This window comes from Meles meles, chromosome 18 (genome assembly GCF_922984935.1).
Source record: "Meles meles chromosome 18, mMelMel3.1 paternal haplotype, whole genome shotgun sequence".
NCBI lineage: Eukaryota > Metazoa > Chordata > Mammalia > Carnivora > Mustelidae > Meles > Meles meles.
In genome coordinates, this window is record NC_060083.1 from 22,327,299 (window position 1) to 23,428,518 (window position 1,101,220).

Here is a 1,101,220-nt window from a genome sequence, read left to right on the forward strand (position 1 = left end):
AAAAATGTTCTAGGCAGGGCGCCTGGGTGGCTCAGTGGGTTAAGCCGCTGCCTTCGGCTCAGGTCGTGATCTCAGGGTCCTGGGATCGAGCCCCGCATCGGGCTCTCTGCTCGGCAGGAAGCCTGCTTCCTCCTCTCTCTCTCTCTCTCTCGCCTGCCTCTCTGCCTACTTGTGATCTCTCTCTGTGTGTCAAATAAATAAATAAAATCTTTAAAAAAAAAAATGTTCTAGGCATCTCATATGTGCCATCGAGGGACCTGAAAGCTAATAGTCCCCTACTTTCCAGTTCTCACTATGAAGCCTGGACCTTCTGCAAACCGTTAAACAAAAACTAGACCTTTAGCCCATGGAGACCCAACCATCAGCTCCTAGACCACTATGCTGCCTTGGCATAGGCAAACAACAGACTAGGCTTAATTGAATCTTGGAAATTCTCTACATACTTGACAGCGGAAGGCAGTAGAAAGGAAGAGGAGACACGGGAATAAACTCTCTCCTTATAACCATGACCCCCATCCCATCTCCAGCCCAGTCTTCCCTCTACAGTTCAGAGTTTGGAAATCTAGGAACCAAGATATAATGTAAGGCAAAAGAAGATCAAAGAGGAGAAGGAGAAGGCGGGGAGCAGCTCCATTCTTTCTGTGAAAGGTGTTAAATTCTTTGCACTTTTGGGGAAAAGCAAAAGCTACTCCTAATGCCAGAATCTGATATGAATGTTTAAACTCCTAAGATTAAGGAAATTTTTTCCTCATTTTGGAAAGAAGCAAGAATAGACCCAACAGTAAAGTTTGAGTGCTAAAAATGGAGTGTCACTAGTATTACTTATTACAGATTATTAATTAAAAATGCATATAGGGGCACCTGGGTGGTGCAGTCAGTTAAACGTGGGACTCTTGCTTTTGGCTAGGTCGTGATCTCAGGATGGTGAGATCGAGACCCTCATGGGGCTCCACACTCAGCATAGAGTCTGACTGAGATTCTTTCATTCTCTCTCTCTCTGTCCCTCCTGCTCATTCTCCTCCCTCTCTCTAAAATAAATAAGTCTTGGGGCGCCTGGGTGGCTCAGTGGGTTAAAGCCTCTGCCTTTCGCTCGGGTCATGATCCCAGGGTCCTGGGATCGAGCCCCGCATCGGGCTCTGCTCCCCAGGGAGCCTGCTTCCTCCTCTCTCTCTCTCTCTGCCTGCCTCTCTCCCTACTTGTGATCTCTATCTGTCAAATAAATAAAATCTAAAAAAAAAATAAAATAAAATAAATAAGTCTTTTTAAAAATACATATAATGGAATTCTCAAGTCACTAAGAAATGAAGGCACCTAGGAACTGAAGGATTTTTTACTTATCAGATGCATGTGACTTTTACATACATAGCTATATGTTGCTGTGGGAAAACACTGTACAGATAGCATAATTCAGTTCCCAGAAAAGCAAATCTACACAAAAGTGCTTGCCTCATATATGAACTGCCTCCCAATCTCTTGACATACATAGAGTAAGATGTAACTGCTGACAGAGTAGGGTGGTGGGGACCAGGACCAATCCCAGAAGCTAGCTCCTGACTTGGAAGAGTTGTCTTTACTTGCAAAAGTATTACCCTTTGGAACGAGAACACATTTGGCACCATGGGGAAATCTAAGAGCCAGAGGGAGGAAGAATTAATATTGACACTATGTTCAGATGAATGGATGTGTTTAAAAAAAAAAAAAAAAAAGGCAAAGCTGACCCTGAAGTTTCCAGGAACTGTATTTTCCTAATTCTACCACCACATGAAGTCCTCTGTTGGAATCTACGTGATGATGACATATCTTTTTTGTTTTGTTTTGTTTATTTATTTATTAAAGGAATCTCTATACCCAGTGTAAGGCCCGAACTCACGACCCCAAGATCAAGAGTTGCACATTCCTCCAACTGAGCCAGCCAGGTGCCCCAACAACATACCTGAACCATACGGTCTCCTGAACCATTTCCCTACTTGAATTTCTTTTTTTATATGGATTTATTTATTAAGATCATTTATTTATTTACTTTTAAGTAATCTCTACAGAGCGCCTGAGTGGCTCAGTCCTTAAGTTTCTGCCTTCAGCTCAGGTCACAATCCTAGGGTTCAAGGATCAAGCCCCACACTGGGCTTCCTGCTCAGCGGGAAGCCTGCTTCTCCCTCTCCCACACCCCCTGCTTGTTTTCCCTCTCTCACTCTGTCTCTCTCTGTCAAATAAATAAATAAATAAAATCTTTTAAAACTCTACACCCAATACGGGGCTCAAACTCATAATCAAGAGTCCAGCCAGCCAGGCACCCCAAATTACTTGAATTTCTTACCAAGGGCAGAACAGCAGACTTTTTTTTCCTGCCAAGTATCGACACACTATATCCGATGATAATCATTCAGAGAACCACCCCTACTCCATTTTCAGACCCTGTGATTTGGATGAGGTCACTCTGGGCATAGAACACATTTACATAACCCAGACCTAAGGCATTCAGCACATAACATTCTCTAAGCTACAATGATTGTTTCGGGCATGTAACCCCGTCAGAGCCAAAATGCACATGGAGAACTTTCCTTCAGGGGAAATCGGTTGCTCTTTCCAACTAAAACCAGATGTGAGAACAAGATGCTCCAGCCATGTTGACATCACAAAGGTATGCCAGTCTATCTATAGAAAGATATAATTTATTCACTCACTGAACAAAAATTTAATGAGTACCCATGATGTGTTAGACACTGTTGTAGGTGTTGGAGATACAGCAGTGAGTAATATGTATTGTTCTTAACCCCATAGAACTTACAGTCTAGTAGGGGACATCTAATAACAACAAACGAATAACATTTATTATGTGTCACGCACTGTTCTAAGTCCTTTATACATATCAGTTCTTTTCATCATCACATCCCTATCCCTATTTTATAGATAAGGAAATTGAAGGAGAGAGAACTAACTTGCCCTGGTCACAGAGTAAATAATGGAACTGAAAATCAAGCCCAGGATATCTGGCTCAATAATCTTTTTTTTTTTAAGATTTTATTTATTTATTTGACAGAGAGAGAGAGAGAGATCACAAGCAGGCAGAGAGAGGGGGAAGCAGGCTCCCCGCTGAGCAGAGAGCCCGATGCGGGGCTCAATTCCAGGACCCTGAGATCATAACCTGAGCCGAAGGCAGAGGCTTAATCCTCTGAGCCACCCAGTGCCCCTGGCTCAATAATCTTTGTGCTCAATCAAGATATTATAAACTGTCTTATCACAGGAGGGGAAGAAAAAAATAAGCGTCCTCAGAGAGAATTTAATCAGTCATGGAAGGAACAACCAAAGGAGACACCTGGAAGTGGGAAAGAATACCAGGCAATTGGGAGACTGAAAAAAATTCAGTTAAGCTGAAAAAGAGGAATGACAAGAGTTGCGACTAGTGGAGGCGTATGGCTGACTCAGTCCAAAGAGTCCCACGTTGAATGTAGAGATTACTAAAAATAAATAAACTTTTAAAAAAAGCAAAACAAAGAGAGAGGAATCTAGCAAAGTAAGCCAGAGCCACGTTACTTTACTTTTTTTCTGAGGACAGTGAAGCAAGGGAGGGACTTGTTCAGATTGGGGCCATGCGGGGTTGGTAAGACTGAAGACTCTTGACGATGCTCCTATAGCATTTCAGGCATGAAAGAAAATCATTGCAGGTAGTGATAAATGCTGTGAGAAAAGGACATTTAAGCTGAGACCTGAATAGGAAGTGGAAGCCAAATCTAGAATATAGGAGGCAGGAGCAGCAGATATAAAGGCCTTGGGGCAGAAACGAGCTTGGTACATTCAAGAAACGAGGGGAAGAGGGATGGCTCTCCCTCGCTCTCAAACAAGTAAATAAAATCTTTATTTTGTTTTAAGGTTTTATTTACTTATTTGACAGAGACACACACACAGAGAGCGCACAAGTAGGGGGAGCAACCGGAAGGAGGGGAGGAAGAAGCAGGCTCCCCACTGAGCAGGGAGCCCGATGCAGGACTCATCCTAGGAACCTGGAACCAGAGAAAAGACAGCTGCTTAACGACTGAGCCACCCAGCCGCTCCAAAAATAAAATCTTTTAAAAAGGGGGTGAGGGGCGCCTGGGTGGCTCCGAGGGTTAAAGCCTCTGCCTTCAGCTCAGGTCATGATCTCAGGGTCCTGGGATCAAGCCCCACATTGGCCTCTCTGCTCAGAAGGGAGACTGCTTCCTCCTCTCTCTCTGCCTGCCTCTCTGTCTATTTGTGATCTCTCTCTGTCAAATAAATAAATGAAATCTTAAAAAAAAAAAAAAAAAAAGCCAGGGTGGGGAGACAGAGGGAGAGGAAGAAGCGGACTCCTCACAGAGCAGGGAGCCCAAGGCAGGGCTCAATCCTGGGACCCTGGGATCATGACCTGAGAGGAAGGCATACACTTAACCCACTAAGCTACCCAGGCATCTGGAGATCAAGCATTTTTAAAATAAATGCTGATGAAAGGAATACAGTACAGAGAGAAATTGTCTCTATAGAAAAGAAAGATTAAAACAATTAGCTTTAAGATAAGGACATTTATTGAGAGCCTCCATTGTTCTAAATCCTCTATTGTTCTAAATCCTAGATTCAAATGAACACACGGTATTAGGTAGACGTGTTTATCATTTTCTTCTTCATTTTACAGACGACAAAACTGATATTTGGGAAGTTGAAATAACTTGTCCAAACTCGTACAGCTAAGTGGCAAGTTGATATACGAACCGGCGCAATCTATTTCATTTGATTAGCCTCTCCTAATCTCACAAAATACATTTCCCTACAATATCCTTTGAGGGAAAATCTGGGGGGAAGAAGAGAATTAACAAAGCACTTTGACACATTTCCTCTAAGTTTTTGTGTTAACCCAGGGATTCTTCCAAGGTGTTCTCTATTGCCAATGCTGTAGTACTTGGTATGTGTCCTTTGGGTGATTTTGCATTTATTTAATTAAGCTCTTCAACCACCATTTAACCTGAAATTGACCTTCAACCTAATTACAGTTGGAATGGCTTTCATCTTACTCTCCATGCAAGATTCATATTTTTCTGGTTGCCAGCTGCCCTGTATTAAGTGGTATTTTGTTCTTTGGGCACCCATATGCCCAAAGAATATCATGTTCCGGAAAGGTTGTTTCTTCTGCTAATAGAGCAGGCAGCCTGAAAGCTGGAGCCTGGCGCCATTTGCAAACCATCCATGCATTTAGATGCTCAGTCTCTGTCAATCCTGTGTCACTCAGAGCTATTCTGGACACTTAGCCTCCACTCCAACAGCAGCCCAGTCAGTTGATTCCATCCTCCCAACAATTCTCCCCCTCTGTCCTATACCAACAATTTTCTCCTCTCTACCTGGTCATTGCCATGAGCAAACAAAAATCTTTGATCTTAAAAAAGAGAAGAAAATCTTTTCTTAACCCCACTTCTCTCCCCCCTCTTCTGTTACCACTCCCTTTTGCTCTGCTCCCCTGGAAAGATGCATATATTTTTTTCCCTCTGGCTTTTCTCAATTACCTCTCCTCTCATTCTTGCTCTATTTTAAAGATTTTATGTATTTGAGAGAGAGAGCAAAGCAGGGGGAGCAGCAGGTAGAGGGAGAGAGAGAAGCAGGCCTCCCACTAAGCAGGGAGACCCATAGAGGGCTCCATCTCAGGACCCTGGGATCAGGACCTGAGCCGAGGCATACACTTTAACTGACTGAGCCATCCAGGCACCCCCCTCTCTCTCTTAAGTAAGCTCTACACCCAACTCAACACTGGGCTCAAATTCACAAGCCTGAGATCAGGTGCCACATCTGAACCAGACAGTTGCCCCATCTTTCACTCTGTCTTTAGGTTTTCACCTAGACCATGCTACCTGAACCGTTACTGTCAGGTCTCTCTGTCTGTCTGTCTGTCTCTCTCTCTCTCTTTCTCTCTCTCTCTCTCACACACACACACGGCCTCCAGGACACAAGTCCTGTGACAGAGATTTTTTTTCTTTTTCTTTTTTTTTAAGATTTTATTTATTTGATATAGAGAGAGAGATCACAATAAATAGAGAGGCAAGTAGAGAGAGAGGGGGAAGCAGGCTCCCCGCTGAGCAGAGAGCCCGATGTGGGGCTCGATCCCAGGACCCGGAGATCATGACCCGAGCTGAAGGCAGAAGCTTAACCCACTGAGCCACCCAGGCGCCCCCTGTGACAGAGATTTTTGTCCATTTTCTTAATTCACGTATCCCCAACACCTGGACACGGCCTGTACACAGCATATAAATAAATCCCCATTTCTACAACAGCCGCGACATTTCTCTCTCAATTTCAAGAGTGTGACTGAGAGACTTCAAGGATGATTAAGGGTTAAGGGCGCAAAACGACTAAGATACATCCCGCTCCGCAGGCCGCTAAAGCAATCTGGGGGACTGTAGGTGACTACGCAGCTTTTCCTCCCTTTACAGAGCCTCTGGTTTTTTTCCTCAGAAAGGAATGGCCTTAGGGAGAAGATAGTAACGGAGGCTCATAGATGGGAAATCGGGTCTACTGCTCCTCAGGAACACCAACCCAGGGAGTACTCCCTACAGGAGGCTCACATAAAGCAAAGGTGCAGACTGTCGGAAAACGCGGCCCACCGCTAGTACAAGCCAGGGAGATACTGCGAGAGAACCTGCAAGCCTGAAACCAGAGAGAACTAAAAAAGCACCCATTCCGGCTCCCAGGACCTTCCCTCCTTCCATGCATTCGTTTCTCCAGCTGAGAGAACTCAGAAGCTAAGAGAAAAATTTCTGCCGCTTGGCCTCATGGGAGCTGTAGTCTCTCAGGGCTCGAAGGGCCTTTTACAAAACTTCGACGAAGAAAACAGGATATTTATGGGAGTCCAAAAGGATCATTATGTCCACGCAAATTCTAAATACACATTATTCCTTTCCCTTAGCCTTGGTCAGTCTCCGGAGCAGTTTCTCCCCCAGCCCACCTCCAACATCCCCTGTAATTCCGCACTCTGGGCCAATCTAGCATTCCCCTCGCTCGCTTTTCCACCGCCCTATCCAATCGTAGGTGAGTTCCTGGTCAGTTCCCGGAGTGCCTTGCGGCTGTAATGGCTGCTTCCAGCCGTCGCGCGGCTGCGCTGTTTCGGGCGGTGTCGGGGGTCCGGCAGTTGGGCCCCAATGCCGCGAGGAAGTGGGGGGTCCGCCTCCCCTCGCTCTTTGACTGTCAGCGGAGGTGCGTGTCCTGTTTCGCGGGCACCGCCTTCTCTGGTCCCCGCCTGTCCTCTGCCTCTCGCCGTTATGGCCGGAGCTCAGCCTTGGACCGCTTCCTTGGACTCTCTCAGCCAGACAGTTCGTTGACTTCTCACCCTCCCGGCGTGTCTATGCACAGAGGTAAAGCGCCCAGATAGGCTTGTCCCGGACTGTCACCGTTTTAGCGAAAACGTGAAATTTCTGGGTCGGGGAAACTCCTCAGTCCCTGGGGATATCATCTTTGGTCCTATATTATGGAAATCGATCTTGAGGCCCCGAGAGAGAAGCGAGCCTTGGAGTATCTCACAGGAGAGAGATACCACGTTCTAAGAGTTGCGAGCCGGAGGGAACCTATGTGGTCACAATCAGAGACGCTCACAAAGAGCAGGAGATTGAAGGGACACGGGCGGGGCAGAATTGTGGCTGTCTGTCCCGAGATGGGAAGCGAACTGGATCCAGTAAGTGCCCAATCTCCTTGTCAAGAGACTGAGTTACACCTAGGAAATGGCACCCTCTGTTTCTCAAGTAGCATAGACTACACTCTGGTAGGGAGGCTGGACACAAAAACTGGTCATGGTAATGCAGTATTATAAGAAACTAATACTTAAAAACACGGAGAAAGCTTGCAGAGCCGTTGTAAGACCCTTAGTAGGGTGAGACTGTCTGAGCTGGAGGGATTTCTGACTTTATCTGCTCTGGCTGTGCTTTCACACATGTACACATGTACACACATTTATCAGGGACAACTACACAGTACAATTCCACACAGTAACTGAGTATTAAATGCCAGGGGTTGTGTTGATAGTTTTTGCAAAATTACCAATCGTCAGAAGGTTTTAAGTAGGCATTGTTAATATTATCTCCCATTTTACATGTGAGAAAACTAAGGAGCTTAGAGAAGTTAGAGAATTTGAGAAAATCATATAAACAAATGAATGGGCAAACTAAGTCTCGAAGCCAGGTCTCAGCTTCAGCTTGGTACACTAAGCTTGTATTCCCTATTTCCTTTGTGGGCCAGTAGGATTGAGTACCTGAGAGGGGATCCAGATTGCATTACCTGTCGCTTCCTTCCTGCCCCTACCCCACGCACAGATGAGCAGGATCTCCTATTGGTCCATCATCCCAACATGCCTGAGAACCCCCGGGTCCTACGAGTCGTCATCCTGGGTGCCCCGAATGCAGGGAAGTCAACACTCTCCAACCAGCTGCTGGGTCGGAAAGTATGCTGCATCTTTGACACCCCCTCCTACCCCGCCCCTTTCATCTGTCACTTTTTTCTGTTTCTTCATGAATTGTCCCACAGTGATCTGGGAACTCAGTTGGGACTTCTTTGTTTTTGGCAGGTGTTCCCTGTCTCCAAGAAGGTGCACACCACCCGCTGCCAAGCTCTGGGGGTCATCACGGAGAAAGAGGCCCAGGTGGTGGGTACTTTCAAAGGAAGTCCAGCAAACTGGACAGTGGGTGAACTTAAGAGGGTCTCCCTTACAGTTAGACCTGAACAAAATGTTTAGATTCACTTTTTTTTTTTTTAAGATTTATTTATTTATCTGACACAGAGAGAGAGAGAGAGATCACAAGTAGGCAGAGCAGCTGGCAGAGAGAGAGGGGGAAGCAGGCTCCCCACTGAGCAGAGAGCCCCATGAGGGACTGGATCCCAGGACCCTGAGATCATAACCTGAGCCAAAAGCAGAGGCTTAACCCACTGAGCTACCCAGGCGCCCTGAGATTCACTTTTCTGAGGGAAGGGGGTCTCCTCTTTCATTAGGCCTAGTGCAGTTCTCTCTACTTTTCACCCTCTGGCTTCTAGTCAGAAAGATCTGTTTCCCTCTTTACTCCTTCCTAATCTTCCATATATTCACAGTCATCATCTTTCTCTTAGATCCTGTCTAGAATTAAAACAAAGCTGAAGGGTAAAAACCTAAAGTCATCCTGTCCTAGAGTGGGTGCAGTTTTCTGACATCAGTGGTGGCCTTTCTCTCACTCGCTAGTCATAATCGTTCCATCTTGGGGGGGGGGGCATCTCTCTTTCCTGATTTTAGATTCTACTTGACACCCCTGGCCTCATCAGCCCTGTTAAACAGAAAAGGTAATAACTGTGGAAACAGGTTTGTAGAGGGAAAGGTGTGGAGGAGAAGGTGGGGAGATTCCACCATAAGGTCTGGAAAACCCTCTTATCATACCCTATCCCTCATTAGGAGTGTATCAGTCATAAGACCCTTTCTGACCTATGTTTGTCTGTCCCTCAGGCACCATCTGGAGCTTTCTTTGTTGGAAGATCCATGGAAGAGCATGGAATCTGCTGATTTGGGTTAGACTCATGATGGGAATCTGAAGCCCAATTTACATGGTCGCAGTCTCTTGTTCCTGGTAGTTTGGGGGATGGGGGTTGACCTAGAGCCCATATCGTGGACATTTTGGGGGGTGGGGAGAGAGTGGTCATATATTTGTCCTGCTTTCCACCCTGCCAACTTCTAGTTGTGGTCCTTGTGGATGTCTCAGACAAGTGGACTCGGAGCCAGCTCAGCCCCCAGGTGCTCCAATGCCTGACTCAGTTCTCCCAAGTCCCTAGCATCCTTGTCATGAACAAGGTGAGCACCACCTACTTGATGAAGGGATCTACTCTCCTCCGTGGGGCCCATTTCGCTGACCACACACCCTCTGCCCATCCTCCATGCCCAGGTAGATTGCCTGAAGCAGAAGTCCGTTCTTTTGGAACTCACAGCAGCCCTTACTGAAGGTGTGGTCAATGGCAAGAAGCTCAAGATGAGGCAGGCTCTTCGCTCACAGTCTGGCACTCCCTGCCCCAGCCCAGCAGCTGAGGGCCCAAAAACACAGTCTGTGGGAGGCCCTCAGAGGATCGGCTGGCCCCACTTCCAGGAGATCTTCATGTTGTCAGCCCTAAGCCAAGAGGATGTGAAAACACTAAAGGTCAGTTAGCCTTGACCGGAGCCTGGCCTTTGATTTCTATCATGTGAAGACAAGCCTTGGAGTTCCTCCTGGTAGTGAGAGTGAGTAGTAGGAAAGTCTTGGTTGGGACTGAGCTGCCCACCTGTCCCTCTCTGTACCCACAGCAATACCTCCTGGCCCAGGCCCGGCCAGGACCCTGGGAATTCCACAGTGGAGTCCTCACTACCCAGACGCCTGAGGAGATCTGTGCCAACATCATCCGAGAGAAGCTCCTAGAGCACCTGCCCCAGGAGATTCCCTACAGTGTGCAGCAGGTGTGGGCACAGTGAAGGAATTTGGGGGCTCTTCACCAGGCACAGCACCCAGGACCAGACACCTGGGGCCTGGAGAGCTAGGAATACAGGTCTGTCTGACTAATCATGATGTCTCCCTGTGCAGAGGACAGTGATGTGGGAGGAAGGGCCAAGCGGGGAGCTGGTGATCGAACAGAAGCTTCTGGTGCTCAAAGAATCTCATGTGGTAAGCTGGGTTAGGCTTGGAGAAAGGACCAGGGCATTAGGCAGGGGTTCTTCCTCCACTGCTCAGGAGCCCCGAGAGCAGCCTTGTGTCTCTCTCTCTCTCTCTCACCCCACCCTCAGAGGATCCTGATTGGTCCAAAGGGGCACTCGATCTCCCAGATTGCACAGGAAGTGGGCCGCGATCTCATGGACATCTTCCTCTGTGATGTTCAGCTACGGCTCTCTGTGAAGCTTCTCAGATGACCACCCTCAGCTGTCTATCCCATGGCATCCCAGCCTGAGCTGCTGGCAGGAGCCGCTGACCAGGATGGCCCCTGCCCAGGGATGGGGACTGGTGAGAGGCATGGGCACTGCCTGATGGACTGACCGGCTGGCATGGCCTTAGTGAGTCTGCCTAGCCCCTGCCTGACCACATCTGTTGGAGGAAGAAACTTAGCTCAGTTACGGGGTCATGCCTCTGCCTGGGATCCCAGCTGCTTAGATCTAGAAGTTGGCTCTTTGGTAGGAACAATGCCACTCTGCTTCTGGCTGGCATCGAACCCAGAGTTTCTCCCTGAGTTGCCAGTTTTAGCAGAGAGGGCTTTTTCCTATCCCCTCAGTTCCTCTACCTTAAAGCCACGCATAATGACTTTTGGGTCCTAAGGGACATAGTGCCACTCGCCCCATCCCTCTCCCCAGGCTCGAATGCTAATAAAATTAAAAGACAAGCATACTGGTTCTCATCTTTATTTCTTTAGAACAGGAAAGAGAAAACCCATTCCCTCACTCCCACCCTGTTGTCTGAGCTGGAGTCTCCCTCCCTTCCAGTGATCTGCTCCAGGATCCTGAGCTCTCTTCTTGACACGTATTCTGGGTACAGCAAGAGAACCGTTACCATTACTAAACTCAGTAATGGTAACGGTTTCCTCGCCATCCCCAAGTGTCCCAGCGGTCAGCAGGCTGTGATAGGCTGAGCGGCGAGCCTGGTGGGTTTGCAGCATCCCCTGCCCTCCTCATCTGGCTCCAGAGCTGTGGGGACCCGGACTAGTACATCATCTATACTGTAGTATCTCATTGCAAACTTACAGTATATGATGATATCCCAGCCAGGGCCCCGCAGCAGGCACAGGGAGCATGGCTTGGAGATCACTGAGGCAGGGAGAGCCAGGGGCTGGGTGCAGAGCAGGACGGGTGGGTGCTGGACACACAGCACTCCCTCCTCCCTGCTCCATAGCTTCTGAGCCAACAGCTCCTTGATGGCTGTGGTCAAGGTCAGGTAAGGAAGGGGACTGACCGGGAGAACCCTGCAGAGCTATGGTCTGTTGAGATCTCCCTGGGGACCCAGTGTCAAAATTAAAGAAGCCAGAGGTCCCATGATAAGGCAGAAGTTTCCCTTGAGTCAGACCAACAAGCAGACAGGCCCAGGAGAGGGTACTCACCTGGAGCTGGAACTGGAGATGGGGAGGCCTTCAGGGGAGGGGAGGCCTTCAGGGGAGAGGAGGCCCTGACCCTGCCTCTCCACTCAGGCTGCCCGGCTTTTAATCCACTGGCCCCTCCCTTGGGTGGGACACTTTCCCCGGGTTCTAGAAAGCCCGGCCTCTTAACCCTTTCCCTGCTGGGCTCCTTGGAACAGGGTGACTGCCCACTCTATCTAGTAGGCCCTTTCTCCCATAGATTTTATGGACCTTGCTAAGACTAGGGTCTACCTTTCAGTCCTGTCCCCTTAAAGTCGATCATCTCTCTGCCAGGCCTGGGAGGAGGAAGGACAGCCTCATCCCATCCTTTAGGGTTTCATTGTCAGCCATAGCCAGGTGCCGGTTGTTTCGGCCATGGGACTAGTGTGGTGACAGTGGAAATGTTAGTTGAATCCTATAAAGCAGGAAGGGTCCTGAAAGCTGGATTCCTGGGGCAAGCTCTGGCTTAAATTTCAGTTCCTGGGTCCCTGCCTATGTTTATGCAGAGCCCAAGAATAGACCTAGGCTACCTCTGCCATGCAAGCTCCCCTGGGTGGAGGGGTCCTCTGCTGGGTCATTTGAGAGCAGGGGGATTCAAGCTCTTCTGAGAGCCAGCATAAGAACAGGTAGGAGCCTGCTGAGAGCTCAAGCCACTTATAGTGAGAGCCTGGCAGTATTCAGTGCAAGATTCCTAGTGTAGAGACTTCTCAAAGCTGGTGTGTGGGGGATTCTGTTTATTTCATTTTATTTTATTTTTCCCCCCAAGATTTTATTTATTTGAGAGAGAGAGAGTGAGAAAGAGCATCAGAGGGGAGAGGATCAGAAGGAGAAGCAGACTCCCCACTGAGCTGGGAGCCCGGTGTGGGACTCATCCCAGGACTCCAGGATCATGATCTGAGCTGAAGGCAGTTTGCCCAACCAACTGAGCCACCCAGGCGCCCCTCATTTTTAAAGATTTATTTATCTGAGAGAGAGAGAGCATGTGCTTATGATGTGGGGGCGGGCGGTGGGACTGGGGTGATGCAGGGTAGGGGAATCTAAGGGAGAGGAAGAAACTCTCAAGCAGATTCCCGGCTGAATGCAAAGCCCAATGCAGGGCTCAACCCCACAACCCTAGGATCACACCCTGAGCTGGAACCAAGAGTTGGACACACAACCCACTGAGCCCCCCAGGCACCCCGCAACTGTTATTTTAGACTCCCCCATTCTGGGAGACACATCTGCTGCTCTGCTCCCTCCCCTCTCCATCCTAGACAATCTGGCCTGTGTGCGGGGAGACAGACCCCAACTCTGCAGGGGCAGATGAGGCCAAGATGGGGAGTGGGAGGAGAGACCAAACCTTTTGGTTTCTGGGAGATGTTCTACTTCCCTCTGCAGAATGTTGGCACATGCTCTTCCCCCTGGTTTTGGTTTTGGCATTTATTTATTTATTCATTTTTAAAGATTTTATTTATCCATTTGTCAGAGAGACAGAGTGGCAGGCAGAGGCAGAGGGAGAAGCAGGCTCCCCTCCCAGTAAGGAGCCTGATGCAGGACTTGATTCCAGGACGCTGGGGTCATGACCGGAGCCAAAGGCTGCTGCTTAACCATCTGAGCCACCCAGGCATCCTGGTTTTTGTTTTTAATCTTTTTATTTAAACGATTTTTTTAAGATTTTAATTATTTAATTGACAGAGATCACAAGTGGACAGAGAGGCAGGCAGAGAGAAAAGGGGGAAGCAGGCTCCCCGCCGAGCAGAGAGCCCGATGTGGTATTCGATCCCAGACCTGAGCTGAAGGCAGAGGCTTTAACCCACTGAGCTACCCAGGCGCCCCTCGTTTTTAATTTTTATTTGAGAGAGTGCAGACTAAGAGAGAGAGATCATGAGCCAGGAGGAGGGGCAGAGGGAGAGGGAAAAACTGACTCCCCACTGAGCAGGAAACCCCTACACGGGACTCAATCCCAGGACCCTGAGATTATGACCTGAGCCAGACGCTTAACTGACTGAACCACCCAGGTACCCCTGTTTTTGTGGGGTCTTTTTAGATTTTGTTTTTTAAAGATCTCTATAGCCAACATGAAGCTTGAACGTAACAACACCAAGATCAAAAGTTGCACGCCCGCCTGACTGAGGCAGCCAGGCGTCCTGCTCTTCCCTCTGGCACAATCTTCCCTCCTTTATCGTCTAGTTAACTCCTGTTCCTCTTCATATGTAAGCAACACTTCTGCGGGGAAGTCTTCTCTGGCTAGTTAAATCTCCCTATTAGGGGCTCATTTATTTGTGCGGTTAATCATTTAGGCAAATAATCACGGAGGCCTGGTTATTGGCAGATTATGTCAAATGTCTGAGGGAGCTAAACTGATGATGTGATGTGGGGGAGGAGAAAAACTTTGGCCTAGGGAGGAAGGCAGACAAAATTGTAGTTCTTTGGCAAGTCTTTTTCTCTCAGACCCTTCCTGTTCTCCGTGTAGACAGTAACAGCCATCCCCAGTTCAGAGCTGTGAACTCGGTGACTAGCTACCTGCAAAGCACTTAGCCAAATGAAGCAGCCAGATGCCCCTCATGGAATATTCTTGAAAGCTGCTCAAGGCCATTGAGAGCCCAGGTTTAGAAATAAAGGGCCCTGGGACAACAGACTGGCTCAGTTAGTGGGGCATGTGACTCTTGACCTTGGGGTTGTAAGTTCAAGCCCCACACTGAATGTAAAGATTGCTTAAAATAGGGAGGACTGGGGGTTCAGTGGGTTAAGCCTCTGCCTTTGGCTCAGGTCATGATCTCAGGGTCCTGGGATCGAGCCCCGCATGGGGCTCTCTGCTCAGCAGGGAGCCTGCTTCCCCCTCTGCTCCCTGCTCATACTGTCAATATCTCTATCTCTCTCTCTCAAATAAATAAAATATTTTGAAAAATAAAATCTTGAAAGGAAAGAGAGAGGAAGGAAGGAAGGGAGAAAGAAGAAGGAAGGGAGGGAGGGAGGGAAAGGAAGGAAGGAAGCAAGTATAGACCCCAAATGATAGTCCGTCCCCTGCATCCAGCTCTGTGTCCTTGGACCGAGCACTCAGGTTCAGTTTTCTTGTATGTACAATGGGAGCAATCCATACCTAGCTCCTGTGGAGGTGACCAGGGTCATGGCAGTGCTCATCAAACTCCCAAGTTGTGCACCTGTGGAACCTTCCCTTCTTTCCTCTGTCTCGCTCATTAGCTGTGTGACTAGAGGCAAAGTGCCTCTTCTTTGGGCTTTGCTGTTAACACATAGTTCACCAAGTTATAAGAACTGAGAAATATGGCTGAGAAACCTTTCTGGCCCTCTAGCCAGGTGAGAAATTATCATATGTCTGCTCCTTGCCCCCTTTCCTGTCCTGTGACCCCTCCTACCTCGCCACCTCTACTCAGAGACCTCACAAGCAGGTCAGGCTCCTTTACCAGAATAAAGGCTTCATGCAGCGAAGCCAAGATTTACGCCACTCATTGCCTAGGCTCCTGCCTGGTCCTCGCTTAGTCCTAAGACCAAAGGTGAACATGGGCAGAAACCAGGGGTCCTGAAGGTAAAAGATATCTCAGCCCACCAGAGATTCTGTGGCTGTGGCCCTGGCTGGGGTGGAGGGTGCTGGCATCAGGGTGTGGGCTGGAGTAGAGTCAGAGCCTGGGTGGGGTAGTCTGGGGACCATGATAAGCAGACTTGAGACTATCAGGGTGGTGGTCCTTCTTATCAGGAGCCTGCAGATGGCAGAGTAGGACCTGGGGACACTTCCCGCCCAGAGCTGTCTCCTGGATGGCCCCCCTTCCATCCCTTTGCCTCCTTAGACCCCTTCCAGAAGTCATATGGAGACTCTGCCCCTTCACCCTGGCCAGCATGGGGGTGGGGGATACAATCCATTTCCTTGAGCCTGCTCTTGCATTCTAAATTTTATTTATTTATTTGAGAGAGGAAGCACAAGCAGAGGGAGCAACAGAGAGAGAGAGAGAGAGAGAGAGAGAGAGGGAGAAGGCAGGGCTCGATCTGAGGACCCTGGGATCATGACCTGAGTGGAAGGGAGACACTTAAAGGACTGAGACACCCAGGCGCCCATGACCTTGCATTCTAACAACTGTTGCTTCGGCTCAGGAGTTCTATGGCTCTCCGAAGGCCAGTGTGGACTGGTCTGGGACCTTAACCTTCTCCTGTCTAATTCCAGTCCCTGTATGGGCAGCAGCTTCAAGCACTTGACTCTTATTTTGATCTTCTTTGGCTGAAATCCTTAAACAGTACGGTGAATGACAAAGTTAAGGAGGGTCAGATCTGCAAGAATCCTTCAAAATCATGGAATTCAAGTAATTCATTCATAGAGGAGAGGAAGCTGAGGCCCAGAGAAGGAGAATGAATCACCCCCAAAGCCTCAGGGTTCTGTCCAGCTGTCCTAGGTTCTCTCTAGGAACCCATGTACAGCAAGGCAGGTACTCCCAGATACACAGACACATACAGCGTGTGGAACAGACACCCATGTGCACAGCACACATGTGCAATGCCCACAGATACACAGACACACAGAAATACACAGTGCACATTAAAAAAAAAGAGTCACCTAGTAAAATTGCTCTTAATTCCCTCTTCCTCACTCTTTGAAGTTCCATGGAGTTTACCGTTGTGCACAAAGATGGTGGCCAAGTCACAGGGCTACTAGTGTCCCACTCATAGTACAATCAGCAGCAAAACTCATCCTGGAACCAAGTACTAAATGAGAAGTTCTGGGAGGTTCTTGCCTTCCTGATTTGCTTTACCTACAGGGGATCCAAAGCGAGAGCCTGGTACAGTCCTAGGAGCTCAGCAGGTGTAAGAAAGAAAAGCTGAAACACGGTTCTAATCGCCACTCTGTCTGTGATGGACTGGGGCTTGAGATCTAGGGGAACTATCAGAGATGACGGCTTGGTTTCATCGCGGTCAACCTGTGAAGCTTCCCCTAACCCTCCCCGACACCTGCTCTCTTGTGTCCAGGCTTTGAACCTGCTGTTTCCCTCATCACACGGAGAACTCATCTGATCCCTTATTTGTCCCCAGTTACCCTGGGAGCAGGCACGTGTGGAATCTTCTCTGTGCCCCCACAGCCCTCATGGGTCTTGTCCTGCAAGGTGCTCAGAGGACACCTTTGCACTGAAAAGACGCTGCTCCTGCAGATGGTGTCCCACAAGTGCGCAAGTTCCGCCATGCGCCCTCACACTCTCTGTGCCTTTCAGCCCCACGAGCGAGTGTGCGTGTTGAAGATCAAACAGGCACAGTGGAGTCCTAGCCCTGGCTTCTGGGGGACTTTGCCAATGTCCGTCCATCAGTCTCCAAAAGGTGACTACATGCCAATTTTATTTGTTCAGTAAAGATTTTATTTTCAAGTAATCTCTATATCCAGTGTGGGGCTTGAACTCATGGCCCTGAGATCAAGTGTCGCGCACTCTGCTGACTGAGCCAGCCAGGCGCCCCAATGGGCCAATTTTATCGTAGAGAAATTGAGGCTCCTGGAGTTAAACGCGTGGCCTGCGTGAGTAAGTATATTGAGAAATGAGGCAGGGACTTCAGTTCCGCTCTCCAGACCCCAAGCCCCAGGCTTTGTGCACAAGCTTGCTACGAATGAGGTGGATTTTGTGTGTGTCTCTGTGGGGACTTTTTGAGTTTGTTTTTTTTTTAAGACTTTATGTATGTATGTATGTATATGTATTTTTAAAGATTTTATTTATTTATTTATTTATTTGAGAGAGAGTGAGAGAAAGCATGAGAGGGGAGAAGGTCAGAGGGAGAAGCAGACTCCCCTTGGAGCTGGGAGCCTGATGCGGGACTCGATCCTGCAACTCGAGGATCATGATCTGAGCTGAAGGCAGTCGCTTAACCAACTGAGCCACCCGGGCACCCCTATTTATTTATTTGAGAGAGAGAGAGCTTGAGCGGGGTGAGGGGCAGAGGGAGAAGCAGACCCCCTGCTGAGCAGGGAGCCTCATGCAGGACTCAATCCCAGGACCCCAAGATCATGACCTGAGCCGAAGGCAGACACTTAACTGACTGAGCCACCCAGGCGCCCCCAACTTTTTGAGTTTCAAAGGAAAGAGAATCAGACCTGAGTATTGGCACTTACCAGTAATATGTTTCTGAGCCTGTTGTCTCATTGCTCTGAGCCCTGGTCTCCCCATCTCTAAAATGGGGATGACAATAATACCCACCCCACAAGACCCTGGGAAAGATTTGGTGAATGAATGTGTGTGAAGCCTCAGGATGCCCTCCTCACTCCCACTTGCTCTGATTCTCCCACCTGTCCAACCCCTTTTTGAACTTCCTCCACAGCTGCTCCAGTCAAGCAATAATCCTCCCTCTTCTGGTTCCTGCCGTTTGTGGACCAGGCCCCTATGTGGCGTTCACTAGCCCTGGACTCCCACACCATCCTTGGCTTGAACCAGAGCCTTAGCCTGTGTAGTTCCGGGTTTATGCCTTCGAGTTGCTTTTCTTCTAGACCACCTGCCCCAGGGAGGGACTCAGAGCCCACAGGGAAAAGCACAGCTCCAGATTTTTCAGACCCTGGACTCTGCTCCTCCCTGTTGGGTAGCCCCAGCCCTTGCCTGCCCTTGGAGCCTTGGCTTCTTTATCAGATACATGGGCTTTAAATGGCTTCTTTTCCAGGGTTGGTGTGCAGATGGAATGAGATAGTCGACGTGGGAGGTTCTAGGTAGAGTCTGGCTCCCATAACCTAGGAGCTCCACGAATGCGGGATTTCTTCCCCCCTGGCTTTGCAGTGGCCTTTCCCTTCTGGCCCTCCCCAGTGTGGCAGGAACCATGGGCATGTGTGGTCGCTCAGACGCCTATGGCGGTGCCCATAGTAGGGCACCCCTCGCACCCCTGCCTAGACATACACTGAGTCAGAAATAGAAACTTCCCAATCAACACCTCCCTAAGTCTGTTCATTCATCAGCTCCCACTTCCTAGTCTCTGGATTAGTGGGAACCGCCATGTTCAGACTCGGGCCCTGACCTCCGGCCTGCAGGCACAGTCCTGAAGGTGGCCATCGGGTGGGAAAGGATCCCCAGGGAGGCTGGGTGTCCCTCCCTCCTCAAATCCTTCCCGCCATCAGCCAGGCCCTTACTTCCCTCCCTGCCAGGACAACCTGTCCTCCTCACAGCTGCTGTGGAAGAGATAGGCAGCCTGGATTATCAGGCCAGACAAGGCTCCTTCTGACAGTTCCCCATGGCCTCCCCGTCCCCCCCACCCCCGCAAGGCAAAGGTTCCAGGGCCCTTAACTCCCTCTGTGCCGGGCCCTCAGGCCTAGGGACTGGGAAGAGCGGGAAGCGGGTAGGCCTCTGCTCTCCAATAATCAGTTCCCAAGACCAGAATCATGAGCACAAGGAAGTGGGGTACAGTATCACCTGTGTCCTCCAGGAGCCCAGTCTACACACTGGGCCCTCTCCAGCCCGTCCTGGATCCATGGCAGCCTAGGGAATGAAGGGACAACCCATCCCTGAGCAGGCCATTAACGGCTTAGGCCAAAGGCTCTATACTCTCTTCCTCTCTACTCCCCCTTCCCGAGGCTGGTTCCAGGCTCTGGGGACCCCTGGCTTCAGCAAAGATCCTGGTATATCATCCCTCTCCTTCCTCCCCCACATCATGGCTGCTTCCTCCTCTGCAGGATTCTTTAAGCCCTGTCTGCAGGTCCCCTGTTTTCTTGCCGACTGCCTTTTTCCGGGTCGCTCCTGTCATCTCCTCGGGCTAGCCGCAGTCCCAGATACTAACGCTAACCGGGACAGAGTCTTGTCGGTCCCCACTGCAACTCCCCCAGGCCTCCCTTTCCTGAAGTCCAGCAGGAAGGCATGAAAAGAACGGGAGTATGGAGTCTGGGAGTCTGGCTTGCAGTCCTGGTTCAGGCTCAGACACCATGTGACTTCCAGGTTCCTCTGTGTCCTCATTTGATAAAACAGAGGGCAGGAGCTCTTTTCACAGGGTTGACTTAGGGATTAAATGAGTTAAATATATATGTGTGTGTGTGTGTGTGTATACACATATACATGTATAATTTTAGTAATCCGCTAGAAAACAACATTAATATCTGAAAACACGGGGTGACTGGCTGGCTTAATTGGCAGACCATGCAACTCTTGATCTCAGGGTTGTAAGTTTAAGCCCCATGATGGGTGCAGAGATCACTTAAAAATAAAAAACAGGGGCACCTGGGTGGCTCAGTGGGTTAAAGCCTCTTCCTTCCACTCAGGTCATGATCTCAGGGTCCTGGGATCGAGCCCCGCATGGGGCTCTCTGCTCAGCGGGGAGCCTGCTTCCCTTCCTCTTTCTCTGCCTGCCTCTCTGCCTACTTGAGATCTCTGTCTGTCAAATAAATAAAAAAAAAAAAAACTTTCTCAACAATAAAAAAAATAATAATAAAATAAAATAAAAATAAAAAACATAGGGGCACCTGGGAGGCTCAGTGGGTTAAAGCCTCTGCCTTCAGCTCAGGTCATGATCTCAGGGTCCTGGGATCGAGCCCCACATTGGGCTCTCTGCTCAGCGGGGAGCCTGCTTCCCCTTCTCTCTCTGCCTGCTTCTCTGCCTACTTGTGATCTCTGTCAAATAAATAAAATCTTTTAAAATATATATAGTTTAATATATAATATTATTTACTATACAATATTAATATATAGTATAAAATATACTTTAATATATTATATATATTTGTGTGTGGGGATGTGTGAGTAAAGTGATAGAAGTTTATTAAGTAAGGATACAGAAAAAGCTCTAAAGAGTGAGAGGTGTCCCGACAGGGTTGCCCTAAAATATATTTTTTTAACGTTATTTTTTTGAGATGGGGAGAGAGAGAGAGGACAAGCAGAGGGATCAGGAGAGAGAGAAGCACCAATGTGGGGCTCCATCGCAGGACCCTGAGATCATGACCTGAGCTGAAGGCAGACGCTTAACCAACTGAGCCACCCAGGTGCCCCAAAAGCAGTATATTACCAGAATATTCCCAGGAGCTTCCTGTGTCCTCTCTCAGATGACCTCTTCTTCTTTTTTTTTTTTTTAAGATTTTATTTATTTATTTGACAGAGAGAGAGATCACAAGCAGGCAGAGAGAGAGGAGGAAGCAGGCTCCCCGCTGAGCAGAGAGCCCGATGCGGGGCTCGATCCCAGGACCCTGAGATCATGAACTGAGCCAAAGGCAGAGGCTTTTTTTTTTTTTTAATATTTTATTTATTTGAGAGAGACAGTGAGAGAGAGCATGAGCGACGAGAAGGTCAGAGAGAGAAGCAGACTCCCTGTGGAGCTGGGAGCCGGATGCGGGACTCGATCCCAGCACTCCGGGATCATGACCTGAGCCAAAGGCAGTGGTCCAACCAACTGAGCCACCCAGGCGTCCCAAGGCAGAGGCTTTAACCCACTGAGCCACCCAGGTGCCCCTCCATCCTGACTTCTAATGCCATAGATTAGCTCTGCTTGCTTTTTGGACTTCAGATAATGGAATGATACACTATGTATTCTTTTGCCTGGTTTCTTTGGTTCAATGTTATGTTTGCAAGATTCAAATTATTGCATGTATCAATAGTTCATTTTTATTACTACATGGCATTCAAAGTCATGAATATTCCACACTTTACTCAGTCCACCATCTCTTTTTTTTTTAAGATTTTATTTATTTATTTGACAGATAGAGATCACAAGTAGGCAGAGAGGCAGGCAGAGAGAGAGGGAAGCACGCTCCCTGCTGAGCAGAGAGCCTGATGTGGGGCTTGATCCCAGGATCCCAGGATCACGACCTGAGTCGAAGGCAGAGGCCTTAACCCACTGAGCTACCGAGGCACCCCACCCACCATCTTTTTTTAATATATATTTTTTTAAGGTTTTCTTTATTTTCTTGATAGAGAAAGATCACAAGTAGGCAGAGAGAGGGAGAGGGAAGCAGGCTCCCTGCTGAGCAGAGAGCCCCATGCAGGACTCGATCCCAGGACCCTGAGATCATGACCTAAGCCAAAGACAGAGGCTTAACCCACTAAGCCACCCAAGCGCCCCTCATTCTACCATCTTTAAACAATTGGTTTGTTTGAATTTAGAGGCTATTATTCATAATACTGCTAAGAATATTCTTGTATGGACATATATGTATATTTCTGTTAGGAGTGGAATGGTTGTGTCAAAAGATATGCTTGTGTTCAACTGTAGTAGATGTCATCAAATAGTTCTTTTTTAAAAAGATTTTATTTATTTGACAGAGAGAGAGAGACAGCAAAAGAGGGAACAAGCAAAAGAGGGAACACAGGCAGGGGAAGAGGGAGAGGGAGAAGCAGTCCTCCCACTGAGCAGGGACCCCGATTCGGGGCTCGATCCCAGGAGCCCAGGATCATGACCTGAACTGAAGGTAGATGCTTAACAACTGAGCCACCCAGGCGTCCCTCAAATAGGTTTTCAAAGTGTTTGCATCAATCTACATTTCTTACGGCAGTAAATGGAATTCCTAACTGAATCACATCCTCACCTGCACTCGAAATTGTTACTCTTTTCCATTTCGGTCATTCTGCTGGGTGTGTAGGGACATCTTTTTTTTTTTTTTTCCTTTTCATTTTGGTTTAATTTGCATTTCTCTAAAGACTAATGGCGGGCGCCTGGGTGGCTCAGTGGGTTAAAGCCTCTACCTTCAGCTCAGGTCATGACCCCAGGGTCCTGGGATCGAGCCCTGCATCAGGCTCCCTGCTTGGCGGTGAGCCTGCTTCCCTCCTCTCTCTCTGCCTGCCTCTCTGCCTACTTGTAATCTCTGTCTGTCAAATAAATAAAATCTTAAAAAAAAAAAAGACTAATGGGGTTAGTCTGCCCTTCCCATTATTGCTATGTAAGAACTCATCCCCAAAAGTAGAAACTCAGACAATGAACAGTCCTTTTATGATCTCACACTTTCAGTTTTGAGGGTCAGATTTCGAGAGGTTGGTTTAGCATTTCTCCTGAGGATGTGGTCAGATGGGGGGCCAATATGGGACTTGATACCAAGACTCTAGGATCATGACCTGAGCTGAAGGCAGGCAGTTAACCCACTGAGCCACCCAAACAGAAATGGGCTCTTTCAGCCTGGTATAATTCCCTGGAGATTAATATGTCTTTTGATAAGCAGATTTTTAAAAAATTACATTTCTTTTTTCTTCTGGGTATTTATTTATTTATTTAAGGTAAACTCTTAAAAATTAATACATTAGGTAAATTAAGGTAAACTCCCAACATGGGGCTTGAATTTATGACCCCAAGATCAGCATTCACATGTTCCACTGACTGAGCGAGCCAGCCACCCGGGTAAATAGATACTTTTTTTTTTTTTTAAGATTTTTTTTTTTTTTAAAGATTTTATTTATTTATTTGACAGAGAGATCACAAGTAGGCAGAGAGGCAGGCAGAGAGAGAGGAGAATGCAGGCTCCCTGCTATGCAGGGAGCCCGATGCGGGGCTTGATTCCAGGACCCTGAGATCATGACCTGAGCCGAAGGCAGAGGCTTAACCCACCGAGCCACCCAGGCGCCCCCTTTTTAAAGATTTTATGTATTTATTTGACAGACAGAAATCACAAGTAGGCAGAGAGACAGGCAGAGAGAGAGGGAAGCAGGCTCCCCGCTGAGCAGAGAACCCGATGTGGGGCTCCATCCCAGGACGCTGGGATCATGACCTGAGCTGAAGGCAGGCGCTTAACTGACTGAGCCACCCAGGCGCCCCAAAGTTATTGATTTTTGTCTTGGTCTAAAAAAATGTTTGCTTATCCTAAAGTCATAGATATATTCTGTTATTTTCTATATGTTTATTTGTTTTTTAAAAGATTTTATTTATTTGATAGAAGACACAATGAGAAAGGAACACAAGCAGTGGGAGAGGGGGAAGCAGGCTTCCCGCTGAGCAGGGAGCCCAATGTGGGGCTCCATCCCAGGACCCTGGGATCATGACCTGAGCCAAAGGCAGATGCTTAACGACTGAGCCACCCAGGCGCCCCTTTGTACATGTTTATTATTTTACTTTTCACATTTAGATCTACAACCCATCTGGAACTGATTCTGTGTATAATGTGAGGCTCAAGTTCAAGAAACATCCCCCCACCCCCAGATGTTTAGTATTTTTTTAAAGATTTTATTTATTTGAGAGAGCCAGAGAGCAGGAGCAGGGGGAGGAGCCAAGGGAGAGGGAGACGCTTAATGACTGAGCCACCCAGGTGCCCCAAATGTCTAGTATCTTTTATTGAAAAGACTGTCCTTTTACAGCTCTGCATTGCTACTTTTGTCATAAAACAAGTGTGGGTCTATTTCTGGACTCTGTTCTATTGCACTGGTCTACTATGTACCAATTTCATACTGTCCGAATGACTAAAACTTTAAGTCTTGATATCTGATAGTTTTAATCCTTCAACTTTGCTCTTTTTCAAGTTTGTCTTGCTTATTCTTTGTACTTTGGCATTTCCCTCTAAGTTTCAGAATTAGTTTGTCAACTAAAAATCTTTTGGGGGGAGGCTCAGTGGCTTAGATGGTTAAGCATCTGCCTTCTGCTCAGGTCATGATCTTCAGGTTTGGGGATTAAGCCCCACATCCGGCTCCCTGCTCAAGGGGGAGTCTGCTTCTCCCTCTGACTCTCCCCTCTGCTTGTGCTCTCTCTCTCAAATGAATAAGATCTAAAAAAGAAAAAAAAAAAACAAAAACCAACCTCTTGGGACTGGGGCACCTGGCTGGCTCAGTTGGTAGAGCATGAGACTCTTGATCTGGGGTTGTGACATGGAGCCCCATGTTAGGTGCAGAGTTTAATATTTTAAAAAAATCTTTAACATATCTGGGTTTTCATGGTGTTAAGTTCCTGTCTGCAAACCAGCAGACTGGAGACTCAAGAAATACAATGATCAATCCAAGTCCAAAGGGGGAAAAGACATCCATGTTCTCGCTCAAGCATTCAGGCAGGAGGATCTCCTGTTTTCTGAGCATTTTTCTTCTATTCATGTCTTCACTCGACTGAATGACATTCATTCACATTATGGACAGCAATCTGCTTTACTCAGTCTACAGATAAATGTAAATCTTATCCAGAAACTCTCTCATAGAAACACGCAGAATAGTGTTTGACCAAATGTCTGGGCATCCTATGGCCCCATCAAGTTGACATTTAAAATTAACCATCACATGGAATATATTTGTTACTGCTTTATGAACTCCTGTCTTCTGCTCATCATCATATCTCATATGGACAACCCCTTAGCATCCCTAAGCAGTATGTCATGATGACTATTAGCTAATTGGAAAAAAAATAATTACAAGACATCCCTTCAGAAGAATGTATTAAAGATCAAGTATAAACTTTGAAAAAAATAAAAAAATAAAAAACATCTTTAAGGACGCGTAGGTGGTTCAGTTGGTTAAGTGTGTGCCTTTGGTTCAGGTCATGATCCCAGATCCTGGGATCGAGTCCCACATTGGGCTTCCTGTTCAGTGGGGAGAGCCTGCTTCTCCCTCTCCCTCTGTCTGCCGCTCCCCCTGCTTGTACTCTCTTTCTCTCTCTCTGTGAAATAAATAAATAAAATCTTTTTTAAAAAGATCTTTAAAAAACCTCTTGGGATTAATTTCACTCATGTGGCATCTGAAAACAAAACAAATTAGAAACAGACCTATAAATACAGAGAACAAACTGGGTGGTTGCTGGAGGGGAGAAGTAGTAGGGAGAGGAGAGATGGGCAAAATGGGTGAAGGGGAGTAGGAGATACAGGCTTCCAGTTCTGGAATGACTAAGTCACGGCGATGAAAGGCACAGCACAGGGAATATAGTCAATGGTCCTGTAATAGTGTTGTGTGGTGACAGATGGGAGCCATACTTGGGAGCATGGCCTAATGTGTACAGAGTTGTAGAATTACTATGTTGTACCTCAAATGTTACATTGTGTGTCAATTATACATCAGTGAAAAAAAAAGATACACAACATAACAAATATTGTTAAGTATAAAAAAGAAAGGGAAAAGAAGTGAAAAAAATCTCTTGGGATTTTGGTTGGAATTGTGGGGAATTGCTATCTTTGCAATACGGAGTCTTCAAATTCATAGGCATGGCATATTGGAGACATATTTTCTCTTTCTATGTCACATCTATTGTCCTCCACTCTGGCTAGTTCGAAATATATCCAGAATTGCAGTGCTTCTCACCATCCCCATTGGTCTAAGTAGTCATCCTATTTTGGCTGTATTATTGCAGTATTGGTGAGAGGCAACTGTCCTCCCTGCTTCCTCCATGCCCCTCTTCATTTTTTTTTTTTTTTAAGATTATTTATTTGAGAGAGAGTGCACAAGTAGGCACAAGCAGGGGGAGAGGCAGAGGGAGAGGAAGACAAGCAGACACCCAGCTGAGTGGGGAGCCCCACTAAGGGGATCAATGCCAAAGGCAGATGATTAACCGACTGAGCCACCCAAGCATCCTGCCAGACCCACTTCTACCTCAGGGTCTTTGGACAGGAAGCTCTTTATTCATGGCTCATGCCTCTACTTTCTTCAGTGCTACCTTCTCAGTGAGGCCTTCCTTTGACACCCTAAAATTTCACCCCCCACCCCAAACTTTCTATTTTTTACCTCCACCTGAATGTAAGCTCTAAAAGATAGCGTCCATATTGCTCACTGTGGTCTCCTCACCATCCAGGACAATGCCTGGCACAGAGCAAGCATTAGAGAAGTTTGTAAAATGAGTCAGAATATGAAAGCCCAGACAGATGAAGTTACTTGCTTCATCTTGAAGCATACTTGAAGTATTACAGGGGAATACCAACAGAGCTAAAATTTAAACCTAAGCAGTCTGACTTCAGAGTTTATGTTCTTAAGGCTGAGAAACGAGCTCCATTACTGAGCGGGACTCAGGACGGACAGAGAGGTGCAGTGAACCCAGCAGCCCCCTCCATTGGGAGCCAGGTCTTCCAAGGCTCAGCTCTGGCCACAGCACCCGGGCTGATGGCCTCGCTGCCCCAGGGTGCTACTGGGGACAAGGTCAGGGCGCTGATGCCCCCCAGTGGCTATCATGGGTAAGAACGAAGTGTAGCCTTCAGGCCGAGTGGGTGTATGGGTGAGGACCTGGTGCATCCTTGCTTCCTAGTCCCTCCCCTCACAGAAGACACAGTCTGGGGTGTAGGCATAACAGATCTTTATTTTACTAGAAGGGACAGGCAGTGGGGCAGTGCAGCATCCAAGCCCCAGACCAGACATGCAGCATCCACATGCAGGAACAGCTACACAGGCTGGGGCAGAGCCAGAGTGGGAGACGGGGACCATCGGATGCCCACAGCACCCCCACCATGACGCTTGGGCTCTGGGTTCTTCTGTCTCCACTAGAGCCAGGAGACAGAGGGCTGGGCTGCTTCCCCATGGCTGGAACCCTATCACTCTGGTCAGAAGAAAGATGGCACAAGGGGTATAAAGTCTGGCCGGTCTACAGCACTCGATTCTGCATGGGGTTGGTGCAGTCATGCCCACTGGAAGGGCCTGGCCCCATACCTGGGACAGCACGGGCCTAGCAGGAAGAGGGTCTACACACCTTCTAGTCCCCAACAGGGCTAGACCCTGATCCCAGAAAGGCTTAACAAGAGTCGGGACTGAGCCCTACTCCACCTAATAGGGACATGTCCGTGAAGGGGACTTCCCTGAGCACAAGCAGGGGCCTCCTAAGGCAGTAGTGAACCGAGGGAGCTGCTATAGACAGGAGGCCTTGCCTCTGTGCCCCTAGGTAGGGAGAGAGAGGGAAGGTGTGAGCGCAGGGCTGGGGAGGGCGAAGGCCAGTGAGGCCTAGGGGCTCAGGAGTGGGTGAGGCTGGGGACTTCCCGGGGTAGGGCTTAGGGCTGGGAAGACCAGGCCAGGAGAGGGGAGGGGGACCATCCATCCCAGACCCTCCACACCCATGCCGAGTCTTGGCAAGGGCCACGGGGAGGATGGTCAGATGCACAGAGAACTTCAAGGCACCAGGATTCAGAGAGGCAGCAGGGCCACCGCCCCCCACAGACAAGACAGTGATTATAATAAATGTCTTCAGCTTGAACTACATGATGTGTGTAGAGGGTGGGAAAAGAGAGGGAGAGAAAACGACAAACAAAGGGAAAAACGTCCAGGGAGATGGGAGATGAGGGCGGAAGAGACGAACCAGATGGATGTGGCAGTGAAAGTGAAGGTGTGGGAAGGAGAGAAGTGAGAGGACACAGCCAGAGACAGGAGAGGCGGGAAGACAGCCAGAGAAGGCCTGAACACGCAGCACTTCTGGTCCCTACGAAATAAGGCACCAGAGTCAGTAACGTTCCTGTTGTCGCTGTGGTAGGAAAGCGGCTGCTGAAGGGTGCAGGCCTTCGGGAGCCTCACGCCTGTGCACCGGTGGCCTTCTTGATTAGGGGTATCTGCCAGGACGGGAGATGCCGTGAGGCCGGGGCTCTGGGGCCTGTGATGGCTCCTCCCGCCACGAGCCAGGCACTCACCTTGGACAGGTCCACACCTGTGAGGGCGTGCACGGAGGCCGGCAGCTCGGCCAGCAGCCGGTTGACTTCTGATGTCACCTTGCTGTTGTCCCCGCTGAGGACCACAATCTCATCAACTTTGGTCAGGGGGGCAGCGATTTTAGCAGCAATCTAGGAGGTGAGGGGTGGGAAAAGAGCTTGGCTGGTGCTGACTCTGTCCACCCGCCCCATCCGCTATCTCTCCCTCCTCCTTCTGCCTCCCTCCATCCCAGTGCAGTTTGGGGCTCTTATTTGCAAGCCACAGTCAGAGACCCAGGGGGCCAGGTGAGCCCCTGCGTGTTGTAGGGGTCCTGCCCTGCTGCCGGGCCCCTCCGCGTTGAATGCTTCTAGCTAGCCTGCGGCTGTGCTCTGGAAGAGCCCTGCCAGACCCGCCCCAGGGTGGGGGCCTCACCTGGGGCAGGGCCTCCAGCACCAGCGCCAGCTTGGCAGCGTCCCCGTATTTCTGGTAGGCCTCGGCCTTGAGCTTCATCCGCTCAGCCTCTGCCGTGCCCATTGCCTCGATGACCGCTGCCTCTGCCTCCCCGAGCTTACGGATCTTCTCAGCCTCTGCCTGCGCCAAGAGGACCTGCTTCACCCTGCAGGAGTTCATACCAGGCAGGATCAGTGGCAAGAGCCAGGGGCCCCTCAGGCCTTGCCTGGGCACTGGCAAACCCTCAAGCCCTCTGCTCTGATGGGTGTCGGCAGGCAGGGGCCCAGGAAAGGAGGTGCCCCAGCTTTCTGGCTGTGGCCAGGGGGAGGCCACTGGCTGCTTAGATGCAAATGCGAGGGGGACTAGCCAGGATGCCCGCTGAGCCAAACCCCATAGCGGGCCCTCAAACCTTCATTATCCCCTCCGGCCCTCCCAGTGCCAATCCCATGGGGGAGGCAGGTCACCTCCACTTCACAGTCAGGAGGCTCCGGGAGAGGCGGCTTCCAAGCTGGGGCTGGGAAGCGGGTCGGGTGCACGGACCAAGGAGCCTGACTAGTGCCCACCCGGCTGCGGCCAGGGTGCTCACTTTTCACCCTCGGCGATCTGCTGTATGCGGTGCGCCTCAGCCTCTGCAGGGCGGCGCACCGTGGCGATCAGCTCCTTGTCCGTGCGAAGGATCTCCTGCGCCTCCACTGCGATCTGCTTCTTGCGCTGTACAACCTCGATCTCAATCTCTTCCTGCCGGATCTTCTGCTGCTCCCGGGCGCCCTGCAGCTCATAGGCCAGCTGGGCCTCGGCCGTCTGCGGCGGGAGGATGGGCTGTCAGAGGCCGGCTGCCAGGTCCTGAGCCCCCACCTGGGATGCCCGATGGTACCTCACCTTGATGTTGACCTCCTCACTAAAAGCTGACTTCTGCAGCTCGAAGGCTCGCTTGGAGTCGGCAATCTTGGTGTCTGCCATGAACTTCACGTCCAGCATCTCCTTCTTGCACTCCGCTTCCTGGCAACAGCAGGGGCAGGTGCTGAGGGTCCCCCGTGCCAGCAAGGTCCCACCAGCCCTGAGATCCCTGTCCCTGGGGGTGGGAAGGAAAGACCGTGTACCCGGATGCCTGCGTCCCGCTCGGCCTCAGCCACCCCAATGTCTGCATCTCTCTGCACCACGGCGGTCTGCGTCTTGCCCAAGGAGCTCAGATAGTCCACTTTGTCATACACGTCCTGGGAGGGAAGGGGGAGTCATCCTTGGGAACAGTCACAGGCACAAAGGGGCCAAACACCCAAAGGGGGCTGCACCCATCACCTTGATGGTGAAGCTGAGGATCTCGATGCCCATGCGGCCGACATCAGGGGCCGCCACCTCCCGCACCAGCTTGGCAAACTGGTCTCGGTCCTGATAAATCTGCTCCACGGTCAGGGTCCCTGGGGAAAGAGGGATCGCGGGCTGGCTTCCTGGGGGCCCAGCCCATTGGGCAAGGGAGGCAGCATGCAAGCAGTGGTCTGAGCACGTGCACACATTGTAGTCTGAGCTGGGCCTTCCTGGGGGTTCTTCTTCACAGCATTTCACACTGAGCCTCCTTCTGAGAGCCCAGGCTGGATGAGGAGAGGTGTCCCAAGCAACACCAGGTGCCTGACCAGACTGGCAGCCCTCGTCCCCCCCATCCCAGTGCCCTCCCCTTCCCTCGGGCCACCTAAAGTTTTGAAAAGAATGTCTTGGTGGGACTGACAGATTCCCCTCCCCTGCTCTGCACCCCTCCCCAACCCCGGCCTTGGAGATCCTGCGAGGTTCTTGAAGGCAGCAGAAGGGTCCCTGGGTGGGCTGGGGTCTTACCGAGGATGGAGCGCAAGTGCCCCTCCAGGGTCTGCAGGACGACGTTCTTGATGTCCTGCACATTCTTGCCCAGAAACTGCTCACAGGCCACCGCCAGCAGCTCCTTCTCCGTCATGATCTTCACCTGCCAGTGGTCACAGAGGTGCCTGAACCAGGCTGGAGTGAGGCAGGCAGAGGCCCCAGACCCAAAGGTGTGGAGGATGGTGGCTGTGTCCCTCCCCGCTCCTTTTTCAGACCTGGAGGCCCAGGGGCCAGGAGGTGATAGAGACTGACCGAGGCCTCTAGTGGGGGACAGCACACCAGGAATTCTTACGCTGACAAACCTGATGTTCACAGGCAGCCTCAGGCCCCGACGCGGCCTGTCTGCTAGGCATCTGGGGCTCATCTCCCCACCCTCAGCCCATTCACTCTTCCCTCATTAGCCAGTTCCCCCCATGCAGGCTCCCCACAGGTGGGACGCCTGCAGGCTGAGGGTCAGAGGGCGAAAAGGAGAATGAGTAGTAGGGACACAGACAGACAGGCTGAGGAAGAGAGCCTGGACAGGGCAAGAGACAGGTCTGGGGGGATGCCAGTGAGGGTGGGTATCTTCCTGCCTTTCTTTCCCCAGGTACTAAGGCAACCATCCCCTTACCAGAGGCCTCTAACACGGTTGCACCTTGCCGCTCTGTGAAGTTGAGAACTGGGCTAGAGCAGGAAGCCCCTCGCCCAGGCCCTAAGCTGGGAATACTAAGTAACCTCCCAGAGAGTTCCTCCGCCTCACATGGCCTTGTCCTCTGGTCCCCTCCCCTTAGCCCCCAACCCAGGGACAGGGAAGGCCTGGATTCTGGGACGTGGCACTTCCAACACCTGCAAAGAATCGGGGGGTTAGTGAGACAGGAGCCCTCAGCACTGGTTCTGTCTCTTGCGGGCCCGCTGAGGAGAGAAGGGGTGTCTGTTAGTCCTGCTGAGTGGCCAAGGGGCCGAGTGAGCACGTTCCAGTGGCGACGACCCTCTCTTGGGGGAGGGGGTAGGGGCAGGGGCACTGGAGAGAGACTGCCCCTGGCTGCTGTCCTCTCCTCCTCCCCCCACACCCAGCAGAGGGACGAGGCAGCTCAACGGACATGCGCAGGGCTGCTGAGTTACTATACCTGGGCGACACCCGTCACAGTTAAAGCTACCCCCTCGGCCGTCTCTACGTCCTCGCAGCGGGGCTGCAACGTCATAATCTCTAGGGAAATCCTGCCAAGAAATGCAAAACAGGGGCATGGGTCTGGGGGCCCCGGGCCTGGAGTGTGGGGAGAGTCCAGCATCTCACCGCTCCAGCTGGGATGGGCCGGGGTCCTGCTGCAGAGGGAGGGGGGTCGCTTTGAGGGCTTGTGGGGAGGGGTGTGTGAGGAGACGCGGGGGGAGGCAGAGCAGCACCGGTGCAGCGTGCTACCCACAGCACAAATGTCCCCTGCTCAGGGCAGCCTGGCTGGTGGTGTGGGGGAAGGAAGCCGAGAAGTGGGTGGGGGTGGCCCGGGCCGGTTGGGAGTTGCAGGGGTAGCTGTGTGCGGATGGCCTGGGAATGCTCCGGAAGTGCTGGTACCCCCGGCTGTGCTGTGCTGGTCGTCTGTGGGCGTCATGGTAACATCCTGCAGAGGTCTTCACCTGATCCTGGCTCTGCTTGGTACCCCGAGATGCCCTGGAAAGCTCTGCCTACTAGCCTGGCATGCTCAAAGTCTGCCTGCTGCTGGACCACGATGGAGGTGATCCTGTGTCTGCCCCTTGCTGGGGAAGTCCCGCCTGGTCCCTTCAGCTGGCGGCGGGCTTGCCTTGAAGCCTACCCTCCGGGCTTGGTCCCGCGTGGCTCAAGTGGGGCAGAGGCCACACGAGAGCTCCCTGGCCCAGACCATCTCAAGGGTCCACACCACCCAGCTTGAAAGGGACTTTCCAATCCCTCTGGGGACTTGGGGACATGGGCACTTGCAGCTGTTCCAAGTAGGTAGTGGGTTGGAGGGGGAGTGGAGCCACTTTTGCGAGGGAAGCGGGGACCCTGCCCACTGCACACAAGGTGCTCTGGGCTTCTCAGGCCTCTGTGCTGAGGCCCAACTGCTGGAGGCTACAAGCAATGCGTGAGGTGGGGACAGTCCTCCACCTGGGGAGAGCCAGCAGGACAGGTGAGGCAGGGGAGAGGTGGTGTAGGGTTTTGCCCGAGAAGCCTGAAGGGCGATTTCGCACAAGGGAAGGGGATGGGTAAGAGGATGGTTAGGGCTCTTCCAGTCTGGGGACCCAGCGTGCAGGCTCTGAGGGAGGACAGGGGCTTTCTGATGCTCACTGCTGCATCCACAGTGCTCAACAGAGAGCTGACGAGTGAAGCGGTGAAGGTGAGTGCCGGCACAGCACAAGGAAAGCACTGGGAAGCAAACACCTCGGCTCAGGAAAGGGTTTCCCTGGCTATGGCCAGCCGCACAGCAATGGAGAGTGAGATATCCGGTCACTTGCTTTTCTAAGTGAGATTGGATCCATGATAAAGCTTGGGTTTCTCTAGCACTCCCTCTTCTGCTGCTGCTGCTGCTTCTTCTTTTTTTTTTTTTAGTAGGCCCAGCATGGAGCTCAACCCGGGGCTTGAACTCACGACCCTGAGATCAAGACCTGAGCTGAGACGAGTCAGACGATCAACCGACTGAGCCCCTCCAGGTGCCCCTCTGCAGCCCTTCTTTTCCAAAAATCCCAAAGAGCCCTCATATTGCTTTACTGGCCTTTCCCAACTCCCTACAATGCACAGAGAGGACAGGATTCCCCTATTTCACATGTAAGGAAATTAACACAAGTGACGAGAGATTTGCACAAAAACGAGGGGCAGGGAAGAGCCAAGATTGGTTTTGCTAAGACCTGTCAGGGAGATCGGAGGAGGTCAAGGAGCTGGGAGAAAAGAACTCTTCAGGAAACCTATCTTCTGGCCCTGCGAGGAGGAGGACTAGGACTAGACGTGTGTCCGGATGGACAGGTAGGGGCTGGCTAACAAGGGGCTCTGCGGTGCCTGGAGTGGTTGGACTGAAACCTCTCTACCCCAACAGCCTCGCTCTGGCACACAGGGGCCTGTGTCTCCTGCCTCAACTTACCCTTGGCATCCAAGGACTCCACCCCCTGGCAGACTTGGGCAGAGCTTCCAGACTCCCTTGCTCTTTCCCCACTAGCAGCCCCAGTAGGTGAGGGCAAGGGAGCTGGGGATCTACAGGGGTCCATCCTGGTACCCAGAGCAGCGCAGGAGGGAGCAGAGGGGAGGGAGGCACACTCTCAGGAGGGGAGTCCATCTGGGTCTTGCCTGCTGGGCCCCACAGGGCAGGAAGAGAAAAGGTTAGACACAGAGGAGGAAGCAGGTGGGTTATTACCTGTGCAACCCCTGTTACGAATAGCGGGACCCCCTCCGACGTCTCAATATTCTCACAGCGACACAGGATGGTCATAACCTCCAGAGACAGTCTGAGGAGCAGCCAGGGGGAGGGAGAGGTAGGGACAGGAGGGGTAGGAGGGGACACAGCAAACACACACAGTGGTTACCAGACAAGCAATGATGCCTGATGCCTGGGGGGGGTTGCTCTCAGTATTTGAGCCCTCTCTTGCCAGCTCAGCCTAGGACTGTAGGGGGACAGAGGAAACCCCCTTGCTGGCCTGGATGCCTTCCCTAGCCCCCATCCCGTCTAAGGAGGAGCTGCTGGGCTGGGGGTAAAGCCTGCTGACACCCTGGGCCTCCCCGAGGTGGGGAGGCCTATGCACAGGGCACCAAGTTTGCCCACCGCCTCACTTTCTCAGGACAGTCCTGGCACAATCTGGGAGACTTGGCCTCACTTCTACCTTCCAAACACAGGCAAACCTCTGTGTCCAGAAACTGGGCAGGATTGGCCACTGTGGGGATTCACAGGCCAGGGCAAATACTGAGTTCTGCTTTGGTCTGTGCTCCCTGTCACTAAGAAGGGAATTTTGGGCCAGACAAGCCTAGGGAGAACCTGGGATTTTCTGATTTTGGGGGACAGGTGTCAGGGAAGGCTGGGGGAGGAAGTGTGTCCCTGCCGGAATATTCACAGGGACAAAAGGGAGGGGATGGAGTAATTCACTTTGGAATTCACTTTGGAATTTCCAAAGTTAGGCCCAGGCAGAGAAGAGGGTTACGGCAAAGAAAGCGAGGTGCCTCGAAGCTGCTCGGCCCACCCTCACTGGGCCTCCCTAGCACAGCCTGTGTGTGTGTGTGTGTGTGTGTGTGTGTGCTGGGTAGTGGGCTGGGCTAGGCTGTGGGCAGCGTGGGAGGTTTCCTGAGATCAGAGGAAAGGAGGACAGTGGCTGAGGCCGAAGGAGCAGAAGCAGGTGGGCCGGGGATGGGAGCAGTAGGCCCTGTGGAGCCCTGCTGGCACAGATCACAGTGCCAGCCCTGGGCGCCCCCCCCCCCCCCCCCCCCGGCCATGCAGGTGTGCAAAGGCTGCCTTCATTCAATCTAATCCCTAATCCTAGCACTCCTGGGCCTGAGAGGACTCTAGACCTGGCTCAGACAGGAACGCACCAAGCTCTCTTCCAGGGAAGGAGAAGAGAGGGAGGGAAGGAGAGAAGGAACGAGGGAAGGAAGGAGGCTGCCGCTCAGACGCCAGAGGGGGAGGAGTCACTCAGGTGAGGGAGAGGGAGCTGCCGCAGGGGGGCCTCAGGATCCTATAGGACTTGGCAGCAAAGTGCAGTAGGAGCGGCTCCAGGGAGCCTGGAGACAGACTGGCTGACAGCGGAGGCGGGGGACATAGAGGGTGGCTGTGGGATGGGAGGCTTAGAATTCAGGCTGGGTTAGAAGCCCCTACTCTGATCTGAGAGGCTCCTGCCAGCCTCGGAAAATTGAGGCCCCAGTTTATAGAGATGTCCTTCAAAAGATGTCCTTCAAATGGGCCAGGGGTCAGGGGTCAGGGAAGGGGCTGCCCTCAAAGAGAGTCTGAGAAGGGGCGGGCCGCAGACTCAGACTCCCCATCAAGTGGGACCAGAGGGAGAATGCTAAGCCTGGGTGGGGGAGATCCGTTTCCTAGGACTAGGCACGAAGCCCTCTTCTTACCTCCAGACTTACTGTCAGAGAAGCCTGACCCCGTCTCAGGGGCTCTGCTCCCTGGAGTAAGCAGCAGGGGAGAGGGGGTGCCAAGAACACTGAGCAGGGGCTGCAGGGGTGTGACCCTAGTGGTGGATGGCCGCGAGGGACAGGTGTCTGGGTGAGCTGCGAACTCTCCAGGGCCGAGCGTGCCGCAAGGTCTTCGGATAGGACACTGTCATCCCGGACAGTGCCTCTGGAGAGGGCAGCCCGTGGCTCCCGACAGGCCAGCTGGCCCACTCCTGAGAGGAAGTTGTGACCAGTTGTGGTTATTCTCGGACACTTTCAGCCTTGGGCCCTAACAGTCCCCTAGGATCTCTCAATTCAGGTGGAGCAAAGTGAGGAGAGGGCTACTGGGAAATCAGTGAAGTTAAACAGTTGACTTCCTGCTCTTGACCCTAGCCAACACCCTCAACCTCTGTGCAGCCATGGGGCTTCCCTCTGCTGACTGGTGGGGCTGGGGCAGAGGGGGATTTCCACTGGAACCGCCACTGCCCCTCCTACCCTCCCAGTTCTGCTGACCCTGCTGCCTGGGTCCTGGCCTGGAAGGATCTGGGCACAGTCAGGAAGGGGATGATGGTGGAAAGGTGGCTGGCCTGCCTCATCTCTTCCTGGGGGGGCGGGCCAAGTCTGGGCCTGCTGGGGGTCCTGGGAGAGCTCCAGGGAGAGCCCAATGACATCTCCCTTCATTTAGTGAGTCTTTCCAGACTAACCACGGAGGTTCAGATCTGTTTTGCCCAGCCCAGCACCAATTCCTTAGCTCCCCTCCCCCTGTCTGTAAGTAGCCACTGCGTGCATTGTCTGGGCCTGCACAGGTGAGGGTGACTGTGGGTCTTTTCAGCCTCTCCTCTCCACAGGGAGGAAAATTTAGAATTCGTGAATAACTGAGTTAGACTCCCTGAATGAGGATTGTGCCTGGGCATGACCCCCGGATGCTCTGGGACACAACCGATGTCTCCAGCGGAACAAAGCATCCCCACGAAGGAGAAGGTGCCCAGACGAACCCCCTGCACCCCTTCTCACCTGCGTCTTTGGAGGGCCCACCCCCCAGGATGGAATGTGGCAAGTGGTGGATGCTCTAGCTGACTGCAGGGGGAAGTGGGGCAGGGGGAAGGCTGGAAATCCTCCTCTCTCCCTTGCCCACCTGGATGCCAGGTTCCCGGGGGCCCCTGAGCCCTTACCTCTGAGTGTCGGAGATACACCACCAGGCCCAGGCCCAGCCGCCAAACACGTACTGTTTATAGTCAGAACCACAACAGCCCCCTGGAGAGCAAAGCAAACCACTGCTGGTCAGTCAGTTCTTGGGTCTGTCTACTCCCCGTCCCTTCACCAGCAACTCTGGCCCTTTACTGGCCCTGACCCTTAACAACTCCCACTGTTGGTTGCTGAGGTCACACGGAAGGGGAAGAGAGCTCCTAAGGGCCTGAAACTCAAGTTCAGTAGATACGTGATTTGCATAAAAAGCTATCCAGTGAGTGGTTCCGAATGTAAGTGTTTTCAGGGAACAGAGGAAGTCAGTGGGCAGGAGTGAACAGGAAAAGCTTCCATCTTTCATTCAACCATTCATTCAGCAAACTTGTCATGTAGGTTTCTGGGCTAGGGAGTTAGAGATGAAGATACGACTCCCATCTGGAAGGAGTTGGGAACTTCTCCTGAGATCATCAATACTAACACTGTGTGATCTGCCTGTTATCAAGGCGTGTGCAGGCCAAGGGGGAACGCAGGGGGCCCTGGGCGGGGGCGGGGGGCCCTGGGAGGCCGATGGGAGGGAGGAGTCTCGGAGCCAAGATGGAATCCTCACTCACGCCCAGAGACACATCTCAGTAAAGCTGGTTCTCTATTCCCAGGGCTGCACACTGACTGTGGGCCTCTGGGGAGTAGAGTGAAGAGGGAAGGCAAGGCCTCCAAACAAAGGCCAGACTGTGGCACCCATGGGAGAAGTGAAGAGAAAGGGGAAAGGTCGAAAAAGGAAACTCTATCAACTACACAGAGTGTTGAGTCGGGCCCCAACTTGAATCTAGCTGTAGACATGCCCGGCACGTTGTCTGTGCAGAAGTGAAAAAAACCAATTCCTGAAATTCTTGTTATGAACTCTCCTGCAAATGCCAAAATTATTCATCAAGTTCAAGGAAACTTTAGTAAAAGCTAGAAGGCAGTTTCCCTGCAGCGCAAAAACAAACAAAAACAACAACAACAAAAAAAAAACTCACAAAAAAACCCCCCAAACCAAAACTGTGCAGGAAGTAGATGATTCAAAGGAAATGTGATTTGGGAAAAAGCCAGTGGGTGTCGTCATTTCTGTATTTACCAGCCTGGATTTTCGGGAAAGCCTTATTAGTGTGTGTGCTTCCAGTGGGCAAGGGTCAGGGGTCGTTTCCTGTAGCTGGGTCACAGTGTCTCTGAGGACCCACAGCAGGGAGAGCAGATCATAGGGTGTCTCAAGTATCAGGCCAAGAAACTGTGTGTGTGTGAGAGAGTGAGAGAGAAAGAGTGTGATGAGGGGGTCACATAGGGATTTAAGCTGGGGAGCAACAAAATTACATTTGCATTTCAGAAACAACACTTTGCACAAGGAAGGTGGGTGTGGGGTGGTCTAGGAGATTGGGGAGAAGCCTTCTGCAGTGACCTAAGCAAGGCATGATGGCTGATGTTGGGGAATAACTTCCGGAGCAATCTTGTCCGAGAGGATTTCCTGCGAGGGTTGAAATGCTGCATAGCTGCAGCGCGTTAATACGGCGGCCACTGGCCACAGGGGCCTACTTCACCCCTGAATGTGGCCAGTGTGGCTGAAGAACTAAATTACTTTTCCTTTTTTTTTTTTTTTTAAAGATTTTATTTCTTGGGGCGCCTGGGTGGCTCAGTGGATTAAGCCGCTGCCTTCGGCTCAGGTCATGATCTCAGGGTCCTGGGATCGAGCCCCGCATCAGGCTCTCTGCTCCGTGGGGAGCCTGCTTCCTCCTCTCTCTCTGCCTGCCTCTCTGCCTACTTGTGATCTCTCTCTCTGTCAAATAAATAAATAAAATCTTTAAAAAAAAAAAAAAAGATTTTATTTCTTGGGCGCCTGGGTGGCTCAGTGGGTTGGGCCTCTGCCTTCGTGTTCTCAGGGTCCTGGGATCAAGCCCTGCATCGTGCTCGCTGCTCAGCGGGGAGCCTGCTCCCCCCCCCCCCACACCCTGCCTGCCTCTGCCTACTTGTGATCTCTCTCTGTGTGTCAAATAAATAAATAAAAGCTTAAAAAAAAGACTTAATTTCTTTATTAGAGAGAGCATGAGTGGGCGGGCTGGTGGGGGCGGGAGGAGCAGAGAGAGAGGGAGAAGCAGGCTTGCTGCTGAGCAGAAAGCCCAACACGGGGCCCATCTTGGGACCCTGGGATTGAGACCTGAGCCAAAGGCAGATGCCCAACCCACTGAGCCACCATAAGTTTCCATTTCTAATTTAGAAATTTAATTAAGTTTAAATGGTTAGTGGCTGCCCTATCAGTGTAGCTGTGGAGTCCAGGTCGGAGTGGGTGGGGACACTAACAAGGGAAAGAAAGACAACAGAGAGAACAGGGAGCTAGAGACGAGTTCTGGACAGGTGGAGGTGAAGGGGACCCCACGAGGGCAGAGTGCCCGTCAGCACAGAGAGCTGGTGCCTGGGCCAGCTCATCGGGTGGCCGGCCCACTTGGCCTGCAGGGCCTGCACCGTGTGCAAGGAGCCTCACCAGAAGTCCAGGGAGCCAAGAGCAGGCACACAGTATGAGCAGGGGAGGGAAGAGAAACTCTGTTTCTCTGTGGTGGAACCAGCCCGCACGGCTGCTGCACAAGGGAAGCTACTGCAGGCTTCTTAGCCCTGGGAGTGGAGTGGGGAGGCTCTAAGGGCAAGTGATCAAGCTGAAACCTAAGCCATCTTAGAATATGAGAACCTGAGAGGGTCACACATCACAGCCTGTTTCACTCTGGCCTGGTGGGGGCTAGGGCCTAGCTGCCTCCGGCCAGCGCTACAGAGCTTCTTCAGTGTAGGGGGTAGAGGTGGTAGGGGTGGGGAGGGAGAAGGGTAAGTAATGGGGGGTTGGGGGGTCCATTCTTTACCTTTAACTTAGTCTTTGACCTTGGGAGCAGGCTGTCACCACTTAAGCTGGGTCTTGGCCAAGGGCAACATGGCCAGGTTCCCAGGGGTAGCAACAACAGGAAGCTGGGCTTTCCAGCCTGCTCTGCCCCCCAGCAGACTCCTCCCTCTGAAGGTATCTTCCTCCCAGATTCCTGGTCACCCTGAGTCTGAGAAGCACAACTCCCCAAAGAGACCACGTAGGTGTCCCTTCCTTGATCTCCCTTGCTCTCACTCTCTTCACACCTGGAAGTTTCTCCTAGTTTTATCATACTTTTTCTAATCCAACTTACTTTCCTTTGCTCTGTCTTCGCCTAAGCTGAAGAATCACAAAACAGGGGTGCCTGGGTGGCTCAGTCATGAAGTGTCTGCCTTTGGCCCAGGTCAAAGGGTTCTGGGATCAAGGCCTGCATCAGGCTCCCTGCTTAGTGGGGAGTCTGCTTCTGCCTCTGACCCTCTCTTCTACTCATGCTCTCTCTCTCTTTCTCAAATAAATAAAGGAAATCTTAAAAAAAAAAAAATCACGAAACATCCCACAATAACCTCCACCCCGCTCTCAGCCCCTCCAGACCCAGCCCATCCCTCTGCCCTCTAAGGAACACTCTCCTCCCTTCCTGCCTCTTTTCTACCTTCTTCCCACTACTCCAGAAGACCATACTCTACAAGGGGGATTTAGCTTTTTTTTTTTTTAAAGATTTTATTTATTTATTTATTTGACAACGAGAGAGAGAGATCACAAGTAGGCAGAGAGGCAGGCAGAGAGAGAGAGGGAAGCAGGCTCCCCGCCAAGCAGAGAGCCTGATGTGGGACTCAATCCCAGGACCCTGAGATCATGACCTGAGCCGAAGGCAGTGGCTTAACCCACTGAGCCACCCAGGCGCCCGGATTTAGCTTTGAGTCACAACCCCCTTTAGTCATTGAGCAATGCTGGAGTGTTCATAAATGCATAAAATAAACAGGAAACACATCTGGAAAGTTATAAAAGTATTAAAATAACCAAATGTATGGTATGTAATACATGGTAATAATACATGTGATACAGTAAAACATTAAATAATAAGATCCAGTGGTAGATTTAATAATTAACTAAACTTCAAAGGCATGATGAGCATGAGTGACTTTGATGGTACCTACAAAAACTGTAGTGTGGTAGGAAAATATCTCCTCATACTATCCCGGGTTGTGGCCGGCATTTATAAAGTGAAGAAATGCTAACTTTCGACTCAGGTTAGTGAGAATAAAAATTCATGTCTCTCCCTATCCAAATGCACAGACCTCTAAATTCTCCCCACAGACCCCAGATTAGGAACCTCTGATTTATTGCAGAGATAAGAGGAAGGTGTATGGGGTTTGGATTCCCCTTTTAGGTTCCTGACAGTAGAAACAGAGAAAGAGGTTTTATATTACAGACGGGCAGAGGGAGGTAAGACAACCAGGAAAAACTTCCAGCCTTTTCAGGTGGAGAAGATGACCAGGGGATACATCAGCATCCTTCTCAAATTGGGCTGAACGAGATGCTTCTGGACTTGGACACCAGCTTAAGTAATCAGGTGGGGGCAGGGCTGGGAGTTGGCTGCTCCACTCTTCCAGGACTTGGGTGCGGGAAAGAGGGGGATCTCGGCGGGATCAACTCAAATCCCCAGGTACTGTGATACTGGGCACTATCCCTCCCTCTTCTCACCCATCCTTCCTCGACTCCAGCACCCTCAATTCTCAGCACAGCCTCCTCTCCCCACCCCTGAAACAACTTCGAAGCTAGCAATGCACTGGCCTCTAGCCAGAAAACCAGGTTTCCAGCAAGGGGAAGGTACAGAGCGGCCCATGTCAGGTGCTCCTCTCACCTCTGTTTCAAAGCTCACTCTCTTGAGCCCAGAGTCTCAGCTTCCAGAAAGAAACTCCCCGAGAGAGAAAAAGTGTGGTGCAGATAGGTTCTAAAAGTTGTCTTTAGGATCAGGGCCTGGGAGACAAGTTCCAGTCTGGCCTCGGTGCTCTCTGAGGGGTCTCCCTCCCAATCCCAAGGCCATCTCCCCCCCAGAGAGGAGCGTGCTTTTCAGGAAGAGTGGGGATTTCCTGTCCCTGAGGAGAGACTGATTCTGAGATACAAACAGCCACAGGCCAGGTTCTGGGGTAAAACCTCCCAGTGCATTGATCACACCACCCCCAAGGCACAGCTCCAAACCCTGGTCTAGTCCACCCCCTTCTACAGCCAGCCCTAACAACTCTTCACACAGGCTGGAAACTGGCATCGATCACCTGAAGCATTCCCGCAGCTACAGGCCTCCAAGCTGTCAGCAAACACCACCACCCCCCAGCACCGGTGAGCCAAGAGCTGCACAAACTGGGGGCTTCAAAGGCTTCAGCCATCTCTCAAGATATCCAAATATACCAAATTAAGCAGCCTTAAGGCAAAGGTACATTTCCCCTCCCCAGTACAGCAGTCTCACGGCCCTACGGAAGCTCCCAGAAATTCTAGAGCCTGTAGCATTTTTGCAATCGGGGCGATACAGCCCAGAGCCCGATTTCTCAACCTGTAGAGGCCGCACCCGCATTTCTGGGGCGGGCAGTGCCAGTAAGCCCCAGCAAGCCCCAACCTGCTCAGAATTAACGGGAGCACAGGGATCCCCGTCTCTGGGCCCCTCCCCAGGCAGACACCTGCCCTCCGAAGCTGTGAGACCCGCCTCAAGGCCTGGGCGCCGGAATCCAGCCAAACCGCTGTTTTCCGGTAACCACAGGTTCACTCTCTCCTGCCTCATCTCGGGACCCCCTAGGCCACGGTGGAGTAGAGGGGAGGAGACCGTGCCCAGGGAGGAGGCGGAGAAAGGAGAGAATAAACACGAGAAAACACGCAGTGGCAGGGGGAGTCCCGAGGGCGCCGAGCTCCGCAAGCGTGAGAATGGGGGGAGGGGGAGGCTTCCTGGAAGGTTCTCAGCCTGACACCCGCGCCCCCTACCCCGTCCCTCACCCTCCGCGCCCTTCCCAGGCCTAGCCGGTCCCCGCTCACTCCGCAGCCCCGCACCCACCCCGAACCCCCTCCTCGACCACCTCGGCGGGCACCGCCGGTGTACCCCAACACCCTCCGGGCCCCTGAGCCCCGGCCCCACCTCCCTCGTCGCTCTCTCACCTGAAACCACCAGCGCCTCGTTGGGCCCCACCGTGTGGCAATTGCCCATGGCGCCAGCGGGACGGAAGGCCCGCGGGCACCGCAGGGACCTGGACAGCACCGCGCGCACCACTGGCCGCGCCCTGCCTATCCCGCCACCCCCAGCGGCCGCCCGCCCGCGCCCCTCCGCGCTCGCGGCCCCGCCGGAAGTGTGGCGGCGGAGGGCGGGGCCGCCGGGCGACAGCGGCGGCCGCGAGCGCGAGGCTAGGGGCGCCAGTCCACACGCTTTATTTCCCTGGGGTCCAGCCACGCAGCACCCCGGGACAGCGCACCCTGCTCCTGCGGGCCGCCCGCACCCGACGGCGCAGCCCTGCCTCGCCTCCCCGCACCCAGCCGACCGCCGTGGGCCCCGGAGTCGCACCGCTCCCGCCCCCCGCCCCCCGCCGGCGGTGAGACCTTGGGCAAGTCCCTTACCTCTGCAGCCCAATCCCGCCTCAGCAAATGGGGGGCATGTAACTACGTGGCTACATGGTTTTGCGAAGGGCCCAGTTCGGTAATTCTCAGTGTTGCACTGTAATTACAAATTACAGCCCCCGTACGCCCTCATCCAAAGCCTATCAGCATCACCCAGAGTGGGGACAGAGGTACGGAATTCAAATTGCTCAGAAGCAACGTCTGGCGCATTAGCCCTCACTTCTCAATCTGGGATTATTGTTATTCTCAGGAAGAAATCATCACCCACGATTTCCTTCCACCACGAAAAGAGCTGTTCAGGACACAATCTGAAGCCCCAGCCAGGAAGCATGGAGGTAAAAACTGCAAACCCCTCAGTGCCCAGGGCAGGGCCTGACATGCAGTTAAGGTTTTCAAGGACCACCAAGTGTCATGGAAGGCATCCCGGCCTGGGGATTAGGAGATTTAGGGCTCAGGTTCAGTTTTAACATGAATTCTGTGTGTGACCTTAGATAGGTCTGGTGAACTCTGAGGGCTGGGGTGGGGTTCAGAAACTGTGGGCTCCTTGGAATGGGGTCTGCTCAGGGAAGATGGGGCCCCTGGGTCCTCAGGCTGGGGATCTTCATCAGGTTCGGCCTCCTCTCCAGGCCCAAGGCCTGCCAGCCTCTTGCTGGCCTCCCACAGCCGGTAAGCTGCACGGTCATCTCGGGCAGCTGGGGACACCTCCTCCACGTGGCAGTTGGCAAAGTATCTCCCACTGAGGGGCTCAATGCCCTCCTGGAGAGCGCAGTACAGGGGTGTCTGGGCACCTCCTCTTGGAGCCCGCAGTACAAGCCAAGCTAGTGGGCGCAGAAGTGGGCGCAGCCATCCAGGAACATGGCGCAGATAAAGCTCCGAGTTCACAGGCCCTGTGGACAGGAAGAAAGGAAGGAGTAGTGAGGATGGTGGGCGAGGGCGTAGGGGAAGAGCAACAAGAACAGGGCTAGAAGGAAGTGGGGAACAGAGTACAGTTCCAGGGAGACCAGGATAGTAATGAGTGGGCATTCAGGGTCCCCACAAGGTGACCTCACTCATTTCAACAGCAAGGCTCCTCCTCTCCACCTGTACATCCCCATCTCCCAGGTTTTCCCACATGTTAAATCCCCTGCCCGAGGGGACCTCTTTTCTTCTAGCTCAAGTCCTATTCCTTTGTTTAACCAGCAAATGTGTATTAATGCTTATGGCAGACCAGCCACTGTTCTGGACATTAGAGATGGGGAGTGTAATAAAGGCTTATAAATGTTAGCTGTAATTATTATTGTCACTGTTATAATTACTAGTGAGCCTCAGGCAATGACTATCTAAAGTGCAGTATGGTTGGTGTCTCACTCAGTCGTTGGAGTATGACTCTCAACCTCTGGGTTGTGAGTTTGAGCCCCATGCTGGCTGTAGAGAGTACTTAAAAATAAAATCTTAAAAAAATGCAGTATGGCAATATGGGTTATTCTATAATGTGTTCCATAAGGCAGAGATGGGCCTTATTCATCCATTAACTCTCTCAGACTAAAAGCTAAAATGCTAGAAGTAGACTTCTAGACCCTAGATGACCCAGCCCATCTCTATACCTCATCTCTTGCCACTCTCCTCCTCTCACTCTGTTCCAGCCTCATGTGGCCCCTTGTTCCTTCTCAAGCATACCAGGGACTTTCTGCCTCAGGGCCTTTGCACGTGCTATCCACTCTGTTCTTTACGCTCTTCTCCCCTGAAGACCACATGGCTCATTCTCATCTCCTTCAAGCCTATGTCACCTTTTCGTCTACGCCTTCCTTGACTGACACAGAAAAACATCACCTCCTGTCATTTCCTATCCCCGTCACTCTGCTTTATCTTTCCCATAGCATTTTATCGCCACCTGTCATTGAATATATTTATTAGCAATCTCCCCTTCCCTTAAACTAGAATGTAAATTCTACAAGGAAAGGGCCTGTTTTTTTGAAGCTCTAAGATTAATGCCTCGTACATAGTAGGTAATCAGTAAAAGCTTTTTGAATGAACAAGTAGTTACTAGCCATCATCATCATTATCCTCCTATTATAGTGAGTTCATTCATATGGATGGCTCCTTGGGGTGAGAACCTGGGCTTCATTCATTACATACCCTATCCAGTAGCCAGCATCCAGGCTTACTGGTGTGAGAGGAAGAGCTCAGACAAGGAGAACCTCCTTCCAAGATCAGCAAGGAAGAGGTCTCTCCTCGTACAGTGCTTCCTTACTGTTCTGAGAGTCTGGGGCTCAGTGAGAGGTGGGAGGTGCACAGGATGGGCTGCGGATGGGAGAGGGGGACTCAAAGCACAGTCAGAGAGCCAGGCCTCACCTGGGTGGGCTGCATAGCAGGTGACACCAGTACCCTCCAGCTGCGTGGCGAGCTCCCTGGCAAACAACACGTTGGCCAGCTTACTGTCGGCATATGCCCGTAGCTCCTGCCGCCAGCCCACCACCGGGCGGTCCAGGCGCATGAAGTCGAGGCGCCCTCGCCGGTGGGCAGCTGATGATACCACCACCACGCGACTTGGGGCGCATGTCTTCAGCCGGGGCAGCAGCAGATGAGTCAGTAGGAAGGGGCCAATATGGTTCACTCGCAGCATCAGATTAAATGGCTTGTGGGTCCGGCCACAGGAACTTATCCCTGGGGCAGGGGCTCGACATGAACCACTGCTCCACAGGGACCCCTGAAGACCTCAGTATCCCCATCTGTGAGAGGGTGGTAGGGGGCGTCCTTCCCATGGATCCACTGGCCCTTGGCATACACCTGGCTGGAAGGGACAGTTGCCCACCCACGCCCCCCCCCCCCCCCGCCCCGCAGGGCCTGCTGCCCCTCACCGGCATTGTGGATGAGGATGTCCAACCGTGGCTCAGAGCTCAGGAAGGCGGTAGCAAAGGCCCGCACGGAGGCCAGACTGGCCAAGTCCAAGGCCATGAAGATGACCTCATTGTTCCCACTTTCCTGTGGGGCAGCAAGGGCTGGGCTTGTCACCAGGCACCTCTCTCCTCTCCCCTCTCCCCAGGTACCAAATTTTGAGAGTCCTCCTCCTCCTTTTACTAAGATCTGCCCTTATGCATTAGAACATAGTGGACAAGTATATGGACTCTGGATGCAAATCCTGACTTTGTCTTTCATTAGAGTGTGACGTTAGACAAGTGTGCCATTCATCTCTCTGGGACTCAGTTTTCTCACTGCAAAATGGGAACAACATAGTATGTGTCTCATGAAGTTGTGAAGATTCAATGAGTTAATAAGTGTGAAATACTTAGAACAGTGCCTGGCCCCCAGTCAGCACTGTGTAGGTAGTTCTTGGTATTATTATCATCATTCCCTCTGACCATTATTGCTTATCCTAACATTTACAACTGACTTCTTTCTCCTTGGTCTCCTCTCACCCATTCTTGCCCCTACCTCGCCACCCCCACCCTAGTCCAGGCCTGTACAGCCACTGAGGGGTTCCTTCCAGGAGACTATTTTGACAGTCCATACCGTGCTGAGGACCCTTCATTGGATCTTCACTGCTCATCCTATAAAATCTGAGTTTCTCAATAGAGTCTATAAGGGATTCCAGAATCTAGCCCTGGTTCAGAGCTTCCGGCCTCTTTATTTCACTTCTTTACTCCATATTTTGTGCTCCATCCAGCCTCAATAAACCTTTGCTTTCAGTTTTTTAAAAATCAATTCAGCTGTCTTGCCTCAGGGCCTTTGCATATGCTGTTCCCTCTGCTGTTCCCTTCCCTACTGTCTTTCACTGATGTTAAGTTTTACCGATCCTTAAACGTCTTCAAAAAGCGATCAGTTTTTTCAGAAAGCCAACATACTAGCTAGCTTGCGTCTGGTGCTCCTTCCCTGTGTGACCAGAGCACCAGCGGACTGTTTTCTGCACGTAACAACCAGTTACGGAAGCCGCTCTGTTCGCCCCTCCGCGTCCAAGTGTGTCTGTTTTCCGCTCACCCTCTCCCCTTCTCCGGCCTCTCCCCCAACCCCTCACCTCACCTGGCGGAGGTCGAAGGCGGCCGCCTCACCGCGCTCCCGGCTCCGACAGGCCAGCACCACGCGCGCTCCGCGGTGCGCCAGCTCCAGCGCCGTCATCTTCCCGATGCCGCTGTTGGCGCCTGCGGTGGGCGGGCGGTAGCCGCGCTGAGCCCGGTGGGCCGCTGACCCCGCCGCCCGGCCTCCCCGCCACCCGGCCGCCCGCGGGCCTTCTAGCACTTACCCGTGACCACTGCGGTGCGGCCGCGCAGGCTGGCTATGCCGCCGCAGGGCGGGGCCTTCACCAGGTTGTAATAGACAAGTACGTAGGCGCCCAGCAGCAACCCCGCGCCCAGCAGCAGCGCGTCCATGCCCGCCGTGCAGCCTGCCCCCCCACGCCCCCCGCATAGGCCCCGCACCTCCCTGGATCACCGCCCGCCCGGCGGCTGCCGGTCCGCCCTGCACCCGCTCGCGCCTCCCTGGAAGGCGGAGGCGGAGGCGGAGGCGGGCGAGAGGCAGGACAGGGGTGTGTGTGCGTGCGTGTGAGCGTGGGCCCTACGAGCGCCCCCTAGGCATGCGCCTTCGTCCTCGGGGTGTGTGCTTGTGGAACACCTTCTAGGTGCGCGTGTGCATTTGGGCCCTGGCAGCGCCCTCTAGGCGTGTGACTGCGGGAACTCCTTCCAGATGCCTGTTTGTGTGCATTCACACCTACTCTTGAGTGTGTGAATGACTCTGTGAATGTGTAATGTGCCCGTGGGCCCCGACATTGCTCTTCAGGTTGTGTTTGTGCCCCTAGATCCTGGATGTGAGCACCCTGGAAGTGCGGGTGTCCGTACTTGCAGGCCCAGGAAGTACCGTGTGTGTGTGTGTGTGTGCGCTGCGGGACCACCTTTTACAGGTTTGTGCCCATGAGCGCCAAGAGCCCCTCCAGGTATGTGCATGCATCTCTGGTCTCTGTCAATGTGTGCCCTTGAACGAACCTCTATGTAACTGTCCTTTGTGCGCATGTGCCGTAGCAGAGGCCTTGCAGGAGGGGCTCACAGGGTGTGTGGGAGCACTCCGGGTGTCATCTGTGCTTAGCAGAGTCCTCCCCTTCTGGAGAGGTGTGTACGTGAATGCTGTTATGTCTGAGAGGGACTGAGTCTGGTCCTGGATGCCTTGGCCTCCATAAACAAGTCCTTCAATTCCTTATCCTCACTTTCAGCCCTCAAGTTCCAGAATTCTTCCTAGTTTTTCCTATAAAGGTCAGAGAGATGATGCCGCAGTCAGGGTGGCACCATCTGTTTAGGGCTGTTGGGAATGCACTCATTCATTAGCTGTCTTTATCTGCCTGCCTTTGCTACCCCCTGACGCCCCCCCATCCCCTACATTTCTGAAGGGAAGCAGCAGGAAGACAATAAAATACAAAATCTACTGACTTCCAGAAGGAAATTTCTCTGGGCTGGTCCTCACAGGTAGTAGAAAGTTAATCTCCATGACTCAATGCAAGAAGCGACTATGAAGGCAAGGTGGGTGGGGACAGCTAGGGAGGCACGGGTAAGGGGACTGCTGGCCAGGTGACTTGCCAGGGGACAAGGCCTTGCCTGAAGAAACCATTACAACTGAGCACCCACCGTTTGACACTGCCCAGCAGTGTGGTTAGCCTTGGAAATACTGAGCAGAACAATGTGTTTCTGCCCTCAAGGAGTTCAGGAGGCCCATCAGGGCAGGGGGAGCTGAGTGGTGGAGATAAAGCTAGGTGGGTAGGTGGAAGCCAGGGACAGACCCAATTCGGGGAGAGGGAACGTTTCCTACTTGGCTGCGCTATGGATTTGGGGTTCAGTTGTGGACACTGTGGGATGAAGCTGGGAATAGAATATTAATGAAACAAATGGGTGCGCTCTCCATCCTCAAGGCAAATTCCTGACACACCAACAGGTACCACTTCCTTGAACACTGCTGGGATAGATGTGCAGGTGATCTCTAAGGAGTCAAAAAGAGCTTCCCAGAGAAAGTTTCTCATGGCAGGTCTGAAAGGAGTTGAAAAAGGATGGGAGCTTGGTTTGACGAGAGGATTCTCATAGACAAAGTCCAAAGTCCCAGCAAAGGGCATGCACAGGGGAGGGACTCAAGTGATGCCTGAATGGGTTGCAACGTACCCAGTTCAGGCTGAAAGCGAAAGGACAGAGCCAGGTGTTGACTTCTCCCAGAACTGATGACTCAAATATGATAGCAAACAACTGAAACTAAAGGCAGCCCCAGCTCCTGAGGTTCAAGTTTCTAGACCAGCATGCAGAGGTCTCAGGATTGCTCCTGTTTTATTGTCTTAGTTTTGGAGTCATCAGGAAGGAGTGAGGGCCTGCACGTTCTCGGATTCTTGCGGTATGTGGTCATGTCAAATGATTCCAGGTCACCCAGAAGGCCAGACAACAGCTACCACCCCCCCCCCCAACTGCAAATGCACCCCTAGCCCTCCACTTTCCCACACCCACCTCGGGCTCTTTTCTCCCAGACCTCCACTTTCCTGCCTTCCCTTGGGGACTGAGTGTCTGGGAATGAGACTAGTTCAATAAGACTGTGACCAGGATCTTGGGGAGGGTCCCCTCTAAGGGTGATGACAGGTAGGACAGACAGGCAGAAAACATAATTTTAAGTATTTTTGTTTTTTTATATACAGAATACAGGAAAGTTTCTGTAAAGTCTAAAACATTACAATTACTATGTACATTGGTACTACTTGGGGGTGGGGGTTGGAGGGGAGGAGGGAGCCAGGGGTGGGAGGAACAGGAGAAGTGGCAAGAGAACAAAAAAAGACGACGAAACAGGTTTACGACAAAAACGTTTTTGCTACAATAGACAATTTGAAGAAAACGCTCTACCACATGTAGTACTGTACAGTTTTTAAAAACATTGAAAAAAATGTCATCACTAGATGTATTTACACAAAATCCAAATACACTTTTCCTTATTTGAAATAAAATAGATGGACAGCCAGAAAAAGAATTCATTTCTCATTTGTCCATAATACACAGTAGCTACCTGTAGTGCAACCGCTGCAGAAAGGGAAAATAACTTGGAGGGTGGGAACCACGGAAGTGGGGTGGGTAGCGATCTTTATATTAAATAAAACAATGATATTGTATAGATTTTGCTGTATGAAAACTGTATTTTTTCTTTTAATATAAAACTATTGTCACTGCCACAAAATAGAACAAGTTTCTGATTATTTTACAACGGCGGGTGAGGGGGAGGGAGCAGGAGGTGGGTGGGGAACGGTTTCGTGTTGGAGGAAGTGTCCAGACCGTGGGCCTTCCCCTCCCTGCCCACGCTGTTCCTCAGCTCGGGTCTGCCGCTTTCCCATGAAATGTTGAGTACAAATATATGTGCAAATGCCCCCTAGAACTTGAGAAAAGAAAAAGGATTTTTAAAAAACAGTCAAAAGGTTTTCTTCATTTCATGCAAAGATTGTAGTTGAAGGGTTTCTGGTGGAGTATAGAAAAAACCCGGGCTTGGTTTGTGTACATTTTTGCATTGCAGGAGTCTTGGGTTGGGCGGACAGGCGGGTGACGGGGTAGCCGTCAGTCCTAGGGAACGGAGTTGGAGCGCAGCACAGGGCCCTGGTGGGGCTTGAGAGACAGCTTCTCGGCTAAGACCCCATCCTGCAGCAGGCCAGCATCGCCTTTGGGCTGTTTGGTCGCAAACTCAGTGATGCTGAAGACGAACTGCAGGCACCCCAGCTTGATGTAGCTGCCGTGGTGCAGTAAGGCCGTACCCTCCCAGCCGGCCCCACTGCCCCCAATCAAGCTCGAGCTGCTGGCTTTGCAGTTGCAGGGTCTCCGTGGCGGCCCCTGGGCCTGGGAGCTCATCACGGCCGCCTCCTCACTCGGCTCTTCGTCCTGTTTCCGGTGCCGGCGGCGCCCTGGGAAGGAGAAGTGTGGTCACTGGGAGAGGAACAGCGAAGGGGCCCACCTGCCTGGGACTGTTGGCCGTGGCTGGGCCCCTGCACCTCCCAATTCTAACTGCGGGGTGACTAGGGTTAGGAGATGCTGCAAAAGGACAAGGGGAGTCTGGAGTCCCCAAGCAGGTGTGCACATGCATGGCACTGGCTTCTCCGTGGCTGTCCCTGGGCCCACAAGCAAGGAGAGTCTGCCCGGTGGGAACGGGAAGGCACGTGCCAGTCATTGGCAGCAATCCAGAGCCACCTAGTCGGGGGCTCTTGACACAACAGGTCCAAAAACCGCCCGCTCTGGGGCCATAGGTTCCAACTTACTGATGACACTCTGCACTTTGGCAACAATACTGCTTGGGGGGGTTGGCGGGGTCTTCTCAGAGAAGTCACATGAATACAGCACATTGTCCACCGTTGTCCCATGCTCACTGTAGTTTAACAGCTCATAATGTTTGGTATTCTGAGGAGGAGGAGGGAAGATAAGATGTGTGGTCTGCTGCGTGGGGCCTGGGGCTAAGGGGAGAGAGGACACATGGAGAAGGCTGTGCTGCTCTACCTGGGGAGCTCTCTTTCTTCCCCAGTCAAGCCCCGCTTCCCTGTCTCTTTCAAATAGGGATCAAGACTACCTCCTCTGGGAAGCCTTCCTTCCCAGTGGCCCCACCCCCCTAGCTCACCCCCACTCTCCCATTGCTCCTTTACTCTGCCTCCTCTTGAAATACTATTCACTGGCACAAAGGGCTTAGCTTCCTTCTATGCTGGTCCCCTGCCCTGCTTTTGGGAGAGCTCCCCTTGCTAAGCCTGTGACCAACCTCAGGAGAAATGGCAGCCCTGGGGTGCCTGGGAGGCTCAGTGGGTTAAAGCCTCTGCCTTCGGCTCAGGTCATGATCCCAGGGTCCTGGGATCGAGCCCCACATTGGGCTCTCTGCTCAGCGGGAAGTCTGTCCCCCCCCCCCCGCCCCGCCTGCCTCTCTGCCTACTTGTGATCTCTGTCAAATAAATAAAAATAAAATCTTTAAACAAACAAACAAAAAATAATAAAAGAAAAAAGAAATGGCAGCCCTGTTCCTGGGAGGGTAGCCATGGTAGGACACCCTTTCATACCAAGACTCTTCTCCTCCAGGAATGACAGGGATGGAGGAAGAGGAGAAGACCTCCCCGCCCCCCCTTCCCCACACCCAGGACACTGAACAAAAACCCCAGTGCCTAGGAGAGGCCTCGGGTGGGGAGAGCCCCCTCCCACCCCAACCCCACCCCTCACCTCATCATAGAATATGCAGGCGTGTTTCCCGGACACGTAGTTACAGTGACCATAGTTTGTAAGGCACACGTCCATGTCAGCTCCTGCAAGTGGCAGGAAGAGAACAGACTGTAAGGTGTATGCATGGGGAAGGTGGGGGGCAAGGAGTTAGCTTCTGGGCCGCTACTGGTAAGATCTCACAGGGAAGCTAGCCTGGGGCCCCTTCCTTGTATTTTTGAACAAAAACTGATTTCTTTTCCAATCCCCTTGGAAAGAACAGCCGTCCCTGCCGGCCGATCTCATTCAGAACATGTGGCTACTGCCCAGAAGGGAAGAGTGAACTCCTGAACAGGGGGGGTTATTTCCATGAGGGCACAACATGGGGTGCAGGGTTCATAAATCCTATCATTGGAAAGAAAGGAGATTTCTTGGTCGCAGGCTAAGCTGACTATCCCTCCGTACAAGATACAGGACAAAGGAAAGGTTACAGGTGTGTGAGCCCCATCACTTTCTCGAAGACCTCCAGGGACACAGTGTGTGCCCTCTGTGTGGGTATTTCCTGCACGCCTGGAATGGCTCACTGAGCAGCAATCAGAGTTGACTCCCCTCTCTCCCAAAGTCATGCTGGGCCCAAGCGAAAGGGCTGGAGCCGGGGAAGACAAGCAGCTGATAATCTCCTTTTAGTCCCTCTTGCCTGGATATCTGTTGGGTTAAACCAGGCAGCCCTGAGGGTTTCCCTCCCCCGTTTCTGGCCTCTGTGGGTAAGGGTATTAGTATTCGGGGCTGAAGAGATTTCGGCGCCTTCCCCAGCTGGCTCACCTGTCCCGATGTATAGGGTTCGGTAGCACATGTTCACAGCTCCTCCCAACCCTAAGAGAGGGTAGAACACAGCTCGGGCCTGTACCTCCTTTCTTTGCACTATAAGACAAACACAGGGATAGGATCATTCAGAAACTCAGAACCAGAAGAACCCAGACCTTTGGCTTGTGGCCTAAAGAAAATAATCCCACTAGATGAATCATCCCGCCAAACACACCTTGGACATTGGGCTGCTTCAGCGTGACGCTCTCCCCTACCCACAGCATTCCCAACATGGGTTACCATTTCCACCTTAAAAGACGGTCACAGAAGTCAAGGATGAAAGTACTTTAAGTTTCTGGGCTACTGACTGGCTTATCAGGGACAGACCAGACGATACCATAGAGAGGGATGCCAAACAGCAGAAGGCACAGACCAGCATTTCTCAAACTTCGGTGTACACACGAATCAACTAGGGATCTTGCTAAAATGTTCTGGTGCCGCAGGTCAGAGGTGGGCCTGAACTCTGCGTTTCCCACAAGCCCGCTGATACTGCTGGTCTGGGGACCACATGATTTCAATCAGTAAGGCTCATTAAGGGTTAATGCTCAGAAAAAGAGCTTAAGCAGTTAGACTCATGGGAAGAATTTCCAGGAGGCTAGCCCAACTATTATTTTCTTTCTTTTTGTTTTTAAAGTAGGCTCCATGCTCAAGACAGGGCTCAGCCTCATGACCCTAAGATCTAGCGTCTCTTATCAACTGAGTCAGCCAGGTACCCCTAGCCCAACTGTTATTTGGCTTCTCACCTTGAACTTGAAAAATTCCCTTTTGGGAAACCTTTGTAACCCAAATATCTGAAAACCGTTCAGCAGAAAGCGTACCACATATACCCAAAGGCACCGGGAGCTGCTCTGTGCGTCTCAAAGCAGATGAGCATGAAAGAGAGTTAAGCAGACTTCCCTGAGTCTGACGTGAAAGCTGTAGTTGCCTTTTTGTTTCTGCTTTCTGGGGAAAGAAACCACAGTGCTTTACTGAGCCTGTGAAAGGCACACACCGGGAACTGTGATTCTGAAAACCGAGATGGCTCACGGAGCGGAGACAGCCGCTCACACACAGAGCGGAGACCGGACCGTGGGCTGTAGTGGCAGATGTGTGCACGCGCACCTTCAGTGTGGTGCCCTCCAGAAGCCAGCGGGTGTGCCCCGACACTGCCCGGTGAAGCTTGGACCCGGGAGGGGAAAAGCTGATGTATTCTCTGCAAGGCCAGAAACTTGATCAGCTTCTCGTCCAGCATATTTATCTCGATTTCTATTAACCAAAGAGAAAGATTAAAAAGCAGCTAAGGAGGAAATGCAACGTGGAAATAGGTGAGTATCACACAGCAAATTGTTTAGCATTTCTGAACTCTAGCCAAGTGACTGTTCTCGAATGGCAGAGAGTATTAAGTGGTGTAAGGATCCCGAGCTGGGCATCTCACTGGCCATGTGCAGTGAGAGACGGGCCCCACTGCAGCCAGCGCGTCTGTCTCTTGGAGGGGGGTGGCCTGATCTCGGGTCGAGTGGTCCTAGAAGGGCAGAGCAAGATATACCACCTGCCTGCCTGTGCGGGGAGGGCCGGATGTCTGACACCGAGGCTCAGATTTTTCTACCCAGCCTCTCTTCACAGAGGGCCAGTGGTGCCTCTGTTCTCTCTGACTCAGGGAACAAGGACCTCCTGGTTTTACTCTGCCCCGGGTAATCATCCTCTTTTCTCACAGGCTCAGCTGGCTCTGCTCTCCCTTCACCTTTGATTATGAGGCGTAGAAGGCAGAGGCAGGAGGGGCTTTCCTTCTTAACCCACCTCCCCAGCCCTCGGAGATCAGGCATCCCTTCTGAAATGAGCTCGAAGGCGCAGGGACAGCACGTCCATGCAGCAGCTCACTCACTCACCTCCATTTCCATCCATAAACGCTCGCAGTGAGCTGGTGAGGTCCACCATGGCAGTAGAGTTGGCTGGGAAAGAGGGTACGGTTAAAGCGCTTCCTATGGATAACGTGCCGGGGCTGACCTTGCCATCTGGGGACGGAGCAGGAAGACGGTTACTTACGTCGCCTTACGAGGGAAACCCACCGGTCCAATCCCCCACTGCCGAGACAGGTCTGGATTTCGGACCCAAGGTGATGTTCCCTTCTTGATTCTCACCCCATAGGCTCTGGAACTCCTAGAGCTAAAAATGTGTGGTGAGGAAGGGCAGATGGAACAATGCACCCGGGCACGCAGGAGTCTCCAGGGCACCGAGAGCTGGTGAAATCTACTGCTCTGGGGGATGTGACGGGGCGGTTCTGTTCTCTGGGCCATCGCTACCTCCCTGCACTACGCACTCACGTAAGCAGCACCTGCCCCTGTAACTCCTGCCTCCTGACGCTCGACTCACAGGGAGCAAAACCTATCCAGGTTGGTATTAAGAGGTAAACAGAGACAGGAAAAGAGCCTGAAGGTAGGGGCCATCCTGGGACCAGGGGCCCCCATGCAGAGAAGTCACAGTCACCTGGTTACCGAGACTCCCAGCTGACTAGGAGGCCAGCTTCAGTTCACACGGGAGAGACCACAGTGGGTTCCAGCAGCATCTGAAACCTGGTTCAGATGCTGGGGTCAGCAATCTCAAGGTCTGGAGTGCTGACTGGGGACAGCTGAGAGAGCAGGTCCACACTAGGCCAAGTATGGGTATAGGGGACTACCTTTCTGCACGCGGCCTGAGGGAGAGCGTTTGGACCAGGCCAACCTCTGTGGGCATGCTGCTGTGCTGCTATTCTGAAAGGCAGTATTGCTTTCTATACCTGCTCCCCCCAACCTGGAAGCTCCTTCAAATGAGTGGGCTCTGAGAATCTAGATCAGGTAGGATCTGGTCTCTGGCGTGGATACTGAAACTTGGGAGGCCACTGCCTAGAATCTCCAGCTGGCCACAGTGGCTCCACAGAGCATGCTGCCTTCCTCTAAGGAGACAGAACAAGAACAGGCAGAAGACTATGCCTGAAAGGTGTGGGAAGGGGAGTCAGGAGACCTGGCCGTAGTTCCAATCCTGCCACTGACTTGGTAGGTCACCTAGAGGAAATCACTGAACTTTCAGAGCCTAAGCAATCCCACCAATAAAACGGGGACAAGTTAATGCATGCTTTCTCCTCTACCACCTAAATGTGGGGAGGGCAAGTAAGAGAGAGACCAAAGTCCTCTGAAATATTCACAGGAATACAAGTGTTTTTTGAAGTTTAACTGCCAGGAGGAGCACGAAAGGACTGGATCCAAATTACCCCAAGGCTGAGCAGCACTCACCTGATGATGGCGCTGGTGAGCAGAATCGTTGGTTGGCTCCTGTGGCCAAGATACCATCTCCTGCTGCTTGGGGGGGAGTGAGCACCCGGGTGGCATTTGGGGGTGAGCCCAGTGGCCTTGAATCTGTCAACGGAGGTCCTATCTGTGATTGGACAGTCTTTCTTTGCAAAGTGCTGGTGTTCTCGATGCTGGCACAAGAGCTGGGAATGGAAGGGGGCAGGCTTGGGACAGGAACCAAACTCCTCTGGGGGCAAGAGCTGGGGCCAGTGGCATTCTCTGTCTTCACAATGATGCCGACGGTGTGGTTCTGAAGCCCCCCAGCCGCTGGTGGCGTGAGGGGCCGGGGCCAGCCTTGCCGGTGGGAGAGGCCTGGTAAGGGGGGTGTTGGCGCCTGGAAGTCGCCGGGGGTCCGTGGAATCAGTGGGGCTGCTGTAGAGGTGTGGGCCATTGGCTTTCACCTCTGTGCTCACTGGCCCGTTGGCAGTCCCGCAGGGGGCTTTCTTGGATTTTTCCGCACAAGAACTGCAGCTGATGTCCTCTAGGGCTGGGGGCTGGTGGGGTGGAGAGCAGCTCAGGGAATTCTGGGTGCTAATCCCTGAGGGGCAGGACAAGGGGCAGTGGGAAGGTGTAGGTGCCTTGTCAGCTGTTTGCAGGGAGGTGGTGATTGAGCTGTCAGTCACAATAACAGGCTTAATATCAGCCTTCTCTGTCTGTTCAGAGTCCCAATGCGAAGGCATCTGCTTAGCAGATAAATGTTTCAATATGCTGCACTGGAGCGCAACAACACTACAGAGCCACTGCAACGGAAGGAGAGGAGAGGAGAGGAGGGTGAGAGGCCTGGGAGGCACTGGTCCTTCCTGCCCCAGTGGCCGGGGCTAGAGCAGAGCTGATAAGCGCCGTTTCCGAGGTCCCATCGCGAATGCCCAGAAAAGGTGTGCTGGACTTCCGACAGGATTCCACTTCCAGTCCCAAGTGAGACTTGTTGGTGCACTCAGCAGGTAACACCCTGGTCAACAGAGCTTGGGGTTCCCGTTCGGGCTCTGCCCCTAAGGCTCACCTCGTGAACCAACAGGCGGCAGGTACCCTAAGCCACTGCTGTGCGCTCAGCACTACCACCTGACCTCTCTGGGGGTCTACTGCGCTTTCTACGAGACGGATGTGCCCGTCTCACAGCACAGCAGGGGGCCAACGGAGAGAAGCAGACTGGTTGACTCTGTACTTCTTTTACTTGCCTCAGAATATCGGCCAGAAGTTCTCTCCGGAATAGCCAACTCTTGGGGGATGGGGGAGGGGAGGGTGGGGTTGCAGAAGATGGGGATGGGAATGGCACTGAGGCTACTTCCAGTAACAGCTGTGGTGCGATGGAAGGAAGACTGGCTGTGAGATCCCGGCCCTGCCTTCACTCACCTCTTGCTGCTCTGCCTGGGTGGCTAAGTGCTCAGAGTTCAAAAGGTGCGTCTGCGATTCCTCAGGAATCCCGTTGCAGATCAGCTCTCCATCCCGAATGGCCGCAGGTGCAATGAGAGGGGGTGGAAACTGGTACTGGGATTTGATAGCATCAGGAACCTGTTTAGGACAGACAGGAGGAGGAAGGAGAGGGAAATGGCGCCAACAAGTCCAGTGGATTCTGCCTCGACCACGTTTTTTCTGCTGGTGGAGCCAATGCCCATGGGCCCATCATGCACTCCCGGGTCCACTAGGACAAGGAGGCTCCGTGGGCTGCAATTGCCCTGTGCCTCAGACACACACGCGTCAGCCTGAGAAGGCACAGAAATGGAGACAGCAGGCACATGCTGCCAGACCGCCCCCCCCCACAACTTCTTCAGCAAGGTCTAAGGCCCACAGAAGCCAGAAACCACTGCTTTGGCCTAAGAAGTCCAAGACTGACTCTGGACAGTCTCACAGCAGTACTCTAGGCTCCCACTGCTCAGCATGAAGTTTGGGAGGGGAGTGAGCAGTATCTGACAGGTAAAAAGTTAAAGGAGGTCACATTCACAGTGGAAGTGCTCAGCATGAGGCCTGGCCTGTGACAAGCACTCAGTCAAGGTCAGTTTTCTTCAGCCATTCATTCAAGACTAATCAAACAGCTGAAGACCTCTTGGTTGTACAAAGACAGAAGACACATTCTGAATCATACCACGTAAGAATGAAAGAGCCACACCACAAGCAAAGAATCATTCCTACATCTGACCAGTATTTATCGGGAACCTCCTGAGTCTGGGTACTGTCCCAAGTCCTAGAGATCCAGAGACAAATAAACTTAAGCTCTGCTCTCAAGGAGCACACAGTCTAGTTGGGGAGATAAACACAGAAACATTACAACACAGCATAATGAGTCCTAGGATAGAAGCATGGCTAAGGAAGTATAAAAAATACAGAGGAAGTGCTCATTTCTGTCTGGGTCGGGGGGCACAGGACTTTGGGATTAGGAAAGATTTACAGGAAGGCAGTGTTTGATCTGAGCCTTGTTGAGAACTTCCAGGCAGATGAAGGGGAACTGAGGGCAGCAGAGCAGCATACATGGCACAGAGATGTGGAAGCACTGGGTGGATTTGGAAAACATCTGGAGGACAGATTTGGTGACTGAGTCCTTATGGAGGATAAGGGAAGAAGAGCTGAAAATGGTTTCCAGCATTTTGGTTTCAGGGGCTGGGTGGAGACTGTGGTTATTTACTGTAGAAACAGGAAATATAAGAGGAAGAGCAGATTTGGAGGCAGAAGACTTTTGGTCTTGGGCAAGTTGAGACTGAAATGCCCATGGGATAAGTAGGCAGACACAAATCTGGATATGAGGAGAAAGGCAAGGCAGGTGGAATTAAGAGTCAGCACCATTAATAGTGATGGCCAGTGCCAGGGACTTGTCTGAGGTCACCCAGGAATGGGAGGGGGGAGGAACGGAATGGTATGCAAATCTAAGGTGGTCCCCTGGTGAAGAGTGAAGGCATAGCGCGAAGATGAATCCTCAGCAAAAATACAAAGTTCTTAAGCCAATTTTGCTGCACTGCTCAGTCAATGATAAAGACATTTCAGGACAGAGCTGAGCAGTTCTTGGCTACAGTCCTCAATCTGCTCCCAGATTATCTAAGTACAAAATGCTTCCCAGAAAATTCATGGCCTTGGATTTTCCTCAAGAACAGGGAACCCTTTATAGAAGGGGAGGGGGTACCTGGGTGGCTCAATTGGTTAAGTGTCCGATTTTTTTTTTTAATCTGAGAGAGAGAGAGAGAGAGAGAGCGCGCGCGTGCGCACACGAGGCCAGAAGGTCAGAAGGAGAAGCAGACTCCCATGGAGCTGGGAGTCTGATGCGGGACTCGATCCTGGGACTCTGGGATCATGACCTGAGCCAAAGGCAGTGGCTTAACCAAATGAGCCACCCAGGTGCCCCTAAGTGTCAAGATTCTATTTATTTATCTGACAGCAGAGATCACAAGCAGGCAGAGAGGCAGGCAGAGAGAGAGGGGGAAGCAGTTTCCCTGCTGAGCAGAGCCCAATGTGGCACTTGATCCTAGGACCCTGAGATCATGACCTGAGCTGAAAGCAGAAGCTTTAACCCACTGAACCACCCAGGCACCCTTAAGTGTCCAAATCTTGATTTCAGTTCACGTCATGATCTCAGGGTGATGAGACTGAGCCCATGTTGGGCTCTGTGCTGGGCATGGTGCCTGCTTAAAATTTTCTCTCTCCTTTTCTCTGCTCCCTTCCCTCGCCTCCACTCTTCTAAGAAAAAAAAGAAAGAGGGAGAGGGCATTGTAAAACAGCAGGGTTTTATCAAGGCTTCTTGACCTGTTCATTTCAGTCATCAGGCTCTCTTCCTAATCTACAGTTCAGATCTCTTTTAAATCTGTTTCACTAAGGTATGAGGCATGCCACCTCTATAATACCCCCAACTGAAAACACCTTCATTTAATTTTGGAAACTGGTGTTTGCACTGAAGTGTAAATATTTACACAGTTAAGAGACTGTCATACAATTTCCAACAGTTAGCATCTTGCTGGTGCTGACATCGACTGCCAAGTGATGGGAGTGGTGTGAGTGCGTTAAAGCGAGGGTGCCACCAAGTGGCCATATTTGAGAATTGCTGGTCTCCACTGGCATGGAGAACCACCTGTGGGATTTCTCAGAAGATAAAATTCACGCCTGTGTGTGTGTATACAGTGCTGGGCTCTCCAGGTTAAATGAGGGAACTGACTGGTTTATGAAAACAGCCTCAACACCCCCAAATGCTTTTCAACAAAAGGATTTTTTTTTCTGTTGATCTCTGTAGACACATTTTATTTTATTTTTTTAAAGTTTTCTATTTGAGAGAGAGAGAGAAAGAGACAGAGAGGGAACACAAGCAGGGGGAGTGGGAGAGGGAGAAGCAGGTCTCCTGCTAAGCAGGGAGCCCGATGTGGGGCTCAATCCCAGGACCCTGGGACCACCACCTGAGCCGAAGGCAGACGCTTAATGACTGAGCCACCCAGGTGCCCCCACACTTTATTTTCTTAAAGATTTTATTTATTTATCTGACAGAGAAGAGAGAGCCAGAGAGCACAAGTGGAGGGAATGGCAGAGAGAGAGAAAGAAGGAGGCTCCCCACTGAGCAGGAAACCTGATGAGGGGCTCAATCCCAGGCCTCTGGGATCGTGACCCAGGCTGAAGGCAGACGCTTAACCATCTGAGCCACCCAGGCGCCCCTGTGGACACACTTTAGCAACTGTCAAGTGCATATGAATGTTAGGTATTATTACAGCCAAGGCCACAATTTGGGGTATTCATGATATATTATCAGCAGCCTGGACAAACTGTTTTAACTCTCCTTTAGTCATTCTCCTCCTAAGTTCCTCAGCCGGGACAGGTGGTCCTCTGCTTCATCACCACTGCCTTCACCCCACCAGGCAGCTCTGGGCCAGGGGTCATCCCCCAGGAACAGAGAGCATGAGTGCCCGGTGAGGGTAGCAGAGGCAGAGCACATCTGTTTGGCAGAAGGGGCTAAAGAGCACTGATCCTCAGGAGAACTGGAGACTCGTAGAATTTGGGGCTTGGCCTTGGTAGTCCTGACCTCCATCCTCAAGCATGAAAAGGTATGGTCACATTCACCACTTGTTGAGACACCAGAGACAAACGTCGGGGCTTCAGTCTCCCTATCTATAAATTCAGGCCCATGATCCTGTCTGTCCCCTGAAAACAATCAGAGCCCACCAACCTGCCTGCACCAGGCTGGGACTCACCTTCAAGCTTCTTCTTTTGACTGACTGGAGCACACGGCGGTTAGGAGGGTGCTTCTTATGGATTCGGTTCAGGAAGTCCACTTTGACCACGTGCTGTGAAATGGTGTCCTGGAAACGGTCAAACACCTGGCACCGATTGCTCAACGTCATATTCTTCTGGTTCAGCTAGGGACAAAGCAGACACACTCTCGCAATGAACCTCAAAAGGCATCCTCTTCCCAATGACCTCTATTCTCTAGGTTCGAAAAATAGAAGCCCTTGGCCACACAGGCTTCTTCTATCAGGAGCTGGTATTATAGCAACACTCCTGTCAGAGGGCCAGGGGAACATGGGTAAGACGTTCTCCCTCTACTCTGCCTGGTCTAGCCAGGGAAAGCTGGTATGTTCTATTCCCTAGAGAGGCTTCAGGGGGACAGGAAATAGGAAATTAGCCAAGAAATGCCCTTCAAATTCAGCCTCTGACAGCTCACACCACCTTTTGCCAGCATACCCTAACAAAGCACAGGTTTCAGTGGAGATGCAGGCCTTGGCCCTTGAGACCCAGACTCCCTTTCTAGAAGGCACTCTTGCCCACAGGAAGCAGGAGAGTTTCCTATACAGGGGTGTGGCTGACAGCAGGGATCAGCACCAGAATGTCCATGTGCTCTGCCCTAGTCCTCTTTCAACATAGCAGGGAGTAGCAGCAAGCCCACTCGGCTCCCACAGTCCTGCTCTACAGGAGGAGGTGGGAAACTGGGACCGCTCTCAGAAGCCAGAGGGAGGGAAGAACGAAGCTGATGCAGCGGCACACAGAAGGCATATAAATCCTGAGCCATCTTTCCACTTCCATGTCTGGTCCACTACACTGTAACTCAAAAGAAAAGATCTGCACCGCAGTTTCCTAATTAGTCAAGTAGGAAGAACCCCTAAGTGGCTAATAAAAAAATTACCTAATTAATTTTTCATCTGTTGGAAAGCTGCTCTTTGAGATTCGTATTTGGGCATACCACTCATGGTTGCTTTTTTTCCAGTTCAGCAGGAGGCAAAATGAAACACTCATAACTGCAGCTCAGAGAGAAGCGTCCTCCTAGCTGAGCCCTGAGCAGCGTCAGCCGAATGAAGACGCCGAAGCAACACACGTTCAAGTCTCTAACTACGGTCCCTCAGTGCAACGTGAGGAGCACACGGTCACGCTGAGCGTCACAAGACATTCCATGGTTATTACTATCTGAGAAACAGTGTCTTAAGCGATAATCTCTTTTTAATCTGAAAGGCTGCTCTTCTGAGGGAGCTGCTCTTCGGAAGCCCTCACCCATTCAACCTTGTAAATGACTGTTCTTAGTGCCTAGCAGGAAAGGGACTAAGTTTAAGCCTCTTTTGGAGACAGCAAGCTAGAGTTCTGTTTGAGCCTCAGGAAGCATCTGGAAATTGCACCCGAGACTCCTGGGAGAGAAGATAGAAGGACCCTCACACCATTCATTCATTCATTCGACGAATACCTATTATGTACCATGACAAGGTGGGTGTCAAAAACTAGAGAAAGGAAAGAGACTCATGTGGTGCCCAGGACACATTAGGGTTTAGTCACTGGCTGACTGGCTGTGACCCATGTCAGTTCTTCAACTCTCCCGAGTTACTGGGAGTTGACTGCCTGTGATAATTCCTAGGATGGGAGAATAAAGGTTTTAGAGTTTCTTAGTTTGTTTCCTCTAAAAATAAGAGGCAGGAAAATATGGAAGCAACTACTACAAGAGCATTTATTCCCATAAGTTGGATCTAACATACTCCCCTTTTAGAGCTGTAACATCAGCTGCTTAATTCACTGTGGAAGAAATTATACATAAACAACCAAGTCTGCCTGTACAGCTAAAACAAGGCATTGTGGGGAAAGGCAAAATGCACAGCTGAGGCATGTCAAAATAATCAGACCTGAAGAGGACGGTCTACAGAACCCAGTATCTGAGAGATTATGGTGAACCCTGGTACAAACCTGACCCTACTATGCTTTCTACTGAATCAGTCCACACATCCCAGCTGTGCCCAAAGAGAACTGAAGGGGTGACGCGGCGCTTACCACCACATGTTCGATGTGATTCGGACACATCCATCTGCCCAGGGGCATGGCAGTGAGCGGTGGCTCGAGGCAGTCCATGTGGAACAGGAGGGGGCAATAGTCACACTGGATGAGAGGGGCCACACGGCAGCTCCTGCAAAAAAGAGTTGTCGGCCATTTCTGTGGCAAGATGGGAAAATTCAAACCAACTCTGCACTGTGGAACAGCCTCTCCTCCTTAACCCTCACCACGTTCTCCCAGAGCCTCCTCCCCCAGTGATCAGTTCCACTTGTGATCAGGAAGATGGATGAATTCGGGGCTGCCACCAGGCTCTCCACTATTCTCTCTTTTCAGAGGAATGTGTCTTGTGGGGAAGGGAATGTTTATTTGGAGTACAGCTACAGTCAGTGGCTGTCAGAGCAGGAATGATTAATGCTCAGTACCCACAAGGGGAAGACAGCCAACTCTGCTCTGATCTTTCTACTCCTTAAAAGAAAGTTAACTACTACCTCATTAAAAAAAAAATCTCTAGCCATGTTTCTAGAGTCTTACACTACAGCAAGAAAAGATGTCTCTTCTGCACTAAGCACTTAGCAAAAATGACACGCAGAGAGAGGTGCGCTGGGGAGGGATTTTGTAACATATTCGTGTATGCATGGTTCAAGGGAGGAGCTTCAGCAAACACCAACTCTGACTTGTAACCATGATTCTCCTCCGGTGTCTGAGATGCACCGGAGCCTCAGCCTGGGCCCGGCTTAGAGTTCTGCTGCTCTACTATCTTGTTCCCTACAGCTTTTGTTGTGGAACATTTATTTTTTTTTCCTTTGGCACATTTCTTTTTTTTTTTTTTTAAAGATTTTATTTATTTATTTGACAGAGAGAAATCACAAGTAGATAAAGAGGCAGGCGGGGGGGGGGGGGGGGAAGCAGGCTCCCTGCTGAGCAGAGAGCCCGATGCGGGACTCGATCCCAGGACCCTGGGATCATGACCTGAGCCGAAGGCAGTGGCTTAACCCACTGAGCCACCCAGGCGCCCGGCACATTTCTTTTTGATAGCTATTTTCTCCTGCTATCCTGCCCTTCTAAGACACCCAGGCCACAAAGTCCGGTTTCAGTAATTGAAGCAGCAGGTTCCTGTCACTGAGGAGATCCTATTTGAAGGAAACCAGTGTCTCAGGAAAGCTACAACTTGGGCAGCCTGGAGGCGTTTGGAAGTCATCCAGTCTGATGCATACTAGCTACATGGACACTTGAACTACTTCTAAATTCACCCTTGGTGATTCGAAAAATTATCTGCCTTTTCCAGGGACCTATGTCTCTGCTGGCCAGAGCTGCTCCTCCTAGCTAGTTTAAGTATCTCCTGCTTCTGTTTAAGTCCAACTCCTCTCACCCGAGTCTCTGTAAACATAGTCTCAGGTACTTCAGGGAATTTGTTAAGACAGTCAAGGCTCTGGTCAATCGGCCAGCCAGTCTCTGTACTCACACTATCAGAATACGGGTTGTCCACATTTAACAGAGAGGGTTTGGCAGAGGAGACAGGATAGAGAAAAAATATGATTTGCTGACTATGGAGAAGAGTCCTTAGGATGGAAGAAAAATACCTGTTGCATGTGAAGCAGACTTTGACCGGTAGGGGAACAAGACCATTGTGATCTAACTCGTGCTGTGTCTTTTTAACGTTTTTCCCTGTGGTTTCCTCCTTTCTTCTCCTCTTGCTAGAACCTAGAAGAGAAATTGATGGTGCTGAGCTTTCCTGGATGTTGAGTTCCTAGTCTGGGACACAGAAAGAACAGTATGTGAAAGACCAGATCTCAGGAAAGAGCATGTGGCATGGCCTAGATATGGGTCTCTCTCTGAGACCCCTTGGGATGGCTTCAAATGAGAAAAAAGAATAGGAAAGCAGGGAAAGGAACACAGACAGAAATCAGAACCATGGTCAGGGGTCATTTGTTCTGGGGCAGTAACACAGCTCTATGTTTGGCAAATATGAAGCGGTCAGAAGCCGGGTTGTAGATACTGGTAACCTAAGGAATATAAGGGCCCGAGTCAGTCAACAAAGACTGTTTGATGGAGGTGCCTGAGGAAAAGACTGTAATTTTACCGCATTTTTTACAGAAATCAGAAAAGCTTGGATTGCATATACATCCTGCTGACGACCAGGACTTTTTTTTTTAAATTTTAATTATTTATTCATCTGAGAGAGAGAGAACAAGCAGGGGGAGCAGCGGGTGGCAGGAGACGGAGAAGCAGGCGCCATGCTGAACAAGAAGCCCGATGTGGAACTCGATCTCAGGACCCTGGGATCATGCATGACCTGAGCCGAAGGCAGCTGGTTAACCAACTGAGCCACCCAGGTGGCCCCTGACCAGGATTCTTAAGACTGCCAACTTCACTTTCTCTGGGAAAAAGAAAGGAACATCTAGAAGCTTTGTGGTATCAAGTAGAAGACATGACTTGATTAAAAAAAAAAAAAAGTATGGAGGGCAATTTGGCAACACCTTTCCAAACTATAAATGCATAGTTATAACCCAGCAATTCAAACATAAGGAATTTACCCTACAGATACACAATCACATGTACACAATGATATAATAATAAAATTATTTGTTGAAGCACCATCTATAGCAACAAAAGATTAGGAACAACCTAAATGTCCACTACCAGGAAATCAGTTAAATAAATTATGGCATGTCTATATAATAGATTATGTACCATTAAGAAAAACTGAGGAATGCCTACATTTAATATGGAAAGACTGCTAGAGGATATCGTGAAGTGAAAAAAGCAAGGTGTACAGCAGTATGCCAAGTAAGCTAGTTAGAGGGAAAATACCGAGCATATTATCTATAACTGCTTGTATATGCACAAACTCTAAAAGGAAATACACAAGAACCAAACAGTGGTTATCTGTGAGGGGTAGGAAGGTAGAAATGAGGCAAATGGCAGACAGGGGTGGAAGGGAAATTTTTCATTTAAAGTCTGTATATTTTTTCGCTTTCAAACCATGAGAACATATTACCTGTATTTTTAAAAAGGTGATACATTGAAGGGCAGAAAACAGAAAACTGAATAAGCAGAGTAAAAGCTAAAACCTTCTCCAGGAAGAATGAAGAAGAGGAACCTGAGGGCAGCTCCACGCACAGTGACCCCACAGGCAGCACAGCCCTCCGGCCGGACAGCAGCCCTCTGGGGAAGCTGGGTGGGGTGGGGGTGGGGTGTAAGAGTTTGGCTAACCTGGTAGTGCGGTAGTACAAGTCAGTTCATTGGGCAACTGAAACTGGGTGGGATTCCGCTCCATGGCGGCAGCGATCAGCAGCTCAAAGGGCCGCCTTAGCTGGGGCTGCACGTAGTCCGGCTCCACTGCCACTGGCTCCTCGTCCACGTCAATGATGTCCTCGTCGACGTCATTCTGCTCAGAGGTGGGGGTCTCTGTGCTGGCATTGGATGTGGGCGTGCCAGGCCGGCTGGCTCTCCTTTCCAGGATCCGGGCGTGGGCAATGGCCTTGAGCTCAGTTTTGCTGGCTGATCTGTCCAACAAGTCAGTGTCACTGCTGGGGGATGTAGTCCGTTTGCCGGATTTGTCCACCAGTCCATTGACGTGGCCCAGCTCCTTTTTCTGCTCTCGTTTCTGTGCAAATGAATAGGCAGGCCCATCACATCAAGTACCACAAAAGAGAAAGAAATGGATACTACCAAGTCCTTGCTAGACCACTAGCTAAAATTATGAAATTTTCTAACCTGTCACAGACTCATCCACCTGGAGACTTGGAACACCGGTCTCACACCAATCTGTTCAAGTTGACAAAACTACACCTGAACTACACTAAACTAACAAACTACAGCGGCAGAGAATCACCAAACAGCAGGAAAAGTTAGAAACAATTATACACGCTTCTCATACATCCTTTACTCTAAGTCATCATATGATCCACACTATCTCTATACAAAGCACAGAGGCAAAGGGATAAAAGTTACCACAGTGAGAATAAACGGAGTGAGGCTAAGTGAGAACAGTGAGAAAACCATAAAGGGATTCAACATCACTGTAGTTTGCCTTGAAGCATCCTGACCTTTTGAATGGTTTTAAGAATTTTGCTCCAAATAAAGTCTGCAAATACGAAGGTAAGAGGTAAAATAGGCAAGAGAGCTCCCTGTCCAGGGAGGCTGGGTGCTAACACGGAAAGTAACTACACAACAAGGTGGACGGCTGGTGTGTGGAAGGTAGCCACCACAGTGTCCGAGACTGGTGGCTTTCAATGTTTCAGGTTTAACCAGAACTCTTGAAAGGGACACTTCTTCAAATGGGACGGTGGGGAAATGGAAAAAGACTATGTTTATTCAGTAGGACTGGATGGCTGGTATTACAATTTTCCTCTAGGACTCAAAAGAGTGGTCAAATGAAGGTTTAACACTAGTCTCCAGTCAGGAGACCTGGGATCTGTCCCAGTACTGCCAGTGATTCCTTATGACCCTAGATGACTCAGGTTGGTGTGCAGGAATTTCTCTATCTGGAAAGTAAGACTAGTAAAACCTTTCTTCTCCACCTTTCAGAGATATGGTGGAGAAAGAGGGTCCCATATATGAAAAGGATGAAGGCTCTGAGTCAGGGGAAGATCCAGCTTCCACTAGGAACAGGACCTGAACATCAGAGGTTGCTGAGGGCCAAAGGATGTATCATTTCAGTCTACTTCAGCATAAAAGTACAGGAGGTCAAAGGCGGACAGAGACAGTGGTGTGGCAAAGGCAGACTTGACAATGGGCAAAGAGTGCGATCCGAGAGCACGTCAGAGCGGCATTTCGGGGAAAGGACACTATGTTAGAAAAAGGCTACTAGAATCCCCATCAAGCAGCTCTGCTTCTAGAAAACTGATGAAGAGGTAACAGAGCTTTGGAGTGAAGCAATTTGGCTCAAATCTTGGCTCTGTTAATTCTTTAATTCTAACTTGGGAAAGTTATTCTACATCCGTTTCTTCCTCTTTAAAATGGAGGTACTACTCCCAGTACCCACAGATGGCTATATGGATTAAATGAGACAACATATGCAAAATACCCAGCGCACGATGGGCACCAAACTAATGTTAATTCCTCTTCTCCACCTCTTTTCCTGGCTTCACTTCTCCCCGAGCTGTTCCCAACCCTTTCACATCCAGCTTCTTCAGTGGCAGGTTTCTGAAAGGCCTCCTGGCTGGCAGGTGCTACTAACGGGCCCTGCTCTAACCTAACCAGGGACGCACAGGAAGATATCTTGTGAGGTGGACAGGCTGGAAGACAGCCTGGTTTGTGGACCTTAGGAGATAATCAAACTACAGCTGGGGCTAAGTGGTTGACTTGGCCTTGTCTTGCCTTTTAATAAGAACCCTTGTGCACATGTTGAAAAATAAAAGTCTGCCTATCTGTTTACCTTCTTAAAGGCTGAAAACTGTTACACACATAAACCACAATCTCTGAATCATCTCATCCTGTTTCTGCAACCAAGGAAATCATCATTCATTGTGACATCATGTTCAGGGGCCGGGAAAACAGAGGTGATGTCACAATGAAGGCAAGTTGCTTGCTGTGTAATTAGTGTGAGGGGAGGGAAGGAGATAGTTTACGATTCATAGACAGATTCTAATCCACAGTCTATAATTTAGGATTGGGTCTCTCATAATCTGGATGGAAACGCACATACTTCCTTTTTTGAGAAAGAGGAATTTAGCTTTTGCAAGCCATAAAAGGTCTCAAAATAGAAAATCATGTTCTCCAAGCCAGTGCTGAATTATCAAAGACAAGGGAAGGGGAGCTAAAAAGGGGTTAGGCAACCTGGGGTGCAGATGGGTTGGTCCCTCATACACCCAGCCAAGTCTCTGGATATCAGTGACTTATTTGCCTTGGGGTGAAGGAAATCCTTTTTCCACCAAGCTAGAAAAGCAGCCTTGTTTTTCTTCAGCCACTTTTAGTCATGGATATAGCTGCCACATTCAAGCCACTTATCAGCCTACTCCTGTCACTAGTGAATGAACAGGGCTCAGTAAATTAACACACCTCTTCTGCCCATTTCAGCAGCTCATGTTTGGATTTTAGGCCCTACTGGATTCCAAAGAGTCACCATGGGGAGAGTGAGGGTGATTCCAGGGCTGGAAAAGACAAGAAGAAGGGACGAAAATGCCTTCAGGGCCAGGCCGTCTTAGCTCTAGAGTATCAGTGCTCTAGATCTGGCATTCTGAGCAAAGCCTGCAGGAAGCGGCATTATTACCTTTCGGCGGACAGTGCACCGGTGACACATCCACTCCCCAGGAGGCAACATCTCTTCACTCAGTGGAGGGTTACTGTGGGGAAAAGACAACGGCAAGACTGAGTACTAACCTTTGATGCAGCAGGAAAAAGCCTGGCTGGGTCTGGCACAAAGCCGCAGGTCCCCTATTCTGGCCAGTCCTGCAAGCACTGCTAGGGTGCTCTCTTCCTTCAAAATGGTTATCTGGCATTATTTGTAATAACCTCAAGAGTGAGCCCCTCCCACATCTCAGAAAGAGAAGAAACCCACAGCTATGAACTCTGGGCTTACAGGGAAAGACACGAAGAGCTGGTCTGGAGCCTTAAGAATCATTCCCAAACTATCATGCTGACAAAATCATTGCTAGGTCCTCCACACTCCTCAAAGTCTGTCAGTGTAAGGCTAAGCTCTCCCACCTGCTGTTCGGAGCCCTGTGTAGCACAGACCCATCACCCCTTCCCAGGACCCTTTCAGGTACCCACCCCCCCCAGTCAAACTGAAAACTTGCTATTTCTTTCTCTATACTACTTTTTCTCCTAGAAAGCTGTGCCTGTTAAAACCCTATTAATCCTGTAAAACTTGCCTCAATCAGTCTATGGTCGATTAAAGATGGCTGCAAATTCTTTGCTACTCCTACTCCAGAGGTAGGCCATTTCCTTCCTCTTGAATGAGGCTGGTCTTGTGACTTGTTTTGACTAACAGAATGCCCCGGAGGTAACCATGTTGTAACTTCCGAGGCTGGGTGTTAGGAGACCTGCAGATTCCATTTTTACATGTTTGGAATGTTCCATCTCAGAGCCCTGCTGTCATGCTGAGAGGCCACACTGTGGAGATTTAAGGCACTCCAATTAACAGCTTCCTCTGGATGCCAAGCCAAAAGCCAGCATGAACTACTGCTGTGTGACTAAGTCCTCTTGGACTATGCCAGCTTAGTCGAGGCTCTAAAGGACTGTGGTCCTAGACAACAGCACACTGAGCAGAAAAACCACCCAGCTGAGCTCAGTTAACCTGCAGACTTATGAGAGATAATAACTAGCGTCTGTTTCAAGCCACGGAGTGTTGGATAGCTTGTTACGCAGCAACAGAAAACTGAGTACAGCTCCTCCATACACTCTTCCTGGGTTACTCATACATCCTGGACCTCTGGGCCACGTGGTTTAGTTCTCTTTTTGTACTTTTTTTTTTCCCCGCCCCCTTTTCTCTTTGTATTTCTCATGTTTTCCCTTGTGTAGCAGGTTTTTTTCTTCTCTTTTCAAATAATCTCTACACCAAACATGGGGCTCAAACTCAGGACTCCGAGATCAAGAGTTGTATGCTCTTCTGACTGAGCCAGACAGGAACCCTAATTTACTCTCTTTTCTTATTTATTACTTATTGTAAGCTCTATGCCCAACGTGGGGCTTGAACTATCATTCACTCATTCATTCTAAGCTCTATGCCCAATGCTGGGCTTGAAGTCACAACCCTGAGATCAAGAGTTGCATGCTCTACCAACTAAGCTGGCCAGATGCCCCTCTTATTTCTTTCATTAGAAGGCCCAACACAAAGACTGGATCTTTTCCCTCTCCGTAGGTTTATATTATAATACAGAGGTTGTACACAGAGCAGTCACTCAAGTCAATACTGAGTCAGAATTAGAGCTGTGTAGGGAAGGCCTTACTGATCCTCCACTGATTTCCATTAAGGTAACACCAAGAACCATATATATAGACTTTATTAAATCCTTGGGAGGGCCACATTTCTAATGTCTATACACTGGTGGTTCTCAAAGTGTGGTACCTAGATCAGAAGGAAACATCAGTATCATCTGGGAGCTTATGAGAAATGCAAATTCTGAGGGACACCTGGGCAGCTCAGTTGGATGTCTGCCTTCGGCTCAGGTCATGTTCCTGGTGTCCTGAGACTGAATCCTGCATTGGGTTCCTTGCTCGGTGGGGAACCTGCTTCTCCCTCTGCCTGTCCTTCCCCCTGCTTATGCTCTGTCTCTCTTTGACAAATAAATAAATAAAATCTTAAAAAAAAAAAGGAAATTGAGACCTAAGTTCAGGCATGCAGAATCAGAAATTCTCTTCTACAGAATGAAGCTACATTTATGCTTAAGAAAATCCTGTATTTGGTTCCTGGGAGTCACTTATTTGGAATGGGAAGGAGGAAGTTTTTCATCAAAAAAAAGGATGAGAAAGGGGCACCTGGGTGGCTCAGTCGATGACACATCTGCCTCCTACTCAGGTGATGATCCTGGGGCCCTGGGATTCCGGGGGCTGAGTCAGGCTCTGCTTCAGCAGGAAGTCGGCTTGAGATTCTCTCCCTTTCCCTCTGCCCCTGCCCCCACTCATGTTTTTTCTCTCTCTCTCTCTAATAAATAAATAAAATCTTAAAAAAAGAAAAAAAAAGAGAAATACCTAAAAAAAAAATTGAGGGCTGAATAACATAAGGACTCTTCCTGAAGTCCCAGGGCTTAATATTACATCGGTCTACTGTTTCTTTTTTTTTTTTAAATAAAGATTTATTTATTTATTTGACAGAGAGAAAGAGATCACAAGTAGGCAGAGAGGCTGGCAGAGAGAGAGGGAGAAGCAGGCTCCCTGCTGAGCAGAGAGCCCGATGCAGGGCTCAATCCCAGGACCCTGGGACCATGACCTAAGCCAGAAGGCAGAGGCTTAACCCAATGAGCCACCCAGGCGCCCCCGCTCTACTGTTTCTAGCTAGGAGAGCACTTGGTTTGGCAGACGGTTCAGATGGCTCCTGCTTTGCCATGCTTCCCTGCAGCCCCAGGTATTCCACCAGGCCTTCACAGGTCCTTGCCTCCTTTTCTCCCTGCTTCCTTGGTGGAATCTCAGGAGATCCTTACTAGGAGGCAGAAAACTGGAGCACACTGGCCTACTGTGACAGGTCTTCAAATCCCAGAGGACCACAGATGAATGTCACCTGTAAAGTCTTCCCCACTTCTCTCCAATGGATTTTTGCATAGGCCACATCCAAACTAATGAGATGCCTGGATGTAATCTGCAAAGGCCTACAGACTCTGCTATGCTTCAGCAGCTGTCGTATTAAAATTAACCCTGAAAAGGCTGTCACTTCTTTTTTTTTTTTTTTTAAGATTTTATTTATTTATTTGACAGACAGAGATCACAAGTAGGCAGAGAGGCAGGCAGAGAGAGAAGGAGGAAGCAGGCTCCCTGCTGAGCAGAGAGCGGGGCTCGATCCCAGGACCCTGAGATCATGACCTGAGCCGAAGGCAGAGGCTTTAACCCACTGAGCCACCCAGGCGCCCCAAGGCTGTCACTTCTGATTCGGTTTTTCATCCTTTCTTTTCATCTGCCTGCTTGGCTTTGTACCAAGCATACTCTCCACCAAACATGTAAAGCAGAGAAGGGCAAGGTAAGGTGGTTTGAGCTTCGATCTTTTACCAAGATGTAAACGGCCTCCTGGCTACCCTTCACACTTCCCTCAATCTAGCCCCAACCTCTGCTGGCAGAATTAGTTATTTAAAACACAATTCTGACCATATCACCCTCCAAATTAAAAAGCTCTTCAGTATCACTCCTATCCTACCCTATCCTTTATTACAGGATAAAGTTTAAGCTTTATCAGTATCAGTATTGTAGGTTAAGACTCCTGTGGCCAGAATTCTCCATCTTTCTCCAGCTTCATTAACCTGGCAGCTCCCCACACAGTCCCACCCACTGAGCCACCCAGGCGCCCCTTAAGAGGTTTTTTAAAAGTAGCTCCTGGTTGGTTTCTAAAGGATCACTTTTAGGGAAACCAAGTTTAAGAACACTCATTTCTCAGAATTCTAGATCACGGCCACAAGTTCTTCTTGTCTGCCCTAAAGTGCATGATGAGGGCTGTGAGTTTTGTTTTTTTTTTAAGATTTTATTTACTTATTTGACAGACAGAGATCACAAGCAGGCAGAGGATGCAGGCTCCCCGCTGAGCAGAGAGCCCGATGCGGGGCTTGATCCCAGGACCCTGAGATCATGACCTGAGCCGAAGGCAGAGGCTTAATCCACTGAGCCACCCAGGCGCCCTAGGGCTGTGAGTTTAGGGAATAGCACAAGAAAGGCAGAAAACTGTCTCCAGGATGAACAAAGAACATTTATTTATTTATTTATTTTTAAAAGATTTTATTTATTTATTTGACAGAGAGAAATCACAAGAGAGGCAGGCAGAGAGAGAGGAAGGGAAGCTCTCCGCTCAGCGGAGAGCCCGATGTGGGACTCGATCCCAGGATCCTGAGATCATGACCTGAGCCGAAGGCAGCGGCCTAACCCACTGAGCCACCCAGGCGCCCCTGAACACAGAACATTTAAAAGAGTGAGGCCTTGTTGAGATTTTGCTGCTTTCTCAGAGATAGAATGTACATCTTGAAATAAACGTGAAAATGCAGTATTTTGAGAAGGCAGTAACTGTAAGACAGGATGGACAGGGAAGAAAAGTCTGTTTCTAGACAATGCTTAGCGCAGATACAGCAGGAATACAGAAACTGCCCATCATAAAGTTTTCTTGGTGTTTCCTCTTTGCCCCTAGCAATTCCTTTCAAGATATTTAGTAGGCAGTTTTTCCCCAATTTATATGACAGCGAGAAAGGGAACACAAGCAGGGGGAGTTGGAGAGGGAGAAGCAGGCTTCCCTCTGAGCAGGGAGCCAGACACGGGGCTTGATCCCAGGGTCCTGGGATCATGACCTGAGCTGAAGGCAGACGGTTAACCATCTGAGCCACTCAGGCGCCCCAAGCAGACAGTTTTTCAACTCAAATATCTAGAGCAAAAGGATTCATGAAATGGATCCAGGAAAGACTGTTATTGTTGGAGTAATAAGCTCAGGAACTAGTTTAGAAAGAGGCTGCTTTGCAAAAGACTAGTTTTGCTCTGTATCAGAAATACTGCCAATAAGGAAAGGATTCTAGGGAGAAAGGAGATTCTGCAGCCTCAGGACCCTCATACACATCCTGAAGACTTTCCCATCTCAAAGCTCTTTCCCCCATAAGAATGATGTTCCCTTAAGTTTTGTGTGCAACCCTGAAACAATTATACGCATGCCAGTCTTTAAACCATGATATGTCTGTCAAGAAAAACAAGGCTTTGTCTCAGCATCCTCTTATCCTTATATATCAGTGAAGACAAGGTGCTGAGGGCCATTCTCTATAAAAGGAAATCATTAAAAGTTAAGAAGTCAGGTAATGTTGGAAATGTTTTATCAGAGTTTCCGCTGCTCAGCAGTGAAAACCATGAGGATGCTATAATGAGCCAGTGCTGCTTGTAAAGACATCAATATGCTTCCTAATCACTAAAGCCTAGAAATAGCAGAGCGATTATCTCATCTTACATCTACATAGTGTACTATAGTTCACAAGTGTTTTCACAGATGGTCTTATTTGATCTTCACCAGCACACTGTGAGAATTCTTACTCCCATCATGCAGTGATGAACCGGACTTTATCTAAAGCCACAGAACCAGTGAAGCTGCAGAATTAGAACCCAAATCAGTTTCCTGACTCTTTCAAATCTTGAGTCCTAGTTGTTTGTAAAACAAAAACAAAAACAAAAACAAAACAACAACAAAAACTTTGGTAGTTCTCTTATTTCTGGGGGACACAGTGGACTATCCATCAAGGTATCGTCCTCAATCTCAAGGTTGAGCACTTCCTTCTCCATCAGTCAATATTTATTGCATTCCCACTGCTTACTAACTAACCAGTGCCACGCCAGAGGCACCACACTGGAGGAAAGACACAAAGCAAACAAGTTATGATCTATCCCACCAAGAAACAGCCTTTGGGGAGAGAGGATCAAAGTCATTCAAGCATTTAATGAACAATTAATTATTTCACACTAGGCAATGTGCTAAGTGGTGAGATTTCAGATGAAGTCTTTGTTCTCAGGGATCATAGCCTAGAACAACATGAAAAGGACAGCTGACAACGAGACCACATACAATCAACTACAAACTGAACCTACCCTAAAGTCCTATAGAAGACGCAGCTGTGCATGGATGCTGGGCTCAGTGAAGCGCCCTAGAAGTTTGGCTACTTGGTACTGCAGGTGACAGTGACCTCTTCCCTACTTTCTTTTTTTTTTTTTTTTTAAGATTTTATTTATTTATTTGACAGACAGAAATTACAAGTAGGCAGAGAGGCAGGCAGAGAGAGAGAGAAGGAAGCAGGCTCCCCGCTGAGCAGAGAGCCCAATGCGGGGCTCGATCCCAGGACCCTGGGATCATGACCTGAGCTGAAGGCAGAGGCTTTAACCCACTGAGCCACCCAGGCGCCCCTCCCTTTCTTTTCTGTAATTCAGAACTATACAACAAATGTAATTCACAGTCAGTGAGCCTTTAAAGACAGTGAAGTTAAGGATCTCGAGAGGAGGGGCACCTGGGTGGCTCAGTGGGTTAAGCCTCTGCCTTCAGCTCAGGTCATGATCTCAGGGTTCTGGGATCGAGCCCCACATCAGGCTCTCTGCTCAGCAGGGAGCCTGCTTCCTCCTCTCTCTCTGCCTGCCTCTCTGCTTACTTGTGATCTCTCTCTCTCTGTCAAATAAATAAATAAATAAATCTTTAAAGGAAAAAAAAAAAAAAGGATCTCAAGGGGATCCCAAGCAACTACAGTTTTGGAAGCAGGTGTATTTCTGTATGCTGAAAAACTACATAAAAGAAGGAAAGTTCTGGAAGTCGGGACATCTTCCTGAGAATGGGTGTTTTTATGTCCATCTAGAACTCAAAAGTACGAAAGACTTTAGCATTCCTTATGAGAACGGTCCAAGTCCTAGAAAGGAAGGTGAGTCCTGGAAAGTCCGTGAGCTGGCTTGTCTTGGAAAATGTCGCTCTTTAGAGAGTACCCTGCGAGGGCAGAGCTTCTGCAGATATCCATCCGCCTTCACTGCTATAAATGTTTCCTCTCAGATCATCTGTTAAAGAGCCCTGGCCTGGGGCACCTGGGGGGCTCAGTGGGTTAGGCCTCTGCCTTCGACTCAGGTCATGATCTCGGGGTCCTGGGATCAAGCCCTGCATCCGGCTCTCTGCTCAGTGGGAGCCTGCTTCCCTCCCAACCCCGCCTGCCTCTCTGCCTGTTTGTCATCTCTGTCAAATTAAAAAAAAAAAAAAAAAAAGGCAAGCCCCGGCCTGCGATTCCTGGCCAGAAAGTGGCTATTCAGCTTTCTAACTTGCTGCTTGACCACCACCTGATCTCAAAGACATTCTGCCAGCTATAAAACAGTTCGTAACAAATAGAGCTCTAAATCCTCAAAGACTGTACAACTGAAAGATATGCATCTCAAAGCCTGGTGTGGCTCTCTGTGAGGCCTGTGAGGGCCTATAAATCGATGACAGTAACACCTGTACACAAACCAATTAGAAAGCTGGTCAAAGCATTAATTTTTCTAAGAAAGATTTATTTATTTTAGAGAGAGAGGAAGAGTGTGCGTGCAGGAGTGGGGAGTCGGAGGGAGAGACAGACTCTCAAGCAGACTCTGTGCTGAGCGTGGAGCTTGATGTGGGGTTCATCTCACGACCCTGAGATCACGACCTGAGTCGAAATCAAGAGTGGGTCACTTAACTGACTGAGCCACCCAAGTGCTCCTGGAGATTTTATTTTTTAAGTAATCTCTATACCCAATATGGGGCTGGAACTCACAATCCTGAGGTCAAGAGTCGCATGTTGTTTTGACTGAGCCAGCCAGGCACCCCAGCGATTTTTTCTTTTTAATTCTCTTTGGGAGAATGGGGACTGACTTAACTGACCCAGCCACGCAGGTGCCCCAGCATTTATTTTTCAAAACTAAAACTCCTAAAGCCAACCTCTGCGGCAGGACTCCAGCATCCAGACTCCCACAAACAAATCCAAATGACCTGACTCTATAGCTGATGACGGTGCCTCGGTTGGTCTATTTCTGGAGTTATGGAAGAGAAAACTACACACACACACACACCCCTTGGCTCACTGTAATGCCTGCGCTGATAGCCTCTTCTGTGTCAAAGATTCAAAGCCCAGAGCCAGATGATCCCAACTCACAGCCAAAGGATGAAGTCCAGTTTTAATTTAGAATTCCTCTTTCATTCACTAATGAGGCTGCAGCCCACCATTGCCGGTGGAAGGTGTTAGTTGTCACGGTTCTTGGCTCTCTAATTAAGAGGATCTATTTCAAGTCATACACCAGAGTGGCTGATCTGAGTCTCACCTCACTCATCTCCCTCACCTATTAATACACGTGAGCCTGCACGACATTAACATTTACTTCAGATTTAGTCGCCACCAGTGGGACCTGTTGCTCCATAGCTCTGCGTTAATTATCCATCCAGTGCAAGCAGTTTTTCAATATGGAACTGGAAGGGAGAAGGGGGAGGGGAACAAGAGAACAAAGGGAGGAGGGGAGAGGTGGAGGGAGAGAAGGAGACAGGGAAGCAGAAAGACTGCCTTTGATTTCAGAGACCTGTTTTTTTTTTTTTTTTTTTCCATTACAACATGCAGATAAAAATGGTGGGGAACAAAATGGTGTTGGGCTCTGGACTTATTTTTTAAAAATATGTTAGTTTACCGATGTATGGCCTGCAAATGTCTATCCAGCTAAATGACACTGGCATTTTAAAACTTGAGCCAAAGGCAGCTGGGGAGACATGGAAATATCACTTAACCAAATTAAAAGCTTTCGTGTGTGTCTTAGGACAAAAGGAAGCAAAATGGATGAAAACTATTTAAGAAAGAAGACATTTTATTGTCTCTTCCTAGACTGACAAAATATTCTATTTAATACGAAGACTGAACAGGAACACTGTGCAGACAGCATATCCGTACACAATATACCAACAGCATTCCACTCGGGTTCACTTCTAAAAGAGGTCAGTCGCGTGAACTGCTAGGGTCTCTCCTGTCAGAACCCATCATTCTCCAAGAATCAGAAGCTCTCTAGCCATATATGGTAGTCTCAGTTAAAATATCAGACTAAGAAAGATTTCATTGACCCCTCCCCACATCTGGATGTCTCCTCCCTTTTTTGGGTGGTGGTGGGGTATTCAGCCAGCAAACGATAGCACCGAGCAGTTTTGATTTTTAATTTCACAGTTCATGGGTCTTGTCCATCCATCTGAGGTCCACTACCAGATAAAAATCCTGCAATCATATCTAATGGCATTGGGTAAGAGTGACTGCAAAAGACAATACATGCTCAGAACAGGCCTGCTCTCCCTCAAACGAGCCCCACTGTCCTTGGCCAGCTGAGGATCTATGTTGGTAATAGCCAAAATGGGAGGGAAGGTAACTACTGACAGGACCACCATCACATCTCCACCTCCTGGCAGCTATCTTGATCTACAAAGAACCTATGAGCACAGAAAACAAGCCTTTTATAAGCTGAAACCAGCTTCTATTCTAGAAAAGAGATGCTGGGTAAGATTTAATTAAAAAATTATCTTTTAAAGCATAAAAGCTGTATTAACATACCCCAATTTAATGGCTTGAAACAAAATCTAATGAATTTAAATGTCAGCATAAATAGCCAGCTTCCTCTGGACACTTGTATGGGCATCAGTTTTTACTGTCCAGTACAGCCTATCTTTCAAAGGCTAGGAAGACAGCCATACTGGAAGATACAAGAAACGAATGCAGAAAGGTCCTGGGGTCCCTGATCCTTAATTCCTTACCCTCCTTCATCCCAGCTACTGACTCAAATACAGTTAATGCCACAAAGTACATAAAAAGTGCAAGGACCGCTGGCTTTTTCATGCAGAGCCTCAGGAGCAGTGTTAACAAGGAGACCAATGAAGTGCCAGGCCATTACAAGTGCCCCACTGAGAAACTTTGCTAGTTGCGTCACTTCCATAGGCGTACGATCCTTTCAAATTAGCTGACTGGGTCCCTAAATTTCACTGCCTTCTATGCAGAGCTGGCCTGTGGTGGCATCCTCCCAGTGAAGCACACCTGGAGAACAGGGTTATGAGTTAGGGCAGCAAAAGGAGGGTGGGAGGGTAGAGTACCAACAGTTACACCAGGTGTTTGCCTCTGCTAAGTTCTCGACAAGCTGAGACTGGGTGCTACAGGGCCTTATCTATCATTAGTTTGGCTATTCTGGCAATCTTGGCTTCTCCACGATGGCAAACGAGGTGGCTGCAAACATTTTAAAATGGGTTTCGGGGAGCCTGGGTGGTTCAGTTGGTTGGGTGGCAGCCTTCGGCTGAGGCCATGATCCTGGAGTCCCGGGATCAAGTCCTGCACTGGGCTCCCAGCTCTATGGGGAGTCTGCTTCTCCCTCTGACCTTCTCCCCTTTCATGCACTCTCTCACTTTCTCTCTCAAATAAAAATAAATAAAATCTTAAAAAAAAAAAAAGAAAGAAAGAAAATGGGTTTCATTTATTCACCTCCTGATAAGATTTTGGAGCCTAAGTGTTTTGGAAGAGTCACCATTCTGGCTTCAGCAGACACTTTCTGATGTTCCCAGAGAATGTTTTTCCTTGGAAGGAAGAATCAACAACTGTAACTGTGTATTCCAGGAATCTCAGAGGTATGGAAAATTGGGTACTGTTCCATGGTCAAATCAAGGAAAAAGTAAGGACATTCTTTTTTTTTTTTTGGCGTACATAGCTCAGGAAATCTGGATCAGTTTATATTTTATAGATACTAGATCTAAAATTGTATAAAGGCTGGGAAAACTAAAAACACTAACAATGTCTTGGGGTACCTGGGTGGCTCAGTCGGTTAAGTGGCTGCCTTTGGCTCAGGTCATGATCCTGGAGTCCTGGGATGGAGCCCCATGTTGGGCTCTCTGCTCAGTGGAAGTCTGCTTCTCCCTCTTACCTTCCCCCCTCTCGTGCTCTCTCTCACAAATAAATGAGTAAAATCTTGAAAAAAAAAAAAGAAAAAGAAAAAAACAACAATTTTTAAAAAAATTTTTTAAATTAAAAAAATTTTTTAATTAAAAAAGAAAAATCTTTATTTGAAATTCAACTAAATACAGAGAGAGCAGGTTTCTACTTAAGACCCAGCTGCTTTTCCCTAAGGAGGATTTCTGCTTCATTTACCCTCCTCTGAAAGGGTCTTCTTAAAAGGAAAGATAGAGAATAATGATATGATTTGCACCAAAACAGCACAGGGCCTATTCCCTCTTTCTTTTTACTGATAAGCCCCATTTTACTCATAAACCTCAAACTCCCCACCCGACATGACTAAAGTAATCTGCTGGGCATACTGTCAAACTGTGCTGTCGTGGTTTGATGCCACAGCTAAGTGCTGACTTGGGCTTCTGAAGCCTTCCAGTTACACCCCCAGTGACCTATTTAGGAGGTGAACAGACCTCTCAGAGACAGAGCACCATAGTTTTTTTCCCTTTGGCCCACTTTTCTCTCAGATGATTCCTAACCAAAGAACAATCACCCTAAAGGCCTGAATGTGTGCACACAAGTGGTAAGATTTGAGGAAAGCTCATATGCAGCAAGCATTCAAGTAAGCTCTTTCCCACTAACTTAAATAAACTGCAGATACTTTTCTTACCATCCAGCTTACTTCAACACCAACAAACTAAGGCCTGTAGTCAAAGATGTCTAATGAATTAGGTGTTAAGAATTAAGTTAAGCTAGAATGGCTAAGTGTTGTCTAAGCCAGGCAAAACCATGAGGACTACAACCAAAGGATTAAAAAACAAACAAACAGGGTGCCTGGGTGGCTCAGTGGGTTAAAGCCTCTGCCTTCGGCTCAGGTCATGATCCCGACCTGATACCGGGGTCCTGGGATCAAGCCCCACGTTGGGCTCTCTGCTCAGCGGGGAGCCTGCTTCCTCCTCTCTCTGCTTGCCTCTCTGACTACTTGTGATCTCTGTCTGTCAAATAAATAAAATCTTTAAAACAAACAACAAACAAGATAAAGCAAAACAGGGGCACCTGGATAGCTCAGTGGGTTAAGCCTCAGCCTTTGGCTCAGGTCATGGTCTCAGGCTCCTGGGATTGAGCCCTGAATCGGGCTCTCTGCTCAGCGGGGAGCCTGCTTCCCCTCTCTCTCTGCCTGCCTCTCTGCCTAGTTGTGATCTCTCTGTCAAATAAATAAATAAAATCTTAAAAAAAAAAAAAAAGATAAAGCAGGACAATGTCTATCAAAGGCCAAAATCATTGACAGAATTCTCCCTACATTTAAGATGCTCTTTCAAAAAAATGGCCAGCAAGATCAAGGAAAACTGAATATAGCTAATCTATGTATAGAAAGAACTACAAAAAGGTATAGGTTTAGACACATTTAATGAGGTTAACAAAGTATAATTTTCATAATGCATTCTAATAACTGATGACTGAAAACTGAAAAAGTTCACTGTAGAATTTCCCTCTAATGTCTCCAGAGCTTCACCAGAACCAAGAATCAGTAGAATTCTATCTGCTGGTTCAGTGAATGTGGGAATTAAAAAGCTCCCAGCTCATCACAGGAGACCTGGGCTGGTGTAAAGAATAAGAGTAGCTGCTCACTGCCCAGTTTTGTAATGAGGAGACGTATCTAAACCACTTAAGAGTTCTATGCATTTCATTAGCTTCTCTGCTCTCTTCTCTGCACTACTGCAGACAGGAGAAAAATACTATTCAACATCCATCTAAGGATCACAGCTGGACACAAGACGGCCAATGTGTTCATGCTGCTGCAAACAGGGTTCCTTCCACCCTGAAACTCAAGCTTGCTAGTAATTGAGAGATTCCCTCACCCTTGCCTGGCCTAATGGTAGAGTGATGTCTTCTGGCTATGGTTAAATTCAAGACCTGTGAAGAATCCTCTCTTGCTCACTCCAGCTTATTTCAAAAAAGAGCCTCATGCAGAGCCACATCAGTGGGAAACACTGACGCTAGGTTCAGGCTTGGAGTCCCAGCCCCGCTGTTACACTCCCAGTCTTTTGTCTTCTCAAGACTGGGAAACATTTCCTGGGAGATATATCTTGTATAGTTTGTCAGAAAAACAGGGGAAGGGCAAAGACTAAACACCAACGCTATTAATTACAGGAAACACACCTAATTAGGGGGAAAGGAATAGTGACCGTGTGTTCCTGTTAACAAAGGTATCATCCACTTGGTAGCAGCAGACATCAGTTCTGTTCCCCAACTAAGTGCTTATCTTTGCACGTCTCTCATTTGTAATACCACTACATATTGCGCAGCAGTGAACAGAGGAAACGTGTCAGGCCCTGGCTTTTGAGTAGTGTAGTGAGCATTTAATACATGGTTGCAAAAGGGAAAGTAGCTTTTTGAATGAGCAAGTCAAGTTATATATTACCCAAAATGTCATCAATCTGTAAGGTGTACTTGGAATTTGCTTACTATGAATGCAACAACAGGTCTACATAGTAGACAAGTTCTTTTTTGACAAGGGGTCAAAAGCAATGGTTTTTCCTTTTATCAGTGTCTACTGTACCCCTCAGTGTCTTCTGCCTCCCATGCAAATGTGCTAACACTTCATCTTTATTCTTATTTGCTGAGACCTAGGTTCAGAAATAATGTTAGACTTAAAGGATGAAGACTTTGACATCTATAAATGGCAGGCAGAAAAAGGATTCACCTTCTTATTCTTCTTAATTGCTCTCAAGTCATGGGAAAAGCAGTCAGCTAGTGATCTGTGCATGTGTCCTGGGCATGGTGACAAATCCGCAACACCAAAGTGCCTTTCTGAAATTTGGTCTAGGACTTGCACTGAATACAATGTCCTCCTCTTTCAGGAAACTGGCAGGGGACAGTTGTACTCCTGTCCAGTCTCTTAGGAGGCTAGCATTATGCAGAGGTGCTCTTATAAGTGTCACTCACTGAATGGCAATGCAGCTGGCCATGTTTGTACTCCTTGGGGACTTTTTTTTTTTTTAAAGATTTAATTTATTTATCTGCCAGAGAGAGAGAGAGAGAGAGAGAGATCACAAGTAGGTTGAGAGGCAGGTAGAGGGAGAGGGGGAAGCAGGCTCCCTGATGACTAGAAAGCCTGATGCAGGGCTTGATCCCAGGACCCTGAGACCATGATCTGACTGAAGGCAGAGGAAGGCAAAGGCTTAACTCACGGAGCCACCCAGGCACCTCCTCCCTGGGGACTTTTAAGTTAAAGGAAGAGCACAGTAGAGGTGGGAAAGCAAACCTCCCTCCCCTGCTCTGGTGACTTAAAACTCTGGAACCTTAAAATAGGAATGCATTTCCAGGAGCCTGTGCTGCATTATCATAATAATATAACCATCACAACCCCAACCAGGGCCCTGGTGGGGTCACGCCCCACAGCTGGAGCCTGCTTCTCCCCTGCCTGCCATTCCCCCTGCTTCTGCACACTATCAAATAAATAAATAAAATCTTAAAAAAAAAAAAAAACACTGGACATAGGATCAAAACAGACATTTCTCCAGGAAAATATACAAATGGTTAATAAGCACATGAAAAGATGTTTAGGATCATTAGTCATTAGGGAAATGCAAATCAAAACTATAGCACTTCCTGCTCATAGGACAGCTTTTATCAAGAAGACAGATAATAACAAGTGTTGGAAAGGATGTGGGGAAACTGGAACCCTGATGTATTGGTGAGGATGCAAAATGGTGCAGCCACTTTGGAAAACAGTTTGGCAGTTCTTCAAAGGTTAAACATGGGGGCGCCTGGATGGCTCAGTTTTTTAAGCATCTATCTGCCTTTGGCTCAGGTCATGATCCCGGGGTCCTGGGATCGAGCCCCGCATCAGGCTCTCTGCTCCGCGGGGAGCCTGCTTCCTCCTCTCTCTCTCTGCCTACTTGTGATCTCTCTGTGTCAAATAAATAAATAAAAAAAATCTTAAAAAAAAAAAAAGGGTTAAACATGAGTTAGTTACCCTGTGACCCAGCAATTCCATTTCTGGGATATATAAACAAGAGAAATGAAAACAGATGTTCACACAAGATTTGCACACAAATGTTACAGCATCATTATTCACAATAATAAAAAGTAGAAAAAAACCCTGGATGTCTATTAACTGATAAATGGATAGACAAAATGTGGTACATCCATACATGGAATAGTATTCAGCCACAAAAAGGGATGAAGTACAGATAAACCCTACAAGCGTGAACCTTGAAAACTCACTGAGCCCTTTCGAGTTATCACTTGTCCTTTCACTCAGAGCTTAATAAAAACCTTTGTCTCATTCAGTAACACACAGCAGTGACTACTTGGATCCTTTTTGAGTTCAAATTACATAATCTGTTTCTATTGTACGATTTGGCTTAAAAAATTCTCTTGGAGGGGCGCCTGGGTGGCTCAGGTGTTAAGCGTCTGACTTCAGCTCAGGTCATGATCCCAGGGTCCTGGGATTGAGCTCTGCACCAGGGCTCCCTGCTCAGCGGGAAGCCTGCTTCTTCCTCTCCCACTCCCCCTGCCTGTTCCCTCTCTGGCTGTGTCTCTCTCTGTCAAATAAATGCATAAAAAATCTTAAAAAAAAAAAAATTTCTTGAAGACATACTTAAGAATTTAAAACAGATCAACATAGCTTTGCGCAGTGGCAGTATCGTAGCCAATGAGGTTTATCCGAGGCGCGATTATTGCTAATTGAAAACTAAAACAGATCAACATGAATCCCTTCTCCAGTTATAAATGAAGATGCTACCTAAATATGTCTTACATGTGATTTCACATTAAACAATACACTAGTCATTTCAAAGCCCAAAAGCAGTCCTAATATTTTAATACAGCCCACCTATAAAGTACTGTGAGAGCCCTAGGGAGTAGCAGGAAACTGCTGAGTTTACAACTGTATTCTACCTTTCATTGAGTATGGCGATTAATTTGGGGACAGACCCAAACAAAAAATTTCCCGCAACAGTACCATGAAATGCTTACCTTAGGTCACACAAACACTGTTACCTGGGAGAAGCACTACCTCCTCCTCCAGTTTAAAAAAATTTCTGATGCTTCCTTTCTCTTCTTTTCTTTTTTTAAAGATTTTATTTATTTATTTGACAGACAGAGATCACAAGTAGGCAGAGAGGCAGGCAGAGAGAGAGCCCCATGTGGGGCTCGATCCCAGGATCCTGGGATCATGACCTGAGCCAAAGGCAGAGGCCTTAACCCACTGAGCCACCCAGGAGCCCCTGATGCTTCCTTTCTTAACCTAAGTCACCTAGATCCTACCCATTTTTTATTTTTTTTTTTTTTGATCCTACCCATTTTTTAAAAAAGACTTTATTTATTTGACAGAGAGAGAGATCACAAGTAGGCAGAGAGGCAGGCAGAGAGGGGGAAGCAGGCTCCCCGCCGTGCAGAAAGCCTGATGCAGGGCTCAATCCAGGACCCTGAGATCATGACCTGAGCCAAAGACAGAGGCTTAACCCACTGAGCCACCCAGGCACCCCCAGATCACACCCATTTCTGAGTAAACATTTCATACTAAATATTATCATTTTTAAACAGTGATTATACTTTCATCACTGAAACAAAGCACTCTGATCACGAGAATGAGCCCAAGCCCCACGTTAAGTTTACAAAGCACGCATGTAAAACTGAGCTAAAGCTGAATGTTACTGGACCCTCCCTGCCAGAGTGGAACATTTAAAAACAGTAATACACACCCAGATTCCAACGCAATGTAGCAAATGCAAAAAAATAAATAGATAAAATACACATAAAACCAAATTAAGTTTGTTTGTTGTTGAATCATTTTACTACGGAGGAGGCAGGGTGACGGGAGGAAGTCCAGATGCCGACCCCTCCAGTTCTTCAGTGCCAGGTTTCCAAGCACCTCAGAAATAACAGATTCGTAAGATAACATGAAATTAAATGTATTTTATTTTTATTTTTTATTTTTTATTTTTTTTAAAGATTTTATTTATTTATTTGACAGAGAGAGATACAAGTAGGCAGAGAGGCAGGCAGAGAGAGTGAGAGGGAAGCAGGCTCCCTGCCGAGCAGAGAGCCCGATGCGGGACTCGATCCCAGGACCCTGAGATCATGACCTGAGCCGAAGGCAGCGGCTTAAACCACTGAGCCACCCAGGCGCCCCTTAAATGTATTTTAAATTGAGCACTAGCCTGATACTTTTCTAATGAGGAGCTAAACGCAACAAAATCAGAAAAAAAAAAAAAAAAAAAAAAAAATCACCTGAAAAGTTCAAATAGCAAAGATGTTCTGCAACGCAGTTTTCTACTCTGTGTGTGAAACCTTTCTTGTTATGACTCACTGAAAATTAAATATGCAAAACTCCAAGCTGAGCTTAGTTTTGCCTGTGCACAGAGACCTTTTTACTCTCATTCTTCGAAAACCTCATTTTGGATCTCACTGCCAACACCAAAGAGAGGAAAGCCGGCCAACAATTCCAAATATAACATGCGGAGGCAAATGCTACAGAAATCTGTCTGACGGGAAGCAACCATGCTGAGGTCTGCTGAGGTAGATGTGTTTCTCAGACCATTTTGATCCCTCAGTCCGTTTGGAGCAAAATGCCACGAGAAAGCAATCAGAGAAAAACATCCAGTTTTTTCGGCCTCATTACTGATGGCCTATGGTGCTCACTTTATCAGTGAGAACAATCCATTTCAAACAGAAAGATGGGTCAGCGGCAAATAGAGCTCCACCGGTTATTCTAATTTTTTTTTTTTTTTTAAACCAATTCTTAGGGACCATTCCATGGAGACCAGTATTTTCAGAAAGTTCAACTAATGGCATGACAATTACAATAGGGGTCGGGTTCACCAGAAAACACTTAAAAAGATACCTCTTTCCAGTTCGTGGGGCAGGTTTAGTAACCCCCACTACCACTCTGAATAACCGATGAGCCAGTTAAACTCAGATAAAATGATCACACTGTTACTTAAACAAAAACTAAACAATCACCTCCTTAAGTTTAATTCTTCAGCGAGGTCATGACAGGGAACCCAGAAATAGGGCTCCCAGTCTAATTGGGAAGAGAGAAACGTTCCTCATACAGACCAATGGCCCCCGAGAAAAAGACAAAGACAATTAAGTTTATCTTACCAGTCATTTCCTACAGTAGTTTATCTTAGAAAAATCCCCTGTGGTTATGACTATGTCACTAAGCCCAGAAGGTAAAGTTTGCCTAAATCACTTTTGGAACATTTTATTAGATCTTGTTCACTGTGAGGCAAGCTGGCAAGATGCACTAGAGACAGAAAAAGGACTGTCTCAGAGAATTTTGAATGAAGACCTGCAATAGCACTACAATTATGATCAGCAGGGTTTGCAAAACCTTCATCTTCACTCTTGTACATTCTGTACGTAAAGAAAATGATCATTTCTGTGCTTATCTAAATACAGCTGACCCTTGGAAAACATGCATTTGAACTGCAGGTCCTCTTCTATGGAGACTTTTTAGAGTATGGTACCGTACGTGCATTTCCTCTTTATGATTTCCATAACATTTTCTTTTCTCTAGCTTACTGTGTTGTAAGAATACAGTGTACAATACATACAACATGCAGAATATGTATTAACTGACTGCTGATGGTACTGGTAAGGCTTCTGGTCAACAGCCCGCTGTAGGTAGTTAAGTGTTTGAAAAATCAAAACTTATGCAGATTTTTGGCTGTATGGGGGTCAGTGTCCCTAAGCTCCCAGCATTGTTCAAGGGTCAACTGTAAGCCAGTCACAGCCAGTTGAAAAGGAAAGCAAGAGAAAATATAGCCACACCTAACTGCACTCCTACCGGGCACAAGTAATCAGTAATGGCATGAATTAAAGCCGGCACACTCAGGAATCAAAATGGTCTGAGACTGTCAAAGGTGGGACCCAACTACTCTCGCGGAGATGGTTAATGAAGTAGTTCACTTGGGTGGAAAGAGTGTGGAACAGGAGGCAGGAAAGTGGGATAAGCCTCACTTGAAAGAAGACTTCCTGCCTTTGTACCAATATCCAGAATGTTTTGTAATTTATATAACAACTCTGCTAAGTCAATGGTACCTTCAGTACTGGCATCTTCAAAGAGGAAACTGGAGATGTAAAATAAACCCTGCCTCACTTACTAGGATTCTCGAATCTCTGATTACCAGTTCCCATTCATGGTCTTAAAAAAAAAAAAAAAGTATTCAATGAAATGCACAGTCTGGGCAAGTCTGAGTCTCACCAATAGCTACAAGTACCTCCCTCTTTCCTAGCAGAAGCAGAAACTGTTAATTGTTACAACTTGACAAGACTCACACTCATCTAATTAGAAGATCCAGAGCTTAGGTTTTAGAATTTGAAGCCCAAACTCAGGCAAAACAGCACACTTTTTCCACACCTAAAGTTTCTAATAAACAATCTCAGCTTTACTAAACACAGGAGGCTAAAGATAAAGAGCTTATAAAATTCTCAGTATGGAGATCACCCTTCTCCTTTAGCTAACCCTAGCTTCATCCTAGAGATGAAACACCCACACTTTACATCAAGAAGCCTACAATTCAGTATGAGCATACGCATCACACAAGCACAATAAAAAATGTAAGCAACAGGGAAAAAAATGATAAGCAACATACATACCCAGGTACAAATCTCTTCTTTGCTAAAGAACATGGGGAAACTTGACCAGAGGTATTTTCTCCAGGTGGATTACACCTTACAGGAAGCAAAGGCTAAAAACCACAGACCCTTCCTGCTGGTATTAGTCACCTGGTAATAAAAAATTTAAAACCAGCAACAAAGCTTCCTCCAGGATAACCATTTTTGTCCCTGCAACATTACAAGCCCAGATGGGGTGCCCTCCTGGGCAAAAGTATCTGGAGAATGGTAATGGGAGCTTCCTACATAACTTCTGACCACAGACTTAATTTGCCCAGTATCAGTCATCTGTCTAATAAGTGTTCCAAAACCTGCAATTAGTACAAATACACAGTAGGCACTAGTCCACAAGCCAAGAGACGGAATGTGAATTGAACAGTATAGAGAGCTTAAGGAAAACCTCACTTTTTCTTTTTAAACAGAAGACTTAAAAAAAAAAAAAAGGCAACATCAAAAACGGGTGGGAAGAAACAGAAGCCCCTCTCTTTCCCGCTCTCACAAACGCCTGCATCAGTCAACTGTTGCTGAACAACAGAACAGGACCCATCACAACACGACGCAATCTGGGTTCCCTAAGCAGATGTGGGATTTCTGTGGAGATGGTTTCTCCAGGCAGAAGCTGGAGTTTAAACTCTTCCTGGCTAGATTGTTCTGGGCTGAGCTGCTGAGGAGGATCACGCAGCGGGCGATCAACCCAGGTCCCTCCCTCTCTCCGGTCTCTCCCCTCCTCTCGCGTTCAGTTGGGGGGGGGGGGTGCGGCGGAGGGAAGCGCACAGCTTTCCAGCTCTCTGCTCCTTAAAAATGCCCTCGCGGAGCTAACCGCACACAATCCCGCCCCGGCAGCAAAGAATTTTGCCGCGAAGGGCTCGCTGATCCGGAGCGGAGAAGTGAAATCGGCGCCCAAGGGCAATTTTAATTGTCTAACCCGGCCCGATTTCCTAAGAGGCGGCAGCGCGGGGAGGGGAGGGAGAGAGGGAGGCAGCTCCGAGAGGCAACAGGGGGCAAGCGGGGCCAGAGAAAGGGGACCAAAGCGGCGAGATCCTAGCCCGGGTCCCCGAGGAGCTTCTGCAGAAAGGACTCCAGGCCTCTACCCCCACCGTTCCCCGGGAGACGTTTGCAAATCATATATGCAGCCAAAATGGCGCTGAGAATAAAAATATAATTTAAAGGCAGGTCGCCATATTGTAAACAGAGAAGCGGAGAAGAGGCGGACTCGAGAGACACCCTCCATGATTTCTTCCACAGCCGCAAGCCCCCGGGTGTCCGACCCCCCGGGTCTGGACCCGGCCAACTCCGGCGGCCGAAGGCTCCGCGCACCCGCCCGCAAGAGAGCCCAGCCCGGCATGAGCCCGAGGGCGGAGGGCGGAGGGCGCGCGGGCAGGCGAGCGGCACAGGGCCCGGAGCTCCTCCCCTTCCTCCCCCGCCACCGCCGGCCGTGCCCTGCCGGCTCTGTCCCGGCTACCCAGAGCCTTCCAATCCCAGATGGGGCTCTCCTCACTTGTCCCAACCCCCACCTCGGGGTCCGGACCCACTGCTGCTCCTCCCCCCACTCCCAAACGGCCAGATCCCGGCAGACACCTGGGGGCGGGGAGGCGCTCGCCCCAGCCGCTGCAGAAAGTCAGCTAGCGGCTGCAAGCGCCCGTTATTTCGGCAGCCAGGGGTAGGCCGGGTGAAGGAATGTGCCGAGAAGGGTCCGCCAAGGAGCTCCAAAGGGGTCCCCAGACCTTACCAGCACTGGAGGTGGAAGGCGGCCGGGCAGTGGTCACAGCACAGGAGATCCCCACCTTCTTTGCAGCTATCGCAGCTGTCGTGGTTGGTGGCCCTGCCGCTTCTCCGGGGCTCTTTTTCAGGTTTCCGACTCCGCTTTTCTGCCTCGTCCGTCTTGGGGGGAGCCAGCAGAGCTTGGATTTGCTGCACACACATACAAACGGCGTGTGTGCACACTCGGAGCTCACGGGCGGTCCGTCGCCCCCCCGGCAAGGCTTCTCCGTCACCCACCCCTCTCCCCCCTTTTGTCCTTCTTCCTCCCATCCAAGCTGCTCCCAGAACCTCTCAGCCCCCGGAACCGGGGGGAGCCCACCCTAACAGCTTTCCTGCAGCACAACGAGAACAGCTTCTTCCAAATGGGGAGGATCAGGGTAGGGGGATGGGGAGAGGGTGCGCGGTTCCCTTCTCGCCACTTCCTTGTATGGACAGTGGGGGACTCCAAAGCCAGGCTCTGAAGAGGCCTGAAACCCGGTACCCGGACGTGCTGGGGGAAGCACAAAGGGGCCGACAAGAAGGGGGTGGGGAGGCCCGCCGGTGCAACGACATGGAGTGGGTTGGTGCCTCGGGAGAGCGAATCCAGGGCGGCGGGTAGGTGAAACTGCTGCAAACGTCCTCGGAGGCTGAGCTCAGCCCCTCGAATTGCAGAGAAGGGAGGGAGAGTCTGGGTGAGGAAGAAGCCCCCCTTCCTCTGGCCCTTTTGCGCTGTGAGCTCAGGACCCGCTTTGTGGGGCGGAGGGCGGAGGTTCCCTCCCGGCGCTGGGGGAAGGGGATGAGGAGGGCCACTCTTACCTCCATCAGCCCCCCCGACGTGTCCAAGTCGTACACGATCGTCTTGGTCTCCATTTTCTCCCACATTCATCCACCTCCCGGGCTGGGCGCTCTCTGCTCCGGCCCCCCCAACCCCAGGGGGAGGGGGGAAGCGGGGGGAGGGGGCGCTCCTGACCCCGGCCCCCCTTCTTTTTTCCCAACACGGGTCCCGACTTCCTCGCCCTGGCTCCCCCCCACCCCCCGGCCCCCAGTCCCCGGGACGGCAGCGTCCTCCCCACGGGCCGTGAGGGGGGAGCGGCCCCTCAGCCTCGGCCCGGCGGCTGGCTGCACGGTGGGTCCCGGCTCCCGGGGTCAGGCCTCGGCGGGGCCTAGTCCCACAGGCTAAAGCCGGCGCTGGCGACCGCTGGTCCGGCCGGGAAGGCTGGCGGGCGCTGCCATCCCGGGGTTGGGGGGATCGGAGGGGGGGTGAGAGGTTAGGTGAGGTTGTGGTACGTGAGGTGACTGCGGGGAGGGTGATGGGGGGTGGTCCCCGGGCTCCGCCTCTCGCCGCCGCCGCCGTCTGCGTCCCGGCTGCCGCGCACTTGGCGCAAACTTACCGCGAGCGCCCGCAAAGCCACCCGCGCAGGCGCCCCGGGATCGCCGCTCGCCGCGCGCAACCGCAGTGACAGCCGGCGGCCGGGCTCCCGCGCAGCCGCAGTGAGGGGGTACCCCCCAGCGCGCAGCCGCGCTGGCATTCGTCTGGAGGGCCGAAGCCCCGCCTTTCTGCCTTGCGCCAGCGTACTAAGATAAGAGGGCGGGACCTGAGGTCTCGCGCAGGCGCATTGAAGAGTTTCTAAGGGTCATAGCGCAGCCGCAGGAACATGGGGGCTCTTCATCCATTGGTGTTTGTGTATAGACCAAGACTACTCTGTTCCTGCGCAGGCGTGTTGAGAATGCTCCCCTCCCGCCCCACAACACAGCCGCCTTCCGCGCAAGCGTATTGTCATCTGCAGGCCCTAACAAGAATGCTTCTACTTTCGCCATTTTGGTAATGGGATATAGGCTACCATGTCCTTGGAGTCCTCAGGCAAGAACAAGAAGGAGCAAGGTGTGGTGTTGGCTGGAGCCGGTAGGCTGTCGGTGACGGCAGTACTCCTAGGGATATTGTAGTGGATCGTTTGGTTCCCAGCATCAGGTGTGGCAGAACTAGGCGCCATATTGGTAAAGAGAAAAGAAAAGCCACCGCGACGGAAAACTATTTTTTTGGTGTCGGGTTGGATGGCTGCTGTACACACTACCCTCCCGCTCCTGACAGTTAATTTTAGCCTCAGCATCTCTGCCTTGCGTAATGAAGACACCATGGAGAGTTTTGCAGGCCCATTACTACTATCCTCTCTAGATCACTGTCCCCGAGAACTGCTCCAGAGGAAGCCCACAGCGAAGAGTTAGTAACGCTGACAACGCCCAACTACCTGCCTATAGCGGACTTCAACTCCCAGTTTGCAATGCGCAAGACGTCCAAAGGCCGAACGGGAGCGCATTGCACCCTGGGAGCAAGAATCGCGAGGGATGTGGTGGGTTGTGGGAGCCGTAGTTCCGTGTGCATGCTATGTATGCACTGTATGGTGGGATGGACTCGGGGACGAGAGATTTGCCTGCCAGGAAGGGATGCTTTTGAGAGCTTCTGTGCTGTATGCTGGGATTTGTAGTCTGAAAACCTCACCTCGAATTCTGGCTTCCTGTGCGGCACGCGCCCCTGCCCTTTTTATCGCTTTCATAGATGGCCAGTTATCTTGCCTGACTGTAGGCGAAGAAGCGGAGAAAGGGATAACATCACTGTGCTTGCCACTAGGCGTTTATTTGGCATTGTTGCCAGGTAGTTGTGTCCTGCTCACCTGTGATCGTTAGGGTGTACTTAATATTTGCAGACGAATAAAACCGGAAAGGGGTTACATACCATCTTTGATAATCTCATTTCCAGATGCATAGAGAGGAGCGGTGAATTGCCTAGTTCTCTTAGTGAATTTATGGCAGACCTATGAATGGAACAGATTTGATTCCCAGGCCAGGACACTTTCCACTACACCAGGTTAACTGTCTGTGAGGAGTTGTTGCTGCTCCTTCTTTTGGGATAGTAAGGAGGATGAGTTAGATAAGGTGGGGATGTCAGCGTGTGGTCTTAGGTTTCAGTTTTTCTGACTTTTCTGATGATCCTCTTGGTGCTTAGGAAGAATGATAAGGTCATGAGCCTATCTGTCGTGTGTGTGTGTGTGTGTGTGTGAGAGAGAGAGAGATTGGCTGCTTTCTGCCCTCTACCAGCCTCAGCACACAAGAAATTCTTGTGGTTCTAGATCAGAGAGGTGGACTTCAGAGAGAGTAGGGCTGAGCTAGTTATATGAAAGTGGCCAGACCTCTTCTAGTCTGAGGTTTTGTTTCATGCCACGGGCCCTCAGAAGTTGGGAGCACATGTGCCCTCTCTCCCTGGCTTCTTACTGCTCAGGACCCAGCTGTGCTGCTGTGTCAGCCTGAAAGCATTATGGGGCAGATAAATAGTCCGTTGGCCTATGCCCAATGAGGAGGGCTTTGCTTTGATCAACATCATCATTTGCAGTGGAGAATAGGAACAGCTGTTGGGCTAACGAGGGAAATAATACTTGGCTCTGTTGACAAGTGCCAGGGGAACTAATCACTTTACACTCCTTCCTCTTAGAACTTGGAGGAGGAGGTCAGCCCAGTGGTTGGAAGTTGGTGCCACCTTGGAGAGCTCCAGTCTTGGTTATTCAAGGGGGTTTGAGGAGAGCTAGCAGGTGGGATACAGATGTCTTCTGAAGTGACCTCTTGTGGCTAGTGTAGGGACTACACTCTGCATGGACGAGTTTCTCAGGCCTGCAAGTTGGCCTGTGGTAGAGCCAGAAGGTGGCCAGCCGTGAGTGACTGGGACCTCTCTGCTGGAAAACTGTGAAAGTAGAAGGTGCTGGTGGCTGTCATTATGTCCTTCAGGGATTTTGTTTTCTGGCCTCTGAGTATCCATAACTCCAATGCCCGTCTCTTGCTATTACTCTGGAGAGCAGCCATGCAGAGTGCACCTCTAAGCACAGATGTGCATGCTGAGGACCAAAACTGAGCTAACATTTTCAACTCAGGAGGTGCCTGGGAGACATAGGGAAGGGGCATTGGGGCTGCAAGTGACCAAACATGGCAAGCTTAAGCAGGTCCTTTCCAGCCAACTTCTTTCTGGAGCCCATGGAGAGGGCTTTTGCTAAAATAGGAGCCAGGTCCTAAGCTGCATTGCCCCTCCTCCTGATAGTCTGGATATTCCCAGAGGCCAGGACAAACTAGAGCTTCAAGTTTAGGGGATCGGTCTCTGATTTTTATTCCAATTTCCTAACCCTGGCTAACTGGGGACGAAGGGGAACGAGAGAGGCGTTAGGCTTCCTGGGCCTTGTCAACAATACGGTGGCATTGAGGAGGGGTTTGGGAGTGTGTTGGCCTGTAGTACTGGACCTAGCAAAGAGAAAGAAAGGAAGCATTGGGGTAGATGAGCAGTTGGGTTCCTGGGCTTCCACACCCCTGTGGGCAAGCCACTGGGGTCTCTTACTTCACCTGCCATCTGTTGCACTGACCTTGTTGGGACAGTGGTCCCTGAAGTATCTGCATGTAACTTGTTTTGGATGAAATGTGGGAGTGATCAGTTGGTGGGTCCAGCATGCCTTCTGGTCTTGAAGTCCACATCGCACTTATTTCCCACCTCCCTTCCCTCCAAGAAAGCACCATCTACCTGGCCATTACTTTTTTTTTCTTCCAAAACACTGTTTTAATAAGGAAACAACAGAAATAGAAGATTGTTCTCTGGCTGGAGCCCAGACCCCGTATAATACATTACATGTACAAAGTGGCCTGTAGCCAACTCCTGGGTCTCTCTCTGGGTCTCTAACCCCCTGTTCCATGCCAAATTCCTGGGCCCTTGGACCTCAGCTCCTCTCCAGAATATGCCTGCCCACTCCCCTTATCCTAAAACCCCATGGCCAGGAAGGGAGACTGGTGAGTGGCTGGGGTCGGGGGAGGGACTCGTGGGAAAGAAAATGTTTGTAAAGCCAGATCAACATCAGGGGAAGGTCTCCCTCTCACTGGCATGTAGGGCTGCCCAGGCAGCAGTGGGGTGTCCTGCTTTGGTGTGGAGCATGAGTGCCTAGGGAAGCCCAACCTGAGCTTGGGGTGGGGTCCCTAAACCCCTTCGGGTCCCTTAGAATTATTGCCTCCAGGAAGCAGAACTGTCCATTCCTAGGGCCTTAGAGAAGGACTAGAGACCTCCCCGAGGGGCTGATGTCAGCGTGCCAGGACTCCCCAGAGGTCACTGTTGACAGCAGCTTTGGCCACTGGTGATGGCCCCGTGAGGAGCACCCTGGAGCAGTTTCCACCACCATCAAGTTCACCTTGCTGCAGGGTGCCACATGCCAGGCTGGATGGTGGTCAACCTGGAGAGAGGTGCTCTTCCTCTGCTTGTGAATTCCAGGCTAGAGGTCCAGGCCATGAAGAAGGGTCAGGAGAATGCTGGTTCTTGATGTGTGTACTCCAGCTCTGCTCTGCCCAGAGGAAGATGCCGCCTGACTTGAACCCAAGCAAGGGCCCTGGGTGGGCAGTGGTACCAAGAAAATAGGCCCTGGTGGGCATTGCAGATGGGGAAGGGCACAGCTTCTTGAGGGACTGGTGAAATCTCTTCCCAGATGGTATGTACAGGAAGTGTAGGGACAGCAGGAAGCTGGAAACTCTGCTGCTAGGCTGTGATGCTGGGCTGAGCTGGCCTCTCCAAGCTGCCCCCACCTAGATGGAGACTTCATATTCTTTCGTCTCCTGCAAAGTAAAGAGACTGCTGGGAGTTGGAAACTTGTTTAAGGTTTGCCAGCCCATAATCCACTTCCCAAGGAAAAGGGGAAGAGTGAGAGGGCTTGGAGGGACCCTCAGGGGTACCCACCCAAGAGAGCATAGAATTAGGGCCTGGATAGGGTGCAAAGAATGGCATGGGTACTTACTCCAATCTCGTAAGTTGGATTGTCAAATGCTGACTCCACAGTAATGCGGTCATAGGGACGGGGTCGTGTCCGGGGCAGCCGCAGGGGGCTTTTCCCTTGGAGCCTGTGGGACGGAGATACCTGTGAGTCAAAAATGCTGGGCAGAAGTGAGTTGGGTATGTAGGGCAGGAAGGGAAACCAGACTCACCTAGAGAAGTAGAGGTACACACCTCCCACCAAGAGCGCCATCACCACCAGGGGCAAGAAAATGGCAGCTGCAATGTGGGCAGCATCCAGGGAACTGGAGGGAGCAGGTGCCTTGGCAACTGAAAACACAGTGGTTGGGATTGGGGCAGAAGTTCCTGTGACCCAGAGCCCATATCTGTCCTCACCTCTGGCCAGGAGAATCCAGGGACCAGCTCCCTGTAGCTAGCTGGGGGCAGGGAAGGGAAATTTTGCTTTGCTGGTCCCAGACCTCTCTCTTTCTCTGCCCTCCCTTCTGGGGGAACCCATGGCCTGGGAGCTGTGAGAGCCAGGGGCAGAGAGACTATTTCCCTGACCCTCAAGGGGGGGGGCTCACCATCCAGGCTGCGGCCGCTGTAGAACCCATCCAGAGAGGCTGGAACAAGAGGGGAGGGCCAAGGGCAGAGGTAAGACCAATGGGCCAAACCACTAAGGTAGGGAGTAGACTGATCATGGCAAGGATTTGTCCAAGGAGAGTCCACACTAGCATTTGTCTTGTTGTCACCAGGTCAGAAGGATCTGGCAGACACTGGAGAGACTAAGGGTAACATGAAGGGGGGTGTGGACAGGTCGTTTAACACTTGGCATCTTTGCTAAATTCTCTGCTAGAGCAGCCCTGTGGGACAGGCAGGAGTTTTGGCTTTTTTTTTTTTTTTAAGATTTTTCAAATTTATTTGAGAGAGAGAGCATGAGCAGGAAGAGCAGAGGGAAAGGGAGAGGGAATCGTAAGCAGACCTCACACTGAGCTCGGAGCCCGATGCAGGGCCTCATCCCACAGCCCGAAGATCACAACCCATGTGAAAACCAAGAGTCAGACACTCAACTGACCGTGCCACCCAGGCGCCCCGGGGTAGACAGGAGTTCTGAGAGTAGCAGAACACTCACCAGCCCTACAGATGGGTGGGGGGTCACTCCAATGGGAAGGGTGCCCGGGCACACACTTGATGCTGGCCTGGCCCTTCAACACGTAGCCAGGGGCACATGAGAAGTGGACAGTAGCCCCTGCTGGGTGAAGCCGCTTCTCAGGACTGTGGGCACCATTCTCAGGGGCGCTGAGGCCGTGGCATGGCTTGAGCTGTTCCACTGCAAAGCAGGCAGAGCCCAGTGAGGGTGCCAGGTCCCGAGCCCCCAGAGGTGGTATCTTTTGATCTTTTGTTTCCTACAAAAGGATTCCCCTCTTCCCCATTCGACACTTACGGAGACACTTGGGGGCCCGGTCGCTCCACTTGGGGCTGCTGGCCTGACGGTCGTGGCACGTGAGGATGGGACTACCAGTCAGTACAAAACCCTGGTCACAGATATACTGCACAGTGGCTCCCACAGGAAATTTGGGGCTAGATACGAGGCGTCGGCTGTGCTCCACATCCCCAGGGTCATGGCAGGAAGTCACTGTAGGGAGAGGGTCATGGGGGAAAGTAGCCCAGGTAGAACTCAGCAAAGGCCAGTCCACCCTGGCTTTGCTCCAGGCCAGCCCATTATCTTCTTGTCACATGGCGCTGCTGCCTATTTCTCTGTCCCTGCCATTTGGCTGGGGTGCCTCCCTCCTTTGTCCCCTTCCTACCCACTAGAGTCAACAAACGCTGGCTATCTACCAGGAAGGAAATATTTGAAAGGCTTGGCAGATAACCCTTTGAAAAGGTCCCATTTCACAGGGTAGGCAACAGAGGCTACAAGAGGTGGAGGAAATTCAAGGGCACTAGCTGGTAACAGCCGAAGTCAGGTTCAGGATCAAAGAGGGAGGCTAGCATCTTGCACTGAGGAGGGAACCGTGGGGAACAGGTACTCACCTCTCTGACAGGAGGGCAGGTCCTCACTCCAGGTTAGGTCCCACTGGCACATAAGGACACTAGATCCTACCACCTGGTAGCCAGGGTAGCACTGGTAAGTGACGACCGTGCCATGTACCAGCTCAGGCTGAGACGGGCTCTTCCAGCCATTGGGGATCTCTGGCAGCTCTGGACATGTGTCATTGCGGGGCACCTCTGGGGGACACAGAGGCAGCAAGATGTAGGCCCTCAGCCAGCACTGAAATAGCTGTGATCACTTTCCTAACTGTGAGGACACCCCACTTCCTGCCGGTTTGGCCTGGGCCTCGCCTGGCCTGGACAGGCACAGCAACCCATTCCTTCCTGCTCAGGGGCCCCTCCCGGCCTGTTCCCGACATCATTCGGTTTCTGAGCTTCCTGGGTTATCATTTTGGCTTTGGCTTTACTTTAAAAAGCACATTGGCCAGTTCCCCGGTCCTGAGATGGGGGCTGGGGAGGGTGGGGGAATTGTCACTTCTGTTCAAGATGGTCAGAAGGTAGAAACAAACCCCTTTCCGTAGTTTGTCATATTTGTGACGAAGGTCTTCCTGCTGTCTACCCAAATCTCTGCAGCGGAAGGCTCCCTATCACAGGGCCCCGAGGGACGATGGAGAATTAGACTAGCTTCCTTCAGGGGCTGGGATGCCTGGAGCTTTTCCCAGCTTTCTCTTGTCAGATAAGAGAACCAAGACTCATTGCCTCGGTCTCTCCAACTTGCAGTTTAGGATCCATATTCGGGCCTCCCCTCTCCCCTGACTCCCCCAGGGACAACAAGCTCACCAAAGAAGTGGATGACAAAGCCCTGCTGGTAGCCCAGCACCGAGGCCCCGGGGTCTGACTGGAACTGTATGGTGACATCGGCCATGGAGGTAAAGAGCTTGAAGTGGCCACGGGGCCCCGAGTACTGGCCCAGGACCCGGGCTGTCAGGTCGTCCCCATCATAGAAGGTAAGCACGTCGCCAGGGCCTATGCGCAGCCTGTGGAGGAGGGCTGTCAGGGAGGGTCGGCCTGGGGACTCCAGGTTGGGCTGGGGCCACAGATGGCCCCAGAGCCCAGGAGCTGGCTCAGCCTCGCCCAGCAGGCACTCACACTCGGACGTCCAGCAGGACGCGCTTGTCCTCCTCCACGTGCACGCCCCAGATGCAGTCCTGCCCGCGGCTGTAAGGCTCCGGCCAGTTGGGGGAGAGCACCACACCAGCTGAGTCTGTGATCTCCCCACTGCACACAGCTGGAAGGCAGGGGATGTGGAGGTGTGTCCCCTCTGCATTCCACCCCCCCACCCTCTGTGCTATGTTCTCTGGCTGCCACCTGCCCACAAGAGTGCTGACCCATGGCCAGGAGCCCCCACCTCCTTCTTGCATGGCGCGAGCTTGAATCTCACAAGTCACAGGGCCCCTATGGCCCCAAGCTCTGCCATTGGGTCTGGTCCCCCACCTTGCTTCCTGCCCCTAGGGCAGGCCCATCCACAGGTACCTACTGACCTCGGCAGGCTGGCTCTGTCTCGTTCCACTGCGGGTCGTGGGGGTCAATGCACTCAATGATGATGGAGCCCTGCTCCAGGGTGTAGCCAGGGTCACAGCTGAACTCCACAGTGGTGCCCACAGGGTAGGAGGGGGCGCTGCTGCTGAAGTTGCCGTATTTGACAAAGGGTTCATAGCAGTGGCCCTGCTGGAAGGCTGCAAACCACGGGCAGGCCCAGCTTAACCTCAGCCGGGCCAAATGGGAGTTGAGGGGAGCAGGTGTCCTTCTGCCTCCCACCCCAAGGTCTTTATCTTCCCGACCACAGTCCTAGGCTTGCAGCAAAGGAAGGATGCCCAGAGCACCATACCCTATCATGTGCAGGAGACAGGCTTGATCACCGTTGTATTCCTAGCACCTAGTTTTGTGCTCCATACACACAAGGCGCTCAATAAATGGTTTTTAAATTAATTAATGCATGCATGCATGCAGGAGCGGTTCTAGAATATCTCTTGCAACAATTTTCCTTCTCTACAGGTTAGGGCCTTTTTCGCTCTTCAAACTATAAAGGATTCATTCTCTTGGACTAAAGGGCCTGGGTCCAGGTGAGGGTCTCTTGCAAGAATGGGGTGGGAATCCCCAAGGACGGGGTGGGGGCACCTAAGTGCTAGGTGAGCAGGGGCTGAGTTAGAAGGAATGATGATGGAATGGAGGCAGAGGGGAGGGTGTGAGAGGAGAGGACCTAGGAGCCCTAGGAGAGGCCTAGGCTCCAGCCCTTCAGCCCTGCGGGCTCCCCGCAGGCTCACCCTCATAGCGCAGGGCCATGCCGGCAGCTGCCCCGCTGCTGTCAGTGCTGAGCTCCACGAAGAAGTGCCGGCCAGAACTGAGCAGTCCCTCGATGGGTAGGTACTCTACCTCGTAGGAGTCATACACTGGAGGGGCCTCCACGTTGTCTCCATTGCGGATGATGAGTCTGGGTCAGGAAAGCAGGAGGGGCACGGCTGGTCCCACTGTCCCGGCTCGGGGGTGGCCCGGACTTGTGTTCTGTCCCCGCAACAGGAATGCTGGCCGGCCTGGTGTTCCCAACCCCCCATGGCTCCCCTCACCTGTCGTCATCCTCCGCCAGGGAAACCTTCTCAAAGTGTAAGTGCAGCCGCTGGCCTTCTGGGGCCTCAAGCAGCCAGTGGCAGGTGAGATTGTTGCTGTAGTTGCCCGGGAAGCCCGGGGAGACAATACGGCCAGTAGTGGCATTGCGGGTCACTCCACCGCAGGCGGCTGTGAGACAGGGCCAGGACTGTGGGCCGGATTCTGGATGGCCTACCAGGCCTGCCAGCCCACCCCGGCTCTTGTGCCCTCTACACCTTCGTGGTCCTGGAGGTCCATCCTTGGCCTCCATGACCCTGCAGCCCCAGACAGCCCGGCTTCCAGAATCCTAGCCTTCCACACCTCTGGGATTATTCATGTGCAGCTCCATTGACAGTGGTAGATCTAGCCATGTGGCTCTGGGGAAATCACTTTCCCTCTCTGCTGACTCCTCTGGGACGCCTTCCCTGACTTCCTCCAGGCAGCCCCTTAAAAGTCCTCACACTGGGGCTCCAACCTTCTTGGGTATATCTGCCTCTTCTATCTCATGCCACTTTCCTGAAACTAATTATTGCTTGGATATGTCCCTTCATTAGGACCCCCTCGGGCAGGGGCAAGGTCTTTTCAGGCCAGGAAGTGTTGGTATTCAGTGTCTGTTGAATAAAATGAGTGAGTGCGGGTAAAAAAGAGGGCAGGACCCGCTCTGGCCTGACAAACATCTGGTATCCCTATCATCTACCTCCAGATCTTATGCCCTCAGTGGACACTGCTGGCCAGGACCTGGCCTTACCTACTTTCTGAGATAGCCTCACTATCACCATTGTTTCTGGGCTGACCCCTCTGGCCTGAGACTGTCCTTTTTCAAGGGGAAGCTGAGTAGCCCACACAGCCCCATCACCAAAGACTTCTGGGTTACGTGGCCACAAGTAATTGAGTGGGGCCAGAGAAGGGGTTTCAAAGGCAAGAGGAGTCCAGGAAGCACTTTCCTCTCCTGGGCACTCAGCTCTGGACCCTGCCTGCTCTGAGACCAGGCTGTCCCAGCCAAGACACAACACCCTTGTCTCTAGATATTTAAGATGGCAGAATATTTTAACTTAATAAAGTTCTTGGAGAGGGGCTCATGGTGAGTTTCTTCTCCACTTCTCTGCAGAGAGGGCAAGACACATCTTTCTACCTGGGCTCAGAACAGAACTGCTCCACAAATGTGATCATGCCCACCTCCACTTGAATTTGTCTGTGGTTCCCTGTTACCCCTGGGTCATCCAAGCTCAAGGTGGCCTTTAAGCCCTTTACGAAGCTGGCCTTCTCCTGACTTGTCTTCAGCCCCATCCCGCGTGCACTCTTCAGGCACACCTTGTCATGTCGTCACTCTAGCATGCTTTGCGCTTTCCACACCTTTGCATATTCTGTCCCAAGAATCCACTCCACTTCCCTGAGCTAACATTCTTATTGTCCTTCCATGCTCTCTCCCTGGGAAGCTTTCTTTGCCTTCTTCTTCATTTTGGAGCAGCTCTCCCTCCCTTGGATCCCGACCAGGCCCTGAATTCACCCCATCACAGTACAGTTTGCACAGAATCTGCTGCATGCTGGTTTCCCCACTGGCCAGAGAGCTCCCGGAGAGCAGAGACCACATCTGGCTTATTCACCTCTGCTTGTTCCTGGCACCCAGGAAGAGTTTATAAAATGACATAAAGGGGGCGCCTGGGTGGCTCAGTGGGTTAAAGCCTCTGCCTTCAGCTCTGGTCATGATCCCAGGGTCCTGGGATCGAGCCCCGCATCGGGCTCTCTGCTCAGTGGGGAGCCTGCTTCCCCCTCTCTCTCTCTGCCTGCCTCTCTGCCTACTTGTGATCTCTGTCTGTCAAATAAATAAATAAAATCTTAAAAAAAAATAAAATGACATAAGGTTCAAGAACCTGAGCTATTAAAAAAAAAGAAAAGAGAAAAGATGTCCAAGCTGCCTTTTACACTGCTGATTAAACGCTCCATCTTCCTTCTGCCAAGAAGCCCCTCTCCCTTGGCAACAACCTCAGAGTTCTTCATTGTCCAGGCCCAGAACCCGGGAGAAAGTCTCCTTTCACTTGTCCTGCTTTGCTCGACAGTGTCTCTGGGACCTCTTCCCTCCTCTCTATTCCAAAGTCACTGTCAAGTTCAGAGCCTCTTGCCTGCCTGGCCTCCTGGCCTCTGGATACCACCAAGCTGGCTCTCCTGCGGAATTGTTCTGAGCTCCTCCCTGGCTGTTTTCTGAGTCCCCAAACATTGCCTCACCTTGTTGCCTCTGTGCTAAGTGCCTGTACTCTTGTCTTTTCACACAATTAATATGTGCCATTTGTGTAATATGTGTCCATTAAAATGTCAAACCTTCAGGGGTACCTGGGGGGCTTAGTTGGTTAAGTGCCTGCCTTCAGGTCAGGTCATGATCCCGGGGTCCTGAGATTGAGCCCCATATCAGGATCCCTGCTCAGTGGGAAGCCTGCTTCTCCCACTCCCTCTGCCTGCCGCTCCCCTGCCTGTGCTTGCTCTTGCGCTCTCTCTTTTTCTGTCAAACAAATAAATAAATCTTTAAAAAAAAGGTCAAGATTTCAATGTCAATTCCTCCAAGATGCCTCCCAAATACCCATCTAAGAACCATTGCTTCCTTCCTGCCCACATCACTTTACGACTCTTCACTGGTGTTTTTTACTGCCTGCTTTGGAAATCGGTGATCCATGTGCTTCCTTCTTCCTCCATTTCCCAGAATTGTGGGCCCTTTGAGGGCATGGTCTCCATTTAATTCAGCTCTGTATACCCGTAGTGCCTGGATATAGGAAGTGCTCAACACAGGGTTTGGATAAATGCTATGGAGGCATGTGACCATTTTCTGGCTTCCTTACAGAGAGCAAATGAAGGTTCCAGATAGCAATGTAGAGCAGGGATAAGCAACACCCCTCTTACTCCTCTGTTTAGCCCTGAGTCCCTTGGAGCCACTTACCAATGCAGACAGGCTCCTGGAAATCCCAGAAGGGCTGGGTGGCATTGAGACAGGTGAGAAGTCTGGCACCCTTCAGCTGGTAGCCAGTGGCACAGCGGAAGCGGGCGCTACCTCCTGGGTGGAGGCTGGTGACGGTCACAGCTCCATAAACAGGGCGCCGGGGAAAGTGGCAGCTCAGGAGGTAGGCTGTGAGAGAAATTGGGTGACATTGTGTGTTTGTGTGTGTGTGCGTGCCGGGGGGCTGAGTCATAGCCAGGGCAAAAGGGGTCTGCCACAGCCTGCCTGGAGGTGTCACTCGGGACCGGAAGAAGCATCGGGAATTCCAGGAAAGACTCTGCTCCCCACCCCAGAAGGGGCCAGAGATATTTCCAGCATCCTGGGCTGGTGAATGGAGCACGCGCAGAGCTGGAAGTTAGGAGGCTTGGGTCCTGGTCCAAGCTTCCTGATGCTTTTGGCCAGTTTTTCAGCCTTTCTGTGTCCCAGTTTCCCCTTTGTTAAATGAGGTTCAAAATGCCAGGCTACCTACAGGGTTATTAAGAGAATAAAGGGGATAGGATTTTATTCAGCTTTGGTGTCCCTGGAATCCAGCTGAGAGCACATCTTTAAGAAAGGTTTATTGAATGACTTATAGATGGGAAAACACTTGAAACAGTAAGTCTATCCTCATGTAAAGTATTGATGCTATTTTTCCTGTAGGGGACGGATATGAATTACAGCTAGAACGACTGAAGTCAGACAGTAAAAGCTTTCCCAGTGTTCACTGGCAAGGACTGTGGACTTCTTTTAAAAACAGGATGGGGCAAGGGTGGGGAGGTAGGGCCCGCCTTCCTTGAAAGTTGGGGGAAGGACAAATTGCCTGGGAAAGCTTGGTAACTTTTGGAATTGTCATACCAAGTATGACCGAATGGTGGCAGCAAATCCTACAAGACAACCTGGCAAGTCCCAGCTCGGTGCCAAGCCAGGGCGATAGCTAAAAATGAGGGTTAGGGCTTGCGTCCCAGAGGGGGAAAGAAGGCTAGAGGAGGTCAAGGAGAGAGGCTGAGTGAAGGCTTGGGCTACAGAGTCTGAAAACCCGTGGGGGTAGTAAGAGGGATAGGGATTGTCTAGACTGAGGATCTTGCGGTGGCGGGGCCCACCCTCACTGATGGCACTAGGTGGATGGAAAGAGAGGTCCAGGCAGGTCTAGAGGTCCTTGGCTAGCCTGCGTGCGATTTGTGTGAAGAGACAAGGGGGCCGCCTCTGGGCAGAACAGGATCCAGAAATAAGTTCCATGATTTTTACCCATCCTGGCTCTATAGTCACTGCGCTTATGAAAAGGGAGAGGATGATTCTTCCTCTCTCATAGCCAATGAGTGGTTTTTTGTGATTGACAGGGACGAAAGGGTAACGTTTAGGGAGTGGGTTCTGGGGTCTGACTGCCTGGGTTTAAAGAACACAAGCTCCCTTACTTGCTGTGCCACCTTGGGCAAGTTACCTAACTTCTCTGTGCCTCCGTTTCCCTGTTTATCCCCCCCCCCCCATTTCCAGTACTGCATCCAGTGTTGTTACATGAGAGGTTAACTGAGAGGACATATGCATAATTCCTGGCACAGAACAAATACCAAATGTCCCGGCCTGCTGTTATTGTTCGGAATCTCAATGAACAAAAGCACCTCACATCTGCAGGCACCTTCCAGCTTCTTAAATGCCTTCACACTTCTACAGAATGCTTGGGAGGAAGGAAGGCAAAGTATGGATTATTAACACATTTCCCAATAAGGAAAACTGAAGTTCAGAGAGACTGGGGGACTTGCCCTGATCACATAGCCAGTAAGTGGTGGAGAGGACATTTGAAGCTCCCGGCTCTAGAGCTTTCCATCTCCCCTCTCCCACCTGCTTCCCCTGGTGAGGTAAAAACCAGGACTCAGGAGTCAGAGGAACCCATGAGTGATAGACAAGATTGCCCTGGGTGTTTGGTGAGGGTGACCCCTCACAGTGACCTGAGGAGAGACCCCTGGCCAGGACGGGATGGGGAAAAGAGTGTGGGGCACCCCCAACCAGAGTGCAGGGAGGGGGGTGACACCCAGACAGGTCTAGGTCGAGTCAGATGTCCTTATATTTCCCTGTGGGTTCTTATCGCAACTCTGGAAAGAGCGGTCCCCCATTTCACAGATTAGGAAACTGGGCTGGGAAGAGGTGAGAGCAGGAGGTTGGGGGCGGAAGAGGAAGCCCCCAGACTCCATAGTGGCCACTTCCCAGGAGGAGCTTCCTCCTGTTGCCATGACTACCGTTCCCAGGGAGCCTGGATGACGGCAATCTGTTGAGCTATTTTCTCCCCGGCGTCTGTTTCTGGGGCCAAGTCCAGTGCCAGGAATGCTCAGGAGGGAGGAGGGGATGCCTGGCAGGGCCCTCTGCTTCCTCACCCTGCCTGGGGCTGTAGGAGGGGAGTCGGAGCCTGGTTCTACAGATGAAGCCCTTGTGGGGGCCCTTCCTTGTGATCTCCAACGTTATCTTGGATAGCTCTGGCAGTGCTGTGGGTACTAGTCCCCTCGCCCCCTCTTCTGGCACCCTCTTTCTCCAGCCCAGGGAGACACGCGTGTGAGCACATGCTCCTCCTGTTCCCATCTCTGGGATCAGGGCTAATTACAGCCTATAATTAGGGGAATTACGCTCATTAAGGAAAGAGCTGATCATTGACAAAAACTGGGCCGAGGAGGGAGGGCTTCTGGGAGCTGAGCAGAAGGCAGGACTGGGCCAGCTCTCCCAGCCCCTCTTTGGGGTCTGTACCCCTTGCCAGGCCTCCAGCTCACTGCCTTTCAGCCACCTTTGTCTGGCCCAGCAGAGAGAAGGTCCAGGGTTTCATGCAAAGGAATTTGCGGCAAGAGAGAAGGTTACCGTGCCGTGAAATTATGCCCGCTGCTGGGGAGGATTGATGAGCCATTAGGGAGGCTGGCCGGGCCGCCTAGATGCTCACCCTTGTCTCAGCTAGCCCCCTGCCTCTGCCAAGCCCTGCTGACCAGCCCTGATGCCAGCACCAGACTGCTCTCCCAGTTTGGGTGGAGAGGCTAGCAAGGGGCGAGTGCTTCTTAGGTGGGTTCTAAGCATTTCCCTCTCCAGCGCCCAGTCCTCCTCCCCCTCGGGGCTGTGGACCCAGCAGGGCTGCAGAATCAGTCCCTGACAACGGCAGGGCAATGCCATAATTGCTCACACCAATTATTTCCCCATTAGCACTCCCCAGTCTGAACTGGTTACCCTGTCAAGAAGACTTTGCCTGGGGGAAGGGGCGTCAGGAGAAATGCTGATGGGAGAGGGGCAGAGGCAAGCCCCTTTTCCTCCCCCTCCCATCCTGCCAGTTCTTTAACACTTGTTTCTGGTTCCTTCATGGAATACGCTAAGTTCACGGAACGGGCTAAGTGCTAAGCATTTCCCATGAACCCTTTTGTTTAATCCTCCTTGTGACTTTATGGAATGGGTGTATTGGTCACATGGTACAGCAGAGGAAAGGGAAGGTTAGAGAGGTCAAATGACCTGTCCAAGGTCGACAGCCAATGGGAAGAGGATTTAGACACAGATCTGCCCATCTCCTGAGTCTGTGATTTTTCCCATTATATCTGGCCACTCCCTTATTTCCAGAGGTTTTCTGAGCTGACTGGGGCATGAGCCAGGTCTAGGGTGGATGAGGTGGTTCAGGAAAGCCACGTTGGTTGATAAGGACCTCTAGAAAGTCACTATCAAGCCCCTTTGACCTTGACCCCCTTGCATTTGGGAGATAGGCCTTCTATTGTTATTGCCTATTTCAGTGTCTGCCTCCTCTAGAGATTCTGAACTCCTTAAGGTCAAGGAATGCCTCAAGGCCCTCAAAGATCCTTGATATTGTCATTGTCCAGCACAGCCTGGCAAAGAGCAAAGAGCGGATACCTAGGGAGAGTTTACTGAATGAATAAGTGAGTGAATGAGTAAGTGGAAATGGGCCCCCTGGGACTACTAGGTTCTATGTCAGGCCCCCTTAACCAGATCTCTACAAGGCAGTAGGTAGCAGAGGGAAGGTTCTGGAAGTGTCAGGTGTGCAATAATCACCTTTAGTTGTACAGAGCGTCACGGGGCACCTGCGCCTGTCCCGCTGACTCCCCCCACCCATACCTATTATGGCACCAGAGAGGACACCAGAGAGGATCCCCAGGAGGACACCCAGTCTGGGCTGGTTCTTCCCCCAGCTGCCCAGGCCTACCTTGGTAGTGGAAATGGAAGGTGCCAGGCCCAGTAGGTGGTGGAAGGCTCTGGAACCTCAGTGCTGCTTGGTGGGTGGGGCTACGGATGACTTGGCCCCTCAATAGGAAAGACTGGTTGGCCAGGGGCAGCGGGTCAGGCCCCCCCAGGCCCTCCACAGTCACCGTCTCCCCCTCTCGGAGGCTGATGTTCTGGACCTGTCATGGAATAGACAGTGCAAAGCGGAGCAGTCAGGCTTCTTCCTGCTGACGGAGCCCTGCTGCCCACAGACTCCCAGGGGCCCCACACACGGCCAAGCCTCAGCGCCGCTTGGAGCCTCCAGGCCCTGAGCTGGGCATTTGAGCACAGGAGGGGCTCATTTCACCTTCCCGGTAACCCTGGGAGAGGGGATCTGAAGTTCATATCCAAGGTCACACAGGGATGATTAGCAGAACTGGAATTTGTAAGCTTGTCTGTCTCCAAAACTTTTCAATGACACCAGGACACTAGCTGCTTCCTGTCCCTTCACTTCTCAGGGCTCAGTTTTCTCATCTGTAAAGTGGGGACGGAGTAGGTGTGTTGAACTGGAGGGTGTCCAAGGGCCTGACCAGCCCTGTGAGGTCTTTTAAGCATCAGACCCATGTGCCCACTTTCCCTGGATGCCTCCTGTTGGATGTCTCACAGGCACCCCACCCCCAGCCTGCCTCACACTGAACTACCCTGTTCCTTCTCCCCTCCACCTACCCTCGCCCTGTCCCCCTCCACCAGCAGCTTCCCTCTCCATCCATCCCATGCCCAAGTTGGAAACTGACATCTTGCCTCCTCCCTTATTCCCCACAGCCAATCAGTCATTCCCTCCGATCTATTGGACCCAGATCTTTTTATTACTCTTCATCCCTCCTGCCAATCCCAGCTCCTGGCTACTATGGTTCACTTGGAGCCCGCAGCAGCCTTCTGGCCGGCCTCCCTGCCTCCAGGGCTTCACCACTCCTCCCTCCTCATCAGTACTTTCGGGACTGCAGCCCGCGAATAGCCCCAACCTGTGGCCAGCCATCGGAACAGAGTGCTTCCTTGATGAAATCTTGGCGCTCCACAAAGCCCCCACTACCTGGCCCTCAAGGCCCTGCCCAGCTTGGCTTTGGCTGACCTAACTGCTCAGCCAGCCTCCCTAGCACACACTGCAGCCTCTCCGCCCCTCCAATCCACTGGGTATTTGCATATGCAGGGAACACCCTCTCCTCCTGCCCTCCAGGTGAAGCTGGTCATTCTATCCCATCTCAGGACCCCCATCCTCTGCCTACCAAGCCTGGCCAATCAGTTCTTTTGCCTCAAGCCCTCCCCACTTGTCCTCTCTGCACTTCTCCATTAAAGCCCAGGGCAGCATTTGGGGTCACAACGCCCTCTTCAGTGGCCAGTTGCAATAAGATGCAGTTGCCATCAAGATGGGGACAGTGAATGTGTGGATCCCTGGAAGTACATTCTTCGCCCGATTCCTGCGGGCTGAGAAGTGCGAGGGTGGACGCTGAGCCCAGGCAGATCGGAGGAGACAGCCAAGTTCTGGACCCCTGAGACTCTGGGTGCCGACAATGCCGACAGCCGAGGTGCCCTGGGGACTTCTCTGCCTGCCTGGGAGAAAAGACCCTGTGGGTCTTTGGGGCCCCAAAGACGGCTTATGGCAGGGCAGCAGTGTTGGCTCTCCACAAGGAGCTTCCCTTCCAGGGGACATTCTGGGGGAGGCCGCCTGACCATCTGCCGGGGACATTCCTCGGGGAATTCCTGCCGCCCGGCAGAGGCTGGATGAGGTCCCTTCAAACTTGGAGATTCTATGATTCTAGAGTTGGGCAAACAAGACTCACACACGTGGAATCTGTAATTATTGAGAGACGCTAGGCAGCATATAATTCTGCCTTAAGTGGCGCTGAACGCATGCGGCAGGGATCCTCTGTGGGGGGGGAGGGGTTGCAGGCTCAGGGAGAGGGTTGAGCAGGTGGATCTCAGAGGGCCTTAGGGGGGCTGGACCCGGGGAGTGGGGTGGGGAGGAGGGGGAAGGAGGGAGGACATCCCTGCAGGGAAATCACTAAAGAAGCAAAAGCAGAGAAGCAGAGATGAAGTTAGCCTTGTGCCTCGTTGCCATAAACATCCTTTGACCTAGAGCTTCCAGCTCTCGACCCTGCCACTCCGCCACCAGTAGTGAAAACACGGCAAAAACAATTAGTATTCATGGAGCACCTGTCAGGTGCCAAGCCTTGTTCTGTTCACAGGCATGATTTCCTTGCCCCCATACTTCTATAAGGCGTGTGGTGAAATCCCCATAAGTCAACAGAGGCTCAGAGAGGCTAAGGAACTCGGGAAAGGTCACCAAGGTGTTGAGTAGCAGAATCTTGCCCTGCTGGAGGCAAAGGCAACCCCTTCCCTCCCAAACTCCCGCTGCTGTCACCTGCAGACAGACATCCACATGTCCAGATGTTTATTCCTAGGCCCCAGGCCCATCAGCTTTAGCGCTGGGGCTTGGGCCAGACTGAGCTTTTTCCAAGATGTTGAGATTTATGTTTCCATCAACTATCCTTCCACACAACAACCCCCCCCCCCCGCCCCCATCACCCAGAACCCTGTAAGGCTAGGAAAACTGGGAGCTGAGGCTTACGGCCCCCTCCAGCCAGCCTGGCTTCCAGCCCAGCCATGGTGAGGGCTGCCTCAAGACCATGGGATGGAATAGACTTGGGCTACCCCGGGGCTCACTTCCGGAAGGCACCCTGCTCTCAGCTAGAGGCTGTCGGAGCGGCTCTGCTCCCCTCGCTTCCGAGCACCCACTTCCAGGCCTGCCGCAGTGGCTGCAATGTAATTTGTCACTTTTTCGAGGGCCAGGCCTGACAGGGGCCAGACAGGGCTGAGTGTTGGACAAGGAGGGTGATGGAGTCTTGATGCAATTTGCAGGCATCGGAAGAGCTTGGGAGACAGATTGAAATGTCAGCTCTGCTCACAAGGGCTTTCTTCCCACACCCCCTAGCCTGTGACAAGGGGTGAGGAGGAGGGAGCTAGGGGCTGGGTAGGGGGAAGGAGCAGAGGGAGGTGAGGACAATTCCGACAGGACCTAGGGCTGTCTTGCACTGCCTGGCTTCGTGAGGTCAGTACAAGGAACGACTTGGGGGTGGGGGAGGGGACACCACTCCTTCCGAAACAGGAGGCGGGGAGGATTTAGGTTGCCCTCTGCTGGCCCCCCAGATCATCAGGCTTAACTGGCCTGTCTGTCCCCATTGAAGCCACCAGTCAGGTTTCCAGAACATGCCCTAATGGTGTGACTCATCGGTGGGACAGTGCCACAATTCCCCCCAAGTGAAAACCCTGCACAGGCCAAGGACAAGCTCAAGGGTGACTCTGGTGTGTGAGCCCCTCCCCCAGGAGACGGCCACAGGCCCTGCTCCCCTACGCTCCTCTGGTCACCGGCACCCACGCGTGTACTGTGACGCAAGCCCGGTTGCACACATGCAGCTCCCTCAAACACCTGGCAGGGCACACGAGCGCCCTCGTTCCCATGTGCTCCCCCACCTACGGGCCCCTCCTCACATGTGCTCCCTCATTCGCACGCTCCACAAAATCCACGTGCTCCCCCACACCCACGTGCTCCCCCACTCCCCACAGCAGGAGAGGCACAACTTTTCCCACGAGACCCTTTGTCGTTTCAAAGCTTTCGCACCCTTTATCCTTTCCTGTATCACAAAATCCCAAGGAGGGAGTCCGAGCAGATTGTATTTACTTCTGCTCTATAGACAAGGGCACCTCGCAATCAGAAAAGTGGAGAGTTCCTCTGTGTCGTACTGTACACCCAAAGCAAAGCCAGGATTCTGGACTGGGACCCCCGATTCCTGGCCTAGGGCTTTGTCTTCATGCATAGCCTCCTAGGCCCTTTCCCCAGACTGGAAGAATTCCAGGTGGGTGTCTTACAGGAGCAGGCAGGGAGGAGCTGAGGAAAGGGATGGGGGTAGAGCCCCCTGTGGTCCCCCCATGCACCCCTGTTCGGCTTAGCCATGCCTGGGCCAATCTCCTAGGCCAGGGGAAGAACAGGGGTTCTTGAGTCCTGAAATCAGCTTTCAGCTCCACCACTGACTAGTTGAAAGGTCCTTGGGGGAAGTTACATCACCTTTCTGAACCCCAGTTTTCGTGTGTGGAATGGGATGGTTGTACCTACTTGATAGGGTTGTAAGGATTAAGTGAGATCCCACCTGTAAGGGGCTGAGTGCTGCCGAGGGGACCTCTTCCCCTTTTTGGGGGGGATCTGGGCTCTACCTTGGTGAGACTAATGCTTTTGCCGTGGTGGTAGCTGGCTGTCGACCCACCACAGCCCCCGCTCTTCTAGGGCTCTGCCTCGGGGGCACTGTCCCTGGGAGCCACCCTCTCTCTGGACCAGGTTCTATAGCTGCTAGGAAAAGGAAGCAGGAGCAAGAGCTTGAGAGACCACGGTCTGGTCTGGCCTAGGAGGGAGCTTCCTGAATCCGGGAGAGGGGACATGCTCAGAAGGACTGGCTGGGAGCGCCTTTCAGCATCATCTGATTCATCTCCTTTTACAGAGAAGGGAACAGTTCCAGGGAAGGCTGGGGGCTTTGCTGGTCACCAAGGGACGGGCTGCAGAGGCAGGGCTGGAACCCCAGTCCCACATGGCAGCCTCTGTGCCTGTCCACAAACCCTTATGCGACAGAGTCTGCTTTAGGGATGGGGAGAGGGGTCTAAATGCATGGGGCCACACCTGCCTGCACCTCCATAATTCCTCTCAGACGAGCCTTCCAGAAGCCAGAAAAGAGGAGGTTGCCCAGAAATCTCACCCCATGGACCTGCCACCCTATTGGTGTCCCTATCAGGCCTGGTCCTGGAGTTCTGGCTATCGAAGTGGCAGCTGGCCTGGCGTGGGAGAGCTATGTTCCAATGGGGCCACCTGGGGCACAAGGGTGGGGATAACGGGCAGCTGTGCCCAGGCTCCAGATGGTACAGAGAGCAGCCAAGCCAAGATGGAGACTGGCAGTGAGAAGGCTCTTGAAATGCCAAGTGCAATGAGAGGCACATGCCAGGCCCATTTGAAAGGCCTGGAGCCCTCAGGGGAGACCGGCTGCCTGGAGAAGGGATGGCACCCACATGGGCCCAGGGGCTGGTGTCCAGCCATCCTGAAGGGGCTTCTCTAGACCTCTCAAGAGAGCCTAGCCCAGTGCCTGACCCCAGCTGAAACAGGTAAACCTCCTCTGTGTACGGAGGACCTAAGGTAGCCTCCTCCCTCTGGGCAGCTCAGACCCTCGGCCATAGTGCACAGATCAGTGCAGCGGCCTGAAGGGACGTGGGGGTGGGGGATAAAGCGGGTTATGAGGGGCTGGAGTCCAAGACATGGAGAGCAGAAGAGTTTGGAATTCTGGAAGCCCTCGGCTTGTTCCTCATGAAAAGAGGCCCCAGACTTTAGCCAGGGCTATGGTCACATGGCAGGGGCCCAGCATGGTGTCAGGGATGTGAGCTGTGGGTCCTTCACATGCTTTTCTCCTCCCATGGTTTCTCCCACCCACCCCTGCCTGGATTCCATCCCTTCCACCTGCCCTGAACCATCCCTGTGAACTCGAGGAGGGGCAGGCCAGGGCTCATCCACAGTGGAGGGAAGCCACAAGTCTTTCCCCAAGTCTGAAGAGGGCATGGGCACCTTCTCAGCCTTCCAGCTGCCTTACCCATTCCATCCCCCACTGCCCAGGGAGACCAGCATTGTTTTCAGGCCTAGCCTCTGGCAGGAGGGCGATCTGGAAGCATCTAGGTTCACCTCTTGCTCGCATGCAATAAAAGTCACCTGTCCCATGCAGTCCTGGGAACCATCACTAGCCAGACCACCTCAGCCTTGGCTTCCTGGTCCTGGTGTGTCAGCTGACCTCTCCTCTGTCAGGTCCCAGAGTGGCTATCACGGCCTCCGGAAGGCCTTCTCTGACCCTCCAGGCTGAAAAGTGTGCCCTATCCCTGCATTCCCGCCATGCCCCTGCTTCCCACTCCATCCCAACGGTGCTGAGCCTTCTTCAGTCAGCGCTTCCGATTTCCATCTCCCCCAGGAACTGTGTCCAGCGCCCCCGCACACAGCCTGCCATGTGGTAATTTCTCCATTTATATTTGTAGAGCAAAGTCATTCATCAGACAAAAAAATGTGAGTTAATGGTTCACTGAGTGACCTTAGGGAGTTGCCTTTCCTCGCTGGCCTCAGTTTCCCCAACTCTCCGTTGGTACCGGTCTGCAGTATCAGTAATTAATTCTTCTGGTCCCCAGGCAACCTGGGTAGTGTGGCTGGGAGGCCCAGGAGGAGCAGAGGTTCTAGATCTGGCCCCCGAAGGAGATGAACCATAACCCTTGCTTCAGCACTGGCTGATGCTGTCCCTTCTCCCCCGACCCCACCCCCCGGGCCTTCCTGCCATGGTCTCAGACTCTTAATTCTGGCCATCAGGGCCAAGTGGATCCCTCAAGGACTCTGCCCCACGGTGGTGGGGTGGAGGGCGGTGCCAGCGTCTGGCTGCCACATTTCCAGACCGCCATCCTGGGCTGTGACAGGTCTTCATCTCAGGGTTGCCTGGTAACAGCTTTTGCATTCTGATGGAAAAAAAAAATGTGGCAGCCCCAGACGACAACAGACACAGGGCTTATGGTGGGGGGCAAGCAGGGCGGGGCGCATGCCCGGGGCCAGGACTGGAGCCCACAGAACCAGCATCTTGCCCCATTGTGGAGAGGACCTGGACCAGGCCCAGCCTGGCGCAGGGGGCTTCAGTGGGAACGGCAGACTTGGGGGGCAGGTGATGCCAGCGGAGGCTGGCAGGAGAGCCCCTAGCCTGGCATCTGCCCCTTCCCACCCCCTTCCCCACACCTGCAGCTGGCGCCTTCCACCCGGTGAGCCACAGTGGTGCCACCTCTCATTAGGTGATGATTTTACATTAATTACCTTAATTAAGCGGCACTGAGTGCTAATGGCTTGGGGGGGGGTGGCGGAGGCTCCTAATTACCCTCCCTGTCAGCCCAGAGTGAGGGGCCCAGGGCTTGGCAGAGCAGGAGCAAACAGTCACAGAGAGAAGGGGAGGGGCCTGCTGGTAGGGGGAGAGGGTTCCCCTTCCTCTGGGCCTGACTCAGAGACCTGGCCTTGAAATCCCCAGGACAGGTGTAGCTGGCTCCAGGCCCAGATCCAGGGGTTTAGGGATGGGTGGGGAGCATAGGGATGAGTAGGGAGCAGGCTGAGAGCTAGGAGCGGCCAGCACTGCCCTATTTCCCAGACTCCTCCTCTGCCCCCTTCCCTCTGCTCTCAGTCACCTGCCTGATACTCGCAGCTGGGCCAAATGCCCGCCTCTACCTCCATTCTCTCTCCAGACTCAGGCTGCCGTTACCTTTTTCCTTCCTTTCTCCAACCATCTGTGCATTCATTCAGCCAGTCCACGGAGACCCCATTGTGGGCCCCCATTCAGGGTACCCCTCAAGGAGCCCACAGTCTGGCTGGGGATGTGGCCAGCTATTAACAGATTCATAGGATGAGGCATCAGGAGAGAAGTCACCGAGAAAGTGACACCGAGAGTGAGTCCCGGAAAGGGATAGGAGGATGACACTTCTGGGCAGAGGGACCAGTACTTATCATTGGGGTTTGTGGGGAAAGCGACCTCGGCCCATCCAACTAGCTGGTCAGTGCAAAGGGTCAGGGAGACAATGAAGGAGGGAGTGGTTGGACATGGGCTGGAGGGACTGGCCTTCATTCAGAGGCCTCTGGGGAGGTGTGGAGGGGAGGACTGTCTTCATACGGGAAAATGACCGCAGTGGAGGGGTGCCTGGGTGGCTCAGTCTGTAGAACATGCGATTTTTGATCGCGTGGTCATGAGTTCAAGTCCCCCATTGGGCGGAAGAGCTTACTTAAATAATTTTAAAAAAAGATAATTGAAAAAAGTGACTACAATGGAGGGGGAGGACAGTGGGGACACACAAGAGTGGGGTGACCAGTGAGGCAGCCACTGCTTCTCCTGGGGGAGGGATGGCGGAGGCTGGACCACATGGTGGTGGTGGGATGGACGGAAGAAGCCCGCAGATCTGAGTGTTGGGGTGTGTCATGATAGAATGGAGACACCAGCTGATGGGACTCAGGGAAGAGGAAGAAAGAAGGGCCAAGTTGGCCTCCAGGCGCCATCCACATTGAATGGTGGCGGCCCTGCTCCATGTTTCCGAAGGGTTGGGGTGTCCATCTCTGAGGTCAGGAGCGGTGTGTGGCAAGCAGGTTTGGGGGAGCAAAAGGGAAGAGTTAGCTTTGAGGCCCGTGGAGGTGAAAGAGCCTATGGGACATCCACGAGGACCTGCAGGCTCAGGGCTGAGGAGCAAGAGAGAGTCTTAATCCCAAGGGAGGGATGAGGTGGTCCAGGGAGGCAGGGAGAAGGAAGCTGGGGCTGTGGGTCTGACTTGCCCACCAGATGGTTCTCTCTGATAGTGTGCCATGTCTATCTTCCCCAGCTCTGCACCCCAGGAGCCAGCACTGGGCCTGGCCCAGAGGATCTGCTCAGGGAATATTTGCTGAAGGAATGAGTGAGTGCGTAAGTCAGTCAATGAGGCTCCCTGGCTCTTTCAGGCCCAACCACGAAGCCCTGCATTCATGCTCCCCAACCACATAAATTCAGACCCTCACACACTCCTCTGCTCATCCAAGAGTTGAGCCCCTCCTTAAACTCTCCTGAGCTCCTCATCAAGCCCTTGGGAACAGTAACTCTTCCCTCCCTAAAGCACAGGACAGAAGCTGACCAAGTTTTAGGCCCAGCCCCGGCTCTAGGCCAACCACGCTGCTGAGCATCCCCACCTCTGCCAGTAACCAGCACTTTTCTAGAAAAATAACACACCAGTCCCAGCTTTGTCCCGGTGGGAGCCAGGTTGCTTACCTTGATTTCTACACCGTAGCCAGGGTAGACGGAAATGTAGTAGAAACAGTCCAGGCCGACATCTGTAGGTGAGCTGGAGGCCGTGGGGGAGTCCAGGGAGCCCTCGGGGCCTGAGAAATTCCAGCTACAAGGGCCTGGGAGGCAGGAGGAAACACAGGGCTAAGCCCAGCTCTGGGGATGTTGGTTCAACTAAGACTGACCACTCTGTGTGTGTGTGTGTGTGTGTGTGTGTGTGTGTGTGTGTGTGTTGAAGCCCAGCTCTTGGGGCACCTATTTCCCGGTTGAAAGAAGGGACCACCTTTGAGCACCTACTAGGTGCAATCTTATCTCAGTTGTCACAGTGGCTCAATGAGGTGGGTCTTATCGCCATTTTACAGATGAGTCTCAGCGAGGTTCAGCAAAAGTCCTAGGGTCTGTTGTCATTGCTTCACATCCGGATTTGAACCCAGGCAAGGGCAAGGCAGGCTGGCATAGTGACAGGGGCAGGGGACTACAGGGGCCCCGCCGTTCCCCATACCCATTTCCAGATCTCCACGCCAGGGGGGAGCTGACCTGGTGGCTGGACGGTGGTGATGCTGGTGGTGACAATGGAGGTGGTGGTCTCCTCATCGTCCCCTGAAGCCGTGGAGGTCGTGATGGCTGCCTCCAGCCCAAGCCCCAGGGTCTGGGACCTGACCTCTGGAGCCCATGGTCTGCCCATATCTCCAGGACCCTCTTGGGTCGGGGTCCAGGCTCTGCTGGGGGGTGTAGTATTGGGCCTTTCCCCCGAACCCAGGCTGGGCACGGGAGGTAGGGGAGCCATGATACGAAGCACGGGGGGCTCAGACTCCCGGCTCCAGGGTCTTTCCCTGGCCTGGGGCTGAGTGGGAGCTGCAGCCATGGCCGGAGTGGGGCTGGTGAAGACAGGACGGCTGTCCTGGTTGGTCAGGCGGGGAAGGGGACTCGGGGTGAACGGTGTCGGTGGGTCAGGCTGGAAAGGCAGTGCTGGCCTCAGCCCCTCCTCGCCGCCCTCCAGCCCTTCTTGTAAGAATTCCTCGAGCAGCGGGTGGTGGTTGAGCAGCTTCAACGTAGGGGCTGTTGTGACGAAGTGGACGCCTCGTTCTGGCTGCTCGGGTGTGGGGGCCACTGTCAACTCCCCGTCTGTCTCCTCGATGCCTGGGGCCTGCCCTTCCCCCGTGGTTGGGGTCTCTGAGGAGAGTCCTGAAATAATAACGCATGATCAGAGGTTCTCCCCCTGCCCCACAGGGAGGGGCATCACAGCCCATCCAAACCGTAGGGGACCCAACGATTTGTTGAGATCCTTCGATCTGTTGAGAACCAGGAGCTCTAGAACCCAAGAGCTGGGAATGAGATGACATCACCTATTTCCAGGATGTCTCATGAGCTATCCTTTCTCCCCCAACACCAGAGGTAGACGTTACTGATTTATCTCGCCATGAGTTCCGCTCTTCTCAGATTCGGCCTCAGAATCCTTCTCAACCCAACGCTCTGGCAGCCATGCTTGCCACCTTAGACTGACATGAGAGAGAAATATTTGCCACACCTAATCGGGGTCTCATTTAATAGATGAAGAGACAGGCCGAAGAAAGGAAGTGGCTCCAACCAGTGAGTTGAAGACCTGAGGTAAAACCCTTACCAAGAAGGCCAAGCCTCACCACAGTGACTTTTCTGCTGAGATTATAGGTCGTTCAAGTTCATTTTCTATTCTCAGTGAAGCTGCTGGTCATTAGTCTCAGGAAATGTTTCATATATTTGGGTTTTTGTTTTATTTTCAACCCTTTCCCTTCATTTTATTTTATTTATTTTTATTTATTTATTTGAGAGAGAGAGTGGGAATACCCGTGGGGTGAGGGGCGGAAGGAGAATACAACTCCCTGCCAAGCAGGAAGCCTGATGTGGGACTCAATCCCGGGACTCCAGGATCATGACCCGAGCCAAAGGCAGACACTTAACTGATTAAGCCACCCACGAGCCCTGGGGTTTTGTTTTAGATTCCCTCATGGGTACATGACATCTTTGTTAGGGTCCCATTATGTCCTATTTCTCTTACTTCTCAGAAAGTCATTTATCTTTTTTTATTTTTAAATCCTTTTAGAACAGTGATGTGAATAGAGGGGGAAAGAGACAAGCTCTAGAGTAAAGCCTATGTGGCTTCAAATCCCAAATCCGTTCCGCTTCCGGGCTGTGTGACCTCAAGCAAATAACCTAAACTCTCTGAAACTTAGTCTACTCATCTGTAAACCAGGGTTTCATTTTTAGGATTAACTGAGGATTAACTGATATTACTTCTTTTCTTCATTTGACACATCTTTCTGAATTCCCATTATCTTTCTTTCTCCGTCCTCCCCACCTTATCTTTCCTGTGTTACTAGCCAAATCAGGGATAGAATAATTAGCCCTAATCCATGGCAGACACTGTTAACCAATTTTGGGTATTTCTTGCTGAGCCACATGGGGCTTCAGAATCCTTCTCAAAGCAATTATCCAAGCAGCCACTACCAGTCAATTAGATAGGCTCTGGAAGATGAAACTTAGTTGAGTTGCTCTTGCTGGTTTGAGGTACAGATTGCTCTGCCATTTATTATTTTGACTTTTACAACCCCATATCTGGACAGATGATGCCTATTCTGCTTGTGGCCCACTAGGCTCTCAGGCTCCTCATCTGCCGGGAAAAGGTCAATGGATGCTGGCTCCAGATTCAGCTCCTGTAGAATTTTGCCTGCCTGAGAAGGCTGGGAGGGGATTCTGATTCTAACAGCTCTCAAAATGGCTGCATGAGCACTTGACGGGAGACACAGCCAGGGCGTTAACAGTTTGCAAGAAGAAGGTTGGTTCCTCTGACTGTCTGATGGTGGGGCTGTCATTTCACAGGCTCACACCCACCCCATGGATTGGCAGGCACGAGGAAGTGGCAGATGGCCTACATTCTGTTCAGGAGTCCATAGCAGCTCTGATGTGTCAGACAAAGGGGAGGAGGGAGGAGATGGATGGGAGAGGTGGGTGGAGGTCAGAGGGCTGGCTCTCCACTGCTTTGGGTCAGAGGGGTCTTAATGCCCCAAAGCCCCAAGAAAACAGGACCAATCCTTATCTCCTGAGATACCCACCAAAACAGCCCATCTGTGCCTTGGCATTCTGTGCCAGTCACCAACAACACAGTGCCCAAGCAGGCTCATACCCCCTGGAGCAGATGGTCTGCCAGTGCCCCGCCTCTTTCATTTGAGTCATCGATAGAGGGCCTGAGCAGTGGCTATGACATGCCAGGACAGGGTTCCTCTCTTTGCCCACCTCCCAGATGTCACACGGTCTTTGCCAGGTGAATGGAGACTGATCTTAGCCTAGCACAAGGAAGAGGAGCATTTTTCATCACATAGACTGAAGACCAAGTGTCCCTTTCCAGGATTGCTCCCTAAGAGATGTGGCCTGTGGCTCCCAGGGTAGGCATTTGTGGGATTCTTCCCTGGGGGAGGGAGGGCAAGGAAATCCTCTGTCTCAGAAAGGCAGCGCAGCGGGCAGAGCTCCTCCCGCTGGCTGCCAGGTGGGTGCTGGGCAATGGAGCAGAGCTAATGGGCACCTCCCGTGTCACTGTCAATTGCACTGACTGTGTTATCTGGGGGGGACTGAGCTCTTGGTTAAATGGGATCGAGATAGCATATCAAAGGAGCAAATTGATTCCGTAATCAGCTGCCACTTGGTCCCGGAGGGTGCTACCCACTGTCAGAGAAGGTAAGATAATCTCCAGGAGACAAGCCATTTCTGGGGACAGGGCATCTCCGGATATCTTGGGTGACTCTGATGGAAGCTTGAGGGCCTGTGACCTGCCCTCCCTGCCACCAGGCTCCTCAGGTTCTCCGCTGGAGCTGAGTTCAAAGGTGCAGAGATTGACAGAGAGGGAGCGTGTGATGTTGGGCATAGTGAAAGGGGGTGTCAGGGACCTACATGCTCAGTCAGGCCGTTCTCAGATCCTGTATTATATCATTGACATTGCAACTCTGGAGATGGGAATTACGAAGAACCTGAAGCCCAGATAGGTGGGGTAAGGACTCGCTGGGTCATTCAGTGGTGGAGCTGGGGTTTGAACCTTTGCTTAGTCTTCCCAGGATACTAGCCTGTCTCACAGGAGGAGAGAGGAGCTGTCGGGCAGAGAACCCCCCTCGCCAGCCTGGGTGACTAAGGCTCAGAGAGAGAATAGACTTGTCTCATGCAATCTGGAAGTAGAGCTGGGATCAGAATTTCTAGTATCTGGAACCTGAGTCGAGACTGACTTGGTCTGGACTCTCGGGAAGCCTTCTGGCTGGGACCCAGAGAGCACCCACCCAGTGCCCAAAGCACACCTGAGTCTGGACCCCAAACCAGAAACCCATAGCACTGGTTTCTCTGGGCAGGGGCACTGTGTCCCACACCCCTGTGTTCAAATGTCAGGCCAGGAAATCTGCTTCTCAGAGCTTTTGAGGCTACAGGGCCTCAAAAGGGCGGGCAGCGCGCCCCCCACCCCCCGCCGCCGTTGGGGCAACACTGAGGCAGGCCTGGGATGGGGAGAGGACAGCCCTGGACGAGGCCTCTGCTGTTGGAGAGAATGCGTTGACCCTGAGCGTGTCAGCATCCTCATCTTGACATGAGGATATTACTGCCTCTGTCAAGCAAAGGGCAGCTGCGTCTAAGCCCCGCGTGTAGGAGGTGGACAGGTTCCTTCAAGGTCCCTCACCTGTCTGCTCCCCCTGGTGCGGGAAGGCCCAAAAGCACACCCAGGGCTGCTCCTCTCTCCTCTCCTCCAGGAGGGATTCAGGGCCCGGGGCTTCTTCCTTTAAGAGGGGTGGGTCTGGGGAAACACCCTTTTCCTCCCCGCCACTGACATCCCCACCCCGAGGAGCCCCGGAACTCCCCGGCAGCCCCCCGCCCTGGCGTGGCCCTGCCGCCGCCCGGGCCCTCCCCCCGCATTAGCTCTTAAGCTATGCAAATAGACATCGGAGGGAGCCCTGTTTAAAGTATTTAGATGAAATGAAAAAAGGCTTTCATCGGCACTAATGAGCCATTCAGGATGCCTCCCCGGTGGATTCTCTCCCGCTCCCGCCTCCTAGCCCCTGCCACCCCCACCCCCCAACCGTGGCCCCTCTTGGGATTGGAGGCCCCTCCCCTTCTCCAGGCCCAGACTGGGCCTCCCGGGGAAGGCCACCTGCCCTGGCCTTTCCTCCCCAGGGCCCAGCTTGGTAAGGGGAGAGATGGGAGTCGGGTGAGCCACGCCTGACAGCCTCCGATTAGATGTGGGGGGCAGGGTGAGGAGTTGTCTAGCCTCTGCTTAGGGGAAGCTGGAAAGAATGGGGACTTTTCTTCACAGCCTCCAACTAGGCATTATCATCCTTGTCTTATAGATGGGGAAACTGAGGCTCGCTGAGGCCCAGGAGGCTGCCAAAGGTTTACAGTGCTGGTGGGCTGTGGAATTGGTCTGTGGAGGGAGTGATGGAAGGATTGGGGTCACAGTGCAGTGGCCCTGCCTGGAGCACCTGCTGCATGCCTGGAACAGACTCCAGGTGCCCCCTCAGGGCCAGCTGGGCTGCCCCAATTGGTGCTATTGTTTCTGCAAATCTTTTTGCACCAGCCAGCCGGAAAACCTCAGGTTCCAATCCTAAATCCATATGCCTCCCTGGCTCTGTGACCTGGGCAGGGGGCCTCCCACTTGGGCCTCGATTTCTCCCTCTGTGGAGTGGCGACGTCTGGGTTTGGCGAGGGCCATCTAGAAACAAGCCTCTGCTCCCATCTGCCAGCCCCACCCCGTTCTCTGCAAGGGCAGAAGGGGCCCCTGTCTCTCCGGTAGTTCCTGCAGAGGGCCACAGTTGCTGGCCTCCTAAGGAGGAAGCCAAAGAGGGCACAGGGAGGGGAGCCCAGAGTTCTGAGCTAAGGGCAGCCTTGATCCCTTCTTTGTGGTAGTAGTGGCTCCCAGCTGGGGTTGTGGGGGAGGGGGGAGCTTGACAGCAGGTGGGTATACAGGGGTGCCTGGGGATACAGTGGGCAGGGAGCCCACCCCTCTGGGTTCTGGAGGTTAAGCTGGCCCAGCATAAGAATGAGAATTTAATGGGATACATTTATTATCCCATAAAAGTTAATGAGTTTATTCTGGAGGTTCCCTGGCCCCTTTCAAGTTTTAATAGGGGATTAGTGAGGGCCTGGCCCCTGCAGACCCTCATTATCCCAGAGCCCATGGGAGGGAAGAGAGGTCCTGAGAGTGAGAGAGCCTGGGCCCCCAGAGCTACAGCCTGGTCTCCATAGTGACAGTACTACTGGGCCCAGGCCTGCCGCCTGAAATAAGAGACCCCGGCTAGAAGCTAGCAGGGCCACATAGGGCCCCTGAGGCCTGAGGTCCAGTTCTGGATGCTTCTGATCTGATTCTGCGTGCTCCTGAGGTATTTACAGCCAGTATCCCCACATCTGAGGTTGGTTTGCTGCTGTCTGACTACTTGTATTAACAGGAAAGGTGATATAAGCCCCATGTGACAAATGGGGAAACTGAGGCCCAGAGCTGGAGTGTGGTTCTCCACGGTCACCCAGAAGACATGGCAGAGCCTGAATGAACACATTCGGCCTCATCTGGAGCTGGACAGCTGCCAGGACTCCGTGTTCACCCAGTACCTTCACGTGCCACGCTCCTCCTCCCCTTCCTCTAAGGAGGTTTGTATCATTATCCCCAGAGATAAAGACTCCCAAGTCCAGAATGTTTAAGTAACACATCCAAGGTCTCGCGACTAATGAGTGGCAAGCCTGGGACTGGAACCCCGAGCTGGACAGCTCCATAACTCACTTCTGTCCACTCTCTCCCTGGGGCCTCCGGATTGTCTTTCCAGCAGCCTGGCCCTACTATCTTAGGGCACTTGTCATGGGAGCCCTACAGCTTGGGGCGACGGGGAAGGAAGTCCCCATGGCTTCCCATGGGGAGAGTGGTTAAAGCAGACACAGAGATACACTCAAAGGGACCTTCTCAGCTAGAACAGGTGCCTTCTTCCTTCTGCCCCATTTGCTCACTCTCCCTTTGTTTCTTCAAACCCTCCCCATCCTACTCGGCCCAGCTCCTATCCCCCTTCTGGGGAGCCATCGGTGCTGGCCAAATGGGTGACAATAGCTCCCACCTCTGACCTCCTGGGGGGGACTCGCTTGCGGGGGTGGGGGGTGCTCCACACACACGTACTGATTGGGTCTGTGAGCAAGGGTCCAGCACAAGGCCTCTCTCTTCCCACATCTCTGCCCACAAATGCTGACCCCTGGTGCTTGGCACAGTGAAGGGTGGGCTCAACGTTTCTGCCTGTCTGCATACGTGGAAGGCTCCCTTCTCCCCAAAGTGCCTGGCCCATGTCCAGCAGGGGTGGGCAGGGGAGGGCAGAGGCGGGCAGGGGCAGGTCCTACAGGGAAAAGATGGGCAGCCATCCCTTGGCAGTTCCCCAGCACAGCCCCAGATGGCCATTGAGGAAGAGTGTCTGCTGACACAAGTTAGTGGTCCGCCCAGTCCCAGCCCACCCTCTTCTCTGCCACCATCCACCTTCTCATCACACTCTTCCACTACCCTCTCTTGGTCAACCCCTGGCAGTCCAGTAAAATCTGCAGTGCAGATATGAATGGAGGCACCCCCTCTTGGCCAGGTCCCAGGCAGGGAAGACACTGATCCCCAGAATCTGAGCCCACATAGCCTTTATGAACATCTCATTCCTCCCACATTTACACAAGAGGAACCTGAGTCCAGAGGGCCTTCCCAGGTCACGCAGCAAACTTGGAGCAGGGCTGGGGGTCAGGATGTTGGGGCTCAGGGAGCATCTCGCCCAACCGCTCTGAAGAATAAACTCTCTAAAACTTCTGGGGCTGTGTACCATCTGTGGGCATACCTCTGGGGACAGAGAGCTCACTACTTCCTAAGCTGTCAGGGTTAGCTTTGTCTCCCAGCATCGTGGGTTGGGGTGGTGGATAACCCAGGGCTTTGGCATCTCAGGGTTGGGGTCTTCTTGCTAGATGGAGAGAGCAGGCATGGGGGTAAGTAGAGACCACCAGGGGTGCCTGGGTGGCTCAGTGGGTTAAAGGCTCTGTCTTCCGCTCAGGTCATGATCTCAGGGTCCTGGGATCGAGCCCCACATCTCATTCTGGGATGGAGCCCTCTCTGCTCTGCAGGGAGCCTGCTTCCTCCTCTCTCTCTGCCTGCCTCTCTGCCTACTTGTGATCTCTGTCTGTCAAATAAATAAATAAAATCTTTGAAAAAAAAGTAGAGACCACCAGCCAGGAATCAGCCCACCTGATCCTGCTCCAGCCCCTAACAGGCTGGGGTCCCCTGCACAAATCACTTCCCAAACCCGAGTCTCCATCTCCCCACTGGTAAAATGGGAGAAGTATCCGACAACCCTGGCAGATCTCACCTCCCAAGATCCATTGAGCCACAGAGGACTTTGTGAATAAAAATATGGAATGTCGGGGCACCTGGGTGGTTCAGTGGGTTTAAAGCCTCTGCCTTCAGCTCAGGTCATGATCCCAGGGTCCTGGGATCAAGCCCTGCATTGGGCTCTCTGCTCAGCAGGGAGCCTGCTTCCCCCTCTCTCTCTGCCTGCCTCTCTGCCGACTTGTGATTTCTCTCTGTCAAATAAATAAATAAAATCTTTTAAAAATATATGGAATGTGGGGCGCCTGGGTGGCTCAGTGGGTTAAAGCCTCTGCCTTCGGCTCAGGTCATGATCTCAGGGTCCTGGGATGGAGCCCCACATCGGGCTCTCTGCTCAGCGGGGAGCCTACTTCCCTTCCTCTCTCTCTGCCTGCCTCTCTGCCTACTTGTGATCTCTGTCAAACAAATAAAATCTTTAAAAAAATATATGGAATGTTACTGTTAATTGAAAAATCTGTCACATGTCCAGCACCATTCAAAGGGCTTTATCAGAATTAACTCGTTCAATTCCCACAATAACTGTGAGTTGCAACCTTTCATTATTCCATTTTACAGATGGAGAAACTGGGACCCAGAGAGCACAGTTCCCAAGATGACTAATTTGAATATATCAGATTCAAACCCAGGGGTGATCCAGCCCTGGGGCAGTGCTATCTAACAGGACTTTTTGTGATGAGGGGAAACATTTTATATCTGCATGTCCAATATGGTAGCCAGTAGCAACACATGGTGATTTGGGCTCTTGAAATGTGGTTTGGGAGACTAAGAGACAGAATTTTAAATTGTATTTCATGTAACTGAACTTACATTGAAATAGCCATATGTGGTTACTGCTATCATAGCAGAAAGTAGCTCAAACCTGACTTTACCTCCCATAGTTTTCACCACCACTCAGAAGGGAAGAGTCTAGAGCTGGGGTCCCGGAGAAGAGTTAAGATGGCATTGCAGTCTCTGCTCTCCTCCTTTAAGCTTGGAAAACTGGGGACTGGGGTTGGTAGGGAGAAATGACAAGGAGCCCTGGATCTTCTTTAGATTTTCCAAAAGGTCTTATGAGAGCTGGGCCTATCACCACTCACCTTTAGGGAGGATGAGCGCTACCCACCAATGTTGTTGGCTTCCCAACCTTGGCTAAGCACAGGTGTTCTGAGGGGTGGGGTGTTTGATGGGCAATTTTGGAAATACAGATAAAACCAGTTTAGGAGGGCTTTGTGGGTGGCCAAAAGCCAGGAAGACTTGGTCTCTTGGGATACAGCCCAGGATGGGACCAGGGTGTGTGAATGTCCAGTGACAATGTCCTCTGTGCTTTGTTGGCTTGCTGCAACTCCCTGCCCAGTCATGGGGGCAGGGAGCCTGGCCTGCCCCTCCCCAGGGCTCCCAGGGCAGCCCCAGAGCAGCTGGCTGACCTTGAGGCCATGGCCTCACAGTTACTGAGCACCTTCTATGGGCAGGCGAGGACCTCTGAGAGAGCTGTCTTCCCCCCAGAGCAACAGCCTTTCATGCTTGGAATCAATATTTTCCACTTTACATATGAAGGAACCAAGACTGTAAAGCAAAGGAAATCATCCCAGTTTGTAGTGGAAGAAACTGGCAAATGAGGGGTTTGAACTGGGTCTGCCTGTTTCCCAGTCTGGGCTTGAAATTTCTATCACACTGGGTTGCTGCTTGTGTATGCATGTATGAGTGTGCAGATCTAAGGGTATATGTGAGTGTGTGTATACAGGTCCAAACACATGCATGGGCTGTAAGTCATTACTATTTGTCCTTGCCCGTGGATGGCACACCCTGGAACCTGGCTGGCTTCCTATAGTCCTCAAGCCTCAAAAGGCACTAGCTCCCAGAAAGGATGCACTTTTCCCCAAGATGGCCACTGTGCTCCCTCCTTTTCACTCTGCCTCCTTCTTGGACCCTAACCTGACTCTTTCCAGGACCATGTGGCCTGGACAACCCAAGGGTCTGGGTACGTGGGCTGGGTGGGGGGCAGTGGTGTGGGGGTATGTGGAGACAGGGCTCTGGACTGCGGTGGAGGGGTGGCTTTCTTCCTTTTTCCCCACTGCACCCTCTCTCCTTTAAGGCTATGACCAGGGGCCCAGGGTAGAGGGGGCTCCCGGCTAACTGCCATGTTCTCTGCTTTCCAATTTAAAATCTAATATGGTCTCGCCACTGCAGAGCTGGGGGCTGGAGAGGTGATTAATGAGGCCTCTGGTACAGTGTCACCTGCTGCGTGCTCCACCTTCCCCTGTGGCCCTGCTCTCCCCGCTCCTGCCTGCCTGCTGGTCCTGGGGACGCAGGGGTCCTAGCCCTGCCCAGCCTCAGTTCCTCGGGGCTGGGAAAGTGGCACTGAACTTGGGGTCCCCAGGGGAAAGGATGGGGGTGGCCTTGGAGTAGAGGTAATAGAATTGATCTCCACCTCTGGGGGAGACTGGAGGAGTGGGGGGAGCTGCTGGAGTCCCGGTAGCCTCACCTCCCTCACCAGCCTGTTTTTTTTTCTTTAAAGATTTTATTTATTTATTTGACAGACAGAGATCACAAGTAGGCAGAGAGGCAGGCACAGAGAGAGAGGAGGAAGCAGGCTCCCTGCTGAGCAGAGAGCCCGATGTGGGGCTCGATCCCAGGACCCTGGGACCATGACCTGAGCTGAAGGCAGAGGCTTTAACCCACTGAGCCACCCAGTGCCCCTCTCACCAGCCCGTTAACTCATTAATCTGCCATACTCCACCCCAATTATGCCACGTAGTGTGGCCAGGGCAAGGGAGGGACGTGGCCCTGAGCTGGGTACTCAGGTCAGCCCTCTCCCAGCTCTAATGCTCCAGTCACCAGCCTGTTAGCAGCAGGGAGGTATTTTTCTGAAAGAAAAACCTTGGGAATGTTAGCTGGGCCGAGGAAGGCTGTGAAGGCAGGAACTGCATTCTCCCTGGAGCCCGCGCCAGGGCCAGCTCTGCCCAGCCCACTGGTGAAGTTGGGGAACAGGATCTAGGGACAGTTGATCTAGGGAGGAACAGCCAGCCCCTCCTTCTTCTGCCCGCTTCCCTCTACATACCTACCATGGACAGTTCCTCCCAGCCACCCAGCCCAGCAAGACCGGGCCACAGGGTGTCAGGGCCTCAGAGCGGGTACCTTCCTGAGTTCCAGACCAGCATCTCTGGGCTGCTGCCCTTTCCCTGAAGTTCAACAGCCAACACCATTGAGGTTGCTCCAAGGGCCTGTGTTTGCCATGGAGTGAATGAACAGCGCGGTAGCCCAAAGATTCTGAGGCTTGTTTTGTGCACAAAGGCCAAAGTTATGTCCCGGATCTTGTGATTTTGGCCTTGTGGCTGCTTTTGTGAGCCACCTCTGAGAGGAGAGGGACTGGGAGAGTTGGCTAGGGATGGAAGGGAGCTGAACCCAGACCCCTGGGCTGTCCTGGTCCTTAATGCTGTTGTATGCTTCTGGCCACTCTCTGCCCAGGAAGTCACTAGAGTGTCTGTTTTTAGCTGTGAAGCTGAGGAGCCTGCTGAGGTCTTGTCAGAACTCTGACTCCAGCATGAAGGTGGCTCTCTCCACCGACAAGCTGTGTGACCTTGAGCTTGTCTTGCCTTCTCTGGATCTGTCCGTTTTTTTTTTTTTTTCTTTTTAAAAAAGATTTAATTTATTTATTTATTTGACAGAGTGAGAGAGAGATGGAGAGAGAGGGAACACAAGCAGGGGGAGTGGGAGAGGGAAAAGCAGACTCCCCGCTGAGCAGGGAGCCCAATGTGGGGCTCGATCCCAGGACCCTAGGATCATGACCTGAGCAGAAGCCAGACGCTTAATGACTTAGTCACCCAGGTGCTCCCCGTCTCTTTTTTTATAGAGTACTTGGACTCTGGTGTTTTATTTGGGTGGAGACTCACAGCCCCACCTTTGATGGGGCTGGATAGAAGGCTGTTGAATGGAGAATGGATGGGTGGATGAAGGATTGTCAGGCTAAGTTCCTAATGGGAGTTCCCACGCTCAGGAGCTGATGGAACCTCTTGGGCAGGAGTATATATGCAGGTTGGGAGAGGGCTGGCAGCATGGGACCCTGTGCTCTTGTGACTTACCACTTGCCTTCTGTATGGCAGAGGAGCTCAGGATCCTCACCTCTCTATGTTGGTCAGTATTTGTTGAGAACTTGGAAGACTAGGCTTCCAATACATACATGTGTATGTGCGTACATGTGTGCAAGTATGTGTGCAAGTATGTATGTGTTTGTGTTATGTATGAACATATACATATATGTGCATTGGGGGAAGACAAGCTGGGAGATGGGGGATGGAGGTGTGAGAAAAGAACTTGGAGAGGTATTGAATTTTTTTTTTAACATTTAATTTATTTATTTGTCAGAGAGACAGTGCACAAGCAGGCAGAGTGGCAGGCAGAGGCAGAGAGAGAAGCAGGCTCCCCGCCGGACAAGGAGCCTGGTGCGGGTCTCGATCCCAGGGACGCCGGGATCATGACCTGAACTGAAGGCAGCGGCTTAACTGACTGAGCCACCCAGGCGTCCCGAGGTATTGAATATTTTTGAGCACCTATTGTGTGCCAGGATCTGCTGGCCTATTCACCCACACTGCCTGATTAATTTGCCCCATCCCATAGTGAGAGAACTCGACAGAGGTGGGAAGTGCTCTAGTGGACCCCAGAAGCTGACCTGGGGCTATCCCTGCCCTGCTAAGCTCAAGAGACAGATAGAGGAACAAAGGCCCTCAGAAAGCAAGGGAGTTCAGAGCCCAGAGGGCAGGCACCCACTCCAAGGAAGCCAGCCGGGGCTGTCTCCCCACTCCATCCTCTAGTTCATGCCCTTTGAACTGCTGTATCCTAGCCCCTTCCAGCTGGTGCCAGTTTCCAGAGCAGATGAGGCAGTGGCGGGGTGGGACCCAGGAACCCCAAGAGTCTGGGGCTGAAATCGCTTTGGGAAGTGCCAGGGCAGTACCAGAGATCGGGGGTGGGGGGCTGGAGGGGGGAGGTCACCTAGTCGAGGTTAGCCCCCTACACTGAAGTTCCTGACACTTTGAGCCCCCTCTGACTTCAGCTTCTATGGGCGAAGACCTAGGAGCTCTGGCCTTACTTCCAAACAGCTTAGAGAAGAGTCACTGGAGGCCTGGGCTCTGCTCTTAGGAACATGGGGAGAAGGGAGGGAGAGAACAGCCTGGGACCTTCTCCCAGCCCCAAGCAGATGGGATGGAGTCTAATCTGCCCCAGGGTATGGGCCCTGAACCTACGGACAAGCTCAGGCTCCCCTTGCCTCCATAGCCTTGTAGGACTGAGGGGAGAGGGCTTTACCCACCCAACATTCCAGACTGTGAGGTTCCCCAGGCTCTGTGCGTCCTCCCCACTTCCCCAGCAAGCTGAGTGGGGGAAGGGAGGGGTGCAGAGCTGCTAAAAATAACAGCAGCAGCGCCAGCCTCAAGTCTCCTTGAGGGGTCAGTGGAGCCCAAGGTCAGGGTGGAAAAGAATGGCGGGGGCTGCAGGGAGGGAAACACACCAGCCTCAACTGGGGCCTCTTGTGCCTCTACCAGGGCCACAGCCCTACGGTGCAGGGATAGAAGCACCCAGATATGCAGGGACACACCGACACGGACACCCAGGGAAAGAAGGACGAGCCAGGTAGAGAAGCACACAGATGCGGCTCTTTGCACATCTAGGGCTTCTTCTTCCCAAGACCCTCAGGAATACCAGAGAGACCCAGCTCTGCCACCCCCAACCCTTCAGCCTTCTCTCCTGTCCCAACCTTGTTTTGACCTCCAAGGACTCTGCCAGGTTGGGTGTGTGGTCTCTTTGACTTGAGAGGGCTAAGTCTTCCTTCTCTGATCCCTCCAGTCTCCTCTGCTTGAGGCCCAGGGCTGGGAAAGGCCAGTGGGCAGTGTCAGGGACATGGCTGCAACAGAGACCAGACTCAGGGTACCACGCAGGCGGTTCGAGTCTCAGGAATACCACCTCAACTTAAGCAGCAGGTGTCTTCCTGGCCTGGCTGGTAAGGACCCAGCAGGGCAGGACTAGAGATCTACCAGGGGATGGGCAAGAAGTGAATGGGCAATGAGGGAAGAGGAACAAACGGAGGCTGGATAAATAAATAAATGAATGACCTCTCTCAGGCATGCCTTGTTTCATCCCACCTTTACACCTTTGCCTGGAGATGCCAGAGGTTCTTCTGCCCTCAAAAGAAGGCGACTCTCTTTCCCCCATTTCCTCTAACCAGCCAGAAAATAGGGCCTCATGACAGGAGGGGGCCTGCCAGCTGCCGGACCAGATGTTTCAATTCATGAACACGTCCCCTTGCTAGATGCAAATGATGTCTAAGACAGTGTCCATCAGAGCAGCAAGTGAGGGTCGAAGGCCCTTAGAAGCACCCTGAATCCAACCTTCATCCCTCCATACTGCTAGTCTCACCTTCCTGGTCAGACCTGGACCAGCTGGTGCTCCCTCCCCATTCCTGCCTCAACAGTCTGTCACTGGGCTCTTCCACTGACAATCTGAAAATCAGCCCTTCTTGGTGCTGGACAGCTCTGGATCCTGGAGGACCACGGCCCCAAGTGGAGCTTTTGGTTTCCTTCCAGCACCACCCGCTCTGATTTCCTTTGATCTCCGTGATGTTCAGTAAAAGAGGTGGGACGGGTGCCATGAACCCCCAAGGAAATGGAGGCACAGGAAAGTGATGTGAATTGCACAAGCTCACCCAGCCAGCAAGAGCCAGAACTGGGTTTAAGTCCTGGGGGGGCCTGGTTCGCTGATGAGCACTTTCTGTTCTTCCTTAGGGGGTGTCCCCTCCTCCCTGAGGCATAAGTTGGCTCTCCACACTGCCCTGATAGCCCCCCTCCCAGGCTCTGGGACTCCCCAGGCACCTGCTGGCTGATGGGACCCAGGCCAGACACTCAGCAGGTGGCTGCTTGAGGGACAAAGGAGCTGGTGCTCAGCTGCTGTGCTGGGAGGGAGGGAGAAGCAATGGGGGGTGGGGTGGAGGGATTTGGTCTAGGAATGGGGAGAGGCAGGGTCTGCTTCTGTGCCTTTAATAGGGAGCAAGCATGCAAGGGGGGGGGGGTGTAAAACAGCATGCAAATGAGCATCTGTGTGGAGGGGGTGCTCAGTGGTTCAGCACTTTTCATAGGGGCTCTCCAGTTCTGTCCTTCCAGCCCAATGACCAGCTGATACGAGGGTCCTGAGGGTAGAGAGAGGATCCCGTGGGGAGGGAAGGACTGAGGGACCAAGAGAGATGTTGAGGTTGATGCCAGGATGTCAGGATTCTGACTGGGACCCTGGACTGCAGGGGATATGGGAGGGTTGGGGGAGGAAGGGAGAGACCCACTGCTTGCATTCTGCAGAATGGACATGACTTGTTGCCAGGAGGGGCCCTGCAACTGCTCTGTTTGGGGGTTAGGGGACACCTAGTCCCAGCAAAGATGGGAAGAGTTGTGATGAAGGGCACCACAGTGGCCTGGCCTAGGGGTCCCAGAGGCTTACTGGACCTTCAAAGACCCAAAAGGTGAGCCCTCTAGCCTCAGACAAGAAACTGACCCAGAGCAGTCCCTGGCTAGGAATCTCCTGTGCTTCCGAAGGCAAGGGGTTGGATCACGTAGGTGCTGTTTGGCATCTCATTTGTATCTCATTTAATTAAAATCAGAGGGTCAGGTCTAACTGAGAAGGCTGTCACAGCTGAGCTTATCATTAAGAAGGCAACTCCCCCTCTAAACTGGGTTCCTTTAGGGCGCTGATCATGTTGTATTCCTACTTATCAAACACCTGATGGGGCTGTTGAATGGAGAATGGATGGGCAGGTGAAGGATTGTCAGGCTAAGTTCCTAATGGGAGGTATTTAGCTTTTAGAGGACAGAGAGCCCTCTGGGCTGGATGATCAGGAAAAAAGGGTGTGGGAGAACTGAAATGAGCAGAGGGACACAGGATAACATTTCAGGAATGGAAAAATGGCTGAGCAAAATTGTAGAGGTTGGCCCAAACAAGACATGAATGGAGTCTGGGGTTTACCCTAGCATCTTTAACCAGTCTCTCCATGCCCCCCCGCCTTTCCCATGACTACTCAGTTTCTTCTCATCTCTTGGCAAAGTCCCTTGTCCCTGCTGGGCCCAGCCAGGACCTTTCCCGGCCCTCCCCCCAACCCCTCTTGCCAGCCTGCCTGCTGGCAAGACTGCAGACTGAAGCTGGAGACCCGGGTTGTTGTTGGAGAAGCGGCAGATTTGTTTTCTCCAGAGCCCGCCGAGAAATCTCAACAATCAATGGCCAACAACACTGCCGGCGGCTGCAGCATCGATCTCCCCTCCCTGGGCTGGCAGCTGGGTGGCAGGTAGGCAGGTGGAGGGAAGCTGGGGCAGGCTTGGCATCCGGCTCTGTCTAGGAGCTGAGTTGAGCTTCAGGCAAGTTTGGGCTTTCCTGCCCTGTTGGGGGCGGGGGGAAGGTGGGGAGGGGTGGGCCTCAGCAATGGGGCTGAGGGGTTAGGCTGGGGCAGCCTGGAGGCCAAGACAGGATTAACTGGTCCTCTCGTTCACCAAGGCCCCCAAGACCGAGATTCACTTGACTCCTAGCCTCTGCTCTGGGCTCCAAGTGTCTGAAAGAATGTTTGATTCATTGCCTCTAAGAACTGAGCAAGATAAAATATCCCTAGTCTACAGCAGCAAGGACTGAGGGTAGACAGGAAGCTAAGCCACTGCCATCACCAGAAATGTGCAAGAAGAAAGTTAGGTGACATTTATAGTTCTGTGCAACCACATGGGCTTGAGCTTGGCCTATGGAATGCAGGTAGTAACTTCTATCTAGAGTTGGGATGAGAACTAAATGAGCTAAGGTATGGAAAGCGCTTAGTATGGTGCCTGGCACATAGCTGGTACCTAATAAATGTTTGCTAGTATTGCTGTTATCATGGTGATGAGAATAGTGACAGTTGCCTGGGTTCCCACGAGCTTGTACTAAAGCTTTGCCTCTGTCTGGGGGGGTGGACACAGTGCTGTCTGCAGCCAGGTTTTGCAAAACAGGGAGGCACTTTGGAGTAGCCTACTTAATGGCAGTGAAGCCCAAGGTCAGTCACTTAATCTCTCTGAAACTCAGTCTTTCCATCTGTAAAGTGGGGATAACTAGTCTCTTGTATTAAATAGAAAGAACATGTGAGGGGCACCTGGGTGGCTCAGTGGGTTAAGTCTCTGCCTTCGGCTCAGGTCATGATCTCAGGGTCCTGGGATTGAGCCCTGCATAGGGCTCTCTGCTCAGCAGGGAGCCTGCCCCCCGCCCCCCCCCCCCCCCCCCCCCCGCCTGCTGCTCTGCCTACTTGAGATCTTTCTCTCTCTGTTAAATAAATAAACAAATGAAAGAGCGCATGAGAGGCTTCTGAGGGTTCTGGGCCAGGCCTTATGCTTCAGTACTTGTCTGTGGCATGAATGAGAGAAGTATGGATACAGGTACTCTAGGGACTGTTCTCTCAGGAGAGGTGGAGGGAAGCTGGGGCAGGCTAGGCACCTAGACTCTGAAAGCTCAGTGGACATGAATTATTAGATGACTCCCAGGCCCCCACTTTCCCATTCAAGGACATGCTAGGCTGAGAGCTGCTCCCGAGGTTTCATGCTGGTCCCTCTGAGTTTTGTGAGGATGTCTGAAGTTGGGATGGACGGGGGGCTATGGTGAGAAGCCCGACCACATGGGGTTGCCTCTCCCTTTCATGAGTCCTTAATTTCATACAGGCCACCTCTCTCAGCTGGCAGAGGTGGTAGGCAGGTGCTGTGGGAGGGAATCAAGAAGACCGGGCTCCAGGCTTACCTCGCTGCTGTCTACCCGTGCAACTCTCATGAAGTTATTCAACATGTATTTAATGTCTGTCATATGCCAGGCTCTGTGCCACTGGGGACACAAGCAGGGATGGCTGGAGAGAGGCTTGAGCTTTCTCAGAATGGCCATCAGCATCCCACCCTCAAGCCACCTCAGGCTGACGATGTGACAGCATAATTTGCGGAACGAAAAAACTAAGTCAAGGCTATAATTTATAGTGGGGATAATTGGCCAACTGTTAGGAAAAGGAAAAAAAAATCCTAACATACAATCTATGTAAAAATAGTGTGCTTGCTGGGCAAACTCAGCCTCAAGGCACGGGCTCTGCTGCTGTGCCCCCACCTCTTTTTTCTGACCCTGAACTTGTTCCAAATAGGAATTCTTGGAACTGCCCGGAGAGGGGCTGAGCAAATCAGACTTGTTTGCCTCCTTTTTGAGCCCAGTCTTGCTCCTTGGAGAGAAACAGCAAGCAGCTGGGCACTCATGACCTAACAAGATAGGTACCCTAACGAGGGAAAGTGGGGGTTGGTGGGAGGCCGAGAGACCCCTGGCCCAGGCTAGAGGTCCAGTCGGGTGAGGTTTCCGCTGAAGAACCAAAAATACTGCTAAAGAATTGCAGGAAGTGCCAACCAAGGCAAAACCCAAAGCACGAGATTGGCCCAAGAGGGGAAAAGAATTTCATGCAGAAGGAATGGAAAGAGCCCAGAAGCTGTTGAGAACATGGGTGGTTTGGTGGGTTGATTGGCCTAGCTGGGTGAGTGGGCTTCTTAGACCTGGTGCTTCCTGCTGGAATTAGTCTGGAAGGGGACTTGAAGATCCCCTCTGTCTTTCCCACACCTCCCAGCTGCTGACCATGGCTAGCAACATTGTTTCCCCCACTCCCCAGACTCTTACTTCTAGATCCTGGCACTTTCCCTCAGAGCAAGCCAGGAAGCTGGGGACCCAGAAATCTGAATGACTTGACAAGCCCTTGGAGGCCCTGATGTGCTCCTAGGCTTGGCAACCAGCAGTTGGTGCAAATGTACATTGAACGCTCCAGACAGTGAAGACTCAGAGAGGGCAGAGGTGCGCCTTGGGTCACCCAGGGGGCCTGTGCTCTTCACCTATCAGGGCTGAGAGTTCCTTCACTAAAGTAACCCCCTTTTTCCCATCTTTCTTGTTTGGGGGGTTGGGGCCCCCAGCTCTGACACTTCTGCCCAGGCGGAGGCGCAACATCCCTGAGCTGAGATCATCCAGCACTTGCGGACCAAATGGGCTAGGAGGGATGGGGACAAGGAGGGAGGGGGCACGCTGGAGGACTTGGACACCTACATCTGGGTGGAGGGAGGGGGTAAGGAAACCGACATTCAGAATTCCTCCCAGCATTCAGGCAGCCAAGGTGGGAGGGGCATGAAAGCTCTAATTAAGCCCAGTTTCTAATTAAGCCCAGCCCCTGTGTCACCTCACTCCCCATTATTGTCCCCAAGGCATTTTAAGCTGCCACCCTACTGAGGAGGCTGGGACGGCCGCCAAGGCCTGCCAAGCCTGATGAGCCTAGACCCAGGAGGGGCAAGAAGCCAGCCCAGACTTCCCTTCTAGTCTCTGGGTCCTCTAGTCTCCTCAGAAGCCTAGGCAAGCCTCTTGTGTACCATGTCTACCTCTGGGGCTCTGAGTGACATCTAGACTGGATCCCACGGGGCCTTATCCCCAGCAGCCACTTCCTGACCCCAAAGTGCCAGACTTGGGGCAAAGAGCAGGACCTGGCTTGGGCCCCCAGATTTTGAAATGTACTGCTAGAATTCCACACCTCCCATGAGTCTAGGGGAAGCTGCAATTACCATTTTAGGTTAAAGCAGCCCTGGTTTGTTAACCCTTTCTGCACTGGGACTCCTGGAGGCCAAGCCCTCCTCTTTCTCTCCTTCCTCCTCCAAGCCTTGCCTCCCAGACACCATCGCCTGGTTCTTGACAGAGGGAACAGCCCCTGCTTGTGGTCCCCTCCCTCTCTCTTTCTGCCACACACTCTCATCAGAGTTTAGAGACTGGAAGCATTGGGTCCAAGGTCACAGGGCCAGCGAGGCAGCCTCTGCCGGGGGAGAGACCCTACCCCACCCCAGTCTGTACCACTTCCACCTTCACAATCTCCCCAGGCCACATTCACACACGCAGAGTTTAATTAACTTTATTGATATTCAGAAATTAGGAGAATGACTAAAGGTAATTGCTCATTAAAAATCATTAAACTGACACAGCAGGCCCAGGCACACGCCACCCCTCCCAGAGAACGGCTTTCCTCCATGTGGCAGGATCCCTGGGGTACCATCCTCTGGTTGGGAGGATCACGGTGGCCCACTGTGCCCCTCAAACCAGAGACCGATCTTACCACACCCTCCCCTCACCATAAAACTACGGGGTGGGATCCAGAGAGAGGTTGAGCCAGGCCCAGGGTGATCTTACCCTTCCTCCCCCCACCCCACTTCTAAGGCCTCCGACATCTGGGGCCCTTCTGCCACTTCTGGGCGGCTCCCAGGGCATCTCATGGGCTGCCCAGAGCTGTGTCCTCCATCTATGTGTGAGCAAAACTCTGGGGTGGGGAGCAGTCTTGAGGCCACAGGCCTCGCGTTGTACCACCTAACCCTAACCCCAGGTCTTCACTGCTGGAGGCCTGCCTTCTCATGGCTGGAGCCCCCAGGAACCCCGAAATGGCCAAATGCTCTGCTTCTCAATGAGACAACTCAGTACCCCAGCCACAAGGACGTGGAATCTCCACAGAGATGGAGGGGCATGCCAGGGCTTACCCTGGTCCAGGTCCTCTCCCCTCATGCCTGGCACTGCACGGCTGCTTCTTTTTCTCCCTTGGGGAGTGAAAATAGAAGTCTTGCCCAGCAGGTGAACTCCTAGCCCCTTGGGCAGGTGGCCCCATCGGCATTGGAGAGGTCCAGCTAGGTCAAGGAGGGACCCTGGCTAGGGGCACCCAGACTCTTGGCCACAGAGTGGACAGATTCCTCCCAACACTTGCACACTTATGCCCAGTGGATGTCCCCCCACTCTCAGCCACACCAGCCATCCATCCTCCTGGAGACCCGCAGTCTCACTCCAGCCCTGCAGGGAGCTCTCTGGCAGAGGCTGCACTGCACGCTAGCAGCCTTACACACTCTTCTCACTGGCTCACTGCTGAGCCCTCACCCGACATCCAGACCTCCTGAGGGGCAGACATCCTTGGTTGGACCTGTTATTCCAGACACACTGGGCCCTGGTTCACACGTTCACACTCAGACCCACACACCTGCACAAGAGGCTTCAGACACAGGCTCTGAGCCCCAGGGGAGGTGTCCAGAGCAAGATGTGGCCAGACCTGGGAGTCCTGCACTCCCAGGGACATCCTCAGATGGCTGGGCCAGGATGCAGGCTTCTTCCTTCCTCTTTCTGCCCTCAGCAGGGTGGGGTTTTGGGGGTCTCCTTGCTTCCCCCCACCCTCCGGCCCACAACGTGAACACTAGGTTCTGAGTTCTGGGCACCAAGGGAGGACCAGGTGTCAAGGGAGGAACAGCCTAGGGCAGCCAGGGGGCCGGGCGAGGACACCCGGCTCCCTTCCACCCACGCTGACCCAAGCTGGAGGCTCAGAGAGCAGCTTCCGCGTCCCTAGGGACACAGAGCGCACTAAACTGCCATCCAGGGGTCCAGCCTGGGCCCGGCCCCGCTGCCCTGACCTCCAACGTGGCCTGAAAAGATCCAACGAGTAGATTAGAAACTCCCACCTTCTCCCCACTCCACATCAGAAGCTATGAACCATATTCTTTGAGGGACGGCGGGTCCCAATTCCAAGCAAGGTGCAGGCGAACCCACCAGCCAACCGGCTGCAGTGGAAGAAAGACCTGGGGGTCTGTAGCTTTGGTGAATGTTTGTTTGAGCCGGGCGGCGCAGGTCCCGTTGAGACTTGGAAACCTTCCTTCCCCAGAGGCACAGAGCCTTCATCCTCTCCCTAACACTCCCTTGCTGCTCACTTCAGGCCAAGCTTCCCTCGACCCGGGACCAATGAAGTTGGAGACCGGACTGTGAGCAGAGGACCGGAGGCAGCAGGGTAGGGTGCCTGCTTTCCTGCGACGAGTCTGCGGCCATGGGATGGGCGGGGGCTGAGCAGGTCCGCGGGCCGGGAGGGAGGAAAAGCTCCGGGAGTGGGCAAGGCGCAGAGTGCAAGAAAAGGACTTCGGAGAGGGAGGCTCTGGTGCAGAGTCCCTAGCCCAGGACCTCAGCCGTTGCGGCCCATCAGAACGAGTAGCCGAATCTGGGGCCCCCGGTCCCTCGAGTTTCTCCCTGGAATTGTACTCTAGGTTCCGACTCCGGCGTGACAGCGCGAAGCGGAGGGAGGTGAACGACTTCCCAACCCCGGGGTCGGCCGCCATCCGGCTCCGTCCCTCCGCAGTGAGGACGCGGGGGGCCCGGTACTGGCAGCAAAGTCTAGCGAAGTTTGGCAGGCAGTAGGGGAGGCGGGACCACGGGCGGCCAGCAAGACCATCCAGATTCACCGCCCCTTGCCCTCTCCCCCTTCCTGCACGCGCCCGGGCGCTGCTAAGACGCCTGGAGTGTGGCGAGGTAGCGCGCGGGTGAGCGCGTGAGTGTGTGAGGGGAGGGGGTGGCGTGATGAATTGCAGCAGAGAAATCCCATTAGATCCGAGGAGATGATTAAAGGCGAGGTCTTGGCCGGGCGCGAATGGCGGGAGCCGCGGCATCTTCCCGCCGGTTGGAGCCCGCGCCCCGCCCGGCTCCGCCGGCGCGGGGGCCAGCTCAGCCGGCGGAGCGCGGTGCTTGCGCTGGGCAGCCAGATGCGCGAAGCTGGGCGGCGGTACGGTCCTCTCTTCCCACCCCCGGGACCCCGCCCCCGCCCCCGCCCCCGTCCTGTAGCTGGACGCCGGGGTCCCTTACCGTGAGTCAGGAGCGCCAGCAGTGAGGGCAGGAGCAGCAGAGCTACGGAGCGCATGGTGCCGGTTGCGGCCGCGCCCCGGGTCGGAGCTACGGAGGGGAAGCGGGGGGCTCGGCGCGGCGTAGGCGCGGGGGACAGCGGGGTCCTGCTGGGTAGAGGGAGCGGGGCCGCCGCCGCCGCGCCGCCAGCGCCTGACAGAATCAGCACCACGGCCAGCGCCTGGCGTCGGCGCCGGGGATCGCCGCGCGGGGCTGGGGGCGGGGGCGCGGGAGGAGCGTTTACCGTAAAGTCTCAAGCAAAGGCGCAGAAGACCCAGCGGCGGGAGCACAGGCTCCCGCGCCGCCGCCAGCTCTGGGGAAGAGCTGCCCTGCTCAATGTGGGCACACGGTCCCCTCCCTTCCGTGCTGCCCACGCCCAGCCAAGCCTGCCACCCTATCCCTTATTAACAGCCTGCCAAGGAAGTGGGGTCCTCACCTGATTTTCCATGAGAGAGCAACACCCTCTCCACCTCTCTCCACACCATCCTGGTACCTGAGGGCACCAAGGGTGACCTGGGAAGATGTTCTCGAGTGAGGCAGCTGGCGAGGCCCTCGTGCCCTTGTGGCAGCTCCGTCTTGGACTCATAATGAAGATGGCTTTTGAGCATACAAAAGACAATAAATTATTACTTTGCGCTCAATAAATGCCAGGGCTCCAGGCAGCTGCATCAGCAGCAAACTGTGCTCACAGAAAAGCTTAATTATCCTGATATTATAGTTAAAAGCCAGTGGTACTCGCGTCCTGGGAAGACATTCTTCACAGGAGGCAACTTGGGCCAACCTGTGGGCAGATGAAGGTAGTATTCTGGGTCCTCATACAGCCCAGGATCTCCAGGACCCTGTTTTGGCAACATGCACCCCCATCCCCAGGACCAGAGAAACCAAAGTAACAGCCAGTGAGAACAGACCCTTCATGCCTATCCTTGCCCACATTTCTGGAACTGGTGGGGAAAATGGGACAGGTATGGAGGATGGGAGCGTTTCCCTAGGGTTATTTTAGATAGAGACTTGAAGGAGGCTCAGGGGAGTAGCCAGGGAGGCTCTGCCATTCAAGGACATGGAAAAATAAACTTCCATGGCTCTGCTTGGGCTCAGGAGCTCCAGCGAGTCATAGGGCAGCAGAAAGGGCAGTCAGAGCTGTGTCATCCCTGAGGGTGATGTTTAGACATAGGGGTTTCTGGCTCCATAGATAGGCTCACTTGAGCCTCAGTGGACACTGAGTGGGACATGACCATGTGACTGATGATATTCCCCATAAAGGAAGAGGAGGGCTGAACAGCGTTTTTATTAGTGCTTTTCACATGAACTTGGCTCTTCCCCAAAGCTTTCAGAACCTAGTGACTGTCCAGTACCCTTCCTTGACTTCATCCTGGAAGCAGGTGGCAAGACTTCTCTTCTTTTTTTTTTTTTTTTCTCTCATTTTATTTATTTTTTCAGCGTAACAGTATTCATTCTTTTTGCACAACACCCAGTGCTCCATGCAAAACGTGCCCTCCCCATTACCCACCACCTGTTCCCCCAACCTCCCACCCCTGACCCTTCAAAACCCTCAGGTTGCCCCAACCTCCCACCCCTGACCCTTCAAAACCCTCAGGTTGTTTTTCAGAGTCCATAGTCTCTTATGGTTCGCTTCCCCTCCCCAATGTCCATAGCCCGCTCCCCCTCCCCCAATCCCACCTCCCCGCAGCAACCCCCAGTTTGTTTTGTGAGATTAAGAGTCATTTATGGTTTGTCTGAGACTTCTCTTCTTAAGTCTCATTCCTCAGAGAATCTTTTGAACCTTACTACCTCCACTCTCTTCCAGCTCAGCTCATCACATTCTCTCTAGATCCTCTTGCTGTGGGCTCTGGGGAGTCACCTTGAACAGAACCACTACCATAAAGAATCCCAGGCAGCAGGTAGGTGACTTGTGGAATGGAGGATTTTTGGACAGTCTTTTCAAGAAGCTGAGAAAAAAAGAGGACAGTAGCAGAAGATTGGCAGAAGCGGGGGGGAGGGGGGGTGGTTGACAAAAGGATCAAAGGAAGAGGAGAGGAAGCCAGGAAAGGTGCAGAGGAGAGAAAAAGTTGTCAGGACAAGAGGGAGGTAGAAGGTTCTGTGGCTGAGGGAAGTTTGGGGAAATGCTGGTAAATGGCATGAGAGTCCTCCTTTCCTCTTTAAAGGTATTCCTGACCTCCACCTTGATTTTTGGCCCATTTGAACTTAGTAGCTTGGGAATAGGAGGGCGAGTCATGACCCAGGGATGAGCTTTATATGACAGGATGATTCACGGTGTTTTGGAGGCTGGTGGGAGGCTTGTCTCCAGGCAGCTGGGGTGGACACTACTCACAAGAAGGATAAATGGAGACACCAAGGACCTTGCCATGTCTCCTTCCCTACTGCCTGAACTAAGGTAGGCATTCAGGAGAGAATCCAATGGAGACTACAAGTCCCAGAATGCAGCACTCTGCCCTGAGCTCAGAGGATGGGTGTGTACTGCATTATGGGAAGAATAATGCTCCTGGGTTGTCTCTCCCTCCTAAAGATGGTCAACGTTGTCCCTGTGAAATGGGTTCCCAGTTAGGCTGAGGTGGAGACTGGCCCAGACTGGGAAGCAGTAGAGTTTTTGTCAAGCACCCTGTCTATGTCCTCTAAGAGACCCATTCTGCCCAGAGCTCAGAGACAGTTGCTTAATTGTCTGCCTTCTCCATTCATTGTCAACTCCGAGAAGGCACAAAACATATCTGTCTCCTTCATTCCCAACCTAGCTCACTATATGCCTGGCACATAGTAGGTGCCTCATAAATATTTGTGAATAAATGATGCAGGAATAGTGGAGGTAGGGTGGTGAGGGACGAGTGTCTAAAGCCCAAGGCAGGTCATTGGTGCCAAGTGAGCGCTGTGAGATACTGGAGAAGTATCTGGATACTGGCGGTGAGGGGAGGTCATTGAAAGCGTCACACAGAAGACAGGTGGACTGACACGAAGTCTTAAGTAAGTTTTAGGTTTCAGTCAGTGGAAAGGAAGAGGGAGGACATCCAAAGTTGAGGGAGTGGCGTGTATGAAGATAAAGTGGTGGAAAATGCGAGTCGGGTCAGTGAGAAGGCTTGGCTCTGGTGGAGTGGGACATCCTTGTAGAGATCTAAGAGGGAGAGTGTGGGGCAGCTGGTGGCCAGACTTGGTGGTCATCTGAGTTGCAAGACATCCTTGAGGGCCCTACTGATGAATTTATCCCATCACAGAGATATCTGCACCCAGACAAGGGAGTCTGGAATTATTAAGGTGGGTTTTTAAGCACCACAGCAAGTGATAGTAACTGAGAAGGGTTCAGGGCTGACCCTGAAGGTTGGAGGGTAGGGGTCTGAGTTACAATGGCTGTGGTAGGACTGAGGCCAGAGAGAGAGAGAAGTGGGGCTCTCCAGTCCCAAGGACCTGTGCAGCTTCTCCCCAGACAGTGGCAGACAATCAGCCCACGTCCCTGGAGAAGCCACTTCCAAACAGCCCATCAATTTGCAGGATCACAGGCGCACTGGTGACTTATTTTGAAGTCTCGATCTTCAAATGGATGACACTTGCTTTCTGAGCGAGAGGAGAAGAAAATTAGTCTCCTCCGAGATAGTTCTCAAACCAGAGCTACATCTTCTGTGGAGCCAAGGGGGTTTGGGGACTTTAGAGAAGCAGGGGCAAGAGACTGCCTGCCACCTGACTCTGGAGATTCCCGGGGACACAGAGCTGCGGGTTCACCTCCACCCACTCCTCAGAGGGGGCTCCCAGACCTGGCAGCATCTTGAACAGGTCGGGACACTATGGTCCAACCAGGCTTCCTGGAGTACCCAAAGTTAACACTTTGAGTTTAGGGGTAGGAGGTGGGCCCTACCCTCATAAATGGGGAGTCCTGGAGCCTGGGCATTTGCTCTCGCTCCAGGAGCAGGACCACACCAGGTGTAGCAAGAGCCCAGGATGGATGGAGATGGCAGCACATAGTGGTTTGATGTGAGCTGTTTTCCAGCTCCAAACCAAGGCCTCCAGCCTGCCCATCACCCCCAGCCAAGGCCTTTGATCCTCTACAGCTCCATAAATGTTTAATGCCATTGGCTGGGCAGAAATGAGGCAGGTGCTGGGACAGAGAGACTGGGAATAGGACTTAAAATCCACAATGCTGGCCAGATTATTTTCACGTAGGAGCCCTGGAATGGGTAAGAGGAAGCCTTTCCCCGTCCACGTGACAGAAGTCCCAGGGTTCAAGTTTGCGGTGCTAATAAAGGAAACTCTTTGAAAACCCACCAAGGGGCTGAAAGTAAAATGAATAATCAATTGCAACAGCCTGATCCCGAGTTTGATTGAAGGAGAAAGATGGAAAGTTAAATGACAATCAAATGCAAATACAGCTCAACAAACACCATAGCAATTACCAGGCGAAGGAACCACATGGTGTTTGCAGGCAGCGGGGGTTGGCAATTTGGAAGCCTGGGCCGGTGCAGAGGTGACGGGCGTGGGGCCGTTTTAATGGACAATTAAATAGATGCAAAAAATCCCTGCATCTATTTTGCATATACTGCTAATGAGTGGGGATCCAGAATCCTGGCATCCAGGGGGAGACTATGCTGAGTTCTGTAGCTGCCTCTGTACCATTTCAGAATCGAAGAGGCCCTGGGTGCTTGGGAGGTGAGACTAGGGGTGGCGCATGAATCAGAGGACCTTGAGAGGGTCACTCCAGTCTCATTGGAATCTTCACACCAGCTGGTGCTGAAGGGATGAGTGTGGAAGTTGAAGGGAGCCTGTGGGGTCCTCCAGGAAAGGGCTTAAGGTGTTGGCCTTCCAAAGGCCCAGAGGCCCGGTGAGAGCGGCCTTCTCCTCTAGATTTGCATAATGTTTTACATCTCATTTGAATGTTATTAATTTGGTGTCAGGCTAGGTTGGCATGGAGTAGAAAAGAGAACAGCTGGCCTTCTCCCTCCCCTCTGTACCCTGAGGCTCACCCTGAGCCTAGCCCTCCCTAACTTGGGGAGAATGAGGTCTCCCTTCCACCGCCACACCCCAACATTCCCTGGCACTTGGGAGTCCCTTGGTGAAGCCAGCTCCCAAAGGCCAAGCCTGCGTGGGCAGTGTGGACACGTTCAGGGTGATACGGACGAAGAAATGATCGCTTGAGGTCACTCTCACCAGACCCACAGATAACATGGGATGATGCTGGCAGCCTTCTCCCCAAGCAATCAGGTGGCTTGGCTTGGAAAGGATCCAAAGATAATAACCAGGAGGGGGAGGGAACCAAGACAGGTGATAATCCCAGAGAAATATAGAGGACTCTAGAAATAAAATTCCCTGAACTCAATATTTCTAGTACTTGAACTTACACAAAATACACTTGTCCAGAGGCATGGGGTTCATGGTGGTGTGGCTCTGGGCTCGGGGCCCTGGTACCAGGGTAATGGCTATGTGAAGAAGAGGTGGGGTACCAGGTAGGGCGAGCCCCTGAGAAAGGAGGAGAAAACCCTCTGTGTATCCTGAGGCTGCCCCTGGCAGCTGGGCCTCAGGAAGCTCCCGTCAGCTGGGGGCGGGGGAGATCAAAGCTTCCCAGTCTTCCTCAAAGGCATCTCAGTTTTTTCCTATGGGGAACCCGCTAGGGCGCCCAACTGACCTCCTGCCTGAGTGGTCTGTCCTGAAATCCTGGTCAATAAATCTTGGTCAATGGGGCGCCTGGGTGGCTCAGTGGGTTAAGCCGCTGCCTTCGGCTCAGGTCATGATCTCAGGGTCCTGGGATCGGGTCCCGCATCAGGCTCTCTGCTCAGCAGGGAGCCTGCTTCCCTCTCTCTCTCTGCCTACCTCTCTGTCTACTTGTTATCTCTCTCTGTCAAATAAATAAATAAAATCTTTAAAAAAAAATAAATCTTGGTCAAATCTTGGTCACAACAAACTGTGAGGGTGTTTATGCATTGGACCAGCAAGGAGGAGGTGTTTGACACAAAGGTGGTCTCTTTTTGTCAGGGGGAGCCCCTCAACCGGACAGAATCCCTGGCCAACTCCTCCCACTTCTGAGAATTAGGGCAGGAAGGGGGGTGGGGGTGGGCGTGAACAAATATCCCAGCCAGATTGACCTCACACCCCTGTCCCAAACAGTACTCACTCTGGGGCAAGCCATAGCTGGGGGCAAAAGAATGCTCTGTATCTTTTTTATGACTGACGCAAGATTGGGGTGGGTTGCTTTGAATAACGCGAGAGGATAATTGAGTTTTCCCCTTTGAGCAAACCCAGGCAGGAAGCTTTGGCATTACATAAGGAAGGGCTCATAACTGGCTCATATTTTATGGAAAGGCCGTAAGGGTTGCCTCTTTAATAAAAAGATTGCCACACAGGGGCGCCTGACTGGCTCAGTCAGTGGAGTGTGCGATGCTTGATCTTGATCTCGTGGTTGTAAGTTCAAGCCCCACGCTGGGGGTGGAGATTACTTAATAAAATCTTCAGGGGCTGGTGGGTGGCTCAGTCAGTTAAGTCTCTGCCTTTGGCTCGGGTCACAGTCCAGGGTCCTGGGATTGAGCCCCACATCGTGCTCCCTACTCTGTGGGGAGCCTGCTTCTCCCTCTGTACCCTGGCTCATGTTCTATCTCAAATAAATAAGTAAAATCTTAAAAAAAAGGATAAAATCTTTAAAAATAAATACATAAAAATTTTAAAAAATTAAAAAGATTGCCACGTGCGTCTAAAGCAGATTCACAAAAATGTATTATATTCTCATTTTTTTTGGAAGTTAGCCCCTGAATCCAATGGGCTGTTCCTGACCTTTAAAAATAAGAATACTAGCACCGTTTATTATTTGCTGTTACTGGACATTGGGTTGAAGGATTTAACTACATCCTCACAACAATTCTCTGAGGTAGGTACTGTTATTGTCCCTATTGTACAGATGAGGACACGGAGGGTCTGGGCGGCTGAGTGATTTGTAGGCAGTTCACGGTGAAACCAAGATGTACTAACAAGGCAGAGCAGAAAGGCATAGGTGCCCGTGGGCCTTGGAAGGGGGAGGTGTGGGAGGGACCCCAGGCTCCCTAAACCTGCAGGGGACCTGTGCCTACATTTCCTCCTCTGGTGCAGTCCAGGGAGGGTAGGCTGCTTGTAAGGGGAGGGCAGGGCTGGTCACTTATTAACTTATTAACTTGTTAACTTGTTCATTAGACAAATATTTGTTACATATCCTGTGTCTTAAGTGCTGGGGGTACAGAGGGGAATGAAAGCAGACATTGACCCTGCAGGCTCAGAGCTCACAGTCTAGAATCCCAGAACCACCCAAGTAAATATAAACTGTAACAAACCGGGTGCTCAGGCGAGGTTCACAGGGCTGGGGGTTTGACCCAGTCAGGGAAGGCTACCTTGAGGAGGTGGTGATTGAGTAGAAAGCCGCAGGAGGGGTTGGTGTTAACTTGATTAAAGAGGGAAAGGAAACATCTTCCATGGAGAGGGAACAGCATGTGCAAAGTCCTGGGGTCAGCAGGACCAAGAGATGGTTGATGTGGCTGGATCACAGAAAAGAAGGATGTGGTGGGATGCTGCTAGAGAGGTAGGCAGGTGTAGAGCTCCAAAGTTTAGTGGAGCTATACGTGATCTACCCTTCTCAGCTGCCCGTACGTCCATCCATCCATCCATCCATCAGTCCATGTGTTCCCTCCTCCTACCCAACTTCCTACCCATTTCGTTCATCACCCTCTCACTCATTTGTTTATTGAATGAGGGAACATCTTTTTGTGCCAGGACCTGAGGGGAATAGGGAGAGGCAGAGCTCTCAAAGAGCTCCCAGACCAGGGAGGGGAGATTGAGCGTCAGGTCACTGTGATGCCGCGTGTCTATCTCTGCAAGGTGCTTAAACAGGATAATAAAAGCCTAGAGGCTGTCTCCCATTCGAGGAGGTTCGAGCTTCCTAAGGCAAGGCGACATCATTCCTTCCATGGGGGTCTTCCAGTCCCATGGTTCCTCCTCCAATCTCATTCCTTTTTGCTCTCAAAGTAGCCCACTTCTTACCACCCCAGGGTGGGGACTGCTTCTGATGTTTGTTTTCATTGACCCCTCTTTTGGGTCTTAGAGGTCTCTTCATCTCAGGAGAACACAGGGAAATGTGGCCAGATATCCGAATCCAGCTCCAGACACTTCCTTTCCTGGGCATGAAAAGAGGACAGAAACCCCGGATGTCCCTCAAGTCTAGCCATGCATTTCCACCCTCCACTCCTCCTTGAACTACTTGTCCTCTGCATGTGACATCACAATGGTCTCCATGGCAACCAACTGTGAGGTCACCAATCCTTAAAGCAACAGAATCTGTGGGTCTGGACAATGGTTTGGAGGAGGGAGGGTGAGTGCAAAATGCGGGTCCGAGAGGGAAACCATCTCCTCCTGGAAAAGGGCCACCCAAGACCTATGGGAGGGAGGAGGGTTCCACTTTAAGCCCCTTTGCAGAGAGGGGTTTAAAACAGTTTCTTGGTCTTGTCCCTCACTGAAAATCTTCTACACTGACACTGATCCCCTCCCAAATTGCCCATGAAGGTAGAACTTCATATAATCTGACTCAGATGGGCTGCAGAAATTGATGGGGTTGCTGAACAGAATCCTGGGATCACTGACTTGGCCCCATGTACCACTGGGAAGTGAAGGGGGGAGTGTGGTTCTGGTCTCAGCCCCACTGAGTCAGAGGGTCTGGCCAAGACCTGACATATGTTGAGCCTTGATTTCCCCCTCAGGGGAGGAGTGAAGGTGCCAAGGAACCTTGTTTCCTGACTTAGAGGATAAGCAACAGCTTGGCTTAAGGCCGTTGGGTCTGCCCTCCGTCTTCTGTGAGTGAGTGGGGGGAAGTGGCTGTGAGGGGAGAAGGGTAAGGGTGGGCACACGTGGGGTGTTTTTGGATGGGCTGGGACAGCTGCTGGTGTCTCTGAAACCATGTTAGTGTTTTGTGAGAGCGGGACCCCCTGGAGAGGGAGATCACTCATCCAGGGGCTTAGTGCCCAGGCTTGAAAGTCAGGTCTGGGTTCAAGTTATCCTAACCTCATGCTTTCCTTGGGCAAGTTTCTGGGCCTCACTGGGCTTCCACTTCCTTACTTAGAAAGGGAAAACAGGGGTGCCTGGGTGGCTCAGTCAGTTAAGCATCTGCCTTTGGCTCAGGTTATGATCCCAGGGTCCTGGGATCGAGCCCCACATTGGGCTCCATGCTCAGCAGGAAGCCTGTTTCTCCCTCTCCCTCTGCTGCTCCTCCTGTTTGTGCTCTCTTGCTCTCTCTGCCAAGAAACTAAATAAAATATTAAAAAGAAAGAAAGGGAAAACAGTGCCACTTGCCTTTCAGAAAGGTATTCAGTGAGGTAAACTGTAGGAAGGCTTGGGACAGAGTAAGGGACTCCACAAATGCTTGTCATATTCACTTTTATATCCCCTTAGCTCTTAGCCGAGGGTTTTGTATATTATATGTGCTTCGTTAATGCTTGTGACTGTCAGAACAGCATGAGGGATAGAGGACAGTGCTTAGAGCAGGGGAAGTCCACAGGCCTGGGTTCAAATCCTGGTCCTTCTAGCCTGGCACATGTTAAGCGCATGGTGGATGCTGGCACCTGTCCTCAGTTTTGAGGAGGGCTGTTTTGGGCAGTTTCTGTTCCCCGTCAGCTTCGAGGAAACGAGAGTTAATCCGTGGCGTGTCCGGAACTGGAGAGTGGGTGAGCCTCAGGCTCAGGGTGAGTTTGAGAGTGGGTGACCGGGCATAAGAATGGCAACCTCGGGGCGCCTGGGTGGCTCAGTGGGTTAAGACTCTGCCTTTGGCTCAGGTCATGATCCCAGGGTCCTGGGATCGAGCCCCGCATCAGGCTCTCTGCTCCGCAGGGAGCCTGCTTCCCTTCCTCTCTCTCTGCCTGCCTCTCTGCCTACTTGTGATCTCTCTCTCTGTCAAATGAATAAATAAAATCTTAAAAAAAAAAAAAAAAAAGAATGGCCACCAAGCTCATGTCAGTCACAGGTGCTGGGGTGCCGGCTGGCTTGGTACTCCTTGAAGTCAGGGCTGAGCAGTGTCTCACTCATTGGTGAAACCCAGAGCCTGGCACATGACAGAGGCTCAGTAGCGGTTAAGGTCCATGGAGTTAGACCATGTCTTCATGGTCACGGACTGGCTAACATATCACATGTACACCCCGTCCCAGCCTCTGTTCTAAGCTCTTCGCCTGTTGCCACGCCCCATGCAACGAGACAGATGAAATTAACCATCTTTAAAATGAGGAAAGAGGGGCACCTGGGTGGCTCAGTGGGTTAAAGCCTCTGCCTTTGGCTCAGGTCATGATCCCAGGGTCCTGGGATTGAGCCCCGCATCAGGCTCTCTGCTCAGTGGGGAGCCTGCTTCCTCCTCTCTCTGCCTGCCTCTCTGCCTACTTGTGATCTCTGTCAAATAAATAAAATATTTTAAAAAATAAAATGAAATAAAATAAAATGGAGAAAGAGAGAGCTGAGGAACACAGCCCAAGGTCACACAGCTGGGAAGCAATGATGGGTCTGGAATTTGAACTCAGGCTCCCTCGTTCTAGAACCTACGCTCTCCATCCCCAGGGTCTCCCCAGCCTCAAGGGGGCCCTGTCCATCCATTCTGCCTCATTCAGCCACCTGAATTCCCTCCCCTGCCTCTCCCTCCTGCTCCTGGCTTCTTCCAGCTGAGCCTGGATCCCGGGCAGCCCAGTGCAGGATGCAAATTCTACCCACACTGGGCTCAGCCATCTGCCTCCCCCTCTCTGCTGAAATAAAGCTGTGACTGCCACTGCCATTGCCACAGCCGAAGCCACTGCCGGATCCCTTGCTTATTTCAAGTCCTCCTAAAGCTTGTTGAGTTCTTAACTTATTAAAGATAAGCACATGGAAATAGGGAGCAAATCTCTTTATTTATGACATAATCTCCAGCCCAGAAAAGCGGCAGGAACAGTGTTGCCTATATTAGGGAACCAATAGGAAAAAAATCAATTAGATCCGCCAGAGCGTTTCGCTATTAACTTTCTTCTGATGTTTCTCTTAAGGCTGGCCGTGAGGGTCCCTGCCAGCCACAAGCTGCAAGAGAGAGGAGAGCTTTGCAGGTACAGAGCAAGGAATGTCGCAAGGAAGCCAGCAGACCAGGCTCCCAGACAGGCCTGGGAGTCTATCCATCCAGGGTCTACTTCATGGCCCTCCAAAGCTCAGCCGGGAAGTCCTGATGCCGGTTCAGCCTCCATGCTCCTTGCTGCTCATCAGCTGGTGTTGTCAGGGACCGCTTGTTATTCTTTGCTTCTTGCAGACCTGAGCCCCAAGCCTGATCACATTTCTGCCAGATCCTTAGAAGAAAGGATTCTCTTCTTCCGGAATAACGTTATTCTGGAGGGGCTCTTTTTTTTTTTTTTAAGATTTTATTTATTTGACAGAGAGAGAGAGTATAGGCAGGGGGAACAGCAGAGGGAGAGGGAGAAGCAAGCTCCCTGCTGAGCAGGGAGCCCGATGCTGGGCTCCATCCCTCAACCCCAGGATCATGACCTGAGCCAAAGGCAGATGCTTAACCGACTGAGCCGCGCAGGCACCCCTGGATCTTTAGTGGAGTTGTCTACTGATGGGGGACACAGCCTGGGACCGGCAGCCACCTCATGAGGTCCTCAGGCTCCTCTGCTGGCCTCCATGAGCTACTTCCAAGCTGTCTCCCACCCATAGGGCTCCCCCTTGTTCCTGAGAGCCTACAGCAAGAGGGGCTGTTCTGGCTCCCATAGTAACCCAGGTTTCATCTCAAAGGCAGGGGATCATGGCTCATTCACCAGTGTTTCCTCAGGGCGCTCAATAAATATTCATCGAATCAATAATTATGATAATAACAACTCCATTGATTGAATGCTTACTCTGTGTCAAAGCTGAGAAAGGCAGACGCTTTTTTACCTAGAGTAGGACCCTTCTGCTTCTCTCTGAACCAGAAGAGGCTTCCAGTGTTTTGCTTTGTGCTATTTTCTAGCAGCAGCTGCAAGAAGTATCATAAACCCCACCTTACAGAGGAAACAGACGCAGGAAGAACTAGCCTGTCTCGGCTAATAAGTGAATGGTAGGTTCTATCCACCCCTTTTAGTCGTCAGGAAGTCCTTCTTAAGGTCTAACCTAAACCTTTCATGTTACAACAGCACCAGTCCCGTCTCGTCCTGTGCAAACTTCCCCCAGCTGTGGAGGGTCCACCCGCTCTTTGCCTGGGTTGGCCTGCAAGGAATACTAAACATGAAACCTCAGAGAGGCCAGCCCTTAGGGCAGGCAATGAACCAGCCCTCCTCATGCCTGCTCATTATTATAATTAATATTGAGCCGGGCTTGGTGGCGACCTCGCCCTGGCCAGGTATTTGCGCTATTTTAGAAGCTTATTCAGATCAATGACAGATAGCTCCAAACAGATAAACTCCCTGCCATCCAGACGAATCAATTGTAACACTGCCGTCACAACAAGCCCAAGAAATCAATCTGATTTCAGGCGACATGGTAACTCAGCACTGGGCAAGCTGGTTTTAATTTCCGTGTGGCTGAGACCCAGTTTCCTCTGTGCACTGGAACACTGGGTGCTTTCCCAGCCTGTGTTGGAGACTCTCAGGGGGCCTGGGCAGGCCCTCAAGGGGACTCAGGCCAAGGGGGCGGTCATCACGTGGAGGGCAGGGTGACTGGGAGGTCGTGTGACCTTGAGGAAGGCTCTGGAACCCCCAGACCCAGGAGGAGCTGACTCAGACCCCCTTTTGGGATCCTTGTTTTGCTGGCTTCAGCTCCATTTTTTTTTTCCGCTGCCCTCTGCAAAAAGCCAAGCCTGGAGGCCTTTCCGGGCTGCCTCCCAAATCAGGGAGCCGAAGAGGGGGTCTGCCTACTTCAGGAGGCGGGACAACTGCCCTTCTTGGTCTTGGAGATGGAATTTGTCTAGCAGAGCAGAAAAAAGCACACCAGAACAGAAGCAGTCTTTTACTGGGGGCTTACTCTATGCTCAGGCACTATACTAAGTGTCTTTTAAAAAAAAAAAAAAAATATTTATTTATTTTTTCAGCGTAACAGTATTCATTGTTTTTGCACAACACCCAGTGCTCCATGCAATACGTGCCCTCCCTATTACCCGCCACCTGGTTCCCCCAACCTCCCACCCCCGCCCCTTCAAAACCCTCAGGTTGTCTTTCAGAGTCCATAGTCTCTTATGGTTTGCCTCCCCTTCCAATATACTAAGTGTTTTATACCTCCTTACCCCTCACAGCCACCCAAAGAGATATGGAACAGTTCTCCACATTTTGTAGAGGAGGAAACCAAAGCTCAGAGAAGTTAAGCAACTTGTCCTGAGTCACACAGCTGATAGGTGATGGAGTCTGGATTTGAACCCAAGACTGTGAGACTCCCTTCCCCTAAGCCTTAGCCACCGACAGTGTCTTAAAGATGACACCAGAGAAGCCCTCATTCTCCACCGCTCCCCCTTCCCTGGATCCTGTCAGGTGAAATGAAACCATTGCTTTTCCTCCAGGCTGCCAGGGAAGAGAGACTCTCAGACATCCCCACAATCAGCAATTATTCCCTGAACGTTCACCCTGATGTTCCAGGTACTGAATTGAGGGTGTTGAGGACCCAGGAGGGTCAGGAGGCCAAGCTGGCCATCTTCCCACAGTACAGTATGTACTCCCTTTCCCTCCCCCAGTCCTGTTAATGTAACTAGGTGGTGAGGAGTGGGGCTTGGGACAGGCAGCAGAGTGTGTACTGAACGGCCAAGGTCAGGCAGGGCTTTTCAAATATATTCTAGCTAAGAAGCTCTCTAATCAGGAGACTCCTTATGAGGAAGGCAAGGATTCAAACAGACGAAAATGGAGCCAGTCAGCTGGCAATAGGGGCCTGGGAGCTGGATCCTTCTCTCGCCCCCAGCCTTGGAGCAACAAACCCCAGGTCCCTCCTTTCCATGCCTTCCAGGTGCTTCCGTTGAGCCCGGGGCCTGGCTGATTTTCCAGCTTCAACACCATCCCTCAGCCTGTTCTGGATTTAGAGCATGGTAATTTAGGTGTTAAGTGGGCAAAGCTGCCCTTGGCCCCAGCGACACCCCACATCTATCTCCTTTGGGGGCTAGCATTGGGCATTGTGGGGAGGTACAGATCTGGAGACCAGAAGGCCCTGGATAGTGAAAGGGGTCTTCTGTCTGTCCTGGGGAGCAAAGGGCCTGGGCGGGCCCTTGTGGGAAGTGGATGCCTGTTCATGGAGCTCAGCCCCCCATGTCCTCCCCAAAGGAGGCAGGGATGTCCAGATTCTACAGCCTAGCGATGGAGAGGGACACACAGGACCACACAGCTAGAGAGTGACTGAAGAAGATTCACACCCAGGCCTATGTAGCTCCAGAGGGTCATGACTGCCTGCCCTTCCACCCACCAAAGACAGAGTTTGGAGAGGAACTCAAATTGTTGCAGGAGGGAATGGGATTAGATACAGGCAAGGACTTCCTGACTCAGGAACTTGCATTCTAGGATGTGTCAGGGGGCGGGCAGGGCGCTCTCTCCTGAGGGTTTTCAGGTAGGGTCCTGGTACATCTGTGCCCCTGTGGCTTTCACTTCCTGAAAGCTACTGAGAGTCAAGAATGTCCTCTGCTGCGTGTGGCTTTGTCTTTTATTTTTTTGAACAGGTAATAACTGCGCATGGTTCCAAACATAAGGGTGGTCATAAAGCCATTGGGTGAAAAGCCTCCCCCGCCCTGTCTCCCAGTTCTCCTCCCCAGAGGCAAGCAGCATTATTATACGTTTCCTGTCTAGACATATACAAGCAAATAGGGACACATATTCTCTTTCTTTCATCCTAGTTTTAATACACAAGATGTAGCAGACCGCGCACACTGTTCTGTGCCTTGCTTTTGTCACCTGACAATATATCTTGGAGATTACTCCGAATCAGTACATAAAGAGCTGCTTTACTCTTAGGTGTCTTTTTATGGTCGCAGGCTTCTGGGGAGCTCAGAAGTAATCACATCTGGTTTGATTAGCTTCACATTTCCATTTACGACGTCCCCGCCCAGAGAGGGCAGGAAAGCTCTCCAAGGTCACGCAGCAAGGACTTAGGGATGCGCAATGGCCTTCTCCCCCTCCCCTGTCCCCAGCTCGGTGCCCCCAGCCACCTCGAGGCTGAGCGAGGGCCCGGGCAACGGGGTCGGGGCTGGGGGAAGGCCAGGGAGCGGGGCTGGGGGAAGGCCAGGGAGCGGGGCGGGGGGAAGGCCAGGGATCGGGGCGTCTCTAATTGAAATGCTGGCCGCGCGGCTCTTCGGCAATCGGCACCTGGCGGTGAGCGGTGCGGGAGCGCGGCGGGCCCGGGGCGCCGGGGTGCAGAGAGGACAGCGGCGGCCGCGCGCCACGTGGGAACAGGCGGGGCCCGCCGATTCCCCGGGAACCCCGCGCCGCGTGCTTCCCGGTAATGAGCTCCCGGGGCCCGAGGTGAGCTTCCCCTGCTGCTCACACGGCAGCCGCGTGGCACCAAAGGAAACGGGTCCTTTTTTTTCTTCCGCGCTTGACAGCTCATTAGAAAAATTAATTTACTCCAGCGTTTGCAGTTTAAAGGACATTATTTACTGGTTAATTGTTGTTATTACAAAATGTTAAATATCATTATTTATTTCCCAGGCCCTGACAGCCTTTCTGACGGGAATTTATTAGGTGAGTTGGTATCACCGGTGGGCATCCCTGTGCAGAGCAAGGCGAGGCGGCAGGTTTGCTCCTGGGCCTGGCGCTTTGAGGGGCAGAAAGTGAAGGGCTGCCCTCTGGCCCACCCTGGGACAAGACAGTCATTGGCTCCTCCTCGCCCGGCTTCTCTGCCTGCTGTGTGGGGGCGGTTGGTGGTAGGCGGGAGTAGCAGTTTGGGGGTCGAGATGGAAGTTGCCAGAAAGAACCCCGGGGCTTTGACTCTTGCCCTTAAAAGGTTACCCTCTTCCCCCTCAGGTCGCCTGGGTGGCTCAGTCAGTTAAACCCCTGCGTTGGGCTCAGGTCTTCATCCCAGCGTCCCCGGATCGAGTCCCGCATCCAGCTCCTTGCTCAGCGGGGAGTCTGCTTCTCTCTCTGCCTCTGCCTGCCTCTCTGCCCGCTTGTGCACCCTCTCTCTCTCTCTCTGACAAATAACTTTAAAAAAACCAAAAAGGTTACCCCACCCCACCCCACCCCAACATAAGTATCCAGGCCGCTTTCTTGAAATTCCTAGAGTTTAAGAGCAGAAAGGAGGTCAAGGGTCACCTGGTATTTCATCCCAAATTGGCAACCTCCACTTGGCAAAGGGTCTACAGATCTGAGTTAGACACGGTCAGCGGACCTCACCGAAAAATCTAGATTTCTGGCTTGTCTCGAAAAATAAGATCTCGCCACACCAAACCCACGGTTTTGTATCAGTTGACAATGACCAGCTGACGGTGAGGGGTAGTGCCGTTCATAGGACACGCTGGTTACCCGACTGCACTGTCTTCCACCCTTTGCTTCCCTCTCCAGGTTACTTTCCTCCGTAGGTATCTGAGTTTTCAGTGGCTGATGTGATCTAATGATCACAGGTAGATAGATGAAGGAGCTGTGTAGGAGCAGTTAAGTCTCTGATGGCGGGGACCATAGCCCAGCATGCTTTTGACCAAACCGGGGGCGGCCCCTGCAGCTGGCTGCCCCTTCCTCCTCCATGTCCAGTCCGGAGTGAGTTGGGGCAGGGGGCTCAGGACTTAGGGCAGCCTCTGGGCCTGGAGTGAGACCCCTTAATGAGAATTTACAAGAATCCTGGGCCCCCAAATTGCATTTATTTATTCGGGAAGTAGTTTCTGAGGACCTACTACGGGACGTATAAAACTGATTTGGATACCAATCTTGTCCTTAAGTATTCCGTTCTGGTGAGACCGTGTGTGACACAGGCATCCAGTCGTAATTCTGGGAGATAGAGGGGTGGAGAGGAGTGGGGCAGCCCAGAGAAGGAAGGGGGTGAGTGGTAGGAGGGGAGGAGACCTGAGGAGGAGGTTTCAGGGGAGGGAATGAATACTTCATGGAGTGCGTTCCAGGCTGGGCGGGCTCCCTGTGTCCTCATACACAGACACACGTCACCTCCTGTACCTCTCATAACACGGTCGATTAAAAACGTCTATTATCGGTTGATAAATAGTGGTTTTCCCAGGCCACAGAGAGCCCCCATCCTGCCATCTACATCGTCCCCCACAGTGGATGCTGGGAAGCTGCTCCAGCTTTGGGGACCCTCTGCTCTGACTGGGCAACCACTTTGCTATAAGGTCTGTCAATCGTCACCCACATGTCACCGCCTTCTATGGGGCAAGGTGGATTACCCTCCTCCTCTGACAAGTTGGGAACCGAGGGAGGAGCTGGGGGCTGATGGGGGCAGACGGGCCCTGGGCAGGAGGGAGAGTGGACTCTCATCTGAGCCCAATGCCCAGCCCTGGGAAACATGGATCTTCGGGGCAGACTTCAAACAATGGCCCTTCAGACAGGCTTTGGACCCTGTCCTTTCCTGCCCAGGCATCAGACAGCAGCAGGTAGCCTCAAGGAAAATTGGGAGAACTAAAAGGAGATGAAAAATACTTTGAAAAAAGTATGAAAACGGGCTCAACCGAGCCATTACTGTTGCCGTGCTGTAAATTATTACAAAGTTATTTCTGGCTGGCAGCCTGGTTTATTTTAGACCCTACCTCATTTCTTCCAGGTTATGGGCCCTAATTCCTTGCCCGGTGAGTCAAAAAGAGACTAGCATTACTGGAGTGAATCCTGAGCAGGTTCAGAACCCGTTACTAGCTGGAAGGATTCCACAGATTTCCAGAATGCCCAGGCATGCTGCCCTTTGGAGAGCTTCTCCACCAGCCCCCTCATTTTATTTTATGGCCATATTAAATTTTAGAAAATTTTATTCATTTTTTGAATAGGTAATCCATGTCCAAGGTACAAAATTCAAAAGACATAAAAGAATATCTGGGCACTCTCTCTTCTCACTCCTCGGAGGCAGCCAATGGTATGAATTCCTTGTGGTTTACTCTATTTTAAGATAGCATTGTTTCTCTTTTCTGTTCGTGTAGAAAATGCAGTGATTCCTGCAGAAGGAAGTAGAGATCATATACAGTCCCGCTATTTAGGGCTGAATACTGTGTAGAAGCAGCGAGACTTTTCTCTTTGCATGGATGCATCTCTAGTTACCAACTTGCATAACCTGAGTTTCTTGTTTACATTAAATGCGATTCTTTAAAATAATGGTCTGGGGGCACCTGGGTGGCTCAGTGGGTTAAGTCCTCTGCCTTCAGCTCGGGCCATGATCCCAGGGTCCTGGGATCGAACCCCGCATCGGGCTCTCTGCTCAATGGGGAGCCTGCTTCCTCCTCTCTCTGCCTGCCTCTCTGCCTACTTGTGATCTCTGTCTGTCAAATGAATAAATAAAATCTTTAAAAAAAATAAAATAAAATAACGGTCTGAGAGGATACATGCTACACTGCTAATAATGAGTACTCAGAGGGGAGGAATGGGACTGGGTTAGGATTAGGGAGGGGGAGGGTGGTTTACCTCTATTATCTGACATTTTTTTAGAGTGAAAATATATTTGTATATTACTCCCCCCATATTGCAGAATCTGATTGTAAATGACTGTATCAGCGACTATTCAGGGGCGCCTGGGTGGCTTAGCTGTTAATCATCTGCCTTCGGATCAGGTCCTGATCCCAGGGTCCTGGGATCGAGCCCTGCATCGGGCTCCCTGCTCGGCAGAAAGCCTGCTTCTCCCTCTCCCGCTCCCCCTGCTTATGTTCCCTCTCTCGCTGTGTCTCTCTCTCTCAAATAAATAAATAAAATCTTTGAAAACAAAAAAAGGAAGTGACTATTTATCTGATCCTTTATGATTGTGGTGTTAAGATGTTTCCAGGTTCAGGGGCTCCTTGGTGGCTCAGCTGGTTAAGTGTCTACCTTGGGCTCGGGTCAGAATCTCACGGTGCTGGGATCAAGCTCCATGCTCAGTGGGGAGTTTGCTTGTCTTTCTCCCTCTGTCCCTCCCCCCCGCCTGTGTTCTGTCTCTCTCAAGTAAATTAAAAAAAAAGGTGTTTGTAGGTTTTGCCGTTATCAGCAAGCTGGGATGGACATTTTTGTACAACTTTGCACACCTGTCCAGTGTTGCCTTGGAGAGCTTTTTAAGAGACGGACTTGCTGGGTTAAAGGGAATGTATGCTCTAAGGCTTTTTGAGGTGTGGTGTCAAAATTCCTTCCTCGCAGGCTGTTCTCGTCTCTCATTCCACCAGCAGTACCCGCTCTCTCTTCCCACGACTGCACAAGTGTGAGGTTGATGAGATAGTGAAGCAAACGCATGGAAGTTGGGATGGTTTCTTCTCCGGGTGAGGTTTAAGAACGGGGCAGTGCAGGATTTCGGGAAGCCTGCCCTGGTGCCTCAGAACCCCGGGATGCAGGAAGGAGCTCACAGGGGACCTCAGGGGCCAAAGGGAAAAAGGAGGAGGAGCAAAGAATGAAATGCAGAACCCTCAGGGGCCTCCACATGTCCCAATTCCAAGGCCTGCGGGTGGGGCGCCTGGGTGGCTCAGTGGGTTAAGCCTCTGCCTTCGGTTCAGGTCATGATCTCAGCAGACTGGGATCGAGCCCCACATCAGCCTCTCTGCTCAGCAGGGAGCCTGCTTCCTCCTCTCTCTCTCTCTGCCAAGGCAGGGGTTGTGAGCCTTCCTCCAGGCATCCAGCTATAGGGTGAGTTTAGCCCCTCCATCCACAATGCCATTTAGAACGAATAGCGTGGCTGGGATGCCTTCTCTGGGAGCTCTTCTAGCCCATGAGAGTTACATCCCTCAAGTTCAAGTGGCACAAAGAGGAACTTCCAGGAACAAGATCTCCAGCTCCTGCCTCCCGAGGGTCACAGTTACTCTTTTATTCCAAGTGTTGGTCGTGCCCACTTCTATGGGTCTCACCTGCAAGCCTTTGTACACTTGGATTCTCCGGCAAGCTGACCCATCCCATTTGGAAAGCTTCAAGAGGAGATAGAGGGAGTGGAGCCAGACTTGCTGACTTAATATTGAAAAGATGGCGCTCTGGAGGTGCCTCCTGATTTCTGGAGCCCAGTGTCTCCACGGTGGCTGAGAGTTCCTCTTGGTGGGGGTGACAAGGGAAAGCCCAAGACCGCATTTCATTGGTGAGATGAATAATACATTTGAAGCATCTCACAACCTATGTTTGATCTGCCTAAAGCTTCAGCGGTTAACGTTTTTCTCTTTATCCCTAGCAAGGGAGGGCTGGAAACTGTCAACATTTTCCTTTCTGCCTAATTTGTGCCTTCTCCATCAAGAGAAAAGCAGGGGCGAGGGAAGGGAAGGAGGCAGAGAAGGAGGGTGACACACTCCCCGAGCAATTCACTGAGCCAGGGTGCTGGTGGGGGGATGCTCCCACAGCCTGGGAAACCCCCGGACATCACCAGGTCAGAGAAGAGTAGGGAGGCTCTGGGGTGTTAGGCTGTGTGGTGGGTGCAGGGGCTCTCCTGTCTGCAGGATGGCGTGCCCCTAAGACATTGATCCCTGGGTGGGCCCATCTCCAGCGTTGCTGTGGGCGGCCAGAGGTGCTGCCAAACATGGGAGAGGCTCCCCTCCTCTCATGGGTGATGGGGAGTAATGGCCTTGCCTCTGACTGAGCTCAGGGGCCAGGTGCATTCCGTGCTTGAGGAGTGACTTCAAGTTCTAAGGGTCTCCCCCTCCAAGGTCACTCTGCCAGTCCCTGATGGGCTGTCTGGCCCCAAAGTTCACGTTCTTAACCACAGTGCTGCTCTCCCTCTTGACTCATCTCCAGTGCTTTGCCAAACTGGTCTCCTGTTCTGGAGGGGCAACAGAGAAGTGGCTAACCTCTCACCGTGCCTCAGTTCTCTTAGGTATAAAATGGAGATGTTAACAATTGTACCAACCTCGTGGGATTGTGGTGAGGATTAAATAAATCGATATACTCCAGGCTCTACATAGGAAGCACCGTGTGCGTTTGTTCTTATTCCCAGCTTATTTTTACTCCAGGTCAAGTTGCAACCACACCCACCCACGGACCTTGAACGATCTTCCCGCTTGGGACTGCCTATCTTTGTCCCAATCCACCTTTTCTGCCCAGCCGTCTTGGGGTCCCACCGTCTGACTCCCCAAACCCCCTGCTGACAGGTCCTCTGCTTCCCACAGACCTTGCCGATTTCCATGGCTCTTTTCTTTTCCTCGGTGGTGGCCGGTGGAGGGAACGCCCATCCCCTAGGTCGCTAACAGCACACTTTCGCGGAGGCAGAGCAGAGAGAGAGAAGTCTTCCCTGCGAGGAAGCGGAACAGATCGTCCCCACTGGGGAACAAACAAGGGATAGAAGAGCGGCAGAGATTTTCCTAATAACTGACGATGTGTCTCCACCCTGAGCCATTCGTTCCTGTACTTTCACAGGCTCCTCCTCCCCCTGGGGAAGCTCTTCATCGTGTCCACTCTTAAGCCCTCTAACTGCAGTGTGACCTGAGATTTATGCAGAGAAGCAAAGAGATGCCTCTGGGTTCCCAAGTGTGGAACAGAAGGAAGGCATCTGCCAAAGCCAGTACTGAAACTGGATTTTGGAGGGGGACCTCCTCAAAGCCTGGGTGGTGATAGGGGCGTCTTGGGAGAAGCGAGACCTCTCCCCACAGGGCAAGGAAGGCCCAGTGGACCCTAGCAGCCCGGCCTGTGTGCCTGCCCCGTGCCCCCAGAGCCCTTCTGTTCAGGCCTGGCGTCCCACGGAGGTGGCATTCTGCTCCGCAGCTCAGAGCACAGACGGGAGGGCGGGCATTGCCGAGAATCGATTTGCGGGAGCAGCGGGGGCTTTCTCTTCCTCCTCACTTTTCTGGTCTTTGATCTCCCGTCCTTCCTCTGCAGTCCCATTTTTCTCCTCCTTCTTCCCTTGATCTCTCCCTCTTTCTCTCCCTTCAGCCAAATCACAGCAGCTCCCTGGAAGGGGGGTGGGGAGAAGCAGTCCTTTGTCCTCCTGCTCCTTCTGACTGGGTGGGGCTCGATGCCCAAGGTGCCAGCCTCCTGCCCCCCCACCCCATCCCGCGGGGCACATTTGGCCCTGGCGGAAGGACACACACACACATACACACACGTACGCATGCACATGCACACAGGGTCCAAAGGCAAGAACCGAAAGAGGGAGAGCAACCAGGGAAGAGCGGAAGAGGCGAAGACAGAAAGACGGAGACAAGATTCGGAGCATCAGAAAACAAGGGAAAGAGATGGAGAGAGGCAGAGACAACGAAAAAAGAGAATTCAGCAAATTAAAAATTTTACAACCATCCAGCAAGTCTGCAAAAATGATCTTCCCTGCGGTCTTTCATTTATCTCATTATCTGACTCCTAATGTGCTTTTTCCCCCTTTCTTTTCTCGCCACACTTGGTGCAAAATCTTATTAGCTTTTTTTTTTTTTTCTGGCAGGGGCTTCATACAGTCTTTTCATTACATTTCCTAATAAAAGCAATCACTAGGAAGGCACGGCTGGAGGATTAAAAAGCCACCTCAGCAGCCGCCTGGCCAGCAGAGCCATGACTTGGGATAGGCTGGTTCACGCGGCTAGGGGAGCTGGCCAGTCCCGGTGGGCTGGGTCAGGGAGACCCAGGCTGCGTTGTGGAACATTCCAGGGTCTGGAAGATGACTTCGCAGCTGCAGGTGAATGAGGTTATAGGAAGTGTCAGAACGGAAGACCTGGAGGTGTAACTTCTCTCCCCGGAGCGGCTTTGGAGCACCCATGAAGGCTGCCTGCTTGACCCCTCACCCCCACCCCGGCGAATAACATCAGTGATGTCAAATCCTCACCTTTTGAGAATAGATCTTTTTTTTTTTTTAATTTGTGGTGGTAAAATTCACATAACTTGGGGCATCCGGGTGGCTCAACCAGTTAAACATCTGCGTTCAGCTCGGGTCATGATCTCAGGGTTCTGGGATCGAGTCCCACGTCAGGCTCCCCACTCTGCAGGGAGCCTGCTTCTCCCCCTGCCCCTCCCCTGGTTTGTGCTTGCTCTCTCAAATAAATAAAAATTTTTAAAAAAATTCACATAACTTCGTATTTGCCATTTTAACCAGTTTTGAGGTGAACAATTCATGGGCAAGTGCATTCACATTAGGTTATTTTTTTTTTAGTTTTGTTAATTTGAGACATAGAGAGAGCATGAGCGAGGGGGAGGGGCAGAGGGAGAAGGAGCAGCAGGCTCCCCGCTGAGCAGGGAGCCCAATGCAAAACAGGACTCGATTCCAGGACCCCTGGATCATGACTGGAGCTGAAAGTAGACGCCCAAGTGACTGAGCCACCCAGGTGCCCCTAAGTACATTCACACTGTTGTGTAAACCTTACCATAAGCCATCTCCAGAACTTTTTCATTTCTAGACTGAAACTCTTATCCCATTAAGCACTAACTCTCCCATTCCTGCCTCTCCTGGTCCCTGGCAACCACCAACCTGTTTTCTGTGTCTGTGACCTTCACCGCTCCAGGTACCTTGTACAAGCAGAATCCTGCAGTATTTGTCCTTTTTGTGACTGGCTTATTTCACTCAGCATAAAGGTTTCAGGATCCACCCGTATTATAGCCTGGATCAGAATTTCCTACCTTTTTAAGGCGGAATGATCCTCCATTGTGTAAATATGCCACATTTTGCTTACTGTACGTTTTTTTAAAGATTTTATTTATTTATTTGACAGAGAGAGAGAGATCACAAGTACACAGAGAGGCAGGCAGAGAGAGGAGGGAAGCAGGCTCCCCGCTGAGCAGAGAGCCTGATGCGATGCGGGGCTCGATCCCAGGACCCCGGGATCATGACCTGAGCTGAAGGCAGAGGCTTAACCCAATGAGCCACCCAGACGCCCCTGGTTTGTTTTCTTTCTTTCTTTTTTTTTTTTTCAAACAGAAACACTTCTATCCATATAAGGAAAGTGAAAAGAAGGGAGAACCCACCCAGATCCCATGGCGTCATTATAATGGTCCCTCTCCCTTTTGTGTATTTCTCTCTCATGCTAAAAATTATATTTCCACCCCCTCAGTGAATAATCCTGTCCTCCCAGGGCCAGTTCAAGCCCCTCTGAGCCGGCAGTGTGACAGAGGATATAGTGTTTGGAAAGGGCAAAGTTACCAGGAAATAGGCGTGATAAACAAGTTAAGGCAAAGGAAGGAACCTCTGTGAAGTAATAAGACATTTTATTGCCCAGGTTATAAACTGGTTCTGAAGTGTTAGCATACAGCCCTTTAGGATGACATCGGCCACACATCCAGTGACACTGCCTTAACTACAAAACCTCTCAGGGGGGTGGCTTTGAAGAGAACAGCAGTCACTTGGAAATATTTGGCTTCTGTTTTAAAATAAAGGTACAAGGGCGCCTGGGTGGCTCAGTGAGTTAAAGCCTCTGCCTTCAGCTCGGGTCATGAACCCAGCATCCTGGGATCGAGCCCCGCATCACATCGGGCTCCCTGCTCGGCAGGGAGCCTGCTTCCTCCTCTCTCTCTGCCTGCCTCTCTGCCTACTTGTGATCTCTGTCAAATAAATAAATAAAATCTAAAAAAAAAAGTTTAAAAAAAATAAATAAAGGTACAAGACAATCCAATTCAAGGTGACGTTTCAACGCCTTGTTGCTTTGGGAATCACCGTAGTTGCTCCGCAGGGACTGTCGGACTGGATCCCAACCAGCACTTCTCCAAGGCCAGAAAGCATCACACATTTAGAAGACGAGCAAGAGGAGGTGTTATTGAAGAAGTGTGACCCATCAGTACCTACTACAGTACCTTGGAGGCTTCCATCTCAGCCGGTGGTTCAGTTCATAATGGCCATGCCTTGGATCTCTGTAGTCCTTCGGGAAGCTTTTACCTTTCATTTCTCGCCACTCTCCTCCAGGACTCTCTTGCTCTTGGTCTCTGCCGGTCTCTGTCCCTGGCCCAGACCCTGGAAGAGAGCAGACTTTACTCAGGGAGGGTAGACACCCAGAGGTTACAGAGACAACCTCACAGATCGCCTTTCCTCCCCCCACATCTGGTGTCCGAGACTCTGAAACAGACCACAAATTTCACTACTTTCCCTCTCTCTACAGGAGCAAAGGCGTTTATTTTCCATGTGGTCTTAAAAACTGGATCTTTTCCTGATACACTCACACACATGCCAACACACATGCACACACACACCCTCTCTGTTTCCACTACTATCAGCCAAGAAAAGATCACCCCCTTTCTCTTCCAGAGAAGCTGCCCCCTCGCTTCCATCTGTGCTCCAGGGGGCTTTTATTTTTCTTTTATTCTCAGCTCTCTATCAATCAAGGGGAGGGGGAGACACTTTATCTGAACCCTTAGTGAGCGACAGCAGCAACCAGCAGCTGCTAGGGCAGTGGGAAGTTCATTTCCGGCACTGACGTTTATAAATGTGGCACAGAATACCAGTAGGGACCAAAATAAATCAAACAGCTTCTCCGAAGGTCCCTAGGGGCTGCTTTAGAATATCTTTCCATTGAGGGTCATGTTCTTTCTCTTTCTTCGCAGGGGAGGGTTGGGAAGGGCCACGATTTGCAACATGGAATGAGCCACCTTCTTGCTCCTTCGTAAAAACGCTGAGCCAGGGACCCAGGAGGGTCTGGAGTGAGAGCATTGGGTCTGTCTCTGGATGCGGAGAAAGGCTTGGGGCTTCAACTCCTGGGTGAGTGTTAGAATGCTGGCTCTGTCACTTCCTAGCTGTCAGTTTCCCCGTCTGTAAAATGGGACTAAGAATGCCTGCTCTACCCACCTCATGGGCTGCCTTGAAGATTGAATGAGATGTCTATACAGTGAGCACCCTGGAGCTTTTGATGAGCTCACGCAATGTGGTGAGGGTCCCTAAGGGGCAATGATAAGGACCAGGGTCGTCCGGAAAGCTTTTGGGATGGGCCCCAGGCAGACCTTCCCTAGACCATTCCACAAACCTTGGCTGTTTCCTTTCCTTTCAGAATTCTGGGCAAGGAGCACCGATAGTCTGTTCCAAACACAGCTGGACTTTTCCCAATGCGTTTTCTAAGCCTTCCTTCTTCTGCCCCTCTAAATCCTGAGAAAATAAAGGTGGACAAGTATGATAGGGACAGGGAGGGAGAGAGAGGGGCGGGGGTGGAGAGGCCCTGAGAGACACAGAGAGAGGGCCGCCAAGGACGAAGGCAGGAAGAAGGGAGCATTCGGTTAATACCAGGCTACTGTGAATTCGCAGCGATCCTTCCAAAGTTCTAAACGAGAACCCTGCTCGGAGAGATGAGACCCAGCGCAGGCGCCACAATCTCACCCCTTTTACATTCCCTACATTTCGAGATGCTGCACACCGCCTTTCAGCTGTTTTTGGGTCTTTCTGTGGATTTGGATCCTCTCCAGGCCAAACCCTTGCTGGGGCTGGGAGCTTGGGAGCAGGCAGGATGCTGACGATGCCCTGAGCCCCTCAGGATGGCAATTACCTGTACAGCATTTTCTTTTATGCCTTTTTCTGTAACAAGATTCTACCCAGCTTCACTCCCCAGAGGCAACTTGTGTTGCCAGTTTCTTCCTATAGTTATAGAGAGAAAACTGATTTTCTTTAAATATTTGTTCAACACTTTATTTAAAGAGGTTATGTGCTGCAAAGAAGGATGAACAGAGGACCGCGTGTCTCTATTGTTCTCAGCAATGCAGCCTCCGTGGGTGATTGCCTGCCCCAGTCTTTGAAACAAAAGCTGTAAATAAGCAGGACCCACTTTCAGTGGAAGGTCACAGTCTATACCTGCCTCTGACCAAAACAGTCCTCCTTTCGAACAAACACAGGGATTTCCCTGAAAGCCACCAGGGCAGCTAAATTCTCTTCTATCTTATTTCAATTCATGATGAGGCTTTAGGGTCACAAGTATTCTGGCCCTTAAGTGAAGTTTGGCTTGTCCACTCCTAAATTCGGTTCACCTGGTGGCTATTATGAAATTCTCACTCTCGCTGCTCTCTGAGGGAGAGGTGGTCATTCTTTTTTTTTTTTTTTTAAGATTATTTATTTATTTATTTGACAACGAGAGCGAGAACACAAGTAGGGGGAGTGGGAGAGGGAGAACAGGCTTCCAGTAGGGTAGGGAGCCAGATCCCAAGACCCTGGGATCATGACTTGAGCCAAAGGAAGCTGCTTAACTACTGAGCCACCCAGGTGCCCAAGATTTTGGTTTTTTTAAGTAGTCTTTATACCCAACGTGGAACTTGAACTCATGACCCCAAGACCAAGAGTCACACGCTCGTCTGAGTCTGTCAGGTGGTCATTCTTGCTGACGATTGCCACTTTGTTTTCACTCTTTGTATCTGGGGCCCAGGGGACAGGGGAATGTAAATGAGACCATGTATTCTGGGTCCCAGTAATCTGGTTGTAACTGAGGTTGGAAGCCTGCTAATGTCAGGCTAAATTATTTGGACAGACCATCCCAGTAAAAGCAGCTGGAAGTGCTAGATAAAATATTTTTAAAAAGGGCACCTGGGTGGGTCAGTCAGTTAAGCATCTGACTTTGGCTCAGGTTATGATCCCAGAGTCCTGGGATCGAGCCCCGCATGGGCTCCCTGTTCATCTGGGAGTTTGCTTCCCCCTCTCTCTCTGCCTCTCTGTCTCTCATGAATAAATAAATGAAGTATTTCTTAAAATTTTTAAAATATATTAAAAAATCTTTTTTTTTAATAAAGATTTTATTTATTTGAAGAGACACAGCGAGGGAGGGAACACAAGCTGGGGGAGTGGGAGAGGGAGAAGCAGGCTTCCTGCCGAGCAGGGAGCCTGACGCAGGGCTCGATCCCAGGACACTGGGATCATAACTTGAGCCAAAGGCAGATTCTTAACGACCAAGCCACCCGGCACTCCCCAAAATATTAAAAAAATCTTAAAATCCCCAAAGAATTGATAAAATACCAAAAAAATCAACAGACCAACATGGAAGAGAAAACCAAAACATAGGAACCAATTTTCTCTGAAAAAGCATCTGTCAATCCTAGCAAATCTGAACTTTCATTTGGAACGCCTGGGAGAATGAGCAGGCTAGCAATCCATGCTCAGTGCCTGCACATGGTGGAGCATTTAATAGAATACCCTCCCTTCAATACACTGAGATCCCAAAGGACTCCTGCATGATGTAGAGAACCTGGGACCTGGGACTCTGTTTAGATAGCTGGGGACTGGTGGTGCCCTAGTGCTTGGCAGAAGTCAGCACAATCCTGTCTGGAGGAAATCTGAAAGCCCTAATATTCAGATTACTCCTGTATGGAATAACATATAATAAATTATAATATATATTATATAATATATATTATAAAATAATAATTTGCTCAAGTGCAGATAGATACATAGAATAAAAAATTATCTAAAGGGACAAAATAGACTTTAAAAATTCCAAATGCAAAATCTTTTTAAAAAAATTTATTGATTGATTTTTAAAATAGTTTATTTATTTATTTGACAGAGCTAGAGAGCACAGAGGGAGGAGCAGAGGGAGAGGAGAAGCAGATTCCCCTGCTGAGCAGGGAGCCCAACGTGGGGTGCCTGCCCCAAATATAAATTCTTTTTTTTTTAAAACATTTTATTTATTTATTTGTCAGAGAGAGACAGAGAGCAAAGGCAGGGGGAGCAGCAGGCAGAGGAAGAAGCAGACTCCCTGCTGAGCAAGGGACTTGATCCCAGGACTCTGGGGTCATGGTCTGAGCCGAAGGCAGACACATAACCAACTGAGCCACCCAGACATCCCTACAAATACTTAAAATTTAAAAATAAAAGTAACTGCAATTAAAATTCAACCCATTAATTTAAAAACAGCTGAGATGCAGTAGAACAGAGAATTGGCAAAGTGGAAGATGATAATGAGAAATTACCCAGCATGGAGAAACAAAAAGGGGAGAAGGATGGAGAAGATAGTAGATACAGTAGCTAGAGCCCTAGAATATGTTTAATTAGCATCCCCCAAAAAACAGAAAAGAAAAATAGGGCAGAGACAAATATTTGAGAAGAGAAATGGCTGAGAGCTTTCCAGAAAGACACTAAGTCTGAAGATTCAAGAGGCCAGTGAATCCCAAGCATGAATGTCTTGTCTAAAGCAGCAGCCATATGAGAGAGGAGGGAGAGATACAGTTCAGAATTATGTTTCCAAGAAGCAGACCTTTGTGGCTTTGATGCCTGTGATTCTCTGCTCCCTTAGGGTCCCCTCCCTCTTCTGCTGCCTCAAGCCCTCCCCCTAGCCAGGCCCTGGTATCCTACCACTTCTCCACAAAGGGCCCCCCTCAGACCTCTCTTTCTCTCTTGACCTCAAGGAAAGGAAGGAGACCTAAGACAGAAACAGAGAAAAGCACAGATGAATAAGAATCAGAGAGAAATCAGAGTAAGGGAGATGAGCCTTACAGGTGTTATGACTTGGGAAATGGGCCAGACTGGCTTTGGGGGTCAAGCTGGAGGCAACAGGTGGAAGATGGGGGATTGAAGATGACATAGGACTTGCTATCCAGAATTCTGCTTCCCTTCCCTTTCCTCCTCTCCCTCAGGCTTCCTTCTGATTCTCTGCCTCTATGATCTTACCTTTGGCAATATCATGTCCCTGAGTTCCCATATCTACATTCCCTAGAAAACAGCAACACCAACAGCTCCTGAGCTCCCATATCTATATTCCCTAGAAAACAGCAACATCAAAGGTCAGGCTGCAGAGGCAGAAGAAGGAGAGACCATATTCCCTTGAAAACTGGAGAACGCCAGAGCCCTGAGTCCCTGGAGTTGGTCCTCCTGCATGCTACTGAAGTTGGATTGCTATTTGTCACCTGTGAAGCCAGCCTGATCCACTGAAATCCGTTTGATTTTTCCTGTCCCCAGTTCTCACTCCTTGCTGCAAATCCCCATCCCAGAGTGTCCTGATAGCCAAGCTATGAAGCATGGGAAAGCCATGGAAGAATCTCTCCAGAGAAGGGAGGAGAGGGTCCTGTTAGATGATTCATATATTGTTTCCATCCCTGATACACCCTCACCTCCAAGGGGCAGAAATGGGATGCTAGTTCTGAGCTCTCCTTGATTTTCCATTTCCCCAGTGTCTGCTCAGATTTAATGGGACCTCGCCAAAAGCCTAGTGGTAGGAATAGACCAGCTCAGATACACATAGGTGTAAAGAGACCTACTTGGGGGTGTCTGGGTGGCTCAGTCGGTTAAGCATCTGCCTTCGACTCAGGTCATGACCCCAGGGCCCTGGGATGGAGTGCTACATTGAGTTCCCTGCTGGGTGGGGAGCCTGCTTCTCCCTCTCCCTCTGCCTGCCACTCCCCTGCTCGTGTTCTCTCTCTCTCTCTCTCTGTCAAGTAAATAAGTAAAATCTTTTTTTTTTTTTAAGATTTTATTTATTTATTTGATAGACAGAGATCACAAGTAGGCAGAGAGGCAGACAGAGAGAGAGAGGAGGAAGCATGCTCCCTGCTAAGCAGAGAGCCAGATGTGGGGCTCGATCCCAGGACCCTGGGATCATGACCTGAGCTGAAGGCAGAGGCTTTAACCCACTGAGCCACCCAGGTACCCCAAATAAGTAAAATCTTTAAAAGAAGAAGAAAGAGAGGAAGAAGAAGAAGATTCCAGTGTTCAGGGAAGTTTTCCCTTAAGACAATGAGAACATCTCCCTCATTTGAAAAAAAAATTATATATATTTTTAAAGATTTTATTTATTTATTTGATAGACAGAGATCACAAGTAGGCAGAGAGGCAGGCAGAGAGAGAGAGAGAGGAGGAAGCAGACTCCCTGCCGAGCAGAGAGTGTGATGTGGGGCTTGATCCCAGGACCTTGAGATCATGACCTGAGCCAAACGCAGAGGCTTAACCCACTGAGCCACCCAGGTGCCCTTTAAAAATTATTTTTATTAACATATAATGTATTCTTTGCCTCAGAGGTACAGGTCTGTGAATCATCGGGCTTACACAATTCACAGCACTCACCATAGCACATACCCTCCGCAATGTCTATAATCCAACCACCCTACCCCTAACCCCCCACCCCCCAGTGACCCTCAGTTTGTTTCATGAGATTAAGAGTCTCTTATGGTTTGTCTCCCTCATGATCCCATTTTGTTTCATTTTTCCCTTCCCTACCCCCCAGAACCCTCCTGCCCTGTCTCTCAAATTCCTCATATCAGGGAGATCATATGATAGTTGTCTTTCTCCGATTGACTTATTTTGCAAAGCATAATACCCTCTAGTTCCATCCATGTTGTCACAAATGGCAAGATTTCATTTCTTTTGATGGCTGCATAGTATTCCATTGTATATATACACCACATCTTCTTTATCCATTCATCTGTTGGACATCTAGGTTCTGTCCATAGTTTGGCTATTGTGGACATTGCTGCTATAAACATTTGGATGCACGTGCCCCTTTGGATCACTACGTTTGTATATTTCAGGTAAATACCCAGTAGTGCAATTGCTGGGTTATGGGTAGCTCTATTTTCAACTTTTTGTCTCCTCCCTCGTTTTTACTGCATTTCCTTTTGTCCTAGTGAGGTGTGAGGTGGCTGGTCCCTTCCCAAGCTACGTGATTTAATTTTTTTCTCAGAGGTTTCAGCCCCAATTCCCAGGACTTTCCTTACTACCTTTCCTCCCCTGGAGACTGCCTAGCAATGGAACCCTTGTATATTGAGGGAGTGAAATGGAAGGTAATATCCGCCACTTAAACAAATGCAAACATGAAGCTGGGGTAGGAAGCAGAAACCAGGGTCCCCGGGGGTGCTGCCCTCACGACTTCCAGGCCTGAAGATGGGCACTGTCCTCCCTGTAGCTCACAGAGGACACTGTCAGCCTTTGATAAACCTTGCCAGGCCAGCCTGGGTAAGACCTCCCTGAACACCCAACATCCGATAGGTGGAGAACGGTGTGAGTCTAGGGTGCCTGAGGAGGCCAGAGGAACCCATCATACGTTCAGCAAACATGCACGGGTGCCTTCTCTGTCCTAAATGCCTTCTCTATGCACGGACAACTACAAGGCCATCAGGAAGAATGGGCCAGCCCCATAGGACTCATGCGGGATCCACGATATAAAAAATGGAAACAGCAAGGTGCCGTAGAGTGTACAACGTCTGAGATTTCAAAGAAAGAATGTGCATTTTCAATATGTTTGGACACTCATAGAATGTCTCTGAAAGGAGACAAATGAAAATGCTAACAGTATTGCATGTGAGGAGAACAAAGTGGTTGAGGACAGGTTGGGAAGGAGACATCCTTTTTGCGGTGTTCTCTTTTGAGCCCTTTCATTGTCGGTCCCTATGTCTGTGTTACCTACAGAAGAAGGCAATCAGAAGCAGACCCGGTCTCCTTAAGGAGTGGTGAGGGGGAGGAGGCAGCCCTTCTAACAATTGCAATCCACTTTGCTCATTGGTATCCCTGAGACTAGACGCAGATAGTGAGAAGGGAGTCTAGGACAGAGAACATCCAAGCTGGCTTGGGGGTGTCGGGGAATTTGGAATCATCATTGTGGCAAATGCTGGAACCTCTCTCAGCTCAGCCTTGCCAGGGCCTAAAGAGCACAGGGAGAAGGGACCCGCCCTAGAGCTGCAGAGGCCGGGATGCAAACTGCCGTCTGCGTGCCAAGCTAAGGAGCTGCGATTTTATCGTAATAGGAAATGGGCAGCTGTTATGGAATTTTCAGTAGGAGAGAGTGACCTGTGCGATTTGCTGTTTAGAGAAAGAATTCTGGCAGGACCATGGAAGGATAGATTAAGAGGGGCAAGGAGAGGCCGGGAGACTGGTTATGAGGTTAATGCATGAATCTAGGTGAACGAAGGCATATGGATGACCTGGGGCAAAGGCAGCAGAGGGCAGGGGAGCGATGACAGGGGTGGGGGAGCAAAACCCGAGACATGCAATGGATCTCCAAGCTGCACGGAGAACACGCACAGATCCAGCTCTGCAGTTCTTGGTTTTCTCACTCTGGCATCTTCTGCACATTTAGGGCCCCAAACCCCCCTGGCAGCTGGCAGGATGGGTCTGGAGGGGCCACTTCCTGGTCTGTCTGTCTGCCTGCCTGCCTCCTCGCCCAGGCTCCAGCGCCTTGGCAAAGAGGGGCGGGGTGGGGGGGTGGGGGGGCAGAAGATTCTCCCCCGCCATTCAACCCCTAGGTCTCTCTTATTTATGCCTCGCTCTCTCCCGACCCGAGTCCTCTCATTATTTCGAGCTGTACAGCTTGCTGCTTCCCTGGCTGGGCTCTCCCACCCCCGTGTGCGAAGTGTCAATCAAGCCGTGAGATGAGCAGCTCAGCCTCACATCCTCCGAGGCTCTGCCCCAGGACACAAGCCGCAATTGCTGACACACAGCAGCGCGGTCTAGGGCTGCTGGCTCTTTCTTTAATAGTCTTCCGATCCAAAATGGGTGTTAAAATGGAATTCGAGGGGATCGCTTCTCTCTGCCTGCCCCTGTCAGGACAGCCACAAGGACAGGCAACCCTGAGAGAGAGGGGAAGCCTTCAGAAGTCGATTTCCTTTTCATTTCAAGGTTGGGCCGCGGCCAGCGTCGGCTTTCCGAGGAGCTGTTTGAAATTCTTAACAAGAAGCCGAATGCTTGAGTCCAGGAATCCAGGGCAGGCTTGTGAAGTAGGGATGGGGAGATGGAATTGTCCTCTTATTTCTGAAGGGATATTATATTAAACAAAGGAGAGGTGGGCTATAGAGCCGCTTTTGCAGCCTCCCTGGAGAACGGAACAATAAGAAACGGGTCCGGGGAGCGGGAGCGGGGGCGGGGCAGCGGGAAGAACTGAGGTCTGAGGTTAGAACAAAGAAAGAACTTCCCTGGCCCTGGACCCAGTGACCAGGGAGATCTGAGGAATCGGCTTCCCCAGGGGATTCCTCCTCCTTTTACAAATTGTGAATGAAAACACGGTTTTGATAGAATATGGAAGCTAATGAGCATTAAGCCTAATTACTGTGCCAAATTCTCTTTAGAACTTTGATAACAGGCACACACAGAACTCACGGTTGTGATCCGAGTGTGTCTATTTGTGTTCTGTTCTTTTTCTCAGGATGATTTCCTACATACACACATTTCTATGTAGCCCACAGTCCACAGCTTGTCATTTTGAATCGCTACATAGTATTCCGTTGTGTCAATGTGCCAGAATTTGCTCAGCGATTCCCTCTGGCTGGGTTGTTTCCAATTTTCTATATTGTAAGTGCACGGCTATGAATGTCTTTATACAAATGTCTTTTTCTTCCCTAGGATGTTTCCTGGGGGTATGGTTCCCCAAGTCAGATTTCTAGATCAAATGGTGTGAACCATTTGATCATGGGTGCACACTGCCCAGCTCTTTCCAGAAGGCCCAGACCATCTGAGTTGCCACCCTATTCTCTCCCCTTCCCCAGAGTACTGACAACAACAGATTTTATCATTTAAAATTTTTTTTTGCTTATTTAATAGGCACATAATCGTACCTTGAAGTTATTTAATTCCCATTTCTTTCCCTGCCGGTGAGGCTGGGCACTTTCATGTGAAGATTTATTGTCTGCTTTTCCTTGTGTATAAACTGTTCATCTTCTCTGACATCTTATCAAGAGGAATCTGGGGGCTGACCTTACATATTTCTATCAAGCCTTTGCATATTTAAACAGTACACTACTTTTCCTGTTACGTCTACCATGTTTTACCTCTAAGGGAAATGTCCGGTTGTGAGGCAGATGCTAGCCCGTCCATGTGGGTTAGGGGTGATGTGGAGTTGAGATGACTCCTGTACTGCAGAGTCATCTAAAGCCAGTCATATGGTACCCCTCCTCTGGACCCCCATTTTTTTTAGTAAAGGAGGGGCTTGGTGGAGAAGACAGCTAGTTGCCCTGGTCCCCCGGGAGCATCCTTTGCTGGGGGCAGGGGAGGGGGGCACTTCGCCAAGGCTGGGCAGTCACCTGGGGTCACAGGGTTTTCCCGATCCAGTATTTTTCCCCACTGACTTATGGCCATGAAAGAAACAGCAAACTATTGAAATCAGAATCATCAGTACAAATTCTGACGAACCCCCAGTATGGCTTGGTGCTTAAGGGAACAGGATCAGGAGCAGACAACCCCAGATAATCAGGCTCACATCTCAGTGCCTATGTTACCAGGTGTGCGGCTTTGTAAGCCTTAATGTCTTTGGCTGGAAAGAGATATTTCAGGGGCACCTGGGTGGCTCAGTACATTAAGCGTCTGCCTTTGGCTCAGGTCATGGGTCCTGATCCTAGAGTGCTGGTATCGAGTCCTGCGTCAGGCTCCCTGTTCTGTGGGGAGCCTGCCTCTCTCTCCCTCTGCACCTTCCCCCAGCTCCTGCTCTCTCCCTCTCAAATAAAAAAAAACAAAAAATTGAGCCGCTGCCTTCGGCTCGGGTCATGATCTCAGGGTCCTGGGATCAAGTCCCGCATCGGGCTCTCTGCTCAGCAGCGAGCCTGCTTCCCTCTCTCTCTCTCTGCCTGCCTCTCTGTCTACTTGTGATCTCTCTCTCTGTCAAATAAATAAATAAATAAAATCTTTAAAAAAAAATTAAAAAAAAAGAGGTGTTTCAGGTATGGCTGTATACCCCAAAATTTCATGGCTAAAACAACTATTTCTATTCTATCACAAGATTCTGTGTATCAGGAATTCAGATGGGGCTTGCCTGGGTAATTTTCTTTCATGTGGCCTTAGTCGGGTCACTCTGCGGTACTGAGGTGGTGGCTGGGCTGGGCTGGGGGTCCAAGATGGCTTCCCTCGTCTGTCTGGCTCTCCATGCAGTCTCAGGGCCTCTGTACATGGTCTTTTGCACAGGCTGGTGGGACCTCTAACATGGTGGCTCAGGGCTCCAAGAGGGAGTGCTGCAGGACTAGAAGAGGAAGCTCTCAGTGTCCTCAGGCCTGGGCCAGAGTGTCCCAGTGTCACTTCCGCTATGTTGGTCACACTGTCACAGAGCCCGTGGTGAGAGGAGTGACAAAGAATTGGGGGCCATCTTTAATGTGCCCAAAGTGGAGATAAACATATGTCCTCCTAGGGCTGCGGGAATTCAACGAGGTGATGCGTACAGACAGATTTACCGTGAAGCTAACTTCAACCACAGGGCTCGTTAATTAGACAGTTTCTTTCTGTCCCTACCACCTAACTTTGGATTCATAAATTTTCTTTTCCTTTCCTTAAAGAAGATCCCCGAATTGTCTTAGAACCGGGCCCTAGAAATCCCAGCTCTGTCCTGAATGCATGTAGTGGTACTTACTTAGCACACAGCTGAGCCCAGAGGGTGGCGGGCTCACTACAGGGCCCCTCCCTGCCCGGGGCTGGTGGCCAGTGCCCCCTCTGCGTCAGGAGAAGTCTCCTCCTCTCACTCTGTCCTTCCCATTTGTTCATGGTAATTTCTTCTCCTGTGTAAAAAATGAAAGTAAACCACACTGAGAATAATTTCATAATCACAAAACTGCCCTCCCGATTGTTTCCTGCGTCTACCCCCTGACCTCGCCACCCACGGGGGAGGTGGGCCTTACCCTGGGCAGAGTGCCAAGTCCTTAGCTCGGCCCTTTCAGAATCTCCAAAGGAAATCAGGCTGAAGGGAGGGAAGCCAGCAGGGGGAGGCAGCATTCCCGGGGCCCAGCTTGGTCTAGGAGGCATTGAAATTCCAGGGCCGAAGTCCCAGAGACAAAGATCATAATGAGACAGGAAGGTGGCAGAGGAAGGAGCCATTTGCATGACAATAATTGAGCCAAGAATAGAAAGCTAGAGGGATACAGGGGTGAGGCCGGCAGCTGAGCTGGGCTAAACCTCGGAAATCAGACTACCCAGTCCTTCTCTGCGGGGGAGGTGGGGGCTGAGCCCTAGGCCAGGCTTTGCCTGGAGGGAGGAGCAGGGGAGAAGGACACCGCCCCGGGGCATTGTGGGAATGCTGGTCCAGCTGGACTTTGCCCTACTCCTCCTCCTTTAGCCCAGAGCTTACTTTTGCTTACTTTCTCCTTTGTGTGTGGGCTTTGTAGCTGTAGGGCTAAGCGGGCATCATGGCTGCTCAGAAAGATCTCTGTGATGCCATCGTGATCGGGGCAGGCATCCAAGGCTGCTTCACAGCGTACCACCTGGCCAAACACGGGAAGAGGGTCATCCTGCTGGAGCAGGTACTGTGTCCCCTCTGCACTCCCCACTTTAGGGACTGTCCCTCCCTCCTCCTCTAGGGAGAAGTTTCCAGAGCCAGCAGGCTTTGGGGTGAGGCCAAAGGGTCTGACTGTCAAATTTTGTGCAATTTGCAGCTTTGCTGCCTGGTGTGTTTCATGACAATGCAAAGAGAGTCCCACCCTCCCTAAGACCCACATTGGGTTTCCAGGCACATTTCCTCCTTTTCCTGACTCCTGGTTCCTGCTCTTGATCAAGAAGTATGCCAGGCCCTATTCTCTTCCTTCCTGCCACTCAGTCTCTTCTGTGCCAAAATGTTTGATCCAGCCCAGAAAAATAATCCGTTCTGCTTCGGGTTACCTTAAGTAAAAATAATTTTGCCCAGAGAGAAAAGCTGTTTTGTCAGCCTAAGAGGTAGGATTCTTCCCTGGGTGTTCCTGGCCTCGCACCTTGGAACGCAGCAGAGCCTTCTGTTTTTCTTTTTTTTCCCCCTGCTACCTCTGGTTAATAGCAGCCTTATTGTTTGATATACCAGGAATAAGTAGGTCTTATTTGTCATTATAGAGAAAGTGACCCCATGCAGTCTATTCTACCATGATCGCTGCACATGTTGGGGGTAAGGGGCTCTGTATCTCCAGGGTCCCCCCCAGGGCAGGTCCACGCAGACCACTTCCCAAAGGCTTCTATCCTCCCATCCTGCCTACAGCTATCCAGGTGGCTTTTGGTTCACTCTTCTTGGTAATGAACTGGGTTGGTTAGAAACCTTTTTTGTTTCTCTCTCGGTTTTCAGAAAGCCTAAGGGATTCCTGATCTAACCTTGCAGGAAACTCTCCATCTTTTGCTAAATCCCAAGGCGGTTCCCTTGTCCCGAGTGATCGGAACCCACAGAGAAAAATCATCAGCTTTCTTGTCCAGAAAATGAAGGGAGTTATGGAAAAGAGCCTGGAGTTTCCTCAAAAAGTTAAAAATAGAGCTACCCTACGATCCAGCAATTGCTCCCCTAGGTATTGGCCCGAAGGGTTTAAAAATACAGACTTGAAAATGTACATGAATCTACGGCCATACCACCCTGAACGCGTCCGAAAATGCGTTTGAAAATGTACATGCATCCCCATGTTTAGAGTAGCACGATCAACAATAGTCAAACTACGTAAAGAGCCCAAGTGTCCATCGACAGATGAATGGATAAAGAAGATGTGGTATATATATACACAATGGAATATTACTCAGCTATCAAAAAAATGGAACTCTTGCCATTTGCAGTGATGGGGATGGAACCAGAGTGTATTATGCTAAGTGAAATAAATTAGAGAAAGACAAATACCATATGATTTCACTCATATGAATTTTCTTTTCTTTTCATGTGTGGAATTTAAGAAACAAAACTGATGAACATATGGGAAGAGGGGAAAAAAAGAGAGGGAAACCAACCATAAGGGACTCTTAACGATAGAGAACAAACTGAGGGTTGACAGAGGGAGGTGGGCAGGGGATGGGCTGGCTGGGTGATGGGGATTAAGGAGGGCACTTGTAGTGATGAGCACGGGGTGTTATAGGCAAGTGATCAATCACTAACTTCTACTCTCCAAACCGATATTACACCATATGTTAACTAACTAAAATTTAAATAAAATTTTTGGGGAAAAAAAAAAAACCACGAAGGGGCTAGACTGGAATGATCTCAAAGTTTCTTTCTGGTTATGCTTCTCAGGCGCCTGGGTGGCTCAGTCGGTTAAGCGTCTGTCTTCAGCTCACGTCGTGATCCCAGGGTCCTGGGATCGAGTCCCCGCATCGGGCTCCCTGAGTCTGCTTCTCCCTCTGCGCACCCGCCATTCCTGGGCCCCACCTCTCATGAATAAATAAAATCTTTAAAAAACCAATTATGCTTCTCTGTGAGACCAAGTGGGGAGAGGTTGCAGCAACATGACCAAAGATTAACTAACAGAGGGACTTAGGGAAGTGAGTAATGTTACCAGAAGGGAAGCTGAGTTAAGCTACTGAGAACATCTATGCTGTTGGCCAGATCAGTAACTTGGCCGTAAAGGGAGACTGTATGGAAATATTTAAAGAATAAGCGCTCCTGCCTGCCAACACACGAGGAACCAGCTCCTAAGCGGGGGGAAGGGACCGCGTGCAAGGGGTAACAGCTTCGGTTGTCTCTCTTGTCTCCATTTCCAGTTTTTTCTACCACACTCCCGAGGAAGCTCCCATGGACAGAGCCGGATAATCCGGAGGGCGTACCCCGAAGACTTTTACACCCAGATGATGGATGAGTGCTACCAGATATGGGCCCAGCTGGAGTGTGAGGCTGGGACCCAGTTACACAGGTTGGCAGGTGGCGGAATTGCTTGAATTGTGGGACCCAGGGCCTGGAGGTGCTTTGAGTAGGTGAGGGGGCAGGGCCATGAACACCGGAAGTGCAGTGGAGGGACACAGGGCCTAGGGACGTGCCAGACACATGGGAGCGTTCTGCTCACTGTCCTGATTGTCAGTCCAGCTGGCTCCTGCCACACTCTGAGTTCCAGCAGTGGGTTCCCAGCATGTGTCCAAGGCCAGCAGAGGGTGTGTTGGGAAGACGACTGAAAAGACTGGGAGCAGATACCCAGAGCTGGGGTTTGGCTCTGCATCTCTGTGGAGTCATCTGAGACTCTTTTAGGGAAGCGGTTGAAATAAAGGAAGAGGCTGCCATCTTCATTCTTTATATTCCTGCTAATATCGTAACCAGGTCCCCTCCCCTAGAGCGACCCCTATAATCCATTCATTTTCTCTGAATGCCTCCCCCTGTTGGCCTCCTCTTCAGACCCCATTGCTTGCTAGGGATCTCCGCTGTCCCCGTGGCTCTCTAACCCATAAGATTCCTCTGCTCCCCCAAACCCCCGCCCACAACCTCCACTGACCTTTCAGACACTCATGGGGAAGAAGGCAGATGATCCATGGCCCATAGAGAGCTTTAACCCACCCGCCCCACATCCCTTCCCACCTTCGCTGTGGCTCTTAACCGAACTTTCTACAAAACCGCGGCTCTATCCTAGAGGGTGGCAGTTATTTTAATGGCCAGGAACCAAGAGGTTACTGTTCTGTTGCAAAAACACCATTAACTTAAGAACAAAGTGAAATCCATTATGCAAATACAGCTAGGACAGCTAATTACAGATTTATTCCAGAGGCAGCTAATGCGCCCAGCACCCCAATAAAGGAGCACGTCTCACTGAAGGGTGGCCCGGCTAAACGACCCCTCTCTGTCAGCCATCTGTGAATACTGCTGAGTTTCGGGTACTAAAAGGTGGTGAGGCCTTGGAGGGCACCCTTCTCCCCAGCAGACAAGGAAGTCACTAAGAGATGATGTTAGGAGAGTCTCTGGAATCTTTCAAAGGGGACATGATTCTGGAGGACGGGCTTGAACTTGACTTTGTGCTCTATCTCTTACTGGCTGCGTGACATTAGAAAAGTTTATGTACTTCTCTGTGCCTCATTTTTATTTCACAAGGCTTTGTGGAAGATTAAATGAGACTTTTTCTTTAAGAGAAGGAGTGGGGGAGGGGCAAAGGGCGAGGAAGAGAGAGACTATTAAGCAGGCTCCACGCCCAGCTGAGCCTCTGTGGGGCTTGATGTCACAACCCTGAGATCACGACCTGAGCTGAAATCAAGAATCAGAGGCTTAACCAACTGAGCCCCCCAGGTGCCCCTTAAACGAGACTCTCATGAAGTACTTGGCATAGAGCCTAGCCCCTTTTGATAAATGGCAGCTCGTTCTACCTATTCTGCACTAGCTGTATCCTATCTCCATCTCACAGGGAGGATGAAGGGCAAGGGGAGACAGGTGGGATGCAGCAACTATGGACATCAAGGAGAATGGCGGCTGGAACGAGGGAAAGGAACGCTTGGGTAGAAGATTCTCATCATCTCACCGTCCTCCTCTTGGCAGGAGAACAGGAATTTGGAAGGGCTGTGGGACCCGGTGGACCTGGCTCCACATGTCAGCTCTGACACATTTAGGTGTCTGGTTTGGAGCAAGCTGTTTAACCTCTGTGAGACTCAGCGTTCTCACCTGTAAAGGACGGGTGCGAATTTCATGGGACCAAGCCTGTTTTAAAAGTGCTCAATACAGGGCGCCTGGGTGGCTCAGTGGGTTAAGCCTCTGCCTTCGGCTCAGGTCATGGTCTCAGGGTTCTGGGATCAAGCCCCGCATCAGGCTCTCTGCTCAGTGGGGAGTCTGCTTCCCCCCCCCCCAACCCGCCTGCCCCTCTGCCTACTGTGATCTCTGTCTGTCAAGTAAATAAATAAAATCTTAAAAAAAAAAATACTCAATACATGTTAACTCCCTTAATTCTCCCCATAACCTAAGAAAGGGTTTGCTACCGAGCCATGAGGTTCTTAACCTGTTAGTGCAAATCGCAAGCCCTATTCTTAGTCTAGAATAGGGCTTGGCAGACTTTTCCCAGAATGGTCGCATAGTATTTTAGACTTTGCAGGCCGTAAGGTCTCTGTTGTAACTGTTCGACTCTGCCAATTACCCAACACTGCCATTGTAGTGGGCGAGCAGCCCCAGATGATGCATAAGTAAATGAGCATAGGTGTGTGCCAATAAAACTTTATTCATGGATGCTGAAATTTCATTCACTTTTCGTGTCGTGAAATATTCTTTTTTTTAAATCAACCATTAAAAAATATAAAAATCATCTTGGCTTGTATGACAAACAAGAATAGGTGGTGGACCTGACCTGGTTCCTGGGTCACAGTCTGCTGGCTGGTTTAGAAGATACTGCACACTGGTGACCTTGTCCATCAAACTGGTGACCTGTCCAAACAAACTGATGTCTAAATCATCCCTGGTCGAAAGACTGCTAATGTATATTTACAGCCAGGAACATACCGTAGACCCTCTGGAAAGACCAGTTTGATGCCTTACCTTCCCAGTGATGAAAAATGAAGAGTAAAGTGAATGTGCTTTGGAAAATCTTTCAAGCTCAACAGGGTGCTAGGCGTCGCCATTATTATTATTACCATTATCGTTATCAAGTCCTTTCTCGTGGCTAATCAGATTTACACGGGCACACTCATTTATTTGGTTCTTTGACTCAGGAACACAGAATGGATGCTTCCCATTTCAGTTCTTTTAGCTTTTGTTCTTGATTCTGATTTTCTAAATGATTCATCATCTTCGTGGTTCTTATTCTCCTAGGTGCTGCTGGGAGAACCAGCACAACATCATAATCTAACTGATAGATACGAGTGTATTTTCTTTTTTTTTTTTTTTCTTTTTTTTTTAAAAGATTTTATTTATTTATTTGACAGAGAGAGATCACAAGTAGGCAGAGAGGCAGGCAGAGAGAGTGAGAGGGAAGCAGGCTCACTGCCATGCAGAGAGCCCGATGCGGGACTCGATCCCAGGACCCTGAGATCATGACCTGAGCCGAAGGCAGCGGCTTAAACCACTGAGCCACCCAGGCGCCCCACGAGTGTATTTTCTTAAGGCTATTTGATGGTGATAACAAACAAACAAACAAGTATCTTCGGGAGTTGGTCGCTAAGGCAGCTGTCTGATTCTTTATATTCTGTTTGACTCTTTCCGTGACAGTGGCATACTCAACCTGGGTGGGCTCAGGATATTTGCATAGATGCCGGGTACAGACGACCCGTGTGTCAGATCACAAGGTCTGAGTCTTTTGTGATGTGTACAGCCGGGACCCCGGTACCACCAGCAAATCCCAGCTCTGGGGCCCATCTCTCGCTTGCCCCGCCTTCTCCCTTTGAGTCCTAATATCTAGCTCCTGACCCAGGCTGCCCCTGCTTAGCTGACAATATCAGACAAGATCACAGCCGTAGGCAATACAGCTGCTGGCAGAACCTGGCGGCCCCCTCCGCAGCTGCTGCTTCCTGTGTCTGTGAAGTGTCTGGCTTGTCAGCCACATCCCCTCCCCGGAGCAGTCTTTGTTAACCAATTCCACCTCGGCCCACTGAGCGCAAGATGAAAGCCAAGAGCTCCTCCAAAACCAACAGAGACAGCAGCCATTACTGAGTCTCTTCCCCAAGGTGACTCTGGGAGCCTGTTTGACTGGCATTTTTTAATCCCCGGAGGGGGAAGTGGGAGCCGGGGATGGGAGGTGGCAGGTGCAGGGAGAGCTCTGTGCCCCTCCCAGTGGCTCCCTTCTCCATTCGGCCTCCCGTCCTGCTGTAGTAACGGATGGAAATCCCTGATCACCAGCTCCTTACATCACGTCCGAGGCTTTAGTCGGCTAGAGGAGTCAACAAGGCCCTTGGGAGGATTCTTCGATTACTACTTCCTCGTGCTGGATCCAGCTAGGGCTGGGGGAAGGCACAGCTCATAGCTCATTCTCTGTGCTCAGCTGACAGCGTGCTGGGAGCTGCGCTCTTTCCACCGTCCCTGACAACCCAGTCTTTCTTCAAGGAGCTTTCTTTCTCGGCCAGCTCTGACCGGCATTTCCTGGACCTTTCTTCTTCTTCTTCTTCTCCTTCTCCTTCTCCTTCTTTTTTGCGATGGCCTTATCTCTTCTCATTCCTCTCCTCCCCAAACTTTTGTAGCCTAGGCCTGAGTCGAAAAAGAGCAGAGGGAGGCCCAGAGCACAGGGGTGAGAAATTGGTGCAGAATGAGCGGTCTGTTTATTGGGATCTAGGAAAAGCCATTAAGAAAATAAGCACTTAAATGATTTTCAATCTGCCCATGGAAGTCATCTATCTTCATACTGGGGAGAAAAGGCCCATTCTCTGATCCCGGTTTTGACTGACTGATTTCCAATTCTCGCAGCATTTCCCACAGGAGCCTCTCACCTATCTCCCATAATGACAGGCCTTTGCATTCGCAGGCAGTGTTTTACATTTATTTCCGATTTGCTCATAATGGTCAAAAATCTCTCTCCAATCCAAGGTGTTTCTCCAGCAGTGCACGGTTTCCCTCAGGCCAAATAGCTCAGCTGTGATCCACGGAAAATGAGAATTTCCCAAACGCATCTTCGGACTAGGGGAGGGTCCAGCATCACAAATTCAGATGGAAAATTTCCCACTGTTAGATCAATATCTGGGCTAAGAAATAAATGCCACAGGGGCAGAGAGCTGGAGCAAAATGATTACAATCGGCACAATTACATTCACCGGCAGAATCAGCTCACTGATTACTCCCGGGGATGGGAGCTCCCGCTTCATACACCATGGGACGGCTGGGGAATTAGAACATCACTCAGCATTTCAGAATTCGACAGATTGGCCTGTTGTCTTGGCTTGAGTTTGTTTTCCCCATACAGCACCTTCCTGTAAGAGGAGTTTGGACTTCAAGGAAAGAAGGAAGGAAGGGAGGGAGGGAGAGAGGAAGGGAGGAAGGAAAGGAGCTAAACTGTAGGGTACGTGGGGGACCATGGTGGGTATACTGCAGGCAGGGGTTGGGAGAGGCTGCTCTGAGATTCCTGAGCCAGGGATCTGACAGGGTAACTGCTAAGGTGAGGGTTAAGCCCATCTTCCCCAGAATCCCATCCAGCCCCAACCGCATCCAGTAAAAAGGGCTCAGGGTCATACACTTGCATGACTTCTTAATGATCCCCTTCACCTGACCGAGGAGTGTCCTAGGCAAGTTTTCATTACCTGAGAACCAATCTGAAGACCTTTTGGGGGCCATAGGGAAAGGCCCCTGCTGGCTAGTGGGGATTCAACAGCATCTTCCTTCTGCAAAGCTTTGAAGAGACAGAGGAGCGCAATTCTTTTTGCCGGTGCTCAGTGCCGGGTAGGCGGGGGCCATGGCGAATGGATTGGGCACGCTGCGTGGCTCTGTGTACTGACACCGGCCCCAGGGCCCGCTGTGTCCCTACCCCCTCCCAATCTTCTCTTTAATCCCCCCAACCAGATAATGTGGGATTTGGAAGCATGTAATATCCATGAGACTCCATTATAGGCTATTACGAGCTTTATACACAGTACCTGGGGATGTACCAGGCCGATGCTGGTCACCGCAGCTGCTGAAAGGGAGAGGGACTGCGGCAATGGTCCCAAGGGCCGAAGTGACCCTTCCATTGTTCAGATCTGTTCCCAACGAAAGTTTAGATTGGCTCTGGTCTCTCGCGACAGAGAGACGGGAAATATTAAAGAAAAACAGTGTTCACTCCCCTAGAGAGTAAGAAGCAGAAAGGGAAGTAGAGGGAGGAACAAACCATAGAATCACTGGGATCAAGCCCTCTGCTGGAACCCTCAGAGACCACCTCCTGGTGTTTCTGCATGAGGGCACTGTCTGCATTTCGGTGGGATTTCACCAAGCTTTGCAGGGTGAGCCCACTTAATGTGAGGAGCCACGCCCAGGCATTGTGGCAACTAAAAAAATGGCCCATGCCTGGTCCCTGTGTCCCAGGGTCAGGGCGGGAGCATTGACAGGCCAGGCATGCATTACAGAGGAATCTGGGGCCCGGAGCAGTACACCACCCAAACATCAGGAGGCGTCTGCCCAGACAGGACCCAGAGCTCTGTCTCCCAGTTTAGGATCCTTTCCAGGAAACAGACAGCCTCGGAGGAGGACCTGAGAGATACGCAGCAAGGGACAGAACATGATATGAGAGGAAAAGGGCCAAAGGAAAAGAAAGAGCAGGGTGGTGGAGGAGGGGGGAAAGAGGATAAAGAATCAAGATCAGGGGCACCTGGGTGGCTCAGTCGGTTGGGCGTCTGCCTTCGGATAGGGTCATTGTCCCTGGGTCCTGGGATCAAGCTCCCTCTCCCACTTCTCTTCCTGCTTCTCATGTGTATTCTGTCTGTCCCAAATAAACGAAATCTTGGAAAAAAAAAAGAATCGAGATCAGAGCAGTGAGTGGGCCAGGGGATGGAGGAAGAGGAAGAAACACCACTTTCTAGCTGCAGTGATAAGAGGATTTCCGATGTTTGCCCTCATGGGCGGAATGGATCCTGAGAGGATGGAGGGACAAGCAAACCAATAGTGAGAGCCAAGGGGGCAGACTTGGGAATGGGCAGGCAGCCAGCTCAGGAATACTGAATGTGACCCCAATGACAGCATTGAGATGACTTTACCAGTTCTTTTTATTTTATAAACATATAAATATATATACATACATATATATTTAAAGATTTTATTTATTTATTTGGCAGAGAGAGGGAACACAAGCAGGGGGAGTGGGGGAGAGGGAGAAGCAGGCTTCCCGCTGAGCAGGGAGCTCAATGCAGGGCTTGATCCCAGGACGCTGGGATCATGACCTGAGCAGAAGGCAGACACTTAATGACTGAGTCACCCAGGCGTCCCTTAAATATATTTTTAAAAGATTTATATATTTATTTGATAGAGAGAGAGCTTGCATGAGCATGAGCAGGGGGAGGGACAGAGGGAGAGAATCTCAGCAGATTCCCCGCTGAGCTTGGAGCCCCACATGGGCTTGATCCATGACCCATGAGATCATGACCTGGACCTAAACCAAGAGGTGGACGCCCAACCAACTGAGCCACCCAGGAGCCCCCATTTTTTTTTTTTAATCTTTTGCAGTAGGCTCCATGCTCCACTGACTAAACCAGCCAGGTGCCCTGACTTTACCAGTTCTTTGCACAGGATCCCTTGATGGGACCCTTGCTGAAGAATGAGAGCGAATGGCCCAGGCCCTGACTCATACCCTCACCCATATGCCTTTATTTATTTATTTATTTATTTATTTATTTATTTATTTATTACAGGCAGACTGGGCTACTGCTGCTGGGAATGAAGGAGAATTCAGAATTAAAAACCATCCAGGCCACTTTGTCTCGACAGGGGGTGGAACACCAGTGTCTCTCAGCTGAGGAACTGAAGCAATGTTTCCCCAATGTTCGGTTGGCCAGGGGAGAAGTGGGGCTCTTGGACAAGTCTGGAGGGGTTCTCTATGCAGACAGGGCCCTCAGAGCCCTCCAGGTAATACGTGCAACTTTTGGAGCAAGGTATGGCCGACGAGGGCCTTCACCCTGCTGGGTTTATTCTGGACTTTTTGGGCAAGACACTTTATATATGCTGCTAGGCCTTGTCGCTGTGGGACAGGAAGTCTGGAGTCTGTGCTCTCTGTTCCACCGGAAGTGAGGGACTCTCTTGTTCACCAGGGTGAACCATACAGAGAGCCAACTCATTTGCCCATCCCTGCCGCTGCCCTTTCAGAATGCAATTCAACGTCTCGGAGGCCTAGTGCGTGATGGAGAGAAGGTGGAGGAGATAAAACCAGGGCAACCCATCACAGTGAGAAGTACCTCCAGGAGCTACCAAGCCAGAAGCTTGATCATCACAGCGGGTCCTTGGACCAACCGGCTCCTCCGTCCCCTGGGAATCGAGCTGCCCCTCCAGGTAAGGGGTTGCTGGAAGCCCGAGAACTGGTGCCTAAGAGAAGAAGCCTGGGAGTTCGATGGACTCGAGCTTGAGTCCCGGAACTGCCACTTGCTGGTGGACGAACTTGGGCCGATTAGTTCCCCTCAAGAGCCTCAGTTTTATAACATGTAAAATGGGGATAGGGCTGTTGGAAAATTAAATGATCGCATCAATAGAAAGCCCTCGGGAACTCACTAATCTGAGGCATTAGTAAGTGCTGGAGAGAGAAGTAGGGCTGAGTGCAGTTATGGGAGACTAAGTCTGGGGGAAGAGACAGAGATGTGGAGATCTTTATGTCTCATATTAAAATGGAACAGACCCGGGTACCTGGGTGGCTCAGTGGGTTGGGCCTCTGCCTTCGGCTCAGGTCATGATCTTAGGGTCCTGGGATGGAGTACGGCATCGGGCTCTCTGCTCAGCAGGGAGTCTGCTTCCCCCTCTCTCTGCCTGCCTTTCTGCCTACTTGTGATCTCTCTCTGTCAAATAAATAAAATCTTAAAAAAAAAAAAAGGAACAGACCACTGATGTGAGAATTGGGTAAAACAGGATAGACAAGTTAAGAGGGGGACATCCAGGCTTGTATTCAAGAGCTATAGGACCTCAGAAGAAACTGTTCTCACCGTCTGGACAGTTTCATGGCTTTCCCCCTTCATCTCCCACTTCCTCTTTCTGCTTCAAGACCCTGCGGATCAATGTGTGTTACTGGCGAGAGAAGGTTCCTGGAAGCTACAGTGTGTCCCAGGCCTTTCCTTGCTTCCTGGGCCTGGACCTCAGCCTGGCTCCCCACCACATCTATGGGCTGCCTTCCGGAGAGTACCCAGGGCTGATGAAGGTGAGCAGAAAGGCCCAGAGGGGGCTAGTAGGGCCCACCCCTCCAACCCGGACCCTCAGATTTGGGGCAGCTGCTCTAACTCCCCTTTCAACAGATTCTGGGGATCCCCAGCAGCAGGAGCAGAGAACACTTCCTTATTCGTTATTTGCAATGCAAGGCACCCCCCACCCCTAAGCTGTCCGGAGGTCCAACAAAGGGAACCCTTCCTTGGCAAACGTGGGGCTGTGGGTGGGGTGGGGGGGACTGTAGAAGGAAAAGCCAAGGGAACCTCCTGTGGCAACAAACGGCATCTGTCAGGGCTGGGGATGGCTGGGATGATGGATGGGCGCACTCTGTGCACGAGCCTGCCCCGTGGGCTGGGTGGGTGTTCGGGAAGGCCGGGCCGGCCGCTGCTCACACTGCTCTGATTGGGAGCTAGGTCTGCTATCACCACGGCAACAATGCAGATCCTGAGGAACGGGACTGCCCAGAAGCATTCTCAGACACCCCAGACATCCACATTCTGAGCCGCTTTGTTAGAGATCACTTACCTGACCTAGAGCCCAAACCTGCCATTATGGAGCGCTGCCTGTATACGGTAAGGGTGCGGGCAGCACGGCCAGGCTCGGCCCCTTCACGGGCCGGGGAACAGGGGAAGGAGGCAGACCCTGCCCAGCTCCGGCTTGCTGCTGTTTGACCCCTGACCTGGTAGGTGACTTGAAACGAATGACTTCTTTCCGTGGGTTTGGTTCCCCTCCATATCAGAGAGAGCCCGTGAGAGGTTTTCATATTCCTTTTCATTAGCAGACTAGGCTTATGCCTGGCAGCCCCTTGCGACGTTTCCCAGAAGAGCTCTAAAAGATTTTTTGGCAAGATGTTCTAGTTGAACAGGCCGTAGGGACGAAGAGAAGAGACAGATGTCACCAGGGCCCGAGGCGTCTTGGCTAAAGTTAGTTTACATGCATTCACTGAGCACCCACTGGGTTCATAGCCCTGGATGAGCGAAGAGGCAGATGGACAAATGAGAAAGACTGTCGACCCCGGAGGGGGTGCTGGCATGCGGAACGCATTCCCATGCCCCGTTCCCATTCTTTCTGGAAAGCAACCCAGCCTCTTCCCCTCCCCCCGAACCTGCAGTTCTTCCTTCTCTTTCTCTCCTCGAAGGACACCAGTGTGATTGTTTCTTTCTAGAACACCCCCGATGAGCACTTTGTTCTTGATCGCCACCCGAAGTATGACAACATTGTCATTGGTGCTGGTTTCTCTGGTGAGCCTGAGTGGGGCAGGACGTGCCTCAAAGCCCATCTATCTCAGTGCCAGGCAAAATGGTGTCTTCTACGCTCTGGGCTGGCCAAGGCCTAGACTTGAGTGTACAAAGGGGCTGGGTGGGCAGACAGAGAAGAAGAGGTTCTTCTGGTGGGAGGCAACTTCCCGCGTTGGGATCCGGACCAAGAAGAGAGTTAGCCCAATTTGGGGACAGGGTGGTAGACATCTAGTCCGTTGTCCCTGAGGATGCCTGATCTCACCTTCTCTCCTTTCCGTAGGACATGGATTCAAGCTCTCCCCTGTTGTGGGGAAGATCCTGTATGAATTAAGCATGAAATTAACACCATCCTATGACTTGACACCTTTTCGAATGAGCCGCTTCCCTGGCCTGGGTAAAGCCCACCTTTGACCCCTGGACGGCTTTGACCTCTGGCTATTAAATGGCAGCCTGTTCCCTTGCCTCTCTTGAATCCCCTGTCAGCAGCAGATGATTGAATCGACCTTCTTTCCCTGGCCAGCTCCCCAGTCCCACTACTTTCTTGCTTCCAGAAGGTCAACCAGATATTCTATCATCACCAAGTAGCAAGGACCTTTGAGACGGATGTCTCAATAAGGAGGATGCCCAGGGACCGGCTCAGGGAACCCAAGCAGTTGTTACAATTGTCTTCGACGAGACGTTTATAAATTTGGGGTGGTTTGACTAAAGCGGCCCAGGGGAGGGTAAATAAGATGATTCGTAGATCGCTACTGCCCTTGGAGTTCCTTTTCGTAAAATTAGAGGCACCCTCCATCACAACCCCAGCCCCACAAATCTGGCTCACCTTGGGTGCGCAATAAATGTTTGTTGAAAAAAATGTGTTGAATAAGCAAAGAAAGAGCTGCATTGCATTCAAGTCTGCGGTGGGCTTTCTTCTCCATGCGACCTTACTTCTTAGAGACTCTTGTTGTCTAAATCAGCTCCAGAGTCCATAACCCCAAGAATTCTTGGGGTCTTTATCCCCTTAGTGCCCTGCACCCTCTTTCCCTGGATCCTTTGTCTGGTTCTCATCCTCTCTCTGGCTCTGTAAAGACGCTTAGCTCCCCAGTCTCTCATTAGGGTGTATTGTCAGGTCCTTATGAAGATGGAGCTGTTATACCAGAAAGGAAGAGAGAGAGACACACTCGCTTAGAAACCCTGTTCAATGTTTGAATGTTAAATGTGCCATTTTATTATCATTAGGATTGCTCCCACTTAATGAAACGGCATTAGCACCGAGTCGGCTGGCCTCCTTGCACTAATTACTTTGGAAGGGAACAGGCTCATAACGACCCCAGGGTGGGTGGAGGGGTGAGGGTGGAAACCTGGACTGGGGGGATGTGTGCTGGGCGGAGACCCCAGCGGGAGCATCTCCAGACCAGGCCGGTTTGACCCGAGAGCTCACCTGCTCCAGGGAGGAAAAACCCTGCGACCAGTTGGGGCAGAAATGTGAGAAGAAGGCCCTGAGGGGGAAGAGGGGGAGATGGGAGTAGGAGTAAAAATATCCCCAAAGGAAAGACAACACAGAGGAAATTGCCTCATAGGCCTAGGCACACGGATCTGCCCTGATTTCTCCAGGGCATTTAAAAAGCCAGACAGCGTCCCCAGCCCCCTGCCGGGTCTGCATCTTGGGTGCTCTCAGAGGCTCCCCGAACCTCAGCCTCCACAAAATGGGACTAATCACATCTGTAAAGTCGGAATAATGTGCCACAATGTGGATGAGTCTTGCAGACATGCCGCCAAGTGAAATAAGCCAGACACAAAAGGACAGACCCTGGAGGGTTCCACTGACAGCAATCAGATGCAGAAGGACGGGAGGTGGACTGCAGGGGCTGGGGAGAGGGGGCGCAGGAGACGTCAGTGTTTAATGGACACAGGGTTTCAGTTTGGGAAGATGAAGACGTTCGGCAGATGGATGGTGGTGATGGTTAGGATGATGTGGGAAAGAGGTTAGGGTTCCAAACTGACGGCCAAGATACAATTCTTGAGACGTGTTTGGTGCCAATAGGTGGTTTTATTAAAGCATGGGGACAGGACCCGTGGGTAGAGAGCTGTGCTGGGGTCGTGAGGACTGGCGGATTGGCGGATTATATACTTTCAAGTTGGGAAGGGGTTAGGGACGGCGTAAGCCTCCCAGGTATGTTGGAAACAAGGTATCCTGGATTTTTTTTTTTTAAAGATTTTATTTATTTATTTGACAAGTAGGCAGAGAGGCAGGCAGAGAGAGGCAGGGGAGCAGGGTCCCCACTGAGCAGAGAGCCTGATTCGGAGCTTGATCCCAGGACCCTGGGATCATGACCTGAGCTGAAGGCAGAGGCTTACCCCACTGAGCCACCCAGGCGCCCCAGTTTCCTGGATCTTGAGGGGTCTAGCTCTTGTTGGGAAAAGGTCATTTATTACTGTTTAGTAAACCCTCAGTCATGAGACCCTTCAGATGTATATTGGTGGTTCCTATGCTTGGGGGATGATTGCCAACATGTATCTTGGGGTGGGGTGGGTAGAGATAAAGGAGGTTTCCAAAGGAATTTTTATATGTTAGAGAAGACTTGCAGGATCCTGGAGGGTTGGGCTAGGATTGCCTTTTGCCTTTAGCAAGGTATTAACATCTAGGGCAGCTGAGGCCCTAGAGGAATGTCCCTGCGCCTGTTTCAAGGACTTGTGAATGGCCTGTAGATAGTAAGGAAATGTAATAATTTTTCTTCTGCCTTTGTTTCCCACATCAGTTTCACACCATTTTTAAAAAATAATTTTAAAAAAGACTTTATTTATTTATTTGACAAAGAGAGACACAGTGAGAGAGGGAACACAAGCAGGGGGAGTGGGAGAGGGAGAAGCAGACTTCCCATGGAGCAGGGAGTCTGATGTGGGGCTCCATCCCAGGACCCTGGGATCATGACCTGAGCCGTTAATGACTGAGCCACCCAGGCGCTTCTCACAATACCATGTTTTAACCACATCGCAAACGTGGTTTGAGGGTACTTACTACCCTAAGGGAGGGTACTTAGGGGTGCCCGGATGGTCGAGTCAGTTAGGCATCTGACTTGGTTTAGGCTCAGGTTGTGATCTCAGGGTCATGAGATGATCTCTGGAGTCTGGCTCATGTCCAGTGGGGAGTCTGCTTAAGACTCTCTCTCCCTTGGGGCACCTGAGTGGCTCAGGGGGCTAAGCCTCTGGCTTCAGCTCAGGTCATGGTCCCTAGTTCCTGGGATCCAGCCCCACATGGGGCTCTCTGCTCAAAAGGGAGCCTACTACCCCCTCCTGTGTCAAATAAATAATAAATAAAATCTTAAAAAAAAAAAAAAAAAGACTCTCCCCTGCTCTCTGTACTCCCCCAATAATAAATAAATAAATCTTTAAAAGAGAGAGAGAGAGAGAGAGAGAGAGTGTGTACTTAATATCATGGAACTGTTACACTTAAAAATGATTAAAATGATACATTTCATGTTTTGTATGTTTTACCACCATAAAAAAATGGGAATAATAATACGGACTAACTTTATAAGAGTGTGTGGGGATTGAATGAGATCATTTATCCCATCCACAAATATTTACTGAAATTCCGCAATGTGCTGGGGACTAAGCATTGTGGATGTACCTGTGAACAAGATTTTGTTCTCGTGGTGTTCACCCAGTCCAGTGAGAAGACATATAAACAATATGTATGAGTAAATGATATCCTAATGTGGAAGGTGACAAGTATGTTGGGAATAAGAGCAGGGCAGGGAAGACAAAGGATGGTGGGGGGAGGGCTGCCCTCTGCCACAGTGGTGATCGGGGTGATGGGGTGATGATCGTCTGGGGGGGACACTCTGGGGATGGGCATTGGAGCAACCCTGGAAGAGAGGGAGCACACCATGAGGAGATCAGGATATGTGTAGGAGAACGTGGTCAGCGGTAAAGCGAGGTATTGTGTTATTGCCGAGAGAGGAGAAAAATGGGGTACAGAGATCATCGGAGGAGTGTGCCATCTTTCAGGTTGGCAAAATTGGGGAGAAAGGGTGTTGGGAACCTCTCCCTCTCATTCACCGGCTTCCTGCCCGTAGTTCCCTCTTCCTCTGCTTCTCCCAGTAAGGCCCTCCTCCCCCAGCCAGCTGCAGCTCCCCTTCCAAAATATCCAGTCTTATTCAGCTTGCTGGTGACAGTAAAGGAGGGGACCAATGTCTAGAAGAGGCTGAGAAAGGACAAGTGGGGGATGCTGACACAAGCCCTGCCCAAACTGGTGTGTCCTAGAAACCCGAATGCCGGGGAGGGGTGCGGCGGGGGCGGATGGGGGTGGGAAGGGGTGTGTGGGTGTGGGAGCGATGAGGTCAGGGCGAGGAGTGGAGACTAAAAGGAACTGGAAAAGAAACTGGTAATATGCAGGCCAAGAAGGCAGGTGAGGACCTCCAGGGAGGCTGCCCATTCCCAAAGCCAGAGGAAACTGGTCCGGAATGGCCAAGAGCATTTCTTATTGATGCTGGGGTGGGGTCCTAGAGGCAAAGAGGGGATGTAGGGACAGAGGAGAGGAAATGCCACTGAAGAAGGCAGGGGTGGGGGTGGGGAGACAACCAGAGGGTTTTAGAACCACTGAAGCATTTGCTAAAACAGACCCACCAACATTATCTCCCTGCTTCCCTCCTGCTTTCCCCCCTGCGGCCAGGCACCCCCTTTCAGGCAGACCCTACATATCTTCAAGATGGAGGAAAATCACAGCGCATCGGGTGGGCAATGAGAGACCTCTGGAAGGGCAGCTAGGGTCTGCACAGGCTGCAGGGGAGAGATAAGGGCAGAGAAGGGAAAGAGGCCGGCATGGTTGCCAACCAGACTAAGGAAAACAGAGGCAGGCTAAAAATAGGTTGGGGGGTGGGGAGGGAAGAAAGCCAGTCCAGAAAAGAAGGGAAAGCAGAAGCAATCGATGCCATTGAGACTCTGACCCAATTCTTCATCTCTCAGCCTCATCAAACTGAAAAGCTAGAGAGGGATATAGGGAAAGGGAAAGACTGGCACAGAGAGGCCAGAGTCAGAGGAAAGAATCGGAGTCCTAAGACCTAGGCGGCTGAGGAGCACAAGTCAGTAATTATAGCCCTGAAAAGAGGGGGTAACGTGTAGGTAGTGCTCGAGTACTTGCGGGAGTCTGGTATCCCGGGACGGGCTTAAGAGGTTAAAGAGTGTGCGTATGACTTGGAAGGAGGAGGTCCAACTGTCTAAAAAGGTAACAGGAAGCAACAAGGACGAGTTAATCTGGAGACAATAAGCGAGGGTGACTTGATACTTGACTTTTACTTCCCAGAAAGGTGATTAAAGAGAATTTGCGGGGTGCCTGGGTGGCTCAGTGGGTTAAAGTCTCTGCCTTCGGCTCGGGTCATGATCCCGGGGTCCTGGGATCGAGCCCCACATCGGGTTCTCTGCTCGGCGGGGAGCCTGCTTCCCCTCCTTCTCTCTCTGCCTGCCTCTCTGCCTACTTGTGATCTCTGTCTGTAAAATTAAAAAAAAAAAATCTTAAAAAAAAAAGAGAATTTGCTTATGAGATATTGTCTTTCAATAGTGGGCTTCCAGGGCAACAAGAGGGATCTGGGTTAGACAGCAGGGAATCCCTGCCACTAAGTAGATTAGTGAGACACTAACACAGGTACCTAAGCATTCTTACAGACCCCTTTCCTTGGAAATCTTTAACAGCGAGAAGCCCTTCCATCTGGGCTTATGGAGGCTTTCCTGAAGGCCAGAGCCTCCCCATAAACCTCGGGAAGACTTCTGGCTGGAGAGGAGATCTGGGATTTTTAGGACCCTTGAGGTAGGGTCTGAAATGGGTTTCTGGATGCAGGCTAATGGCAGGGCAAATGTAAGCATCTGGGGGTGGCAGTGGGGGTGGGGTGGGGCGAAGGGGAGGCACAAGGTGGGCTGAATCTGTCAAGCACGGAGAAATGCAGAGACCAGAGGCAGGATTCTAATGGGCAGGACCCAGTGGCATTTGCATAACTTTGAATAATGAATAAGCCCAGCTCTGGGGCTCCTAGTCCGCATGCTCATCTGCATCTTTATTAAGCTTTATAAATGATTCGGCTCCCTACCCCTTCCCCCCAGCCCCTGCCCAGCCTGCCCCAAGCATCAGGGTAGTTGATTGCTCATTATTTTAGACTAGATTTGTTTCACCAACATTCAGTGAGGCATGGAGTGGGGGACACAGGAGGGAGGAATGAGTCCAAAAGGCAGGCGGAGTGGAAGGGTAGGAGAAGAACAGAAGCAGCAGCCACAGGAAGGCAGGCAGATGGCTGTGAGCTAGGGACCTGGGCATAATTCTCTAAAAGGCTCCTGGGGCCAACATCTTCCGGAAGAAGTTTCTTAGATGCCCCGAAATGTGCTCTGGGTTCAAGTCCCATTCAGTCCCTGGTTTCCCTCGCATCTGCTGCCAAACCCCTGACATGTCCCTTGCTCAGTTCCGTTGTAGTGTCGAACCACATGAGCAGCCAAATGAGTACAGCCCCCAGGAAGTTCTCACTTTTTCCTGAGGCAGGAATTTTGCTATTTTCTACGCCCCCCCCCCCCCAAATCTGCTACGCTTGCAAGGTAAGAACCGGCACCAGGCATAATAAGGGAAGACAAAGATAGGCACAGGCATACATGATATGTGAATTTGTCAGGAAAAGAAGGCCTGTGCCCGCAGAGAGTTCGAGCCCCTCTGAAGGTGAAGGCTGGAGAAGGTGGGCAGCCCTCCACGCCCCTGGGTAGGCATGGGAGCGCCACAGGCCCTGCCCCGGGGACTGGCTAGAGGCAGGCTGAGGTATTAAAAGTCAAGGCAAGGAGGAGTTGGTAGGAAATGAGTGGGGGGAAAGGTAGAGCATTTCTCAACCCTGGCCGCACAGTAACACTACTCAGGGAGCAAAGAAATATGATGCTTGGGACCCACTCAAGACCGGTTAAATTGGAATCCCTGAATAAGAAGGCCCTTAAGCACAGTATTTTTTTAAAAGCTCCTCAGTGTTGTTTGGATCCTAATTTGGACATATTTTAATTTTTTTTAACAATTTTTTTAGATTTTTATTTATTTATTTGACAGAATGAGATCACAAGTAGGCAGAGAGGCAGGCAGAGAGAGAGAGGAGGAAGCAGGCTCCCCGCAGAGCAGAGAGCCCAATGTGGGGCTCGATCCCAGGACCCTGGAATCATGACATGAGCCGTAGGCAGAGGCTTTAACCCACTGAGCCACCCAAGCGCCCCTGGACATACTTTTAAAGTTATACACACACGCACACACACACACATATAATTATTATATATTTAAAGATGTATAATTATTAATATGTAAAATAAAATCAGAGAAATCTAAACATTGGATATTTGCATTAAGAAGTTATTGATAATTTATTTAGGTGTGATAAGAGTATTGTGATTACATTTTTTAAAGTCTTTTTTAAAAATTAATTAATTTATTTAAGGAAAGAGAAAGTGTGAGCCAGGGAAGGGGCAGAGGGGGAGAAGGAAAGTCCTCAAGCAGACTCCTCACAGAGCACAGAGCATGACGTGGGGCTTGATCCCAGGACCCTGAGATCACCACTAGAGTCCAAATCAAGAGTTGGCCGCTCAACCGACTGAGCCACCCAGGCACCCCTAGAGTAATTTTCTTTTCTTTGAGGGATAGACACTAAAGTATTTCCTAACGAAGGGACAGCCTACCTGGAATCTACTTCAAAATAACCCAGTGAAGGGAACAGGAAAGTGGGTGGGGGGTAGATGAAGCAAGATTTGCTCAATGTTGATAACTGTTGAAACTGCTTGATAGACAAAGAAGTTCATTATATTATTCTTTTTACTTGTGTACAAAACATAATAAAGGGAGCTCCTTGAGCCTGTCTCCCTCCTTCCCTCCCTCCATCCCTCCTTTCCTTCCTTCCTTTCTCTTTTAGAGAAAGAATGAGGGAGAGAGAGTCTGAGCTGGGTGGGGGAGGGGACAGAGGGAGAGAGAGAATCTTAAGAAGGCTCCATGCTCAGTGCAGAGCCCAATATGGGGCTCTGTCTTTCCACCCTGAGATCATGATCTGGGCAGAAATCAAGAGTCTGAGGCTTAATGGACTGAGCCACTCAGGCGCCCCATCCTTGAGTGTTTTCTATATGCACCAGGGTAAGAACCACCCAGCCAGGCATTCAGCAGGAAAGGGGACACCATGACACCTCTGTGAGCACAACGGGACCCTAAATGATAGGTGAGGGTCCTGGCCACAAGCAGAGCTGCAGAAACCACTTGGGGGAAATGGTACCTGGCAGTTAGGGATGAAGCTGGGGATGGGGGGGGGGGCGTGCAAGGGTTCTCAGGCTTCTTCTCCAGCCAGCACAGCTTCTGAATTCCCATGCTCTGTGCCCCAAGGTGCGGGGGTGGGGAGTGATGGGGTGAAGGTGGGAGTGGGGGCGTGGGCTTCCTTGCTGGACCAAGGGGAGCCACCTGCCTGAGGCACCCGGAGCAAGAAGTCAGCTTCACTCCAATCTCAGTTCCCACCCTCTCCTGACTGACTCCACAGGAGCTGAATCCGCATCTCAGAGGGCACCCTCCCTTCCCCAACCGCCAGTCACCACTGCTTCCCCGCGCTGTCACTCCCTCGACGGGCTCATCTGCCTCTGCCAGGGAACATTAGCCCAGCTGACTTCATCAAGGAGGTGAGGGGAGGCAACACAAACCCACAGAAGACTGGGCACCCAGGCACCCACCCTCAAGGGCCGCTGGCAGAGCTGTCTGAGCTGCCGAGAGAGTCGCTGTAGCTCGGTCTCATTTGCATATCACTCCTTTAATGAACAATTCAAATGAATCCCGAATTTTAAGTTCTCTACTATCCGTGACTGGTTGGATGGCCTCCCGTTTGTCCCAGACATGGACCGACCACTCCCACGTTCTCCACGTGCTCTAGCGAGATAACTTCCTGCCCAGCGCAGGTGAATGACACCCCCCACCGCGTGCCCCTCCCACGCAGAACTCAGCCCCGCCCAGGTCCCCACCCCCACCTCCACCCGGCTGCACCACCGGTTCAGCATCAGGCTCCCTTTAGTGGGGGGGGGGGGGGGGTTCGATCTGTCTTCTCCGCTCCATTACCTTTCCCTGATGGCCTCCAGGGGCTGGGGAGGGGGGAGACGTGGAGGGGGTCTATTTAAAAGATTTTTGGAATCTGTGCCCGCGCATCACCCGCTGCCATGAGTTATTTCAGCGCCGATGTTTGTCTCGAGCTGATTATTCCAGCCTGAGAACAGGTGGAGCAGCCTGCGGTGGCTTATTCGTCAGCCAAGGCCATCTGTTCCCAACAAGCTGAGATTTGTAGCTGATTTCTACTGGGGAGCAAGGAGTGGGGGCGGGGAGGGAGAAGCTCATGCCCCCCCACCCCCACCCAGGGGACTAACTCCTCCTGGATCTTCTGCCATGCCCTTTCTAATACCTTTACCTTCTCATTTTCTCAGAAAACTCACTAGTCACTTGACTTTCTGAAAGAGCAAAAATAGTTTTTCCTTCAGGGCCTAAATCTTCTTAGATGGAGTCAGGTCTGAGAAGCACAAATCCATCCACCAGGCACAATATCCGGCCACTGAACCATGTCCACCCGCAGAGATCTTTAAAAAAAAAAAAAAAAAAAAGGTATACAACCATGACGCACATATCCTAAATGACCTTTGGACTCCTGGCTTCTCCTCACCCCACTGCACCAGTCCCTTCACCGACAAGCGGGCGTGAGTCTCCTTGCCTAAACCTGTCACCTGCTGCGCTCCAGGCTGCACGGGGAGGGGAACCGTCTAGATGCTCCCTCCCCCCTCCTTCCTCTCCCCTAAATACCCTGTTCAGGTTCCACCTTCCAATCTGCTCCTCTTCCAGCTTCTACTCTCAGCCCTGCCAAGAGATGCCTGCTGCTTTGAAAACGGCTTTCCCGGAGCAAAGGATCTAAGCGGTTTCTAAGAAGCTTTGCCACATTTGTTCCCCCCACCCCCAACCATCGGCTACTATTTCTATCTGTGAAATGCTGGGAAAGAAGCTACTCTTTAAAATCACACTAATATGACAATTTAGGGCCTTCTTTGGTGTTTGGCACAGACATACATCTGTAGGGACTTAAGAAAAACGATCTGAAAAGTTTATAAGTAGAGATACTTCATCTATAACCCATATCCTCAAATAAACCTATTCTAATTTTTAAAAAGATTTTACTTATTTATTTGAGAGAGAGAACGTGCAGGAGCAGGGGGAAGGGGCAAAGAGAGAAACAGTCCCCCTCCTCCTCCAGCAGAGAGCCCTCTGTGGGACTCAAACTCAGGCCCCCCAGAATCATGACCTGAGTGGAAGGCAGATGCTCAACCAACCGAGCCACCCCGGCGCCCAACCTGTTTCTGATTTTGAAGGCCCCTTCTGGGGTTTATCTATTTATTTGTGTTTTCACGTGTACCTTTGTCATAGGCACATGTCCTCTTAAGAACCCATTCATAGAGTTGTAAGACCGCCTCACTTTCTAGTTGGTTCTCTAGGCTTATTTTGCCAGTTCCTGGGAGCAGAAGCTCATTTTCTGTTATTCAGTCTTGCCCTGTTGGCTCAGTATGCGGCGTACCGGAAAGAGCAGCTTCCACAGAGGAGCTCTAGGGCTTTCAGAGGCTGGCCGAGAGTTCTGTGTTTCTAGAAACTTCAAGGGCAGTGCCACTCCCTGGGGTAACTCTTCCTTGCTCTCCCGAGGATAGTACTCCTACAGGGGAAGGAAGCAGCCCTCAAGAAAAGGTACCAACCTGCTACTGCCACTGCCACCTGTCTGTCCCCAGGACTGAATCTGAGCCATAAGGCCTATTTCACTGCACACAATTTTGCATTTGCCTGATTACCAGTCATTGATCTGTCTTTCAGAGACATAATATTTCCAAGGCTATTGGCCGCATCTTCTCATACCAGAATGTGTGTGTGTGTGTGTGTGTTTAAACTACTTTTTTGATTCTCTGCTTTCAAATTCCCTAGCGTCCTCTTTTCCCGAAATCCATTTGCTTCTTTTCCTAATCTAGTCAGATCATAGATGTGGCACAAAACATATAAAAATTTATTAAAATGTGGAAACTCTTTGACTCTTAAGCCACCTCAAATAGAATTTGTCTGGATGGTGTCGAACCTTAATATCCTTTTTGAGGTTTTTTTTTTGTTGTTGTTGTTGTTGTTTTTGTAAATCTGTCACTGCTGACTTTTGATATCTAAAGCAAATTCTATCTGCACATTTAAGTATTCCACTGGGAGATTTATGTCACTGACTTCAATTGCAAAGCACACATCCTTTTTTGGAATCTCCCTCATGTATATGACCCATCACTGGGGTTTACACTACAAAAGACTCAATTTCTCGGTGAAATTCCTTCTAAACAAATCTAGCATCCTTGTTAACTCCAAAATGACTATTGGTCTGGAAATCACTCCTCCCAGATCCAATCCCAGAGAACGGTCTGGATTTTTCCGTTATGCTGTAATGAAATTAGACTGAGAGAAATATAGCTTAATATATGCATTCCGGGCCATGTGGAGCTGTTACTCATATTGTTGGCACCATATGCACGAAGCACAGAATGTGATAATGTATGGAGGGTGCTCTGAAAATTGTAAGGAGCAACAGAAATGTAAGGTTGACATTTCCCCCCAAAATGCCAAGAAGTGTTTCTTTATTTAGGCCAAGCTTTGATGAATACCAGGCACACAGTGATTAAAGATGAGGAACATGATAATGATTCCTGGGATTCTCCCGACTCCCTTTATCCCCTGACAAGGCCAGAAGAGCTGGGAGACACCTGGCCCCTTGCTGGAACCAAGCTGTTAGGAGACACATCCCCTCTTTGAGCCTCAGGGAGAGGACACTGCATGGTTGTGACAAAGGTTAGAAGACACAGTAAATGCTCAGCAAATGGGAACATAATAAGTAGGTGCTCAGCAAAATGGGAATTATTGTTGATTTTGTCATCCTCCTCATCCTTGTTTCACAATGACAGGGGGGAAATAGCACCCTTCATTCCCAGCTTCTACCAAGGACCTCCAAGAGCCCTCAAAGAGGGGGTACACAGTATGTTGGGCTGAGGGAGGAGACGGGTCCTCACGCAGAGGGAATCCTTGAAGGACAAGGCCGATAGGCTCGGCCCCAGTCAACTGCTCTAAGAACATTTGAATGCTGGCCGCGGCTTCCTGGCCTTGGCCTCCGGGAGGTGCGGAGGTGCCGGAAGACCCTTCAGGCGGGGGCGGGGTCCCGGTCATGCAAATAAGATATGAATATGCTAATACACGGCTCCCAGCGAATAGGAGGGCGCCTTCCCGGACTGGCAGAGCTTGGGGGGTGGGACCGAGAGGACACGAAGAGGACGCGGAGGTGCCTCTGGTCTGCTGGACAGGAACCAACCCCAGACAGACAGACTCCCACCGCTGGGGTGGCAGCCAGAAGCAGCAGCAGGCAAGGACAAATGACCATAGGCTGGTCTGGAATGTGTTGCTATGTAGGTGAGGAAGAGTTTCAACCTCCTTGAGAACCAGCTCAGAGGAAATGAAAGGGGAACAGAAGGCTGATGGTTAGATTTAAGGCAGCACTTTCTCCCAAGGATGACAGTGGGGCCCTTTGTTCAGTGACAAGGCAGGCAGGCTGTGGATTCAGCCCCCTTCCTCCCACGTGGGAGGCCCTTGGGAACGCGGCTCCCTCTAGTCCCACAGGGCCCACCGTGGAGGACAGGAATGAATGACTTTGAAAAGTCCCCACCATTCAGGTAGGAGATCCTTTCCCCCCATGGGCCCTCTGGGCTCTTCGTGGAGGATGAGGACAGCAGACGGGCTGGCTCTGGGGCCCGGAGGGGAAAGCAGCAGTCATGGCATCTCTTGCAACACGCTCACTGCCAAATTGATTCAAATTGGCTTGGATATGAACATATGATTAAAGGAGCGGCGTGATTCATTTATCAGGAGAGATTAAAGAGCGGCATCTGCGCAGCCTAGCTGGGGGACAATTAAGGAGCAAATCGCTAAGTGTCTGTGCCACCAGGCATGGGGGCGGGGCATGGGTGGGGGGACAACTAGGATAATCTGCCAAGGGGACACAGGACAAAAGGAGGTAGTTCAGGAGTCACTGCGGGCCGCTATCATCTCTGGGCATTGACTGGGTACCACGGGGAGCCTCGCTGGGCTTTGGTCCTCACCTCTCATCCAGAAGTCAGAGCAGTCCTGAGGGTCTGAAATTGAAGAGGAGAAAATGTCGAGGCACCTTTGAGCCTGGTACAGGCATAGATCTGCTGCCTGTTTTGGGAGAATCCTTTATATCTTAGGGACCAGAGTTGGCATGAGTGTACAGGGGAGGGTGGGAGCTTATAGACCTCTGAAGGCACACCCAAAAGGAAGTTGGGCTTTGAGGGCCCTCTGCTCCCGGACTTCTCTGGGGAGTTGGTGCTGAGGGCATGGCCTCTGTCCCAGCCTGGAGCCTAGCACCTCAGGCCAAGGGGCTTTGCTGCAACTTGAAGTGTTGGTCATGATAGGCTGTGTCTGGCTTCCTTAGGCAACCTGTGGAGATCCCTACCACTACCCATCTTTCCCTGCCTCAGGGCCTTTGCTTAAGCTCTTCCTTTTTTCCAGTACACCTGTGGAAGTACAAGCCTTTCTTCAAGCCCCAGCTCAAAATACCAGCTTTTAGAAGCTTTCCCATCCTCCTCCACCTGAAACTCCTCTCCCAGACTCCCCCCATAATATGTGCAAAGCAACTTCTTTCTCCTTCTGTTAGGTCTCATGTAATTATTTCCAAGTGGGTCTGCCCCAATCCATGAGCCCCTAGACAACAAACGCTATGATTTACATCTTTCTACTCATGCAAAGCTTGCACATACATATTAGTAAGTACCTATTTTGTATGTCTATCTTCTTCACTAGAAAATCTACTTTACGAAGGAAAGAAACTCATCGGTCCCCAGTGCTTAGAATAGGGCCTAGGTCACAGCAAGCAGTTATGACATATGTGTTGAGTGAATGAATCAATGAATAATATAACTTTCGGACTTGAGCAAAGCCCTCTGCCCCAGACTACTGTCGGCATCGGTATATACTGATGATGGTCTTTCTGGTTAACCAAAGGCCTGAGTCAGTGTGGATCAACAGATTTGGAATCTTGTCTGCAGACGGGAGGGATGTGGTCACAGTAGTTCCTGGGAGAAACAGAAAATGCACCCACCTATTTGAAAGCATGAGTAAAAGATGAATATGAGGAGACAACAGTTAAAAGAAAAAAAGGAACTTTACTTTTATTACCTTCTCTACTCAACCAGGGGAGGGGGAGCAGTGGAGGCAGGAAGACTCTTTCATTCAAGATGGACCCATTTTACACTCCTCTCCCAGTCATTCTGGAGGACTTTCCTCACTCCTTCTCTTTCTTGACCCTTTCTGGGTGGCTGACATCACCAGAGCCTTGGCGTTAGGGCTGTCTCATACCCTTTTCTGCCTTCCTGTACAAACCAGGGGAGCCTGATTGACCAGTTATAAAAAAAACTTTGTGTGTGCAGGGATTATAACTGGTCACATTACAGAAGGTAGAGGACTAGGAGGAGTCATTTGTTTTTTGCCCTTTTGCAAGAGCTGTCTCTTAGCTGTCAGTGAGCAGACCAAGCGTCGATGGAGGCATGAGGGCAGAGACTGAACAGGGCAGAGAAGCCAGAACTCCCAGCCTACTCAAGTTGCCCTGTGGCCAATGGGGCTGGGGGCCAGAGAGAGTTCTGCCATGTTTGGTCAGGAAGTCTTATTTGGAATGACTAAAATTAAACCTAAAACTTTTTTCTAGTAAGGACTTGCATCCCTCAAACAAACAAAAAATCTCTGTAATTGGTGAGATTTAATAATCAGAGAGACCTTGGGGGCGCCTGGGTGGCTCAGTGGGTTAAAGCCTCTGCCTTCGGCTCAGGTCATGATCTCAGGGTCCTGGGATCGAGCCCCGCATCGGGCTCTCTGCTCCGCAGGGAGCCTGCTTCCTCCTCTCTCTCTACCTGCTTCTCTGCCTAGTTGTGATTTCTCTCTGTTAAATAAATAAAATATTAAAAAAAAATAATCAGAGAGACCTTAACATTTCTGAGTGGAGACTAAGGAGAGGATGTGGCAAGGATGGCTCACTGATTACAATTTGCAGGCTCTTAAAAGGCGGTGTTTGTCTTCCTGGACCAACCTTCTCATCCTACTAGCTTTGCCTGCCCCAAATGACCTTCCAAAAAGCTTTGAGTATACTGATCTGGTGTGGGAGTAGACCAGTGACCTGGGCGCTTCCCCCCCGTCCCCACCAGAATCCTGACTCTGTTCCCCAGGGACCACCCAGGACTTAACCTGAGCCTGAAGGAACAGGCAGGAAAATTGGCAGAGCCAGGAGGAAAAGGACATTTATTTCCATACATCAGGTAAACGGGGAAGAGAGAGCACAGCCCAATGAGTACAAACCAATTGCAGGGGGGGGCGGGGGCGGCGGGGGACAGCGGATGAGAGCGGCACCAGGCACTGCCCTCGGGCCCCCAAGTCTGGTGGCATTGGCGGGATGACCTTTAGTGTTGGGGCTGGGACTGTCAGGCCACATGTGGTCATGTCTAGGGTAAGTGTGTGGGGACAGGACAACTGGAGGAAGAAAAATGACTCCGGCTCAGGACACCGGTGGAGGCTTGTGTCTAATACATATCACTACTGACCCAAACCCCCATCTTCAGTTTTTCTGATCACGAGCCCTCCACCCGCGGCCTTCCCTCTCCAGCTGGGCCTATGGTCCAGGCAACTAAGACAGAGCGGCAGGGAAGCAGCGCTCGGATAGGCCCCAACCTGGTGTGGGTGGAATGGGTTTAGTCTTAAATAGGTCATTGCACTTAACACTGATGAGACAGAGGGGGTGGGCCTGGAAGTGCCAGATGGGACCGAGGCACCCTTGTCCGTGCAGGCTGGCTCAACCCGTACCCAGAAGCACCTGAGAGCCCCTCCCCAGGCTGACCGAAGAATCCGGCTCCGGCTCCGTTCACCGGTCTCTCCAGCTGCACAGAGAAAGGACCGCTCTCGGAGAAACGAAGATGGAGATGAGATTCCCCTAGTCATTCCCGCAAACTCCAGCTGCCATCACGGACCCCTCCCACTCTCAGGGATGCAGCTGTGATGGAGAGGTTGGGTATTTAAATTAAAAGTAAAAAGACAGCAGGCACTGAGAAGAGAAAGCCCTCACCCCAAGCCAGGGGCTGTGGGGAGGAGGGGCAGTAGGGAGGAATGGCTGTTCCTGCCCCCAACTCCTCCCCGTGGACCCAGCAACCTAGTGTCCCAGCAGGCAATGTGTCCACCGTCCCTGAGCAGGGGGCTGAGATGGAGGTCAGCTTGCTGGCTCCATGCAGTGCCAAAGCCACCTGCCACTGCCCACAGCATGTGGCATTTTGGAGGCAGAAGGAGCAAAAAGTTCTCTTTTCAGGAACTCCTCTCTGCCCTGCCCACCCCCCACCTCTTCCATGTGGAGATGTCAGACACCCGCAGCGTGGAAAGCCCCCCAGACCTGGGGGGGCGGGTGTTTCCCATGCGGGTCAGCAGTCTGGTAGGGGAGACCTGTGCCCTGCCACTTCCTGGGAGAGGCGCCGTGGCAGCAGAGGCCCAGGGGGTACGAGAGGTACAGACCACTCCCCTGGGCTATGCGTTGGTCTCTGTCGGTCTGGCCTCTGTGTCGCTGTCACTCAGATAGTTATGGGAGTATCGTGGCCTGGAGGTGCTGTCCAAAGGGTCGTGCTCATCATCTGACCGGTCAGGGGCAAGGGACTTCCAGTAGCTGGTAGGGCTGCGGGGGAGAGAGGAGCAAGGTCATGGTGGAAAGATGCCCTTAAACCTTCAGCACCAAAGCCTTTGGGTCTGGGGAGGCTCCCACAACCCCGTCACATCATTCTTCAAAAGCCACAAATTGAGAGGTGACTCCAGTCCCTCACATCCCCGGAAGACACACAGAGTAGAGAGAGAAAGGAGAGCACTGTCTTGATTTCGAAAAGCTCTGAAATTCCCTGGAAAGCAATGCCGTAGAGCTGTGGGTCTCAACCTAAGAATGGGCAGCAGACTCCTGTGTCCTTCCCCCCGAGAAATTTTGATTTGTTAGCTTTTGGGTGGAACCGAGGAATTCTGCATTTTCAATTCTTCCCCAGAAGACTCTGATGCTGGTGGTCCATGGACCACACTGACTTGGAGACTGGGGGTCGGTAACCTCACCCCTAACCAGGATTCCTTCTGAGAGGAAGGGTCTTTCCCCACTGGATACTCCCAGACCTTAATCCTTTCTCTTCATTGTTTTCCTAAGGCCTGTGAGCATTTCTGCCCTTGACCGTGGCATCATCTACTCACCGCAAGGGAAGGAGGCTCAGGATGTAGGGACTGGCTAGAATTCTGCTTCAGGCTGGCATCGTTGTCCCTTTCTTGGTACCGTAACCCAATCCTACAGAGTTTTCATCGGGCCTCCAGCTTCCTCTCACCACGATGGGAAGGATAATTATCCCCTGGATGGGGCAGGCTCATGGCATTGAGCAAGGACAGAAATCTCTTGCTCCAGTTATCTTTTTTCCTTCTTTCCCAAAGCCTTAGAGCCGCCTGCCCTTGCCCCTCCCACCTCTGCTGCCTTCACTGGTTCAAGTGCACCATAATTTCAACACTGAACAAAATGCAGCCCAGACTGTGTCCCCTCTCCCCCCGCCCCCCCTCCCCAGGGCCCTGCACCCAGAGTCTCTGCCCAGTGCGCTCCCAGGGACACAGCTCTGCCTCCCGATCCTAGAGAGCTTTCCCTAGGATAAACAGGAATTCCATGATCCCTCTGCCCCCAACTCTAAGAATCTGATGGGGGACCTTGTTTACTGGCCCCTTTGAAGTTCTTCCATCCCCAAACCGAAAGAGGAGGAAACAGGGTTCTGCAAGAAAGACCCACATTCTTAGCTTTTCCAACGGTGTTGGGAGGAAAGGGTTTGGCTATGGAGTACTTCCTGTGTGTGACACTGTCCCGGGCACTCTGGACACCCATCTTACTCTTCACGATAACCCTATGAAATGTCACCAGGAAGCTGGTTCAAAGAGAGGAAGGTTCTGGCTCAAGGTCACATAGCCAGTATGGAAATTTGAACTTGGACTCTTAGACCTCAAAGCCTTTCGCTGACTCCACCCTGTTGCTAGATGAGGTGACCTGAAGAGAAAACACAACCAAACCTGAATGTTCCCTGCCCTCCTGGGTGAGAGCCCAGGGGGTATGTAAAGATAGCCCCCCACCCCGTGTCTCCCTGGGGAGAAGGAAGAGCCTGATAGAATACATGTTCAATTATGCAGAATGGTTCAGGAATGGGGCAATTTGGTTAATAGTTATCATATTTCTCATGAATGTATTACCATTTTTAAAGGAATCAGAATAGCACAAAACACATTTCATACAAACTAGACTGAACGTAAATGAGTCTTACTTTGATGGGCCAAAGGCACTTAAGGACTCTAGGGTGTCTCAGGGACAAAATTATAAAGCTCAATGATGACTGTGCAACATAGAAAAAATTGGGGTTATTTTAGCTTTTCAGTTGTTTGAATTCTAAATTAGTGGGAGCCTGGTTTTATTTTCAATTTTTTGGACAGAATTTCTGGGCACCCAAGTGCGAAGGTCTGCTGTTGGGCAAAGGACTTTGTGGAAAAACAGTAGGGTTATTTTGGGGGGAGGGAGATGGGGGGCTAGGCAGATGCCAGGACTGCGACCCAGATGCCGACAGGCATTGCCGGGTAGGGCCAATCTGAGCTCTTTTCCATTCCCGCACCTCTCCTGAGTTGGGCTGAGGCCCCCACTCCCACATTCCTGTGATTGCCAAGCAGACAGACGCCTGGATAAATGACAGCCAGGTTTTGACACGGCTCCATCCGAGTGCTGGGCAAGCGGCAGAGGTAGCCGGAGAGGGGAGCCAATGCCATGCTCCTCTGCCCTGCTCCGCATCTAGGTAGCCGGGCGTGCTACAAGCCAGGCTCCTTTGTGGCCTCTGGAGCCACAGCTGTGGAGTCAACAGCCAGCGCCTTGCTCCCTCCCCAGGGCAAGAGTCAGGGCTGGCAATGTGAACACTTTAACAAAATTGTTCAAAAAGCTTTCCTCCCCACAAGCCAGCGTCTCCTGCACAACGCTGTCACAAGCAATTTGGTGTATGAGCTAATTTCTGCTGGGCAAGCCCAGGGTGGCAGCCCCCTCCCCTTGCCTTTGCTACGGATGAGCTTGCCTTCGGAGTTCTCGCTGGTCCCTGTCGCCAGATGGGAAGCTAAGCCACTGCTCTGCTCCTGGCCCCCATGCTTGGCAGTTTAACTACCCAAAGACAGCTCGCACTGAGCCCAGCCAGACCCTCCCTTCCCCGGCCCTTCTCTGGCTGGCTCAGTATTGGCCAACTGGCTTCTGGCTTGGGGCCCACTCTCCCGGCTGTGAATCCAATCCTCTTGGGTGGTGGTGTGTAGGGTTTCGGGACTACTCCTGCTTTCCTGGTGGACAAGAGGAACTGTGCAGGTGGCTGGGGTAAGAAACAGGCTTTTTTGTTGTTGTTGTTCTTGCTGGTCATAGGATCAAGGGTGATGTTAGGCTGAGAGCATTGGGTCTGATGCTGGGCAGCGTGCGATGGCCCAGCTAGGCCTGGGTCTCTCTCCCTCTCCAGGCAGGGGTGAGGTACCCAGAAGGGCCTGGCCTACCAACTGACTTCCTGTGCTGGGGGAGGAAGGCACTCGGCAGGGCTGCCAAGGGGAAGGGTGAGGCAGTAGACTTGATACCGTGACTCCTGTCTTTTCTGACAATAGTTCCCTAGTGCAACCCAGATGCTCCCTGCTCTTCCCAGAGCACCCTGCAATCATCAGCCACATGGGGGAAACGACAGGGCCTGTGCTGAGCCCAGGGGCTTGGTTTCAGAGCAGCTCAGGATCTGAGGAGTCTGAGATGGCGATGAGCCTGGTCTGGGTTTAAATTCTGCCCTCTCTGCACCATCCCCTTAATCCCATCCCATCACCCATCTCCAAATCACTGCAGGTAACATTCACTCCTACCTGTCCATTTCTTAAAACATAACTGATCCCTTTGGAGAGAATTCTGCTCAATCAGTGTACCTGCCCGGGTGCCCATGGCACGAGAGGCCCACAGGCGTGCGACAGGTGTGTTAGTTCATGCAGTGGCCATGCTCCAGGGGGCGGCACTCTGGGGTCACATCTCCTGGGAAGCAGCAAGTTTGCCCTGGGAGGTACCATGCTGAAAACAGCTTCACATAACCAGGGTGATCCAAATGTCACCACCCACCAGGGAAACTGGCAACAATGGGATTCCAGTGAGTCAGTCTTTGCGCCTTTCTTCTGAGACGGGGGTGTGGGCATAAAGGGCCTAACTGCTAGATCTCCCTTCCCACAGAGAGAAGGCCGGGGGAGGCAGGAGAGCCAGGAGGGGTCTGTCAGTCAGCAGCTGCTAATTTCTATTCATTATTACTTTTTAAGATGTGCTGAGATGAGGTGCCGCCCATGTGTGGGCTTCAGGTGGGAGGGCTGGGGAGGGAGTCAGGCACCTCGGGGTGTGATGTAGGGTGTGGTACTGTGGGGGCTGCGGCCCTGGGGAGCCTTGCACTCTGAGGCTTGAGATGTGCGCCAGGGAGGAAGGTGGCTTTGCAGGGCAGGGGAAAGCCGAGCCAGAGAGGCCTCAAAATAGATGACGGCTACCAGTGCACCAGCTCACACCCGGGAGGGAAGCAAGAGCCCTTTCCCGGGAACAGCCTGTTGGGGCATCAGTGCTGCCAGGCATGCGCAGCAAACCTGGCATCCCCGTGCTCTGCCCTGGGCTGTGTGGAGGAGCGGTCAAGGGCAAGTTGAATAGCCTCCATTCAGATCCCAGCAACATCACTTCCCAGCTGTGTGACCTGTGACCGTGGCAAGTGACTTCACTTCCTCGAGCCTCGGTTTTCTCTCCTGTAAAAAGTGGGGCTCATCCGGCCTTGGTTATGGAGTTAGCACGAGGATTAGGTGCACACAGTGTGGTGAGTATCTAGGGGGGGCCCTGGCCCTCAGCAGGGACTTAGTAAGTGTAAGCAACCGTCCTCCACAGGATCAGTCTGGGGGGGCACGGGGCTCAGGATGACTAACCGGCCCTACTCTCCAAGGTGGGAGCCAGAAGGCTCCCTGAGGCCAGGCGTGTCCGACAGGACCGAAGCAGAGGCCTCCGTGGGGGCGGGCCAGGTGGGGGCATGTTAGTTCACACCGAGCGGCACACTCCATGCCCCACGCCAGCTGCCACCTACTGCCGTGCTAGTCGCTCTCGGGCCGGTACAGGTACCGCATCATCAGGCTGTCCACCTCCTTCTTGCGCTTCTTCTCCTCCTTCCGAGACTGCCGGGACTGCCGGCCCGCGGCCTCCTCGTCTTCGGCAGCAGGGCCCTTCTTCACGCTGGAGCGGCTGTGGCCTGACACCGTAGAGCCGCTGGAGCTGGACGAGGACTCCGACTCGGTCTCCGTTCTCTTCCTCCTCGATCTGGATTTCTTCTTGCCCTTGCGCGAGCGCCCCTTCTTCCGCCGCCTGGGCTCCGAGGAGTCCTCGGAGCTGGAGCTGGAGCGGGAGCTGCTGCGTCTCCGGCTCCGGCCCTTGCGGCTGCTGCGGGAGCGGGAGACGTCAGCAGCGGAGGCCGAGCGGCGGATGCCGGCTGCCCGCTCTGGGAGGTCCAGCTGGGCGCTGCGGACGCTTTGGATGCTCTTCCGGTCATCCTCCTCTGAGTCGGGCTCCAGGCTGCTCCTCTGGAATGGGCGGGGTTTGAAGCTTAAGACCTCGTTGATTGCGGCCTCCAGGTCGGGGTCCAGGTAGGAGTGCCGGCTGACGGGGCGGATGCCAGCACCAAGGGGCTCATCCGTGGCCGAGGCCGAGACACGTGGTCGTGGTGGCACCGAAAGACTGCGGGCCGGCGCCGGATGGCTGTACTGGGAGTGGGCCTCGCTCAAGACCACACTGGCTCCGTCGTCCCACGCGTCCAGGCAGCTCTGGCCCAGGGACAGGCGGGAATCTGGGCTGTCTCGGCCCCGGCCCGAGGTGCGGCTCAAAGAAGGACTGAGGGTCCTGGACAGGGTGTCCAGCCGGGAGGCGCTGCGCCGGGAGATGGGGGAGCCTGAGAGCGAGAAGCTCATGGATGAGCGGGCCCCGTCCTCACCGGAGCCACGCCGTGTGGCCGAGGAGGCCCGGCTGGTGGGAGCAGAGACTGTGGAGGCCCGGTCGAAGTCTGAGCCCCACCGCTTCTCCAGCCCCCGGCCGGGGCGGCTCAGGGCCTCGGAGACGATGGAGCCGCACTCGTCTGGCTCCTCCCTGGGGCCCATGCGGGTCTTCCGGGGCGGCCTCTCCGGGGAGGCCGCCCTCTCACTCAGGGTGGTGAAGAGCGAGTCCTCATCCCCGGTGCCCCCGATGGAGTCCTTCAGGGTGAGCCGCTTCCGGTAGCTCAGGGAGCTCAGTGCCGAGGCCGGCCTCTCCTCCACCCCCTTGCCCTCTTTGCCAGAGGTGTTGAGGGCCGTTCTAGGGGAGGGAGGTGAGGCCGGGAAGAGAGAACCAGCAGTGGATTAGAAGCAGCGCAGATGGAATAAGAGAGGGAGAGAGAGAAAGAGAGAGAGGGAGAGGAGCCTGCATGAAACCCAGAGAATAAAGACACAGGGGGAGGGAGGAGACAGGAGGCAAAGGGAGCCACCAGCAGCACCCCAGCAAAGTGGCAGTGAGAGCATTGGAGGAAATGAAGCAAAATAATTTGCGTCAGTGAAAATAGCTTCATGGAGAATGTCATGTAAATTAGACCATTGTTCTATTTCATCACTTTTCCCCCTCTAAAACGTTTAGTTCAATTTATTTCATTGTCAACTACCTGGAGCCTTGTGCCGCGCAGTGGTGAACGGCAGTGGGGCGGGGAAGGCGGCATTATCTGCCATAACGAAATGTAGTTTGGCTGAATAAATTAAACCAATTAGAGGGGGCCGCTGGGTGCTGGTGGTGAGGGGCTGGACTTGGGAAGGGGCCTCAGGGGAGTGGGAGGAGGGGGGCGGGATTCCTTGTCCACCCAGCTTGCCTGCTGACTCTGGGAGGGCGTGGTGATCAGGATGGCTCTGAGTTGGGGAGAAAGTGCCAGGCGGGGGAGCCAGCAGGAGGCGCTGGCGCAGGGGACAGAGGATTACCCTTCCTGCTGCCATACTGGCTGGGGAAATGAGGGATGGGGACTGGGGAGCTGGATTCCAGGGGGAGCTATCTGTGTGATCACAAGACTGACTTGGCTGGACAGGAGGGGAAGGAGTTCCTTCAGTGGACGGGTGTGAGCAGGAAGCCTGGGGGTGGGGTGGGGAGGGGACATGGTGAAAAGATCAGAGGAAGGAGAGAATGGGGACAGGAAGAGAAATGTGGCTGTGATAAGCAAGTCAGGGGAACCGGTGCCTTTTCTGCTACTAGTCCTGTTAAGATTTCAGAGATCCAGAGCTGGCCTGAGACAGTCCTGTTGAGGGTCACGGGGTCCAGACACTCCTTATGCCCCATTCCCTTCTTGATTCTGGGGTCCAAACTTTCTGGTGGTTCAACCACTATTTGTTGAATGAATAAATGAGGATGAGGTCAAACCTACAGCAAACCAAAGGTCTGAGCCTGGTAGGAAACCGTTACCTAGGAAAAACAAGGGTGCACAGACCCCGAGTCTCCTGTGCTCATTCCACATGCTCGAGGCATGCCCGGGCCCCGTGTACATGTGCCAGGCAAGAGAGGCTGGTACCAGAGGCCTGGCCCCCTGGGACCGAGGCACTGCTCCTTTATCCTTGGCTTATGAGGTGGCTTTTCCCTCCCAGCTCGAGGCCATGTACTCACCTGGAACTCTTCAAGCTGCCGTCATCAGAAGCTGCCTTGGAAGGCCCCTTGTTTTTCGACAACCACGACTTGACCCCGTCGACGCGGTCCTCCAGCTCCGAGTCTACATCTGAGTCCCCCTCGCTGTGGGATGAGGAGGAGAAAGGTAGGAGAGGCCGGGGAGGAAGGGCTAAGCCGCGGCCCAGTGGGGAGCGCTGAAGGGGCCGCGGGTTGGCCCGGGGTGGGGGGGCAGGATGGCATGCACATCAGTGAGTCAGGGAGCAGAATGGGGAGGTTAGATGGGGCGCCCCATTCACGAGGACCCTGCCCCGCCCAGCAGGCCACACTCAGGACAGCCACCAAGAGGACCCTGAGGAGCATGGAGGACCTCCCATTCTACTTGTGGAGACAGACTGCTATCGAGCCAAATACTTCCAGTGAGGATGACAGGGAAACTGTCCATTTATGAGTTCCAGCGAAACGGCCACTGGTTAAAAAGAGGAGTCCGAGGCCCTATAGCTACTCGCTGAGGCCTATTCCATTTCTTGTCTGCCCACTCCCAGAAACGTGGCCACAACTGTGGCCATTTCCCACGCCTTCACCGTGAGAGCCAGATTGTAGGCCACGGGGCGGGGAAGAGGAGGGCATCATTATGCCTTCAGGTTAGCTTGAACTGGACGCCTCCCGGCTCGGCTGATGCTCCCGGCTCGGCTGATGGCAGCGCACCTGAGCGGGACTGACCAGATCTCAGACCCACCCTGTGACATCCCCGACCCTTAGGAAATAGAGAAGGACGAGGAGGGGGCATCCGCCATTTCCCGAGGTGCTGGCAATGGCTCTGGGATTCAAACTGTGTCCTGGAGATCCACCTGAGCCCTCAGAAAGTCCCAGACAATGGATCTGTCTATCCAAATCTCCTCTTCCCTCCCTCAGGCAGCCTCCTGCTCTCGCTTCCCAGTTGTGCATCTCGCCAAGCTGGCCTGAGCCCTCTCTACTGGCAGAAAAGCCCAAAGGAGTGAGAATCGGAGGCTGGAGTCCCGGCGACTCCTCTACAAAGCAGTGGGGACTTAGGGACAGCTTCTGAGTGAGAGTGTTCTAGAATTCTGCAAAATGTCTGCTCCCATATTCCCCTGCTATGGAGATGCTAAGGATTTCTCCTTGATATAAATTTCCTTTCATCTGTGTCAACAGGAGCAGCTCCCTTCCTGAATTATGTTCTTGAATAAACAGCCACATAGGCACGCGTGCGTGTTTGTGCACACAAGTGCGTTCTCGCTCTCAGTCTCCCTCTCTCACACACACACATACACACACACACACAGAGGAAACTGCCAGACTCCGTTCTGGAGACTGTGAGAGAGCATGACCCATGGGAGGGGAACAAAGAGGCATATTTTATGGGCTTCCATCAAACACAGAATTATAACAAAGATGAGGCTGGCTGATACCCCGGGTAAACAGGAGTTTAGCAGACATCCCCAAAACCACTAATGCAAGCCCCGTGCCTGTCCGAGCCCGGCAGATTTACTATGGTGCACCGGCCCCACGGAATGCCAGCACCACCTGATTTATACACCCACGCAAAAAACCTCCTTCTCCGGCTTCAGAACTCGTAATTTATCACCACCGTTCATAACCATATTGATTGCCTTTAGAAAGGAGGTTCTGTGTGCATCGCAAAATCTATGTCTACATGTTAAAAGTGTTTCTGTATAAATCTCCCTTAATACTGCACTGTTTACTGCTTTCATTAAGGTTATGGCAATAACAACTGTATCTCTAAGTAAATCGAAACATTATTTTTCGGCCCGCTTTACTCGCTCTCTCGATAACTTGGCGCTGGGGCCCAGAGCGGCTGAGCACAGAGCCACACCACCTCGGCCAGCAGCGGGACCGTGTCGAGGACTGCACGCCCCAGTGCGCCTGCGTGAATGCACACCGGGTATATACGTGTGTGTGTGTGCTCGTGCATGTGCCCCTGCCTGGCAATGGTTTAGAAGATGATCTTAAATGCGCATTTTATCAGCCCTCGAGGCTCCTCCAGCCCAAGGATGGCAGGGCTGGAACACACAGGGGACAGGCAGCCGTGGACCCAGAATACAAATTCTCCTCCTTCCCTTCAGAGCAGCGAATCGGTGGAGACGCCGCCCGGCCTGCCCTCGCCTTTCCTTTAGTGTCAAGCCTATAGATGATGTTTAGGCTCTTTTCCTTAAATAATCAGGCCCGCGAACAAACTCCAGGGGCAGGCGGGCTCACGGGGCAGTTGAAATTTTAAATGGTCGGAATTAAACCCCGAGTCAAATACAATTTATGTCCAGGCTCATGTGCTATTAGTTAACTGGGAGCCAAATCGCGGGGGAACAAACAATCGGAGACAGGATGGCGGGGGATATTAATTGTGTGTGACAACCGGGCTCCAGCGGCCCTCTATCACTGTTACACACTATTACATTTATCATTAGCGCTCACGGACTCCTGGGCGCCGCCGCCAGCGCATCCCGGCCAGGGGAGGAGGCCTGCCAGGCAAGAGAGAGTCGGGGGAGGAAAGCTAATGCCAAGGTAAAAAAAAAAAAAAAAAACAACAAAAAAAACACCTCCGAACAAACAGCCCTGACGAACTTGACAGAGGATCACTCTGATCGGCCTCAAGGCCCGCACGTCTGCGCCCGCCATCCCGCTCCCACTCAGGAAGCAGGAATCAGAGAGTGAGGGTGGATCTCATGGGCTCCCCGTCACCTGACAGGCAGCACCAGCGCAAACGCCCGGGGCGGGGGGTCCCTCTGTCCCAGGGGCCCGCAGGGACCAAGGTGAACACGTCTGGCTGGGTTCCCTTCGCCTGCCACGGGGAAGCAGCCCGTGAGGAGCTGGCTGGATGCCTTCTCCAAACAAGAAACTGCTAGACGCCGCCCCACACCTCATACCCTTGTCTGCCACAGGGAGGTGGTGGGCCCTTCCAAAATGAAACCTACCCACTTCTTCTGGGGGTGGCACAGGCTCCAAAGGAGCCCCAGGGTGTGGACCAGTCCAGGCCAATCAGACTTTCCCCCAGTGAAATAGGCCAGGGAGGCAGCTACGCCTGCTTTCTGAGGGAGGAGAAGGCCGGAGCTCAGGAAGGCAGACTGAGGCCGAGCGCTCTTTTCTGTGGGAGCCCCTCATCCTGCCCACCCAGGCTGTAAGCCTTCCTGGGGCAGCGCGCCTCGCGGCCTGTCCTCTACCCCCAGTGCAGGGCCGGGCCCCTCCCCTCGCCTCGCCTCAGGACAGAGTCAGCAGTGTTAGCGTGAGGCCAGCTTGGAGGAGGTGTGAGAGGCTGTGTCCACGTGCAGCATGCAGCAGGGGCCCTGGGTGGGGACGGGGACCCAGTGTTAGGGGCAGTTAGACACCACGGGAGAGGCAGAGAGCGCGTGCGCTCCAGTCCTCACGGTTTATTCTTTCTTTTCTGATACTTTGTCACCATATCCTGCAAACTGGAAACAGAAAGAAAATGGTGGGCAAGGGAGGTCACAAGGGAGCAAACCAAGGTGGACCTCTCCACTGAGGACCCCTTTTTCTTCAGCAAGAGATGCCTCTAACTGGTGGAGACCAGTTGCGGGGCTGGGTGAGTGACAGGGCTCACTTGCTGTCCCTCAGAAGGAGGTCTGGGCTGCCCTGGGGCGCCGTTCTCCTGCCTCAGAAAGGAGCAGACTCCCTCTGCCTGCAGGATGGGGCACCAGCGCTCACCCGGGAAGGGGGCAGGTCTGGGGGCCGGGGTTCTGCCCAGGGCAGCCTTGGGAGCTTCTCCAGGGCCCGACCCCCACTCTGCAGAGCTGCAGATCTACCTGCCCTGTGCTTCTTCGTCAGCCTCAGACTACAAATCTCTCTCTCTCTCCTGAACCATTCCCTGGGTGGGTTTTATGAGAGAAAATCTCTGGCATGGTAACAAGGCACCACAGGCCTTAAATCTCTGCTTTCCCCAGAGTGGGGCAGGCACCATCGGAAATGCAGCTAAACGGGGGAATAACTCATCGTGGACAGGCAGAGCAGGAGAGCCAGGCTCCCGGGAGGCCCGGGGAGGGAGCACGGGGAAGAAGAGGGCAGACGTCTCACCCAGGTGGCACCAGTCCTGCCTTCGGTTGCTACAGGATGGGGTCCGTGCTGGGGTCTGGTGATGTGGGGAAGGTGGGCTGGTGACTCAGTGGTAGGGAGACAGAGGTGGCAGCTGTTCTATCTTGTGGCCTGATCCAGAGGGGGTCAGAGGGCCTTGGGGCGGGCCGCTGCTGCCACAGAGGCCCCCTCACCTGGTGATGAGGTCCTCATTCTCGTCGCTCTCCATCTCATCTTCGATGGCGGCCTGTAGGTCCCCAATGCGCTTGAATGCCAGTTTTAGATCGGCCTGCAGGCTCTGGTTAGCAGCCTCTAGGCTCTCCAGATCCATCTCCTAAGAGGCAGAGTGGGCAGTCCAGTTCACCGGGAGGGTTAGTCTCTCATCCAGGTGCTCCAGAAAAAGCCCGCTTTAAGTCTCTCCCAGCCAGGCATGAGCTCCGTGGACTGAGTTCGCCCGATGGACACTGGGGTACCCGACCCTTGGCCCCCTAGCCTGCCTTTGGGACTTCCTGGACTGTCTCCTTGACATGTTTCTCCTCCTTCCAATGATCTCAACTCCGGTTTATGGCCCACCCCCACCCGCCCGGGGGGATGTGTGTGCATACAGCCACTCAGCCAGCCTTGTGCTCAGGGCCCTGTGGGTGGGGTGCATTACCAGTTCGTGCTTCTTGCGGCTTGCCTCGGCCTCCTTCCTGGCAAGCTCGCCCATCTCCTCCTTGGTGTCCCGGAGCTGCCGCTGGAGCCTCTTGTTCTGCTCCTTCTCCCGGTTCTCGGCGGCAGTGCGCTGGTCGCGCTCCTCTGTCAGCTTCTCCATGTTCTCCTTGAGCCGGCTGGCCAGGCTCTGGACAGGGAGGCGGGAAGACAGGCCCATCAGCTAGGCCGGGACAGGGGTGTGGCTCTGGCTCTGAGCTCCAGAGTCTGGAGGACTGGGGTCCGGCTCTGGCACCACCACTCACTGGTAGGTGGGCAGGAACTAAAGCCCTTTGAAGAGGCTTCCTTTGCCTTTCTGTAAAATGGGAGAATAACATCTACTCCCTCAGGGCCTTTTTTTTTTTTTTAAGGTTTTATTTATTCATTTGAGAGAGAAAACAAGCAGTGGGGGGAGGGGCGGGGGGAGAGAGAGAGAGAGAGAGAGAGAGAGAGAGAGAGAAGCATACTCTCTGCTGAGCAGGGAGCCCCACACAGGGCCCGATCCCAGGACCCCAGGATCATGACCTGAGCCAAAGGCAGATGCTTAACGGACTGAGCCACTCAGGAGCCCATCCCTCAGGGTCTTTTAAAGACTGAATAAGGTCAGGTACGTGAAAGTGACTGGGACGACGAAAGGTGCCATCACCATCCCCATCACAACTGTTACTCCCGTGGCTAGAGCAGTGCCCTGGCTAGAGCCTGGGCCTACCCATCCTGACGCCGAGTGTAGGGCCTCCACTGTCAGCCCCACTTCCCTCAGAGACCCTGAACCCAGCAGCTCTGGAAGATAGATCTCTTGCTTGGAGGTAAACGGTTCGTTGAGAGTTCCTGGATTAGGAGACTAAAGAGTCATCAGATTCTAAGCACAAAGCCATCCCTTTAAGCCTGATGCATCTCTCTTCCTCCAGAAACATGGAATACATTTTTCCTTACCAGGCTGTAGGCCAAAAAATGACCTAGAGGCTGGGGTAAGGTGTGAGGGAAGGACCTGCTTTGGGTTTGACCACCGACTGGCTGTGGGGTCTCCACCTCGGGGCCCCTGAGCCTCTGTGTCGCTAAGATAATGGCACTAGACTATGCCATCTCTAAGGGCCATTTGTACTTAAGATCCTGTGTGTCTCAGGGACAATACTGCCTTTCCGGGCAGAAGGGTACAGAGACAGGGCTGAGGAAAGGGTCTGAGACCCAAAAGAAAAGGAGACAAGTGCACAGATCTGGCCCAGAGTCACCAGACCAACGGCTTCTTCAGCCCCTCGACAGCTCTGTGACCAAAGGCAATCTCCTTACCCCTTCCTGCATGCAAAATGGGGATGGAAATATATATTACCAATCATTCTGGGTTGTGCTGGTTGGAACAGGAACATGACTAAGCCTCCCAACTCTCCCTGGCTCTCCTGAGGACTGGGACTTTGTCTGGGGAGGTTCTGCCGTATTCTCTTCCCACGTCAAGGGGAAGAATGCCCTCTCAATCCCTGCTGCCAGCCCCATAGTCGCCTGTTCCCATCCCTACCCAAGTGCCTGCTTGGCGGCCCCAGGGGCTGCTGGGGAGGAGGCAGGGACGATCCTCAGCGCATACCCATGACCACAGTTCTCACGGAGAACTGTCGGTGCTTAGACACGTGTACGAGCTCGAGTGGGAGGAGAACTTAAAAACAGGGTGAGAAAATCGTTCACTGGAGACAATTCTGCCTGCCTCTTGCTTCCTACCTGCTCTACCGGAGAGGGTGGGGCTGGGCGTGCTGGCTTCAGGGGCCTGGAAGCGAGAGGACTGCATGTGGAGCACAGGGATTACCGGTGAAAGGAAGAGCGAGACAGAGAGACAGAGCAGAAGAGGGGCGAGCAGGAACAGGAGAAGGGTGAAGGCAAGAATGAGGAGCAGAGGGAGGGGAGGGAGGGGATGGAGAGGAAGGAAGGAGCGTGGAGTGGGTGAGAAGGCATGCAAAGGGATGGAAAGAAGGCGGCAGACACGGAGACAAGCAAAGAGAGAGGAGAAAGAGCAGAGACAGGAAGGGTGGGAAGAACTGAGGGAAAAAGGCAATAAAAACGGGAAGGGAGAGAGCATGCGAGCGGTGAGATGAGAGAACAGACTTCAGCCCTCACAGAAGTGGCGCCATCCACTGCATATTTATGACCCTGCCGGAGAGCGAGTGAGGGGACCGGCGGGGGGAGCTCATGGTGGAGGAAAATATGAAGACAAAAAGCTAAGCTGCTCTGGTCCCTTGGCAGAAAGCAAGCACGGAAACAGAATGTAAAGCAGGCTGGCTCCGCGGTGCCCGGAGAGCAGGAGGGGCGGGCGGGCGGGCGGGGGGAAGGCACCCGCCCCGTCAGCTGGCCTGGCAGCCTGGCAGGGGCCTCAGAGGAGCAGCCGTGGCCTGCCCAGTGCTGCTGAGCATGCGTGGCTCTAGCCGCCGAGGCGGCCTGGCCCTGCTCTGGGCTGTGGGCCAGGTCGGGGGTGCACCCACCTCCAGCCTCTTCACTTGGGTCCTCTCGAACTCCAGGCGGGTCTCCAGCTCTCGGATCTTAGCTTCCTGCCTGCTCACCAGGGACTTGTCCACCATGGATTGTTCTAGGAACTCCACTTGGCTCTGGAGGGCTTGGAGCTGGGGGCAGGGGCAGGAAGAGAAGCAGGAGCTGAGCCCTGAAGGGAGGGTGCAGAGTCTGGGCCCGGCACGATCACCAGGGTGACCAGAAGGCTAAGGGTGACCAGAAGGGAGGGAGGGATGGGCGTCCAGGGGAGGTGGAAGGATGGGGCTCGGAGCCAGAGGCATGCCCCACCTGGTCCAATGCTGACAGATTTTGCTCTTTGGAGAGAAAGGGAAAAGCCAAGGACCAGAGAGGGAATAGAAGTGTGAAGTAAGGCAGCCGAAGCCAAAATGTCTACTATGGTGCTATGGCTCCTGGCCTAGGCCTCCACAGGCACAGACGCTGCTCTGTGGATTACTGATGAGCGGGAGGAGCGCCTGTTACACTGTGAGCTTGGGGGCTTGTCTGCACATACAGCCACTCTGCACCCTCTTTCTACCAAGGGAGACTCTGGTCCCCACCTTCTCCTGCAGCTCCTGCTTCTCCTTGTTGGCTTCTTCTAGCTGGGCCTGGAGATCGTTCATCTGCGCTAAGTCCCGTGAGGCCTGGGAAAAGGAGTGAGCATTGACGTGGGCTGCCCCGGGAACACAAACCCCAGCTCACCACACGCCAGGTACGGAGCTGGGGCCCGTTCCCAAAACAAGGGGCGTGTGGGGCCCTTAGAAGAGGACCACGGGGACGGCGTCTGTGGGGACGGGTGTGGTGGGGCACCTGAGCCACGGCCGCCTTGTGCTTCTTCATCAGCTCGTTCATGTCCTCCTGATCCTCCTCCAGCCGGCTCTGGATCTCATTCTTCTCACGCTGAAGGCGGCTCAGCTGCTCCTCCAGCTGGACGGAGGCAAGACTGATCAGAGGGCATCAGGCCTCGAATGCCTAATGGCACCTGGTGGCAAGTCTGAACTTCCCCACGCTGCCTCCAATGGGAGGGGGGTGACGATGCGGCCAGGCCGGCCACAGGAGCAGGGTCCAGACCCAGGGCTGCTCAGGGAGCAGAGGGAAGGCTGTCTTCACGGCACAGGCGGACCCTGGGCTAAATGACAGCTGCTTCCTGGCAGCTCTTCGAAGGCTAATGAGAAGGCAGAAAAGGTCTGCCCAGAACAAATGACCCATCATCCTGGCCCTAGCCTGCACGCACTCTGCCCCCTTCAGGCCTCGGGGAAGGACCCCTCGAATGTGCGAGGGTCCCTTGGCTTGGATTCTCATCTCCCCTGGGACGGCCTGCTCCCTGGCCCTCCAGCCCCACAGTCAGTCCACTCCTGGGGGGAGGGGAGCAGACAGCCAACAGCAGCTTCAGGAAATGAATGAATCTATTAGCCTGTAATTCCAAACCAAAATGACTGCGTTGGCTCCTTCTCGGCCCCATCCATCTTGTTACCGGGCTGTGGGGAGCTGGGGAAGCCTCCGCCAAGAAATTTATTAACTTGGATTTAAATAAAATGGTAATTTTATAACAGCCTTTTTTAACACAATTAAAGAATTTGAATTACTCACCTGAAAACTGCTGAGGAGCACAAATGTCACAGAGATAAATCAAGCCCGGGAGACTGGCATCCCTCAACAGACGGGTGACCAGATGGGAGGGGTCCGTGGAGCCCAGAGCCAAGCCCGGCCTCCCTGCTGCCCCATTCCCTGCCCAAGGAGGTACTGGTGCCCGTATCCCAGTACTGCATTCCCGGCCGATGGATGGGCCGCGGGAGAGGTAGGGAATTAAAAGGGAAGCATTAAATAAGAGCTCTAATTAGCTGCCGCTTGGGCTTGTCAGTGGGCTGGCCAGGGGAAGGGGAGGGAGCCGGAGCCATCCCATCCTCTTATCGGTGCTTCGGCTAATCTCCAGGCACCTGTTTACATCCCTCAGCCACATTAGCTGCCTTTATTTATGGTGTCGAGGCCTGTGGCCAAGCTCCCACAGGCAGGTGGTTAAACAGGGAGATGGGCCCTTGCTGGCTCTGGCTTCCACCTCACCCCCCTTCCTGGGCCTCTGCTCTGAGTGGGGAGAGGCAAAGGAGGGGAGGCCCGCTTTCCCTGCAGAAAGCCCTGGCATCAAGGAATCGGGCTGGGGAAGGGCCCCGTCTGTCCCTACTCTACTCTCCCTCAGCCACCCCCGTGCCCAGCCCGGCCCACGCCCCTGCTCCTCACCGCCGTCTTGGCTTTGGCGATATCATCAATCTGCAGGTGCAGGTCTTCGATCTCCACCTCCATGGCCTTCCGCGCTTTCACGGCTGCGGCGCAGGTGAACTCAGACTCCTCCAGCTGGACACAGGGCCGTCCCCACCCCAGGGAGAGATGTCAGCCAGGCGCCAGGGGCAAGAGGGCTGGACAGGGTTGGGGGGGGCGGCTTGCAGGGGAGAAGGAGCCCAACCCTGGCCTGTTGGACCTGCACGCACGCACGCACGGGTGTCTCCCGGGGCAGGGATGGCAGGTGTGGGGACCCATCCACGCCATCCTGGGGCTTGGCGGTCATGCTACCTGGTATGCACAGATCCCAGGAGTCTACAGCTATCAGTGGCTTCTCCCCCTCCCATTACCTTCCTTCTCAAGGACTCAAGAATCCCTGTTAGGGGAAGGGAGGGAGAGAAAGAACTAAAATCATGGGCATGTGGTTGCCCCTTGGAGCTGACCACCCTCTCTCTGTCCAGACACCTGGTTCTTCAGCTGGGCGATCTCCCTCTTGCTGGGGGCGTTGTTCTTCAGGTGGTCCAGCATGATCTGGGCGTCCGCCAGCAGGGCCTTGGTGCGCTTCAGGTCCTTCCGGAGCCGCTTCTCGGACTCCAGGTCCCTCTGGCTCACCTGGGCGCACAGCAGGAGCTGGGGCTCTGGCCTCCTCCACAGAGCCTCTTTTTTCCTGTCTTCCCCACGCCCACTCTTCACCCCTGCCCTTATTCTAGAGCCCCCCGAACACGCAACAGTGGAGGACGTGCCAGGCTTAGGCCAGCCAGTGAGAGAAGGCAGGGTGTGCTCTGTGTGGTAACCACCCCATTCTCCATGTGCTGACAGTGGGCTCCACAGAGTCTTCCCCACTCCCTCCCGCTCCCTGCCCAGTTTTATATCCCTGAAAGTCACCTCGCTGAGGCCATGCCCAGCCAGCAGGCTCCGCTCACCTGGTCACTCAGCGTGGCAAGCTTGCTCTCCAGTTCCCGCTTCTCTCGCAGCACCTTCTGCTTATCCTCGTACTCCTCCTCAAGCTGCACTTCCATTTGCTTTAACTGCAGGGCCGTGGGGACAGAGGCCCGGCAGTCCCTTCAGTGTCCGGTGCCAGCCGGGCCCCTTCCCTTCTGGATCCCTCCCCTGCCTCCCTCCACCACATCCGGACTCTGGGAAAGCTGTGGGGCAGGCTGAGCAGATCCCAGAGGGGTCAGACCCCGAATTCGAAGTTCCCAGGATTTCAAAGCAGCCTGGGAGGGGGAGGAGGGATGGTAGGCCGTGCACCGCAGCCCCATGCCAGAGTGGAAGGCTTCATTCCAGAGTGGGCAGGCCAGGCCAGCCTCGCTATGCCCAGAAAGCAGGGAGCGTGCATCCCTCAAAGGACCAAGCTTTCTCCATAGTCCCTGAGGGCACACATCCCAGCCAAGGCCAGGATCTCGGGTCCAGAATGGCAATGGATGATAGTGTGGCTCAGGGAGGGAACCAGAAAGCCCCTTACTTTAAAGCAGTGATGGGGGAGGCAGGGTTCGTCCTGGACACGCTGAGTGCCCGCTCCCTTACCTTCTTCTGACATGACTGCCGGGCCTCCTCTACTTCCTCATCCCGACTTTCCACCTCCTTGGAGTGGGTCTGTCTCATCCGCTCCATCTCCATCTCTAGCCGTAGCTTGGCCTGGAGGTGATGGGGGGGGAGGGACCGGGTTCCTTTCTGAGCAGCCCCCATCCCCTGCCCCCTGCAGGATGGCTCTCCCTGGGCTCAGGGGCAGGGAGTTTCTCTGCCCGCACTTCCCTGAGCTCCCACCTTGCTCCTGGGGCAGCTGGTTTCCCCAGAGAGGCCAACTCCCCTCACTAGATGTCTGATGCTGGCCCAGTGCAGGCTGCCAGACATGGGGACAGTTGGGCGGCTTTTCCATCTGGCCTTCAGGCTCTAGCTCTCTGAACTGACAAGGTGGCTCAGCGGCAGGCTGGGTGGGCACGTGGCCTTCTGGCTGCCGGGCATCCCAAACCCCTCAATACTAAAGCTCAGTCAAGATTTATTCAAAGCAGTACGAATGCTTAATTATTTTCACACTGTGTCTGGCAAAGATCAGGTGCTCCCTCAGCATTTTGTGAGCAAGGCAATGAAGGACTGACTGCACGTGGGAACTTGACCTCCCCCCTGCCCCCTCCATCCCAGCTACCCCCTGGGTTAGCTGTGGGAATGGTGGGGCCCCCCTCGGCCAGACTCTGCAGCACCTGCTCCAGCATCTGGATGGTCCCCGCCTGCTCATCCAGCTCCTCTTCCTGATCCTTGACCTTGGCCTCCAGGTCTCGGAGCTGTTTCTTGACCTTGGCTAGAGAGGCTTCATCTTTAGATTCTTGGGAAGAAATGTCCTGGAGTTCAGCCTCAAGGGAGACAACCTTCTGGGTGAATCCAGCAATGTCCATGTCTTTTTCCTGGAGCGAAAGAGAAGATGAGGCTGGCCTGGGACCAGCTCTTATCTAGGGGTGGGAGTGGGGATGGGGGACGGACGGTGGGTGGCCCACGCACTTCCAGTTGCTGCTTCAGGCTGAAAGCCTCGGCGAGGAGCGTGTCCTTCTCCCGCTGCAGCTTCTCCCGCTGCAGTTTCTCCCGCTGGGCCTCTTCATGAGCCTGCGAGAGCTCGCTGTCGAACCTGTGAGGAAGCAGGGATGGCCAAGGTGACCCTGCTAGGGCAGGGAAGAGTCTGGGTCTCCAGCACCCAGAGGCTGCCAGGAAGTAGGGCCACGGATGCAGACAGGATGCAAGCAGAGGGGGGCTCCTTACACAGCCCAGAAGTGGGAGGCAGCAGTGAGGTGACACCCAGGCTCACGGGCCATCGAGGCCAGCTGGCCGCCTGCTCTGGGATGGGGAGCATTTCACTGAGGTGGTCTAAAGAGCCCTTATACTAGGTGAGCTGAGGAGGGGCCCACAGACTGCTTCTGGGGAAACAGTGGACAGGCTGCTCCAGGGAAGAGGTAGAAAGGCTCTCCGTTGTTGTCTTAACCTTTTTCTGTTTCGACAGATCAAAGCGTGTGGGACCAGGGTGAGGGCAGCGTGGGCTCAGAGATACATAGAAAGGGACGCCGTTGCCTCATCTAACTCACTTTCCGTGGTTCCACTTGGCCACTCCAGAGTGGCGGCCGGCTCCAGCCCCCACCTCTCAGTGCCAGCCCCTGGCCAGGGCCATGTGGCCCAGCAGTACCCATGTCACCCCCAGGACCCCATCCCCTGCCAACGGGAGCCAGCTGTCCCACCATGCCCGGCCTGCAGTGCTGGCCCCTTTCTTGGCTCCTCTACCTCCCAGCCTCCTATTTCTCCGCCCAGTGACTCTAAATAAGGAGCAAATTGCTGAAATTCCGCTTAACACCTTCCCCGAATAGCTAATAAGGTTCCCTTCGAAAATACTGAAAGGCTCCCTCCCAACCCAACCCCACATCAAAAAAAAGGGTAAGCAAACTCCGGGCAGCTGAAATGAAACCTAATAAGTTGCCCAGCAGGGAGTGCGGCGAGTTGGTCACTAGGCCAGGCTGGCACTGCCATGGCCGGGGGTGCTTGGGAGAAGGGGTCCCACTAAGGGTGAACCGCCTCCAGTGAATGGGAGGGCGGGTAAAGGCGGAGAGGCACAGTGCTGGGAGGGAGGAATAAGATCTCCCAGCTCCCCTCACCGTTGGTGGGACCCAGTTGGGAGGACAGCAGAGTGCCCAGGAAGCTGAGGGGTCACAGGAAGGACTCAGCTCTGCCCCGCTCACCCCGGGGTCGTGGGTGTGGGGCTGTCCCTTCACAAAGGCACCGGGGCCTCTGCCGAGAAGCCCTCCCCTGCAGAGGGCAACCAGGCGCTCTTCCCACTCCCTGGGGCCCCCTGCTGTTCCCAGGGTGTGTGGGTTCCCCGGTGTAGCTAATAAAGGCGTCCCATTCCCATCCCCAGCCGGGGAAATTAATTTAGATTGGATCTGATCCTGTGAGGGCTGCCCCCCTCCTTTGTGTCATTACCATAATGAGATGGAAGTGGCACGGTAGTTCAACAACATTAGTCAGGAGAGTGCGTCTGTGTGGCTGAGGCGAGTGAGACTGGGGAGCAGGGTGGGGGCAAGGGGCAGGGAGGGGCGAGGACGCTTTCTGCACGGGGCCCGGTGGGAGCTTCGTCCTTGCTGGGCCCAGGCAGGGTGACGGGCACACGCTGCAGGGAGCAGGTCCTTGAGCCGAGGCCTGAACAGGCCTTCAGTGGGGACAGGGCCTGAGGGCTCCTCAGAGGTCAGGAGAGAGGCCTGTTCCCATTCTAGCCAAGGGACCATGCGGCCAAATTCAGGCACTCCTTCCTTTGCCCTTCCCTGGAGGGGGAGGCCCCCGGAAGTCTTGTGTGTCCGGGGCAGGAGACCCACCCACCTCCTCTGCTTCTTCTCCAGCTCGTGGTTGCGGACCTGCTGGCCCTCCAGGTGCAGCTTGGTATCCTGCAGCTCGGCTGTCAGCCGTTGGCACTTCTTCTTCAGCTGCTGCAGGGCCCGCTGGCTCTCGTCGCTGTCTGCCTGCAGGTCCCCGAGCTAGGGTGCGGACGGGATGCGGGGTCAGCAACCGGGGAGAGGCCCAGAAGTGGAGAAGAGGAGGAGAAGGAGGGCGGTGAGCAAGGGAGAGATCCAGGGATGAGGGATGGAGTCGATTTGCCCTTGGGCGTCTGCAGCCCGAGAAGCTGACCCGCCAATCCCTCCCCCAGTGCTCCCAGGGCACCACCACCCTCCAGGGCCCGGGACCTCCAATCCTTCCACCAGCCTCACCCGCCTCTCCAGCTGCCTCTTGTTCTGCTGCTCCACCTCCAGCTTGTCCTCGAACTCCTGCTGGAGCCGCTTCTTGGTGAAGTCCACCTCCCGCACGGCTCGCTCGTACTTCAGGCGCCACTCGCCGCCTGTGGGGGTGGGGCCGACAAGGGAGGACTGGGCTGCTGAGAATCCTGGACAAGGGGTGGAGGCGGAGAAGGATGGGACAGGGAGGGGCAGCAGGTGGCATTAGCCAGAGGGACTCAGGAAGGTCTCTGGAATGATGGCTTCCCCCCAAGCCGGGGAAAGACTAGAGAGGGTGTGTGGCTGTGTGCTGTTCCCTCCCAGGGACCCGCAGACCATGGCCCTCGGATCCTGTCTTTATCATGGCTCTCGCAGGCCTCCATGATGATCTCTTGCGTTTGCTGGCACCTCAACTCTCTTGTCTATTACTGTAGCCTTGGCCCAGCTCCAGGAGGGAGACAGGCCGGGGCTGGGGCTGGGGCTGCCCGGCGGGCGGGGTTCGGGGGTGGTATCCGAGCTCCTCGGGCCTCAGACCCACCGGTGTCATCATCGTCCACCTCCCCGTTGATCTCCGCTGCCCGGATGAGGCGGGCCTCCATCACCTCCATCTCCATCACCTCCATCTGCTTCTTCAGCGCATCGTACTGGGTCTGCGGAAGGGAGGCCTGTGAGGCTGCCAGCCCAGCCCCTCACCCACGCCCAGCCATGGCCCCGAGCCATGCAGACTACGGGCACGTGCTTACCCCGGGCGGATAGGGGTGCCGGGCCACCCGTCCCCAGGGGGGAGCAGATGGACGCCAGAGCGCGGTGGCAGCTAGCACGGCTGTCTCCACCCCGGCCCTGTCCTCACCTGCAGCTCCTTCATCTCCTTCTCGGCTCGGAGCCTCTCCGCGGCCTCAGCGTCCAGCAGCTGGGAGGCGGACTCTCCCGTGTTACGTTCATCAGTCAGCTCCGATGTCAGCTCTGAGATCTGGGGTGGGGGGGATGGAGTCGCCACCAGTTGAAATGCCTGCCTCACTCAGCTAGAACCCCGGGGGTGGGGGGGCTCCTGGACCTGGCACCCTGCATGGGTGGGCCAGTCGGCCTGGCCCTGGGAGTCACTGACCCGGGTCTCCAGCCGGTCATTGTTGAGCCGAAGCTCGTTCCGCTCCTTCTCCACCTTCTCAAGCTTGTTCCGCAGCTGCTGGATCTCCTCCTGGGGTGTAGGGAAGAGGGCAGACTGAGCCAGAGGCTCTGTAAGAGGTTGGGGCCTAGAATCTGCACCGTGGGGGTAAATGAGGCTGGTGGAGTTCCAGCCAGGACATGGGGAATAGGGAGCCCCTGCCCCTCAGGGGCTCTGATCCTAGACCCTTCCCCGGATGCTGAGGATGCCTGAGCTTTTATACCAAGAGGCTACCCAGCGGCTTAGCCAGCGCTCCAGAGGGATGCCTTCTGTTTGACGGGCATCGTTCAAGGACATCGGCTCTCTGGACTAAATAAAGAGTACTTGGGAGCCCAGGACGAGCTGGTAAGACTTTCTGCCCACATGGATGAACTAGTCCTTTTCCATTGACTTGGTCCTTCCCGAGCCGTTACGTACGTCTTTGTTCCGGATCTGTTCCTCGGACAGCTGTACCTCGATGAGGGGCCGCACAGTGGTAAAGAGTTTCCACCAGGCCCAGTCCTTCACCCCTTTGTTCTTCTTAATGTTCTTCTGCACACAGCGAATGGCCAGGTCCTGGATCTAAGTTGGGGTGACGGTGGCGCACGGCACAGCTCTCAGTCCCAAGCCCAGTCAGGATCGCCCCTCCCCCCGCCCATCACCAGCACAGCCACAGGGCTGCTCCTCTGGTCCCCTTAACCCCGGTTAGAACACTCCCTACACCCCCCAACCCCCACTCCCAGCCACTCCCCAGCCCTCAGAGAGAGCTCGGCCCTGGGAGCACCGCACTGGGCACTAACCGCTCTGGCGTCATTAGGAATAATTTCATCTGCTTTATTTGCTGCCTGATTATTTCCAGCACCCTGGCCTCGATGTGCTATAAAACCTAATCTTGCTGAAACACAAGAGGCGGCGGTGCTGGCTGTTTTATGGACTTGCTAATAAGAAAAGGAGTCGCTGACACAGCTCCTTAATCTTCCTGGAGCAGCCTAGGAGCCAGAGCCTACCTTCGCCTAGCCGCTGCCCCCCACCCCCGCCCCATGACCGGGCTGTGTAGAACCAAGGATCTGCCCATCCCCCACCCTGGCCCCAGGCATGGTGGCCCTGGGAGGGCCTTGCTTCTTCTCCCCCAGGTGACAATAACTCATGGTCCCAAGACCAGCCTCTGCTCCAGCACCTTCCCTCACCCCCACCCCAGGAACTCCACTGTGCTGTCTAGGCCGGGGAGTGGGATGGAAATACCCCAGAAACGGCACCTTTTTCTTCTTGAAGTGCTGGCGGGCCAGGTAGCCCCTGCAGGCCGCCTGGAACAGGGTTAGGTTCCTGCTGGTTTGTTCGTCCCGCTGCTCCTCCAGCCGAGCCAGCGTGCCGGCCCGGAAGAACACCTGTGGGGAAGCAGGTCGGATGGAGGCGGGAGATGGGCTGGGGGCGCAGGACACCAGCAGGCCTGGGAAGTGGCCCTCAGCCCCCAGGGAAGAACCTGAAGATCCAAGGGAACAAGAGAGGAGGGAAGGCTAAGGGAAGAGGGCCAGGCTGGGGGCTGGGGAGGTTTTTCCGGAAGAGGAGGAGGAAGGTGGGAAATCTAACTTCAAAGAGAGATAAAAGGAGAAGGAGGGCAAAGGAAAGGTATCTGTGTCTGGGGCAAGAAGGAAATAAAGCAGCCACAGTCAAATGGGGACAGGACAGCCCTCAACAATATCCTCTTCCCCCAGGTTTCCTCCCCTCAGGACTGCCAGCAACAACGTTCCTGCCCCCTGTGCCCAGAGCCCACTGAAGGGCCCAACCGCGGGTGCCACCTGCCTGGGATCAGGCCAAGTAGATGGTGGTGAAAGTGTGGAAGGAGAGAAAGGTCCAGAAGCCGTAAGCAGAGAAAGGGTGGGCCCCCCCACTCGGTCTCCTCTCAGACAGCCTCCTCTTTCATGTGCCAGCATCCCACCCCCACACACACACCCAGGTTTCAGCTCATGAAAACGCCAGGGGGGTGGGTGGGGGCCGGCCCAATCAAGGGACCTGTCCTACAGGTTTGGGGGCTGGAGGGCAGACAGGAGAGGAACCAGCTGGGCGCCCCCACAGCCAGCATTTCCTCTCCCTCTTTGGTGCTCAGAACTGAGGCTGGGTAAATTTCCCTGCTAAGAGAAGAGGAAGGGGAAAAACAGACAGGGGAGCGAAGACTCTGGGATCCTCACAGAGGGCAAAGGGACACCTAGGCATGTGCCCACCTCCACCTTGCCCAGAACACAGAAAATTCCCTTCTGTGGGCCAAAGAGCACGGAAAAACTCAGAACCAGTCTGTACAGTATCCCCAGGCCTCCCTTCGGGGAGAAGTGGAGAGAAGGCCTACACTTTCTGCTGAGAAAGGTTTGCCTCTGGCGACTCCACAGAAACCTAGTCCCCTGGGGCTGGCCTAGGAGAAAGCCAGCATCAGCAAACGCTTGCTTCCCCAAATCCCCACCCTTGCGCTGGGTGCCCAGGATCTCCCATGGGCCTCAAGCCCTACCTGAGCCTTGATTTCTCACAATGTGTGAGCCTGAGATTCCACCCGGGGTGGGAAATAGCCAAGTCCCGCCAGGAGTTAGACATAGGGGCTCATGGTCAGGGCACACACATAGCTGGTCTGACTGAGGCAGAAGAAGGGAGGCGGAGGGTTAGGGGCTGGAGAGTGGCCCCCATTCTCAGTGCCTCAGGGTGAGATGAGAAAAGATGGCCTCAGGGCTGGGGCGGGGAGCCTGAGGCCTCCGTCATGCAGCTCTACCTTAGTGGGGTTAGGAATCCAATTGAGTACTGGGTGAAAGCTTAGGGCCCTCTCCTTCCCAAACAGACACATACATACACATTTTACAAACGATACCAGGAGGCTCTCAGGATCCTCTCTTACCCTGCCTAAACCCTCAGGGTCCCACGGGCTCAGACTATGACCCCGTCCTCTGAAGCAATCTGACGAGCTCACGGAATCCCTGCTCTCCAGCTGGTCCGACCACAGCCTAGAGGCCCTGAAATTGCTCTCCCAAGTCAGATGTGAGCAAACATCCCACTTGGCCCCTAACGTCTCTGTGAGTGTGAGTGGGCCCCGGGGCTCGCCCGCCTCGGCCTGGCACCTGGGACGAAGCAGCGGGGCCGCGAGGGTAGCTGGGAAGAGGACCAGCCCGTGCAGGCCCTCTCCTGCCCAAGACATGCCCTGGAGGAGATGACACCCCCATGCCAGCCAGCAGCAGCCCAGCCTGCGGGCGGGGGGAGGGGGGCAGGAGCCCACCCCAGACACCGAGAGGCTTTGCTTCAGCCTCGGATGGACGGTAGGCTTCCCAGGGAGGAAGCTCAGCCGGCAGCCCCCGTGCTGACAGAAAGCCCGGGATGAGGAGAGGTGGAGTCAGGCACAGCAAGAGACCAAAACCAGAAAAGTGACACAGAAAGAGCGAGCCCACAGAAGCCCCAGAGAACAAGGAAAGAAACGGAAAAAGACAGAGTCAGGAGCTGCCAGGGCCGAAAGGAAAAGGGAAAACCAGCGCAGACAGATGCAGACAGGAGATGGGAAAGCAAAGAGGCGGGACTGTGACTCAGAAGACAGAACGGAGAGAACAGAGAGGACAAGCGACACCAGGCCTTTTTTGCGAGCATCTGTGTCCACGTCACACTCCCCATGAAGCCCCACCACCCTGGGCTCCCCCACTCCCTGCTGACAGGTAGGGAGGTTCGGAACCCCCTCCCGGGCTCCCAAACGCCCTCCCTCCCACCCCGGCCCTGGGAGCACATACGTGGATGCCACCCGTCAGGCCTCCCAGTCCGAGGAGCGAGAGGTGAGCGGGACTCCTGCCCGCGGGAGGGATGCTCGCCTGGCCTTTGGCATGGAGCAATGTGGCAGACTGGCACCCGGGCGCGGGCGTGCCTGCCTCTTAGACACCACGTTCCATTCAGGTGAGGAACTGGGCTTGTGGGCAGGTGGTGGCAGCACAGCCTCAAGGCGTCCTGCCCTGCTGGCCCTTCTGGGACCCTGGTAGCCGGGGTGGAGGGGTGGGGGGGTGGGGGGGCGGGGGCTCTGGAACTCTCAGCCTGCTGCCTTCCTGCTTTGTCCAGCTTTCCTCCCTTCTGTCTTCCCCACTCCCCACACCGGGACTCAGGCCAAGTTCAGGGCCACCTTCCAACCCACTCCTCCTCCCAATGTCACTGGAGTGCTCAAAGCACCAAATGAGTGGTTATTCAGAGGGAGGGAAGTCAAGTTTGCTGCAGAAGGGGAGGGCCAGCTGTTGGGATAAGGGCGACCAGAGAGTGAGGGCCGGGCCCTACTGGCCTCCTGCAGCGATCACTTACTCGGCTCAAGCCCATACAGCAGCTGCTCTTCTCCAGGTCCAAGGACTCCAGAAGCTCCTCCACCGCCTGCAGAGAGAGAGAGAGGCCTCTGTGAGGAAGGCCAAGGGCCTCCCCCATCTCTGCATCAGGCTTCCTTGGCCCAGGCACGAGTCCTTCCCTGGCTTCTGCTGAGACAATCTGTTAGTCATTCAACAAACGCTTTTGGTGGGCTTCCACAGAGTTAGGCTGTAGCGATCGCTGGGATGTAAGGATGACTACGAGAGCAATAAGCTGTCTTGTTGGGGAGTGAGACAGGCGAATTAGTGAAGTACACAGAGGAGGAGGCACCAAAGTCAGGCAAGGGACCATGGAAGGCATCCTAGAGGAGGTGGGATGTAGTTCTTGCTGTCTTCAGTTACAAGGAAGAATTAGCCAAAGTCACGGAGAGGGCATTTCGGGTGGAGGAACAAGCAAGAGCAAAGGCATGGACGCACAAGGCAGACAACGTACCAAGGAAACCAGGTAGTTCGGGAGGGAAGGGAGTAGGGCGGTTAAGGTACAACTAGAAAGGTGGACAGTAGCCCATGTGCACTGAGAGGCCCTGGAGGGTTTGGTCAAGCAGGGACACAATCAGTTTGGCATTTTCCAGGGATCCCCACTGTCACACGGGAGGAGAATGGATGGAGACCCCTCAGGCAGCTACTGGAGGGATTCACAGGCGAGGAGGCTAGAGCCTGACCCAGAGGGAAGAAAGAGACGGAAGTGCCGGGCCTGTGAAGGAGAGAGGGCCTTGCACCTGCAAGTGCGACGGGGTGGGGCAGACTAGGGGGAGGAATCTAGGGACACTGCACGGAGGTTTCTGACTTATGCAGCTGAACAGAAAACGGTGCCTCTCTCCAACGTAGGAAATGGAAGAGCTAGGGTAGGTTGGGGAGGGGATGGAATCTGTGTGGTCCGAACATGTGAGTTTGAGATGCTACAAGGCACACAGGTAGAAAAGTCCAGAAAGCAGCAGACAGAAATGCACAGCTGAGGTTCAGGAGAGAGGCTGGGCTACAGGTATTGATTTGGGAGTCGTCAATGCATATGTGGTAATTGAAGTGATGGGTGTGAATGAGGTTGGCTGGAAAGAGGTTGTAGACTAGAAAGCACAGACGGTCAAGGACAGCGGCTCAAGGAAAAGAGAGACCTTTACTTCAGGGGCAGGTAGGAGAAGGGACACTCAGAGGGACAAAGGCAAAGCCAGGAGTGGCAGCAAAAAAGCTCAGCCCAGAACAGAGTTGTCAAGAGAGTCAGATGTTGCCAAGAAGCACAATAAGGCGGCCATTAGCTCTGGCAACATGGAAGGTGGTGGGCAAGAGAAGACCGGGCCCAGGGCATCAGGGCCGGGTCCCGCTAATTCGGGTTCCACTGGGAGGAAAGAGCCGGCGGAGGAGAGGCCGAAGGAACAGGAGAGAGAAAACAGCTAGCACGGAGAGAGCGGGCTTTTGCGGAGCCCCGGGGAATGGATTCCAAAGCACAGGAGGAAGGGACTGGATGAGGGGAGGGACACCTCTCCCACCGACCCACCGAGACAGGAGGGCGCCCGAGGAGAAGTGTACAGAAGGAAGAGGAGCCTTGATTTTATTATCACTTAGAGGCAAGGTCAACTGTTGAGCAGACGACCTGGGAAGGCAGGGGAGGAACAGCAGGGGAGGAGCTTGGAACAGGGGCCCGGGAAGGATGCGTCACTATGAAAAACTTGCTGGGCCATGTCAAGGGCCCAGTTGAGGCTGGAGACCATGAACCGGTAGGACTTTGAGTCCATCTGTTGTATAATTTTCTCCCCTAGCCCCTGGGAACCCCAGATGGAGGAGCGCAGATGCCGGGAGGCTGGCCCTTCAGCGTGGGGGTGGGGCAGGGCAGGTGCTGTGGGAGGCGTGGGAGAGCTGAGGGTGATGAGGGCCATGTGACCGGAGGGCTGGAGCAGGGCATCGAGACTGAGTGGGAAAGACAGTCAGAAGGAAATGCCGAGCAGAGAAAATGCGGTGGGGTCCAGAAATGAGAGGTCTCAACAGGGTCGAAGAGCAGGTGTCCTGAGAGGAGGAGAGAAGTGAGGTGCTCAGGCAGGAGGCTGTGGGCAGGGAAGGCCATGTTGGGATTTAAGATTTCTGAGGTGAAGCATTTCCAGGGGTGACAAGGTCCTGGGTGTAGCCGTGAGTGGGAGGCTGGAATAAAGGTCAGGGGTCAGAGAGAAGGGGGTTGTGGGGTGAGTCATCTACATGTACACCAAGGTCACCCAGGACACTGGCAGGTCCTGAAGTTTCCGAGGCGTCTGTGAATGTGGGTCTGTGACTCAGGAGGCAAGGCCACGGGGCTACCCAGGGTAACACCCGAAACACTAGTTCTTATCGGCCACCTGGGAGACTTGTAGATGATGACGAGCTCACCAGAGAGCGGAGACCCCCAACTCTGGCCTCCAAAGAGGGTGGCTCTTCTCCGATCCCTACAGGCCACGCCCCAGGCTACCTTCTCCTGACTGGCACAGCTTGGTGGCCACGGGCCCCTGTTCTGACCCTGGGTGGCCAAAATCAGGAGCCTGAGCAAGGGGCAGCCGGGCTCTCTCGAGGGGATGAGGGGCAGCTGCTCGGAGGGGTCGGGGCAGAAGGAAGGGGGTCCGGTGAGGCTTCTGGGGCCCAGACCTACCCGCCTCTCATCCACCACAATGTAGTTGCGCCCATGTTTCTTGGTCAGGTGTGGGGCCAGGACATCGAAGCGGCGGCGGAACTCAGAGAACACCATGTGGTCCGGGTAACCTAGAAAGAGGGCAGGCTTGTCCATGTCCTGCCTGCTCCTGACACGCCAGGTGGCTGCTGGCACAGGACAGGACAGTCACCGGAAGGGGCTGAAGCTGCTGGGGGAGGAGAGCCTAGGGCTGGGGCAGGCCTGGGAAAGGAGGGTGGGGAGGAAAGAGGCAGGACTAGGGACAGTGGGCTTTAGGACAGTGGGCTTTAGGACAGTGTGAGCTGCCCTCCCAGGGGACTGTAGGGCTACAAGGGGAACGGGTTCCTTTAGAGGGATGCAAGCGCCTTGTCAGTAAGGTGTGTGAACAGAGGACACGGCTGCCACCTTGGAAGGAATGTCACGGGGAAGAAAGATGCTTTCTAGCCTCCAAGTCTATGACTCTGCTACACCCAGAGAGAACACTGTCTTCAGGACTTAACAAGCACAAAGGAAATCAGGCCATAGAGAGTAGCTGAGAGGAAAAGTACATGGGCTTGGGGTTGGAATCCTGGCCCTGGCTCTTGGCACCGTGTGACCTTGGACAAGTCACTCAACATCTCTGACTCTTGTTATCCCCATCTTTCAAGGGGGGACCTGCTGTTACTCTGCACGGTAGTCATGGGGTTTGAATGAGAGAATATGTAGAAGGCACAGCTTGGCTCACGTGGGTGCTCAGTAAAATGCTCCCTTCCTTTCCTCGGTCCCTTGAAGCAGTATACAGAAAGGGTGCCCTTCCTGCTCCCATCCTGACCTTGAGCCCTAGGCCAGGTGACCCGAAGACTTCTAGATTCTCTTTTCCTGAAGAGCATTACCTCCAGCAAAGACCTACCTACTGCATAGGTTTGAGGCTGGGACAAGGGTCAGATGGCTTCTGGCTTGGAACAAGGTCAGGATAGTGGCCAGTAGGAGGTCACCCTGAGCCACCTGACGGGACCAAACCAACAGGAGAGAACCGAGAGACCCACTCACGCACACTCACAGAATTTCAAACTGAAAGGAGGCCTTAGACCAGATCCAACTCATCTTTCAGGCCTGGGGACTGAGGCTGAAGAGGAGGACTGCCGGGCTTGCTCAAGGTCACAGAGGCTGCAGCCAGAGGCAGAGCGGGACTCCAAACCCGGGCTCTTGAGAGTCCGTCGGGGGCTCACTCCGCTCCACCGGCCTTGCTAGCTCCGGGAAAGCCTCCAACTGGGAGATGAGGCTGATGCATGTGCCCGATAATTGAAACAGGAGGCGGGGGCCGCTGAGGGGCCAAGACAAAGTGAGCTATTGATTGTATCTGAATTGCAATTAAATTGATGGGCCAGGATAGCAGGTCTGGACGCCTGGCATCTTAATTAATCATCAGCGCTATCGATGGCGGCTGGGGGCTGGGCGAGGGGAGGGGGGCCTGCTGTTGCTGCCGGCCTCATCGATCTGCTTGTTTGAGTAAAGCACATTGATTTTGGTTCAGAGCGGTAACAATCTGGTTTTGAAATAATAAACACCAACTCCATATCAAGACGTGGGGACAGATCGATGATTTATTTTGAGCAGGGCAGGGAGCCCAATCTGTGGCTTTGGATGCTAAGGAAAAGTGATGGTGTCCATGGGGATGCCTCAACGGGACCTGGCTACAGGCGGGTGGGACCCTGCCAGTTCTCCTAGCAAAGGAAACAAGGGCAGAAATCCGGCAGCCCACAACCTCCCAGGCAAATGAAACCCTACTTGAGAGGCATGAACTTGGAAGTTGGTCCGTGTGGGTCAGATCTCGCTCTGCCACTCGTGAGCTGTGTGACCTTGGACAAGCTGGTTAACCTCTCTGAGCCTCAGTCTCCTCTGGAGACGGTAATGGTACCAACATCTCATGAGTATTATGAGGATTAACTGAGGAATGTGTAGGGTGAGTTCAGAATGGGTGCCTGGTTGCTATAAATATTTTAACAATGTTGAACAGTGGCCCCTTAAACAACGTAAGTTCCAGCCCCCGTGCAGTCAAAAATCCGAATATAACGACTGATAACCTCCTGTTGGCCGGAAGCCTTACTGATAACATAAACAGTCGATGGACACATTGCTGTGTGCGATGTGTGGGACGTACCGTATTGTTACAGCAAAGTAGCGAATGTTATTAAGGAAGAGAAAATACATTTCTCTCACAGCACTACACAAAGCCAGCGTCTAAGTGGACCCACACAGCTCAAACCCGCATTGGTCAAGGGTCAGGCTGACCTTTCTTGGGAATTGTAAGTGCCTCAGAAAGATCTAGCACCTCGTTTCTCACTGTGAGGGCGGGGGAGGGGGGAGTATGGCCCAGCCCACTCTCGGAGGTAGTTAGCACCTCCAAGCGGATGGCTCTATGTGGGCACAGGTCTGCTGCTGCCGGCAGAACAGGGAAAGGGGAAGAAGGGGTTGTGTGAAAGGGGCCTGTGGGGAGGGGATGAAGAGGACTGGAATACAGAAGGGAAGGGAGAGGAGGAAGAAGGGAGTCAGCCAGGGGTGGAAAGAAAAAGAGAAAGGAACAGACTGGGCTGGAGAGAACCACCCCCCCTCCCTAAGAGATCTAGGACTAGCCCAGAGACAGGAGGGGTGCAGTACCCCTCTAGCCTGGCAGGTCACATGTGGAAGGTGGGGAGTGGGGGGAGCAGCTCTGGAAGACGGAAACAGGAGCAGAGAGGGACCCTCCCCACCTTGGCGGTACATGCGCATGGCATCCAGCAGGCGGGAGCCCCGGAGCTGTGCACGCAGCAGGGGTACGTCCAGCTGCAGAAGTCCGGCCTCACAGTGCTCTCCCGAGGGCAGGTCCAGCTCGCTGCTGCTGCTGACTCGGCGGGAGGCTGCAGATCGGGGCTCCCCGGCCCAGCCCTCTGCTACAGGCAGGAAGCAATGCACGAAGTGCAGCTTTGATTTCTTGATGGTGTCAATGAGGGCGTCCTGCCAAAGGGAAAGGGACAGGCCTCAGTGGCTCCTGGTGGCCCGGCTGGTGCCCAGGAGAGCGTCTCCACTCCTTGTAGGATGGCAGGCATCCTGCCGCTGGCTGAGATGGGCCAAGCGTGGACAACTCCGCCCTCCCGAGGCCTGAGGGGCCGCTCGGGCAGTGGCACTGAGCAGAGGACCCACCAGCAGCGATTAATTCCAGGAGGAGGGATGCTGAGTGGGTACTGGGTAAGCCAGGGCTCCCCCAGAATGGCCAGAGGAGCCCCGAGAGGGCCCTGGGGCCTAGACCGGCTCACTCACCACCTGCAGCTTGATCTGGATGCATAGTGACTTCTTCTTGACAGCCGCCATGCCCGTTGTGAAGGTCTTCCGCATGCTGGTAGCCCGGCGCAGGGCCAGCTGCGAGCCGCCCTCCAAGCCAGCAATGGAGCCCGACAGCACCGTGGCACTGCCCGCCCGGCCCAGAAACAGGTTGCTGATGATTTTCCTACCAGAGGTGGAAGGGTGAAGGAGGGAAAGAAGTCACTTTGAGAGACTAGGAGAGGGCGGCCTCCCTGCTCCTAGGACACCCCTAAGTCCCCCATATCGCCCTGGCTAGGGGTCTGGATTATCTGGCCTGGGGCTGCACACCCCATACCCTAGAGAGAAACTGGAGGGAAATCTACAAACAGGAAGAAGACAAAACCATGGGGTGGGGGTTGGGGACAGAAGTGTGATCTTCTCTTCTCCATCACCAGGAGGCCAGAGGTCCAGGGTGCCAGGAGAGATTAGAGCCCAACACTCTCTATCATACCGTATAATCTGTGTATGACATCTACCGGTTGTTATCTGCCTGGCCCCCCCGCCACCTGCCCCCAACTGGGCAGCGAGTTTTGTTTTATTTACTGCCATCTGCCAGGTACCTAAGAAAAAGAGTAGGCGCCCAATAATTATTTGCTAGATAAACAAATGGATGACGGGCCTTATGGGACTGAGGGATTTCTAAGGCTACTCCTGCCTTCTTTTAAAGTTTTTATTTGTATCTTATTTTATTTTTTTTAGTAATCTCTACACCCAGTGTGGGGCTCAAACTCATAACCCTGGGATCAATAGTGGCATGTTCTTCCGACTAAGTCAGGTCCCTCATTTTTGAAAGTGTTTTTTGTGGGGTGCCTGGGTGGCTCAGTCAGTTAAGCATCTGCCTTCAGCTCACGTCCTGATCCCAGAGTCCTGAGATCAAGCCCCGCATCGGGCTCTCTGCCCAGCAGGGAGCCTGCTTCTCCCTCTCCCACTCCCCCTGCTTGTGTTGCCTCTCTTGCTGTGTCTCTTTCTGTCAAATAAATAAATAAAATCTTTTTTTTTAAGTGTTTTCCTTTTGTTTCATTTTGTTTTGTGTGTTACTCCTGCCTTCTATGAAGAACGTGGGGGTGCTATTCAAACTTCAAACTACAGGCCCCTCCAACCAGGCGCATCCCACTTCTACTCCAAGAGGCCACCCCCAGGCTCCCAAGACCACTTGGCTCTGGCTGTTCCCTCTCCGGAAGCTGAGGCCATCAACCCTGCTAGTGAGGGGGCCTCTGAGACCAGGAAGCCCAGAACCAGCCCCGGGGATGGGACATGGGCAGGGTGAGTAGCATTCTTACTTCTGGGAGTCCTGCAGGAGCCGGGGGGCGTTCTGGGTGGCTGGGTTCTGTTTGGTGTAGCTCAGCCAGCCAGCCACGTTGTACTCAACCCAGTTGGTGCCATGGCTGTGGCCCAGGAGGAAATGGTGTGGTTTGCTGCTGCGCAGGAGGGGGCTTTGGCCTGGGGGAGGGAAGAGGAAAGGTCAGATCATCAGGGCACAGGCCCCGAAAAAGCCCAGGGACTCAGTGAGACCTTCTGGGCAGTACCGTCTCAACTCATACAAGTGGGTCCTCAGGAGAGGAAGCCAAAGAATCCCCCAGGGGTACGATCTACCTTTTTTGTCGCCTTCCTGGGGGCCATAGTAGGAGAAAAGGCGCTCCAGGAGGGCATCCTCGGTGGCCCCTGGTACCAGTGCCTCCTCCTCCAACAGCCAGAGCAGGCCCCTTGCCTCGTCGGTGCGTGCCAGCGAGCGGACCTGCAGAGAAGTGAAGAGAAGCCACCGTGTCCCATGGAGCCCCCGGCGCAACCACAAGCTATAAACTTGCTACACATGCGCACAAGTACACACCCCACTCCCAGCTCACACCCTGTGGGGCAGCTGGGCAGTGAGGGGAAAAGGGAGCCGGACGGTGTTAGAGAAGCCCACAGCAAAATCTCCCGCCTAGGAATTGTGTCCAAAGTCACCAAAGGCTGAAGGTTTCTCGTGAACCATCCTCATCCTCTCAGAAGTCACAAGGGCCGTGGGTGAGCCTGAGGCATTGCCTCCCAGGTGGATGAGATGAGATGAAGTCTGGAAGGCCCCGGGAAGGGGGCATGGGCCAAAGGAAGCTGTCAGCCAGCAACGGCTGTGGGGTGCCCTAGCCCCCAAACAGGGAGGATCCCAGAGAGGAGGGCTTTGAGCACAGGTGGGACTCCTGCAGGGTCAGAAACTCAAGTGCAGGAATGGGTGGAGTCGGGGTGATGGCAGAGCGCATGTCCCCAGCTACAGGGAAGGGCTGCCCGTCAGCTGCAGCCAGCCGCTGTCCCGGAATAACACTGGCCTTGTAAAGCCTCCAGCTTTTAAGAGGATTCTGATTTCAAAAACCCTATGCGGGGGGCACCTGGGTGGCTCAGTGGGTTAAGCTGCTGCCTTCGGCTCAGGTCATGATCTCAGGGTCCTGGGATCGAGCCCCACATCGGGCTCTCTGCTCAGAAGAGAGCCTGCTTCCTCCTCTCTCTCTCTCTGCCTGCCTCTCTGCCTACTTGTGATCTCTGTCAAGTAAATAAACAAAAATCTAAAAAAAAAAAAAAACCCTATGCGGGCCACACAAACCAGGCCTGTGGCTGCATCTGGTCTGAGCTGCCTTTTCCATGACATTTCCAAGACTTCCTTGAGCAAGGATGGAACCTTTCTTACACCCCATTCCTGCCTGGCCTTTGGGGACCAGGGAAACAAGAGAAGTAAGAAAAGTGCCATTTCTCTCTCTCTTTGCACCCAGTTGCCTGCATCTTCCCCCCACCCCATGGCTGCCTGAGGGAGTCAGTGTGACTAGCAGGAGGAAGCAGAATGTGGCCAAGGACGGACAGGGAGCTAAGGTCCAGAGGGTCTGGAGCTGCATGGCAGGACCAGGCAATGAAGTCATGGGACAGTGAGTGGCAGACTCCACATCCAGGGGCTCCTGTCCCCAAAGGTGCCAAGGTCCCTCAGACAGGGAGAGCAAAGAAGGGAAGAGATGGCCAAGTCCCATCCAAACACACTATCTGACACACTGTCCCTTCTAAGCCACATGGACTGACTCCCCACATCTCTTGGGAGTGGCAAAGGCTCTCAGCGGAGGCCAGCATGGGAACCCAGATGTCAGGAAAAGAAAAGCCAGCTTCCCTTAGCGGGGACATGGAACTTGGGCACTTGAAGTACTAGTCCCAGGGGACACTCACTCTCCCTAGGACCCTACCCCCTTGTTAGCACAGCAGGGCCTGCCCACAGGGAAGAGGGAGGAGGAGGCAGGGGTCGGAGCAGAGGATGGGAGCAGCAGCCTAGCAGGAACATCAGTTCTCTAGTAAAGTGCCTTCTGAAACTTCCCTAACTGAAGACAGTCAGCAGATGCCAAGTGCTCATCAGGCCAACGGCCCCCAGGCAGCAGAGTGCCCAAGACCCCCGTCCAAAGTGTCACAAAGCCTGTCCCTAAGGTGGAGGGGTGAGGGGTGAGCGGCGAGGGCTCCCATTTAGAGCTAGGCACAGACTCCTCACCCACTCTGCTTGGCCGCACCCATCTTTTGGGGACAGCGGGAGGGATGACTCTATCCTCTGGGTCCAGCCCAGCTCTCACCACCAAGGAGGAGACATCAGGCTCCTGGCAGACACATGAGGCTCAGCCAGGCACAGGACAGGGCCTGGGGAGGAGGGAGCTCAGACACCCAGGGGCTGAGGCTCTCACCGCACCAGGGCAGAAAAAAGTGCCGTCGTCCTGGCCAGACCGGCCAAGCAACCCCAGCAGCCAACATGGCGGTGAGGGCTCGACTGAGGGAAAGGGACAGATGAGGGGAGGAAGGGTCAGCCCAGGCCCTCGCTACAATTCCTACCAGGGACTGATGGGAGGCTTGGTCCACAGCTGCCACGGAATCATTCACAGTGGGCTCCAAGTCGTCAAATGCCAGCTCGATGTTCTCCTAGGAGGGAAGGGAGAGAGGTGGTGAGCGCAGGCCACTTGTGGGGTGGAGCCCTATGCTGAAGGCCAGGAGGGGGCGCTCGGCCAGCAAGTCCACCCTTCCATCCCTCTCTAGAGCTCCTCCCCTCCATCAGCCCCTCTGACAAGTGTTCGCCACCTCCCAAGACACCGCATGGCCTTTCTGGACAGCTAAAATTCGTTGAAGCTTCTTTAACACCGAGCAAAAGTCCCCTATTCCTGCTACTCGCACCTGTTGACGAGACTACACAGAATAAGCCTACTCTCGACTTCACACCGTCATCTTTGAAACACCTGAAGACAGCTGTCATTTGCTTCCTGAATCTTCTCTCATCCAAGATAAATATCCTCCCCAGTTCATTCATCTCACCTGCCCATGAAGTAGGATTTCTAGATCTTGTCCCATCTGGGACACCCTTCTATGAAGGGGCCCTACATAACCAATCACTGTCCGAAGAGATCGGGAGCCAGGGAAGGCCCGGCCGGACCCACATGAACACAGGAACTGTGGGGTGGCAATTCATGGGGCCTAGGTGGGTGCCTCGAGGCTGGGCAAGGAGGGGTTCTCAGGGCCCCGAGTACATCTGCAACTTCCTGGAGAGCAAATTCTCTACAAAGGAAGGACGAAGTCTGGGGCAGGACAAGACTACCGCTCCGGGGTGCACAGGAAGACAGAAATGACAGCAAAAGTGGGGAAAGTGGGGCCCAGGAGGCTGAGGCGGGCGGTAGGAGGGGAACATCCAGCTGAGGCAAGGTCAAGTGTTACCTCCTTGTATCTTTCTAACTCCTGCACAAAGGTGCGCTCGTGGAAGAGTCTCTGCAGCCGGTCCTGAGCGTAGTTGTGGCACAGCTCCTCAAAGGACGCTCCGCGGGCTGACCCACCCTGCTCCGGGTTCTGGAAGCCTGGAGTGTCCACAATCATCATAGAGCAGAGCGAGTGCTGGCTGGACTTGAGAGCCCTTCACAGGGAGAGACTGGGTCAGGCCTGGCCGGGGCAGTGCCGCTGAACAGGCCTCACCGGTCTTTCCATGGCACCCAGGCATCCCTCTCTGCCCCAGACAAATCTCCATCCCTGCCCTGATGCCCAGGACCCTGGTGGTGGGGGGCGGCGGAAGGCGGGAAACGCGCCTCTTCTCGCCTGTGAGGCCAGGGAGCCCCCTGCTGGTGGAGAATGGTGCTGCCTCGGCAAGCTCACCAGCCCGGAGGCATCAACTCCCCCTTTGTCTCAGCAGGAGGCTGGGCAGCTCCCGGCCAACCCCCCCTCACCTGCCCCTCACTCACCGGTTCACCAGGGAGACGAGAAGGGTGAAGAGCTCACTGTAGAGGCCAGACGCCATGCCCTCTAAGCACTCCAGTGCGCTCAGTTTGGGGCCTGCAGGGCAAGAACATCAGCTCTCCCTCCTGCCCCTGGGGTCCCCGTGGGGGGTATACTCTCTAGTCACCCAGAATCAAGTCAGCGTGGGGCCCTGGGGCTGGGTCTCTCCCTCTGAAGGAAGCATCTATTCGCCCCTGTGGTCTGCCCCGGCCAGAGCAGACCACAGTGAGGCCTCGCTGGGGCCCCCCAACCACAGCCACCTGCCAAGGGGCTTGGGCACCTGTGCCATCTCCCAGGCTGCTCTCCTCAGGGCCCTGGCGGAAGGAGGTGGAGCGCTGCAGGGTGCCGCCCTTGTGCTGGTGCTTGAAGATGGCTGAGGACAGCTCCTCCAGGCTGCAGCCCAACAGGTATGCGGCCTTCTGGGCCCACTCGTGGCGGGCAAACTGCCTGCGCCCAGCTACGGGGTAGAAAGAAAAGAAAGGATCTGGCATCTCAGGTCTTCCTCCTTAGTCCTTTTGATGACCGCTGTGCCCTTTGGCTCCCATGGCCAAGAAATGGGGAGTGAGCATCTCTTGGGAGTTAAAACCAGCCCTGATGACATCAGAAGGGCTTTAGGCAAAACAGGGACAGCTGGTGAGCAAGCGAGGGAGTGTGGCTGCCCGCACTTCCGGCGTCCCTTGAGGTCCTAAAAGAGGAGGGAACTCCACACCGCTGCCACCAGAGGGCACCCAGGCAGCTCCAAACATCTCTTCCACAGGGCCTGGCCTCAGGGATGCCAGCACGGGGAAGGACAGTTCAGAGGGTGAACCAGGCCGCCTGTGATGAGCGCAAGGGCCACTTGTGCCTGTGGGGGACACGTCATGAGAGTGTTCTAGCACCTCCCCCTTCCATGAATGCACCGGGACCCTCTCCCTTACCTCTAGGCAGCTGCCAGGGGAGACCACCGCCACCCACCCGCGGCCCAACAGTGGGGAAGAGGAAGAAGCCGCAGGGGAAAGGGAACAGCCCACACAGACAGACATGTGTCTAATCACAGCAATTAGGGAAAGCTAACAAGAAACAAGGTTTTACCTTCAGCAGCTTCTGTAAGGCAAAGGACCAGCATGCAGCATGCAAAGAAAAACAGCGTGTTAGCAAACAGTCATCAACAGAGCCCGCCAGGCTCACGGGAAGGGACTGTGGTGGTGGTGGTTGTGGGGGGGTTTGGAGGGGGTTCGTGAGGATGAGCAGGCGAGAAAACAGAAGCACATTCAGACTCAGACACAAAAATACACACAAGCGCAGACACAATCTCAAAGGAGAACGTTTACGGATGTAATTACGGTCGCTCACACACACACACACACCTACAAAGACACCACTCACGGACACACACAGACACACACACGTGCACATGTGCACGCATCCTCTGGAAGCCCTAAGGAGGTAACGGACCCTGCGCGGCAAGGCACGCGCGCCGACACACCCAGACCTGTCCGCCGGCCGGCGGCGCTGAACAACTACAGGTTCATAGGGAACCTGGTCTCCGTGCCTCCCCGAGTGGAAGAACTTCCTCAAAACACAGCCACACGCCTACCCCTCTGCCCACCGATGCAGTCTGGAGACAACTTCTTTAACCCAGAGCCTGCTTTCTCTTTGGCAGGGATGCCTCCCGCTGGGATCGCAGGACCTGGACTCCTCACCACCTGCTCCTCTGAGCCCCGGCCTGCCCGCCCGCCCACCAGTACCCCCCCACCAGGGCTTTCTCTTTTCGCCCCTGCCCCAACAGCCTCGGTCCCTTCGCATCTCTGAGAAAGATGGAGTCCAAGCCCAAGGGCTGTTCAGAGGCAGTGCCCCTCTAAGAAAGGGGAGGAAGGGGTGAAGAGGTGCTCCGAGTGCCCGCCCATCGCCGTAATCTCAGAGGAAGGCAGCAGAGCTCCTCCAAGCCAGGCCAAGCTCGAGCCATTCACAAGCCCCCAAACCCAAGTGCCAGAGCGGCAGCCCACTGGTTACCGCGGTGCCTGCTGCCCCCTAGTGGTCTCCACCCTGCCATGCAAGAGGAGGAGACCCCTGCTACCAAACCGGTGAGAAGGGAAGAAGACTCAGGGAAAACTGGCCTCGGAAAGCCCCAAGACGCAAGCCCACCCTACCCCATCTGAGCCCCATGGAGGGCATCCTGAGAGGCCCCGGGATCAGGAGGCAAAATGAGTCGGAGCGGCCAGGCCTGGGATGCTGAAAAGCCTCAGGGCCAGCAGGCACCCTCTCCCCGCTCTATCAGGGACTTCTCCCAGGCCAGTCCCCTCCATTTGGACAGAACAAGCCAGTCCCCAGAGAGAGCCCAGGGCCACCACCAAGATGGGACAAGGTGGCCTCTACCCCCCCAGGGAGGGGCCAAGGTCAGTTACCCGCTTGTTCCTCGGGGGCCTCTGTCAGGGAGGGAATAAAAAGCAGAGTTATTTCAGGGGGACTGCTCTGAGTTAGAGCCCTTCTCCTCCCCCTCAGCCTCCAAACTGCCACCCCCCTGCTCTCCACAGTGTTCCGTGTCACTGCTGTCCAAGTCCAGGGGCAGAAATGCTTCTCTGGGTGCTCGAAGCCTTCTGCTCCAAGCTGGGGGACTGGGAAGACAATGGGGGGAGTCTGCTAACAGAGATGTCTATGCTGGGTAAAGACAAACGAATGCAGGGACAGGGGCCTCCACGAGCTTTCCCAGCGACAAGCTGCGTGGTCAAGACCCCTGGCAGGTTACCTTTGGTGGCGCCTGCAGCCCCCAGGTGGTAGATGGCAGCCAGGATGAGCCAGCAGGCTTTCTGTTCTTCTGGGGAGATGCCCAACACCTTCATGGCGGTCTGCAGCTTACTGAACTGTTGAGCCGCCTTCTGCTTCTCCTCAGGCTGCAGGGACAGATGGGCACACAGGCACCACATCTCAGAGGTGCTGTCCCTCCCTGCGCACCTCCTGCTTCTGGGCCCTGGGAGGGCAAGGCTGGGGAGAGCTGCCCAGCTGCAGCCCAGCTCCTGGTCCTCCCACGGGATGCTCCAGGCCGCTGGAGGCGGCCCCACTCCCAAGGCCCAGGGCTGCCAACCCTGTCCCCATAGCCCCTCACCTTGGCCAGTGGCACAATCCCAAACACATTGTTCTCTGCCAAGTGGTTCAAGTGAAGCTCTGTCCTAGGGGTACAAATGAGGCATCAGCACGGTGTGTGGTCCCCATGCCAAGGGCCATCTCCCTACCAGGGTGGAGACGGACGGATCCAGCTTCCAGACTCTGAGTTCTGTCTGCCCATCAGGCCCTACTGTCAGGCCAGAGGCTGCCACCTTCCCTAACTGGCCTGGATGCCTGGTCAGAGCACTGGGCTCCCTAGGCCAGGTCACCAGAGATGCTCTGGTAAGAGTGTCCAGCCAGACCCCTGAAAGAGAGCAAGGAATCTGCCTGCAGCGTGAGTCCAAACAGGACAGAGACCGGGCTCTCAGCGACAAGAAGACCTAAGGAGGATAATATTCCGGAGCTGCTTTTATCCTTTTATCCTTTTTCCGCAGAATAAAGACAGCAAGTCTGAGGGTCGAAAGGAAAGAGCCCAGCAGACAACCAGCCTAGATGGCAGGGAGGGCCAGGCTGGAGGGCGCTGAAAAAGGCCAGGCTTTCGGCTCTGGTGTGGACCCAACAACCGCTCAGCCCCACACTAGCTGGGTGACTACAGGCGAGTCCCTGACCACCCGTGCCTTGCTGTGCTTTCCTCTGCAGACCTGGTTTTTGGGGCCACAGAGGTCCTAGCAAGGCTCCGGGAACATTGAATTCTGTGCCCAGGGCTCAGGAACTCCCGTGGGGTAGTTCCCCTTAGCTTGGACCTCATGTGTGGCAAGCCTATAGTAAACAGATGGGATGGGATGCAACCAGGTGACAAGATCCAGGAGCCAGGAGTGAGCTGGAGGCCAGGGCACCAGCCCACGCCTGGCCCCGTTTCCTTGGCCCCATCTCACCTGAGGGTGCCATCCCCACAGGCCAGCAGGTAGTAGAAGACATTGAACGTGGCCTCACCAGCTGGGCGTCGAGCCACACGCAGTTTCTCCAGAAGCATCGTCTATAGCACAGCATGGGAGGGTATGGGCGAAGGGAGTGGAGCCCTGTCAAGCCCCTCCTACCCCACACCAGAAAGAATGGGGCCCCTGGGAAGAAGCAGCGGCAGCTGACCCTCCACCAGAGGCTAGCTCCCCCCAGGCTTGGAAGAAGACAGGCCCAGCTCCCAGAGGGGCCCTGCTGCCCTGCCCAGGCCCCTGGGGAACAGTCTTCTTAGGGAACTGGGCACTTCATGGTGAGATGTTTCATTTAGTCTGGTAGGGGGTCAGCCTTGGCTGGACCTCACTTTACTGACAAGCCAGTCTTAACCTGGGTGAAATTAGCCAGAGAGAAGCCCCTTAGCACAGGGCCAGGGCCCAGGAGTAGGGTGCAGCCAACCGCAAGAGTGGGCAGGACACTGAGGCATGCCCCACTCAGGGCCAGAGGTGGGGGGGGGGGCGGAAGGCTGCAGGGACAGAAGACACGGGGGGCAGAAGGGTGAATGCCCAGAGTGGAGCAAACCAGCCCTGAGAGCCAGGGTCCATTTTCGTGGGGTAGAATCCCTGGAAAACCAGGCGCAGGAGAGAGACTGGTTTCTATGCCCTGAGTCCAGGCCGATCTCTTACCACCCTGAAGGTCCCTCACCTGGATGGAGGCTGAGGCCACCTGGCCGGCTTGGTCAAAGTCCAGGGAGAGGATCTGGGAGAAGCGGGTGGCGTTGCCGTTCATGATGGTAGGGCTGTTCCCAAAGGCTTCCAGAAGGCTGTACAGAGCCTGCCACTTCTCCACTGCAGAAGACAGGCCCGGGGCCATAAGGAAAGCCTCCAGAGGCCCAGCCCAGGCCTACTCCCCCAGCATGCAGAGGCTCAGTGTTACACTGGCCAGGCTGCCCAGGGGGTTTGGGGGACACAGAGAAGCCAGGGAGGAAAAGAGATGGCACCTAAGAGGCCCTGCCAACCCCAGCCCCTCTCAGGTTTTCCAGGTGTCCTGTCTCACCGGAAAACACCTTGTTCCCGCTGGTGCCCGCGATGGCGGCCAGGTACTGCACCAGATGCTGGCAGCTGGTGGTCTTGCCGCTGCCACTGGCGCCCAGGAGGATGACAGACTGGTCCTGGCGGCTCATCAGCATGGCCCTGTATGCGGTCTGAGCCACGGCGTAGACGTGGGGTGCCGTGTCCTCTCGCCGACACCCCTTGAACATGTGCATCACCTTGGATGGGAGGGGGATGGAGGGAAGGGGTAAGGCTCTTAGCAGGTCCCACCCAGACACCCCTCACTCCCAAGGTCTGCCTTTCTGGGCCTTTTACTGCCAGGGGGCTGAGGGACTCTGAGGCTAAGGCCATGCGTGGAAATGCAGATTCTAGCCCAATTCTGGCCTTGTTGGAGGTTAGGGAGAGGGCCTCAGGTCCCCACCCCCTGAAATGACTCCTCTTTGCCAGGTCAACTGTGAGAGCGGACAGGAGCCCAGTGGGACGCCAAGGGGAAGGCACGGAGCCAGGGAAAGTGGGGTAGGTAGGACATGGACGGGTTGGTGAGGCAGCAATGGTAGCCTCGGGGTTGCCGCACCTTCTCGGAGTACACGGCGGGGGCCCCCCGGGGGCTGAGGACGAGCAGGCTGGGGCCAGCGTACGTGTGCAGCAGGCTCGCACCATAGCGCTGGCGCAGCGTGTGGAGGACGCTGGACTCATTGAGGTAGACCAGTGAAGCCAGGTCTTCCAGACGGTCGCAGGAGGGAGCATTAGCCTGTGTGACGGGACAGGCAGGCAGGCACTGAAGATGCAGAACCTGCCTGCACCGCCAGTGGACAGGCCCGTCCTGCCCAGACCCCTTCCTGTGCCCTCCACCCGCAAACCTTCTCCACATCATCCTCATCGACATCCAAGATGGCGCCGTCATGGTCCAGCTTCACGCGCACCTTCCCTTCCGGCAAGCTGAGCTCCTCAGATTTGAGCTGACTGCCTGCAGAGCGGGGACAGACAGTCAGACACAAGCCTGGGGACCTCTGCCACCCTCTCTGGGCCCTCTGTGGTCTTGCCTCCTCCCCACCCTATCATGGGGCTCTCTTCACTCATCACCCAGGCCTCACCAGACCCAGAAGGCACACCTGGCCCTGAAAACTGAGAGGCCCACCCGGGCGTTCTGTTCCCTGCGCAGCTCCAGACTCACCCAGCGAGAAGCCATCCTTATGGACCAGCCACACCTTCTCTGTCTCATACCAGGCCTCCTCAGCGGCAATCTGCTCTTCTGTCTTCACCTATGGGGGTACAGGGGATAAAAAGTCAGTCCTTGTTCTGGAAAAGAGTCAGGAGAGCAGACATGTGAAGGGAAGTGCTTCTGGAGGAGCCTCTGGGTAAGGGGAAGAGTTGGGGGGCAGAAACAGAACAGGGGACATCGGAGGTGTCAGAGGAAGAAGGTGGGGAAGCCAGGGGATGGGGGGTGGTCCTGAGGAGCCCTGAGGATGAGGATGAGGATGAGTCAGGGACCACGCCAGCCTTGAGAGTCTGGAAGGACGGGGACACTCCGAACTCGAGCCCGAAGACAACAGACCACAAAAAAGCAAACCAGATGCCACCTTCAGCTACCCTCTTCCCCACCTCCCTGTGGAGCCTGTAGGGTTGGCGTCCTGAGCCCGCACACCGCCCCCTGGGCAACCGCCCACTGCTACTGTGACCTCTCATGCCCAGCTTCTGCCTTCAGCCCACCAAAAGGCCCTCCTTCACCAATCTGGGAAAGGGTGCTTGCTTCCTCAAGCCCCGAGGAGAGAAGTGTCCACTATACTGCAACGCGAGCTGCGGGTCCTGAATCCTAGCCTCGGCCTGGCCTTCCCTCCAGAAGACGCGCCCCTGGAGGCACATGCCAGCCTTTCCACTCCTGCCTCGTGCCTCCTCATAAGGACAGGCGAAGGCCATGCAAGGGCATGAAATAGCACAGCCCCATATGTGGGGGGAGGAGGCTGGGAAGGACACGTGAAAGCCTTGTGTGCCACGCGGATGGGCAGTGGAGCAGCTGTGAGCCACAGTCAGTCTCTGAGAGGAGACGTGAGACTGAGGCGCAGACACTGCTTTGTGTCACTGAGCTCCTGGGTGAGGGATCGGGAAGGACAAGGAAACATAATAAGTCTTTTCTTTGTCACATTTCTTGGAGCTGAAAGAAAAAGAGGTCAGGTTCTACTTCCAGGTTGGGTCCTGGCTTCACGTAACCCCCTCTCCCTTGCTGATGGCCCTTCTGTGTTCAAGAGAGAGCAGCCTGGACCAAACGTGGCCTCCGGCTCTGGGAATCTTGGCCAATGAAACCACCCTTCTAACAGGACTGCTATGGGGCCAGCAACATTTTAAATTGTTAAATGAAGACATTTTAAAAAAAGAAAGGAGGGGCGCCTGGGTGGCTCAGTGGGTTAAGTCGCTGCCTTCAGCTCAGGTCATGATCTCGGGGTCCTGGGATCGAGTCCCGCATCGGGCTCTCTGCTCAGCAGGGAGCCTGCTTCCCTCTCTCTCTCTCTCTGCCTGCCTCTCTGTCTACTTGTGATCTCTCTCTGTCAAATAAATAAATAAAATCTTTAAAAAAAAAAAAGAAAGGAAAAGCTAATTCATTATTATTTGAAGAAATGTGACTTTGTAAAAAAATAACAATGTTTTATTCATTTTTTTTTCAAATCACACGATATAGGTGAAAACCTTTGTCTCAAATGGACACGTTTTATGGATCAGGTGTTTGGAACCCGACAAACTAGGGGGGAGGTCATAGGGTCGGGCGGGGCCTAGAATTAATCCTTTAGAATGAATTCAAAACTACGTTTCCCAGACTGGCCAGCAGGTGGAGCCAGAGCATGCCACATCCTCACCGGGACTGCGGGTAGGAGGTGGGAGGGGCTCAGCCTCTTCGCTTTCTCTAGCCAGAAGTAAGCAGAATTGAAACTCCTAGAAACCAACACTCTTGTCAGGCTCTTGGGCTCCAGTGGTTAAAAACCATGTGCCACAAGGCCAGACTCGAGTGGTGACATCCCGTCTAGACGCTCACCAGGGACCTGACATAGAACTGCCCCATCTCAAATTTCGGGCATCGCCTCCTCCAAGGATACCCACCCCCAGACACCGGGTGGAAGCCAGAAGAGGAAAGAGGCCTTACACTCCAGCACGAGGCCCGAGCACAGACGCCAGCCCAGGTACGGGCCAGGGGTGGCGGGTGGTCGCTGGAGGAAGCGGAGGGCTCCTGAGCGGGGCAGGAGCACCCTACCTGGCTGTGGGCAGGAGAGGCGGCCTCAGGGTCCAGCTGACAGCAGCAAGGAAAGAAGAGAGAGAGAGAGAGAGAAAGAGGGGTGAAGACAAGCAGACCATTGGCATGTCCCCTTCAGCAAGCACTCTGGATCACGTGGGTGGGTTCTCTCTGGCTGCGCAGGGTGCAGGGTGGACGTTGGAAGAGCTCAGGGGCCAGGATGGGAAGCTGGCCTGGGCAGGTGAACTGTGCCCAGTCCAGGAGGGGCCAGACCCGGAAGGAGAGGCCCAGCCTGGCATACCTGTTATCATCAGAGGTCTCGGAGAAGACGTTCTGCTAAGTCACTCACTGTGGCCTGGGCAGGAGTATGTCACTCTGCCTCAGGCCACAGTCTCCCCTGGGTGGGATGTCCAGTGCACCCTGAACTAGGCTCTTTTATGAGCTTGTCAGGCCAGACTACCTCCCCACACCTAGGGCCTGGGCCCCTTGGGTGGCTCTGGCCTTATCTCCAGATCAGCCAATGCCCTGGAGATAAGTGGTCCCCTGGAGCCAGCAGACCCCAGAACAGGGCTGTCCCGTCCTCCAAACACACAAAAAGGTGCCACACCCAGTACCAAGGCTGTCCTTCCAGGCTGCCACCCCTGCGCAGAATGCCATAGAACAAGTCTCAGAACAAGACCACTAGCAGCCCCAAGTCTAGGACCCCTTCCTCAATCCCCCATTGTACCCCTGTCCCACTCGCAGGCAGGCACACCGTCCCATGGCAAACAGAGGCACCGTGCCACCGGGGCCACCTGCCCATGAACCAAGAGACTGTGGGCAGACCCTGGGGCCGGACTTCACCTGTCTCTGTCTGTTTACTTAAAGACCTTTCTGAAGAGGAAGTGAAGTCAGCCAGGCCTTGGGCCTTGCCTATAAGGAATGAGCAAGGAGTTAACAGGCCCCAACTGGGCCTGGAGAGCCAGTGCATCAAAAGAGGGGAGCATGAGCTCCCTGCCTCACCAGCCACCAGGCCCTGGCACCAAGCCACGGCCTCCAGGGCAAGAAAATGGGGCCAGAGGAAGAGGCTGGATCCTCAGCCAAGAGGGATCCCCTTGGCTGTCCCCTTCCACGGGAGCAGGGCTCTGGGTCCCCTTGAGGAACAGGCCTCACCACCCAGACTCTCTAGAGAGCCCTTCTCTTATTTCTTCAGGTGAGAAGGCCATGTGAGGGCCCCCAGGCTGCCATGGAGCCATCCTTCCATAGTCAGATGCTCCCCCCGGCACCACCCCCCGACACCCACAGTCTGGCTGCCAGCCTCGGCACAGAGGAGCACCAGGGCCTGGGGAACCATACACGAGAGGTGCCATTACAGAAGCTGTGAAGATCCTCTCAAGGCGCTGCTGGGCCTCCTCTGCGGGGGTCAGCTGGACCTCAGGGGCAGCTCCGGCCTAGGGGTTAAACCACCATTAGTCCTGGCCTGGGGTGGGGGGGCAGTGGGGCACAGCATGCCAAGCTTGTAGCCTAGGAAGCCGCTGGGGCCCAGTGGGCAAGTGGGGTAGGGTCAGGGGGGCAAGCCAGGCAACAACTTGAGTTAGACTGTCGGATGAGAAAAAAAAGAACGGGTGCCTGGAAAGTCTGGGGTTCTTCCTTCTCACAGTCCTAACAACTTCAGCACCAGGATGGCCCTATTCCCCCATACACCCTCTGGCCCCTTCCCCTGGCCCAGGTGGCAGGTGGGTGAACTCCAGGTCAGGGCCCACCTCAGCCCCCAATTCCACCCTAGTGAGAGAGACAGGGAGCCAGAGGGAGGGCGGCCAGGCCCGGGAACAGGCACATGACGCTCTCTGGCTACTTATAAGTTCTACTCAGGGGCTGACAATTTCCCTCATGGCCTGCCCACCAGGCCAAAATGCTCCTGCCAACTCTGGGGTGCCAGGAGGTGACTTCCCTGATTCCAAGAAGGCCAGCAGGGCTGGGAAGGCTGTTGCCTGCTCTTCTCTAAGTTCTGTGAAACCCAGGAAGAATGGAGTAGAGAACAAGGCAGGTTCTAGGAGGAATCCCAGGAGGAAGCAGTCAGGAAGGGCCTCTAGGCTGTGCCCTACCCCCCACACCCCCCACCCTGCCCTTCCTGCCAGAAGAGCATGAAACAGCCTGGGAGAAACAGTGGCGAAACTTGACTCCTCCCCTGCCAAACCTCATGAGGCCTCAAAGGGCTCTACAAAATAGGGAAGTTTGGAGAGAACTGTCCCTGACCAAAGGACCAGCCATGTAGGCATCACCCACCAAGGTCCTCCCTTCTGCCTCTCAGCCTCCTGTCCCACTGAGAGGGTACTTTGTGGACAAATGGGGCCTCAGATCCAAAGGGGGCCCATATTTGCCACCCAGGCATAGGGCTCAGGAGTCCTGCTGCCAGAGGGAAATGCGGGCCAGGCTTGAAGAAGGTAATGATGGCAATGATGGTATTAAAACCACCACTAAGAGCATCGCTAGAATGCCACCATCTGTGGGCACCCACCAGGCCAGGGACTGGGCTCAGAGCAGTGTACCGTTCCTCATCTTCACAGCAACCCTTCCGAGCTGGGGTTATCCCTTGCTTGCAATTCCAAAATCCAAAAGCTCCCTCTCACCCCCACAAAATATTTTTTTCTTCTTCACTATTTTGCTGGCAAAACCTGTTTGTAGTCTAGCCCCCTGTTGTGTGAACAGTCATAGATTTTTCCTGTGAAAATATTTGTGCAGGTTACATGTTGCTGCTCATTATGCAGGACTTTCTAAAATACAAAAATCACTAACTTCCCAAACACGTCTGGCTCCCGGGGCTTCAGAGAAGGGACTGGAGACCTGTCCCGTCCCTCCTTGGCAGATGAAGGTTGAGTGATGGGACCCTGCTGAGCTCCCACACAGGGTGAGCAGCTGGGGAGGTGAACACAGGTCACGCGACTCCAGAAATTCTCTTCCTACCCTAGTGCTGATCTGCTAAGACTTTGAACCTCTGCTTGGGATCCAGAGCCCCTAGCCAACACCATGCAGCCTGGGAACAGGCCCTGATCCCACGCAAGAGGGTCAAGGAATAGCGGCATGCTGGTTAGCAGGGCCCAACCCAGAGCAGAGGCCGCCGTGGGCTCTGGCACGTGGCTGAGGAAAGCCATGCAGCCCCTCCACGGGCATCTAGCCGGGCCCAGCGTCTCAGCCGCGCGGGCGTGTTGATGAGGCGTGGGAAAGCTGGCTGTGAGGGTGCCTGGCCCTCCCACAAGGGTGGTCGGGCGCATGGGAGGTTAGTGACACACTGGGGTACCTCCTGTTGCACGTCAGGGGCCGGTGACTTGGAGGGCGGCAATCCAGGGAGGTTCGACTTCGGGCCGGTGGAGACTGGGACCGCCAGCTCTCCTGGTGGGACTGGGGATCTCTGCTTCTCTGGGATTTCGGTTTTGGCTGGGGAGTCTGGCTCCTGGCTGGAGGGCTTGTCCCCTTTCCCTGGAGACTGCCTGCCACGTGGCTTGTGGTCCTTGCCCTTGCCCCGAGACATCAGGCTCCGTAGGCCCACGGAGAGCTCGTCCTTGGCTGCCTCCTTCTTTGTGTCAGGCTTAGGTGGGGCAGGGGGAGGCGGAGGAGGCGGGGGAGGTGGTGGCTTGGGACCGGGTGCCGCCTTTTCTCCCCTCTTGCCTCGAGCTGGGTGCTCCGGGGATCGGGCCCCCCTACTTGAAGTCTCCTTGGCTCTCCCAGGCTCCTCGCCAGGCAGCACCTTGCTCACCGCCTTCCTAACCGCATTTGCCACTCTCTTCCGGGACAGGCCCTGGGCCTCCTCGCTTGGGCCCTCTGCGGAGGCAGCCCCTGGACCATTCATGGCGAGTGCGGGTGCAGGGCTCTTGGCTCTCTGGGAAGTCTCTGAGGGTACAGGGCTGGTGGAAGGCTGAGGACTCCTAGATGGGCCACTGCTGTCCTTGGAGCTGCCCTCTGGCTGGTCACACAAATACAGGCAGACGTTAGCATTAGCCTTTGCGTTCCTGCCCACCCCGTGCAGAGGAGGGGAGAGGTACGACCTCAGGTCTTGTCCTGGAATAGACCCTCCGTCCATCCAGAGCTCCAAGAAGCTCTCACCAGGAAGCCCTCAGTCCGTCTTCCAAATGGTACACCTGCACCAATGGGTTTGGCTTCTCTCTCACCCAAAGCACAAGCAGGGACGGCTGTCACCTGCTGTCCGCCCCCGAGCCTCAGCACAGGGCCATGAGATGCCAGCAGAGTGCCCGGAGGCCCCTGCTCTGTCCCAGACTCACTGGTCTACGTCAGGGCAGCAAACAAGCCCCAGCCCAGGTGAGCCCAAACACAGCAGAGAGAGCATGGAGAGGCCAGACCACCAATTCCCGCTATCAATCCTAGGTCTCGTTCTGGGGCTTCCTGCCTCTGGTCCCTGGTCTATCACCGTGCTTTCGGGGCAGTCAGACCCCAAACCTACCCATCCCAGCAAAAACAGCCCTCAGGGGGCAATTCCTGGCCCCAGGATGGGCTGAGCTCCTCCTGCTCCTCTGGTTCGTGGCCGTTGTCTACGGCTCACCAGCACTTGCAGGGGCTGCGGAGACCAGTGCGGGCCCGAGAAGCTTCCACCCCAGCCTGCTTTCTGCAGTTTTCCTCCTGCAAACATCCCCAGGCCTACAGGCCTCCCAGCTCCCAGAGTACGTGTACAGAATGACAGGATGAAGAGGAGGCAGCTGGGGCCCATGGAGGGTCACACTGAAGTGGCCATAGATCACCCGCCCTAGAGCTGGGGCCCTGACTCAGCCAGCCTCCCAGCCTCTGGGCACCCGACGGGCGTACGCTGGCACACACTGCCCGATGCACCCACCCTTCCCCCAACACTGTTGGCAAGCGTCTACAGTCTTGAGGGACAGCCACTGGGGAAAGCCAGGCTGGCTAATAGCAGGGCAGCGTTTCCTGCAAAGCCAGCCCCATTGCCTGGGTGAGCAAGGTCAATCCCCGGGGGGCTCCTTGCTGGTCAGGCAGAGCCCTGCCACTCAGGGGCCATGCTTGAGTCCCTGTTCCCCAAAAGAACGACCTTGGTTTTAGGGTGCCCCTGGGCTCTGGGCCCTGCAAGTCTGGCTACCATCTCTGCTGGGACGCAGGAAGACGCTCAGGGCGGGCAGCCCTCTGGCTGCCACAGGGAGAGGTTGCCCCACATCCTGAGCAGAGCTGAGCCAAGTCACCTCAGCCGCTGGTGGCCCTGTTGCAGGGGTCGGGAGAGGAGGGCTGGAAGGTGCCTCTCCCTCAACCTCTTGGACCAGGAGTACACTGCGGCATGCCAGTGTGGAGCTGGCTCCTGGCCCCAGTTGCCGGCTCCTGCCCCCTCCTCCTCCCTCTTCTGGCTTTCCTCCCATCCCCCCCAGCTGAAGATGGCAGTGACGATGATGGTAACCGCTGGCACTGTGCAGGGTGTACCCTGTGCCGGGAAGTCCTGAGGGCACTTCATGTGTGACTTTTCATAAATGACCTGAATACTGCAAGGCCCCTCCGGCACACATATCTCAAACACTTCTCCTTTGAAATCACAAGCTCGCCCTGCAGGGTTAACTACAGATCAGTTGGAAGCCACAAGGTTTGGCTGATCCAACCTCCATCCAAGGAAGCGGGGCAGCTGGGACAGGCACCATTGGGGGTGACGAAGCACGGAGCTGCTTTGTGACCCGGCTCTGGCCCAGAGCCCCCCGCACTCCCACCCCCCCGTGCCCGCTACAGTCCTCTCCTAACTCCACATCTTTAGACCTGGCTATTCTGGAACCATCTCTCCCCTCTCTTGCCTGAAATGAGCCCAGCTTTCCTCAGGGTCTCTATCTCAAGGCCAAATGACCTGGGGGAGAACCGGGGGTCCCCGGGCAGCTGAAGCCTGCCTCTGGGTCACCCGCACGAAGCAGCTGACAGGGTCTCGGGACGAGAGAGAACAGCTGCAGTGAAATCCCTCCCCGGGCTGGTCTTGTGCCGCCCAGAGCGGGACGAAGAGTCCCAACAGCTGAGCTCTCATTTGGTGCTCCCCGATCTCAGAGTTTGCACACCTAGGCCTCTCCGGCAAGCCCCCAAGGGTTCAGGAAGCAAGAACTAAAGGTAAAAACGAAAGAGAGGGGGTCGGAGGAGGTCTCCAAAGCCCCTTGGGGTTCCCATGTCCTCCATGCACCCCAAGTTGGCATCACATGCTGCACTTTCTGCCGTGTCAGCGGCATTCCCTCTGGCCACCCCAGACAGGAAGGGGCACCCCGCCGGGCCTGCCTGCTCCCGGGAGCTGCCTCGTGGAGGAGGCCAGGGCAGGCAGGCACACCCACCCGGGGACACGCACATGGGAGGTGGGGGTGGGGGTGGGCTCAGAGACGCACTTACAGCCCCTTCCTCCTTGCCAGGAGGGCCAGGCTTCGGCAGAGTTTTGTCCTCCTCTTTAACCTGGGGGAGCAGACAAAGAAGTCACTCACAGGGCAGGGCGGGGAAGCTGAGCATCAAAAGCACAGGAGGCGAACCTCCAAGGAGACCCCCCTCCCTAGGAGGCAGAGGTCCCGTGTGTTCAGGAGTACTGGGGTGAAGGACAGGAGTGACTGAGAGCCTGCACCGGAGTCCAAACTGTCCAGTGACAACTTCAAGAGTGAGTAGTCTCCACGGTTGTGGGGAGCGGGGGAACCCTGGCCTCAGTCCCCAGTCACGTGTCCCACTTGGGCTGTTTAAAGAAAGTCCCATCATGGCCTTGGTTATGGGGTGGACAGAAAGATCCAGATAACTCAACTCATACTACACGACAAGAGTCATTCTTGGCTCAGACGAGGAGTGGTCTGAGCAAGAGTCCCCTGACCTAGTGACTAAGGAGGAGGGAATGACCCCAGTGTGGGGGCCCTGCTGGGAGGAGACTGCTCCCAAGCTGGCTCCAACTTGCTTTGAGGTCCCTGTGATACTCCCCAGCCCGGAGCCCGAACGCCTTCCCAGCCAGACAGCTCCAGACAGACAGAGCTCCGTCTGGGGGCAGGACAGGAGGCATAGGCAAAGATTCAGGAGGCATTTTGCCAACCCCAGACCCACAAAACTGTCAACTATGCAGCCAAGGGAGGGAACCCCGAGGTTAGGGGCACAGTGTAGAGGAAGGAAAGATGTCCTCCGGCTGCTCCGGCCAGGAGGGCTGTGCTCAGCCTATGCGCTAGCTGACCTATGTCAGAGGGAAGGAGCCGAGTTGGGGAAACGGCAGCCACTATGATGTATCTGGAAAAAGAAGAGACACGGTTGGTACTCTGATGGTCCCTTCAGTACTGAGATTGGCTCGGGACAGACCTTAGAGGGGCCAGGCCTCAGTCTGAATGAGCCCTCTGCCCGCCCTGCACTAGCATCTCTCCCTCCAAAAGCTCAGACCGTCCTAGTGGATTTCGTTTCTCTTCTTTCCCCAGTCACTTGGGACGATGGGAAAAAGGCAGGTCTGGGAGCAGTGCTGGCCATCTTCAACATGCCTTTCTTTCCCGGAATGGAGAGGGTGGGTTGGGGGTGAGTGTCCTGGCAGGAGTCCTTGATTCCTAATGGAAAAGATCCTTGGAAACTCGTCCAGAATCACGTTAATTATCCATCTGGTGGTGGTGGGGCAGGGGAGACTCTCCATTTGTCACCAGGGTCCTTGGCTACATTTGAGCTCTGATTAGCAGTGCCTAGGGCACTGACCAGCAGGATGGCCGCGTAAGTTTTAAAGCCGTGTCTTGTCTATAAAGCTATTTTCAACTGGCCGAAGCTTCAAAGTTAGTTCACACTGTTAGGGCCACAGGGAAAATGGCAATTATTCCTTGGAGTGGGGTCTACTGCCTTAGATTGGAGCAGATAAAGGGAAGGGAGGGGCTGGAGCGGGAGAAGGAATGAGGAGGGGTGGCAGAGTCCAGGTCTGCGGCTGCTGCCCCCCACCAATGTCCATCACTCACACCCCCCAAGTCCCCCCCACGCCCCCAGGGATCACACCATGCATTAGCTGCTGAGCACACAGGTCAGAGGAACATCAAGTTTCACAAACCACGCAGACTTGCTCATGACTGCACACAGTGCTGTTAGCTCAGGCTCAGGGATGGCCCAGATTCCAAGTCCACTCCGCTTCCCTCACCAGCTCCAATTCTGTCCTCCCTCTGGGGATGCGAGCTGGGGACCCCAAGCGTCCCGCTCAAGTGGAGGAGCGCTGGGGGCAACACTGGCCGCCCCCCGAAATGTCTGGGACACCAGGCAGGGCTCTGAGCTCAGCTCTGGATTTAGCCTGAGGCTGACTCACTGGCCCCCCTGGCCCCCCCCAACCAAGAGCTCTGTCTGTCATAGGTCATTGCCCAGCTGGGGACTGTGTACCACACAAAGGCATGCCCAGGGCTGCCGCCTGAATCACCCTCTGGAACCCAGGCAGCCAGCTGGCCTGGCTCCGGACTCTTGGCTCCTATCCTTCTTATCCACCACAGTCCCCAGACGCGGGGAGACACAGTTCCAGAGGCCTTTGAGCCGAGGCCGTTCCCAGCAGCCCCTCCACAGCAAAACACGTTCCCGGGGTGGGCCAGATCAGCAGTGGGGAGGGAAGGGTGTGGAGGGGTTAACTTAGATGGGCACCAGTGGGACAAAAGGCAGCTCAGCCTACCAGAGGTGGAGCTCAGAGGAAGAACATGACTCAGCGCAGAAGCCCATCCAGAGAGAAGAGTGAGTTATCGCGCCCCGCCCCGGTCATTCTCCCCAGGCCCCCCCCCCCCCCCCCCCCCCGTACACACACATGCGCTAGGCCATATCTGGCTCCCAGAGCTCTATTGCCCACAAGCCAGACTCCTGCCTGCACATGCCAAGCACATAGGAAAAGCACAAGGATTCTGAGACCCAACTTTCCTTTTGCTCCCAGAAGGCGAACCTTGATGAAAAGGCCATGGCGCCGAAGGAAGCCGCGCCCAGAGTCAGAGCAGACACGGGGGTGGGCAGGGTCGCTCAGGGAATCGGAGTCTTCCTAAAGGCCACGACCTGCCAGGACAAACACCTTGGGCAACAGGGAACGGGAGGGAGGAAGTGGGGGAGGGGGGACAGATGGCAAAACCCAGACGTCAGAGAAGCAGCAGGGAATAAAACACTGGAGGAAAGAGACGGTGAGGTGGGGTACAGACCATGGAACTTCCTGCCCTTGGAAGCTGTGTGTCCTTGAATAAGCCAGCTCACCTCTCTGGGCCTGTCTGTAGAATTAGGGGATGGACTAGGGTAGATAATGGCTAAAGTCCTTTCCAGGTCTGCACCCCAGGGGTCTGGTAGGGAGAGGCACTCTAGCCCTCCATTGCAAGAACCCAAGGTACATGCCCATGAAGGTATTAGCAAAGCTTCTCCAGGACTCTTCACCTTCTTTGCCTTCTACCTGCCATACATCACTACCCTCCAGGGGCAGGAGGTCTGGAGAACGGTAAAGCCGCCCCATTGATGGGTGAGAAATTAGAATGGATGCTCTTGGGAAGCAACAGGCAGAATCTGCCTCCTCCCAGGGAGAGGTTTCGTCCAAAGAATCCGTTCAGTTCAGTGGAGTTTAAGAACAGGTTCATTCTGATTACTGCTTACTGATGAATGACTGGTGAAAAATCAGAGAATTATTTTTAACGTGCTTTATTGACTTGTCTATTTTCTTATCATACACGAGATCATACACTCTGTTCATACACGAGACTTTGTTTAATTATTTAACTCATCTGGTCTTTGATCTCCTATGCGTGCAGGCAGGAGCCCCTGCGTCCCAGGCGGTGAGGACACCAGCCCGTTCACAACCGGGCCTGACCCTCTGTCCCAGTTCTTCCTGCGGAATTCCACTCTCAATGCAAATGTGGGGTTCTCCCCGGAGGAAATTCTTTCTCTGGCTTTTGTGAGGAATCACCTGGTTCTTTCTCCTCTCTTCATTATCACTGGCTTTTAAAGATTTCAAAGATTTGCTTAGGACGCAGAATAACCTACCACACACACCAGCACGGCAGAGGTGAGGAACTTAGCCCCAAAGATGGTGGCAACATCTCCACCGCGGTCACCGTGGTCACTTCCAGAGCTGGGCACGAATGGCTCTGTGCAGCAAGGGGGCCCGGGTCTCTCCTTCCTGACCTGCTCCCTCTAGGGATTTCAGCCGTTTCTGACAACCTCCTTCATGACCGAGTATGGAACATCTATAAGGTGGTGGGCCCTGTAAAAGTACTTAACACAGACTTTGAACTGTAAGGCTTACAGCAGCCTCACGACACAGGATTTATTGTTCTTCTCATTTTACTCACGAGGAAAAAGACTTGGAATGAGAAGAGGCCCCAAAGCTATTAAGTGGTAGAGCTGGGATTTGAACCCAAGTCACTCTGACTGCAGAGCTCCCTTAGAGGCCCACCTCTTCTGCGGGGCCAGGCCGGGTCAGAGGGGCTGAGTTGACCTTAGGAGCCAACTCTGGTTAACGTACTGCGTCACTGTCAGCATTCAGGAGGTCTCCAGAGGTCTGGGTCCAGCTGAGGCATGGAGTGACAGTGAGGCATTTGCTAGGGTTCAATGTGCCTGGATAAGTTTCTAGACTTGCAAAGGGAGACCCCACCACGATCCTACCCCTTGGAGGCTCCGACCCCCTCTCCGACCATCTTCTCAGGTACTTTTAGCCTTGTCTCCCTTTTTTTAACAAAAGATTTATTTATGTTAGAGAGATAGATAGAGCGTTGGGGGAGGGGTGGGGGGAGAGAGAAACAAGCAGACTCTGTGCTGAGTGGGGAGCTTAATGTGGGTCTCGAACTCATGACTCTGAGATTGGGACCTGAGCTGAGAAACCAAGAGTCAGACACTTAAGCAACTGCGCCACTCAGGCGCCCGTCTGGCCTCTTCTCTTGAGGGAAGGGAAGAGAGACCAGTGCTCACTGAACACCTGCAATGAGCCAGGCACAGCGGCGGGCCCTTCACAACGCCTCCTTACTTCATCCTCTCAAAACCCCACTTTCTAGAGGGTAAAGGCCTCACTGAGGGCCCCAGAGCTAGTCAGCAGCCACACGGGGATTCAGGGCATGAGCTGTCTGTGTGTCCACAGTGTTTCCTGGACTGTGGTTTCCTCATGGGCAGGGCACGATGTTACCCATCATCCTGGGGGCACTTAATAAATACACGTTTGCCGCATGACAGTGTGGCAACGGGGGTTCTTCGGCAAACGTCTCATTCCCATCTGGTCTCTTCCCTCAACTGTAAACTGAGGACAGTAACATTTGCCAATCCTGATTCCCAGGGATGAGGGGAACACAAGGGAGGGACACTCTCTAAACTTAGCAACAATAACTAGTACACTCGATGCCACGGGGCGGGAGGGGAGGGCGGGGGACACTCTGAAATTGCTGAGTAGCTCTTTGGGAAGGAACAGGAGCCATAAAATGCATCACCCTTTGGTTCTAGCCATCCCATCTTCAGGAATGTCTAAGCAATGAGCTGATTTAAAGCAAGGCAGAGAAAGAAAAAACCCACAAACCCACAGAGAGACTTTTTAAGATGCACTCTATGTAGGAACCCCAACCTGGAAACCACCCAGATCCTAGCATTAGGGAAGGGATAGGTGAGCTATGGTACTTGGACCCATGCATTGTTATGTCACCATTTAAACTAATGAATGTGTGACCACCGTCACTGTAGGGAAAACTCCACCTAAGATAATATCAATCAAAGAAACTAGGACCGAAATAGTGTGCAAACAGTGATCATCGTCATCTTGTAAATTGTGTAAATTAGACACAACAGAGACATTTGGTATTTATTTTGTTATGTATTTGTTACTTACTGCTTATTTCTATTGTAAAGAGGGCTAAATAGTCCATAAAAAAGAAAAAGCAGAGGAGATAATAGCTGAGAGCATTTGTTCTCCAAGAGGAGACATCCAAGAAATGTGCTCGGGGACCCATCGATGCTCAGCCTGGGAAGGCTTCCAACACTCAGGGGGCTGGACCAGGCTGCATTTTAACCTCTGCAGGGATGAGCAAGCAGCAGCCGCCCTTACCTTCCCATTCTCTGTGTCCCTCACAAGAGGGAATGGGGGCACAAATGCCCCTAGGAGAAGCTTTCCACCCACCAGGCTCCCCACGAGCATGGAATTCCCAGGCTGGGGAAAAATGCATCGAGGTTCCAGTGTCCCTGCAGATATCCGTACACCGGGAGATCCCAAGGGAAGTGGGAAGAGAAAGAGGAGATCCTGCTGTCTGTGACCTAGAACTTGGCCCCTCTTCCCCTCTTCCCTCTACCAACTCTGGAGCACATTTAGAGGAGAAAGAGACATGGAGCCCTTCTCCCTCTCCCTTCCCGTTCTGAGCAGCAGAAAGTAGCTCCCTGGAGACCCTTTCCCTGCCAGCCCCACCCGAGCACCTACTTATCTAGGGATGGGAGCGGCGGATGAAGGCAGAGGGAAGAAAGAACCATAGTAACAGCTAACCTCTGCTGAGCTTGTCCTAAGTGTCAGGCATCGTGCTGTGTCCTCTGCACGCATGATCTCATCCAATCCCCACAACAGTCCTCTGAAGGACATACTAATATGATTCCCACTTTACAAATGTTCAAAAGGGATCAGAAATGGCCTGACCGAGGCCGCAGAGCAGCAAGTGGCAGATCAGAACTCACACGCAAGCCTGTCCTCCAGCAAGAACCTCCTGGGCTCACTGGAAGGGGTGGAAGCAGGCCCTGCCCCCGCCTCCCTCGGTCCACCTGCACTGCCGAACTTCCATGATGTCATCGGCCAGAATAACAGCTCGGAGAGAAAGAAAGCAAGGGCTTCCAGAGATGACCTGCTCTTCCACCACGACCCGAATAGGCTTTGCACAGAGCTCTGTCTGCAGGGAGTGACCTGAAGGCCATGCTGCCAGCCAGAGGAGGACGGGGACGAGAGCTTGGCAGGGCTGCCCTGGCCCCTTCGGTCCAGCCTCCAGGGAGAGCCCTCCCCCAGCGCGGGGCGGAAGAGAAAGCAGCCGAGAGCCCGCCTTCACCGCGGGCCAGGCTGGCCCGGAGGAAGCAGGTGCACTGGAATGGCTTCCTGCTGCCACTGCACTTGCACACAGGCCCGGGTTCCTCCTCCAACGGCTGGACCTGCTGGAGGCCTCCCTCCCTCCCCTGGGGACCCTCACTGCCTGTCTGCCAGGCCCTTTGCCATCTGCCTCACCATCACCATGCACGCCCCTCAATCTTCGACCTAGTGCTGGTGGCCCCAGGGTCCCCGATGGAGTGGGGTGGGGAGAAGGCCCGACCAGGAAGCACCCAACTTGCGGGGTGAGGCATCTCCCTGGCCCCACCCCCAGCTACACCCCACACACCTCAGCACTGGCGCCAGTTCTGTGGCTGGGACGGGCACGGGGAGAGACGAATGCTCGTCTTAGGCACGTCTCAGGCTCTCCGTAGACCTCCGCGCTGGGCCAGCCCACATGCTGCCAACTGCTGACACAACCGAAAACCTGACCCTCAGTGGCTGGGAGGGGGTGGCGTGGGGGGAAACGGAACCACGGGGAGGCAGCTATGTCTCTCTCCTCACTTGCTTTTTTAAGGAACTTACTCCTCTGGAGTAATCTCGGCAGAAAAGGAGATCTACAGACAGGGCATCCCCGAGATGCCATCTGTGCCCCTTCCAAGTGTCGGAGCCACAGAAATGCAGGAGGCTACGCTGAGTCCCCCCTGACAACCCGAGGGACCACCCCTCTCTACCACCTTTCTCTTGTCTACTGGGAGGATGAAGGGTGGAGGGCCACACTGGCAGGAACACAAAGCAGGAAGAAGACTTCCCAAGGTCCGGGAGGTACTGGGGTCCCAGGCCCCAGGAGAAAATAGCACCCCCAAGGAATGTAGACCTCAAGCGCTAATGGTCTGTGGGGAAGGCGTGTCACAGCCCCTGGGCAAGCTAATGCGGTCCCAGGACTCTGAGGTTTAGAAAATGGTGCCCCCCCCGCCCCAACTCTCAAAGTCATGAGTCAGGGCCAGGAGGGCCTTGCCTCGGAGGTGGTGGGAGGCTGCCTGAGCTGGAAGATTCCCTCCCTACAGAGAAGCTCAGGGAGGGGCCCCAAGTCATTAACCCCCCCCCCCAACTTCCTTCAGCCACATCTGGGGAAATAACAGAAAGGCCCCTCCTTTTGGAAATGAGGAACCTGGGACATTTCTGGGGTTGGGGGGGGGGGGGGTCAGAGGGACACTCACCCGCATGGCCTGGCCTGGAGCAACCAGGAGCAAGGAGTCTCCTCTCTGATGCTGCTCCGTTAGCCGCTCAAAATAGCACTGGCCGCAGCCCCGCCCCTGTTCCCCTCCCTCCCCCAAGGCCCCTCCCCCCCAGCCCAGCTGCCCAACCCTGGCCGCAGCCTGTCCCAGAGAGCGAGTGGCCTCCAGGACTGCAGGGACCAGGTAGGCCAGGATGGAGAGGGTCACACAGCGTGTGTGGAAGGGGAAGAGGAGGCGCTGAGAGTGAGGGCACCGGTGGGGTGGTTGGGGGGGGGGTGGTAAGGCGGTGTTGGAGGGTTAGGGGCAAGGGACAAGGAGGGTGGGACTTTCCTCCTGACACACACCCGGGCTCCTGGACAGCTGAGCTGATATGGCCCCTAAAAATAGCAGAGGAATTTGAGACCTGCAGCCCCCGGCCCCACAGGCCAGGATTAAGACAAGCACATGCGCGTTCACACGCGCGCGTGCACACACACCCACACGCACACCATCATGCATGAACACTCAATCACAGCACAGCACTCTTGAGAACACACAAATCATAAGCTCACCCCAGCCATCTAATTACTGCGGCAGAGGCCAAGAAAGCCACTAACGTCACATCCAATCCAGCACATGGGGCCTGCTGCACGCTGTGCCCCATCAGCAGCCACGCAGCCATCCTGGAAAAGTCCGGCAGGAACAGAGACCCGCACGATCTGTGTGAGGCCCGCTGTGGCTGCTTCACCGGAAATACACTGGGGACATGCACGGAATCAACGGCCTTCTCCCCGCACATCCCCCTCACCCACCCCCCGCCCCCCCGCGGCCGGAGACTGCGCAGGCACAGGGGAGGGTGTGCTGGGTGGGTCTTGGCCCTGCAGAGGAAATCGTGGGTGTCTGGCCAATGAGCAAGGGCTGCCGGTGAAAAGCCAGCGCTCCTTATCAAGGGAAAGCCTGGCCCTGCTCTCTGGGTAGGACCACTGGATGCCCAGACCAGGGCTGGGGCCAACCCCCACCCCCTGCCCCAGGCTCACAAGAGGCTAAAATGGGAGCTAGGGGCAGGTGGGAAGGAGCCAAAAGACAGGCGTTTTGAGGCTGTCTCAGAAGCTGTCAGCTCTGGAGAAAAAAGGAAGCTGGTCTGTCTTTTCCTCTCCAGGAAAAAAAAAAAAAAAAGGGTAGGGTGAGAAGGGAGGGAAGGCCTGGAACAGAGCTGTCACCTAACCAGTGTCCAACAAAGGGGGGCTGGACACCCCCAGGCCTGCCACCCTGGCCAGTCTTGTGAGCCCACTGGGTCCTGTAAACAGCATGACTTTCTCTGAGAAAAGGCTGGTAAGCACGGCCTAAGAGGACCAAAGCCCAGCACAGCCCCCTCGCCCCCCATACACCGGCCACAGGCGGCCATGAGGACATGGGGCTCCTGCCTCTGCTTTCCAGGGACTGCTGTGTCTCCCCAGGGAGATCTTCCTGCCCTTCCAGGGCATGTGCTGTGTTGGAGATCATCACATCCCCAGGGCTTTCCTGACACAATGGTGCCAACCTTGGTGGCAGACTGAAATCCCCCAGGGGACTCCAAACATACAGATGCCTGAATCACCCCCTTCCCCCTGGTCTCTGATTTAATTGGTCTGGGAGGGAAGTCTGGGCACTAGGATTTGTAAGAGCTCCCCCCAGATGATTCTTAGAGGTAGGCAAGGCTGACCACTGCTCAATTTGAAGGAAGCATAAGGCCTGGTACAAAGTGTCCCTTTGCTGGGATGCCTGGATGGCTCAGTGGGTGAAGTGTCTGCCTTTGGCTCAGGTCATGATCCCAGGGTCCTGGGATTGAGTCTCGCATCGGGCTCTCTGCTCAACGGGGAGCCTGCTTCTCCCTCTCCCTCCACCTCTCTCCCTGCTTGTGCGTGCTGTCTCTCTCTGACAAATAAATTTTTTTTAAAAAATCTTTAAAAAAAAATAAAAAAGTGTCCCTTTGTTCAATCACTGAGTGCCTGAGTGAATGACGGAGGGAAGGAAGGAACGACTTAACTGTGTGATCATGGGCATGCGACTTACACGGCCTTCATCTGCAAAACGAGGGTTCTGCCTGCCAGTGACTCTTTGGCATGGTCAGTATGTGACTGGTAAAATCTCAGTGAGTAAAAGGATTTGGTTCTCAAAGTGTGGTCCCTGGGCCGGCAACCCCTCCCCCACTCCAGACCTACTGAGTCAGAAACTCTAGATATGGGGCCCAGCTCCTGTGCTTTAGCCAGCCCTCCTGGTGAGTCTGAGAACCACTGCTTTAAAGGAATTAGTCATGGTGCACCGTGGTCAACAGGGAGACTTCCAGGTCCAGCCAGCCTGGTGCAGTTGTGGCTTGTTCCCAAGGTAAGCTACAAAGTTGAAGCCTGTGGTACGATTTCTGCACCTCTATGAGGGGGCAATGATAGTACTACCGCCTAGGGCTTCTGCAGGCATTAAATGAATTAGTGCTTGTTCTAGGAACAGTGTCTTACACGAAAGTTTTCCATGAACTTACTGAAGAAGGAAGTTTTCCATACTTTTTAACCATTATTATCTCTCTGGGATCATTAGTGGGGGAGAAAAGAAAAACATCACAGCAAAATTTCCAGGTAACTGAAGACTAGTCCCATGAAGGGACAAAATATTTTTTATTTTGAGTAGTTTTCTAAATTCTGTGACTAATTTATAAATAGACATTTTATAATTCTAAGTAAAACACTCTGAATCCCTCTCAAACATCTCAAATTCTGAGCTTCCTCTCTCTCTCTTTTTTTAAAAAATATTTTATTTATTTATTTGACACAGAGAGAGAGAGACACCAAGACAGGAAGACAAGCAGGAGGAGTGGGAGAGGAAGAAGCAGGCTCCCCACTGAGCAGGGAGCCCAATGCAGGACTTGATCCAGGACCCCGGGATCATGACCTGAGCTGAAGGCAGATGCTTAATGACAGAGTCACCCAGGAGCCCCTGAGCTTCATCTCTTTCTTTTCTTTCTTTCTTTGAGAGAGAGAGTGAGTGAGAGAGAGCATGAGAGGGGAGAAGGTCAAGAGAGAAGCAGACTCCCCATGGAGCTGGAAGCCCAAAGCTGGGCTCAATCCTAGGACTTTGGGATCATGACCTGAGCCAAAGGCAGACGCTTAACCAACTGAGCCACCCAGGCGCCCATGCTTCGTCTCTTGACTACCTCATTTCTATCCTGTACTGAGGGGCACGTCACCCCCACTGTGAGGACTCCAAACTTCCCAGGCTGGCTCCTGTCCTACCAATGCCCCTGGCTACTCCCAAAGGCCACCAGCACTGTCCTAGGTACCGTAGCCACCTGCGGCCTTGCTTCACACCCCTTCTGGGAAGGCCAGATGCCCTCTGTGTCCATCTATCTGCTTTTGTCCCCTTCCCTGTCAGGCCATCAGCTGTCACTCTGCCTGTCAGAGCAGATGATCCGGACAGTCTCACTTCCTTCTAACAAGCACTTTCTGCCGGAGGCTAGGAAACCAGATAACCAAGCCTGATGCCACAGAGTCCAGAGCAAAGACAGCAGATTACCAGAGAGCCACGCTCCTGTGAGCAAAGGGCCTGGGTTTTCACCCGCAGACTTGCTGTCCTCTATTTTGCCTGCCTGAGGGCCTTCTAGGCCCACCTTCCATTCAGCAGTGCTCTGGAAGATGACTTCTGGGTGACCAAGGTGTCACTTTACCCTCAGAGTCTTGTCCTGAATTATTAGTCACCATGTGTGGATCCACTCCTCTTTTATTCAGACTAGATCCTGTCAGTTCTGTCTCTGAGTTGACTCGGATTACTGACGGAGATCTTCTCAAAGCAGCTTCTTCCCTCAGTGGCAAGGGCAGGCCTCTTCATTCAGAGGGGAAACCTGAGGCCCTGGTCACTCACTCAGCTTCACACACAGCCACACACACAGTCAACTGCTGCCCAAGGTCGGTGCAGCCTCAGGGTCAGGCCGGAGTCTTCAGGAAGCCCAACCTATGACCCCAGGCGGCCCAGCAGTCACACCAAGCCGCCCACCCCCAGTCCCCTGGGCCTCCCTCCTGGCACTTCCCCTTCCCCTTTCTCCCTCATCTCCCTTTCCCCAGCACACCTTGCTCTGACTTTCTCAGGCCGATCTTCCCACGGTCCCTACCCTCATCACCACTGGAGCAAATGCCTCTCTCCCTTGCCCAACCCTCCCTATCTGTCAAGGCCCATCTCCGTTGAGTCTCACCTCCTTTATGAAGCCTTCCCTGGACCCCAAGGCCTGCCGGGTGACACAGTGCAAAGACCACACACTCGCCGTCAGGCCCACCTGGGTCTGAATCCCAGCTCAGCAACTTTCTTGGTGTCTAAGGGAAAGTTACTCTGTTCCTTGGAGTTTCCACTGTCTTGCCTTATCATGGTCTACCTACTTCTTATGGGCTTGTGAGAATTTAAAGAGATAGTACACGTAAAGCACCTTGGCATTAGGCCTGGCAAATTGTAGGTAGTGATTAAATCATCGTCAAAAACCACAGCCCTCACTGTCTATACCTAGACATCACCACATACCCACAGTGGTTCTTTTTTATCCTCAATATGGTGCTCTGCTAGACACAACAGAAGAGGCATAGACGCGGCATGGGATTAGATTCGCAGATCACTAAGCACATAGTAGGCACTCAGTAAGTAGCCACTGGATTGGACTGACTCATCCGAAAGGTACTGTGAGATACACTGGGTGGAACACAACAGGGCAAAAAGGGATATCCGGACAGAGTCACAACTTCAACTACTCTGCTCTCTCACGTTGGTGGTGGTGTGGGGTGAGGGAGAGGTCCTTAGTTCTGTGACCCGGGGCCCGGCAGGGTGGTGAAGGAGAGTGGGGTTGGGGGTTGGGCGGCTGACTACACGGCTACATGGGAGGCTCTGAGGAGTGAAAGAAGTCATTTCCGTACTCAACTAGCGGTTCTGTGCCATACCTCAAGGTCAACACGTGGGGAAGCCCAATGCCTGCTTCTTTTTCTGTCTCCTCACAACTAAACTATGAGCTTCTTGAGGCAGGGGTGGTATGTTCGTTGTTCACGGTTGTGCCCCCTGTACCCACCTAGCACTGGGCCCTGCTCAGAGACAGTGCTCGACACGTGAGTGAGTGAGCGGTTGAAATAAGGGGAAGCAGACGTAGCCCCTGACCTCAGCAAACATGCAGACCAGAAGAAGATACAGACAACAAATGTACCCAAAGAATTAGAATTCGACTTAGAATCTGCTCTGTGTTCCAAAAGGGGCACTGATAATGTTCTAGGGAGATTCTGAGGCAGAGATCTTTTCCTGTTGGGGAACAAGGCAGATAGCTTAGAGGCAGCTTAGGGCTGGGCCATGAAGGATGGAAGGGAGTCTGTCATGAGGAGATGAGGGAGGAAGGGAATTCCAGGGTAAAGGACTAGAATGACAAAAGGTAAGAAATTGGGAAAGCATGAAACTGGGTGAAGTGTAGGACAGAGAGAGGTAAACAATGCGAGACAAAGCTGGAAAGGTCAGTGGGGCCAGATCAAGAAGGCCTGTATGCCACAGTGGACAGGTCTGGTTTCAGCTGCCCACGATCCATCCTCCCATCTCCTGCTTAGAGCACCCCAATTTCAACCTACCCCAGCATGTGACTTCAGTTGGGCCCACAAGTGTGTCAAGTCTCCAGACTACAGGGATTAGTTCATGGAAGCATATGACCCAATCAGTATCAAGGCCATAGAATAAAACTCTGGGATTATTGAAAGAGTCATACTTCTTTTCCCACAATACCTGAAACCCGTGCTTTGCCATTTGCCCACCACTCGTCTGAGGACCAAGCCGACATGGAAGATGAACTGAGAGACCTAGAAAAGGCCTGGGTTCTAGATAAGGCTGAACCTATAACCAGTTCTACCCCTGGAATGTTTCAGATGTTTGAGCCTCTGCGGTTCTTCTCGTTAAACCAGGTCAGCTGGGCTCCATCACTTGCAACGGAAAGGGTGGTGCCTGAGGACACCTTGTGTGTGAAGTAAGCAGCTTAAGGACAAAGCAGGCACATTCTGAGCACTAGCTGTGGGTCCGGGACAGCGCAACTTGTTTTCCCCACAAAATCCCGGGAGGTGAGTGCTGCAAAAGGGGAATGCGGAATGGTGGTTTGGGAAACTGAGGCTTACAGAGGTTAAATAACTTTGCCTGCAACCATATGGACAGTGATTGGCAAGGCCTGGGTTAGGACTCTAGTCACTGGGACTCCAAGCCTGGCTCCTTCCACTCTGCCTCCTGCCTAGAAAACAGTGGGAGTCATAGTAGGCTTCTGGAGAGTGAAGGGGCATGATTAAACCTGTGCTTTAGGAATGCTGATCTAACAGAAGGATGCTGGGAAGCAAAGGAGGCTGGAAGCTGAAAGACCACTGGAAGTCAACGCAGAAAGAGATAGCTTGAAAAAGCACTGAACTTTCTACCTAACATCTTAAAAGAATACTGCTGACCCTATTTGTCTCTCTAGTTCCTCTTTAAATCAAAATTCCTTTAAAAAGGTCTAGAAAGTCTCCACATGTGAACACTTATCGTATAGTGCTTGTATTATTACTAATTTGCAATGTATAAAATGTCATCAGTACAACTCCTTATTTAGGGAAGTTAGGGGCATGCATTGTTTCGAGGAGGTGGTGAAAAGTGCAAGCCAAGCCTGGGCCCAGACACTGAAGCCCTTGCGGCGGTAGGCGGTCTTGGCCAGTAGGAGCCCCGGCCTCGCTTCCTGGCCCCACCCACCAGCCGACAGACGCAGGGGAGGAGCCGGGGCGGGGCCAGCTCCCGCACACGCGCAGTGCGCCCGGAGCCACAGGACGCACCCGCCCTGCAGCGCCTCCGGAGCCCGGCAGAGGGCGGCCGCCCCCTTCTCGCCCGCCTCAGTTGCCGTAGCCGCGGGATATCACCTCCGTCCAGGCCACGCCCCCAAGAGGCGTCCCCCGGGAGCTTCAGACGAAGGGGGCTGCCGCGGCAAGATGGCCTCCCGCTTTATCCTGGAAGGGTACGGCGCGAAGCGGCAACGTTGAGCTCGGCGCTGCCTTTGTTTTAATCGCCGCTCCATCCCCCAAACCGCCCCTGCATATAGTGGGCACTCAATAAATGCTTACTGATGGAATAAAAGGGATGAATGAACCCTACGTGAATAAACAGAAGACTCTGGGGACGCTTTAGTGCTGTGGGCTGGCAGGAGATCTGGAACTAGCAGTCTAGGAAAGTCAGGGGAAGAGGGTCGCCCCAGATCACTGCCTTCACTACCCCTGAAGCATAGTGCTCGGCACGCCCCCCGCGCCTGCCTTAGCACACCCAAGTGTTTGCTCACAGGCACAGAGCCCAAGTGGTGACATCTGGGCTCGTCCTCTCTGCTAAGACCAGCAGTCTGTCCCCTCAGAGTGAGATCGTGGCTGCCTGCAGAGACCACTCCAGTAGGCCTGCTGCTCCCCGAGGACGCTCAGCTGCGGAGCTGCGGGGGATTTCCTCATGGCCCCTGGGGATTTCCAAACTGCCTCTGCTTGCCAAACTCCCACAAGGCCCAAAGCCAAGGGTGGCTGGTCTTGACAAAATCCTCCAGACCCCTGCCCAAATCCCACCCAGACTTGGTTCACTTCTGAGTCTACCAAATGTACGGCATACACAATATTCCCATCCCCAACCCCCTCTGGCAGACATGAGAGAATAAGCATAATGAACTATTGTTCTCTTTTTCACATAAATGACAACTCTTTTTTCTATTTCCAGAGAAGAAAAAAAGGAAAGCCAGTTTAAGGGTCAGCCACACGAATTTAAATAAAACCTCAGTAAGGTCTTTGCAAGTGTGAGAGCTGGAAACCCATGGTGCTTATTCTCCGAGTCAGGGAGGCTGCTTTAGACAAGCCTTGGGTTCCTCCAAACACTGGGCACTCGGTACATGTTTGAGGATCTGTGTGTTCACCTCTGGAGGCTCTGGTTGGGCCTATTTCTAGAACCCTTTCAAGTGAAAATAAATCGCAAACTCAGCCTCCATAGAAGTAGGAAGGATGAAGCCAAAGCTTCTCCTTTTCCTACCAGCCTACCACCTCCACATTAACAGCCTTGGCCAAATCCACTGGGGCATGTGAGCACCTGTGTGTTACAAGGCTGGGCAGAAAACATGCTTGGCAAGGTGGGGAAACACTGCCCCAGATGTGGTGGCGCACGGCCAGGGACCTGTTGGCCCTGGGGCATCAGGATTCCAGAGTTGGTGAAGTGTAGAAATTGCCAGAGAGGAGGAGGCTTCCTTCCTGAGAGGAAGGGAAAATGACACCATCCCCAGCCTCACCAGGGGGACTGCAAGAGGACATAATCCACATAATTCAAGAGCACCCCACCATTTTTTTTCTGGGAGCTATCTGGAGCTGCACTGTTCAATGCAGTAGGCACTAGCCATGGCTGGCTACTTAAATTTAAGTTTAATCGAAACAATGGGCATACTTTGGATTAAATTAAAGCAACTAAAAAAAAAAAAGATTCAGTTCCTCAGTCGTGCCAGCCACATGTCAAGTGCTCAGTAGCCACATATGGCTAATGGATACCAAGTTGGAAAGGAGAGACTATGGAACATTCCCGTCTTGGCAGAGCGTCCTACTGGACAGCTCTGATCCAGAGAGTCCTCTTTTCAGCGGGCCCTGGTCATCCTTGCCAAAGACTCCCTCAGGTGTTGCCGCTGGCACCCTGCTGTTCTCTCCCACCCCCTGCCCCAGAGTCTGCTGAGGCTCCTGTCCCCTTGTGCCTTGCCTTGACCCCTAAGGCCTCAGAAAGACATGGGGGAGGAGGACACCACTGAGCCACAGTTGAACAACTAGCCAGCGAGCAGAAGCCAGATGTAGAGGGGCTGAAAAGGCAAAGCTGAATGGAAGCCAGCCCCCACTCCAAGGCATCCCAGGCCTGGGAGAAAGCCCCTGAGTGCCACACAATTGTTCCTTGTTTCTGCAGCGTCTCTGGACCAGGCATGGATAAGACATCTGGAATGTAGTGGCCTGAGGGCTTCCCCACACCACGGGCTGCCGGACTCATCTGATGTTAGGGCTCCCAGAGAGAGATGTCCCAGCAGAACCCTGAACTGTCAAGGGCAAATAAGGCCAATAAAGCCTTATTCTGAGCAGCATGCCAGGAGTTCTGCCCACGGGGCAAATGGGAACCGTAACTGGCCACCTCCCTGCGTCACTCGCTAGATGAACCAAATGAGGAAGAGGGGGAGGAGGACATGGTGGAGAAAGGACTTCGGGGCACACTCGCCATGCTAGAGAGGCCGGAACAAGCTTTCCCAGCCCAGGATCCATGGAGGAACAAGCGAACAGAAAGGACACAGATCTGACAGCCACTAGTTTCTCCCAGGTGCTTCATATGAAAGGTTTTGCCACAGGACTTAGAAAATCCAAGTGGGTGTGTCGGGGCAAGCTCATATGTAAAGCAGAAAACAGGCCCAGGAATGGGTACGGTCGGGGCTGCCTCTCTGTTCTGGCCTACACTAATCCTAGCCCTAATCCAGAAGCAAGACAGGCATGAAGAAACAAAAGACGTTGTAGAGAGACCACGAAAAAGTACAGAGTCTTTTCCACTGGAAAACAAGTAGGTAGAAAGAAGCCTAGTATTCCAAAGTTGTTGGCATTGGCCAAGAACCCGAATGGAGGCAGTCATGGGAAAAGGAGCACAATTTTAAAGACGCATCGAACTACAGACTAGTCTGGACAAACTCATGAGGCCGTCATGCAGCCCTGAGTAAACACGGGGACCAACCTGGGTCTTATTTCCCTGTCTTTACCCAGAGGGCCTTTTGGGGAAAAGCATCATTCTAGGGACAAGAGTAAAGTGTCCTGCACGGCCCCCTAACCCGCCCCCCACCAGCAGCAGAGCTGAGTCATTAGCAGGCCTGTGGCATTCCTGGGCAGATGGCCCATCAAGTTCCCGGGCACCAAGTACCTCCCAGCACCTTACAGACAGATTAATGATGAGGGTAATGCCATTCTAAGTGATTCGCGGGCACTGATTCATTTAATCCTTAAAACCACCCTGTAAGAAAGTATTATTATTATTTTACGATGAGGAAAGGTAAACACAGAGAAATTAAATTATTTGCCCAAGGTCACACAGCTAGGAAGCAGCAGAGTCAGGATTTGAACCCAGGAGTCCAGCTCCAGCATCCATGTTGTACCCAATATACCCCAATGTACTAATAACACCACCATCTGCATTCTTCCGAATTGTGGGCCTTTTCCCCTGTGCTGCCTGCCTCCTCCTCCTCCTCCCCGAATGAGCTGAAAGCAGTTCCTACAGCCCAAACCAGCCCTTCCATCCAACTTCCTATTTGCCAAGCATCTGTTTCTATAGCAACAACAAAATCTACAGCTTGGGGATTTTCGAAGAGAATGAGTAGGGAGGGAGAAGAGGGGACCCTTTATGGCATGGGTCCCTCTTTCAAAGGCACAGGAGAGAGACCTGAGAACTGGTGTGTTAAGGAAGATGCAAGGCCCTTGCTGGGAGCCAGAAAACTCTGCCATGCCCTGCCCTGGAGACCACATCCTCTGGTCTGGACAGAGAAGGGGAAGGCCGGTTAGAAGGATTTGAAGCCGGTGGCAGAAATTCTTCGGAAGAGTCTGAGAGAAAAAGACACCTGGCTTAAATTTTGTAGGATAGGTATGTGTGTGTGTGCATGCATGTGTGTCCCAAGCCATTTCCAAACTGGGTATCCTGTCCCAGAGCCTGGTTCTGAGCTACAGGTCAAGGCCAGGTAGTGATGGCCGGTGGCAGGGAGCAATAAAGAAACTCTAGAAGAGGAACGCAGACAGGCACCTGCATGCCTGTGGGGGGTGGTGGACCTCCCGCCAGAGAGGATTAGAGTACCCTGGGTGGGGAGGTCAGGCAAGTACCCCTCACCTTAGCCACACCTAGGCCTCATTCTAGCCTGCCACCCCCTACCTCATTTAAACAAGAGAACACCTGTCACAGTCCAGAAATCCTGAGGCCAGGATCTGGATCACGGCAGGCCACCTGTGTGAAGGGGAACAGGAATGTTTGCCGGTTGCTTGATTTTAGGAAGACAGCCCACAGCAGTCCCCCAGGCTTCTCAGCGGTAGGCCCAGTTTCCCTTCAGCATCTACTGAACTTGCTGCATGGCCAAGAAAAATGGGGACTCGCCCTTACCGGGTATCTGTGCCCTTTAGCTAACCTAGGCCCCCTGAAGGGGCGGATCCCAGGCCATGCCAGGCCCAGCACAAGCTGAGTCCCCAGTGTCTAAAACCACAGGCTTCCCCAACCTCAACAGCTTCAAGGACGGCAAGCTAGATGATGCCAGCCACTCGCGGGGGAAACCTTCTACTGTTCTAAGCCAGCTTCTGCAGTGGGCTCCAGAACTAGACCAACCCACGGAGGAGAGAGGCGGGGGCCAGGAGAGGCAGGACTAGGGCTCCCAGCAGGAAGAATCGACAGGGAGACAGTATCAGACCCTGGAAGGCACCGCTGGGATCTGCAGACACGTTCTCCATGATGAGATGGGGCTGGGCACGAAATGGGGTGTCACAGAGAGTCACGACCATCTCATGCTGCCTGACAGTGCCGTCACTGCTTGGCCTCTAGCCCATGCCACCCTGGGCTGAGATCGATCCCTCTGCAGATGTCTTCTGTTCTGGGGAAAACACAGGCCTCCTGGTCACAGGGATGGCATCTTCAGCTTTTCTCCTCCACGGAACTGAGCCCAAAGGGTGACATGGGGCTGGCGCTCTCCACGGCCTCCTGACATCCAACCTCGATTGCGCTAAGGTTCCGGGGCCACTTATATCTGGCCTTCCTACAGCCCAGAGCCATGCCCCCCACTGCCCACTCCATCTCCTAGCCCTCTTCTGCCCAGAACCAGGGGCAGCCTCGGTCTGACCGTCAGGAAAAGGAGCCTAGGAGGCACCCTGTGAGAAACCCCCCTCCCTGTGGGTACCCTGTACCCATAGGGCCTGGCAGTGAGAGAAGCTGGGGAGGGAGAGAGGAAGTGAGTCAGCTCCTCGCAGAAATGGGAGTGGAAGGGCGGGGCCAGTGGAACTGAGATCAAGGGGCAGAGGGCACAGAGGCCGGAAAGGGTCACTCAGAGAGGCCACCAGGCCCTGGAGACATGGTGGGACCCATTGAGAGGGGACAGATAAGGGTGACAAACTCTCCAGGGCCACCTCCTGCCCAGGCTGGGTAGCCCCCACCCAGAGAACCTGGGTCTGGCAGCCACAGCCCCACCTGAGGATGGAATCCAAGGTAGCTCCCCTTCCTGACTCACTCACCCAGGGAGGAAGTGAGGCTTGTGGGATATGGCCAGCCACGTTGTTTCCTCCCCAAGGGGGAACTTCTGATGCCCAAGGCCTCCCATTGCCTCTCCTGAGTTCCAGGTTCCACCTGACCCAGTGGAGAGACAGATGTTTGCATTTCCCGTGGAGGGTGGCAATGGGGCCTTGGCTCCAAGAGCAGAGCAGGTGGGGTGGCCTAGCATGGACCCTGGCCCTGTCTGGCAGCCAACTGCCCATGTGGGAGCTGTCCCCGGGCTCCAGCTGGAATCTGTTGCTCTGACTGGGAAAAATCCTTCCTGTGAAAATTCCCAGCCTGCTGACATTCCAGCACGCAGGCAGAGCGGGCAAAGCAGCCGAAGGAGAGAGGGAGCCATGAGCCCTGCTGGGCCACATCCTCCCCGCTCAGAGACCTGCAGCCAGGACGCCAAGGACATTGCTCCCAGGTTCCCTGGGCTGCACGCTATATGACCCCCATAAAACCCCAAATCTGCTACTCATCCAAGCCTATGCCTTTCCAAAGACACCAATGCGGGGCCAGGAGGCAGACCATCCTGCAACCTGCTCCTGGACGCCTAGAGTCTCTGTCTCCTCCATTCCTGTGGGGGCTGCTGAGTGCCCAGGGACAGAAGAAGCGGAGTCCGGGGGTGAAGGTGGGACAGATACTATGGACAAGTCACCAAGGCGAGTCAGGGTGGGTGGGGCAGAGGGGGGGAAAGGGTTCTAGGAACCAAAACTGAGGTAAATGAGGAAAACCATGCAGAGAGAATGGGAAACCAGTTCCTGAGCACAGAACCATCTTCTTTCCTTCAACAAACATCCCACAACTCTCACAAAGCCCTTCAGCACGGAGAAATGAGGTGACCAACAAATGACAATCTTGATGACTGTGATGAAGGAGGAGGAGGTGACCACTCAGAGGTCAGGGAAGGCTTCCCTTGAGGAAGTGACGTTCAAACCGGGGCCAGTGCCTATGAGGGCAAGAGGATGGGCAAGGAAAAGCATGACATACAGAAGGAACAGCAGGGACTCCATGGTAGAAGCCAATGAGAACTCTTTGTTGCACACCCACCACCTGCAAGGCCCTCTGCCAGGCCTGTGCTCCTCACCTTTCCCCCACAGTGAGCCCCAGGAAGCAAGAGCGTGCAGCCCCCATGGGACAGGAGAAGACCTGCCTTCCATCAGAAGTGACGCTCTGGGGGGTCCCGCTACCCCAAAGTACTGCAGATGTCCGTACTAACGTGTCGGTAAGGGCCAAACGGGCCAGCATCCCAGTCCCTCTCCCAGCTCCCACCCGATGAAATCCCACCTGCTGCCGTGTGGGCTCGCTTCCTCTGGCTAAACTTCTGGAAAGACAGTCTCACCGTCCTGTGGCTCACAATCCACAGAGCAACAGCAAGAACGGCCAATCACTCCTCGCTTCCCTCCCCTTCTGGAGGAGAGGCCGATAGGGGCCAAGAGGACGTAGGCCTGGGCTCGCCGGTGGATTTATGAGGATACCCAGATACTGCGTTCCCCTGCCCTATACAGCGCACTCATGAAGGGCAAGGAGCTGATATCCTAAATTCAACTCCCGACAAGGGACTTTAAATCGCCTTGAAACCTTCGGCCACAGACTTTTATCCTTAACCGCTCGGTGATCTGGTATCCTCGCTGTGAAATAGAGATGATTGCATGACCCGCTGCAAAGGGTTGTTGAGCACTTTAAATGAGTTAGTATGTGTAAAACAGCTAGAGCGGTGCCTAACGTAGAGTGAACACTGGCCACCATCCTCATCCCAGCTGTCCCCTCTCGTGACCGGCCCCCGGGGCATTTCTGTTCTGGGGAATCTTTACCAGATCAGTTAACCACCACCTGGGAACACGACCGTGCCATGTGCCACCCGCCGCTGGGACGAACACCCTACCTGCTTCCCTCCCTGCCGACCCCCCCACCCCCCTCCCAGTCAGTGCAAAGCGGCCGGGGTGAGCCCGTGCGGGGGGAAGAATGTTGTGCCCTGATTCTGAGAAACCCATGGCGGGAGATCAAGGCAGCCAGAGCGGGGACCCAGGTCTGAGGAAATAGTTTCCCAACCAAACTAGAGGCAACAGCTGAAAACATGAGCTTTGCTGACACTGTCCCCTGTATTTAACGGAACAGAAGCGGCTGCCAAACACCACGCGGGACTCTGAGCTGGGCTCTCCCCCCAGCTCCCCCCATCCCCCCCAACCAAACTGCACAGCAGGAGGTGGGGGGCCATGAAGACACCACTCCTTCCCAGCGCCTGTCTGGCACGGTGGGCGCCCACAGTGCTGCTGGAAGCCTGGGGCACATCCGCCTGCGCTGCCCAGGACTGACAATGGAGGCGCCAGGCAGGCCCGGGGGGGGGGTGGGGTGGGGTGGGGGGGAGCCCCCTCCCCAGCTGGGTCACTGGCCCCCTACCCCCACTGACACTACTCTCCACCTCCAGCTAAGGCGGGTGAGGAGAGCCCAGCAGCTCAGCGGTGTTGGGGTGGCGGGGAGCGCTGCTGGCAGGCAGACCGCGTGCTTGTGGTTTCTGGGAAACGCTGTAGCGATCTGCAGCATTTTTAAAATACTTGTGTTCCCACCCGCCACACGCCCCCCTTCACCCCACTCCTCACCCACCCCCAGTCTGGGTGTTTGCATATCTGGTATTTTCCAGAACCATTTCAACGTAAATAAGAGATTAGAAGGGAGCAGAGGACCGGGTGGCCAGGGGGTAGCAGGGTGGGCCCCGGGGAGGGGTGGGGCAGGGGTGGGTGCCCTGGCCAGGGCTGAATGGGGCCAGTGTGGGCCACCTCAAACCAAGGCCCTGCCCCCACACCAGGGCTCCAAGCAGTGCTGGGGAAAGCAACCAATGACCATGACATGCACCCACAGCCAGCTCAATGCGGCCTGGGCACTGTGCCACCACCCACGGACAGGGTGGCCAGGGCACTCTGGGGCTATAGTTTGTCCGGCAGCTCGTCGGGAAGAAAGCAGAATGTGCCTCTGAGAAAGAAGGGAGACCTAGCGGAATAGACATGACCCTGTCCACCAGGCTCTCCCGTTGGTCCCATGCACCCGACTAATCTAGGATAGATAACCGCCAAAATGCTCCCAAAGACCTTTCACCCACCAGCTCTCCAGCTACCGAATCACCAAAAGAACTGGGTGTGGGTTCTACTCTGAGGCCCCAAGCCAGAGCTCTCCCATGGCAAGACTGATGATAGAAGTGCCTAAAGCTTTGGCACAAAACGAGGAATTTTCTGTTTCAAACAAGCAAACAAACAAGCAAAACCCAAACCCCTCCAAGGATCATCTGGAGTGACTCTAGGAACAGAGGTGTTCTAGAACACTGAGCCCAGGCAGCACCTGGCAGCAACACCATGACCAGAAGCCCCAGGGACAGCCCACTGGCCTGGCAGACCTGGGCCAGGACAATTTTCTGTCTCTCCTTGGTACCCTCCTCCTGAAAGTCCCCGGGGGCCAGGGGACGAGGTTGGTGAGGCTCATACAGCTATTGCCCAGGGGTTTAGGGCTTTCTTGGCAGAGGGACCCCTGCCCTTCTCCCAGATGCAGGCAACCCCGACCCGCCAGTCACCTTTCAGGCCATTGTGTCCCATCGGTAGGCCTGAGATGCTAGAAAAATCTAGGGAGCACCCAGCATCACAGCTCTTCCTTCAGCTGGGTGTTTCTGAGGACAGGGCTACAGGGAAAGGGTTGGAACAAAGGCATCATGAGTTCCCCTTAGAAAGAAAACCCTACCAGGAACAAAGACAGGAAAGCACAGCATGATGGGTTAATTAAGGAAGCAGCAAAATTACCTTCCCTTGATGGCTTCAGAGGCCAGGCAGAGGGAAAGGTACTAACCATCATCCTAGGCATTTACTACCTCCCAAAATCTACGAAAGGTGGTTTACACATGTCTACGTAAGCAGGTGACTGGCTTACAGACATGAGAACCTCTTAAGGAACCTCGTAGCCCTAGAACCTTTGAGTAGAAACTCCACGATCCAAGCGGAGAAGAAACCATATCACAGATCTCTGGGAAATGCCTGACAGCTCCATACAGAGCCCGAGGAAGCAGGCCTGACTGCAGGGGGCGGGTGCCTTGTTGGAAATCCCCACCTCACCCCTCCCACCACAACTTCGGAATCTCAGGGAAGCAGTCCTTTCTGGGTGGAGCCCCCTTGGGGGCTAGCTCCCCTGGCTCTTGGTGGCAGAGGGACAACGACATCAGCTGGGGGTAAGCAGGTGGGCTTTTCTGAGCTTGGCAGAAACATCCTACACCCCTACTCCCTGCAATGGGCCCGCTGAAGATACAAACAGAAGGGAGCAGCTCTCCACCCTCCTGGGCCCTTGTCCTTCTCAGTGGGCCCTTGACTTTCCCACTCAGATTCATGGAGCAGGAGAAAAGAATTTTGATCCTGCTGGGGTTTTCAGATCCTTGTCTGTACCAACACTCTCTTTCATCTCGCCAGACTCGGGGAACGCTTTGTCTTTAGAAAATTTAAAAGTAACTGATCCAAAACCAAATACCCTAAAATGCTTTCCCTGAGGAGCCAAGGAAGGAACTTAGCATCTTCCTCCAAAGCTGACATCCCATTTGGCTCTCCTCTCCTCTCTCCCCCACACCAGTCAGTCAGGTCCGAGATCTCTCTCCATCTCCGCTGCTCCACCTAAGTGCGGGCCTCCATCCCTCTAGGATGACAATGACAGGGCCCTCACTATTTCCCCCAAGGCTGCCCTTGCTACACCCAAAAGCATTCTCCAGGAGTAGCTAGCGAGATTTCCTAAAATCCGTTCCCACCACTTCCTGATTAAAGATCTTCTCGCGCTTCGGTTGAAGTTCACATTCCCTAGGCTGGTTCACAAGGGCCTTTGTGACCTGTCCCCTGCCTGCTGCTTCTCTCAGTCCTCATTCCCCACACGCTGTCCCCCAGCCTTATCCCCCCCAGATATGTCATTCTCTCTCCAACCCCTAGGCCTTGGTATGTGTCTCTCACAGCCTTCCCCTTCCTCCTGCCTCCCCTGCATTCATCTCCCACCCAGATGGCAGCTTTCCCTGGGATCACTCCCAAGACTGGCCTTCCGGTCCCTCCTCCGTGCTCCCTGGGACCCCGTACTGGCCCCTGTTGCGGAGCTTCTCAAACAACACTGACATCCCCTGCTTCTTGACCGTCTCTTCCGCTAGACCATGAGTTCTGAGGGGCCTGGGGCTACGTGCGGCTTGCTGCCAGCTCCCCAGATCTAGCTCACCGTGGGTGCTTGACGCATGTCTGTTTAACGAGTGGAGGGGAAGACTAGATGGGGGGAGGAGCGCTGCTTGTCCCAGGCCTGCTGAGGGATCTCTATCAGGGCTCCATGTCTATCCCCCTGCTGTGGCTCACCCCTACTCCCAGTGGAACCTTGCTGGCAGCTACAGGGACACATGGAGGTGTGAGCCAAGCATTCTTGTGAGAAGGAAACCCGAGGGGCTGTCTCTCCCTGGGGCCTTCTGAACAGGCCATGGAGAGGAGCCATGACGCCTGGTCTCCATCTGTGTGCAGAGAGAGAACAGATGGCCGGCCGGTTCCCTCGGCGCTCCCTGGGGACGGGCCATGTGTGGACACCGTTGATGGATGGCCTGATGGGCAGGGTGGCTGCCGGGAGCCGTCCTCGCGGGGCCAGAGTTGTCAGAGTACCCCACCCAGGAGCCTCGGGGAAGTGGGAAGACTCTTCTTGGCAAGGAGCTGAGCTTAGAACGGCTGCCAAGGAAAGGAGCCGGAGCGGGAGTGGGAGGAAGAGGAGGATACGGAGGAGGAGGAGGAGGAGAAGAGCCACTGTGGTGGCCGCGGCACTCCCACACCAGCTCTGGGTCTGTCCCGGGAGGCCAGGAGGCCGGGCCTGCTCTGCTCCTCCCTGCGGTGGCCTGAGTCCCCACCACCTGCCAGGGAGGGACAGATGCGGGGCTTCCTCAGCCCTGTGCTTCTCACTGTCCTCTCACATGGTTCTCAGAGACTCATGAGTTTAGAGTTTGCTGTGTGGCCCCTGCTGGATTCCCCTAGGCATCAGCCTGGGGAAGAAGTCCTCTAGGCACCGCTGGGCTTACCCCACGGGGGCTGAAGCAAGCCAGCATCTCTGGGATGCCAGCTCCGGCGGTACTGGGGAATCTACCGGGGCCTCCGAAGCCGGAACACCCCCTTCCCCAGGGATGGGGGAGCAGCCGCTCATTGGGAAGGGAGAGTGGCTGAGAAATACGAGATGCCAAGATGATCCCTAGGCTATAAAGAGAAAACAAAATAGCATCTGGGATGCCAGGCCCAGGGCCCCACAGAGGCCTGTGCTGTGGTTCAGCAGGGAACTGGCAACAACCCCCCCAGGGGATTCATTCTTGAAGAAGAAAATTCCATCTGTTAAAAATAACGTCAGCCTAGGAGAAAGTAGACAGACACGGCGACATGGTATGGGCTCTGGTTCTAGGTATAAAGACTGCTCCTGCCACACTGTGGTTCCCTGAGCTCAGTCTAGTCTGGTGACTGGCACACAGTACGTGCTCTGTGTGAGTTTCTGGAATGAATGAGTCCAGGTCCTTCCCTGGTTTCCACACCAGGCTCCCTCCCACTCACTACCCCTTCCTGACTAGCAAAACTGCCTGAGCTCCGCCGGGCCCAGAATAAAGGAAGGTCTGGAACCCACCTCCAGTGCTTCCTGCCAGACTCTGACCCTGCGGCTCCCAGGCCCTCCAGGCCCTCCATGCTGCTCAGCTGAGCTGCCATCTGAGTATCCGTTTCCCCTCCCGGGGAGAAAGCTCACATCAGGACTCTGGCTGCTTCCTGAGCGTTTCCTCCTACTTCTGACTTTGACGCATCTGGTCGGTCACTTAGTGCTGACAGGTCCTGGCCAGGCTGTGCACTGGACCAGATCTGGGCAATGCTAAAACCCACAGCTGGGAGACAGGGATGGCCAGAGGCCAACCTGTCCTTCCCGTTCTGTCTCCAGTGGAACACTTCAAACTGATACATAGCCACCCTATTGAAAGACCCCTGGGTTTGAGATCACTGTCCCCCTGGAGACCCTCTCATACAGAGACTAAGTCTTTTCCGCTCCTGCGTCACCCCCTCCGCTGCTGTTTCGTGTGGGCCAGATAAAGGCTGGGGTCTCAGGGACACTCAGGTCATACTATTTCTGTGGGCTTGATACCTGTTACGTTTCTGGGGGTGTTTTCTTCCTCCAGGAGAGGTAATAAAGACTCTCAGAACCCAGGTGATCTGGATCAATCAGGTCCAGTCACTCCCCTTCTTCAAACCCCACAACGGTCCTGTTTCATTGCGACAAAAATCTAAACTCCTATCGTGACTTATAATGTCCTTCGTGATCTGGCCCCTGCTTGTCTCTGCAACCTACCTCCTATTCAGCTCCTCATTTAAGGGCAAAAGGAGGCCCGAAGTCATCTTACCCAAGAGCTCGCAGAACAGCCGCATAGCCTAGATGTTCCAAGACAGCCCTGATTTGAAGTAAGTCATCTTTTTCTTTCAAGTCTAATGCCCAAAGATGGGACTCCTCTCTTTTTGTCCAGATGCCAGGCTGGACTAGTAGTCCAGACTATCTCTCATCTGAAGTGACCCGTGTGAGCCTCCGTGCCCTGATTTAGGGCTCAGGAAACAAGGTACCCAAAGCCTTCACCCTTGTCTCCTGAAGCCTATATCCCCATGGACCACCCCATGCTAAGGTGGTTCTGCCCTGCAGGCCAGGTAAGTTGTCCCTGGGGCCAAGAAGTGGCGCAACTTCACAGCTCCTGGGTACCCCAGTAATCCACCCAAGTACAGTTCCCAATCCTGGCTCCCGCCCAGCTGCACAGGAGGACACTCACATCAACTGGCTCCCTGCGGGGTCCGTCTCCGCTCCGCAACCAGCTCCGGCTCAGCTCGCTGAGCTCCGGGATGGGCTGCACCTTGAGCCGCACGCTGTCCCCAGACTGCCGGATCATCTCCACGATCTCATCCCTGGACTTGCTCTCCACATTGTGCCCATTAATCTCCACCAACCGGTCACCCGGCACCAACCCCAGGGCCAGGTCCTTGGTGCCCGCGCCGGGCTCAGCGAAGTGAACCACCCTCCGGTAGACCTGGCCCTCGGGGCCCCGATCCAGCACGGTCGTGCGGCGCAGGGAAAAGCCGAAGTCTCCAGTGGGCCTCCGCTGCAGCTCCAGCTCCCGGAGGGCGGGCGGTGGCAAGGGCACCACGGGGGGCAAGCGCAGGTCAGCCGGGAACCTTTTCGTCACCAGCTCCGGGACCCGTGACCGGGGCCCTGGCCGAGTGAGGCCAGAGCCAGGATGCTGCACCAGCTGTCCCTCGAGGGTCCTCACCTCCACTTGCGGGGATGGGGCGGCAGAGTGCTCGGAAGGGGTGGAGGTCTCTGAGGCGCTCTCATCCCGGCTCCGCTGGGAGAAGGAGAAGCGCTTGACGATCATCTGTGAGTTCTGCTTGGCCAGGGAGCCGAACTTGGCTGCCCGCTGCAGCACCGAGCCCCGGAAGCTGCCTTCCTCACCCTTGAGGTCATCGCTTGAGCTGGCGGTGCTCAGGTGGCCCGAGTCCAGGATGACGCTGCCTCTGTTGCTGTCGGAGTCGATGTCCGTCAGGTGCAGGTCGGAGCCGCTGGCCACCTTGATGGGGATGGGGTTGGAGATTTCCAAGCGTGTCTTGGACTCACGTTTGGAGGAGCGGTTCAGGTTGAAGAAGCCGCGACGCAGGCTCATCTCCTCCAGGCTCCTCAGCTCCGCCGCCGACATCCGCTCCTTCTTCTCCTTCTTCTCCTTCTTCTCCTTCCGCCCACCATCTTTGTCCTTGTCTTTCTTCATGAGGTTAAACATGGTGGGGTGTTGCTTTGGGGGGGCACCCCCGGAGGATTACGGGTGCTTAGAACAGGGCCCTTGTACCCCACCTTGCTGCTGCAAACAGAAGTAGAAGAGAGAGAGAGTGATTATTCGAGCAGAGCCTCTTCCCGTGTCTCTAGTCCAGACAAGGCGAACTAATGAGCCCGGCTCCCCCTCACTGAGAGCGGGCTCACTCTGTGCCAGGTGCTTGGCTTGATACAATACCGTCTCTGTTAAGTTAATCCTCACAGCACTGCTACGGGAAGGTCTGCGATTACCCCCATTTTACAAATAAGGAAACTTGAGGTTTCGATAAGGGTTGTAAAAATGCAGACTCCAGAGCCTGTCATCGCCTTTCATCCCTGATAGGTGTGCACCGAGGTGGCTCCCGGAGCTCAGACCTCCTGGCAGGATGGTGCCATCAAGCCGACCTGGGGCCCGACTCAAGATTCAACACAAAGGAAGAAGGAAAGGGACACAAAAGCCACCTTAGCCACTGCCTGACAGAGAGGCTCAGAGCGCCAACCCTTATTTTGTGATTTCCAGCTGCCGGGCGCGTGACCACACTCTCATTTGAGCCTCGCAGCCTCCCCGCAAGGCAGGTGTCATTATCTCTACAAATGAGAGAACAGGGCGCAGAAAATTAAGTACATGTTAGCTGTCACCTGGCTAGTCGGCGGCAAATACCGTTTTCTCTCTGGGCCCATGGCGCCCCAAGTGAAGCAGGGAGGGAAGGGGAAGTTCCAGACTGGACAGAGGACAGACAGCTGAGAGGTGGGGGGGTTGGGTCTGCTGGATAAACAGGATCCTGAAAAACTCACATCCTTTCCCCAGACCAACAACTAAATATAGCCTTGGGAAGAAAGTTGTGGCAGCCCAAGAGACAAGCCAGCTCGGGGACACCTGCACCCACGGCGGGCACCCGACTGGGGACAGGACTGAGAAAGACCTGGTGGGGTGGAGTTGCAAGCCAGCGAACACGTTCTAACCAGCCGGGAACAAGGAGTAGAAGTAGGCCATGCCACCTAATTAGAAATTAAGTGCAATTTTTTTCTTTCTCCAGGAAGGCCTCCCCCTCCAAGTTCCAGACACATGACCAACGAGCTCACTTCTTCCAGCAATGACCTTCTGTGAGGCCCCGGAGAGGCCTTTCCTGTCCGTGTACCCCACCGCCACAACCAAGCAAGGCCCTCTGGGCTCCCCAACCTACTGAGAGGGAGCCCTACCCCTGATACAATGCCTAGGGGGACATCAAGGCCAGGGACTCCCAAGGGTCCTGGTGGCTCTGGCTAATTGCCTCCTCCCCTGATCCATAAGGTTCCTGAGAGATCAATGTATCCTTCCCAGAGCAGTGCTCATCACAGAAATATGATTCAAGTCCCAGGTGTGACTTAAAATTTCCTAGCAGCCACACTAAAAAAGGTAAGAAGAAACAGGTGAAATTAGCTTTAATGATATACTTTCATATAAATATATCCAAGATGGTGTCATGTAATCTACATGAAAATTATCGAGATATTTTACATTCTCTTTTCCATAAGAAGGCTGCAATGTCCCATGTGATTTCTACACTCAGAGCACATCTTAATTCAGAATAACTATATTTCGAGTATTCAACAGCTACTGGCTATTGACCTGGGCAGTGCAATTCTAGAAAAATCTTTAATTGTAGAGCATATCCAAAGAGGTGGGGAATCTGGCCCAGTTACTAGCTCCCTGTGGGCCCAGCAGGCACCCCTTGCCCCCCTGACCTATTTCTACCTAGTAGAACAAAGTTCCCTCTGGACTTTTTGGTTCAAAATGCTCCATGCACACAGTTCCTGGGAGAGGAAGACGGGAAGTCTGGGGTCCTGGAAGTGCGAAGCCAGGGGCAGCCCTGTCCAGCTGAGTCTGGGCTGATTTGGGATGGGGGGGCTACCCTCTTCAGGGCTCTCTTTTGACCCAGGGAGTCTGTCTCTCTTTTCTCCTGAATACTGATGGGGTGGGGCACAGACCTACCATATAACAGAACGTGGGATCTTCTGGTGGTCACTGCCCCCACCCAACACTACCTACACTGTCTTCAAAGGCTGATTTAGGGGTGCCTGGGTGGCTCAGTTGGTAAAGCATCCGACTCTTGATTTCAGCTCAGGTCATGATCTCAGGGTTGTGGGAAGGAGTCCTGTGTCAGGTTCCAGGCTCAGCATGGAGATTGCTTAAGAGTTTCTTTCTTCCTCTCCCTCTACCTACCCCACCCCCACTCTCTCTCTCTCTCTTTAAAAAAAGGACTGATTTAGAAGATGGCTCCAAAGGCACTCATGTGGGAAATGAAGAAAGAAACCCACCTTGGGGACTGGAAGGGGACAAATGTGTCCGCTGGCCTCAGCTTCAGCCCAACCATGAGAACCCAACTGCCTACCCACGCTATCCCAGCAAGACACCTCTTTTGGTCTTCAATTCTTACTCTGTAATCCTTACCCAATGTTGACTCTTTGCGAGGTGGGGACTAGACATCTGAGCAGTATCAACGGACAACAGGCCCCAGAATTCTAGAATCTTTGGGCTGGAAAGGTCCCTGAGAAGTAATTTCATGGAAATCCCGGTCTTGGCAAAAGCTTGCCCCTCACTGCCATTGTGATGAAGAGGAACCACACACAGTCAGCCCTAGTGCAGCAGCGTGGGGGTGGCGGTAGCCGCTGGCCAGGAAGGTTAGCGGGTTTGCTATCTAGGCCCAGATCTGCCAACAGATCACTAGGGGACCTTCAGCCTGTCACTTTGCTCAAGGCTGGACAGGATGACCTAGGTCTCTTCTAGCCGAAAACTCCAACTATCTAAGTCCCTTGTGGACACATGTTGTTTATTAACTTGCTGCCGATGTTACCCCTCTCATCCCAACCCTGGAGCCTCTGGAGACTGAGTCCATTTCAGGCCTCCCCTCAGCACCCCTGTCCTGCCAAAGTCATGCACACGGCTCCCAAGGTACCCCTTCCCCCCTGTCATCCCTACAACTGCCTGGCTGTGGCCTGGGTTTTCTCCTGTGCCACCTGTCTAGAGCCACCTGCGACGTCCCTGTCCAGGGTCAGACCCCCAGTACAGGTGCTGCCGCTCCTCTGTTCCTCGGAGCCCACTCTGCTGGGCCCTGGGGCTCTGCCACCTTCTTGTAGACCTTGGACTTTTCAGCACCTCTTGTCCCCGGGCCCAAAGACTCCAGCAGCGATGACATCAGCACCTTGCCGTTCTTCATTCTGGGCTCCCCTTCATCTCTTACCCTGTCCCATGAAGGGGACCTTACAGTTTTTCTGACCTCCTTCTCTGGCTTTTTCCCCCGAGCCTATTCCAGGGGGCCTTTCCTAATTTTATGTGGAGGAAAGGTATGCATATAAGTTAGGGTCTGTACCTACATCATTGTGACCCCACTGTACCCCAAATCACTGCAAAGTACAATCCACTTGGTCAACTCAGAGGCCTTAGGACGTTAGGACAGAAAGCGTCTTGAAGGGGGCGCCTGGGTGGCTCAGCGGGTTAAAGCCTCTGCCTTCAGCCCAGGTCCTGGTCCCAGGGTGCTGGGATCAAGCCCCGCATTGGGCTCTCTGCTCAGCAGGGAGCCTGTTTCCCTTCCTCCCCTCTCTCTGCCTGCCTCTCTGCCTACTTGTGATCTCTGTCTGTCAAATAAATAAATAAAATCTTAAAAAAAAAAAAAAGAAAGCATCTTGAGGGCAAGGACCATTTGACTCCAATACAGACCGACCAGTTCATCAACCAGAGAAACGATTTACATATTCATACAAAGGAATACTACACAGCAAGCAAAAGGAAGCAATCACTGATCCACACAACAGGGATGAATCTCAAAAACAGGGGGTCAAATGACAGCAAAAGAAGGCTCCGACAACACAGTACATACTAGTATGGCACTATTTATACGAAGTTCTAGTACAGATGGTCCCTGACTTACAATGGTTCGACTTACCAATTTTTTGACTTGACGCTACGCCTGTGTGAAAGCAATTTGCACTCAGTAAAACTCATTCTTCACATTCTGAATCTGGATCTTGTCCTGATGTAGCAATATGCAGTGAGAGGCTCCCTAGGGGTGCTGGGGACTGGCAGCAAGATGCAGCTCCCAGGCAGCCATGTGATCACAAGGGTAAACAACTGATACACTGACAGCCATTCTGTACCCGTGCTGTACCATTCTGTCTTCACTTTCTGCAGTGTGCAAGCAATTACATGAGAGAGTCAATACTTGATCGTAACATAGGCTTTGTGCTGGATGATTAGGCCCAACTGTAGCCTGATGAAGGTATTCTGAGCACATTTCAGGGAGGCTAGGCTAACCTATGTTTGGTAGGTTAGGTGGATTAAATGCCTTCTCGACTTAATGGTATTTTCGAGTTACGATGGGTTTATCAGGAAGGAGGTAAAGCCACTGTAAGCCACAGATGTGGATAGATAAAAATAAGCTATGGTGAAAAAAAATCAGAACCCTGATTACCTCTGGATGGTGAGGATGGGGGTAGGGGTGGGAACTGCCTGGAAGAGGGCATGAGGGAACTTTCTGGAGTGATGTTCATATTACCTTAATTATCTTGATCGGGATTTGGGTTGACAGGTGTATATGTCTGCCAACAGTTACCAAATAGCGTGCATAAGATCTGTGCATTTCAGGGATGCCTGGGTGGCTGAGTCGGTTAAGCGTCTGCCTTCGGCTCAGGTCATGATCCCAGGATTCTGGGATGGAGATCCACTTCTGGCTCCCCGCTCAGCAGAGAGCCCGCTTCTCCCTCTCCCTCTACCTACTGCTCTGTCTACTTGTGCTCTGTATCTCTCTGTCAAATAAATAAATAAAAATCTTAAAAAGAAAGACTTGTGCATTTCATTATGTGAAGTATTCACTCAAAAGAAAAAAGAACTGTAAGCAAATACTGAAGTCTGCTTAATGATATGTATACTAAAGTATTTGAGGCAAGATACGCCGGTCTGGGCGGTTCCATTGGTTAAGTGTCTGACTCTTGATTTTGGCTCAGGTCATGATCTCAGGGTTGGGGGATGGAGCCCTGTGTCCAGGTCATGTCCCCGGGTCCAGTGTGGAGCCTACTTGAGATTTTCTCTCTCCCTCTGCCTCTCCCCCACCTCAAAAAATAAATTCAATAAATAAAGATAAGTGAAACTCATGAAAGGCTTCAGATGTCAGGTAGCAAACCTAGGACCAAATCCAGGGTAATAGCTATGTAATCTTGGGAACGCCACTTCACACCTCTGTGCCTCTGTTTTCCCATTTGTAAAATGGGGATAATAATAGCACCTACCACATACGGCTGGGAACTGAATGAAATTGGTCTATAAGCCCTCCAGATGACCCCAGCCCAGAGTAGGCCCTGGAGAACAGTACCCAATCACAGCAGGGCACATTTTTATCATCTAAATGGGATGACAAACAGCATAATGTCCACAAAGTGTGCACCTCAGCCCAAGTGTGACTAGAATAAATCCACACATAAACCTTAATGCTGGACAGAACCTTTGTATATGGAAAAAAGTATGGCCCAAAGAGGTGAAGGCAATCCCATGAGCACATGGCCAAGCCAAGATCACACTGGTTCAAGTCCAGAGGGCCCAGGTAGCTACTGCCAAGACTAACTACAGGCAATTCATAGCTGTTGAAATATGAATGGCCAACAGACACTTACAGATTTTCAGCCTCAGTCTTATCTGCACACACATGAAAGAACACAGAGCTATATATCAGGTGTACTGCTGATTCACTGAACGGTTTAGTAAAAACCACCATTATTAGTAACATCAATCAAATAGATGATAGGGGGGCACCTGGGTGGTTCAGTGGGTTAAGCCGCTGCCTTCGGCTCAGGTCATGATCTCAGGGTGGGATCGAGTCCCACGTTGGGCTCTCTACTCAGCGGGGAGCCTGCTTCCCTCTCTCTCTCTGCGCCTGCCTCTCTGCCTACTTGTGATCTCACTCTGTCAAATAAATAAATAAAATCTTAAAAAAAAATTAAGCGAAAATAGATGATAGGAAGCAGGGCAGCTCATGTGTGTTGTTGGGAGTATAAATTGGTGTAGGGAGGGCAAGTTGGTGGTATCTGTGAAAATATTCTAATGTACATATTCTAGGCAATTCCACATACAGGACCTCAACAGATATGTTCACACAAGAAACATGGCTCATCTTTGCATCATTGTTTGCAATTGTAAAATTCTGTCAATATAAAGGTCCGTCACTGGAGGAAGAGCTAAATTACAGAACTGGGCAGTTATTAAAAAGAATGAAGGAGGGGCGCCTAGGTGGTTCAGTCATTAGGCACCTGCCTTCTGCTCAGGTCATGATCCCAGGATCCTGGGTTGAGACCCGCATCGGGCTCCCTGCTTGGCAGGAAGCCTGCTTCTCCCTCTCCCACTCTCCCTGCTTATGTTCCCTCTCTCGCTTGTGTCTCTCTCTGTCAAATAAATAAAATCTTTTTAAAAATTAAAAAAAAAAGAATGAAGGAGATCTGTATACACCAACCTGGAAAGACTCAATACTATACTGTTAAGTGAAACAACCCAAGTTGTCAGATAATATTTAATTTTTAAAATCTTATATTTTTAAAACTATGTTTATGTGTGCACATATATGCATGTGCATTATGTATTATGTATATGCAATATTTGCATATGCATAGAAAAATGTATGCTTTCAGGAAGAGACAGATTTTAGAAGAGTCAAAGCAGATTTGTGTTTCATCTGTATTGTTCTATTTTTTTACAATGAGAATATTTAGCTAGTGTGTGTGTGTGTGTGTATCTAGGCCTAGGGACTTTAGATAATGGGATTATATATAATATTTCTTCTACTTTTCTGTATGCTCTTTATTTCCTACAGAAAAAAAATTTATATTTATATTAAATTGTATCATGTAATATAATGTTATATATAAATCTATCATAAATATATATCATAGGCATCATATGTATGGATATATATAATATCCATTACAAAACTTTATCTGGGGTTTTCGTGCAGTTGGAGCAAACAGGGGGAATACCACTTTAGCTTTTTATGTAATAGACTTCCTAGGAATTAAACCTTTTCCCAGCATATGCCAATTGTGCTATTTTTAAAGATTAAAAAGAAGGAAAGAAAAAGAAAAAAAGAAAGGCTTGACAATCCATTTAGCATGAGAGCTGTGAACCAAGTTTGCAATGGGCAGGTTCAAGGCTTACCATCTCATGCCTCGGAAAAGTTTCAGTGACTTGGGGGACTTGGTTAAAATAGATCTTACTAGTGTCTTGTGGCTTTAAGAGGGGACAGATTTAAATGGGTCACCCTGCAGCTGGCAAAGTAGAAACCCCAGGAAATGGAAACTATAACGTTAGAATCCCAAGACAAGGCGCCCAGACTTGGCTGCTGTGGGTGGACACTAAAAAGGGTCAGTCCCCCACACCCCACTCCCAGACCACACTCATAAATAAATACAAAGGAAATACTTTCCCAAGAGAGCCGGCCTCTCTCCCTTGGCCTCTGACCTCCCTAAGCGGCTGTTTCCTACAGCCCAGAGGCCTTTTTCGGCGCCAGCCCGGCAAGGAGGATTGCAAAGACAACCCGGCGGGGCTCGCGCGGCACCTGACCCGCCTCGGCGGCGGGGCAGGGCGAGTGGGAGGCCGCCCCAACCGAGTAGCGCAGGGTGACGCCGGCCGCTGCCACGGAGCCTCTACCCGGCCGGTCGCGCTAAGAGCTCCGCAGCACCCCGTGACTCACTGCCAGGTCACACGGTGCTTATCTGGCTCCAGGTGTGCTCGCTCCGACTGCACGCTTCTCACATGACATCAGCCCGCCCGCCGGCTCCGGCTCCCGCTCCCTCGGAACCCGCGGCCCTGAGCATTTCCAGGCAGCCGCAGGCCCGCGGTGCCTCCCGCCGCGATACCGTCTCCCCCCGGAACGCAGGGATCCCGCAGGCCCCGGGAGGAACGACAGCGGGAGACGTGCCAGCGGCGCGGCCCGAGTGCCCCGCTGCTCCTCCAGGTGCACCTCCTCGGCTCCCCGCGGCGTTTGCCGCAGCTGGCTGGGCGCTGAACTCAGGGAACACTACTCCCCCCTCCCTTGTGTGTGACCTTGAGCAAGTCTTTGCCCCTCTGTAGGCCTCAGCTATTTCAACTATAAAATCTCCGTGGGCCTGAGACTTCAGACTTGGCCGCAAGCCCTTGCCTTTGACGGAGAGGTACTCCGTTCAACTCTGAATTGCAAAGGTTCTAATCCTGCTCTGCCTGTGCTTGCTGTGTGACCTTGAGCCCATCATCCAACATCTCTGAATCTCCGAGAATAATATAAATAATCCCTTGTAAGTGATGGTAAAGTGCCTGGCAGAGAGAAAGGGCCCTGGGCCCTGTAAAAACCTTCGTCCACAGTTTAAAGTCCTGCCAGACGGTAAGCTCTTTGAACCATCAAGGGAGTATGGATAATTTACAAGCCACACAGGTCCCAACTCAAGGAAAGAGAGGCAGGGAGAGGAGTGGAGGCTTTCCAGTTCTGCTCCCCGCCCCTCCTAACCCTAACCTATGGTGATGGGGGTGGGGGCAGAGTGAGCAGATCCTCAAGCACCCACGAGCCTGACCCAAGGTAGAACTTCAAAGCTCCATCAAGCCCCCCAGCCCCAGTCCTGGGGGAACCACTCTCACACCCTTGAACCTTTAAACTACACCAGGCTAGAGCCCCTCAGATTTACCCACCACACCCAGGAGAGGCCTGGGACGAGACCTGCGGCCCAGAGCCACCAGCAGGACCCAGCTCACCGGACCCGGATGATGGAGGTCCAGTCCGTGGTGTCCACTTCGGGGGGGGCGGGAGTACAGACCTCAAGTTTGAAGGAACCAGAACCGCCCTGCTGCTCTGGAGACCTGTGACACACAAAGTGTGGATCAAGGTTTCCTGAATTCCAGCAACTCCCTGCTCCACCCGAGTGGGTGGATTCTCCTTTTCACGCTAGCCTCGCTTCTGCCCCACCCAGTCCACCTTCGGGGACCTGCCTCTGGGGGACCCTGGAGGTTTCAGGCCCAATTTCTGAAGACACATGCACCCCTTCATGAGCAGCCTGGAGCTGGGCCGGTGAAGGGGGCTCCAGGCTCCAGGCTGGCTTCCCTGGGCTGCCAGGGAGTGAGGCTGAGGGACCGGGCAGGAAAGTCAGGAAGGGCACAATCCACAGTGAGGGCTTCTGAGGAGAGCCTGGGGCACCCGAGGAAGCCTTCAGGCACACACCCTGGCACCTGAGCCAGGCCTGGAGAGCGTAAACAAACGAGATTCTCAGAGCTGCCAGGAACCAGGTCATCAATGGTTCAAAGTTCAAAGCTTTCAAAGGAAGTGACCACCAGCGCTCTATCCCACCCGCCCCCACCTGCGACCCTTCTCATTGTCCTAACCCTCCAACACAATAGCTTCCCCTGTCGCCTTCCTGGAATCGAGGCCCCTGCCCCAGCACACCAATGTCCCCAACCCCAAATGGACAAGCACACCCCAGGCTATATATAATTAGCCATGTCCAGCAACCAGGAGGATGTTTCCTGGAAAGCCCTCGTCACAAAAGGACAGAGGGGAAGCTGAGGAGGTGGCAGGCCACTGACAAAGAGCCAGTGAGGTCTGTCAGGAAGCCAGAGACCTCAGGAGAGCAACTTTCAATATCCCCAAATAGAAAGTAGCTTCTGAACCAAAAGGGTGGGGAAAGTTAGACAAGGCCTGGCCCATTGCCATGACAACAGGAAACCAACCTGCCCAAGAAAAGGGCTCCAGATCTCATAAGCACATGGAAAGGCAGCCTGACCGCCTGGATTCAACGTCTGGCTAAAGCGATCTCACTCTTTACCTGCTGGTTGACCTTCCTCCCTTCCAGCACAGACCCACTGCATGCATACTTCGGACAGTTCACTCTCCTTGGGGGGATTTACAAGGCCTCCTCAGCACTACACTTGCCAGGTAATCCAAAGACAAATGAGCCCACACAAACCAGCCTGAACCACTGGCCAGGTGAAGGGGGGAAGGAAATCCGATTCCACAATTTGGGGGGTCCATCTGAGGGCAGGAAGGCACTAGGAGGGAGAGCCCCTCCCAGGAAGCATTGTCCCGGGGCCTCTCTACACAAACACAAACCAAGAGGACACTGCCAAACACATGCCCCATGGGCCAAGTGACCAGGCAAAAGGAGCACCACTTAAAAAACATACTGTCTGCCTTCCTCCAACCCCATCCTTCTCTCCACACCGCCCCCGCCCCGTTCATTCTGGCTGGCAGCCTTTCTAACTAATCAGCAGGACACATGTGCCTTGCAAAAGGGTGACATCCCCATTCCCCCCTCCCTTCCCCCAACAAAGCCCCATGTGTGGTATGTCCCTGCAGGCCTTATCTCAGCCAGGAACATGACCCACTCCTCACCATGCTTGGTACCAAGCAGCACCCGCTCCCCACCCCAACACGGGGGTGGGGAGCAGCTAACCTTACCACCTCCCCTTCCCATTGGCGAAACAACTGGCATGACAGGTTAGCAGGGCGGGGCGTCCGGGCAGTCTCTCCCAGAGGCCTGGGGCAGGCTGTCCGACCTTCCCACACACACCCCACCCCTTTGCAGGGAAAGGTGAGGTGAGCAACCAGGCACCCAGGCACCGGGGGCAGCCAGCACTTCCTAGTCTCCAAAGCCTACCATTCACTCACCCCCATCTTCTGTCCCCGGGGAGGGGGTCTGGGGAAGCGGGGTCTCCATTGTTTTGCCAGCTGTCTAGCAGCTGCTCCTTTGAGAGGGAGCCCGCAGTCGGTCTGGCAGTGAAAGGGTGAAGGCCGCTGGGAGGGATAAAGGGCTCGGTGGAGGTGCTCGCCTTCCCCGCTGCTTCGCTCAGAGCCTCCTTCGCTCGCTCGGTCTGGGGGGCCTGGGCCTGCCCCCGAGAAGCCCCCTATCCCGGAGGCTGCAGCCTCCACCGGCAGCTCCGGGCCACCTGGTCTCCCCCAAGCCCTCAATTCCGCCTCCCCCCCCAACCCGAGGGCCACCCTGCCCTGCCTCCGCGCGCCCGGGAGCCGATCAAAGGGGCCAGAGCTCCCCTCCCCGCCCCTCCCGGTCGGTTCCCCGTTCCTGGGCGCCGAGCCCCGCCGCGAAGCCGGGGACCGGAGCCGGGAGTCCGGGCCGCCGCTTCCAGGGGACAGTGGGGGAGGAGGAGCCGGCGGGCCCCGCCGCCCGCCCGCCTTCCCTGCCCGAGCCCGCCCCGCCGCCCCACCGGGCCCGGGCGGTCCCCGAGCGGCCGCCCCCGCCGCCCCGCGCTCACCGGCCGCCGGAGCCCGCCCGGCAGGCAGCAGAAGCGGAGACGCGGCATCCAGCGGCCCCGGCCCGGTCCGGGCTGGAGCGCAGCGCGGCGCAGCGCAGCGCAGCGCCGCCCCCCGCAGCCGCGCGAGCCGAACCGAAAGGGAGCTCCCTGCTGGCGGCTCCGGGGATAAACGGCCAGCCTTCCTGGCAGCGGCTGGGCGCGCCTCCAGGCCGGGCCATGTGGGCACGGGCGCTGCTCCGGGAGCCCTCTGTCCGCGTGCGAGAGGCCCCGCCTGGAGCTCCGGCGTGCACGGGGCACCGGAGGCCGCTGGGTACGCCTAGGGCAGGCACCGAGCCCTCCTGGAGAGAACAGGTTCCTCCCATGGCCGCCGCTGGACCCGTGTCCAGGAGGGTGCTGCCCAGGGCAGTGCTGTCCGGAGGAAGCATTTATTTGAGTCTTGCTGGTCGCATCTTCCCAGGGTGGCTCCGCAGAGGCGGACATAGGGCGCTGCTGGATGGCGCTACATGGCTCAGTCCAAAGCAGGCACTGCCAGCATGTCCACGGTGGCCCAGGCAGAATGTACTCCCCAAAGCGGACACACGCGCTTGTGGCTAGCTTGGTCTGAGAGAGCCCTGACTCAAGTGGGGCTGCCTGAGGGGTGTACCAGGGCCCAGGAGACAGCCCTCAGGGGCACTCACTTAGCCCCCAAACCAGTTCAACAATGCTAAGATTAACGCCTTTCTTTTTGGAATAAGGCCACCGGGTCTGTCATGTCCTGCTAACCATCCAGTGGACTGCTCTACCCGCCAAGGAGGAATTTCAGACGTTCTGGGAGAGGCCAGGCGGGTTTAGAGAGCAGGCCTCCAAGATAGGCACTATGTCTTGAGTTTGGAGGGAACTGAGAATTTCTGCAGACTAGGGTGGCCCAACCTGACAGATCAGGGAAGGCTGGAGCAAGGGGGGTTCAGGAGCAAAGATGTGAGTCAGAGCCTGGATACCCTGAGGAACAGACCACACCCGGGGATGCGTATTTTGGGTCAAGGAAGAGCAGGCCACCCCAACTCAGTTAAACAAACTTTCACTGAGAGGCTGCCCAGTGCGGCACCTGGCCGTCTGGGGGACATGGAGAAATCAGACATGGAGCCTCTCAGCGGAACTCACATGGAAGCGAACCGGGACTGTATGTAGGGTACACCAGGGGAGTAAGCAGAGTACAGCCGGCTGTCTGTCATCCCTAGGATGAAATAGCCCTCCAATGGTTGGCTGCTTAGCCTGGAGGAGTGAACTAAAGCTTCTCTGAGAACATGATATTGAGTGAAACCTTGGAGGCTGGGCTGGACAACGCTACCATTACTGCTTCCTGAGTACCTACTATGTGCTAGGAACCATCTGTGTTCCTCACAACAAAACTATGACAAAGAGACTATAATTGTAGATAGGGATTGAGTGTATGGACTCTGGTGTCAGGTTACGTGGGTTCAGATCCCTGTCAAGTACTCGCTGTGTTGCCCTGGGTGACTGATAAAAACCACTCTATGCCTCAGTTTGCTCATCTGATCAATGGGGATAAATAAGGCGTGCCTCAAAGTTGATTTTGAAATTTAAAAGTTTAGTCTTTGTTCTCTAGTTCTCTAATCTTAGTCTCTAGTTCCAGTTGCTGGAACAACCGGCTATCCACAGGCAAGAAAATGAATCTAGAGGCGCCTGGGTGGCTCACTGGGTTAAAGCCTCTGCCTTCGGCTCGGGACATGATCCCAGAGTCCTGAGCTTGAGCCCCGAATCGGGTTCTCTGCTCAGCAGGGAGCCTGCTTCCTCCTCTCTCTCTCTGCCTGCCTCTCTGCCTACTTGTGATCTCTGTCAAATAAACTAATAAAATCTTAAAAGAAAAAAAAGAAAATGAATCCAGACACAGACTTTACAGCTTTTACAAAAATTAAAATGGATCGTAGACCTAAATGTAAAGCACAAAACTTTAAAACTGCTAGAAAGTAATGTAGGTGGGAACCCAGATGACCTTTACTTTTTAATTTACTTTTAATTCCAGTGTATGTACATACAATGTTCTGTTTAGTTTTGGGTGTATAATATAGTGATTCAGTCATTCTGTACATTACTCGGTGCTTATCATGATAAGGGTACTCTTAATCCCCTTCACCTATCCCCGCCCAACCCCACACTCTGGCAACCATCAGTTTGTTCTCTACAGTTAAGTGTCTCTTTCTTGGCTTGTCTCTTTTTTCTTTGTTTGCTTTGTTTCTTAAACACATATGAGTGAAATCATATGGTATTTGTCTTATTCTGGCTGATTTCTTTCACTTACCATTGTATTCTCTAGCTCCAACCATGTTGTTGCAAATGGCAACTTTTAATTCTTTTTGACGGCTGAATAATATTCCATTGTATATACAAACCACCTCTTTTTCATCCATTCATCTATCCATGGACACTTGGCTGCTTGCATAGTTTGGCTATTGTAGATAATGCCCCAATACACACAAGGCTCCATATATCTTTTCAAATTAGTGATTTCATATTCTTTGGGTAAAGACCCAGTAGTGGAATTACTGGTTCATACAGTAATTCTGTCTTCAATTTTTTGAGGAACCACCATACTGTCTTCCACAGTGGCTGCACCAGTTTACATTCCCACCAACAGTGCACGAGCATTTCTTTTTATTCACATCCTCACCAGCACTTGTTTCTTGTGTTTTTTATTTTAGCCATTCTGGCAGGTGTGAGATGACATCTCATTGTGGTTTTGATCTGCATTTTCCTGATGATGAGTGATGTCGAGTGACTTTTCATGTGCCTGCCGGCCATCTGTATGTGTTCTTTGGGGAAATGCCTATTCATGTCTTCTTCCAAATTTTGAATTGGATTATATGGTTTGTTTGTTTTTTGTTTTGTTTTGTTTTGTTTTTTTGGTGTTGAGTTGCATTAAGTTCTTTGTACATTTTGGATACTAAGCCTTTACTGAATATGTCATTTGCAAATATCTTCTCCCATTCTGTAGGTTGCCTTTTAGTTTTGTTGATTGTTTCCTTCACTGTGCATAAGCTTTTTATTTTGGTGTAGTCCCAGTAGTCTATTTTTGCTTTCGTTTCCCTTGCCTCAGGAGACACATCTAGAAAAATGTTGCTACCGCTATATTATGGTGATGAGTTTTACATAACAACACCAAAGGCATGATTCATGAAACAAAAAATTGATAAGCTGAACTTCTTTTTCTTTTTTTTTTTTTTAAGATTTTATTTATTTATTTGACAGAGAGAGAGACAGCAAGAGAGGGAACACAAGCAGGAGGAGTGGGAGAGGGAGAAGCAGGCTCCCTGTCGAGCAGGGAGCCTGATACCGGGCTTGATTCCAGGACCCTGAGATCACGACCTGAGCCGAAGGCAGTTGCTCAACTGACTGAGCCATCCAGGTGCCCTGATAAGCTGAACTTCTTAAAAATTAAAAAACTTCTGCTCTGAAAAAGACAATACTAAGAGATCACGAGCCACAGACTGAGAGAGAATATTGTAAAAGACTCATCTGAGGGGGCACCTGGGTAGCTCAGTAGGTTAAACCTCTGCCTTGGGCTCAGGTCATGATCTCAGGGTCCTGGCATCGAGCCCCGCATTGGACTCCCAGCTCAGCGGTGAGCCTGTTCCCCACCCCGCACCTGCCTGCCTCTCTGCCTACTCGTGATCTCTGTCTGTCAAATTAAAAAAAAACCAAAAAACTCATCTGATAAAGGACTATTATCCAAAATATCTGAAGAACTCTTAAAACTCAACAATAAAATAATCCTATTTAAAAATGGGCCAAAGGGGCACCTGGGTGGCTCAGTGGGTTAAGCCTCTGCCTTCGGCTCAGGTCATGGTCTCAGGGTCCTGGGATTGAGCCCCACATCCGGGCTCTCTGCTCAGCAGGGAGTCTGCTTCCCCCCCCCCACCCGCCTGCTTCTCTGCCTACTTGTGATCTCTCTTTCTGTCAAATAAATAAAATAAAATAAAAATACCTGGGCTCTTTCTCCCTTTCCAGATTTAAAAAATAAAATAAAATAAATGGGCCAAAGACTTGAACAAACACCTCACCAAAGGAGACACACAGATGCCAAATAAGCATTTGAAAAGATGCTGTATGTGAGAGGTCATAAGAAAACGCAAATTAAAACAACAGTGAGATTCCACTACACGCCTATTAGAATTGCCAAAACCCAGAATACTGACAACACCAAGCACTCTCAGGAGGTCTGCACCAGGAAGTCCTCTTCATTGCTGTCGGGAATGCAGAACAGTGCAGGTCACTTAGGAAGACAGTGTGGCAGTTTCCTACAAAATGAAACACTCTTACCATATGATCCAGCAATTGCTCTTCTTATTATTTACCCAAATTAATTGAAAACTTATATCCACACAAAAACCTGCACACAGATGTGTGTAAAAGCTTTATTCAAAATGGCCAAAATAGATAAGCAACCAAGATATCCTTCAATATCTGAATGGATAAACCGTGGTAGATCCAGACAAGGGAATATCATTCAGCACTAAAAAGAAATGAGCTATCAAGCCATGAAAAGACAAGGAGGAACCTTAAATACCTATTGCTAAATGAAAGAAGCCAATCTGAAAAGGCTAGGTACTGTATGAGTCCAACTCTCTGACGTCATGGAAAAGGCGAAACTATGGATGGAACCTCGCATCGGAGCCTGCTTCTCCCTCTCCCACTTTCTCTGCTTGTGCTCACTCTCTCTCTCTCTCTGTTAAATAAATAAATAAAATCTTTAAAAAAAAAAAGTTTCATGGGTGCCTGGGTGGCTCAGATGGTTAAGCGTCTGCCTTCGGCTCAGGTCATGATCTCGGGGTCCTGGGATTGAGCCCCATGTTGGGCGCCCAGCTCAGCAGGGAGCTTGCTTCTCCATCTGCCTCTGTGTCTCCCCCTGCTTGTGTGCTCTCTCTGTCTAATGAAGAAATAAAATCTTTAAAAAATATAAAGTTTCTTGTGAGCACTGGGTCATATGCATAGAATCAATAAATTCTACCCTTGAAACTAATAATACAGTCTGTGTTAACTAAATTGAATTTAAATAAAAAATTAAAAAATACAATAATAAAATAAAATAATAAAGTTTCTTTTAAAAAAATATTTTGTTTATTTATTTGACACAGAGAAAGAGAGAGGCAGAGAGAGAGGGAACACAAGCAGGGGGAGTGGGAAAAGGAGAAGCAGACTTCCTGCTGAGCAGGGAGCCTGATGCAGGGCTCTATCCCAGGACCCTGGAATCATGACCTAAGCCCAAGGCAGATGCTTAATGACTGAGCCACCCGGTGCCCCCCCAAAATAAAGTTTCTTAAGTTTGAAAGAATTAAATGAATTAACATAGAAAAAGAATAGCGCCCAGCCCATAGGAAGCATTCTGCAACTGTTAGCTTTACTCTCACATCTTTCCTATTTCCTAATTCATAGCTATGCAAACTAAAGCACAGGTGGATTTTTGACTCTCTACACTCTCTGAGTGGCAGAGTCAGGATTCAAACCGAGCTCCCCAGGGCTCCAAAGCCCCTGTCCTTCCCTCCACACCAGGACAGGGAATGAATAGCATATTAACATGTTTATTTATGTGTGTCCCCATCTAGGGCACTCCTGGGGTCGCACCCAGTGAGGGTTCCTAAGAGCTCCTCTAGCCGGACCCAGGAAGCAGTTTCAAAGGCCAGGATGGTTTGAAACACCAGAGCAACACCTACAGTGTCTGGTCAGTGCATTATCAATCGGCTTTTCGTCTTTTACTTCCCGAAGGTCAGACTGATCCCCTCTCCTGTCTCTAAGTAAAGCACCTCTCCACGCGCCCCCCCTGCCCTCCGCGCCCCCAGCCCCCTGCCCCCCCGCACCCCCCACCCTGTGCACCCTCCGCCCCCTGCCCCCGCTGCAAAGAAAAATGTCAGAACAGTGTCCACACAGAATAGCCCATGACTGTGGAGCGGCCAGTTATTTCAAAAGATTCCTGAGCTTTTTTTTTTTTTTTAAAGATTTTATTTATTTAATAGAGAGAGACAGCGAGAGAGGGAACACAAACGGGGGAGTGGGAGAGGCAGAGGGAAAGGGAGGAGCAGGCTTCCTGCTGAACAGGGAGCCTGATGCTGGACTCGATCCCAGGACTCTGGGATCATGACCTGAGCCGAAGGCAAACGCTTAACGACTGAGCCACCCAGGCACCCCAGATTCCTGAGCTTCTAAAGCAAACTGACTTTAATCAAGGATCCCCACCAAGAGAAATCTGGTGATAATATAAGTCGCTGCCATCAGTTGAGTCCTTACTACGGGGGCAGGCACTACGCTAATCCCTTGACAGGCTCATTTGGTCCTCACAGTCACCCTGTTAGGGAGGTGCTGTTGTTCGCCCCATTTTACAGGTCAGGAACCAGGCTTAGGAAGATGAAATAATGTGTCCAAGGCCACGTGACCAATAAACAGCAGAGCCCCAGATGCTCGCTCTGAACCACTCTGTTGGGCTGGGGCCCGGGTGGGGTGGAGAGCTTCGGAGCCACACAGATTGAGAAGACATTTGCTCTAGCAGTGCTAGCAAATTCCTTAGCGTCTGTAAGCCTCAATTTCCTCATCTATAAAAAGGGGATAATAATAGTGCCTACCTCATAAGGGTGTGCAAGGATAAAACAAGCAAATTCATTGAAAGCAATTAGCCCAGTGCTTGACACATAGTAAATGGTTAACCGATGTCAGCCCTTACTAATCTCACGGAACCTCCACTTCCTCATCTGTAAAATGGGAGCTGAAAATAATATGTAAGTCATAGAGTGATTGTGAGGCTTACAAAACACGGCAAATGGTAAGTAAGAGGGGACTTGCCACTACCACACCATGACCTTCCAAAAAGGGTCGCAGAGAAGCAAGCCAGCATTTTTTTTAAAGATTTTATTTATTTATTTGACAGAGAGAGAGAGAGTAAACACAAGCAGAAGGAGAGAGAGAAGCAGGCTCTCTACAGAGCAGAGGAAGCCCGATATGGGACTCGATCCCAGGACTCTGGGATCATGACCTGAGTCATGAAGGCAGTGGTTTAACCAATTGAGCCACCCAGGAGCCCCACACGCCAGCTTTTTTTAAAAGCCTGTGGAGGGGCACCTGACTGGCTTAGTCAGTTAAGCATCTGACTTTGGCTCAGGTCAGGATCTCAGGGTCCTGGGGTCGTAACCCTCTGTAACACGCTGAGCAGAGAGTCTGCTTCTTCTTCTCCCTTTCCCCTGGGCCCTCCCCTCCCCTCCCCTCCCCTCCCCTTCCCTCATGCACACGCATATGCTCACTCTCAATAAATAAAATCTTTTAACGTTTTTTTAAAAAATTAAAAGCCCACAGAATTGCAAATCTGCCTGATAACAATTGTGCTCAGATGACAAAGGCACCCCTTGAATATTGTTCCTCAAAATGCATTGATTAAGATCCTTGATTTCTTTGTGTAGAAGCTTAGAGTGGGTGGAGAATGCTCTCCAGGAAACTCAAAGCTAAATTCTTAGAAGAGAACGCTTGCCAAAGATCAGTCCAAAATGAAGGAGCACGTCTATGATATGACATTAAAAAGTTTTATTTGAGGAAAGTTCAAACACATGGGAAAATAAACAAATAATAAAATAAATCCCCAAGTATCCGTCACACAATTTTAATAGCTACCGATCCATGGAAAGCTTGTTTCTTTTTCTTTTCTTTTTTTTTTTTTTAGACTTTATTTATTCATTTGAGAGACAGAGAGGGAGAGTGTGAACGCAAGCAGACAGAAGGGCAGAGGAAGAGGGAGACTCACTGCTGAGCAGGGAGCCCGATGCGGGGCTCAATCCCAGAACCCAGGGATCATGACCTGAGCAGAGGGCAGATCCTTAACCAACTCAGCCACCCAGGAGTCCCAGGAAAGCTTGTTTCAACTATGCCCCCTCCTACCCAGTAGGGTTTTGAAACAATTCCCAGATATCATATCATTTCATCTGAAATGATTTCAGTGTTTATCGCTAAAAGATAAGATTTTTAAAATTTATTATTTTTTTAAGATTTATTTATTTAAGATAGAGCGAGAGCGCACATGCACGTGTGTGGTGGGGCGGGAAGAGGCAGAGGGAGAGAGAGAATCTCAAGCAGATGCCCTACAGGGCACAAAGCTGGAGTCGGGGCTCGATCTCATGACCCAAAGATCATGATCTGAGCCGAAATCAAGAGCCAGCTCTTGACTGAGCCACCCAGGCCCCCTAAGATAAGATTATTTTTTAAAAACAAAACCACAACAGGGGCGCCTGGGTGGCTCAGTGGGTTAAGCCGCTGCCTTCGGCTCAGGTCATGATCCCGGGGTCCTGGGATGGAGTCCCGCATCCGGCTCTCTGCTCAGCAGGGAGCCTGCTTCCCTCTCTCTCTCTCTGCCTGCCTCTCTACTTGTGATCTCTCTCTGTTAAATAAATAAAAAAAAAATTAAAAAAAACAAAACCACAACACTACTGTTACAGCTAGTAATTTTAAACAATCATTCCTTAATATCATCAAATAATCAATGTTCAAATTCCTGATTGTCTCTGTGTTTTTTTTTAAACTGATCATTTGAACCAAGAGCTACACAGAGCAGTTAGCTAATTTAGCTAATAAAACTTTTCAGTACTAAGTATCTTTTTTCTTTAAGATTTTTATTTATTTGACAGAGATCACAAGTAGGCAGAGAGGCAGGCAGACAGAGAGAGGGGCCGAAGCAGGCTCCCTGCCCAGAGAGCCTGATGTAGGGCTCAATCCCAGGATCCTGAGATCATGACCTGACCTAAATGCAGAGGCTTTAACCCACTGAGGCACCCAGGGGCCCTAAGTATCTAAGTTATCTCTTAATCTTTGTGTTTTTTTTTTCTTTTTCCCTCTGTAATTTATTTGTGGAAGAAAGATCTTTTATCCTACATATTTTTCAGTCTGGACTTTGCTGATTGCCTCCCCATGGCATAGTTTAATATGATGCTCTGGTCTCTATATTTCCTATAAATTGGTAGATAAACCTAGAGGCTCGAAGGGATTTGAATTTAATTTTTTTGGCAAGGATACTTCATAGGTTGTATATAGTCTTTCCTCGGGAGGCACACAGTGTCCCATTGTCTCTGAAATGCCACTTTAAGACATCAGAAATATGATGGTCTTTACTAGAAGTATAAGAATAAAAAAACAAAACAAAACAGCTATCCATCCCCAGATGAATGGATAAACAAAATATGGCGTTCACATACAATGGGATATTATTCAGCCATTTGTGATTAAACCTTGAGGACATCATGGTAAGTGAAAGAAGTCAGGCACAGAAGGACAACTATTGTGTATGATTCCACTTACATGAGGTTCAATGACTATGCAAATTCATAGAGACAGAGAGTAGAATAGAGGTTCCCAGGGCTGAGGGAGTCGTTATTTAATGATACAGGGTTTCCGTGGAGGATGAGAAAGTTCTGGAAATGGAGAGTGGTGATATTTATACATCATGAATAAACTTCATGCCACCGAATTGCACACTTGGAAATGGTTAAAAAGATAAAGACTATCTCATGCGAGATGCGCCACGGCTTCGGTAGCAACCTTAGCTCCCTCCGGGTGTGAGTGTCGCCAGCCCCTCCCCCAGGAGACCGTTGCAGTTGGTCGCACCCCTGCTCCTCGGTAACCCTGTGCGACCGAAAGGCCATGATCAAAAACGCCGACGTGTCGGAGGAGATGCAACAGGACTCTGTGGAGTGTGCAACTCAGGCGTTGGAGAAATATAACATAGAGAAGGACATTGCGGCCCATATTAAAAAGGAGTTTGACAAGAAGTACAACCCCACCTGGCACTGCATCGTGGGGAGGAACTTCGGTAGTTACGTGACCCGTGAAACCAAACACTTCATCTACTTCTACCTGGGCCAAGTGGCCGTTCTGCTGTTCAAATCTGGTTAAACGCATGGACTGTGTCGCACACCCAGTGATCCATCCAAAACCAAAGACTGCAGCCCAAATTCCAAATACCAGAGACTGAAATCTTCAGCCTTGCCTAGGGAACACCTCGATCTTTGAACCTTTATTGTGTCGTTTTGTGCAGGGTATTCTCTGTACAAATTTGTTGTGGTTATAAAACAATTAGCAAAACAGCTTACATTTGTATTTATTTTCTATTCCATACCTCTGCCCCATGTTTTTTCTCTTCAAAATCCATTCCTTTCAAATAAATCTGTTGGAGAAGTGAAAAAAAAAAAGCCTATCTCATGCATATTTTACCACAACAAACACTCCCAGAGGGATAACAACCCGTGCTTTCCTCATGTCTTGCAAATATCCCAAATGACTCGTGTACATAGCCCAATGTACATCCTTCCTCACCGACTTCTTCCTTGAGCGGATGACCCTCACCCTCAGTGGGGGAAGCCAGCAGTCGCCTCTCCTTCCTCCTCCTCCTCCCTTCAGCCCCGTTCTCTCAGGCATCGAGTCCTACTGGCTCCACTCCACAAACATCTCTCCAGTCTGCACGACGTGTTCATCCCCACTGCCCACCGGCTTAGTTCAGGCCTCATCATTGGTTGGCTGGACAATTGCAACAGCCACCTCAGGGTCACCTGCTTCCATGGTCACCTGCCTCATTCCGACCTGACCCTGTCCTCCAGAAGGCTGCCAGAGGATCCTTCTCAAATGCAAATGCGCAAATGCAATCCTGTCACGCCCCGGCTTGGAATTCTTCAAAGGCTCTCAATGATGGCCTAGCACAGGGGTCAGCAAACTTCTTCTGGAAAGGGTCTGATAGCAAATATTTTAGGCTTTATGTACATCTCAGCTATGAAACTCCGAGACCATAGCACATTAACAGCCATAGCAGTACATAAACAGACAGGTGTGGCTGTGTTCTGATAAAATTTACACAAACAAGTGGCCAGCCAGATGGGGCCCAAGGGCCCTGGTTTGCCCATCCCTGACCTACAGAACAGAATCCATGCTTCTGAGCCTAACACAAAAGGCAGCTGGCCCCCTCTCTTCTCAAGACCCAGGATTGTCAAAATTGGCCCAAGTGGTGGAATAATAATAAATATATTATAAATAATAATAATAATAAATAATATATAAATATAAAGAAAATAATAAAAATAAAGGATTGTCAAAATCGGCCCAAGTGGTGGAAGAAGGTGGAGGAATGTCCCTCTGTCCGGTTTTCTGCCATGCGCTGTCTGGACCCACTCCTAATTCTGCCCTGAAGACATCAAAACTAAATTAAATTAGTATATATGAGGGAGCCCAGATTCCAAGCACACCCTCACCATCCCGTCTGTCACTGAGGTACAAAGACCAGTTGGAAACACTCGCAAAATGGCGGGAGGATGGATCTAAATTACAGCTCGAGGGGTGCCTGGGTGGCTCAGTGGGTTAAAGCTTCTGCTTTTGGCTCAGGTCATGATCCCAGGGTCCTGGAATGGAGCCCCCCGCCCCCCCCCCCCCCCCCCCCCCCCGCATTGGGCTCTCTGCTCAGCAGGGAGCCTGCTTCCGCTACCCATCCCCTCCCCATCCCCCTGCCTCTCTGCTGCTTGGGATCTCTGTCTGTCAAATAAATAAAATCTAAAAAAAAAAAAAAAAATTACAGCTCAAGACAGCAGTACAGCAGTAAAGGAGAAGTCACCAAACAGTGCATGACTCAGGATCAGACGTAATCCTCATGGAGGCGCAGAGACGGAAAAACCAGAGGCGGGGTCAAGGAAGGCTTCACAGAAAGAAGGTAGGGTTTGGGTCCATGATCCCGGGATCATGATGATGACATCATCTACCGCCTGCTGAGGGACAGTGGGTGCCCACCACTTTACTTACATTGTCTTGTTGAATCCTCACAGCAGCCTTATGAAGTGGTACGATGAGCCCCTTTCTATACAGCAGGAAATTGAGCCTGGAAAGGCTGAGCAGCTTGTCCAAGGTCACGCAGCCCACGAGTGGTGCGAGTGTCCAGCAAGACTAGCTAGTCCAGCTCTGAAGCCTACCAGGGCAGAGCTCCCCAGGAGGGACACGGGCCAAGGGTAGGAGGGATCCTGTGAAGGTCTGGGGTGCAGGTCCTGGTGGGACTGGCATGAGAAAGAGTGAACGACCAGGTTGGAAAGGGAGGTCTGGGCTGGCTCAGGGACTATGCTTGATGCCAGGCTGAGGAGCTTCAAGTGGTAATCACATCTGAGTGGGAATGCAGGTGGGGGGCAGTGTGGGCAGGAGCATGCCTGGCACGTTCAGCAGTAGTCCAGAGGGAGTGAGCGTTCAAGTCTGTGCCATAGGGATGCTGTAGGGACAGGTACAGGGGAGACAGGGAAGGAGGTTCTGTGGGGACACAGCTACCCGCAGCCATTGGGACAGGTGAAGGAGGAGCCACCAACTGATTCGGTTCTGAGTGGACCATGCAGCAAGGTCAAAGCAATACCTAGACTGCTAAGGTCGATAAGATGGCTAAAGTTTAATGTGCTAGCTACTGTTGGTAAGCGCTGTACATGGAGAAACTCACCTCATCCTCACAATGTTCTCAAGAGGGAAGATCTATTATTATTTCCATTTTACAGGTAAAGGAACTGAGGCACAGCGAGGTTAAGCAATTCATCCAAAGTTACACAGCTGGTAAGTGGCAGAGCTGGGATTTGAATTCGGGCTGTCTGCGTCCAGAAGCCTTGCTCTTGATCACTTCGTTGTACTGTGTCTCTGGAGGTAATGCTTTGGGGAGGAAGCAGGGTTCCCCACTCCCCTCCACATTCCCTGCCTTCAAGGATCAAGCAGGAGAGTGATGTCAATGGCGGGATTGTTTGCCAGGTGGCACAGTAGGGTCTCAAGTCTCTGCTGCTACCTTGAGCTAGCTGTCTCTCACCAGGGCCTGCACTGTCCAGGCACTGACCAGCTGGAGGGAACCAGGAGCCCAGTCCTGTCCTCAGCAGAGTGGAGCAGGGGAGAGTGGGCAGGCCACCCCCAGAAGTGGCAGCAACTGCTGCAGGCCACAAAGAAGGGAAAGAGCCCACGGGGTGCAGCTCCACTGGGTTCAGGAGGAAGGAGCCCACCCCTACCTTGAACTTGAAGTCCACATAGACCATCTCCTCCTTGCCCTGGACAGCAGTCTACACTAGGCTGGGGTTAGTGGGGCTAGCCCACTACACTCTGGGCTGGGGGTGGGAATGTCTATGAAACAAATACGGGACATCAAACCCAAATGACCCACCGGGAAGGCCAGCCCATAAAGGTCTGTAGCACAATGTCACCCTGTAGATGGGCATAACCCTGTGTGACCTCACGTCATGGGTGTGGGCTGCAGCCGCAAGGCATTTGGGAAGATTCCTCTCTCCCAATGGGAGCCGTCCCTCTAGGAAGTGAGCACACCTCAGGAGCCCCAGCCCCGGTCCCTGTGAACATAATAATCACCCGCCTTAAGGAAGGAATGGAGGTGCGGGTAGGAGTCGGAAAGGAAGGGGGTGAAAATATAAAGCCCCAGCAGCCGGATATTTGCATGACTATTTCTGGATCACAGCAGAGAGCTCGGGTTCCATCTGTGCCTGACGCCCAGGCGTGCCACTCGCTGTCTGCAAGGACAAGAAGAATGAGCCGGCAGAGAAAAGGACAGTAAGGAGACCAAGTCGGAAGCAGCGATGCTCCGAAGGAACCCCATGCAACCCCACATTAACCAGGACAGTCTGCACGCTTATGTCGCAAGCCAGCTTCTGCTGAAAGGTTCCCAGCTAAATGGGCTTTTGAACCTTCCAACTGTCCGGGGAATTTTTTTCAGACCTCCATAGCCCCAGGCACATTTCCCTCAAGATACCACAGCAGACTGTTCTTAGATGGTTTTTCCTCCAGGTTCCTGGGTAACATACAACTTGTGGTCACCATGCCAGGATTTGGAAGAGAGATCTTACAGTCCCTGGTCTTGCCCTGTGGATGGATGCAAAAATCTCATCTTTACATTTCTGTTGCTTCTGATCTTGGGAATTACTGCAAACATTTCCAAGGCACAGTCTGGGGGAGGGCATTCACACCCACTATGTCCACCAGCACCCTCTTTCCGCCTCCCAAATACAGATATAATCTAAATAGAGCAGTGGTATGTACACAGTGCAAACCCAGGGTCAAGACAGGACTCCGGCCTTTACTAGTGACTTGATTACCTTCCCTAATCTCCTCCTAAACAGATTCCTGGAGCTGTGGCTGGAACCGCCCCCTGCTCCCCAACACCGCCTCCCCCCACTGTCCTTAACTTTCAGAAAACCAGGCTTTCTTGATTCTTATCTCCCTGGCGGGTCAACGTGCCTTTCCTCAACTCTCCAAGATATAAACATCAGTGCTCCTCAAGATAAGTTCAACCTTTTGCTGATCCTGGAGGATGTGGTCTGTTAGAATGGCTACAAGCATCTCCAGGATGTGGCATTGTGGCCACAACACAGGCTTGGATTTAGATGCCCAGAGCTGTGTGACACTGGGCAAGTTGCTCAACATCTCTCTGCTTCCGTTTCCTCATCTGCGTAATGGAGATAATGGTATTTATCTCATAGAGTTGTATGGGTTATTTGAGTTAATATATGAAGGACTAAGAAAAGTGGTGTGTACTAATTGTTTCACAAATATTAGGTGGGTTTTTTTGTTTGTTTTGTTCTGTTTTTAAGATTTTACTTTCAAGAAATCTCTACACCCAATGTAGGGCTTGAACTTACAACCCTGAGATCAAGAGTCACATGCTCTACTGACCAAGTTAGCTGGGCACCCTGGATGTTAGGAACTTTTATCTTTCCCCCAAACCTAGTCTTCTTCTTCTTCTTCTTTTTTTTTTTTAAGAATATTTATTTATTTATTTATTTATTTGACAGACAGAGATCACAAGTAGGCAGAGAGGCAGGCAGGGAGAGAGGAGGAAGCAGGCTCCCTGCTGAGCAGAGACCCAGATGTGGAGCTCAATCCCAGGACCCTGGGATCATGACCCGAGCCGAAGGCAGAGGCTTTAACCCACTGAATCACCCAGGCACCCCCCAAGCCTACTCTTCTTCTTGTCTTGGTGAATAGCATCACAACCCAAGTCAGTATCCTGGTTGTTACCCATGATTCCTTCCTTTTGCTTCTAATCCATTTCTAACTGCTGACTGAATCCCCCAAATGCTGCCTCCTTAATATCTCCCATGTGCATTACCTTCTCACCAGTCCCTGGCATAGCTTTAGTCCAGACTCTATCTTCTCTCCCCAGGATCGCTATAGTCCTAGTAAGTTTCTCTGCCTCCAGTTTTGTGCCTCTGGTTTACCCACTCAATGGCTACATTTCTAAATGGTCTAGAGGCTGGGGGAAGGGAAAAATGTTCTAGACTAGGGCACCTGGGTGGCTCAGTCAGTTAAGTGTCCAACTCTTGATCTCAGCTCAGGTCATGATCTCAGAGTTGTGAGTTTAAGGCCCTCACTGAGCTCTATCCTGGGCATAAAGCGTACTTATAAAACAAAAAATATCCTGGAAATGAACAATGGTCATTGTTGCACAAGATTGTTATACTCAATGTCACTTTAAAATGGTTAAAATGGGGCCACCTGGGTGGCTTAGTCAGGTAAGTGCCTGCCATAAGCCCAGGTCATGATCCCTGGGTCCTAGGATCGACAGCCTGCCTACTCAGCAAGAAGTCTGCTTCTCCCTCTGCCTCTCTCCCTCCCCACTGCTTGTTCTCTCTCTCTCTCAAATAAATGAATAAAATTTTTAAACAGTGTAAATAAAATAAAATGGTTAAAATGGTAAACTGTATATTTTAATACAAAAATATTTAGATCAGGGGCGCCTGGGTGGTTCAGCGGGTTAAAGCCTCTGCCTTCGGCTCGGGTCATGATCTCAGGGTCCTGGGATCGAGCCCCGCATCGGGCTCTCTGCTAGTCAGGGAGCCTGCTTCCTCCTCTCTCTCTCTCTCTCTGCCTGCCTGCGTACCTGTGATCTCTGTCTGTCAAATAAATAAATAAAATCTTTTAAAAAAAATATTTAGATCACCAAAGAGAGTTAAAAAAAAAAAACCATTACCCTTACTTAGTGGGATGTGTGGGTGCCCTAGTCGGTTCAGCAGCTGGCTCTTGATTTTAGCTCAGGTCATGGTCTTGGGGTCCTGGAACTGAGCCCCAACATCAGGCTCTGTGCTCAGCAGGGAATCTGCTTGAGATTCTCTCTCCCTCTCCCTCTGCCCTCCTCCAACTTGCATGTACTCGTGCCCTCTCAAATAAATAAATTCTTAAAAAACAACAACAACAACAAAAAACCCCTTTATTTTGTACCTGTCACCTAGTAGGTGCTCAGTATAAATGGAAAAAGCTACTGGAAACTCCCAGCAAAGCTATTCAAACATCCCCAGCAAGCAGGTATTGGCGTGCAGCTGGCAAATCACCTGGGAGATGGAAGCCTCTGGAAACTACTTTCTTCTTCTCTTGACAAGACAGCCAGGAGTGGTAGCAAGAGGGAAACTACCTGTTCCCTACCCCTCAAATCCAAGAAACCAGAACTGAGCCCCATCCCTTTTGATCTGAACCGCGGTAGAAGAAAGGGTGAAGGAGAAGGAAATCAATGAGGCATGGAAATAATTAGGGGGCCAGCTAGCCGAAGAGGAGAGTGGGAACTGAGAAACTTACTTTCTCTCTCCCTTGGAAGCTAGAGGGGAGAAAAGTTCTCAAATAACAATATGAGTGAATAAGGGTAGAAGTTTCTAGTTGTCAGGGGTTTAAGGCAATGAATGAGAACATAGTCTTCCAGGAGAACTTTGAAAGTGGAGGAGAGATCTCTGCGCAGGCCAGAGTTTTTCAACCTTGGCACTGACATTTAAAAAATTTTTTTTACTTATTTATTTGAGAGAGAGAGCGAGAGAGCACACAAGCAGGGGGAATGGCATAAGGAGAGGGAGAAGCAGGCTAACCCCCGAGCAGGGAGCCTGACAAGGGGCTTGATCTGAGGACCCTGGGATCATGACCTGAGTCAAAGGCAGATGATTAACCCACTGAGCCACCCAGGTGCTCCAGCCCTGACATTCTGGACAGGATAATTCTACACTGTAGGGGACTGTCCTGTGCATTGTAGACGGTTTTGCAACCTCTCTGGCCTCTGTTCAGTGGATACCAGGGGTGTCCAATCCCCGAGTCATGACAATGAAGAATGTCTCCTTCACCAAATGTCCTCTGGGGAACAAAACTGCTCCCCACTGAGAACCATGGGTCTAAGCTTAACCAAACATTTTCTTGCTTTGAGGCAGAGAATGGAGTTGATGTTTAGATTCTAGGATCCAAAAGGGAAAACTCCTAAAGGGATACACAAGATGCTGTGACTGGCATCTTCAGGGAGAAGACCCTAGGCCCTGTATCGTAGGAAATGGAGGTGCTCCAGCCAGCCACCAAGGTCAGAGTCAGAGTCAGGGGTAATGAATCCTCAGGTTTGGGGCAGCAAAACCACTGCTGGGTCAGGTCTTCTGGGGTTGAGGTAGCTCAGCTGGGGAGACTCCTCTGGGCCTTCCTCGAAGCCACACAAATCATAGAAACCTGCAAGAAGAGCCAAGGCCTGGAAATATTTTCAGCTCCAAATCTCAGAGTATCCGCTCCCTCCCCGATGTCCTAGAACACAGGGCTGGACAGTGGCCCCAATGGAAGTTTCCTTAAGTTCCTCTAGTCCCAGGTCGATATTATAGACTTTTCCTTTTGTCTCAGGCTCCCACATGGCTGGGCACGATCCGGTTATGGACCTTGTTTTTACAGAAAATGTTATCATTTTGTTCAGTGTAGGTTTTTTTTTTTTTTTGCATTAGTTTTACTTTTTAAAATATTGTGGTAAAATATTCTTTATCTAGATTATCAAGTGTTTTGGCATCTCTTAAATTTTGTGCACTCACCTGACTCTCTCTTCCTGGCCCTGCTCACTGGGTCCCCAACAGGACAGTCCATGAGGCACATTATGAATGCACAGGTCACAAACGGAAGCCCACAGGCTGAATTCTGTGCATAAATGTGTTTTGTTTGGCTCGCACCGTGTTTTGAAAAATATCTTGATTTGTTGCCAATTTTTTTCAAGTGGAGAGAATCCCATAAAAATCCACGCTTCTGGCTTCTTTTGAAAAATTGGGTGATCTTCATACCAGGCACCATAGCTGGCAGGACCTGGTGAGTGGCTTTTCCCATTTAGGGTAGGGGTGCTGCCCCCGACCCCGCCTCTGGCTCGGGAGCTTGCTTGTTCCTGCTCACAACAGCCCAATATCAAATCTCCAAGGTGAGCTGTTGAGCATGGCCATTACAAAAAGTCAAATTCTATAAGCTTGTGATGCCTGGGTGGCTCAGCTGGTTAAGCATCTGCCTTCAGCTCAGGTCATGATCTCGGGGTCCTGGGAACAAGCCCCCCATTGGGCTCCCTGCTCAGTGGCCGTCGGGACTTAAGATGTTTATGGAGAAAATGTTAATAATGTGTCAAGTCTGTAGCAGTTACATTATGACTCACAGAACAATCTGAGGAAATAGTCTTCTGTATTTGAAAACTATGATGCAGTTCAGCAAAGAAATCAGCCAGTCACTGACTAAGGCCTGAAGTTCAGACAAGAATCTTCAGTGTTCCACTTGCATCCTGTGCCTTAGCTTAGGTCACCCAGGGGAGCCTGGCTGGCTCAGTTTGTAGAGTGTGTGACTCTTGAGCTTGGGTTTGTGAGTGTGAGCTCCACCTTGGGTGTAGAGATGACTTAAAAATTAAATCCTAAAAAAAAAACAAAAACAACAACGCACAGAAACTAGGGGCGTCTGGGTGGCACAGTCAGCTGAACATCTGATTCTTGGTTTCGGCTCAGATCATGATGATCTCAGGGTCACGGGATCGAGCCCCATGTTGGGGCTTGAGATTCTCTGCCCCTTCTGCTCATTCTCTCTCTCTCTCTCAAAAAAATAAAATAAAATAAATCTTAAAGAACAAACAAATATTATGTCAAAACTATACTATGTGATCAGCTGTGACCTAAGGTCACACTGATGAGTGTGTCCTCAAAAACCAATGAAAGCATTTTGTAGAAATCAATGGACTCTATGGAATTTACATCAAAGATTATTATACTTTTATTTAGTTGTGCATTCCTTATGTAAATAAAAAATTTTAATAAACTTATGTATATGTATACACCTTTCCAGAGGGCCAGTTTTTAAACAATTGCCAGCACATGGCTGCTGTTGGCATCCGTGCTGGATTTTTTCCTCTAAAGTTTCTGGACCGGGGCGCCTGGGTGACTCAGTGGATTAAGCATCTGCCTTTGGCTCAGGTCATGACCTCAGGGTCCTGGGATCGAGTCTGCATCGGACTCCCTGCTCAGCAGGGAGTCTGCTTCACCCTCTCCCTCTGGCCCTCCGCCCACTCGTGCTCTCTCTCTCTCTCTCATTCACTCTCTCTCAAATAAATAAATAAAATCTTTAAAAAAGAAACAAAACAAAACAAAAATAAAGTTTCTGGACTAAAAAAGCAATAGCTTTCTCTTCTGCTTCTCCCCAGATTCCTGTGCCACGTGGTCTCATGATGGGCACCCAAGAGTCCCTCAACCAACAGAAAAATCTCTCCAAATCTTCCCAAATCAGGAAAGGAAGGGTAGCAACTACCCGCCCCAGGCTCCTCACAGCCCTTCTTACTGGAAGTCCTTCCCAACAGTTCACTGAGGGGGATGTGATTAACGCCATTCTGCAGATGAGAAAACTGAATGGCAGAACCAGGATGTCAGTCAAGGTCTGCTGCCCCCAAAGCTCAAGCTCTGTGCTGTGCAGCCTCCCAAGGGGTAACGAGCTTGGTTTAGAGGTGGTAGAGAACAGGAGAAAGACCTGGACATCTCTGATCCCGGAGGAAAAATACCATTGCACTCGTCCTATGCAGAAGGTGTGCTCTCGAGCCTCACCCTTCTCCCCTTCGGCAAGGCATTCTTTCGGTCTATATGAAATCTCTCCTGTCATGGCTCTGGATTCTGGAGACCCCCAGAGCCAGGCCCCCCTGCTCTTTAACCTGAAGGGGAGTAGCTGTCACTGAGAGCCAGAGACAAAAAGAAATCTGCCTCCTGCTCAGGGATGCTGCGGACCAGGAAACATGCAGAACTGGGCTGCTGATCCGCAGCCGTGGGGGCCCTGCAGGAGGAAAACTCAGAAAAAGCTGGGAGACACAATGGGCATCCCTGTGTTCGGAATCCTGCCTACTCAGCTCAACAGAAGCTTTGAGAATACCCCTAAATTCCAGTACTCAGGACTTAGCAGCGGGCACGGTCAACAGATTCAGGAAATTCCCTCGCCAGATATGGATGTCCTGAGGGTCCTACAGAGTTCTCCATATGAGGGGACAGGTGAGGTCTGGCCTGGAAACCACCTGGCCCCCAGGACAGCTTAGCAGACATTGGTAGGAACGAATCAAGAACTGTGAAGATTCCAACCCCCAAAGCAGAAGTTCCTGCTAGTGCAACCCTTTTCTCCCAGCTTGGCGGAGGGGCCTGGGGAAGCATGGGGATGAAGCTTAGGAGTGCCTCACTAGGATAAAGCCCCCTTCTCCAGGAAGGATTCTCAGTTTGTCTGGCGCTCCTGACCTCTCTCAGCATCTGAGCCTACCATCAGGCTCTCACTTCTTGGGTGACTTTGGGCGACTCCTACCTCTCAGGTCCTCACTTTTGTAACAGAGCCAACAAATTCTGGATGGCTTCCCACTGCCGCCAGACACATAGGAACTTTGCCTTCCTTGCCTCATTTATATCTTCTCTCCAGCCTTGTAAGTCTGATATCAGGATCTCTACATTGTAGCTGAGGAACAGAGTGAAGAGACTCCTAATATGAAGGTTTGTTTTTTTCCCTACAGTGATAGAACTATATATATATATATATATATATATATATATATATAAAGATTTTATTTATTTGTCAGAGACAGAGAGAGCACAAGTAGGCAAAGTGGCAGGCAGAGGCAGAGAGAGAAACAGGCTCCCCCCGAACAAGGAGCCCGACGCGGAACTCGATCCCAGGACCCTGGGATCATGACCTGAGCAGAAGGCAGCGCCTTAACCAACTGAGCCACCCACGCATCCCAGAACTTTTTATTTATAGCTGGGCAATTTCCACCCAGAATAAAGACCTCTTGGGGTGCCTGGCTGGCTTAGTCGTGTTAAGCCTCTGCCTTGCGCTCAGGTCATGATCTCAGGGTCCTTGGATTGAGCTTCAGGTTGGGCTCCCGGTTCAGCAAGGGAGTCTGCTTCTCTCTCTCCCTCTGTCCCTGTTCCTATACTCTCTCTTCCCCTGACTCTCTCAAATAAGTAAATAAAATTTAAAAAAAGAAGAAGAAGAAGAGGAAGAAGAAGAAGAAGAAGAAGAAGAAGAAGAAGAAGAAGAAGAAGATGATGATGATGATGATGATGATTTCTGCAGGCTTGTTTTAAAAACAGCACCAGCCCAGGGCCACTGAGATCTGGACTTGAAGTCAGAGAGAAAAAGAAACTTCTGTTTTGGTTATCTGTCACTCACAGCTGAATCCAGTCCTAACAGACATACATATGTATGCAGACACATTCCCAATATGCAGTGTACACATAGCCCACAAGACCCAGGAGGGTAGGCAGACACTGAAATCTCACAGGATGAGGAGTACCCACTTGGATTCATTCATTCAACACACCGAGTTCATAGCTGTCTTTCCCAAAGCTCCTACCTCACTCCTTTTCCCCCTATCATAGTGCTTCCCACGATCTGTTATAATTACCCATTTTCTTGTCCATCTCACCCTGACTCTGCTCATCTCTGGGACCATGTCTGTTTTTTCCATCATCAATCACTTAGAACCATGTACGGGGGGGTTGGGGGGTGGAGAGACGCCTGGGTGGCTCAGTGGGTTAAAGCCTCTGCCTTCGGCTCGGGTCATGATCCCAGAGTCCTGGGATGGAGCCCCAAATCGGGCTCTCTGCTCAGCGGGGAGACTGCTAAAAAAAAACAACAAAAAACAAAACAAAAAAAACCGTGTATGGGATCTCAATGAATATTTGACCAGTTTGCATCTTCTTTTTTTTAATACAAAGATTTTATTTATTTAACAGAGAGACAGAGAAAGAGCACAAGTAGGCAGAGTGGCAGGCAGAGGGAGAGGGAGAAGTAGGCTCTCCGCTGAGCAGAGAGACCCATACGGGGCTTGATCCCAGGATCCTGAGACCAGGATCCAAGCCGAAGGCAGCTGCTTAACCAACTGAACCACCCAGACGCCCCTGGCCAGTTTGCAACTTACAGCCTGCAGGCGACGCCTTGGACGGCTGGGGACTGGAGACTGAATGAAGAGCAGTAAGACTGGTTCGGAGTCTGTCAGGCGCCTGGACATGATGAATCCCCAGACCGAGGTGCCAGGAGTAGGGACAGGGATGGAACAGAGAGAGAGCAGGGGATGGGATTGACGGGCTTTGGTGATGACGAGTGAGAGAGAGGCAGGAGTCAAGATTGGCACCCAGATTTCCAATCTGAGTAATGGAATAATAAACAGTGACCCCTCCATAAATAAATAAATAAATAAATAAATAAATAAATAAATAAGTAGATAGTGGCACCGTTTGCTGAAAGAGAAAATACAAAAGGAAAGTAGACAACCGAGATGAAGGTAATGAGCTCATCAGTCTGGGCGCTCTGTGTTCCCAAGCCTGGGAGACATCCAGGTAGAGTCATGCTTGAAATAGACACACGGAGCTGGACAGACCGAAAGATGGGTGAAGACACAAGCTGCCCGTTCAGAAACATTCCCACCTGTGTACATTCGTCGTTTGTTTAAAAGTATTGGAAGAAGCAGGGTCCAAGGCAGGGCCCTGGGATGGAGGTTGGTGGACCATATTCCCATCCCACTATAACCTAATATATCATCTTGAGCAAGAGACTCTGCCTTTCCAGCTTGTAATTTTTGGCTTTGTTGTAAAGATGAGAGGAGTGCCTCGGACCTGTTTCCTTCCAGCTCTCCCATGCCATGAGCCTTAGTTAAATATTTGAAATATTTGAAGATCTACTCTGTGCAGGTGTCTAGGCTAGACACTGACCCCATTCCTGCTTCTCCCCAAAACCGAATCAACAACAATAAACAGAAGGTCGGGGATCCCTGGCTGGCTCAGGCGGTAAGAGCAGGCAACTCTTAATCTCGGGGTTGTGAGTTAAGTCCCTTGTTGGGTGCAGAGAAAGTTGCAGAAGGAGCCTGGTAGACGAAGCTTCTTATAAGCCCCCAATCCCGACTCCTACCTGTTCTTTCTTTTTCTCATTCCTTGAACCCATGTATCTGTCCACCCAAAAGGCCAGCAGGCTCACCTCTGGTCTCTGGGCTCCTCCAGCCATTTCTTGCCTGACCCTCTTCTCTCTCCCCGCCAATGGCCATTTTTCTCCAAGACCATCTGGGAATAAAAGTGATCTGAATTCCTCACATTTGTGTCACACATTACATTTCTACTTTCTCCAGTATAAATGAGCACGGAACCATGTGGTAGGTAGTGGGGCCAGGCTCCAAAGCCCTGGGATGAAGAAGCCATGGACCCTGACCTCCCCTGAAAAAGCCGGGAAGAGAATTAGCAATAAAGGCTGATAGGATACAATCACACAGGGGCTGTAGGAACCTCACAGGAATCCCACTGGCCCTGTATAGTGGAGTGTGTGTGTGTGTGTGTGTGTGTGTGTGTGACTGTGTGTTCAGAATGATACTCCAAATGCTGTGAAGTTTCCTGAACCATTGGACTGGAAAGGATCTCCCAGACCAATTAGCTCCACTCCCTCATTATATATGCATAGAAACCAGGCCCAGAGAAGTTAAGTGACTTGCTCAACGACACACAGCTGGTGAGAGCGGCAAAGTCTTACTTGAGATCGTCTCCCAAACCTCTTCCGGTTCTCACCCATCATGCTTTTGCCGCCTCACCACACTCCCTCCTGATTATTCAATAATCATATTTTAAGCTTCACGAATGCCACGATACTGCCAGGCACCATGCTAAGCTCTCTACGAGGACTGTCTTATTTGTGACTCACAGCAATTCTAAGAGCAAAGCGTGTTTTTATGATCTCCTACCACGATAACATTGAGTCTTGGGTTAACAGACTTGCTCAAGGTCACCCAGATAACATATAAAAAAGTCAATATTTGAATACAGGTAGTCTGAATTGAGAGCAGTGTGCATGAAAGAAAGAAAGAGAGAGAGAGAACAGACGGAAGGAAGGAAGGAAAAGAAAGAAAGAAAGATGAAAAAGAAAGAAAGAAAGAATTACTAGGCAACTTTAGTTAACATACAATTCCCAGACCCTACCCGCAGAAAGTCCGACTGAGTAGGTATAGGGCAAACAAGCTGCAGACTACATTTTCATCACACATGCTAGGTGATTATGGTGGTCCTCGGACCACACCCTGAAAAACCCAATTGCCTCGTATCTTTTTCCTAAATTCAGAGTTATCTGGCAGAGAGCCCTTCCCTTCCCTGGGACCCTGGGCCCTCCCCTCCCGGCCGCAAGGAAGCTGGCTTTGGAAGACGCCAAGTGAGGGTGCTCTAGGGCAGACATGTGCCCCCTGGTGGTCAGAGATTAGGAGCCCAGAGCTGCAACCCAGAAGCCCCCCACCAACAGTACACACGTGAATTTTTCCACAATTCCATTCAGCCAATGCTACAGAGGAGCCACTATGTACCAGCACTGAGCCGGCGGAACACTGGGTGCCCCCGAAAGAAACAAGACTTTTAGTAGCAGAATTCTTTAAGGTGATTGGTCGGAAGGCGTTCATTCATTGCATTGGTCCGAGTAGTCCTATTTGACGATACATGGCTCTGTGATTTAGGTCTTTAGGAAGGCTGTTAAAGAATTGTTTGAAAAAGGCTGAGCCCATGCTCTGGAATGAGAACACAGGCATGTATTTGCAGGGCACACGAAGAAAGCCCCGGCTTTGCGCTCAGGCAGCTGCCGATCTGTCCTGCAGGCCCCCGGGACCCTGGGAGGGTGCCTGTGTCTTTCTGGGTAACAGGTTCATCACCTGAAACCTGAAACAATACTAATCGCTCCCTCCTAGAGTTGTAATGAGGATGAAATGGGCCCTTAGAACCCAAGTGCCTGGCATATGGTACAAGCTCACGGAACTGTAGTAATGTTGATATACTTAGTGGTTAGAGACCATGAAGTAAAAGAGATAGAAACCAGAGTTCTGATACCAGTCTCTATTTATTCTCCTTGAAAGGGAACAGTGCTAGTTCTCAGTCCTGCGTAGTCCAGGGACAACATCTACTCTCATTCTGAATTCTCTGCTATGTGTCCACAGACATGAAGGCTGCTCCCGACTGCTGGCAGGAGCGTAAATCAGGACGACAGCTTTGGGAAAACCATCTGATGGTGGCTGCCGGCACTGAGCGTCGTATGACCCAGCACTTCCGCCCGGGTGTGTTCCCCAAAGAAACGCATATAGACCTTAACCAAGCACTGATGTAAGAATGGCTATAGCAATACTGTTTATGATAGCCCCAAAGTGGAAACGACATGAGTGTTGATTGATACTAGAATGAATTTTTTTAAAACGTGGTATTTCATAGAAGAGGATACCGTACAGCAATGAGAACTACAATGAAATGACCCAGGAGAATCTCACAAATATAATGATGAGAGAAAGAAGCCAGACACAGTGGTTAAGGGGCGCTTGGGTGGCTCAGTCGGTTACGCATCTGACTCGGCTCAGGTCATGATCTTGGGGTTCTGAGATGAGTCCCGCTTGGGGCTCCTTGCTCAGCCGGGAGTCTGCTTCTCCCTCTGCCCCTCTCCAGTCCCTGCTCATACTTGCTTTCAAATAAATAAAATCTTAAAAAAAAAAAAAAGAGGCCAGACGCTGAGGAATACCTACTGTATGATTCTGTGTATATAGAGAACAAGATGGTCAAAATGAACCTAATGCTGTTAGAAACAGGAATAGTAGTTACCTTCCAGAGAACAGAAGTGTTGTGCCCAGAGGGAGTCTAAAGAGGCTTTGGTGGGGACTGCCAGTATGTTCTTTATCTTGATCTGTGTGGCAATTATACAAGTGTGCACACTTTATAAAAACCACAAGTTGACGCACTTTTCTTTCTTTTTTTTTTACGATTTTACTTATTTATTTGATAGAGAGAGAGATCACAAGTAGGCAGAGAGGCAGGCAGAGAGAGAGGGAAGAGGGCTCCCAGCTGGGCAGAGAGTCCAATGCAGGGCTTGATCCCAGGACTCTGAGATCATGACCTGAGGCGAAGGCAGAGGCTTAACCCACTGAGCCACCCAGGCACCCCTCTATGCACATTTCTATAAGTATGTTAGATTTCAATAATAAAGCGTACCTAAGAAACTCCTGATGGTCCCTCATGACCCGTCACAGAATACACTCAGATCCCGCTTACACAAGCTGAAGCCCAGCATTCTGTAGGGTATCAGAAGCAGGAATAGAATGTCCCTCTGGGGATGAGAGATGAGGTCTCAGGTCCATGAGATGGAATGAGTTTTCCTGCTCGGAGCCAAGAATGAAAGGGCTGTCTTGTAGATAAAACGGTTTCTAGGAACACTGCACCAGCGGGCCATGGAACACAGCAAGAGAGCTCAATGCAGGTGGAAAGAGCAGGGCTCTAACACTGCCCATCTCAGAGCTAGCAGCTGAGCACCTGCTACATGCTTGTTGTTTGAGAACCCCAGTCCAAGAAATTAGCAAAAACTGGTCCGGAAGTAGTGAAACTTATAGAGCAATTGCGTAAAGAAACACGAAGTAACCTCAACGGGAGTTCCTCCAAAGAATGAACGAGACCCTGCCCCCTGAAGAAACAAGTAAAGAAAGAGGTAAATGTCATGACAGAGAGATGGCAGAGGCAATGAATGAGAAAATTTGTAAGCCAGGATTTACAGGTAAAGGACAATCTGAAAAAAATGTTTCAGTTCATGAAACATGAAAGAAAGCTAATTTAAATAACCATGTTTAGGGGCATCTGGGTGGCTCAGATAGTTGAGCGTCTGCCTTTGGCTCAGGTCATGATCCCAGGGTCCTGGAATCGAGCCCCACATCAGGCTCCCTGCTCAGCAGAGAGTCTGCTTCTCCCTCTCCCTCTGCTGCTCCCTCTGATTGTTCTCTCTCTCTCTGTCTCTGTCAAATAAATAAATAAAATCTTAAAAAAAAAAGCTTGATAGATTAAACAGTTAACCAGATTCTGCTAGAGAGTGCAATGATGAATTACAAGACAAATGTGAGGAATTATTCAAGATGTGGTATAAAGAGATATGGAGATAGAGAATAAGAGATTTTAAAAGACATGGGGTATAGAAGGAGAAGCTCCAGATAGGAGTTCAGAGGGGAAAAAATTGACTAGAGTGGAAGAAAGAGGCAGTATACAAACTGGAAATAGTAGAGAAGTTTCATAACGGAAGAAAAGCATGTGTTCGCAACAACTGAAGAAGCACGAATCCTGAGTAGAAGTTTTAAGTCCATGTCTAATACATCCCATGGAATTGCAGAGTATCAAAGAGACATAGACAATCTTAAATGCTACAAAAGAGAATAGACTACTTACCGAGGAACAATATTCAGAAGGATGGTGGATTTCACATCACCGCTGCTCTTTCTGGAAGAAAATAACATGAAACTAGCAAGATACTGAGGGAAATAACTGTCAACAAGAATTTTGTTCCCAGCTATCCTTACATTCAAAAGTGAAGGTAATGGGGTGTCCAGCTGGGCTGTCAGAGCATGTGACTCTTGATCTTGAGGTTGTGAGTTCAAGCCCCACATTGGGTACAGTGAATACTTAAAAATAAAATCTAAAAAAAAAAAGGGTGAAATAAGTTGTTTTTAGACATAAGAGATTTTTTAAAATTTTACTTGTTTATTTGAGAGAGAGAGAGAGAGCGTGAGTGAGCACCAGTCGGGGGAGAGGAAGAGGGAGAGAGAGAATCAGACTCCCCATTGAGCATGAGGCCTAGTTCGAGGCTCCATCCCAGGACCTTAGGATAGTGACCCGAGCCAAAGGCAGACTCTTAACCGACTGAGTCACCCAGGTGCCCTGACATACAAAGATTTTTAGAGTTTATTACTTATGGAAATTTGCTGAGGGTGCCTGGGTGGCTCATTTGGTTAAACGTCAGCCTTTGGTTCTGGTCATGGTCCCAGATTACAGGGATTGGGTCCCGCATCAGGCTATGGCTTGCAGGGAGTCTGTTTCTCCCTCTGAGCTTCCTTCCTTTCATGCTCATTCTCTTTCAAATTAAATAAATAAAATCTTCACAAAAAAAAAAAAAGGAAATTTGCTGAAGGAACTATTGAAGGATTACTTTAGTAACAAGAAAGAAAAATCCAAGGGGCACCTGGGTGGCTCAGTGGGTTAAAGCCTCTGCCTTCGGCTCTGCTCCGCAGGGAGCCTGCTTCCTCCTCTCTCTCTGCCTGCTTCTCTGCCTAGTTGTGATTTCTCTCTGTCAAATAAATAAAATAGTAAAAAAAAAAAGAAAGAAAAATCCAGAAGGAAGGAATAAAATGCAAGAAGGAATGGTAGTAAATAAATTAGCAAATCTAAATATATATCAATTACTTAAAAAGCAAAATAAAATAAGGAACTGAAAGATAACATAGAGGATGGGAATGGGAAGTTTAGAGTTAAGATCTTTATCTTATTCAGAAGGACAGAGGAGCTGGACACTTTTAAGATGAAAATGTAATTATAAAAACACCAGAAATAGAATGCATACCTTTCAAACCAGTGGAGAAAAAAAGAGAATTTAAAGAATTCGGTCAGAAGATAGGAGTGGTGGGAAGAGGCACAGAAAATCAAGACACAAAGACACAAAGTAAGATTGCAAATTATTGTACATTGACTATGGATATTATACAGCCCACAGAATGAATGAACGTCATCTGCACATATCAACACAGACAGATTTCAAAAATAGAATGTTGAAACAAGAAAGTGATTTGCAGAATATTTGTCATGTACATTTACATGTACACAACTTACATGTACAATTTAATGTGTGTTTTTTTTGCAAAATGCACACAAGAACTATACATTTGTTTTATAAATATGTAGTAAAAATACACAAACAGAGATGGAAGACATACATACCAACTTCAGGATAGTGGTTGCCTCTGAGGAGGGGAAGGGAGAATAAGACTAGGGAGAAGTACAAAGAAATCGTCCATTCTATCAATAAGATTTATTTCAAAAAGAAAAAAAGATCGGAAGCAAATATGACAAAATGTTAACTCTTGTTAATCATGGCTGGTCAGTCATGAGGTTTGGCTGTTGGAGGCTACTGGAAAATTTCTTCCTTGCTTTTTGGAAAGCCACAGGAAGCTACTCTTTCTCTCTCTCTCCTGATGGATGTGAACAATGAAGCACACAGCCCCAATTGCTACTGGAAAACATCCAACAATCATGAAAGCAACAAGGCTTAGAATGAAGCCAACACTAAAATCAGTAGAACAGAGATGGAAAAAACCCAGGCCATTGAAACATCATTGGATCCACCAAGACTGAAGATTACCTTACTGCATTATTGTTTTTAAGTAAACGAAATAATTTTCTTCTAGTCCCAACATAAGTTTGCATTATTAGGATTTTCTATTACTAGCAGATGATAGAGTGTGGATGCAGAAGCAAAGATTTATAGAGCTACTGGGGAGGTGGGATTATCAAGATTCAGCCAAAGACTGGCTATGAGGGTGAGAAAGAGAGAGAAGTCAAGACTGATTCTCTACTTTTTCACTTGGGTAACTGTGGAAGGGTGGTGCCGTCTCCGAGACAGGGAAAATCGAGGAAGATCAGGTTGAGGGTGGGGGGGTGACAGTAGAGATCATCTGAACAGCTTGGCTGTATTGGGCTTGAGGAACTGATTGGAAACCATCTCAACCGGAGATGTCCAGGAGGTAGCCAAATACTCAAAACTGGAATTAAATAATGATGAGTATCTCCCCAAAATTCATGTCCACCTGGAAGCTCAGAATGTGACCTTATTTGGAAATAGGGTCATTGTAGATGAAATTACGTAAATTAAGATGAGATCTTATTGGATTAGAAGGGACCCTAAATCCAGTGATTGGTGTCCTTCTTCAGAGGCCATGGGAAGACACAGAGAGACACATGGAGAACACCATGTGAAGACAGAGGTAGGGTCTGGGGTGATGAATCTATACCCCAAGAAATGCTAAGAACTGCTGGCAACTACGAGAAGCCATGAGAGAGGCATGGGACAGTGTCTGCTTCAGAGGCTCCAGAAGGAACCAACCCTACTGACACTTAGATTTAAGACCTCTTGCCTAAAGAACTCCGAGAAAGTTAAGTGTATGCTGTGTTAAGCTAAGGTCATGGGAACTTGGACAGTAGCCCTAGAAAACTAATACCAAGAGAGATGTCTGAATTTGAAATATAGATTTGAAAGTTATCATCATAAAGTGGTTGTTGAAGCCTTGGGAATAGATGAGATTAACCAAGCAACATGTAGAATGAGAAAAGAGGGTCGTAAGAAATAAGTCAATCAGAGAAAGACAATTATCATACGATCTCTCTGATATGAGGAATTTGAGAGACAGGGTGGGGGTTTGTGGGAGGTAGGGAAGGGAAAAATGAAACAAGATGGGATCGGGAGGGAGACAAACCATAAGAGACTCTTAATCTCCGGAAACAGCGGGTTGCTGGGGCGTGGGGGTCAGAGGGATAGCGTGGTTGGGTTATGGACACTGGGGAGGGTATATGCTATGGTGAGTGCTGTGAAATTGTAAGCTGGTGATTCACAGACCTGTACCCCTGGAGCAAATAATACATTATATGTTAATAAAAATAATAATAATTTAAAAAAGAGGGGTGCCTGGGTGGCTCAGTGAGTTAAGCCTCTGTCTTTGGCTCAGGTCATGATCTCAGGGTCCTGGGAGCAAGTCCCGCATTGGGCTCTCTGCTCAGCAGGGAGCCTGATTCCCCTGTCTCTCTGCCTGCCTCTCTGCCTAGTTGTGATCTCTCTCTCTGTCAAATAAATAAATAAAAATAAAATAAAATAAAAAGAAGAAGAAGAGGCTGTAAGGAAGACTGCCATGGAAGGAGGAGCAGGAAGGGGCAACAGAAGGGACCAAGAAGATTCAGGAGGAGCAGCAGAGAGTGGTGAGTCAGAAGTCAAGGGAAGAGTGTTTCTAAAGAAGGACATGCTTAGTGGGACAGATATTGTAGAGAAAAGAGTCCACTGGGTGTGGCAATATGGAAGTCCGTGATCTCCCTGGCCAAAGCAGTTTTGGAAGAGTGGCAAGGACAGAAATAAGATTGCTGTTATTGAAAGTGAGAGGGGGTGGGGTGCCTGGGTGGCTCAGTGGGTTAAGCCTCTGCCTTTGGCTCAAGTCATGATTTCAGGGTCCTGGGATTGAGCCCCGCATCGGGCTCTCTGCTCAGCGGGGAGCCTGCTTCTCTCTCTCTCCCTCTCTCTCTGCGTGCCTCTCTGCCTACTTGTGATCTCTGTCTGTCAAATAAATAAATAAAATCTTTAAAAAAAAAAAGAAAGAAAGTGAAAGGGGGTGAAGATGTTGAAATAGTCACTATTTCTTTAAGACCTCTGGCCATGATGTGGGGAGGTGGTGATGTCCAGAAGGGGAAGAAGAGTCTTGAGTGGGTTTGGGGTTTTGTTTGAGATGAATTCTGAAGCCTATTTATAGGTTGAGGGGAAAGAATCAGTAGGAGAAAAGTTAAAAATGACAGGAACAGAACACGGAGACTAAAAAACAGAAACACAAAATCTGTCATTAAAAAAAAAGATTTATTTATTTATTTGAGAAAGAGAGAGAGAACACAAGCAGGGGGAAGGGCAGAGGGAGAGGGAGAAGCAGCGTCCCCACTGAGCATGGAGCCAGTCCCAGGATGCTGAGATCATGATGAGCCAAGATCAAGAGTCAGACACTTAACCAACTGAGCCACCCAGGTGCCCCAAACTCCATCACTGATGAAACTAGAAGACATAGTAATTTCTAATTAGACCGTTTCAAAATTTTTAATTTAAATTTAATTTGATTAATATATACTTATTATTAATTTCAGAGGTAGAATTTAGAGATTCATCAGTTGCATATAACACCAAGTGCTCATTCCATTAAGTGCTCTCCTTAATGCCCGGCACCTAATATCCCATCCCCCCCACCCACCTCCCCTCCAGCAACTCTCAGTTTGCTAGAGTTAAGAGTCTCTTATGGTTTGTCTCCCTCTCCGCTTTCCTCTTGTTTTATTTTTTCTTCCCTTCCCCTACGTTCATCAGTTTTGTTTCTTAAATTCCACATATAAGTGAAGTCATATGATATTTGTCTTTCTCTGACTTATTTCGCTTAGCATAATAGCCTTTAATTCCATCCACATTGTTGTAGATGGGGAAGTTTTCATCCCTTTTGATGGCTGAGTAGAATTTAATTATATATATATATATATACACACACATATATATATGCAATCAAATCTCACATCATGTAGAGATAGATAGATAGATAGATAGATAGATAGATAGATAGATAGAGATATGTATATATCTCACATCTTCTTTATCCATTTGGCTGTCAATGGACATCTGGGCTCTTTCCATAGCATAGATTGGCTATTGTGGACATTGCTCCTATAAAATTGGGGTGCATGTGCCCCTTTGAATCACTATGTTTGTATCCTTTGGATAAATACCTAGTAGTGCAATTGATGGGTCGTAGGGTAGCTCTATTTTTAACCTTTTGAGGAACCTCCATACTGTTTTCCAGAGTGGCTGCACCAGCTTGCATTCCCACCAACAGTGTAGGAGGGTTCCCCTTTCTCCACATCCTTGCCAACATCTGTCATTTCCTGACTTGATTTTAGCCATTCTGACCATGTGAGGTGGTATCTCACTATGGTTTTTGATTTGTATTTCCCTGATGCCAAGTGAGGTTGAGCATTTTTTCATGTGTCTTTTGGCCATTTGCACATCTTCTTTGGAAAACTGTCTGTTCACGTCTTCTGCCCATTTCTTGATTGGATTGTTTGTTCTTTGGGTGTTGAGTCTGATAAAGTTCTTTATAGATATTGGCTATCTAATTAAACCTTTAAGACAAAAAGCAAGTAGGAGCTTTTGAGGAGGTGGAGCATAAGTCACTGCTCCCAAGACACCTGGATGGTTCAGTGGGTTAAGCACCTGCCTTCAGCTCAGGTCAGGATCCTAGGGTCCGGGGTTCAAGTCCTGCACCGGACTCCTTTCTCAACAAGGAGCCTGCTTCTCCCTCTGCCTGCTGTTCCCCTACTTGTGTTCCCTCTCTCTCTCTCTCTGGCAAATAAATAAATAATCTTAAAAAAGAAATGTCACCACTCCTTACATGTGGGCTGTGCACAGTGACTTTCTTCCAAACAGTACAGTATGGAAAAGAAAAAAAATAACTTTACAAGTAAAGAAACCTGACAAACACTACCTCGAGCCAAGTAATCAAGATTCACATCAATAGTGATAACTCATCTGATAGTATCATATCCCTGATAGGATATGATGAGAATAGCCCTTTACCTCTGTGGGTCCTCCTCCCCACAACAATTCATTCTGATCATGAGAACAACATCAGAAACATCTTTTTTTTTAAGGTTTTACTTATTTATTTGACAGAGAGTGAGAGAGCACAAGCAGGAGGAGCAGCAGGCAGAGGGAGAAGCAGGCTCCTGGCTCAGCAGGGAGCCCGATGTGGGGCTCAGTCTCAGGACCCTGTGATCATGACCTGAGCTGAAGGCAGACCCTTCACCGACTGAGCCACCCAGGGGCCTCCCATCAGACAAATCTTAATTGAGGGTCATTCTGTAAAGATACCTGACCTGTACTCCTCAAAACTGTCTAGGTCATCAAAACCAAAGAGTGTCTGAGGAACTGTCACAAACAAAAGGAGCCTAAGGAGAGATGAGAACTAAAATAGAAAATGGTATCCATGCTGGAATCTTGGAACAGAAAAAAGACATTAGGGAAAAACTGAGGAAATCTCTGTAAGTATAGACTTTAGTTAATAATAATGTACTATTACCAGTTCATTAATTGTGACAAATGTATTAAACTGTTATAAGATATTAATAATAGGGAAAACTGGGTGGGGGGAGCGTATGAGAATTCTCTGTATTATTCTCATAATAATTTTGTAAATCTAAAACTATTCTGACATTTTAATTTTTTTAAGATTTAAAAAAAATTTATTTATTTGACAGACAGAGATCACAAGCAGGCAGAGAGGCAGGCAGAGAGAGAGGGGGAGGCAGGCTCCCCACTAGCAGAGAGTCCGATGAGGGGCTCGATCCCAGGACCCTGAGATCATGACTTGAGCCAAAGGCAGAGGCTTAACTCACTGAGCCACCCAGGTGCCCCATATTCTTTTTTTTTCCCGGCGCCCCATATTCTGACATTTGTAAAAGTTTACTTTAAAAAAGGGGGGGGAGGGCACTTGGGTGGCTCAGTCTGTTCAGCGTCTGACTCTAGATCTCAGCTCAGGTCTTCATCTGAAGGTTGTGAGTTTAAGCCCTGCATTGGGCTCCATGCCCAGCATGGAGCCTAATAGACAGATAGAAAAATAGATAGAGAGATAGATAGAAAGGGGACACCTGGTTGGCTCAGTCAGTAGAGCACAACACCCTTGATCTCAGTGTTTTGAGTTGGATTCCCATGTTGGGCAAGGAGCCTACTTTAAAAAAAAAAAAAAAAAAAAGAGTGAATGGTAAATATCCCAGCCAGGACAACAAAAAAGACAGTCTAATCTAAAAGAAAGCAGTGAGGATCATCCATTGCAACATTGAAAAGGGCCTGGAATTGGGGTGCCAACTACCCCGGAGGAGACTGGGTTACTCAAAGAGCCCCAAAAGCAGGACTTCATGAAGATCTGTAGAAAGAGTCGTTAGCTTTCAGTACCCCTACCTTCCCACCCACTGCTTGGTTAAAATCCTCCTCGAGATAAGACTGTGTGGACTTTGAATCAGAGGAGCACCTGAGACAGCACACCGGGCACGGAGGAGGGGAGAGGTGAGCTGCTGAGCTGAGACCAGGAAGAGGAAGTGAGAGTCTAGGCTAGCACCTGTCCCCTTCCACCCAGCTCCAGAAAACTAACAGCCAGAGACATAACCATTCTCAGTAGAAACTGAACCAACCCAAGGAAAGACCTACAGATACTGATCCCAACAACAACAACAACAAAACCAGGTTGACTACCTCTTGTCCTATAATGGAACCTTCCTATTGACCATCTTCACCCAGGCATCCAGCACTTTGAATCAGGTTTTTCCAATCAGCTTCCAGCCAGATTTTTCTGGAATAAGAAAGGACATCCACAGAACATAACACATTTGAGAAAAGCCTCCAACATAAAAAAAAAGAAAAATCAAAGCAAGCAAACAGAACTAAAGGAACTCAAAGGGAATAAAGATCATGTAGGACAAAGAAGAAAACTTCAAAGAAGGAACAATATCCTCAGAGGGATCAACAAAAATATTACAGCTATGAAACAAGACTAGAATGCTTTTAAAATGAAACAATCAGAGAGAACAAAATTGGCTCTTGGACATGAAAAGCGTGATAGTTAAAATAATAGCTTCAGTCAAAGCGTTTGCGGTAGACAAAATAACAGACCTCCAAAAAGGTTCACACTCTAACCCCCAGAACATAAGAGCATGACAGGGCAAAGGGAATTTGCAGATAGGAGAAAGAAACTTGAGGTGGAGAGAATAGGCTGGATTATTTGGGTATGTCCTTGTGAGAGAGGCAGGCAGGGAGAGTCAGAAAGAGAGAGAAGGAGAGAGAGATTTGAAGAGGGGATGCTGCTGGCTCTGAAGTTAGAGGGAGGAACCCTGCGCCAAGAAATGCAGGCAGGCTCCAGGAGCTGGAAAAGGCAGAGCCCCAGATTCTCCCCCAGAGCCTACGGAAGAAACACAGCCCTGCCTACAGAGCTGGGAGATCCGAAATTTGTGTCAGCGGAAGCCAGGGTCTTGTGATGATTTGCTAGAGCACCGGGGGGAAACTAATATCACAGCAAAAGCTGAAATTAAGGACATCTCTTCGATGCCAGAACAAAAAGACAAAGAGAAAAATAAAACGGAAATATAAGGAAGCCTGAGTATCAGTTCAGGAAGTCAAATGTCCAACCAGTAGAACTTGCAGACAAAGAGATTTTATTTTATTTTATTTTATTGTTTAATTTTTTAAATCTTCTAAACATTTTTTAAAAAAGACTTTATTTATTTATTTGACAGAGAAAGAGAGATCACAAGTAGGCAGAGAGGCAGGCAGAGAGAGAGGGGGAAGCAGGCTCCCTGCTGAGCAGAGAGCCCAATGCGGGACTTGCTCCCAGGACCCTGAGATCATGACCTGAGCCAAAGGCAGAGGCTTAACCCACTGAGCCACCCAGACGCCCCAACAAAGAGATCAGAAAATGATCAGAGAGGGTGCCTGGATGGCTCAGTCTCTGGGCATCTATCTTCGGCTCAGGTTGTGATCCCGGGGTCCTAAGAAAGAGCCCCACATTGGACTCCCTGTTCAGCGGGGATCCTGCTTCTCCCTTTCCCACTCACTCTTTTTGTATTTCCTCTCTCGCTGTGTCTCTGTCAAATAAATTTTTAAAAAATCTTTAAAAACAGAAAAAGAAAAAAAAGGAAATGATCAGAGATCAGAGAAACAATGCAGGAAAATTTCCCATCGAAGGAGATACGTTTCTTGAAGGTTGAGTCTACCAAATGCCCAGAAAAAATAAAGGAAAAAGATTTTCACCCAGGCAAAGCCTCAAGAAGTTCATCTTACTGGGGATTAAAAAAAAAAAAAAGACTCCAAAAGCTTCTAGAAAGAAAATAAAAAGTCTCATACAAAGGATCAGGAATCAAAAAGCACCACACATAAAAGACAAAGGGAGAATCTCAATTTGTAGAGGACTAGTCCTCTATACTCAGCCAAACCTTCAGTCAAACGTGACCGTACAAAAATACGTTTTTATGCATTTTGATCTTAAAACATTCATCTCCATGCACCATTTCTCAGGATGCTATTAGTGAAGGTTCACCTTCAGCTTCACCAAATCCAAAAAAGGTGAACGCTGAGGGGCACCTGGTTGGCTCAGTCAGTAGAACATATGACTTCTTGATCTCGGGGTCGTCAGTTTGAGCCCCACACTGGGTGTAGGGCTTACTTTAAAAAAAATTAAAATAAGAAAATAAAAACAAAAAAGTAAACTATGAGAGCTAGATATGGAATTCAACCCTGGATTATAGCACAGGGGATTCCCAGGATGTCTGCTAAGAGACGTCTCTGGGTAGGACCTGTGCAGCATCATAGAAAGAATTTCTTCAGGGGCACCTGGGGGGCACAGTTAAGCCTCTGCTCTTGGTTTCAGCTCAGATCATGATCTCAGGGTCGTGAGATCCAGCCCTGCATTGGGCTCTGCACTCAGTGGGGAATCTGCTGGAGATTCTCGATCTCTCCCTTTCCCTCTGCCCCTCCCCCGGGATCTCATATAAATAAATAGACCTGAAAGAAAGAAAGAAAGAAAGAAAGAAAGAAAGAAAGAAAGAAAGAAAGAAAGAAAGAAAGAAATTTCTTCAGCCTGGAGCAGAACAACAGAGGCTTCCAGACAGAGGTTTCTGGGGGGAAAGATGGAGCCAACAGATGATCTGCTAAGGTCGACCATGAAGAATATTGTATGAAGAGGTATTTAATGAAAACACTGGAAAACTGAACCTATGAAAAAAAAAAAACAAGTTAATTTTTAGCTCCGGGAAAAGCAAAAAATGGTTCAAAACAGGAGATGCGGGGCGCCTGCGTGGCTCAGTCAGTTAAGCGACCAACTCTTGATCTCAGCTCAGGTCTTGCTCTCAGGGTGGTGAGTTCAAGCCCCACGTTGGGCTCCATGCTGAGTGTGGAGCCTACTTAAAAAAAAAATGTTCTCATGTGTTATTTGGTCCAGGAAAAAACAATATTTACAAAGTCACAGAAACAGATTCACTGAATATTGATTTAAGCAAAATTTATAATATATCTATGGGGGGTGGGGAGGGGAAAAGAGCTGAAATCCGATCTGCCAAGATAGGAAATCAATATAAAACATCTAAAATCAGTGAGTACCAAAAGAAAAATGAAAACAGTTGACAGAGGGAGCCTCTAGGCAGTAAGGCTGCTGAGTTTGTAAAAAAAAATTTATTATACATCTTTCATTAATACATGATTTAAGTTACCTCTACTTCTGGAGTAAAATATGTGAATTACTCTTTTAAAGATTTTATTTATCTATTTGAGAGAGAAACAGAAAGAGAAAGAGAGAGTATGAGCGGGGGTGTTGGGGGGAGGGGGCAGAGGGAGATGCGGGGTCTCTGCTGGACAAGGAGCCTGGTGCAGGACTCGATCCCAGGACCCCCCGAGCCGAAAGCAGACGCTTAATGGACTGAGCCACCGGGCGCCCCATAAGTGAAGTTCTTAAGAAGATAGAAAGGGTGTTATCCAGGACAGGTATCAGTGAGGACCCAGGGCAGGTGGTGAAGAAGCGAGCCTGTTGGGGTTGCAGGTACTGTAGGTTCCAGGGGCTGGCAGTGGAGAAAGGCCGTGGCTGATGGAAACAGAACGTAAGGTGTCCTACTGGGAGAAAAGGGAGTATAGTGGGTGAGCAGCACAAGGAGACGGAACAAGACGAAAGCATGGACATTTGGCTGAGATGCTAAATAATAGATATCAGAAACCCCGCTATGGGTTTCTGTTTATGTCGCACATAGGGGAGAGACCACTCTGCAGAAATTTCAGAGGAGGTGTTTAAGAACTGATTTGATGGCTCTTAACCCTCCCTTCTTACCCCAAGGATATATAGACTTGGAGAGATGAGAGGCAGAACTTGGAGAACGTTTATGGACAAAGCTTGTGCTTCAGGGGAAGGAGTGGGAAGAGTTTCCACCTCAAGAGAAGGAAAAGGCTCCCAGGCCCCTGGGGAAAGACTGCTCTGTGTCCCTCTTGTTAGAAATCTAAAGGTTAGACTTTGGGGTGGGTAACTGCTGAGGGGTAACTGCTGAGGGGTGAGGGAAAGAATTTGTCCTGGCAAAGCACACTCCTGAAGACCGGAGGTGGGTGGTGCCTCAGAAGGAACTGGGATGGGGTTGGGCTAGATTTATTCCAATAGACGGCCTGGAGGATTGATGGGTCCTCGTCAGAGTGAGTCTAGGGCCCTACTGGAGATGTATAGACCGAGGTCAAGGCTACTGCAGGTGGGGGCTCTCCTGAGATCCACTCAGCACCCACAAGCTAGGCAGCTTGGAAGAGTTTCCAGGTGCAGAGTGTGAAGCATCTTAGCACAGGACTGCTCTCCTTCCTCTCCCCTTCCCGCCAGCCCTGGGAGGATCAGAAACCCATGAATAAGGGGAAGAAGGAAAAGAGAGCCATCCTCCTGTTGCAGGCTTTCGGTCTAAGGCAGGTCCTAGCAAGGGGTGGCAGGGAGAAAAAGACACACCTTTGAAAGGAGATTGAAGTTTGGGTTACGACTGAATGTTCTAATAGTGGAAAAGTGAGGCTGTGTTTTGTGATTGAAAAGTCACCCTCCAAGTTTTTATGACCTGAAAGTGACCAGAAAACCCAAGACACTGCCCAAGTTTCCATCTGAGACAAGGGAGAGACACTAGTGCCCCAGAAAAAAAAAAATGTACAGGAGGGGGAAGTGGGGGAAAACGAACAAACAAAACAAAACAAAAGAAAGAAAAAGCATACAGGAGCAGAGCCGGTGAAAACAAAGTTGCTTCTATGGTTATGCCCCGTGAGCCACGCTTGTTCACCCAAGTGAAACGCAAGGACTCCAAAAGCCACGTGGTAAAGAATAAAGATTTCGGCACCAAAGAGAATTGAGTTTGAAATTTGCCTTGCCGCTTCCTAGCTATGTGACCTTGGGTAAGGAACATGCCCTCTCTGAGTCTGTTTCTCCTACAGTAAGAAGAGTTAGTTAAGCGTATCTCACGTGGTTATTTGGGAAGGTTATATAAGAAAGAATTTGGGAAAACACTTAAAAACATATTCTCAGGGTGCTTGGGTGGCTCAGTCGGTTAAGTGTCTGCTTTTGGCTCAGGTCATGATCTCGGGGTCCTGGGATCCAGCCCTGCATCGGGCTCCCTGCTCAGCAGGAAGCCTGCTTCTCCCTCCACTCCCCCTGCTTGTGCTCTCTCTCTCTCTCTTTCTCCCTCTGTGTCAAATAAATAAAATCTTAAAAAAAAAAAAATTCTCTTCCATTCTCCTCTTTGTTACGGGATGTGGACCAGGGTATGCTAGGGAAGGCTTCCTGAAGACAGTGGCTTTTTGCACTGATTTCTCCAGAGGATGGAAGAGAAGCAGAGAGGGAGACAGGCATCACAAGATAGCCCAGACAAAGATGGAGGGAGACTAAGATTGGCAGAGAAAGGGCAGGACATTTGAATTTCAGATAAAAAACAAATAAGCTTTTAGTATACAAAAACGTTCGGGACCTATTTATACACGACAACATATTCATTGTTTATTGGAAATTCATAGTTAAGTGGGTATCCTGTATTTTGATTTGCTAACCCTTGCCTTCCTCAGTGAGACCAGGTTGGGCCACTGGGCTGTGGGGAACAGAGTGGGCTTGGTGGTCGCCGGTAGGGTAAGGCCCGTCCTCGTACCTGTTTTCTAAGTTTTGTGGGGTTCCGGCTGAGAAGACAGGACTTCAGCCGCTGTCATGAAATTCCGTGAGACCAAACCCAGCTGAAATGCCTTCGAGCCAGCTACCCACCGAGGGAGCCCGAGAGGGAGGCTGGCCCTCAGGACAACAGTGTCCCAAGCAGGTGGGTGTCCTTTGCTCCTGGATGCAGAGGAACGGGCCCAAAGCAAGTGCTCAGAAAGAATGGGAGGCTCAGGACGCCCCCCACATTCTCTGCCAGCCCTTGTGCCTCCCCAGGCCCAGCCAGGCCCCCTATCTCTCCCGCTAGGGCGAGGGCTAAATGGGTCCCCCAGAAGCAGCCCCTTGTGGGGGAGGTAGGTGCTGGATGAACGCTGACTGAGCCCTTTGCTTTGTACCCATCCTGCTTATTTCCAAACAACAGAAGTGCTGCTCAGCCGCCTGGTCAGCCCCATTATGCTCTTGCCACAAAGTGCTGAGTCCAGGGGCTGCCCTGGCCCCATGACCTCACCCCTCCTGCACTGGGCCTCATCCTGAGAGGCTCCCTGGGCCCAGAGGCAAGGCCAGAGGTCCAAGCCATCCAGAAGATTCCACTGAGTGTCTTCCATGCATAGGCTGCCGCCCTAGTCTTGAGGAGCTCGCAGTTTAAATGGAGAAGGTGACATTTGGAGGGCTGTCTCATTCCCCTGAAGGGCCTTCCTCACCTTCGACTCAACGGGCCCATCCCGCTGGATCGCCCGCTGCCCCTACTTCACAAGTAGATGGGCCGAGAACACGGTTCACCATCCATGGCCCCAGTAGAGCAGGGACCTTAGAGAATTTGACAGAATGTACTGCTAAAATCAAATAAACACACGCGACACCCACCACCCAAAACCCCATATAAACAAAGTTATTGGGAAAAAAGAAAAACTGAACGAAGGTGATCTTCTCCAAATTCAAAGAAAACGTTCATCTGATGCATTTTTCTAAGATCTTTGCCGGCTGCTCCCACTTGTGTCTGTGAGAATCTGGCACAAGATGGTGTCTGACTTGGGATAATCGATAATGTAGTTGGCATTTATTGAGCTCTGAGTGCCTGATGCTATCCCGAGGCCTTGCTCTTCCTCCGTCCAACGGCAGTGAGTCCAGTAGACGGTATTTTCCTAATCTACACCGGAGAGAGAACTTGGTTACCAATATGGAGGTGATATCTGGGAGGCATAACGGTTAGCTGGAGATCTGCTTCCTCAGGCTTCGTTGAGGAAAGCAGGAGGAGGACAAGCTAGGGCTGCTCATGACTCCCACCATATTGGATCGATGCTGGTAAATGGGTCACGCAATAACCCTCTCCCGCCCCACCCCCTACTCGCACTATAGTCTTGTGCGTGTGTGTTTGGGCTTTTCGATCAAACATAAGAGCCCTACTTTTCTGGAAAACGTAAAACTTGACTCCATCAGTCTTTGTTGTACTGACACTTAAACGGGACATAAAGTCCCGAATGAAGACGCTGAGACTATTTACTCAGAGCACAAACACAACCCAAGCAGGTCAGTTGTCATGAGGGTCAGGACAATCTCATGGTTACCTCTGTGCCCCCGGGGGTACAAAGCCTCGTTTATCATTGGATGTCATTCATTTATACGTCCATTCACTCAAAACATACCTATTCCGAGCTAGGAGTTAGGTCCAGAACGGAAGATACAGCGACAAACAAGACAGAGGAAGTCACCGCCTTCCCGGGGCACGAAGTCCAGTGGAAGAGTCAGATAATTGAGCAATTCGGCTTTTTTCTTTTCAAAAATAGCTTGAGTGGGGCGCCTGGGTGGCTCAGTGGGTTAAGCCGCTGCCTTCGGCTCAGGTCATGATCTCGGGGTCCTGGGATCGAGTCCCGCATCGGGCTCTCTGCTCCTCAGGGAGCCTGCTTCCTCCTCTCTCTCTGCCTGCCTCTCTGCCTACTTGTGATCTCTCTCTGTCAAATAAATAAATAAAATCTTTTAAAAAAATAGCTTGAGTGATTTTTTTTTATTTAAAGATTTTATTTATTTGACAGAGAGAAATCACAAGAGAGGCAGGCAGAGAGAGAGGAAGGGAAGCAGGCTCTCCGCTGAGCAGAGAGCCCGACGCGGGACCCGATCCCAGGACCCTGAGATCATGACCTGAGCCGAAGGCAGCGGCTTAACCCACTGAGCCACCCAGGCGCCCGCTTGAGTGATTTTTTGATAGCAACGGTGTTCACATTGTTCAAAACTCAAAAAGTACAGACAAATATACTGTGAGAAGTTTTGTCCTCTACCTGAGCCCCCAGTGTCTCAGTTGCCCTCCTTGGAGCCCAATATTTCTAGTTTTTAAAGTATTTTCTACAGTGTCACCAATGCACTTAGGGGGAGAGGTACGGGATGCCATGAGAGCACATTGCCAGTCCAGGGGGCAGGGAACGACGGAGTGAACAAATGACCGGACAGGTGTTTTCCTAAGACCCTAATTCTGTGCAGGAACAGAGGGGAAGGTAGGGAAGAACCACCCGCCATGGACTGCTGGTCCCTTAATCCCTTGCACGGCCACCAGCCAGCCAGTGCCTACCATGATCCCCAATGCAACTCTGTCCCTTGCCAGCCATTGATCCGGACATCACCAATTAATCAAGCAGCAGAAACATCCAGGGCGGCACTCTGTGCTCAGCCTCAGACCTAGATGTTTGGAATGTTCTGCCCAAATCTGCAAATACTTGTGTCTCTATCAGAACTCGCCCCCTGGGTTTTGGTTCTTCAACCAATCTTGAGTCACAGGCTGGACATGATTGGCAGAGAGGGATTGGGAGAACTTTCCTGGGAAAAGTTTCTTCCTCTCTCCAAGCTGCTATGGAATTTTCTACAGTATCTGTCACCAGAAAAAGAGGAGGGTGATAAGCAGTAATGAACCTAGAACGTGTCAGGTTGATATTATCTCCCTTTGCAGGGTTGAGAGAGGCTAATGGACTTGCCCAGAATCACCTGTTTGCCTGCCTCAAAGCATTCCTTACCCCTGCTTCTCACAGCAGCTGTGAAAATTGAGCAACACATCCGCCCCTCGGGGCTCCTAGGGAAACCCATGATTCCCCAGCACTCCTCTCCCCAAATGTTCTGAACCTCCCGGGAGAGATTATCGGAGCTTTTAGGGTACTGGAGGCACATAGTACCTTGGGCCTGTGAGATTTCCAAGGTCCTAAAACCATGTACTAAGAACCCCAAAAGACTCACTGGCCCCCAAATTTTAAAATAAAAACTGCAAAATTAAAATGAATATTTAAGGGGCACCTGGGTGGCTCAGTGGGTTAAAGCCTTTGCCTTCGGCTCAGGTCATGATCCCAGAGTCCTGGGATCGAGCCCCACTTCGGGCTCTCTGCTCAGTGGGGAACCTGCTTCCTCCTCTCTCTCTGCCTGCTTCTCTGCCTACTTGTGATCTCCATCTGTCAAATAAATAAATTTAAAAAATGAATATTTAATACAATCACCACAGAGAGATTCATGTCCACTGATCAGCCATCATTGAATTCAATTCTTACAGATTTCTTTTTTTAATTTAAATTCAATTCATTAACATATAATATATTATTTGTTTCAGGGGTACAGGTCTGTGATTCATCAGTTTCATCAGATTTCTATATAAATATAGTATGATAAAGATTCCTGAGAACACAGTGAACGCCCCCCCTTTTTGGGGGGGTCCTAATAAAGTTCAGAATTTTTATGGTCCTTTCACCTTTCTTCAGAGCAAAAAATGTACATCGTGGGTGGGAAATGAGGTGCATTTTGATGTGTCGGCCGTGACGTGGGTCCGAGGAAGGTCCCAGGGCAGCAAGAGGACCTTGAAGAAGGGTTAGGGGCCCGGCGCTCACACAGACACCTGTCCTCACCTCGCCGCTGTTCTGAGATCAAAACCACGGCCACGGCCAAGGTCTCCCACCGCCAGCCTCGCCCGCCGCAGCAGCGCCTCTTTGGATTTCTGTTTCCCCAGTTGAAACAAAAGCCTGAGGGATGCCTGCCCAGCAGGCTGAGCCACCAAAGCTCTGGGGATCAGGGGGGACAAAAGCCGAGGGAAAGCAGAGTGCTGACAGGGCCGGAGGCCCTCCGCCCCGGGGCTATAAAGAGCAGAGCCGCAGAGGAAGTGGCACCAGATGGAGACCCAGACCGTGCAGCAGGAGCTGGGTGAGTAAGGCCCTGCAGGGTGCCCTGGCCTGCCTGGAGAAGAGTGGGGAACTCTGGGGGAGGCAGCCTTCCCTTGGCGCCTGGAGAGGAGTATGTTTATGGCAGTGAGCCCTGACCTCGCCATCAGGGCTGAGAGGGTGCATGGCGATCCCAGAAACGAACAGGCTCCCAGGGCAGAGGGAGAAGTCCGGGGGGGGGCGGGTCAGAGGTGCAGAATGGAAAGATGCACTGCAGAGTGTGGCACACGCATCGGCCCCTGGGCCGGGGACCAGCCAGAAAGAAGGGCTACAGATGGCTGTTGCGGGCCAAGAGAGCTGCTTGTCTTCTTCCGTCCTTCCCTCCCTCCCATCCTGCCTTCCTTTCCTCTGGCTACCATCTTTCCCGTCTGCCTGACCTCGATGGGCCTCAGCATCCTCACCTGTAAAATGGGGAGGATGAGGGGCACCTGGGTGGCTCAGTGGGTTAAGCCGCTGCCTTCGGCTCGGGTCATGATCTCAGGGTCCTGGGATCGAGTCCTGCATCGGGCTCTCTGCTCAGCAGGGAGCCTGCTTCCCTCTCTCTCTGCCTGCCTCTCTGCCTACTTGTGATCTCTGTCTGTCAAATAAATAAATAAATAATCTTAAAAAAAAAAAAAAATGGGGAGGATGACAGCACTTTCCTCACAGGCTTGCTGTCAAGATTAAGTGTACTAAATGCATATCCAGCATCTCGAACAGGGCCTGGCGTAGAGCCATGTTTTCGCTATTATCAGCCCCGTTTGCTTGCGCACTTCCCTTCAGTGAGGCTTTTCCACGCCACCCATCCTCTCCCTCAACCCCGAACTGCCCGGACTTGGGCCCAACATGGCGCTGCCTCCCTTCCGTCGGGAGACCCAGGCCCTGCCCCTGAGGTGTTCCCCCAGGCCACCTTCAACAGAGAGACAGAGGGAAGTGCTCCAAGGAGTGCGGGACACCAGGAAAGAAAGCGAGTCCCCACGAGCTGGAAGAGCAGCCCTGTCTCTCTCCCGGGGAGGCCATGGCGGCGGGTGGCGCGCGGCCAGCTGGCGTCGGGCTGTGAGGAGCCGGGTGGGAGGGGACCCCACGCTGCGTGTGGACGGGAGGGTCAGTCACCAAGGACTTTATCCTGGGGTGGGCGAGACAGAGGCAGTGCTGCCACCCACGGGGGTACCTGGAGGCAGGCAAGAACGCAACAGCCACAGAAACCAAGAGGTCACGCGGCCTGGGCCGCAGGTCACCCGCACTGTTGCTTGGAATCCCCTCGAAACTGCACGTAGAAGCTCTGCCAGGGGGAAACGACGGAGGCTCAGCTAGTGGAAGGCAAAACCGGGACCCCAGGCCAACTCTATCTACTGGACTTGAAGCCCCCTTTCCTTCCTCCTTTGCTGTCGCTTCGCCCCCTGGCCCCCAGAGGCCATGTCACTGATGGGTGTCTTGTCTTCCAGAAACCCTTCCAACCACCAAGATGGCTCAAACCAACCCCATGCCGGGGTCCGTGGGGCCATGGAAGGTAAGTTTCCCCCCCCGTCAGGTAGAATACTGAGCAGTCCCCCAGGGCAGGGGATGAGAGGTGCTGTGAACAGGTCCCAGGGTTGTGCTTTTCCATGGGACAGTGACCGACCAATAACATAGCAGTTTTAGGGGAAGGGTCGACCCAACATCCAGATGTTGTCTCAGGAAGGATCTTTCAGAATGCCCCATTCTGACAGAAGGATGACCCTGGAAGCCCTTGGCGTGTGGAAGATGATACCTCGTTTTCTAGGTCACCTCTCCTCCACACTACTAAAATCACCTTTTTTTAAAAAAAAGATTTTATTTATTTATTTTACAGAGAGAGAGCACAAGCACGGGGAGCGGCAGGCAGAGGGAGAGGGAGAAGCAGGCTCCCCGCTGAGCAGGGGGCCCAATGTGGGACTCAATCCTAGGGCCCTGGGGTCATGACCTGAGCCGAAGGCAGAGGCTTACCAACTGAGCCATCCAGGTGCCCCGAAAATCATCTTAAAACAGAGCAGCCCGGGGCGCCTGGATGACTCAATTGGTGGAACGTGCACATCTTGACCTTGGAGGTGAGTTGGAGCCCCACATTGGGTGTAGAGATTACTTGAAAATAAAATAATTAAATAAAAAAAAGAATTAAAAACATAGAGCAGCCCAGAGTGGAATATGCTGCCGTGGAGAAGCTGAGGTCTGGAAATGACAGATTTGCCACCAGATCCCGACCCAGGTTCCCGACTCCCAACCTGAGGCTGATGGTAACCATTACCCGAAGCGACTGATCCTCAGCTTTTCGCTGTTTTCCTCAACACTCCTACCTTCTTCACTGGGTCAACTCTGAGGGAGAGTTCACAGTTTTGGGAGTTTGTCCTCTAGCCAGATTCAAGAGCCAAGTTCTAGTTCAAGGTATGAAAGGGGCTGATCACAATTCTCGGTTTACACCATGCGTTTCTGTAGTGAATGTGGCTGGAGAAGATAAGAAATAATCCACAGGAAGGCCTGGGATTATCATTATCCTTTCCACTGGGCCAGGTATTGTTCCTGGCAAACGATTCCTGTCATGAACTCATCCCCACACTTCATTCCTAGCCTGGGCATCTAAACACCACCAACCAGTGGTATTAATCCAAGCCCCTTCCTATCCTGTCTGTAGTGGAAGAGACCTTACCAGACATCCTGGGCTACAGCTAGTGATGGAAAACGCAGGGTCAGACAAAAGTCAAGCCCTTGACTGGGGCTTCTGTTCTTCCTGATGTACCACGTTCTAACTTTGTTTCCCCGTTCAATTTCATTCAGCTAACCATCTACGACCAGGAGAATTTCCAGGGCAAGAGGATGGAGTTCACCAGCTCCTGCCCAAATGTCTCTGAGCGCAGTTTTGATAATGTCCGGTCTCTCAAGGTGGAATGTGGCGCGTGAGTATGGACCTCAGCAGGACCTCAGGGCCCTTGTTTGTGGTCTCTGTAGAAATGGGGCCATAAAGGTGGAGGATCAGGGAAGAAAGATGTCTCCCCGCCCCCCCCCCCGCCCCCAGATTCTAATCTGTTCTGGGAAAGTGGCCTCCCTATGGCAGTAATCTCAAAAGAAATCACTGTGTGTGTAATTTAGTAACTCAAAGCTAGAAGGAACATGAGGTTCCTAGTGGCTTGGTACTCGCTTTGGTGGTGGTGGGGGGTGCATTAAAGAAATGTAGACCATGGGGAGGGGCAGTGCCAGTAATCAGATCCAGGCCTCTAGAGCCCCCAGGCTGATACCTGTTCTCCCAGAATAGCCACAGGATCCTTCAGTTTGTCTTGCCTACAGAAAACAGAGGAAAGTGTCAAACTACAGCCTCTTTCCAGCTAACTCCCTAAGTTCTCAGTGTAAAAAGGAACTAAACCCCAGGACGTGAGAGCCGTATTAGGTCCCAGCTAATTTTTGAGGAGTTTCTTGTTGATTAATTTCTTTGACGAGTTAGACTCTTGTTTTGTTTTCTGACTCTGGCAGGATAGTTGAGGCCTTTACCATCAGCCTGAAAACACATGGAAAGGATTCTCCTTTGGCCAAAGCAAAATGGTCTTTGCACAAGTTGTGGGCCACCAAATTGAGCTAACCCTTTAAAGGGAGTAAACTACTTTAAGGCGTCACCAGTAACTGAGGTTTGGCTGTGAAAAATTGATCCGAGGTGTTTTAGTAAATGAGGAACAGGGGTGTGACAGCAGGAGCGAGAACCCACAAAGCTAAAAGGAAACAAGAGACTAGTAAACCATCAGCTGCCTGTTCATCCCTTTGCTTCCTTAGGAAGAAGCCAATAGGTTTGGCTGGAACCAAAGCAATAGTCAGTCACTAGATCCTGACCTGGAGCTCCAAGTAGAGAATAAGGTAACTTGGAGAGAAAGGAAATAAAATTTTAGACTGACTTTGCTCATACACATTACTCAGGTCAGCGAGGCAAACCCTTTCAGTGGACAATCCCAAAACAAATATTACATTTGTAATATTTGTACATATCCCTGTAGCCGCCAGATCATTTCCCACCTCTTGTGACTTGGCTCTGTTGGAACTGGCTTGATATTTTACATCTAAAACAAAAGATGCCTTCTCCCTGAGGCCACGTAGGCTCCAAACACCATGAACAAACGCCACAACTTGTCTTTGGCAGCTGGGTTGGTTATGAGCATACCAGCTTCTGTGGGCAACAGTTTATCCTGGAGAGAGGAGAATACCCTCGCTGGGACGCCTGGAGCGGGAGTAATGCCTACCACATTGAGCGCCTCATGTCCTTCCGCCCCATCTGTTCAGCTGTGAGTCTCTGCATTTTTCACCTCTGTGCATGTGGGGGTTTGGGGCAAGAGAGGCTGTATATGGAGCGACACTGCTGCTTCTCATCAGTTATGCTGAAATGCAGCAGGAAGGATAACAGGAAAAAGAGGAAAGAAAAACACTGGTCCCTCTGTTTCTGAATCTGCCATTTGGTTCTTCCCTTATAGAAGGTATTTTCATTAAGGTGGGAGTGGCAGGAAGTGGATACTCAAGAGCCCAGGATCTTCAAAAGTGCAGTAGGGTGACTAGTGAGAGTTCGTTTTGCCCGTCTTTGTACTCCATACACGTTAGTCTCTGCCTTAACGTTTGTATAGTATTCATACCCCCTACTGGACTTTAGGTTGTTTCCAATACTGTGTTGGAATACATAGCTTACTTTTTCTACTAATTTCTGTGATCTTTTCTCACATTAGTGAATATTAATCCCTTGGTTGGCTGTGTTTCAAGTATTTTTTCCTGCTCTATTTTCTTTGTCGACCTTTAGTTGCCCCATGGTATTACATGTTATTTGACAGGCGGGGATACTCACCACTATACTAACGAGGAACATGTTATTTGTACATTTGAAATGTTATGGTTATTTCATTGGACCAGACAGGACTGAGTAGTTCTTACTTCTGTATTGCCTGAAATATTTTTACATCAATGATCATGTACTCCCATCTGTAAACCAGAAGTATCTTGAATTTGGAAAAAGATAAAGAATTAAGAAGACAGTCGTTAACACTGGTACCAAATGATTTCTTAAAAATTTCTGGATTACAGAATCATAAGGAGTCTAAGATTACCATCTTTGAGAAGGAAAACTTCATTGGACGCCAGTGGGAGATCTGTGATGACTACCCCTCCTTGCAAGCCATGGGTTGGTTCAACAACGAAGTTGGGTCCATGAAGATACAATGTGGGGCGTAAGTGCAAAAACAGGGTTGGGGCACATTTCAAAGTAACTCTTGCAAATGTAGATCTTGTAAATATTAATACATGAATGGTTACATCTTATCAGATTTCATACATTAGTATACTAATTTGGCTGGCACGTTCTATTAATTTTCAAATTTCAAGTTGTTGGTACCAACTCTCACGGTCAGTTTTTTTCCCCTCTCAAATATTTCTCTATGGAATTACGTTGACTACTCTTTTAGTTTTTTAAAAAAGATTCATTTAGGGGCACCTGGGTGGCTCAGTGGGTTAAAGCCTCTGCCTTTGGCTCGGGTCATGATCTCGGGGTCCTGGGATCGAGCCCCACGTTGGGCTCTCTGCTCGTGGGGAGCCTGCTTCCCCCCCTCTGCCTACTTGTGATCTGTCAAATAAATAAATAACATCTTTAAAAAAAAAAAAAAGATTTATTTGAGAGTGCATGCTCATAAGCAGAGGGAGGGGCAGAGGGAGAGAAGCCGATTCCCCCCGGAGTAGGTTACTCCCTCTCAAGACCCTGAGATCATGACCTGAGCTAAAATCAAAAGTTAGACACTTAACCAACTGAGCCAACCAGGCACCCTCTTTTACGTTTTCTCATAATCAAAGTTGATTTTCGACTAGCTGTGGCCATATTATGCTCACAAATAGTGCCTGGCACATTCAGGATGACTGCTGTTTTCCAAGGCGAAAAGCACTCTGTACCAATTGCGCTGAGTAAAGAGGCTCGGTTTTAGGGTACTGACCGTGTTTCTAACTAGTTTTAATAATCTAATGTGCTTTGGATTTTCTAGCTGGGTTTGCTACCAGTATCCTGGATACCGTGGTTATCAATATATCTTGGAATGTGACCATCATGGAGGAGATTATAAACACTGGAAAGAGTGGGGTTCTCACGCCCAGACTTCGCAGATTCAATCAATTCGCCGTATCCAACAGTAGTGGATTAAAAGCTCCAAGTACGAGAAACCTTGCTAAGCAATCTAGAATGAGTTTTATGTTAGCTGCTGAAATCCACAATAAATGTCATTAAAAAAGAAAAACTGTGTAGACTGAATTAACTACCATACTTCTTTTTTTCAAAGATTTGAGAGTGTGCATGCAGTGGGGGAGGGGCAGAAGGAAAGAGAAACCCAAGCGGACTCCAAGATTAGTGTGTAGGGCTGTCACAACGCAGGGCCCTGAGATCACAACCTGAGCGGAAACAGAAGCTTAACCACACCACTAGGTGCCCTTTTAAGTAGGCTCCATGTCCAGCATGGAGTGGACTCCTGACTGTGAGGTCAAGTCTTGAGCCAAGAGTCAGAGGCTTAACCAACTGAGGCCCCAGGTATCCCACCATACTTTTATATAAATCACACCTATAAGACTGAGAATGTGTAAAAACAAACTTCACCGAAACCCCAAATTCCCTTTTGTATCCTTGCAAGTCACTCACCAGGCCAAGGACAATTACTCCCTAACATAAAGGCATATGAAATGTACCAGTCTATATAGTGGCAGACACACCTTCCATAAATGCTTTTTACATCTCCTCCCCTCATTCCCTGCTCTAGTATGTTGGTGTTAGTATGGATTTTTTTTTCAAATTGTAACAAATCAATGCTATACAAACTTGGGAAATTTCTCAAATATGCACTGCCATGGATTTCTACATAAAGTTGCAAATAAATCAAAAATTTTGGCCACTTATTCTAGCTGCTTAATTGCTGAGCTCAGTTTTGGCTTATTTCAATTGTAAAAACATAAGGTTCAATGGACATGCAAAAAAGGTAGGATAGCTATTCCCACGACTCATTTTTAAACAAATATGCCAATTCTAAGCACTTTGATAACCTGTATGATTTGTCTTAATACAATGACATATGACCATGGTACACTTAAGACTTATTTTGTACATTTGACCCTTTGAAAAAGTATCATCATTATCCGTGTCTCACCATCTTAGTTTTCAGATTCTTAAAAAACTTAAAGCACACAAAAGATAACACATACACCTCAGAAACTTTAAAATTTTTTATTCAACAATGTACACTTAATTTTCTCTTACTTTGATCTACAAATTTCTCAAGGTTTTTTTCTGATAAAATAAGTAAATCTGGGTATGGATGTAGAGTGTTTGTAATTTATATTTTTAAAACACTGAACATGGAGTAAGACATCAATAAAGGAAGATCATCGTGTAACTGACGCTTCCTCAGAATCCAGGACATCAGAAACAGCTATGGCAAATACCTAAGCATTAGCAAAAGGATAAATTTCTGGCCATTGTTCTTTTATCTAGAAAAGGCCGATCTTTCTGACTGGGCAAAACAAACACTGGAAAAGAACTTTTTTAATTGGGAGAGGGAAGGAAAGACATCCTCCAACGTAACTGTAGTCCACTAGTTATCCTTTCCCGCAGATTAAGAAGAGGTAACACAACTCCTAAGTGCCGGTGCACACAAGACACAAAAACTACTTCGCTCCTTCAACATGTTCTAAGACTAAACATAAGTGAACTACTGACAGATGCTGAGGAGTAGCCCCGCCATCAAGACGATGCTACACTCCCTTATTTCTGCCTTTTAAGGCCAGGCACGATGGACTGCATTTCCAATCTTGACTACTAGATTTCGTTTTTGACTGTCACTTTCAGAAGGAAGGGTTTGCTGTTCTGAAAGTCAACAACATACATCAAGAGCACACTTGATGATAGAGAAGTAACCCTCCTCTCAACATAGAAAAAAAACGTACAAATCAGAAATATTTCTTTTATATCTAGGAGCATGGGGAAAATACCATTATTATCTTCTACTTATTTAGCCTCTTCTATGAAAGTTCTAAGGAGATTACAAAACAATCTTTTAAAACATTTGACAAACCTGGCAAGTACATCTACACAATCGTTGAAAGTACACATCCATGTGAAGTAAAGCTATTTAGTACATGCAGACTGCAGCAGTTTAACCAAATTCGCCCAGTTTCTAACGTTATTCTAATCAGCTTGGGCAATTTTTAAAAGATACACATTATCTTTAAAACAACCTGTGCTTTGATATTTAAACAGCTGAATGATTCTAATCTTAAGTCATTCATTCAGTAAAACCAAACATATACTAAAGCAATAAAGGGAAAATGGTTATCATACCTTTAAATCAGGCTTAAGACACAGAATTGTCACAGAACTCCATGTGGCAAAGGTCCTCCCCTCCTATTTGAGTTACCTCCCATTTCTATTTGATCAAATAAACCAAAGTTTCCGCGAGGAAGTAAGAGCATCCAAAAGTTTGTAAAGCTGATAAAACTGCCCTGTTTCAAGAAAAGCCCTTTAGTAGATACAAGCCCAGCTCTCATTTAAACTGAAGTTTATTAAATTAGGTGCCAGTTTTCTCTCTTCTAGTTCTACTGATGAGCTAGCCCAGAACTATTACTTTGAGCCACGTTTCTAATGATGGTAAAGCTAAGAACAGCAAAGTAATAAGGATAGGTCACTTTTGGTAATGACACACAAATTAAACTTTCAAAACATGTGCATAGCTTTATTCATCTACTAAGATCTAACCTTTTCATGGAGCTTCAGCAAAATTCGAGTGTGCAAAATGCATTTCTAAAACGTAATGCAAGCAAAGCTTTTCACATTTACACTGGCAGGAAATACAGAGAAACTAACAAGTCACATTAGGGAGAGTTCAGATCTTTTTTTTTTTTTTTTAATGACAAGAATTGCACAGTTCATTATTTTGAGACAATTGTTGCAGACATAAATACTTAAAATTTTCTAAGCCAAGGTGCTTTAACAATAAAAATTTTTAAGTTGGAAAGAGCCAGTAACTTGGATCATAGCTCACAAAGAATTCCAAATTAAAGTGGACTCCATTATCTCCCTAGATTTTGCAAACAATGCTTTTTATAACACTTTTTTAAATAACACTAAAGGAGACAGCAAGCTGAAACTTTTTTCAAAGCACACAAGAAATGGTGTCATCACATTACTTGAAGAAGGTGCTGAGGGGGTAGGGAAAGGGAGTGAAGAATCCTTTTACTATTTCCCACTACAGAACAGCCACTAACAGATTAAGAACAAAAAAAGAAACAACAACAAAAAAGTAAATTAAATCACTTCCCCAGTTTATAAAATAGTTCCAGTTTGTGACAAGATCTATAACTTTAAACAGAGAGCACCAGTTGGGCGATAGAATGAGCATTTCATACTGCATAAGAATTAGTGAGGTGGTTAAGAACCATCAACTATCTCAGGCATTACTACATGGCCTTTCCAAATTTTTTTAAATATACATGCAAGGCACATTGATATAAAAATAGATCTCTGGCCAACAAACATATTAAATAAGCAAATTAAAATTTTGGCTTGGCAATATTGGCAACATCAAAATAGAACCAGATAGCTTTGGACCACTTATCTTTCTCATATTCCTCCACCACATTTGGTGTTTTCTCCTCCATTTTGGGTTAAGTCTCCTTCAAGTTTGGGTATGTGCTTGAGAAATGACTTTTCCTCTCGTCAAGCAGCATTCCTACTAAAGTTTTTCTTTGCTAAGTAAAAACATACTAAGAGAAGGAGAATAGTTGAGTTTTGATTAATTTGATTACACTAAATCTGATTGGCTCCGGATGGCATTATTTCTCCTCTGTATACAAATAAAACTCCCCAGGCTTATATAGTAGACAGTTGTTTTACTTTCTACAAGATAAATCAGCAACAAACCAATGATACTTCCTTTAAACCGTTCTTCCCAAATCCTCTTTTTGAGGCAGAGAGAGGAAATAGAAACAAAACTAAGATTTAAGATTTTCAGTAGTAGAAGACATTTTAAGGCCAAAAAGTGTAATACTAACAATTTTTATTTTCCTAAGTTATTGCCCTTCACAGGCCAATATCATAAATAGTTTATTTGTACTAATTCCCTCCTGAAGAAAAAATTTTAATTCATTCACTTTTGTTAGTGGCTGTGCTACAGGAAAGGTATTCAAAGCAACTTATAAAGGTATGGTATATAGTAATGTAAAAAGTGCATCACATTCTTGATTTTCAGTTTCTCATAGCAGCAGCAGGATTATCCAAGACAGAAAACAGTTGTATTTTCACTCTAAGAAATGCAACAACTCCTAATGAAATGTATTCAAGATTATGAAAGGATCCTCCTCTATAGAGGATAAATGAAATAGACTAATAATAGACAAAGAGGGGCAAACTAAAGGCATTCACTCATATTTACATATTAAAACCATTTTTAACACCAAATCTTTACATCTAGCAAAAGAAATGTTTAAGAATAAAAGACATTACTAAAGCAGTATCCATTTTTTTGGAGCCTTTGTTTAGCACCTGAGGAAAAAAAAGGGTATATGGAAAGCTATGTAATTTACCTCAAGTTGGTTTCTTGGTCTGTATAAACTTTGATATACAATGAAAGTGTAAATGACTGGAATATGTTTGTAGCTATTTTAGTAAGGCTGTAGAAAAGGGATACTGCAGTATTATAAAATGGCTTTAGAACTCTGGACATAAGCAAAATTTTATGGATAAATAGGGAAGTCTGAATCAGCAATCCCAACATGCGAGGATGGCTGTTCCATAGGTTTCTCGCCCGTAATTGCTATTTGACACTCCCAGTAATGCAAAAGCAACATACCATTCATGCTTCACCGGGTGTTTCTATTACACAGACAACTTAAAATTCTATTTATTCTTATTGAGTGGCAAAACAGTGTGAAATTTAATTTAAAACTCAGTAAAGCAGTGCATTTGAGGGGAACCAATGATTTATCATTCTTTAAACCAACCCAGGGTGGTCCTGGCTCTCATGCATCTGAGAAGATTTAAGTGTACTTAAAAAGAACATTTTAAGATACTCAAAGCATAAGCCCATCTTTCTCACCATAAAATAATCCTGGTGCTCTGCTGATTAATCACATTAATAAAAATAACATCAGCATTAAGAACTAATGATAACCTATGCATCTGCAAACTTAGAGCAGCTATTATACATGTCCTCTGACCCTCCCTTTTAAACAAGTATCAATACTTTGGGGAGGAAAAGATGAGCAAATCCTACCCCTTTCAAAATGCAGCAGTTCAGTTTTGGGTAGGATTATCAATGGACACTGCCCAGTCAGAATCTAAGTCAACTAGTACAACATTGTCATGACAGACCTGATTTTAAAAACTATCCCGAATATGTACCTGTCCTACTAGTCTATTTTGCAGTTAGCATAGGTATACGAGGATCATGTGTCAAGGATATAGTCCAGTGGTGTAACTATACTCCTAATCCTTGGAAATGGGACTTTCAAATCTTTTTCTCTGAAAATAGCCTAGACAAAATGACTCCCTCCTTACTTAACAATTTAAAGTAAGTCCTCCTCCAGGTTTCCTTGCCTGTGGCCATTGGATATGACATAAAATTTCACACTAAATGGCTTTTTGTGTTTGAAAGTTTTCAAGATAAACCATTAGAGGCCTCCAGTTGGGTTAGCAACAAGACTAAACCAAATATAAATCTACCACTGCTATGGTAATGTTTTGTGATGAAACACATTTTGTACTGTGGACAATACTCATAACTGAGGTTTGCCATACTGTCCCTAGAAACTGTTATTTGAAAAACCAATGCAGCACTTTTTTTCCTTTATAAAGTTTTTGCAAATTCTCAATGAGTAGATAAGCAGGTGATTAAGAAGGACAGCAAAATTCTAAAATGGAGATACCTTCTCCAACCATTTATTCGAAGAAAAAACAACTGGCATTAACAAATTCCTAATTATTGTCTATCCCCTCCCAGAAAGGAGGAGGCGGGGCTAACTACAGATGCTGTAAATATACTTTACGTCAAAGTTCATTACTAAGAAAGTCAGAGGAAAGGCTATGCAATTAACTTCAGTTCAGCAAAGTGGGGGTGAATAAAGAGAAAGATAAATACACCCTGTCTTTTGTGGGGAAGGGGAATTATTCTAGACTCTACAAGAAGAGTGGTATGTGACACAGAAGCCTACAATCAAGACAGATTTAAAAAGAAATCTTCACCCATAATTAGTATCTTCATAGCTATTAAAAAAATAGGTCATGATTTCATTCTTAGTGCCATTTTTCAAATACTACCCTTTTAAGGATTAAAACCACCTGACTTTTATTCTGTGTAATGAAAACAAATGGCACAAAATAAATACAAGTTCATTCTCTGAATACTAATATGTCTTACACACATTCATTTACTAATTTTTACTATCTCCCTCTGTCCCTCACACACACACACACACACTACACACACACACACACACACACACACTCCTTTTTCAGTCTTTATAATGGAGGGATGTTAAAAATCCCCTCTAGACTGTATTTGGTTTATGCTACAGTACTAATACTCTGAGTTGAAGGAAAATTCTTTATACCAAACAATAACACATTATGTTATTTAAATGTGCTAAATTAATCACAGCTGAAGTTTGTTTAGAAGCTTACACAAAAATAATCAGAAAACAGATCAACTCTTAAGATTTTTTTTAATAAGTGCTCTGTAAGGAATTGTGTGAGGACCTAAGGAGAAAGATTGCGACAAGTGTTACCAAACAGCACAAAGGAGATTTGTCCCAAAGTCCTGCTTGTACCTAGGCAATTAAGTCCATTAACCCAATGCCCAAAAATACTGACAATTAATATGATGGGGCACTAGGGTTCCCAAAAAGAGACATTCCTAACTATATACCTCTAACCATATAATTAAGGAAATTTCAGTGGAGAAAATCAAGGTGAAATGTTGCATTGTTTCATTTAGAAGTGAGACTCTCAAAAACCTTTGGACAAACAGATAAGGGATACATTCTCTTTTTGGCTTCTCTAAACATGGAGGCCTGAGGGCTATATGGAAGGGAAATAGGAAAGCAACAAGAGATTTCTAAAGGTATTTTTTAAGCGTTACTTCTAAGTTAAAAAGCCCAATTCAGATGGGGGCTGGTTTTTTTTTTTTTTTTCCTTTTTAAATATATATATTCATTCAACCTCTACGTCACAAACCCAGAAAGTTTCTTGTGAGTTGTGAGACAGAAGAGCTTTTAAATTCCAGGCAAGCAAAATGGACATTTAAAAAAAGGGAGGAGGTGCAGGGGGAATCTGGCCCTAAGGCGACAAGTGGTTACACAAGGCAATTGAACACACAGCAGAACTTTAAAACCTATAAAACAAACTGGAGCCTTTTTGTCCTTTAATCAACCTTATATCTTTTTTTTTTAACTTTTTGAAAATTTTTATTTAAAAAAAAAACACAAAAACACAGACTTCTTTCACTTCAGTATGTGGTATGTTGCAATTTCCAGTTTGTTCAATGCTTTTAAAGCTCAAGGATGCCTCTGCTTTCAATTGTACATGGGCCTGAAGCATCCTAGCTTTTGGCAAGCAGGCAGGAGACTCAACAAAAATCAAAATAGGAACAAGGCAGACTAAATGCAGGGCACATCTGTAAACATATTATACATTTGAAAATTACAATATCAGTAAAAGTGATACAGTTTACAGGTGAAATGAAACTATCTGGAACTGGCCTACCACAAGTTTCTGAACCTGGACTGATACAATAAGTTATTATATATATATATTATGTATAAAAAGTTTTGTTTACATCAAGTGGAATTGGCAATCCATGCTTATACTTTTAAAAATCTAAGCAGGGCAGAAATCCAGACTAAAGATATTTTCTCTACTCTATGTCGAGCCCAACAGCTTCTTTCACAAACTACTTGTTAAAAGTCTCAAATAATCAACAAAACAAGAAAACGCATCCATACTAACAGTCGCTCCAAACTGGACATTTCTTAAGCAAAGGGTTTGAGCAAAAGTAGGTACCTTCTCCCCCAAATAACCCCAGGAGATCCAGTCTACTTTTATTAGAAGACTACACCTCTCTATATAAATGCCCTGCTATTTTAACCTGTATTTGACATACATGGATATACTAATTTCTGTGTGTGTGTGTGTGTGTGTGTGTGTGTGTGTGTAATGTGATGCTATGTCAGGCCAGAGAACTTGTTTTTATGCCACTAACATCACCCAATCTTAAATTGGACCCTTAGTTTCTGCACACACACACAAATTTATTTTAGCATGCTATATACAAGCTGCAGTGCAACAGGATGGCAATGTGATGATAAGACAGGGCTAATGCTCTTCTCTGCCCAAAAGAAAATTTCCAGAATTTCACATTATTTTCCTTAAAAAACCCATTTTGCTCTAGTAATAAAATATATTTATTAAGATATAATTAGAAGCTAATAAGCTCAGAAGTATAGTTTGCATGAAAACACCTTCTACAGGCAGGGTTTATTACCTCCTCACTGGCTAAAAACATGAAAGTTTTATAATTTTCATGGAAATTTTTCTTCCCCTTTTAGATATTTCTGAGAAATTAAAAGAGAATTTACAGAAAGGTACAGAAGTTTCTCTTTAGATGTTCAATGAAAAACAAGGAAAACAGCACATTTAGTGTTAGTGACAGAGAGCAAGTCTGGAGCACCTACAGTTGAAAAGCAGAATATATTTTTGCTCCCACTTACACAATTACATTAAAATATGGGCAAAGGAATTATCTTCTTGTATTAAATACCTAAAGCCAATTGTTTGCTCTGTAACTTTTCCTTAAATGACACTCATGGGTTCTTCACTTGTTGAAGTCCAATATGTAACCAAAGCCAAGTGAACTATATACCACCAACTATTCCAGAATTATAGAACGTCAATGCCCTCCCCTATTCCCACCCCACAAAAAATAAAAGTAAAAGAAAATATTTCCCCAACACCCCCATAGAGGCTGTTTAACTCCTGGCAAGACATGCAAATCATATTCGCTAAAAAAAAAAAAAAAAAAAAAAAAAAAAAAAAAAAGGAAAGAAAGAAAAGAAAAAAAGAAAAAAAATACACCCCTGCAAACTTCAAGGCATTTTTATCCAGCATTCTCGCAGGGCTCTAAGTATAACCAAAAGACCAAGGGAGGAGTGGGGGAAAATGGTGAATCATTCTGGGTGCCCCGTGATTAGTGTACCACTTTAGTCACAGAACAAGATACAGAGATCTTTTAAGTGGATTTGCCTTTCCAGTGGGTCATTTGTTGCCCAAGTTGATGACAGCAGGAACTTTAGAACCACGCTTGTTAATAAGTCTGTATTCATTAATCACTTGCATTCACACTTAAAAACAAAAACTAACAAAAGAAAAAACAAAAAAAACAAAACTATTCAGTACCGGAGATTAAATAACCTTGTGTAGTCTCTTGAAATAAATTTGATTCCTTAAGAAGTCTAATTACTTTCAGTTGCCTTTTTTTTTTAAATAACTATATATATATATGTATATATATATATTTGTATATATTATCCTGTGATTCTACTTATGGTTCCTCTGCTGCGTTGAAGATCTAGGAGCATAAAAGCCTTGTGTCCCCCATGAACGGTGGCTCTAATGCTGCAGAAAGGTTACAAATAGGCAGTCTGGTCCTTCATTGATCTGGACTATCCATGGCTTCATTGTAAGTGATTATCCTTTTGGGATCTGGAGAGAAGGTTAAGAAATAGATATATAAATAAAAATAAGGTCTGGAATGCCAAAAAGCCCGCCCATATTCTAAATAACCATCATCATTTTAGCTGCCTCCTTTTTACAAAAACACAATTTAAAGACCACTTCTTTGGGCACCTGGGTGGCTCAGTCAGTTAAGTGTCTGACTCAATTTTGGCTCAGGTCATGATCTCAGGGTTAAGACTGAGCCCTGTTTTGGGCTCCACCTTGGGCTCTGCGCTGGGTGTGGAGCCTGCTTAAGATTGTCTCTCTCGTGGCACCTGGATGGCTCAGTTGGTTAAGCGTCTGCCTTGGGCTCAGGTCATAATCCCAGGGTCCTGGGATTGAGCCCTGCATTGGGCTCCCTGCTCAGGGGGAACCTGTTTCTCCCTCCATTGCCTCTCCTCCCGTTTGTGCCTGCTCTCTCTCTCTCTCACAAATAATAAATAAAATCTTAAAAAAAAAAAAAAGATAATAATAAAAAAAATAAAGACAACTTCTTTGTATTAATACACATAATGATCTACTTTTCCAGGACCCAACAGTTCGGCATCCCAAAGGATTTCGAGCAACAGTGTCCTCTAAGCCAGTGAGGGCTACAATTCCTACAGATTAGAGAGGGGCTGAGTTCAGTTAAAAAGGATTTATGTGGGGGTGCCTGGGTGGCTCAGTGGGTTAAAGCCGCTGCCTTCAGCTCAGGTCATGGTCCCAGGGTCCTGGGATCGAGCCCCACATCTGCTTAGCTCAGCAGGGAGCCTGCTTCTCTTCCCCTCTCTCTGCCTGCCTCTCTGCCTGTTTGTGATCTCTGTCAAATAAATAAATAAAATCTTTAAAATAAAAATAAAAAGGATTTATGTGTTACTCCCAATTATAAAAGCTTAAATCGTTCATAATCCAATACTAAAATAAACACTTGGATTCATTTATTTATTATTTTTTTCAAAGATTTACTTATTTATGACCGAGAGAGGGAACACAAGCAGAAGGAGTGGGAGAGAGAGAAGCAGGCTTCCCGCTGAGCAGGGAGCCTAATGCAGGGCTCAATCCCAGGACCCTGGGATCAGGACCTGAGCCAAAAGCAGATGCTTAATGACTGAGCCACCCAGCCATCCCAGATTTATTAACTTTTGTTCTCAGTAAAGTGAAGTCAAAATTTACTTTAACCGATATGGACTGTCTAATAAGGAACTGTTCAAGGCACATCTAACACCAAAAACTTCCAGTTAAGATTGGCAGAACTATCAATTCAGTCCTAATCATGACTTATTTCTTTCTTCCTCCAAACTTCCCACAGCACCCCCAGTCTTTACTCTCTGCAATGTCCATAAGCTAAGATTCAGGTGCTATTCTAAATTCTAATTATTTAGCTGTATGCTCCCCCTCTTCTGGAGAGGCAATCATTTTATTACATACCATTTCCCCTAAGAACTTTTAAAAGTAATACATGCTTTTAATACAAAATAGGAAACCAATAAAATTTGTCACCTAATGGAAAAGTATAAAGACCTAAAAATAATTTTAAAGATCTCAAGCTCACCTGAACCTAATAGTCAATCTAACTTAGTGCAGAGATAATATCCTTTCTAGGACTGTAACAGCCATCCTCTAGCAACCTGCATGAAGATAATGCTAGCTCTTAATAATTAATAGCCATTTTACAGTAAATATAGGAAGTCTAATTTTGCAGAGTATATTTTCTAGTCTAACTTTTTCTCGTTTGCCTTTGAATAAGAAGGGACACAGAAAGCAACTCAAAATAATTCAGGAGCTTGCTAGTTATCTTCACAGCTGTGTTAGACAAGTTAAGACCTGACATAAGTATGAGAGATGGGAGGAGGAGCAATCCCTGAAAATCAGGGAAACCTACCTTTTTTTTTAAAGATTTTATTGTAACTAATCTCTACACCCAACGTGGGACTCTAATTCACACCCCTGAGATTAAGAGCCCCATGCTCTTCCAACTGAGCTAGCCAGGTGCCCCCAAGGAAATGTACATTTAATCTTGCCACTTTCTAGCTTACACAGTGACCTTTCTCACTTATATTAGCTAGCAAAGTGGATGGGAAATGGGATGCAATTCAGTCACAAGGTTCTAAAAGCCCAGATCTATTAGTGACTAGTACTCCAGACTGAAACTTACCTTATTTCAGGTATTCCACAGCTACCACATTTTAACATATTCAGAAAAGCACACAGTTAGAATAACCAATTTAATTTTTTTTGAAAATTCCGAACAATCCAGATGTGGATTATTCAGTCCCTTTGTCTTCCTGCTATTCACATCTTATACATGTGGTTCATGAAGGAAGCTACTTTGCTGTTCTTTAGATTTTTAACCATCTACTATTTCAGAGAATATACAGCCCAAATAAGGCTTCTAAAACAGCCAATATTTTTCTGAACTATGAACTTCAGTTCTTAGAATACCACTACTTGTCTACCACACAAATACAGATAAAGACTGGCTATAAGTGGAAACACTTACTCATGTTAGTTTCCTACATTAAAAATATTTATGTTGTCTTACTTTCATAATCAGAGGGGGGAAAAATTAATGTTGTTCACAGTATTTTCATATACTCTTTTCATTTACAGTGTTATCCCATGTTTAGCAATCCTGGTATGGTAGCAAATGTATTTTAACTGCAGTTATTAAATAATTCAAAATGTAAAGCCTATTTTCTTGATGGGTCACTGTTTATGTTATTCCTACCCAAACATAACATATGCTGTAAGTCATTAGTACTAACATTTTAGATAAGCTAACCATTCTTACCTTGCTTCTGCAAATTCCAAACAGATTCCATTTCTGCAAAGAAAGAAAAAAAAAAAAAAAGAAACACAACATTATTTTATACACTAAGTTTTGTATAGCAAAGTTTAAAGCTATGATTTTCACTTTAAACCTAAAAAACCGGGGCGCCTGGGTGGCTCAGTGGTTTAAGCCTCTGCCTTCGGCTCAGGTCATGATCTCAGGGTCCTGGGATCGAGCCCCGCATCGGGCTCTCTGCTCAGTGGGGAGCCTGTTTCTCCCTCTCTCTCTGCCTGCCTCTCCGCCTACTTTGACCTCTTTCTCTAATAAATAAAAATTAAAAAAAGATAAACCTAAAAAATCTAGACCGGGCTGGAGGTAGGGTTGAAATGGCATAGTTCTACTAAATTTTAGATAAAACATTCTTATTTTCTTGGAATTCTCAAGAAGTGTCTTTCGGATTGCCTTAAGTTGATAATATAAAGTGAATTATAGGGGCGCCTGGGCAGCTCAGTTGGTTAAGTGCCTGACTTCACAGCTCAGGTCATGATCCGACCGTCTTAACCTGTATCAGGCTCTCTGCTCAGCAGGGAGCCTGCATCTCTCTCTCCTTTGTGCTCTCTTTTTGTCAAATAAATAAACAAAATCTTAAAAAAAAAAAAAAAGAAAAGCGAATTACCGCCTGAAATTAAACTACCAAGAGAGCAATTCCATCTATACAAATAGTGAAGATATGCTGAAGCATGCCATAGATAAAGTGGTATTTTTTTAACAGCTCATTGTTATTTAAAAATTAAGTATTTTTTGGCAATCCATCATAACCCAATGGCACCCAAAAGTCTTCTGAATAAAGCAGTCAAATTTGATTAAACATGATGTTTAAAAGGCCTTATTAAAATTTTACTTCACTCTTTGCTGTAGGCAAGCGACTGTGTTCTTCAAACCACACCTACTCTTTATTTTTAACCCGTAAGGTCAAAATGCCAATCCATACCCATTTATTAGTAAACACAATCCTTATTTGCTCTAATTCCACTGAAATGTGATTACAATGTGCTTACTTTGATAACTTACAGTGAAGAAAATATGCACATGACCAAACTAGAGTGACATACAGAGAAAAATTCTATCTGGAAGCATTCCGGAAAGCTTCACAGAAGGCTTATTTGAAGGTTTGATGAGTAAGACAATAGATGACTACTATACCACAAGAACCAAAGAACAGGAAAATAGAAATTACAATACCTTGAAAGGAAATATTCTATTGGGTTTACAATGTAAACAAGGACTACACAGTAACAGGAATGAACCTAACTGTGACTACGGGGTAAGTGTTCTTCCCATGGCCATACAACTGTTATTCTGAAGACAAAAAGGTGATTTTCTTCTGTATAACTGGATTTTGTGTAATTGTATTCCATACAATTTATCAGTGGCCAATTATAGTTAAAGAAAAATAAAACAGGAGCTCAATAAGATAGAATATATCTGGACATGGGTCAACATAATCTCTCCCCAGGGCTAAAAGTGTATAAATATCAAATTATTATTTTTTTTTGTTTTATGTTTATGGTTGGAGGCAGAGAAGGGTAGATCACACTCTCTCTGCTCCCCTCTATCCCTCATCAAATTCATTCTTAAGTTTTGAAAATTTGTCAGAATTTTATTTTTGGAACAATAGGTTAATATTCAAACTAATTATCCAGATAACACTGCATTCAAGGTATCAAAATAAATGCCCAATTAGGGGTGCCTGGGTGGTTCAGTGGGTTAAAGCCTCTGCCTTCAGCTCAGGTCATGATCTCAGGGTCCTGGGATTGAGCCCTGCATCGGGCTCTCTGCTCGGTAGGGAGCCTGCTTTCCCCCCTTTCCCTGCCTGCCTCTTTGCTTACTTGTGATCTCTGTCTGTCAAATAAATAAATAAAATCTTAAAAAAAGTAAATGCCTGATTAAACAAAAACTGGGAAATAATACACTAGTTATCGCTTGGTCCAAGAGCAGATGGACGCTATGGGCTTTAATCACTGGACAGGGGCACCTGGGTAGTTCAGCTGGTTAAGCGTCTGCCTTGGGCTCAGGTCATAATCTCAAGTTCTGAGATCAAGCCCCCGCCACTGGTGTCCCTGATCAGTGGAGAGTCTGCTTCTCCCTCTCCCTCTGCTCCTCCCCTTGCTTGTGCTTTCTCTGTCAAATAAATAATATTAAAAAAAAAAAAAAATCACTGGACAGATACCCATCCAAAGATTGGCAAGAAAACCCCCATCTCCTATCTAAGGGGAGAGAATTGTGATCAATTTAATCTGGAAAAAAGAAGATGAAGCAGGAAGGTTATTCTAGTCATGACACTCGTATCTATCACTCTAATTTCTATTTAGTTTCAGACAATTAGGAATAGTTGAAATGGTCTTTAGAGCTGTTATCCTAAATATTTCTGTACTTCAGAATGGCAGATTTTAAGAAGTCCAAAGATCAGCCTTTCCTTGGTTGATCTGACTTCAAAAACATTAATCCAAGATAAATGTTTTTTCTTTTAGTGAAAGTACAGAAATCCACATTTTCCAACAAATAAATTCCTGAGTTCTGTATGTACTGATTACTCAATGCTCATTACTGTTAAGTATGTTTAATGTAAAGGTAAATGTGTATTTAGTTGTATTATATTGAAAAAAAACCAAACTTTCCATTTTGACCCACCTATGCTTTAACATTTCCTTTTCTCCTCCCCCATCACAAACCTCAACCTGCCTCTTACCCTACCATCCTTTTTTGGTGCAGGAGATGGGGAGGGACTACACTCAAGAGTCCAGAAAAGTACTTTAAAATTTTAAAGACAAGATATAACTGTTTGAAACCACCCAAGTTCTTTAATGGATTGAAATCACTTACTTAGCTTAATCCTGATTCGGTTTTAGGTTTTAAACATAGATTTTACATGATTTCTGGTAAGAAAGTCTTATTACACTGAAATAAGGGCTCTGAAGCAGTGAATTTGATTATGCCTTTTTTTTTTTTTTTAAAGATTTTATTTATTTATTTGACAGAGATCACAAGTAGGCAGAGAGGCAGACAGAGAGAGAGAGGAGGAAGCAGGCTCCCCACTAAGCAGTGAGCCAATGTGGGGCTCAATCCCAGAACTCTGGGATCATGACCTGAGCTGAAGGCAGAGGCTTTAACCCACTGAGCCACCCAAGCGCCCCTGATTATGCTTTTTGAGGAAGGTAAAGGGATGTATGACTTAGCTAAAAAATTAGCCATGGCCAACCAAGCTTGTAGCAAGAAATAAATCAATGTTATCTGAAGTGCTGAACTGAAAAATTAATGCAATTCCCCTTCTAGTTATTTAATAATAAATACTTCTATAACTAGTAGCAACTTGATGTTCTTGATTAGAATTTTAAGTTTCTATGAAACTTAACTGAAGATCAGAAAGAAGGGAATAAATTAGATATTGTTTGCATAATTAACAAAAACCTAGTAATAGAGAATATATAGGAAAGAAGAAAATTGTATTTTTGCCCTTTTTGAAGTTACAAACGTCTCCATGCAGATTCTAAATACAAAACAAGTTACTCTGTGTAATTGTTTTAACTACCGTAAGAGAAGCTGAACAATGTAAGGCACATTCAACTATATAGTGTTGTAACACAGTCTACTTCTAATACTGCCCTCATCATCTTCCCCAAAGTCTTTACTTCCCAGTTCTTTTTAAAGTTGGATCCCAGCACCCAATTATGCAAATAGTTATTGAGAAATGGCCACAGGAAGTCATGGTTTCTGCTTTGAAAATGTATCAAAGTAGGCGATTTTGTTAAAATTCTGCAATTTAGACTGCCACCATCCAAATGTTAAATTTTACCATATAAAATTTTTCAAATATTTAGTTACACAACCTCATCAGGAAGAAAATTTAATATTCAATTTTCTAAAGCAGACTACTTCTACTTCCTACATAGCTCCCTATCACAATGCTCCCTGTAGTAGATGCCCAATAACTTAGAAGTTCTAAATTTCAAGTAGTTTCAAAACTACTATTTAGGGTCTAGGGATATAGATGTGAAACCAGAAAGGCTCTAGCTCCGTGAGCTTAGTAGAAGAAACAGCTTTTCTAGATAGGAGTATCAATATGAACAAACCTTGGTGATATTCAAGGAGGAGGTATGCTAAAGCAGGGGTCAGCAAACTTGATTTCTACCCATTGCCTGTTCTTGCAAACCAAGTTTTCTCGAAACAAAGCCACACCCATTTTATATATTAGCCATGGCTGTTGTTGTGTCCAAGACAGAATCAAGTAACTAGAATTGCAAGGAGAGACTGACCCCATGGTTCACAAACCCTAAAAAATATTTACTAACTAGTCATTCATATAAAAAGTTTGCTAACCTCGAGGCACCTGGGTGACTCAATTGGTTGAGCGACTGCCCTCAGCTCAGGTCATGATCCTGGAGTCCCGGGATCGAGTCCCGCATCGGGCTCCCAGCTCATGGAGTCTGCTTCTCCCTCTGACCTTCTCCTCACTCATGCTCTCTCTCTCTCTCTCAAATAAATAAATAAAATATTTTTTTAAAAAAAGTTTGCTAACCTATGCTTTCGTGGTCAAAATTATTTGGTAAGGCTGGAAGTCACTAAGACAAAGATTTAGACAAAGAATACTACTCAGGGAACAGAGCTAAAAGTCACTAAGAAGTAAAGACTTACACAAAGACAAATGCTATTCTGCTACTCAGGGAATAGCACAAAAGCACATACAAAGGAAAATTTCCTATTTAAACCATACAGCTGAAGGGAAGCCACTGAAAATATCTGAGATTATTATACTAAATATCGGTAATAATAGAGGTAATTGCAGAGTATGGATGAAGCGATAGTACAGTCATCCCCCTTATCAGGAGAGAGGTTCCAAGACCCTTCCCCCCACAACAGCGGATGCCTAAAACTGCAAATAGTACCAAACCCTACATATACTATGTTTTTCCCTATACATACATGCCTATGATAACGTTTAATTTATAAATTAGGCACAGTAAGAGATTAACAATAAAACAATAAAAAACACACTGTAAAAAAAGTTATGTGAGTGTGGTCTCTCTCAAGTGTCCTCCTGCACTGTACTTACCATTTTTCTTGTGATGATGTGAGATGAATAGATGCCTAGTGATGAGATGAAGTGAGATGAATGACAACAGGCATTGTGACATAGCGTTAGGCTACTACTGACCTTCTGAAGATTCAGAAGGATCATCTACTTCCAGACCACAGTGACCGCGGGGAACTGAAACCGCGGAAAGCAAAACCACGGATAAGGTGGGACTACTGTACAGAAAAAGAGCCCAGTAAATGTTACTGCAAAAGTGAAGAAATTAGGACAGTTGTATTAGAGGTAGAAAGGAAAAAATGGGTATGTTAGAGACAGGATCCATATAACCTAATCATCAGGGTTTGGAAAAAAATGAATTCAGTGTCATATACAAAGATTAGAGTGGTGATGTTGAATATATGTGGTTTGAACTCAAGAGTAAAAGCAGTTGAAGTTTTGAGCTTAATACACAGTGACAGAATTGGATGAGATTACTCAGAGGAGTATGAGTAGCATGAAAGGGAGACTGAAAGAGCACCAACATTTGAGAAAAAGAGAATGATACCAGGCAGGTTATGCTGAAGATGTAAAAAGGAGGAAAGTGAGTAGTTATGGAAATGCAAATTAGAGAATTTAGGGAGGGAGTGTTCAACTATGGAAATTCTTATTCAAAGTTAAGACTGTTAACTTTCTAGCCACTCTCTTTTTCCCTAGCTAGATGTCACTGCCTTGTTCCAGCAGTGGTACCTTACGAACATTTCTGCCGTGTAATCTTTTTTTTTTTTTTTAAGATTTTATTTATTTGACAGAAATAGATCATAAGTAGGCAGAGAGGCAGGTAGAGAGAGTGAGAGGGAAGCAGGCTCCCTGCCGAGCAGAGAGCCCCACGCGGGACTCGATCCCAGGACCCCGAGATCATGACCCGAGCCGAAGGCAGCGGCCCAAACCACTGAGCCACCCAGGCGCCACCCCCCGTGTAATCTTTTTTTAAGAAGCTTCTCTCACCCTTAATCAGGTCTCACCTTCTATCTTCTACACCATGGCTATCATTCTCTCCCTCTAAAAATATAAATCTGAAAGGGACCAAAACATTTCAATGGATTCTCACGGCCTACAGAGACAAGATCTGTTCGTCTTGTATAAAATTTCCAGCATTTGACACAGCTGTACATCAATAAACTGGACAACTAAATTAAAGATTTTTAAACTTATATCACTCACTTTCCTTGAATCACTCTGAATGACTAGCATGTTCAAATACTATTTCATTTTCTCCACCTAAAATAGTTAGGACTTTCCTTGTACAATAAATAAACCAATTTCCACTTCTTTTTAAATCCTGACTAGCCTTCTCTGACCCTCCCATCCCCCTTAGGAGTTTCTCTACGTTCCGCACACATTTTATGTATTTTTCTACAGAGCAGTCACACTAGTCATGTATTTCCTTCCATGTATGTTTCCGTATTAGACTGAATTCCTTAAAGACATGAATACTCTCTTTTCATCTACTTATCACAACTGCTTCCCACAGAGCTTGGTGCTATATGTAAATATTTGAACAAAATACTACTCATAAATCAGTCAGGAAGTAAAAATATAACAAAGTAGTATTATGTCCATCGAAACTGATATTCAACCATTTTTGACCTACAAAAACAGCAACTACATACGGTCCAACCAAAAATTCAGCATTTAATTCTTCAAAGAAAAAGACTAAAGCTAAGGTTAAAGGTTTAAAATTGAGACCTTTTTTTTTTTTTAACTTTTAAAACTGAATGATACTATTGTCCCAGTTTAATATTAACATTTAAGGGGCACCTGGGTGGCCATTGGTTAAGCATCTGAATCTTGGTTTGCGCTCAGGTCATGATCTCAGGGTGGTGAGATCAAGTCCCACACTTGGCTCTGTGCTGGGCTAAGAGCCTGCTTAAGATTCTCTCTCTGGCCTTCCCCATCTTCCCTGCCCTCACACACTTCCTCTGTTTAAAAAAAAAAAAAAAAAAATCAATCCTAAAAAATCTTCTGAAAACATTTAAACTTCTTAAAGATTTATTTATTTGAGAGAGCGAGCGAGCTAGCAAGAGCAGGGGAGGAGGGTTGGAGAGGGACAAGCAGGCTCCCCAACAAGCAGGGAGCCTGATGTGGGGCTTGATCACAGGACCCTGGGATCATGACCTGAGCTGAAGGCAGACACTTAACCAACTGAGCCACCCATGCACCCCAAAAATATTTAAAACATTTAAAAAAGCACATGTCTCAGGGCATGTGGCTGGGTGGTTCTGGAGGGCCCAGCCAGTTGGGCAGCCAATTCTTTTTTTTAATATTTTATTTATTTGACAGAGAGAAATCACAACGAGGCAGAGAGGCAGGCAGAGAGAGAGAGGAGAAAGCAGGCTCCCTGTGGAGCAGAGAGCCAGATGCAGGGCTCAGTCCCAGGACTCTGGGATCATGACCTGAGCTAAAGGCAGAGGCTTTAACCCACTGAGCCACCCAGGCACCCCTGGGCGGCCAATTCTTGATTCTGGCTTAGGTCATGATCTCAGGGTCATGGGATTGAGCCCTGTGTCCAGCTCTGGGCTGGCAGCCTCCTTGAGATTCTGTCTCCCTTTCCCTTTGCCCCTACACAAGCACACACTCTATCTAAATATTAAGTTTTTAAAAAGTCTAAAAACCAAAATAAAAAGCATGTCTCCCCACCAAAAAAGAAAGTCAGTCAAATATAAGGCTAAAAAAGAGGACTGCCACAATTGAGAACCTCCCCCAGGTCAATTTACCACTGATTTTGTCTTCCCATCCTTCATCAATGATGGCTACCTCATCATACCTGTTTTGCTGTTCTGATTTCCTTCCCCAACCACTCCATAGTACCTCCCTATTCTTTTGCAAAGAAGACTGTCAGAATCTTCTCCCCACCCTTTCCTTTTCCATTTTTGACTATACCAGAGAATTAACAGCTTATTATCTTTGTTTAAAAAATTTTAGGGGCATCTGCCTGTCTCAGTTGGTGGAGTGTGTGACTCTTGGTCTGGGGTTGTGAGTTCTAGCCCCACCCTGGGGGTAAAGATTACTTAAAAATAAAATCCTAGAAAAAATTTTTTTAAAGTAACCTCTACACCCTATGTGCAGCTCAAACTCACAAGCTCTAGACTGACTGAAAGTTGTGCTCGACTGACTGATCCAGCCAGGCACCCTGATAACAGCTTACTTTCAGGTAAATTTGACTGAAGTGGTTAGAAGTCATCACCTTTTCAGGATCCTTCACTGGATCAATTTCAATCTTATATTCCCAATTTGGAGTTATACCAAACCAGACTAAATAGAACTGTCTGGACCACCTCTAAATATATACATTAGAAACTTGGAGCTTCAAGGTTTGCTTTTGGGTTCTAGTTCATTTCTACTTCTATGCTTATTCTAATCTAGTTTACTCTGAAGGTAAAATATCAAATTCAAGTTGCTTGGAATGAAACTGCTATTACTAAGATAGTAATAGACAATTTCTGCTTTTATAGCATGGGTGGTTCTTCCCTCACTTTCAGGAGGTAAGCTAATAATAAAATCTGGGGGTTAAATTTTACCTTCTATAAATTCTTTACAAGTTACCTTTCAGACTAATACCAAAGTAAATTCATTACTATTGCACTCATAAAAGCAGACTTAATGAAAAATCAAGCATCTTAATATGGATGCTAAAATGGTAAGTCACTAGGAAAAAATGGATCTCACAACCATGTTAAATTGTTACAAACATTCCTGTATGTCCCATATTATAGAGGGGGACAAAAGGCTCCTTCCCCAATCTAAGAAATTCAACTAGGGCTGAAACCAAACTCAAATCTTTAGGCACCTGTAGCTAAGATTATGAGAAAGACAGCGTGATGCCATAAGCAATCACGGAGCAGTAATAGTAAAATGCAGTAATGAATTTACTTCTTCAACACTGTGTTTAAAGGAGAAAATTTAGTATTCAGATCCTTCTGTAAACAAAAGTCCTCTTTCCCTTTGATGGATTAACCATAACTTGTCTCCTGCCTTCTCCTACCCTTGGAGATCAACTTCCTCACTCCCAAACCTAAAATCCCCCTTTTAAACTAAGTATCTATTTTCAGGTAAGTAATACATTCATATGACTACAAATACAAATGGGAAAATCTTGTTACTCCTCTGCCTAGACTATTCTAAGAGCTCATTAGAAAAACGCCTTCCAATCTACCTTACAAACTGGTGCCACATTAATCTACCTGAATGCAGGTCAATAATACCAACTCAGTTTTTTAAGCTCTTCAGTAAAATAAAACAAAGGCTGATGTACTATTTTATAAATTTAGAAGCCCAGACTTAAGAACAACTTATGATTTCTTTCAGGTACACAGAAATTAGGAATATTTCGGCATTCGTCCCTCTCCCATGCAGTTTAAGTCACTTCCATTCCACCAGCCCCATCTCCCTGATATTCAGTGGCTTCACACCTGCCTCCAGAGCGACCTGATGATCTGGCAGCAACTTACCTTCTTACTATTTTATGTCCCCTCACCATAACCAAAGCAGAACCCTTTCACTGTTTGCATTTACTCAGGATTCTCCAACTTAGCTATTCTTTATCTTCCTCTTCTCTGTATTTCCATAAGTCAAAAAATCTTCCCCCATCCATCAAAACTCAGATTAAATGCTCCTGCCTCCGTGAAAACATACCCTGCATTTACTCTTCCCACCTTTACTCCACTAAAAATTCTCCTTCCACTGAGGTCTTCTATTTCTATCTGTATACACTTAAAATCTTGCCTGATAAACTTGTGTACTTTTGCCTCTACTTAAGCTCTACAAAGAAAAAGACTCAATCTTTCAGTCTTCCATAACTAAGTGAAGTACTTTGCCTATAAGTACATAAGAAGTGAAAGGAAAACACACACACACACACAATTACTGCACAACTGTGTCAGAGAAAAGAAAAAAAGGATTAAGCTGAAGAAAGCTCTCTAAACTTAGAGTTCGCAATCCTAGCAGGCAATGAGAACCATCTAGTGAGCTAAAATATATTTTTATTCCAGGGTGTAGGCCAGATCTAGTGAATCAAATAATTTATGCCAATAACCTATAGAAGTTACAGAGAAACAAATTTTTAAAGTTTCATACTATAGCGCCTGGTGTCCCCTCAAGGATATTTTATACTAGATTAACTGCCATGCTGACTCACTTCAACCATCAAGAATTACACCTTATTTTATTCATCTCCCCCTGCATCTCTACATGCTGGATAAAATTTACCATATCAAATTATTTTTTCATGAATACTACAAAAATATCAGCATTCTGAATGCTTGATAACCTTCAGCACAGTATTAGGCAAGATAAATCAACCTGGTTTAAACACTGACCAAACACACAACTCACACCAACCTACCTTATTTCAACAGATTTGGCTTCAAATGACCATTTCAAAATCAAAGATTACCTCAAAAAGTTAGGATCTAGTAAATGCTTTAAAGGAGGCAACAGCTGTCTGTCCTGTACGTGCATTAAAAGCTATCACTCTAACATAATGGAAGTTATCAATGAGCAAAATGTTAGGTACCTGGAATTTGCTCTTGACACTCCTACCAAAGAAACTGTGAAGGTAGATAGGTTAAGCAAGAATGACTAAGCTTTTCAAATGTTCAGGCTGGACAATGGGTACTTTGGGGTTCATTATAGGTTCCACTTTTGAATATAAATTCTTTCATGGCCAATTTAAAAAGATAACACTTTAAAGTTCACCCCTTAAGTGCCACTTGAGAAAAATAGAGAACAGGACCTATGTCTCACCATACATATTAATACTACTATGTAATGGTACAATATTCCTCCAGATAATACAAAGATTAACCCTCCTGTTTCTTAAGGAAAGTTAATAGCATAATATGTATCATAAGCTAAAAGAAAAATCCCAAGAATTAGAATTCCCACCAATCCCTTTTTTTATGCCTCATGTGTCTATCTTTATTTCATATCCTCAAATGTATTGAACATACTTCCAAGGCTGCAAGTAATTAATGTTTAAGCTAAAAAATGCACTATTCCTACTGAACTTACTAAGCACCCTCTTACTTACTATTTCCAAATAAAGTTGTTGAAGAACTTATTTTTGAAGTTAGGAGGTATGCATAAGAACTTCTATTCCTGAGCCTAACTAACTCGTTAAGTGATCACCTTTGAACGTTTAAAAAGACTACACTAAAGGACCAAAACAAACAAACAAACAAACAGGTGTTCTTTTAAAGGATATTCCAATAAGCCCAACTGATTACCTTCTTTAGAGTTTAACTTAAAAAAAAAAAAAAACTACAACAAGTCAGCCTTCACTTTATAAGAACTTCAGATCTTCAAAAGGTTGTAATTCAAAACAAATTCAAAGAAAAGAGAAATTAGTGACCTAATGAACCAATCCACATTTGGCAGTAATTCAAAGAACCTGCCACTTTGGGAACTAACTGAACTGAATGTTATACATTGTTGGGGGGAGGGGGGATGCAGCAACAACACAATCAATACCAATTTAATCTCAATAATATTCAACTACAAAACTCAAATTGATGCACTTCACTAAAGCAAATCATTCGTTAATATCAACAAAATTAAATATAACTGCATCCATGTAGGGGCATTAAGCTCATCTAAATACCACTGATTTCATGTTTAGTTAGCCTACCTATATGGAAAATGCATACAGAATACCTAGAAATAAATAGGAGTTAATACTCCCATTTAAAAAGGCTTACAATTCACCACAATAAAAATCTATATAAAACTAGGAGCCACTTAATGGATCAACTTGTCCCAGACTTTTTCACAGGCTGTGGAAGAACACCAGATATCCTCTCAGGTTCACACAATGACCACCAATACAGAATACTCAGGTAAAGATTTTCCCAGTAAAAGTCTCTGGAAGGCCGATGGCACAGAAGATATCACCAGATATGCCAACACCCCCAGCAGAGTTTAACTTATAATTCACCACAAGTCTTAAGAAACTAAGCAATTTTTTGGTCTTAACTTTCCTAAAAACATCCACTTCTTGGTCAATTCATTTATTTCCAAACAGCAGTGCTGGAGAAAAAAGTGAAGACAGGTAATTTTATCTGCCAGGATTTCTACTCCTGAACTCCCATAAGGCAATACTACTACTTACTCCCATTTTTTAAAGGAAGAAAAATAGTAAAAGGACATCTGTTCATTCTACTAACGTCTTCCAGTTTGCAGATAAGGTAAGGTATGCAGAGGCGGCAATTTGCTTCAAAGTCACATAAATAGCTTTGTTATTCATCTCCGAGGCAGTGATTCTTCCAGGGAGAATACGGGAATTACCTCATCCCCACTATATGATATGCTGCCCCTTCCCTGCAGTTCCGAGTCACTGCCTCAATGAGCCCATACTAAAAATGGGAATGTGCAGCACATCCTAGGTGTGTGTATGCACGCATGGGGTATAGATTTCTGTTAGGGGAGGAGGGGAATATGAAAATGGAAGACTGAAAACTACTGTTCTCAAAAGTATCAAGGTTGTAAACATCATTCACTAAGCCTTGTTATTTGCTGTAGGTATTTAAGTAAGTTATGCCATACAGCAAATTTTTAAGACACAAATAGCGGCAGACTCTGGATTTCAGCTCAGATGATCTCAGGGTCCTTCTAAGCCCTGAGGTGGACTCCCTGCAGGGAGTCTGTGTATCTCCCTCTCCCTCTGCTCCTCCCCACCCTTGCTCTCTCTCTCTGAAATAAATTAATTTTAATTTAAAATAAGACACCAAGAAACCATGTTCTAAAAAAAGTTATGGACATGGAACTTGAAAGATAGCTGATTCCTTTTTTAAACACAGGCTTCGGGGCTATGAAAAGTACAGACTCCCAAGTGCCTGGTTCTACAATGCTAACTGGGCTTGCTGTTGCAGTTATCAAAATTATTTTCCAGTTACCATTCAGCACCCATTATTCCTTTGTGTAAGAGAAAAAAATAGTTTGACACTCCATCTTTTTGGACTCCTCCTCAAAAACACTGCTCCTACTCATTTTACACAAATTAGAACGATCAAGTAAGCTCATAATAAAGAAGCATATGATATAAAAAGCAAAGGAGAGGGAACATCTGTTCAAAGAAAAATTTTAAAAACAACCCAAGAGAAAGTATGTCATCCCTTTAGGCACAACCCCACCCTTCTTCACTCTTTGAACTAAGTGTAGGAAGTCAAATACACTTGTATATATATATTTTTTTAAATGCTTTTTAGTTGAAAAAAAAATTTCTTCAAAATAGTACTATTGCCAAAGTTTATCAGCAGCTTTATCCACTGTTATTGTCAACTTAGTTCACAAATTCTTAAAGAATCTCCTAGTAATTTCCAAAATTGACCCTTAATACACCAGCTAATAAATATAAGTTAAATCGACCAGTAAGAATCTTTATATGAAAAAAAAGAAGAGTTACCTTTAGTGTGATATACAATAGCAGCCCTCAGGTCAAAAGAACCCCAGCTATCATTTCTTTCTAGGCCTCTCTGGTATCTCTGTTCTTTGGCGGAGCCTAACAAAGTGTTCGTAGGAGACGCCAGAGGATTTTGATTTTCTATCTCGTAGTCCTTTGAGAGAAACACTAAAGCACCTTGACTACTGGTGTCTGCTTTTTGCAGGTCACCTATATGACTGGGTTCCAAGGATAAGGCTCCACTCTCACTAGTAGTCCCAGATTTTAGAATGCTACCCAGAACCTGAGGACTAGTCCGTTTTTCCAGCTCATAAGCCTTGGGAAACACAGGATGCTCAGTTCCTGAGGGGATTATTTCAGCACCCTGTGAAACCAAAGTGGCAGGATATTCCCCTTGAAATGTCACCTCCATCACTTTATGATCTGATGACTTCCCGATAACAGTCTCAGGGCCAGCACTGGGCTCATTTATAAATGATAAACCCCACTGATTCTGGAAAATATCCCCCAGGTTTTGCTGATCTGTTTGAGACGGCAGATCCACTTGTGCTGTGCTCAAGAGCACAGTTTGCATATTTGAAGGATAGATAAAAAGGCTAGATTTAATTTGTTCAACAGCTGCTGAAGTCAGACTCATGTCCTGGAGAACTGAATCAGTCCCAGAAGAGATGGGTGTTAGAGTATTAGCAGCAGTAGTTAGCAGTGGCTGACCCCCTGGAGAATACACACTTGCATCAGTCCCTGCTAAAACAGGCCCATTAGAAAAGCTGGCCGAAGTAACAGATTTCAGCGCTGACATAGGGACCTGGGATAACCGACTTGAAGATTGGGTCTGAGTTTCCCCAGTAGATGACGAAGAGGATGAAGATGAAGATGGCGACACAGAAGAATTCTGTACAGTTTTGTTGAGGTTTTCCTTAACTTTGCTTGCATAACTTATTTTAGGAACTATTTTAGCGCTGCTATTGTCCACTGGAAAAACTGGGGGTGGTTTAAATAGGGTCCACGAGTCCTCTTTGGAGGTAACAGCAGAAGCATGCTTTCCTTTGGGCCGATCATCAAACTTTTTGCTGCTCACACCAGGTTTAATATCAGAGCTTTTCCGCAGCATATCACCCACAGCAGGTTTTCCTCGATTTGTTCCTCCAGGCCCAGTTTCATACTTCCAAATGGGCTTCGAACCATCTACTCGATTTCCCTTTTGTTCACTGTAGTCAGGCTTGAAAGTTTCAAGTCCCTGTTTTAAGGTTGGGACACTGGTCTCTTGTTGCATTATTTTGTCCTGAACTAAATTAAGGTTTTCACAACCCTTGGCACTATTGCGCCTAGCTTTCCTTTTTTTAGGAGTGGTATATCCGCTCTCAGATCCACTACCATCGTTATCTGCTCCTTTGCCCATATAACCATTAGTAATATAGCCAGAATTATTTGTTACAACACCATTTGGAATTGCTACTGTATCAGTCTTGTCTACAGACTGGTTCTCTCCAGATTTATTTTCATAAGATTTCCCATTCTTTTTGTCCATACTGTTTTTCTGCATGAAATTCCTGGTTTTAATTCCTGCTTTCCCAAAGGTGCTGGCCTTTACAGTCTGCTTCAGATTAGTGTCTACAATTTGTTGGTTGCCATTGAGGACCCTGGAAATCGGGCTGGTAGCTTCATCAGAACCCAGGCTCTTTAAAGATATTTCTCTTTCTCCAGCATTACCGTTTAGTTCACCATAGCCTAGAGGGGGGAAAAAAAGTTTTTTTTTTTTTAAACAATTACAATATACAGATTACCATAGCACCTAACTTTTTTTAAAAAAAGATTTTATTTATTTATTTGACAGACAGAGATCACAAGTAGGCAGAGAGGCAGGCGGGGGGGGGGGGGGGGGGGAGGGTAGAAGCAGGCTTCCTGCTGAGCAGAGCAGAGCACCCAGCGAGGGGCTTGATCCCAGAACCCTGGGTTCATGACCTGAGCTGAAGGCAGAGGCTTTAACCCACTGAGCCACCCAGGTGCCCCAATAGTACCTAATATTTCAAGACACTATGCTATGAGCATTAGCTTGACTATCTGTTATTATTTCACAGCTGCGAGAAAACACTTGTGAGCCCCATGAAGTCTACCAAGCAAGAGACTAAACCAAGTTGGAATTCAAACCAAAGTCTGAGGTCAGGAAGAACAAGCTCTTAAGCTGTATGCCATACTCTCTCATCTAACAGAATCAACTTTCCCATTGTTCTCACAGGCTGTTGTAAAATTTCCTTTACAATTAAGAGCAGAAACTACCCTCTGGGTAAAAATCAAGTTATGCTGATACATTAATTGTATGTATTACAGTAAAATTAAAAAATCTCTTTCTAGGGCCGCCTGGGTGGCTCAGTTAAACATCTGCCTTAACTCAGGCCCTGATCTCAGCGTCCTGGATTGAGCCCCACATCATCAGGTTCCTTGCTCAGCATGGAGTCTGTTTCTCCACCCACAACTGTCTACCCCTCCCCACGGCTCGTGCTCTCTCGCTCTCTCTCTCAAATAAAATCTTTGGAAAAAAAAAAAAAATCCCTTTCTATGAACCCATAAATGGCTGGCAGTCACCATAATCAGTTTCTACTGCATTCTGCTGAAGAAAAATCTAGGACTTGTGAACTTTTTCTACAGTAGTCTTGAATTTAACATTTCCCAGACATTAGATCATACTATTTATGTATGAAACCAAAAATACCCATGTACCAATGTTTCTAACTCTTTTAAGATACATTTTCTTCATTTTACATCTGGGTAAAAAGACTCTCAGAGAAATTAACTTGCCCAAGTCACAAAGTAAAGAACTGGAAATGTGAACTACAGTCTGCCTATAACATAGTTTACTATTACTATGTAATACTGCCTACAAGTGATGCAATATTATTTACTAACAAAAGTACAATGAGAGTTATTTATTTTTAAAGATTTTATTATTTGAAAGAGAGATACAGCTAGAGGGAACACAAGCAGGGGAGTGGGCGAGGAAGAAGCAGGCTTCCCGCTGAACAGGGAGCCTAATGTGGGGCTCGTTCCCAGAACCCCGATCATGACCTGAGCCAAAGACAGACATCTAATGACAGAGCCACCCAGGCACCTTGAAAGGTATTTAATTTTAAAACGTGTTATGGTGTTCAAGTTTCAGACTTTCAACTGCCATGAACAGTTTATTACTAAACGTTACTCAACTAGGCTAACAACAGTTGTTTCCCATTTTCTTACCAGTAAACAGTGGTATTAGTTATCCACCTTTCTATGATATGTTCCCCAAAGCATTCTGAGGTCAAGTAATTAGAAACAGATACATAATAGAAGGATACACACAAATTCACTTAAGGGAGTTTTTCAGGGGATTGGGGGAGGGGCATCCAATCAGAATACCAAGTAATTTGCCTTTGTCACTTTTATTCATTCATTCTTGTGGGTCTTTAGTCTGTGAAGGCTAAAAGGAATGTGAGCTGTATATTCTTGTTTTGAAATTGTTTTAATTCCCAATACAGTAAACATCAATATATACATAACCCACAGTAAAAGCTCTTCGTGAATTTTAAAAACATACGGGATCTAAGGTTTTTGTTTTTTGTTTTATTAACAAGTGCAAGAACCATTGTTTTAAAATAATTTGATGTGGAATAGAACAGTCTGGGAAGATGCACAACAGGATTTACTATAATTTTAAGGCACTCATTCCGTACCAGAGAAAAAGGACGCTACGAATGAACAAACAAAGGCATTTTCTCCTACTGTACTAACTTTCAGAAAATAACTCAAGACTATAATTGTTCCTAAGATGCAGTGGCACAAAACTTGTACCACAAAAAATTTATTTTGTTAAAGCTCTTTTGCAGAGTTGTATTTAAATTTTTTTGACTGCTGAAAATGTTTTTAAGATAGCCAATCAAATCAAACTTTTGGTGGAAAAATTCTAACTATGAAACTACTAGTAAAGAAGAGACCATTCCTTAGGATGTTTTCTGAAAGGTTCTTTTTTTTTCTTAGCAAAGCAGCAAGTTCCTAAATAGAGGCTCTCAACATTTTTAACAGATCCAAGTTTATCTGTGTACCCCTAGACTAAAACAAAACAAAACAAAAACAAAAACACTACATACACCATTTAACATTCTAACAGGCTAAACAAAGCTTTTGTACTCTTGGGCCTATTAGTCATAACTTTCTCAAAGGTAAACAGTCTTAAGAAAAAAATATTCCAATGTCTAAACTAACCTGGACCAAAGCCAAGACTATTAAGTGAACCAGGATAGTTTTTCCTGAAATTACTAGTATTTAGAGGTTCCATTATCAGGAATCACCTAACAATTTAATAACAGTTCAAAAACCACTATACCTCCACTCCCAAGTTTTAGTAACAAAAATGTTTCTCATTTAACTGAAGTTTTTTTCCAGGGGCACCTGGGTGGCTCAGTCAGTTAAGCATCTGCCTTATGCTCAGGTCATGATCTCAGGGCCCTGGTCTAGTGGGGAGACTGCTTCGCCCTCTCCCTCAGCACCACCTCCCCAACCCCATCATGCTCTCTTCTCTCTCAAACAAAGTCTTTAAATATTTTTTCTATAGAAACTTACACAAAGTGTGTAAGAGACATTTTCTTTTAAAACCTTAGGTATTTAAGAAAAAATGCAAATACCACAGAATCACTGAGAGAAATCAAAGGGCTCTTTGCACTTTCGCTATTCAGGTTTGCCATGCTAAAGCGTCTAACCCTATTTCAAATGGACTCTGCAAAACTTCAGTCCTAATAAATCTAGCTTTTGGATTAGAAACGCAAATTACTGAACACATTTGGCCCTCTCTTGCGCCCTCTTCTGGAAAAAGAAAACGGGTTCCTCTTTATAGGTTTGTGGGTAATGGGTCATAAAAGCCCACTTCAACATATTACAGACACATTTCAAAAATGCTCCGTTTTCTTAGTAAATTAGCATTATACATGTTGACGACACAGTACCGTGACCAGGCCACACAGGGAAAACTGTTCATCCCAAATTGTTTACATTCTCTCAAAATCGCTAAGCCCAGTTTCCCCTCTTTATCCTCTTCCTGGATTAGACATACTACTTTGAAGAATGCCGGGGGCTGAATGGTTCAGGGGCTCTTCTGTACGTAGAGAAGATTCCTGCAGGGGTGGGGTATATTAACACCTGACCAACGAAATAAAATTTTCCAATCTGAACAGTAATACTGCTTTATATTCCAAGCAACCACAATAAAGTAAGATTTTCTTTCCTCCAAACTGAAAAAGACCTAAGGTTTAAACATTTAGTGATATATACCTTCTGATAGTTTTCAAACTGTTCCAAATCCGTTAAGATTAATTCCCAATACACGTATATGTTCATTTCTACTGCACACCTGATGTCCCTACCCCCTCAAGTGGAAAATCTGGCATTCCAATTTCAGTCTTCAAATTACATTAAATCTTCAACAGAACAGTAACTTTTCTCCAGCTCTCAGTAACTGTTTGTATCACATCTGATATGCTGGGTTTAACATCCATTTTCTTACCATTCTCTTCATTTCTCTTCCAATTTATAAAGAATCTTTAATTTGTAAGAATCTGCCTAGTCACAAACTTTTAAAGTTCATTTCTTCTCAAATGTTTTCTAAAATGACTTTTACCCTCAATTTAACATTGTTCAAATCAAGAGTTTGGGGCTTGGCATCAATTTGAAAATAGGAAAACACCTTTCCTTTTTACAGGGAAAAAAGCCTCGTCCAAGGCAAGATGGTAGTGAACCAACCGCATGGATGAACCACCTCGTTTCTCCTTTAAGGACAAGAAACAGGGGTCAAAAAGAAAAAAACAAAACTCGCCCGCTACCCCATCAAATCATTTTTCTAATCTCGCTCCTCGAAATCACTACCCAAGCCCAGAGAGTAAATGCTGGGGGACTTGAGAGAGCTAAACAAGCTTTTTTTTTGTAAAAAATGAGCTGCTAGGAGGAAAGGGCCCAAGTGAAAGCCTGAGAGGCGGAGTCGTGAGCGAACCTGGCAGGAGACGAGGTTCCTGTGGCAGAGAAACTCGTGACCGGGGAGCCTGGTTCCCGCTGGGTACCCCACCCGGCCTTCAGGCACCGCCTTTACCCAAAATGTACCCCCCCCACAACCCTCCTGCCCCAAGGAGCGCCGCGGCCGCCGCCCGCGGCCTCCTCCTGGCTCCACTTCGAGGCCGGCTTCTCTCCCGGACCGCCCGCGCCTCCCGCCGCACCCGGGAGCGGGAAATGCGGCCGCCGGCGCGCGGGGCCCGGTGCAGGCCGCTCCCCTCGTGGCCGCTTCCCTCCCCCACCCCAACCGCCCCCGCCCCTCACCCCAGGGACCCGCCCGGGGCCGCGCGGCCGCCACCGGGTTACACAACCCGGCCGGCGACGGGGGGAGGGGCGGCCACGGGCAGGGGGCGACGGCGCCCCCGCAGTGCAGGGGGCAAGGCAGTCGCGGGTGGGGATCCCGAGACCCCCAGCTCCGCCGCGCCGAGCCCCCTCCACACCCTTCCCCCTCCGCTCCTCACTGGGCCGGAGTCGGTGACAGGAATCGGCTTCCAACATGGCGGACAGGAAGCGGCCCCGCGAGGAGGAGAGAACATTCCAGCCGCGCCGGCTCTGGGGGGAGCGGGCCCGGGGCGCCGGCCTCGCCAGGAGCCGTGAGGGTAGACTGCGGGGTCCGCTGCCCAAGAGGGGCGTCTAGAGGTGCAAATGACTCGAGAGACGAGGGGTCCGGCCGCCCCCCCAGACAGGGAACCCCAAGGCCACAGGTGGGCTTGGGGTGGCGAGTGAGGGAGGACACTTCCTCAACTCTGCCCACCTACCCTTGCCTCGCCGCCTGCAAAAGGGTCTCGCGACACCACCCGAGTCGGGATTCGCTAGGCCTTCTTGAGCTACACCCCGAAGGCTTCTGGGGGGGGGCGCTGTGGTCACCCCAACTCAGGGCCACCAGATTAAGGTTTCTCCGGGGCCTCAGGAAGGTAAACGGGAAAGGAATAATGAAGCTAGACTTCTAAGGCCGACCCTCCGGGTCTTCCTCCAGCCCGGGCGGGGGCCGGGAAGGTCACACTGGCCTGGTTGGGCCTCTCCAGTGTTGAGGGGAAGGAGAGGGCGCTGCAAACCCCGCGGCCCAGCCCGGGCTTTGGGAGAATGGAAGGGGGCTTCCCCAGACCCGCAGGTCACAGAGACACACACACACACGCACACACACCACTCCGACCGCGTCCGCGCTTTCCACATCCAGCCCCACCCCCATCTCCCCTACCCCCCACCTCCATTCCCCTTCCCCCACTCGTCCTCCCTCCCAGACCTGTTTTCTTCTTCGGCGTTTCCTGGTGCTGCTGGAGGGCGTGTTTCTGCTCATGTTTCAGCGCCTTCGGCTGGGCCTTGGGGCTGCCCTCGGCTCCATGCTGCAGGTATTGGTGAGGCTGCTGGTGATGGTGGTGGTGATGGTGGTTGTGGCTGTGGTTGTAGAAATAATAATGGTGGTGGTGGTGCGGCTGCTGCTGCTGCTGCTGCTGCTGGGGGTGATGGTGCGGATGGTGGTGGCTGTGATGGTGCTGAGGCTGTGGCTGGCCGGGCTTCTCCTCCATTGAAAGCGGCTGGGACTCCCTGGCTGAGGCTGCGGGCTGCTGCACCGTCAGGATCTGAGACTGCTTCTCGGGGCTCACTCAGTATATCTGAGCGCGTCTAGCCAGCGCACTGGTTAACCCAGCGATCCTGCGAGATTGGCAGCGACGCTCCAGCAATCAGGAGCCACGCTGGGCCGCAGGCCCCGCCCCTAGCCCAAATCCTCTTTCCTTCCCCTTCGCCACTGCCTGCTGGCCAACGCCACTTACCCTGTGCAACCTCACAGGGCCGGGCCTTCAACGTCAGCACTATGGCTCTCTCTTCTGTCGCTTTCTCTCCTTCACCGCGCAGTCTGCGAACAGCACTTTCTACACTCCTTACCCGCAAGCAAACTCACGTCGAGTGTAGCAGATTCCACTGGCGATTTCACTGGCAATTCCACTGGCTCGGGGAGCCATCTGTTGGGTTTTGCACCTCTTAGAATCTGTTGGCTCTTTTTTTTTTTTTTTTTTTAAATCCTTTTCCGGGTAACCAGAGGAGAAGCTCAGTTCCCTTAACCCTGAGACCACTAAAGGGGCAATACAAAAAGAGGAAATAAATACATTTTTTTTAAAGAACACAAGCGCTTCACAATCCCGTAGATCATTTTGTATTCTGGATTCATTTTGCTTTGTATTCATATGCTAATCTCTTCCTTTCCACGAAGGGATTATAGGGTTCCACAATGGGGTATCTGTGTAATTTTCTAAAAGGGCACAAAGGGTTTAAATCATTGTTTCTTTGTAGTTGGAGGCAAGGGAGAGCGGGAGGAAAATCTACAATCTACAGTGAAGTAGTTTTGTTGTTGTTGAGTTGTTGTTGTTGTTGTTGTTGTTGTTGTTGTTGTTAACCCAGGTGAGGTCAACTATAGAACCAAGATAAATTATAGAATATGAAGTTTCAAGAGCGAACGACAGCCGAAACGGCACTTTAAAAGTTACTAAATTTTAAAAAATTTTTGCTTGTATGGAAAATAATGGAATTTAAATACTCTTGCTCTTGTAATGTTGGTTTAATTTATCCTGCATTATCACATCACAGCCTGATTTTTTAAAAGCAAATGTTAGGAACATTGTGAGTGAGAGTGATTACTCAGGAAGGAAGAAAAGGGTTGTGCTGGGAGGGGCACAGGGGTACCCTTTGATAATATTTTATTTCTTGAGCTAGATAGTAATGACACATGTATTTGCTTTAGAATTACTTCTTAAATCGAGTATGTATATATGTATAATACACTTTTCAGTATATGTTATATTGGGGGGATTTTTTTTTAATTTAGCATAAAACATGATAATTTACAATTGTTAAGTTTACAGTTCGGTGGCAGTAAGTACATTCACATTGTTGTGCAACCATCACCACTGTCCATCTCCAGGACTACTTCTACATCCCAAACTGAAACTCTGCACCCATTAAACCATAATTCCCCCTTTCTCCTTCCCCACATTCCCTTTTAACCAGTATTTTCTTTTCTGTCTCTGTGATACCTCATACAAGTCAAACGATACAATATCTAATCTTTTGTGTCTGGCTTATTTCACTTAACCCATCTTCCAGGTTCACTGTATTGTAGTATGTATCAAATTTTCCTTCAGTTTTAAAGATGAATGATAGTCCATTGTATGTATATGCCCCATATTGTTTATCCATTCATTTGGCAATGGACCTAAGGATTGTTTCCTCAGTGCATATTTTACAGTTTTTAAAATGTGGCTCCAGGAGTACCTGGCTGGCTCTGTCAGTGAACATGTGACATTTTACCTTGGGGTTGTGAGTTTGAGGCCCACGTTGGGTGTGAATATTATTTAAAAATAAAACTCTGGGGTGCCTGGGTGGCTCATTCCTTAGGCGTCTGCCTTCTCTGCCTTTAGCTCTGGTCATGATCCCTGGTCCTGGGATAGTGCTCCCTGCTCAGTGGGAAGCCTGCTTTTCCCTCTCCCACTCCCTCCTGCTTGTCGCTGTGTCTCTCTCTCCCAAATAAATAAATAAAATCTTTTGGAAAATAAATAAATAAATATCTCAAATAAATAAATAAAATGGCTTTATTTATTATGGAAGGACAATATTAAAGGAACAAAGAAGCTTTAAGGGAAAAATCTGTGCTCTGAAATTAGTGAATATCAACACAAAAGCAGAATTAAAAGGTAAAAGCCTTTTTACAACAGCATATGTCGGGGAATCCAGACAACCATGACCAGGTATTGGCTTGTTCTTTATAGTGAAGGATTTGTGTCGCCTTGCTAAAATTTGAAGAAAGACCCATTTACCGTGTGATGGGGAGTACATTTACCTAATTTTGAGAGCTTAAACCCCAATAATAACATTGTGACAAATAAGTCTTTCCCATTGAGTAATTCCACCACTTTCTCATCTACTGAAAAAGAAATAAAAGTGCATGTACAAGCTAGAATTATGTTGATAGGGTTTTAGATTCCTTTCCTGACCTAAACATTTAGCTGGAAGGCAAGAATTCCTGAGTTCTAACTTCTGTTTCTCCCTTTTCTACATTACAGTTGCAGGCAAACCAAAAGCATTTACTGAGTTTCTGACTTACCTTAGCCTACCTTACTTTCTTCACATACAGTTGAATGAATTTTAGGAAATTAAACCTTGGCTTCAGGTGCTTTAGTAACTCTGAATGTTGCCTTAGCATGTAGCAGCATGGAGAAAGTCTTGTGATATGACATAAGAAAAAATGCAGAATATTAAATTCTATGTATGCTACCATCATAACCTTGTAAAAACATGAATATTTAAAAATAAGTATGGAAAGGGGCGCCTGGGTGGCTCAGTGGGTTAAGCCTCTGCCTTTAGCTCGGGTCGTGATCTCAGGGTCCTGGGATCGAGCCCCACATCGGGCTCTCTGCTCAGCGGGGAGCCTGCTTCCCCCTCTCTCTCTGCTTGCCTCTCTATCTACTTGTGATCTCTCTCTCTATATCAAATAAATAAAATCTTTAAAAAAAATAAGTATGGAAATACAGGAGGAGAATATGTACCTTTTCTTCCATCTGACTTTTCTAAAAGTTTTATATAAAATATGTTTGAAATCTGCCATGTATTTGAAAACAGTGATGCCATAATATCAAAACTCTGTGAAAAGAGAATAATTGGGTATTCTTATTTTAAGCATTTTTTAAAAAGATTTTATTTATTTATTTGACAGACAGAGATCACAAGCAGGCAGAGAGGCAGGCAGAAAGACAGGGGGAAGCAGGCTCCCCGCTGAGCGGAGAGCCTGATGCGGGGCTCAATCCAGGACTCTGGGATCATGACCTGAGCCGAAGGTAGAGGCCCTAACCCACTGAGCCACCCAGGCGCCCCTATTTCAAACATTTTTTATATAGCTTCTGCACTAGGAGAAAAACACAGCAGGAAACTATAACACGTCTGGTAAAATTACGGATGCTTTTTTTCCCCCTTTTCTCTATTTTCCAAGTGTTCTGTTATATAGCTACTACTTTTCATAATATTTTTAAAAAAGTAATAAAAAATTGTACAATCCTTTGAAATCCATTTTACAGCTTATTTTACCTATAGTCAATGTGGGAAGTTTTTTGTTTTTTGTTTTTTTCTCTTAAAGATTTTATTTATTTATTTATTTGACAGAGCGAGAGCACAAAAAAGGGAGCAGCAGAGGGAGAGGGAGAAGCAGGCCTCCCGCCAAGCAGGGAGCCCAAGGTGGGACCAATCCCAGGACCCTGGGATCCCCACCCAAGCTGAAAGCAGATACCCAGCTACCTGAGCCAGCCAGGCACCCCCAATGTGGGGAAGTTTTAATGGTGATAGGAAGTAGGTTAGTGTTTTAACTATTGCTATAACCCTAGTTGTTAATATTTATTGAGCATTCACTATGTGTCAGGAACTGTACCAAGTATTTTATCTCTGTTTTCATTTGTAAGTTTTTAAGATAAATACTAAGCCTGTTTGATAAGGAATTTGAGATAAGGAATTTGAGGCCTGAATAAGTTAAGAGAATTGCTTATAATTGAAAGCCACCAAGTTTATAACAGGGCCTAAAATAGATGCCAGATTGGCTGGATAGAAAGAATTTCTAACACTATCAACATGATATACATTTCTAAAACTCTAGTAAACTTCTGAAAAAACATTCATGCTGTATTACAACCACTAAGAAGATGGTGTCTGTTATTAACAGAGGCAGGGTATACTCTGAAGCTAATGAAGGTTCAGGGCCCTTCAGTGCACAGGCCCCTCCAAATTCCTAGAAATGACCTTTTGAAAGAGTTAGATATTTCTTCATTATTTTGTAAAATTTTTTAAAGTAATATGTTTTTGTATTTTATTCCTTAATGAGGGAAGACTCCCAATTTGAGGTTCACCCTGGTTAACAGTCATTTGGGAATCTCAGAAGTGTTGTAACTCAATAGGTACTTTAAAAAAGTCATATTTTATAATGATAGGGAAAAATATTGATACTATAATTCAAGTGCAAAAAGCAAAGTAACAAATTCTATATACACATTATTGTTGCATATAAAATATGCATTCAAGGACTATGAGGGAACTTGAAAAATGAAAGCAATAAAATCTTTTTATTCATTTGTTCATTCACAAATATTGATTAGGCATTTTTTTATGTACCATGTATTATACTTTTTGTTATTTGGGTGTCATTTGTTTGTTTCATTTCATTTTATTTTTTAAAGTTTATTTACTTAAATAATCTCCCTACCCAATATGGGGGTCAAATTCATGACTCCCAATATCAAAAGCCACACGTTCTTCCAACTGAGCCAGCCAGGTACCCCTTGTTTTATTTTTTTAATCCATTTCTCTTATTGATTCAGTTTTGGAACTTGGTTAAATATATTTGCAAGATTGTCTTAATTATCAAATGAAATGACTTTTTATACACCTTTAATCTTACACTTCATGCACTATGACAACTTAAGAGATCTAGAAATATTTAACTCTCCAGACCTCAGTTTTTTCCTCTCTAAAATAGGAGAATGGGCAAAGAGGCCTCCAAATTTTTTCCCATTCTAACATGTAATGATTATATATATCTCTGCTCATTCTTCCCAGATTGATTAGCCCTTTATTTCATTATAATAAAAGTATACAACAGCAGGAAATTTAGCTGATAAAATTTGAGTTTTTCAACTGTAACAATTGATTATAACTTTACAGAAATTATAATCAGAAACAATATTATGTAGTTTTATATAAATGGAAATTGGCTTTCTGGTGATAGTTCCAGTTTCAAAATGAGGCAAATCACTAGTAACATCCACTGTTTTATTTCAGCAGGGAAAGAATTTTATTCATGTATATTTCCTTTAGATCTTAATATTTTTGCCTAGAGACACTAACTTCAAAAAACTTTCAAAGGAATTGAACAGAGGTATGGGTAAATTAGGCTAGTCTTTTAATAACTGGAATGTGACAACTTTTCTAAATATTAAAGTTTTAAAAAGTGACATTTTGCTTTTATGAAAAGTATTACGGGAAAAGTTTGAGGGAGAAACTACAGCAGAATAGTCTACGTTCTGTAGTCAGACAAAAATGAGATGGGATCTCTATTTTGAAACTGCTTAGCTTAGTGACCTGGCTTGGGCAAATTATTTAACCTCTCTAAGGCTTAGTTTACTCAGCTGAAAAAAGGAAGTAATATTAGTGCTTAACTCACAAGGTGTAGTGAAGTTTAAATAAGATAATATACACAAAGTTGTTGAGTATAGTGTTTATAATATTAGTAAGTGGTGTCAAATATCAAATGTTAGTGATATCAAATTATTAAATATTAGATATAGCAAGATAAATTCTCAGATATATTTCATTAAAGAAACTGAGTTTCAGAGAACTCAATTAGCAAGTTAACCAAGAATAGAGTGTTTTCCCAGTTTTTGAAATGATAGGCAAATAGCCCTTTGGCTGTCTGAGCCGCACCATGGCAGTAGGTAAGAGCAAGCACTTTATGAAAGGCTGCAAAAAGGTTGCCAAGAAGAAAGTGGCTAATCCATTTTCTAGAAATATAGTATGATGTGAAAGCACCAGCTGTGTTCAATATAAGAAATAAAAACACTAGTCTAGAGCACTCAAGGAATGTAAATTGCATTTGATGGCCTCAAGGGTGGAGTTTTTGAAGTAAGCCTTGCTGATCTGCAGAACGATGAAGTTGCATTTAGAAAATCCAAGCTAATAACTGAGGATGTTCAGGGCAAAAAATGCCTGACTAACTTCCATGGCATGGATTTTACCAGTGACAAAATGTGCTCCATGATCAAAAATGGCTGACCAAGGTTGAAGCCCATGTTGATGTCAAGACTACCAATGGTTATTTTCTCTGTCTATTCTGTTGTTGGTTTTACTAAAAATCTCAATTATCAGGGGCGCCGAGGTGGCTCAATCAGTTAAGGATTGGACTCTTGATCTCAGCTCAGGTGTTGATCTCAGGATCATGAGTTCAAGCCCCAAATTGGGCTCCATGCTGAGCTTGGAGCCTACTTTAAAAACAAAACAAAACAAAAAAAACCCCTCAAATAATCAGATTTGGCAGACCCCTCCCACTAAGCACCAACAGGTCTAGGGGAAGATGATGGAAATCATGACCTGGGAGGAGCAAACAAATGATTCAAAAGAAGTGGTCAATAAACTGATTCCAGGCAGCACTGGAAAAGACATAGAAGAGGCTTGCCAATCTGTTTCTCCACTCCATAATGTCTTTGTTTGAAAAGTGAAGATGCTGAAAACCCTGAGTCTGAATGGGGAAAACTCATGGGACTTCAGGATGAAGGTGGCTGATAGTTCTGAAAAAAACAACTTAGGATGAGACAGGTGCTGAAGTTGAACAAGCCGATAGATAAGAGCCTCCAGTCCAAGGAGCTGTTTAAAATTCAGACTTTTTTTTTTTTAAAGATTTTATTTATTTATTTGACAGATAGAGATCACAAGTAGGGAGAGAGGCAGGCAGAGAGAGAGAGAGAGAGAGGAGGAAGCAGACTCCCCGCCAAGCAGAGAGCCCGACGCGGGACTCGATCCCAGGACCCCGAGATCATGACCTGAGCTGAAGGCAGCAGCTTAAACCACTGAGCCACCCAGGCGCCCCTAAAATTCAGACTTTTAATGGCAACCAAAAGTCTTTTTTTTTTTTTAAAGATTTTATTTATTTATTTGCCAGAGAAAGATCACAAGTAGGCGGGGGGTGAGGGGAGCAGGGTCCCCGCTGAGCAGAGAGCCCGATGCAGGGCTCGATCCCAGGACCCTGAGATCATGACCCGAGCAGAAGGCAGAGGCTTAACCCACTGAGCCACCCAGGTGCCCCCCAAAAGTCTTATTATGTTGAAGAAAAAAGGCAAATGTCAGCTAAAAGCAGTAGTGCATTCCGTCTCAATAGCAGTCCTCTTCAAATAGCACGTGCAGAGTTGGCTTTTACTTTCTTCTCTTTTGCTTTTCTGTTTTCTCTAAATGTTGTACACTGAGCATTTATTCCTTTTATTTAAAAAAAAAAAAGAAAGTATTTTTAAAAAGTGAATGAGTTGGGGCACCTGGGTGGCTCAGTGGGTTAAAGCCTCTGCCTTTGGCTCAGGTCATGATTTCAGGGTCCTGGAATGGAGCCCCGCATCGGGCTCTCTGCTCAGCAGGGAGCCTGCTTCCCCCTCCCTCTCCCTGCCTACCTCTCTGCCTATTTGTGATCTCTGTCTGTCAAATAAATAAATAAAATCTTTTAAAAAAATGAATGAGTTCAACATCCAATTATCCTGCCTATTTGTGATCTCTGTCTGTCAAATAAATAAATAAAATCTTTTAAAAAAATGAATGAGTTCAACATCCAATTATCCTATGAACATGAGTCCAAAAAAAAAAAAGGCCAAGAGAATTAATCTGCCATTTTGGATTCCTTTTTGAGTTCCCAGTAGATGAAATGAATTTATGTTTGAATTAATCAATAAATACTTAGTTGTCAGGACATATCCTCAGTTTGTTGGAGTCCATAATTAAATGCTTCCAGGAGTTGTATAAAAGGTCACTCCCTAAGAATAAAACTGGTAAGACTCCACATAAACCGGATGAAATTAATCACTAATAGGGAATCTGGTCAGTGTGATTAGAATGCCTAAGAAGCTATAAGAAAATAAATAGTATAGTCATGAAAGCTACAACATATCAATTTTATCCCCACCCATTCTCTTTTGGTGTTTTAAAATTAGCATTTCAAAAGTTATATGATTGGTTTTGTGTTAGTTATGTATAGCTGTGTAACAATTTACCCCAAACCTAGTGCCTCAAAACAACACACATTTATTATCTCATCATTTCTGAGGATCAGGAATCCAAGTGCTGCTTAGCTGGGTGCCTCTGGCTCTCTTGAAATTACTGGGAGCATCTGCTTCCAGGCTCACTCATGTAGATTTTGGTGGGATTCCATTCCTTATGGTTTGTTGGACAGAGGACCTCAGTACCTCACGGGCTGTTGACTGGAGGTCTCTCCAAAGGCAGCACACAACACAATTGTCTTCCCTCAGAGTCAATCATAGAACAAGAGGGAGAACTCAAGGGGCACCTAGCAGTTCAGTCGGTTAAGCCTCTGTCTTCAGGCTCAGATCATGATCTCCGGGTCCTGGGATTGAGTCCCCCGCCAGGCTCCTCGCTCAGCAGGGAGCCTACTTCTCCCTCACCCTCTGCCTGCCTCACCCTCTGCTTGCGCTCTCTCTCTCTCTCTCCCTATCAAATAAATAAATAAATAATGATAGAAACGTATATATATTTTTAATAAAAAGGAAGAAATGAGTTCAATCTACAGAAGAAGGGAGAGGATCACGGGAAGGTATGAACACTACACTCTCATTGAAGGTCATCTCAAGGCTATCTACTGCAGAGATAAAAACATTCATCAGAATTATTCTGCTTGGGGCGCCTGGGTGGCTCAGTGGTTAAAGCCGCTGCCTTCGGCTCAGGTCATGATCTCAGGGTCCTGGGATCAAGTCCCGCATCGGGCTCTCTGCTCAGCAGCAAGCCTGCTTCCCTCTCTCTCTGCCTGCCTCTCTGCCTACTTGTGATCTCTCTCTGTCAAATAAGTAAATAAAAAAAAAAAAAAAAGAATTATTCTGCTTGCTATGATGTCATCACCTAGCTGTATTCTGAACATAAGTTCATATTATACATGACTTGCCTTTAAGGTGAGAAAGTAGACTAATAGCATACAAAGTTCCTCATTCTTCATTAAATTAATAAATATTCTTTTTTTTTTAAGATTTTTTATTTTTTATTTATTCATGAGAGACAGAAAGAGAGAGACAGAGAAGCAAGCTCTCCAAGAAGCAGGAAGCCTGATGCGGGACTCAATCCCAGGACCCTGCCTGGGATCACATGACCTGAGCCGAAGGCAGATGATTAACTGACTGAGCCACCCAGGCACCCTAAATTAGCAAATATCCTTAAACACTCGAATTTTGTCATTTGCCAGACTTAATGAGTTTGCTCAGTGTGTTTGAGTGCCCTTAACACTAGTCCGTACTGAAACAAAACTTGTGACCAGGCCCAGGACTGTAGTCCTTTCTTGAAAGGACCAGCATGAGCTCCCAGGAGGCCTCCTTGTACAACAGGAATGGAAATACAAAATGTCTACGTAGGCCAGGTATGTAGCTTAAATTAGGTTAAGTTACTTGGGTGTAAACAAACTTAGAAATAAGAAACATTTCTCTCAACACAGCATCAAACTCTACAGTTACAACTCTATTAAAATACGTACCTATTTATCTTAAGAACTGGGTAACTTAATTTCTCAGTCTAATATCTGCATTCAGATCAACTAAAAGATCATCTGATATACATATTCAAAATTCTTGATCTATCTTTTCACATAAGGTAACATTTACTCTTTTACCATATAAGATGCTATTTCGTAGGTTCTGGGATTAGGACATGGGCACATCTTTTGAGGGGCAATCATTCATCCCACAACAGGGGCATTGCCTGTAAAAAATTTTAAAATCATAGTAAAACTGACTAAATGTCAGTCTACTTTTTGTTATTACCACATGCATGCCATTTGAAGCAACGTCAGTGATAAAATTCTCCCCATGAGGGCAGACCACTCCCAAACCTCCCCCACCCTGGGTGTGCCACTCTTGAAATACCAATATGAGCTGTTCAACCTGCCATAACTTTTCAGGAACAAATAGTGCACAAAACAATTTGGTGGATCATCAGTGGCCAGCCACACCCCCTAATCTTGGTAGGACCAACTCCTCATCCTTTAAGAGTCAACTGAAGTAAATGTCACCTACTTAAGACACATTTCGCTAAAAATCTAGATTTGAAGTAGTACCCTGCACTTATTTCGCATGTTTGTTTCATTCGTGGCTCTTGCCACACTTTTTAGTTATTTTATTTGTAAGTTAATTTTTTTTTCATCTCCTTTGTTAGTCTGGAAGCTCCAAGTCCTGTCTGTCTTAGTCTTTGAGTTATCCCCAGAGCCTAACGCAGTGCCTGGCACATAGTAGGTGCTCAATATATGCATCATGTCACTGCATTCTCCTCAGCTTGTGTGCTACCAGTAAAGTGTGCTTGCTACACATTGAACAAATTATTCTTTCTTCATCTCACGTCCATTACGAAAAAAGAAATGGCCACTTGTCTAAGACTGGTGACATAGAGAACTATTTATCTCCATAATTCAGAAACAGCTGCAGCGTCATGGGTCTTAGTGGCGTTTTTCTCCTCTTCCAAACTCTAATTCAGGCGTGATTAGGAATGGTTTATTCTGAAAATTCACAGTTATCCTAAGACTGAATCACAAAATAATATATTAATAGAGCATTAACATTAACAAGGGGACCTATACATTCTGGGACACCACACCAGAAATGACCAGAATCCAGTTAGAACCCCAAACTTATCAAGTTCCAAAGATAAAGCATCAATTTCCTCTTCAAACCACTTGCTCCTCTTCATCTCCTTCAGTATTTCTTTTAGCAGACCAGCTATTCACCTGGTCAGTTCTCCAGACTTAAATTTCAGCTCTCTTTTCTTCTCTCTTCACACGGTCTTCCTAGGAGATCTCACCCATCTCCAAGACTAAACTACTATCCCAACGGCGTTATTCTTTATGTCTGTCCCCAGTCCTCTCCTCTGAGCTCAGACTCACAACTGTTAACTTGTTATCCCTTCTTCCTTATACCACAGACATTTCAAATTTATCATGGCTGAAAAGCAAACTCTTACTTTTTCTTCCAAACCCCTTTCTCTCTGACCTTCTCCAGCTGTATTGACACTGCCATTCACCAGCGGCTTAATCCAGAAACCCGGGCGTCTTCTTTGACTCCTCTCTTTCTCTCGTCTCCTGCAGTTAGTTCATTCACAAGTCCCATCAGCTCGACCTACAAAGATATTTGAACCACATTTACTTCTTTCCATCTCCACTACTTCCTAGTCTAAGCTGTTGGTCTCTCTACTTCTGTTCTTAGCAAAATAGGTTGGGGTAGCCTTAAAATGCAAATCTTATCATGGCGTTTCTCTCCAGACTCATGTTAATGTCACTCTCTGTCCAACCATCATGTTACACCAACCATCGTGCCTTTCACTTCTTTACACAAGTCAAGAACCTTAGCACATTCCGTTTGTTCTGGTGTAATGTTTCTCCTCCACCTTTTCCCATAGCAGCTTCCTTCTCTCTAAACCTTAATGACAGTGTCACTTCAAAGACTCCCTTCCTGCCCTATGTAAGCAGATCTTTCCTCTTCTACTTTTATTTGTGTTTCCTGTATCCCATACATTTCCTTCATGACATCTTACCCAAATTAAAATATTTGATTAGGGCACCTGGGTGGCTCAGTCGGTTGAGCATCTGCTTTCAGCTCAGGCCATGATCCCAGGGTCCTGGAATCGAGTCCTCTGTCAGGCTCCCTGCTCAGCAGGGAGTTTGCTTCTCCCTCTCCTTCGACTCCTCCCCCCCACCCCACTCTCTCTCTCTCATGCTCTCTCTCTCTCCAATAAATCACAAATAATAAAAATCTTCAGGAAGTAAAATAAAATACTTGATTAGTCTTCCCCACTAGATGTGAAGCTACATGAGGGCAGGAACTATGTCTTGTTTCCTGATGTATCTCTAACTCCCAATGCAATGTCTGGTACATGGGAGGGAATTCATCAACTGTTGAACAAATTAAGGTACCCTGTTCTATGTTGGCTGATGTGTTACAAGTGTGATTTGCACAACATTGCACAGAAGGGAGAAACTCTTATTTCTCCATTTCATGTCCATTACTTAAAAAAAAAAAAAAAAGAGAAGTCATTTGTTTGAGACAAATGACATAGGGAGCCATTTATCTCTATAGTGCAGAAACAGCTGCAGCGTCACGGATCTTAGTAAAGACAGTATTTTTTCCCATGATCAGGAAAATTTCATACTGAATTTTATAGGAATTTCATAAAGAAGTTGAATCATAAAATACAGAAGGAATTCATCTGTGAAGAGGTAGAATCTGGGAAGTTTTCCCATGGGGCAATAAGATCTTTGCTTCAAGCTTCCAAGGTAACCCTACAGATGTTTGTTTTTGCACACTTTCAAATCACCCCCAAAGACGACGGGTGCTGCCTGTGCTGGCCAGAAGTACTAAAGTTGTTTATTAAGGCATGATTCACACCCAGAGGCTTTCATTTTCATGAAAAGCAGAGGCAAATGAATTTCAGATAAGCCGTGCATAGTAATTTGAAATAACAGAAAAGTGGGTCCACATTTACCACTCTTGTGGGTCTTACGCCACATGATCGCGTCCAAAACAGTGTTCCTTCCCAGCTACACTTCAGAAATGCTTCGCATATCTGGGCTTCACAGCAGCCAGACCTCTTTTGCTATCCCTGCAACAGATATTCTTTGGGCTAGCTTGAAAGTGCCCAAAGCTACCGTAGCATTCAAACAATAATGAAAAATCCTCAGATTCCCTTAGTGTCTGTTTTGAACAGTTCAAAGAGCTTCCACATTCGTTTTTTTCTGGTGCTTTCCCTGCAACACTATGACGTAAGAAGATCTGAGATTAGAGAACCTGACGTTCAGATCGTTTGTTCAAAGCCACAAGTGGAATTACCTATCACAATCAGATTCCATTCTCCTGACTCCCGCATGGGGTTGGAGACTCTTTCTGAAACATTTCAAAACCACATATAATTATGAGTCTTAGGTATTTTTTTTATCACCTTCTTAACATGGGGGAAAAATGTTATTTTGTGGGTTTGTTTTTTTTTTAAATAAAATGGCTCTGTGAGCACAAGCTTCTAAGTCACCTCATTCTAAATTTACATAGAAAAGATCAAAAGAAAAAACATAAAGGAAAAGCCTTCCACATACCAGAAACTTTGAGGAACTTCTGCTAGTTAGAATGTAAAAGGACTCAATTAGAAGGAAGGGCCAGTTCAAGATTCCATTTCGGTAAAATATATTATCAATCCAATAGAATTCCATGAGCATTCCCTTATTCAGGATTGAAGGCCAAGGGCCAGTTCAAGATTCCATTTCGGTAAAATATATTATCACTCCAATAGAATTCCATGAGCATTCCCTTATTCAGGATTGAAGGCCAGGTGAAAGCAGGTGGAGAAAAAGTCAAGGCATACACCCATACCCATTTCAATCTCTAACAGAGCCCACTGCAATCCTTGCTTAAAGATTAACCAAAGCTGGACACACACAGAGACCTCTCTATGTTAAGACGAACAAATGGAGAAAAACCGCAGGTCTGTATTCAAAGATGCCTCATTTGGACTGCCCAGTGGACTTGGTCACTAGAGCTTATGACTCTTGATCTCGGGTCATGAGATCAAGTCCCATGTTGGGGTATAGTTTACTTAAAAAGAAAAAACCCACAAAGGGACGCCTGGGTGGCTCAGTTGTTAAGCCTCTGCCTTCAGTTCAGGTCATGATCCCAGGGTCCTGGGATCGAGCCCCGCATCAGGCTCTCTGCTCAGCAGCGAGCCTGCTTCCTCCTCTCTCTCTGCCTGCCTCTCTGCCTACTTGTGATCTTTGTCTGTCAAATAAATAAATAAAATCTTAAAAAAAAAAAAGTATGAGTTCCCCTTGAAAAATCAGAACAAAAGTGGGTGATACATAGAGCAGATTCAGGAAATCCAATCAACAAAAATGTAAGCATTTAATTCCTTAATGATGTTTCCCCACTACTAAAACAGTGCCTAGCACAAAGTAGTTATAAATCTTTGTTGAATAAGTGTCTAAAATAACTCTCATAAGAGAAAATAAATAATGTGAAAAAAAAAGAAATGTCTTTTTCCATTAAGAATAACCAAGGTGGGAAAGGCCAGATCGCATGAACTAAAACCAAGCAGAGAGGGGTGGACCGTGGGAGGGAAAGAATGAGGATAAAGAATGAGGGGAGGGGCACCTGGCTGTCTCAGTCAGTAGAGCATGGGACTCCCAATCTCAGAGTCATGAGTTCAAGCCCTGTGCTGAGTGTAGACCTTACTTTAAATAAATAAATTAATTAATTAATTAATAATGAGGGGAAATAAAAGTGTGCTAAATACCACAACTTGCACTGGAGAAATCAAGGGCTATTATTTCATTGTGATATTGAAAAGAAAGTGTTTTTCTTTCATTCAAAGGTAGGCAATTTTATTTTATTTTAAAGATTTTATTTATTTAATTGAGAGAGAGAGAGAGCACAGAAGGAGAGTGAGAGGCAGAAGCATACTCTCTGCTGAGTAGAGAGCTGGATGCAGGGCTTGATCCCAGGACCCTGAGATCATAACCTGAGCCAAACGCAGACACTTAACCAACTGAGACACAGGCACCCCAAGCTAAGCAATTTTAGAATAAAAACAGGATATATGGGCCAGCACCTGGGTGGCCTAGTCAGCTGAGCATCTGCCTTCTGCTCAGTTCATGATCTCAGGGTCCTGGGATCAAGCCCCACATCGGGCTCTGCGCTCAGCGAGGAGTCTGTTTCTTCCTCTCATTCTCCCTCTGTGCTTTCTCGTTTTCTCTCTCTCTCAAGTAAATAAATAAAAATCTTAAAAAAAAAAAGTCTTCTTAAAAAAAACAAGAAACAGTATATATAACTTCCAAAGCACTAAACAGGGTACATATTTCTTAAGATTTTATTTATTTATTTAACAGAGAGAGACAGACAGACAGACAGAGAGCGAGCAAGCACAAGCAGGGGAGTGGCAGAGGGAGAGGGAGAAGCAAGTTCCCCACCAAGCAGGGAGCCCGATGTAGGGCTCGATCCCGGGACCCTGGAATCAGGACCTGAGCTGAAGGCAGCCGCTTAACTGACTGAGCCACCCCGGCGCCCTATTAAACAGAATTTAAAAAGCAAAGAATACATGGTTCATGTAGTAAGAGACAAGAAAAAGAGAAAATTGTGTAGAATATGGAAAAAAAATTTAAGAAAATAAGATGACAGAAAGTCTGAAAGATCAGAGTGTTTACCAAATCTCTTTTACCAAAGCAGTGTATGATAAACAGTATTTCATTCATTCATTTATTATTTCAAATCTTATGGAATATCATAAAGCCATTAAAATTAGGTTAGTAAAGGACATGAAATGTTGTAGAAAACAAATTCTACAAAATTATTTTTACAATAATCAAAATTATTTCTATAGTAATTCCAGTTTGATTAAAAATATAGAAATGGACAGGCGGTCCTGTAGCATAATGGCTTAAATGGTTTATAGACTTAAAAAAAATGGACAGGCAGTCCTGTAGCATAATGGATTAAATGGTTTATAGACTTAAAAAAAATTTTTTAAAGGTTTTATTTATTTATTTGACAGAGAGAAAGATCACAAGTAGACAGAGAGGCAGGCAGAGAGAGAGGGGAAGCAGGCTCCCCGCTGAGTGGAGAAGCTGATGCGGGGCTCGATCCCAGTACCCTGAGATCATGACCTGCGAGATCATGACCTGCGCTGAAGGCAGTGGCTTAACCCACTGAGCCACCCAGGTGCCCCTGATTATAGACTTTAGAACTGGATCTAGATTTGTGTCTCAGATCTACCATTTACCAACTAATGACCTCAGGCCAACAAATTAACACTGTCATCCTCAATTTACTCACCTGTAAAGTGAGAATGATAATATCTTCTCAGAGAGCTACTGAGAAGATTACAAGAGACAATATGCGTGAAAAGAAAACCAAAGTATCTGGCATACTCAGTAAATGATAACTATTATATATGTGTGTGTGTGTGTGTTAAATATAGAGAGAGACAGAGATTATATATCATATAGATTATATATGTATGTACATATATTTTATATATACACTAATATATTTTATAGTGTATATATACATATGTATAATACATTATATATAATATGGGTGTTTGTGCCTGCACACACATGTACATAGAAATCGACCCAAGAGAAACTAAACCAAGTGTTAACAATGGTTATTTCTAGGTGATGGAATTTTGAGTGATTTTTGAGTGATTTATTTGTTTATACTTTTTGTTTCTTTTTCCTGCTTTTCTGCATTTTCCAAAATTTCTACAGAGGATATGCTGCTTTTGCAATTAGAAAAAAAAGTTATTAGTTATAACTAAAATATATAGTCAAAAGTTTGTGGATATCAATACAAATAGAGAGAATATACTATAACCATCCAAAAGCAACATCCTTTCTTAGATACCTAAAATGCAGCAAATTATCTCTAAATGCAGCAATGTCTTTCATATAGCCTGAGTTCAGTTTTAACAAAACAAAACAAATGTCTTTTTCTCTGAATGGTGAATGCCTTGGAGTTACTCCAGAATAATATTGAATTATTCACATTGAATGGTGAATGCCTGGAGTTACTCCAAAATAATATGAAATCAAACTTTATTTCAGTAAGGACTTTTAAACCTAAAATCCTACAAATTCAATCAGTCCTGGTACATGTATCTGTTCCAAAAACCAGTCTCTAAATTTGCAGAGACCAGGTCTGGCACTAGGAGATTAAGATATACTAGACAAGTGCTTCTTGATGGTGAGGGTAGAGGTCTGGGGGAGAGTGTGAGAGTAGAGGTTGATGAAACCCACCACCAATCATTAAAGCATTATTAGTAACATCCATTTCCACTCCAAGCTAACCTTTACCAGAAGAGTGTGTGAAACAGGACATTTCATTCATTCATTCATTCTTTCAACTAGTATTTATTTATGAGCCTGTTGTTACACATAGAGCCCTGTACTACACAGTGGATCTACAGTGAGAATGGGGCCCCTGCTTGCATAGGGCTGACAGCCTAGTGGAGAAGACAGACAAATACTTATACAAATAGATTTATAATGGGGCGCGTGGGTGGCTCAGTCGGTTGAGCTTCTGACTCTAGATTTCAGCCCACGTCATGATCTCAGGGTGGTGAGACTGAGTCCATGGTGAGATCAAGCTCTGCACGGGCTCCAAGCTCAGTGGAGAGTCTGCTTCTCTCCCTCTCCCCCCACCCCTCCCCCTACTGGCACTGTCCCCCTGCCTTTCTCTCTCTCTCTCTCTGGATCTCAAATAAATAAATCTTTTTATTTAAAACCGAATAGACATATAATTGCAAATTGTGATGAGCACTATGGAGAAAAGTACAGAATGTTATGGAAGAGGTTTTGGGGAGGGGATGTTTTCAGTAGGCAGAGAGAGTGGTTAGACAGGACCTCTTTGAGTAAGTGACATTTCACCCAGAACCCAGAAGATGAGTAAGAGTTAGAGGAAGGATGGAGAAGAGTATTCTGGGAAGAGGAAATGGCATATGCAAAGGCATATAAGGTAGACAAAAGGTTTGGAGCTTTGGGGTAATCAGAAGATCAGTGCAGTCTTATATGGAAAGGCATATCCAGGTTCCACTGTTCCTAATCTCGGTAACTGCAGAGCACAGTGCCATGAGGTTTTACTCAGGTCTGTCGCTTAGCGGTTGTACTTTATTGCTGCGCCTTGTTTCAACAACCTTGAAATGAGAATTAATGGGTTTCCTTCAAGAACCTCTTGTGAAAATGCATTATATTTCATCTGTAAAACACTGCTCTTTTTATGACATTACTTAAGCATATGTGTAATGGAATAATCAACAAAATGTGGCATTTTTAGGGGTGCTGGGTGGCTCAGTCGTTAGGTGTTTGCCTAAATTAATCCCTGCTCAGGTCGTGGTCGCAGGGTCCTGGGGTCAAGCCCCGCGTCGAGCTCCCTGTTCAGCAGGAAGCCTTCTTCTCCCTCTCCCGCTGCCCCTGCTTGTGTTCCCTCTCTCGCTGTGTCTGTCTCTTTCTCTGTCAAATAAATAAATAAAATCTTAAAAAAAGAGAATTCTTTAAAAAAAATGGGGCATTTTACTCTTCAAATGCCCATTCTGAGGAAAAGGAATAGGAACTCTCCACTAGTTTAGGAAAGTGAAAGAGGGAACTATAGTCGCTCATTTGCAATGGTCATTCAGTTCCAAAAGGCTGATTATGATCATGAGCTAGGTCATCTATTTCTGTAGAAGTAAAGAAGTAAACTCTTAACAAGAAAACGGTCCATCGGAAGCTTTGTCAAGGGGAATCCAGTGGCTTAGCCTGAGAGTTTCATTGTGAAGTTTCCAGCTCGTCATGGCTTTAATTCACATATCCTCCTGCTTTAAATCATGTGGTGCTTAGCTAAGTGTCATGATCAAACTGACAAGAATATATCCAAAATCCCTCCCTATCCCCACCTTGTCCTGGGCCTAACCATACTAGGCATAACGTGGAACACGTGCACACGATAGTTCAGTTAAGCCTTGCTACAACAACCCTATGAGATCCCGTCAATTCTCATCATTTACAGTAGTTATTCTACCATGCGACCCTGAACACTTAATTAGTGAGTAATAAACTACTGGCCCTAAGGGAAATACCATATTAGGTTCCTGTGTGCCTCTGGTCACAATATTTTTGTCAACTGCTCTACAATACATAACCTTGTTATATGTGTTTCCATTTAAAAAACACTGTATTTAATATATATATATATATTTTTTTTTAAGTTTTTTTTTTAAGATTTTATTTATTTATTTGACAGAGAGAGATCACAAGTAGACAGAGAGGCAGGCAGAGAGAGAGAGGGGGAAGCAGGCTCACTGCTGAGCAGAGAGCCCGATGCGGGACTCGATTCCAGGTCCCTGAGATCATGACCTGAGCCGAAGGCAGCGGCTTAACCCACTGAGCCACCCAGGCGCCCCTGTATTTAATATATATTGACTCCTTGGAACTCATAACCGACAGCACTATAACTCAGGCCTGAATGAAGCTCATCAAACATGCGTATTTTCTCCATCTTCATGGCCGCCTTTTTCATTTAAGGTACAGGAGCTTGCACTTCGGCGATGGGCTTGGAGGCCATTTTAATTGGAGAAATCACCGACAGAAAACAAAAAATACAAAAAAACGTAACCCCACATGGACCACAAAAAGGACACTTGTTTATGGTATGAGAGCCGAAAGGAGAAGACGAGGTGTTGCTTTTTTTTTTTATCCTTAGCCAGGAACGTGCAAGTTGGACAACTCAACCTTTTCACTGCTCTGCACCTGTCTACAAAAAGGCACAAAAACACCACAAGTATTGATTTGGGAATTACAAAGAAAGTTGAGCAAATCAGTAAATTCACAAATACAGAGTTTGTAAATAATGAGGGTCTACAGTAGACTTATGAAGAAATTGAAGATTCATGAGGGAAAGTCATTCCCCAAGATCATTCTAATAAAAAGGGGTTATGGGCCCCTGGTTGGCTCTGTGAGTGGGGCATGTGACCCTTGATCTCAAGGTTCTGAGTTCAAGCCCCATGTTGGGTGTAGAGACTACTTCAAAATAAAATCTTAGGGTCGCCTAGGGGGGGCGGTCAGTTAAGCAGTCGACTGTTGATTTCGGCTCAGGTTGCGATCCCTGGGTGGTGAGATGCAGTTCCCAGGTTAGCCTCCATGCTCAGTGCCGACTCTACCCGCCCCTCTCCAGGCCGCTACCCCAGCTCTCTCATTCTCTCTCTCAAATAAATAAATAAATAAATAAAATCTTAAACAAACAAACAAACAACAGTCTCCCGGGGTCCTGATGGCGGGCTCGGAGGAGTTCAGCCCCACACGGAGCAGCACGATGGCAAGAGCATTTTCTCCTACTTTCCTAGCTCCAAAGACAGCGGGAGGGAAGAGCTGGTGCCTCAAGTCTGGTTCGGGCAGAACCGGTCATAGGGGATGGGCCGAAGCATATTAGCACATTGGTGAAGGATATGTGTTCATCTACTGCCAAGGAAGAGGAAAACCTGATTCGAGAGATCCAAATAATGACTTCAGAAAAAAACTCAAAGTAACAGCAGTGTCTGCACTCCTTAAACGTGGGACACCTCAGAAACTGGTAGAATCCCAGTGTCTTCAGGCCAAACTCATGGAGATGCTGTTTGCTGAAGGTTAAGATTTGAGGATGGCAATTGTGTCTTGATTTCCCGATTTGCTCTAGCATAAAATTGATTGCACACTTGCTGTGAAATCGTGTTAGCAATAAATAAATAAATGATGATGTTAACAAATAGTTTGTCTAAATACACGGTGCTATTACAATGCTCATGAATCCTCAAAAATAAATAGATAGATAAGGTAAAGATAAACATGGGATTTAGGGGCGCCTGGGTGGCTTAGTGGGTTGAAGCCTCTGCCTTCGGCTCAGGTTATGATCCCAGGGTGCTGGGATCGAGCCCCACATCGGGCTCTCTGCTCAGCAGGGAGCCTTCTTCCCCTTCTCTCTCTGCCTGCCTCTCTGCCTACTGGTGATCTCTGTCAAATAAATTTAAAAATCTTCAAAACAAAAGATGGGATTCAAATAGTTCTGCACAACTCCAAAGATAAATGTGTCGAACCACTATTATCTCCTGAAGTCTATAAATAGGGAACTAGTTAAACAAATTATAATATATAAAATTCTACAGAAAGTTATGTAAGGTGATGTGTAGGTGTTACTTTAGTAGTACATTCCTTTTTTTTTTTTTAAGATTTTATTTATTTATTTGAGAGAGAGAGAGCACTAGCAGGGGTTAGAAGCAGAGGGAGAGAAACAGACTCCTAGATGAGCAGGGAGCCTGATGCAAGGCTTGATCCCAGAACCCCAGGATCATGACCCAAGAAAGCAGACACTTAACCACCTGAGCCACCCAGGTGCCCCCTATGTTCCTACTATTTAATGAGTTACCAAATGAAGGCTTGGGTGCTATACAAAGATCTTTCTATTAATGTTCTCACTTGATTCTAACAGTCACCCTGTGAGGTAGGTGCTGTCCAAATCCCCAGTTGCTGGATCTGAAAATTGAGGCCCAGCAGAGTTACATAACTTGTTTAAGATCATAGAATAAATAAGAAAAGCCCATCTCAAGCTTTTAACTATCATATTATTCTAAATCCAAGAAGGAGCATGTGACCAAGAGAGCAACAAAAAGACAGAAATTGAACATTGGGAAAAGTCTGATAAAACAAGTAAAGATTGTTAAAAAATAATACATAAACACATAAGTTATTCAAGCACTTATAATGTATGACTAAGAAAGAAAGTCAGGGGAAGGATGTGCTTTCTCAGTGAGAATCTATTTAGTAAGAAGTTAATAGAAATTTTCATAACAGGGATGCCTGGGTGGCTCAGTGGGTAGCCTCTGTCTTCGGCTCAGGTCATGATCTCAGGGTCCTGGGATCAAGACCCGCATCGGGCTCTCTGCTCCGAGGAGAGCCTGCTTCCTCCTCCCTCTCTGCCTGCCTCTCTGCCTACTTGTGGTCTCTCTCTCTCTCTGTGTCAAATAAATAAATGAAATTTTTTTTTTGAAAAAAAAAGAAAAAGATGGGGCACCTGGGTGGCTCAGTGGATTAAAACCTCTGCCTTCAGCCCAGGTCATGATCCCAGGGTCCTCTGGGCTCTCTGCTTAGCAGGGAGCCTGCTTCCCTTCCCCTCTCTCTGCCTGCTTCTCTGTCTACTTGTGATCTCTCTCTGTCAAATAAATAAAATCTTTAAAAAGAGAGAGAGAGAGAGAGAAAGAAATTGTCACATTTTAATTTCTGCCCCTTACATTAAATTTTGCTACTAGATGAAGGGAAGAGAAAGAATAAACACTAGCATGTATCATTAAGATTATGCTAAAGAATAGAATGTTCCATATGAATCTTGGAAGGAAAATTTTACAGTCTATCAAGAAGCAGGGTCCAGATGGTGGGAAGTGTCAGATCAAAGGCTTATACCCCAGTCAACAGTGCAACACCATTAGCTTTCCAGAAACATCATATCAAGCTTCATGTGTGGGCTAAAGGAATGTTTAGCTCACTGTCTTCTTCCATGGGCTCAAACTCCATCCAGAATTGCAGAAATGGGGTACACGTTAGTTTACCTACACAGAGAGCTATTCCTCCTGGGGGAATAGGTCTATCTTAGAAAATGTGTGGACTAGAAATTTCTCCAGGAAGTCTTTCTCAATCAGGCTGCTTTTGGTTGCAAGCACAGAAAAATGCCAGCTCAAATTATTTAAATAAGGAAAATGTACAGGTGCTTGGCTGGTTCAGTTGGTAAAAAAAAAAATGCAACTCTTCGTCTGAGAGTCATGAGTTCAAGCCCCATGAGAGAGAGACACACAGCAAGAGAGGGAACACAAGCAGGGAGAGGGAGAGGCAGGCTTCCCGCTGAGCAGGCATCCTGATGAGGGGGTCGATTCCAGGACCCTGGGACCATGACTGGGACCATGAGCCGAAGGCAACTGCTTAATGACTGAGTCACCCAGGCGCTCCTATGTTCATCATTTTTGCATTAAAATGAATCACATCACTTAAGCTAGAGCCTTGCTACTCAGTGTTGTCCACAGCCAGCTGCATCGGAATCTTCTAGCATCCTGAATCTCAACCCCACCCTAGAGGACTCGATCAGCATCAGCATTTAACAAGACCCCCCCAGGTGATTCATCTCTACATTAAAGTTTGCAAAGCACCGAGTTGGAACATTCACCAATCAGGAGAAAATCCATGCTGGTCTCACCTACAAAATATATGAAATAAAAGTCGACCTTCAGTTGGTCCAGAAGTTAAAGATAAAAATAAATAGTCCGTCTATCTCCCCTCCTACACTATTATTTTTATTCCCGCACTTCCTTTTCCTATCTGCCTATCTGGTTCCTTTCTTCTCTCCTTTTTAAATGTCTAGTTCCCCTAAATAGGTGGTAAAACACCTTTAGGATAGAAACCATTTGACCCATAATTTTTTTTAAAAGATTTTATTTATTTATTTGACAGACAGAGATCACAAGTAGGCAGAGAGGCAGGCAGAGAGAAGGCGAAGCAGGCTCCCTGCCGAGCAGAGAGCCAGACTCAGGGCTCGATCCCAGGACCCCAAGACCATGACCTGAGCCGAAGGCAGAGGCTTTAACCCACTGAGCCACCCAGGCGCCCCTCACCCATAATTTTACAGTTTAGCAGCCAGATACCAAAAAGTCTGGCCAATGATTTACAAACTAACTTCTAAGGGAACTATATTTAAAGAGTACAGTGATGGGCACCTGGGTGGCTCAGTTGTTTGAACATCTGCCTTCTGCTTAGGTGATGATCTCAGGGTCCTGGGATCCAGCCCCACATCAAGCTCCCTGCTCAGTGGAGAGCCTGCTTCTCCCTCTCCCTCTCCCACTCCCCCTGCTTGTGCTCTTTTGCACTCTCTCTCTCTGTCAAATAAATAAATAAAATCCTTAAAAATTTTTTTTAAAATAGAGCATACAGTGAAATAAAACCCAGTTCAATGGCTCTGCTTTCAGAGTTAGCTTCAAATGAAAGAACTGAATTATTTTCGATTATCTTCTTTATTGTGAAATGTCAGCATTTCAACTGTGGAGTCGGACAAAGCTGGGTTGAGATTATCAATCTAGGACTTGCTGGCTGTGTAACTTTGGGCAAGTCTTTTAAACTCTCTGATCTTCCATTTCTGTTTTTTGGAGTGCTTAAGTTCATGGGTTCTGGAATAAGAAAGCCTAGCTTTGAATCGTGCTCCTTCCTATTCACTATATAGACTTGGGCAAGTTATATAACCTCCTTGTCCTCAGTAAAATTTAGAATCACTTCCGAGGTTCACCACAGGAAAGTGCATGCCAAGTGCTTACCCAGTATCTTGGCACATCATCTGTATCCAATAATTAAGCTTATCGTCTTTTCTCAATTTTGAAGTAATGATTATCTTCTGCAACCAAGGTGGTTGTGATTATTCAGATGAGATAACACAGGGTCTGAAGAGTGTCTGGCCCAAAATAAGTGCTCAGTAAATATTAGCTACAATTGGCTCATGAGGTTTGTTGGGAGGGTCCAGGAGAATAAGACAATGTGAAATTCATAACCATTATCATTTCCTCCCGATAAGGGATAATTCTTACTTGGGGCTTTAAAGAATTTTGACTATTCTGGTTTTTGTTGTTTTTTTTTTTCCCAAGCCATTCTACATTTTACTTAGCCCCTGTACTTATCATTTATTTATACACTGGGACACTTCAGAAGGCATTAGTTGGGCATTTCCGCTAGGATCTGGCTGGGTAAGCTTCCTCTGTTCCTAAGATCCTGCTCTTGAAATGACCAATACTATCCAGTTCTCCCCAGGTGAGTGGCTGGATTTGGACTGTTAAAAGGGAAGCGGGGGAAAAAAAAAAAAGGAAGCGGGAAAAGCAGGTGGAAAGAAATGTTCCAAAATCTTTAAGATCAACGGCAAGGACTACATCTGTCTAGGAAATGACTTCTTTGAGGACCGTGCAAAGGATAAAAGGAGGAACTATGGAAAGAACAGCATCCAATTGCTATGGCAACTGGAATTTTGCAAATAAATACTTCAGTATAGCTTGTTTCTCAAACAAACTGACCCATTCTTCCCGTTATTTGGTCCGCCTCCTGTTTCCTTTATCCTTCTTTCATTAGTGTACACCCATTCCTATCCTACCTTGGAATAAAAGGAAAATTACTCCTTTTTGAGTCTTTTAAACCCCCCCCCCCAATTAAATGTGGCAACGCACTGTTTATGCACTGAGACAAGGTTCCTGTGATAGGTCAGGAGCTCTGTCCCCTCACATGTGTCATCATACCAAAGTCCTGTGAGGTTTGGTCAGCCAGGAACCTCCCCCAAATCCCGACAGTCAGAACAATAAAGGTCTACTAATGACTCATGAGTCACCAGATTTCTCCAAGCTTCCCTTTCCCAGTGTGCACGAAGGAAATGCTGCTCTAAATTATAGGAAATGTGGGCAAGATCTGGGTCATTTGTATTCATATTCAACTGACCCAGTTTGGACCCAGACTCCCTTTCCAGTCTAAGCTCACTGGTCTCCTGTGTTTTAGCCAAACACGTCTACTTGTTCCTGGCACACACACTTCTGTGCCTTGGCTCTTGCCATTCCTTCTGCCTGGAATGCCCTCTCCCCTTCTTTCCATTTCCTCCTCCCATTTTATCAAACTCTCATCTGTCTTCTTCTATGTCCCAAATCTAGGAACACCTCTTCCGCAAAGCCTGCTCTGATTTCCACAGTTGGTGCACATCTTGCTTTTCTTGTTTGTGTTCTCTCGTGTTTGCAGTTGCTTGTGTACGTCTTTCATTCCACACCCCCACCCCCGGAAGAGAGAAAGCCTGTTGAGAGTAGAGACTATACATATTCCTTAATTTCCCACAGCGTCCCAAACTATACATGGCCTTTTTACTTCTATGTATCCCTCCCCAACCAACGCTTGACTTGCAAGCTCTTTAAAACCAAGGGCAAGGGGCACCTGGGTGGCTCAGTGGGTTAAGCCTCTGCCTTCAGCTCGGGTCATGATCTCAGGATCCTGGGATCGAGCCCCATGTCGGACTCTTTGCTTGGCAGGGAGCCTGCTTCCCTCTCTCTCTATGCCTGCCTCTCTGCCTACTTGTGATCTCTCTGTGTCAAATAAATAAATAAAATCTTTAAAAAAAAAAAAAAGGGCAAGGTCTTCCTACTATTTACCCAGCACCTAGCTCATCGCTTGGCACAGAGTTGGTATTCGAAACAAAATAGGTGAATTAATGACTAAAAGTAGATGCTTGTTTGAAAATGAATTAAATTAATTTGTAAAATAAAATTTTAAATTAGTGGGGAGGGGTGCCTATGTGGCTCAGTCGGGTAAGCATTAAACTCTTGATTTTGGTTCAGGTCATGATCTCAGGGGTGTAAGATGGAGCCCCACATTGGGCCCCGCACTGCGTATGGAGCCTGCTTAAAACTTTGTCTCTCTCTCTCATCCCCTCCCCCTGCTCAAACCCCACCCCACTTGCACGCTGTGTGCATGCACTCTCCCTCTGTCTCTCTCAAAAAACAAAAACAAAAACAAACTAGTGACGAAATTGAGTAGTTACAAGTTCATGGAATTCATTCATTCATTTAATCAGCAGTGAACAAGGCAAATGGGAATCCGGACTTCATGGAGCTCATGTTTTTTGTTTTGTTTTGTTTTGTTTTAAAAGATTTTATTTATTTACTTGACAGAGAGAGATCACAAGCAGACAGAGAGGCAGGCAGAGAGAGAGAGAGGGAAGCAGGCTCGCTGCTGAGCAGAGAGCCCGATGCGGGACTCGATCCCAGGACCCTGAGATCATGACCTGAGCCGAAGGCAGCGGCCCAACCCACTGAGTCACCCAGGCGCCCCATGGAGCTCATGTTTTAATGGGACATGCAGAGGATTAACAAACAACAAACAAAGAAACAAGATAAATTCATATTATGATAAGTGCTGTGAAAGAGTAAGTGCTGTGAAGGGCAGTGAAATTAAGCCACTTTAAATAGGGTGTTACATGTAGGGTTTCTCAACCTCTGTACTTGTTGTCATTCTGGACTAGATAGTTCTTTTTTGCAGGGGGCTGTCCTATACATACTAGAATGTTTAGTAGCACCCTTGGCCTGTACCCACTAGGTGCCAGTAACATACAACCCCTCCAGCTGTGGCAATCAAAAATGTCTCCAGACACTGACAAATCTCTGGGGGAGGTGTGCAAAATTACTCCCAGTTGAGAACTACTATATTAAAGTAAACACCTCTTTGAGGTTGTGACTTGAGCTGAGACCTGAAAGACAAGACAAAAATAAACCTTCAAAACTAGTGAAGTGTATTCCAGTTAGGAAAGGAGACCATCACACACACACACACACACACACACACACACACACACACGCTGTAGTGGTTGAAGATGATGAGTGTGAGCGGAAAGTGATATAGGATGTGATTGGAAAAGGAGGCAAGAGACCAATCATGCACCAACATTTGTTTCCTGTTGTTTTATTTTATATAATAACCACTCTAAGTATGAAATGGTATCTGGTGATTCCCAGATGGTTAATTATATACATCAAGTGTTTTTTCATGTGCTTCCTGGCCATTTGTATATCTTCTTTGGAGAAATGTTTATTCAAGTGCTTTACCCATTTTTAAAAATTGTTCTTTATTGTTATCAAGTTGTAGGAGTTCTTTATATATGCAGGACATTAATCATTTAGCAGATATATGATTTGCAAATATCCCATTCTGTGGAAAAGATAGCAGGTTTTTTAAAACTTTTTTTAAACTTTTAAAAAAGATTTTGTTTGTTTACTTATTTGAGAGAGAGAGTGTGTGAGCAGGGGGAGGAGCAGGAGAGGGACAAGAAGACTCCACAGTGAGCACAGAGTCTGATGTGGGCTTGGTTCCACAACCCTGAGATCATGACCTGACCTGAAATCAAGAGTCAGACATTCAACAGACTGAGCCACAGATGGCAGTTTTTAGACCTAGTGTCTGCTTAGGCAACTACTGTGAAATAAATTCACCCAAACCAGCACTAGTCTTGTTGCAGCTTGCTCCAGAAGTCCAGGTCAAGGTGAGACTGCATAGTGGCTTAAAATAAGTTCATGTCTAGTCCAGAGAAATCCCTGAGAATCTTGTTGTGTTTCAAAATTATCCCCCAAATATTTTCTTTTCTTCTTTGAGGATCAGAGAATCTAGACTCAGGAAGCCATGAATGAGAGCATCAAGGCAAGGCTAGAAATGAAAACTGTCTTATTCTTATCACAGGGTACACTGGAGTATTCTATTTTATTTCCTCAATTTGTCTACAAGTTTCTTGATGGTAGATTGAAAACCTGTACTCTATTCAACACCTAGCACATTAGACTGTACATTGTAAATACTCAATAAATTATTGTTAATTAACTTACTGTTTGATTAGCCTCCTATTTTTATAGCTGATTATCATGGAGTAGTCTAGATTTTCTCATTAAAAACAGTTAACAGTTTCAATTCCTGAGTATTTGATATCAGATAAATTTTAAAACATTTGACCACATAATATGACAGGATAGAGAAAATTATGAAATTTATTTTTTTTCAAAGATTTTATTTTATTTATTTATTTGACAGCGAGAGAGAGAGAGAGAGATCACAAGTAGGCAGAGAGGAAGGCAGAGAGAGAGAGGGAAGCAGGCTCCCTGCCAAGCAGAGAGCAGAGAGCCCGATATGGGACTCGATCCCAGGACCCTGAGATCATGACCTGAGCCGAAGGCAGTGGTTTAACCCACTGAGCCACCCAGGCGCCCGAAAATTATGAAATTTAAAGTAATTTCTCAAGATACAGTTATGCTATATAGTCTATAAAAATTATTAACAGAATTCTAATATGGCCTCCCAAATTCCTAGTTCCAGGTAAGAGGGTAGAAAAACCAAGCTGTCATAGGATTTTCACTAGTAAGGCACTTAGGAGTTCCTTAAAAGATCAGAGAGAGAAAAAAGTCTCAGAAATGTATATATCTGAACAGAGCAAATAATTTAAACTGAGAAAAAATGAGGCTGAAGTCATCTTAAAAAGACCAGTGTTTGGTAGAAAGATGACTTTCCAAAGGACATTGAAACTAATGAAAACCATATTTTAACTAGAAGTAAATTTGAGCAGAAAAAGGGGTAGAAGTCAAGTTCAACTTAGAACATGGGATCGGAAACTACAAAATAGCTTGGAGTAGCCACTAAGTGGAAGAAGTGGGTGACGAATGGGCAAAAAATTCTGACTCCTAATTCATGAGATCTTAATTATATATTTTTTCCTAATTACATTTTTGAAGTATTATTTTGCCTGCTTCTTAAAAAAAATGAGATGTAATTGACATATTAATTTCAGGTGTGCAAATGATTCAGTATTCCACATATGAGATCATATAGTGTTTCTCTTTCTCTAACTTATTTTATTTAGCATAATACTGTCAGGGTCCTTACATGTTATCACAAATAGCAAGATTTCCTTTTTTATGGCTGAATAATATCCCTGTATGCGTGTGTGTATGTGTGCATGTGCGCACGCACGCCATATTTTCTTTATTTTTTTGTGCCTCCGTTGTATTTTTTAAATTAACATATAATGTATTATTTGCTTCAGGGGTACGGGTCTGTGAATCATCAGTCTTACACAATTCACAGCACTCATCATCATAGCACTTACCCTCCCTAATGTCCATAACCCAGCCACCCTATCCCTGCCCACCCCCAGCAACCCTCAGTTTGTCTCCTGAGATTGAGAGTCTCTTATGTTTTGTCTCCCTCCATGGTCCCATCTTGTTTCATGTCTTCTCTCCCTAACCCCCATGACCCTCCACACTGCCTCTCAAATTTCTCATATCAGAGAGATCATATGATAATTGTCTTTCTCTGATTGACTTATTTTGCTTAACGTAATACCTTCCTGTTCCATCCACATCATTGCAAATGGCAAGATTTCATTTTTGATGGCTACATAGTATTCTATTGTGTATATATATATATATATATATATATATATATATATACCACATCTTCTTTATCCATTCATCTGTTGATGCACATCTAGGTTCTTTCCATATTTTGGCTATTGTGGACATTGCTGCTATAAACATTCAGGTGCACGTACCCCTTCAGATCACTACATTTGTATCTTTGGGGTAAATACCAGGAGTGCAATTGCTGGGTTATAGGGTAGCTCTATTTTCATCTTTTTGAGGAACCTCCATACTGTTTTCCAGAGTGGCTGTACCAGCTTGCATCACACCAACAATGTAGGAAGTTTCCCCTTTCTCCACATCCTTGCTAGCATCTGTCTTTTCCTGACTTATTAATTTAAGCATTCTGACTGGTGTGAGGTGGGATCTCACTGTGGTTTTTGATTTGTATTTCCCTGATGCTGAGTGATTGTTGAGCACTTTTTCATGTCTGTTGGCCATTTGGATGTCTTCTTTGCAGAAATGTCTGTTCATGTCTTTTGCCTATTTCTTAATTGGGTAATTTGTTCTTTGGGTGTTGAGTTTGATAAGTTCTTTATAGATTTTGGATACGAACCCTTTATCTGATATGTCATTTGCAAATATCTTCTCCCTTTCTGTCAGTTGTCTTTTGGTTTTGTTGACTGTTTCCTTTGCTGTGCAAAAGCTTTTGATCTTGATGAAGTCCAATAGTTTATTTTTGCCCTTGGTTCCCTTGCCTTTGGTGATGTTTCTAGGAAGAAGTTGCTGCAGCTGAGGTCGAAGAGGTTGCTGCCTGTGTTCTCCTCAAGGATTTTGATAGATTCCTGTCTCACATTGAGGTCTTCCATCCATTTTGAGTCTATTTTTGTGTGTGGCCTAAGGAAATCATCCAGTTTCATTCTTCTGCATGTGGCTGTCCAATTTTCACAACACCATTTGTTGAAGAGACTTTTTTCCGTTGGAGATTTTTTCCTGCTTTGTTGAAGGTTAGTTGACATAGAGTTGAGGGTCGATTTCTGGGCTCTCTGTTCTGTTCCATTGACGCATGGGTCTGTTGTTGTGCTAGCACCATACTGTCTTGATGATGACAGCTTTGTAATAGAGCTTGAAGTCTGGAATTGTGATGTCGCCAACTTTGGTTTTCTTTTTCAACATTCCTCTGGCTATTTGGGGTCTTTTCTGTTACCATCTAATTTTAGGATTATTTGTTCTTTTCCTTTGAAAAAAATTGATGGTATTTTGATAGGGATTGCATTAAATGTGTAGATTGTGTTAGGTAGCATAGATATTTTCACAATATTTGTTCTTCCAATCCATGAGCATAGAACGTTTTTCCATTTCTTTGTGTCTTCCCCAATTTCTTAAATGAATACTTTATAGATTTCTGAATACAGATTCTTTGCCTCTTTGGTTAAATTTATTCCTAGGTATCTTAGGGTTTTGAGTCCAATTGTAAACGGGATCAACTCCTTAATTTTTCTTTCTTCTGTCTTGCTGTCAGTATATAGAAATGCAACTGACTTCTGTGCATTGATTTTATATCCTGATACTTTACTGAATTCCTGCATGAGTTCTAGCAGTTTTGGAGTGGAGTCTTTTGGGTTTTCCACATAAAATATCATATCATCTGCAAAGAGTGAGAGTTTGACTTCTTTGCCAATTTGGATGCCTTTTATTTCTTTTTGTTGTCTGATTGCTGAGGCTAGGACTTCTAGTATTATGTTAAATAGCAGCGGTGATAGTGGACAGCCCTGCTGTTTTCCTGACCTTAGGGGGAAAGCTCTCAGTTTTTCTCCCTTGAGAATGATATTCACTGTGGGGTTTTCATAGATGGCTTTTATGATATTGAGGTATGTACCCAATATCCCTACACTTTGAAGAGTTTTGATCAAGAAAGGATGCTGTACTTTGTCAAATGTCTTTTTAGCGTCTATTGAGAGTATCATACCGTTCTTGTTCTTTCTTTTATTAATATATTGTATCACATTGATTGATTTGCAGATGTTGATCCAACCTTGCAACCCAGGAATAAATCCCACTTAGGCATGGTGAATAATCCTCTTAATGTACTCTTGGATCATATTGGCTAGTATTTTGGTGAGAATTTTTGCATCTGTGTTCATCAAGGATATTGGTCTGTAATTCTCCTTTTTGATGGGGTCTTTGTCTGGGTTTGGGATCAAGGTAATGCTGGTGTCATAAATATGTATGGGAGTTTTCCTTCCATTTCTATTTTTTGGAAAAGTTTCAGGAGAATAAGTATTAATTCTTCTTTATTTTTTATTTTATTTATTTTTTTAAAATATTTTATTTATTTATTTGACAGAGAGAGAGAGAGATCACAAGTAGCCAGAGAGGCAGGTAGAGAGAGAGAGGAAGAAGCAGACTCCCTGCCCAGGAGAGAGCCCGATATGGGGCTCAATCCCAGGACCCTGGGATCATGACCTGAGCCGAAGGCAGAGGCTTTAACCTCTGAGCCACCCAGACGCCCCTAATTCTTCTTTAAATGTTTGGTAGAATTCCCCTGGGAAGCCATCTGGGCCTGGGCTCTTGTTTGTTGGGAGATTTTTGATGACTACTTCAATCTCCTTACTGGTTATGGGTCTGTTCAGGTCTTCTATTTCTTCCTGGTTCAGTTTTGGTAGTTTATATGTCTCTAGGAATGCATCCATTTCTTCCAGATTGTCAAATTTGCTGGTGTATAGTTGTTCATAATATGTTCTTATAATTATTTGTATTTCCTTGGTGTTGGTTGTGATCTCTCCTCTTTCATTCATGATTTTATTAATTTGGATCCTTTCTCTTTCTTTTTTGATAAGTCTGGCCAGGGGTTTATCAATCTTATGAATTCTTTCAAAGAACCAGCTCCTAGTTTCTTTGATTTGTTCTACTGTTCTTTTGGTTTCTATTTCATTGATTTCTACTCTGATCTTAATTATTTCTCTTCTCCTGCTGGGTTTGGGCTTTATTTACTGTTATTTCTCCAGCTCCTTTAGGTGGAGGGTTAAATTGTGTCTTGAAACCTTTCTTGAGAACGGCTTCATCTCCTTTTTTTTTTTTTTTAATTTGTTTGACAGAGAGAGATCACAGTAGGCAGAGAGGCAGGCAGAGAGAGAGGGGGAAGCAGGCTCCCCGCCAAGCAGAAAGCCCGACGTGGGGCTCAATCCCAGGACCCTGAGATCATGACCCGAGCTGAAGGCAGAGGCTTAACCCACTGAGCCACCCAGGTGCCCCTCGAGAAAGGCTTCTATTGCTATACACCCTCCTCTCAGGACCACCTTTACTGTTTCCCAAAGATTTTGAACGGTTATCTTTTCATTTTTATTTGTTTCCATGAATTTTTAAAATTCTTCTTTAATTTCCTGGTTGACCCATTCATTCTTTAGTAGTATGCTCTTTAGCTTCCATGTATTTGAGTTCTTCCCAACTTTCCTCTTATGGTTGAGTTCTAGTTTCAAAGCATTGTGGTCTGAAAGTATGCAGGGAATGATGCCAATCTTTTTTTTTTTTTTTTTTTTTGATGCCAATCTTTTCGTACTGGTTGAGACCTGATTTGTGACCCAGGATGTGATTTATTCTGGAGAATGTCCATTATGCACTAGAGAAGGATGTGTATTTTGTTGCTTTGGGATGGAATGTTCTGAATATATCAGTGATGTCCATCTGGTCCAGTGTGTCATTTAAAGCCTTTATTTCCTTGTTGATCTTTTGCTTAGATGATCTGTCCATTTCCGTGAGTGGGGTGTTAAAGTCCTCTACTATTATTGTATTATTGTCAATGTGTTTCTTTGACTGCTTTATATAATTGGCTGCTCCCATGTTAGGGGCATAGATATTTAAAATTGTTAGATCTTCTTGTTGGACAGACCTTTTAAGTATGATATAGTGTCCTTCCTCATCTCTTATTGTAGTCTTTGGCTTAAAATCTTATTTATCTAATATAAGGATTACCACCCCAGCTTTCTTTTGATGTCCGTTAGCATGGTAAATTGTTTTCTACCCTCTAACTTTAAATCTGGAGGTGTCTTTGGGTCTAAAGTGAGTTTCTTGCAGACAGCATGTCGATGCATCTTGTTTTTTATCCATTCTGATACCCTGTGTCTTTTGATTGGGGCATTTAGTTCATTTACATTCAAGGTAACTATTGAAAGATATGAACTTAGTGCCACTGTATTGTCTGTAAGGTGATTGTTACTGTATCTTGTCTCTGTTCCTTTCTGGTCTGTTACTTTTAGGCTCTCTCTTGGCTTGGAGGACCCCTTTCATATTTCCTGTAGGGCTGGTTTGGTGTTTGCAAATTCTTTTAGTTTTTGTTTGTCCTGGAAGCTTTTTATCTCTCCTTCTATTTTCCAAGACAGCCTAGCAGGATATGGTATTCTTGGCTGCATATTTTTCTTGTTTAGTGCTCTGAATATATCATGTCAGTCCTTTCTGGCCTGCCAGGTCTCTGTGGATAGGTCTGCTGCCAATCTAATATTTCTACTGTTGTATGTTACAGACCTCTTGTCCGAGCTGCTTTCAGGATTTTCTCTTTGTCACTGAGACTTGTAAGTTTTACTATTAGATGATAGGGTGTTGACCTATTTTTATTTATTTTGAGGCGGATTCTCTGTGCCTCCTGGATTTTGATGTTTGTTCCCTTCGCCAAATTGGGGGAATTCTCTGCTATGATTTGCTCTAATATACTTTCTGCCCCGTCTCTCTTTCTTCTTCTGGGATCCCAATTATTCTAATATTGCTTCATCTTATGGTGTCACTTATCTCTCAGCTTCTCCTCCTGTGGTCCAGTAGTTATTTATTTCTCTTTTTCTCAGCTTCTTAATTATCTATCTTTTGGTGTTCTATATCACTAATTCTCTCTTCTGCCTCATTTATCCTAGTAGTAAGAGCCTCCATTTTTTTATTCCACCTCATTAATAGCTTTTTTGATCTCAACTTGGTTAGATTTTAGTTCTTTTATTTCTCCAGAAAGAGATTTTTTTTCTCCACAATGGGATTCTCTACTATCTTCCATGCTTTTTTTGGGGCCCAGCTAGCATCTTGATAATCATCATTCTGAATCCTAGTTCTGACATCTTACTAATGTCTATATTGATTAGGTCCCTAGCCATCGGTACTGCCTCTTGTTCCTTTTCTTTAGGTGAATTTCTCCGCCTTGTCATTTTGTCCAGAGAAGAATAAATGAATGAGAGAACAAAATACTAAAAGGGCAGCAATGATACTGGAAAAATATACACTAACCAAATTGGAAGAGACCTGAAACCAGGGGGAGAAGAAAGGAGAAAAGGAGAAAAAAGAAAAAAAAATATGTGTGTGTGTGTGTGTGTGTGTGTGTGTGTATAGGACTGGTGAATAGAATAGAGCCACACATTTGATTTTGGGTGTATTTTGGTTTATTAGAAGAAACTGCCTCCCAAAATTTTAAAGAAAAAAAAAACCTACATATATACAAAAATTAGGGTAAACTCAGTGAAGAGATGGAATATGACTATAAAGATGAATATTTTAAAAGATTCTAAAAAAAGAATTGATAAGAAGGTGGTTGAAAAAAAGAGGAAAGAACATGATCAGGCTGGGGACTAGAACAAAGCCATGCACTAGATTTAGGGTATATTTTGATCTGTTAGAAGAAACTGTATCCCACAATTTTAAAGAAAAACTAATATGTATACAAAAAATAAGGTTAAATACAATGAAGGGATGGAATATGGCTATAACAATGAAAATTTAAAAAGATTTTTTAAAAAGGTATTGATAAGGTAAAATAGTTAAAATATGAAAGAGGAAAACATTTTGAAAATAGAATAAGAAAAAAATAAATTTAAAAAAATTTAACTTTGAAAGACTAAAGAATCATGGAAAAAAAGCCATGAATTCTATGTGCTGTATTCACCTAGTGCTGGAGTTCCACGGTTCTCATTGATTAGTGAACTTGGTCTTGGTTGGATGTTCTTGCTAATCTTCTGGGGCAAGGACCTGTTGCAGTAATTCTCAAATGTCTTTGCCCAAAGTGGAACTGAGCCACCCTTGCCAGGGGCCAGGCTAAGCAATCTGCTCGGTTTTGCTCTCAATAGCTTTTGTTCCCAGAACATTTTCTGTACTGCTTTGGAGGACGGGAATGAAGATGGCGGCCTCCCAATCTCCGGCCTGGAGAAGCCGAGAGCTTGGGGCCCTGCTCCTCAGTGCACCCTTGGAGAAAAGCAGTCACTCCCTCCCATTTCCCTGGTCTCTGGCCACACTCCGTGCTCACCCAGGCTGTGACCAAGCATTTTTTTTAAAGATTTTATTTATTTATTTAACAGACAGAGATCACAAGTAGGCAGAGAGGCGGGGGGGGGGGGGTGGAGAAGCAGGATCCCCGCCGAGCAGAGAGCCCAATGCGGGGCTTGATCCCAGGACCCTGAGATCATGACCTGAGCTGAAGGCAGAGGCTTCAACCCACTGAGCCACCTAGGTGCCCTGACCCAGCATTTCAATCTCTGGCACATGGCCCCATTTGAAGTCTCCAGACCCAGAAGATTCCTGCTGTGCTCCCGTGCCATTCCCCTGGGGGAGGAAAGTGAGTCTCCCCAGATCTGCCATTTGTGGGGACCCTGCTTGAAGAGCAGTAGGCCAACTGTGCCTTGGATCACAGTTTAAGGTAACCCCAGATCCACCATTTAAGGTAGTCGTTTAAGGTAAGGTAAGTTACCTTAAACGGCTCTGATACCTGAGAGCTCTGCCTCACTCAGGCTCCCCAGGTCTATTTGTGACCCCTAGGGTCCTGAGACCACACTGCCCCACAAGGTCTCCACACTGCCCCTGCCACCCCCGTTTAGCTTCTGGAGCAACGTCCCTCGGTGGAGCAGACTTCTGAAAGTTCCAATTTTGTGCTCTGCTGCTCTACCACTTGCTGGGAGCCAGCCCCTCCTCCTACAATCTAGCTTCCCATATTTTGCCTTGGATTCACTTCTCCACACATCCTACCTTCCAGAAAATGGTGAACTTTCTATTCCTAGAATTGCTGTTCTTCTTCTCTTCCATCTCCTGTTGAGTTTTACATGTTCAGAATGGTTTGATGACTATCTAGCTCAACTCCTGGGACCTGACAATATTTAGGTCTCCACTTCTCTGTCATCTTGCTCCTCCCTTCTTCTTTATCTATTAATACATTAACAGACACTTAGATTGCTTCCATCTCTTGGCTATTGTAAATAATGCTGCAGTGAACATGGGGTGCAGATATCTTATCGAAGTAGTGTTTCCATTTCTTTTGAATGAATACCAAGAAGTGAAATTGCAGGATCACATGTAGTTCTATTTTTAATTTTGGGGGAACATCCATTCTGTTTTCCATAGTGGCTGTACCAATTTACATTCCCACCAACAACGCACGTGTGGGTTCCCTTTTCTCCACATTCTGCCAACACTTGTTGTTTCCTGTATTTTTTTATTTTAGCCATTCTAATAGGTGTAAGGTGATATCTCATTGTGGTTTTGTTTTTTTTGTTTTTTTTCTTTTTTTTAAAGATTTATTTATTGGACAGATAGAGATTACAAGTAGGCAGAGAGGCAGGCAGAGAGAGAGAAGGAAGCAGGCTCCCTGCGGAGCAGAGAGCCCGATGCGGGGCTCGATCCCAGGACCCTGGGATCATGACCTGAGCCGAAGGCAGAGGCTTTAACCCACTGAGCCACCCAGGCGCCCCCTCATTGTGGTTTTGATTTGTATTTCTCAGGTGATTAGTGATGTTGAGCACTTTTTCACATACCTGTTGGCCATCTTTTTTTTTTTTTTGAAAAATGTCTAAATGTCTATTCCAATCCTCTGCTCACTTTGTGATTGGGTTTTGCTTTGTGACTACTGAGTTTTATGAGTTCTTGATATATTTTGGATATGCACCCTTTATCAGATATATGGGTTTGCAAATATTTTCTTCCATGTCATAGATTGCCTTTTTGTTTTGTTGATGGTTTTCTTTGTTGTGCAAAAGTCTTTTAGTTTTAGTTCCACTTGTTTATTCTTACTGTTGTTGCCTTTGCTTTTGGTGTCAAATCCAGAAAATCATCACCAACACTGATGTTCTGGTTCAATCCATTCTCCCAGCTCTGGCTAGAGAAGTTTCTGGCATACTGTTGGAGATAGATGATGTTGAAAATCTTTTTTTTTTTTTTAAGATTTTATTTATTTTTGCAAGAGAGAGTGAGTGAGTGAGCACGAGTGGGGAGGAGGGGCAGAAGGAGAAGCAGACTCCATGCTGAGCAGGGAGCCCAATGTGGGGAGTTGATCCCAGGACTCTGGGATCACTACCTGAGCAAAAGGTAGACGCCCAGCCGACTGAGCCACCCAGGCACCCCCAATGCTGAAATTCTTTATATGCTGAAATATCCTGAGTCTCTCCATGCCAGAGTTGATGTGGCCATCTTTATCCTACAATTCAACCAAGCTCCAGATGTTGTCCTGAAATTTACTAACAGCTCTCCCAGTGTTCGACCTGTGTAAGGTGAAATTCCTGCTTGCAGAAATGAAAATCCCAATCAATGAAAAGCATAAATATTAGAGAAAATGATGAGAACAAAATATTTTATAAAACAAATAAACTTACACTTTACTAAGAAATATCAAGACAATTATTGATTATCTTTTTTTTCTTAATAAGTTTCCTGTAGCAAGCAAGCAGAGGCAATAAAAATCAGTATAATGAACTTCAAGCTGTTTCTAAAATTAGAAGCTCCATAAATATTGTGGTTGATGACTATGGCAATTCTCCTATGGAAAGCATATTTTAAAATGATGGCTGATCCAATATTTTCCCTTTCACTTCCCTCTTTCTGTGCATATGTAACTCTTGGATAACAACTCAAGCAAATTACCACATCTCATATCTCTTTAAGTCCCCTAATGCCAAAATTGGTTCAGGAATGGGCATATGTCCCAAGACAGGCTATTCGTGGCAAATAAGACTGTGTTTTGGGGACCCTTGTTCTACCTAGCAGGGAAATCTTTTCTACCATATGGGTGTATGTAACTCCAGAACCCGTTAGAAGCCAGCTTGGCACCAGGAAAGGAGAGTCTGCCTGAGAAGGGAGTCATTACTAAGGAAGCAGACACTGAGTTCTGGATCAAACTCCATAAGAAACAAGAAACTGTTTTGAGTGGTATGTGAGCCAATAAACTTCTGTTTTGTTTTGTATTTTTATTTGGAAAAAAAACCCAAAATTTGGGTTTTCTACCATTTACAACATAGACACTTATTTGATACAGACAAATTCTAGCACATGAAACTACAGTAACCATGTTTTTAACTCTAAAAGCCTATATTGCAACTGGATAAAGAAAGTTACAATTTTTTTAAAAGATTTTATTTATTTATTTGAGAGAGAGACCATAAGCAGGGGTGGGTGCCAAGAGAGGAGGGAGAAGCAGACTTTCTGCTGAGTAGGGAGCCCAATGTAGGCCTCAATCCCAGGACCCTGGTATCATGACTGGAGCCAAAAGCATATACTTAACTGGCTGAGCCACCTAGGTACTCCTAGAAAGATGCAGTTTAATTTTTTTATTTTTATTTTTGAAAGATAAAATTTTAAACGTTAAACCAGAATTCTTGATATTTTTTAACATGCCATCACTCCATACTTTATTGGAAAGCCTTCAAAATTTTTCCCATGTCATAAATATAGATTTTAAAAATCTATTTAAAAATCTATCCAAGGGGCGCCTGGGTGGCTCAGTGGTTTGGGCCGCTGCCTTCGGCTCGGGTCATGGTCTCGGGGTCCTGGGATCGAGTCCCATGTCGGGCTCTCTGCTCTGAGGGGAGCCTGCTTCCCTCTCACTCTCTCTGCCTGCCTCTCTGCCTACTTGTGATCTCTCTCTGATAAATAAATAAAATCTTAAAAAAAAAATGTTAAAAAAAAAATCTATCCAAAAACAACAATCTTGCCTTGGGTCACCTGGCTGGCTCAGGCAGTGGAGCATGTGACTCTTGGTCTCTGGGTTGTAAGTTTAAGCCCCATATTGGGCATAGAGCTTACTTAAAAAAAAAAAGGGGGGGGGCGCCTGGGTGGCTCAGTGGATTAAGCCGCTGCCTTCGGCTCAGGTCATGATCTCAGGGTCCTGGGATCGAGCCCCACATCGGGCTCTCTGCTCCGCAGGGAGCCTGCTTCCTCCTCTCTCTCTGCCTGCCTCTCTGCCTACTTGTGATCTCTGTCTGTCAAATAAATAAATAAAATCTTGAAAAAAAATTTAAAAAAAGAACATAGGTATTTTAAGGTATGTTTAAGTGGTACATTAAAACATTTGCTAAGATTGATATAAAATGGGTTTCTGACTTCCTATTATAGTATTGTGCTTCCTTACATAAAAACTGGAAAGGAAGAAGTAAAAAGTTAAAGAAAAGGTGAGATACGGATAAATCTCAAATAATAAGCATCATTAAACGGGGTGATATAATCTAATAAGTGTCATTTAAGGGGTATGAGCAGAGTGCTTTTGGGAGCACAGGGGGTTGAATGCTGGCAGAGCCAGAGAAGAAGTGACATTTGAGCCGCTTTTAAAAATGAGATGGATGGGACGCCTCAGTGGTTAAGCAGCTGCCTTCAGCTCATGTCATGATCCCAGGGTCCTGGGATCGAGTCCCACAGCAGGCTCCTTGCTCAGCGGGGAAACTGCTTCTTCCTCTACTTCTGCCTGCCACTTCCCTGCTTGTGCTCACTCTCTCTGACATGTGAATAAATAAAATCTTTAAAATAAAATAAAATAAAATAAAAATAAAAATGAGATGGAATTTGTCAGGCAAAACAAAACAAAACAGTCATACTATGCAGAAGTAAAGGCATGGTATTTTGAGAGTCCATTACATGGCTAAACGGTCTCCTGTAGGTCTTAGAACCAAAGAGCAGAAAAATTACCTATGACTATTATTAGAGTCCAGGGTTGATAACTATAATGGCAATGAGAAAGGTGGGTTGGAAGAGGGAGATTTCAAAATCCTGGAAATCTATGATGAATTAGTAGTCATCTAGGCAAGAGGCACAAGAATCTGTTGAGCTACGGAAGAGAACAAAGAGTTGTGGTAGATGTTGCCTATTGGCTATAGCTGGGAACGATGAGAGTGGTTGAAGATAACTTTCAAGTTTCTGGCTTCACAACTAGAGAGATGGTATTGCCATTCTCCAAGCTAAAGAACATATGAGAAACAAGTCTGTGGACCATAAAAAGAGTGTATCTATTTCTTTTGTTTTTCAGCCTACATCTAGGGAAAAGAGTACTTCTCTGAAAGTATTAACTATGGTTTAGAAAGTTGATTTTTATCTGTAATATAAAATTTTAATTTTGCATCTTCCTTTTGAAATTCTTAAATTACTGCATGATATTCCATTGTATGAATATTTCATAATATATTTTACAAGTTCCTTATTTATAGTCATTCATACTGTTGTTTAAAGATAATTTTAAGGGATGCCTGGCTGGCTCAGTCAGTGGAGCATGCAACTCTTGATCTTGAGGATGTGAGTTCAAGCCCTACGTTGGGTGTAGAGATTACTTTATTTTTTTTAAAGATTCTTATTTATTTATTTGACAGAGAGATCACAAGTAGAGAGTGAGGGGGAAGCAGGCTCCCCACCAAGCAGAGAGCCCGACATGGGCCCGATCCCAGGATCCCGAGATCATGACCCGAGCTGAAGGCAGAGGCTTAACCCACTGAGCCACCCAGGTGCCCAGGTGTAGAGATTACTTTAAAAAATCAAATCTTCAGGGGTGCCTGGGTGGCTCAGTGGGTTAAAGCCTCTGCCTTCAGCTCAGGTCATGATCCCAGGGTCCTGGGATTGTGTCCCGAGTTGGGCTCTCTGCTCTGTGGGGAGCCTGCTTCCTCCTCTCTCTGACAGTCTGTCTGCCTACTTGTGATCTCTGTCAAATAAATAAATAAAAATCTTTTTTAAAAAAAAATCAAATCTTCAGGCGACACCTGGGTGGCTCAGTGGGTTGGACCTCTGCCTTCGACTCCGGTCATGATCTCAGGGTCCTGGGATCCAGCCCCGTGCTGGGCTCTCTGCTCGGCGGAGAGCCTACTTCCCCCACTCTCTCTGCCTGCCTCTCTGCCTACTTGTGATCTTTCTCTATCAAATAAATAAAATCTTTTAAAAAAATCAAATCTTCAGAATAAACGATCATTTTAAATTAAAAAAAAGTGTCACTTGTCCACATTTTCTTCCATTGACATGTACCACTAATTTAATTTTTTTAAAAATTTTCTTTTTTAAAGGGTGCATGGGTGGCTCATTGGGTTAAACCTCTGCCTTGGGCTCAGGTCATGGTCTCAGGGTCCGGGGATCGAGCCCTGCATCGGGTTCTCTGCTCGGCGGGAAGCCTGCTTCCCCCTCTCTCTGCCTGCCTCTTTGCCTATTTGTGATTCCTCTCTGTCAAATAAGTAAATAAAATCTTAAATTTTTTTTCTTTTTTATGTAATCTCTGCACCCAACATGGAGCTTGAACTTTTAATCCTGAGATCAAGAGTTGCCTGCTCCACAGACTGAGAAAGCCAGGTGCCTCTAATTTAGGTTCAAAAAGTAAAAGAAAAAGCAATCATGTTGGAATTTTGAGCAAGAGTAACTGGAATTCTGGTGCTGTTCATTTATCAGAAAAAGGGAAGTTGGAAGGATGAACACTTTTTTCTTAGATAGGCTTGGATGAGGAACTAATGCCTTCAGTTTGGAACAGGTTAACTTTTATACACCCAGAAAACCAAAGCATAAGACTAGAATTCAGGAGAGACTTAAATGAAATGTACAGATTTGGGGTCATCCATAAAGGGAGAGTTAAAATTATAGAAAGAAGAGAGTATAGAGTGAAAGAAGAGAGGGTAAAGGAAAAGAAAGTATATACACACATACGCACACAGAAGAGAGGGGAGAAAACATGAGGCTTGTTGTTAGTTGAGTTCAAATCTAGTTCCATAAATAACCATCTATTCCAAAAATTGCTAGCTAAGAGTCTTTAGAAAAATCAGTTCATGTTTTTTATCCTTACTTATTGTTTGATCTCCTCGATGTGGCCTCCTCTCCACATTTAGCTATAGAGGGTGTTCTGCCCCTCTTTGGGTTGTTCTCTGGATTATTTGCACTGATGTGGGGGCCATCTAGCTGTATCCATGGAACAAGAGGAGCCCAGGATCCCCTCACTCCACCATCCTCCCAGTTAATGTTTTTGAATCTTAGTTCTCTCTTTAGTAAAGTGGGTATAAATAATACCACTTACCTGAAGTGCTGTAAAAAATAGAGGAAGTAGGAAAAGTATTTTATTAGGTTTTTGGGGTTTTTTGTTGTTGTTTTTTTTTTCAGATGGGCGGGACAGAGAGAGAAAGAGAAATCTCATGCAGACTCCACACCAGTGTGGAGCTGATGTGGGGCTCAGTCTCCCCACCCCGAAATCATGACCTGAATGGAAATCAAGAGTCGGACGCCTAACCGACTGAGCCACCCAGACACCCCGAGTTATTTTTTTGTTGTGCAACAAATTGCCCTAAAATTTAGCAGTTGAAAACAGCTATCTATCATTTCTCAGATTCTGAGGGTCAGGAATATGAACGTAAGTTGCTTCACTGGCTCAGAGTGTCTCATGAAGTTGAGATCAAGATGTCAATAAGGGCGGTAGTCGGGGTGCCTGGGTGGCTCAGTGGGTTAGAGCCTCTGCCTTCAGCTTAGGTCATGACCCCAGGATTCTGGGATTGAGCCCCGCATCTGGCTCTCTGCTCAGCAGGGAGCCTGCTTCCTCCAATCTCTCTCTCTGCTTGCCTCTCTGCCTAGTTGTGATCTCTGTCTGTCAAATAAATAAATAAAAATCTTTTAAAAATAAGGGCCGTAGTTGCCTGAAGGTGGTAGGAAGTGCTCACAAGAGGCCTCATTCATATGGCTGATAGCAGAAGGCTAATCAGGTAAATTTCTCCACAGATGCTCCCGCTAGAGTGAATGATCGAGAGAGAGCAAGCCGGAAGCTGTGATGTCTTTTATGACCTGGTCTCTGAAGTCAAACACCGTCATTCCAGTCTGTTCATTAGAAGTGAGTCACTAAGTTCAGCCCATAGTCAAAGGGAATGGGATCAAGCTTGAAGACAGGAGTATCAAAGATTTTATGGATGTATTTAAAAACCACAACAAGGGTGCCTGGGTGGCTCAGTTGGTTAGGCGACTGCCTTCAGCTCAGGTCATGATCCCAGAGTCCTGGGATCGAGTCCCACATCGGGCTCCCTGCTCCACGGGGAGTCTGCTTCTCCCTCTGACCCTCTCCTCTCTCATGCTCTTTCTCACTGTCTCTCTTTCAAATAAATAAATAAAATCTTTTTAAAAATAAATAAATAAATAATAAAAATAAAAATAAAAACCACAACAAATGTCTAGCACACTGTTGCTTCTTGAGGCTTGGTCCTGTCCCTCTTTTCTTTTATCAGTCTTGATTTTCTTCCAAGCCTGGTCTTCCCATAGCTTGCCCCATCTTTTTTTTTTTTTAAAGATTTTATTTATTTATTTGAGAGAGGGGGAGAGAGCGCGAGCGAGTGAGAGAGACAGAGAGAGAGAGCACAAGCGGGGTGAGGGGCAGAAGGATAAACAGACTCCCCACTGAGCAGGGAGCCTGATGTGGGACTTGATCCTAGGACCCTGGGAACATGACCTGAGCCGAAGGCAGACACTTAACCGACTGAGCCACCCAGACACCCCATGCCAAACACCTTTTATTAAGCATTTGCTTTCCACCAGTACACCAAGTAATTTGCATACATTATCTTATTTATTATCACACCTTTCTAAGAAGTAGCTGTTACCATTGCCTATCTAACACCCTTGCTTAAAAACCCATTTTTCACTATTATAATCTGTCTTTACATATATACTTCTTTATTCTTCTGTTAAATTGTTTTCTTAGGATAATTTTCAGAAGTAGAATTACTGGGTCAAAGAATATAAAGATTTTTAAATTATCAGTAACTTTTTTCTATTCTTCCTTGGAGGACTTGTCTACTGCCTTTCTTTGTATTTAGCTTTTTTTTTCTTTTCTTTTTTTAAAAGACTTTATTTATTTATTTGACAGAGAGAGACAGATCACAAGTAGGCAGAGAGAGAGTGGGAAGCAGGCTCCCTGCTGAGCAGAGAGCCCGATTCGGGGCTCGATCCCAAGACCCTGAGATCATGACCTGAGCCGAAGACAGAGGCCCAACCCACTGAGCCACCCAGGAACCCCTGTATTTAGCTTTTCTATTAAAAAAGAAAAGTGGGGGGGCGCCTGGGTGGCTCAGTGGGTTAAGGCCTCTGCCTTTGGCTCGGGTCATGATCTCAGGGTCCTGGGATCGAGCCCCGCATCGGGCTCTCTGCTCCGCGGGGAGCCTGCTTCCTCCTCTCTCTCTGCCTGCCTCTCTGCCTGCTTGTTATTTCTCTCTGTCAAATAAATAAAATTAAAAAAAAAAAAAAAAAGAAAAGGAAAGTGGGGTGTTTACAAGGCAGAATAAACACCTTGTTTGGGAAGGCAAAAAAGAAAACTGGGGGGCGCCTGGGTGGCTCAGTGGGTTAAAGCCTCTGCCTTCGGCTCAGGTCATGATCCCAGAGTCCTGGGATCGAGCCCTGCATCGGGCTCTCTGCTCCGCGGGGAACCTGCTTCCTCCTCTCTCTCTGCCTAGTTGTGATTTCTCTCTGTCAAATAAATAAAACATTAAAAAAAAAAAAAAAAGAAAAGAAAACTGGGCCCCTCTACTTCTTGAAAACCTGCCCAGCCTACAACCTGATAGATAGTAAATGCTTAATAAATATTTATTTCATGATGAGTAACTACATTTAGAGAATATGATCTAAAAGCCCATCTAAGAAAAATGACTACTTCTGTCTTTCGTGGAGAGTCCAGGATGGGGTTTTCTGGAATCACCTTCTTTTAACTAACTCATTCATTCATTCATCTGTAGTTTTCCTTCTTACAAAGAAGAACTTAAGGTGGCTGTGAAAACAAATAGACGAAATATAATATATCTAAGAAAACTGAGCAAAGGGAATATGAGGGGAGGCAAGTAATTAGAGCCAAAAATGAAGGAGTCACCAAAAATGCGTACCATGAAGTTCCATATGCTTGCTAATAAGGTCAAAAAGCAGTATTTGGGGACACCTGGGTGGCTCAGTGGGTTAAGCACTGCCTTCAGCTCAGGTCATGATCCTGGGGTCCGGGGATTGAGCCCCGCATCAGGCTGCAGGGAGCCTGCTTCTCCCTCTGCTCCCTGCTCATGCTTGCTCATCTTGCTTGTGCTCCCTGGTCTTACTCATGCTCTCAAATAAATAAATAAAATCTTAAAAAAAAAAAAAAAGGCAGTATTTACTTTAAGTTCCCTGACAACTAACAAAAAGATGAGAATGTGATCAGTGGAAACTCTATTTGCAGTGTTCGCAGGCAAATAAAAACAGCCTTGTTTTTAGGAAAATTGCTGCTCTTTCTCAAGATAAGTCTTAACATAAATTTCTCCTGCGTTTTCTCTGATTGCAAATCTTGGGAGCAATGTCACCTTCAACAGCATCCACCTCAAGGTAAGCACAGAGATGAAGTCTGAAGGGCTGTTTCTTATAGTGCCCATTATAAAAGCTGAAAACATTATAGCTATACACAGTTCAGTAAAAGCAAATTATTGTTATTGTTATTATTAAGCAGCCCTCTACCGGTTTTATTAGATGTTTCTTTTATTTAAAGGATCTAGTGTAAAAGTTCTTAACCTAGGGTTCAGGAGCAACATGTAGGATATATTTTTTTAAGATTTTATTTATTTATTTGACAGAGATCACAAGTAGGCAGAGAGAGAGGAGGAAGCAGGCTCCCCAATGAGCAGAGAGCCCGATGCGGGGCTCAATCCCAGGACCCTGGGATCATGACCTGAGCTGAAGGCAGAGGCTTTAACCCACTGAGCCACTCAGGTGTCCCCATGTAGGGTATTCTAAATTCTCTAAAATTGTATGCGAAAATACCCTGTCACTTTGAAGGTTTAGGATGTGTCAATGTAGATCCATCAATTGCAACAAATGTACCACTCTGGGAGGGGAACGATGATCATGGGAGAAGCTATGCATGTGTAGGGGCAGGGAGTATTCAGGAAATTTCCATACCTTCCTCTCACTTTTGCTGTGGACCTCAAACCACTCTAAAAAAAATAAAGTCTTTTTTATTTTTTTATTTTATTTTATACCAAGGTTTTATTTATTTATTTGACATTATTTGACAGAGAGAGAGAGAGAGCACTGCAGGGGGAGCAGCAGGCAGAGGGAGAGGGAGAAGCAGGCTTCCAGAGCTGGGAGCCTGACATGGGGCTTGATCCCAGGATTCAGGATCATGACCTGAGCCAAAGGCAGATGCTTAACAACTGAGCCACCCAGGCGCCCAAAAGTCTTTTCTAAAAAGTAAAAAAAGAAATTTGTCCATGAGTAGATGCATCTTCCTGGAGGAAAAGTCTAGAGCAGTAGTTCTTAAGGTTAACTGCCCATTAGAATCACTGGAAGGGCTTTAAAAAAAAAAAAAAAAAGAAAGAAAGAAACACCAATGCCAGGGACTCTAGATATTATGACTTAGTCTTGGGGAGCCTGGATCTGGCGTGTTTTAAAAGTTCACGAGGTTGGGTTACTGGGTGACTCAGTCTGTGTGGAGGACTGGGAGTCAGGGGAGCAGTTCACCTGCACGGTGATCCACACGGATCTGCCCTCGCCACTGAAGAAGACCATCTCCAGGCTCAAGGGGGTCCCCAAGCACATGCCGCCTGTGTATGTCCTGCCGCCAAGCCGGGAGCAGCTGAGCCTGCGGGAGTCAGCCTCGGTCACCTGCCTGGTGAAGGGCTTCTCTCCCCTAGACGTGTTTGTGCAATGGCTGCAAAAGTGGCAGCCCGTGCCCCCCAACACCTACGTGACCAGTGCTCCGACGCCCGAGCCCCAAGCCCCCGGCCTCTACTTTGTGCACAGCACCCTGACCGTGAGCGAGGACTGTCCTAGGATGGAACCCCGCATCTGGCTCTCTGCTCGGCGGGGCACCTGCTTCTCCCTCTCCCTCTTCTTTTGTGCTCTCTCTCTCTCTCTCAAATAAATAAATAAAATCTCTCTCTAAAAAAAAAAAAAGAAAGAAAGAAAGAACCAAGATTTCTGCCTGCTCTTCATCCGGGACCTCTTCAAAAAAAAAAAAAAATTAGAATTTTAGAAACCTTACTTCAACCACCATGAGCTTGACAGTTTCCCCATACTTAAAAAGACTTTTCTGATGATAATAGATGTGATTTTTAAAGTACTGTGTAATGAAACATGTCAGCATTCAGAATATCTGTATAACTCAGTGAACCAATATTTTCAAATGACCAATGAATGGGTAAAAGAGCCATTCAAAGAGCAAGAAAGACCAATGGATTTTCATGAAACAGAACAAAAAGCTCATTGACATGGTTTCAGATTCTACACTGCAACTAACTTTTAAGAAATTACCACTTGTTAAAAAAAGAAGAAGAAGAAATTACCATTCGTTGTTTCCGTGTAGTATCAAACAATAACCATAATTTTCTGAGAAGTCTATTAAAATAATTCCCCCTTTTCCAACTGCATATCTACATGAGGCCGGGTTTTCTTCATATACTTCAGCTTAAACAATGTCTTCCAACAGCCTGAAGGTGGATGCATGTATCAGAATCTAGCAAGTTGGCCATTAAAGAATTTTGGAGGGGCGTCTGGCTAGCTTAGTTGGTAGAGTGTGAGACTTGATCTCAGGGTTGTGAGTTGGAGCCCCACCTTGGATGTAGAGATTACTTTAAAAAAGAAACTTAGTAGAAACTTAAAACCCTCACACTCTTTTTATTACATTTTTTGTTGTTTTTGGAAAATATAGCTACATTTCATTAAAATATGCTATTTATGTTGATAGGTAATAAGTTTATTATTATTTTAAAATAAAATAATTATTTCTTTACTTTAATTACTAAACTGTAATTATTGATAGATATAACCCACATTAAACAGAAGCTCATTATTTATAAAGGCTTTTTGGATTCAGAACTGCTGGTATCATTAAATTTCAAAGAGATCTAAGATCTCAGAAAAGCCTCAAAAAGGTTAAGAACCACAGATCTTTAAAAAGAAACCAATGGGGGATGCCTGGGTGGCTCAGTGGGTTAAGTGTCTGCCTTTGACTCAGGTCATGATCCTGGGATCCTGGGATAGAGACCCACATCCAAGTGCCCTGCTCAGTGGGGAGTCTGGTTCTCCCTCTCCCTTTGCTCCTTCTCCACCTCCTGCTCTCTCTCTCTCTCAAATAAAGAAAATCTTTAATAAAATAAAATGGATGAAAATAAATAAATAAATAAAAATGTATAACTTATTGCATATTCTCCACAAAAGTTACCTTTCTCAGTTAAGCTTTGGAAATGTATGGAGTGGCAGTGAGTTCCAGGTTACATTTCTAACAAGAACGTGGACAACAACTGTTCTGGGCTGCAAGTTAACTAGTTAATATAAATGGGTCACAAACAACTCTTAGAAGTGCAGATCTAATTCCCTAATATCATATAAAGCAACATTCTGAACTTTGCTTTACAAGAATTAATCCATTTAATTCATGACAGCTCTATATGGCAAGTGCTCTTATTACCTCTGGTTTGTACATTTTGTTGAATGAATGAGTGAATATATGAGTAAATAAAATTAAGTGGTTTGTTTTTTTTTAAAAAAGATTTTATTTATCTATTTGACAGAGAGAGATCACAAGTAGGCAGAGAGGCAGGCAGAGAGAGAGGGGGAAGCAGGCTCCCTGCGGAGCAGAGAGCCCGATGCGGGGCTCGATCCCAGGACCCTGGGAATCATGACCCGAGCTGAAGGCAGAGGCTTTAACCCACTGAGCCACCCAGGTGCCCCAAGTGTTTTTTTTAAGATTTTATTGTTAAGTAATCTCTACATCCAACGTGGGGTTCAAATTTACACCCCTGAAATCAAGAGTTGCATGCTCTACCGATTGTGCCAGCCAAGTGCCCCTAAAAATAAGTTTTTTTTAAACCTGTATACAAATCCAATTTAGAAAAGGGTTCTCAATACAGCTATAATCATCCAACTCATACTCATTTCCTATCTTTTTACTGAACATTTGCTTATCTGCAGTTTCCTTCTGCGTTTTTATAGCCACCTTGCTCTTCCTTGTTTTATCTCCTCAAAAGTTCCACTGTTAATTTCTTTCCTTATTGGGGTTGGAGATCTATTCTTCCCTCTAAATCTCCATGTACTTTTTTGAAAATAAATACAGGGGCACCTGAGTGGCTCAGTGGGTTAAGCATCTGCCTTCAGCTCAGGTCAAGGTCTCAGGGTCCTGGGGTTGAGCCCTGTGTTCGGCTCCCTGCTCACCAGAGAATCTGCTTCTCCCTCTCCCTCTCACACTCCCCCTGCTTGTGCTCTCTCTCTCTCTCTCTGTCAAATAAATAAATAAAATCTTAAAGAAAAGAAAAGAAATACAAATACCACAGTGTCTATCAACAAGCCCCACCTCATGTACTGCACCCCAGCCCTCATCCTATCAGGCAAGTACCCTCACCCATCTTCCCATAACACTAATAATAACAAGAACTAACATCCGCCAAGCGATTCCTATGTGCTATATGCTTCACTTCATAAACTTAGTCTTCATTGTATAGCTATAATAAGTACTATTTTTATCATCCCTATTTTAGAGATGGGAAAATTAAAGTTTATGCAGCTAGAATAACTTCTCTAAGTCTCATAGCTAGAAACTAGTAGAGCCAGGATTTGATTTAAACCTGTGTCCTTTCCTCTCACCCCCACCCGTAGTTTTATTGGGGTATAATTTACATATCACAAGATTATCCTACTGGAAGTATACAATTCAATGATTTTTACTAAATACATAGAGTTCTGCAACCAGTGCCCTATCTGCTTTTAGAACATTTCCCTCACCCCCAAAAGTTACCTTGTAGTCAATTCTTGCTCCCTCCCCTAGCCCCAGACAAGGACTAGTCAACTTTCTGTCTTTACAGAGTTGCCTTTTATGAAACACATATAAATGGAATTCTGTATTCCGTATAAATAGAATCCTTTGTTGCCTGGCTCTTTTCACTTAGCACGTTTTTGGTGTTCGTCCATGTAGGATAGTGTATCAGTAATTCATTGCTTCTTACTTCTGGACAGGACCTGCTGTATGGATGTACCATGTTTTGTTTATCCATTTACCAGCTGAGGTACATTTGGGTTGTTTCCACTTTGGGGCCCTTATGAATAATGTTGTCATGAACATTCATGTGTAAATTTCTGAGTGGACATAAATATTGTCATTTCTCTTGAGTGGTTCTTAGGAGTAGCATTTCTTTTTTTTTTTTTAATATTTTATTTATTCATCTGACAGAGAGAGATCACAAGCAGATAGAGAGGCAGGCAGAGAGAGAGAGAGGGAAGCAGGCTCCCTGCTGAGCAGAGAGCCCGATGCGGGACTCGATCCCAGGACCCTGAGATCATGACCTGAGCCGAAGGCAGCGGCTTAACCCACTGAGCCACCCAGGCGCCCCAGGAGTAGCATTTCTGACTCATAATTAAGCTTATGTTGAACGATTTAGGAAATTTCAACTACCTTCCAAAAGAGCTGTATCCTTTTTTATCCCCATCAAGAATGTATGAAGACACAGTTTCTCCACATCCGCGTCAACTCTTGGCATTGTCAGTCTTTTTATTATATTTATATATATATATTTATTATAACCATCCTAGGGGATGTGAAGTGATATCTCGCTGTGGTTTTAATTGGCATTTCCTTAATGATGAATGATGTTGGGTATCTTTTCCTGCACGTATTAGCCATTTATATATCTTCTTTGCTTGGGACACTTGACTGCAAAGTTACCACCACCCAACCAATGTCTCCCAAATATACTATATTCACTCTTACCTCTCTGCTTTTGATTATGCTCTTCCTATAAGCTAAGATGTCCTATTATTTTATGATCCCAGATTTATGATTTTTTAAAATCTAGTTTCAGAGGCACCTGGGTGGCTCAGTTGGTTGAGCATCTGCCTTCACCTCAGGTCATGCTCCCAGAGTCCTGGGACAGAGCCCCATGTCAGGCTCCCTGCTCAGTGGGGGGTCTACTTGTCTCTCTCCCTCTGCTCCTCTCCCCTCCCCACTCGGGCTCTCTCTCTTCCACTCTTAAATAAATTAATAAATAAAATCTTTTTTTTTTAATCCAGTTCTAGATTTGTATTCACTATAAGACTAATCCTGGCCCAGTCTTTCATAAGTACTGTCTCCTGTCATTCTTGCGCATAGTGAGAATCCAATTAGAAAAAGACTCTTGAGGTGACTGGGTGCCTCAGTCAGTCAGCTGAGTGTCTGAGTCTTGATTTTGGCTCAGGTCATTGTCTCAGGGTTCTGGGATTTAGCCCTGCATCACACTCTGTTCTCAGCCGAGAGTCTGCCTGAGAATTCTCTCCCTCTCCCTCTGCCTCTCCTCCCACTTACTCTCTCTCTAAAACGGATAAATAAATTAAAAAAAAAAAAAAAAGAACTCAGGGGCGTCGGTGTGGCTCAGTCAGTTAAGTGCCTGCCTTCGGCTCGGGTCATGATCCTGGAGTGCTAGGATCAAGTCCTGCACTGGGCTCCCTGCTCGGTGGAGATCCTGCTTCTCCCTCTGACCTCTCCCCTCTCATACTCTCTCTCTCTCTCAAATAAATAAATAAAAATAAAATCTTTAAAAAAATTTTTTTAAAGAATCTAGTAGGGGCAGCTAGGTGACTCAGTCAGTTAGGCATCTGCCTTAAACTCAGGTCATGATCCCAGGGTCCTGGGATCGAGGCCCATAGTGGGCTCCCTGCTCAGCGGGGAGTCTGCTTCTCCCTCTCCTCCTTGCTTGTGCTGTCTCTCACTATCTCTGTCACTATCTGTCTCTCTCTCTCTCAAATAAATAAAATCTTTAAAAATAATAAAAAATAAAAAGAATCTAATAAATGTTAAGTTTAGGAATGGACTTCGCCCCAGTTAGAACAGGAAAATTTATTCAGTATCTGAGCAGAACAGATCCTTAACATTCTTCCTTTCTTTCTTTTTTTTTTAAGATTTTATTTATTTATTTGACAGAGAGAGAGAGATCACAAGGCAGAGAGGCAGGCAGTGGGGGGGGGGGGGGAGCAGGGTCTCTGCTGAGCAGAGAGAGCCTGATGCGGGCCTCGATCCCAGGACCCTGAGATCATGACCTGAGCCGAAGGCAGAGGCTTCACCTGCTGATCCACCCAGGCGCCCCCTTAGCATTATTTTTTAAAAACTGATGCTGTGGAAGACATAAAGATGAATAGAGCAAACTGAAGTTTATCATCTAGTTAATCACATTGTATAATGCAAAGATATGGGCCCAAATAAAGCAACAATATATCCTCTGAAATTATAGCTTTACTTTCGGTTTCAATAAAACCTAGTACCCATTTGTGAATCAATTTATCATTTCTTAAGAATCTCCAATGTATCAGCCACTTGGAAATTGCTATTGTTAGAGGGAGAATAGAGATAAAGAAGTTATGATCCTTCTGTTTGTTCATAGCAAGATGAAGGGAAGCAATAGGTAATCAAAAATTTTAATACAATGATAAGTGCTACAACAAAGGTAGTTCTAACGTGGGACCACAGAAAAGAACGTTGTTATTATCACTGAAGAGATTGCTTTGATTTGGTTCTTTATGAAAGAATATTAGCCAAGTGAAATGTAGGGCTTCCTGGTGGGAATCTGGCCCATCTCTGGGTTTTTCTCTCATCTCAAGGAAATCGGACTGTCAAAAACCTCATCCAATTTTGGACTCGGTGAAATAATTAGGGCACAAAGAAATGTCCTGGACTGACCTGGGTTTCTGGGGATATTGGGATGACATCAACCACAGCAGCTGTCCTCACCTTTTCCCTCTTCTGGACCCACTTCTGAGCGCTCTCCTCTGAGTTTTTAGGAAATGAACAGTTGTAGAAATTAGCAAAGGTAGAAGGACTTGAGTACTAGATTAGAAATGAACCTCTAAAAAAAGGCTCTTTAGCAATCCGATCTCCTGAAGCCTGGAGGGATAGCCCAAGAGCTGGGGCCTCTGTGTTCTAAATAAGGTTCCTAGTTCATTGTCACCAGGGGCAGCTCTTGGGCTTTTTTTCTTTAATTGAAGTATAGTTGAGATACAATATTGTATTACTTGCCAGTGTACAATATACTGATTCAGCATTTATATATATTACAAAATTCTCACATGGTAAGTGTAGTTACCATCTCTCACCATGTGAAGTTATTAAAATATCATTTACTGTATTTTCCTATGCTGTGCTTTATATTCCCAGTTATTTTATAATTGGAAGTTTGTGCCTCTGAATCTCCTTCTCCTAATTCACCCATCTCTCCACCCTACAACCCCCCCCCCTCCGGCAATCACCAGTTTGTGCTCTGTATTTATGGGTCTGTTTCTGCTGTTTTGTTTTATTTTGTTTTATAGATTCCACATATAAATGAAATCATATGGTATTTGTCTTTCTGTCTCTGACTTATTTCACTCAGCATAACACCCTCTGGGTCCATCCATGTTGTCACAAATGTCAAGATTTCATTCTTTTTTTATGACTAATATTCTGTTTTGTATATATACACACACGCACACCTCCCCCACAACCCGCCCCTGCCAATATCTTCTTTACCCAGTCATCTATTGATGGATACTTAGGTTGCTTTTATTTATTTTTTTTTAATTTTTAAAAAATTTAAAAAATACCTTATTTATTTATTTGACCCAGAGAGAGATCACAAGTAGGCAGAGAGGCAGGCAAAGAGAGAGGGGGAAGGAGGCTCCCCTTTGAGGCTCCCCTTTGAGCAGAGAGCCCAATGCGGGGTTTGATCCCAGGACCCTGAGATCATGACCTGAGCTGAAGGCAGAGGCTTAACCCACTGAGCCACCCAGGCGCTCCTTAGGTTGCTTTTATATCTTGGCTCTTGTAAATAATAGTGCTGCAATGAACATAGGGGTGCATATGCCTTTTCAAATTAGTGTTTTTGTTTTCTTTGCATAAATACCCAGAAGTAGAATTTTAAAACAGTTAAGTTTTTAGCTCCAAAAGCTCTGCCCACCTGTATTTGGTTCTAGATCATACTGACTTTATATTAGTGTTGGAGGGCTTAACCTGGAAAAAAAAAAAAGTTGGATGATGGCCAAGGAATCAAGTTGAGCATGAATAATACTATTCACCTTGGGAACTGTTATTCTAAGTAACTCTAAGAACTGTTATTCTAAGTAACTCTAAGAACTGTTAAGTAAACAGGAAGCTGTTTCTCCTGTCATTAACCTAGTATAATTAAAAATATTCAGATTTCATGGGGCAGCTGGGTGGCTCAGTTGTTAAGTGTCTGCCTTGGGCAGGTCATGATCCCAGGGTCCTGGGATGGAGCCCCGCATCAGGCTCCCTGCTCAGTGGGATGCCTGCTTCTCCCTCTCCCACTCCCTCTGCTTCTGTTCCCTTTCTCACTGTGTCTTTCTCTGTCAAAAATAAATAAAATCTTTTAAAAAAAAAATTCAGATTTCAGCCATAATTTCAATCCTGACCCTGAAACCTTGGTCAAATCACTTAACTCTTCTAAATCTTATTTTCTTCATCAGAAAAATAATGCATCCTTAATTCTTTATTGAAAATAAAAGGAAGTATATAACAACCTGTGGCTATCTATTTGAAGATGGTGATCATAACACTAATATTGCTATTACTAATAGCTAACATTTACTGAACATTTTCTATGTGCCAGGCAGTGTTCCAAAATGCCTTGTATGATAATGATTATTTGTTGAAAATCGGTTCAGCACTACAACCATATGAAAGACCAGCAGATTCTCAATTGTTTTAGTCAGCTCAGGTTATTATAACAAAATATGTAGACTGGGTGTCTTATTTTTTGTTTTAAGATTTTATTTATTTATTTGAGGTGGGGGTAGGGAAGGGCAGATGCAGAGAGAGAAGCAGACTCCCCTTTGAGCAGGGAGCCCCATGTAAGGCTTGATCCAGGACCTTGAGATCATGACCTGAGCTAAAGGCAGACTTAACTGCCTGAGCCACTCAGGTGCCCAGACTGAGTGTCTTAAACGGAGACATTGGCTTCTCAGAGTTCTGTAGGCCAAAAAGTCCAAGATCCAGGCATCAGTGCCCTTGGTTCTGGGTGAGAGCTCTTTTCCTGGCTTTTAGACAGTTGCCCTCTTGCTAGGTCCTCACCTGGCAGGTAGGGGAAGAACTCTGGTCTCTCCCTCCTCTTGTAAGGACACTAATCACACCATGGGGGCCCCACACTTATGATATTTTTAAAGTATAGTTGGCACAGGATTTTATATGATTTCAAGTGTACAACATAGTGATTTGATGAGTCTCTGTGTTATGCTATGCCCACCGCAAGAGTAGCTACCAACTGTCACCATACAATCCACTAGTACAATATCATTGACTATATTCCCTATGCTGTATCTTTTTTTTAAAGATTTTATTTATAGATTTTACTTATTTATTTGTCAAAGAGAGCGGGAGAGAGAGAGAGCATACACAAGCAAGCAGAGTGGCAGGCAGAGGCAGAGAGAGAAGCAGGCTCCCTGCAGAGCAAGGAGCCTGATGTGGGAATTGATCCCAGGACCCTGGGATCATGACCTGAGCTGAAGGCAGAGGCTTTAACCCACTGAGCCACCCAGGCATCCCTCCATGCTGTATCTTTTATCTTCATAACTTATTCATTCTATAACTGGAAGTTTATACCTCCCACTCCCCTTCACCCGTTTTGCTCATCCCCTCTCCCTTCCCCTCTGGCAACCACCAGTTTGTTCTCTGTATTTATGGGTCTGTTTCTGCTTTTGGCTTGCTTGTTTACTCTGGTTTTTTTAGAGCTCATGTATACCTGAAATCGTATAGTATTTTTCTTTCTCTGTCTCTCTTATTTCACCTAGCATAATACCCTCTAGGTCTGTCTATAATGTTGCAAATGGGAAAGTCTCATTCTTTTTATGAGTAATATTCCACTTATATATATACTACATCTCCTTTACCCATTCATCTACCAATGGATACTTGGGCTGCTTCCATATCTTGGCTACTATAAATAATGCTTCAATAAACATGGGGATGCATATATTTTTTTGAATTAGTATTTTTGTTTTCTTTGGGTAAATATTCAGCAGTGAATTGGATCATATGGTATTTTTTTAAAAGATTTTATCTATTTATTTGAGAAAGAGAGAGTGCACACATACACGAGTGGGGGAAGGACAGAAGGAGAGGGACAAGGAGAATCCATGTTCAGCAGGGAGCCTGATAGAGAGCTTAATCCCAGGACCCTGAGATCATGACCTGAGCTGAAGTCAGGGGCTTAACCTATTGAGCCACCCAGGTACTCCATTATATGGTATTTCTAGTTTTAATTTTTTGAGCAACCTCCAATCTGTTTTCCACAGTGGTTACACCAATTTGCATTCCCATCAAAAGAGCACAACTGTTCCTTTTTCTCCACATCCTCACCAACACTTGTTATTTCTTGTCTTTTGATGGTAGCCATTCTTTTTTTTTAAGTCTCCTGTTTTTCTTTTTTTTTTATTAAATTAAATTTAATTTATTTATTTGACAGACAGAAATCACAAGTTTTTTTTTTTGAAAATTTTTTTTTAAAGATTTTATTTATTTATTTGACAGAGAGGGATCACAAGCAGGCAGAGAGGCAGGCAGAGAGAGTGAGAGGGAAGCAGGCTCCCTGCCGAGCAGAGAGCCCGATGCGGGGCTCGATCCCAGGACCCTGAGATCATGACCTGAGCCGAAGGCAGCAGCTTAAACCACTGAGCCACCCAGGCACCCCCAGACAGAAATCACAAGTAAGCAGAGAGGCAGGCAGAGAGGGAAGTGGGGGAAGCAGACTTCCTGCTGAGCAGAGATCCCAATGAAAGGCTCGATCCCAGGACCCTGGGATCATGACCTGAGCCGAAGGCAGAGGTTTTAACCCACTGAGCCACCCAGGCACCCCAATGGTAGCCATTCTGATAGGTGTGAGGTGATACCTTACTGTGGCTTCAATTTGCATTTCCCTAATGATGAGTGACGTTGAGCATCTTTTCATGTGTCTGTAGGCCATCTGGATTCTTCCTTGGAAAAAATGTCTATTCAGTTCCTCTGTCCATTTTTAATTGGATTATTTGGGGGGTTTTGGGGTTGAGCTAAGTTCCTCCTATATTTTGGATATTAACCCCTTATTGGATATATCATTTGCACATATTCTCCCATTCAGGAGTTTGCCTTTTTGTTTTGTTGATGGTTTCCTTTATTGTACATAAGCTTTTTATTTACCCACCCTCCTGACTTTGTCTAAGCCTCATTAGCTCCTCAAGTCCCTATTTGTAAATACCATCACTTTGTTGGTTACGGCTTCAAGATCTGAATTTTGAGAGGACACAAACACCATAACACCATGATTATATTATGGACCTAGGTTTGTCCATAACCCCAACCTAGAAGCTGATTCTCCATCACGGCTGCACAGTAATCATCTAGGGAGCTGTTAAAAATATCAATGTTAAAAATATCAATATGCCAGACCAATTAAATCTGAATGTCTGGGGGTAGGTATTCATTATGGAATAAAGGAGAATTAGAAAGAAGTAGCATTGGGACAGCTGGCTGGCTCAGTCAGTAGAGCATGTGACTCTTGATCTTAGGGTTGTGGGTTTGAGCCTCACATAGGGTGTAGAGATTACTTAAAAATAAAATCCTTGGGGCGTGGGGCACCTGAGTGGCTCAGTGGTTTAAAGCCTCTGCCTTCAGCTCAGGTCATGATCCCAGGGTCCTGGGGTCAAGCCCCACATTGGGCTCTCTGCTCAGCAGGAAGCCTGCTTCCCTTCCTCTCTCTCTCTCTGGCTGCCTATCTGCTTACTTGTGATCTCTGTCTGTCAAATAAATAAATAAAATCTTAAAAAAAAAAAAAAGAAGAAGAAGAACTAATTCCACTATAAAAAAAATATCCTTGGGGCGCCTGGGTGGCTCAGTGAGTTAAAGCCTCTGCCTTCAGCTCAGGTCATGGTCCCAGAGTCCTGGGATTGAGCCCCATGTCGGGCTCTCTGCTCAGCGGGGACCCTGCTTCCTCCTCTCTCTCTGCCTGCTTCTCTGCCTACTTGTGATCTCTGTCTGTCAAATAAATAAATAAAATCTTTAAATAAATAAATAAATAAAATCTTTAAATAAATAAAAAGAAAGAGGTAGCATTCACTTTTTTCTAAAGTAACGAACTTCAGTTAAGTAATGAACTAAGTTTCTTAAAGACCTAGCAGTCAGTGTAAGGAGCCCTGATTTCACACGAATTTCCCCTCATTCCTGGACTTCACTGATTTTTTTTTTCATATGGGAAGAAAATCCAAAAAGAGACTTCTTGAGGATTTCTGTGGCTTCTGAAGAAAAGATGTATCTGAGATATGGCCCACACAGCACCTGCCTTTTCTCAGAATCCTATCAGGTGTCTTTTTATAGTTTCTGGGACAAGCTTTGAATTTCTTACAGAGATGTTCTGTTCTGGCTTTATTAATTTGATTATTATATATTGACTATATACCATGCATCAAAAGCTGTGCCAGATGATGGGGATTAAAGAAGAATACAGGAGGGGCACCTGGGTGGCTCAGTAGGTTAAAGCCTCTGCCCTCAGCTCAGGTCATGGTCCCAGGGTCCTGGGATCAAGCCCCACATCGGGCTCTCTGCTCAGCAGGGAGCCTGCTTCCAACTCTCTCTGCCTGCCTCTCTGCCTACTTGTGATCTCTGTCTGTCAAATAAATAAATAAAATCTTTAAAAAAAAAAAAAGAAAAAGAAGAAGAATACAGGGGCACCTGGCTGACTTAGTCGGTAGGGCATGTGACTCTCGGTCTTGGAGTCGTGAGTTTGAGTCTCATGTTGGGTGCAGAGATTTCAAAAAAGTAAAAAATGGGACACCTAGGTGGTTCAGTCGGTTGAGTGTCTGCCTTTGGCTGAAGTCATGATCCCAGGGTCCTGGGATTGAGTCCTGTGTTGGGGGAGCCTGCTCCTCCATTTGCCTGCTGCCCCCTCTTCTTGTACTGTCTCTTTCTCTCTGGCAAATGAATAAATGAAATCTTTCAAAATAAATAAATAAAGAATAAATACAAATCCTTTATCCCTAAAGAATTCACTCTCAAAGGTAAGAGAGCCACACAAATAACACAGATAAAATGTGGGAACTTTTATATAAAAATATATTGTGAAAGGCTTTGAGAATGCTTACCAGGGAGCAGTTAATTATGGGCTATTAGGAAAAAACGGAAGAAGAAATGTACCATTTGCACTTGGCTTTAAGAGCAAGATGATAACAAGGGATGGGAAGTGGGTAGAGAGTGAGGATTTCTGGTAGAGGCATGGTGTGAACAGTGGACTGAAGGTATCAGGGGTACTCAAAAGTAGGGCATTTAAGGAAATTATAGAAAATGAGAATAGGATGGCAGGGGTGCCCGGGTGGCTCAGTCGGTTAAGCATCTGCCTTCAGCTCAGGTCATGATCCCAGCATCCGTCCTAGGACGTCCTAGGAGCCCAAGTTGGGCTCCCGGCTCGGCGGGGAGCCAGCTTCTCCCTCTCCTTCTGCTGTTCCACCCCTGCTCGTGTTCTCTTGCTTGTGCTCTTTCTCTCTCACTGTCTTTTTCAAATAAACAAATAAAATCTTCAAAAAAGAGAGAGAGGATAGGATGGCAATTTCTGATCAGATTTTAAGGAGGTGGAGATTAGAGAAGGTAGTTTAAAGAGAGTCTGAAGCACTCATTTTACAGAATGAGAGAGGGAGTTCACTAAAAACAATGATACCAGCTATCATTTATGAACACTGCCTGTATGCCAGGCGACGACCTGAGTAGACATGGTCCCTGCCCTCAGGGAGCCTCCTCCAGTCTAGTAGAGAAGGCAGACAACAACTAGGTATACTCTAGAAAAGATACAGCATTATCACCTGGGCTAAATGCCAATGAAGAAACACATGGTACCATGACAAAGAATAATGGTGAGGGATGAAGGCCAGGCTGGAGAAGGGGAATGACTTCAGACCAAGACTCAAAGGATAAGAAATAGACCATGCCAAGAGCAGAAGGAAGAGCTTCTGCTAAAGCCTCAAAGCAAGAGTTTTGCATTTTCCAGGAATTGAAAGGAGGCCAGTGTGTCTGGAACACAGCAAGAAGGCGGCATGAGATGACAGTAGGTGTGTGGGTGGAGGCCAGATCACTTGGGGGTTCTTCTAGGCCCCAGGAAGGAATCTGAATTATATTCTTAGAGCAAAGGGAAGTTGAGGACTGGTATTAAGCAGGGGAATAACAGGACTGGCTGGTGTTTAGCATTACTTTAGCTACTAAATGGCGAGTGGATTGTGTCAGAACAGTCAGGAGACGTAGGGAAATTTTAGAAAAATAGTGCTTCTATCAAATGAAATACTGAAGGATTTTAAGAACACAGTGTAGTTTGGTGAAGAAGGTGATGACGCAGGTTTCAGTTTTGTTGACTTTGGGGTAGTGACCCTAGTTATTTCTACCGTGGCTCCAAGTTGGACTAAGACAAGAGTTATGGCTTCAGCATAGAGAATTCCAGAATTCCAGTGGATACCTATGTAAGGATAAGGAGGGTCAGAGAGGTAATGCCAAGAGTTGGGTACATAGGGGCACCTGAGTAGCTCAGTGGGTTAAGCTTCTGCCTTCAGCTCAGGTCATGATCTCGGAGTCCTGGGATCGAGCCCCACTTCAGGCTCTCTGCCCGACGGGGGGCCTGCTTCCCTTCCTCTCTCTGCCTGCCTGTCTGCCTACTTGTGATCTCTCTCGCTGTGCCAAGAAAATAAAATCTTTAAAAAAGAAAAAAAAGAGAGTGGGGTACAGAGAAGTCAAGGTACTATCTTTACCCAGACCAACTTTTATAGGGAGATCAAACAGCTCACATCATTCTGTCAAAGATGTTCCACCTGGACTGGAGTTTAGGAGAGATGTCTGACCGAACCCCTACGAGCCAGGTTGTAGCAAACAGCAAGAAGTTAATTAATGCTTACTGAATGAATAAGATTGATGTGGTAATTATCTATCTGGCAGGGATAGTTGAAGGTACAGGCATGGATGAAATTACTGAGGGAGGAAAGAGAGAATACGAACAAGAAACAACGAAGGACAACTAGTTTCTGATTGAAATTAATCTGACAGAAACTGAATGGTGCGGCCACAGAAAAATTTGGGTCGGACTCTGAGAGAGACTAAAGCTGGAATTTTTTTTTTTAAGATTTTTTTTTTTAAGATTTTATTTATTTGACAGAGAGATAGAGATCACAAGTAGGCAGAGAGGCAGAGAGAGAGGGGGGAAGCAGGCTTCCTGCTGAGCAGAGAGCCAGACGTGGGGCTTGATCCCAGGACCCCAAGACCATGACTTGAGCTGAAGGCAGAGGCTTATCCCACTGAGCCACCCAGGTGCCCTTTTTTGAAGATTTTAAAAAAATTATTTACTTATTTGACAGAGCACAAGCGGGGGGAGTGGCAGGCAGAGAGAGAGGGAGAAGCCGTCACCCGGCTGAGCAAGGAGCCTGATGCGGGCAGGGCTCGGTCCCAGGACCCTGAGATCATGACCTGAGCCGAAGGCAGCCACTTAACCAACTGAACCACCCAGGTGCCCCTAAAGCTGGAATTTTTAATAAGAAAGGGAGAATATCTATTAAAGAAAACATTTAATTTCTGTCTCTTATGCCCAAAGAGATTTTAAAGAATAGACAGAGCTTACCAGATAAGTTGGATCCCAAGCATTTTGGGACATGATTTCAGTAGACTGGTATATAAATATTTTTATTTTATTTATTTACTTATTCAGTCATTTTAAGATTTTATTTATCCATTTATCAGACAGAGCACAAACTGGAAGAGGATCAGGCAGAGGGAGAAGCAGCCTCTTCACTGAGCAAGGAGCCCAATGCAGGACTTGTTCCCAGGACCCCTGGATGTGACCCAAGCCAAAGGCAGACACTCAACCGACTGAGCCACCCCGGCGTCCCTAAACATATTTTTAAATTAATTAATTATTTGAGTAATCTTTGCATCCAACATGGGGCTTGAACTCATGACCCCAAGATCAAGAGTCCTATGCTCTGCCAACTGACCCAGCCAGAGGCCCCAGTAGATTTTACATAGGTCGTACCAGTGATGAGGGAGCAGGAGGCTGGCTGAGGACAAAGCAAAAGGGGGCACCTTGCACCCCCTCTCCACCCGCTCCCCTCGGTAATATGTGTGACATTCCTCAGGCACCCCTGACCGCCCTAAAAGCAAAACAAATAGTTTACTTGCAGAGATCACAATCCTGCAAGACAGGAGTCTCCCTTGGTTTACAAATGTCCTAGAGATTTACAAAAGAAATTACTGTATCAATAGCCTAATTTCCAGAGGCACGTAACTCAGTTCCTCAAGCCCAACCATCACCCTCCCCTCCATAAACAAAACTAGAGGAGGCTGAGGTAGAAGGAAAAGTAAATAAAGTTAAATTTCTTCTAAACCTAAATCTCACTAACAAGGATGCTTGATAGCAGGAATGTGACATTCCTCCAGGAGACTCCCAATTGTCTTTATGTTAGTGCCTCATTAGAGAGAAAATGGCCTTGGCTTGATAGTAACCAGGCCTTCAATATCCTGACAGTCTTCTTTACCCTGATAGGCCTTCTGAACACCCCCCTTATCCTCACCTACCCAACTCCTGTGTATATAACCAACCACTCCTCACATCCCCGGGGCAGCAGCTCTTTCTGCCCACGGGTCCTGTCCCCGTGCTTTAATAAACCACCATTTTGCACCAAAGATGTCTCAAGAATTCTTTCTTGGTCATCGGCTCCGGACCTCACCCCACCGAACCTCACCTAGGTTCTAGAACTTCATCACCAGGACCAAGTAGGAGTTTAGAAGCAATAGGATACTGAATAAAACGGCATTCAATCATTGGGAAATTGTTTCTTGTACGAAATGGCTAAGTAGGGTCTCTATAAAGAACTGTAATTAAAGGGGAGTGAGAACAAATTCTTTGCTTACAGTTTCAGTGGCTTTAATTAAAATGTATTTATACAGATGAGCCAGGCCATTTCACATGCAGTGTGTATCTAACATATTCAGGTTTGGAATTCTAGCAAACAAGTCCAAAGATAGTAGAGTAGATCCGTTATTCCTCTGCTTTTCTAGAGGAGAGGCAGTATAAGACAGTTGTTAAGATTGGCAGCATCAGCACTAGACAGACCTGGTTTTGATTCTCGCTCAGCCATTTCCTAGCTCTGTGACCTTATGTAAGTTACTCAACCCCCCTAGGCCTAGTTTTCTCATCAGCACTACATGGAAAACAAAAGAACCTACTTCAAAGGGTTACTGTGAAAATCAAGTGAAAAAATAAAAGCCTTTATTTCATTTTTTTTTAAAGGAGAGAAAGAATCTTTTTTTTTTAAGATTTTATTTATTTATTTGACACAGAGAGATCACAAGTTGGCAGAGAGGCAGGCAGAGAGAAAGGGAAGCAGGCTCCCTGCTGAGCAGAGAGCTGGATGGATGCGGGGCTCCATCACAGGATGCTGGGATCATGACCTGAGCCGGAGGCAGAGATTTTAAGCCACTGAGCCACCCAGGCGCCCCTGAAAAAAATAAAAGCCTTTAAAGGCCATTCCTGGCATATCCCATTGCAGAAAGGCATACCAGAGACAGTATAATATCCAACCCTTGTTATATGGCAGCTACTGTACTGAAATGCTTTCAATACATTCTCTCATGTAATCCTTTGCGATAGGTACTATTTCTTATGTGAATTTCACAAATGGGCACACTGAGGTTTAAGGAATTCCATGTAATTGGACAGCAACACAGATTGCCTCATTAACACAATCCCTACAGGTGCACAATTTGATGCAGGGCTCTGCACGCACGCACACGCAAGGATATTTACATCCCACTGCTGCCAGTCCCGCATCTCCCGCACGCCTATCTGGAATTGGTGATTGCCGGAATAGCCCGGTGGCGTGAGCGGAAAGGGCGGGCGGAACACCCACCCGACCAGCACGAGTGTGTTCCTGAAAAGCGTGATGTAACGGGAAGAGCACAACTCTTGTCTCTAACTTGCCCTGGACCTGCAAGTAAGTCATTTCACCGAAGTCTTCGGGCCTCAATTTCCTCATCTGCAAAATGAGGGGGGCTGGCTGAGTTCTAGAATCCTGGGAACCTGAGCTGTCCTCAGACTACCACCTTGTATAGGCGGTTCTATGCAAATACTCTCGCCCCATGGCAACGGCCACCCAACTCTCCACCGCACTGGTATGCGCTCTGTTCTAGCCAGCGGTACTATTTCCATGGCAAATTCCTGGGTGAATAGAGGGCTTGAAAGGGGGAGGGAATCTGTCGGTCAGAAATCTTAAAGCCCCTGGCTTTCAAAGGAATTCTGGAATAAATTGTCTGTGGGTGGTGTGTATCTGCTAAATCAGAAAAACAGCATCAGTGTTTAATTCACAAAATCCCCCCTTTTAGCAGGTAGAGGAGCTGTCTTAGCCGAGATGAGATTTACAGGGTCACTTTGCCAATAAGTGCTGAGTCAATCAGTGAAGACTGTGGCCCAGGTTCATTAGCACATCTGCAAGAATGCCAAAGGAACACTGCCAGACAGTGTTCAGATCAATCTGGGCTTTTGAGAAGTGATTCTAGTATTCATTTCCAAAGTACATAGACTAACAAGACTCTCTTATTCTTACAGACATTATCAGAGCTTCATTTTAGAAGCACCCGGCCTCTGGGGCAAAGAGACAAGGATAAAGGTCTGAGAGAGGGAGAACATCTCTTTTCAGGGAAAGCAGGAGACGTCCATGAAAAGGCTACCCTATATCTGCCCATTGTCTATTTCCGAGGCTTTAAAAAGTTGTTTTCCGGGTCTGTTGCTGGTAATGGTGATGACGACAATGCTGAATTCATGGGGAGGAGGAGCTCCTGCCTTTTCTTCCTCCACATTGCTTCCTTAGATTTGAGGCAGAGAGTAGAAGAGAGTACGGTCCTTTTACAACTTGGATGTAAATGAAGTGGATGTTCAATAAAATACCAAGTTAAAAGAACTGACTTTCTGAGAGGGTGTGGTTCCAGGGGAAATGCTATGTGCACTTCACCAGGTTTCCACCTGAGGGCAGCAGTGCGAGGAGAGCCTTTGCAGCCTCCTTAGACACAGAGTGCCAGGGCGTCGAAGAGAGGAAGAGTGCCGAAGTCCACACGGGAGGCGGAGAGCCAGCCCGGTGACAGTTCTCAGAAGAGGATTCTCTGGAGTCAGAGACAAGAGTTGTGTCCGTGAAGCTGGCGGACTCCTGGAATAAAGGATGGTCTCTACTAAAGACCGAGCAACACAACTTGCTGAGAGATGCGGGAACTGTGACATTCAGGGCAGATCTGGCTGGCAGCCGCGTAACCTGTGGAGTTGGAACTTGCTGGTTTTCCTCTGGCCACGAGAGGGCAGAATGTGAAAAGATTTCAGCTTTCTCACCCTCTCAAATTGGCTTATAGGGCCCTGGTGGAATTCTAAATCTCAGAAAGGATAAACCTTTTACCTTTTTTTTTTTTTAAGATTTTATTTCTTTATTTGACAGACAGAGATCACAAGTAGGCAGAGAGGCAGGCTGAGACGGTGGGGGTGGGGGGAGAAGCAGGCTCCCCGCGGAGCAGAGAGCCGGATGCAGGGGCTCGATATAGGACCCTGAGATCATGACCTGAGCGGAAGGCAGACGCTTAACCCACGGAGCCACCCAGGCGCTCCAGAAAGGATAAATCTTGATCTTGCTAACATGCATATTTGGTCAAGCCGTTTCCTTGCTTACACATTTTCAATGGCTCCAGAATAGCGTCTGAGCTGGTGAGAATGGCATACAAAGTTCTTCCTTAATTGTTGTTGGTCTCCCTTTCTAACTCTACCGGTTAGTACCCCACGCCTCCCACCCCTGCTCCCCACCTGAACAGACACAATCCTAGAGGAGTAGTGAAGTGGAAAGGGAAGGGTGTTGGAGCTAACCACAAGCCGGTAAATCATCCCAGACTTCGTCATCACTCTCACATTCAACGCCGCTAATTCTTGTCTATTCTCTCTCAAATAAACTCTGAGAGCAGAGACCATGTCTACCTTGTTTGTTCTTATATCCTTAGTGATCAGCACTCTTACAGGAGCTCATTAAACATTTATTGACCCCTCTCTCTCTGCCTGCCTCTCTGACTACTTACGATCTCTGTCTGTCAAATAAATAAATCTTAAAAAAAAATTTATTGATCAGAGTCATAAATGAATGAATTCATTTAACTAACCCTTAACCATCTTAGTCCACATTACTACAATCTCTCTCTTGGTCTACGGTAGGAACCCAATTAGTCTCCCCATATCTCCCTCTGCTTCTTGCAATCTGTTTTATACTCTGCAGTGAGTGATCTTTCTGAAATGCAAATCTGCTTAAAATTCTTCATGGCTGGGGCGCCTGGGTGGCTCAGTGGATTAAGCTGCTGCCTTCGGCTCAGGTCATGATCTCAGGGTCCTGGGATCGAGCCTCGCATCGGGCTCTCTGCTCCGCAGGGAGCCTGCTTCCTCTTCTCTCTCTGCCTGCCTCTCTGCCTACTTGTGATCTCTCTCTCTGTCAAATAAATAAATAAAATCTTTAAAAAAAAAATTCTTCATGGTTGCCATTGCTCCCTTGCTTCCCATTGCTCTTAAAGACCAAAATCCTTAATATGACCCATAATATAAGTGTAACTTAGCAGTTTGGGCATGTGCTAGCTAAGGGATCATAAGAAAGTTACTAAATCTCACCGACACTTGGTTTCCTCATCTGAAAGATGTAAATGATAGGGATGCCTGTGTGGCTCAGTCAGTTAAGAGTCTGCCTTCAGCTTGGATCCTGGGATTGAGTCCCACATGGGGCTCCTTGCTCAGCAGGGATCCTGCTTTTCCCTTTGCCTGCTTCTCTCTCTTTCTCCTCTCCCTCTGCCTGCTGCTCATGCTCTCTCTCTTTCTGACAAATAAATAAATAAAATCTTTTAAGAAAATGCGAGTGATAATTATTCCTGTTTCACTACTAATACGCATACAATAGCATAATGTTCAGGTCTATGTTCAATAAATGGTAACTACAATTTTTAGGACCTGAATATTTTAGTCCTTGCCAGCCTCTTACTATCCCTTCTCATTTTTTTGGCAGCCTCATTAAGCTACTTTCCGATTCTGGAATGTGTCATGTTCCTTTTATTTCTACCCTTCTTTCTGGTCCCCAAATTGAGTTTCCTTCCTCTAAGAAAGCTTTCTTGGCACCTGAGCCAAAGGCTGATGCTTACCCGAATGAGCCACCCAGGCACCCTCAGCAAATTTCTTTTTCTTTCTTTCTTCCTTTCTTTTTTTAAAAGGTTTTATTTTTTTCTTTGACAGACAGAGATCACAAGTAGGCAGAGGCAGGCAGAGAGAGAGAGAGAAGCAGGCTCCCTGCTGAGCAGAGAGCCCGATGCGGGGCTCGATCCCAGGACGCTGGGATCATGACCTGAGCTGAGGGCAGAGGCTTTAACCCACTGAGCCACCCAGGCACACCAATAAATTTCTATAAGTAATAAACTCTAAAAATCTTTGTATGTCAGGGCTCCTGGATGGTCCAGTCAGTTAAGTGTCTAACTTTGGCTCAGGTCATGATTCCAGGATCCTGGGTTTGAGCCCTGCATTGGGCTCCCTGCTCTGTGGGGAGCCTGCTTCTCCCTCTTCCTCTGCCTGCCTCTCTCCCTGCTTGTGCTCTCTCTCTCTCTCTGTGTCAAATAAATAGATTTTATTTTATAAAATAAAACATTTAATTTTATAAAATCTATTTATTTATAAAATCTTAAAAAAACAACAACAACAATGGTTCAATAAATACGTTCGCTCGATTCCACTGCACTTCCCTTTTCCATGTTCTTCGTACACATTGTTGCTTCTTTCTGTTCTAAACCCGATGTCATGACCGCTATGTCCATAGTTCATATTTCCTTCGTGAGAGAAACCTTCCCATCTACAGCCTCTGTGGAAGAGACAGTCTTACGTAGCCACAGTTCATGTACAGTTCATGGAGGTCCCCCTGCCTTTGCTGACTGGACCCGAATCGGCATCTGAGGCAACAGTGGACAGTCTAGAACCTGGCCAGTAACTTAGAACATGACTGGCACCAACAAAGGAGTAGGCTGATCAGATTCTCTCTCACCGTTAGAAAAAGGAAAGAATGAGATTATTCAGGACAAGAACAAGAGCTAAAAGGATACATCACCGTGAGATAAACGTAGTGTCCTGAGGGGTTGAGGCAAGCTATAGCTCTGAGGGAATAGGAACGATGAGGAAGAGAACATCGATACAAAGCAAAGAAGGAGGAACGAGTTGGTATTGGGGAAAGGGGCTTGGGGTAAGAGCAGAATCGCCAAGTCATGCTAAGAATGGAGCTAAGGACAGCCTCAAATGCCATCTTCTGGGCTGTTTGTTGACCTGGGTTTCCATGGCAAATACCTTTAAAAGAAAATTATTGGGATAAATGGAGTGAGTCGTCCTTTGCAACACAGACTGCCTAATGAATAAATCATCTCTCTGATTTAGGAAATCATCCCAGGCATCCTTCAGGGTTGAATTTCTGGCTCCCTTCTCTGTTCTCTTTCTCTACTTAGAGAAGCATGTGTCACGTTATCTATAATTATTGGTTTGTGTATGTACCATGTGGGTATCATCCTGCAAACTCTTTTTTTTTTTAATTTTATCTATTTATTTGACAGAGAGATAGAGAGAGCACAAGCGGGCAGAGCAGCAGGCAGAGAGAGAGGAGAAGCAGGCTCTACACTGAGCAGGGAGCCTGATGCGGGGCTGAATCCCAGGACTCTGGGATCATGACCCAAGCTGAAGGCAGCTGCCTAACCGACTGAGTCACCCAGATGCCTCTGGCCTGTGAACTCTTTGACGACAAGGTAGCTTGTCTGTTTCTGTGCAACGTACTTATCTAGACACACACTTAATATGTAAAACCAGGAACCGATCTAAGTACCTTACTTATTTTTATTCAATCCTCACGAGAGTCCTCTGAAGTGGATACTATTATCTTCACTCTTTCATGAAGGGGAAAATGAAACAGACACAGCCTCACCAAAAGTGCAAAGTACAGCATACAGAAGAGATTCAGAATAGGAATTTCGATATCAGAATCCATGAGCTTAACTCCTATGGCCTTGAGCTAAAGGGTTTTATGGACAGGGAATAGTATTCAATATGAATATTTGAACATTCCTATATAGGGAACACAGTACTTTCACACGTATTCTATATGAGAATATCAGGAGTCTTTTCACTCTTTGTTGGAAACTAGTTAGCAGTGTAGCCCTGAAATACCGAATACCCAGATTCTTCCTACAGGCTTAGAGAAAGGAAATATAGGGGCACCTATGTGGCTCAGTCATTAGGCATCTGCCTTTGGCTGGAGTCATAATCCCAGGGTCCTAGGATTGAGCCCCGTATCAGGCTCCCTGCTCAGCCAGAAGCCTGCTTCTTCCTCTCCCACTCCCCCTGCTTATGTTCCCTCTCTCGCTGTGTGTCTCTCTGCCAAATACATACATAAAATCTTTTAAAAAAAGAAGAAGAAGAAGAGAAAAGAAAAATGATGTATAAAGGCACGTAAGTGGTATTTTGTAAACTCCAGGAACCCTGGGAGATGCTAATACCTGGTAGGCTGGATAGATTCCTAGGCTAATGTGTAAAGAAAGGATTGCATTCAAATATGAGAACCTTTCCTCTGGGGCAAGACAGCCGCTTTCTTAGCTGTTCCGAGGACTAAATCTCTTCATAAAACCAACAGCTGAAGGTGTCTACATAGTGCGGTGGGGAGGGTGAGGCGTGGCGATTCCACTTCCTACTACTGGTTTTGAAGGAGTCTGAGTTTAGCCAGCTCTTGCAGATGCCTTTATTGGCAGCTTCAGCCAGGGCTCCTCGGTTGCCATGACAACAGGAAGCCAAACTCTGGGGGCTATTCATTGGTGAGTGACAAGGACCCCACGGAAAGGAAAACTCTTCAAGGAAGCCTGGGGTTGTTTGGAGGTGGTGGTAGAGCGAGGTGTTACGTCCTAGTGGAGGATAAATCCAGATGCCTTCCGGCGTGATGCCCAAGCAGCTTCCTCCTTCTCGTGTGCACCTCGGAGATCTGAATGCGTAACCGGGGGAGAGGCCTGAAGGTGGCAACTGTTCAGCGTGAGAATGTTCTTACGTATTAATGGTGCTGTGTAAGGACAGGAAGAGTCTTTGGTTTTCTTTGAAAGTGAGGGGACAGCAGGAGATGCTCGTACCTGAATAAAATTCACCGGGGAAGAGAGGGATGTTTGTGTTTGGGCTGAATTCCTGGTGACACAGCCATATGGATTTTGCCCACTGGCCTCCTCCAGAAGGTATATTCCTTTCGTAGAGCAGCTAAAGTACATAAAGGACTGTGTTTCCCTCGCTGTCACCCTGAATCCCTCCCCCATCAACAGCCAGAATGCTGAGGAACCCCTACCTATCCTTCCAGCCTGAGAAGGATCTCGACCCTTCTCCCCATCTCTGATTTTGTCCCTTGAGTAGGAGGCTGCAGGGGACCACAGCTGACTCGGCCCGGCACAGAGGGTTGACTCATCCCGCAGGCGGCAGAGCCGTTAGCAACAGTTCTGCTGATCTGTATGCAGCTCCAACTCCCTCTCCAGTTCAGAGTTTCGGAGCCGTCTTGTTCGAAAGTAAAGAACAGAACACAGATGGCTGGGAACAGGATCCCACAGAGGCCTCCTTTCCCACTGAGTCCATCCTGCTAATCCTTTTATAGAAAAAGAGAAACTAAACGGTGAATGGAGCAAAAAAGGAGTATCAGCTTCTGCACCCTTCTTCGGGTCTTGGTGGAAGGCCTCTGAGAACGACCTCCAGCGACCCCATCACAGTTCCCAGGCATACTCCCTTCCTGGTCCTTCCTTCTTCTTCCACTTCTTTTCCCTTCCTCCCTCCCACTTTCCATCCCAGTTCCCTGTTCTCTGTGGCAGCTTTGAATCTTGTGGAGTGTTTTGCTGACTGCCTTGTGTTTAACCAGGAAATTCGAATCCACATATGTATAAGAAAATGAAATGCACTAGAAGTTCCGAGTGGCTGGTTTTAGCAGCTTTATCTCTTGGGAATCCCTTTAATTTCTTCTCTTCTGAGGTTAGTATAATGCATTACAAAGAACATGGGCTTTGGAGCCAGAAAGAAGTGGGTTCCAAGCCCTGTCCTGGGGGGAAAAAAAAATACATTAAACAAATTTTAGCCATGCCTGGCTGGCTCAGTTGGAAGAAGATGTGACTCTGATCTCAGAGTTGAGAGTTCAAGACCCACCTTGCGTGTAGAGATTACAAAAACAACAACAACCACCAAAAAAACTGTTTAAGGAAATTTAAAAAAAATATTTTATTTATGTAGGGGCACCTGGGTGGCTCAGTGGATTAAGCCTCTGCTTTTGGCTCAGGTCATGATCTCAGGGTCCTGGGATCGAGTCCCACATCGGGCTCTCTGCTCGGCAGGGAGCCTGCTTCCCTCTCTCTCTCTCTGCCTGCCTCTCTGCCTGCTTGTGATCTCTCTCTATCAAATAAATAAAATCTTTAAAAAAAAAGATTTTATTTCTTCCCGCTGAGCAGAGAGCCCGATGTGGGGCTCCATCCCAAGACCCTCAGATCATGACCTGAGCCAAAAGCAGAGGCTTAACCCACTGAGCCACCCAGGCGCCCCTAAATAAAATCTTTTTTAAAAAAAGATTTAATTACGTATTTAAAAGACAGCAAGAGAGAGAACAGAAGGGGGGGAGGGGAGAGGGAGAAGCAGACTTCCCACTGAGCGGGCTGCCTGATGCAAGGCTCCATCCCAGGACCTCAGGACCACGACCCAAACTGAAGGCAGACGCTCAACAACTAAGCCACCTAGGAGCCCTTAAAAATTAAAAAACAAAACAAAAAAAAAAAAAACTAAAACACTCCTCTGTCATTTACTAGCTGCGTCCTCTTGGGTAATTCATCTAACCTCTCTGAGCTCCGGATATGGCATCTGAAATTGTATATAATAGTATCTACATTGCCAGTTGGTTTATAGATTAAATTAGTGACAAAACACAGTATCTAGAATGTAACAGATGTGCCCAATATGTGTTAAGTCTCCTTCCTCCCATCTCCTGCTGCTATAAGTAGCAGGTCCTTACTTTCAAGAATCTGAAAAAAAATTTTTCCCGTTGAGAAAGTTAGCATTCTTGCTCAGGTGCTGCTGATACAATTGAAGAAGGAAAGATAAGTGGGAAGTGTGAGTGTTTTGCAAGACTAGAAGGTGGGGGCACCTGGGTGGCTCAGTGGGTTGGGCCTCTGCCTTCAGCTCCGGTCATGGTCTTCCGGTCCTGGGATCCAGCCTTGCATCGGGCTCTCTGCTCAGCGGGGAGCCTGCTTCCTCCCCTCTCTCTCTGCCTTCTTGTGATCTCTCTCCCTCTGTCAAATAAATAAATTAATAATAATAAAAAAAAAAAAGACCAGAGAACCAAGACTTTGCAAAAACTAACATGTGACTACTCTAATGTTAGTTTCCCCCAATGTAAGGATTCTTGGTGAAGACTGCTGGCTTCCCCACATTGTCTCTGCAGCATGGTTGACACAAACTTATTTTCCTTGGAAGGTAAGATTCTGGGTTGCTGATTGACTGACTTTAAGTATTAGCCCTCTCTAGGTTTCACCAGAACAAAGGATCCTGTTCCTCTTCCCTCCAGGAAAGGAGGAGGACTATTTGAAGTTTGTGTAAATTCTCGAGGAAAGTTAAGTAGGGTCTCACCCTTGGCACTGAGACTATCGGAAGTACTTGTACAATCAGATGAAATGCCACTGTTCAGTTTATGTGATTACCGAAGACTCAGCTGACACAGGGCTGTGGTCTGACGTGGTTGCTTTTCCACATAATAAACATGTGTAACGTCTATTATACTAATGTGCTGTGCTCTAGTTGAAACAAGGAGGAGGTTGATGACGGGGCCAGGACACTGTACCTCATTCTTTCTGACCAGGAGCTCTCTGACAACACGTTTTTCCTGTCTCTCTTTGTAACTGGTAATTAAGTTTTCAGCTGAGCTGTCAAGAGTCTTGACAGGTTTCACAGGCAGTCACCATCTGACAATTTACAACTGTGGGCTTTTCACAGCTGGCATGTTCCCTCCCAGGGAACCAAAGTTTCTCATCCTAGGCTCCCCCTATCATTCAAAGCAGCTGATCTGGGAGGAGAGCTGGCTTTCTCATTGCATTATCCATTTCCAAAGCAGAATGTTGTGGCCAGGGTGGTGATGGGGAAAACCTCTGTATTCACTGTTGTTCTCAGTGGGAAGGGCTGACTCTATGGTCTGGCCAGAGAGTGGGAGTGACTGGAGCCAGAAGCAGCATGGGACTATGGGAATTTCACACGGCTTTTTTTTTTTTTTTTAAGATTTTATTTATTTATTTGACAAAGAGAGACAGATCACAAGTAGGCAGAGAGAGAGGGGGAAGCAGGCTCCCTGCTGAGCAGAGAGCCCAATGCGGGTCTCCATCCCAGGACCCTGAGATCATGACTTGAGCCGAAGGCAGAGGCTTAACCCACTCAGCCACCCAGGCGCCCCCTCTTTTTTTTTTTTTTTAAGATTTTATTTATTCATTTGACAGACAGAGATCACAAGTAGGCAGAGAGGCAGGCAGAGAGGGAGGAGGAAGCAGGCCCTCCTTGGAGCCGAGAGCCCAATGCGGGTCTCGATCCCAGGACTCTGAGATCATGACCTGAGCGGAAGGCAGAGGCTTAACCCACTGAGCCACCCAGGCACCCCTTCACATGGCCTTTTAATAAAGTTGCTGTTTCTTCTGTGTTTCAGAAGCTCAACTCGTGTACACCCCCAAAAATGGAAAGCCAGGACTTGAACAGATAGACCTGTGTTCATAGCAGCAGCATTCACAGTAGCAGAAGGTGGAAACAACCCAAATGTTCATTGGCAGACAAATGCCTAAACAAAATGCGGCATGTACATACAATGGAATCTCATTCAGCCTTAAAAAGGAATGAAATAGATGAATCTCAAAGACATTTTGCTAAATGGAATAAGTCACAAAAGGATAGATGCTGTGTGTGTCCTCTTATACAAGGTTCTCAGAGTAGACAAACTCATAAGACAGAAAAGTACAGAAAGTACAATGGAGACTAGCAGGGACTGGGTGGGTGGAGGCAGGATGGGAAGTTGTTGTTTAACAGGTGCAGAGTTTGAGGTGCTCCGGGGGCTCAGTCAGTTGAGCATCTGATTCTTGGTCTCAGCTCGGGTCCTGATCTCATGGTTGGGAGTTTGGGCTCTGCGTTGGGCTCCATACTGGGGGCCATGGAGTCTACTTAAAAAAATCCAAGGGGCGCCTGGGTGGCTCAGTGGATTAAGTGTCTGCCTTTGGCTCAGGTCATGGTCCCACGGTCCTGGGATTGAGCCCCGTGTTGGACTCCCTGCTCAGCGGGGAGCCTGTTTCTCCCTTTCCCTCTGCTGCTCTCCCTGCTTGTGGACACACACGCTCTCTCTGTCAAATACATCTAAAAATACAATAATAAAATAAAATGGTTAATTTTGTTGTGTTTTGCCAGAACCCCATTTGGATCAGGGTGGTTGAGGCAACACAGTGAAAGTCCTGAAGAAGAAACCAGAGCATTTCTGAGCATGGAACTAACTTTGCGTGAAGACAGACTTCACTCTGGACTTTTTAGTTTGTGTGAGCCAAAATATTCTCATTTTTCTTAAACTACTTTGGGTCTGATTCTCTGCCACTTGCAACCGAAGAGTCCTAAATAATTCAGGACTGCTTATGTGCTGGTCTCTCTCATTAGGCTATGATCTCAGGGGTAGTAATGGTATCTTATTCATCTGTATATCCACAGAGCCGAGCAAAAGGCACATAACTGACATCCCGTAAATGTTTGCTATCTATCAACTCACTATCCCATAAACATTTATTGTGAGTCATCTGCGTTGTCAGGAATTCGTTTAGGTGTGGGAGAGGGAAACAAGAATGAGTGAATAGGGGCTGCCTGTCTGGCTCAGCACGTAGAGCATGAGACTCCTGATCTCAGGGTTGTGAGTTCAAGCCTCATGCTGAGCGTAGAGCATACTTAAAAAAATAAATAAAATAGAAGAGTGCATGAATAAAAACTGCTATCCTGGAGTATTTGTAAGAACACTCAGCTATTCTGTGGAAGCAACTCCAAAGGCTAGTGTGAGAGAGAACTCTAGGAAAAGACGCACAAGAATGCTGGAGTTCCAGGACCTGGCTGTCACCTTGGCATTCCATGCCTGGCTGATGGGCATCTTCTGGGCTCCTGTACATGCCGCATATTTTCAGGATTGGCTAAGGCTTCGAGAATGCCTGGAAGGTGCCTCCCTTCCCAAATAGTGTACATACCAGATTTATACCTGGTCCTGTCGAAGGAACTGTTTTTTCTTCTGCTGCGCTTCTCTGCGTTGCTGGAGTTTCAAAAATATATTCTGTAAAGGGGATTTGCTCTGCCCATTTCTCAGAGTCACAGTAAAGGTCAGAAGACCTCATCAGTCCATGAAAGTGCTATTGTATCTAGGTGATGGTGGTTTTCTTTTACTTGAGCACAGCAAGTGTTAATACATTGGACTCTAGGTAGCGTTCCCACGAAACGTATCACTTGGCCTCAAGAGCAGTTCTAGTCTACTTGTAGTGAACATCTGTTGTTTTGGTCTGTCCAGAATGGCTCCCTCTTCTGGCAAAAAGTTCCTTTGGGGGAATTTCCTTTCCATCCATTCCCCTTCCATCTACACCAGTTCTATGTGGTTCCTGTGGAGTTATTCCTCTGAGCCTCTTGCCACAGGGTGGTCCCAGAATCCCAGCTAGGGCGATCAAAATGTCTCACCCTTCGGTGAAGCTACCAGCCCACAGAAGAGCATAGGACACAAGGCCTAAGCTGGGCCACCTGGAGCTGTTCCTTTGTGTTTTATATACTCTTACGAGAGAGTGAGAAGCTTTCCTTTGCCTTTGGGGTCGGTAAACTGGGACAAGGTAAATCTGAACCTCTTTGGCCATTCATCCCACTCCATTCTGCCCACTGCCTGGTCCAGCATCCTTCTGTGGCACGAAACAAACTAAGATGTCCATCTTGGAATGATCTACGTGAATTCTGTTTAAACCTCTCATGCAAACGTGTTTATGGTCCATGAGCCCCCAATTCTGATCTGTGCATCCTCATAGAGGGACAGAGTCCCACATTTGGGACAGAGTCCCAAATGCCTTCAATTTCTACATTTGCCATATTGTGACATTTCAGTACTGAGAATATTTATGAGGAGGAGAAAGGAGGAGCTTCATGATAACCATTTATATGGTGCCATTTGATAACTAGACTAGACCTCTGTCTCCTGCTCAGGGGTTTTGGCATCAGGTGGGAGACAGCAGGTTGTGTAGGAAACATCACATAGTAGGCAAGTTTAAGTGGATGTATATACCTGAACTTTGGGACAGGGGCTCCAGTCACTAGTGATCAGAACACAAAATATCAGTAAAGGAGGCATCTGATTAAAACCATTATTAGGAACCTTGATTTGGGGCACCCAATTGGCTCAGTCAGAGCATGTGACTCTTGATCTCAGGGTCGCGAGTTTAAGCCCCACATTGGGCACGGAGCCCGTTTAAAAATAAAAACAATTCCTTGATTCATTTCCTGTGTGTAGACAGTAGCAGCAGCAGCGTTCATTGTTGGGGAGTATTGAACTAGGTGGCAGCAGTGGAAAGCACCTGAACCACCAGATTTACTCCCCACAAAACAGAAAATCTTAGAACAAAGTCCAGTCTATAGAGAAATATAGCCATGCAACTGGGAGCTGGGGATGGTATGTGGAGAGACAGCAAAGGGGGAGTCAGATATGAACAAAATTCTCTTAATTCCTGAGGCACTGGACTTTTCTGTTACAGGGTCTAATAAATCCCCCCCCCCTTTTTTTGCCCCTTAAGCTGATCTAAATAGTCACTTTCGACCCAAAGACTTCTTACTAGCATAGTATTACTACCTAGTAAATATAAGGCTAAAGAGGAGACCCAAAGACAATCCCAGGCCAATAAAATAGCAACTTATTTTATGTTTCGATTGCCAGCTGTTTGTTTCATATCCTGTGTGGCACAACTCTGGTAGGAATTAGTATAGTGTCTTTTTATATTTATTTATTTATTTATTTATTTAGTTTTTGAATCCTGGCAGATGTCAGCCAGAGAAGGGCATGACAAAATCACCAATTGGTCCTGAGGATAAATTCCAAAAACCTCTCAGTCCAAAAACATGCTGCCCAACCCTTCCCACATTCACACATGTCTCAGACAGTCATGATGCACTGATCATGGGGTGCCTGCCAGAGGGTGGTGTCAGAACAGTGGAATGAATATTGACATCCTTACGCGTACACAACAAGAGCTAACACTTGAAATAACCTAATGCATACAGTCCAAAATGTGTGTCTTGTTTGTTACTTCAAAAAATCTAACTACATTACCCTTTAAGAGAGATCCTAAGCACCATCACCTCTCAGATTGTGTTCAACCTTCTAATTCTTAATTTCCAGAATTCTCCTAGTGAACATCTGATTCCTAACAATACCCCTACTTACTAGGTTCATGAAAATTGTATCTTTGTCTCTCAGATTTTTTTTTCTTCTCATCTCTACCTCTAGTCACAGAAACATGTTTTATCGTTCTGTGTAGGTCAAAACTGAAGGTAATCAACTAAGTTCTTACTCTCCCTCCCACCCAGGTATTACATATTTTTTATTTTTTTTAGATTATATTGTTCATTTGAGAGAGAGAGAGAGAGAAACAACCAGGGGGAGAGGGAGAAACAGACTCCCGCAAAGCTGGGAGTCAGATATGGGTCTCTATCCTAGGACCTGGAGATCATGACCTGAGCTGAAGGTGGGTGCTTAACCATCTGAGCCACCCAGGCACCCCTAGACATTACATATTTAAACAGTTTGCATTTCAACTTCCATAGGAAGGGCAGGAGTACAACACTATACCACCTCCTCTAGGAAGCCCTCCCTGACTGACTCCCCCACCTGGGGTTTGGATTGGGAGAGTTTCATGTGCTCCCAAAGCCTCTGAGCTGACTCCTGCATTTGCAATACAATATTTTCTCTGTTTACTCACTTGTTTCTTCCAATAAAATCTGATCCCTTTGGGGAAAAAAACTCCCCCACAAAACAGAACTAACACTTTAAATGGGGTAGACACTTTACATGTTATTTTTAATCTCAAATACCTCTGAGAATGATAATGGTTATTTATTTATTTATTTTTAAGGATTTTGTTGTTATTATTTTTTAAAAGATCTTGTTTATTGGGGCGCCTGGGTGGCTCAGTGGGTTAGGCCACTGCCTTCGGCTCAGGTCATGATCTCAGGGTCCTGGGATCGAGTCCCGCATCGGGCTCTCTGCTCAGCAGCGAGCCTGCTTCCCTCTCTCTCTCTGCCTGCCTCTCTGCCTACTTGTGATCTCCGTCTGTCAAATAAATAAATAAAATCTTTAAAAAAAAAAGATCTTGTTTATTTATTTATCAGAGCGAGGGAGCACAAGCAGGGGGAGCAGCAGGCAGAGGGAGAAGCAGGTTCCCTGCTGAGCAAGGAGCCTGATGAGGGACTCAATCCCAGGACCCAGGGATCATGACCTGAGCCCAAGGAAGACGCTTAACGGACTGAGCCACCCAGGCGTCCCAGGATTTTATTATTTTTAAGCAACCTCTACACCCACTGTGGGGTCTGAACTCACAACCCTGGGATCAAGAGTTGCATACACTCTACTGACTGAGCCAGCCAGGCACCCTCGAGGACGGTAATGTTAACCCCACTTTGCAGATAAGGAAAGGAACGCTCAGCCTGGTTATGACACTGATGCCAAGGAGCTCAGTGAGGGACACCAGGAAGTGATGGAGGTGGGACTCCAAGGTCAGCGCCTGCTGCTGTAGGATCGCCACATCCTCTCCTTGCTATCTTCAGGCTTGGACTTCTTTTAGACTCTGGAGCAGCTGCTTTAACTTATTCATGGCTTGTTGCAGATGCTTAGCTGATAGATACCCGAGACTGAAAGGTTTCTGGGTCAGAATGTTATTGAGCTGAATTGTATTCTACTCTCCTTAGGGTACCTTGGCCCAGCATTTATCTATTCCTGTGGCTTAAATTGGACGAATCTGCCGCCTCCACATGCAGGGCACTTTTCAAAGATGTTCATATCTTCGTGATGTGAATGAACCCGAGTATGTGGGCGTGCAGAGCTCAAGGAACAACTCTGTACATGATAAGCTTTATTTTCCAGCCTGTGGAAAGCCCTACTTATCTGAGACAGCCTTTTGTAGACATCTCTGGGTGAGGTATGACAACTAGGCTTAAACCTGCCTTAGTTGGTTGCCCTGGGGGCCCAAAGTAAAAAATCTAAAGATGAATGGATTGCTCAGGATGCACTGAATGGGCTGCCAGTAAAGTACTGATTTATTTATTTGTTGACTGTCAGTTTCATGGAGTGCCTCACCACCCCTGGTTTCTACAGAGAAAATTCTAAGACACATCCTCCTTACTAACTGCTCTGTTATACACTCAGCTTCCATGATTTCTGCCTTCTACCATCTCTTCTAGGGAGATAATCAATAATCACAATGTAATTGCAAAAAATGTATACGCTAAAGTTGGATGGAGATTTTATCATGACCAATGCAGTTCCCCTGCATTTTAATAGGAGTCAGGTAAAACATCCGAAGAAGTGTTTCTTCTTTGTTTCTAAATGTGCACTCGCACACGTGTGTGCACGTGTGTGCGCACACACACACACACACACTCTTTGGGATTCAAGTTATCTGTGCATGTTATTTGCATCATTCTTATAGATTTTTGAACTAAAAGGAATCCAGAGATCATTTTAGTCTATTGTGCTTAGATAGGAAACTGAGGTCCAGAAAATTATAAATTAGGGTCTGATTCTGTGCATCATTTGCTAATAGGTAGTTAAGCATTGTTACTTAAAATTTCTTTTAAAGATCTTATTTATTTGAGAGAGAGAGAGAGAAAGAGGGAGAGCAGGAGAAGTGGAGGGTCAGAAGGAGAAGCAGACTCCCTGCTGAGCAGGGAGCCTGATGTGGGCCTCCATCCCTGGACTCCAGGGTCATGACCTGACCTGAAGGCAATCGCTTAACCAACTGAGCCACCCAGATGCCCTGTTAACTTAAACTTTTTTAAAAAGATTTTGTTTATTCATTTGAGAGAGAGAGAGACAGAGCACAAGCAGGGGGATAGGCAGAGGGAGAGGGAGAAGTAGACTCTTCGCTGAACTGGGAGCCTGACGTGGGGTTTGATTCTAGGATGTGGAGATTATGACCTGAGCAAAAGGGAGATGTTTCCCCACCTGAGCCACCCAGGAGCCCCTGTTATTTAAATGTTTTTTTTTTTTTTTTTTTTGCATGCAGATCTAATCTCTTTAATAGGATTCTTTTTAGGAGGGAAGGGCAGAGGGAGAGAGTGAGAATCTTAAGCAGGCTTCACGGCCAGTGTGGAGCCTGATGCTGGCTTGATCTCAGGACACTGAGATCATGACCAAGCCAAAATGAAGAGTTGGATGATTAATCAACTGAGCCACAGAGGCATTCCTCTAATAAGATTTTTAGTTCCTAGTATGGGGAAGGATTTGAGAAAGGGAACCAACAAGCAGTGAAAAAAAAAGCCGTTTAAAATTCATATTGAACCAAAACTGTAATTTTAGTTCTCCATGCTGCACAAAATTGATTAATTTTTTTTTGCACTTTCTTCCTCTCTGTTGGAAGGAAGAAATGATGACATCATCATCATCATCATCATCCTTTTCTCAGGGTTGTTGGTTAGATTAAGGGGATAATGAATGTAAAGCACTGGCTTCATACAGTTCTTGGCATAGAGTAATTCTATAAACACCAGTTCCATTTGCCCCTTCTGTATTTTACTTAAGCCTAACATACAGTAGGAATTCAATAAGTATTTATTAAATTGAGTTGAATACGACTTGGTCTTTTACTGAGTGACAACACTGAAAAGATGGTTTGATCAGACAGATACCAGATCGGTCAGTGCACCCACCTGCACGTTGACAAGCTGCCTTTTCGACCATAGACACATGCATGACAACACATATACAGATATCACACATGGTCAGGCATCTCTTACACACACAGAATATGTGCATGGCATCAAGCTGTCATCGATTGGTGGTGCCAGGAGTAGAATATGATAGAAGGATAATACAGTTTAGGTTCATGCACCACTGGGGTCACATTCTAGCTCACCACTTATTAGTTGTGTCACCTTGGGCAAGGGACATAACTCTCTGAACCCTAGTTTCCCTACCTATAAATTGGAGGTAATAATAATAGAACCTGGGGCGCCTGGGTGGCTCAGTGGGTTAAAGCCTCTGCCTTCGGCTCAGGTACTGATCCCGGGGTTCTGGGATCGAGCCCCGCATCAGGCTCTCTGCTTGGCAGGGAGCCTGCTTCCTCCTCTCTCTCTCTGTCTGCCTCTCTGCCTACTTGTGATCTCTGTCTATCAAATAAACAAATAACATCTTAAAAAAAATAGAACCTACTGCACAAATTTGTTGTGAGAATTAAATATGTCAGTGTACAGAAAAAGCTTATTCTTGGTTTTGATACTGCTTAGGTAACTTTTTTATTGAGGTCAAAACAAGGTTAGTAACCATTCTTCACTCCACCCCACAGCTAGTGTGCCTTCTTCTTCTTCTTTTTTTTTAAAATGTCCATTTAAAAAAATGGTAATCTCTACACCCAACATGGGACTTGAACTGAGGACCCCAAGTGGTGTGCTCTACCAGCTGAGCCAGCCAGGTGTCTCTCACCCCACAGCTTTCTGACCCCAATTTGTAGGCTCAAGGAATACCTAAATGAGATCTGAGAAAGCCTTTTGTGGAGGTGACATGTGAGCTAAATCTTGAAGGCTATTAGCCAACTAGAGAAGGCCTTTCAGGCCGAGGAGTGCAGTACCACATCCTGGAGACAGCATGCTAGCAGTTAGCAGAAGAGTAAGTAATAGTTCAGGACGGTGGGAGTATCTGAAATAAATTTAGAGAGGTATGCAAGGCTCTCTCTGGATTTTATTTGGAGGGTTTTTGAGGACCCATGGAAGAGTTTTTCTGGTTTTGTTTTTGTTTTGCCATGGAAGAGTTTTAAGCAGAGAAATGACACATTCAGCTTTTAGAAATTGCATTTTAGGAAGATTAAAACCGTTCACCTCAGTATAGAGAATGGGGGCACCCTGGGGTGTGAGGAGAGTAGTAGGAAGGCAATTACAGTACCCCAGATTAGAAACAGTATGAACCACAATAGCAGAGGCAGTGGGGATGAAGAAAGGGGTGAATCAGAAATGTTCAGGAGTTAAATCACAGAAGGTGCAAAATCTGCAATTGTTCTAAGCATTATTTTCCTAACATCGATGAGTGTAATTTTCTTATTTAGATACAATTTCAGAAATTAAATAACTGGTATGTTTGGTGGTATCAACCAATGATCATGTACTGTTGAACAAATTTGGCAGGATAAGCCCTCCTGTGTGTACGTATGGGTGTGTTGTGTGTGTGAAATTTGAAGAATTTGAGGAGGAGGTCTCTTAGTACCAGATCATAGGTAGATATCTGGAATAATAATTTTTTAAAAAGACAGCCGGAGTCTCTTAAGATATGCTATGTACTGGGGAATCTGAGAGGAGTGGAGTTACAGTTGATGGTAGAGGTGGTGTTAAGAGGGAAAATGAGGTAGCAGCAGACACAAAATATTATAAAAGGAAACACTACCAATACAAGAGCAAACCTTTAGATTTACCTACCAGTTTATAAGAAATGTGGGCAATGAAGCTAATGTGAAATGACATTGTGAGGATGTAATTGGCAAGTCCAGAATGTGAAAAATTCTACGAAATCTATAATCTGATTTCTTAGACAAGTAAACTGCATACAAAAAGGCAAGAAAGAGGGGCTCCTGGGTGGCTCACTCAGCTGAGCGTCTGACTCTTGGTTTTGGCTCAGGTCGTGGTCTCAGGGTTGTGGATCCAGCCCCGAGTCAGGCTCTGTGCTCCGTGTGGACTCTGTTTCAGATTCTCTCTCCCTTGTACTCTCTCTCTCTCAAATGAATAAATAAAATCTTAAAAAAAAAAAAAAGAAGGAAAGAAAAAAGGAAGGAAAAGGAAGGGGAAAGTGTTGTACATGAAAAGTGATTTAAGAGACATATCTGTTAATGAAATGCAAAGTGTAGAACTTCAGATCCTCGTTCAGACAAATGGACTGTAAAATGATATTTTGGAAACGTTAGGCAAAACTGAATATGGATTGGATATTACATATTAGGAAATTATGGTAAAGGTGTGATAATGGTATTGTGGTTACGTTACAACCAAAGTATTTCGGGTAAAATGTTATGATGGTCTACTAGAGATTTACTTAAAAATACACTTGGGTGGAGGTAGGCAGGACCTGGGTGGCTCAGTCGGTTAAGCTTCTGACTGTTGATTTTGGCTGGGGTCCCCATATCAGGGGCATGGGACTGAGTGCTGCATGGAGGTCCACTCTCAGTGAGGTGTCTGCTCCAGATTCTCTCCCTCACGCCCCGTCCCCACACCCCTGTGGTCACTCTCTCTTCTTTCTTTCACAAACAATTAAATCTTAAAAAAAGTACAAAGGGGTGGGGAAGGTTGTGGGAGAATAAGTGAAACAAGAATGATAAAATGTTGATAATAGTTGAAGCTAGGTGATGGACACCTGGGGGTTTATTATTATATCCCATTCCTTTTGTGTATGTTTGAAATTTTCCATAGAAGATTAAGAATAAATATTATAGGAAAGCCTGAATCTCTTTTCATTCCTAAATGTATGAAATAACTAGAAGAGAACATTCTCTTTTTTTTAAGATTTTTAAAAAATATTTTATTTATTTATTAGAGAGAGAGAGAGAGCAAGCACAGGCAGACAGAGTTGCAGGCAGAGGGCGAAGCAGGCTCCCTGCCGAGCAAGGAGCCCAATGCGGGACTCGATCCCAGGACGCTGAGGATCATGACCTGAGCCAAAGGCAGCTGCTTAACCAACTGAGCCACCCAGGCGTCCCTAAAGATTTTTTTAAAAAATTTATTTGACAGACAGAGATCACAAGTAGGCAGAGAGGCAGGCAGAGAGAGAGGAGGAACCAGGCTCCCTGCCAAGCAAAGAGCCCAATGTGGGGCTCGATCCTAGGGCTCTGGAATCATGACCTGAGCCAAAGGCAGAGGCTTTAACCCACTGAGCCACCCAAGCGCCCCTAGAAGAGAACATTCTTGCTGTAACTTTCAGAAGAAAGGATCAGGATTGGAAAGGGATCATTTAAAGCATAGCTGGAGGAAGAGAGGCTCCAAGGACAAGAAGGTAGAAGGAAAAGTGGTTTTGAGTGGTCTTGAAAAGCCAAGGAGGAACACAGTTTCAAGATGGAAGGAGTATAAACTATATCAAATATTGCAGATGTCAAGGAGGATTAAAATGACTCCACTAGGCACAGAAAGTAGAAGGTCGCTCTTGACCGTTATAAAATCAGTTTCAGTGGAGGTGAAAGACAACTTTTCTAAAAAGCTTATCTTTGAAGAGGAGGAGAGATGAAGATGGTAATCCTTTTTCCTTCAAAGAAACTAGGGCATGTTTTTATGCTGAGGGGAAGTTGCCACTTGAGAGTAGTTGGCAATACAGGTGAAAAGAGGACTCACTGACAGAGTCCTCTTACTATGAGAAAGCATATTTAGAACAAGTTATATGTATAACCCACTTAAGTGGATATCTTGTTTCTCTGATCATAGCCAGTTTACTTCCTAGTTAACTGTAACTTCTAGTCGTTCTGGAGTACACTTTTAATCATAAGTCTCACACAGCAGATCTCTTTATCTCACTGCTTACCAGTTGAAGAAGCAAGACTTTTTTTTGTAACTGCACTTGAGGCACACCTTTTGGTTCCTGAATAAAACTGCTTTTCCCCCCCTCTAAACCAAAGTCTTCACCACAAAAATTTAGAAGCTCTCTTTCCTGTGTTAGGACTCGTAGGACTCTTCAGTTTATTTGTAGCTCCTGTTTCCAAAACTTACCATCACTCAACCTACTAAAGACATACACTAAAACTTTTCAAGAATTTGTCTCTTTCCTACTATTACCAACATACGGGGTGGTTTAATCTGCATTCTCTCATTACCGTTCCATAAGTTCTTATAAGCTTTTAGAATCTCAAACTCAACTACGTACTGATGACACTGACAAGTTTCCCTCTGAATTCCACGGAGTAGTTGAACCAAGGTAAGAACTGGATATCCTACATGCCACGGCAAGCTTCTCATTTGCAGGATTATGGTGGGGGGCGCGCGGATGTTTTGGAAGTGAGGACAGAGGAGAGCTGATAAACTCTTCTTTCTCAGATTTCCAGGAGAACTGAATGCACCTGATGACCGCGTGGCAGAAGAGTTACACCAGCTGAGTGCGGCCAAGCTAGACTGAGGCTGGTACTCAGGCAGAGTACCGGGAGACTCCGCCCAGTACAAGCACTCGCGCGCTCCCGTGAGAGCGCGCACGCGTACGCAGTCGTGTCTCGCGCAGGGTCGGGCCTGTCAGGCGGGAAATCTCGCGAGATCGGAGACTGGGATGACTGTCGGGAGGAGGGGAGTGGTGTCGGGGAAGGGGGGGGGAACCTGGGCAGCGGCCGGGCTCTGTGGCTTCAGGGCTCGCACAGAGAGAGAGAGAGGGAGGGTGGCAAAGATAGTGAGTCGGTGCCACCGCCTGTCTGAGGAGAGAGGAGGGGTCCCGCTTGCCTGCGCCCTTCGAGGGCCGAAAGCGCGAGGCACCCGCGAACCTCTGAGGCCTCCCGGCCCCTGGGGACCCCGCCCCGCCGCCGGCCGGCCGGCCCGCGGCCTCTCTTCCCTTTGTGAGCGCCCCCTTCCCAGGGGTGGTGGTGGTGGCGGAGAACTGTGCGTGGGCCCGCCCGCCGAGGGGCCGTGGCGGGGGACGCGAGGGCCTCGGCTGTGTGAGGACGGAAGGCGGCCGAGGCCCCGGCCGGTTCCCCCGAGGCGGCGGCGGCGGCGGCTCCCAGCACTTCCCTGCGCCATCTTAGCTGAGCCCAAGCTCTGAGGGCGCCTCCTCGACCCGGTCGTCCCCTCGCCCCCTCCCCCCCCCGCCCCTTGTCGCAGAGCTTGGGCTGGGCGGCTCGCTGGGGCTCGGGGGGGGGGGGGCGGCGGTCGGTCGCCAGGCCCCCTCCTCCTCCTCCTCACTCCTCGCCCTCCAGCGTAGCGGCTACCCGAGCGCTGCAGGGGGCTGCGCCTGCCTACTCCGCCCCAGACCTGTCGGCGAAAGGGTAAGGGCACCTCTGCTTTGGGAAAGGGAGACAGGGAGGGGGCGGGGAAATTCGGCCCACTCAGGCCTCTCCGAGAAGGGAGGTGGGGGTGGGGTAGGGAGGGAGACAAGGAGGGTCTGTGATTCTGTGGGTGGGGTGAAGAAGCTGGTGAGCTAGGCGCCCTCCCGTTTTGAGGGGCAAGAGCAATTACATTCCTCTTTCCTGAGGGTCACCGGAAGAGGTGGTGGAAGGGGATGTTTCGAGGAAGGTGTGGCTCTCTGGGGGAGACTGGCTTGCTGTGCACCCCTATTTAAAGGCGCGAGGTCCCTTTCCCTTCTGATCCTTCTGCTCCTCCCTCTCCTCCTTTGTAGTGTCTGTATTCTTGGGAAGGGTAGCCTGCTGAGTGGCTTCCACCCCGGCTCAGGAAACCTATACTCGTATAGGGGTGATGGAAGCGTTTCTCTCCCCCTACCCTTCCCCCCTTCCCCATCCTTTAGTCTACTGCAATGCTGCAGAAGTCCAAGGCAGTTTCTTCATACACAGGCCCATGTATACACTGAAGGGAGGGGGAGCTGGAGAGGGAAGTAATGGCGCTTCCCTTGGAAAGGTTACCCTTTTCCCTTTGGGTTTAAATCGATAACAGTACGGGTTTATAGTCTTCCCCGGAGATCTGTCTCTGGGAAGTGTATCTCTTCCTGTTGTTATTGTTGGGAGATACGGCCTCTCGAGAGGGACCCTGCCATGTTTGAACAGTTTTGATGTCTCTCTCGCTCTCTTTTAAACACTAGATTGACATTTTTTTTTGGTGAGGATGTTGGGTTTTCAGTAGGATTCAAATAAAATAATTTTGTACTTTCTTGTCCCTCTCCTTTTTCTTTCTGTGACTTTAGTAGTTCTTGAAGAATTATGAAAGATTAATGCATACAGACAGGCCGTCTAATGGACATTTCTCCCTGAGCTGTGAATTTTTAGGGTTCATACCATTTTGTATAACATTAGAATTGGAATTTTCTGAAAATGATTAGGCTACAAACCTTTCTGTAGGAATGCTTTTTTTCCAAAGGAAATGAAAGAACAGACACTAATTTGCCTAATTATGCTGTGATAGGATCTGTGTTATGTAGTCAATAAATCACTTTTCCACTTTTTTTTGCTTCGTGTCAGATTTGTTTAAAACAAATCATCTTACTTGTTTTACAGTAGTACTTGTTGGTTTTGTCCTTAGTAGAGTAGAAGTAAATAAAAATAAAAATTTTAACATTCTGGAAGTGTGTTGCCAAGTGCTTTTTGTGATCAGAGTAGTCTTGAAGTCTGTTCATATTTCTTTAAGTATTTAGATTTACTGATGAAGTGAGTTCAAAATGTTTCATATATGAATGTTCGAAGATTAATTTTTTTGCAAAGCAACAAAGACTAATATATGTACAGATAGGGATTGTTTTGATATTTTACTAACAAGTTGTATTTGGTGTTTAAGCTTTGCTTAGTGGGTGACTTATTTTAAAATACTTCCGAATGTCATGTATACTTATTGTTCACCAGAGCTTTTTTGGTGTGTTTGTTGCATTTTGAAACCTGTTTCAAGACCGGGATTTCAAGATGTTAGTATTAGTAGTGTTAGGCATTAATTTAATTTCTGTCCTCTCATTTCATGATTTTGATATTTCCCTAACGATATGTTCAGTTAGTTTATTTTTCCTCAGAAAGTAGAATTCTTTTTGCTTTCTTCCCTTTTTATTTTTATCTGAATTCGTTTTGACTTAAACAGCACTTCTCATTTGAATCTTTATTTTGTAGCACAAAGCTGCATGTTGTGGTGTGTAGAGTTTCCCTTTACATGGGAAATTCTGCCATAAAGTCTAATTCTTTATGTTATGGTTTGTTGTTCATAATTTGTATATACTAGTATGTACAAATCCAAGCATACTGCTCAGCAGAGAGTGACTGTTTTTGTCTTGGAAAGATGCATGCAGAGATTTGTCAAAGGCTACAGAACTTAAGGATGTATAGAGAATATAAGTAAACTACTTGCTGTATTTCAAAATGCATGCTAGAACTAAGAGATACTCTTAAGGACAACTAAGAAGAAACCCTGTTTTCCATAGCTTGTAGGAATTCTAAAAGTGGTAAAATATGTTCTTTATCAGTTAGATAAATTCATTATTAGGGAAGAACTGCCTGAGGGTTATTTCAGCTGACCTTGATGCCACTCTAGGATACTGAGAGCTGTTAAGTCTGGGTTTGGTTGATTCCAGTTTAGTTTGGTACTTATATTTCTAAATAGTTCACTACAAAATGGCAGTGTACATCACTTCCTGTTCTTTCACAACTGACTCTTTCTCTGGATTCCCTTTTAATGACTTAACTTTTGGCATTCTGATATCTGATGTGTTAATTTGGTTATAATTCTCATGTTTTATAGATGGAAGAATTCCTAAGAATCAGCTGGGTTTAATAACCTAAGATTATCTTGACAGTAATTAAACTTCCTTGCAAAACTGAAGGATAGTTTCTCACACATATTTAAACTATGAGGGGTTTTAAAGAAATGTAACAGTGTACAGGACCAAAAATATGAGTGAACTGAATGGAAGATAATTATTGTATTTTCTATAATACAGATTTGGGAAGAACTGTGGATATGGCAATTAATTGATTATGTTTTAATATTAAGTGGGCTTTCTGTATATCAAGGCACATGCATAGTTGGTCCCATGTTATGATGCAATTCCATTAATAGAAAAGAAGCTGACCAGAAAGAGTAGGTGCTCTTTTAAATTTTTAATTAATTAATCAGTTACTTTAAAAGTAGGCTCCACACGGAGCCCAACATGGGGCTTAAACTAATGACCCTGAGATAAAGACCTGAGCCTGAGATCTGACAGTTAACCAACTGAGGCACCCCAAGACTGGATGCTGTTATCTAAACATAAAGAGTATACTTTATTTTAGTAATTTGCTGGTACTTAGTGGATATAAATACTTAGTAAATCCAGAAATTATCTAGGGGCCAGCTGTTGGCATTGAAAGTAGATTTGAGATTAATCTGTTATTCACATTACCTGGAGATAAATTCTGTTTTTCGTTTGATTTGTGTATTAAAATCAGTTAATTATTTCTTTGTATCCCTTTTGGTTATCAATAGTGTCTGTTATAGTAATTGCATTCATACTAATCTAGCCTATTAAAGGAGTTTTTGGGTATGTATGAGCTGTTGTTCAGGTCAGGATCATATATGAATGAGTCTTTTCTGAAAAGTTTTATTTCTGTAGTCAAATCTTGAATAAAATTGAAATCGTTCTGTTAAAGGGAGTGCCAGCGTTATGTTTGTCTGCCTTTAGGTTTCTACATTTGTTCATGGCTAGATTATTTTTTTATATTCTTTAAGATTTCAAATTCTAAGATGTAAGTGAAAAAGATACAAACCTGTATTGTTTCATTCCATTCCATTCCATTTTTAGATTAAAGTATTTTAATATTTACTCAGTGATATTTAAGCACAGCTACCCTTTTTTTTTTTTGAGTTTTATTTTTTATGTAAGCTATAGGCTGAAGGAGGGATTTGAACTCATGACTCCAAGATCAAGAGTTGCAAACTCTACGGACTAAGCCAGCCAGGTGCCTCTAAACATAACGACTTCTTTTTTTTTTTTTTTAAAGACTTGATTTGTTTATTTGACAGAGTGGACACAAGCAGATGGAGTGGTGGAGGGAGAGAGGGGAAGCGGGTTCCCCACTAAGCAGGAAACCCTTACTCGGGGCTCCATCCCAGGACCCTCAGACCATGACCTGAGCCAAGGCAGACGTTTTTAACCAACAGAACCACCCAGGTGCCCCAAATATAACTACCTTTAATTGGCCTCTAACTTATCTTTAAAGTTGAGAAGGGGCTGATTTTTCCTTTCGATAAACTTATTCAGTATAATAGTGTTATGCAGATTTAGAAGTAGATGAATTAATTCCATTTAAAAAGATAGGCACCATTTAGTTTCTTCTTTTTTTTTTTTTAAGATTTTATTTATTTATTTGACAGACAGATGATAAGGAGGCAGAGAGGCAAGCAGAGAGAGGAGGGGAGAACCTGATGCGGGGCTCCATCCCAGGACTCTGGGATCATGACCTGAGCCGAAGGCAGAGGCTTTAACCCACTGAGCCACCCAGGCGCCCCTCTTTTTTTTTTTTTTTAAAGATTTTATTTATTTATTTGACAGGCAGAGATCACAAGTAGGCAGAGAGGCAGGCAGAGAGAGAGGAGGAAGCAGGCTCCCCGCTGAGCAGGGAGCCTGACACGGGGCTCGATCCCAGGACCCTGGGATCATGACCTGAGCCGAAGGCAGAGGCTTTAAACCACTGAGCTGCCCAGGCACACCCACAATTTAGTTTCTGAGAGAAGCACTGACAAATAATGAAATGGAACAAAATATTCTGATTTGCAGCCACTAATAATAAAACTGGCACTTAATATATCTTAATTTCACCATTTATTAGTTGTGTAACTTCTTTATGTAACTTTTTAAAGACTTTCCTCACCTATAAAATGAAGATAGTACTTGCTTTATAAGGTTGTTAGGTGTAAATGGGATGACTCTTAAGTACTTAACATATTGCCTGATACATAGTAAGCTGTCAATAAGTTGTAGCTACCACATTAGCACTAGCTACTTAGTAAATGTTTACAAATGAATACAGGGAGTCTAATATTTAAGACTGAAGTGCATTCCATAATTTTGATTTGGATGAATACATTTGGAGCTCAATATATATATATATATTTTTAAAGATTTTATTTATTTATTTGACAGAGAGAGAGATCACAAGTAGGCAGAGAGGCAGGCAGAGAGAGAGGAAGCAGGCTCCCCGCGGAGCAGAGAGCCCAGCGCAGGGCTCGATCCCAGGACCCTGAGATCATGACCTGAGCCGAAGGCAGCGGCTTAATCCACTGAGCCACCCAGGCGCCCCTCAAAATATATTTTTGAAAGAAATGATTAGAATTTCTAATCAAGAGTAGCTTACAAACTTTGTATCTATTGTGGACTACTATATAGTCTGCAATAGATTATTTTTTTCCTTGTGGATAAAGCCTATCGTAAAGAACGAAATTTTCTTTACCTGTGGTTCTTGATTTTTATATTTAAGAGTCAGTTGATGTCACTCTTCTTCTTCCTGTAACTTTTTTCACCTTCCTTGCTTAAGGCATCCAAAGTACTCCTGCTCTCCTGGACTTAATTTTATAGGTATCCTTTGTGTGTCCTTACCATGAAGTGCTTTGTATTCCACAATGCATTAATTAACAAACATTAAGGGATGATCACATGCCAGTAAGACATAATCCCTTCCCTGGAGGAATTCTGTCTTTTCATTTTTTCCACCTCTTGAATATTTTCTTGAAGTAGGTACTTAGGAAAGTAAGAACTCCAATGGTTGTCAGTTACTCTGACCCAGTGCTTTTCAAACTTTAGGTTGTGACTTATTAATGGGTCACAAAACCCATTTTAGTGGGTCACAAAAACAATTTTTTTAAATGAAAAATAGTGGGGTGCCTGGGTGGCTTAATTGTTGGGCGCCTGCCTTCTGCTCGGGTCGTGGTCCCAGGATCCTGGGTTCTAGCCCTTCATCTGGCTCCCTGCTCCTCGGGAAGTCTTCTTGTAAGTTCCCTCTCCACTGTGTCTTTCTCCATCAAATAAATAAAATCTTTTTAAAAATGAAAAGTAGTAAGAAATAATGTGGTATGTAAGGGTAAGGGTTCTAATGAGAAACTTTTTTTTGTTGTTGTATTTTTGTGCGTTCTGGATATAAAGTTAAATTTTCTTGAAATTTCTTTTTCAACTCATCCTTTTTACTTTTTGTTTATTTATTTATTATAGTAATCTCTACATCCAATATGGGGCCTGAACTCACAGTTCCAAGTCATGCTTTTCTACTGAGCCAGCTGGGCGCTGCAGCATCCTTTTTTCTTCAAATGTCTCTGAAGTATGATATTCTTGTTTGTTTTTTTTTTTCTTTTTCTTCCAGTAAGTCTACTTTCAGTCCCTCCGATTCTATTCTCTAGTCTGTTTGGTAGTTATGTTATACATATTTACCTTTTTTAGGCCTCAGCCCTTGTTAGAATATTGAGGACTCTATCTAAAAGACCCTGGTTAGAGGGATGCCTGGGTGGCTTAGTCAGTTAAGCATCTGTCGTCTGCTCAGGTCATGATCCAGGGTCCTGGGATCAAGTCCTGTATCGGGCTCCGTGCTCAGCGGGGAGCTGCTGCAGCCTGTGCTTGTCCTTGCTCTCTTGCTCTCTTTCTGACAAATAAAAAAAATCTTAAAAAAAAAAGGGATCCTGGTTAGGGTGCCAGCAATTTTGGGTGTGATGGTAACTTGGGTTTTTTATATTGGTTTTTATATTCTGGAACCTGTGTTATCATATACCTGGAGTCACATCCTCTGTCTATGAGTACAGTTTCTTAGGAGTCACATAATTTATTTTTCGGGCACCTGAGTGGCTCAGTTGGTTAAGTGTTGGGCTTTTGATTTCAGCTGAGGTCATGATCTCAGGGTTCTGGGTTGGAGCCCTGCTTTGGGCTCCATGCTCAGTGGGGAATCTTCTTCTCTCCCTTTGTGCCTCCCCCAGCTCATGCTCGCTCACTTGCTCGCTCTTTCTAAAATCTTTAAAAAAAAAATTTTTTTTTTTTTAGATTTTATTTATTTATTTGACAGAGATCACAAGTAGGCAGAGAGAGAGGAGGAGGCAGGCTCCCCACGGAACAGAGAGCCCGATATGGGGCTTGATCCCAGGACCCTGGGATCATGACCTGAGCCGAAGGCAGAGGCTTTAACCCACTGAGCCACCCAGGCGCCCCCCCAAAAACTATTTTTTAAAAAAGGAAAACTTTATTTGAGAAAATGTCTTTTATTTTTATTTGGGCTATATGTGGATTTTAAAAATATTGCAACATATTTTAATAGGATTTAAAAGGTGACTGTTTAATATATTAAATAACTATATTAAGTATATTTTTAAAATCTGTATGCTTCAGTACATGACATCTAACCATATCCTCATATTTTGGTTGATGTTTTGAGTCCAGTTGTAGTAGTTAAGAGTTTCTAGTTCATATATATTTTTTTAAGATTTTATTTATTTATTTGACAGAGAGAGAGAGACAGCAAGAGGGGAATACAATTTGGGGGGGTGGGAGAGGCAGAAGCAGGCTTCCCAAGGAGCAGGGAGCTACGTGGGGCTCAATCCCAGGACCTTGGGACCGTGACTTGAGCCGAAAGCAGATGCTTTAATGACTGAGCCAGTCAGGGGCCCTCTAGTTTGTATTTTTGATTAATTTCTTCAAATTTATTTCCACCGAGATTGAGAATTTCAGAAAAAGTTGATAAATAGCATTTATTAAACAGTTAGGTCAAGGTTTTTCACTTAAGAAATTTAACGTCACTCAAAATTGAGAGCTTTCTCTCTTTGCTGAAAGCATCCATGTTCTTGATTGTAAAGACTAAAGTTATTTATTTACCTGTAACTGTACTTGATAACCTGAAACTTTACTCTTTGTTGTTGCATAGGAACTCTGTATAGTGTGTGTGTTAGTATTTGATATGCAGTGTTTGAGTAATCTCACTCTGTGTATATGGTAGATGATGACTGTGATGTATGGACCATCACATTATAGGAGTATGGTATTTGTTTTGTTTTCCTTGGAATTCAAGGGTTCTGAGTCCCAGAGGAGCAATATAACATGTTCATTTTCAGGTTCTTTACCTTTTGGGCGGGGGAAGGTCATGGAGAGCGGGAGAGAGAAAATCTTAAGCTGGCTGTGGCCAGACGCAGGGCTCAGTCTCACAATCCCGAGATGACCTGAGCTGAAATCAAGAGTTGAATGAATGCTTACTGAGCCACCCTGGTGTTGTTCAGATTCTTTATTTTGACATATAGTTGTTGGTGCTAATTTTTCCATTATCTAGAAAAGCAGAAATAATTTGAAAATAGAGTAATGAAAAAATGCATCCTTTTCAGTTTAGGTACTAACAAATATTTTTGTACATTATGTGTGAATGTTCAATTCTATAAAATAATGCTTTAAAACTTTAGAGTAAAAGGATTTTAGGAAGGAAAAGATGTGAAAATTTTCTGTTTAGGAAAGAAATATCCTGTAACAGACTTGGTTATTAATAATGGAAAGTATACGGGGCGCTTGGGTGGCTCAGTGGGTTAAGCCTCTGCCTTGGGCTTGGGTCATGATCCTCAGGGTCCTGGGATCGAGCCCCGCATCCGGCTCTCTGCTCGTTGGGGAGCCTGCTTCCTCCTCTCTTTCTCTCTGCCTGCTTGTGATCTTTCTCACTCTGTCAAATGAATAAATAAAATCTTAAAAAAAAACAAAACAATAGAAAGTATAGAATCTGGATGTTTTGTTTACATGACATTTTGCTTGAACTAATTATACATAAACATACAAATGTATAGTAAACTGGAGAGAACCACTGTGTTCAAGAATAGCATGGCTTGGAAGAAAATAAAAATACTGACATATGAATTTTGTTTTTGTAATAATGTATTAGATAATTCCGTAAGTTAGAAGAATAATTTTTTTTTAAATATTTTGTTTATTTATTTGACAAAGATCACGAGTAGGCAGAGAGGCAGGCAGAAAGAGAGAGAAGGAGAAGCAGAGAGCAGGACGCAGGACTCAGTCCCAGGACCCTGGGATCAGGACCTGAGCCGAAGGCAGAGGCTTTAACCCACTGAGCCACCCAGATGCCCCTAGAAGAATAACTTTTATAAAAGTTTATTACTATAGTCAAAGATGTTATTCCAAAATCCTAAACAATGGATTGTTACCAGATGAATTTTTTCTTTCTCTGGCTGGATACATATAAAGTAGATGCTGTTTACTATTTAATAAGTAAGTAAATAAGGGGTGGTGGGGGTTTCTTGGTTTATATTTTACTTTGATTTTTTGCATTTAGTAGTTTTAGTATTGGAATTGAATTTGATTTTGTGCCTGTAAGGAGGACCAGATGTGATTTTTGAAAAACTATTTTTTTAAATCAACAGGAATGGACCTACTTTGAAAGTTCTGTGTTTTGAGAACTTTAGATAGGAATCAAAAAACTTTTCTTTATCAGATTTGAAATGTAGATTATTATTATTTTTTTTTGACAGAGATCACAAGTAGGCAGAGAGAGAGAGAGGGGGAAGCAGGCTCACTGCTGAGCAGAGAGCCTGACGGGGGGCTCAATCCTACGACCCTGGGATCATGACCTGAGCTAAAGACAGAGGCTTTAACCCACTGAGTCACCTAGGTGCCCTGAAATGTAGATATTTTAATAATGTGTAATTCTTTAAAAAATTTGGATAATTCTGTTGGATAATTCTGTTGGATAATTACCCTCTGTATTTTACTCTAAACAGCTAAATTTAACAGGCATCTAGTTAATTTTAAAGTCTTGGAAGTAAAGATTTTCATTCAGCCCTCCAGGTGATGGTGTGGAATATATTAGGGTATGAATGGTGAAAGATACACTTGAAATATGTTTTGTGATGGTCTTTGAGGTGGTACATCCAGTTATTAACAATAAAATGATTCTATTTTTTTTTTAATATTTATTTGACAGAGAGAAATCACAACTAGGCAGAGAGGCAGGCAGAGAGAGAGGAGGAAGCAGGCTCCCCGCCGAGCAGAGAGCCCGACGCGGGGCTCGATCCCAGGACCCCGGAATCATGACCCGAGCTGAAGGCAGAGGCCTCAATCCACTGAGCCACCCAGGCGCCCCTAAAATGATTCTATTTTTGAGATACGAAATGTTCATTAAGTAACAAAAAAAAACTTTTGACGATTAATTTGTTAAGGTGCACTATTACTCTACTAAATTATATTGGATTAAAGTTAAGTGGAATGGTATCCCAAAATTTAGTATCCATTATTTTACTCTACCTTATTCGGGTGGCACTGTGATATGAAATTAAAACATTTTTTGAAAGTGTTCTTTTTTTTTTTAATGCTCTTGAAGCATAGTCATTAATATGGAAATCAGTTTCAGTTTAATACTTTTGATATACTCAGATTATAACTTATGTTTTATTGGTGTAACTATGAAAACACCAAATCAAAATACTAATTGATGAAATTTGAATTTAAACTACCAGAATAAGGTGCCTGGCTGACTCAGTCTGTAGAGCCTGCAACTCTTATTCTCAGGGTCATGAGTTCGAGCCCCACCTTGGGCGTGGATCCTACTATAAATAAATAAGTAAGTAAATATCTTTGGAAGAAAAAATAAAGACTACCAGTTTAGCCAGTAAACTGTGTAGTTTTAGCTTTATCTTAATCAAAAGGAGATTTAGTAATAATATATATATTATAGGTATTTGAGTCCTAAATTCTAGGCACTCTGCTGATCATAATGACATCTATTTATCATACATTTTGAGGACTGTTTGCTAAGTACTGTGCCAGGATTCAGAAAAACAAGTAAGGCTTGATCCTTCGTTGTTCAGTTTAGTAGGGATACAGACTTGGAAATAAGTACATATGATAATGCAGTGCAAGGTTCCTCAACCATGGCAGTATTGACATTTTAGGCAGGATAATTAATTGTTATGGGGATCTGTGCTGTGTATAGGATAATTTGGAGCATTTCTGGCCTTACCACTTAGATGCCAGTAGCACTCTCTCCCTGCCCTGTGACAATCAAAACGGTCTACATTCATTGCCAAATGTCCCCTGGGGAACAAAATCACGTCTGATTGAGACCCACTGGTGTAATGAATGCTAAGGTTATGGGAAGTGGAATGTACAAAGAATTGTTGTAGCACAAGTGAAGGTACAGTTAAGCGATATTTAGGTGGAATGATCCCTACGGGAATGAGATTTTATGTAGGTCTTGAAGAAAAGTAAAGTGGAAAGGATATTAAATACCTGAGAGCATGAAAGATCAGTATCTAAGAGGGTGATTACTAATGGTTTGTGACTATAGGTTATGTGGTTTGGGATGGATATTTGGTAAAATGAAGGTGAAAAGTTACTTTGGGGTCATCTTATTTCCTTCTTTTTAACTAATTGAGACATAATTAGTATAGCAGGGTGTAAATAGTAAGTATAAGCTTGTTGAATTTTTGTAGATGTATATAGTCCTGTAACCACCATGAGAACACCACAGAACATTACTAGCACTTCTTATACTCTTTCTTTCTTTCTTTCTTTCTTTTTTAAGATTTTATTTATTTATTTGACAGGCACACAGTGAGAGAGAGAACCTAAGCAGGGGAAGTGGGGGAGGGAGAAGCAGGCTTCCCGCTAAGCAAGGGAGCCTGATGTGGGGCTGGATGCCAGGACGCTGGGATCATGACCTGAACTGAAGGCAGATGCTAAACGACTGAGCCACCCAGGTGCTCCCTTAACAGTTATTTCCTGAAGGGCCATTTTTGCTGTGCTCGTAACTGATATGAAAATAATATAAAAGCAAATGTGTGATAGGATTATGTTTTAAAAAGATCACTCTGGAGATACGGAGAATAAATGGGAAGAGATTGTATGTAGAGAGACTGGTTAGAAGGTTATTACACAAGTCTAAGGGGGAGAGCTGATATGATGGATTTGAGAGGGATTAAAACAGAGAAATTGATGGGATTGGGGGTATACTAAAGGTAGGGGAAAGGATATGTTGAGGATGACTTGGTTTGTAAGCAAATAAGCAAAATATAATAATTTTGGCTTTGGTTGTATATTTGTCAGGAGAGACCAGGTAGTGTTATGGTAACAAACAGTTCAAGAATGTTAGTGGCTTTTAAGAGGATATTTTTTTGCTTGACACGCTATATGTATACTGTGGGTTGGTGGGGGATTCTGCTTGTTCTTGCTATGCAGGGTCTTAGGTTGATGGAGGCTTCCTCTCAACACATGATTCCGTGATCTCCATGGTAATAGAAAGGAGACTGTTGCTAATAACTTACTGGCTCTTAAAGTGTCTAGAAGAGGGTCCTGTCATTTTTGGCTTACTAAATTCGTTGGCCAAAGGAAGTCTTACGGTCTTAATAGATTTTACAGAAGGGTTAAGGAAGTGCAGTCTTGCTGTGTGTTCTGAAGAGAACTGAAATGTTTCAGCCATAGTAAGTATTTGTTGAATTATATATGTTATATATGTTGAGTTTAGTCTTTTATATTTGCTTATTTATATATGCTTATTTATATATGCTTGTATATATATGCTTATTTAGTCTTTTTTTTAAGATTTTTTTTTTTTTTTATTTGACAGAGAGAGATCACAAGTAGATAGAGAGGCAGGCAGAGAGAGAGAGAGGGAAGCAGGCTCCCTGCTGAGCAGAGAGCCCGATGCGGGACTCGATCCCAGGACCCTGAGATCATGACCTGAGCCGAAGGCAGCAGCTTAACCCACTGAGCCACCCAGGTGCCCCTTATTTAGTCTTTTAAAAAGTGAATTATGTTAGGGTGCCTGGGTGGCTTAGTCGTTAAGTGTCTGCCTTAGGCTCCAATCATAGGTCCTGGGATCAAGCCCCGCATCGGGCTCCCTGCTCAGCAGGAAGCCTGCTTCTCCCTCTCCCACTCCCCCTGCTTGTGTGCCCTCTCTTGCTGTGTTTCTCTCTGTCAAATAAATAAATAAAATCTTAAAAAAAAAAAAGTTGCATGCTATACAGACTGAGCCATGAGCTAGCAAGGTGCCCCAAAAGCTGCTGTTTCGTATTCATTCATTCGTTTTTTTTTAACCATCTTCTTATATCTGTCTGTATCATAATAGAGTTATTTGAGTGTGAAATTTTTATCAGTTCTTTGTACATGAAATACTAGTGTATGTGACTTATTTTTCTATTGCTCTTTCTTAGTGAGAATTTCCTTTGAGGTGTATGAATTGCTAGTCTTGGGGCATGTTGGTAATTAGAATAAGAGGAAATCTGGCTGTTGGGAATAGAAAAGTCAAAGTAGAAGACTTGAGTCAGGATTTTGTAAGAAAACTTTAGGAAAGATTAAAGGAAACAAATCTGATATGTAAAACTGTCTTCCTGTCTCTGCTGAGGAAAGGAAAGAGCTTACCTTTGGGAGGCTAACAGTACTTTGACTTGAAGTTAATGGGCAGAGCCAAGGCTCTCTATGATGGGAAAGGCCTGTGAGAAGTCAGTCAAAAAAGCTTTTCTGTCATACAACAGAATGTCATACAACATCCGTCCATCCATCCAATATCCATGCATCTTGGGACTATGGGTATCTTTGGGAAGTCATCAGCTTCTGCTTTAAAATCAGAAGGGCCTTAATGGAAAAAAAGTTAAATTATTTAGGATAAGTTATGACTGTACATGATATAAAATTCAGAATATTCAGTAAGATATACCATAAAAAGTAAGTTATCCTCCCATGTCTAACCCCTTCCCACACTGTACCCCAATTTCTTGTGTATCCTTTCAAATGTACTTGGTATTAATTTGAATGGTGGATTAAGCATCAGGGGAAAACCCTCCTAATATGTGTGTGTGCAGAAAAGTAGTACATGTTTACAAGCACTTCATCAAAAACTCTAAGGAAAGACATGAAAAACTCGTAGTTAATGGTGTCTAGCTGGTTCAGTTGGTAGAGCATGTGACTCTGGATCTTGGGCTTGTAAGTTCAAGGCCCACGTTGGGTATAGAAATTACTTAAAAATAAATCTTAAAAAAATTTATAGTTAGTAAATTAATTGTGTAGTACACATTGAAAATTTAGGATATGTAAATGTTATTGGTATTCTCTTAGTAATTTAGTGTGTACAAAAACCTGCAAAAAAATTTCTAAGAGCATAAATCTACTGGTGATCTTGGTCCTTTCTGACCCTGTTTTCCTTTTTAAAATTTAAATGCCTAAAAAACATTAATTCATTAGGTTGATTTTCAGGGAGCAGGACTTTGAGCTTAGAGCGAGCCTATTTCCCTGTTTGCAAAATACTGTGTTAAATGCTAGGGAATAAAAGGTGTTCATGAAAGACATACTAGAATTCACAAGGAAAATAAATATTCGTGTTTGGTCCTAAGTGTCTTCCTTGTAATGCTTAAGATTATTTATCATCCCCTTCCTTAAAAATTTTTACGGTCCCCTTACTCTAGACGTCTCTTAGCACTTGATACTTTTCTTTATTTATCTCTAGTTCTTTTTCTCTGTCCTCTATTCCCTGCCTCTCCCAACTTCATTATACCCAACTGAGAGGTCTTAACATTTCTTGGATATTCATAGATATATCATTTTCAACACATATAAAATGAACTCATTTTTTCATCTCCCCTTGCAAAAGGTTCCCCTTGTTTACCTATTTCAAAGTTAATAATTTTGGGGTTTTTTTTTGTTTGTTATTTTTAGTTAATAACTTTTTTTTTTTAAGATTTTATTTATTTATTTGACAGAGAGAGAGGTCACAAGTAGGCAGAGAGGCAGGCAGAGAGAGAGGAGGAAGCAGGCTCCCTGCAGAGCAGAGAGCCCAACGCGGGGCTCGATCCCAGGACCCCGAGATCACGACCCGAACCGAAGGCAACATTTTTTAAAGTCAACTTTACCACGATGCCTGGTTGGCCCAGTCAGTTAAGCAAACTTCTGTGTTTGGTTTATGGCATGATCCCAGGGCCTTGGGATTGAGTGCCGCATTGGGCTCCTTGCGCAGCGGGGAGCCTGCTTCTCCCTTTGCCTGCTGCTCCATCCACTTGTACCCACTCTCTCTCTCTGACAAATAAATAAATAAAATCTTAAACAACAAAAAAAATAAAGTCAGCTTTTTCAAGGTATAATATACTTGCAGTAAAAGTCACACATTTTTAGTATTCAGATAACCATTAACTTAGTGAAGATAAAGAACATTTTTCTGTCCTGTGGAAATTCCCTAGACCCCTTTGCAGTCAGCTTACCTCAGTCTATTCCTAGGCAGCCACTGATGTGATTTATATTACTCTGAATTAGATTTGTCTCTTCTAGAGTGTCATAGAAATGAAATCATACAGTATGTATTTTTTTTTTGTTTTCTTTCTCTTGGCATAACGTCTGATATGTATGTTGCTGCATGTATCAGTAGTTCATTTCTTGTATTCCTTAGTAATATTCCAGTGTATGGTTATACCATAATTTATCTGTTTACTTGTTGGTTGATATTTGAATCATTTCCAGATTTTAGCTATTATAAGTAAAGCTGTTAGGAACATTTGTGTGCAAGCCTTTTATGGCCATTTGTTTTTATTTTGGTTGATAACCTTCTAAAATCTTGCAAGCTAGAAACTTTGGGATTGTTTTTCATTCTTTTAACCTCTTTCCTCACTTATATTCATCCAGTAGATGATGAAGTCATGGGTTTCTTCCTTTCAAATATGTGTCATCCTTGGGGCACCTGGGTGGCTCAGTGGGTTAAGCCGCTGCCTTCGGCTCAGGTCATGATCCCAGGGTCCTGGGATCAAGCCCCGAATCGGGCTCTCTGCTCAGCAGGGAGCCTGCTTTCCTTCCTCTCTCTGCCTGCCTCTCTGCCTACTTGTGATCTCTGTCTGTCAAATAAAAAAAAAATATATATATATGTTTCATCCCTTATTCTCTTTTCCAAGGACCTTTAGTGGTCCTTGGAAAAGGAGCACTGAAAAGGAAAAGGAAAAGGAGAAAGTGCTTTTTATTTTGTGAAGCCTCATTTCTGGAGTAGAAGATGGAAGGGTGATTATGCAGATGGTGCCCTTTCTGAGTGAGGTTTATAGTCAGGTGGGGATGCAGACTGAAATTGGTGAGAGGATGGTGCTGACTTCGAAGTTTCAATATGGGAAAAAGGGATGTTGCTGTTGGATGCACTCCCATCCCTGTAAACACTGCTTTAGTGGGTTGAGAATACTACTTTAGATTGTCTCGATTTTTGTTTTGTTGTAAATTCACAAGTATGTATGTTGTGGTAAAAAAGTAAGTTTAATATCATGGATGTTCTCATTGCTATGTAACCTTAAGCAAATTACTTAATCTCTGTGGGCCTCAGTTTCATCATCTGTAAAAGGATAATAATATCTGTTATATAGGGTTATTAAGAGGAATGAATGTATTATTACATGTGTAGCTCTTAGAATAGTACCTGGCATATTGTGTTATATAAGTATTAGTATTATTACCTTAATTCTCCATTACGTTAAAGGCTGTCTGGGGCCTGTGGGTGGCTCAGTCAGTTAAGTGTACAGCTCTTGATTTTGGCTGGGGTAATGATATCAGGGTCGTGAGATCAAGCCCGGCTTTTGGCTCTGCACTTAGTGTGGAGTCTGCTTGAGATTATCTCTCTCCCCTCTTGCTCTCCCTGCTTGTGTTCTCTCTCTCTCAATAAATAAAATCTTTAAAAAAGATAAAGGCTATCTTTTCCTTTTGCATTTCAGTTCCTCTTACATATTGCTGTGATTTATCTCCCTAACACTCTACTCTCCTGTTACTTGTTCAAACCTACAAAGGCACTGTATCATCTGGCAGCTATTTATGTATCTTTCTTCCAATTGTGGTAAAATATACAAACAGTAAACTATACAAATGAAGTTTTACAAATGTATTTACCTCTCAAATTAAGCTATAAAGTTTCTAACATTCCAGAAGTTTCCCTCTTGGCCCTTCCCCCTCAAAAACCATCCATCCCACATCTGTTTTGACTTTATCATAGATTACTTTTGCAAACAGGTCTTTTTTTAAATTGAAGTATAGTTGATGTTTAACATTATATTAATTTCAGGTATACAACATAATGATTTAATATTTGTATAGCAAAATGATCACTACAATAAACAAATCTTTTTTTAAAAAAGATTTATTTATTTATTTGACACAGAGAGAGGGAGCACAAGCAGGGGGAGTGGGAGAGGGAGAAGCAGGCCTTCTGCCAAGCAGGGAGCCTGATGTGGGCCTCGATCCCACGAACCTGGGATCAGGACCTGAGCCGAAGGCAGACGCCTAATGACTGAGCTACCCAGGTGTCCACAAATCTTAAAAAAAAAAAAAATCCCTCTCCAAAATGTGAAATATGGCATTGAATATAATCTAAGGAAGGACAATAAAATCTCAAATCAGTTTTAAAAGTTTTACTCAAGGGGTGTCTGAGTGGTTCAGACAGTTTAGTGTCTGACTCTTGTTTTCAGCTCAGGTCATGATCTCAGGGTCCTGATCTCAGGCTCTGTGCTCAGTGGGGAGTCTGCCTCCCTCTTTCTACCCCTCCCCCTGTTAGTGTTGTGTGCACATTCTCTCTCGAATAAATAACTAAATTGTAAATTTTTTTTTCTTTCTTTTTTTTTTTTCTTAAATTCCAGAGGTGCCTAGCTGGCTCAGTTAGTAGAGCATGCGACTCTGGATCTTAGGGTCATGAGTTTGAGCCCCATATTGAGGGTAGAGTTTATTTTAAAAGTAAATAGGAGTGGGGTGCCTGGGTGGCTCAGTTGGTTAAGCAGTTGACTTTAGCTCGGGTGGTGTTCCCATGGTCCTGGGATCCAGTCAGGCTCTTTACTCAGTGGGGAGCCTGCTTCTCTCTCTACTTGCTACTCTGCCTGCTTGTACTTTCTCTCTGTCAAATAAAGTTTTTGAAAGAAGATAAAGTAAATAGGAGTACCTGCGCTCCTACTGAGCAGCCAGCTCTTGATTTCAGCTCATGTCATGATCTCAGGGTCTTGAGTTTGAGCCCCAGTCCCACTTTGCACTGAGCAGGAAGTCTGCTTGAGAATCTTTCCCTCGCCTCTCCCCTTGCAATCACTTGCGTGCTCTCTTTCTCTAATAAATAAATCTTTAAAAATAAATAAACATTTTATTCAGTTTTAAAATTAAACAAGGCTTTGAGATGACATGTGTACCTTCAGCTTGCATTAATGGAAGAAACCACACAATGTGTGTATTCAACTTAATTTCCAGTATGTAACCACTCCTTTTCTGATGATCCAACTGTTTTTTTTTTTTTTCTAAGACTTCTTACGGAATAACTACATTAGTTTTTTCCCTATTAAACTTAGTGGGCATTGTGAATCTTCTGTGTGACTATTTTTCCTACCTTATTTTGAACAAAAGCAGGAACAGACAAATTCTCAGTCCCTTTTTTTCATTAGTAAATATGAAAATTTGTTAAGAGGGTAGCTCTCACGTTACGTGTTCTGACCAACAAAACAAAGAAACACACACTACAAGAGAACACAGGGAACTTTTTGGAGGTGATGGATGTGTTTAGTACCTTGGTTGCTGTAATGGTACATAAGCACGTGTATGGTTATGTGCAAACTCATCAAAATGTATACACTAAATTTGGGCAATTTTTCTTTTAAGATTTTTATTTTTAAAGATTTTATATAGAGAGAGCATGAGTTGGGGGGGGCAAGGGCAGAGGGAGAGAGAGAATCTCAAGCAGACCCCATGCTGAGTGAGGAGCTCCTTCATAGGAATCTCATGACCCTGAGATCATGACCTGAGCTGAAACCAAGTCCGTTGCTCAACCAACTATGCCACCCAGGCCCCCTACAATTTTTTTTTTTAATTTTTATTTTAAGATTTGAGAGAGAGCCAAGTGTGTGCATACATGAGCAGGGGAATAGGCAGAGGGAGAGGGAGAGATAATGAATGTGGAGCCCCATGCAAGGCTTGGTGTCACAACCTTGAGATCATGACCTGGTGAAATCAAGAGTCAGACACTTAACCCAATGAGCCACCCATGTGCCCCAAGGCAGGGTTATCTTTCATTCATCTTTTATTATTATTTTTTCATCTTTTATTATTTAAAGAATATTTGTTAAATGAGATTCTGGTTCCTTTATTTGCCTTTCCTATCTAATCATTTCTGAAACCCCAGCATCTAGGGTGGTGCCTGGGAATTGGTAAAGTCCTGGTAAATATTGAGTGAATTATGCTTATTTTGGTTTTGATATTGTCTAGTTAAATGAAAGCAAGTGGTTTAAACTTGATAGAAGAATGCTTGATCTTATAATACCTTTTACTCCATGAGTTACTGTGTATATTTGGACATTGGAACATGGAGCATTATTAAACTTTAATGATTTGCTATGATAATTATTTCTTTCAACATAATGATAAAAACTGATATTTATTCTCAGTTTTTACATTTTTTATGGATGTTTTGCTTTTTTTATTGTGATTGTCCTTAAGAGCTATTATAGTAATTGCTTAGAATAAAATGGATCTCTCATTTGCTAATATTCTGCCATATCATAAAAATTGATTAACTTTGGGGGGTGCCTGGGTGGTGCAGTCAGATGAGCATTTGATTCTTGGTTTTTGCCCAGGTCATGATCTCAGGGTCATGGGCTCGAGCCCCGCAGTTGGCTGTGTGCTCAGTGCAGAGTCGGCTTGAGTCTCCCTGTGTCTCCTTTTGCCCCTCACCCTGCTCTTTCTGTGTCTCTCTGTCAAATAAATAATCTTTTTATTTATTATTTTTTAAAGATTTTATTTATTTATTTGACAAAGAGTGCTCAAGCAGGGGGAGTTGCAGAGGGAGAAGCAGGCTCTCCACTGAGCAGGGAGCCCGATGTGGGGCTCAATCCCAGGAACCTGAGCTGAAGGCAGACGGTTAACTGAGCCACTCAGGTGCCCTAATAAATAAAATAAATCTTTTTAAAAAATTCATTAACTGTGGAGGAGTAAGTATTGTGAAGATTTAATATTTCTTCCATTAGATTAATTATAGATATGAAAGTAAGTGCTGGGATGTCATTTTAATACATAGCTCTCAGAGTTAAGAGGTTGTAAGTTTGCAGATTCACTAGAATTGGGCATTCTTTTTCATATTTTTTTCCAGCTTTTTAATTGATACACTATAATGTGTTTAAAATTTTTTTGTAATAATCTTCAGCTTACAGAAAAGTTACAAAGTTTGTAGAATTTTCAAATATGTCTTTCAGCCCTAATCTTATATAACCATAGAATAATTACCAAGACGAGGAAGTCAACATTGGTATAATATTATGAACTTAACCTTAGTCCTTACTTGAATTTTACCACTTTTTTCATTAATAACTCTTCTCAGTTTCAGGATCTCACACTACAGTTTGTTATGTGTCTTTGGTCTTCTCTAATCTGTGATGGTACCTTGTCTTTTATGACCTTGACACTTTTTTTTTTAAATGTTAACATTTGAGTACCAGTTAGTTATTTTTAATATGTCTCTCAGTTTGGGCAGGTTTAGTGTTTTCTCATGATTAGTTTGAGGATATGTATTTGTTAAGAATACTGCAGAATGATATATATCCCTTCTCAGTGCATTATGTCAGGGATATGACACATGATGTTGATAGGTCTTATTACTGTTAATGTTAACCTGGTTCATTTGCTTAAGTGGTGTTTTCCATATTTCTCCACTAATTATTATTTTCCCCTTTGTAATTAATTAATGAATATCCTGAGACTGCATTTCATGGTACTTACATCGAAACCCAAGGTGACGCATGTATGTTACATATTAATTAAACTGCAGACTTTATTTGGATTTCACCAGCTTTTCCATTAATCTGTTCTCTTTCTGTCACAGTCTCCTCTGGAATGTGATAGTTTCTCAGTACTTTGTATTCTTACTATTTTTCATACCTTTGATAGTTTTGAGGAGTGTTGGCTGCGTATCTTGGAGAATGTCTCCCATCTAGTTTTGTCTGATATTTTTCTCCTGATTAGCCTGTGGTGATGGGTTTTTGGAAAGAATACCATGGATGTGTAGTATCTTCCCCAGGACATGTATCAGGAGGTACATGATGTCCACATGACAACACTGATGTTAGCCTTCCTCACTTGGTTAATTTAGTGTTGCTAGGTTTCACTGCTGTGAAGTTACTGTTTTTCTCTTTTCCTCCTGTTTTTTTGGAAGTGAGTCATTAAGTTTAGCCTGTCCCTTAAATGGGGAGGAGGCTTATGTGATTGTGATTTGCATTTCCTTGATGTCTCTTGTGCTTATTTGCATCTGTATTTCTTCTTTAGCTAAGTGTCTGTTCAAATTATTTGCTCCTCCCCTCCATTTTAAAATTGGGCTGTTATTATTTAGTTATGAATCTTTATATATCAGGATTAAGCCCTTTAGTAGGTACGTGTTTTGCAAATCTTTTCTCTCAGGCTCATTTTTTATTAATACTATCTTTAAAAGAACAGACGTTTTCAATTTTGATGAAATTTGGCTTATCAGTTTCTTTTTATGGGTTGTGCTTTTGGTTTTATATCTGAGAAATCTTTGCATAAACCAAGGTCACAAAGAATTTCAGTACTTTCGTATAGAAGTTTTAAATTGTGAGGTTTTACATTTAGGTTATTTATTTTTGTTTTGTTTTGTTTTAAGAAACTTTATTTTCCATCAACCTTATTTGCATTTTGTTTGCCTTTGGGAAGAGCAGCTTAAGACCACTCATTGATTGTTCCTACCCATTCAGTAGCCTGAGCAGTGGGCGCTGCTGACCAGACTTCAGTGGCAGGCTGAGTATTCCAGTCTTCAGTAGGGAACTGCTGAGTAGGCACAGAGGGCACCTGCATGCCTTCAGACTGGTCTGTGACTTCAGGTGGAGTTGTGGTGAACTCAGGATCTTGAGCCATCCATTCACCCTGAAATTCCTCCTGGGTCACAGTCTTTTCAGCTGTGGCCTGCTCTTCCTTCTCAGTCTCTTTCAGGTCTGTAGAAGTAGATATCAGGCATGACCTCCCATGGATGTTAATGGGAAGCATCCACATCAGACCATCTGAGTGAGCTCCCTTACTGCAAGGAGTGGCAATGTCCACATAGTGCAGAGGAGAGTCTGTAACACAGAATGATGTTAGGCAAGTTAACATAAGATGCCTCTGTGAGAGTCTGGTGGTCAGCCCTGGGATCAGTAACCACCAAAAGTCTTGGTTCCCAGAAGACTGCCTGGATCTGGTTAGTGAATGTTTCCAGAATGAAGCAGCTGGCAATAGGAGTGTCTCTAGTAGCAGCAGCAAATATCAGCTGGCCAATATTCCTGGATGATATGACACTGACATCAGCTGGGTTTTCAGTGGTAGCAATGGCACGGTGCTGCCAGCAGAAGCTTCTCTCAGGTTTTCTTCAGATTTATGGTATAGATGCCACCACTCTTCTTTTTGTAGATGAACTGTTCTATTTGGAAGTCCGCCACCTAATAAGTGGGTTCCTGCTACAAAGAATTTGAGGACATCCCCCTCCTTCACTCGCAGGACAAATTGAGTTGTCGTTTTGGAGACCCTTTAACAGTATCGAGTCTTCCAGTCTACCACTAGGGTATATCTCTCCTTTTATTTAGTTTATTTTTGATTTCTGTATTCAGTGCTTTGTAGTTATCAGCATACAAATCTTGTACATATTTGTTAAGTTTATCTGTAAGTATTTGAAGATTTTTGGTGTTATTGTAAATGTTACTTTTTTCCCTCCAAATTTCAATTTTGTTAATAACTATGTAAAAATATAATTGATTTTTGTGTATTGACTTTGTATTTTGCAACCTTGGTAAATTGACTTATTACTAAGTTCAGGTAGCTATTTTATAGATTATTTGGGATTTTCTAAGTAGATAGTTATGTTTATGATTAAAGACAGTTTTATTCTTTTTTTTTTAAGATTTTATTTATATATTTGACAGGCAAAGATCACAAGTAGGCAGAGAGGCAGGCAGAGAGAGAGGTGGAAGCAGGCTCCCCGCTGAGCAGAGAGCCCGATGTGGGGCTCTATCCCAGGACCCTGAGATCATGACCTGCTCCTTTTTTTTTGCCTTACTGCACTGGCTAGATCATTCAGTATGATCTTGAATAGATGTGGTGAGAGTGGATATCCTTGCATTGTTCTGCATCTTATGTGGAAAGTATTTAGTCCTTCATCATTACCTATGATATTAACTTTAGGGCTCTTGTAGATACTCTTTTTTTTTTTTTTTTTTTTTAAGATTTATTTATTTGACAGATAGAGATCACAAGTAGGCAGAGAGGCAGGCAGAGAGAGAGAGGAGGAAGCAGGCCTGGGATCATGACTGGAGCTGAAGGCAGAGGCTTTAACCCGCTGAGCCACCCAGGCGCCCCTCTTGTAGATATTCTTTATCAAGTTAAGGAAGTTCCTTCTATTATCAGTTTGCTGAGAGTTTTTGTCAGCAATGAATTGAACTTTGTCAAATGCTGCTTTTTTTTTTTTTAAACCTCTGCTGAAATCATATGATTATGCTTCTTAAGTCTAATATAATGGGTTATATTGATTGATTTTCACTCCGGGCATGAACTCCACTTAGTATGATGATACATTATTATTTTCATAAGTTCCTGGGTTCTACTTGCTGATATTTTGTTCAGAGTTTTTGCATTCATATCCATGGAAGATACTGGCCTGTAGATTCTTGTTCATGCCTGGTTTTGGTATCATGGTATTGTTGACTTCGTAAGTTAAGTTGGTAAGTGTTTATATGCTAGACAAGTTTATGTAGAACTGATGTCCTTCCTCCCTTCCTCCTTCCCTCCCTCCTTTTCTTCCTTTCTCTCTCTCTCTCTCAGCAGGGAGGGGCAGAGGAAGAGAGTCTCAAGTATCCCAGGTTGTGGTTGGTCTAGACATGTTGAGTGAAGGAACCAGGAGTTAAATAACACACAGTAAATACATACCTGATTTGAAGAGGAACTGCAGCATATGCAACATTGGCAGAGGTGGTGGGACTATTTTACATTCACCAATTCAGGACTACATGAGATAGGTATCATCCAGCATTGGATATAGCCAGAACGGTTTGTGAACTATTCCTATCTGTAATTTTAGGAAACTGAAGTTTTTCCTAGGTCATTTTAATATTACTAGAATAACAGATAATAAGGACAATAATATACACAACTTCCTACTAAAATCCTGTTGTAGCATAGACAGTTAAGTGGTACAACATTAGAAAATTTCAGAACAGCAGCTCTTGGGGTGCTACAGCCTGGGTGGCTCAGTCATTAAGTGTCTGCCTTTGGCTCAGGTCATGATCCCAGGTTTCTGGAATGGAGCCCCACTTTGGGCTCCCTGCTCAGCGGGAAGCCTGCTTCTACCTTGGGTGTGTTTCCTCTCTCGCTGTGTCTCTACCAAATAAATTTTAAAAAAAATCATAAAAAAAAAAAATAAGGGGCACCTGGGTGGCTCAGTGGGTTAATAAGCCTCTGCCTTTGGCTCAAGTCATGATCCTAGGGTTCTGGGATTGAGCCCTGCATCCGGCTCTCTGCTCAGCAGGGAGCCTACTCCCCCTTTCCCCTGCCAGCCTCTCTGCCTACTTGTGATCTCTGTCAAATAAATAAAATCTTTTAAAAAAATTAAAAAATAAAACAGCTGCTCTTTTTGTATATCCTCCAAAGTGTATCTGGACTTTTCTTCAAATAGGCCTCTGTCTCAGGGGTCAAATTCACCTTCGCTACATCTGAGATTCCATTCTGTCCCACGATGCAAGGAACACAGAGGAAGACATCATATTTTATTACATAGACACCCTTAATCATAGTGAAAATTGGATGCATCCACCTAAGATTCTTCATTATACTTTCTGCCAAATCCACCAGTCTCGTGGCCCAGGTTGTATAGTCTTTCAGTTTGATTGCCTTGTAAAGCATTGTCAACTGACAACCTGTTTGTGAACCTCTTTCCACTGTTTTTTATCTGTATCAGTGCCAAAGCCAGGGCATGGATTTTTCTGGGAGACACCAGCAACGTTTACTCCATACAGGTACACTAGAGTCTCCATGCTTCCTAAGTACCCATCCATGATGGTTAATGGGTGAACTCCCAGCCTTTCTGCCATTAGGTAATGGAATTGGACTAAATCCAGATTGCAGCCACTTTCAATAACGAGGTATTTTGGGAAAGCTGCTTATCTTCCAAGCCATGTAGGTCAAGATATCTACTGGATTGGAGACAATAAGCAACTTGCAGTTTAGGCCGTATGATAAATGTAAAGATGTTCCCTTTATGCTGGGCCAAATTAAGATAGCTTTCTCCTACAAGAGAAATGCTCCATGCGTTTTTTTTTTTAATTTTTATTATTTATTTATTTATTTATTTGCTCCATGCCGCAAGTGTGATAATAACCAGCTTGGAGTTTGCAGTCATGTTATAGTCTTTGCCAGAGAAAATTTTTGGTATAAGGGAAAGGCTGCCATGTTGGAGATCCATCATATCTCCCTTCAATTTGTCTTCATGACATCAACAAGAGTAAGTTCATCTGTCAGGTCCTCCATTAAGAGACTAACAGCTCAGGCCGTGCCAATAGCATCAGCTCCAACAGACTGTAATCTTATTCTGGGGGGGTATGATCTTCCTTGTAAAGATTCTGAATCAGGGGTGCCTGGGTGGCTCAGTGGGTTAAAGCCTCTGCCTTCAGCTCGGGTCATGATCCCAGGGTCCTGGGATCGAGCCCCACATCGGGCTCTCTGCTCTGCTGGGAGCCTGCTTCCTTCTCTCTCTCTGTCTGCCTCTCTGCCTACTTGTGATCTCTCTCTGTCAAATAAATAAATAAAATCTTTAAAAAAAAAAGATTCTGAATCAGCTGATCCTTGAGAATTGCCATATTGGATTTAGAACGGAATTGGGGTACACCTCTGGGCAGGCAGGAGGGCAGTGTTGGATTCAGACTTGATGGCAGCAACATACAGTATTTGTCCTTCAGGGTCTGGCTTATTGCACTTAGCATAATGTTTTCATGGCTCATTTGTGTAGTTGTGTATCTTAGAATTTTATTCCTTTTTAAAAGGTTGAAAACTCCATTTTGTGTGTGTGTGTGTGTGTGTGTGTGTATCTCACATGTTCATTTGTTTATTCATCTATGTTTTTAAAGATTTATTCGAGAGAGAGATGGTGGGCGCAGAGAGGTAGGGAGAGAGAATCTCAAGCAGACTCTGCGCTGAATGCATAGCCAAGTGGGGCTCAGTCCCATGACCCCGAGATCATGACCTGAGCTGAATTCAAGAGTCGGATGCCCAACTAACTAAGCTATCCAGGCACCCCGTTTGTTCATCTATTGATAGATTTTGGGTTATTTCTATCTTTTGGCTCTTGTGAGTATTGCTGCTATGAATAGTGGTATACAAGTATCTTTTTTGAGCCCCTACTTTCAATTTTGGGTATGTACTCTCGTATTTTTCTTCTTTTTTTTTTCCCCCCTTAAAGATTTTATTTATTTGAGAAAGAGTGATAGCAAGAGGGAGAGCATGAGGAGGGGGTGGGAAGAGGGAGAACCAGGCTCTCCACTCAACAGGGAGCCAGATGCAGGGCTCGATCCCAGGACCCCAGGATCATGACCTGAGCTGAAGGCAGGCGTGTAACCCACTGAGCCACCCAGGCACCCTCCTTTAACATTTCTTATAGTGCACATCTGCTGTTAATGAATACTCACAGTTTTTGCTTGATAATTATTTAACCTTAATTGAAAGAAACCCTTTGTTTGATATAATTGTAGATTCATATGGAGTTATGAGAAATAATATAGAGAGATCTTATCGACTCTTCGCCCAGGTTCCCCCAGTGGTAACATCTTGGGTAACTATAGTGTAATATCCCAAGCAGGAAATTGGCATTGATACAGTTCACTTGACCTTATTCAAATTTCACCAGTTTTGCTTAACTCCTTTATGTGTGAGTTTGTTTTTTGAAGGTTTTATTCATTTGATAGAGCACAAGCAGGGGGAGCGGGAGAGAGAGAAGCAGGCTCCCCACTGAGCAGAGAGCCCAATGTGGAGGTCAGTCCCAGGACCTGGGGATCATGACCCTAGCTGAAGGCAGTCACTCAACCCCAGCTGAAAGCGCTCCTCTATGTATATATATTTAGTTCTGTGCAGTTTTATCACATGTGTAGATTCCTGTGACAGCTATCACAGTTAATACAAAATAGTTCCATCACAAGGATCACTTGTACTGCCCTTATTGTCACAGCTACCTCTCTCCCTTACCCACCCCAGCTCCTGGAAATCACTTGTGTTCTTCAGCTCTACAGTTTTGACATTTAGAGATTGTGTGGAATTACACAGTTTATACTTTTTGAAATAAGCTTTTTCTCACTTAGGATGATTTGGTTGAGATTCATCTAAGTTGTTAAATGCACCAGTGGTTTGTTCTTGCAAAGTAGTTGTTTATGGTATGTATGTACCGTGTTTTGTTTAAGCCTTTACCTACTGAAAGATGTTTGGGTGTTCCCCAGTTTTTTGTTACTTCAAATGAAGTACAAGCATACAAATGTTACAGGTTTTGTGTGAATATGTTTTGCTTATCTGGGATAAATATCCAAGAGTTCAATTGTTGGGTCCTATACCACACAGTTTAGTTTTGTAAGAACCTGCCATACTTTTCTAGAGTGTCGGTAACAATTTACATTTTTACTAATGAGGGGAGCTTGGGTGGCTCATTCAGTTGAGGCTTGGACTCTTGGTTTCAGCTCTGGTCATGATCTCAGGGTTTTGGGATCAAGCCCTGCATCAGGGTCCACGCTAGACATGGAGTCTGCTTGAGACTCTGTTTCACCGCCTCTTCCTCTGCCTAGCATGTGTGCACTCTTTCTCTCTCTCTTCCTCAAATAAATAAATACCTTTACATTTCTACTAATAATATGTGAGTAATCCAATTTTTTCATATCTTCACTAGCATTTTTTTCAATTGTGGTAAATATATGTAGCATAAAATTTATTTTAGCCATTTTTAAAGTATAGTTCTGTGTGGGGCACCTGGGTGGCTCAGTTGTGAAGTGTCTGCCTTCGGCTCAGGTCATGATCCCAAGGTCCTAGGATTTGAGCCCCGAGTGGGGCTCCCTGCCCAGCGGGGAACCTGCTTCTCCCTGTCCCACTTCCCCTGCTTGTGTTCTCCTTCCCTCTCTCTCTCTTTCTCTTCATCAAATAAATAAAATCTTTTTTTTTTTTTAATATTTTATTTATTTATTTGCCTGACAGAGAGAGTGCGCACAAGCAGGGGGTGCAGCAGGCAGAGGGAGAGGGAAGAGCAGGCTCCCTGTAGAGCAGGGAGTCTGACATGGGACTCGATCCCAGGACCCTGGGACCATGAGCTGAAGGCAGATGCTCAACCATCTGAGCCACACAGGCACCCCTAAATAAACTCTTAAAAAAAAAAAGTCTATAGTTCTTTGGCATTAAGTGCATTCACATTGTTGTGCCACTTTCTCTACCAGCCATTTCCAAAACTTCTTATCTTTCCCCAGTTAAAATTCTGTATCAATTAAAAAATTATTCCTCATTTCCCCCTCTCCCCAGCCCCTTGGAATTATATAATATTTGAAAGGAATCATACAGTATTTGGCCTTTTGTGACTAACTTATTTCATAGCATTTGGTGTTATAATTGCTTTTTTTTTTTTTTTTTTTAAATTTTAGCCATTCTTATAGGTGTGTAGAATCACCTTCAATTTTAAAGTAAATTTTGACTGGTAGTCTGGGTTGACCATTTTTTTAAGTACATGAGAGATGTCATGCCATTATGTTTTTGCCTTGCACAATTTCAGATGAGAATTCAGCAGTCATTCTTATTTTTGTTTCTCTGTGGGAAATATGTCTTCTTTTCTCTGACTAGTCTTAAGACTTTTATTATTATTGATTTTTCAGTAAGTTTACTATACCTTCATCTTCATTTGAAGTTATCGTGGAAGTGTTTATTGAGTTTCTTGAATCTGTGGGATTATAGTTTCCATCAAAATTAAATTTTTGGTCATTATTTCTTCTAATAATTTTTTTAGCTCACCCTCTCATGTGGTACTCCAATTGCATGTATGTTAGACCACTTAATATTGCCCCACAGTCACTGTGATCCTATATATATTTTTTCTTTTTTTGTCTGTACACTATATGGTTAGTTCTTACTTTCATGTCTCCATATTAATGGATCTTTTAAAAATTTATGTGTTTTCTTCAGCGTCACATATGCTGTTAGTCCCATCTAGTACATTTTTAAATTTCTGAATTGTATTTTTCATCTTTTGAAGTTCCATTTTGTTCTGTTTCGGTTTTTTTCCTTTTTTATTTTCTCTCCTCATTATGTATATATTCTTATTTAAATGCTTATAGATGTTTAGAATAACTGGTGCCTTTTCCCGCTAATTTCCCTTTCATTCTGAGGTCTATTTTTGTTGATCAGTTTTTCTGCCGGTTATGGATGACATTTCCTGGGATTTTTGGTATGTCTTTTTTTTTTTTTTTAATTTGCATCTTTAAAAAGATTTTATTTTTAAGTAATCTTTACACCCAATATGGGACTTAAACTTACAACTCTTGAGATCAGGAATTGCATGCTCCACAGATTAGGCCATCCAGGCACCCCTGGATTTTTTTTTTTTTTTTTTTTTTTTTTTTTTTTTTTTTGGGTAATGTAAGCCTTCATGAATTTGCATGTCATCCTTGCACAGGAGCCATGCTAGTCTTCCCTGTATCATTGTACTTTTAGTATATATGCTGCTGAAGCCTGCAGTTTTTGGTATACCTTTGAGTGTAGTATGTTGTCACTTTTTTTGTGTGTGTGCTGAATTCATTTGTCTGTCTTTAAAGAATGTTAAACTTTGTTCTGATGGGCAGTTACTTGTGGATCAGCTTAATCCTTTCAGGGATTTTTTAAGCTTCATTAAGGTAAATTTAGAATAGTCTTTATACTGTGGCTAATTTAGCTATACTATTAAGTTATGATCCTTTTGGGGGTCTCTACTGAGTGCCATAAGTCTTCGACTCTCCATTGTGGTTGAGTTAGAATTCAGACATCTTCCAGCCTGTGTGACTTCTGGGAGTTTAGCTCCCTAGTAGTTGTTCTTTGCCTGGCCTTATCGGAGTTTTACCCTATGCATGTGGAACTTAATTTGGCAAAATATTGGAAGGCATCCCCTAAACAATTCTGGAATTCTTTCTTTAGAAAGTTCACTTTCTCTATTTCAGTTGGCTTGGCCCTCCTAAACTCTTATCTTTGTTGTCTTAGATTAGAGGGTGCTATGTTTTACTTGGAATCCCTTTGCCTGTGCTACATTTTGGAGTGTTTCTAGGTAGAAAGCCAGTAATAGCCAGTAACCTAGAACTTAGCTTGTTTCATTTCTCTCAAAGATTGTGGTCATGTGTTACCTGAAAAGGAATTTTACGTTTTTCCAGTTCTTCAGGTCTTAAGACAGGAAAATAAATCCTGTCCCAGTTACTCTGTCATACTTCTCAGAAGCAGAAGTTGATCCCAAATTTGCATATACCAAGTCTTAAAAATAATTTGGTTTAAATTTTTTCATAATATTATAGCCAATATTGTGATAGTCGTCGTCTTCTTTTTTTTTTTTTTTAAGTTTTATTTAAGTAGTCTCTACACCCAACTTGGGGCTCAACTTAAGGCCCTGAGACCAAGAGTCATATGTTCCTCTGACTGACCCAGCCAGGTGCCCCTGGTGATTCTATTCTTTTTTTTTTTTTTTTTTTTTGTGAGATTTTATTTATTCGACAGAGAGCGCAAGTAGAGGGACCGGCAGGCAGAGGGAGAAGCAGGCTCCCCACTGAGCAATGAACCCAGTGTGGGGCCTGATTGGGATTATGACTCAAGCTGAAGGCAGACGCTTAACCAGCTGAGCTACCCAGGCACCCTGAGAGGTACTATTCTTGATTACATTGTGACAGCACATACTTGACATATTTATACTCCTTCTTTTGCTTTTTGGAAGAGTTAGTGGGGTCAGTGGAAGAATATAATCCATACAGAAATAAGTGAATGCAGAATATGTAATAAAATAGCTGCAAAGTGGTGTGGGGATTTTTTTTTTTTTTTAAAGTATCTTGGTGTGTTAGTGGAATTGATAAGAATTTACACACAAGGGAATAATTGAAGTAGGATAATTGAAGTAGGATAATTGGAAGGGTGGATAAGATTTATAGACAGAGATGGTGGGATAGCATTCCATATGGAGAAAATAGCACTAGTATATATGATGCCATTGGTGAGAAATAAGTTCAGAAATGTCTGTTGGATCCAGATGGGGAGAACCCTGAAAAGTCCCCCTAGAGAAGATTGTAGTAGTGGGAAGTTTTGGGTCATTTAAAATTTTTGAGCAGGAGGATTGCGTTATACTTTCGAGGTGCCTTAGAGATCTTAGATGAGTCAAGAGTGCCGTATCCATTATGGTCTTTGTTTGCCTGTGGAAAAGTGACATTGTATGTCTTAAGGAGAAGAGAAACTTATTGTAAGGCTACCAAATTGCTCATAGACTCAAAAGAAGGGTCGGAGAGGCAGCCTGGGAGTTCCTGGGATGTTGATATCAGGAATGAATTGACAGTCTCTCTCTCTCTCTCTCTCTTTTTTTTATTTTTGAGAGAGAGAGAGAGAGAGCGAGCGTGAGCGCGTGAGCTCACGGAACAGAGGGATGGGATGGGAAACAGGGAGAGAGAGGAAGAGTCTTAAGCAGGCTCCACACCCAGCCTGGGACTCCATATGGGGCTTGATCTCATAGCCCTGACCTTAGTCAAGAAATTAGTTTTAGATTTAGAGTTTTTAAAGTAAGCCTTTTGTTTTTATTTTAAAAATTTTAGATTTACAGAAAAATTACAGCTAGTATATAGAGAATTCTCATGTACCTTTCACCTAGCTTCCTCTAATATTGTTTTAAATAACAATGGATATATTTGTCAAAGCTAAGAAGTTAATATTGATACAAAACTATTAACTAAATTATTGACTTTATTCAGATTTATCCAGATTTTCCCCCTGATGTCCTTTTTCCTATTCCAGGATGCAGGATTCAGGATATTACCTTGCATCTAGTAAATTTAGATTTTTAATTCCAGTTCTGTTAGTAAGTCTGACCTTAAGTAACCACTCAACCTTTCAGGCCCTTATCCATAATGTAAATATTAACTTAAAGGATATCTAAAGTACCTTTTATAATTTTGCCATTCTGAGTCTGTTTATATGTCACACAGTATGCTCAGTTTTTATTTTGAAAGCGATTTTAAGATCTAATCAATATGCCAGATCTTGTTGACAGTAAAAAAATTCAATTTTTATCTTGTAACTGTTCTTAAGTATTGAAGGAAAACCATATATTGAGATTTGGGAAAACTCACAAGAGCTTTTTCTTCTATTTGAACAAAAAAATGACAAAAAGGCAGGCATTGTTTTGTTTTGACTCATTTTCTCTGCAAATATTACAGTTTATCAGTTGTGTAATTATTGAAAGGAAAGTCATAAAATATGTGTATGTTAAATTGGTTTTTTTAGGGGGATTTAAGGAGAACACAAAGCCTAGAAATGTAATTTAAAGGTGGATCTTAGTATAGTGGAATATATAATGGAGATTTAAAAAAAATTATTTCTTTGTTTGTTAGAGACACAACAAGCGAGGGAACACAAGCAGGGAGAGTGGAAGAGGGAGAGAAGCAGGCTTCCTGTTGAGCAGGGAGCCTGATGCAGTATGGGGCTCGTGGTATGGGGCTCGATCCCACTGAGTGGAAGGCAGACACTTAATAACTGAGCCACCCAGTTGCTCCTGTAATGGAGGTAATTGAGAGCAGATATATCCTAAATAGTCCAAGTAGTTTATATTTTGTTGTTTATTAGTGCTTCTCAGGTTTAGGCATAATTTGATGTAGATTAAATTGTTTATATTTTAAATTGTTGCCCCTTTTCACTTCCAGTCTAGGTTAAGGAGAATATCCTATTAGAAATAATCTCCAGACAGTTGTATTTTATCTCTTAGATTCTCTTTCTCTCTCTTTTTAAAAGATTTTATTTATTTTTATGTATTTGTCAGAGAGAGAGGGGACAAATAGGGGGAGTGGAAGACAGAGGGAGAAACAGGCTCCCTGAGCAGGGAGAGTGATGCTGGACTCAGTCCCAGGACTCTGAGATAATGACCTGAGCTGAAAGCAGATACTCAACCAGCTGAGCCACCCAGGCATCCTTCCCTCAGATTCTCCTATTCTCCACATTCTCAGAAATGTTGAATACAACCTGCCAGTAGTCTTGGCTTACAGATAATTGACTCTGATTCAATAGTAGTTTCAATTAAATGACTTCATTACTCTTAAGGACTTTGAAGTATAATGTTTGACCATTGTACTAGTCATTTTCTTAAATTATATTTGTAATTGTGTTAATTCATTATTTAGTCTAGCAACTTTCAACCTTTGGTTTACAAAAAAAGTTTATGAAAAATTGTAGGTTTGATGAGGGGCCAGAGGTATGCATTTTAAAAGCATACTCGGCAGTTTTTACACGGGTGGCTATATAGCATACTTTGAAAAAAACATAATTGTACATAAAATCTTTTTATTGTCAAAATTCTTGTATTAAAACCATATTTTTCATTGTTTACCTGATTCCTGTATTCACTCTGATATTTTTTGAATGCCTGCTATCAGAATCATTGTGTTAGGTACATCAGTTTCAAAGATTAATAAGAGAGCCTCTGCCTTTAAGGAACTCACCTAGTAGTAGGATGAGATAGATTAGTAAACAGTTAAGAACAGTGAGATGAGATAAGTGTTAATTGAGTATAAGCAAACCTTATAGAAGCATTACACACACACATAAAAGCAGTTAATTGTGCCTGGAAGAAGAATAAGGTTGGGAAGTTTCCCACTGGAGATGATAACCAGAGATAGAAAGAAATATAGGAGTTTAGACAACATCAAAATAAAAAGCTTCTGCACAGTGAAGGAAACAGTCAACAAAACTAAATGGCAACCTACTGAATGGGAGAAGATATTTGCAAATGACATATCTGATAAAGAGTATCCAAAAATACATAAAAGAACTGATACAACTCAACACCCAAAAAGCAAGTAATCTGATTCAAAAATGGGCAGAAGGAGGGGTACCTGGCTGGCTCAGTTGGTAGAGCATGTGACTTTTTTTTTTTTATTTTTTCTTTTTTACAGAGAGAGAGAGAGATTACAAGTAGGCAGAGCAGCAGCCAGAGAGGGGAGGAAGCAGGCTCCCTGCCAAGCAGAGAGCCCGATACGGGGCTCGATCCCAGGACCCTGAGATCATGACCTGAGCTGAAGGCAGAGGCTTAACCCACTGAGCCACCCAGGCGCCCCGCATGTGACTTTTGATTACAGGTGTCATCAGTTCAAACCCCAGCTTGGCATGGAGCTCACAAAAAAAAGAAAAAAGCGGGGTGCCTGGGTGACTCAGTGGGTTAAAGCCTCTGCCTTTGGCTCAGGCATGATCCCGGAGTCCTGGGATCTAGCCCTGTGTTGGGCTCTCGGCTCAGCAGGGAGCTTGCTTCCCTTCCTCTCTCTCTGCCTGCCTCTCTGTCTACTTGTGGTCTCTGTCTGTCAAATAAATGAATAAAAAATCTTTAAAAAACAAACAAAAAAATAATGGGCAGAAGACATGTACAGACATTTCTCCAAAGACATACAGTGGGCCAACAGACACATGAGAAAAGATGCTTTATCAACATCACTTATCATCAGGGAAATGCAAATCAAAACTATAATGAGATACCACCTCATACCTGTCAGTACAGTTAAAATAAAAAAGACAAGAAATAACAAGTGTTGTCAGGGGTGTGGATTAAGAGGAACCTTTGTGGGGGCGCCTGGGTGGCTCAGTGGGTTAAGCCGCTGCTTTCGGCTCGGGTCATGGTCCCGGGGTCCTGGGATCGAGCCCCGCATCGGGCTCTCTGCTCCGCGGGGAGCCTGCTTCCTCCTCTCTCTCTGCCTGCCTCTCTGCCTAGTTGTGATTTCTCTCTGTCAAATAAATAAAATGTTTAAAAAAAAAAAAAAAAAGAGGAACCTTTGTGGACTATTGGTGGGAATGCAAACTGGTGCAGCTGGTGTGAAAAACAGTATGGCGGTTACTCAAAAAGTTAAAAAATAGGGTGCCTGGCTGGCTCAGCCAGAGGAGTATACATCTCTTGATCTTGGGGTCTGTACACTCCATGTTGGGTGTAAGATTACTTAAGTAAATAAAACTTTAAAAAGTTAAAAATAGAATTACCCTATGATCAGTAATTGTACTATTGAGTATTTACTCTCAAAATACAAAACACAAATTGAATGGGATACATGCACCCCTGTTTATTGCTGCATTAGTTATAATAGCTAGATTATCAAGTAGCCACATGTTCATTGATAGATGATAAAAAAGAGGTGGTATATATATACAAAATAGAATATTAATCAGCTATAAAATGGAATGAAATCTTGCCATTTGCATCAGCATAGATGGAGCTAGAGAGTATAATGCTAAGTGAAATAAGTCAGAGAAAGACAAATACCATATGATATTATTTATGTGGAATTTAAGAAACAAACATGCAAAGGAAAAAAAATGAGAGATAAACCAGAAAACAGACTTTTGACTATAGTAAACAAGCTGATGGTTACCAGAGGGGAGAAGGGTGTGGGGATTGAAGGAGTACACTTATGATGAGCAATGAGTAAGGTATGGAATTGCTGAATATTGTACACATGAAACTACTGTAACGCTGTATGTTAACTGTACTGGAATTAAAATAAAAACTTAAATCAAGAAAAATAAGAAAATAAAGTAGAGGAGTTTGGCATGAAGTACTTACTGATTATGAACAATATGTTCTCTATACGTATTTCATTTAACCCCCGTAATATCCCCCTTGACATACATATTATCATTTCCCCTATTGTAGAGTTGGGAAGGCTGAGGTCAGAGAGATTAAGTTGCTTCCCTATAAGTTAACTGCCCAGAGTTAGTATGTTGTATAGATCTGGTTTGGGGACTTAGACAATATAATTCTAGAACCTGTGTTTTTAGTTACTGTGTGTTCAAGGATCTCTGGTAAAAGGAATGTGACAATAAACTGAGAGGGCTGTCTTATCAGAGCCAGGAAGTTGGAGTTGAGACCAAAGAGGTAGGTAGAGTCAGATGATGCAGTTCCATAAATGTTAATGATTTTTGTTTCAACTGAAATACAGTGTAAAGGCATTGAACACCTAGAGAAAATGACATAATCAGATTTGCATTTTGAAAGGTCATTTTGGTCTTAGTAGATTGGATTTGAGAAGGGCCAAGAGTGGATGCAATGACACCATTTAGGAAGTTGTTATAGTAAGGTAGCCCGAGTGAGGGATGGCAGTAGTGTGGATGGAATAAGGAGGGGATTGTGGAGATGTAGTAAAGTGGGTCAATTTGAGAAAGTTTTAGGAGGACAAATCTACAAGACATGATGATCAATTGAGTTTTGAGTGAAGGAAAGGGAATTGTCAAAAAAGAATTCTTCGGTTTCCAAATTGCTGAATTGGATACATTAGGTTGGATACATTCACTTTGTTTTATATAGGACACACAAAAGGAAGTTTAGTTTAAGTGATTAGATTATGTTGAGTTAGAAGTGCCTTTGAGATATACAAGTGGAAGATGTCAAATATGTAGTTTATAGTACCTTTGAACTTTCTATGTAGTAAATAAATTGGCTGTCCATTCTTCTGTCTGTAATGACGAGGTTGATTGGTACTTTTCCAGGGCTTTATCACAGTTATCTCTTGAATTACTGTTGTTGTTGTTGTTTTTTAAGATTTTATTTTTTTATTTGACAGAGAAAGCACAAGTAGGCGGAGAGGAGGCAGGCAGAGAGAAGGGGGGGGAAGCAGGCTCCCCGCTGAGCAGAGAGCCCGATATGGGGCTCAGTCCCAGGACCCTGAGATCATGACTTGAGCAGAGGCAGAGGCTTTAACCCACTGAGTCACCCAGGCACCCTGCTTTTCTCTTTTTTTTATAAGCTTCATGCCAAGCTGGGGTTTGAACTGATGATACCTGTAATCAAAAGTCACATGCTCTACCAACTGAGCCACCCAGGTGCCCCTTGAATTACTGTTAATAAAAAAGAATGTAAATAGAGTTTGTCTTTCAGTTATTTGAGCCATCCAGGCGCCCCTAAGAACAATCTGTTTTGAATATTTAAGTAAATATTTCCTTCCTTTTGTTAATGAAAGAATTATTCTTGGCTTACCTAAACTACAGTTATCCAAGTTACTATATATAGGTGTACAATGGGAATCGTTATACCAGAAGCAAAATGTTTTTTATTTCTTCATCATATTCATTTGATGCTGCCCTGCTAAATCACCATAACATTACTTTATGCATTTGGACTTACTGGATATTTTATTTTATTTTTTTATTTGTTTTTGTTTTTAAGATTTTATTTACTTGACAGATAGAGATCACAAGTAGGCAGAGAGGCAGGCAGAGAGAGAGGAAGGGAAGCAGGCTCCTTGTTGAGCAGAGAACCTGATGTAGGGCTCCATCCCAGGATGCTGGGATCATGACCTGAGCCAAAGGCAGAGGCTTAACCCACCGAGCCACTCAGGCGCCCGACATATTGGATATTTTAACTATTGTCTTTATATTTTCTTGGAAAACAGAAGATACAGTGACTAATATTTCTTTAAATAATTTAAAAACTATTCTAAGATTATTACATTTTGTTTGTTGAGCTGTGATCAATAGTTTCCTGTTTTCAGAAAATGTTGCCATTCTTAAAGTATTGTGGTACTGAACTAACAAGACTAAATAAGCTTTTGATGCAGATTTTATATCTCCTAGGTATTGTAATTACTGTAGATATTTTATATCTCCTAGGTATTGTAATTGTGTTACTGATATTTTCAAAAAGATTTTACGTAAAAAATGATTTTATTTTTAAGTAATCTCTATACCCAGCATGGGACTTGAACTTACAACCCTGACATCAAGAGTTGCATGCTCTGCCAACTGAGCCAGCCAGCCAGGTTCCCCTGTATTACTGATATTTTTAAAGTTATCTGGAAAAAATAGTTTTAAAAGTAATTCATGTATAAATGTAGAACATTTGGAAGTTAAAAGCCATCACTGCTTTTACCACCTAGAGATATTACTGTTTTGGTGTATTTCCTTTACTATTGCTTGTGTGTATTTTTAATGTATAGACATTGTATAGCATAATAGTTAAGAATGGAGATTCTAGGGGCACCTGGGTGGCTCAGTCAGTTAAGCCTTTGGCTTAGGTTATGATCCCAGGGTCCTGGGATCAAGTCCCAAATCAGGCTCCTTGCTGAGTGGGGAGTCTGCTTCTCCCCCTCCCTCTGCTCTTCCACTTGCTTGTGCATGCTTTCTCTCTCTCTCATAAATAAAAATCCTTAAAAAAAAAAAAAAAAGATTCTCAAGATTCTCTAGATTTTCCAGAATTAAATCCTGTGGGTTCAGATTTTTGTTCCACCGCTTATTAGCTATGTGATTTTTAAAAAAGATTTGAGTGTCAGTAACTAAGAGAGGTAGAGAGAAGCAGAGGGAGAGGGAGCCACCCACATGCTCCTTAGCTATGTGATTTTAGCAGATCACTTAATTTCTCTGAATCTTGAGTTTTAAAATCTGTAATATGGGGATAATAAAAGTAAAAATTACTATTTGTTGTGTGCCAGGTACTTTATTTACTTAATGAAAAATCTGAATCCTCATAACATCTCTGCTTAAGAGCTACTTAATAGTACCTTTAAGGGAATAAATTAAGGGGGTGCCTGGGTGGCTTAGTCTGTTGAGCATCTGACTTTTGATCTCCACTCAGGTTGTGATCTTGGGTCCTGAGATGGAGCCTTGCCTGGGGCTCTGCTCAGCACAGAGTCTGCTTGTTCCTCTCCCTCTGATCTTCCCTACACTTGTGTTCTCTCTCTAAAATAAATAAAATATTTTAAAAAATTAAAGAATAAATTAGGGGCGCCTGAGTGGTACAGTCAGTTGGGCAAATATCTCTTGTTTTTGGCTCAGGTCCTCATCTCAGTGTTGTGAGATTAAGCCCGGTTTTGGGGTCCTCACTCACTGAGTGAGAAATCTGCTTGAGCCTCTCCTGCCCCTCCCACTCGTGCTCTCTCTCTCAAATCTTAAAAAAGAGAGAATAAATTAGGTAATGGATATAATGTACATAATATAGTGCTTAGGATATAATAAATGTTATTTATACATATTTTAAAAATTGCATTTGTACAGTTTATTAAAGCTTTTATTGTGGCCCCATTCCCATGCCATTAATATTCTTTAAAACCAGAATTTTTCAAATGACTTAAAAAATTTGTCAGATTGTTTCATTTACTTATGTCTGTAGTGATAGACCTTGAGATTGTTTCTGGCTATTTTGCTCTTATAAATAATGCTGTTGTGAACATTTTTGTTTTAATTATTTTTTTAGTTTCTAGAGGTAGAGTTGAGTCAAAGGGCTGGAGGGTTTTTATATTGATGCCTGGTCCTGCATTGCTTTCCAGAAATGTGAGTCAACGTACATTCTTCTTTCTCATACATTTTTCATTTTTTAAAAAAGATTTTATTTATTTATTTGACACAGAGAGAGATCTCAAGTAGGCAGAGAGGCAGGCAGAGAGACAGGAGAAGTAGGCTCCCCGCTGAGCAGAGAGCCCCATGCGGGGCTCGATCCCAGGACCCTGAGATCATGACCTGAGCTGAAGGCAGAGGCTTAACCCACTGAGCCACCCAGGCGCCCCCTCATACATTTTTCAAAAATATTTTATTTATTTGTCGGGGGGGCGGGGAGAGCACAAGCAGGGGGAGCAGCAGATTACCATGTTTTAAATTATAATTGGAAGTGATACTTTCTCATTCTTTCAGTGAGCTTTTAGTTATTAAACTATTGGACTTTTAGGTTGTTTCTGGTATCCCCCCTCCCCAACTTTAAAGTTTTGAAATTTTATTATTTTTGTCCTTTAAACATTTTATTTAATGGCCAGGAAATGGTATAGAATAATTGCCAAATCACATAAATTAACTTTTTTGTTAATGTTTGTGATCCCAGAAAGAACACTCTTAATTGGTCAATTTAAACTGTGTGGGAGTTTACATAAGTTACTGTCTGGGCTTGTGACTGAGTGTGGTTGGTAGACCCATCTTTCCGTGGTTCCGAGCAAAGGGCAGCTTCCCTATTTGGCATGTTTAGGATCTTCTGTCTCAGAGAGTGGCCTCTGGTCTTGGTTTTGAGTGGTAGAGATACTCTAGTAAAGGTCAGTCTGTTTCCCTTGGTGACCTCTGGCAGTTCTTTCAGGTCAGGTTGCACTCAGTCCAGTTTGTCCAACACACTCCTCAGATTTTGCCTGCTGTTTGCAACAATAAAGAAATAATCTCAGGCTGGAATAATTAATACAGGTCTGTTTATTCCTTAAAAGCTCCACACAGGAAGCCTCATCTGCCCAAAGAAGTCCAGAGCACACTTGTTGACAAACTTGCTTTTTTAAAAAAATCACTGCCACAGATCTTTCTCTTTTAGCAGCAAAGCATGAAGATTTTTTTTTTTTTTAAAGATTTTAAAGTAATCTCTACAACAAACATGAGGCTCAAACTTAAACTCTGAGATCATTAGTCATATATATGTTCCATGGACTGAGCCCCACTATGAGCCCCTGGAGCATGAACTCCTTGCTGGGTTTTTCACACTTAGCCTCATAGTGATGGGCTGCAACTTTAAGCACAGAACTTTTACCTCCTGCACTTTTGGATCCGCCCAAGTGGGCAGCTTTGGCATGCTGGTGGTAGCCTTGACCTGTAGAGGCACCCTGGCATTGTTGCCCTTTATTTCCTATCTTTTTTTTTTTTTTTTTCAAGATTTTATTTATTTATTTATTTGACAGAGATCACAAGTAGGCAGAGAGGCAGGCAGAGAGAGAGAGAGAGAGAGAGAGGAAGCAGGCTCCCCGCCAAGCAGAGAGCCCGATGCGGGGCTCGATCCCAGGACCCTGGGACCATGACCTGAGCCAAAGGCAGAGGCCTCAACCCACCCAGGCGCCCCTATTTCCTATCTTTTTATTTTTTATTTTTATTTTTTTTATATCTATCTTTTTATTTTGAGAAATACAGAATTATTTGGAAAGTTGCTAGACTTGTATAATGAATTCCCATTGTACTCCTTAAGAAGATTCACCAATTGTTAACATATATACCATATAACTATTGCTATATTACATAGACATTCACTTGATATCCCCTGAAGTGTTTGAGTTAGTTGCAGACATGACTGTAAATACTGAAGCACGTATTGCCTGAGAACAAGGACATTATCTCACTAAACACAGTAAAAGTACTACAGGAAATATAACAATATGATACTCTTATCAAATATACGGTGTATATTCCGATTCCAGTTTATCACAATAATGTCTTTTTTTTTTTTTTAAGATTTATTTATTTATTTATTTGACAGACAGAGATCACAAGCAGGCATAGAGGCAGGCAGAGAAAGAGGAAGGGAAGCAGGCTCCCTGCTGAGTAGAGAGCCTGATGCGGGGCTCAATCCCAGGACCCTGAGATCATGACCTGAGCCGAAGGCAGAAGCTTTAACCCACTGAGCCACCCAGGCGCCCCACAATAATGTCTTTTAAAAGATTTATTTATTTATTAGATAGAGAGTGTGTGCAACTTGAGTACAGGGGGTGGGGGAGGGGCAGAGGGAGAGAGAATCCCAAGCAGACTCCCCGCTGAGCGTGGAGCAGTAAACAGGGCTGATCTCACAACCCTGAGAGCATGACCTGAAATCAAAAGTCAGATGCTCAGTCAGTGACTGAGCCAGCCAGGGGCCCTAATGTCTTTTAAAGATGGATTTTTTCCCCCCAATTCAGGACCATATATGGGAATTAATTGTCATATTAAGGTAGGAAATGTTGGCTTTCTTGGCTGATGGCCAAGAAAGAATTATTGAGATGTATTTGGTGCAAAAAGAGGTTTTTTGTTTTTAAGATTTTATTTGAGATTTTATTTAAGATTTTATTTATCAGAGGTCATGAGCAGAAGGAGGGGCCAAGGGAGAGGGAGAAGCAGATTCCCCACTGAGCAGGGACCCCAACGTGTGCCTCAGTCCTAGGACCCCCAAGATCATGACCTGAGCCAAAGGCAGACGCTTAACTGATTGAGCCACCCAGGTTCCCCTAAAAGGTGTTTTTTTAAAGCACAGGACCCATGGGCAGAAAGAGCTGTGCTGTGGTCATGAGGACTGGTGGATTATATACTTTCAAGTTGGCGGGGGGGTTAGGAGTAGCGAAAGTCTCTAAGGAATTTTGGAAGCAGGGTTTCCGGGACCTTGAGATGGCTAGATATTGTTAGGAAAAGACTTTATTTATATACCTTTTTTTTATTTTTTAATTTTTATTTATATATTTTATTTATTTATATACTCTCTAATAAAACCTTAGTCACGAGACTGTTCAGATATATATCGGTGGGCCATAGGCTTGGGGAATGATGGCCGACTTATATCTTGGATGGGTTATAGAGATAAAGGAAGTTTCAAAAGGAATTCTTATATGTTAAAGAAGACTTATAGGATCTTGGGTGTTGGGTTAAGATTGCCTTTTGCCATTAGGAAAGTATTAACATTGAGGCAGCTGAGCTTCTAGAGGAATGCCACTCTGCCTGTGTCAGGGACTTGTCAATGGTCTGTAAGTAATAACGAAATTTACTCTTTCTTTTGCCTTTGCTTCCCACTCTAGAACATACCTGGTCTTTTTTGTCTTCATGATATTTTGAAGAATTCAGGTTAGTTGTTTTGCAACTAATTTCCATTCTGACAGAATATCATCTTTATTAGATTTTCAAATTTGTTAGTGTGAAATTCTAGATATTTAAATAGTTTGATAGTCTTTTTTCTTCATCCCAAATCTTTGACCCAGTAATAGTTTTAGAAGAATGTTTTTCAGTGTATTCAAGGAATTTTGAAAAATTTAAATGAAAATCTTTCTCCTTTGCAAAGTTGTAACACTTGTAGATTTTGAGTTAAAAACAAAAAATTCCTGCTTCATCCCTACTTTGCATTTAAGTTTCTAACACTTTGAAGAATCATGCAATTGTTTATTTGCATTGTAAAAATTCATGTAAACTGCAGTAGAATAAACTAGAAAGTACTGATAAGGAAAATGAAGAAAATGAATCTATAAATCCTAGCACTCACATATAACAGCTATTAACAGTTCGGCGTCTTCCTTTCCAAACCTGAGGGCATGAGAGTGTATGTGTGAAAGAAACATTAAAAGAATTTCTTGGGGCACCTGTGTGGCTCAGCTGGTTGAGGTTAAGCGTCTGCCTTGGCTCAGGTCCTGATCCAGGTCGTGCTCCCTGCTCATCAAGGGAGCCTGCTTCTTTCTCTCCGTCTCCCCCCTACCCCGTGGGAACCCTGGCACGCTCGCTCGCGCTCTCTCTCTTTCTCTCTCTCAAATAAATAAATAAATAAGTCAATCACCCTGTCTTTTAAAAAATGAAAATAACAAAAATAAAAGAATTTTATATAGGGTGCCTAGCTGGCTTAGTTGGTAGAGCATTCAGTCTTGGTCTTGTGGTTGTAAGTTCAGCCCCATGTTGGATATGGAGATTATTTAAAATCTTAAAAAAAAAAAAAGAATTTTGTATTGTAGCACTGTGCTGTAGCTTGCTTTTCCCTCCTTTAATAATGGTTACATTATTAAGCAATGAAAGAATGGAAAAGTAGAAGTGCCATATAATCTATTAAAGGGAAACAACTGGAAAGAGAGGCTCATCTTATCATTAAGCATTTTAGATTCTTACCAAGTACTGTAAATAATTCTTAATGGTCATATGAATTACTTTTCTAGTTCGCAGAATCTTTGTGGGAATGGGAAATATTAGAGAGGTAAGAGCTTGTGGAAAGTTGCAAATTATGAAAATATTAAACCATTTGGAACTAAGTTTCATGTAAATGCTATGGCCAGAAAATGAAATTTTCTTACTCGAATTTTAACATTTGTTTTTAAATAGAAAAAACATTCACTATTCAAAACAACAACAACAACAACAAAAACAAAAAAACCCCAAAATAGTGTAAAGTTTCCCTGTCCTTTTTGTGTCTCAGGCTTTTGAGTCCCTTCCTCAGATGCTGGCCACCAGTGCTATCAGTTTCCAGTCATCTTCCCAGAGATAATTTTTGATATGTACAAGAAAATTTGTACATATCACAAGATACTTTTGAAATGACCTGATTATTTAGTCCCTCTTACATACTAACATTTATACAGTCATACCTTAGAGAAACTGTGGGCTTGGTTCCAGATCACCACAGTGAAGCGAGTATTGCAATAAAACGAGTCAAATGAAATTTTTGGCTTCCGTGTGCATATACAAGTTATGTTTACACTATATAATAGTCTGTTTAGTATGTAATAATATTACATCTAAAAATGTACATACCTTAATTTAATAATATCTGTTACTAAAAAATGCTAACCATTATTTGAGCTTTCAATATTACTGGGTGGAGGGTCTTGCTTTTGTGTTGATGGCTGCTAACTGATCAAGGTGGTGGTCGCTGAAGTTTGGGCGGTGGGGGGGGCCCTTGACATCTTTCCTAAAATAAGACGATGAAGTTTGCCACATTGATGGATTCTTCCTTTCACAAGTGATTTCTCTGTTAAATGCAATGCTGTTTGATAGCATTGTACCTGAAGTAGAAATTTTCCAAAATTAGTCAGTTTTGTCAAACCTTTGCTGCTAGTTTATTAGCTGTATCTGTGGAATATTTTAAATCCTTTGTTATCATTTCAGCAGTCCTCTCAGCATCAGTAGGAGTAGATGCCATCTCAAGAAACAACTTTCTTTGTTCAGCCATAAGAAAGCAAATCCTTGGGTGCCGGGGTGGCTCAGTGGGTTAAGCCTCTGCCTTCAGCTCAGGTCGTGATCTCAGAGTCCTGGGATGGAGTCCTGCATCTGGCTCTCTGCCTACTTGTGATCTCTCTTTCTCTGTCAAATAAATAAATAAAATCTTTAAAAAACATAAACAAAAACAAATCCTTGGCGTGCCTGGGTGGCTCAGGTTCGTCAGAGTCCTGCATTGGTCTCCTTGCTCCGAGGGAAGCCTGCTTTTCCCTCTGCCTGGTGCTCCCTCTGCTTGTGCTCTCTCTTACTATCTCTCTGTTAAAAAAAAAAAAAATTGGGGTGCCTGGGCGGCTTAGTTAGTTGGGTGGCTGCCTTCCGCTTAGGTAATGAACTCAGAGTTCTGGGATCGAGCCATGCATTGGGCTCCCTGCTCAGCAGGCAGTTTGCTTCTCCCTCTCTCTCTGGTCCCCACCTCCCGGCCCGCCCATGCTCATGGGTGCTTTCTCTCTAATAAATAAATAAAATTTAAGAAATACTTCAAAAAAAAAAGAGATTAACTCCTCGTCTGTTAAAGTTTTAAGGTGATTATAGCAACTTATTGCCTCAGGCTCCACTTCTAATTTTAATTCTTTTGCTGTTTTCATCACATCTGCCATTACTTCCTCCACTGAAGTCTTAAACCCTACCCCCAAATCGTTTATGAGGATTGGAATCTACTTCTTCTAAACCCTGTTAATGTTGATATTACCTCTTTCCATGAATCACAAATGTTCTTAATGGCATCTACAAAGATGAATTCTTTCCAGAAACTTCTCAATTTGCTTAGTTCCATCAGACTAATCACTATCTATGGCAGTTACATCCTTACGAACTTTTTAATTTTTTTAAAGATTTATTTATTTTAGAGAGAGCAAGTATGTGAGTGGGGTAAGGGGCAGAGGGAGAGAATCTTCAAGCAGACTCTCCACTGAGTGCAGAGCCTGATGCAGGGCTTGATCCCACGAGAGCGTGAGATCATGACCTGAGCAAACCAAGAGTTGAGTGCTTAACACAGAGCCACCCAGGCATGCCTGTACAAATTGTATTTTCAAATCTTAAGACTCATAAGTTGAAATTATTCTTTAGTCCATGGGCTATAGAATGAATGTTGTATTAGCAGATATGAAAACAACATTAATCTCATAGTGTACTTGGGTGACCAGATGCCGTATCAATGAGCAGTAATATTTTGAAAGGATTTTTTTTTTTTTCCTGAGCAATAGGTCTCAACAGTGGCCTAAAAATGCTCAGTAAACTATATTGTAAGCAGATGTGCTGTTATGCAGGCTTTGTTCCATTTATAGACCACAGGCAGAGTAGATGTAGAATACTTCTCAAAGGCATTAGGCTTTTCAGAACGGTCAGTAAGCTTTGGCTTCAGCCAGTAGTCACCAGCTACATAAGCCTCTGGTGAGAGTTAGCTTGTCTTTCGAAGCTTTGAAGCCAGGCATTGACTTCTCCTCTTTAGCTATGAAAGTCCTAGAAGGCTCTTCTTCTGATATAAGGCTGTTTAATAAACATTGAAAATCTATTGTTTTTAAGTGTAGTCACCTTCATTAATTATCTTCACTAGGTCTTCTGAGTAAATTGCTATAGCTGCTACATCAGCACTTGCTGCTTCACCTTCTACTCTTACGGTTTGGAGACCGCTTCTTTCCTTATATATGAATCAGCTTCTGCCGGCTTCAAATTTTTCTTCTGCAGCCTCCCCAACTCTCTCAGACTTCATACAATTGAAAAGAGTTAGGGCCTTGCTCTGGATTTGGCTTTGCGGGAATGTTTTGGCCGGTTTGATCTTCTATCCAGACCACTAAAACTTTCTCCATATCCTGTTAGTATCCAGAATATATAAAGAATTTATACAATTCAACCCCCCCCTCCAAATAATCTGACTTTAAAATGGGCAGAGGAACTTTTTTCCAAGGAAGACATAGAGATGGCCAATAGACATGTGAAAAGATGCTCAACATTACTTATCATGAAGGAAATGTAAATCAGAACCACAATGAGATATTACCTCACACTTATCAGAATGACTAGCATCCAAAAGATAAGAAATTCATGCACCTGGATGGCTCAGTTGGTGGAACATGTGACTCAGTATTGGGGTTGTGGGTTAAGCCGCTGCCTTCGGCTCAGGTCGTGATCTCAGGGTCCTGGGATCGAGTCCCGCATCGGGCTCTCTGCTCAGCAGCGAGCCTGCTTCCCTCTCTCTCTCTCTGCCTGCCTCTCTGTCTACTTGTGATCTCTCTCTGTCAAATAAATAAATAAAATCTTTATGTGATCTCTCTCTGTCAAATAAATAAATAAAATCTTAAAAAAAAAAGGCAAGAAATAACAAGTGTTGGTGAGGATGTGGGAAAAAAAGGAACCCTTATACACTGTTGATGGGAATGTAAAACTGGTGCAACCACTGTGGAAATTCCTCAAAAAATTAAAACTAGAAATACCATATGATCCAGTAATTCCACTACTGGGTATTTAGCCCCCCCCCCCCAAAAGAAAACACTAGTTTAAAAAGATACATGCATCCCTGTTTACTGCAGCATTATTTACAGTAGGCAAGATATGGAAGCACTCCAAGTATCCATTGACAGATGAATGGATAAAGAGGATGTGGCATACATATACAATGGTATATTACTCAGCTGTAGAAAAGAATGAGCTCTTGTTATTTGCAACATCATAGATGGACCTAGAGGGTATAATGCTATATGAAATAAGTCAGAGAAAGACAAATAACATGATTTCACTTGTATGTGAAGTATAGAAATAAATGAATAAATAAGCTGACAAAAAGCAGGAACAAACCCATAAATACAGAGAATAAATTGGCAGTTGCCAGAGGGGAGTGGGTGGTGGAATGGGCAAAATGGGTGAACTAGAGAGTGGGTCATATAGGCTTCCAGTTATGGAATGAATAAGTCGTAGGGACAGAGGATATAACATAGGGAATATAGTCAATGGTATTATAATAGTTTTCTGTGGTGATAGATAGTAGGTAGCTGCACTTGTGGTGAGCATAGAATAATGTATAGACTTGTTGAATCACTATGTTGTACCCCTGAAACTAACATAACATTTTGTGTCAACTATACTGAGGGGAAGAAAAGGGGAACAAGAACAGTATATCAAAAAAACAAACAAAAAACCAACAACCCCAAAACACCTTTCTTCACATCAGCAATAAAGTGGTTTCCCTTTCTTACCATTCATGTGTTCATTGGAGTAACACTTTTAATTTCCTTCAAGAACTTTTACTTTGCATTCATAACTTGGCTTTTTGTCACAAGAGATCTCGCTCTTAGTCTTTCTTTGCTTTCGACAAACCTTCCTCATTTAGCTTAATCTAGCTTTTGATTTAAAGATTTTATTTATTTATTTGACAGAGAGATCATAAGTAGGCAGAGAGGCAGGCAGAGAGAGAGGAGGAAGCAGGCTCCCTGTTGAGCAGAGAGCCTGATGCGGGGCTCGATCCCAGGACCTGAGATCGTGACCTGAGCCGAAGGCAGAGGCTTAACCCACTGAGCCACCCAGGTGCCCCTAGCTTTTGATTTAAAATGAGAGATGTGTGGGGCACCTGGGTGGCTCAGTGGGTTAAGCCTCTGCCTTGGGCTCAGGTCATGATCTCAGGGTCTGGGATCAAGCCCTACGTTGGGCTCTCTGCTCGGCAGGGAGCCTGCTTCCCTTTCTCTCTCTGCCTGCCTCTCTGCCTACTTGTGATCTGTCTATCAAATCTTTAAAAAAAAAAATAAAATGAGAGATGTGCAGCTTTTTCACTTGAACACTTGGAGACCATTGTAGAGTTATTTAACATCACGCACAGGTAATCTATGCAAGGATATCTCAGAAATAGGGGTATTTAGGAGATTGACTATTTTTCTTATGAATCCTTTCTACCTTTCAAAAGTTTTGTTCCCCAAATACATGTCTTTTTAAAAATTTTTGAAGAGAGATAAGGTAATATTCTTTTTAAGAAAGTCCTTAACTCTACAGTCTTATCAGTTATCATTTTATCTATGTATCCTTTTTCCAATTAGACTATGTAAAGTGACAATTTTTCTTTCTCTAAAGGGATTAAATGTTTGACTGAGTTGTTAACAACTGAAAACAGTTAGACTGTTTTCTAAGCCTGAGCCCTCTGATTAACAGATGTAGGGAAAAGGGCTTAATGGTATTGGAGCAGTTGCTTAAGACCAACAATGTCCTTTTTGTGAAAATCTGAAGGTTCTTAAAAGATGGAATAGCATGACCTCATCATTGTTCATCCAAGGATCATTTCTTAAGTAATACTGAATATGCTCTGATTACCAGTACCCTTCCCCCATCATCTTTCTGTTGCTTTGACTAATGTTATTGTCAGTTATTTGACTTTGTTTTACAAATGTGCAACAGTTACTTGATTCTGAAAATCATAATTTGATCTGAGTTTTTAAAATAAATTATATTGGATTTTTTATTCTAGTTTCATTGGGCATTCTTCGATAAATGTTTTGGGATTGAACAGAATGGTACCAACCATAAAAATTGTTTGTCTTTTATATTCAACCCTAAATAACCTAGTAAATGATAAGCTTCTTTGGTCTGTTTTTTATGGAACCAGAAACAAAGATGATCTCATTTGCTCTTTATAGGATTGTTACTTTGATTTTACAGATCTCTTTTAGTAAGAAGGATATAAGTTACTGTAATGATATTTTTACCCTACTAAGAGATTAGATACTTAAAAAATGTAACCTAATAGCCTGTTTGTTTGTTTTTTTTAAAGATTTTATTTATTTATTTGACAGAGATCACAAGTAGGGAGAGAGGCAGGCAGAGAGAGAGGAGGAAGCAGGCTCCCTGCCAAGCAGAGAGCCCGATGCGGGGCTCGATCCCAGGACCCTGGGATCATGACCTGAGCGAAAGGCAGAGGCTTTAACCCACTGAGCCACCCAGGCGCCCCTAGCCTGTTTGTTTTTTTAAAGAAGAATTGCATGTATAGTCTCATAATATCTTTAAGAACTTACTATAAATATATCTTTTAAACCCGACTTGCAGTTTATCTAGCTGTATTAGTCCTGTATGTTGGGTATTCATGTACCTAGTACTCATTTTTAGACTACTGGAGAAATTATGGAGTTTTATGATTAGGGTTACTGAGAAAGCTCCTCTGTGCCGTTCCTTTTCCTATATTCATGGCAGATTTTTTAAATGGCCAAAACTCAAATCCAAGTGCCTTAGTCAGTTGTAATATTGATGACTCTGTTGTAGCAATATTCTGAATGGGGGCAGGGCAGCCAAGATGGTGCTAAGTTTTAAAATAAAGTACTTTAGGGGCGCCTGGGTGGTTCAGTGGGTTAAGCCTCTGCCTTCGGCTCCCGTCGTGATCTCAGGGTCCTGGGATCAAGCCCTGTGGGCTCTCTGCTTGGCCCTCTCTCAAGCCCCTCTCTCTCTGCCAGCCTCTCTGTCTACCTGTGATCCCTGTCTGTCGAATAAATAAATAAAATTAAAAAAAAAAAAAAGTACTTTACTTTTGGGAATTTGAAGACATACAGAAAAGCAGTTATGCAATGGATACTATAACTAGTGTAATGGAATGTTTCAGGAGTTTCTAACATTGTTGGAGTTCTCTTACTTGTATTCATTTCACTTTCCTTTTTTTTCCTGTCTTCTCACAGCCCAAAGAATGTGCGCAAATGGTGGATATTTTTTCTTTATCTTTTTTTCTGGTTGTGGAAGTTGAACATGTGATTATCTTTGGAATTTTGGAACATAAGGAGAGTATAGACTTTGAATGTTGTCCATAATACAGGCCGTAACTACCTAAATATAATCTATACCACTTTGTTGTATTGCCTTCTTTGTGAAAACTACAGTATGTATAATTTTTGTTTTCATTCTTATTGTAAGATCAGACAGATCCAGAAATTTGGCAAACATATAGCTTAATGAATTATAAATAAGATTACATTGTAATCACTAAGGCAAGAAATGGAACTTTGCTAGCCATTCTAGATGTTCTTTCTTATATCTCAGCCTAATCACAGCCCCTTCTTTTTCCTAAAGTAACTACTATCCTGACATTTTTACAGTAAAAACTTATGGGAGTTTCTTTTAGTTTCATCATCTAAGTGTGCATTTCTGTACCCCATTATTGAGTTTCGAGAGTTCTTTATGGATTTCAGATACAAATGCTTTTTCAGATACAGGATTTGAAAAATTTTTAGCAGCCTTTGGCTTCACTTTCATTCTTTTAAAAGTGTCATTTGCAAGAGTAAAGGTTTTTAATTTTGGTGGAATCCATATCAGCTTTGCCCTTTTTATGGATTACACTTTTGGTGTTGTATCTAGGAACTCTTTGACTAAGGTTGCAATGATTTTTCTCCTGTGTTGTTTTCTAAATGTTGTGTGTTATGTGTTAACTTTTTGCATTGAGATAAATAGACCTTTTTGAGTTAATTTTTCTTTAAGGTATGAGGCAAAGTTCATTTTTATGCATATGGATGTCTAATTACTGTGGTGCTATTTTCAAAAGAGATCTTTTCTCTATTATACCTTTGTCAAAAATCAGTTGACCATATTCGTGAGGGTCTGTTTCTGAACTTCTGTTTTTCATTGGACTGTGTGTCTATCCTTTCATTATTACTACACCATCTTGATTATTGTAGCTTTGTGTTAGGTTTTGAAATCTAACTCTAGGGGCACCTGGGTGGCTCAGTGGGTTAAAGCCTCTGCTTTCAGCTCAGTTCATAATCCCGGGGTCCTGGGATCAAGCCCCGCATTGGGCTCTCTGCTCAGCAGGGAGCCTGCTTCCTTTCCTCTCTCTGCCTCTCTGCCTACTTGTGATCTCTGTCTGTCAAATAAATAAATAAAATGTTAAAAAAAGAAAAAAAGAAATCTAACTCTAGGTTTTGGTTTTTGGTTAGGTTTTGAACTCTATACTGCTTTTTAAAAATTGTTTTGACTAATTTGGTTCTTTGCCTTTTCGTGTACATTTTAGAATCCCTTTGTTGATATCTACAGGAAAAAATGTTCTGTTGAATTTTGCCTGACATTGTATTGAATCTATGAATCAACGAATTTTTGGACCAATTTGGGTAGGAATGACCTTATAACAGTATTGAATCATTTAGTCCATTAACATAGTACATCTCTCCACTTAATTTTTTCCCCTTTCTTTTTCTTTTCTTTTTTTAAGTAAGCTCTACGCCCAGGATGGTGCTTTGACTCATGACCCTGAGATCAAGAGGTCCACGCTCTGAGTCAGCCAGGCACCGCATTTATTGTTCTTACTATATACATTCTATCCAGATATTTTTAGACATACCTAATTATTTTTCTTCTTTCACTGTTTTTTTTTTTTTTAAAGATTTTATTTATTTATTTGACAGAGATCACAAGTAGGAGAGAGGCAGGCAGAGAGAGAGAAGGAAGCAGGCTCCCTGCCGAGCAGAGAGTGCTATGTGGGGCTCTATTCCAGGATCCAGGGATCATGACCTGAGCTGAAGTCAGAGGCTTTAACTCACTGAGCCACCCAGATGCCCCTTCTTTTACTGTTTTTGTATTCCTTGGGATTTTTCATGCACACAGTAATGTCAGCAACTAGAGAGTTTTTTTTCTTTCTGTTATGTATTTTTTCTTTTTCTTTTCTTTATGGCATGGACTGAACTTCTAGTGTGATGTTGAAGAGGAATGATTAGAATAGGCATCCTTACTTAGTTTCTAATCATTAGGGGAAATCGTTTAGCCTTTAATCGTTATGATGTTAGCTGTAGGTTTTTTGTAGATACCCTTAATGAGATTAATGATGTTTCCCCCCCTTTTTATTTTTTTAAAGATTTTACTTATTTGTGAGAGAGAAGGAGGGAGAGCACACACAGCAGGGGGAGCAGCAGGCAGAGAGAAGAAGGCTCCCTGCTAACCAAGGAGCCCAATCAGAGACTTGATCCCAGGACCCCAGGATCATGACCTGAGCTAAAGGTAGATGCTTAACCAACGGAGCCACCAAGGCAGCCCAGTGATGTTCCCTTCTGATACTAGTTTTTTTTTTTTGTTTTTTTTTTTTAACATTTTTTATTATAAATGGATGTTGGATTTGTCAAAGTCCTCTTCTGCTTCTGTTGATATGATCATGTGTTTCTTTTTTCTTCAGTTTGTTTAGAATGGTGAATTAAATTCAGGAACTCAGAGCTATTTCTTTCTTTCAGTGATCTAAGTAATATTTCCCCTTTGAATTCTGTTTTTGCTCATTTGTGTCTATTCTTGTTTTCCTTGGTTAGTTTGGCAGAGATCTTTCAGTTTTGTTGGTTTTTTTTTATTACCCAAAGGAACCATCTCTTGGTTTTACTGATTTTTCTATATTGGCTTTTTGTTTTCTAATTTCATTGATTTCTAGTCTGTTTCTTTAATATTTCCTTTCTTATATTTATTTTTTGGGTGTTTGAAAAAAGATTTATTCATTTATTTATTTTAGAGAGGTGGGGAGAGGCAGAGGGCTAGAGAATCTCAAGCAGACTCTGAACTGAGCATGGAGCCCCACACGGGGCTTGCTCTTACCACCCTGAGATCACTACCTGAGCTGAAACCAAGAGCCTGTTGCTTAACCAACTGCACCACTCAGGTGCCCCTTTGTTTGGTTTTATTTGCTTTTCTCTTACTAGATTTTTTTTTTCTTTTTTTAAATGTAAGCTACATGCCCAGTGTGGAGCCCAGGACAGGGCTGGAACTCACAACTCTGAGATCAAGGTCTGAACTGAGATCAAGAGAATTGAGCACTTAACTGACTGAGCCATCCGGGTGCCCCTCTCTAGATTCTTAAGATAGAGGCGTAGATTATTTGACATCCTTTTTCTCCCCTAATACAGATTTAGTGCCTTAAATTTCTATGTACGCACTGTATTAGTTGTATCCTGCAAATTTTGTGTTGCATTTTTACTTTCATTAAATTTGTATTTTTTTAAAAAGATTTTATTTGTTTATTTGACAGAGATCACAAGTAGGCAGAGAGGCAGGCATAGAGAGAGAGAGGAGGAAGCAGGCTCCCTGCTGAGCAGAGAGTGTGATGTGGGGCTTGATTCCAGGACCCTGGGATCATGACCTGAGCTGAAGGCAGAGGCTTTAACCCACTGAGCCACTCAGGTGCCCCTGTATTCTTTTTTTAATATTATTTTTAAGTAATCTCTACAATGAATGTGGGGCCTGAACTCATAATCCTAAAACCAAGACTTGTATGCTCTTTAGACTGAGGCAGCCAGGTGCCCCAATTTGTATTCTTTCCTAATTTCCCTTTAAACTTTTTTTATTGACCCATGGATTATGTAGAAGTATGTATTTAAATTCCAAATTTTGTGGGTATTAGAAAAAGTTATATTTTGGGGGATGCCTGGTTGGTTCAGTGGGTTAACCATCTACCTTCAACTCAGGTCATGATCCCAGAGCTCCTTGTCTTGGGCTCCTTGGTTAGCAGGGAGCCTGCTTCTCCCTCTGCCTAAGCTCCCCCTGCTTGTTAGCGCTCTCTCTCTCCCTGACAAATAAATAAATAATATCTTTTTTTTAAAAAAGTCATATTTTTGTTACTAACCTTAAATGTAATTGCACTATGGTCAGATAATGTATTTTGTATGAATAAAATTTTTTTATGCTTTTTAAGATTTGTTTAATGGCCTAGAATGTAATCTCTTTTGGTGGGAATATCAGTTTTTGAATTGATGGGTGCTGTTGAGAAGAATGTAGAATCAGGTAGAGTATTCTAGAAATGTCATGAGGTAAACTTGGTTGATAATGTTGTTCTGTATATTTTCAGACTACTTTTTCTTTAAATTTCTGAGAGAGGATTGTTGGAGTCTCCTAGTATTATTATAAACTTGTTTTATTTCTCTTTTCTGTTGTACCAATTTTGCTTCATGACTTTGAAGCTCTTTTATCAGGTGAAGACAGATTTGGAATTTGATGAATGGAATAACATCATTATATAATGTTTCTCTTTATCCCTTGTGATTTTCTTAGTTCTGAGGTCTATTTTGTCTGATACTAATGTAGCTGCCCTAGCTGTCTTTGTTTAACATTATGCATTTATTTTAAGGTAGGTCTGCTGGCAACAGATTCTCTTAGTTTTGTATCATGTAAGAATCCCCCACCTTCATTCCTGTAGAACACTTCTGCTAGGTAAAGAATTATGTTCTGCATTGGTAGTTCTTTCCTTTTATAATCTTAAAGCTATTATTCCACTTTCTGTGGACTCTGTTTTTTTACACAAAATCTCTTGTCATTCAAATTTAGTTTATCTTTTTCTAACATTGTGAGTAGGTGTGTCTAACCTGATATTCTTTGAATTTGTCCTGTTTGGGATTTGTTGAGCTTCTCAAATCTCTAAATTTATGTCTTTTGTTGAATCTGTGAAATTTTCAGACATTACAAAAAAATTTTTTTTCCTTATCAATTTATTTTTCCTCTCCTCAATAATACCAGTGGTTTGAAACGTAGACCATTTGATGCTGTCCAATAAGTCACTATGGCTCTAGTGAGTTCTTTCAATCTTTTTGCCTCTCTGTTTTTTAGTTTCATTAATTTGTCTCAATGTTTTCTGACTCTTTTTTCTGTCATCTCTGTTGAGCAGTTGAGCCCATGTAATGAGGTTTTTTTTTCCCCCCTTTTTTTTTTTTTAAGTACATAATATGCCCATCGTGGGGTTTGAACTCACTACCCCAAGATTAGGAGTTGCATGCTGTACAGACTGTGCCAGCCAGGTGCCCCCATTTATGAAACTGTATTTTTCATTTCTAAATTTTTCATATGATTAAAATTTTTTTTTAATTTCTCTAAGAACTTAAATCTTTTCAGTTGTTTCCAGAGTGTTAACCATTACCTCATTTGTTATGGTTATAATAATTGCTTTAAAGTCTTTGTGTGGGAATGCCTGGGTGGCTCATTCGTTAAGCACCTGCCTTCAGCTCAGGTTATGATCCTAGATCAAGCCCCTCATCGGGCTCCCTGCTCAGTAGGAAGCCTGCTTCTCCCTCTCCCATTTCCTCTGCTTTTGTTCCCTCTTTTGCTGTGTCTCTCTGTGTCCAATAAATAAAATCTTTTAAAAAAGGGGGTGCCTGGGTGGCTCAGTGGGTTAAGCCTCTGCTTTCAGCTCAGGTCATGATCTCAGGGTCCTGGGATCGAGCCCCACATCAGGTTCTCTGCTCAGCAGGGAGCCTGCTTCCCGTGATCTCTCTGTCAAATTTAAAAAAAAAATCTTAGAAAAAAAATCAAGTCTTTGTGTGAGAATTTCAACATGAGTCATCTCATAGGCATCTGTGCGTCCTCTCTTCCCTTGATAATTTGTCACATTAACCAGTTGCGTGTGTGTGCGTGTGCATGCGTGTTTTGTTTGTTTTTGCATGTAGAGTAATTTTTGATTTTATCTTGGACATTGTGAATATTATGTTGTCATTTTTGAGTTTTATTAATATGCTGTAGAGAACGTTGATTTGTTTTCTTTGTTTTAGTAGACACCACCTGGTTTAAATAGGAAGTTCCATCTCAGTTTCTGTGAGTGGTGGTTCCAGTATCAAGTTCTATTTCCAAAACTTCTGCTGTGCTCTTTGGATTTGTCCTGTGCTGTGCCTCTCAGTGAAAGGATGAGACTTGGCAGTGTTTTGTACTATAGTTTAGTTGTCTTTAGTCTAGCTTTTGCTACACTTCTTTTAGTCTACTTTACACAAGTGCAAATCAGTATTTGTTTTGGTTTATACCAAAGTGAAAGAATTAGGGATCTCTTTTCCAGTTCTCTCTTCTCCATGATTTTCCTCCATTTACTCTTCAATTCCCAGTGGACTTTTCCCTGGTTCTTCTGATCAGAAAGATAGATTTTTCTCTAAGCATTTAGACCTGTGCATTATATAGTTCCCCATCACTGGGGCATTGCCTTAAGTGAAATGGGGAAAGAAGAGAGGAGCTTAAAAAAAAAAAAAAAATGGGAATTCCCTGATAATTTTTGGACCAACAGGGGCATTGTTTTCTGATTTTTCTGGCCAAAGAGAGGTTTTCTCACAGTTTTTTTTTCTGTTGCTGGCACAGTGCAGTTCTGTGGCTGAGGAGAGAGAAAAGAAAATAATTGCTTTCCCCCCTGCAGTCTCTAGATCACAGGATCTCCTCTTCCTGGTCTTTTGGATAGAAGGAGGGAATTTTGGGGCAACTAGGTGGCTCAGTGGGCTAAGCCTCTGCCTTCAGCTCAGGTCATGATCTCAGGGTCCTGGGATCAAGCCCTGCATTGGGCTCTCTGCTCAGCAGGGAGCTTGCTTCCTCCGCCTTCTCTGCCTGATGCTCTGCCTACTTGTGATCTCTCTCCCTCTCTCTCTGTGTGTCAAATAAATAATTAAAAAATTAAAAAAAAATTGTAGCACTATGTTAAAAAAAAAAAAAAAAAAGGGAATTTCTCCCTGGATTTCCTTGCTGTAATTCAGGCCACTCTTAGGTAAAAGCTGCCAGGAGTTAAAGGAGGAAAATAGAATCCAAAACTCATGGCCGTACCTATCAAGTTTTAACTCTTCTCCCCAGTAATTTATTTATTTATTTTTAAAAATATTTATTTATTTATTTGACAGAGATCACAAGTAGGCAGAGAGGCAGGCAGAGAGAGAGGAGGAAGCAGGCTCCATGCTGAGCAGAGAGCCCGATGCAGGGCTCGATTCCAGGACCCTGGGATCATGACCTGAGCGGAAGGCAGCGGCTTTACCCCACTGAGCCACCCAGGCGCCCCTCCCCAGTAATTTATATTACCTGTTTATGGAGTGCTGACATATATCCTTTGGCCATTTATTTATATGTTGGTGAATTAGCTACTTCCTGAGTGATTTGAATGATAACTATATATTTAAGAAATGTTAATCCTTAATTGTGTTTGCTCTGGAAGTTTCAGTTTTTGTGTGACTCAACTTTTTTTTTTTTGACATACAAAATTGTAAAATGCATAAATCTTTTGTGAATTTAAAAAAGTGCAGATAGCCTTTTGGTTGTTCTCCCTAGTCAGAATAAGTATTCTAGTTCTAAAAATGTTCCATCTTAATTTTTCTCAAATTTAAAGTACAATGTAAAGTAAATTTCTTAAAATTACAAAAACAGTAGCTATAAAAATTCAGAGAATGCAAATGTGTAGACTAACAAGTAATGCTTTTCATGGCTCTACTTTATCACAGAAAATATTAACAATTTAGTACATATCCTTCCATACCTTGTTCATAAATTTGCACTGTATAGAGTGCCCATATAAGAGAGCATATATATGGTACTTAGATTTTTTTAAAAAGAACTTTATTTATTTGGCATAGAGAGAGAGGGAACAAGCAGGGAGAGCTCCAGGCAGAGGCAGGGGGAGGAGAGGGAGAAGCAGGCTCTTCGCTGAGCAAGGAGCCAGACATGGGGTCTATCCCAGGATCCTGGGATCATAACCTCAGCCGAAGGCAGACACTTAACCTAAGCCACCCAGGCACTGCTGGTACTTAGATTTTATATATGTGTGTATGGTACTTAGATTTAAGCCATTTTTAAAAATTATTTATTTATTATTTGACAAATAGAGATCACAAGTAGGCAGAGAGGCAGGCAGAGAGAAAGAGGAGGAAGCAGGCTCCCTGCTGAGCAGAGAGCCTGATATGGGGCTCCATCCCAGGACCCTGGGATCATGACCCGAGCCAAAGGCAGAGGCTTTGACCCACTGAGCCACCCAGGCACCCCTAAACCATTTAATTTTTTAAAGTTAATTTCATTGAAGTATAATTTCTGTATAGTGAAATGTATCCATTTTATGTGTTCAGTTGTAGTTTTATGACCCAGTTACATAATATAATACTTGATACAAGTGTATATACTTACATAATTCACTACCTCAAGATATAGAACTTTCTGTCATTTCTAGAAGTTCCTTTGGGCCCCTTTGTCCCCCATACCTGCTCCAAGTATCCATGGATCTATTACTTTAGACTAGTTTTGCCTGTTTTAGAGTTTATCAGGCGAATCATAAAGTGTGTACTCTTGTTTCTGGCTTCTTTTGCTGAGTGAGCGTAATGCTTTTGATACTCATTTCTAATTTGTGTTCCTGTGTGTATCAGTAGTTTATTTGTTTTTATTGCAGTGAATAGTATTTCGTTGTGTGAGTATAACACAATTCTATTATACATTTATTTGTTGATAGACATTTGTATTATTTATAGTTTTGGACTACTATGAATAAAGCTACTATGTGCGAGTTTTTGTGTGCCTGTATTTTCTTTTCTTCAAATAAATGACAACTAGTTTAGGAATTGCTCCTTCAAATAGTAAATGTTTATTTTTCTTGATGAGTGTCTACTAAACAGTTCTCCAAAATGGTTGTACCATTTTACAGTCCCACGTAATGATTTCCAGTTCCTGACCTTATGCATTTATCATTTCTTATGTTTTCTATAAGTATCTTTGGTATTGATTCCTTAAAGTGGTATTATTGTGTGAAATGATAAGTGCATATATGTATTTGCTAGACTTTTCTCCATAGGGTTTGTACTGTTTTTCATTACTGCTATTAATGGATGAGTGTATGTATATTTCCCTTCACTCCACCAACAGCATGTGGTGAATTTTTGCCTTTCTGATAGGTATAAAATGAAATCTTAGTATAGTTTTAATTTGTATTTCTCTTACTTGGTGTGGTTAGATTTAAGCAATTTAATTTTTTTTAAATTTTATTTTACTCGTTTATTTGAGAGAGAGAGAGAGAGAGAGAGAGAGCACAAGCGGGGGTGGGGGGAGTGGGGAGGCAGAGGGAGAATCAGACTCCCCACTGGGCAGGGAGCCTGACCTGGGGCTAGATCCCAGGAACCTGAGATTGTGACCCCAGCTGAAGGCAGATCCTAACCAACTAAGGCACCCAGGTACCCCTAAGCAATTTAATCTTTTGAAGTCATTAATCTAATTGAAGTGTAATTTTTTTTTTCTGTGAACTATGCCTATCTCCTGTATTTGTTCTTTGCTATTTTCAGGAACTTTTCAGATACTAAGGGTATCTGATTGTCTTTTTTTTTTTTTTTTAACTTTTTACATATTAGGGATATTAACCCTTTGTAAACATAAGTTTTGAACTTTCCCCCAAATTTATCTTCTTTTTGTTTGGAGTATCCTTTTCCATGGCCCATCATTCCAAGTTTTCTTTTTTGTATTGTTAAATATATATCAGTCTTTGTTATTGTTGTTTTGGATTTGGATCATAGGAAAATTTCCTCAATCCCTGATTATGGAGGAACTTACTTCTAGTACTTATGCATAGTTTCATTTTTTATAATTTTATTGAAGTAATTTTTACACCTAGCGTGGGGCTCAAACTTATGGCCCCAAGATCGAGTCATGTTCTTCTTACTGAGCCAACCAGATGCCCCAGTTTCATTTTTTATGTTTGTATTTCTTACCCATATGTAATTCAGGTGTTCAGTTTAAGGAACAGGTCTCAAATTCATTTTTTCTCATTTATTTGGGATGTTTCTTAAGCCACTTAGCATGGATTATAATTTTTATATATTTTTACTGAATGGGTTCTCAATTTTCTCAGCATTTATTTCTTCTCCTTTAGTTGTATGCTAAATTCCAAGATAGACATACACGGGTTTGTTTCTGGACTGTCTTTTAGATTATATATTTGCTTGTCCTATTTTTAGTATTCTAAATGATGCTGTAGTTTTTTTTTGGTATTTGATAAAGTTAATGTTCAGTTCCCTCATTATTTCTTACTTCTCAGATATTTCTGGAGGATGCTATCCCATTCTATGAAATAGGTTATTTTCAGTGTACAGATTAGGAAAATGAGGATACCCATGCTCACAGTTTATAAATTGTGTTGCCAGGATTCATGTCCAGCCTGTGTCATTCCAGAACCCAAGTTCTGAAACCTGTCAATTATGACAGATAATTTTAAAATTGACTAATCAGATATAAAGGAACTGATAACAACATCAGGGAATTTAGTGGTTATTTGTGGTATCTACTTATGATGCAGATTTGACAAAGGGCGTATTTTTTAATGTGAATCAGGTTTATGGGGCAACAATTATCTGTGTGAAATTCATTACTTTGTCCCATTGTAGTTTTCTTTCTTTCTTTTTTAAAGATTTTATTTATTTATTTATTTGTCAAAGAGAGGGAGAACACAAGCAGGCAGAGTGGCAGGCAGAGGCAGAGAGAGAAGCAGGCTCCCCACTGAAGAAGGATCCCGATGTGGGACTGGATCCCAGGACCCTGGGATCATGACCTGAACCAAAGGCGGCGGCTTAGCTGACTGAGCCACCCAGGCGTCCCCCATTGTAGTTTTCTTTGGAATGTCTGTTAGAGTTGATTGACACTGGCAAATGGTATCTGAAAGGAGAAGAAATACTGACTGAATTAAATCTTTTTTTTTTTTTTTTAAAGATTTTATTTATTTATTTGACAGAGAGAGAGATCACAAGTAGGCAGAAAGGCAGGCAGAGAGAGAGGAGGAAGCAGGTTCCCTGCAGAGCAGAGAGCCCGATGCGGGGCTCGATCCCAGGACCCTGAGATTATGACCTGAGCCGAAGGCAGCGGCTTAATCCACTGAGCCACCCAGGCGCCCTGAATTAAATCTTTTGTGTATTTTCTTACATTTGAAAACATTAATAGTTGGGAATCTTCCTGGTGTTGGAGACATAGTATTGGCACAACTGAAGTTGTTGTGCATGTTTGTGATAGCTTATGTGTTATCTCTTCGGATGAGTGCACTGCATCTGGATTAGATAACTCTTTAAGTACAGATACAGAAAGGCTTCTAAGACATAAGATTTGTTTAATTTTTAAAAGTATATATATAGTGTATATTTACATACTATGGATATTAAGAATCTGGGTTTTCTTAAAGTACCACAAGTGATTGTGATGATGAACCAGATTGAGGAACTAGTAGACCACATTTCCTTCTCAGTGAAAAATCAATGCCCGAGATAATTTTGTATATGCTATCAGAAAATGATCTTGTACTAATTATTCTTAGCAGCTTTTGCTTTTCCTGACTTTTTTTTTCTTCTTTTTCTGCAATAGTTCATGCCAACGTGGCTTCATTCATACAGATGAACCAAGGATTGGGATAGCAGTATAAAATTAGAATCAGAGAACTGATTGCCCAGCAGGATGCCATCAACTAACCGAGCGGGCAGCCTGAAGGACCCTGAAATTGCAGAGCTCTTCTTCAAAGAAGATCCAGAGAAGCTCTTCACAGATCTCAGAGAAATTGGCCATGGAAGCTTTGGAGCAGTGTATTTTGTAAGTGTTAAAGGCTTATACCAGTGACCAGTATTTACTTAATATCTAGTCCCAGCAGGGTAAAAAAAAAAATAATATAAAGAAACATAGTCCATTTTATAATTACTTACATAGATAAATGTGTATAATATGAAAGTAGGTAGTTGTATTTTTTTATTGAGTTTCTTGGTTTATTGAAAAAAATGGGGAAATTTTATTTTGCTTTAACTTACATGTGGTTTAGCATTTTAGCACAGTGGTTTGAGGTATCTAATGACTTGCATTACTATAGAATTAAATGTTGCAGAACACTGACTTCTGTAAAGTCTCATACACAGTCCATTTTAGTGCTTGTGGAAATCTAGAATTATCTTCTGACAGAAGGTTATGTACAAAGTCTTTTTCTCTTGTGTATGTATATGCATGTGTTGTGCTAAAAGAATCATCAGATTTGCCATTTTAACTGTACAGTTTGTGATGTTAATTACGCTCACAATGTTGTACAACCATTACCATTATTTCTAAAACTTTTTCATCACGCCAGTAGAAGCTCTGTATTTATTAGCAACAACTCCTCCTCCTCCCTCTACCTAACCTCTAATCTACTTTTTTCTATGACTTTGCCTATTCTAGATATTTCATATGAATGAAATGAAATCATACAATATTTGTACTTTTGTGTATAGCTTAAATCACTTAGTATAATGTATAGCATAATACTTTACAGGTCAACCATGTTGTAGAATGTATCAGTACTTCATTCCTTTTCATAGCTGAATAATATCCCAATTTATGAATATACTATGGTTTGCTTATCCATTCATTTATTGATGGACCCTAGATCATGTCCACCTTTTGGCTATTGTGAATAAATGCTATAATGAACACTGGTGTACAAATTACTCGTTTGAATCACTGGTTTTCAAGTTTGGGTGCATATCTAGGAGTGAAAATACTAGATCGCATGGTAATTTTATGTTTAACTTTTTGATAAACTGCCAGACTGCACCATTATATGTTTCCATTCCCACGAGCAGTTTCCATTCCCACTAGCAGTTTACCAGAGTTCTAGTTACTCCATGTCCTCGCAAATGCCTCTTATTTTTATTATTTGGATTATAGCTATCCTACTCAGTGTGAAGAAGTATTTTGATGTTTTGATTTGTATTTCCCTATTGGCTAATAATGTTGAACAGCTTTTCATGTGCTTATTGGCCATTTGTATATCTTCTTTGGAGAAATGCCTATTCAGATCCTTTGCCCATTTTAAAATTTGGGTTGTTTGTCTCCATGTTGAGTTGTAAAGGTTCATTATGTATTCTGAATATTAAATCCTTATCAGATGCACAATTTGCAAATATTTTCTCCCATTCTGTAGTTTGTCTTTTCACTTTTTTGATAATGTCCTTTGATGTACTGAAGTATTAAATTTGGATTAAGTCCAGTTGGTCTATTTTTTGTCATTGTTACTTAACGCTTTTGGTGTCATGTCTAAGAATCCAGTGTGAAATCCAAGGTCATGAAGATTTATCCCTATGTTTTCTTCTAAGAGTTTTATGGTCTTAGCTCTTGACTCATTTTAAGTTAATTTTTGTATATGTTGTGAGGTAAAGGTCCAACTTCATTCTTTTGTATGTGGAAATCCAGTTGTTCCAGTGCCCTCCATAAAAAGACTATTTCTCCGTTGAGTTGTCTTGACGTATTTCTGCACTCAGTTGGTCATATTGTATAGGTTTACTTCTGAAACTCTTTTCCATTTGTCTGCATATCCATCTTTATGCTAGTATCATACTTTTTTGACTACTGTAGCTTTGTAGTAAGTTTGAGATCAGGGATAACTTTATTCTTTTTAAAGATAGTTTTTGCTATCGGGGGCCCTTTGCAATTCTATATGAATTTGAGGATTGGCTTTTCCATTTCTGCTATTGGAATTTTGTTAGGAATTGTTTAAATCTGTCTACGGCCATACCACCCTGAACGCGCCCGATCTCGTCTGATCTCGGAAGCTAAGCAGGGTCGGGCCTGGTTAGTACTTGGATGGGAGGAATTGTTTAAATCTGTAGACGATGCTTGGTAGTATTGGCATCTTACCAATATTAGGCCTCACTATGAACGCAAATGGCCTTCTAAACATTTATTTAGGTCTTCCTTAATTCTGTTCAGCAATGTTTTATAGTTTTCAGTGTACAAGTGTTATAATTCATTGCTTAAATTTAGTCATCAGTCTGTTATTCTTTTAGATGCTACTGTAAATGTAATGACTTTCTTAATTCCCTCTTTAGATTATTCATTGCTGGTATATAGAAACAGCTGATTTATGTGCATTGATTTTTTTTTTTTTAATCCTACAATTTTGCTAATTTTTTTAGCTCTAGTATCTTTCATGTGGATACCTTGGAATTCTGTATAAGACCATGGCACTTACAAGTAAAAATTGTTTTACTTCTTCCTTTCCAATTTGGATGCTTTTTATTTGTTTTTCTTATTATCTATTTGCTCTAATTAGAACTTTGATGGCAGTGATGAAAGTGAGCATCCTTGTTCCTGATTTTAGGGAGAAACCTTTTTTCAGTTTTCGTCATTGAGGATGATATTAGCTGTGGGGTTTTCTTAAATGCCCTTTATCATATTGAGGAAGTTCCTTCTGTTTCTAGTTTTTTGGGTGGGTTTTTTGTTTTTTTTTTTAATGGAAGGTTATTGCACTCTGTTATATATCTTTTTTTTTTTTAAAGATTTTATTTATTTATTTAACAGACAGAGATCACAAGTAGGCAGAGATCCCTGCTGAGCAAAGAGCCTGATGTGGGGCTCCATCCCAGGACCCTGGGATCATGACCTGAGCCGAAGGCAGAGGCTTTAACCTACTGAGGCACCCAGGCACCCCTGTTATATATCTTTTTGATATCAATTAAGATGATGATATGGCTTTTCTCCTTTGTTCTGCTAATGTAGTATATTACATTACTAATTTTGTTACATTGAACTGCTCATGCATTTCTGGAATAAATTCCACTTTGTCATGGTTTATAATTTAATATGCTGTTGGATTTGGTTTGATAGTACTTTGAGGATTTTTACATCTGTGTTTATAAGAGACACTGTAATTTTCTTGTGATTTTATTGGTCTGGTATTGGTGTCAGGCTAATACTGGCCTCATTGAGTTAGGAATTGTTCTCTTTTTTTTTTTTTTTTTGGAAGAGTTGGGGAAGAATTGGTGTTCATTCTTTAACTGTTTGGTAGAATTCACAGGGAAGGCATCTGGTTATGGGCTTTGTTTTTTTTGTTGGTTTTTTTTTTAAAGATTTTATTTATTTATTTGGCAGAGAGAGATCACAAGTAGGCAGAGAGGCAGGCAGAGAGAGAGAGAGAAGGAAGCAGGCTCCCTGCCGAGCAGAGAGCCCGATGCGGGACTCGATCCCAGGACCCTGAGATAATGACCTGAGCCGAAGGCAGCGGCTCAACCCACTGAGCCACCCACGTGCCCATGGGCTTTGTTTTTGATTACTTTTTCAGTGTTTACTTGTTAAATGTCTGTTGCTATTTTTTATTTTCTTAAGTTACTTTATTTGTGGGTTCTAGGAATTTGTTTCATCTAGGTTATCTAATTTATTGGTATACAGTTGTAAATAGTATTCTCACATATAACTCTTTTTATTTCTGCAGATTGGTTGTACTGTTCCCGTTTATTCCTGGTTTTAGTTTTGGCTCTTCTCTCATTACTTTTTTATTGTTGTCACTAAGTCTGTTTTTTCTTGAATTTTAACTATAATTCTGGTTTGAGATTTTCAGTAAAAGACCCTTAGTAAACTTGCTTGTTCATATAAAGATGTATTATATCACCTTTAACTGAAAAATGAAAAGCATACAGAAACCATTACTTATAATTATTTCCCTTCAGATAACCCTTGATACTATTTCATTTACATCTTTTCAGCCTTTCAATAATGTACATAGATCTAGGATGACTGTTATCTCAACTTAGCCAAGACTCCCAGTGTTAGTGGGGAAAGTCCCATGTCCTAGAAACCCCATAGTCCAGGACAAAATGAAATAATTATTTATCCAACATATATTTATAACATGTACTGTTTATGTACTGTTCACTTGCCATTTAGGTTTTAAAATGAAAATGGTATCATGTGTTTTTTAAATTTTATAGTCCTGCTTATTTTTCATATTAATAAGTATACATATATAACAATTATTATATCAGATTTTATATATCCATTCAATATATCATAATTTGCTTTTCATCCCACATGATTAGATAGTTAGGTTTTTCCAACCCTGCCCCCTTTTTTTGCTGTTAGAAATAATACTATAATTGAACATCATTATATTTCTTCTAAATAGATATGTTTGCTAGTTTGGAGGGAAAAAGAAGAAAAGGAGAATAAAGTAATGTGAGTAGCCTAGAAAATAATGAAGAATATTTAATAGGAGACTATTGAAGGGAGCCTTGGATTATCAGTTACTAAAAAACTGTGACACAGTGTGACACAGTAGAGGCACCCAGTTGGTTCAGTCAGTGGAGCATGCAACTCTTGATCTCAGGGTTGTGAGTTTGAGCCCCACATTGGTGTAGTGTTTATTTAAAATAAAAAAAAAAAACCTACAACACAATAATTAAAGCCGTATGGTATTAGTGCCTAAGTAGGCAAAGAGAAGAAACAGAATAGAACCAGAAGTGATACTAATTTAAAGAGGCTTTTGGGGGGATTTTGTTTTTGCTTTTCAAGAGAGAACAGAGCATGAGTAGAAAGAGGCAGAAGGAGAAAGAGAGAGAGAGGGGCGCCTGGGTGGCTCAGAGGGTTAAAGCCTCTGCCTTCGGCTCAGGTCATGATCCCAGGGTCCTGGGATCGAGCCCCACATCGGGTTCTCTGCTCAGCAGGGAGCCTGCTTCCTCCTCTCTCTCTCTCTCTCTGCCTGCCTCTCTGCCTACTTGAAATCTCTGTCAAATAAATAAATAAAATCTTAAAAAAAAAAAGAGAGAGAGAATCTGAAGCAGGCCCCATGCTGAACATGGAGCCAGATTCAGGGCTTGATTTCACAACCCTGAGGTTGTGACCTGAGCCAGAATCAAGTTGGTTGCTTAACCAACTGGGCCACCCAGGCACCCCTGGGGGAAATATTTTATGGTGTATATCTATTTGGCAGTTTCTTCTACAGGTGAAAGAAGACATCTTTTGGCATAAAACTTACTGAAGGGAGAAAATAGGTTAATTTTTTTTCATTGTTTAAAAATATACTGCCATAAGCAAGTAAAAGATACATAGAGGTGCGTGGGTGGTTTAGTCGGAAGAGCATGCAACTTTTTATCTGGGGGTCCTGGAGAGTTCAAGCTCTACATTGGATATGGAGATTACTTAAATAAAAAAATTAAAACTTAAAAAAAAAATACTTCCGGTTGAGAAGTGAAGTTGTAATACTTTATAAACCTGAACAGTTTCATCTTAAGGAAATTGAGATGAAGATTGTAAATTAAGTAGAGATAATTATTTATTTAAAAAGATTTTATTTATTTTTAAAGAGAGAGCTCATGTGAGAGAGCACGATCTGGGAATAGGGGCAGAAGGAGAAGTGAATTTCCAGCTGAGTAGGGAGCCCAACACAGGGCTGGATCCCAGGACCCTGAGATCATGACCTGAGCCAAAGGTAGATGCTTAACCCACTGAGCCACCTAGGTACCTCAAGTAGAGATATTTAAAAACATTTTTAAAAGGTTTTTTCTAGACAGTGTTTATTTTTCTAGAACAGTTTTAGTTAGGCTAACAGTAAAATTGAAAGGAAGGTACAGAGGGATTTCATATAATCCTTTACATGCATAACCTCCCCCATTATCAGTATCCTCCACCAGAATACAACTGATGAACCTACACTGACATAACATAATCATCGTAACATTAGGGTTCACTCTTGATACTGTACATTCTATGGGTATAGTCAAATGTATGATAAGTACCCATCATCATACAGAGTATTTTTGCTGCCTTGGAGAAAACCTCTGTTTGCAGGTTTTTGTGTGGATATATTTTCACGTCCTTTAAATAAATACCAAGGAGTGCCATTGCTGGATTTTATGGTAAAATATGTTTAATTTTGTAAGAAACCACCAATCTTATAAAGGGACTCTACCATTTTGCATTCCTACCAAGACTGAATGAGGAGTTCTTGTTGCTCTGTATCCTCCTCAGTACCAAAGGGTATTGTCAGTGTCAGTTTTGGCCATTCTAATTGTGTCTAGTAGCACCTCATTGTTTTAATACCTAGTTCCCTGTAATACATGATGTGAGCCATCTTTACATATGCTTATTTTCCCGTCTTTATATTTCCTTTGTTAAGGTGTCAGGGTGTTAGGCCCAGGTTTTATGTTTCCTAATTGTTGAATTTTAAGAGTCCATTGGGTCCAGGGCTTTGCTTTATTCGGAAATTTTTGATTACTGATTCAGTCTACTTGTAAGTAATACTATTCAGATTTTCTATTTCTTCATGGCTTGGTCTTGGTAGGTTTTGTATTTTCAGAATTTACCCTTTTCATCTAATTTGTTGACAGTTGTTCATAGTACTCTCTTAAAATTCTTTTATTTCTGTAGAATCAGTAGTAATGTCCCCTGTTACTTTCTGATTTTAGTATTCTTTTTTCCTTAGACTATCTGACTTAAAGGTTCATCAAATTTATTGATCTTTTTGAAAAACCAACTTTTGATTTCATTGATTTTCCCTGTTTCTGTTCTCTGTTTTATCTCTGCTTTAATCTTTATTATTTCCTTACTTCTGCTACATTTAGGTTTAGTTTGTTCTTTTTCTAGTTCCTTAAGTGGTTAAGTTAGGTTGTTAATTTGAGAATTTTTTTTTAATGTAAGTCTTCATAGCTACAAATTTCTGAGCATTTTTTTTACTTGGCCCCATAAGTTTTGATATGTTATATATTTATCTTCATTCAACTCTAGGTATTCTAATTTCCCATGTGATTTATTCTTTGATCCATTGTTGTTTAGAAATATGTTGTTTAATTTCCCCAACTTTGTGAATTTTCTAGTTTTTTGTTTTTGTTTTTGAGGGAGAGGCAGAGGGAGGGGGAGACGTGAGGCTCAATCTTAAAACCCTGAGATCATGACCTGAGCTGAAATCAAGAGTCGGGTGCTTAACCGACTGAGCCACCTAGGCGCCCTTAGTTTTCCTTTTTTGTTACAAATTTCTAACTTTATTGCATTGAGATCGGAGAGGATTCTTTCTATGATATCTGTCTTTAAATTTATCTGTCTTTAAATTTATTGAGACTCGATTTGTGACCTAACATATATTAGGAAAGTGTCCCACGGACCCTTAAAAAGAATATGTATTCTGTTGTTGGGTAGAGTGTTCTGTATGTATATATTAAATCTAGTTGGTTTATTGTGTTAAGTTCTCTATTTCCTTGAGTGTTCTTTATGTGTATATTAAATCTAGTTGGTTTATTGTGTTAAGTTCTCTATTTCCCTGCTTATCTTCTGTCTGGTTGTTCTCACCATTATTAGTGGAATATTAAAGTCTCCAACCATTATTGTAGAACTGTTAATCTTTTCAGTTCTGTCAATTTTCACTTCATGTATTTTAGTGACCTGTTATTAGGTATTGTAAATGTTTATAATTGTTAAATCTTCTTGCTGTATTGAACTTTTATTAGTATATAATGTCTTTCTTTGTCTCATAACCTTTTTTGACTTAAGTCTTCTGATTTATATATCTTTGTGAACTCAGTTTTTCATTTTTCTTAAGTATCGATGAAATTGTTGGGATCATAGGGCAGGTATATGTTGAGTTTTATGACCAATTCCCAGATTTTTCATTAAGAAGTAAAAAATTTACACTCCCATCAACAGTATATGGGAATTCTGTTTACTTCATATTCTCTCCAACATTAGGTGTTGACAGTCATTTTAATTTGAGTCATTCTGGTGACTCAAATAGTAATAGTATTTCAGTAAGGTTTTAATGTATATTTCCCTGATGATTGGTGATAGTATGTTTTCATAGACTTAATGGTCATTCACATATCTTTGGGAAGTGTTTGTTGAGATGTTTTGCACATTTCTTAAAAACTAGGTTTTTCTTTTTGGGTTTTATGCGTTCTTTGTAGGTCCTGGATACTTATCAATATTAGGTGTTTTGTGAATATTTTCTTCGAGAATTCGAAAATTACATTTATTCTGTAGTTTGTTGGGTATAATGATCAATGCATGTCAAGCTGAGAACATATATTGATTATAATGTTAAGGTCTTTTGCATCCTTTCTAATTTCATTTGTTTTTGGTGTGCATGTTCTATCAGCAACTCAGAGATGTGTTTTCAAATCTCTTCTGATTGTGCATTTATCTGTTTTTCCTTTTGTCGCTCTCTTTATGCATTTCTAAGCTGTGCTATTAGGAATATACAAATTTTGGATTATTGTATCTTCTTGTTGAATTGTCCCATTATCAGTGCAAAATTTCACTCTTTATCTTTCATAGTATTTCTTGCTTTAAAATCTACTTTGACGGTAATCAGACATTTTCCTTTGGCAAATGCTTGCCTGCTATTTCTTTTTCCATCTTTTTTCATTTACCATTTCTGGAACCTTACATTTGAAGTGTTTCTTAGGGAGCCTGGGTGGTTTAGTTGGTTAAGTGTCCAGCTCTTATTTTGGCTCAGGTCATGATCTCAGGGTTGTGAGATCGAGCCCTGCTTGAACCACTGGGTTAAGCATGGAGCCTGATTAAGATTGTCTCCCCCTCTTTCGCTGCCCCTCCCCTCCCAAGATTAAAAAATATGAAATGTTTCTCATCTTTGTTGTCTTTTTCCCCCACAATTTTTCCACCTTTATTGTGATGTGATTGATACATAATATTGTGTAAGTTTAAGGTGTCTAGTGTGTCAGTTTGTTACATTTATATATTGCAAAATGATAACCACTATAATATTAACACCTCCTTCCTGTCACCTAATCATCATTTCCTTTTTATAGTGAGAACATTTAAGATCTACTCTCTTAGGAACTTTCAAGTATATAGTACAGTATTATTAGCTGTAATCACCATGCTGTACATTGAATTCCCAGAATTTGTTAATCTTATAACTGGAAGTTTATATCCTTTGACCAGTATCTCCCCATTTTCCCCCACTTCCCAACCCCTGGTAATCACTATTTTACTTTGTTTCTGAGTGCAGCTTCTTTAGATTCTACATAAAAGTTACAATATACATTATTTTTCTTTGTCTTTTTAAGTTTATTTATTTAAGTAGTCTGTGCACCCAACATGGGGCTTGAACTCACGACCCTGAGATCAAGAGTCCCATGCTAATCCGACTGAGCAGCCAGATGCCCTGTATTTGCCTTTTTCTGTCTCACTTATTTTACTTAGCATAATGCCCTCAAGTTTCATCCAAGTTGTTGCATCCAAGTTGTTGGTTCTTCCTCATGGCTGAATTAATATACCGTGTTGTGTGTGTGTACACCACATTTTTATCATTCATCCTTTGGCAGAATCTTCTGGTTATTTCTGTATCTTGTCTACTGTGAATAAGGCAGTGAATTTGGGGCTGTAGGTCTCTTCAAGATCTTGAATTCAGTTCTTTTGGGTATGTACCCAGAAGTAGGATTGGCTAGGTCATATGGTAGTTCTATTTTTAATTTTTTTTTACAAACTTCGTTTTTGGTTTCCATAGTGTTTGTACCAATTTACATTCTCACCAAGCAGTGCACAAGGTTTCCCTTTTCTGCACACCCTTGCTGATACTCGTTATCACTTGTCTTTTTGATAAGAGCCATTCTAACAGGTTTGAGGTGATATCTATTTGTAGTTTTGAATTTCCCTGATAATTAGTTATGCTGACTGTTGGTCATTTCTAAGTCTTTTTTTGAAAAATGTCTATTTAGGTACTCTGTCCGTTTTTTAATTGGGTTAGTTTTTGACTATTTAGTTTTGTGAACTTGTTAAACATTTTGAATATTAACCCCTATCATGATTTGCAAATGTTTTCTTCCATTCCATTGATTGCTTTTTCACTTTGTTGATTGTTTTGCTGTGCACAGCTTTTTAATTTAGTTTAGTCCCACTTACTTATTTTTGCCTTGGTTTCTTGTGTTTGGGTGTCCTATCCAAAAAATTGCTGCTAAGAACAAAGGGGCTTTTTCTCCACTTCATCTTTGTTTTAATTGAGTTATTTTGCCCATTTATATTTTATGTGATTACTGCTTATAGGTGGGCATACGTCTGTTTTTTTCTATTTGATTCCTGTTTACTCTGTCTGTTCTTTTGTTATTTGTGCTTGCCATCTTTTTTTTTTTTTTAAGTGAGCTGTAGGCCCAATGTGGGGCTTGAACTCACCACCCTAAGATTAGGAGTCACATGCTCTATTGACTGAGCCAGCCAGGCACACCTCTTCTTGCTGTCTTTTAAATTAATCAAGAGTTTATTGTTGTTATTATTGTTGTAAATTTAGACTTTATTCAGTTATGGGGACGCCAACAGATCAGGTAGAAACAGCCACTGGAAAGATGGTTTGTTATACTCAACAGATCCAAGAGATGGGGGCATGCCAGGCCAGAGGGGGCCATCTGGGGAAGCACTGGTATCAGTGAGGAAGCAGACACAGCAAGGGAAAAACATGGTTAAGAGCATTTATTTTGGTTTCTGTAAGAAGAAACAAGTGAGACAGGGTGGGCAAGTTTAGGATTATCTAGGGTTTTGTTTTGTTTTTTAAAGATTTTATTTATTTATTGGGGGAGAGCAAAGGAAGAGGGAGAAGCAGACTCCCCACTGAGCAGGGAGCCCCTATGCAGGACTCCACCCTAGGATCTCAGGGTCCTGAGCTGAAGACAGACGCTTAACTGAATGCACCACCCAGGTGCCCCTTGTTTTGTTTTGTTTTGTTTTGTTTTAAAGATTTTATTTTTAAGTTATCTTTGTACCCACCATGGGGCTCAGTTCACAGTCCTGAGATCAAGAGTCACTGCTTTACCTGCTGAGCCAGCCAGGTGCCCCTGGAATTATTCATAAGTGCTTTCAGCAGGCTCTAGGATATAGGAGTTGTCCTTAGTTGTGTAGTATTTGGCCCTGTGGTGATTAAAGCAGAGAACGGGGCCCTAGACTGTGAAGTTATTGGTGGTAAGGGCTCTGGATTGGTGATTTGTATGTGAAAGATGTGCTTGTTTGCTCAGGATAGGAATTAGCTAACTCTGGTAGTGGCAGTCCCTACCTGTTAGCAAGGCTCCAGACATCAAAGCATCATTACAGCAAAAAAAAAGCATCATAGGGTGGTGCCTGGCTGACTCATTCGGTAGAGCATACAACTCTTGATCTTGGGGTTGTGAATTTGAACCCCATATTAGGTGTGGATCCTACTTAAAAAGAAAAGACATGAATAATAGACATTTTCCCCACCATTAAATAAATATACGTGTGTGTGTGTGTGTGTGTGTGTGTGTATGCACGCACACACATGCATTTGCCCCCATATTAACCTTTCGGTTATCCATTCTTTTATTATTCTTTTAATCATCAACCCAGAAATTGTGTATTCTTTTTTTTTTAATGGGGCACCTGGGTGACTCAGTCGTTCGGTATCTGCCTTCGGCTCAGGTTGTGGTCCAGGAATCCTGGGATCCAGCCCTGCGTTAGGCTCCCTGCTCGACAGGGAACCTGCTTCTCCCTCTCCCACTCCCCCTGCTTGTGTTCCTCTCTCTCTGTGTTTCTCTGTCAAATAAATAAAAATAAAGATTTTATTTATTTATTTGAGAGAGAGAGAGGGAGAGTGTGAGCGTCCATATGAGCAAGGGGAATGGGAGAGGGAAAAGCAGGCTCCACACTGAGCAGGGACCCTGATGGAGGCCTCAGTCCCAGGACCCTTGAACCATGACCTGAGCTGAAGGCAGATGTATAACTGACTGAGCCACCTAGGTGCCCCAGATATTATATATTCTTTTTTAAAAAAAAATTTTTTTATTAACATATAATGTATATTAGTGCCAGGGGTACAGGTCTGTGAGTTGCCAGGTCTATACACTTCATAGCACTCATCGTAGCACATACCTTCCCCAATGTCCATAACCCAACCACCTTCTCCCTACCCCTCTCCCACTGGCAACCCTCTGTTTTGTGAGGTTAAGAGTCTCTGTGGTTTGTCTCCCTCCCAATCCTATCTTGTTTCATTTATTCTTTTCCAACCCCCCAAACCCCCCATGTTGCCTCTCAACTTCCTCATATCAGGGAGATCATATGATAATCATCTTTCTCTGATTGATGATATTATATATTCTTCACTTACTATAGTTAACTTAGCACTTGTACCACTTCTCAAACAATTTGAAAACTACACTATTTCAATTCTGTCTTTCTCCTTTTCTTTGTGCAACTGTCTTTCTCCTGTTCTTTGTGCAATTTTTCTAAAATGTCCTTTTGATTCTTTTTAACATTTTACTTCATTTCATTTCATTTTTAAAAGATTTTATTTATTTATTTGACAGAGACAGAGAGGGAATACAAGCAGGGAGAGTGGGAGAGAGAGTAGCAGGCTTCCTGCCAAGCAAGGAGCCCAACACGGGGCTCAATCCCAGGACCCTGGGATCATGACCTGAGCTGAAATCAGATCAGGTGCTTAACCAGCTGAGTCACCCAGGCGCCCCAATTTACATTTTTTTAAGAAAAGATTTTTATTTATGTATCCGAGAGAGAGAGAGAGCATGTGTGAGATCACAGAAGGCCAGAGGGAGAGGGAGAAAGAATCTGAAGCAGACTCTGCACTCAGCGGGGAGCCTGATGCAGAGCTTGATCTCATGACAGAGAGTTCATGACCTGAGCCAAAACCAAGAGTGGATGCTCAACCAGTTGAGCCACCCAAGAACCCCTGCAGATTTATGAACTGCTGCTTTTCAGCTCCCTTTTTTGAGATGATGCATTGTAAGTCGCAGACATTTTGGAAGCTCCTGTCCCTAGCCTCTGTCTCCTTAGCTTACTTTTCTCCTTAGATTCTGTACCACAAGTTCAGGGATAAAGCTGCAGTAAATTTACAGCTCATTTTATATATTGTCCTTCTCTGAAGCATTCTAGTCTCTCCCAAGCATTCTAGTCTCTGCCTGCATTTGTTACTCTTCAATAGTTTCATGCAGTCATTTTATATATATTGCATGCTTTTATAGTTGTTTTGGGCAAGTATTAGTAGTGAGGTTTTCCTAGGTTAATGTTGGATGTTATTTGGACTTGCATGGACTTTTCTTTTTTGTAGATTTCTTTAATTAATTAATTAATTAGAAAGATAGAGTGAGAGAGCACAAGCAGGGGTAGAGGCAGAGGGAGAAAGAGAAGGAGAAGCAGGCTCCCCACCGAGCAGGGAGCCCCACATGGGGCTTGATCCCAGGATCCCGAGATCATGACCTGAGGCCAAGGCAGACGCTTAACTGATTGAGCCACCTAGGTGCCTCTTGCATGGAATTTTAATATATTATTCTGTGAATGTGTGTTTTGGAGCAATGGGTATTTCATTGTTAATAATGGAAAGTATAGAATTTCTGTAGATTTTTTTCTCTTCTTTAGACCTGCCCACATGATCTGTCCAGTGGAGAGAGTAATGTTATGATCCTTTTCCTTACATTAAGATACTGAGTTAGGGGCGCCTGGGTGGCTCAGTAGGTTGGGGCCTCTGCCTTCGGCTCGGGTCGTGATCCCGGGGTCCTGGGATCGAGCCCCGCATCGGGCTCTCTGCTCGGCGGGGGGCCTGCTTCGTCCTCTCTCTCTCTGCCTGCCTCTCTGCCTAGCTGTGATTTCTCTCTGTCAAATAAATAAAATATTAAAAAAAAAGGTACTGAGTTAAATCACATATTAGCAAAATATCAGTGATTTAAAAATTTTAAACCTATAAAATTGTATTATCTTCAATCCATAACTTGTCAGTAGTCTTTTTTGAAGTGATTAAAGCAGGTAGGTTTTAAATTAGGGTTGTAGTGGGGACTAAGGATGTATCAGAGAAAAGTGAAAAGGAAAGACAAGCAAGTGCTCTTGAAGACAGTCCCCTGCACTATACTAAGAAACGTAGATTTGAGATTTTTAAAAATAATTTTTTTATTTATTTGGCAGACAGAGACCACAAGTAGGCAGAGAGGCGGGCAGAGAGAGAGAAGGAAGCAGGCTCCCTGCTGAGCAGAAAGCCCAATGCGGGACTCGATCCCAGGTCCTTTGGATCATGACCTGAGTCGAAGGCAGAGGCTTTAACCCACTGAGCCACCCAGGCACCCCAGAAATGTAGATTTGATTCTTAAGTCTTTAGGGAACCACTGACATGCAAGAGAAATACTGTATTTCCAATTGCGATATAGAAAGTTTATTCTTGCAGCAATGTGGAGGGAAGATTGGCCTTTTCAAAGATCAAAGAAAGGATGCTGATTTTGAAGCTTTTCTGATAATTTAGGAAAGAAATCCTGAGGGCTTGGGGTGCGAGGGTGGCTCATTTGGTTTTGTCTGACTCTTGATTTCTGATCAGTTGTGATCTCATGGATCATGGGATCCAGCCCTGATTGGGACTCTGCTCTCAGCAGGGAGTCTCTCTCTCTCCTCCCTCTCTCTCTGCTTCTGCATGCATGCATGCTCTCTTTTCTAAAATAAATAAATAAATCTTTAAAAAAAAAAAAAGACTGAGAGTTTAAACTACATAGTGTCAGTGAGGGTAGAAAGGTGAATACACATTTTTTTCTTTTTTTATTAAATATGCTCCATGCCCCTCTCTGCATGCATCTCTGCCTACTTGTGATCTCTCTCTCTCTCTCTGTCAAATAAATAAATAAAATCTTTTAAAAAATAAATGGTCTCAGGGTCCTGGTATCTAGCCCCACATTGAGCTCTCTGCTCAGCGGGGAGCCTGCTTCCCCCTCTCTCTCTGCTTGCCTCTCTGCGTACTTGTGATCTCTCTCTCTGTCAAATAAATAAATAAAATCTTTAAAAAAGAAAGAAAGAGAGAAGCTCCATGCCCAATATGGGTCTTGAACTTCTGACCCTAAAATCCAGAATCTCACCCTCTATCAACTGAGCCAGCCAGGCACCCCATGAATACACATTTTTGAACTAAAATTTAAATTGATACAATAAGAGAACTTGTTTTCTGGTAAGATAAGAGGGTGCACATTGTATTGCCTTACCCATGGAAGAGAATTATTGTGTATATAGGGGGGTGATTCCCTAGAGCTTAGACCTCCTTATGTAGTAGTTTCTGGAGTTGTTCTACCCAGGCTGGAGTATTTCAGAGACCTGTGACTGGGAGAGAAGTTCATAGTCCCCTAAGTAAGGATTGCACAGGAGCAACAAAAGCAAATTGGTCTAAAGCTAGATATCAGGAGCCAGCTTACAAGAGACTCAGTTAAACACAATGTGTGATCCTAGATTGGAAAAAAATTCCTATTAAAGGACATTACTAAGGTAGTTGGTGAAATTTGAATATGGACTATATTTGCACTAAATAATAGTATATCAGTGCTAAATTTCCTAAGAATGTTTTTCTTATCAGGAGAAATAATGAAGAAGTACTTTATTTATTTATTTATTTTTGACAGACAGAGATCACAAGTAGGCAGAGAGGCAGACAGAGAGAGAGAGAGAGAGAGAGAGAGAGGAGGAAGCAAGCTCCTTGCTGAGCAGAGAACTCGATGCGGGACTCGATCCCAGGACGCTGGGATCATGACCCGAGCTGAAGGCAGAGGCTTTAACCCTCTGAGCCACCCAGGCGCCCCTGAAGAAGTACTTTAGAATCAAAGTACTTTGGAATGTGTATTCTCAAATCATCTTCAATAATAAGTAATGACAATGTGGTGATAATATGTATCTTTGAAAGTTTCAAAGCAAGTGTGGCAGAATGTTAATTACAGTAGGGCCTGGGAAGTTACAGCTTATGGGCCAAATCCAGCCCATGAGATACTTTTGCTCAACTTTTAAATTAAGAATGGTTTTTCCAGGGGCACCTGGCTGCTTCGGTCAGGTAGAGTATTCGACTCTTGACCTCAGGATTTTAAGTTTGACCCCCATATTGGGTGTAGAGATTATTTAAAAATAAAATCTTTAAAAAAAGATTTTCACAATAAACAAAAAAGGAAAAAGAAAATGCAACAGAAAAAGAAAGATAATATGTATTTGGCCCACAAAGCGTAAAATATTTAATATCTTGCTCTTTATAGAAAAAGTTTGCTGACTTCTGACCTAGTGGAAGGCATAAGAAAGGTTCACTGAGCTATACTGACTGTACTGTATGTTTGACCTATTTTCATAACAAAATGAGTGAGGAAAGCAAGATAAATGTTGCTTTAGGAAGTCAAGAAACCTAGGTTCAGGTTAAGACCACCCATCAGGAACCACTGCATGAAAGCATGAAGGGCAACTGCTAAAAGCAGGTGTGTTCTGCTAATTGTTTTGATGTCTGGAAGACATGTACCAGGTAGATGAGCAAAGTTTGAATACAGCCGAGAATTAAATATTTTTGCCATAATTCCATTTCTGGGTCACTAACTTTTGTTATTTTGTGGTAGCAAATAAACTCTGTGTGTTGCATGTGTGAGTGTGCACACATGAATGAATGCTTTGGTTTTTGTTTCCTCGCATCCCTACCCAATGATAGGGCTTACTGTGTGGTGTCTGCCTTTATGGTATATAGAGAGAGGAAGGATTCTCTTGCCAAATTTTTTTAGATGACTAAAAGTAGTTTTTATAACATTTCTGAATTTTCATTAATTGACAGTAAGGATCACCTTAAGTTTTAAAATACTCCAGTTTATTTTTTAAAAAATAGTACTTTTAGCATAAAAAAAATTCCACTTGTTCACCGCCAACATACAGAAATACAATGGGTTTCTGTACATTGCTCTTGTATCCTGCAAACTCACCTCTTAGCTCTGGGAGTTCTTTTGTAAACTGACAATTTCCAAAGTAAACTATCATGTTGTATATAACACAGTAAATATGTGCATAAATTTTTAAAATATTTTTAATTAGTTGGTGGAGCCTGCAACTCTCGAATTCAGGACTGTGAGTACAAGCCCTACATTGGGTGTAAAGATTACTTATATGTGCATAAATTTTAAAAATATTTTTAATTAGTTGGTGGAACCTGCAACTCTCGAATTCAGGACTGTGAGTACAAGCCCTACATTGGGTGTAAAGATTACTTAAAAAAAAAAAAAAAAGGGGGGGCGCCTGGGTGGCTCAGTGGGTTAGGCCTCTGCCTTCGGCTCAGGTCATGATCTCAGGGTCCTGGGATCGAGTCCCGCATCGGGCTCTCTGCTCAGCAGGGGGCCTGCTTCCCTCTCTCTCTGCCTGCCTCTCTGCCTACTTGTGATCTCTTTCTGTCAAGTAAATAAATAAAATCTTTAAAAAAAATAAAAAAAACAACTTTTTAAATGAATCTAATGTATGCAGATATAATACATAAGAATAACAAATGATATAGAGGAGTACATGATTTCTACATTTTTCATGGAAGTGATTAATACCAACAAATGAGTGGCTCAGCCGTTAAGCATCTGCCTTCAGCTCAGGTCATGATCCTGGGGTCCTGAGATCGAGCCCCGCATCAGGCTCCCTGCTCAACAGGAAGCCTGCTTCTCCCTCCCACTCTCCGTTTGTGTTCCCTCTTTCACTGTGTCTCTCTCTGTCAAATAAATAAATAAGATCTTCCAAAAAAAAAAAAATCAACAAATGAATTGAAAAGAGGATGGGATATTCCTCTCATAGGGAATAAGTAAGATGATAATAGTCAGAATGGTTTTTTTAAAGTGTTCATATACATATACATAACAAAATACGTGACCTCTAAGTAATTAAAGAGCACAATACTACGTGTCATCTATTCTCACTGCCTGAGAGTAAAGGAAGTCAAGATTGGCTGTAGGTCTAAAGACAAACTGGATGCTGTAGAGAGCAAAAAAAGAGGAGGAAAAAGGAAATATGTACAGCTAATCATTCTGTTTCAAACCAGGAAAACTGAAGATCCACTCAGGAGCTATTTCAATGAACCAATAAGAATGATCTGAAATCACCATCAATTAGTTACATGTAAATGGTCTTTCTTGGTCTCTTTATATATTTATATATTTTCTCTTATTTTTTAAAAAGATTTATTTATTTAATTTAGAAGGGGAGAGAGAATCTGAAGCAGTCTCTGCTGAATGCAGAGCCCAGAGCATGCCTCAATCTCACTATACTGAGATCATGACCTGAGTCAAAATCAAGAGCTGAACACCCAAATGACGATGCCACCCAGGCTCCCCGTATCTTTTATTAACACGAAACAATGTGCTGTAACCATTGAAAATATAAAACTTGCCAAACCACAAAAGATGATTAGTATAAAATCTTACAGTAGAAAAGTAAATATTACATCCCATTTTTTAAAACAAAGAAAAATAAAGAAATGAATCCACCAGGATCATACATGTTCTGTCATATTTGTTAGCAGGTTACCTGGCTCCCAAGCCAGTGCTCTCTAACCCATCTACTCATATATTGGTTCTACTTAAGCTACTGGAAACTAAAAGAGAAATTTCTATCTTCCTGGCAATCTAGAGATAGCAGTCCTTTTGGACATCTGATTCTGGTCTGCTTTCAGATACTTATTAGTACACCAATCCCTGCTTGATGAGCTTGCCTGATGAGCCAGCATAGCTGGCTCAACTGGAGTATTTTATTTTATCTTAAGATTTTATTTATTTATTTGACAGACAGAGATCACTGGTAGGCAGAGAGGCTTGCAGAGAGAGAGGAAAGGAAGCAGGCTCCCTGCAGAGCAGAGAGCCCGATACGGGGCTCGATCCCAGGACCCTGGGATCATGACCCGAGCCGAAGGCAGAGGCTTTAACCCACTGAGCCACCCAGGCGCCCCTAAAAGTACTATTTATAATACTCACAATATGAGATACTTGAGTTTAAATCCAACAAAAAATATGCATGATTTGTATTCTGAAAACCGCTAAACATTGAAAAAAAATCAAAGGAGACCTAAATAATTGAAGAGATATATTGTGTTGATGGATTGGAAGACAAAATAATATTATCTCCAAATTGATATAGATTCAGTGCATTCCCAATCAAAATCCCAGTGGGCTTCTAAAATAAATATTGACAAGAATATTCTAACAATTTTAGGAAAAGTGAAGGAACTAGAATAGCCAAAGCAATTTTGAAAAAGAAAACAAGTTGAAGACCTCATATCATTTGATTTTAAAAACCTGCAGTAATTAAGATGGTATGATACTGTTGAAAGGATAAATACATAAGTTAATCAAACAGAACAGAGAGTCCAGAGAGAGACCCATACAAATAGAGTAAACAGATTCTTGGCAAAGGTGCAAAGACAAATCAATGAAGAAAGGGTAGTCTTTTCAACACATGGTGCTAGAGCATCTAGACATCCATATGTACAAAAATAAAGGGACACCTGGATGGCTCAATTGGTGGAGCATGTGACTCTTGATTTTGAGCCCCACCTTGGGTATTGAAATTACTTGAAAATACAATCTTTAAAAAAAAACAAACAGGGGCGCCTGGGCGGCTCAGTGGGTGAAAGCCTCTGCCTTCGGCTCAGGTCGTGGTCTCAGGGTCCTGGGATCGAGCCCCGCATTGGGCTCTCTGCTCAGCGGGGAGCCTGCTTCCCATTCTCTCTCTCTGCCTGCCTCTCTGCCTACTTGTGATCTCTTTCTCTGTCAAATAAAGAAATCAAATCTTTTTAAAAAAATTAAAAAATAAAGTTCAAAATTATAAAATAAATAAAATAGGGACACCTGGGTGGCTCAGCTGGTTAGGCATCTGCCTTTGGCTTGGGTCATGGTGTGGAGGTCCTGGGAATAAGGCCTGGACCCAGCTCCCTGCTTGGTGGGGAGCCTGCTTTTCCCTTGCCCTCTGTTGTGCACAAACACACTCTTACTCTGTCTCAAATGGGTGTACAATCTTAAAAAAAAAAAAAGTAAAAAATAAAAGTAGACTTTGACCAATTGCTTATATAAAAATGAATGCAAAATGGATCATATTAATAAATTTAAAGCCTATAAAGCTTTAGAATAAAATATAGGAGAAAGTCTTTAACACCAGAAGCAGTATCTATAAAAGACAAAATTTATAAATTGACTTATATCAAAATGAAAAACTTGTTTTGTAAAAGATACTGTAAAGAGATGAAAAGAAAGCCACAGACTGGCAGAAAATATTTTTAAGTCACATATCTGACAAAGGATTTGTATCCAGAAAATACAAAGAACTCTTGGGGCACCTGGATGGCTCAGGTCATGATCTCACGGTCCTGGGATCAAGCCTTGCATCAAGCTCCACACTCAGCAGGAGTCTGCTTGAGGATTCCCTCTTGCCCTCTCCCTCTTGCCCTCCCCGCCCCCACCCTCATGTGTGCTCTCTATAACATAAAAATAAATTAGAAAAATGAAGAACTCTTCACAGCTTAACAGTAAGAAAATAACCTAATAAAAGTTGAACAAAAGGTCTAAACAGACACATCTCCCCAAAATACACATGGTTAATAAACATGTAAAAAGATGTTCAACATTATCAGTTTTTAGGGAAATACAAATTAAGACCACAGTGAGATACCACTGTATGCCTATTAAAAAGACTTAGAAATAAAGATGAACTGAAAGAAATATAGGCAGTGCCAAATACTGATAAGTATTTGGAGTAATTGGAAATCTCATTAATTGCTGGTAGGAATATAAAATGGTCTTGTCACTGTGGAAAATGGTTTGGCAGTTTTTAAATGAAGTTAAACATACTATTACCCTATGACCCAGCATTCCCACTCCTAAATATTAATCAGAGAAATGAAAACTCAGGTTCACACAAAAAACTAAACATGAATGTTTAATGGTAATGTTATTCATAATTGCCAGAAATTGCAATCTACTTCGGTGTACATGCCACAAAGAGTGAATTTTACCTGTTTATTAAATGTTCATTAATTAAAATTTTTTTTTCAAAAGACTTTAATTTATTCATTTGAGAGAGACAGAGTGAGCAAGAGCACAGCAGGGGGAGGGCGCAGAGAGAGAAGGAGAAGCAGACTCCTTGCTGAGCAGGGTGTCCTATGCAGGGCTCAGTCCCAGGACCCTGGGATCATGACCTGAATTAAAGGCACATGCTTAACTGACTGAGCCACGGAGGTGCCCCAGTTCATTAATTTTCATTAAAAAAATAAAACAGGGGCACCTGGGTGGCTCAGTGGGTTAAGGCCTCTGCCTTCGGCTCAGGTCATGATTCCAGGGTCCTGGGATCGAGACCTGTGTCGGACTCTCAGCTCAGTGGGGAGTCTGCTTTCCTTCGTCTCTCTCTCTGCCTGCCTCTCTGCCTACTTGTGATCTCTGTCTGTCAAATAAAAAAATAAAAAATAAACAAGACCACACACATACACAAACTATGAGGGGAAAATACAAATGGACTACCGACTATAACAAATGAACCTATCTGTATTATAAATGAGTAACATAAACACACAGAAATGGGTAAGAGAGAAAAGAACCAATCTGAAATGATTTTGGAAACAGTGTTTTGGCTGAATAAGGCTAAAGACAAAAAGAACTCTAGTTACTTTGTTACTCATAAGGATATGGTTCAGCAATTCTGAAACTCTATAGTAGATATGAATAAATAAGTAAGTGTATTGTAGATAATGAGAGCCAGTTTTCTTAATTGTCCAAGAAGGAAGTTACAAATAAGGAAAGGGGGAAGGTTAGATAATAGCCCTGTGGTTTTAGATTTTTAAAAAAATTATATATAGAGAGAGAATAGAAATTCCTTTTGTTAAATGTAGAATGACTAAGGGAAATAATTATTGCAACTGAGATTGTCTGATATATGCTAAAATTAGTAGGTTAAAATTTGAGGAGGGGGGCGCCTGGGTGGCTCAGTGGGTTAAGCCACTGCCTTTGGCTCAGGTCATGATCTCGGGGTCCTGGGATCGAGTCCCACATCGGGCTCTCTGCTCAGTAGGAAGCCTGCTTCCCTCTCTCTCTCTCTGCCTGCCTCTCTATCTACTTGTGGTCTCTCTCTGTCAAATAAATAAATAAAATCTTTAAAAAAAAAAATTTGAGGAGGAAGAGGATATATGCAAAATCTCAAGTATACCCCCAAAGATATTTATTAATTGAAATGGAAAAATCAGTGGAGATGCCTGGCAGACTGCCTTTATCAAGTGATCAAGGTTAATAGCACCAGTGTCGATATCACGTACCGCGCTCTGACGTGACACTGAGGGCATACCATTTTTGTGTTGTTTTTATTTTAAAAGAGCTAAATTTAAATCATGAGGAAATAAACTCAAATTGCGTACTCTTCAGAAGTGTCAAAGTCATAAAAGAACGGCTGAGGAATTGTCACATACTAGAAGAGACTAAGGTGATGTGATAACCAAGCAATGTAGGATCCTGGAACAGAAAAAAGTTATTAGTGGAAAAATTGGTAACTTCAAATAAAGCCTTAGTTTAGTTAATAGTGAAAAATTTTACCAATGTTAATTTGTTAGTTTTGATAATGGTACTGCATTATGCAAGATATTAACATTAAAGGAAGCTGGGTGAAGGGTGTATGGTAACTGTACTATTTTTGCAACATTTCTGTAAGTCTGTAATTATTTCAAGCATTAAAAATAAAAAGCTCATTAGTAACCAGAAATAGACTTTTTCCCAAAAAAGAAAAAAGGGAAGTGTCTGTTGACTTTTTTCCCTTTAGATAAATATTTCATAAACGAAAGGTTCCAGGAGAAAAAATTGGTAGCTAAAGAAACATGTTTATTATTTTAAAGATTGTGATTTTAAAAACAAGCCAATGAACTATTACTCTAAAGCTATAAAACATCTCTAAGAATTCCTTTCTTAATCTGTAGGGTAAAAACTCCACTCACATTCTTTATTTCTTCTTCCTATTAAAATTACCCCCCCACACAACAAATATTATACAGATGTTTAATATTTTGGCATATTATGGATTTTGTTTGTTTGTTTTTAGTGGGCACCTTTGGAATCAAACCACAATTTAAAATATTTCCCTAGAGAAAATGTATTTCGAATTCTTAACAAGTTGAACTTTTGGTATAAACCCCAAATTCCATTTGTAAAGTAGACACAAAAAGAATAAAAGAATATAATAAAAACTCCATCTGTAATTTCACTACCCAAGGACAGCTATTATTAACATTTAGGTAAATATCCTTGAAGAATCTTATTATGTACGTATGCTGTATGTGTGCGTTTGTTGTTGAGCGCATTTGTTTAATTTCCAGATTGGACATAAAATGAAGGAAGAGGGACCTAGAAACCTTTCAAATTAACCTTTTTTTGGTATTACAGTTTTGTCTGAGTTTATGTTTGTCCTTTCTCTATTTAAACTAGTGTGGAGAAATACAGAACAGAGGGAAAATATACCTAGAATCTTAGAATTGGGCCCAATAGGAGAACCACACCGAGGGGGCTCCTGAGTGGCTCAGTCAGTTTAGCACCTGACCTCAGCTCAGGTCATGATCTCGGGGTCCTGGGCTCGAGCCCCACATTGGGCTCTGCTCTGGAGTCTACTTTTCTCTCTGCCTCTGCCCCTTCCCCCACTCATGTTCTCCCTGTGTCTCTCTCTCTCTCTCATATAAATAAAAATCTTAAAAGAAACACATTGAGAAAATCCTGACATATAGCCCATTCATTGTGCTGGTAGTATCCTTTAAATTTACTGCTTTTATTGAATGCAGTTTAGTATGGTAAATATACTGATACTTAGTGTATAGTTTGATGAAATTAGATAAATTATGCCCACATAGAATCAAGAAATCAAGATACAGAATGATGGTAGTTGTAGTGGGGAATGGAATGGAAGAGATAGAGGATGGAATGTTACTTGTTTGAATTTACCTTTTGGGTAATAAGTATTTTATATAGTTAAAAATTAAAATTTAATCAGTTTATATGGGGTTTATGTCAGAGGCAAACAGGAACAGTGATTCTGTAACTGTATTCCAGATATAACCACAATGGAGGAAAGAATAGAACTAATACAAGTAACTTTTGTACATAATATTTTAACTGTATACCCTCAGTCTGAGAGAAGGAAACTGCAGACAGATCTTTAGCTCTTTAATACATTTGTTTCATATTGGTATGGGTGTGACAATTCTGAAAATATGTATTAAAGGATTGAGCAATGAATAATATTGATGTTATATAGAGTTAGGATCCTGACTATGAAAGAAAAGAAATACAGATTCAGGGAAGGTAAGGAACAACCCTGTGGGATTCGATAGGTTATATCTCCCTCTGCTTATATATATGGTTATATCCCTCCCCCCATATATCTCCTTTCCCTGTCTGCTACAAGATTGTCACTGCAGTGACACCTCAATATCAGTGAGCACACAGATTTTGAATTCCTCACTAAAGGGAACAAGAGCTCCTTGGAGTAATGGCTCATTCTATTTCAGGGACAGGGAACATTAAAAGATAAGCCTTGGAACATCTTGTGCCAGAAAGTTAAAAAGTGCTTTAGGGAGAGAAAAAAAAAAAAAGAAAAGAAAGGAAGAAGAAAAAAGTTGGGGTCTGTTAAAAGGACACTACAGCCAGATTGAGGGGCTCCCACGGGTCAAATCCTGGAATATAAGCATCAGTATAAAAATGGAATTGGAGTGTATAGCCTATTGACAGATGACAGATGAATGGATGGATAAAAAGGGAGGGCTTTTTCTCATAATAGAATGCAGACTGTTAAATGTGAAGGGAATGGTGGAGTTGAAAAAAAAATCAGCATTTTATAATCATCATAGTGAAGATTGGGACTAGAACATTCAGTGGTTGCTAAATCTAGAGGGAAACTTTGATGAGCAGGATGTTTACATGGTTTGGAAGTATCTCTTCACAGATTACTTGTTAGATATAAGGTAGGAAACAGTAACTATAACTATATACATTGGAAAAGAACAGACAGTGCCTTGAGGAGGTGATGAAAATTAGTAACCTCAGGGAGGAACAGACAGACATTATATACCTATAGATAGATACTTGAAAAGGACAGTATCACTCTTGTAGTATTTTGGCCAAGAATGTATAACCAGAATCTAATACTGAAAGAATGCCAGACAAACACAAATTTAGTAACATTCTGTAAAATACCACTGTATAGTCTTCAGAAATGACAGTGTCATGAAAGACATGATAACAAAGTACATGTGATCTGAAGGAAGGAAAAAACGTTTGTAGACATATTTTTATTCTTTTTAGATGTAATCTGTAAGGGTATCTCATTTTAATTTTGTCATTTAATTTTAATGTAATATTACTAATAAGTTTGGATTTTAATAAATTCTAATCTGTTTCCAATTTAACTATTTTATTTATTTTTAAGATTTACTTATTTGAAAGAGGGAGAGAACAAGCAGGGGCAGTTGCAGGGAGAGGGAGAAGGAGGCTTCCCACTGAGGAGGGAGTGATGCATGCCTTGATCCCAGAACCCTGGGATCACGACCTGAGCTGAAGGCAGATGCTGTAATGTAAGTTAGGGTGCCTAGATGGCATAGTTGGTTAAGTGTCTGCCTGGGATCGAGCGCCGCATCTGGCTCCCTCCTCAGTGGATAGCCTGCTTCTCCTCCCTCTGCCTTCCTCTGTCCCCACTTGTTCTCGCTCTCTTTGTCTTTGTCAAATAAATAAAATCTTTTTTTTTCCCCCCAAAGATTTTATTTATTTATTTATTTGACGGACAGAGATCACAAGTAGGCAGAGAGAGAGAGAGGAGGAAGCAGCCTCCCTGCCGAGCAGAGACCCGGATGCGGGGCTTGATTCCAGGACTCTGGGATCATGACCTGAGCCGAAGGCAGAGGCTTTAACCCACTGAGCCACCCAGGTGCCCAATAAATAAAATCTTTTTAAAAAAGAAACATTTTTTAAAAGATTTTGTAGTAATAGTAGAGTTTTCCTCTGTAATTTCCACCCAGTTCCCCTCATGTTAACATGTTATATAACCGTGTAACATGGTTTGGTCAACATTATATTTATCAAAACTAAGAAATCAACATTGATCAAAGGATACTCTAAATGTATGTACTCTACTCAGAATTTTCTAGTTTTTCCATTCTCTCTTTTCTGTCCTAGAATCTAATCCAGAAACTTGCATTACATTTAATATACCCACTTTTGGGGCACCTGGGTGGCTCAGTCAGTTAAGCGTCTGCCTTCAGCTCGGGTCATGATCCCAGGGTCCTGGGATCGAGCCCCATGTCAGGCTCTCTGCTCAGCGGGGAGCCTGTTTCCCCTCCTCTCTCTGCGTGCCTTTCTGCCTACTTGTGATCTCTGCCTGTCAAATAAATGAATAAAAGAAAAAAAAATATGCCCACTTTTAATTAACTAATTAATTTTTAGAGATATAAAGTGGGGGAGACCCTGAGGGTCTATACTAGGCACTTCCAATGTACCCAGTTTTAAATCAGGCGTTGTCTTAGCCTAATTAAAAGTTCATCTGGTGGTGCACCTGGGTGGCTCATTCAGTAAGGCAGTCCACTCTTGGTTTCAGCTCAGGTCATGATCTTAGGATTGTGGGATACAACTCCATGTGGAGTTTCACCCTCAGCAGGGAGTATGCTTGGGATTCTCTCTCTTCCTCTCCCTCTGCCCTCCCAACTCATGCTCTCTCCCTCAAAATAAATCAGAAAGGAAGGAAGGAGGGAGGTAGAGAAAGGAAGGAAGGAAAAGAGAGAAAATGACCATTAAAAATAAAACTGCATCTGGGGTCTCCTGGGCGGCTCAGTTGGTTAAGTGTCCTACTGTTTGGACTCAGGTCATGATCTCAGGGTCATGAGGTCGATCCCCCTCCCGCCCCCACCATGGGGCTCTGTGCTTAGCAAGGAGTCTGCTTAGGATTCTCTCTCCCTCTCCCTTTGCCCCTTCCCCCTTCCCTGCTACGCTTGTATGCTGCCTCTCTCTCTGAGAGACAATAAATAAATAAATCAGCCTTTTTTTTTTTTAAAGATTTTATTTATTTATTTATTTGACAGCGATAAAGAGAGATCACAAGTAGGCAGAGAGGCAGGCAGATTGAGAGAGAGAGAGGGAAGCAGGCTCCCCGCCAAGCAGAGAGCCCGATGTGGGACTCGATCCCAGGACCCTGAGATCATGACCCGAGCCGAAGGCAGCGGCTTAACCCACTGAGCCACCCAGGCGCCCTAAATCAGCCGCCTTTTAACCTTTTTTTTTTTTTTTAAAGATTTTATTTATTTATTTGACAGAGGCAGAGAGGCAGGCAGAGAGGGGGAGGGGAGAAGCAGGCTCCCTGCTGAGCAGAGAGCCCGAAGTGGGACTTGATCTCAGGACCCTGAGATCATGACCTGAGCCAAAGGCAGAGGTTTAACCCACTGAGCCACCCAGGTGCCCCATAAATAAATCTTTTTTTAAGAGCTGCATCTGTTTAGGGGCGCCTGGGTGGCTCAGTGGGTTAAGCCTCTGCCTTCAGCTCAGGTCATGACCAGGGTCCTGGGATCGAGCCCCGCATCGGGCACTCTGCTCAGCAGGGAGCCTGCTTCCTCCTCTCTCTCTGCCTGCCTCTCTGCCTGTGATCTCTGTCTGTCAAATAAATAAATAAAATCTTAAAAAAAAAAAGAACTGCATCTGTTTAATGCAAAACAATAAAATTGGACCCTTACCCAATACCATATATGAAAATTCAGAATGGATTAAAGATCTAAATGTAACTGTTAAATCTGTAAAACTTCTAGAAGAAAACTAGGGGCAAATCTGCATAACCTTGGTTTTGTCAAAGGATTCTTAGAGAAGACACCAAAAACATGAACAACAAAAGAAAAAATAGGTAAATTAGACTTCATCAAAATAAAAAACTTACATGTTTCAAAACACTGAAAGACAACCTATAGAATAGGAGAAAATATTTTTAGATTACATATTTGATAATGGATTTGTCTAGAATATATAAAGAACTTTAACAGCTCAATAGTGAAAAGACAATTTAAAAATGGGCAAAGGATCTGAATTGACATTTCTCCAAAGAAGATGTACAAATGGTCAAGAAGCACAAGAAAAGATGCTTAACATCATGAGTCATGAATTTAAAAAACATGTTACATGAAAGAAGGAAATACAAAAAGACCACGTGTTATATGGTTCCATTCTGGGCAAATCTTACAGGGAGAGAGAGGGAAGTTATTGCTTAGGGCTGGAGTGGTGCGGAAAAGGAATAAGAGGGCAATTGCCCAAAGGTATGGAGTTTCTTTTATTTTTTTTTTTAAACATTTTATTTGTTTATTTGACAGACAGAGATCACAAGTAGGCAGAGAGGCAGGCACAGGGAGAGGAGGAAGCAGGCCCCCTGCCTGGGCAGAGAGCCCGATGCGGGGCTCGATCCCAGGACCCTGGGATCATGACCTGAGCCGAAGGCAGAAGCTTTAACCCACTGAGCCACCCAGGTGCCCCTCTTTTTTTTTTCTTAATAAAGTAAAAAATTTTAATGTAAAATACAAATAAAATTACCATTTTAACCACTTTTTTTTTTTTAAAGATTTTATTTAGTTATTTGACAGAGAGATCACAAGTAGGCAGAGAAGCAGGCAGAGAGAGAGAGAGGGAAACCGGCTCCCTGCCGAGCAGAGACCCCGATACGGGACTCGATCCCAGGACCCTGAGGTCATGACCCGAGCCGAAGGCAGAGGCTTAACCCACTGAGCCACCCAGGCGCCCCTAACCACTTTTTTTTTTTTTAAAGATTTTATTTATTTATTTGACAGACAGAGATCACAAGTAGGCAGAGAGGCAGGCAGAGAGAGATGAAGGGAAGCGGGCTCCCGGTTGAGCAGAGAGTCCGATGCGGGGCTCGATCCCAGGACCCTGAGATCATGACCTGAGCCGAAGGCAGAGGCTTAACCCACTGAGCCACCCAGGCGCCCCCCTAACCACTTTTTTAAAAGAACAGTTTGGAGTTTTTGAGGTGATAGGAGTTCTAAAATTGTGATGGTTGCATATTTTATACTAAAAGCTATTAAATTGTGCACATTCAAATGTGATTGTATAGAATGTATACTATTTCAGTAAAGCTGTTACAAAAGAAAAGAAATATTGCTGTTAACACCTATTGATTAAAATCAGGGAGCTCACAGATAAGCAGAGAACATCATGGAAAAATAAATTCATTGAAAAATACTCAGGCAGGACTTACGTGGCTAGATCCACTTTATCCATTACAACAAGTGGTGCAAGTTTCATTAAACAGTCCACTGCTAATTGAAATTGATATGTCATTAGTTTTTCCCAGACAGTGTTTCTTTTTAAAAAGTCTTGTTTTGAGGGGCACCTGGGTAGCTCAGAGGGTTAAGCCTCTGCCTTCGGCTCAGGTCATGAGCTCAGGGTCCTGGGATCGAGCCCCACATCAGGCTCTCTGCCCAGCAGGGAGCCTGCTTCCTTCTCTCTCTCTCTGCCTGCCTCTCTGCCCACTTGTGATCTCTGTCAAATAAATAAACAAAATCTTAAAAAAAGAGTTTTGTTTTGAGAGAGCAATCTTTGGGGAAGTGGCATGGAGGGGCAGAGGAGAATAGAGAATCCCATGCAGGCTCCATGGCCAGCACGGAGCCCAACACAGCCTGGCTGGATATCACCCCCCTGAGATCATGCCCTAAGCCAAAATCAAGAGTTGGAAATTTAACCAACTGAGCTACCCAAACGCCCCTTTTAAAAAGTTTTGTTTTTTGTTTTCTAAGAGTTTATTTATTTATTTATTTATTTATTTATTTGACAGATCACAAGTAGGCAGAGAGAGAGGGAAGCAGGCTCCCTGCTGAGCAGAGAGCCCGATGCGGGGCTCTATCCCAGGACCCTGGGATCATGACCTGAGCCGAAGGCAGAGGCTTTAACCAACTGAGCCACCCAGGCGCCCCAGCCCTAAAAAGTTTTTTAAAGCAAGTGGTAGAGGTGTAACTTACATATGTACTATCCATTTTTTTTAACAAGTTTATTGAGATATGAGTTACATTCCATAAGTTCACCAACTTTTAAGTGTACATTTCAATGATTTTTAGTAAATATTATTTATAGTCATCACCATAATCTAATTTTAGAACATTTTGATTTGGGGAATTCATTGAAGTCTAGACTGGAGATGATTTCTTCCACAGATGATTTGAGATGGTTCTTACACTTTTACTAATTTATTTTAAGTATTTACTGCTATTCTCATGTGTGTTCATGCATGTGTGCATATATGTGTATATAGTAAGAGTTTGGCTCTTCTTTTTCAGAGAGGGTTTTGTTTTTTTTTTTTAAAGATTTATTTACTTATTTTAGAGATCGAGCGGGGGGTGAGGGAGAGAGAGAACCCCAAGCTGACTTCCTAAGTGTGGAGTCCACGCAGGGCTGGATCCCACAACCCTGAGATCATGACCTGAGCCAAAATCCAAGAGTTGATTGCTTAACCACTGCGCCACCCAGGTGCTCCTTCCAAAAAGTTAACGATTGTATTTCTGTTATATATATATATATATATTTTTTTTTAAAGATTTTATTTATTTATTTGACAGAGAGAGATCACAAGTAGGCAGAGAGGCAAGCAGAGAGAGTGAGAGGGAAGCAGGCTCCCTGCCGAGCAGAGAGCCCGATGCGGGACTCGATCCCAGGACCCTGAGATCATGACCTGAGCCGAAGGCAGTGGCCTAAACCACTGAGCCACCCAGGCGCAGGCGCAATCACTTCGTTTTCAGAATTGCCCCAAGAGTGGTAAATAATTATGGTATATTGTAGCAGTATTAATTCTGATTAGCAGTTGTTTACAATAGACATGATTTGTCATGTTGAGGAATTACCTTTTTTTTTTTTAAGATTTTTATTTATTTATTTATTTAGAGAGAGAGATCAAAGTAGGCAGAGAGAGAGGGGGAAGCAGGCTCCCTGCTGAGCAGAGAGCCCGATGTGGGGCTCGATCCCAGGACCCTGGAATCATGACCTGAGCCGAAGGCAGAGGCTTTAACCCACTGAGCCATCCAGGCGCCCCGAGGAATTACCTTTCTAATTGAGGTTTTCTAGGAGTTTGACGTTTCCTACAACTGAGTACATTTAGTATTGGGCCCTTCCTGCATTTTCCATTTATTGAGCACTGATAAACATGTATTTTTCCCCTTTGACTTTTAATAAAACCGTGGTAAATGAGGGGCACCTGGGTGTCTTAGCCTATCAAGCATCTGCCTTCTGTTCAGGTCAGGTTGTGAAACCGGGGTCCTGGTGTTCCGGGGTCCAGCCCTATTGGGCTTCCTGCTCACCTGGAGTTCTGCTTCTCCCTCTCCCTTTGCCCCTCCTCCTCCTAAGCACTTGAGCACTCTCTCTCTGTCCTTCACCCCCCAAGTAAATAAAATATTTTTTAAAAATGTGGTAGATGTTTTTCTACTATCCAGATCTTTTGCATTTCTGTGATTATAATATATTTTAGCCAAGTGAAAAATTTATTTTAATGCTCTTTGTAATACTTGGTTTTTAAATTGTATTTAGAATTCTTTTGTCGGGGCGCCTGGGTGGCTCAGTGGGTTAAGCCGCTGCCTTCGGCTCAGGTCGTGATCTCAGGGTCCTGGGATCGAGCCCCGCATCGGGCTCTGCTCAGCAGGAAGCCTGCTTCCTCCTCTCTCTGCCTGCCTCTCTGCCTGCTTGTGGTCTCTGTCTGTCAAATAAATAAAATCTTAAAAAAAAAAAAATTCTTTTGTCTATATTTTCAACTCAAATTGGTACTATTTTGTACTGTTTGCGAAGTTTTAGTTATTGGGTTATACTGCCTTCGTAAAATTAATGGGATAACTTTTTGTTACTACTTATATCCTGGAAAATTCCCCTGGTAAAGCTATTTTCCACTTACAACTATTTTAAAGACAATCGGAATTCTTTTCAATCTGCCACTGTTGTTTTCCTCACATTTTTTCTTTAGATCGGTTTTAGTAATTTTAACTAGAAAATTGTCCATTTCATTGAGATTTCAAAATTTATTAGCATAGACTTAATTTATATATATTAGTCTTGTTTTGTCTGTGTTTATAGTACTATTGAAATTTCTGGGCACCTGGGTGGCTCAGTGGATTAAGCCTCTGCCTTTGGCTCAGGTCATGATCTCAGGGTCCTGGGATTGAGCCCGGCATTGGGCTCTCTACTCAGCAGGGAGCCTGCTTCCTCCTCTCTCTCTGCCTACTTGTGATCTCTGTCTGTCAAATAAATAAATATAATCTTTAAAGAAAATTTCTATATTTTTTCTCTCAACTAAATTACTGAAAGATAAACCTGCTTTTTCTCTCCAGTGTATGAGCTCCTGGATAATTTGATGTTTCATAATATATTTACTCTTTTTTTAAAATGTGTTTTTTTTTTTTTTTTTAAGATTTTATTTATTTATTTGACAGAGATCGCAACTAGTCAGAGAGGCAGGCAGGGAGAGAGAGGAGGAAGCAGGCCCCCCGCCGAGCAGAGAGCCGGACGCCCCGGGATCACGACCCGAGCCAAGGCAGAGGCTTCAACCCACTGAGCCACCCAGGCGCCCCTTAAAATGTGTTTTTAATAGCACTTTTGGTGTCCTTTTTGATATGACAGCTTATAAATGCTTCAATTCTGAGAGAAATAATTGCCTAGATTTAATCTCTTCATTTTAACAATGGTCTTTGCTTTTTTTTTTTTAGGCACGGGATGTGCGCACCAATGAAGTGGTGGCTATCAAGAAAATGTCTTATAGTGGAAAGCAGTCTACTGAGGTAGGTAAAACGTATGCATTCTTATTCACATATTAGAGAAAGACATGCTATTTTTAAGGGGGGTAGATGGGAATCCTTTAAAAAATATACATACATAAAGAAAAGTATACAAATATTAAGGGTATATCTAAGTGAATTTTCTTTCAGAAACTAAATATGCCCATTAAAGTGTACCTAAAGCTATAAACAGAACATTAATGGCCTCCCAGCTTGTACCCTAGCTTTTTATTTTTTAGTATATGTGCTGCTGAAGTGAGCTTACTTTTTAAAACTGTGGTTTAATGTATTACTTTATCTGCATCATAGGGGAATCATCAGTTTTTAAATAAGTAAACTATAATAAGATATATTTGACAATAGATTGTATATAGTTTTTGAAAGGTTTAGACATTGTTGGGGCACCTGGGTGGATCAGTGGGTTAAAACCTCTGCCTTCGGCTCAGATCATGATCCCAGGGTCCTGGGATCGAGCCCCGCATGGGGCTCTCTGCTCAGCAGGGAGTCTGCTTCCCTTCCTCTCTCTCTGCCTGCCTCTCTGCCTACCTGTGATCTCTGTCTGTCAAATAAATAAATAAAATCTTTAAAAAAAAAGGTTTAGACATTGTTTAAGGATTATTTTAAATTTTAATAATCAACAGGCAGTTATATCTAGTCTAAAAATAGTGTGTAATAATTTGAAAAACAAATTATTGATACTACTTTAGTTTGCTAACATTCTGATTAATTCTCTTCAGATTATATTTGTTCTATTTAATTGTATAAATTATTTTATTACATGTATTCTTTCTAAATCTAGGATTTTTAGACTTTAATTATTTTAATTGTGGTAAAATACACACAACAAAATTTATCATCTTAACATCTTTAAATGTACAGTTCAGTGGCATTGAAGCCATTCACGTTGTCATGCAATCATCACTACCATTCTTCTCCAGAACTCATTTCATCTTGCAGAATTGAAATTCTATACCCATTAAGCAATAATTCCCCATCTCTGCATCCTCCATCCCTGGAAATCACCATTCTCATTTCTGTCTCTATGAATTTGATCACTGTAGGTGTCTCATGTAAGTGAAATCATGTAGTATTTGACTTTTCGTGACTGGCTTATTTCACTTAGCATAATATCCTCAGAGTTCATCCATGGTATGGTATGTGTCAGAATTTCCTTCCTTTATAGTGTGTGTGTGTGTGTGTGTGTGTGTGTGCGTGTGTGTGTGTAAACTACCACATTTTGTTTATCCATCCATTTTTCAGTGGACAGTTAGGTTGCTTCCCTCATTTGGTTATTGTGCTGCTATGAACTGGCTATGTAAATATTTCTTTGAATCTCTGCTTTCAGTAATTTCAGGTATGTGGCTAAGATGCAATTGCTGAGTTAGTGTTTACTTTTTGAAGATTTTGGTTTTCTACCTTTTTTGGAAGTTCTGTTTTATGGTAAATTTAATTTTTGTGAACATTGTATTGTGGGTATGGTAACACTATTATGATTATATCACTCTTTCATCGTTTTGATACCTAAAAATTTTTCTAAAAATTCCTGAACCTCCAAAAAACTCCATTTCTTACAAGTTCACTCTAATTTTATTTGCCATTCTATAGCACAGCTGTAGGACTAGCTTTCACAGGCAGACTGGTACTGTGTTGGAGTCTATTTGATTAGTTACACCTAAAACAAAGTTTCATTTAGTTTATCATCTTTTCACATCCAATTATTAGTGTCCTTCGTGAAAGTCCTTTTTACAGAGTACAGGCTTTTGCTTTGTTCTGAATTTGGTCCCAGAGTATTCAAATTTGAAATTTAAAGCCCATGAAATGTTTTCAGAATTTTGCATTTTATATTGTACACATTTTGCTGTATTTTGTTGAGGACTCGTGAAATAAAATAAGAAATATATGATCTTAAATTTTAGTACAAAGCATTTCTTAAAGTTTTCTATTGTGCTGGTAGTTTCTGTGCCTTTAGAAATATGGCCCAAGTTAGTAGAAAACCTTGAAAAAACTAAAACAAGAACAAAAAGCGGATTCCTAATTTCCACTAAGCCTCTAGAATCTTTGAGTATGAATCGAAGGATTTGTAATTTTAGAGTTTCCTGGTTGCTATTTTTTTTTATTTTTAAAATTTTATTTATTTATTTGCAGAGAGAGAGCAACCGAGCATTATTAACAGGAGGAGGGGGAGAGGTAGAGTTCCCTGCAGAGCAGGGAGTCTGATGCAGGGCTCTATCCCAGGACACTTAACTGACTGAGCCACCCAGGCACCTCTCTCCCTTGTTGCTTCTTAAGAATAACTATGGATATGACATAAGGTTGTCATGGAATAGCTTACGGCCAAAGGCTTATCTGTGAAGAAGTAAAATATATAAGAAAATGTTTTTATACTGCTTCTTTTTTCTGTGACCTTTCCTATATAATAACAATTATTTACTAGCATTTAGAAAGTATGCATTTAGGAATTTAAATCTCAGAGTAATTATTTGAGTTTAAAAAACATAACCTTAATATTTGGCAGAACATATAAGCCAAAGACACAATAGGTGACCTCTATGATATGTAAATTACATGTTAATAAAGCTGCAAATATTGGGGAAGTTGATGGGACGCCTGGGTGGCCCAGTTGGTTAAAGTTAGGTGTCTGTCTTCAGCCCAGCTCATGATCTTGGAGTCCTAGATTGAGCCTAAGGTCAGGCTTCCTGCTCAGTGGGGAGCCTGCTTCTCCCTCTCCCTTTGACTCTGCCCCCCTACTCATACTCTCCCCCTCTCTTTAGCTCAAATAAATAAGTAAAATCTTTATTTCTTTTATTTAAATTCATTTAATTAATATAATGTAGTATTGGTTTCAGAGGTACAGGCCTATGATTCATCAGTCTTATATAATACCCAGTGCTAATTATATTACATGGCCCTCCTTAATATCCATCACCCAGTTATCCCATCCCTCTACCCCTTCCCCTCCAGCACCCTTACTTTGTTTCCTGTGATTAAGAGTCTCTTACGGTTTGTCTCTCTGGTTTTTGTCTTGGTTTATTTTTTCTTCTCTTCCCCTCTGAGCCTCTGTTTTGTTTCTTAAATTCTACATATCAGTGAGATCATATGATAATTGTCTTTCTCTGATTCTGATTGACTTATTTCAACTAACATAGTACCCTCTAGTTCTATCCATGTCATTGCAAATGGCAAGATTTCATTTTTTTTTTAAAGACTTTTTTTATTTGCCAGAGAGAGATCACAAGTAGGCAGATAGGCAGGCAGAGAGAGAGAGGAAGCAGGATCCTGGGATCATGACCTGAGCCGAAAGCAGAGGCTTTAACCCACTGAGCCACCCAGGTGCCCCAAGATTTCATTTTTTGATGGCTGCATAATAGTCCAGTGTGTGTGTGTGTGTGTGTGTGTGTGTGTGTGTGTGTGTGTGCACGTGCATTTACACACCACATCTTCTTTATCCATTCATCTGATAGACATCTGGGCCTTGGCTATTGTGAACATTGCTTCCATAAACATTGGTGTGCAGGTGCCCCTTCAGATCACTACATTTGTATCTTTGGGGGTAAATACCCAGTAGTGCAGTTGCTGGGATGTAGGGTAGCTCTATTTTCAACTTTCTGAGGAACCTCCATACTGTGTTCCAGAGTGGCAGCATCAGCTTCCATTCCCATCAACAGGGTAGGAGGGTTCCCTTTCTCTGCATCTTTGCCAATAGCTGTTGTTTCCTGACATGTTAATTTTAGAGATCCTGACTGGTATGAAGTGGTATTGCATTGTGGTTTTGATTTGTATTTCCCTGATACCGAATGATGTTGAGTATTTTTTCATGTGTCTGTTGGCCATTTGTATGTCTTTGGAGAAATGTCTGTTTGTGTCCCCTCCCCATTTCTTGAATGGATTATTTGCTCTTTGGGTATTGAGTTTGCTGAGTTCTTTATCGATTTTGAATACTAACCCTTTATCCGATAAGACATTTGCAAATATCTTCTCCCATTCTGTAGGTTGTCTTTTGGTTTTGTCCACTGTTTCCTTTGGTGTGGAAAAATCTTGATGAAGTCGGAATAGTTCGTTTTTGCCTTTGTTTCTCTTGCTTTTGGAGATGTGTCTAGCCAGAAGTTACTAATAGCTAAGTCAAAGAGGTTGCTGTGCCTGTGTTTTCTTCCAGAATTTTGATGGATTCCTGTCTCACATTTAGGTCTTCTAGCCATTTTGAGTAAAATCTTTAAAAAAAAAAAAAAAAGTGGGGGGGAGTTGCTTGGGTGGCTCAGTCGGTTAACCATCTGCCTTTGGCTCAAGTCATGATCCCAGAGTCCTGGGATTGAGCCCCATGTCAGGCTGCCTGCTCAGAGAGGGGTCTGCTTCTCCTTCCCCCTGCTCTTGCTCTCTCTCTCACCCCCTCAATAAATAAGTTTTCTTTACTTAAAATAAGTAAAATAGAAAAAAAAAACAAAAAGGGGGAAGTTGAACTAATGGAGAAAAATCACTATAGTATACAGTTTTCATCAACATGCTTAGTGTGTGATTGTAAAATTTTAATGAGACTCATTGATGATAAATTTTATCAAACTGAAATGTTTCTGCCTTGAATAAAATAACTTTATAAATTATGAATTGAGTTTAAACTATATAAATGAAATTACTTTTAAATTTATTAGTTTTCTATTTGAATATTAAAATAAAGCAAAGTTGTATGTTCTCATTAACCCTGCTTAAGCTAGTAATTACTTTTTTCTTATACAACTTTATAAAGAAAAGCAACTGTTCATAATTCTTTCCTTTCTTCCCCCCCCCCCACAGAAATGGCAGGATATTATTAAGGAAGTCAAGTTTCTACAAAGAATAAAACATCCCAACAGTATAGAATACAAAGGCTGCTATTTACGTGAGCACACAGCATGGGTAGGTGTTTGCCCTCTCCTTGCTATAATTTTGTTGGTATTGGTTTAGAATGAATTAATTCAAGAATGTCTCAAAATGGTTGTGTAAAGCCATGCAAAAACACCTTGAAATGTTAGTTTCATACTGAGCGAGGAAGAGAAGCTTTTCTTAGAACTCCTTGGCAATAAGAGATAATAGAACTTGTACAAGTTTACTGCAGATATTTTGCTGACCTTTATGTGCGTAGTAGTAAAATGTTCTCTTGACATTTTTTAGTATCATCATTTTTCATATGGTTTATGAAGCATTGTACAATAATCCTGTTATTCAAGGATAAAAGTTAGCATATCTTTTTGACATAAATACATTGTAATCTATTTAACCACACAGATTTGGTGAATTTTGGTTAAATATGTACTGATTATAATTCTTTGGCTGAATACTAATGGTGGAAAACTGAGACACTTTATTACAACAAGTGGAGATTAATTTTCTCTTTTTCCCATTAAAGTGACAAGTTAGTATTCCAACAGTGGTATAGGCATAAGAACTGTATCTTTAAAGAGTAGGTTTTCAGGGTGTCTGGATGGCTCAGCAGTTAAGTATCTACCTTCAACTCAGGTCATGATCTCAGGGTCCCGGGATTGAGCCCTGCATCGGGCTCCCTGTTCAGCAGGGAACCTGCTTCTCCCTCTCCTCCCCATTTAGTGCAATCTTTCTGTTGCTCTGTCTCTCTCTCTCTCAAATAAATAAATATATAAAATCTTTAAAAAAAAAAAAAGTAAATTTTCTTTTAACAGAAATGATCCCCACGGGTAATAATAAGGCCTACCTTATAAGGTGGTTGTGAGGATTAAATTAGTTAATATGTATAAAATATCTGGCACACGGGAGGTCCTGTGTTTGCTTCAAGGAAGCATTTAAACTGTAACCTAACCTTTGTACATACAAGTCCAGAGGACAGTTTTCCATTTCCTAATAGAACAATGTAACTATATTCCTTTATAGTTTTAGTTAGTAATTATAGATGAAATATACATCTTGTACAAGTGATTGTGTATTGGCATAAAAGATTAATGTATTATTGAATTTATCATTTACGAAATTACTAAATACATAAATACTTATTTTTTAAGGTAAATGATGACCAACTCTATTTTACTTCAATTTATTTTATCTCAAATAGAATCTTTTTACTAATTTAGTGCTTTTACAATTTTTCTTCCCATGTAGCTGGTAATGGAATATTGTTTAGGATCTGCTTCAGATTTACTGGAAGGTAGGTTTCCTTTAATTATTCAGGAAAAAAAAGTATTAGCAAAAATATAATGAGAATTCTGTAAGATTTTCTTAAAAAATGTAAAAACTTTCCAGAAAGAGTAAAAACATTTGCCTTTTCTAGATTCTCATCATGTTATGCACTGTCCTGTAGTAGCATAAAATAGTTGAATTTTCTTATATTTTAACTTACCAAGCATTTTTCTTCATTCTTTGTCATTTAGCTTAACTTATACCTTCTGTTCAGAATGAAGATGTGTGAGAATAAAGGGAAAACTTTTGTTATTTTTGTTTTTATAGTCAACTAATTATTGAATGTTAACTGAGAGGGAAATTGGCTGTGAGCTATATACTTTAACAGTTAGGCACAACTGTAATTCCAGTTATAAATTTCAGTAGCCTTGTTTTATTGTTTTCGGGAGCAAATCTTCTCACTAAATGTTAGTTTTTCAAAATTGCCTTTGTCAAATATTAGATGTTTATTTTTTTAAACAAAAATATTCTGTATAGTAATTATTTTCTCATAAATTCTTATTTTAAGTTCACAAAAAGCCATTACAAGAAGTGGAAATAGCAGCAATTACACATGGTGCTCTCCAGGGATTAGCCTACTTACATTCTCATACCATGATCCATAGGTAAGTACTTTGACAATTATCATGTATTAACAGCAAATGGCTTATTGGGTTTATCAACCATAGAACTTACTAACACTAAAAGTTTTGTTTGTTATAGCCAAATAAAAGCATTTCAGAATCTTATAAACTCAGTTTTTAGGTTGTCCTGCAAACATGCCAGTACATTTGATCTCCTTTTAGGATCAGTTGTTGTTTTTTTTTTTCTATAATGATAAAAGATTTAATTCAAAATTAAATTTTAATTTTCCTTTTTAGGATCAGTTTTATCTTTGTCTACATGTGGTGCTGGGCTTTCTGACATTTCTGCACTTTATAGATTTGTGGTAGGAATTTAATTGTAGAATATTTAATTTGGTATATGGAAAAGACATTAGGAATTATGTAGTCTTACTTTTTTCATGTTACAGATAAAGCAATGCCCCAGTTTATGACTAATTTTTCTGAAGTTTACAAAGCCAGACTAGACTAGAACTAAACTTTGGTCTTTTGTGTTTCTGGTAATTGATAAGCCAATTTTGTTCCAATGATCCTATGACATGGACTTAACACTCTGTACTTTTGAGTATTAATCCTTGATGATCCCTAATAATGGATAGTAACATTAAGAGTAAACTATTTTATAATGCATTTTTAGCCTTGATACAGGTTTTGACTGTTTTAAAAGGAAACTAGCTTTTGAACCAGGCAATATATATTAAACTATATAGTAGAGTCGTGAGCTAAATGGCTTACCATTTTTTTTTAAGATGAGGATAGTAAGGTCCAAGAGAAGTCTACATGCTAAAAAATAAGTGAATGGGGGGCGCCTGGGTGGCTCAGTGGTTTAAGCCTCTGCCTTCAGCTCAGGTCATGATCCCAGGGTCCTGGGATTGAGCCCCGCATCGGGCTCTCTGCTCAGTGGGGAGCCTGCTTCCCCCTCACTCTCTGCCTGCCTCTCTGCCTACTTGTGATCTCTCTCTCTGTCAAATAAATAAATTCTTTAAAAAAAAAAAAAAAGTGAATGGAAGAGTTGGAATTAGAACCCTAAGGTCTTATCAGCCTCAAAATACCTCTTATTTAAAAAGCAAATGGAAGGGAAAAGATTTATTTAATATTATATCCATTACAATACTATAGTTAGAATTGACAGGTGTTTGGAAATTTGGTTGGGTTTTTTTTGGTTGGTTTTTTGGTTTTGAGGTGGGTTTTTTTTCTTTTTTTTTTTGGAAAGGTTAAATGTATGTTATGGTACCAATTGGACATACCATCCTGTTATATAAATATCCATAATCTTATTTTGCATGGATAATATGTCTGCTAATTTTAAAAAGTAAGCCTGAAAGTAAATTTTTAAAAAGTAAAACCCATTAGATACTACATTATCCATGTGTTGCAGTTTTATTTCATGTTTAGTTAGGAGAACTATGGTAAGGTTTGGAAATGATAAGAATAACCTTCAAAAAAACAAATTTGGGGTATTAGATCTTTCTTAACTTTACATGGTACACTCAGAAATCTTAAAATTATGAAGGACTCATCAGCTAATTAAACTATTTTTAAAACCATTATTTGTATCAATAAACAGGAACTCAAGTATAGACTATGCTCTAATTACTTGATTTTCTGTCTTTTGTCTTTACTGCTATTTTGTCTTTTAGAGAAGAAAATTATCACTGTATATTTATATCACTTCTCTATTTTTTGCTTTTGAATCCTAATTCTCATTATCCTAATTTAGAAATTATCCTAGGACTTAATTACTTTGATTTTTCCTTCCCTATTGTAAAACTTTTTACTTGATTTTTATCATTTTCAACACAGTCTAATGAACAAAAGAGAAATAATTTTCTGTGTTCCTTAAACCCAGAGATATCAAAGCAGGAAATATCCTTCTGACAGAACCAGGCCAGGTGAAACTTGCTGACTTTGGATCAGCTTCCATGGCATCTCCTGCCAATTCTTTTGTGGGAACGCCATATTGGTAAGAATAATCCTATGTGCTATTGATCCTCATGATTGAAATAAGAAATGTGTGATTATACATTTTCAGATGTCTTATCTTTTTCTTGTATATGCTATTGTGGACATTTTAACTTTAAGCATGGTTAGTTTCAGATACAGATTTGGAGTGCTGCCCTTACATCTCCTATTTTTTTTCATTTGTCCCCTTGACATTTTCTTCTGTATTATAACCTGCATCATATTTTGGGTGTGGGAGTAAAAAAATTCAATGAAAATCCAAGTGAGGAGAATACAGAAATGCTAAGTGGAAATTTGTGTGTTTTCTTTATATTTTTATTTACCATATATTAGTACCTTCAGACTAGGAGTACCGGAAGACTGATGGCTGATTTGGAGTTTTCTGGTTTTATTTTTTTATTACGGAGAATTTCAAGTACACATAAAAGTAGACAAAAGTATAATGAAACCTTTCATATCAGTCACCCAGCCCAGTAACAGTATCGCATGGCCATTCCTGATGTATGTACTCATTTTTGTCTCCTCCCTGTCCCCACCATTATTGTGAAGCAAATTCTAGGCATCCTCTGTTTTATCCATAAATAATTTTGTATTAATGTCCGCAAGTTTGAAGGGAATAATTGTCCAGTTCTTCAACTTCCCTATGTTCTTCCATATGAAGAGAATGATGTCTTAGGTCCACTGTATCTTCTTTCCGACCTACCTTTCAAATCTCCCTCTCCTGCTTTATAAAAAATAGGACTTCTAGCCATCCTGAATATTACAGTGATGCAGTGGTCTGGGATATAAAAGCCTCAAAGCAACACCAGAAGAATAATTTGAGAATCTATAGTAACAGAAATTTTGAAGAGTCAGAACACAAACTCTTGGCAAGGCCTTGTGCCTTTTCAGTTATCTCCATTCCCTTTTACTCCTTGCTTTTTCTCTCTCCTCAGTTATCTTTCTCCCCTTTTTTTCTAGTGTAAAATTCGTAACTGAGATGGTTGTCATGGGGACACATTAACATATTACTTGCATAGAAAATGAAGTCAGACTTTTTCCAACAGAAAGTGATTCTGATTTGACTGATATGACAGTGAAGACTGGCTTTGCTAATTGGCTTATACAACAGTGTGTTGTTTTTTAATAAATCAAATGAGCTAACTCTGCAGCTCTGTTTTAAATATTTCTAAATCACATATAAAGCATAAAAGTATATGCTATGTACTGTATCCTTTATAGCTATTAAGTTTATAAAATTTAGATAACTCAGAAATGTACAAGGGGATAAATAATTTTCATAAATTCATTAGAGGCAAACAAATTTAAAAACTTGAAGAATTTCTATTCTTCCAATTCTCTAGGTGACCAAAAATTTCTTATGTCCTACTTTAGGTAGACTCCCTTTCCCTTCTATTAAAAGGATTCTGTGAGCAAATATTTCTTAATATTTGCTTAATGGTTCTCCTATTTATAAATTAATGATGATGGGGCGCCTGGGTGGCTCAGTGGGTTAAAGCCTCTGCCTTCGGCTCAGGTCATGACCCCAGGGTCCTGGGATTGAGCCCTGCATCGGGCTCTCTGCTCCTCGGGGAGCCTGCTTCCTCCTCTCTCTCTGCCTGCCTCTCTGCCTAGTTGTGATTTCTCTCTGTCAAATAAATAAAATATTTTAAAAAAAATAAATTAATGATGAATATTAGATATTTAAAAGGTCCTGAAAAGTTCTGCAATAAAAAATAAAATTACTTGTTTAACTCTGCCTTAATTAGTAATTTGCCAAACTTACTTCAACATCTGAAAGAATCTTGGGGGACACCTGGGTGGCTTCATTGGTTAAGTGTCTTAAGTTTTTAAATTTCCACTCAGAAGGCTCCGTAGCTCAGGGGTTAGAGCACTGGTCTTGTAAATTTCCACTCAGTCATGGTCTTAGGGTCACGGGATCTAGCACCATGTCACGCTCCATGCCTAGCATGGAGCTTGCTTAAGATTCTCTCTCCTTCTCCCTTTGTCCCTCCCTTCCTCCCTCTATTAAAAAGAAAAAAAACATCTTGGAAATACTCTGGTATTAACAATTGAAAATTTACTTTATTTACATATTCATTAATTTGTATATAATGTACTTGGAATGTAGGAACTAGGTACATATTTAGATGTCATTACACTTAAGCTTAAACACACTCACACTCACACTTGGGTATATGGTGACCGCCCTAAGTATCAACAGTTGTTCTAAGTGTCTTTCTATGTTTAACAACAAATACAAGTCAAATACCATCAAAAATGTTAGATTCTAATTAGAGACATGAATTAATGTTCCATTTTATAACCAAGACACCTGTAAGATTGATATTGTGTAATTGTCTTTGTTGTGAGCTGTCCTAGCCACTTTTATCATGGAACACTATTCCTATTGAAAAGGAAGAGTGACAAACTATGGGTATTAAGTGTTGGTTATTGTGGCAGATATTTTCTAAAATAAATGAAGTGAGCTTGTCACTGCACGGAAAACAATTGATAGTATTCAGTGCCAATGATAAAAATTCCATCTTTCAAGCATAGATCAGACTTTAATAGTAACATCCTGAGACCAAAATATTTAAGAATCACTAGCCTGAGGGGGAGTGCCTAGGTGCTTCATTCGGTTAAGAGTCTGACTTTTGATTTTGGTTTGGGTCATGATCTCAGGGTTCTGAGATCGAGCCTCAAGTTGGGCTCCACTCTGGGTCTGGAGTCTGCTTAGGATTCTCCCTCTCCCCATCTGCCCCTTCCCTACTCTCTATCTCTTAAAAAATCACTAGCCTAAGGGCTAAGGGTTATACAATATTAAAATATGCAACCCTGCTCTGGGGCATCTTTTCTTTAGGATGCTGCTTAATGATAATGACAGATGGTGAGAATGCATCTTACAGTATATACGCAGTGGTAAATATTTCCCTGATGACCTGTAGGGCATTTATTTCTCATTATAAAAATTCTTATCTAAACACGATGTCTAGAATTCACACAGGTGAATCTGTGTAGATGGTCTATGTAGAGCTATGTAGATGGTCATTACATTTTTAAAGAATAGTATACATTTTTTTTTTTTTTTACTTTAAATGACATTTTATGTTTTAGGATGGCCCCAGAAGTAATTTTAGCCATGGATGAAGGACAGTATGATGGCAAAGTAGATGTATGGTCTCTTGGAATAACATGTATTGAACTAGGTAAGCATTGTTTTTTATTACTGTGTAGTAAGTTGTGATCAGTGTTTTACTCATTTTCTGTACCAAAGCATAGCTTTTTATTTTTTATGTCTGTTAGTAAAGGGAGCAATAAATCTATTAAAGTTTTCACTTTGGTTATCTGGTAATTTTTATATATATTAGGTGAGGTGTATTTGCTGTGTTAAATTAGGTCTAAAATAATTTTCCCACTGTGGTGTTAATTAAGTATTTATGTCTAATATTTAATGGCTGTTTGTTAAACGTCTAAAGTATGTCTGTAATTACAAGATTTACCATCTGTAGATAGTCTCTACAGCATTGATGAATTACTTACCTGTACCTAGGATGCTTATTACTTTGAATTAAGTATGAGAATTAGATGTCAGTCTTCATGACATACTGTAACAATTTGATTTTATGCACACATTTTATTCTGTTGCCCATAAAGGGAACTATGCTTAAGTCAGTGGACCATCATAACTTTACTAGCATTCTCAGTGTAAGTGATTCAACTAGATAATTGAATTGTCACTGTAATTGAAGATGATGTCCATCTTCTTGCTCTTGATTCTCCAAGTTTAACCCTTTCCATCCTATATTCTTTCTTTTTTTCTTCTTATAAAAATATTGCAGGGGCATCTGGCTGGCTTAGTCTGTAGAGCATGTAGCTCTTAAGTTTGAGCCCCATGTTGGGTGTAGAGATTACTTACGAATAAAATCTTAAAAAAAAAAAAAAATTCCTTTAAATTTTATTTAAAAGTGGGAAATACTGGGAATATTTAATTGAACCATTCTAGGAGTGACCACAAATCAAAAATAACACATTAAAAAGAGAATCCATGTGAGGGGTGCCTGGGTGGCTCAGTTGTTTGAACATCCAACTCTTGATTTTGATTCAGGTCATCATCTTGAGGTTGTGGGATCGAACCCTGCCTTGGGCTCCAAGCTCTGTGCAGAGTCTGGTTGTCCTTCTCCCTCTGCACTGCCTCCTGTTTGTGCAGACACATGCTCTCTCTCTCTCAAATAAATAAATAAAATCTTTTAAAAAAGTAAAATTCATGTGTAATTTGGTTAAATAATTTTCAAATTGAGTTAATCAGTTTTGTAAATAGGGAAATTGAGGTAAAATAAAAATCAAAAGCTTATCCTTATATAGTAGATGAAAATTACAATTTCCATTATAAACCATGCTCTATCTTACAGTCTTCATATTTTTCCAAAATTATATAATCTTTAGATATGTTTGCTTTTATTATAATTCCTACATTAACCATTCCCTTCAAGCTCTATATAATTTATTTATTTTAAAGTATGACAGCATCAGCAGACAGATTTGGAGATACCATCATGTCATTCTCTTCTGATCTCTTAGTTTCTCTGAGGTTTGCAGAATTTTTTTTTCTATTTTAAAGTGTTTTAACCTCAATTCTTTTAACCTCAGTTGTTCCTGCAGGTAGATCCTCATTAATTTCTTAAGAAAACTGGGTGTAAATGTAGAGAAGCTGGTTAATATACTCTGGCCATGGGGTATTTTTACATACTTGTACTGGTTGATGTTACGTACCCCCAGAAATGGGTCCATGATTAAAGGAGCGAGACTGATATAAAGCAAAGGTCAAGCAAAGCTTTATTCCACGCCAAGCATCAAGAATCAGACCAGAGACGCCTGGGTTGCTCAGTTGGTTAAGCGGCTGCCTTCAGCTCAGGTCATGATCCCAGTGTCCTGGGATGGAGTCCCACATCAGGCTCCTTGCTCAGCAGGGAGCCTGCTTCTCTCTCTGTCTCTGCCTGCCACTCTGTCTGCATGTGCTCGCTCTAGCTCTGTCTTTCTCTCTCTCTGACAAATAAATAAATAAAATCTTTAAAAAGAAAAAAAAAAAAGAATCAGACTGAATGTTTGGGGCCGCACTTCTTACAAGAGAGGGCAACCCCTCTCTGGTCCACAGACTAGCTTTTTTTTTTTTTTTCCTCGACATTAGAGAAATCACAACTAGGCAGAGAGAAAGGAGGGAGCAGGCTCCCTGCAGAGCAGAGAGCCCTATGCGGGGCTCGATCCCAGGACTCTGGGATCATGACCTGAGCCCAAGGCAAAGGCTTTAATCCACTAAGTCACCCAGGCACCCCGCACAGACTAGCTTTTAAGGGCAAAGGCCATGTGGTTGGGCTTGGCCACGCATAGGTGGCCAGTGAGATTGTAACACACAGAGGAAACTCCACAGTCACATAAGTGACCAACTGAATCACAATTTACCCTGTAGTAGACATTTGACCTAGTCTGTCACCGTGATTAGAATTGGCACCCAAAAGGTTCCCAAAGGGCAGGGACCATACTCCTCGGTGGCTAGAGAGACAGTATGCAACCCCCCACTGATTGGATGTCTCCACCTGGCCTGACCCACCCTTGTATCTGGGCTTTGTTACCTGGGGCTGGTTTCTGGGACTTGTTTTTAAGTAAGTCCCCTGGGGAAGGGGAGCAGGGACAGTTTAAGGGTTAAACAACAAGGTTATTGTTTAACAGATGGATGGAAGTGCTCTGGCTAAATAGGTCCTTACATTCCCCCCCTTTTCTTTGGAGATTAGTCAAATCCTTGATTTTTCAGCCAATTCTATATCGCCCTTTTAATGGCTGCTAGACTATTTTAATGACTCCAGTGTGATTTACCCAGAAACAGTATTTCTCTCCTAGGGTTATGCAGAGCCCCTCCCTCCTTTTAGAAACAGTATTAAGCCCGCCTTTTTAATTTTGCAATCGCCTATACCTCCCACCTATATCTTAACAGCAGGAGCAACAGTGAACTCAATTTAGTCTATGATCGGTGAGGTCCATCGGCAGGGGCATCCACCTCTGGGGGATGTCCTCGTCCTCGGCTCATTTGACATGACCTGCGTGAATCCAGGCCCTGATGCTTTCTTTTATTGCCGTGAGGGTGGTCAGGATGACAGTAAATGGTCTCTTCCAGCGAGTCTCCGAGTTTCCCACCCAGTGGCGACATATCCAAAACCAAGTCCTCGGGTTGGTAAGGATGTGGCTCCACTTCCATCTCCGTCCCAGTGTGGGCAGTCCGGATCCCTGCATGGGCTCTATTTAAGATAGACTGTAATGCCTGCAGTGACTGGAATACAGACCGATCAGTCATTTCTGCTCTAGCAACCTCTTGTAGCCAAGGGCAGGGTTGGGGGGGGCGTGTCTCCCGAACATTATTTTAAATGGGGTCACCTTGTTTAAGCAGGGTGTACATCGCGCCCTGAGGAGGGCAAAGGGAAGGAGATCTACCCATCTACCGCCAGTCTCCAGAATTAACTTTGTCAAGGTCTTTTTAAGAGTTTGGTTAGTTCTTTCTACTTGCCTGGAGCTCCGGGGCTGGTAGGTACAGTGTACTTCCCAATTAGTGCCTACGGCTTTGTCCAATACCTATGAGACTGAACGCACAAATGCAGGGCTGTTGTCTGACCCGATCTCAAGAGGTAACCCAAACTTCTAGTAGCTTTTTGGCTACCACGCCTGCCATCTTATGTTTGGCAGAAAAAGCCTTTACCCAGCCTGAAAAGGTATCTACAAAAACGAACATATACTTGTGCCCATATTTTCCTGGTTTCATCTCTGTAAAATCTATTTCCCAATAAATTCCTGGTTCCTTACCTCATTCTCTTTTCCCTCTTCCCATTCTAGCTCTTCTCGCATTTACCGCCTGACATTGAGCACATCTGTCAACCACATCTTGAGCCATACGCCCTAATTTAGAAACCTAGAACTGGGGCGCCTGGGTGGCTCGGTGTGTTAAGGCCTCTGCCTTCAGCTCAGGTCATGATCCTGGTGTCTTGGCATCGAGCCCCGCATCGGGCTCTCTGCTCTGCAGGGAGCCTGCTTCCTCCTCTCTCTCTCTGCCTGCCTCTCTGCCTACTTGTGATCTCTGTCTGTCAAATAAATAAAAAAAAAATCTTAAAAAAAGAGAAGAAGAAACTTAGAACTGCTTGCCCGTAAGCTCTTTAAGCTTGCGTGTCCCCAAATGAGTGCCGTGATGTATTTGGCTTACTAATTTCTTCTAGTCTTCGAGGAAGAATTAACTTTCTTGTTCTAATCTTAGCCCAATCCCCTTTATGGTCTAATTTAGTCCATTTCTGTATATATACTTGCATCCTTGACCAGGAGGGCCATGGCAGCAATTATACGGAGGCGAGGGGGGAACCCAGCTGCTACTGGATCTAGTTTCTTGCTAAGGTAGGCTGTTGGCCTTTGCCAAGAGTCTGAGTCAAAACTCCTTCAGTCACCCCTGCCTTTTCATCCACATGCAAGAGGAAGCGCTTGGTAATGTCTGGGATGGCCAATGCTGGGGCACTCAGTAAGGCTGTTTGTAATTCCCGAAATGCTCCTTCTGCCTCAGCTGTCCACTCTACTATAGTGAGTCTTCCCTTAACCAGTTTGTAGGGAGGTCAGGCCGTCTCCGTGAACCGCAGTATCCATAGCCTGCAGTAGCTCACCGTCCCAAGAAACTCCCTCGTCCCAAGAAACTCCCTCGTGGAGATCAAAGCCTAAGTAAGTGGCGTGGCTCTGACAAAGCTGCGCTTTCATTGCTGACACCCAATACCCTTTTCCCTGCAGAGTCTGTAAGAGCGCTTTTGTCCCCCGCAAGCATGACCCATAGTCCTCAGCGGCTATTTCCATTATTCCCTCTAACTCAGTCAGATTTTTCCTTTCAAATCCTTCAATTTTCTTAAGTTTTCTCCTTATATCTGGGCTGGACTGACTGGCAAAGGCAAGATTGTCTACACGAGTTATCGCACAACTTCTCTGAAGTTTACCTCAAGTTATCTAGCTTAGGTAAACAAACATTTAAAGAAACCAAATCTAGAATCTAACATCCATAAGGGTGTGTTATTAAAACATAATTTCTCTCTCTAAAATAACCTTCATTCCCAGAGATATCCAAATCAGGACTAATTCATTTGAAAAACAAGTCCAGTTTTAACAAATTTGGCCCTACTATTTACATAAGCTCAGCAAGAACAGTGAATAATCATATAGATCTTTTAGAATCTGCTTTGCTGGAACTTCTTATAAGGAAACTCTAGGTTGAACTTTTAGTAGCCTCTCGGGCCAGAAGCCAAGCCACGTACTTGCCATCTGACATGCCTGCACACCTGTCAGATTTGGGCGAAGTACTCTTCCTGAGGTGCCCAAAGTATCCTGAGGCTTCTGCTCCTACCAGGAAGTGACATCCTTTACTCACTTGGTGAGGCTGCTGGGAACTCTAAGCAAGGTACCAGGCCAACAGTTCCAAGGGGCTTTATGGCTCCGGGTTTCATAAAGTCAACCTTAGTTCCTTTAAGCAGTCTGGTCATATCTGAGTCTTTTCAAATATGACATTCCAGTTAAAGCTGATGAAGTTCTAGAACCTAGGTGAGGTTCGGTGGGCTGAGGTCCGGAGCTGATGACCAAGAAAGAATTCTTGAGACATCTTTGGTGCAAAATGATGGTTTATTAAAGCAAGAGGACAGGACTGGTGGGCAGAAAGAGCTGCTGCCCCAGGTTGTGAGGGATGGCAGGTTATATACCCTGCGTGGGGGAAGGTGAGGGGAAGGGGAGGTTTCAATGGAGCTTTCATATGCTAAAGAGGGCCTAGAGGTGCTGGGAGTATATCGGAGGTCTTCAGGCCAAGCCATTAACATCAAGATAGTTGGGAGATTCCTGGTGGAATGTCACAATCCTGCTATCAAGCGTCTTTGTTAGTGAGATTTGGGTTTAGAAGAAATTTAACTTTATTTAGGGCTTGAGGAACTGAGTTATTGTTATTTGCCTATGGAAATTGTGCTATTGTTAAGATAACTTCTTTGTAAGATCTCTAGGACATTTGTAAACCAAGGGAGACTCCTGTCTTGGAGGATTGTGATCTCTGCAAGTAAACTATTTGTTTCTCGTTTATGGCGGCCAGCGGTGCCGCCTGAGGATTGTCACACATATTACCGAGGGGAGCGAGTGGAGAGGGGGTGCAAGGTGCCCCCTTTTGCTTTGTCCTCAGCCAGCCTCCTGCTCCCTCATCATTAAGACAGTGAGTTTTCTGGGTTTCCCTCCCATCGTGAATGATGTCACAGACAAAGGGAGGGGGATCTTTCAGATGCGTCCTGCTTGCGTCCCTCTCGGGAACTTAGGAGCATCTTAGCTAAGTTCTGTCCGTATAAGCCCCGGACCAGGCTACTCCGTGGAGTAGATGACTGTTATGCCATATGACGCCCCGCGAGACTCAGGGTGCAGCCCACTCAGACTCCGTAGCGGAAGCAGTGGAGCCATACGGACAGATTCACACAGTCAGGCACTCTTCAGATTCAAACAGGTTGGACACCCCCTTCTGGGTATCCCTGGCTAATGGGAGGTGATCAGTCTCCCCTTCCATTCTTTACAAATGGATCTAGCTCAGACAGTGGCCCCGGGGCTGTTTTTCTTTCTTTCTTATTCAGACAGGATCAGGCATCTGGTCTTTTTCTCTCTTTTTTACATATCTCCTACTTTTCTACATGCGGAGTTGCTTCCCTTGTTTCCATCAGTCTTAGTTACACTTAGCAGAATTTTGTACTCTTAGAAATACCTTAACCTCTCCTGAAGACTAAATATAAACCAATTGTGAACTGTTAAAACAGAATTCTTTAGATGGCAAATTTATCAATCAGTTAAGCACAAAACAAGTTTAACAACAGATTTTAAAAGCACAAACCTAGTTCCAGCAACCAGTGCTCTAGCATTTTATCCCATTTGGTTTAAAGTTTCAGGTTACCAAAGACTTTGAAAGCTGCTTTAACAATTACCCATTAAAACTTTGAGACAGACAATTAACCATCAGTTTAGTCATCTTTTTGCTAACAGATTTCAACAGATTTTAACAAATAACACGAGCTTATTTGACCTTAAGTAAAAACTCTGAAGTTTCACATTTACTACTGTTAACTCAAAAGACATGTTCATCCTAATTAACCCAACGAACTTAACTTAGTTCAAATACTGATTTACGTTCCAGCTGGGCCCACTCGGCTTCGAAAGTTTACCTGAGACCCGGGTGGGAAGATCCGGAGTGGGGGGTGTTTTGTCCAGGGGGTGCTCTTCTTGTTTCCCGACAGTGAAGAACAGAACAAAGTGCCACCAGACTGCAGAGAAAGGGTTCCCAGTTCTAGGGCTCATAAGCTCCAAGAGAGGAGCAGAGGCCACCCTTTCCCGCCGGCAAGGGGGAGGGGCTAGGCAGTCCACGGGCAAGGAATGTCCCTGAAACAAAGTTTGTTTCAGCAGATGTTTGGGAATATTCCTTAAAGTCTCTGTCTCGAGTTAGACTAACCCCAGTTGGCTCCAGTTATAGCCCTTAAAAATCAGAGTCCCCTTACTCTCTGCTTGCCCCATTCCTTCAAACACAACAAACAGCACAGCAGACAACAAAAAGACAAGACAAAGACAACCACAGGCCCAGCAGGTCTCACCCAGAACCTGCCACCGGTGGGGATTTTTTGATTTTCTGGCCATACATACATGTACCCCTTAGTGATAATGAAATCACCTTAATGTTGCTGTTAGATATTATTGATATATATTAATATTTATTTGATTAGAAAAGTATTCATTGACCAGTTGTACTGCTCAGAAAGAAAATTCCAATTTCTGTGAAAGGGCTTATTTTTCCAGACTTTCTAGCTTCTCTCTCTTTTCTTTTTTAAGATTTACTTTTTTTTTTTATTTACTTTTTTATTTAAGAGAGAGAGGAAGAGAGAGCCTGAGAAGGAGGGGCAGAGCGGGAGGCTGAGCATGGAGCCTGACTTGGTAATCGATTTCATGACCCTGAAAGCCCAACCTGAGCCAAAACCAAGAGTTAGAGGCTTAACCAAATTCAAACACCCAGGAACCCCTCTAGTTTCTCTTTATTGTAGCTAATAAACTAGACTTCCTTCACAATGAGAGTATTTACACTTAAAGCAGTATCAGGAAATGAAACTACGTTTAGATAATTTTAAATGAGTGAGACATTTAAAGAAATTCTTAGAGCTTTAGTCATACTTTTGGCGTCTTCAGCTTTTATAATCTTTCATAATCAGTTTTTAAAATTTTACTTACAAATGTTTTTGAATTATGAAGTGCTAAGTTAGGAAGTACATTTTAAGGCTGCTTCTGGATTCAGAGGAAAGGTCTGCAGTAAGTAGCACAGGCCAATAAAATTTTCTGCAGTGATTGAAGTGTTCTGTATCTGCATGGCTTTTGAGCACTTGAAATGTGGCTGTTGCAGTTGAGTAAGTGAATATTGAGTTTTATACTGTTTAAAATAAATTTACATTTGAATAGTTACCTGTGGCTAGTGGCTACCCTTTTAGACAATATAGATCAAGGGGCATGATTTTCAATGCAAATTAGACTTGAAGTCTTCAGAAATATATCTGTTACATGCTTTTCAACTTCCAGAATAGTTAAGGATAAATAAAATCTTTAAAAATAAATTAATTAAATAGTTAAGGATGATGAGTTAAAGCAAAAGGTTTGTTCTTATAGTGCAGGTAGGAGAACAGATGTAAGTCAGTTGTACTGACCTTGGTTTTGGTACATATAGTTATTAAGAAATACTTCCATACTTTGTTATAAAGATTGAAATAACTTGATCATGTCTTGTGACCAAGAAATCTTAAAAGTACGGAATTTTTCATAGTTGAGTTTGTATGTTTGTTTACAATTAATCTTATGAAAAAGTTCCCTAGCTTGTTGTTTTCCAGGCTTTGTGCCTGAATGTACATATAAAAGTAAAATTCACCACTTTTTTCCTGATTATAAAGTGTATGTTGAGGACATAAAATTTTAGGGGAAAAAAGCAAAAAGAAAACAAATCAAAATAACTACAGTAATTTAGTGGATATGCATGATAAAAAGATGTCAGTTGTGGCATTGGAAACATAAAACATGGAGTTTGGAGAGTAAAAATGTAGAACTTTAGGATGTGTTCATACTAAGTTGTTACCAACTTAAAGTAGACTAATATAAATATAAGTTGTTTTATGTAAGCCTCATGGTAACTACAAAGCAAAAACCTATAGTAGATACACAAAAGATCAAAAGAAAAGAATCTGAACATACTAATACAAAAAAATTATCAAATCACAAAAAAGATTAAGAGGGCGCCTGGGTGGCTCAGTGGGTTAAGCCGCTGCCTTCAGCTCAGGTCATGATCTCAGGGTCCTGGGATCGAGTCCCACATCGGGCTCTCTGCTCAAGGGAGAGTCTGCTTCCCTTCCTCTCTCTCTGCCTGCCTCTCTTGTGATTTCTCTCTGTCAAATAAATAAATAAAATCTTAAAAAAAAAAAAAAAAGATTAAGAGAAGAGGAAGGGAACAAAGGAATGACAAACAATTAACAAAATGGCAGTAAGTACACAACTGTGAATAATTAATTGTAGGGTCGCCTGGGTGACTCAGTGGGTTAAAACTACTCTGCCTTTGGCTCAGGTCATGATCCCAGGGTCCTGGGATCGAGTCCCGCGTCTCTGCTCAGCAAGGAGCCTGCTTCTCCCCCTCCTCTCTCTCTGCCTGCCTCTCTGCCTACTTGTGATCTCTGACTGTCAAATAAATAATTAAAATCTTTAAATAATAATAATAATTAATTGTAAATGGACTAAGTTCTTCAGTCATAGGTTGGCTGGACAGGACCCATATATGTAATGCCTATGAAAGACTAATTTCAGATGTTAAGGACACACACAGACTAAAAGTGAAGGGGGATTATAAAGATACTCCATGTAAATAGAAACTGAAAGAAGGTGCAGTAGCTATATTTACATCAGACAAAATGGACTTTCAAACAAAGACTGTATGGACATCTGCCTGGCTTAGTTGGTAGAGCATGTGACTCTTAATCTCAAGATTAATAATTCAAGCCCCATGTTGTGCGTGGAGCCTACTAAAAACAAAAAAAAAAAAAAAAAAGGGGCACCTGAATGGTACAGTTGGTTAAGCCTCTGACTCTCTTATCTCAGGTTGTGATCGCAGGATCGGGAGATCAAGCCCCGTATCAGGCTCCATGCTCCCCACCAGAGTTTGCTTAAGTTCTCTATCCAACCCCCTCTCCCTCTGCCCCCCACTTCCCCCACCCTGTGCTCATGCACTCTCTCTCTCAAATATATAAATAAATCTTTCTTTAAAAAATTTAAAAAAAATATATAAAACAACTGTGGTAAGAGACAAAGAATGGTATTACATAATGGTATAGAGGTCAGTCCAGCAGCAAGATAGAACATTTGTAAATATTTATGCACCTAAGACAGGAACACCTAAATATGTAAGGTGGTTTTGACACACCTAAAGGGAAAAATAGACAGTAATACAATAAGAGTAGAGGACTGTAATACCCCACTTTTATCAATAGATAGATCATCCAGACAGAAAATTAACATGGAAACATTGGCCTTAACACGTTGAAACAGATGGACTTAACAGACATATATATACAGAACCTTTCATCCAAAAGCAATGCAATGCATATTTTTCTGAAGTATACAGTGAGCATTTTCCAAAATAGATCAGATGTTAGACCACAAAATAAGTCTTAATAAATTTAAGAAGATTGGAATCATATTAAGCAACTTTTCCAACAAAACTTAAACTTAAGTTGAAACTTAAAACCAATTATAAGGGGGCACCTGGGTGACTGAGTGGGTTAAAGCTTCTGCCTTTGGCTCAGGTCATGATCCCCAAGTCCTGGGATGGAGGCCCACATCCAGCTCTCTGCTCGGCAGGGAGCTTGCTTCCCTTCCTCTCTCTCTGCCTGCCTCTCTGACTACTTGAGAGCTCTCTTTGTCAAATAAATAATAAAATCCTTAAAAAAAATTATAAGAATAAAACTGGAAAATCCACAAATATATGGGGATTAAACAACATGCTATTGTAACAACCAGTGGGTCAAAGAAGAAATCAAAAGAGAAATAAAGATACCTGGGACAAATGAAAATGGAAATACAATATACTAAAATGTATGGGAGGCAGCAAAAGTGGTTCTAAGAGGGCAGTTCATTGAAATAAATGCTTACATTGAGAAATATCTCAAATAATATAATTTCATACTTCAAGGATCTAGAAAAAGAACAAACTAAGGCTAAAGTTAATAAAAGGAGGGAAATAACAAATACCAGAGCAGAAATAAATGAAATACTAAAAAGCCAGTAGAAAAGATTGACAAAACTAAGAGCTGGTTTTTTGAAAAGATAAAACAGAAAACCTTGTCTAGATTTACCATGACAAGAGGACTCAAATGAATTTAGAAATGAAAGAGATGTTACAACTGGTAACAGAAATACAAATTATCACAAGAGACTACTATGAATAATTAGATGTCAACAAATTGGACAACCCTAGAAGACATGGATAAATTCCTAGAAACATACAACCTACCAAGACTGGATATGAAGAAATAGAAAATCTGAACAGATTGATTACTAGTAAGAAGATCAAATTAATAATCAAAAACATTCTAACAAACAAGTTCAGAACCAGGTCATTTCACTGGTGAATTCTAACACATAAAGAAGAATTAATACTAACCCTTCTCAAACTCTTCCAAAAAAATACAAGAGGTAGGAACACTTCAAAACTCATTTCATGAGGCCAGCATTTCCCTGATACCAAAAGATCATTACCCTGATACCAAAAGGTCACTTTTGAAAAAGAGAAGGACACTAAAAAGAAAATTACAGGCCAATATCCTTGAATATCATCGATCCAGAAAACCCTCAACAAAATATTAGCAAACCGAATTCAACAATATAGTCAACTGACCCTTGAACAACATGTGAGTTAGGGAGAATGACTCTCTCATGAGCCATGGAGGTGGCTCAGCATAGAGTGTCAGAGCCCAAGTAGGATGAAGAGGTGACAATAGGGGAAACTTCTATCATATAGATTCAGAGTCTAAGGAGGACATCTGTGTTTCAGGGTAGCCTAATACAGTGTTCCTAATCAAAAGGAAGAGAGCTTCTCTCATAAAAACTGATCAGAAGAGAGGTGCCTGGGTGGCTCAGTGGGTTAAAGCCTCTGCTTTCAGCTCAGGTCATGATCCCAGAGTCCTGGGATCGAGCCCCCATCGGGCTCTCTGCTCAGCAAGGAGCCTGCTTCCTCCTCTCTCTCTGCCTACTGTGATCTCTGTCTGTCAAATAAATAAATAAATTTTTTTTTTTTTTAAGATTTTATTTATTTGACAGATAGAGATCACAAGTAGGCAGAGAGGCAGGCAGAGAGAGAGGAGGAAGCAGGCTCCCTGCTGAGCAGAGAGCCCGATGCGGGGCTCAATCCCAGGACCCTGGGATCATGACCTGAGCTGAAGGCAGAGGCTTTAACCCACTGAGCCACCCAGGCGCCCCAAATAAAAAATCTTTTAAAAAATTAAAAAAAAAAAGACTGATCAGAAGAGCCACATTGCAGAGAGGTGACCCAGTTTAGGTTGGTTTTAGAAACTGAGTGGATAAAGAAATGTTCACACTCAAGTTCAAAACTTGAGCAAGGAAAAACAGCAGCAAACTTGAGCAAGGAAAGGGAGCCATCTGCTTAAGAGAGAATGTGGTAGCAAAGATGGGAGATTGGTTACATACAGGAGATTTTATCAAATAAGAAAATACTAATTAAGCGTGATAAGAGCAAGGTTCCTCATTGTTAGAAGAGTGTGACAAAGAATGGAAAAAGATAAAGCTAGAACTCCATTGTTTCATAAACATGTTTAATGTGCATGTATGTACATAAATTTTTGTGTGTATGTGTTTCCTAACTCTGTCCACCAAAAGGATATAAGAACAGTGATACCTCAGTAGCAGTGAGCACACCTGTTGCCATAGCTCCTTGGAAAAATGGTGGAAACCTTGGTCTGGAGTGTGGAAATACAAATAAGCCTGGAAAATCTTAGTGTGTCAGAAAGCAAGGAAGTGATTAAGAAATGATAGGACCATGTCAAAAAGAAGCCAATAAAGTGGTTCTCATTGCTCAAACATGAGGCATTTTGAACATCAAAATAAAGGATAGTAGCAGATTATAAAATAAAATAGAAATCTGCAAGTCTGTATAATAAATAGAAAAATTAAAGTTTTATGAAAAAAACAGGATGTTTATATAGATTCAAAGTATCTTCTCGAAAAAATATTAATTACAAAAGGAAACAGAGAAACTTACCATGAAGAAGTCTGACAGACGCAACTTTAATTGATGTAATGTGAACACCATCAATAATGGAAGCATTCGAAATCATGCACCATTTCATAGAATACAATGAGAAAAATAGAACACTTCTGTGATGCTCCTGCCAAAGATATGTAACCCAAATATAATCATAGGACAAGCCCAAATTGGAGGGACATTGAAGAGTCTTGTATAATTCAAAATGACTTCAGCAGTTACCTTAAGAGACCAGAAAAAGAGAAGCAAAAGTCATTTGGCTGATTTAGTAGGGCAAGTGACTTTAGATCTTAGGGTTGTGATTGGTTCAAGCCTCACATCAGGCATGGAGTTTACTTAAAAAGAAGGAAAGAACGAAAAGAAAAAGAGGAGAAAATTCAACCCAGAATAACTAGAACAAAGAGAATTTTAAAAAGTCAAAGCAGGTGGGGCGCCTGGGTAGCTCAGTCGTTTTAAGCCTCTGCCTTCTGCTCAGGTCATGATCCCAGGGTCCTGTGTGTAAGCACCGTGTTTGGCTCCCTGCTCAGTGGGAAGCCTGCTTCTCCCTCTGTCCCTCCCCCATTCTCATGCTTGTGAATTCTCTCTCAAAAAAATAAAAACTTAAAAAAAAAGCAGGAATCAAATAAAAAACAAAAGAACAATAGAGAAAACCAATGAAACAAACAAAAAAACCCTCTAGTTTTCTGAGGTATGCCTGGGTGGCTCAGTCGGTTAAGATTGGGAATTTTAGTTTCAGCTCAGGTTATGAACTCAAAGTCCTGAGATCAAACCCAGCACTGGCTCTGTGCTCAGTGGGTAGTCGGTTTGAGATTCTCTGTCTCCCAACACCTCTGTTCCTGTCCCCTTCCTGGTGCTCAGGAGCTCCCCTGCCCTCACTAAAATAAAGAAAGAAATCTTAAAAAAAAAAAAAAAAGTCCTCTGAGAAAATAAAATTGATAAACCTCTAGCCAGCTTGATCAGGGAAAAAGAAGATGCAAATGACCAATATCAGGAATGGGAAGTGACATAACTACACATTTTACAGGTATTAAAAGGATTATAGGGAAATATTATGAACAATTTTATGTTAATTTATTAATTTAGATAAGATGCACACTTTCCTTGATGGAAATGATCAAGGCTTGCGGTTGCTACAGAGGACATCATTGGAACATTTGATTGAAATTTGAGGTTGAGGATTAGATGATAGTCATGTATCAGTATTAATGGCCTGATTTAATTGTGGTTCTTTAGAGGAAGGTTCTTATTTATAGGAAATACAAAAGTATTTAGGGATGGTAGGGCATTAGGCCAGCAACTTAGTGTAAATTGAGACACTTGAAAAAGTTTTTTGAGCTCCACATGCAATTTTTTTTGCAAAGTTTGCAACTTTAAAATTTTTTAAAATTTAAATTAATTTAATTTTTGTGAGAGAGGGAGGGAGAAAAAGAATCTTTTGCAAGCTCCACACCCAGCACAGAGCCCAACTGAGGCTCAGTCTCCCAACCCTGAGATCATGACCTGAGTTGAAATCAAGAGTTGGGCACTTAACCAACCGAGCCACCCAGGTCTAACTGCCCCCCACAGATATTTTACACAATGCTTGCATGCCTTTATATAACAGGCACATATTTTAACAAGAATGTGTCTTTCTTTTACAGCGGAAAGGAAGCCTCCTTTATTTAATATGAATGCAATGAGTGCCTTATATCACATAGCCCAAAATGAATCCCCTACACTACAGTCTAATGAATGGTGAGTATTGCTGAGACATATATTACTCAACATTGTATAAATTAAATACTTTTTTATAATGTTATCAAAATGATTTTATTTCAGTTAGGTAAAGTGTATTACCTGAAGAGATATTAAATTGGTTTATCTTACCCTTGTATTTATCTTGTTTAACATCTGGTTTTCGTAACATATATGTAATTCAGTTCAGAGATAATGCCACATGGAAGCAGGAAATATTGCTTTTTACAAAAATTCATAATTTATTTTTTCTTTGAACTTTAGGAACACATAATCCTGATTATATAATAAATAATAAATATATAATAACATAATTTAAACATTGATATTTTATTGGGGAATGGTTTATAATTTATCAAGTATAAAACATAGGTAAAATGGGGGCGCCTGGGTGGCTCAGTAGGTTAAAGCCTCTGCCTTCGGCTTAGGTCATGATCCCAGGGTCCTGAGAGAGCCCCGCATTGGGCTCTCTGCTCAGCAGGGAGCCTGCTTCCCCCCTCTTTGTCTCTACCTGCCTCTCTGCCTACTTGTGATCTCTGTCTATCAAATAAATAAATAAAATCTTTAAAAATAGGTAAAGTGATTTATCAGAATCATCAGGTAATTCATAACTTGGGGATGTTCTAATTGTTATTATGATGTTTATATTCAGAATACTGTTATTCTGTCTCCTGGTACTTCCTTGATTTGATTAAGTTAATTTATGTAAAGAAATTTATGGAGAACAGATTGACAGTTTTAGAAAACTAGGGTTTTTATCAGTGATAGAAAATTTTAGTGTATGTACCTAAGTGTATTTAGGTGTGTCTAACATTTGAAAAATTCTAGAGGCATATCAAGCATATTCAGTATTTTTAAATTGACAAATAGATGTATAAGTTAATGAAACTTAATTTTTTTTTTTAAAGATTTTATTTATTTATTTGACAGAGAGAGATCATAAGTAGGCAGAGAGGCAGGCAGAGAGAGAGAGAGAGGGAAGCAGGCTCCCTGCCGAGCAGAGAGCCCGATGTGGGACTCGATCCCAGGACCCTGAGATCATGACCTGAGCCGAAGGCAACGGCTTAAACCACTGAGCCACCCAGGCGCCCGAAACTTAATTTTTTTAATGATTGCATACTTAAGGTGCATTAGTAGGTCTTTGCTATGTGTTTAGAGATACTTAGAAGGAATCCTTTGGCACAGAGTCTAGCATATTGCTACATATCAGTAATAAATATATTGAACACGAACTCTCTTTACACTGTTTGATATTTGGGGATTCAAAAAAGAATTCTTGTGTATAAGGAACTTAAATCTTATGTGAATATGAAAGACAGACATTGATGGAATAATTGTTACTTACTGCCTTCCTCCCTGAACTCTCATCATTAACACTGTATAAGATAATATGTTGCAGACTTCTGATGTTTTTAAAAAGTATCGGAATTGATTTTCTGGATTTAATGCAAGTTTTTCCATTTTTTGGAAATAAGTAGGTATAAAACTCTTCCTTCCAAAGTAAATAGATTGATGTTCTGAAAATGCTAGATAGAAGATGACCCAAGGGGCAGACAAGAAAGGGAGATGGCTTAGAGAATAGAAAAGAAAATTGAAAAGAATGTTATCTTCAGTTTGAATGCAAAGAAGAAAAAATTGGCTTCCCTAATTTTGCCTCAATATAGAACAAGTTACCGTATTTAAATTATGTGAGTGGGATTTTTTTTAAGTTTTTAATTTAAATCCCAATTAGTTAACATACAGTGTAATATTGGTTTCAGGTTTACCATACAGTGATTCAACACTTCCAGCATCACCCTGTGCTCATCATGACAAGTACACTCCTTAGTCTCCATCTCCTATTTCCCCCATCACCCCACGCACCTCCCTTCTTTTAACCATCAGTTTATACTCTGTAGTTAAGGGTTTGTTCCTTGGTTTACCTCTCTCTTTCTTTTTTTTTTTTTTTAACCTTTGCTTGTTTGTTTCTTAAATTATGGGAGCAGAGTTTTTAAATCATCTGTGTAAATTCATCTTGGAAAATGATAAAGATCCATTGGTTGGTTTAGATAGCTTTTCATAGACTTATATAAAATCTATAGTATATTGCATTTGCTTTTTTTATCATTCCTTTTCCACTTCCCCTCCTACTAATAGGCAGATGTCTAGATTTGTGGATTTTTTGAATTACGTTTTTATTTAAATTCCATTTAGTTAATATACAGTGTAATACTAGTTTCAGGTATAGAATTTAGTGACTTAACACTTAATATAACACCCAGTGCTCAAAAATGAACACTTCATGAATTTCCATGTCATCCTTGCACAGGATGCTAATCTCTGTATTTCTTGTGGATTTGTTTTAAAAGGAAATAGCAATATGTTCACTTGATACTTTCCTTTACAATAGGTCTGATTATTTTCGCAACTTTGTAGATTCTTGCCTCCAGAAAATCCCTCAAGATCGCCCTACATCAGAGGAACTTTTAAAGGTTAGTTTTACTAAGTCTGTTTTCTACCTATAAGAAATTATTTTAAGGGATGTGTTTTATTTGATTTTGGATCAATATTGAGTATGCTCTACTAATTTTTACTGAAACATTAATTTTATATACTGTTCTCTTTTGGAACTTTTCTTAGATGCAGAATTTTTTGATTTGTGTTTTCAAAATTAATTTTTTTACCATGTCTGAATAGAATATATAAATATTCCAAATAGTACCAATTGATTGTTTATATGTGTAAGAATATTCCTGAGTTATAACTCCACATTTTAATTCATGTGAAACAATGTCATATTTAAGGTTAGTAAAACATAGTTTAACTTTGGATTTAATTTTTATGTCTGCCATATTTTATATAGTCATCTATATTATGTTAAAATAATATGAAAGAAAGAAATGTATATTTATATAAATATTGTGGGAGAAAGCTTTCAAAAGAAACTTAAAAATGGATATCATGTTTCTTTTTCCCTTTTAGAAATATATTTTTCTAACTTGACAATGAAAATATTTTAAGAATCATGTAAATTCTGTTTACAGAGTTTGGTTTGACTGCTTAATTTAAATACTTTGGTATATGCTTTCTGTTCTCAAAAATTTATTATTTCATTTGGAGTTTGGCCATCTTATTAATAGTAGTAATAGTATTGTTGAACTTAATACAGTTCTTAAAACTAGATAAAGCAATAGTAAGTAGGATTTGACTCTCTCTCCTTGTGCCCCTAAGGAATATTGGTGATTTTTCACTATAAGATTTAAGTAGACTATTTTTACGTGAATGTTTTAGAACTTCAGAGAGTTTCAGTTTATTTTCACGAGTACACATCAGTTAAATATACGAAGAAATTGAAAAGATCGTGTGTGTGTGTGTGTGTGTAGTAGTAGTAGTAGTAGTAGTAGTATTTGCAACCACAGTATGTAGAAGAACAGTAGAATTTTAGTAATACTTGTGGGATTCAAGATAGTGAGCTCGTTCATAGTCTCAGAAATGAAAGCCTGAATAAATAGGTACTAACAATAGCAGCTAAATGTTTAGTATAGCTAGGAATTATATTAGTGATAAATAAGTAAGATCCGTAAGTAGAAAACTATCAAACTTAGAAATTTAAGATGTATTATTTTTTGATAAGAAGATTGAGTATCATAAATGGTGATACATACCAAGCTAAGGCTCAGGAAAAAGAAAAAAAATCTGATTGGCTTCTTACACTTGCCTTATATAAGCAAAAGAAGCTGTTTTGGTTATAACCCAACCCACCAGGGCCAGATATTTGGTGATTAGATCCTAAGTCTGCATATAGTATTAATTTTCCTGGTTTATAGCAGGAAATTGAAAATGATAAGGAATTATCTATCAAGTACTTCTTTCCCTTTGGCCTAATTATATTTCTGTTGCAGTTTATCATAAGAAGAGTTGATAGAAAAAAATTTAAATGTACAAAGCTATCTCGGAATTAAAAATTGGGGACGCCTGGGTGGCTCAGTCAGTTAAGCATCTGCCCTCAGCTGAGGTCATGATCCCGGGGTCCTGGGATTGAGCCCAGCATCAGGCTCCCTGCTCAGTGGGAGTCTGCTTCTAGCTCTCTTTCTCTCTCAAATAAATAAATAAAATCTTAAAAAAAAAAATTAAAATCTGGAAATAACTGTCCAGAATTAGAGTAATGGTTGAATGATTTTAGCATAAATATTTGATGAAGTAATCCATAGACATTATGTTATGAATTTGAAATAATACTTATGACAATGATAGTAGAACAAAATATCGTATAGTTCAGATTCTGTAGAGAAGCTTTTTCCTCTTGGGGGAATGGCATCCATAGGCATTCAGAATGGTCAGGCCAATACAGTGTCTAACAAAACTTTGTTGTCCTGAACCCCTGGTAATAGAATCATTTACCTTTATAACAAGAAAGTTGGAAAAACACCCAAATGCACATGTGTTGTGCTCCCAGGTGGACCTTGAGTAGTTTGTGCTGTGACACCCCAGTTCTTACAAGGTTATCTAAAACAAAAACAATGTCAGTGGAGCCTGTGAGGGTTCCATGTGTGCTAAGTGTGTTCATGACAGGATCAAGTGTGCTTTCCTTATTGAGGAGCAAAAAATTGTTGTGAAAGTGTTGAAGGTACAAGTGCAGAGTCAGAAAGCTAAATAAAAGGATGTTGGGTGGCTTGGTAGGTTAAGCATCCGACTCTTGATCTCAGCTCAGGTTTTGATCTCTCAGAGTCATGAGTTCAAGCCCCATAAATTCATGTCCAGCATGGAGCCCAATTTAAAAAAAAAAAAGGAGCTAAGTTAAAAAAAAAAAAAGTTTTTTGAATGATTAAAATATCAAAAGGCAAAAGAAAAAATTATTTAAGGAAATTTGAATTACAAAGGTAAAGAATTATAAAAATTGTAAATTTATATTATATAAATTATAAATATATATAAAAAATTACAAAAGTATTATAAGAATTCAAGTACGTCTCATAGAACTCAAGGCACAAGGTGTCTTTCTGCAATCTCTATGCTAACTATGTATCCACAGAACAAAATTTATACATAGAAAATTTCTGTAAAGAAATAAGTCAAGGGTGCCTGGTGGCTCAGTGGTTTTAGCCACTGCCTTCTGCTTAGGTCATGATCTCGGAGTCCTGGGATCGAGTCCCGCATCGGGCTCTCTGCTCATCAGGGAGCCTGCTTCCCTCTCACTCTCTCTGCGTGACTCTCTGCCTACTTGTGATCTCTCTCTGTCAAATAAATAAATAAAATCTTTTAAAAAAAAAAAAAAAGAGAAAGAAGTCAAAATATAACAGGGATTATTCTGATGGTGGAATTGTTCTATTTTTCTGTATTAGATAAGGTTAAGCTTATTAAATGTTAGTGGTAAAAATCACTAATAATATAATGTCTTTTAAGTAATTGCTAGTTATAGAGTATTGTTTATCCAACATCTAAAGGAACTTTTTATAATATCCAAGTTTATGTTACAAAATTCACCAGAAATACATTCCTGTTGAAACCTAATACAACCCAGAAGTGAACATACCTTTTCTATGAAATCAGTTCTAAGAATATGTTAACCTTTATTTAGCCCTTATTTAGGTCTCTAATTAGACTTAATTATTAGTGTTTAATTAGACTCTGATTATTTCAATGTTGCTTTTTCCGTTGGTCAACAAAGGTACCATATTTCCATAAATGTACAGGGGTAGTTATGTATGCCCAGAGTGTATGTATGGAGATGAGAGTTTGGTAAATACAAGAAGTCAAAACTCTAATAGAATTAGATAGCTATAGATTATATGTGTTATCTATCATGATTACTTAAGTTAGTAAGTACCCTCTAGGAAAGGGGTACATTTGTACTAATTGAGAAAATAAATAGGCTTCCACCTAACTTTTACTTTCTATTCTTATCCAGCACATGTTTGTTCTTCGTGAGCGCCCTGAAACAGTGTTAATAGATCTCATTCAAAGGACAAAAGATGCAGTGAGAGAGCTGGACAATCTGCAGTATCGAAAGATGAAGAAACTCCTTTTCCAGGAGGCACATAATGGACCAGCAGTAGAAGCACAGGAAGAAGAAGAGGTAATAAGTTAGAAATGATTCAGATATTGAGCTTTGCTTCTTTATTAGCTTCTTTCCTTGTGCAACTTGTCTTGCCATGAATGTTTTGTATTAGTGTTTCCCAGATTATGTTTTCTTAACACTGGTCCCGTAAGGTCCCAGGTGGGAAAAGTGTTTTGCATTCTTTAAACCCACCCCCTTTGTAGTACTCATTGATACAGTAAAGCCATGCAAAGTCTTTTATTAAAGAAACCTATTCAACTTTAATCCAGTCGCCATCAAATTTTTTGGATACTGAACCCTCTTTTGCCTTGTCTGGTTCCATGGGACATGCTTTTGGAAATATTTGAAATTACAGACTATGGAAGTTGATAGTACTCATTCAGAAGTCTTTAGAATTACCACGTGTTGTGCTCTGTCAGGGATACTTGATTCTTTGCCGTTCTGTATCACTTCATTCCATCTGCACAGTTCTAAAATATTCATTTTACGGATGAGTAAAGCAAAGCTCAGAGTGGTTAGCTCATCATAGGTTAATATGGGTTCAGATTCATGTATCTCACTCTCACATGTTCTTTCCATGTTGCCTTTTATGGAGTATGGAAATATAAATTTGCAGAAGAAATGTTACATAACTTCCTCACAAGGAAAGATACATATAGAACTTACTATTTGTGGAGCTATCTTTTTTACTCTAAATATTTTCAGTTTTCTTTGCTCCTGTCAGGATTCTTTGATTTTTTTTTTTTTTTTTTTTTTTTTAATTGCTTTCCAGGGGCGCCTGGGTGGCTCAGTGGGTTAAGCCTCTGCCTTCGGCCTGTCATGATCTCAGGGTCCTGGGATTAATCCCCGCATTGGGTTATGCTCAGCAGGGAACCTGCTTATGATCTCTCTTTCTCTGTCAAATAAAATATTTAAAAATAATAATAATAATTGCTTTCCAGTGAGAGATCACTTCGCGTTCTGAGACCAGGAGTAATAGCTATTTACTTTTCTTTTTTAATAGGGCTACACACAATTAATGAACTGTGAAATATAAGACTTTCTTAACTTAGAGTTTTGGTTTTGTTTTTTAATTCTTACAGTAATCATTAGAAAATTATTTTGAGGGTAATAAGGGTAGGACAGTCAGTTAAGCATCAACTCTTGGTTTTGGCTCAGGTCATGATCTCAGGATCATGAGATTGAGCCCTGTGTATATATGGCTCAACAGTTAGTGCAGTCTTCTTGGGATTTTCTCTCCCTCTACCTAACCACACCCCAGCCTCACTCACTCTTTCTTTAAAGTAAATAAATCTAAAAAAAAAAAAAAAAAAAAAGGAAAAAGAAAATTGAGCTTTTTTAGATATATAAAATATTTCAGTAAAGTAAAATTAATAAAATTCTAATGCAGTTAAATCTATAATAGCATCTCTTTTAGACTAGGATATAAGAAAAATTCATATATATATTTATACTTTATATATATGTATATATGCACCATATGTCTTTATGAAATTCTCCATATCTTACAGAATCTTGGTATGGTAAGACTACTAAAATGTTGGTGCCCAGATACCATGGCTTGCCTGGTTACTTCGTAAAAGCATTTTTATGAGTGTGATTAAATGTACAGGTAATATGTAATTTTTAATTTACAAAAAGTAGATAGGAATCAATTTTAAATTAATTGATGAAAAAGGGTAGGCCAGAGAATATTTTCTCAAGAAGGAAAATATACTTAGTCTTCCTTAAAAAATAACAACTAAGAGGCACCTTGTAGCTCACTTAAGCCTCAGACTCTTGATTTTGGCTAAGGTCATGATCAAGGTCGTGGAATTAAGATGCTGCCTCAAGCTCTCATGTGGAACCTGTTTGAGATTCTCTCTCTCCCTGTTGTTCTGCCTCTTCCACCCCGCTTGCATGTGCATGTCAGCACTCTCTAACAACAATAACAACTAAAAGTGGTTATTTGTAGGATTGAAGAAAGATTGGGGTTTGTTTTAACCATGGGAATTATTGAGAAATGACCAGAATATCTCCATACATATACCCCATGAGATGATGTGTGGTAGAAATGGATTTCAGAAAATATCAAACAGTTTAGAGAAAATGCTATACTTTGGAAATAACCTATAACTGATGAACTAAATTTTTGACACAGTTGGGCTTTTTGTTATTTACTTGTTAATTATTTTTATTTGTTTTTCAGTTGGTAGACTTCCTGGTTTTGGCAAATAGAGGGAATTTCTCATGTTAGACCTCTATATTTCTTTCTAAAGATTGTGTGCTAAGCAGCATGATAGGTGATTATAATTAGCAATTTCAAAAGAGATACAGATATTTGAACCTAATTCTCTTTTCCCTTAGGAACAAGATCATGGTGTTGGCCGGACAGGAACAGTGAATAGTGTTGGAAGTAATCAGTCTATTCCCAGCATGTCCATCAGCGCCAGTAGCCAAAGTAGTAGTGTTAACAGTCTTCCAGATGCCTCAGATGACAAGAGTGAGCTGGATATGATGGAAGGAGACCACACAGTGATGTCTAATAGTTCTGTCATCCATTTAAAACCTGTGAGTATTTGCATTTCAGTGAAAAAAATTTCAACTTTGGTAAATAATTTTCTTCAGCTGATTAGTTCAGAGATTCTCTTGGATGTTTCAGAAGTTTGGAACATAATTAGGTAACTTATTTTAAAGTTGGCATTAGGCTTATTTTCCCAGTATAATGTCTGCATTTGGGAAACTAATGTTTTAAGAATATGAAAAGGATATTTTAAAAATCATAGAAGAAAGAAGTATAGAAACACTGTGTTAATATATAATTTGAAGTTAGTTTCATGAAAAATACAGTATTTAAAAATAGTTAAGTATACACATGAAAGTCATGATAATGGTTGTCTTTTAAGAGAAAGGGTTATGATGGGTAATGATCAAAAGTGACTTGTACTATCCATAATGTTTATATCTTTAAAATAAAACTGAATGTAATTGCCAATAATTGTAAATTTGGGGTTTAAGAAAATAAGGGTTTTGCTACAGTGTTCTTCATACTTCTGAGTGCAGAATTTTTAATTTTCTTGAAAACATTTTGAAAATCAGGTAACTTGTTTTTAGCAACCAATAGGAATACTTCTTTTTTAACTTCACAGCTTGCAGTATTACCTAAAAACCTACTAGGCACAAGAGCTAACAGGTAGATCTAACCCAGGTGTTCATCAGCAGATGAATAGATAAATAAACTATGGGATATACATATAAGGGAGTATTATTCAGCTATGAAAAAAAATGAAATCCTGATACATACTGTAACATGAGTGAACCTTGAGATGTTATGCTAAAAAAGTAATGTTATGCTAGGTGATACTAAGCCGTATGCAAAAGGACAAATACTGCATAATTCCACTTACATGAAATATCGGAATAGGCAGTTCATAGAGACACAGAATAGATTAGTGGTTACCAGGAACTGAGTAGAGGATAAAATGGAGAATTTTTGTCAGCAGGTACAATTTCCATTTGGGTGATGGAAATGTTTTGGAAATGCTGGTGGTTGTACAACATTGGAAATATAATTAATGCCAACGAATTGTACATTTAAAAATGGTTGAAATGGAAAATTTCATATGATATATGTTCTACCACACTCACACAAAAAGTCATTAAGAATGACTTAGTTATATAGTAGTATTCTTCAGGGCAAAATCATGTTTAATTTTTATGTACTTAGGCAATAGAAGCAGCAGTAAAAAAGATTATTCTCATAATCAGTTGGTTGCTACTTCACTTCCTCTTCAGTTAATAAACTAAGATATATAAGGAAAGACCAATTCTTAAAATTTTTAGGTTTTTTTTTGATTATTTGGACAAATGATAGAAGTATTAAAAAGGTATTTTTAAGGTATATTATTGCTTTGAAAATCTAAGAACATTAGGATAAATTTTTTTTACTGCTGTTTAAAATTACTAAAGCTTTTCCATTTTCTGTATAGTAAGTAGAATATAAATCTAACCTGATAAATTTCCTGATCTTAAATCGGTTTGCTGTTTCATATACTGAGAGAATGATGTTTTCTGATTTTAATTATGTTGAAAATAAAATGTTGGCATTCACAATTTTTGTTCTTGCTTTTTAAAATTATGTCTTTAAGATGGGACTCCTGGGTGGCTCAGTTGGTTGGGCGGCTGCCTTCAGCTCAGGTCATGATCCCGGCGTCCTGGGATCGAGTCCCACGTCGGGCTCCTTGCTCGGCGGGGAGCCTGCTTTTCTCTCTGCCTCTGCCTGTGCTCTTTCTCTCTGACAAATAAATAAATTTTTTAAAAAATCTTTAAAATTATGTCTTTAAGATAAATTGATCAAGTTATCTTTAAATTTTCTTGAAAGTTCAAGTTAGCTATATTTGTTCAATAGTATTGTTTCTTTCTTTGCCTAGGAGGAAGAAAATTACAGAGAAGAGGGAGAGCCTAGAACAAGAGCATCAGATCCGCAATCTCCGCCACAAGTGTCTCGTCATAAATCACACTATCGTAATCGAGAACACTTTGCTACTATACGGACGGCATCACTGGTATGTTCTCACCCTGAATTAGAAATACATTTTTCATAATGGACTGTGGCACCTGTACTGAAGTACAACTATATCTTATTTGTTTTTGTATTTGGGGTTTATTTTGCAAAATACTCATTCAACATTTAAATGCCTCTTATGAGAAATATACAGAATATGCTGAGATGTTAAACTAGTGATGTCTTCAAAACATACACAAAGAATCATTGTGTTAGAATATATCAAATACTGGGGCGCCTGGGTGGGTCAGTGGGTTAAGCCGCTGCCTTTGGCTCAGGTCATGATCTCAGGGTCCTGGGATCGAGTCCCACATCGGGCTCTCTGCTCGGCAGGGAGCCTGCTTCCCTCTCTCTCTCTCTCTGCCTGCCTTTCTATCTACTTGTGATCTCTCTCTCTGTCAAATAAATAAATAAAATCTTTAAAAAAAAAAAAAGAATATATCAAATACTTAGGAGGCCTGGAAGGTACTAAATAGGAGTTCACATTACTTTTGATTTGGGGCATAAAAGAAATATTTAGGAAACAGATTGTTTAGGCATGCCTTGGATGGCTCAGTCAGTCAAGGATCCCACTCTTGGTTTCAGCTCAGCTCATAATCTCAGGGTCTTGAGGTCAAGCCACAAGGGGGTTTCTGCATTCAGCGTGAAGTCTGCCTGAAATTCTTTTCCTCTCTCTCTCCTTCCCTGTCTGCTCACACTCACGCTGTCTCTCTCTCAAATAAATAAATAAAAGTCTTTTTAAAAATAACAAAGAAAGAAAACAAATTATTGGAGTTTTTAATAGTTGTTGGTTTTAGGCACAGAGAGGAGGATAAATGTTATTTCTACGTAAGAATTAACAGTAAAGAAATACTGAAGCTAACCAAAGTGAGGGAATGAGGGGAAATGTTTGGGAAATAGCAAGTAATTCAATTTGATGTATTCAAAATGTAGTTCTTCTGGTTTCCCAAAAAATAATAAAAATGGATTATAGGGGGTGTGTGACTTGCTCACTTGGTAAAACGTATGACCCTTAATCTTAGAGTTGTGAGTTTGAGTCCCACATTGGGTGTAGAGATTACTTAAAAAAAATAGATTCTGTATCCTTTATTAAGGATGTTATTTTAGCAGGCTGCATACTACTCTGATCAGTCAAAAAAAGTAAGACCAACACATGATAAAGGATACTAGGGATAAAAAGAAATTAAGATATCATAGGAAAAGTAGACTGTTAGAAAATATGACAGGAAGTATAAAAGATATATCTGAGAAAAAAAGTTTCCGAATTATCAACTGCTTAAGCAGATTTTATAAATCCCATGCAATGGCCCATGATTCTGTATGACATGGGGTCAAGAATGCCATCTCCCATCCTGAGGAATCAGATCATTTCTGCTATTCTGCAACATGTAAATAACTTTTTGAACAGAGCAAGTGGCAAAGATTGCTTGATGGTTTTTTTTTGTTTTGTTTTGTTTTGTTTTTGTTTTTGTTTTTTTTAAAGATTTTATTTATTTATTTGACAGACAGAGATCACAAGTAGGCAGAGAGGCAGGCAGAGAGAGAGGGGGAAGCAGGCTCCCTGCCGAGCAGAGAGCCCGATGCGGGGCTCGATCCCAGGACCCTGAGACCATGACCTGAGCTGAAGGCAGAGGCTTAACCCACTGAGCCACCCAGGCGCCCCGCTTGATGGTTTTTTCATGACTATTTTAATAAATACCTAAAGAGGTATTACCTAGAGAGATGCCAATTCATGTGACTTTGTGACTTGGCATATATTAAATGTTTCTCAAACACTCTGTCCCAGTTTCTGGCTCCCTCAAATTATTTAAGGATACACTTTTTTTTTTAAGATTTTATTTATTTATTTGACAGGTAAAGATCACAAGTAGGCAGAGAGGCAGGCAGAGAAAGAGAGAGGAGGAAGCAGGCTCCCTGATGCGCAAAGAGCCTGATATGGGGCTCCATCCCACACCCTGGGAGCACAACCTGAGCCGAAGGCAGAGGCTTTAACCCGCTGAGCCACCCAGGCGCCCCACACTTTTTTTTAAGTATAGTTGACATACAGTGTTATTTTAGTTTTAGGTATATAACATAGTGATTTGACAATTCTCTGCATTATCAGTGCTCAGCACAAATAAGGGTAGTCATCATCTGTCACCATACAAAGTTGTTAGTATTATTGACTATATTCCCTGTGCTGTACTTTTCATCTCCATAACTTATTTATTTCATAACTGGAAGCTTGTACCTCTTAATCCCCATCATTTATTTCATCCATCCCACCATCCACCAGTTCGTTTTGTGTATTTTAAGAGTCTTTTGATTTATGTTTGTTTGTTCGTTCATTTGTATTCTGGATTCCACATGCAAGTGAAATCATAGGCTATTTGTCTCTCTCTTTCTGACTTATTTCACTTAGCATAATACCCTCCAAGTTTATCCATGTTGTGCACATGGCAAGATCTCCTTTTTTATGGCTAATATTCCATTGTGTGTGTATATACCCCATGTGCTTTACCCATTCATTTACTGAGGGACCCTTGGGTTGCTTCCATACCTTGACTTTTATAAATAATACTTCAGTGAACATATGCGTTCGTGTATCTTTTCAAAGTAGTGTTGTCTGTTTCTTTTTTCTCTTTCTTCCTCCCACCCTCTCCTGTTTCTTTTCTTCCTTTTATTTTTTTAAGAGATGGAGTGAGGGGAGGGGCAGAAGGATAGGGAGAGAGAATCTTAAGCAGACTTCTCTGCCCAGCACAGAGCCTGATATAGGGCTTGATCTTACAACCCTGAGATCATGACCGAAGCCGACTTCAAGAGTTGGACACTTACCCAATGCAGCCACCCAGGTTCCCCAGTGTTTTCTGTTTCTTTGGGTAAATACCCAGTAGTGGAATTAATAGATTATATGTGTTTGTATTTTTAATTTTTCGAAGAACCTCCATACTGTTTCCCACAGTAGTTACACTGATTTGCATTCTTACCAACAGTACACAGGGTTCCCTTTTCTAAGGACACTTCTTAAATTACGGATTTAGAAAGTTTAAGTTCCATGTTCTTAAACCTAGTAATTCTATTTCAGATAAAACATTCATAGTGTGTGTAGGTTTATGTGCAAGATAACTATACTGTATCACTCAGTATGACTACCAGGTACTCATTCTTTCTTCTGCCTTGGGCTGTTTTCATATAATAAATCGATATTAGGTATTCAATTTGAAGAGTTTTTACTCTGGCTTATGCCTTAGTTATCCATCATCTAAAAAAAAAAAGAGATGTAAAATTTCTAGTCATCACAGTAGGTTCCCTTCATACCCCGCCCCCCCTTGGTCATTTTCCACTGCCATGAACACCATTTTCTGTCTCTTCATTCTTACTAGTTTTAACTGTTTGGGTTTCATATAAGGGGAATCATAGAATGTACTTTTTTGTATCTGGATTATTTTGCTCAACTTAATGTTTTTGAAATTTATCGGTCTTGTGTTCATTAAAGTTCATTTTTTAAAGATTTTATTTCTTTATTAGAGGCAGAGAAGAAACAGGAGCTGGGGAGGAGCACAGGGAGAGGGAGAAGCAGACTCCCCACTGAGCAGGAAGCCTGATGCAGGGCTTGTTCCCAGCCTGAGATCATGGCAGACCCCCTTTTTATTGTTTTTAAGATTTTATTTATTTATTTGGCAGACAGAGATCACAGTAGGCAGAGAGGCAGGAAGAGAGAGAGGGGGAAGCAGGCTCCCCACCGAACAGAGAGCCCAATGCAGGACTTGATCCCAGGACCCTGAGATCATGACCCGAGCCAAAGGCAGAGGCTTTAACCCACTGAACCACCGAGGCACCCCTGAAGGCAGACCGTTAACCAACTAAGTCACGCAGGCACACCAAAGTTCATTCTTTTTTATTACTATAAGTAGTTTTCCATTGTGTGAATGTGTAATTTTTTTTTACCCATTCTTTATTGATGAACATTTGGTTTGATTACTCTTTGGGCATATAAGATTGCTATAAACATTCTTGTACAAGTCTTCATGTGAACATGATATTTTAATTTCTTGTTGATAAATACTGAAGGTAAAATAACTGAGTTGTAGGGTATGTGTATGTTTAACCTCCTAAGAATGTTACAGTTTTCCAAAATGGGTGTACTATTTACATGCCCATTAGCAGTGTATACATTTGTTTTGTTTTATTTTGTTTTGTTTTGGCAGTATTTAAGTTTTAATTGGTTTACATTCTCTCCTACATTTGGTGTTGTCAGTCTTTTTTATTTTAGCCACTCTAGTGGTATGAAATGGAATTTCATAGTATTTGTGCATTTCCCTGGTACTAAAGAGGTAATCATTATAAGCCCCTTTTCACATGCTTATTGTCTATTCTTATGTCGTCTTTTTTTTTTTTTTTTAAGATTTTACTTATTTATTTGACAGACAGAGATCGCAAGTAGACAGGCAGGCAGAGAGAGAAGAGGAAGCAGGCTCCCCGCCAGGCAGAGAGCCCGAAGTGGGGCTTGATCCCAGGACCCTGGGATCATGACCCAAGCTGAAGGCAGAGGCTTTAACCCACAGAGCCACGCAGGCGCCTCTACTCTTGTGTCTTCTTAAGTGAAGTGTTGTATTCAAGTCTGTTGTCTTCTTTCTTTTTTTTTTCTTTTTTAAGATTTTATTTATTTGAGAGAGAGAGCAGAGAGAGAGAGAGAGAGAGCACAAACTGTGGGGGGAGGAGCATAAAGGGGTATTGAGAAGTAGACAGCCCATTGAGCTGAGAGCCCAACACGGGGTCCATCCCAGGACCCTGAGATCATGACCTAAGCTTAAGGCAGACACCTAACTAACTGAGCCACCCAGGCGCCCCATCTTTTGCTTTATTCTTATTCAGATATTCATCTTTTTAATATTGATTTGTAGGTTTCTTTGTAAAAGTTGGTTATAGTATTCGCTCTCATATATACCTTGCAAATATTTTTTCTTCATGTGTAATTTACCTGTTCTTTTTCCTACTTGATGAAAAATTAAAATTTTTTTAGTTTTAAAATCCAATTATAACCATCTAATTTTAAAAATGGATAAAGCGGGGGGGTACATGGGGGGGTGCCGTTGGTTAAGTGACCAACTCTTGCTTTAAGCTAAAGTCATCATCTCAGGACGGTGGGATTGAGCCCTGCCTTTTGCTTCCCACTCAGCACTGAGTCTGCTTGGGATTCTTCCTCTCCCTCTGTGCCTTCCCCCACATGTTCTCTATCTCTTCCTCCCTCTCTCTCTAAAATAAATAAAGCTTTTTTAAAAAATGCATAGGGGCACCTGGGTGGCTCAGTGGGTTAAAGCATCTGCCTTCAGCTCAGGTCATGATCCCAGGTCCTGGGATTGAGCCCCGTGTCCGGCTCCCTGCTCAGTGCAGAGCCTACTTCTCCCTCTCCCTCTGTCATTCCCTCCACTGGTGCTGTCTGGCTCTATGCTCTGTCAAATAGATAAATAAAATCACAAAAAAATGAATAATAAATAGTAATAAAATACATAAAGTCACGGGTTCCTGGGTGGCTCCGTCAGTTCAGTGTCAACTCTTGATTTCAGCTCAGGTTGTGACCTCAGGGTTGTGATATGAGATCAAGCCACGTGTCTGGCTCACGCTGGGTGTGGGGCGGGCTTAAGATTCTGTCTCCGCCCCTCCTCCCTTTAAAAAATGGATAAAGGTCTTGAATAGACATTTCTCCAGAAAAGATAAACAAATGACCAACAAGCATAACAAAAGATGCTCAATATCATTAGTTATTAGGGAAATGCAAATCAAAACCACAATGAGGGGCCACCTCATACCCACTAGGATGGCTTTTAAAAAGAAAAATAGGGTCACCTGGGTGGCTCAGAGGGTTAAGCCTCTGCCTTCTGCTTAGGTCATGATCTCAGCGTCCTGGGATCAAGACCCGCATCTGGCTCTCTGCTCATCGGGAAGGGAAGCCTGCTTCTCCCTCTCTCTGCCTGCCTCTCTGCCTACTTGTGATCTCTCTCTCTATGTCAAATAAATAAATAAAATCTTTAAAAAAGAAAAATAATAATTATTGGAGGACATGAAAAATGAGAAATCCTGTATGTTTCTGGTAATATGTGTGTAATAATATTGTAATTGTGTTTGTGTAATATGATTGTAATATGATTCCGCTTCTGTGGGAAACAGTTGACAGTTCCTCAGAAAGTTTATAAACAGAGTATCATATGACTCAGCAATTGCATTCCTACATATATACCCAAAGAATCAAAAAGTAGTACTCAAACAAGTACATGCACACACATATTCATAACAGCACTATTCACAATAACCATATCCATCAGCAGATGGATGATAAATTATGGTATATTCGTACAATGGAATATTATTTAGCTATAAAAAGGAATGAAATACTGATAACTTGCTACAACATGGATGAACCTTGAAAACATGCTAAATGAAGGAAGCCAGGCTTAAAAGATCACATATTATATGGCTATATGAAATATACAAAAAAGATGTGAATCCATAGAAATGAACAATAAATTGGTGGCTACCAGGAGAGAATGGGGAATAGGATTTTTTTCTGAGATGATTAAAAATGTTTTGTAATTAGATAAAGGTGGTAGTTGTACAACATTGAATATACTAAATGTTATTGAGTTGTTCACTTTGAAATGATTAATTTGGGATTCTTGAGTGGCTCACTTGGTTAAGGATCTAGCTTGTGATTTCAGCTAAGGTCATGGTCCAGCCCCACATTGGCCTCCACACTTAGCAGGGAGTCTGCTTGAGGAGTCTCTCCCTCTCTCTTTGCCCCTCCCCATACTCCCTCACACACTTGTGTGCTCTCTCTCTAAAATAAATAAATCTTTTTAAAAAATGATTAATTTTAGGGATGCCTGGCTGCCTAGGTTGGAAGAGCATGCGACTTGATCTTGGGGTTATGAGTGAATTTCAGCTCAGTTTAAAAATCCAGTTTAAGCTTTGCGCAGTGGCAGTATCGTAGCCAATGAGGTTTATCCGAGGCGCGATTATTGCTAATTGAAAAATCCAGTTTATACATTTTTGTCTTCCAAATTTTTATTTAAATTCTAGTTAGTTAACGTATAGTGTAGTATTGATTTCAGGAGTAGAATTTAGTGATTCATCACTTACATGTAACATTCAGTGGTCATCATAACAAGTGTCCTTAATACCCATCATCCACTTAGCCCATGCCCTGCCCATGTCCTTCCATCAACCCTCAGTTTGTTTTCTATTTTAAGAGTCTCTATGGTTTGCCTCCCTCTCTCTTTTTTTTCCCTTTCCATATATTCGTCTGTTTTTTTCCCAGATTCCACATATGAGTGAAATCATATGGTGTTTGTCTTTCTCTGACTTATTTTGCTTAGCATAATATACTCTGGCTCCATCCACATTGTTGCAAATGGCAAGATTTCATTCTCTTTGATGGCTGAGTAATATTCGTGTGTGTGTGTGTGTGTGTGTGTGTGTGTGTGTGTGTGTGTGTGAGAGAGAGAGAGAGAGAGAGAGAGAGACCGGCCTTCTTTACCAATTCATCAGTTGATGGACATTTGGACTCTTGCCATAGTTTGGCTATTACATTTTTTTCTTTATAGCCAGTGCCTTTTGTGTCCTATCCAGGAAATATTTGCTTACACAGTAGTCCATGTCTTCTTTTGCTTTATGATTCTAAGTTTTATGTTTAGGTCAAATGATTCTTTTCAAATTAATTTTTGAATATAGAATGATATAGGAATCGGGGTTTTTTTTGTTTTGTTTTGTTTTTAAAGATTTGATTTATTTATTTGAAAGACAGAGATCACAAGTAGGCAGAGAGGCAGGCAGAGAGAGAGGAGGAAGCAGGCTCCCTGCTGAGGAGAGAGCCCGATGCGGGGCTTGATCCCAGGACCCTGGGATCATGACCTGAGCTGAAGGCAGAGGCTTTAACCCACTGAGCTACCCAGGCGCCCCTGTTTTGGATATTCTTGGCCTTTTATATTCCCATATAAATTTTAGAATCAGCTTGTCTATTTCTTTAAAAGACCTGCTCGAAATTTAATTGAAAACTGCTAACTGGGATTTCTTAAATTAATTGCCTGCTTAGTTAATGGCAGAGTGATCTAAAATGCTTTTGAAAAAAATGTTTTACTTTATTTTGTTCTTTTCTGTCCGTTGTTTGTATGTCTAGGTTACAAGGCAGATGCAAGAACACGAGCAGGACTCTGAGCTCAGAGAACAGATGTCCGGCTATAAGAGAATGAGGCGGCAACATCAAAAGCAATTGATGACTCTGGAAAATAAACTAAAAGCTGAGATGGATGAACATCGCCTCAGATTAGACAAAGATCTTGAAACTCAGCGTAACAATTTTGCTGCAGAAATGGAGAAACTTATCAAGAAACATCAGGCTGCTATGGAAAAAGAGGTAGCTGATTCAGTATTACTAATTTGTTCTAGCTTGTAACCATCCCAGAATTAACCAAGATAATATTTTGATGTTAGAGTATCTGTTCACCAGAACCAAGCAGATCAATTGGAGAGAGAGACATGTAACATGTATAATGTCAGGTACTGAGTCTGAGAACCAATAGACATGGGATTATTTCCTGATACTTGATAGATTTATAGTGTCACAGTGGGTAGGTCTTTCATTCATCTGTTCTGGGCCTCAAGGACGCTGGTTATCTGAAGAGTTTGATAAATCACCTATTAGTAACACAGTTCAGGTCTCACAAAATCATTCATGATTCCCTTTTCTATGTATTTTTTGGAAACCGCCCTTAAATTTATAGCAGCATTTTTATATCAAAGAATAACTGAAGATTAATATAGAGAGAACGCTAAAGATTATAAATTAAACATTGGGGAGGGTATGTGCTATGGTGAATGCTGTGAAATGTGTAAACCTGGCGATTCACAGACCTGTACCCCTGGAGCTAATAATACATTATACGTTTATAAAAAAATAAATTCTTAAAAAAGATTATAAATTAAGGGATTCAGATTAGGGTTTAGCCCATTAGTTTATTTATAAATAAAGTCATTTTAGTATATGATAAAAGCAAATTTTTTAGGATTCTTGTTATGTGAAACCTTTTCTTACAAAGGTTTTTGATGTCCCATTAGTTTCACTTTGATAGTCCCATTTGTCAAGTAAAATGTAAGCTTCTCAGTAAATTCACAGAATATCTTCAGATATGTCTAGCTAGTCCACACTAAGGCATTATTTATCATAGCTACCCTGTTCAACCTTCCTCCCCCCCGACCAAAAAAAGAACCACTCTCGTACAATAGAGAATTTAGCAAAATAATTTATGGTGTAAATAAACATTTGATTTTGAAATAATTAGGTGAAAGAATTATCCTGTTGGTCATTGGGTGATATTTTTAGTAACTTAAGAAGAGGTAGATACTAATATATTTAGGAAAGCAATTTATGAAATGGGATGTAGGATATGATTACAAATTTGTTAAAGAAATAGATAAGCTTAGAAAAAATTAGGAAGGGTATACACCAAAATGTTTATATTGGTTATCTGTGCGTGCTAAAATCACGTAATATTTTCCTTCTTTGTGTTTTACTATACTTCCTAAATGTTCTACAATGATTATACATTGCGTGTATCATCAGAAATAAAGGGTGCCTGGCTGGCAAGAGTTGGTGGAACATGCAATTCTTGATCTCGGGGTTGTAAGTTTGATCCCCATGTTGGGTATAGATATTACTAAAAAATAAAATCTTAAAAGGAAAACAGTAATGATACATATGTCTAATATTTAATATTTTCATATTAATATATAAATTAAAGGTCAAGTTTTAAAAATAAACATTTCATATTTGAGTCAACCAAGATAAATCATGGTTGAATTATATTTGTAGATAAATGTGTGTGCTTTTTTTTTTTATTGGGAGGAGAACATACTCCTGTTAGATGGAGAAAAAAAAGGTGAAAACCTTCTGACCCTGTACAAGGTCAACATTTTATTTACTTATTTTTTTTTATTTATTTTTTTTTAAAGATTTTATTTATTTATTTGACAGACAGAGATCACAAGTAGGCAGAGAGGCAGGCAGAGAGAGAGGAGGAAGCAGGCTCCCTGCGGAGCAGAGAGCCCGATGCAGGGCTCGATTCCAGGACCCCGAGATCATGCACTGAGCCACCCAGGCGCCCCACAAGGTCAACATTTTAAAGACGAGTTCCATTTTATTGGTTCTCTGAAATTCTAATGAAGATGCTGAGTACATCAGAAACCAGTATTGCACCATATATTAACTGCCAAAAATTTAAATAAAAATAAATAGCGTGCTGAGTAATAAGTATTAATTTCTTGGTGATTTTTTTGATCATGGGAAAAAATGGTATCTGTGGTAATGTGTATTCAAATGCTGCTTTGAATCTATCAACTTAACTAATTTGGTCCATTTTTTAAATTTTCTATAGGCTAAAGTGATGGCCAATGAGGAGAAAAAATTTCAGCAGCATATTCAGGCCCAACAGAAGAAAGAACTGAATAGTTTTTTGGAGTCCCAGAAAAGAGAATATAAACTTCGAAAAGAACAGCTTAAGGAGGTACTTATTTTATAAACATTTTCAAGGCAGTTATCTGCTTATTGATTGTACGTAATGTTACTCAACTCATAGAACTTTGAAGATAAGTTTTCTTTTATTGTTTGTTACCATGAAACGTGTATCGGTTTGAATGAAGACATTGATGACTGAGATCCTCAATTGAGGAGGCTGTAAAAAGAATCATCTCCTAAAAACATAAGTCATTTTATTCATAATAACTTTACTAATAAGCACTTGTTTTTTTTAAAGATTTTATTTATTTATTTGACAGAGAGATCACAAGTAGGCAGAGAGAGGTTGGGGGGGGAAGCAGGCTCCCCACTGAGCAGAGAGCCCGATGCGGGGCTTGATCCCAGGACCCTGGGATCATGACCTGAGCCAAAGGCAGAGGCTTTAACTCACTGAGCCACCCAGGTGCCCCTACCAAGCACTTATTAAGTAAATGTCTAATTAGAAATAAAACTATGTGAGCTGTGGGGCACCTGGATGGCTCAGTGGGTTAAGCCTCTGCCTTCGGCTCAGGTCATGATCTCAGGACCCTGGGATCGAGCCCCGCATTGGGCTCTCTGTTCAGCAGGGAGCCTGCTTCCTTCCTCTCTCTGTCTCTGCATCTCTGCCTACTTGTGATCTCTCTCTCTGTCAAATAAATAAAATCTTAAAAAAAAACCAACAAAAAAACTATGTGAGCTGTAAAAAAAAGAGAGAGAAAAAAAAGCCGCACATTTCTTTCATTAAAAGTAAACCATTCCAGGGCGCCTGGGTGGCTCAGTTGGTTGGGTGTATGACTCTTGCTTTCAGCTGGGGTTGTGATCTGGAGTCTTGAGATGGAGCCCTACCTCAGGCTGCATGCACACGAGGGAGTCTGCTTGAGATTCTCTCCCTCTGCTCCTACCCCCTGTTGGGTGTATTCTCTCTCTCTCTCTCTCTCTCTCTCTCTCTAACAAATAAATCTTTAAATAATCCTTTAGGTGTATAACGTTTGTGTGCTTGCATGTGTATGTTCATTCAGAATAATGGTTCTCAGTATAGGGGAAGGGACATACTAGACTTTTGGTGGGGTAATTTCCTGGCAGAAGATTTTGAGAAAGATACCAGGTGATTCTCAAGAAACTAAACAGAGGGGGCATCTGGGTGGCTCAGTGGGTTAAGCCTCTGCCTTCGGCTCAGGTCATGATCTGAGGTCCTGGGATCAAGTCCTGCATTGGGCTCTCTGCTCAGTGGGGAGCCTGCTTCCCCTACTCTCTGCTGCCTACTTGTAATCTCTCTGTCTCAAATAAATAAATAAAAAATCTTAAAAAACAAAAACAAACAAAAAAAAAGAGGATCCTAGGGGAAGGGAGGGAAAAATAAAATAAAATGACCGAAATCTGAGAGGGAGACAAACCAATAAGAGACTCTTAATCAGAGGAAACAAATTGAGGATTGCTAGAGGGGAAGTGGGGGAGGGGTGCAGTAACTGGGTGATGGGCATTAAGGAGGTCATGTGATATAATGAGCACTGAGTGTTATATGCAACTGATGAATTACTGAACTCGACATCATGGTACACTGTATGTTAACTAATTGAATTTAAATGAAGTAACTAAAAAAAGATACCAGGTGATTCTCTGTGTTATCCTTGTCACTTCCTGTAGTGTATGCATATATACCCTCATTTGGTAACTACTAACTTATGTGTTTCTTATTTTAGTATATGTGCTGCCGAAGCGAGCACTGTGTTTCTTATTTTTATGTGTTTGACTATCTTATGAACTTAAGTTATAAAGACTTGGTCTCTTTCTTGAATAACAGAGGAAGGGCCATAAGGTTAGTAGTCTCTGAAAAATCAACTTAGAAAAGGTGGCTGATTTGTATTGTCTGCAATACTGATGGCTTTTTAGGTTGAAAATATACTAGTATAAATATCCTAAGATTTGTTTCATTGAGTGTATGATGAATGCTCTCATCTTGCCCAATATAAATGCATTTTCATGTAGGTAGTTTTTGAGATGATATTTAAAGTGCTATAGAAAAGCACTGGTTTTTATTTGTTTGGTGTTTATTAATGCTAAATATATTTTTTAAAGATTTTATTTACTTGACAGAGAGAGATCACAAGTAGGCAGAGAAGCAGGCAGAGAGAGAAGGAGAAGGCGGCTCCCTGCTGAGCAGAGAGCTGATGCTGGGCTTGATCCCAGAACCCTGAGACCATGGCCCAAGCCGAAGGCAGAGGCCCAACCCACTGAGCTACCCAGGCACCCTATTAATGCTAAATATTAAATACCACTCATAAAAAAGGTCTCTATTCTCCCATGGTTTTGTTGATTTTCCATTTAATTTCCAAGTTTTTTATATTGTGTATATCCATAATCTTGCCAGAAGCTTGATGTTTAGAATGTTAATAACCAAGTGAAACATAACTGTATTTTAACCGTAATTTTAATTTACATATGATTTTTACCTGAAAGCACTACCTTCTCTCTCTTCTTGGGAAGGATTTAAAGAAAGATATGTTTTACTTCATTTACCAATCATCGTGTGCTTTTGAATCATCCTAAGTGTAGCTGTGCTAAGCCAAAAGATACATATGTTTCCTAATGTACTTTTCCTCTTTACCACTGGTCACTCAAGAAAAAGGAAAACTGTTTCCTGCCTCCTTGAGGTCATTGCCCTGCCTGAGCACTAGAATGGACATAAGTTAAATACTTTTATTTAAATTTATTTAGATACCAAATTTTACATTAACTGTATTCATGTAGTTAATTTTTATGTATTTTGAACTGAGATTTTTTTGTTGCCAGGAACTGAATGAAAACCAGAGCACCCCCAAAAAAGAAAAACAAGAGTGGCTTTCAAAGCAGAAGGAGAATATACAACATTTCCAAGCAGAAGAAGAGGCTAATCTTCTACGACGACAGAGGCAATACCTAGAGCTGGAATGCCGTCGCTTTAAGAGAAGAATGTTACTTGGACGCCATAACTTAGAGCAGGACCTTGTCAGGGAGGTATGTTTAAATGACAGGGTATCAGAAATATATCTGTCGCATCCCAGCTGCAAGGCCTTTGTACCATAATTCCCTGGCCTAAATACTTCTTTTCCAGATATTCAATCCATATCGCTTGCTTTCTCCCTTTAAATGTTCTTCTTTGCACTTCTTTTTCTTATGCATATACATTTTTGGGGGGAATCTCTCTCCTCATCTAGAATGGAAATTATATGAAGTCACAGGTTCTGTTCAGGTCTTTATATCCCTATTATCTGGCCCATAGTAAGCATACAGTGTTAACTATTTAATAAATATTAAATCCATGAATAATGAAGGAAGTATTAACTTCTAAATGAGAAAATTAATTGGATAATTTTTGCTTTTTGATCTGAAATGAGTGCCATGAATTGTGTGTTACCACTTAATACATTGTTATAACTATGTATAACTGGGCAAATGCAGAAACTCTTACCACAATGAGAATAATTGTTTTTATTGTCAGGAACACCTATAAGCATAAATAAATTTATTTCCAAGGTGGCATAAAATAAACTTCAAATACAGTATAACTGTTCAAATTCAGTGATAGTTAAAGAATTTCAAAATAAAACAGTTGAGGGACACCTGAGTAGCACAGTTGGTTAAGCCCCCAACTATGTTTTGGCTCAGGTCATGATCTCAGGGTCATGGGGTTGAGCCACATGTCAGGCTCTGCATGGGGCTCCCTGCTTGGCTGGGCTCAGAGTCTGCTTGAGATTGCCTCCCCTCTCCTGCCTGCCCTACCACCCATCCCGCTTATGCTCTTGCACATGCGTGCTCGCTCGCTCTCGCTCTCTCTAAAGTAAATAAATCTTTTTTAAAAGAAGTTTTATCAGTTAGATGAGAATAATTCAAAAGGCTATTACCATGGGGAGATGGGCAGTATTAGTAAGTATAAACTGATACTGCCCTTTTGGAGCATAATTCAGCAATAGCTTTTTTTTTTTTTTTTTTTTTAAGATTTTATTTATTTGAGAGAGAGTGAGAGGCAGATGTAGACTCCTCACTGAGCAGAGAGCCCGATGTGGGGCTTGATCCCAAGACCCTGAGATCATGACCTGAACTGAAGACAGATGCTTAACTGATTGAGCCACCCACGTGCCCCACAGCAGTAGCTTTTTTATTTATTTTTTTAGAGAGAGAGAGGGAGAGCATGAGGAGTGGAGGGGCAGAGAGAGAGGTAGAGAAAATCTCATGCAGGCCCACACCCAGTGTGGAGCCCAACCCAGGGCTCAATCTCACTACCCTGAGATCACTACCTGAACTGAAATCAAAAGTTGGATGCTTAACTGAACCACCCAGGTGCCCCAGCAATAGCTTTTTAAAATTTAATACACATACACACACACACACACACACACACACACAAAATAAATAAAAAATAAAAAATAAATAAAATAAAATTTAATATACACATATGTTCTTACCCACCAAATCCACTTTTGGAACTGTTAACTTAAGGAAATAATAACAGGATCATATGATGCATCACGCTTGGATATTTACTGCAAATGTGTTTAAAGGAAGAGAATGGAAAAATTATGGAATTGTAAAGCAGAAGCTTACTATTGAAACTTTAAAAAAAGATCTTTATTTACCGATCTGGTTGGGATATATGTCCGTTATGTTTTTAGTTGAAGAAAGCATATTACATGCCTATAATGTATTTTGGTATTTAGTTTTAAAACTGTATGTTTTGTATAATAGATGTGTCACAATAAGCATGCGGGGAATTTTAGGAAGCATTTGTACCAGACTGTTGGCCTCTGGAGCTCTGGAGAAAGAGTTTGCAGAGGCAAAGAGGGCAAGTTTGACTTCTATAGTGTGTGCGTGCGTGTGTGTGTTACACTTGTTTTTTTAAAACATTTTTTTTAGATTTTATTTATTTATTTGACAGAGAGATCACAAGTAGGCAGAGAGGCAGGCAGAGAGAGTGAGAGGGAAGCAGGCTCCCTGCCGAGCAGAGAGCCCGACGTGGGACTCGATCCCAGGACCCTGAGATCATGACCCGAGCCGAAGGCAGCGGCTTAAACCACTGAGCCACCCAGGCGCCCTAAAACATTTTTTTTAAAGATTTTAAATTTCTTTTTTTTTTTTAATATTTTATTTATTTGACAGAGAGAAATCACAACTAAGGCAGAGAGGCAGGCAGAGAGAGAGGAGGAAGCAGGCCCCCCGCGGAGCAGAGAGCCGGACGCGGGGCTCGATCCCAGGACCCTGGGATCATGACCTGAGCTGAAGGCAGAGGCTTTAACCCACTGAGCCACCTAGGCACCCCAAAGATTTTAAATTTCTTAGAGCACAAGCAGGGGAGCAGGAGAGGGAGAAGCAGGCTTCCTGCTGAGCAGGGAGCCTGACATCAGGCTGTATCCCAGGACCTGAGATCATGACCTGAGCTAAAGGCAGATGCTCAGCCAACTGAGCCACCCAGATGCCCCACATTTGTTCCTTTTAATCTGCAAAAAAAATTTATCGAGCATGATGTGCTAAGTATTATTCTGAGATCTTCCCATTTATGAACTTCTTTCATCCTCACATTAGATCTATGAAATAGTTATATTATCTCCATTTGAGAAGTGATGAAGCTGAAGGGGAAAGTTTGAATAACTAACCCAAGGATTTGCAAGTCATAATAGCGGAGCTAAGATTTAGGATACAGGCAACCTTGGGGCACTTAGGTGGTACAGTTAAGTGTTCGACTCTTGGTTTGGCTCAGGTCGTGATCGCCATGTTGTGAGATGAAGCCCCAAGTAGGGCTCCATGCTTAGCTCTGCTTGGGACTCTCTCTCCTTCTCCCTCTGCCCCTCTCTACCACAGGTGTGTTCTCTTTCTCTCTCAAATAAATAAATCTTTTTTTAAAAAAAGGAAATAGAATACAGGCAGCCCAGCTCTACAGTCCATATTCTTTTTTTTTTTTTACAGTTTCATTCTTTTTATTCATATATATTCATATATACATTTTATTCATTTAAATTTCTCCAAATATCCTTTTTTAGAAAATTATTTTTATTAACATATAATGTATTATTTGCCCCAGGGGTACAAGTCTGTGAATCATCAGGCTTACAGTCCATGTCCTTAACCACTACACTATTCTGGGTATGCTCCTCTTAATAGAACTGAATAGTATACTCTGAAAAAATTCACGGAATGGCTTATGAACCCTCTTCAAATATAAAACTAGGAAACAATAAAGAAAGGAAAGAGGGAAGGGCAGTAAACCTCTTAAGACAGATTCGATAGCTTTTTAACGTGACTGCGTAAAGTAGTGTTAGTAAATAGTAAATGAACAGCACAAGAAAATTTGTGCTACTAATTATCCATTTACTGTAGTAAATGTTCTAAAACCCTCATACTTACTACGTAGCCATTATTGAATCAGAGGATTACATCTATTTCCTGGTTGTTCTGTTTCTCAGGGTTTTTTTTTTTTCTGGCATCATACAGCAGTATTATACCTTTGTCTTTTGTGTTATGAATTAGGAGTTAAATAAAAGGCAGACTCAAAAGGACTTAGAGCATGCCATGCTACTGCGACAGCATGAATCCATGCAGGAACTGGAGTTCCGTCACCTCAACACCATTCAGAAGATGCGCTGTGAGTTGATCAGATTGCAACATCAAACTGAGCTGACAAACCAGCTGGAATATAACAAGCGAAGAGAAAGGGAACTAAGGCGAAAGCATGTCATGGAGGTTCGACAACAGCCTAAGAGTCTAAAGGTACCTTTAACTAAGTTTCTTGATAAATGGGGAAAGAGATAAATGGCATCCATGTAAGAGGTCTGGCATAAACAAATCAATAAACTTTTTCTTTTCATTTTAAGAATGTTTGGTTAGTTTTAATATAGCTGTAGACTTTTTGCTTATGTATTTCTCAACATTATACCAAAACTTTTAACTGTAGGACGTACCATAAAAAATCAAAATTCTGATTTTTAATGTACTCAAATGTCCAATGCTGTTATTACAGTCGACATGTCAATATGCTAACCTGTTTTCTTCTCTCTGTTCCAAGTAATACAATTTTGGAATCTTATTTACTGTAAGACACTAAGTTCTTAATCAGCACAGAAGCCAATAAATAGAAAATGTCTTTTTATTCCTTCTCCCTTCATTGTACTTATCTTAAGAGGAACAAAGAATCATCACAGTGTGAGTCTGCTTGCTTGCTTTCTTTGCTTGGTAATGTAGGTAAGACCGTGGCATAGGTAGTTGGGAGATATATATGTATTTTTTTGTTTGTTTTGTTTTATTTTGTTTTAATTAGCACATCAGAGTCGAGCAAGTTGTCATATAGTACTCCCCCCCAAAAATAAGTAAAGACAAGTGTTGTCTTTATTTAATACCAAAGGACTTTAAATTTTGTACACTTTGAATACAGTAATTCATTCACATAGTATGAAATATGAGAATACCAAAGTGTATTATAAAGATTTCCCTCACTCTCCCTTGTTTCTCCAGCCAGCTGGTCTAACATATAGTCAACGAGAGTTAGCAATTCCAAGATGTTTTCAAATTTTATAACTTGTAATAAATATTTGAAGGAGTATAATCACATTAATCTTTTTTTTTTCTGAGAATAACTAATGCTTTATTTTGAAACCAATAAAGTTACAGTATCCCAAAGAACAACTGGCATATATCATTATTCAGCATTATATATAAACCTGAAGATTCATGTATAAATATGAAGATCCACCAACAAAATTTATTCTGAGTGTCTATTATGTGTCAGGCACTTTTCTAGGCATTGGAAATTCAAAAATTGCTGAAACAAAGTCCTTTTCCTGAAGGATCTTAGCAATAAAATGGAAACCATGCATCTTTTACATATTATGATTTTTTTTTAATTTTAATAATGCATTTTATTGAATCCCACAGCTCTAGTCTGTATTATATCAACAGGTAACCAATATAAAATATTACTATTTTTTGCGTTCTGTTTTTCATATCAAGTCTTTGAAATCCAGTGTGTAATCACATTAATCTTAATGAGGAAAAACAAAACCATCCACTGCATTGGCTGTCGTCTATAGTAGTACCTCAATTAATTTGGATATATATGCAAATTTTAAACTTTGATTTACATCCAGTAAGGCCCATATCCCACGGTATTTTCTTTTTAAAGTTTATCCTACCCCCTTTTGTTTGAGAATTTAACTATAAAACTGTTTCTTGTCTTAAACTGTCCTGGAGTGAAGTGAGATTTAACAGAGGTAATCTGTGTTAAAATCTAGAAACTATACTGTATCCAATTGTAACTCTGATTCCAACACAACTCACTTCTAATAGACTGTCTTGAATGAAATATATTCAAAATTAAGATGGTTTACCCTTTCATTGTGAACTGGGATAAAATTTTACTTTTTTGTGTCTTCAGATTAACTAATAAAAATCATTTACAGAGTAGCTTGTGTTGACTACCCACATAACCTTTATTAATCATACTTAAAAAATAGGAATTCATAATAATTTTCAGATTTATCTTTGTGATGGAGAGGGTATATATATATACGGTTTTGGCTACAGAACAGACAATTTCCCCTAAAAGATTTTTAAAACAGTATGTCTGTAAAAATTTATTATTGTTTTAAAGCCAGCAGCACCCAGAAACAAATGAAACTGAAAGCTTGTTAGTTTTCTCTAATCATAACACAAAACTGATAGGATTGCATTTCTCTAAGACTTGGAATAGGTAGATTGTTTGATGTTTAAGCCTTCCTTTCTGTTTCCTCTTATTGGAACCTTAATCTAGATTAGATTTTTACACATACTATATCAAATGTGAGGAGAAAAATAATATTTCACAATCATAGTCAGACTTTGAATGATTTAGAATGCCTCCTTTGATGACCAGTGAGTGCAAGATTTTCCATAAAGGAAATTGTTCTGTTACTTTAGTAGGGAAGAATATCATGCTGTTCCTCTTAGTTATGTATATCTGTCTACTTGCTTCATTTGAACAGAACAGACTATATTTTACCACCACGTGTCGCATTTTTATATGCCTAAGTCATAATAGTTGTCTCTTCCAGCTTCCTTCAAGACTTCAGTGGGGAGTTAGGGGGACTTTAGTTTGAGCACTTGGGTTTCTGTAGAATGGATTGAGTAAACATGTATTGCCTACTCTGCTGTTTCTTCATTTGCCATCCAGATAATCGTGTTTAGTGAGTTTAAATGATATAAACAACTATAACTTTGTTCTTGTTTTCATTTGGGTTAACCATTGAAGGATATAGTTTATTCTTGATAATAGGTGTTACTCTTATTGTTGAAAAAAATTGCAAGTTCTTTTTTCTCATTAGGCTAATGATACGGAATGATTACAGTTTTCTTGGTAAAACTTTTAAAAGGTTGAATGTTATACAGAAGCAGGAAAGAATGTCTAAATCTCCTTATTTCATTCCTAGCTGACTTGGAAGAATTTTGTTAACCAAGGACAGTATTTAAGTGTGGTACTGCTGAGCATAATTAACCCAAGAGTTTCTCTTTCTAGTTAGTTCTTGACCCTTCTCAGAATAAGGTATTAATGACTATGACCTAGTGCCTCAGTTGGTGTAAAATATGGAAAAGGTCTGTTTGGTGTTGAATGGCGAATAACTAGTTCCCCAACAAGTGTTTTACTTTGGTAAGATGGGCATTTGTTGCATGCTGAATCATCTAATCAATGTCTGGCAGTATTTATATTAAGGTAAAATAATTCCAAGTATATGTTCTGCCTTAGTAAAGTAAATGAATATATTCTCACAAACTCAATATACTTTATAGAACTATATCTCATCTTATTAAATTTTATTAAAACATGAGTTCATAGAATAACCTGTGATTGACAAAAACCAAAGCCAAAACTCTTATGTCTCTGAGCTCTATTATTTTATCTCAGAAATACTTATGTAGCTCATGTCTCTCTTTTTTTTTTTTTTTTTTTTAGCTCATGTCTCTTACCACTCCCAAGAAAGTTGTCCTCTCCCTTGCCCCGTAACTTTTGCTTGACCTTTAAAAGATGAGTTAACCTGACTGATTCACATTTTTGCTTATGGTATTAAAGAATATACCATTACTAAGTATGTTTCTATCTAGTTTATTCCCTTAAGGAACAGATAATTAACTAATAAATAATATTAGTTATTAATACCCTGCTTTTGTATGTAGTATGTAGTTAGTATATACTTTCAGTATGTAGTTAGAGTTGGGATTGTTATTAGAAGAAATTAAAGCAAAGTGTCTCAGATAAGGAACAGAGTAAATATGCTTATTTTCTCTCTCAGAGATCTGATAAAATATTGTCTGTCCTGCAAAATACTTTCATACGTACTTAATCCATGAGAAGAAATTTAATTTTCTGTCATCAGTATACATGGTAATTCAAGCTAATTTTAATATTTACCCAAGTCACCAAATTTCTTAACAAAATAACAAGTATTGTTTGAAGTCCTGTGATAAATGAGGTTATGGATATTTTAATGTTTTAAATTAGAGTTTTTGTTATAAAAATGCATAGAATCCAGTGGTTTGACCTAATAGCCAAATGCAAAAGTACCTGCAGCCTTATAATCTGACCTTTTTTCTTCTCCCTTTTTCCTTGTAGACTTTATTTTAATGTAAGCCTAAGGTATACCAAATGCCATATGTTAAAAATTATATGTATCTATTTTTTTCTTCCCAGTCTAAAGAACTCCAAATAAAAAAGCAGTTTCAGGACACCTGCAAAATCCAAACCAGACAGTATAAAGCATTAAGAAATCACCTATTGGAGACAACACCAAAGAGTGAGCACAAGGCTGTTCTGAAACGGCTCAAGGAGGAACAGACCCGGAAGTTAGCCATCTTGGCTGAGCAGTATGACCATAGCATTAATGAAATGCTCTCCACACAAGCTGTGAGTTTGTTTTATTTAGGCAAAATAAATTTAGTTAGTGATCCTTTTCTCCTACCTAGCAATTAAAATACTAGTTAGAAATAATAGTTCTTCTGCAGCTTGGGATATCATAGTGTTGGTCCATATTCTTCCTTCTCTGAACATTGTTTGGAAGCAGGCATGATGTATATAGAATTCTCACTGATACATTCAGACCTGAAGTTTTTTTTGTTTTTGTTTTTTTTTAAGATTTTATTTATTTATTTGACAGAGATCACAAGTAGGCAGAGAGGCAGGCAGAGAGAGAGGAGGAAGCAGGCTCCCTGCTGAGCAGAGAGCCCAATGCGGGGCTCGATCCCAGGACCCTGGGACCACGACCCGAGCTGAAGGCAGAGGCTTTAACCCACTGAGCCACCCAGGTGCCCCAGAAATGTAGATTTGATTCTGAAGCCTTTAGGGAACCACTGACATGCAAGAGAAATATCATATTTCCATTTGTGATATAGGAAATATTTCAGGGGCGCCTGGGTGGCTCAGTGGGTTAAAGCCTCTGCCTTCGGCTCAGGTCATGATCCCGGGGTCATGGGATCAAGCCCCGCATCATGCTCTCTGTTTCGTGGGGAGCCTGCTTCCTCCTCTCTCTCTGCCTGCCTCTCTGCCTAGTTGTGATTTCTCTCTGTCAAATAAATAAAATATTTAAAAAAAAAATATTTCATATTTGTACTCAAATGTGACCATTTGGAGTCCAAATACAATACTACTCTTTGCCCACTACCTAATAAAATTGCTCCTCCAATCTTGGTATATGCATTTGGGATATATGCTAAACATCTGAGAGGCACTGGCAGAGAGCCTATTTAAAACTTCAGGTGTTTTTTTTTTTTTTTTTTTTAATTAAAGATTTATTTATTTGAGAGAGTGTGGGGGGTGGGGGTGGGCAGACAGAGGGGGAAAGAAGCAAACTCCCTGCTGAGCTCGGAGCACCATGCAGGGCTGGATCCCATAACCCTGAGATCATGACCAGACTCAAAACCTAGAGTCTGACAAAACCGACTAAGCCACCTAGGCGCCCCAAAATATTTTCTAGAGAAGTTTTGTAAACATTTTCCTGAAGGGCCAGATTGGGCTGCGTTGGTGGCTCAGTGGGTTGATCTGCTGCCTTTGGCTTGGGTCATGATCTCAGGGTCCTGAGCTCAAGCCCCAGGTCAAGCTCTCTGCTTAGCAGAGACCCTGCTTCTTTCTCTCTCTCTCTCAAATAAATAAAATCTTTCAAAAAAATAAAAAATATTAAAATAAAGGGCCAGGTCATAAATATTTTAGAGTTTGTAGGCCAGGAGGCAAAATTGAAGATATTATGTGGGTACTTATATAGCTATTTTAAATGTAACTACTTCAAATGTAAAAAACCATTCTTGGGGCTCCTGGGTGGTACAGTTGGTTAAGCCTAAACTCTTGGTTTCAGCTCAGATTGTGATCTTGGGGTCATGAGATCAAGCTCCCTGTCGCGCCCCTTACTCAGTGAGGAGTAGCTTGGGATTCTCTCTCCCTCTCCATCTCCCTCTCATGCTCTTTCTCTAGGATAAATAAATAAATCTTTTTTTTTTTATATTTTATTTATTTATTTGACAGGGAGAGATCATAAGTAGATAGAGAGGCAGGCAGAGAGAGAGAGAGGGAAGCAGGCTCCCTGCTGAGCAGAGAGCCCGATGCGGGACTCGATCCCAGGACCCTGAGATCATGACCTGAGCCGAAGGCAGTGGCTTAACCCATTGAGCCACCCAGTCGCCCAATAAATAAATCTTTAAAGAAAAAAAAAAAAAATCCCAGGCAGCCACCCAGATTTGGCCAGTAGGCTGTTTGCCTGTCTTTATGCTATAGTTATTCCCATTGGAAAGAAAGCATTCAGTCTTACTTATATCATTTGATCATATTCTAGATTTTTCTTAAGAAAAATGTGGTTATTGGGGCGCCTGGGTGGCTCAGTAGGTTAAAGCCTCTGCCTTCGGCTGAGGTCATGATCCCAGGGTCCTGGGATCCAGCCCAGCATCAAACTTTCTGCTCAGCAGAGAGCCTGCTTCCTCCTCTCTCTCTCTGCTTGCCTCTCTGCCTACTTGTGATCTCTGTCACATAAATAAAAATTTTTTAAAAATCTTTAAAAAAAAAAATGTGGTTATTTAGGCATCCTCCAAAGAGCTCCTGATAGCTTTATCTTCCTAATGCCATCAATAGTACTAGGCCTTCCTCCTCTCTCTTTTTTTTTTTTTTTTAAAGATTTTATTTATTTATTTGACAGAGAGAGAGATCACAAGTAGGCAGAGAGGCAGGCAGAGAGAGAGAGAGGGAAGCAGGCTCCCTGCCGAGCAGAGAGCCCGATGTGGGACTCGATCCCAGGACCCTGAGATCATGACCTGAGCCGAAGGCAGCGGCTTAACCCACTGAGCCACCCAGGCGCCCTCCTCTCTTTTTTTTTTTAAATTAACATAAAATATATTATTTGCCCCAGGGGTAGGCCTTCCTTCTTCAGAGATGTTTACTCCAAGACATGAGAGATAACAATTGTGTATCCTGCAAAAGAGTACTCCGTCTTGTCTCATACCTCCTCTTTTCCATAGGTGAGGAATAGATAACTCACAGTAGTATATTTTCTTTCTCTTTTTCAGTTACGTTTGGATGAAGCACAGGAAGCAGAGTGCCAGGTTTTGAAGATGCAGCTGCAGCAGGAACTGGAGCTGTTGAATGCGTATCAGAGCAAAATCAAGATGCAAGCAGAGGCACAACATGATCGAGAACTTCGAGAGCTTGAACAGAGGGTCTCCCTCCGTAGGGCACTCTTAGAACAAAAGGTATAAATAATATGAGGAAGGTGATTATGCCAGTGTTTGCTTTCAGCAGAAGTATTATAAGTCTTTTTTCATATTGACAGGTGGCATTGAATTGTTTTCACAATACGGTATCTCCTTACTTCTGGTTTAGGTAGTATTTTTCTTTTCCTTTAAAATTATTGCTTTACGGTGCCTGGCTGGCTCATTCGGTCAAGCATCTGCCTTTGGCTCAGGTCATCATGCCAGGTTCCTGAGATGGAGCCCCACATCAGGTTTCCTGCTCTGTGGGGAGCCTGCTTCTCACTCTCCCTCTCTCACTCTCTCACTCCCCTTGCCTGTGCTCTCTCCCTCAAATAAATAAAATCTTCTTTAAAAATATTTAAAAATTTGGGGCACCTGGGTGGCTCAGTCGTAAGGTGTCTGCCTTCAGCTCAGGTCATAATCCCTGGGTCCTGGGATCAAGCCCCACATAGGGCTCCCTGCTCGGTGGGAAGCCTGCTTCTCCCTCTCCCACTCCCCCTGCTTCTGTTCCCTCTCTCGCTATGTGTGTGTGTGTGTGTCTCTCTCTCTCTCTCTCTCTGTCAAATAAATAAATAAATAAAATTTTTAAAAATAACATTTAAAAATTCAAAAATGAAATTATTGATTCAACAGTTGACCCTTATAATTGTTGAGTACTAAACATCAAGGGAATATAATTAAGTAGTAATTGCTAGAGGAAGGAATATGGGGTTATGTGAAGACAGTTGAACTGGGAGAGAGTAGCTCTGGCTCCGTGTTCCTCACTTCTTTTATGTACCTAGCTCTACCTAAGGAGATTGGAGAAAAACTTGGATAGTGAAGAAAAAGAACATTAGTAGTTGCCTGGGAGAAGGGGGACAGAGGATCAGGAATATATACTTCACTTGTGCATCCTGGACCTGCAGCTATACAGATTGGTGGAAGATAATTAGAGGACAGAAGATTATTTTCACACAGATGAAAAATCAGGCTGAATATATTACTTCTAGTTGTATCTTAATTTACTTACTACTTATTCTTTGTCGGGTATATTAAAGAATAGAACTAAATCCCCAAATTCATTTCATCCTTTGAGGTAGTAAAGTTGTGTAAGTATGTGTGTGTTTTGGGGGAAAGGATGATGAGCAGAAGATTTTTTTTTTTTTTTAAAGATTTTATTTATTTATTTGACAGAGATCACAAGTAGACAGAGAGGCAGGCAGAGAGAGAGAGAGGGAGAAGCAGGCTCCCCGCTGAGCGGAGAGCCCGATGCGGGACTCGATCCCAGGACCCTGAGATCATGACCTGAGCCAAAGGCAGCGGCTTAACCCACTGAGCCACCCAGGCGCCCTGATGAGCAGAAGATTTTTAAGAAGAGAGGAAAGCATTCGTTGCTAGAAGCGTAGTTGACCCTTAAATAATGTGGGGGTTAGGGGTTGCGACAACCTGTGCAGTTGAAAATTTCATATGGAGTGCTGGGATCTGCCTTTGGCTCAAATCATGATCCCAGAATCCTTGCTCAGCAGGGAGCCTGCCTCTCTCTCTCTCTCCGTCTCTTGTCTCGCTTCCTCTCTGGCAAATAAATAAATAAAATCTTAAAAAAAAGAAAAAGAAAATTTGCATGTAACTTTTCTTACATGTATGAAAGTGACCAAAAGCCTTACCGAAAACATAAATATCTTACTGATAACATAAATATGTGTTAACCATTAACACATATTTTGTATGTTATGTGTATTATATACTGTATTCTTACAATAAAGTAAACTAGAGAAGAGAAAATACATATACAGTACTATACTGTTATCTGTCTACAGTACTATACTGGAAAAAATCCACATGTAAGGGGATCCATGTAATTCAAATCCGTATTGTTCAAGGGTCAGCTGTAGTAGAATATCAGCTGTATCCAGGATTTAGAACTGTGTTGAGGAATTCCTGACACTGGATGCCTGGGTGGCTCTGTCAGTTAAGCTTCTGCCTTTGGCTCAGGTCATGATCCCAGGGTCCTAGGATCAAGTCCCACATCGTCCTCCCTACTCAGTGGGGAGTCTGCTTCTCCCTCTGCTTGCTTCTCCCCCTGCTTGTGCTCTCTCTCTGACAAATTAGTAAGTAAAATATTTAAAAAAAAAAAAAAAATCCTGACACAACTGTTTCCCAGCAGCTGGGTGGTCCATTGTAAGTGAATACTACTTGCTTAATGGTCTTGCCTAATGAAAATTGTTACTGGTTTTTTTTTTTTTTTTTAAAGATTTTATTTATTTATCTGACAGAGAGATCACAAGTAGATAGAGAGGCAGGCAGAGAGAGAGAGGGAAGCAGGCTCCCCGCCGAGCAGAGAGCCCAATGCGGGACTCGATCCCAGGACCCTGAGATCACGACCCAAGCCGAAGGCAGCGGCCTAACCCACTGAGCCACCCAGGCGCCCCAGTTTTTGGATAAAAACACAATGCCTTCTTATATTCAAAAAATAGTCTTAAAAAAATCCACTTAACTAAGATGTTACTATTTCCTTCGGACAGCTGTCTTTGTTACTAGCTTCTTTGAGAGGTATTTGGCTATAAAAATTATCTTGGTTATGTTTCTTATTCAGGATGAGAAAGAACACATAAATTTTGAGAAAAATCTATAGTTTATCATATTTATAAATCTGATTCCAGTTTGAACATTTAAAATTCAGTCTGAAGTTGTCACTTTATGCTTCAAAATTATCACTATAAGGAAAACCTCTATAGTTTTTAGAAATAGTGTCATGAAAGAAATAGTGGTACTATTAAAATATATTTGGGGGACGCCTGGGTGGCTCAGTGGGTTAAAGCCTCTGCCTTCAGCTCAGGTCATGATCCCAGGGTCCTGGGATCAAGCCCCGCATGGGGGGGGTCTCTGCTCAGCAGGGAGCCTGCTTCCTCCTCTCTTTCTCTCTGCCTGCCTCTCTGCCTACTTGTGATCTCTGCCTGTCAAATAAATAAATTAAAAAAAAAGAGTGAAGTAGTGATTTAAAAAAAATATATATATATATATATATATATATATTTGTATTTTTAGCTCCACCTAGTGGTTCAGAGTTAAACAGTGCTAATTAGTAACTTAGATACAGCTTTATTTTAGTATATGAACCAAAGTCTACATATTCTACAAAGCCTGGTTTAAAACCGATATCCATAGGTGAAGGTGCAGTAGTACTCTCATATACTATAAATGCATTTTGATAAGCAATACAGATGTATATATTGAGTTCTGGAATTGTTAAGCATTTGAGACTTTGAGAATTTAGTCTAAGGAAAAGAAATACAAAATATAGGGGGAAATTGTGCATATAAACAGTTATTATAACTTTTTTTTTTAGGATTTCATTTATTTATTTGAGAGAGAGCCAGAAATAGTGACAGGGAGCATGAGTGGGGAGGAGAGGGAGAAGCAGGCTCCCTGCTGAGCAGGTACCCGAAATGGGACTGGATCCCAGGACGCTGGGATCATGACCTAAGCTGAAGGCAGATGCTAACTATATGCTATAATAGGCACCCCCATTATAACATACTTATCATGATTTAAAACATCTAACCATCAAGGTTAGTGAAGAGGCGGTGAGCAGGCAGGTGAGTAGGTGGATGGATTAAATGGGTGATGGGAATTAAGTGCACTTATTGTGATGGGTACCAGGTGTTGTTTGTATGTGATGAATCACTAAATCTTATACCTATAACTAATACTACACTCTGTGTTAACTAACTGGAATTTAAATAAAAACATGGGAGAAAATAAAAGATAAAAGAAAACATCTAACCATCTGAATAGAGATATAATTAAGTAATTATGGCCAAGCCAGTGAAATCTTACTCATCTTACTCATTCAAGTGATGGCTACAAAACCAGTATTAAAATGGGAAAATGCTTATGATGTGTTGAATGAAATAAAAAAGACAGTTTACCAAAAAAATATATAAAAAAAATAAAAAATTGAAAAGACAATTTACAGCAAATTGAAAGAATGCTAGTAGTAGCTGTATTAATACAGTATATTTGTTCTGTTTTCTACCTTTTAAAATATTACTTTGATAATGAAAAATGCTTATGATTATTTAGTATTAAAAATAATAAAAGAACAATAGGATGACAAATCTACAGAGCCTTCAGCTGCTGCTTGGTTTTTAGGGCTAATGTTTACATTTCAGGTGAAGCCCAGGTCCGAAAAGCAGTTTGGGTCAGTTGGCAACTACCAAATCCATGTACCCTCCCTATAAAAACTTTGAAAAATTTTAACAGCTATTTTTCTACACTTTGTGCTTACTGGTTATACAGAAAATAAGCAGAAGTCTGAAAATAAATAGAGGTGGAATCTGAGTGAATGTTATAATTATGTGTGAGGATTGTTTTCAGCCTCCAAATGAACCAAAAACTGTTCCCTTAGGTTGAGACACCAACTAAGTAAGTCTCGGTTGACTCAAATGAGGTTACTACAACTTTTCTCATACTTCATTTACATTAAAAATTCAGCAACATAACAACATCACTAAATGTTAAATCCCTGTGAGTTTCATACATGCATGAAAAGTATCAGTATCTCCAAAGTATAAATGGGCTTTTTGTTTGTTTGTTTTGTTATTTCATTTAGTTTTCTCTCAGTATTTCGCAGCATCAGCAACATGGTTGGTACTTCTTTTTTTTTTTTTTTAATATTTTTTATTTATTTATTTGACAGAGAGAGATCACAAGTAGATAGAGAGGCAGGCAGAGAGAGAGAGGGAAGCAGGCCCCTGCTGAGCAGAGAGCCTGATGCGGGACTCGATCCCAGGACCCTGAGATCATGACCTGAGCCGAAGGCAGCGGCTTAACCCACTGAGCCACCCAGGCACCCCATGGTTGGTACTTCTTAAATAAGAATTGACAGTTGGGACATTTTATAGGTCCTTTCTTTGTTGAACTGAAAATATTCACACAAAAATACCACATTTTATTTCAAAGGAGATAGGTTGGAAGAGCCTCTCAAAAGTCTTAATTATGGTAACTCTTACCTTCCCAATGAAGCCAACTTGCTAATTTGCAAAAATAAGTAACATGTTTTAAAAGAAATGGAAATTGGAGCACTGGATGGCTCCATCAGTTGAACGTTGTCTGCTTCGACTCCGGTCATGATCTCCAGGTCCTGGGATCCAGCCCTGCATAGGATTCCCTGCTCTGCCCCTCCCCCTGCTTCTGCTCTCCCTGTCTCCCTCTCTCTCTCTCTCAAATGAGTATGTAAAATCTTTATTTATTTTTTTTTTAAGATTTTATTTATTTTGGGGCGCCTGGGTGGCTCAGTGGGTTAAGCCTCTGCCTTCAGCTCAGGTCATGATCTCAGGATCCTGGGATTGAGCCCCGCATTGGGCTTTCTTCCGCTCAGCAGGGAGCCTGCTCTCCGCCCCCCCACCCCACCCCACCGCCTGCCTCTCTGCCTACTTGTGATCTTCCTCTCTGTCAAAAAAAAAAAGAAAGAAAAGAAAAGATTTTATTTACTTATTTGACAGACAGAGATCACAAGTAGGCAGAGAGGCAGGAGGAAGCAGACTCCCTGCCGAGCAGAGAGCCCGACCGGGGGGCTGGATCCTGGGATCCTGAGATCATGACCTGCGCCAAAGGCAGAGGCTTTAACCCACTGAGCCACCCAGGCGCCTCTGTTCTGAGTTTCTTAAATGACAAAACTGAGCAAACAAAATTGAAGCAATGCTTACTAGATTAAAGGTTGATAAGCATTAATGTGTTTAATATTTTTGTTATGAGTTTCCTTTAGATAATACGCAAAACATTCAGATCAGTTATATACTCAGCACATTCCCATCATTTATTAAATCCCTTGAATTAAAACAAATGCTTTCAGTAAATGGACTTTTGAAAGTTTTACATTAAAAATATTTCATAGATAAATTTGAATTTTTTTGAATCCTTAATCTCTATATGAATCCTAATCCTTAATCTCTTTATGAATCCTAATCTCTATATGAATTGGGTATTTTATATGTAGTTATTAAAAATGGAAAATCATTTTACAAATACATAGTCATTTTTCTTAAAACTTGACAAGTTTAGGGGCACTTGGCTGATTCAGTCATTAGAGCATGTAACTCTTGATGTCAGGGTTGTGAGTTTGAACTTCACATTCAGTGTAGAGATTACTTAAAAAATAAAATCTTCACCCCCCCAAAAATACACTTGACAAGGTTAGGAAAACATAAATAGAAATTAAAATGTCTGTAGTCCCACCACTCAGAAATCACAGTTAACAATTTGATGTCTTTCTCTCAGAAGCATTCATGTCTAATCTTAAATTCTCCTGCAGCCTTCATGTGAAATGTTCAGTTTAAAATTTTGTAACACTTTAGTACTTAGAATGTTCAGTAACTTTTTAACTCTTCTTACTGGAATCCATTCTGGCCCCAATACTTCTTATTTTATCATTTTCCCATGCCTTTGCACATGCTACTTTGGCTGAAAATATCTTTTCCTCCCCTTTCTCTTCCTGGTAAACTTGTATTCTTCTTTCACAATCCAGTCTCTTCCACTTCCTCTGGGAATACTTTGCCCTCATCTTTCTCCCTTACAAAATGAATAACTCCATCCCTTCTTATTTCTGCTATACCTTTTAAATCTGTTATTACGCCTTATCACATTCTGTGGCGATTTTTTATTTGCATGTGTCTCCCATGCCAAACTTTTTAAAAAAGGACACTCCTGAAAATTTGATGCATAAAAACTAAACATATTTGTTGAGTTAGATTTCTGCAGAGAGCAATGGATATTGGCTTAAACCCTCAAACACCTTGATAACTGATGTAATGCTCCTTTATAAATTCTCTTTATTTCTTATTTTTTAAAAACTTTTTATCATGGAAATTTTCAAACACACAGAAGTAGGAGGAATTAGTACAATGAGATCCCCAAGTCCTTACCACCCAGTGTCAACAGTTATCAATATTTTGCTAATTTTTTTCTTATCTCTCCCCTTGCTCCCTACATACAACTTTGCGGTGGAGGCAGGAGGTGTAGGAGGGAATTTCAGCATACCATCATTTCATTCCGAAATATTTTGGAATCAAATAAGGACCTTCTGACTTTGACATAACCATAATTCCATTGTGATATCTAACAAAATTAATAATGAATTTTTAGGGGCGCCTGGGTGGCTCAGTGGATTAAGCCGCTGCCTTCGGCTCAGGTCATGATCTCGGGATCCTGGGATCAAGCCCCGCATCGGGCTCTCTGCTCCGCAGGGAGCCTGCTTCCTCCTCTCTCTCTGCCTACTTGTGATCTTCTCTCTGTCAAATAAATAAATAAAATCTTAAAAAAAAATAAATAATAATGAATTTTTAATATTATGTAATACTCAGTTCATGCTTTAATTTCCCCTTTTATCTCAAAAATGTCTTAAGTTGGTTTATTTGGATAGGGGCCCAAAGTCCAGGCATTGCATTTGGTTAATTATCTTTTAAGTCTTTTACTCTTATAACCACTATCCCCCCCACACACACACCTTTTTTTTGTTGTTGAGGATTGGATCATTATGCTCTGTAGGAATTCTCACATATGGATTTGGCTTATTTCATCCTCGTGTCATTTAATGTATTCCTCTCTTCTTCATATTTCGTGTAAACTGGTAATTAAGTCTTAAGGCATGATTATATTTAGATTAAACTTTTTATTTCAAAAAAATTTGCAGGGAATGTTCATAAGGGTTATAGTTTACTTCCTTTTGCATCACGTCAAGAGACACATAATGTTTAACTATCCCAATTTAAGTGCTATTAATACTGATCAGTGGGTTCAAGTTTTGTCAGTCTTATCATCCATAAAGTTCTCCAACTTTGTCTTTCATTTTCTATTTATTAATATTTAAAAAATTATATACAGTCAACTATATTTATTTATTTGTAATACTTCCAGTTTTTTAGAACTGATTATGATGGCTCTCCAGCTATGAATTTTTAGCTACACAGAATCTCCTAACTTTTTGATGAAAAACTTCTTAGTTTTTTGTTTGTTTTCAGGTTTTGGTCTATCTGGAATGTGGTGTAAGATAGGGTTCCATTCTCATTTTCTTCTAAGTGTTGGCCAAATGTGCTTGCGCTTTCTTTGTTTCTCCCATTAAATTAATTACCGCTTTTGTCTTGCTCTGAAAGCCTCCAAACTGAGGTGCCTGGGTAGCTCAGTCAGTTGAGTGTCTGCTTCAGCTCAGGTCATCATCTCAGGGTCCTGGGATAGATAGAGCCCTGTGTTGGGCTCCCTGCTCACCAGAGAGTCTCCTTCTCACTCTGCCCCTCCCCCACTCGTGCTCTCTCTAATAAATTAATAACTGCCTACAAACTGAGATCTTCCTTCTTTCTCTTTCACTAATTGTCTATTTCATACTAGTACCATAGTTACTTTAAGATTTATTTATTTATTTTTTAGTGAGATAGAGCACAAATGGGAGGGAAAGAGGGAGAGAGAATCCCAAAGAGACTCCACACTGAGCTCAGAGCCCAGTACAGGGCTGGATCTCATAACCCTGAGACCACAGCCTAAGCCAAAACCCAGGAGTCAAATGCTCAACTGACTCTGCCACCAGGTGCCCCTCATAGTTATTAGAGTGATATTATGGGGTATCTGATAAGGCTAGTTCCCCATTTTCCTTTTTATTCAACTTTTTACCTAATAGATGTAGTCGCCATTGATCATAATTGCCTTGATTTATTATTTCAGCAGAGGTTGTTAACTTTGCCTTTTTTTTTTTTTTAAGTAGGCTCTATACCCAGTATGAGGCTTGAACTCATGATCCTGTAATCAAGAGTCACATGTTTTTTTTTTTTTTTTTTTTTTTTTTTTTTTTTTTTTTTTTTTTTTTTTTGATTTATTTATTTGACAGATAGAGATCACAAGTAGGCAGAGAGGCAGGCAGAGAGAGAGAGAGGGGAGGAAGCAGGCTCCCAGCTAAGCAGAGAGCCCGATGCGGGGCTCGATCCCAGGACCCTGGGATCATGACCTGAGCTGAAGGCAGAGGCTTTAACCCGCTGAGCCACCCAGGCGCCCCAAGAGTCACATGTTCTACCAATCAGCCAGACACCCCTGGCTTGGCAGTCAGTACAGCACGTGACCCTTAATTCAGGGTCATGAATTCAAATCCCGTGTTGTGTTTGGAGCCTGCTTAAAAAAAGAGCTTAATTTTACCTGAAACTAATGTAACAACCAACTATAGTTAAATGAAAAATAAAGTTGTGTGATTTAATTTTTTAAAAGAGCATGTTCTGATACTTTTAAAAGATTTTTTTTTTTTTAATTTATTTATTTGACAGAAATCACAAGTAGGCAGAGAGGCAGGCAGAGAGAGAGGAGGAAGCAGGCTCCCTGACAAGCAGAGAGCCCGATATGGGACTCGATCCCAGGACCCTGAGATCATGACCTGGGCCGAAGGCAGAGGCTTTAACCCACTGAGCCACCCAGGCGCCCTAAAAGATTTTATTTCTTTTGAGAGAGAGAGAGAGCTCAAGCAAAGAGTAAGGGCAGAAGGAGTGGTAGATGCCCCGCTGAGCCAGGAGCCTGTTCGGGGCTTCTTCCAAGGATGCTGGGATCGCAACCTGAGCCAAAGGCAGACATTTAGCCAAGTGAGCCACCCAGGTGCCCCTGATCTTGCTCATTTTAAAAATATAAATAAATCAGGTTCAATTCCTACAGGACATCTAAGTTTTCTAATAGAATTTTTAGAAAGTTTTTATTTATTTATTTATTTATTTATTTATTTATTTTTAAATATTTTATTTATTTATTTGACAGAGAGAGAGGTCACAAGTAGGCAGAGAGGCAGGCAGAGAGAGAGGGAGAAACAGGCTCCCCACCGAGCAGAGAGCCTGATGCGGGGCTCGATCCCAGGACCCTGAGATCATGACCCGAGCCGAAGGCAGAGGCCTAAACCACTGAGCCACCCAGGCGCCCAATCTCTGTACCCAATATGGGGCTGGAACTCTTGATTTCAGCTCAGGTCATGATCTCAGGGTTGTGAGATTGAGCCATGTGCTGGATGTAGACTACTAAAGATTCTCTCTCTGCCCCCTCTCTTTATCTCTCTGTCCCTCTTAAAAAAAAAAAAAAAAAGTTGCATGCTCTTCAGACTGAGCCATCCAGATGTCCCACCCACTTCAGTTTTTAAATGTACATCCATAAAGTAGCCAGAGTGAACCTTTTTTTGATTCACTTCAAAGCTAAGTTATTACTGCTTCCTTAGTTTATAGATCTTTAAAAATATATCAGCTTTCTTTTTGCTTCTTTCCCCCAACCCCAAACAGATTGAAGAAGAGATGTTGGCTTTGCAGAATGAACGCACAGAACGAATACGAAGTCTGCTGGAACGTCAAGCCAGAGAAATTGAAGCTTTTGACTCTGAAAGCATGAGACTAGGTTTTAGTAACATGGTCCTTTCCAATCTCTCCCCTGAGGCATTTAGCCACAGCTACCCGGGAGCTTCTGGTTGGTCTCACAATCCTACTGGGGGTCCAGGACCTCACTGGGGTCATCCCATGGGTGGCCCACCACAAGCTTGGGGCCATCCAATGCAAGGTGGACCCCAGCCATGGGGTCACCCTTCAGGGCCAATGCAAGGGGTACCCCGAGGTAGCAGTATGGGAGTCCGCAATAGCCCTCAGGCTCTGAGGCGGACAGCTTCTGGGGGACGGACAGAGCAGGGCATGAGCAGAAGCACGAGTGTCACTTCACAAATATCCAATGGGTCACACATGTCTTATACATAACTTAATAATTGAGAGTGGCAATTCCGCTGGAGCTGTCTGCCAAAAGAAACTGCCTACAGACATCATCACAGCAGCCTCCTCACTTGGGTACTACAGTGTGGGAGCTGAGTGCATATGGTATATTTCATTCATTTTTGTAAAGCATTCTGGTTTGTGTTTACTAATTGGGATGGTCATAGTATTTGGCTGCCGGGTTTTGTTTTGTTTTTTAACTTTTGGAAAAATTTTGAAAAGGGGAATTGATGTGTGTATGTAAAAAGATTGGCTAGATTGGAGGTATTTAGTGAACACGGAAAAAATAGAATGCAGCATAGTGGCTTGAGTCATCACTTTGGGGCAACTATAGCCTAAGAAATTTGGGAAAAGATGGAAAGCCTGTCTGCATACCCCAGATTCTCATGAGCCACTCACAGCAGGCAGCATATGCTAAAACAAGTGATTATGGAAACACACCTATATCCCCTCATCAATGTATTTTCTTTATTAAATTGGTCTGACTTCTCAGCCTCATTTGGAGTAAAAAAGTGGAAATCCATGAACACTAAAGGGTTGCATTGACTTTTTCAGAGAGTAGAAAACAACTTAGTTCTTTTTCTGAGTGGTGCATAGGTTTGTCAGTTTTTGTTTTTTGTTTTGTCTGTTCAATTGTGCCTTCTTTGTGGCATGGTGAGATGGAGGTGTTCAGGAGATCACTGAGTTGTGTGGGAATTGCATCAACAAACCTGTGAGCCTTCAAAGGGGAGACCAGAGGGTGAGAGAGGCCCTTGAAAGTTCATGTGGTGGGTATGTTCAGCAGCAGAGTGAGGAGATGAAGCCTATATATCCTAACGTTTTGTTGCTTATACTGTGATATCTCATCCTAGCTAAGTTCTGTAACTCCCAAGACCCCAGACAGTACTTTTACTTTGTACGAAAACAAAGACATGTAGCCAATACAAGTCAAATGCCAGGGGCATTTGAATGATGCCATATTTGCAAACTGCCATCCGTTGGAATTCTCATCACACTACAAAGACATAATTTGATTACTCCCCCCCCCCCCTTTGGCTTATGGGATTTCCTGTTTACAAGTAGAATAGCCAGTTATTTAAATGTGTAGTTGCCATAGTGAACCAGGAGTCACTGAGCCAATGACCAGCTGCTGACTAATCCTCATCACCACTGTAGATTTTGCTGCATGTGCAGGTCCTTTTTTTGTTTTCCTGGCTGTTTTTGTTGCTGCAATACTTTACAAACTTCTAGTTCCTTGAGACTTAGTGACCATTTGGCATCATGTTAACATCACACAATAGGAAACACCACTTCCAGAAGTCTCTAGCCTCAGCGCTAAAGTACTACTGAAAAGGAACTAGCAAGTTTGGCAAATTAAAAAAGGAAAAAAAAAGAAAAAAAAGGTTAAGTTATAGTGGTCAGGGAATCTCTTAACAAAAGCTAACTTTTTTTCCCAGAGAGGGGCATATTTTGTTTTGTTTTGTGTTTTGCAATGAAGGATCAACCCAATGCTAAAAGTCAGATGTCACTTAGTATTCCACAGCCAGTGTGGAAATTGAGTTGAAGGTGGGTAAGGAGCTATGAGTATGACTTGAAGGAAAAAAATGTCCTTTCCAGTGAGATCAGCATTTCTTACGAATTATTGTCCTGCCCCCTCCCCAGTTGTCTTGAAGAACCCTTGCTGCTAACTCTGGGTCCTACTTTTCATGTGGTCAGAGGGCTCCAAGTTAGAATTCTGTAAGTTCCTCTCAATGGTACTCTTCACCTAGACCTGACTAATGACCAAGCAGTAATCTGTCACTGTTGAAATCTTGATTTTGTCAGCCAAATTTAAGTCTTCCCCGCGTATGTCAGCTTAATCTCCATGAATCCCCTCTAGGTGTTTCCGGCATTTCATTTAAAGGTAACTGGAAGAAAAATTAATATTTTAACGTAAATCTTTTTAAAACCAAGATAACAGTAGAATTCACACTCAGTTGTAGGCAGTGTTTCGGGTAGTACTTGGATACATAGCCCTTTTGGCCATATTCAAGATTACCAGTTTTTAAGTGAGCGTAACATGCACTTGTCCTGTCTAATGAAAGGGGCTTTTAATTTTCTCAATAATCTTTTTTTGCATTAAAATATACAGTATTTCAAACAAATTGAGAAATGTACCTGTTTGGAGGAAAATGATAGGAGAGGTCTTTAGAATTAATTAAATGTCCAAAAACGTAATGGAATTTGATACCTTTTAAAAAACTATTCAGGCTGGCCCATCTGCACTACTGGAGGGGTGGATTAGGGGAGCAAATCAATTTTGTATACATAACTCTTTAAAATCCAAAACACTACCAGTGATACATGTTAAAGTCTACTTGTGGACTTGAGTTAGTCAAATTGAGTTAACTGAGTTCATATATACTTGTAAAATTGTGATTGAATACTGACTCCAAATGTCTATCCAGTAGGGCTTTGTATCTGATTTGTGTGGCAACCAGTTTAACATGTAGGTCATGACTATACTGGATTATTCCATTAAGTTAATTTTAATTAAAATATTTATAGTTTGCAAAAATAATTCCAATTAATTGGTTTGTGTGTTTGTAAGATCTAACTTCTGAGGAATCTCATATATGGTAGGAATCATCAAAGAGTAAAGCTTGTAGCAGGAAAATTGGAAAGGTTTTGAAAGATCCTAGAGAAAGAAGCAGGCACTTTCTGAATCGGTGTACAAATGTCAACATTTGATCAAATTAATACTACCTCCTCCCCGGTGTTGGTGTTCACTTGGTATATATGTATTTAAGAAAATAAAAAGTATGGGAAATTTGTCCAGCATATCAGAAAGTTGCAATGCTATATCTGGTATCCAGAACTTGGCAGTAAAATGTTTCTTGTGTTCACTGTCTCTCCTTTTTTTTTAAGTTAGCATTTTAAAAATGCAAAACCTCATACCTTGAAATATATTATTCCTAATTGGGTTCCCTTCCTTTTGCACATACTTTCTCTGTTCTTATTAAAGTTTGCTCTAACCCCAAATTATAGTATTTGAAAGTATTTTCATTGATACAGATAATGTTAGCTGGAAAATGTGTTTATATAACTTTTATGTAGAGCTGCCATTCTTTTTAGTCATTTCTGTGCCTAGAGATGAATAGTACTGCGTTTGAACCACCCCCACAGGTATAATATGCTTGGTACCCAAGGCCAAGGATTTTTTGGTGAATTGAACTTTATAGCATAGTCATGATTTTCAGCTGCCTAGACTTAAGACCATTGAGTACACTAAAACTGTCCTTGACACTTCCTCCTATTTTTCCTCACCCTCTATCCAAAAATTGAAAACTCTATGAGTATCTTTTTCAGACCATAAGGCAGACTTTAGTAACTTTCTACTTCTTTAAGTACTAAATGTCTGGCATTTTAAACTTTTATAGAATACATTGTGTTGGACACTGGAATAATACTGTTTATTTTCACCTGTGAAAAATATTGTACTTGAAACACCTCCTTTGCATTTCTCCATGTGTGCCATTCACTAGTGGAAATAAATTGTATTATACCATGATCTACTGGCTTTTTAAAACTGTGTTAAATATGCACATTTTGGTATAGCTATTATCATTTGTATGTATATATTGTATATACATATGAGTGTCTATATGTGTGTGTAGATAGGTCATGTAACTCATACTGTACATTCCCATCAGGGCGCTTAAGGTTCTGTTATTTGTTACTTCAGTCCTCAGTTAAGGCAAGAATGCATGTGTTTCTTAAGAATGAGTATTCTGGGTTGATATTTATGAGAAGGTGGTCATTAGATACAATCTTTTCTTTTTTACTCCCTTCTTAGCACTTGTGTGGGTGGTAAGAAAGTTAAGTAAATGTGGAACCGTAAGTTACAATCCAGTAAAATATTGCTGGGGAAGGAGCCAGTCAGTGTTTCTGTGAGTTTGTGTTGTGACGCAATAAAAGTTAAGTGATGCAGAGAGAAATGAACCGTGGAAATTCAAAACACTGGTGGTGATTCCTCTGCAAAGATGATGAAAAGAACCAGGAAGTTGCAGTCTCCATGTGCGCAATCTAAACGTTATTCTTAGGAGCGATGCCATTGATCGATCCTCTTACTCTTTTTACTCCGCTGAAACTAATACTTACAAATTTTGCTAAGGACTGAAACAGCCAAGAAAGGAATTACTGCTAAAGCATCTAAGGTTCTCCTAAACTGTGAGGTCAACAGGAAATGGCCACTGGGAGAGAAGGACACGGTATTGGTGTGGGGCTTTCTCCCTTGATCTGCCTCTTCTTGCTTGCTAATAATAAGTTCTTCGTGCACCTTCCAGCCCTTCGGAGCCACTGCTGTTAAGCACAGATTTGGCCCAACACAGCAAGCCTTTTCCTGGGAGGTTTATATGGTCCTGCATTCTGTCCCATGCTCACAATGTGAAGTGTTTAGTGTGTATTCGAGTCAGAAAATAATATATTTAAGGTGTATAAGTGTGAATCTCCTATTAATGATGGAAGAAGAGGTTCTTGTTTCTTAGAAAACTACCTTCTCTAAGGAACAAAGCCAAAACTCGGGCTGTCATCCTTGAGCTGCTTACCAAAATACAGATCATTATTAAAGAGAAATGAATTCTCTCTGTTTTGTTTTTCCCTCATCTAACGTGATAGTGCCCCCAACCAGGTTGTAGCATTGCCGTTGAGAAGGCACTCACTCACTCCTAGTTAAGAACTGGAAATTTCCCATCCTCATGAAGACTGTGCTGTACACTTAGCAGACTTGCCTCTTGTATGCAAGGACTACTGATTGACGTCTATTTTGCTGTGTGTGTGGTTATGTTGTCTGCACTTTTATGAAATCACCACAATAGGTCTACATTGGAAATGGCTATTAATTTGTAAGGAAGTAAGTTTTATTTAAACACTGTCTAGAGCAAGAAAGTGAAGCTGAGAACTCTTCCGTTAATGTACATTTATATTTTCTACTGAATTTTGGTAGCCCCTTAAAGTCATGTTGACTAATTTTTCCCTTGTTTGTATTCCGATTTCCAAAATTTCACTCACACAAGTGAAGAAAACCCATTTGGCTTAATGGTAGCTTTCAGATTGTGAGAAATATAAATTAGTATGCACCTTATCTGCCTGTTGTGGGTTTCTTAAACTTGCACTTCCCTCCCACCCACCCCAAAATAGAGATCCTTTAAAGAAAGTGAAGCAGAGAATCAGAGCTGGGGGGCCACTTACTGTATCACATCACGGTTAACTTGGTTCCCAGCAATGCTTCTTGACGTTTCAGAGGGCTCTCTTTGCGCGTATGTATGTGTCCGTCTGTCTGTTTGGGGTTTATTTTTTGATTTTAAATATATGAGAGATTCTTCTTTAATAGAGAAAAGTTAATCCTCTCTGAAACAGGATGCCCACTGGGTATACCAACCTGGACATCGGTAGGTAGTTTGCCATGAAAAAGTGGAGAGAAGATGAGACTTCTGAATGAATGAAAAGGGTGTCTTGATGCCCAAGGATTCCCCCCAAAGTACGGGTAATTGAGCCTGCACAGTTTCCTTTTCACTCATAGTTTTTTGGCAATTATGAGTGAAAAATCATGTAATTATCTGTAAATATGTAGCTAACAAATTGACCTAGTTTCTGTATTTTTTTGTTTTTGTACTAAAGTTTATAAGTCTGTGCCAGCTAGAGAGGAGTTGATGTCATTGCCAGTTGTGGTCCTAGCATTTAATCCTGAAACCATCCTAGGGGACATTTTTAGAATGAATGCTTAAATGTTGTTAAACAGGGGAAAAAGAAGCTTAATCATTGGTCGGGTTTTACATCTTTTGAAGCAAAGTCATTTTATTTAATATAATGATTACATGTTTTCAATCATGAATGAGGTAGGGAGCCTCCCTCCCCCAGTGGCCATGTTTACAGACGCGTGTTTTGTCTATAAAGTGCAAGAGTTTTAATGTTTATGTAAATTATGCAGGTGATAACATTATGGCTTGGAACTGTTTATTGGGCTCTGTAGCTGAATTTTCAAAGGAAATGAACTATGCTAACTGCTGGCACATTGATCCCGTTTCCGAGGCATTCTTTCCTATTTCCAGAATTACATATGTTCCTTTGTCATTCTCCCCACTAAACCTTTCTCTGAAATGCCTTGTAGCCTAAGGTGTGAAAGGCTGGTAAACACAGACGAGGGAAATGCATTTTTTTAAAAATCCGTGAGCCCTCTTTTGTGTGCATTCAGTACTCCTGTGTTTCAGTGGCAACCCTGAGGTCAGTGGAGTTTTAGAAATGAGATACCGCTGTTAACAAAAGTGTGTATTCTTTGCTTTTGCATGGCTTGGCTTAGCTTCAAAGATGTATTAGGGCCACTTGAAAGCATGAAGACCGGTCATGTGGGAACAGGTTTCTCTCAGTGGCACATTTTGCTTCTTCTGAGCCCTCAAATACATTGCCTCAGCATGAACATTATTGTTATTATAAATTGCACATGGTCATGGAGTGAATTATGTGATTTAAAGATGTAACTGCTTAATGTTTTCAGATTCTGGCTGGTCCACGTGACTGTTTGGCACATATCGAACAGGGGTTGGGGGTCCTGAAACCCTTCTAACCCCCTTTTTGTCGTAGACAACTATGTTTAGTTTATTAAGATGTTGGCTGCCCCTGGTGTGTTGCCAGATAGCTCTTTTTTGGTGCCCATTCCAAATGTGCTTCCCTGCATTTCATAGTATCAAAGAAACACCACTCTTCTCCCCAACATTTTATGTTACACCTTTTATTCCACATTAAATGGGAATTGTGCCTACTTAGAGTGCCCCACCAATTAGTTACATATATGTGTTCTGACATAATCCAAGCCAGAGACACAAGGTGGAAAATTTAAAAAAAAAAAAAAAAAAATCCACTTGAGGCCAGTAATTTATCTGACAAGATATATTTTACCACATTATCTTGACACTTGATAAATGAGCCTAATAAAAGTTGCAGGTGATTTCGTAGGGCAAAATCCAAGTGGAGAGGATATGTGGGATTATTAGAAGACAATTTTGTTCCTTTTATGATCCTTCTCTGCTAGTTTAGAATAGGGTAATTCTCCAAATTTATTTAGTTTTGTTTTTTATCTTTTAGAGATTTTTACAAAAGCAATGGTCTGATGTAAATAACATTTTAAAGTAATAGTGCACATAACTTTCCCAGACTATTCCAACCAGATAATTTGTAAATGCTTTAGAGTTTTTTAAATTAACACTTGTGTTGCTAAATCCTATTTATGTAAGTCTGCTAAAATTTTTAACCCATTTAAAACTTAAGACATTTAAATAATGGATGGGTTACTCTGAGCAATCTAGCTTTCAGAACCCCCTTGTTTTAGTATATGAAAAAGATAGCCTAATGCGCATTAATGAGGTTGGAGAGACTTTGAGAAATATGTATAGTGTATATTTTAAAACAGCTTTGCTTGTATTGTGAAGATTTAAAAACAAACTTGAGATTTTTAACGTTAACTATTAACACAGTTTTAACATAAGTTATCCCACTGGGTTTAAGAGCATCTTGAATGTATAATCCTTTTTGTAACCCAGGTTGGTTTCTGCTTTCACCAGTCATCCAAACATATTATTTATGTTTTTAGTTTTATATACTCATTTCCCTTTGTTTTCCTCAACCAGCATGATTTTTTTGCACATGTATTGTAGAAATTTTTAAAAAGAAAAGTTAATACATTGTTTTCTCTGAATTTTCTTCACTTCTCTCTTCCTTTCTACTAACTCCTTACCTTAAAGGCCATATCGCTCCATTTGCATTATTTGTGCAAATGCCAGGGTTGGTTTTTATTTTTATTTTTGCTATTTACCTAAAGAAAAAAAAATGCTTCAGTCAATTGCTTTTTTATTTAAAAAAGAAAAAAGAAAAGAAAAAAAGCTGTAACCTTATCATTTCTGAGTAGACCATTGAGAGATGAATGCACACCTGTACTAGCCCAGGACCAGCTTTGGTGGCTGTAGGGAATGCTTTAACTAAGCAAGAAGTTCTTTTCTAAAAGTGGTATGTATTATTCACAATCTCTTTCAGTTATTCCCACAAGTCAGGGGTCCAGATAAAATGAGGGTTATCAGCTAACTGATATGTTATCATTGAGGTTCATCAATGAATTTGTACATTTCTAGTTCCCTTTGGTGAAGGGAAAAATGACAATTTTGCAAGACCTAGATTTTGGCTTGGTTTCTTGCCTCCTTTTTTGGCAGCCTTCATCTTCTCATCTCCCAAAGCCCTTGAGCCTGTAGGGTTTTTGTGGTACACAAAAGGACTTGTGGTCTTTTAAAACTAGGACTGATATTTTGGTGTGAGAGATTATCGTGTTGAAAGTGATGTTCTGCCACTTTACCAATGACTAATTTTAAATACACACAGTCCTCTCAATTTTCGGACCAAACAGACGCCCACAGTGGAGGCTTATCAAGGGTTGCAATGGGGAAGAAGCCTCTCCCTCACTGTCAGCAGCAGCTGGTAAAGGTGACTGTACAGATGTGCATTTTCCTTTTGGTAGAAATGGTCCGCAGCACTAACTGGTAAGGCTTATTGTACAGTATATTGTCAGTATTCTTCTGGTTCAACATACCTTATAGTTCATATATAACCTGTATTAATTGTATAGATTGTGCATTTAAAGCTGTTACCAAGTTGTCAGAACATAAGAGCGAAAACAAGGTCATATGTAATATTTTGTTTGTAAGTATCCTTTGTATCATAGCAAAGGAAATGTTTAAAAAAATCAACTGTAATAAAGTAATTTTAGTACACAGAGTGTCTGTTCAGCTTTTTTAAGTAATTTTATTTCAACGATAAAGTATATTTCAATTAAGTGACTGTTGGATAGTCTCAGGCACCATGCTGGATGTTGGCATTATTACAGAAGTGTGTAAGGTACGGGTAAGAGTAAAGTCCCTGATGTGAACGTGAACCCTCTCGCCTAATTGCCTCAAACTCTGCCCAGAAAATGAAGTGGCCTGTTGTGTTGTGGGTGTGAGGTGATTCTACTTTAGGTTCTAATGGTTTGATGCAAGTTCTTCAGTTTTATACAGACCAGTGTTCTAGTCTGTAGAACTCCAACTTCTTCCGCACGCATGGACATTGAATATATGCAGTTCCTGAACCTTGTAAAAACTTCACAAGGTGGTCTCACCTTTTGATGATTTGAAAATCATCATACTTTCTGCCCCTGTATGGGACAAATAGCTAATCTAGACCCATTGCTTAAAACTGGGTTAAAGTGACTGTTTTTGTAAGAAGGCTAATTTGGGGAGAGGGAGTTTCATGTTTTTTTAATTGGGAAAGTTTTAAAGTGTCATTTTGAAAAAAGTATTGCCTATTTTATTAAATAGAATATTTTCTGGAAAAGCACTTTTAACTTTTTAACACAGCTTTTTAACTCCTAGTATGGCGATACTGAGCTATTTTGAGATTAACATGTTATGTAGTGTAATTTGCTTGGGTTAAGCAGCCAGGTGGGAGAGCCAAGATTAGATCCCACATTGCCTGTCGCCAGCCTTTCCAACATCCTACCTTGAATTTGCAGCAACTCAAAAAAGGTTTAAGGAACAAGATTTCTTTCTGCTTTGTCCCTACATTTGGGCTCTTCAGACTATCACGGAAGGAAAGTATTGTAAAACTTGTACTTCTAAATCTGTATCCCCTATCAACAACCCAAAACAAATGTTTAATTTGTCATTGTCTAAATGCATCAAAGATGCTTGTAGTTAAATTAGGGGTCAAAGCCTATCCTGACTGCAAAAAATTTGAATATATATAAGTTTGCTGCAGCATTTGGTAGTTCCCCAGCCCCAGCGGTGATAAACGCGTGCTATCACTTACATCTCAGAGAAGCAGCGGCAGGACAGTGTTTCCCTGTATGTGTCATAGAGTGACTTTAATTGCTACTATGTCTGCAGATACGTGTTCTTAATGGTAGAGGGAGACAGAGTTCAAGAGAGCATTGGGACTATGCAATAAACAACTTCCATTTTTAGATTAATGTGCATGGCTTCCCCACAGAGGTGAGTACTAGAGCAACTCGGAAGACAAATTCTTTCCCCTTTTGTTACCATCCTTTACATTATGAAGTCTACAATGGGCATTATTTACTGTCATCTCAGCCAGTGATGGGATTAGGAGAAGGCAAAGTATGGCATAAACAATACTGGTTTGGGTTCTGGTCTTTAGCTGCATCACTAATAATGGTGAGATTTGAAAGCCATGTCTTCTCTGACCATCATTTATAAGAACTAGGAAAACGGATTTTGGCCAGCAGAACAGATGAACCAGTGTGAACCCTGTTAGCTACAACAAGGTTACTGAGTGTGTGTATGTGTTTGAGTAGGGGGTGGGGCCAGTCTGCCCTCAACTCGACAACCAAGACCCAGCTCATGTAGGCCCTTCCCAAATTTGCAGTGGAATGACTAGAACTTCTTGGCCTTACAAGAATTGGAGAATACATTTTGATCTGAGAGCAGATGCTACCTTATCTTTGAGTTCCAGTTGATGAACTAAGTAGACTTGGAGAATGGGATCTCACCTACTTTTACTATTTCATTGTATCCTAACAGATATCCTAAATTAAGGCCTATTGGGATGCCTGGGTGACTCGGTTAAGCGTCCTCTTAATTGCAGCTTGGGTCATGATCTCAGGGTCCTGAGATCAAACCCCATGTTGGGCTCCCCACTCAGTGGGGAGTCTCTCTCCTTCCTCTGTACCCCCTCCACCAACCCCCCACACTCTTCACTCTCTAAAATAATTTTTTTTTTTTTTTTAATTAGGGTCTGGGGCACCTGGGTGGCTCAGTGGGTTAAAGCCTCTGCCTTCGGCTCAGGTCACGATCTCAGGGTCCTGGGATCGAGCCCCGCATCGGGCGCTCTGCTCAGCAAGAAGCCTGCTTCTCCCTCTCCCTGCCTGCCTCTCTGCCTACTTGTGATCTCTCTCTGTCAAATAAAAAAATAAATAATCTTTAAAAAATTAGTGCCTATTTATAGTCTCGGTCTTTTCATATGGAACAACTTGTAAAATAACTTTCCCAAAGATACACAGATCACAGATAAAGTAGAAACTGGAACCCACATCTCTAAGCTACTTCAGTACTCTGTATTCAATGCCCAAATTACTAATTGCTCAGTGGAAAATCTCTCTATGTGGGTACCACTGATGATCAGGGAATTTTGAGCTTGCTGGGAAATTATTAGCCCAGAGCAGGAGGCCTGGTTGGTGATTAAACAGAGCTGCCACTGGTTAGTGTCAGGAGACACAAAGCTAGATCTACAGAAGTGAAGCAACAGCCGGTGAATAGAGAATGTACAGGGAGGCTCTGTTCACTCTGCAGGTAGGTAAGCATGTATGGCTCAGTACACAGAGGACTTCAGAAGACAAACAGTGCCTTTGTTTTCTGGAGATTTAAAAAATAATGACATTCCATTGTTGCAGGGAGACCAATTTATTATTCAGAAGCAAACAAGTTGGAGAGAAGTTTTTGTTCAACCACACTAGTGGTAAGCACTAGGGTATTACCTCATTACACAGGAAGGCTGGAGGTGGAGGGGCTAGAGATTTATTTTTGATAGTGTCTTTTAAGAGTTTTCCTTCAAACTCTTAGTTCTTCCTGGACATTTTATTTTATTTTATTTTATTTTATTTTTTTTTTTTTTTAAAGATTCCATTTATTCATTAGACAGACAGAGATCACAAGTAGGCAGAAAGGCAGGCAGAGACAGAGAGAGAGAGGAGGAAGCGGGCCCTCCGCAGAGCAGAGAGCCCGATGCGGGGCTCGATCCCAGGACCCTGGGACCACGACCTGAGCCGAAGGCAGAGGCCTCAACCCACTGAGCCACCCAGGGGCCCCTTTCCTGGACATTTTAAAACATCCTCTGGTCACTTTGGCAAGGTTATTTTCATTAAAATCTTATGTCATTTCCCAACTCCCAGAACCTGGATCAGGTCTGTTATCTCCTTGATTCTCAAGCCAACCAAAAGTCTTTACAACACACCAAGCTCATCTGCATTATTTTGGTTCACCCCCAAATGAGAAGAGACTTTCTACCTAATCTAAGCTACCCTCGGGGCGCCTGGCTGGCTCAGTCAGAAGAGTATGTGACTGACTCTTGGCATAGAGCTGACTTGAAAAAAAAGGAAACTCATTTAGGACACCCTTATTTCCTGGCATATGCCCACACTGTGATGTGTGTCGAACAGCAGTCTAGCTTGCGTGTCCCACCAGTGATGTGGGAATTCCTGCTTCCTGAGGTATTCACTCCGTCTCCAGGCACTCCCTGTGTATAACTTCTCAATCTTGGCTCTGCCAGTGATGAGAACTAGGGAAGATTTCTGATGCCATCCTTGGTGGGTTGTGAAAGAATCACAAATACTCATTGGCATTGTTACCAAGTTCTACCCAAGTGGCCAATTGTATCTGCTTATTTAAGCAGGGAGAGGAAGTCATGCTAAAGTTCATTTCTAAAGGAAGATACCTGGGCATTAGCAGGGATGGCTGGCTGACAGGTCTGTGGTCTGGCTGGAAGAGCGGAGTAGAGCGGAGCTTCTGACTCTGGGGTAATTTTGAGGTTAACTATAAAGCCAAACTGATAACTTCCTGTGTCAAGGTCTCTCTCTCTTTTTTTTTTTTTTTTTAACAGTACTCAAGTCGTAGGAAGGATACCTTCACTTGAAACAGAGATGGTATCTCCTCAAAGTGAGGATTTGGGGCTTCATTCTGCATACTGTCGTCTCTGGCCAAGCCACCCTAGAAACCTATGTATAAAGAACATAAAATACTAACTCTCTTAGGAGAATTAAGTTATAGCAAGTCGTGTTAGGTCTTAGAGATCAGACGCCTTCAGAGGCAGTCATTTGCTTCCTGCATTCTGATCCAGTGTGGGGAGACAGAGGACTCCATCATACCTCCTCCAAGCCATTGTGTTTTGGGGGCTGCTGCTGCTTTTGTCTCTTAACACTTGAAGGTGGTTAGAAATACTGAAGAGACCCAAAGGAAGGCAAGCAAGTGAATGAGTCCTGTGAGGATCGCTTAAGGCTCTTAAGAGACCTGGAAAACCAACTCTGGTACTTCTTTGGGTGGTCTTAGTTTTATTTTGTTGTTTCTTGTTTCCTCAAACGCATAACTTGGGATTTTGTTCAAAGGTCACATATTGTCTCAGAATAGTGTGCCTGGGATTCTTTCCACTGGTTTTATCTGATCAGCTGTTCACCAAAACTGAGTGAATACGGGCAATTCCTTCAGTTAGACTGAAAGTCAGGGTCACCCAAACCTACTTGAACAGGAACTGCACGTTCTTGGCAAATTTTGCTGAAAAGGTAATAATGGAAAGATGAGAAAGAAGTGGCTTCCTGAGACAGGTTATAAGCACAGGGGGCGCAGGGGACACAAAGGAGAAATACCTTAGGGTCTAGGTACTAGGGCTGTGGGTCCAAGGCAATGAATGAAGCTGGCGCTGTCACTGAAAGAAAAATGTTACGTGTATATACCCACGCCCCACTCCTGCAGGCTTGCTTTCTTATAAAAAAGGAAAAGAAAACCAACCACAATTTCTCCAAAAGCTATTACCTTAAAAAACCAGAGTCCCATGGTATCTGCCTAGAGGAACAATCCAGAGCTCAGCCCTTGGGGCCCCATAAGCCCCAATAGGTTAAAACCTACTGGGCTGCTCTCCATTTTGCAGTCAGTTCTGAATGATTCTGGGGTCCTGCGTGGGGGACGGGGCAGCTGCAGCACCCTAATTAACTGAAATCCCTACCGTACCAGATGCGGGGGAGGGGAGTGATAGCCAGATGTAAGGAATTCTTCCTCAGCAAGCCCTCTACAGGGGCTGTAAATGAGCAGCAGAATGGCTTTAGATTTCAGTTCCTAAGACTATCAGATGGGGAACGTGGAGGAGGGGGAGCAAGAAATGAGGAAGGAGGGAAGTGATTTTTTTCATGACAGGATAATGTGCCTCAGATATAATTGAGTGTCCTCTGCATCTCAGGTGAGATTTTAGGATGGTTCAGAGTTTCTTCCAATTTGATCTAGAACACAGCCAGAGTAAGATGATCCAAATCTGAAATTATGGTCCCTGGAATTCCTCATACTGAGCCATAGGACATGGCTTTTTTTTTTTTTTTCCCTTTTTATTTATTTATTTTTTTCAGCGTAACAGTATTCATTCTTTTTGCACAACACCCAGTGCTGGACATGGCTTTTGATAAACCTCTCCCCTCTTTAGAATTGGTTTGCTGTCTTGAGGCCAGGAGGGAGCTTCCTGTCAAAACAGGTGTCTTCTTTCTTGATAACAAATTAAAATAAAACTTCAGGGCAAAGTTCATAGCAATACATAGAACTAGATGTCCTATGATATTGTTTAATGGCCTAATTTAAACCAGGATGTGGGGATCAATCTGTAGCATGTTTTGCTTTACTCTGATCTTCAGGATTATTCCTCATAAAACCAAACACCGTAAAACCCGCCAGTGAGCGGCCAGCTCCAGGAAGAAGCTTTTTCTACATCGACATGGATGGCCTTTTGAATAAATGGAGCAGAAAAAGCGTGGTAATGTGAAATATTCGTAAATGACTGAGTAAGCGCTAGCCAACCCCTTGGAGCTTTTGTTTTCTGTGGTCCCAGGTGTCTCTCCAGGCCCGGGAAGGAAGGGCCGGCAGCAGTGTCAGAAGAAGGCAACGAACCAGAAGACACCAAAGATGGCAGGTTTATGCTCTTCACCACCTAGAAGAAGCCCGCATCGCAGGAGAAAAACACCTCTGGCTGGGACTTTCTGGAGTAATTCCCAGGAATGGGAGGGAGCAGCCAGCGTGCCTGAGAGGCTGGCAGACCCTGTGTGTGGGGACTCCCTCTTCCTAAAAATCATCCTGAAGGTCTCCCCAGGCTTGAAGTCCTAGCCTGAAGGCCCAGATCTGCCCAGCAGAGACCTGCAGGACTCATCTGCAAGACGGGACCTCAGCCTTCCAGATGACAGACACATGCTCTCTGTACCTCGTCGTCCTCACCAGCCCAGTCTCAGCACAGCACTTGCTGCCTCGGCCACCTTTCCCACACTCACGCAAGACTGACGCAGCCCCACGGCTCTGAAGTCAGCGGAGTGCCACAGCACCAAAGGAGGGAAGTGGGACTGAGACACAAACATCCTGTCCTCATGACACTGAGTGGCTCTGGCTCAAGAATCAGGGTCAGAGAGCTGATGATTTATGTGAGACAGAGCTTTCCAATGACGTGCACACCCATTCTTCCTAGAGCCCTTGCTAGTGACAGAGCATTTTCTCCTGAGTCCATAGACTCAAAGGGGGCTCTTCTTTGGCTTAGGAGGTCGGTGATGGGACAGCATGACAGTGACAGCCCAGCCGCAGACCAGGAAGAGCTGGGATGTGTTGAGCAAAGCCTGGGAAGGGAGTGTTCTCAGGGTAACGTGAGCAGCAGCTTGCTGGAAGTTCCTTCTTCCACAGACGGGTCGAAGAGAGGGGGCCGAATCAGCCACAAAGGCCTCGGAGTGCAGGCCCCCCTCTGTCCTCACGGCCGGTTCAGGACTCTGCATGCCCAGCTCTGTTCTCAGGCCGGCCCTCACCTCGTGTATGATCGCTTCCAGCTAAAGATCTCCTCCAGACTGGAAGAGGGAGAGGCCTCCCTCTTCTGCACGGTCCCCCAGCGACGCCGGCCCCCCAGGAACGAAGCCCGGTGCCTGCTCAGCCCTTTCATTCTCTCTTCCGTTCTGAAGAACTCAGTCAAGGCCCGGAAGTACTCCAAGGTGACCTCGTGGCTCCAGGCCGGCAAGGGCTCCTGGCGCAGGAAGCCGCAGTGGCCTCCATGGTGACTGAGCAGGAGGAAAAAGTAGGGGTTGCTGTGAAAGAGTTCCGCGGGCAGAAAGTGGTCCGGGGGCCCACACACAGGGTCGTCGGCACTGGAGATACACAACACCGGCACCGCGGCCTCGTCCACATCCCGGAGGGGATCGTTGTGGTCCCAGTAGGTGTCCCAGCTGATAGGGAAACTCTTGGTGTGGCAGAACAGGGTCTCCTCAAACTCCCGCAGGGAGCGGCTCCTGAACAGCCTGTGGGTGTCCACGGCATCCTGCAGGGCCGAGGCATACCTGCGGCATGGAGAGGGGCAGGGAGGGTAGGACAGAGAGGGCAGCATGAGGAAATGGACTGACAACGGGCATGCCAGAGGGCCAGGCCACAGGCCAGATTCTGGCCCCAGAGGCATCCTTTGGCCGTATGACACTTTTTTAAACTTCCGTTTCACTGTCATCATTTAAAGATTTTATTAAGTGAACTCTATGCCCAGTGCAGGGCTTGAACTCACAACCCCGAGATCAAGAGTCACATGCTCTTCAGACTGAGCAGGCCCCGTGCCCCACTGTCATCACTGAAAACCAGGAGAGGTCACATAAAGTGCAGATATTTGGGTTCTCTAAGGAAATGGAAAGGTCTGGCAACATGGGCGGGCATTCAGGGCATTTCTTCCCTCGTGCTGTGTCACAGTTCCTACCAGGCCTGCATTCATGGCATTAGCCTGCCTCCCCCTGGGGGCAGCAAGAGACTTCACAGCAGCTGATCCACTGTGACAGCGCTCCTCCTGACCTCAACTCCTGACCCTCTGTAGGAACCTGCTCTGAACCATCATCTCCTGAACCCCGGCTAGAACTCCCTGGCTCAAACTGTCCAAACCAGCAGGTGACCCCCCCCTGCCCCGTTAACATCTTTCTTCAGGTTATATTAGTCTATTTTTTTTTACAAGCTAACATGCTGTCCAGATAAAGGCAAACCTGGAGCAGTGGCACAGGTATTCCTAGAAAGGGCTGAGGAAGCGGCCAGGAGTATAATTACTTTACAGGCTAAGTTCCCACATGGGAGCCTGAGAGCACGGCTCTGGGGAAGAGGGGCATTTCTGCTGTTTCCACCTCCGTGGAGAGAGCCTGGCACCCGACACAGAGGCCGGGAGGGGCAGCTCAGTGCTTTGGGCATATCAATCCAGACTTAGCCAGTTGAATCTGGATGTGCGTCTCCAGCAAACATTCAAAGAGGCTTGCCCTGAGTTTTCCATCCCAAACTTCTGCAGGCAGGGCAGACCCTAAAGGCCCAGATTTCCTCCCTGCTTCCCTCCCCTTATCCTCCAGCAGGTGCCCCGATGGTTGGAAGGGTGGTTGTTGTCTGGGAATGGAAACTGGCAATCAAGCCAAAGGAGAACACCTTGCCTTGGAGGCCCAGAAGTTCTGAGCCGCCATGACAGCACCTGAGGCCATTGTTGAGCTCAGGGTTTGGCCTTCTCAGAACAAAACAGGGCAAGGAGAGGAAGAGAAACTACCATTGCCATCACTTTTTGTGTGAGGATTTGAACTGAAGTGAGTCTGCCTGCACACCCCAGGTCTTTCCGCCACACCATACTGGCCCCCGGCACAGTCCTCGCTCCGACTTTCTGCTTTGAATGTCTTTGACCCCATTTTGCCACCTCCTAGGAAGGCGGCAGTGCAAGCTGAGGCCTGGTCATTCGCTGTGGGAATGTCGCTCAGCCTCTTCAGTGCCAAAGCCTCACCTGTCACCCTAGGGGGTGGACTGCTCTCCTTTCGGAGATTTTTTAAAAAGTATGTTGACATATTCCTTACATTTTTGGATCCATATCGAGGAATATGCAAATCCAGAGAATGTTAATAAATCACATACCACCAAATTTCTGATTCCTATCACCTCCAGGTGCGGACACTAATAAGGAAACATTCCGGGCAGACAATCAGTGGTAATTGCTTCCAGAACCCTCTTTGCTGATTCCACAAGCTGTGGGTTAAGTGGTAAAGTCTGCCGCTGCCTCCGCTTACAGGTGGGGCAGGTAGGTGCTCAGTTGCTAGGACACCCTGGGGCTAACACGAGGCCATGGGGCCCCAGGGCAGGTGTCCCTGTTCTATCATAATGATGCTGTTTCCCTGGTCCTGTCTAGTGGGTTTGGATAGCTTCGGAAATCATGTGTGGAGAGCCCTGCCCAAATTGCCCTAAATCTATGTGATTCGCTACCAGGAAGGGCTGTTTCTTCGTCAGCCCAAGACCCCTACCCCCCCCCCCCCCCCAACTTCCTTGCCGGTCTGCGGCCTCCATCACCCACCTGCTGAGGGCCATCTTCTGGAGGAGCAGGAAGCCCCACTCGTAGGGCCAGGGCAAGCCGGCCTCAAACCACTCGCGGCAGCGCAGCACCGGCGAGATGCAGGCGGCGCCGGTCACATAGCTGGACGAGCCGCACTCGCCCAGGTAGGACAGCAGGAGCGCGGAGCCCGAGCCCTCGCTCACCGCGAACAGAGGGGCCGCCGGGTGTCGGAAGCGGATGTAAGTGACCGCCTCCTTGAGGTCGGACGGGTCCCCGAAAGGCTGCAGCCGGGGGCTGACCAGCGGGCAGCCGTGGTGGCCGCGGCGATGGAAGATGACCGGGTAGTAGCCGCGCTCCAGGGCGAGCAGGCAGAGGCCGAGCACGTTGCGAGTGAGGCGCCCCCATGCATTGGGGATTACCAGCAGCACCGCGGGAAGGCCCCCCGCGTTGGTGACCCGCCGGCCCCGGGGACAAGGTCCCACGACCCAGTCCAGGGCCACCAGCCCGTCATCCGCTAACTGCAGGTACTCCCGGGCCAGCTCAGGCCCCGGCCCCACGGGCAGCACGAAGTGACAGAGGGTCTGCAGGTGGGGCCCGCGGAGCCAGGAGCGCGGGCGCGGCTCCAGCGCTGCCGAGCGTCGCAGGGCGCTCAGCAGGCACTGAGCCAGCGCCGACGGTTTACAGATGAGCCTGCACCCGCCGGGCAGTGGCTCCCGTCCGTCGCTGAACTGGTCTGCGGCACCTCCGCAGTCCGTCTCCTCCCGGTGGTCCTGGCCGCGGGCCCCCGGCACAGTCCTTGCTCCGACGGCGCGCCGCAGCCGCGGGGCGAGTAGGCCAAGCAGGGCGAGCGCGGCCACCAGCAGGGCGAGGGCGACGTCCCACAGCGGCATGGCGAGGTAGCAGAGCCCCCGGCGGCTGGAGGGCGGCAGGCGGCGGGGCAGTCCCCTCTGCGGGCGACTCCGCCCGGCTGCGGGCCGCTGCCCAGGGCTCTCCTGCGCGGGGTGGGGGTGGGCGGTGGGCGCTCCGGATTGGCCGTGGCCCCGCAGAGGCAGCCAGTTCGGGCCCGGCTCCCCTCGCCCGCCCCCAATCCCGCCCCAGGCCCTTTGTACAGCGATTGCGACAAGCTGGAGCAGAAGGTGAAAGGAGCCTAGGCCACAAAAAGGGAGCGAGGACGCGCCAGCGAGCCGGAAGGGAGTGGGGAGGGCAGCGAGCCGAGGAGTGGGGTGTTGGCGGCAGAGAGTGGGGACACTCGGAGACCGAGGATCGGGGCACGGGATAAGCATCAGAGTCCCGCACGACCCCTCCCGTCGGCGCCGCTTGGTGTGTAGCTGCGGGGGGAAACGCTGAGTTGCTGCGCCCTCGGGGGCCGCAGCTGAGAAGTAGCAAAAGGGAGAAGTGAATAAACCCCAGCACCGGGCGCGGGCTCTCCGGCTCCCGCGGGGCCGCTGCAACTGCAGCCGGAGCAACTAGCCGCTCGTCCCTTCTCAGGCTCGGACGTGCTCTCTGACCTCGGTGTTTGTCTCGGCCCTGCGGGCGCCCTCAACTGCACTAGAGCCCCGCCGAGCCGGGGGTCCGGCTCCGGGCCAGCGGGGGTTGGGCCGGCGTCCGGTCCCACAGCGGATTTGCTGCCGGCGCTGCACTAGCGCGCCGTTCGGACCCCCCACCACCCCGAGAGCACGGGGCTCCCTGGGGCCTGGCTGCAGCTAATGGAAATCCTCAACACCGCTCCCTGAGCAGGGCTTCCCCAGACGCAGCAGCCCCAAGCTGGGGGAAAGATGCATTCAGAGGTCCTGCTCGGGGATGCCTGTCAGTCTGCGATGCGGCCGTGGCAGGGGTGGGTTGCAGTCCCTTCATCACTTCAGTAGCTGGCAATTACAGGGGAACGAGGGAGGGATGGGTAAATAACCCTCTTGTAAGTCACGTTCTTTCTTTATTTCGAAATAACCCGTTTTCGCTCTACTTCGAAGTTGGAGGCTGAGCATCTCAACCTTCACCCTCCACCCAAGTTCCCGTTTTTCCTCAAAATCCTCAGCTAGGCTAAGGTGAAGGGCACTGGGAAGAGGGCAGCTGAGCCGGCGCTCCCCTCTCCCCCTGCGTCTTCCACCTCACGGTGACAAATGTCTTCCGAAGCACACGCCGGCCATCGTGAACAAACGACAAGAGCGGAGGCGGGCGTGGGGGAGCAAAGCGGCCCCAGGCCCGGCTTCGGCTTCTTGGGACTTCGGGGCCTGGGGAGGGCCGAGGCCCGAGACCCTCCGAAGCTCCTCCGGCTAGGGAGAGGGCACGGGTGCGACGGACTGAAGGTGAAGCTCTGGGGCGGGGACTCTTCCTCTCGCAGCTCGGACTTCTTGATTCGGCCCCTCTTCTAGCTGCAGGTCATACTGACGTGTCTGAAGCGGGTTTGCCGGAGGAGCGTACCCCCGGAGCCACTCGCTTTACTGGGATCCCATTTCCCGCCCTTCGCCCCGCTCCATGATCCCACTCAGGCTGCAGGCCGCGGAGACGCGATGGGACGAAAGCGCGGGCGAGGAGGGATTCCCCGCGGGTCTGGCAGCACAGTCCACTCAGGCCCGGGATCCTACACAAAACTTTTCCGGCTTCGAGTTTAGGGCGCGTGCGCGCCAGGTCCGCGGTTGTGGGCGGGCCTTGGGCGGGGCGGAGGCGGGGCGAGAGTAGCTTGCAGCTGCGGGGGCGGGGAGAGGCGGGGCGCGCGGTCTGAAGGTGGGGGTGGGGGCGGGACGACGAGCGCGCGCCCGCGCGCCCGGGTTCTACGTGGGCCTAGGGGCGGTACAGGGGGCGACGCAGGGGCGCGCGCTCCCTGGCCTGCCCGGCGGCCGCCAGCTCCCCGGGCGGGCCGGGATGGCGCCTCCTCCGCCTTCCCCCCAGCTGCTTCTCCTGGCAGCCCTTGCGGGGCTCCTAGGTCCTAGTGAGGTAAGGCGACGCGCTCCCGAGCAGGCTTCGGCCTGGGATCTCAAAGCGCTTTGCCGAAAGTTCGTCCTGGAAGGAGGGGCGCGTGGAGGGGACTAGGAGTAACCCCCTCCACCCCTGGCGGGCTGGGCCTGGGAGGGGAGGGCAGGGCCCACGCCAAGCCCAGTGCCCCCACCTCTTCTGGGCCTTGGACCCACAGGTGGTGGCCGAGCCGGAGGAGGAAGTGGGAGCCCGTTGTCCCGAGGGCCTGTGGCCTCTGCCGCCACAGGTAGGAGCCTGGTGTGGGGGTGGGAGAGAGAGGTGTGGAGGAGCAACCCGGCCCGGCTCTGGCCCGGCTGCGCCCTCCACAGCCATCCTCTGAGGACCTCTGCCGGTTCCTCTGCCGGTTCCTCTGGCCGTCAGTTGGCCAATGTCTGCCTCCCCGCCGGCGGTATGGGGCCTGCTGTCCCTTCCCCTCCCCCGCACGGAGACCCCCAGCTGCTCTAAGTCCTCTTCCCCCCCGTGCACAGGTGTCACCGAGAGTGACTTCCGCGCGGAGGAGCCGATGGCAGGTACGTACGGGCGGGAGCCCTCCTTGGTGGGAGACTGTGAGCTCCCTGCAACCTTGCTCCGCGTTTTCTGCTTTCCAGCTCCATTCCCCACCGGGACCGCGTTCTCATCCCTGGACAGGGAACCGTGGGCCTCTGCCCTGTCAGTGCTGTGTCAGGAATGCTGTCGAGTAGCCAGCTAGCTGTCTGCCCCTCGGCAGGAGGCTGCAAGGGGAACTCTGACCAAAAAGAAACGACCCATGTCCCCACTCTTCTGTGTGACTGTGGGAACTCTCCTGACTTCTCTGGGCCCCTTTTCTTTCTTTCTTAAGATTTTGACAGAGCTCACAAGTAGGCAGAGAGGGAGAAGCAGACCCCCCACTGAGCAGAGACACCCCCCCCTCAGGGGGGCTTGATCCCAGGACCTTGAGATCAGGTGCCTCTGGGACCTAGTTTTCTTAAGAAGGGATATGAGTAATGTCCCTACTCCCGAGGCCTAAATGAATTGTGTGTGATGGTACCTGGGGGCAGTAGAAAGCTGTATGAGGTAGTGTGTGCCCCGGGTTACCAGGCACCAAAACCTGGGTTCACCTTGCTTGGCCACCTCTGTTTTCATTGACAGTGGTCCGATAGCTTCCCTGACCCTTTGGTTTTTCCTTTCGAAACTTTTTTTTTTTAAGATTTATTTGACAAACAGCGAGAGGGAACACAAGGAGGGGGAGTGGGAGAGAAGCAGGCCTTCCACCAAGCAAGGAGCCTGATAATGGGGCTTGATCCCAGAATCCTGGGATCATGACCTGAGCCAAAGGCAGACACTTAATGACTGAGTCACTCAGGTGCCCCACATCTCTTTTTTGAACCTTGTAAGAGCTCCAGGCCAAGAAACCTCATGCCACCTACCTGATTCCTTCCCTCAAACACCCTTTCGTTAACCTTTTCGTTAAATCATTCCACTGTTCAGAAACTTCAATGACTTTTTTTTCTGATGCCTCTCCCCACCTGCCACCCCCAGCTTTTCAGGCCCTGCCTAAATAAGCCTCATCTGACACCCCCAGATCTTTGGTTCCTCCTCCATTTGTGTTGGTTTGCTCACATGTTCCAGCCTCATTCCCACAACAGCCTCTCCTCACCTGAAGCTGAAGTGGGTAGCGCCCAGCCCTCCTGCCATCCATCCCATCCACTCCAAAGCCCAGTGCGAGAGTCAGCTTTCTCGAGAACATGCCCGATCACGCCAGCCCTTATTCATCACCTTCTCCAAATTCACGTAATGCTTACAACTTAGCTCTTATAACTGAGCCACTACTCACTTCGAGTTTTATTAGTTTGCTTTCATTTGCATTGGTTCCGTTGCCCTGAGTTTCCTTTATGTTCCCCGCAGAGTCCAGGAGTTGTCTTTTGGCATCTCCTATAACATCTGGCACAGTGCTGGGCGTCAGGCCAATCAAAGAATAATTAATAGTTGAAGTGTTTCTGTTGTGGGATCGTGCACCTGTTGCCTGAGTGCCCTGTATTTGGATGTTTGGGGGGGGGGGTGTTGTATAGATAGAATCAATAAATAGAAGACCTGGTCTCCATGTGGGGGATGCTTCTAGTCAGGACCGGGGACCTGTGGAACCATTGTTGCAGGTGCAAGGGGAATAACAGCTGAACGGTGGGGCCTGACAGCATTAACCATGCTCGCTGTCAGGGAAGCTGTGAGCTTCGAGGGGTGGCACCTGATGGGGAGGACGGGTGAGAGGAACACTCAGAGGCGAGAGCGAATGCTTGCTAGCACCCAGGGCTCTTTGTCCTTTCCTGAACCCTGCAGGTGGGTCATCTGGCCACCCCCAGGATCCCTTTAAGCTGGCCCCCAGGATGGGAGACCCTGGGATTCTCAGAGTGCCCTGGGCCTGGCGTGGTGTCTCCATGCTTTTTTCTTTAGGCCGAGGACGTCCACTTCCTCTACCACCCCTGCGCACACCCTTGGCTGAAGCTCCAGCTTGCCCTCCTGGCCCACCTTTGTGTGGCTCAGCCCTCACTGGCCGCTGACGCTAGCCTTACTCAGGAGCGGGTAAGTGGTTATAAAAAGTGGTTGTCTGGCTCCGGCAGAGGCGGTAGCCCCATGCGCAGGGGAAGGAAAATGCAAAGACTTCCTCCTGCTTGCCCCCCACCTTCATCCAAGCTCTGCTTTCCTAGCCCCTGGTGTTGGCAGCCTGGGGCGTGGTGCTGGAGATGGCATGGATACAGCCGGCCCGGGCTGCCCACTTGCTGAAGAGGTGGCGGCGGCGGAGGCAGAGGAAGAAGGCATGGCTCTGCTCCGATGGGCTTTCTGGGTCCTTGGTGCCAAGGCCAGGTAGAGGGAGGCTGTGCTGGAGAGGGTGTGTGCAGGTGAGGGGTGCTGGGCTTGGTTGGTGGTGGGGTCCGTGGGTTACTTGGGCAGGGAAAAGGGTGACTGCTATCTCTGTCCCCAGGCTCCAGCTTTGGCCTTTACTCTGTGGAGCTGGCGGCCCCCTGGTGCAGAGGAGGCAACTAGAGGGCCCAGGCACCTGTCTCCTGGTGGTGCCAAGAGGCGGGGGCTGCGGGCTGCCCTTGGTCTCCAGCCCACCCCCTCAGGCCCGAGGTTCTCCTCTGCTTCCCCGCAGAGCCAGGGGCCCCGGCAGCCAATGTTGGCAGCCCGGGCTGCGGGGGGTGAGGCGCCATCTGTGCCCACTCCCCCGAAGCTGCCTGAGGGGCTTGGAGGCAATGCCAGCTCCGGGCCAGAGGCTCCAGTGCCCAAAGGGCAGAGCAGCTCAGGGAGCTGCACGTGTCCAGGGGAGGCTTCCCCAGCCCCTCGGGCAGCGGCGCCTCCGCGGGTGGCCCGTGGCCCCACCCCGCGCACGGAGGAGGCCGCTTGGGCTGCCATGGCCCTGACCTTCCTGTTGGTGCTGCTCACTCTGGCCACGCTCTGCACTCGGTTGCACCGAAACTTCCGACGCGGGGAGAGCATCTACTGGGAGCCCACGGCCGACAGTCAGGACACGGTGGCCGGTGAGCACTCGCCCTCCTTGCTTGCCCAGGTCCGCCCTGGCCCCGCAGCGGGGCTCTGACCTGTCCCCGCCCTGCCCGTAGCTGTGCTCAAGCGGAGGCTGCTCATGCCCCCGCGACGGGTCAAGCGCTCCCGCCGGAGACCCCTGCTCCCACCCACGCCGGACAGCGGCCCAGATGGGGACAGCTCCGACTGACCTGCCCTGGCTCTGCCACCGTGGCAGGTTTGCTTTGTCGCCCTGGAGGCCGCGACCTCTGCCACGTGGACCCTGTGCAGGGTCGCCCCCTGGTGGCCAGACGGAGCAGACCCACCTCAGCACTGCGAAGGGACTCGTCCCTGTGGTGGGCCCTTTCCGCCTCCCTTGCCAGTGTTTCTAATTAAATTATTTTGGTAGAGTCTGGGGTTGAACTTGTGCGTCTGCCACACAGACACTTCCAACCCAGGACGCCAGCTGAGGCCATTCAGGTTTTGTTTGAAGTGGGCGTTTACAACAGCAAGTTAGGGGCCCCTTCCCCATACCTGGCCTTAGCCAAAGTTTTAGGAGCCTGATAGAGCCCGACCTGCTGCCATGGTGGGGGGGGGGGGGGGGGGGGGAGGTGGCCATAGTTAGGGAAACCTATTTCCCAGCTCCTTTTCTAGAACACAAAGGCTGTCATTCTGAGTTTCAGGGCTGGAGCAGCTGGAATCTTCATTTGCTTCATGCTCTCACCAGGTTGGTCTTTCTGCCTCACGTCTGCCACCTCCTCAGTCCCCCACCCCCACCATTCTCTAGCGTTAGCAACAGCACATGGTCACTTATTTATTTTTGATACAAATGTACATGACACACGTCTTGACAGCCCACCCACCACCACACAGGTAGAGCCTGGCCCCTGGGACAGAGGCAGGACAGGGAAGAGAGCTGGTAGGCACTGCCATCTGCCTCTCCAGCCTTCCCAGGCCGCAGCCCAGATTCCAGATACCGCAGGGTAGGTGCTGGCCTCTCAGAGGTTATGGGAAGGGGGCTCTCAGCTGAGTCAGGGACCCCGGGGAGCCAGCCCCAGGCTCAGATGCTCAGTTCTCTGCCCCAGCCAGCACATCCCCCTCCACAAGGGAGGTAGAGGCGAGATGCAGGGAAGTGGTTTCTGTTCAGTTCATAGAGAAAGGGGTATGAATCAGGGAGACAGATGAGGGGGAGGCAACGGGTTGGACCCCAGCTGGTTACCAGCAGTCCCTGGCCCCAAGAATGGGGAAGGGGGGCTGACCCCTGACACGGGCCCTGCTGCTCTGGTCCCCTCACCCTTCACAGAACTCCAGATGGGTCAGGCCTCTGGAACGGCACTGCCGCCCCGCACACACACACAGGCACGCAGGGACACTCAGTTACCACAATGTTAAAATTAAGGAGTGGAAGAGAAGAAAGAAAAAAAAGTTTCCAGTGTTTGCTGCTAGGGACCCTGGGAACACAGGCCAGGGCCTGTGCTCTGGACAGGGGCCGTTTGGCATTAAAGGAGAGCAGCAGGGGGGCTGGTGGCTACAGGGCGGGGACATCCAAAGATTATGTACAAAGGAGAGGATGCCCCCGCTCAGCCCCCGATAGGGCTGAACTGGCTCATGGGGTGGGGTGCCTGGAGGGGGAATGGCCCCACTTGGAGTGTCCCCACCCGACCCTTGGCTGAGGGTGCCCCAAGGGCTAGGGGCTGGGAGTGATGCCTTACAGGCCCCTGCACGCTGGGGGAGCGGGACGAGGGGAATGCTATGTACAGGGGGAGGTGCATGGAATGTGGGGGACAGAAGCTCCTGCCACCCCACCTCCCCATCCTTGGGGACTTGAGGGGGGCGGGCACCAGGGCGCCTGGCTGCCAGGGGAGAGTGGCAGCACTAAGGGCACTTGCGCCAGCGGCTCTGTCGGGGTGGGGGTTAGTGTCTGGAGTGGCCCAGCTCCCATGGCCAGTGAGGTCCCAGGGTGCAGGGGAGGGTGCCGGGAGAGTGGTCACTGCTTCTTTTCTCGGGTGGTGATGGTGACCAGCTGCTTGGCAGCCTTGGCAATGTCGTAGGCGCACTGGATCACCTGCTGAGTCAGCAGCTGGAAGTCCACGGGGGCACCGGGCTCCGGGGGCACGGTCTTCCGGCATTCACTCTGCAGCCGGTAGGCGCTGGCATTGAGCAGCCGCAGCGAGCTGCGCACAGGCTCCAGGGCTGGCCTCTGGAGGGGAGGAGGGAGCTGGGCCTTGGACTTCAAACCATGAGCCATGAACGCGGCCCAGGGTGTCCTCCTCTGCACCCAGGTAGGGCTCCCATTCCCTGCACCTGTCCCACCCGGAGACCCTCCAATCCTGCGCCTCTTTCCAGCCCCTGTACCTTTGGAAAGAGAGAGGCCATCTCAGTCACAGCCAAATGGATCTTCTCTGAGCAGGGCACAAAGCTTTGGGGGGAGGGGAGGGTAAAAATTAGGGTTCGCAGGGACAGTGGAACACCGGGGGACCCCCCTCCCCTCCGCAACACCCAGGGGCCCCTAGGAGCCTCGCGTCCCACCCCCATACCTGTCGTGCTTGAATTCTTGGGCAGCCCGTAACAATTCCTGAATGTTCTTGGTGACCTGTTCCGTCTTTAGGATGACATCCTCTGTGCTGGGAAGCCCAGGGTCAAGGTCTCCATCCAGGCTTTCCAACTCTGGGTGGAAGTCATCTTCCTTGCCCAGCTCAAGAAACCTCTTCCCTTCCATTCTGAGGCCAGGGTGAGAAAGACATGCCAGTGGTAAGGCTGCCTGCCTGCACCGTCACAGACACGCCAGGGCCCACTCAGCCTTCTTCCCGGGGTGCCTCACCCAAGCAGTGGCTCCCCACTTTGCGTGTTCTCATAGTCGCTGTCGGCACCGCTGCCGTGGCGGGAAAGCTTGCTCTGGAGGATCGGGGAAGGGGCAGTAGATGACGTACACATTCACAGACCCACACAGCCCATCGCTTTCCACGCGCACACTTCACTCAGCCTGTCCCTTGCACCGGGGATGGGCACGTTACCGTGTGACGGCTTCCTTCCTGGGAGCAGGACAGGAGCGGGGAGGAGGGAGTGAAGGGCACAGCGGAGGCCGACACCCCCTTCCGGATCTGAAACCCAGGAGGGCTGGAGTCAGTTTTTCCTCCCTGCCCCCCACCCGGGCCTTCCAGCTTCCCGGCAACGCGAGTCCTCCCCGTGCCCAGCCATCGTCAACGCGAAGGCCACACCTGCTGGGGCTCAGAAACCCATCTGCAGACATGGACCCGCGTGCCCCAGGCCCTGCTTACCCGGTAAAGGCCAGCAGGGACGTGTACCGAATAGATGGCGTCGTCCTCCAGCTCCTGGGAGATGGCACAAGAGGCATCACGGAGGGCCCCACGGCAGCTCCCGCCCTGACTCCCCCAGTCCTTGACACCCACGGGCAACTCACAGTGCTGTGGAAAGGCTGGAGCCGGGTGGTGAGCTCGTCCCCAGGTGGGCCCCCAAAGGGCTTCAGGGCGGAGCCTGGTTCATACATGGAGAAGGCCTGGCGGTCCCTGCGGTGGGCACTCCCGCCAGGCCCCATCGATGTGTGTTCTGCCCGCTCGCTGGGCAGCGGGGCTGCGGGCACCGGCCCCGGCGGCTGCCGGATCTGCAAGTTCTCTGCCTGCAGCTTGTGGATCTGAGAGTGCACAGGGTGTCAGAACCTCCGGGGACTCCGGGCAGCACCCCCACCTCCGGGGGCAGGGGGTCCTCCAAGCAGGACCCTGGGAGCCCCCCCCTCCCACCAGCGCTGCCGCCCCTACCTCCCTCTGCAGCCTCCGGAGCTCATCGCTCAGGCTGCTGTTGACCTTCATGAGCTGTTGCACCTTCGCCTCGGAGGTGGCCAAAGCCTTCTTCAGCTCCAGATACTCCTGCAGGGTCACCGCCCCGTCGGAGAGGTCTGAGGAGTCCATGCTCTGCAGAGTGAGACAGAGACTCATCAGCCCTCAGGGCAGGGCGTAAATGCCCACAGAAGGCTCTTCTCAAGGCTGTAACCAGCCCACTTGTCCCGGAAGCCCCAGGCTCTAAGGGGACAGAGCTGGGCCTTGGTGGAGGCCTGGGGTGGGGCAGTGCTCAGACCCGGGCACGGTTGTTCCTAGTGGCACCAGCGCTGCGCAGGGGTTCCTGGTCCGTGTCCTCGTCCGAGGCCACACTGTCGTAGTCGTGCTGGTCGTCGAGGTCACTCTGGCTCCTTGCAGAGAGCTCGAGGTTGTCTGAGGACACAGTCCCATCACTCAGGATCCAGCCACACAACCCTTCCACCATGCCACCCCAAAAGGGAGCCATGAAAGAGAATATCCTAGAAAAGTGCCCACTGCCCGCCGCCCTATCCATGCCCTTCCCACCTGTGGGGCTGCTCAGGCTCTTGCCCTGCTGTCTTCGCTTGGCCTCGCTGAGAATGTCTATGATCAGGGTGGCAAACTCTCGGGCATTAAAGCGGGCCAACTTCTGCCGCCCCTACAAGCCAGAAAGAACCCAGCTGGCAAGACGGGCCCCCTTCTAGGTGAGGTCCTAGGGCAGGTGGAACCAAGCTGCAAGGGAGTCCCCTTTTACCTGGCCCAGGGCCGGAGCAGGGGGTCAGGGATGACGCTGATTCTGAGTGCTTTAGGGAGCTCCTGAGGCTGGGATCCTCCCCCCGCGCCCCGGAAGCTGCTCAGCAAATGGCTCAAAAACCCAGCCTCATTCCCATTTCCAAAGCCCAGTGCCGGCAGAGCCCCGAGGGAGGCCTAGGCCGGGAGAGGAGAGCAGGCCCAGGCAGCGGCCATAGAGCAAGGGCAGGGCCCACAGAGTTGGCAACCCCCGGAGGGGAGGAGACGGCCCAGGCCCCCCACCCGGCCCCCTCACCTGATTCCGTGTGGCCGAGTATTCAGGGTTCACAGGCAGGAAGGGCACGGCACTGCGCTCTGTCACCAGGGTGCTGTGGTTCTGGGTGGCCAGCCACACTGGGGGGGAGGGGCAGGGAGCACGTCAGCCAGAGTGTCCACGCGGCCAGGCCCACGGGGCAGAGGTGAGGAAGTGCTGAGTACAGCCTTCCTCACCCCTCCCCGGGCCCACCAAGTGCTGGTGTGCAAAACAGGGGTGGTCTTCAGACAATGGAAGCAGGGCCCGGTCAGGGCAAGGCTGGGCGAGGCGGGCAAGGCCGATGACGAGTAGAACAAGGCGACTCCTTCTTGCCAGGCCCAGCCCAGAATTTGGGCTGGAATCTGGCTGTGGCCCAGAAGGAGTGGTGTAGGGGGGCGGAGTGGGACTGGGGAGTGAGCCAAAGTGGGAGGCAGCCAGAGCCGAGATGAGCCCCAGTCCAGAGGTGGGGGTGGAGGAACAGGCCACCGGGCCGGGGAGGCTGCTCACAGCCAGCAGGGGCAGCTCTGTGGAGCTGCTGAGCGAACCAACCCCAAGCAGCCCCCCTCAGTCCCCGGGAAAGGACCAGAGAACCACAACAGGGCCTAGCCCTTCCCCAGCAGGTAGGCAGGTACCCTTATCTCGTTTACCCATGCATGACCTCTGATGCCCTCTTGGCTCACCGGCGTCATTTTCTCTTCTATCCACCTCGTCGTACACGTCCATGGCAAGTTCCTCAAAAAGCCGGTTGCTGAGCTAGAGGCAAAGAAGAGGACGGAGGCTTTGTCAGATCAGTTGGTCCCAAGTACTGACAAGGCCAGCTCAAGCAGGAGGTCCTAAGATGTGGGGAATGGCTTGTGTCCCGTGTGCTGCCCAACCCCTGTAGTCTCAGAACTGGAAACTGGGGCAGGGATCTCTCTGTCACGCTCCACAGTGAGAGAGGACAGGAGGGAGACCAGATCAGATCAGTCAGGGCTTTTGGAGGTCAGAGGTGGAGCCAGGGCCCTGGAGCCTGCAGAGGGCAGAGCCAGGGTCAAAGACAAAAGCCAGGGAGGTAGGGGGAAGGGAGCCGGGAAGGCTAGAGTGAGGGGCAGGCATAAGGCTTGGTAAAGGATACCAGGTCAGAGGAAGGAGGGGGAGTGACGGCAGGGGTGGAGGGTCAGAGATGGGGACAGCTCCTAGTGTTAGAGCTTGTCTATCCAAGGGGACTCACCGCCTGCAGCTTCTTCTTGGCGGCTTTGGCCAACTCGGACAGGTCTAGGCTGTGGATAGAGGGAGACGGGAATGGGCATACATGAGAGGTGGCCAGGCCCCTGCCAGTGACTTCCAAACATGCAAGGACCCCGGGAAGACAACATCCCAGATGTTGTACACCAAGCACCGCCCCCAGCCCAACCTCCAGAGCCTGCCCCCACGGCAGACACCATATACCTCTGAGACATGCACTTTTGCCGAGATCTAAGTCCAGAGAGAGGCAGCAGAGGAAAGAACAGGACAGAGGCAGCAGTTACCCGGGAGCAGGGCGACAGGCGCACACCCATGGACACCATGCACACCACGGAACTCGTCTCCCCCCACCCTAACCTGCTCCTACACCCGCCTGCTCTCTCCCTCCGAGCCCCACTCACCCACACCAGTGTCTGCTCCTGGTAGCAGGGGGCACTGGAGATCCCCTCACCCTCAAGCCCCAGGGCAGCTTTTCCCGGGTTCCACCATCAGTCCCTCATCCCTGGGCTTTCAAATCAGTTTCTTCACCCATCTTCCCACTTCCAAGCTTGCCCCCACAATCCCTGTTTCCAGCCAGCAGCCAGGGGATCAGACCACTCTACCCCCGGACTTCAAACAACTCCATGACCAAAGCCACGTATGGCATACTTCAGCTGCACTCCAGCAAAAAGCTCACTTAAAAAATAAGCTCCGTGCTTAGCATGCATCATTTCACTTAATCCTCTCAGCCCCCAAAAGGTAGGCGCTGCTGACCTCCTTTCCAGGGGGTAACGAAGACTCAGAGAGGTTCAGTAGCCTGTCTGAAGTCAAACACCCAACACATGGCAGAGCTGACCACACACTGTCTCCTCTTGCTGGGGCTCACAGGATGGGCCGTTCTCTCGTCTGTTTCTATTCCGGTCCCGCTCCTGGATTCCCTGCTGCTCGCACAGTGCTCCGGCCGCCCTGACTGCCCGCGGTACCCAGCACGGCTTTGCTCCTTTATACCATCTCTGCCTCTACTTCTCTAGCTGCCCCCACAACTGAACTAGAGCTGTCCGATAGGCAGTTTCACTCTCTAGACTGTAAGCTCCTTAAGGGCAGAGATCTTGTCTGAGTCACCTGTGTCTCAGGGCCAAGAACAGCGACCGGCACCAGGAAGGTGTTCCGTCACCATTCCCTGAGTACACACCCAGATGTGTTCGTAACACACACACCAGAAGCATCCAGGTACACACACGGCGCAGAATAAGACCAGAGAAGTAGGAGGGAGTCTCGGCGTCTCATAACAGAAGAGGTCTGGGTTCACGGATCCAGGGTGCCTAGGCCTGACCATCCCTGTCTGCCCACGCTGGCCACTGGAGAGAGTGGGGAGCCTCCTCTCTCTGAGATCCAGACCTGCAGGCGAAGCTTGGCAAGACTTGGCCCGCAGAGGGGCCAGCAGGTGGCGCCAGCAACCATTTGTGAACCAAGGGAGTGTCCCCCCACAGCCTAGGCGCCAGAGGCTTTGCTGATCACAGACAGAAACACCTCAGTGGTGCCCTGCCCCCAGCCCCACTCGATTTCTGAGCACGCCACAGAGACCTGGTCAGTAGTCCCAAAGTGAGTCAAATCCCTGGAGCCCACATCTTTTTACTTGTCTAAAGATTCTCTAGTGGGGTGAGTGCCACTGGAAGCAGAAAGCAGCAATCCACCACTCCCAGGGTGGGTGTTGCTGGTACTCAAGCCTGTGCGGGAGAGCCGTGGGGCTCAGGCTGTGCTGGTCACGCGCCAAGCTCGCATTGGTCACCTGCCTTGGGGCCCAGCATTGGGGAATGAAGATTGGACAGAAATGCTTCTACTGCCAGCCCCCCGATGGTGGGGGACCCTAAGACCTGGGGAGAAGAAGGGGTGGAGGCTCTGCGGCCCAGACACCCACAGGATACCCAACAGCCTCTGGGAAGGGGCATCAGGTGGGCACTCACCTGTCAGCCATCTGTGGGATGATGTAATGCCCATTCTTGTGATCTGAACAAAAATAAAAATGCCAAGTCACTGGTGCGGGGTGGCCTTCACGGCTGGGAGCCCACTTCATTGCCATGATTGGGGCGTGGCACCCAGAAGTGTCAGGGGACAGGGAGGAGGGCAGGCCACCCCCAAGCGCCCTGGGAGCAGACTGAAGTTAGGCCCACCCCCACTCCCCATCCCAGCGTGCTAGAGCCCAGAGCCTGCATCAATTTCACAGGAGCCAGTTGCCTAGCAACACTGTTCCCCAGCCGGCTTTGTCACCATGGCACCTGCTGCTGGGGTGTGTCTGGGTCCCACCTGCCTGGCCCAGCCAGACCCGCCCGAGCTCCGCTCACCCGGCTTGCGTCCACAGAGATAGAAGGCCAACCGGTCAGTGAGCTCATACTGGCACTCGACTAGCCTTTCCGCCAGCTCATGGTGCCCCGCCTGCCTGTGGGGAGGGGGCATGCCTCAGCCCTGCAGCGGCCGTCCACCACGCCCACCCAGCCCAGCCTCACCCACCACCCGGCCCTCACCTGGCGTAGTCGATGGGTGTGCGGCCATTGACATCGGGGGAGCCAGGATCAGCCCCATATACTACAAGCAGCTCAGCCTGCAGGGTCTGGCCCGCCTTGGCAGCCACGTGCAGAGGTGTGGTGCCCTTCTCTGGATGGAAGAAGTTGGCCTGGGCGCCCAGGGACAGCAGGCGCAGACACGTCTCCAAGTTGCCCGTCCGCACACTCGAGTGCAATTGCTGCGAAAGGAGCAGAGTGTGCAGCAGACGTGTGCGTGTGGCCCCTCCCCTCCTCCAGCCGCATCACGTGAGGCAGCTGCTGGGCCTCCCACCGTTCCCCGGGACCCAGCTGGAGTTGGGCTGTGAGGAAGGACAGAGGACGGCCTGGCTGTCAGTCACATCCGCCTGTGCTGTGAGCCCTGCCTGACACAGATGGTGTCCCTCAGGGAGATGCTGGGATTTGTTTCCCATTTTACAGACAAGCAAACTGAGGCTCAGAGCAGCTAAAAAACAGCCCCAAGTTCTCCAGCTTTTGGATGGCAGCTGGTGGGGTTTTAGCCCTGGGGTGTCCATGGAGGAGCTGAGGGGCTCGGCTGCATGCCAGCTGACCATGTAGTCTCGTCTCCCTGCTGCGCCCACTCTTCTTGCCTGACCCCAATGCCTCTGGGGCCGCAGGCTCAGTGGTGACGAAGGAGCGGGCCCTCAGGGTGTCGCAGGTGCCAAGAGAGGATGCCCGCCCATCCCCCAGGGCCCCTCCAACCTTGCTGAGGTCTTTGGCAGTGACCCCGTCGTCGTCCCGGCAGGGAAGCTTGTGCACGAACGCCAGCATCTGGTACTTGGCCCTGATGAACTCTGACTTGATGGGGCTGGGCGGGCACACGGGTGCAGCGGGGAGAGCGGGAGAGGCTAGTCACCCGGCCACCCCTTGGTTCCACGTCCCAGGCCACGCGGCCCCTGCCACCAGCCCTCCAGCCCAACTCACTGGACTTTGTCCTGGGGGTTGGCTTTGCGCCTGCCGCTCTGCACTTGCGCGGGATCCAGCAGGGAATGCTCCCAGATGGAATTGGCCCCGTTGCTGGCGAGCGTGTGCACCATCTGCAGGGAAGAGACGCCAAGTGCGAGTGCCCGCTGCGCGCCAGCTACTGTGGGGGACACCGCCACGCGCTGGCCACAGCCGGCATGGCCGGAGACAGGACCGAGGGGGCCTCCCGTGTGCCTGCTGCCAGCACCCCGCCACCCCACCCAGTCGGGCCGCCTGAGCACGTGGGTCCCGTGTAGCACTTCAGGTCGCCCGGCAAGCGTGCCATGGCTCAGAGAGGTTAAGTGACCTGCTTGGTACTACATGGTCAAGCTAGAATGTGGCAGGGCGAGGGAGAGGGCCCTGGCCTGGGAGACCCCAGCCTTAGCACCTGTGTCTGCCAGGCCAGCAGAACAGCCTGGGTTCTGCCCTCTGGGAGCTGCTGGATCCAGGGTGGGGTGCGCGGGGGCACGTGCGCCAGGGGACCAGCTGGCCGGCCACGTACCTGCAGCAGTGTGGGAGGCCAGGCGCTGTGGCGCAGGTGCTTGACGACGGAGATGTGGCGGCCCAGGCTCCGGTGCACGCTGCAGCACTCGTCACACACCAGCACGCCCCTGCTGATGGAGGCCCAGCCGGGGTCTGTGGGGTGGGAGCTGGGTCAGCCAAGCCCAGATTAGGGCCAGTGTCTCCTGTGCCCCTGCTCTGGGCCCATGCCAGGCTGACGCAGTCCCTTACTCAGCTTCCCAAAGCCCAGGGAGCAGGGGACCATCGGTACACACAGGTTACCTACTGATGAGGAAGCCTAGCTAGGTGTAGGAGGGATTTCCCCAAAAGTGCACAGCAGGTGACCTGACAGCTGTGCCTGGGCCTGTCTGGGGGGAGGGGGTCCCCGGGGCCGACTCAGTGGGCATGGCTTCCTGTCCTGCAGCCTTTCCCAGGGAACAAGACAGCTGGCCCAGACCTCCCTCATGGGGGACCTGCCAGACAGCCCTAGGCATTCCTCCCAGGTCTGGGCAGGGCCCCATCCCTCCTGCACCCAGGCTTCTGTGGGACCCACAGGCCCTCCGATCCGACCCATCCCACCGTTCTACGGGCTCCTGCCTCCACCTTCTTCTTAGCTGAGAAGAGGCCTCTTCATGCTGAGCCTTCTGCCATCATCACTGATGGGCTGAGCGGGAGCCCCTCTTAAATAGGGCCGGAGAGAGTAAAGGAACTAATGCTGGATACCCACCACGTACAAGCTGGACCTGTACGCACACCGTCTCTCACCACCGGCAGGCAAGGCAGGAAATGCTATCCTTGCTTTCCCAATTAGAAATAGCAGCTCAGAGAGGTTAGAGCGCTTGCTCAAGGTCACACAGCTAATGAGTGGAATTGCTGGGATGTGGACCTAGGCACTGAGATGCCAGACACCGGGCCATGTTCACACCCAGTGCTCTCCTTTGCTCTTGCCCCTAAGGGGGAAGCCCCAAGTGGGCAAGGGCCCTGGAAGCCACTCTCCACTCCATGGGGAGAAGCAAACTTTGGAGATAAGAAGGAGGGGCCAGGAGAGGGTGGGAGCTCCTAGGGTCCTTTTCAAGGGCAGGGGAGATGCCACCCATCCCGGGCCCCTTGGGAAAGTGGGAGGAGACAGCTGTATACAGCTCAGGCTGTGGAAAGGTCATGGGGGAGAAAGCAGCCATTGTGTGCCTCAAGAAAGCGGGGGCAGGGAGCCTCTCTCCCAGGACACTGTGCTCTGCCCAGGCCCCCCGCCCCAATCTCAGGAAGCCCTGTTTTTTTTGGGGGGGGAGTGAGGGACTGGCTCTCTGCATGCCTGGCAGTGCTCAGGGAGTCCAGAAGTGGGCGTGGGCCCCCCAGGGGAGGGTCAGGCTTGGGGTAATGAGAAACTCTCCAACCAGAAGGCAATTCTCAGACCCTTCCCTTCAAGGATTTCCATAGAAGTTCCCAAGAGAATCGTAAGGAGACTGAGTCAGGGAGCAGCCCGAGTTCTGCCTACAGCAAGTATCCCCTCCATGGGGACAGGGAAGAAACAAGAAGCGAAAGAGGGGGTTCAGCTCTTTGGGTCTGGGCTTCTTTAAGTGTCCCACAAAAATACAGGGCAACAAGGTGCCTGCCATATACTTTTCTGGGAACTGATCCCAGGGACCCATTGCCTGTGCCAACAGGGGGAGCCCTAGGACACTCTGTTGGCTTTACCCAAACAGGGAGGGACCCCAGTGAGGCACATGGAAAACTCCCTCCCCCCACTCCCAAGCACCACTGGGTGAGGGGTCTGCCCGCCCGCCAGCCACCTCCGGCAACTCAAGCAGGAAGCTGGAAATGACGCAGCCTAAATTCCTCTTGTTGAAATGGTGGGGTTTCCTGTAAGTGGGGAGCCGCCCAGGCCAGGATCATAAATGGGCCGCCCTGAGGCCTCCACCCCAGGCCCCCAGTCTGACCGGAGAAGCCAGGCCCAAGAGGACTGCACAGATCTCCAGAGCCAGGCCAGACCTGGTGAGCCTCTGAATCCGGCAGTGACCAAGAGATTCGGATCTGGGGAATTGGGTCCCAGGCTCTGTTTGGCACTCACCCAGCCTGGAGGAGGGGTCCTACCTCTCCTCCACAGTGACCTGAAATAGGAAGGTTGAGCTGGGGACACTGTCCTGGCAGGGGGAACACTGGGGCCAGCTCAGTTCTTCATTACACAGATAAAAAGCCCACCTAACCCTACTACCGACTTCTTAAATGCCCAAGGGGCCTTGGGCCTACTCAAGCTGGAGCCGCTAAGGCTCACTTAGGCCAGTTCCTCAGGCCAGAAGAGTTTCTGTAAGTCAAATGACCACTGTGGTTTAAGGTTAAGGGACCCTTGCCCCCAAGAGGCCCCTTAGGTCAAACTTGGGGTAGAAAGGACAGGCACATAAGGTGTTTTGTTTTTAGTAGGCTCCACGCCCAACAGTCCGATATGGGGCTGGGGCTTGAACATCAAGAGTCAAACGCTCTACTGACTGAGCTAGCCAGGCGCCCCCGGGGAACATCCAGTTTAGGAGACAGTGGTAACCTTCTCAGCATCCTGCCAAACTTCCCCCAGGGCTTCTGCCTCAGGACAGGGGGTCTGGAATATGTGGGCAAGCAAGCAGTACAAGGGGTCCTAGGAGGGATCCTGGGATGATGTTAACCACGAAGGCCTCTGCTCAGGTGAACTCAAGTCGCCACCCAAAGCCATGACTGGCCTCTAGGGGCAGCAGCAGGTCTGCTATAAAGGCCTAGGTCTCCTGAGCAGAGTCTCCCTAAACAAGAGGGAGAAGCCCACCATCTGGAAAGCAGGCAAGAGTAATCCATGGGGATAAAGCTCAGGATGGCGGTTACCTCTTGGGGGGCAGTGTTGACTGGGAGGGGGCAGAAGAAAAGCCCAGAGAGCAACAGGAATGCTCTACCTCTTGACTGGAGTGGTAGTTACACGGGTTAGCGGGCTAAAGAGTAAGGCTCAGGAACTCGGCTATACGTAACTTCAATCTCAATAAAAGCAGAAGAAAGCCCCCATTCACTCCCACCCCGCAATCCATACAAGCCTGAGGGTTTCCAAATGTCCCTAGCCAGTAGCATCCTTGTCAACCAAGTGCCAATAGGACAGGCACCCCAAGGTCTTCACTCCTGTGACCTGGGCTGCCATGGTGGGAGAGTTGAGATGGAGACCCTGGGATGAGGAACAGGTCTGTGGGCTAGGCCGGGACCATGTGGCAGACTGAGTGGAGAGGAAGGAAGCAGGGAGAACACATTCTCCAGAGTTCCTGGACTCCTGCCCCCCCCTTGGACTCCCAGGACAGGCAGGTACACACGCGGCACCTGGCGAGGGGGCACCAGCAGCCACAGCGGTCATGGCACATCCAGCTGCCTTACAAATACACCTGTCACCTGCATGCCCGGGCCTGGGAACGGAGGGAGGACATCTGCGGTCAGCATGGACCTCGCCTTTCACCCCTACAGCCTCCCCACATTAACCAGCCACAAAAAGGCCACGGCCCCACTCCTAGGGTTGGAAGCCCTTTCACAGCGACAGAAGCCTATGACCGGGTAAGAGGCAGAGGCCAGTGGGGTCTCAACTGTTGACTACCCTCAAGCCCTGTACCTGGGCTGCTCCGGTTCCCACACGGAGAGCGCCACTCCTCACAGCAGACAGTGGGGGAATGGGGTAGCCCCAAGTGGCCAGCTGGGGTCCTGACAAGCATCCAAACACTCAGGGAGTGCCTGGTATGTCATGTGCCAGACACCATGCGAGGCGCCGGGTTAGGGTGAGGGCCAAGACTTTGTCAGTCCCCTGCCTACGTCACAGTCCCCACCACCTGCCTCTTCTGGAGCTGTCCTGGATCAGGGGGCCCTAACTCTGACCCTAACTTGTACCTGGCGCACCCGCGCCTCTGTGTGACAGTGACTGCAGACCGGAATCAAGCAGTCCAAGACTGCGATAACACACCACTCCTCCCTGAACCCTCTTCGGCATCCAGAGACTTCAAACAGTCAAACGTGGTGGAGAAAGGACAGCCGCCTTGCTGATTCTGCCCTATGTCCCTTTAGCTGAGTATCAGAAGCACAGACTTGAAGATGGGATGGTCTTCAAAAACCATTCTACTCCAACTTCTTTGCCTCACAATTGAGGAAACTGAGACCCAGAGCGAGGAAAGTCTTGCCATGGGTCACAGTGAGGGCCTAGGATGAGTGTCTGCTAAGCACCTTCCTCCCAGTCCTTCTGGACCTTCCACCCTCACCCCTAAGCTATGCCCACCCCCCAGAGGTATGGAACAGCCTGGGACAGGCAGAGAGGGCAAGCTCGCATCTGAGCCCTCCCACCCCCAGACCTGCCTGCAGCTGGGGGAAGGGGATCATAGTCTCCGGCTCATTAGGGTAAGGATCCATCAGCCCCGGTAGGTTCTTCACGGCCCTCCAGACCGTGACATGCCCTGAGAGGAGCCCCGGGTCACAGCCACTAGAGTACCCTGCCTCTGCCGGGCACCCACAGTTACCCAATATTCCCCATGCTACAATACCGGAGTATCTGTGGTTCTCAACCTGCTGGGGTCTTGGGCCTGTCCAAAGGGTGGCTGGAAGTTAGAGCCCATGGGACTTCCCACTCTCACACTTAATTGTGCTCTTAGTCCCTCTGGAGTTCACAGACACCCTGAGCCTGCCCAGAGGTCTCCCAGGGAGATAGCTCCTTTTTAAAAAAGAGAATGGACAAGAGCCAGAGCTTCCTTCCCCAGGCCAGCTGCTGAGCCCCATCACTGGCAGTGTCCTCCCACAACAGCAGGTAGCAGCCTCTCAGGTCACTGCTCCTCACTTCCTCAGCAGGTCAGGGGGCTTTCACATCAGCCTGGACCTGACCATGCCGGGAAGAAGGGAAACACCACAGTAAATACAGCCAGGAAGCCAGCCCCATCCTGGGAATCCAGACAACCCAGGGGTACTGCTTCCTGCCCAATCTAGCCAGAGGGGGCCACAGGGGCAGGAGGGGTCAGTGTCCAAGCTGGGACAATGCTCAGCCCACCTTCCCAAGCAGGCCTTCACAGGGCACGGGGACAGCTGAGTCTAGTTGCTCACAGTCACCAGGCAGCCTGGGGATGCCTCCGGAGGAAGATGCCCAGGCTGTACTGGCCCTCAACACCAGGCCCTGCAAGGAGCCCCGGCCTCGGTAACCAGGGGCAGGGGAGTCCTCGGAGCATCTACCCCTCTCTGCTCACGAGGAAACACTACCCAGGCCCCTCCTGGCCCATCTGCCCAGCTCTCTTGCCCCTTGACCTCCGCCACCTCGGCGGGCGTGCAGACCATGCGAGCAGCAGGTGCAAGACGCGGGGGTGGCACTGAGATGACACAAAACCACACTCGCCCCCACCTCCTAAACCTTGCTGGCCTCCGCCACAGCCCTCCTGCCACCTCAGGCTGGCGCTTCCATCGGGATATAGAGACAGAATGGGGGGGGGGGCAGCGAGCTGCCTGCCTCCCTCAGACTGAGGGGTGGGAGGTGGCGCCGGGAATGTCCTTCCTCGCTCGTCCACGGACGCAAGGGAACCGGGGCCCCCCAGCCGGCCCTCCCGCCAAGGACACGGCTCCGCAGTGGCCCGGGCGGGGGCCCAGGCCGGAGGCCGCAGCCCCCCGGCCCCGCCCCGCCCTCCGGCCCCGCACGGCGCTCCCGCCAGGCCCCGGCGCCCGCCCGGCGGCCTCGCCGCACGGTCCCGCCCCCGGCCCGGCCCCGCTTACCCGGGGCGCTGCAGTCCGCACACACCTCCGCCCGCGGCCCCTTCCGGGACATCCTCAGCGGCGACGCGGCCGCAGCCCTCTGGGCCAGCGTGGGGGGCGCGGGCGGCGGGCCCGGGCGGCGGCGGCCCCTGCTGCCCGGCCCGGCTCCGGCAAGGCCCCGGCTAGGCTCCGCTCGCCCGGCCAACCGTCCGCCCCCGGGGCTGGCCCGGAACCCGCCGTGCCCGCCTGCCCGCTCGCCCTCCGGCGCCCTCCGCCCCGCGCCGCCCCGCGCCGCCCCGCGCCGCCCCGCCGCCGCTCGCCGCTCGCTCTCTCCGCCCCCTGCGCGGCTCCGGGCCGCTCCTGCAGGAAGCCGCGCAGGCCCTGCCCACCGGGGGAGGGGCGGATCGCACACCCGCCCCGCCGCCGGGCCCTGCGGGCCGCGCCTCCCGGAGAAAGGAAGCGGGCAGCGCGGGCGGGAGGGGGCGGGGGCGCTTAAAGGGGCAGCGGCCTCACCTAGGCAGACCCGAGAGGGCGGCGTCGCCTGGGGCCCTAGGCTCGGCTCCCGCGCTCCCCGGCCTCGCGGCAGTGTGAGTTACCCTCACAGCCCTATCCCCTTCGCTTTCTAGGTGGAGGGCGGCCCGGTGGCTCAGGTCCCGGGACAGTGACCCTTGGGGAGCTGGAGGCCCAGGCCCCCTTCCTCGTCAAAGGGCTGTGATTTGGGGTACCCGCCTATGTCTGGCCGAGGTGAGGTGTACGACCTGGTTCCCCGTGTATCCACATCTAAGTGTCCAGGTGTGCGTGTGGTCACGCCCTTGCTGATTACGCACAACGCCAACAATATGGACGCCCAGGTGTTCCCCTGCCTCCCAGCTAAAAATACATCTATATCTCATCCATGCTTCCATCCCGAGGGAAAAGAATCTGGGTAGTTTTTAAAGACCTCCCGAGGAGTGACCATTGTGCCTGTGTGCCGTAATAACCACTCTGCATTCGCCTTGTATGCCTCCACGGTGTTTCTGGGCCACCGCAGCTTTGTGTGTCCAAGGCGTGTGCACACAACATACAGGGATCTTTTCTTACGGTGGCCTTTCTTCCTAGACTTCACACGGAGACGGCGTAGGTGGGGGACAGGAAGCGGAGGCGCAGGCCGCACGTGGGTGCACCCCTGCACTGAGCATGCTCCCCCATACACGTGTGCCCCGCGTGCACCCAGCCCCCATCCCTGCAGCAGCAAAATGCCAGAGCACTTGGCTTGTGGGGAGAGGGCAGGGGTGGCCCAGACCAGGCCTGGGAGCCAGGCGACGGTGACTGAATGAGGCGAAGGTGCCCTGAGGGGCAGGGAGACCTCAGTAACAAGGGGGTGGGGTGTAGATGGGAGGGGAGTCCTTGGGCAGGGGTTTGGGAATTGGCCGGTTTTATCCCAGCGGTGCCGGAGCAGCAGTGACTTGTGGGTGGGCCGACTGCTTCCCTGGGGGAGACAAGTAATGCTCATGAGTCACACCACCCGAAATACAAGCAAAGCTGCCTCCATCGCCTTTAGCTGCAACCCAGATTGACAAGTTTGTTTGAAATCGCGATCCACGGGGTGTATTTATAATCGCACCTTTAAGAAAAATCTTTTTGCAGGCCTCCCCTCCCCCCACAGCCAGCCGCTCAGCTGGCGGGGCTTCTGCGAGCAAAGATACCTCGCGGTGGGGGTGGGGGGCGCCGGCGGCGGGGGCGGGGAGCACCACCTGCCGCACGGTGCTGCTGCCGCACCAAGGAGTCAGTCTGTGGGCTTTGGTGGCCTCAGGGCTGGGCGACGAAAAGGAGCGGCCACCGGCGCACAGCCCACGAGCGGTGGCCGCCCGTTCACCCCCGATCTCCCAGCTATGGAATTTCATTTATTAAATGTCGAAGCGGCCACTGGCAGCCCCATCGCTTGGCTGTCTTTGTTTCTCTGCTGTGTGGGCGCGTCTCGAGCACGTGGCAGCTGGAGCGCGCAGACCGGAGGAGAAGCGACCTGGGTTTGGTATAGGGCCGCCTGGCTGCTAACGGCCTAAGTCCCCCAGTCCAGGCGGAGCTACTCCTCTCCCAGAGCCCCAACACTTTCCAGGGGGAAGGATGATTCCCCCTGTTGCCCCCTCCCGCCCGCCAGCTCCACCTCCCGGCCGGCCCGGGGACTACCTGGGAGTGGCCCAGGCAAAGAGCCACACTCTCCAAACTTTATTCCGGAAGCCCCCAGCCCCGCCTCTGCGGAGCTTCTGGGCCTGGGATTGGGGATAAAAGGGCTGCAGGATTTCCCTTTGGAGACGTCGCCACCTCAGGAAGCAGGACAGTAAAAGAGAAATCTCAGACAAGGTTCCACAATTTAATGAGGAAATGTACAGGCATTCTACCGGCCACTCGTAGCCGTCCCTCTCCCCTTCAGCCCCCTCCCCAACTCCGGCTGCAGCCACAAGACTCTGCTGACCCCTCGTGGTAGAGGTGGGCAGCGGTCCCGGGTTGCCGGAGACGCCAGCTGGCTCCTCCCCGGCTGGAGAAAGGGGCGAGGCAGTCCACTCCTCCCTTATGCTTTCCCGCCTGGGCCTGGCACCGCAGGGTGTGGAGGAGGAAGAAGAGAAGACCACACAAAGAAACCTGAGAGAGGCGCAGAGAGTTTGCAAGCTTTTGCTAGCACCTCCCACGCAAACACTTCTTGGATTGTTCTAAGTAGGGCTGGTATGGAATCCCTAATTCCTGTCCTGTTCTAAGGTGGACAAGAAGGCACTGTGCCCGGTCCCGCCACCTGTCTCAGTCCGCCCGCTTGAGGGCGGGGTGCGCCGTTTCCCAGGGCGGTTACTATCCTTAGTTCACCCTAGTAGGTAGTGTTTAGAGTCTCATTTAGAGGTGAGTGGTCTGCGAAAGCAGAAAATTTAAGTAATTTGTTTACGGTCAGGTGGTTAGTAAGGAAGAATTCGAACTCTGGTGTAAGATCCCAATGCCTCCTCCCTCCTCCCTCCAGGGCCTGGGCCACGCCTCTTGGTCTTTCCAGCCCTTGCAATAGGCAGCCTCAGAGGTGAATTACACTTTTACCACGGCACCGGCTGGGCCCCTTCTGGAAGGACTCCTCTGCCCCGGGGTTATGCAGGAAGGAGCCAGTCTCTTGGAATCAGTCACTTCCTCTCCTGAGGGGACCACACTGAGTGTAGGTGGGAAGCTGCCACCTGCTGCTTTCTCTGCCCAGCCCCACTCTGGTCCTTGCAGAGGACAGCAAATGGGGGGAGAGGACTGCCCTTCCAGCCTTAGCGGTCATTCCCTTTCGAATGTCAAGTGTGGAAGATGGAATGTGGTTTTCTAAGAGGGCAGGGACGACTCCTACATAATATCTCAAGTGCCAGATCCCTGGTTGCTCCAAAGACCTTTGGTACTAATGTCCCGCACCTTTCTCAGGATTCCCCCCATCAGTAACTCTCCTTGGACTCTGGATCCCTCCTCATGTTCCACTGGGAACCCAATTTAATCCTGAAGGCCACACCTTCCCACGCCCTCTAAGCCTTGAGCAAGGCCTGCAGCCCCTTCCCTGCCTAGCAAAAGGCAAAACGCCCGTGGGTGGGGGTGCGCCCCGGCCCACCGGCGTCAGGACACTGTCTGAGTTCTCGCCGGGCCTGACTCCTTCCCCACCCGCTCACAGGACCAGGGGCGACAGTGCCGGACCCTCTCCGGCCACCGGCCACCCGCAGTTCTACGAGGCGGACTACATGCCCCATGATGCCACGGGGCCGAGCTACAGCAAGCTCTGCCCCGGGCGCCCGGGTTCCCCCTCCTCTCTCCCCCGCATCCCCGCAACTCTCGCCGGCCGCTCGGGCTGAGGGCCGGGCAATGCAGCTGCGGGGAGCCGGGGGCGGCGGGCGCGCGTCCCTGCGGCGGCGTCCCCGGGGTTCGCGCCCCGTGCGCCCCCGCGCCCGCTGCGGGCGCCTGCTCCCTTTGCCGAGCGGCGTCTTTGTGTGCGGGGGTGTGGGAGGTGAGGCGCGAGTCCGCGCCGCGCCGCCGAGCGCCCGCTCCCTCTCCGGGCGGGTGGGGGCCTCTCCGCGCCGCCCGCCACCGCCTCGCGAGGACGCCCGCGGCCCGCGCCGCCCGCACAGCGCCGGGCGCGCCGCCCCCGCCCGCCGGCGCCGCTCGCACATGCCCGAGCCGCAGCCCGGCGAGAAGGCAGCGCCGGCCCCCCGCCCCGCGGCCCCGGGCCCCGGCTCCGGCGCCGTCCCTCCTCCCCGGCCGGGCGCCGCGGCCCTGGCAGGAGGAGCGGGCGATGATCCCGGCCAACGCCTCCGCCAAGAAGGGGCCCGAGGGCAAGTACCCGCTGCACTACCTCGTGTGGCACAACCGCCACCGCGAGCTGGAGAAGGAGGTCCGCGCCGGCCAGGTACGAGCGCCGTCGGGGCGCCGCGGGGACCCCCACGGCCGGGCACGCTCGCCGGGTGTGGGGAGGGGGCGCGGCGCGGGCTGTCCCGCCTCCCCGGCGAGTTTGCAGCGCTTCTTTGTTCGTGGCCGCGGCTTTTGTGCTTGTTGACCGGGAGAGGGTGATGGGAGCGGTCCCCACCCGTTCCCCTCCAGCTCGGACGGACGGCCCGCACGTGTTCCGGGACCCTCTCAGGCTGGGGTCGGGGACGCCATGCCCCTCCTCAGCCGAGGCGGAGGGCTGCGGGGAGGGGCTGCCGGCTCCGGTCTGCGCTCCATGTGGTGCCAGAGTCCGCCTAGCAGCCAAGCGGCGACACCTCCCGCGTGAGTGTGCGGAGGTGGGCAAGGCCTGCGTCGGGCGGGGGTCACAGGTCAAGGAGCAGAGAATAGGCTGTGACATTCCCGGGCATCCCAGCCCCACCCAGTGCCCTCTACCCTCACGGGTGAGCACTGCATCTGTTTGCTTGGATTGGACAGAGCCCCTGGATCCCTCAGACCCCGGCAGCGGCTCTGGAATGGGGAGTGGAGAAAGAGAGACACCCCCCCCCCGCGCCCCACCACCTTCTAGAGGGAAGCCCTGAAGGGCCTTGTCCAGGTGCTGAAAGGAGCTCTCCTGCCCTCTGGTGCTGGGTCCTGGCTTCCAGACACCGAGGAAGCTAGGGACCACTGGGCACAGGAAGGATTTGAGGTTCTGCACACAGAGCGGGCTCCTTGGCCTCTGCCAGTCAGTGAGAACGGGTGGGTCAGCCACCTTCGGCTGGGCGGTGGCCTCCCAGAGGATGGAGTAAGGGATGGGGTCTCCTGGTCATTCCTCAGGACCAAGGCAGGCACAGTTCACAGGTAGTTCCCAACTCTGCCTTTGGTTCCCCAGGCCACACATGGGCATTTGGGGTGTGGGCAACTCACCCGCCAGGGTGGGAGAGTCGGAGCCAGAGCTGGACCCAGCCTGCCCTGGTTTGTCTCAGGCTGCAGGCGCGCAGACTTGGCCCAGATCTCAGACCCTGGGGGCATGGGAGTGGTTCAGTTCAGGAGTTGTCCCCTTGGGGAACATGCCTTTTGAGGGCCACTTCCCGTGTCACAGGAAGTTCAGCTGGAGGAGCTGTCTGCTTCCCAAAGGACAAGTGAGGTGGAGAGCAAGGTGAGGGTCAGAGAGTGTGTCTGAAGTCCACCCCTGAGCCCTCGGAGCAGCAAAGCCTCCACCTCTGCAGAGCAGTCCTAGGAAATGTTGGGGTGACCTGAGCCTCCGTGCCTGGTTGAGGTGTCTACTTTGCATTCTACCTCTGCTTAAGCAAGGGCACTCCAAGTTGCTCCTCAGACCATGCCTCTGTTTATCTATCATAAAGGAAGTGGTTTGCCACCATAGAGCCCTGACGAAGGAAGCGAGGACTGAGCGGCAAGTCCTGGGGGATGAAGAGAAACAAACCAGGCACATCGCCTGCTCTCAAGGAGACCTGGTTCTGGCGGTGTGAGCATGAACAGGGAAATACAGTACGAGGTGATGGACGCTAGGACACTCCAGTCTCCTCTGACTCTTTCCTGTTTTCTTCCCCCTGAGGGCAAAAGAAGACAGGCTTCTGACACAGGTTCCAGCTGGAAGGATTTAAATCTGATCCTAGAGGAACTTCTTGATGGGGTGATTGATGATTGGTCCAAGGATTGTTGGGCAGAAGGCGAGTGGCTGAATCTCCAGAAGGTTTCAGTCCCGCTCCCTTGTCTGAGGGGTGGCGGGTTCTTTTCTTGCTGAGACTGGAGAGAGGCGAAATGCCCTAGAAGAAAAGACTCTCACCTAGGCCTCTCTGACTGCCAGTACTCAAGTCAGCCATCTTGCTGGAGTGAAAGTGGGGTGGGAGCCCGGGAACGCGCTGCCTGTGGGGGTGCTTTGGGGCTGCTGAGTGGGTTCCTCTTTCTCCTCCAGCTGCCACAGAAACTAGGCACCAGGTTCAGCCCTATCTTCACCCTCTCTGGGTGGGGAGACAGGAATATAGGGCACTGGTTGAAGTTAACCCTTGTTCAGCCACAGAGGAGTCAGGGCAGTTCTCTCCCTTGTTCCGGGGGTGCCAAGAAGGGGAATGCCAGTCAGTCTGGGTGAGAGAGCCTCCTGGATGTGTCTCTGCTCTAGGACTGACCCAGAGTGACCCTTGCTCCCAGAAAGTGCACTATTCAGTCCTCAGGGCATGGGGGCCCCCAGGGAGACCCCAAGGGGTCCCACCCAGCCCTTTCCTGCCAGGGATGGACCTGGGGGCAGCCACATAACATCATAATGAAACCCCATAGACCCTAGGCATCCCAGCTAGGTCCCCGTAGCCCCCACTATTCCAGAACACATCCTGGCTTTCCTCAAGCACACAGCAGCTGGGTTTCCCTGGTCTTCACTTGGCATAGCTGCCTCTTCTGCGCTCCAAGAAAGCCCCACAGAGGCCCTCCCAGGGACAGGCTTGGCATCGCTGGCAGGCTGGGTGTGGGGGGGGTGGTGGCACGGCAGGCTTCAGAGCAGGTTCGGTGGCTTTGCTCTGCGTCCCCCAACCCCACAGCTCTTCTTCGGGCCTGGAAGCACGGAGTGGTGAGGAAGTGGGAGGTGCTCATCAGGGGTTTTGGTGAAGGCAAGGGTCCATGGCCACCCCCAGCCGGAACCCAGCAGGGTGATGGTTGCTGGGTGTCTTGCTTCCTGTCATACGCATGCCTGGCCAGGTTGCAAGGGGGCAGGGGGCTGAAGGCCAGTTTCCCCTTGGCAGATGAAGCCCTGAGGTTGGCTCAGCCGGCTGTGTTCTTGAGTCACAAGTCCCTGGTGTTCCCCGGGAGGTGGGAGGTGGAGGTTAGGCTGCAAAGCTCCCTGTGGGAGGGCCAAGGGGAGCAGGGTTCCTCTCCTGGCAACGGGCACTCTGGAGGGGGCCAGACTGTGTTCCCAAGGAAACATTTTTTTTCCTCCTGGGGCTGGCTCCATCATGGTCTTCCCCTCCCAACCCCACTCCCTGATCTCCTCAGTTCATCCTCCTGACCTAGAGGCTGGTGAGATGGATTGTGGGGGCCCAGATGCTGGGACAGAGGCTTCCCCACCTGAGGTACCTGGTGTTCCCAGAGCACCTGTGACCCCCTCTCCCCCTGAAGTAGGCAGTCCCTAGCTGACGAGTAGAAAAGCTCAAGAGGGGGACCCACAAAGCCCAGAGAGCCAGCATCAACATGTCCGGGAAGCAGGGGAGGGGCGGTGTGGGAGGAGAGTCTGCGGGTGCCCCCCTCAGCCACCCAGCTCAGGTCAAGGAAGCATCCCACCTCCCTGACCCTGCCCACCTACCTGGTGGGAAGGCTGGGAAGCAGTGACCACCCCAGCCTCTGGTGGTCCTCCTTGGGGCTTGGGGAGGCCGAGAAGCAGGGGAAGGAGACCAAGGCCGAGCATGCAGAAGGCTCTGTGCTCGGGGCCCCTTCACCTTTTCTTCCAGCAGTGCGTCCTTGTCAGAGTCCATCTAACCAGAGGCTTCTGCTAATGTGGAACCAGTTTGAAAAATACCCTGCCAGCAGCCCGTGGGCTCAGGGGGTATGCACTGGACGAGTCTGCTGGCCCCAGACCATGTAGGATGCGTCAGTAGACACCTGCAGGTCCGGAGGGCAGTGAGTATACAGGTGCTGGTACGCCTCGGCCAGCACAGGGACCCTGAGCGTAGAGGCAAAGGAGTAGGACTGGCTCTTCCTAGGACACCTCTTCATGTGTGTGCGTGTCTAGGTGGGGGCCTCAGTGGAAGCAGGGCGTCCCTCTGCCCAGGGAGCCCCAGCCCCTAAGCTAAGGAGAACCCCCCACCCCCGCTTTTGTCCAGTGGAGACTGGCTGGGGTGCAGAGTTTCCTTCTCCCAGTGGGGAGGGCGGGGTGTTAGGTTTCCTGGGAACCGTCTTCATTCCAGCAATGAAGTAGCTGCAGGCCTTTGCTAGGGAAAATAATGAATTCTCCCACCTAGGCCTGGGGCAAGGTGTCACTTCCACTGCAGGCCCTGCTGGGGGCAGGGTGGGGGAGCTTCTTGGGGTGGGGGGTCGGTTGGGTGGATGCGGGGCCCACATCGGCCCTGGCAAACAGCAGGGCCTTGGGGACCCTGGGCAGAGCCCCTGAGGAGTGGAGGGAGGGAGGGGCAGCCTGGCCCAGCTAGCAGTACCAGCCTCTCTCGGGGCCTTGAGGTGAGGCACCTGAGCAGGGAGGGTGGCAGGCGGCATCTGGGACTCTGGGGCTGGGCGGGGTGCCCTGCACGCTCCCTGGGGCCTTGTTAGCAGCAGCCGGGCAGCGGCGTCTGGGGCAGGGCTGGTGGGACTCCGAGATGGCTCGGCTGCAGCCTCATGGGAGGACTCCTCCTGACTTCCCCAGCTCAGGAGCTGTGGCTCCTCCACTCCCACCCCAGGACTCGGGGCCCACCTAGGTTGGATGCCCAGGGCCTCAGCCTATCCCATGATAGGGAAAGAGTAAATAGTGCTCTCCCTCTTGTGTGGGGAGCTGGTGTAGAGGAGAATGGGGGGGGCCTCGATCTCTAAGCCAGAGCTCACAGGGCCACGCGGGCCAGGCACACTACCTTCCCCCCCTGCCCGAGGTTCCTAATATATTTAAAAATGAAGAAATGCGGCCTCCTGGCTGGCTCCATGGATAGAGCTTGTGACTCTTCATCTTAGGGTCATGAGTTCCAGCCCACAGTGGGCGTGGAGCCTCCTTACAAAATTAAACAATGAAGAAATGCCAGCACAGGGTTATGAAAATTATATAAATTACTTAAATTATTTAAAATATTTTGTTTTTGACAATGGAGTTCATTCTCATGGCTTAAAACATATTTAGCTGTCATTAGAGGCTTGTCAGGAAAAAGCGGTAGTCCTCACTCCAGCCCTCCCCACCCTTCTCACTCCCTGGAGGCGACCGAGCACTTTGGACTCTAGACTGTTCTGTTATTTACCTCCGTAATTATAAACAATATACGTCTATGACTATTTATTTGTTTGTCAATTCTACATGTTACTGCTTTCCCCTCCCCAGGCCTCTTAAATATAGTCATTTATGCATTTGTCGAACAAATACCTACAAAGTACGAGTTACATGGCAGGCACTAGCTAGGGCCTGGGGATGTGGCATTGAACAAAACACACAGGGACCCTCCCTCCATGGGCCTTACAGTCTAGGTGAGGGAGACAATGAAAAAATGAACAAGCGATCTAATGTGGGAAGAAGACTAAAGCAGGATTCGTGGCGACAGAGAGACGCACAGCAAGTGTCATTTAAGACGGGTCGTAAGGGCAGACCTTCGGAGGAGGTGACATTTGAGCAGCCACCTGAATGGAGTGAGAGAGCGCGCTGTAGCCACCTAGGGTATCGACAGAGTGGAGTTCGGAGGAGAGACGGGAGCGCACAGGAGTTCAAAGACTTCAAGGCTGTTGGCTGTTGGATTCCGTTCCAAACAAGATGGAACACCTTGGGAAGGTTTTGAGCTAAAGAGTGTCGGGACCCGAGGACCATGGCACAGGATGATGGAGGCCACAATGAGTCGTGTGGAGAACAGACCTCAGAAGCCAAGAGAGGAGTGAAGAGACCAGTGAGGACGCCACCCGCTGAGAGAGAGGGTGGCCGTCACCAGGATGGTAGCCTCAAGGTGATGAAAACTGAGAAGAGTCTGGATCTGTTTTGAAGGTAGAGGCCATGAGGTCAGGTCTATGCTGATGGATTGAATACAAAAAGTGAGAGAAAAGGAGGAGAGAAAGACAGTTACAGAAGTTTTGTTTGTTTTTACCAAAAAAGGGAGTGAACGGAGGTAATGTTTCCTACGAGGGGAGGATTGGGGCAGGTGCAGCTGTCTGGGAATGGCTGGAGTGAAGGCGAGGGAAAGAGGAGAAGTCGCGGGAAGTCGGGATGTCCCATTTTGTCTCATGAATTCAGTTATCTTTTCAGATATTTCTGAGGATGTCAATTACTATTTTCCCTCCAGAAACTTTTCTTTTGTTTCCTGCATTGACAGTGTTTCCTCTGGGTTTTTAGCATCTATTTGCACGTTTTGGTATCTTTCATGTTGGTGGCTTTCCTCAAATGTCCAATCACCCTTGGCCGGTGGAGCCTATTTAAGAATGGGGGAGTGGAGGGATGCCCGGGTGGCACAGCACCTGACCTGGTTTCAGCTCAGGTCACAATCTCGGGGTTGTGAGATCGAGCCCCATGTCTGGCTCCACGCTCAGTGCAGAATCTGCTTGGGATTCTCTGCCCTTCTTCCTCTGCCCCTCTCACCTACACACTCTTTCTCAAATAAATAAATTAAAAAAAAAGAATGGTGATGTGGAGCTTATTGATGCGTGGGTGGTACTACTATGTAACGATTGGCTGGCAAGCCGGCCTGCTTATTGTAGGATCCCCAGATGTCTGTACCAGAGGTCTTCGGTGCCTCTAGTGTTTCCAAAGAAGAATTCTCCAATCTCCTGCTAGGGGTGGCACGGGCAGTGGTGTGGAGGGAGGAAAGGGACTGGGCTTTCACCGTTCACTACTTTTTAGCCCATGAACTCATCCTCAGCCCAGTGTCCCCAAATCCAGTGCATCTCAGGCTCTGTTTCTATGGAGAACGAATTCCCGGCATACTGTGGAAGGGAAGGGGGGGGCGCGTCTCCCAGCTTTACAAGACTGGGGAGATGGCCAGGGGTTCTGAATTTTAACCAGCTCCCCTGTATTTAGCTCCGGGCCTTACTCACACCTCTGCCACCTTCACTGCCTGCGTGTTCTGGACATTTTAAGGGTGATCTGGCCTGACACTCACTGGGGTTCCCCTATGTGAATGCTTGGCTTCTAGGACCCTCTGCTCCCCTAAGTCAGTTGCAAGGCCCCAGCCACTTTCTACATTCTAAAGATGTGTTAACCTTTCTCATCTGCTAATATCTCTTCTCTTTACTGTTGTGGGTTTTAAATATTTTATTGACATTCTTATACCTACTCACAAATTTTCCTTTCAGGGCACTCTTCATTCCTTTGTACAGATCTAAGTTTCCATCTGTTAACATTTTCCTTCCACTTAAATTACTTCCTTTAAATTTCTAGCATGTCTTCTGGTGATAAATTCTCTTAGCTTTTTCTGTTTGTCCAAAAAATCTTCATTTCCCCTTTATTTTTCAAGGATATTTTTCCACAGGATAAAGAATTCCAGGTCAACGTTTAACCCCCCAACATTTTAACATTTCTTCCTGTTGTTTTTTAGCTTGCATGCTTTCCCTTGAGAAGTATCCGTATTTCCTGTGTTCTTCATAGTGCGTCTCATTTCTCAAAAGGATTTTAAGATTTTCTTTTTTACCACTAGTTTCCAGCACTTGATTATGACGGGCCTTGGTGCAGTCTTCTGGGTGTTTGCTTTGCCTGCGATTCATTGAGTTTTTTCTTGGTTCTGTGAGTTTATCATTGTGTTAGTTTGTGCGAAAAATTACCACAGACTGAGTGGGTTAAAACAACAAAATTTTATTTTCTCATTGTTTTGGAGGGTGGAAGTCCAAACTCAAGGAGTCAGGAGGGCCCCACTCCTTCCAAAGGCCCCAGGGGAGAATCCTACCTCGCCTCTTTTAGCTTCCAGTGTTTCCAAGCTTTTCCGGGCTTGTGGCTGTGTACTTCATTCTCTGACTCCTCTCTACATGGAACTTGTCCTCCCTTCGTGGATCTCCCCAAGGACATCTCTTTGGGTATAGGACCCACCTGGATAGTCCAGGCTGATCTCCTCCTGAGATTCTTAACTTAATTTCAAATCAAAGACCCATGTTCCAGGGTGCCTGGTTGGCTCAGTTGGCTAAACGCCCGTCTCTTGGTTTCTGCTCAGGTCATGATCTCAGGGTTGTGAGACTGAGCCCTGCGTCAGGCTCCACACTTAGTGCAAAGTCTGCTTGCCCCTCTCCCTCTGCCCGTCCACCCTACCCCTCATGTACATGCACGTGCACTCTCTTTCTCAAATAAATAAAATCTTGGGGCACCTGGGTGGTTCAGTCGTTAAGTGGCTGCCTTCAGCTCAGGTCATGATCACAGGGTTCTGGGATCAAGCCCATCTGGGGCTCCTTGCTTGGCGGGAAGCCTGCTTCTCCCTCTCCCACTCCCCCTGCTTGTGTTCCCTCTCTCACTGTCTCTGTCAAATAAGTAAATAAATCTTAAATAAATAAATAAATAAATAAATAAATAAAATCTATAAAAAACCCAGAAACACCCATGTTCCAAAGAAGATCACAATCATAGGTTCTGGGGTTTAGGGTACAAATATTTTTGGGGTACACCACCATTCAACCCCCTACAGTAATTAAAAAAAAAATTGGAGGGGCGCCTGGGTGGCTCAGCAGGTTAAAGCCTCTGCCTTCGGCTCAGGTCATGGTCTCAGGGTCCTGGGATTGAACCTCACATTGGGCTCTCTGCTCAACAGGGAGCCTGCTTCCCCCCTACTGCCTCTCTGCCTACTTGTGATCTCTGTCTGTCAAATAAATAAATAAAATCTTTTAAAAAACACTGGAAAAATGTTTCATGTTATCTCTTTAAATTTCAATTTCTCTTGAAATTTATCTCTTTAAAAATAAATTTAAATTTTTTTAAGATCTTATTTATTTGTTCAAGAGACAGCACGAGCAAGGGAGAGAGAGAGAGAGAGAGAGAGAGACCGGGAGCATGAGCTGGGGGGAGGGGCAGAGGGCGAAGCAGACTCCCTGCTGAGGGGAGAACCTGATGTGGGCCTCAATCCCAGGACCCTGGATCATGACCTGAGCTGAAGGCAGACACTTAACCCACTGAGCCACCCAGGTGCCCCTAAATTTAAATTTTAAAGAGATAATGTTATCTATTTAAATTTCCTATTTCTCCTACTTCCTTATCCTATTCTTTTGGGGCTCCAATTACACATATGTTAGGATGCCTTATAGTGTCTCACAGGTGGTTGAGGCTCTTTGAATGTTCTTCAGTACTTTTTGCCTCCTCTGTGCTCTATTTCTGTTCTGTGTGCTATAGTTCTGTTGTTATATCTTCAAGGTCACTGATTTTTTTTCTATTCTGCAGTGTCTAATCTATTGTTAGTTCCATGCAATGAATTTTTCTTTTTCTTTTTTTTTTTTAACATTTTATTTATTTGACAGAGATCACAAGTAGGCAGAGAGGCAGGCAGAGAGAGAGGAGGAAGCAGGCTCCCTGCGGAGCAGAGAGCCCGATGCGGGGCTTGATCCCAGGACCCTGCGATCATGACCTGAGCTGAAGGCAGAGGCTTTACCCCACTGAGCCACTCAGGCACCCCATGCAATGGATTTTTCATTTCAGATATTATACTAATCTCTAATTCTTTCCCCATGAACACTGTGTTCATGTGTTTCTGTAAACTCACAAGCACATTGAGACATTTTTCATCGTTATCATTTTTTTTTTTAAAGATTTATTTATTTGAGAGAGTGAGAGTGCGTGTGCAGGTGGGAAGGACAGGAGAGGGAGAGAGAGTCTCAAGCAGACTCCATGCGGAGCAGCAAGCCTGACTGGGGGGTTTGATCTCACAACTCTGAGATCGTGACCTGAGCCAAAACCAAAAGTCTGACATTTAACTGACTGGGTCACCAAGGTGCCCCATCTTTATCATTTCTGAGTATCTCGTGATTATGGGTCGTATTTTCCTACTTCTTTGCACATCTAGTAATTTTTCCCTCGTAGTTTGTAACTGGGCATTAGATGTTGCAGACATTGTCATGTTAAGCATGTGGATTTTATTTTTTTCCTTTAAAGAGTGTTGGGCTTTGTTCTGACCAGCTAAGCTAGGTTACTTGTAAATCAGTTTGATCCTTGTGAGATTACTTTCAATCTTTATTAGATCGGATTCAGATAAGCCTCTTCTCTCAGGATGGTTTAGCCCTCCTACTAAGGCATCCCTATTCTTGGGTCTCTGTGCAAGGCCCTGGGCTAACAGCAAAGACTCTCCACTCTAGCAGGCTGGCGCTTGAATGTCTCCCTGCTCTGAGACATGAGAACTGCTCAGAATTTACCATCCTACTGCTCCTTTTCTGTCCAGCATTGCTGAGTTTCACTCTCCGCAGGGGAGTTTAGTATTCAGCAAAGACTCAGAGGAGCCCCGTGCAGATTTCTGGAGCTTGTTGTTTGCACAGCTCACTCCTTCCTAGAATTCTGTCCTGCAACTTCTGGCTATCTCAGCCTCTCTGAACCCCTCTCTCTGTCTCCTCAACTCCTCAGCAAGACTACCATGCTCTGCTAGAGATGCCCCTGCCTGAACTGCTATCTAGAATGTTCCTCCAGCTAGAAATCATAGGGCCTGCCTTGTTTGTTTCCGTAACTCCAGGGATCACAGTCCTGGACTACTTGGGGCCTACTGTCTGAAAACAATTATTTCATGTATTTTGAAGCAGTAGTTTTCTCTGTTTATGGAAGGATGATTTCAGCTTATCTCATCATGGTTGCAGTAGAAACCTTTTGACTGGCATTTTAATCAAGTTTGGGGAAGGAGAGGAGGAGTTACGTGATGTCAGTTGACTGTATTTAGCAAGAGATCTCAGACTTCTAAAAGATATTTAAATACTTACGTTTCACAGACATGTGTTCATCACCCGACAAAAATCTCATACAGTTAATCATGCTATTCACAAAGCAGTAATAGGATTTGTAAGAAAATAAAAAAGTTAATACATAGCGTTCCATAGGCAAGGGCCATGGGTTTGAAGTGGTACCATGAACATACTCTTTCATTCTTATTGATCTATTACAGTAGCTGTTAAACCTCACTCCGTGATACATCAGAGATCTAAATTGACAGCCCACCCTGAAGCTGTGGTCTTGGCCCTGTAGGCTGGGTCCTGCCTCAAGTGCCCTCCTTGGCCAGCAGCCTGTGTAGGCGACCCTTGAACCCAAGGCTTACTCTTCCCAGGCAGCCCACTTCAGAGCCTTGGAAGAGTGAACCCAGTCAGGGGACCTCGTTGGATGGGAAAGGGGGAAGGTCCTCCCTTTCTCAGAGCTGCTTCCTGCCCCTCTTTTCACCCGCCTGATCCCGCGCGCCTTGTGTCTGTCTCTTCCATTGCCTGGTGAGGTGGGCAAGGCTGGGCAGCCGGGTGGCTAGTGCCTGCCTGGAGGCTGCTGGGCTCGGATGGGCTACTTCTGAAGTGACCGGGGATCCATCTTTGCCTCCTTCTCCAGGTGGACATCGAGCAACTGGATCCCCGCGGGCGGACTCCCCTGCACCTGGCCACCACACTGGGACACCTTGAGTGTGCCCGTGTGCTGCTCGCGCACGGCGCAGATGTGGGCAGGGAGAACCGCAGCGGCTGGACAGGTGGGCGCCCCTGCTTACCCCAGCCCCATGGCCAGGGTCTCCCAGCTTCAGGTCCTCCTCCTTGGTGAGCCAAGGCAGGGGCCCCCCAGGCAGGGTTCTGCCCCATGACTTTGCGTCTTTGTCCCCCAGTGCTTCAGGAGGCTGTGAGCACCCGGGACCTGGAGCTGGTGCAGCTGGTGCTGCGGTACCGGGACTACCAGCGCGTGGTGAAGCGCTTGGCGGGCATCCCCGTGCTCCTGGAGAAGCTGCGCAAGGTGAGGGCTCGCTGCTTGGCCTCCCTGCCACAACCCTCAAGCCCTGTCTCTGGCACAGGCTGAGGCGCTGTCCTTCTCATTCTCCAGGCCCAGGACTTCTACGTGGAGATGAAATGGGAGTTCACTAGCTGGGGTAAGGGGGCCGAGGGGGCCTCTCCTGGCATTTGCCTGCCTCAGGACTTTTGCACCTGCTGCTCCCCCCAGGCGGGGAGCTCTCTTGTGATTGCTCTTCTCATTGTCGAGTTCCCAGCTCAGTGCCACCTCCCTAGCTAGGCCTTCCATGCTGCCTCAGACACTGTTGGGATTCCATTATTATCACGTCCTTTACTTTGTAATGATTTGCTCATCTGTTTGTTACTTGTCACTCCTTGCTCGAAGGTAAGCTCCCAGAGGGCAGGGGTCCTGTCTTCTTCAATGTTGTATCCTCAGTGATGAGAATAGTGCCTGGTACACAGTAGGTGGTTAATAAATATTTGTTGGAGGATGGGATGCAAGATGGAGTGAGTGAATTAGTGAATGGTGGCTCCTAGGGACTTGCTGGTGGCTGGGACTTGCCTGTCTCTGGCTGTAGGTTGCTCACGTCGGAGTGACTGGTCTACATTCATGTGGGGGGGCGCTGGGGAGTTCTCGTCTCCTTTCCTGGCCACACTGCTGACCCTGACCCCTGTGCCCCGAGGTGGCCCAGTCAAATTGAAGCCACCTCTGACCTTCCCTTCCACCTAGTGCCCTTAGTGTCCAAGATCTGCCCCAGCGACACATACAAAGTGTGGAAGAGTGGGCAGAACCTACGAGTCGATACCACGCTCTTGGGCTTTGACCACATGACGTGGCAGCGAGGGAACCGCAGCTTCGTCTTCAGGGGCCAAGGTCAGGCAGGCAGGAGGTGTGGTAATGTGGGGAGTCTGGGGACACCCCCCTGCCCGCTCCAACACCCCGTGCTGTTCTGTGGCTGGCAGACACGAGCGCCGTGGTCATGGAGATTGACCATGACCGCCGGGTGGTGTACACGGAGACCCTGGCCCTGGCCGGGCAGGACCGTGAGCTGCTGCTGGCTGCCGCCCAGCCCACCGAGGAACAGGTGCTCAGCCGGCTCACAGCCCCTGTCGTCACCACACAGCTTGACACCAAGAACATCTCCTTCGAGAGGTGAGTGGGCACAGCCTTTGGACCCTTGAGCCAGCCTGCTCGGGGGGCCCTCACCTGGACGGCTCTGTTTCCCCAGGAACAAGACTGGCATCCTGGGCTGGCGCAGCGAGAAGACGGAGATGGTGAACGGGTATGAAGCCAAGGTGAGGCCGCCGCTCCCTGATCCCGGAGCCCCCCTAACACTGGCCTACAGCAAACTGGGCGCGTTGTCCTGACTACCCTTTCTCAGCTTTGGAGGTGCAGAGGCAATGCTGTGTGGAGGAAAGGGCACTAGACTAAGAGGCCGGAGTTTACTGAGGACTTACTATATCACATTCAAGGCACTGTCCCCATGTTTATTTGTATGTATGTACGTATGAACACATGCGCGTGCACGTGTGCGAGCTTACACACCCACACATACACGCATACACCCTTGCTTAATGTCAACAGCCCTTTTGGGAAGGTGCTATTATTATTCCCGTTTTACAGATGTTTACTGAACCTTTCCCACAGTGTCCCAGTCCCTCTTGGCCACGACTGTGGAGTAGGGTACTGGCCCACTGTCTGACAAGGAAATAGGCTTGGAGTCGTCACAGGACCTATAAAGGGTTGCACAGCTCTATCTGTGGCAGAGCTGAGGTTCAGACCTTGGCTGCCTGACCCCCAAAGCCAGGCCTTTACTCCTGAGGAGACTGTGTTGGTCCCTCTGGGGCCCCTGTCAACCCCATGGGGTCATGGTTTCTTCCTGGAAGGATTCCCTGGCCTGCTAGGCTGGGCTAAGGCCTCTGCTTTTGATCCCCACAGCCCCATGCTTCCTCCACAAGAGGGGGTCTCACACTACGTTATAACTGTCCCTTTTCTTGTCTTTTCAACTAGTGCATGAACCCCAAAAGGGTGGGGATTGTCTGTAATCATGTTCATTCACCCCTGTTCCCCTGATGCATGTCTCAGAGCCTGGCACATAAAGGCTCCTCACAAAATGTTTGTTGAATGAATAAGAGAATGGATGAATGACTTCATATATTTACTTGTCCAAAGGCTGGGAGACTGGAGCAAACAGCCGGCCCCCAGTGGGCCCTCCTTCCCTTGCAGGAAGTGTTCATAATGCCCTAGGGGCAGGGGCTAGGGTACTGGAATTGTCTTTGAGCCCTTTCCTCATCTGTCTCTAGGTGTATGGGGCATCCAACGTGGAGCTCATCACCCGGACGCGGACGGAGCATCTTTCAGAACAGCACAAGGGCAAGGTCAAAGGTAATGAAGAAGAGGTGGAGGGGGGGAGGTGTGAGAGAGCCACACCACTCGAGTCCCTCCATCAGTATTCCCTGTGACATCCCAGCCAAGGCCAGGATCGCTTATTCACACAGACACGGTTCAGTTTCAAGTGCCAAGTGCTAATAATTGAGAGTGACTGCCTAGAGCGCAGCTAGAAGATTCTGGGCAGCATCTGAGCTCTCTGGGAGGGAACGTGACAACTGGTAACTGCTGTCTCTGCATTGGGTTTGGGGTGGAAGTGTCACGTGTGCTCTTCATGGGCCGTCCCCACGTCACAGTACATACCCTAGGCAGTAAGCCCGGGGGCCTGCCACTGCTCCTCTGTGCCTCCTGATACCACACGTGACTCTTGGGCATCAGCAAGTCTACCTAGAGTAGAAGGACGGTTCCTACCTCACAGGGGAACCGGATGAGGTCATTAAGACGGAAGTGCCCGAGGGAAAACACACACAGACACGCGCATATCCCAGCACTGCTCACCAGAGGCAGGTGTTTCTTGTCCAATGTCACCAACCTGAACCCTTTTGGAAGTTTCTCCCGAGGCCCAGGCCTATTTTTATTCCCGCTGTGCCATAGTGGTCCTGGTCCCTGTCCCCTGGAGTCCTCAGTCACCTTCAGATGCAGGTGCCCGAGCGTTCGGTGTGGCTGAGTAGTCCTCCCCACCCACCAGGAACCAGCCTACTCCTCAGGTCTCGGGGGCTGGCACTGCGGAGGATCGCAGTGTCCTCTGAGATGCCACATTTCTTGTAGGCTGTAAGACACCTCTGCAGTCCTTCCTGGGAATTGCTGAGCAGCATGGGGGCCCCCAAAATGGGGTGAGTGCATGCAAAATGGGGTGCCTTTGTATGGAAGGGTGTGGCTGTGGCTCAGGAGGCAGCCTGGGAGGTGTCCTGCCAAGCATGGCCTGTGAGGGTCCACGTTCTACCCTGCTCAGAGTCATGTGAGCTGCACGGTGGGCCGGTTTGGGGGAGGGGTACGGCTCTGGGGCTCAGGATCTCAAATGGTTGGCCTGGCATCAGAGACTGAGAAGGGCTCACGGGCTCCTCCTCATGTGGTACAGACCCTGATCACTCAGACTCTGAGCCAAGCCAACCCCACTGCCATCACTGCAGAAGAGTACTTCAACCCCAACTTTGAGCTTGGCAACCGGGACATGGGCCGCCCCATGGAACTCACCACCAAGACCCAGAAGTGAGGCCCCCTGATGGTGCTGGGGAGGGGTGGGCCGGGCAGGGCTGGGTGGGGGTCTCCAGAAGGTACTGGGAGGCCATGGCTTCTACTACGCCCCTCACCCCTTGGGATCTGGGGGGGCAGGTTCAAGGCCAAGCTGTGGCTGTGTGAGGAGCATCCCCTGTCCCTGTGTGAGCAGGTGGCCCCCATCATTGACCTCATGGCTGTCAGCAATGCGCTTTTCGCCAAGCTCCGGGATTTCATTACCCTCCGCCTGCCGCCTGGTTTCCCAGTCAAGATCGGTGAGACCCCACCCCCATTTCCTCTCAGCCGCTAGTGTGTGTGTGGGGGGGGGGAGATGGGGGGTGTGCGGTGGGTAGGGCTTAGATAAGATAAAGTTTGGGGGTGCCTAAGGTGTGAGAAGCCAGGTAGTGGCACCCGACTGTTTGTCTATCCTCAGAAATCCCAATCTTCCACATCCTCAACGCTCGCATCACCTTCGGGAACCTTAATGGCTGTGATGAGCCCGTGCCGTCTGTGCGAGGCAGCCCCAGCAGTGAGACCCCTTCCCCAGGCAGCGACTCGTCCAGCGTCAGCAGCTCCAGTTCCACCAGTGAGACCCTCCCCATCTGCGTGTCTGCCCTCACGTCCCTCCCCACCGAGCTCTGGCCGGCTCCCTTTCCGGGCGGTAGGCCGGAGGGGGTGCTCCGGCTGCGCTCTGACCCCCAGCCTGGCGCCCTCAGCCTCGTGCCGCGGCTGCGAGATCTCCCCCGCGTTGTTCGAGGCCCCACGCGGCTACAGTGTGCTCGGCGGCCAGCGGGAGGCGGCGACCCGCGACGACGACGATGACCTGCTGCAGTTCGCCATCCAGCAGAGCCTGCTAGAGGCGGGCAGTGAGTATGACCAGGTGCGTCCCCGCCGCGCAGCGCCGCGCCGCCCCACCAGACTGCGGACCGCGGTGCCAACCTAGCCAACGGGTCCCCGTCGCTCCCTCCAGGTCACTATCTGGGAGGCGCTAACCAACAGTAAGCCGGGCACTCACCCCATGTCCTACGAGGCTCGCCGACAGGACAGGTCAGTGCCCTCTAGTCCTGACCCAGCATTCCTCCCCCGAAATAACACGGGCATGGAGTCCCTCAGGACCCTGTTGCAGTGGGCGAGAACACCAATGGCTGGGCAGCCCCTCGGGGCCCCAAGAAACCGTGGTTCCCTCTGTAAGGCCCCTACTGGTTTGCAGAAGGCTTCTACCCCCACCCTTTCCTCACTGTGAGCAGCACTCCCAAAGCGGCTTCAAGGCCCCCAGCCCCCTACCTGGCAGGATGTTAGAGCTGGCATTCTAGAAGCTGCCCACATGCGCTGGTCCGCTGTCCACCGGGAGAATGGGCTTGGAGGAGCTGAGCTCTGTCACAGCCGGGCGGGAGCCAGGGAGGTGATGCAGGACTCATCGCCGCCACAGGATGGGGACGAGGCCTCCTCTGTTCTGGGGCCGCCACGCTGTCTCCCGGCCCCGCTTACGGGCAGGTACGCCCCGGGACCCTCGACGTATCTTACCCGCCCCCAGGAGCGCCCCGCCTACGCCGCAGCGCCAGCCCGCGCCCCCCGCCTCGGTGCCCAGCCCCCGGCCCAGCCCGCGCCCGGGCCCGGGGGGCCACGTGTTCCGGAGCTACGACGAGCAGCTGCGGCTGGCCATGGAGCTGTCTGCGCAGGAGCAGGAGGAGCGGCGGCGGCGCGCGCGCCAGGAGGAGGAGGAGCTGGAGCGTATCCTACGGCTCTCGCTGACCGAGCAGTAGCGCCCTCTGCAGGGCCCATCGGCGCCGCCCCGCGTGACCCGCCCGGGAGCCGGACTCGCCCGGGCCCCCGTGCCCGCCCGGCTGCGGCCGCAGACTGGAGCCGAGGCCTGCGGGCCGGAGAGGTGCCCCTGGCACAGGACCGGGGGGGGCCTCGGCGCGTCCGCGGGTTGCCTGTCGCGGCCAGGGCTCGGGAGGCAGCTCGCACGCCCCAGTCCCCCTGCTTTGCTGTATCCTGATGCCCACCTCTCTATCTTGGGCTCAGACTTGTCCGAGGGGGCCAGGCCGTCCTGAAGGGGAGCCGGGTCCTCAAAGGAGCAGTGTCCCCCAACCCTCGCTCCTTCTGGCCGGTCCTCCTTTTCTGCTCACAGAACCCACTGTAGGACACTGTCCGTGAAGCCTTTGCATCTCCGCTCTTCACCCCAGGGGGGCAGCTGAGCTCCCCACGTGCTGTGTTGCTGCTTTGTCCCAGACACAAACCAGCACGTCAAGGGCCCAGCTCCTCCTTCACCCCGGCATTTCAGCGTCAAGTGCACTTAGCGGGGTGCCCGGCTTCCCCAGCCCCCCCACCCCACCCCTCCCGGGTCTCAGGGTGGTCCCAGTTTCTCCTCGGGCGGCCAGAGGTTGGTGTCCCCATCCCCAAGGCACGCGTTTGTGATCAGGGAGGGTGCCCAAGATGGTCCCCCGGGCCTGGGCAAGGCCTGGTTCTTTCATGATGTCTTGGCAAATGGGGGACAATATTTGCGCTGGGGGCGAGCACTAGACCCTGTCCCCTGGCCCTGCTTATGGGCAGGTGCACCCTGGAGCCCTCTCACCGGCTCAGGGCCCTGGCACCACCACCCACCCCTTCCCATCAGCTGCTGCTAGCCCTCTGTGGTCGTGTGTCCCACCTGCCCCCAGCCAGGGGCTGACTCTCAAACCCTTCATCCAATGGTGCTAACCCCCGGCTCTCCCCTGCCCCACCCCACCCACCCAGAGAAGCACAGACCCCGCTAGGGGCAGGGGCCCACCGCACACCCTTGTCCGCCTTCTCTCAGGCTGGCCTTCCTGGCTCAGCCAGTGAGGCTCAGGAGGGACACAAAAGGGATGGAAGAAAAGAACAAAGAGAAACTGTTCCTCTCACCTCCTTCCCTGATGTCAGGGGCACCAGACTGACTCTGAGGCACAAATAAAAGAGGCTTCAAACCCGAGGCTTTTCCTAGCTGGCTTTACTGGGGGAAGAACGCCCACCTACGGGTGGGGGGGGGGGGTCCTTCTGAACCTCAGTGTGGGGAGGGCTCTGAGGTAAAAGAATGCCTGGTGGGTCCTGAGCCTTTGTCAGCACCCCCGCAAGCCTGGGGGTACAGCATTTGCAGAGGCCGGGGGTCTTGGCCCCCTCACCCCCACGCAGGCAGGAGGCACAGACCGAGTACTTAGTAAAATATTTCATTCAGTAAATCTTGTTTTCCTCCTAGAGCCGAGGCCGCATCAGAGGGCTGGGGGCAGTTGTTGGGGGGACGGGAAGAGGGGTGTGACCCTGCTTCCATGTCAGTTTTCTGGTTAGTTTTCTCGCGGGGGTGCAGCGCGGAAGCCGCCTTCTCCGCTGCGGGTGAAAGAAGGAAACAGCCCTCTGCCACAGACTGCTGGGTCTAACTGGTGGGTTCGGCCCTGTGGCCAGTGGGTTGTGTATGTCTGTAGATCTGGGGTGGCGCCCATCCGTTTTACCACTTCAGGTAGTGGCATCAAGTGAGCCGATTAGAGGGAGAAGCGTTGTTATTTTCCCCATTTGGTCTGGCGAGACCCGTTTCATGGCCACCCCTTTGAGGTCAAGCCCAAGCTCCCCGATATCCCCAAGAATAGCGCTAATACTAAGCACTTCCCCTGCCCTAGGCGGGAGACAGAAGGGACACCGCCTCGCCGTGCAGCACCGTTGCTGAGGTCCCCGTCACCCCGGGCCTCCCAAGGCCAGCTCCTGCTGAGTCCCGAACGAGGCACGTAGCCAGGCGGGTGCCAGGCAGACGGGAGTCTCGGCGACGCTCCGTTTGTCCGGGACTCCCGCGAGGGGATGGAGTTCCCTTCCCGGTCCAGCCCTCGGGCCCCGCCCCTCTGGGTGGGGTCCGGGGTTCCGGACAGAAAGCCGGGGCGGGGCCGAGTCCTGCTCCCCGCCCGGCTTCGCCCCCCCAGGCTCCGAGCTGCCCCCAGCGCGCCGCGCTAGTCCGTGCCGTCCACCAGCTCGCACAGCATGTTCTCCAGAGCCGTGATGCGCTGCTCCTGGGCCTGCACCTGCTGGCGAAGTGCCTTGATCTCATCCAGCAGCGTCTCCAGAGTGTGCTGCTGCCGGCGCGCGGAGGACAGAAGAGGCTGTGTCAAGAAGTGGACGGGAGGGGGGATGTGTAGACCGGGCCGGGGGCCGGAGCCGAGCCGGATCTTACCGACAAGGGGGCGTCGCTGGCCGACTGGCTGCGGCGGGGGCCGGAGGGAGGGCGCACGTCCAGTATATTGCGCTTGGTGACCCGGAGCTCGCGGTGCTTGGGAGGCACGTAACCGTCCCTCAGCGAGATGAGCACGGGTTCGGCGTCCTGGCCGGATAGCCATTCGTCCGCTTCTAGGGCCGGCTCGGGGCCCGGAGTATCTGGGTACAGGTCGTCCTGGAACAGGTCTGACTGCGGGGGTGGGGGGGGGGGGGACAGGAATTCTAGTGTTAGCAGAGGGCCGGGCCTGCTCCTTTCCTTCCGCCTCGGAGCCCTCTCTTCCCAACACCTCTCCGCGACCTTACCTTGCGAGGCACAGTCATGATGATGGGCTCACATTTTCTTTCGTGCAACTTGTAGAACCTATAAGGGAGTGGGCTTCAGCACCCCCGCCGGCTCCCACCCCCTTTTCTGCAGGGGACCGAGCGGTTGGAGACCAACACTTGTTGAGCCCCTACCATGCACTTCAAAACACATTACAGGTCCAGCTGGTAAAACATCTCTGATGGGGTGTTTATCATCATTTTATAGTTGAGGAAACTGAAGTTTAGAGAATGTTAACGCTGGGGCTGGCGCGGAAACAAGCCTGGTTGACCCTCCCTCTCCCCCCATCCAACCCCCCCCCCCCCGCAAAATACCCCCACTCCTTCCCAAAGATCACACTATGGGAGAAGCCCCTGTGTCTTCTCCAATGCCAAGTGGGGACAGACATGCAAGCGAGAAGGGCGAAGGCTGCTGACCGGGCAATCTCACACTTGCTGACGTCCAGCCCTCGCTTGGGCATGAAACCCATGCCCCTCTGAGGCTCCTTGCTGCTGAACGTGTTCAGGTAATGCACGAAAGGTGGTTCGTCGGTAATCTCAAAGTACCGAATGCTGCTGTCGCCCTGCAAAACCAATCAGTTCAGAAACACTCTCAAGTGGGACCCTCAACATCTCGTCCCGTCCCTGTCCTCCCCTGCCATCCGGGCACCTTGCCACATAGGTAGACGATGCTGGAGTCGGGGTCGTAGAAGGGCAGTAGGACCCCGTTGCTTGTGTCCATCTCCTGCAGCGCTACTGGCTCCTCAAAGTTGTTCTGCCCGAGCACAGGAGGCGTGACCAGCCCTGTCCCGTGGCCACCGTGCCACTGCTGGATCCCCTGAAGCCCCTTGACCCTTCCTACCCGCTCCAAGCCCCGCGCGTGCCCAAGGCAGTTCCGGCGAACAGAGCTGTGGGTCCCGCCCATGGACACCTCAGTCCCAGGGCCCCCCGCACATACAGCCCCTGCGCCGCCGCCGCATGCAATCACCGCAAACCACCCCCAGGGACTCGGCATCACCAGGTGGGGGTGCCAGCGTGGGCTCCTTCAGGCGACGCAGCACAACTGGGCGGAGGGGTGGGTGTGGGGATGGCAGGCGCTGCAAAGGGGGCAGCAGCCTCCAGCCCAGTCCAGGTGGGCATGCCCTGCGGGTGGGGGGCACCTGGCCCCTCTCCCGTGATGCCAGTCCCCAGGGCACACACCCCAAGCTTCCAGCTGCGTTACCGGGTCCCACAGGCCCAGCTCTCGCTGGCTCATGCGGGTGAAGCCTGTGGTGAAGATATGACCCTGGCGCGTGAAGACGGCCCGCATGGGCCTCATTCCCTCGTGGGCCGCAAACCTCTCCTGGGGTGGGGGGAGACAGGGAGAGGCGTCACCCAGCTGCCTGCGCCTAACTACTCAGCTTCCTGGGGGGCCCCGGCTGGCCTCAGGCCTGGAGAGCGTGGGCGCCCGGAGGGAGCGGGAGGCCCGAGCCCTTTAAGCGCCCTCAGAGGCGGATCCCGAGAGCAGGGGAAGTCGGCCGGCTCCCCGCGGCCGCAGAGAGGTTTTTCCCAGCGAGGCCCCGGCCTGGGAGGGCGCTCCGGGTCGGCCCCGCGGAGGAGCGCGCGCGCGCTCAGCGCGGCCTGGCCTACCGGGTCCCAGAGCGCGAGTTGCCGCTCACTCATCCTGCTGAAGCCGGTGCTGAGTAGCTTCCCGTCCGCCGTGAAGACGGCCCGCAGCGGGCGGGCGCCCTCGTGAGGCCGGGCTCGCTCCTGCTCGCGGGGTTAGTGGGTTAGAGCGCTCGCGGCGCGGACAGGCACGGGCCCCGCGCACCCGCACCCCGAGTCCGAGTCAGGGCGGGGAGGCAGGGGCCGCCGCCCTCAGGGAGCCGAGCTAGGCCTAACAAGGCGCGAGGGTTGTCCCCTCTCCCCCTCGCCCAGCGGGTCGACTCGGGCTGGAAGGGGCCTACCGGGAGGGAGAGCCGGTGGCGGGCCCCAGACCCTGCAAGATGGGGCGGGGTGCCGGCCGAGAGGAGAGGGGTCCGGATGTGTCATGCAGGTTCTGGTGGAAGGACCGAGCTTGCAGCAACCCGAAGAGCACTGCTCTGAGCTTGTGAGGTGCTGGGGAACGCAGGGAACAGGAGCGGGACAGAAGACTGTGGGCCGTGGGCTTCATTAGGGCTGGGAGCAGGGGTTGCAGACACTGGGAGGGGGGTACTGCCTCGGGTTAGGGTGGCGGAGGCGAGAGCCGGGACTAGGGGCTCAGAGGATCCAGGGCACTGGGGCCTGACAGTTGGTTCCTGGGGTGGAGGCTGGGGAACAGCAAAGCCAAGCACTCACCGCCACCACCTGGCCCTTGCGGGGGTCGATAATGCGCAGGGTCTTGTCCTTGCAGGTGGTGGCTAGCAGGCTGCCGTTGCTGTTCCAGCACACGCTGTGGATGACATCTGGGTGCATGTCGTCTAGACTCAGGAGCACCTCCCCCGTGCCCACATTCCAGATGATGATCACATTGTCACCACCTGCCCAAAGCGGCCAGTTACTTGGGTCCTGCCTGTGCCACCCTCCCCCACCGCATCTGCAGTAGGGACCCCTCCCTCGGCCCCCAGACCTGCACTGAGCAGGACATTCCGGGCTGTGGGGTGCCAGGAGAGGATGCCCACACGTTTGGAGTGGCCCTCAAGTGTAATGATGGGTTCCGTAATGTTGCGCACTGGGGTGTAGTCTGGAACCTGCCACACCTGGGAGGGAGGAAAAGGCATGGGGTGAGTGGGATGAGGAACCTCCTTTGTCTCTCTACTTCTCCCCAATGTTGCCCCCGCCCCACCCCGAACCTTACTGGCTCTCTTGAGTGGTAACGGTCAAATGCAAGATGTAGGCAAGATGTAACGATGCCTGCCCCGGGCAGAAGCAGCTGGGAGCCAGGAGGGGACACTGCCAGCTCTCCAGGGACCTTTCTCTACACCCCAGCCAGGAGACTTCAGAGCACTGCCCCTTGCTCTTCAGGCCTCAAGTTGGCCATGGCTATAATTAGCCTTAAGAAGTGCATCCTGGGAGGGGGTGGGCATGTGGCTAAATATAGCCTGGGAGCTGGGCAGGGCTGGGCAGGGCCCTGGGACCCAGCACCCCTTTTACCAGCTCCCCTAGCACAGGTGAGGCAGCCCTCCCCCCTTCCCCTGCCCAGCTGCTCTGCAGCATCCACCTGGTTCCTACCATGACGGTGGTGTCATCTGAGGCACTGGCAATGACGTTGTCATTGTGGGGGCACCAATCGATGTCCAGCACAGGGGCAGTGTGCCCGGTGACCAGCGGGTAGTTCTTATCCACTCGTCCTGTCTGGAGGGGTCAGAGAGGGAGCTCTGGGGTCACTTTCCTGTGTGCTTTTTGGGGGTGGGCCGTGGACCTGTTTACATCTCAATATTCTATCACTTAGTTTCTCTTCGCGAACCCCTTTCAGCACCTCCAACCCCATGCAACTACTTCCTGTACTCCACTGAAGGCAGACAGAGTGGAAGCCATTTAATATCAGGGAATCAGACACAGAGAGGTGATGACTTAGCCAAGAACACGCAGCAAGATACTGGGGAAGCCAAGACCTGAACCCTCAGTCCAGTGCTCTTGCAAAAACACCTACTTGGAGGAGGCTGCTGTTGGGCCCGTCCCCCCCAGCTAGAATGTCTATAGGAAGCCCCTGGTAGAAGAGGTCAAGGTGAAGTAGGTCATAGGCAATACAGTGGCCAACAGTCCTTTCCTAGCCAAACTTGGCAGATCTCCCCTCGTCTCTAGCTTGACCTTGGAACCACCAGCAGCAGCCACTCCTGGGGCCTGCTATCTCCCAACCTGAGCTGGGGCTCACCTACTTTTGGTTGTTATGGGCTTTTTATGGGGGGCTCTGAGACCTTTGCAGGGGCTGGCATCAACCCAGAGCGGGCACTAGGGGAGGGGGTGGCCGTGTGGCACCGGAATGGCAGTTGTCCTGGGTGAGGAGGTGGCTGCAGTTGAAATTTGAGCCCCTGGGGATGGTGTCCTTGGGTGATGTCTGCATTGTCCCGGAATGAGTCACTGGCTATTGTCAGGCCTCTTCCTGACCCTGCCACCTGTGGGGTCTCCCTTTGCAGGGTGTAGGGGCCAGATCAAGGTCATGACTTGGGGTGGCCATCCTGGGGGTGGAGATTTCCAAGGGGCTTGAGGTTACTCAGCAAAGGGGGAGGTAATTGCCCGGCCCCCATTCCTGGGGTAGGGAGGGCTCTGGCCTTAGGTGTGATGTACCCCTGCCCTTTGTTCTCATTCTGTCTCGCTGTAAGAACCACAGTGGGGAGGTGACCAGGACTCTTTGGAAAGAGCTTGACTCTGTCCTCAGCGTGGTGCTTTGGGGTGTGATTTAATCAACTGGTCACCATGCACAGGGGAGAAAGATCATGAAGGGGGTGTGGCATCAGGAGAGACAGGAACAGAATCTGGGTCAGGCCCTGGCTCTACGGCTTCCCAGCTATCTCCACAACACCCTTCTGGTCCCTGCTGGTGACAGGGTGCTGCTCAGAAAAGGGGACCAGCTGTGCGTGAGTGCAGGCCACTGTGCTGCTGCTGTTCCGGGCAGGGTGAGGAGCCTCCGATTCGGTCCCCAATGACTTGGGGAACAGGGAGCAGCTGATGGACACAAACTGCCCTCACAACTGAAGGAGGGATCCCCCCGGGCCACAGCTATTGTCTTCCCACCTGCTTTCTTCCCCAAATCCCTCACCTTGGCCAGAGGCAAGACAATGAAGGCACCTCCACCTCCCGCCTCCACAATAATGGCCAGGAATTTGGGGTTGACGGCACAGAAGGAGCTGTCCCATGTGACCTTGGACACACGGATGTCCTCGTAGGATTGGTCAGCCTTTGCCGCCTGCCCAAACACATGGCGGAACTTGCTCTGCCGAACCACACGCCGGCTCATGGCTGTGGGTAGAAATGGAGGTTCTCAGTTCCGGGAATGCCTTTGGTCCTTACTCCTGTGAACTGGGGGAGGGAAAAGAGCAGGGAGGGGGTGGCAAGTGAGAAGGGTTATCTGGCTATGAATCAGGTTCTAGAACAGGGAGTTTTCTTCCAGGTAATGGAAGTATGCGAAAGGTCTTTGCCATCTGTAAAATGTTGCTTAATTCAAGGGGCTGGAATTTGGGACCTGACGTCTTTGAGACCCGGACAGGGGACAGTGGAGTTTGCCTGGTCCTGAAAGCTTCCTGGAAGCTGAAGTGGTTTGGAGAGGAGCCTCCGTGCAGGCTGTCCTCCTGATTGCTAGACTTGGATGAGCATCTCTTCAGGAAGTGGTTTCTCTCCCAGCTGTACCTTGCCCAGAATCAGAGGCCGTGGTCTTGGGATCTTGGCTCAACGCCAGCTATGGGGCTACGACTGCAGCCCCTCAAGATCCAGAACTCTGCATCTGTAATGTAGTTTGGGCAGACGGGCTTATGTCTTTTTCTAAAATTTTGCGAAGGGGAAGTTCCTCCTGCCAGCTAATCTGAGTCTTTCCTGCTACTGTTTTCATCAATTTCAACCCATCCTGTTGGGGGACACAGTGTAAGGTGGATCTCTCCACTTCCCTTTCACCGGTCTCTCCAAGAAGGCCTAACCATGGTCTGGCTTTTGCCTACCATACTTCCATTCCGCTTCTCCTATGGGTGCTCTTTCCTGCCGAACTCTCCTGGGGTGGGGTCCTCAATCCCCGCCCTACGGCCAGATTTGCAGGAGTGGGGAGGGTGAGTGCCTTTTCTTCAGCCAGGGTCTGTGCTATGCTCTTCCCCAGGGGACTCACCGGGCTTTTCCAAAGCCCAATTCCAGTGACTCCTGCCCCTCCCCAGCCCCGGGCATCCCTGTGCCCTTCACGCCGCTTCTGCAGCCCCAGGCCTGAGGCCCCGGCCTCCCGGCACCCTCCTCCGGCCTCCTGCCCCGGCACTGCGTTCTTAGGAGACGAGGTGTTGGTGCCGTGCAGGCGCGCGGGCCGCTGTCCGGCCAAATATAGACACCAAGTCCGCCCCGCCCGGGACCGAATTTGGCGGCGCGGGGGAGGGGGCGCAGATCTCTGCCCTCTCTAGAGACCCCGCCCGCTGCGGTGGCTGCGGTGGCGGCGTGGGATGGGGGGGGGGGTACCTGGTCCTGAGTGGGCCGAGGGGCGCTCACGCTGCGACTCCTCTGCAGAGGGGTCTAGGGGTGCGCTGGGGGCCGAGGGAGTCAGGGCGCCGGAACTGCCTCTCCGGGTGTCCGCAGCGTCTGGGGCCCGGGTGTTCCTCTGCGCGCTCGGGCCGCTGCTTGCGGCTCTCCGGGGCCCGGCGTCGCTGCAGTCCCAGCTGCCGCTGCCATCAACCTGCGGGGGCGGGGCCTATGGCGGGGGCGGGGCCACAGATGCCCCGCCCCTCCAGCGGCGGGAAAGTCGAGCGCCGCTGACTCTGCGCCGCCAGCCCGCAGGGCTCAAAGAACTGTCAAAAGTAATTGACGGTGTCCCGGCGGGTTGTGCGCACGCCTTCCCCACCCTCCATGCCTCCCGGGTGGGCTGGGCAGACCCAGGTTCTCAGATCCTGGTTCGCAGACCCAGCTTTCCAGACCCAGGCTGGGCGCGGAGAGGGAGAGCCGGCAGCCGCGCAAGATCAGGTGCCTTCGCGCCGCATTCCTGCTGCAATCGCACTCCCAATTTAGCCTGTCCCGGCTGGACGCCGGGGCGGCGGGACTGCACGCACGTCCAGACCCTCCAGGGGAGAGGTCCCGGAAGATGCTTCGAGGGAGTCTTCCCAGCCCTTGGGTGAGGGCCTAGGCTCGCCCAGGACGGTCTAGGGTACCCGACAGGGAGCTGTGAATGTCCCTGTACTTGTTATTAATGGCTATGGCTACCACTTGAGTACCTAAATGTAGCTAGGCATTTCACCCGGTAGAGAGGATTCCATGGAGGAGGGCGCAAAGCAGACTAAAGACTCGGTGGGGAAGTGAATCTACCTTGAATCTGTGGGAACACCAGGTTCAAGGAGAAGTAGCTGCCACAGGCTTTTGGCAATCAAATTTTATTTTATTTATTTACTTAAGAAAGACTTTGAGAGGGAAAATGTGAGCATGAGGTGGGGGAGGGGAGAGGGACAAAGAGGAGGAAGAAGTAGCAGACTCCCCACTGAGAGGGCAGCTGGGTGCAGGGCTCCATCCCAGGAGCCTGAACTGAGATCCTGACTTGAGCTGAAGTCAGATGCTTAACCAACAGAGGCATCCAGGCATCCTCTGCGCAACCCATCTGCCTTCTGCCACCATTATCCAATGCTTCTCTTCTAACAGCAAGAGGGTTCAAAGCTTTTACTTCTTTAGAAAGTCATGCCCCATTTCTAGAAATCAGTGAGCTGAGGTGGCTTGTGCTGAAAGTTTGTGAGCTCTACCTCACTAATGTCCAGAGAGGTCAGCCACCCAAGAAATCTAGTCCCTGCTCAGGCAGGTCACAGCAGCTGTCCCAGAGCAGTCACTCTGTACCACACGTGGCAGAGGAATTTTGGTCCCTTTGCTTATTCATTCTCCTAACATTCAGGTGGTGGCTTTGGCAAGAGCTTCTTTGACCAGGCAAGTTCCCAGCTTGGTCACTTTATTGGAGCCACAAAGTCTGCAATAATCTTTGGTGATTCTATTTCCCACTCAGCCTTTATTTTGTGGGAGGTAGAAAGTTGTATTTTTCCCCCCAGAGCTTTTTTTTTTTTAAAGATTTTATTTATTTACTTGACGGACAGAGATCACGAGCAGGCAGAGAGGCAGGCAGAGAGAGAGGAAGGGAAACAGGCTCCCCGCTGAGCAGAGAGCCCGATGCGGGGCTCGATCCCAGGAACCCGAGATCATGACCTGAGCTGAAGGCAGAGGCTTAACCCACTGAGCCACCCAGGCGCTCCCCACCCCCGCCACGAGCTAACTCTTAAGCATGAGGGAGATCAAGGAGAATTGCTCCATATGCCTCCCACTGCTCCTCAGTGTTCTCTTCCAATCCCTCCACCTGCTCTAGCACCATCTCCCCCCACCTTTTTTTGCACTTGATCAAATACACATTTCATCTTCAAAATAAAAATTTATTTAATCTGTAACAAGAACATTGAATCTGCACATTTGCGCACAAGTTCACATTTAAAAACAGCAGAGCACATCAGTAATAAAAAAAATCTATGATACAAGTGGAACATCCCAACCACCAGGAAGATCAGGGAAGGAGATGAGACCACTCTTTATATTCTGCTTCAAATGCCTCAAAAAGGTCCCAGAGATTCCAGGGAGCACCTGCTTTATTTAATAAAATGTGAGCATAAAAGTTTGGACTGGCCTGGGGCAAAGGTAACAGTCAGTGGGAGAGTCTTTTGGACTTGTTTTCTACATTTAGAACAAGTCCTACAAAATAAAGTAAAAAGAAAAAAAAGAATAAAAGGCACCTTAAGCTATGCCAGGCAAACCAAAATCCAAAGAAACCACAAAAACCAAACAATTCCCTGTGGGCCTGTTGGCGGAGAATCATTTCAGGGCCAGTTACCCAGTTTCCAGATTGGGTCATCAGCTTGACTGAAGCCCTGGGTATTAGCTCTGCATGTGTACAGAGGACAAAGCCACCAGTGTCGCTGTGAGGACCCAGAGGGCAGGCAGCACTAGTCATATACCCCCTGAGGCATCTTCAAGCCAGTGAGGGATGATTCCAGTTTAGAAATCCTGTCTTAGGTCTCTGGGGCACTGAGAAAATGAGGCTGGTTTTCTTTCATAGCAGGAGCCAGGGCCAGTCACCCTTCACTTCCAGGCTGGGAAAGTACACAAGCACCTTGCACTAGCTCTCCATGGCATTGAGGGACCCCAGAGGCCTGGGACAGGGGTTAGGAGTGTGCAGCTTCCTGCTTTGGTGACAGGCTGTTTCCTAATCTGGGGTGTCAGATGAGTTGAGGCAGCAAATATATTTATGCCTAATACATGCCTTGATCTTTTAAGTCTGGGAGGGAAAACAAAGTCCAAGATACCTTCAAGTTGGACTGGTGCTGAAAGAGCTAAAATTTCATCTACCATCAAAAAGCAAAACAAACTGAGACGAAAAGGACACTAGCCATTCACCGTTACGACCATCACTGTAAGACACACCATCACTAACTGAGGAAAGGGCTTATTGCACACAGAGTGTTGAAGGGGAGTGCAGGACACAGATGGAAGTCAGCTCCGGGTCCATCCCCCCCAGTCCCCTGTGAGTCAGGGCTGACCACGGAGGCCTTGCTCTGTGAGAGGACTCACAGGACAGCCAGGGCTGCGTGCCTGGAGGAAGGGAGGAGCGGCTGTCAAGAGGATGCGTGTTTTAATTATCACAATGTAAACAAAGTATCCACAAATAGTTGTCAAAAAGAGCCAAAGAATGGCTTTATTTAAAAATTTTAAAATGCCCTTAAAAAGTGACCCTCTTTGCATAATGCTTTCGTAAAAGAAAAAAGGAAACTCCCACAGAAACTTCTCTACCAAACATGCCTAGATCACTTTAAAACTGAAATCCTCAGATGGAACAGATGAAGATTTTTGTGAGTGGCTATGTCTGAGAAACTTCAGGTCTATCCCAAAGTCTCTGTCTGGGGCCCTTGAGCAAGAGGGGACCTCAGAGCCTGGGCTTTCATTCTCAAGGCTGTCCTTGGAGCTCTTTGTAGTTCCCCAGATGAGAAAGGGTTGGGATACAGGTACAGAACCAGGAAAATGCTACCTCCAGAGCCTTAAGAAGCTAGGATGCTAAGAATGATCCCAAACATTAAGACTCTGAAAGGCAACCAAAATGAGGAGAGATGATTATTACTATAATACAGTACTATAGGTCTACTATAGTATATACTACTCCTAAGTGTTTCTAAAATCAAGAAAGGGTTGAAGTCTCTCTCCTTCCTCCTGACCAGGTAACCCTCCAGATTACAGCTCAAAAGTTGCGTGCTGCTGGGGCTTCTACCCCATGCACCAAAACACTACTTTTTAAAGTATTTTTGCACAGGTGTGCGTGCGTCTGTGTATGTATGCACACACACACACACACACACACACTCACTCTCTCTCTCTCTCTCTCTCCTCCAGAGTAACTGAGAGTCAGACTACAGTGGTTTTCAAAATAAAGATAAAGAGAGGCACTGAGCAAGAGGTCAAGAATTTTCCTACTCATCTCTGTCAACCCACCGGACCTGCTGTTCTGGGTCTGAGCTTTCCATGAACAGAAAAGGGAAATAGGCCACCTGAGATTATCAAAAAGTCTGAGGACAAGAAAGTCTGAGAAGTCTTTGATGGCTCATCATGTGCTTCCCCTGGACATCGCTCAGCTATGCAAATAACACAAGAACACTCAGTTGTGGGGGGTTTGAGAGGCTGGCAAAACCCCCACAGCATGGGTGAATTACAGACCCTGAATGGAGGATGTTTCTTGAGGCAGGTAAATTAAACGATAACCAAGATTGTTACTTAAAAGAAGGAAACGAGAGCAAGACTATTTCCTTTTTCTTTAAAAAAAAGTTTTCTTCACAGCATTAGAAGATCTCCTCCCCACCGCTGCTGTTACTTAATGCAGGGATGGTGAGCGCTAACCACCGTTGCAGGGGAGGAGAGAGAACAGAGCAATACTGTCCATCCTGCTTATACTTCTCTATGTGAGGGATGTCACCATTCCAAAGGGTTAATGAGGGGACACAACTCTCTTCACCTCCGTGCAAATCCTTCTCTCCCTGCCCTTGCCACGATTTCCTGTCCTTTCCCTCTTGTACTGGCGGTGGTGGAACTGGCTCAACAAGGCAGGACTGTTCAGCAGGCTGAGCCCTGGAAATTCATAACCCTGTATTGGTTACAAGCCTCCTCACACTGGTACACACCATCTAACAAAAACACTTGACAACACATTAAACATCCAGGAACCACAAAGCCGTGTGGAGGATACATTCGAACATTCAAGGAAACTATTTAAAGACAGCACAGGTACATATAATTACTACATCGTAAAGACACTTAGAGCAGGAGGTTTCTGTCCAATCTACCCCCTGGCAGCGAAGTGAGATCTGACCAACTTCCACACAGCACCCAGATTCACGGCTCCCCTGGAGCACCTATGAATGGCCTCGGGCCACCTTTTCTCTCCCCTGGAGGTCACCCCACTATCTGCCCCCCACCAAACTCTGGCCTCTGACAATCCCCTTGACAGTCTGGGTATCTGTCTTTCCTCTCAGTGCCATGATGAGCCAAAAACCAAAGCCCAAGTCTGTACTTGGTCAACCTCTCAGTCATGTGGACATCAACCAAAGCAAACAGGAAGCAAATTTGCAAACCTCTTCAGTTTTGATGAGCTGCAGAAGGTATTTCATTCCAGGCTAAATGCTTTCTGTAAGAAGCTCAAATAGGCTTGTTTATGGCAAGTGCTCCCGTGTTAAGGAGCTCCACAATAGCAATGAAGCAAAAGCATCCTAAATGGAGTCAATTGTGGGTACCTGCCCTTGGCAGGGGGCCTGCCTGCCCATGAACCCTTCAGCCCAATCCATCGGAAGCTTCCGCCCTGGGCAGCGGTATCACTCACATACACTCCCTGGCTGTGGTTCAGCTCCTGGCAAATAACCCGCTCTGGGATTTCAGTCTCAAAGAGAAATCAGCTTTCAGTCAAACTGTGATCTAATGGGAGCCTTTAGGGGTTTCTCTGAGGAGGAAGTTACTGACACATAATTTGGCAGGAGCTGGCGATCAGAAGTCTCCATCTTAACAATTAAAACTACCATCGGTATACTCTGCAGATTCCTACCAACACCATCAGTTTTATTCTGTGGCGTCTGTTTTCTCCAGTTGCAGCTTTATCCTTCTTAAAAAGATTAAATCAAAAAGATCCGACGACACCAACAACAAAACACTGTAAGAAAGTGACATTATGTACATAAATACTGTGTATAAACTAGAGAAATGACAAATCTTCCAGGGAGGGGGGGACCCACGTCAAGTGTTAACAGTGATAACATCGGTAAGAAAACTTCGCGTTCAATGGAGGTTATACATAGGTAACGTAACAATTCAAATATCATCTATGAAATTAAAAAAAAAAGGGCAGCACTGGGAGAAACAGCATGAGGGAGAAAAGTAAATTGGAAAAATATATGGCCATTAAACTCAGAAGGCCCACAGAATTATTCAAGTAATGGAAGTGTTAAAACCCTACGTACGTATTCATTTTACAAGAACACACTGACTTTCAATTGCTGTTTTTCAAACTTGTCCCTATTCTGTTTTAGTTGAAAGGATGTTGCGGAGCACATTTCCTGGCAGGGAGGGCCAGGGTGACCGCCCATGTGTTGGAAGATACTGACCCGGAAGATAGCGGGTCACTGACCCGGAAGATAGCGGGCAGCAGCCTCTGCAGACTTCGCCTCCTCCTCCTCATATGCTTTCCTCGACACAGATCTCTCAGATTTCATTTGGGGTTCGCTTTTAATTTAAATAGGGGGGAAACCTATTTGCTTGGTAAGTTTACAAAGCCAGCCATTATCCTGCCTTTCGGTAATGATGGACTCAGGAATCCAGAAGAAGTGGCTTCTGGAAGACTCCCCCTTTGAGAGCAAAGGAGAACCTGCCCACCTTGGGAACTCTCAGTGGGCCCGAGGCTGAGAGCACATGGACTTGCAGCTGTCCTTCAGCTCAATCCCATGCATCAGGTCTGAAGCCCAAACCATCATCACATAGGCCCGGGGGAGCATTTCCGATTTCCAGCTTCATCACCTCCACCCCCAGCTGCTTCCTTCCTCAAGCAAGCAAGCATGCTTTTTCTCAGATGGCAAATGAGGAGCAGGTGGGAGCTGACTGAAAAACAGCAATCTGCCTTTGATACAGGTGCTCTTCGAAAATGAGTATGTTTTGAGGTTTGAATTTTCTAAAAATAAAAAAATGCTAAAATGGTCTTGCTGTCTGAATCAATCTCTCTTTTTCTCTTTCACGCACACATACACAGAGGGGGAAAAAAACCAACCCAAACCCTGCATGCGCCAGGAACAGTAAAATGACCAAAATATTATAAAATTAACCCATAAAGTGCATGTTCCTTACATATTACACCTGCCCCTTTTACAAACATTTCTTTCAGAAAGTCACATGTGTAGGCTCAGAATCACATGGTATTATAGAAGGGGTTGGTTGTCCGTTTTTTATCATTTGCTTTTTTAAGTCTCCTAAGGGGGTGAGTTCGGCCATGCTGCTGACGGGGCGCCACAGCCAGCCCTGGAGCGGGGCCTGCACGCTGCAGTCCCTGGGGCTGTGGCAAAGGCAGGCCTCCTTCAGAACTAGTCAATTCGGGTCCTGCCCTGGGGAGCAAACACTGCTGACTGTAACCAAATTCTTTGGCATACTGTACAATGGGCTTCTCCACTGGCTTGCTCTGCGCGATACACTCTGTTGTTTTGAGCTGTTCTATAAAATACTTGGTGGGCTCTAGGCTCTGGGGGGCATCTGGGTTTTCTGAGGGCTCCTGGGCCTCCATGGCGTGCATGCCTGTGTCCGTTCTGTTGAAGGGCTGAAGCAGTTTGAGATGACGGGGATCAGAGGAGACAGGCTCTCTCTCCGATAAACAGTCTTTACAGAGGTCCAAGTAACCTAACTTGGCGAGGGAAGCTGAATGCCTCATTTGGGATGGTTTGGTGGGCCCTCCCTGGCAAATTGCTCGGGACTCGATTTCTTTAGTGCGCTCCTTCACCACACCGGGGCTATGGCTGAGACCCTTTATGCTGTCGCCACTAGAGCTGTGTGGGAGTTGACAGGCTACAGGAAGTGGGTCCGGTTTTTCTTGTAACTCCCCAATATTGTCACCGAGTTGGCTTAGGTCTTCTCTGGTTAACTGGGAGTCCTCGTATGGCACTTCATTGCCACTGGAAAAGGGGCCCTCCTGACTTTCTTCCCAGCTACCCTGCTCTGAAGAGGGCTCGTTGTCTGTGGTGCTGCTTTGCTCTGTGAAGCCTTCCAGGTGAACTACAGTCTGGGGATGTGTGTGATCCAAGTTGGCAGATGGTACATGGGTTGTGCGACTGACAAAAGGTGCTCCTATTTCCGGGGCTGTCGACAGGCTGTCGTCCCAGGCTTCAGGGCTGCTCAGGGTGGAGGTCAGGTCAGTGGGACTGTCGTGCTCAGGAGGGGAAGAATGAGGCAGAGGTAGCACGTTGGGGTGCAGAGGAGCCTGGGAAGGGCCCAGAGTCCTGTTCAGATTTTCATCCAGTGCACAGAGGATGGGGATGGAGTCCTCTACTTTCGCTTTCCTCAGTCCCTGCTCCCCACTCTTTATGCTGGTGGCTCTTTCACCCCCTGGGCCAGGGTGATTGGGGGATGTAACCGCGTGGGGATACTCAATGATTTCCACCTTTTTGGGAAGGGAGAGAGGGGTTGCCTGTGTCTCAGATCCCTGGCACAAAACCACAGTCCTCTGCTCCTTCAGGACTCCTTCCTGCTTTGTTCTAGCGTCCGACCCTGGGCGCTCTTGAAACTCCAGCAGCTCAGGTGCTGGACCAATGGCTACTTGCTCAGACTGGGGCAGTGAGCCAGCTTCGGACCCACTGCACTTCCCTTTGCCCTTGTTCATCTCTGGCTCCTTGGGGACAAAACAAAGTTCAAGGCTAGCTTCATCACTCTTCCCTTTTGGTGCTAGGTCTGCCACAGAGAAATCATTCTTGGAATTCTTGCGAATGGACAATGAGGCACAACCAGGCGCGGCACCATGGTGCTCTTGCTCCTGTCGCAAGCGCTCTTCAAACTCCAAGGTGGCTCGCCTCACAGACCCAGGGTACCACTTGGCACCTGGGTGCATCCCAGGGCCCCAAAGTTCTTGTTCCTCCTCAGCTGGTTCCTCGTCTTCCAGCTCTGCAGTGGATGAGTGTGTGGTTAGGAAGCCTTCTAGGTCCCACTTCCCTGAGTCTTTGGCTAGTTCAGGCTGGGCTGTGTAGGAACCCTCACTTTGCTCCAGATTTCCAGATTTGTTCTCCAGGGCCTGGGCTCTCTCAAGGGGCAGCTCATGGATGGTATGCTTCTTTGGCGTATGGCATGGGTTAGACAGGATGTCTCCTTTCAGTTGAATCTGTCCGACTCCTTGACTGATGGATTCAATCTCAGTAACGATTTCTTTGACTGAAATTGCATTTTCTGAGTGAGATTGCATGAAGACGTCTGGGCTGACCAGTTCTGAGATTGCCTAGGGAGAAAACAGTGAGATGGTTATGGCAAACCATGGTCTAATTAAAAATGCCAGATGTTTTGTTTACTAATCTTCTAATCTGGGAGAACCTTCTGACTATGAGGACACAAATCGTCGAGTGCCTGGGACTGTCCTTTGTCCATCTGTGTTGTCACAAAAGGAAAAAAAACACCAGATTCATCAAAGGAAGACATACAAAATTTGTTACAGCTTGTATCACTGTCTACTAAACTTTTGTTCTCTTTACTCAAAACAGAATTCCAACCCAGTATCTTGCTCCAAAAATGCATAGTGGATAGTCTTGGAGGTTCCTATAACTCTCTCTTTTTTTTTTTAATTTAAGATTTTATTTGAGAGAGAGAGAGTGCACACAGGAGCAAGGGGAAGGGGAGGGGCAGAGGGAGAAGCAGACTTCCCACTGAGCAAGGAGCGGGATGCAGCGCTTGATCTCAGGACCCTGGGATCAGGACTTGAGCAGAAGACAGACGCCCAACTGAATGAGCCACCCAGGTGGCCCAATCCTTACTTTCCTAAGACCATTAGCCTTCAGGATTTGGGCTTTACTGGGGTAGATGAGATTTTTCTTCTCTGGCCTATCAACTCCCAGTTTGATTCTAACCTAGTTCAAGGGGAAGAGTTCCATTCAAGGACTTAGAGACCACCTTAAATATGCCCAGTGTTAGGGCAAGATGAATGAGGTTATCATCTGATGTCGGATTTGGAGACTCACTGCTCTCTTCTCTCCTCTGTCCTGCCAGCTTTCATCCTTACCCTCCCACTCTTGGCATCTCTTGGCAGCAGCATTCCAGCATGTGAGGGCACTCTGTGCCTGATCACACGATTTCCAAATTTCACATGGCTCCTTCTGGGAGAGGTTTACTTGGCTTATGGAGCCACATGCCTAAGCAAACTTAGAAATTGTGACTCTATGATGTATTACTGTTCTACCAGTTACAAATTCCTAGGTGGGTTTAGGATGAGGCAAAAGAAAATCAGCGAATATAAAACAAAGTCCTATTGTTTAAAAAAAAAAGATAAGAATTTCAAAATCTGAAAATGGCTTTTGGATATCTCTTAAAGTGGCATTTGATAACCATCAATCTACTTTAATATTTTATTCATTTATTTACTTTAGATTTTATTTATTTTGAGAGACAGAGAGTACAAGCAGAGGGGAGGGGCAGAGGGAGAGAGAGAGAAGCAGACTCCCTGCTGAGCTGGAATCTCAGGACCCTGAGATCATAACCTGAGCCTAAGGCCGACACTTAACCGACTCAGCCCCCCAGATGCCCCTACTTTAACATTTTTATAAGCCTTCAAAGTGTAATATTTCCCTAGGAATTGTTCTGATCTTTCTCCTTCAAAAGAAAGTCAGAGCTAATACAAACCGACAAGGTCAGTTACACCTTTAAGAGAAATCTGCTGGGACATTAGGCAGAAGTAAACTAGCCAAGACTGGGAGAGAAGCCCAGCGGGCCCAGTGTGCGCATAGGCTGTGGAGAGAGTGCTCATATGACGAGGGACTTTGCAGGAAAGCTATTTCTGTCAGAGCTGCTATACCCACTGGTCCAAGTATTCTGACTTCCCAGTCAAAATGAAGCAAAGACATAACTTTTGGGGAGAGAAGACGGAAGCAGAGGCAATGACTGCCCTAGGGTAGTTAGAGAGAAAAGATAAGTCTTGGACAAGATGATAAATATAACCAGACAAGTAATAGGAAATGCAAAAATGTAGTCACCTACACTGAAATCATTAAGTAAATCTGTCACCATTTACTTCCCAACTACTATATTATACTGATCTGAGATACCATTGTTTTAAGATGCATCCCAATTTCAGAAATGTCAAAATGAGAATAAGAGTGAGCCTTAGAATTGATGATACACAGTTCTTTCCCTGGTCTGAAATGGCTCCTAAGAGCTCATATGCCATAGAGAAGAATCTTCAGTCTGTCTGCCCTCAATCATTTCCCAAAACTATCCCTTAAGTCTTGGATACCACGGGGTATGAGATGAGGACCAATCCAGAAACATTATTAATAGCAAGAACTCAGCATGGGTTGCTACCCTGACAACTATTTACACATGTCTGGTCTTTGAATTTTCTGAGACAGAATTCCCCAAACAAACCCTATGTCCTCAGAGAGGCACAGGTCTTACTCAGGCATTTCGTTATTGGTAAGAATGGATCTGAATCACAGAGGTCCAGGGAGGGGACCTCTCCTTGTTCAGGCAGGACATTCGTTTTAGCTAATCTGCCCCCCACCCCAAATCCCCTCTCAGAAGTGCTTCCAAGACACCAAAAGCTTGGAAAGAAAGATAAATTCTTCCAAACGCAATGGATTCAAAAATTTTTAAACCTTAAGTTTTCAAGCAAAGTCTCAGCCACAGTCGCTCCTATACTGTCTTCCTAAATCTTTAGCAAGTCGAAAACAAAATGAACACAGCAGAATGCCAAATACTTTGTCTTCCGAAAGAACTTCATTAGCTAGAGAACCACTATAAAAAGAGTTTTTACCTTTGACTGTTCCTCATCTATTGAAGATTCTTCAGATGCATGGGGAGTGTTACTCAAAGAGCTGCTTCTCTGGTCATCAGCTATCCCTTCGGAAGGGGCTACTTCCACCACTGACAGTCGACAGCTCTCACTCCTTCCTCCACCCAGTTCTTCCATCCTTGAGTGGGAAAAAGATCGGGACCGGGTTTCTTGGGAAAGCTCTACAAACTTTTCCAGGGCGCTAAAAAAATCAATGCGATCTGTACTGAAATCCGAGACTTCAGCCTGGCCGCTGGGTTGGGGGCTCGGTGATTCAGGATCAGGGGACATGGGAAGGTCCTTCAGGCGAGATGTTAATTCTTCCAGAGGCAGTAAGTGCACGTTCACATCTGCTTTCAGGGCATCTGTCTCCAGATCTTCTACTGTTAAGTCTGGGAACTTGTTGGCAATTTCTGGGGCCTGTCCAGGTTGGATTAAGGCTTTGGATGCATGGCAGTTGTCAAGAGGGAATTTTGATGCATTGAGACAACACCCTGATGAGCATCCATTGATGTCATTTAGGTTTAATTCATCTTCAATCTGTCCAGCATGAAATTCCCTAGAAGTAAACTCCAAGCAGATCATTCTTTCTTTGGTACATAGGCCCTTCTGATTTTCATCTTGTGGGACGACGTGTTCCACAAAGACGGGAGGTATGGGTGGGTGATTCTCCATGGTCTTCACCTCAGCAATCTGGTCTGCTGAGGTGGTGATCTCCTTCTTGTTGAGTTCTAGCCCTGGTTTGCAGATGGGTTCATGGTGGTCTGAGAGGTCACTATCTGAATGAGATCTCCAGAGCTTGTTATGCCGCTGTTTGCTGTGGAGGACATATACAGGAAATGCCTTACTCTGGGGTTTGTGAAATCAGTCAACACCCTCCCAGGAAACCGCTCCCAGATAAATTTAAATCTTAACCTGCAAAATGCTTGGTAATACCCAATGCAAGAAGTAGCCAATAAACATTTGTAAAGATGCTCAATTTAACTAAGAGCAAAAAGCAAAAACAAAGCAAACAACAATAAAAACAAATATGAGATCTGATTTTTCTACCTATCAGACTGATAAGAGCTTAAAATGGTTGCTAGCAGCTAGTGTTGATGATGGCATGGTCAAACAAGTCTTCTCATATATAGCTGGTAGGAATGTGAATTGTAGAGATTCTTTTTTTTTTTTTATTTAAGATTTTATTCATTTATTTGAGAGAGAGAGATAGTGAGAAATAGAGCAAGAGCAGGGGAGAGAGGAAGAAGCAGGCTCCCCACTGAGCAGGGAGCCCAATGCAGGCCTCGATCCCAGGACCCTGAGATCATGACCTGAGCCGAAGGCAGATGCTTAACCAACTGAGCCACCCAGGTGCCCATGGAGAAAAGTTCTGATGGGATGAGATTTCATTTCAAACCATGTAACAAGGGAGCACATTTCCCAAAGCCCTAGCCAAAAAAAAAAAAAAAAAAATGTGGCCCTGTGGCTGGTCAGATCAGGTACCCAGGAAACAGGTCCCTAGATGTGGCACTTAGGGGTGTGGTTTCCACGACTCACAAGTTGATGAAGAATCACCTAACTGCAGAGTGTAATGGGAAATAGCCCAAAACAATTTACCGCAGGCTCAGGGCCACGCCTGCCTATGAATCTCTGCCGAGTCATGCGCCTGCACTAACGTGAACCCCTGTTTGTTCTCAACTCTGCACCTGCTCTCAGCTCCCCCTGTCTGTCTGCTGCTTGGGTGGGGCTCTCTCTGACTCAGGCCTGTACGGCAGAAGGGCACTTTGCCGGGTAGGGAACAGGTCATTCTGTTTATGAAGACAAGCTGTAATCAATAGCTGGGAGGAAGGTAGGGTTTTCACCCTTTCCAAGCTGCATGAACTCCGGCCACCCCTAGGAGGAGACAACATATCACACATCCCAAAGGAGTGAGTGACTGTGGGGAGGAGCAAACTGAATGGTTGCAGAGGTGGGGCCTGAAGCGGACCCAGTGATCAACCAGGCCACGTGCTTCCCTTTAAAGTTTCTTTTATAACTAGATACTCTTGTTTCCTGACCTACGTGTGGCTGTGTTCTCCAATTTCTAACTCTCACCTATCATGAGGATGTTCAGACCTGCACCAACTCCTCTCAGCCCCCAAGGCAGGGCAATTCCTGTGATGCAAACGACTGGGAAGACATCTCCCGGAGTAGCTGTTCTCACCCTTCTAAAAATGTAAAAGAACAGCTTTTCTTACCAGTCAAGAGGCAAATGGGACTTTTCATGATCCCAAGAACCTTCTAAAGTATGATTTTTTAAAAAACTGCTTGCAAATCACTAATCCATTAGGAGGGAATGAGAACGAAATTATGCTAACAGGTAACAACAGTGTATGTTCCAGAGGAAGTGGCTGCCATTACAGCTCCTTTGCCCAGCAGGGATTTCCTTCTCTTCCTGGGGGAGATAATCATCAGAAATATTAGGTCAGGGCTCTGAAATTAAACTGACACCTACTTGTAAAGGAGAAAGAAAAATCCCAATCCAAAGATAGGTCTGATTCTGCTGCCTCTTTCATTTTTGCAGCAAGAGCTGCTGGGAGAGGAGTAGGCAGCTAGCTGGTCCATAGAATCAAGACGCTCATTACCGCGGCCTTGGACGCACTGCTTCTCCAGGTGCCCCTTCCTGCTCTCCCTCTCCCTCCTCCTAAATCAGAGGTTTCAGTAAACTCTGTCCTAAATTTTGTGCTTATCATCTTCTTTCTTCATAATGTCAGCACCGTTAGTTCTTAATATACTGCTTGGTTTTGCATGTTGTGAACTTACATAAATGAAATCATACTCTATGTATATATTTGTCTACAACTGCCTTTTGCCTACACCGTTTTTAAGATTCATCAATATGTGCAGCTGAAATTTCAGAGTGTGATGAATATACCACAGTTTATTTACCCATCCTGTTGATGACCAGGTCTGGCTACGATGAACGGCACTGCCAAAGACATTCTTGCACTTGGTGGATACTCTGGTCTCTAAAGATGTTATATACAGGAGTGGAAAAGGTGGGTCACCGGGCACATGTGCATCATCAGTTTTACCCAGTAACACCCAACTGTTCTCCAGTGCGGCTTTCCCCCAAGTCAGTTTAGCCTGATGCTCTGTCAGGGATGGACGGAAGACACTGGATCATATTTATTATTTTAAACTGTTAATGTTTAAATTCAACTGACTCCCTCCCCCTATTTCAGGTAGGCATCAAGTAAACAAGTTGCCAAAAAGAACTTCAGAGTTGGTTTGTGGCCTGGGTGATCCAAAGAAGTCTCAGGTTCTTTCCTCCGTTGAGAGAACTCAGACCTGATATTGGCCTTTTACTTCATAAATGAACAAGAAGGAAATCTAAATGACACATGATATCCCATTCCCTTGCCTCCAATTTGCTTTCTTTCTCCTTGTTACATGCTTGGTAAGGCACCACCTTTGTCTGAGAAAGTTACAAAGAGGAAAATACTGCTAAAAATTGAGTATCAGTTATATAGTAAAATCAAACTGTTTACACTACTATGTCTTAGGACATTAGACAGTCTGAAGAAAGGACAAGAAAGAAAAAACAACAACTGAGCATCTTCTACGTGTTGTCCATGGTCCCTAAGTGCTTTACAATTATTTCACTGAAGAGCCATTAATCTCAATTGTGATGCGGATTCATTATCAGGTTCCCTCCTGCTGGCTGACCACTGTGCACCAGTCAACCAGACTTGGATGTCTCCACCAGCAAAGCAGGGGAATGTAACAGACACCTCTGCCTCCTCTGGCCCTAGTGACAAGGGTGTTCAAAGAATCAAAACTGACACCTATGAAGACATGTGGCACAAATTCTCCCTGGCTACCACCCAGTGTTTCTTCTCTGCCCCTTGTACACTGGAACCTAGTATCACAGACACATGGTCCAGCTTGCAAATGCCTGAAATCTGAACTTGTCTAATGGAACAAAAATCTGCCAGATACCTGCATGATCAGAGAACAGAATAACAAACATGGCTGTTGGAAGTTTAATGGAGGGTTTCAACACACACACACACACACACACACACACACACACACACCCTCCTCCTATCTCACTCCCACCCCCCAGCTATAAAAACGTAAGAAATAAAATTAGATATGAATAGTATCAGTGGGTACCCTCCTTTTTAGGCCCAAAGTGTTATATTAAATATTAGCCTTCCCTGGGCTCTTAAAGACATACTGAACTATGCAAAAAGTCCCTTGCCTTTCAGATAGGTGGTCACTATTTGGCCCACAGCCTCGCATTCTGATTAAGAGACTGTAACCAATTCATAAATCACTTACAGAGGCCTGGTATCACTTTGGTAAACTCCTCTTCTACCAAGACGTCAAAGCCCCAAGCTAATACCCTCAGAGGGCTGCCACTACAACCAGTGCCACCAGACAACCACAGGGCCTAAAGAGTGCTAGGATCAGGCTCTATCTTTTTGGGAGAACAACCACATAGTTCCTGGCATACAAGATCGAAGTACCTCCACAGGAAATGGATTTCTTTGCAAACAGAATGAGTGGGATTTTTCTAAGGACTTTCTTCTCCTGCTTACCTAAGCTGTAGAGCTTCCAACAGTTCCAGAACTCTGGGGCTTCTCTGTTTTTGCTTTTCTGAGCAGACAGACCCTGGAGTAGTGCTCTAGGGCTGGGCAAGAATCTGCTGGGCCCAGTCCACTTGGCAGCTAGTTTGGCAATAGCCTACAAGTCTGTTTCTTAAAACGAAAACATCAGAGACTGCAGACCCTAATGATTGTATACACAGCAGGCACTCCCACTCTTTCTCCTAACTGGCAGAGATCTGATTTGATTTGGGTATTCACTGTTTCATGGGAGCCCCAGGAGGAGACAGTCTGGAGGGAGGAGTGTAAAGGCAGGCCACTTATTCCCCTAGCTTTCTCCCTACAGGGTCACTTCAGGCTGATTGCGTTCCTTGACTGAAGGTTATTTCTCCTCTCTGAAGGGGCCTCTTTCTCCAGGAGTCTCCTTCCAGGCTCTAGGAGCTGGCTCCCTCTGGGCCTCGCAGTTATTAGCGAACAGCTCTTGCTGATACAAGTTCCTTGATTCTACTACAATCCCACCTCTCTGTAAAGCCCTCCTCAAATCATCCTAATCCGCGTATGCTGTTTCTTGCTGAGATCCTGATCGATGGAGGTATTCTATTACTTGCACTTGAAAGCAGCCTAAGCAATATCCCTAGCACTAGATTCTAGTTCTTAACATCCAGGAAACATCACAGTACAGGAAATTCCCGACCACTTCCTATTCTAGTTTCTAATGGAGTTAGTGTGCCCGTGGGTGGTGGAAGGCAGTGATTGGAGGAAGGAGGAGGGAATAGGGTGCACATGCATGTGTGTGTTTCTGGGTGGCCCTGTAGAAAGAAGATGATGAGAACCACATCAGAATAACCCTTACCAGTATACAGTGTTCACTGTTTTTTTTACAATCCTGAGGATCAGGAGGTATATGCAGGTTCCTCTGACTGAGCCAGCCAGGTGCCCTTGTAGTGTACATGTATTTATACACATTTTTATTTAAACTAACCCTGTGACATAGGGTTCTTTAAAATTTTTTTTAAATTTAAATTCAATTTAGTTAACATACAGTGTATTACTAGTTTCAGTTTCAGTGACCTAGGGCTCTTGATTTTCAAATTACAAATGGGGTCAGGTAAGGATCAGAACTGTGAAGTAACTCCTCAAAGTTGCAGCAAGAGGATGAACCAGAGATGGAAACCAGATATATTGACTCCAATTCTGTGGTTTTTCTCATTCCCTAGGGCTTGCTCCTCCCTCCATGAATCAAGCCCAGGAAGGCACGATAGAACCGAAAGGGAAAGGAAGAGGCAGTGTGATTTGTGGGTTATGCTGCCCTTCTTATCCTCATCTAAGATTTTTCTGAAGTTCCTTTAACATCTAAGAAAAACCACATACTCTTAAAAAAACCCAACCCAACAGCTTGCAGTAGCCTGAGATTCCAGAATAAATACTGAATTTGGCAGGACACATAGTATCCTTGCTCTCAATAGGTCACGTGAGGATACTGCCTAACATCCGTCATGTGTGTGCCTGGGAACATACAATTATTTATGTCTCATCCAACCCTCCGATGCCTCTTTCTTGTGCCAAAAAGAACTGCTGTGTCCTACCTTCTGATCTAATCCAAAAATGTCATCAAAATCTGGCCCCAAAGACCTCTAAATTCTTTTTAAGTGCAGGAGACTTGAGTGAGTATCCTCCCTGCTTCCTAAAAGAATGGCTCAGATGAAATCATGCCAAGTACTGAGTAAATGGGAGGGTTTTTTTTGTTTTTTTTTTTTAGTGGAAACCATAATGCTATGCTGTGGCCACATTTTCCCCAGACTTCGGGGGTGGGAGGGTGGTCCCTCTGCCTGGATAGGCTGGAAGGCTGTTTAACATTTTGTTCAGGGGAAACACAGCCCAGATTCAAGAGTCAAGACCAAGTCATAAGACTCACTGGAGTCAAACTCTGGCACCAGCCCCAACCGCTTCTAGGCAGCTGTTCCTTCATCTGAACAAAACCACCTAGAACATGCACACATGAAAAAAATCAAAGCAAAATCTAGACTCCACAGAACTTCAGCATCTGGTATCTTAGGAAACTGACCCTTAAACCCAGTTTAATATGCAAATCTCTTTCCTTGAGAGCAGCTGAAAGTAGCTTTCACCATCAATGAGGTAAAATAATAAACAATTACTCATTTTATAACCAATTACCAAGTTATTGCTGAAATGAGTAGTTCTTATTGATACGGAAAGATGTTCAAGATCTAGTATTGGGTAGACAGAGAAAGACAAATACTGAATGGTGACTTGTATGTGTAATCTAAAAAAGCCATACTCAGAGACATAGAGAATAAAGTGGTAGTCACTAGAGGGTAGAGAATGGGGGAAATGGGGAGATGTTGGTCAAAGGGTATAAACTTCTAGTTATAAGATTAGTAAGTTCTGGGATCTAATGGAAGATGGAGATTATAGTTCATAATACTGTATCATGTACTTGAATGTTGCTAAGAGAGATCCTAAATATTTTCACCATGAAAAAAGAAACAGCATGTGAAGGAATGGAGGCGTTAGCTAATGCTGCGGTGATAATCGTCTGCGATATATAAATGCATCAAATCAACACACTGGACACCTTCAATTTACACAATGTTATATGACAATTCTATCTCAGTAAAGCTGGATGGGGTGGGGGGAGGATGATTAAGTGAGGGCTAACTGCAGTGTAATGTTCAATATACATTGCTATAGTTAAAAAAAAAAAAAAAAGGAAGACCAGTTACTGGGTGAAGAGGTGGACTGAAGAATAGCTTTTGTGAGAAAATAACCACCAATATATATGGTAAGAGTCAGACTTGGAGAAACGTGAAAGATAATGTCGAATACTGTCTGTGGGTACTGAAGTTATAAATGATTTTTCTCTCTGTGTTTTCTGCATTTCTGTAAAGCATATATATATGTATACATCTAATATATATATATGCATATGTATGTGTGTATGTGTATGTGTGTGTGTGTGTGTGTGTGTATCTATATATATATATATAAATAACCAGATTAAAAATTTTTAAAAGGAGAAGAAGAGAGTTATTTTTGGGAAGTGCCTTCATAGCCCAAATTTGATTTTTCACATGACCAAAATTTTGGAGAAGGCTCACTGAAACCAAGCACTGATAAAAAATAATGACTAAAACAGCACCCAGTACTTACAATTTTTTTTTCTTTTAAAGAACGGGCTGAAAAAATTTCTAAGAACTTCATCTATGCTTAGCATTACTTTGGGAGCAGTAAGTATCCATTTTGATAAGGCAGCGGTGTCTAGCCTTAGAAGATGTTGGGAAATGTTTCTGATAATCAGCATCTACTTGAGAATTAAAGTAAGAAAACAGTATTTCCACCTTTTCGTTTAAATGTCTTCAGTTTAAATGCTTGCTCTTCCATACTATTCTTAAATGCCTGCACTTATTTTCGAAAAAACTGGACTGACAGTGGTTTCAACTTTCAAAATGTATCACACATCCAAATTAGGCTGAGAGCTAGCTGCAGGGAAGGACATTTTATCTTGCCCCAGGGAGCATAATGCAGAGAAAATCTGAGAAAGTCACTGAAGGGACTCACCTTGCCAGCAAGATCCCCTGGTACTCTTCCAGTTGTCTCATGAAGCTGGGGTTGGGCTTGGTCACTGTCCGCCTTTCCTTCACGTAGTCATAGGCCCGGTCCAGATTCCAGCCATATTCCTTCATCGCATAGGCAATCACAGTGGAGGCTGAGCGACTCACCCCCATTTTGCAGTGCACAAGGCATTTAGATCCATGTTTCCTACATTGGGGGATTGAGGTAAGGAGGAAAAAGCACAAGAGTGAGTACATTTTAAAAGTTAGGTTCTAAATGTTCCCAGGTCTCCTCTCGCCCTTCCATATTCTTTCAAACCATCCCACCTTAGTGTACTTGTATATATCTATCGTCAAATGTTCAGGGAGGGTAGGCAATCCTAGTGTACTCAAACAATATTCAGTGTTGGTATTAATCCTTTTAAATTCATTCAGCAAACATTTATCAATCACTGTATGGAAGACAATGTTCAAAGTACTGGGAGGCAAAGAAAAGTAAATCTTCCCTAAATGGTAGGGTTCAGGGGGAGAAAGAGATAATTAGAACGTAAAGTGGTAACTGCAATGAGTGTGAAGGGGAGAATTTTCAGGTTAGGGACGGGAGCCCATTTTGCGTGTCTGGAGGCTAGCGCCCTTACAGTTCCAGGGGCATGTTTTAAGGGTGGCGCACTCTTGAGTTACAAGTGTGACAGTGATTCATCTGCTGTACCCGAATGTTCTGAGCTGCTTCCAGTTCAAGTTCCAGTAAGGGTTCTGTCCCTGGAGGAAAGTACAAACCAAATGAAACTAACCCTCCTCTTTACTCAGATGCAGCCCTCGCTATCACTTTTCACAACACCACCACCATATTCTGTCTAGGGACTGGCTAGACAATCCGTGGAGTTAGATGGGACCGTGTGATGCACCACATGGCCTTCTCAGTGAGGAGGATGGAATGAATCACTACCTGTTGTTGTTTTAATGGGGCAGAAGAAAGAGAAAGCAGAGTTACCATAAAGTGACTGTAAAAAAACAAACAAAACCGTGTGGTCTCAAGATGCCAGAGCTCCTTACGTTGGATATGAACATTACTCAGTCCTGCTATGCTAATAACACAGTGTCTGGCACAAAGTAAGCCTTCAAATATTTACTAAATGTATGAATAGACTTATGGATCTGCTGTTAGGTCTGTCGGCTGGAAGCAGAAATATTTCAAAATCTGGAAAAAAGAACAGTTACTCTTTTCACTAGTGTATCTGGGCTAAAAATCCTTCCCATATGGCTATTCTAATAAATTTAAAAAAATGTACATCAGCCTAATAGGGAAAACCTACTCATTCACTCACTCACTATATTACAGTAAACAAGCGTCCTTCCAGAGGCTTATAACACTTCTGCTGGAGACAGACACACATGAAAGAGTTAAGTACAATGCAAGGAAGGCATGAGGTTATGTGCCAAAACGATAGGAATGAGGTTATGTGCCAGATAAGTGATAGGAATTCAGAGAATGATCTGCAATAACCAAAACAGTCTCAAAAGGAAGGTAAGATTAACTTCCTACCCATCATTTAGATGCGAAATTCTGGAGTCTTTAGGTTGGTGCAGGTATGTGTCTCTGTGTGCTTAGCTGATCACAAATGACTAGGACATTTTCGTTTTGTTTATGGCACCACAGGGTTTTCATTCAGACTACGGGGCAGAGTGCCTCAGATATAAGTTCAGACATGTGCTCTATATTTCCCCATCAAGCTCTGGCTTCAAATTTCAGGTCTATACCTGCAGGCATGGAAGGTGCTCAAAGTTGGACAATTTTAAGAAACATACAGTTATGAAATCCACCCCCATAAAAGCATTTCTTCATTTTGAATGGGGCTTTTTCAGTGGATAGCTTCTAACTCACATATTGAAGGATCCAAAGTCAGTTCGGAAAATCCAATTTCGTCTTCACTTTCAGCCATACACCCCCCAACCCCTCTGGCCCTTTCCCATGCGAGGTTGTCTAGATTAAGCCTGGTATCACTTCAGAAATGCTAAACCCACCCATCTGTAGGTCGAGTCTGGAATTCAGGGCCCTGATCGGAAGGAAACACATGAGGTACCTGGAGTGCCATTTAAGGAGGTGCTCCCTCTCAGACGCTGACCTATACTCACAGGAACCCGAATGCCCGCTCACGTGTACCCCGCACGCCTCACCTATCTCACCTCAGGGCTGAAACTGGCCTTTCCTTTCACTGGCACTGGGGCCTCACCTGAACTCTAGCCTTTTTGGATGTGATCCTCACCACTTGCCCAGTCTTTTCCAGTCTCCCTTCCTTAAGGAACTACACTATTCCTAAATACCGGATGGACTCTGAAATAAGACAATCTTAGGTTCAAGTTCTATCTTCACCACTTGTTCCCTAACTTCTCTGAACCTCGTCTCTATAGTTTGTCCCCATCTGTACAAAAGGATGACAGTATATGTCTCTCTGGGTTCTGGAAAATATTACATGAGAGGATAAAGTGTAAAGTACCTGGCACATAGTAAGCATGCCATGAGTGCTATTACCGAGAACCATTTAGTAACAGGCTTCAAGAATATAAAACACTCTTCCAGGTGCTAGCTAGGGACTGAGAGTATGGGCTCAAAGCTAGTGTAGGAGGATTCAGGGTAGCTAAGAGGAAGAACTTCTTGACTACGGAGGTTCTGCAGAGAGACGTGGAATCATGCTGTAGGAGGACTTTAAAAATGAGAAGTGCTTCTCATCTGTCAAGGATGATTTGAACGTGGTCCCATCAAAGGGGCAGCGTGGCCAACATGCTCATTTATGGTTCCTTCTATTGAAGGAATATATAGGATTGGCAAGGAAATCCCCAGGGACTTAAAAAAAAAACAACCCAGCGTTGACATACTAATACTAATTAACACTAAACATTAAATTAATACTATTAGTTTCACTAAAAGGACCAATTAATTTAAAGATGACATCAGCAGAACGGCCAGAGGAAAATTTCACTGTTTAGTGTCCCATAAGGGTAAAGGAGAAGAATGAAAAAGGAGTTTCAAGTTTCCCTTCTAGTCTTCAGAAAGGAGGATTCAGTATCCCACCCACCTGGAGTCATCTCTGTTCTCTAGCTTTCCCATGTCCCCTTTAGCAACTCAGCCCTTCCTTCAGAACGTCTTCCTTCTCTCACTCCTACTGCGTTTGCAGCATCATCTACTTGCCGTCCGTCATCTTGGGCTCAGTGCGAACAGTCCACAGGAGATTATCTTCTTCCAGGGGATTCATCTACTTACAGGGAGTATGGAGTCACTGGTCAAATTCTCCCCAGGATTAAGGAACCTCAGTCTCCGTTTTTTGTTTAATTCCTTCTCCCAGAGTACAGACAGTAAGCCGTCTACAGCTCGCAGGACCCAGCCGTGTGTGGTGTGGGGGGAACATGGGTCAGAGCACGTATGTGGGACCATTACTCACTTTGCTTTAGAGATGAATTTGTAAGTGTCATTCCAGTAAGCCAGGAGATCTGTTGCTTCTTCATCATATACTCGGATGTTATGATACTCAAAGACTCCTGGGAAGAAGTTATCTATTTCTCGAGTGACATTCAAGATATACCGCACCCTGCAAGGGGACCAAGGGAGAACGTGTGCTTTACTACTCAGGCTAAATCCAATGCCAGCACTGTTCTTACTTATAGTTTACTCCTTAGGTTGAAATTAAATACTAAAATATTGAAGAAAGCTAAAAAACAAAGAGGCTATATACTGATTTGGTACAGAAACCATATAATAACAGAATCCAGGACATACCTGGGCACCAACGAATTACTGGGAGAAAAGCTGTTTACCAAATTCAATATCTAAATTCCATTCTCAGTTTATGTACAGTTACACAGTCTCATCTTTGATAGTCTTTTGAAAATATGCCTTGTATTTTACTTCAAAGAATAAACCTAAGGTCCATGAGCTGACAATTTCTCTTCAGTCGATAAAATTACCAGAAACTTAATTTATTCTTTGGAAGTCATTTGTATTAAATCAGACTACTAATGTCTACCTCAAAAGAAACAAAAACAACAAAAGAGGGAAGGGGAAAATTTCCTCCTCTCTTTCTAAATGCTAGATTTTGCTCTGTCACTCTCTGTAAACTATAAGAAAGGCAAAAGAGACGAGGGCTGGGAGGGTCAGAGTTAAGTTGGACCTAAAACTCTTGTAAGCTCTCTAGGCTGCAGTTCTGGCTGTCACAGCTGATGTGTCTGAGAGTTCTCGCATAACACAGAGGCTTATAGAGAAGGTTTTCTGTATCACAAATATCTTCTGCTGTCTCTCTCACTGTACAATTTCAGTAAATGCTTGGGTTTAATTTGCCAAATGGTTATCTTTTCTCAGTGCTGCGTGGATTTGGACATCATTGGAGTTTACTCCAACAACACAACACGGACTCACTTATTTTGCTTTGCAGAAGCTGCTTCCTTTGTGGAACTACACATAGGGATCTTACAAACCCAGTCTCTGAAGTCAGAGAAATGACTACAGAAGGGGAGAGTCATAGTTGACCCATCTTGTGGCTAAGGTCAAGAGACCAAAATTTTTCTGAAACATGATTTGAATGTTTTAACTTTGCATCAAAGTCCATTACTAGAAAGGATCTTTTTTTCTTTTTAAGTTAAAAAGCAAGCACATGCAATTGTGGAAAACAGTACATGGAGTAACTCTATGACCCAGAATATTCCTCTCCTAGGTATAAACCCAAGAGAAATGAAAAATAAATTTACCCCCAAATTTGAACATGAATGGTCACAGCAGTAATCATAATAGCTAGAAAGTGGAAACAACTCAAATGTCCACCAACTGATGAATGAATAAATAAAAAGTGTTATTTTCAAACAAAAAACCATTATTTGGCAATTAAAAAAAAAGGAATGAAGTAATAACACATGCTACAACACTATAAACCTTGAAAATAGAAAGCAAAAGAAACTATTCTTAAAAGTGCACATATTATATGATTCCATTTAAATGAAATGTCCGGAATAGGTAAATCTATAGGTACAGGAAGTAGATTAGTAGTTTCTAGAAGCTGGGGCAGAAGGGAAATGGGGTTGACTCTGAAAGGGTATAGAATTTTTTTTTTTGGCTGAAAAAATGTTCTAATTAATTACTGCACAATTCTCTAAAAATAATAAATATCATTAGAGTGCACATTTGAAGTGGGTGAACTATATGTGAATTATATCTCAATGAAACTGTCAAAAGGAAAGCACACTTCTCTTAATTAAAATAAAAATGAATAACCTCCCACCTCTAATCCCATACTTCACTGATGAATTATGATAGAACAAGGCTTCCCAATCCTATTCATTACAGAACCCCAAGGCAGTCACTACCAATTGAAATTAGCACTCCTTTGAATGGATAAAGAAGATATGGTCCATATATACAATGGAGTATCTGTCTCCATCAGAAAGGATGAATACCCAACTTTTGTATCAACATGGATGGGACTGAGGAGATTATACTGAGTGAAATAAGTCAAGCAGAGAGAGTCAATTATCATATGGGTTCACTTATTTGTGGAACATAAAGAATAACATGGAGGACATTGGAAGAAGGAGAGGAGAAGTGAGTTGGGGGAAATCGGATGGGGAGACAAACCAGGAGAGACTGTGGACTCTGAGAAACAAACGGAGGGTTTTGGAGGGGAGAGGGGTTGGGGATGGGTGAGCCTGGTGGTGGGCATTAAGGAGGGCACGTATTGCATGGGGCACTGGGTGTGGTACATAAACAATGAATCTTGGAACACTGAAAAAATAAAATAAAATTTAAAAAATTAGCACTCCTTGAAACTTCTTTGACATCCCTATATAGAGTGGCACTTTACTTGGGGTTCTGAAGTTAGTAGATTGGGTGAAAATGGCCTTATTGCCAAAATTAGACCTGAAAATCCCTTAAATCGTCCAAAAGGGGCAGTATACATGTTTTCTAACTGTAATTCTTAATCCACAAGATTTTAAGAACCAGTGAATTTATGAAACAAGATTTAAGTAGATGTCTGACCATCTACCTATACTGTCTTTTAAGACAAATACATCTGTGTTTTATAATTAAGCATTATAAATAGTAAATGAGATGAACAGGTATCATCATCTCCAGCAGGGGGTTGTGTTATAAGTCAAAGTGTGTATGTGGACGATGTAATTTCAATACATTTGGCAAGCACCGGCTGTATCAAAGCTCAGATTTCATGTTAAACACTGTACCTACATGCTAGTTTCTGGCAAGTCACGGTCTATTTTTCTATCTGTCCCTTCACATTTACTGAGTACCCTCTCGGTATAAAGCTTTGAGCTAAGTAGAGATATGTTTTACACAAAACCAAGATACAGTCTCTATTTTCAAGGACTCTGGACTCAATCCTTATCAATTTAAAGTTTCCAAGTTCTATTTATTTTCATATCTTAAATTAAGTAACCAGACTCCCCACTTCTCCCCACCCCAAGAACTCTTTTTATAAGTCTCTGGCTTAAGTCTTGTTCCAGGTTCATTTTAGCAATTATGACATACCTTTCTTTTGAAGGAAAAGTAGGGAGTATGCAACTAATTACGCTCAAGATAACCAGAAGGATGGCTTATAGCTGGGAAAACAGGCGGCCAGCAACCAGCCATCTCTACTTCTAGGTGTCAATAGGTCTTATCGCTGGGCACAACTAAGAGTTAGCATGGCCAAGTTCAATGAAAAATTTGGGCATTAGCTAAGAAGTCAAAAGGGAAGCGGTATGGCAGCTTTTTGCTTGCTGAACGTTGATGGTGGTCTCAATAGCTACAATCAAACTCAATAACCATGCTGCTTAGGGGCACATTTCTTTTCTTTCTTGTTTTTTTTTAATTTTATTTTTATTTATTTGACAGAGAGAGAGATCACAAGTAGGCAGAGAGGCAGGCAGAGAGAGAGGAGGAAGCAGGCTCCCTGCGGAGCAGAGAGCCCGATGCGGGGCTCCATCCCAGGACCCTAAGATCATGACCTGAGCCGAAGGCAGCGGCTTAATCCACTGAGCCACCCAGGCGCCCCTAGGGGCAAATTTCTTACTACAAAGTAGGTATTCTTGTTCAATTTCAGAAGCTTGTCCATTTTACATTTATAACCTACTTAGATTTCAAGCACCTTACTAAAAAAGGATGCAGACTGAGTCTTATTTTTCTTTGGATCCCTAGTATCTAGCATTGTACCTGGCCCAAGAAGATGGTCAGTAAATGTTGAGGGAATAGCTGTGAACCCAACACATGCAGATCTGTGTACTCTTACATGGAACTAGGAACCAAAGGCAAAACTGTGGAGGCAGTAAAAAGATCAGCAGTTGCCAGGGGTGGGGGTGGGAATAAATGGACAGAACAGAGGATTTTTAACACAGTGAAAATACTCTGTATGATACCATAATGATGGATGCATGATACTACACATTTGTCCAAAGCCACAGAATGTACAATACCGACAGTGAACTGTAATGTAAAATGGACTTTGCATGACTACGACGGGCGTTATCAGTGTAGGGTCATCAGTTGTAACAAATGCACCACTCTGGCAGGGCCGGTGGTAATGGGGGTGGCTATGCATGTGTGGGGGCAGAGGTATATGGGAAATCTCTGTACCTTCTGCTCAATTTTACTGTGCACCTTAAATTGTTCTAAAAACAAACAAAAGTAACCAATAACTACATTTGTTTTAAAGAGCAGGAAAGGCATGCACATTTATTTTTGGAAAGCCTTTCCTCTGAAACAGTGCTCTTTCTGGGAGATGTTGTGTGGGGGAGGATAAAACAGTGGGAGAATGGCCACTTAACTTTTTATTAGATTACACCTGATTAGAATCAAATGGAAGCAACTCGTAGGCTTAAAGTTGCTCACTGACACCTACTTGACAGGAAAAAGTAAGAACAGTGATTTATATCAGGGGGCTAAAAGCAATTGCTATGTGAGCTTACCCTCGGTTCTGTAAATCCTCTAGATTAGAGGCATTCCATTCTGAGCCCTGTGGAAAAACAACAACAACAGAAAACAAGGTTAGGGAGTATTAGCAAATGAACAAAATACAATACTCGAAAAGGAGTCCTATAAGGGAAGAAGCAGAACCAACAACAACTATCATGGTTCCCTTCTAGGTCCGGTACTTTATACATGACCACATTTAGTTTTCACAAATGACAGGGCAAAAAAGTGAGCTTCATTTTTACAGATCAGAAAACCAACCCTCATACAATTCAAATAATTTCTGCTCAAGATCACATGCTGGAAAGGTGTCTCCCCCAGGTTATGTGCTCTCTCCCAAATAAACAAATAAAAATCTAAAAAAAAAAAAAAAAAAAATCATACTTTGCATTTAGTTGTCATGTCTCTTTCTTTCTTTCTCTCTTTTTAAAGATTTTATTTATTTATTTGACAGAGATTACAAGTAGGCAGAGAGACAGGCAGAGAGAGAGGGGGAAGCAGGCTCCCCACCGAGCTGAGAGCCCATGGGCTTGATCCCAGGACCTTGGGACCATGACCTGAGCCAAAAGCAGAGGCTATAACCCACTGAGCCACCCAGGCGCCCCGTCATGTCTCTTTCTCATTCAATCTGGTCTTAGTTTACTCCAACTTTATTTATTTTGGTTTTTATGATATTGACATTTTTGTAGACTACAGGTTTGTAATCTTGGAGAACTCTTCACAATCTGGATTTGTCTGATTTGTTTCCTAAAAATTAGATTCAGATCAAAATTCTTGTCAAGAATAATACAACGTTGGTATTGTGTATTTCCTATTGCATCAAATCTTGAGGCACATAACGTCCGTTTGTCTCACTATTTGTCAGACTGAACCTGAATTCTTGGTAGGTACCTCTGTATCTGCCACATCCCACTACTGTACTATAAAGGTTTCTTTATAATTAATTAGTAATCTTTAGATATTCGTGATCTTTAAAGTCAGGTGAATATCCTGTTTCACAAAAATCTTTTACCCTATGGTTTTAGCACTAACTGCTGAGCTTGTCTAAAAAATTTATCTTACTGGACATTGACAAAATGGTGGTTTTCTAATTCTATTATTCCTTCTGCACGGGAGCTGTCATTCTTCTTTGTAAAAGAGAGTTTCACCTAGTCATTCCTTCCACTCTGAATGCCACTATGAGTTCTTGAATTCTTTTTGTATTTAGAATGTTATACAACCCATCACCATTTTTTCCCCTGACACTCTAATTGTCCCGAATTTGATCAGTGGGAATTCTCTTCAAGCAAGCAAGCTCTTTTTGATATGACCCTGCTAGTTTCTGAGTATTTCCTTGCTTTCTGGTATAAGAAGTTGTTCCAGATTTACTTTGTGAGTGGAATTAGTGATTTCTCCAAGGAGCCCTGGTTTCTTTTAGCAAAGAATGGTATTTTGCAACAAAAACCTGGACATTAATTAGATATGCTCATAAATATTGGGTGTTACTGCTTCTAAATTTCAGTGGACAGATAAGGAAATATTTTTTAAAAAATATTGAATTTATAGGAGTACCAGATGGCTCAGTCAGTTGAGCACCCAGTTCTTGGTCTCAGCTCAGTTCTTGACCTCAGCGTCACGAGTTTGAGACCCCCTTGGGCTCCACGCTAGGTGTGTAGCCTACTTAAAAAAAAAATTGAGGGCACCCAGGTGGCTCAGTTGGTTAAGCAACTGCCTTCAGCTCAGGTCATGATCCCGGAGTCCTGGGATCAAGTCCTGCATCAGGCTCTTAGCTCCATGGGGAGTCTGCTTCTCCCTCTGACCTCCTTACTCATGCTCTCTCTCAAATAAATGAATAAAATTTTTTAAAAAATTGAATTTATGCTGGTACCTCCAATTCAAAGTGAACACCACAAGGTTCAGGTTCTCCCTTTCTTTCTTGCCCCTTTGTCATCATTTTTATCTATTTCACAGTGATAACCTTGGTTTCCAACAACTCATTAACTCTATTTACAAAATAACTTCAACATTACTACACCAATCATAGCCAAATGCAAATCTATTAAGTTCAAATTTTCTTTGCAGTTCTTTTCTCTTCCTATGAAGAGGTTCAATCAGAATATTATGCTCAAAATTTATGTGAATTAATTTCCTTCTTTTTAAAATAACTATTTTAATTTTAAAATAATTTTAAAAAAGGATTTTATTTATTTACTTGAGAGAGGGCAAGAGCGAGAGACAGGACAGACGGAGAGAGAGGAGCACACTCCTCACTTGAGCAGGGAGCCCCACGCGGAGGACCCAGGACCGAGAAATTATGACCTGTGGGGAAATCAAGACACTTAACCTACTGAGCCACCCAGGCACCCCAAATTCATTTCCTTCTGTGAAATTATCCATTTGCTATATATTTGGGTTCACTTGCTCCTGTTTGCATTCAACTTTAGGGTGTGTTTTTTCCATCTGATTTTGAATATGTAAAACTTTCATAAGACTGAAAGTCAAAAGTTTATTAAAAAGTAAACTTGAAGTCTCACTCAGTTCACTTCAATCTCTTTAATCTCCAAGGGTAACCATTTTCATTAGTTTCTGGCTTATTCTACCTATGTTCTATTTTGAAAACAACAACAACAACAATAACAACAACAAATATATCCTTATTACCACTTCTTACTTACATAAAAGTAGTATACTACGTATACTTTTGTTCTTCACTTGCTTCACTTTACAATTGTCCTCGGAACCACTCCATTATCACAGTTCACAGAGATCTTCCCTATTCTTTCTTACACTTATATAACACTTCATTGGATAGTGATAGAATAGTTTATTCAATTAGTCTCCTACGAATGTTGTTTCATATTTGTGGAAGTGAGGTTGCTGGGTCAAGGGCCAATGCATAGTTTTGTTAGACATTGATAAATTCCCCTCCATAGAGGCTGAAACAATTCTGCATTCCCACCAACAATGTATGAGAGTGTCACTTTCCCCACAGCTTCGCCAACAAAATGTGTGGTTAAGCTTCTGAATTTCTGCCAATCTGATAGGTATGAAATATATGTCAGTGTAATTTCAATTTGCATTTCTCTTAAAAGTAAAAGTGAACAACTTTTCATTGCTTCAGGTCCATTTTCTTTTTCCACTTTAAAAAAAAATTTTATTTATTTATTTGACAGAGACAGTGAGAGAGGAAACACAAGCAGGAGGAGTGGGAGAGGGAGAAGCAGGCCTTCTGCTGAGCAGGGAGCCCGATGCAGGGCCCGATCCCAGGACCCCGGGATCATGACCTGAGCCGAAGGCAGACGCTTAACAACTGAGCCACCCAGGCGCCCCTCAGGTCCATTTTCTATCTTTTGACTAACTGTTCATCTCTTTTGAAAAAGCAAACATTTAAAAGTAGGAATTTATCTATTTTAGAATTATGCATTAAATGGAATTTAGTATTAGAAGACGCAGGTTCAAGTCCCAACTTTCCACACTGCTGTGGGGCACTGGGCAAATTGCTTAACCTCTCTGTCTTTGCTCTCCTTATCTGTAAAATGGACACTCCTCCCTATATATATAGGGAGGAGTCCTATATACCTAAATGGGTACCTTCTCAAATTACAAATAGGAAGTTTTTCTGATCCTTTCAGCCATGTGAGAATACAAAGAAGTCTATGACCCAGAATATGGTCCTCACCTGACCATGCAGGCACCCTGATCTCAGCTTTTAGCCTACAGAACTATGAGAAATAAGTTTGTTTATAAGTCCCCATCCCAGCCCCCAACCCCCGACCAAAAAAAAAAAAAAAAAATCCAGTTTCTCCCATATTAAAGCGCAAAAACCTTCTTTCCATCCTGAATTCTCTTCTAGATATTCTTTCTAGACATTTCTTCTAGACATTTCTTCCCTTCCCTTCCTAAGTTTCATAGAAATAAAATCTATTACTTCCTCTGATTTCTCATTTCCCATACATCTCAACTTACAGCACTGTGATTTCTGCCCTCATCACTCTTGCTAGTGTTACTAATGACCACTTCTAATTATCTAATCCGGGGGTCTTCCATGGCTTATCCCCTGGCCTTCCATGAATATCTGTCTGATATGGTTCATTACTCTCTCCTTATAGAAACAGATCAGATTGGAAAAATATCTAGCCTCACGCCGGGCATAAAAAAAAGAGTCAACAAATGTTTATTGAATGAATGATCAAATAAGATCAGTAAATGAAGCACTCTGAAAACTGTAAATATTACGTAAGCATTATCATCACAAGACAAGTGATACGTTACTTAATTTGGCTGTTGAACTGAGAGATACACATCAAGGATGCTGTGAAGTTCCATTCAGGAAAAGGACAGTAACTGATGGACAACTGATCTTTTCTACAGACCTGAGCTCAGCTGAGTTGCTTTCAAAAAAAATATGGGAGGTTCTGAAGACTCTGTGCTTACTAACCTTTGAAAACAAGCTGCCACACCAAAGAAAGAGGTAAGAACTGTAAAGAACTTCAAGGAGACAGAAGCCAAGCAATAAGGGTTGAGAGGCTAACTTGTAGCCAGGGAAATGTGACCACTTCACCTCTTAATTTAGAAGTCTAAATCCTCTGTGGAACTTTGTCCAGCTAGATGGAAATAACCCTTACATGATGGGAAAAGTCCATGGTTTTCATCTACCTGTCCAGAGAAAATTCGACCTGACAATCTGAAATGGCGCATATCCAGAAACAAAATAAAAGCTTTGGCTACTGACTCAGTGAAGTCCGTATAACATGACTTGGACTGTGCTTGGGTTCAACCTGAAAGGAGGAACTGCAGTCAACATGGTGTAATTACTTTTCTGCCCTCAATATAAATACTATGCATATTAGCCCCCTGGAGCCCTCCAAAGACTCTTTTTCCCCCCCTCTCTCCATGCTTCTCAGGCTTACAATGACACAATTCCATGGGGTTTTCACTATGTTCTATATAATTATGCAAAGCACATTCAAATCTTACTAAAGTGTAAAATGAAATCTTGGGACTATAATACATTAAGTAAGTTCATTTCCATCTTTCACTCTGGTTCCCTTAACACTGTGCCATAGCCCAGAGGCCCAAGTGACTAATTTCTTTCTTTCTTTTTAAAATTTTTTAAGGAGGCTCCACGCCCAATGTGGAGCTTGAACTCATGACCCTGAGATGCAGAGTCGCATGCTCTACTGACAGAGCCAGTTAGGCACCCCTAAATGACTAATTTCTTTTCAAATATTATCCTTAGAAATAGCCTTGTGAGGATCCAAATGTTCCAAGCAAAAGAGAAGACAGCATATTCATAGCAAGTAAGAAGGACTGTATTCAGGTTCTGCTAGGATCAATATAACTTGATATAATCTCCAAGGACTGGTGCATTGTCCAAATCTTCTTCAACTTACCATACCTACAGCCTCAATACTGTGAGTCACATTATGAAGGCAACCAGGTATAAGAGCTCTATTAATTTTTCCTTCTGAGAAAAGTTCATGCTACACATCTCCAGCTGATGGACAAAATCACGAATAATTAAAACAGGCCATTTGATTTAAGTCTCATCTATTCACATATCCTTTGTTTCTCTGCACCTACAGAAGTAACTACCAATTTGAGGCTTAATTTTTCTTTGAAAGGGAAACACTATTCTGTAATGTAAAAATATGAAAAAAGATGACCATCAGCAATAAAAATCGACTCGTTTTTAATTCATGAACAAAATTACTGGTTATGTCCAATATTCCCGTGTTTCCCTTGTTCAACTAAGAAAGCTGCCTGCCTTTTAGCAAAGGGTCTCTGTTCACATTTGGCTTTTTCTCAGCCACACTGGACAACCTCCAGGAGAACTGTGATATTGAGACTTGGTTGGGCAAAGGCTTCCAGCTCAGAGAAGTGGTACACTCTTAAGAGTGTGGAAGAACTTCTTCTGGAAATACCCTGGCTTCCAACCAATCATTCCTCTCTTCTTGCTGCGGATTTTCTTTAAACTATGCTTTATACTTTTCTTCTCCATACCAGCTGGACACCTTTTTAAATAAACATCTCTGTGCACTGCACTGCAGAGCTGAGCATTCTTCTAAAGGGAGGGGAAAAATCCTGCTGCCTCCCTTCACACAATCTGCTTGCACTCCAGGCATGGCAGCTACACACAAGATGAAATGACTTTGCAGAAAATTAACACCACTGCTTGCAGCTTGGACAAGACCTCTTTTTCCGTGTCAATTGCTAGGAAAGCCAGCAGAGCAGACTCACGGGGGAAGAGATAGGGGTTTGGATATAGGATATGGTGGTGCAAACAAAGGGGGAAGCCATTGATGAAGAAGGGTTCATGCACTCACTTTGTGGGATAAGAGTTAAATTTCAGAATTCTCCAGTTTGCAAGTTTTTCCCAAATAAGAAAAATATTCACAATGGAAAGAACATATCCATTCTCTAAAAAAGAGAATTATATCTGAAGCGGAGCAGGATTTCCCTTTTTCAAAAATATAGAGGCACATGTTAAAAAAGTAAAACTGGAATATTATATAACAAAAGGTATCACTGTTTATCTCTTTTGCTGACGATTAAATGTTTAAATGTTACCATCTTTTGAAACTAAGCTTTCTACAATGAACATTAATTATTATTTTTTTTATAAGAAGGTTTTTTGGTTTTTTTTTTTGTTTTTTAAAGATTTTATTTATTTATTTGAGAGAGTGAGAGAGCATAAGCAGGGAGAAGGTTAGAGGGAGAAGCAGACTTCCTGTGGAGCAGGAAGCCCGATGTGGGACTCGATCCCGGGACTCCGGGATCATGACCTGAGCCGAAGGCAGTTGCTTAACCAACTGAGCCACCCAGGCTCCCAAACATGAATTATTTTTGTAATAAATACCCCAACACAGAAGAATATGCCAAGAATCATGCTAAGTGAAATAGGTCAGAGAAAGAAAAATACCGTATCATTTCACTTATAGGTGAAATATAAAAAATCAACAAGCGGGATGCCTGGGTGGCTCGGTTGGTTAAGCAGCTGCCTTCGGTTCAGGTCATGATCCCAGTGTCTTGGGATCGAGTCCCACATCGGGCTCCTTGCTCAGCAGGGAGCCTGCTTCTCCCTCTGCCTCTGCCTGCCACTCTGTCTGCCAGTGCTTGCTCACTCTCTCTCCCTCTCTGACAAATAAATAAATAAAATCTTAAAAAAAAAAAAAATCAACAAGTAAAACCTGACTCTATACAGAGAAAAAATTGGTGGCTGCCAGAGGAAAACTAGGTGGGGGCGATTAAGAGTTATAAGCTTCCAGTCATAAAATTAATAAATCACAGAGATGGAAGCATACAGGATAGGGAATATTGTCAATAACGTTGTGATAACATTGTATGGTGACAGATGGTGACTAACTTACTGTGGTGAGCACTGAGTAATGTATAAAACTTTTGAATCGTTATGCTGCACACCTAGAACAAATATAATATTGTATGTTAATTACGCTTCAATCAAAAAATAAATAGGGGGGCGCCTGGGTGGCTCAGTGGATTAAGCCGCTGCCTTCGGCTCAGGTCATGATCTCAGGGTCCTGGGATCGAGCCCCGCATCAGGCTCTCTGCTCCACGGGGAGCCTGCTTCCTCCTCTCTCTCTGCCTGCCTCTCTGCCTACTTGTGATCTCTCTCTCTGTCAAATAAATAAATAAAATCTTTAAAAAAAAAAAATAAATAGAAAGGAATGGACCTCATGTAGCTCACTAAAAAATTAAACTGTTTAAGCTTTCTATAATGAACATGAATTATTTTTGTAATAAGCAAAAAAGCCAAGACAGAAGACTATGCCAACAATTATGAAATATTAGGATGAATATACTGGTACAAATACTCAAATGAATTTGTAGTTGATTAGAGACTAATACAGGGAGAAGCAGATGGTTTTTTCTGCTAAGAGTACCACTAAAATTTCTATATATGTTCTAAATTATATCATTTCAGGAGGAAGGAAGAAGGTAATTCTTGAGGGGGGTGGTACCAGAGACACGGGGAAGTAAGCCCAAAATTAAACAGGTTGAACAGTCTGACAGTAACTGTATTTAATATTCATCATGTCCACATCCTTTCTGGTGTTAAAATACAAGCTAATGCAAAAGTGACTTCCGAGTTTACAGCTCTGATCATTTTCTAACATGAGCTATTTTTGGCTACAGGCACTTGTCCTTCATAAAAATTAGTCATGTTACACAGACACAGTTGGGGGCAGGGTCCATTTGAATGAGTGACTCATAAGTTTTCTATAGATAACACAAAAAATTCGTTCCAACAATACACCAGCAGGGAATACATGAACCCTTGTGGAGGTAGATGCAAAAGACAATGAAGCCAAGTGCTTTACAAATGGAAAGGTCAATGATAGTTTTGCATTATGATCTACACCCAGAAACAGCAACACACATTCGTCAAGTTAAAGTAATGGAAAAAAAGTTCCCTTTCCAGCTCACAACTTTTCATGAGTAATTTCATAGCTATACAGCCCTATGAATCACTGTGCCAGTACACATACTCGAGACTGTCAGAAAGTTAATTCAGGGCACAAGCCTTCAATGGCATAAAATCTGACTGCATGGTGATACAAACTCTTGAATATTCAGGGGTAAGATGATCCAATTTAGTCAGTTCCTGTGTATTTATTCCTCTTGTTTCCTGTTTCTCAGCTTCTTATCATTTCACAAATGTCCTCACCAGAGAAAGGGAAGAGAAATTCAAACCAATCAATTTATTTCCTTGTTAGCATTTTTGGTCAAAGTGTGTGGGAAGTGGATGCAAAACAAAGTTCTGACATTCCTACTGATTTTAATTATCCTTTTTAACCTTATTCCCACTACCATGTACAGATGGAAACTAAAACTCTTTAATGTTTGGGAGGAAAATGGGATTTTAGAAGCTTTCCTAATCCATTAGTTAGAAAGGTGTCCTTGGGCTAATTTCAGGTCACTGAATGTTCGGAAACCATGAAGAACAATTTTAAGTCACTGAAATTTTAGCAAACACAAAAATATTTGGGGGACTCAAAATGTAGCTATAAAGTTCCAAATGTTTAAAAGTCCAATAGTCTCTCAGTCATAAGTAGTTCCTACCTGCTCTACTCAAATATATAAGACTTTAGGCAAATTTGGCAAATCTCAAAGAGTGACCTCAAAGTATCATTCTATTTGTTTACACTGTATAAAACTATTGCGGGGGTGCCTGGGTGGCTCAGTGGGTTAAGCCTTTGCCTTCTGCTTGGGTCATGATCTCAGGGTCCTGGAATCAAGCTCTGCATTGAGCTCTCCACTCAGCAGGGAGCCTGCTTCCTCCTCTCTTTCTACCTGCCTCTGCCTACTTGTAATTCCTGTCTGTCAAATAAATAAATAAAATCTTAAAAAAAAAAAAAAAACTATTGTGAACTGGTCTGTTTTTGACTTTTGACTGTCATGAAGAACAGATGAGATATTTAACAATCCATGGTGAGGGGGAAGGGCCTGATTTGTAGCATTTGCCTACTTCCTTGGTGTAAACTTTCCCACTAGTCAATTTTAATCTACCAGCTTGACATCACCAAATGAGGAATTGGGAAGATATGAGCAGAAGCACACCATTAGCTAACATTTCCACCATATAATACATGTGAATAACCTAAGAACACAGAGAACAGTTAAATGCAGTAAAAAACTAGGAAGTGATGAGATCTGAATACTTACTACCTTTGTTTTTAAGTTATATTTTATTTTAAATGTACTAAAATTTAACAATTGCTCCTCCAGAGCTGGTATGGACTAGATTCGGCACAGCACTGTGAGTGGCTCTAAGACTTACCAAGAATACGTGCTCAAATATCTGGGTAGGGCTATCCATTTGACCAAGGATCACTATCATTTCATTATCTATAAATTCCTTGAATTCTCGTAAGTTGCACACCATTTGCATTTCCAACTCAGTTCGTATCTGAAACAAGGAGGACACGTTTTTACTAATCTCTGAAAAGTATCTCTGTGCTTTCAATCACTCACGATTTCTAACCCCATATCTACTGTTATTCCCCACTCCTAGCCTTGGACCAAGGAGAACTCAAGGTCTCTTACCTCTTTGGATGTGATATTCTCCAAATCCTTCTGCATCATTATCTCCCTTAATTTGGTTTTAATTAATCTTTCTGTTCGCTCACGTTCAGTTGGTCTGAGGAGAGAAACAGTGATTTTTCTTAGGCAGGAATTTGACTAGGTTAATGAATGTGCCATTTGATTATGCTTCCAAATTGGCAGACTTCCCTCTATTACCCTCAAACATTTATATTCTGGGGGCATGGCAAAAAAAAAGTAAAAGAAAAAGAAAAAGAAAAAGAAAAAAATACTTAAAAAGTTTCTCCTCACAATGCATAGAATGTAAATGTGTAGAAATTATTACTTGAAGAGGATGTACATGTCTAAAAGCCTTTAAATATATCCACATGCATCTATGAAGGAATAAAGGCAAAAAGCTATACTGTGTATACCACTTTAATGCAGAATCACAGCCATACTGTTTCATCAAGTACCCCTGACTACCACTCATGGAGCTAGAATACCAAGCTGAGTAGAACAGTGGTATGACCCACTGATGGAACTGGGTCTTCAGTAGCTTAATATACCACCGAATGCTGACCATTCATTACTATCGTTCTAGGAGATAGGAAAGACAAAAGAATGATTTCTGCCTTCTTCATTGAGGCAAATTCACTCCAAAATGGATTTTTAAGGATTAACTACCCAGAGTACTTTCATCTAAAATGTGTTTCTTTTCATAAAAGCTCTCATAACATTTCTGTGAAACTGTTGTCCCCATTTTACAGATAAAGGAAATAAACAGCTGAAAGGTTAAATGACATGCCAAAGATCACATACACTGGCAGGAGAACCAGCATTCTCAGCCCAGCCTAACACTCTACCTGCAGGATTATGTTGCTTCCCTTAATCTTCTGACTCTTAAAAATAAAATTACCCTTGGAACTTTAATAGAAATTAAACTACAAAGTTGCCTCTCCAATTACTAGAAAGGTATTGGTTCATTGTAACTGGATGCTTCTCTCTAAAAGCACTATTTCATATTATGCAGAATGTGAGTGAGGCTGACAAAAAGGACTTTTTGTCTCATCTTTCCCTCTTACCTACTCCAGAAAGGTATCTGCTCTGCACCTCCTTATTTGGAGATGGAAATGGACTAAGCCCCAGGCATTCTGCCTGCCCTTGCTGCCTACCGCCTTATCACTGGCTGCAAAAATAGCTTTGGTAATCTCCAAAGATGGCTGCTCTGACCTCACAACCTTGGGGCTCCCCACCACTTGGGCTCATAGTTTCTCATGAGCCCTGCAGAATACAGATAATGCCTGTGCCTTTTCCCTGTCAAGGCATCCCTGTCTTGACAGGATTATAATTCTTAATCATGCTCCTCACCATTTTTCCTAGACATAGCTAATGATAGAAAGTGACACATATCGGTCTTCCAATAAAAAAAACACTGATAGAAACAAATTTTACCACCCATGTGCATGAGTTAGATTCCCTAGTTAGTAATCTTTCTCTTAATCTTTCACAATACTTCTCTGGGACAGAGTGGTTTGGGAGCAGACACACCTGGGTTTTAATCACAGTCCTGCTACTACCCAGTGGTATGACCCTGAACAAATTTCTTCCCTTCTCTGAGTGGGTTTCCCTTTCTATAAAATTAGGATAAAAATCACATTGCCTCATAATAATCATACCTGCCTCATGAGGTTCTTATGAGGATTAAATGAGGTACCATGTATGAAATGCTTGACATAATATTTGACATACACTGGAGGCACTATACACGTATGTTCCCTTCTTCCCCTTCCTTGTATTTCAAAATACAAACTTTATTTGCAGTAGAGTACTTAAATCCATTTTGGCACACATTTTCCCTGTATGCTCAGCATTGTTTTTTAGGCTTTTCTAGTCAATTTAGGGCGGAGGAGGGAATGGAAAAAACATTACAATACAAATACACTTTCTTGCTTGATTTCACTAGACAAAAATCTGGAAAATATGTAAAAACACAAAGAAAAACAAAATCACTGAAAATCCCTGCATAAGAGATGATCATTTTATGATATTATTATTTTATGATAATGTTATAATATTATGACCTACAGCTTTTCAGTTTTTCTGTGACAGACATTTGGTTAGTAAATGTATCTTAAAATCCGGGTTATATGGTACAATACTAAGAGGTAACATTTAATGAGCTTCTACTATGTGCCAGGGACTACTCTTTACATCACTCTTTTTGCTTGGGGATAGAAACAGATTATAGCCAATTTCCTTTCCTTTTTTTTCTTTCTGATGTAATATCCAAAGTTTCTTTAACAAAATCATGAGAAATGAAAAGAAGGGTTTTCTCTGTCTCATGTAAATCTGGTTTAGAATGTCCATTTTTGAGCCAGATGAGACATCCATTTCTTTAATACCCATCAACCAGCTATAAAGCATGAACTCAGTAACATTTCCCAAGATTCTGAAAGCCAGATTAATCCTTATCTTTAACTGTGGGATCTTCAAAGGACTAGGGCTAATGAAAAGGGGGTCCTAGCATCAGTAACACCCTATGCAAAAAGCTTCCACTGCGTTTTTGCTTGCTCTGTTCACACAATTCTTGGAAATTTCACCTTTTCTAGTAAAAATAAGTTTACACTATTATCCAAACTAAGCATTTTCTTAAAAGAAACAAAAAAACCCGTGAACTGTTTTGGTATCCATTTAGGAATCTGAAGGTGAAGGTTTGTATGGTCAGATAGTAAGTAGCTACACTTCTTTCCCACCTATAGAATACCTTGGAATTGTAGAAAGATCAATTCAGGGCAAAATAAACATCCTGATTAATTTCAAAAATAGTCACATAAGTTTCAACACATAGACCTAAAAAGGAAAAAACATCAACTCCACCTCAGGCCTTTATCCAACTCATAGTACACCAGGGAGATTTAATAAAATCTCGCTGACAAAGACCCAACAAGGCAATGGTGGGGCTGAGTCAAACACTTGAATTATAAATTATTTTTTTAAAATGTGAACAGGAATCAGTTTAAAATTAGCATAGTATCCTAGGCAGTCTTTTAAATTGACCGGAAACATCTTGTTTTCTTAATTATTGGAAACATCCCTTTAAAAGCTTCTCTATATGTCGGGGTGCTTGGCTGACTCAGTCAGTACAGCATGTGACCCTTGATCTTGGGGTTGTAAGTTTGAGCCCCACATTGGGTGTAGAGATTACTTAAAAACAGAATCTTAAAACAAAACAAAACAAAAAAGCTTCTGTGTCATTAATTTGCTTATCAAAAGCTTCTTTCACAGATAATGCAAAGGCAGACTTCAGCCTAACTCCCTTTAAACTCAAATGTCAAATTGGTGGAATCTGAATGGGATTTTATGGTATAGCAATTCTTTACTATGGAGATTCCATTGTGCCCAGGAGTGGAACTCCTTAGGCCTTCGCAGACAACAGAAAGAATAGGGTTCTTTGTGTGGCAGATGTGTAGTGCAGACATTGACTAATATCACTGGATAAGATTAATTCTCCAAGAGGAGAGATTAGGGAGGAACATGTTGCTTACAACCTCCCAGGATATAACAGAGAACACTTCAGTGATTCTGAGTTAGCTGACTTACATGTCTGTGAAGAGAGCTGGAGAGTCAGGCCGGTGGGACTGCACGTCCTGCATAGCATTCCATTCATTGACTGATGACTGATCTGAGTTGATGTGGCTCTCGTAATAACTCACCCAGGTGAGAAACAGGCTGCCTGGGTAGTAGTTATGCATTCTGGCCACTTCACAAGCCTTATGTAAACTCTGTAGTGCAGACCTGAAAGATACGCTGGGAAATGAGCACTGTAGAACTGTGGAGACATCAAAAAGCCAATAATCCATGTGTACCCAAAACTCTTTCTATTTTTAAATCTTAGAGAATTTGGCCTCTGGAGAATCTATTCCCTGGAATTTAAGGTTCTCTGATTCCGATTATATTACCTATTCATAGAAATTGGCTAGACACTTCTTGCTGATGCATTATTAGGGACGGGGGTAGACAGTGGCAGGAGAACTGACAACCCACCAGTGAAAAATAGGTCTGGGTACCTCTGGAGCTCATGATTCTGTAGTTGAAACCATGCTGTGGATATGCTGCATCACTACAGAACTAAAGATCAACCATTTACTATATAAATATTTGTTTCCTTTGGCACAGAATCATCTTACAGTGTATATTTCGTATGATTCTTAGAGGGTCCACAAAGATCACATAGATAGATGTCCCTAAGCCCTGAGGACATGTCCTTTCATGCCCAAGAAGTACTAATCTAATGACATTTATCATTCTTGCTGCTTTAGTCTCCCAGTCTCCTTAAACCATTTATTCATACACTTGAGCCACTTTCTAAGATTAGCTCTGGTTATACTAATTAAATCTCTGACCATGAACTCAGGAACCCAAGACGGTAAAAAAAACTGAAAGTACCCCCTTTTTTTCCTTTTCTTTTTTTTATTTGAGAAGAACCTTTTTAGTTATATACTTGGGAAAAGCTAAAGCCAGAAATGTTAGGAAATTAGTTACATAAGAGCAAGGATCATTCTACATTTTGTTTATGGATGTATCTCAAGTACCTATTAAGAATGCCTAGTTCATAGTTGGAGCACAGTCACTATTTGTTAAATGAAATGTCTTATTAGCTAAAAGCTAAAGGCTGTCTCCTACAGGAAGAAGATATTATGAGAGAATCCTATATGCAATCCTATATGCAATCCATTTACATCTTTCTTTGAAAAATGCCATTTAATCCAACCCCCCCCATAACAAAGGTGATCCATACTAACTTTAGGAAATTTAGGGACCCTAAGTAAAAGGCAGAAATATTCTGTAGTCTGACCATTGAGAAATAACCACTGTTAAAGTTTTAGTAGAGATTTTCCCAGTCTTTTTGTCTATGCATAGATCTATATGACCACATTCTACATACACATTTTATTTCTTTCTTAAAAAGATTTATTTATTTATTTTAGAGAGAGAGAGCAGGGCAGTGGCAGAGGGAGAGAGAGAATCTTAAGCAGATTCCCCACTGGGTGCAGAGACTGACACAGGACTTGATCTCACAACCCTGAGATCATGACCTGAGCCAAAATCAAGAGTTGGACGCCCAAACAACTAAGCTATCCAGATGCCCCTCTACATACATTTTAAACTTGATTTTAGTTTACATCTTCTCGTCAACATCTATGTCAATATTCTTCAACTAGATTATTTTAACAGTTCCATAATTGAACTAATTCCTATTTTTCATATATTTAAATTGTTCTCCATTTTTTGCTATTAATTATAACACTGACAAACATTCTTATAGTTAAAAATTTTGCACATATCCATAATTATTACCTTAGGATAAATTCTCAGAACTAAAATTACTGGGTCAAAAGGGCATGCAAAATGGATGCAATATGCAAAAAAAGCATATTGGCAAATTATTCTCAAGAAAGGTTGTTCCAGTTTATTCTACCACCAACTGCAACTGACAATGTCTGTTCCTTGAGTCCTTGTCAACCCCGCATAATGTAAATTAAAACATAAGATAATCAGCAATCTGATAACGGAAAAACATTTCAGTCCATTTCTATCAGGGAAACATTTTTCCTTAAAAAAAAAAAAAACAAAAAACAACAACAAAGTTGCAGATTCTTTTAAGATGCCTTCTATTACTCAAAGTGAGCTAAATTTTCAGAGAAGTTTATCAAATTCTCAGAGAATTCTCTGTGAATTTCAGTTTCATTACATAGTTTAAAGGTAAGGGCCAGCAAAGTGCAACAAAGAGGATAGTCAGTGCATGTTGTCTTCAGCCGGGAAAACTGTGCTCCAAAAGCATATGCCACATGTGTCTGGGGCAAGATCCCTCAAATACACTCAAGGCTTGGCTACCTCAGATACTTTAGCTGCATACGGGAGTGGGAGGCTAGAGTAACTATCTTCCTGTGAAGGAAACACCTGGTCTAAATGCCACTTTGATCCATAGATCATCTTTTTTCCTGTGACTTTAAGTTCACTGCTCCCCAGATGGTACCCCAAAAAGTTTATTCTGAATAAGCTAAGCTAACAGAAGTAGGACTAGTCAGTTTGCTTTAGAACATCAAAGATTGAACCAGGTTATTACTTGAATCTTCCTTCATTGTCTTAAGAATTAAGAAAATGCTTTGTACTCTGTCTCAAAATTTAACAGAAAACACTGTCATTTATGGGACTTACGCTGTTTGGTTTTACTTGGTACCTGGGAATAGACATGTCAGTTACCTTTAAAGGAGCTTTAAAGGACTTACGCTGTTTGGTTTTACTTGGTACCTGGGAATAGACATGTCAGTTACCTTTAAAGGAGCCTTAGTCAAGAAAGTTTTCTCATGGAAAACTTTTATTTATCTGTGGAATGTGCCCTAAATCTAAAAATCTGGTTTAAACACATGACCTGTAACTCTTCCCACCTCAATTACTGCATGAAATGGTAAAATTCTTAAGTTCAGTTGACTCTGTTTTATGAGGCACCCACCTCAAGCCTATCAAGCCTGTTATTCAAGGGCAAATGAGCTCCCTGGAGTCTCTTTTTCAGGCTCCTTTATTTCCTGTTTGGCTTTTGTTCTGTCCATTCTGCTCCTCATGAGGACTTCTACTACAGAACAGGCAACTGAATGAGAAACTGAAATTCAAATCCTTAATTCGGGGATAGACTCTGAATCTTAGAGTCACACCATTTCCCGGTTATATTAAATCATTTTTCTAGATAATTTAGAGTAAGAGAATAAGAGTCTATTCTGCCTAAATGGAAAAGATGCTCAGGCCTGGTATGTAACCTCTCCAAAACTTCAGCTTTCTCATCACTGATAAGGAGCTAATAATATTATTTTGAGGGAGTTGGTGTAATGATTAGATATAATCCATGTAATGCATAATATCCGACACATCGTTAAGTAGCCACAAAGTGTTAGCACACCAGCTCGTGATTATTAACATCAATAATGTTTAGGCTTTATTTGCATTATGCAGTCTTGCAAAAAACAGTCATTAGCAATTTTAACAGAAACTTACCAATAATATCCCTGATTACCCTAAGAAATTGAACACTAATGCACTGTAGTAGTGTGATATTCTAGATTTGGCTCTAGACTGGGGCTAACTTAGTCAATGTGTCCCTGTAAAATTGTTCCAGCCAGCAATCTGATTCATTAAGTATCTTCCAGAGTCTAAGAACACCTCTGAATCTTACTTGTTCACCAAGGCTTAAGGTCTTCCACTATGATAATTTGAAATAATTTGAACTCCTAGGACATCTTTAATTATGAGGGCCAACACAAACAGACCATACAAAATCTTAAACACATAAACAGGTCATACAGCATTTTCATAGAAAACTGTACTATTTCAAACACTACTACTCACAAAATATTGCCCCAATAATATACTTAAAACTTTCATAGGAAAAAAACCTTTCATAGAGACATTAAAAGTCCTCTTACCACATTGCCTGTACAGATACAGGTTTGAATATGTGCACTCTGTTATCCGTTGATACACTGAACCCACTAAGGAAAAAAAAAAAAAAGAATGAGATAAAAATCCACAAATGAGAGTAGGTTACTTCAGTTCTGAGTTTTCAAGGTTATTTCTTAGACTAGCAACTGCTGTCTCAATAGAAGAAATCATCAGACACTTCATGCAGAAGTTAGAGTATAGGGCTTGACTGAAAAGCTTCAACAAATTGTCTGATTTTATCTACCAAGCAAAATGAATGGACTCCCACACTGGAGTTAGGGAATTATATAGTTTCCCAGCTGTAGTTACAAACTGTTCTGCTATATATTTCTGTTTGGAAGTCTTGGGGGTTCTTAGCAAACCTGACCCTGGTTTTATAAACTGGAGCAAACATCTTGGTCTCTTGGGGACACATTCTAAAAACACCAGGAGGTGGGGGTGGAGGGTCACTGGAAGGAATTGGCACAAGAAAGGGGTTATACTGTAGGCTGACAGCTGGCAGAGGCGGCACGAGGTTATTTGAAACAGAACATATCATCCTCTGGGAGAGCATTGCAACAGTCCCACATGCTCAGATTAAAGAGTGAGCCAACAAACTAGTTTTTCTTTCTTTGGATTCTTACCGTAGTCAGCCTAGAAGAAGAGAAGTGAGAGGCCCAGGCAAGTCGTATTTTTAACTCCACTTTACAAAACAGGAGTTTAAAAGGACTCACTAAGTTGCTGACATGACAGTTTATTTAGGCACAATGGGCCTCCCACTGAGCTTAATGAATGGGCACTAAGATGGAACCCCACCCCTTGGCCTTCTATAAGGAGAATAAAAAGGGAAAGCTCTTACCCATCACCATCCAAATGAATTAGGGTATCACTCCAGAGGGGCAGGACTAAGCCCATGGTACAAGTGCTACTGCAAGAGAAGAAATAGTCCAAAGGTTAATTCCTGCTATTCTAGGAAGCAGTTCTTGATTAACTCTTTCAACACAAAGATAAAGCCCCTAAACTTTAAATTCTGGCATGTTAGAATGGAGGAATTTCTATCATATAACTATCAATCTAATGCATGTGCTCTGGAGCTGTATCAGACAGGTGGTTAGTCAGATCCTTATGTAATTAATAAAGAAAACTTACTGACTGAGCTCCTTGTATTGCTATCTCAAAAATGGCCACTGTCTAAAAAATCCAGGTGATTGCTACTGACTTGTGATTGGCAGGTTTCACCCCAAGGTCACAGCATCCTACTCAACTCCAAAAATAATTTCTAATGCCAAGAACTATTGCTGGTTGCTGAAGACCTCTGAATACAGAATTTACTCAAATTTAATTCTGAGGTTTATGTATATTTATTGAACACCAATTGGGAAATAGTGTCTCTATCACACCACCCCTCTGGACAACTGTAATCTACCCCAGACCCCTGCCAAAACTTTCTCTCCTTAAGGCTGCCATAAGCCATTTTCCCTTTCCACTCAGTCTCCCAAAGGCTCTGACACCCTCTCCTTGCCAGTGTATCCAGAAAAGCAGCATTGTATAGTAGAAGGAACCTCAGACATGGGAGGTAGAACAGCAAAACATGGTTGAGAGCACAGGCTCTGCAATCAGATGGGCTCTGGGTTCGGGCACTAACTATATAATTTTAGGCAAAGTATTTAATTGTTTTGTGCTCCAGTTTCCCTATCTATAAAACAGAATAAGGGGGCACCTGAATGGCTCAGTGGGTTAAAGTCTCTGCCTTCAGTTCAGGTCATGATCCCAGGGTTCTGGGATCAAGACCTGTATCAGGCTCTCTGTTCAGTGGGGAGCCTGCTTCCTCCTTTCTCTCTGCCTGCTTGTGATCTCTGTCAAAAAAAAAACAACAACAACCTTAAAACCGGTAAAGGGGCGCTTGGGTGGCACAGTTGTTTAGCCTCTGCCTTCAGCTCAGGTTATGATCTGAGGGTCCTAGGATCAAGCCCCGCATCGGGCTCCCTGCTGGGCTAGGAAGCCTGCTCCTCTCTCTCCCCCACTCTCCCTGCTTGTGTTCCCTCTCTGGCTGTATCTCTCTGTCAAATAAATAAACAAAACCTTAAAAAAAAACACTATCTTGACTGGAATGTTTCTGAAGATTACATTAGATAACACAGTAAGACATGTATATAACAGAACCAAACATATAATAAGTACCACTTATTGGGCAGTTATACTTTGTCAAAATATCTGGATTTGATCCTCTTCACTATTTCAATTCCTTTTGAAACGTTATTTACCCTCTCTCATCCTTAATTTCTTCATCTTAAAACGCAGTTAACAAAACCTACTTTCATAGGGATATCATAAATATTTTAAAGTGAAACAATACATATGAATGTGTTGTCATTTAAAACAAATGTTGAATATGAATTTTTTTTTAAATTTTTAAAAGATTTTATTTATTTATTTGACAGACAGAGATCACAAGTAGGCAGAGAGGCAGGCAGAGAGAGAGAGAGGGGGAAGCAGGCTCCCTGCTGAGCAGAGAGCCCGATGTGGGGCTCGATCCCAGGACCCTGAGATCATGACCTGAGCTGAAGGCAGAGGCTCAATCCATTGAGCCACCCAGGCGCCCCTGAATATGAATTTTTAGTGAATGAGTGCTCTAATACAACTAAAACTGACTTGGGGTGTGGGGAGGGGGAGGGACATCATGAAAATGCACTGAAAACAGCATGAGGAATACCAAACTTTTGCTACTGGAATCACTGCAGGGCTAAAAAGGCTGTTCCCTAAGTGGGCTGTGTCTAATGCTTTGCACTGTACTCGCTGGCCTGTGCTACTCAACACCGAACACTGTGTGCTCCACCAGAGATTCCAGAATTCAAAAGAATCAAATCAAGATTGCAACAGGTTATCCACATTGGGAGGCTGGGCCTGAATTCCAGATGCAGAGCTATCATGCAAGAATCCAAGAGGGAGGAAGACAGCTCCACCACTATTTTTGGTGAGTAGATGAGGTAAGCACAAGGAAAACTTGTTTCGAAGATGGCTTCCCAAAATGGAGTGGGGTTATTTTCAGAGTAGCTCCTTTTTCTTCCTTTCCTTTCCTTTCTTTCTTTTTTTTAAAATGTGTGCTTAGCCAGGTTCCTAGTAACAAGTATAGTTTGGGTATAAATATGAAGGGTTTATAGCCTGGTGACAAATCTTGAAATTAAGTAACTACAGAAGAAAATACAGACGGTCCAAAAGAATGTGATCTGTGAGCTTGTGATCAGATCCCAGTTCAACTTTGGACAAGTGACAGCAATATACAGGAACCAAACATCACATGTTCAGCTTATACGCAGGTCAGGCTGCTTCTTTATATTGAGTAGCTTTTTCACACAACAGGAAAAAGAGGCCTGAATTAGGCACACCTATAATTTTTATCTAATTTACCTTGAGTTTCATGAGATTTTTCTCCTTTAAAGTATAGGTACTTATTTTAGTAGATACTCATCCCAGTCAACAAATATTTATTGAGTGCCTATACGAACCAGACATTTCAAGGTGTTGGGGGTACAAAGAAAAATTATAAAGCACCACCACAAAAATATTATTTTATGATTTGAAATATATCCAGTGCAATTTGGATACCAAGGTTACACTGTATATTTAAAAATTTATTACTTAAGGGGCACCTGAGTGGCTCAGTGGGTTAAAGCCTCTGCCTTCAGCTCAGGTCATGATCCCAGGGGCCTGGGATCGAGCCCCACATTGGGCTCTCTGCTCCGCGGGGAGCCTGCTTCCTCCTCTCTCTCTGCCTAGTTGTGCTTTCTCTCTGTCAAATAAATAAAATATTTAAAAAAAATTTATTACTTAAAATGTAACATAATACTAAAAAATTATTATTGAAATGTAACACAATACTTAAAAATACTATAAAAAGGCTAAATGAACTTGTGTATCATATCTTGATAATTATTTGGGAAGAAATGTCATAAACAATCTGGGTTCTACTTTGGCTTAGTACTGTTTTGAAACATCAACTTTTTATATTCTCAGATATAAAATGATACAAACTCCTTCAAAAACAGTTGAGCTAGAAATTATACTAGATTATGTGAGTGCCAGTATTCTGATGAGGGCAGCACTTTTCTTAACTGTCCAAGGAGCTCATTCACAGAAGATCAATGGGAATTCATAATACCAAGTTCACCAAACAGAATGAAAACTAGTTTCTGTAGCTTTTCATATCACATTTTTGTCTTCCATAAAATAAAATTTTCACTTGTTAGATATGATTCAGCCAGGACCATTACTGAAGACAGACACAGTTCACTGAGGATAAATTATTGAGCACCCATATTAGTAAACATTCTTTATGATTTCTGGGAATGTTTACAACAAAGTGAAAGAGATAAGATTACACATCTGATTTCTTACACACTGGGTCAGAAGAATCTGAAGTTGTTGCTTTGTATCTCTAGGGGAAGGCTCAAGTCAAGTTTCCAAGCAGTCCCAGTTCCTGTTTTATGGGGTTTCCAAGGCAGGAGTCAGGAAGAACCAAAGGAAATAGGATATAGAGTAGCACTGTCCAACTGAACTTTCTGCAATGATGGAAATGTTCTATATATGTACTGTCCATTAATGTAGCCATGAGTCCCATATAGCTAGAGTACTTGAAATGTGGCTAGTTGTGATTGAGGAATGAAATTTAAATTTAAATTTTAACTTCTTTAAATAGTCACCATGTGGGGTTGCAACAGAATGGGACAGCGCAGATCTGAAGAGATAAAAATCTAAATCAGAGGTCTTAAAATAACTAACGAATATAGGCAAGGTAGGTGCTCTTAAAGGATAAATGCCTACTGAAAGCTCTATTGCTTAGCCAACACCAGAGGTTAAATCCATGCAGGAGAAAACCTAAATATGGTTTACAAGCCTGTGCAATTTCAGAGCATACAATTAAAGGCTGTAAGAGTTATACAAGGTAACAACTCTGGCCTTGTGATCCTTGTGAAACCACAAATAATTTTCAGGTTGACTATACAAGCTTAGGTAAACACTTGTTTGGGAAACCTAATGACAGTGTGATTCTTTTCCTCCCAACATCATGACAATTAGAATCACTCCTAGTCTCTTCTTTGTGGCTGAATTCTCCCAGGCCTGGGGCACACTGCTAGCTACTACTCCACAGTTCCATTCTAGTTTCAAACCAGGAAGTCAAATGCTTTAAGACATCTGGCAGGATTTCCTGAAGCTTATTATTTAGAGTGCAAAGATCTGCTTAGCCACATTCCACAGTCTTCCCAAGATTTCTCCAGAAGAAGTGGGAAAATAAAAAAGGAGATCAATAAACTTTAGGTACACAAAAGAGCCAGGTTCTGAGTGCAGTATGATACCCTTAATTATCGGATGCGAAGTGCTGCTAAAGCCAAAGTTGCAGGAGTACAAAAGGTTCTGTTCTGAGTTAAAAAAAAATCAGTTCCCTCCCACCCCGCCCTTTTAACTCAGAAGAAGGAAAACGGAAGCAAAACATTTGGTAAAAGCCAAGGTGTAAGGCCACGAATAAATGCAAGAGATTAAAGTGGGCTCTCTTTGAACCGAAGATCTACCGGTGCACTATCACAAAGGGACCTGCCCTAGAATCAGCAAAGCGAATCATTACTGCTTAAAATAAAGTTAACTACAAAGATAACACAGCTTTTTATTCCTGGAGATATAAGTTTAAATCATTTATATTCAAACAATTTAAATCATTTATATTCATTACCATCTAAGGATGAGAGGAAGGTAAGGAATAGTGATAAATTAGGAACCAAAGACATTCATTGATCATTTTCATCTTTCAAGACTGTACGGCTAAGATACTTTTGTGCTCCCTGGTTTTAGGCATTGAACTTTAAGAGTAGAATACCATAAGATGTTTTCGTAGTAACTCAAAAGGCAACTGGAATAGTTATTTAAAAAGGAGTTTTCTCATCCTTTCTTTCGTGGTACCATACCTGTCATTAGAAGAGAAATCCATTCCCAGGACGATGCTTTCTTCAGTGTCTTGTCTACCATTGGTTGAAACCACTACCATATAGCGTGTTCTGTTCTGGTAAGTACTTTCTAGTCTTACAGCCTGGAAGTTAAGAGACAACAGATGTATTAGGAAACGTAGAAGCTCAGCTTTAGATCATCCAACCTCTTTTTACATCAGCATCTTAAAGCATGCTCAGGAAGACTTAAATTCTAATTCCAGCTCATGTATTAACTATGAAACCTTCAGTAAGTTACTAAATTAATCAGAGGGAGATACAATAATACTTATCCCACTGGATTATAAGAATCATATGAAATAGGGGTGCCTGAGTGGCTCAGTGGGTTAAGGCCTCTGCCTTCGGTTCAGGTCATGATCCCAGAGTCCTGGGATCGAGTCCCACATTGGGCTCTCTGCTCTGCAGGAAGCCTGCTTCCTCCTCTCTCTCTGCCTGCCTCTCTGCCTACTTGTGATCTCTGTCTGTCAAATAAATAAATAAAATCTTTAAAAAAAATTCTAAAAAAAAAAGAATTATATGAAATAGTATATGTTTATATAGCACAGTGCTTGTCATATAGTAAAAGTTCAACAAATATTGGCTACTAGCATAATTTATAATAATAGCAACTACCAGGGCATGTTCTTTTTTTAAGATTTTATTCATTTATTTGACAGAGAAAGACACAGTGAGAGAGAGAGAGCACAAGCAGGGGAAGTGGGAGAGGGAGAAGCAGGCTTCCCGCTGAGCAGGGAGCCTGATGTGGGGCTTGATCCCAGGACCCCGGGAGATTACAACTCGAGCCAAAGGCAGACGCTTAAAGTCTGAACCACCCAGGGGCCCCTTGACAGCAATTTCTAATTGGGATTCTTTCAGTGCTTCTCAGAGTCTCCTCTCCCTCAATTCTGTCACTAATCCCAAAGTAGCCAGGCGAAGAGAGAAAGAGACGCAGTCACACAGCTTAAGTGAGCCATTTAGCAAGGCAGAGGTGAGACTGTCATGGCTATCTTTTTGTTTCTATTCTGATACTCCTAGGAAAAAGCTAGGGAAGCACAGAAGGTAGAATTGGCCACATTAAAGCTTGTTTCTAATAGAAGCTGATAAAACAAGACAACTAAAACAAGTAATGCTGACCATTCTGATTTTAAGTACACAGGTAGAGAGCTGTATTACTAACTTTATGTTCCATAAAGTAATGGAGCATTTCAAACCAAATTCATTTGTGAGACTCTAAGAAAAACTAGTATTAAATGGATGAAGGTCTAACCCTAGTGGGCTGGGCTAAATGAACATTATGGATATAGCTATGGATAGCAGTAAATGCACATAAGGAGGCATGGAAGATAGCATGGACTCTCTGATTCTAGGAATTAAATTAAAATATTAATCAGAAACCCAGTGCAGGTGAACTAGAATTTTTAAAAATTATTTTTATTAACATATAATGTATTATTTGCCCCAGGGGTACAGGTCTGTGAATCAACAGGCTTACACATTTCACAGCACTCACCATAGCACATACTGAACTATAATTTTTTATAATCAAATCTCAGATATTATTACATATCTAAACTTGGGCTTGCCTCAGCAAGCTCTGAGCTAACTGTTCAGCTTTCTGAATATGTTAGAGGCTCTTTTATTCTCTCTCAAGGCTCAAATACAATGCAATTGGAACAGCTGAACTCTGCTCCTGATAATTTATATACAGCTTCTACACCAAATAGTGGCAACTGGTTGGCTAAGCTAAAACTGATAAAAGGAAAAAAGAAATAACCTCCACAAGTATTACCCATCATACAAGTTATTAGGCTAAGTTAGCAGGTGGGCAGCAAGCATTTCCTTGGGATATTCAGGGTAAACATTAGTTGTCTCTTTTTTAAAAAGTGAGGTGTTTATTTACTCAAGAGCACGTCAAACATTTTATCTTCCTTTGCTTATTAATACAATCATAATTTCAGACCCCAAACCTAATGGGAAAGGCCCCAGTCATTTACATTAATTTAGGACTGAGTAATAAGTGCACCTTGGATTTCTTCAATTCCAAGCTTCTTATATTGAAGAAAGGCACTGAGAGGCCCTGGGACTTGATCACGGACCTCTAGAGAGTAAACTTTGTAATTGCTAATTCTTTTTAGGATCTTATTTTTAAGTAGTCTTTACATCCAGAGTAGGGCTTCAATTTCCAACCCTGAGATCAAGGGTTTCATGCTTTACCAATGGAGTGAGCTAGGTGCCTCAAGTAATCCTTACTAAAAGGAAGTGGAGCTTTAATCAGGGGTCAGAAGTTATGACAGTAATCCTTAACAACTATATCCTAAAGAAGGTTGAGATGAAATTTCTTATAGAAAAAACTCTGCAGGGGCACCTGGGTGGCTCAGTCGATTAGCCTTCCACCTAGGTCAGCATCCTGGGCTCCTGGGATCAAGTCCTGCATGGGGCTCCCTGCTCAGCAGGGAGTCTGCTTCTTGCTCTACACCTCCCCCTGCTCATGCGCGCGCTTGCTCGCTCTCTCATTCTCTCTCTCACGCTCTCTCTCTTTCTCTCAAAAAAAAAAAAAAAAAAATCTTTAAAAGAAAGAGGGGAAGGAAGGAAGGAAGAACGAATGAATAAATGAACAAATTCGGCAATGCTGAGGATGGACCTGAGGTTTCAAATTTTCTTTTAGGCTTCAAGATTCAAGGTTATGAAATTAAAATTTTAAGAGCCATAACATAAAGAAAAACCTAGCACCCACATGGGTTAGAGGTTTATCTCATATTCTTCCACTAGGAAGAAGACTGATAAAATCTAATAATCTAATTTAATTCATGAAGTTAATCAGAGAAACGTAATTTAAAATGTCAGTTTGTACATAATACCCTAGTACTAGATTATCAGCAATTCCAGTGTTTCCTCAGTCTCCAAATTTTGGAGAATTTGGAATAGATGACTGAAATAAGACAATAATTCAGGTACATCTGACTAACTCCAGTTCTCACTGAAAAGGATACCAATGAAGTTTATTCTACTTATCCAGCCAAAACAATATTTTGAATTTTGAAACTTCGCAACAATAGCAATTGAGAAAATTATTTCAAGAAAGCCCATTTATTGCTTAAATTTGGATCCTATTACAAGTGTCAGGTGGACTCCACTCAGCAATCTGAGGACTGAGAGAGGTCTGAGAAGTCAGATGCCTCTGCTTTATTTCTGGTAAGAACCCAACCTGTTTGCAAAGATCATCTACCAAAGAATGATGTTAAAACTTCTCCCAGGGGCGCCTGGGTGGCTCAGTGGGTTAAAGCCTCTGCCTTCACCTCAGGTCATGATCTCAGGGTCCTGGGATCGAGCCCCACATCAGGCTCTCTGCTCAGCAGGGAGCCTGCTTCCTCCTCTCTTTCTGCCTGCCTCTCTGCCTACTTATGATCTCTGTCAAATAAATAAATACAATCTTAAAACAAAAAACACACAAAACTTCTCTCAGTAACTAATTTAGATGCTTATAATCTGATTACAAGCAGTTCACAAGCACCGCCTGATAAAATAACTTCTGTCCTCAGCATCGTCCAACATTAAGAAATCCTGCTCCTTAAGCTTACACTGCACCTTTGCCTTTAATTTCTTTTCACCAAGTCTTACATCATGCTACTGCATGCAATGTTTATCCTTAAGGAAGCCACATTACAAAGTCCCAATGTCTAGACAGGCAGCTCACCCCATCCATCAGAGAGAAAGGTTTCAAAAGTATGTAAATATTAAATTCTAGCCAAAAGAACAAAGCAAAGTCATTATCTAAAATTAAAACAGACTTCAGATGTGACACTAATAAACTAAAGAACACTGTTTTCAAAAGCAATAGAGCTTGAGGGAGCCTCAGGATTCTATTTTTTTTTGGTTTATCTCTATGATATTCTTAAGTTAAAAAAAATCTCCGTATTATATTCTGCGTAGCCATTAAAAACAGATTTACTTGTTGACATGGAAAGATATTCAAAATAAAGTGTGAAGAAAGCTGGTTACAAGTCAGCATTTATATTTTTAATCTCACTTTTGTTAATAAAAAAGGTGCTGACATATACTCTTTTTTCCACTCAATTCTGAGCTCAGTAGAAACCTTCATAGTTATAAAGGTCATTGCTCAAAACTGATTAGCCTTTCATATGTACACATTTCCCCCAATTTCATTCATCCACAAGCAAGTCCTAAGTTATCCACTTTTTAAAAACACACAAACACCCCTCTCACCCCCCAGACATAGGTCTTATTGTTTTAAGGATTTTATTTATTTATTTGAGAGAGAGCATGAGTTGGGGGAAAAGCAGAGGGAGAAGGACAAGCAGACTCCACACTGAGTGCGGAGCCTGATGCAGGGCTCAATCCTGTAACCTGGAGATCACAACCCGAGCCGAAATCAAGAGTCAGCTGTTTAAACAGTGAGCCACCCTGGCTCCCCAAGTCTTGTTTTAAATTATTTTACACTTTTGCTTCTCAGAAATACAGAGATCAATCGGGGAGACTAGTAGGTCTTCTGATACTCAAATTTGGCTATTTTAATCACTGATCCACTTCAGTAAGAGCAGAGGTCAGAGAATCTGACATACTCTTACACTACACACACACATACACATGCACACAGGAAAGACGGGAAGGATGCTTATCCAAATTGCTAAGAATGATTTTCTCTGAATATAGGATACAAAGTGATTTTTACTTTCTTCCTTATACCTTCCTGTATTGTAGGATTTTAAAAACTTTATATTTAGAAAAAATACTCATTTTCACTTTGGGAAAACATCAACGTACCATAAAAAACAAAGTACAAGAAGCCCTTATTTTCTTAAACTCTCCTGCAAAGTACTCAAAAAACATCTCCTTGTATCTTTTCAGCACCTTAACACTAATTAAGAATATAAAAGTTACTTCAAATGTTAGGAAAGTTTTTTTATTTCCCAGTCTTTTTTTTTTTAATTAAATGGGTCTTTGGTAATATGCAAGAGTAACTAAAAAGCCATGGTCTTCATTTTACCAGCTACAGTTTTTCCTAAGTGCTGAACTTAATGCTTGTATTAAGTATTAATGCATGTATTTGGAATGCAAAGCTTCCCTAGAGGAAAAAATGGTTTAGTTTTATTTTTAATGCTAAAACAAAATGTGGGATTTGGTGCCACTATCTGTTGCTGGGTTATTAAAAAAATAAGGGCAGGACATTCAGTTGACTATCAAACTTTTAACCTTATGTACAAGCCCCAGGATGAGAATTTTAGCATTCCAAATTTAACTCAAAACAAAAGGCCTTGCTTTGAGTCTACAAATGCTCCTTTCAGTTAGAAAAGTGCTAATTTGTCCAAAGTCACACAATGTATTCACTCATTTTCTTGAAGATGACTCACTCAATAATCTGAAACATAATGACTATGTGTTTGTAACAATTCAAAACAACTGTAAAATGGCTTATCATTTAAACTGAATTAATTCAGAGGCATCAGTTATATTTTCTGAATTTATATTTTATAAATGTAAAGCAGTGGAAGCTGCATATTTTAGCAGGGCAAGAAAAAAAGTTAATTGCTAACTCTGCCTTCCCGAACTGCTTCCTTAATGCTCTCCTGTGGTTAAAATTATTTTAATGTTTAGAAGTGCAATCTAAATTCCAGAAGGTTATCAAGGAGAAAAAGATAAAGTGATGACAGACCTCGACTTGAACTCTACCAAACCACACAATTTTGGGGAAACTATAAACATGGATCTGATGGACATCAAGTGTATGCAAGTGACCGTTACTATGGGTTTTAGAGGAGGTGTTCTCAAAGCACGACTCCTGGATCAGCAGCATCAACATGGCTGGAAAACTTGTGAAAAGTGCAAATAATTACTACCTCCCCCTCCCCAAATCAAACATTGTGGGTGGAATCCAGCAAAGGGTGGCGGGGGGGAGTTCAACAAAGCTCTGCAGGTGATTCTGATGTACTCTAAGGTTTGAGTATCCCTGCTTGAGAATATGAATGCTCTAAGAACTATACACCACCTTTGTTCACTTATAAAGAAGTGTTTAAGATAGATATATATAAAAATATAGACATTTACATAAATGTATGATGTGATTCTCAAATTAGGATATAAAATAATTATGTAAGGATTTCTTATTTCATGTTCTTTAAATTTCAAAGGCAGTTTCTCACTCAACAAACATTTGTGGCCATTTTAAGAAGATGATAGAGGCAGCATTTGAGAGAAAAGAAATGACAGAATTTGAACACAGAATGATTAAGTGAATGAAAAATCAGTTAATTACCACAGAATTCAGAGACCTGATCAATTTTTTACAGTCATTCTTGTATTCTACTTATTCTTTCTCTTCCTGTCCAGAGCATAGAGATCAACCATTTGAATTTAACATGCCGACAGAAACCCAATTTCCAAGTTACCACCCCAACCTAGAAGGGCCGATCACCACATGGTTAGATGACTGCAATAACTACCTAGCAGATCTCCATGACTTAAGGTGGTTTCCTCCTTCCCACTATTCTGTATTAGCTTCTGAAGAATCTCTCTCTTGCTCTTTTTTCTTTTCTTTCTTTCTTTCTTTTTTTTTAGTAATCTCTACACCGAATGTGGGCCTCAAGCTCACAATGCAGAGATCAAGAGTTGGATACTCTACTGACTGAGCAAGCCAGGTGCCCCTCTCTTAAATACTGCAGCTCTTCCACATAATTCGTTGCTCCAAACCTTGTAATGTTTCACACTACTGCTTACTGAACAGAGAGAGGTACTTCCTCCAACTATTGTTAATATAGAGGGTCAGATAGGAAATATAAATGAGTACAGTAGGCCATATGACTATTAAATGCGTAGAAATGCTCTTCACTTTTCATAAAGAAACATACTCATACCATATTTGTTTTCCTATTTTAATTAAATGTTCTACTATAAGAAAAGTAACAGTGAAAAAATGATGACAAATGGAGACACTTGGCTTTAGAGCCTAGGAGACGATAGAATATATGCGGATTATGGTAAGTTAAGAGCCCAGGCCATACCCATGCCTGCCCCTTTGGGTCTAGCAAGTTTTATCAGATGAGCATAAGGTTGCAGTGTTGCTGGAATTTTAGATTTTTGAAGACAAGCTCCAAGTATGGATTTTTATGTGAAATCATTCAACTTTAAAATTCTGGCTTGGAGTGAAAAACAATACCACTATGGTCCAAATAAAACATATCTGCCATTTTGAGTCCTCTAGTTTGGAGCATTAAATCCCTATTTAAATGCCTTGTTTTCTGGTATCTTATCTTCCTTATAGTAACAATAATTCCCAGATTTGGGCAGCATTTTATACTCTTCAATATGCTTTCAGGTCCACTTGGTCCTCTCAACTGTGAGACGTAGAAGGGAGATGAGAAAGCAGGCTCAGACAAACTAAGCAATTTGTCCAACATCACATGATTAGCAAAAGCCTAAGCTCAGGTCTCCTTTCTCTGAGACCCGCGCAAATCCCTGGCCCTTTTACTCTCTCCTTGTCCAACTTTACATGTGTTTTTGCCTCAGTCAGGCCCTCATCTAGAAGGACGGACTTCCTTCTTTCTGCCAATCTAAATTCATCGTCTTTTAAGACCCAGCTCAAGCTCTACTGTATCCATAAAACCTTTCTACCTGGGGCAAGTCTGATTCTTTCTCCTGAACATTAGTTGTTGTTATGGTCAGTAACCTACAAACTTGTGCTTATCAACAGCCTTGAATCATCAAATTATTTTGCATAATTTCACATTAGTTCATATGCCCAGTGACAGTCTAAGCTCTTTGATGGTGCGGACACGTTATTCTTTTTTGTTCCACATAGCTCCCAGCACTCTGTTGTGACATAATAATGACTGCTTAATGTTTGCCATCTTAGACAGTCTCTTGAGTAAGACTTACAATGATAACACTAACTTACCAGCCTGATGTTATCTTCTGGGCGGAGTAATATGAACATTGCTTGGAGATGCTGTTGGAGATCACCTGGTGAAATTTATGAAACAAAAAATTATTCTGCATTGTAATGCCAATAGAGAGGATTCCTTCTATGTTACTAACCAGTATAAAAGAAAGTTCTGGTTAGTAATTATAGGACTATTATAGGACTATAATTAGACACAGAAATTAAGTGTCTTAATAGAATTATTAACTTTAAATAGAAAGATAGAATGGTAGACTGCATCTCTATACATTCACTTTTAGCCTCTACTACATTAAAATTTGCTTTATATTTGTCCAGTGGAAGATACACTTGAAACCAGTATCAGTTTTGTACTATCGTGGATGTTGATGAAAGCAATAGTGAGATGTGTTGGGCTGTGCTTTCAGGCCCACTAAAGGCAGCAAGGAGGGAATCCTGAAAAGTGTGATGAATGGGTTTAGAATTACCTCTAACTTTAAAAAAAGCTAACTATTCCGCCATTCTTATTTCTGTAAATCTTCAGTTGCACTTAACCTAAGAAGATTTTTAGATTCCCCTTAGAATAATGTCAGTGGTTTAAAATGATTTCCATATTAGTGGCTGATTTTCAAGAAAGAGTACTCATTAAATATAGTGGGTCCCAACAAATAAATATTCCACTGAACCTAATGTTAGGTCCTTTAATGTGGCCAACCGTTATTTGAATACATACTTGTTTCTACACATTCCCCAAAACTAAATTGAATTTTTTTGTATTAAAGTATTATAGATTTTCTCATACTCCTTATTCTATACTAGAAAACCTGGGGCTTTGGCTAGTAGGAGATTATTAGATAATGTACTGTTATAAATGATGATAATCCGAGAACAAAAAACTTCATTCATGCCCACCCAGGTCCAGCTCTTTAACAGTCTAGAGTGACTGACATAGCCACCTGATCACAGATGCCAGTGGAACCTGTTCTCACACTCATCTTGAAATCTACATACAAAATCTTCCTCCACGTAACTTCAACTGTTAACTGTGAGATGAAATACTATTATGTGCAAGAAGTGGTGAGGGGCAGGAAAAAAGAAAAGTAGGTTAGCGAACAGATACGTGTTTAAAAGGTCAGCAAGTCTGAAAGCCTCTCCTTTCCCCCAACCCTTTCCTTCTCTTAAAGAATAGTTTTCTTGCCCCCCCAATCCCCATCTCCAGTTCAATGCTGGCTTCTGACCAATTCCATTACTGCAGAATCTTTCAACTTGCAAAATTAAAAAGGCGAATCATCATGTTTGGTCAGGTCTGTTCTAGCACATTTCAAACCCAGAGACACAATGTAAGTCTCATTTGTAAGAGCCAGTATGGGCCCATAGGTATAAAACCAAGAGAAATGAAAACATATGTTTACACAAGAACGTATACATAAAGATTCACAGCAGCATTATTCCTAACAGCCAAAAATTGGAAACAACTCAGATGTCTATCAACTGGTGAATGGAAAAATAAAATGTGGTGTATCGATACACTAGAACATTATTTGGTCATAAAAAGGAATGAAGTACTGACACTATAATGTGAATGACCCTTGAAAACATTATGCTAAAGGAAAGGAGCCTGTCTCAAAAGATCATTTATATAATTCCACTTATATGGAACACCCAGAATGGGCAAATCTATAGACAGAGAAAATAGATTAGTGGTTGCTTAGGACTGGCAGGGAGGGTGGAAGATACAGGGAATGACTGCTAATGGGTAAGTGAGTTTCTTCTGTGGGGTGATGAAAATGTTCTAAAGTTGCAGTGATGGTTGTACAACTCTGTACATATAAAAAACAAACAAACAAACAAACAAAACCCAACAATGAATGCAAACTTTAAATAGGTAAATTAGGTGAATTATATGGTATGTGAATTATATCTCACTAAAACTGTAAAAAAAAAAAAAATACCAGTGTGGAGAGACAGAGTGTTAGGTATAAATAATGAAGAATGATTTAAATTACATGTTATAATTGAGTTAAGCAGCTGAGGCTTTTTAAAAATTAAGATTCCTTCTGTTCTATCAATACAAACGATCTAAGAGAAGATTTTTAGGATGGAGAACCTGTAGAGGACAACCATTTCTAGGTAAATAGTGGACGTAAGACCCTACTCCAAGTGTTATTGGCCCAAAGATCCGGCTGGTTTCTTGGAAGGTCAGGCAAAAGTCAGGACCCTATCCCTATGGTAAGGCTTCTTATGTGAGCTGGGTATGTGGAAACTCAGGTTTGTTAGTGGTGAAAAGTACTGCCGATAAGCAAACTGGGAATTTGCTACTGGAAAACCTTAAGTGATAAGTCACATACGAATTCATTAGAGTATTCTTGTACCTTATTATTTTTCCAACACAAATTTATTGAACACTTACTACATATATATCACATTCTGCTAAGTGCCAAAAAAATAGTGAGAGTGAAAGACAAGTGATTATAGCAAAATACAATGCTTTCTTTCACCAGTACAAGACTGTTGGATAAATGGAGATAAGGTTGTCAGCCTTTTAGAACAAAACAAAAGGCAAAGAAACCAAGAAAGGAATGGTATATGTGTAACTTTACCTGCATGCTTGTTGCGTCTGTGGCTAATTCTTGGTGTGGATGAGCCATTTCCCCGTGGTAGAAAAAGGGCAGCACCTTTGACAGTCAGAAAGCTCTCGCTGATGCTGTAAGGGAAAAAGTCAAAAGGACATGGATTATTTAAGGAAGGAAATCAGAGTATGATGGAGATACACTTTGGGATTATTCTCTCTTCCATCTTCCAAAGTTCCAATTTCATGGTATGAAGTAAAAATAAAATCAAGAGAGACCCTTTATTTACACAAATCTATCTAGTCTAGACAGTTTTTCTGAAACAAAACCTACAATATTCTATATATATCACATGGTAGCAGTTAAGAATAAAGGCTCGGGAAACAAAAAAGGGGGTAATGGCTCTGGAGCCAGATCGCCTGGGTTCGAATCCTGACTCTGCTACTTCTTACCTGAGTGAATTTTAGGTGGCCTAAGTTTCCTTATGGGTAAAATACAGGTAATAAAACGAAGCTATTGTGCGGAGTCAACAAGGATACAGTTTCTTAGAGTAGTGCCCTTGTGCAGAGGGATTTTTGAATTCAAAATGCAACTAAGGTATAAAACTCTCAGTTTTGCTTTAGTATTATCTCTAGAAATGAAGCTGGCAGACACATCTGAGAACACTTTAGTTGCTTTTAAAACTCCCAAAGCTCTACCATGAATTTAATTCTTAGTGTTTTAAATGATTGCATTTTAAGGTGCATAAACATGGGTTACACAAATATCAATACTATAGAAACATCTTTTTTTTTTTTTTTTAAAGATTTTATTTATCTATTTGACAGAGAGACAGAGAGAGAGCACAAGTAGGCAGAGCGGCAGGCAGAGGGAAAGAAAGAAACAGGCTCTCCCCTGAGCAGGAAGCCCTATTCCGGGCTCGATCCCAGAACCCTGGGATCAGGCTTGAGCTGAAGGCAGCCGCTTAAACGACTGAGCCACCCAGGTGACCTGGAAACATCTTTAGACAAAAAAAGGAATAAAGGTATAAATGCTTAAACTGGAGGAAACTGGAAACCCTCGTCTTAATTCTTTTTTATTTTTTTCTTTTTAAAGATTTATTTATTTGAGAGAGAGAGAGAGTGCACACGGAAGTAGGGAGGTAGATGAGGGAGGGGAGCCCATGACCCTGAGATCATGACATGAGCCAAAAATCAAGAGTTGGGCACTCAACCAACTGAGCCACTCAGGTGCCCCTCCTATCTCTATTCTTTTTATTTTTTATTTTTTTTTAAAGATTTATATATTTGAGAAAGAGAAAGAGAATGATGGGGAGGGTCAGAGGGAGAGAGAAACTCTAAGCGGACTCCATGCTGACCACAGAGTCAGCTGTGGGGCTGGATCCCATGACCCTGAGATCATGACCCAGGCTGAAACCAAGAGTCTGACGTTCAACTGATTGTGCCACCCAGGAGTCCCTCATCTTAATTCTTAAAAATGTAGTATTTTTAACTTGGGACAGACAGATTGATAGGCAGCCATTTTCTGTGTGTTTTAAATAACCGGGAGCATAGTTATAATTTTATACATCAAATGACTGCTATTAAATGTTGCAGGTGAGATGCAATTATTTTTAGTTTACTTGAAATGACTAGCTAAAAGGGGGAGGGGGAAACAAATTTTGAAATTTGGAAAATGCTAAGCTTTTTGGTAAGAAATTGTAATTTTCATTTACATTTTCTTTAAGGATATAAAGGGTTGATAATTTATGTAGTTAAATTGAACCATAACCATTGATCACAGAGCAGGTAATTGAAGCCCATGGAAAAAGTTATGACCTAGGAATTTAAAAAATAAGACCCTGAAGTTTTTGTTTAATTGTATCAATTTCTGTATTTATGAGAATTTATAAACTGCAGTAAGTTCTGAATGAGATTAATCTTGTCTAATATAAGTAAATGTGTCTATAGACTGTGATCTCTCTAAACTAAAAAGTACAGTACTTGGAGTTGTGTTCTTTATAGTGTTGGTAAAATACTAATACACAGAAAATGAAGGAATTACACAGTGTAAAAAAAAAGTGGTGTCCTTAACAAATATTAGTTATTGTTACTGGGTCTATGATTATCAGTAACAGCATATGATTAGGTTCTAATCAGATGTAAATTATGTTACAATACTTAGTTACTAATAATAGACTCAAAGTTTGCCAAAAAATTTTTGTTTAAAATACACACACACCATGCTGAAGTGTTACTCAAAACTTTACTGTCACTGACTTGCATTCCCACATGCAGTGAAAGGAGGACACAGGAAATGGGTTTAACCTATGGAGTTTGCCATGTTAACACCATTCTTCCCATGTAAATGACAGCTCAAAAGAGGTGGAGATTTACTGTTTAGCATAGCAGTGATATAATTACTAGTAAATATCCACAGAAAAGAGAAAATATGTTTGAACTATTTCATACCAAAAGACTAAGCCTTTTAAATGTTATTCACAGGGGAGTGCCTGGGTGGCTCAGTGGCTTAAGCCTCTGCCTTTGGCTCAGGTCATGATCTCAGGGTCCTGGGATCGAGCCCCACCATTGGGCTCTCCGCTCAGCAGGGAGCCTGCTTCCCCTCTCCCTCTCTGCCTGCCTCTCTGCCTACTTGTGATCTCTCTCTCCCTGTCAAATAAATAAATAAACAAAATCTTTAAAAAAATATTATTCACAAGTTTTGAAAAGGATAGAACTTCTAAAACACTAATGGCAAAATTTAGAAACATATAATGGAGGGTTCCAAGCTTGCTTATAAGTATGTTTATGCAGAGTTAGCTAATGTATTGTAAATTACGCTGCCTACTCAACATTTCTGCTTGGAAATCCAATTGGTGTCTCAAATTTACATGGCCAAAACAAAGCTCTGGAGTCCCTACAAACCTGATCCCTAGTCTTATCCACCCAAATTGTTTGAGCCAAATACCTGACAGTCATCCTTGGTTTCTCTTTTTTCCTGCAATAATATGTATCCTAATTCATCAGCAAGTCCTGGGGGCTATACTTCCAAATGTATCTTGAATCTGCCCACTTAGCTCTATTACTACACTGACAACGTCCATGGCACCATCATTTTTCAAAACTTAGATCACTGTTAAAGGTTTTTTTTTTAAGCTTTTTATTATAGAAAATTACAAACATAAACAGAAATAGAGGGGATGATATAACGAACCTCCACATTCTCTCACATTTCAGCTTTAATCCAAGGCCAATCTTTGTTTCTTCTACGTCCTTACTCTCTTTACCTTGTCCCTGAAGTGAAACTAATCCCAGACATTCTATCAGCAAAAAGTCTCTTAACTAGCCTGTCTGCAACCACTTCTGCACTGCTGCTGTCCACTTACCAAAGAGCAACCAGAAGGATTCTATATATACAAAATACACAGATATATCATGTGTTTCCCTTTGTACTTACAAAGAAAAGCTGAAGTCTTTAGCTTAGACTTCAAGGCCCTGTAACATCCAATAATACATTACTTTTCTGATTTTGTACTGTCTCCTCTTTTGTTCACTTGCTATAGTTGCACTGGTCTCTTTTATTTCTTCTGTATTTCAGGCCCCTTCTTAGGTCCTTTGTGCCTTTTCTTCTTTTTTTAAAAAAAGATTTTATTTATTTGAGAAAGAGAGAGAGGGAGAACATGCAGAGGAGGGGCAGAGAGAGGGGGATAAGCAGGCTCCCCGCTGACAGGGAGCCCGAGAAACATGGGGCTCAATCCCAGAACCCTGGGATAATGATCTGAGCCAAAGGCAGGCGCTCAACCAACTGAGCCACCCAGGCGCCTCATGCTTTTTATTTTCTACCTGGGATAATTTTCTCTTGGCCTGTCACTATTTAAGCCACAGCTCCAGTATCATCACCCCTTCCCTGTCCCAGTCATACTCTATCCTGCTATTCGGTTGTGTTTCCTCCAGGAAATATATCATATACAAAAATTACACTTATTTACTTGTATACCTGATTGTGGTTATCTCCTTATGATAGAGTATAAGCTCAATGAAGAGCGAGGATTTTATTTTGCTCAGTACGTAATCCTCAACATTGGAAATACATATTAGGTGCTCAATAGCTATTTAAGGATGAATCAACTCATCCCAGAATTCTTCCCACACAGTTTTATCTGTCCTGTCATTGCAGCAGGAAATGTAATTTAGGACAAGACAATAGAAATCCTGTAATTTCACATGTAAAAAATAGTTGTTACAGAACTCAATATATGTGGCAGATTAATGGGTTGTAAATACAAATGTCTGATGACACATTAGTTGGCAAATAAAATGAAATCACCTCTATACTGTTGTCAGTCGTTGACTCAACTTTATCCTTTAATTAAGAGGCATAAAGCTGATAAACTTTTGAGCTAACTTGCCAAACAGACTGGAACATGTCTTCTAAAAACAAATACAAGAAGTCATGGATGCCACTTTAAAAATCTGCATGCCGGCTGGGAGGAACCGCCTTTATTTTGTTTTGTTTTCATCTTTAAATAAAGCATTACGCTCTTGTGGTCTGTTGCACAAGTCCCGTCTCTAGTTACGTTCGTGGTATGCACATGTCACCCTGCTGTGGGTCACTCTGTTTCAGTCACATTACGGGAACAACCTAAAACAAAATGTCTTGAGTGACAGGATGAGTGGGGTACACCACAGACAGGAAATGAAATTCACACTTCTGCCAACACAGCAACTGTCTGCTTTACCAAATGAAAATATTTAAAAAATACAGACTAATATTCTACCTATCACCAGACAAAATTACAGCTGTGTGCACTTTGGTTTCCGGTAAGCAAAGTGGTCTCAACATCCACAAAAGAAGTGTATTTGTAGAGAGCTTCAAACAACCAAGCATACTTCAGTCATTCCTTTTGTGAGACAGAAGTAGTTTTCTCTTTGACAAACACTAGTTTAAGAACAAACTTCCTGGTTTGATACATTTATTGTTGCTCATGCTTTAAAGCAAACCTAAGTGTGTTCTTTAAAATGTGTATAGTGCTTTCCCAACGGGTTAGGGTGGAACCAAGGACCCTTGGTTAATTCAAAGCTACCTGGAAAATTCCTGATGGTGAAAGAAAGACTAGGAGTCAAACTCACATACAGTATAAGAGAAAAGATGTTTTTCTATTTGAATCATTTACACAAATCTCAATGAACTTTTCTGATACAACAAAATGCACAGCAGATACACCTGGGTCAGGAGACTGCCCTACTAGGTACAGTACCAGCTCCCAGAGAGTCATGGCAGACACACTCTCGATGGTACAGTCAATTCTCTTTATTCTGTGGTCCTAGATTAGGACCCTCCAGTTACCGTGAAAGCGGCATATACTGTTGGTTACAAGGATCAGGAATAAAAGTGTGGCTGATTACAAAAATCCCTTATCATCACTGAGCAAAAGTTAAAGCTCTATAAATGCTACCAAAAATAGGATAGCAGTGGGGCGCCTGGTGGCTCAGTGGGTTAAGTGGCTCCAGTGGCTTGACTGGATATAGAGTATGCTGGGCATTAAGCTGAGCACTTCGGCTCAGGTCATGATCCCAGGGTTCTGGGATTGAGCCCCGCATCGGGCTCTCTGCTCTGCAGACAGCCTGCTTCCTCCTCTCTCTCTCTGCCTGCCTCTCTGCCTACTTGTGATCTCTGTCTGTCAAATAAATAAATAAAGCTCTATAAATGCTATCAAAAATAGGATAGCAGTATGATGGTGTGGAAGTGAAAAAATGAAATTCACAACCAACAGAGTAAGGTGGTTCAAACTGAACTTGAAAATTAAATGATTTATTTGCATATGATATATGATCATATTATGTGTGAATTTAATCACATGTACTTCAGCATAAGGTAAAAGCTTAGTATACCATTTTGCTATAACAGCAAGAGATTTAATTTATGTAAATATTGGTCTTTCTGAAACTTCAATCAACATAGATTTGGTCTCTACTTAAAAATTTAGAGAGCAAGTGAAAACTTTTACACAGTTTTTGAGTTGACCAATTCTGGACCAGAAACAGGACTTCTCCAGTAAATTTTATGGAGCCACTCAGAGGTGATTACAGTTGCCTAAATTAGACACAAACCCAAAAGCTTTCTTGGTCTAAAGATGGAGAGTATTTAGCTGCTTGATAAGAAAATGACACAGTGACCAATGAAGCTGGTCAGAATACAATTGAAGATCATCTATTCCTCTCTTGCCAAAAGACTGCTTGCTCAACGGAGAGAAAATCATTCCTAGTTAGACATATGAATAGCTAATAATAACTAACTTGACTGGATATAGAGTATGCTGGGCATTAAGCTGAGCACTTGACATTATTTCATTTAATCTTCACAACAATCCTATGAAGGAGGTACTATTTTTTACCCCCAATTTACACATAAGAGACTGATGGACTCAAGAGACTCTAAGTTATTTGCCCAAGATCAGATATCTGGTAATCCTCAGAGCAAGAATTCAGACCAAGATTTGACTTGAAAGTTCATGCTCTGAATCACTCTCTACTATGCTGTTTCAGTTTTATGATATAGTTTATGTAAAATGAAATACAATGTTTTCCCACAGAGCTTTCAACAGAACTGAATTTAAAAGTTGACTACAGGAGTGAAAGAAAAGGACTGAAATAAATCCAGATCTCAACTCTTCTCATGCCTTTTTTTTGTTTCCCTTATCAAGGGCACGAATAGAAAGACTATACTCAAGAACATCTGGCTGAGAGACGAATCCAGATGGGCTGGAGAGTAAAGAACTGTAACTTCTGTTGGGAATGACAGTAGCATTTCAGTCTTGAAAATGGAGGAAAGATTACTCTGCTTTAAACAGATCTGGGGAAGTACTCTGTGCCAATCTCTCTTGATCAAAATCACTTCCTAGAGCATGAAATTTCTTAACTGGCAGTTTATTCTCAGGCACAGTGTAGAGGAAAAGGTCAACCAATGGAAGAAAATACTTAACTGTTCTGAGGTTGGACTTTTTTCTAAAGATTTTATTTATTAAAAAAAAAATAAAGATTTTACTTATTAAGAGAGAAAGAGAACACAAGAACATAACAGAGCACAACCAGTGGGGAGGGGAGAGGGAGATGCAGACTCCCTGCTGAATAGGGAGCCAGACACAGGGCTCAACCCCAAGACCCCGAGATCATGACCTGAGCAGAAGACAGATGCTTAACTGACTGAGCCACCCAGGCGTCCCGAGGTTGGAATAATTTTTGAAGAATGTAGACAGCGTGATCATCCATGACCAGCAGAAAGGCTAAGGAAGCAAAAGAAAGCAACAACACACCAGGCCAAGTTGCAGAGTATCAGCTGGATACACAGTCTTCTATTTTGCATACAACATACATGAAGAGATGGATCATTTACTATGGGAAGTTGGGTTTCAGAGAGTGGATGTGATACTTTTACTTCAATATTAAAATTAAGGATGTTTGGTATTTCTGTTGAAGCCAAAATTTATAGGTAAATTACATTTTACTTATAAATTGCACAAAGTGAGATGGCTGCCATTTATAGAAAACTAAAATACACACAATCTGAACTGTTTGTTCTATTTTTGTCTTGAGGAATATTCACCTAGGGGTAAGTTTCAAACATATTCTACCCTAACATTCTCCCTTTCTTGATAAGTGTTCTCTGATTATTTGTTTTATTTTCAGATTCAGAGGACTAGGGCAGCTTCTGTCAATTCCTTAGTTGGAGAGGAATTCATGTCCCTACTTGGTGTGACTATATCATATAGAAAGGAAATTTCGAGATAAAAAATATCAGACCAGAGGTCAAAAGACTACAGAACTATCAATACCACCGCCTACTGAAAAGTTTGGCTAACTCCAAATATCAGAAAGGAAACATGGCTGTAAAAGTCAAAAGCATATTTCCGAGTAGTGAGAAAAAGTTTGATTCTATAGTCCTAAAGGAACTTAGGGACTAGACTATAATGGGAGAAAGTCTAAATCCAAATATCATACATACTCTTCTCTGTAATTAAACATTCCCCACCTCATCCCCACCCCTGCATGGCCATACTTCCAAATGACAGTATTAGAACAGTAATCAATACCTGGAGCTCTCCCCGGGTATAAACTCCAGACACACGCCTATGTGTGCAGGCAGTAGGATTATTTCTTTCCCCATAGGCAGACAAGCAGAGGTTGGGGTACATGAGTAGACCAATTATTGGCAAAGTAAAGAAGAACTTAGGACTCCAGTTCTTATTCATTAACTATAACCATCAGACCATTTTAGTTCCAGCTAATCTTCCACTTAAACTTTCTTGCACTATGTCCGGCACAACTGTTCTCAGATACAGCTGTTTGTTTTCCCCTTTCCTACTTTTCTACAATCTAAGAAGAAAAGCAAAGGTCTGCTTGTTGAAGGTTGAGGGACAAACTCCTTCGACCATCCCGATCTTTTCCCTATAAACCATAAACAGAAGAAACAAACACAGAAAATTCCTTTTGTTTTGTTCATTTGGGATGCTCATTTACTTGGTAAGATCTTGTGATGATTCCATTTTGCCTCAAAGATGTACATCTTAGAAATATTCAGAAACATAATGTAGAATCAGTAATTTTACCACTGGCCATATGACTCAACCTTCCAATTTCTACAGACTGGGGTACATCTGAATTGACATTTGTTATTTTTGGCTGTCCAGCAACAGATGTCTCCTTCCTAATCTCCCTCTGGTCTCCATCTGGGGAATACCCCCAAATGTGCATGGTCTTGGTGGCCCCCAACTCTGGAACTGTAAGGGGCCTTGCAGGAACTTGGCATGTGGTTTAGGCCTGGCTAGCTGGAAATGCTCCCCAAATCTTTTTTTTTTTCTTTTAAGATTTTATTTATTTATTTGAAAGAGAGAGTGAGAGAGCATGAGAGGGGAGAAGGTCAGAGGTAGAAGCAGACTCCCATGGAGCTGGGAGCCCAATGCGGGACTCGATCCTGGGACTGCAGGATCATGACCTGAGCCGAAGGCAGATGCCCAACCAACTGAGCCACCCAGGTGCCCAACCAACTGAGCCACCCAGGTGCCCCCTCCCCAAATCCTAAGTTATCCAAAGGAGTAGAGAGAGTGGATGACGGTCACATTCACCGTGGGGGGATAAAGGTATAGACCAGTCTGTTTCTACTCCCTGGGCCTCCCTGAATGCCCTTGGCTCCTATCTGTTCTTGAAGCCTCCTGTCTATTAGGTGAGCTCTAACTGCCTTCTAACAAATATTCTGGTAAAGATAGTTAAAATTCATTTCTGAACTTGCAACAGAGAATCTGATATCTCAACTGCAGTTCAAAGAATTTAATGACTTGTCACATGTCACACAGCTAGTTTAGTCAGACCTTAGACTAAGCCCCATGTCATCTGACACATGTTCCCACAACAGGACATACTGTGGGCCTAATAATTTGAAGCAACCAGCAGTTAAAAACACATCTGGTCAGTTCATCTAAAGAGAACAAAGACAGGATTTTACTGCAAAGCCTGGTGTGATATTTGTTCTATTTTTCACAGTATCCTGAAGATACTGAAAAGTTCAGGTTCGAGTGGGGAAAAGTTTAGACATATTCCCATGAGGCAGATACTTTCACACTGTTTCTTAAAGTTGCTTCTTTTCCTTTTTTCCTTAATGTTTGTTGACTGTTAAACATTGCTTAAAAAATATATAAAAAACTAGATGCCAAAACCAAAAAGTTAAGAAGACTGTGGGGCTTAGGAAGGAGGGCAAGAAGGCCTACATGAGAAAAGAACTTGATGCAAAAGAAAAAGAGGGAGGACTCAATAAATAAAATCAGAAATGAAAGAGAAGTAACTGACATCACAGAAATATAAAGGATTCTAAGAGACTAGTATGAAAAATTAGGTGCCAACAAACTGGACAACCCAGAAGAAATGGATAACTAAATACCTGGAAACATACAATCTTCCCACATTGAATCAGGGAGAAATAGAAAATTGGAACAGACCAATTACTAGCAACAAAATTGAACTGGCAATAAAAAAACTCAAACTCAACAAACACAAGTCCAGGACTAAATGGCTTCACAGGTGAATTCTACCAAACATTTAAAGAGTTAATACCTATTCTTCTCAGACCATTCCAAAACACAGAAGAAGGAAAACTTCCAACTTTATTCCATGAGGCCAGCATTACCCAGATACCAAAACCAGACAAAGACACTCCACAAAAAAAGGTAACTAACGGCTAATATACTTGATGAACATGGATGCAAAAATCCTCAACAAAACAGAGGTAGACAGAATTCAACAATATATTCAAAGGATCATTCACCATGATCAAGTGGTTCTTATTCCAGGATGGTTCAACATCTGCAAATCAATCAATGTAATATATTACATTAACAAAATGATGGATAAAAACCATATGATCATCTCAATAGATGCAGAAAAAAGTCTATGACAAAATCCAGCATCTGTTCATGATAAAAACTCTCAACAAAGTTAGTTTAGAGGGAACAGACCTCAATATAACAAAGGCCATATATGAGTGAGAATCTTGTTCTCAGGAAGATCCTCTTCCAAGGAGAGGAGAAACTGCCTCAGCTCAAAGAGCCCATTTCCTCTACAGGCTGAATTAAAAGTTTCTCAGTCCTGTGGCTGAGAACTCTGGACTTTAACACCTCTCTTTCAAAAGGTAAAGCTTAAAAACTGTTTGGACCAAAAAGCAAATGCCCTTAATAGTTCTTTCTCAGTATTTAAATGATCAGATGTACTGGTTAACAAGACATGACCAATATTACTAGGGACCAAATTTAAAACAGTTGGTGGGAATAAACAAAACAAGACAAACAAAAGGATACTAACCCAGAAACTGTACAGCATTTGAAAAATCACTTCATTTGCATGATTCAACAAATGTCTTTCCAGGTATTTAAAACACACCTGCAGAAGGAATGCAAGCTGGGTTTTTAAGCACTTGGCCAAAACATCAAACCCAAATCTGTTTTCAGATTTCTCTTTCACTCTAATGCAAAGCTTCTTCTTCTTCTTTTAAGATTTTTTAAAAAATTTCGTTTCAGCGTAACAGTATTCATTGTTTTTGCACCACACCCAGTGTTCTTTTAAGATTTTATTTATTTATATGTGTGTGTGTGTGTGTGTGTGTGTGTGTATGTGTGTGTGTGTGAGAGAGAGAGAGAGAGAGAGAGAGAGAGAGAGAGAATATGACCGGGGGAACCTGAGAATGCTGAGCAAGGGACTGACAAAGGGCTTGATCCCAGGACCTTGGGATCATGACTTGAGCTGAAGGCAGATGCTTAACTGACTGAGCCACCCAGGCACCCTAATGCAAAGCTTCTTATGAGGCTGAGACCATCCTCTATTCTTTGCTGCAGTCACCTTCTGATATCCTTGTCACTATCTTTTATTTAATACCCCTCATCTAGCTCAATCTTCTCTCCTTTCACTCTTGATTTCTACTCTAATCTTAAGAGATTCCATTGTTCATATAGATGAACATCCAGCAGTTTTTTCCCCAAATTCCTCATCCTCTTAATGTTCAAAGACCTTCACCTGGCTTCCATTTATATCTCTCTTTTTTAAAAAAAAGATTTTATTTATTTATTTGACAGAGAGAGAGATCACAAGCAGGCAGAGAGGCAGAGCAGAGAGAAAGGGGAAGCAGGCTCCCTGCTGAGCAGAGAACCCGTTGAGGGACTCCATCCCAGGACCCTGGGATCATGACCTGAGCCGAAGGCATAGGCTTAACCTACTGAGCCACCCAGGTGCCCTTCCATTTAGATTTCTTATTCCCAGAGCCCTTTTGGAAGGCATCAGATCTTGATGGATTTGATTTCAGAAACCAAACTCCCACTTTCCAACTATCCTCCCCTCTCTCACGACTCTCCTGTGTTCACTCTTCTCACCACCCTCATGGCTACTTTATCCTATATATAGATACTTCTGATTAGTTATCTATTGCTGAATAACAAGTTACTTTGAAATGTAAAAGCTTAAAACAATAAAGATCCTTCATTATCTCACATAGTTTCTTTGGGTTAGGAATTCAGGAGCAGCTTAGCTGGGTGTTTCTGGCTCAGGGTCTCTTATCAGGATGCAGCAGGCATCTGAAGCCCTGAATAGGACCGAAAGATCTGCTTCTAAAATGGTGTGGTCAGATGGCCACTGATCCTAGACCTCAGTTCTTTGCTATGTAAACTTCTGTACCACGGTAGTTGAGTACTCTTATGACAGGGCAGCTGTCCTTTCCCAGAGTAAGCGATCCAGAGAGACCAAGGCAGAAGTGCAATGTTTTATGATTTAACCTTGGAAGTTACACACCATAATTTCGTTCTTTTCTTTTCAAGATTATTTATTTATTTTTAAAGATTTACTTTTTTTTTTTTTTTTTAAAGAGAGAACGAGTGTGTGTGCAAGCAGGGGGAACATCAGAGGGAGGAGAGAAATCCCCAGATTCCTCACTGAGCACAGAGCCCCATGCAGGGTTCAATCTCACCACTCCAAGACCATGACCTGAGCTGAAATCAAAAGTCACACGCTCAGCTGACTGGCGCACCCAGGTGCCCCTGCACACCATAACTTCTGCAACACACTACTGGTTATACACATCAACCATATTTAATGTAGGAGGGAGACTATATAGGGATATAAATACCACAAGTCAAGAATCAAAGGGAACCATCATGAAAGCTGGTTGCTACAACTTCCACACTGGTTCTGTAGCTCAGATCACCAGAGCCTTATAATTATACAAACAACTATCTACTAGATAGCTTTTTGTTGATAGTAATGACAACAACTTTACCATTATTTCACAAACTTTTATTTGAAAACTTGCAAACTGGAACAATGGCATACCCACCAAAATGTTCTCTTTGGGAGTTGTGTCACAGTGGTGGAAGTGGTTAGGTGTTGGTACTGAGCATCATAAAATAAACTTAAAGAAGATGTTGTAATTATCATTTGTTGAATACCCACCCTGTGTTAGGCATGATTTTATATCACTATTTCACAACAACTCTATGAAAGGAAGTCATTCTTCCCATTTCACAGATGAAGATGCATAACTTGCCTAAGCTTACCAATTATGCAATCGGTAGGATAGAGCAAGGATAAAAATTTAGGCCTATTTGCAAGTTTGTTTTTTTTTTTTTTTTTTTTTTTTTTAAATTCCATTCCATGGCTTCTTTAGCAGTTTGAGTTCTTTGCCTCTTCTGCACAATGCAGTCCCATGGTAGCCTACCCACCAGGGTAGCAATTGGGTTCTAAATGAGAATTTTCAAACATCAGAAAACCAAGTGTTGGTTTGTTTCTTTCTTTTTAAATTGAGTCAGTCCAGTGTTCAGTGTTACTTTATTGCAGTCCTAAAAGTAATTCTTAAAACTCCATGGCCACAAACATTTAATACAGTCTGTAAAATACTAGTCTATCAATTTTCATTATCAAACCATTTCTCTTAAGTTGTTCTCTGCCTTATTAGGCTAAGAAAATGAAATAATCTGCTAATACACTCTTAAAAGTCCTTCAAAAATGTGTATTTTTGAGATTTTATCTTTTTAAGTTACCTCTACACCCAACATGGGGCTCAAATCACAATGCTCAGAGCAAGAGCTCTTCCCACTGAGCTAGCCAGGTGCCCCCAAAATAGTAATTCTTAAATAAAAAACAAAGGGGACTAGAGAAAGGCATGGCAAAATATGCTGAATGTCTTTTAAATCTATTGCCTGGTTTTCTTTACTATCACCACACTGACTTTAAAGTCCTTGGGCAAATCCTTATTTTTATAACTATTTTAATGCATATTACAGATCACCCTGGCCCTGTATTAACACACAATGAAATCCAAGAGGAACACTGTTGCCAGGGTTTAGGTTCTGACACCTAAAAACAGTTAACTTTTGTAAAATAGTGATGATGATGATGCAGGAAGAAAAGGAAGAAGAGAAGAAGAGAAAAGAAAAACAAATAGCAAAAAGCAAAGTTCAAAGGAAAATTTAAGGAGTTGTCAAAAAAAAAAAAAAGGAAAAAGAAAGCAAATAGTAGTCTCAGGCCTTAATTAGCTCACAGTTTTTAACCAATCCAATGTTCCTTGCTTCCTACTTTCTTCCTCCTTAATCATTACAGACTCATCATAGATTGCACCACCACTAGAGATAGAAAAGTTTACCCCACTGGTTCCTTGCAAATTTAATTTCTTGAGTTTTCTTGATGGCTGATCTAATATTTAATAATTAATTTTTCAAATTTACTAAATGTACATTTTATATCAATTTATGAAGAAGCAATGAACCAAGGCACTTTCTTCTCTATTTTCCAAATACTATTCATAAGAAATCAGAAAGCTAGAGACAAAGAGCTCACACAGTAGTATTTTGCAATACTCTAGAGTGCAATCTGAAGCAATGAGAATTCCAAACATTTTAGTTAGGATTTGGAAAAAAAGAAAAATATTCCAATCAAAATGATCCAAGTGTAAATTACAATTTCATATGTGTTTTAAGGAAAAAAAGTTAAAACATCACATATTTTCGGGGTGCCTGACTGATTCAGTCAGTGAAGCATGCAACTCTTGATCTTGGGGTTGTTAAGTTTGAGCCCCATGTTGGGTGTAGAGATCACTTAAAAACAAAATCCTAAAAAAAAAAAAAAAAAAAAGTCACATATTTGCTCCAGTATAGCAACAGACATTGCAGTACAATCCCATACCTAGACTGGTTTTAGGTACTGGTTGAGCAATGTCCTATAAGCTCCCAAATGGCAACTGAAGACACAGGAAAACATCAGGAACAAAAGGAAATGATTTTAACCGCCAAAGGCAAAATTTTTGCACAATGACTGGAAGGAGAGCTGCAATCCTAATCCTACCATTAGTAGACAGCTAGTGAGGCTGTATGTGAGTCTCGTAGACTTGCTCTGTCATCGGAAGACCCTACACACTCCAGAGATACATCCTTTAAATATCTAAGCACAGGGGGCCACAGTTTCTAAAAGGAAGGTGGGAAGATACTCCATTTTAGCAAAACAAGAAGATATGGTCCATTTCATTCTTTTTAGTAAAACAAGAAAGGAAGAATAATGAGAGACAGGGATATGGCCTTATCATTAGAGAACAAAAGGTGATACTACAGACAGCTTGATAAGGTTAAACAACCAGTTACAAGTGAAGCACGGCTTCCCAGACTAGTCAGGTTGGAAGAGTTAAGGCTTGCACACACAAAGGGCAAAAGACAGAGAAACATTTTTTTCTTTTGGCTGTATGAGTTGGTAAGTTTATTTATATTTACTGTGAATGCTGACTTATGTTTTCTATTTACATTGTTTTTATTTTTCTTTTATATTTTCTGTCATCTATTAGGGTAAAAATAATACATTCTATTTCTATCTTAACGTGCATATAATAAGTAAATTCAATAAGTATAGGGGTGCCTGGGTGGCTCAGTGGGTTAAAGCCTCTGCCTTCGGCTCAGGTCATGGTCCCAGGGTCCTGGGATCAAGCCCTGCATCAGGCTCTCTGCTCAGCAGGGAGCCTGCTTCCACTTCTCTCTCTGCCTGCCTCTCTGCCTACTTGTGATCTCTGCCTGTCAAATAAATAAATAAAATCTTAAAAAAAATAAGTATATTAAACTTATAAGTAAATTTATAAATAATAAGTAAATTTACTTAATAAGTAAATTTAACGCAGCAAATCAATAGTTTTACATTGTAGACATGTTTTTTTCTAAATAAGGCTGTCCCGGAGTAGGCCCAGTAATGTGCCTTAAAAATCAATGTAATTTAAAATACCAGTTTTTAAGTGTTAAGGAAATTAAAAATCCTACACATACATATGCCTTACTTTTAAAAATAAAGGTTGGGTCTCAGCCATACTCTAAAAACTAGGATCCTTGGGTGTAGCAAAGGAAAATAAAAACTAGAGCTCACTGACAAAATGCTGATAAAGTCACACTGCCCTTTCGGTAACTCAAGACCCAAAACCAAATTCTGCTAGAGTCAGGGAAAAAAAAAGGGGGAAGTGGCTGTATAACAAATTACCTGGACTTCCGCTTAAGAAAAAGGCCATAATCAGGCAAAAAAAAAAAAAGGTATGCATGTGAAGAACGGGAGGGTTATAAGCAGGAGTGGAAATAGCTATTAGCAAAGGAAGGTGACATTGTGGGTGCTGGTTTTCTCTTTCTGCAAATCTCTCTTTAATGACGTTGTTATATTGTGTTTTCAATTTTTAAAACAGAGCCTCCCCTCCCCCCCTCCAAAAGAAGAGAGCAGAACAGGAAAACACATCGTGGGAACGGAGTCAAGCACACAGATGTTTTGCGTAAGCTGCTTTTCAGAGACATCTGCCTTTGTGCAAGACTTGAAAAAGTAAAGCTGTTGTCAACAAGTTCTCCAAAGTGAGGAGGGGTGGGGCCTGAGAGAAAGTGAGCTGTGAAGAAACCAGCAATTAGAACCCTAAGGGCTGAAAAACACATAGTTTCTTAGATGAAGTTCCTCATTTATGAGCCATTTCTCTGCCCTAATGCTTTGCCCTCAGCAATGTCTGCTACTCAGACAAGGAGGACTCAAGCTGCCCACATGTCTCCAGGACAGTGATGGAGGCTCTAGCAGCAGAGCCACTCAGCTCTTTGCAGTGCTGGCCTATCTCTGTAGCGAGAGAGACAGGGCACAATCTCCTAAGGAAAAATCTGAGTGGGAAGCAAGATGCTCTACTCCTCCCTTCTTGTTCCAACTCCAAATAAAAATGCTTATTATGCACAAAAGAATTCACGTAAAAGCAAAGATAATAGTTTACCTATTCCTATTCTCTTGCTTTCGTTTATTAAATGTTATTCTGTTTAGCAAGATGAATACTCCTAGATCTATATTGTTCACTTTCCCATGTAAGGCAGTGCCTTCGCCCAGCTTTACATAGTGCCCAGTCTAACGCCGGGTACAAAGTGTTTAGTAAATGTGGTCTGCAAATGACAACAGGGCCAGTGCTTAAGACTTAAGCGCACTTTGGAGGACAATACAGTGAAAATCACCATGTAAAACCTCTTTTCTGGTGCTCACGTAGCAAGTGCCTAAGCCCATATGTCTGCAACACAGACTACAGGAAAAGGCTGCCTCTTTGTTGTTAGCAGCCTTCAATCATGCCTGATGCGAGTGGGGAACTTCTACTCACAAAAGAACTTTCCACTCGCTCGCAAAGTTCTCACAAAGTTCTATGTAGCGTTCAGTGTTGAACTTCCCTTTTCTGAGAAGTTGGGTGTGTTATGTGGGTTACTGTCCTACATCTGGCTTCTGGGCAAGTTAACTGCAAAAGATTTTAGACACCCCTTGTTCAGGCACCGGAGCCTCTGCTAGGTCCTATAAAAGCTCCACTTACTGCTATCATGACAATGGAGCTGATAATTTGTAGGTTTATGTAAATTTGTTAGGACAAAGCTACCCAAACTGTAAATCTAATCTCACTATACTGTGCAAAAGTAGAGGAAGGGCTGCAATAAAGATGGGGAGAGGTAAGCAGGGCACAGATCTGAAAGGTCTTACACAACTTGCCAAAGAATTTGGACTTTATTCTGAGGATAACAGCGATCTGAAATTTGCATTTCCAGAAAGATTTCTCCAACTACAGCATGGAGAATGGACTGGAAAGCGTTTGGGCGCCTGGGTAGCTCGGTTGGTTGGTTGGTTGAGCCTTCGGCTCTGGTCATGATCCCAGAGTACCGGGATCGAGTCCTGCATCAGGCTCCCAGATCTGCAGGGGGGTCTGCTTCTCCCTCTGACCTTCTCCTCTCTCATGCTCTCTCTCACTCTCTCTCAAATAAATACAATCTTTAAAAAAAAAAAAAAAAACCTTAGAAAAACGGAGATAGATGTTACTTTGTATTCCAGGTGAGAAACAAGGGTGGTTTGAGCTGAGCTAAGGGAATGAAGAAGATAGATATCTTGCGGATATCTGTCTATCTTACTTTCTGGTACAAATGGAAGATTTGTTCCATAAAGAAATTCAAATTGTCCGAAAAACCTGAGAGAGAAAAGCCTTGATTACGCAAATTCCTTGCCCTCAAAGAATGTCTTTTTCTTTGTAACTCCTGGCTCTTCAGACAGATAATTTTTTCCCTTTAACAAATTCCAATGCTTTAAAACTCTCACCCAGGAGGGTCAAAGAAACAAGTGTATTTACATGGCTCTTAGCTTTCATACCACCTACTCTGACCAAACTTTTCTCGAACTAGCTTTCTTTCTCTTAAGATATACTTTATTAACCCTCAGATTTTGAGCTAAAATCTGCCTTACCCTACCATTCTGCCAGCTGACAGCTAATCATCCTGGACAAGTCCGAGAGCCTTACAGGCAATTCTTCCTCATGTCACTTTGTTATCGCACATGTCTGTATCATTTCCTGCCAGGCACCAAACTCCCAGCATCAAGGAAGAACAGCTGAGGAGAATGTTTTTACACAAAGGACTTCCCTCCTTTCTTCTCCCCCATCAAACGGATATGACAACATGCTGATGATACAGTGAGGGCTCAAGTTAAATGAAAGATAATGCAGGTAAGTTCTGAAGCCACCATTTTAAACTGTTCATAAAAGACAGCAAACTTAGTTGTCTGAACATAGTAATAAGCAAAAGATAATCAGAAATCTGAAACTAGCTTCCATCAAAGGAAGGCAAGTGAATTTCATAAATTCGTTTGTATTACATCAGAATAGAACATTAGTGAAGAACTGCTAAGTGAGTAGGGCTAAATCTTTTTGGTTGTCAGCTAAATTACAATACCTGTTATTAAAAACTATTGAAAGACCAAAAAAAAAAAAAACCCCAAAAAACAAAAACAAACTATTAAAAGACAGTTCTCATAGATAATTTCCCTTCCTCTAAAATCAGTGCTTGTGTAAAATACAGTTGTTGGGGAATTTTAAAAGAATTTATATTACAGATGAACCACACACAGGCTATCCAGAAGGAAGGACTGGGTGAGTCTGGGGAATAGCATTTGATTCAATATGGATCTAAACTACAGTGTAGTTGCCATGTTATAATAGGCAGCTATCTTTGCTTCTTACTTCTCTTCTACAAACGAGATCATAACAGTAAACAAGATGTTTGAGTGAAATAGGATGGAAAATATGATAAGGTGGCTATATCAAACCTTTCCACAAATAGACTTCCAGTTCTCAGATTACTGCTTCCCCCAAGTCAGTGAAAACATTAACAGTAGGTGCACACTTGGTGAGGACTCCACTGTCCAGAGTTTTCTTTTTTTTTAGTATTTTATTTATTTGACAGAGAGAAATCACAACTAGGCAGGGAGGCAGGCAGAGAGAGAGGAGGAAGCAGGCTCCCTGCGGAGCAGAGAGCCCGATGCAGGGCTCGATCCCAGGACCCTGAGATCATGACCTGAGCCAAAGGCAGAGGCCTTAACCCACTGAGCCACCCAGGCGCCCCTGTCCAGAGTTTTCTAATCTCACTTGAACTATGGCTGAATGCTTTTGAATTTCACTTGAAATGTTTTAGCACTTTAGGCAGATTCTCCACTTTACAAAAGAGGTCAGGGAAACACGTGTTAGTGTCTCACCTCTTGCAGGGAAACACATAAAGGTAGAGAGAAAAGCATGGAACTGACAGGTGGCCTGGAATTTTTGTTCTGTCATTATGAATCACATTAATATCAGGTGAGACAACTGGATCTCAATTTCCTGATAGAACATAAACTCCCCAAGTCTGTGATTTTTAAGAGATTATCACTACGAACCTTAAGAGCACTCTGTTTGTTCAAGATGAAATCATCACATTTCAAGAGTTATTAAACAATTAAAAAAATACAACTAGGTTTTCATAGCAGAAGAGATACTTCTTAAAGAATGCTCTAAAAAGGGCACCTGGGTGGCTCAGTGGGTTAAGGCCTCTGCCTCCAGCTTAGGTCATGATCCCAGGGTCCTGGGATGGAGTCCTGCATCAGGCTCTCTGCTCAGCAGGGAGCCTGCTTCCTCTGGGCCGCCTGGGTGGCTCAGTTCGTTAAACAACTGCCTTCCGCTCAGGTCATGATCCTACAGTCCCAGGATTGAGTCCCACATCGGGCTCCCTGCTCAGCAGGGAATCTGCTTCTCCTGCCGACCTCTCTCCTCTCATGCTCTCTCTCTCTCTCTCTCTCTCTCTCTCAAATAAATAAATAAATAAATCGTTAAAAAAAAAAAAAAAGAATGCTCTAAAAAGTTATGTCACAACGGGACCGACTATTCTGCAAATGTGACTTAAATCCTACTGATTCCTGTTCAGTAACCAAACAGTTAATTTGTTTACTGAAGTTGAGCTTCCACTGGAAAATCTTTATGCAAGTGGAATCCTATCTCTCCCACCCCCAGTGTTGGCTACTTAAGAAAAAAAAAAGGGATAGGCAGACTGCCTGGGTTGTTTTACACTCATAAAGGAGGGTGATGTATAGCTGCTTGAGCTAATCGGTGGTATACTGAAGTCACCTGCACTGGCCCTATTACTGATCATTTAGCCCTCTAGAAAATCATTGTACTTCTCTTTATCTGAATTTCTTCATCTGTAAAACAGGATTAGATTTATATCTTCCTTGTCTCACGTGCTTCAGGATAAAATATCCTTTCTTCTTAGTAGACAAAAGTTTGTGTAAGCTTTCTAGAAAGTTGCAAATATTGGGACTATCTAAATGCAATTTATTCTGAAGTACATAAACCTTAGGCTTTACCTTTTACATCCTGAATAAAGGTTAACTTTAGGTCAATTAAATAGAAAAAGAAATCATTCTTTAGGCATGTTTTCATATGGCATGAACTTCTGGCTTCTTTCTGAAGTGACTCACATTAGCTTTTAAAACAATTTATTGGTTTAATGCAGACAACTTTTTACCTAAGGAAGCTGAGCAGCTGGAAAGAGCATCTCAGCCTATAAGCAAAACTAGATCAGTGTCCCCACTTCTTTAAATTTAACTGTAACACTAGTATTGAAGACCAGTTAAGGTCATTCTACTGTCTCTCTACATATTGGCCAAGTCTACACCTCGCTATATTTAGACAAGGTATGCCTATCCCATGAAAGACAGACTCAGACCTAGGTGTAGGATCACAGCAGTGGGGTTTTATTTCAGCTGAGTGGGGAAGTCACTAAAAAAAAAAAACAAACCTGTAATGATGCATTCTTTAGCTACCAATAAAACAATCAATGCTCAATTTGATTTCCTTCTGAGCAGACATATACTGTCTAGTATGCATAGAGCAATCTCTACCGCAAACTCTGGGAATAACTAAAGCAAAACTGTGAATATATTTTAGGTAACTCACTTGCCAGGACTCCCTGCTATGTCTTAGCCAGAGACAAAGAGCTGCCCAGGTCAACAGGGTAAAACATTTTAACAGTTTGGTCTCCTGGGAACTGGAACAAACAGGTTTTCAACCCAGGAATCGCCATTATATCAAACACCAGGGTCCGGCTGGGTAGAACCCTCCAGCAGCGTCCAGCTGACAGCCACCAGGACCCAGCATCCGACAAAAGAGGAACCAAATGGAGGCAAAGCTGACTTATGTATTTACAAAAAAGAAAGGCAGAAATTAATTAAGTGAGAAAAGATTATGGAACATGGATTTTGTAATAAAAAATGTATTAAACTGAGTCAGAGACATGGTAGTGCAGGTAACCAGGGAACCTGCTTGGCTAAACATATTTCCTTAAGCGGCTCCTAAATCTGGAATCAAAAAACTGTGAGGAAAATATCTTAAAGAAAAATACAATTGCCCTTAAGAGAAAGCTAAGAAAACCCCAATAACAATCAGATGTTTTGTTATCTCCCCAACTGTCAGGGGAAAAAATTAAATACATTTAAAGAATGCACTAAATACACTTCTAAAACACAAGTATAATAAACAGAAATCTGTTTATCTTCATTCAGAGGAAACTGCACATTGCAATATGAACATTTCCACTGTAGGAAAGATAAGCAGATGTTGGCTGTTTTCCCAAAGTTTCTCTGGTGTCACTGAAGAGGTTTATGAAATCTGCTTTACATTTTTTCAGTTAACAGTTAATGCTAAAAAGACAACATTCTGAATGTTGTTTTTCTCTTCATAATGTATTTTAACATTTCTATACATTTAACAATAGTTAAATTTAAACAATAATTACCATTTAAACATTTAAACAATAGTTACCAAAGAGATAACTAAACCTACAGTTTATATGTTATACTTGTATCTTCATTTTCTAGTATTTACTTCCAAACTAAAAGCTACATAAATAGTTCAGTACTTCAAAAAGAGTGAATTTTGAAAAACCCCATTTTCTGTTTCCTCTGCATCAAACCCTACTTAAAGAAAAATACCTGTATCTACATATTTTCAATTGACACTGAATACTGAAATAATCCTCTTAGAGGAAAAAAATTCTAAGATAAAGTTTTTTTTTATAATAGGGTGTTTAATTTCTGAGAGTTAAAATTTCTGAGTCAGTCTGAGTTTGCTCAAGGCTTTTTATATGCAAAACCCAGAATTTTTTTTGCCAAAGCAAATGGGCATTGGACTAAGGCCTAAATAAATGAGATGGCAAGAAAGCAAAAATGGTATATAAAACTTGATTTGTTGTACTTTTGAAAATTTATACATGGAGGCTGCAGAAATTGTGGTCTTAATAGCAAGAATTTTTTTTTTTTTTTAAAGGAGGAGAGAAAGGAATGGCTTTTTTTTTTTTAAATAAAGATTTTATTTATTTATTTGACAGACAGAGATTTCAAGTAGGCAGAGAGGCAGGCAGAGAGAGAAAGAGAGGAGGAAGCAGGCTCCCCGCCGAGCAGAGAGCCCGATGCGGGGCTCGATCCCAGGACCCTGAGATCATGACCTGAGCCGAAGGCAGAGGCTTAACCCACTGAGCCACCCAGGCACCCCAATAGCAAGAATGTTTTAATGGCTTGGAGAATCCTCAAGCTTCAGTGTACAACTGAGTTTAACAGCATATTCATTACACTAAATGTCTATGTCCAGGGCAGTGGTCTCCCAAACCTCCCAACAACCTCTTTATAATTAACTTAGTAAGTATTTGGATTAAATGCAATTAGAAATTCAAATTCCTCTCATAACTTTTTCTTTAAAGTAACAACTTTAAGTCATTTTTGCCTCCTTGGATATAGTTCAAAGCACCAGAAATTCTTTACCCAATATTGCTTCTTTTTACACTCACCACAAAGGTTGTAACTATTTGTTGAGGAACACAAATATTCAAGCTTTACAATAATATTCTGAGTTTTCCTTAAGCAAATTCCATTCCTGGAGTATCTACTCCAAAATTATTATGAGAGAGAGAGAGAATTCAAAAGGCTGTACAGCCTTTTCAATAGAAAATATTAGTTCAGAATTTTTCAGTGTTGGGAAATTATGAGTGATTGTTTAAAAATGGAAAAATGAATCTTTCTGGTAAGGTCAAAAAGCTTAAAAAGAGTTTACTTAATTTCTAAGTCAAATGTCTGAAACAGTCTATTCCAGGTTCTTAATTTGAGGTGTGAGAGGGGGTTGGGAGGGAAGGTCACTAGATACCTTCGAGAATTTGATGAAAGCTGTTCTCCTCGAATAAAATAAATGTGCAATCATATACAAACCCACTTCTGTATATGATCTCACTGTATCAATGAATTTCTAGTCTAAAACTCTGGATTAAAAAAAACTGGTAATTGACCTAAAGAAACCATGGGCAGCTGGGAATTAATAGCCTCCCCACTACCACCACCCTCATCTCTTAGTAGATTAAAAACTCAGCTTTAACAAGAGGCAAACACTGAATGATGTTTGGATTTAACTTTGAAACCAAAGGAAACACACATGAATAAAGTTTGGGACTTTCAAAGGGGATTTTTGTTTTTTAATTAACATATAATGCATTATTTGCCCCAGGGGTACAGGTCTGTGAATCATCAGGCTTACACATTTCACAGCACTCACCATAGCACATACCCTCCCCCCCAATGTCCATAACCCAACCACCCTATCCCTACTCCCCCACCCCCCAGCAACCCTCAGTTTGTTTTGTGACATTAAGAGTCTCTTATGGTTTGTCTCCCTCCTGATCCTATCTTGTTTCATTTTTCCCTTCCCTACCCCCCCAACCTCATGCCCTGCCGCTCAAATTCCTCGTATCAGAGAGATCATATGATAACTATCTTTCTCTGATTGACCTATTTCGCTCCGCATAATACTCTCTAGTTCCGTTCATGTCATTGCAAATGGCAAGATTTCATTTCTTTTGATGGCTGCATGGTATTCCATTATATATATATATATATATATACCACATCTTCTTTATCCATTCATCTATTGATGGACATCTAGGTTCTTTCCATAGTCTGGCTATTATGGGCATTGCTGCTATAAACATTCGGGTGCATATGCCCCTTCGAATCCCTATATTTCTATCTTTAGGGTAAATACCCAGTAGTGTGATTGCTGGGTTGTAGGGTAGCTCTATTTTCAACTTTTTGAGGAACCTCCGTGTCAAAGGGGCTTCTAAAGAAGATTTTTATTTATTTATTTATTTGTCGGAGAGAGACATCACAAGTAGGCAGAGAGGTAGGCAAGGGGCGGGGGGAAGCGGTGGGGCTTGATCCCAGGACCCTGAGATCGTGACCTGAGCCGAAGGCAGAGGCTCAACCCACTGAGCCACCCAGGTACCCCTCAAAGGGGCTTTTTCATTAATACTCTGGACTCTACCATGTTAAAGCACACAACAGGCAAATCCTATGAGAAGATCCTCCACCTGTCCCATTATGTTGCCCACTTCCCTCTCCATTTCTGAAAATCTCTCTCCAATCAACATGTTTATTACAAATATCCCCAAGGAGTAGGTGAAATTCAGTTACTGAAGCTCTATAGTACTGGGTGTAACAGAATTTCAGTAAAATAGAGAATTTTGGACAAGATTTTGAAATTCATTACATTAAAGCAGACCAGCAAATGAGATTTTACATTTCCTACACCTGATGGATACTCCAGAAATGTTAACAGCTGTCCAGAGCATGCGATGTGGCACACATGCCATTACAGTACGTATTTTCTAGGAGTGTGAGCAGTCTAAGATCACTAACACATTAAACATTGCTTTATATGGTAAGTGATTCATCACGAAGGAAATGACTAGGTTTATTCATCTTATGATTTTATAATCTATACTACATGGGAAAGGAGATTAAATGCAAAGTATAACTGTTACTATAAAGGTTAATGTTTATTACAGTTAACAATCCTCACCTATTGTCATTATGTCCATAGATGCAGTGGGGTTTTTTTAGGCTTTTTTTTGTACCTAGAAATTGACATACATTTCCACCAAATATCTACACTTCAGTTTGTGGCTCAAACAACAATTTATTAGGTTCCTGACCATTTTTTCTTAAATAGCACTGCCTACTCCCAGTTTATTTTCCACCTTTTTGTCTTGCTTTATGTTCTCTCTCTTTACAGCCATATCATTGGCTGATTACTTATAACATTTATTTACATGATGGAATGTAAATTCTAAGAGCTGAGACTTGGTCTTTTTGGATCACTGATGCATTTCCAGTGCCTAAAATATTGTAGATGATCAATAAATGAATGAATAGATATTTACTAAGTAGAGGTTTAAAATTAATTAGAGCCAAACATAGCACAGTAAAAAAGCATGAGATATAAAGTAACAGGACTTGAATTTCAGTCACTGCTCTTGAACTCATTAGTTATAGAACCTTGAACAAGTCATTTAATCTCTTTGGACCTCAATCTCCTTCCTTTAAAATGATGCTAAAATATTACTATACAGGGTTACTGCAAGATTATAGAAAATAACATTAGTAAAAACTTGTTGCAAATATGCATAATTACATCCCAGGAGTTATTCTTGGGAAACTGGCAGATAATTCTGTAAAACAGATCAATCCTGAGAAAGCAAGTTATCTCGTCACCTTATCCTTGGTCTTGGAGAATTGCAGAGGCAGAAGTTATGAGAAAGCATAGCTTTAGAAGAGATGGGCTTGAGCTTCACTTAACAGCTGGTTGACCTTGAGAAAAATCCCTTAACCTCTCTGAGGCTTAATTTTCTTATCTGTAAAATGAGGGGCAGGGACACCTGGGAGGTTCAGTGGGTTAAATAAAGCCTCTGCCTCCAGCTCAGGTCATGATCCTGAGGTCCTGGGATAGAGCCCTGCATCGGGCTCTCTGCTCAGCAGTGAGCCTGCCTTCCTCTCTCTCTCTGCCTGCCTCTCTGCTTACTTGTGATCTCTGTCTGTCAAATAAATAAATAAAATCTTTTAAAAAAAATAAAGTAAAATGAGGGGCAAATACTACCTCAAAAGTGTAGTTGTTTATTCAAATGTTACATTAATTGTGAAAGCACTCTAAAAAGAAAATGCACAGTATGTTTTTATTGAAATCAATTAATTGTCATTTCTTAAAGAAAATCCTAATCTTGTTTGTTCCTCCAGTCCACTGGAAGGTAATATTATTCAAGAATGTTCTCACAAAGATTACAGACAGTATACATACTTCCAATTCTTGCTGCAGGTTGTCCAACTTTGGTGAGAGGACAGAATAACAGAAAATGATAGAATGGGAAGATATGGAATGGGAAAAGAAAACAGAGGTTCAGAAAGACACTGAATAAGTAGAAAGTTCTCATCAACTTTAGGTCTATTTAATTTCACATCCGACAGGCAGGGCCAGCTTCATGGATGTGCAACCTGTGCAGATGCAAAGGGTGGCTACTTGGAAAGGCCCTACACTTGGTTGAATGCTCTGTTACTGCGGTCTTCAAATTCTTAATTCTTTCTGAACATTTTTGTTCTGCACCAGGCCCTTAAAATTATTTAGCTGGTCTTGCTCACAGTCTTTCCACTAGACTAGGGAGCAAGTTTACAGTCTCAATGATTGTGTGTATAGGAGCCCCTGTTAACTTAAAGGACAGTCACTAAAAAGGAGACCTTTATATAGGCTGGTGGATCACACATTTGCAATACTTGAATTTTGAAGTGAGCAAAATATTTCTTCAAAGCCAGTTTAATTAAATGCATTAGCCCTGGGGCACCTGGGTGGCTCAGCTGGTTGAGCACCTGACTCTTGATTTTGGTTCAGGTCATGATCTCAGGATTGAGGGATGAAGCCCTGCCATGGGTTTGGTGCTCATCAGTGCTCATCCAGAAGTCAGCTGGAGAGTCCCTCTCTCTCCATTTTCCTCTACTCACTGCCCCTCCACCCCCGTCATGCATGTGACCAGGGATGCCTATGTGTGCTTCCTCTCTCTCTCATATAAATAAAATTAAAAAAAAAAAAAAAAAAAAAAAAAGAAGCATTAGTCCCTATTACTCCAATTAGAAATGCAAATGACACGTGCCTTTCCCCTATCTTTGTGATCATAATAATGGGCCAAAAGGTGATGTTAGTAAATGAAATACCAGAATCTAATTTAACAGACTTTCCATTCTGAAGCCCAAAAAAGATCCTATGACCGTGGATTATCTTTGGTTTTGATTTGATATCTGCTGTCTCACAGTAAGCAAAGTGACATCGCCACCGAAATCATCTCTGGAGTGAAATCCCTAACACAACCCAATTCAATTAAATCACACTCTTTAAATAACGTTCTGTTTATTTCTGCTCCTGTTGACCGCACAGACAGTTGGTGGTTTTTCTTTGACTGAAGTGCTGGTGAGCAGAACATTTCCCAGGCCCCAATTCAGTTTTTGGTATCTGCTGGCCAAAAACATGCCTTTTCCCCTGAAATCCAGACTGAGTCTCTACAGTCCATTTCGACCTTTGGACTCCTTATCAGTCACATTGGGTCTCTGACAGTGGTAGGACCCACCAACCCACAGAGGTCCACTCTCCATGAACAAAAGCTAGCTATGTAAAAGAGATGAGCTGCGGGCAGAGATACGATCTGAAGAGAAGGTGCTGAAGTCACCCTCTGTGTTCTAGCAGCATGTCCAGGACTGCTGCCACTACAAAAAGTGAAACTTCACCTAAAAGCGTTCTTTTCTCCCCGTGATTAAAACATACACCTTCATTAGGGAAGCAGCTGGATTTCAGATAGAGACAGGCAACCACTACTACTGAAACCAGCGTGCAACTGGAATCTGCATTCCAACACTCCTTTCTCCTTCCCATCTTTCTTTTTTTTAAGTCTGCCAGAGGACCACTCTAGTTACTGTTTAGACCTGCCAGTGACTAACATTTCAAGGTAAGATGCTTTAAGAGCTTTAGGAAATACACACACCCTTCTCCCTTTGCTAATACTCAATACTCACATAATCTCAAAGATGGAAACTTTTGTTTCAAGAATTTAACAGCTCTTTCCCCGAAAAAGTTAACCTCCTCAACTTGGAGAAATATACCCACTCCTTCGTATAGTTTGGACCAGGAAATGCTAACTTCATTAGTTAGAACCATTAACAAACTAATGTATTTGATCATCTTTTTAAATTTCACTATCCTTAGTTAAGATGGTTCCATGGGAAAACTCAATGCTGCCTAACATTTCCTAAACAGAAAACCACAAAATATTGCTCAAGATCTGAATTAATTTGCTGCAGGACCCTAGGGTAAGTCTGTTTGTTTACCTTTTGGATCTAAAATTCTCTAAGTCAAAAAATGGTGATGATTTTAGAATAAAATGAAAAAGTGGGATGTAAGCAAATTCATAAACACTATGTATATATTCAACAACATCTCAGGATGTAGCTTAACTTAGCAATATTATTTCATCTATTAGTTTTACTCAAATAGTTCACAAATAAAGAAATTTCCATTAGTGCTTAGGTATTAAATAGCTTCCTGATAGGAAAAGACATGTGAGGATCAATTTTTCTGGCTCTCCAAGCAGTTCAGGTGAATTAAAGAATAAAACTGTATTTACCTTGATTTTACTTTTTATCATTTCAGGAGTGCTATGAAAATGAATTACTAAAATTGCTGGTGGGATTGAGACTGGTATATTTTTGGTGAACAAACTAGCAATCTATCAAAAGCCCCAGAATTAGGTATACCCTTTGGCCTAGCAATCCCAGAGTTGAGCTTTAGAATATTTCTTTTAGGGACATGTGCAAAGATTTAGGCACAGGGTAATTCATTCACTGAGGTTTTGTTTATAACTGCGAAAAACTGGACATAGTCAAAATGTGCAACAATACAACAGAATTTGAAGTTCTATGGAAAACAAACAACTCTTAAAAAGGATATGAAAGAAATGCGTTTGAGGACAATGGCAGGATGTTCGCAATATGCTAAGTGAAAAAATCAGATTACCAAGCAGTAGATAGGGGACAGTCCCATTTTTTAAATTCTGTATATATACATATACAGAAAAAGCCTAGATCATGTTAATAGTAAATACCTTTGGGAGATAAGAATAAGAATAATGTTTTTTGTGGGGAAAAGGAGTGCTTCAGTATTTTGTTTTTTCTATAATAAATGTGCCTCATCTGTAAATATTGAGAAATAACCAATACGTTTTGCTCAGTTTTAAATTATCAGTAAGACAAGTCATATTAAAAAAAAAAAATCACTCACCTAGGACAAGTTTGCTTTAAAGTTGAATGGGTAGTAAAGGGTGAGATATTACCAACTTTAATGTGTATCAGGTAGGTAAGTTTTTAAAGCAAAAGGGATTTTCCACTTGGAAATTTTCCCCAAAGTGATTTGTAAGAGTGCCATAAAGAACAGCACTGGTATTCAATATTTGTTAATTTTGATTTTAATTGAGGAAGAGACTAGATGTTACTTACTTTTTTAAAAGCACAATAAACATCTTGGGACACTAACATTTTATGACAAACAGGGCATATGGTCTTGTTGAGAAGTTCTTCAGGCATCAGAATGGCAACAAAACAGGGAATTCCAGTCGTATGGGAATTGTTACTTGAGACTGACCACAGAAGAGCCACAGAAGTGAACAAGCCCCAACTCACTGACAGGACTGAAGTGGGTTCTCAACAGATATACTCAAGTACTTCCAAGGAGGTAATAAAAAAGTATGATTAAAACAACAATGGCTTTTCATCCTTAAGTTAAGAGAGATGACAACTAGCCAGTCTACAATCTAGTTTCTCTTTAATTTTTTTTTTTTAATTTTGAAAAAAAAATTACTCTGGGTTTAAATGTATTTACTTGGAGTCACTAAGTGGACATAAACGTGCAGTTTCTGTTACATGCTCTCAGTCTGCCATCTTCTCTCAGTGCACTGGAGTATAAGAAACAATGTGCAGAAGTTTTAGTACTTCGTTGTGGCTACTCTTCTTTGAATCAATATCAGTAAACTAACATTTGGGCTTAGTGTGACATGGCATTTATATAGTTCTTGATCTTTATTAATTGATGTATAATTGTAGCCTTACTATGTGTGTAAAAGATCCAGGTCCACTTGCATGGTCTCCATGTATGCTGGAGTTAGAAATTAAGGACCTGTCCATCGCTTATAGAACGCTAAATAAGTTAAGCCGTTAATAGGCAACCAGGCCATTAAATGGGTAACCAAGCCAATAAGAATAAGGACAAATAGTAATCAGCACACTCCACCCCTCAGAGCTCACCCTACTGTAAATATTACAAGCTCTCTGCGCCATGGGAACCACGTTGCCTACCACATGATGCTGACGTAATAATATCTAGAGCTAAGCACCTGGAAGAAGCAGAGAAGGAGGTTTTTGCTTTGAATTACTTGAATATGCTTTTTTCTTCTCTCTTTCTCTTTTTTAAATGATTTTATGTATTTATTTGACAGATAGAGATCACAAGTAGGCAGAGAGGCAGGCAGAGGGAGAGAGTGGAGGAAGCAGGCTCTTCGCTGAGCAGAGAGCCCGATGCGGGGCTCGATCCCAGGACCCTGAGATCATGACCCGAGCCAAAGGCAGAGGCTTTAACCCACTGAGCCACCCAGTTGCCCCTCTCTCTCTCTCTCTCTCTTTTTTTTTAACCATAAACCCACTAACAGTTTAATGATTTCTGTTCTTATGGTGCCTGTGGGGATTTCACACTGTGCTCCCAGCCACTGGTACTGACTCATTAACAATGCTGTAAAATTGGCAGCTTCCCTGAATAAGCTATGTAAAGTCTGCAAATGTTAGTTACTGCACTGTGTACTCAGTGGGTACTTGATAAAACTTGGTAAATTCTGCCCATGATATATAGAAATATGCTCACAGCAATACCCTAGAGAACACAGTCAGTCTACACAAAAGCCTTCCTGGATTCTCCTTTTTACCACAAATGATTAGTAGTCCCCTCATTGAAAATTAACTATTGGTAATATGGCCATAACATCTGCCACAATGGTCTTCCTTTTCTCTCACCACTCAAGTACCCTTTATCTCTGTTTATACAAATCAAGACATTTAAGACAGGGAGAAATAAAGGTCAGAGTCACAGCTCAAATCCTCCTTCTGTAATGCCTTACTAATTGGCTCATTTACAATACCTTTCTGTCCTTTGAATACTTAAAGCACTGTTTGCACCAGTCATTTGGCACTTAGCATGTGCTAAATTGTTTTCTTATTTATCCTTTCATTGACCTGTCCTATATCTTCAACAGACTGAGCATCCTGACTACAAGAATACAAGAATGTCTTATGTTTCTTTGAATCTCCCATCCTTTGCCCAGAATAGGTGCAATTATGACAATCATGCAAATGATAGAATTTTACCATCAGGCTGGCTTACCACTCTGTATTCTCATTCTTTCCCCTATATTTTAGCTTGTGTCAAAGAGCAAAATATTAGCTACCATTTACCGAGTGCTATTAGCAGTACTTCACAAATATCACATTTAATCCAAACAGGTATTCTAAGTTCCCCTTTATTAATGAGGAATCACAGCTCATACGTGGTGAAACTCTGAATGGGACTAAGGTCTATTTCTTTTCCTTTTTTTAAAGCTTTCATTCTTTTTTTTTTTTTTTTTTTTTGACAGAGAGACCACAAGCAGGTGGAGTGTCAGGCAGAGGGAGAGGGAGAAGCAGACTTCCTAAGCAGGGAACCAGATGTGGGACTCGATCCCAGGACCCTAGGACCATGACCTGAGTCGAAGGCAGACGCTTAACCGACTGAGCTACCCAGGCACCCCAGGTCTGTTTCATTCCAAACACCAAACTATTATTATTAGCAACAAGAACAAATGGCAAGTAAGATTCTGAATATGTGACCCCTGAGACCTTTTAAGAATTTTTAAAGAGACTTTAAGGAATGAGATGTTAAGAATTGATTGTGAAATTTTACTGGGGATGGATGAGCATCACAAAGGTGGGATTGACAGAATGATCTATACCAAATTTGGTCAAAGGGATGTCAAAGAAGTTCAGTTTCACATACTATTTGACCTATTTCATTTATCTCCTAGGAACAGAAATATACATTGAGAATTTACATCTCCTGTAGAGGCTGCAACTTTTCAAACTATAGCTCCCCACAAAAAATAATAGAAAATTGAGGCACTTGGGTGGCTCAGTGGGTTAAGCCACTGCCTTCGGCTCAGGTCATGATCTCAGGGTACTGGGATCGAGCCCCACATCGGGTTCTCCACTCAGAGAGGAGCCTGCTTCCCCCTCTCTCTCTGCCTGCCTCTCTGTCTACTTGTGATCTCTCTCTCTGTCAAATAAATAAATAAATAACCTTAAAAAAATAGAAAATTAAAAATTAACAATAATAGAAAATTAAAATATTTTGGTGCTTATGGAAACTGGGTATATTAACCTTAGGAGAAACATAGTACAAGTGACTGTTCCTTCAACAAAATGGGTTTGAACTGCATGAGTTCACTTACATGTAGATTTTTTTCATGAAATATATTGGAAAATACTTTGGAAATCTGTAACAATTTGAAGAAATTCACAAATGAATCATATGCATAGAAAAAGTCAGAAATCATTATAAGGATATAGTATAAGGGCTCCTGGGTGGCTTAGATGGTTAAGCGTCAGCCTTCCGCTCAGGTCATGATCTCAGGGTCCTGGGATCAAGCTCTATGTTGGGCTCCCTGCTCAGTGGGACATCTGTTTCTCCCTCTGCCCTCTGTTCATGCTCTTTTTCTCTGTTTCTCAAGAAAATAAATAAAATCTTAAAAAAAGAAAGACTATAGTATATAATACATATACAAAATAGATGTTAATTGGCTGTTTATGTTATAAGTAAGGCTTCTCTGGTCGACAGCAGACTATAAGTTAAATTCTGAGGAAGTTAAAAATTATGCACAGATTTTCTATGCACGGGGCAGGGGCGGGGGTGGTTGTGTGGGTGTGTGTCAAGGCTCCTGACCCCTGCCTCATCAGGGGTCGACTGTAATTCTAAGTCTTCCACATCTAAAAACTGTTACAACTTAAAAAAACCACAACACTCTAAAATAGGCTAACACAAAAGTTTCTCTTTATTTGAGATTAATTCAAGCTTCTAGATTCTGTTGCTTTAACAGACATAACTAATGCCAAAACCCTCAGGGTACTAAAAGACTGATCACACCCCTCTAAAAACAGATTAATGCAGAAAAGAAGAGTTGCTCAATTTGTACAAACCTGCAAAAAAGGAAGTAGGCCCAAATTTGCCCTTTGGTGTGCAACACAGGCCATCTATTTATAAATCATTTGCTACATCCTTTCCAAATCACAGGAACACCTAAAAGGCCTTGATGTTCTTAGCACATTTCTTCAGGTTAAACCTAATTATATTAGTGGCAGCAACATCTTGGATCATTCAACAATGCAAAGCTAACTTTAGCCCTATCTTAAAGTAGTTAGGATACCAATTATTTTTCTTTCACCTTAGAAATTCAGAAACATTACTTGATAGCATCTACACCACTGTTCTTTAGCCCCAAGGCAGTTTAAACATATGGTAATTAAGAGGACTCCCATTTACGGGAGACACCCAAGAAGAGATGTGAGCAACATGATACGAAGAGTTTGGACCCCTCTATTACTCCAAGGTCCAACAGCTCTTGGAAACAGAGAATGAAAACATCCTTAATTATTTAGCTTTGGGCAGTGGTTTCTCAGTACTCGTTTAAGGAAATTGCTCAATTTTAGGAGTAATTACAAATGAGCACACAAGCTAAAATGTAGTAATTTAGGGGGGAAAATCCACTCTAGGTTAATCAAAAAGAAATTCTGACATGAAGATATCACAACTTCACCATTCCTGTTCATCTTCATTGTACAGATTTACTCTTCAGTTAACTTGGTTAAGCATCGTTCCAATAAGGCCAAAGTTGAGAGCTCTTTTTTCTCCTCCTTGGCTCCAAGCCAATTACTGCTCTGACTCCAAACAAATACAAGTGTGGATAATACCACATAAAGTTATCACCACTAATGAAAACATAATGCACCTTTATACTCTGGCAACAGATCATTAACCTTCTCTTCATATTTGAAGGCCCTAACACCTAGAAGATTCACTGATATAAACTTATTTGATCATCTTTTAAAAGACATTCTACTTTTTAAGGCTATTTCCTCTATGTAAGAATCAGATAACTACAGAAACAATATTAATTTAAAATTAAAGAAAAAGAAACACCTAATGACTCTTTTAAATATTAGTATTAGTCTCCTTACCCATCAAAGAGAGAAGACCTTAAATCATAAAAAAATGCCTGCTTTCAATTATGTTTTCTCATTTCTGTAAAGGACAAGATCTAGATTTTAAAAGTATCATGGATAATATTACACTTATTCAATGAGAACAGACATTTAAAAATTTGAAAGGCAAAGGAAAAAATATATAAAACTATAACACTGGGGGTAGGACCTCTTGGTTCTAGGCTTTTAAAACACATAATTTCTGCTAAAGAACAGTCTCAGATCTAGAAAAAGATGGAAGGCTACACCTAAATTATTCTACAAATCAGACACAAGTTGGAATAAGAGAGCACCAAAGATTCGACAAATACTCAAAAGCAAAAATCTTAAATAATAGTACACCAGGGGCACCTGGGTGGTTCAGTTGTTAAGCATCTGCCTTTGGCTCATGTCATGATCCCAGAGTCCTGGGATCAAGCCCCACATCGAGGGTCCCTGCTTCACGGGAAGCGCTTCTCCTCTTCCACTCTCCCCGCCTGTGTTCCCTCTCTCACTGTGTCTGTCTCAGTCAAATAAATAAATAAAATCTTTAAAAAAAAAATTGTACACCAGATCCAGCAATCCGTTAACAAGTAACACAAACTGTGTGTAAGGATGATTTAAAGTTAAATCATTCCAATAGATGCCCAAAAAGCATTTAATGTAATTTAATAACTACGCATAAAAATGTCTGGTTAGGTATACAGTTGACCCTTGAACAATGTAGGGGTCAGGGGAACCAAGCCCATAGGAAGTAAAAAATCTGCAAATAACTTCTGACTCTTCAAAAACTTAAGAGTCTACTATTGACCAGAATTACGCCTTATGAATAACAAACAGTCAGTCGATAATACATATATTTTTAAAAGATTTTATGTATTTATTTGAGAGAGTTAGAGAATGCACAAGGGGACAGAGAGGCAGAGGAAGAACCAGACTCCCCACTGAGCAGGGAGCCCCACCGAGGGTTCTATCCCACACCCCAGGATCATGACCTGAGCCGAAGGCTGACCCTTAACCAAGGAAGCTACCCAGATGCCCCAATACATATTTTGTATATGTATTATTCTGTATTCTTACAATAAAGTAATCTAGAGAAGAGATTATTAAGAAAATCTTAAGGAAGAGAAAACACATTTGAAGTACTGATTATAAAAAAAAACTCATTTATAAGTGGACCCACATAGATAAAACCGATATTGTTCAAGGGTCAACTACAGTAGGAAATGTCATCAACTTGATAAATGGTCTGTGCCAGAACCTATAGCACACAATATACCTATTTGCAAAACATACAAAACATTCCTTGTACAATGGAGAACAAGATAAGACCATAAGCATTGCTACTATTTAACATTACATTAGACCCCAGCCAAAGCAATGAGTTTATAAACATTCAAGCAAAACTCATTTACAGGTGACATAATCATCTATCCAGAGAATTGAAGAAAATCAATTTAAAAATCTCCTGGATATTAGGACCAATCAAGAGTTCAGCAAGACGGTCTGATACAAAAGCAAATATAAAAAGTAATAGGGGCACCTGGGTGGCTCAGGGTCGTAGGATTTTATTACATAAAAATTTAAAACTTTCATAATGAGATGCAATGTTAAAAGACACACAATAAGCTGGCAGAAAGTATTTTTGCCATATATTCAGGACATACAGAGTACATAAAAAAGAAATGCATACTAACAGAAAAAAATGATACTAAGTACAAACATGTAAATAAGAAAATGAAAAAGACTAATAAAAATATAAAATATTTATATTTTATAATATAAATATTATATAATAATGAGGAAATTGTAAATAGAGAAATATTTAAGAGCAGAGGTCCTGGAGTCGGACTGCCTGTGCTTGCATCCCGGTTGTATAATCTTAGACAAGTTCCTCAACATCTCTGTGCCTCCCATCTGTAACTGAGTGTATCTAGCTCATAAGAAGAAAGAATTAGACAATATGAACAGTATTCAAAATAATGCCTGGTACATAGTAAGAGCTCAATAAAAATTGTTATTTAAAGTTATTATTAATATTACCAGGGTTGGTGCAGGTATATTCTTACAGCTGGTAAGAGCAAATTGGCAAAGCTTTTTCAGAATGCAGTTTGGCAGTATGCATCAAATTTTTAACATATACATGCCATCAGACCAGAAATTCCACTGCTAGAAATTTATCTAAAGAAATGTTCCCACATGTATACGAAGATACCAGGACAGTGCAGAACTGCAGAAGCTCTGTATTTGGACACAGGAAATGCTGGTTCTAGTTTCAGTTCTACCAATAACAAATCATAACTGCTATGCAAAAAATCACTTCACCATTTCAATTCTGTTAGTTTTTTACTCCACAAAATGTGGGATGATGGACTTGCCCAATCTGCCTCAGAGGAATACTTTAAGGATGTGGTTCTCAAAGTGTAGTTAGTTCCTAGACCAGCATCATCTAGGAACTTGTTCGAAATGCAAATTATCCATCCCACCCCAGACCTACTGAATCAGAAACTCTGGGGGTGTGGGCAGCAATCTGTGGTTTTTTTGTTTTTGTTTTTTTTTGGGGGGGGGGAATGGGGAGGGGCAGAGGGAGAATAAGAGAGAGAATCTTAAGCAAGCTCCAGGCCCAGGCCCACACAGGGCTTGATCTCACCACCCTGAGATCATGACCTGAGCAGAAATCAAGAATCAGATGGTTAACCAACCAAGCTACCCAGGTGCCCAGGCAGCAATCTGTGTTTTAATAAGTTGTCTACGTGACTCTAATACAAGCTTAAGTTCAGAAATGAGCACTTATAAAGTCACTCGGATAGCTACAGAGCAGAATGGAAAGAGTACTAGCACTAATACTACTTGACACAAAAATTAAAATTGTTTCCACCTTTCAGTTTCACAAAAAGTTGTGTTTTGGATAATCATCTGGATATGTTCCTGGTGCTAAGCTCGAGCTTTAAATAGCCTTGATGTAAATCTAGGAACTCAAGCTCGTATATGAAATCCAGTAATAAATACAAGTATTTTAGGTCAAGGATTAAAAAGTTCAATGTAACCTGTTTAACAAATCAAGCAATGGCCCAAGCACTTAAATTCTAAGATTTCTGATCATATGTTTTCATAATGGGAACACCGTTTTAATGGTAGCCTATGCCAGCATTTTATCTCATAATTCTTGATCTTTCTCTGAACTTTGTAGGACACAAAAATAGCCACCTATTTGATAAGCTGCTTGGCATATACCAATCACTGGAAGGCCCCTTGCTTAGCGGCCATTTTTCAGGGATTGAATGCTGGCTCTCTAAAAACAAGACAGGCTGCCATATTTTTCAGAAATTCTGATTTCTATTTTATTAGAAAGTAGTATATACTCTTAAAGGGTATGGGACTTTTCATGATTATTTGAGTAGTCTGATCTAAGACCCCTGAAATTTGATTACATGATGCTCTGGGCTGCTCACATATTTTTTTCTAGTAGGACTTAAATTTATGGCAGTAACTATTCTTAGTTTCTGGAGTGACTTTAATCACTTCTTAATGTCCTTCATTGATACTTCAAAATTAACTCCATATTTGGTGAGTTTTATGCAATGACAAAGGGAGTCCATAATCTAATAATGATATAATCTCCAATAAAATATAGGAATACCCCGCTATTCTCTAATTTCATCTATATATAAAACAGTTGAAAGTCCAGAAATTAGAGTGAGCCTGTGAAGTCACCAAATAGGTGTTTAAACACCACATTCTAAAGGTCATGAACTTTCTCCATAGAAGAGCCCCCTAGGATCTCGCTCTACTACTCCAGCCTTTTTCCTTTGACAGAGATCTCATAGGGTTTGTTACTTGGTTTCTAAACCCACAGCAAATCTGAGGTAGCAACTGAGAATAAAATAAGTTCTTATGAGTGGGTTCTCAGCAGTGACAAGAGAAACATCTGGTTAAGACTAGTCATGTGTCAAGGTACCCCCTTCCGCAAACATCCACTTAAATTTTTTTTTGAGTCAGTCTTCACTTAGGATCCTAAATCTTAAATCTTTTAGTTGCTCCCACCAGTTGCTGCTATTTATATATCTGGCATGACAGGGATATGCTCACACCAGTTGCGCTTTACAGTAGCAAGCCTTAGAAGTAATACTTCCTTTTAGGAAAGAGATTAACTTTTTATAAGATCACCTTACTTTCAGAATCTTGTTTTAAAAATATATTTATCTGCACATTTTCATACAATCTCAAGGTGTTTACTGACTTCCTAAAGCCAATCCATAAAACTATGGGTGATCATGGACCCTAAATTAAAAACTTTTGCATTATGTACCCAAAATGCATTTTTTTTAAAGATTTTATTTATTTATTTGACAGACAGAGATCACAAGTAGGCAGAGAGGCAGGCAGAGAGAGAGGAGGAAGCAGGCTCCCTGCTGAGCAGAGAGCCCGATATGGGGCTCGATCACAGAACCCTGAGATCATGACCCGAGCTGAAGGCAGAGGCTTAACACACTGAGCCACCCAGGCACCCCAAAATGCATGTTTTGACAAAATTTAAGTCCTACTAGAATTATCCCTAAAGGTTTTTAAATGATGATGAACTCAGTGACACTATAAATGCAAAATAAAAGTGATAGCTAACTTAGTATTAATGGATACATTTTAGAAGTGAAATTTGGATATTAAATCTCTTGTAGGAAAAAAAATAAGTGGCAAAAGACAAAAATGAAAGAGAAATAGTCTGCAAATTCTTTAAAAGATTGTCTATCTTAGCATATCTTAGGGTAGCAAATACGGTTTTCACTAAGTGAAAACGTCGGCAGTTAAGGGCATTTCCTAAGATTAAGTCTCAAAAGTGGCCTTGCAACTACTAAGAATATAATTTTAATAGTGGTTGAGAGCACCAGTCTGGGAAACAGATCTGGATTTTCTAAGGAGAGTTTTGTCATTTACTAGCTATATGGCCATAAGCAATTACTTAACTTCTAGTCTCAGTTTCATCATCTAAATAAACATAAAGTTGCTGTTATGATTAAATGAGACAATATACATTAAACTCTTAGCACAGTGACAAGCAGTCAACAAACAGAAGCTATTAGTTATTGATTAATTTCAATTAACTCGTTTTTTTGTGCAGGGATTTACAGTTTGCAAAGTGTTACTGGCACAAATGATCTCTTATGAGGTAGGAATCTCATTTTATAGTGGAAGAAACTGAAATCAAATGATTTACCCAAAGACAGTAATTAGTAGGAAAAGAAATTTGGGCTTAATGTGATTCTACTAGGAACTAAAATTCAAAATTCCTTTTCCTCCCAAAAGCTTAGAAACGCTGCCTTTTAAATTGTTTAATCCTTTTTAAAATTGCAGTTAAATATACATATACATATATGTATATGTAGATAAATATGTATATAAATATACATAGGGGCGCCTGGGTGGCTCAGTGGGTAAAGCCTCTGCCTTCGGCTCAGGTCATGATCCCAGGGTCCTGGGATTGAGCCCCACATCGGGCTCTCTGCTCAGCAGGGATCCTGCTTCCTCCTCTCTCTCTCTCTCTGCCTCTCTGCCTACTTGTGATCTCTGTCTGTCAAATAAATAAATAAAATCTTTAAAAAAAAATATACATAACATAAAATTTTCCATTTTAACCAATTTAAAGTGCCTTTAAATATAGTCACGCCGTTGTGCCACCTTCATCACCATCCATCCTCAAAACTTTTTCTTCTTTCTGAAATGAAATTCAATCTATTAAACACAAACTTCTCATTCTCCCTCCCCCAACTCCTGGGGATTACTTGAGGTACCTCATATAAGGGGAATCACACAATATTAGTATTTTGTCACTGACTTACTTCACTTAGAATAATGTCTTCAAAATTCATCCATATTGTAGCATTTGTCAGAATTTCCTTCCTTTTTAAGGCTGAATAATAGTTGTATTACATATACTGTTTTGTTGTACCCATTTATCTACTGATAGACATGTGGGTTGCTCCCACTATGTTTTTTTTTTTAGTTTATAAAGTTATTGTTAACACTATTATTTTGATATTGGTTATCCAGTTTCAGATTACTCCCTCCTTTCCTTCTCTTCTACTCCTTTTTTTTTTAAAGAAAAAAGTGCAAGTAAGTGATTGATTTAATTCTGTGGAGTTTACATTCACAGGAATAAAACCACTTTTTTGTGTGTGGCTATTTTTTGTAGGAGCTGTACCATAAATCAACACAAAGGAAAAAAAACTGAAACAAGTGAATTTAATTTGATTTGGTGGGAGAGCAAACCATTAATTAAAATAAAAAATTAGATGTAAGGTTATTTATAAATCACTTAACACGATAATCTTGGTACCTTTAATAAGAGCTAATAGAAAGTTTCTGTTGTTGGACATTAAAAAAAAGTTTTTCAGGGTTGACCTGGGAAGGACTGAGAAGCGCTGCTTAAGTTTGGGTAATCTGGGAAAAACCTCAGTAGCTGACTCTCCAGGAGCCACTCCGGAGTGAGTACTAATACATTACAAAGGCCAAACTGCTGCTACCTAAAGTAACCCTAAACCACTCCACTGGTTTAAGGATGCAGCTTGAATAGATGGGAGTTTCTCTACTTTGCGCTTTATAACCGTGAGGCGAGATTAATCACAAGCTTCAGCACACACATCTCAAAAATAGCTAAACCACAATGGAAGGGAAGGACAACAACTCTGAGACATCAAAAACAGCGACGATTTAAAGATACGTTGCATCTTGCACTTTGGTGAATGAAGGTATGCAAGCAGACTTGTCCTACAACAGGGGTAGACTAAAAGTAAAACAGCCAAACTACTGAAATCCAATTTTCTGAAATAATTCCAGACTACAACCAGCGGGAGTGAAGAATGGACAGCCTTCCTTTGTGTTAGCGGCTTGCAACAGAAATCTACAGTCACACGCAAACTTATTTCAAACAACGACAAAAAAACAAAAAACAAAACAAAACAACAACAACAAAAAACCCAAACAACAAACACGGGAGCTTGATCACACCAGGATCCGAAAGGGAGTCCAAGCGTTTCCGGGCGGCGTTTCAGGAGCTACAGACGGCCCTACACCCCTACAGTCTCCAGCTCGACTGTCACTCGGTCACCACAGACAACTTCCCAGGGACGACTACACTTTCAGATTCCCTCAAAAAGTTTACCAGAAATTCTCGCAAATGATTCTTCAATCCGCCCAACCCCCCGGGGACACGTTCTGCCTCCAAGAATTACCCCACACCTCCACCCCACTAGACCCCCGGACACTTCGAAACCACTAAGCCCGCAGGGTGCGATTTCGCCCTCGCTTGTTTGCTTGCTTCCCAGGATGCTGGGGAAAGCGGCTGCTGAAAAGCAAACTTTCCCAGCTTTCGCGGAGGGCGGGAGGGCGCGCCGCGCACTCACAGCTGGTTGATGGCATTCTGCGAGATGACCGCGTTGGCAGAGAAGTAAGGGATCATGTCGGGGCCACGGAGGCTGCAGGTGCAGGCAGGAGACGCCTTCCTCTCGCGGGCCAACGTGCTCAGGGTCATGGAGCCAGCTTAAGGCGCACAGCTCCGCATCCTGGCCCCCGCCCGGCTCCGGCACGAGACGCTCGCGCTGGGCTCCGTCGGGCCAGAGGCGCGGGCAGCCCGGGCTCCCCGCTTCCAAACTGGGCCCTCCAGGTCTCGCGGAGGCAGTCGCCGCAGCCCTAGGGCTCGGCTTGAGTCTTGGAGGCTGGGCGCCGCCAGCAGCCTGCCCCAACCCGCGTCCGGGGCGGGGCGCTGCGTTGGGCCGGCCCAGAGGGTGGGGAGAGTCGCAGGAGCCCAAAGGGTCGGCCCTTTGGGTGCTCCGCCCCCAAGCTCGGGGCACCCACCGCATACCGCTGCGTGCACCTCCGTTTGTGGGGAAGGGTGGGCACCAAGACGTTGCGGCTCGCGTTAAGGACGAAAGCAAGCCTGGGGTGGGCAAGAAAGGCCAGCGTTTCTTGGGAATGTTTCCATAAGAAAGGTCCTGCTTCTTGAACGACGCTACACATTGAAACCCCATTTCTCAAGTGTTCTTAAAACTTCGAAAGGCCGTTCACTCACAAATGTAACGCTTACCAACGGGTTTCAATGTACTAAGGCCAGGGAAATTCAGTGATAAGCTTTTTTGGTTTTGTTTTGTTTTTTAAGAGAAAGGGTGGGAGGAGAAGAGGGAGAGAGAGAGAATCCCAAGCAAGCTCCACCCTAGTGGGGAACGGGATTCAGGGCTCATCTCACGACCCTGAGATCATGATCTGACCCTGAGATCATGATCTGCTCCAAAATCAAGAGTGGGAGGCTTAACTCAAAGAGCCACCGACGGGGTCTTGGGTTTTGTTTTGTTTTGTTTTTTGAAGCAAAACAGCTTAAGTTATGATGGGGGAAAATCCTATTTACATTGTCCACAACATCTACTGACCCTTGTAAATAAATTTATAAAGGGCTTTCCCAACGATTCTCCAAAACCAAGGATTCACGGCTTTATCGCACATAGGAATCACTTGCGAGGATTTTAAACACCGCAATGCCTGGCTGCACCCCAGACCAATCAAATCAGAATCTCTTGAGGTTGAGATCTTAGACATCAATATTTTTCAAAGTTCCCTGGGTGACTGCAATGTACAGCCACAGTTGATTACTATTGTGCCAAATGATCTAGGAGAGAGAAACAGGCTAGAGAGTATATCCGCACTTTATAGATGTAGAAATAAATATCCAGGGTCTAGCCAGATGACTCATTTGTAAGTGACATCACTAGATATGAACCCCAGTTTTATGACTTCTGTTTTAGGTGGGGCTTTTCCTACCAAGCCCTATACCCTATACTTTCATGAGATTAAGCTTTATCACGTTCCTAACAACTCATTGAGCAACGCCTTTCACCTGACCAGGAACTAGCTCTTCATAAAATGAAAATTTCTTCTGTGTCTCTCCTGCATCCTATACAGTGGTCTACAAAACGGGTTGGCATGTTGCAGGTACTCAGTAAAAGTTGGTTCCCTCATCTCTTGCCCTTCCAGTCTCATCAGACCAAAAATTTTTAGGCATGTGCATTTTATGGTTTTCAGAATACCTGACTAAATTATATATCAATAACTGTCTTTGGACCTAGAGCCAGAATTAGTAATAATTTTTAAAAATGACTTCACTATCCTATTATAAGGCAAGAGACTAAAATTAGAAACAAGTCACTTTAAGACTCAACATATGCTAGAATCAAGAAGAAACAAGTCTTTGTTTTATATAACTTTTCAGATCTCTTTTCCTTTTGGAAAATTTGGCAATTTTCTAAATGCTAGAAAGGAAATAATCAATCTAAATTATACATTGTATGCCTAAAACCAGAAACTCTTTTGTTAGTTTATCGTTCCATAAAACTTAAAGTTGTTGCCAAGGCACTGAGAGATCTGAAATATTGCAAACTCATGCTGGAAATAGGAATCTCAGTTTCCTACAGATCTGGTAATAGGAAAGAACCAGTTGGCAAGTGAAGAGTTAATGAAAGGTCTGGAGTCCAGTGCATCATCATCTTCATCCATCTCTAGTAAGGAAAAGTGTTTGAAAGATTTATTCAGGCTGTGTCAGCAGGCACCCAAATGGCAGTGTAAGAAAAAATCTGCTGATACACCCCAAAATAAATTGCTTTAAATATCTGGCAAACTTGCCAGTTTGAAACTTCTTCCAGGCTGTAATTTATTACAGCCTCCTGGCAATGATCAAAAAAAGGCAGCAGGCTGTTTAGAAGAGCACTGTTAAGGTGAGTCCAGTTCCTTTCATGACAGCAGAGATGGGATTTTATTGAAGTCAGTACTAAATGATGCTGTTTATATTATGAAAATGATGGAATGGTAATCATCTATATCTGTCTAAAAAAGAAGTCAGCAGGAAATGTATCTTACTCAATTCGCACTTAATATCTCTGGCATTTACAAAATGCTAAAGATAAGGATTTCATAAATATGTATATTTGTCTTTTATAGATAGGTTCCTATAGTGACACCCCAGAAGTGCATAGTCTTTTGTTTCCCCTCAAAAGACCTCTGCCAGTGCCTGTTCAGCGGAGTCTATTTTAACACCCCATCCAGGCCTTTTCAAAAGCTTTCAAAGTTAAATTCTCGCTTTGAACTGTAAGATAGGAAATTGGGAAAGTGCTAGAACGTGCCTCATAATTTTTTTTTAAGAAAAAAAAAAAAAAAACAATCATCTTTGCAAACTGGGGTACCTTTAAGAGAATAGTTCTTTCTGCTACTGTCTTAAAAAGCTGAACAAATTCCCTTTCTTTTCATGATCTGCAAAGTGTCAAAATGTCAATCAATTTAGTTTCAGCTCAATTTAATCCTTTACTCTCCACTGTCAGGAAACAAGGCTCTAGGGAGCAAGCTCTCTGTACCCAAGCATCTAGGAATTCAAAAATGATTCCAAATTAGACTGAGCAACATGAAATAAACTAAGCTATTTTTCTACTCCACATGAAGTCAGAAGGGGTTTTAAAAAATCTGCACAAAGGCCCCGAAGAAAAATTGCTGCGTATCTTCATACTCTTGCTTAGAGGTATAAGATTTAAAATACATTTTGTTATGTCATTTACTGACCATTTCAAGGCTCAGAAATATGAATATTTTATTTTTTTAAAGACTTTATTTTATTTTACTTTTTAGATTTTATTTATTTACTTGACAGACAGAGATCACAAGTAGGCAGAGAGGCAGGCAGAGAGAGAGAGGAGGAAGCAAGCTCCCCGCTGAGCAGAGAGCCCGATGTGGGGCTCAATCCCAGGACCCTGGGACCATGACCCGAGCCGAAGGCAGAGGCTTTAACCCACTGAGCCACCTATGCTCCCCAGAAATATGATTATTTTAAAATGTTATTTTGGCTCTTCACAGCATTAGCTATGACCAAATTAAGTTTTTATAGAATTATGTTAAAAATATTAGATGCTTTTAATTGCTCTACTGGGGTATTAACCCTAAAGATACAAACATAGTGATCCGAAGGGGCACGTACACCCAAAATGTTTATAGCAGCAATGTACACAATAGCCAAACTATGGAAAGAACCTAGATGTCCATCAACAGATGAATGGATAAAGAAGATGTGGTATATATATACAATGGAATACTGTGCAGCCATAAAAAGAAATGAAATCTTGCCATTTGCGATGACATGGATGGAACTAGAGGGTATTATGCTTAGCAAAATAAATCAATCGGAGAAAGACAACTATCATATGATCTCCCTGATATGAGGAAGTGGAAATGCAACATGGGAGGTTTGGGGGGTAGGAAAAGAATAAATGAAACAAGATAGGATTGGGAGGGAGACAAACCATAAGAGATTCTTAATGTCACAAAACAAACTGAGGGTGATTGGGAGGAGGAGGGTAGTGAGAGGGTGGTGGGGTTATGGACATTGGGGAGGGTATGTGATATGGTGAGTGCTGTGAAGTGTGTAAACCTGGCGATTCACAGACCTGTACTCCTGGGGCTAATAATATATTATATGTTTATAAAATAATAAAAAAAATAAAAAAATATTAGATGCTTTTAATAGATGTCCCTTGTATCCATAGGGTGCATGTGTCACTATGTTTTCATGTGTCCCTCCTTAAGGTGTAAACACTGTAAACCAGAGACTTACTTGCTGACCAATTGGAATTCCAGGACAGACAGGAAAGTGCCCTTAAATATGAAGGAAGTGGGCATGTTTTTGCTGCTGAACAAAATTTCAACCTGGGTGGATCACTTGAATGGAAGGTAGCTAATGAGCTAAAAAGTGATTGTGTTAAACTGCCAAAAGCAGTAGACTAGAAACCAGAGGACCTAAGCTCTAGTTCTAACATGCCATTTACTAAACTAAGATTTTGGCTAAGTCATTGATTTTCTTTCTTTCTTTCTTTTAAAGATTTTATTTATTTATTTATTTGAGAGAGACAGAGAGAATGCACACAAGCAGGGGGAAGGGCAGAGGGAGAGGCAGGCTCCCTACTGAGCAGGGAGCCTGATGCAGGACTTGATCCCAGGACCCTGAAATCATGACCCGAGCTGAAGGCAGACCCTTAAGGACTGAGCCACCCAGGCATCCCTAAGTCATTGATTTTTATCTGTAAAGTGGGATAATAAAACACTAAGGAAAGAAATTTCATTCAGCCTAGAAATCCTGAAAAATGCATTTAATTTACTTAAGATAAACAGTAATTTAGTTCAAAGCAGTAGAGTCCAACAGTTAAAAATCCTAACTTTGGGGGGCGCCTGGGTGGCTCAGTGGATTAAGCCGCTGCCTTCGGCTCAGGTCATGATCTCAGGGTCCTGGGATCGAGCCCTGCATCAGGTTCTCTGCTCTGCTTCCTCCTCTCTCTCTCTCTGCCTGCCTCTCTGCCTACTTGTGATCTCTCTCTCTGTCAAATAAATAAATAAAATCTTAAAAAAAAAAAAATCCTAACTTTGGTTTATATAGAAAATAGAATATTACTCAGCCATAAAAAAGAATGAAATCTTGCCATTTGCAACAATATGGAAAGACCTACAGGGTATAGTGCTGAATGAAATCAGTCAGAGAGAGATAAATATCAGTGGTTTCATTCATATGCAGAAGTTAAGAAACAAAACAAATGAACAAAGAAAAAAACAAGAGACAAATAAAAAACTGGACTCTTAAAATAGATAAAGAGGTTTATAGTACACTCATCTTAATGAACACTGAGAGGGGCGCCTGGGTGGCTCAGTGGGTTAAAGCCTCTGCCTTCGGCTCAGGTCATGATCTCAGGGTCCTGGGATCGAGCCCCGCATCGGGCTCTCTGCTCGGCAGGGAGCCTGCTTCCCCCTCTCTCTCTCTGCCTCTCTCTCTCTGCCTCTCTCTCTGCCTGCCTCTCTGCCTACTTGTAATTTCTGTCTTTCAAATAAATAAATAAAATCTTTAAAAAAAAAATGAACACTGAGAAATGTATAGAATTGTTGAATTATGATATTGTACACCTGAAACTAATATAAAGCTGTATGTTAATTATACTTGAAAAAAATCCTAGCCTTGGAATTATTAGGCTGGGTTTGAATCTTAGTGTCACCATTAACTGTGAACTTTGGAAAGTCACTTAATCTGTGGCTTATTATTAGTACCAAATTTATGAAGTTACTATAGAGAATAAGTTAATAGACCCAAAGTAAGTACTTAGAGTGTATGGCACAAAATCTATACTTGGGGGGCGCCTGGGTGGCTCAGTAAGCCTCTGCCTTCGGCTCAGGTCATGATCCCAGAGTCCTGGGATCGAGCCCCACATCGGGCTCTCTGCCCTGCAGGGAGCCTGCTTCCTCCTCTCTCTCTGCCTAGTTGTGATTTCTGTCTGTTAAATAAATAAAATATTAAAAAAAAAAATCTATACTTGGGACTTAATGGCTCTGTCAGCTCAAGAGAGTTAAGAGAAAAGTTGGGGAGACTGCCCTTCAGAAATAAAATCAGAAAGTTGGGAGTCTCCAAAGAAGTATCTTAGATCAGAGTGCATGTCTGTAATAAATGTATTAATTAATTAGATTTTGGTTTTTTAAGTAATCTTTACACCCGAAGTGGGACTTGTACTCACAACCCTGAGATCAAGAATCACATGTTCCTACCAACTAAACCTGCTAGGTGCCCTTAAATCTTTCGATTTTAATTTTTTTCTGCTTCTCTAACTCCTCCATTCATCTCCCCCCCCCACCATTCATCTTATCTTTTGACTGTTTCTTTGAGGTAAAAATTCTTAATAGGGAAAAAAACCCATGTGCCTTTCTTCAGGTCATTAAGAAAGCTGAGTGTATATATGTTTGTGTGTATGCTGGGGGTGGGCAAGGGTCTTTGCCTGGCAACCCTGAAGTAAAGTTGACTGTACATTTTAATTCATTTGTTGAAGAAGTTAAGATGTTGACTAGAAATAATACTCCATGTTCTTTCCACTAATTTGAAAAACGGCCAAAGCAGGAAACAATGAAATGTCAATGAGTCTGATATCAGAAGTTCTAGATTCTAGTTACTTTATCTATGGGCAAATTTTAATCTGTTCCAGCCTCAGTTTTTTTTGTTTTTAATTTATTTATTTGACAGACAGAGACCACAAGTAGTCAGAGAGGCAGGCAGAGAGAGAGGAGGAAGCAGGCTCCCCGCGGAGTAGAGAGCCCAATGCGGAGCTCGATTCCAGGACCCTGGGATCATGACCCCAGCGGAAGGCAGAGGCTTTAACCCACTGAGCCACCCGGGCGCCCCCTCAGTTTCTTTAATCTTCAAGAGGGGATGGTACCTCACAGTTTTAGTTTTACATAAGTGCTTTTTGAACAAGACAGTGTGAAACTATCATTATTACCATTCATAAATCGGCCAATTAACTTCCGGTAACAGAAAGCTAGTTGTATTTGTTTGTATTTGGGATGAGAAGTTGATGAATGAATGGAAATTAAAATACATACAAACATTCCTAATATACTATCCCAATTCATCCAGGAAGTAGTCACCATTATTGTTTGCCAGGCAATTAATTATATTAACTTAATATTGGATTTTGTAGTAATGTGAGATTTGTAGTGTTTACTGGATTTTTGTATTTACAAGCTCTTATTACTACTTAAAGATTTTATTTGCTTATTTGAGAGAGAGAGACAGCAAGAATGCACAAGCAGGGGGAATGGCAGAGGGAGAGGGAGAAGCAGGCTCCCCGCTGAGCAGGGAGCCAGACAAGGGGCTCTATCCCAGGGCCATCAAGACTTGAGCAGAAGGCAGACACTTAACCAGCTGAGCCACCCAGGCGCCCCTGTATTTATAAGCTTTTAAATAATAGTATTAACTTATATAACTTTATTTTAAAAATACCTAGTCATAAGAAAATATGATTATATCTGCCTATTTGTATTTTTATGTTTTCTCCAAGGGTGTAATCTACAGAAATAAATAGTAAATTAATCCCCTGAGTGTCAAAAGGGAGAAAACCAACACTTTAAAGAGTTACAAAACAAAAAGCCTGTTACCTGGAGTGGCACAACATTCTGTCTCCTGTTATTCTGTAAAAGGCTAGGATAAAACTCTCAAGATAATACATCCAAGTTGCTAACTTGTTGCCCAAACAGCACCAAGAGGTATCTCACTACACTTAGTCAAAGGCACTCTTCATACAATACAATAAACCAAACTCTGTAAACAAAAGCTCTTAAAAGCAATAGTTTTGCAATCACCATGTGGCTAATAGCTTTATTTAAAAGAGTATCAGACAATAGTTTTAAACACTGGATAGAACAATGACACTGAACCCTTGTCCTTTCCATGGAACTTTCCACCATAAGTGCAATGGGGAATACTGAAAAGATCTGCATATCAACTCCACAAGAGGCAATCTCTAAGGCATTCATCCCCTATGGTCTTAACCACCATATGCTCCAGTAGGAAGAGATGCTGAAATGCTGCTTTCTTCAGGTTACAAAAGTCCCACATGCTATTGTTTGGTAAAAATAATAGGCATTTATAGATCACTTTTCACATCCAACTCATCTTATAAAACATTTAACCATTTAATCTCCATTCTATCTCTTTAAACATTTTATTTATTTTAAAACTGTTTTAACATTTTATTTTTTGCATTTTCTTTTTCTTTTCTTTTTAAATTTTATTAAGTTATGTTAGTCACCATATAGTACATCATTAGTTTTTGATATAGTGTTCCATGATTCATTGCTTGTGTATAACACCCAGTGCTCCATGCAATACATGCCCTCCTTAGTACCCATCACTGGGCTCACCCATCTGCATCACCCCCCAAATCCCTCAGTTTGTTTCATATAGCCCATAGTCTTTCAGGTTTCGTCTCCCTCTCTGAATTCTCCCCCTTCGTTTTTCCCTTCCTTCTCCTAATGTCCTCCATGCTATTCCTTATGTTCCACATATAAGTGAAACCATATGATAACTGTCTTTCTCTGCTTGACTTATTTCACTTAGCATAATCCCCTAGTTTAAAAAAATAAAAGCAACATATGCTGAATGATGAAAACTTTTTTTGCCAGTTTTAAAAAATGTGCTTATGATGGTTTTTTTTTTCCTAGTGTTCATAAAGGTAAAAAAAAAAAAAGGTCACTCTTCTTATCCCCATTATCCTACTCTCAGGGATGACTGTTAATCTTTCCAGAAATTTTCCTTGCATATGTAAACATTAATATATTGTAGCTGCCTTTTAAGAAACACACATGCACATATACATAGAATTATATTATATGCATTATACATATTATTCTGCTTCTTGCTTTCCCCTCCACTTATCACTACATCTTAGACATTTTCCTATGTTTATATAGATTTGCCTCATTCTTTTAAAGGAATGTATAGTGTTCTATTTTACAATTATATATACTTTATTTAAACAGTCCTCTACTGATGGACATTTTAAGATGCTTACAGTCTTATCCATTACATACAATACCACTATGAACATACTTTCATGCAATCTTTATGCATACATGTGAATATATTTCTTGGATTTATGCCTAGAAGTGGAATTGGCAGTTAAACTATTTTAAACATCTTAGGAATTGTTAGATAGGGCGAAACTGTCCTCCTGAAAGGTTTAGTTTTTAATTTTCCCATGGAATCTTAATGCCTCTTATCCTGTGATCTGTAAATTAGCTCAGGGCCTAAGATCCTCTTCTTTTTTTTTTTTTTTTAAGATTTTATTTATTTATTTGACAGACAGAGATCACAAGTAGGCAGAGAGGCAGGCAGAGAGAGAGGAGAGGGGGAAGCAGGCTCCCCACAGAGCAGAGAGCCCGAGCTCGATCCCAGAACCCTGGGATCATGACCTGAGCCAAAGGCAGAGCTTTAACCCACTGAACCACCCAGGTGCCCCCAAGATCCTCTTCTATACCCCATCTTTTACATACTACATTAAATATATATATATGTATTTATATTTATATATATGTATGTATGTATATGACACATGCTTATGGAGAGAAACTAGAAAAATAGACTTAATTTAAAGAAAAATGAAAAACTGTATGATGGACATTGTTTCAAAGAATTACTTAGACTATAACAAATATATGTAATACTTAAACTACTTTGAAGATAATATAATTTTAAATTCAGAAGATATTTTAGGTCTTGTTTAATGCTAATTCTCTAGAACATACTCTAGGTAAATGAGCCAAATGTGGCTTTCAGTGTCCTGAATGGGGTGAGACAAGAGACAGAAAAACAGAAAGTTAATTTGGAATTAACCAAAAAGTGGAGGCTGGAGGCTGAGAAGGTTTTGAAAATAAAAACAATAACTGACATTTGTCAAGCTGACATTCATGGTGCACCAGCATGTGCAGTATCTCACTTAATCCTCCCAAACAGCTCTATGATTCTATTCTTATCTTTATGAGGCTCAGAGTGGTTGAATCATTTGTTTAAGGTAATATAGCAGTATTGCAACCCCAGCCAGTTAGACTGGCTCCAGAACCTGTTTCCTTAACCAGTACTCTACACTGCCTCCATGATGATGGAGGTTACATGGAACAGGTTAAGTCTGAAAAGTTCTATTGCCAACAGGAAGAACTGGAGACCTTACTGACCGTACAGCACTTGGTATTTTCTCCTCTATTTGATCCTAGCTATGCCTGGCAGGTCCGGACAGTAATAGGGACCTAACCCAGTACTAAATATAGCAGTTAAGATCTTCTGGCTGTTGTATAGCCAGCCTTTTGCTACCAAACCCCTTAGAACTCTGCATTTCAAGCTAATATTCATCACAAGACATTTTCCAAGGCATTTGTAGCTATAGTTTTTTGTTTGTTTCCCTAGTTTCTTTACACAGCATCCTCTGAAGGAAGCATTTAATGTATTTGTAGGTAATGGTGGCATTATCATCTTATTTGATGTTTGAAATAAACCTGCTTGCTAGGCAGGTAAAGAAAAAGTCGAACCACACTAATAATCTGGTGATAAGAAGCTCAGACTCTAGGTGCAGATGTGTCTAATTCATCCTATATATTGTCGATAGATTGACTGAATTCAGCTGGACTAATTCTGAATACCTGTACACCAGGCACTTTCTAAGATACTATTAAAATGACACTGAATACTTTTATAATAATTCCTTACTCAGAACCCCAAATAGTCCCTTATTCCCTTTCAGAACAAGCCCAAACTTCCACTTCTAGCTTTCAGATCCTCCATAATTTAAATCCTACTATAGTCCAGTCCTAATGGCATATTACCCTCAGTTCCATTCCTTCTCCAAAACAATCAATTTAACTATTTTTTTTTACCCATTCTCCCAAGACAGATCTTTGCTATAATTAGTTTTTTTATACTGTCCTCCTGTATCTGAGTCTCATACTCCTCTCTGTTCAAGTTGTTCCCTGAGACCACTTTTACCTAGCCTTTCAAGTTATCCATGTAGAACATATTTCTCAAGGCCTTGTTTCAATTCTCAGGTCTTTCAACAATTAGAAACCCTATAGTATTTTCACATTCATCCTCATGGATTCTCATTACAATCCTGTGTACATGTAAGCAGAACTAGCTGGGAGCTGGGATTATCAGCTTCATTTTACAGATGAGGAACCTGAGGCTCAGAAATAAAGGAACCTGCCCAAGTTTATACAGCAAACGTCAGAGCTAGGATTTGGACTTACATCTTCTGATTAAGTCCAATGATCAATTCCTTGTTTATAGTATGCTAGGAAACTTTTCTGACTCCTTTAGAATTTATAATCTATATTATTATTCAAGGTTTTCCTCTCCATTTTATGTTGTATAACGCATCTTTTGGCGGGAGCAAATCAGACACAGTAACTCTCTTTTGTGGACTTCACAGAGCTTAGCACAGTGCTAGGCAAGTCTTAAACATTAAATATATTTGGTTGATCCCTTACACTGCACCCCACTATAGTTTTCTTAGGGTTCTAGATAAATATTTCCTGAAGGAATCAATACATTAGTGATCTCCCTAATAGCTGGTATAAGGAGTGGCTCCTAAGCCTCCTTTTCACTGCCTCATTTTTCTCCTGCTCTCTCTTTTCTGATAGAGGCTTCCTTCACACAGAGAATCCAGTAGAGGGCCTGGAATACAACCCAGTTAGGTAAGGGCTTTACTTTTATTTTCAAGCCTGTCCTAGACTTTCAGGAGCCAAAAGTTCAAATCGCAGCAGGATTGATTCAGCCCTTTCACAAGCAATTTAGTACTATGCAGTTTGTTTAGACTGGTCAAGTTTCTCAGTCCTGGCTGAAGAGCATCATTATCTCCTCGAGCTTTCATGTATCAGCTTCCCTGGCCATATTTCACTTTTCATGTCTTTCTTTTCTAAAATCAGGTGAATATGCAAAATCCATACTTACACAATTATACCCTTTTCAAAAAGCAAGTCAAATATCTTCAAAGAAATTAAGTACAATACAGGAAGTTCTTCTCTCTGAGTTAGGCAAAACTCAAGAAGTATGCAAAAGTTATACTCCTCAATGCTTAGTAGAAAGGGGGTATTTTGTATCATTCTTCAGCTAGTGTACCAACTGAGCAAAGATATGGTGTTGTCAGATTCTATTTAATCCACCTCAGCTAGAAGGCCATCTAGACAATGGATCTTAAATGAAGTGAAAAATACTTTGTCAAGGGAAAAGAAAACTAAGTAGCAAATGTTTTAATTTTTAATTGCAAAATATTTCAAACATACAGCAAAGAACAGAGAGGATAACAAATAGCCAGATACTCAATAGACAGTACTATCACATTCTAACATTTTACTCTTTGGATTTAAAGAAATAAAACATCACAACTGAAGCCTTTTGTGAACACTTTCACCCCATCTGTACATGTAGGTACAATTTAGGTACATCTTCCTAAATGATGTTCATCTTTCCATTCGTGTTTTTACATTATGTTTTATACTCTGCAAAGAGCATATTTTAAAAAAGATTTTATTTATTTATTTGAGAGAGAGAGAGAAGGAGAGAGCATGAGAGGAGAGAGGTCAGCAGGAGAAGCAGACTCCTTGCTGAGCAGAGAGCTTGATGTGGGACTCGATTCCAGGACTCCAGGATCATGACCTAAGCTGAAGGCAGTTGCTTAACCAACTGAGCCATCCAGGCTCCCACGACATATTTTTAATGTAAAATTCATTCAGAAAGTTGTTGCTTGTAAATCCTTTAAAATATTTCTTACATAGTACTACATAAAATAGATATAAAAGAATAAATAAAACATTTTTTCTGCTTAAAACTTCTAGTCCAGGGTGGATAGGTGAGTAGATATGTGATAAAGTCAAGAGAGCAAAATGCTAATTGTGAATCCAGGAAGGGTGTGTATTGGGGTGTTTACGGTACAGTTCTTTCAATTGTCTGCTGTTTACTTTTTAAAAAAATAAAATGTTGGAAAAATAAAACAGGGGTGCTGGGTGATGCAATGGGTTAAACCTCTGACTCTTGGTTTCAGCTCAGGTCTTGATCTCAGGAGCTCCACTCAGTGCAATCTACTTGAGATTCTCACTCCCTCTCCTTCTGCCCCTCCCCCAGCTCATGCGAACATGCACACGCTCTCTCTCAAATAAATAAATCTTTAAAAAAATAAATAAACAAAACCCCTAGTTCCTATTTTGTCTAAAAACCTCAGAGAGGAATAATATCAACTGGTTTTAGATACTTAAGAACCTGGTATACTTACAGAAAACAATAATTAGGCTTGATAGTCTAATTACTGTGTAAGCTCTTGCTTTATGGTATCTAATGAATAAAAAGAGAAAAGACCAGTCCCTTTAAAGTTTATCTTCAAATAGCCACTTCTTGTAACGTAGTTATTTCAGCTTTGACTTTTCCATCCTTTTCTGGGGAGTTCACGAAATTATTTCAAATGATTTTACAATCCCCTTCTTAACATGGTTTAAGCCCAGAGCTGGAAAACTATTTATGATTGATAGGCATCCCAAATAAAATGAGTATATTAAATAATTAAAAGAGAAATACTTTTAAAAGTTTGTTTAAGGGCGCCTGGGTGGCTCAGTGTGTTGAAGCCCCTGCCTTCCGCACAGGTCATGGTCCCAGGGTCCTGGGATCAAGCCCCACATCGGGCTCTCTGCTCAGCAGGGAGCCCGCTTCCCTTCCTCTCTCTCTGCCTGCCTCTCTGACTACTTGTGATCTCTGTCTGTCAAATAAATAAATAAAATCTTTAAAAAAAAAAAGTTTGTTTTAAAGATTTGAGAGAGAGAGAGAGGGAGGGAAAGACAATCAGCATGGGGAGACTTCCCACTGAGAAGCACATTCCCCTTTGCAATACCTGACTTGATCCCAGGACCCAGAAATCATGAGCTGAGCTGAAGTCAGCTGCTTAACCGAGTGAGCCACCCAAGAGCTTCTAGAAGTTTGTTTGTTTGTTTGTTTGTTTTTAAAGATTTTATTTGTTTAGGGGCGCCTGGGTGGCTCAGTGGGTTAAAGCCTCTGCGTTCAGCTCAGGTCATGATCCCAGGGTCCTGGGATTGAGCCCCACATCAGGCTCTCTGCTCCGCGGGAAGCCTACTTTCTCCTCTCTCTCTGCCTGTTTGTGATCTCTGTCTGCCAAATAAATAAATAAAATCTTTAAAAAAAAGATTTTATTTGTTTATTTGACAGAGAGAAATCACAAGTAGACAGAGAGGCAGGCAGAGAGAGAGAGAGGGAAGCAGGCTCCCTGCTGAGCAGAGACCCTGATGCGGGACTTGATCCCAGGACCCTGAGATCATGACCTGAGCCAAAGGCAGAGGCTTACCCCACTGAGCCACCCAGGCACCCCAACTCCTAGAAGTTTTTAAAAGGTTTTTATAGTTCCCCTTATAAACCTTCTAAATGAACACTTATTTTAGGAAAATGCTCTATTACAAATTGACCATGAGAAGAAATATAAGAGTCATTAATGATAAAAATACCTCTATGATAAAACATTTATGTAACAGTACTTTGCCTATTTGAGTTTTTTCCATATTTCTATATTATTTATGCCTCATAATAAACATGCTAATTTTTTTAAAGAGGAAACTGCATCTCAAAGAATGAATCTAAGGTGATGCAACCAATACAAACATACATCTTCTAACTCCAATACCAGTGCTCTTTTCACATAATTGAAAACAATGGAAGATACATTTGGCTTTAGTGTTTTAAAATTACTATATTACCAGAAATTACATTATTTGTTTGTAAGGTACTTCACTTTAAGTGGTCTAACGTAAAATAGTAATTACTCCTTGAGGCTGATGTTTTCATAATTTTATAGGTAAAATAATAGATACAGAGAAAAATAAATTTGAGTGTGGACTGTTTCAATTGCAGAATACTGCCTTTCAAAAGGGAGGTCTTCAAGGAAAAGGGTTGTGTTGAGTTAAAAATAGCAATACAATTTTGGGAAATGAGGGATACTACTCTGCCTTAACCCAACTTCTAACAAAATTTTTAAAGAAAAATTACTTATTAAAATTAATCATTTACATTAAAATTAAATTTAAAAAAATATGTCCAAGCTGATTTTTTAAATTGAGCAAATAGGAAGATATAATAAGTAGCTGTTAAAAATAAAGTCCTTAGTGAAATTTATTGATTGCTGAAAACCACTTATAATTATAGTCCTTTTTTATGTCATAGAAAATAAATTTGGGCCTTTGAGTGAGAGGCTGGTGACAGATTTAGCTAACACTGAATGAATTACAATTAAAGAAAGCTATTTTCTTCTTACATTATTTCCAGGAGTAATTTATTCTAGATATTACTGGAACAGAGGTGGATGATTAAACAGTCAGTTAAACTGTAACAAAAACATAGCTCCCCAATTCTCCATTCTGAAACTCTTTATAGTTGAATGGAATCGAAAGTGGCACCTAAATACACATTTTAAACATAATTCCTGTAAGAAGAAATTCCATCACGAAAAAGAGAACAAAAGCACACAAACACCCACCTTGGTAGGCTGTTAAGTTTCATCTTCTTTGTAAAACTCAATCTCTGCTTAAAGGCATCTTAATTCTCCACAGCCACCCCATCTCAAAGGTCCACACTGATACTGGACTATACAGGGTGAGACTGCTTGAACGATGGATATGTTCTACCAAACATTAAGTTCACATCTCTCAACGGGTTCAAATTTTGTTCTGCATCCCCCAAAAACATAAACATAAAACATGTTTGCCCCAAGGACCTTTTCTTAAAAAATCTCAGAAGAAAGATAGCTTGAGTCAATCAAACTAAAGCATTAACTACAGAAGAACAGCTGCTTACATTTTTCCATGGACATAAGGGTAAGTAACTGAACTGGTAAGTGCTGATATTTGAAAGAAAAACCCTGTAATAATAAAAACAGAACTGTAGGAGACAGAATAGTAAATTCCTAATATTCAATCTTTACAACAGGGCTTTCAAAGTCCCTTCAAATATTAATTCATATTTGAACATACATGATAATTACTGTTCATATTTTATTGATGGATAAACAGAGCCATACCAAAATATGAATACCAACTCTGCCAGGCACCATGTTAATGCTAGGTATTCAAAGTACAGAATATATAATTATATGGTAAACAGTCCACAGTAAAGCAGGGGACACATGAGATACATGAAAAACTGGTCCTCGATTCACCAAACTACCTGGTGTTCTTCCTGAATGGTGTGCTCTTTACTGGTCTGCATTTGAAAAATTTATTCCTCCCCTCCTCTCATCACCGCCCAAAGCTGTCAGGTTAATGCTTTATTTGAGACCTCTTCTATGAAAGTTTCTTAGTAATAGTGAGTAACATTTACTGAACATTTATTATGTGCTAAGCATTATGCCAATCTATTTAAATGAATTATATCTCATTTAATCATCACAGCAATCTGTGAGAATTGCTAATCAGCTTCTACTTTTAAAGGACTTAGGGGACTCATGGTCTCCATTGTCTCTATAAAGCATATGGTCACAGTAGCAGAGATGCTCTAACAGGCCACTCCTCTGTAGTAATTCCCATTCACTTCTACTTTTACCAGTTAAGTTGCATGCTTATCAAGACTCTGTGCACTTGTGGGGCACCTGGGTGGCGCCTTAAGTGGCCAACTCTTGATTTTGGCTCTGGTCATGATCTCATGGGTTGTGAGATCAAGCCCCTTGTCAGGCTCTGTGCTCAGTGGGGAGTCTGCTAGAGATTATCTCCCTCTGGGCTAGTTACTTTAAAAACTTCTGTTTAATTAGGTATGGCTAAGAGAGCTGTAAAGGATTGAAGTTCTAAATTTCTAGTAGGATTCTGTACTTAACTCTTTACAATTATCTATAAGTTCTCACTCTAAAGAAATCAAAACAGGAAACTAAAGACAATGCTTTCATGATGGGTTGGATTATACAAAAAAACCCTAGAAATCAGAGTATCAGAAAAACAGGACAATCCACATCTCATCTAATTCTAAAATCCAGATTCTTAACGAATACTCAAAAAGTGCTCAAAGTTTAGAGGATAGGGGCACCTGGGTGACTCACTCAGTTGAGTCTTGATCTCAGCTCAGGTCTTGATCTCAGAGTCATGAGTTCAAGCCCTGCACTGGGCTTCACGCCCACCCAGGGGAAAAAAAAAGTTTACACGATAAATGAACAAAAAGAGAAGACTCTCCATGGGAGGTGATATGAGATAAACTTTAAAGGATGAATGGAATGTTACTAGACAGAAAAAAGATGGGAAAGGGCACTCTAGAAGGAGGATAAAGTGTTAGTCAAAACACAGAGAGATGACAAAGGAGAACATTGTCACAAAAATTGATCTTGTTATGCAAACATCTTTAACTTAAAGGATATAATATTCATAGAGTCTAAACTCAAAGAAACCAAGAAAATTAAAAATAATTTTAATATTAGAATATTTTGCAGATTCACACTTTTCCAAATGTATTCACGCACTTGAACCTCAAGGATCCATTATCAAGTTGGCTTGTCAGCCATTTTCCAGAAATTTCTTAAGTGACAAAGAAATGTAATTGTGTGTGTGTGTGTGTGCGTGTGTGTGTGTGTGTGTGAATCTCAACCAGTCTTAGTTTACATCACTATTGCAATGCTGCTAAGTAATCAGGACCTTCTCAATTGCAAGTCAGTTCCTAAACTCCACAGGACAACCCTACCTGCATGATGTATGGCATTTTGAGTTCAAAACAACCCCACATAAACTACAGTATATATAAAATACCAAATCAGTATGTGTGGGGAGGGAGAATTCAGTTTTGCAAGCTTTGCATGGGAATCTGGTACTCTAAAAATTTGAGCTCTTGCATGATTACCTTACCTTAATTAAGGAACTTGGAATTGCATATGTAACTTCTAGCCAACAGGTTATTTAAAGCAACAACAATGATGACCATTTCCTCTTCTCAAACACAGATAAAAACTCCAACTTAAAAATAGTAACATACAGGAACTTCCTCTTGGGATAATATTTTTACATGTAATTATTTGCAATCTTCCCAAATATGCCTTTCTTATCTTCTACATGGCCTATATTTAATATTTTATGTGGCTAAAGATATGGCAGCAATATACATGTAAGTGTGATTTGTGTGTGTAATGTACATATGCTAGAGCACACTTTTTACAGAAAGCCTAAAGTTTGGTTTACTTAAAATTAAGTCATTTGGCATTCTATGCAATTCATATACCAATCTATCTAAGACAATCACCATTTAACTTAGTTGAATATTTAAAGTGATTTCATTGATTATACGTTTCAGCTGTTAAGAAGAGGGATCGTTAAGGAAAACAAAACAAAATGATAAAACTTTGAAAAAAAGCTTTAACCTTAAAATCAACTGCTTTTATTCTCCAACCCCCAAGGAACTAGGCTGTAGTGATTTTGAAGGTTTCTGAAATATATACTATGATGATTTACTCATTATGGACAAAAATTATGATCCTAGTTTGAGAAGAACTCAGTTTATAATGATAAAAAGGAAAAACAATAAACATAATACTAATATTTACTACTCTTTGAGTACCTATTACTTAACCTTCATATCTTTTGAAAATCCTTAAGAAAAATGAAAATATTTTGTTTCCATTACAGAGTTGAGGAAATGGGCTCAAAGAGCCTAATATCTTTCCCAAAGCCTGAAAATGGATGAAAAGTATGGTACTTTAATCATTACTTCTATAGAAGGTTACTGAGTACTTTCCATGTGCCAGAATTCAAGGATAAAATCATGAACAAGATAGAGATTCTTTTGTCTTTACTCAGTGATTAAGTGGCAAGAAGACACAACAAGTAATATGTAACAACAGTGGTGGAAGTGTTGTCAAAAGGGAAGCGGAGAGTTCTGTTAGAGCACAAAGTGTGAATTTTTCTACTGAAGAGTATGGATTATTGTAAGCAAAGATGGCTCATAACCAATCATGTGTTTCAAACAGTTTCTAAATTTTCTGACCTTTTGTTTGGTGTTTCAGCAGAACAGCTCTTTTAGGGCTGGGTTAGGTAATCAATAACAGATCCTTTCTTTTCCCTCCAAATGACTGCTTGGTTTGGGGAAATTCCCAGTGAATAATTAACACCAGAACAGTCTGCCAATTATGTTTATTAATATATCCTTTCCGCCTCAGGACAGTGGAATAGTAGTGAGTCAGAGAAGTAGATGAGTCTGTTTAATATTCACTGAATGAATAAAACAAGATGATCAGTACCTTTAAACAGGGATTTCCAAATAGCATCCAATAGCTGGGACTTTGGGTTATCATCCAGGCTGAATCAGATTTCAACTCCTGACCCAAAGATGGGAAGCTCCTATTTCTAATTCAATACTAGATTTATACTAAGTAAGAATTTTATTGGTATCTAAAGTCTGTCAACTTCTCTTGTTTTTCCTCAATTATCTCAGCACTATATGATATAAAGGGTGTCAGTCAAAACCCAGACAGAAATGAGGCTGTGAATTTGTGAAACTAAAATGGAAAAGAATTTAGACAAGTACTAGTGAAAGCACCACCAGTTTATATCTTGCTGCAATATTGGATGCTTAATATTTGGTAAGGCTTTCCTATACCCTATTTTGCTTTTTCAACAGAACTAGAGGATAGATAGGCAGATGTTATCATCATTTACAGATAAGGAAACTGAGGCTTAGCACAGTAAGAGGTGAGACAGAACTAAAATTAGGTCTTCTTACTCTTAGTTCACAGCTCTTTCCCTCTGTTACAGTGCTGGATACCCATACTTTCTTTGACGACCCCTTCATATACATAAAAAGAAAAGCAAATAAACTATAGACTTTGAGTCTTATCTAACTAGATAGGAATGCTAAAACAACCTAATTTTTTATAGAAATAATATTATAATGATAATAGAAAAATAATAACATAGTCCAATTTCCTGCCATTACACAGGTATGATAGAAACTGTATGCCTATAATTTATATACATTTTTGTATGTTTCTGCTCCAATCCAATTTGAAGGACAAATGCTGCTCTGGGATAAATTTTTACTTTTACCTGGGAAATGTTTTGTTTTCAGAAATCTTTTTCTGAAGACGAAAATATAGCAAACATTCTGAAGTGTCTTTTCAGAAGACTACTATTCTGTAAATACTAATATTCAACATATTAGTTCTAGTAAATGCTTTTTAATTTCACTTCGTAAAAAATCTCCATCAGAGAGTTTACAGCATCTTTTAAGATAATTAAGTATGAATGTTGAAGTGATACGGAATTTGATGATGATGGCAGTTTGAGTTCATTTGGGTTACCATAGGAAATCCTTCTATAGTACTTACTTCCTTATTTAAACTAAACATACACACACACAATACAGTTTTCCTATCCTGAGATATATACTTGTGTGTATATATATGCATGTGTATACACACACACACACACACACACACACACACACACACACGTGTATATATGCTTCAGAGTAAAAAAAAAAAATGTATATCAGGAGTTCCTACAGTTTATACTGTTTAAATCCACAGCACAAGAATATCAGAAGAAGAAAAAAAAAGCTTAACCTTATACTGAAATCGGCAGTTCTGAATTAAGTATTCAGAATAAAACTTTCCTAATAGCCTCTTATCCTTTTATTCAAAACAAATAACTTGTAGCAAACAAGAAGGAAACTATATTAACTTTATTAATTTTTTCAGGTCCCTGAATATTTCCTGGAGGAAGATGAGATTCTAATTTTGGGGGTTGGAAGAGGAGGATAGAGAAGATTAAACAAATCTTTGGTTCTTATTTGTAAGATATTTTTTTAATGAAGTTAATTACGCCTTTCATTCAATTGGGAAAATCATTTTGAAAGAAGGTAATAGCACTATAAAAAGTTAAATCATCCAGTCACGAATTACTTTTAAAGCTACAAGATGCTTACTGTTTACAAGCTTCCCCAGTTTCAATTCATACATTTATCATTAATTTATTCATAATTTAACAATTAGGTAATAATGCATGTCTATTAGTTGCCAGGAGTTGGCCTGGATCTTGGGAATGCAAAAACAAGGAATGCATGGGAGCTGAGAGCCTAAAGGGGAGACAAACAAGACTGTGAACACTGAAGTCCTTTCCTAGAGAAATAATCTTGGAATTATTATGAACTTACATTGCTAATTTTATTAATCAAAATAATATAGAACAGAACTGTAAAATACAACATAGTTTTAAAGCAGGACTAACAGCAGTTTTCTTTTAAAATAGCAGTTTTAAAGCAGGACTAACATATATACACACATATATATGTATATATATATGTATTTGTCTTTTATTTGTATGTTCTGCTTTTTTGTTGTTGATGGGAAGAAAGTCCTTAATATAGTGGCTCTCCTATCTTGGATTTATGCCTTAAAAGTCATTCCCTGAGTTTCCTTGGCCACATTGATTTGTCTGTAGGATAGAGCTTTATCCTGAGACAATGCCAATTGCTCGTTTTGCTAAATTGGCAACAGCACCACAAGTCATCAGTACTCTGTATCTATCCCTGAACTCTTTACAAGGCTTTAGTTTTAATTTTAAACATAATCTGGAAAAGGCTCTTCAAATGCCTCAAAAACTACGGTAAAAGGAAGACAGCAGATCTAGCAGGACTTTGGATCATGAGCAGCTCCTCGGATCAGGCTCTGGTTAGTAGAATCCACACATCTGCCTCTGTAGATGCTGTCCGGCAACAGCTTGACAGAGTTTCTGCCCAGATCCCCTAGAGCACTGCTGCCCTATGGCCCTGAGGGTTGAAGGCCAGTTCAGCAATGAGGAAGGTTCCATTTGTCATCTTAGCAAAGAATGATAGCCCAAAGGTAGAAATTTCCCAGGGTTGGCTCTTTTCATGTGGTCTGTGTAAAGTACAAAATTGTTGAAGGTGCTCCTTGAGAGTGCCACAATTTAATCAGTCATCAAGGGTGATAACACCTCTGGAGTACACTATTCCTCTGATACTTTTTTAAAAATAAGATTTACTTACTTATTTGAGAGAGAGAGAGATAGAGAGGACAAGCAAGTACACGTGTGGGAGTGGGGGGTGGGGAGGGCATAGGGAGCGGGAGGGAAAGTCCCAAGTTGACTCAGCACTGAGAGTGGAGCCTGAGGTGGGTCTTGATTCCATGACCCTGAAATCAAGACCCCAGCTAAAACCAAGAGTCCTATGCCCAACCAACCGTACCACCCAGGCGCCCCTCCTCTGATATTTCTGATTTACCTAGGACCTGTGAGATGAATAGGTCTCAAGACCTTCCTTATAGGACACAAGAAAAATACTTCTAGGAGGCATGCCCCAAAGCACAGTCCTTGAACTCAAAGGATTCACCATCAATTTTAAACTGTTTCTATAGAGGGCTATGATCATTAAGAGCCATGCAACAACAGCCACTATTGTGAAAGACACTCAAGTTGTGTTCTATAGACTCACCATAGAAAGGCCTAGTTGATAAAAAAAGATCACTCTAATATGGTTCATTTCGAACCAATAATCGTTTTGCCTACCAGTCTTATGACATTGACTTTTAAATAAATCTCTAAGGCCTGGTTTGTGGTCTTTGTCCTGGATCTTTTGGATCTTGATGGGATGGACAGACCCTGACACAAGAAGCTGCAGCCCGCTTAGCTGAAGAGGCATATCTGGATTGTCACATGGCTGCCATGGAAGTATTGTACCCACATGTGGAGCACTGCAGATAATAAAAGTGGCTGTGGCTTCGACTCTCTCTTACAGCTCCCTGGCAATGCCTTTTTAAAAGGATTAACTTTAAAAAACAATCTTTGCAGAGTCCTCTGCTATTACTGAAAGACTTTTCTTAATTCAAAAAACTACAGAAACCTCATATTGGATAGTGATGAAGATTAAAAATTCATTGCTATTATCATTAAAATTTATTTATTTTATTAAGATAGTTAATCATTCAGTCTTATAACTTAGAGCATCTACGTAGTTCTTATAGGGAGATGCCCCTTGCTTTTAGTAGTTAGCACATATACACTTGTTATCAAGAATTACTTATTTTGCTAGAGGCATAATCATACATTTTAACCGCTAGACTTTCTTGATTAAGGCCTCAAAATTTACCTATAAAATATAATTCTATATTTGTCAATTATTTCTCAATAAAACTAAAAGAATATTACTCAAGGACAATCTAATAACATACAGTATGGCAAAATACTGAAAAAGCACAATTCCCTGGCCCTTACATTCATTTTATAAAGGGTACCAATGGAAAGAGAATCTTCCAGTCACCAATCCTTGTCTTCGGAGAATTTGAATCTCATTATCAACAGTTCTTTCTACAGCCACTGGTTGATCTGAAGGGTCTCTGTGTTAGAGGCCACGTTGCCACACCTTTCTCTTCCTTAGAGTCTGTCCAGCTTGCCAGGGAGAGGGGACAGCAAATAGGAACCATATTCTCTCAACTGCTCGAGAATTCTTGACTGTCAGCTCTTTCCTCTACCTGTGAAACGGTCTCTTTCCTCTTCTGATATGATTGTACTGTTGTTCTTCCCCATTTGTCCTTTCCCGGCAGGAGAAAAAATACTGCATTGATGAAGAGATTATTTGTTCTAACACTTTTTAGTTTTCTTTGATGAGAAATGAATTATAGAATGTATAGTGTTTTGAATGGTTGGGGAAAAGGTAGAAGCTACTCCCACAGCTGCCTACATCTACAGCTTTTTTCCCCTCTAGTGGAGGAATTCTGCCTCAGACCTTTTCACTCTGGAACAGAGAATTTCTGCCAAATATTGGTCCTGGTAATGAGAGAAAAAGTCCAGCTGAAAAGAAAATCTCTTATTCACTCATTTCCAGGATGCAGTCCACAGGAATCTGCAGTCAAAAGTCATGTAGCTAGGGGCGCCTGGGTGGCTCACTCGTTAAGCATCTGCCTTTGGCTCATGTCATGATCCCAGGGTCCTGGGATCGACCATACTGGGCTCCCTGCTTCTCCCTCTCTGACTCCCCCTGCTTGTGTTTCCTCTCTCACTGTGTCTCTCTCTGTCGAATAGATAAAATCTTTTTTTAAAAAAAGTCATGTAGCTAAAAAGATTTTGTCACTACTAAATAATCAGCAGTGATAGATATTTTTTGTCTTTATTATGGTAAAATACATATAAAATTAGTGATCTTAACCATTTTTTTTAAAAGATTTATTATTTAAGAGAGAGAGAGAACACACATGAGAGAGGGAGAGAACGAGTGGGGGAAGGGGCAGAGGGGAGGAGCAATTTCTCCACATCCTTACCAATACTTATTTTGCTTTTTGTCTTTCTGATAGTACCCATCCTAATGAGTGTAAGGTGATGTCTTACTGTAGTTTCGATTTGCATTTCCTTAATGATTATGGATGTTGAACATCTTTTCGTGTGCTTATTGGCCATTCATATATCTTTCTTTGGAGAAATTCTTTTGCCCATGTTTGAAATGGATTGTTTTTTGTTGTTGAGTTTTAAAAATTCTCTATATATTCTGGATATTAATCCCTTGTTTGATATATGATTTGCAAATATTTCTACCCATTCTGTGGGATGCATTTTTATTCTGTTGATAATATCTTTTGATGCAAAATTCTTTCTGATTTTCATGAAGCCTATTTTGGCTATTTTTTTTCTTTTTTTTTTTTATCTGTGCCTTTGGTGTTCTCTCCAAGAAATCACTGCCAAATCCAGTGTCATAAAGCATTTGTCTTATATTTTCTTCTAAGATTTTTATCATCTTAGGTCTTATATTTTAGGTCCTTGATCCATTCTGAGTTAATTTTTATGCCTGGTGTTAGGTAAGGGTTCAACTTCATTCTTTTTTATGTGTATATCCAATCTTCCTAGCACAATCTGTTGAAGACTGTTCTTTCTCCATTGAATGATCTTGGCACTTTGTCAAAAATAATTGGACTCTATATGTGAGGGTTATTTCTGGACTCTATTCTGTTCCTTTGGTCTGTATGTCTGTCTTTATGCAATTACCACACTGTTGTGATTGGTGTAGCTTTTGAAGTAAGAAAGTTTGATCACTCCAGCTTTGCTTTTTTTTCCAAGATTATTTTGGCTACTTGAGGTCCCTTGACATTCCATATGAATTTTAAGATGGTTTTTTCTACTACTGCAAAAAATACTGGGATTTTGATAGGGATTGCATTCAATCTGTAGATTACTTTGGGTAATATTGACATTTTAACAATACCAAGTCTTCTATTCTATCAGAATGGGATATGTTTCCATTTATGTCTTTTAAAATTTCTTTTAGAAACTTTATAGTTTTCATTGTACAGTCTTTCATCACCTGGTTCCCCCAACCTCCCACCCCCGCCCCTTCAAAACCCTCAGGTTGTTTTTCAGAGTCCATAGTCTCTTATGGTTTGCCTCCCCTTCCAATTTTTTTTTTTTAATAAACATATAATGTATTTTTATCCCCAGGGGTACAGGTCTGTAAATCGCCAGGTTTTCACACTTCACAGCACTCACGATAGCACATACCCTCCCCAATGTCCAAAACCCCCTCCCCCTCTCCCAACCCCACCTCCCCTCAGCAACCCCCAGTTTGTTTTGTGAGATTAAGAGTCATTTATGGTTTGTCTCCCTCCCAATCCCATCTTGTTTCATTTATTCTTCTCCTATCCCCCTAACCCCCCATGTTGCATTTCCATGTCCTCATATCAGGGAGATCAAATGATAGTTGTCTTTTTCTGATTGACTTATTTCACTAAGCATAATAACCTCTAGTTCCATCCACGTCGTCGCAAATGACAAGATTTCATTTCTTTTGATGGCTGCATAGTATTCCATTGTGTATATATACCACATCTTCTTTATCCATTCATCTATTGATGGGCATCTAGGTTCTTTCCATAGTTTGGCTATTGTAGACATTGCTGCTATAAAAATTCGGGTACACGTGCGTTTCCTAAGTATCTTTTTTAAAAAATTTCTTTTCGGGGCGCCTGGGTGGCTCAGTGGGTTAAAGCCTCTGCTTTCGGCTCAGGTCATGATCTCAGAGTCCTGGGATTGAGCCCCGCATCAGGCTCTCTGCTCTGCGGGGAGCCTGCTTCCTCCTCTCTCTCTGCCTGCCTCTCTGCCTAGTTGTGATTTCTCTCTGTCAAATAAATAAATATTTTTTAAAAAAGTTCTTTCCAGTGTTCCAGAATTCATTGTTTATGCACCACACCCAGTGCTCCATGCAATACGTGCCCTCCATAATACCCACTACCAGGCTCATCCAACCTCCCACCCCCACCCCCTCCAAAACCCTCAGTTTGGTTCTCAGAGTTCACAGTCTCTCATGGTTTGTCTCTCCCTCCAATTTCCCCCAACTCACTTCTCTCCATCTCCCCATGTCCTCTGCATTACTCCTTATGCTCCACAAATAAGCGAAACCATATGATAACCGACTCTCTCTGCCTGACTTATTTCACTCAGCATAATCTCTTCCAGTCCCGCCCATGTTGACACAAAATTTGGGTATTCATCCTTTCTGATGGAGGCATAATACTCCATAGTATATATGGACCATATCTTCTTTATCCATTCGTCTGTTGAAGGGCATCTTGGTTCTTTCCACAGTTTGGTGACTGTGGCCATTGCTGCTATGAACACTGGGGTACAGATGGCCTTTCTTTTCACTACATCTGTATCGTTGGGTAAATACCCAATAGTGCAATTGCAGGGTCATAGGGAAGCTCTATTTTCAATTTCTTAAGGAATCTCCCGTGTTTTCCAAAGTGGTCGTACCAACTTGCATTCCCACCAACAGTATAAGAGGGTTCCCCTTTCTCCACATCCTCTCCAAAACACGTTGTTTACTGTCTTGTTAATTTTGGCCATTCTAACTGGTGTAAGGCGGCATCTCAATATGGTTTTTTTTATTTGAATCTCCCTGATGGCCAGTGATGATGAACATTTTTTCATGTGTCTGTTAGCCATTTGTATGTCTTCTTTGGAGAAGTGTCTGTTCATGTCTTCTGCCCATTTTTTGATGTGATTATCTGTTTTGTGTGTGTTGAATTTGAGGAGTTCTTTATAGATCTTGGATATCAGCCCTCTGTCTACTCTCATTTGCGAATATCTTCTCCCATTCCGTGGGTTGCCTCTTTGTTTTGTTGATTGTTCCCTTTGCTGTGCAGAAGCTTTTGATCTTGGTGAAGTCCCAAAAGTTCATTTTCGCTTTTGTTTCCTTTGCCTTTGGAGACATATCTTGAAAGAGACTGCTGTAGCCCTTGTCAAAGTGGATACTGCCTATGTTCTCTAGGATTCTGATGGATTCCTGACTCACGTTGAGGTCTTTTATCCATTTCGAGTTTATCTTTGTGTATGGTGTAAGAGAATGGTCGAGTTTCATTCTTCTACATATAGCTATCCAATTTTCCTAGCACCATTTATTGAAGAGACTGTCTTTTTTCCACTATATATTTTTTCCTGCTTTGTCAAAGATTATTTGACCATCAAGTTGAGGTCCATATCTGGGCTTTCTACTCTGTTCCACTGGTCTATGTGTCTGTTTTTGTGCCAGTACCATGCTGTCTTGCTGATCACAGCTTCGTAGTAAAGCTTGAAATGAGGCAACGTGATGCCTCCAGTTTTGTTTTTCTTTTTCAACATTTCTGTAGCAATTCAGGGTCTCTTCTTGTTCCATACAAATTTTAGAATTGTTTGTTCCAGCTCTTTGAAAAATGCCAGTGGAATTTTGGTTGGAATGGCATTGAAAGTATAGATTGCTCTAGGCACTATAGACATTTTAGTAATGTTTATTCTTTTGATCCATGAACATGGAATGGTCTTCCATCTTTTTGTGTCTTCTTCAATTACTTTCATGAGTGTTCTGTAGTTTCTTGAGTACAGATCCTTTACCGCTTTGGTTAGGTTTATTCCCAGGTATCTTATGGTTCTTGGTGCTATAGTAAATGGAATCTATTCTCTAATTTCCCTTGGGGGGGAGTCTTTTGGGTTTTCCATATAAAGTATCATGTCATCTGCAGGGAGAGAGAGAGTTTGACTTCTTCATTGCCAATTTGAATACCTTTTATTTCTCTTTGTTGTCTGATTGCCGTTGCTAGGACTTCTAATACTATGTTGGACAAGAGTGGTGAGAGTGGGCATCCTTGTCATGTTCCTGATCTCAATGGAAAGGCCGTCAGCTTTTTCCCATTGAGGATGATATTTGCTGTGGGTTTTTCATAGATAGCTTTTATGAAGTTGAGGAATGTTCCCTCTATCCCTATACTTTGAAGCATTTTAATCAGGAATGGATGCTGGATTTTGTCAAATTCTTTTTCTGCATCAATTGAGAGGACCATGTCATTCTTCTCTCTTCTCGTATTGTTCTACCACATTGATTGATTTGCGAATGTTGAACCATCCCTGCATTCCATGGATAAATCCCACCTGGTCATGGTGGATTATCTTGTTAATGTACTGTTGGATCCTATTAGCTAGGATCTTGTTGAGAATCTTAGCATCCATGTTCATCAGGGATATTGGTCTGAAATTCTCTTTTTGGTGGAGTCTTTGCCCAGTTTGGGGATCAGGGTAATGCTGGCTTCATAAAAAAAGAGTCTGGAAGTTTTCCTTCTGCTTCATTTTTTTGAAACAGCGTCAGGAGAATAGGTATTATTTCTTCTTTGAAAGTTTGGTAGAATTCCCCCGGGAACCTGTCAGGTCCTGGGCTCTTGTTTTTTGGGAGCTTTTTGATCACTGCTTCAATTTTGTTACTAGATATTGGTCTATTCAGGTTGTCAATTTCTTCCTGATTCAGTTTTGGAAGTTTATAAGTTTTCAGGAATGCATCCAGGAAGTTTATAGGTTTCCAGGATCCATCCAGGAATGCATCCAGGAATGCAACCAAATTTGTCTAGGTTGCTTAATTTATTGGCATATAACTGTTGATAATAATTTCTGGTGATTGTTTCTATGTCTAAGTATCTTTTTTGATGCTATTGTAAATGGAATTGTTTTTGTAATTTTCTTTCTAGATTGTTGTGTACAGAAATGTAACTGACTTTTGTGTGCTGACTTAGTATCATATTGCCTGCAAGCAGAAATAATTTTGCTGCTTCTTTTCCAATTTGGATGTTCTTTTATTTCTTTTTCTTCCCTAATTGCTCTGGCTAGAACTTCTATTCCTATGCTGAATAGAAGTAGTTAAAATGGACATCCTTGCCTTGTTTCTATTCTTTCAAGAAAAGCTTTCAGACTTTCACATTTCACACCAAAGGGTATTGAATTTTGTCAAATACACTTTCTGCATCAATTGAAATGAATGTTTTCCCCCCTTTATTCTGTTGATGTGGCATGTTACACTGGGTTGGTTTTCATATGGGGACTATCCTTGCATTCCAGGAATAAATTCCACTTGGTCGTAGTGTACAGTTCTTTTAACATGTTGCTGAATTCTGTTTGTGAGTAATTTGTTGGAAATTTCTGCATCAATATTTGTGAGAAATACTGGTCTGTAGTTTTTTGTTTTGTTTTGTTTTTGTTTATTTGTTTTTAGAGTGTCTTTGTCTGGCTTTGGTCTAAGGGTAATGCTGGTCTTACAATGAATTAGAAGGTGTTTTGTCCTCTTCAATTTTTTTGACGTTTGAGGAGGGTCACTGATTTAATCTTCTTACTAGTTATAGGTCTACTCAGATTTTCTATTTCTTTGTGATTTAGTCCTGGCAGTTTTTTCCTGGAAATTTATCCATGTTGTCTAGGTTATCCAACTTGTTGGTATACTACTATTCATAGTGTACTCTTATAATCATTTTCATTTCTGTAGAATCAGTAGTAATGTCTCCACTTTCATTTCTGGTTTAATAATTTGAGTCTCTTTTCTTTTTTTTTTTTTCCTTAGTTTATCTAACTAAAGGTTTGTCGGCCTTATTGATCGTTTTGAAAAACCAATTTCTTGTTTCATTGATTTTCTCTATTCTTCTATTCTCTATTTATGTTTGTTCTAATTTTTATTATTCCCTTCCCTCTGCTAGTGTCGGATTTAGTTTATTCGTTGAGCTGTAAAGTTGGGCTGTTGAATTAAGATCTAAGATTAATTTTTTTTAAAGATTTTATGCTTAAGTAATCTTTATACCCAACATGGGGCTCAAACTTACAACCCCAAGATCAACCAACTGAGTCAGCCTGGTGCCCCAAGATCTTATTGTTTTTTATTTTTAAAAATAGATTTAGTTATTTATAGTAAGCAGAGGGAGTGGCAGAGGGAGAGACAGTCCCAAGCAGACTCTGCACTGAGCGTGCAGCCCTATACCAGGTCCGATCCCACAAGCCCAAGATCATGATCTGAGCCGAAATCAAGAGTTGGACACTCAACCAACTGAATCACCCCAGTGTCCCATCTTGTTTTTTCGTTTTTTCCCCAATCTTGTTTTTAATGTAAGCATTTATAGCTATAAATTTTTACTTTAGCACTGCTTTTGCTGTATCTTATAAATTTGGTATGTTGTGATTTATTTTCACTTGTCTCCAAGTATTTTCTAATTTCCCTTGTGGTTTCTTTGATCATTTTTGATCATTTGATCATTTGATCATGGTTGTTTAAACATGTGTTGTCTAGTTTCTTTTTTTTTTTAATTTATTTTCAGCATAACAGTATTCATTGTTTTTGCACCACACCCAGTGCTCCATGCAATACGTGCCCTCCCTATTACCCACCACCTGGTTCCCCAACCTCCCACCCCCCGCCCCTTCAAAATGTTGTCTAGTTTCTAATATTTTATGAATTTTCCAGTTTTCCTCTCATTATTGACTTCTATCTTCATTACACTGTGGTCAGAGAAGATACTTTGTATAATAGCTACCTTTCAAATCTATTGAGACTTAATTTGTTGCCTAACATTCAGTCTATCCTAGAAAATGTCCCATGTGCCCTTGAGAAGAATGTATATTCTGGTGTTGTTGGATGGTGTTCTGTACATGTTTGTTAGATCATGTTGACTTATTGTCTTGTTTAAGTCTTCTATTTTCTTTACTTATCTTTTGTTGGGTTGTCCTATTCATTATTATGAATGTGATATTAAAGTCTCTAACTATTATACAAATATCTATTTTTCCCTTCAATTCTGTTAGTTTTTGCTTCATACATTTTGATGGTTTGTCATTAGGTACATAAATGTTTCTAACTGTTATCTTCTTTCTGTATGGAATCTTTTTTTAAATTGAAGTGAAATTAACATACAGTGTCATATTAGTTCCTGTATAATAAAATCAATACAATAGTTCAATAATTCTATATATTTACATAAGAAAACAACTTTTCTAAAACTTAGTTTGTAAAAGTCAAGAAGTGAGGGGAAATCTACATTTTTGTTGTTGTTGTTAATGCCATGAAGAATAACATCTGGAAAATAAGTAAAATTATTTACCTAGCTTTAAAAAATATACCTAATTTCATCATGGTTGCAAAAATTAGATTTGTGTGTTTTTTTTTAAAGATTTTATTTATTTATTTGACAGAGAGAGATTGCAAGTAGGCAGAGGCAGGCGAGGCGGGGGAGGGGGGGAGCCGGCTCCCCGCTGAGCAGAGAGCCTGATGTGGGGCTCGATTCTAGGACCCTGAGATCATGACCTAAGCTGAAGTCAAAGGCTTAACTCACTGAGCCACCCAGGCACCCCTAGATCTGCTTTTAAAATCAGATTTAAAAAGAATGTCTTTCATAGCTACCAGAAGCAGAACATGCCAGATAAATATAAAATATCTGTGAATACATTCTTCAGAAACAAAGAATATTTCAGTGAAATGAAAATTCTCACTCCTGTCAAGAAACTAGGAAAAGAGCCAATGTGAACTTAATGCCAGAGAACTGTATGCTTAAAAATGGTTAACAGGGCAAATTTTATGTTATATATATTTTTCCACAATTAAAATAAATATATTCTTTAAAAAGTGTGCACTTAACAATTTAAATGGGCAGCTCCACACAGTGGTAGAACTAAACAGGATGAGAGGACAGCTCACTACACCCTATGCTGGCCATACCCAAATGTTTATAAATATTTGAAAGTTCTCTGGATTACAAGAATAACCTGCATGGTGGGTGGCAGAGATTCAAACTTCAGAAGAGTCAATAGCAAAAGATGTATGGGCTTCAATGGTGATCAATTAACACCAATTTTTAATATAAGGAAAGTTCTATGTTTGTAAGCAAATAAATCATACAGACACACACACACACACATACTGTCATAAGTTTAATAAATACTCAGTTACTCTGTGAAATGTTATCATCATTCTATTTCTTAAAACAGAAAAGCAAGGTGATAGAACATTTTACTATCAAATGGCTCAGAAAAAACAATTCCTTGTATTGTATTTGCAAATTTCTGTAAAGATGAGATAATTCTGAAATTTTAAAAATGATAAAAATGAGGATTAAACCATCAGCTCAGGTTTACAATAGATTTTTCTTCTTTCCTACATTGTTTCTTTTTTTAATTTAAGTACAATACACTTATTCTCTAGGATAATATAGTCTTTACTAGAAGATACACTGAGATGGAAGTACATCTGTCCTTTTCTCATGGGCAATGTAGTACATTTATTGTTATTACGATATTTAAACCCATACCAAAATTATTTCCCCAAATAAACTGAAATTAAATGAAGACATATCCTAAAAGTACAAATAACAGAGCAAATATAAGATTTAAAAACCTGGGGTGCCTGGGTGGCTCAGTGGGTTAAGCCTCTGTCTTCGGCTCAGGTCATGATCCCAGGGTCCTGGGATCCGACTCTCTGCTCAGCAGGGAGCCTACTTCCCTTCCCTCTCTGCCTGCCTCTCTGCCTACTTGTGGTCTCTGTCTGTCAAATAAATAAATAAAATCTTAAAAAAAAAAAAAGATTAAAAAACCTGATTTGGAGAAAAGACTTGGCCACCAACTGAATGAACTGGTAACACAGTGCCATTGTGAAACTCTACTTACACAAAGACATGCCCTGATTCTGTTTTTTTTTTCAACTGTTTTCAAAAGGTCTCCATTTGACTATTGCACCAATATTTTACATGTTCAAAGGTTAACTCACTTTTTTTTTAAACTTTTTTTTAAACTCCATTTTTTAGTAGAGGTATCAACACTCTTTTAGTTTCATTTATAGTAGAGATATCAACACTCTTTTAGCTTCATTTATTCATTCAACATTCACTCAAGCATTTACTAAGTGCCAACCACATGCTAATTGCTGTGGATACTGAGATAAAAGGCATAGCTCCTGCCTTCATGCTGCTGTTAGATGGAGAGGAGACAGCCCACCTCTAGCCATCTGCCTGCAACAGCTTCCTGGATAGTTTTCTTGCTTCTTCTCATAATGCTTAACACCGCCATACACTGGTAATCATGTCATTTTTTTAGACAAAGATTTATCAAATAAAAACTCTGCTTTTAAGATACAGACAATTATCTCCTTATTGTCCCTGAAACACATTAGCACCTACTTTCAGACTTCTGAGGATATCTTTCTACTTTCTCCATCCTCCTATATTTGAAATGATCTCTTTCTGTTCTATCTAAATCCCAATCATTCAAGATCCAGGTCTTCGAAGAGATTTCCCAAGATTCCTTTGGCCCACAATACTCTTTATCCCATCTGCTGCAAACTTTGTTCATTGCTAGGTCTGAAGTACCTTAGGGGAAATAACATGTTTTCAAAGGTGAAGAACTTTCTCAGTAGATGATGAGTAATTCTTTATGTCTATCAATGACTAAAAAGGAAGAAACCAGGCTTAAAAACATGAGAGGCTTTGGGCTGAACATGAAAAATAACTTGACAGGGGCACTTGGCTGGCTCAGTTGGTGGAGAATGCAACTCTTGATCTCAGGGTCATGAGTTCAAGCACCACACTGGGCATAGGGCTTGCTTAAAAAAAAGAAAAGGAAAAAATAAAAATAAAAATAAAAATAACTTCATATTGATTAATTTAAGAAGAAAAGGGTCAGTACTTCCAAGCCCCCATTATTTTGGATTCCTCCAGAGGGCAACAGATTCCTGCTTGCCATATTTTGGATCTAACTGGCTCCCCACCAGGAGCTATGTAACCTTAGAAGTCACTTTCTAGAGGTTGGATCAAGATGGTAAAGTAAGAAGATACAGAGCTTACCTCCTCCCACATGAAGGAGAACCACTGACTAATTTTGTGGTGTGTGCTGGAGGGGCAGTGCCCTGTTGTAATGTTGTCTGGAGGCACAATCACTGGCAGGTACTTTTTATTTTTTTACTTCCTTTCTTCCTGGTTTTCCTGGCCATAGCAGGTACCATTTCTCATACTCTCCATCTACTATGCTAGTACTGCTAGCCCTATCCAACCTGCCCACACAGCCCTTCCTAAGCCCTGGTCCACCACATTTCACAGGCACAGGCACAGTCAGCACTAGAGCCATTCCTAAGTGCTCCTGCCTTGACGGGCCAGCCCTGCACCTAGAATGCTTGCAACAGTCAGAGCCAGACATGACCATCAACACTGCTAGAGGGCTGCCCAGCCCACCAGCATACTTATGGCTGTTGCGGCCACCCCACCCACCAATGAGATTGTACCAATTACAACCAGGACACAACAGGAAGGTGTATAGAGCCTGCACAAGAAATACTCGACGGACCTGGCTGAGGTGATCAGGGTGTTTGTGCTACTGGGCCCCACAGGGTGACTTCTACATAAAGCCAGTCTTTCAAGGCTGGTACATGTAACTGATCTAATACATAAAAACAAATAGAGAGTTAGGTAAAATAAAAAGACAGAAATATGTTCCAAAAGAAAGAATATGATCAAATCTCAGAAAAAGAAGTAAATGAAATGGAAATAAACTATTAGATAATGTTCAAAGTAATGGTCATAAAAAATCTCAGGGAACTGGGGTGCCTGGGTGGCTCAGTGGGTTAAGCCTCTGCCTTCAGCTCAGGTCATGATCTCAGGGTCCTGGGATCGAGCCCTGCATCAGGCTCTTTGCTCAGCAGGGAGCCTGCTCTCACACACACCCCCCCCCCCCGCCTGCCTCTCTGCCTAGTTGTGATCTCTCTCTCTATCAAATAAACAAAAATAAATAAAATCTTTAAAAAAAATCTCAGGGAACTAAGGAGAAGAATGAATGAACACAGAAAGAATTTCAACAAAGAAACAAAATATAAAAAGAAATAATCAGAGCTGAAGAATTCAATAATTAAAATGAAAAATACACTAAAGGGAATCAACAGCAGATCAGAATGCAGAAGAATAGATCAGTGATCTGGAAGACAGGGTCATGGAAATCACCCAATTATAAGAGCAAAAAGAAAAACAGTTTTAAAAATGAGGCTAGTTTAAGGGACCTCTGGGACAACATCAAGCACACAAACATTTGCATTATAGGCTCCCTAAAGGAGAAAAGAGAGAGAGAAAGGGACAGAAAAACTATTTGAAGAAATAATTGCCAAAAACTTCCCTAACTTGGTGAAGGAAACAGACATCCAAGTAGAGGAAGCAAAAAAAGTCCCCAGTAAGATGAACCCAAAGAGACCCACACCAACACACATTATTATCAAAGTGTTATCAGTTAAAGATAAAGAGAGAAACTTAAAAGCAGCAAGAAAAAAACAACTACCAATGTACAAAGGAACTCCCATAAGATTATCAGTTGATTTGTCAGCAGAAATTTTAAAGGCCAGAATAGAGTAGCATAATACATTCAAAATGCCAAAAGGAGGGACGCCTGGATGGCTCAGTGGGTAAAGTCTCTGCCTTCGGCTCAGGTGCATGATCTCAGGGTCCTGGGACTGAGCCCCACATTAGGCTCCCTGCTCAGCGGGGGACCTACTTCCCCCTCTTCCTCTGCCTGGCTCTCTGCCTACTTGTGATCTCTCTCTCTCTCTGTCAAATAAATAAATAATTTTAAAAATGCTAAAAGGAAAAAACTTACAACCAAGAATACTCATCCAACAAGGTTATCACTCAAAATTAAAGGAGAGATAAAGAATTTCCCAGAAAAGCAGAAGACAAAGGAGTTTATCAACACAAAATCGGCCTCATAATAAATATTAAAGGAACTTCTTTAAATGGAAAACAAAAGTACATAGAACTAAGAAAATTACGAAAAAAAAAAAATCTCACTGGTAAAAGTAAACATGTAGGAAAGGTGGTGGATCGACCACCTACACACACGTAACTAGCATGAAGGTTAAAATACAAAATTAGTGAAATTGGCCAGATCTACAGTAATTAGTCAAAGAATACACAAAATAATAAGATATAAAAATACGACTTCAAAAGCATAAGACATGGAGCGCCTGGGTGGCTCAGTAGTTAAGTGTCTGCCTTCAGCTCAGGTCATGATCCCAGGGTCCTGGGATCAGTCCTTCCTCAGGCTGCCTACTCACGGGGGCAGCATTCTTCTCCCTCTCCCACTCCCCTGCTTATGCTCCCTCTCTTGCTGTGTCTCTCTCTGTCAAACTGTCATATAAGTAAAATCTTAAAAAAAAAAACTTTACTAAAAAAAAGAAAAATTCTATTAAAAAAACATAAAACTAGAGCGTATCATGCTTAGTGAAATAAGTCAATCGGAGAAAGACAACTATCATATGATCTCCCTGATGTGAGGACATGGAGAAGCAACATGGGGGGGTAGGGGGATAGGAGAAGAATAAATGAAACAAGATGGGATTGGGAGGGAGACAAACCATAAATGACTCTTAATCTCACAAAACAAACTGGGGGTTGCTGGGGGGAGGTGGGATTGGGAGAGGGGGAGGGGGCTATGGACATTGGGGAGGGTAAGTGCTATCGTGAGTGCTGTGAAGTGTGTAAACCTGGCGATTCACAGACCTGTACCCCTGGGGATAAAAATACATTATATGTTTATTAAAAAAAAAAAAATTTGGAAGGGGAGGCGAACCATAAGAGACTATGGACTCTGAAAAACAACCTGAGGGTTTTGAAGGGTCAGGGGTGGGAGGTGGGGGGAACAGGTGGTGGGTAATGGGGAGGGCACGTTTTGCATGGAGCACTGGGTGTTGTGCAAAAAGAATGAATACTGTTACGCTGAAAAAATAAATAAAATGGGAAAAAAAAAAAAGAAAAAAAAACATAAAACATGGGGAGGAAGTAACAATGTAGTGCTTTTAGAATGTGTTTGAATTGAAGCAATCATTGACTTAAAATAGGCTGCTACTTATGTAGGATGTTATATATGAACCTCATGGTAACCACAGACCAAATACAAAAAAAAAAATGAAGAGAAAGGCAAACATAACACTAAGGAAAGTCACCAATTCCCAAGGGAAAAGGACACCCAACATAGGAGCACCTAAATAAATAAAGCAAATATTAACAGACATAAAAGAAGAAAATGACAATAATACTATAATAGTTGGGGACTTTAACACCTCACTTTCATCAATGGCTAGATCACCCAGGCAGAAAATCAACAAGAACATTGGCCTTAAATCACACATTAGACCAGATAACTTCATAAATATCTGCAGAATATTCCATCTAAAACAGAATAGATTTTTTTTTCAAGTTTTCATGGAATATGCTCCAGAATAAATCACCTTAGGTCACAAAACAAGTGTGAATCCAAGAAGACTGAAATCATATCACACATTTTTTCCAACCACAGCACTGTGAAACTAGAAATCAACTGCAAGAAGAAAACTGGGAAAAACATAAAACACGTAGAGGCTCAACAACATTCTATTAAACACCAATGGGTCAATGAAGAAATCAAGAGGAAATTAAAAAAATACTTAGAGACAAATGAAAATAAAATCACAACAGTCCAGGGGCACCTGGGTGGCTCAGCCGTCTTCAGCTCAGGTCATGGTCCCAGGGTCCCTGCTCAGCAGGAAGCCTGCTTCTCCTTCTCCCACTCCCCCTGATTGTGTTCCCTCTCTCACTATGTCTCTCTCTGTCAAATAAATAAAATAAAATCTTAAAAAAAACCACAACAGTCCAAAAATCTATGGAACAAAGCAAAGGTAGTTCTCAAAAGGAGGTTGAGAGTGATATAGGTTCACCTCAAGAAACAAAAAAAATCTCAAGACAGCAATGTAACTAACATCGCACTTAAAGGACTAGAGAAAGACCAAAGCCCAAAGTTAGTTTAAGGAAGGAAATAATAAAGATCAGAATGAAAATAAATGACATAGAGACTAAAGTAAAAAATATAAAACATCAATATAACTAGGAGGTAGTTCTTTGAAAAAAGAAACAAAATTGAAGAACTTTAAGTCAGATTCATCAAGAAAAAAGAGAGGACCCAACTAAATAAAATCAGAAATGAAAGAGAAGTTACAACTGATACCACAGAAATACAAAGAATCATAAGAGACTAGTACAAATAATTATATGACAACAAATGGGACACCTAGAAAAATAGATAAATTCCTAGAAATAATCTTTCAAGACTGAATCAAGAAGAAATAGAAAATCTGATAGACTAATTACTAGCAATGAAATTGAGCCTGTAATTAAAAAATTCCCAATAAACAAAAGTCCAGCACCAGACAAGTTTACAGGTGAATTCTATCAAACATTTATGGAAGAGTTAACACCTATCCTTTTCAAACTAGTTCAAAAACTAAAGAGGAAGGAATGCTTCCAAAATCATTCTATAAGACCAGCATTACCCTAATACCAAAATCCAAAGACACTACACAAAAAAAGAAAATTACAAGCCAATAACCCTGATGAATATAGATGCAAAAATCTCCAACAAAATATTAGCAAATTGAATTCAACAATACATTAAAAAAATCATATGCCATAACCAAGTGGGATTTATTCTGAGGATGCAAGGAAGGCACAATATCCACAAATCAGGGACGCTTTGGTGGCTCAGTGGGTTAAAATCTCTGCCTTCAGCTCAGGGCATGATCCCAGGGTGCTGGGATGGAGTCCCACATCTGGCTCTCTGCTCAGCAGGGAGCCTGGTTCCCTTCGTCTCTCACCGCCTGCCTCTCTGCCTACTTGTGATCTCTGTCTGTCAGATGAATAAATAAAATCTTTTAAAAAAATTCACAAATCAATCAATATGATATACCACATTAACAAAAAGAAGGATATAAATCAGATAATCATGTCAATAAATGCCAAAAATGCATTTGATAAATTTCAATATCCATTTATGATAAAAACTCTTAACAAAGTGGGTATAGAGGAAACATACTCCAACACAATAAAGGCCACATATGACAAACCCACAGCTACCATCATATCCAATGGTGAAAAGTGGAAAGCTTTTCCTCCAAGATCAGGAATAAGACAAGAATGCCCCTCTTGCCACTATTATTCAACACAGTATTAGACACAGTGATCAGACAAGAAAAAGAAACAAAAGACATCCAAATTGGAAAGGAAGAGGTAAAACTGTCACTATTTGCAATTTAAATGGTACTATATATAGAAAACCCTAAAGATTCCACCAAAAATTTATTAGAACAAATTAATTCAATAAATTGCCAGATGTGAATTTGGTATACATAAGTCTGTTCCATTTCTATACACTAATAATGAACTATCAGAGAGTGAAATTAAGAAAACAATCCCATTTACAACTGTATTAATAAGAATAAGATACCTATGGATAAATTTAACCAAGGAGGTAAAAGACCTATACTCTCAAAAACATTGATGAAAGAAATTAAAGTTGACACAAATAAGTGGAAAAATAAACTATGCTCATGGACTGGAAGAATTAAGATTGTTAAAATGTCCATACCACTCAAAGCAATCTACAGATTCAACACAATCTCTATCAAAATACTAATAGGAAATTTTCACAGAACTAGAACAAGTAATCCTAAAATTTGTATGGAACCACAAAAGGCTCTGAATAGCCAAAGCAATCTTGAGAAAGAACAAAGCTGAGGTATAACACTCCCTAATTTCAAACTATACTACAAAGGTATAGTAACCAAAACAGTAATGATACTGACATAAAAACAGACACAGTTCAATGGAACAGTATAGAGCCCAGAAATAAACCCACAATTATACAATTAATTTTGACAAAGGAAGCATTAATATGCAATTGAAAAAAGGGCAGTCTCTTTAATAAATAGTATTGGGGAAACTGGATGAAAGAATGAAACTGGACCAATTTTTACACCATATACAAAAATACACTCAAAATGGATTGAACACCTAAATGTGAGACCTGAAAACTTAAAAACTCCTGGAAGAAAACATAGGCAGTAAGCTCTTGAACACTGGTATCAGCATCATTTTTTCAGATCTGTCTCCTTAGATGGGGCAACAAAAGCAAAATTAAACAAACGAGACTGTATCAAATCAAAAAGTTTTTGCACAGGGAAGGAAAACATTAACAAAATGAAAGGCAACTTACTGAATGGGAGAAGATATTTGCAAATGACATAACCAATAAGGGGTTAATATCCAATATACATAAAAAAATAAACAATTCAATTTAAAAATGGGCAAAGGACCTGAATAGACATTTTTCCAAAGAAGACACATAGATGGCTAACAAACAACAAACATATGAAAAGATACTCAACATCACTCATCATCAGGGAAATGCAAATCAAAATCACAATGAGATATCACCTCACACCTGTCAGAATGGCTAGTATCCAAAGACAAGGAATAACAGGTATTAGTAAAGATGTGCAGAAAAGGGACTTGTGCAGTGTTGGTGGGAATGCAAAGCAGTGTAGCCACTATGGAAAATAGTACAGAGGTTCCTCAAAAAATTGAAAATAGAACTACCATATGATCCAGTAATTCCACTTCTGGGTATTTATCTGAAAAAATACAAAAACATGAATTCAAAAAGATACATACATCCCTATGTTTACTGTAGCATTATTTAAAATAGCCAAGATATGGAAGGAAACTAGATGTCCAACAACAGATGACTGGGTAAAGAATATGTAAGTCTACATATAAGTATGCACGGATATATGTATATACACACACACATACACACAGTGGAATATGTAAACTATTACTCAGCCATAAAGAAGAATGAAATCTTGCTTTTCATGTCATGGATGAACCCAGGGAGTATTACGCTGAGTGACATAAGCTGGAGCAAGATAAATACTGTATGATTTCACTTATACGTGGAATCTAAAAAACAAAATGACCAAACAACAAAAGGGAAACAGACTCATAGATACAGGGAACAAAAGGGAGGGACTGCGGGGATGGGTGAAATAAGGGAAACAGACTTCCAGTTATAAAATAAGTAAGTCACAGGATGAAATGTATAGACAGTACAGGGAAAAGAGAGAATAATACTGCAACAACTTGTATGGTGACAGACAGTACATAGAATTATCATGGTCATTACTTTGTAATATATATAAATGTTGAATCACTATGTTGTACAGCTGAAAGTAATATAATATTGTATGTCAACTACAATAAAATTTTAAAAGTCACCTTCTTTACAGACCACCATTCTATTCCATCAACCTGTAGAATTCACTCATGGTGTTGACACTTCTAAAGTCAATAAAACAGAATTCTTGGGGAGAAAAAGACAAAAATTTCTGAAACAAATAAACAAAAATTGGTAACAAATATTATATGTATTCCTTGAATTGGCTGGGGAAAATATAAAAACTATCCTGAATGGCTTAAATATTCATTTGTCTTTTTAAAAAATAGCACAATTTCTGGATCTCTGAAGCTATATTATTGTACAATACTGTAAATTTCTGATCTTACAAATAATTTCCTAAAGGTCATTTCTTTACTCTATACAATTTTTAGCTTAAGTTGGTACACACAGGAATGGAAGAGCTCTACTATAATTAAAATACTTATTTTCTAAATTTAGATCTAAAGTCCACAACTACTCACCTTAGAAAAGATATTTTGGGATTTCAAAGATATTACTTTTGTTCATTTTTATTTATGGTCTTATAATTTTATTAGTTAACTCATATGAAAGGGCCATTTATAGGTCAAATTGTTGATTATTGGATGCTGTATGGTTTAGTTTTATATTCACCTTCCTGGTTGTTCCCAATTAAGCGAAGTGGGTCATCACACAACCAGCAAAGCAATGCCTTCATAAACATGCACAAGGAAGACTGGCATTGAGTGCCCTCTGTTTATCTTTTTTACCAAAAATAATATACAACCTGGTTTTTAGCTCTGTGATCATGTTATCTTTTCATGCTTATCTTTTGAGAAAGACAAAGTATTGCAGAATTGTCACAAAAACGGGCCAGTGTAGCATGAATACATTGTATTTTTTTTAAGATTTTGTTATTTATTTGACAGAGAGAGAGAGAGAGACAGTGAGACGGGGAATGTAAGCAGGGGGAGTGGGAGAGGGAGAAGCAGACTCCCTGCTGACCAGGGAGCCCGATGCAGGGCTCAATCCCAGGACCCTGGGATCATGACCTGAGGCAAAGGCAGATGCCTAACGACTGAGCCACCCAGGAGCCCCTACATTGTTTTTTAACTATAGTAACATGTACATAAAATAAATTTTGCCATTTAACTCTTTGTAAGTGTACATTAAGTACATTCCCACTGTTGAGCAACTATCACCACCATCCATCTCTAGAACTTTTTTCTCTTCCAAAACTTTAACTCTGTATCCATTAAACAATAACTCCACTCTCTTCTTCCCCCAGCCCTGGCAATCAACATTCTATTTTCTGTCTCTGAGACTCTGACTATAGTAGGTATCTCATGTAAGTGGAAATATATAATATGTATTATTCGGTGATTGGCTTATTTCACTTAGCATATTGTCCTCAAGGTTTATCCATGCAACATTTGTCATAATTTCCTTCCTTTTTTAAGGCTTAGTAATATTCCATTATATGGCTATATATTTATTCATCCATTTATTTGCCAGTGGACACTTGGGTTGCTTCCATCTTTTGGTTATTGTTAATAATGTTGCCATTAAAATGCATGTGCAAATTTCTCAAGACCCTGCTTTTGATTCTTTTGGGTATATAGCCAGAAGTGGAATTGCTGGAGCATATAGTAATTAGATTTTTAGTTTTTTAAGGACCTGCTATACTGTACCATTTTACATTCTCACCAACAATGCACAAGGGTTTCACTTTCTCCACATCCTCACCAATATTTATTTTCTGTTTTCTGGACAGTGGCCAACCTGATAAGTGTGGTGATATATCTCATTGTAGTTTTGATTTGCATTTCTGATATTGAACGTCTTTTCATACACTTATTGGTCATTTGTATACCTTCTTTGGAGAAATGTTCTTTACTCATTTTTTAAAATTGAGTTGTTCAAAGGTTAATTTTATGTGTCAACTTGATGGGGCCACAGATTTCTGGGCCCAGAAATTTGGTTAAACATTATTCTGGGGGTGTCTCTGAGGGTGTTTCTGGATGAGATTAACATTTGAATCAGTAGACTGAGTAAAACGGATGGCGCTTCCCAATGTGGGTAGGCTTCACCATTCCAGTGAAGGCCTGAATAAAACAAAAGGCTGAACAAGGAAGAATTTGCTCGTTCTGCCTGTCTTTGAGCTATGACATCAGTCTTTTCCTGATCAGACTCAGGCTCAGACTGGAAGTTAGACCATCAGCTCTGCAGACCAGGGTCTCCAACTTGCAGATCTTGGGGACTTCCCAGCTTCCATAATTGGGTGAACCAACTCCTTATACTAAATCTATTTATATATTTCCTATTTTCTCTAAAAAACTCAACTGTAGATTTTGGTACTGAGAAGTGGGGTGTTGCTACATTGAATACCTAAAAATGTGGCAGTGGCTTTGGAATTGGGTAATGACTAGAAGCTGGAAGAATTCTGAGGTACATGCTTGTAAAAGGTAAGACTGTCATGAAGGGAGTGTTAATTGGCAATTCTGGTGAGAGCTCAGAAAGAAAAGAGGAGGGCTGGAGAAAAAGCCCTCCATCTTCTTAAAGAATACATCATAATCATGAACAGAATGTTGACAGAAATATGGGCAGTAAAATCCATTCCAGTGAGGTCTCAGAAATAAGAAACATGTTATTGGATAATGGAGAAAAGGCAATACTTGTTATAAAGTAGGAAAGAACTTAGCTAAATTAGGTTCATGTTCTAGTGTCTTGTGAAAAGCATAAATTGTGAGTGAGGAAATTAGATATATAACTTAGATTTTTAAGCAAACCATCGAAGGAACAGCTTACTTCCTTCCAACTGTAAATAGTAAAACATGAGAAGAGAGAAATGAATTAAAGAAGTAGTTGTTAAGCAAAATGAAACAGAACTTAGAGATGTGGAAAATTCTCAGGTCTATATTGTAAAAAATAAGAAAGAATGTTCAGAAGAAAACAACCAAGGGTGTGGTGATTAAAGTGGGTGTGAACCATGGACCTCTCTACAGCCATCTCCACTGAAGCTAGGAATAGAGATGGGATTTATACTAGCAGAAACACTGCCAGCTGGAATTGGAAAACCAAAGAAAATAAGACAGAATGAAGGAAGGCTGTGAACATACATTATCATTCAAGAGAAGGAAAGAAGGCCCCAAAGGAGATTCAGAGATCATTAAGACTGCTACTCCAACTATAGACCCAGAGTGCAAGGGCTGAGTGCAAGTCTGCCTTTACATTGGTTCTGCTGCCCAGCAGAATGTCAGGTAGATTGGCCTTTGCAGAATGCCAGATGGGTGGCACTTCAAGGGAGCCAAAGGTGCAGGGCTGCCTTGCTGAGCTGCGGAGATGAAACTACCACTCCGGTGGTGGCAGGACAACCATCCCAGTGGGTCCCCAGTGCAGAGTATCAAACCAAAGAGCATTATTATTGAGCCTTAAGATCTAACGGAATTTGCCTTGCTAAGTTTTGGATTAACTGTCACCTCTTCTTTCTTTCTTATTTCCCTTTTGGAATGGGATTGTTTTCCTAAGCTTATCTTACCACTGTGTCCTGAAGTGCATAACTTACCTGGTTTCAGAGGTTCATAGCTGGAGAGAAATTCTGTCTGTAATCTCACCTGTATCTGATTTAGATGAGATTTTATTTATTTGAGAGAGAGGTGGGAGAGCACAAGCAGGGGGAGGGGAAGTGGGAGAGGGAGAAACAGATTCCCCACTGAGCAGGAAGCTTGATATGGGGCTTGATCCTAGGACCCTGGGATCGTGATCTGAGCTGAAGGCAGACGCTTAACTGACTGAGCCACCCAGGTGCCCCATGATTTCGATGAGACATTTAGATGAGACTTTGGACTTCATGCTCAAATGAGTTAAGACTTTTGGGGCTACTGGGATGGAATGAATATATCTTTTATGTGAGAAGGATATGAGTTGCAGGCACAGGGTGGAATGTTATGAACTGAATATTTGTGTACCTCGCCAATCCATATCTTGAAGCCCTAAGCCCTGATGTGATGGTATTTAGAGCTGGGAGCCTTTGGGAGGAAATAAGGGTTAGATGATGTCATGATGATGTTACAGGTCTCCCATGACAGGATTCATGTCTACGTATGAGGAAGAAACCAGAGCATCCCCTCTCACACAGCCATATGAGGCCAGAGAAAGAACACAGCTGTCTGAAAGCCAGGAAGAAAGCTCTCACCAGGAACCAAATCTGCCAGCACATTGATCTTGGATTTCCCTCTCTCCAGAATTGTAAGAAATAAACACCTGTTGTTTAAGCTAATCGGTCTATGGGTATTTTTTATAGAAGTCTGAGCTGAATAAGACAGGCTGTTCTTTTTCTATTGTACTTGAGTTGTAAGAGTTCTTTATATATTCTGGACATTGACCTCTAATCAGCTATATGATTTACAAAAATTTTGATGTGGACTAATTTATCTATTTTTGTTGTTGCCTGTGAACATTGGTTTTTAAAGACTTCATAGTTTGGGCTAATTATATTAAATGATTATTTTTTTAAATTTTTTTTTAAATGATTATTTTTAAGACTTTCCCAATAAATGGCATTTGGTTAAAATAAGAGATAATTAATAAAACATCTTTTTTATTATGTGGAATTGGTATTAGTTTTAATAATATGCTGTTTACTCTATTCTACTCAATTCTCTACTACAAACCACAATTGAACCCTCAAACTGAAAAGATGAGTTCAGGCATGCTTAGTGAAATGATGCTAAACTCAGTGCTGGTTTATTCTGTGGTAAGTGATAGGGAATGCCAGAATAATCTGTAGTAGTCAAGCACACAAAAAAATCAACCTCTTACATACCATCTAGCAACAAGGGGTATTCAACTGACACTTAAAAGAAGTTTCTTTGCTTTGTCAGACTAAAGCAATTAGATTTAGAAATAGCCTGGGAAACATATCGAATGTAAGAAATTACAACAGGCAAGTAAAGTTTGATTTTTTAAAAAGGGTACTAACAGATTTTTTTTTATTCCTTCTTTGTATAAATGATCTTTTTCTTGTAAACAGAAGAAGCCTACAAAAACCCTCTGCTAGTCATATTAATAATTTATTATCAACAATTTTAAAAACAGTGGTCTTAATGGTTCTTAAAGGCTTGACAATTCAGGACTGTTAATGAGAGTTAACATTAACATTAACGTTAACATTGCCTCATTATGTAATATTTGGAACAACAATTATCCCAGTAGATGCCAAGTCAATATGTAAAGCTTGAAATTAACCCAATGATCTTTACATTTGGCCTAGTAAAAAATTCAGAATCCTTTGGAATCCTCTTTTCATTCTAATGGGAATAAAGTTATGATGCCTCTGGTAATCATTCGGCTAAAATTTTTTCTGGGTTTCTTCCCCTAAGCCCTATGCAAAAGAATGACACTTCACTCTCAGATCTTCCCCAATAGATAGTGAGAAATAAAGTTTCAAAACAAATTTTCATGCCAACGAAGACAGGAAAAAATACTGTCAATAAGCCTCAGTTATGATGAAAAGGAATGATTTTTATAAGAGTGGTATACAGCAACAAACACTCAATAATTTATCATTAAGGAACATTCCTTCTAGCCAGGTTCTCCACTTTGAACATGCTTACTGTATACTTCCTCTGTATCATACAGAATGGCTCATGTGATTGAGTTTGGAGGACACAAGTTTGGTAGCATTTAAATGACCATCCTGAACTTACCAGAACTGTTTCTTTGGGGAAAAAGTTGATTTATAAAGCCATTTAAATGAGATAACAAAAATATTTAAATACTTCTTAAATATCTCTCACAATCTTTCTCTTTTAATGGAAGCAAGTATTGGTACCCTTTTAACAATATGCCCACCACTCTGTGAGTAGTCATTGTATAATGGATTGGGTAAGTCACTCACTATATCTTTTGTATTTAGGAAGTGAAATATTGACCAATTTAGAAGAATTTAAATATCTATCAAAATGAAAGACAAATCTAAGTACAAAACTGAAGGCTGAAATGTTCAGTTGATATTTTCCTAAAAGGTAATGAAAATTAACTTTTTTATTACTCAAGATAGTTCTCCAGATTTGGGTAAAAATTGGGCCAGTACTGGCATACCTGCACTTTCTTAAAGCAATCTACCATTATTTGTATGTATGTACGGACGTATAATTGACATACAACATTATCTTAGTGTCATGTGTACAACATGATGCAATTAACCATTTTAAATCTGAGTCAGTAACTGGATTCTTAAAACAATCCCTTTTTGAGAAACCAATTAATCTTCCTAGAAAACCAAGGTAGGCTAATCTGACAAGATTAAGAATTAGAGAAAAAACATTAACTACAGAAATGCTATATAATACAATGAACAAACATACCTCCGGGGCTGTGATCGGCATTCCTCCTCCCCACTGTCTGCCTCCTGCATAGAAAGGAAAATGATAAAAAAATAATTTAAAACCTGAGGTCTCTATAGTATCAACAAAGCAATTTTACTAAGCTTTTTAAAAGATTTTATTTATTTGACAGAGAGAGACACAGCAAGAGGGAGCACAGACATGGGGAATGGAGAGGGAAAAGCAGACTCCCTGCTGAGCAGGGAGCCTGATGAAGGGCTCCATCCCAGGACACTGGGATCCTGATCTGAGCCGAAGGCAGATGCTTAACTGACTGAGACACACAGGCGCCCCTCATCTTGTGCACTTGAACAAATTCTCTCCATAAATAGCAACTTCAACCAATAGGGAAGGTTGATATATATCAGTAGAATTTATTTCTGGAGGAAACTTCAACAAATTTCATTGATAACCAACTAGTAATAGTTAAAAGAATTATGTCTGAAAACCAACTAAAGATGTTATGCCACTGTTATGCTACTTCAGATTCAAAATGAGTGGGCATTCTGATTGCCACCAACAAATCTCACCAAGATGTTGTATTAATAATCTGGTCCCCAAAGAACAACCTAAACAATGAACCACTTCACAAAGCACTCATGATCAAATCACAAATAATATCGCCCTCAACACAAAGGCTACTAGTTATTGAGTGTTTATAATGTGCCAGGCTCCTTGCTCAACACTTCAAGTACATTGTTCTACTTATTACTTATAAGTTCAGAAGGTTGAGGGATGCCTGGGTGGCTGAGCTGGTTACGCATCTGACTCTTGGTTTCCGCTCGGATGATGATTTTGGGGTCGTGAGATTGAGCCCAGCAATGGGCTGCAAGCTTAGCGCACAGTCTGCTTGGGATTCTCTCTCCCTCCCTCTGCCCATGCTTGTGTGCCTCTAAAATAAACAGATAAATAAATAAATAAATAAAATTTCAAGAAATAATTCAGAAGGCTGATAGTACTATATTTCTCACTGATTCTCTCTCATACACACATACACAGAACTAAGCATAAATATTTTCAATCAATAAAAAAGCACTGAATCATAGTTTAATTGCTATATCTCTTTTTTCTTAGTGGCAATAAGATAATTGAGGGTGTTATAACATGGCAATTTAGATTCAATGAAATATAGATTTTACAGATGAAATTCACAGAGGATCTAAGTGAGTTTCCCAAGGAAACTCATGGTGAAGCTAGAATTAAAACTGATAAAATACTGCCTCCCAGCACATGGAAGAAGTCTATCATTTACTCCTTCTTGTCCAGGTTAGGTCTTGTAAGTTATTACACAGATTTTCATGTACACAAAAATACTGACATAAAGGAAAAGTGAGAAAAGGTGTAAGAATTAATAATACTAAGGTGCTAAGTTTTTCCTTAAGTTTGTTCCCTGATATTTTATATTTGCTTTTGGTCACTTCGCTCTATTGGGCGAACATAAAAACTGAAGGGCAAAAATAATTTCAAACAGTATGTGTACTATCTGCCACTGAGCTACCTACATTTTTGAGTTTATCGAACCAAAACCATTCACCTCTTATCATTCTGTCTCCATTCCTGGTCAGCTACTATTACTTTAAACTCTACAACTTTTATTCTCCTTTTATTTTTGTTATTGATTTCAGGCATGCCTATTATTTTCCATAAAGGGAAGAACGCAGCAAAGATTCTACCCACAGAGAGAAGACAGGTTGAATGTCATAGTGCGCTAAGCTATTTGCCTGTAGGGGAGATTTCAGGTTCAGAAGTACCCCCTTTAGAGATTGAAAAGAAAGGTGTTAAAAGGAAAAGAACTGATTGTCTCTAGAGTCAGAACCTGGAAAGTTTGCAAGAAAGAAAGAAAATGAACAGATTCAGATAAGCAAATGTGAATGTTAGATTTTGAGGCCCCGGGGAACTATAATATAGAGAAATGATTTCTTGGAATGTCATTTAACAAATAGTGCTTCATTATTGTTATCACTGGTTAATTGAACTCAACTTCTGATGTATTCTAGTATTTTTTAATTGTATGACAAACTATATTAAGGGTATATTTAAGATAAATTTAAGTTAAGAGGCACAATAATACAATAATACAGTATCTGTGAACACTGAACAGATAGACTAGTACTGAAAAGCTAGACTAGTACTGGGGCACCTGGGTAGCTCAGCTGGTTAAGCATCTGACTCTTGGCTTTGGCTCAGTCATGACCTCAGGGTTGTGAGATCAAGCCCCGTGTTGGGCTCTGCTCAGTGTGGAGTCTGCTCGAGATTCTTTCCCCCTCATACTCCTTCCCCCTCTGCGCCTCAACCTGATCGCATTCTTGCTCTAAAATAAAGAAATAAAATCTTTAAAAAAAACTCTTAAAATAAAAAGAGCCAGACAAGTATTGAAACCTTTGCACCTGTGTGCTTATTACCTATCTCCCATTCTTATCCTTCTCCCAAGATGTGACTCTACTATTTTGAATTTTAAGTTTATAATTTTCTTGTTCTCTCTACTATAAAAAAAATTCAAACATAAAAAGGTTGAAAAACCATATAGTGAATCTGTATATTCACCATATGTATTCTACCATTAATATTTATATTCTTACTGTATCGCATACTAATTTATCTGTTTGCCTTTCCATCAATCCATCATATTTTTAATGCATTTTCAACTTGGTTACAGACATCAGTGCACTTGCCATTAAGTGTGTATAATTAATTAGAATTCAGTATTACAGTTTTTCCCTCTTATAGTAAAATTTATATACGATGAAACGCACAAATCTTAAGTGCACCATTCAGTGAGTTTTGAAAATGTATATATCTGTGTAACTAAAACTTCTATCAAGAAGCAAAACATTTCTATCACTTGAGAAATTTTTCTTGTACCTCTTCTCAGTCAATACCTGGCACCACCCACTCCCTAGAGGCAACCATTGTTCTGATGTTTCTACCACAACTTTTTCCCCCAAGTTAGCACATAGCATATGATTCCACTGTTCATACAAATGGAATCATATAGTATGTACTCTTGTGCAAGGCTTCTCTTACTCAACATTATGTTTTGAGATTCATTCATGTTGCTGCATTTAACAGGAGCTCATTCCTTTTTATTCCTGAGGATTCCATTGTATGAATACACCACAGTTTGTTTATTCATCTCCTACTGATAAACAGGCTTGGGGTGTTTGAATTTTTGTCTATTATGAGTAAAGCTGTTATATGGGCAATCCTTGATTAAAAAAAAAAAAAGATTTATTTATTTTAAAGGGAGAGAGTGCACATGAGCAGGGGGGAAGGGCAGAGGAAGAGGGAGAGAATCTCAAGCAGACCCCCCTGCTGAGAGCAGAGCCTGATGCAGGGCTTGATACCAGGACCTGACATGATGACCTGAGCCAAAACCAAAAGCTGGAGGCTTAACTGACTGAGCCACCAAGGAGCCCTCTTTTGTGTTTTTTTGGTGGAAATGTTTTTGTTTCTCTTGGGGTAATGGGATAGATGCATGAAAAGTTTTATAGGAAATTGCCAGGCCTTTTTCCAAAGCGCTTGTAACACTTTACACTTATCAACAGTTTAATTAGCAATGTTCTTCTCCAATGGTTATTGTTTTCCATGTCCTCAGAAACTTTTGCTTACTCTTTAGTCACAAAAATACTGTATTTTTTAAATGTTGTACAAGGTGTTTTCTTCTTCTTTTAAAGATTTTATTTATCTGAGATAGAGAAAGAGAGTGAGAGCGTGTGCATGAATGGGGGCAGGAGCAGAGAGAGAGGAAAAGAAGCATACTCCCTAGAGAGCACCAAGCCAGAATCGGGGCTCAATCCCAAGACCCTGAGATCATGACCTGAGCTGAAACCAAGAGTCAGGCGCTCAACTGACTGAGCCACCCAGGCACCCCTACTCTACCATATTTTTTAATAAAAGCTTTATGGTTTTATATATAAGTTCTATGAAACATCCTTTAAAAATATTTGTGTATGGTGTGAGTAGGAGGTTCTTTTTTTCCACATGGATATCTATTTTCAAGAACCATTTGTTGAAGACTTTCTTTTCCTCATTGGGTTACTTGGCTCCTTTGTAAAAAATCAAATGATTGTACAGGTGAGGTCTACTTCTGGGTTCTTTATTCTGTTCCATTGATCTATTTGTCAGTCTTTATGCCCAGACTACACTATCTTACTATCTTTATAGTAAGTTTTGAAGGAACTTTAAATCCTCTAACTTGATTCTTCTTTTTCAAGATTGCTTTATCTTCTAGTAAGACTTTTTGTCTTTAAACCTACTTTATCTGATATTAATATAGCTACTACAGACTTACTTATGCTGCTTGCAAGACATATTTTTCAATCTCTTTATATTTTAAAGACTATTTCCTATAAACAAAATATAGATGCATCTTGGGGAGCCTGGGTGGCACAGTTGGTTGAGTGTCTGACTCGGTTTCAGCTCAGGTCATGGTCTCGGGATTGTGGGATCCAGCCCTACATTGGGTTCTGTACTCAGTGCGGAGACTCCTTGAGATTCTCTCTCCCTCTGCGCCTCTCCACCCTTCTACTCTCTCTCGCTCTCTCTGAAATAAATAAATATATCTTTAAAAAAATAAAGTTGCATCTTGCTTTATCTATTGTGACAATTGTTGTCTTTTAATTGTAGTGTTTAGTTCATAAACATTTAATGTAATTTGAAACAGTTAGATTTGGATCTATAATGCCACTATTTATTTTGTTTGTCACCTCTATTTTTAACTCCCCTATTCCTCCTTTTCTGTATTCTTCTGTATTATTTGAATATTTTTTAGAATTTCATTTTTATTTACTGGTTCTACTGCTTTTCATTATTTTTAAATTCCATTGTCTTTTTTTTTTTTTTAAAGATTTTATTTATTTATTTGACAGAAATCACAAGCAGGCAGAGAGGCAGGTGAGAGAGAGGGGGAAGCAGGCTCCCCACTGAGCAGAGAGCCCAATGCGGGGCTCGATCCCAGGACCCTGAGATCATGACCTTAGCCGAAGGCAGAGGCTTAACCCACTGAGCCACCCAGGTGCCCCTCCATTGTCTTTTTAATTACATCTATATTCTTAAGCAATATATCATTTAGTTTTGACTGTTTAAGAACTTTAAAAATTGTACCATATACATGTATTCTTCCCAATATGCTTTTTTTTTAAAGATTTTATTTATTTATTTGACAGAGATCACAAGTAGGCAGAGAGGCAGGCAGAGAGAAGTGGGGGGAAGCAGGCTCCCTGCTGAGCAGAGAGCCCGATGTGGGGCTCGATCCCAGGACCCTGAGATCATGACCTGAGCTGAAGGCAGAGGCTTTAACCCACTGAGCCACCCAGGTGCCCCACAATATGCTTTTTAAATAGTAAATATTATGCAAACAAGATTCATCCACTTATTACATCCATTTAATGAGGTAAAAGACTACATTATATGAATATATCAAAGTTTATTGGGATGCCTGGGTGGCTCAGTGCGTTAAAGCCTCTGCCTTCAGCTCAGGTCATGATCTCAGGGTCCTGGGATTAAGCCCTGCATCGGGCTCTCTGCTCAGCGGGGAGCCTGCTTCCTCCTCTCTGCCTGTCTCCTCCCTACTTGTGATCTCTGTCAGTCAAATAAACAAATAAAATCTTTTTTTAAAGAAAGTTTATTCATTCTACTTACATAGATTATTCCTGATTTTTGGTGACATCAACCATACCACTATAAACATTCTTGTACGTGCCTTTTGGTCTACACGTATAAGAGTGTCAACACAGGATATATACCAAGCAGTGGAACTGCAGGGTCACAAATAAAGTTTAATAGTTACGAGATAGTGCCAAATTATTTTCCAAGGAGGCTGTGCTGATTTATACGCCCACCAGGAAAAAGTGTTTCTTTCAGTTGATCTAAATCCTACCCAACATTTGGAATCATCATATTTTTATTTTTTAGCAATGGTCTCAATTTGCTTCGCCTTGATTACTAATAAGGTTGAGCAACCTTTTATGTTTATGGCCTATTACTAACTTCATGCCCTTCCCCTTATATCTAAAAGGAAGAGACCAAAAGGGGGATAATTCAAATTATTTTTAGCTCTTTGGTGGATTTTTCTTTTCAATTATTTAATTATTTATTTTAGTGAGAAAGAGAAAGAAAATGTGGGGGGGGGGGTGGCAAAGGAAGAGGGACAGAGAGAATCCAAAGCAGACTCCCTGGTGAGCACAGAGCCTGACATGAGCACAATCCCACGACCCTGAGATCATCATCTGAGCCAAAATCAAGAGTTTGATGCTTAACCAACTGAGACATCAAGGTGCCATGGATTTTTATACCTTTGAGAATTATAATGAGAGTATATGGAGAAGTAAAAAGCAAAAACACCCTTGATGCTTCCTTAGTGGGCACAGACAGCCAATCAGTTATATCTACAGAGGCATAGGCACCTTAATTATACTTGTTCAAGGACACAATGCCAGTAAGTGGTATGGTTAGGATTTGAATTCAGGTCTTTCTTTCTGTTATATAACTAGCTTCCTCTAAACTAAGATACCTATATCCAAAGATAGCAGGTAGGGAGGTAGCCTGAAAAGAAAGCATTTCTTTTTTTCATGGCTTATAAAACAAAATAATACCCTTTGTCATCTTTCTTCTATGAATTCTACACTTTAAAATAATGCCAAAGGAATGGAAAATTCCTTTGGCACTCACAAAAAAAGCAAGTCAGAGTAGTGTTTCTAATACAAAATCCTCAACTTTGTCTTTTTTTCTTAGATTAATATTACAATAGTAAGGGCAATGAATGATTTGTTTTTCACTGCTACTACTTGGAAAAAGAAAAAAAACCAACTTAGTATATATCAAGGTATTTTAGGCCTTAGAGTAAAATGGATTTAAAAGGAATGAAGAAAATGCTCAATTATGTTTCTTTCAGTAGAATTCATTGCCACAAAAGCAAAAATAAAACACTGCTTATTCAATACGCCATGCAGTTATCTTGAATAGTGGCATTTAAATGGTAGCTAAAGGTAGAATGCTTACTATTCTATTCTAACAAGTTCATATGACAGATATTATAAACTACCTGTCAAATAACTTCACAAACTGTCAAGAAAAAGAATTTAAAAAGCCAAATAGTCAACCTGCTCAGAACATTAGAAAAACCAGGAGAAAAGTATAGAGATAGCTCTTAGTTTCTTCTTAGTAAATGGAATCATTTCTAATGTGTAAGGAAGAGATCTAATTAATTAAAAGACTAAATACATGTTTGTTGCTCTTTTTATATTGTACAGTCCTATTGTTAAATAATTAGTTCTTGATGCTCTTTAAAAAAAAAAAAGATTTTATTTATTTATTTGACAGAGATCACAAGTAGGCAGAGAGGCAGGCGGGGGGTGGGGAGGGGAAAGGCTCCCTGCCAAGCAGAGAGCCCAATGTAGGGCTCAATCCCGGGACCCTGAGATCACAACCTGAGCCGAAGGCAGAGGCTTAACCCACTGAGCCACCCAGGCACCCAGTACTTGATGCTCTTAAGAAAAATTCAACTTATAAGCAATATGGTATGAGATTCTAAATGTGCATTCAATCTTAGGTATTCAGGAACCATTAAGTATGAACTGAAAGATTAATGCATTCTTATGAATCTACTACCTGAGCATAAAAGTAGGTTGCTAAGTAAAAGATGTTTGGAAAAATGTAAGCACCCAAGTGATATTCGCTGATGAGTAGGTTGGCGAGAGGTAAGTACTGCTAGATTTGAAAAACACTGCACTAGATAGGTGTTAAGTACCTTCCCAAACCTTATCGCTTAAGATGCTTTTACACTTTCCATATTCTCCAATCCAAGTGGACTCATTCATTATACTTCAAAGGTACCTATTAACTTCCTTTGTCCACATGGTTTCATGAATGTGGAAGGCCCCTTTCCCCTCCCACATCCCTCCCCAGCTTTGAAAGATGGTTTCAAATGCCTGAAGTTCATGACATTTTTTAAAATCACCTGATGGGCTGTCTGTCTCCCTCCAAACTTGACAGTTACAGTGCATCTTTTTTCCTTTCTTTCTTTTTTTTTAAGATTTATTTATTTATTTGACAGAGAGATCACAAGTAGGCAGAGAGGCAGACAGAGAGAGGGGGAAGCAAGCTCCCCGCCAAGCAGAGAGCCCAACGCGGGCCTCGATTCCAGGACCCTGAGATCGGGACCTAGAGTTGAAGGCAGTGGCCCAACCCACTGAGCCACCCAGGTGGCCACTGTGCATCTTTCTTGTGGTACTACCCAGTTCTGTTTTTGGGTTACCATCGGGAGCTGTTGCTGGGTATCTTTTGTCCATCTACAATCCTTTAAAAAAAAATTTTTTTTTTAAAGATTTTGTCAGAGAGAGAGAGGGACAGAGAGGGAGAGCACAGGCGGGGGAGTGAGCCTGATGTGGGACTCAATCCCAGGACCCTGGGATGATGACCTAAAACAAAAGCAGACATTTAACCAACTGAGTCACTCAGGCATCCCCAAAATTTATTTAATAACTCACCCACTTGTGAAAATTTCAGAATTGCTACACTGTCTTTTCTATCATCAGAGATTCAACTCTTTGAGGCTATTTGGTTTTATTTTTTTTATATATATCTCATACATTTAATTAGCAAGTCACATTTTTAAAGATTAATTGTTTGGAAATTTGCAGGAAAATAGTCATCTCGTACACAGCTACTGAAAGTATAAATTGGTAGAGGTACTTTGGTGGGAGATGTGGAAATATTAATATTAAATATATACCTATTCTTTCATATCAAAATCACACTTACATGTATCACCTCTAGGAAATATTCAACTATGGGCACAATATGCATATAAAGAATTCCCTACAACGTGGTCAATAATAAGCAACGGAAGAGGAAATATTTCTGAAGTCAACTAACATCTATACACACGGACCTGGCTAAATAAATTACACAACATTCATCTATGGATGCGATATATGCAGCAGTTCAAAAGACTGAAGAACTCAATGTGTTGAGGAAGATCTCCAAGATGTATTAACCAGAAAGGGAAAAAAAATTGCTTAACAATAAAAAAGTATTTACATAACCAGTAAAATGAAGTATGTATTACTTTGGTAGTATAGTTACGCTTTTAAATACAGACTCCCAAAATATATTACCCATACACTTGAGGCTACTTGGTTTTAAAAAGCAACAAGTCTTCCTGTGTTCTGAAGCTGTTATATATGACAAGCACACAATATGAAAATTTTATAGGGTTCTTAACTCTGGCTCCCTTTACAATTTTTTTAATAACAATAATCTCCAGATTTCAAGCTTAGCAATTTTTATTCCTTAGCTTTGAAGTGGGGCCAGTGGTGTGCTGGGGCTGGTTAGTAGGCTCATGAGAGCCAACTGTTGTGGAATCTTGTAACATTCACACATTGGTAGCTTGAAATTGGCTATGGTGGGAATATTTAGCAGGAAAACCAGAAAATACTACAAACAGCCCCCACCCAGAGAACAGGTCTTTAAACATTTACCAGTACACCATGAGGTATGTAGCTCAAGAATGTGTACATTTAAAAAGCTTCATAGATAACTAACAAGCAGTTAAAGATTGAAAACCTTTATCTTTTTTTTTTTAACCTTTATCTTAAATGTTGGGAAAAACATTAAAATGCCTGTGGTACACATAGCTATGACTCCCTCAATGTAACAGTGCTAGGTACCAGGGAGATCAATGATGATGGGAACTCAGCTCTCCAAAAGCATCTATTGTCCCTCTTCCTAAACTGTAAAGCCTATAAGAGGAGCACTATGTTTCCATAGTGACAGTCAAGCTCAGGAGATACTAGATGCATTAATAAATATTGTCAAAGGTATCATAACCTTGGTATCACAACTAGGTATCACAACCTAGTAAGTGGCAGAATTAGGAATAAACCTTAGGCTAATTTCAATATATGCCTCATCTCCATTAAATTATTGGCCGTATCCCCTTGGTCTGTCAGTCCAAGATAATTTCTTAAAATGGGGTGGAGAGGGAGCAGCATCCACCATAAGATAATAAGACTATGCCTCTGTGCCATCTTTTGGGTCTCCATAATTTAATGTTTTTTTCATGACTATTATTCATTTGAGCCGCCCTGGGGTAAATGCTATCCAGGTATGATTAGAGAATTTTCAGCTGAAGAAACTACCTCATGAAAGTGTGATAATTTGTTCAAAGTAACCTAAGAGTAAGCAGCAGAGTCAAGATTCTGTCCGATAAGGTCAAATGTATCTTCTGCTAGAACAAGCTGCTTCTCTTGTATCAAAAAATACTCTGGGCACACTGATAGGGGCCTGATCTTAAGACCTTGTCTTTAAGTTCTCTTCCTGTCCATATCCTGTTCCCTCCTACTCAAATGAAAATCCACATCTCACTCACCACCACTGGTCCATTTCCTTCTTTGTAGCCTGAGCCCTCCACATGGACACATGGTCTTACGTTCAGCCAGGATATAGTTAGTGGTACAACTGTATTAATTGTTTAAATGTTGAAATACTTCTATACCAGATGATAAATAGTAGCTTTCTACCACCTCTCAGAATGTTTCAAGATCCAATAACAAATACGATGATAGCTGGCACAGCAGAGGATTTCGGGGTCTTCCTCCTGCCTATTCTGATTGGTTTATAAACGTACCATACTAGTTGCTAAATATTTTGAATATCATCTCACCTACAGCAAATCTTTTCTGTGCTCCAAACTTTGATTTAAAACTCCTAGCTCTGTCTTAGATTCACACTGGAAATAATGCCTGCATGCCCCTTTCACCTATATCATCTCATGCGCGCATGTGTGTGTGTGTGTGTGTGTGTGCGCGCGCGCGTCCGTAAGCGCGCTCACATCCTGCTAGCCACACTCTAATTGCTTAGACTGCCTTCTGGTTTTAGTTTCAGTCTTCTGTGACATATGATTACCATGCCTTCCCAAGGAATTTAAAAATAGAAAAGGCACCGATAACATCTGGGGGACGCTAAGTAAAATCTGATTATTAAAGTTTCTTTTAATATTAAACATTTGGTTTATGGATATAAAGAATTAGAATACAATTAACCAAAGTTACAACCTGAAACACTATTCAGAAATAAGACCACAAAAGACTGAAAAGCCAAAGAAATCTTGAGAAAGAAGAACAAAGCTGGAGGTATCACAATCCCGGAGTTCAAACTATACTACAAATCTATAGTAACCAAAGCAGTAAGGCAGTGGCATTAAAAACAGAGACATAAATCACTGGAATAGAACAGAGAGCCCAGAAATAAACCTACTCTTAAAATGTCAATGTGCTCCTACAACAAAGGAGGCAACAATATAAAATACAATATTGAAGTTTCTTCAATAAATGTTGTTGGGAAAACTGAACAACTACATGCAAAAAATTGAAACTAGACTTGTCTTGCACTATACAGAAAAAAAAATTCAAGATGGACTGAAGACCTAAATGTAAGACCTGAAACCATAAAACTCTCAAAACAGAGAATAGTAATCTTTTGGACATCAACCTTAGCAATATTTTTCTGGATATGTCACCCAAGGCCAGGGAAACAAACAAAAATACACAATTGGGACTACATAAAACAAAAAGCTTTTGCAGAGCAAAGGAAATCATCAACAAAAGGAAAAGGCAACCTATTGAATGGAAGAAGATATTTGCAAATGACATAACCAATAAGGAGTTAATATCCAAGATATATAAAGAACTCACAGAACTCAACACCCCAAAATAATACAATTAAAAACTGGGCAGAGGACCTAAATAGACATTTTTCCAAAAAAGATTTACAGACAGATACATGAAAACTTGCTCAACATCACTGATCATCAGGGAAATGCAAATCAAAGCCACAATGAGATCATAACCTCATACCAGTCAGAATGGCTAGTATCAAAAAGTTAAGAAATAAATGTTAGCAAGGATGTGTAGAAAAGGGAATCCTCCTTGTGCACTGTTGGTAGGAATGTCAAGTAATGCAACCAATCTGAAAAAACAGTATTGAGGTTCCTCAAAAAACTATAAATAGAAGTCCTATATGATCCAGTAACCCCACTTCTGGGCATTTTTCCAAAGAAAATGAAAGTGGTAATTTGAAAAGATAAATACAGACTTATGTTTATTGCAGTGTTATTTATAATGGGCAAGATATGTAAGCAACCTAAGTGTCTATCAGTCGACAAACAGATAAAGAAAATGTGATACAGATGTAAAATGGAATACTACTGAACTGTTTAAAAAAAAAAAAAGGAGATCTTGCCATTTGCAACAACATGGATGGACCTAGAGGGTATTTTGCTGAATAAAAAAAGTCAGATAGAGATAACAAAACAGACAAATAAGATAACAAAACAGACAAATGAGAAACAACAACAAAGAGAAACACACTTACAAATAAAGAGAAAAAACTAGAAGTTGCCAGAGGGAAGGGGGTGGGGTGATAGGTGAAGGGGATTAAGAAATACAAACTTGTAGTTATAAAATAAATAAGTAGTGGGAAAGAAAAGTACAAATAACATTGTTATAACTTTGTACGATGACAGATGGTAATTACAGTTATCTGGTGAGCATTTCATAATGTATATAACTGGAGAATCATTAGTTATAACCCGAAAGCAATATAATATGTCAACTATACTTCAAAAAGCAAGCAAGCGAGCCAGCCAGCCAAAGAACACATGCAGAGGGTAATGAACACTGATTACCTACCAAATATTACTGAGCTAACAGCATAATTTTTTCAAGTTTTCCCAAGTCATTTTCAAACCAAGGAGTTGATAAACCAAGTCCCGATACAGTCAGAACTCTGATCAAAAAGAAATTAGAATAAGACACAGATGTACTGCTAAGACTAGTTTGGTTAGTGGGAAATGCACTGCCATTTTGTTTGTACTCATATTTAAGTCTAGACAATTAGCTATTCAGTCATTAACTGGGGGAAAAGACAGAGTCAGGATATAGGATATCTTTGGCAAATAAATAATCAACATATTCACTAAAAGCTGCTAGAGTCCACAGGGGACAAAAAGAAAGGTGAGACAGTACCACAGTCAAGGAGTTAATCTGGCTATTATATTTGATAAGTATACACAACAAGTACAATGTAAATGCATGGCACAGTAAGTCTATTTCATGGAGTTCAGAAGAGAGATCTCATGGTGGGTACAGTGTTCACAGGAACTGAGCTATGAGTCCAATCTTGACAGAAGCATAAGATCTGAAGAGGCACAGAGAGGGACAGGGCATTTGAGACATGAGCAAAAGGAAGGAAAACAGAACTACAATTAGCACTGTTGGGGGTGGTGGTGAGTGGACCAGCTGAGTTGAAACCCAGGGCTTGCCTTGATGTGAGTTGCAAAAGGCAGTGATCTAGGCCTGATCCCATGGGGACGCTAGGGAAGGTATTTATCAGCGTCTTAGAAAATGGAACAAAATTATAAATATGTTGCTTTGGTGGTAATAAAAATTCTTTAAGGAAGCAGAGGTCAAAATTTGGAAAGCCAATCAAGAGAAATTGAGGTACGGCTTTTCCTAAAGCCAGAAGACATTGCTTAGTATAACCACAGATCTCCACTAGAGGGCAGACAAGTCAAGGCTTATTCTGTGGTTGAACCAGGGACGCCACATCCACAGAAAATACTGAGAAAACATCGTGTGTTGTTTAAAGACCATTTTCAGTGCTTTCAAACCTGAACAGAGCCTTTAGCTAGTATATAAATCTTTCACAGAATAGCCTTCTGTGGTATAAAATGCTTCTTAATTGCAAAATGGACCCAAAGAAGTTATACATTAGAAACCTGGCTTAGCTGTCAGGGACATGTGCTTATTCGTCACAAACAGCTGGGATGCCAACAGCAGCACTCATCACTGGCTACCTTACCTCAAGCTTCCCCTCCCATCTCAGGCACATCCTAACCACCACTCATCCAATGACTAACAATGTATACACCAGCTGGACCATGATTTCAATCTAGGTTCTCCTTTTGGTCAACTTAAGATGTGCTTGGTCTTAAGGACTCATCCCTTTAAAGTCAGAGTGAGGTGAGTTAACCAGACAGAGGTTCTTATAAGTGCATTTGACTTATTAAGCTGAATGGTTGTCATATGGGGGTGTTGGTGGGATTCCTCAGGTCTCACTAACATAGCATCACTATTAACTTCCCAATAAAAGGGTTGAGAATGCCATCAAACTTTTTAGATGCTAAGACTTGATTTTACAAAGTACCTGAACACTTCTTCTGTTTTGATCTCTTGCAAAATGTCTGTCATTAAAGATACAAGGGCAGTAGTAGGTTGACTTTCTGTCATTAGCTGGAAGTCGTTTCTTCCATTCTTGATCAATGCTAGTATCACAAGTATTTTCTTTTTCCTTGGAAAATGACAGCAGTTAGTGTCTTGAAAATGATAATTTGGTTTCAGATATTAGGTATTTCAGCTGCAGGTAAATTTTGCTGTCATGAAATTCTGGTAGTATCTTCAACAAGCCAGGCCACTGTGTATGTTAGACTTTGTATACTGTTCTCTCTGCCTATAATTCCCTTCATTCTCCTCTTCCCTTGCCTACTTCTACTCAAGTACAGTGGAACAGATCCTTCAACAAAGATGTCCCATTTTCCATGTTGTAGATTCACTCTTCAATCATTATTTACAATATATAATTTAAATACAATAATGTAGTAAAAATTCCTAGCACAAGAATATTCATAGCTGTGCCTGTTGCATATTTTCACAGGGTCAATCATTTCGGAGGCTTGCATAACAATTCTGATAGAAACAAGAATGAATGGGGCAATGTTCTCAATAACAGGAATTAGTGACCTAATTATCATACCCTTTTTTTAGGAATGCATTCCACTTATTTTATTTTCTGGGAGTGGTAATACCTATCTCTAATCCTTACAGAAAATAAAAGGATAAAAAGGCTCATTAAACTGTGAGCTTTTTGAAGACAGGGACCATGCTTTTTCTTTATATCTAAATACCTGGCACATAGTCTTGTTTTTGTTGTTGTTGTAAACATCTTTATTGAAATATAGTTCACATACCATACAATTCACCTATTTATTTTTTAGTATCTTCACATGGTTGAGTATGTTCTTAGGTATGTGGTCACACATTTTAAAACCATGCCATATATTCATATATAAAAGGATATACACAGAGAGGAAAATAGTAAAATTTTTAAAAAGTCTAACAAACTGAGAAAAATAGTTTCACCATATATATAAAAATGGATTAATAGTTTCAATAAACAAAGAATTCCAATGAATCAACAAAAAAGGGCAAAAATCCCCACAGAAAATTGGGCAAAGAGAATTCACAAAAGAGATACAAATGGGCTGAAAAGGAAGTAAAAATATGGTTAGCTTGAAATTTAAAAAAAAAAACACAAAAATTCAAATAAAGATGTTGTACCATATTTTCTCTATTAAATTATTTAAGATAAAACTAATAATGTGCAATATTGTCAAGAGGTCGTGAAAATGGGCAGGGTTTTTTGGGCACTCTCTATCAAAAGCTTTAAAATTGTTCCTATTTTTGACCATGTCTAGAAACGTATTCTACTAAAAACAAAAATAAAACAGAAATATCCCCAAAGATTTGTATACAAGGATACCAAATGCAGAGTATTCATAATGGCAAACAAGTTGTAAGCCACCTTAAATGTACAAAGACAGGAGAAGTTGGGTAAATTAAGAAACTACTAAACAAGAGAATTTTATTAAGACCTAAATTTATACTGTTTACTTAAAATGAGAACATGATCAGCATGTGAGAATTACTGAAAAAAAAAAAAAAAAAAAGCAGATTTCTAATGGGATGTGGGTTATATGTGGTAACTTCTAACCTTTCTACAATGATCATGTATTATAATCAGAAAAAAACTTCAAAAATGTGGAGTAAGGGCATGGGATTAATGTACAGATTCTTATTCTTTTTCTTTTAATTAGATGTCTTCTGATATATTAGGTAGAAGATTATACATATCATCAAACCAATGTTTTAAAAGAGACATAATTAGTAAGTTGGAAGATCAACCAGTAAAAGCCTCTATTGGCAGGTGGCTACCTGAGTAAATGACATGCTCTTTCCTTCCTCTTTGAACAGCAGCTTCTCCTGCTATAGCCATGTAAACTCAGCTCAAGTTCACAACTCTTCCTATTCAATGCTCTTTTTCTCTAGAGCCATGCTTTTTAAACTGGGATACAAGTACTCCAGGGTCATGCCTCAGTGTGGTACGAATTAACTGAAATCAAAGGATGAATATAAATCACATTCTCAGGGCATCAGTTTTACTTGATTGGAAGTAATATTTTAAAATCTTTTTTCTTTTTAAGTGTGGGGGCAGGGAGGGGAAAGGAGAGAATCTTTTTTATTTAAATTTTTAATTTATTTTTTTTTTTATAAACATATAATGTATTTTTATCCCCAGGGGTACAGGTCTGTGAATCGCCAGGTTTACACACTTCACAGCACTCACCATAGCACATACCCTCCCCAATGTCCATAACCCCACTCCCCCTCTCCCAGACCCCCTCCCCCCAGCAACCCTCAGTTTGTTTTGTGAGATTAAGAGTCACTTATGGTTTGTCTCCCTCCCAATCCCATCTTGTTTCATTTATTCTTCTCCTATCCCCCTAACCCTCCATGTTGCATCTCCACTTCCTCATATCAGGGAGATCATATGATAGTTGTCTTTCTCCGATTGACTTATTTCACTAAGCATGATACCCTCTAGTTCCATCCACGTCGTCGCAAATGGCAAGATTTCATTTGAAAAGAGAGAATCTTAATCAGGCTCTACACCCAGAGCAGGGTCTACCGGTGGGGCTCAATCCCACAACCCTGAGATCATGACCTAAGCCAAAATCAAGAGTCCAATGCTTAACCAACTGAGCCACCCAGGGAACCAATGGTAATTAATATTTTTTATAGCAACAGAGATACAGATTATAAGCAAGAAATCTGAAGTAAACCATGAAAATTCAAATAAATCTCAGACTTATAATGGACTCCTTTAAACTCTGTATACCCAGACAGTCAGAGATTTCCTATTCACTCTCTTCTGCTGTTAGAGAAACTTATGGTGGAAAGATTTGAGGAGTACTACAGAGGACTGCTGTGTGCAACTTTATTTACTTATGTATGTGTGCATACATGCATGTCTGTATTTTTACATAGGCCCTACAACCAATGTGGCGTTTGAATTCACAGCCTTGAGATCGAGAGTCATATCTTCTATCAACTGAGCCAGCCAGGCACCCCTTGCTGTGTGCTACTTTAAAATAAAGCTTGTGTGGGACGTTTGGGTGGCTCAGTAGGTTAAGTATCTGCCTTGGGCTCAGGTCATGATCCCAGGGTCTTGGGATGGAGTCCTGTGTGGGGCTCCTTGCTCAGCAGGAAGCCTGCTTCTCCCTCTGTCTACCCTCCCCTTGCTTGTGCTCTCTCTCTAATAAATAAATAAAATCTTTAAAAAATAAAATAAGGCTTGTGCCTAATATTGAGCAATTAACATGTAAATTAAATTCTGGGGAGTACAGTCAGTTAATAAATATGAAGAGAAGATCAGATGCTAATGACTCCTTATTCTAATTCCTGATTTGACCTCTAAGACTATAGGGCAGGCCACTTAAGTTTATTTGGTGTCCAAAAACAAAAGACTGAAAAACGAAACTGGTGAAAAAGTTGACTGAGTATTAAACAAACTACCCAAAAGCCTCCAAGCTTACTTAAGTGAAACAGAGGTACTAAAGTGAAGAAAAAAATATGAAGTTATAAATCAGAATGTGATCTAATTCCTAATATAAGTGATGCCTACCTAGTGATACACTGAGTATCATAAGGAATCCAATTATTAATAGTCTTCCACAGTTAAAACACCCCTGGCTTTATTTTATTAATGGAAATAAATGACAGAGGAAAAAAAATGGCAACTTATTGCAGGAAGCTTTTAATTACACTCACAGTCCTCATTAATCTTGACAACCCACCACTATAATAAGAACACCTCCCCTAGTAATATAAGTCTAACTAGAATTGCATGATTACAAAATGCTGTTTAAGAGAAAGGTAAAATCTTATGAGAGAGAACTATTCAGTCATCTGAATTTCCCCTCTAATTTGTTAAACATCAGAATCATGTACTGTCAATTTTTAGATTATCTAACCCACCTCAGAAGCTTCTTGGTTACTCATTCTTATGTGTCTATTGTTTTTCATTAACTGTCTTTCATTTCATTAAAAACGTCTCCCTGTGTTCCCTTCCAGCCTCATTTTTACTTCCCTAGGACTTTTATCTATCTTTCCTTTCCATTTTGAATAAACCTCAAGAAGTTTTCTCTTTGGTCCTTGAATTTTATACCTTGAGATAACTTTAGAAAATACTTATATTCTAAACTCTGGGAAAATATTGATGCATCTCTCCCACCACCCCCTCACCAGTTAACAGTCTAAGACTGAAGAAACTTAAGTTATAACCAACTTTTCAATACAATTCTTTTCTTCTTCCATCTACAGGGAGTTAAGGATAAACCTCATTAGTGATGTTTTGGCTCAATAGAATTCTGACAATCGAAGACAAGTAACTACAGAAAGTATGTGATGATATAGTCAAATCAGTTTGCTAATTATCCTGTTATCTACTAGTAATGTATTCTTTGATCTAGATTTTCCCCTCAGAACTGAATAGAAGTGGGGAGGAAACAGGAGATAAAAAAGGCAAACCATAAAAGGCAAGATGGGCATACCTGATAGGAAGCTCCTTCCTTTATTTACAGATTCTAGTAGAAAAAAGCTTAACTGAAAACATCTATCCTCACTGTCATCAGATATTTCTTCCTCAGAAACTAGTACAGCCCCAATAGGGATTTAGCTATATGTGAAAATTCAAGAAACCAGTAAAAAGCACCAGCAATGCCATAAGAATACAACTCATGGAAGAAAAGCAGTTTTAAAAAGACAGTCCCCAGAGAGTATCCTGGTCAGTAAACACTCTGAAGCAACCACCAAGAAATATTTATTACTTCCTTAATTTCCTGGAAACATAACTTTCCTGATAAACAATGCCTTGAACATCCCATGAAAAAAGCACCCAAGACTACTGAGTAAGGTTTGGTAAGATGAAATATTGCAAGCTACTATTTCATATAACTTAGAGTCAACCAAAACTATGCAATAAAATATGGAATAAAATAGTAGCTATAAAGTATACTGCAGATTAAAAAAAAATTCTCAAACTATCAAAGTAAATTGAGATGGCAGCAGAAATGGGTGGCTCCAACAGTTGAACACCAGACTCCTGGTTTCATTCAGCTCAGATCATAAGCTCATGGGTTGTGAGATGAGCCCTAAGTTGGGCTCCATGTTCAGTGGGAAGTCTGCTTGAAAATTCTTTCCCTCTGCCCAGCCCCCGTCCCCCACTCACATATGCACACTCTTTTTCTCTCTCAAATAAATAAATAAATCTTTAAAAAAAAGTGTCCATGCTATATATTCTGCAAGATTTAAGAGATCAACCATAAGAAAAATCAGGCCTTAAAGAAAATCAATAGTGGCTTACAGTTTTATCTATGTATATGATATGAACACATGTACATAGTCATCACCAATCTCAAATAAGTGCTTCCACAGACTGCACCATGAAACTAAATTTTTATAAAGTGACCATTTTCAATTTTCAGATTTTTATTTATTTATTTTTGAAGATTTTTTTTATTCATTTGACAGACAGAGATCACAAGTAGGCAGAGAGAGGGGGAAGCAGGCTCCTTGCTAAGCAGAGAGACCAATGTGGGGCTCTATACCAGGACCATGAGATCATGACCTGAGCCGAAGGCAGAGCCTTAACCTACTGAGCCACCCAGGTGTTCCAATTTTCATAGTTTTGAGGAGTCACATAATTGAATACTCAGTATGCACAGTCTAATGGCAAGTAAACAGTTATTAATAGTTACCTGTGACAATTATGAAAGCTATGTAATATATTCAGATCTGATCGTCAGCCTGCAGAACAACTGCGCTGCATAGATAACTTAATAACTAACCAATGGTGGGTTTATAAATACTTATTTCTTGGTCTGCACAAGTCAAGGGTTTAACGCAATTTCACATAAGTAAAATATAAGAAATATTAAACATATTTCCACTTTTTAAACTATTCTATTTTATATGAACTAGTCCCGTGACATTTTCATATCAGGGGATTGGTTAGGCAAACTAATTCAAAAGTTATGGTTCTTTTCCTTATATTGATTAAAATAAACACCAGTGCCAATAAAAGTTACACTTATAATGTAGAGAGGCCAAGGTTGTAAATATCCAACTTCTTTTTCCCATACTTCAAAAAGGCTGTGTGAGAAAAGCAAAATCTGTTTCTACACACTCTTGACATTCTTAGATTCTTCTAAATGAATCCACCACAGAAATACGAGACATGATGCCTCAGACATACATGCCCCTTTATTTAAGAATTGTCTCATAAGTCACTCTAGTCTCCAAGTACAGGGCTAAGTGTTAGGGAATAAAACAGATACAGTCCCTGCTTCAGTCTGATAAAGTAATCAATCAAATAATCAAAAGCAAATAAGCAAAAATAAACTAACTACAAGTACTTGGGAAATAAAATAATATTAATGGTGTTCATCATGCATACATACTGACTGCACATCCCAGATCCCAGCTTTTACGCTGTTTGCAGTAAAAATCCTAACTCCCTTCTAACATTAATTCCTCAAGTCTTCTTCCATTCCTCATCATTCATTTACAGAATAAAACAAATTTAAATAAAAATTTCCATCGAATTTCTGATATAAGTGCTGTCATGGAGACTACCTCACAGGCTATTAATGTAGACTTTGGATTTTAAATCATAAAGAAGCCTATGGAAAACTAGCTGGAAATTTTTTAAAAAATTACAACAGATATGAAATTCAGATTAGACTGAATTCAGCCCATTGCCACCTCTCTCTTCCAACTAGTCCTTGGACTATGCAACAGTTTCTGGCTCTGTTATTGGGGGAACCATCAACGATAAGAACTCCAGGCACTTTCATTTTTCTCTTCTCCTATACCATCTATAAGCATCTGAAAGAGTCCATTCAGAATTCAAACCACTTCCAGTAATCCTAGGGATATGCCTTAGTCAAAAACATATTTTGCTTTGACCTTCTTACATCAAGTACTACGTTCCTGCTTATTAGGAAGAAAAATCACACAAAATCCTAAAGTCTCTGATCTCCTTCGATTGCGTATGAGCTCTCCTTTCCTAAAATCCTATTCTTTCTTCTTGCATTTATCTTCTTTCTTCAATTATAATTACATATATTCACAACTTATCCTTACTAATTAAGAGTAAAGGACCTAATACATACTCTAAATATTTACTGAGTGAGTAAAATATGAAAGCAAATTATGAAAAAAAAAAGCTTCTAGGTAAGGAAAGGGAAAATGAGTAAAATGGACTTCACAAAAATGAAAAACCATGGAAGGGTAACATTCTGGTCTATTACACAGCAATAAGGACATAAAGCAAATAATTAGCCGACCAAGGTAATAATAACCCAAGAATACTGAAATGTGTTATACCTAATAAACTTTGGAATTCATGGTGATAAGAAAATGGAAACAAGAGCTAAATAATAACCTGGGTCAAATTTGTAGCTAAGTAAATGGAAAGGTCACAGATAGAACCAGAATCACCAATGCCCTTTCATTCAATGCATCTTGTCCTCTGAATTCAAAGATGCTGCTACCTCAAATACATTATTTACCACATACCATTATTTACAACATTTCCCCATGTGCACAATCAAGGAGAGGTAAGGAAAGGAAAAAAAAAACAAAACCCCAACTATTATTAGTACTATTATTTTGGAGGGGGAGGAGCAGGGGAAGAAGAAGAGGGAAAGAGAGTCTTAAGCAGGCACCATGCTTAGCAGGGAGCCCAACACAGGGCTTGATCTCACAACTCTGAGATCATGACCTGAGCAGAAATCAAGTGTTCACTGCTTAACAATTGAGCCACCCAAATACCCCGAAAGGGAAAAAAATTTTACTTCCATTTTACAGGTAGAAAAATAACTCAATGTGCTCTGCCTGTGAGAATACTTTACTCTTCACACACAAGCTGGAGAGTCCAACACAGATACTGAAGATTACAATAAATAAATTAATATGTGTGCGTGTGTGTGTATAATTTTTTTCTTAATAGCAAAATATTCCCCAATATTTTGGTGAAAAAATTTTATGCAACTGCCTTTAAAGTCTAGGACTGGATTTTTTTTTTTTTTGTATGTTCCGAGATTCGTTGTTTATACACCATACCCAGTGCTCCATGCAATACATGCCCTCCTTAATACCCACCACCAGCGTGTTTTATGTAGCATGAACAACCAGCATTGCCTCAAAAAGGCATGACTCAAAATGTTCATGTTTACAGAGCTCATCGCTACCTATATTATACATTTTGCAACTACTGTAGCTTCCCTTCCCTGATGGTTATGACCAAGGCCTCTGTTAATTTCAAGGGTTTCGTACTGATCCTACAGGCTACAAACCAAGCTTTTGTTCAATCTGTCCTTAAACCATTTCCTCCTACTTGTCTGGTTTCTCTATTTTCAGAGAGCAAGGCCTGGTTAAGGGATATACCCTACTGTTCAGGCCACATAAGAGAAGTTGTCATGGGCAAGGCCAGAGTGCTTACATAGTGTCTGAGTTTTAAACATCTGTCATTACAGACTTTGTCCTGCCATATAATATGAAAAAAGGCAACTATAATTTGGTCAGAGGTCACAGCCTTAAAAGCAGATTTAACTACTGTATGGTAAACCGGGAAACACTGCTGTTTACTTCTAGCCTGTAATGTTAATACCAAACTAGAATAACTATGTATACTAAATATTTTAATAACCTCATTCTGTGGACATTAGTGTTTTTAGATGTTGTACCAAAATATTTCTTCACCTGAAATATTTAGAAAATTTTAACATAGAAAAATGTATTTCATACAAATATCAAATCAGATGGGCTGTAATAACACATAGCATCAAAGTCTTAGTGGCTTAAAATAGTAACAGTTTCTCATTTATACTACATGTCCATCTTAGATTAGTGGAGATTTTACTCCATGTTATCTTCACTCACCAAGGACATGACTGGTCACTATGGCAGGGAGAATGAAATATAAAGAATCACACATCAGCTCTTAAGACTTAAAGCCTTCCACTTAGAAGTGGCAAAAGTCACAAATTTCATTTGCCAAAGTAGTTACATGAGCATTCCCAACTCCCAAGGGAAGTATAATCCCACCATTACCTAGAATAAGAAGAACTAGAAATATTAGCAAACACAAATGACTATCATAATAGGTAAGGATATTGTATTATATAAGATGCTTTTGGTTACAAGCAATCTGTAGATTGTAGATAAGCAAAATGGAGTAGTTAGGTAGTGGTGCACATAACTGGTAAATCTAAGGGGGGTGGGAGATTCAGAAATGCAATGGTGTCATTAGGTCTTTGTCTTCCCCTCTCTCTTTTTGGACTCTGCTTCCTTCTTAATCTTAGGCAGACTGTCTCCACGTGGTAGTTAAGATGACCACCAACCACACCAAGCATATTATCATCCTCTTAATCAGAGAGTCCAGAAAAAAGAACTTAATCCTTTTTGCTGCAAGCATCTGTATCTATCGCTTAACAAGACACTGATTGGCCCCGCTTGGTTCACATGCTACTCTGAATCCACCATGGAATCTAGGCAAAGTGGGTACCTTGACCAGCCTGACATGGGTCTACGGACATATGGCTGTCCTAGTGGTAGAAAAGCAGGGCTAAGGGGTTGTCAGCACCACGGAATCATACAGAGTAGAACAGACAAGCTCCCAAAAGAAAAGCAGACCATACCAAATAAGCAGCAGCTATCTCAGGAGAGAACTCTGTTATTTCATTTCCTTCATCATTTCTGTAAACCGTGATGACATACGTGAGATTAAATTCTATAAACATAAACTCATGTGGTCTTGGTTTTCATACTACAAATTATTGCTGATGTTAAGCCAGATCCATTGCAAAAACATACCAGGAAACACATACAGGTAAATCCTGGGACAAAATTTCTTTAGGTTATTTTGCATAAGGCTTCTTTGAGTGTATGTAAATCCAAGCAATTAACAAGAAAATTTCCTCTTATTCAACGAATGCAATGGATGATTTTTGAGATACCCAAATGAATAACATGACAACATGATTACTACGTTTACAAGTTAAAGGGTGAAAGAAGAGAGCTGACTTCCCAAGGTCACAGATAACCTAGTCGTACTAGGATTTGAACTCAGCATTTCTCTTGGCAGAGGCATAAGGGGAAATGGTCAGGAATTAGATTATAAGCTTTACTGGGCAGTGCTATTTGGTTTGGTTCACAGATGATCTAGAGCATCCGGAACAATATGTGGCATATCCTAAGTGGTTGATAAGAAGAAGTGTGAGGATTAAGTTCCTTTCCTTATTTTAAGTCATAGTCAACAGAAATAAAATAAACTTCGTTTTCTCATTGTTATTCTTTAAAATCTGGGTAAACAGATTTCTACAGAAGTCAAATGCTCAGCTTCCAGGAAGTTCTAGGTAATACACATTTGCAACTTGGTACATTTCTCAATGTAGCTTCTTGAAGCTGAGTCAGACAAACTCAAAACAAAGACAAGGAAAACAAAACAGAATGAAAGAGAAAATTTTAAAAAATCAACATTGTTACAGCATCTGTATATGAACATTTTTCTAGATCAACATAAGCCCGCAGTGTTTTAGGTTTTAGCAGGAATGCTATGTAATGCATTGTTTAATAATTTTAAAGAAGGTAGTTGCATAGTTACATATGGTAAAACCTCTGGTTATCTTCCTGCAATAGCTGGTAAAGCCCTGTTTTTGGCCAGTCCCTTCTCACTCAACACCCTCTCCACTGCCAGAACGATTTAGCTGGTGCTTTTGGGTCTGTCTTTATGACCCAACAGAGGAACAGGGGGAAAAAAAAAAAAAAAAAAAAAAAAGCTATGCAGGTAGAGCCACCACATTGGACAAGAGAAGAATGAGAAACAAAGCTCACTTTCATTTTTAAAATGGAATTATTCACCATCTGTGAACCATCTCGCCACAGGAAGTCTTTGACAAATTCAGTAAGTAAACTTGATTGCAGTGAACTCTCATTGACTGCATAAGAAATGTTCAATTTTTTTCTTTTGTAGCACTTGGCAACAAAACTCCCTTAAAAAATCTTGCCCTCTTATGTTCTCAAGCTAGAAGGCAAATTTAGACATAAAACAAAGACTTTCTGGGCAGGGTCTGAATTCACTGTAAACTTTTAGAATAGATTCCCATCTACCCCAAATTCCCCAGGATTCTTAGAAAAAATGACATGCTTTAGCCACTCTCCCTAGTTTCACAAAATGGATCATAGGCAGAAATGTATAATTTTAGAGAACAGGCTAAAGATAGCAAAAGTCAGGCAGTGAGAATGGCAAACTTTAAAGTGAAAGAGAAAACACATTTTCTGTGTACTAATTTCTCAGAAAATATTAACTTGGAAGATCCCAGTTTCCAGGCCTAGAATTATACCTCACTGAATGAAGAAATCAAAGGCATTTAATTCTTTTGTGGTGCTGGAACAATCTATTTTGGAAAAGCAGTTTTGGGGGAGACATTATTAACATCTCAAATACTGTCAACAATTAACCTTGATCAACCTGAAGCTTTGCTCAGCAGTCTAATTACACACACTGGTTACCTAGCATTGTGGGAAACAAAGAAATACAGATGTTTCCAAGCAACTAACTACATTCTGTTGAGTTTCCTGTGTCAGACCCTATCACTGGTATTTGTGGAAAAGCCAGCTTCAAAGCAAAACCATAGCTAGGATTAAAGCAAACAACCATTCCTCAGCCTCCATTTCCATCATCTTCAAATGACATTTGTAAAAGTAAACCATAAGCGTGATGTTTCCTTACCAGTTGACTAGGCCAGATTCCTACAGTCCAGTGGTGATGACTAGGCAAGTCCACATGTGACTTTTGGATGGAAAGCTACTCCATGGACCACCAAGAGTGGGTGGTTCTCAGAGGAACAGATGAACCTTTTTGCGAGACCGCTAAATTATAACAGTGGCTAACAATTACAGGTTTACAACATGCCAGGCCTTAATCTAAGTGTTAGCAGACATTATCTCATTTAATCTTTACAATAACCCCACAAGACAGGTATACTATTTATTATCTCCATTCTTCGGATGAGAAAATTGAGACTTAGAGATGGAAAGCAACTTATCCAGGGTCAGACACTCTTCACCACTACACCATACTGACCTTTAATCAACTTTCTTCTTATTAAGAGCTCCATCCCCCAACAAACGAGTTAATCAAATCAAGTCACAGAAAAACAAAAAGCCATAGACAGCCGGGACTTTGTTTTTCTGTACGTTCTCAAGAGTACAGCCAGGCAGATCTTTTTTAAAATGTGAACTGGTTCACTCCCCAGCTGAACTTTCCAATGGCTTCTTACTGTCCAGGGAATAAATATCGAGATCCTTAACTTAGCTAACAGGAGTCTTTACCATCTGGCCTTTGCTGACTTCACTAGCAACATCTTGTATTATTTCCTCCCTTATCTTCTATGTTCCAACCTTACTGGCCTTCTTTTGGTTCCTTGAATATGCCATAGGTTTCCTCATCTGTTAAGTATTTCGTTCCCCATCCAACTCTCTAGTTGACTTTGACTTATCTTTCAGAGCACAACTCAAAACACTAGTTCCCCCAGGAAGCCCTCTTTTGACCACTAACCCTTAAGGAGGTCAGGTCCCAGGCTGCTAGATTCTCACAGTATGGTGTATTTTCCTCTTTTCAGAATCCATCACAATTATAATATAAAAATTCAGTGCCTAATTAGCTGTTTTTTTTTCACTTTTTTAAAATTTATTTTCAGCGTTAACAGTATTCATTGTTTTTGCACCACACCCAGTGCTCCATGCAATACGTGCCCTCCCTATTACCCACCACCTGGTTCCCCAACCTCCCACCCCCCGCCCCTTCAAAACCCTCAGGTTGTTTTTCAGAGTCCATAGTCTCTCATGGTTCATCTCCCCTTCCAATTTCCCTCAACTCTCTAATTAGCTGTTTAATGCCACTTTTTCTACTAGAATGTAAGTTTCAAAGGGAGGAACCATGTTTGTCTTAAGCATCACTATAGCCCCACAACCAGCACACTGTCTAGCATATAGGAAGTATTCTGTACATAATTGTTGGCTGAAAGAATAATGAGAGAAAGGTAACCAGATACACAAGAAATGGAAACTAAGGTCATGCCCTTAAGGTACAGGGGTCAGGCAAAGAAGTGTGACTATAGTCAGCAAAGGAAGTACTAGGCCAGTTCTGCTCCACTTTTGGTATTGTGCCTAGCGCTGTTCCAGGTTAAGCCAGTTTAAACAGTTCAAGGTCGAGCCATAGAACCAGACCAGTGGAAATGGAGTAGGAAATGAATGAAGAAGGAAATGAAGCAGTAGTGCTTTAAAATATACTTAATGAGAGATGGAGCTGATCATAAGACCTGGACCTAACTCACATGGTAGAATTTAAATTATTATGACACAGCAACATCGTATTTGATTATGTAGCCTTTAATTGGTATTTACTTGTTATATGCAGCTCATAACAGGAAGGGCCTTAAATTCCAGAATTGCTTAATATAGTCCTGACTGCTCTGTAGTTCACTTTTAAGACATCTAAAGATGGCCCTGGTGGAGGTCTGCTAGTGTTAAAGAAGCTCTTTGAGAAGGGAAAAAAAAAAAAAAAAGCTATATACCAAAAATTGAAAAGACACCCCACCCCCCAAGAAGATCACTGAGCACTTTCACAGATATTAACTGTACACTGATCAGTTCCAAGGCTCCTCACATTAGCCTGGAGAGATTCGGGTTTAAGTGGAGCAGAAAGGTAAAAGGTGCATATGATAAAGAGTCTTTTTATCCCACATATTAATTTAGGGCAAATACGGTATTTCCTATCCTCTCATCTTTAAGACTACAAGTAAAAGACTCTAGAGACCCTAGCTTAGCTAGGTACTGGATTACTTGATTTTTAAAAATCTAAAGTAAATTTTAAAAAACCCACTGTCTTTAAAATATGGATAAGACAACTGTGATATTCCAAAAGCCCTTCATATTCTCACCATTTGAATGAAACTCCTTATATTTAAGGCTTTTTCTGTGTGTTTTAATTCCTCTTTTTGGTATTTTTATATAGTTTTTACATAGTTACAATCAGAATATACATGTAAATTTTGTTAATTTTTATTGTAAAAGATTGTTTTATTGTTAAGTAATCACTACCCCCAACATAGGGTTTGAACTTATAACCCTGAGATCAAGTCACATGATTCATCGACTGAGCCAGCCAGGCACCCCAAATTTTGTTCATTTTTAAACCTGTCATATCAAGCAAAAGAAAGAATTATTCTCTCCTTGGGCCACATTGTACCTAGCACACCCATCTCCATTATTCCACTTACACTACATTTTAATAATCTTATTTAAATTTTTTATTTTTTTATTTAAGATTATTTATTTATTTATTTATTTGACAGACAGACTTGTGATCACAAGTAGGCAGAGAGAGAGGAGGAAGCAGGCTCCCTGCTGAGCAGAGAGGCCGATGAGGGGCTTGATCCTAGGACCCTGGGATCATGACCTGAGCCGAAGGCAGAGGCTTTAACCCACGGAGCAACCCAGGCGGCCCAATAATCTTATTTAGATATGTCTCCTTTTCTAGGCTGTGGGCAATTTAAGGAAAGTGATTGTCTTCTTTATTTTTTTTAAAAAAGATTTTATTTATTTACTTGACAGAGAGAAACACAGTGAGAGAGGGAACACACGCAGAGGGAGTGGGAGAAGGAGAAGCAGGCTTCCCGAGGAGCTGGGAGCCTGATGCGGGGCTTGATCCCAGAAACATGGGATCATGAGCTGAGCTGAAGGCAAACACTTAACGAATGAGCCACCCAGGCACGCCCCCTCTTCTTTCTTTTAAGATAATTGTGGAATGAATGAATGGTGACTATGAAATTCTGTTCTACCCCTCTTTTTAATTATTTTAATATTTTTAATTTTTTAAATATTTTAAAGACTTTATTTATTTATATGAGATAGAGAAAGGATGAGAGGGGGAAAGGTAAGAGGGTGAAGCAGACTCCCTGCTGGGCAGGGAGCCCAGTGCAGGACTCAATCCTGGGACTCCAGGATCATGACTTGGTTAAGGCAGTCCCTTAACCAATTGAGCCACCCAGGTGCCTTATTTTAGTATTTTTTTAAAAGGAGGTAACACATGCATATGGTACACAATTCAAAAAAGGGCATATGATAAACATTAAATAAGTCTCCATCTCACATCTGTTCCCTGAGCCAACAAGTGCTTCTCCCTAATGACAACTGCTCTTTTTAATTTTTATATATATTACCAGATACAATCTAGGCATATTTAAAGATCTAAATATATTCTTTTCCCTCTAATTTTTTTCATACAAATGATATACACATACTGATTTGCATCATGGTTTATTGTTTTTTTTTTTAAGATTTATTTATTTGAAAGAGAGATAGAGATGGGGAGGGGCATAGGGAGAGGGAGAGAGAGCCAATCCTTAAGGAGACTCCCCACTGAGTGTGGAGCCTGACTCAAGGTTTGATCCCAGGACTCTGAGATCATGACCTGAGCAGAAATCAAGAGTCATGTGCTTGGTATTTTAACAACAGGAGATAATTCCATAGTAATTCATATGGAAACACCCTGATGGGACATCTAGGATATTCTGAATTTTTCACTATTACAAATGATTTTGTAACGAATATCCTTGAATATATGAAATTTCACATATATAGGAAAATTTCTGGAGGATAAATTCCTAATGAAATTTCTTGAGCAAATGCTATGGACATACAGAATTTTGACAGATATTTCCAAAGTGTCCTCCAAGGAGGTCATTCTAATTTACAGCCCACCAACAATATATAGCATTGCTGCTTCCCCTCTGTCCCTGCCAGTACAACACAAGATCACATTTTTTTATCTTTGCCAATCTGATGGATAAATAATGGTATTGGTTAAGAGGACTACTGAATGTTTTTACACATGGTGAGGAGCCACTTGTATATCTTTCTGTGAAAGTCTGTTAATTTCTTCTGCACATTGTTCTGTTAGGTTTCTGATCTTAAAAAAAAAAAACTGTAGAACACATTATGTATTATAGAAATTAGCTCTTTATCACATGTGTTGAAAATCTTTTTCCAACGAGTTGTCTTGTGACTCTGTTTATAGGATCTTTTAAAGTAGAATTTTTGGCTTTATGTATTTGAATTTATTAATGTTTTCTTTTATGGTCTCTGGGTTTTGCGTCTAAAGGCTTCAGAGTTAATATTACCATAGTTTACTTAACCATTCCTTTTCTCCTATTATCAAATATATTCACTAAAATTTTAGTGCTATTCTTTTTAAATAATTTCTTTAGAAGGAGTTTTCAAGAATCAGATTTCTATGTCAAAGAGTTTGGACATTATTATAACTTTTGACTGAACTGTTAGATGGCCAGGATTTATAATCTTCACCAATATAATCAGCAAGTTAAGATGTATACATGAATATCATGCACAGATCTTTTCCAAACATAAATTTATACTAGCACTATTCAAATCTACAGTTAGGCTCATAATCCAGGATTTAAGAATTTACATCACACTTCTATAGAATCTGACAAGCCTAAGAATTGGTTATTTCCTGGGAGGAAAAAGAGTAAGTGGACAAATTCCTCTGGAGCAAAGGGGGAATTAAGAGGACTCTGCTGGAAAATTCTGAGAAAGTAACTTGGCAAATTAAGCATCGCAGTAGAGTGAAAAGAAGACAGCAGCATTTAAATTCAAGGCTGTATTTCACCGTTTACTTCATTCCTTCCCTTCCCAAGAGCAGAGTGTCCCTTCCTTCCAACATTTTTTCCAAGTATCTTGAGGTTCTAGCCACCATGTAACGTTTCTCAGTCAGCTTCTTCCTTTAGATGTCTTCTGCCTGGCTCCTGGATCAGCCCTTCAAGTTCTTTAAGTTCACATAACGCCAGGAAATAAGATGTTGATCCAAAGTGGAAATTCCAGTTCCAGCCCATGCATGCCAAGAGAGCACTTCCTCATGCAAATGTACCTAGTACAGTTATAGCAGAGATTTCCAGATCTTTGGGGATATGTCTCTCTCTCATTTGCTGAAATTCATATACTGCTTGCAATATTTATGCTACCCCTTCTCCTTGCTGCCTCCTAAGGTATTTTAGGAGGAAAGAATTATTATTATAATTTCATAATAATAAATTTTATGATGCTCCTGGAAATTTGGTATAGTGTCATGAGAGGAATGCTTGTCAAACCAAACAGGAGAGTCACAAGCCTGGGGTAGATTCCAAGCACATATCTGACAGGCAGTAAGTATAGCTTGGTGAGCAGAGCCTTGGAAATCAGACTTGAACTTCACTACTTAATAGATGTGTGACACTAAGCCAATCCCTGAACTATTCTGAACTAAAATGTCACCCTTAGAGAGGCTCTTCTTGACCATCCTTTATCTAAATGGCTATTCTGCCTTGTTGTTGTTGTTATTATTATTATTTCCCCATTTGTGTTTTTCATTGCACTGTCACATTTTACAATTGAATACTATTTTTTATTAAGTATGTTCCCCTGTAAGTTTCATTAACTATGGGGTTTGACTTGTTCACCACGGGATACTCATTGTCTAGCATGGTACCTGCCACAGAGTAGACTCAAATAACTAAAATAAATGAGCTTAGTTTCATTATTCCTAAAATATTATTCACATCAGAAATGTAATATGAGATAATACATGTAGAAACATTTCCTACAGAATCAGGAACATGGTTAGTGTTCAACAAATGTTAGCCATTATTTTAGTTATAGTTCTCAGCATGGCCTTTCTAGCTCAATTTTCCTAACTGTAAAGTGAAAGGAAAAGTTACTAACCCTTCTCAACTGCCAAAGTATGCTGTAAAGTTACACAAAACAAACAAAAGGCATTAGGAGGAATTCAGAAGATAGGATCCATTAAGATTAAGAGTTTGTTAAATTTACAACTCTCCCATGACATCTGTCTTAATCAGGGCCACCCACTGCTCTCTCCAGGGTTAGCAGTTCTTGCCTAATAGTCTGAAATTGCAAATTCACTAGGACTTCACCCCAACCACTGAGCAAGAAGATATTTGGGAAAGCAAATTAGGGTTGAGAAGGACTGTGCTTGAGTACAACAGTGGCAGCACTCCAGAAATTCATAGAAAGAATGAAGAATTAATCTGGCTATAAAATACTCCAGTGATATATCCAATTGCTGGTGATAGGTACTATCTAACCTGTTGAAACATGAACTTGTTACTAAGCTACCTCCTCTTTCCTAAACTTCTGTCAACAGTGTCTTTACAATATCCTAAATTCAGTCTTCAGATGCTCCCAGATCTGTAATCTTATAATTCCTCCCCAGAGAATTTCTAAGAACCATGATTCTCAACATTGGCTCCATGAAGTACCACCTATGGACCTCTGTAAAGAATAAAGATGTCCAAGATTCACTGAATGAGAAAGTTGCTAAGGTGAGATCTGAGTCTCTCTATGTTCAAAAAGCTCCACAGATTATTCGGTTGCAAAAATAGAGCTGAGAACCACTATTCCATTTGCCCCTGATCTCCTAGCACCAGAATAACAATAATTCCATTCAAGGGCAAAGGCAATACAGCATAAGGATAAAAGCTCAGAGTGTCAGGCAGACTCAGCTATCACTACCAGCATGGTCACATACCTCTGGCAAGCCTTTGTTTCTTCAGCTTTAAATGGGAAATACTAAAAGTATTTAACCTCAAAGACTTGGATCCAACACTAACTTGTAAGAAAATCACCTAGAATGTCTGGCAAATAATAAGTGCTAAATAGATTGCCTTGCCACCTTTCAGTATATGTGCTGCCGAAGCGAGCATGCCTTGCCACCTTTCAAAGGGTAAATTATCTCCAAACTACAATCTAAAAAAAAGTCTGGGGGCGCCTGGGTAGCTCAGTCATTAAGCATCTGCCTTTGGCTGGGGTCACCATCCCAGGGTCCTGGGATTGAGCCCTGCATCAGGCTCCCTGCTCGGTGGGAAGTCTGCTTCTCCCTCTCCCTCTCCCTGCTCCTCTGCCTACTTGTGCTCTCTCTCAATTAAATAAATAAATAAAATCTTTTAAAGAATGTAGTCTGTATAATTTTATTAATTAAAAAAAAACTGTAAGTCATGCCATCTTCTTATTTTCTTGCTTTCCTTTTTTTTTTTTTTTTTAAAGATTTCATTTATTTATTTGACAGAGAGAGAGCACAAGTAGACAAAGAGGCAGGCAGAGAGAGAGAGGAAAGCAGGCTCCCCGCTGAGCAGAGAGCCTGATGCGGGACTCGATCCCAGGACCCTGAGATCACGACCTGAGCTGAAGGCAGCGGCTTAACCCACTGAGCCACCCAGGCGCCCTTTTCTTGCTTTCCTAAACCAAAATAAGGGACAAGTGCACCTGAACAGGTCCTGCCTAGATTATGAAAGCAGGATAACTCTGCTCATCGGAGCTTTTATTTGGTTCATTTTACAAATCAGGCCAACCTCTTGCTGTCTGCCTGCGATTGTTTCACTGCTACATTCTGTATCCTTGTGCCAGGTATCTCCAAAATATGTCTCTGGTCAAAAGAAGGACCAGAAGTTGAACCAATATAAATCTAGCCCAGGGGAAAGCATGGTGTGCCCGAAGCATCATTTTTAGATTCCACTACCCAAGGCATTAAATATCTGCAACTTGCAAATCACTATGCTAGGCACTGTGGAGAATATAAGAATGTATAAGAAAAGATTTCTGGCCCTTCAATGACCATTTTACAAATTCAAATAAGATATTTTATTTATTTTTAAAATATTTATCGGAGAGAGAGAGAGAGCGTGCGTGCGCATGTGAGCGTGTGCAGCGGGGAGGCAGAGAGAGTCTTAATTAGAATCCATGCTGAGCATGGAGCCCAACACTGGGTTTGATCTCACGACCCTGTGATCACACCCTGAACTGAAACCAAGAGTCAGAGGCTTAACCACGTGTGCCACCCAGCAACCCCTAAATAATATATTTTAGAAGTGGCCGCAAGTTACTCATGCCACAAGGCAAATAAAGGATAGTAAAGAAAAGATGATCAAAATGTCCATTTTTTCCTCCTCATCCCCTACAGAGTTGGACAATAAACTTAAATTGTGCCCACAGACAACAGTGGCACTGTCCTGGCTCTATGGAAGAGCTGGTGACACCAGGGAATCCTACATCTGCCCCTGCTCTCTATGTAGCACAGAAAATGTGCCAGGCCCTCTAAGTACCTTACATAAGTCATCTCATTTAATTTTAACAACTCTCTGAGACAGGTATTATGATTATCCCCATTTTACAGATTGGGAAGTGAGGCTTAGAGAAGTAAAGTCACAAAGCCAGGAAGTAGTAGAGCTGGAACTCCGACCCAGGTTGTCTGAACCTTGTGCCTGAGCTCTTTATTACATGATGCTGAGCCCTGATTCTGGGGGCCAAAAGGGGTCATCTAAAGAGCACAGGTGCATGCTCACATCAAAATCATATGGTCAAGAATTCATGAGAGTGGGGCACCTGGGTGGCTCAGTGGGTTAAGCCTCTGCCTTCGGCTCAGGTCATGATCTCAGGGTCCTCGGATCAAGGCCCGCATCAGGTTCTCTGCTCAGCAGGGAGCCTGCCTCCTCCTCTCTCTGTCTGCCTCTCTGCCTACCTGTGATCTCTCTCTCTCTCTGTCAAATAAATAAATAAATAAATAAAATCTTAAAAAAAAAAAAAGAATTCACGAGAGTGGTTACCTTGTGGGTTGAGGGTGATGATGGCTGGGAAGGTGAATAGTGATTAAAAGGGAGAAAGGGGGGTGTTGGCAGAAGGGGGAACTGGTGGAGGGAAGTGGTAATATTCAATTTCTTGATCTAGGTATGGGTTACACAGTTTTTTGATGTATGTGAAAATTCTTTAAGATATACATAGAAGTGCAAGATAAATGCACTTCTCTATATGTATATTTTATTTCAATAAAAATATAACATACAAAGACTAAAAATGATCTTTAATATTTTGTGTTTATGCTAGCTCCCAGCATTACTGACACAGGCAGAGTAAGTCTTCATAACTTCATGGAAAACCTGGTCCTTAAGTGATACCGGTTCACTGAGGATTTGGATCACCAAATTTCAGTATCTCACTCCTCTTTTAACAGAAGCCTAGCCAAGGAATTTCACTGAGTAAAAAAAGTTAAATGCATTGTAACTGAGTTATCAAATGCAAAGTCAACTCTTAGGATTCTAGTCGATGTCTTATTTTGTCCATTCTTCAAGGAAACATGTTACAGACATTGCAGACTGGAGCTCTGCTTCAGGTGGTGTAAAAATTAGCATAGATAGTAAAACAGTGGTTCTTAATCCCTCACTCACATTAGAATAATTCTGAGACCACTTAAAAAATTATCTATACCTGGGTCCCATTCACAGAGATCCTAGTTTAACCAGACTGGGTGAGACTCTCATTAAATTATTTTAAAAGGCCACCAGGTGATTCTAATGTGCAGACACCATGAGAACTAGTGGGTTAAATGATAAGGGTAATTCGTAAAATAGCCTTTGTATACCCAAGATTACTACAAATCTCATTTTTTTCTCAGATAAGTTGCTCAAGGGGGTAAGATTTTTTTTTTTATTTTTAAAGATTTTATTTATTGATTTGACAGAGACCACAAGTAGGCAGAGAGGCAGGCAGAGAGAGAGGAAGCAGGCTCCCTGCTGAGCAGAGCCCAATGCGGGGCTTGATCCAAGGACCCTGGGATCATGACCCGAGCAGAAGGCAGAGGCTTTAACCCACTGAGCCACCCAGGCGCCCCCGAGGGTAAGATTTTTTTAAAAGAAAAGTTGAAAATTGTTTTTCAGTTGTTATTCTAAGATAAAACAGTTAAGCTATGCTTTCTGATTGTATCTTCCTCTGGAACGAAGAAAAATAAGTTTGACATCACAGGAGGTAGATCTCTGTGTCATTTCTTCAGTAATGGTGACCACAATTATAGAGATCATTCCAAGTCATTCATTTACTCATAGCCATGATAATCTTTTGTGAATTCTTGTTTGAATCTCTTCTGCTTATGGTGTGACTCTCCTTTTCCAGAGAAAGCCGTGAGTTGTGTTTTCTTTTTTTAATGAGCTATTCATGTGAGGTGGTAGTGGATACCTGTTTAAATGTGTACATCATTTTAATGTAATTGTTTTGTAGGTGGGTCACCTTTGGAAAATATTTCATTATAGTTTTATATTCTGTACTTGCAACCTGTTTCATGATCACTTGCTACATTGTCCTTTGTAATTTCATATTTTGTAGAAACTCATTCATTATAAACTTAGTTCATGTAAAATAGAAATATTTTATACTCCAATGCAGTGTTTACCTTCTTTTGGTCAGCTCTGAAATATCTATAATCTATACATCTATATCTAATCTGTTTTAAATTTTACTTGCAGTTTCACTTGCAAAAAAACAAACGCCTGCCGCCCCCTCAAAAACAAACCAAACCAAACACAATTTATTCATTTAAATCAGACTCCTTCCAAGGGAAAAATAACTATGTTTTTTTTGCCACCGGCAACACTTTTATCCCACTCTCTGACCAGGTGCCCTAATCAGAAATTGCTCTGCTATGCAGCAGAGGTGACGCAGAAGAATTCAAATAATCCTCAGCTCTGGTGGGACACTTGCTTCCTGCTGGCTAACTGGTCATTTGGAACGCATAATAAAACTCACATCTTCTTAGCAACAAATTTTCATTTTTTTCCCTTTTTATTTGTGTATGTTGTCCAGTGAAATGATATCTCTGCAAATGAGCCTGAAAAAAGGAAAAAAATACAGTGCTGAGAGCTGAATGAAAGAAGGTAAATACAAATAATCAGAAATGACCAGATGCACATACTGTCGGCCTCCATACCATCACCACCTTCTAGCCTGCTACTCTGGTTATCATTGTATCGTTAGGTTGATCCACAACATCCAGTTCAGTGTGTCTGTTCACAATCTCTAGAGTCTTACAGAAGCAGGTTTAACGACAAGAGCAGTTTTCCCCTTTTAAATACAGTTTTACGGGGTGGCCTGGGTGGCTAACTGGGTTAAAGCCTCTGCCCTCAGCGCTGGTCATGATCCCAGGGTCCTGGGATGGAGCCCCACATCGGGCTCTCTGCTCAGCCAGGGAGCCTGCTTCCTCCTCTCTCTCTGCCTGCCTCCTGCATACTTGTGATCTCTGTCTGTCAAATAAATAAATAAAATCTTTAAAATAAATAAATAAATAAATATAGTTTTACTTTCTTTTTTTTTTTTTTTAAAGATTTTATTTATTTATTTGACAGAGAGAAATCACAACTAGGCAGAGAGGCAGGCAGAGAGAGTGAGAGGGAAGCAGGCTCCCCGCCAAGCAGAGAGCCCGACGCGGGGCTCGATCCCAGGACCCTGAGATCATGACCCGAGCCGAAAGCAGCAGCTTAAACCACTGAGCCACCCAGGCGCCCCTAGTTTTACTTTCTGAGCTAATAAATCATTGTCTTGATCATTCCATACACCACATTCCAAGACTTAAAATATACAAGAAAAACAAGCTGCTTCAGAAGAATTCTAAAGATTAAAGTCCCTTCTATTTTCAACCCAGAGATAAGCTGGCTACTCAACAGCCGGCCTTGAATTAGGGCTTGCTTATCTTAACACTAATAACTTTTTACAATTCTTAAATCCTTTATCTTAAACAAGTGAGGTTAAACATTCTCTCTCTCCAAAGCCATTCTCCCACTCCACAAAATGACTACACCTGAAAACTTCCACAGAAGTTACCATCTAGAAGGATACTGCTATGTTCTGAGATACCTGTCCTGCCCTAGAAAAGAATCTACAGTTAAAAATGTAAAGAGGGGAAGGGCCATCTGTACCCCAATGTTTAGTATATGTGCTGCCGAAGCGAGCACTGTACCCCAATGTTTATTGCAGCAATGGCTACGGTCGCCAAACTGTGGAAAGAACCAAGATGCCCTTCAACGGATGAATGGATAAGGAAGATGTGGTCCATATACACAATGGAGTATTATGCCTCCATCAGAAAGGATGAATACCCAACTTTTGTAGCAACATGGACGGGACTGGAAGAAATTATGCTGAGCGAAATAAGTCAAGCAGAGAGTCAATTATCATATGGTCTCACTTATTTGTGGAGCATAACAAATAACATGGAGGACATGGGGAGATGGAGAGGAGAGGGAGTTGAGGGAAACTGGAAGGGGAGATGAACCAAGAGAGACTATGGACTCTGAAAAACAACCAGAGGGTTTTGAAGGGGCGGGGGTGGGGGGGTGGGAGGTTGAGGAACCAGGTGGTGGGTAATAGGGAGGGCACGTACTGCATGGAGCACTGGGTGTGATGCCAAAACAATGAACACTGTTATGCTGTAAATAAACAAATTAAAAAAAAATGTAAAGAGGGGTGCCTGCGTGCCTCAGTGGGTTAAAGCCTCTGCCTCCAGCTCTCAGGTCATGGGCTCTCAGGTCATGGTCTCGGGGTCCTGGGATTGAGCCCCGCATCCGGCTTTCTGCTGGGCGGGGACCCTGCTTCCCCCGGCTTCTCTGCCTGCTGCTCTGCCTACTTTTGATCTCTGTCAAATAAATAAAAAAAAATCTTTAAAAAAATGTAAACGCAACTAATGAATCACTGAACCCTACATCAAAAACTGAAGATGTACTATATACTGGCTAAATGAAATTAATAAAAAAAAAAGTAAAGTATGCTAAACCAAATAATTCTTACATTTTAGATTTTCTTTTCTGTCTGCTTTCTCCATATTTGATTCAAGGGTAGGCTTTTCTTTTTTTCTTTCTTTAATAACAAAAGGCTAACACCCTTCCTTTCACTGGGCTAATCAAACAAAATGTTTTGATTGCATGGAAGGAAAATGCATTCCCTGCAAGGATTTAATATCCAAGCAAAGGAATGAAACAGACCACAAAAATAGTATGACCACCTACATGTGTCCCTCCTGTTTGGTCGGGTGGGAGTGGGGTCAGATAAGCAGGGAAAGGAGAGAAAGAAATTGCTGTATTTACAGGAAATAAACTAATGTAACAAGAATTTCCTGACCTCCAGGCTGGGGAAGATATAACCCTGCAATAGTAATGAATCCACTTGTTTCTAGCTGAACCCCCACAAACATGATAATTGGAATTCCAGCTTACACAGAGCTTTTTCTCCTTTAAGGCAGGACAGCAACAGGTATGGGGATGGGTAGTAGAGAGGACGCTCAGGAGTGCCCCTGGCTACTGCAGCCACCAGTACCCCAACGGGCTTTAGTCACTGCTTACATTCTTTCCTATCTGAAGCCAAAGTGAAACTCCTGCAGCTAGGGCCAGTATCTTCTTCCTCTGTGACCTTTGCCAGTCATCCTACTCTGGGCCAGACCAGTCCCTTTTCTCATTATGGAGGCATCCAACAACCCTGTGCACAGCAAAGGGAACAAGAAACTGCTTCTATTCTTTATCTGGTTGCCATGGAAGCTGAACAGGACCAGAGAAGAGGCAGAAGCCTTTCTACACTCCTCCCCTCTCTTCCAAGAAAGCCCCAGGAGATCTAAGGGAGTCAGCCCTCTTCCAGAGAGAGCTACCCCTTCTTTGCCTCTAGCCAAGTTTCCTTCCACTCATCCACATATTTCTTTTCGTCTCCTCAAGTATGGCAGATAAATTATTTTCTCCCCTCCTTTTCATGGCTTTCCATGAATATCCATAAAATGAACTTGTTTAAGCATAGAGTATACAATTCTCCTAAGGGTAAATTACCAAAAAAATCAGCTTTATTGAGGTATAACTGACAAATGAAATTGTTAAGATTTTAAAGTGTACATCATGGCGATTTGACATACATATACATTACGAAAACATTCCCCCCATCTGGTTACTTAATATATTCATTACTTCTCATATTTATCTTCTTTGTGTATGAGAACATTTAAGTTCTGCTTTTTTTTAGCAATATCAATTATAAAATGCAATGTTATCAACTATAGCCACCATGTTTTATGTTAGATCTTCAGACCTCATTCATCCTATAACTGAAAGTTTGCTGTTAGGGTAGATTCTATACTTTATACCTAATTTCCATAGCCCTGGGACCAGCAATTGGCATATGACAGTCAATCAATGCTTGAGTAATGAATGAATGAATGAATGAATGAGTGAATTAATAAATATAGCCAACCAAAGTTCATAATTTTTCTATCCTCAGATTGAAGAGAAAATTCTTCAGTGACTGACTTTGTCTCCTACTCTTTTTTACAGTAGTTAACTTGTATTATCAAATAGTTATCAAGATCCATTCCTTTGGATACATTTCCTTCCTCAAATAGTTATCCTACCATTTCCTTTGAAGAGAATTCAAACTGGGGATTTCCATGAGTTTACTCTCCAAACAATTTTGTTTTCAAGTTTAAGCCTTCACGCTGGGAAGGAGCTCTTCAAACTCTTTTAAGGTGAGGGTGGGGATGGGGGAGCTAAGGGGAAAAAAACATATAGGAAGTACTCCCCAAGCAAACAAAACAGGAGGAGAATCCAATACTTTTTAAAAGCCAGCCAGTACATGTAACCATTTTTGCCTTATGAAGAGGAAAAAACAACAAACCTGACTTAAATGAATAAAAGCTCTGGCAACAAAATAAAGCAATCCAGAATAATCTGCAAATGCATATACCCAACTAATTGTTTCTCAGAAACCATTAAAACTAGAGTCATCTTTCCTCCCCGTGTGTACAACTTTATAAAAATATTCTTCATATAGATTGTCATGCACTGGTCTCTTTAAGACAAAATCAGTCAAAAAATAAGCCAGTCTAATCCAGAAGATGCCAATGCACACTGAACAAAATAATAAATCTTGAGGAAACTATATAAAGAGGCTTTGTATTATTTCATCAATGATGATGCTGCCTGCTGATAATGAGATCACTGATGGGTGGCAGCGGAGATCTGACGTCAGTGCTGCTTCTGCTTATCACACAATATCGTGAAGAATATAGCCTTTTCACCCTCAGTCTGTCATCTGCAAAACGTTGATAATAAATGAGTGTTCAGGTGAATTCCTCAGTTAATGTTTTCAAGCACTAGGGAAGGAGCATAGCTCCAGCTATTAGTGAGTGAGTCACAATAACGAAACTTCCTGCCATTCCATACTCATCGTCAATGCTGAATGAAGTGCAACCAGGCAAGTCAATGTAGTAGTTGAATGAGGTCCTGAAACAGTGATCACTTTCTTTGTGCAATGAAGGTAAAGAAGACAGTTTACGAGCTGGCAGTACTATAGTGATAAACTTAAGAGGCACAGCTAACTTCCAGAGACAGAGTTTCAACTGGTGAAACTTTAGCAGTATTTACAGAGTGCCTACTATGTACAGTAAACATACCGAAATAGACAGAATCCAGATTTTATCATCAAGGTTTGCAGAACCTAGTTTTAGCCATGGCTAGAGCAAACACAGTTATCCTGTTGGAAAAGATATTTAAAATTTTTTAAAAGTCAATTTAAGGGCATCTGGGTGGCTCAGTTGGTTAAGCGTCTGCCTTCAGCTCAGGTCATGATCCCAGGGTCCTGGGATAGAACCCCACATTCGGCTACCTGCTCAGAGAGAAAGCCTGCTTCTCTCTCTCCCCTCTGTTTGCCCCCTGTGCTCTCTCTTTCTCTCTGTCTCTCTCAAATAGATAAATAAATAAAATCTTTTTTTTAAAAAGTCAGTTTAAGTCCTTCTCTGACTTCAGCTTGACTGCATGGGTAATTTGCAATAGTTAAGAAATTATGTTGGGGATCAGGTGAGATAAACAAATGTATAACATAGTTATAACATAGTAGTTAGAGAGCTCCACATTTGAAATGACCCAGTAATTATAAGATTATTTAGCTTAAAATATCAACAGCCAGAATGTGTTAGGTCTATGTACATGGGGAATAAAGGTCCAGTGGCAACACCAATACCAAGCAGTTGCTATGAGGAAAGGAAAATTATACTGACAATTAAAAAATGTAAAAACCCACAAAACAATCATTTTTTTATTGAGGGAGAATGCACTCTAAAGTTCCAGGACACAATATTTCTCTACTTCATAGGTACCTCTTGAGTGGAGATTATTATGCATACATATATGCCATATTATTTATAAAGACACTCATTCCAAGTCACTTATTTGCTTTCACAGACTATGTATTTGGCTGAGCAATGCCAAATAGATGAAATAATAGGCACTATCTCAGTTGCATTTAAGAGCCAAAATTTACCCAAAAAGCTCACTTGAAATACCAAAGGCTGTATAAAAACATATACCTACGTACATTGGAACCACTAAAGATATCTGATTCTTCACATTCACAGCAAAGTAACACTGCTGATTCACTGTCTTCCAAATGAGAGCTCTGTAATATAAACAACATCATTTCAGAGATCCAAATGAATGGGGGCCGTGAGCATGAGGGAAAAGCCAGCAAAAATCACTGAGTCATGTTAGCTCAGAGGTGAGAAGTTGCGATTCTGATTAGTGACGGCTATGTTGGAGAGAATACAGCCAATAAGTTGATTGGTTAGGTGACTGGAAAATTGATTGAGAAATGTTTGATTAGCTGAAGCATTTTCCATGATTTCCAATTTAGGCATGGGGTGTCCCTTTTCTTTAAAGATGGTGCTACTAATCCTTTATAGTGTGTACTCTGTATACTTCTCAGAATGGGGTAGGTTTGTGCTCATTTATCCTCAGATCCAAAGGTACATATTTGATTTGATTGTTTAGAGTCAGGCTTTAGAATATAACATAGGACACAACTGGGGTATCTAACCACTAGCCTCATTAGCCCTCTGCTAACAAGTGTTTATAAGAACAGCCAAAAGATATGCCCTGCCCAAGTCCCCCTGACAGATGCCAGAAAACAATTTAAAACCTTTCTTCCACTATCCAATCTCTTTTTCAAAATCTGTCTAGAAGACCGATAAGGAAAAGGAGACAAAGAAGTGAAACAATTAGCTGGTAACACAAGAGTATTTTTCCCTTATGACTAACACCACCACAAAAGAGAAGAAAAAAAGCTCTAACTCTGACCCATTAAGTCCCATCCAAATGTCTGTTATTTGAGTAACAGCTGCTGCAAACTGAGCTGTCCCTGCATAGAGATGTAGATGTTTATGTCATCAAAACTTCTCACTATCATATTATCCAGCGATCCCACTTCTGGGTATAAATCCAAAAGAACTGAAATCAGGATCTAGAAGAAATGTTTGTATTCTCAAGTTTGTTGCAGCATTATTTACAATAGCCAAGATAATGGAATCAACGCAGATGTCCAACAATAAACAAATGGTTAAAGAAAAAGTGATATATACATACAATGGAATATTATTCAGCCTGAAAAAGGAAGTTCTAAGTGAAATAAGCCAGTCACAGAAGGATGAATACTACATGATTCCACTTATTTGAGGTGTCCAAAATAATCAAACTCACAGTACCAGAGAGTAGAAAGGTAGTTGTCGGGCGGGGGGAGGGGGGGCCACTAAGGGAGATTTTTGTTTAATGGATATAAAGTTTCAGTATTGTAAGATAAAAAATTATGGAGATCCGCTGTGCCACACAGTGTCTACTGTTAACAATTCTCTATTGTGCATTTAAAATTTGTTAGGAGGGCAGATCTCATGCTAAATGTTCTTACCACAAAACAAATAGACAACAACAACAACAACAAAAATGCAGAGGCACAAGGAAATTTCTGGAGGTTCAATATGAACTAAACATAGGTTTAGTGATGGTTATAGTGATGGTTTCACAGGTGTGTGCATATGCCCAAACTCATCAAACTGTATATATAAACTATGTGCGGTGTTTTGTTTATCAATTATATCTCAATAAAGCTCTTAATGACAAAAAAACTTCTCACTACCACTGGCTGAAACTTAATCATATATATCTACTCTGGCAATCCTAGTTGACTCCTATTTTGATTTTTCAAAGCTGAAACTATGTCTCAACCCATTGAATACCTGCAGAGATTAAGAGTTTCAGAGTACAAATAAATGAAAGTAAAGCTCAGAGTTACTATTCCTGATCACTGCCGTATCCTGGTTTATTTCCTTCTTTTTTCCTACCCTGACCCTTTGCCTACTTTGATTTTCCTTCTTACAACCAACTCTCATCTTCCATTATCCCTCCCTCTTCCTCTTTTAGAAAATAAGCAGAAAAACCAAATATTTAAAATCACTTTTTAAATCCTGCATATGCAAAATCTCTTTATTTCTTATACCCTTGCATTTTGGAGGGGAGAGAAAATAAGAACATCTTTTTAAAAAGATTTATTTATTTTAGTGTGGGGATGGGAGAGACTCTCAGGCAGACTCCCCACTGAGCATGGAGCCCACTGTGCAATTTCACAACCCTGTGATCATGACCTGAGCCAAAATCAAGGGTCAGACCCTTAGCCAACTGAGACACCCAGACCTGGGGAAAAAACATTTACTTTCCATTTGTGTTTTTTAAAAGTATTCAAAATTTTAAGTATTCAAAAGTATACAAAATAGTTGAAGACTTAGTTCTAAAAGGCATATCAGAAAAGCTAAAGGCATAATAAAAAATAAATTAAATATATGGAAGAATTAATAAGGCAGAGAGAAAAACTGCTTTTAATTCTCCCAAGTTCTCATATCACAACAGATGATAACATAGGTAATATTAAGCATATCAAAAGTGGCTTGTCATTGCCACAGTGTATATACAATTAATCCAACTTATACTAGTTAAGATTTTAAAATTTTCATTCCAGTAAATATTTCAGCATGTTTACCTGAGTTCTTTTAAAATAGCTTCTAAAAAGGAGGTCCTGTAATGACTTGCACTTCTAAAGTTATTTTAAGATTTTATTGCATACTTATTAATTGCAATTTAATTCATTAAGATATAAGGTATCAATTTACATGTGCTCATAGCATTAAAAATAATTGGTTCATGGAACAAGTATTTACTTGCAAACAACATATTTAGTTCCAAATTAAATTCTAATCCAAAGGAAGACAAAAGATGTATCAAGTTCTTTTCTTTGCTTTCTGGGGTACTTGGTAATTCCAGTTCCTGAATTGTTCCTGGGTTCTGCAGCGTGAACTGTCCTGCTTACACCTATGAAGAACTTATTCCAAGAATGAAATGTAGGAATTCTATTAATATAACTTAGCACATTAAGTCAAATGAGAAAAACTCTTAAGATTATCTAAATGGATGCTAAAAAGTATTTGATCAAATTAATGTTTTTAGTAAAGTAGGAATAAAAGATGCTTCCTTTATTCATTCCTTAGGTGGGCTTTAATATATACGTAGTACTCAAGTTGGTAGGCCCTCACCTCAACTTGGCCTTAACTGAATTTCATATCGAACTATAAACCTTCCAGTATTTCTTCTAGCCTGAGGATCCCACTTTGTAATGCAGATACCAATTCTCATTTTTTTTTTGCTTCTTTCCCACCTTCCTCCCTTCTTAAATGTCCCTTTGGCCATTTCAGTACGAATTTTGAAAAGGATAATGTCAAGTCATATTTTTGCTTTAGAAGTGCCAAGTCCAAGTCTTAACTAAATTAAGTTCATATCCTGGTTCTGCCACCTATCAGCCATGTGATATTGAACATATTACTTAATCTCTCTAAGCTGAGTGTCCTGACCCATAAACATAGGCACAATAATGGCATCTATCTAATAGGGTCAACGGAAAGATTACATTAGAGATAATTTGGGAAAAGCACTTAGCATGACTTGCCTACTGACGTTACTACTGCTGCTGCTGCTGTTGTTAATAATATGATAGTAATAATAATCTCCCAACTAGATGTAAAACGCTTATAAATTTGCATTAAATTCTCTTTCAAAGAAACTTCTGCTATCTAGGGAAATTTTGCTTCTATAAAATTGTGTTTCACTTCTAGAGACAACTTTGTATTCCCTATATAACCCTGTAGTATTGAGCTCATGATGAGTCATTTGTTAAAATTTATCGTTCCCTTAATATGAATTAAGTAATTTTCTGGGTGCTGAATTAGCTACAGTAAAACCCTAACAAAAAGGGAAAGAAAACCAAACAGGTTCCAGAATTGTTTTTGTTTTTTATGGATGCAAAAGCCACAAAAATAAGGATATAGCTCTGTGGAAATAGGCTCCTTTGGCTAAGTATTGCTTGGAGAAAAACAGGGGCTAAGATTGCTGCTAAGGAAAACACATCCATATATAAAAGAAGTCTCAATCCAGAACAGCTTCTAAGCAACAATTATAGTAATAAAATGTTGCAATCTTTATATGGTATGTATGATGCAAGGACTCGTGTGCTAAGAAGGATGTTTTGAAGAGTGTTAAAATCTAACTTGTGCAGTTACCTAACAATTTGCAAGTAGAAGTCTTAAGAAATAATCTTGCAAGTGTCAAAACCTGTTGCTACTGACTATTAAGTGTCTTTTATTTTTGTTATAGTTTATATGATTTTAAGAAGCAGAAAACACTGTTACATGTCTTTTATTTTTATTTTATTTTAATTTTAAAAAAAATTTTTATAAACGTATAATGTGTTATTAGCCCCAGGGGTACAGGTCTGTGAATCGCCAGGTTTACACACTTCACAGCACTCACCATATCACATACCCTCCCCAATATCCATAACCCCACCACCCTCTCCCCCCCCCCTCCACCCACCCACAGTTTGTTTTGTGACATTAAGAGTCTCTTATGGTTGTCTCCCTCCCGATCCCATCTTGATTCATTTATTCTTTTCCTACTCCCCAAACCCCCCATGTTGCATCTCCCTATTTTTTCTTTTATATTTTCTCCCCCAACTTTTTTGGGGGAGGGTTCTAAGTGAACACACTTCAGCTGTTCTTAAAACAAAACAAAGCAAAACTAGAGATTTTGAAAATAAACAAATAGACACCAAACCAAAAAATATGTGTGTACCTTAAAGCCTAGTGAACACTCTGGGACTAAGAGCTTTTAACCCCTTAAAGGCCAAGGCAAGAAGCAGGTCTTACTTATCCTGACACTTACATGTACCTGGATTGACAAAGTGATTTCACAGCCTAATGATGACCTAAGTGAGATAACCTTTTCTGCCGTCCCTAACCCCAATTACACATTTAAAGACCTTTTTCTTCCCTTCTTTCCTCCCTTCTTCCTTCCTTCCATTACATTCCCATGACTTACTTACTTTTATAACTGGAAGTTTTTGCTTTTTGACTCCCTTTACCCATTTTACCCATGCTTTCCTCCACCTCTGGCAGCCTCCAATCTGTTCTGTGTCTATGAGCTTGGCCATGATTTTAATACATAATATATGCATGTGGCAAACAAAATTCAGAAGGTGTCAAGGGGTATTTAAGTTTTCCTTCCATCCCTGCCCTCCCACCTCCTGATTCTCCACAACCCCATTCCCAGAAATGATCAGTATGTGAATTTCTTGGGTATCTTTTTGGAGATATTGTGTGTATATACAAGGATGTATACTTATCCTTTCTCTCAATATATACAATGAACACCACTACACTTATTTTTCTGTCATTGCCTTTTAAAACTATCTTTGTTTCAGTATTTTAAAATAATATAATACAAAATTTACCACCTTAACCATTTTCAAGTATAGAGTTCATTTGTATTAGGTATATTCACATTGTTGTTCAATCACCAGAACTTTTTCATCTTGCAAAACTAAAACTCCATGTCCATTAAAAAACTCTGTTTTCTATTTTTATGAGTTTGATTGCCCTAAATACTTCATATAAGTGATATTACACAGTATTTGTCTTTTTGTGACTGGTTTATTTCACTTAGCATGTCTTCAAGGTTCATACATATCATAGTATGTGTCAGAATTCTTTCCCTTTTAAGGCTGAATAATATTCCATTGTATACATACACACCACGTTTTGTTTATCTATTCATTGGTCAATAGATATTTATTTTAATATTTTTGATTACTGTTATTCCAATCACTCTCCTATTAGCAGACTCAGATTACTTGTAATTGTATTCATTTTCTAACTTGCTGTAACAAAATACCAAACTTGAGGACTTAACACAAATTTATTATCTTTATAGTCTAGAGGTCAGGAGTCCTAAAATCAAAGTGGTGGCGGACCTGTGTTCCTTCTGGGGGATCTAGGTGAGTGTGACAGTCTCCCTCCCCTCACACTAATCCCTAGAATTTCATAATGTGAATGTATCTCGAGATATGGTCTTTAGAGAGGAGATTAAATTAAAATAACGTTTATTGAGGTAGGTCCTAATTCCTAATACAATATGACTGGTATCCTTATAAGAGGAGGAGATCAGGGCACAGACACACAGAGAGAAAAGACCATGTAAAGACAGAGATAAGACAGACATCTACCAGCCAAAGGAAAAAAAAAATCAACCCTGACAACACCTTAAATTCTGACTTCTAGCTTCCAGAACTATGAGAAAATTAACTTCTGTGGTTTAAGCCACTATTCTATGGTACTTGTTTTGGCAGCCCTGACAAAATAATATAGGGAGAATCTGTTTCCCTGCCTTTTCCAACAACTAGAGACCACCTGCATTCCTTGGCTTGTGATTCCCTTCTACCATTTTAAAGTCAGTAAAGATGGGTTGAGTCTTTCTCATATTTTATCAATCCAACCTCTTCTTTGTCTCTTTACTTTCAAAGGCCCTGGTAATTACACTGCCACCCATTCCAACAATCCAGAATAATCTGCCCATTTTAAAGCTATCTAATTGGAAACCTTAATTCCATCTGCAACATTAATTCCCCCCTTATTATGTAACATAATATATTTCCAGGTTCATATCTGATTAAGATGAGGACTCTTTCGGGCATGATTCTGCCTACCACAGAATCTTCTTTTCTGTAAATTTTACTGGGGAAAACAATTGTTCTATAGATCCCAATATTCATACCAATATAGTGAGAAGCACAAACACTACAAGCTATATATTTTCCACAGAAAGAGGATCCTAAAAACTTGGTAGCAGCAGTAGAATGTTTGAAATTGCTTTTTCTGGATGATTATTTGGATTTGATTCAACCACAGTATCTCACACAGGACTCTTTGTCATCAATGGTACAGATCCACAAGATAATAGGCCAGTATTAAGGATAGCAATAAGGATAGCCACTGAAGGACAGCAATAATTAGACTGAGTCACCTAGAAAGCTTTAATCAGGATGAATTGGTGGTTCCTTCTTCTCAGCATCCGCAGTTCCTTGTATGTCTATTTTCTAACCCTTATCTCACTCTATCATAATTATTTCTATATAAGTTTCCCTCCCTCGAGACTGTGAGTTTCTCAACTTGTATCTCTAGGGCCTGGCACACACTAAGCATTCAATAAATGTTCAGTGAATGAGTAACTTACTACTAGTTGGTGCAATTCTTCCCTATTGTCAATAACAATCAAACAAATTGAAGATGAGTTATAATCTTTGTGTATAGCCATGGTTAAGAGACCAATAGTCTTCTCCACAAACACATGATGTCTGTCCTTGAATTAGTCACAGTAGCAACAGCGCCTACCGAAGGGCCAACTGTTACAAGAGACACCGTCTGCCTTGGGCTCCAAGTCAGCAAGGAGGCTTTAAGCCAAAAGGGCATCTTCATTTCTTAGAGCTACTTAGAAAGCTGGCTTGTCAGTGGCTGACGCGGTCCAGGTATTCATACCGCAGTACTCTCTAACTTTGGCTTGCAATTTAGCCCATCTCACCTGTGGGGGTATAGCTGCTTTTCACTCTCTGCAGGTGCCACGTAGCTATTTTATAGTAAGCATCACAGGCATGTTTCTACACTCACTGCTTCCCTTCAGAAGGAACAGGATTTCTCAGTGTAAATCTTATCCAGCCTTCAAATACCACTCAAATCCCAGAATTTCAGGAACCTTCAAAATGATGACTTCAGCCTCACTCATCTCCCTTTCCTTTGAGCCTTAATGGCCTTGGCAGGGCTGGCCAACTATATGGCCTCTTTTCATATGGCCGGCAAACTAAGGATGAGACTTTCACATTTTTAAAGGGTTGTTTTTTAAAAAGAAAGAAAAAGGAAGCAGATATAACAGAGACCGTTTGTGGCCAGCAAAACCTAAAATATTTACTATCAGGTTTTTAACAGAAAAAGGTTGCCAGCGCCTGCCTTAGAGCACACAATTCTGCTTAATGAGAAATTGCCTAGAATTGTCTCTAGTCTTTAAGGACCATAGTCTTAGCTCCCTTTGGTAGACTCTCCCTGTTGTCTACCAACAGTCATCTCTCAACTATCTCATCTACCTTCCAGTCCCACCACTGAAGCTGAAAAGCCACATGCCTGCCTTTTTAGCCTTCCTGCAGGCCAGCACACAGTCTTATATCCTAATCCTAGTTAACAGGACCTAAGAGCAAGTCTGCTCCAGGGAAAGATTTTCTGCCCTGATAAAGGGGAATTGAGAAAAACAACAACAAAACCCCTGCTCTTTCTCTGCCTTTGGCTATAGTGGTGCAAAGGTATGAGGTCTACAGCTGTGACAGCCATTTTGTGACCTTGAGAGGAGAGGCTCAAAAACAAAAAGCAACATGCTAAGTATGGCAGAGCAGAAAAGATAAATCCAGTATCTTGAGAACGGCATTGAGCCACTGCCTTACCTCTCTGGGCTTTTTTTTTTTTTTTTTTAAATTCATGAGCGATAGAGAGAGAGGCAGAAGCAGAGGGAGAAGCAGGCCCACCAAGCAGCAGGGAGCCCGATGCGGGACTCGATCCCAGGACCCCAAGATCATGACCTGAGCCAAAGGCAGATGTCCAACCATCTGGCCACCCAGTTGCCCACATGTGGTTTTTTTATGTTTAAAAGATCACAGTTTACCCCCCACTGTTAACATAGTAGTTTGGTACTTTCAATGGAAAGGAAAAGGACCCTTATTCTCTAAGCAGATTTTATATAGTTAGAGAACAGGGTCCATATCTTGTCTATATTTCTATAGCATCCACAGGGCTGCAAATGTTGGGATCTGATTATTTAATAATGACTTTGGATAAAACTTATCACCATGGAGTTAGAAAAGATTCTTGAGTGTATAAAGCAACAGAGGAGACCAGCTTCTATGAAAATAACCCATAGACAAATACAATAATGAGAGCATTTCACACATGTTATCTCATTTAATACTAAAACAACCTAGTGAAATTACACACTGTAAAATCATTCACTACTGTAAGTGGCAGAACAAGGATTTTAACTGAGACCTCCTAGATACCAACATCCCTATTCTTTCACCTCCCCTCCTCTTCTTTCATCCCAAATAACAGTGATAAGATTTAGAAGTTCTCCCCCAATTTTATTGAGATATAATTGATATATAACATTATATTAAAGTATACAACATAATGACTTGATATAAGAGTATTTGTCACTTTGGAGATTTTACTTCATAATTCTTTGAATATTCACTTATGATAGTATCTCAGAGCCTATACAAATGCTACATTACTTGTAATAGCAAATTCACACCCTCACACAGAGATCATTTGAATATTTTTTTTAAAAGCCCACCAAACCCTGTCATCTCCTTGAGGTTTGGGTTTTTTTTTTCTTCTTCTCTTTTTTTGATACCACCATCTGTCTACAAAGGCATGTTTCTGAAATAGGAGAAAAATCTCTAAGCAGTGATTCTTAAAAGTGTAGTCCCCATACTACCAGCAATAGCATCATCTGGGGACTTACTAGAAATGCAAATACTAAGGCTCCACCCTGGATCTACCAAATCAGAAAATTGGGGGTGGGGGTATGGCCCAGAAATGTGTTTTTAAGCAAGCTAAACAGGTGATTCTGATAAACACTGAGGATTGAGATACACTGGTCTGAAGTATTTGCATCTATAGATAACACTTAAATGACGGCTTTAGAACTAGAATGGTGCGATCATATCAGTCCTAGACAAGCTTTCTGTAGCAAAACCAACAAAAGGAAAGTGGTGAATTGCCAGTGAGATGTAAAAGCAGTCATTCATATACATGGATTATTCAGTTTACATAAAGAGGCATTACCTGTATCTAATTAATGCCTACATAGGTAACTAAGATACCAATGTGGATTCTGAAAAGTAATCATCCACAGAAGAACAAATTAATAAACAAGTAACAAGCAAGTTCATAAACACATGAAGAAGCAAAGAAGCCAGTGGCAGGTGTTCAACCCTCACTGAACTCTCACAAAAAGAAAGAATAAAATAGCAGCAGCAACTCAGAACTTCTAGATCTGGAATCTTGAAATACAAAAGAAAACTTTGGATTTCTGTCTCTAGTTGCTAATTAAGTGGCTCAAAGCTGATAAATAATCCATAGAAAGATTATCTGTTTGTCTCATTTTAGGCAAACCAAATAATCTATTATTTTCCATTTGGGGTTAGGCTTCTGCTATTAACAAGTTAGCTGCTTACTTCCCTCCTGTTCTGTGTAGGAGTTAAAAAAAAATACAAAAAACACAACAGTTCTGTCAACTTCAAGAGCTGACAGAAGGCTAGCTAAACAAGGAGATACAGAAAGTTCAAAGTTTGTTGAAAGCATACAATTTTGGTTGACCCCCATTTATGCAGTAAATCATCTTACATATTATCTTTATGGTCATTTAAAATCTTAGACTTCTAATTCTTCTAGTTTCCCTCCTCAGACTAATGTATGAGAGCTAACTGTGGCCACCAATCAGCCCCAAACCCTGCCACACAAACACATTTAAATGTTTTTTGTGTAGCTTTGTTTGGAATCTGGGCTCTGAACTGAACTGGGTTTTAGAGATACTAATGTGTATACCATGTAATATGACCACTGTATGCTTCTGTAGAATGTGCAAAGAACTGAAGCTCTGTTATTCCTTCAGGGAATGCAGGTTTGAAGGGCAAAGAGAAGGCTATTTAGAGAAACTGGAGGAATTCAGAAAACAAGAATTTGAAGACAAGAAGACACTGAGTAAGAAAGAAGAGAAAAGCCTCTCTTGGACAATTGTCTGGGTATGTGTGCCAGGAAAGAAAGACAAGTGCAGAAAGATTGCTGTTACTGAGATAGAGTCCTGAGACATTACCAAGTCAGGTTTCAGATGATCGTGAAAAGAAGTTTTTACTTAGAACCAAAGATTAGACCTATTTCTCAGTAGTTAAAGAGCTTGATTCCTTCTTTAATAAGAGAACTGAAAGAATGAGCTCTACTACCACAGGAGGAGCTCATGTTGATTAGCAAGGAGGGCTGCACACACTTAAAATTAAGGACTAACAAGCTGAATGGGGCATAAAGTGAGTGATGATTTTGTACTTGTAATTAATTTCCTATTTTGACTATAAGATCTCTTCATACTGCAGAAAGGTCATTTTTGCTTTCTGATTTAATTGCCTAGACTATGACGAGAGAAGCTGCCCAGTAGGAGCTAAAAGGTTGTAAACCTGAGGAATAATCATTCCAGAAAATTCATTCCCTGTTCTTTGGAGAAATAGTTATACCAACCGTTAAAAACTACCTGAGGGGAATATCATCTGAACACCTCTCTGGAGCTCTCCTTCCCTCATTCCACTCTCAACAGGTACTAAAAATCACAGTCAGTTTGGGGTCTGGTAGAGGTAGGGCTTCCTCCTCAAAATCCTTTAATTCATAAAACTGTTAAAGGTGAGAAAAGTCCAATTACACAATCTGCCCGAGTCTGACTTCTTTTCCGCAGTCACCCACAATTCAGGGGCTGACGTGATGGTGAGATTGCTAAACTCCTTGGGGAAACTTTCATGCTGGTTAAGAGACAGAGTGATCACATAAAATTCAATTTCCACAAGAGAATTTTTTAAAAAATATATTTATTTAACAGAGAGACAGAGCGAGCACAAATAGGCAGAGAGGCAGGTAGAGAGAGAGGAAGGGAAAGCAGGCTCTCGCTGAGCAGAGAGCCTGATGTGGGGCTCGATCCCAGGACTCTGAGATCATGCCCTGAGCCGAAGGCAGAGGTTTAACCCACTGAGCCACCCAGGTGCCCCACCACAAGAGAATTTTAAGAAGGTTCCCTATCAAATATTGGTCATGGGTCAATAGTATTCCCAACTGACAAGAGCAAGGATACTAGAGACCCAAAAGAGGAGAGGATCAAGGGGGATGCAGAATCCTGGAATTTGCAAGGAAAGAGCCACTCTTTCAGGCCAGGGTCAGTAGAGACCCTTGTGAACAAACTGATGACTGTCAGAGAGGAGTTCCTCTGAAACAAAACTTGCAGAGAATGATAAATTGCTTTTGACAGTGGCTTTTTCTCTAGATCAACAGCAAAATGCAGGAAGTTCCTCTGCAGAAATCAAAATCCATGTCAGTCTCTCCCTAAAACCCAGGCCCAGAAAAAATCAGAGCTGTTTTCATGAGTAGCAGGGCTAGACACTAAAGCACTGGAGTTTATGGTTGCTACTGTCCCGACCCTAGAGAAAAACCTGGAGTTTACACATGGATTTCTTGTATAGGATATTAGTCAGCACAAGGAAACATTCTAGGCTCAGGCAATGCCCCTGAGGAAGCAGTGAAAAGTGCCATGTCCTACAGACATCAGTCAGGTTCTGAGAGGCCAAGCTGTCTGAGCCTGAGCAGAACTGCCAGAAATTGTATGTTCTAGGAGAAAATCCCCTCCCATGAGGACAATTTCTCTGAAAGAAAATTCTCATCACATATGGAGACAAATCTTAGATCTTTCTCATATAAACATATCCTCTGAAGTGGATGGTCTCTGTTTCTCATAACCAAGAAAAGTCTTTCCAAATATACTAGTTTCTTCTAACTGGGGTAAAAGAAGAAAACAAAGCCTGAAAATCCATTGACTTGGGAGTTGTACTAGCTCATTCTGTTATTCTCACTATTCCCACTGTCTAGATGGAGAACAAATATTGGCATGAGAACAACATTGATATTCTTTGTTGGTAATTAAGCCATGTGCATCTCAGGAAATTATCATTTAAAATACAATAATGTAGGGCACACCTGGTGGCTCAGCTGGTTAGGCATCCAGCTCTTGATTTTGGCTCAGGTCCTGATCTGAGCGTCATGTGGTTAAGCCCTGCATGGGGTTTGCACTAGGGATAGAGCCTGCTTAGAATTCCCTCTCCTCCTCTCCCCTGTGCTCCCCCCCCAAAAACCAAACAATAATTTACTTTCTTCCCTTTGCCACATCAAGATAATTCCATTAGGAAGGGGACCAACCTGTCAGGAAGTGCAACAGAACCCTGCACCCTCCAGACACTTTAAATCTGGAACCTACTGTCTGTGAGTTCAGATCACTGTCATTGGCTCATGTGGATTTGTCAAAGGAAGGTGGTTAGAAAGATTCAAAGTAAAAATCACCCTACTGTAACAGTCACACTTCCACTGGGAGTTAGAAAACCTCCACTATCGAAACCCAACATTTTAGACCCATATTGAGTAGAAATCAAGCTACACAGTGCCACAGAATAAAACTTCCTCTGATGAAAAGTGTCTAGTTTCCAATTTCTGAAGCAATGTCCTTTCTTCACTAATGTTCAACTAATTGCAAACTAAGATGAACAGGTAGACCCTTCTTGTGCTTTGAAGCTCTAAATTGTTTGTTTGAAGGATAAGGAACAGTTTCATATTTTGACAAAAAGATCACTTGCGGTTAGGCCACATAAAAGTCCTCTCTCCAGGGGCGCCTGGGTGGCTCAGTGGGTTAAAGCCTCTGCCTTCAGCTCGGGTCATGGTCTCAGGGTCCTGGGATCGAGCCCCGCGTCGGGCTCTCTGCTTGGCGGGGAGCCTGCTTCCTCTCTCTCTCTCTCTGTCTGTGTCTCTGCCTACTTGTGATCTCTGTCTGTCAAATAAATAAATAAAATGTTAAAAAAAATTAAAAAAAAAAAAAAAAAGTCCTCTCTCCAAAGACTGCTCATAATTGACACCTAGTCAAGTAATACCACTAAGTATGCCCAGTTTCCTCAATCCCAAATAATCAAACGAAAATACTTTCTAATCTTCTTACTGAAACAGTTTCTCAGGTTTCTGTGTATGTTTTAGCATTAGTGTTTGACAAATGTCCTTAGCTATTTATTTCCTATTTACTTCTAAATCTATAATAGGCTTGATAATTTTGTTTTGTTTTTTAAAATATTTTATTTATTTATTTGACAAAAAGAGAGAGAGAGAGAGCGCGAGCACAAGCAGGGGCTGCTGGCAGGCAGGCAGAAGGAGAGGCAGGCTGAGCAGGTGGAGCCCAATGTGACTCAATCCCAGCACCTTGGGATCATGACCTGAGTCAAAGGCAGTCGCTTAACCAATTGAGCCACCCAGGCGCCCTAATTTTGAGAATAAATAAAGAAACATTGTCCTTCCTTTACAGCACTACAGAATCTTCAAATTTTCTTTGAAATTTTGAAAGTTTTGGTGTATTTGGGAGGAATGCGTAGTTATATTCCCTGTCCCGCTTGGCCAATGGACAGCAGGGAATTTCAAAAAGCAGACACCTTATTCAGGTTCTCCCACAAGACCCTCAGCAACAAACCACAGTGCTTCAGAGTCTCCCCTAAATGCAGTAATCAACCAGCATCCACTCATTTCTTCAAACTGTAGGCTAAGACCCATGAACAGCTTGTGAAATACCTAGTGGTTTGCAGCAACATAGCTTTTTTTAAACTGAATAGAAAAAAATATCAGTACACTGCATAAAAGAAGAGGAAGAACTGTTTCATGAAACTTCTGTTCTAGATATGTATACGTGTGTACCTAAACAAGCACCTACACAGGCATAACAAGCCATCATATAAAACATATTTCTTACATGTGGACCTCCACCACAAGAACTTGAAACCTACTCCTCTACACCACAAATTTCAAGAGGGAAAAGATCAAGTGTATCCAATTCACTCATTACTATATATCCAGCAATTACACACAGTGCCTGGCACTTAAAATAGGCACTCAAGAACTACTTGTTGGCTGACTATTCAATATGCATTCTTATATTATTAATACTGTATTCCATAAATAAAAATTTGGATTGAATTCAAGTAATTAGAAAATATCTTTTTTTTTTTTTTTTTTTAAAGATTTTATTTATTTATTAGACAGACAGAGATCACAAGTAGGCAGAGAGGCGGACAGAGAGAGAGGGGGAAGCAGGCTCTCTGCTCAGCAGAGAGCCCGATGTGGGGCTCGATCCCAGGACCCTGAGATCATGACCTGAGCTGAAGGCAGACGCTTAACCCACTGAGCCACCCAGGTGCCCCTAGAAAATATCTTTTATGAAGGCACTAAAAAAATAACATTTGGTTAGGAAATTTACTTCCTCTTTCACGTACCCTCTAATTGATATGCTCAACAACTGGTAGATCCCAGCAGGAAATAAGAGAGGCAAGACCTTGGGAAACAACAAACTAAATGATCACCCCCAGGATATATTAGATCAACAGAGGCCTATCATCTTATTATATATGTACATATTCTTTTTTTTTTTTTTAAGGTTTTACTTATTTACTTGACAGACAGAGATTGCAAGCAGGCAAAGAGGCAGGCAGAGAGGGGGAAGCAGGCTTCCCGCTGAGCAGGGAGCCGGATGCAGGGCTCAATCCCAGGATCCTGAGATCATGACCTGAGCTGAAGGCAGAGGCTTTAACCCACTGAGCCATCCAGGCGGCCCTATATGTACATATTTTGACATAATATGCACAGACCTCTAGAGTGGGAAAAGCACTTAATTTGGAATTGAAACATAGTGGCACAAAACACAAAGGCTAACTGGCCTTTGATGAATTGTTTCAACCTCACTGAGCCTAGTTTCCTCAATTGCCAAGACCAGTTGTGACAACTATAAATGGTTACTAAAAAAAATAGGTGGGGTGCCTGGGTGGCTCAGTGGGTTAAAGCCTCTGCCTTCAGCTCAGGTCATGATCCCAGGGTTCTGGGATCGAGCCCCGCATGGGGCTCTCTGCTTAGCAGGGAGCCTGCTTCCTCCTCTCTCTCTGCCTGCCTCTCTGCCTGGTTGTGATTTCTCTCTGTCAAGTAAATAAAATATTAAAAAAAAAATAGGTGTAACTTGTAGAGTTACAGTGCTTTGTAACACAGTGCTTTGTAATACAGTGCTTTGTGGCAATGGGTTAGGAAAAGATTTTTTAATAGCACAAAAAAGCATGAACCATAAGAGAAAAAACCTGTAAGATTTCAACAAAATTAAAAACTTCCTCTTTGAGAGACTCACTTAAGAATACAAAAAGTAGGGCACCTGGATGCCTCAATCAGTTAAGCGACTGCCTCAGGCTCAGGTCATGATCCCAGGGTCCTGGGATCAAGCCCCACATCAGGCTTCCTGCTCAGTGGGGAGTCTGCTTCTCCCTCTCTCCCTTGCTCATGTACTATCTCCCTCTATCTCTGTCTCAAATAAAAATAGATAAATAACTTTTTAAAAATAATACAAAAAGTAGGGGACATGGGTGACTCAGTCACTTAAGCATCTGCCTTTAGCTCGGATCATGATCTCAGGGTCCTGGGATTGAGACCCACGTCGGTCTCCCTGCTCATCAGGGAGTCTGCTTCTTCTCCCTCTATGCGTGCACGCGCCCTCTCTCTCTCCCCACCTTGCTCTTGCTCTCTCTCAAATAAATAAATAAATAAAATCTTAAAAAAAAAAGACAAAAAGTAGCTACAGACTGGGAAGAAATATTTACGAAATATGTCTGACAAAGTATTTGTACACAGAATATGTAAAGAATTCTTGCAACTAGGTAAGAAAAATTAAAAAATGGACAAAAGATTTGAGCAGACCCTTCACCAAGACAAGATATAGTCAGCAAACAAGCACATGAAAAGATGCAGCTAGGTATACCGTATTGAAGGAAAAATGAAGAAATAAAGCACAGATTATATAATATAAAAAGATGAAAAGAATCTTTTCTGAATTTTTGCCCAGATTGTAAACTACTAATTTAGTCAACTCTAAGGACATAGAATAGGAACCCAATAAATGTTTAAACCTGGTACATTGTGAGAGTTGAAAATCATGAAGTTATTTAAAATGCCAAACATTAATGTTTTTAAAAATGCAGAGTAGTATTTAGGATGGTAGCAAGTTGAATAAATGAACTCCTTAGAATTCTGTAATTGCCTTGAACTACCAATGGAAATAAGGAAATAATTTAAAATGCTGAATTAGAGTTATTGCCCATCACTGAAAACCAATCATTACTTAAAATAATCATTCAGCATTTTCACTGCCATTTTTACTCATATAAAGAAAACTATTTTAAAATTCTCTCTGGTCAGTTAACTATATGATCTCTTTTCTATTCAGGTTTGGTTTTTAAGAGTGAATCCTTGAGTCACATCCAAGCTTTATGTTTACTTAAAACTACTTTCCCTTTGGCCCAGCAAGTATGTTTCTAGAAATTTATTGTAATTATGTGAAATGACATTTTTCTTATGTTATTTATTGCAGCATTTATTCTAATAACAAAAGTTTAGACACTGGTTAGTTAATCACAGTACATTTATGCAATGAAGTCTTATCTAGGAAGAATAAAAACAAGGGAGTTTTCATGTATTAATATGGAATATTTCTAAACTAGACTAAGTGGAAAAAAAATACGTGTAATGTGGTACTATGAGTGCAAAAGAGGAGCCATACACACACACACACTGCTTATCTATGCATAGAGTACGTCTAGAAAGAGTCACAGAAAACTAGTAACATTAATTAATTCGTTGTATGTAAAAAGGAGAATTGGATGGCTGGAAAACAGGAATGAGGGAGACTTTTCCACTGCATGCTCTTTACAACTTTTCTAATTTTGAATCTTATGAGTGTACAATCTCATTTAAGGAATTACAATTTTTTTTTTATTTTTTTATTATTTATTTGACAGACAGAGATCACAAGTAGGCAGAGAGGCAGGCAGAGAGAGAGAGGAGGAAGCAGGCTGTCCACAGAGCAGAGAGCCCGATGCGGGGCTCGATCCCAGAACCCTGGGATCATGACCTGAGCCGAAGGCAGAGGCTTTAACCCACTGAGCCACCCAGGCGCCCCAAGGAATTAAAATTTTTAAGAACTTAAAAATCAAATAATAATAATGAAAAAATTTACTTAGCCTTTCAGCATAAACAAACAGCAGGAAAAAAAATTGATTAAGCGTTTGAGTGAGGATACTGACATGTCACAGAGGCACCTATCTGGGCCTGTCTGGGCTCCTTTAATGACATGGAATACTGGTATTATAAACCCAAAATCTGTATGAGCCATCATTCAGACACTGATTTAGCAAATTCCTACTGGAATTACCATTGTCCATTTGATAAAAATAATAGTTTTCCCTGAAAGTTTCTCTTCATTACCTGTAACTTTTATCTCAACACAAAAGGTCAAAACAGAATCTTCCAAGGGTAAACCCTAATTATATACAGGCTTCTAAACATGACAACAAAATAGACAACAACCAAAGCAGTATCAAGACTTTCTGAAGTTGTGAGATTCCCTTCAGCATTTCTAAAACTTCTCACATGAGAAAGAAGGGAAGCAAAATAAGGAATTTTAGGAATGAAACTCTGGCTAACGGGGTTATGGGGCATCTGAGAAGTCACGGGATAGGTCTGACTTTCTCAGAGGGGAGCTGCTTTTTTTTTTTTTTTAAATATTCCCAACATCTGTTATTAAAATTAGTTCTGCACAAATGTTTGCAGATGCAGAGCAGCTGGCAGTCTTGCCTGCATTTTGCCCATTTGTGGATCACAAGCAAGTCACTAAAGTAGGGCTATTGAATTTTCCATTTGTGTTCCAGTGTTTTCAGAGAACAGGCAAATTTATGTTCTGGAATACTGGATTCAGAATGTTAATGTTCTACTGAACACTGGTTAGAGCTTGAGATATTCTAGCAGAATTGAAAGTATACATCTATTCTCTCAAGATAATGAGATTTGAAAATATACTCTCCTGCAGCCATTTGTAAGCAAAATTTTTTCATACCAGTGTGGAATAAAGATATACTGTTCTAGTTGTACTACTACATTCTGATTCATTTGATTTTTTAAAAAGAAATCAGAGAATAAACATGTCTTACTCCATTAGTTTAAAAAATGCAAAACAGAAAAGGATACAATTTTCATCCTTCAGACTGGCAAAGATAAGAGACTACAAATGTTTCCAAAGCTATTAAAGAAAAGAAAAAGAGGAATTTGCACACCAATGGCTGGGAGTGAAAAAAGGTAAAATTTTTCTGAAAATATGACATTGTATCAAAAACCTTGAAAATGCTCATTATCTTGAACTCAGTAAATTCCAGAATTCATTGTTAAGAGACAACTGGAGATGTATATAAAGATTTATGTACAAAATATTCCCTACAGAATTATATATAATGAAACCCAAATGTCCAACAGGTAAATAGCTAAATTATAACACACTAAAATGAATATCTTAGTAAAACACAGGGAGTCTTATTTCAGCCAAATCCTTTAATAAGTCTAAATCATTTTTTAAAACAGAAAAACAGTGATGGAAAGCAGTGGTCTATTAGATATGCTTGCTTTTGGTTTTTAAAGTTATGGAAGGGTAAAATTATTTCTTTTGAATTGTGTAAATGTTTTTAGATTAATTCCAGCTCTGATTCTTGAAAACTGAGAGTTATATCTTTTAAGTTTGTTTTAACACTCACAATTAGAATTGGTGACTATTGGTACCCACACAGTATAACATTAGCACCAAGTCTTGGCTCCCGTCCAAAAAGCAATACAATAGCAACAATAAAAATCAGTGTGCATTCTTATCCATAGGTCCTACATGGAAAAAGAAAGGCCAAATCTCCCTCCTACCCAAAAAAATGCTTAATGATATTTACACAAGGTTAGGTGGGTACAGGACCAGATAAAAAAGGGGAGTGGGCTAGTGTTCTCTTAACAGAGTGACTGGAGCACAGGAGGGCTTACAGTTGCATGTGAAAATTCTTGGTGGCCTATAAGGCATTTTTTGGCATAGAAAAGTGCAAGTAACAAGTCTCTAATACTTCATGTTTGAAAGTGTTTCAATAATTTTGGTGAGTTTCAGACCTATGGGGTTAAAAAAAACAAGCAAGCAAGCCAACAGACAAGCAAAACAAAGTATCCATACTTACTAATGGCTACCTAAAAAAACCCAAGAGAAATGAAATAGAGTAGGATGGCTTTTAACATCATCTTTAAAATAAACAGTCTAAAATGTGTAACTGGCTCAAAAACCTCTAAAGAAACATGTGGAACCAACACATAGAGATAAGAAATACATTTATTTATTTATTTATTTAATTTATTTAGATTTTATTTATTTATTTGTCAAAGAGAGAGAGATAGGCAGATGGAGATGCAGGGAGCCCGATGTGGGAGTCGATCCCAGGAGCCTGGGATCATGACCTGAGCCGAAGGCAGATGCTTAACCGACAGAGACACCCAGGTATCCCAAGAAATATATATTTAAAGAAAGAAAGAAAGAAGAACCAAAGTCACATATTCAGAAGAAAAGCTGGGCTTTTTCATCATTACCTACCCAGGCAAACATCAATCAACTTCTACAATTAGTATAAGACAGGTGACTTGAATAGAGCAAATTTAAAATAGTTAGAAACCCCAACTCAAGGAAAGATTCTCTCCACCCCATGCCCTTTATGTTCTGGTTTTATAAGAGGTTATTAACAAGTACACAAATGGACTGATTTATAAACAAGCTTCTAGGAAAAGTTCTCCAGAGATTTCATACTTGGCCCAGTTTCTTCCACTTTCCACATCTATACTCCCTCTAAAGAGAAGTGTTCAAAATAGTGGCTGCTTTCCAGAAAAGTTTATGAATATACTAAAGAAAGATGTTTAGTTAAAAGGAATTTTCAGATCAATACTTTTAACTAAAAAAAATTCATCGTTTGGTTTCACTCACTGGCTTCATGAGTTATGAAAAAAGAACACAGAGATGCAGAATTCTCACTGTCAGACAACATGTAACTGAGCCAGAAAATTCAGTTAACTAGAATGTTGCAAACTCTCAAAAGATAAAGGACTTGGTCTTGAGCTTTCTTTTCTTTCTCTATAACTCTCCCCAGCTAAGTGATCTCATTAGTCACAGGATTTTAAATATCAACTGTTCACTGAAGATTCCCAAATGTGTATTTCTAGCCCTAAACCTCTACTCCAAGGTCCAGACTCTTATATTCAATTATTTGTCATCTCTACAGGGGATCTCACTGTCATCTGTAAACTCCTCAGTCCAACTCCCACTCCCTCTCCCAACTCCGCCCTGGAGTAGAATTCCTTACCTTGGATAATGGTACAAACATAAACCTCAGCTGCTACAAGCAGAAAGCTAGGGGGCACTTGGGGGACGCAGTCAGTTAAACCACTCTTGGTTTCAGCTCAGGTTGAAATTTGATCTCAGCGTGGTGAAATGGGGCCCCATGTCTGGCTCCAAGCTTAGCACAGAGCCTGCTTGAGCTTTTTCTCCCTCTGCCCCTTCTGCTCATGTTCACAAGCTCTCTCAAATAAATAAAGAGAGAAATCTTAAAAAAGAAAGAAAGATGGAGTCGTGTTTGATGTATTCTTTTGCCTCAATCCTCTATCCAACCTATCAGGAAGCTCTACAGGTTCTACCTCAAATCTATCCACTGCTTGTCTCACCCGCCATGGCTTCCCTAACTGCTGATCTATTTCTACCTTATCTCTTACAATCTGTACTCTGTACAGGAACCAAAGCCATCTTTTAAAAGCAGAAATATGGTCCCACCCTGATGAAAACCTTTCAATGGTTTCTCCATATCTCTCAGAAAAAAAAAAAAAAGAAAAAAAAAACCACAACACAGAAAACAACCACTAAACTTCTATGTTCTATAAACTCTTACATAATCTGGCCCTTGTGCACTTCTCTAGTTTCCTCATTCTGCCCCACTATATGTTGACCCAGCCACACTGGCCTTCCTGATTCTCAAATATGTCAAACTTTCTCTACCTCAGAACCTTTGAACATGCAATTCTCTTCGTTTAGACCACCCTCTTCCTTGTTTTCCTACAGACTCCTACTCATTCTTCAACCTCACTAAGTTTGACTTTCCCAGGGAGGCCCTTCCTAACCTCCAATCTAAGCACTACTTCCTATTTGTTTCAGTCATAGAATTACCAGTTTGTAATTATACATTTGTGTACATGGCTTAATTTTATCTTCACTACCATGTAGAAAAAGCTTCATGAGAGAAGGAACTATGTCTGCTTTATTTATTCATCAATACATATTTATTGCCCTAGCAATAGTATGTGACATATAGTAGATGCTCAATACATATTTTTAGAACAAATAAACAAGTAAAGATTTTTAAAAAGGAGCTGGAGAAATACATGGAAACAAGGAGAAGATCAAAAAAATCAGGGCTGCAATACATCATACTACTTTACTGAGCATTCATTATTTCTTCCAGATTTCTACTATAGTAGATACTACATATTAAATGAATTACTAACCATAAGGATCAGAGAAGGCATAGGCAAGAAAAGATGAGATAAAATCTAGCCGTATATCCTACTAAGTATATTGTATAATTATAACTGGCAAACAAATTAATGGTGAGGATACTCATGATCTCAATTATCTGAGTTACATAAATTATGATTAGATAGAAAAATAAGCGCAAAGCAGCAAGTAAACGATTGAAAATGTCTGATTGGCTGATTTTCTGATGTTAATCATAAGAATTAAGATTTCCTGTGGAAAAGGAAATGTGTACATTTGGTGTTACTTTTCATAGTTATACAAATTGTACAAAGTGGTGGCTAAATTACATGAATGTCCCCTGCTTCCCTTCCTCTCTCTCTCTGCCTGCTTCTCTGCCTACTCATGATCTCTGTCAAATAAATAAATAAAATCTTTAAAACAAACAAACAAAGGACACTCTGCTGCATGGTATATAAGGATGAATCGAACATGGATTTCACTCTTAAGTAGCCTTCAGTTTAATACTAGAAGGAAAAAATAATTAGAAGGTACAAAGGAGAAGTTACTTTCTGTCAAGGACTGGGGAGGGCTTTGTGGAGGAGAAGTGCTAGAACCAGGCCTGGACACACAAAAATATATATATGGAAATGTGAGGAGAGTGCACTTGTCCATTCTTTCTGGGTGGAGGCAGCAGGCTGAATACTGTAGAGGGGTTAAATGGAATCCAGGCTTCATCCTGGAGTCCATAATACTGGTATTAACTCAGCCTACTTAATTCATAAATGCTGAGATAGTTTCCCACTTGTAACTGTAAAATAGAGCTAGAATCACCTTCCTTCTTGAATGGAATTTTGTGAGAAGTAATTAATATGTACAAAGGAGTAATATTCTCAAAGGAAGTTTCTTTTCCTGGATTTTAAAAGGCAGAAAATAAATTTACACATTACATTTTCTTTCCTAGTTTTTCCTTAGTAAGTCCTCATGAGCCAAAGTTGCTGTGGTTAATCTAATGAATGAAACTAAGATAATTCCACAAAGTACCACAGAATTCTTTGCTTCCTCCAATCTACATCCTAACCTTACTAACCTAGCGAGAGATAAGACACAATAAATTCCTGGGAGGTGAAATAGTAAGACAGAAAATACACTCAGGTGAATTAGTTTGCTACCACCAGACTATAAGCTCCTTTTTTTCCCTCCCAGACTGTAAGCTTCTTAACATAAAAGAAAGTAATTCTCAGAAACTGGAAGGGTCATTAAGATGGATTTAGTTCAACTTACACAGGTTGGTTGTAAGGTTGAGAGAATTGTAAAGAACTGCTCAAGACTGCCCATCTATTTAATGGCAGACCTAGGACTTCATTTCTGGGTCCAGCATTCTTTCCTTTACCTGAGAGGCTCTCAGAAAGAATCCTGCCTACAGAAGTGTTCAGCATAGCCTTCACAGTATTTTATTAATCTGAATTTTAAATTCATTCATTCATTCAGAGACTGCAAGTCAGAGCAGGGAGGGGCAGAGGGAGAAATCTTAAGCCGGCTCCACACTAAGAGTGGAGCTTGATGTGGGCCTCATCTCATGACCCTGAGATCATGACCTCAGCCAAAATCAAAAGTGGGACGCCCAACCAACTGAGCCACCTACGTGGCCTGAAACACTTTTTTTAAGACTAGAAATTAGAATTAAATAATACACTGCCAAAATGTATGCACATGTGAAGTGCTAAAGATTTTCCAAACCTTAATTATCATAGCTATAAAGTATACCAGGGAAATGAAATTAGACCTTGAAATTCCCTAAAAACTGAAAAAGAAACTCAAACTTTTAAAGGCTTCAATGGGAAAAAAAATTAAACATTTCCACTTAGAAACAGATTATATAATTCGTTTAAGATGTGTAATATGAACTTTGGTTATAGAACTTAGTAGCTGGGGGCTTCCAGGACATAGAGCTTAATACATAGCTATCAACTTTGCCTGTCACCTGAATAGCTATACAATGCCAATTTTCTTAACTTTTCCTAAAATGAAAATATAGTTTTTAATTTTTGGAAAATGATGTTTGGAGCAAACTCACTGCCACCACTGGTAGAAATGTAAACAACACAACCTTTCTAGGAAGCAATTTGGCCCACTTGCCAGAATCCTTTAAAAGCTCACTGCCTTTTTCCAGTAAATCTATTTTGATATGCCATATTTCTTTCTCCTACTATCATTACCATCAAATGAATATAACAAATTTGAAATAATCAAGGATTTATCAACTGACCTTAAAAGTCTAAAGAATGAACAAGATTGGACTTTTTTTTTTCATTATCTATTCAGCGTCTCTGAATACATGTAGATTTATCCCATTCTTCTTAAGCACTGCATAGTGTTCAAGAGTTTACTTAAGCATTCGTCTATTAATGGATATTTAAGTTTTTTTTGTTTTGTCTTGCGTTTTGCTATTACCAACAACACTACAACAATCATTCTTGTGGCAGACACTTGTGTTACATTTAAGGAAGTTTTTATAGACTAGATTCCAAGAAAGAGGACTGCTGAGCCATGAGGTACAGGTATTTTAAATTTTAATAGATACTGCCAAATTGCCCTCCAAAGTACCTATACCAATTTAGGTGTCCACAAACTGTTTATGAAAATGTCCTTCTCTATTTCCTCATCATACTAGATGTTTTTACATTAAGTATTTTTCCTAAGCCAAGAGTGAAAATTTTATCTTATTTTGAAATTTCTCTAATTACTAATGAAGTTGAATGTATTTTCTTATTGATCATTTTTATTTCTTCTATGAATGTATTTTTCCTATAAGGTATTTTTAAATTACTTGTAGGAATTCTATATATATCATGAATACAAAGCATCTGCTATATACGTACAAATACTTCTCAATTATTGCTTTTTTCTAATGTTATTACACTATCTTTCGTTATTTTAAAATTTACATTTTGATATAATCATATTTATCAGTTTTTTTTTAGGGTTTGTGTGTTTTGGAACTTAACATCTTTCCTTTCTCAACATCATAAACATACTTTCCTCTATCTTTCTTCTATTGACTTTATATATTTAAAAAATGTTTAGGCTATCATACATCTGGAATTTATTGAGACTGGGGTAATGTGGGGCTCTACTTTTTTACCTTTTAGAAAGCTTATTACCAACTCCAGTTGTAGTTCTTCCTATCCCCACTGATTTGAAACATCATTTCCATCCAAATATACATGCAGATCTGTATCTGTTCCATTAATCCATATTGCTTTAGTAATGGTTTAAAATACTTTTTTTTTTAAAGATTTTTTATTTATTCATTTGACAGAGAGAGAGATCACAAGTAGGCAGAGAGGCAGGCAGAGAGAGAGGAGGAAGCAGGCTCCCTGCGAAGCAGAGAGCCCGATGCGGGGCTTGATCCCAGGACTCTGGGATCATGACCTGAGCCTGAAGGCAGAGGCTTTAACCCACTGAGCCACTCAGGTGCCCCTAAAATACATTTTGATATGCCAGCGTACATCTTCTCTCACTCTCTTATTTAAAAATATTATGCTATTCTTGAGCATTTTCTCTTCCACGTGAATTTTAGAATCAGCTTATCAAGTGCCAAGAGAAAGCCTATTGGGATACTGACTGGGATCACACTGAATATAAATTAGGGGCAGCCAGCTGGTAGGTAAAGCATGCAACTCTTGATCTCAGGGTCATGAGTTCAAGCCCCATGAAAGGCATACAGCATACTTAAAAATAAATAAATTAAATTTGAAAAAAGATATGCTAATTTGGTCAGAAACAGCATCTTTGTAATATTAAGTCCTCTTTTTAAGGAACATGAATAAACCTCTACTTGAGTTTTCTTTTATATCCTTCAATAGGTTTCATATAGGTCTTACAGATTTCTTGTCAATGCTGCCATGCACAGTAGGCAAGAGTGGTAGTTACTATTATTATTAAGGGTTTATTGATTATAGTATACTGAAGAATAAACAAGGAAGCATATTTTAGAAGCCACCGTCAATTTCCCAGGTCAAAACTAATCTGGATCCCAAATTATCCTTCATCCCAAATCTCTCTTCCTATTCCTACCACTGTACCAAAAGGTCCATTTTTTAAGAATTATTTTAAAACCAAGTTTTAAAAACTCTAATTTTAGGGGCGCCTGGGTGGCTCAGTGGGTTAAGCCGCTGCCTTCGGCTCAGGTCATGATCTCAGGGTCCTGGGATCGAGTCCCGCATTGGGCTCTCTGCTTGGCAGGGGGCCTGGTTCCCTCTCTCTCTCTCTGCCTGCCTCTCTGCCTACTTGTGATCTCTTTCTGTCAAGTAAATAAATAAAATCTTTAAAAAAAAAACAACACTCTAATTTTAGTCACTAATGTATTAACTCATTAGAAAATATATTTAGGCCTTTAACAATCATTGGCCAGATTCTTTATAAACACGAAGAGCATCTAAAAATACATTTCTAAGACATAGCATATAAATCACACTTCCTGTGCAGGGAAAGAGTTTCTACCCCATGGATCCAGAGGTCAATTAACAGAATTATCTCTCAACCTATTCCGCATGCCTGTCTATAATTACCATAAAGACTAAGGAATAAAACCCAATTATAGTAGTCCTTCAACTTCTATTCCATGGGTCTGAAAACACTTTACCAAGAGTATATAGTATCCCTGAATGCTAAAACTGAACAGAACCTTAGGGAATCATTCAACTTCTATTTCTCAGATGAGAAAACTAGGGCCAGATAGGTGAAGAGACTAGCCAGGGCCACAGAGTTAAATGGTAGCAAAGCCAGATGAATGGTTCTCCTATCAGGCCAATGTTATTTCTTCCACATCATACAATTCGTGATACTTTGAGGCCACTTGTTTTACTTGATAATATCCCTATGGATATTCCAATAATAACTTAAAGTAATACCCAGCATCAGTAATTAAATAGTATTATAAAATTAAGCTATAACCATAAAATACATTTACTAACATAAAAAAAGTCTTAGAACAGGAATGGAGACCTTTGTACATTTGGGATATTATCATTATGGAATTGTTTAATGAGGAATGATGGAGAATAAGCTTCAGCTTTACTAGAAAAACAAACAAATACAAGGCATTTCAGGTGTATTTCCTAGATCCTCTTTCCTAGACCCACCAAAAATGATATGGTATTCAAGACTGGAGTTTAAGACAAGAAAGACAAGGGAGGGGACGCCTGGGTGGCTCAGTGTGTTAAAGCCTCTGCCTTCAGCTCAGGTCATGATCTCAGGGTCCTGGGATCGAGCCCCACATTGGGCTCTCTGCTCAGTGGGGAGCCTGCTTCTTCCTCTCTCTCTGCCTGCCTCTCTGCCTACTTGTGATCTCTGTCAAATAAATAAATAAAATCTTTAAAAATAAATAAATTTAATTTGATTTAAAAATTAAAAAAAAAAAAAAGAAAGATAAGGGAGGCCAGTCTTTTGTCATCAGCTGTTAAGGCTCTGAAGTCAGAATGCTTGGATTCTGACCCTGTTCTACCTGCTATGGGTGCCTCAGTTTCCTCATTTGTAAAATACGTGTGATAAGAGTATCCATCCTCAGAAGGCTGTTTGTAAGGACAACTTACCTATAAAGAGCTCAGTGTCTGGCAAAGATTAAGTGCTCAGTAAATGTTCACTGTTCTTAATGCTTTCTCTTTGAAGAGAAGAAACTTTCTGGTCATTATAGCACAGGGAATAAGACCTATTTTTATTTATTTATTTATTTATTTTAAAGATTTTATTTATTTATTTGACAGACAGATCACAAGTAGGCAGAGAGGCAGGCAGAGAGAGAGGGGGAAGCAGGCTCCCTGCTGAGCAGAGAACTTGATGCGGGGCTCGATCCCAGGACCCTGAGATCATGACCTGAGCTGAAGGCAGAGGCTTAACCTCCTGAGCCACCAGGCGCCCCAAGACCTATTTTTAAATGGTTATCTATAACACCCAGTGCTCATTCCATCACATGCCCTCTTTAATGCCCATCACCCAGTTACCCAATCACACTACCCACCTCCGCAACTGATGAATTATTGAACTCTACATCTGAAACTAATGATGTACTATATGTTGGCTAATGGTATTTAAATAATAATAATAAAATAAAATAAAATAAATGGTCATCTATACTGGAGGTTAGGGGATTCTATTACTAAATAGTAATTTTAGGGAAAAAAGAAGTCTTTTCAGCTTTATGATTTAAAATGAAAAAAACATTTCCTTCCTTATCTTTCAATTTCAAAATTAGGATGATCTTACAAAATAGCTTTATAGGCTAGTATATGTGAAGTTAATGAAGAAAACTGTTATTAGAGATTGCACTTGACTCCACCAAGGAAATTGATAGATAGCAGCAAGAAAAAGCCTACCTCCTTGAAGCTCAAGAGTGGGAAGTGTTCATGGTCCCATGAATGATTAGAAAGGACTCTGGAGAAAACCACACATTAAGTGTATTCCTCTCCCTCCAAAATCCAAGAAATAAGAGTTGGAGCTTTATACATCAGATGAGATTTAGTTCCATGGCAGAGACAACTTAGAAATTAGGCAACATTCTGGGGTGTTACATGAACGCAAAATAAAAATCTAGTAATTTTTACAAACCAAATATTTTAATAGTTTATATCTCTATAGTCTTAGCGACAATCTTAACCACATAAATAGTAGAGAAAGTGACTACGAAGAAAGAAAATTGAAATAATTCATATATATTCTTTCACAGGTAACTTCCATCCTTCTAATTTAAAAGAATGAAAAGGGCTTTTTTAAAAAGACTTTATTTATTTATTTGACAGAGAGAGAGAGAGAGATCACAAGTAGGCAGAGAGAGAGGGGCAAGCAGGCTCCCCGCTGAGCAGAGAGCCTGCTGTGGGGCTCGATCCCAGGACACTGAGACCATGACTTGAGCCGAAGGCAGAGGCTTAACCCACTGAGCCACCCAGGCGTCCCGAAAAGTATTTTTATATAAAAATTGAGCCTAGTTTTTTAACAAGAACAAAGAAATGGTGCTGAGACAAAAGGATAGCCACATGCAAATGAAGAAATTATACAGCATCAAAATTAAAAATTTTTGTGCTTCAAAGGATACCTTAAAGAAAGTGAAAAAGTAACCCAGAAAATGGGAGGAAACATTTTCAAATCATGTATCTGACAAGGGATTTGTGTCCAGAATATATAAAGAACTCTTACAAGTCAAAAATGAAAAAACAAACAAACAAACCAATCTTCAAATACTGAATAGACATTTCTCCAAAGAGGATATACAAATGGCCAAGAAGCACATGAAAAGATGTTCGGTATCATTAGCCATCAGAAAAATGCAAACCAAACCCACTATAACACTTCATATTCAAAGAGATGGCTAGAATTAAAGAGTCAGGTAACAAGTGCTGATGTGGACATGCAGTAATCAGAATCCTCTACACTTAAGTTCCTTTACAAGGAATGTAAGATGGTGCAACTGCTTTGGGAAGCTGTCTGGCAGGTCCTCAATTAAACAGAGCTACCTAGCAATTCTACTCCTTAAGTAAATACCTAAGAGAAATGAAAATATATCTCCAAAATATAAATGTTTATATAGCAGCATTATTCGTAATAGTTGAAAGATGGAAACAACCTAAATGTCCTATCAGTGGAAGAAATGATAAATAATATGTGTTATATCCAGACAATGAAATATTATTCTGCTGTAAAAAGGAATGAAGTACTGATACCTACTACAGTATGGATGAATCTTGAAAATATTATGCTAAGTGAAAGAAACCAGTCAGAGAAACCAACATAGTATGGGATTGCATACACTTGAAAGTCCAGAATAGGGAAATCTGTAGAGACAGAAAGTAGATTAGCAGTTGCTTAAGGTTGGGGGAGGGGAAATAGAAGGTGGTAACAACTAAAGGGTACAAGATTTCTTTCAGAGGTGTTGAAATTGTTCAAAAATTAATTGCGGTGATAGGTGCACATATCTATGAATATGCCACAAACCACTGAATACTTTAACTGTGTTAACTGTAGAGTGTGAATTGTATTTCAACACATAAGTCTTAAAAAAACTTTAAAAGATCATCCTATGAAAAACACCTGGAAATGTACTCATCTGATTTAGGTTCTAACCATGGATACTTTTGCCACATTCAATGGAAGAACCAGGCTGGGTCAGACTTAATCGTACGATGGATCCCCCATACCAGCAGTTTTCATATGTTAGTGCCTACCTGAATCACCCAAGAGCTGATAACACACAGTCCTAAAACCCATTAAGACAAACACTTCCCTGCATTATGCTGATCTAATCTACAATTCTGCATAAATTCTAAAATGTTGAACAGGTATTCCTAGCTATAGGGAAAAAAAAAAAAAGCCTCCAAACCTATGACTTGTGACAAAGGTTAACTACAGATTTTCTAGACTTCTCATTTGAAGGAAAGGCATGTCCAGCTGTAGACAAAAGAACTATAAGTAGCCATAAAAGCGCAGAACAGGACTGCATTGTTATATAGTGACCCACTTAAATCAAAAGGCTTCAGTAATAGACCATAAATATCAGGCAGTATTAACTGAAAAATATTTACTCTTGTACATTTTAATGGTTATAATTCAATACTTTCTGTCCTGTTCATCTCACTACTTATCTAGAGTCTAGTTTAAAAAAAAAAAAAAAATCTTTAAACTGAAGAGATTTTGTATGAGCAATATATAGCTTGAAGATATCTACCATCAAGAAGCTTTTTCAAATGAGAAAAATGGCTTTTAAAATTTAAAAAAGAAGAGAAATAGATAGTAGGCATTTTCTTTTTTTTTTTTTAAGATTTATTTATTTATTTATTTGAGAGAGAGAGAATGAGAGAGAGCATAAGAAGGGGAGGGTCAGAGGGAGAAGCAGACTTCCTGCTGAGCAGAGAGCCCAATGTGGGACTTGATCCCTAGGACTCCAGGATTACAATCTGAGCCAAAGGCAGTCGCTTAACCAACTGAGCCACCCAGGCGCCCCTAGACATTTTCAATAGTAAGTATATATTACATTTAAAAAACAAAAACTAGAAGTTCTTATCTGGTATTTCTATCTATCTGTTAAATTTGAAATTTGAAAGCAATTCTACCCTAACACCTCACCTTAAAAAAAGACATATCCCAAAGTTTATAAATAACATCCCCTGGGGGAAGAGAGTAGCATGCTTTTTAGACCTTCAGTTTATTTACTCTTATATAACCCTGCAAAGCTTGATTTCCTGGTTTTCTTTTTTTTTTTTAAGATTTTATTTACTTATTCATGGGGTGGGGGAGAGAAAGGCAGATGGAGAAGCAGGCTCCCTGGGATCATGGCATGAGCCAAGGGCAGATGCTTAGCCAATGAAGCCACCCAGGTGCCTGATTTTCTGGTTTTCTAGTTCAAAGAGGATAAAAAGCAGCAAACTAGTGGAAGTAAAAAACTACTGTACAGGAATGCACAGTGACAGTAGGAAGTGACAGCTGACAATAAGGAAGAAGATTCACTAAAGCTATAAAAAGTAGACATGAACACAAACACCAAGGGCACATTCCTACTTGGAAAAGAACCCCTAAGGGCATTACTGTATGAGAACTCAGTGTAATACTTCCACCCCTCCAAAGCTAATCTCTCCATCTGTCCTCTGAACTTCTCTCCTCCCATTTCCTCTGTAATCTTGCTCCATGAATCATCTGCTCTTCCCTACCATACCTGGAACCCTTTTCTTGTCGAAGGACTCCTTCCCCTCAGCAGAGGAATATTCTCAAATCTCTCCCAAATAACACAAAAGAGCCCTTCTTTCACCCACACTCTCCTCTAGTTACTTTCTTCTCCTTTCCTTCAGAGACAAGGTTTCGGAAAGAACACTCTCTGCTTGCTTCCTCCCCTTCCTCACCACTCATTTCTCTTTTTACCTGTTGCCAACACAATGGTCTTCTGACCATCCATTCCACCGTAGCTGCTCTCACATGGGTCACTAGGGCCCTACATCCCAAAGTCAACTGACTGCCTACTCTTTTTACGCTGTTGACCTCTATTAGACATATGATCCAACAGTGACCACTTCCTTGCTGAAACTCCCTCTTTGCTTAGTCTGTGATGCCACACTAACTTGAATTCTTCAGTTTTGGGATGCAAACGGGATGTATGCAAATAAAAGTGGGGGGAGGGGGCTCATGATCAATTGGGTTTGGAAAATGTGGTATTAAGTTAAACAGATTTCCTAACTACAGGATTTCACAGATTTCTCATTTTAATACTGGTGTTCATTATAACTCTTACAAGAGTTCTGCCCAAAGTTACTTGACTCTAGAGCACTTCCCTCCGTCCCATATAACATCTTATATGACAAATTAATTGAGGAACATATTTGAGTAACATTACTCTTGATGTTCTTTTCCAGTCTTATCGGCAAGATTTTCTTCCCCCACTGTCCTCCACTTTTAGTGCTTCACTCATTTCATGCCTTAGTCACCTCCCAGTCCTCCACTTATCTCCACCTTATAAATTCATCCTAATCACTCAGTCACATCCTCGTGGTTTTAACCTGGCATTAGAGTCAACAAGTGACTCTGCCACTTACTGTGTAACCTTGGATCTTGGTTTCCTAATCTATAAAATGGGAATAATGATAACTATCCATAAGGACTAAATGACATAATATACATAAAGTATTTACCACAGGTATTTACACATTTCAAAGTATTTACACATTTATATTTTTTATTTATTTATTTTTTAAAAATATATTTTATTTATTTATTTGACAGAGAGAGATCACAAGTAGGCAGGGGGACAGGCAGAGAGATGGGGGGAAGCAGGCTTCCCGCTGAGCAGAGAGCCCGATGTGGGGCTCGATTCCAGCACCCTGAGATCATGACCTGAATGGAAGGCAGAGGCTTAACCCACAGAGCCACCCAGGCACCTGTATTTACTCATTTAAACAAAAGTTCAATAAATGGTCACAATCAGGGCGCCTGGGTGGCTCAGTGGGTTAAGCCTCTGCCTTCGGCTCAGGTGATGATCCCAGAGTCCTGGGATCAAGCCCCGCATCGGGCTCTCTGCTCAGCAGTGAGCCTGCTTCCTCCTCTCTCTCTGCCTGCCTCTCTCCCTACTTGTGATTTGTCAAATAAATAAATAAAATCTTTTTAAAAAATTAATAAATGGTCACAATCATTTTCTCTGTTTCCAGCTCTAGAGCTCCTTGCAGAGCAGCAAATATATCTATCTCCCTTAGGAATTTCCCTTGGTTATTTCATGTATACCATCAATTCAAGATGTTCACCTCTAATCCTACCATCCAAATGGTCCCTATACTCTCTAGCTTGGTGAACAATACTCTCCAACCAGCTGCCCAAACCTGCAATACTGAAGCAATACTCATTCACATTCATCTTTCTGCCCACCAACTTACTAATTATATCTGACTTCCCTCCAATACATTTCCAGATAGCTACCTTTCTAAAGTGCAAAATCTGATCACGTTACTCCATTGTTTAAAATTCTTCAGTATTTCCTCATGGTTTTCAGGGTAAAATTCAACCTCCTAACATATCATGTGAGGCTCCTTATGATCTGGTATCTTATGTCTCATCTTCCTCCATGTTCCAACCTGACATACTCTCCATTCTAGTCAAATCAAATCACCTCTATTTCTACAAAAGGTGATGATGTCTTGCCTTTGCACATGCTATTCTTCTGTTCAAAAAGTCAGTTCAACCACACTCCTGTCCACTTTACTGCTGGTTCCAAATGGTCTTTTTCATGAGTTTAATTATATGTTATTCCATTCCCAGCCTTTAAATTTTCTCTATAACAAATGTAAAACACAGCCTATAAATTTAAATATTCATTCTCAACCTCTTTAATACTATAAAATACAAGCAATACATTCAACCTGGTTAGGTAAAATTATCAGCCCTAGAACGGTCTTATTTTAGTAATTAGGAAGTCTATAATTAAATAAAATTAATATTCTTTCACTGTCATCTATTTTTTTATATTCCATATACTAAGGGGGTCACAAAAATGAGCAAGAAAAGCTTCTGACTTCTGACGTAGGCTGACCCTTAAACCAATAACCCCAATATAATGCCATATGTATGTGTGGTGTGTATGCATGTGTGCAAAATTTCTAAGAGAAAACTAAGAAATAACTAACTTAGGTGAGTGGTTTCAAAATAATATAATGGAAGCAAATTCCAAATAAACTATTTCCCCGCTCAGTGAAAACTCACCAAATAATATCAGGGTAAATTCCAGTTCTATCATTAGGGTCACCATATGTCCTCATTTGCACATGTTAACATATGTTACACAGTAAAATGATTATTAGCACTCCTTTCACTCTCATTATTTTCCTGGTTGAATAATAAACTATAAGCTCACCTTATCTATCATCTTCTTCCTGTTTCCCTAAAAACAACCTCATTGATTGGTTCTTTTCATTCTGAAGGATGTATCTATCATTTACCTTTGTTAGGGGGAAAAAAGTATCTAATTTTAACTACTCTATCTCTGGAGATGGATCAGCTCAAAATATTTTTCAGTTTTATTACCTCATCTTCCCTCCCTCCCCCTCATATTTGCTGAGAAAGAAGACTGTCTTCTTTAGCCTAGAAATTAAAAAAGAAGAAAAAAGTAAGTGGTAGAGGCATCTAGGAGAGGGTGGAAACAACAGACAAAAAATCTATATTAATTGACACGGTGAATAGTTTTTGAGAATGTCTCTCAAGGTAAAAAATAAAGAATTCAACTTAAACATATAAAATAATAAACTGGGGTGCTTGGGTGGCTCAGTGGGTTAAGGTCTCTGCCTTCGGCTTGGGTCATGATCCCAGAGTCCTGGGATCAAGCCCTGTATCAGGCTCTGTGCTCAGCAGGGAGTCTGCTTCCTCCTCTCTCTCTCTGCCTGCCTCTCTGCCTACTTGTGATCTCTCTCTCTGTCAAATAAATAAATAAATAAACAAACAAATCTTTAAAAAATAAAATAAAATAATAAACTAATGAAAGTCTCTTTTTAAACCAAAAAACCCAGAATGTATATTTTTAAATGAAAGTTCTTTCCAAACAGTCATTTTGAGAGGTCCTATAATATCCCACTACTTGACACATTTTGGGACTATCTGCTTGGAAACAATGCTTAAGCCAGTTCCTGATTCACAAAAATTTATCTTATTATTTTGTGGACAAGCCTATTTTTCATTTCCTTCTTGTCTTCCTTCCTTCCTTTCTTTCATTAGAGAGGAAGAAACTTACGGGGAGAGGAAGAGAGCGAGAATCTTAAGCAGGATCCATGCCGAGATCCATGCAAGCCCAGTGGGGGTGGGAGGGTGAGGGGAAGCAGCTCAATTTCACAACTCTGAGATCGTGACCTGAGCAGAAATCAAAAATCGGACGCCTAAGAGGCTGAGCCACCCAGGCACCCCTTTTTCCTTTCTTTCTTTTACTGAAATTATTAATTTTTTGAATTAGTTTCCATGGCATCTCTTGGCCAAAACCCTTAAACAAGTCAGACAAACACAGATATGCTATCTGCCCCAAGATATGCACCAAACATTGTCCCACAGCTCTAAAGGCAGGGACAGATTATTTAAGACATTCTTGTACCCCTAGGACCAGAAATATAAAAGACACTCAATTAAGATGTTTTGGTTTGGTTAATTAATAATCAATCATCAGATATGGAAACAAATTTTTCTGGCTATTGCCAAAGATCAAATTTACCTTCAAAGGAAGAATTGCTACCCTTAGAGATACTTAAAAGAACTGAGAGCAAAGCCAAAAAAAGGAGCTCCAAAAATGCCAATATTGTATCATTTGCACAAGTGTGTTGTCTACTTTCTTTAGGGACTAGATATCAGTGCTTCAAATATACAAGCTCTGTTACATTTATCAAAAGAACTGGTCTTATTACCCTATATCCTAGAACTCCTTAACTAATTGAAATCTTCCAAATAAATGGAGAAAAAAACTGAGGTCCAAAACCAAATTTGCTATTTTTCATCAACATCTGCTCATTTTCTTACTTTTAGAAACTCTCTAATTCTAAGACTGCCAATCAATCACAGTTGAAATGCATTAATCCTGCCAAAATCTTAATCATGTTTCAATCCTTTCCCAAAGTTTTTCATTAAGAGTTTCTCCAAACCTCTCTTAGTTTTAGGTTATTATTAAAAACTATATTGTTCTGTACTGTAAAATGGCTTGAGTTTAAGTTTCAATATAACTTCTCTTACAGAAAATCAGAAAAATCTCTAAATCTCTGTAACTATGAAAAGAAATGTCTATATATCTTTCCAGTTATTCATACTTGTTCCCTTTTTACTAGAAAATAGTATTTCCAGTATTTCACGGGAATGTCTCTACCACTATAAAGATATCAAAATCAAGTTTCCATTAGACTTAGTTTCATAACCACAGTAAAATCTTGAAAAAAAAAAAAGAATAAGAATTGGTGAATTTAATTAACTGTACATGGATAAATCACCCAATCATAAATGAATGGGTCTCAAAGGACAGTAGGAGAAAAATAACCACAGATAAAAGATTGAGAGATATTTAAAGTTTTAAAAGTATAAGCTAATTATAGCTCATATATTACAAATGTCACACCTTAAATTCCCATGATCACATAGCAGTGATACCTAACAATTCTTACGATTAAGAATTTGTGGAACCTGGACCCTGTATACACAGATTCCTAAGAATTCCCAAATACGAATTAAATTCTATGGGAAAGTTGCCAGTATCTGTTATTACGAGTGCTCATACTGAGCAAAGAAACACCACCCTGTTACTAACATACTACATCATTATATGAGTCACCTTAAAACAAGATTTTCTTCCTTTGTTTAAAAACAAGACAACCCCATACCAAGCAACAAGTGATAAGATACAAGTTTACACAACTTTACATTCAGTAGAAAACACTTGACAGCACTTGGAAAAAAGTATAATATTGCTCTGAAGAGTTCTACTGTCTATCATTCTTATTCTTTTTTTTTTTTTTTTTAGATTTATTTATTTATTTGAGAGACAGAGAGCATGAGAGGGGTAGGCAGAGGGAGAGGGAGATTCACTCCAGCAGACTCTGAGCCAACTGCACAGGACCCTGAGATCACCACCTGAACCAAAGCCAAGAATCCAGATGCCTAACCACTGCACCACCCAGGCGCCCCTAACACTCTTATTCTTACTTTATAGTTTTGGATCCTCAAAAAAAAAAAAAACATTCAGAGGTTGCATCGCTGCTCATTGTACCTGCAAAATAAATACTTCCTTTCAGAGAAAGGGGGGATTCTGTTTGTCTTCCTATATGGCAATTTCTTTTTTTTTTTTTTCTTTTTTTTTTTTTTTTTTTAAACATTTTATTTATTTGACAGAGAGAAATCACAACTAGGCAGAGAGGCAGGCAGAGAGAGAGGAGGAAGCAGGCTCCCTGCGGAGCAGAGAGCCCGATGCGGGGCTCGATCCCAGGACCCTGGGACCATGACCTGAGCCGAAGGCAGCGGCTTAACCCACTGAGCCACCCAGGCGCCCCCTATATGGCAATTTCTTAAACGATATTTATACCTTACCCTATATATGATTCAATATATCTGAATGTTATAATCTGACCCAAGCAACTTAAGTCCCAAAGTATTTTAACCAACAAATGAAAGTACAAAAAAGTACTTTTTGTCAGTGATATAAGATCTTGTTGGACATATGTGTCAGCACTGTAAAACATATCACCAGTAACTATTTGTGGGTCAGTGTAGCTTTAGTTGAAAATGGTTAACATCTTAATGAACGATTCCTAGATGAATTTTACCATTAGGGTTTCCTAACATTTTGCATTCCACTTAATATCACTTTGTCTTTGGAAAACCTTTACATCATAAATTTGAAAGGAAGCAAAAATATTTGCATTAAAATCAAAATATTCTTTAAAAAAAAAAGATTTATTTATTTGAGAGAGAGAAAGAGAGTGCACAAAAGCTGGGAGAGGGGAAGCCGATTCCTGACTGAATGGGGAGCCCAACAAAGGCTCGCTCTCAGGATCCTGAGATCACAGTCCGAGCCAAAACCGAGAGTCAGATACTTACTGACTGAGCCACCTAGGTGCCCCCAGATTAAAAAAAAAAAAAAAAATATATATATATATATATATTTTAAAGATTTGAGAGAGAGAGAGAGCATTCATGAGTAGGGGGAGGCAGAGAGAGAGGGAAAAAATCTCAAGCAGACTCCCTGCTGAGCACAGAGCCCCAAGGAGGGGCTCAATCATGACCTGAGATCATGACCTGAGCCAAAATCTAGAACTCGACACTTAACCGATTGAGCCACCCAGGCATCCCCAAAATCAAAATATTCTTTTAAAATATTCTGTATAAATGATATACTTCAAAATTTAAACAATAAAAGAAGAAATTAGCATATTTTTTCAGGTCATGTTAATTTTGGCCTATATTTGGAGGCAGTTATGTTAGAGTTTTCCCTTGAAATACAACTGATAATCTTTGCCTTAAATCCTCAACAATGACATTATTCCTTTGGCTAAGTTTTAGCAGGTGTAACAGGAAAAAAAAAATTGTCATTGGTCCATGCTGCACATCAGGAGCTTAGATGAGCCCTGGACAAATTCAGTTCTTCATCCTCACAGGTCATATGTTAAACCGATGGTAAAATTAATGCTACATTTATTGAAGGCTGAAAAGGGCCAGGCTCTATGATGAGTATCCCATAAGTAACTCTGGAGTTGCATCAAATGTACATTTCATTTATGCTAATTTGATTATATGTGTTTAGAAGAGAGTAAATGTGAATGAAAATGTAAGTTATGTTATTGTGCACATGAGTTTACTTGCAATTACATTCAACAAAGTGTCACAAACAACATGTCACAAAGTGAGTATGATATGGAAGAAAATGCATCCCCTCAGACAGTCTCAGTTACAAATTGGATGCCCCAAAACATATATATTGTCCTTCATGGGTGATTTAAGAGTTTTTTCCAAAGATAATTTTGACTATAATTTAATTTTTGCCTTATATGCTAACTTAGAACCCTACTAAGTTAGGACCAAACTTTGTCTCATTTGGTGTCCATAAAGACTCTGTGAAGTAGGTACAACTATTTTTATAAAAGAATTTACAGGTAGAGAGATCATGCAACTTGCTTTGCAGTGGTAAGTTTCCAATTTGGGTCTTTCTGAATCCAAAGTTTCCACATTCAACTACTATGCTATATTGCAATATGCCCATTTTCCAGATGGGGCATGAGAGGCCCAGAAAGTTTAAGCAAACTGGTCTAGTATCACTCTACGAGTAAGTCTTTATACCAAGACATAAACTCGAGCTTTCTCATTTTAAGTCCAACACGCTTTCCACATTACAAAAAACTGTCTCTTTTCTACCAGGTTATCTTAGAAACTTAGTAAAATAACTGTTAGAAGCCAGGAATGCATAGTAAATGGGGGGAAAAAATACTGTTATAAAGTGTTCACAAACTGGTGGCCCACTAAATAAATTTGGGCCACAGATAAGCTCTGTTTAGCCCTCAAGAAACATTCCTTTAAATCTTCATTAGTTGTTATGATAGACAAAGTCTGACAATAGGTATTACAAAGATCCTTCTCCTTCGTTGCCACTCAGTGATTAAGATGGAAAGTCATATACTGGCCTTCCTAGGCTCTCTTGCACCAAGGGGTAATCAGATAATCTAGTTCTGGCCAGAGACTAAAAGAGAAGTCTTCTAGGGAATGGGGGGTTTGTTTCCAGGAAAACTTATGTACTCCTAATCAAAGGTATAGCTAATTCCTGGCACTGTACCTTTTACTTCTTCCTGCATCGAACATGGATATACTAGTTGGAGCTAACAGACATTTTTTTATAGAGAGACAAACATAAAAATGGGAATCATTACATTATTAACGGCAGAACACAAAGTTATAAAGGACTTAGATCCTTATGATATTGTTGAGCTACTGAGTTGGTCCTGGACCATGTATCTTGGACTTCTGTTAGATAAACCAAAAATATTCTTATGGCTCAAACTTGGTCTTCTGTTACTTGCAGCCAAAATAATTTCTAGCCAATTCAATTGCCAACATTTATAAAAATTGGAAGATTTCATATAACAATCTGCATCACTAGTGTTTCTTGAACTAGAAGACTTTTCTGGGAAAACTGGGTCTATACTCTCATTTGATTACAATTGGCAGCCCCTAACGATGGAGTTCTCAGTCTCTAAATTACCACAGGTCCCATGTGGCCAGCTACACTAATTTTGTTCATCTGCTTAATCCCACTGTCACATTTAAATCTGTGATCTTCTGCATTACATTTCAATGTATATCTAGCCTAGAACCCATGTAGCCACTTGAATGACTAGCATCCTAGAAAACCTCCAATCAATCACTACCAAAGATACAATACAGGGTTTTTAATATAGCAAAAACTCTCCTGAAGCTGCTCAAGAAATGAGTTATTCTAAACTTTATCCCTGAAGCCAAACTCTAGAAACTATTTAACAGTAAAATAAGAAGTTAGTCAATTTTCCAGTTCTGAAATTCTGTGAAACCCTAGGAAGCATTATTTATGAATAAACCCTAAAATGTTGATAGTAATCGAAAGTCCAAGACCTCCTGCATTTCTTACATAGCAGTAGGAAAGAAATATAAAAACCACTGCATCCAAGATGCCTCAAACAAGAAACTGGGGTTGTGGTTTTGTAGTCTTAGCAGCAAGGTAAACTTGCATCACTACTGCACATTACTGGGAAAAAACATTAGGGTTCCAATATCCAAAGCAATTAAGCCAGAATCTCACAGAAGTCACAGGGGGGGAATGATGATGTGGGACATTTCAAGATGGCTGTCATTTAGGAGCCCTAAACAATGTAGCTTTTCACTAGAAGCAGTTCCAAGAAATGATACACATCTCAACTGCCAAAAGACTATTTCTTATCAATTCTTTGGAAAATAATATAAACAAAGGCTGAATTCTTAAGTATCAGTCATTTGTGCCCATCAAGGATTAAATTTAGACATACCCTCAGTGCAAAATTCACTGTATCTTTATCTGAAAAGAATTTTAACAGTTCTAATGGTAATTATAGATAACCAGAAACTACAGCTTTCACTATCTTCAAATGTACTTCATTATACATTACCATTAAAAGATGGCTGTGTCCATTTGAATTCAGGGTATATAACTGCTCATAAAGTAACACAACTCAGAATAGTGTATACTGGACACAATACAGTAAAGATGAAAATATATCACCAAAAATAAACACACTTTGGAAACCAAACTATCATAATCTTTTTTTTTTTTTTTAAGATTTACTTATTTGAGAGAGAGAGTGCACACAGAGGGAGGGACAGAGGGAGAGACAGAATCTCAAGCCGACTCCCAGCTGAGCATGGAGCTGGATGCAGGGCTCTATCTCAAGACACTGACATCATGACCTCAGCCAAAAGCAAGAGACAGATGCTTAACCAACTGACCACCTAGGGGCACCCATCATAATCTTTTAAAATTAAGTATGTATGTAACACTGTGCAAAAAGCAAAGAATTAAATCTACTTAACAACAGTGATCACCAGCAGTTACAGAACATCCACTATGCTATAGTGGCTAGACACTGTGCTAGGTAGTTATTCAGTTATTTCACAAAAGCCAACAAATTATTCTGTAAGATAAGGGAATTGAAACTTAGAAAGGTGATTTGCCTGAAGTCTACACTTAGTAAGTGCAAAAGCTGGGATTTTAACTCCAGAATCTGTCTAGAACCTAAAGCCAATTTAGCCACTATGCCATAATGCAGCCTACTTCCTTGAGAAAAAGTTTGTAAAACATAAAATCATTATTAAATTAGCCAGAGAGGGAAACTGTCCTTTTGGGTCCAGATTTGGCAGAAAAGAAAAGTTTACTGAATGAGGGCCAGTGTATAAAATAGTTTTTCTTCAGAGGAATATATAATCAAGAAAGGTTTAGCAGCATTAAAAAAAAAAAAAGGCTCATTATTTCAATATCACTGTCACATTACCTAATAATCTTAAAGAAATTCTTCTCTCAACTTCCAAAATGGTATTTCAGAAAGTCAGTAATAAGTAGGCAAAAAGCAAAATGAGGAAAGAGAACTTAGTAATTTTAGGGAGGGGTTAAGAAGTAACTATCTTGCAAGGCATTTTTCTCTACTATTGACCCATATGTTTTCCAAGAACATTTTGTGTATTCAAATATTTTCAAAAAGCAACTATCCATTTCAATAATTTTTCCTTCAGGGGGCGCCTGGGTGGCTCATTGGGTTGAAGGCTCTGGCTTAGGCTCGGGTCATGATCCCAGGGTCCTGCGATTGAGCCCCGCATGGGGCTTTCTGCTCAGCAGGGAGCCTGCTTCCCTTCCTCTCTCTCTGCCTGCCTTTGTGCCTACCTGTGATCTCTGTCTGTCAAATAAATAAATAAAATCTTAAAAAAATAATAATACTTTTTCCTTCATCTTTGAATTTAGGAGCACATATGATCTAATTCTATATAGGGTTTCACTTTGGAGTCCACAAAACTACTACAGAAGTTCTTTCTTTTTTTTTTTTTTTTAAAGATTTTATTTATTTATTTGACAGATAGACATCACAATTAGGCAGAGAGGCAGGCAGAGAGAGAGGGAGAGAGAGGGAAGGAAGCAGGCTCCCTGCTGAGCAGAGACCCTGATGTGGGGCTCGATCCCAGGACCCTGGGAAAATGACCCGAGCCAACGGCAGAGGCTTTAACCCACTGAGCCACCCAGGCGCCCCTACAGAAGTTATTTCTAATTAGAGAATCACTATTATGGTTATTTCAGAAATGTGAGCCACAAATAAAATACAGAATAAAGAAGTACAAAATCAAACGGGATATTTCAGTATATCAGAAGAATGAAGAAAGAACAAAACACAGGACCTCAATCATCTAATTTTCTAAATCACATGTTCAAGATAAGGCAACTTGTAAAAGAAAAAGGCAACTTGTTTTAAAAAGGGTAGACTGTACTGGTAGATAAATGATATAGAGTCTTCTGCACAGTGGGACTTGATAAATGTTTGCAAATGAGTGCAATCCAATAAAATGGAAAAAAAATCTATTGAGAAAAAGAGAGAATAAGCTGGAACCTGTTAAAACACGGTCTTCCTCTAAGTGCCTTGAATCACCTGAAATGACAGCTGGAAACAAAGCAAAGACTAATGTGGTGAGCAACATCTCCATTTCTAACTTTCGGCTGACTGGTATTCTGAACAAGTTCATGCAGCGCAGAGGTCCAAATCTTCCTGTGTCTTAACTATAGAAACAACTATCACCTTCTATAGGATAATTTCAAAAACACAAAGAAGACTTAGTGCTTTTAATAAAATTATTTTAATTTTAAAAATCTTCTGGGTTAAAGTTCTATAAAGCAGTGCTTAAACAGAAATCTAATATTTTCTTTCTCCTAAAAGCTGAATATTTAATTTTCAAGATTCTATATCCTGCAAAAACGTTTTGTAAGCAAGTGGAGGAGTTCCTAGATTTTTCAGCCACATCTTGCCTAACCAGACTTCCTTTACAGTCAGTATAATTTCCTTTGAAGTTTAATTGAAAACCACAGAATCAGCATAAAAATGCTTAGAGTTGAGAAAGTTGCAGCTTGTCTATGACAGATCAAGAAAATGAATCAAGGGGTGCCTGGGTGGCTCAGTGGATTAAGCCGCTGCCTTCGGCTCAGGTCATGATCTCAGGGTCCTGGGATCGAGCCCCACATCGGGCTCTCTGCTCTGCAGGGAGCCTGCTTCCTCCTCTCTCTCTGCCTGCCTCTCTGCCTACTTGTGATCTCTCTCTGTCAAATAAATAAATAAAATCTTTAAAAAAAAAAAAAAGAAAACGAATCAAAACATTGTGCTCATAAAAAATTTAGGACAATTTTTTTCAGTACTCTCTCAAGGAAGAAATAGGTTGTTTGTATTTTCTAACAGGGTTCAATAATAAAAACTATAATTAAAATGTAGCCAAGTCTGGGGGCGCCTGGGTGGCTCAGTGGTTTAAGCCACTGCCTTCGGCTCAGGTCATGATCTCAGGGTCCTGGGATCGAGTCCCGCATCGGGCTCTCTGCTCAGCAGAGGGGAGCCTGCTTCCCCCTCACTCTCTCTGCCTGCCTCTCTGCCTACTTGTGGTCTCTCTCTGTCAAATAAATAAATAAAATCTTTAAAAAAAAAAAAAATGTAGCCAAGTCTGAACCAAAGATCTCTTGTTATATCATATGTGACTTCATTCAGTTGGTTTAGAATTGCATTTTCTAAAAGCTGCATTCAATTTCAACTGCCAACTGTTTGATATAGCTGAATTAGACAGCTCATTCTTCTCACCTATTGTTTCTTTGTACAAAGATATATTCAAACCCATGAATACATTCAATGTCCTCAGATTCTCTATATTTAAAAAAAATCTATAAATTTCTGTTCTACTTTGCCACATTATTTATATTCTCAATCACTAAAAACAGCAATGTATTCAGTCTATAATTTTACTACACTATACTATATATAATTTTACTATACAAACTCAGACGACCACTTGCAATTATCTGTCCTACCATATAGCAGAACATCCATTAGATTAATATGCTACTAAGCATGGCCTAGTGAATTGATAAGCTCTCAAGGGAAGGAGATTTTTAAAGATGACAGTTGCATTAATCATTCTGTATGGTGCTCCAGGGTCATCACCAAATCATACACAACATACTTTGCCGTGGAGACTGGGAATCCTTGATTTAAAAAATAAAGCTATTATTGAGTAAAAAATTTTAAAAAGAAAGAAAAAAGATGTAGAGAGCCTATGAAATAGACTTTGAAATATGATACATGAAGTAGCCTATGAGGTAGGCTATTTGTTAAAGTTTTATTGTCATAAAGTATGTATCTTCCCCACCAAATGTGTGTTCTAATGAAAATTTGCTTAATAAACAAATATCAACCCTAAATCACTATCATTATGAAAGCAATTACTCCATGAGTGCATTCTTATTTGGTGCCACACATAGGCTAAGAATGTTAAGGCGTTCTTCATTTAATGCTTGTTTCTGTGAAAGAAATACTGTTATTATCCTTATTTTACAGATGGGCAAACTGAAGCATAGAACAGTTAAATGACTTGTCTAAGTCTAGTACATTGTAGAGCCAGGATTCAAATTCAGGAAGATTATTTTCCAGACCCCACACTCTTAACCACTATAGTGGACTGCTTCATGTTGCTATAGATATTTGAAGCCTAAGAAGAGAGAAATGAAAATACTATTAGGGCTTCCCCACCATATGGTCTATATTAGAATCACCGGCAGATACTATTTTTATTTGAAACCACAATCACTTTCTCAAACCCCAAAGAATCAATAAACTTCCTTAATATATTAAGATACATTATGAGATGCTAACATGTGGTAGATTTTAATTTCTGCCTGAGATATGCTAAGTAACATAATTGCGAAGAGAGGGCTCTCCCAAGTTGGTGTTTCTATAAAAATGTCTGCAGCAATAATTGGAGAATCACTGCTCCAATAAGTAAGATTTCTTTCCTTAAACTTCAATAAATATAATTTCATACATTCCCTTAGCTGTCTGAAGCAGTAAAGAAGAGGCTGGGTTTTCTTTTTCCTTAACTAGGGCAAGGTATGGAGCTGGGAGAGGAAGAATAGGCGAGGGGCAAGGTAACAACTACAAACACAAGTTTTCCAAAGATAGAAGCTTGAGTATCTGTCTACCATGCCTTAGATAGCAATGTCTTACAATAATAACCCTGTAGAAAAAAAAATTGACTTCTAATTATGAATGCGACCAAAAGGGATTAAGATTTAGAAGTAAATAACATAACTTTCATTTTTTTAGTTGCAAAGATCTTTTGCTCCTCCATCTTTCCCAATTACTCTGTTCCACATTTCCTGTCCATTATCCCCTTTGGAAATGATCACCTTCTTCCCTACACACACTTGGTTTTGCCACTCCTATTGTACTCATTATACTACTTTTTTTTTTTTAAAGATTTTATTTATTTATTTGACAGAGAGAGATCACAAGTAGACAGAGAGGCAGGCAGAGAGAGAGAGAGGGAAGCAGGCTCGCTGCTGAGCAGAGAGCCCGATGCAGGACTTGATCCCAGGACCCTGAGATCATGACCCGAGCCGAAGGCAGCGGCTCAACCCACTGAGCCACCCAGGCGCCCCTCATTATACTACTTTTATTGGTTATACATGCTTAGTTTATAGCTACCTTCCCCCACTATACCTGTAAATTCTAAGACAAGGATAATGGCCCGATATCATCCCACAGTGCTTGAGAAGGTTCTCAGATGAGTTTATCAACTACTAAGGCACACCTAGCAAAATGACAAGAATCGCAGTGATTTAAACTAAAACCAGGGCAAACATGACACAAAATGAGTTTAAAAAAAGGGGGAGGGGATCAAACAGCACCCAGACAGAGAGACTAACTCTTAACACCCAGAAGATAACTTAGTCTAGTAACTGGTCTTTGAGTATGACAATCAAAACTTAAATACCAGCTCTGCCACTCCCAGCTAGGGGAATCTAGACAGCTCTCTGAAAATCAGTTTCTTCATCTGTAAAATAGGAACAATAAAATAAATAAAATAAAAATAAATAAAATAAATAAATAAAAATAAATAAATAAATAATAAAAAATAAAATAAAATAAATAAAAAATGTAAAATAGGAACAATAAAAACATTCCTTCAAATGGTTGTGTTGCCCATTTAACACTGAACCTTAGTGTCTATAGCACAGCAAATACTCAAAACATTAGGTAGCTATTAGGACAGTTATACTTTAAGGTTTCTTGCCCTTACTCATAAATTTTAACAAATTCACTTTAAAGGAAAGCCAAGAGAACATATACACTACATGAAAGGTAAAAGTAACTATAGATATTGTAATTCAGAAAAATTATGTTTACTTCTCCAGCCCTATTTTCTGTACTTTGCATGGCATCAGCATGGTACTGCTTGTGGTTCTCAGTGTACATCTGTCATTTCTAATCCCTGTGCTTTAAATTCATGCTTAAGAATGCTTCCTTCCTGGGTGTCTGGGTGGTTCAGTAGGTTAAGTATCTGCCTTCGGCTCAGGTCATGATCCCAGGGTCCTGGAATGGAGTCCTGCACTGCACTAAGCTCCATGCTCAGTAAGAAGTTGGCTTCTCCCTCCCTCTGCCCCTCCCCTCTGCTCCTGCATTCCCTCTCTCTGAAGTAAATAAATAAAATCTTTAAAAAAAAAAAAAAATGCTTTCCTCCCTCCTGCTACTCACCCTAACCAACCCTCTGTTTGCTGGCTAACGCCCACTCACTCTTTAAGGCTTAACTAAGAAATCCTTGCTGGCCTCCTCTCTCTTCCTCAAGGCTTATATCACCTGTGATTACTATACTGTACTCTAATTACTACTTTAATACCAATCTTTTCACTTATACTCTAAAAGCTTCCTGAGGCCAGGGACTAACTGGCTGCTGGATCCCCAATCCTGGGGTAAATAAATCTGGAGTAAATAAATAGATATCTCCAGGACTGGGTATAGCACAGGATACAAAAAGGTACGAAATTACTTTTAAAAAAATTTTATATCAAACAGCTCCATAAAAACTAGGCTGGAACGCAGTATACTACCATTTGTTTCCAAGCATATTCTCTCCCACTCAATCAGTGAAATATTTCCCATTTTTCCGGAAATCTTAGGAACCATGGGACCTCTCACTACATTTCAGAGCCAAGAACACCTCACCAGACTTTCTCTTGACAAATAGGAAAAGGAAGGGCACTGTGAACAGCAGCTGTGCTGCTTAAGCTGGGTGAGAAAATGCAGGGCAATTTGTAAAAGTATCTGAAAAAGACTCAGTGCTGAGAACCAGAGGAAGAGAATACATGGGTCTACCTGAACAAAATAGCACTCATTAAATATTTGCTAATTAACAAGAATCTTTGGGTCTCTCCCATGTACACTTGACCTCTAGCAGATTTCAGAGTGGATAACAGGTCCTATCAATAATCACACGGGGGGGTGGGGGGACGCCTGGGTGGCTCAGTCTGTTAAGCGGCTGCCTTCAGCTTGGGTCATGATCCCAATCGAGTCCGCATCAGGCTCCTTGCTCAGCAGGGAGCCTGCTTCTCCCTCTGGCTGCCACTCTGCCTGCTTGTACGCGTTCTCTGACAATAAATTAAAAAAAATTTTTTTAATTAAAAAAAGATTTTAAAAATCACTTTAAAAAGATAGTCACGTGGGGTTTTTAAAATTAGAAAGAGTTTCCTTACTATAGTTACGTTTCTTGAATGAATGAACAAATTAGTGAAAACCACAGACATGTGAATGCCTACAATAGGCCTGGCAATGTGTAGCCAGCAAACAGCAGACATTTAGTGGAAAACAGTAAAGCCTCAAGTTGCTGGTATCAGCAATGGTATTTAATGGTGCTATATAGGAAGGCAGCATGGGCCCCTTTTTCACGGCATAATCCGAATCTGCTCCCTTTCCTTTTTCTTAAGATTTATTTATTTATTTGATGGGGGTAGGGGCAGAGAGAGAGGGAGAGAGAGAATCTCGGACTCCCAGCTGAGCCGGATTTGGGGGAGAGGGGTTCATCTCAGGATCCTGAGATCATGACCTGAGCCGAAATCAAGAGACTGTAGCTTAACCCACTGAGCCATGCAGGCAACCCCTGCTCCCTCTCACTTAAAGTCAGATAGAAATGACAAGAGACCTGAAGATACCTTTTGGACTTCCCCAGGCTCCTGAGTCAAATTTTAAAACCTAAATTAGTTGAAGTTTATTGTCTGTCCATGCAATTAAATGAATACTAAGTAATAATGTGTTAAACTAACTAAACTCCTGTAGGATTAGCAATGGATCTTCAGTGGAACACATTTTAGCTTAAGACTCCAATTTAGTATTCCCCATAGGTAGAATTACACACCATTAGAAAAAGAAGCGATTGTTTCATAAAATAAACTGAGAAAAGTTGTTAACTCTTTGGAACAAAGTTTAATATTTACCTCATACCATGTAGTAAAATTAATTTCAGATGACTGAAGTTAAATATAAAAATAAACTATTAAAAAAACTTAAGAAAATATAGGTGAATATATCTCTGTTGATGAAAAACAGAACTAAATGGAAAAACATACACACACAGCTTTGGAAAGATGGTATTAAATTTTTTTATGGCATTAAAATCTTTTAAATGTTTATATGCCCGTGAATAAAACAAACCAAATAAAACAAGATGGCAATTGAAAAACCAAGGCAAATGTCCAACATAACAGAAAAAGGTTAATATTCTTAGTATATAAAAAATATTTACAGGGAGCCTGGGTGGCTCAGTGGGTTAAGCCTCTGCCTCAGCAGAGGGGAGCCTCTTCCCCCTGCCTCTCTGCCTACTTGTGATCAATCTCTCTCTCTCTGTCAAATAAATAAATAAAATCTTTAAAAAAAAAAATATTTACAAGGGGTACCTGGGTGGCTCAATCAGTTGAGCGTCAGACTCTTCGTTTTGGCTCAGGTCATGATAAATCAAGTCATGATAAATCTCTGGCTCAGTCAGTAAAGCATGTAACTCTTGATCTTGGGATCATGAGTTTGAGCCCCACACGGGGTGTAGAGATTATTTTTAAAAAAAAGTATTTATAAATCAATACGGCAAAAATAGCTATCAATGGAAAAAAGTTAATCACATGAATGATTCACAAAACAGGCAATATAAAACATATAGTAGCAAATATTTGAAAAAAATGTTTAAACCTCTGAAAAAAATGTAAATTAAAATGATAAAATACTAGTGGTTAAGAGAAAGGGTTCTGGGGTTAGACACCAGGCCTATAATCTTGGGTAGCTCATTTTACTTCTCTGAGCCTCAATTTTCTTTTCTTTTCTTTTTGAAGATTTTATTTATTTATTTATTTATTTGTGAGAGAGAGAGAGAGTGTGAGAGAGAGACTGAGCAAGGAGGGGTAATGCTTAACCAATTGAGCCATCCAGGCATCCCTGAGTCTCAATTTTTTTTGTAGAACAGAGATAATAATAATACCTAAACCAAAGAAGTGATGTAAAAATTAAATAACATAATGCACGTAAAGTACTCGGCATAGTGCCTGGTACATGATAAGTGTTCAATATACAATAGCTCTTACTATAATAAAGAAAATAGTTGATGGTGATGATACTCAGGGCTGATGAGGGTGCAGTGGAACCGATATATTTATCCACCTGACCTCTGGTATATTGCAGTTTGTCAATGAAGTTTGAGTCAATCTTTCTAGAGTACAATTTAGCAGTATGTACTAGTAAATACTCATACTCTTCAGGCTTCTGGAAACAAAAATGTTTCAAAACAATGGAAAAACTCAAAATGGAAAAGTCTGCTAAATAATACCATATTCATCAATTCATCATCCATTGATCCAATATTGTCCAATATTATTGACCTTGGTGATACAAAATTATGAAAACAAACCTAGTCCCTGCTTAAGGGTTAGCTTGGGAGATAAGCAATCAAATAATCAAGTGCACTAAGGAGATAAGAGCCACAATGGGTAAGTACAGGCTTCTATGGTGTGCATAGAAAGAGCACCTACCATAGTCTGAGAGTAGAGTCAGGGAAGCTTCCCAGAAGAAGAGACATTTAAGCTGGGACCTGAAGGATGAGCAGGAATTAGTCAGGTAAAGAGATGAAGAAAAAGTGTTCCAGGTAAAGGGAACAGCATGTGCAAAAGCCTAGAGATCAAAGGGAGCATGGCATGTCAGCTTGACTGAGCAGTGTGCAAGGCAGGAACTTGGGAAAAGACGAGGATGAAGAGGTAAAGCAAGGTTTGCTCACTAAAAGTCTTGCTAGCAAAACTCTGGAGTGTAGACTTCATTCTAAGGGCAATACAAAAAATTAAAAAGCAATTAGTTCTAATAAATAAGTCAATAATCATAATATACCAAGAGGATATACAAGTTGAAAAGAATGAACAAATACCTAAAATGGAAATACAAAATTGTAGTGAAGGGTGCACAACTTTGTAAGTTTTACTAAAACTCACTAATTGTACAATTATTAAATGGGTTTATTTTAGGTTTTGTAGACTGTATCTCAATAAAGCTATCTTTTAAAAAGTTAACAGAAATGCCTAACCATCTAAAAAATGTTCAACTTGTCTAGTAATAAAGTATATATAAGACCAATGAGGTACTATTCTTTATCCTTGAAAGTTACTAATGATTAAATATGAAATGAGGATATCCAGTGTTAATCAGGCCAGGAGAATAGTATTCTTACCCTATACTGGTTGAAATTAATGTTAACTGGAACAACCTTTCTAGAAAGTATAAATATGCAAGAGGAGTTTTTAATTGTTTATACTCTGTGATCCAGTAATTGTATTTCTTGAAATCTTAATAAATGTTCCAAAATGTAGTCAAATATTTATGACCAATGATGTTCACTGCAATGTGATTTATAATAGCAAAAAAAAAAAAAAAAAGTTGGAAAAAACCCAGATGTTCAACCATAATGGGGTGGTTAGGATGAGTTATAAGTGCCCTATGCAGCCATTTAAGTGCTATGGCACATAGATATATATTTATGATATGTAGTAAACTTTAAAAGAACCAAATATACAAAATTATATAGATAGCAGCATTTCAGCTATGTAAAATATATATGCAATTGCAGAGCATATATCTTTCATTCTCTTTTCTGTGCTTTTCCATATTTTCCAAAATTTCCTACAATGACCATATATTATTTCTGTAGTGTAAGAAAGCTCCAAAGCTGTCTTCAAAAAATTAAAAAGCATCACTTTTAGTATTTATAGTTCAGACAAATCAATTGCATATTTGCTATGATTTTATTTTCTCTGAGAGAAAGGTGTGGTCATATTTGAACATATATAAAATGCATATATAATTCAAGAGTATCTTATTTATCCAGCATCATATATGGAAATGAATTTCCCCAGTTAATTAAAATGTGCATCATAAACCTCAAAACTTCCATGAAACTTGGATGGATTTCTATCTTAAAATACAATTCACTCAATCCTGACTGCTTAAAAAGAAGACAAAACAAGATGAAGCCATATTATGATTATTCAGGGTGATCATCATGACCACATAATAGTAGCTCTGAGGGACCACCGGGTTTTAGAGAGAGATTTATCCTTACATTAAGTAGTATGTTACCATAACTGCTGAATCTTTCTTATGCCAGCTATTTATAAATCTTCTTCTTCCTCCCTTGCTATAAAACCATCAGCTATCATTTCCCAGAACTGAAAGCAGCCTGTCTTTAGCAGCACCTGCCACACTTTCCATTCCTATTTTGCCGTTGATTATCTTCTTAGAGTAAGAAAAACTAAATATCCAAGTTTTAAGAATTATGTATAAACTGAGAGATAACAGGCTTCAAATAAGGCTATCACCTAAAAATGATCTGCACAGATCTAGATGATTCTGTTCTAGTTAAGGTTACAATATACATTAACTTCAAAGAGTATGAGTTCTTGATTATATCTCAAGTCTTGGTTCCTTTACTATATGGGCAGTCAAGTTCTCAGGATCAGAAACTCATATGCTGTTTCACATTATGGAAAGAGATATGGACCAGGAGCCAAGGAACTTAGTTCTAGTGTAGGTTCTTACACTAACCAGTTCTGTAACCTTCAGCAAGTCTTTTAACCTTGGTACATGTCCTGCATAACTCATGAGGCTGCCCTAGAGTTAAATTAGAACACAAACACAAAAACACTCTGAAAAGTACAAAGCACTACAGAAAAGGAAAATATTTCTATGTTATTTCACTGTGTTTATATGACCATGGATCAACACAGGTATCCATTCAGAAAATTCATAACAGAAGGAAAAAGATAATTCTTAAATTGCCTATTAACTAAGAAACATCTATTATCTTAGAAGAACAATACCTTCCAAAGTTGGCATCTCTGACTTCTCCTCCCCTATATCGAATCAGTTCCCAGGTCCTTTGTGTCTTCTCCATAATCCCTCACATCTTTCCCTTTTCTTTCCATTACCACTTCATATCCCCAGTGTAGGTCTTTATTATCTCACACCTGGGCTACCATAATGGCCTCTAACTGGCTCCACTCATGGCCTCCCTCCACCTCTCTCAAATCTCTATGGCCAATAGCTCCCAGATCAATTTTCTTAAAACACCACTGTGATCATATCTGCTCAAAAACCTCTTGAGACTCTCCATTACCTTCCCTATCAAGTTCAAACTCCTAAACTCAGCAGTCCCTGTGCAGTCCCAGCTTCCTCTTCACCTTTATCTCTTACTACTCTTCCAAAGAGATCCTTCCTCAAACTGGTTTAGTTAAGTCCTTCAGATATGTCTTGTGCTTTCTGGCCTATAAGTTTTGGTAATACAACTTTATTAAAGAGTAAAACTTTATTAAAGAGTAAAAATACTCTTTATTTCTCAGGCCCTACTCCAGTCCATAAATATTGTACCCATACTTCAAGGCTGAGTTTGAATCTTGTCCACCTACTATATGTACTTCTCTTTGATTACCACAAAGGAAAAGATGGAAGACCCTAAAGTTAAATACATCTTCAACAGCTGAGTGACACTGGGCACATTCCTTAATAGCTCTTTGCCTCAGTTTCTTCATCTGTAAGGCAGGGATAATGGCAATTTCCTTTGGACATGATGTGAGGAGTAAATGCCATGTAAAGCATTTGGCATGACACCTAGCACAGATGAAAACCCAAGAAATAAATGTTAGATATTGTTATTATTACTCTTGCCATTAGTGAATTTATCTTAATTTGAATTCAGCAGTATTTATGGCCATTACAAACAAACTGTTCATGTATATACAGTATCATTTCCCTCACTCTCTTTTTCTACCCTCTCATCCCACATTTGTTCTTCTTCCCAACCCTTCCCAAGATTACATGATACTGATACACGGGATTGATGTCTTATACATCTTACTATCTGTAATAATCATTCATACCCAGTAGATGATCGATAGATTTGTTTCATCCCCAGTGAATGAATATTGAAGAGCTGACAGTATTAAAATGCCCTATACACCTATAGTGGAAAAGTAAAATAAAATGCTTAAAGTTATTAATTAAAAAAATCTAAATTTCTAGTCTCACAAAATTAAATCTCTCCTTTCATGATTCTCTAGACTTTTTGTTTGTTTTCTCTCTTTTACCTTTAAAACAAACAACTCAACCTATTCATGCAACAAGAGATACAACAGCAAATATATGCAGGTCAGACAACATACAAATATTGGAACATAAGAACCACAAGACAACTCATTGAATATAGCTCTGGATGAAGTGAAATAGGAAGACAACTTAAGGGGAAAGGTAACTGGCTCATCAGACATACAAACACACACACCCACACCCACACCCATACACACACCAGTCCCAGGATTCCTTTACACCCAGAGCCACATATAAACAGCTGAAATAACCAGGCTACTATAGCAAGTAGCTGTAGAAATATCAGTTAGCTCAACAACTGAGCTTACCACACGATCAATTTAATTACCTATCTCAAAAGTGGCTATTAACATACCTCAATATTCTAATAACTAAGGTCTGGCTAAGTAAGTCATATCAAGTAGATATGGCCTTACTGTGTACTAATCATTCAACTCAAGAAACTTAGTATGATAACTTGATATATGTATGTTATTATCATAACATAAACTATTTTTTAACAATGCCAGGGAAAATGTTACTATAATCCTGGCTTCTAGTGCATCTGCATGACTCTACTAATTTTCAGTTGCATTCTCAGCCCAAATCAGGTCTGGTGACCACTATCCTCAAATGGTTTATCAGTAGAGAGAAGTAAGATGGTTTGATGGAATGTTAACTTTCCAAGAACTAGCATAAAATACAACATGAAAATTAGTTTATTAAGTTTCTATCCATATCACACTTGTCTTCAGAAGACCCTAAAACGTTTTACCAGCTTTGAAGGGCAACTATTCTCAAATCTCAAAATCTTGAGTTGGAAAAAGCCTTAGAAGTCCCTCACTGAAGGAATTCCTTATACTAAATTGCAGGCAAAAAGCCCTTCTTTGAATACTTTAAGCAATGGACACTCACTATTTTTTGCAAGGCAGTCCACTTCACTATTACAAAATTCTTCCTTACAATCATTGGAAATCTGCCTCCCTGAACTTTTACCCAAAGATCATAGTTCTGCTCTCTGGAACAATACAAGTTAATTTCTGAAATTACTCAATTCTAGAATTAGGATATAATTGTCAATCTGGTCACACAAAATGCAGAAAAAAGCTCAGGACACGACAAAATTTTGAAATTCATCAAACTATGTTGAAATCACAAGCCACCGTATTTTCGAGATATCAAACCCCATGCCTCAGTGGACATACAAATATTAAGAATAACCTGATGTTTTACAGTGGAAGGTGGTACAGTGTTTACCGAATACCTTTTGGCAACTGAAACTACTAAATCCACCAACACAGTTTTAAGAAATCTTAATTCTGTAGGAAGTTCAAGACGGTTTTTCCAATTGTTCATATTTTCATTCTATTTCCTTCTAAAACATCTGCGTGTTTTTAAAAGATCCCACCTCGCCCCACGGGTGCAATGTTTTACGTATTTATTTTTAATATTTAAAAAAAATAAATATATTCAAGAATAAAGCCTAAAAGAATGGGGTGTAATGGAGTGGGGGTGGGGCTAGCAGGGAAGTCAAAGAAGGGGCCAGCAGGAAAACACTGGTTACTGGGTATTTTCCTTCTGGAAGCATGCTTCACTGTTATAGGTATCTGAAGTAAGGAACCATACAAACACGACCCAAGAACAAGAACGATCATGAGCAATGAGTGTAGGGCATTAATGTCTGTTAAGATGTAAATGAATTGGCACTGGTCATCAAGCAGCGCCAGATGCTTCAGAACCTCCTAGAGGAAAGGTAAGAGGTCCAAGAAGCAGAGACCAAGGCCACCCTCTGCGGGAGGGAAAGAGGAAAGAAACCAAGGAGTAACTACCAGCTCGGCAGCCCAATGAAGCCCGAACAGTACCAGAGCACAAGAAGGACAGCAAGTGACTAGAGGGAAGGCACACACCGCGGAGAGCCTGAAAAGGGGGCTGCAGTGTGAGAATACCGAACGGGTCCAAGAGATGGGTGTGGGAAAAGGGCTGCGGTGTGTGTAAGGGGCAACGCAGGAGTCCCATGGTCCTCTCCCTGCAGCAGAGCAACAGAGGGTACAAGGAAGGGGGAGGGTGAAAAGCAAGAATGACTCATTCCCGAAAGGAAGTGTTCAAGCCACAGGAAAGCATGCCGCGGGGGGGTTCAAGGCGAGGACTGGGAGAGCCAGGTGCCCCCAGTGATGGGGGCAAACCCCAACGTCCCGTAGTTCCCGTAGCTCGTCTTTAAGATGGGGTGTGTGGGGGTTTCGCGGCAGCCGAGTGCCAAGGCCTGGGAAGCGGCGCGGCGCGTGCGCAGTGGCGCTCGGCGGGACCCGCTGAGGCAAAGCCGAGCCGCAGTGACAGAAGCGAGCGGAGCGGCCGCCGGGTGGAACTCACCGAGGCGCAGGGGCTGGAGGTGGTGCTGGGGGTAGGCGACCGCTGGACCGTGACCAAAGCCATCTAGGCGCTGCTAGGTTGTTCCGGGCAGGGCATTCTTGTCCTGAGTGTGGGGGGCGGGAGGGTGACGGAGCCGGGATGGGGAAAGGGGTATGGGATGGGGGTGAGGGGAACGGGGAGGAGGAGGAGGCCGCGGGAACGGCCGCAGGCTCCGCACCCAACACCGGACTCTCGCCTACTGACGCGCGGAACCAGCGGCTGGCGGGCGGGCGGGCGGTTCGGCAGCAGCGGGGCACAATGAGCGCTCCCAGTGCGCAGGCGCCACCTGTCAGCAACCGCCTCTCCCCTCGGCGCGCGCCGCCGCCTCGCCGTAACCCTTGAGTTGCCGGAAGCCGCCTGGGTGTTTGCGTCTCCCGCCGCCGCCCCTTCCCGGGTTTCCTCCTTTGCCCTGGAATCGCGCGGTTTGCCCGCGTCGAGAGGCAGGGAGATGGGCTGGGGGGAGGGGCCCCGGGCCGGGGAGATGGGGGAGCTCTGGAATCCCCACTCCTGAGAGACGACCATTTTATGAGGTGGGGGCGCACAGCTTAACCGATCTTAGTGAAAGGAAACTGAGGTGAAAATCCTGAGGCAAACACGTTGTCTGGTGGAAAAGGGCTCCGACGGGTTTCAAAGGCTTTCTCTGGGCGGGAGTGAGACTTACTGGACTGGAGACCCTCTTGGCGCGACCAGAGACGAGTTTATCCCCTTTTGACCCTGTTCTCGGGGGCTTTTTCTGAGCTTTACCACCCTCTGTCTCAGAGCCCATGTTTTATGATGAGACTTTATGAAAAAAGGTTTTTAATTTTATACCCTGGCAAGCTTCAGGGTACCCCTCACGCTTCCTCTATTACCCTGGCCTCCAAGGACTCATTCATTATTCCTAAGGTGGAGAGGGGCTGCATCAGCCCGGGAGGCCGAGAAGGCTGGGCTCACGGAGTTAAAAGGGTCCAACCTGCTGTTCACCTCCCACTTGCTTCCCGCTGGGAAGAAATTCTCTTAAATAGGTTTTGCTCCTTGAGATTTTTTTTCTCCTTCAGCTCTAGATTTCATGATTGCATAGACATATGTGAAATGTAGATTATTAAATATTTTAAAGGGATACTTTTCTGAAAGATAAACCATCAGCAGACTATAAACCAAGATTAAGGGTGGGGGGGAATCTCACTATGCAAATACCACTGATTATTTACACAGAGAAAGAGTTGACAAAGCTATTTCTCAGTTGGAGTGGATGTTCTGGAATATACCACCCTGCATCTTAAAGCTGTAGAAAACACACACATTAAGGAGTTTGCAGTTATTAAATCCTCCTCCTGTTGTCACTCAAACTCTCTTGGATCTCGTTGCTTTCTTTCAACTGACAGGGCTGTCATGAGCTCTTTCTGGCTGCTGTATGGTTAAGTGCCACTAGAGCCCTCTGTGCTGAGCCTTTGTTCTCTCCCTGGGGCCCTGCGGTTGAAATAATTAGCAGGGAGGTTCCACCAAGAATAAGACACTGAGGGTCCCTGTACTGTACAGTCCTGTGTAGATGAATTGCAGAAAGCCAGCTGGTAGGCTTTTGCCCCCTGGTGGTGGTCAAGAGTACCTGCGAGACAAAATTAAACAAAGATGTATGGTTCACCGATTAAACAATCTGTGGGGGTTTTTTTTTTCTTTCCCAGAGCTGCGTAGTAAACAGGAAAAGAAAAGACAAAGTTCAGAAATAAGAACTTTGAACCAATGCTTAGAAGACCAAACAGGAAGTTATATGCATAGCTAAGAGGTATACATAGCTGAAAACTGAATGAACTCAGATAAATGAAACAAACGTGGTTAAGAAATAAAAGTATTCTAGAAAAAGTATTATTTAAATCAACAGGTCTTACTAATGTACTAGTATGTTACTTTTCTTAGTGACTCAGGGATAGCGACACTGATTATCTAGTTTTGTGTAGCAACATAATATTAAGAAATTCTTTTGACAAATGACTTAATTCCATTAATCTTACAATGGAAAAGATCACTGCTATAGGAGCCTGAAGACCTGGCTTCTAACTCCAGGTCTGTGAAATTTTAGGCAAATGGGTTAAACTTTTTGAACATTGGTTTCTACAATGGATAGCTAACTCACAGGATTCCTGTGATCAAATGAGATAATGCATGGTAAAGTACAAGATAAACTCTAAAGTCCCTGTATGTAGTTAAGATAACTTTATTATTCTCTAGTTTGTTCCAAGTTTGGTCAGCTTTCTTTGAGTGTACCCTATGTTTAGTAAATAGCATCAAGCAAAAAGAGAATAAAACGACTTAAAAGGATATGACACATGCTTTTCTTAATAGTAAGAGAAGTAGATGCGTGATGAAGATAAGTCTCATCTGTAGGCAGATATAATAGATCTTTGTTGGATATATCTGAGGTGATAAAATCCTGGTCAAAATTAGGATTATAAAAGAAATTGGAATTAGGGGCACCTGGGTGGCTCAGTGGGTTAAGCGACTTGCCTTGGGCTCAGGTCATGCATGATCCCAGGGTCCAAGGTCCCAGCTCACTAGGGAAGTCTGTTTCTGCTCATGTGCTCTCTCACTAGCATTCTTTCAAATAAATAAATAAAATATTTTTAAAAATTGGAATTATAAAGTACCCAGATTCACATTAAGCTTATATTGTATTAGGAAGTTAATTTATAATTTACAAAGGAAATAGCTCTTCCTGGTATATAACCGTTTGAGGAAGCTTAGATTTGGAAATCTTGATTTCTGTTCATTAGTCACCATTAATTGAGAAAATATTGAGTGTGTATTTTATTTTAAGAACAAAATAAAAGTCTGTCTTTCAGGAGTTCAAAGCCTATTAGCAAGGAAAAGTGGTACTGTGGTTTCAGTAACCTTTGACAGGCCCCCAAGAAGGTTACATATACAGGAGAAGCCTAAATATGTACAAAATTCTTTCAAAACACAGAGGAAGAGGTCTGGGTAAATGCACATTTTATGGTACTGGCTTTCAGGCTTTGATTGCAGAACTAGATCACATGTGAGCATTTGAAATCCATGCTCTCTGCCTCATTTATACCTATTCTTCCCTAGGCTCCACCCTGGTTCCTACTTGGTCTTCTGGTGATGTAAGGGAGGAAGTATCTACTTCTAATAGAGAAAAAAACCCCTAGAATTCTCTTAGTTTATTAGTTGAGCTTGAGAAGAGAGAGAGACCAAGAGCAGGATTCCCAAAAGAGGGAGCCAGAGACAGAAGTCCTCCTAGTTCCATTTATAGCACCTTTATTCTTCCCACCTGTGATAATGGAGGCCTACTTGTCCTATTGGAATTCCTTTAACCCTTGACTTGTATCATCACTCCTTCGGGGTGAAACTATAGAGAAACTTTTGAAATTCTTGAGATAGTTGGTTCTTAAGCTTTGAGAACTTGGTGAAAACTATTAACTCTCTCTCCAAAAAGATATACTTGCTCATTTCACACACTCACTGAAATCCATTGAGAGACCTCTGGTTAAGAATCATGATCTGGTTTGCAACAACGTGGATGGAACTAGAGGGTATTATGCTAAGTGGTATAAGTCAATCAGAGAGACAATTATCGTATAGTCTCATTGATACATGAAATGTAAGAAACAAAACAGAGACTCATAGGGGAAAAGAAGAAAAAATAAAACAAGACGAAACCAGAGAGGGAGACAAACCATAAGAGACTCTTAATCATAGGAAACAAACTGAAGGTTGCTGGAGGGGAGAGGGGTGGAGGAATGGGGTAACTTGGTGATGGACTTTAAAGAGGGCATGTGATATAATGAGCACTGGGTATTGTATGAGACTGATGAATCACAGGCCTGTACTTCTGAAACCAATAATACATTATATATTAATTAGTTGAATTTAAATTTTTAAAATGTTTAAAAGAATAAAAATGTCAAAAAAAAAAAAAAGAGAGAAAGGAATCCTGATCTGGGGCTAAAGCAGTGCTTCTCAACTTTTTTTTCACATCATGACATCCATAGAGATGATGATATTTGTGTAGCGCATTGGGATAAATTATAGGGGATTTGGGGGCAATTATATGGGGCTTGGTGAAAAAAATCTTTTTATATAGGGACGCCTGGGTGGCTCAGTTGGTTAAGCGGCTGCCTTCAGCTCAGGTCATGATCCCAGTGTCCTGGGATCAAGTCCTGCATCGGGCTCCTTGCTCGGTGGGGAGCCTGCTTCTCCCTCTGCCTCTGCCTGCCACTCTGTCTGCCTGTGCTCACTCTGAGAAATAAATAAATAAAATCTTTAAAAAAAAACCCAACTTTTTATATAATATAGTGAGAAAAAGAAACATATTAATGATATTAAATATTGAATTTTTTTGAGATTCTGAATAGTCTTTTCAAAAATTAAATGAAAAACATGAGATTGCTTCTATAAACATAACATTTTTTATGTAGGTTTTTAAAAACATTATTACAATATTACTGACTATTCTCTTTGCTGTACCTTTCAGCTCCATGACTTATTTATTTTATAACTGGGAGTTTCTACCACATAATCCCCTTCACCTATTTGAGCTGAACCCCCACCTCCCTCCCCTCTGGCAACCACCAGTTTGTTCTCTGTATTTATGAATGTATTTCTACTTTTTGTTTGTTTTTTGGATTCCACATGTAAGTGAAATCATATGGTATTTGTCTTAGACTTATTTCACTTAACATAATACTCTTCACGCCCATCCATGTTGTTGCAAGTGTCAAGATTTCATTCTTTTTTACTAATATTCATATATATATATGTATCTATCTATGTATCTATGTATCTATCTACTACATCTTCTTTATTTATCTGTCTATCAATGGATACTTGGGTTGCTAACATATCTTGGTTATTATAAATGCTGCAACAAACATGAGGGTGCATATATCTTTCCAAATTGGTATTTTCATTTTCTTTAGGTAAATACCCACTAGTAGGATTACTGGATCATATCATGGTCTATTTTTAATTATTTGCGTAATCTCCATACAGTTTTCCACATTGGTTGCACCAATTTACATTCCCACCAACAGTGCACAAGGGTTCCCTTTTCTCCATATCCTCATCAACACTTGTTATTTCTTGTCTTGATACTAGCCATTAAGACTGGTGTGAGACAATATTTCACTGTAGTTTTGATTTGTCTTTCCCTGGTGATTATTGATATTGAGCATCTCTTCATGTATCTGTAAGCCCTCTGTATGTCTCTGGAAAAATGTCTAGTCAGGTTCTCTGCCTACTTTTTTTTTTTTTTTAAAGATTTTATTTATTTACTTGACAGACAGAGATCACAAGCAGGCAGAAAGGAGGCAGAGAGAGAGAGAGGAGGAAGCAGGCTCCCTGCTAAGCAGAGAGTCCTACGTGGGGCTCGATCCCAGGACTTATTAAGTTCTTTGTATAATTTAGATATTAACCTCTTTTTGGTCCTATCATTTGCAAATACCTTCTCCCATTCAGTATATTGCCTTTCTGGTTTGTTTATGGTTTCTTTTCCTGTGCAAAAGCTTTTTATTTTGGTGTAGTCCCAGTAGTTTATTTTTGCTTTTGTTTCCCTTGTTTGAGGAGGCATATCCATAAATATGTTGATAAGGCCAATGTCCAGGAGATTACTACTTGAGTTTTCTTTTAGGAATTTTATGGTGTCAGGTCTCACATCTCAGTCTTTAATCCATTTTGAGTTTATTTTTGTGCATGGTATAAGAAAGTGGTCCAGTTTCATTCTTTTGCATGTAGCTGTCCAGTTTTCCCAGCATTATTTCTTGAAAAGACTCTTCATTGTATGTTCTTGCTTCCTTTGTCAAAGATTAATTGACCATATAACTGTGGGTCTATATCTGGGCTATTTTGTTCTATTTTTCTATGTGTCTATTTTTGCACCAGTATAACCTGTTTTGGATTTTATAACTTGGTAGCATATCCTGGAATCTGGGATTGTGATACCACCAGTTTTGCTCTTCTTTCTCAGGATTACTTTGGCTATTCAGGGCCTTTTGTGGTTCCATACAAAATTTAGGATTATTTGTTCAAGTTCTGTGAAAAATGTTATTGGTGTTTTGATAGGGATTACATTGAATCTGTAGATTGCTTTGTGTAGTAGAGACATTTTAATAATATTAATTCTTCAATCCATGAACATGGCATATCTTTCCATTTGCTTGTGTTATCTTTAATTTCTTTCACTAATGTCTTATATTATTCATAGTATAGGTCTTTCACCTTCTTGGTTAAATTTATTCCTAGGTATTTTATTCTTTTCCATGCAATTATAAATGGGAGTGTATTTTAATTTTCTCTTTCTGCTACTTTGTTATTAGTGTATGGAAATGCAACAGGTTTCTGTATATCAAGTATGTATCCTGCAACTTTACTGAATTTGCTTATTACTTCTAATAGTTTTTTGGTATAGTCTTTATGGTTTTCTACATAAACTATCATGTCATCTGCAAATAGGGAGTTTTACTTCTTCCTTACCGATTTGGATGATTTTTATTTCTTTTTCTTGTCTGATGGCTGTGGCTAGGAATTCCAGTACTTTGTTGAATACAAATAGTGAGAATGGACATCCTTGTCTTGTTTGTGATCTTAAATGAAAAGCTTTCCATTTTCATCATTACGTATGATATTAGCTGTGGGTTTTTTATTTATGGCCTTTATGTTAGTAAGGTATGTTTTCTCTAAACCTACTTTGTTGAGAGTTTTTATCATGAGTGGATTTTGTATTTTATCAAATGCTTTTCTGTATCTATTAAGATGATCATATTTTTTTTCAAGATTTTATTTATTTATTTGACAGAAAGAGAGAGACTACAAGCAGGGGGAGTGGCAGACAGGGAGAGGGAGAAGCAGACTCCTTGCAGAGCAGGGGAAGCCTGATATGGAACTTGATCTCAGGACTCTGGAATCGACCTGAGCCAAAGGCAGTCGCTTAACCAACCGAGCCACCCAGGTGCCTGATCGTAAGGTTTTTATCCTTCCTCTTGTTAATGTGGTATATCATATTCATTGGTTGGTGAATATTGAACCATCCTGGGGTAAATCCCACTTGATTGTGGTGAATGGTCCTTTCAATGTATTGTTGAATTTGGTTTGCTAATATTTTGTTGAGGATTTTTGTATCTATGTTTATTGGGGATATTGTCCTGTAGTTTTTTTTGCAGTGTCTTTATATGGCTTTGGTATCAGAGTAATTCTGGCCTCATAGAATGAATTTAGAAGTTTTCCTTCCTCTTCTATTTTTTGAATAGTTTGAGTGGAATAGGTATTAACTCTTCTTTAAATGTTTGGTAGAATTTAGCAGTGAAGCCATCCAGTCCTGCGCTTGTTTGTTGGGAGTTTTTTAAGGATCTACTCAATTTCATTACTAGTAATCAGTCTGTTCAAATTCTCTATTTCTTCCTAATTCCATTTGGAAGACTGTATGTCTTGAGGAATTTATCTATTTCTTCTAGGTTGTCTAATTTGTTGGCATATAATTTTTCATAGTTTTCTTTTATAATTCTTTGTATTTCTGTCATGTTGATTATTTCTCCTCTTTCATTTCTGATCTTATTTATTTGAGTCCTCCCTTTTTTTCTTAATGAATCTGGATAAGTTTATCAATTCTGTTTATCTCTTCAAAGAACCAGCCATTGGTTTCATTGATCTTTTGATTGATTTTTTTTTTTAGTTTCTATTTCATTTATTTCCACTCTGGTCTTTATAATTTCCTTTCTTATACTAACTTTGGGGTTGCTTTGTCATTCTTTTCCTAGTTCTGGTAAGTGTAAGTTTACATTGTTGTTTTGAGATTTTTCTTGTGTCTTGAGGTGGACCAGTATCACTATAAACTTCCCTCTTAGAATTGCTTCAGCTATGTCCCAAAGATTTTGGACCATTTTGCTTCCATTTTCATTTGTCTACATGTTTTTATTGTTGCTCAGTTTTTATTTCATAATAATAAACTTAACTCTGCAAACCAGCTAGACTTTGAGGGGAGTAAGAAAAATATGGAACTCATAGAACTGCACAAAGAGTATAGGATATTTCAAGCAGATGGGGTGAAGGGATGCTTTTCCGATCTATAGAAGGAATGGTCTGGTAGTTAAGATAAATAAGTCAAATTGATTAGTTTTGTCTATAGTCAGCAATGGTTATCTTCTTGCTGGTTTTGCCATCCTGGACCCAAAGTGCTCCATGGCTTCCAAGATATTTATGCCCTCTTTCACCTTGCCAAAGACCACATGGTTGTCATCCAGTCTCTCAGTCTTAGCAGTGCAGATGAAAAACTGGGCACCATTTGTACTGGGTCCAGTATTTGCCACAGACAAGATGCCAGGACCTGTGTGCTTCAGGATGAAATTCTCATGATCAAATTTCTCCACATAGATGGACTTGCCACCAGTACCATGATGGCCTGTGAAGTCATCACCCTGGCACATAAATCCCAGAATAATCCTGTGAAAACTGGAAATTTTATTACCAAATCCTTTCTCCCCAGTGCTCAGAACATGAAAGTTCTCTACTGTCTTTGAAAGTTTTACTGCAAACAACTCAAAAGAGGTGTGGCCCAAGGGCTTGCCATTCACAGCAATGTTAAAGAACATGGTGGGGTTGATGACTGGCAGCATGGGCAGCTCCAGGGTGGGGGCATATGCAAGGCTGTCTCCATGTTCTTTTTGATTTCCTCTTTGATTTCTTTGTTGACCATTGGTTGTTTAGTAGTGTGTTGTTTAGCTTCAATATTTTTGTGTTTTTTTCCATTTTTTTCTTATAATTTATTTCTAGTTTCATACTTTTGTGGTCAGAAAAGATGTTTGATATGATTTCAGTCTTAAATTTATTGAGATTTGTTTTGTGGACTACCATGTGATCTATCCTGGAGAATATTCCATGTGCACTTAAAAAAAAGTCTCTTCTGCTATTATGGGATGGAATGTTCTATATACACACTGTTAATCCATCTGGTCTAATGGGTTATTCAAAGCCACCCCTTCCTTATTGATTTTTTGGATCTGGACGATATATTTGTTGATGTAAGTGGCATACTTAAATCCCCTAGGGTTATTGTACTACTGTCAATTTCTCCCTTTGTAACTGTTAATATTTGCTTTTTTTATGGGTGCATAGATATTTACAATGTTACTCTTCTTGTTGGATTGATCCCTTTACCATTATGTAATGCCCTTCTTTTTCTCTTGTTACAGTCCTTGTTTTAAAGTCTATTTTGTCTTATACAAGTATTGCTTCCTTGGCTTTTTTTTCCCCCGCATCCATTTACATGGAATATCATTTTTTAATCCCTTCACTTTCAGTCTGTATGTGTCTTTAAGTCTGAATTGAGTCTCATAGACAGCATATAGATGCATTTTGTTTTTTTATCCATTAAGTCCCCTGATGTCTTTTGACTGGAGCATTAACATTTAAAGTAATTATTGATAGGTATGTGCTTATTGCAATTTGTTGTTTTGTGGTTGTTTTTGTAGTTCTTTGTTCCTTTCTTTTTCTCTTGTTCTCTTCTCTTTTGGCTTGATGGCCTTCTCGGATTTATTTATTTATTTTTGTGTGTGTATCTATTTCAAGTTTTTTACTTCTGGCTACTGTGAGGTTCATAATATATATACACACACACAGGCAGTCCGTATGAAGTTGATGGTCACTTAAATTCACATGTGTGCTGAAGAACACATTCTAAAGGCACTAAATTTTTACTCCACCTCTGTGTTTTTTATATGTGAATTATAGTTTACATTTTAATTCTGTGTATCCCTTGACTAATTTTTATAGATATAATTGATTTTTACTATTCTTGTGTTGTAACCTCCTTACTGGTTTATAAGTGATTAATCTACTTTAACTATATATTTGGTTTTACCAGTGACATTTTTTCATAGTTTTCTTCTAGTTATGTTCTTTTCTTTCCATTTAAAGAATTCCCTTGAGGGGCTCCTGGGTGGCTCAATTGGTTAAGTGTCTGACTCGTGTCCTTGGCTCAGGTCATGGTCTCCAGATGATAGGACCAAATCCCACACTGGGCTGCTAGCTGGGTATGGAGCCTGGTTGGGATTCTATCTTTCCCTCTCCCTCCGCCCTTCCCAATTCTCTTGCTCTCTATAAAAAAAAGAATTCCTTTTAAACACAAAACAAACAAACAAACAAAAGGAATTCCCTTTACATATCAAGTCATCATTCAAAATTTAAGAGGTCAAGAGCTCCCCCCAAAACAAAAGTTAACAGAGTTCATCACCACTAAATCAGTCTTATAAGAAATGTAGAGTTTTAGGGGGCACCTGGGTGGCTCAGTGGGTTGGGCCGCTGCCTTCGGCTCAGGTCATGATCTCAGGATCCTGGGATCGAGTCCCACATCGGGCTCTCTGCTCAGCGGAGAGCCTGCTTCCCTTCCTCTCTCTCTGCCTGCCTCTCTTGTGATTTCTCTCTGTCAAATAAATGGATAAAATAAAAAAAAATAAAATAAAATAAAAAATGTAGAGTTTTATGATTGAAATGACTGCATGAAATTCCTGAACAACACAATTTAACAGTGATCATTATTGATGAGAATATAATTATTGATGAGACTATAATTCAAGGAACTAGGTGATAAATTTAAAACAATTTTCACAACAATTAAGAACTTACAAGTATAAATTATATTTGACTGTAATAGCTCTTACTTTTTCTCACTGGCAAATGTAATATGGCAATATCTTATCATTACATGACTGGATTTAGAATATCCAAGTATATTTTCATATCAAGTATATATTACAAAATAGTAATGAAGCTCTAATTTGCAGAGTATGACTATGTTGTTACGAAGAAAATTCTGCAGCCAATTTGGATGTAACTAAAAGGACACATCAGCCATAAACAAAGGAAGGAATTCAACATACTTGAAAAGAGAGATTGGGAGCTGAGTCCATAAGAAGTATCCAGCAGGTCTCCCTGCCTTTCTTGGCCATACCTTGGGTTGTGAGTCCTGCCCCTTGAGTACCTAAAACATGCAGGTTGCTCCAAGGCTCAATGTTTATGACAAGCAGCAATTCTCACTGCAACTGGCTTTGGAAAGTGATGCACTGGTAATAGAATACTCCTTGGCTTTGCTTCTTTGTTAAAGAATACTTGCTCTAATAAAGCGCTTGCCTCCTTGGGGGCCATGGGAGACACTAGGGTGGATCATCAGGCTCTGACTACTTTGGGCTACTCTCTGAGAATCCTTAGAATAAATTGCTTCTGGCCAGGTTTGAATTACATAGAGGCACCAACCACCCAGTCATTTCAGACTACTTAGGGCTGAATACATAACTATCTTGCAGTACATTTGTAACTCATTTACATTTATTACACACTAAATGAAGTGTGTCACTTGAAAGACTATGGTTTATATAGCTAAAATATAAAAATATTTTCCCCCTATAAAAAATGGGGGGGGAGAAATCATAGTTTCTGTTTTTAATAATCCAATTCCTTACATTTGAAATGACTAATTACGAGGTGATATGGCTATATTAATTAGTACAGATAGTATATATAATAGCTGGAGTATGGTTGAGTCATATAGTACCTTCAATTGGTTGTAATTTTTAATAAAATTTAACAATCTTTTATTAACTTGAATAGTCAGTGTCCAGATAGGAAATAGAAATCACATCAGTTATTTGAATAGATACTTTAACAGGAACTGTTAATTAGATATAAAGTTAAGTAGATGACTGCAAAGCTAAAAAGAGACATCTGAGGTATGAGAGTGGGAGCAACTGTTACTGCACCAAGAGCTGGGAAAGAAAAAAAGAAGCAATGGAAAAAATTTACAAACTTAACGGAGTAACCCCCACAGAGCTGAAACTCAGATCACCGAGAAGATGCTGCTCAGCTGGTATTGGTGTCTTTGAACTTAGAGAAGGGATTGCATAGAACCCAGACAGGAAGGAACTCTGGCTGGTGTTGGTGTCTTTGAGTCAATGAAATGTGCAGAACTGTAGAAAGACTACAAACTGGATTCAGTTGTTGCTATAGAAAGGACATTCTGCTACCAGGATAAAGAAGTATTGCAGAGGTAAAGCATACAGGAACCAAAAGTTCACAGGGAGCAGTCTTTTTTTTTTTTTTTAAAGATTTTATTTATTTGTTTGACAGAGAGAGACAGTGAGAGAGGGAACAAAAACCCGGGGAGTGGGAGAAGTAGAAATAGGCTTCCCACCTAGCAGGGATTCTGATGCGAGGCTCTATCCTAGGACACTGGGATCATGATCTGAGTCTAAGGCAGATGCTTAATGACTGAGCCACCCAGGTGCCCCAGGAAGCAGTCTTGAGTTGGACAGGAAGAAGCAATTCTCTCATCCTTCTTCAGTCTTGGGGTCTCCCTCTAGTGCCACCAATTAGCAGAGCCTAACAGAACCAGCTGGCAAGGGAAAGAAATGTGGTTTTCGAGTCCCAGCTCCAGCATCAAAGAAGAATACAAAAGGGTGAGTTTAGAGCTGAGATAATAATGTAGTAGCTTGCACTTGGCTGATATAGAAATTGATACCAGAAATGTAGGTTATCTTTCATCCTCTAGTTTGGTATATTTTATGTTTCATATATTTTATATTAGTTTCATATATTTTATGAAGACAGTTAAAGACCTTGCTACTTCCTACTCTCCAGATCCAATGACTGTAATGTCATCAATGTGCTGGCCCAACTCAGTGCTGATTGGAAGGTCCTGATGCTCAATATCTCTGTGGACTGCATTATGATAGAGAGCAGGAGAACTGATGTAGCACTGGGGCAAGACAATGCAGTTATATTTTTGGCCTGCCAAGTAATTCAAATAGCTGCTGGTGTTCTCTCCCAGCTTTTATGGAGAAACAAGCATTTGTCAGGGCAATAGCTTCATACCAGGTGGCAGGGATTGTTGATTTGCTCCAATAAAGAAATCACCTATGGAAGGCAGCTGGAGACATCACCTGATTAAATTTATAATACTCTACAGTCATTCTCCAAAATCCATCCAAACAGGCAAATTAAATTGGCATGAGATAGGTCTCATCACTCCCTGCTTCTTTCAAATCTTTATTGGTGTTACTAATCTCTGTAATTGCCCATTCTGCCACCCCAGGAAAACAATAATTTTTGTTTACTCTCCTGGTATATGTGTAAGTGGGAGAGGGGAGTTCCCAAGGGCTACAACTTGGCCTGTCATACTATAAGGCTCCTTATTTCAGGATCAGAAAGCCAATATGGAAATTCTGCCAGTTACCATGTATCTACTCTTTTTTTTTTTAAGATTTTATTTATTTATTTGACAGAGAGAGAGATCACAAGTAGGCAGAGAGGCAGGCAGAGAGAGGAAGGGAAGCAGGCTCCCTGCTGAGCGGAGAGCCCGATGCGGTACTCGATCCCAGGACCCTGAGATCATGACCTGAGCCAAAGGCAGCGGCTTAACCCACTGAGCCACCCAGGTGCCCCCCATGTATCTATTCTAATTATACATCCAGGAACTGATGAAATCACTGTAGGGTGGTTCTATGGATTTACTTTATCTACTGTGACTCAAACTTAAGACTCAATTTCTCAGGGGGTGGGACAGTGGGGAATGAGTTAAATATGTGGTGGGGATTAAGAGGGCACTTGTGATGAGTGCGGGGTGATGTATGGAATTATTGAATTACTATATTGTACGCTGGAAATTCATATCACACTGAATGCTAACTAACTGGAATTAAAATAAGAACTTTAAAAAAATAAAGGAAAGGTGCAAGGACTAAGCTCTGGGAGCACTCCAGTATTACGAACAATGAGAAACGAAGAGTAACCAACAAGAGAAACATAAAAAACTAGGGAGGTGGGAGAAAAACTCAGATATTGTTATCCTGGAAGCCAAGTGAAGAAAGTACAGGTTTCCCCCACTATCTGAAAGTACGACATTCCTGTGAGACTGTATGTAAGCCAGAATGATGTAAAGCAAAGATGCTATTACCATTTATTTATATGGAAAATTTTCCTGAGCATTCCTGGATGCAAAAAATCAAATCTTTTAGGCTTTTCTGATTTCTTAAGACACATCTTGCTAACGGATGCACAAAATACATCGAGATGAAGCACAAATGCTCAGACACAATTCAAAGCTACAGTTGCTGAAGGCTGAGCTAGTGAATATGGTTCCTGGGGAGGGAGCTTAGGGTGTATGCTGCCTCTATAACAGCTTGCTGTGAAACAAATGCTGAATGCTATTTTTACTTTTTGCCTTTTTTTTTTGTAAAAACAAAAACCTCTTCAGATTTCTTCCCCCAAGGGAAACCAGATGGTCAATGCATCATCAAGATTAACACTCAGTTATGACCTCAAGACCTACCTCATCAGTACCCCAATTCAATTGTGTTCTGGCTTTTTATCGCCACTGGAAGAAATAGTGCTAATCTTACGGGATCCTGCACCCCAAGTCAGGCCTTGGCCATTACAGCAATACTTCTTCATGAGACCCTCATACTGTGCCATACTTTGCTAGACATCCCAGCAAGCAAAGTCTTCCATGTCCATGCAGGTTTCAGCATGGAGAAAAATCAGTGCAAAGATTCAGGTGTCCTCCAGAAATTCCTGGGTTCTGGCCAGACCATCCTCCTTATCCTCTTTGTGGTGCTGCTGTCAACAGCTTTGTCTTTCTAGCATACAATGCCTTCATAAACAAGATACAGACAATTCCAGTTGTTTATGGACCAACTCTAGGGACACCACAGCCAGGTTCTTATACCTCCCCACCCATTCATGACTCCACAGCCCCCACCAGACTAAAGTCAGCTACAACACTGGCTATGGAGTATAAGGCTCTAACCTCCACTTCAACAGGTCTCCTTAGCTACGGAAGGCTGGAAATTTCTATCCCTAGACCTGGAGCTAGTAGCAACCTCTACATTCTATATTTGTAAGCCCCTAAACTGAGAACTGTAAATAAAGGATCCTAAGCTGTTACATTAAAAAAAAAAAAAAGACTAAATTTCTCACCTTCTACCACAAGCCCTTACTTAAACTGGTGGACTGTAGTGGCACTTAGAGTTCCCAGGAATTGACATCAGTGTAATACTAGGATATTTTTCCCCCTGGCACATGTCATTTTAGGAGACGGCCACAGGTTGTGTGGGGAAGACTTGGGAGATTTTCAGTATATACTAATGGCAGTGCTGCAGTATCCTCCTTCAAGGAGATCCAACTTTGCCTTCATTATGGGGCTTAGACCTAGAAACTGGTGAGAGGTCAAAACTCTCCACCGTGATGACTAGAGCCATATTTGGCCACCATATATGGATTTTTTTATCCTATATATATATATATATATATATATATATATATATATATGGATGACCATTTCAGTAGGCTGACCATCTATTTTATTCCTGGGCCCACCATAATCATTTAGCCACAAGGATTGCTGAGAGTAAAAAAAAAAAAAAAAAAAAAAAAATCTGATTACCACTCTATTTCTACTTCTTTTTATGGTAAATGTGCCTACTTTGTCTTTGGTGGTTGAACACCAATATTTGGCCTCTACTACTCTGAAATGGGTCATCCCACCTGCCTAACCTATAGAGGAAAGCCACTATAGAACTTTTCAAGGATGCAAGTATTCCCATCGTTAATATACTTTTCAATGCCCTAGTAAAGGGATCTCCCCAGAATCCTCTCAGAGGATGTACTGGGGAGGGGAGTGGAGGTGCAGGTCAATACATAATAAATCTGCTCCAACATTCCTATCTCCCTAAGCCTTTGGATTTCTTCTTACATTATGCCAGGAAAGTTCCAGTATCTCAGTTTGAACACATGTCACTATGGAGTCCAAGTTTCAGTGAATTTACCAAATATATGATTCGCATCACTTCCAGCTATAGAAGCTGTGACCTGAAGTCCTTAATTTCTGATAAGTGTATCCATAATAACAAATTCTAACAACTCAGCACTATATTCTGTGCTCCTTTCTTTAACTCCCTTATAATATACTCTAACACATATTAGCTGGGTTTATGCCACTATATATACAAATCGTGAAAATCTTTTGCTATAAAAACTATTTTTTCCTGGTCATTCTTTGTAATTGCCCTGCTGGAGCATTTTAATATCTGATTTTAGTTATGAGTTTCTTAGAAGTAAGAGGTGGTTGTGATTAGTCTTGAGGAAAATGGGCATCTCCTAGTAAAGCAATTGCCCCAGAAATTACTGCAAGGTTTTCAAATTAGTGAAGGCTAGTCTCCAAAATACAGGAGGTCAAACTGCCTCCATTGGTAGGAGAGACCCAGAGCGACTCAGAAGTTTGAGATTATTAGTCTCCTAGTCCCACTGAATGCTGGAAGTTTGGAATGAGGTCCTTCTTCCTAATCAGTGCCCCAATTTTAACATGAGTAACTTGGCTGGGATGTGAATTTAGTTAATACTATAATTCTGCAACCCATAATTCTTGATGAGTTAACCCCTTTATCATTGTATAATGACTTTCTTTGTCTCTTGTTGCAGCTTTTGGCATAAAGTCTATTTCAAAGTCTGATTTAAGTATAGCTACCTCTGCTCTATTTTTGGTTTCACTTGCATGTACTCTCTTTTTCTATCCCTTCACTTTGAACCTATGTGCGTCCTTAAAGCTGATGTTTAGGCAGCATATAGTTGGGTCTTGTTTTTCATCCATCCATCCACTCTATGCATTTTGATGGAGAATTTAATCCATATACATTTGGAGTGATTATCAATAGGGAAAAATTTAATAATATCATGATTATTGATTTAATGATTATTATTTAATCAATAATGTTAATGATTTTCTGACTGTTCCACAGTTCCTTTGTTTCTTTTTTCCTCTTTTACTGACTTCCATTGTGAATTGATGATTTTCCATGGTGGTATGCCATTCTTTCTATCTTTTGTGCATCTATTGTAGGTTTTTGCTTTGTGGTTACCATGAAACATCAATTATAATAATTATTTTAAATGGATTGCAATTTAATTTCAACTACATACAAAAGCTCTACCTTTTTACCTTCCCATTTTGTTTTTGATGCCAAAATTTCCATCTTTTTTTACTGTATATCCATTAGCAAATATTGTAGCTATATTTTTAATACTTCTGTCCTTTAATCTTTATACTAGAATTAACTGTTAATACACTACTATATTAAAGTATTGAAGTATTCTGAATTTGACTATATAGTTATATTTATCAGTATGTTTTATATTTTAATGTTAATAATTAGTGTCCCTTTGTGCCAACTTGAAGAATTTCATATTTCTTGTAAGGCAGCTTTTATTTGTCTGGTAAAGACTTCATCTCTCCTTCATTTCTGAGGAGAATTTTGCCAGATAGAGCATTCTTGATTACTTTAAATATATCACCCCCACTTTCTCCTGGCCTGTGAGGTTATTGATAGTCTTATAGAATTCCCTCGTAAGTGACATACTTCTTTTCCATTGCTGCTTTCAAGATTTATCATTGTCGGGGCGCCTGGGTGGCTCAGTGGGTTAAGCCTCTGCCTTCGGCTCGGGTCATGATCCCAGGGTTCTGGGATCGAGCCCCGCATCGGGCTCTCTGCTTGGCGGGGAGCCTGCTTCCTCCTCTCTCTCTCTCTGCCTGCCGCTCTGCCTACTTGTGATCTCTGTCTGTCAAATAAATTAAAAAAAAAAAAAAGATTTATCATTGTCTTTGGTTTTTTGGTTTTTTTTTTATATATAAGATTTCATTTATTTATTTGACAAACGATAGGGAGATCACAAGTAGGCAGAGAGACAGGCAGAGCGAGACGGAATAGAAGACTCCCCGCGGAGCAGAGAGCCCGATCCATGCGGGACTCGATCCCAGGACCCTGAGATCATGACCTGAGCCAAAGGCAGAGGCCCACCCACTGAGTCACCCAGGCACCCTTGTCTTTGGTTTTTGACAGTTTTATTACAATGTGTCCCGGGGAAGATGTCTTTGGGTTGAATTTGTTTGCAGACCTATGAACTTCGTGAACTTGGGATGTGATCCCACATATTTGGCAAGTTCTCAGACATATTTTTTAAAACAAGCTTTCTGCTCCTCTCTCCCTCTCCTTAGACTCTCATAATACATAGTTTATCTTAATGGTGTCCCATCAATCCCATAGACTTTCTTCATTTTCCTTCATTTTTTTTCCCTTTCCTTTTCTCTGGCTGGATCATTTCAAATGATCTGTATTCCCACTGAGTATTTACCCCCAAAATGAAAATGCTAATTGGAAAAGATATATACACCCGTGTGTTGATTGCAGCATTATTTACCATAACAAAGATGTGAAAGTAACCCAACTGTCAATCAATAGATGAATGGGTAAAGAAGATGTCACACACACACACACAAACACACACACACACACACACACACACACACAAACTGAAATATTACTCAGCCATAAAAAAACAATGAGATCTTGTCATTTGTGAAAACATAGATGGACCCAGAGGGTATGCTAAATGAGATAAATCAGAGAAAGACAGATACCATATGATTTTACTTATATGTAGAAACTAAAAACAAAACAAAACAAATAAACAAAAAGCAAATGCAAACTCATAAAGAACAAAGAGAGCTAAATAAGATAAGTCAGAGAAAGACAGATACCATATGATTTTACTTATATGTAGAAACTAAAAAAAAACCAAATAAACAAAAAGCAAAAACAAACTCATAAATAGAGAGAACAAAAATTCTCTCTCACAGGAGAGACAATTAAGGGATGGGCAAAATGGGTGAAGGGAGATGGAGACACAGTCTTCCAGCTATGGAATGAATAAGTCACAGGGATAAAAGTACAGCATAAGGAGTATAGTCAATGGTATTATAATAGCACTGTATGGTGACAGATGACAGCTACACCTGTGGTGAGCATAGCATAGTGTATAGACTTGTCAAATCACTACATTGTACACCTAAAACTAATGTAACATTGTATATCAATATGCTTCAATAATAATAATAATAATAATAAATCATCTGTGTTCAGATTCACTGATTCTTCTAATTTGTTTAGTCTGCAATTGAAGCTTTTCATTGAATTCTTTATTTCAGTCCTTGTATTCGTCAGCTCTAAGATTTCTTGCATTCCTTTTTGTGTTTTTCTCTTTGTGGGACTTATCATTTCATTTTTTTTTATTTTCCTTATTTCATCAAACTATTTATCTGTTTTCTCTTGTAGCATTCTGAGCATCTTTAAAATAATTATTTTTAATTCTTTGTTAGGTAATTTGTGAATCTCTACTTCTTTGGGGTCTATTACTTGAAGTTTACTATGTTCCTTTAGTGGTGTCATGTTTCCTTGATTCTTTGTGATCCCTGTCACTTTTGTAGGTGTTTGTGCATTTGAAGAAGAGTCAGCTCTTCCAGACTTACGGAATGACTTTGGTAAGGAAAGACCTTCAGCTGTAGTTGGGGGCATGCTGGAACATGCTGTGACCCTTGGTCTAGTGTTGCAGGATGCCAAGTGTGAGGGCATGTAGTGCCTGTAGATGGGGAAGGATGGGGGTGACATGGTGTCTCATTGGCTCAGGAAGCTATGATCCATGAAATCAACAACTGCATGATCCTTGGTGACAGCTACAGGCAGTGCACAATGACTGCAAGGACGGTTGGATTTTTTTTTAAGATTTATTTTATTTTATTTTAGAGAGAGAAAGAGCGCATGTGAGTAGGGGGAGGGGCAGAGGGAAAGGGAAAGAATCCTAAGGCAGACTCCTTACTGAGCATGGAGCCAAACACGGGCTTGATCCCAGGACACAAAGATCATGACCTGAACCAAAATCAAGAGTCAGATCCTTAACCAACTGAACCACCACGGCACCCCAGGACTGTTGGATTCTTTAAGAGAACCTCTAGTCTACTGGCTAGGGACCATGCCAGACAGTGATAGTGGCCATAGCCAGACAGTGTGCACACAGTTGGCTGTGGGGCCAGTTGAGGAGGCTGGCTGCAGGGACCAGTTGCTAGCAGATGTGTACTGGTGATGTCTAGGGCCTTCAGCAGGGGCTGGGGACAACTGCAGGCAAACAGGCAGCTGCAGTGGCTCTGGCTGTCACTGTGTACATGTGTGACTATAGGGGCTAGCTGTAGGCACATGTTTGGTGGGGGAGGCCAGTGATGGGAGTTGGAGCTGGTGTCTTGCAGGTGTACAACGGTAAGGTTAACTGCAGGTGAGTGGAACTGTGCAGACCAATGACAGGAGTTAAGGTTCAGTCCAGATCCACCAATAGCTTCATAGACCTTGGCTGTTGGCATATACCTGTGGGGCTGCAGGAGTTTGCTGTGGCATATGCATAGTGGTAGAGGCTGATAATGGGAGTCAAGCCAGCAGCGTGCTGGTAAATAGCTGTAGGAATCTCCTGCCATTCTCAGCAGTCATCTCGCTCTTAACCCTGGCTTTTCTTTCCTAGCCTTACCTGTAAGTATTCATCAGCAAGGGTTTATCTTTATCTTTTTTTTTTTCTTCTCCTAGAAGATATTCTTGTTGGGTGAGCTCCACTAACATCCTCCTGCAAATGCATCTTTCTGTCAGTTCCCAGGGGTTTAAGAATCATTAAATCTAGCTAAATGACATTTCTGATCTTCTATTAGTCTGACAAATCAGAATCGTGTATGATTTCTCTCTTACACTGGGAAACCCCTTCCTCAAGGATAAATGGCTACCCTGTCATATATGACTGACAGTCTTGCCAATCAAGATGCCAAACGCTGCAATTCACCAATTTATACATCTATTGGGAATGCATATAAAGGTCTCTTAACAGATTCACAAAAATTCTGTCTCATAGCTGATAATCTAAGTAGAATGACTCTAGAATCTCATGGGTGGGAGAGTGAGGTGTGCAGAATGCTATGCACTTTGAGTAATTAAAATGCAAGTTAGTACTGTTCAGACTGGACAGTGCTTCTATCATTTTCCAAAGGGCTTGATTCTGCACAACTTCCTACCAATGCACCATAATATATTTTAGTGTCATTAAGATTCTTATGGGAAATGTCTATCAGACTACTGAATAGGTATATTAAACGTGTTAACACCTCCAAACGCAAACTCTTATCATTCCTCCAACCTGTTTGTTCTCTCTTTTCCTTATTTCATTAAATGGCATCATCATCCATTCAGCCTTATAAATATGAAAAAAAAATCCACTCTGTGAACCTCAACTATTTGCCTTTCACTCTTTAGATCCAATTTTGCCCCCAATCCTGATCATCATATCAGTTTTACTTTAGGTTCCCACAGAATAGACCCTGATCCAAGGAGTTGAGTGCAAGTTCATCTGGGAGGCGGTTCCAGGAAACAATGATAATGGAGTAGGGAAGTAATACAGAAAAGTGAAGGATGCCTGTATTATTGGGCAGGTTGTACTGTAGGCAATTGAGGCTCTATCCCATTGGGGAAGTCTGGGAGACAGAAATGTTCCACCTATGGGACTCTATGCAACTTCCTATCCATTACTGACTGAGGGCTTCTCCTGTAAGATACCAACTCCCAAGCCCTTCTTGCCTTTCCCCACATTTGGACTGGCAGGAAATGCTCAGAATTCCAGGCACTTGCGGTCAGAAACCATGCACATATACTGAAAAGTGAAGCTGAAGGGGTATGGTTAGGGTATTGGCAATGTCTGGCAGAACCTAGACTAGAGTGAGGGCCATTTACTGCAGATGTAACATTTCAGGTACAAAATTTACCTTCATGCTCTCTTTCTCCAGTGTTTCATAGTTCTAGTCTTTGCTGGAGGAGGTAACTTTTTAAAGACACCAACTTGATCACATCTATACTATGCTTAAAAAGCACGGAGTAAAGTCCAAACTCCTTGATTCAGCATGATTAACCTTTACAGATTGAAAAGTGACCTTTTCAGCCGCATCTCCTGCCATTTTCTTTTATATAAGTACACTCTGCTCAATCAATGTTTCACTTTTTGAACTTGCATACCATAGTGTGTATTGCTCCTTCCGCCTCAAATACTCTTCCCCCTTCCTTTACACAAAAATGTCTTATTAGCCTGTTAAGATCCAGTTTAGAAATCTGTGTTTCTGTGAACTTCCCTGACCTCCCTGGGAAAAGTAATTTCTCACCCCTCTGTGTTCTTTAGCATCTTACATGCACGTCTGCATTGGCACTTTGCAGATTAAATTGCCTCTGTTTATCCCTTTTTCCATCACTAAACTAGGAACTCTTCAAAGGAAGTTTTCTTGTCTCCGTAAGAACAGGTCTTACTCATCTTTTCAACCCTGATGTCTGCCTGCATAGAGAAGGCCCCCAATAAAGGTTTATTGCATTGGATTTATCTGGATGCATCCAAAAAAAATGGATTTTAACAGAAATGGAAGGGAGTTTCTTAACAGTTTCAAGAGATGGACACTATAAACAAAGAAAGCAGTCTGTGAGCATGTACAATTGGGACCTACCAAAGAAATCTATTTTATATTATTTATTATTCATGAATTGCTTCAAAAAGGCTTCAAGGCAGCTGTTCTAACGTGTTGGAATATGTTGTCTCCAAAGGCAGTAATTTTGGTTTATTCAACTAGAACATGTGCTGTGTTGATAAAAAGAAATGCAAATACTCTAGCACAGTATAAAGATACCCTTTCAAATTAAATAATCCCTAGACTGTAACTGCCCTAGAGGTAGAGGCCACGGATATAAAATTTACTTTTTGCATAGCACTTAGCCTAAATATACACAAATTCTCAAATGATTTTTGGCACAGCGGTGATTTTGATAATTTGTGGCTGAATCTATAGTCATTTTCAGTGAAGTAAAGATCTGATAATTATCCACTTTAACTCCTTAATATGAATAAATAGGATAAAACCACATTCGTCTCAGAACTCCTCATTCAAAAAAGAAATGCTCTGTAGTGAGAATTGGGTAGCCATCAAAGTTTCATTCCACCTCATCTGAATTATTTCAAAAATTAGTGAGGATGATAATGTTTTAAAAAACTCACTTGCATTACTGTTGCTGTTGTGTGTGTGTGTATGTGTTTCTTTTTAAAATGATAATGGTTGTGATTATTCAGTATTTAAATTTATTTATTTTTTCAGCATAACAGTATTCATTGTTTTTGCAATGGTTGTGATTATTAATGTTGAGTTTTCCTGTCTCCCTGGGCACTAGCCTAGCACTAATCTAGTTTTGGCCAGTAACAACAGCAGTAACAGTAGCAGAGTTTGAAAAGTTAGCAGTTGAGAACTTATCATTCAATAGAATGGTGGGATGCATTGGGGGTTGGGGTGATTTCTATCTTCTCTAGTGCTTTTTCTTGTTTATTACTATTTTCTTTCTTTCTTTTTTGTTATTAATATTGGTCTGGTAATACTTTTCCCTACCTTTTGATGATAACTTTCAGTGGCCCAGATGAGTGAGTCAGCATCTCAAGAGGAACACAAACCTGCTCAGGTACGTGGCAAACATAGGTTTCTAACCACTTAACTATGAGAGGATTTGAGAGTCAACGTTCTTGAGAAAATTGAGATGCAATATCATATTTTATCATTTAATTATTTCTCTTTTTAGTTGAAGTATTCTGTATCAGGTGTGACAAAAGTGCTGGAAAAAAGGGAGTCAGGAGTGCCAGGGTGGTTCAGTTTCTTAGGCATCTAAACTCTTGATCTCAGGTCAGTCTAGATCTCAGGGTCATGAGTTCAAGCCCCTGGTTGGACTCCATGCTGGGCATGTCTACTTAAGAAAAAAGGGTGTCAGGGGGGTCAAATAATAGTTGGGTCACAGTAATCTGCTTCTAGTTTTGGCATTGATAACAAGTCTGTTTGAATTTGTTAATACAGCTACTTTGTGTGGTTTTATTTGGTATGATACTTGCCCATTACATATTTTTTTTACCTAAAAATCTTGATATATTAGAGTATAAGATGTTAGTTTTATCTTTAGCTTCTTTTGGAAACCACTTACTGGCACTGTTTCCATTTCAGGAAAATGGAAAAGAAGACAAGGAAGGGATAGAGGAAGCAACTGAAGCAAAAGAGCCTACTGAGGTAGAGTTTTCATGAATGTTAATGTTGGAGAGTAAACTGGACAAATTAATTTTCTTATGAAGAAGCAAAAGAAAATGTGTGCGATCAAAAAGATAAAATGGCAAATGGAAAAGAGCAAACTCATGTTAATCATTAAGATGACTCATTTGAGGGGCGCCTGGGTGGCTCAGTGGGTTAAGCCTCTTCCTTCGGCTCAGGTCATGATCTCAGGGTCCTGGGATCGAGTCCCACATTGGGCTCTCTGCTCAGCGGGGAGCCTGCTTCCCTCTCTCTCTCTCTCTGCCTGCCTCTCTACCTGCTTGTGATCTCTGTCTGTCAAATAAATAAATAAAATCCTAAAAAAAAAAAAAAAGATGACTCATTTGAGTCATTTGCAGGAAGCTTCCATGGACAGGTAAATTATTTGTGAAAAGCTACTATAAATTATAGGTAAATAAAGGGTGTTTTCTAAAACAGAACTATTATCCTGATTACAATAACCACCCGCTCTTAGGGTAACTTCACTATTTGTTCTGAAACTGTAATTCCCATGTTAATATATTTTTTAAAGATTTTATTTATTTATTTGACAGAGATCACAAATAGGCAGAGAGGCAGGCAGAGAGAGGAAGGAAAGAAGGCTCCCTACTGAGCAGAAATCCCCGTGTGGAGCTCTATCCCAGGACTCTGGGATCATGACCTAAGCTGAAGGCAGCGGCTTAACCCACTGAGCCACCCAGGCACACCCCCCCCCGTGTTAATATTTTAAGTAACTTTGTGTTTATTTGAATACAAGACTTCAATGAGGAAGAACATTCTAGAGAAAAGGAGAGGCAATTAAAAATGTGATTCACCATTAAGTTCACTAATATGAGTCTTAAGAATATTCTATTATCATTCTTTTAAAACTATGTAAGCATGAAAACAAAACTACATCAGCATGAGCACAAAAAAACTATTTTGCCACCATTTACCCATAAAACTAAGCTTTAATTTCTTCAGTTAAGATAAAATCTTTCTCAGGGAGATCATATGATAGTTGTCTTTCTCCGATTGACTTATTTCACTAAGCATGATACGCTCTAGTTCCATCCACGTCGTCGCAAATGGCATGATTTCATTTCTTTTGAGGACATGGAGAAGCAACATGGGGGGATAGGGAGATAGGAGAAGAATAAATGAAACAAGATGGGATTGGGAGGGAGACAAACCATAAATGACTCTTAATCTCACAAAACAAACTGGGGGTTGCTTGGGGGAGGTGGGATTGGGAGAGGGGGAGGGGGCTATGGACATTGGGGAGGGTAAGTGCTATCGTGAGTGCTGTGAAGTGTGTAAACCTGGCGATTCACAGACCTGTACCCCTGGGGATAAAAATACATTATATGTTTATTAAAAAAAAAAAATTTGGAAGGGGAGGCGAACCATAAGAGACTATGGACTCTGAAAAACAACCTGAGGGTTTTGAAGGGTCAGGGGTGGGAGGTTGGGGGAACAGGTGGTGGGTAATGGGGAGGGCACGTTTTGCATGGAGCACTGGGTGTTGTGCAAAAAGAATGAATACTGTTACACTGAAAAAATAAATAAAATGGAAAAAGACAAAAAAAAAAAAAGATAAAATCTTTCTCTTTACCCCACAAACATAGAAAGTGATTCTAATAGTAAAACAGTAGCATTTTCAAAAGCCTAATTTCACTGTATGGTGGTCTCAAATTAGTTTTTAGAAAGTATTGTGGAGCTTACACAATACTTTAAGGATTAATGTACATCTGGAATAATATTCTTGGCATATCACTTTGTTAGCCACAGGAAGCTGGGATGACATGTTGAGCCAATGCATTTTATCTTGTTGATGCAGTAAGACTATCATTACTCCTTTGCTTCTAATACAAGCATTAAATTCTAGAAAAATGAACCAGGTATGTTTGGTAATTCCTACAAAGCATTTATCTGCATTCTTTAACTGGGAGAGTTGATCCAACTTTGAGGAAAAGTAACTCATTTTGAAATCGATGATTGTTTTCTTCTTTCAGAGTTCACAAAGTGAACCAGGCAGCTCTGCTTTAGACACCAAGAGCAATGCGGCAGAAGCAGCAGCAGAAGAAAAATCCCAAGGTAGAGAACCAGCCTTTCCCCAACACAATGGAATTTAATGCAATTATATTTTCATCAGGGATACATTTCTTAAGATTTTGCCTTTAAAAAAAATATAATCTCAGGGGTATTTTAAATACAATTTGGGAAATAGTTAAAAAATATATTCCCCTCACCATCTATTAATACCTCTGAGGCCACTTTATTCATCTCATGCTTAAAGAGAAAATTTAGCTGAGAGCTGACTGACACATACTCATTAATGCAAATGTAAAATGAAGAACACAAGTGATTTGGTGGGTTTATTGTCTTTTTGGTTCTCCTTTTTACCTCTGTACTTGGCCACACATTTATTCTGACTTCTAGCCCCACCCTTAACCCAAATCCCACATAATTATCCCAAATCCCACTGGAAATTTATAGGATCAAAGACAAAAACCAAGTGAGAAAGACATTCATCCCTTTCACTATAGTTCTTTTAACTTCAGATACTTAGTGAAATCTTGTGCAATAAAAATTCTTGACACTATATGAAATTTAACTATTTTAATTAATTGAAATTTGCTTCTGTTTGGTTTAAAGCATTAAGTGTGTAGGATTGCTAGGCAGTGAAAGATTGAATTACAATAATAATTATTAAATAATAGTTATTAAAGCATTTTCTAAACTATAAATTGCTATATAGATGCTACTTGAAACTTTTAGGTGCTTATTTTTCTCCAAAGTGTTTTCTGTCTCTTAAACCGATTAAAAGCAATTATTTACTATTTATTTATTTATTTATTTTTAATTTACTATTTTTCTTATTAACATGTATTATAATATGTATACATTAAGAACCAAACTTCCCAACATTTATTCTGTTTTTATTGTAAACTTGTAATATTTTCGTAGGTTGTATTATACTAACTTGTAAAAAGTTTCTCAGAAAGTCCCTCTCCACCTGCCTATCCTCCCAGCCCCAGTTTCTTGACTTTATTTTTTCCTCCTCCCACCCTCCACCACGATTACCACTATATATACTTTACCTTAATCATTTCAGCCAGGGTTTTTTTTAAGTTTATTTATTTATTTATAATTTATTCATTTTAATTTATTTATATTTCATTTATATATTTGTTTTAATTTATTGATTATTAATTATTACATTAATTATATATTGATAATTATTTTAAAATTTATTTATTTATTTAATCTTTAATACGCAAGGTGAGGCTTGAACTTAGGACCCTGAGATCAAGAGTTGCACGGTCTTCTGACTAAGCCAGCCAGGTGCCCTTCAGCAAGATTTCTAAACAAACTCTTTAATTTTAAACATGTCAAACAGAATTGTTATAAATTTAACTAGGTTTTCACTTTAATCAGGTTGTGACAAAATTTGCACATGCAAAACTTCACACATGTATTTCATCATGTAATTGATTGCCTCTCCAGAAAACTGATCAATCAAGAGTTTGTGGTATTTCCTGTTCTTGAACTTTCAATTTCTGTTGATGCTTTTCAATGTATGGTAGAGGGAAGTGTGTTTTGTTTAAGTCTATTCATTCCAGTATATGATATATACTGAAAACATTGCAGTTGCTTATTGCAATATCACTTGCAATGCAATGTACTTATTTATTCAGTGACCAGTCACTATTAAGCCTAGTATTTTAAATCTCTCATTGTAAGTGTGTATGTGTGTGTCTCTGTGTGCATGTGTGTAAGAAGTGGGAGTAGGTGGCGCCTGAGTGTCTCAGTTGGTTAAGCGTCTGCCTTCGGCTCAGGTCATGGTCCCAGGACGGTGAGATTGAGCCCCACGTTGGGCTCTTTGCTCAGCAGGGAGCCCGCTTTTCTCCCTCTGCCACTCTGCCTACTTGTGCTCTTTTTCTGTCAAATAAATAAATAAATCTTAAAAAAATTAAAAAATGAGAATAGGAACTGTTAATGCAATTTCAAAATACCAAAGGAAGTGTCTTTATTCTTGTTATATACTTGTCAAAATTAAAATGATGTTGTCTTATCTGGCAACTCTCAGAATGCATTCAAATACATATCTTTGCTAAGAAAACATGGTGTTTAAGTGTACATGTGAATTCCTCATTTCTTTACCTAGTTACTATACTTTTCAGGGTATGAGCTTAACTTATATTTTGAGAAGTCATTTTTTGAAAATATGTTTGCTCAAGATGCCTGGCTGGCTGGCTCAGTCGGTAGAACATGGGACTTTTGATCTTGGGGATTTAAGTTCAAGCCCCATGTTGGGTGTAGAGATTACTTAAAAATAAAATATTTAAAAAGAAAGAAAATATGTTTGCTTGACTCTGTTCTTATTTCATGACCCTAAGATTAACAGTTTTGTAGGAAAATGCATTTTCCTATAGCTATTGAATCTTAATTCTAATAGTATTTAAGAGTGCTTCTTTTCCTCCTTTATAGTCATTCTACCTCCTGTACAAATGTTAAGAATCAAGCCAGCTGAGTTTCAGACAGGGCTTGTATTTAAGGAGAACATCACGCATTTAGTTGAATAGCCCTGCTGGGTCAATTTGAACCAGTTTAATCAGCAGCCTCCCACTAATGTTATAAGCTCTTTTGTAAAGAAAGAATCTGCTAAAGCTTATTATAATGTGGATAATAATTCATTCCTATACATGTCCTTAAATAGATTTGTACGGAGGCCATACCCAGCAGGGAGCCATGAACTAAGTGCAAGAAATGATAAAAGTCACTTTTAAGGCTGGACCTTTCAAAATATGAATATGGAATTCTTTTGTGTCCCTACTTATTTAGTTGAAAGCATTTATGCCCAAAGTACCCGAAGAAGTCTTTGTATTTTAGAAGGTGGTTTAATATAGGAATGAAGGTATACATGTTGGGGAAGAATTTGAAAGGCTTTTAATGCTATGAAGAGTTTAGGAAGGTAATCCTGAGAAAGAATTCCAGTGCTTAGCATAGTGCCTGACACAAAAATGAGGCATTATTATTATTGAGTGAATATATAACAAATCAATCAATCTGCAAAAGGTTTAGGAATGTCCAAGCATAGACCTGCTAAGAAACTCAGTACCTGTCTGAAACTATATTCAACTGAACCCCAGAATTAATTTACCCTTGGGCAGTGCTATAATTTATGATCCTTGAAATCAGAGGTCACTCAATCAAAAGATAGCTGTAGACAGACTTGCTTAGAATCCTGATTTGTTAACCCTACTATTGCTGTGCCTCCTTTTCTTTTCTTGGTTTTTTGGCTCTAAGAGAGAAGTATTTGGGGTCACCTGGGTGGCTCAGTCATTAGGCATCTGCCTTCAGCTCACATCATGATCCTGGGGTTCTGGGATCGAGCCCCACATCTGGCTCCCTGCTCAACAAGAAGCCTGCTTCTCCCTCTCCCGGTCCCCCTGCTTGTGTGCTCTCTCTCTCTCTCCCTCTGACAAATAAATAAAATTAAATTAAAAAAAGACGGAAGTATTTGCCTAGAGTTGTAACCAAATACACATCTTCTTCCACTCTGCATATCAGTGCAAACACTAGGGTTATTGCTTAGCAGCCTATCATAGCCAAGCACACTAGTGAAGCACTAGTAGCCTGCAGCAAGATAATGTCCTACTCATGTGTGGGTGCACATATGAACCATGGCAGATGGGTAGATATTAGGTTACTCTATATCTGTAGCACTACCTTTAAAGCAAGAGAGGATTCTCTTTGGGTTATGCTGGAAAGGGTGAAAGCAAAGAGAGTAACTTAGAGCCTGCAGACTTTAAATAATTGCTCTCTTTCACACTTATGTATTTTTAAAATTTTTTCTTAAAGATTTTATTTACTCATTTGAGAGAGAGAGAAAGAGTGAGAGAAAGCATGAGAGGGAAGAAGGTCAGTGGAAGAAGCAGACTCCCATGGAGCTGGGAGCCTGATGCAGGACTCCATCTCAGGACTCTGGGATCATGACCTGAGCCAAAGGCAGTTGCTGCCAACTAAGCCACACAGGCGCCCCACACTTATTTAAAACAAGAACAAAATCATTGTCTATTAATGAGCATTGTGATGAACCAGAGTGGAAACATCCCCTCCCCTCAAAATGTGGCTAATTTGTTGGCAAATTGAACTGAGAGGTAAGGGAAAGCATTATACTACCCTCCTTACTGCCCCCATATTGGAATAAGAGAATTAGCCAAAGAGGAAATAAAAACTTGGGAGGAGGTTCATAAATATATTCACTATTGGACATAAGACATTCTTTAGATGAAATATTGGCTTTTCAAGAGTTTCCTTATATACTACTTAATTTTTTTCTGGGCAGAAAAATGGATACTATCTAAATAGGATATAAAATTATTGGGGAGGGGAGGCGAACCATAAGAGACTATGGACTCTGAAAAACAACCTGAGGGTTTTGAAGGGTCAGGGGTGGGAGGTTGGGGGAACAGGTGGTGGGTAATAGGGAGGGCACGTTTTGCATGGAGCACTGGGTGTTGTGCAAAAACAATGAATACTGTTACGCTGAAAAAAATAAATAAAATGAAAAAAAAGAATCTTAAAAAAGCAAATAAAAATAAAAAAAATAAAATTATTCTTAAGAGCATTCTCAATAAGGATAGGGGAAATTTTAAATAAATAAATAAAACAAATTTAAAAATATTTGTGGGTAACTCCCCACCAAAAATGAAAATGAATAAATACATTGCAATGCAGTCATATGATGAAATACTATGAAGCAGTGAAAAATGAATGAACTAGTTATAACTGCATTAAAAATAATAAATTCCTAGGTAGGAATAAACCTAACCAAAGAGGTGCAAAACCTGTACTCCAAAACTATAAAACACTGATGAAAGAAATTGTAGATGACACAAAGAAATATGAAAACATTCCATGCTCATGGATTAGAAGAACAAATATTGTTAAAATGTCTTTACTACCCAAAACAATCTATACGTTCAATGCAATCCCTCTCACAATACCAACCACATTTTTCTCAGACCTAGAACAAACAATCCTAAAATTATTATGGAACCGTAAAGGAGCCCAAATAGCCAAAGCAATCTTGAAAAAGCAAAGCAAAGCTGGAGGCATCACAATTCCAGACTTGGTTATGTTACAAAGCTGTAGCAATCCTAAGAGTATGGTACTGACACAAAAATAGACACATAGATCAATGAAACAGAAAATCCAGAAATAAACCCACAATTGCATGGTCAATTAATATTTGACAAAGCAGGAAAGAATATCCAGTGGGAAGAAATATCTTCAACAAATGGTGTTAGGAAAACTGGACAGCAACATGCAAAAGAATGAAACTGAACTATGTTCTTATACCATGCACAAAAATAAACGCAAAATGGAAGAAAGACCTAAATGTGAGACATGAAACCATAAAAATCCTAGAAGAGAGCACAGGCAGTAACTTCTCTGACATTGGCTGTAGCAGCTTCTTTCTAGATAATGTCTCCTGAATCAAGGAAAACAAAAGAAAGAAAGAAACTCTTGAAACTACATCAAAATAAAAACTTCAGCACAGCAAAGGAAATAATCAATAAAACTAAAAGGCAACCTACAGAATGGAAGGAGATATTTGTAAATGACATATCCAATAAAGGGTTAGTATCCAAAATATATAAAGAACTGATAAAACTCAATACCCCAAATCCAAATATTCTGGTTAGAAAATGAGCAGAAGACATGAGCAGACATTTCTCCAAAGAAGACATCCAGATGGCCAAAAGACCCATGAAAAGATGCTCAAACATCACTCATCATCAGGGAGATGCAAATCAAAACTACAATGAGATATCACCTCACACCTGTCAGAATGGCTAAAATCAACAACACAGAAACAATGAGTATTGGTGAGGATGTGAGAAAGGGGAATCCTTGTGCACTGTTGGTTGGAATGTAAACTGGAGCAGCCATTGAGGAAAACAGAATGAAGGTTTCTCAAAATGTTAAAAATAGAACTACCCTATGATCCACAAATCATGTTACTGGGTATTTACCCATAGTATATAAACACTAATTCAAAGGGATACATGCAAACCAACATTTATTGCAACATTATTTACAATAGCCAAACTATGGAAGCAGCCCAAATGTCCATTGATAGATGAATGGATAAAGAAGTTGTGGCATATATATACAATGGAATATTACTCAGCCATCAAAAAGAATGAAAACTTGCCATTAGCAATGACATGGATGGAGTTAGAGTATAATACTAAGCAAAATAAGTCAGTCAGAGAAAGACAAATACCACATGATTTCACTCATATGTGGAATTTACAAAACAAAACAAATGAAGAAAGGATGGGGGATGGGTGAAATAGGTGATGGGGATTAAGGCATGTACTTGTCATGATGAGCACTGGATGATGTAAGGAATTGTCAAATCATTATATTGTACACCTGAAATTAATATAACACTGTATGTTAAAGTGGAATCAAAATAAAATTTTCTTAAAAATCAACTAGATAGAGCTGCACTTATCAATAGAGATGAATTTTCAAAAATAATTATTAAAAAGGCCACAGAATACACATGGCATAAAACATTTTTATAAAATTTAAAAGCAAGAAGAATATTATTCTTCTTAGATACAATATAAACAAATGCAGAGAAATGATAAACATGAAATTTAGAAGAGAGTTTCTATTAAAGGGGCATGTAGGAGGTTTTTATATCTCGGTAATTTTTTCTTTTCTCTTTTTTCTTTCTCCTTCTTTTTTTTAATCAGAGAGAGTTTGAGAGTAAGCACAAGTAGGGGGAATGGCAGGCAGAGGGAGAAGCAGGCTCCCCACTGAGCTAGGAGCCCAATGCAGGACTCAATCTCAGGACCTTAGGATCATGACCTGAGCGAAGGCAGCCATTTAACCATCTGAGCCACCCAGGTGTCCCTAAGTAATTTTTTTCTTAAACTAAGACTCGATACATGGCTACCTATTATGTCAACATTATACCTACAGGTCTTAAATATTCACTAATAAATAAGATTTTTTTAAAAACGCTTCTCTATATTACGGAGGTTCTAGTCTCTTGCACTTTTATTGCACTATCACTATTTAATGAGAGTTATTAATGATTGAGGCATGAATCAATAACTACTTTCTGCTTATCTTAAAAATAATGACTATAAAAATAATTTCCATATATATTTCTTCTTTTCTTTTGCATCCACAAAATAACAAAAGCAAAAGACTTTAATAATAAATGGCCCTAGGGCGCCTGGGTGGCTCAGTGGGTTAAGCTGCTGCCTTCGGCTCAGGTCATGATCTTGGGGTCCTGGGATTGAGTCCCGCATCGGGCTCTCTGCTCAGCAGGGAGCCTGCTTCCCTCTCTCTCTCTCTCTGCTTGCCTCTCTATCTGCTTGTGATCTCTCTCTGTCAAATAAATAAATAAATAAAATCTTTAAAAAAAAAAAATAATAAATGGCCCTAATCCTATTGTGGTTCAGCTGGGCACTGATATCTTTTTCAGCACACAGAAGTAAATTGACTAGTGGATAATATTTGAAAAGTCCTGAAACGACTTCATCTCCATGGCCATCTCAGAATAAAACCTTAAGATTCCCATTAAGAGATGCTGAAAAAGCATCTGACAAAGTACAGCATCCTTTCCTGATCAAAACTCTTCAAACCTCTATGGCCATCTATGAAAAACCCACAGCGAATTCATTCACAATGGAGAAAAACTGAGAGTTTTTCCACTAAGGTCAGGAACACGGGAGGGATGTCCATTATCACCACTGCTATTCAACATAGTACTAGAAGTCCTAACCTCAGCAATCAGACAAGAAGAAGAAATTAAAGGCATCCAAATCAGCAAAGAAGAAGTCAAACTATCACTCTTTGCAGATGATATGATACTATATGTGGAAAACCCAAAAGACTCCACTCTGAATCTGCTAGAACTTGTACAGGAATTCAGTAAAGTGTCAGGATATAAAATCATTGCACAGAAATAAGTTGCATTTCTTTACACCAACAACAAGACAGAAGAAAGAGAAATTAAGGAGTCAATCCCATTTACAATTGCACCCAAAACCATAAGATACCTAGGAATAAACCTAACCAAAGAGGCAAAGAATCTATACTCAGAAAACTATAAAGTACTCATGAAAGAAATTGAGGAAGACACAAAGAAATGGAAAAATGTTCCATGCTCATGGATTGGAAGAATAAATATTGTGAAAACATCTATGCTACCTAAAGCAATCTACACATTTAATGCAATCCCTATCAAAATCCCATCCATTTTTTTTTTCAAAGAAATGGAACAAATAATCCTAAAATTTATATGGAACCAAAAAAGGCCTCGAATAGCCAGAGCAATATTGAAAAAGAAAGCCAAAGTTGGTGACATCACAATTCCGTACTTCAAGCTCTAGTAAAAAGCTGTCATCATCAAGACAGTATGGTACTGGCACAAAAACAGGCACATAGATCAATGGAAGAGAAAGCCCAGAAATAGACCCTCAACTCTATGGTCAACAAATCTTCAACAAAGCAGGAAAGAATGTCCAGTGGAAAAAAGACAGTCTCTTCAACAAATGGTATTGGGAAAATTGGACAGCCACATGCAGAAAAATGAAACTGGGCCATTTCCTTACACCCACATGAAGATAGACTCAAAATGGATGAAGGACCTCAATGTGAGAAAGGAATCCATCAAAATCCTTGAGGAGAACACAGGCAGGAACCTCTTCGACCTCAGCCACAGTAACTTCTTTCTAGGAACATTGCCAAAGGCAAGGGAAGCAAGGGCAAAAATGAACTATTGGGATTTTATCAAGATCAAAAGCTTTTGCACAGCAAAGGAAACATTTAACAAAACCAAAAGACAACTGACAGAATGGGAGAAGATATTTGCAAATGACATATCAGATAAAGGGCTAGTATCCAAAATCTATAAAGAACTTATCAAACTCAACACCCAAAGAACAAATAATCCAATCAAGAAATGGGAAGAGGACATGAACAGACATTTCTGCAAAAAAGACATCCAGATGGCCAACAGACACATGAAAAATGCTCCACATCACTCGGCATCTGGAAAATACAAATCAAAACCACAATGAGATATCACCTCACACTAGTCAGAATGGCTAAAATTAACAAGTCAGGAAATGACAGATACTGGCAAGTATGCGGAGGAAGAGAAACCCTCCTACACTGTTGGTGGGAAAGCAAACTGGTGCAACCACTCTGGAAAACAGCATGGAGGTTCCTCAAAAAGTTGAAAATAGAGCTACACTATGACCCAGCAATTGCACTACTGGGTATTTATCCGAAAGATACAAATATAGTGATCCAAAGGGGCACGTGCACCTGAATGTTTATAGCAGCAATGTCCACAATAGCCAAACTATGGAAAGAATCTAGATGTCCATCAACAGATGAATGGATAAAGAAGATGTGGTATATATATACAATGGAATACTATGCAACTATCCAAAGAAATGAAATCTTGCCATTTGCGACAATGTGGATGGAACTAGAGGGTATTATGCTTAGTGAAATAAGTCAGTCAGAGAAAGACAATTATCATATGATAATTGATATGATATGAGGAAGCTGAGAGGCAACATGGGGGATTTGAGGGGTAGGAAAAGAAACAAGATGGGATCGGGAGGGAGACAAACCATAAGAGTCTCTTAATCTCATGAAACAAACTGAGGGTTGCCGGGGGGTAGGGGGATAGGGAGAGGGTGTTGGGGTTATGGACATTGGGGAAGGTATGTGCTATGAAGTGTGTAAACCTGGCGATTCACAGACCTGTACCCCTGGGGCTAATAATACACTATATGTTAATTTTAAAAATAAATAAAAATTCGGGGCGCCTGGGTGGCTCAGTGGGTTAAAGCCTCTGCCTTCGGCTCAGGTCATGATCTCAGGGTCCTGGGATCGAGCCCCACATCGGGCTCTCTGCTCCGCAGGGAGCCTGCTTCCTCCTCTCTCTCTGCCTGCCTCTCTGCCTAGTTGTGATTTCTCTCTGTTAAATAAATAAAATATTAAAAATAAATAAATAAATAAAAATTTAAAAAAAGATTCCTATTAAGTTTTTCATTCCAATATCCTCAGCATGGATATAAAAAAGAAAAAAGAAAAGAAGATCTGGTATCTTATTGTTCAGAGCCTGAGTTAGCTAGGTCCTGGGAACCTAGAGTTATGCTAGGAAAAAGTCATATAATTTCATGTGCTAACACCAATAAAAATATATGATCTTCCAGCTCAGATGGACTTCTGTATTACTTGGAAACCTGTCTATGTGTTTGTTGTCTGCTCCTTTCCACCTCCATAACAATTATTTCAAACTTTCATTATGCATAGTCAAGTCTATGATCCCACCATTTGTTGGTTTTAGCAATATTTATTTTATTCCACGAAAAATAGAGGCTATTAGAGGAAATGCCCTCAGTAAAGTGTAGGAAACACCTCATCCAAGTTTATTATATATTCTTTTTTTTAAAAGATTTTATTTATTTATTTGACAGATAGAGATCACAAGTAGGCAGAGAGGCAGGCAGAGAGGAGGAAGCAGGCTCCCCACAGAGCAGAGAGCCCGATGTGGGGCTTGACCCCAGGATCCTGGGATCATGACCTGAGCTGAAGGCACAGGCTTTAACCCACTGAACCACTCAGGCGCCCCTGAGTTTATTATATATTCTTGATCTCAATCTCTCTTATCTCCTCAGACCCTGAGGACCATAATCTAATCTCTCCCCTGTAGCTTCTGTTTTCCTCTCTATATTGGCTCCTTCCTTTCACTCTCTAAGTACAGTCAAGACTCTGAAGAGAAATCCTTCCCTTCACAATTACATTCCTTGAAATAATTGTCCATTTGTCCAGCCTACACTTAACCTTCAAGCCCTTCCTCAACCCACTGAAGTCTTGGTTCCTTCCATTGTTATCAAAGAAATTGCCCTAAGGTCAGTGAAGAATAATTGGATGCCAAATCCAACATATACTTTCTACTTCTTACGTCATTTGATTTCTCTGCAGCATTTGACATTGTTGACCACTTTCTCTGTAGTGATCATATTTTGTCCGTCCAACATCTCTTTGGGAAACCACCCTTCTGTCCTTAGTATACATGTGGCTGACTCCACCTCTTTATTTCCAGGGACGTGGTGATCCAAACCTGATTAATCAGAATATTCACCACCCCTTCAATGTTGTGGATGGTTCAGAAATAGGCATATAATTTATACCAAGTCAATTAAAACCTTTCTCAGATTTTCCCCCAGATTTTTTAAACTGAAATTTTAATGGAAGATTTTTTAAAAAATCAATGGTTACAAAGATTATACAAATCTAAGGCTGCTGGTGACCATTTTTATCAACATGTGAGGACAACCAGTTTAAAAATTAATTCAACAGAACAAGTTAAAAACTGGATTTCAGTAATACCTGAAAACAGTTACGTGTTTTCCCACAATATGAACTAATACTTTCCATTTTTAATTTAAGATATGTGAGATGGATTTCTATCGCTTAAAATTGAAAGGGTCTTTACTAATACATCCGTCTTGAAACTCTTCTTGTGGTTTCTGTGATTCTAACCTATCCTATTTTCCTCCCAACTCTTTAGTCACTCTCAGACTCCTGTGGGTTCTTTTTGCCTGTTCTTTAAAAATGTTGCATAAAACTTATAAGCCCTACCATGACCTCTGAGTACCAGCAATAAGATCTTGCACTTGATCTTGGTCAAAAGGCTGAGAAGTGATCCCAGCAATAACATCCTGACCTAAACAACAAAAACTTATTTTAATAAACATGTCTGTTATTAAAAAAATGTTGCAGAAGATTCTTTTCATGGTCCTCTTCTCACTCTATAGACATTCTTTCTGTGTGAGCTCATCCAATAATAATAATAACTATAGATGTTTTAGGATATATAATTTCATATATATACCTAATTTTCTCATGACTATCCTGCAAAGTATAATTATTGTTTCCATATTACAGAAATAGAAACTGAGTCTAAACTGAGTAATTTGTTCTAAAGCATGGGGCTAAGAAAGGTGAGAGCTGGAATTTGACCCCTAGTATCTATGATTCCAATGTCCATAATATTTTTAACACAATATTTATTAATTTATCAAGAGTTCTTACTATGTTTCCGACACTGTTCTGACCACTGAGAGAGTCCCTGCATTAATGTGTCTTAATTTCTGAAGGTGTGTCAGAAATAGATTGTTCCTCCCACCAAAATACATGGTTTTAGCCAGTGCAATAATGCAAAGGAAATAAAAGTTATAAAAATTATAAAGAATAAAGTAGAAATGTCTTTTTTTGCAGATAACATAATTGAATAAAGCAATAAATATAAATTTAATAAGGTTTCTGCATACAAAGTCAATTTATAAGAAACAATTATAAGTGCATTACTTACTTTAATTGAGGGACGGTAACAGGGACCCTGTGTCTGCTCCTATTACCTGTGCCTGCTAACATGTAGCTACCATGCGTGAGTGCATCTTCATCCATGCTGGCAGGCTAGTGTCCAGATTGGCAATGCATGCTGGGGGCTCTGTTGCCTGGAACATGGCATCCAGCCTAATGGCCAGATGCCAAGTGGCAAGACCATTGGGCGAGGAGATGATTCCCTCAACACCTTCTTCAGTGAGATGGATGCTGGCAAGTATGTGCCCAGGAGAGTGTTTGTAGACCTGGAATCTACAGTCACTGATGAAGTTCACACTGGCACCTACCACCAGCACTTTAACCCTGAGAACCTCATCCCAGGCACGAATTTGCTGCCTGAGGGAACTACATCATTGGCAAGGAGATCACTGGCCTTGTCTTGAACCGAGCTGGACCAATTCAGAAACTGGGTGACCACAACACATGTCTTCAAGACTTCTTGGTTTTCCACAGCTTTTGAGGCAGAACTGTCTCTGAGTTCACCTCCATACTGATGGAACATCTCTCTTTCAATTATGGCAAGAATTCCAAGCTGGAGTTCTCCATTTACTCAGCTCCTCAGGTTTACACAGATGTAGCTGAGCCCTCACTCCCACTCTAGAGCACTCTGACTGTGCCTTCATGGTAGACAACAAGGTCGTCTATGACAGCTATCACAGAAACCTTGATATTGGGGAACCTGGGTGGCTCAGTCGGTTAAGCGTCCAGCTCTTGATTCTGGCTCAGGTCATGATCTCATGGTTGTGAGATCGAGCCCCACACTCACCAGGGAGTCTGCTTGAAAGATTCTCACCCCCCTGCCCCCCGCCACTTACAAGTGCACATGTGTACTTCCCTCTCTCCTTTTCTCTCTCTCTCTCTCTTAAAAAAAAAAAAAAAAAAGAAGCCTTGATATTAAATGTCCAAACTAACCTCAACTGCATTATTAGCCAGAGTGTTCTTCCTTCACTGCTTCTCTCAGGTTTGATGGAACCATGAATATTGATCTGACAGAATTCTAAACCAACCTGGTGTCCTATCCCTGTATCCACTTTCCTCTGGCCACATATGCCCTTGTCATCTCTGCTGAGAAAGCCTACCATGACCAGCATTCTGTATCAGAGATCACCACTGCGTGCTTTGGTTCAGCCAGCCAGATGGTGAAATATGATCTTGGCATGGTAACTACATGACTTGCTGCCTATGATTCCCCAAGACGTCAATGCCATTGCCACCATCAAGACCAACTGCAGCAACCACTTTGTGGACCAGTGCCTCACTGACTGCAAAGTTGGCCTTAATTACCAAACTCTTACTGTGGCACCTGGTAGAAATCCGGCCAAAGTATAGTGAGCTGTGTGTATGCTGAGCAACACCACAGCCATTGCTGAGGCCTGGGCTCACCTGGCCCGTAAGTTTGACCTAATGTATGCCAAGTGGTATGCGGGTGAAGGCATGGAGGGAGGAGTGCCTTCTGAGCCCCATGAAGACATGGCTGCACTTGAGAAGGAGTATGAGGAGGTTGGTGTGGATCCTGTTGACGGAGAGGGTGAAGAAGGAGAGGAATACTAATTACCATTTCTTTCAGCTCTGTACTTTGTCACACTCAGAACTTTAGTTTAAACATTTGCTGATGAGCATTAAAGCTTTCTGGTTATACTGTCTTCACTTTTTAACTGTGATCATGTCTTACTTTTCTATGTGTACCTATAAGATTTTTCCATGTCTCAAAGTAAAGGTCTTAAGAAAGAAAGAAAAAAAAATTATATGTATGTATATTAGCAATAAATAATAAGAAAATAAAATATTTTGAATACCATTTTAATAGTATCAAAACCCCTTAACATCTAGAAACAAATCTAACCAAAAATGAGCAAAGACTCAATACTGAAATTGTAAAGTTTTGCCAAAAGAAATTAAAGATGTCCTAAACAAATGAAAAGATTTACCTGAGGACCAACAAAGATGGTGGAGGAGTAGGAGATCTTAGTTTTCTCTGGCCCCAGGAATTCATCTGGATAGCTCTCAAATCATTCTGAACACCTGCAAACTCAACTGGAGATATGAGAAAAGAGTAAGTGCAACTCTACAAATAGAAAAGTGATCAAGGTAGGAGGTGTGGAGATGTGAATTCAAGGTGATATTTGGAAAGATAAGCTGTGGGGGTACAGAGCCTCCATAAGCCAGCAGTGGAGTGATATCGCAGCAGAGCGCAAAATCGGAACTTTTAGAAGTCTGCTCCTGTGAGGGACATCCCTGCCTGAAAGGCACTCAGGTGGTGAAGTGGGACAGAATCCTGGGTGGGGCAGGATCACAGGGCAAGTTGGGGTGCCTGAGTGGGACAGAGTTCTCAGGCATTGGAAAGGGGAAACTGCCTGAAATCAGTGAGCCCAGGAGTGAGCTTTCAGTTTGGTGTTGGCATATGCCATGAACCCCAGCATGACTGGGTGACTGCTCTCCCAGCAGGGGTCCAGCAAGCAGCAGAACTGCAGGGAGACACCCCCTTTCTCCCCTGGGAGGAGTGGCGTGGGTGCACACCATAGGAATTTGCAGGGTTTGGAAACTCGAAATGGGGTCATGTGCGTGAGATAGAAATGCTCAGTCACAGACTGGGTGAGCATAGAGTGTGGACAGAGACCAGGGAGACAGGAGTGACTGACTGCTTTTCTTAAAGGCGCGCTGAGGAGCGAGGCCCTGAGCTTTCTGCTCAAGAGCTGGAGATTGGGAGACTGCTGTTTTCATTCTCATCTTCTAAAGTGGTGCAGAAAATCTTCAATGAACAAAACCACACAGAGAAACCAGAGTAGATGACTTAGCCTGGCCCCTGGCAAGAGGGGTGCAATTCCACCCAGGCAAAGACACCTGGGAATCAATGCAAGAGGCCCCACCTCACATTGCCAAAAACACCGAGAAAAGACCAAGTTTACTGATCGTAGAGAACTACAAAACTCCAGTGCTAAGGCAAAATAGTATATAAAATTCATGTTTTTCTCCCCCCAGTTCTTTAGTCTTTCAATTTTAACTTTTTTCTCCCCCTTTTAAAAACATTTTTCTCCCCTTTTTCAACCAATTTCTTATTTTACCAACTTGTTTTTTTTTTGTTTTTTTTTTCCCTTTTTATTTATTTTTTCAGCGTAACAGTATTCATTCTTTTTGCACAACACCCAGTGCTCCATGCAAAACGTGCCCTCCCCATCACCCACCACCTGTTCCCCCAACCTCCCACCCCTGACCCTTCAAAACCCTCAGGTTGTTTTTCAGAGTCCATAGTCTCTTATGGTTCGCCTCCCCTCCCCAATGTCCATAGCCCGCTCCCCCTCTCCCAATCCCACCTCCCCCCAGCAACCCCCAGTTTGTTTTGTGAGATTAAGAGTCATTTATGGTTTGTCTCCCTCCCAACCAACTTGTTTTTTAAAAATCTTTTTAAATTTTCATTTTTACAGTTACATTCTATCCTTTCATTGTGTTTAATTTAGTTTTTGTACCTATATGTTTTTCTTTCTTTACAATTTGGGATGCAATTTCTTCTAACAAACAAACCAAAATACACCCAGAATCTAGTGCTTGACTGTTCTCTTCACTTGCCTGATCATATTCTCATTTTCTTCTCCTTCTCCTCCTCCTCCTTCTTTTTCCTTTAAGTCTTTTTAAAATTTTCATCTTTACAGTTACATTCTATCCTTTCATTGTATTTAATTTTATTTTGTATATGTATGTTTTTCTTTCTTTACAATTTGGAGTGTAGTTTCTTCTAACAAACAGACCAAAATACACTTAGGATATAGTATATTGTTCTGTTCTGTTCACATCTCTGTTTATATTCCTTCTTTTCCCCTTTTTTTTTGTCTCTTAACTTTAATTTTTAGTTACATTCTATCCTTTCATTGCATTTGATTTTATTTTTGTACATATATAAGTTTTTCTTTCTTGACAATTTTGGAATCTGGTTTTCTAAGGGGGAAAAAAAAGACCAAAATACACACAGAATCCAGTGTATTGCTCTATTCTGCTCATACATCTCATTATATTCTCTTTTTTATTTTTAATTTTTTTTCCAGTTTCAAATCTCTTCTGATTTGTTTAGTGTATATTTCTCTGGGGTCATTGTTGCCATTTTAGTATTTTGTTCTCTTGCTCATCTATTCTTCTCTGGATGAGAAAACTCACCTCAAAAAAAAAAGAACAAGAGGCAGTATAACTGCCAGGGGCCTAATCAGTATGGCCATAAGGAAAATGTCAGAACTAGGGTTCAGAATAACAATTATTAAGATACTAGCGGGGCTTGAAAAAAGCATAGAAGACACTAGAGAATCCCTTTCTGGAGAAATAGAAGAACTAAAATATAACCAAGTTGAAATTTAAAAGGCTATTGATGAGATGCAATAAAAATTGGAGGCTCTGACTGTGAGGATAAATGAGGCAGAAGAGAGAATTAGTGATATAAAAGACCAAATGATAGAGAATAAAGAAGCTGAGGAAAAAAGAGAAAAACAACTATTGGATCACAAGGGGAGAACTCCAGAGATAAGTGATACCATAAGACAAAACAATATTAGAATAATTGGAATCCCAGAAGAAGATGAAAGGTGGGGTAGTATATTGGAGCAAATTATAGTGGAGAATTTCCCCAATTTGGGGAAGGAAACAGGCATCAAAATCCAGGAGGCACAGAGACCCCCACTCAAAATCAATAAAAATAGCTCAACACTCCAACATATAATAGTGAAACTTATAAATCTGTGACAAAGAGAAAATCCTGAAAGCAGCTCAGGACAAGAGGTCTGTAACATACAATGGTAGAAATAAATTGGCAGCAAACCTATCCACAGAGACCTGGCAGACCAGAAAGGACTGGCATGATATATTCAGAGCACTAAATGAGAAAAAATATGCCTCCAAGAATACTATATCCAGCCAGGCTGTCATTGAAATATGGAAGAAGAGATAGAAAGCTTCCAGGACAAACAAAAACTAAAAGAATTTGCAAACACCAAACCAGCCCTACAGGAAATATGAAAAGGATCCTCTAAGCAAAGAGAGAGCCTAAAAGTAACATAGACCAGAAAGGAACAGAGACAATATATAGTAACAGTCACCTTACAGGCAATATAATGGCACTAAATTCATATCTTTCAATAGTTACCCTGAAGATAAATGGACTAACTGCCCCAATCAAAAGACTCAGGTATCGAATGGATTAAAAGAAAAAAAAAAAAAAGACCCATTGATACACTGTCTGCAAGAGACTAATTTTAGACCCGAAGACACCTCCAGATTTAAGGTGAGGGGGTGGAAAACAATTTACCATGCTAATGGACATCAAAAGAAAGTTGGGGTGGGAATCCTCATATCAGATAAATTAGATTTTAAGCCAAAGACTATAATAAGAGATGAGGAAGGACACTATGTCATACCAAAAGGGTCTGTCCAACAAGAAGATCTAACAATTTTAAATATCTATATGCCTAACATGGTAGCAGCCAATTATATAACCCAATTAATAACAAAATCAAAGAAACACATTGACAATAATACAATAATAGTAGGGTAAATACGATGAAGGGATGGAATATGGCTATAAAGATGAAATTTAAAAAAGATTTTAAAAAAGGAACTGATAAGAAGTTGGTTGAAAAAAAGAAAAAATTAAAAAAAAAAAGAGGGAGAGAGAGAAAATGTGATCAGGGGGACTAGAACAAAGCCATACACTAGATTTAGGGTATATTTTGGTCTGTTAGAAGAAGCTATATCCCAAAATTTTAAAGAAAGAAAAACTTATATATATACAAAAAGTAAGGTTAAGTACAATGAAGGAATAGAATATGACTATAAAAATGAAAATTAAAAAAGATTTTTAAAAAGGTATTGATAAGATGTTGGTTAAAACAGGAAAGAGGAAAAATTCAAATAAAGTAGAAAAAAATAAAGAAAATTTTAAAAATTTAACTTAGAGGGACTCAAGAATCATGGGGAAAAAAACCCATGAATTCTATGTGCTGTATTCCCCTAGCTCAGGAGTTCCATAGTTCTCATTGATCAGTAAACGTGGTCTTGGCTGGATGTTCTTGCTGATCTCCTTGGGGAGGGGTCTGTTGCAGGGATTCTTAAGTGTCTTTGCCCGAGGTGGAATTATGCCACCCTTGCCAGGAGCCAAGCTAAGTAACCTGCTTGGGTTCATGCTCAGGAGCTTTTGTTCCCTGAACAATTTCTGTACTGCTTTGAAGGACAGGTATGAAGATGGCAGCATCCCAATCTCCTGCCCAGAGGAACCGAGAGCTTGGGGCCCCACTCCTCAGTGCACACTCAGAGAAAAGCAGTCAATCCCTCCCATCTCCCTGGTCTCCGGCCACACTCTGTGCTCACCCAGCCTGTGACTGAGCTTTTCTATCTCTGGTGCATGATGCCATTTGGTCTCCAAACCCAGCAGATTCCTGCACTGCACTCCCGCACCGCTCCTCCTGGAGGATGAAGAAGGTGACTCTCTCCAGATCTGCAACTTGTGGGGACCCTACTCGAAGAGCAGTGGCCCAACTGTGCCTCAGATCATGGTTTATGGCAACCCCGAGCTGAGAGTTCACTCCTCGGCTCTGTCTCTGTAGCCGGCTTCCCCGCCCCAGATACCTGGGAGCTCTGCTGCACTCAGGTATCCCTGGTCTTTCTGTGACCCCGAGGGACGTAAGACCACACTGTCTCCACGAGGGCTCCACCCCACACTTAGCCTCTGGAGCGATGTCCGTCAGTGGCATAGACTTCTTTTTTTTTTTTTTTTTTTAAAGATTTTATTTATTTGACAGAGAGAAATCACAGAGAGGCAGGCAGAGAGAGAGGAAGGGAAGCAGGCTCTCCGCTGAGCAGAGAGCCCGATGCGGGACTCAATCCCAGGACCCTGAGATCATGACCTGAGCCGAAGGCAGCAGCTTAACCCACTGAGCCACCCAGGTGCCCCAGTGGCATAGACTTCTAAAAGATCTGATTTTATGCTCCATGGCTCTACTGCTTCCCGGGAGCCAGCCCCTCTCTCCGTGGTCTCTCCTCCCAGATATCACTTCAGATTTCCTTCGCCACACGTCCTACCTTCCAGAAAGTGGTCGCTTTTCTGTTCCTAGAATTGCTGCTCTTCTTCTCTTCGATCTCCTGTTGAGTTTGTGGGTGTTCGGAATGGTTTGATGACTACCTAGCTGAATTCCTGGGACCTGACGAAATTTAGTTCTCTGACTCCTCCACCATCTTGCCCAGGCCGGGGAGGGGGCGGGATGGGACTTTTTTTCCTAATAATATTCTAAAGTAACAGATTAAAATCTACTTCTAATATTTCTTACATTTCACTTTTTCTTCCTCAGGAATGCACCTAGAAGAGCGGACAGAAACCTCAGTGTGTTCAATAAAGGCCTCAAAGAATTTGGTGGTTAGAAAACCTGCAAAAGTGATTTTCAATTTAGATCCAGCTGCACTGAATTCAAAGCCAGAACAGCCATGGAAGAAAAAATGTCTTGAAAGATTGGAAGCAAAAGCCCGGGCAATGCAGCAGAAAATAATAGACAAGGATAATCTGAAGAAAGAACAAGAAAAAAAGGTTGAAAAAAAACTCCCCAGGGATAATTTGGCCAAAGAGTGGTTCAATGCTGACAACATGACACTGAACACTCGTGCATATTTGCTTGACAAACTTCTGCCTACTTTAGTTCCTGGAGTGGAAAAAATGTTAATGCAAGTGGAAAAGAAGCAGCTTTGGGCAGAGGTTGATAATACAACCAAGTTTAATCCAGTTAATCATTTGGGGGAATACTTAATGAGAAACAATCCTTATTATATCAAAGACTCAGGAATGTCTGGTTATCAAAGGATGATGAGAGATGTCACAGAAGACCTGAAGATTCATGTTCCCAACACTACTGGCAACAGGTAAATTTTTTTATATTTTCAGTTGATGATCTAGATCCTTACATTGAAAGCAAGTAGAACAATAACACAATCATACAAATGGGGCTTAAATGATTTTGTAATTATTCAGAAAGTATTTATTGAGCTGCTAGTATGTGTGTCACTAATTATAAGGCACTATGAAGATTAATGAAGCATATTAAACATGTTCCTTGAATTCATGGATTTAGTTATCTCACTATGATCTAAGGTATATATTTATTTGTTTATCTTCTGCCTCTCTGCACTGGAAAGTAAGCTATATAAGAGTAGGAACTTTTTAAAAATTTAGCTTTTCAGATAGGCCGTCTATTCACTTGGTTCAAAAGTCAAAATATATGGTTATACAATGAAAAGTTCCTTTTCCATTCTTATCATCCATCTACCCAGTACTTGACTGCTGCCGTAAATAATGGCTATTCTTCATTTTCAGTGGATTTTTCCAGTTTCTTTATACATACAGAAGCAAATGCAGATATAGCTTCTAAATTTTCTTCCTTTTATATAAGACCGTCTGACTGAGTTACAAATATTTTCTTCTGTTTTTTACTTGCTATTTACATCTTGTCATACAGAAGGTATTTCATTTCTATGTGGTTGAATATATTTACTTCCATTTTATGGCTTCTAGATTTCGTTGTTATTTTCAACCAGTAAAATAATCCTTCCATTTTTTTCCTGGAATTTTTATTATTTTAATTCCCATTTTAAGTATCGATCCATTTGGAATTTATCCTAATGTAAGATGTAAAATATGAATCCAACTTTTTCTTTTCCAAATGGCTACATAGTGATCCCAATGACAATTGTCAAATAGTCTATTTTGCTCCACTGTTTGAAACTTTATTACTAAATTTTAGTATATTTTGGAGTGTATGTCTGCATTTTTCTATCCTATCCCATTGACTGTCTCCCTATTCATGCACCACAGTGCACTGCTTTAATCTCTGAGACTCTGGGTCCCTGACTTACAATGATTCCACTTACTGATTTTTTGGTTTTATGTTGGTGTGAAAGTGGTATGTGTTCAGTAGAAATCATACTCTGAATTTTGAATTTTGATCTTTTCCTGGACTAGCAAAATGCAGTATGATGCTCTCTTGTGATGCAGGGCAGTGGCAGTGAGCCATCGCTCCTGGTCAGCCACACAATCCATACACTTAAAATGATTCTGTACCCATACAACCATTCTGTTTTTCACTTTCAGTACAGTATTCAATCAATTACATGAGATAGTCTACACTTTATAAAACAGGTGCTTATTAGATGATTTTGCTCACTGTAAACTGATTTAAGTGTTCTGAACACATTTTAAATGGGTTCAATACAACTATGATGTTGAGTGGGTTAGGTGTATTAAATGCATTTTCTACTTAGGATATTTTCCATTTATGATGGGTTTATTGGGACATACCCCTATCATAAGTTGAGGAAGCTCTGTATTTCAATAATTCTCTGTTCTGGTACCCATTATTTACTCCTTTATTCTGATGTTATTGCTTTTTTTCTTTTTAAAGATTTTATTTATTTTCTTGAGAGAGAGAGAGAGAGCATGCACACAGAGGGAGAGGGTGAAGCAGACTCCCCGCTGAGCAGGGAGCCCAACAGGGGACTAGATCCCAGGACCCCAAGATCATGACCTGAGCTGAAGGCAGATGCTTAACCAACTAAGCCACCTAGGGGCCCCATGTTTTTGCTTTTTAATATAAAATTTTAGGATTGAGTCATCTACTTGAAAAAAAAAAAAAGGAGAACAGCAAAACAAACCTTATAGGAATTTCATTGAAATTTGTTTAAATTTATTTATTAACTTAGGGAAAATCAACATCTTTAATGACAAGTGTTTCTATCTGAGAACATATGTCTTTCCATTTGCTCCTCTTATTTTGTATCCATCATTGTTGTCTTAAAGTTTTTTTTCATTTAAGCTTGCATCTCCTGTTGGATGTATTACTAGTCAGGCTTCCCACTGAGCAGGGAGCCCCATGCAGGGCTCGATCCCAGGATCCTGGGATCTGATCCTGAACTGAAGGCAGGCATTTAACGACTGGGCCATCCAGGCGCCCCAATTTTTAAAAATTATATTTGTTAGTCCTGAAAGAGCCTAGAAGCAATGATAATACAATATTTACGAGCATTCCTAGCTCCCAGATGAGTGACTTCCTTTAGAAGTAGCTAAGAATCCTTTTTAAAAATTGCACGAAGCTTTCAAAGAGTAAAGGAGTAAGGTTGGAAGAACACAGGAGCCAAAGTTGGGTCAAGTTGAGGATCAAAAAGAAAAAGTAACTATAATGGATTAAAATGCCTTGAATAGATATTAAAATCAGTGTGTCTACAATGATACTCAAAAGGAACAGTCCCCCCGAAAAAAATCTTTTTTAAAAAACATTTTTGTTTGTTTGTTTATTTAAATATATTATTTATTTATTTGACAGGTAGAGAGAGAGCACAAGTAAGCAAAGCAGCAGAGAGAGGGAGAGGGAGAAGCAGGTTCCCCACCAAGATGACAACCCAAGGCAGGAATCCATTCCAGGACCCTGAGCTAAAGGCAGATGCTTAACTGATTGAACCACCCAGGAAACCCCCAAGAAATCTTGTTCTTTAAAAACTGGCTCAGTGGACTAAGTGTCTGACTCTTGGTTTCTGCTCAGGTCATGATCTCAGGGTTGTGAGACTGAGCCCTGCGTCAGGCTCCACACTTAGTGCAAAATCTGCTTGCCCCTCTCCCTCTGCCCGTCCACCCTAACCCTCATGTACATGCACGTGCACTCTCTCTCAAATAAATAAAATCTTGGGGCACCCGGGTGGTTCAGTCATTAAGTGTCTGCCTTCAGCTCAGGTCATGATCCCAGGATCCTGGGATCGAGCCCTACATGGGGCTCCCTGCTCAGTGGGAAGCCTGCTTCTCCCTCTCCCTCTCCCCCTGCTTGTGTTCCCTGTCTCACTGCCTCTCTCTCTGTCAAATAAGTAAATAAAATCTTAAAAAAATAAAAAATAAAAATATGAGCAAATATTGATAATTTCGTATCAAACACATATGAAACACAACGTTTCAGGTTTTTTACCTAATTCCTTGATTTTATATTTATATCTCTTTTTTTTCCCTAAAAATCTTGGCTCCTAACAACATTAACGAAATTAGTTGTCTTATACTACAATTTACATAAAATAGCTTCAAAATAATAATAATACCAATAATCCCAATGAAAGAACTACTAGATTTATTTGCAGATATTTTGTCCTGAAACATATTCTTCTAAGTATGTGTGTATGACAAATGAAACCATGCAACAACTAGGAGAAACCAGGGATTAATTTCCTTTATTACCAGAGAAAAGCCTTTTAAAAAAAAAAAGATTTTATTTATTTATTTGACACAGAGAGAGAGCTCACAAGTAGGTAGAGAGGCAGGCAGAGAGAGGGGGAAGCAGGCTCCCCATCGAGCAGAGAGCTGGATGTGGGGCTTGATCCCAGAACCCTGAGATCATGACTTGAGCTGAAGGCAGAGGCTTAATCCACTGAGCCACGCAGGTGCCCCGAGAAAACCTTTTAAACCATGACTCAAAATCATGAAATTATTGCTAAATTTGATTACATAAAAATTAAAGGGTTTTTGCCTGAGAAATTGAGTCACAATTACTCAATTTTGTTGTTGTAGTACAAAAGTAGTTATACACAATATGTAAATGAATAAGCATGGCTGAGTTCTAATAAAACTTTATTTATGAATACTAAAATGTGTCATAGATTTTCTACTATGCCACAAAATATTATTATTATTTTGATTTTTAAAAACTATTTTAAAATATAGCAGCCAATCTTAGCTGTTGAGTGGTACAATACCAGGCAGCAGGCCAGTTTGGGCCTTAAGCCCTAGTCTAGATAACATCTGGGTCTCTTCCAGATCTTAAAACAACAAAACAAAATAAAAATAAGACACTTTGTATGTCTGATTCTCTTCCTGAATCTTCATACTTTCCTTCTAATATCTTCTGGCATGAATACTTGTGCTAAAATTTATAAAAGAACATAAAATTCTTTATTATTTCTTTCAGTGTTCCTCCTGTAGGGTAAGTAACTAATCAGAAGTTTAGAATAACAAGTCTTTTGAAATTAAGTACATATATACTACTAGAATAAAGAAAGAGATATGTACAGAACTCTTCCTTTGTTTTATTTTATATATTTAATGTGTGGACATGGAATTTTAATATTCCGTTGGAACAGTCTTTCTCAGAGTGGTTGCCTATGAATGAAATCAAGATGACCTGGATGCTTGGTTAAAAATGCAGATTCCTAGCTTCTTCTCAGATCTTCTGAATCAGAACCTTTAGGCATGCACTGAGAACAAGTTCCACAGGAGGTTATTATGCACCCTAAAAAAAGCTTCAAAACCAATTATGCAGAGAAGCCAAATTAAAGAAGTTTTAGTACTAATGAAAAGTTCCAACAGCAGCAGGGAACAGTGTCATTAAATTTAATAAATAGCTTAAAGTACATTTTTGTTCACCATCTGTTCTTGCAGAGCAATAAATTAGATTTGTATTTAGACCTAGTGCCATAAAAGTACTTAAAATTTGGGCACTGATGTCAAGGTTGTATATCAATATATTGAGAAATGCTTCCTCCTATTATGGATGTGTAAATCTCAATCAGCACATAAAAGTAGGCATTTATCAATAACTGTGATAAGAATAGTACCTGGCACACTACGACTCGGGTCTAGGTCTCATTGCCAACAAATGACATGACACAAGAGGGTTAGTTTATTTCACTGATGCTTTTTGAATTGGGAGTTTGAATAGTTAGGGTCATTTGAAGCTTGAAGAGAGCCCTAGTTTCTTTTTTCTTTCTTTTTCAGTGTTTTTAAAATTTATTTAAGTAATCTCTACACCCCAGGTGAGACTCAAACACACAACCCCGAAATCAAGAGTCACGCGGTCTTGGGACTGAGCTAGCCAGGTGCCCCAGAGCCCTAGTTCCACTGGAGCAATGAGGTTGTAGGAATTTCATGCAAGAGTTAAAGGAATCAAAGATGCTTTGTTTGCCTGGATGGTCAGGATTAGGGCTTGATCTCTTTCTGGCAAAAATTCAAGATCTGTGTATCAACATATGACAGGGTCAAGCATCTGCAGAATATTCAGAAATCCTGGGATACTTTACAACAGTACAATTGACTTAAAGCTCGGATACACAGTAGTCTTAGCTAAAACAGTCTTGCTTTTAAATTCTCTGAACTATATCATTGTTTGTGTCATCTTTAGTTCATTAGAGAGTTTTGGAGAAGTCCATTTGTATTAGTAATGGGAGTTTTTCTTATTTATATCCAAGGAAAAAGATGAATAAAATTTTTGTTTGGTTTGTCAAGACTTTATCCTCTTGTGATGATGTTGAAGTATCCCTTTGCCTCAACCTGGTCCAAAATTTTTTCATCTGACTACTTCCCTGGATAAAAAGGGATTTGTTTCTGTTTAGTGTCTAAGAACCATAGATAGGGAAGATACTCCTTACTGATATGGGACAATTTTTATAGTGGTAGCTGCTTGTCTGAAAAATAAAATATCACTGTTGTTTGTAAGTTTTACATACGCAGTATACCTTTATTGCTTTTCATCGACGTTTCTGAATGACAGATTAAGAATTAAAGTGGACTTTAATTCTTTTTTAAAAATTTCTTTTCAGCGTAACAGAATTCATTGTTTATGCACCACACCCAGTTCTCCATGCAATATGTGCCCTTCATAATACCCACCACCTGGCTCCCCCAACCTCCCACTCCCCCTCCCCTTAAAAACCCTCAGATTGTTTTTCAGAGTCCATAGTCTTTCATGGTTCATCTCCCCTTCCAGTTTCCCTCAACTCCCTCTCCTCTCCATCTCCCCATGTCCTCCATGTTATTTGTTATGCTCCACAAATAAGTGAAACCACTCTCTCTGCTTGATTTATTTCACTCAGGATAATCTCTTCTAGTCTCATCCATGTTGATACAAAAGTTGGGTATTCATCCTTTCTTTCTTTCTTTTTTTTAAAAGATTTTATTTATTTATTTGACAGACAGAGATCACAAGTAGGCAGAGAGGCAGGCAGAGAGAGAGAGGAGGAGGCAGGCTGTCCGCAGAGCAGAGAGCCCGATGCGGGGCTCGATCCCAGAACCTTGGGATCATGACCTGAGCCGAAGGCAGCGGCTTTAACCCACTGAGCCACCCAGGCGCCCCGGGTATTCATCCTTTCTGATGGAGGCATAATAGTGTATATGGACCACATCTTCCTTATCCATTCATCCGTTGAAGGGCATCTTGGTTCTATCAGACACATGAAAAAAATCTTCATCATCACTAGCCATCAGGGAGATTCAAATTAAAACCACATTGAGATACAACCTAACACCAGTTAGAATGGCCAAAATTAGCAAGACAGGAAACAACGTGTGTTGGAGAGGATGTGGAGAAAGGGGAACCCTCTTTTTTTTTTTCCCCCCATTTTATTTATTTTTTTCAGCATAACAGCTGGGGGGAGGTGGGATTGGGAGAGGGGGAGGGGGCTATGGACATTGGGGAGGGGAAGCGAACCATAAGCGACTATGGACTCTGAAAAACAACCTGAGGGTTTTGAAGGGTCAGGGGTGGGAGGTTGGGGGAACAGGTGGTGGGTAATAGGGAGGGCACGTTTTGCATGGAGCACTGGGTGTTGTGCAAAAACAATGAATACTGTTATGCTGAAAGGGGAACCCTCTTACACTGTAGTTGGGAATGCAAGTTAGTGCAGCCACTTTGGAGAACAGTGTGGAGATTCCTTAAGAAATTAAAAATAGAGCTTCCCTATGACCCTGCAATTGCACTACTGGGTATTTATCCCAAAGATACAGATGTGAAAAGAAGGGCCATCTGTACCCCAATGTTTAAAGTGGACTTTAATTCTTACATGTACTAATAAGGTTATGTTTGTGTCATTTTGTTCATATTTTCTTTTCTTTTAACATCTGTTTCAGCATCTTTTCCCTCTAAAACCTGATTCCTTCCATGCTTGTGAATATATATTTTATAAGTCACAACTGCTTCATTGTGAATTGATAATGAAAGTTATTTGTTGGGGCGCCTGGGTGGCTCAGTCAGTTAAACATCTGCCTTCAGCTCAGGTCATGATCCCAGAGTCCTGGGGTCCAGTCCCACACTGGGCTCCCTTCTCAGTGGGGAGTCTGCTTGTCCCTCTTTCCCACCCCCACGCTCATGCTTTCTCTCAAATAAATAAATAAATCTTTAAAAAAAGAAAGAAAAGTATTTGTTCTTTTTTAAAATTTTTATTTTTAAGATTTTGTGTTTAAGTAATCTCTACATCCAACATGGGGCTTGAACTTACAACTCTGAGATCAAGAGTCTCATTCTATGAACTAAGCCAGCCAGGTGCCCCTGGAAAGTATTTGCTCTTAAAATAGGATTATAGGGGCACCTGGGTGGCTCAGTCAGTTGAGCGTCTGCCTTCTGCTCAGGTCAAGATCCCAGAATCCTGGGATGGGTGCCCAAGTTGGGTGCCCCCTCACCTGCTCAGCGGGGAGACTGTTCCTCCCTCTTTTCCCTGCTTGTACTCTCTGTCGCTATCTCTGTCTCTCTCTCTCTTTCTCAAATAAATAAATAAATAAATAAACAAATAAATAAATAAATAAAATCTTTAAAAAAATAGAATTACAGGCTTTCTTTTTTTAAAGACTTTATTTATTTATTTGGCAGACAGAGATCACAAGCAGGCAGAGAGGCAGGCAGAGAGAGAGAGGCAGGGAAGCAGGCTCCCTGCTGAGCAGAGAGATTGATTAGGGGCTCAATCCCAGGACTCTGAGATCATGACCTGAGCTGAAGGCAGAGGCTTAACCCACTGAGCCACCCAGGTGTCCAGAATTACAGACTTTCCATAGACTGATTATGGTGGTGGTTACACATATTTACACATATGTTTAAATTTATACAACTATGTCCCAAAAAAGGTCAATTTTACTATGATATTTTAAAAAATAAAAAATTTAAGTGGTAAAAAAAACTACACAGATGTAATTAACTAATGGATTTAAATAAAAAATTTTTTAAAAAAAATTTAAGTGGTAAAAAAACTACACAGATGTAATTAACTAATGGATTTAAATAAAAAATTTTTTAAATCACAGATATTATTATTATTAATGTTCGAACTTAACACTATTCCAGGGAAGTGGGGCCTCTTATACTATAAATTTCTTCACTTTTCTCTATCAGTCCTGATCCTAGATGAGAGTTCAAATGAACCAGAAAGTAGATCTTAGACCCAAGGCAAAAACTCGGATCTTTTCCTGTGTCGCAGTTCTAGTGATGCCTATCAGGTTCTGGTTGGTAATCTCCGATCTCTACATCTGTTGCTTTATTTCGATGAGTCTGTGCTGCACATGGAAATATCTTTTTGACATTTTTCCTGTGATAACTCTTTATCACCCTTATGGACTAATAATGGAACATTTAACCCACAAAGAGAAAAAAATCACAACAAAATTTTGCATAGAGTTTCTTTCTCCTCCATAGCTACATAAAGGAGAAAAATAAGTCAGTGTAAATGCTTAAGCATTAAGGATACACAAATCAAGTAAAAACTAAGAGAGAAAGACACAGAAGCCTTTATTTTACTTAAGAATTAATTTTTACTTGATAATTCCCTACGAGTTAATTCATGTACAGTGTTCAAAGAACTTAATGCAGACTATGTGACAGCGTCCATTGTGTTTCTATTAGAATGTGGTGTCTACAAAGGTTTTGCCAGTTTACTTCGAAGTGCTTACTCTTTGTGTTTCCAAAAACAAACTCCATCCCCCTTCTCACGTGCAATTTTCAACCATTTTGGTCAAATTGTATGTATAAATTGGGCATATTGTAAAAACCTTCATTATATATTGTACTCTTTCTAAATTATCATCTTTGTAATTATTTTCCAAAATTTAATCTCATCTGATAATAACATTGCAACCCCCACTTTCTTTTATATGTATTTTCATAAAATACTTTTGTTCATCTTTTTATTTGCAACTTTTCTGAGTAATCTTAATTGAGTGCTTTCTCTATGGACAGAATATACGGTATAGAACACTCTGTTTTATAATTCAGTTGGAATCTTTTAATACGCAGGCTTTAGCATATTTACATCTATGGATATAAGAGGTGAATTTTAGTTCTACCATTTTTTTTTATTTAAGATTTTTTTTTAATGTATTTATTCGACAGAGAGAGAGATCACAAGTAGGCAGAGAGGCAGGCAGAGAGAGAGGAGGAAGCAGGCTCCCCGCAGAGCAGAGAGCCCGATGCGGGGCTCGATCCCAGAACCCTGAGATCATGACCTGAGCCGAAGGCAGTGGCTTAATCCACTGAGCCACCCAGGCGCCCCAGTTCTACCATTTTTTATGACCTCTTTATAGTTTTAGCCTTATTTTAAAAAGATTATTTATTTATTTATTTTGACAGACAGAGATCACAAGGAGTCAGAAAGGAAGGCAGAGAGAGAGGGGGAAGCAGGCTCCCCGCCGAGCAGAGAGCCCGATGTGGGGCTCAATCCCAGGACCCTGGGACCGTGACCTGAGCCAAAGGCAGAGGCTTTAACCCACTGAGCCACCCAGGCACCCTTAGTTTTAGTCTTTTAAATATAATTTTTCACTATAAAACAAACAAACCTCCAAATGTCTAATTTATGCTTACAATACACCAGTTACTAGGACTTGGCAAGAGTAAGGGAATGTTTCTTCCTTGATATGGATCTTCTGCAGTTGCCAGGAAACAGTGACTTCCTAGACAGATGTCTGTCTGCTCATACTCTACACCAGATGTCACCTCTCTAGTGAGCCAAACCTTAGTGCTTATATTATGCTAGGAAATCCCATAGCTGCTTCTCCCACAGGTGATATTACTAATATCAATGATTTTGTTGATTTGCATTGAATATCATAGTTTATCAATCTAGTAAAACAGGTTGTGCCAAAAGTGAATGGCTTGATAAGGAAAATGCTTTTTTCATAGTGTTTGACTATTCTACCCAATGGTGTGTGGTAGGACTTCATCAAACAGGTTTTACTTTTATTCAACCTGAAACATAATAATAATGTATATACATGGGCTAGTTTCACATCCATCTCAAAACCACTTTGTTGCATCTGTATATATTCCATTATGAAGTACTTAGAAATTGAAGTCCTTGTGGGCTGAGAAATCATGGTCTCCTTGGATGTTATCCTAATATTCTACAAACACACACCCGTAACCTGATGTTGAATGGGTCCATGGTCTTGCTTCAGTGGCATAGAGCATTCCTAATGTTAAAAAGACTGAGATGAAGTTCCTGAGTCAAATTCCTACAGCTGGGGCTGAATAACTGGTATAATGCCTGAGAGTGTGGTGGTCCTAGAGTAAGATTGTCCAAGTTGTCCATAAATTCCTAGGATTTGCCAGATAAAACTTTTGTTCATTTAAAACTATCCAGTAACTGTTATCCTCAGAAGAAAATAGGATTTATTTTCTCTTTATAGAAGAGAACAGACTGAAGACCTTATGGGCTACTTTATTTGTTTTTACATCCTCTGCCTGACTTCAGTGCTATACCTTTAAAACAGATGCTCTCCAGGACTCCAGTGGGAAACATCCAGGGGGAAATGCCCTCTGCCTTGCTCATACTCTTCCAGGAAGGTGGTTCAGTTGGAACTCAACTACCTCATTTGGAGACAGAAATCTTCACCATGAAGGCCAGCTTCAAAAGTTGCAGGCACTAGATCTGATATACCCAGCATGTAGTGATTTCGTTCATCTGGGCTAGATAGGTGGCACATCAATTTTATTATCTCTTTCATATCAACTAATCAAAACCACTAGCCAGATGCCCTCTCCTCTAATCCAGAGTGCACGCTTTCTATGTCTAGAACAACATTCCCTTCCTTTTTCTTGCTGGACAATTTTTCCTGCGCTTCAAGAATCAGCCCAAGTGTCTGCGCACCTGGATGGTGCAGACTTTTGTAGGTCAAACTCTTGGTTTTGGCTCAGGTCCTGATCAGGATTGTGAGATCAGGCTCAACGCTCAGTGCAGAATCTGCTTAGGACACTCTCTGCTCCCCCACCCCCACCCCTGAGCTTGCCCTTGCCTGCCTCTCTCTCTATCAAACAAACAAATAAATAATAATAATAAAAAAGAATCAGCCCTAGTATCACTTCCTGAGATACCTTCTGTCACATCTGCTTTGGATTACCTACTCTTCCTTTATATTTCTGGAACACCTATAGGCTCATGTCAGCCTTTAACACATTACAATGTAATTGTTGATTTACTTTCCCACAATTTCTTTGAAGACAAGGACTATTTTTCTATCATGTCTATGTTTCCAACACTGAGCACAATGCTTGGCATGATGATATTTGTTATCTAACAAGTATCAAAATTTGGTTAGATAAATTAATAACAGATTTATTGAGGAGTCTTCACTCAGTTAATCAGTATTTGTTGAGCCATACCTTACAGGGAAAAATTACAAAATTTGGTTCTTGTCATGAGGAACTTACACACTCGAGTTGAAGAAATATAACTAAAACACAGCTAAATTTATCAAAGCAGGTGTCCATGTATATTTTCCCCACTTCCAACATATTTCTCAATCTCTTCTATCTGGACTTCATTCTAGGCCTTCTTCAATAAATGTCGCGTACTGAGATCACAATGTTCTCCATGTTTCTAGGCCCAATGGAAAGTTTGCAATCCTCGTCTTACTTGGCCTCTTACCAATATTCAACAATGTTGACCATTTCCTCCTTGAGAAACTCTTTCCTTTCCCTTCCGTTATTATTAGTTGTTTTCCTTCCACCTCTTTTTACTCCTTCTCAGCATCCTGTGTCGGCTCATTCTCTGCCATCTGATCTTCAAATATTAAGATTCCTGAAGTCATGGTTCTCCGGTCACTCCCAAATCATCCTTGAGTGCTCTCATTTCAACACATGACTTCAGCTACCATCTATATCTTCATGCTCTTAGATTTATATCTCTAGTCCAAATGCCTTTTTTGAGCTTCAGACCAGTATGGTCTTGGATATTTCACAAGCACTTCAGTTTCAAAAGTCATTGTCTTTCTTAGTTGTGCATCAAGATTTTCAAGGCCAAACCCAAGAGACGAACCTTGACACCTTCTGCTTCCTCACTATGTACTTCTCATTTATCATTAAGTCCTGTTGATTTTACCTCCTCTCAAATTTTCTCATTTCCGACCTTCCCTGCTGCTGTCACCCTAGTCTAAGCTACTATCAGGTTTCACCTTCACTATTGCAACAGTCTTCTAATTAATATGGTTCCATTCACTCTTGTCCTCTTGCAGTCTATTCATTACTTATAACTGAAGTAATTTTTTTAAAAGATTAATCTTCTGGAACACCTGGGTGGCTCAGTCATTAAATGTCTGCCTTTGACTCAGGTCATGATCCCAGGATCCTGGAATCAAGCCCTGAATCAGGATCCCTGCTCAGCGGGGAGCCTGCTTCATCCTCTCCCACTCCCACTGCTTGTGTTCCCTTTCCTCAAATAACTAAAATCTTTTTTAAAAGAAGTTAATCTGCCCATTTCTTAACTGGATTTTTAATTTTGGGGGTGTTGAGTTTGATAAATTCTTTCTAGATTTTTGGATACTAGCCCTTTATCCAATATGTTGTTTGAAAATACCTTCTCCCATTCTATAGGTTGCCTTTTAGTTTTGTTGATTGTTCCCTTGCTGTTCAGAAGCTTTTTATCTTGACGAAGTTCCAATAGTTTATTTTTGCTTTTTTTTTCTCTTGCCCCCAGAGACACGTCTAGTAAGAAGTTGCTGTGCTGGGACACCTGAGTGGCTCAGTCAGTTAAGCGGTTGCCTTCAGCTCAGGTCATGATCCCATGGTCCTGGGATGGAGTCCCACATTGGGCTCCCAGCTCAACCAGGAGCCTGCTTCTCCCTCTACCTGCTGCTCTCCCTACTTGTGGTCACTTGCTCTTTCTCTCTCTCTGATAAATAAAATCTTAAAAAGAAGAAGTTGCTGTGGCCAAGGTCACAGAGGTTGCTGTCTGTGTTCTTCTCATTTAGGTCTTTCATCCATTTTGAATTTATTTTTTTGTATGGTGTAAGCAAGTGGTCCAGTTTCATTATTCTGCATGTGGCTTTCCAGTATTCCCAACACCATTTGTTGAAGAGACTGTCTTTTTTCCATTGAATATCCTTTCCTACTTGTTGAAGATTAGTTGACCATAGAGTTGAGGGTCCATTTCTGGGTTCTCTATTCTGCTCCGTTGATCTATATGTCTGTTTTTGTGCCACTACCATACTATCTTGATGATTACAGTTCTGTAATAGAACTTGAAGTCCAGAATTGTGATGCCTCCACTTTGGTTTTCTTTTCCAGTATTCCTTTGGATATTTGGGGGTCTTTTATGGTTCCATACAAATTTTAGGATTGTGTGTTCCAACTCTGTGAAAAATGCTGGTGTTGGGGGTGCCTGAGTGGCTCAGTGGGTTAAGCCTCTGCCTTCTGCTCAGGTCATGATCCCAGGGTCCTGGAATCGAGCCCCACATCGGGCTCCCTGCTCAGCAGGGAGCCTGCTTCCCTCTCTCTCTCTGCCTGCCTTTCTGCCTACTTGTGATCTCTGTCTTTCAAATAAATAAATAAAATCTTTTTTAGGGGTGGGAGGTTGGGGGAACAGTTGGTGGGTAATGGGGAGGACACGTTTTGCATGGAGCACTGGGTGTTGTGCAAAAAGAATGAATACTGTTACGCTGAAAAAATAAATAAAATGAAAGTGAAAAAAAAATAAAAAAAATAAAAAAAAAAAAGAAAAATTGCTACTGATTTGGTAGCAAGCAATATAAACCAGAAGAGAATCTAATGTGGGAAAATATTATATTAAAAATAAAATCATAAGCAAGTGTTAAAAATTGAAAAAAAAATAAAAATAAAAATAAATAAAATGGAAAAAAAATGCTGGTGTTATTTTGATAGAGATTGCATTGAACGTGTAGATTGCTTTGGGTAGTGTAGACATCCATGAGTATGGAATATTTTTTCATTTCTTTGTGTCTTCTTCAGTTTCTTTAATAAGTATTCTATGGTTTTCAGAGTAGATATCTTTTTACCTCTTTGACTAGGTTTATTCCTGGGTAGCTTATGGTTTGGGTGCACTTGATTTCTCTTTCTGCTGCTTCATTATGGTGTACAGAAATGCAAGACTTCTGTGCATCAATTTTATATCCTGTGACTTTGCTGAATTCCTGTGTCAATTCTGGCAATTTTTTGGTGGGTTTTTTGGATTTTCTACAAAGAGCATAAAAACAAAGTCAATCTTATCATGTTTTTCCCAAATGTGGAACCTTTCAAGGGTCTCTATTTACTCTTAGGATAAAGACTAAAATCCCTAACTAGGTCTAGAAGACTTTCCTTGTATTACCTACTGGTCCCTAACTTACCTGGCTGCCGCCTCTCTTCTTCTCACATTCCATACTCCAGTCACATAGGATTACTTTCAGTTTTCAAACATATTATGCTTCTTTCCATATCAGGGTTTTATATGTCATTCCCTCTGTATCATTCTTCTTCCTCTTCATTTTATGTTACCAATTCTTTCCGGTTTAGCTCATATACCATTTCACTGTGAAATTGTTCTCTTATATGCTCTCTCATTGCATCCTGTGTTTCTCCTTTACTGCATTGATCACAGTTGTAATAGTTGTTTCCCCTGCTATAATGTAAGCCAGGAACTATAAGCCATATTCATCTTCACATCTCTAGTATCTGATGTTGCTTTATGTAAGTAAAGCTCAATAAATATTTGTTAAATGAATTAACGAACTTATTCTAATCCTGTTTTTGCTTTCATGATGAAAGCTTTCTTGTGTGTGTTTTGCTTTTTTGTTCTTGTCTTTAGATACATATGATTATTATAAAATATGTCTTAATTTGGGGGTAATTGAGCATTTAATTTTGAAGTCTTTGGAATTAACTATCAGTATTTAATGGGAAAGCTATGATAAATATTTTTCATCATTTTATAAAATTCTAAATAGGTGTAATCTGTTCAAATATTGATTAACCAGTTACTTACATTTTTTTCTTAATAAGGTATATGTTGAATATACAAAATATTAGAATTAAGTAAGTATAATAATTAAGTAGACACATGTCATATATGGATTTTTATAGGAAATAATATAGACATTTTCCAGCAATGGCAAGAAGTCCAGTTTAGCTTTTTGAAGCTAAGATGACCAGAACTTAAAAACCAAGAAACAGAAACTGAATTTATTAACTTGCCAGGCAAGGCAATATACAGCAATGAAGAATTCACTGACTAGTTTGCAGAGGGGGAAAATTCAGAAATTTTAAAAATTGTTTTAAAACTTTTAAATTTAAAAAAGTGTTTTAAAAAGTGAAAATTCAGAAATTTTAAAAAGTTTTTTAAAAAAGTTTAAAAAGAGATTTATAATGTTTATACTTATAACCATGGAAAACTATCACACTGTATAGGACAGAATGAATCCATAGGTTTGTACATGATTGATTAAAAGAAGAATAAATGAAACAAGATGGGATTGGGAGGGAGACAAACCATAAATGACTCTTAATCTCACAAAACAAACTGGGGGTTGCTGGGGGGAGGTGGGATAGGGAGAGGGGGAGGGGGCTATGGACATTGGGGAGGGTATGTGCTATCATGAGTGCTGTGAGGTGTGTAAACCTGGTGATTCACAGACCTGTACCCCTGGGGATAAAAATACATTATATGTTTATAAAAAAAAAAATTGGAGGGGGAGGCGAACCATAAGAGACTTTGGACTCTGAAAAACAACCTGAGGGTTTTGAAGGGTCAGGGGTGGGAGGTTGGGGGAACAGGTGGTGGGTAATAGGGAGGGCACGTATTGCATGGAGCACTGGGTGTGGTGCAAAAACAATGAATACTGTTACGCTGAAAAAATAAATAAAATGGAAAAAAAAATAAAACAAGTCCGAAAAGAGTCTTCAATTAGGTCCAGTTGATGGCATACTGGGGTCACTCAAAATTTATGGTCAGTTCTCCACATAAGCTAGTTAGAACTGATTCTTGATGAAATACAACATTCAGTTTTAATAAAATAAAGGCAAATGCTGCTATAAGAGGAAGATGTTCCTTGTACTGCTTGGATGAATGAATAGAATTTGGATTATCATAACTAGGATGGGGAACATTTTTACTTCTATTTTTTTTTGGCGGGGGGTGGGGGGGACAGGTAGAGGAAGAAGAAGAGAGAATCTTAAGCAGGCTCCATGCCCAGCATGGATCCCAACATGGGGCTTGATCTCACAGCCCTGAGATCATGACCTAAGCCCAATTCAAGAGTCGGATGCTTAACCGACTGAGCCACTCAAGTGCTTCTACATCTATTTTGTAATCAGATTTATACTGTGTCTTTCTTTAAAGCATCTCAAAAACACTTATTAAGATGGGGAAGCTTTTCTTATTTAGCTTTTGCTACACAACAAAATGCCTCAAAACTTGGTGGCCTAAATCAATAATAATTTATTGGCTCATGATTTTGTGGGTTGATAACTTTGGGCTGAGCTTATGGTTCATTTCTGCTCCACATTGTATCAATTGGACGCACTCATACACTGAAGTAAGATGTTGGCTGTTTACAAAAGTAATGGCAGTAACTGGATCATCATCCAGCAGGCTAGCATAGGCCCAGCACCAACATGGTGGTGGAAGGTACTCTAAGGTCAACAAAATAGGGCTAGCTCCAACGTTCAAACATTTTTCTTTTTCTTTTCTTTTTTCTCCCTCTTTTGTTGTGATATAATTGTTAACATTTTTCAACTTTCTGCATGCATCATGTTTGCTAATGACCCATTAGCCAAAGCAAGTCAGTTGGCCACAGCCAGACACAAAGGATTCAGGAATAGATTCTATCTCTCAATGGGAGAAGCTGCAAAATCAGGTTGCCTACAAATGAACATGTGCACAGAAATGGAAACAATTTGTGACCATTTTTTATTTTACCATGTTTTAAATGTGGATTTATACTTAGATTTGCTTGTAGTTTATGTCTACCCTACATTATGCAAAGAATTTCGGATGCTATAAAGTTCTGTCAATTGATGTACATATATATCCTCATGAGATAATGCAGACCACAGAAGAGAAATTTTATTTGCTCCCTGAATGAGTTACATAATCAACTTAAAATCCATTTGGATTATATTTGGAGTCTCATGTACAGTGGCCCTGAAATACAAACTAGCCTTTGTTTCTTAATGAGAGGGAGGAAATGATGTCTGAGCAGAGACCTAAAGGATGTGGAGGATCTGGTGAAACAAAGAGAGGGAAAAAAGTATTTTAGGCAGATGGAAACATGACAGAAACCCATGTTTATTAATCCATTTTTATATTTCACTGATTGGTACACATGAGAACTTGGAGATACCCAGTACTTATTATGCAATATTGTTTACTTTTCTTGTTCTGCATTGGACCCTAAGCTTTATAATGGCAGCATCCATAGCAGGCACCCAAGAAATGTTTGATAACAAATGAGTAACTGATTGACTTAGTGAGTAACTGAGTGTTTGAATGAAGAAAGGTCCAGTTGATGGCAAAGAAATTTTGAAAGACAAAGAATAGAAAGTCATGCAAGAATGAAGATAGTGGGGGCACTTGGGTGGCTCAGTGGGTTAAAGCCTCTGCCTTTGGCTCAGGTCATTATCCCAGGATCCTGGATTCAAGTCCTGCATCCCACTCTCTGCTCAGCAGGGAGCCTGCTTCCTCCTCTCTCTGCCTACTTGTGATCTCTGTCTGTCAAGTAAATAAATAAAATCTTAAAAAAAAAAAAGAATGAAGATAGTGGGTGCCTGGTGGCTCAGTTGGTTAAGTGTCTGCCTTTGGCTCAGGTGGTGATCCCATAGTCCTGGGATGGAGCCCACACTAGACTCCCTGTTTGGCAGTTGTTGAGGGGAGAGGAGTCTGCTTCTCTCTCTACTCCTCCCCCTTGCTTGTGATCTCTCTCTCTCTCACACTCTCTCTCTCTCAGGTTAATAAAATCTTTTTTTTTTTTAAAGAATGCAGTTAGAAATTGGGGAGAATGCTGTATAGAGGGAAGGGAGAGGGAAAAGGAGGACGGAGAGAGAAGGAGAGGAAGAGATAGGAAGGCAGCAGAGGGAGAAAGAGTGGTGGACGGACTGGAAAGCCAGCAGAAAAGGGACTGTGGTGGAACTGAGATCAGTGGTGGAGATTTGGCTGCTTCTCGTTTGCATCAGAGAAACTTAGCACTTCCTTTAAAATCCTAATTTATCTTCCAGCAGCTCAGAAACAGCTCCTTCTGTACTATTAAGCGGCTTCCATATTTTTATTTTCAAGCTTCAAAGTTTATTTTTGAAGGCCTGTTTACCTTGAGAATTTTGAAGGCTTTATATGGGCATAATAAAGAGATGACAGATTTTGATTGATTCTTTTGGATTATTAGAGGTATCCAATATGCTTGTCCAAACTGAAAATCTTTTGCATTTCCAAATCTGTCAGATCACCTTAGTCTTTTTTCTTTGAAAGATGAAGACCTGCTTCAAACAAATTGTATTTGAAACCAGCAGCTATTTTGGTTATTCTGAATCATTTTGGTGTTTCAATCAAAACCAGTTCAGGGGTTTTGAAGTCCTAATAGGGATGATGAATATGGGAACAACTAAAATCATGATACTTTCTCCACTTCCAACCTGGGTGATGTAGCTCTATCTGAATATATGGATAACTATTATGCTTAGAGGCTGTCAAAGTGTTTGACTCTAGATGTGTAAAGGAAACTTATATTCCTAGACAGAAATCAAAAATTTGAGTTGAGGCATCAGAATCACATAAGATGCTGGTTATAAATGCGGCTTCTAGGCTTCCACTCTAGACTCAGAATTAGAATCTTTCCAGATGATTTCTGTGTCCTGAGAAGAGAGAGCCCCACCACAGCAAGGCCTTAGTTCATTCAGCTTTGCTTTTAGGTATATGTGGAAGCTTCTAGGGCTATTTTTAGTATTTCTTACATATTGTATTTTGTTAGTAAAATAAGGCCCACCTCTATAAAAAGTCAAATAATACTAGAAGACAGACTATGATTTAGCCAAATTCAGTAAGTGCTGGAAGGAGGAAGGGTCACTTCAAGCCTAAATCAAGAAAGATCTCATGGGGGGTGGGGGCGGGTGCCTGGGTGGCTCAGTCAGTTAAGAGTCTGCCTTCAGGGGCACCTGGGTGGCTCAGTGGGTTAAGCCGCTGCCTTCGGCTCAGGTCATGATCTCAGGGTCCTGGGATCGAGTCCCACATCGGGCTCTCTGCTCAGCGGGGAGCCTGCTTCCTCCTCTGTCTCTGCCTGCCTCTCTGCCTATTTGTGATCTCTTTCTGTCAAGTAAATAAATAAAATCTTAAAAAAAAAAAAAAAAAGAGTCCAGGTCATGATCCTAGGGTCTTGGAATCAAGCTTGGAATCAGGCTCTGTGCCCAGCAGGGAGTCTGCTTGTCCCTATCGCTCTCCCTCTGTGCTCTTGCTCTCTCTTTCTCTCTCAAATAAATAAATAAAACCTTAAAAAAAAGTCAAGATCTCATGGAGTAAGGACAGGAACAAAGTTTATTTTTTTATTTTTCATTTTATTTTTGAGATTTATTTATTTATTTGACAGAGAGCAAATGCAAAGGGGAAGGGGAGGAGGAAGAGAGAAACTTAAGCAGACTCCGCATTGATCATGGAGCCCCATGCAAGCCTGATCTCATGACTCTGAGATCACCAACTGAGCTGAAATCAAGAGCCAGAGGTTTAACCGAAGGAGCCATCCAGGGCCTCTCTCATTTTTTTTTTTTTCAAAGAAAGGAACAAAGTTTTTAAATGTGGCTCTGAATTCTTCTTTTCTGCCATTTGAACAATGTGAATATGTCTGAACTCAATATGTCTTTTATTTCAACATCCTTTAGAATTAGCAAGATGAAAGAGAAGATTAAACAGAAACAAGAACAAAGACAATGCATAACAGAAGTCAAAGTTCAGGTGGCTAATACAAGGAAGCAAGCTCTGCAGGAGCAGTTCAGTGAATGGATTGTAGATCCCAAAGGAATGATTCCCCTGGCAGTGGTAAGAAAGGAGGATATTGTGAAGGGTAAGTGGGGAGGGTGATAAGAGGATGACTGTTGCAATATTGAGTGGAGTGCTAAAAATGTACGTCCAAATTTTCAGTCTTGCTGAGGTAAGCTGCTGACTCCTGACCTGTCTAGTCCATGAGAGTTAATTTCTTCAATTTTTTCTTGAGCATTAAAAAAAAAAGAAAAATATTCTAGGTAGATTTCTAAAATATTGACTCTGGCTGAGGTTCCCAAATTCTTCATAATGGATAGACATAGCTTTCATTTATTTCTTTGTTCTTGTTTGTTTGTTTGTTTTTTATATAGGTGACCAGTCACTTCTGTAGACTAAGATAATGTGTCTTTTAGATTCAGAAAACAACTGTACTCTAACAGTTATGATCTCAGGGTCTTGGGATGGAGCCCCGCATCGGGCTCCCTGCTCAGCAGGAAATCTGCTTCTCCCTCTTCCTTTGCAGCTCCCCTTAATTGTGGGCTTTCTTTCTCTTTCTTTCTGATCTCTCTGTCAAATAAATAAATAAATAAAATCTTTTTTTGAAAAATGGGCAAAAGACCCGAATACTTCACCAAAGACATACAGATGGCAAATAAGCATGTGAAAATATGCTACACATTTGTCATCAAGGAAATGAAAATTAAAACAATGAGATACCACCACACACCTATCAGAATGGTCAAAATCTGGAAACTTGACAACACCAAATGCTGACCAAGATGCACAGTCACTGGTGGGAATTGTTGGTGATGACGCAAAATGGTATAACCACTTTGGAAGACAGTTTGCAGTTTCTTATAAAACCAAACATACTCTTACTATACGATCCAACTACCATGCTTATTGGTATTTAGCTGAGGGAGTTGGAAACTAATGTTCACAGAAAAACCTACATGTGGATGTTTAGAGTAGCTTTTTTCATAACTGCCAAAACTTGGAAACACCAAGATTTCCCTCAGTAGTTGAAAGGATAAATAAACTGTGGTACATCCAAACAATGGAATATTATTCAGCACTAAAAAGAAATGAGCTTGGGGCGCCTGGGTGGCTCAGTGGGTTAAGCCTCTGCCTTCGGCTCAGGTCATGATCTCAGGGTCCTGGGATCGAGTCCCGCATTGGGCTCTCTGCTCTGCAGAGAGCCTGCTTCCTCCTCTCTCTCTCTCTGCCTGCCTGTCTGCCTACTTGTGATCTCTCTCCATCAAATAAATAAATAAAATATTTTTAAAAAATGAGCTTAAAAAATAATAATAAAATAAAAATAAAAATAAATGAGCTATCAAGCCATGAAAAGACATAGAAGAACTTTAAATGTGTATTATTAAGTGAAAGGGGCCAATGTGAAAAGGCTATATACTGTATGATTCCAACTTTATGACATTCTGGAAAAGGCTAAAACTGTGGAGACAGTGAAAAGAGCGGTGATGAAGGAATGAAGGCAGAAGGAATGATGAATAGGCAGAACACAGAGGATTTTGAGTGTGGTGAAACAATTCTGTATGGTACAATAATGATGGATACATGTCATAATACATTTGCCAAAACCCATAAAATGCACAACATCAAGAGTGATTCATAACATAAACGATAAAATTTGGGTGATGATGTTTCATGGAGGTTCATTGATTGTAATGAATGTACCACTGTGGTAGGGAACGTTGACAGTGGGGAAGCTGTGTACATTGTGGGTGGGGGCAGGGATTATATGGAAACTCACTGTACTTTCTGCTTAGTTTTTCTGTGAACCTAAAGCTGCCCTTTAAAAAAATCAACTCTAGGGGCGCCTGGGTGGCTCAGTGGATTAAGCTGCTGCCTTTGGCTCAGGTCATGATCTCAGGGTCCTGGGATTGAGCCCTGCGTCGGGCTCTCTGCTCTGCAGGGAGCCTGCTTCCTCCTCTCTCTTTGCCTACCTCTCTGTCTACTTGTGATCTCTCTCTCTCTCTGTCAAATAAATAAAATAAAATCTTAAAAAAAATCAACTCTACTTTTTAAATTTTTTTTCAACAACTTTGAGATCTTTATTTGAAGTGTAGATGGAGAAATGTCTGTTCATATCTTCTGCCCATTTTTTTCAGTATTTAAATTTATTTATTTTTTTCAGCATAACAGTATTCATTGTTTTTGCACAACACCCAGTGCTCCACGCAATACGTGCCCTCCCTATTACCCACCACCTGTTCCCCCAACCTCCCACCCCCGACCTTTCAAAACCCTCAGGTTGTTTTTCAGAGTCCAAAGTCTCTTATGGTTTGCCTCCCCTTCCAATTTTTTTTTTTTATAAACATATAATGTATTTTTATCCCCAGGGGTACAGGTCTGTGAATCGCCAGGTTTACACACTTCACAGCACTCACCATAGCACATACCCTCCCCAATGTCCATAACCCCCTCCCCCTCTCCCAACCCCACCTCCCCCCAGCAACCCCCAGTTTGTTTTGTGAGATTAAGAGTCATTTATGGTTTGTCTCCCTCCCAATCCCATCTTGCTTCATTTATTCTTCTCTTATCCCCCTAACCCCCCATGTTGCATCTCCATGTCCTCATATCAGGGAGATCATATGATAGTTGTCTTTCTCCGATTGACTTATTTCACTAAGCATGATACCCTCTAGTTCCATCCATGTCATCGCAAATGGCAAGATTTCATTTCTTTTGATGGCTGCATAGTATTCCATTGTGTATATATACCACATCTTCTTTATCCATTCATCTGTTGATGGACATCTAGGTTCTTTCCATAGTTTGGCTATTGTAGACATTGCTGCTATAAACATTCGGGTACACGTGCCCCTTCAGATCACTGCGTTTGTATCTTTAGGGTAAATACCCAGTAGTGCAATTGCTGTTTTCCAGAGTGGTTGCACCAGCTTTCATTCCCACCAACAGTGTAGCCACTTCCTTACACTTCCTTACACCACACACGAAAATAGACACAAAATGGATGAAGGACCTCAATGTGAGAAAGGAATCCATCAAAATCCTTGAGGAGAACGCAGGCAGCAACATCTTTGACCTCAGCCGCAGCAACATCTTCTTAGGAACATCGGCAAAGGCAAGGGAAGCAAGGGCAAAAATGAACTATTGGGATTTCATCAAGATCAAAAGCTTTTGCACAGCAAAGGAAACATTTAACAAAACCAAAAGACAACTGACAGAATGGGAGAAGATATTTGCAAATGACATATAAGATAAAGGCTAGTATCCAAAATCTATAAGGAACTTAGCAAACTCAACACCCAAAGAACAAACAATCCGGTCAAGAAATGGGCAGAGGACATGAACAGACATTTCTGCAAAGAAGACATCCAGATGGCCAACAGACACATGAAAAAGTGCTCCATGTCACTCGGCATCAGGGAAATACAAATCAAAACCACAATGAGATATCACCTCACACCAGTCAGAATGGCTTTTTAATTTTTTTTAATTTCTTTTTTTTTTTAAGATTTTTATTTATTTGACAGACAGAGATCAGAAGTAGGCATAGAGACAGAGACGCAGAAGTAGGTTCCCTGAGGAGCGGAGAACCCAATATGGGGCTCGATCCCAGGACCCTGGGATCACTACCTGAGCTGAAGGCAGAGGCTTTAACCCACGGAGCCACCCAGGCACACCAAATCTACCACTTTTAAAGTAAGCTCTATCCCCAGGGTGGGGCTTGCACTCATGACTTGGAGATTGAGTTGCAAGCTCTACAAACTGAGTTAGTCAGGGGCCCCTTAAATCTATTTTTAAAAAATGGACCAAGAAGAACTCAGGAATTTTGCTTTTTAGTAACTGAGGAACAAGGAATTATAGAGGATTTTTTGGATTACCAAGCTGGTTGCCAAAGATGCCCAGTGTCTGAAGGTTGCTAGAAATGACCTTGGAGAGGACAAAATAAGATCACTACTTCCCACATAGAACGTTCTCAGTGGGAATCATTGAAGATATATAGGAAAAAACATTTACTCTACCTTGAAGTAGTCTATGAACTAAATGTTAATTTAGCTATAGTTATATAACTATTTATATAGTTAACTATTTCTGTCCCTGGCTTAGAAGGATTACTCAAGATTTAAACAGAAAGCCACTAGATGGTTTTTAGTCTAAAACACTAAATATATGGCAATTGAGATTTAATACATGTTCTATTTTCTTTGATTTGCAGATTCAGAATGTTCTTCATGAATTTTTTCAAAATCCAGACTTCCATCTTGGTAAACTTGCCTATTTCTGTAGTATTTCTATTTTTCCCACTTTTATAAGGGTAGAGGGAGGTGAGGGGACAGATTGCTGGATTAAGATGAAGAGTGAATATTGAGATTTATGTTATTCAAAGTTCTTATACATGTACTTTGCTTCTTTTGCTCTTGTCAGATGGAGAATGTAGAAAAACAGAAAAGCAGTGATTTTTTATCCTTTTAGTCGAGTGCTCCATTTTATTGTAAATACTCTGTATTATCCCTTTATCATCCCATCAAGTTCCTAGAAAATATTACATACATACACAGAATTTTTTAAAAAGAGGATAATGTCCTAACTGTGATATAAAGGAAAAATACAAGGAAAGACATAAGAAACTGATATGGACTGTATTTCAATACATAAATGTTTGGTTATTACCTCACTAGAAGACATAATGTATCAGACATTTGTACTTACTTATAATGAAAGTTTAGACATAAGAAAAGTAAAATTATATCCGATTGACCATTTTCTTTGTATTTGACATTTTGAAGTAAGGGTAAAATGAAATATATATATCCCATAAACAGGAGAGCTACAAATTCAGACTGGCACAGGTGTGTTGTATTGGAGTTCAGACACAACTTATGATATTATCTCCCATTACATAATTTTCTGAAATGGTGGACAACTCTTGGTAAAGTTTCAGAAGGAAGCAAAGTATAATCCATTCTTTTCATAGTAGTTACAGTCTTAGAAAACCTAACAATAAAAAATATACTCATGTTTATATGTAAAATAGTTTCTGGACTCAAATTTATTCTAAGCAGATTTATCCCTATTTAAATATCTATTTATTTGAGAGAGAGAGAGCAAGAATGGGGGAGGGGCAAAGGCAGAAGGAGAGACTCCTCAAGCAGACTTCCCACTGAGCGTAGAACCCAACACAAGGCTTCATCCTAGGACCCCAAGATCACCTGAGCAAAATCAAACCAACTGAGCCCCCCAGGTACCTCAGGAATTGTAGGATTTCTGACCCTACCCTTACTTCCCATCACTGTGCCAACAAAAACTCAAACTACAAATTAACTACAAATTTCCACCATGCTCACTGGGGGTAGAGGGGGGTAGTACTACAACTACAGAGAACCACAGATTTTGATGCTTTTATTTCCAGAATTGTTTCCTCATATGAGATTAAGCAAAAAATTCTGACTTTTAGGGGCATCTAGCTGGTTCAGTTGGGAGAGCATGTGATTCTTGATCTTGGCAGTTTGAGTTGGAGCCCCACATTGGGTGTCGAGATTATTTAAAAAATAAATAAACTTTAAAAAAATTCTGACTTGTGGAATAAAGCACTAGAGTTTAGGTCCTGAGATTATACATAATTTATATCCAAATGATTTTTTAGGTTGATTTTTGACCACCATTACATCAATAACAATAGACTGTCAGAAATCTATTTTCACTTTTTAAAAAATAAAATATGCTTCCCATCTTCCTGTTTTGGGCCTTGCTGACAACCCTTTCTCCCACATGTTCACAGCCTATCCGAAATCTAGAATTCTTCATAGTTAGAACAACCTCGACTCCTCTTTCAGAAAAACTTTGAGATAACTTCTTTTATTTAATTACTTTTTGATGAAAGTACAGAGGAGTGAGGGAAGAGAGCTCTATTTGAGACTGTGGTAAAATTAGAGAAATTCCAAATCATTCTAGTTGACAGTGGTTTTTTTTTCTCCTCTCACTTCTTATAATACCTCAGATTTCCTGTGCCATTCATTCATTCAACATTTATTAAACCCTCACCTAGTTCCAGATACTGTGATGGGGTAGAGGATGCAAAGAGGACTAACACATCTTTCCTTTCCTTAGGTCCCTCAAAGTCCAGCCAGGGGACAGACACACACTTAATAACGGCTGTTAACATTAGAAACCAGTGTGGTTTGCATAATCTTCCAGAGCCTGGGGGGAGGTCTGGGATGAGGATAACAGCATCTAGTGCATAAGCTTATACTAAAGTGTATGTAATCTTCTTATGACAATAACTGATATCTCATAATAAGCAGTTACAAAAACTGAGAGTGAGTAAAGAATCTTATATGTACCAGCCCATGACAGGCAGGAAGATTTGGGGTTAGAAGTAGGAGAGGAAGCCAGTGCTTTCATCGTGAACTTTTACACAGTTTGTGTTTGGTTTTTGTTAAGGTCAATAAAGATTACATAATTGTCATATCAAAACAAAGTTTAAAAAAATCTTTATTGGAACTAACTGCCATATTTACCGTTATCGATCACTCTGTTATTTATGAAACTCCTTTTTTTGTTGGCTTTTGTGATACCATTCTCTCTTGATTTTTCATCGATCACTAATCGCCTCTTACCTTTTTTGTTTCTTGATTCTTCTTCTTTTTGTACCTTAGATGTTTTCAGTTTTCTTTTTATATCTACTATCATTTTACACATTATACACACTACCTGGGTTCTTATTTAAACACATGACTTGAGCTGATGACTCATCAGTATGTCTATATTCCCATCCCAACCCTTCCTCCTGAGCTCCCAGACCTATAGGAAAAGATCTACAAGGTGAATGATGAAGTGAAAAAGAAAGTTGTAGATCAGTATGTTCACATGTATGTGTAGAAAAACAAAAAATGTATGTTATAAGAAAAAATACCTAGAAAGGTTGCTGGAAGGGTGTCAACAAATTGGTGACAGTGGTTCCTTCTGAGGCAGTGGTGGGGAAGGGGAAGTGAGAATGATGGTGGGCAGCAGGGTAAAAGGGAGATATTCAAGTTTTGCTGCTTATGCTTTTGTACTATTTGCATCTTTTACTAAAAGAACATATTTGGGGGCGCCTGGGTGGCTCAGTGGGTTAAGCCTCTGCCTTCGGCTCAGGTCATGATCCCAGAGTCCTGGGATCGAGCCCCGCATCGGGCTCTCTGCTTGGCAGGGAGCCTGCTTCCTCCTCTCTCTCTCTCTCTGCCTGCCTCTCTGCCTACTTGTGATCTCTGTCTGTCAAATAAATAAATTAAAAAAAAATTTAAAAGAACATATTTGTATATTGTTCGTTTAATAAACATTAAAGACAAAATATTTAAAAAGAAAGTTTGTAGAAGTATTGTGCTTTAGGACCTGCTTCTGTAAATGCTAGCACAAACCAACACAGTTGTTCTTGTAATCTTTTTTATACTATTGATGTCGTATTTGTTTTTGTTTTATCTCAAGCTGGTCATTAAAAATGTAGACCTGTCTATTTCAGGGTTTGGGTTGCTTGGTCTTTATTTGGCCAGGAAAAGTAATAATTGTGTAGTAATTGGAATGTTACCCAACTACATATCATTTGCTTTATTGTAAATATTGATGTATATTAAGATAGATGTTAATTAAGAAATAATTTTATGTTCTTCTTCTAAAGTACTATAAGATGAATATGAAATATGAATGTATTACAACCAAACTAACCAGCAAATAACTTTTATTCCATAATTAGAAGCATGTTGCCAAAAATTGGATATTGCTGATTCAATGGAACCAAGGTTGAACAAAATGGAATTTATAGAAGTAAGAAGTTACATTATTCATTATTTGAATCAAATTATTTTGCATGGGCATTACGCACACATTAACTTAGAATTAAGTTAAAGCATACTAACTTATTTCTATTCTAAGATAAGATATTATTTTATTTTATTTTAACTTTTCTGAAGTTAGGGTATATGTTATAATCAAAGGCATTTTACGGTTTCTTTCAGTTATTGGTATTCATGATGTGAAAGTGAGAAAAACGTTCACTCACACCTTCAGTTAAGATCAAGAAAAAAAAGCTTCTTTTTCTATTACATTTTAGATAAAGAAGCCTAAAAGTTATAAACCATTTCCTTTAGACCAGGCATTGTCCTAAGCTATTCATATATTCACTCAGGTAATGCTCTCAGCAATCCTTATTCTTATTTTTAAAAATAAAGACACTTACGGTGCAAATTGGTTAAGTAACTTGCACAAGGTGTCATAATTAGTGAAGCTGGGCAAATTTGTACTCAGGAAGTTTGGTGTCAAAATCTACATAATATTTCATCTGAAAAAGTATGGGATTAGTTTTGTCTTGGGAGTATATTAGGACAAGCAAAAAGAGCAATTTAATGGTAACAGAGTCATAAGTGTTTTATAGGTTACCTGGAATTGTTAAAATGCCCATAATTTTAAAAATGACAGTCCCACAAATGGCTGTGTGCTCCTCTCCAAAGGAAAAAAAAAGTTTCTGTAGGTTGTTTTGAACTTGGAACCCATTTTCCAAATAGAAGCAATATTTTATATAGTGGCTGAGGTCTGTGGTTTATCTTATTTTTGTATTATTTTTTTAAAGTAGGCTCCACACCCATCATGGAGCCCAATGCAGGGCTTCAACACACAATCCTGAGTTCAAGACCTGAGCTGAGGCGTGCCTGGGTGGCTCAGTCGGCTAAGTGTCTGACTTCGGCTTGGGTCATGATCCTGGGGTCCAAGGATCAAGCCCCGTGTCAGGCTCACTGCTCTGTGGGGAATCTGCTTCTCCCTCTCCCTCTGCCCCTCTCCTGCTTGCGCATTCTGTCTCTCTCTCTCAAATAAATAAATAAATCTTAAAAAAAAAAAAAAGACCTAACCTGAGATCAACAGTTGGACACTTAACCACCTGAGCCATCCAGGTGCCCCAGGGGTCTGTGGTTTGAATGTGCCTGAAATGGAATCCTTTTTTTTTTTTAATCTTTTTTTTTAAATTAATTAATTTATTTTTTCAGCATAACAGTATTCATTGTTTTTGCACAACACCTGGTGCTCCATGCAGTATGTGCCCTCCCTATTACCCACCACCTTGTTCCCCCAAACTCCCACCCCCGCCCCTTCAAAACCCTCAGGTTGTTTTTCAGAGTCCATGGTCTCTTACGGTTCGCCTCCCCTTCCAATTTCCCTCAACTTTCTTCTCCTCTCCATCTTGAAATGGAATTCTTAACACAAGTGACTATTTCTGTGTGGAGAATGCTATCTGGAGAAGGCATCACAATGCACTACCAGGGAAAGGAATGTTCTTATCTCTTAACCACTAGTGATAACTACATGCAAGACTTTTAGTATGGCCAGAGTTTATGGAGTGAAGGGTAAAGATGGCCTCATGCAGAGGAGAAATTCCAAAGACTCCAGACTGAGGAACTGAGGGAGGCTGATCTCTCATCATTGCAGATCATTTTTCCCTACTTCTGGGGTCTCCAGAGGTTGTCATACTTCTGTTTCTGTTGATAGAATCAGATGGCTCTGGCCTGGGTTATTATATTCCTCCTCTGGTGTAATTTCAAAGTTAACTCCCCAAACTCTTGCCTCCAAAGTAGTAACAAAGTATAGCTTTCTCAAACAAAGAGTGAAGTCTTTTAAAGGACTATTCTCTAGGGAAGCCTAACCTGCTTATCGGTTCTTCTCACTCTAGGCACCAGAATCCTGACTCAAATTGTCATTTGTGTTCATTGTCATTCCCAGTTATCTATTACAGACAAAAGTCTTTATCATGTGATTCTATAAATACAACAAGTGGATTGAGAATGGATGAATGCATACCACAGAATAAGGACTTTGTACTATTTGTCCCATGTGTGGTTGTCCAATGGGATGGTAATGGAAAGATGCCTCACTCTCAGTTATAGGCTGTAAAGTTTCTCTTAAAGCAAAGGATTTAATATTCACAGAGATGTCTTGTTATATACAAAGCAGGAAACAAGACAGCATGCTTCCAAACAGAGGTTCCCCAAAGTTTTCCATGGGAATTAGACCATTGGCACGGATCAATGGTTTAGATTTTCAGACCATCCTGGTTTGCCCGCACCCTGGGGGTTTCTTAGAACATGGGACTGTCAGTGCTAAAACTAGGAAAGTCACAGGCAACCTGAGGCAGGTGGCCACCCTCACTGAAGAACTTGATTTGCTTTGATCTTTTTTTTTTTTTTTTTTTTTAACAGTTTGAAGGGACTCTTTTTTTTTAAGATTTTATTTATTTCTTTGACAGACAGAGATCACAAGTAGGCAGAGAAGCAGGCAGAGAGAGAGGAGGAAGCAGGCTCCCTGCCAAGCAGAGAGCCCGATGTGGGGCTCGATCCCAGGACCCTGAGATCATGACCTGAGCCAAAGGCAGAGGCTTAACCCACTGAGCCACCCAGGCGCCCCGATTTGCTTTGATCTTATCCCCCACCTGATCGTCGTGAAGACGCGGGCTGCACATCCACCTGCTCACCAGGGGCAAGTGAAAGCAATCTAACACCTTCTTGTTTACTGTGGAACTAGGTAGAACGAGGGTCAGTTTCCCAGGAGCATCCTTCAGCAGGTCTGGGCTTCAGGTGGTCTAAAGTCTGCATCTGAATGATTTAGTGGGATTAAGAATAATCATATGCAGGACAGCCTGGGTGGCTCCGTTGGTTAAGTGTCTGCTTTTGGCTCAGGTTATGATCCCAGAGTCCTGGGATCGAGTCCCCACATAGGGCTCCTTGCTCAGCTGGGAGTCATCTTCTCCCTCTTCCTCTGCTGTGTGCTCCCACTCTCTGTCAAATTAAAAAAAAAAAAAAGAAGGAATAATTATATGCAAAAACTAGAAATATTATTCGGTGGGATTCAGATATTAACTTTGGTTTCTGTGACACTAAGGAACTGGTGCAGGGGTTAATAAGGGCCATGTCTCTGCCTGAATTCTCTTCTCTGGGACTGAGTCCGTTCTTGCTCCACATGGGTCAGCTTCAAGACAGTCACTCTCTCATGCTCAGTTGTTTTATACCAGTCACATAGTCGGAGGCCTTCAAACTGATGTGGCTCAACGCTGACATTTTAAACAGAGAGGCTTCATCAAATTACTTAAAGATTGTGGCTTTCCTGTAATGTATTCTGCTCAACCCAGGCTTTGCATTTCCCCCAAAATGGAATTTATCGAGTGGCTCTCTATTCTGTTATTTGTGATTTGAATTTTGTAATTTTTGCTGTTTTCTGCTTATTTTGTTTCTCCTGTGCTTTGAGCTATGGCAGGGGAGGACAGAAGAAGGAAGAATGATGACTTTAGGGGAGGTGTCCGTAGAAGCAGCAATGTGCTGTGAAAACTGCCTGAGGAAGGCTTGGGGTGAAATGAGCAAATTCTAAACCAGGGAAATGGGACGGTCTATCCTCCAAGGTGTGTGCCTTCATAGGTGGTCTTTAACCATAAGAAATACATAAAGGAGTTTACTGATCAGCAAGTCCTAATTGTCAGTTTTCTAGGGCTACCATAACAAAGTCCTGGGTGACTTAAACCTCAGGAACTTAATTTCTCACAGTCTGGAGACTAGAAGTCCAAGACAAGGTATTGGCAGTGTTGGTTTCTTCTGAGGGCCTCTCTCCTGGGCTTATAGGTGGTCATCTTTTCCCTGTGCCTTCACATGGTCTTTCTTCTGCACATGTCTGTGTCCAAATTTCCCCTTCTTATTAGGACACTGGTCGTATTAGCTAATGACCCAAACCTAATGAGCTCATTTTAATTTAATTACCTCTTTAAAGATCTTATCTCAAGGGCACCTGGGTGGCTCAGTCGGTTAAGCGTCTGCCTTTGGCTCAAGTTATGATCTGGGGGTCCTGGGATGGAGCCCCAATTCAGGCTCCCTGCTCAGCGGGGAGTCTACTTGTCCCTCTGCCTCTGCCACTCTTCCCTGCTCATGCACACTCTCTTGCTTGCTCTCTCAAATAAATGAATAAAATCTTAAAAAAATAAAAGACAAAGATCCTATCCCAAAACACAATCACATTCTGGCGTCCTAGGGGTTAGGTCTTCAACGTATGAACTTTGGGGGGACACAACCTGAACCAGAACATTGCCTAAGCTACCTTTCACCAGTAGGGGAAAAATCATGTGTTTCTATCTGTCACTTTTATTATTATTTGATATTGAGTAAGGCCTTTGTTCAATTCATTTGTTAAGCAAATTGTTCTGACTTTTAAAAATCAAAAGACTTAAAGTATATTTATGCTCTGTTGAGTATATAATTAGCATTAATTATTTTTAAAAGTTCCCTGAGACTGGAAATCTAATTTTCTGACCAAATGCTATATGAACACACTTTTTCAATGATGGATAGCCAGTATAATCTGTGTATTTCAATATTCTATAGTCCTTGTTTGCAGGTATTTCTAAAAATGTTATTACTATCAGGACTTACCAATGCAGTTTGGAAGTTAATGCCTAAAATAGTTAATTTCCAAATACAGTTTCTTTCTATTGCTTTTATATTACCTGCTTCATCAACTCTCAAGTATGTCTATAATTAAATAAGTGTGAATCCCAATGGCCCAGAGCTGTAAAATTTAACAGTAAATACCAGCCTATTAAGTGTGACATTTACTACATTCTCAAAATTTTGGTTTTCAAGTCAGAAAGGAATAGCCCAGAATTCATCACAATGGGACCCAGCACACGGAGATAGCTTGATTAAGTACAATTCAAATGGTTAGCAGTTCACAGAGCTATTAAGTGGAATGATACTCATAGTTCATTATATTCTTAAATTAATCTAAGCAATAATTTCAGGATTGGTGGATATTAATTGATTTATTCCATGGGAGGACAGGAAAACACAAAGGCCCTGTATTTTCACTTTCTCTGTTTTTACAAGAGACACCGGCAAACTTCTGTTACTGTTCTATTTGGAATTTGATCTGTAGTTAGTGGCAACTGGTAGTCTTTATGTCCTATCGCCCACGCTTACAGAACACAGTCATTCAGAAAACCCATAGGCTCTAAATCCAGAACGCTGAAGTGTCTCTTGGAAAAACAGTTAAACTAATCCTTGGTTTAATAGGATTACCACAACCAGAAAACTCAAATGGCCTTGTGGTCAATTCCCAAAAGCTTAATTCATGTATTAAGGATTAAACAGGATCTTAGGATTCTGGAACAATTAAGAACAGTTGTCCCATGTCATCTATTTCAGTGGTTCTCAACCTTTAGTGAACATAAGAATAACCCAGAGGGTTTATTTATTTATTTATTGACTCCAGGGTGGATTTATTTCTAGTTACCATGTAGAAAAGTTGGAGGAAAAAGACCCAAGTCTGCCTGTCCCCTTGGCTGGAGCCCACTTGAATTTTCCATACATGGTTTCCACAACCACATGTCCCCACTAGCTAACGTCACAAGATTCTGAGTGTTGTGATATAAGGAAAGAATAACAGTGGAAATATGCTGGGGTCTCTCTTTTTTTTTTTTTTAATTAACATACAATGTATTATTTGCCCCAGGGGTACAGGTCTGTGAATCAACAGGCTTACACATTTCACAGCACTCATCATAGCACATACCCTCCCCATTGTCCATCACCCAGCCACCCTGTCCCTCCCCCCATACCCCCAGCAACACTCAGTTTGTTTTGTGAGATTAAGAGTCTCTTATGGTTTGTTTCTGCACACCACCCCCCAATCTCTTTCTTAAGAGGGAAAAAGAAAGATTATTTCCCTTCTCCAAGAATCCTGGGGGCAACTGGTCCGATCATGTGACATCCCATATTTTTTCTGTTCTGACTCTGCACACTTGTGACTGGAAGGAACCTGTTTAAGAGCTAGAAGTGTATTTTGCTTCCAGAGGGCTTTTTAGAAAAAAACGGATTTTTCAGTCCCACTCCAGAACTTCTGATTCAGTCAGTCTAGAGTAGGGCACCCAATTTATATTTCTTTTCCTTTTTTAAAAAAAAAAAATTAAAAAAAAATTTTTTTTAATTTCTTTTCAGTGTTCCCGAATTCATTGTTTATGCACCACACCCAGTGCTCCATGCAATATGTGCCCTCCACAATACCCACGACCAGGCTTACCCAAACCCCCACCCCTCTCCCCTCCAAAACTCTCAGTTCTTCAGAGTCCACAGTCTCTCATGGTTTGTCTCCCCCTCCAATTTCCCCCAAAATGTTTTTTTTTTTCTTTTTATACACATTTGGTTTAATAGCCACCCCAACAAACTGTGTTCTTTCCCCCTTTCTTTCTTTCCTTCTTTCTAAGGTTTTATCTTGGGGCACCTGGTTGGCTCAATCTATTAAACGTCTGATTCTTGATTTCTGCTCAGTTCGTGATCTCAAGGTCATGAGATTAAGCCCCCCATCAGACTCCATGCTGAAGAGCTGGCTTAAGATTTTCTCTCTCTCCCTCACCTTCTGCCCCTCCCCCACTCTCTCTCTCAAAAAAAAAAAGTTTTTATTTCCAGTAGTTAACATATAGTGTGATATTAGTTGCAGGTATTCAACACTTCCATACATCACCCTGGGCTCATCACAACTAGTGCCCTCTTTAATCCCCATCACCTATTACAACCTCCCCACCTCCCCTCTGTGTAACCACCAGGTTGTTCTCCATAATTAAGAGTCTGTTTCTTTATTTGTTTCTCTCTCTTATTTTTTTTCCCTTTGCTTGTTTGTTTTGTTTCCTAAATTCCACATATGAGTGAAATCATATGGTATTTGTCTTTCTCTGACTGGTTTATTTCACTTAACCTATACTTTATAGCTCCATTCATGTCATTGCAAATGGCAAGATTTTCTTTTTTATGGCTGAGTAATATTCTATTATATATGTACCACATCTTCTTTTGATGGACACTTGGGTTGCTTCCATATCTTGGCTACTGTAAATAATGCTGCTATAAAAGGAACACTCATGCACTGTTGGTGGGAATGCAAGCTGGTATAGCCAGTGTGGATGTTCCTCAAAGGGTTAAAAATAGAACAACATTATCCAGCAATTGTACTACTGGGTATTTATCCAAAGAATCCAAGAATACTAAATCAAAGGGATATGTGCACCCATATGTTTATACTAAATTTACATTTCTTTTTTTTAATTTTTTTTTAAGATTTTATTTATTTATTTGAAAGACAGAGATCACAAATAGGCAGAGAGGCAGGAAGGGAAGCAGGCTCCCTGCTGAGCAGAGAGCCCAATGCGGAGCTTGACCCCAGAACGTGGGGCTTGACTCCAGAACGCGGGGCTTGACCCCAAAACCCTGGGATCATGACTTGAGCCAAAGGCAGAGGCTTTAACCCACTGAGCCACCCAGGCACCCCTAAATTTACATTTCTAAGAAGCTCTCAAATAATGCTCTCAGAGCTTCCAACAAGCTCTCTGGGGATGTGGTCAAGGGACAACATTTGAGAATCAATGATCTCATTGGGTTTTTCCTTCTAAATAGGTTTGTCAGCTGAGAGGACTTTCATTCTAGAGAAAAAACTTCCTTGGTCAATTTCTTACCTAGCTCAAAAGGGAGCAAGAGCAATGGCTACAAAGAACTTATTACATGAAATACCTGTACTCTGTAAATACCAGGATCCTCTTCATGACCCAGTGAGATAGCTTCTGTGATGAACATTTCACAAAGGAAGAAACTGGAAAGTTCAATAACTCAGCCAAGATTACTCAGCCAGTGAGTATGGGAACTGGGCTTTGAACTCAGATAGGCTCCAAAATGTGAGGATTTTGTTTTTTGTTTTTGTTTTTCCTCCACCTTCTAGAAATGTTTAGAATCTGGTGTCTTCTCACCACCTGTTCTCTGTGCTAAGCCATCATCCTCTCACAATGCTTTATTCCATTAGACTTCTGACTGATGCCCTTATTTGCACACTTGCCTTTTAAAATCAAAGGCAAGGGTGCCAGCCTCACCAACACTTATTTTTTTCTTTTTGAAAATAGCCATTCTGACTGGGGTAAGGTGATCTTATTGTGGTTTTAATGTGCAATTCCCTGATGATTAGCGATGTTGAGTATATTTTCATGTGTGTGTTGGCCATTCCATCAGTATGCCTTCTTTGGAAAAAATTCTGTTCAAGCTTCTACCCATTTTTAAAATCAGGTTTTTAAAAAATATTAGGTTGTATAAGTTCTTTATATTATATAGTTTGGGTATTAACCCCTGATTGGATGTCTGATTTGCAAATACTTCTCCCACTCAGTAGGCTGCCTTTTGGTTTTGTTGACGGTTTGTTTTGTTGATGGCGCAAAAGTTTTTTAGTTTGATGTAGTTGTATTTGTTTATTTTAGCTTTTGTTGCCCTTGCCTCAGGAAAATGGTCAAAAAATATTATTGAGACAAATGTCAAAGAGCTTACTGCCTATGTCTTCTTCTAGAAGTTTTATGGTTTCAGGTCTTATACTCGAGTCTTTAATCCATTTTGAATTTGTTTTTTGTATATGGTATAAGACAGTGGTCTGGTTTCACTTTTTTTGCATGTAACTGTCCAGTTTTCCAACAGCATTTTTGAAGAGATTGTCTTTTCCCAATTGTATGTTCTTGCCTCCTTTGTCATAGATTAGTTGACCATATATGCATAGGTTCATTTCTGGGGTCTCTATTCTATTCCATTTTTCTATGTGTCTGTGTTTAATCCAATACCATACCATTTTGCTAACAATAGTCTTTTGGGAAAGCTTGCAATCAGAGAGCATGATATCTCCAGCTCTGTTCTACTTTCTCAAGGTTGTTTTGGTTATTTGGGGTCTTTCGTTGTTCTGTACACATTTTGGGATTCTTTGTTCTAGTTCTTTTTCTTTTAAGATTTTATTTATTTGACACAGAGAGAGAGAGAGACATGGCGAGAGAGGGAACACAAGCAGGGGAGTGGGAGAGGGAGAAGCAGCTTCCCCATTAGCAGGCAGCCTGTTGCGGGGCTTGATCATGACCCAAGCCAAAAGCAGCCACTTCCCTCAACTCCCTTCTCCTCTCTATCTCCCCATGTCCTCCATGTTATTTGTTATGCTCCACAAATAAGTGTTGAGGGAAACTGGAAGGGGAGATGAACCATGAGAGACTATGTACTCTGAAACACAATCTGAGGGTTTTGAAGGGGCAGGGGCTGGGAGGTTGGGTGAGCCTGGTGGTGGGTATTATGGAGGGCATGTACTGCATGGAGCACTGGGTGTGGTGTATAAACAATGAATTCTGTTATGCTGAAAAGAAAAAAAAAAGGCAGCCACTTAACCGACTGAGCCACCCAGGCGCCCCTCTTTGTTCTAGTTCTGTGAGAAATGCCATTGGGGTTTTGATGAAGCAAAATGTGAGTTCTTAAACATTACACTTTTCTGCATCCCAAGGTAACACATAAAAACTTAACTGTACTCATCGATCCATCAAAAATAGTGACAATTAGGTTTCAGCCACAAAAGAAACTAAATATTTAGAATAGTTTTCTTACTCTGCTTTAAAATTTCATTTTGAGGGGCACCTGGGTGGCTCAGTAGGTTAAAGCCTCTGACATCAGCTCAGGTCATGTCCCCAGGGTCCTGGGATCGAGCCCTGCTCTCTGCTCAGCGGGGAGCCTGCTTCCCTTCTTTCTCTGCCTGTCTCTCTGCCTACTTGTGATCTCTGTCTGTCAAATAAATAAATAAAATCTTTTTAAAAAAATTTTCCTTTTGATCTCTAAGCCAGTTTAATAATGGTTTATGATTCATTAGCATGGATTCAAACCTAACGTATCTCTTACATAACACATTTCTAAATTTGCCTAGATGATTTTAATGAGGAAGTGAAATATACACTATCTCCTTCATTTCAAAAATTATGTCAATAAAATATGCCCAAAAAATGTTCATTTTTTATTGTGTTATGTTAGTCACCATAAAATACATCATTAGTTTTTGATGGAGTGTTCCAAGATTCATTGTTTATGTACAACACCCAGTGCTCCATGCAATACGTGCCCTCCTTAATATCCACCACCAGACTTACCCATTTTTTTTTTAAAGATTTGTTTATTTGACAGATAGAGACCACAAGTAGGCAGAAAGGCAGGCAGAGAGAGAGAGAGAGAGAGGAGGAAGCAGGCTCCCAGCTAAGCAGAGAGCCCGATGCGGGGCTCGATCCCAGGACCCTGGGATCATGACCTGAGCTGAAGGCAGAGGCTTTAACCCGCTGAGCCACCCAGGCACCCCCAGACTTACCCATTTTAAACAAACTATATTAGTTAGTATCCTTTAACTGCAAGAAATGGAAGCCAACCTGAGTTAGTGTTGCTGAAAATGAAATGTATGGCGTCCAAGGGCAAGATTATGGTCTGACTTCTGGAGGAGATTAGAACAGGGACTTAAAAAACATCAAGACACTTTTCTCTGCTTTCTGTTTCATCTGTCTCTAGGTACTGACTTTTCCTACATACTTAGTTCACCTGGAGGTATCTGGCCACCCAACAACTCTTAAGTTTACATTATAGGTCCAGCCCCTCTCAGAGGACAGCTGACAATTTTTCAGTCCTAATTCCCAAATCCTAGTGAAGAGAACCTGAATGACTTTGTTTAGGTTAAGGATCATCCCCTGGTCCAATTGTTTATGGCTATGGAAGTAGAGTAATTCAGTCCATATTGGACTACCAGTACAAATTGGGCTATCACTGTGCTTGGTTGGAACAGAGGAGGAAATCCATGACTTCTGAGTTGTGCCAACATTTCAAGAAGAGTTCACTCAGAAATTTTTTCAGTGCTAGATCCACATACGTGACGCAAGATATTATAGTCAGGCATAGATCAAGAATGTAGTGTTCCTGACCCATCAAATGAGCAAAAATCCAGAAGGCAATATACACTGGTGGTGAGGCTGAAGAGAAATAACCACTCATTCATTAGTGATGGAAACACAAAAGGGCACAAACCTGATGTCCAAACCTTTCAAAAATATAGATGCCTTTACCTTCTAAGCTAGCACTCTCACTTCTGGGAATCTATTCAACAGGGATCAAGAGAAATGGCCCACAAGCATAGATGTTTTCAGACTCTACACTTCCAAAATAATTTTTAAAATTGACAAAGGATACCTTATTATAATATCAGAAGACAGAAAAACCACCCACAATCCCCATTTCTTATACTCCAATCATTAAACATAGCTAGTCTTGGAAAGAGCATGGTCTTATATGCCATACATCAAAAGGAAAACTGTCTTCAATTTTTAGAACTATTAATGTACAGGCAACGTTTTATAACTGCTGCTAGTTCATACTGTGAGGTGAAAAGTCTGCCCTATATAATGCTGATGTGATCCAGAGGCGAATTGCTCCAAAAATAGCCGCACTGGTATGTGGTTTTGGGGATTGTGTTGGTCACCTCTCTCTGCAGCAAGCTGTAGAGTAGTACTAACATGAAAATGCTTTTATCTATGTGACAAGCATATGATATGGAAAAAATTGTAGCCAATAATTTGATGTACATTGACTGAATCCTTGGAAAAATCCAAGTAAAGAGCCTATTTTAAATCAACTCATTTATCCTCTTTTTCTCTGCAGTACCTCTCTTCACACATTGCAGACTTTAAAAGTGAAATGTTTGAGAATCTCCTTAAGCACCTTTGTCATTGTGCAGATGAATTCCGGGAGGTCATAAAAACGGACATGCGGAGACAAATGTTTGCTCAACTCTTCCTGGACTGTGACCATGGGAAGGTAAGATAAGACTCTTAAAGCAGTGCTTCTCAAACTATTTTTTTGTGAAGGACCAGTTTTTAGGTTGTAGTTTGGTATGATGATGCTGTTTTTAATTGCTAATCCAGTGTGGACTGACACTCAGTGAAGATGGACTGCTAGGGGGAAAAATGCACATGCCAAAAATAATCCACATTTTTTTTTTAAGATTTCATTTGTTTATTTGAGAGAGAGACAGAGAGAGCACAAACGGGGAGGGCAGAGTAGAGGGAGAGGGGATAAGCAGACTTCCCACTGATTGCATAGCTGGGCACGGGGCTTAGTCCCAGAACCCTGAGATCATGACCTGAGCCAAAGTCAGACTCTCAACTGAACCACCCAGGTGCCCCAGTCCACATATTTTGGTTATCAGATTCAAATCTGATATATTATCAGCTACTTTCTCAAGTTGTTATAAAATTGTCTAGATACTATTCTCAGTTTCTGTACCTTTCTTTGTCACAGAGTGGTACCAGCCTGTAGACTACATCTTACCATTTCACTGTATTTTACAATGCACATCTTGTCTCTAAATCTCTTTCCCATTCACGAATGGGCACTTACGATTGTTTTTCCTTACTTTCTTTGCTGGTGACTTCCTATAGAAAAGAGGTGTTGGGAATAGGAAGCTTACCACATTTTCTTATGCTGCTACTTAACACAAGAAAAGTTGATATCTAAAAGTATTTCTAAGAATGGTATTTGGAAGGGTGCAAGTAAGCCAGGATACCAAATGGATTTGTAAAAATAGATACAAGCTTTATTGAAATATATTTGTGGGGTGCCTGGGTGGCTCAGTCAGTTAAGCATCTACTTTTGGCCTAGGTCATGATCCCAGGGTTCTGGGATCAAGTACCCCATCAGGGTCCTTGCTCAGCAGGGAGCCTGCTCTTCCCTCTCCCTCTGTCTGCTGCTCCTCCTGATTGTTCTCTCTCTCTCTCTCTGACAAATAAATAAAATCTTTAAAAAAATACATTTTTATGAACTTAATATTTATCTGTATTCCCATGTTCCAGAAAAGATTTAAGGATGCTTACTAATTAGATAAAATGCAACAAGGGAACATAGATAAAAAGTAGGATGAGAGAAGAAAAAAATGAGAGGATACTAAATGAAGCCCCAAGTGTATACTATAATGACTAAATACTTGTTCTGGGTCATCAACAAGTTTGAATCTAAGCTTCCTAGCAGTGAACGTGAAAAGGGAAACATAACTAAATACTCTATTGACAATGTATGTGAGATAAATGTAAACTGGGAGAGGAAGTACAGATACTGAATCGCCCTTGCAGCCCAGAAATAAGTCCCACCTGAGTGGTGAATGATTTTTTTAAATACTGTTGGATTCAATTTGCTATTATTTCATTGAAAATTTTTGCATCCATGTTCATCAGAGATATTGGCCTGTAGTTCTCTTTTTTTAGTGGCGTTTTAATCTGGTTTTGGTATCCGGGCAATGCTGGCCTCAGAATGGATTTGTTTTCCTTCTTTGTTTCTTTCTTTCTTTCGTTCATTCATTCTTTCTTTCCTTCCTTCTTTTCTTTCTCTCTCTCTCTTCCGCCCTCCCTTCCTTTCTTCCTTCTTTTTTTGAATAGTTTGAGAAGAATAGATATTGACTCTTCTTTAAATGTTTGGTAGAATTCCCCTGTGAAGCTATCTAGCCCTGGCCTTTTTTGGGTTTTGGGAGATTTTTTGATTATTGATTCAGTTTCTTTGCTGGTTATCAATCTGTTCAAATTTTCTATTTTTCCCTATTTCAGTTCTGGTAGTGTATATATTTCTAAGAATTTATCCATTTTTTCTAGATTGTCCAGTTTGTTGGCATATAGTTTTTCATAATAATCTCTTATGATTCTTTGTATTTCTGTGGTGTTAGCTGTTAGTTCTCCTCTCTCATTTGTGACTTTATTTATTTGGGTCCTTTCTCTTTTTGGCAAGTCTGGCTCGGGGTTTATCAATTTTATTAATTTTTCAAAGAGCCAGCTCCTGGTTTCATTGATCTATTCTATTGTTTTATTCCGTTTTGGTATCATCTATTTCTGCTCTCATCTGTATTATTTTCCTTCTTCTGCTGGATTTAAGCTTCACTTGTTCTTTTACTAGCTTCTTTAAATGTAAGGTTAGGTTATTTGGGATTTTTCTTACTTCCTGAGGTAGGTCTGATACAGCCACTCTGAAAAACAGTATGGAGTTTCCTCAAAAAGATAAAAATAGAACTGGCCTACCATCCAGCAATTGCACTAATAGGTATTTACCCAAAGAATACAAAAATACTAATTCAAAGTGATACATGCACCCCGATGTCTATAGCACCATTATCAACAATAACCAAATTATGGAAAGAGCCCAGTGTCCATCAATTGATGAATGGATACAGAATATGTGATACATATATATGTATATATATATATATATATATATATATATATATATATGAGAGAGATTGATTTACTATTAGGTATCACTTAGACATAAAAAAGAATGAAATCTTGCCACTTGCAATAACATGGATGGAGCTAGAGAGTATAATGCTGAGTGAAATAAGTCAGTCAGAGAAAGACAAATACCATATGATTTCAGTCATATGTGGAATTTAAGAAACAAAACAAATGAACATGGGGGGAAAAGAGACAAACCAAGAAACAGACTCTTTTTAAAAATTTTTTAATTTAAATTTTAGTTAACATATAGTGCAATATTGATTTCTGGAGTAGAACTCAGTGATTGTACAACACCCAGGCACCCCCCGACTCTTAATTGTAGAAAACAAACTAATGTTACCAGAGGGAAGGTAGTTGGGGGGATGAGTTAAATAGGTAAAGGGGATTAAGGAGGATACTTGTTTTAATAAGCAGCAGATGTTCTATATAGGTGTTGAATTCTTAATTCTATGCCTGAAAATAATATTACACTGTATGTTAGCTAACTGGAATTGAATTAAATCTTTTTTTTTAAAAAAAGAAGAAGTACAGGAGCACCTGGGTGACTCAGTCAATTAAATGTCTCTTGATTTCGGTTCAGGTCATGATCTCAAGGTTGTGAAACTGAGGCCCACGTTGAGCTCTGCACCAAGTGTAGAGCCTGCTTGAGATTCTCAATCTCTCTCTCTCTCTCTCTCTCCCTCCCCAAAAAGAAAAAGAAGACGTACAGAAATTTGGGATTCAAAGTACAGTCGGGAGTTTCTCCTGGAAGTACTCATTTAAGGGGTCCTACGCAATGAAGGGAACATCCATTATGATGGCCTTATAAGAAATGAAACACTTTCTTAGGACACTTTCTTATAACTGCCTTAAATATAGACAAATGACACCACGTAAGACTACAATTCAGAAAAAAACACATTTTTTTTTTTTTGAAAGAGAGAAAATGCAGCAGAGGGAGAGAGAGAATCTTAAGCAGGCTCCCCACCCATTGTGGAGCTCTGCACAAAGCTTGATCTCATGACCCTGAAATCATGACCCGAGCCAAAATCAAGAATCGGCTGCTTAACAGACTGAGCCACCCAGGACCCACAAAAAAAAACAATTCTTAAAGGAGCCGACATATTGCAGTCTAGGCTCTCAGATCCTTGCCAACTTGGTTTAAGTAAGGAATATATTTTATACAATCTGAAATGTCTGTGCATCCTTCAGGCAATCCTCCCTGAATATTGCTCCAACAGCATGGATGGATCTAGAGGGTTTAATGCTCAGTGAATTAAGCCAGTCAGAGAAAGACAAGTACCATATGGTCTCACTCATATGTGGGATTTAAGAAACAAAACAAATGAACAAAGAAAGAAAGAAGGAGAGAGAAACCAAAAAGAAAGAAAGAAGGAGAGAGAAACCAAAAAACAGACTCTTAGCTATAGAGAACAAACTAATGGTTACAAGAGAGGAAGGGGGTGAGGGGGATGGGAGGATATAGGTAGAGGAGATTAAGAATCACTTATGATGAGCACTGAGTAATGTACAGAATTGTTGAATTATTCTGTTGTACACCTGAAACTAATAGAACACTATACGTTAACCATACTGAAATTACAAAAAAAAAAAAAATAATAATAAGGCTGACAATGACAAGTATTGGCAAAGATATGGAACAATGTATCTTTTACATATGTTACATACGTAACATACGTAACACTGTAAGAAGAATTCTCACGTGCTGCTGATAGGAATGGAATAACCACTTTGGAAAACATTTTGGCAGTTTCTTAATAAGTTAAACATATACTTACCATATGACCCAGCAACCAGCAATTCCACTTCTAGGTATTTACCAAGAAGAAATGAAATAAAATTGGAAAAATTGGAAATATATTTGTATTCAAATCCTTATACGCAAATGCTCTTAGTAGTTCAATTCACAACAACTCTGAACTAGAAACAACCCAAGGGTCCCTCAACTTAGGGATAAACACACTGTAGTATATCCATACAATGGAATATTACTCAGCAATAAAAAGAAATGAGCTGTTAGGTAAGCCTGGTGGTGGGCATTAAGAAGGGTATGTATTGCATGGAGCACTGGGTGTGGTGCAAAAACAATGAATCTTGGAACACCGAAAAATAAAATAAAATAAAATTTAAAAAAATAAAAATAAAGAAATGAGTTACCAATACACACAATAACATTGATGAGTTTCAAAAATATTATAATAAATGAAAGAAGGAAGACATAAAAGAATACATGGTACATTATTTCATTTATATGAAAATCCAGAAAAAGGAAAACAAATCTATAGGAATAGAAAGCAGAATGATAGTTTTCTGGAGCCATGAGTAGTGGGGACTAATTACAAAGCAGCACAAGGAAACTTCTTGGTTTAATGAAAAAATCCATATCTTCATTGTGGTAGTGGTTACATGGGTGTATACATTGTCACAACTCATTGAACTTTACACTTAAAATTGGCTCATTTTATTGGATGTCAGTTATACTTAATTGAGGTCAATTTAAGTTAACATGCGTCTTGAAAAAACAGAGAGACCCTGAGACTTAGAATATTTACATTTGGATGGAAGCTAAGACTTGAGCTACAAATCTCTCTAAGCCTCCCTTGGCAACAGAAGCAACCCCTCTCCTATTTGAGAATATTAGGTTTTCTTCACTTAGAGTCTCTATAATAACTTCACTAAAGGCGATTAGCTTACAGAGGTATGTCTATTTTCCTTAAGGCCCACCTGTAACAACATTCATTGCCTTTAGACCCAAAATTGGAGTCAGATCTCAGCATGTCCCATCAGGGCAAGTCAAATCTGGACTGAGAAGTTACTGTTGGTACTCCAAGAGAATAGCAAGTTTTTTGCTCATTTATAACAACAAAAACCTGGAGGATGTGTGTGGAGATTGATTACAAAACTTTTAGACTAAGAAGGATGGATGTAAGTTTGGATTGGATCAAACTTGTCAATACTGTTATACTTAGACGATTTACTTAGCTGTAATATTTTTAGTATCTGAGAATGGTTTTAACAGTTCCCATGGTAGGTAAACTGAAACCTTGACCCAAATAAGGCCTATATTCAATGAGATTGAGATGCCAGAATCTTCTTGGCATGCTATAGAGGAAGAAATCCAAAGGTTTATAAGGTTGCTGAAGTTGATTTCTCTTATGCAACCTTCCTATTATGCACCTTTACCATATCCTCCCAGAGGGTCCAGATGGCACTTTCTTGAGAAATACGTCAATGAAGGGAAAATTAGTGTCTTTGGTAGCTGTCCTCTGTAGGCTGAAGATGATGGTAGTAGATACTGCCATTAAAATTATGGGATTCTTTTGGGATTCCAGAGTGATAGAAGATATGGTATTTAATTGCCAGAAACAAGGTCTACTGGTCAAAATCAGTGCTCATCAATACCACAGATAAATGGTATTTTGGTTTGCTGCCCAACGTCAAAGCCCATATTATAATAGGCTCATTTTGTCTAGGACTCACACCACAGTTATTTACCTACTTACTGAATATATAATTAGAATTACCACAATGAACAGCAAGAATTAAAGTGACTATCTGAAAATTTTGATCCATATGAATTTTCTGTGGTGATCATGATTTCCTTTGAGGTCAAATAGATAGGATATCTACTAAATTGTTGCTAGAGTTATTTATAGAAAGCTCTAACTACGGGTCCAGAAACAGTTGAGACACCTCAATGGAGAATCTTAGCTTCTTATCCAGTTTCCAGACTTAAGCTAATTTACACACCTAGAATTCTTTGATGTAGAATAAGAGGCTGGCTCTCTTGAAGAAGAATCCTATAAGACTGCCTGAAGCAAATACAGTAGGCCTTACTCCAAGTGCTCCTCAAAAGACCTGCAGCCATTTACTAGAGTGAAATATATTGGAAGGAGGGAGATATCCCAGACTTTCTGAGATTACCAGACACTGACTCCAAGTTAATACTAATCCCTAGAATTTCAAAATGCCCCAGTGGACCACTGGTTAAAAGTAGAGTTTATAGATATCAAGTGATAAATAGTATTTTGGTCCCCCAATTAATCTGTGACCTTAGCTATGTTCATTTCTGGTTCCTGAATGTATAATTGGAATAGACATAGTCAGCAACTAACAGCATCCTTACAAATTGGGGGCTGAAGGCTATCATGGTAGGAACAACCAAATAGAAACTCCTGAACTTTCTCTGTCTGCCAGAATGGAAAATATAACTACATACATACATACATATATACATAAATGCATACATGAATACATAGATAAATAAAACAAAAACAGAACAATTCCACAGAAATTAGATATAAAAATACATGGATGATGTGAAGGATTCAGAAAAAGTACCCGATCACATTCTTGTCTGATTCTGCTCTTTTGCCTATGCAGAAAGTGGAGCTTAAAAAAACGTTTGTAGGTTACTATGACTCCATTTGCAGTTGTTACCATGCGGAATCTTTATTGAACCACATTGACACAGCCCCCTCATTCACAAATACTGGATTGTCAAATACTATTTTCTCCAGAGCACTTTACAAGGACAGACAGAAGTCTGACTTCACCTGTCAGCACTATACTTTTATGCCTCACCATAGCACTAAGGCAGCCCTCTTTCTTTCTATTATAATCTACTATGCAGACGTCCCACAGAACATCAGATCTACTACCTTGATGATTTCCATCATGGTGATTGGACCTGCTGAGCATGAAGCTTTAGATGCCTTGGTACAACCCATATGTGTCCAAAGGAAAAAGATAAAAGCCATGTAATATCAGGGCTTGCCATCTTGGTAAAAGTTGTAGCAGTCTAGTAGTCTGAAGCATAACAGAATATCTCAAAATACGAGGGAAATGTGCCACGTGTCACGAAGAGGCACAATGCTTATTGGACCGTATTGGACCTATTTTAGGAACAACTTTACTCTCATGTGCTGCTCTTACACACTAATTGAGCTGTCAGTTGCAAGAGTTAAGTCCCAGAGCAAGAAAAGTCTTTGTAGACTTTGTAGGCTGCAATAACTCTTCTTTGCCTTGTACCTTATTACCTAGACGATCCGACGGTATTTGAAGAGTATGGGGCAAATTAAAATGTTATGGCAAGTTGCAGTAGAAGAATTACAGGGTAGACTCCTTGACTTTCAGAACAAAATCATGCCCTCTACTAATGTTGACTATTCTCCTTTGAGAAACAGCTCCTGTGTGTGATTATACTGTGACAAAAACCATTTGCTTATTTTTTGTATAATTTTCTGAATGTATGTTGTATTTTTTCAAAAGATTTCCTTTTTAAAACCTCTATGGAAATGAAGGTCCAAATACAGCAAAAAAGATTATAAGAACAAGTTGGGAAGGATTTCCCTCTTTTTTTTTTTTTCAGTGGTTTATTTATTTAGAGAGAAAAATAAGCAGAGGAAGAGGGAGAAAATCCACTGAGCATGGAGCCAGTCATGGGACTTAATCCCATGACCCTGAGATCATGACCTGAGCCGAAATCAAGACTTAGATGCTTAACCAACTGAGCCACCCAGGTCCTCCAATTTCCCTCTTTTTTTTTTTTTCCCCTCTTTTTTTTAGAAATAAAGTTATACTAACAGTATTTGGCCTGGCATCAGATTTATGAGTATGTGAGGATTTAGTGCATAGCACAGGTAGCAAATAATTCAGTGATAAGAGACTAATCAATAAATGCTAAGTTGGGACAATTGGGAAAAAATTAAAATTAGGTTAGAGCCCTCAATAATGTGCAAAAATATGTCCTATCTAATCAAAGACCTGAATGTGGAAAACAAAATTGTAAAAGTTTTAGAACACATATATAGAGCATGACTTTTGACCTTGGTATAGGTAATATTTCTTAAAGAATACCTCTAATAAGCATAAACCATTCAAGAAATAATCGATATATTTGGCTACCTCAAAATTAAAAACATTGATCTGGTTAAACTCACCAAAAGTGAAATGAAAAAAGAAGAGATTAAACTTGGAAAGAGTATTTGCTATATAGATAACAGAATGATCATTATCAAAACTTTACAAATTGGAGCGCCTCGGTGGCTCAATTGGTTACGTGACTGCCTTTGTCATGATCCTGGAGTCCTGGGATGGAGTCCCGCATCAGGCTCCCTGCTGGGCAGGGAGTCTGCTTCTCCCACTGACCTCTCTCCTCTCATGCTCTCTCTCTCTCAAAAGCATTTACAAATTGGTAAGAAATAGACAACTCTTCACAACAGAAGAAAGGAAAAGGATATAAAAAGCCTTCCATAGATGAGGAAACATAAAAACACAGTAAACATATGAAAATATATTTAATCTCACTAATTATCAGGGAAATGCAAGTTAAAATAACTAGATACTCTTTTTAACCTATCATATTGGAAGAATCATGAACTGTAATAATATCAAGTATTGGCATGATATGGAGAAATGATATTCTCATTCAGTAATGGTGAGAAGTATAGGTATTTTGTGGAACAATTTGGCAATAACTACTAAAGCTGAAAATGTTCATAGTAAAGAAGCCTGGGTGGCTCAGTTGGTTGGGCATCTGCCTTCGGCTCAGGTCATGATCCTGGAGTCCTGGGACTGAGTCCCGCATCAGACTTCCTGCTCAGCTGGGACCCTGCTTCTCCCTCTGCCTGCTGCTCGCTCTGCTTGTGCTCTCCCTCTCTCTCTCTATCTCTGACAAATAAATGATATCCTATATTCCAGCTAACTGAACATGATAAAAATGAACACTTTTAATTACTTACTGACAGAAATGTTCATACATATATGCAAGGAATGTGTATAAGTATATCCACTGCAGCATTATTTTGGTATCTAAGCACTGGAAAAAATGCCCATCAATAAAGGGACTTTAAAAAAATTTACAGTGTTTTTTATGGACACTGGGGAGGGTATGTACTATGGTGAGTGCTGTGAAGTATGTAAACCTGGCGATTCACAGACCTGTACCCCTGGGGCTAATAATACATTATATGTTTATAAAAAATTTAAAAATTTTTAAAAATTACAGTGTTTTGAGGGTACCTGGGTGGCTCAGTTGGTGAAGCAGACAACTCTTGATTTCCACTCAGGTCATGATCTCAGGGTCCTAGGACAATGCTGCATACTGGGCAGGGAGTCTGTGTGAGGATTCTCTCCCTCTCCCTTTGCTCCTCCCCCTCAAATAAACAAATCTAAAAAAATTTTTTTTAATTACAGAACAAGCAGCTAAAAAGGAATAAAATATATCTCTTCACATATATGAGTTGATCTCAATGTTGAGTAAACAAAAGGAACTTTAAGAAGTACATATGTTCTATGATATCAATTATATGTTTTTAAAGTACATACCCAAAATACTAACAATCATCATTTCTGGGTGTTGGGAACACAAGTGTTAGTTTTATCATTTTCTCGATTTTTCTGTAGTTAAAATGTTTCTCAGAAATGATGCAAAAAAGAACAAGTGAGGAGTGTTAAGTGCCATACTCAGGTCTAATTGGATAAGAACTGAGCATTATACATTGGCTTTAGCAATTAAGTCAGTAACTATTGTTAAGCATCTATTAAGTGAAGGACATTTACACATGTCACAGGATGGGGGAGTAGAGAATAAGCCTAAAGGCAAGACATAGCTTTCCTGATTTTTGACTCTGCAGCTTTTATTTACATAACGATGGTACCAGTGGCAATGATAAAAGCTTCACTAAACTGTATTCATTTACATAAAAATCTTAAATCTCCTGAATCAACTAACTGCTAACTTTCTGCTTAGGTAGGGTTTTTGGATCGGCAGAGGACATTGGTCTTGCTGGAAACATTCTATGACCAAAGTTCAAAAACGCTTAGAAGTTTGCTGCGAAACCCAAGACAATGTAAGTGCCATTCAGAAGGAGTATGCTCAAGCCAGAATGACATAGTATACTCATCTGATAAAAGTCATTGCATTCCCATGGAATCCCTTCACAGGACATCTCCCTTAGATCATGACAGCTAATCTAACTGTTCATTTCCCGCAAGATTCACTCTTCATCACAACTAGATGTATTTTTCACTATAGTCCAGTACTAAAAGTGGTCAAGTTAGAACTCAATTTTAAGTTCATTCAAATGAAGAGGTGCTCGAGTGGCAATCTGAATGTTTTGGAAATTAAGTTGGTAATGGTAATTCCAGTTTTAATGTCCAACTCAGAATTCTAAAATTTCTGAGAAAAATGTTTCCTTCTCCCAAGAATTTTTACACAGTAAAAAAATTACACAGTAAAGAATCTTTTTTTACATTACTACCAAAACAAGTAGGATTATGGGTTTTGTTTTTATTTTTATTTATTTTTTCTTTTGAGAGGGAGGAAGGGGGGAGGGGCAGAGAAGAAAGGGAGAGAAAATCTTAAGCAGGCTCCATATCCAGCACAGAGTCTGATGTGACACTTGATCTCAAAACTCTGAGATCATGACCTGAGCCAAAATCAAGAGCCAGATGTTTAAACAACTGAGCCACCAGGTGCCCCATTTTTATGTTTTGAAGAGAAAGTCTTTGAATGGATGGTTTTTCCCAAAAATGTCAATATTTTAGTTCTGTGTGAAAACAGTTGGATACTTAAAAGTCTGGGGGTGATATAGAGTAGTCCTGGACACCAGAATTGTTTTGTTTTTGTCATTGTTTTATTGTTTGAGTGGATTCTGGTGAATGCCATCCAGTCTTTCCCTAGAATTCTGAAACAGGTGTTCACATAAGTTGGGAAGAAAAGAATCGAGGAATAAAGAAGAAAGAAAGGGAGAGAATAAGGAAGGGGGAGAAAATGAATATCAGGAGAGCATAGCCCAGTGAGTGACAGAGAGTTGCTTTTATTTTGATACTGTAGATACTGAAAAAAGTATTTGAGGTGGAAGACATGTGTCCTCTTCCTCATCCCTATACTAGGCTTATTGTTGGAGGACCAAAAGTCGTAGTTAAATTCTACTGTTTTGGCAGTCTAAGCAACTCTCCAAGTAGAAAAGGAAGAATCATGCTTATTACCAAAGCCACACCTTTTAGGAAGGGATAATTTCTAACTTACAGTAGTGAGTATCTTTTATGTTCCCTAGAATATCTTTTTGCTTTTATTGTGTTGTAGGGAAAGGTAACTGTTATTTATTTAAAGCAATAGGCCCATGTTACAATTACGGTGATCAACACTGTTTTGCATTAATTTACTAGTTCTGATTCTTCATTCTAACATCAATTATTTAAAGAAAAAATTTTTTCTGCATTAGGGCCATTCATTGAATTTGAAGAGATAGACTTGTCTGAGTTCTGGGGAGACATGGATAATCAGAAACATATTTATGAAGACTTTGACAAAGTTCTCTTAGAGATGAATGCATTACTTTCTGAAAAACATGCCAGCAAAACCCAAAGAAAATCGTTCGAAACTCCAGAAGATCAACAGAAACATGATGAACACAGTGAGTCAGTACTGCCAGGAGAGCAGAGAAGGATGACTGCAGAACAAGAACCAAGCAGAATTTCAACTGAAGGACAAGAACAAGACAGAGAGTCAAGTAGAGAAAAAAACCTGTACGGAAAACCAGTAACAGAACAAGAAACCCATACGGGGTCAACTCCAGAACAAGGATCAAGTAGAGAGTTCATAATAGAACAAAGACCACATGGTGACTCAGTAATAGAAGAAGGGCCACCAGAAAGAGTGTCAGAACAAGGAGTCAACATGGAATCAGCTACAGAACGAGGACTCCACAGAGAATCAGTATCAGCACAAGGGCAAGAGGAAGGGTCAACCTCAGAACCAGGATCACACAGAGAGTCAGTAGCAGAGCAAGGATCACATAAAGGGTCAACTGCAGAACAAGAACCACCCAGAGAGAGAATTCCAGAAAAACAACAGGGTTCAGCTTTACAATCAGAAAGAGGGAGTACCTTCAGAGAAAGTAGTATATCTAGGGAGACTACTTCCTATAAGCACACTAAAATCTCCCCACAGAAAGAGAGGACTCAGGAGAAAATATATGAAGGACTGTTTGTGAATCCTGAACTGCACGAGGAAGTCCCGACATCAAGAAGAAAATATCGTCTGTCAGGTAGTAACTCAGTTCACCTATGCCATCAGCTCCATGTTTTGTGGAGTGATTGTTAAAAGTCTTTTTAGAAAATACTCATTCCAGTTAGGATCTTTTCTGGCATACCAGATCATTCTCTGCAACATGTGTCTAGGCCTTGAACAATCAATTAAATGCAAACCAGAGTGTTTCTATTGTCAATTTACCTAGAATTCCTTTTGCACAGGAAGCCCATTCATAAGGAAGCCATCTGGTGATGTTACATATAAAAAATTTCACTAGACTCCCGAAAAGGTAGTAGATGCCCTTTCAGTTTTGGTTTTTGTTTGTTTGTTTGTTTTTAAGACTTTATTTATTTATTTGAGAGAGAGACAGAGAGAAGGCAGGAAGAGGAACAGAGAGACAGGGACAAGCAAACTCTACTGAGCACAGAGCCTGATGCAGGGCCCAATCCCAGGACCCTGAGATCATGACTTGAGCCAAAAACAAGAATCAGTCTCAACTGACTCAGCCACCCGGGGGCCCCAGAAGTCCTTTCATTTTAAATATGGTGTCTCATCTTAGAGCCGCTTTTTTTTTTTTTTAAGATTTTATTTATTTATTTGACAGAGAGAGGTCACAAGTAGGCAGAGAGGCAGGCAAAGAGAGAGGGGGAAGCAGGCTCCCTGCTGATCAAAGAACCTGATGCGGGGCTCAATTCCAGGACCCTGAGATCATGACCTAGGCTGAAGGCAGAGGCTTAACCCACTGAGCCACCCAGGCACCCCTAGAAGCTGCTTTTTAAAATGTCTTTAACTTCGGGGCGCCTGGGTGGCTCAGTGGGTTAAGCCGCTGCCTTCGGCTCAGGTCATGATCTCAGGGTCCTGGGATCGAGTCCCACATCGGGCTGTCTGCTTGGCAGGGAGCCTGCTTCCCTCTCTCTTTCTCTCTGCCTGCCTCTCTGCCTACTTGTGATCTCTCTCTCACACTGTCAAATAAATAAATAAAATCTTTAAAAAAAAAAGTCTTTAACTTCAACTATAAAATGGATCTCGCATTTTTCAGTTATATAAGATGTATGTTCTAGAAGAGTTTCTGAAAGTTATATTTAAGACAGAAAACTCCTGCATTTCAAATATTTATTCTGCAGAAGACATTTCCTTTGAATGGCCTATGCCAGTGTATACCTTTTTGCTGAAAAATTCCAACTTCTTAGAGAGCCAGTCTCAATACCACTTAAGACCTCAGTTAAGTAAGCATAAACGTCTTTAATTTAGTTTAACTTAATTGGGGGGGGGGTGCCTATAGCAACTTTATTTTATCAGAGAAACCAGGCTGTAAGAAATCCACCAGGTCACCAAGTAATTTCCCTGGTGAGAGGAACCAGAGACAACCTTCCTGCCTATGGCCCCTGCTGTTGTGAGATTCACACGGAGGGTGGATGGTGGCGAGCGGTCCTTTCTTTCAACCACAGTACTTAACTCTCAACCACGGAACGTGTTTCGCAGAAAAGAACGTGTAGTGAAATAGGGTAGAGGCGTGTGTGGCGGGTATCTGAAACTCTGTGGCTCAAAACCAAACTCCTGCTCATCCTCTAGCCTCAGCTGTTCCGAAAGAGTTTACCCGTACAGGAAAGACATAGCCCCCAAACCCTGTCAATCGTGCCATTGAAACATTCCAGAAGCTTTATCTGCTCTTTAAGTTTAAAGTCCCACAGTCCCAAACAAAATCCTTATTCAAAACTCCTCTAAGTCATGAGTAACCTATGTTCTAGATTCTACATTATCAGTAACTAATTGGAAACATCTCGTTTTTCAGCATTATGTTTGGTTCTCCATAAAATAGGGCTATTAGGGGCGCCTGGGTGGCTCCGTGGATTAAAGCCTCTGCCTTCCGCTCATGATCCCAGGGTCAAGGGAACCAGCCCCACATCGGGCTCTCTGCTCAGCGCGAGCCTGCTTCCCCCCTCACTCCGCCTGCCTCTCTGCCTACTTGTGATCTCTCTCTGTGAAATAAATAAATAAAATCTTTTTAAAAAATAGGGCTATTAATTTTTGGCTCTCCTTACGTACTAGGGATGCAGTTAGAAAAATTGTGACGTTCTAGTCAATCAGATATTATTAGTAAGGACTTGATTTTGTTAAGTGTAACAGTGATCCAAAATGACAGTGTCTAGGGATGCCTGGGTGGGTCAGATGGTTAAGCCTCTGCCTTTGGCTCAGGTCATGATCTCCAGGTCCTGGGATCGAGTCCCACGCCAGGCTCCCAGCTCAGTGGGGAGTCTGCTTCTCCCTCTCCCTGGGCCTCTATCCCCACTCATGAGCTCTCTCTCATCTCTCTCTCTCTCTCTAGTGAATAAATAAAATCTTTAAAACAAGCAGACAAACAAAATGACAGTGTCTAAAAAAAAAAACCAAAACAAAATAGAAATGTCTAAACAACATAGGAGTTTCTTTCCTTCTGATATAAAAGTTAAAACTAATATGATAGCTCAGTTCCCTGAAATCAGCAGAGGCTAAAGTTCTATCTTGTGGGGGCTCCTGGGCGGCTCATTGGGTTAAGCCTCTGCTTCAGCTCGGGTCATGATCTTGGGGTCCTGGGATCGAGCCCCACATCGGGCTCTCTGCTCAGCAGGGATCCTGCTTCCCCCTCTCTCTCTGCCTGCCTTTCTGCCTACTTGTGATCTCGGTCTGTCAAATAAATAAATAAAATCTTAAAAAAAAAAAAAGTTCTACCTTGTGTCTCCTCTAACCACATAGTCCTGGATGGTTCACTACCGCAACCAGATTCGAAGCAGAAGGTAAGGAGAAGGGGCGCCTGGGTGGCTCAGTGGGTTAAAGCCTCTGCTTTCGGCTCAAGTCATGATCCCAGGGTCCTGGGATCGAGCCCCGCATTGGGCTCTCTGCTCTGCAGGGAACCTGCTTCCTCCTCTCTGTCTCTCTGCCTACTTGTGATCTTTGTCAAATAAATAAATAAAATCTTAAAAAAAAAAAAAAGAAGGTAAGGAGAAGGGGCACCTGGGTGGCTCAGTCAAGTTAAGCGTCTACCTTCGGCTCAGGTCATGATCTCATGGTCCTGGGATCGAGCCCTGCATCAGGCTCCCTGCTCGGTGGAGAACCTGCTTCTCCCTCTTCCTCTGCCTGTTGCTCTGCCTACTTGTGCGCTCTCTCTCTCTCTCTCTGTCAAATAAATAAAATCTTAAAAAAAAAAAAAAAAGAAGGTAAGGAGGAAGGAGAAGAGATAGGCATTACATCACTAGCCCACAGATCACATTGGTCAGAATTTAGGCATTTGGTGACATCTAGCTGTGACAGAGTTTAGGAAATGTAGCCCTCGTGCTGAGTGGTCATATTTGGGTACAACAAAGAGCTTTCATCGTAGAGCTGCTCTCAACAAGTAAAGTTATTAAGTGATATCTTTGTGGTTGAATGTGACGTAACATAGATGGGAAATAACCTGATAGAATGTTTTTGGTGTTCTGTATGCAAGGCATATTTCTCATTCATTAATTTAGGACTGTATCATAGAATATATAATATCCAATTTATAGCCATTTTCTTTTTTTTCTTTCAAGTTTTATTTAAATTCCAGTTCATTATAGCCACTTTCTTTTGCACCTTTTAGAAACTACAAAAAAGGAAAATCAGAAAGATCCATCCTGTCATAAATCCCAAGAAATAGAAGGAAAGTCATGGTCAGGTGACTCCTCATTTAATCCCCCTTTCATTTATACTCTAGAACGAAGACATTATGAAAGTGAAATTAAATTGTCTATGTTGTGGAATGTATATTTTGTAGGTGAACTTTCGTCTTGCAACTGGAAGATGAATAATATCAAATGTGAAGATGAGGAACAGGCAAACTTACTCCTCAGTGACTCCAGGTTCACAGGTACGGGTTAGCAATCAAACTAGGAAAACTAGACGGCAGTCCAACTGATGAATTTAATTTACTGTGGTGCCCCATGATAAACACTGAACTTAGACAAGACAGAAGGGCAGGCGATCTTTGCATTATTTTGTCCCTGAGCTGATGGATCTAAACATACACAAGATGAATGTTTTTGGTGGTCGTGTACCTGTAGGCATGTACTTTTCTGCTTTAAAATGTGTGCACTAGGATACAATTTGTTTTTACCATCACATGGCCCTATAACTGTTTTGAAGCTATGATCCAGGTACACAAAGGGAATCAGGTCTCGGCTATTAGAACTCAATAGAAATCGTTCCAGCGATTCCTCTCCCTGGTAGTTTCATAACTCAGTATGTGAGACTGATTTGAATCTGTCTCATTTTTGAAGACTTATTATAAAGAAAGATCGACTTAACAGAAAGAGCAAAGAGTAGCTTTTAGCTCTGAGATAAACCATGTATTTAACAGTGATTGTTCCAGCAAGATCTCATATTTTACTGCACTGTTCTTTTATCATTTTACCTTTCATCAACAAGTAGTAGAACTAATTATATTAGGATCATTTTCTTCCTGTCTGCAAATTTTTTCTCATTTAAGCCTGGGTCAAATAACAAACTTTCTATCCTCAAAATATTTTGGTAAAAATGCACGGCATTGGTCAAGCTCCTGGGGCCTGCTAGTTCATGTTCTTCTCTTGGTCTTACTTCTTTATTTCAGTTTTGCTTTACCATTTTAAAAAACTGCATGTGTGATTATTTTTAGATCAAGTCAGATCTCAAATGGAAGGCATGAGGGTATGAATGATTGAATCAGTGAATAAATCAAACATAAGTCTCTGGGCTGATATTTTATGAAATATGCTTTGTATTATAAGATTGAGCTTCAAGATAAATATATTAGTCAATACTCTTTGGGGGAGAGGTTGCAGTAGTATCTATAGATTTATTGAACTGTCAAATCCAGACCATAGCCGGCTTCAGGCGCAAATGAATACAAGGGCTCAATAATAGCAATGAGACACTGTCTCTGCCTCTCAGCCCTGTTCCTCTCTGTGTAACTTTCAGTTTCAGGTCATTTTCTCCATGTTGTGGTAGAGATGTCCATAAGGGTGTTGCTAAGCCTATATCCTATGTTCAGGAATCAGAATACTAAAAGAGTTATTGGTCCCCAGTAGTACCCCCAAAAGTTCTGGGGCTCATTCTCCTTACATATAGGGGATTACATTGCTGTCCTATGGAAATCACTGGCCAGACCTATATCACATGGTCTTGTAGCAAAGGTGGAGGATGCTCAGTGCCACCTGATTCATCTAATCTATAAGGAACTTATCAAACTCAATACCCACCCCCCGCAAATAACCCTTTTAAGAAATGGGCAGAAGACATGAATAGACATTTCTCCAAAGAAGACATAGAGATGGCTAACAGAGACAGGAAAAGATGTTCAACATCACTCCTCATCAGGGAAATACAAATCAAAACTACAGTGAAATACCACCACACACCTGTCAGAATGGCTACAATTAACAACACAGGAAATACCAGGTGTTGGTGAGGATACAGGGAAAGGGGAACCGTCTTACACTGTTGGTGGGAATGCAAACTGGTACAGCCACTGTGGAGAATAGTATAGAGGCTCCTCAAAGAGTTAAAAATAGAACTACCCTACCATCTGGCAACTGCACTACTGGGTATTTACTCGAAGATTTCAAAAATACTAATTCAAAGGGATACATGCACCTCAATGTTTATAGCAGCATTAACAACAATAGCCAAATTTTGGGACCAGCCCAAATGTGCATCGACTGATGAATGGATAAGGAAAATGTAGTGTAGAGGTGTAGGGTGTCTGGGTGTAGTGTAGGGGTGCCTGGGTGTCTCAGTCGGTTAAGTGTCCTGAGATAGAACCCCTTATCTCGTCCCCTGCTCAGCGGGGAGTCTGCCTGTCTCTCTGCCTCTCCCACTGCCCCTCCCCCAACTTGAGTTCCTGCTCCCTCTCAAATAAATAAGATCTCTTTTAAAAAAAAAGGAAAAGAGGGGGCATCTGGGTGGCTCAGTGGGTTAAAGCCACTGCTTTTGGCTCAGGTCATGATCCCAGGGTCCTGGGATCAAGCCCTACATCGGGCTCTCTGCTCAATGGGGAGCCTGCTTCCCCGCCTCTCTCTCTGCCTGCCTCTCTCTGCCTACTTGTGATCTCTGTCTGTCAAATAAATAAATAGAATCTTTAAAAAAAAGAAAAGAGGTTGTTTTATATATATATATATATACACACACACATAATTGCATATAATATATATTACATATAATATATAAAATTACATATAATATTCATTACATATAATATATTACATTATATATATAAAACAAAGATATATAAAATATATATAACGTAATATTACTCCATCATAAAAAAGGATGAAATCCTGTCCTTTGCAACAAAGTGAATGGAGCTAGTATATACGATGCTAAGTGAAATAAGTTAGAGACAGACTAATATTTGATTTCACTCATATGTGGAATTCAAGAACAAAATGAACAAAGGAGAACAAATGAGAAAGAGAGAGAGGAACAGACTCTCAATTATAGAGAACAAACTGATGGTTACCAGAGCAGAGATGGGGGTGGTTAACAGGTGATGGGGGTTAAAGAGGGCACTTGTGATGAGCACAGGGTGATGTATGGAAGTACTGAATCACTGTATTGTACACCTGAAACTATTATCACACTGTTTCTTAACTAACTGGAATTTAAATAGAAACTTAAAACATAAAAAAAAAAGAAACTACCGTAAAGAATAAGATGACAAATTAGATCTCATCAAATAAAACTTTTGTTTATTAAAACATGTCATTAAAGAAGTATGTATATAAACCACAGATATGGAAAAAATACTTGGACTATTTGTAAAATTTATATCTGACAAAGGACTGGTATCCAGAAAATATTAAGATCTTCAACAACTCAAAAATAAAAATGTGAACAACACAGTATAAATTAGTAGAACATGTTGATAGATGCTTCGCAAATAAAACACATAAGAATGAGCAATGAACACATGAAGAAGTGTGCAATGTCATTCGGCATTACGGAAAACAGACTAACATTATGATGAGAAACCACCACTGACCCGAATGGCTAAAATGAAAAAGACTGACAACACCGACTCTTGGCAAGATTGTGAAGAAACTGGAAGTTTTCAGGATTGTTGGTGGGAGTTTAAAATGTAACAGTTACTTCAGAAAATATCTGTGTGTTTATTGTAAAACCAAACACATATTTACCCATGATCCAGAATTTCCAACCCCAGTTATTTATCCGGTAGAGTTAAAAGCATGTTTACAATGACAACAGCAAAACATATGAAGAATATGTAAACCAGGTATATTCATAATAGCCTGAACTTTCGGGAAACACTCCAGGTATCTCTCAGTAAGAGAATAAATAAAAAATTGTGATATATTTACAAATGGAATATTACTCAGCAATAAAAATGAACTATTGATACACGTGAAATGAAAATAAAAATATAAGCTGACAGTGGGGAAAAGATGTTTTCCTCATGAAGGGAGCATGGGTTTCTGACAGGAAAAGAGTAGCAGATTTTATTACAATAAGTATTTGTGTATTTCCTCTAAGCTTTAAGAAACTGTCCACTTTACTGTTTGTTGTATGTTTCCTGCTTTATAGACCTACACTCAATTATCAGAAATATTCAGTCTTACAAGGACATAAAAGGTAGAAGTGCTTTCAATGGAGTTTCCTTAAATCTGCTCCAGTTTGTGCAACTTCTGGAGACATTTGTTGGTGAAGATACCCCCTTGAGTGTCAGTGAGACCCTCACATCCTTTTTTAAGAGAGGCTATGTTGAAACAGAAGAAGAGAAAATAAGTGGCTTAGAACAGGTGAGTAATATTATTTATCCATAAAACAGGTGGGGTCATATTATTAGTAAAGCTCTCAACCTCAGTTGCTCCTAATGTGGTCCTTTAAAAATTTATAACCAAGAGGTCCTTGGTAGCTCAGCTAGTTGAGCATCTGACTCTTGATTTCAACTCAGGGCTTGATCTCAGGGTCGTGCATTCAAGCCCTGCATTGTGCTCCACAAGGGGCGTGAAGTCTACTTAAAAAAGAAATAAAGTTTGTTAAAAAAAAAGTTTATTATCAAGCTAATTGCTTTATTTCAATGAGCATAGCCATTAAGTATTTAATTTTATGGTCAAATGTTCCGAGATCACACTGCAGAGAATTCATTCCCCTAATAATAACATGATCGCTGGTGACAGGAGATCTTTTATTGCACAGTTTTCGTTTTCCTCCTCTGAAGCTTGAAGAGCAGATTCTGAGGAGCAGATATGTGTATGTGCAAAAAATGCATTTGTATGCAGACTGCTGTGTGAATTCATTTACTAATGCATATACCTAGGTGTACAATTATGATTTGTACATGTATTTTTTATTCATGTGAATCCAGGTGATACATATTTCCTAAGAACTTACTACATAGTTGAGAGATAGATAGGTACATACACATTAGTTGATACAAACAACTTATGTGCCCTCTTTTTTTTTTTTTCTTAAAGATTTTATTTATTTATTTGACAGAGAGAAATCACAAGTAGGCAGAGAGGCTGGCAGAGAGAGAGGGGGGGAAGCAGGCTCCCTGCCGAGCAGAGAGCCAGATGCGGGGCTTGATCCCGGACCCTGAGATCATGACCTGAGCCGAAGGCAGAGGTTTAACCTACTGAGCCACCCAGGCACCCCCAACTTATGTGCCCTCTTATAAAATATGTAGCTTACATTCACCAGGCATATTCACTCATCTCAGCAGCCTTATGAGACTTCTCAACCTAATTCTAGAGTTCATATCCCTTTTGCCTCCTCAGTTGCAATTCCCCCATTTAACCAAGTGCTGTATATTCACTTTCTTTTAGCAATTAAATCTATCTGGATAACAATTTAGTTACTATCTGACTGATATAATTAATTTAGTAAAAAATCTGAAAGGTAAATAAAATCAATGTCAAGTTAGATCAATGTTAAATTATAAATTATAAAAATAATTTTTGAATATAGTCATTTTTCATTGTTTGAACACTGCCTTCACCCTGCATATCCCACCAGGAAGCCAGGTAGAGCATGCCGTCTGTTTATCATATTCCTGAACGACCAGCAAGGGAGTGGAGAGGAATGAATCAAAGTTTCTTAAGGAGCGTAGCCCCTTTCCTAAGTTAATGTGTTTTAGTCCAATGCAGAGAATGCCTGTTTTTTATTGTGTTTTGTGTTTTTGTTCTAGGAATGAAACAGAAAAACGGTATTTAGAGGATTCAAATTAAATGCTTTACGTTTGCCTTTGGCTCAGGTTATGATTTCAGGCTCCTAGGATTGAGCCCTGCTCGATCAGGGATCAGGATCCCTGTTGGGTGGGAGAGTCTGATCTTCCTCTCCCTCTGCCCCTCCTTCTGCTCCTGCGCTCTCTCTTTCTCTCTCTCTCTCCCCACTCCTCACGTTCTCTCCTCTCTCAAATAAATAAAATCTTCTAAAAAAATTAAATGCTTCAATTTCCCATTACTATCATGCTTAGTCCCAGCTTTTTTTTTTTTTTGTCCTTTTTTTTTTATTTTTTTTTCCCTTTTAGTCCCAGCTTTTTTTATAAAGCTGTTTTTAGAAATATTGCTGCACTTTTGAGGGAATAACCATAGGATAGCGGCTTGCACAATGGATAGTGTGTCCTGTGCTTTGTTATCCTGTTTCTTTTTTTTTTTTAATTAACATACAATATATTATTTGCCCCAGGAGTACAGGTCTGTGAATCATCAGGCTTACACATTTCGCAGCACTCATCACAGCACATACCCTCCCCAATGTCCATAACCCAGGCACCCTATCCCTAGCACCCCACCCCCCAGCAACCCTGTTTGTTCTGTGAGATTAAGAGTCTCTTATGGTTTGTCTCCCACCCTATCCCAAAAAATAAATAAATAATATTTATTTGACAGAGAGAAATCACAACTAGGCAGAGAGGCAGGCAGAGAGAGAGGAGGAAGCAGGCTCCCCGCGGAGCAGAGAGCCCGATGCGGGGCTCGATTCCAGGACCCTGGGATATCATGACCTGAGCCGAAGGCAGAGGCCTTAACCCACTGAGCCACCCAGGCGCCCCTTCTCCCTATCCCATCTTGTTTCATTTTTCTTCCCCTATCTCCCATGACCCCCCACCCTGCCTCTCAAATTCCTCATATCAGAGAAATCATATGATAATTGTCTTTCTCTGACTGATTTCGCCCAGTATAATACCTTCTAGTTCCACCCATGTCATTGCAAATGGCAAGATTTAGGGTTTTTGATGGTTGCATAGTTTTCCATTGTATATATATATACCACATCTTCTTTATCCATTCATCTGTTGATAGACATCTAGGTTCTTTCCATAGTTTGGCTATTGTGGACATTGCTGTTATCCTGTTTCTATTCTAGGCTAGACAAAATGCTTCCAGAGCCCGACGGGAACTTCTCCTAGAAGCTGTGTTTCAGAAGTGGGACAATGATGGCTCAGGCTTCCTGGATCTGAAGGAAGTTGATGAAGTCTTGTACACATACAAGGAGGGTATGGAAAAAGAATCTATGAAGAAAGGTAAAAAGATAAGGATTTTCTTATTAAAGCTGTGGCAACAACTTGGCTTCAAATTTTCCAGTACTATGACATATACAGTTAAAACTCTGGCTCTGAAACCACAAGACAACACTTCACACCTATTAGTATGGCTATCCTTTTTTTTCAGCTTTATTGAGATATAATTAACATAGAACATTGTGTAAGTTTAAGGCGCACAGTGTATTGACTTGATGCATTTATATACTGCAAAGTGATTACCGCAGTGGCATTAACACCCGTCACATCATGATTACCATTTCTTTTCTGTACTGAGAACGTTTAAGTTCTACTCTCTTAGCAGCTTTTAAGTATATAATACAGTATATTCACCATGCTGTATATTAGATCCACAGACCGTATTCATCTTTTAAATAAAAGTTTATGCCCTTTGGGACACCTGCCTGGCTCAGTCAGTTAAGCATCCAGCTCTTTATTTTCACTCAGGTCATGATCTCCGTGTCAGAGGAATATGCTCCAGGTTGGGCACTGCGCAGTGTGGAGTCTGCTTGAGATCTTTCCCTCTCCCTTTGCCTCTCCCCCTGCTTGCATGCATGCTCTCTCAAATAAATTTTTTAAAAACCTTTTTAAAAAAGATGTTTATACCCTTTGACCAGCATTCTCCCATCTCTCCCACCTCCAACCCCTAAGTACCACCATTTTATACTCCAAGTTTGGCTTTTTTAGATTCAACATGTTAATGATATCATATAGTATTTGTCTTTCTCTCTCTGATTTCACTCAGCGTAATGGCTTCAAGATCCATCCATGGCAGCACTCCATCTTTTTCATGATGGAATGATATTCCTGTGTGTGTATAGGAATCACATTTTCTTTATCCATTCATTCATTGATGGACACTTAGGTTTTTTCATATCTTGACTATCATGAATAATTCTGCTATGAACATGGTGGTACAGATATCTCTTCGAGATAGTGATTTCATTTCTTTCCATTTAGATACACAGAAGTGGAATTGCTAGATAATATGGCAATTCTGTTTTTAATGTTTTGAGGAACCTCCATAATGTTTTTCCTAGTGGTTATGCCAATTTACATTCCCACCAACAGTGCACAAGTGTTCCCTTTTCTCCACATCCTTGCCAACACTTATTATCTCTTGTGTTTTTGACACTAGCCATTCTGACAGGTATGAGATGATATTTCATTGTGGTTTTGATTTGCATTTCTCTAATTGTTAGTGATGTTGAGTATCTTTTCATGCACCTTTTTGGTCATCTGCATGCCTTTGGAAATACATCTATTCAGTTTCTTTGCCCATTTTTTAATGTCTTTTTTTTTCTGTGTAGTTGTATGACTTCCTTTTATATTTTGATTAATCCCTTATCAGATATATGATTTGCAAGTATTTCCTTCTATTCTGCAGGTTTCCTTTTCATTTTGTTGTTTGACCCTTTTGTTGTGCAGAAACATTTTAGCTTCAGGTATTCCCACTTAATTTACTTTAGCTTTTGTTGCTTATGTTGTATGGTTATAATTTTATTGGAGGGGGAGATGAACCATGAGAGACTGTGGTCTCTAAAAAACAATCCAAGGGTTTTGGAGGGGTAAGGGGTGGGAGGTTGGGTGAGCCTGGTGGTGGGTATTATGGAGGGCATGTATTGCATGGAGCACTGGGTGTAGTGCATAAACAGTGAATTCTGGAACACTGAAAAGAAATTTTAAAAATAAGTAAAAATTTTTAAAAATAGAAAAATAATAAATGTTGTCAAGGATGTAAAGAAGGTAGAACCTTCATGCATTACTAAGGGAAGTATAGAAAACATCAGAGCTGTCAGGAGTGGAATGTGTCATAGGATGCTTTTCCCAAGACCTTAATTCTACATTTTTAGATCCCCTCTGTGTACCTAGCTACCCTTACTCTTGGGGTTTAAAAAAAATTCCAAAATTTCCTCACTTCTGCATATTTTCTCTTCTTATTGTATCTCTTTGCCTGTACAAGGTCTGTTTCACCTCTCAAGTGGGGCTGGTTTGTAAGTTTCTCCTGAATTTAACAATTTAACCATTTAATTATCCTTAATGACTTCTTTCTTAATGACTTTTCTTTCCCTATACTACATTTTTGCCTTCTGATCAATACTTCCCAATCAAAAGTTACTAAAATTCTTATTCCTGTATAAGAAGTTTCCTCATTTATTTGATTAGATTCCAGTACAAACCATTTTGCTTCCACTGGGTTTAAAGATTTATCTGGTGACTTTTACATACCAGATTTCCAATTCTTAAAGTATGCAGTGAGTGACAGAAGACAATGATTAGAGTTAGTTAAGTTCTTCAACCCTTTCCAAGTTGTTGTAGTCACTGACCTTCAAGTGTACCTAACTTCATCAATTGTCATGTGTTCTTCATTCACTATGTCTTCTCCAAACTTTACACGATACTACACTACTTGTCTTAGACTACATCCAAAGAATGAAGCTTCAAAGGGCACAGTGAGGTGGTTTCCACTTAAAAGGTGGGCAAATTTCATAGTACAGAACCATGTTCTATAGAGGAAAGAACACTACACAACGGTCAAGAGAGCTGGGTTCCAATACTGGATCTTTCACTTAATGGTCACATGGCCAGCGCTTTCTGGGTGGCTCAGTTGTCTAAGCATCTGCCTTTGGCTCAGATCATGATCATAGGGTCCTTAGATGGAGCCCCACATCAGGCTCCCTGCTCAGCAGGGAGTAGGCCTTTCCCTCTTCCTCTGCCTCAAATAAATAAGTTAAACAAAAGAAAATTTTAATGGTCGCATGACCAAAAGCAAGTTACTGAACCTCAACAGATCCAGGTGTCCTCATTTGTAAAAGGAAGGAGTTAGAAATGATGATTTCTAGAATTTAAGAAACCTGAGGATGATATTATAACGAAATTCCAATATGTATGACTGAAGTACAGCAATAAAGGTAGGTAGAAAGCATAAAATGTAATGGGTTAATCCCAGTAAATGAGAAGGAGAAAAGTAATGAGGAGGCAGAATCTGCTGCCAAAAATAAATTTCTGCAAGCAGGAAGAACAAATTATTCTCTCCAAGGGTAGGCTTATACAAAATGATTCCCTCTGAACACATATTGGTAGCCACCTGGCCTGAGGAGATGATTGCTGAGCTGATAACCATATGGAAGAAGAAAGGCAGATTTAGCTTCCTTAGAAAAGGAAGAAAATTCTAAATTCAAACATTAGCTAATAACTGATCAGCAAATCTTCAAATAGCTCTTTGTTGGGTTTGTTTTGTTTTGTTTTGCTCTATCCTTCTTATCTATTTCAGTGTCAAGGATTAAAAATTGGATACAAATTGGAGAAATAGGATAAAGCCACATAATTAGAAATTTCTATAAATGTTTCTGCTGGTATCCTCAAAATGCAAGTTTTTTTATATGGAAGGGACAACTTGAAACTTTTAGCCAGCCATTTTCCCTTTTTATTCCTAATACAGCCTAATCATCTGAGAAGAAATATTGCATATAAAAGCTGTAAAACATGTGATCTGCCTCTACTGTAGAATTTAATGGAATAAATAACTCTTTCCCCATTATTTCCCAAGGAATAGCTATTAAGATTTGTTGGATATATACAACTTTTAATTTTCTATTAGATCTGCCTCAATATATAAGTTTTATTTTTTTAAGTAGGCTCTACCCTCAGCGTGGAACCCAGCATGGGTCTTGAACTCCTGACCTGAGATCAAGACCTGAGCTGAAATCAAGAGTTAGACACCTAACCAACTGAGCCACCCAGACACCCCTATGTAAGTTTCCATTTAAGTAGGACATTTAACTTTCTTAAAGTTACAACATTTTGGTGATGCATTTTGTCACCAAATTCCAGAGATCTTGAACATTTAAGAACCATGTTTATTTAGAAAATCTCATTGAAAAACTCACATGGTGTTTGTATTTTTTTTTTTAAGAAACTGGAAACTGGACAAAAAAACTGCTGTTTTTTCACTCTGGAACAAGGAATCTCTTAAGAAACTACTCAGCTTTTCCTTGATTGCCATGACTTTGACATTTTTGAAGATTATAGGCTGGTTGTTTTTAGTATGTCCTTTTAGCTTGGTCTAACATTTCCTCATGATTAAATTCAGATTATTCACCTTTAGCAGAAATATCATGTAAGTGACGCTGTATTTTCTCATTGACTCTTAGCAGAAGTCCCATGATAATAATATGGTACCTGTGGAGGCTCCTCAAAAAAATGAAAAATAGAACTGCCCTATGATCGAATGATCACTCTGCTGGGTATTTACCCAAATAATACAAAAACACTAGTTCAAAAAGATATATGCACCCCTATGTTTATTGCAGCATCATTTACAATAGCCAGACTATGGAAGCAACCCAAATGTCCACTGATAGATGGATGGATGAAGAAGATGGGATATATATACACACACATATCCATACAATTGAATATTATTCAGACATAAAAAAGAATGGAATCTTGCCATTTGCAACAACATGGGTAGAACTAGAGAGTATTATGCTAAGTGAAATAGGACAGCCAGAGAAAGACAAATACCATATGATTTCACTCATCTGTGGAATTTAAGAAACAAAACAAAGGGGTGGGGGAGAAATGAATCAAAAAACAGATTCTTGACTCTAGAGAACAAACGGATGGTTAGCAGAGGGGAGGTGGGTGAGGGGATGGGGGAAATAGGTGAAGGGGATTAAAGAGTACACTTATCTTGATCAGCCCTGAGTAACATAAGGAATTGTTGAGTCACTATATTGTACACCTGAAGCTAATATAACTATGTTAACTACACTGGAATTTTTTTTTAAATGGTATCTCTCAGTCCTTGCCATTTAAAAATTACTTTTTCCCTTTATAATTAACAAATTTTTTGTGGTTGTACTCTGAAACCATAGAAATATCCCCCTTTTTTAAAGATTTTATTTTTAAGTAAATTTTAAAATATTTTTTAAGTATTTTTAAGTCCCTGCACCCAGTGTGGTGCTTGAACTCACAACCCCCAAGATCAAGTTGAATGCTCTACCGACTGAACCAGCCAGGCCCCCCCGAATCATTCCCTTTCTTGCCAAACTTCTTGTTCATTTATTATAACAATATGTATTCATGGTTTCCTATCTTACCCAATAGGCTGTGGTCCAACACTATTACTATTTATTTTAATGTTCCTATTGTCCCAGATTTGACCGATTGGGAGTCCTTTCAGTCTGGCCATGCCCTCCTCTTCCATCCAACACTGTTGTTGTTGTTGTTTTTAAGATGTTATTTATTTATTTGACAGAGAGATAGAGCCAGAGAGCACAAGCATGGGGAATAGCAGAGGGAGAGGGAGAAAGCAGGCTTCCCAAGGAGCAGGGAGCCGCATGCCGGGCTCAAACCCAGGACCCTGGGATCCTGACCTGAGCCAAAGGCAGACACTTAACCAACTGAGCCACCCAGGTGCCCCCCTCCTATATTCTATTATGAAAAATATCAGGGACACCTGGGTGGCTTAGTTGGTTAAGCATTTGACTCTTGTTTTCGGCTCAGGTCATGATCTCAAGGTTGTGAGATTGAGCCCCCTGCCAGGGTCCACATAGTCTGCTCAATCTCTCTCTCTGCCCCTCCCCTCACTCATGTGCTCACTTGTTCTCTCTCTCTCAAAAATCTTTAAAAATGTTTTCAGACATACAGCAAAGCTCAAAGTATTTTACAGTGAGCACCTATATACCCATCTCCTAGAGTCTATTAACATTTTACTACACTTCAAAAAGTATCTACTCATCTCTTTTTTTTTTTTAAAGATGTTGGTGGCATCACAATTCCGGACTTCAAGCTCTATTACAAAGCTGTCATCATCAAGACAGCATGGTACTGGCACAAAAACAGACACATAGATCAGTGGAACAGAATAGAGAGCCCAGAAATCGACCCTCAACTCTAAAGATTTTATTTATTTGACAGAGAGAGATCACAAGGAGGCAGAGAGGCAGGCAGAGAGAGAGGAAGGAACAGGATCCCCACTGAGCAGAGAGCCTGAGGCAGGGCTGGATCCCAGGACCCTGAGACCACGACCTGAGCCGAAGGCAGCGGCTCAACCACTGAGCCACCCAGGCGCCCCCAGCATGTGTATCTTTAATTAGAGTTTGATATATGTTAACAGCTTTTTTTCCTTTAAGGTAAAATTAACCACAACAAAACACACAATTTTTTTTTAGATTTTTTATTTATTTATTTGACAGACAGAAATTACAAGTAGGCAGAGAGGCAGGCAGAGAGAGAGGAGGAAGCAGGCTCCCTGCTGAGCAGAGAGCCCGATGCGGGGCTCGATCCCAAGACCCTGGGATCATGACCTGAGCCGAAGGCAGAGGCTTTAACCCACTGAGCCACCCAGGCACCCCAAAACACAAATTTTTAAGTGTACATTCACTGAGTTTTGGCAAAGCATAACTTGTGCATCCAATACTCCTATTAAGATATAGAACACAAAGTTCCCTCATGCCTCTTTCTTATGCATTCCCCATTACCAAACTACTAGGACAACCATTCTTCTGGTTGTTTTCCACTATAGATATGTTTTATCCCTTCTAATCCATATTATCCATATTTATGGACTCATTTGTATGTACACGTTTGCATAAGGCTTCTTTGACTCAGCATACTTTTTTTGAGATTCTTACACTTTGTTATATATACCAACAATTTGCTTTTTTTTCTGAATAGTATTCCATTATATGAATATACTGCAGTTTGTTAGTCCATTCTCCAACTGATAGACATTTAGACTGTTGCCTGTTCTTAGCTATTGTGAATAAAGATGCTGTAAACAATCGTGTACAAACCTTTTGTGTGAATATATGTTTTTATTTCTCTGTAATAGATACCTAGGAGTAGGATTTCTGGAATATAGGGTAGGGGTACTTTTAGCTATCTAAGAAACTGCCAGAAGGGTTCCTGTGTCCTTTTCACATGTATCTATCATGCTTTGAGCCCCTCCCTGCTTTGCACAATGAGATCTTCTAGATTCGTCTTATACTTTCCCTGCGCCCACCCAGGAATCACAAATTTCTCCAAGTAACCCTGGTTCTCTTAGTGGAGAATGGTATTGAGAGGCCAAGATCTTGGTTCTACACATGCTTATTTCTCCCAGGTCACTGCTCCCAAGTTTCTCTTGGGGAGTGTGTGTGTGTGTGTGTGTGTGTGTGTGTGTGTGTGTAAACATTCACATCTGTGCATATCTCTATAAATATCTATTAATATTTTTTAAAGATTTTATTTATTTATTTGACAGAGAGAGAGAGAGAAGTCACAAGGAGGCAGAGAGGCAGGCAGAGAGAGGGGGAAGCAGGCTCCCTGACAAACAGAGAGCCCGATGAGGGCCTTGCTCCCAGGACTCTGAGATCATGACCTGAGCTGAAAGCAGAGGCTTAACCCACTGAGCCACCCAGGCGCCCTAAATATCTATTAATATTAAAAACCATAAGTTCACAACCATACTTCCTACGCCAAAATAGTAACAGGGTTCATTCTACTTTTCTCCCTTTTTTGTAGCTCCCTTCTCTTTTGTTTTATGTATGTTTCTATCTATTTGATCAATCCCCCATATGGAACTAATCTCCCACCCCACTGTCTTCTCCCCCACACTGATGTGTTTTCCTTCTTACTACACTTAAGTTCCAACATCCTATATTAATCTACCTTCCCACAGTTTCCCTCCTTACCCTGCTCAGACTCTGACATCCCATCCCGGATCCCCCTTCCATGTGAATTTCCTCCACACATTCCTTAGGTTCTGACATTCTGTGACAAGCCATCTTTTCACATAGATCCTCTCCTCAGTCTACTCAGGCTTCTGATTCCTTATGCTGAGCTGACCTCCTACCTGGAAGTCCTCTTCATTTTTCTTGGGCCCTGATTCCCCATGCCGAACTGTCTCTCCACATGGGTACCCTCCACACTCTCTTTAGGTTCTGACTTCAAGTCAAGCTGTCCCTCCATTTGGATGCCCTTTTCACTCTGCTCAGGCCTAAATATTCCATGTGGATATCCTCTTCTTCCAGCTTGGGTTCTGAGACTCCAAGCTAAACAGCCTCTGCAGGGCCACGCTCTCCACTCAGATAGGCTGAAGATTGCCAGTCTTTTTTTTTTTTAAGATTTTTATTTATTTCTTTGAAAAACAGAAATTACAAGTAGGCGGAGAGGCAGGCAGAGAGAGAGAGGAGGAAGCAGGCTCCCTACTGAGCAGAGAGCCCGGTGCGGGGCTCGATATATAGCATGATGTCCTTTTTCTGAAGTTCACCAATAGACAAAACTAATTTAGAAGTATATTGTTTAGAAGCATACACACACACACACATACAAATAATACTATTGGGTAAATAAAAGGAAAGGACGAATAAAGCAAAAGCAAAATTTCAGAATATTGGTTGGGGTGTGGGGAGGCAGGGGATGGGACAAGGTCAGGCTATAGATGTGCTATTGGTATTTATTGTTCAGGTGTGGTAACACATTAGTAATTGTACAATTAAAAAAAAATTAAAGGTATGGATGCCGAAGTGTGCAAGGCATGGTCAGGACCATAAGCAGAATGGAGATAGGGGAGCAGTTAGATTCGGTTGTACAACATAGTGGTTCAGCGTCTGCATACATTCTGCTCTGCTCACCCCAAGTGTAGCTATCATCTGTCACTGAATGTGGTAGGACGTCGAACCAGGGAATTGCATGATGCAAGTTGTGTTTCATTTTTGCCTGTTACTATCTTTTTATTACGTATTGTTTAGAATAGTGGGGGGGGGGGTGTTTATGATTATTTAAATGCCAAAAAAAAAAAGCCCTAAGTTTGACTTCGTGCCTTGGAGGCTCATTCTAGTTGTATGTTATTTATTTATTTAAAAAATGTTTGGTATATAGTTGACACACAATATTACATTAGTTTCAGGTGTACAGCATAGTGATCCAACTTCATACGTTATGTTATGCTCACCTCAAGTGTAGCCACTATCTGTCACCATACAACACTATTACAGTATCATCGACTATATTCCCTATGCTATGCCTTTTATTTCTGTGACTTATTCATTCTACAACAAGAAGTCTATGTCTCCCCCTCCCCTTCACCCTTTCTGTCCATTCCCCTATACCTTCCCTCTGGCCACCATCAGTTTGTTCTCTGTATTTAGAGGTCTGATTATGCTTTTTTTGGTCACAAGTTGTGTTTTAATTTAATTTTATAAATATGTATTGAGCCTTACTCTTAGTAATCTAATTATGTATAAAATGATTAATACTGGTTTGGGATTATGGTAATAGGAATGGAGAGAAATGGAAACAAGATATATTGTCAAAGGCTAACAAGATAGGATTAAGTGGCCTATTGGATATGGGAGGTAAAAAGTAGGGAGGAGTCAAAGTTGACCCTGGTGTTTCCCCCACTGCTGAGTGTGGTAGAGTTAAAAAACAAAACAGAGGGGCACCAGGGTGGCTCAGTTGATTAAGCGTCCAACAGCTGATTTGGGTTCAGGTTATGATCTCAAGGTTGTGAGATCAAACGCCACATCCAGTTGGGTGTGGAGCCTGGTTAAGATTCTCTGTCTCCCTCTTCCTCTGCCCCTCCCCCCACTCTCCTCTCCCTCTTTCTCTGTCTCTCAATCTCTCAAAAAATAAAAAATAATTTAAAATAATAATTTTTTTTAAAAGCAAAACAGAAACAGGGAAGATGACACAGGACATCTTGAACTCAATACAGGAAGTCACTGTAGGTGTTCTGTTGGGCTTTGAGTTGCCTTTGAGATACCTGGTTTTCCATGGTGAGCAGTTGTCAGGGGCTTCAGTCAGCTATAAAAGAGGAATGAAAATTTCCCCCATAGATAAATGAAGCTTTGATTAGTTCTTGGTTTTATGTTTATGTCTTTTAGCCAAACTACACATCCAATTTCCAAAGCCACACCCTGACCAAGAAGTGAGGTTGTCTTTAAAACAGTTTCAGAAATACATAGAATTGGTTGTATCTGAACTCAGAGGCAATGAAGATCATGTTCTGGAAAGTGTTGTGGAGTTTCTGATGAATACTTTAGAAAGGAGCCACACTGAGAATTTGAGGAATTGTGCCAGACGGAAGTGGCTATACCAGATCCAACGTGCTGCAGAGACAAGCGGGGTGTCCTTGGAACCAGTGTACATGGAGACTTTTAATGCCCTCACGCAGGTAGGTTTTACTAAGGTGATATATAAGAGGAGAAACGTCCTCATAGTAGGGGATGCTCAATGGTTGCACAGGGAGCACTTGACATTCTCTTGAAAAATCACTGGGTACTGCTATAGAGGTTGCATTCATTCCCAAACGTCACAATGACCCAAAGCCTAGGAAAGAGGCAACTGGAAGGATTGTAGGTTGGGAACGTAGAAGTAGAGAGGAAAGATATAAAAGACAGAATCATGTCTTGTGATTCCTAATTTCATTTGTGCTGAGCGTCAAATAAGATTAGAGCAGAAAATAGACTAATATTGAAAAAATACCCGTAAGGAGATGTGCAGGCACTTCAAGCCACATTTCCTTTGCATGATGTTTCAGGAGTTGGTTTCAAAAAGTACTATTTAAATCATAAAGTCATTATAAAGGAGGATCCAACATCACACAATATTTCATAGCACTGCCTAGAAACACACGGATACTATTATAGAATCTTATAGAATCGTGTCACTTAAAACACATGCCTCTGATGGGACCACTGCCCACAGCTTTGCCATCCTCTCCAAGACTCCCAGCTGGCTGCTCCTCCCAGGCAGAAATAGCATGGCTATCTTCTATATATGTCACAGATTCCACTAGTCCAGGGAACCTGGAGTCACACTGCAACACTTAAAGGACTCATTTACTGAATGGCTGAATTATCCAGTGTAGTTTGAAATGGTGTGCCCAGGAGCACTGATCTAGACTGAGAGAAAAGACTGATCTAGAAAAGAGGTTATTACTCCAACTTGCTTCAGAGATCTGTGGTACATTTTTGTTAGTTACTCTATAGATCTTTTATGTAGAAAAGACAGAATAAAGGCAGAGGGGGAAAAAAAGAAAAGAGACCTAAATATATAGAAAGAGGAGACAAAGATCAAGGAAAGCTTCTTTCATGTCCCCAACTTATAGACATGCTCAATATATGTGTTAACACATAGTGTTGTTAATAACATCATAATATCTTAGGTACAGAGAATTTTCAGATATTTGAATTCGAAAGAGTGGTTGCATAAAGTCTGCAGTCTGGGGCCCCAAGAAATTTTTTCTCAACATAAGTCAAATGTCATAGCCAAACTATGTTAAGAATTCCTTGAGAGCATTTTTTTCTACATTCACTTCATAATAGATGGTGAAAATCTACTCAAGAAATGAGTGAAATGAAGCCATATTCTTGCCCTAGTCCTCCAAAATAAATCTTTAACTGAAGCCCAGACAATATGACTATAAAGGGATCCAAGTTTTAAACTTCTAAATTTGAGTAAGAAGAGAGATTTTTTTAAAAGATTTTATTTATTTGACAGAAAGAGACACAGCGAGAGAGGAAACACAAGCAAGGGGAGTGGGGGAGGGAGAAGCAGGCTCCCTGCTGAGCAGGGAGCCCAATGTAGGGCTCGATCCCAGGATCCTGGGCTCATGACCTAAGCTGAAGGCAGATGCTTAACAACGGAGCCACCCAGGCACCCCCTATTTTTTTTTTAAGTAAACCAGTTTAGTTGACATAAAATAAATTGATTCCACTCATTAAGACTCAGATTTGGGAGACAGCTGTGGTGCCAGCCTTTTCCCCACTGCCCATGAATGGTAATTATTGGGGTCAGATGCTCAAACAGGCTAACGAAGAGGCATGATTAAAATAATAGCTCTTTGGCTATTGGCAAATACGTGGTCAGAAACATTTTGCCATAGGACGCTGAAGCCCATGGGAATAAGAAGATCAGTGCTCACATTTCCCTCTTAGAAGAAAACCTACTACTGCCTGACAGAGGGCAAGTTCTGTTGAGGAACGTAGCTTGTACATTAGATGATGCTCCATTTGTACTGAACAAAGTGCTCTACCGGGACATGGAGGGAATCAGGTAAGAATTTATGAGGATGTTGGTTTTACCCTTCTAAAAAAATAATTCCCTTTCTGAAGTAAATGAGAATTGAAATCGTAGTTAGCTGCCCACTAGAGAAATGCCTCAGGTCACCAATGCTCCTGGAGTGGGAGGTGATGGGTTGTTAGTCTTGAGTAATTTCACCTGGTCACTTCTAGCACTCACTCCCAGGCACTCTGGGACTCTGGGACTCTGCTTCACAACATCAGCACCATTAATTCTGCCTGCTTTATAAGTTATATCTCCGGCACCCTGTTTTATATGGGCTTACCCTGTTATGATCTAAGCTCAATTTTTAAGTCTTTTTTCTCAAGTCAGACTCTCCAAAACAGCAATTTCATGAGTCCACTTCTCTGACATACAATCCCAATAATGACGAATGGAGAATTTATTTAATTTCCTGCACAGTTTCATCTAAAGCCTTTCCTGGGTCTTTCTACCATCTTCACGTTCCTATTCCTCAGCTTTACAGTAGTGGATGAAGGAAAGCCAATACACGTACCCCAAGTTCAGCACCATGGGAACATCTTTTTCTGGAACACTTCCGTCAAGAAGAGTGATCAAAATGGATCATTCCTGGCTCTGCCTCTTCAGGATGCACATATGAGGATCTTTGGGGTCATGGCTGTTGACACCCTAAAAGATCCCCAAAAAATTAACATCTTCGTACCTCATGAGATCAGATTCTATCAGGTAAGTCATGGAGGAATTCTTCAAGAACAATGGTAGGATTGCCTCTCCTTCTATGTTTTTTAAAAACAAAACCTAAAACCAGATGAGAGTAAAGCTGTATATATAGATAGTGTCATCCTACTGTTCCTGTTCACTATGTGTATCTGTTTTCAGAGAGGTTCCCCATTACACATGGAAGAACCCTCAGCCTCAGTTGCCCATCTATGCCTCAGTCTCTCTGGAGAGATTGCTAATACGTGTCCCACTGCACTAATCATAGGAAGAGCATTTTATGCTGTAGGACTGAAACCCAACCATTAGACTACGAATTAAGACCCACAAAGTAGGAATGAGCCTTGAAAAGGTACACATTTATGTTTTATTAATAGGGAACCTAGAAATCTTTTACTTACCACAAATGCAAATCTTTTACTTACCATGGCTCTTGGTTTGATGTGATGTTGTGATTTTTGAGAATGAAGAATGAATGAAAAAGCCTAAATGTGTCTTGAGTATGCATGTTTTCTAATTAGATCACAGAAAAGATGGGCACTTTTAAGGCAATAACTGGACGATTTCTACAAGCATTTTAATTTGGTTTTATGAATAGGAATTGCAAAGAAGGAAGATTGAAAGCCTTTATGGAGGCGATCGCCTGAGATATAGCAGCAATCAGGAACTTGCTAGGCTTTTTTTTTTTTTGATATTTAAACTTTATTTTATTTTTTCACTGTTCCAAGATTCATTGTTTATACATCACACCCAGTGTTCCATGCAATATGTGCCCTCCTTAATACCTACCACTAGGCTAGGCTTTTATCACTCATTCTCCTCTAAGCCCCTGGCCCTTTATGTTTATTTACCAGGATTTAAAATTTTCTCTTCCTGGGGCACATGGATGGCTCAGTCACCTGAGCGTCCCACTCTTAGCTTCGGTTCAGGTCATGATCTTGTGGTCATGGGATCAAGCCCCACGTGAGGCTCAGCGTGGATGGAGTCTGCTTGAGATTCTCTCCTTTTCCCTCTGCCTTTCCCCCTGCTTACACTTTCTCTCTCACAAATAAATAATAAAATCTTTAAAAATAAATAAATAAAATTTTCTCTTCCTGTTTACTGGATGTATAATTGAGGAATGTGGTAGAACCTTTTTCTCTGGACATCTGTTTAATAATACTCACTCTCATTGGACCTAAGAATGATGTGAAGGTATTCAAAAAAGACGAAGGAGAATGGAGTTATTGGTGGGGGAATTACAGATAGCCTTGTTAGAGAACATGTCAGAATGAATTTTTTTTTAAGATTTTATTTATTTATTTGACAGACAGAGATCACAAGTAGGCAGAGAGGCAGGCAGAGAGGAGGGGGGATAAGCAGGCTCCATGCTGAGCAGAAACCCTGATGCAGGGCTCAATCCCAGGACCCTGAGATCATGACCTGAGCTGAAGGCAGAGGCTTAACCCACTGAGTCACCCAGGCACCCCTCAAAATGAATTTTAAATTGACTCTCTTACACTGCCTGGGCTCACAGTGTTACTTAGCTCCTGGGACACACTGTTGCTGCTCTCCTAAGTACAAGGGTGGGAGGTATGTTGTATCCCGTAACAACCAATACAGTGCCTCTGACACAGAGTAAGGAGTTAACATTTATGCTTTCAATAAAACACCGAGACATGTCCAGGAATTACATTGATCTCTAGGTCAATGTAGTTGACCATTTGTGTTTGGGACTTTGTTTCATTTCATGCCAAGAATGAAGTAACATTGTGAAAATGAAGTATTATGTGAAAAAAAAAAAGACTCTCCAGCCCCTGGAGGTAAAGGCTCCTGGGTGACTCTGAGATGCCTTGGGTCCTATTATAAAATTCACATAGTTTTGAAGAATTTGTGGTTTCTAGAGTCTATTTTATTATTATTATTTTCATCATCATAATCATCATCATCAGCCAAGCAGAGACAGACAACAACCATACGGTTTCACTCATATGTGGAACATAAGGAATTATGCAGAGGACCACAGGGGAAGGGAGGGAAAACTGAATGGAAAGAAATCCTAGAGTGTCTTGACAACAAGACAACAGATGGGTTTTAAGGACTTCCTATCCCTTCTCTGTGGAACAGGATTTTTTTATGTCTATGAGAAGACTGTATAATCTGACATGTTGCAGGCCTTGGAACAGAGCAGAGCCTGTACTACCAATCTGATGACAGAAGCCGCATAAAAATCCTATCAAGGGAGCTCCTACCCATCTGCCCAAGGCTGGCATTAGGTCCTGGATTTGAAATATTTTTCTTCATTTCAAACTTTACCTTGTTCTTCTGACTCTGTTCTCTGACGATACATACCACAGATTTCACTGGATGATTATCAGGAAACATAAATTGTGTGGGTCTTACAGTAGATCTCTCCTTACACCTTTGATTTCTTGAGATCTTTTCTGTGTAGTAGAATCTGGAACACTGCTTTTTGAGAACTGATGAGTGATTTGTTGGAAATAGATTATCATTAATTTTATAAGATAATCCAATTGATGCCTTAATTACTTTGTTAGTTTAAAAAGAAAAGACAATAAAAATGTTCTGTCTCTCCAGGGTGTCGCCAATGTCTTCAGCACTGCCTATCATTATGTGCACAGCAGGGAGCATATCCTGCATGTCGTGATCACAGGCATTGGCTGGCTCTGTGACCTCACGTCTGATATTACCACAATCACGACATACTTCACTGAGCCGGGCCCAACGCAGGTAGGCAAGGTTGGGCAGTGTTAGAACTCCAGCAGTGTTTCTAGATATTCTTGTCTTGCTAATATTTTTTTTTAATTTTTATTTACTTATTTGAGAGAGAGAGAGAGAGCACAGAGGGAAAGGGAGAGGGAGAAGCAGATACCCTGCTGAGGAGGGAGCCTGAGTGGTACTCAATCCCAGGACCCTGAGATCATGACCTGAGCCAAAGGCAGATGCTTAATCAACTGAGCCACATAGGCACCCCCATCTTGCTAATATTTTAAAATTTGGGGCACCTGGGTGGCTCAGTCGTTAGGCGTCTGCCTTCGGCTCAGATCATGAACCCTGGGTTCCTGGGATTGGGCCCCATATCGGGCTCCCTGCTCCACGGGAAGTCCACTTCTCCTGCTCCCATTCCCCCTGTTTGTGTTTCCTCTCTCGCTGTGTCTTTCTCTGTCAAATAAATAAATAAAATCTTTTTTAAAAAACATATTTAGTTAGCTATTAAGCCAACTGGGGACGTATTTCCCATAATCCCAGCTTAAGAGCCTTGCTTGTGAGTGGCAAAAGTCCATCTCAAACTGCCTTGGGCAGAAAAGGGAATTGATTGACTCATGTGACCAAAATGAAGGACAGGAGTCGGGCTGGCTTCCAGGATAACCAGAACCAGGAATTCGATACCATCAGGGCTCTCTCTTGTTCTTCCTCTCTGAAATCCTCACGTCTGCTTCCCTCCATACTTCGGCTTGGTCCTTCCAGCTCAAGATAGGCTCTCTCCTCAGAGCAAGCCGGATGCTTAGTAACTAAAAAAGAATCTTTCCTTCTTGTTTCAATTTGGAAAACCCAAGAGAGATCTTCTTGGTCTATCCTGAGATATGCCTCCCTAGCCAGGGGCAGGGGGTGGAGGAGTTTACAGTAACTGGCAGCCCCCACCAGAATCATATGGGTGATGTGGGAAGGGATGAGGCTCTGGAGTTTGGAAGGACATAATTACATCACACCAGTTAAAAAAAGGCCTGTCTCTAATGTAATGAGTCTTCACCAAATGTTTATTTTGCTTCTTTACACTTTCTTCCCCCAAGGTTTTATTTAACTTTCAGCTCATTAGCATACAGTGCAATATTAGTTTCAGGTGTAGAATTTAGTGATGCCTCACTTATATATACAACACCTGGTGCTCATCACAACAAGCTCCCTCCTTACTACCCATCACCTATTTAGCCCATTCGGCATATCACCACCATCCCCCAGCAGCCCACCTCCCCTCCAGCAACATCGTTTGTTCTGTATTGTTAATAGTCTATTTCTTGGTTTGCCTCTCTTCGCACCCCCCACACTTTATTTTATTTATTTAATTTTTTTCAGATTTATTTATTTAGGAGAGAGAGAGAGAGAGCAGGGGGAGGGACTGAGGGAAAGAGCATACTAAAGCGACTCCTCGCTGAGCCCGGAGCCCAATGTGGGGCTCGATCCCAGGACCCTGAGATCATGACCTGAGCTGAAATCAAGTGTCCGCCACTCAATGGACTGAGCCACCCAGGAGCCTCTACACTTCATTTTAATGTTAGGATTTTGCATGTAGTGAGAATGGATGGAAAGGCACCTTCCTTTTAAGAAGGCTAAAGAGTCCAGTATGTTGCCTGATCATGTGGTGGCAGCAGCTTGGTTGTCTCTCAGTCGCCTGGCTGGCCTCCCACATGTGCCTCTCCCCTTCTCTCCAGGCTCCTTTCTTCTCTGAGTGGCTGGACCAAGCTGATGAGCCCTCAGCCAAAGAGCAGAATCACAGAGCAAACAGAGTGCAGAGGTGGAGAACTCCTAGTTATGGGTGCTGCTTCCGGGGGTGGGGTAGGAAAGGGAAGCCCCCCGCCTCAGTGTGTGGGGGTGAGGGCTGAAGACCATTCAGTGTTGGGGCAGACCACCAGGTCTGATAGGCCACAGTCATAGTGTGGGATCTGGGGAGGATTTGACTTGGCCAGTGTCCATACTTAGGAAGAGTCCGTTAGGGCCTCAAGGGAAATGATAACTAGAGCACCATGAAGAAAAGTTAAAATCATCCACAGCAGTCAACCAAAAGCATGGCCTCTCAGGGCATGTAGTTTCCATGGTCACAATGATGTGGACAAGATCACTAGAGTCACTATCCTTCTGATTCATGTTAGAGAGATGAAGAAGACCATCCCCAAGGTGGGGAAGAGGAGGACCACTCAGGAAATTCAAATCATCTTAGGTGTACACTTGTGCTATTTATTATCAATAATAAGGATTATTATTTAAAAATAATAAACCCCAAAGCACCTATGCTTTACTATTTCTTTGCAGTCCCAAACTTGTTAAATGGGTAACTGTAATCAACAGAATAATGGCTACCCCCCAAAGATGTCCATTTCCCAATTTCTGGAACCTGGGAATGTGTTACTGTAGTGCAAGAGGGACTTTGCAGATGGGATTCAGATGAAAGGTCTTGAGATAGAGAAATGATCCTGGATTACCCAGGTGGTCCCAATGTAATCACCTAAGTCCTTAAAAGCACAGAACCTTGTCTGGCTGTGGTCCCTAAGAGATGCAAGTTTGGAAAAGGAAGCAGAGAGATGGCATTGGGGGAGGGATGGGACACCTGTTGCTGGTTCTGAGATGTGCGGGGCTATGTATAAAGACTGAAGTCTCTGGGAACTAGGGGCAGCCCCCATCTTAATAGCCACCAGGGAAACCAAGACCTCAGTCTCTTATTTCCCTGAGGTCTTGAAAGGAACAAGTGGCTAATGTGTGTGCCCCTTTTGTTATCTGCAGTCCTATCACTAGACTTTTTGAAAACAAGCAAATGCCAGAGATTAGTCAGTGACTGCTGCTTTCTACTTCATCACATTTCTTTTCTAAAGCAATACGGACTTTCTGCTTGAATGAGAGGCAAGGAGGAAGAGACCATCAGGAGGAAGAAAAACACAATACCGCAAGTCATATTTCACATCTCATCATACATGACAGAAAGCAAGTTTTTTCCTACCTCAGTTTCAAAAATGCTGTTACTCTGCCCAGGACATTCTCCCCATTTCACCCTGTGTCACCTTTAGGTTCTACATGAAACAAGCTACAAACATGGCCAAGGAACCTAAGTTTTTTTGTTTTTATTTTTTTGAAGATTTTATTTATTTATTGGACAAACAGAGATCACAAGCAGGCAGAGAGAGAGGAGGAAGCAGGCTCCCCGCCGAGCAGAGAGCCCAATGTGGGGCTATATCCCAGGATCCTGAGATCATGACCTGAGCCGAAGGCAGAGGATTTAACCCACTGAGCCACCCAGGCACCCCAGTTTTTTTTTTAACAAAACAGAAAATTGTATGGTTTTTTTAATAAGAACGCCACTTTTAAACTTAGAATGTCTTCCAAAAATTATTCATAAATTTAACAAAACTCTAAGAAAAATCCCTAAATGATTTTTTTAAATTTATTTATCTGACAGAAATCACAAGTAGGCAGAGAGGCAGGCAGAGACAGAGAGAGGAGGAAGCAGGCTCCCCACCGAGTAGGGAGCCTGATGTGGGGCTCGATCCCAGGACCCTGGGATCATGACCTGAGCCGAAGGCAGAGGCTTTAACCCACTGAGCCACCCAGGTGCCCCCCAAAATGATGTTTTTAATTGACCAAATGATTTTAATTTTCATCTGGAGAAATAAATAAGTGTATGAGCATAGCTGAGAGAAGGAGGAATGAGAGGGAATTTACAGTCTTGATCCGGGGAAGAATGGCTAAACCCTCACCACAGGTTGAAACGATTAAATCCAGGCTGCTAAATTGATGACATAATAAGGTAGAACTTCTTGCACCAAAATTATAGACAAAATAAGTTTTTAAAAATAAAGTTGGGGGGTGGAATTGCCACATATTTAGCAAAGTGTTAACAGTGTTCTACACAAATCAGTAAGATTTAAGAAAAAAATCCAAAAGAAAAATAAGCAAAAGACAAGTCTACTACAAAAAAATTGGGGTGGTGCACTTGGGTGGTTCCATTGGTTGAGTGTCTGCCTTTGGCTCAGGGTCCTGGGATGGAGTCCCACGTTGGGCTCCCTGCTCAGCGGGGAGCCTGCTTCTCCTTCTCTCTCTGCCCGCTCCCTCAGCTTGTGCTTTCTCAAATAAATAAATAAAGTCTTGAAAAAAAAATTTTTTAAAGCCTGCTCAATAAACATGGAAAAAATGTTCTTATAATGAAATAAATACAAAGTTAAGTAAAAGTTAGCTTTTACCTACTAAATTGAAAACGATTTTTAAATTATAATTGGAAATGCCTTTTAGACTCTAAGTGGAGATACTAAATAGGTAGTTGAATATATGAACTAGTGTTTGGGAAGAAATCCAGCCTAGCAAATAAATAGTGTTTAAAACCACGAGGGATACCTGGGTGGCTCAGTCGGTTAAGCATCTGCTTTGGGCTCAGGTCATGATCCCAGAGTCCAGGGATCAAGTCCCACATCGGGCTTCCTGCTCAGAAGGGAGCCTGCTTCTCCCTCTGCCTGATGTTCCCCTGTTTGTGCTCAACCTCTCTCTCCCTCCATCTCACTTTGACAAATAAAATCTTAAAAAAACAAAACAAAACAAAACATGGGATTGGGTTATACAACATCATGAATGTATTTCGTGCCACCAAATTGTACACTTTTAAATGGTTTAATGCTAATATTATGCTAGGTATATTGTAACATAATAACCAAAAACAAAAACAAAACCATGAGACTAGATGGAATAACCAAGGGAATGAGTGAGGCTAGGGGGAAAAAAAAAAGCCTAAAGTCCAAGCCCTGAGACAGTCAAGTGTTTGGAATCATTGTGGCTCAAAATTAAATTGGCTTTGGGGCGCCTGGGTGGCTCAGTTGGTTAAGCGACTGCCTTCAGCTCAGGTCATGATCCCAGAGTCCTGGGATCGAGTCCCGCATCGGGCTCCCTGCTCCTTGGAGAGTCTGCTTCTCCCTCTGACTTTCTCCCCTCTCATGCTGTCTCTCATTGTCTCTCTCTCAAATAAATAAAATCTTTAAAAAAAATTAAATTGGCTTTGACCTACTATATGAAAAATATTTTGCCTTTTGTATCCTGACCCTTGACAAACACACACACACACACACACACACACACACACACACACACACACACATAGAGGTACACTCTTAAAATAGAAGTTTTACAAAACAATACCTACCTTAACTATGTGATGTTTTCGGATACTTTCTCTTTTGTTTTACTTCATTTAAAAAAAAAAATGTTTGTTGGGTGCCTGGGTGGCTCAGTGGGTTAAGCCTCTGCCTTTGGTTCAGGTCATGATCTCAGGGTCCTGGGATCGAGTTCCGCATCGGGCTCTCTGCTCGGCAGGGAGACTGCTTCCTCCTCTCTCTCTCTGCCTGCCTCTCTGACTACTTGTGATCTCTGTCTGTCAAATAAATAAATCTTAAAAAAAAAATTTTGTCAAAAGAGGAAAAAAGCACAGAGGATAAATACAAAATAATGTGTAATGCGTGAGGTAAGAATGAATAGATGGTAGGATACCCACTTTCCAAAAGTTCATGTTTGGCCACTTCTCTTTTACAAAAGACCCTCATTAGTATCTGTTTTTTTTCTGACCCACAGAAATCCAATGAGAATTTTTGCTTTTATGAAAAAAGGTAAAAAGTGAAAATAGGGTTTAGCGTTTGTTTTGCAGTGAGCCCCCAGAGCCAGAAGAGAGACCCCATCAGCCTCTCTTCAACCCCCCCACCACACTCAGCATCTCAGCATCAAGCCGCCACACCTTTGAACTGTGTTTGTGAGCATCTGTGCTTTATCTCAATTTATTTTGTGCATCCATTAGCAAGATGAGTTGTAAGGTATCAGAAAGGCCTAAGAGAGGTTATTTGGGGAGTCCAGGAATGCTCAAAAACGTTTCTGTATAAATTAATAGTAACTGCTTCTTCACTTTACACTGTTTTAGCTCATGAAAGGTTTCCTACTTTCAGATAGTGGGGCAAACCTGTATTGGAAAAGTGAGGAGGAAAAAAATAACAAGCCAGTAGCAGAAGAAAGAAAATGGGGGATACTACCATTGCAGCCCTTTTCTCTAAACAGTTTCCTAGAAAATCTTAACTAGAGTGGGTATCTCACAAGTGAATAATACTGAGGCACTTGATGAATTTATATTTTCTTGGTCCAAGTAAAAGTAAATTAAAAGCTTATTTTGAGGCATATTCTTTATGAAGCCCTTATTATCGTATTGTGTTCCCAGTCTTAACAGAAGTGGCCGAACGGACACAATTTGGGGGGAAGAGGTGGAAACAGGAGAGGAATTGTCTAGTTTGGACTAAAGATTTAAACTTAGGAACATAGTCACAGTGAGATTCTTAAAAAATCCTATTAGTCTAGTATATATAAAACCCAATAACGAGTCATGGAAGAAATAAATTAGGAAAAGTTAGATGCTGAATTGCCAACATCAGAGAACCTTTCCAGATTCTCTGTTGAGAATATTTTTCATCTAAACAGTTTGGGTGAACACTTGAGGTCATGACGAGAGGAAGCTCCACACTACGAAGCCATTGTTCCCCAGAGCACCATTCATCATGCTGTCCCTATGGAGCTTGTTATCACAGTTTCCCTTTTAATCAAAGGATTTTTTAAAGGTGGACATAAAAAATGCTTTTTAGGGGTTGCTGGGTGACCCAATCGGTTATGCATCTGCCTTTGGCTCAGGTCATGATCCCAGGGTCCTGGGATCGAGCCCCATGTCAGGCTCCCTGCTCAGCGGGGAGCCTGCTTTTCCCCCTGCTTGTGCTCTCTCTCTGTCAAAAAACAAAAACAAACCTTTTTATTTCTTCCAATTGAATTCGTCTTTTCTACAGTTTAGTATATTTTACAGGATATGTTAATCTTACTTTCTTATAAATAATCTCTACCAAAAAAAGTTGGTCACGACTCATTCCAAACTCATCAAATTGTATCCATCAAATATGTGCAGTTTTTTGTATATCCATGATACTCCAATAAAGCTGTTTTCTAAAGGCACTAAAATGGAGTGTCTGGGTGACTCAGTCAGTTAAGCATCCAACTCTTGATTTTGAATCAGGTCATGATCTCAGGGTCGTGAGATGGAGCCCCCATGATGGGGGGCTGCTTATGAGTCTCTCATTCTCCTTCTGCCCCTCCCTACTTGCATGCACACTTTCTCTCTCTCTTAAAAAAAGGGGAGGCATTAAAATATTTTCATAACCCATAGTTAGATTATAATCTATAGTTCAAAAACCTCTTAGGGTGCCTGGGTGGCTCAGTTGGTTAGGCGACTGCCTTCAGCTCAGGTCATGGTCCTGGAGTCCCGGGATTGAGTCCCGCATCAGGCTTCCAGCTCCATGGGGAGTCTGCTTCTCCCTCTGACCTTCTCCCTTCTCGTGCTCTTCTCTCTGTCTTTCAAAAAAATATATAAAATCTTAAAAAAAAAAAAGCTACAAAAACCTCTTAGAGGTGAGGAAGACAAAGAAGCAGCAAGAAATAGAAAAGTGGTTGGGGGAGAACCAGGAGTCCCCAATTTGGGATAAGTGGTGTCCCAAAGGCTAAGTGAATAAAGCATGTCAAGAAGGAAATTGTTCACTGAGTCACATGCTGCTACAGCAGAAGATGATGATTAGGGTTTGATTGATGGATTTCACAATAAGGGAGTCACTGGTGACCTTGACCAAGGTAGTTTTGATGAGATGGTAAAGACAAAGACCTCAGGGGAGAATATTTTTTACTGTTCTTATTTTCCTTGGACTTTTCTGTATTTTCCAAATGTTTTATAATGCACTCTTCACATTAAAAATATGGTTTTATCACAATTATAAAAAAAGTTTGTGCATCTTAAAAAATGTTGTAATTTGAAAATTTTCTCTCGTGAATGCCTCATTCTTAAAGGTACTAAGTAAGACATCCCATTACTTCAAGCCAGAGATCATCTTAAGTTTCCCAATTTTTTTTCCCGTTTTTCTGTTCCCAAAGCCTTTAATGGGAAAATGAGGTCTAATGATTCCTCTCCGTGTTTGAAATCTCTTCCTCTTTTCAAGGATTCAGACTATGTTTTACGCAATATGATGGTTACCAGGCACCTGGGTCTAACAGAAATCCACAGGAACCCCCCTACAATCTTCAGGAAGACATGCATCTTCAGGTATGAAAGATATCTTCATGTCTGTTTTATCTGTCTGCCAAAACACATCCCCGTTGTGTGTTAGTAGCTCTGAGAGACACAGCGTTTGCCTATTATTAGTATACACCTGAATACTATTCTAATTGGGTTTTCAGGGAAAAATTCCTGTCTGCGTGGGATGTGTTAACTCCTTTCCCTTCCAGTCCTTTTGAAAACAGATTTCACTGGCATTTTATATTGCCTGGTTTTTTTTAAAAGATTTTTTATTTATTTATTTGACAGAGAGATCACAAGTAGACAGAGAGGCAGGCAGAGAGAGAGGGGAAAGCAGGCTCCCTGCCGAGCAGAGAGCCCGATGCGGGACTCGATCCCAGGACCCTGAGATCATGACCTGGGCCGTAGGCAGCGGCTTAACCCACTGAGCCACCCAGGCGCCCCTATATTGCCTGTTTTTAAGCATGATAGTGTTTTATTTTCTACGCTTTTCTTATAAACAAGGAATTCAACAAAAACCCCAGGATTGTGAAAAAACACACCCACGTCACTTATCAAAGCTCATCCTCTTAATGTTAACAAGCCTGTGAACGTGTGTTTTTTATTTAAAAAGACAGGCTGGACAAAGGTAGGGAAGAGGATATGGTCTTTAATAAGTACCCAGTCCAGATTCCTTCAAATGCCTTTCATCTGGGGGACGCAGGGTGCACAAACTGTGGACAGGTGCAAAACAGACCTTAATGAAGGACACGTATTGCAAAAGGGACAAGAAGTCGGTGTAGCTGACTGGAAAGTAATCTAGCTCCGTTCAGGAGGCTGATTTGACATTTAAATGCATGTTTTAATTACAAGATTTAAATACAAGATTTAATTAAATCTTAATTTGGCCTCATACCTGACTGTTCACTCAGGTTTAAGCTCTTTTCCACATAGTTATTCCTTGCTGTGGTCAAAAGCTTTAGGAGAGTCTTTTTAACCCCCAGACTCATAACCTTTCATTCCTCTGCATAACTTAGAACAGGTGTCTTTGGAGGAACTTTGTTGACCAATCAGCTTTATGGTTGTGCCTAGAAAGTTTAGGGTGATGCGTCACTACTGTGGTTCTCATTAAGGCACAAAGTGGTAGCTCAGCAACAGGAAGGGGTGGGAACAGCAAAAAAAAAAAAAAAAAAAAAAGACATAATATTACCTGGCATTATAGGATTACTATTATGAACCATAAATGTGCCTTTTGAGGCTATGCAAAGCACCAACATTTTTCAGATACCTCAGAAGAATGACATCTTAATATCAATGTAGATTGGGAAGGGGGAGGGCACCCGGGTGGCTCAGTCGGTTAAGTGTCTGCCTCCGGCTCAGGTCATGATCTCGGGGTCCTAGGACCGAGTCCCGCATGGTGCTCTCTGCTCAGCAGGGAGTCTGCTTCTCCCTTTCCCTCGGTGCCTTCCCTCTCTCTCAAATAAATAAAATTTAAAAAAAAATAAAAGATTGGGAAGGTGAGAGAGGAGATGTGTCTATACCTCACTACAGAGGGAAGCAGCTACTACATTTCAATGAGAATCTCAGGCCCCTGGATGGAGCAGTTCCGTTGATGCCCTACCCAGAGCCCTAATGCACCTCTTGCCAGCTGCTACAGGTACAGCTGCTAGTGACTCACACTGGAACCTTCTGTGGAGGAGAGCCTTTGAGTGATGGGAGCCTCACTAGGTGCACCTCAGAGTTATTTAAACACACACCCAAAGCATCTTAGAACCAATGACTGGTAAAAGACCTCTCCCTTGCCTCAAGGTGGGGCAAATTCTTTGGCACAATTTGCCTTCCAGAGCTCCCCTTGAGATGAGACTGAGACTAGCCTTCACATTCTTTTTTTTTTAATTAAATTTAATTAACACATAGTGTATTATTAATTTCAGAGGCAGAATTCACTGATTCATCAGTTGATATGACACCCAGTGCTCATTACATCACGTGCCCTCCTTAATGCTCAGCACCCAGTCACCCCTTCCCACACGCCCCTCCCCTCCAGCAACCCTAAGTTTGTTCCCCATGGTTAAGAGTCTCTTACGGTTTGTCTCCCTCTCTGATGTCATCTCCTTTTTTTCCCTCCCCTCCTCTATGCTGCTCTGTTTTGTTTCTTAAATTCCACATATGAGTGAAATCCAATGATGATCGTCTTTCTCTGACCAACTTCTTTCACTCAGCATCATACCCTCCAGTTCCATCCATGTCCTTGCAAATTAGCCTTCATGTTCTTAATTAGCCTCTCCTTCTTCCACATTTTACTTTCCTCAGACCTTGACAGCTTTCTCCAGAAAGCACTCCCTCAATCCATCCTTTGCATAAGCATTCCTGCCTCAGGCTCAGCTTCTAGGGAACCTGACCTAACACAGCCCTCGTTCCGTCCACCATCCAACCGACACTTATGGGACAGTATGTAAACAAAAACCAAATACCTTCAGGTAAGTATACGTGTAGCGAAGACAACAGAGCAGAGCTGCACGATGGAGAGTGACTTCACACTGCTCGGTCAAGGAGGCTTGTGTCTGATGAGCGAGTTGGGGGAGAGAGCTGTGTGCAGTCTCGGGGTGGAGCCGTGCAGGCAGGTCAAACACGGCCTGGTGTGGCGGGAGCATGGTTGGCAGGAAAGAGCGTGACTCCGTGTGTTCGGGTGGAATGTTGTGAGCAGGCTGATACTTTATGATCTTAGGCTTGTTTGGTTTGGGTTTCAGAGACTTCCTCTTCAAGTGTACAGACAATTCTGAAGTTGTTTTGGCCTCTGTCTGTGGAGAAAACCACATCATAATTCCACTCCGTGAGAGAACAGGAAAAGCTCTGGGAGTTCTTGATTTTAACATTGGCAGGAGTAAAATGTTGTTGTATCGGGAATTTAAAGATCTACAGAAAATGATGAAGGTGGTCCAAGCTGCCTGTTACGAAATACTGGGCGAATTATCTGGAGAAGTAAAGAAAAACTATGTCCTAGGTATTGTGAACGGGGCAACAATCTGAATTCCTGGGTTTCATAAATGTGGGGGGAAATCACAGATTGCAGTACGTTTCCTAAAAGGAATTGTTACAATACACGGCCCTTTCTACGTGAAAGGAATTCCCTCATGCAGTCTTGGGCTGATGAGTATGGTCTATAAATTAGAGCAAAGGGTAAGAAATCTCATTTTCTTGGCTGGAATCATATGGTTTCGAACTGGGAGGACTCATAAAGGCAAAGTAGAACTAGCATTTATTAAATGCCCCATTATGGAGCAAGCACTTTACATATGTAATTTCCATTAGTCCTTACCGTAACTCTCAGGTGAATGGTGATAACTCATTTTACCGGTGAGGAAAGTAAAATTCAGAGAAACAAAACAACTTGCACCAAATCACAGTTAACAAGTGGAGAAGCCTGGATTTGCACCCCACTTTGGGGGCTCTGTCCACTATCTTGCACAGAATTAATTAGAGGAAGCATTTTGTTTTACATATAAAGAAGCTAACACCCATCAAAGTAATGGCCCAATCGCCAGCTAGTGGCAGAACTAAAACTAGACCCTAGTGCCTGTGATTCCACACCCTCTAGGCTACTCAACACAAAGGCAGTTTGGGCATCATGCAGGGAAGAAGGAAGCATGGAAACTTTTGACTACCTAGAATAAATAGAGTCATGTTATGTGGGATTAATCTGAGAGGTTTCTTGCCATTAGACCGGGTAGGTTACGTAGAAAAAAAGAAGAAAATTCATGTCTTTTGAGCATCCGCTCTGTACTTATCCACTATGTGCTTTTACTACATCCATCATCTCATTTAATTCCCAGAGGTCACCAGGGAAATAGGGATCAGCCCCATGCTCACAGCGAGGAAGAGGGGGTTCAGAGAGACAAAACTAATAAGAGGGAGAGTAGACATTCAAACTAAGGTCCAACCCTCACACCCGAGTTTTTACCTTTACTCAAAGCCCCTTCCTGGGAGCTTCACCAGGTGTCATTCCATCTCCATGTTTTGATTTCATGACTAGAGAAACTAAGATTGTTTAGAACCATAGAATATGGTCTTCTTTTTCCTGGGGGGAAAAAAAGAAGTTTACTGTATTGTGCTCAGAATGCTGTGAAAAACTACTCTACGGGCTAACCAGCCACGCGGGATGTTGTTTCAGAGATTGAAAACGTAGGAGAAGTCCAGCGGGCAGGGGTTCTCTTCTTCCGGATCATGCTGCAAGAGCTGCAGGAAAGCCTCCGCCTGCTCACCTCCCTGGACTTTGTGTCACTGCTGCTCTATGATTACAATCTCCCACCAGAGTTCTCATCTCTGTCAGAGAGCAAAGCCCAGGAGCTGGAAGCCGGCATGAAGCTGGTGCATGACCTCCTGACAGCCGTGATCTTGTTCATTCATCCAGAGTTGGAGTCATCAGGTGACTTCAGAGACTGGGAAAAGTGTAAACGGGTAAGCTGTTTTCTTCTGTCTTTAAGTACTCTGTTTTATCGAAGAACCCACACAAGCTTAGGTATACCAATCAAGATCACACAAATTCTACATGTACAAATGCAAGAATTTGTATAATGTGAACATTTGTAACCAGAATCTAGATCAAGAAATAACATCAGCACATCCCGAAAGCCTTCCTTTGTACCCTCTCCCCTCCCTCACCCACCACACACACACACACACACACACACACACACACACACACACACACACTCCAGAGTGACCACACCAGATTCCCGACTTCCAACACCATAGATTGGTTTTGCCTGTTTTAAAATTTACATACATGGAATTCTGTAAACTGGTGAATTGGGTGCCCTCCTTTTACTGGCTGGTGCTCCCATAACTTTTGTTCTTTTATTCACAGTATGTTAAGAGTTACCTAGTCGTGAATATCTGTGACTTTGACCCGACTGCTAAAAATGTGAAAGTTAATTTACAACTCATCAGTGAACTTATCAGAGGTAAATTTACACTTAATTGTGGTCCAAATCTAACAGCAATAAAACATAGTTGCAATTTGGATATTCAGATATTTTTATTACAATTTAGTAAGTGGCTTATAAATATACTTTTTAGGAAAAACAGTTCTGATTGTAGTCCTCTTAAAGGGAGGGACACATTCCCCAAAGTGACTGTTCATGCCACACATTTGAGAATTCTGAATCATACCCATGTGCATTATTTATTTTCAAAAAAGAAGTGAATAGGGGCTTCGGTGAGGATGGGAAACAGGCACATTAAGAAAAGCTATTACTGTCTTTGGGTTTCATTGAAGAACCAAAGAAAAGAACAGATCATGACTCTTTGTAGACTACTAACAGACTTTTCGGAGAAGGAGAATCAGCCGGAATCAAGAGTAGGGAGAATCCCAAGCTGGAGAACAGGATGAGCTCTTTGGCCAGAGAACTGGTCACACATAAGAGTAAAATCCAGGAGCGCCTGGGTGGCTCAGATGGTTAAGCATCTGCCTCCAGTAAATATACCTATATAAGCATCTCAGGGTCCTGGGATCAAGCCCCGAATTGGGCTCCCTGCTGAGTGGAGACCCTGCTACTCCCTCTCCCTCAGTGCTCTCTCTCGAGTAGATAAATAACAAAATTTTTTTAATTAAATTTTTAAATTTTTTATAAACATACAATGTATTTTTATCCCCAGGGGTACAGGTCTGTGAATCGCCAGGTTTACACACTTCACAGCACTCCCCATAGCACATCCCCTCCCCAGTGGGATAACCCCACCCCCCTCTCCCGGTCCCCCTCCCCCCAGCAACCCTCAGTTTGTTTTGTGAGATTAAGAGTTACTTATGGTTTGTCTCCCTCCCAATCCCATCTTGTTTCATTTATTCTTCTCCTACCCCCAAACCCCCCACGTTGCAGCCTCACTTCCTCATATCAGGGAGATCATATGATAGTTGTCTTTCTCTGATTGACTTATTTCGCTAAGCATGATACCCTCTAGTTCCATCCATGTCATCGCAAATGGCAAGATTTCATTTCTTTTGATGGCTGCATAGTATTCCATTGTGTATATATACCACAGCTTGAACCTAGATGGATAAAAAAATTTTTTAAAAAGAGTAAATATCCAGAGTGACATAAGTGAAGGGATTAAGAGAACCCTTATGATGAGCACTGAGTAATATATAGAATTGTGGATCATTATACTGTACACCTGACACTAAAATAATACTGTATGTTAACCATACCAGAATTTAAAAAAAAAATTTTAAAGAGTAAATATACCTATATAAGCATCCATTCCTCCACGGGTGTATGTCATCTCCCCAAAGACCTCAGGCTGTTTGTGTGAATGGACCAATAAGGAATAAATTTAAAATTTGTTTCTTTTTTTTTTTATTTCTTAGCAAAAACGAATCATCAGTTGGGAAAATGGCTCTGTAGAAATTGTTCGCTAAACCTGTCCCTTTCCTTCCCTTCCCCCTTTCCTACTGTCTATGGAGACTCTGGACTAAGTCAGAAGCGTTTCTAGATTTCTGGGATATGTATATGAGGTCAAGAGGCTCAAAACCAGAGAGACTCTGAGGAGAAGAGGTCAGGAAAGGCAACCCAGAGGAAGACACCACAGTCCTCGGGGTGGCTGTGGCAGGGGAAGGAATAGCAACGGGCCAGGGCAGACAGAGAAGGGAGAGAGATCTTCTGGTCTCGGAAGGCAAGGTACTGTCTGCAGTTTGGGAGTGCTGGGAAAAGGAGAGAAGATGATGTCCAAAGAAAAGTTAACGTAGTTCTTGGAGACCATGAGTGAAATGAATAAAGATTAGAATTTCTATTTGGAGTGATTTCTACTGTGCCCTCAGGACTCTGAGCTGATTCTCGGGAGCCTCTGAATTAATTCACAGAAGTCACACGGATCGCTCCTTCTAAGGTGCTATTCAAGGGGAACAGTAATATCAGCCACGACAAAAACTAATACGTGTTTACTGGATCTGTGTCTCTACTTGTTCCGTCTTTGTTCGGTCACAATTCACTAAAGGCTTAAAATCCAGAAGTCAGTGCCTTTAAAGTAGATACAGTCCCCACCATGAGCCCCAGCACACCCTACCCCTCCACGTGAGACCCGTTGGTCCAACTGACATTCTCCCTGAGCCCCCTGCTCCACTTTGGTCGCCCCCAACCCACCCGCCCCTCAGCGGAGAGCCACACCTTGCTGCCGGGCTCACTTGTGTCCTCTCGGACTGATGTTTCCTATTCTTGGGCGAGGACGCAGGCACTCACCACTGAACAATCTAGTCCATCTGTCGAATAGGGGCTGGGGATATGGAGCAAGCCCTTCCACCCTCCATTTTGCAAGTGTGTTCAGGATTTGTGTCCTGCCTTTAATCACCTCATCCCCAGAAACATGTTCTGTGACGTCATCCCAAGGCAGGTTCTACCTCCGACTTTCCTAGCAGAACCATCTCCCATTACTCATTTTCGCTCCTTTGTTGGAGAAAACATGCAAATTTCTGCCTCCTCTGCCTGACCCCACTTTTAAATTGTGCTAGCCAATTCCCGAGCAGCCTGGATCGGCCAGGCTCCCACCACTTTCTCTTTTCCAACAGTGTCCTCAGGTGGCAGGAACTCCAACTGCAGTTGACAGAAGTGGATTCAGTCACAACTCAATAGTCCCCGAGCCTCCCTACCACCCCGGCCAGAGCTTGAGCGTTGTCGTGGTCTCTGCAGCAATCGAGAAAGTTCACAGGCCACCCAGATACCAACCCCTCTCCTTCAGATACAATTGTATCAAGAAATTCTAAGCTCTCCATTTGAGGAAGGGAAGGGGAACGTATTGGGCTAACTTTCTGTTTGTACAGGAAAAACAGGAACCTTCTGGAAGGGCAATTTGTTGCTCAAAATGTATCTGAGCCTTCTAGCAGTGTTAACTCAGGCCCCATTCAAGAGCCCTACCCAGCATGAAATACCAACAGTATCTGTCCCTTCGGCCTATCTTGCAGAGAGACTATTAACATGGCTCCTAACCCACCACACCTTTCAAACTAAGGATTTTTGCCAAGAAGGTAAAATCAGGGCTGGTGATGTGTCCACACTTTCTTAAGACTTCTGCTGCCAACTTTCACTCTCCTACATCCTAGTTCTAGAAAGGAATATATATATTTTTAATGTTTAGGAAACATTACACCTTTACTTATTATTTTTAATTTTTTGGTCCTAGATTTATTGAGATACAACGACAAATAACATGGTATTAGTTTAAGGTGTACAACATAATGATTTGAATGGTCACCACAATAGGTTTAATTAACAACCATCCCCTCACATAGTTACGAGATTTGTTTCTTGTGAGGAGGACTTTTAAGATCTACTCTCTTGGGCGCCTGGGTGGCTCAGTGGGTTAAAGCCTCTGCCTTCAGCTCAGGTCGTGATCCCAGGGTCCTGGGATCAAGCCCCACATCGGGCTCTCTGCTCAGCAGGGAGCCTGCTTCCTCCTCTCTCTGCCTGCCTCTCTGCCTACTTGTGATCTCTGTCTGTCAAATAAATAAATAAAATCTTTAAAAAAAAAAGATCTACTCTCTTAGCAACTTTCAAATATACAGTATAATATTGTTAACTATAATCACAAGGCTCTACGTTACATTCCCAGAATTTATTTATCTTGTAACCAGAAGTCTGTGCCTTTTGACCATCTTCACACTTTCCCCCAACGCCTAACCCCCGTTTCTGGTAACCACCAATCCATTCTCTGTTTCTATGAGTTCAGTTCTTTCAGATTCTGCATAGGAGTGAGATCATACAGCACTTGCCTTTCTCTGGCTTATTTTGCTTAGCATGATGACTTCAAGGTCCATCCATGTTGTTGCAAATGACAGGAATTCCTCCTTTTTATGGCTGAATAATATTCCATGGCATATATGGACACCATGTTTTCTTCATCCATCCATCGATGGACACTTTGGTTGTTTACATGTCTTGGCTTTTGTGAGTAATGCTGCAAAAAGCAACACAGAGATGCAGATTCCCTTTGAGGTAGTGATTTCATTTCCTTTGGTTATACGCCCAAAAGCAAAATTGCTGGATCCTATGGTGATTCTATTTTTAATATTTTGAGGAATGTACACTGTTTTTTATAGTGGCTCTACCAATTCACATTCCCACCAATTGTGTACAAGGGTTCTATTTTCCCCGCATTGTCATCAGTATTTGTTATTTCTTGTCTTTCAGATCATAGCCATTCTAACAGGGGTGATGTGATATCTCATTTTGGTTTTGATTTGCGTTTCTAGAAAAGGGTGTTTTATATTCTGGTGGAGTTCCAGGCAGCAGAATCCCACCTTTAGATTGAGGCAATCATCTATGGAGGAGCATTGGGCAATTTCATCCAGCAGGCTTGGCTTCCCAAGGCTGTGCCATTGCACATGAATGTTGCTGACATACTTGCCTTTAGGGATCCTGGTGACTCAGGTGACCAATGGACCAGGACCCAGACAGCTGTGCACGCAATAATGCATCAAAAGCACTCCCAGAAGTTGGTCTCTTCTACCTGAAGACCCAGGACCCGACCACCT

General features: G+C 44.2%; 19 protein-coding genes, 1 long non-coding RNA gene, 3 other non-coding genes and 5 pseudogenes across 70 annotated transcripts in view; 11 read left to right on the forward strand and 17 right to left on the reverse strand.

Moving 5' to 3' along the window:
- The first annotated feature begins 7,047 nt into the window (after positions 1–7,047).
- ERAL1 (Era like 12S mitochondrial rRNA chaperone 1) lies at positions 7,048–11,331 on the forward strand. The gene is made up of 10 exons (XM_045983776.1): positions 7,048–7,343; positions 8,295–8,422; positions 8,546–8,623; positions 9,242–9,288; positions 9,449–9,510; positions 9,678–9,790; positions 9,882–10,130; positions 10,274–10,423; positions 10,548–10,628; positions 10,748–11,331. The coding sequence occupies exons 1-10, from the start codon at positions 7,061–7,063 to the stop codon at positions 10,868–10,870; spliced, it is 1,314 nt and encodes a 437-aa protein (XP_045839732.1). The 5' UTR covers positions 7,048–7,060; the 3' UTR covers positions 10,871–11,331.
- Positions 11,332–27,136: 15,805 nt separating this feature from the next.
- FLOT2 (flotillin 2) lies at positions 27,137–43,208 on the reverse strand. 3 transcript variants are annotated; one of them, XM_045985019.1, is made up of 11 exons: positions 43,022–43,208; positions 36,996–37,077; positions 31,868–31,958; positions 30,741–30,864; positions 30,213–30,331; positions 30,017–30,130; positions 29,796–29,915; positions 29,503–29,717; positions 28,899–29,082; positions 28,469–28,618; positions 27,137–28,390 (listed from the first exon to the last, which is right to left on the reverse strand). In XM_045985019.1, the coding sequence occupies exons 1-11, from the start codon at positions 43,068–43,070 to the stop codon at positions 28,352–28,354; spliced, it is 1,287 nt and encodes a 428-aa protein (XP_045840975.1). In that variant the 5' UTR covers positions 43,071–43,208; the 3' UTR covers positions 27,137–28,351. The 3 variants fall into 3 exon arrangements, with proteins under 3 accessions (XP_045840975.1, XP_045840976.1, XP_045840977.1); XM_045985020.1 differs by lacking the exon at positions 31,868–31,958 and adding an exon at positions 34,094–34,184; XM_045985021.1 differs by lacking the exons at positions 36,996–37,077; positions 43,022–43,208 and adding an exon at positions 34,094–34,184.
- Positions 43,209–43,470: 262 nt separating this feature from the next.
- DHRS13 (dehydrogenase/reductase 13) lies at positions 43,471–47,893 on the reverse strand. The gene is made up of 5 exons (XM_045985022.1): positions 47,691–47,893; positions 47,471–47,589; positions 46,312–46,435; positions 45,806–46,117; positions 43,471–44,361 (listed from the first exon to the last, which is right to left on the reverse strand). The coding sequence occupies exons 1-5, from the start codon at positions 47,815–47,817 to the stop codon at positions 43,919–43,921; spliced, it is 1,125 nt and encodes a 374-aa protein (XP_045840978.1). The 5' UTR covers positions 47,818–47,893; the 3' UTR covers positions 43,471–43,918.
- Positions 47,894–50,104: 2,211 nt separating this feature from the next.
- PHF12 (PHD finger protein 12) lies at positions 50,105–92,651 on the reverse strand. Its single transcript, XM_045985780.1, is given in 16 exon segments — positions 50,105–51,344; positions 51,696–51,834; positions 52,633–52,715; positions 53,431–53,529; positions 54,574–54,717; positions 55,338–55,463; positions 56,718–57,096; positions 57,098–57,514; positions 58,125–58,283; positions 61,928–62,092; positions 63,981–64,113; positions 65,561–65,681; positions 67,194–67,587; positions 70,195–70,267; positions 91,380–91,561; positions 92,207–92,651. Coding segments are annotated over 16 exon segments (3,015 nt in total). The 5' UTR covers positions 92,273–92,651; the 3' UTR covers positions 50,105–51,009.
- On the forward strand, positions 85,651–85,797 carry LOC123930412. The gene has a single exon (XR_006816111.1). It is a non-coding gene; the product is annotated as a U4 spliceosomal RNA (small nuclear RNA).
- A 3,355-nt stretch (positions 92,652–96,006) lies between the features above and the next one.
- On the reverse strand, positions 96,007–141,110 carry SEZ6 (seizure related 6 homolog). Of its 4 annotated transcripts, none has more exons than XM_045983825.1 (17): positions 140,875–141,110; positions 118,365–119,012; positions 117,813–117,946; positions 108,938–109,133; positions 104,731–104,916; positions 101,786–101,954; positions 101,486–101,652; positions 100,703–100,897; positions 100,311–100,449; positions 100,002–100,198; positions 99,204–99,398; positions 98,614–98,805; positions 98,302–98,499; positions 97,754–97,792; positions 97,382–97,499; positions 97,195–97,297; positions 96,007–97,015 (listed from the first exon to the last, which is right to left on the reverse strand). In XM_045983825.1, the coding sequence occupies exons 1-17, from the start codon at positions 140,927–140,929 to the stop codon at positions 96,986–96,988; spliced, it is 2,961 nt and encodes a 986-aa protein (XP_045839781.1). In that variant the 5' UTR covers positions 140,930–141,110; the 3' UTR covers positions 96,007–96,985. The 4 variants fall into 4 exon arrangements, with proteins under 4 accessions (XP_045839781.1, XP_045839780.1, XP_045839784.1 ...); XM_045983824.1 differs by having other exon boundaries at positions 96,007–97,031; XM_045983828.1 differs by lacking the exon at positions 97,754–97,792.
- Positions 141,111–165,382: 24,272 nt separating this feature from the next.
- On the reverse strand, positions 165,383–177,638 carry LOC123929176. Its single transcript, XR_006815896.1, has 4 exons — positions 177,312–177,638; positions 177,047–177,191; positions 166,787–166,905; positions 165,383–165,783 (listed from the first exon to the last, which is right to left on the reverse strand). It is a non-coding gene; the product is annotated as an uncharacterized LOC123929176 (long non-coding RNA).
- Positions 177,639–177,728: 90 nt separating this feature from the next.
- Positions 177,729–191,544, forward strand: PIPOX (pipecolic acid and sarcosine oxidase). Of its 3 annotated transcripts, none has more exons than XM_045984534.1 (8): positions 177,729–177,929; positions 180,103–180,251; positions 187,594–187,807; positions 188,045–188,227; positions 188,928–189,080; positions 189,499–189,657; positions 190,251–190,326; positions 190,604–191,539. In XM_045984534.1, exons 1-8 carry the CDS (start codon positions 177,816–177,818, stop codon positions 190,732–190,734), a joined length of 1,179 nt encoding a protein of 392 aa, XP_045840490.1. In that variant the 5' UTR covers positions 177,729–177,815; the 3' UTR covers positions 190,735–191,539. The 3 variants fall into 3 exon arrangements, with proteins under 3 accessions (XP_045840490.1, XP_045840491.1, XP_045840492.1); XM_045984536.1 differs by having other exon boundaries at positions 177,801–177,934; positions 190,604–191,544; XM_045984535.1 differs by lacking the exon at positions 189,499–189,657 and having other exon boundaries at positions 190,604–191,540.
- A 13,751-nt stretch (positions 191,545–205,295) lies between these two features.
- On the reverse strand, positions 205,296–299,962 carry MYO18A (myosin XVIIIA). Of its 20 annotated transcripts, none has more exons than XM_045984514.1 (47): positions 299,836–299,962; positions 287,560–288,633; positions 259,662–259,721; positions 256,597–257,259; positions 254,672–254,749; positions 253,341–253,376; positions 251,274–251,361; positions 250,960–251,066; positions 250,674–250,850; positions 250,104–250,317; positions 249,753–249,895; positions 249,032–249,132; positions 248,158–248,221; positions 247,801–247,945; positions 247,460–247,480; positions 246,147–246,158; positions 245,356–245,532; positions 245,042–245,132; positions 244,527–244,719; positions 243,657–243,743; positions 241,428–241,569; positions 241,115–241,274; positions 239,793–239,979; positions 239,246–239,489; positions 236,499–236,608; positions 233,835–233,900; positions 230,789–230,917; positions 229,971–230,114; positions 229,497–229,586; positions 229,242–229,361; positions 228,930–229,041; positions 228,389–228,516; positions 228,003–228,157; positions 226,149–226,272; positions 225,854–226,054; positions 225,180–225,290; positions 224,576–224,680; positions 224,118–224,264; positions 223,614–223,727; positions 222,189–222,305; positions 221,939–222,022; positions 221,357–221,494; positions 218,860–219,045; positions 218,399–218,538; positions 217,544–217,588; positions 214,146–214,268; positions 205,296–207,098 (listed from the first exon to the last, which is right to left on the reverse strand). In XM_045984514.1, the coding sequence occupies exons 2-47, from the start codon at positions 288,556–288,558 to the stop codon at positions 206,954–206,956; spliced, it is 7,023 nt and encodes a 2,340-aa protein (XP_045840470.1). In that variant the 5' UTR covers positions 288,559–288,633; positions 299,836–299,962; the 3' UTR covers positions 205,296–206,953. The 20 variants fall into 20 exon arrangements, with proteins under 20 accessions (XP_045840470.1, XP_045840469.1, XP_045840471.1 ...); XM_045984513.1 differs by having other exon boundaries at positions 287,560–288,636; positions 299,836–299,960; XM_045984515.1 differs by lacking the exon at positions 299,836–299,962 and adding an exon at positions 297,390–297,432 and having other exon boundaries at positions 287,560–288,636.
- Positions 207,112–214,127, reverse strand: LOC123929175 (lisH domain-containing protein C1711.05-like). Its single transcript, XM_045984537.1, has one exon. It carries the CDS (start codon positions 212,630–212,632, stop codon positions 211,580–211,582), a length of 1,053 nt encoding a protein of 350 aa, XP_045840493.1. The 5' UTR covers positions 212,633–214,127; the 3' UTR covers positions 207,112–211,579.
- Positions 299,963–344,520: 44,558 nt separating the features above from the next.
- CRYBA1 (crystallin beta A1) lies at positions 344,521–350,700 on the forward strand. The gene is made up of 6 exons (XM_045986312.1): positions 344,521–344,551; positions 345,993–346,057; positions 347,338–347,456; positions 348,683–348,824; positions 349,609–349,751; positions 350,553–350,700. Exons 1-6 carry the CDS (start codon positions 344,521–344,523, stop codon positions 350,698–350,700), a joined length of 648 nt encoding a protein of 215 aa, XP_045842268.1.
- A 1,061-nt stretch (positions 350,701–351,761) lies between these two features.
- NUFIP2 (nuclear FMR1 interacting protein 2) lies at positions 351,762–384,384 on the reverse strand. Its single transcript, XM_045984448.1, has 4 exons — positions 383,895–384,384; positions 376,589–378,313; positions 363,081–363,113; positions 351,762–360,298 (listed from the first exon to the last, which is right to left on the reverse strand). Exons 1-4 carry the CDS (start codon positions 384,175–384,177, stop codon positions 360,246–360,248), a joined length of 2,094 nt encoding a protein of 697 aa, XP_045840404.1. The 5' UTR covers positions 384,178–384,384; the 3' UTR covers positions 351,762–360,245.
- Positions 384,385–390,104: 5,720 nt separating this feature from the next.
- On the forward strand, positions 390,105–391,047 carry LOC123929874 (annotated as a pseudogene).
- An 80,136-nt stretch (positions 391,048–471,183) lies between these two features.
- Positions 471,184–645,088, forward strand: TAOK1 (TAO kinase 1). 2 transcript variants are annotated; one of them, XM_045984362.1, is made up of 20 exons: positions 471,184–471,311; positions 532,841–533,062; positions 565,698–565,769; positions 570,552–570,653; positions 571,866–571,911; positions 572,452–572,548; positions 574,395–574,508; positions 577,604–577,695; positions 592,499–592,592; positions 594,982–595,063; positions 598,480–598,647; positions 600,976–601,179; positions 603,039–603,173; positions 611,325–611,561; positions 613,579–613,707; positions 616,488–616,691; positions 620,196–620,435; positions 624,382–624,594; positions 627,234–627,416; positions 637,685–645,088. In XM_045984362.1, exons 2-20 carry the CDS (start codon positions 532,931–532,933, stop codon positions 638,144–638,146), a joined length of 3,006 nt encoding a protein of 1,001 aa, XP_045840318.1. In that variant the 5' UTR covers positions 471,184–471,311; positions 532,841–532,930; the 3' UTR covers positions 638,147–645,088. The 2 variants fall into 2 exon arrangements, with proteins under 2 accessions (XP_045840318.1, XP_045840319.1); XM_045984363.1 differs by lacking the exon at positions 471,184–471,311 and adding an exon at positions 523,702–523,762.
- Positions 492,608–494,588, reverse strand: LOC123930024 (annotated as a pseudogene).
- LOC123930025 lies at positions 495,518–496,764 on the reverse strand (annotated as a pseudogene).
- On the reverse strand, positions 500,550–500,652 carry LOC123930334. Its single transcript, XR_006816052.1, has one exon. It is a non-coding gene; the product is annotated as a U6 spliceosomal RNA (small nuclear RNA).
- On the forward strand, positions 610,114–610,230 carry LOC123930413 (annotated as a pseudogene).
- Positions 645,089–652,450: 7,362 nt separating the features above from the next.
- Positions 652,451–658,799, reverse strand: ABHD15 (abhydrolase domain containing 15). Its single transcript, XM_045984800.1, has 2 exons — positions 656,270–658,799; positions 652,451–654,263 (listed from the first exon to the last, which is right to left on the reverse strand). The coding sequence occupies exons 1-2, from the start codon at positions 657,529–657,531 to the stop codon at positions 653,738–653,740; spliced, it is 1,788 nt and encodes a 595-aa protein (XP_045840756.1). The 5' UTR covers positions 657,532–658,799; the 3' UTR covers positions 652,451–653,737.
- A 165-nt stretch (positions 658,800–658,964) lies between these two features.
- TP53I13 (tumor protein p53 inducible protein 13) lies at positions 658,965–663,102 on the forward strand. Of its 2 annotated transcripts, XM_045984801.1 has the most exons (7): positions 658,965–659,179; positions 659,376–659,444; positions 659,686–659,727; positions 661,625–661,753; positions 661,879–662,070; positions 662,154–662,709; positions 662,791–663,102. In XM_045984801.1, the coding sequence occupies exons 1-7, from the start codon at positions 659,108–659,110 to the stop codon at positions 662,901–662,903; spliced, it is 1,173 nt and encodes a 390-aa protein (XP_045840757.1). In that variant the 5' UTR covers positions 658,965–659,107; the 3' UTR covers positions 662,904–663,102. The 2 variants fall into 2 exon arrangements, with proteins under 2 accessions (XP_045840757.1, XP_045840758.1); XM_045984802.1 differs by lacking the exon at positions 659,376–659,444.
- A 391-nt stretch (positions 663,103–663,493) lies between these two features.
- On the reverse strand, positions 663,494–678,803 carry GIT1 (GIT ArfGAP 1). Of its 2 annotated transcripts, XM_045984799.1 has the most exons (21): positions 678,496–678,803; positions 672,773–672,906; positions 672,232–672,344; positions 672,010–672,115; positions 671,272–671,489; positions 671,092–671,186; positions 670,714–670,756; positions 668,975–669,001; positions 668,757–668,805; positions 668,227–668,299; positions 667,550–667,647; positions 667,051–667,162; positions 666,785–666,918; positions 666,469–666,621; positions 666,114–666,344; positions 665,971–666,024; positions 665,707–665,793; positions 665,514–665,587; positions 665,230–665,412; positions 665,048–665,111; positions 663,494–664,892 (listed from the first exon to the last, which is right to left on the reverse strand). In XM_045984799.1, exons 1-21 carry the CDS (start codon positions 678,545–678,547, stop codon positions 664,680–664,682), a joined length of 2,313 nt encoding a protein of 770 aa, XP_045840755.1. In that variant the 5' UTR covers positions 678,548–678,803; the 3' UTR covers positions 663,494–664,679. The 2 variants fall into 2 exon arrangements, with proteins under 2 accessions (XP_045840755.1, XP_045840754.1); XM_045984798.1 differs by lacking the exon at positions 668,975–669,001 and having other exon boundaries at positions 678,496–678,686.
- Positions 678,804–682,276: 3,473 nt separating this feature from the next.
- On the forward strand, positions 682,277–700,952 carry ANKRD13B (ankyrin repeat domain 13B). 9 transcript variants are annotated; one of them, XM_045985761.1, is made up of 15 exons: positions 682,277–682,855; positions 694,022–694,157; positions 694,287–694,411; positions 694,499–694,544; positions 695,135–695,278; positions 695,368–695,557; positions 695,634–695,700; positions 696,709–696,790; positions 697,562–697,626; positions 697,872–698,002; positions 698,126–698,283; positions 698,442–698,594; positions 698,725–698,888; positions 698,979–699,055; positions 699,503–700,952. In XM_045985761.1, the coding sequence occupies exons 1-15, from the start codon at positions 682,742–682,744 to the stop codon at positions 700,005–700,007; spliced, it is 2,157 nt and encodes a 718-aa protein (XP_045841717.1). In that variant the 5' UTR covers positions 682,277–682,741; the 3' UTR covers positions 700,008–700,952. The 9 variants fall into 9 exon arrangements, 7 of the variants coding, with proteins under 7 accessions (XP_045841717.1, XP_045841721.1, XP_045841718.1 ...); XM_045985765.1 differs by having other exon boundaries at positions 682,278–682,855; positions 699,543–699,909; XM_045985762.1 differs by lacking the exon at positions 682,277–682,855 and adding an exon at positions 684,316–684,385.
- A 24-nt stretch (positions 700,953–700,976) lies between these two features.
- Positions 700,977–708,836, reverse strand: CORO6 (coronin 6). 8 transcript variants are annotated; one of them, XM_045985769.1, is made up of 12 exons: positions 708,626–708,836; positions 707,238–707,437; positions 705,710–705,832; positions 705,108–705,237; positions 704,837–705,018; positions 704,150–704,269; positions 703,743–703,862; positions 703,191–703,295; positions 702,959–703,104; positions 702,524–702,581; positions 702,180–702,410; positions 700,977–702,081 (listed from the first exon to the last, which is right to left on the reverse strand). In XM_045985769.1, exons 2-12 carry the CDS (start codon positions 707,433–707,435, stop codon positions 701,959–701,961), a joined length of 1,536 nt encoding a protein of 511 aa, XP_045841725.1. In that variant the 5' UTR covers positions 707,436–707,437; positions 708,626–708,836; the 3' UTR covers positions 700,977–701,958. The 8 variants fall into 8 exon arrangements, with proteins under 8 accessions (XP_045841725.1, XP_045841726.1, XP_045841724.1 ...); XM_045985770.1 differs by having other exon boundaries at positions 700,977–702,078; positions 707,238–707,497; XM_045985768.1 differs by having other exon boundaries at positions 707,238–707,497.
- A 1,709-nt stretch (positions 708,837–710,545) lies between these two features.
- Positions 710,546–959,321, reverse strand: SSH2 (slingshot protein phosphatase 2). 4 transcript variants are annotated; one of them, XM_045984075.1, is made up of 16 exons: positions 959,000–959,321; positions 902,326–902,406; positions 859,829–859,872; positions 770,266–770,369; positions 767,684–767,748; positions 759,757–759,878; positions 754,659–754,727; positions 753,805–753,870; positions 749,927–750,121; positions 746,348–746,441; positions 746,082–746,210; positions 736,297–736,343; positions 731,793–731,939; positions 728,363–728,563; positions 720,192–721,026; positions 710,546–717,671 (listed from the first exon to the last, which is right to left on the reverse strand). In XM_045984075.1, exons 1-16 carry the CDS (start codon positions 959,060–959,062, stop codon positions 715,608–715,610), a joined length of 4,326 nt encoding a protein of 1,441 aa, XP_045840031.1. In that variant the 5' UTR covers positions 959,063–959,321; the 3' UTR covers positions 710,546–715,607. The 4 variants fall into 4 exon arrangements, with proteins under 4 accessions (XP_045840031.1, XP_045840033.1, XP_045840032.1 ...); XM_045984077.1 differs by lacking the exon at positions 902,326–902,406 and having other exon boundaries at positions 959,000–959,320; XM_045984076.1 differs by lacking the exons at positions 859,829–859,872; positions 902,326–902,406; positions 959,000–959,321 and adding an exon at positions 812,168–812,458.
- Positions 764,240–764,316, reverse strand: LOC123930371. Its single transcript, XR_006816082.1, has one exon. It is a non-coding gene; the product is annotated as a small nucleolar RNA U2-19 (small nucleolar RNA).
- Positions 959,322–967,161: 7,840 nt separating the features above from the next.
- Positions 967,162–967,638, reverse strand: LOC123928969 (peptidyl-prolyl cis-trans isomerase A-like). Its single transcript, XM_045984079.1, has one exon. The coding sequence runs from the start codon at positions 967,636–967,638 to the stop codon at positions 967,162–967,164; it is 477 nt and encodes a 158-aa protein (XP_045840035.1).
- A 10,686-nt stretch (positions 967,639–978,324) lies between these two features.
- Positions 978,325–1,101,220, forward strand: part of EFCAB5 (EF-hand calcium binding domain 5) — a 130,546-nt gene continuing 7,650 nt past the window's right edge. Inside the window, exons 1-23 of the mRNA XM_045986242.1 lie at positions 978,325–978,383; positions 982,361–982,410; positions 982,941–983,003; positions 985,016–985,097; positions 1,004,792–1,005,353; positions 1,025,339–1,025,495; positions 1,029,646–1,029,694; positions 1,033,159–1,033,229; positions 1,044,947–1,045,102; positions 1,055,315–1,055,414; positions 1,056,792–1,057,616; positions 1,061,199–1,061,273; positions 1,061,373–1,061,465; positions 1,065,173–1,065,387; positions 1,067,957–1,068,113; positions 1,078,007–1,078,296; positions 1,080,010–1,080,179; positions 1,080,665–1,080,893; positions 1,083,462–1,083,614; positions 1,091,642–1,091,745; positions 1,094,448–1,094,701; positions 1,095,869–1,096,155; positions 1,096,565–1,096,661. Coding sequence (XP_045842198.1) covers positions 982,369–982,410; positions 982,941–983,003; positions 985,016–985,097; positions 1,004,792–1,005,353; positions 1,025,339–1,025,495; positions 1,029,646–1,029,694; positions 1,033,159–1,033,229; positions 1,044,947–1,045,102; positions 1,055,315–1,055,414; positions 1,056,792–1,057,616; positions 1,061,199–1,061,273; positions 1,061,373–1,061,465; positions 1,065,173–1,065,387; positions 1,067,957–1,068,113; positions 1,078,007–1,078,296; positions 1,080,010–1,080,179; positions 1,080,665–1,080,893; positions 1,083,462–1,083,614; positions 1,091,642–1,091,745; positions 1,094,448–1,094,701; positions 1,095,869–1,096,155; positions 1,096,565–1,096,661 — 4,231 coding nt within the window. The 5' untranslated portion in view covers positions 978,325–978,383; positions 982,361–982,368. The remainder of the gene's footprint in view (positions 978,384–982,360; positions 982,411–982,940; positions 983,004–985,015; positions 985,098–1,004,791; positions 1,005,354–1,025,338; positions 1,025,496–1,029,645; positions 1,029,695–1,033,158; positions 1,033,230–1,044,946; positions 1,045,103–1,055,314; positions 1,055,415–1,056,791; positions 1,057,617–1,061,198; positions 1,061,274–1,061,372; positions 1,061,466–1,065,172; positions 1,065,388–1,067,956; positions 1,068,114–1,078,006; positions 1,078,297–1,080,009; positions 1,080,180–1,080,664; positions 1,080,894–1,083,461; positions 1,083,615–1,091,641; positions 1,091,746–1,094,447; positions 1,094,702–1,095,868; positions 1,096,156–1,096,564; positions 1,096,662–1,101,220) is intronic.
- Positions 997,506–999,023, forward strand: LOC123928967 (annotated as a pseudogene).

Bases quoted from the DNA above. Each gene is read 5' to 3' on its own strand.
- ERAL1 (XM_045983776.1), top strand. From the start codon at position 7,061: ATGGCTGCTTCCAGCCGTCGCGCGGCTGCGCTGTTTCGGGCGGTGTCG. The intron at 7,344-8,294 runs GTAAAGCGCCCA...CCCCACGCACAG, and splicing joins CGGCGTGTCTATGCACAGAG to ATGAGCAGGATCTCCTATTG. The intron at 8,624-9,241 runs GTGGGTACTTTC...TCCTGATTTTAG, and splicing joins CGGAGAAAGAGGCCCAGGTG to ATTCTACTTGACACCCCTGG.
- FLOT2 (XM_045985019.1), bottom strand. From the start codon at position 43,070: ATGGGCAATTGCCACACGGTGGGGCCCAACGAGGCGCTGGTGGTTTCA. The intron at 37,078-43,021 runs GTGAGAGAGCGA...TTTGCTCTCCAG, and splicing joins CGAGGCGCTGGTGGTTTCAG to GGGGCTGTTGTGGTTCTGAC. The intron at 30,865-31,867 runs GTATAGTAACTC...GACCACTGGCAG, and splicing joins CTGTGACGGGTGTCGCCCAG to GTGAAGATCATGACGGAGAA.
- DHRS13 (XM_045985022.1), bottom strand. From the start codon at position 47,817: ATGGACGCGCTGCTGCTGGGCGCGGGGTTGCTGCTGGGCGCCTACGTA. The intron at 46,436-47,470 runs GTGAGGTGAGGG...GCTGCCCCACAG, and splicing joins CCGCCTTCGACCTCCGCCAG to GAAAGTGGGAACAATGAGGT. The intron at 46,118-46,311 runs GTGAGGGGCAGC...CCCCTGCCCCAG, and splicing joins CATCCTCATCCACAATGCCG to GGATAAGTTCCTGTGGCCGG.
- SEZ6 (XM_045983824.1), bottom strand. From the start codon at position 140,929: ATGCGCTCCGTAGCTCTGCTGCTCCTGCCCTCACTGCTGGCGCTCCTG. The intron at 119,013-140,874 runs GTAAGGGACCCC...TTATTATTTCAG, and splicing joins GCTGGCGCTCCTGACTCACG to GACTCTCCTCAGAGACCCCA. The intron at 97,032-97,194 runs GTAAGTACCCAT...AACTCCCAGCAG, and splicing joins ATCCAACTTACGAGATTGGA to TCTCTTTACTTTGCAGGAGA.
- PIPOX (XM_045984534.1), top strand. From the start codon at position 177,816: ATGGCTGCTCAGAAAGATCTCTGTGATGCCATCGTGATCGGGGCAGGC. The intron at 187,808-188,044 runs GTAATACGTGCA...CTGCCCTTTCAG, and splicing joins GGGCCCTCAGAGCCCTCCAG to AATGCAATTCAACGTCTCGG. The intron at 188,228-188,927 runs GTAAGGGGTTGC...TTCTGCTTCAAG, and splicing joins GAATCGAGCTGCCCCTCCAG to ACCCTGCGGATCAATGTGTG.
- LOC123929175 (XM_045984537.1), bottom strand. From the start codon at position 212,632: ATGGGCCCCAGGGAGGAGCCAGACGAGTGCGGCTCCATCGTCTCCGAG.
- MYO18A (XM_045984514.1), bottom strand. From the start codon at position 288,558: ATGTTTAACCTCATGAAGAAAGACAAGGACAAAGATGGTGGGCGGAAG. The intron at 230,115-230,788 runs GTGCCGTTTCTG...ACCCCAACTTAG, and splicing joins AGCACTTCAAGAAGAAAAAG to ATCCAGGACCTGGCCATTCG. The intron at 224,681-225,179 runs GTAAGGGAGCGG...ACGGCCCTGCAG, and splicing joins GGCAGTCATGTCAGAAGAAG to TTAAAGCAAATGGAAGTGCA.
- CRYBA1 (XM_045986312.1), top strand. From the start codon at position 344,521: ATGGAGACCCAGACCGTGCAGCAGGAGCTGG. The intron at 346,058-347,337 runs GTAAGTTTCCCC...AATTTCATTCAG, and splicing joins GGTCCGTGGGGCCATGGAAG to CTAACCATCTACGACCAGGA. The intron at 347,457-348,682 runs GTGAGTATGGAC...TGTCTTTGGCAG, and splicing joins CTCAAGGTGGAATGTGGCGC to CTGGGTTGGTTATGAGCATA.
- NUFIP2 (XM_045984448.1), bottom strand. From the start codon at position 384,177: ATGGAGGAGAAGCCCGGCCAGCCACAGCCTCAGCACCATCACAGCCAC. The intron at 378,314-383,894 runs GTCTGGGAGGGA...TCCCCCCTCTAG, and splicing joins AACGCCGAAGAAGAAAACAG to GCTATGGTGAACTAAACGGT. The intron at 363,114-376,588 runs GTAACTCTTCTT...CTTTCTTTGCAG, and splicing joins TATTGTATATCACACTAAAG to AAATGGAATCTGTTTGGAAT.
- TAOK1 (XM_045984362.1), top strand. From the start codon at position 532,931: ATGCCATCAACTAACCGAGCGGGCAGCCTGAAGGACCCTGAAATTGCA. The intron at 570,654-571,865 runs GTAGGTGTTTGC...CTTCCCATGTAG, and splicing joins TACGTGAGCACACAGCATGG to CTGGTAATGGAATATTGTTT. The intron at 577,696-592,498 runs GTAAGCATTGTT...TTTCTTTTACAG, and splicing joins AATAACATGTATTGAACTAG to CGGAAAGGAAGCCTCCTTTA.
- ABHD15 (XM_045984800.1), bottom strand. From the start codon at position 657,531: ATGCTTATCCCGTGCCCCGATCCTCGGTCTCCGAGTGTCCCCACTCTC. The intron at 654,264-656,269 runs GTGGGTGATGGA...TCCATGCCGCAG, and splicing joins CAGAAGATGGCCCTCAGCAG to GTATGCCTCGGCCCTGCAGG.
- TP53I13 (XM_045984801.1), top strand. From the start codon at position 659,108: ATGGCGCCTCCTCCGCCTTCCCCCCAGCTGCTTCTCCTGGCAGCCCTT. The intron at 659,728-661,624 runs GTACGTACGGGC...TTTTTTCTTTAG, and splicing joins CGCGGAGGAGCCGATGGCAG to GCCGAGGACGTCCACTTCCT. The intron at 661,754-661,878 runs GTAAGTGGTTAT...CTGCTTTCCTAG, and splicing joins CTAGCCTTACTCAGGAGCGG to CCCCTGGTGTTGGCAGCCTG.
- GIT1 (XM_045984799.1), bottom strand. From the start codon at position 678,547: ATGTCCCGGAAGGGGCCGCGGGCGGAGGTGTGTGCGGACTGCAGCGCC. The intron at 668,806-668,974 runs GTATATGGTGTC...CTCTATCCACAG, and splicing joins CAAAAGTGCATGTCTCAGAG to CCTAGACCTGTCCGAGTTGG. The intron at 666,345-666,468 runs GTAGGGGCGGCA...GTGCACTCTCAG, and splicing joins TCCGGAGGCTGCAGAGGGAG to ATCCACAAGCTGCAGGCAGA.
- ANKRD13B (XM_045985760.1), top strand. From the start codon at position 688,365: ATGGCACAGGATGATGGAGGCCACAATGAGTCGTGTGGAGAACAGACC. The intron at 694,158-694,286 runs GTGGGCGCCCCT...TTTGTCCCCCAG, and splicing joins GAACCGCAGCGGCTGGACAG to TGCTTCAGGAGGCTGTGAGC. The intron at 697,627-697,871 runs GTGAGTGCATGC...CATGTGGTACAG, and splicing joins ATGGGGGCCCCCAAAATGGG to ACCCTGATCACTCAGACTCT.
- CORO6 (XM_045985769.1), bottom strand. From the start codon at position 707,435: ATGAGCCGGCGTGTGGTTCGGCAGAGCAAGTTCCGCCATGTGTTTGGG. The intron at 703,296-703,742 runs GTAACGCAGCTG...GTGCTCGGGCAG, and splicing joins AGCTGGGCCTGTGGGACCCG to AACAACTTTGAGGAGCCAGT. The intron at 702,082-702,179 runs GTAAGATCCGGC...GCGCGCCGGCAG, and splicing joins CCAGCGACGCCCCCTTGTCG to CAGCACACTCTGGAGACGCT.
- SSH2 (XM_045984075.1), bottom strand. From the start codon at position 959,062: ATGGCTTTGGTCACGGTCCAGCGGTCGCCTACCCCCAGCACCACCTCC. The intron at 746,442-749,926 runs GTAAGTCAGCTA...TTCTCTCCTCAG, and splicing joins CCAGCTCTCTTCACAGACAT to ACCAACTGAACGTGAGCGAA. The intron at 728,564-731,792 runs GTGAGTAATGGT...CCCCCAATGTAG, and splicing joins AAATTCATCTCTAAAGCAAA to GAAACATGGATCTAAATGCC.
- LOC123928969 (XM_045984079.1), bottom strand. From the start codon at position 967,638: ATGCTGCCAGTCATCAACCCCACCATGTTCTTTAACATTGCTGTGAAT.